The 1,153,433-nt window shown below is 42.8% G+C and overlaps 1 protein-coding gene, 1 non-coding gene and 1 pseudogene across 2 annotated transcripts; 1 reads left to right on the forward strand and 2 right to left on the reverse strand.

Moving 5' to 3' along the window:
• Positions 1–11,840: 11,840 nt before the first annotated feature.
• LOC126335354 (monocarboxylate transporter 12-like) lies at positions 11,841–588,439 on the reverse strand. Its single transcript, XM_049998541.1, has 9 exons — positions 588,346–588,439; positions 177,413–177,715; positions 125,486–125,521; positions 97,968–98,136; positions 78,456–78,620; positions 48,508–48,793; positions 39,724–39,898; positions 28,140–28,346; positions 11,841–12,311 (listed from the first exon to the last, which is right to left on the reverse strand). Exons 2-9 carry the CDS (start codon positions 177,627–177,629, stop codon positions 11,926–11,928), a joined length of 1,641 nt encoding a protein of 546 aa, XP_049854498.1. The 5' UTR covers positions 177,630–177,715; positions 588,346–588,439; the 3' UTR covers positions 11,841–11,925.
• On the forward strand, positions 364,658–364,732 carry Trnat-ugu (transfer RNA threonine (anticodon UGU)). Its single transcript has one exon. It is a non-coding gene; the product is annotated as a tRNA-Thr (tRNA).
• On the reverse strand, positions 481,693–481,810 carry LOC126337445 (5S ribosomal RNA; annotated as a pseudogene).
• Positions 588,440–1,153,433: the final 564,994 nt, after the last annotated feature.

Consider the following 1,153,433-nt stretch of genomic DNA (forward strand, 5'->3'; position numbering starts at 1 on the left):
CACAGAACCTTGACAGCCATAGAAGGTGGTTCAGCTGCCCAAACCGATGTCGTTTAATGCAACCCGCCATCAAAAACCAGGCGCGAGATTTTCAAATTCTCTCGTTCGCTACACGTAAACGTTTTGTAGGAACTTGACATTGTTAAATTTTGGACTGGGATAAGTTTCCGCTAGAGGCCGTAGTCTACGAGACATTCAAGAAAAAAGTACGAAAGTGACATTCAAACGCAGCCCCGTTGCTACACTCAGCAGCCAAATCGGTCAGAATTTCTATGTAGTTCACGGTACTTCTATCACTTACAAAAATTCGTGTCCGCAAGAATTACTTCCCACATGCGACCTTCTTTGGTCTTCATTGACTGGCCTTGTTACGCCGCCAGCTTATTCAAGCAATTAAAAATTGTAAAATTGATATTTGTGTAAATTATATATAAGATTTACGTGAATACTAACAAATACAACGTTGTATTCACCATGCCTTCTGACTACTGAACATCTGTGCTTGTAAAGGTTAAATCAGTATCGAATTATCAACTTCATTAGTTTTAGAGTAAGGTTTACAATAGCTGTTATTCTTTCATTGTCCTCACGGCCATGTTTAAACTATTATTGTTAACGAAGTAATCGACTATGCTGGTGACGTAGCAGCACAGTCAATAGAGGCCAAGACATGATCGAATATCAAGAATAGTTCGTATAATCGGAAAGTTCTGTACGGTGGTAGGAGGGAGTGCCATGAACAAATTGACAATAACTTCTGACTGGTGAAGAGATGAGAGATGAGTGTAGGGGGGGGGGGGGGGGAGCGCGTTAAAGGTCACTTTTGTGGATTTTCCTGAATAACTCTACAACCATGACCTGCGCTGGAAGAGTATCTCAGTACAAAATTTAACTACGTCATATTTTCTACAAAAAGGTCCTGTAAATTTTTGCTGTAAGGGTGATAGTTAGCCCATAGCGAGCGAGGGAAAGTGCAAATCTCTCACATGGTTTTGAATGCCAGATACAGAATTAAACTACATCGGTAGAACAGTTGAGTCACCTTGTGTACAGGTACATGAAAGTTAACTGTAAAGAATGCTTTGCTAACCGAAGGCTTAATTTAATTGATCGACGGAAGAACGAAGCACAAAAGGGAAATAAATAGGAAACACAGGAAAAGTAACGTGATATGGTTGCAGGAGAAATATAAAGAAATCGAAAAAGAAGTGGTCATCGGGAGGACTGATGAGCAGACAGAAAAGTCTTAACAACTTCGTTGAACCTGAAATCAAACGTGTTAAGATTAAGAGCTTCTAAGAGGGTCGATATTTGTTTGCAAAGGTGCCTAAAGTAGAATTGGAAGCCAGTTTGAAAGAAAAGGGGAATTCAATATTACAGAGTTTGGCAGAGCTGTGGAAGGATTGCGGTGAATTAAGGCAGAGGATCTAGATAACAACACATGGGAATTTAGTAGAAACATTCGACATTGTAAAATGGTGCAGTGTGTTCAAAATTCTATAAACTATAGGAGTAAGCTGTAGGAAAAGACAGGTAATATACTATGTGTACAAGAATCAAGAAGGAGCAACAGGATTTGAGTATCAAGAACGAATACTCGTATTAGAAAGGATATAATGTAAGGTTGCACTCATACATTCCTGCTACTCAAGTTGTACTTCAAAGAAGGAAAGGCAGAGAGAAAATGTATGTCTAGGAGTTTTTATTAAAATGTAGGATGAAAGAATATCAACGATAAGATTCGCTGATGTTCCAGTCCTGAATGAATGTGAGGAAAAATCAAAGGACTTGCTGGATGGAATGAACAGTCTGCTCGGCAAAGAATACAAATTGAGAGTAAACCGAAGAAAGGCGGAGGTAATGAGTATCAAAAATAATGTTAGGAAAAAATTTAATGCCAAATTACATCGTCGCGATGTTAACGAATTGAAGGAATTCTGTTACCTTCGCACCAAAGTAACGTATAACGGACGTAGTACGGAGAATGTAAAAGGTAGTACATACCAAGACGGAATTCCTGCCGTGTAGCCTGGTGGACTCAAAGCGTTGAAGCACAGCCATTGTCTGGATTGTAAATAACAAGCGAGACCTTGCTACCAGCGCAGTGTAATCGTCGGAGAGATAAATATCCCAGTTTTTGTACAATATGTCCTTTGTGTATTTAGAGAGGAGACGGATGATTGAAATTTCAAATACAAACACACAAACATATCAAAAAAGAATGTTCCAATAAGTTTATAAATATATTTCGATAACAGAAGCGTATAACTCTCAATCTTTTTTACAACAAGGTCAAATAGACGAACGTTTAGAGTAAACAGGAAGATCTTAAATATAATAAATGTTTTGCTATTTATATTTTATATTACAAAAGTTGCTTACTAATGTATAAAATACGAAACAACAATTATTGTACAATAGTAGTAACAAGAAAAGTCTCTTTTAAACAATAGCAATTAATGTGGTAACTATCATTATTTGACGAGTAAGTGTGGTCACTGTTTGTCGGTGCCACGTTCACTACAAATCACTTTGCAGACTGTTTATCGTAGCGTAACAAACATTCTTAGAATTTCATAATGAAAAATAAATAAGGCTCGCATTTTCATTTTCGGGGATACGTGAAAAATTTCATCACTTTACCGAGTGGCCCATTTCCGAAGGCGTCTGTCAAAATAAGAAACTGTTGAGCATAATGTACTCGCAGTTATATACTGTGTTGTATCAACGCTCTCTAAACGGTCATGTCACAAACCTCATGTAAGTTTATAGTTGCAACAAGCACTGCTATAGGAGCTAAAGTAATTCGCTTCTTCAGTACAGCGCGTCGTGCTATGTATTTTTCTGTCATCGTCGGTACCGAGTCAAAATAACGCACCATAAATTTCCATAACTAGTATAAATAACAGTAAGACTGTATGAGCCTGTATGGAACAGAACAGTGGGTGAAATGTGACTCTGTAGAAGTAGTAAAGAAGTTCTTCACCGCAAATGCTTGTAGATTTAAAAATTTGATTACCATTTTGTGATATTATATTCGATAAGTATGTACAAGGTTACAGCAAAGATGTGCTATAACAGAAGAGATTAATTTTTTTCATCATCAAGTAACAAACGTTTTCTACCTGTTATCCACCAGTATCCTAAACATACAGTATAAAAAAAACCAAGTACCAAACTATTCGTAAATAGTTTCTTTCTTTCATTAGAATAAAGATGTAAAAATCGCAACTTTGAGCGGTCTTTGCGATGACCAGTTAGAATAATGTGTATTTGTTCACAATTCAAGAACCTTTCGAATGGTTCGGTACTTTTTAAGTGGAAGTATTTAGAAAAGTATCTTTACAAAACTTTCCATCACTTCGTACATTATGTGTCTTTCACAGCATAATTTTGACAGCAACAGATATTCAATCAAATGTCACAATTCTTGCAACTGGTAGGAATTGCCTTTATATGGCATCTCTACGCTTTTAAGGTGACAGGCAGTTGCCAAAGAGAACATTTGTCGACTCTGTCTTTTCCAGGCCATGGATGCCTTTGAATTATGGATTTGGAAACATGAGTTTCGCCTGCAAATTTTATATCACATTTCAAAAGGTATCTATTCTGAGAACTCTGTATTTGCTGATTATTATGCAGGGGGACGAATATTCCCAGCCCGATTCCCTGCTTTAGCAAAATTTTCTCCCGCATATATTTCGGATAGAAAATTGACTTAAAAGGAAAGCGATTGACAAAACTGCTACTACATATATGTTGGTTCAATACACTGTAGTTGTGCTGCATATTTAGTAGACAGGGTAGTGTTTTGATTTACAATAGTTGAGTTCGAAATTCCGGTTGTGGGTCTAGGAGTAATATTATTTAATACCAAATCAGAAACACGTGTACAGAAGTTTTACTTATTTCACTTTCAAAGAATGTTTTGACACTGTTTTTCTGTCCTCTTCCATAAAGTACAGTACCACATACGCTTTCCTAACACTGTCAGCATTTCTCTGCTTTTCTTTAGTTTAACCCGTTACCCCAAAGTAAGAAACACTGACCCAAACCTTGTCCTTTTTCGTTTATCCGTTCTTCTTTCGTTCCAAATAATTCTCCTACATCCATGAGAATCATATAGCTAATCGTCTTAGTATGCTGCAGTACTTCATCAACTATATTCGAAAACAATTTCCAGTGAACCTTCTTATCACTGCTCGTAGGAATTAATACCAGTTATCATGTATACTATTTTCATCAGCTATCTTTAGAAAATTAGGTGACCAATGGGTCTAGCAATCTACTTCCTTGGTAATCAACGAACTTTGTTACGTTTATTGTACCCTGTCGATGAATATTGAAGAACTGATAGCGCGTTCCTATGCAGCACTTGTTACTGTGGGTGCAGATACTCAGTCAATAATACAGAGAAGCAAGAACCAGCTAGTCGCTAAAGTTTTGAAGCTGCAGGGCTCTCTGCTTGAGTTTCTGCTCTATTTGGTTTCTGGAAAACATGCTGTCACTGATAGTGTATTTAAACTGCTACAATTGGCCGAAACGCCAGTCGGAAACGATAGTACAGAGAGGTCTATGAAGAAGACATCAACCAAATGCGCGCTGATCGACCGCTCTCCAGGACGACAAAGCGATTGCACGGGCCTCTATGCGAAGAGAACATAAGCGTCGACAGGTCGCAGCCCAGTTCTACAGAAGCTTCACGACTAGCGACCTGAATAGAAGAGTCAAGTGCATCACTTCATTCGTATCATTAATTGTATATAGCGAAGAGGTTTCTCATTTGCAAGTATGTATTTCTCAGAGTTAAGTATTGTCATTGCTAACTTCGTAATAAAATTCATTAATGCCATTTGTTTTAATGTTGTCTACCGATCTGAGAACGCAAGCTTCGTAGACCCACATATTTGACGACAAATCATGATACAACAGTATGTGTGTTTAACGTCACGAGGTTGGTAGGTTTTGTAGTTATTTATGTCATGTGTCAGTTATAGGGTATGTATCTTTCAAAAAATAGTGTGTACTACAGGTTAGAAAAAATTAGAAAACAATTACAAATAGACCGGTTACAGAGGTTTGGAACCTGTTTATTCTAACGCGAAACTTTATCCACTGCACTAAACAGCCAGCACAGTCACAGTGTACTGAATAAATATGCATCTCGTACGTGTGGTTACATTTTTGCCAAACTGTCTTCTTTTAGCATCCTCTTTCTGCCTAAGATATGCACGGGACTTAATTTTGTTACAGATATTTTTGCACTGTTACTATGCAAAGAAAAGGCTGTTCGAATGTCGACATCGTCTACCTGCTGCAACAGTTCACCGAAAAGATGTGGGAATATGGCGAAAACCTACATGTGCCATTCACAGACTTTAAGAAGGCGTAAGACTGCCTCCATAGGGAGAACCTGATGAGCTGACTAACATTGAAATACCCAAGGTTCGAGTTTGTGTCATTGATTCCAAAAGCAAGGTGAAGCTCAGGAACCAAGTCACGGAAGCTTCTACACAGGCTTGAGACAAGGAGATGGTGTGTCACCAGTAACATGCAACTTGGCACTCGAAAAGATAGTGAAGAAAGCTATCCATGAGAACTTCGGGGTGGAGGATGAGGCTGAAGACGATGTGGCTCTCTTGTCCAGATCTAAGTAAGAACTGATGCAGATGAGCGACAGCGAGCAAAATCGGTCTCCATGTGTATCAGTTGAGCACCGATTATATGGTGATGAGCAGGTCTCATAGCCATTCAGTACACTCAGTCGAACTTCTAGTAGTCGAAACCCGATCATACGACAAGGTTCAGAACTTAAAATACTGTGGGGGGGGGGGGGGGGGGAGGAGAGATAATCTTTAAAGAGAACGCATCGTTTGAGGCAAGAATTAAAAAGAGTATATAAGCCACAAACCGATCATCTTTCAGTCTGAGTCAGCTTTTAAATCACGCTGGCACTCAAGGAACTTCAAATTACTGCTGTATCAAACACTAAGCCAACGCCGAGGACTGAATGTTTGTAAAAATTGCAGTATCTGCAAACAGACAAATAATCTTCACGTTTTCGAACAAAAAGTCTTAACGCAGGTATATGATCCTTTACAAGATGAGATCACTGGAGACTGGATGATCCGGCTTGACTGTGAGCTGGATTAAATCTACAATAGGCCAAATATTGTAAGCCTGATGACAAGTTAGCGGCTATTTGGGCAAGATATGTCGTTCGGATGGGTATACACCGATGGCCTTTGAAATCCATGGACTTTACTTTTCGCGTAAGAATGCCAATACGAAGACCAAAGAAAAGATGGAGAAATTTAATCCCTGACTTGCTGCACACCGGTATAGAGGAAGACTGACGACACAAAACTGAATCCAGTGAGAGAAAAGTATTGTAACTGAGTGTGGTAATCTGGGTCTGAACGCGTGAAGTAAGTAGTATGCAAAGAATCTTGTTGCGGAGAGCGGGGGGCTGAATTCAGGTCACGCTGCATATAAAATATATAAGGACTAAAACACCTACTTCAGGAGAAACTGTTAAAGTATGTAAATGCAGCTCCAGTGACAGTGAGAATCTAACATAGCAGAAAGTTGAGTTCAAGGCCAGCATCAAATTAAACTCTAGCCAATTCTTTTGCCAACACAACCTGATGTGAGGTAGTGATATTCCTTCTCGGTAGAAAATTTAACGGGCCTTTTGATTATTGTATCATCCCACTAGTACTGAAAGCATCTCCCTGTAATTTGTCATGTACTCCGGCCTTATGGCCTTATTTTACCTAAATAAATAGACTGCAGCGAATCATAATTTAAAGCAAATCTCTTTGGTTTTGCGCAGACTTAATCGTGAAATGAATGTTACATAAAACACACACATAACTAAACTCCCTAAACCATTTTGTCCACTGCCCATCTCCATAGTTTTGAGTAATGTTGGAAGATTTCAGACCGCTTTTGGTTTTTGTTAGGCCACCGACGACGCTACCAATCTAACAGTACTCTGAGTACTAGCACTGTAGTAACTTCTGGACGCAGTTTCTCAGTTCATTACGCTGCTTTCAGGCTGCTTGTGATGGAACAAGTGGTCTATGGCGGCGTCGCCTTCCAGGAAAAGCAGGCTCGTTATCAACATACAGGGTACATTCTCGGAACAGAGCGCAATGCATTGGCGCCGTGGTAGCACTACGTACAGGATGTTGGCATTGTTCGCCATGTTCCGCTCATTAGCTCTTGGTAATCCACGCGTTGGGCGGAGCTTGCATTCTCTGTTCTATACGCACCACTCTGTTAACGCCAAAGAAAAAGTTTGTAGGCTGTATTAACTTTTCGCCTTTGTATTACGATGAAAAAGTTCCACACATTACCTTTAGTTGAAAGGATTACGAAAAGTACCGAATGGTCGGTGCTATGAGCGTATACTCTTTATATTAGTGTCGTATGTGTTATTTCCGATGGTATTTGTCGAAAGTGTCATTTCTTGGTTTCTTATGTTAAAACTAAGTAATTCATACAGAGATTCATGACGAGTTACCTGAAATAGAAAGTCAGTGCTCATACGTGTCTACCGCAAGAGCAGTTCAGTAGGAAATGATGAATAAGAAGCAAGAAAAAACTAATTATTTATTTATCATGCAAACATAAATAACCATCAGTTGATCACACAATAAATAATTTGTGTCACACACACCGTGACTTTTTAGGGGATTTGAACAGTTAGTGTCGATTCTCATATTAGGACGGGCGTTATCACAAATTGCCCTGATTGCTGGATCGCACTCATCTCAGTATTTTCGTGTAGTCTCCATCACGTGATCAATGTAAGTATATATATAAAAAAACTGAGCTCAAATCGATTTGTCTATGGCATAAAATCCTTCAGTGGTTTTCTTAGTCGGTAATGAAACTAACCACAATATTTTCGTACAATGCGGAAATGAATCACAATGGATTCAAATTTTCGATACCTTCACACACAACCGAGACATCTCAGTTCTTTGGTTTTGTCTATTACAAAGTACTCGTTTTCGAAATCTCAGTTATGTATCTAATTCCTATCTGATTGGTGACGCACTGTAAGTTCGAGGACATGCTCTAAAGTATCAGATGGTACAGACTTCGTGAGAATTTTCCTAGTATCAAGCGGACGATAAAAGTCGACTTGGACAAATGACTCAAAATCTCTGCGCAGCCAGCCGTTTATTTGAGTTAGAATTCGGGTTTTGACAGGTGCTTTTGTAAAGCCCTACTCAATACAATACGTTATGAGGAATGAAGTTCCTATCACATTATTTAACTGGCTTGGATTTCGATGCTAGAGAGAGAGAGAGAGACAATGGCTACGGGCCATGCCGTCATTTGACAGTTTCGCACACAGTGCTATTCTGTTCCACTCTTCAAATTACATTTTCCCTCCGTCCCATACCCTTTTTCCTTCTCTCCTGTACACTTGCTCGATACAGTCCTCCTTCTCGCTTGTTTGAACCATCATCCTCGTCGCATTATTGTTAGTAAACCGAAACTTATCAACAATACACTCTCTGTATTATGATTTTCGTGTATCCAGTCAACCCTCATCAATAAGTACATCCACACACGTGGGTCTGTGTACCTTACTTCCTTTGTTTCTGGAGAGGTTTTTTGAAGCTTTCTTTCTTCGTATGCCAGTCATTCTATCAGTCATGGCAACTATGATATATTGTGCGAAAATGTTGCATGACCGTAGTCGTAGTAAATACATTCGAAACCCCGCAGCAAACAGTGCTGACTGATTGCGACCGCATGTGAGGATCGCTCGTTACCAGCGCCTGAAACTTTCAGTCTGAGCTTGGCTGTGCTACACAATGGATATATGCAGAGTGGAAGAGCGAGTATACATAAAAATTGCCTCTTTTGCGGTCAGAAATGTTACCCACTGTCATCCGGAACTACGAGCTGCTGAGTTGCGTTGCTGCGATTGATGAAACGTCTACACGAGCGTATGAACTGGAATTGAAGATCCAGTTGGCAACATGATGTTATTGAGGTTCACCACGAAAACACAGGTTATGACAGAATCCATCACCCATGAAGGTCATGCTCATTCTGGTGTATGACAGACAAGGCATTCTAGAGTGTCACTCTGTTAGGGACGGCTACACCGTCATTAGTCAATACTGTCGCAAATTTCTACTGTACAATCTGCGACGTACATTCGACGAAATCGTCCTGCACTGCTGGATAATGCTACCGTACTCCATTATAGCCCTATAGTCCACACTAGATACGTCATCAAGAATTGTGGACAGCTGCCCCGATGGGAAACCTTCCTCCACTCACCTCAGTCAGCAGATTTCTATCCATGCCACTTCTACCTCATTCCATAACTGAGGAAACCATTGCATGAGAGGCGCCTTACAAACAGAGCGGATTTTCTCACGGCTTTTCGGCGACAGGTGGCACACATTGATGGCAATGCCAATGGCATTCAACTCCTTCTGCATCGTTGGCGACCCTTTTGAATGTACTGGGGGACTATTTTGAAAGATATTAATTTATTTTGAATCATTTTCGATCAATTTGTACTTGTACCCAATGCATTTACACCGATTTCCAGTGCTAATGTATCATTTCACCTTTGGCCGTGACTTCCAGCACTGGAAACGTACTTTATGTTGGCATTCAGATTCAAGGAGCCGTACTGGTTAAATTCAAGGTGTGGAATCCTCATGTGGTCACATTATGGCAAGATACGAGGCGTATTTTTTAGTACGTACCGTTTTGAAATTTAAAAAAAAGACGTGCTAAGGTATCTCAATAATTTTATTTTTACCTAAAAGCCTGTACCTTAATCTACGCGTTGACGCCATTACAGTATGATTCTTCCTTGTTTACGTTGTGTACTGAGTGTTTAAGATTCCTCCGATAATCGCGAGTCCCGCCGACTGTGAAGTACGGGCTGTTATAAGATTTCTTAGTGCTAAAGGCCTAAAAGTGATTGATATTCATCGTGAGACCTGTGAAGTTTACGGAGAAAACATTGTGAGTGATAGAATGGTAAGAAAGTGGGTGAGAGCATTTAAAGATGGCCCCACAAATGTGCATGATGAACAACGGAGTGAGCGTCCTTCTGTCGTTAATGAAAGTTTTGTGCAGTTGAGAGAAAACAGATGCTTTACCATTTCCTGCTTGCGGGATGACTTTCCTAATGTTTCTCGTAGTGTTTTGTATGGCACTGTGACCGAGCACTTGAATTTCCGAAAATTGTTGGCACGTTGGGTACCGAAAATGTTGGCGGATGTGCACAAAACCAAACTTTAGACAGTGCATTGACTTTCCTTGAACGGTACCACTACGACGGTGATGATTTCTTAAGCCAAGTTGTTACGGGCGACGAAACATGGGTGGCCTACATCACACCAGAATCAAAGCAACAGTCTATGGAAATTAAGCAATAACATCGTTTTGCTGCAAGACAATGCCCGTCCACATGTGGCGAATCAGACCAAAAATCTCATCACATCTTTTCGATGGGAAACTCTAGATCATCCTCCGTACAGGCCCGATCTCTCGCCCAGTGACTACCATCTGTTCCTGCACTTGAAGAAACACCTGGGCGGTCAGCGTCTTCAAGACGATGACGAAGTCAATACAGTGGTGATGCAGTGGTTAACAAGTCAGGCGGTAAACTTCTATGAGGAGGTCATTCAAAAACTGGTACAACGTTATGACAAGCGCCTGAATGTTGACGGAAATTATGTAGAAAATTAGATTCAAGTATAGGCCTTCATGTAAAAATAAAATTACTGAGATATCTTAGCAAGGCCTTTTTTTAATTTCAAAATGGTACTTACTTAAAAAACACGCCTCGTATACCATAGTTGCTAGGACTAAGAGACGATCGTCGTTCATCGTAGCATTTCGTCTTTCGTGGTTTATTTATATACAGTATATTCTACGAGGGCTGTCCAGAAAGTAAGTTACGATCGGTCGCGAGATGGAAACGACTATGAAAATCCGATAAAGCATCGCAAAGATGTATTGGGCAGTGTCTCTAGTATGACTCTAGGTAGAATTATGTCGCTCTTTTCATTCCTGAGCTCTTAGTGATCGCGTAAATATGTTATAGAAAATAGTGACTCTCGCCAAGTACGAGGGCCTGGTGAGAATTTTCCCCTGAAACTATGCAACCAACATTACATAACTGTCGTGCGGTTTCCTCTTCAAGACAATTCTCAGCCTCATTCTGCAGGGGCAATGAAGATGTTTCTGCACCGTTTCAATTGGAAATGTTTGGTTATCCACAATACAGCCCGTAATTGTCTCCCACTGAGTTTCATCTCTGTTCAGATGAACCGTTGGCTATGAAGACAACATTTTGGCACAGACAACGAGCTTTAGGCCAGCGTAGATAATTGGCGGAAAGCACTGGCGGCTGCCTTCTATGATGAGGGTATTGGAAAGTTGGTACAACGCTACGACGAATGTCTGAGTCAGAACGGCGACCACGTAGAGAAGTAGCTGAAAGGTATAACTAACTGTTACAAATGAAACATTTCTGATTTTTACTGACATTTTAATTTCGCGATTTCTGGAAAGCCCTCGTAATATAAAATCAGCAATGAAAGGTTGATGATATACAGTCCAATAATGTGAGCAATGAAAGAGATATCTTTAAATATTTTAAATGGTTATTGTCGCTGTATAATAGTGCCACATTATAGTCAAAGGCTTATGGCTTCCCAGTGAGTGACGAGTGCTAGAGAACGTAGACAGAGAACGTTCTAGTGTAACAGCTGCAACGGTTTTCGTCTCTATACGAAGAAATAAATAAGCAGTCTTTTCCGCGTGAGTGGTGACAAAATGTGGTGGAGATGTGGCACAGAGTGGGGGTGATCGATGGAAGGCGTCGACGAGTGTCGTCGTGACGCGGGGACAGGGGGCGCGGCGCGGTCAGACGCAGGTGGTGATCTGCTCGACGACGGTGAAGGCGGCGGCGGCGGCGGCGGGCGGCGGCGGCCGGCCCAGGCTCTCGGGCTCGCTGCGACACGACCGCACGGGCCGCCACAGGATGTCGTCCGGGGGCGGCAGGTCCAGCGGCGTGCCGAACGACATGCTCTTGGTGAGCAGCGGGTGGGGGCGGACGCCGGGGGCGCCCGGGAGCGGCACGGGGGCGGCGGCGGCCAGCGGGCCGTCCGGCAGCGCACCGCAGCCGCCGGGCACGGAGTCCCAGCCGCGCCGCGACCCGCCGCCCACCACGAACAGCAGCGCCGCGCCGGCCAGCGTGGCCGCCATCGAGAAGTAGTAGCCCGCCTGCGGGTGGTTCTGGTTGATGTAGCCTGCAACACCACAACCAGCGCCTGACTTAAATTCTACGTCTACATCTACGAGGAATACCCAGGAAGTAATGCATCGCAATTTTTTTCTATCAGCTCAAAACAGTGCTACGAATGCGAAACGTTAGTATGTACCAGGTGATCAAAAAGTCAGTATAAATTTGAAAACTGAATAAATCACGGAATAATGTACGTAGAGAGGTACAAATTGACACACATGCTTGGAATGGCATGGGGTTTTATTAGAACCGAATAAATACAAAAGTTCAAAGTATGTCCGACAGATGGCGCTTCATCTGATCAGAATAACAATAATTAGCATAACAAAGTAAGAGAAAACAAAGATGATGTTCATCACAGGAAATGCTCCAGATATCCGTCATCATTCAAAAATGGTTCTGCGCACTATGGGACTTAACTTCTGAGGTCACCAGTCCCCTAGAACTTAGAACTACTTACACCTAACTAACCTAAGGACTTCACACACATCCATGTCCGAGGCAGGATTCGAACCTGCGACCGTAGCCGACGCGCGCGGTTCCAGACTGAAGCGCCTACAACCGCTCGGTCACTCCGGCCGGCCCGCCATCGTTACTCAACAATAGCTGTAGTCGAGGAATAATGTTGTGAACAGCACTGTAAAGCATGTCCGGAGCTATGGTGAGGCATTGGCGTCGGATGTTGTCTTTCAGCACCCCTAGAGATGTCGGTCGATCACGATACACTTGCGACTCCAGGTAACCCCAAAGCCAGTAATCTTACGGACTTAGGTCTGGGAACCTGGGAGGCAAAGCATGACGAAAGTGGCGGCTGAGCACACGATCATCACCAAACGACGCGCGCAGGAGATCTTTCACGCGTCTAGCAAATATGGGGTGCAGCGCCATCCTGCATAAACATCGTACGTTCCAGCAGCTGTTTTCAGCCAGGCTGGGGATAATGCGATACTGTAACATATCGGCGTACCTCTCACCCGTCACGGTAGCAGTTGAAAAACCAGAATCACGCATTTCCTCGATGAAAAAAGGCCTGATAAAGGTAGATGTAGTAAATTCAACACATACCGTGACTTTCTCGTCGTGCAATGGAGTTTTCACGACAGTTCTAGGATTTTCGGTAACCCAAATTCTGCAGTTGTGGGCGTTGACAGACTCCCGGAGCGTGAAATGAGCTTCGCCGGTAAACAACAAGTTACTCAACCAATCGTCATCTTCCACCATCTTTTGAAACGCCCACACCGCAAATGCCCTCCGCTTCACTAAATGGTAACAGTTCATGATGCCGATGGATTTTGAACGGATAGCATCGGAGGGTACGCCTCAGTGCCAACCAAACAGTAGTGTATGGAATGCAAGAGCGACGTGCGACTGCACGAGCGCTGACTTCCTGAACTGTCTCAGCAGCAATACGCCTTGTGCTCGGTCGGCCACTACGGGGTCTATCGTCCAAACATCCTGTGTGTTCAAACTTCGAAATAATTCTCGCCACAGCTGCATTTGTCAACGGACCTTTACTCGTTCGAGTCCCCTTCCTATGGCGATAGGATCGTAAAGCTGAACTAGCACATTCCCCATTCTGATAATACAGCTTCACTAACAGCGCCTTTTCAGGCAACGTCAACATGCTGCGACTGCTGGCGCATCTGATTCTCTCTCTCATTACAGCTCCTTTTATACACTATTGTCATGCACAGTCACTAACGTTTTAGTGTTCAGTGCCATCTGTCGGACATTTTGTGATCTTTGTTTTTTTTTTTTTGGTTCTAATAAAACCACATCTCATTCCAAGCATGTGTGCCAATTTTAATCTCTCTACATACATTATTCCGTGGCTTATTAAGTTTTCAAATTTATACTGACTTTTTGATCACCCGGTATAATTTGAAGCATCCTGAGTGTGCGCGCTAAGTTTCCGTCACTTCGGACAGATAGAGTAGCTGAAGGACAGTTTCAAAATGGCGTCTGTAAGTGATGTACGTTATAAGGAACATCCCATCATCGAATTTCTCACTGCAGAGAAAGAAGCTGAGCATAATATTCACAAACGCTTGTGCAAATCCTATGGAGCACCTGCTGTCGCCAGCCGCTGTGACCGTGCGGTTCTGGCGCTGCAGTTCGGAACCGCGTGGCTGCTACGGTCGCAGGTTGGAATCCTGCCTCGCACATGGGTGTGTGTGATGTCCTTATGTTAGCTCGGTTTAAGTAGTTCTACGTTCTAGGGGATTTATGACCTATGATGTTGAGTCCCATAGCTGTCGACAGAGGTACAGTTAGTCGCTGGGCACGGAGGGTGACGTCATCAGAGGGCATTTCGATGGAGCTCCACGATTTGCTGCGGTGGGGGAGACCATCCAAGGCTTCAACACCTGAAGTGTTGCTCATGTCATTCGCGATAACAGACGCATTACGACTCGGCAGTTGGCACTGCAATCAGCAAAGGAAGTGTTGATGCAAATCCGGGTTGGACAGTGTTACCCAGTGCATCCTACAGCCATGACCTAGCCCTCTCGCACTTCCACTTGTTCAGACCTTTTAAAGGATGCGATTCGTAGAAGACGTTTTTAGGATGGTGAGGAGGTGATTCACACAGGAAAGCCCTGGCTGCGCCACCAGGACAAGGATTGGTACCGACAGGGCACACACACCCTTATGTCGCCCTGGAGGAAGGCCATAGAACAGAGTGGAGATTACGTGGAAAAATAGGGTGTGTAGATGAAACACCGTTGTTTCGTGCGTGTAATTCTCATTTTGTTCAATAAAGAATTATTGAATAAAAATGAAGTGCATTGCTTTCTGGGCAACCCTAGAATACTCTGCAAACCGCCTTGAGATGCATGGGAGAGGGTATATCCCATTGTACTAGCTGTTATGGTTTCTCCTCGTTTCATTCACATATGAAGAGCCGGTAGGAGAAATGAAGGAAATAAAAGAAAGTTTCAAGAGTGGGATTTAAATTCAAGAATATTACTGATAAGATTCGACGCTGATATTGCTGTCCTCGGTGAAAGTGAAGAAGAATTAGAATCTCGGTTGAATGTAAAGAACAGTCTAATGAGTACAAAATATGGCCTGAGACTAAATCGAAAAATTCGAAGTAATGAGAAGTAGCAAAAAAGGGAATATCGATAAACTTACAATCAGAAATGGTGAGCACGAAGCACATACGCACGAAGCAAAATACGTAAGCAGCAAAACACCATGGTGGACGGAGTAGGGGAGGGGGGACATAAAAATCAGATTAGCAGTGGCTAATCTCCTGGCCAGGAGAAGCGTACGAGTATCAAACGTCGGCCTTAATCTTAGGAATAAATTTTTGAGATCATACTTTTGAAACACGTTGCAGTATCATACTGAAACAAGACTGTGGGAAAACCAGAATAGAAAAGAATCGAAACATATGAAATGTGGTGCTACAGATGAATGTTGAAAATTAGTTTTACTGATTACGTAAGGAGTGAGGAGATTCTGTGCAGAATCGGAGAGGAAAGAAATATATGGAAAATACTGAAAGGAGGAGGGATAGGTTGATAACACATCTGAGAAGACATCAGGCAATGGCTTCCGTGATGCTAGAGGGAGGTGTGGAGGGTGAACTGTAGAGGAAGAGAGAGGTTGGAATTCACCCACCAAATATTTTAGGACGACCATTAGAAGTGCTACCGAAAACGTTGGCTCTACAGAGGTATTCGTCAGGTATCGTATCAAACCAGTTGGAAGACTGGTGACTTGAAAAGAATGACGTCCCTACGGTTGCTGAAAGCTAAGTGTACAGAAATGTTTGACATCGGCTGCTTTGCCAAACCGTTATTTCAACACAAACCTTTGCCTGTATTTCGCCAGAGCTACAAACAGCAGGCATGCCTCCGCTTCCGCAGTTTTAGCACTCTTCCCGGACGGTTCAGTCACAGACATTTCGCAGCAAGGAACGGAAATGATTCATACACACTCATATCTCAAATATTTGTGAATTGGATTAGAAATTTTCACGTCAAAATATATTTGCTGTAAACAGTACTCCACAGCTTCAACCTATTTAAAGAATAGTATAACAATACCACTACAAGCCGCAGCAACGTATATTTATTTACGGGCAAACAGTTGTGCTCAAGCGTCCATCTTCGTCACAGATACGGGAATATCAGCTTCAAGAAGGTTTCCTAGGCATCAGGTACATATATAGAAACTACAACTGACAGTAAATATGTACTTCATATCAGGGAATCTTTCACTAAACCGACGTAATGGTATGCTTCACTTGAGAGTAGTTGCTTGACACGGTGGTCCTCAACTAAACACACATCGCAACAGCTTTTGGTGCTGTCGTTACACCGTACTTGGTGAATTATGTAGTAGTACTTGGGATTTTAGAGTGTAACAAGTAGTTTTAACATGCTCATTAAGAGATAATGCCAAGTTATTTTACACAATAAGCCAAATACTAAAGATAGAAACTGTAAACATACCCTGAGATATCGTAGCTCATGGGTCCTTAATACCAAAACTATAGTCATCCAGTATGAGAATGAGAGCACTTACCGAGTTAGAAACAATTTTGCACCTTGTTTTTTGACTTTTTGCTTGGTCTGTGGGTGAATAATCTGAAACTAATAAAAACAAGAAATTCTGAGCTTTGTGTCTTGAACCATAAGGGTAAGTGTTTAACATGCTTGGAGGAGAGTATTTACAGTAGCTTATTTGAAACTTATCAGGCGTTTGAAATTGTTTTATGTATGGAAGATCGAATCTTTAAGGAACTGAGTTTTGGGAGGGGGGGGGGGGGGTGAAGATAGTACATCAATGACCGTACTTTACAGGGAAGAATGCCATAAAATTTTTGTGCAAATCAAACAAAAACACTTTCTAAGAATGTAGTAATGTATGGGCTCAAGCAGCCAGAAGGAAAGAAGCGAGAACAATCGCTTCCATAAAAATGACTGCTACGAATGTTATTTACTTCCCCCAAGCAGAAAGACGTGCTAGTTTGTAGACTTATGTGCATTTTGTGAATTATGGGATATATTAGAGGCGATTGGACAGCGTCGCGGAAAATAAATTCCACGTTGTAGCACAGCTTTATAATTAAATAACAAGAGAAGCCCACAATTAGAATTGGATAATATGTCAAAATCAGCATTTACCTCATTCGCACTATGTTTGCTTCATGTATTTCACGTGACACAGTTCATTGGTGTGGGTTCAGTTACATCAGACTGCAAGAATTCTGGTCGTTCTTTTTCGCTTTTCACTGAATTGTTACAAACTGTTACTGATATCAATAGAAATATGTTTCGCAGCAGTTTTCTTAAGATACATGAACCCTATTATCTCTACTGCGCTTTTAACGTTTTGTACAAGAGAAATATCTTCACCGTTATCTTCAGCAAGGCCAAATGTATGTTCTTTGAAGATGGCATTGAATTATCAGTTGAAGATGAGATGGCAATCAGTAGCAGATTGACGAATTGAAAAAAAAAAGGTGCAAACATCATGGCAGAAGGACCAATATTAAAAAGACAAAATAAGGAAGATAATTGTGAAAATTTTGAGGTAGATGGAAGTAAAAAGACAATTTTCAGTATTTAGAGTAATTAGATACATGAGACGTGACGAAGAAGTGAAAACAATGATAGCAATAGCAAAGAAAATTTTGATAGGTAAAAGAAATTGTTCTGTGGGGTCTTGATTAAAAAAGGACGAGAGGTTTAGCGAATGTCGTTCTCCATAAGGCTGAAATATGAATACTGCGAAAACCCTTAGAAGTCTTCAAACTGTGATAAGATACAAGTCAGCTAGAAACACACAACAAACCATTTTGAAGTTCCAAACGCTTGAACAGCGATAGAAGGACGGACAGTATGAAAATAAAATACCAGAGGAATTGAGATGTGACGGTATAATAAAGTATTCCTTAGATCAGTGAATGGACAGTAGGTAAAAAAAACACGAGACACGAGAGAATACCAGCTAACAGATGGAATCAAGACAGATGCATCACTCTTAAAAAGGAAGAGTATAATAATGGCGGAGGGGAGGAAAGAATGGAAGACACCAAGCTTCCGAAGAAAGACCTTCCCGGATGCCAGAATACTTGATGACGTCTAACAGAACATTGCCTCCGAAAGGAAAGCGACTAGTATTGAGCACCCGACTGGCTCACAGCTTTATTCTGTCAAAAAATGTCATATCACCGTCTTTAGCTGCTGATACAAATAGTTTATTTATACAATCAGTTTCAGTCGTCTGACCATAAGAGCTACGGGACACCGCCTCACCAAAATGTATTCTGTCAGGCACTTCACAACAGCAAATACTGCTGAAGAGTGCATATTTCAACATCGGGGTAACCGAGATGAAACGGTTTAAATTTACGCCAGATATTCAGCCATAGAATTCAAAATGTATAAAGCTGTTTAGCAATACTAATTTATCAGATATTGAAAGGGGGGATGGTCCATTTTGTAATTAAGAAACAGAAAGGCCCATTTTATTATGAATTAGGAAGCAAATCACCGGCTGCTTCAGGGCAGCATCAACGAACTCACATCAGAACACATTCTGAAGTAGGATAAAGAATAACAGGAAACGTATATTTAATTAAAACGATTTCGACTGCTTTAATAAAGACTTCATTCTCAGAAATGATGAGAGCTGTAACACTAGCATGTGCTACACATCTACATTCATTTTCATGTTTCTCAGATATTTGTTCAGCTTAACGAGGGCAGCGACGTTTTCAGTCATTCGTCATTCAGTTCGAAAATGCTGAGAATGTGCTCATTTGAATGTCGGCTAACTCTTGTGTTAGCTACGAAGTAACTTCTGATTTGTGGGTTCAAGGGTCGGTTTGTTTAACTAAACCACATCAGATCATAGTCATACGGCGTTCAGTATACATTACTTACTCCCGCTTGGAATAATTAACATTACCTAGATTACACACACTTTGTACCAAGCAGAAGACATCAACAACGATTTTCTAAGATTGCGCAAGTGGACAACTATTGAGCGAATTTCCTACAATTCACGGCCGGCAGAATATTGCTAAAATAAAGGAAAACACTTTCGTAACACAACAAATAACTGAACTGAGGGGTGGGGAGCCGGAGAAAGCGACAATAAAAACCAGGCGAGATATGGTGACAGAAATACGCGTACATTGAAAAATAAAAGTAATAAACAAAACACACAATTCCCTACACTGTAATGATTAGTGAAAAGGTATTAATAAAGAGACCTATGAAGATTAGAATACGGAAAATTGTTCAGGACCCTTCAGTATAGTAAGAACATCAGAGTAAGGTAGAACGATGTGACTAACATCAATCTGGAATAAGATACAACGATATGAAAAACGTAAATCCAGTCGAAAGATTGAAGACCAAAGAAATAAAATTTTGCGATCGTCTAGGTAGTTGTTATACCAACACCACAAGCTGCAAAATTTTTGAATAAAACCAAAGATAAGTTAAAATGCAGTATCAACGTCAGTACTGAGTAAAGTAGTCATATATCCTCGGATTAAAAAGTATTTGGAATGGAAAAGGTGCCAGTGGTAATAAACCACCAGATTGTTACGAACAGTGGTCCACGTTCAATATCTCTTTAGAGCTCATGATCAACGATGTTATCGTAAATCGTGAAAATCTGTGTAGGTATGTTATGTGATACACAAACACTCCCTTGCTTGTTGTTATTTCTCAGTGGAACAGGAACCTTAAGCAGTTCCAAAACAACAAGATGCTTCTAATGGAGGAGAGTGGCGCAGCGTTTCGGAATGTGAAACAACATTAACACTGATCTCAGAACCAAGACAGATTTAATGGAGCTACTGCACCACTAGTCCTGCCGAATGTAATGGCAGTTAGGCCCTCAAAGACCTCTAGATTCCGTGACAACTATATACACTCTCTCTCGTCTTTTACAGTAATAGTGTCTTCAAAAGAGTATGCGCTTATTCCAAGTTTTGTACCATAGCATCATCTTCTCACGTATGATCATCTCTCCAACAAACACAGGCCGCTGACGGAAACACGATATCTGCGTCGAGTCGTGCGATGGTGTGTGTGTGTGTGTGTGTGTGTGTGTGTGTGTGTGTGTGTGTGGATTTGAGGCGCTCAACTGCAGAGTTACCGGCGTCGTTGCTAAAATAATCTGTGACGAATGCAGTCGACACAATTGCAATAACACTGTCCCACTTTCACTCACGTTTATCTACTTAGCAACTCTCTGTCACGAAGAATGTAGAACTGCCATATTTATCTATGTTAAAATGCGCTATTAAAATTATAACTGCAGTATAAACTCAAAAAAGTGACAAGGGGGCCCCTTGTCATCTTTACTGTTTAACTGCATTTTCACAAAAAAGTAAAATAAAGCAAATTAAGGCTCTGGAAACTGTGGCTAAAAATGTTCAGTACTTTTAGAAAATCTGCAGAAGCAGTTACTCCATTCATTTGGCAACAAACAGTGAAGTGAATTGGTCTCAAAAGTTCCACTGAAAAAGACAATTTGACCTATATAAAAAATTGCAACGAAATACATAGTGGTAAGACCGGAATGTTTATATGCACGTGACAGTCTGATGCTGAACTATAAATTGGACGGAATAGAGGTACTAGAAAGGTGGATTAGTAGTAAAATAATGGGTGGAATACAAACTACATCTGACTTTAAGTTATACGTAACGACGAGATCTACAGAAATATATAGACGGTACCGAAAGGAATGATAAAGCGAAGATTAACTTCTTTAGGCACCTCCAGCGAATGAATAACAAGGGTAACGAAACAAGTTTGCTGTACTGTGTACCTGGAAAATAAATCTATAATAGCGTAGATTAGATGGTTCAGATGGCTCTAAGCACTATGTGACTGAACATCTGAGCTCATCAGTCCCCTAGACTTAGAACTACATAAACTTAACTAACTTATGGACATTACACACAACCATGCCCGAGGCAGGATTCGAACCTGCGACCATAGCAGCCGCGTGGTACAGGACTGAAGCGCCTAGAACCGCTTGACCACCGCGGCCGGGAGCGTGGATTACATAAACGAGAAAAGAATTAAGCAAAAACAACATCGAAGACTAGCAAATAACACAAAAGAACGTTTTTAAGTATAAAATTATCAAGTTAGAAGGCTTTCAAGACAAAGGAAACAAGAAATGTGGAGCAACGTGGGTAGACAAAATGAAAAGACCAAATCAGGAGAAGAACAAGGACTGCTGGAAAAATACGAATGAAGAAATAGGAAGAGATGCTAAAGTTATTACGTGATTCTACTCGGCCGATAACAAAGATAAATAGAAAGCTCAGAAAAGTGTAGATGGCTGATCACTAAAATAACATATTAGAACCTTCTTCCTTATAATATTATCCCAATTTTCTCACGGTGTTTAACCGAACATGACAACACTGTCAAATAGGAAACACTTTCCCGAAGCCCTTTTAATACACAGGGTATTCAGAAACAGGCTGAAAACCTCGTGAGGGTGCTTTAGGGTAGATTCTGCTGAGATATAACGGTTAAGAAAAATTTCAATACATTGCTCTGGTTCCAAGTTCATTAGCATTGACGTTAGCTAACTAATCAAGCCCTTGCGCGTGCAAATTCATGTGGCCAGCCACATAAAATAATGTCAATTGGTCTCGTAGCGTAGATGATAGTGCACGAGAGTGCTCAGCCTTTGGCTCGGTATTGATCCTTACCACCATCCCATTTCCAGTATTTGTATAGTTCTCTTGTTCCATTTTAGGAAACCAAAAGAAGAACGGGTTTGACAACACAGTCTCTGGAAGGCCTTTTGAATTTGCGTGTGCAGCGGCCTAATGGGCTAATTTCAAAGCCGCTTAGCACGGGAATGGTGGGGCAAATCGATTTTTTTTTTTGTTAAGGATTATTTCTCAGCACAACCCGTCCTGAGGCACCCTTACATTCATACTGTTTCTGACCGCCTTCCATAAGGGTCAGACAAAAGAAAACGAGACAGACGGAAAAAAGTAAATAAGTTCATAACTAAAAAGTAAACGCTGGTACTGTTAATACATTTATCCCACTGTGAGAAAAGACGGTCAGTGCCTTCATGGAGCCGGCTGGCGTCGCCGAGAGGTTCTAGGCGCTTCAGTCTGGAACCGCGCGATCTCTACGGTCGCAGGTTGGAATCCTGCCTCGGGCATGGATGTTTGTGATGTCGTTAGGTTAGTTAGGTTTAAGTAGTTCCAGGGGACTGATGACCTCAGGTGTTAAGTCCCGTAGTCCTCAGAGCAATTTGAATCATTTTTTGCTATCATGGAAAAATATTTGCGCTTGCCTACGGAACCAGGATTGAATCCAGGCGAGCAGTTCTTCATGTGGGCCCACCCACACGTTGCCAAACTTGTTGCTACTACGCTGCAAAAGTTCCGCTGAGAAACGCTTTCACATCCTCCACACGGTCCCGATCTGTCCCATTGCGATTCCATAATACAGTGTACTTACTTTTTCCATCTCTCTCGTTTTCATTTGACTGCTCCTAATAATTTCTTCCGAGTGAGGTGGCACAGTGGTTAGCATACTGCCTCGCATTCGGGAGAACGACGGTTCAATTCCGCGTCTGGCCATCCTGATTAAGGTTTTCCGTGATTTCACTACATCGCTCCAGGCAAATGCTTGGATTGTTCCTTTGAAAGGGCACGGCAGACTTCCTTCCCTGTCCTTCCCTAATCCAATGAGACCGATGACCTCGCTGTCTGGTGTCTTCCCTCAAACAACCCAACCAACTTTTCTCACGAACCAGTTTGGGATACTTAGGTCATCGTCAGTGACATGTGAATCCCGCAACTACACGTAAAGTGACGGCCAACTTACGCAGATAAATAACGAAGAAGAAGCAGATAATGATATACGAGGTGAGTCACTAACTATTGCCACCAAGAATAACTTCGATAGTATGGTAGGAGATGAAAAGTTTGTGGGACAAAAGTTGCGTTGGACAACGGGGGCCACAATATGACGTTAATGCTTTGTTGCTAGGTGGCGTCGCTTCAGAGATAAGAAGGTCAACCTCGTTTTTGATGGGATGTTATAGTTTGGTACTTATTTTCTGATAGCGGCCATCGTGAAGAATCCAGTAATGTACAGCAGTAAGGTCTTTGAATGTCAACGAAGGTCACAAAGTTGGCATGAACGTCCATTTACAAAAGTTGTTCCAAGTGACGACCATTGGTATCAATGCAGTGCTGCAATCTTCTTATCAGGGATCGAGTGGTATTCCTTATCACCTCGGCACTTATCTAAGCACATGCTCTGACAATCCTCTCTCACATATCTTCAGGAGTAGTCGGAAGGTCTTTATAAATAATATCTTTTACGAGTCCCCACAAGAAAAAATAAAGAGGTGTCAGGTCTGTCGAACGAGCCGGCCACGGTACATCTCCTCCTCGGCGTCCAATCCAACTATACGGGAATTGTCTCTGCAACTCATTTCTAGCCATCAGTGAAAGATGTGCCGGACACCCATCGTGTTGACACCACATTCTGTTCCTTGTTCCTAAAGGTATTTCTTCCAATAACAGATTTAATGTTTCTTGCAGGTATGTGGTGTACTTATTACCACTAAGATTTCCTTCGATGAAATAGGTGCTTAAGTTCTGTCCTCCAGAATCCCGACCGTATTTTCTGTGACCACGGTTTTTGGTGTGCAACTTGCCGCAGCGAACATGAATTTTCAGTTTCCCAATAATGGATGTTATGCAAATTAACATTTCCATGGTTCGTGAATGTAGCCTCGTCAGTTAATAAGAATCACATTAATAAATGTGTCATCCCTCTGAATCTGTAGTTGAGCCCTTCGGCTGAATGCAGTGCAACGCAGACAATCCGTACCAGTGAATTCTTGGTGGAGACTGATGTGGTAAGGATGATATTAATGGCGATGCAGAATACGAGCAACACTATTCTGGCTAACGCCAGATTCCCTTGCGATTTGACGTAGACTAACACAAGAATCTCGAACCACAGTGGCAATAGTATCAATTTCGTTTTTCCTGTTTAGCAACTTCCCTGTGCTGGTTCTGTTTCCGATGCATTAAAGATCCAGTTGTTCTCTATTTATCATACACATATTTAAATGTACGACTTGTAGGGTGATTACGTTGAGGATATCTTTCAGCGTATAAGTCTCTAGCTACCACTGAATTTCGTTGGTATTCTCCGTAAATGAGAAGCATATCGACTTGTTCGTCGAAGGAATACATCATTCACATTCGCTTGATTCGACGATACTAGTCTTATCGTTCCTTTTACTGTTGTACTGCAAAACCGTGGAATGGTGTTTACATGTCATTGGCACGTTAGATGGATACGCCGTATTCGGCGAATATTTACTATTTGCACGATATACGAGAGAGAATTGTCAGAGCACGTGTTTCGAAAAGTGCCGAAGTGATAAGGAATACCACTCAATCCAGGCAACAGTCTGGAACCGCGCTACCGCTACGGTTGCAGGTTCGAATCCTGCCTCGGGCATGGGTGTGTGTGATGTCCTTACGTTAGTTAGGTTCTAGGGGACTGATGACCTCAGAAGTTAAGTCCCATAGTGCTCAGAGCCATTTGAACAATCCAGGCTAAGAAGATTGCAGCATTGCTATGAGACCAACGGTCATCACTTCGAACACCTTCTGTAAATGGACTTTCATGCGACTTTTTGACCTACGTTGACGATCAAAGATCTTACAATTATACATAATTGGATTCGTCTCGATAGCCGCTATCAGAAAATAAGTACCAAACTATAGAATCCCATTTAAAAACAGAGTAGAACTTCATATCTCTGACGTGGCTCCACCTAGCACCAAAAGACTAACGTCCTATTATGGCCCCCGCCCCGTTGTCACATGCGACATTTGTCCCAGAAACTTTTCAGCTACTATCATACTTTCGGAGTTTTTCTAGGTGGCAATGGTTAGGAGTCACCCTGCATATACTGAGGTTACAAAAGTCATGCAGATGTACACATGGCGATTGTAACGTGTACACAAATTACGAAAAATCATTGTATTGGAGGAGCTTTCATTTGTACTCAGGTGGTTTATGTGACGTTATTATGGCCGCATGACGAAAATTAACAGACTTTCAACGTGGTACAGTAATTAGAGCTAGACACACAGGGCATTCCATTTCAAAATTCGTTAGGAATCCAATATTCCAAGACCCACAATGGCAAGAGTGTGCCGAGAATATTAAACTTCAGGCATGCTTCTCACCACGGATAACGCAGTTGTCGATGGCCTTCACTTGACGACTGAGAGCAATGGTGTTTGCATACAGCTTCCAGTGCTGCCAGACAAGTAAAAAAGCATGAAGTAGACGCATGAATCAATATGGGACGTACGACAAACGTATCCCTTAGGACAGTGCGGCGGAATCTGGCGGTAATGGGCTTTGGCAGCAGATGACCGACTCGAGTGCCTTTGCTAACAGCACATCATCACCTACAGCGCCTCTGCTGTGCTTGTGGTCATGTCGGCTGGAGCCTAGACGACTGGAATACTGTGGCCTGGTCAGCTGAGTCCGGTCTCCAGTTAGGAGGAGTTGATGGTAATGTTGGAGTGTGGCACAGACCCCACGAAGCCATGGACCGAAGTTGTCAACATGGCACTGTGCAACGTGCTGTGATTACATGGAAAGGGCTGAGTTCTCTGATCCAACTGAACCGATCGTTGACTGGAAATGGTACGTTCGGCTATTTCGAGACCACTTGTAGCTATGCGTGGACTTCATGTGTAGAAACAACGATGCGCCATGTCACCAGGCCACAGTTGTTCACGACTGGTTTGAAGAACATTCTGGACAATTCGTGCGAATGTTTTGGCCACCCAGATATCCCGTCGTCAATCCTATCGATCATTTATGAGACATAATCAAGAGGTCACTTCGAAGAAAAAATCCTCTACTGGCAGCTCTTTCGCAATATGAACGGCTATAGTGGCAGCATGGCACAAAATTACTGCAGGGTACTTGTTAAGTCCATGCCACGTGGAGTTGCTGCACTACACCGGGCAAAACGAGGCCCGACACGAATGCTACGAGGTATGATATGACTTTTGTCACCTCAGTGTAGGGTGTTTACAAAGGAATATATTATTGTAATGTTACGCAGATATCGTTACAGTTAACAAACACAGAATTTGTTTTACTTAAGAAACTACAGAAATAAAACTAAACAAGAATATTTGTTGTAATCGAAGATATGTATACGAGGCGTGTTTTTTAAGCAAGGTCCGTTTGAACATAAGTACACAACGAAAGGTTATTTCAAAAAAGTACATTTATTTTCAGAAAGTACATACTTCACTCTATTTTTTGACATAGTTGCTAACTTTGTTCGAACACTTATCATACCTCACAATCAATTTTAAAATACTCTATTCATAAAAACTGGCCGCCTGCTCCGAAAACCAGGAGTCCAGTGCCGTTTTCACGTCGTCTTCATCACTGTAACAGTTGCCACTGAGGTGTTGTTGAGTTGGAGGAACAGATGGTAATCGCTCGGCGCAAGATCAGCACTATAGGGTGGGTAGTCTAAAGCTTCCCAGCCAAAACTGTCCAATAAATCGAAGGTCTGACCTGCAGTGTGAGGTCTTGCATTGTCATGGAGAAGGCCAATTCCCTTTGTCAGCATGCCATGTCTTTCATTTTGAATCGCTCTGCGTAGCTTTCTCAGATTTTGGCAGTATGCATCTGCTTTGACAGTGGTTCCTTATTGCATGAAGTCGACCAACAAAACACCATGCCTATCCCAAAACAATGACGCCATGATTTTGCGCTGGGACAGAGTCTGTTTGCCCTTCACCTTTACAGGCGGGCGTGATATGCGAAACGCATGTTTCGTTCAAAAATGGTTCAACTGGCTCTGAGCACTATATGATTTAACTTCTGAGGTCATCATTCCCCTAGATCATAGAACTACTTAAACCTATCTAACCTAAGGACTTCACACAGATCCATGTCCGAGGCAGGATTCGAACCTGCGACCGTAGCGGTCTCGCGGTTGCAGACTGTAGTGCCTAGAACCACTCGGCCACTCTGGCCGGCCTCATGTTTCGTCTCCGGTTACGATCTTACTCAAGAAGCCGTCACTTTCTTCATGATAACAAGAAGCCGTCACCTTCTTCATGATAACAATTACCTCAGCATACACTAATATCTTTGATTTTAGTGGTCCTCTGTTAGGAGTTTCAGAACCCAACTGGAGCACAGTTTCCTGAAGTTGTGGTGTTACGAAACAATGTTGTAAAGAACTGATCTCGACACGTCAGGAAATTCGTTTGAGAGACCTGTTATTGTGAAGCGCTTGTTCTCACGAATCCTCGCTTCAACTGAAGCCACCAAATCGTCTGTAATCAAAGATGGGCGACCAGATCGGTCCTCAACATAGATATTGTCATGGTTATCTTCGAATTCTCGTACCCACTTACGCACTTCGCTTACATTCGTAACAGCGTCACCGTACACTTCGCAAATCTGTCGCTGAATTTCTGCAGCAGACAGATTACGTTCTGACAAAAACCGTATCACTGAGCGAACCTCACACGCAGCGGGCGACTCGAGAATCTTAAACATTTTGAAAGCACAGAACAGAACCATACAGGTTTGCCACAGAGCTGAAACTGAGCACAGTTGTTCCCGAGGCATGCCGGTACACGACGCACGCTCTCGTTGCAGTATGCGCGCGAATTGCTAGTATCTCCAACAAAACGGACTTTACGTAAAAAACACGAATCGTACTTATTGTACTACAAAGACATCGATATGTTTTACAAAAAAGAAAAAAAGTGAACGGCCGTTTTTACCGGTGACGGGCACGCCGACCAGCAGCGGCACCGCCTCGGCGCCCTGCACGAAGCCCCAGGCGCGCGCAAAGTAGCGGGAGCGCACGCACTCCATGGCGAACACCTTGAACGAGTAGACGAAGCCGCCCAGGCAGACGCCGTACAGCCACACGATCAGCACGTAGCCGTGGTAGCCCTCCACTGAGCCCAGCGCCAGCAGCGACACGCCTGCAAACATTGGAATCGCTCATCTGTTGGTACAAACATAAAAAATACTTTAACTACACTCCTGGAAATTGAAATAAGAACACCGTGAATTCATTGTCCCAGGAAGGGTAAACTTTATTGACACATTCCTGGGGTCACATACATCACATGATCACATTGACAGAACCACAGGCACATAGACACAGGCAACAGAGCATGCACAATGTCGGCACTAGTACAGTGTATATCCACCTTTCGCAGCAATGCAGGCTGCTATTCTCCCATGGAGACGATCGTAGAGATGCTGGATGTAGTCCTGTGGAACGGCTTGCCATGCCATTTCCACCTGGCGCCTCAGTTGGACCAGCGTTCGTGCTAGACGTGCAGACCGCGTCAGAGGACGCTTCATCCAGTCCCAAACATGCTCAATGGGGGACAGATCCGGAGATCTTGCTGGCCAGGGTAGTTGACTTACACCTTCTAGAGCACGTTGGGTGGCACGGGATACATGCGGACGTGCATTGTCCTGTGGGAACAGCAAGTTCCCTTGACGGTCTAGGACTGGTAGAACGATGGGTTCGATGACGGTTTGGATGAACCATGCACTATTCAGTGTCCCCTCGACAATCACCAGAGGTGTACGGCCGGTGTAGGAGATCGCTCCTCACACCATGATGCCGGGTGTTGGCCCTGTGTGCCTCGGTCGTATGCAGTCCTGATTGTGGCGCTCACCTGCACGGCGCCAAACACGCATACGACCATCATTGGCACCAAGGCAGAAGCGACTCTCTGAAGACGACACGTCTCCATTCGTCCCTCTATTTACGCCTGTCGCGACACCACTGGAGGCGGGCTGCACGATGTTGGGGCGTGAGCGGAAGACGGCCTAACGGTGTGCGGGACCGTAGCCCAGCTTCATGGAGACGGTTGGGAATGGTCCTCACCGATACCCCAGGAGCAATAGTGTCCCTAATTTGCTGGGTAGTGGCGGTGAGGTCCCCTACGGCACTGCGTAGCATCCTACGGTCTTGGCGTGCATCCGTGCGTCGCTGCGGTCCGGTCCTAGGTCGACAGGCACGTGCACCTTCCGCCGACCACTGGCGACAACATCGATGTACTGTGGAGACCTCACGCCCCACGTGTTGAGCAATTCGGCGGCACGTCCACCCGGCCTCCCGCATGCCCACTATACGCCCTCGCTCAAAGTCCGTCAACTGCACATACGGTTCACGTCCACGCTGTCGCGGCATGCTACTAGTGTTAAAGACTGCGTTGGAGCTCCGTATGCCACGGCAAACTGGCTGACACTGACGGCGGCGGTGCACAAATGCTGCGCAGCTAGCGCCATTCGACGGCCAACACCGCGGTTCCTGGTGTGTCGGCTGTGCCGTCCGTGTGATCATTGCTTGTACAGCCCTCTCGCAGTGTCCGGAGCAAGTATGGTGGATCTGACACACCAGTGTCAATGTGTTCTTTTTTTCCATTTCCAGGCGTGTATAAAGTCTAGCAATAAAAACCGACTATTTCACTGCAATTTCAGGTTACTCTAATTGGAAACGAAAACTATCATCTGATCCTAGTATCAGCCTGCAGTACGTTTGCTTTACGAAAACATAGTCATACACTTTTGCTCTATAAAAGTCACTTTCTTAACTTAGTTATAGTGCTGTGATGTATATCATAATACCTAGTTCGCAGATTACGTGAACCAATCGCGTCTTATATTCAGCTGATACGTAGTGTTCACCAGGAGGTGTCGTCAAGGGACCCTCTGCTTCCCACAACTCTAGTAGGCTATTCGCGAAAGTGACACCGTTCTCATGTTTCCCGTTTGCAGCCGAAATTTATGGGAAACAGTGATCTGGTGTGGTTCGGTATGAGCTCTTCTTTTATTTGCATCCATACGTGCTGTCACATATTGCACATTATTATTTAGAGTTTTAATACATTAAAATAATTGTATACTACATTTATGTGCAATGTACATCTGTTACCAGCAACGTATATAGTATACCGTGTTAATATTGTGAAATGCAGCATAAAATTTCATTTTTTGTCGCACATGCCTTAAAATCTTCGTGTGAAGTATTTTCCGTTCATGCAACTAACTGAAGGCAGTTTGTTTATTGTCATACGCATTTCGCTTCTTTTATCTGAGAAGCGTCTTCAGTGGCCTGTAATACATGTTTTTCTATACATACAATAAACGTATTATGTTGTAGTTACAATACGTTAATATGTTACCTTTTGTCGTGCTTTTCTCTTGACTTTTAAGTTAGAATCAACGTTTGGAGCACAAATTTCGTGATGTAAATTATCGTTGGATGTGACTTACGGTTTCCAGCGCTGTTAGCGCATATGAGCGGTCCTGGAGACGTGTTCATTAGTCTCCACGCTCCAGTTGGCCGATTTCCTGAATTCTTTCACTAATATTTGATTCAACACATCGCATACATTACTTGCACTTCATATTTTGTGTTGTGTTTTCGGTGTGTAATGTTGTCTACTGTCACTATTTGTTTATCATTCGTCTTTTGTTTGTGTTGTGTGTGTGTGTGTGTGTGTGTGTGTGTGTGTGTGTGTGTGTGTGTATGTGTGTGTGTGTGTGTGTAAGAGAGAGAGAGAGAGACAGAGAGAGAGAGAGAGAGAGAGAGAGAGAGAGAGAGAGAGAGAGAGAGAGATAGAGAGAGAGAGAGACAGAGGACAGAGAGAGAGAGGGAGAGAGAGAGAGAAAGGGGTAGAGAGGAAGATTCATTAATTATCTATTCTCGTTATATTTCAGATCCATGTTGGTTATTATTTTAGTGGCTAACATGATCAGACAGTTGTTTATATGTTTGGTCACTGAATACCGTCTTTGTCATTGCAGTTGCTCTTTGCATGTTAAGGTTTTCTTGTAATATCAGAAGTCTTTTGATGTCATTATTCACTCTAATAACTGTCATGTCATGTTCCATGCCGTATGGTTCGTGTCCATGTTTTATCAGGTATTTCGTGAAGGTAGACTTGCTCTTTTCATATTTCTAACTTCTTATCTGTTCATTGCATCTAGTTTTGAAGTTCCTACCTGTCATCCCCACATATACTGCTTTACATTCTGAGCACTCTAAGTGGTATGTACCTGCTCCTTGGTATTTTCTAGTTTGTCTGTTGTGACACACACACACACACACACACACACACACACACACACACAGATACACACACACACGAGAGCGCGCGAGCGCGCGCGCGCGCGCGCGCACACACGCACTAACCAAACGAAAATATCAAACCACACACACACCAGAAATAAAAGACAAATGTTATGGATACAGTAACACTTGCCAACACTACATACTGAAAGCACAACACAAATTATAAAGTACAAGTAATATACACTCCTGGAAATTGAAATAAGAACACCGTGAATTCATTGTCCCAGGAAGGGGAAACTTTATTGACACATTCCTGGGGTCAGATACATCACATGATCACACTGACGGAACCACAGGCACATAGACACAGGCAACAGAGCATGCACAATGTCGGCACTAGTACAGTGTATATCCACCTTTCGCAGCAATGCAGGCTGTTATTCTCCAATGGAGACGATCGTAGAGATGCTGGACGACTTGCCATGCCATTTCTACCTGGCGCCTCAGTTGGACCAGCGTTCGTGCTGGACGTGCAGACCGCGTGAGACGACGCTTCATCCAGTCCCAAACATGCTCAATGGGGGACAGATCCGGAGATCTTGCTGGCCAGGGTAGTTGACCTACACCTTGTAGAGCACGTTGGGTGCACGGGATACATGCGGACGTGCATTGTCCTGTTGGAACAGCAAGTTCCCTTGCCGGTCTAGGACTGGTAGAACGATGGGTTCAATCTCGGTTTGGATGTACCGTGCACTATTCAGTGTCCCCTCGACGATCACCAGAGGTGTACGGCCAGTGTAGGAGATCGCTACCCACACCATGATGCCGGGTATTGGCCCTGTGTGCCTCTGTCATATGCAGTCCTGATTGTGGCGCTCACCTGCACGGCGCCAAACACGCATACGACCATCATTGGCACCAAGGCAGAAGCGACTCTCATCGCTGAAGACGACACGTCTCCATTCGTCCCTCTATTCACGCCTGTCGCGACACCACTGGAGGCGGGCTGCACGATGTTGGGGCGTGAGCGGAAGACGGCCTAACGGTGTGCGGGACCGTAGCCCAGCTTCATGGAGACGGTTGCGAATGGTCCTCACCGATACCCCAGGAGCAACAGTGTCCCTAATTTGCTGGGAAGTGGCGGTGCGGTCCCCTACGGCACTGCGTAGCATCCTACGGTCTTGGCGTGCATCCGTGCGTCGCTGCGGTCCGGTCCCAGGTCGACGGGCACGTGCACCTTCCGCCGACCACTGGCGACAACATCGATGTACTGTCGAGACCTCACGCCCCACGTGTTGAGCAATTCGGCGTTACGTCCACCCGGCCTCCCGCATGCCCACTATACGCCCTCGCTCAAAGTATGTCAACTGCACATACGGTTCACGTCCACGCTGTCGCGGCATGCTACCAGTGTTAAAGACTGCGATGGAGCTCCGTATGCCACGGCAAACTGGCTGACACTGACGGCGGCGGTGCACAAATGCTGCGCAGCTAGCGCCATTCGACGGCCAACACCGCGGTTCCTGGTGTGTCCGCTGTGCCGTGCGTGTGATCATTGCTTTTACAGCCCTCTCGCAGTGTCCGGAGCAAGTATGGTGGGTCTGACACACCGGTGTCAATGTGTTCTTTTTTCCATTTCCAGGAGTGTATTTGCGACGTGTTGAATCAAATGTGGGTCAAAGGACGCCAGAAATCGGTCAACTGGAACATGGAGACTAGTGAACACACATTTGGCTGGAATAATTTCACGTCACGAAATTTGTACAACAAAAGCTGATTCTGACCTAAAAACCAACATAAAATGCGACAAAATATAGCATAGTAACATATTGTAAATACCACATAATACGTTTATTGTATGTACAAAAAAAACATGTATTACAGCTCACTGACGATCCTTCACAAAACAAGATGCGAAATGCATATGGCAATAAACAAAGTGGCTTCCATTAGTTACATGGACGGAACATACTTCCACGAATTTTGATTGAACTAAGGGGTGACGGAAAAACAGAAAAATTACGATTTCTTAATCTGTTTCTCCTGCCACCAAGTGAAGCACAAAGGCAACATCTACCAGTTTAAATATTTAAACATAGCTGCTCCTCTTGGATAGCATCGAAATCTTTCCCAGGTATGATAGATGCTATTCGTCCTATCCTAGAGGTGCCGTGACGTTATCCCAATTGTACTGCCTGTGGAGCCCGTTGTCTTCTTGTGGCTGATTCTTGTCTCGCCAAGTACAGTTCCAGAAGACCTTTTTAGCTAATCTCTTTTGTATCTCATATAATTCTCTGCCTCTGGCTCTGTTATAGACACTGATGGTTCAAAATAGTTTACAATGGATGACGACAAGTGCACGAGTACCTGCCAGCCCACAAAAACAAACACCACTTACCCTTCTGTTTATGTTCCACAATTAGGTGAGTTACGTATGTATCGTGTCCATTTACAAAATGAGCCACCCCTCTTGATGAGTAAATATCGCTCATTAAAAACATCTCCTGAACATTAGTAAATATTTCATACAGTCGCTTCCCACAAGTACTGCTCACCGTTTTGTTAACAAATTATTCATTATTTACCACTTACTGTCCGCATATTCTCCTACAGCGGTTTTTCTTTTCTATCACGCTCGTTATCTTAGCCAATCCATTAGACAGATTCGAAGAATAATAACTGCAACTGTAGGTACCAAACGGTATTCTCCAGTTAATCAGATCGTCACTCTTCTTCTTACCTGGACGAATGATGTTCTCAATGTGCGGGCCCATATCCTTGCTCCATATATCATTATGTTTGGCAAAATATATGGTGACCTAAGAGAAATTGTCAATATTCAGGGATATGACCGGAACGGTTATCCGGAACAAAAACGTCCTGTAAACATGAACTCTAAACTGTGTAGCTTCATAGATATGACCACTTCATCTTCGATACTGTTAAACAAATCTCTTCTATAGCAAGCTCTTTGCATTCCATATATTTGGAGGCGGTAATATGGTCCAAAATAAGAAAAAAATTGTCGACTTAACATTGACTCCAAAACGTATGCCTCAAGAGTTACGAGCACTTGGGCCGTAGAAGATATGAACGTCACAGTAGCGAAGATGAAAAAGTGCTTATAGCTGTTGAGGTATGCATTTTCACGTTTACTAGACGTTTTGCTTAGAACGATATTTCTTGTTACATCCAGGAACATCGAACATTCCTCCTGGGACATCCTGTATATGCATAACATAATCTTACGAGATGCAACGGCAGTCTATATTTTGCGCTATATTGATAATATTTTGCATAACGACTGTTGCTTTTTTCGTGGCTGTTTTGCAAGAGCAAGAATTTGTCTTTCTTCAAGAGTGATCCGTAGATCTTACTGGTAACTGCTCTACGAGTTTACTGTCTATTTTAGGGTTTCTTGTGAGTCATTAAAGTCCTTTTAACGATGTGTGAACTGTTTTGGCTTAGCTGATTGTATTTTATTTAACTGACATTATTGATATAAAATATACTGTGAAATGAACTTCATATAAACTGGCTGCTCTTCAAGAACAGTTATAGTGTGAATTATAGTTTACTGGAATGAAATATCGAAGCTTCAGAATTTACAACGAAACATAACTAATTAAAGCGCGTATTCTACGGCGAAAAAAGAACGCTTGTAAGATACCAGATCCGGCAATCAAGCTGTATGGTAGGTGATCAAACACTTCCCATCAAAAACTCTGTAAGAGAGTTTTCATTGCCCCTGCTCTGTGAGGACGAGAATTGTCTCGAAGAAGGTAATACACAACAGTTACGTTGTATGGGCTGCTAGGCTGTATGAAATCAGACAAATCTCTCAGCAGGCACTCATACTCGGCGGGAGACAGTATTTTGTAGACACATTTACGTGCACACTGAGCCCTCAGAACTGTTAAGAGGTACCTGACACAACAGAGAGGGGTACAAGAGACACTGGCCAACACAACTGTGAAAATCTTCATCAGATTTTCACTGTCGTTTCAATGTGGCGACCGATCGGACCTTAACAAACGCAGAGCCCACAGTGCGAAGAAAACGAGCATTCATATTCGCTGGATGTTGAAGGCAAAGGAAGTGGAGGGAAGAGATAAACACTTCTGATCAACGTCTTTCGAAATCCTGTACGAGAACAGTCATGTTATTTAACACAAAAAGTAGTAACTAATATGAGTATGTAATACGTCAACCTCACATAAGTGTACTTTCAATATTATTTTAACAGTTCTCTCGTACTGATATTCTGCAACTATATGTACGCCGTAAAATGAAAATTAATACACCTAAGTAACTGAAGAATAATTATGAAATGAAGTTCATGATTTTCTGTTTGCTATTTAATCATGCCAACCACCTTGAAGAACTAACTACCCCTGCAAATTTTCTTCACTTTAACAGTGCCAACTATAAAAACAAAAGAAAATAAAGCACAACCAACGAAGATAATAACTAAACAACGCCAGTTTACCTCTTTGATGACAGACGAATTCATTTCATTAATTTACACTACATTTGTGAACCGATACATAAACATGTTCCAAGCAAAGAAATTCTGACACCACATACAGATTAGAGACCGTGGACATTGACACACTGAACAAAGCATGTTACCAACGTAAGAACAGAATTCCACAAAGCTCCTTACTCACGCCGCGATACAGTACTTAGAGCTCGTGCATTTTCCAGTTGCAATATGGTGGAGCGTTCGACATTTTAAAAGCTGTACCTTCAGAACATCATTACTATGCACCATCATTATACCGCATAAGTGCTGCAACATACAATTATATTGAGAAAGCCGCGAGCTCAATCGTGGTTCTATGTGGTGAGTGAGGGAGGAGCAGGTGTTGGTGCTCAGGTCCTATTTCAGCTAGGAACATGGGATGAAAGGATTTTGAATTACCTCGGACCAAAGGCCATTTGTACAACCATTCGAACATACGTCTTACCGTATCTATGTAACATTTGAACGACGGACAAGAGCTGGTGCCTGGACATTTGTATTAAACCATGAGTTCCTCTTGAAAGAGACGTTAAGCAGGCCGAAATTAATGTTTAGCTAATGACACCATTTGTATGTCCACTGTTCGAATTTTGCCAGCAAATACGTGCAAAAGCACGTTTCTCTTGAACATTTTTGAAGAGTGCCACTTCTATACCTTCAACTTCTACGAATAAGTTCAAACTTTGAACTAACGTAGATAAACGGTTAAGGACAATATATGAACTTATCCACTTATCTTTATCTATTGTGGAGATAGGAGGTAAATGTAGCATATAAAAATAATTCTCACGTGAACACAATGCGCATAACAGTGTGAATTCTCGCGACAAAACTATAAACTTGATTTCAAAAAACTATCTATATTTAAATTTTATGTGCAAAAACAAGATTTTTGCAAGGTTTTTTACGATCGCCACTTACGCAAGACGTATTTGGAAAGTAAGATCTGATTAGGCGCGAAATGAAAACCATTGTGAAAATCCGATGGAACTTTGCATAGATGTGTTGGACAGTGTCTTTAATGTGCCAGTAGATAGTTTCACGTCACTCTTTTCAGTTCAGAGCGCAAAGTGACCAGGTAGTAATGCCTACAAAACTGTCTTCCACCAAGTAAGTATGTGGATCTGGTGAGAGATTTCGCCTGAAGCTATGCAGCCCACATGACATAACTGTCATGTGTTTCTTTCTTCAAGACGATTTTCAGCCGCATTCTACAGGGGCAATGAAGACGCTCCCGCAGCGATTTCAATGGGAAGTGTTTGATCACCCACAACATAGCCCTCAATTGGCTCCCTCTATTTTTCATCTCTACTCACACGAACTGCTGGCTTCAAATACAACATTTTGGCACAGACAACGAAAGTAAGACTGGCGTAGAGAATTGGCGGAAAGCACAGGTGGCTGCTTTCTGTGACGAGGGTACTGGAAGTTTGTACAACGCCACGACAAATGTCTAAGTCGGAGGGGCGACTATTTACAGAGGCAGCCGAAAGGTGAGGGTAACTGTTGCGAATAAAATATTTTTTATTTTCACTGTGGTTTTCATTTCGCAATCCATTCCACCTTACTTTCTGAACAGCCCTCGTATGTTTCAGACATGTGTGAATCGGTTCAAATTTTGTAAGATGGTAGACAAATACATGTAGTTAAGCTCGTCCTGTTGTTTTGTGAAAGCTCTATCTGTTGGCATGATATAAACAAATGCTTTGAAAGGTAATTAAAAAAACCATACTGGGTCAGTCGTCGACAGGGTGAACAAAAATCTACATCAGTTGTCAAGCTAAGGCAGTCTGATGTCAGTATTACGGAAGAGTAATAGTTGCGAACAAGAACGTAAAATGCTCCTTCCATAGCTCAGAAAAAGCGAATATGTCCTGGCCCAAGTTACCGACGTAAAAGAAGGAAACTGCCTTTCCGACGTATCTGGCAGCCTCAAAGATTTTTGAATAAAAATATCTTGATATTTTCGCTCTTTTTTACTTGTTAACCCTAGTTCCCACTGTAATGAACTCTATTCATATGAATGTGTGTTGTCTGTTCTTTCGGACATGTTCGAAAGAACAGGCAACACACATTCATGCGATTTGATAGGCCTAGATGCGAGAGAATCCATCATCTTCAGTGCAGATGCACAAACACATTCGGCCTCCTGTGGGAATCTCGGTAGAACGAAGATGAAGGAAATAAACAGGGATAGCTGACGCTCCATGGGTGTGTGCATCGGCCGTGGGGAGGTCCGAGATAGTCCGTGCAGTTGCGATAACACTGTGTCCCGGATGATGCAGTGCTTACGGCACATGCCTAGTAACCAGAAGATGCCAGGTTCGAACCCCGGTCAGGCACACATTTTCTCTCGTCGCCGCCGACTCTGCGTAATATCCCAAATATGAAGTCCAGTTGGGATGTTCCCTCATGGAAGAAATCCACTACCATATCCATCAATTCAAATTTTTTGTGGTCTTAAGTCCAGAGACTGGTTTGATGCAGCTCTCCACCGTACTCTATCCTGTGCAAGCTTCTTCACCTCCCGGTACCTACTGCAACCTACATCTTTTTGAATCTGTTTAGTGTATTCATCTCTTGGTCTCCCTCTACGATTTTTACACTTCACGCTGTCCTCCAATACTAAATTGGTGAGCCCTTGGTACCTCAGAATATGTCCTACCAAGCGATCCCTTCTTCTAGTCAAGTTGTACCACAAATATATCTTCTCCCCAAGTCCATTTAGTACCTCCTCAGTACTTATGAGATCTACCCATCTAATCTTCAGCATTCTTCTGTAGCACCACATTTAGATAGCTTCTTTCTCTTCTTATCTAAACTATTTATCGTCCATGTTTCACTTCCATGCATGACTACACTCCATACAACTACTTTCAGAAAGGATTTCCAGACACTTATATCTATACTCGATGTTAACAAACTTCTCTTCTACAGAAACGCTTTCCTAGCCATTGCCAGTACATCCTCTGTACTTCGACGATCATGAGTTATTTTGCACTCTAAACAGCAAAACTCATTTACTACTTTAAGTGTCTCATTTCTTAATCTAATACCCTCAGCATCACCCGATTTAATTCGACTTCATCCCATTACCCTTGTTTTGCTTTTGTTTATGTTCATCTTGTATCCTCTTTTCAAGACATTCCGTTCCGTTGCTGTTCCAGGTCCTTTGCCGTCTCTGACTGAATTACAATGTCATCGTCGAACCTCAAATCGCTATTTCTTCTTCAAGGATTTTAATGCCTAATCCGAATTTTTCTTTTGTTTCCTTTACTGCTTGCTCTATATAAAGATTGAATAACATCGGGGAGAGACTACAACCCTGTCTCACTCCCTTTCCAACCACTGCTTCCCTTTCATGCCCGTCGACTCTTATAACTGCCATCTGGTTTCTGTACAAATTGTAAATACCCTTTCGCTCCCTGTATTTTACCCCTGCCATCTTCAGAATTTGAAAGAGAGTATTTCAGAAAACATTGTCAAAAGGTTTCTCCACGTCTACTAATGCTAGAAACGTAGGTTTGCCTTTTCTTAATCTATTTTCTAATGTAGGTCAATTCAAATATGACACAATAAATTTAGTGCAGACAGGGATAGTGCCTGAATAAGGGAGGAGTGCAAAACATCGCTCGTGTGAGAAATGGTTTCGAGTTAGTATAGCGTGTATCTTCGTGAGTTTCTACACTGCGGATGATCTTACAGCGGCAGCTAAGTCAGAGTGTACGTTACGTACCGATGCCGACCATGGCGGCCTGGCAGAGGTACTGCCTGGAGACGAGGCACTGGTCGCTGGCTCGCACCACCATCAGCCCGAAGCCCACGCAGCCCAGGGCCGTGGCGCAGCCCAGGAACGTCTGCAGAAGCACCAGCGCCCGCTCGTCCAGGCCCTCGCGCTGACCTTGCAGGGCCTAAACACCACAGCTTCACGTCAGACAGAGCGGCAGTATCTCTGCATGCAACTAGTTACACACAAATACATGGAAGTGCCAAGGAAACTGGTATAGGCATGCGTATTGAAATACAGAGCTAAGTAAACAGGCAGGATACGGCACTGCGGTCGGCAACGCTATATATAACAACAAGGCGCAGTTGGTAGATCGGTTAGTGCTGCTACAGTGGCATGTTATCGAGGTTTAAGTGAGTTTGAACGTGGTGTTATAGACTACGCACGATCGACGTGACAAAGAATCTCAGAGGTAGCGATGAAGTGGGGATTTTCCCGTACGACCATTTCACGAGTGTACCGTGAATATCAGGAATCCGGTAAAATATCAGTTCTTTGACATCGTTGCTCCCGGAAAAGATCCTGCAAGAACTGGACCAACGACGACAGAAGAGAATCGTTCAACGCCACAGAAGTGCAACCCTTCCGCAAATTGCTACAGAGTTCAGTGCTGAGCCATCACGTGTCGTCGTGCGAACCATTCAACGAAACATCATCGATGGGGACTTTCTGAGCCGAGGGCCCACTCGTCTACCCTTAATGACTGCACGACAAAAGACACTGGACTGCTGATGACTCGAGACATGTTGCCTGGTCGGACGATTCTCCTTTCAAATTGTATCGAGCAGATCGACGTGCACGGGTAAGGAGACAACCTCATGAATCCACAGATCCCGCAAGTCAGCAAGGGATTATTCATGATGGTGAAGGCTCTGTAATGGTGTGGTGCGTGTGCAATTGGAGTGATATGGGATCCCTAATACGTCCATACACGACTGTGAGCGGTGGACACGTATGAAAGCATGTTGTCTGATCACCTCCGTTCATTCATGTCCGTTGTGCATTACGACGGACTTCGGTAATTTCAGCAGAACAATGCGACACCCCACACGTCCAGTATTGCTACAGAGTGGCTCCAGGAACACTCTTCTGAGTTCAAACACTTCCTGTGGCCACCAAGCTTCCCAGACATGAGCATCGTTAGCATATCTGGCATGCCTTGCAACTTGCTATTCCGTCCCCTCGAACTCTTACGGAGATATGGACAGTCCCGCAGGATTCATGGTGTCAATTCCGTTCAACACTACTTCAGACGTTAGTCGAGTCAATGCCACGTCGTGTTGCAGCACTTTTGCGAGCTCACGGGGGCGCTACACGATATTAGGCAGGTGTACCAGTTTCTTAGGCTCTTCTGGCTATAAATGTAGATTAAACTTCAGAGTGTTTCTCGTAGGTTCATCCGATTTCAAAGAACTATATAAAATGAGACAGATGACTTTTCATCCATGTACATAGCCAAAATTCTAGGTTTAATTTTTACGATTGCCGTTGGGATCTAAATTTTCTTCATTGTTCACAAACGTTCCATGTTCCTCAGGAAGAGTGATTAAAAGTACAGCCGCCATGATCAAGACAGACCATGAATCAGCCTGTTATGGTTGTTGCATATGTTGTAGGATTGTAAGATTACAGGAAATTGGCGTTAGTGACAGCGACTACGGAAACAGCAAACACAATGTGAACTAGTGCGTCCTAATTAAGAAGCTCATTTCCGAACGGTACCAAACACGAAACGTTAAAAAATGAGATAATAGGCTGCAGCACTACAAAGAATCATTACCTATATAACAAAAACTGTTGTGAATGCCAAAATGAACCATAGCCTTTATATAGTTCTCCTTAAGACTTGCTGTTCATGGTGAAGAGTACCAAATACAGTATTATTTCGTTTCCAAGGAGAACCATATACCGGTAGCCAATCGTTGGTCTTCTTGGTAATGACGTCACACCCGAAATGGCCGACGTCTGTGCACATGACATTGCATGTCGTAAGGACGTGTCTGGCGTTCTTTTACGCCCATTGCAATTTTTTAATTAAATTATAGAGTCTGATATATCAGATGAATACTGTGAATCACCAACGGAAATTCCATTCAACAGCTACCAAAATTGACACGATTGTTTGCCAAAAGGTGTCAAATTGATATTTACCTATGCAATAAGAATTAAACAAATAAACGTTTAATAGAGATACTAGGCGTAATGTGTGTCAACATATGTCTGAATATAACAACAGAGCAACGTAACATATTCTGATGCTACTATAGCTGTAAAACGTTTCTTGCCACTCCTGTTATAATTTTTTAGATTTGGTACCTTTTGGAAATGAGTTTCTCGATTAGGGTCTCCTCATGAGCTCAGAATAAAAAGTCGATTTTCATATTATCTGATGACTGAGTGAAACAGAACTATCACAAACTAATTAGAGATATCAAAACGAACACCGAGTTGGCTTGGGGCTTAGCATCCTAACTGAATTTTGTTACAAACTGGAAATAGCTTTCAGATATTACTGTGCGAAATACTTCCTTCCAACAGCGCAAGGTATGCACTGGAACTCTGTTTGAATTCCTCGTAACAGTCACTAATAGCACTTTGTTCGGATTCAAGTACCATCACCCTTTGCTAACATGTTGGTTGGATGTACTTACACACTCATATTACTTCTGGATCAAGGATACTATCATATAATTCAAAAAATATCTTACCATTGCCTTGAGTTGCTGCGAAAATTCTTTATTTATACAACCAGTTCCCATCGCCTGACCATCTTCAGGTTCACAAAAATATTTGCAGGATTAATTTAGGAAAAATCGAGATCGTGTACTCATTCATACTTACACTACATAGCACAGTTTGTATACATTGACGATGTAATTTATATTATGATATGATAACAGTGTGTACTTCATGGTTCTATGATCTGACGACAGTTGATTTCTATTCAACCTAATGTGACACTGTAAATAGTTTTATGAAACTGATGATGATCAGACGACCGAAACTTGTATATGTAAAGAATTTTACCAGCAGCTCAAGAAGACAACAAAAGGTTTTTGAAATACGTAAAAACCGTGGGGCGCCACCTCCCGGAAACGTATTAGTACCATGTTAATTTGTGATTTACATCCACACTGTAGAGCCCAGATCTAAATTAAAAGACGGAAAAGCTTAAGGAATTCTAATCATAACATGTAAGCTTTCACGGCCGGCGTCTTCATTGATTAAAACGTCCAGGCTGAATTGCCGTGGTGCATATATAAAACTACTTCTCCTTCCTGACGTTTCGTTGCCGGCTGCGGGTAACATCTTCTGAGGTGAGTCGGCGACTGGCTGCTAGGCGCTAGTGGCCCACTTACATAGAGAGCTTACATGGCGCCAACACTCTTCACGTGCTTTCCACTGTAAAACTATCTTTGGCTAGTGCCCTCTCTCTCGATTACAGGTAATCGATTGTTGCTTCGTTGGTACAAAGCCGACCGCCATATCTTGCCTAGTTTTAATACTTCTTCTTTTCTATTAAAATTATTTCCGTGCTTGTAGATATCTATTGTTTCTCTATACATGCGAGTATAATAAAGTGAGGTCCTATCTATCACGTTGGTCTCACTAAATTTTATTTCGTAAACACGTTTTCAAGACGAGAGAGATGGCACTAACCAGAGATAGTTTCAAAGTCGAAAGCACGTGACGAGTGGTGGCGCCATCTAAGCGCTCCATATAAGCGGGACCAGCAGCGCCTAGCAGCCAGTCGGCGATTCACCTCAGAAGATGTCGCCTGCAGTAAGCAACGAAACGCCAGGAAGGAGAAGACGTTTTATACATGGACCATGGCAATTCATCCCGGAAGTTTCAATTAATGAATAATGCTTAAGGAATTGGCTGATATTTAGTTTCACCCTCCTAATATTAGGGGTTTCCGTCCTGCTGTTACAGGTTCAAGTGTATCGGAGAAAACAGTTCAGCTCACATTGTTTACCATGGGAGACTGGAGTAGATGGCTCTTAACGTATTCCAACGTTGACCCAACGACATCGTCAGTCACGATTGCAGTAAACACAGAATCTCCAAAAGTCGTCCGTGGGTCAATGGAAAAGCATCACATCGTCTGATTAATTGCATTTCTTGTGACACCATGTCGGTGGTCATTTCCGGAAACGTTGTCACCTAAGGGAACGGCTCCCGGAAACATGCACCTCACCACGGACGAGAGCGTTTTGGGGACAGTATTATTATATGGGGACATTCTACAGGACTGTCGTGCAACTTTGATAGTGACGAAAGCATCGTGACAGCTACGGATTACGTGACTCTTTTGCTGACAGCCTGCATCCCTTGCTACTTGATGTCTTTCCAAAGCGCGACTGCATCTTCCAAAATGGTAACTAATGGCGGCGCAAGGCTAGAATCATGCCACACCCCTTTGATGAACATGACAATGCACTTAAGTTCCGTAGCACGCCTTAACTGAAGCTGTAGTCACCAAATCCACTGATCTGAAATCGATGGAGCAGTGCTATGACAATATTGACTGATAGTTCCATGCCCACAAAACAACAGATCATAATTTGGTATAAAAGCGTGGTCTATGCATAAATCTGTTGCGACGATGGATTTGTCGAATCCATGACACGTACTGCCTTCCGATGGTGGACAAACGCGCTGCACCGACCGAGCGGTTCTAGGCGCTCCAGTCCGGAACCGTGCTGCTGCTACAGTCACAGATTCGAATCCTGCCTCGGACATTGATGTGTGTGATGCTCATACGTTAGTTAGGTTTAAGTAGTTTCTAAGTCTAGGGGACAGATGACCTCAGATGTCAAGTCCCATAGTGCTTAGAGCCATTTGAACCATTTGAGCCAAGCGCGCTGCTGTCAAACAGATCGTCATGATGTTTTGTCTCACCGATGATTCTGCATTGCATACCAGCGGTTGGGTAACTATTAACATTAATTCCATCGAGCATAATCGCTGTATAGAGCATTTCACACTGTGGAATGAGGGGCTACGCCCACCAAGAACCATAATTCGGCATATTCTGTAGAAAGACAACAAACACACACACACACATATATGTATAGACAACTAGCACCAACACATAATCAAAGATGACCAACGCCAGAAGGTATCGACGTTGTTGTTGTGGTCTTCAGTCCAGAGACTGTTTTGATGCAGTTCTTCACGCTACTCTAACCTGTGCAAGTTTCTTCATCTCCCAGTACCAACTGCAACCGACATCCTTCTGAATCTGCTTGGCGTATTCATTTCTTGGTCTCCCTCTACGATTTTTACCATCCACGCTGCCCTGATCCCTTGATGCCGCAGAACATGTCCTACCAACCGCTTCCTTCTTTTAGTCAAGTTGTACCACATATATCTCTTCTCCCAAATTCTATTCAGTAACTCCTCATTAGTTATATGATCTGCCCATCTAATCGTCAGCATTCTTCTGTAGCACCACATTTAGAAAGCTTCTTTGCCGTCTTGTCTAAACTGTTTATCGCCCACGTTTCACTACCATGCATGGCTACACTCCATACAAATACTTTGAGAGACACCTTCCTGACACTTAAATCTATACTCGATGTGACAAATTTCTCTTCTTCAGAAACGCTTTCCTTACCATTGCCAGTCTACATTTTATAGCCAGCCGATTTGGTCGAGCGATTCTAGGTGCTTCAGTCTAGAACCGCGCTACCGCTACGGTCGCAGATTCGAATCTTTCCTCGGGCATGGATGTGAGTGATGTCCTTAAGTTAGTTAGGTTTAAGTAGTTCTAAGTTCTAGGAGACTGATGACCTCAGATGTTAAGCCCATAGTGCTCAGATCCATTTGAACCACATTTTATATTCTCTCTACTTCGACCATCATCAGTTGTTTTTCTCCCCAAAAAGTAAAACTCATTTACTACTGTAAGTGTCTCATTTCGTTATCTAATTCCCTCAATATCACAGGATTTAATTCGACTACATTCCATTATCTTTGTTTTGCTTTTGTTGATGTTCATCTTATGCCCTCCTTTCAAGACACTGTCTATTCGGTTCCACTGCTCTTCCAGGTCATTTGCAGTCTCTGTCAGAATTACAACGTCATCGGCGGACCTCTAGGTTTTTATATCTTCTCCACGGATTTTGATTCCTACTCCGAATTTTTCTTTTGTTTCATTTACTGCTTGCTCAATATACAGACTGAATAACATCGGGGATAGGCTACAACCCTGTCTCACTCCCTTCCAAACCACTGCTCCCTTTCATGCCCCTCGACTCTTATAACTGCCATATGGTTTCTGTACAAATTGTAAATACCCTTTCGCTCCCCGTATTTTACCCCTGCTACTTACAGTATTTGAAACAGTAGGTTTACCTTTCCTTAATCTTTCTTCTAATTACCGATAGTGAATATTAATTACCAACGAATGTGCAAGTGACGTGAACTGGAGCGCAAACTCGGGTTAGGTAAGGATGGGGAAGGAAATCGGCCGTGCCCTTTCAAAGAAACCATCCCGGTACTGGCCTGAAACGATTTAGGAAATCACCGAAAACCTGAATCAGGATGGTTGGAGACGGGATTGAACCGTAGTCCTCCCGAATGCGAGTCCAGTGTCCTAACCACTGCGCCACGGGCGACGGGTAACAGGACAATGTTCTACAATGGTAGGTTTGCTCGTCTGCTGTAATCGTGTATGACTCTTATGCTCAGTACACAAGTTGTCCATGGTCTACATGCCCTGACCTTGTATGTTGTATGACATGCTACAACTGCAATAAATACGAATGGCATCCGCCGTACGTAAACCAAGATCATTCCTCACTAGAATTGGGTTTTACCAAATTTACGGTTCCGTAGTTTTGGTACACTGCATAAATGGTGTTGTATATGGTGGGATTATAACCGGATATTATTAATCGTGTGTCCAATATGTATTTTACGTATTTACAGAATATAAATTGCATTTTATAAGTAATAACATTTATATTGTGACGCAGAAGAAGGCGTAATTACATGAATGACGAACACTAACTTCACTTAACGAAGGTTTATTCAGCACTCGCACATACAAGAGCGCGGAGCGAATTACCTCCGGCCAGAACACATACGGTACATATACAGTTATAGAACATTCCAGTACAATCATTCTTGACATTTGTGGATGCTTCTAGAATGTACACGAACCGAACATAGAAATTAAAATTTCACAGTATTGAACTCACGACCCTCCACAGCCTAGTATCATAACAACTACACCACGTTGACTGTGCTACCCAGCTTCCTCTGCGGCAATATATATACAATGGTTATGTAATAATTGTTATTATTTTGTTTTCAATAGGACATTTTTACGATGAACAAGGACGAGAGTTTCCTGTTATTATTGATAAGTACGAAATTTGTTTCTGAATAACAAAAACATACTATGTAAACATTGGAAGAAGTATTGAAGCGATGTTTGATATAATTTAGTTTTGTGTTCTTTTTATTTAAACATTTTATTGAGTAAATAGAGTTTTCTTTCGTTGTATGATAAATGTGTATCGTTTCCTTTGTTTATACTATGACGTCCGTTTCCCATTACAAAGCAACAGTTTCCTAATAAAATCTAAATTAAATACTGAAAATTTCAGTTTTGCAGTTAATTTCGTTTATTTTTAAATAAGAGGCACGATGCTTATTGGGTGTAACAAAAACGTTCCGTAAGTTGCCCAGCGCTTTATATATCCTCACACAGTTTGTAGAAAATTCACCACCTCCTGTTTTAGAGCAATCTAGTAAGAGATTGATCGCATGCATAAAGGTCAAAGTGGTTCAAATTGCTCTGAGCACTATGGGACTTAACATATGAGGTGAATAGTCCCCTAGAACTTAGAACTACTTAAACCTAACTAACCAAAGGACATCATACACATCCATCCCCGAGGCAGGATTCGAACCTGCGACCGTAGCGGTCGCGCGGTTCCAGACTGAAGCACCTAGAATCGCTCGGCCACACCGGCCAGCGCATGCGTAAAGAAAACAATCGCTATGAGGTAACGCCAGATAGGTACGCAACACACTTAAGCTACAGGTAACATTCGTACGACATTAACAAAACTACTAGGAAAACTACCGTAGCCTACGCATACATGATGTAGGCCACGGTAGTTATGCAACTTTGTTCCTTATGCTATCTGCAAAAGTCAAAACGGCCGTATATTTATGTACAATTTTAAAGTGTGGCCTGCTACGGAATTGTTCCCTGTGGATATCAGGGCGTACACAGACTGCAGGCAGAGAACTGCAGGCAGAACAAAAATAAGCTGCTTGGTTTGTTCGATGTGACAGTCGGAACATAGTTACTACACTATGTACAGAGGCGTGTTGACAGACGACTTACCAGCCGAGCGAGGTGGCGCTGTGGTTAGCAGACTAGACTCGCATTCATGTGGACGGCGGCTAAGCACGCGTCCGACCTTCCTGATTTAGGTATTCCGTGATTTTCCTGAACCACTTCAGCCAGATGCCGGAATGATTCCTTTGAAAAGGACACGCCCGATTTCCTTCCCCATCCTTCCCTAATCTGAGCTTGTGCTCCATCTCTAATGACCTGGTTGTCAACGCGACCTTAAACACTAATCTCGTCCTCTTCTGAAAGTGGCGAGATTAAGCTGAGAAAAGGTTGGGAATTTGAATGGGCGCTGGTAACCGCGCAGCTGAGCGCCTCACTATGCAAACATCATCATCATCCTTAGGACTCACCAAATAGAAGAGTGGTGAGTAGACTCCGAAGGCAGCGACGGCGGCGGCCAGCATAAGCAGCTGCACGGCGCGGATGCGCAGAGGCGTCAGGTCGAAGAAGGGCTGCTTGGGCTGGCGGTGCTGCGGCGTCTTCTTCAGCTTGACCTTCTTGCGCTGATTCTTCAGGTGCTGGATTGCGCGCCGTTGCGGGTGGTACATGGACGCAGAGCGGTACAGCATTCCCAGGAAGAAGGCGGCGCACAGCAGCACCGTCACCGCCTGCAGACCCAGGCGCCAGCCCCACTGCCTGCCGGAAGACCATCGCTCACTCAGCTGTCCCGCCAGAGGGCTTCCACTGCTTATTGGCAACCAAAGTTTGTCAAGAGCAAAACTCAATGTTCTAGTTGTAACTCTACAACACAGTGGCTAAACGTATCACATTACTTATTTTGCAATCTTTGACAGGGCGGGACAAATAAAAGTGACCTGGACGAGTGTATACTATTGGACGCGAATGTATGCATATAGCCAGACCTCATGAAGCGCACAGCACGTATACGCAAGACACGAGAGCCACTCCAGTTCAGAGCATAATGCGGTTTGTGTCAGCATGAATGGAGCAGTGAATAGGCGACGACGGTACTCAGTTTGAAGCCGGTGTTCATTATAGAAAGTTTCGTGACAACAAAGTCGTGGAAACGGTGTGGTTAGTTGTTTACTGAGAAGTTTAATCGCGTCAAAGTACCCTGCTGAACATTGCAGATGTGACTGCACCAATTGAAGCAGTCGAGCTTCGATCCGCCTTCAGCAATATACCGACCAGACCCCAAAGGTGAAGACATGAATGGTGGTTACCTCCAACGTCTGTTATATCAGGTTAGTGCTGTGTTTCATTTCCCCTGCTGTGTTTCTTTTTACCTGGGAACTGGGTTCCCTGGGCCACTTTTATTTGCTCCGCCCTGTGTTATGACGTGGTTATAGTGGAAGTGCAGCTGCTCACAGAAATTCAGTGTGGGCTGTGACTCTCATACGGCAGCGAAACATGGTAGATATGCTAATGTGTTAACGAAGAACCGACCCACGCTAGAAAGAAAATTAGTTCCAATTTTGGCCACCACGTGCAGATCTGACAAATATCCCTCGTATTGCTAAATAACCTTATCGGAAACAGGTCACAAACGTTTCCATCTCCCACCTAACATAGTCAGATTTTACCACAATAGCATCCTAACATCGATAGTAGGATACAGATTAGGGGTTTGGTCACACAGGCTCACGAGGGTCATGCCTACCATTGCTGTAAGCAGGGTGCAGCGAAATATGCTTCTGTGTTCAGTAGGAGCATGTAGAACACTTCCTGGGGGGACGTTTCTAGTGCTATTCGTGATCTGTCCACTAGATATCAAAACTCGGGAGCAGGATGCCTGGTATTGGGTGAAGAAGGAGAGGAGGGAAGAATTAATGGAAATAATGGGGATTTATGTTGGGGACAAGCTTGGAATAAAAAGGAGAGGGTTAGAACTATGGCAGGATCAATGGAATAATGTGGAAACGGGGCACAGAACTTAAGAGCTGCTGCCAGACATAGAGGAACGTTCAAAGCTCACATGCTTCAAACCTACGAGAGGACAGCTGCACTTCATTACTGGACATGGGCCCTACCCGACATACCTGCGTCGGTTTTGGAAGCGGGCTGCACCAACGTGCAGCGCACTCCAGACCATGTGGTGTATGAGTGCCCACTTTTCAATGACGCTGCAAATCAGCTCAGACAACAACTTCCAAACAAGACACGCAGCTCCTGCTGAGGCAAGAGGACACATTCAATGTCCTAAATAATCTTTCCTTACGGAATTTCTGAAGAACAACCATACCGACTTAGACTCTGTGCACCTTCCCTTTTCCGCTGAGGCCTGGACGTGGCCAGCCGCTTCACGGCTGGGATCCGCCTTGCCTTGGATTTGGGGGGAAGGGTGTATATTACCTACCGATCAAGAAAAGCACCAATATTTTCTAATGCCGTAGCTAAATCTTGTAGTTTATCTGATTGTAGTCATTCACAGGCTTCACACTACCTGTGTAGGGTCTGTGAATCGATCAAATTCAGGCTAGTAACCGTTTATCAAAATAATGTCACTATAAGTGTGGGAAGTTTACAGGTTCAAAAAAATGTTGCCTCTACACACCGTACTATTACTACGTCACTGCCTAAACTGTTTAAGAGACGGTCGTGACAATGGCTGACTAAAATGTATAAATCATTTAAACGTTGCAAATTATTGGCTATTTGATCTGTAGCACTGTTCCTACTTAGAACGAGAAATGGGGTCACACAATTACCGGAATAAATCAAATCAGTTGAAAGGTATGAAACGTATTTTTCCAGCTGAGTAGTGTGTCTTCCTTTAGTGTCTGTGTCACTGCTCGTATTTTAACTTGTGATTGTTTCGTTCATTCATTACAGAGGTCTATCTCTTACCTGTCCTCATTGCTTTCCAATTAATAAGTATACATAACGATCTACATTATTCTTTCCGAAGAATTTCGTCGTGTAGAAAAGATAATTATGCACAAAAAATTTAGAAACAATATTCTTTTCTTCTCTAGAGCAATTGTTTATAAATGTAATCGTTATCAAGGACAAGTGACTTCAATACTTCTGGTCACAGAAATCCGAAAACCTAGACGTATGAAAAACCAGGAAAATTCAGCATGTCCTCCTACTGAGTACGTATGTGGCTATAAAAGTCTTTGCACAGGTCAAGCAATACACGTAAATTATAGGCCGTTGGTTTGTGGGCGCGGAGGTGGCACCCGATAGCTTCATAATTTTGTTCCGTCAGATTCAGATCAGGCGAGTTTGGTGCCTACAGAAAAAGCGTCCCACGAAACAAGAGTTCGCTGTAACGTTACTCTAACAACTACAGCTCGTTTCTGACCTTGCAACACTGACAGTTATCCTTCTGAAACGTTGGCGTCGCGGAAGATATCAAGCCTGAGAGGATGCAAGTGGTCTACAATAATGTTCACGTAGCTCACTGCTGCCGTGGTGTCTTGTTACTGTCACAGCTGCCATGGAAACACAGATAAACGTGATTACAGCATAATACTGTTCTCTATAACCTGCGTCTGCAGCGTGGTGCATATGTCGAGCAGCCATTCTTCTGGATGAAGATAACGCATGTGGCAGGAATAAAAGGAAAAAAAAGTCAGAGGTCAGTTCCATCAATACCCGAATGTGCTACGAAAAGTGGACAGTCCTACGTCAGCACGTGAAAGACATTTCTACGATTGACTAGAAGCGTAAATTTCTTAATGTTCTTAAATACAGTTTGTGTTTTACTGATCTGGTCCCTAAAGTTAGTTTTAGCTGACTTTTATGGAAGAGAATTAGACAATATTTCGTTTCTGTGATTGGCCAGAAGTGCTTTACTGCATTAATCAGAACATTCTTTCAAATAAGTTAAAATTTTATGGCATCACACAAATTCTAAACAATGCACAAGTCTTATGTAAGTAACAGGAAACAAAATGTGTCAGTCCGAAATAAACAATCAGTTGTCATTTGTTCCCGAGATATCATCCAAGGACCTAATGACTTCCTTGAGCGTACTGCTTTATCAGTTACGCTATGAGAATGTCCTGGATTAAATTCCAAATATCTCCACAACATCTCATCAAGCGAGGACATGTGACGTCGCTGATGGTGATCAGTCTGTCTGGTAGGGATGTTAAACTTGGTGGCTCCCTTGGTTCTATTTACGACGAGTAGTCCAAGTGCCGGCACTTGGTTCCGCAGTCTCCCTCCACGTTATCCACAACAAAGCAAACGCTACACTACGTTGAACAAGCAGTCATCACAGACATCCAAATGACACAGGTACACACTTGACACTCTGTACCAGGCTGGAGGAAGGCAGTGGCATAGGACCTAGAATGACGTTGCAGTATTTCTGTATCTGGTACCTACACTCGTTTCCTGAGTATGGGACTACTCTGACTTGATTACACCCTACGTCTGCTTAGTTGGCATATTATTCAAATTTTACGCAAATGGAATTTCGGAAAGAGCTGTTGGCTGTGGTGTCTGGCGTGAAGTACATGCAACGTACACAAATATTTTATCCTCTGACATCTATTACAATTTTATGTTGACAAGAGCCTCTAGCTGTCGGCATTTTATAGTAGGCATTCATTGTGAAGTACGATACATGTAATCTGGCTGCTATTTAAAGCCATGCCTTGGGAAAATTCTTGTTTTGTCAATTTTGTATATGACCAGAGCCGCACTGCTTCATCTAATCTACTGTACCGTCGTGTGATGTAACAAGACCCACTGTTTCTGAAGAAGATATTTCTTCAAATATCGAAATCTAGGTAAAGGGCTAGTAAATCTTTGCAAGTGGCTGATGATTTGCAACCTCTTCATTCAATGAACTGTGGAAAGTCTCATTATTTGAAACCGAGTGAGGTGCTGCAGTGGTTAGCTCACTGGACTCTCATTCGAAAGGACAGAGGTTAAAAATCTGTTTCCGGATATCCTGTTTTAGGTTTTTCATGATTTCGCTAAGTCACTCTAGGCAAATGCCAGAATGGTTCCATTGAAAGGGCACAGCCAATTTCTTTCCCACTTTTTCAGGCAGCCAGAGCCTGTGCTCCGTCTCTAATGACCTAGATGTCGACGGGACACTGAACCCTAATCTTCCTTCCTTACTCCATTATTTCATGTAGCAAACCTGTACGATATAGGAGAGGGAAGAATAAGTAGGCTGAGCTTCTTGCAGGAAAGGTACACCAGGGCCACTATCACACAAAGGAAGATACCTGTGCTTTCTGGTGTCAGAGAGGTACCATTTAGTATCAGGATTCACGCACACTGTTTTGAAAGACTGCAAAATAACAGAAGAGCGCCATAAAATGCTTAATAACGCACCAAAAAAAATAAGTTTGGCTTATTTCATCAAAATACTGGATGACAGTAATAAGCAGAACTAACTCTGTCGTTTAAAAAATTTGGAGAGCTCTGAAAGGACAGACATCCTGTACCTATCTGAGCAAGACGTAACCACTGGGTTAGATTGTAGTCTAGCATAACAAATGAAAAGCACGAATTTGCTTTTGTTCTACAGTATAACTTTTATTGTGTTAACCGGTTTTCAGCTTACAAGGCCATCTTCAGACATTTACTGAGATAAGTCTTACTCAGTAAATGTCTGAAGATGGACTTGTAAGCCGAAAACCGGTTAACACAATAAAAGTGATACTGTAGAACAAAAATCAACCTGGTGTTTTTCATTTATTATGATGTTGTTCCGACAAGAACCAACGGAAGATTCAGTTAACACTCTAGCATCTTGCTGATGCAAAAATAATACGAGGAAAATTGTTTGTTACATATATTATGACTGAACAAAAGTTCAGACACACTGCGAAACGTAGAGTTTGAAACGATGTGCACGTAGAATTGTGCTCTTGTAAATTAATGCTGAAAAATAGTTCTTTTTAATTATATATATGCCCCCTGAGTTATTTCGAATTGTTTATAATAAATCTAGATTCCTTACTGTGCTATCTCTCAGGCAGGAGTAAACAGTCTGTTCTCACTTTAGTGTAGAATTACTAAAGGCCTCTGATAGGGAAAATGATGTCGAAACCTTTTTTGGATCCTACAACTTGAGCTCCGTAACTGACTTTCCAATGCAAATGGATATAAACGGTGGGGCCCTAAATGATAATGTTTTCTTTGCCGAGGCTCAAAGTAAATAAAAAAAAACATATGCTCTCTCTCTCTGATGATTATGGACAGTCAGTAAGGATAAATAAGATAGAGCCTTTCAGTACGGACACTTCTAACTGGAAATTAGTTGTTTTTTTTTAATCAGACTTCTGACTGGTTTGATGCGGCCGTCATAAATCTATCTCCTGTGCTAACCTTTCCATCTGAGAGTAGAAACTGTACCCCCCGTACTCAATTCTTTGCTGAATGTATTCCAACCTCTGCCTTCCTCTACAGGTTTTACCCTCCACAGCAGTCTCTAGTACCATTTAAGCTACCCCCTTTGCCTTAAGAGATGTCGTATCGTTCTGTCTATCCTACTTGACAGTATATTCCCTACGTTCCTCATCTCACCGATTCTGCGGAGAACTTCCTCATTCTTTATCTTATCCATCCACGTAATTTTCAACATTCTTCTGTAGCAGCACATCTCAAATGCTTCGATTCTCTTCTTTTCTGGTTCTCCCGCAGACTGTGTCTCACTACCACACAACGCGCTGCTCCAAACGCTCATTCTCAGGAATTTCTTCCTCACCTTAAGACCTATTTCTCATAACATCAACTTCTCTTGGTCAGGAATACAATTTTCGTCGGTGCTAGTTTGCTTTTTATGTCCTTCATGCTTCATCTGTCAATGGTTATTTTCCTGTTTAGATAGCACAATTCCTTAACTTCGTCTTCTTCGTGATCACCAATTGTAATGTTGATCTCTTCGCTGTTCTCATTTCTGCTGCTTCTTATTACTTCCGTCTTTCTTCGATTTACTCTCATTACACTCATTAGACTTGTCATTCCATCCAATACAACCTGCAGTTCTTCTTCACTTTCACTGAGGATAGCAATGTCATCGCGGATCTTATCACTGACAGACTTTCCCTCTGAATTTTAATCCCACTCTTGAACCTTTCCTTTCTTTTCCTCATTGCTTCTCCGATATATAAACCGCACAGTGGGGGCGAGAGAGTACATCCCTGTCTCATACGCTTTTTAATCCAAGCATTTCGTTCTTGGTCATCCAGTACAATTGTTCCGTCTTTGCTCCTGTAAATATTGTAGATTACTCGCCTTTCCCTATATCTTACCCCAATTTTCCTCAGAATTTCGACCATCTTATACTGTTTTACAGTGTCGCACGCCAACTCCAGGTCGACAAATCCTAAGAACGTGTCTCGATTTTTCTTCAGTCTTACTTCCATTATCAACCACAACGTCAGAACTGCCTCTCTGGTTTCTTTACCTTACCTAAAACCACACTGATCGTCATATAACAAAGTCCTCAATTTTGTTTTCCATTCTCCTGTATATTGTTGTTGTCAGCAACTTGTATGCTTGAGCCTTTAAACTGATTTTGCAATATTCAGCCAAGGATTTTAGAAATTGCGATGGAATGTTATGTATCCCTTCTACCTCATTTGATCTTAAGTCTTCAAAAGCTCTTTTGAATTATGATTCTAAAACTGGATACCCTATCTCTTCCCTGTCGACTCCTGTTTTTTCTTCTGTCCCTTCGTATGTATTCTTTCCACCTATTTGCTATCTCCTCGGCATTTAGCAGTTAAAACACAATAAGTAATGACTGCAAGGCAAATGCTTTCAAGAATAACTTGCAAAAGATGACATGCGATGAAATTTATGACGAGGTAAGTGCTAACAAAAAACTTAATCTATTCCATGACAAATTCATATCATTATTTCAAAACAGTTTTCGGAATAAACTAATCAGAAAGAACAGAGCCACGTAAAAAAGTCTATGGATCACTAGAAGATTTAAAGCATTTTTTTAAAGAAAAATGGAAATGAATCTGTTGGATAGAACAAGTACAAATCTTGCAAAAGATCCACGGATCAAAAACTACTCAAAATAACTAATAGAAGTAGCATATAATGCAAGAAATCAGAAATTCCGACAACAGATTTAAGGCTACATGGAATACAGTGAAACGAGAGACATGGCAACCAGAGAACTGGACATCATCACTGTTGAACTGAATGGAAGGGCTATAAATGATGAGTCACAGGTAGCAAATATGTTTAATAATCATTTCTTAAACATAGTGGAAAGGGTATGGCCAAAGACTACAACAGAAAAATCACAACAGCATGTTGAAGAAGCAACTCATTAAATTCAGTCATATGAATGCACAGCCAAGTTTTCCACCTGAAATTAAGAAATGTATATATTCCTCTAAAAATGTAAGCCCATTTTGATTTGTGGCTTTAGGCTGGTTCTACATCTACATCTACATCCGTACTCCGCAAGCCACCTGACGGTGTGTGGCGGAGGGTACCCTGAGTACCTCTATCGGTTCTCCCTTCTATTCCAGTCTCGTATTGTACGTGGAAAGAAGGATTGTCGGTATGCTTCTGTGTGGGCTCTAATCTCTCTGATTTTATCCTCATGGTCTCTTCGCGAGATATACGTAGGAGGGAGCAATATACTGCTTGACTCTTCGGTGAAGGTATGTTCTCGAAACTTCAACAAAAGCCCGTACCGAGCTACTGAGCGTCTCTCCTGCAGAGTCTTCCACTGGAGTTTATCTATCATCTCCGTAACGCTTTCGCAATTACTAAATGATCCTGTAACGAAGCGCGCTGCTCTCCGTTGGATCTTCTCTATCTCTTCTATCAACCCTACCTGGTGCGGATCCCACACTGCTGAGCAGTATTCAAGCATTGGGCGAACAAGCGTACTGTAACCTACTTCCTTTGTTGTCGGATTGCATTTCCTTAGGATTCTTCCAATGAATCTCAGTCTGGCATCTGCTTTACCGACGATCAACTTTATATGATCATTCCATTTTAAATCACTCCTAATGCGTACTCCCAGATAATTTATGGAATTAACTGCTTCCAGTTGCTGACCTGCTATTTTGTAGCTAAATGATAAGGGACCTATCTTTCTATGTATTCGCATCACATTACACTTCGCTACATTGAGATTCAATTGCCATTCCGTGCACCATGCGTCAATTCGCTGCAGATCCTCCTGCATTTCAGTACAATTTTCCATTGTTGCAACCTCTCGATACACCACAGCATCATCTGCAAAAAGCCTCAGTGAACTTCCGATGTCATCCACCAGGTCATTTATGTATATTGTGAATAGCAACGGTCCTATGACACTCCCCTGCGGCACACCTGAAATCACTCTTACTTCGGAAGACTTCTCTCCATTGAGAATGACGTGCTGCGTTCTGTTATCTAGGAACTCCTCAATCCAATCACACAATTGATCTGATAGTCCGTATGCTCTTACTTTGTTCATTAAACGACTATGGGGAACTGTGTCAAACGCCTTGCGGAAGTCAAGAAACACGGCATCTACCTGTGAACCCGTGTCTAAGGCCCTCTGAGTCTCGTGGACGAATAGCGCGAGCTGGGTTTCACACGATCGTCTTTTTCGAAACCCATGCTGATTCCTACAGAGTAGTTTTCTAGTCTCCAGAAAAGACATTATACTCGAACATAATACGTGTTCCAAAATTCTACAACTGATCGACGTTAGAGATATAGGTCTATAGTTCTGCACATCTGTTCGACGTCCCTTCTTGAGAACGGGGATGACCTGTGCCCTTTTCCAATCCTTTGGAACGCTTCGCTCTTCTAGAGACCTACGGTACACCGCTGCAAGAAGGGGGGCAAGTTCCTTCGCGTACTCTGTGTAAAATCGAACTGGTATCCCATCAGGACCAGCGGCCTTTCCTCTTTTGAGCGATTTTAATTGTTTCTCTATCCCTCTGTCGTCTACTTCGATATCTACCATTTTGTAAACTGTGCGACAATCTAGAGAAGGAAGCACAGTGCAGTCTTCCTCTGTGAAACAGCTTTGGAAGAAGACATTTAGTAATTCGGCCTTTAGTCTGTCATCCTCTGTTTCAGTACCATTTTGGTCACAGAGTGTCTGGACATTTTGTTTTGATCCACCTACCGCTTTGACATAGGACCAAAATTTCTTAGGATTTTCTGCCAAGTCAGTACATAGAACGTTACTTTCGAATTCATTGAAAGCCTCTCGCATAGCCCTCCTCACACTACATTTCGCTTCGCGTAATTTTTGTTTGTCTGCAAGGCTTTGGCTATGTTTATGTTTGCTGTGAAGTTCCCTTTGCTTCCGCAGCAGTTTTCTAACTCGGTTGTTGTACCACGGTGGCTCTTTTCCATCTCTTACGATCTTGCTTGGCACATACTCATCTAACGCATATTTTACCATGGTTTTGAACTTTGTCCACTGCTCCTCAACACTATCTGCACTTGAGACAAAACTTTTGTGTTGAGCCGTCAGGTACTCTGTAATCTGCTTTTTGTCACTTTTGCTAAACAGAAAAATCTTCCTACCTTTTTTAATATTTCTATTTACGGCTGAAATCATCGACGCAGTAACCGCTTTATGATCGCTGATTCCCTGTTCTGCATTAACTGATTCAAATAGTTCGGGTCTGTTTGTCACCAGAAGGTCTAATATATTATCGCCACGAGTCGGTTTTCTGTTTAACTGCTCAAGGTAGTTTTCAGATAAAGCACTTAAAACTATTTCACTGGATTCTTTGTCCCTGCCACCCGTTATGAACGTTTGAGTCTCCCAGTCTATATCCGGCAAATTAAAATCTCCACCCAGAACTATAACATGGTGGGGAAATCTACTCGAAATATTTTCCAAATTATTCTTCAGGTGCTGAGCCACAACAGCTGCTGAGCCCGGGGGCCTATAGAGACATCCAATTACCATGTCTGAGCCTGCTTTAACCGTGACCTTCACCCAAATCATTTCACAATTCGAATCTCCGTCAATTTCCTTCGATACTATTGCACTTCTTATCGCTATAAACACGCCTCCCCCTTCACTGTCCAGCCTATCTCTGCGGTATACATTCCAATCAGAGTTTAGGATTTCATTACTGTTTACGTCTGGTTTCAGCCAACTTTCTGTTCCTAGTACTATATGGGCGTTGTGACCGTTTATTAATGAGAGCAGTTCTGGGACCTTTCTATAGACGCTTCTGCAGTTTACTATTAGCACATTAATATTGTTATTCCTTGTTGCATTTTGCCTACTCCTGCCTTGCCGCGTCTCAGGAGGCGTCTTGTCGGGCCTAGGGAGGGAATTCTCTAACCTAAAAAAACCCCATGTGCACTCCACACGTACTCCGCTACCCTCGTAGCCGCTTCCGGCGTGTAGTGCACGCCTGACCTATTCAGGGGGACCCTACATTTCTCCACCCGATAGCGGAGGTCGAGAAATTTGCACCCCAGCTCTCCGCAGAATCGTCTGAGCCTCTGGTTTAAGCCTTCCACTCGGCTCCAAACCAGAGGACCGTGTTTCCGATAGAGTACTAGAGATCTGTGTCCATATAATAAGCGTTGCGTTATCTGAAATATATAGTGCGTTAGTAACTCATGGCATTTTTTTTTTCTGGGACACGCCGCTGTAAAACCCCTCTCTAAGGAAGGTTACATGAGAGATGTTAATAACTACGGACCAGCTTCACTAATGACATCATTTTCCAAAATCATTGAGAAGGTAGTGTATTCTAGAATAGTATCTCATCCAAGCAACAACAACATACTCAAAAAATCGAAATTTGAATTTCAGAAGAGTTCTCTACTGAGAATGTCGTTTACATGTTCACTCACCATATTTTACTAACATTAAATGGCACAACAGCGCCAGATGGTACTTTCTGCGACGTATCTAACGCATTTGCCTTTGAGAATCTCCTAGATAAACTAATGTTTTACGGGTTTGTTGGTATAACCAACCAATACATAATGTTATACCTCACCAAAAGAATGCTGAAAGTTGTGCTTAATAATTGAACCAAATTAATGTCGGAAGAAATCATCATATAGGTAAACGATCTTCCGTGTAATATACAACAAGCAGAATTAGTTCTGTTTGCAGATGCCACCATTACTGTAGTCAAACATACACACTGCTACAGGAAAAATGATAAACCATGTTCTTAATAGCAACAATGACTGGCTTTCTAAGAAAGGTCTCACCCTTGAGTTTGAAAAAACACATCATATATAGCACTGCAAAGAAGGGAAAGCGGAAAGGTGGAAGGAGTATATAGAGGGTCTATACATATGTACTTGAGGACAACATTATGGAAATAGAAGAGGATGTAGATGAAGATGAAATGGGAGATATGATACTGCGTGAAGAGTTTGACAGAGTACTGAAATACCTGAGTCGAAACAAGACCCCGGGAGTAGACAACAATCCACTGGAACTACTGACGGCCTTGGGAGAGCCAGTCCTGACAAAACTCTACCATCTGGTGAGCAAGACGTATGAAACAGGCGAAATACCCTCACACTTCAAGAAGAATATAATAATTTCAATCCCAAAGAAAAGAGGTGTTGACAGATGTGAAAATTACCGAACAATCAGTTTAATAAATCACAGTTGCAAAATACTAACACGAATTCTTCACAGACGAATGGAAAAACTAGTAGAAACCGACCTCGGGGAAGATCAGTTTGGATTCCGTAGAAATGTTGGAACACTTGAGGCAATACTGACCCTACGACTTATCTTAGAAGCTAGATTAAGGAAGGGCAAACCAACGTTTCTAGCATTTGTAGACTTAGAGAAAGCTTTCGACAATGTTGACTGGAATACTCTCTTTCAAATTCTAAAGGTAGCAGGGGTAAAGTACAGGGAGCGAAAGGCTATTTACAATTTGTACAGAAACCAGATGGCAGTTATAAGAGTCGAGGGACATAAAAGGGAAGCAGTGGTTGGGAAGGGAGTGAGACAGGGTTGTAGTCTCTCCCCGATGTTATTCAATCTTTATATTGAGCAAGCAGTAAAGGAAACAAAAGAAAAATTCGGAGTAGGTATTAAAATCCATGGCGAAGAAATAAAAACTTTGAGGTTCTTCGATGACATTGTAATTCTGTCAGAGACAGCAAAGGACTTGGAAGAGTAGTTGAATGGAATGGACAGTGTCTTGAAAGGAGGATATAAGATGAACATCAACAAAAGCAAAACGAGGATAATGGAATGTAGTCGAATTACGTCGGGTGAGGTTGAGGGAATTAGATTAGGAAATGAGACACTTAAAGTAGTAAAGGAGTTTTGTTATTTGGGGAGCAAAATAACTGATGATGGTAAGAAGTATAGAGGATATTAAATGTAGACTGGCAATGGCAAGGAAAGCGTTTCTGAAGAAGAGAAATTTGTTAACATCGAGTATAGATTTATGTGTCAGGAAGTCATTTCTGAAAGTATTTGTATGGAATGTAGCCACGTATGGAAGTGAAACATGGACGAAAAATAGTTTGGACAAGATGAGAATAGAAGCTTTTGAAATGTGGTGCTACAGAAGAATGCTGAAGATTAGGTGGGTAGATCATGTAACTAATGAGGAAGTAATGAATACGATTGGGGAGAAGAGAAGTTTGTGGCACAACTTGACAAGAAGAAGGGATCGGTTGTGTAGGGCATGTTCTCTGGCATCAAGGGATTACAAATTTAGCACTGGAGGGCAGCGTGGAGGATAAAAATCGTATAGGGAGACCAAGAGATGAATACACTAAGCAGATTCAGAAGGAGGTAGGTTGCAGTAAATATTGGGAGATGAAGAAGCTTGCACAGGATAGAGTACCATGGAGAGCTGCATCGAACCAGTCTCAGGACTGAAGACCACAACAACAACATATAGTACTGCACATCTAGGCGTACTACATTAATGAAAAGTTAACAGATGGTGACGAAATTGTACAATGAGTGAAACTTCAAACTTCTCAGGTCTGAATACTGACGAAAAAGCACGTTGTGAACTTAGTTCAGTTACATTTTCTCTTAGAATAACGGCAAATCTTGGTGAGAGATAAATCAGTAATCTGACATATTCTGCACATTTTCATTCAATAATATCATATGGAATAATGTCCTGGGGTAACTCCTAATCAAGAAAGAAAGTCTTCATTACTCAAAAACCTGCTGTAAGAATAAATTGTGGCATTAATACACGATCGTCGTATATAAATTTGTTCAAGGAATTTAGCCATCTGACTGTTGAGCCACAGTACGTTTAATCCCTCACGAAGTTTGTCTTAAATCATCTTCCACAGTTCATATGCAACAATGACATAGATAATTATAACAGCACAAGGAAAATGACATTCACTATTTCACATTAAGGTTACCTTTTGCACAAGAATCGATGCACAATGATCCAATTAAAATTTTTGGTAACTTACCCAGTGATATAAAATGTCTGAGAGACAGCAAAGTAAAATTTGAAAATAAACAAAAAAAGTTTCTCCTTGACAATTTTTTTTATTCAGTAGAAGGATTTCTATTATTGTCATGAGTAAAATGTGAAGGATAGAAATTATTAATTCAAATCTGTAAATTTAATGAAACAGAAATAAAAACTTATAGATGTTCACCATGTGGCAATATTTACAAATTAATTTGCAATCTGTATGTAAAATAACTTGTTTCACATCATTATGACGTATCTTGCGAATGATACATGGAACATGAAACTAAATAACTTACCTGGCAAAACCATAAAATATAAGACCTTGGAGAAACGAGATGGGCCATATTAAGCTCTTCATACTGCAACATTAAAATATTTCACTTGGTCCCCATAACAAAACGGCAGTCTAACCTAAAGAAATCTTATTCGCAAAGTGATTGTTACCATACGTTGGCGATGCAAAGATAAAAACCTGGCATGTTACGCTTCTATTAATCCATATAAAACCACACTTTAGGATAATTCATATACCTCAGTTAAGCTTCTAATATGAACTATATACAGTTTTACTAAAATATTAGCATATCTATGATAACAAATGCAAGATTCTGTAAATCAAAATAAGCTTTTTTCTTCTTTTACTGCAGGTAATTGAAGACCTCTTCACAATGGATTTCCAACAGCAATGTCAAATTTACACATTTTTGTTCTTGGGTGAACTATGAGTTAGATTGTATACTAAGTTATTTCTAAGTGTTCTATATTATGATATTTCCTCCACAATGAGCCCGCAAAGATCTACCATAATTTGAACCAAAGGTAATTCTATCAAGATAAAGAGCATGTGGGATACCCTAGCCTAAGGATAATTTATTGTGTTATTATACCTATAACAATGGTATTAATATTGAATATTACAGCACAGTTACTAATGTTTACAAGTTAAAAAATCTTGATTTACTATGTCTTCTTTTGTAAAAACGATCTACGCAGCGCACACTCAAGAAACAACAGAATAGCATAATCCTTTGTGTTTTTCTCGTAAATGTTATGAATAGTCAATAACAAACGATCAAATCATTTTGAGCCCATCAAACTAAATTGGACGATAATATGCCTATTTCCAATTCTGACTTTACTTGTCATTTAAAGATTATTCCTAACTACGTAATTTGCATCATTGGAACGTATTGTCTAAGAGTTTGCTTTGGTCTTATTTATGTTATGGCGTTTTACAGAAATTGGAAGGAAATCAGATTTCTGTAAACAGGTCTGAAAGGTTTTACTTGTGGCCAGTACAACGTTATTACACGAGTACTATCCTCAGGTACTGCATTTCGCTCCAGCAGCTGTTTGCTATCATTCTGTTTCTGTTAGCCGTTGAAACAAGTCATTAAATTAATAACTAAGCTCAAAAACTGAAGCTTCTGATAACGACGTCTTGGACGTTGTTTCTATTTATTTGAGACTATTTCGTCGTGGAACATGAATTGCCAATAATAGAATTTGCAGTAACTGGTGAAGAAGTAGTGCGAAGAGCAAGAACACCTCAAGTTACTGAACTCGTCCTATTCGTGGGGGGATTGACGAAAATTCTTTGCAGCTATCCCCATTTTTGTTTTCTGTAGATTCTCTAAATCATTTCAAGTGCATGTCAAGATTGTTCTTTAAAAACGCATGAGGAAAAATCGTTTGTCACTGTTGTTTAAAAGCCAGGTGGCAGTGTTGAGACGACGCAACATTTCTAAGAGAAGCACACTCATCAACGTCTGGCGGAGTATCAAGGTAGGAAGGAAACCTACACAGCCCTGTATCTCAATGCGACGAGGAGCCACTAACCGTCGGAGAAGCATACAGTGTTAACCATACTGGTGTAAAAGGCGCGTGGCCCCTATGATAAAGAAAGCCTCCCACCAGAGGTACAATATATAATGGATATTTTCCCTTAAAATGGGTACAATGAAGCCTGTGTTAAAGCGGCACACAAGGAGAGAAAATATGCAGCAAAACAGGAAGAGACAAGATACCAAATTTTTCTTTCCTGTATTGGGCCACACTCAGCGAATACAGCAAGGCTGCTTGACAAATGGGACATCAAGCCAGTCTAACGACCACCATCGAAGAGGAAAGATTTTCTTTGTGGATAAAACTTGCACTGCAAATATTGCGGAAATGGCTAACGCTACTGATGTGAGGTTTTCGTAGCATGGATTGGTAGTCAGGGGCTCGTACTGTTAGTCAGTAAACAATTTATTTTTTGAGCAAACATACACTTCTGACCAGTTCATATTGACATTAATAAACTAAGAGCAAGGTAATTTAGAGTGTCAGTGGTGTTTGTTTCATGATTTTAGTGCCAGTCGCTTACAAGATATCGTATTCTGAAAAGATTCCACACTGATTCTTGTTGGTATCACGCAATATGCATAATTGCTAAGTACATTCTTGTTAAGTTTGCTTACAGTGTGCTGTGTGTTCCTTGAGTGCATTGTGACTTGCTAGTCAGCTAGTGTGTAACAGTCCAAGCAGTAGGCCGCGATTGGGGGATAGGATTTACCAATGCAGATAAAGCCGACCTGGTCATGGGGTATGGACACTGCAGGAACAAAGCATTTCGTTCTCGTACGGTGGATGCTGCAAGATATCCCAACAGACGCCAATTATCTCTGCAGTTATTTATCAACCTTTCCAACCAGTTACGTTAAAGTGTCAGAGTAACACCTCGACAAAGTAATAGAAGAAAAAAGTGATGACAGAAGAGGGGGGGGGGGGGGTGGTAATGTTCTTGTTACTATTGCAGTTGATCCGCAAGTTAGCTGCCGTGCAGTGATACAAGGAAGTGGCGTTATACACACAAGCGTCCCACTCCTTCTTTACCGACATAGGTTCTATGGCTATCACGTCTCTCTCCATCAAAAGGTGCATCAAGAGATTACGAAATCGTCTTAATCTCCGTACATGGACATTAAGACAGGGTACTCCAGATGTATCATGTATCTCGTTTAGGGTTGAAGTAACATTTACCAATCACAGACAGGTAAAGTGCCGAAACATACACTATAGGTCTTTTAACAAGCCCAGTTGTATCGGTCAGATGGAATGTCAGCGTCCATAGAGTGTAATCGTGTTGTGTGGGACAGTGAACCATCAGCTCGTAGGACCGTTTTTCGTAGACGGAACACTGAACGCAAATATCGCAGCCTCCTAATGGACCAGCTTTCATGTATGGTACAAGATTTTCCTCTGCAGATTAGGAGGAACTTGTGGTACCAACATGATGGCTGTCCAGCATATCGTGCACGAAGTATTACAGCATGTCTTCACGAATTGTTTCCAAATCGTTGGAGTGTATACAGAGGACCTGCACGTTAGCCCTCCCGTTCCCGGGATTTTATGCCTTCACACATTTTCTTTAGGAAGCTGAAAGACGCTGTCTAGAAGAACATATCAATTACACCCGGTGATACGCAATGACGTGTTATTGCAGACTGCTCCGACATCTCCGCCACCTGGAATGCTAGCACGTTTGCAGCGGTGGCTCCATATCAGACCAGAAGCGTGTGTTGATGCTGCTGGCGGCCATTTTGAACACAATATGTGATAGTCTACTGTTTCAGTACTGGTCAGACTCTGCATCACTAGTGAATTTATTTGTGTTGTTCTTTCATGTGTGCTGCAATAGGTATTGTACACATGTCGCTGCGGGAACTTTTCAAAAGACGATTCCTCGTATACGACTCAGAATAAAATCCTGCAACAGACACCACTGCCATTATAATTTACACTACTTTTAGTCTGTTAATGTCAACAAGAATTGTTCCATATAAAACGGTGTGTATTTGTACAAAAGAGACAGTTTCTATTATTACAATCTATTGATTGGATAACAGTACGAGCCCCTGACTACAAATTCATTCTGTGAAAACTGCTCATAAATACCCCTTTTCACTTCCTCAACTTTTGCGATGCAAGTTTTAGGTGATTCGCCGTACATATACACTATGTGATAAAAAAATATCGGGACACCTGGCTGAAAATGACTCACAAGTTCGTGGCGTCCTCCATCGGTAACGCTTGAATACAATATGGTGTTTGCCCACCCTTGGCCTTGATGACAGCTTCCACTCTCGCAGGCATTGTTCCAGTCAGGTGCCGGTAGGTTTCTTGGAGAATAACAGCTCATTCTTCACGGAGTGCTGCACCGAGGTGAGGTATCGATGTCGATCGGTGAGGCCTGGCACGAAGTCGGCATTCCAAAACATCACAAAGGTATTCTATAGGATATAGGTCAGGACTCTGTGCAGGCCAGTCCATTACAGGGATGTTATCGTCGTGTAATCACTCCGCCGCAGGCTGTGCATTATGAACAGGTACTCGATCATGTTGAAAGATGCAATCGCCATCCCCGAATCGCTCTTCAACAGTGGGAAGCAAGAGGGTGCTTAAAACATCGATTTGGCCGGCTGCTGTGGTCTCGCGGTTCTAGGCGCGCAGTCCGGAACCGTGCGACTGCTACGGTCGCAGGTTCGAGTCCTGCCTCGGGCGTGGATGTGTGTGATGCCCTTAGGTTAGTTAGGTTTAAGTAGTTCTAAGTTCTAGGGGACTGATGACCACAGCAGTTGAGTCCCATAGTGCTCAGAGCCATTTGAACCAAAACATCGATTTAGGACTGTGCTGTGATTTTGTCACGCAAAACAACGAAAGGTGCAAGCCCCCTCCATGAGAAAAAAGACCACACCATAACACCATCGCTTCCGAATTTTACTGTTGGCACTATACACGCTGGTAGATGACGTACACCGAGCATTCGCCATACCCACACCCAGCTATCGGATCGCCACACTGTGTACCGTGATTCGTCACTCCACACAACGCTTTCCATTGTTCAATTGTCCAATGTTTACGCTCCTTACACCAAGCGAGGCGTCGTTTGGCATTTACCGGCGGGATGTGTGGCTTATGAGCAGCCGCTCGACCATGAAATCGAAGTTTTCTTACCTTCCGCCTCACTGTCGTAGTACTAGCCGTGGATTCTAATGCAGTTTGGAGTTCCTGTGAGATGGTCTGGATAGATGTCTGCACATCTGCACATTGCGACCCTCTTCAACTGTTTGCGCTCTCTGTCAGTCAATAGACGAGGTTGGCCTGTACGCTTTTTTGCTGTACGTGTCCCTTCACTTTTCTACTTTACTATCACGTCGGAAACAGTGGACCTATGGATGTTTAGGAGTGTGGAAATCTCACGTACAGACGTATGACTCAAGTGACTCCCAGTCACCTGGCCACGTTCCAAGTCCGTGAGTGCCGCGGAGAGCCCCATTCTGCTCTCTCAAGATGTCTAATGACTACTGAGGTCGCTGATATGGAGTACCTGGCAGTAGGCGGAAGCAAAAAGCACCTAATATGAAAAACGTATGTTTTGGCGGGTGTCCGGATACTTTTGATCTTTCCTCCCCCCCCCCCTCTCTCTCTCTCTCTCTCTCTCTCTCTCTCTCTGCAACACACACACACACACACACACACACACACACTATATAGGATGATTCACGTAGATATGCAAATATTGTAATATGTCATTCTACAAGTTAAAGTAAAGAAAAAAGTTCATATAAACTTCGGTCCTCAAATGTTTAGTTACGGCTAAAAGATTTTTCCTGAAATTTATCCACTTCCTAACATGAAGCCATCGTAAAACTGGACGAGGTTGAAGTAAAGCACGATTTCCATTTATTTTGTTGTTATTGATCTGGTGAATGTAATAAAACATCTCCCAAATGTGTGTCTGCAGCAGTTTCCCAGTACATTGAGAGAAGCAAAGATTATTATACAAGTAAATCGTTTACTTTCCATTAACAACGTTTCCTTTCCATCTACAAAATCTGTTCATACACGCGCGGCTAAATGCACTGAACTCGGTGGAGACATTTCTGAACATTTATTGTGAATATATTGTGAAACTGTATGCACAGTGTACAACTTCCGTAACACTGAGCTTTCTTTTTCCGGGTTTAACATGAATTCACGAGTGCTATGGCACTAATAAAATCAAATTATATCACACATTCATACAGTTTCAGTCAAAGTTATGACCATCATTTTTCCAAACTTAAATTCTCTACTAATTCTGTTGAAAATTTTGTTCAGTTGTCTAGAATTAAAAAAAAATTGGCCAAGAAGTTAATAAATCAAAATGTTTACGAAACTACATCTTTGCTCCTCTGGATGTTCGGAAAAAATACTGCAGATATACGTCTGGGACATGTTTTATTAGATTCACCAGCTGAATAACAACAAAACAAAGGGAAATCATGCTTTACTTTGGCCTCGTACAATTTTGCAATGGCTTCATTAGCGAAGTGGCTAAATTTCAGGCAAAATCTTTTATTAGCTGTTACTAAACATTTGCGGACCTATGTTTATATGAACTTTTTTCTTTACTTTTACTTGTAGAATGACGTACTAAAATATTTGCAAGTCTTCGTCAATATATCAAAGATAATAGCACACCACACGAATGCGGAAGCCAATACACCGACGACAGCTTAAACGAAGCACATGTGACTGAGTTTGAGGACAGTAAATTTGTTTGCCTCCCGAATGTTTACAGGGAGTTGTAGCATAGGAGTCCTTAAAAATAAGGATCAACGATACTCATGTCAATAACAAAGTTATGTACTTAGTTCGGTGTGGAGTCCCTGCTGTACGCTTACAGCACACAAAGCTGTTATCGATATGCGAGACGGATCAAGAATGCCCACGCATAGACTCGAGTGCAGCTCCTATGTATTCCATCTCCCTCCACATCTCCGGCATTCATCCCCTCCCTAACAGGTTGTCGCGCAAAATATAGCGTACACAGCCACGTGGAGGGGCTGTCGCTGCACTAGTATATACACATGCACATCAGCGATATCTCGATTTTTAGCCAGAAGATAACGACAATAGTCCGAAACGTCGCGGTGACAGCACTACCACCCAGCTGGGAACGCCAGGCAATATCACCTCTTGCTTACAAAGTCTACGTCCTCATCCTTGTTAATTATGAGCATAGGTCGAGAAACCTTTGGTTTCATTTGTATGTGTGTCGTAGAAAAAATTTAGCTTGATTGACCTTCCGTAGAGTAAGCTCTGACTTAGCGCCTGTGAAATCGCAGATACTGCAGCGCACTGGTACGTCACATAAGTACACCAACCGGGGCTGCGTGGCTTCCACAGCCCTCTCCACTTCGTATATCACGGCCTAATAACGAGATGCTCATGAATAGGTAATTACGACTGGATGCCAGCAGTCCGTCAGCGGGCTTTATTGCCAGTTCGCCGTCCGCCGGCCTGAGCACACACAATAAGTGTTTGTACACACGGAGCCGGCAACTCCGCTAGCTGCCGTGGCCTGAGTTACGAGCCGGGCGCCGTCTTAACGTAATACTGCCGTCCCGCTGAACGTACGACCAGCGCGAGCGCTCGAGGTGGAGTGCCTAGCCCGTGCTCGCGCGCCTGCTGCAGCGGTGTTTACGCCTGATACACGACGTCAATTACGACGGGCACTGCAACCGGACTAGCCTCTGGGCTTACAGTTGCCGCAGACAAACTTCTGGCTGTGGCCGTCGCTAAGCCGCGGGAATACCCCACACGCGGTGCGCCGACTATCTTCCACAGATTACCGATCTGCAGATTCTGCATTAAAAGCGTTCTGCTGCTCTAAGCTTGGCGGTAAACTGCATGCAAAATATGACGGATTTCGATTACTATTACGTTCTATCAATGTTTTTCTGTCGTTTTTGCCTAAATGCAATCTCTTCTCCTAGTCATTTGACTGGTTACATCCTGCCCTTTTATTTCTTCATCAATCGACGATAAATGACCTCGTGATGTTATCATCTTTTCTCATCTAAGAAGCTAATTAACATTCCACATCACAGCATTTTATTACTGAACTGGTATTCGCTATAAATTATCCGAGGAGCAGGTTAATCCACCAACAGAATGCCTGAATGAGATTTTCACTCTGCAGCTGAGTGTGCGCTGATACGATACTTCCTGGAAGGTGAAAACTGTGTGCCGGACCGAGACTCGAACTCGGGACATTTGCCTTTTACGGGCAAGTGCTCTACCAACTGAGCTACCCAAGCACGACTCACGCCCCGTCCTCACAGCTTTACTTCTGCCAGTACCTCGTCTCCTACCTTCCAAGTGGTAGAACACTTGCCCGTGAAAGGCAAAGGTCCCGAGTTCGAGTCTCGGTCCGGCACACAGTTTTAATCTGCGAGGAAGTTTCAACAGAATCCCTGTTTTACTTTTGAGGCCACACAGTTCATTTATCAACTTGTGTGCTTAGTAACACCTCATTTCCCACTTTCTTTGTCCCAACATTCTTGTTTAGCATCTCATTTCCAGTGCATCCAAATTAATCTACCTTGCCACTCTTTCAATTCCTTACAGTAAAGTCCTCTAGCCATACATTTTAGAATATTTCTTGCACAACATTAGAATTTATTGATTGTAGAATAGTTTTTACGACTTTGGCTCTGTGCTTTGGCTCATAGTTTCAAATGCACACAAGGAATCTCTCGAAATTGCAAATCATTTGTAGCGTTCTTGCGTACGTCTGCTGTGCTTCAATCATTCCTGGTCGATGGTACAACCAAGTCCCACTAATGTTATACGCAATTTTGAGCGTCTGTGCATCTAATTTCATATCTGTCTAGTGCTACCATGTAGCCACGTGCTTTCAGAACTTGAAGAAAAATGCTAAGAACCAAGGGGATGGATAGTTAGATATGGATATGTAGAAAGCTGTGAGCGATGAGATAGGGCGGCGTGTGATTATAGCTGGCACAGTCCTTCCGACCCAAAATCAAATTAGATGACTGTCTACCCCATTGTACCATATCTAGAGTATTTAATTGCGTTATATATATATATATATATATATATATATATATATATATATATATCATGGACATTAGTTTGAAACAATACTACATTCTTTGATTTAATCAATAATGGATATGAGGTCTTCATTGTAAAAGCCAATGTCAAAATTTCGCCTCAGCCACCTAGTTACAGTGCAAAAAACAGTAGAATTAATACGTTTCGAAGATCAAAGCTGAAGAAAAATAATAAAATTATGTTGCTGCTTCCCTTGCAGCCGTGTTCGTTTAAGATGTACTTCTACGTCGCCATCAAATTATAAAATACACACATCAAAAAAAAAGTTTTGAATCACCCCAGTTCTCAGAAGTCCTGAAGATAGACGTTGTCTATGGATATTGTAGTACAGACACAGTCCCTTTGACAGTTCAGAGATGTCACTAACCCGCCCAAGGGTGTAAACAACCATGCATGAGTAGCGCCTATTAGACGGAGGGGGTCCGAGAGCCGATCCGTTCCAGTCATTCCATCAGGAAGGAGGTACACGGCTCGTGTTTGTAGTTCAACCATGCCTAGACGGTCAATTCCGTGGTACGATCGCGTCCGCATTGTTACTTTGTCCCAGGAACTTCTCTCAACAATGGAAGTGTCCAGGCGTCTCGGAGTGAACTAAAACGATGTTGTTCGGACATGGAGGAGATACAGAGAGGGAGAGGAACTGTCGAGACATGCCTCGTTTAGGCCGCCCGAGGGCTACTACTGATGTAGATGACTGCTAGCTAGATATAATGGCTCGGAGGATCCCTGAAAGCATAGCCACCATGCCGAATAATGCTTTTCGTGCAGTCACAGGACGTCAGGTTACGACTCAAACTGTGTACAATAGGCTGCATGATACGCGACTTCACTACAGACATCTATGGCGAGGTCCATCTTTGCAACTAAGACACCATGTAGCGCGATACAGGTGGGCCCACAAACATACCGAATCGACCGCTGAGGATTGGCATCACGTTCTCTTCACCGATTAGTGTCGCATATGCCTTCAACCAGACAATCGTTGGAGACGTGTGTGAAGGCAACCGGTCGGACTGAACGCCTAAGACACACAGTACAGCTAGTGCAGCTAGGTGGAGGTTCCATGCTGTTTTGGGGTGACACTATGTGGCGCGAAGTACGCCGCTGGTGGCAATGGAAGGCGCTGTAATGGCTCTACGATACGTGAATGCCATTCTCCTACCGATAGTGAACCATGTCGCCACCATGTTGGAGAAGCATTCATCTTCATGGACGACAATTCGCACCCCTATCACGCACATCTTGTGAATGAATTCCTTCAGGATAACGACATCGCTCGACTAGAGTGGCCAGCATGTTCTCCAGATATCGAACATGACTGGGATGGATTGAAAAGGACTGTTTATGCACGAGGTGACCCAGCAACAACACCGAGGCACCTACGCCGAATCGCCGTTGAGTAGTGGGACAGTCTGGACCAACAGTGACGTGAGGAACTTGTGGACAGTATGCCACGACGTATAAAGTCATGCATCAATGCAAGAGAACTTGCTACTGGGTATTAGAGGACCGGTGTGTACAGCAATCTGGACCACCACCTGTGAAGGTCTCGCTGTATGGTGGTACAACATGCAATGTGTGGTTTTCATGAGCAACAAAAGGGGGGGAAATGATGTTTATGTTGATCTCTATTTCAGTTTTGTGCACAGGTTCCGGAACTCTCGGAACCGAGGTGATGGAAACCTTTTCTATGTGTGTGTAGATTAAAATGGAATTCCGTATTTCATTCTAGGTACAGGCAGCGTCACAACAACAACTGTGTGGGTGCAGGGGCCGTAATCTTCTTGAAAGCCATACCCCTCAGTCAAACACTGAACTACGCGAATAGCTGGTAGCATTGTTCTGCAGTTTATAGCACATGTTCTTCCCTTCAGGGATTCCCAGTTGAGTTCACATAGCATTCATGCAGAAGTCGCATGATGATCGAGCCTACCGGTTACGAAAGTAGTTACAAGCCTCTCAATTACTACTACGTCGCCTTTTAAGTAGATCTGGTGGAAATCCTAAAATTTCTAGCAGTACGCAGTAGTGGGTCGAAAAAGTGTTTTGAGCGCAGCCGCAATTGTACATGAATTATGCCTCCCCAAGAAATTGTTTTTGAAGTCGACCATTTGCCTTACCTACAACTATGAGGACGTACTTTTTCCATTTCATGTCCCTTTGAAACGTTGCACCTATATAATTAATCGAGGTAACAGTGTCTAGCAGCACACCACTAATATTATGTTCGAAAATTACCGACTGTGTTCTTTTCAGACTATCTAATATACTAGACCCACATTTAGTAATCATACACAACCGCTAGGTCGGTGAAAAATCTGTGCCTAATGACTGGAAAGTTGTCACAAAAATACTCAAGAAAGGAAATAGGAGTTAATCGTTAAATTACACACGCATATCTGACGTAGAATTGTAATAAGATTTTCGAACATGTACTGTGTTCGCATACTACGTGTTACATCTAAGAAAACTATCTATAGACGTACAGTCAGCACAAATTCAGAAAATATCGCTCCTGTACGACATAACTAACTGTTTATTCTAACGAAGTAATGAGTGCTATCATCAGGAATCTGAAATTGACACAGTCTTTATATCTTACCAAAAGGCTTTTGATACTACTTCTCACAAGTGGCTTCTAATCAAACTGCGTGTCTGTGGCTTATCTTCGTAATTGTGCTATTGGACTGTTGTATGCCCTCTGCTGTTCCTACTCTTGGAGAGAATCTAAGCTGCTCTTTTGGATTATTTGCGGATGTTGCTACCATTTACCGTCTAGTGAAATCATCAGAAGATCAAAACCTGTTGGAGATTGGTTTAGAAAAGATATCTGGTGCGAAAAGTGGCAGTTGAGCATAAGTAATGAAAAGTGTGGAGTGATCCACATGCGCACTGAAAGGAATCCATTAAATTTAGGTTACACGATAACTCACACTAACCTAAAGGCTGTCAACTCAGCTAAATGCCTAGGGATTATAACTGTGAACAACTTAAATCAGAACTATGACAGATAATGTTGTGGGTAAGGCGAACCAAAGACTGCGTTTCATTGGTAGTATAGCTAGAGACTGCACCAGGACCACTAAAGAGAATGCCTGCGCTACGCTTGTCTGTCCACTGCTAGAGTACTGTTGTGAGGTATGGGATTCTTAACTGATAAGATTGACGGAGGACATTCAAAAAGTAGAAGAAAGGACAGATAGTTACGTCCTAACGCAATCTAGGGGAGAGTGAGCGTCACGGATGTGATACGCGAATTGGGGTGACAATCATTAAGACAAAGGCGTTCTTCGATGCTGCGTGAGCTTTTCAAGAAATTTCAGTCACCAATTTTCTCCTTAGAATGAGCAAGTACTCTATTGACGCTCATATGTGTAATAATCATTGTAATAAAGTAAGAGAAATTTGAACTCGCACGGAAAGATTTAAATTCTTCCTGCGCACCTTTCGAAAATGGAATGTTAGAGAAATAATCGAAAGTGGTTCGATAAACCTTCTGACAGCCAATTAAGTGTGAATTGCAGAGTAGTCATGTAGGTACAGATGTAGGTGTAGAAATATCGGTGCCTGATTATATGGAAGGAGAAATGTATTTTCTCAAAACAAGGCTTTAAATTTACATTATTGAAAATGTTGAGCTCCAGTATGAAATGTTATTCTATTGTTACACGTCGACTGGAGGTAAATCATAATAGTAAGAATAACAATTATTATCCGATTTACTCATTTCTGTCTTTTACAGCCAGCAAGGCTGCACTCAACGTAGGCTAATCCCCAGTAAAACAAACTATTTAAAAAACAGTTCCTAAAGTTAAATTTCTTGGAACAATATCTAGTCCCCTTTAAACTATATCATGAGTCACACAAGGAGGCTGCTTATCACCATTATTATTAAATTGTGTTCAAGAGAAAATTATATCCGAATAGAAAATAGAGGAGGAAAAGCAAGAAGTTAATAACTACTTGTAGGTGGGTGGATATAAATTCGCAACTTATTGATTGGCGTTTGTAGACAGTCTCATAATAATAGTTGGAACCTCAGAGAATGCAAAGAAAACACTAGAACTTCTGAAGGAAGTACCTGAGAAGGCAAGTCTACTAATATCGTTTCAAACGGTAGAATACATGTCCAATGAAAGTCAGTCACCGTGAACTTTTAAAACCAAATAAGGCAACATTAAGAAAACAGGCAATTTAAATATCGAGATGAAAATACAAACATAAAAGAAGCAATTAAAACCTGAAAAAATATAAACAGAATACCTAAAAGTGATATATCTGAAAGATTAAAATAGTTTCCTAAGGTGTTAAATTAAGGTACTGTAAGATAGTTCTGCACTTGGTCGAAAGTTGAATCAAGACAAAATCAAGTTCATGCTGTTAGCAACAAGAAGAAGCAGGAATAATCTCTTGAGATACATGACATGCTGTCGAAGAAAGTTCACCAGTTCAAATACTTGGGCTCACGATTTACAAATGTCAACAGCAAAGGAAAAGACGTCAAGGAAAGAGCAGCAGTTAGAATGAATTGCATATATTAGCTTAGGGAGACGCTTAGCTCAAAATCGATATCTACGAAAACTGAGATAAGATGAGGACTTGTAAGCACTTATGCTCAGCAGTCATGTACAGCTCAGAAACACGGAGCATGACTAAAAGAGAAAAGGAAACACTATTAACATTTGAAAGAAGAGTAGTGAGGAAGATCTGGGGATCCCTCTTAGATTTAAAGAAGAATGGAGGCCAAGGAAAAATGAGGTAATACACCACACGATGCAACAACCAACAATCTTACAGAAACTGAAGAGATAAAGAATCCGATGGGCTGACCATGTAGTCTGTATGCCAGACAAAACGAAACACAGATGAAGAACGCATGTGAGGTGAAAGCAAACACCAGACACCTCATAGCATGGCCAAGGCAGCGCTGGATGGACAACCGGGCGAAGGACCTGGCAACCTTGGAGACTGAAGACACTTGAAGAAACAGAGCACAAAACAAAACGGACTGGAGGGAGCCTATGGAAGCTGCACGTGGTCTGCTGCGCCTGTGATCGCTGGATATGTGTAAGGGGTAGAACAAAAATGGTATACACAAATCTGATAAACATAGTCTTATAGCTTACCATCAGTATAACAATGACTCAAAGTGAAACAATTATAGTAAGTGTTCAAAATCCAAATAGCCTGCCTGCAAATACTTCTGAGCAGTTGCCGTACATTCAAGGTCATATCTTCCAGATTAGCTACAGGAATTACATAACAACCCGTTTCAATTTCATGACACAGTTCAGCCAGTGTGCTTGGCTCTCTATTGTACACTACGTTCTTGAGGGAAACCCACAAACAAAAATCAAGTGAAGTCAAACCAGGTGAAGGAATCGAGTACTAGATGGGACCCCTTCGTCCAATCCAACGAACTGGCTCATTGTTATCCAGACAGACGACCACGTTCCTATGAAAACGAAGTGGAATTGTATCTTGTTGAAAGATAAAGGTTCATCACCAAACAAAGCACGAATGGAAGATAAAATTAATCAGTCCAGCATCTCCAGGTAACTCCTGCCGGTAATAGTACCTCCAAAAAAGAGAGTTCTGGTCAGTCCTCTTGACGGTAACCCACACCGGACGTTAAGTCCCGGAGCATTGACCGCACGCTCGACATAAGCAAGTCGATTCCCGGGGCCTAGTACACACAGTCATGCCTGTTTACAGTGTCATTTGATTTAAACTGTGCCTCGGCAGAACACACCAATTCGTAAAAAAAATTAGTATTATGTTCATCTTGCGCGAGGAACCATTCGCTGAACTGACTTCTTATGTCTTGGTCATCCTCATTCAATGCGAGTAACTACTGCGGACTGTACGATTTCTGTTTTATTCTTTGCAAAATACGACCTACGTTTGCCCTACACATGCCTGTTTCGTGTGCATATTGTTGTGTTGACTCCTGCGGTGAAGTGTGAATGCGTCTAACATCTGAGCGGAATACTCTTCACCTGTTCTCTGTGTGGGCGGCCTGATCTTCCCTCGTGCACATCCAAAATTGTTCCTGCATTTTTGAACTTATCGAGAAGGCAAGTGATGCTTACGCATTTTGGTAGTACAGTTCCATATCCTTGCCTCCAATGCCTTTGCACTTCATTGATGTTCTCGACCTTACAGTACCACTTGACAATGCTTTGTCGTTAATCGAATGTTAGTCGTGTTTGGTCCATGGCCTCACTTTGTACATAGACATCAGCGCGCCATAACACTATTGCTGTCTGTTGCTCAACCACTGTTCTACGCCTTCAAGCCCACATCCATCGTGAATTCAAAGCATATGGTTTGATAGCCAGTTTTAACGTCTGTATACATTTTTTGATTTACCATTTATGTTTGTATACAGTTGTAAAACCGTAAGAGCTATATGGGTTTAAAAACTACATTTATAAGGATGCAAAAGAGCATTAGATGCAAAAAGTATTAAGTCCAGTCAAGAACGATTATGGCAGGCGGTGTTGAGATCAAATAAGAAAATACACTCTTTCTGCCCTAAAATAACAGATGAAATGAGGAAAAGTCGTGTTACGCTTGTAGACAACTAGAGATGCCTAGAGAGAATGGAGGAAGACATATTAACAAAGCAGTAGACACATTCTTCCAAAACAGGAAAATAAAGAAAATGGGTGGGGAGCCAAGACAAGGATGTAGTTACAAGCAACGCAAACAGGAGACAAATGCAGATTAGAAGCCAAGGAAAACGAAGGTCATCAAGAGGTTAACGCGAATAGAAAAATAATAGGTGCCAAATGGTTACAGGAGGTGAAAAGCTATCGTTGTGAGAAAGTGAAAAACTTTTGAACGAAGAAGAAGGAAAAGTAAAGTAAATAGTTATACTGACGTGGTCGTTAGCGGGCCTCTAACGAACAGAAGAAACCTTTAGTAGAATGTTTGGGGTGTTGGGAGGTGTGGGCCGTTCTGACCCCCGGTGACGTCTGAGTTCTGCCCTCATGAAGCGCCGCTGAACTTGCGAGACTCACCCGATGGCCTCCCAGTAGAAGACCGAGAACAGAGCAATTCCGGCGCCGGCGCCCGCCTGCATCAGCATCTCGACGAACTCGCGGCGCCGCCGGAAGTAGTGTCCCAGCGTCAGGGAGGCCGTCTCCCGCACCAGGCCGCTCGCCGCCCCCAGCAGCAGTCCGTAGCTGAAACACAGCGGCAGACTTCCACAGCACGACTCACACGCCGCGGTCACACTCAAGCCAGTGTGTGTTTTGTTGCTTGTGCAAATCCGACCTGAGGCGCTTACTTGCTTAATGCACTGTATTTCAATCTGAGCTTAGAGTGCTAAATGAGAATGTACTCGTAACATAAGCACTTACCGATAATGCAAACCAAAATAGATATATTTTACATAGCGCAGTTGAAACTGGCATTGCAGTAAGGGACTAAAAACCTGCAACGAAAATTAACAGAGGAAAGGAAGATCACAAAATTACAGGTAGTTCTAAGCTCTAGGGGACTGATGCCCATAGCTTTTAAGTCCCATAGTGCTCAGAGCCATTTGAACCATTTTGAACTAGCATTCCGTATTAATGACACAGCTACATCGAAATTCAGAAACACAAATAAAATCGAAAATGAAATTTAAATAGGCAACAAACACACTGTTTTACAGCTTAATGCGTGAGATGTCTCTGCTCGATGAGAATAACTCACAAGCTGCAAGAATATAACGAGAAAATTCCCAACCAACAATGGGACTGACATTCACTTTCATACACATAGTCACTATCATTATTATTATTATTATTATTATTATTATTATTATTAGTATCATTATTATTCTTGATTGTTATAATTATTTTTATTGTTGTAATTATCATTGTACTATTGTTATAATCTCAATTTTTTGTTTAACATCAATACTGCACAATACGTTAAATGTCCTTAATGTTATTTAGAAACTGTAACTCGTTCAATCTGAGTATGCCTGGTTAGGTGTAAGAGAGGGCCTGAAGGCCCTAATCTTGCCAGGTAAAATAAATGCATAAATAAATAAATAAATAAAAATAAATAAGAGTCAATTTACAAAATACTGTAGTAATTAATGTATGACATGTATGTACATGACTGAAACTAAAAACTACCAACCAGCAACAATTATTCGGAACAGTGAATTGATTAAAACAGGTTTACTCACTCACAGTGGCTGCCAACTGAAAAAAGAACGCATCCCAAAGCACTCCACAGTTGCCGAACGTAGTTTTCAAGCATCTCACTAGAGTAGTCCTTACAAAGCATGAAACCATAGTATTTCATATTACTACCCTTATTCTACATTTGTAGCTACTCCTCTACTGTCTCTGTAAACATTTTTGTTTGTTTCTGAGCAGAAAATCTGTCAATGTTAGTTCACGTTTTTGGATAAGGCTGTTAGTTGCTAAATGCATATTGTTACACATTACGGCTGAAAATCGCGGGCCGCACAATTTTTTGATTATGGCCGCATGCGGACCGCCGGCCGCAGTTTGAGGACCACTGCTTTAGAGCTTTCTATAAGCATTTCACATTTTCGGAATTTATTTTTTGTCTTTGTTAATAGGGGCATCGCAATTTATTAAAGAATATCTTTTCTTCACAGGTCAAAGGGTTAAAATTAAAAGCGCCCGTTTTCTGACCGAAATATGTGACAGGATATTCGGCTGCAATCGATGATCCTGTTACTAACAGAGGGATCTCTAATCTCGTTGATTTCCACAACCAACTGCACCATTAAAAGTAGGATATCGCTTGGATTCATTGTGTTCTCGCCCCTAAAGCTAGCTGCTTGCGTGGCAAAGAGTTTGATTTTGTAAACATCCTGTACTTCAATGACTTGTTTAATTTTTCTGGTTGTAAAAGGGTGCTAATGTTTAATGTTCCAATAGAAGACTGCTTTCGTGCTTTTGACTTGATACTGGGTTCATGATTTCTGGTAAACTCGGATTTTCTCGATCTTTTGGCCCAATTGCATTTTAATTTGTGGTGGATAATTCGCTTTCAGGCTGCCAACGGGAGTAATCCTATTTAAAGTACTTCCGATCATGAATCGTCTGTTTGAAATTATCTTGCATAAATTGTTATAAAACCTTTCCAACCTTAAAACTACCACCGTGATTCCCTGAGTGCAACATCTGCTGTGCCCCGTGCACCTCATTTCAGCGGTACCACCAACATCAGGAAGGGCTCCCTTATCCACCACCTGAGGCGGCGCCTGGTGGAGGATATAGTAATTCCACCCCTATATTATTATTATTATTATTATTATCATCTTGTTGGACATGTGGTCAGTTTATGAAAGTATACTTATATACATATAACAAACGTGTTTCGTTTGTTTCTACTAGTGCACTATTCTCGCTTGTATGATTATAACAAAAGTTTTTCCGGATGTATTACTACTCAAATTCGCTATATACCTATAACAAATGTGTTTTCATACATACTACTATATTATAGTTTATTTGTTACTCTCTTAGTTTTAGACAACTTTATGGAGTACAATTTTCGTAACATTAAGTTGCCGATTGATTCTACATACGACTTTTTTGAATCTTATCCCATTTTTGTCACCCTGGAACTGTACATCTTTGCTCTCCATACACCGGTTCTTGCGGGTTTCGGCGTTTGCGAGCACATTAAAACAAAACACCGGTTCGCTACATAAATTTTACACCCTTGGTCCAGAGTAACCTCGTCACACACAATAAAATATGCACCTACAAAACAAATCAATATCCACATGCATACAGACACTTCACAAAAACCAAAAGACGACTGAAAAACACCCAGTGATAGATGGCAACAGTAAACACAAACAACCAACACATCTTATTAGAAATTACTCCCTTTGAAATGTTTAAGTTGAAATGTGCTTTCAAGTACCGAAAATTAGTCGCCTGATGGTACTACGTACAGGCTCATAGATTCTACGAAACAATCTGAATGTCAGGTTCCTTGTAGTTGTGTTTGATTATCCAACTTCTGTGAGTGCCCTCTTACAGGTGGTCATTCCTCTTCAACTAAATTGACTATTGTTGTATTCATTATCGTAAAGTCTACAGCCCTAGAGAAGTTCAAATGCACCTCATCAATGCTCAGTATTATGGTATACTACTTAATTCTATGACGGCTGTTGTTGAAGATTCTCTCAAACTTCAACCACCTCCTCATTATTATTAAACTGAGGCATGAACTATACCTACTCACCGGCACGTGTTAAAATCTGTACTTGTTTTCAGAATCTCTCCTGTAATATCTTATGTCTCTATGCCTTTTCCAAGTATAACTCCTCCGCTGAAACAGTTTATCAGCTATTACTATAAGAAATTTAATGCAGAACTCAAATAATGTTTCTTCTCCATCATTACTACTATCTTCCCATCTCCTGCAATTCTATCTTGTACTCTTTCCCCTACCACAGCGTTGCAGTCACCCACGTTAATTAGATTATCGTCACTCTTCACATATTGAAATACCCATTCAGTATCCTCATGTACTTTCTGCACGTCTTCATCTTCTGCTTGCGACTTACGCTTATATGTATAAAGCCAAAATATTATTGCTGTTGTAGGATTCTAGTCGATCCTAATGAGGATAATCCTATCACTCTAACTGTTCTTAGCAACTCACTCTCTGCCCTACGTTCCCATTCATTACAGAAACTATTCCTCTGACACCATTTTCTCCTCTGAAGATATTGCCCTATTTTCGTCTGGCAATATATCCATACCTTGTTTTTCATATCATTTCACTAACGTGCTTTATCGCTAATTGAGTCTTTGCAATTACGTTTCCAGACTTTCTAGCTCCGCTACTTTGGGATCACATATCGAAACCTCCCCATTGTCATCGTATCAACAGAACTGCAAGTTTCTGTCTGACTTCGATAGCAGTCGCACAGGATTTGGCAGACCAAGTGGTGCGAGCCCGCTGAGCCATGTCTCCAGCGGCTCTGTACCACGAGTGCTTTCTGCCACTATGATGTGGAAACCACCGTTATTCTTGTTTAGTACAGCAAGCCTAATCCTGGTTGCTGTTGTATGAGCTGGACTCTGTTTCTTGTTGAATTATTTGTACTGCGTCTTCATACGCTTGGGGAAATACCAGTTGGGTAAATCTTCTGTTTACTGTAATTAGTTTTTTCGCTACTCATTTCTGCTCCTGCCAAGCTTTTGCACGACCACAGTTGCCGCACCCCTCTGCAGCCAACCACTCCTTACCACAATGAAGAAGTTGGATACAACAACCACCACAAGCAAATTCAGACACTGCATGCCCTGACTAACAGAATGTTACGCTTTCTTTGGTTATTCAAGCTTCTTCTCAGGGACTGTGTCCCTGGAGACTCGAATGGTGGAGCAATTTTTGGATCTTTGACAATGGGCACTTTTCCTATTACAGGCCATATGGCCTGTGGTTGCACGCTGCGTGTTCTTAATGCAGTGGTTTCATTTGGCTTAAGCATATTCATGCTGTAGACCATGTAACGGTACTTGAATTACGTAACCATTACGGCACCTCACCTCAACCTCTCGATACCAGCAATATTCTACTGTGTTTCTGTAAAATAGTTAATATATTTCTGTGACAACATTCAAATTTGATTTCATTAATATAGAGGTACTTCGATACATCGATATGTATATATTCCAATGATATTATTCTTACAACATTCAGATTTGATTTTATTAATGTAGAGGTACTTCGATACATCGATATCTATATATTGCAATGATATTATTTTTATGTGTATTCTTTCTTTTGTCACTAGGATCTTTGACGCATTTCTAAATCGGATTTTTGGGCCCGTAAGCGGTTATTCCCCCCCCCCCCCCCCAATGAACCATAGACCTTGCCGTTGGTGGGGAGGCTTGCGTGCCTCAGCGATACAGATGGCCGTACCGTAGGTGCAACCACAACGGAGGGGTATCTGTTGAGAGGCCAGACAAACGTGTGGTTCCTGAAGAGGGGCAGCAGCCTTTTCAGTAGTTGCAGGGGCAACAGTCTGGATGATTGACTGATCTGGCCTTGCAACATTAACCAAAACGGCCTTGCTGTGCTGGTACTGCGAACGGCTGAAAGCAAGGGGAAACTACAGCCGTAATTTTTCCCGAGGACATGCAGCTTTACTGTATGATTAAATGATGATGGCATCCTCTTGGGTAAAATATTCCGGAGGTAAAATAGTCCCCCATTCGGATCTCCGGGCGGGGACTACTCAGGAGGATGTCGTTATCAGGAGAAAGAAAACTGGCGTTCTACGGATCGGAGCGTGGAATGTCAGATCCCTTAATCGGGCAGGTAGGTTAGAAAATTTAAAAAGGGAAATGGATAGGTTAAAGTTAGATATAGTGGGAATTAGTGAAGTTCGGTGGAAGGAGGAACAAGACTTCTGGTCAGGTGACTACAGGGTTATAAACACAAAATCAAATAGGGGTAATGCAGGAGTAGGTTTAATAATGAATAGGAAAATAGGAATGCGGGTAAGCTACTACAAACAGCATAGTGAACGCATTATTATGGCCAAGATAGATACGAAGCCCACACCTACTACAGTAGTACAAGTTTATATGCCAACTAGCTCTGCAGATGATGAAGAAATTGAAGAAATGTACGATGAAATAAAAGAAATTATTCAGATAGTGAAGGGAGACGAAAATTTAATAGTAATGGGTGACTGGAATTCGAGTGTAGGAAAAGGGAGAGAAGGAAACATAGTAGGTGAATATGGATTGGGGCTAAGAAATGAAAGAGGAAGCCGCCTAGTAGAATTTTGCACAGAGCACAACTTAATCATAGCTAACACTTGGTTTAAGAATCATGAAAGAAGGTTGTGTACGTGGAAGAACCCTGGAGATACTAAAAGGTATCAGATAGATTATATAATGGTAAGACAGAGATTTAGGAACCAGGTTTTAAGTTGTAAGACATTTCCAGGGGCAGATGTGGACTCTGACCACAATCTATTGGTTATGACCTGTAGATTAAAACTGAAGAAACTGCAAAAATGTGGGAAATTAAGGAGATGGGACCTGGATAAACTGAAAGAACCAGAGGTTGTACGGAGTTTCAGGGAGAGCATAAGGGAACAATTGACAGGAATAGGGGAAAGAAATACAGTAGAAGAAGAATGGGTAGCTCTGAGGGATGTAGTAGTGAAGGCAGCAGAGGATAAAGTAGGTACAAAGACGAGGGCTGCTAGAAATCCTTGGGTAACAGAAGAAATATTGAATTTAATTGATGAAAGGAGAAAATATAAAAATGCAGTAAATGAAGCAGGCAAAAAGGAATACAAACGTCTCAAAAATGAGATCGACAGGAAGTGCAAAATGGCTAAACAGGGATGGCTAGAGGACAAATGTAAGGATGTAGAAGCTTATCTCAATAGGGGTAAGATAGATACTGCCTACAGGAAAATTAAAGAGACCTTTGGAGAGAAGAGAACCACGTGTATGAATATCAAGAGCTCAGATGGCAGCCCAGTTCTAAGCAAAGAAGGAAAGGCTGAAAGGTGGAAGGAGTATATAGAAGGTTTATACAAGGGCGATGTACTTGAGGACAAGATTATGGAAATGGAAGAGGATGTAGATGAAGACGAAATGGGAGATACGATACTGCGTGAAGAGTTTGACAGAGCACTGAAAGACCTGAGTCGAAACAAGGCACCCGGAGTAGACAACATTCCATTGGAACTACTGACGGCCTTGGGAGAGCAAGTCCTGACAAAACTATTCCATCTGGTGAGCAAGATGTACGATACAGGTGAAACACCCTCAGACTTCAAGAAGAATATAATAATTCCAATCCCAAAGAAAGCAGGTGCTGACAGATGTGAAAATTACCGAACTATCAGTTTAATAAGCCACGGCTGCAAAATACTAACGCGAATTCTTTACAGACGAATGGAAAAACTAGTAGATGCAGACCTCGGGGAGGATCAGTTTGGATTCCGTCGAAATGTTGGAACACGTGCGGCAATACTGACCTTACGACTTATCTTAGAAGAAAGATTAAGAAAAGGCAAACCTACGTTTCTAGCATTTGTAGACTTAGAGAAAGCTTTTGACAATGTTGACTGGAATACTCTTTTTCAAATTCTAAAGGTGGCAGGGGTAAAATACAGGGAGCGAAAGGCTATTTATAATTTGTACAGAAACCAGATGGCAGTCATAAAAGTCGAGGGGCATGAAAGGGAAGCAGTGGTTGGGAAAGGAGTGAGACAGGGTTGTAGCCTCTCCCCGATGTTATTCAATCTGTATATTGAGCAAGCAGTAAAGGAAACAAAAGAAAAATTTGGAGTAGGTATTAAAATTCATGGAGACGAAGTAAAAACTTTGAGGTTCGCCGATGACATTGTAATTCTGTCAGAGACGTCAAAGGACTTGGAAGAGCAGTTGAACGGAATGGACAGTGTCTTGAAAGGAGGATATAAGATGAACATTAACAAAAGCAAAACGAGGATAATGGAATGTAGTCAAATTAAATTGGGTGATGCTGAGGGAATTAGATTAGGAAATGAGACACTTAAAGTAGTAAAGGAGTTTTGCTATTTAGGAAGTAAAATAACTGATGATGGTCGAAGTAGAGAAGATATAAAATGTAGACTGGCAATGGCAAGGAAAGCGTTTCTGAAGAAGAGAAATTTGTTAACATCGAATATAGATTTATGTATCAGGAAGTCGTTTCTGAAAGTATTTGTTTGGAGTGTAGCCATGTATGGAAGTGAAACATGGACGATAACTAGTTTGGACAAGAAGAGAATAGAAGCTTTCGAAATGTGGTGCTACAGAAGAATACTGAAGATAAGGTGGATAGATCACGTAACTAATGAGGAGGTATTGAATAGGATTGGGGAGAAGAGAAGTTTGTGGCACAACTTGACTAGAAGAAGGGATCGGTTGGTAGGACATGTTTTGAGGCATCAAGGGATCACAAATTTAGCATTGGAGGGCAGTGTGGAGGGTAAAAATCGTAGAGGGAGACCGAGAGATGAGTACACTAAGCAGATTCAGAAGGATGTAGGTTGCAGGAGGTACTGGGAGATGAAGCAGCTTGCACAGGATAGAGTAGCATGGAGAGCTGCATCAAACCAGTCTCAGGACTGAAGACAACAACAACAAGCGGTTATTAGAGAGTCAAGCTGTGGTCGTCATGTTAGGAAGACGCTAATTGTAGTCAGTTTATGAAATGTGAACTTCAACACTGAGGAAGATATTTTCAAGTATGCTTTATATTGTGAAGTGATGTTTTGGAACGAGTTACGTGATATTGCAACAAAAGTAATGAAAAAGAAATGTAAGTTATATTCGGAGTGCTGATTACTTTATTACATCACCATTGTCCTAACTTGCAAAACTTTAATCTTCAAGAATGTTTTATGAAACACACCTATAAAACATTTGAATATCGTAGAATAACACCTACGCCTCTTTGCATCCGAGCTTGGAATCATCACTACCTAGATTTTAGACGATTGAGCCATGAGTTCACAACGAGATCAGCGTGAGAAACACAAAAAGATGAGTGCCTAGTTTATCCATTATTTCAAGAAATGACTTTATGAACTGTGCTCTGATGACACCTGCCACATAATATAACTTCGTTGTTGTCCGAAAATGCAATATTTAGCAGCGTTAGCAACACTACAATCATAATCAATTTTTGACCTTTGTTGTGGTAGGGTTGTTAGAACCAGCACTGATTCTTCCGTCTTTTAGGATCTGTCTCTCGCCCGAGGGCAAAAGGGAGCCTCAAACCTCTGGCCTTTGGAACGACTACACTGGAGGAACGGAATTGACTTGTTATGCCGGAAAACTTAGGCTGCCGTTGCAAATGACTTTTATTCAAAATTTAGGCAATGTCCGTGTTAGAAACTGGAACCCATGGTGGTTTGAGTACTAGTCAAAGACGCCTATCGTAGACACAGCTATACTGAATTGTTTCGCCGCCTGTCCAGTGACAAGTGGCTCCGGCCAAAGTACTGGCTGCACAGTGGAGCTGTTACGCCTCAGCCGGTGAAGCGATTGCCTCGGTTTCCCACAGGTCGGCGGCAGTTGGCACGCACTGTGGCCCGTACACTTGGAGAGCGGGGTATGCAGCGGAGGTCCTGGCCGCCCGCCGTCCACATACAAATGGGCGCCAAGTGGCGGCAGCAGCGCCGCACCCAGCCGGGCGCAGGCGGCGCGCTCACCTCGGCACCGTCCAGAGATATCACAGTGCGTCGGCGATGAAAGAAACAACAGCCGCGGTCCTCCAGTCAAAGCGTGGGCGGTTCATGTTTCCATTCATGACGTGCCACTTCTGCAGCAGAGGAAGAAAACATTTTGGCGCCAACGTCGGTCTTCCCACCAAACGGAACGTCATCACCCTTTGGGTGTTTAGCGCTGTTGACTGTTGACGGCAGGGGCTACATTCCGATTCTGGGCAGCCATCTGAAACTATTTTTTTCTTTTTTTTAATTGCGGAATGACCTTCAAGTGAGACACGGTAAATAACAGTTACGACGCAGAACGAAAAGGAAGTGAGCAACATGCGTAACCACAACTTACGTAGGTAATATCTCAAATAAAACTAACAAATTATTCAACAAAATCAAACATCACCACTGCATAGATGCAAAAAGTCCACTAAAGAGACAGCTTGCACTACAGTCGTTCGTCCTCTGTTAGAATAATGCTGCGCGGTGTGGGATCCTTACCAGGTGGGATTGACGGAGGACATCGAAAGGGTGCAAAAAAGGGCAGCTCGTTTTGTATTATCACGTAATAGGGGAGAGAGTGTGACAGATATGATACGCGAGTTGGGATGGAAGTCATTAAAGCAAAGACGTTTTTCGTCGCGGTGAGATCTATTTACGAAATTTCAGTCACCAACTTTCTCTTCCGAATGCGAAAATATTTTGTTGAGTCAAACCTACATAGGTAGGAATGATCATCCAAATAAAATAAGAGAAATCAGAGCTCGAACAGAAAGGTTTAGGTGTTCGTTTTTCCCGCGCGCTGTTCGGGAGTGGAATGGTAGACAGATAGTATAATTCTGGTTCGATGAACCCTCTGCGTAGCACTTAAATGTGAATTGCAGAGTAATCATGTAGATGTAGATGTATCAAAACAGTACAGGCTCAAACACAAAATCTGCAAAGCCAACTCTACGATTTCCATATTAACAACATCGGGATTTTACAAAATTTCACGTGACACATGCCACAAGTTCTACACAGGACAAACCTGCAAAAACCTCAACATCAGATACAAAGAGCAAGCCGAAACAGTGTAAACATCCCATCCATATTCTTTCAACACTCGCAAACAGAAAAACACGACGTAAAATCCATAAACGAAGCACTGTAAATCCTCTCTATTACGCAAAAGGGAGCAATCACGAACCTCCTGTAAGAAATCGAAATATGTTGAAATGCACAATCCTCTAAAAATACTGAACGAAAAAACCGACCTAAAGCACACAAAATATATTGAAAAATTTATTGGTATTATAAAGCAGTAAAACGGTTAAAATAAACAAACCATAGACACAAGTAACACATTTCTATAGTATCAACATTACATCATACAAGAAAGATATAATAGCAAGAAAACTTAGCAAATCATAATCCATAAGAAAATTATTTCTTGAACATAAAAAATAAAATGGAACCTAATAATCTCCCAAAACCAGACAAATTTTCTGGTAAAAATTAGAATCAGAACCTAACCTAAGCAAATAATCGAAACATCTCCGAATTTCCACATAGTACCTGCATCTAGTGGTAATTACGTAAACATGTAATATCGCTGATCCACTGTCATCCTAGGTATCAAGAGGGAAAATAACGCACAAGCACAAAAACTGACTACTATATATTTAAAATAAGATATAACAGTACGTTAACAACCGATGTCAAAGTAATGTCTAAATACAGGTTCCAAAAAGACAGAATGTGGCAGAATCGATATTATAAGCATGATAAAAATACAAGCGAATGTATAATACCTTTACGATCCTAATTACAGTTTACAATATCAAGACTCTCACCTATTGATGTATTAGAAAACTCTTGACCATGGGTATGCATCAGAAGAGCTTAGAGTGACTTGCACAATGAAATTCATATAAAGAGCAGTGTAACTGGTATATCATTATCGCATTCATGTCACTACAAGAGATACTTTGCACTGTGAGCCCCAAGGAACAAAGAAGATTGTAAAAAGGGAAGGACTTTTGACTGGAATGTGATATGTCTGCATTTCCTATCCATGGGAGCAAACAACGCCCTCCGCTTCTCTGTCATCATCAAATGATCTTAAATATGTCATATCTTTCAAAGTGATGCACAGCATCATCACCGTAAATTAATTTAATTCACTACAGTTATCCAATTTTGTTAATGACGGTTCAATTTATAGTCGAGCCCTTTCAACCAAATTAATGCTTGTTTCTGTCTCTGATGCACAATAATTTCTTTGTTCACTCGGTAAAGCGTGGTGGTAACGTCTTTCGATTAATTGGAAACGAAAACTGAAAGAACTTACTTTCAGAATTTCCCCTTCAAAAGCATTGTTACATTTTAAAGGAGATATTTTAACTCGTGCCAGTAAAAGGTAACATCACAACACTGTACTCCGTGCGAGATGAGGTCTCTGAGACGGATGCCAAAAGCTTCGCGGGGAGATTGTGTAGAAGTACAAAGCATTTTTTTGCTAAAGCTGATTACATGTGTAGACAAAAATTGACATGCCATTTGTTCTCGGTAACAAATCCACTTTCTGTCAACAGACACAAGTTTCATAAGTTATCACTATTCCTGTTGCCATGAAGCTCCCAAGGAAAACTGCACAGTGTTTAGATATCATATTTCATTGTGAAAGTGTGTAACTAAATTCTGACGGAACTACTTTCATTAGTACTTTAGTTTTCTAGTCACGTAGGACGCTCGTATCTCATTTCCTGTGGAAATGTGGCAAAGCGGCTGATTATTATTGCGGCTTGTCAAGAAAGGCTAGCCAGCAACCAATTTATATATATACGTTCCCCTGAAGACGAACTTAGAAGCCACCGACAAGACAATATTTTGTAGTACAAGTCATATTTCGTAACTTTGTTCACAACTGACTTAGAAATCCATGCGTATTCAAATATCATCGATAAACCTGCAGACTGTCTTTTCGTCATCAGATCATACTTAACGTAACATCAGAGATTACAGTCATTTCTTTCTGACTGTAGAGACATCCTGAAACAACCGTTGTGCACTTCGCGAGAACTCTTTGCATTTCATCTCATAACTTACACATTAGACTATTAACGTCTGTTATTTCGTTTTATGTAGTTAAAAATGGAATAAGTAATCGTATTTCTCTGTCGAAATAGGTTTCGTTTTGTTAAATATTCGGTTCGCCTATCTGAAAGCACTGCATTGCCAAGGTATCCATTTACACTCCTGGAAATTGAAATAAGAACACCGTAAATTCATTGTCCCAGGAAGGAGAAACTTTATTGACACATTCCTGGGGTCAGATACATCACATGATAACACTGACAGAACCACAGGCACATAGACACAGGCAACAGAGCATGCACAATGTTGCCACTAGTACAGTGTATATCCACCTTTCGCAGCAATGCAGGCTGCTGTTCTCCCATGGAGACGATCGTAGAGATGCTGGATGTAGTCCTGTGGAACGACTTGCCATGCCATTTCCACCTGGCGCCTCAGTTGGACCAGCGTTCGTGCTGGACGTGCAGACCGCGTGAGACGACGCTTCATCCAGTCCCAAACATGCTCAATTGGGGCAGATCCGGAGATCTTGCTGGCCAGGGTAGTTGACTTACACCTTCTAGAGCACGTTGGGTGGCACGGGATACATGCGGACGTCCATTGTCCTGTTGGAACAGCAAGTTCCCATGCTGGTCTAGGAATGGTAGAACGATGGGTTCGAAGACGGTTTCGATGTACCGTGCACTGTTCAGTGTCCCCTCGACGATCACCAGAGGTGTACGGCCAGTGTAGGAGATCGCTCCCCACACCATGATGCCGGCTGTTGGCCCTGTGTGCCTCGGTCGTATGCAGTCCTGATTGTGGCGCTCACCTGCACGGCGCTAAACACGCATACGACCATCATTGGCACCAAGGCAGAAGCGACTCTCATCGCTGAAGATGACACGTCTCCATTCGTCCCTCCATTCACGCCTGTCGCGACACCACTGGAGGCGGGCTGCACGATGTTGGGGCGTGAGCGGAAGACGGCGTAACGGTGTGCGGGACCGTAGCCCAGCTTCATGGAGACGGTTGCGAATGGTCCTCGCCGATACCCCAGGAGCAACAGTGTCCCTAATTTGCTGGGAAGTGGCGGTGCGGTCCCCTGCGGCACTGCGTAGGATCCTACGGTCTTGGGGTGCATCCGTGCGTCGCTGCGGTCTGGTCCCAAGTCGACGGGCACGTGCACCTTCCGCCGACCACTGGCGACAACATCGATGTACTGTGGAGACCTCACGCACCACGTGTTGAGCAATTCGGCGGTACGTCCGACCGGCCTCCCGCATGCCCACTACACGCCCTCGCTTGAAGTCCGTCAACTGCACATACGGTTCACGTCCACGCTGTTGCGGCATGCTACCAGTGTTAAAGACTGCGATGGAGCTCCGTATGCCACGGCAAACTGGCTGACACTGACGGCGGCGGTGCACAAATGCTGCGCAGCTAGCGCCATTCGACGGCCAACACCGCGGTTCCTGGTGTGTCCGCTGTGCCGTGCGTGTGATCATTGCTTGTACAGCCCTCTCGCAGTGTCCGGAGCAAGTATGGTGGGTCTGACACACCGGTGTCAATGTGTTCGTTTTTCCATTTCCAGGAGTGTATATCATCTGCTATCTTGTGAAGCAGATAGCAAGGCTGCCTTTACATTTTACAACAATAAAATCAGATGTAGGCAAGTAGAGAGAAATGAATCTTTGTCAATGGCAGTCCTCCTACCACCATGCCTGAATAGGGCTTGACATCAAAATCTGGAAAATGCATTGTTAGAGAAGGTGCATGCAGTAATAAATTGAGGACAAAATTGTGTGATCAAAAGTCTTATCTAAAATTTTTGTGAAATATGGAACATATTGTGACTGTTACTTACTAGAAGGTCACCTTGTTTGGCATGAACTGTACAAACTTGTTTCTCTGTGAACATTTCAATACTCTGCCTCGCTAAACATCAGTGGGATTAGACAGGGCATGATGATACGTACAGCATACGAAAATCTTAAAACTACGCCAGGAACCTCCGAGGAAAAACTGATGACACACGGTGTCAGGTACGCCGAAATAGCAAATGTGTTCTTCAGATTCTTCTTTTATTGCTATAGCTATGAAACGGTTTGAACGGCAGTGATTAATAATTTAAACTTATCTGTGTGCTTTACAAATGGCAGTGAATAATTTATAGTCCCCCCCTCCCCACACACACACATGCAGAGGAACTAACACACACACACACACACACACACACACACACACACACACACCCCACACACACATACATACACACACACTGATTTGGAGTACGAAAATAATCTCTACAAAAGTCAACATGGATTCCGAAAAGACATTTTGCGAAACCCAGCTCGCTCTATTCCTCTATGCGATCCACAGCGATGTAGGCAACGGCGCTCAAGTTGATACCGTGTTCCTCGATTTCAGGAAGGCATTTGACACCGTCCCGCAGAGCCGTTTAGTGAAAAATTTGCTAGCTTTTCGAGTATCGGGCTGTATTCATGACTTCCTTGCAGATGGAACTGATCACGTAGCTCTTAAGGGAACAAAATAGAAAAATACAAAGGTAATTTCCGGAGTACCTCAAAGAAGTGCGATAGGCCCAGATAGGGCAATTATTGTTTACAATGTATATCAAAGACCTAGTAGAAAGCCCTTTAAGGCCATTCGCAGATGGTGCAGTCGTCTGTAACAAAGTAGCAACGGCAGAAGACAGTATGGATTTGCAGAATGACCTGCAAAGGATTGATGAATGGTGTATGCTCTGGCAGTTGACCCTGCGCGTAAACAATGCTATATATTGCGCACACGTAAGAAAAGAAAGCCGTTACACTACTAATGATAAACTGTTGGAGACAGTATCTATCGTAAAACAACTGGAAGTGTCTATTCAGAGGGACCATAAGTGGAGTGATCACACAAAACAAATAATAGGAGAAGCAGATGACAGAGAGATTCATAGGAAGACTCGTAAGGAAATTAACTCATTCTCGGAGGAAGCGGCATGTAAAGCCCTTCGTGAACCGACTCTTGAGTACTGTTCAACAATATGGGATCCCCTTGCCAGATATGACTGATAGAAGAGATAGAGAAGATCCAACGAATAGCGCCGCGTTCTGTCACGGGATCTATTAGTCGGCATTAGAGCGTTGCCGAGATGATCAACAAACTCCTAAGGCAGACGTTACAAGAGAGGCGTAGTGCATCATGGAGACGTTTGCTACCGGCATTTCGAGAGAGCAGTTTTCATGAAGAGACGGACAATATACTACTTTCCCAACATAATGTCGAATAGTGAACACGAAGAGAGATTTCGAGAAATTAGAACTAGTGTATAGGCTTACAGACTATCATTCTTCCCACGCGTCATTCGCAACTGAAACAGAATAGGAGTGATCAGTTAGTGCGGGGTGTGATGCAGATGTAGATGTAGATGCAGTTGAGCCAAATCATTCCGCCCACAGCCCACCGCAAGAGCGAATGCCGCCTCATAGCATTACGAGCACGTCATGCAGGAAGGAAAGCGTATAAGCGAAGCGGAGAGGGATTACGATGCATTCCAGAGACGATAAGGCACCGAATGGAGATATTCACCCACATAAGCGACGTTAAGAAAGGGAAAATTGTCACGGCCCAGCCCCTGGGGACCTCCATCTCGGAAACTGCGCAGCGCTCTGCCGTTGGCGCGCTACTATCGTGACGTTCTATGGAAAAGTGGTTGACCGGTGAAGCCACGAGTAGGCGACAAGGTGTTGGGCGTGCACGCCTCATCAAAGAACGTGGAGGTCGCTCCGTAAACCAGGATGGACAGTGATTTGTGGAAGATCTGATGACAGTGTGTAGCGATACAAGGGACACCAAATTTGTTATAAAAATCAGTAACTTACTCAAGGTACAGTATTTATCAGTACATGTATTTTGTTCATTCCAAGCAAGTGTCGATTCGTGACGTCATCATCCAGACACAAGTTGACTGTTATATGAATCCGTTTTAGCAAACTAATAACTTCTCACAGGCAATAAAATTTTATTGATTATGAAATACAAGTTCTTGAAGTTTATTCAGAATCGGAAATGTTTAGTTACTAATTACACCCCATAATTTATTTGTTTAATGTAAAAGTGTTTTGTATTCATAAAAAAGTGTGAATTTATGTGCGGCGTTTACTCTAAGACGAGTGCCCAAAGGAAGCGTGTGCAGTTCGCTGAGCTACGTAGTGAATTTTATTTTGAGATCTTGACCCGAATGGAGAGTAAATGCAGTTTCATTTAAACTTTACGTGAAACAGACACATCATGATATTACAAAAGCGTCGTTTAGCCCGTTAGGGAAAACTGAAACCTGCGCGCTCGATTTGAAATAAGTTACACGCTAGTGCGTGATCGAGCTGTCCAGTAAATCGTGTACAATAGTTTGGCGTTAATGCAAGAAGTTAGAAATTAGTTTTGAGACAAGTGCTGATTTTGACAAAAAAATTACCCGAAAGTTTACTAAAAATTTCGAGGTCCTGTCTTAATTGAGACACGTATCACCTTGTTGATTTCGTTGCCTAGCAACACTGTAAAGCAGTTTCATTAGAACGATTTGCGGCGTAGTAAGGCCCATTATACACACAAAATGTTGCAGGAATTTACTGACCACATGAGAGTATGAGAGTGTTTTTCTTTCAATAAATGCCAATAAACAGGCAGTTTCAAAAGTTAAATTATTAACTGTTCTGTAACTTCATTGATTGTCGTACACCACTATGGAACTTGATGTATCGTGTCTCTTCACATGAGATCTTAAGAAGCACAGATAAACAATAAGAAGGAAAAGACTAAAGAAGAGGCGTCGGTATAAGTGTACAACGCTGGTGCAGGTACAAGTATTTGGGAGCACACTATGCAGAGCAAACTGTTGTGCATGGGCTCCCATTCAGACAACTCAAGGTTGCATTAATCACGTTTCTTGATTCACCATTTCGATTATCGTATCTGAGTACGCCATGGTACAGGCGAGCTAGTGTTAGAAACATGGGGCAGTACTATACTTTGGGAAACAGTCATCTGGGCGTCAGTGGGACGTGTAGAATAATCGAAGGAACCATGAGGCTGCAGGCTACATGAACATTATTGCGGACCACCTGCATCCATTAACGCTTGATGTCTTCCCTGCTGCTGATGGGATGTCCCAGCAGGATGACTGACAGTGTCACTGGGCCAGAATCGCGCTAGAGCCCTTTCAGAAATACGATTGGGCATTCTCGTCGATGCCTTGGCTATCAAATTAGCCTCATTTGGACCTCATGGAGCGCATCAAGGACGATATCGGCCACCAGCTCCATGCGCATAATTTATAGGAGTTGCCTGACCTATCGAACACAGCTGGTGCCACGTATCTCCCGAGACGTACCAAAGATTGACGAAGCTATGACACGCAGATTCGCTGCTGTATTATGTTCCGAAGACGGACCAACATACTATGACTTATGTGGTTCAAATGGCTCTGAGCAGTATGGGATTTAACTTCTGAGGTCATCAGTCCTCTAGAACTTAGAACTACTTAAACCTAATCAACCTATGGGCATCACACACATCCATGCCCGAGACAGGATTCGAACCTGCGACCGTAGCGGTCGCGGGATTACAGACTGCATCTCCTAGAACCGCTCTGCCAACCCGACCGGCTATTAAGTATGTGCTTATGCGGTTTTGTTACACTGGTGTATTTACATGTTGATTGTCTGCTGCAATGTCAACTGAGGAGGGTAGTGATAACTTACCTGTCACGTCACACACCGACAAGCATTAATTCTCATATTATGTTCGCTGAATAGAATCGTTACGTTACCTTTGCTTGCACGAGCGACAACAGTAACATTTTTCCTACTTGTGTCCACTTCTGCAGTATGCGGCTAGGCTACCATCCTAATGTAATGGTGCCTTCTATGCTAATGTATCCACCAAGACTGCACCACTACAGGATGCTAACAACATGTAACATCTACGTGATAAATTTTTGGCTACAGTGGGACGAGAGAAAATTATGCCTCTAACGGTTATAAACACTATGTATTCGATGTATGAAAAAACAATGAAAACTTATAAATATTAATTATTTATATAATATTCTATGATGTAATTAGACATATCGATGTGTATCATACAAAGACAATGATAATTGTAAATTCCTTTTATGACCCGCGTTTGTCTTCCTTTGTTTTTACCTTTTGTTGGACGGCTTTTGTAAGTTCAGCACGCAAGACGCCTATCAAACTGAGGTCTGTTAAGAAATTGTAATTATTTGTTAATTATTAATTGAAAACAGAGTTCATTATTATTATAAGTAAGAGTGAATAATTATTTGTAACTTTAATTCCTCTCTCAGTAAGCATTATCTGTGTTAATTATTTCTTTCCGCTGCAATGAGCGCAGCCATTGAAGACAGCGATTTGTATCGCGTTTTTGTCTGCGTTTTCCTTACAAACAAACCAAATGTTTGCTTGACGAAGTCTACATAGTGCACAATAAGAATGTAGAGTTTTTGTAAAGTTTAATAAGCAGTTAAAATACTTATTTGGTCTAACGATAGAAAGTCTCCATCAATTGTCTGCCGACATTTTAACAATTGTCTCAGCGGCAAATTCAACTCTGCAGACATAAATGCTGAACGTAATACAAATGTGTAAAAATAAATGGGCACCGGTGGTCCCGAACTTAACTCAATGAAAATGATTCCAATCAGATTGCTTCTTAAAAAACAGTGCTCATAGCATGAACGTTATAACAAACTTTTCTAGCTGATGTATGGAGCCGAAATTAATTACGCACGAGTTGCGAAGAATATTGTTTCAGGTAACACACGTCAGTGTGGTGCGCGGCTGATATTCGGTGGTTTTAATGATCATTTTGCTGAAGATAACTGTTTCCATCATAATCCATAGTTGTACAGAATCTGTAGTATGAACTGTGATTCAGTGACACACACAACATTTAGACAACACTTCAAAACAATGTTAACTTGGAGTTCTTTAGCAACTTGACCAATTCTTTAGCAGTTAGAAAATTTATTTAGTAATTACTCAATGTAATAAAATAAGGTTATCATTTTCATTCACAAATTATTTAAATACCAAACCACTGAATAACCCAGCGAACGCCACAAACAGATATGCAAATTAATTACCTCGTAACATATCCACGTCGCGACTTGTATTTGTGGATCATGCATTCTGAGCAGGATCACTTATAGGTGATGGAGGCAACCCACCTGACCAGGAGCTGGTGCAGTTGCATGGCGAAGGAAGCGAAGAGGCAACCGAGCGCCATGACGAGCCCGGCCAGCACGGCGGAGAGGCGCGTCCACTTGCGCCTGCACAGCGCCACCGCCAGGGGCGCTGCCAGCAGCGACATGGCCGCGCTCAGCGCGCCCAGCCACGCTGCAACACCACCACACACACTGTTCAGTGCAAACTGTCATAGCTGGATGTGTCACGTTTATTATAATACCAGCTTAGCGCCCGCGTCTGCGTAGCAATTACATAAAATATAATTTTGTAAACATATATTAGGGCTATTGAAAATTTCTTGTAGTGACCGTTAAATAGGTTTCTTTGATTTTGTTCACAAATTACAACACCTCCTAGACTTTTCATGCTAATTAAGGCCACAGAAGCGTGTTCTCTTTTGAATGTATTCCTGGCCAAAAAGCTGTTCTGGTAGCTGCAGTTAGTTAATCCTGCATTTTGAATTCTTGTGGTGATATTTCTATACTAACTTTCATCCCCCAAGACATACCTCGTTCTTTCTAACCGAGAAGTCAAATACCAGTTTTCACAGATTTGGCATCAAAGATATTTACATAAAAGCTTTCATCCTGTATTTCTCCCCCTTAGAAGGTGAATTTTCACAAACACTGAAACATGTATTTTATGATTTCTAACCGAGCAGTCAAATAACAATTCTCGTGGATCTAACTTAAAAAATACTTTAGTAGTTCTTTAAAAATTATTTATTTAAGAACACAAAAGGCTTTCGGCCACTATTTCACCCCCACAGGGGTTGAATTTCTCAAATGCTAAAGTAGGTATATTTTTATATCTGACAGAGAAACCAAACACCAATTTTCGTAGTCTAGTTTCAAAATTACCCTTAGTACCAAGATATTTTTAAAGAATACTTCCGTCCCTTACTTCATTCTCTTGGGGAAGGACTTTCGAGAAACCCCCTTAAACGATGCCTGCGGTAGGTCATGAACACCCTCGCCAAGTTTCAAGTTCTATTCATAGCATTTTGGGCTGAGCAATAGCGAGACACTCAGTCAGTACGTTTCCTTTTAAATATAGAGATTCCAGGCTTCTGTGCAGTGGTCGAATGAATTTTGATGAGGAAACCAGCGTTCTACACCAGCTTTAAGAAGGGTTCCAGCTTTTATGTAGATCTAGTTCATACCCCGACTCTTTACATTTATTATTAGGAGTCAGGAACAACTGGGTAAAGTGGTAGGCAGATTTATTCTAAACCGAGTTGGTGGCTTACAAGATACCTAGTACCAGAAAGTACTTCCTTTCGAACTTGTAAAAGACTCAACTCGTCGAAGCAGTGACTTCCCTAGGCGTCAAGTACAATAGGTAATAGTGTTGAGCCTTGCAGCAAAAATGTTTTCCTTTCATCGTTTTTGTAAGAGCTTAAAAGGCGGCCCCCGAGCCAACAGAGCTTACCAACTCCTGTTTCTGACTCCCCAGATCCACTGACCACAAGAGAACATAGATTTCACTGTCGATGAAAGCCTGTTACCTAAGCAATGGCAAGCCCATAGAAACCAGCAAAGCTATCCACAGCCTACGTTTAACGTCTGTTTGTGGAATGCAAAACGGGATAAGACCTGCACAAATTAAGTGGCAGTGTTAAAAGAACGAAAGACGAACACGACAGTAGGGGAGGTTGTTAATGCCAGTCGCACCTCAACACGACCTCAAAACTACAGTAACAAGTCGAGGCATTGATTCTACGATGTGTTGGAAGCATTCAGGACAGATACTGACCACCGGCCGGGGTGGCGGAGCGGTTCTAGGCGCTACAGTCTGGAACCACGCGTCCCTATGATCGCAGGTTCGAATCCTGTCTCGTTCATGGATGTGTGTGGTGTCCTTAGGTTAGTTAGGTTTAAGTACTTCTATGTTCTAGGGGACTGATGACCTCAGAACTTAAGTCCCATAGTTCTCATATCCATTTCAACCATTTGAACAGATACTGATTCACACACCTTCCAGTGCTACCTACAGTTGGTGTTGAGTTCATCTAGCATACACATGTTTCGACAGCATCCCATAAATGCTTCATTATGTTAAGATTTGGTGATGAGGGGTCAATAACTCACTAGTAAGTTCAGTCACCTGGGTACAACTACAGAGCGGTGACATATCACAGGGTGCAGATGAAACACGGCATATCCATCTCTAATGTTCGAAGGCGATGCTGATGGACTACAACAATGTCCACATAATGTACACCTATTGTTGGTCCCTGAGCCAGACAGTGGCACTTACTTGTGGCAATGTGAAAACAACCTTGACCTCAGCTGCTCCATCTCCGGTGTCTACACAACCTTGTTGACATGCTGTCACATGTAGCCTACACCACACCCTAAGCTGGACACAACATCTGACCATGTCATTGTTGTTCCATGGTCTAGTCACGATATTCGCGGGTCCAAACCGGCCATTGAGATCCGTATAGAACTGTCAGCGAAGGGGCACAGTTCGGTCATCGAATGCTGAAGCCTTCGTTGTGCATCCGTCTCTATGTATTGATGATAGAAACGGATTCCTGAAGCCTAACATAAAAATCGGCGACAAAGTCACTCATAGTAGGCCGTCGATCGCTGCCTATAGCTCCGAGAAAGTTACGTGATGTTCGATCTTGATACACCTCCAGTCATCACTTGCGGCTGCCTGGACGTGCGGAAAAATTGCCTCTGTTGTAATGTTTCTGCTATACTGAAGATCGCCCATAGACAGTGTTTACGTTGCAACCCTGATTCTTGTGTATTCTCCGATATGCAACGTCTCATGCATTTTCTACAAATTATCATCGCATGTTCAAAGTTTGTCAACTGGCGAAGAGCAGTAACGTTCACATCACACCGTTCTGCTCAGATAACATGTCTACAGTCGCACCGTGCACCACATCGAGCATCAACATTCTGGCGTCATGCACGACTCGGCCTTAAATGCGACAACCATTCCCATGAATTCTGACCACCCAGATCATAACAGCCTACCCATAATACACCTAGGTATTATTCTTTCTGAAATTCTCCACTGACGGGGCAATTGTCGTCTTGGATTTCGTGGGTGAGTGTCCTGCGCTTCACTTGCGATCAATTCTCTCACGAACCTGCGAACCAAACGGACGACGTATAATCTGATCAGATCATGGATGAGCTTGCACGATTGTAATGCGGTAGCTCCCGGATGAGCGACATCAGCAGCACAGTTTAGTCATAAGCGAGCCGCAGACGTTTACGTTAGCGCTCCTGATGCCGTAAGGCACGCCGGCCGCTGTGACAGAGGGGTTCTAGGCTCTTCAGTCCGGAACAGCGCTGCTGCTACGGTCGCAGGTTCGAATCCTGCCTCAGGCATAGATTTGTGTGATGTCCTTAGGTTAGTTAGATTCAAGTAGGTCTAAGTCTAGGGGACTGATGACCTCCTCAGATGTTAAATCCCATAATGATTAAATCAATTTGAACAATTTGAATCGTAAGGCAATTCTGCGCAATTACATGAATCTACCAGACCTACATTACAGTTTGTAAGTCAGTAAAGGAGTTTACAGCTGCCTAAGATCCTTAAATGTGTAGTTTGGTAACTATTCAGTATCACATTCCAGCGATTGAAGCTGTTCACTGGAAAAAACTAGACAAAGTTAACTGACGTAAAAACACAGACTATTCTTGCAAAGCCTGCGTTCATCCTTTAGTTCCTTTTTTCCGAGGGGTTGAAACTTCCGAAGGACGGTGGACAGCATGAGGTTGTGCCTGCCAGAGGCGACTTCGTTGAACCGGTAAGTCCTTTCAGTTCGATCGTTGCATTGATGGTTAGATTCCTGATGTTGTAGAACAACGTAAACAGTTGAGCGTTGCAGTGGCTTGTTTGATGAACTGAACGAGCAGCGAGTGGAAGGATGAGTGTGGTTTTCAGTTGCTTGTCCTACATCTTGGCTGTTGCCAGCGTACGTTGCTACTGCTCTCATTACATCGTTGAATTGCGAGCTGACGCGAGACTCTGGCTGTGTGGGTGATGCTTGCTCAGGGTCAGACACCCGGTGTGGTCAGTTAAATTTATGGTTGTCGTGCTGAGGAGGTTTCTGCACAGGGCAATTCCTCGTTTAAGCGTTAATTGTGTTGAATGTGTGCGTCGGTTCCTTTCCGCTACAAGCTTGCATATTCTTGTTCTGAAAGATGGGGGTAAAAAATTTCATCGTATTTCGCAGTCGTTTTGGTAACAAGACTACGATGCAGTCGCTGCTATGCTGCGTTAATAGCTTTACTTATAGCCGCCCTAGTTGGCTCTCGGTACGACTCGCTTGTAGTACTCTGCTTGTTGAACGATGAGTATTTTAATCTGTTGCGCCCATGTTCTATGATCGTCGTTAGGTTTGCTGACCCGTGATTGAAATTGGTAAGATATCTCTAAGCAGGATGTTGTGCTGGCTGTTATTGTGGAGAGACTGCCTTGTAGGTGTGTCCAACGTTGGTTTATATTTTCAGTGCTGGCGACGACGCAAGTAGCCGCAAACAAGGTTGTTGACTTGGTTACAAGTGACAAAGCGCCAGCTGCTGTTCTTTAGCGTATGCTACAAGTGGCTAGGTGACATTCAATTACGTGGAGTGAGCTCGGTAATTCTAATCCAAGGTTAACTACTTGTAAGATCTGGGTGGCGAATGGGACTATCTCCTGATCACTTATTAAACATTACATAGCGCGGTTTTATCCATCTTGGGCTATGCAGGTTACTACCTGCATAAATTAAATCATAACTAATGCCAAGGCTAGTGGGTATTTCGTAAGGTGTGCTACCCAGTACAAGTAGTGCTCTTACGCTGTGGCTGAGTGTACTAGCGGGTCATATTGGTAAACATGATAGGCAGAAGGTGGCTGTCATTCGTCTGGTTGATACAGTTGTTCTGTTTACAATGTTTAGTAACGAGGGTGCTACGTAATGATGGTGTCTTGCGTGTGTCATCGTGGTCAACATTGATGAGTAACATGTATATAAGATCAGTAATGTCGTGATTTATTATTAATTATCCTGCTTGTTGAAATTTCAAAGCCTAAGAATGTTTAAGTAATATTTTGCCAAGGAAAATGGCCAAACAGCAGCACGTTTTAAGATATATTTTATTTTGAGAACCAGTTTCGTCATTTCAGTAAGCCATCTTCAGGCCATATATGCACTTCATGTACAGGCATGTAGATGACATATTGAAACACTGAAACTGGTTGTCAAACTATAATAAAATATCGTCTCAAAACGTACGATTTCGGCGATTTTCCTTGGTAAATATCTGACCAGCCGCTGTTCTGCGTCCACAACGGATCAACAGAGATTTAAGTAATGACTACTGTTTGGCGACCTTGTAATTATTTGCCTTCAAGCTGTAGAGTTTCTTTTTCAAATTATCTAATTCGTTAAAGAACTGAAATTTACTTTAAAGTAACAAATTTTTGAAGAGTAATAAAATCGAAATCATAGGTTGGAACTTCGAAATTTTTTAAATAGATTACAGTAGCAAGTTGCTTCTATCGTAGTCAAATGTTGTTGGTTTTGTTAAATCGCTTTAGTCCCCCCGCCCCTTCCCATTATGCCTTCTATGTTGGGTGCCAGAAAATAACCGTCGCTGCCGCAGAAAATGGAGGCCGTCCACTTATACTGATCTTTGTTTCAGAATACATTACTAGTCCTTCTGGAGAGTCGGTTACAACTATTCAGTTGACTAAGCATGCTGCAGTGTAGCAAGGTGCTGAGATACCCCGAATACAACATGGGTCACTGGACGTGACGTCTTCGTTATAACGTGCCTCGTCCCTCGAAGTTCGGTCGACATGATAGCAGAGAATCTCAGTGTGAGGAACAGTGGGGCTCATTAAGGGAGAAGATATCATGGTTGAGGCAAATATAACAAGGAGAAAATAGTATTCAGTAAGTGGAATTGAATTAAGGGGCTTCGCTTGTAGCTGTTAGAGCGCCTGCGATTAAACAAATACGTCAGTGTATACACTGCCGAAAGAAATAATACATCCGTTTAAAGGTTTGCAATCCACTCAAGATTTATAGTTGCAACAGTCCATATGGAGTTCATGAAATGATTACATTTACAGATCAGTAGCACAAGCATTGTGAGGTACCGGATGTCAATCCATGCTCAAATACCCACACTAGGTTGTGTAGCCTCCACAGGTGTCAATGCAGACGTTGACTCTGGCGTCCAGTCGATTGTACAGCTGGCGAAACTGTTCTGGGATGCGTTATGTCTCGCCTTCTCGACCTGTTCACGTAGTTCTGTAAGAATTGTTGCCTGACCAGTTGCACGAGTCACTTCTCGTCCCATCACACCCACGTATACTCGACTGGAGACAAGTCGGGAGATTTTCCTGGCCAGGGAAATCGCTGCACTTCTCTCAGAGCATGTTGAGTGTCACGGGCAGTGTGTGGGCAATCATTATCCTGTTGGAACAACGCATCATCTTCCTCTTGCCAGAACGGCAAAAGAACGAATCTAACAGCATTCTGAACGCACCGAGCGCTGGTTAGGATCCCCTCCAGAAATACTAAGGCTGAAAGATAGTGGCAGCTTATCGCATCCCAGAGCATAAACACTGGGGTGGGGCCAGTGTCTTGGACGAATACATTGTACGAGACAGCGCTCAGCAAGTCTATGTCGTACGTGCAACCGAACATCACCTGCGTGGTGGCAGAATCTTCTTTCATCGCTGAAGGCCACGGCATATCATTCTAGCTTTCAAGTGATTCTGCGATGGTACCAATCAAGCCGTGCTCGTAGATGTTGTTGCGTGAGTGAAAGACGGGCTAGAGGTTTGCGTCGCCCTTTTCCCTCTGCTAATAACCGCATCGCAAAAGTTCGTGTTGAAACGTCTGGGTTGACAAGCCCTCTTATCTGTGCCGTGGTACCTGTAAGATCTGCCACTGCTGCCCTTAAAAAACGACGATCCTGGCGGGCGTCTGTGTTGCGTAGATGTCCAGAACCTCATGTACAAGTGTGGGAATGTTCACGAGGCCACTGATACTAGCATCGTTGCACAACTGACACAATACGCCCAATTTGTGTGGAAATTTCCCGAAAGGACCATCCCGCCACTCGTAAGGCCTCAGTTTGACCCACTTCATACTCGCCCACTTGGCTGTTGGAAGCACGAGTGCGTCACTATGGCATGGTTGCCTGCTTGCTTCATACGTTTGCACCAAACTGCGCCTCCTGGCTGTGAGCATTCCCTATCTAGGAGTAGACACAGATGACCGTCTGGTAGCTTTGCCACTGCTGTATCTGTTGGAGGATCTGGCCGGAGCGGCCGAGTGGTTCTAGGCGCCACAGTCTGGGACCGCCCGACCGCTACGGTTGCAGGTTCGAATTCTGCCTAGGGCTTGGATGTGTGTGATGTCCTTAGGTTAGTTAGGTTTAAGTAGTTCTAAGTTCTGGGAGACTGATGACCTCAGTAGTTAAGTCCCATAGTGCTCAGAGCAATTTGAACCATTTGACTTTGAAACCAATACCAGTACATCTACTATGCCCCGACTGGCATACGCCATCATCTGGTCAAATTTGACAAGTTCTATCCAGGTGTATTAATTTTGCCCGGTAGTGTATTTAAACGATAGTTTTCCATACGCAACGATCTAAAGCGAGGCTGCAGTTTATCATGAATTCTTTTTTGCAAATTATCTGTCTTACTTTCTTAGTTCTTTTTGCCGAACATCTGAGCTTCTTTCAAGCATAGTAACAAGGTTTAATAGCCATTATGATAATGTGGAACGTGGGGAATAGTATTGTGAGCCTGAATGGTACGTTGATGATACCAAGGGGAATAATACAATGAAGAGAAAGAGTACATAATTCTGCGATGTTTGATAAGTGGAAGAGAGCCGCACAGACTCTCGAAAACCCTATCTCTGCGAGATGATTTGGCACTCGTGTTGTCTGAAAAATTCAAAGTCATGGATTCAAAGTGTATCACGGTATTTTGGATGAGGTATCCTGCAGAGTGCCGCAGTGTGCTGCGAGTGACTTATTACAAAAGGGCACTTAAACTTGGACTCAAGTTGAAGTGTGATAAACATACTAGCTATCCCGGTATGTTTATCACCAGCGCTAGTTTTCAGGGCCAGCCAGTGAACGGACCCATGCAATGTGGGAAGGTTTCAAATGTATGTCAATGTTTTCGCTAGCCTTTGTCGTATCAAGCAGTTCTTAGGGCCCAACTCTTCGAAGAGGGGAAAAGTTTAATTGCGCGAGACTAACGGAAAAGTGCTGCCTGCAGCTACTTACAGTAACTTGCAGGCGCGCCACTGCGCTACGGCAACTGGTTATGCGCCACAGCCGCCTGTCGGTCGTTGACCAGTTGGTTATGCTGTACGCTGGTATACTAACTCCATACTTAACAATTATACACAACCGCTCGCTCGACGAAAGATCTGTACCCAAAGACTGAAAGGCTGCACAGGTCACACCAACAGTGAAGAAAGGCAATAAGAGTAATACACTAAATTACAGGCTCGCGTTAACACGTCCAGAGCAGTTAAAGGGTTAACGCCGATAAGCAGGAGGATTTTAGAACATATATGGTGTTCTAACATTATGGATTACCTCGAAGAGGAGTGCCATCACTGATTTAGAAAACATTTTTCTTGAGGAACACAACTAGCTCTTTATTCTCACGAAGTAATTAGTGCTACCGACAGGGGATGGCAAATTCATACCGATTTTCGTGATTTCCAGAAGGCTTTTGACATCGTCCGTCACAAGCGTCTTGTAGTAAAATTGCGTGCTGATGGAAAACCGTCTCTGTTCTGCGACTGGATTGGTGATTTCCTGTCAGAGGGGGGTCACAGTCCGTAGTAACTGATGCGAAGTTAGCGAATGATACGGTAGTGACTTCTGGCGTTCCCCATGATAGTGTTGCAGGCCCTCTGCTTTTTCGTATCTATAGAAACGACTTAGGAGACAATCTGATAAGCCGTTTTGAGCTGTTTATAGATGATGCTGCCGTCTATGGCCTAGTGAAGTCATCAGAAGATCAAAACAAATTGCAGTAGAAAAGATATCTGAATGGTGTGAAAATTGGCAATTGACTCAAAATAATGATAAATGTGGTATCATCCACATGAGTGCTAAAAGGAATCCGATAAACTTCAGTTACATGATAGAGCAATCAAGTCTAAGGGCAATAAATCCAACTAAATCCCTAGGAAACACAATTACGAACTACTTAAATTGGGAAGAGCACATAGAGAATGTTGTCCGAAAGGCGAACCAAAGACTGCTTCTTTCGGCGGAGAACTTAGAATATGCCACTACTTAAGAGACTGCGTGCACTACGCTTTTCAGTTCTCTTTATGAGTAGTGCTGCGTTGTGTGGGATCCTTACTAGAGAAGATTAACGGAGTAGGCTATATCGAGAATGTTCAAAGAATGGCACCACATTTTGTATTATCGAGAAATAGGAGAGCGAGTGTCACGGACTTGATACATGATTTGGGATGGACATCATTAAAACAAAGGTGTTTCTGTTTGCGGCGGGATCTTTTTCAACCACCAAGGCCATCCTCCGAAAGTGAAAATATTTTGCTGAGGCCCACCTGGATATGGAGAAAAGACCATCGTAATAAAACAAGGGAAATCAGAACACGCACGAGAAGACATTATCATTCGTTTATTCCGCGTGCTGTTCGATGTTGGAATAAGAGAGAATTTTTGTGAAGGTGGTTTGATAAATCCTCTGCCAGGCACTTAAGTGTGACTCGCAGAGTAGCCATGTAGATGCAGTTGCAGATCTACCGAAACCAGGAACACTTCGGCAAGTAGCGTCCACGATGTCTGTGGCAGCAACATCACATGGAACTCGCTTTGGTCGATATAGATACTGGCCGTCCATCAAGGTTGGTAAGCTAATTGGCGGGTCATCAAGTTGGCGTCTGCTGTAGCATGGCCTCTACTGTGAAGCAGCTACTATTTAATAGTCGTCCTCACAGGGCCGCTTCCCAGGGGGCCCTCGAAGCCACTAGGCGTTCATCATGTCAGACATGACCTGCGGGATGCAGGTTCAAGACTGTTACCCAGATGGCTCTGGCGCCTCTCACTGTACCCAATTCCATCCAGTCATATTTGCATACGCCCGTACGGATGTGTCGCATTACACTGCAGCTGCGCCAGCATCACCAGCTACCTGAGTACGCAGACGTTCCTAAGTCATCGGGCCATGCTGATCTGGACGTAGCAACAGCTGGATGCATCACCACTAAACTTCGTACACCTGTAACTCTGAGACATTCCTATGTAGTCAAACACAAGTGGAGGCGCCTCAGCAGCTATGCAGTCCAGTTCCGCAGCAATAATTATGTTTCCAACAATGGATTCAAAGAACACGTATAATAATGATTTCTACTATAACAGTCACAGTCCTATTGCTCAACTAACTGCGAAGTCAGTAAAATTTATTGGCCAATTTAATCATAAATATCAAATTTCCCCAGCTATTGAAAGTCACTGGTGAGTTGCCTAGCTACTGGACCATTGAGTGGGAGGCGGACAGAATCATTTTTCATGCACACCGATCAAGGAAAAATAATTACAAGATGGCGTAAATCAGTAAAGTTCTGAGCCGTTACATTCAAATTTCGGTTGTAGACACACCGTTGCGTATCGATACTAACAGCTTTGTGCATTAACTTGGTAGCGTTTTTGTTTTGCATCGTCGTATTCCGGTTGCTATGAGTTATTTGTCAATTGTCATGTTTTACTTGTTGTTCACTATTGCTATTTGAGCTTACATGATGTTATTTTATCATTTTGAGATAGTGAGTGGCATTGTGGATGCTAGAGAATGGAGTGCCAAGTGGAGAAATCGGAACATTGCCGACATATTCTTCCGTCTGAGTTCAATAGAGGGGTGGCAGCAACGGAAGCTACCGAGAAGAAAATAGTTTTCTCCTTTTAAATAGGATCGTTTCGACAGTAGTGACTCACCACGTCGAGGAAGACCTTCGGGATTTGATGAAGATCATTTAAATGCATTAATCCACAATGAACCATGTCAGTGTACTCAGAAACTGTAAAATGTGATGAACTGTGATCGTTTCACCATCGTGCGACATTTGCATGCAATGGGGAAGGTTGGAAGGTTCAAAAGTCGGGCGTATGGGCACCGCATGCTCTAATCCAAAATCACAAAAATCAGCGCGTGGCCATACATGACTATGCATCTCTGCTTGCTCTTCGTCAACTGGCTCATGAATAACATCGACCATTTCTATCCTGTGTCGTTACTGGAGACGAGTAACGCGTCTTGATTCTAACATAAGGAAAAGGAAAGAATGGTTGGGCCCAATCAAAATATAATGTGGCGCATCTGGTGGAACACTGACAGTGTGGTGTACTAAGAATTGCTTCCCGAGGTGTAATGATCACTCCTGACATTTAATGTCAATAACTGAGAAGTCTTGCACACGCAGTCCAAGAAAACCGACTAGGAAGTTTGCGTGAAATGATTCTACTCTACTATAATACCCGTCCACATTCTGGTAGACTGACAAAGAACGCTATATAGGAGTTGGTTTGAGGAATGATTCCGCGCGCACTTTATTTATCTGATCTTGCTCCTCAGAATTTCAGCTTTTCCACTCTCCATCAACTAACCTTCAAGGAAGTTACTTCCGGATGAAAATGGGCTCCAAATGTGGCCAGACGAGTTCTTCACCTCAAAACAGCATCATTTCCACAATAAAGGAAGTGAGAAGTTACCCCAGCGTTGGAAGACTATGGTCACTAGTGAATTAGAATATATTATGACTGAAGCCTCTGTTATGTATGTTCGTTTTGTTTATTAGATTTACGGAAAAACGCTACGAACTCCTGCACCAACCTGACAGTTTCTCCCTCACTCTTTGTCCTGGCACCACGAAAGGTTGAAAGGCGTTAGCCAATCCACCTCTCACATAATTTTGTGATTTTCTTTTTACAATACACAGCAGAGTATTTTCATCTACTTTCATGTGCTTTTATTCGACATGCCAGACAAGATGATGATGCTGAGAACCTGTGTTGTCTGTGTTCATCCTCATCCTAATTATAAGTGATAGCACAACATGTGTCCACAGCAACCTGTCCAAAACAATTATTTACCAAAGAAGATTTCCTAACAACCGCATGTTTTGAGAAATTATTTTAATTACACATCCAATTTCAGCGTCTCTTAAATGCCACCTTCAGGGGCCTATGCATTCCATGTATTGACAATCAGATATATCAATACTTGCATAGTTATAGCCATCAATATCTGTATTCCGTGAATTCGTTTTTGGAGTGTTTACTTCGGAGACTTGACAACAGCTCAAGTCTTCCAAGTAAACACTCCAAAAACGAAGTGGAGTGCATAGGTCCTTGAGATGGCATTAATGAGTCGCCGAAACTGGTTGCTTAAATAAAAGAAATTCTCTGTACATACGGCTGTTCGGCGATTTTTCTTGGTAAATTTTTGACAGGTCGCTGCCTTGTATCCACAGTGGATCAACTTAGATTGTCCCGAACATGGATGGTCAATTGTTTTCAATTAATGTGGGTGTAATTACAGACACATGCAAGTAAGTAAATTCAGGCGTAAGTTTTTGTTATAATTTTGTAGTAACAGCCAGAGATGGCATTTGAATGTATTCTTCGAAGCCAGCTCTGGTGGGGACAGTCTGCTGTGACACTCTATCGGTACACTCGGCTGCACATTTCTAGACGACCTCAGGTTTCCTTACTTGGAGGGCCTGAATGCCCAATCACCTCAATGATATTCCCATAGTCCGTGTAGTGATTCCTGCAGACTGCATCCTTCATTGGCCAAGCAGATGGAACTCGGAAGGTAAGCGATCCGGGCAGTATGGTGGATGAGAAAGAGCAGCACAATCAAGTTTTGTGAGCTCCTCTCAAATGCACAGACTTGTGAGAAGCTTCGTGTTGTCACGGAGAAGTAGATGTTCATTTGCATCACGTCGAATGAGAGTGTCCGCACGTTACCTGAGTGCACGAGTCACAGCTGTGTATGGCCGGCCGGCGCGCGGAGAGATAGAGGAACTTTGCGCGACCCTTTTGCTTTGATGACAGACGCCTCGCCCAACGACTCACGGTGCTTTTGTTCACTGCCATGTCTCCGTCGACGTTCTGCAAGCGCCTACGGACATTGCTTGCGATGCTCTGGTTTTCCGCCGAAAGAAACTCAGTGACAGCTCTCTGTTAGGAACGCACCGCCGTTACGGACGTTACTTTGAAGGATACATGTAGTGCGCCACCTGTCGGAACTTCATGAAACAAAAGGGACTGAAGGGGAGATATTTCACAATGCACGATATGAAATACATTTTTCAACCGAAATTGGTCGCGAAAAATGTTACATATTGAACGCCCTTGGTGTATATGGGTGATTGTGCTTTACCATCAACGTTACTTGTTGGATGGTTCTTAAATGTTAATTGTTCCTTCAATTGATATTATCAGATTTTTATTTCAGTTTATTCACAGTTTTGAAGCTTATTTTCGTTCTTACATGTTCTGTGTGTAATGTGCAGTAATGGTCTTTCTATTATTATTATTACTGTGTATCATCATTCATTTCCATATTTGGTGACAAAATTTCCATTCCAGTGAGCTGTCTACCATCCAGAACCAGCTTTCTGCGCGAAAATGTCAAAGTTGTCAGGTGGAGTGTGTGCCGTTTTGGAGACAGAGACAGGGTCCTGATTTTAAATTAGCTACATTAAAATACGTTGTTACAAATTCTTTTCGTGGCGGTATAACACGTGATTAAATTCCTTGTATTAATTTCTTTGTCTCTCGGCGTTAAGTTGTGTATGTTTTATTGTTTTTGTGCAGTACCGGTTCAACAAAGAAAGGTAAAGTAAAGTTTTTCGTTTGCACAAATATCTTCTTGCTTTAACACTAGATCTCCTCGCTTTCGACCTTTTAATATGAAATAGTGATGCGCTGATGTAGTGTGATCACTTGGTGCTACATCTACATCTACATCTACATTTATACTCAGCAAGCCACCAAACGGTGTGTGGCGGAGGGCACTTTACGTGCCACTGTCATTACCTCCCTTTCCTGTTCCCGTCGCGTATGGTTCGCGGGAAGAACGACTGCCGACAAGCCTTCGTGCGCGCTCGAATCTCTTTAATTTTACACTCATGATCTCCTCTGGTGGTATAAGTAGGGGGAAGCACTATATATGATACCACATCCAGAAACGCACCCTCTCGAAACCTGGACAGCAAGCTACGCCGCGAAGCAGAGCCCCTCTCTTGCAGAGTCTGCAACTTGAGTTTGCTATACATCTTCGTAACGCTATCACGATTACCAAATAACCCTGTGACGAAACGCTCCGCTCTTCTTTGGATCTTCTCTATCTCCTATGTCAACCCGACCTGGTACGGATCCCACACTGATGAGCAATAGTCAAGTATAGGTCGAACGAGTGTTTTGTAAGCCACCTCCTTTGTCGATGGACTACATTTTCTAAGGACTCTCCCAATGAATCTCAGCCTGGTACCGCCTTACTAACAATTAATTTTAAACGATCATTCCACTACAAATCGTTCCGCACGCATACTCCCAGATATTTTACAGAAGTAACAGCTACCAGTGTTTGTTCCGCAATCATATAATCATACATTAAAGGATCCTTCTTTCTATGTATTCGCAATACATTACATTTGTCTACGTTAAGGGTCACCTACCACTCCCTGCACCAACTGCCTATCCGCTGCAGATCTTAATGCACTTCGCTGCAATTTTCTACTGCAGCGACTTCTCTGTATACTACAGCACCATCCGCGAAAACCGCATGGAACTTCCGACACTATCTACTAGGACGTTTATAAATATTGTGAAAAGCAATGGTGTCATAACACTCCTCCGTTGCACGCCTGAGGTTACTTTAACGTCTGTAGACGTCTCTCCATTGAGAAGAACATGCTGTGTTCTGAAACTTCCTGTCAGATTAAAACTGTGTACCCGACCGAGACTCGAACACGGGACCATTGCCTTTCACGGGCAAGTGCTATATCATCTGAGCTACCGAAGCACGACTCACGGCCGGTACTCACAGCTTCACTTCTGCCAGTATCTCGTCTCCTACCTTCCAAACTTTACAGAAGCTCTCCTGTGAACCTTGCAGAACTAGCACTCCTGGAAGAAAGGATATAGCGGAGACATGGCTTAGCCACAGCCTGGGGGATGTTTTCAGAATGAGATTTTCACTCTGCAGCGGAGTGTGCGCTGATATGAAACTGTGTGCCCGACCGAGACTCGAACTTGGGACCTTTGCCTTTCGCGGGCAAGTGCTCTACCACCTGAGCTTCTGTAAAGTTTGGAAGGTAGGAGACGAGATACTGGCAGAGGTAAAGCTGTGAGTAGCGGGCGTGAGTCGTGCTTCATTAGCTCAGATGTTACAGCACTTGCCCGCGAAAAGCAAAGGTCCCGAGTTCGAGTTTAGGTAGGGCACACAGTTTTAATCTGCCAGGATATCAGCGCACACTCAGCTGCAGAGTGAAAATCTCATTATGCTGTGTTCTGTTTGCTAAAAACTCTTTAATCCAGCCACACTGCTGGTCTGATATTCCGTAGGCTCTTAGTTTGTTTATCAGGCGATAGTGCGGAACTGTATCGAACGCCTTCCGGAAGTCAAGGAAAATGGCATCTACCCGGGAGCCTGTATCTAATATTTTCTGAGTCTCATGAACAAGTAAAGCGAGTTGGCTCTTACACTATCCCTGTTTCCAGAATTCATGTTGATTCCTACGGACTTGATTCCGGGTTTCCAGAAATGACATGATACGCGAGCAAAAACCATGTTCTAAAATTCTACAACAGATCTATTTCAGAGATATAGGTCTATCGTTTTGCCCATCTGCTCGACGACCCTTCTTGAAGACTGGGGCTACCTTGCTCTTTTCCAATCATATGGAACCTTACGTTCCTCTAGAGACTTGCGGTACACGGCTGTCAGAAGGTAGGCACAGTTACAGAACCGACTGTGTACGGCATTATTCACCGTACGTCGAAACTGAGTTGGCGCTTCGATGTGCTCTGGTTCCTGGACTTCGGTCCAATGTGAAACTTCCAAGTTTTCAGTTCGTGGGATATTGTCTTATCGTCTGTGTGCATTGCTTGCATACAGTCCACACAGAGGACCGGTGTCCTCGGGGTGTGCCCACACGGGCATTAGCATTCAGCTGACCGACGCGGCCCAGAATAGAGATCGAGCACGTACGCTGGCTGTTAGGCGGGCGCGGATGTAGTATGAATTATTCGGCGTGCCCCAGGCAACACTCGACGTGGAAACACCTCGTTAATAATGCTTTCTGTCCCTGAGCAGGAGCTTCGCTCCTCCTACAGTGCTTTCGCAAATGAAGATTGAAGGTTACCCTAGTGCGGTCATCTATAATAGCGAAACCTAGAAATAGTGCAGGAGACAGCACAAGGCAGAGACAAAATTTACAGTGCTATACAAGCATACAGGTCGAAATTGAAATACGTACGAAATAGATACCTCAATATTTTTCTTAGTGCAGCATTGCTCAGGTAACAAATACTGCTCCAAGTAGCGACATTTGAAGAAATAAACATTTTTAGTTGCGTGGTCTATTGTCATCATCTGTGACGTAAGGTACCAGATTTAATGTGGGAGAAACCGATGTGCGAAACAAGGAGCGCTAAGTGATATGGGTGAATAAACAGTAGTAATTCAGTCGCTCTTTCTGTGGGTATCACCAACTAATATTTAATCGCTGGAATGGGCAGACTGGTTCATCCAGCCGGAGGTGCTGAGACATGTCCAATATTTAGGGCAGTGAGACAAATTGACTATTCGATACCAGATTAAAATATGGTGATGACTGTTACTTCAAGCGATCGGTCTCTGGTGTTATGTTAAGGTTTACTTTGTGTGAAGATTAAAGTTCAGGATAGATAAACTGAATTGTTCTATACGAGTTCCACATGAGAAGACAACTATGAATTAAAAGAACAGGCCTCTCTTGCTCATGCTTGGGTTTACAGTGTGTAAAGAATCAAGATTTAGACCACTTAAGATTAACAGAATTATTCGTCACCATTTCTAAATTTGAATTTTTTATTGCATTTAATTTTTAACTACGCAAAACATGGTGTTTGTGGAAACACTCGACAAATTTGAGCATTTCCAGCTGTTACACACTGCCGGAAAAAATCGTAACACCAAGAAGAACTTATGCGCCATAAACGAATTGTGATACGCGTGCTATTACATCTGAAAGATGTTGTTGTAATTTCTGTGAAAGGTCTGTGCGGCATTTCGCCTGCTCTCACTATTCAACGCATTTACGTGCGGCGGTAATACATTCTTACCACATGAGTCATATTGTATAGCCATTGTATAGTATGACAATTGTCAAGGCTACAGAAGAAGAACAGACACGTCAATGATCGGACAGACGGTGCATAAATTTTGAAAAAAAGAAAAGTTGTGCTCGGGGGAGATTGTAACATGGATCTCCCGCTAAGCAGTCCAACCCCGTGACCACACAGCCACGACGCCATTATTCTTGCAATGCATTCGATGTTGCAGATGTTGAACTTCCACTGTTCATTGTTTCTATTGTGCTTCCTTTTTCACATTTCAGTACACTGTCTTCCAATTTTCGTGCTTGATTTGTGTTCACTTCTATACGGACAATCCACTGGGTCATTTTCCGCCCCCCCGGTAGGTGAATGGTCCACGTGACGAATTGCCAATCGTCTAGGCCCGGGTTCGATTCCCGGCTGGGTCAGGGAATTTTCTCCGCCCAGGGACTGAGTGTTGTGCTGTCATCATCATCATCATCCTATCACGCTTATCGACTGCAGGTCACCGCAGTGGCGTCAAATTGGAAGACCGGCACCCGGCGAACGGCCTGCCCGACTGGGGGCCCTAGCCATACGGTTAAATAAAAATACTGGGTCATTTTACTGCCAAATTTGGGAGGGGTGCGAAAGGGAGTTTCCCTTGAAAGAGGGAAGACCATCGTGTTGGGCGCATGGCTCAGGCGTATCGTACTGCATCTGTAGCAGTCATTTGAGCAGCAGTTGGCATCACAGGAAACCAATGAACTGTTACAAATCCTTTACTTCAAGGACAACTCCCAACCAGACGCCGTATAGCGGACATTCCACTGACCCCAAACTACCGCCATTTCTGACTTCCAAAGAGTCAAGTGGGAGCTCACTGAAGGCCGGGGTTGAGCTCTGTTGTGCTTTCTGATTAATGCTGCTTCTGCTTGGGTGTCAGGACAGGCCTCATGTTGGTTAGGAGAAGGCCAGTGCAGGGACTGCAAACAACCTGTTTGCGTGCTAGACACACTGGACCTACACCGAGTGTTAGGGTCAGGAGTGCGGTTTCGTATGACTCCAGGAGCACTCACGTCATTATCCCACTCACCCCGCCTCGAAATCTGCACGTTAATCTAGTGACTATACCTGTTGTGCTGCCATTTAAGGACAGCTTTCCAGAGATTGTAGCCGGCCGGAGTGGCCGTGCTGTTCTAGGCGTTACAATCTGGAGCCGAGCGACCGCTCCGGTCGCAGATTCGAATCCTGCCTCGGGCATGGCTGTGTGTGATGTCCTTAGGTTAGTTAGGTTTAATTGGTTCTAAGTTCTAGGTGACTGATGACCCCAGAAGTTGAGTCGCATATTGCTCAGAGCCAACCAAACATTGTTTTCGAAGAGGATAACGAACGCCCACGTACAACTGTTGTAACCCAACATGCTCTACAAGTGTCGACATATTGCGTTGGCCTGCTCGATCACCAGATGCGTCTCCAGTCAAGAACATATGGCACATCATCGGACGAAAACTCTAGCGTCATCCGCAATCACCATTAACCGTCCCTGTATCGACCGACCGTGTGCAACAGTCATGGGACTCAATCTCACAAACTGACATACAGCACCTTTACGATACAGTGCATGCAAGTTTGCACGCTTGCATTCAACATTCTGGCGATTACACAGGTTATTAGTGTACCAGCATTTCACACTGCAATGACTCATCTCGCGCTTACATTAACCTGTGATCTTGCAATGTTAATCACGTAAACATGTTACCTACACAAATGTGCTCCCTAAATTTCACTACGCCACAAAAATCATTTTTAGGTGCTGCAATTTTTTCCGCAAGTTTATTTCCCTTACTTGTTCAAAATTGATGAGAATGTTTTTGTAACTTACAACTCGTTAACATAAAATTCCATAAACTTAATCATTCTATCAGTTTCATTTTAAACAGGAAATAGTACGTAGGAACACAATTTCAAACAGAAATAAAATGTGCACTTACAAAATCATGAAATTTTAAGTTGTTCCAGAGCTTCCAGACGGTCCTTAATCGTTGATTATGTAAATAGTCATATTTTCCATTACGTTGTTAACTTCGAGGAAACGTCTTCATTGGTACAAAATCGCAAGATTATGATATGTAAACAAAGTTACACAGATGTAACTTCTTCAAACTTCGATCTCTAATCCACGATTACTTAACGGATCTTTTACAACTAGTGTTTTAGTTAGATTCTTCTACTCGTAAAAGCAAATAGCCTAATTTTGTCTAAATTTTCATTAGCAGAAAAAAAACATTTGTTTAACGTAATAATTAATGTGCGCCTATAGGTTTACAGATTTTTCTGGTGCCCATTTATAGGTTGTAAATAAAAAGCAAAAAAAAAGTGTCTGGAGACAGTTCGATTTTAGTCTTTTTTGGTAGCAGCTCATAGACAGTAAGTTGTCAAACCTACTTCTTTTCCATGTAAAAGGGCTCCTGAACACAGTTCTTGGTATAGGCAGTTGGGCTTTGTACGTGTCGTACTATTTAGTGTCATTTTACCATTACATCCTCTGTTGTGTTTTCTTTCTAAATTAATCTTGTGGAACCATACAAGTAAAACCTCATTATATATGAAGGAAATAAACCCCAAGTAGATACGAATAAACGTGTTATGCCCTTTCACTCATTAAAATAAACCCATTACACTATTTGGTCTACAAGCACGTTTTTGTGAAGGTCACTCGCCAAAGATGAGAGAAGTATTCCGTAAACAATATCTCGTTTCTACCATTATCTTTACTCATGAATATGGGCATGGAGTAGATTAGCACTGAGCATGCTAGAAGTGTTTATTGGAAAATAAGCCATTTTCCACCTTTCACATTTCAGGACAGCATCAACTTCCATTTTTATGTTTTGGTGGGGGTATGGTTCAGTGACGACATTATGTCAGAACTGCTCTGAGCACGTGGGTGCTAACAGACTTATAAGTCTCCAGTCTTATTGGCTTGGCAACGCTCAGTTCTCTCAGTGTCTTCATAAGTGCGCCGAATCCAAGTTTGTGACGGTCGCTTACCGATCAGTGTTGCAGAACTACGTATTTTCACGTCTAGCGTAGTAAGCATTGGTACAACCCCTCCAGTGTTTGCCACAGTGAAGACTGTAATTAAACACAGAGCCCGCCATATTCCTCAGGGGAGATGATAGGAAGCCCAAGCCATCAGCGAGTGATGTAGACATTAGTTGTCCTTCAGAATGAGGAAACATCCTAGAGGCTGTGGCTAAGCCATGTCTTCACAATCTCCTTTCTTTCAGCAGTGCTAGTTCTGCAAGGTTCGCAGGAGAGCTTCTGTAAAGTTTGGAAGGTAGGAGACGAGATACTGGCAGAAGTAAAGCTGTGAGTACCGGGCTTGAGTCGTCTATCGGTAGCTCAGATGGTAGAGCACTTGCCCGCTAAAGGCAAAAGTCCCGAGTTCGAGTCTCGGTTGGGAACACAGTTTTAATCTGCCAGGAAGTTTCATTAGTTGTCCTTGATTGAAGATTCAGTATACCGATACTAGGGCTAGCAATTGTTCCTACACAGCAAGAGATGACCGAGTGTGATTTGCCTGAAAACTCTGTCTTTGGTCCGATGAATGGTGCCTTGACGGTGTTCATTCATTTCTCACCCTAGCATGACCAACTTAAACGTCCTAGTGTCAGAACATGTAACAATCCTGTACATAAAGCTGACCTCAGTAGACCACAGCGCCGCAGGTATGTACACTGGGCTGCCTAAAATCATGGAGTAGCTCCTAATATCGTGTCGGACTCCCTTTCTCCTGGCTCAGTGCAGCAGCTTGAAATTTGCATGGACTCAACAAGTCGCTGGAGATCCTCTGCAGAAATATTAGGCCATGCTGCCTCTGTAGCCGTCCAGTGTTGCTGGTACAGCATTTTGTGCATGATCCGACCTCTCGAGTATGTTCCATAAGCATTCGATGGGATTCATGTCGGGCGATCTGGATTGCCAAACCATTCGCTCGAACTGCCCAGAACTTTCTTCGAATAAATTGCGACCACTTGTGGCCCGGTGACATGGTGAATTGCCGTCCATAAAAATTCCATCATTGTTTGGGAATATGAAATCCAGAAAAGTCTGCGAATGGTCTCCAGCTAGCCGAACATAACGATCTCCAGTCAACTATCGGTACTGTTGAAGCAGAGGACCAAGTCCATTCCTTATAAACACAGCCCACACCATTATTGAGCCACTAGCAGCTTGTATAGTACCTTGATGACAACTTGAGTCCATGGCTTCGTGAGGTCTGCATTATACTCTAACCCTACCGTCAGTTCTCACCAGTTTAAAGTGGGACTCATACCAGGTCACGGGTTTCTAGTTGTGTAGAGTCAAACCGATATGATCAAGAGTACAGCAGAGGCACTGCAGTCGATGCTCTCCTGTTAGCAAGGCACTCGTATCGGTCGTATGCTGCCATAGCCCATTAACGCTGAATTTAGCAGTATTGTCCCAACGGATACATTCGTTGTATGTCCCATATTCATTACTGCTGTTATTTCACGCAGTGTTGCTTGGCTGTTAGCACTGACAATTCCTCACGAACGTCGTTGCTCACGCTCGTTAAGTAAGGCTGTCGGCTACTGCGTTGTCCTATGCGACTAGGGCGAAATTTGACGATTGGTATTCTTGGCACACTCTTGACATTGTAGATGGCGGAATATCGAATTCCCTACCGGTATACGAAATGGAATGTCCATGCGTCTAGCTCGAGCTACATGATTTGATCAAAAGTATCCGGACACCTGGCTGAAAATGACTTACAAATTCCTGGCGCCCTCCATCGGTAATGGTGGAATTCAGTATGATGTTGGCCCACCCTTGGCCTTGATGACAGCTTCCACTCTCGCAGGCATAGCTTCAGTCATGTGCTGGCAGGGTTTTTGCGGAATGGCAAGCCGTTCATCATGCAGTGCTGCACTGACGAGAGGTACCGATGTCGGTCGTGAGGCCTGGCACAAAGTCGGCATTCCAAAACATCCCAAAGGTGTTATATAGGATTCAGGTCAGGACTCTGTCCAGCCAGTCCATTACAGAGATGTTATCAACGTATAACCACTCCGCCACTGGCCGTGAATTATGAACAGGTGCTCGATCGGGTTGAAAGATACAATCGCCATCCCCGAATTGCTCTTCAACGGTGGGATCCAGAAGGTGCTGAAAACGTAAATGTAGGCCTGTGCTGTGATACTGCGACGCAAAACCACAAGGGGTTCAAGCCCCCTCCATGAAAAGCACTACGAAACCATAACACCACCGCCTCAAAATTTTACCGTTGGCACTACTCACGCTGGCAAAAACGTTAACCGGGCATTCGGATCGCCACATTGTGCGTCATGATTCGTCACTCCACACAACGTTTCTCTATTGTTCAATCGTCCAATGTTCACGCTACTTACTCTAAGCGAGGCGTCGTTTGGCATTTACGGGCTTGATGTGTGCCTTATGAGCAGCCGCTCGACCATGAAATCTAAGTTTTCTAAGAAAAAAAAATTGGCTCTGAACACTATGGGACATATCATCTGAGGTCATCAGTCCCCTAGAACTTAGAACTACTTAAACCTAACTAACCTAAGGACATCACACACATCCATGCCCGAGGCAGGATTCGAACCTGCGATCGTAGCAGTCGCGGGGCACGGCCACCGCAGCCGGCTAAGTTTTCTCACCTCCCACCTAACTGTCATAGTACTTTCCGAGGATTCTGATGCAGTTTGAAGTTCCTGTGTGATGGTCTTGATAGATGTCTGCCTATTACACATTACGACCCTCTTCAACTGTCGGCGTTCTCTGTCAGTCAACATACGAGGTCAGCCTGTACGCTTTTGTGCTGAACGTGGCCCTTCACGTTTCCACTTCACTGTCACATAGTAAACAGTGGACCGAGAGATGTTTAGGAGTGTCGAAATCTCGCGTACAGACTTATGACACAAGTGACACCCAATCACCTGACCACATTCCAAGACCGTGAGTTCCGCGGAGCATCCCATTCTGCTCTCTCGTGATGTCTAATGACTACTGCGGTTGCTGATATAGATAACCTCGTAGTACCCAGAATGAGATTTTCACTCTGCAGCGGAGTGTGCGCTGATATGAAACTTTCTGGGAGATTAAAACTGTGTGCCCGACCGAGACTCGAAATCGGGACCTTTGCCTTTCACAGGCAAGTGCTCTACCATCTGAGCTACCGAAGCACGACTCACGCCCGGGACTCACAGCTTTACTTCTGCCAGTATCTCGTTTTTACCTCGTAGTAGGTGGCAGCACAATGCACCTAATATGAGAAACATATGTTTTTGGGGGTGTCCGGATTGTTTTGGTCACATAGTGTATCATTCCGCGTTCAAAGTCTGTTGATTTCAATCGTGCGGTCGTAATCACTTCGGAAACTCCTCCACATGACTCACATGAAAGCAAATGACAGCTCCGTCAATGTACTGACGTTGTGTACATTGTGTATGCGACACTGCCGCCATGTCTATGAAAATATAGCTGTTCCAAGCATGAGCTAGTGATGAGCAAGACTGCTACCTTACGACTAAATAAATTTTCTCGTCAGAAGGCTAGCGTATTATCGAGTGTTTATACCATTGGTGGCGATTTCCTAGTCATTGGAAATTAGTGTACACCGAAATCCGTACCAGTACCTCACTTCCAGGTCCAAGGAGACAGATAAGAGAACAGAGTGTTATGTGATAGAAAATAATAACCATCTTTGAAATATCGCTGCATGTTCGGAGAGGGGAAGAGGGATGCGGTATTGTTTCAGAACTGATGCGTTATTTATTATCTCTTTACAACACCTTTTCTCGCTTGGTTCACAAATCGACTTTAAAAGTGTTTGAGGTCGACATATTGTTGCTTTCGTTGCTCCACCTGGGCCATTCGGGCACGCATGTTTCTTAGCATCAATGGATTACACGGGGACGGACCCAGCAACGGGAAGGACACCCTCCATACCTCCCCCACTACTACCGTGCTTCCAATACAGCAATAGTATTTTTTAGAAGATCAGAACTTTCATCGGTATTTACAACTGCTTAGTGTAACCAGAGCTATTTTCCATAGATTGGGATGGGAAAAACTTAAAACTCATACCTGTATTTTATTTCTGAATAACCGGTATTTTTTGGTATTTATTTGGTCTTTATAATAACAGGTGTTTTTCTACTAACAATCGAGTGAAAAACGGAATATCAATTAGCCTCAGCAGCAGTGCTGAAATTTTTCTTTTTAAATAAAACTTTTCTAGTAAAAGGAGTAATTATTATTTCTAAGATTTGCTTTGGATTGAAACATAGCTTTATTGAAGAAAAATGGGAAAAACTATTAGTGCTATTTTAATAGCAATGCAGACAGGAACTAGCAACACACACATGGAATAAGAATTGGCACTTCATCACTGAGATAATAGTGTCCCCCTGTGCGTTGTCGTTTAAGGGACGCCTGTACGAGCAGTGTGTAAGACTTACCGCCATCTGATCTATACAGTGGTTTCTCTCTGTCGTCGCCGGACAGCCGTTGTATTGCAGAATGGCGCCAACCCTACTCTGGAAATATTTTTACGAAGTGGCGTAGCAATGAAGTACTTTTCTTAGTTTCCTTCAAAGGATTAAAATCGGACTGCCTTTTCTAAGAAATAATATAAGAGGAAGGACATTATGGTGACCGTAATAAATTAAAAATGTAACAATTCTTTCATAGTATACAACAAATATAGAAAGTTGCTGATATGCTGCTGTGTCTTCATAATATGTCTTTGTCTGCTTGTAGCCCTCGCAAAAAGGAAAACTTTACATGAAAAACAGAGTCCTTCAACCTCAGTTTTCTCTCTTTAACACTGAATATTCGTAACACCCAAATAGTATTATGATCGCTAACTATAACATGATTTTTGAGCAGAGCTTCAAAAAATTTGAATCAACAGGAGAAAAGTGGTGATGTTTTGCTAGTATTCAACCACTTATCACTTTTAGAGAGAAGTAGCGGTCGGTGAACGGACTAATTTTTCGATTATTTGCCTGTTTATTTTAATATTTCGATTCTCTGTATCTCGAAACTGTGTGAGTCGAAATTTTTCAAAGTTTATTCTGCGTTTAGTACCTGAAATAATAGGAATAACAAACGGAAAATCTGTTATTTCAGAAACCGGTTATTTTGAGCGGTTTTGACAATCATGTCAAATTGGTGTGGAAAAGAACCGATATAATCGAAAGCGATTTTTCAGCGATAACCACCATCTCTATTATGAAACCTACGTCACCACCGGCCGTCATTCTCTTTGCAAATAAAAATGTCAAATGGCTCTGTGCTCTAAATGCGTCCATTAGTGTTGTATTTTCAGTTATCTGTAACAGAACAATGCGACAAAAGTAATCATTCGTGTCTGAATTTTATTTGCTTGACAGGATAATAGAATGTACAAATCTCACACAAACGATACTGTTGCCGGTAACTACAATGTAGGAAGTAAGGGTCTATTACAATGAACTATCATATTTGGTCTAAAGTGAACAGTTTTTCAATAACTACGAGTATGAGTATTATCGTACATCGTTTCCTCTACCTCTTCACCTTCCACGAAACTAATGAATGGCGCGTTTCTTTTGTACTAAAACTACGTATGGGAGTCAACACTTGATGCACTCTAGCAAACAGCCAAATTACTGTAGTTGGATGCTTGTAAGATGTCATGAGGAGTGAACCTGATTTTTATTTTGTTGAAAACTTTTGTGTGTGACCACAAACATAGGCACTGAAACTGAAATAATGCTGCATGGCACTCTTATTTCTGATCACTTAGCAGCGATTACTAAATGTACATTATGTGATATTTCACAGGTCATTTAAAACTTGAAACGTTCCTATGATCCAAAATTTCGATGTACATGGGGTTCAGAGCATAGAGCCGTTCGATCTAGGGCGATTCCATTTTAAGTTACTTTACATTATTGTTACGGAAACCTGAGATTAATATCTCTCTTTTCAATACAAATTGCAAGCTATACTATTATAAATACAGAACAATGAAACATCAAACGAGAATAGCTGGGAGGCCATGTTGTCCTTACGCCGAGTGCAATTAAAAATAATTGAACAAAAAAAGCTGAGTCAGAGGGAAGCGTCAGTGAAAGAGAAGATCCGTCATAGGAGCGTTATTATTAAACTGGAGGCTTTGCGGAATAGTGGTGTTAAACAACCAGGTCGGCCGTGGATATTTAACCAAGAGGAGAAAGAGTCATTTGTCTCGCGTGCTGTGAAAGTGTTTAACTTTTGCCTAAGGGAACGTATTTTGTGATGTACAAAGAATCTGATGTTATTTCCAAAACTGGACCCCCGGTCACGCTGACAAAGGAGAATTATATTCTGTGAAGTAACTCGATGATGTATGAGGCAAATGAACGATTGTGAGACTTATTTTTTTATATACTGTTATTAAATCTTAATAAATCAAAAAATAAATAAGTTAAATAGTGTTTTGCTTCTTCTACTCAAATAAATGGACACAAAAACCGTAACTATAAGCCATGGTAAGATATGTGAGGTGCACCACAAGTGGGAACATCGGCACCTAACTGTGATCCAGTTTTAAATAAGTAAAATCTGCTCTGATAATACTTTAAGTTGAAAACTGGAATAATAGCCGTGTTCTTGACCACTTGAAAGTAAAAATGAATCATTTGAATGTCATATACAAGATATGTAAACAAAATGAAGAAAATTGTGGAAATTGGATTACAGTTATGGTTAATTATGGTACTTTGAACTTTACATGCTCTCAGCAAGGACTGCCAGACGACAATTGTGGAGAGAAAATGAGAGAAACAACTAAAAGAAGCCTATAGTTTTAATTAACAGGATACAAACCTTCAAAAAGGAGAAAATATTGCCATACTGAGTTAAACACGTGCGAGACGACACAACGAAAACGGAGAATGCATCTTATTCCAGCGGTGAATCAAGAAGTCAGCGCGGAAATGAAAATAAAGCAGTATCAAACGTAGCTACCAAAGATATTGTGACTTAGAAGTAGCATCTTAACACAGAAATAATATTCGTCCTCCAATATCTTTTATGTTTAAGTGAACAGGAAAATTGTTCCCATCGTTACTTACCAACAGCTATCTCCATCGCTTTCCATTGTCTCGTATCTGAAAAAATAAAGTTGTTTTTTAATTCGTACATTCTAGGAAAGACTAGAAGCAAATACTAAAGATGTCTATCACAAAATATCATACATTCTATCTTTTTCGGCAGGTGCGTATGCAGCGTTCGGATCTGGGAGGGGTTATTTTGTTACTCTCTCTCTCTCTCTCTCTCTCTCTCTCTCTCTCTCTCTCTAGAATTTTTGGGGGACGTCATGAACCCCATGAGCAACTCCTCTCATTCTATTTCCAACTGTCAATGGACTGCAATAACAAGAAATAACACAATCTAAAGTACTCGAACCTCTTTTAAACTAGACCGATTTCGTCCTAATTTATAGCATATTGAGGGTGGCTATAAAAGAAAGTGATATAAATGGTATCTCCAGATACAAAGTGTTTAGAGAAAATAGCATTTTGGTGCGGATCGGGCAAGACGTCAGCCATTTATGTAAGCGTATTTTCCTGGCAGCGGTTGTAGAAAAGGAGAGAGTGCGGAATGGTCATGTGAGTTTCGTGCAGCGGAGTCGTTACGCGAAACATTTTTTGTTTTCAGTTCTCACGTTACTTTCATTGCAACTAAACAGAAATTAAAAGGCAAAGAAATATTTGGAATTGCATATAAAGTTGCTACAAAATATTATACTTCAGCGTCCAAGAAGGAAAAGTGAACAGAGCTTCGTATTGCCTTAATTTCATTTCGACTTCTAGCAGCCCTCGGCAGTACCAGGGGAACAGTAGTTCACAGTACAAGTACACTCGAACAACAAAGGAACAACGACACTAACTGATTGTTGTTGTTGAAATAAATCAATTGGGAAAGTTGACAATTGGTGCCCAACCGCGATTCAAATTCTGATATTCCCGTTTCTCGCAATGATTGCCTCGACAGCTTCAGCTATCCCTACACGGTCCTTGAGTAATCCAAATTTCCAACTCATCCACGCCCTACCGTCATAGTGCCCCAGCCCATCATTGTCCTCACTACTCACAGTAATCCCTGATTTTCCACACAATATTGATGTAGTGCCAGTACTCATTACCCTCACCACTAACGTCCTAAAGAGCAGACACCATATATATACACTCCTGGAAATTGAAATCAGAACACCGTGAATTCATTGTCCCAGGAAGGGGAAACTTTATTGACACATTCCTGGGGTCAGATACATCACATGATCACACTGACAGAACCACAGGCACATAGACACAGGCAACAGAGCATGCACAATGTCGGCACTAGTACAGTGTATATCCACCTTTCGCAGCAATGCAGGTTGCTATTCTCCCATGCAGACGATCGTAGAGATGCTGGATGTAGTCCTGTGGAACGGCTTGCCATGCCATTTCCACCTGGCGCCTCAGTTGGACCAGCGTTCGTGCTGGACGTGCAGACCGCGTGAGACGACGCTTCATCCAGTCCCAAACATGCTCAATGGGGGACAGATCCGGAGATCTTGCTGGCCAGGGTAGTTGACTTACACCTTCTAGAGCACGTTGGGTGGCACGGCATACATGCGGACGTGCAATGTCCTGTTGGAACAGCAAGTTCCCTTGCCGGTCTAGGAATGGTAGAACGATGGGTTCGATGACGGTTTCGATGTACCGTGCACTATTCTGTGTCCCCTCGACGATCACCAGAGGTGTACGGCCAGTGTAGGAGATCGCTCCCCACACCATGATGCCGGGTGTTGGCCCTGTGTGCCTCGGTCGTATGCAGTCCTGATTGTGGCGCTCACCTGCACGGCACTAAACACGCATACGACCATCATTGGCACCAAGGCAGAAGCGACTCTCATCGCTGAAGACGACACGTCTCTATTCGTCCCTCCATTCACGCCTGTCGCGACACAACTGGAGGCGGGCTGCACGATGTTGGGGCGCGAGCGGAAGACGGCCTAACAGTGTGCGGGACCGTAGCCCAGCTTCATGCAGACGGTTGCGAATGGTCCTCGCCGATACCCCAGGAGCAACAGTGTCCCTAATTTGCTGGGAAGTGGCGGTGCGGTCGCCTACGGCACTGCCTAGGATCCTACGGTCTTGGCGTGCATCCGTGCGTCGCTGCGGTCCGGTCCCAGGTAGACGGGCACGTGCACCTTCCGCCGACCACTGGCGACAACATCGATGTACTATGGAGACCTCACGCCCCCAGTGTTGAGCAATTCGGCGTTACGTCCACCCGGCCTCCCGCATGCCCACTATACGCCCTCGCTCAAAGTCCGTCAACTGCACATACGGTTCACGTCCACGCTGTCGCGGCATGCTACCAGTGTTAAAGACTGCGATGGAGCTCCGTATGCCACGGCAAACTGGCTGACAACTACGGCGGCGGTGCACGAATGCTGCGCAGCTAGCGCCATTCGACGGCCAATACCGCGGTTCCTGGTGTGTCCGCTGTGCCGTGCGTGTGATCATTGCTTGTACAGCCCTCTCGCAGTGTCCGGAGCAAGTATGGTGGGTCTGACACACCGGTGTCAATGTATTCATCTTTCCATTTCCAGTCTAGGCAACCAATGACTTCCTTCGTGCAGATGCGCACACGGGCCCGAACTCCTGTGGGAACCAGTGATCAATGCAATTACTGAGAGGGTAATTGGCAGGGGCACTACTCCAGTGGTGTGTGGATGAATTGGAAATTTGCGTTGGTCAGGAACACTGTCCAGATGGCCGATGCGCTGAAAACGATCGTTCACGCGAAGCGGAGAAATCCAAGTTCGAGTCCTGTTCTAGCAACAATTTTCATCTTTCCCCACTGATTTACTTCAGTGCTCATTAGCAACTAATATTATCGTGTGTGTGTGTGTGTGTGTGTGTGTGTGTGTGTGTGTGTTTGTGTGTGTGTGTGTGTGTGTGTGAGTGTGTGTGTGTGTTTGGAGCTTACGGGCACTCAACATCCAAAGTATCAGCACCCTTATACATAATGTTCCTATCCAGTTAAGTAATGGTTATATAAGGCTGCAGGATAAGCCGTGGTTTCCGTTCTTCTGGACATGTACGAAAGAAGAGACACCACGCCCATCGGCCGTTGGAGACAACGTTAGCTGTAGCTACGGATCTCAATCGCTTGCTAGCTCTCGACTGAGTAAAGTGAATTTTTCGATAATATTGTATGAACAGCGAGAATATTGTTTTTCTGCAGAAACCTTACTACTGTCATGTTTTTTTTTAAGATGCGCCATTTATTACGTGTGCAAGATGCCGAGAAAGTTGCTGCTTCCCGCGTGTTTACGATGAATCCCCTTACCACAACAAGTGTAATTCACCAACTAAAAAATAATAGAAGTATCTAATTTTATATACGGTAAACCCACTTCTGCCGAAAACAAGTTTTTGCTACCGCTTTGTTCTCTATGCGGCCGTCTTTCTACTGCCTCCTTAAAAAACGAGGAAGGCATCTTGCGTCCGCCCTAAAACGTACCTGCAAAACAGTTTACAGTACAAAAGTCGGTGTACCTACTTTAAGTTGCTTCGTAAAACTGAATGAATCCACTGGGTGATAAGGTATCAGAACTTGATCAGTCCTAAGCAGGCGCAAATAACTGAAGACACAAATCTCGCTTGGTACATGTTATTTATTTTCCTGAACAGTGTTGGTTCCCCAGCTTATTATTTCATGAACATTAGTTCTGAGGCTGTGTGTGACAATTTCGTTAAGCTGCCCCAAACGTACGCTGCCGTGAAACAGAAAATAGCAGCATGCCGGCTATTACCTAAACATACTGGCGCGTTCTTCTAGGCTTGGTTTCTTCGTGAGAGCATGGAGAAAGTTTATGGTGAATTTTTTGGATCAAATACTAAGGTTCCTTTATTATTTCCTCCATAATCATGGGTTTTAATGAAGGAAAATGTGTAAAATCCGTTCCAAAAGGCCGTAAAAGATCATCAAATCCATCTGACCGGAAGAGGTACAAAGTAAAACGCTTGAGGTAAGATTCAGTCGCCAACTCTTATTTTATGGTAGCATGGAAGTAGTAAGAACTACATTATTAGCATATCTGTAAACAGTTATCTATGCTGTGATGTGTCAGGTTCTTTTTACCTCCTGGTTGTTTTGGAGTACTGACACATGGTGCTTTATCTCCAGATTCCTTCACTTTCTTGTTTGGATTCCAGTTTAGGTGTAGGCGGTTGTGCTGTTTGGGCAGCCCGCATCACTGCCTTGTAAACTTTCTGCTGCGTCTCGGAAATGTGTGAGACCTGTTCAAGCTCTGCGGATGGCGAGGCGATGAGTGTGGTTAGGTCTTCACTGGGCACGGCGCACAGTGTTGTGCGGCAGTTGCAAGACGTCGGGGTGGGTGGCGTTGGTAGCGCTTGCACTACGACACCTATCGCTATGACTGTATCTCCTTCAAAACAAGAAAGGGAGGGAGACTGGGTTTAAGTTCCCGTCGACAGCGAGGTCATAACAGACGGAGGACAAGCTCGTATTTTGTCAAGAATGGGGAAGGAAATCGGCCGTGCCCTTTCTAAGGAACCATCACGGCATTTGTCTGGAGCGATGCAGGGAAATCACGGAAAACCTAAATCCGGACGGCTGGACGCAGGTTCGAATCGTCGTCCTCCCGAATGCGAGTCCATTGTGCTGACCACTGCGCCATCTCGCTCGGTGTCTACTTCACGGCGGTGCCCTTTGCACCTGGGAAGTTGATTCTGTGTTCCTATGGCCAGCTCGCCCTTGCACACTCGGCGCGCGCGTCCGGACTTAGCCTGCTGCTGTCTCCAGATGCAGAGGTGTTGGCGGCCAGTGAATGTTCGTAGTTGGCTGGCACTGTTGATCGGCTGCCCGGCGTCTACGGGCAAGGGCGCGGGCATAGGAAGGCACGGTCGTCTTTCTTCTTGAGTTTTGATGAGCTAACGTGGCCGAAAACACATCAGTCATCGTAGCTTGCGACGTACGGGCCACCACAGTCCTTGCTCTGGGGAGTGTGCGTCTTGGCTAGCGGGCACCTTGCACTCTCGTGTTCGCCCGCGCACTTCGCCTTGGCGAACGTACAGTACCGTGCCACACGTCCCACTCATTGGTAGCGGAAGCACTAGAGCGAGTGATTCTTGTTCCTTAGATGTTTATGTGATACAGATGTATGATTAGCTGCACTGATAAATGAGGAGATTCTGTGCACAATCGGAGATGAAAAGAATATGTGGAAAACACTGACAAGGAGAAGGGACAGGATGATAGGACATCTTTTCAGACATCAGGGGACAAATTTCATGTTACCGGAGGTACCTGTAGAGGATAAAAACTGTGGAGGAAGACAGAGACCGGAAGACGAGTACATCCAACAAATAACTGAGGAAGTCTGTTGTGTTGAGGAATTCGTAGTGGGTTGCATCAAACCAGTGTTGACTGATGAATGAAAAAATAGAAAGTTTGACGTCGGCTGCTGAGCCTAAGCGGTGTTCAAAAGCGAAAAAACAATATGCGGCCACCCTCTTCACAAGAAAAGAGCTTGTTGTTCTCGTGATCGTTGTTAGCGATCACGAGGAGTGGGTGGATTTTATACTCGTCGCTGTACGCACACCAGAACCGATGACCTCCAGGGCTTCATTCAGGAGGTCAGGGTCTGCTCACTTTGTGATACCCGTGAATACCGCCTTGATGGCATTATCTGGGACAACAGCGTACGTGTTGAAAGGAAGTGAGAATTCTGCTGCCTCGCTTGTGACCATCCTGGCGTCTTCGGCATATCATAGTTGCATTCACGCGGTTGGTCCCGGCGGAGGTTCGAGTCCTCCCTGGGGCATGGGTGATGACCTTAGCAGTTAAGTTCCATAAGATTTCACACACATATGAACATTTTTGAGTTGCATTCGCACGTTTTTGTCTCCTTCAGCCCTCACAGTGAAGGCAGTTGCCGTCCCCACTTTGAGGCACTGCAGGAATCTTTCGTAGTTCTTAACGCTCACGTTGATGAGTGGACGCCGATGCTCCGACTGCCCAGCAGGGAGTGCCAGACGTCAGCTGGACATGTCTTTTGTGAGTTGGTTTTTAGCCGTTTGCACCGCTTTCCTTTGCTCCGTTGGCAGGACTGGGATGATGGTGGCCACAATTGTAGTCGAATAGAAAAGCTACTCGTGTCTAAAGTCACAATTACGTCAGCTAGTTACTACTATGAAGCGTGCAAGGATCACTGAATTGTTTTGCAGTTATAAACAGTTGTAGACAATCGGTGTTAGAAGGATGCAGTTGAGGATGTCATTACATCACATAGTGATTGGCACTTCAGATTCACCCCTGCAAAAAGGGTTGTGATTGCCAGAAGTGAACATGGATACGCACTAGTAAGAGGTGAAGTAGCCTGAAGAACGGACGCTGGTAAAGGGAGACGGACATGCGGACAAGGCAAAGCCTATTTATCATTGGAACCCAACTGGAACCTCTTAAAGGCAGCAAAAGTGAGGAACGTTGATTTCCTGTTGAAAACGAATATCGAGCAGACTTGGGCAGAAAACGAAAATCTTCTTTTCTGCAAGAATATATGTGATTGCGAAACAGCTGTAAAGAGTGCGAAGGAAAAATCAGACTGTGGAATTGATACAGAGGATAATCGGTCGACAGTCATTTAAACGAAACAGGGCAGGCTTGTAAGCTTCTGACGTTTTAACTACTTTCAGACTCTTGTACAATTTTACTTGCTTTGTACTCACAGTCAACCTTAATGATTAAATTGTTACATTTTTTTCTTTGTACAAATATTAAGTTGTCTTTGTACTCTTATGTAAAGATAATAATGTATACACATCCATCTCTACACAAGCAAAACTCGGTATAGAAATTTATTTGCGATCTCAGATATTCGTGCGCCGTTCCTTTTCCCATCTTTTGTGACGATATCAGTGAATGCAATATACTGAATATTATTTCGGTTTATTTGCAGTACAAGTAACGTAAAAATCGAATTTTCTGTGCTCCTACCGATAGGTCAATCACTGCTTGGGAGATACACTGAAAATAACTGGCTCATGCCTCGGCCTACCCATACCAACAACATAATATTCTTTCTAAATTTTTTGCCATCTGGAGCTCCCGTTTCCGTCACTTTCATTTCTGGTTATCCCCTGCGTAAACCACATATTTGCCCGAAGCCGGTGATGACCTTTAGGCGGCTCCCGTTGTTAGTCTACAGATCAGTATTCTGGAGACCACATCACATCAGAAAACAAACCGCTTATCTCAAAGGGAAGTTAGCGGTCTTCGGCAACCTCATGAGTCAGTATAGTCTCTATAAATTCACGAATTGTGCTTTAAAGAAGAAAATTCTTCTCAGTTCAGCCCCAACTACCATTTATTTATTTTACAAAAAGGAATAATAATTCTTATAAGAAAGGCCAAATTTTTCCGTTTGCAGACCTGTAACAATAACAATCAATTCTGATGACAAAACAATATCGGACCGCTACGGTCGCAAATTCGAATCCTGCCTCGGGCATGGATATGTGTGATCACATACTGATGACCTCAGATGTGAAGTCCTATAGTGGTCAGAGCCATCCAAAACGATTTCGTAAGGCTCTCCCAAACGACCTAGAAACTGAAAGAATGTCGACGACATTCAGTTACTTCCGACAGAAGTGGTTGCATTAAATCGTAGCAGCAAAATGTGGCAGTGAAAGCAGACAATCTCTGATCTGTCTATAACATAAACTATAACTTTGCTGGAGATGATTAATTAATTGTCCCGTTGACCCATGCCAACTGAAATGTGTAATGTATTCACAGAGCTAAATGGAACATTGGCTAAGGCCTGGACTGGTATTACAGGGGAGAGATTTCCAAAACTCAGTTCAGTTGTACACATCGTAACACTTATATCAATTAGGTTTTATATTATGTAACTTTGTATATGTAATTATGAAGTGTTCATTGTTTGTTAGTTAAGGTCACTGATTTGTGACAGTAAATTTAAGGTTTGTAATGTATAAACGGGAAAATGTGATGATTGTTTAAAATAATGAAATTCTATATATATGTCTATAAGATAAACAATGGTGTGTTGGAAGCTGGTTCATGCTTAGGTCCCTTGTATTGTATAATTTTAAAGATGTACTGAAGACCCCCGCAACGGAAGTGAGTCAGCGCGATGTAAAAGGTGGTTTTGGGGGTCCAACTGGGTGGCACCTTGGTGTGAACGGTACTCAGCCAGGGGCTGGTCGTTGCACGGAACACATCGACGGTGCCAAGGGAGGGAATTGGAAGCCGTTTTGCAAGGAAATTTGCCTCGGTGTGGATTTGGCTGTTGGTTGATATTCTCCGTAATAAGGAATGGCTCTAACACGTTAAAAATCCATCGCCAAGAAGAAATTTTATAGAGCATTGAAACAAGAAGGGCCGTGAGTACGGTTAGCCGCCACGTAGCTTGACGCCATAACTTCGCCACTGCTCCACCAACTTCATGCATACAGATATGTATATCAGAGCATGGACCAGTTAATTTGTGTGAGTCATTTTAATAATAATCCAAGTGCTATAAACCTGTGTTTACAACTATATCTTCTATCCTGACAATGAACTTATGCAGGGTCCTCTCCTGTTTATAAAACCGAGTATCATGTTTCAAATGAACAAGTGATTTATTTATGTTTGTTATATGTTCAGGGATAAACAAAAGTTGAAGTTAGTAAGAATTTTGCTAAAGTGCTCTCATTTTATTGCAAAGTACCGTTTTGCAAATATTCATTGCCAGACTGTGTAAATGTTACTGTCTAAAATACCTACTTCACAGATGATGAAAACGGTACATAAGTTAAACTTACTTGACACATAATTTACCCATGATTACTTTCATGAACGATTTTTTAGGTTAATTGAGCTCAATGTTCAAAATGTAAAAATGTAAACAATTCCAAGTGAAGCTAAGAGATAATTTTGTTTCAATTAGTCTTTGCTACTGAAGTAATTTTAGAGCTTGACTAGTCACACCATACTAGTTTGTGGATCCCCATCATATTCTTCAAATATTATATAGATAAATGGACTGTTGTTACTGCTAAGGAAATCTGATTTATTTCTATAAATGGGAGTATAAACAGTGCTATTGTCGTATTATTTATTTTAGTTGTGGTATTTTCATGTCAGTTAAGTCAGAAGCCCCTTCTGGCCAATTTTAGTTCAGCACTTTTGGAAGGAACATTTCAGTACTGATCCAAGTAACAACATTTGAGTGTAGCTTTTATTAGTGTGAGTTTGGTTTCTATGATTACTAATATGTGCATTATTGGTAACTACTGCTACACACAGCTCAGAGTGCCCAATGTCCTTTTATATCCTGTGTTCTGTTCAAAGGGAATGTTAATGAAAGTAACTTCAGTAACTGATATTCAATTTTCTTAAACTTATGTTTCCAAATTAATGTGCGTAATTAGCCTGGCGACCGTTCTTTTTTTTCATTCACATATGCATTTTACTATTTTCATTAAACCCCAAAGTTAGAGCCTGTTTAGTTTAACTGTTAATTGCTATATATTCAAAATTACAGTCCAATACCTGTATCCTAAAAGACATGCTGTCAAAATTTCAAAATCCTCTTAGAAGGTTACATTAGCTTGAGTAACGGCAGGCTAGTGTTATAACATATTCCAAATGTGTATTAGCTGAGCAGAGACAAAAGGAGAATCATCTTAACTCCAATCGTGTTCATTTATGGAAAGTAAACTTGCAAACTTGTGGTAAGGTCTTATGGGACCAAACTACTGAGCTCATCGGTCCCTAAGCTTACACAATACTTCATCTAATTTGAACTAACTTACGCGAAGGACAACACACATCCATGCCCGAGAGAGGTCTCGAACCTCCGATGGAGGAAGCCGCCCGGGCCGTGAAAAGACTCCTGGTTCCCCGAGCGGCTAGAGAATGTAGTTTGTGAAATCACGAGAAGGCGATATGGTGCTTAACGTCCACGCTTCATGACAGAACGTGGAGGCTTGCCGACTCACTGAAGCAGCATAGGTGGCGATCCGTGGAAAACATGACGGCAGAGTAAAATGCTGGTTAAGATGAAAATTGTTCGGAGCACACTGTGTTGAGGGTTGTTGAACATGGGGCTCCGCAGAAGGCGACCTTCAATATCCTCATGCAGGGGATCATGGAATTGGACCGCAGATCAACTGAACGTCTCGTTTGGTTGGACGACTCACGTTTTCGTTACACCATATCATGTCTGGATAAGTCGACATGCAGGTGATGACCGAAACATTCACCGCGCCACGGACGCACGCCGGTGACGGTAATCTCATGCTCTGGAGTATATTTTCCTGCGCTTCTATGGGACCCGAGGTAGTGATACACTATACCAGAGATCGGCAACAGGCGGACTGCCAAATATTCTTAAATACAGTCCGACGTCCAACTAAGTATCCCGGAGCCTCTTTCGCACTAGGCTAGTAATTTAGTCGAGTACTGAGTAATTTAGTAACTAATCGTGTCTGAAAAACAAAAATTTAGTCGAGTAGATTAGGAAATCATTTAGTCGAGTCGATCTATTTCATTCTATTTTTCTCGGCTAGTAGCGCCTCCCACCACGCGTCACTGCTCACTCGTTCATATGTTAAACAAGTCAGAACCTGTCGTTTTAGTCAAAGAGAGCACAGTGAGTGGTCGGTCTTTAATTCGTTTTGTCAGTCGCATGCAGGCCGCAGAGCAATTATTCATTTGTTTTGCAATTTTTCGTGTGAAGAACCTTTTCGTACATACATACCTACATTAATAATGTGTCCTAAAAAGCGAAAAGTGGACACTGAAAATAGGAGATTTCTGACTGGACAATATTGTTTTACGCTGCCTGATCGGCCTCAAGTGGTTCCAGTTTGCTTAATGTGTAATAAAAGTGTCGCTGTTATTAAAAGTGTCAATTTAAAGCGACACTATGAAACAACTCATGAGCAATTCCACAAAAACTTCACTCTTGGCAGTGACGCTCCTAGAGAGATACTACAGGTAATATATATCTATTAGATAATGTACAAATGTGATATGTGTAACTGCTTTGTAAATTTATCACGGTAAAATTTAAATTTAAATTACATGAATATCTCACTTCTTACGAAAAAAGCACGAAATTGCTGGTTCGCTGCATGAGTGAGCAAGAAAAATCGGCAGAAGCCGCGTTACGTGTGTGCTGGACTCTTGGTAAACACCAAAAACAATTTTCATATTTTGAAATAATAAAATAATGTATATTGGAAGTAGCCTCTTCACTTTTTGAAGAAAAAAGGATGTTGTCGCAGCAATTCATAGTATTCCAATGTCGGCAAGAAGTAATACAAGAAGAAAGGAAACTTCAGCTACTGATATTAAAAGCACTCTGCTTCAACTTTTGGAAAAGGCACCATGCTACGCCATTGCACTTCACAAATCATGTGACATTGTTGATGATGAACACATATCTATTTTCGTGTGATTTTTCGACATTGAGAATAAAATATTCAGGGAAGAATTGCTCGCAATATTGCCTTTGAAAGATAACACTCGAGGAGAAGATTTGTTCAAAGCTATTGACGAATTTATGAATAATTCCAACATTAGTTATGATAAAATAGTGTCGCTTTCAACTGACGGCTCCCCAACGATGATTGGCAAAGAAAAAGGTTCAGTAAAGAAAATCAAGGATCAGAATCCAGGTCTAATATCGTATCAGTGTGTAATTCATCAGACTGCCCTTTGTGGAAAACGCAGTGCTACACTGAAAGAAATAATGGACAGCTTGGTGCAGTTGATTAATTGTATGAGATCTCTTTATTCTCCTCACCACCGAAAGTTCAAGAAGTTTCTTTCAGAATGTGATGCAGAGTATTCTGACTTATTGCAATACAACAATGTTCGTTGGCTAAGTAAAGGTCCAGTTGTTGAACGTTTCTGACTAATAAAGGAAAAAGTAACTCCGTTCTTGCAAATCTTGAATACGCAGGGAGCAAAGAAGCACTTAGAATTCAGAACAAACGACCGCAGTATACTAGATGTGGTTTTTCTGAAGGATATTCTGAAATATTTAAATGCGTTCAACATAGAGTTACAAGGGAATGGGAAATTAATATGTGATCTGATTCAAAGCGTGTCTGCTATTCGTCGTAAGCTGGATGTTTTGGAAAAAGATATTGCAAGGCACGAATTTATTCATTTCCCAACAACTCCTGAGTATAAAAAAGAGAACTCTGAAGAAAGCATTGTAGTGTTTGTAAGATTTCTTTCCGATTCAAGGGACGAATTGGCTACAAGATTTCAATTCTTTGCTGAAATTGGAAAGCTGTCTCAATTTCTAAAATTTCCTTTTGAAGTTGATGCATCGGCAGAATGGACAGATGTGGCTACTAAGTCGTTCAACATTTCAAAGCCTTCACTTCAAGTGGAGGTAATCGACTTACAAGAAGATATTTATTTTCAAATGCATAAAACTGTATCCACTGAAGCGTTTTGGGGTAAACATGTTTCAGAAAAATATGAAAATTGTAAGGTTATATGCAACAAAATAAATGAAACATGGAACAGATTCTGTAGTGCTATCAATCTGGCCACTATGTTTGGTTCGACATACAAATGCGAATCGTCATTCTCGAAATTGAATTTTTTGAAGAACATATATCGGTCAAGGTTGACGGACGCCCACCTCCAAGACATACTTCGCATTTGCTGTACCCCTCGTACACAGAACTTTAAAAAACTGGCTTAAGACCATCGATGTAATTTCTCACACTGAATATATTACAATATTAACTGAAAACTACTTGGTTTACACTTTGTTTGGAAACTAACTCAACTTGAAAACAAAATAAAAACAGTATCTTTTAATTATTGCGTTTTTCTGAACCTCCATAAAAAATTTTTACACCGAATCCGGACCCTACTGAAAACTACTTGCCGACCCCTGCACTATACAAAAAAAGAACGGTGCCCCACGAAGGAATTGTCCGAATGTGACGGAAATCGATAGATGAAATGTACATGAACAGGCAAACAAATGATTACAATTTCAGAAAAATTGGATTATTTGTTCAAGTGAAACAGCCTGACAAATTGAGCAAGTCAGTAAGGCATTGGTCCACCTTATGAGCAGTTATTTGGCTTGACATTGATTGACAGAGTTGTTGGTGGCGTCCTGAGAGATATCGCGTCGAATTCTGCACAGCTAGAGCATTGGATCATCAATATCCTGAGATGATTGGAGGGTCCTCCCCATAATGCCCCAAATGTTTTCAGTTGTGGGGAGATCCAGCGACCTTGCTGGCCCAGGTATGGTTTGAAATGGACGAAGACAAGCAACAAAAATTATCTTGCTGAAATGGAAGCCTCTGGCTTACTACGGAGGGCAACAAAACCAGGCGTAGAATACCGTCGACGTACAGTAACTCTGTGCTGTAAGAGTGCCGCGGACGTCAACCAAACGGGTCCTGCTACAAAATAAAATGGCACTGCAGACCATTGATCCTGTTTGCCGAGGCATATGGTGGGCGAAATTCAGGTTGAAACCGTTCTGTGATGCTTCTTCGCTAGTAATCGGGTCTCAGTCCACCCGCGGTAGCTGAGGGGTCAGCGCGTCAGAAAGTCAATCCTAAGGGGCCGGGTTCGATTCCTGGCTGGTTGGAGATTTTCTCCGCTCAGGGACTGGGTGTCGCGATGTCCTAATCATCATCATTTCATTCCCATCGAAGTGCAAGTCGCCGAAGTGGCGTCAAATCGAAAGACTTGCACCCAGAGAACGGTCTACGCGATGGGAGGCCCTAGTCACACGACATTTACATTTATTTATCGGGGTCCAGTTCGGAGTGAGACTCATCACTGAAGACAGTCAATGAGATTCCAGGCCGAATGCGTCCGACACCACTGAAAATAGACTTGTTGGTTTACGGAGGTTGATGGAAATCGGCGCAGGGGGCTTCATGAGCTGTGCGCCCTTTCTGAGGGCCTTTTTTCAATGGCCCTTGTGGTCACTGACGCATCAGTTGCACGTAGTATGGATGATTGTGGTGAATTCTTTATTTATTTATTCATTACAGATTAACTTTATTGCGTCATATATGGTCCATTTCGGCCCATGGATAACTGCGTTGAAGAAATATGTCAATATTTAAGAATTATTTAGAGCGCAGCACGAGAACTGAGACGTGTGTGTTACTGAAACAAGTCGTTGTTCCCAGGTAGTAGTAATATGTAGTTTTTAAGTACGACACTCATTCCACCGACGCACCAGCTTTGAAATGGTCCACAAGCCAGAACTGACCAATCATGCAGTGAACTTCATCTGTACAAATATTATTCTGAGTGACTACGTTGGACGTTTAGAAATCTGGACACTTAAGATGTAGCAGTAAATAGTGTAGTTGCTTTTAATAGTGGAAACCCTGCCGACATGCTGCCCCACGCCCAAGGAATCTAGCAGACATACAGTAGTCGTTTACCGGGTATTATGAGGGACGCTCCAGTAGCGAAATCAAGCATCTACAGGTTATATGCAACAAAATAAATGAAACAAAGAACAGATTCTGTAGTGCTAACAGTAGTATTAGTAGTTGGCCAACGGGTTAAGAGTTTTATTGTTGTTTTGCTGTAGCAGCAACGTTTGCAGTAGTAAGAAAGTTTAAGTGTTATTGCTGTCCAAGAATATTTGATTTGTATTGCCTATTTCAGCCTCTCAGATTATAGGCTGTAATTGTGGAGAATAAATGAAATTTGAAAATAGCTTAGAACGATTTAGCGTTAAGAAATTACGTAAAGATTAGAGCGGCCACTAGCTTCCCTTTGTGTTTGATGTCTACCCCGATGGTGATGGAATCATCCAGGTAACTGTGGATAAGTCAGGTTGTCACAGGTCCAGGACGGTTTTACAGTAGTTTCAGGAGCATTGTATGAATTGGCTCTCTATTTAGTCTGATCTGAAATTGATGGAACACAGACGTTACGCTATCGGATAGTGATTTCGTTCCCACAAACTACCGACCCGTAATTTGCAGGAACTGAGTGACCTGCGCAAGCTCATCTGGCGCTACACACCTGCATATACATACCAGGGACTTACTGAATCCTAGCCAGGCAGAATCGCTGCAGTATTCGGTTTCTAAAGTGGATCAACACGCTTTAGGTAGGTGTACATAATGATGTAGCTTACCAGTGTAGGTTCACTGCGCCGACTATCAAGACAACTCCTTCAAAACACAGAAGCCGATAACCCTTCTACATCTACATTTGTATCCATACGCCACAAGCTACGTTGCAGTGTGTGACAGAGGGTACTTTGTGTACCACTGTCGCTTCCTTCTTTTCCTGTTACACCCGCGAGTAGTTCGCGGAAAGAACGTGGGGCTTCGAACCTCTCTAATTTTATCTTCAGTATTTTAGCGAAATAGACGTACGCTCTCGGAAGTTCAACAGCAAACTACGTCGTGGTGCAGAATTCCTCTAGTGCACCGTCTGCCACTGGAGTTGGTAAATCATCTCAGTGATGCTTTCGTACTTACTAAATGAACCTGTAACAAAATGCGCTGCTCTTCTTTGGATCTTCTCTATCCTCTGTCTGTCCTACTTGCCACTGGTCCCATACTGAAATGAAATATGCAAGTATTGGTCGAACATCTCTTTCGTAAGATACTCCTCTATGAATGGTCTACATTAATCTATCTGGCCTTTGCCTATCATGTGATTAATTTTATTAGGTCGTTCCACTTCTACTTCCAGATATTATATGGATTTAACTGCTTACAGTGGTTGTGCTGGAATCGCATAATCATACAATAATGGTCCTCTCTGTTTTTACACATTACGTTACATTTGTGAAGGTTGAGGCTAAATTTCCACTTCCTGTACCAAGCGTTCAACCTCTGCGGGTCTCACTGCACTTCGCAACAATTTTCTAGCATATCGGCTTTTCTGTAATAGAGCATCATACACGAAAAGCCCCATGGAACTTGTGACGTTGTCTACTGTCATTTAAGTATGTTAACGAAAGTAATTGACGTATAACAATCCCTTGCGGTACGTTCGAAGTCACTTTTATGTTTGAAGACATATTCAGAATGACATGCTGTGTTCTGTTTGCTAGAAGCCCTTGTGTCCAGTCCCACAGTTGATCCGACGTAACATAATCTCGTATTTTGGGGCAGCCAAGCGAAACTGTAGCGAATGCGTTTCGGAAGTCAAGGAGCACGGTATCTACTTCATCGCCTGGATTACTGCTTTCTGCTTTTCACAGACGAACAGAGCGAGCTGGATGTCAGACGACAGTTGTTTTCGGGACCCTTGTTGAATTCCTACAGAGGAGATGTTTCGTCTAGAAAAATTTCGTAGTACTGAAGCATAAAACATGTTGCAGAATTCTGCAGCTGACGTCAGAGATGTGCGAGTATGTCGGACGACCTTTCTTGAAAATGGAAGTGACCTTGGCTCTTTTCTCCAGTCATCAGGAACACTTCGCTCCTCTAACAGCCTGCAGTACACTGCGGTACAGTGCTACATAAGGGGCAATATCTTTCTCTTACTCTTTGTAGAATCGTACTGATATTCCGTCAGGTCCAGTGGCCTACCTTCTGTTGAGCAACACATTTACCCAACTGAGCTAACGTTTTGTCTCTGAAGACCTGGATGTCGACCAAGCATTGGACTCTAAACTTCCTTGTATCCTCCGTTGACAGGTATTAAGCAGCTGAAAAGACATATCTTGCAGGACTCAGAAACAAATTTTAAAAGTTAAACACTAATGACTACAGTTCGTCATGACAGAAGAAAGACAGCTTCAAAGGAAGACTTGGTTTCATCTTATTTTCTGCTGGAAGCTGGTCCTACAGCTTTGATATCTGGCTATAATTGCTGTCTCTTTCTTCGTAGTTTCATGTTTTTGCTATCGAACATAATTTGGTTCTATGTTTTTGTTCTACTAATCAAACAGTAAGGCATTTATTTATTCCCGTAGTGAAAACAAGACCATGACTATGAAATTACGCTCTGGCTTGACACGTTGTTATTTGTCACTCAGCTGACAAGCTTCTGTCCCCGCGATAAAGAAGATGCTGATGAATCTTGCATCTGAAACATCAGACCGCATTTAGTCCTTCGTAGGAGCTATGTGCAAGCGAGGAGAAGCCGCAGATGCTTGTGACTGTCCGCTGGGGCCGATGCTAAAGCCGCAACAGCCATCTTTTGCTCATTTGTCACACTGACAACGGTATTTGCTGGTACGAGTAGAACAACGCTGCTCGCGTTGCGTATGCCTCCTGAGTACGAGCCTCTTCCTGTGTCCCTCGCCAACCACTCGTAGCGTGACCATAGTAACCGCTAAGGCTCAGCGTTGAGGCTACAGAACGTTCTGTAGCTGAGAAATGGCCTACTTGTTTTTCACTTCTGTAGCTGAGTTATGTATGAGAGTAAAGACTACATATCCATCTTCTGTTAAAATACTGAACGATCGTACTGCTAGCAACCCCAGCTACAATATAATTGCCAGGAAATGTCACGGTACGACAAACTAATCCTAACTGATTCACCTACACTGTACGTAACAGTAAAGTAAAAGAATTTAGACAGTTACTTCACTCAGTATCACTTAAAAGTAACGCAGTCTCTTCCACATGTTTTTAGAGTCCACATATTTTTAAGATGATGCTTGTAAGAACAAAGGGACTTCAAAAAGCAAGTTACACATTATCGTGGCAGGCTTAGCAACTTTTACTGATTGCTATACTACACTTCAGAGTGACACAGACACATGGCACTATTCTTTGATATGGTCTCCAAGTGCATACAAACAACGATTGAAACGTCCTACCACTCATTCAGTTCCTGGACGATAGAAATCTGTTCCTCTGCCACGGAGTCCTTCGAGAACAGCTGTGTGAACGTCCTCATCATTGTAAAATCTCTTTCGCGCAGATGTTCTTTTAGCTTGTGGAAATGATGGAAATTACACGGCACAAGATCTGGACTTCTCGATGGGCTCCATCCACATCACTGCGGCGTTGAAGAATCGTGCTGTCCCAGGTACTTGATTTGGATGAATATTTCCAGCTGCCGATCCATTTCACTTCCACACTGCGATGCATCTGTTATCCGAATCAAAGCGTAATTATGTCTGCAATAAATGTAGATCATGTACTCTCTTCTGATAATGCCCCACTGATGGAGAATGGCCTTAGGGTAGGACCACAGGTGCAACTAACTTGTCGAAGTAACCTCGTGCATTTACGTATCATCTGTTTATATGCTTATTCTGTTATATGCCACTGTTTTTAAACTGATTGTGACATTAGTTTTCATTCACAAAAGGAAATGATGCTTTTCCATTTCTGGTTGCTGAATCTAAAATTCTTTTCGGTGTTGTCGCTATATAACTGGACTGTGCATTAAAAAGTGCTGCAGTTCATTTGCTGATATTCAAGCAAAATTTGTCTGTAATAGATACATGGTCATACATCAGTACGTACGTTTCTCCTCGTGGAGAATGCATCCCACTTCGTATATTTAGATGAACTAGTAGAAATACAGCGATAGTTGTTGCACTTGTACTGAGAAATTTTCCTTAATTTCAAAGCAACTGTTGTCAACAGGTTGACAATGAAATGCATATAACGGCAGCTGTGAAAGAACTGAAAAACAGTCGTGCCACACCAAGATTCCATAACGTTCTCTGGTATGCGTGATTACGAGGGTATTATTGGCTTCTGAGGTTTTCTTATTATCCTAACGAAGAATTGTTGGACCTACCTGACCCACCCAAAGATATTACATGAACTGAGCAAATAAATAAATAAATGCTAGACGTAACTTTTGGTACGCTAAATATGTGGTTTGCAAGAGCCGATAAGTGAACATCATTGACGGATAACACCGTACGTTATATTTCTTTAACCTTCACGTATTAGTTTTGATGGAACTTTAAAAGTAGTAAGGGTTCAATTATCGATGGTAAAATGATTTTACCTGATATTACTCCTAGTTCTGTTGAGTCCTATAGAAGTGGTTTTCTTGGTGTTAGTACAAATATTACTCCGAAGAAAACAAGAATACGGCAAGACAGCCACGTTTCCAAACACTGTGGCCTCTCTTGAGGTTAACAGAACAGATAAGAGACGAAACGCGAGGGATCATAAATACTGTGAACACGAACAGTGACACAGAGCGAAAGCAGCTTGGTGTAACTGCGGCACCAAGAGGTTTGCAGCGGCAGAAGTTGTCGAGGTCGTTTCAGATATACTGGACTTCTTCGGAGACTTTGAAGCGCGGTGCGGCGAGGATAGGGCGCCGAAATAAGACGGTCTGAGAGAAAGTATGATTTAGGAGTTCCATCTCTTTTGAGATTACAGTAAAAAAAAAGGCTACTGCCGATAGTAGTAAATCCGAGTGACTGGCAGGTAAGCCCCGAGCCAAGTTTCCAGTGAGAGAGATGTTTATTTTGCTGTGCTGGAAAAAAAGTCTGGCTCCGTCGCAGGGAAGTTAAAGAGTTTATATGTATGGCGGAATAAAGTTTAAATCTTCAAACAGTTGGTCACGATCATCAATGTACAGCAATTAGGCCTGATGAATAACGAAGAATACATAACTTCATTTTCATAGAATATATGTGTAAATAGTCAAATATATTTCAGTGAATGTAAATAATGTTATGAGATAGTGACAGAATTGTCTTTATTTTTGAGTCAGATCGGTGGGTCGCAAACTATACAAAAATACATGCCTTCTCTTTGGTGAAAATGGAAGTAAAAAACTTCAGACGGCTAAGACCGCTCTTTTATATCATTTATTTAGATTACCAGTTTAATCAAACGACTTTGGCCTCGTCGGATTTTATGTAGTACGCTTTAATAAACCTCGGCTATGTGCACAGTACACCGTCTCAAGTCATAAAAAGATCTTTAAAAAAATGAAAACCATGGTATATCGGCATGTCAAATATACTATACTACACCATACTAGCTACTGTACAAACTCCTGCATGTATGCACTGGCCACCGATCTGCTATTAACATAAACCCGTTCGGGCAATAGCAGCGTCACCTGGCGAGGAATGATGCCCGTCAGACACACGCACGATACATGTAGTATCTGTGCTTTCCTTGTATACAACGCGGAAAGCGCGCATTCTGTCTGACGTTGTTATGGCTCCGAGGCTCGGCACGAGCATTCCAGAAACTGCACGACTTGTGCGGTGTTCGGGAACCGCTGTTGTGAGTATTTTCCAGACGTGGCGAAACCATGTCCAGATATCTTGGGGTTGGACGGTCACTCCTCATTACAGATGTCGGACGTCCTAGGCTGAGCGGACTGGTAAAATAGGACAGTTGGCGAACTGTGGCAGAACTAACGTCAGACTTTAATGATGGGCAGAGTACAAGCGTGTGTGAACACACACTGTACCTAACGCTCTTAACGATGGCTCTCCACAGCCGATGACCCCATGCATGTGCCAATGACATCGGCCATTACGACTGAAATGGGCACGTGACCAACATCACTGGATGTTGGAGCTGTGGCAGAGCGTTACACTGTCCGATGAATCCCGATACTTTCTTCATCATGCCGATAGGGGGCGTAAATCCGTCATCTTCCAAGGGAACTATTCCTCGACACCTGTACTGCGGGACTAAGACAATCTGGCGGCGACTGCATTATGCTCTGGAGGACATTCACGTGCGTTTGGTGGAGCTCGTCCAAGGCACCTTGGCGGAGAAGTACTGTATACTGGGTGCGGACGAAGTATACCACTTTATGACGATCATGTTTGCCAACGGCAGTGGCACTTTTCAACAACCGTTTGATGTGCTAGCCCACCAACTCGCCAGACCTGAACACGATGGAACACATCTAGGAAATGACGGAACGTGGAGTCAGAGCTCACTGCCCCTCTCCCTGGAACCTACGGCAAGTAGGTGACTTGTGTGTGCAGATGTGATGCCGGCTATCTCCAGCGACCTACCAGGACCTCATTGCCTCCATGCCATGACATTTCGCCTTTGATATCAGTGCTAAAGGCGGACATAACGGCTGTTAGGTAGATGGTCATAATGTTCTCGCCTGTATCCATGGAAATTTCTGAAACGTTTGTTTTATACTGATAAGCCGATGTATCAGAGTCTTCATTTTTTTGACAGGATTTATTTTGATGTGACGCGATGTAATGCACAAACGGTCGAGAGTTATCGAAATTTTTTCAAATGGCTCTGAGCACTATGGGACTTAACTTCTGAGGTCATCAGTCCCCTAGAACTTAGAACTACTTAAACCTAACCAACCTAAGTAAATCACATTCATCCGTGCCCGAGGCAGGATTCGAACCTGCGACCGTAGCAGTCGCGCAGTTCCGGACTGAACCGTCTAGAACCGCTCGGCTACAACGGCCGGCTGAGATTTATTGAGATGCATTGCATGAAGTCCAAAGGTGACAACTTTGCTTGCTGGAACCCGTAATCTAAACACGTAAATGCTGTTAAATAGAGATCATGGCTCTCGTGTTTTTTTGCTTCTATTTTCATATTAATCTAGATCGTTCCCATAGAAGAACAATGTCAAGAACATAGTTCATTTTGGTCTTGTTGATGAAATCCAGAGCACCTTTCCAAACGAATTTCGCAGGACAGCTCCTTAAACACCCATTAAAGAAACATGTATATGTAGCAGTAGTTTCTACCGAATACGTTCGCGGAACCGCCATCATAGCAGATGTACAAACTTGAAACTTGTTTTGAATTCACTCCAGCAGCTCACTGCTAATTACAACAATAAATGTCTTATGAAATCTCCAAAACTCACTAAAATTGAACTGAGAATTTTCCAAGATGGAATTCGTAATATTATATGTGTTTCATCATGTGGCTTAAGAATTTCTCAGCAGAGTTTGGAAGGTAGGAGACGAGATACTGGTAGAAGTAAAGCTGTGAGGACGGGGCGTGAGTCGTGCTTGGGTAGTTCAGTTGGTAGAGCACTTGCCAGTGATAGGCAAAGGTCCCGAGTTCGTGTCTCGGTCCGGCACACCGATTTAATCTGCCAGGAAGTTTCATATCAGCGCACGCTCCACTGCAGAGTGAAAATCTCATTCTGGAATTTTTCAGCCGTTTAGTGGCCGAGACACTTAAAGTATATGTTTAAGAAAAATACCTGAAAACCTAATTCGCGGAAGAAGGAACGAAATATCTGCAGTAGAGAAATGAAGTATTATACCAAATGCTGTAGTTATGTCGAGGCGATGCAACCAAATTGATGTCAGCGATTCTATGGAAAGGCTGGACCTCATACTGAGGTGACAACAACAGGTGGCGTTAGCATCATGTACAGAAAGTATGTAAGGGTAGATCTTCGCCATTACCTGTCACTGCGGATAATGCAGTGGCCGACAGCCGTCACGTAACTACCGAGAAGAGCAGCGTTTGCTTAGAGTCGTCATTGCTAACAGACAAGCAGCACTGCGTGAAATATCCGCAGAAATCAATGTGGGATGTACGACGAAGCTATGGGTTAGGCCAGTGAGGCGAAATTCGGCGTTGATGGGCTATGGCAGCAGACGACCGACGCGAATGCCTTTGCTAACAACACTACATCGGCTGCAGCGCATCTCAAGGGCTCGTGACCATATCAGTAGGACCCTAGACGACTCGAAAACCATTAATTGGTCAGATGAGTCCCAATTTCACTTTTTAAGCCATCAACCATGGTTTTCGACAAGGCACTGTGCATGGTGGTGGTGGTTCCATAATGTGGTGGGCTGTGTTTACGTGGAATGGACGGGTTCTCGACTGAACCGATCATTGATTGGAAGCAGTTATTTTCAGCAGCCATTCAGCAGCCATTCCCAAACAACGATGGAATGCCTTATGTCACAAAGCTACAATTGTTCGCAATTAGCATGTAGAATTTTCTGGAAAATTATTCAGCCGCCTCCACTGGCAGTTGCCGCTGAGAAGTTAGTGAGTACAGTGGTAGTTCTGAGGTAGGCGTGACCTGTGCTTGTTGAGACGTCGATAGAGTACTAGTTGTTCTTTATGGGCAAGACACCATACGTTATTCGATTGGGGATGTTGTAATGATCAGAGTGTACTTTTTCTTCAATATATATGAAGGTAAAGAATTTATTTTTTATTTTTAATGTCCTATGTAACAATGCCTCTTGGTCACAGGTTCAGTCAACAAACCATCTGGCTCGTGTTTTTATATTAGACTGTAATTCTTATTTCTGTATGCAATTATAGTATTTCTGTTTTTTTAATTACTTTAGTGTAAAAGGGTGTTTAAGATATCTTGTCTTATCATGGAAGAACCGTGCCAGATGTGTACGTTGAATCACACTTCCACACACAGAACAGTTACATTTGTGCTTTGTTGTTTCGTAGCTCTTATAGTTGCTGAGGACTTAATTAATTAACTGTGTTAACGGAAATTTCCTTTCATTCTTTGGTGTTATTCTTTGCAGTCAGATTGCGTACTAGTATTATTCAGGGCCAACCGGTTACGAGACTGCGTAATCGGACAAACAGCGATTAAAATTAAAATTATTTGCATTCTATTTAATTAAGCCCCCATGCACGTGGCGACCGCTGCTTCGCATCGTCCTTTGGAATTCTTTTGATAGTAAAAGTAACAAACAGTAGTATTGTTGTAGTAATTTGTAGTTTAGTAATTGTAGTCTGTATTCCATGTGTAGATTTGGTAATGAACATTTGTAGTTGTCTGTCTTTCTTCTAATAGTATTTTTGCAGAATTTAATTTTTGATGTCTTGTATATGGGTTTGACAATTTTGTGTAATTATGAACATTTCAATTGTTCGTTAATCGTGTTTGTCGGGAAGCATTTCGTGTGAATGGTATTGTTGGAGATAAAGTGTCATTGTGGGTAATTTTCGTATAGTGACGAGTTTTGTATGTTTTGTAAATGATTACGCGATCGATGAAAAAGGCAAAAATGATGGATAGTCAGAATGACGAAATTGTTGACATGGCGAACTCGCCAACACAGGAGAACAGTATAATGAATAATGAAGCAGAAAACAATTTAATAAGTCGGGAAAATAGTCCGGAACCAGTTCAAAATTTTTCACAATCAAAAAATTTTCAGAATACGAGATTAATGACAGAAGATTCTGGAATAGTATTGAACACAGGTAGCTTTACTGCTATGACGAAGGAAGTTACTTTTACGGGAAACGTTAGGGGCGAAATGAATTTTGAACCAGTTAATTTGGAGCAGTTGGTGGGTGCTATATTAAATTTTGTATCACAGATGGGAATCATGGAAACGCGGTTAGACTCACAAATAGGAACAATTAAAACAGATATGGGAACATTGGAAACACGGTTAGACTCACTGGGATCACTGTTAAGATCTGAATTAAAAACAGTGGGATCACAAATAGGAACAATTCAAACTGAGATGGAAACAATGGAAACACGGTTAGACTCACGAATAGGGACATGTTTCAAAAACCTGAAAGAAGAATTAAAGAAAGAAATTAGAGAAGAAGTACAACCGATTCTGAATGCTCACAATAATAGTTTAATTTCAATAGAAATCAGACAAAAGGAACAGGATAGAGAACAGGAAGAAAGAGATCGCGTGATAGTACAAAAATTTTCAGAGTTAAATTTACAACGCGCACACGATAAGGAAGAAATATTTGAAAGAATCGAGGAATCTGTACCAAATGACTGAATAAATAACCTAACACAACAGTATGAACAGTTAACTACTAAATGTGTCAATACCGAAACCCGAGTCGCGACACTTGCGGAAGACAAATAGGTGACTTATCGGAAAGAGTTGAGGAGATGTCACATAAATTGACAAGCCTTAGTTTAAATGGGGACATAGATTCAGGCGATACAGCTCCATTGTCATTTGCAGGAACCGAAGAGCACCAGAACATAAATAAACATGTTGAAAATCAGGGAAAATTTAATGAACGCGTTAAAAGGGAATTTGAGGCGTTACGAAAGCAAGTCAAACAAATTGAAAACGAAATCGTAGGAAAAGATAGCAGAAGAAATTTAGAATCACAGATAGCAGAGGGGTTTGAAGAAAATAATTTATTTCATTTACGAGAAGCAACAAGAGAGCGCCAGGCGCGCGAACTTGACAATAATCCACATTGGGACGGGGACAGACGCGGTAGGTGTTTGTCGCCACGAGGCGAAAACTTTGACTATAAACACTTCTTAACTGTTCGGAAATTTAAGATCTTCCGCAATTCTAAGAATGACATACATCCATGTTCATGGTTAGGTCTATTTATGTACGCACTTCCACCAAATTGGCCACCAAGTCATAAACTGGAATTTTTGTGCGGCTATTTATGTCCTCAGGGGACTCGCTACACTAAGTGAATATGTGCCGTAACGTGCACAGGGCCCTAGATGTAGTGGTGCTATTTCCCTTTTAGATTTCTGCACCGCTGCCTACTCTTTTACTATTCTTTGTTTCTATCAAAACAATTCTTCAACTATCAATCTATCTAGAGACTCGGTAAAGAATTACCGGATATGACTATTTTACCCAAAAGTAATTTCGGAAATTACCGTTTGGACTTACTGTATCTTCAGCAGCATTCATTCGTAGCTTAAACGAAATTTTACCTGTTTATATTCGTGACAATATTACTTCATATGTTGACGATATTCTTATTGCTAAACGTTCTTGGAGTGAGCACAACAAAATTTTGGCTTCATTATTACATATTTTTGCAAGAGTTGGCATTACAGTGAACATGGAAAAATCTGAATTTGGTCGTTCTGAAGTGAAATTTCTTGGTCATATTACTTCTACAGAAGGTATTCTTGCTGATCCAGAGAAACTAGACGCTATTCATAATTATGCTGTTACTACTACAAAACGTGACGTTCGTAGTTTCCTTGGTGTCTGTAATTTTATTAGACGCTTTGTAAGATTGGACAATTTGACGAAACCTCGTTTGTGTGAACTGTCGGGAAAGAATTCTAATTGGTGTTGGGATGATGAAGCTCAATCAGAATTTGAACAACTTCGTGATGCTATAGATACTGCTCCACTTCTTTCACATCCGGATTTATCTAAAGATTTTTGTTTGGCGACGGACTCATCATACAAGGGCCTAGGTGCACACTCATTTCAAGAGATAGAAGAAAACGGCGTTGTACTACAGAAAACTATTGCATTTGGAAGTCGTGTTCTCTTTAAATCAGAAAAGAATTATTTGATTACGGAACTTGAAGCATTGGCTGTTGTTTAGGCTTTCACAGAATTTCGCATCTTTTTGTATGGCAGACATACTAAGGTTTACACCGATCATCGAGCTCTGGAATTTCTCGTGTCAACAAAATTAACACATGGAAGATTGTCACGATGGGTGCTATACCTACAGGAATTTGATTTTAGTATTATTTACATACAGGGTTCTTCAATTATTATTGCTGATGCTTTATCACGTGCACCTATGGGTTTGAAACAAAGTGCTGAGGAGGACTGCAAAGAAAACAATTATTGTTTGATGTATATTCAAGGTGCTGCGTTTGAAAATTTTATTTCGTCTTCGCTCCAGGACATCGCTAAGGAGCAAAACAAGGATCCAATCTGGAAGGACATTAAGGAGAAGTGGAGGAGGAAGGAAAGCGTAGCGATTAGACAGTATTATTTAGTTCGCAATGATATTCTTTTTAAACGAAAATCGGTCGACAACTCTCTTTGGTTAGTTTGCATTCCTGATGAGTGGGTTAATAAATTGATTTGGTATACACATTTCAGTTATGCACACTTTGGTCCCAGAAAATGCTTTTATAAATTACGAGAAAATTGCTGCTTCAGTAATATGGGAAAACGTATTCGATCTGTTCTTGCCAAATGCAAATTATGTCAAAAGGCTAAGCCGCCAACTATTTCTCACAGAGCACCGTTCTTTCCTATCATTCCAGCGAAATTAAAGGATGTGGTTGCACTCGATTTGTTCGGTCCAGTGGTTCGTTCTACTAATGGTTTTGCGTACATTTTGGTAGCAGTGGAATTGGCATCGAAGTATGTATGTTTTACACCTTTACGCAAAGCAACAGGACGTTCAGTATCTAAAGCTTTCATCAAACATTTTCTTAAAGAAGTGGGACATGTTGATAAGGTTATATCAGATAATGGATCACAGTTTCGCTCTAAAATTTGGCTTCGTACTCTACGCCGTCATAAGGTTAAACCAATTTTCATTTCACTTTTTCACCCTCAATCTAACGCTTCAGAGAGATGGATGAAGGAAATCAATAAATTGTGTCGACTTTATTGTCATCAGAATCACAGAACGGGGGGGTCAGTGTCTTCTTACTTTTCAAAACATTCTCAATGAGCTCCCTAATGATTCAACTTCTTTACCACCTACATCGATATAAAAAAAATAAAGCACCGACAAATCGCATTTCTGAAATCGTTCCTTTTCCGCCTTCACGGAAACTGCGGCATTGTGAAGTTGTCAACCTGGCTCTACAAAATAATGCATCTGCGGCTGCTAGAAGAGAGAAATCAGCTAAACGTCCTGGTCGTTTAAAAACCTTGTCACTAGGTCAAAAGGTGTAAATTAAGTCTCACCGTTTGTCTCACAAAGGAAAAGGCTTGTGTCGCCAATTTTTTTCTGCTTTATAACGGTCCATATAGGGTTCGCAAAATTATTCACGATAACACTGTCGAAGTAGAAACTCTTAAATCTCGGCGCTCTAAGGGAATACATCATATATCGAACGTTAAAATTTTTGTGGAATGACATACTTTGGGGAAACTAACAGTTATACGTAAACACGCAGAGAATACAAGGATACCGCGCCGTGTTCTGTCAGCGGCACATACTCAAAGCAACAGTCAAGTCTGCGCGCCGCACAAGGCAGTCGTTGACCGCAAACAATTACTTCCTACGTCAAGCGTACCTACAGCTGATCGAGCGCTCAGTGCGAATGTACTGACAGCCGTAAACAAATACACAGTCTAATTTCTCTGATTACATTCAGTGTAAAGCTATAGTGACTTGATAAATTATGTTACTAACGTTCAGTATTTTTCAGGATACAGTTGTATAAAATATTTAAGAACTTCAGGTAAAATCTGTGTGTGTCTGACGTTAAGAGGATTTGCTGTCGAGAAAATTTCAGGAAGAATGTAATTTCGAAGAAGAAAGTAATAAACTAAAAAGGTAACTATTAACTGAGTTTATTTTTTCAGGTTACATATTTCCACTTAGGTACGTACTTTAGACGTAATTTGCTGCTCGCGATTACGTGATTCATACTTCGTGTTAACTGATATTGACAATGATTGATTAATGAACAGGGTTGTTACTTATGTACATCATGCATCACTTGGCTGCACTGTTTTTTCACTGATGTCATTTTTTTACTGTGTGCCTGCTGTGCTTATTTATTTAAATTATAATTGTCACCTGATTAATTGTGCTGATATGGTTATGTATGTAAGTTATACTTTGTGATTTATCTGCTTGCGCCTTCATGTTTACTTATTAAGATTACATATGAACATTTATTTGCTTATGCTGATAAGATGCTAATGACCTGTTTATTATGTAAGATATACACTTTCTGCTTTGCGTATGGATGGCTTATTTACACATTTCTGTTTTGTTGTCATAACTATTCTTTAATTTTGTATATAGAAATGCTGATACACTGTGTACGAACATGCTGCTAAGGTCACACTATGGTATTAATTATAGATTGTTCGCTTCGCAGAGCCTCGTTGTAGGGATTGTGCTACATCCACTTGTTAACATTCTGTTCTCTACTGGTATATTTACTCGCTATTGCATGTTTTGCTTACGCTCAGTGCTTTATATCTTATGATAAAGAAATGAACTGCTGCGATTCTACGAACGACATTGGTACAAGAAACTTCATTGAAGTCACATGAGCTGGATGTTTTATGGAAGCTGTATAAATTTATGCTAATAGGAAGGAAGCTAACGACGTGACAGACCAACACTAGGTTTAGACCATTGGCAGTTATTACACTGCATTCTTCGTGAGCAATTGCAATAGCAAGTGACACTTGACACAAGAAATACTCCACATGTTTGCTTCTGTTGTGCGATGATTCTTGACGTGGTGTACTCACTGAGAATTATTACGATCATTCACACTCCGTACTCGTACTTACTTACTGAGAGATATTCGAACTAAAGATTGTTAGAGGTCATGTATGCATTTCTTTTATTTAATGTTGGACAAGGTAACCAAAATGTATTTTACAATTCATAATGAGTAGAATATTCGGGTCAGATGGATTACACAGAGGTTGTGTGTGGACATTATGTCTTTGTATTGTATGGGTGATGAATTGAAGTTTGTACTAGGATTTTATCTGTACTTGTTCAAGGAGACTGACTAGAGGAAAGAGTTGTTATGGAACTCAAATGATATTGGCGATAAGGTTTATATGTATCGATGTATTGAAGAGGTATTATTGAAGTATTAAGATTATATGATGCTGATGATTATTGGAGTTTTGGTGGAGAAGAGGTAAAGTAAGTGAGGAGCATTTTTTTTTTTTCGTTGGTTTATACGGAACAAGGAGGATGAAGATGGCAGACTAGAGCACTCAAGTAGAAGGAAGATTGTCTACACGCACACTTTGTTAAATCAATAAGCAGTATATATATATATATATATATATATATATATATATATATATATATATATATATATATATATTCCTGGAAATGGGAAAAAGAACACATTGACACCGGTGTGTCAGACCCACCATACTTGCTCCGGACACTGCGAGAGGGCTGTACAAGCAATGATCACACGCACGGCACAGCGGACACACCTGGAACCGCGGTGTTGGCCGTCGAATGGTGCTAGCTGCGCGGCATTTGTGCACCGCCGCCGTCGGTGTCAGCCAGTTTACCGTGGTATACGGAGCTCCATCGCAGTCTGTAGCATGCCGCGACAGCGTGGACGTGAACCGTATGTGCAGTTGACGGACTTTGAGCGAGGGCATATAGTGGGCATGCGGGAGGCCGGGTCGACGTACCGCCGACTTGCTCAACACGTGGGGCGTGAGGTCTCCACAGTACATCGATGTTGTCGCCAGTGGTCGGCGGAAGGTGCACGTGCCCATCGACCTGGGACCGGACCGCAGCGACGCACGGATGCACGCCAAGACCGTAGGATCCTACACAGTGCTGTAGGGGACCGCACCGCCACTTCCCAGCAAATTAGGGACCCTGTTGCTCCTGAGGTATCGGCGAGGACCATTCGCAACCGTCTCCATGAAGCTGGGCTACGGTCCCGCACACCGTTAGGCCGTCTTCCGCACACGCCCCAGCATCGTGCAGCCCGCCTCCAGTGGTGTCGCGACAGGCGTGAATGGAGGGACGAATGGAGACGTGTCGTCTTCAACGATGAGAGTCGCTTCTGCCTTGGTGCCAATGATGGTCGTATGCGTGTTTGGCGCCGTGCAGGTGAGCGCCACAATCAGGACTGCATACGATCGAGGCACACAGGGCCAACACCCGGCATCATGGTGTGGGGAGCGATCTCCTACACTGGCCGTACACCTCTGGTGATCGTCGAGGGGACACTGAATAGAGCACGGTACATCCAAACCGTCATCGAACCTATCGTTCTACCATTCCTAGACCGGCAAGGGAACTTGCTGTTCCAACAGGACAATGCACCTCCGCATGTACCCGTGCCACCCAACGTGCTCTAGAAGGTGTAAGTCAACTACCCTGGCCAGCAAGATCTCCGGATCTGTCCCCCATTGAGCATGTTTGGGACTGGATGAAGCGTCGTCTCACGCGGTCTGCACGTCCAGCACGAACGCTGGTCCAACTGAGGCGCCAGGTGGAAATGGCATGGCAAGCCGTTCTTCAGGACTACATCCAGCATCTCTACGATCGTCTCCATGGGAGAATAGCAGCCTGCATTGCTGCGAAAGGTGGACATACACTGTACTAGTGCCGACATTGTGCATGCTCTGTTGCCTGTGTCTATGTGCCTGTGGTTCTGTCAGTGTGATCATGTGATGTATCTGACCCCAGGAATGTGTCAATAACGTTTCCCCTTCCTGGGACAATGAATTCACGGTGTTCTTATTCCAATTTCCAGGAGTATATATATATATATATATATATATATATATATATATATATATATATATATATATATATATATATTGAGAAAGGAAGTATTTGCATATCATGGCACACTGACAGTTGTTCAGAAAAAGTTGGCTTGGCAAACATTGGTCTTGACATGATGACTATGTCGTTGACTAACTATTATTGTCTTTTATACACTGTACCACTACTACTTGATACACATATTGAGCATCAAATTTTGACAGAATTGCATTTACACAGTTATCACTATTCAATTACACAGTACTACTTAAATGTGGATGAGAGAGGAGTGAGTGTTTTGTGTGTTTTCCTTTCCTAATCCCAAATAATTGGTACCGACGTATCTCCTAAATATTATTTTACTTGTTTGTTGTGGCTTGCACTGACACCCATAAAAATTATAGGTTTACTGATATTTGTGTATTTGTAGTAGTTAATATGACAATTATCTGATATCATTTGTGTTTGCTATAATTTGTATGTTTAATGTAAGAGCATTGATAATGATTTTTTAAAAGCAGTTGTGTGTGCATTCAAACTGTTGTTCGTGCTTCCAGGTATTAACATTGGTGGGTGCCACTTGGAAATGTTTAATTTGTGCTAATGAACTCTGATGAATTGTCTGATTAGTGATGGTGAATATTATGGACTGTTACCTGCACATGTTCAACATAATTGGTGCCACTGATGGACTGCTTCTACTGAAATGATGTCACTTGGTGTCTGCACCTGTTCAACATTGCTGGGTGCCACTGATGGACTGCTTCTACTGGAATGATGTCACTTGTTGGTGTCTGCACCTGCTCAACATTGCTGGGTGCCACTGATGGACTGCTTCTACTGAAATGATGTCACTTGGTGTCTGCACCTGTTCAACATTACTGGGTGCCACTGATGGACTGCTTCTACTGGAATGATGTCACTTTTTGGTGTCTGCACCTGCTCAACATTGCTGGGTGCCACTGATGGACTGCTTCTACTGAGATAATGTCACTTGAAGTTGTCTCCGCCTGCTCGCCATTGCTGGACGCCACTGATGGAACTGCTTCTACTGAAATAATGTCACTTGGTGGTGTCTGCACCTTTTCAACATTGCTGGGTGCCACTGATGGAACTGCTTCTACTGAGATAATGTTAATTGTTACAGTCTGCACCTGCTCAACATTGCTGGGTGCCACTGATGGAACTGCTTCTACTGAGATGATGTCACTTGTTGTTGTCTGCGCCTGCTCGCCAGTTTTGTGTGCCACTGTTGGAGCTGTTTAAATACTGCTGATGAAATGTTATGGGACTGCTGTTTGCACCTGTTGACAATTGCTGGGTGCTACTGCTGGAACTGTCAACTACTCTGAGGAGTCTTACTTGTTTATTGAACTATTGAAAGGATTTTATGTGAATGTTTGTATAAAGTGATTTTTTGTGTGTATTTACTGTGTATGAAATGTCATGAGACTCTTACCTGCACCTATTCGTCATTGCTGACGCTATTGATTGAATTGTTTAACCACATGATACTTGTGTAAACTATTATGTAAAATCACATGTATGCAAGCATTTGTATTCCTTACTGTATTTTATATATTAGGTTATTGAAGGGTCAGTGCAAAGCCCAAATTTATTTAGTTATGTGGTATTTACTTATTTAATATTATCTTTTATTTTTGTCTGTATTTTTTTGGACGAATTTGGTGGTATTTTCACCACCAACGCTGGCAAAAATACCATCAAATTATAGCCCGTGGAGGAGGAGCATTTGAAAGGTGGCTACACTGAGTCACAGCGCCAGAGATTGCGCCAAAGAGTATTATTCAGCCGCCTCCACTGGCAGTTGCCACTGAGAAGTTAGTAAGAACAGTGGTAGTTCTGAGGTAGGCGTGATCTGTGCTTGTTGAGACGTCGATAGAGTACTAGTTGTTCTTTTTGGGCAAGACACCATATCTTGTCTTATCATGGAAGAACCATGCCAGATGTGTACGTTGAATCACACTTCCACACACACAACAGTTACATTTGTGCTTTGTTGTTTCGTAGCTCTTATAGTTGCTGGGGACTTAATTAATTAACTGTGTTAACGGAAATTACCTTTCATTCTTTGTTGTTATTCTTTGCAGTCAGATTGCGTACTAATATTATTCAGGGCCAACCGTCTACGAGACTGCGTAATCGGACAAACAGCAATTAAAATTAAAACTATTAGCATTTTATTTAATTAAGTCCCCATGCACCACCTGTCCACGCTCTCTCGAGCACTTTTGAACGTGCACATGAAAAAGTCAACGGAGAGTTCTGGCCATCTGCTTGTAGGTATGCCGGAATGGAGAAATGCTAAGTGATTGCCTATGTGCAGGCGCCTAGGACTCTCGTCTTGGGTTTTCTTTGTACAGGTACGTTTTTATAGTGTTCAACAAACGTGAGCGGATGGCAGTGACAGTCTTGCCAGAATGGGAACTCTTCAAGGGACCCTTTGCCGTTTGATTCACGCATGTGTCAACGTCGCAGTCCTCCATGATCACGTCACAAGAGGGCAAAACAGGAGGGCTGAAAAAAATATACGCACCCTTTACTACTTCCGATCACATTCACGCCTCGTCGAATGGTTTTGAACGATACCTTGTGGTTCCACAATGTACACCAGAGCAAAAATTGCTGTCGTACTGCGCTCCAAAGAGATGCGATTTCGATCAACGGAACTGCTGAACCACGATGTCGTTATAGAAGGGTTAAAGCCTCCGTGTTGTGTCAGCAGTGATAAAGTTGGTCAGGAACGTCGTCCTGTTACTCACCGCAGAATGTGAGGTAATCAATGTCTCAAGGGAAGGGGTGGTTTCATCGAAACCGGTTATGCTACATCCTGAGGCCATTTCGTATCCATTCTGAGAGGCGATGAGTCTGAAGCTTTTTCCTCTGCCACACATAGGAAAATCATGTGATTTCGACGCCGGGCGTTGCGATCTACCCTCCATCGTGGAGGCATCAAAAGAAGGGGTGACAAACGCGTAGCATTGGTGAAACGAACTTCTCTTCTTGTAACAGGTCAAAGCTGACCTTATGCAGAACTGCGGTGAAATTTGGTGATAGTTTGACGTCATAAACCTAGGTTACACCTTTCATGAACTTCTGAGCTGTGGTATTTTTTTTCGTATGCGTCGACACCTTGCTGAGTGAAGCGTCAGCGAGCCCAGGAGTGGCGTTGCATGACGCCACGCTTTTTCATCATTACGGAGGAAGGTTGCCAATATTCACGCTTATACGTAGATTTGGGAAATAGGTAAGCGATTTTAAAAAAGTGGTCGCTTAATTCTGTTGAGCAGAGAACATTCACAAACTCATTAGAGCGACAGAGGCGTCAGGGAGAGAACTGTTACGAATTCGAGAAAAGAGAAAGAATACTACTGTTGTGACTTTCATTCAGTTCATTCAGGACGTTGTTATGACATTCGAAACTAGCCCCAATCACTCAGGATAGGGCGGCTGGACTGCTGTTTTCAAAACACTTCTCGAAAATCAAAGCTTTGTAGCTGTGAATGCAATAGATATGTATCATGTTTCATTTCAAAGAGTGATACCTAGTTTACCCAACCTAAAAAACTTATTATGAAATATTAAATTTAGCAGAGTTACAAAATGGTTCCCTGACTTATATTTTTGTTTAAAAAAAAAGTGTAGACTTCGTTCTTACACGTAATTTGTTAGAGTCTGGTATGTTTTGAAACGTCTATTTTCGGCACATTTTTCCATTCTGATTATTATTGGTAATGGAACGCTTTGCAGACATGGGTTGTTTGTGGACTCTTATTAAACTTTTTTCTACCACAGATGTTTTACTAAAGATCATTTAGGTGACCAAATATTTCAAACGGTTCACTACATTGTTGTCTTTTATTTATTCTTTACCTGACTATTCATCCACTAAGGAATCTGGATAAACATCATAACCGTTAACTTCCCCTTCTGGAATAGGGGCTTCGACTTCTTCTTAAAGGACATTGAAAACATCGTTGTCATCGAAATTCCGATGTCGAAACTACGTAGAACGTGAATAATGGTCCAATAAAGATGCCAGTAGTAGATGTGAGACGTGTAGGGATCACCACAGGCGCAAATATACAAAAGATTTTGTGCAATATAGACAGTTCAGTATTCAAAAGCTACGTGGTAGAACAATGTAGTGACTGAAACTTCGTACCAGATTACAACTGTGTGCCGGACCGAGACTCGAACTGGGCTGCGAGGAAAAGGCGTGAGTTGTGTTTCAGTAGCTCAGTTGGTAGAGCACTTGCCCCGAAAGCCAAGATCCCAAGTTCGAGTCTCGCTCCGGCACACAGTTTTAATCGACCAGGAAGTTTCATATCAGCGCACACTCCGCTGTAGAATGGAATTCTAGAATGTAGTGACTATCATTATTGCTATCTATATGGCTCAGACACATGGCAGAAGATGGCCTGTTAGCTACAACTTTTTATGCACTGCACGAGCAAGTGTCGTGCGCAGTTTTGTGTTGAAGAGTGTGCGGAGCGGTATTTCAAACTTTCAACGTGTTGCCGCTGCAAGAGTCCTACTTATGCCACACCCACAATGTGTCAAGGGAAACCGTTCTGGAATATTTCCATTAAAGGTTTCGGACGACTTCTGTTTCACACTTCTGACAAAATCATTATAGGATGGGAGCTAGACACAGATTCTGTTGCATATTGCAGCCACGGAACAATATAGACAGAACAACCAAGACGTATGACCTGCAGTATGCCCCTGTTCTAGTCTTTAGAACCGGATCAGTAGCTGTACGAATATGATTCTTGGCAATGTCACCTCTGATCACAGAGCAGCATATTTTCTACGCACCTGAAAAACACAATCTGTCAAGTCTTCAAGTCTCAAACATTTAACTCAGACCATTATTTTTTGACGATGGTGCCTAGCAATATATATATATATATATATATATATATATATATATATATATATATATATATATATATATAAACAAAAATAATATTTAGTGTTAAGTCAGTGGGTTGACCAACATTTCTCTTAAATGTGTTTACAATTACACACTGCAGCACTTGTTATACTGATAATTCTAGCACGTTAAAATGATTTTGCATTTTGTTGAATTAACATACACTTATTAGAAAGCCAATAGGAATAGCATTTAACAACATGCAAAATATGCGACTTGATTTCAGATTACTTGACGGTCATACACTTTTCCGGAATAATTCACGTTCCCGTTGGTGAGGTCAAGTCATTCACTACCAATCCATACAAAGAAAAATCATTATATAAATCACAGATTTACAGATTCTGAGAGCTAATGAAATTACAAATAAAATGATTGGAATTACATATCGATTATATGTATATTAAGCAAGTACGTAAAGTTAATATATAAATCTCCCACAAACTACGAATTATGAACGAATTTGTAAAACTACCGATGCATTAGCGAGGTGTAGAACTATTAGAGATGTATGTCTGAATAATTATGTGGTTATCATAAATCACTTTAATCAAAAATTTAAATTAGGCCCTTTGGCGCTAGGAAAAAGCTGTTTCCGTTTAATTTTTTCGTAGCCCACACGGTTGCGGAGGTAGATTTTTATCCTCATGTCCACGAGTTCGTGGCTTGTGCAGAGGGCAACCCCAGAGCTAAAATATCCCTGCCTCTGTAAAAGGGCCGGTCACCGCATTTTCCATTCAGGGCTATGTTTTCAGCCACCGAAGCACATTAGCCAGGTTATAAAACTTATAGGTCAACAACTTGTATTCTCTCTCTGTGTAGTTTTCCTCAGGTTGCATTTGGAATCCGAAACATTTTCTTTGTTAGCCATGGAATTATTTTAATTAGTTGGTCGTTTGACATCCTGTCGTCCCTTTTAGACACACTATAGTTTCGAGCAAGTGAACTTCTCTACCAATTTGACATTTTTTCAGTTCAAGTACTTCCTCGATTGCTACAGATGCGGGATTTCTTTGTTTTATTTCTGGTCTGTAATCGTTCCACTTACCTCACTGAATTATACAACAAGTTTCGGAAGCAACACCTCGGGTACAACAAGAAGTTCGACGATGCCATGTTGACAGGAACATTTATCTGAGTACAGGGCACGAAACGACAGTTGGAGAAAGACCAGTCCCATAATTGCAAAAATTGTTCCAATCAAGTGTCGCAAAATACACACACCTAAAAACGTTTTGCGTCACCTCTGTTCCGAGAGTTCAGGAACCTGTACAGAAAACTGGAATAGAGAACAACATAAATATCATTTCCGCCCTTTTTATTGCTCATGAAAACCACACATTTTGTGTTGTACCACCATACAGCGAGTCCGTCAGAGGTCTGTACACACCAGTACCTCTAACACCCAGTAGCACGTCCTCTTGCATTGATGCGTGCCTGTTCGTCGTGGCATATCGTCCACAAGTTCATCAAGGCACTGTTGGTGTAGATTGCCTTACTCCTCAACAGCGATTCGGCGTAGGTACCCCGGAGTGGTTCGTGGGTCACGTCATCCATAAACAACCCTTTTAAATCTACACTAGGAATGTTTGATAGGGTTCATGTCTGGAGAGCATGCTGGCCTCTCTATTTGAGCGATGTCGTTAGCCTGAAGGAAGAGATGTGCACGATGGATCCGTGAAGACGAATGCCTCCTCATATGCTGCCTATATGTATGCACTATCGATCTGAGGCTGGCATTCACGAATCGTACAGACGTTACGGCGTCTTCTATGACCACAAGCTGCGTACGTCACCCCACATAATATCACCCAAAAACACCATGGAACCTCCAACTCGCTGCACTCGCTGGACAGTGTGTCTACCGCGTTTACACTACCGGATTGCCTCCAAATACGTCTCCAACGATTATCTGGTGGAAGGCAGGTGTGACACTCATCGGGAAGAGAATGTGATGCCAATCCTGAGCAATTCATTCGGCATGTTTTTGGTCCCATATTGCCGCGCAGCATGGTGTCGTGGCTGCAAAGGGGGACCTCGCCATGGACGACGGAAATGAAGTTGCGCATCATTCACCCTATTGCGCACAATTTGAGTCGTAACACGGCGTCCTGTGGCTGCACGAAAATCATTGTTCAACACTGTGGCGTTGCTGTCAGGTTTCCTCCGTGCCATAATCCATAAGTAGCGGTCATCCACCGCAATAGTAGCCCTGGGGCGGCCTGAGCGGGGCATGTCATCGACAGTTCCTTTCTTTCTGTATCACCTCCATGTACGAACAACATCGCTTTGGTTCGGACCTCCATGTACGAACAACACCGATTTGGTTCACTCCGAGACGCCTGGACACTTCCCTTGTTGAGGGCCCTTCCTGGCACAAAGTAACAATGTGGACGCTAACGATTGCGTTATTGACCGTCTAGGTGTTGAACTACAGACAACACGAGTCATGTACCTCGTTCTTGGTGGAATGATTGGAAATTATCGGCTGTCAGAAACCCGTCTGTCTAATAGGCGCTGCTGAGGCATGGTTGTTTACATCTTTGGGCGGGTTCAGTGACATCTCAGAACAGTCAGAGTGTCTGCGTCTGTGATACAATATCCACAGTCAACGTCTATCTTCAGGAGTTCTGCAAAATATTTTTTATGTGTGTTCATTTGAGCAATTATTGCTGAACTCATCCAGAATGTACCGGGCTATTTTGTGTTAAAAAGTGGCAATAACTACTTTGTGGAAAATGAATTACTTCGATTTCAGCACGCAAAAATTCAGGCCTGGGACAAGGCTACCGTCAGAGCTCCGGGATTCTGAACAGTTTACGGTGGTTTACTACATTTTAATATCTGTCGATGGGGTTATGAATAAAAGACACGAGGAGAATGTACTTAAGAATGTGGAAAGCATTTCTCTCACCACCACAGGCCTGTAGCCATAGACGTACGTCTGCTCGCCACATATTATCATACGCAATTATGTACAGGGATGAGTAGGATTTGCCTTACTATCGTACGTAGTTGTAGGTGCAACATCACGTTTTACCTTTCTTTGTGACATCGAATATCCCTCTACGTCCCACAGAGACCTTAATTAGATGTAACAGTCATGAATGATTAATGTCTGTGTGGGTGATTGCAATCGTTGGAATGATAAGAATACGAAATTAGACTATGACTGATGAAAATGTCATTCTCACATTGATCGATCACCACAGTAGTGGAACAGCTTCACTTTCATTTAATTACAGCTTGATTATTAACTGAGTGTAACGAATAACTGCCAGCCGCTGTGGCAGAGCGGTTCTAGGCGCTTCAGTCTGGAATCGCGCTGGTGCTACGGTGGAGGATCGAATGCTGCCTCGGGCATGGATGTCTGTGATGTCCTTAGGTTAGTTAGGTTTAAGTTCAAAAAATGGCTCTGAGCACTATGGGACCCAACTGCTGAGGTCATAAGTCCCCTAGAACTTAGAACTACTTAAACGTAACTAACCTAAGAACAACACACACATCCATGCCCGAGGCAGGGTTCGAACCTGCGACCGTAGCAGTCGCGCGGTTCCAGACTGTAGCGCCAGAACCGCTCGGCCACCAGCGGCCGGCAGTTAGGTTTAAGTAGTTCTAAGTCTAGGAGACTGATGACCTGAGTTGTTAAGTCCCATAGTGCTTGGAGCCATTTCATTTTTGTCAGCCATATAACAAAGAGCTCGAACAAACTCACTCTGGAGATGTGGCATAATATACAGGGAGTAACAAAGTTGAGTACCAGCAGCTTTCATTCGTGTGATGGCTTTTGATACCACTGAAAAGTCGGCGTTTATGTTTGCCTGGTTTCAAGACAAGGTAACGGTAAAAATAGCTTTCACGGTTTGCACAGCACTTTATTCATCGCTGTCAAGTTCACAAAACTTTATTATCTTCTGGTACAGTTGTCGCAGGAGCTTCCAGTCGTGTGATGCCTTTTGATACCACTGAACAGTTGGTGTTGACGTATGCCAAGTTTCGAGACAAGATATCTGTAAAAACCACTTTCACAGTTTTCATAGCACTTTACTCATCGCTGTGAATCACATAAAAATCTGTCGTTTTCTTGGTGTTTTTGGTGTAGTAATATGCATCAGAATTATGTCAAGAACCACGTCGAATAAGAACAGTATGAGGGAGGAAGGGAGTGAAGATGCGTGTTCCTTGAATTTCTACAACCCCAGCGGAGCTTTCTCACAAATTTTCTTGCCACAGGACGTTAATTTTTCCATATCAGTATAATCTGATCTCACCTCTTCCTGCAACTACGAGTAACGCATGAACAACGAATGTGACATACACAACATCGTGGTAGAGATACTGAAGTCCATTGGCTGCTTTAGCCACGTATCAAGCACCATCTTTTTTCCACGAATTCCTCTCCTGTGCTACCTCTTTTTGTCCTTTTGTCCTCTACAGTTCCCGCTAGTACTATGGAAGTCATTACCTCATGTCTTAGCAGATGTCCTATCATCTGGACCTTTTCCTTGTCAATGTTTTCGACATATTCCTTTCCTCTCCGAATGTGCCCAGAACCTCCTCATTCATTACCTTATCAGTCCTTCTAATTTTCAACATTCGTCTATAGCACCACATCTCAAATGCTTCGATTCTCTTCTGTTCCGGTTTTCCCACAGTCCATGTTTCACTACCATAGAATGCTGTACTCCAGACGTACGTTCTCAGAAATTTCTTCCTCAAATTAAGGCCTATGTTTGATACTAGTAGAACTCTCTTGGTTGCCATTGCTACTCTGCTTTTGATATCCTTCTTGATCCATCCATCATTGCTTATTTTACTGCCTAGGTAGCTGATTTCATTAACTTCATCTAATTGGTGGCCATCAATCCTATTGTTAAGTTTCTCGCTGTTCTCATTTCTGCTACTTCTCATTACTTTCGTTTTTCTTCGATTTCACCTTGAAATTTTATTCCACTTATTAACCTTTCCTTTATTTCCATCATTGCTGCTTCGATGTACTGATTGAACAGTAGGGGGGAAAGACTACATTGCTGTCTTACACCCTTTTTAAATCCAGCACTTCGTTGTTGGTCGTCCATTCTTATTATTCCCTGTTGGCTCTTGTACATATTGTACATTACCCATCTCTCTCTATAACTTACCCCTATTTTTCTCTGAATTTATAACATTTTGCACCATTTTACATTGTGTAACGCTTTTTCCAGGTCGACAAATCCCAAGAACGTGTCTTGATTTTCTTTAGTCTTGCTCCATTGTCAATCGAAACGTCAGAATTGCCTCTCTGGTGCCTTTACCTTTTCTAAAGCCAAACTGATCGTCATCTAGCATACCCGCAATTTTCTTTTCGATTCTTCTGTATATTAATTTTCTCAGCAACTTGGATGCATGAGCTGCTAAGTTGATTGTACGATAGTTTTCGCACTGATTGTGCGATAGTTATCGCTTTTGTCAGCTCTTGTAGTCTTGGTAATTTTGTGGATGATATTTTTCCGAAAGTCAGATGGTATGTCGCCAGACTCAAACATTCTACACACCAACGTGAATAGTCGTTTTGTTCCCACTTCCCCTAACGATTTTTGAAGTTCTGATGGAATGTTATCTATCCCTTCTCACTTAATTGACCTTAAGTCCTCTAAAGTTCTTTCAGATTCTGATTGTAATACTGGATCCCGTATCTCTTCTAAATCAACTCCTGTATCCTCTTCTATCACATCATACAAATCTTCCCCCTCATAGAGGCTTTCTTGTATTCTTTCCACCCATCCGTTCTCTCCCCTGCATTTAACAGTGGAGTTCCAACTGCACTCTTCATGTTACCACTCTGCTTTTAACGCCACCAGAGGTTGTTATGATTTTCCTGCCTGCTGAGTCTGTTCTTCAGACAACCATTTCTTTCTCGATTCCTTCACATTTTTCCTGAAGCCATTTCGCCTTAGCTTCCATGCACTTCCTATTTACATCATTCCTCAGTGACCTGTATTTCTGTGTTCCTAAGTTCCTGGAACATCTTTGTACTTCCTTCTTTCGTCGATCAAATGAAGTATATCTTCTGTTACCCACGGTTTCTTCGTATTCACCCTCTTTGTACCCATATTTTTCTACCCAACTTCTCTGATGGCCCTTTTTAGAGGTGTCCATTCCTCTTCAACTATACTGCCTACTGAGCTATTCCTTATTGCTTAGAGAACTTCAAGCGTATCTCGCCATTTTTCATCTGACCAGAAATCCTTGTCTTCTTTCCATTTCACTTCATTGACCCCTACTATATCTAGGTTGAGCATTTGCATATCCATTTTCCGATTTTCTAGATTCTCTACCACGTCCAAGCTTTGTAAAAAGCCCACACCTCAATTCGTAGAACGTTATCCTTTCGTTATTTATTTAGTCTTTTTCTCATGGTCACTTCCCCCTTTGCCGTCCCTCCAGGTCACCCTACTGGGGGAATAGACCGGAATATTTTGCCAATGGAGAGATCATCATGACACTTTTCAACTACGGGCCACATGTCCTGTGGATACTCATTACTTGTCCTTAATGCAGTAGATTCCATTGCCTTCGGCATCCTCATGCCATTGCCCACTGCTCATTCTTCCGACTTTAGGGGCAGTTTCCCACCCCTAGGACAAGAGAGTGCTCTGAACCTCTGTTCACTCTTGCGTCCTCTTTGACAAGGCTGTTGATAGAACGAAGGTGACTTCTTATGCCGGACGTCTTTGGCCGACAATGCTAATTATTAATAAAAATTTAACCAGAGGCGGGATTCAAACATGTTTTGATTACTAATCAAAGAGAATACCCCTTTTTTCTTTTTGTTCTCATTGTGTTCGATATTGTTTGTTGCATTTGTTCGGTGCGGATGTCCCATAACACCGGTTTAAGTTCAGTGTTGAGCCGTTGACTCAGTTTTTTTTATTACAGAGGGCAGATAACCCTCTGACCGAACACGCTGAGCTACCGTACTGGCACCTCTAGATCACCTGTTAGTAGCACTGAAGCGTTGTCTCTGTTCATACAATACAGTCCCAGTGGTTTCGTAAAGACGTTACACAAAATGACGGTAATCGAGTTGTTTATTCTTTCGAGAGCATCAAACTTTAGAAGGCCCATTTCTCCAGGCCCATCAGCTTTTAGAACACCAACAACATTAGCTACTTAACGACCATCCAGATTGGTGGTTTCACCTATGAACACCCAGACCGTTTGTTAAGCAACACTAATTCGTATTTTGTCGAGTGCCTCCTCTAGCACACTGATAAATGATTCTTTCTCAGTGTAGATTCATCTGGAATTGGATGTGCTGTGCACTTCTGTGGCATTCCACAGGATAGCACCAGCTCACAATCCTTGTAGATTGATTTTACAGCCGAAGATGGACCTGTCTGCTCAAACAACATCGTTTGTCTGCTGTCATTTTTAGCACTTCTCTTCACACAGCTACTTGTTATGCGGTATCACTGGGTCGTTGCACATTAAAGCACTTTTGCGCTAACTATTACTTCACATAGTTAAAAAATTGTATTTCCCCGTCGATGCTGAAGAGCTGCTCTCGAATATCATGGACAAAATCTAATAACTTCATACTGTTGGAGCGATTTATGAACCAGACTGAGTTTCTATACAGACTGAATAGTGTGATCATGTCTATTAAGTTTATAACGTCGGGAGCCACATTTGTTTACTTAGACAGCGTTTTCTCGGCCCCGCGCAACAGTGTCTACTGTAGTCCTGATGAATAAATCTTTCTATTAAGTGTTGTGTTTATTTGTGACAATATCATCTGAAACATTGTCCCGTGTGCAACATCTCACGTTTTTATTCTTCTGTCCTTAACTATATGACAAATTTACGCATTCGTGGCAAAAGTTTGCCGAAATATGACCTGTTACTAAAAATGTCGTTTAAATATGACTTCATATGCACAATAAAAATACATTTCTCTACACTGCAACACCTGGATTCAAACATAAATTGTTCTAAAATTCACTATAAGGTTACGGGGGAATTTTGGATTTCATTAAAATCCTGGCCCTACTGATTAAGTGGAGTAAATTATGTTAATTTTACGGGACTGAAAGTTAGCCTGTTTAGCTCGAGGACGTGTAATTACATTAAAACTTAAGTTGCGAGCACGGTTGGAGCACTCGTACTCCTTCATCGTATCCAAGTATGTTGAATGGGGCCGGTCGGGGTGGCCGAGCGGTTCTAGGCGCTACAGTCTGGAACCGCACGATCGCTACTGTCGCAGGTTCGAATCCTGCTTTTGGCATGGATGTGTATGGTGTCCTTAGGTTAGTTAGGTTTAAGTAGTTCTAAGTTCTAGGGGACTGATGACCTCAGAAGTTTAGTCCCATAGTGCTCAGAGACATTTTTAATTTTATTTTGAATGGGATTTTCTCGTATGCTATCGACGCCTCAGGAAGATACATTATGGCGGCGTTCTCGTTGGATTACAGTAACGTATTTAGAGTATTTTCGAGTAAAGATGTGCAGTATAAGGTAATTCTTTAACACGTAGATCAGCTAACCATATCGTGTTTAGCTGAATTACCCATGTCAGGGAAACGATAAACGTTTGAGAACTTCATTGTTAGAAACGCAAGTCCTCACCAAAGAATCTTCAAACAGGAGATGGCAAGCCATCGCAATGAGGAGAGTGTAGGTAATCACATATATCATTACGATTAGATATGTTACCTTTTCTTACGAAAACGTTGACATACGACCACACGTTGCACGCAGTGTTCAAGATTTATTTGTGGCCCATCGGATTGCGTTGCTGCCTTGGCATCCCTATTCTTCCGATCCCTTGCCTATCGGAAACGTCTGGTCGATTACGGGGGATCGACTGACGAAGGATACACCACCCGCTGCTACACCAGATCAACTTCGGCAGTATGTGGACGCATTATGGACCACTATACCCCAAAAACAGGTCCATAGCTCTTTGATTCTATACCGAGGCGTGTAGCAGCTGTTACAGCCAGCAATGGCGCCAACACTCCATACTGATTTTATAATCTTCCTCTCTTCACATGGGGCAGTACTTTCAATCGTATGATTTTTGCACTTTATCTCCCAAATCAATTGGGCTGTGATATCTCCGGCCTTTCTTGGTGTTGCATTTTAGGTGGCCAGCGGTGAAGAGGGGAGGTAGTTTAAAACCAGTCAAAAGACGGTCACATGACTTTCAGAAAATTGGAGAAGTATAGCAAATTTACTGCAGAAGGTAATACCGAGAAAGAACAGGAAGTTAGAAAACTTATGAACGTTGCTAGGAGAGAATGCACGTTACTTTGAATGCAGTAGAACATACTGGGGATACGGTACACAGGAAAGGAAAAGAAGCAGGAAAAGGACAAGACGGAGGAACAAGACCGTTTGAATGTACAGATCCAAAATCAGACTTTTCTGTCCTACGGAAATGCACGGCAGCAGTGAATAATATTGGAAGTTATAAAATTTTGTATTACATTTTAAAACCCATTGCCGTCAACTAAGAAATGGCAGAACCAGCTGCCTCGGGCAGATTTGTTACAGGTCCCTGACACTTCTCTACTGGGCCTCTTGCACTATGTAGTCTACACTTTGCTTAGGTTTGCTTAGATTCATACGCCACAAAAATTGATGTGCTTCCCGAACATGTGCTACACATGGGCAGTTTTTGTTATGTTCAGCTCTATCAGCACGTTCCTAGGAAATTTCGATCCCGGATGTTCTTGCGTGGGATTGCAATATCGAAATGGTTGTGCCCACTTGTCCACAATCACTTTCACTGTTCGTAAATATCGAAGTCTGGTTCAGTGATATTTCCCAGAGTATTTTTAGGGCCTTTCTCAGTAAATCGTCTGTGCTCATATGGATGAGGCTGTTCTATGGTCGAAGAGAAGAAAACGTAGTAGGTGAATATGGAATGGGGCTAAGAAATGAAAGAGGAAGCCGCCTGGTAGAATTTTGCACAGAGCATAACTTAATCATAGCTAACACTTTGTTCACGAATCATGAAAGAAGGTTGTATACTTGGAAGAACTCTGGAGATACTAGAAGGTTTCAGTTAGATTCCATAATGGTAAGACAGAGATTTAGGAACCAGGTTTTAAATTGTAAGACATTTCCAGGGGAAGATGTGGACTCTGACCACTATCTATTGGTTATGAACTGTAAATTAAAACTGCAGAAATTGCAAAAAGGTGCGAATTTAAGGAGATGGGACCTGGATAAACTGAAAGAACCAGAGATTGTACAGATTTCCAGGGAGAGCATAAGGGAACAACTGACAAGAATGGAGAAAAGAAATACAGTAGAAGAAGAATGGGTAGCTTTGAGGGATGAAGTAGTGAGGGCAGCAAAGGATCAAGTAGGTAAAAAGACGAGAGCTAGTAATGCAGTAAGTGAATCAGGCAAAAAGGAATACAAACGTGTTAAAAATGAGATCGACAGGAAGGGCAAAATGACTAAGCAGGGATGGGTAGAGGACAAATGTAAGGATGTAGAGGCATATCTCACGAGGGGTAATATAGATACTGCCTACACGAAAATTAAAGAGACCTTTGGAGAACAGAGAACCACTTGCAAGAATATCAAGAGCTCTGTTGGAAACCCTGCTCTAAGAAAAGAAGGGAAAGCAGAAAGGTGGAAGGTGTATATAGAGGGTCTATACAGGTGCGATGTTCTTGAGGACAATATAGTGGAAATGGGAGAGGATGAAGATGAAGATGAAATGGGAGATACGATACTGCGTGAAGAGTTCGACAGAGCACTGAAAGACCTAAGTCGAAACAAGTTCCCGGGAGTAGACAACATTCCATTAGAACTACTTACAGCCTTGGGAGAGCCAGTCCTGACAAAACTGTACCATCTGCTGAGAAAGATGTATGAGACAGGCGAAATTCCCTGAGACTTCAAGAAGAATATAATAATTCCAATCCCAAAGAAAGAAGGTGTTGACAGATGTGAAAATTACCGAACTATCAGTTTAATAAATCACAGCTGTAAAATACTAACTAACTTTACAGATGAATGCTAGAAGCTGACCTCGGGGAAGATCAGTTTGGATTTCGTAGAAATGTTGGAACACGAGAGGCAATACTGACACTAAGACGTATCTTGGAAGATAGATTAAGGAAAGGCAAATCTACGTTTCTAGCATTTGTAGACTCAGAGCAAGATTTTAACAATACTGACTGGAAAACTCTCTTTCAAATTCTGAAGGTAGCAGGGGTAAAACACAGGGAGCGAAAGGCTATTTACAATTTGTACAGAAACCAGATGGCAGAGCCTTTACACGATGTTATTCAATCTGTATATTGATCAGGCAGTAAAGGAAACAAAGAAAAATATCGGAGTAGGTATTAAAATATATGAAGAAGAAATAAAAACTTTGAGGTTCGCCGATGACACTGTAATTCTGTCAGATACAGCAACAGACTTGGAAGAGCAGTTGAACGGAATGGACAGTGTCTTAAATGGAGCGTATAAGATGAACATCAACAAAAGCCAAATGAGAATAATGGAATGTAGTCGAATTAAGTCGGGTGATGCTGAGGGAATTAGATTAGGAAACGAGACACTTAAAGTTGGAAAGGAGTTTTGCTATTTGGGGAACGAAATAACTGGTGATGGTCAAAGTAGAGAGGATATAAAATGTAGACTGGCAATGGCAAGGAAAGCGTTTCTGGATAAGAGAAATCTGTTAGCATCGAGTATTGATTTAAGTGTCAGGATGTCGTTTCTGAAAGTATTTGTATGGAGTGTAGCCATGTATGTAAGTGAAACATGGACGGTAAATAGTTTAGACAAGAAGAGAATAGAAGCTTTCGAAATGTGGTGCTACAGAAGAATGCTGAAGATTTGATGGGTCGATCACATAACTAATGAGGAGGTATTGAACAGAATTGGGGAGGAGTTTGTGGCACAACGTGACTAGAAGAAGGGATCGGTTGATAGGACATGTTCTGAAGCATCATTTAGTATTGGAGGGCAGCGTGGTGGGTAAAAATCGTAGAGGGAGACCAAGACATGAATACACTAAGCAGATTCAGTAGGATGTAGGCTGCAGTAGGTACTGGGAGATGAAGAAGCTTGCACAGGATAGAATAGCATGGAGAGCTGCATCAAAACAGTCTTAGGACTAAAGACCACAACAAGAACAGGATAAATGGGCAGCCTGCATATATTTCTGCAACATTTTTTGGTCTGTAACATAAATACACTCCTGGAAATTGAAATAAGAACACCGTGAATTCATTGTCCCAGGAAGGGGAAACTTTATTGACACATTCCTGGGGTCACATACATCACATGATCACAATGACAGAACCACAGGCACATAGACACAGGCAACAGAGCATGCACAATGTCGACACTAGTACAGTGTATATCCACCTTTCGCAGCAATGCAGGCTGCTATTCTCCCGTGGAGACGATCGTAGAGATGCTGGATGTAGTCCTGTGGAACGGCTTGCCATGCCATTTCCACCTGGCGCCTCAGTTGGACCAGCGTTCGTTCTGGACGTGCAGACCGCGTGAGACGACGCTTCATCCAGTCCCAAACATGCTCAATGGGAGACAGATCCGGAGATCTTGCTGGCCAGGGTAGTTGACTTACACCTTCTAGAGCACGTTGGGTGGCACGGGATACATGCGGACGTGCATTGTCCTGTTGGAACAGCAAGTTCCCTTGCCGGTCTAGGAATGGTAGAACGATGGGTTCGATGAAGGTTTGGATGTACCGTGCACTATTCAGTGTCCTCTCGACGATCACCAGAGGTGTACGGCCAGTGTAGGAGATCGCTCCCCACACCATGATGCCGGGTGTTGGCCCAGTGTGCCTCGGTCGTATAGAGTCCTGATTGTGGCGCTAATCTGCACGGCGCCAAACACGCATACGACCATCATTGGCACCAAGGCAGAAGCGACTCTCATCGCTGAAGACGACACCTCCATTCGTCCCTCCATTCACGCCTGTCGCGACACCACTGGAGGCGGGCTGAACGACGTTGGGGCGTGAGCGGAAGACGGCCTAACGGTGTGCGGGACCGTAGCCCAGCTTCATGGAAATGGTTGCGAATGGTCCTCGCCGATACCCCAGGAGCAACAGTGTCCCTAATTTGCTGGGAAGTGGCCGTGCGGTCCCCTACGGCACTGCGTAGGATCCTACGGTCTTGGCGTGCATCCATGTGTCGCTGCGGTCCGGTCCCAGGTCGACGGGCACGTGCACCTTCCGCCGACCACTGCCGACAACATGGATGTACTGTGGAGACCTCACGCCCCACGTGTTGAGCAATTCGGCGGTACGTCCACCCGGCCTCCCTCATGCCCACTATACGCCATCGCTCTAAGTCCGTCAACTGCACATACGGTTCACGTCCACGCTGTCGCGGCATGCTACCAGTGTTAAAGACTGCGATGGAGCTCCGTATGCCACGGCAAACTGGCTGACACTGACGGCGGCGGTGCACAAATGCTGCGCAGCTAGCGCCATTCGACGGCCAACACCGCGGTTCCTGGTGTGTCTGCTGTGCCGTGCGTGTGATCATTGCTTGTACAGCCCTCTCGCAGTGTCCGGAGCAAGTATGGTGGGTCTGACACACCGGTGTCAATGTGTTCTTTTTTTCCATTTTCAGGAGTGTATTTCCCATTAGTGTCTTTTTATCTGACGATTCTGAGGATGGCTGAAGCCTCCAACGCGTAAAATTGTTAAGTTCTTACACTAAAAAAAGCGATCAAGACAGGGTATTGCGTTGTCTAACCCTTAAGTAATTTTAGCAGAGTATAGACAGACAGCGAACTGTAGGCTTCAACGTGGTCGGCCGTTTACCTGGGTGAGGGTAACAAAGTGATTGGCGGTTAGTGCTTTACAAAACAGCTTGCACAGCAGCAACCAAAAAGGAAACCTGGTTGGTCGTGCGTTCTGTCTCTTTCGTCATTCTGTCGCTCTGTGAAGGACTACTGCCGCCACTAACGTAGCTTTTGTGCTTATTGTCAAATGGTTCAAATGGCTCTGAGCACTACGGGACGTAACAAATGAGGGCATCAGTCCCCTAGAACTTAGAACTACTTAAACCTAACTAAGCTAAGGACATCACACACATTCATGCCCGAGGCAGGATTCGAACCTGCGACCGTAGCGGTAGCGCGGTTCCAGACTGTAGCGCCAAGAACCGCTTGGCCAGCCGCACCGGCGGTTATTGTCAACCCATCCTTTGTTTCCTTGCGCCACATTTTTTATGATGATGGAAAAGACGTCTGCGTATAATAGTGAAAGTAAGTAGCCAAGTGATACGGCTATTACGATCGCGTGAGGCCTACTTCAGGTTAACGGAAAACGTACGAAAGAGTGTTTCACTAAACAGCTAAGTAATCCTCTCTAGATTGCAGCTTGCAAATCTAACGGCTTTTGAGGATTAAAACAATTTCAATTTCCGGAATTCATGTAATAAGTCCATAAGAGGTATAATCCTAAATTAAATGTTTGGCCAAAGAAGTTAAGAATTAAAGTTAGAAACTGTAAATCTGTTTAGAGGCAGCGTAACTCACAGCGCTAAAACTACCCAGACTACGTGCATCCTGCAATGGCGAATTCGAGCACTTACCGACTTCTAAAAAACATTATAAATTATTTCAAGTCATTTAGAAATGTTTCATCGCTGACACTCACTCACAAAATGATGAACAAAAAATATTTATCGCTTACTACGTTTTCACAGTTCTTACAGTAAAACTTCAGCATCCGACACGAAGTTGTAATTTATTACATCTTTATTACTAACTCTACTCGTAAGACAATTTGCACATAGTATCCACATATACGTCTGAACGTACCTGCAAAATGGTACCATTGTACGAGGCACGGCTCAGCAGATACGAGGTTATGAACAGCGAGACCCGTGAAAAGCTCGCTTTTGTAGAAAGGAGCGCAAATTAGTCAGACTATACTCATCCGGTGAATAACGTGAAAGCTCTAAAAATGAAGTAATAAGTGTCTTTCCTCTTCAGCCATAAAGATTTTACGTGCTTAACGTAAAATATTTAACACATTACCTCATTTGTATAGTAATCAGACGTTCGTTTGTTTAATGAGCTGTGGCGGTTGGTTTCCCAGGTGGTATAGAATGACACAGCTGTTGCTGCCACAGCCATACTGGACATTCTCGGGTAACAGTGAAGCGCGAGCTATCAGCTCTTTCCGTGTCCAAGTGTCACTTTATTACTCTGATCTGTTGTAGTCCTTGTACGAGCGGCGTTCAATAAGTAATGTAATACTTTTTCTTCTGAAAGCCATAAGACTGACGACCGTAATTTTCCCCAAAACTCAAAGTATCTAATTAACGCCCGTTAATTGTTAACGTAACGACCACAAATTTACTTTCTTTATTAACTTTACCCCTTTTCAAAATTAATTTCCACCAGTTTCATTTGCATTTTTCCTTTCATTTACCTGTAGATGTAACTCTTTCCTCCCTAGTTACCGGCAGATTAACTTCGGTGACGTTTGCTTTTCCCAAATTTCCATTAGGTACACGTGGTTTAATTTTTACTGTCATTAAGGTCGATAAGTGCGGGGGAGGTTACACGTTGACACTATCAACTGCCTATGAATATCTGCGGTGCTGTGGTTTTTCGTCAAAAGAAACACAGTCTGTGCTTGGAATGCGCGTCCGTTAAAGACGCCATTTTGAAGGTTTCGTAAAGAGCCGCCACTTGCCGGAACTTCATGAAACTATAAATGTTGAAGAGGGTATACTCCACAATGCACCATAACAGAGTACGCATTACTTCATCCGAAATTGTTGTATTACTTACTGGACACCCCCCGTAAGAAGAGTGGATAAGGAGGAGAGACAGGTGGTTGGGGAGGGAGTGGGGAGCCGGCAGAAACGGGCAGTCGCTCGACTCACCGGGCAGGACGCGGCCCTTGTCGGCGAGGTGGTGCACGGCGTACAGGTAGAGCAGGCCGAAGGCGAACTGCGCGGCGGCGGCGAGGAGCCGCGCGAGGAAGCCGGCGGCGCAGACGACCCAGCCCCAGCCGCCCTCGGGGTAGTAGTGCTGCCGGATGGCTGCCGTGTCCACGTCGCGCCGCCGCAGCGCCGGGATGTTGCGGTGCAGGCTGAACATGTCGCGCTCGCAGATCGCCGGGCACGTCTCCTCGTCGTCGTGCAGCGCCGCCGCCACGCCGGACGCCGACCGCGCCCGCTGCGGGTCTGCAACACCGACCCCAAACAAATTCCTTCATTCATCTGTTATAAACATAGCAGCATAAAGGCCATGACGCCAAGCTTACGTCTGACCAGGCAGTCCATATTTCGTGCTACATTTTTTTACGATAAGCAAGTTATAATTGTGTGTGTGTGAAGAAGCGTAGACAACTCTAACAAATAGTGAGAAATAAGCCCTCATTACATTAGCGTTTATGGTAGGACATACTAGGGGAACCTTTATGTGAAGTATTTGGTAGCACGCTTTTATGTATTACACGACACACATTTCACAGGATAGCAAATGTTAAAATACAACTTCCGATTGTGTCAAGTAGACTGTACACGAGACACATAACATATAACACATCCATTTAGTCAACTAAAGCTCATTCAAATAGAATTAATAGGAATCTTTAATTAGTGCAAAAGCTTCTTATTGTTACCATCAATTGTACGAAATTTACAAAAAAAAAAAAAAAACTTCATGTCCGTAACTATCAGATAACAGTGACCTATAAAACGTATTGTTACTTTCAGTTCCGTCATTAAATGAGAAATTAAGTACGAAACATTGATTATTTCAGAAAAACGTGGAAATAAATGTTTCGGATACATTTCTGGCTAACTCTCTCGTTCCTTGTGCCTTCGTCCCGCACTTTCGCAAGTGTTTGGATCTGGCAGGGTTTGTTTAAGGGGTGACCGGATGCCCTTCCGGTTGCCACCCCGGTGGATGAGATGATGATGAAGACAACACAACACTATGAAGAGGACGACGGCAACACTACACCAAGACCCTAAAAATCCCCGACCCAGCTTGGAATTGATCCCGGGCCCCTTTGCGCGGCATTCCGTCGCGCTGACCACTTTTCTCTCTCTACTTTTTTTTAAATAGTGGATCTGTGGGGGCCAGGGGACCAAAGTGGGAAGGGGTCGAAACCCGAGGCCTGGCCACAGTGTCCCCCTCACCATCACCAAGCCTGTGGTGCTTAGGTAAGTGGCAGACACAGGAATCAAGAGAAGTGGAAGGCGTTGTTCTCATTTACTGATTTGCATTGTGCTTTTGTCATATTCACTATTATCATAAAATTATGTGGAACACATCGGCGACAGAGAAAAAATATATAAATGCTAGGTAAAGAAAAAGTAAAGAAAAAGGCAATAAAATCCGCGCAATCTGCGACACGGTCTCCCATCAGCGGAAATCAAAGGCAGAATCGATCATAGGAGGCTTAAACACAGACACTGCCTTGGGAGGGGGGGGGGGGATAGGTGCCTCTCCTGCAGGCACCCCCCAACTTAGTGGAGGTCTAACAAAGACCCCTCGAAGATAGTTAGCAAATAATGTTCGGTAACGTGGCTCGTTTTCGAGAACTGCATGGGCTGTTAGTAAATAGGTCCAGAAGTGGAGGTGCGATTTAGGTCCCTCATGGAAGAGATAAGCGACCGCCCACCGTTTGAACCACGTAATAGAATGACATTTGGCGGCAGGCAAATGTTGGTCCTCCGGGTGTAGAAACATTCGAGGTTCGATTGTGTCTGGTGGCACCCTGAGACAACAGGCAATGATATGCGGCACGAAGCGCCACACATCTTGCGAAGAGGCGCATGTCAGACGGTGGTCACCAGTATCCAGTTGCTGGTAAAGGAGACAAAGAGGGCAATCTGACAAGCCCATGTTGTGCAGTCGCTGTTTCGTGGCAAATTTCCTGTTGACTATTTGATACCACAGTGCCCGGGCGTTCGTAGGGAGAAAGGGCTGGTGGACGGTAGTACACACTATCGACCACTGGATGGAGGGATGTTTGGTCCCCAGCACATTCTGCGGAACACAGCGCAGCTAGTATACAGACATTGACGAGCCCGAGGCCACCATCCCGTCGGGCCAGGGTAAATGTCTAACGGACTTTAAACAGGGAACCAGCTGTGAGATACTAGCCAAAAGCCGGTTGAAGGTTGCGCCCAATTGCAGTCGGCAGAGGAAGAACTTGAGCGTTGTGGACCAATTTTGATGCCACATAAAGATTAAGAAAATCATCGCGTTGAAGTGTGTCCTGGCGGCGCAAGAGGTTCTGGCGGACGTCGTTGCGAATGACGTGTAACAGACGACGGAAATTCGTTGCCACTGTGCTTGAGACCACGGGGTTAAAAGTAATGCCCAGGTACCAGAAAGTCTACACAAGCTCCAGGGGTGCCAATTCACCTTCCTGGAGGCCTCGTCCAGTGTGCATTGCACAAAATTGGGCGTCATTCGTAGCACTCCCAGCGGCAGCTCCATAACGGGTAATCAATTCGAGGACTGCTCAAATCTCAGAGCCGGAGCAAATGAGAAGGAGGAGGTCATCAGCATCTGCCCGAAAGCGAAAAGTGTCTTGGCGTAGAGTGAGGCCCGAGACCTTGGTTGTCAAGCCCCCAGTGAGAGACTGAAGGGCAATGGCATAAAGGAGGGTAGAGAGGAGGCACCCTTGGTTACTGGCTCTGCTAAACGTCCATTGACTTGGACATGTGAACTGGCACTCTTGTAAAGACGCTGGAGGACGTCGAGGAACAGAGGGGGATGCGCATTCGGACCACCACCGAAAATAGGAAACGATAATGCACTTTATCGAAGGCGCTGTCGAAGTCTATAGCGACGACCGCTGCACGTAGTCTGCAGGCCGTCGCCATTGCAATTAAGTCGCGACATTTCCCTGTCGTAGTCTGTTAACCTGTCCCCCAGGCGTCATTTCCTCTGGGGAGAGGATATGAGGGAGTAGTGTTCGGAGCTGCAATGCCAGTAAGCGAGTGAAAATCTTGTAATCCGCACTGAGTAGGGTCAGCGGTCTGTAACTCGTGACCATCGAACCACGGGTTGATTTGTGGGCTGGAATGACGATGCCCTCAGCAAAGGCGGGTAGGATTCCTTGGTCAAACGTCATCATTTCTTGATACATAGTCGCCCACCGCGGTGCCATGAAGTCCCGGAAGGCACGGTAAAACTCAGTCGGTAAGCTGTCAATGCTAGGCGAGCTGTTGACTGAACTCTTGTCGACTGCGTTGTCGACTTCGTTTCGCGTCACCGCCACTGTCAAAGCATCCGCCTCCGTGTGGTGGAGGGTGTGATTGACGTAATGCAAAATGGACTCGTCTGCTGCAGTATCAGCATCTTCTTCACTATAAGCACGACGGTAGTGTTCGGCGAATGCGTGGACGATGTCATTCTGATTGGTCACCTGCGTGCCATGAGGCGTGGTCAGAGTGCTGATGATCTGCCGATGACGCCGTCGTTCGTCGGACACCATATGATGCATGGATGGAATTTCTAAACCCGCGTGATCGTGGCGCCACGTCAGTATCACCACCACTTACAATTTACGGCTTTCCAGCGCAATTATCCTCGCTTTAGTTCTTTGCCGTTCCAACTGGTTGTCTGGGGTTGGCGGCTGAGTGTCCAGATCTCGGAGAATCGCGTAGTAGAAGTCAACAGCGTTGCGATTCCAGTCGGCCATGCCCTTCCCGTACCTCATTACAGATCGCTTGTTTGGCGCAGTCCATCCACCATGTCAATGTCGAGCGTTAGCGCGGAAGGCGTCGTTCGCAGGCTGTCCACATCTCAGTGACTTGTTGGCGACTTGCCAGGTCATGCAGATGAGAAGTATTTAGTTTCCATGGCGCACGGCTGCGCCATACAGATCGCAGCGGAAGGAGGATCGTACAGATGTAAGCACAATGGTCGGAAAAGGCCAGTGGCCAGCGTTCGGGGCCCCGTATCGCAGATCTAAGAGTTTGTGTGGCATAAATGCTGTCTAGTCGGTTTGCGAAATGACTGGTAAGAAATGTATGGCCGGAACGGTCGCCGTGTTGAACTTCCGAGGTATCGTGAAGCAGGAGCTCCGCACCACTATACGTAGTTACTGGAGTGTAGTATAGTATGGTATCTGATCTTTGGGGTGCAGAATGCAGTTAAAATCACCTCCTAGATGGCAGGGGTCATATCGCCTAAAAACAGAGGGGCGATTTCCCAGGAATAAAACTGATCCCTTTCATATCGTTGGTCGGGGCCTGAGAGAGCATAGACATTAATGATGCGTGTCCCCATGTCAGTGAGTACCATGTCTCGTGGTGATGGAAGGAAGGCGATGTCTGTCACAGAAATTCTGTGGCGGACGTAGATGACTACCCCGTGGCCCTTAGGATCACTCGTGGAAGCGTGGGCGGTATAGCTGTTGATACCAGGGAGACTGGCGAAGTGAATTTCCTGCAGAATGGCGAAACCAATATCAGAAGCCCAGAACATCTCCAGCATGAGGCGGATTTTCATCCTGGAACGGATTTTGTTGGTGTTGATGGTTTCTATCCGGTAGACCTGGCTGCTGGAGGCTGGTCCACTCTGCCGTCAGCGCGAGGCCGTGGGCGTCGCAGTGGAACGTAATCCCGCTTGCCCGTAGGGATTCTGGGGAGTATATGGTTAGTGTTTCGGCCCCGACGGCGCAGGGTCCCGCAACGAGTCCTGCTCCTCGACCTCCTCCTCATGCCATGCCGTGGAAGTGTCGTCCATTTTGTCTGCAGAAGATGATGTAATGGTGCGTAGTGTAGTGTTGCCTGTGATATGTCCGTGAATTAGTTCAGCGTCCACACGGGGCGACGAGGAGATGGGAGTAGGCACACCATTGGATGTGTTCGCGCTCATAACGTCTTCGTCAACAGTAGCGGGTTCTGGGGCGTCGTGCTGGTCGCCAGTGGCGTCATCCTCGACTTGCAACGACTCCTCCTGGCCGGGAACTGTGTGCGGCGCCTTCGCTTGCAACGTTTCGGAGAACGTTGTTTCCTTGTGCGCCCCTCCGTGTCTGATGGCGGAAGGGAGTCGCGTCGCTCTGGCAGGAAGGCCGCCGTAGGGACGATGAGAGAGTCGATCTCCATCGTGTTGCCGAGGGTAGGGTCAGCGGTCGGTTGCGTCGGCATCGTCGGAGAGGCGTCGATGGCCGTCCGAGGTGGCGGGCCGTCCAAGACGCTCTCCGTCGGTGTCTGATCGGGCTCGTTGGTGGCGCCCAGGCGACCTTGCAAAGCGGCGTAGGTCACTGATAGCACCGTAGGTTGCGACGTGGGTGGTCTTTCGGAAGCTGGAAGTTGCGTAGTACGCTGTTGTAGGCATTCGGATCTAAGGTGGCCTTCTTTGCCACAACCGGAACAGGTCCGAGGCTGGCCGTCGTACACAATTATTGCACGGCATCCGCCGATCTGTAAGTAGGACGCGACGTGGCTTCGGAGATCAATGTTGACCTGTCGGACCCTGTTTAGAACTCGATATGCTCCGAAACTGTGTCCACTTCTCCGCAGTGTGGCCATGGACTGTGCTGTATGGTCGGCGTGCCGCGACGACTACCTCAGAAGGGAGTTCGAATGGCAGTTCGAAGATGCGTATCGTGCGCATACCTAAGCCCGCGTGGTCGACGGTTACCCTCCCCACATTGCCATCAGCATGACTGAAGTGGTCTCACGGAGGATGCTTTCGCACGCCGCGTCGTTAATGATTTTGACATAGACCGTGCTGCACGGTCGACAAATGTATGCCGATAATATCGGTCGCCGGGATCTTCACCTCCTCTCGCAGAAAACGCTCCACCACGAGTGCTTTGGGTCGGGCATAATCGTTGCAGAAAATAAATCGGAGTGCAGATTTCTGGTAACGGTTCGCCAGGGATCGTATACGGTAAGGCGGCACTTAAGCAACGGCCGTCAGAATGTAAACAAGGCGAAGTCGCCCTCCGCACGCGGTAAACACGGACGCGTCTGCTCTGCTGCCCTACCAAAGGCAGACTGACAACTCAGCTATCGGGGCGGACAGATTTCTGGCTAACTGATGCACTGTAATTTGCATTCACTCTCAAGAGGTTATATTTCTACAAGAACGCAAATCAAATTCATTGTAATTAATTCTGTAATAACCGGTTCTAGAATTTTCTATCATAAACAAACTGTTATTTCCATCATTTGCTCGAAACCCGATTACTAAGTTAAATTTGAACCTCAAAATCTATTTCTTCTCTGTGAAAAGTGCTCCGAAATACATTAATATCAACAGTCCTGCTGTAATTAACGAGATATTAATTATTTTGCAACAATTATTTGTAGTTATATTTCTCAAGCAGAATTTCGATACTAAATTTGAAAAGCAACTTTAGGAATCACATTTGGTACAATCAGTCGTTTCTTATCTTCAAAACTGTAACTGTAATTTCTTGTGAAACAACCGATTTCAAATGTAACTCAATTAATGTGATTCTTTTGAACAACACATTCAGAGAACTTCTGTTTTTCAGAAACTATATAAATAGTGAGCCTAAGAACTCGGGGGTGGCAATAAAGTGGCAGATTGTTATCAGTTAGTACTAGTACATGATCTCCAAAGTCAGAACATAAAATGAAAATGATGTGCTGGTGTAAATTATTTAATACCATAGGCTTTTCACATCGACTGCAATGAAGCAATTAGTATTGTGCACATCTGTTGACATTTAAATTAGTAGAGAAAAATCGTCGAATCCAACATGTACACACTCCAAGCATTTCTGGCTAGAACCTGATAAAAAGTGTGTTAAACTATGCCTGGGTCGCATTACCGCTAGTATTGGTAGCATTGGTAGGGAAGGAAACATTAGTTAGTGAGTGATACAGAAACTGGGAGCCGGCGACCCCTCTCTACTTTTCGGCCTTTTTTTTGTGTAGATCCTCAGAACCGCTTATAGTTCAGTCTTAGTCCACTGCGTATATTATATTCTTGCAAAATACAAAATGTGTTTTATTATTATCAAAAATTAGATCATTTTACTTCTGCGGTTTTATCTAACCAAAACTCTTATTTTCGTTGCAAATATGTAAAGAATTCTATATAATTATTGTTATTTTGTGCTCAGTAGAACGGTCTTCCTCATAATCAGAGGCAAGAGTTTCCTATAATTATTGATAAATACGAAAGTTCCTTATGAAAAACCGAAACATGTTACATATAAGGTCGACGAAGTATTGAAGCAAAGTTGGAGGCGTTTTTTAACTTTACCTCTTTCTAGAACATTGCGTTTTTTGCGGCATATGATAAATTTTTGCTGCACCTCTGTGTTTCAGGTTATAAACCAACAATTTTCGAATAAAACCAGTAAACACCGACAGTTTCAATTCTGCCATAAATACTGTTTATTGTTAAGTAACAGACAGGAGGATAACTATCTAGAGCAAAATGTTGCGTATGTCACGCGGCCCCTTATATAATCTCATTCATTTCCTAAACGGTGCACCGCTTCCGGTGTCTAGGGGTACATAGCAAGAGACTCATCGCATTCGCAAACTCGGCGATCGAAATCAATATGCAACACTTTTACCGTACAGGTAACATGGTTACGATGTTAACTGGTTAAAGATGCTATGATAACTACTATAGTCCATTCCTCATACTTTAATAATAGGCCGAACGGATATTTCTAATGCCCAACAGAACAAACTTGTTAACCCTCTCTGACTTGTAAACTAAATACAATCTAAGACGATAAAAGAATGACGCACGACAAAGGAATTATCCAAATGGCGAGGAAATCGGTAGATGCGATGTAGAAGTACAGACAAACAAATGATTACAATTTGAGATAAGCTGGATGATTCATTCAATAGAAAGAACGTCGTAAACTGGACAAGTTAGTACCGCTTTCCTCCACCTCTGTTCTTACGCAAGCAGTTATTCGGACTGGTATTGATTGACCGAGGTGAAGGATGTACTGTTGTCAGACCGTCAAAAATTCAAATTGCTCAAAGCACTATGGGACTTAACACATGACGCCATCAGTCCCCTAGACTTAGAACTACTTAAACCTAACTAACCTAAGGACATCACACACATCCATGCTCGAGGCATGATTCGAACCCGCAACCGTAGCGATCGCGCGGTTCCGGATTGAAGTAACTAGAACCGCTCGGCCACAGCGGCCGGCCCCAGACCGTCGCTCGTGGTTCTCAGGCCGTATGGTATCCCACTGCCTTCCAGGGTTCTCCAGACACGCCTACGCCGGTGAACGAGGATCAGTTTTCAGCAGGACTCATCACTGAATACAACTCTCCTCTAGTCAATACGAGATTCCAGGCCGAAGCCATGTCTGGAGATGCTCCAGACAGCGGTGGGATACCAACCTGACTATCGCCCGCCATGGAGAACGAAATTATACTTTCTTTTAGTTTTACTTTTGTTCTGATTAGCAAGATCAAGGAGCTGTGTAACTTACTAGCCAGTGAGTCCTATAGCAAATACCTATTATATGGGATCGTGAATGATGTTTGTAAAGTCCCTCTTACTGCCACGTATAGTGTCTTGATACTATTTTACTCTTTTTGTTAATAAATGACAACGTGGACTAAATCCAGTAAATGTCCAAGTACGTTCATATCTCCGCCATTCACGCTCCTACTGTACCAATATGTAAGCAACATAAGGCGATATTGTTTCGTGAATGCAACAGCTTACTTTAAACGAGTGTTAACCTTCTGCTTGTAGCGTCCAACTGTGCAGTGAGGCACTCTCCTTGTACTTAATTAGTAGAAATATCGTGCAGAAATAGTAACTCCTGCCGCATGTAACATGATTCTACATAAACGAGAGGACACAACATAGCATCTCACAGTAGTAGTCAGCAATCCAGCACATTATGACTTTCCTTCGATCAGCACCTGAAACCTAATTGGCATGCTAGAATTTCTCTTCATTAGTATTGTTCCTATGTCGCGGCTCAGTGGCCGAACGTCTTTTAATCAATATGACTTTGACTCACATGGTTATTTATGTAAGACAACAAGAAGACGCCCAGCCAGCTTGGCACAACCATGTAGGTTAAAACAAAGAGTGCTATGGTTTTTGGTAAAACTAAACGGAGAAGTGATTTCAACAATCAGTATTATATCAATGAACAAAAGAGAAAAGCCTTACACACAATATGGATATTTCAGCCTATAACTTCAACACTTAACTTTACAAACCAAAGCAACACCGTCCAAAATAAGTGATTCTAATTTCTTGAAAAAATAATCTTTACACTACAGGAGAGGAGAACGTCTTTGAATTTATAATAGCACGGAGTGAAACCCGCCGGGGTATCCGCGCGGTTTAACGCGGTGCTTCCGGAGATGGGAAAGCGTGCTGATCCCCGGCACGAATCCGTCGGGAGGATTAGTGTCGAGGCCTGGTATGCCATCCAGCCTGTGAATGGTTTTTAGGTGGTTTTCCATCTTCTTCGGCGAATACGGACTGATTCCCCTTATTCCTCCTCGGTTACACTCTGTGGGCGATTGCTGAGTAAACACTGTCCCTACGTACGAGTACACCATAATTACTCCACCACGTAAATATCTGGGGTTACACTCCTCTGGTATGAAACGTTCCCGGGGTGTACACTGAGGGTCGAACCGCACAATAATCCTGGGTTTGGTTTGAGGCGGCGGTGGGGTGGATGGACCGCTGTGGCCTGTTGTGGACCACTGAGGACTACGGAACGACGAAGCTTCACCGTCGTTTCTAGGTCCCAGGTTCAATACACACACACACACACACACACACACACACACACACACACACACACTGAGTGAAAAAATCAGTGTATTACGCATTAACCAGCTTACAAACACGTTGCAATGACAGCTTTCTAGCGCCTATTATTTCACGGAAGCACTTGATCTGACACCTACTCAAGGAGTAAAACGAGCTAACATTCCGAAATTAACTTCGTCGAGCGAGACTAAATTTCTTCATAGTAAATAAATCGAATTTGCCTCACCCGATTTTTCATGCATTGCAACGTATGCTCAACAGCGTGCAAAAACACAGGACACAACGCTTCTTCGACTTTGTCATACCAATTCCGACCAACAAGTGACCAAGAATAATGGAGTATTACTTTAAAACAGAGAAGGACCGCCCCAACATCGCAAACCAGTACTACTTGTCAAGAGCAACCGACTCACAGAAGGCACAAATTTGTCACAGTGATCAAGCAAAGAGGTCCCTAACTGGTAAGAACAAGTTCTCATAGAGTGTACCCAGGAGCCATTCTACGAAGTTATGATGCAATGTCCTAAAACAATGATCAAAATCCTTAGCACTTTTTTTTTTGTATGCGTACGTGGCGTATGCTGCTACAGTCGAACTGGGAATGTCTTTGACGTGAGGCAGACGTTGGAATGGTGGAAACTGGACGCACGTGGACAAGTTGGGGAAGGACGCGTGCCGCAAAATTACTTCTTGTGCTTGTCAACAACACATCTATCCCTTCTAGCACACATTATATATAAGCCAATTCTGTAGCTTTGCATCCCGAATGGACAAGAATGTTAACTTAAAACGATAATATGTGTGATAATTAAATGGACACCCTAGCTGTAAACAGGCGTTGATATACTTCATTGTGGGCATGTTGAAAATGTGTGGCCCGACAGGGACTCGAACCCGGGATCTCTTGCTTACATGGATAATGCTCTATCCATCTTTTTTTTAATACTCTTGATTGAACAAACTAAAAGTACATATATATTCAAAATACAAGAGTTCTCCAAGGTACCATTTAAGCATTTACGAATGACTGTTGGTTAAACAAAAAAATACTAAAAAAACATTAAATACAACAAAATATAACATATTCTGTCTTCTTCCTTTTTTAATTTTTTTTTCGGTAGATGCATGAGAATGTGGATAAGGGTGTTGCATCACGAGACAGGTAGGCATGGCACACCCCAACATTGATGGGGGTCAAGAAAGACGCTGCGGAGATAACGGGCAAAAGTTTGTCGGTAAGATGGGTTTCGCGTGAGGGTGCTATGCGCGGTCACAACTTTGTACCAGAAGTAAAGGACTGTATACGGACCACTCTGAAAGAGGTATTTTAAAGTCTGTCCTCGAAACCAGATTTGGGTATGGTGCTTAGCAAGAGGGTAGTGAAATATCTGGGACAACAACAGGAAATTCGGGGTTACCGTCGTTGGCGGGGCACGGAAGTAAAAGCCCACGATTCGTTCTATGAGGAGCCATACGTTTCATTTCAGGGGGCACGTAAGACGGTGCTCGTCGGTGTCTTCGAGCTGACAGTCAGGGCAGAGTGGGGAGGTGGCCAGTCCTATGCGATAAAGTCGACTATTAGTCGGGAATTTTCCTTAGACTAAAACGTACCAGAGTGCACACACAGACGACGGTAAAAAGGGTGCCTGCACACACCCACAAACCGATCGCCAATTAATGTCAGGATGCTGTAGCACCATAGGGTCGCAAGGGTTGGACAGCATAAACAAACGATGATAATCTTTTGTACGGGTAGGATGGCTGACTGGAAGATCGGCCCGAACGTAGCTGAGTTCTATGAAACAATTGGCGACGTGGTACAATAATAGAGAAATAGGTGCCAGATTGATCGGTGGATCGAGAGAAGCTGGTCGGAGGATATCTAAGAGACTGCGTGTTAAGGACGGAACCGTCCCCTGCCAGTGCCGCAACAGAGTGTGGACAAAGAGTGCAGAAGATCGTGCCCGCACGTTGACGAGTCCGAGGCCACCTTTTGCAGGAGGCAGTGTTAGAGTGTTGTAGCGGACTTTGAAAAGCGCCCCTGCTGACACGAAATATTCAAAAGCTGATTGGATGCGGCGGCCAAGGAGTAACGGGATTGGGAGGATCTGGGCAACGTGTACCAGTTTTGGGGCGACATACATGTTGACATAGGACACACATTGGAGTTCGTTTAAGGTACGGTGCTCTTGACCGCGGGCATGGTGCCGAATCGACTGCAAAAGCCGCCGGTAAGCTAGGGCCACTGTGCGGTGTGTGGAGCTCGTAAATTCGATACCTAAGTAACGCAGGGTGGTACTGACTGGGAATGGGATCGGCACCATAGCCGGGAGGCCGCGCCCAATGTGCATCATAGTCGATTTACGGACATTAAGAATGCTACCAAAAAGACGTCCATACGGGTGGATCCATTGGATGGCGTCATTGAGTTCCGTGGAGGAGCATGTAAGAAAGAGGAGGTCGTCAGCATAAGCCCTGCAGTGAAAGGTGTAGTCACGCAAAGTGAGACCCTGCAGTCTAGAGGTAAGACCAGTGATGAGAGGCTCAAGTGCAATGGCATATACACTCCTGGATATTGAACTAAGAACACCGTGAATTCATTGTCCCAGGAAGGGGAAACTTTATTGACACATTCCTGGGGTCAGATACATCACATGATCACACTGACAGAACCACAGGCACATAGACACAGGCAACAGAACATGCACAATGTCGGCACTAGTACAGTGTGTATCCACCTTTCGCAGCAATGCAGGCTGCTATTCTCCCATGGAGACGATCGTAGAGATGCTGGATGTAGTCCTGTGGAACGGCTTGCCATGCCGTTTCCACCTGGCGCCTCAGTTGGACCAGCGTTCGTGCTGGACGTGCAGACCGCATGAGACGACGCTTCATCCAGTCCCAAACATGCTCAATGGGGGACAGATCCGGAGATCTTGCTGGCCAGGGTAGTTGACTTACACCTTCTAGAGCACGTTGGGTGGCACGAGATACATGCGGACGTGCATTGTCCTGTTGGAACAGCAAGTTCCCTTGCCGGTCTAGGAATGCTGGAACGGTGGGTTCGATGACGGTTTGGATGTACCGTGCAGTATTCAGTGTCCCCTCGACGAACACCACAGGTGTACGGCCAGTGTAGGAGATCGCTCCCCACACCATGATGCCGGGTGTTGGCCCTGTGTGCCTCGATCGTATGCAGTCCTGACTGAGGCGCTCACCTGCACGGCGCCAAACACGCATACGACCATCATTGGCACCAAGGCAGAAGCGACTCTCATCGCTGAAGACGACACGTCTCCATTCGTCCCTCCATTCACGCTTGTCGGGACACCACTGGAGGCGGGCTGCACGATGCTGGGGCGTGAGCGGAAGACGGCCTAACGGTGTGCGGGACCGTAGCCCAGCTTTATGGAGACGGTTGCGAATGGTCCTCGCCGATACCCCAGGAGCAACAGTGTCCCTTATTTGCTGGGAAGTGGCGGTGCGGTCCCCTATGGCACTGCGTAGGATCCTACGGTCTTGGCGTGCATCCGTGCGTCGCTGCGGTCCGGTCCCAGGTCGACGGGCACGTGCACCTTCCGCCGACCACAGGCGACAACATCGATGTACTGTGGAGACCTCAAGCCCCACGTGTTGAGCAATTTGGCAGTACGTCCACCCGGCCTCCCACATGCCCACTATACGCCCTCGCTCAAAGTCCGTCAACTGCACATACCGTTCACGTCCACGCTGTCGCGGCATGCTACCAGTGTTAAAGACTGCGATGGAGCTCCGTATGCCACGGCAAACTGGCTGACACTGACGGCGGCGGTGCACAAATGCTGCGCAGCTAGCGCCATTCGACGGCCAACACCGCGGTTCCTGGTGTGTCCGCTGTGCCGTGCGTGTGATCATTGCTTGTACAGCCCTCTCGCAGTGTCCGGAGCAAGTATGGTGGGTCTGACACACCGGTGTCAATGTGTTCTATTTTCCATTTCCAGGAGTGTAGTAAAGTAGACATAGGGCATCCTTGACGCACAGAGCGGCGTATAGGAATCGGTCCTACAAGCCTCCCATTGAGCTTCACCATCGAGACCGCAAAAAGTAGTAAGCGGCGAATGGCATCGACAAAAAGTAATGCGAACCTCATACGTGTCGCCATCATGAGGAGGAATGAGTGTCGAACGCGATCAAAGGCACTCGTGAAATCGACGGATACCAGTGCTGCACGAAGGCGACAAACCGACGCCAGTGCGATGAGGTCACGCCATTCTCCTAGGGCTGTTTGTAAGGTGGCCCCACAACCACGTGCAGTCTGCTCCGGTGTAAGGACCGTAGGTAAGACGGTGCGTATGCGCGCTGCTAAGAGGAGTGCATAGATTTTATAGTCTGCATCAGTAGTATAAGGGGGCGGTATGCAAATACATGAGACCCTCCCTTCGGCTTAGGCACAGGTAGAAGAATGCCATTGACGAATTCAGGTGGAATTGGGAAGGACGGAGTAAAGAGTTCCTGAATCATTTCCGTCCACCGAGGAAGCATTAACGTGGTGAACTCCCGGTAAAACTGCACTGGGAGACCATCTGGTCCTGGTGATTTGTTCTTGGCCCCTTTGTTGATCGCATCTACCACCTCTTCTGCGGTGATTGCAGACATCATGGACGTTGACTCCGCTAGGTGAGGGTCCGACCAGGGGAAGGACGGAGATCATAAGGAATTGGCGTTGCCATAGGTTCATCATTATAAAATTGGCGATAATGTTAAGCAATGGCAGACACCAGTGCCACCTGTGTTGTGTGGTGAACACCGTCGGAGGTCGTGATGTTGGGGACGAAAAGTCGACGTCGACGACTATGGTCGGATGCGACATGGATTGTTTATGGGGTTTCGTCGTGGAGGAGGTTTTGTCGTCGGGAACGCACCACGACACCATGCAGTCGTGCACGTTGGAGAGAGAGGACACGAGCTTTAGAAAGCTGTCGTTCCCTATGGTCGTCAGGTGATGGGGGAGCGCATCGAGCTCACGGAGGACGGTGTAGTGAACATTTGTGGTCTCTCGATGCCATGCTGCTGCTTCCTTGCCACAATGCATGAAGACCTTTCTGATCGCAGGTTTGGCACATTTGAGCCACCAATGGAACGTGGATGTATACTGCGGGAGGCATCTTTCTCAAGACGCCCATGTAGTGGCAATACATTGTCGGCCGTGTGGTTTATTAAGGAGGGAGGTATTAAGCTTCCAGTAACCTCTGCTGCACCACACTGACTGAGTGGCAGAGAAGGGCGCAAATGACGGCGCAGTGGTCCGAAAATGCAAGGGGCCCTCGTTCAGCTTGGGCGGCTTTATTGCCAACGTGGGCAGAGATATAAAACCGGTCCAGTCTGCTCGCAGAATGTGCTGTATAATGGGTAAAACCGGGGGTGTCGCCATGAATTTTCCCCCAAACGTCCACTAGATGAAAATCTTCGATTAAGGTGAGCAGCGCCGGGCATGGCAAATAACCAGGCATTTGGTACTGCGGATGGAGGACGCAGTTGAAATCGCCTCCCATGATATGGCAATCATAACTTCCAGAAAACAGGGGCGCTACGTCATGTACGAAGAAAGTGGACCGCTGTCGACGGTTCGTGGAGCCAGATATTGATGACGCGCGTGTCGAAGATGGTAAAAGCCATGCCTCTTCCACAGGGAAGGATTGTCGTGTCCTTGAGAGGGATTCCTTCGCGTATGTAGAAAGTCACTCCACGTCCTGATTGATCACATGTGGACGTGTATGAGTCGTAGCCGTAGACCGGTGGTAGTGTGGCAAAGCGTACTTCCTGAAGAAGGGCGACGTCGACGTCAGAGGCCCGAAGCATGTCACATAGGATTTGCACCTTGGGTGCAGTGCCGATCATGTTGATGTTCAGTGTGGCGCACTGGTACGTTTGTTTCAGTGGTGGTGGAAGCGCATCTACCATCACCAAGGGAAGTAAGAGGAGGGAACCGACAGGAAATCCCGTCCCATCAGCTGCAGTGCGTCGTTTTTTATGTTAAAAGGCAGCCTTGTCCGGCGGAGGCAATTCATCCGGAGGAGGGGGCGTATCTTCCTCAATGTCGTCGGCCCATGCTCCTGTGCCGTGCGTGTGTCCAATGTCCTTGGGAATTGCATCGTGGTGACAGAGATCTGGAGTTGTCGGCGGGGAGACAGGCGTCTCAAGCTGCGCACCGATCGTTACATTGTGCGTGGCGACCTCCATGGTGGTCCCGCCCTGCGAAACGTTTTGTTCATCGTGAAAGCTGTACGCCGACCTCTGTGTGGAAATGTCGGCTGGTTGGATGTCGTCTTCGTCGTCGCGGGTGGCGACGCTTAGAGGGCCCGTGGGTGAAAGGCGACGGCGTTTGCTCCTACGTGCGTTGTTTGCGCACGTGTTCCTCAATGTCGGACGACGGCAAGGAGGAGCGTCGACCTGGTTCGAAGGCGTCGGTGGGTACAATTAAATTGTCAAACAGGTGTTGTGAAGATATACTGTTTTCCTCAGCGTCCGGTGCGGGAGGCTGTTCGGCGGCAAGGTCGTCAGGTGGGACGTCCTCACCGTCCGTAGGTGAATGGGACGGTGGGACGTGCCGATCGGAAGGACCGGGCGACGGACTGGACGAAACTGTAGGCGTGGCAAGAGCCGCTGCGTAAGTGACCGATAGGGCGGTCATCGTGGGTGTGACGGACGCTTCCGACCACGGGAGCTGCGCGACACGTCGTTGAATGCATTCAGACCGTAGGTGACCTTCTTTCCCGCGACCGGAACAGGTCCGAGGTTGGCCGTCGTACATTATAATGGCACGGCAGCCTCCGATACGTAGATAGGAAGGTACGTGTTTCTGCAACTCGATTCGGATCCGTCTAACACCGTTTAAAACGGGATCGGTTTGAAATTGTACCCATCGTTCGGCAACATGTTGCAGAACGTTTCCATAGGGACGGAGCTCCTCGATGACGACGTCTGCAGGTAGTTCGAACGGCAGTTCGAAGATCCTTATCGTCCGTGTGCCGAGACCTGCGTGATCGACGGTAACGGGTCCGACGTTGCCGTCGGAATGACAGAAGCGCAGTCTACATTTTGCCTCTTGAAGCACCTTGTCGTACGCCGCATCATTGATCATTTTGACGTAGACGGTACTGCTATCTATGGAAAAGTGGATACCAATTAGATCCGTTGGTGGTATTTTAATTTCATCGTGAATAAATCGTTCTACCTCCAGGACCTTGGGCCCAGCGAAGTTGGAACAAAAGTTGAAACGTAATGTCTTCTTCCGACAGTTGTGCGCCGTGGTGGTCTAGAAGGAAAACGGCACTTACAGCTGCCGAAGTAAACACAAACACACCGTGCGCGCCTCGCCCGCAGCGCTCTGGCGCGTGATCGCCTCGCAGCAGTGCCGGCGGCAGACTGTCTGAGCCACCGAGGGCACAGAGGATAGTGCGCCTGCAGGGACTTATCCCTTGCACGCTCCCTGTGAGACCCACAATCCCAACATGTCCACACCCCTACATTTGCAGTGCGCCTCTTAGATGGGCAAACATCTATTAGGCGCGCTACAAATGTGGTGGTGTGGAGTGAGCTCCGGAGTCCTCGTGCCCCATACTCCGTATGCTGCCGTGAGCTGCAGCGTTGTCCAGACACGCACGCACCAAGGCCATATTGTAGATGCTTACTGCCCTGGTTATAGATATTAAACTGTTTTTTTTTTCGTTTTTGCATACTCAATGATAAGATTCACTAATGACACTGCTATCTTCAATGAAAGTGAAGAAGATTTACAGCTCTTTTGAATGGAATGAACAGTCTAATGCGCACAGAGCATGGATTCAGAGTATATCGAAGAGAGGCGAACGTGATTAGATATAGCAGATATGAGAACAGCGAGAAAAGTACCGTCAGAATTGGTGATCATGAAGTAAATGAAGTAAAATAATTCTGCTAACCATGAAGCAAAACGACCCCCATGATTGACGAAGGAAGGAGGACATAAGAAGCGGATTAGCACTGTCAGAAACGATAATCCTGGCCAGGAGAAGTCTATTAGTATCAAACATAGGCCTTACTTCGAGGAAGAAATGCCTGTTAATGTACGTTTCAAGCATAGCGTTGTATGGTAGCGAAGCATGCACTGTGAGGAAACCGTAACAAAGGAAAATCGAATCATTAGGGATGTGATGCTACAGACAAATAGGTGAACTGATAGCGTAATGAATGAGAGGTTCTCCGTGGAATCAGCGTGGAACTGAATGTATGGGAAACACTCACAAGAAGAAGGGATAATATCATAGGACATCTGTTGTGACATCGCGTAACAACTTCCATTCTACTAGAGGGAGCTGTAGAGGGCAGAAACACTGGGGGAAGACGGAGATTGAAATATATATGGCAAATAATTGAGGATGAAGGTTCCTATTTTTATTGTGAGATGAAAAGGGTGACAGAAATTCTTGACGGGCCGCATGATACTAATCAGAAGAAAGATAACAAAAAGACTGTTTGAATGTGAAAAATCATATTGTCTATGGCCACAGTCATACAATGCTGCTCAAGGTCGAAATCATGATTGTACAATAGAATAGACAGTCCATGAAGTCAAATGACGGATCTTTCATGAATCGATATTACGGATTGTCACAATAATTTTTGTTTGCTTATTGATTCTTAAGTGGTTTTATGATGCATAATCTGTACTTTTGAAGTGTATTTTAAGTAATATGTAACTTTGTAACGTTCGTACGCCTTTCACTTGATATAATTACAATTACACGCTGAATTATCATTAAAAAGAAAATTGAATTCACCTTTTAAGTTACACAAAGAGGACTCATTCATGTAGCGCTGGAAGTGGGAGGAGAAGCTATTTACAGCTTATGCCGCATGTGTTGTTGTGGTCTTCAGTCCCCAGACTAGTTTGATGCAACTCTCCATGTGCAACTCTCCATGTTACTCCATCCTGTGCTAGTATAATTTCCGAGTAACTACTGCAACCTACATCCTCCTGAGTCTGCTTGCTGCATTTATCTCTTCGTCTCCCTCTACTGTTTTTATCTCCCACATTTCTCCCCCTCACCCCCACCCTCCCGCGCCCCCGCCCCCCCCCCCCCCCCCCGCCAAGTATAAAACCCGAAGATCCATTATTGTCTCAGAATATGTCCTGTTAAACGCTCCCTTCATCTAATCAGGTTGTGCCACAAATTTGTTTCCTCCCCAGTACCTCTTCATTAGTTACCAGACCTAACCACCTATTCTTCAACATTCATCGGTAACTTCTATTCTTTTCTTGTCTAAACTGTTTATCGTCCATGTTTCACTTCCATGCATGGGTTCTCTCCACATCAATACTTTCAGAAAAGACTTCCTGAAACTTAAATCTATACTTAATGTTAACAAATTTCTGATCTTCAGAAAGGTTTCTCGTGCCATTGCCAGTCTACATTTTATATCCTCTCTACTTCGGCTATCATCAGTTATTTTGCTGCTCAAATAGTAAAACTCACCTACTACTTCGTGTTTCGTTTCCTAATCTAATATCCTCAGCATCACTTGATTTAATTCAGCTACATTCCATTGTCGTTTTTTTCTTTTGTTGATTTTTATATTACGTTCTCCTTTCAAGGCAATGTCCATCCCGCTGAACTGTTCTTTCAAGCTTTGCTGTCTCTGTGTTACAATGTCATCGGGAAACCTCAAACTTTTTGTTTCTTTTCCCTTGACTTTAACTCCTACTTTAGTTTCCTTTATTGCTTGATCAATGTACATATTAAATAACATCGGGGATAGCCTACGACCATGTCTCACCCTCTTCTCAATCATTGCTTCCCTCTAATGCCCCTCGACTCTTATAAATGCCCTCTGGTTTCTGTACAAGTTGTGAATAGCCTTTCGTTTCCCGTATTTTACCTCTGCTACCGTCAGAATTTCAAAGAGAACGTGCCAGTAAACACTGTCAAAAACTTTTTCTAACTCTATAGATGCTTAAACATAGGATTGCCTGCGGTTAACTTATCTTCTATAAGTCTTGAGGTCAATATTGCCTCGCGTGTTTCTACATTTCCCCAGAACTGAAACTATTGTACCCCAAGGTCGGCTTCTACCAGTTTTTTTTTGCCTTCTGCTAGTTTTGTAACCATGACTTATTAAATGTGATATTGACAACTCTCAGCACATGCTTTCTTTGAAATTGGAATTATTATATTCGTTTTGAAATGTTGTGGGTATTTCGCCTGTTTCATACATCTTTCTCCAGAGATGGAGGAGTTTTGTCATGGCTCGCTCTCCCAAGGCTATCAGCAGACCTAATGGATTGTCGTCTACTCCCGGGGCCTTGTTTTGACTTAGGTCTTTCGGTACTCTGCCAAATTCTTCTCTCAGTATCATACTGCCGTCAAGTACACCTCCTTTGTATAAGCCCCCCACGTACTACTTAGGACTGGTTTTCCATCTCAGCTCTTGATATTCATGCAGGTGGTTCTCTTGACTCCAACGCCCTCTTTAATTTCCCTGCAGGCAGTGTCTCTCTTTCCCCTAGTGATCTTTACAGTTGTCCTCTACCTATTTCTGCTTTGCCATTTTGCACGTCCTGTCAATGTCATTTTTCAGGTGTATTCCCTTTCGCCTACTCCATTTACGGCATTTATATATTTTTCTCCTTTCATGAATTAACTTCTATATTTCATGTCTTACCCAAGGATATCTACTAGGCCTTGTCCTTTTGTCGCCCTCACTATTTCATCTCTCAAAGTTCCACATACTTCTTCTGCTGTATTCTTTTCCTGTGTTTAGTCAAATCGTTCCCAAATGCTCCCTCTGACACTCTCAAGAGCTTCTGGTTCTTTCAGCTTATCGAAGTCCCATCTCCTGAATTTCCTACCTTCTTGGAAAATCTTCAGTTTTAATCTACAGTTGGTAAGCAATAAATTTTGGTCAGAGTCCACATCTACTCCTGGAAATCTCTTACGACTACATTTTAAAATATGGTTCGGAAATGTTTGTCTTACCATTACATAATCAATAAAAACCTTCGACGTCTCCCTGTGTTTTCGATGTATACAACCTTCCCTCATGATTCTTAAAGCAAGTGCTAGTGATGATTAAATCTTGCTGTGTGCAGAATTCTACCAGACGACTTCCTGTCTCTCGCCTTTCCCCCAAGTCCACTTTCAGTTACTGTTTTTCCTTTTCTTACTGCTGTCAAATTCCAGTAACCCATCTCTTTTAAATTTTAGTCACCCTTCAACATCTGAATAATTTGTTTTCTCTCATCAAACATTTATCATCACTTGTACTACTGTGGTGGGCTTCGTGTCTATCTTGACTAAATTAATGCGTTCACAATGCTGTTCGTAGTAGCTTTCCGCATACCTACTTCCTTATCCATTATTGAACCTACACCTGCACTACCACTACTTGGTTTTGTATTTATAATTCTGTATTCATCCGACCTGCCAACGAACTTCAGTAATTCCCACTCTATCTAGATTTAACCTATCCATTTTCCTTTTTAAATTTTCTAACCTACCTGCCCGATCAAAAGACCCTTCGGTCCGTAGAACGCCATTTTTGGTTTTCCTGATAACGACATCCTCCTGGCTAGGCTCCGCCCGGAGATCCGAATGGGGGAATATTTTACCTCCAGAATATTTTACCCAAGAGAATGCCATCGTCATTCAAGCACGTAGTAGAGCTGCACACACTTGTAAAAAATTACGGCTACAGTTTCATCTTGCCTTCAGCTTTTCACAGTACCAGCACAGCAAGACCGTTTTTATTGATGTCAAAAAGCCAAATGAATCAATTATCAAGAATGTAGCCCCCGGAACTGTAGAAAAGGCTACTGACACGCTTCAGAAGCCACACGTTTGTCTGGCCTCTCAACAGATACGCCTCCCTTGTCGTTACACCTACAGTACGGCTATCTGTATCGCTGAAGCACAAAACCTCCCCACCAACGAAAAGGTTGATTGAGGGTGCGGGGGGGGGAGGGGGGGGGGTAAGGTTTGTATTGACATCAAAAAGCCAAATGAATCAATCATCCAGACTGTAGCCCCTGGAATTATAGAAAAGTCTGTCTGGCCTCTCAACAGATATCCCTCCCTTGTTGTTACACCTAAAGTACAGCTATCTGTATCGCTGAGGCACAAAAACCTCCCCACCAGCGCTGTGACTTATGTACGACCATAAACCGGGAGTTTTAGTAAATATAACGTTGCGTCTTACGTACATTAAATGTACGGTATGATGATCCATAAACACGAAAAATGTTTTATTATGATAGTTTAAAGTAAGCTAATCGTGTAAAATAGAAACACTATTAAAATTCTGTACTTGTTATTTGATTTTTACCTGTTCTATTTTGGTTTACGAAGATACTGTCAGGCTGAAACTGAACTCAATTACGATCATTCCAGTTTTTGTTGTAGAATCTCCAGCTCTGTTCATCAGTACATCACAGATCTTCTGTCTGCCGGGCAAGTTGTGAAGTTCCCAGAGAATCAACGGATCTTTCCAAGTCCTTTCCCGGAAGTCAGTCTTTTTAGGTGCAGTTTGGAAGACACCGTGGAAAATTCATAGGCCAAGTCTTTGCCTCAGTATGCGGGAAGCTAAAAGAAACAGTCTCATTGCTGCACTGCTCCAGTATGCTGGCGAAAATTAACAATGTGCCCCGAGCTCCATATTATTTGGCTGCGCTGTGACTTGACGGAGCATTGGCTCAGCGAGACGATGGCAGACAGGGAGGGCCGTTCCTTCTCAGTGCTGAGCCAAAGCCTTCTACTCACAAGACCTACGCACAGCGGCCATATTGGCACGTGACGTCACAAACTGTTGGCCATCTTATCTGTAGTCGGCAGTCCTGTTGGCGTGATTGTTGTCTTGAAAGTGTGTGCCACGTGAAAGTGATATATATTTAATACAGTATTCACCTTCAGTTCTTCGAAGTATGGGATACAAGTGTTGCGTTCCCTTTTGCCAGGGAAATTACAAATCCCAAAAAGGCATGAAAGTGCGCATGTTTCGATTTCCCAAATGTGTGAATTTGGAAAATCGCTGGATTGCAGCTATTCTCAGACAGGAATTTGTGTCTACGCATCATTAAAGGATAAGTAAATGACAAAAAGTTTATAGTGTCTTATTTGTTTCCATTGCACTACATTTGCCAATTGTTTTTAAAGCAGTTATGTATCATGTACCAGTATAATTTGTTTCTTAATTCTGGACCATTGTTGCGAGGTTAATACGAAGCTGGCTGTGAAATGTCTCTCATATTTGCAACTATTGTCACACAGAGTAGTTATATTAATTTGTGTGGCTCGGAACTGTTTAGTATTCCTTATCATTCCCACCAGATTATTGAGGTTCCAGTACTTTTATTTGGAAGAGCTGCAGAATGATTTTGCTCAGTGTTATATATACAGCCAATCGGAAATAATTTCAATTTGAGTAAAGTACCTTAGAAAATTGCTTTAATGAATTAGTGTGCGACAGATTAAGCGGTATAGAAAGCAGAATTTCGATGTAAGTGCATTGTGATTAAATTAACAGCACTCTGTGAGATGAATTTCAGTCAAGGATATAGGACAAACTGTCTTTTCATGTTTAAGGTTCTAAAGTTTTGGAGAAACAGTGAAATAAAATATTTTTTTCTGTTTTTGTTTTGTTTTATTAAACATTATGTCAGGAGGTGCTCCATTTCGCCGAATGGTTTGAGTTTCGTGTGAGGTCAGCAAATTTTGGAGAGGAAAATTTACGAAAATAACCAGGGAAACAAATTCTTAAATTTTGTAGGAGCTCCAGCTGCTTTATTTATAACCGAAAAGTCTGCTTGTTGTTGCATATTGCCGATTTTTTTTATTTTTTTTATTTATTTTTGCTGCAAGAAAACGTAGCTCCTGAGGTAAAAGACAGAATTTAAAATTACAGTTTGCATTCGAGCCTAGAAACTCGTATTCAAGGCAAATCGTCAAAATAATTTTACATCTTCAAATAACATAGGGCAGTTTTGTTCAGTTACTTTACGCAATGATACAGATTTTCGTACTTTTATTAGAAGGTTATGTAGAAGAGGAAAGCACGAGAATCCCTATGCAGTCTCAGCTCTAAGACTCGTAGAGTTCGTATAGCTGCAGAGTGCTTAACAGGAGCGCTCCGATACAGACCCGGCCATCAGTATGTGACGTCACAAGTATGCGCGCAGGCCTGTAGTCTAGGTGGTGTTGGCTGAGCCTGGGGCCGGGCGGCCGCTCGCCGGGACAGTGCTCCACGGGCGGCGTGCATACTCGGGCCGGGCTGGCTGGAGTCAATTTGGCGCGCGGTCTCTTCCCGGCGGGAGTGGAGTGCCTGCAGATGGCGCATAACTAAGGGCGAGGCGCCGCAGATTGGCCGCCGCGGAGAGGGACTCCCGCCTTCCCACGCGAAGGCGCCGGCCTCCCGCGGCGACCGCCTGTCGCGGCCGACCGCCGTGCCAAATGAGCTCCACCTGTATCTCTGGCCGGCTCGCTCATTTCCTGCGCGCCTTTCACCGGCGCCTCCCTAAAATATACTGAGTCACTCGAGCTCTAATGCACTCCGTTCGACGCTGCTACTCTAGAGTGCTTTCGTATCGTATCGCATCACATCGACTGCAGAGTCTTTAACCGAAACCAGACATTTCTTTCACTGGAGACGCATATCATCGGCGGCATCATCATGACTACCACAGGTGCTTGAAAGGTCTCCTCTATACTTGCCCATCAATTACGGTCTCCTGCTGTACGGATTATTCGTGTTGCTTGTGATACGTACATACAGGGTGCGTCAAAAAAATGTATACAAACTTTGAAGCGACATAGAAAATTTATTTCCCGGTCTACAATGTTAAATTTCTCGAAATGGAAAGCTTAAAGTCCAACTGGAAAAAGAAATTTACTTTGCAAATGTGATTAATGTTCAAACTGGTGGCCTTCAGCATCAATACATTTCTGAGTACGAGTCACCACTGATTTCGTCCGGCCTCGGTAGCTGAGTGGTCAGCGTGACGGAATGTCAATCCTAAGGTCCCGGGTTCGATTCCCGGCTGGGTTGGAGATTTTCTCTGTCCAGGAACTGGTTGTTGTGTTGTCCTAATCATCATCATTTCATCATCATTTCATCCTCATCGACGCGCAGGCCACCGATGTGGCGTCAAATCGGAAGACCTGCTCCAGGCGAACGGTCTACCCGACGGGAGGCCTTAGCTACACGACATTTTACTATACCACTGATTCCGTAAATCGTACCAAAGTGTCAAATGAGATATCTGCGCACACCGCCTGAATGTCATTCCAAAGTGTGTCCAGGTTACGTGATTTACGTTTGTACACCTCATCTTTGACTGTGCCCCATAAGAAGAAATCCAGCGGCGTCACGTCTGGAGAGCGTGCAGGAAACTCGATTGGTACCCTGCGTCAAATCCACGGGCCTGGCACATTGTGATCCAGGTACGCCCATACGTCCCTTTGATAGTGCGGCGGGGCGCCAGTTTGTTGGAAATAAAACTTATCATGACCGTGTACTGCACGAATGGCACGGAATATGGAGTCAGCAGGCATTGTTAGGTACGTTTCTCTAGTAACAGTACCTTCAAAGCGGAAAGGCCCAATGAGTCCCCTTGCAGACAAACCACACCATACATGACAAGGGGTTTTATTAGAACCAAAAAATACAAACAGTCAAAAAATGTCTGACAGATGGCGCTTCATCTGATCAGAATAGCGATAATTAGCATAACAAAGTAAGACAAAGCAAAGATGATGTTCTCTACAGGTAATTCTCAATATGTCCACCATTATTCCTGAACAACAGCTGTAGTGGAGGAATATTGTTGTGAACAGCACTGTAAAGCGTGTCCGGAGTTATGGCGAGTCATTGGCGTCGAATGTTGTCTTTCAGCATCGCTAGAGATGTCGGTCGATCACGATACACTTTCGACTTCAGGTAACCCCAAAGCCAATAATCGCACGGACTGAGGTCTGGGGACCTGGGAGGCCAAGTATGACGACAGTGGCGGCTGAGCACACGATCATCACCAAACGATGCATGCAAGAGATCTTTCAAGCGTCTAGAAATATGGGATGTTTTTGTTTGGTTCTAATAGAAACCCATATCATTCCAAGCATATGTGCCAATTTTTCAAATTTATACTGACTTGTTGATCACCCAGAATGTAAATAACATTTTTAATATGTAAGAAAAACGTTAAGAAAAATGTTTTGTAAAATTTATTTAAGTTCTTTGCATATTGATGGTGACAGTGAAGAATCCGCATTAAGCTCTGTTGGCGGGAGAGCCCGCACATTGATGCATAGGTAGCACGGCAAGAAACGCACACCATTGTCGATAGAACACTCTTGAGTCAACCTTTGGGCAGTGAAGTTGTGTGTAGAGACAGAGCGGTTTGCATGTTCGCCATCAGCTATATATTAGTTGAAGAATACTATAAATATATAATTGGTAATTATTCATGAATTATTAAAATCGACGTCAAGAAGACATCAAAGGTATTTAAGCGCTAACTCCTTATTGTAAGTTCGTTGTTACATTTTTAATCTGTTTTATGTAAACGATCCTCAAACTAAAGTTTTGTAAATTCAATCATTATAAAGAGTTAAAAATTTATATTCAATCATTTTCAGAATAGATCAGTTTATCTCAGTCAATATCGTATTAGTTTTCATTGAACCCAGTAACCACAAGATTTAACTTATGTTAAGTTTTCTCAACTTTTTTTAATAATGACATTGAACATTGCACCAGTAACTTGGATCAAAAAAGCAAATGAATAATAAATAGAGTTTTAGCTCAAATATTTGTAATCCTAGCAAATGAATGGCAACCCAAATAATTATCAACAATAGATCAGAGTGAGTATATTCAGACATGCAGTCAGATGACCTTATCCAGAGACGACCCAGTAAAATAAAAGGAAAATATATATGTATGTTTTCAGGTTCACTTCATAGACAACCAGTACTAAAGCCATAGCGTAAGCTTATGTTAAGGGCCACGGCGTAAGCTTATGTGTCGAAAGAATCTTCTTTTGATCAGTCACAAAAATATTGTTACCAATAAAGGTACAAGGCGTACAACATTGTGTGACTATCAGGTCAGACACGTTGTCAAAAGCAGGTCCAGACAGGAAAGCTGCAGGGCACTAAAACTTCAATTATCTTTCTTTCTTTCATTTGACGGAAAGTAAATTCAATTATTTTTTCCTAGACGAGATGGTTTCCGTCTAAACGCATTAAGTTCAATCATCATTTCCTTTATTTATTCGACGGGAAGGTTTCAGAGTGTTCCTGGGCCACTGGACGTGTGAAGTGTCGCATTGTCCTAACGGAACTGCTCAAGTCTGTCGGAATGCACAATGTACATGAGTGAATGCAGGTTATCAGACAGAATATTTACGAACGTGTCACCTGTCAGAGTCGTATCTAAATATATTAGGGATCCCATACCACTCCAACTGCACGCGCCCCACACCATTACAGAGCCTTCACCAGCTTGAACAGTGCCCTACTGACAAAGAGGATTCATGGATTCATGAGGTTGTCTCCACACACGTACACGTCCATCCTCTCGATACAATTTAAAATGAGACTCGTCCGACCGGGCAACATGTTTCCAGGCATCAACAGTACACTGTCGGTGTCGACGGGGCTAGGCGAGGCCTAAGGCTTTGTGTTTTGCAGTCATCGAGAATACACGAGTGAGCCTTCGGCTCAGAAAGCAAATATCGATGATGTTTCCTTGAATGGTTCGCTCGATGACACTTGTTGATGGCCCGGCATTAAAATCTGCAGCAATCTGCCTAAGGGTTGCACTTCTGTCACGTTGAACGATTCTCTTCAGTCGTCGTTGGTCCCGTTCTTGCAGGATCTTGTTCCGGCTGCAACAATGTCGTAGATTTGATGTTTTACCGGATTCCTGATATTCACGGTACACTCGTGAAATGGACATAAGGAAAAATCCCCACTTCAACTCTGTCTCGGAGATACTGTGTCCCATCGCTCATGCGCCGACTATAACAACACCTTCAAACTCAATTAAATCTGGATAATCTGCCATTGTAGCAGCAGTAACCGAGATAACAACTGTGCCAAACACTTGTCTTATATAGGCGTTGCCGACCGCTGCGCTGTATTCTGCCTGGTTGCATATCTTTGTATTTGAATACGCATGCCTATACCAGTTTCTTTGGCTCTTCAGTGTATATGGGTTTTAGGATTAAAAGATGCCTCTGTTTCATTACTAATCAAAATAAATAAATACTGGTAGTTTACATTTTACTGTGACGATCAGTTACCGAGTAACAGGAACTTTTCGTAGCCGAGAGTTTCTTGTTGCACAAATGCAGTTCTTAACACTTAAACGGATCATCCGTGTGACAGGCGGCTAAGTTTTACGTATACTCCGCTAGAGGCGCTGAAAATCGCTCTACGGTTCTAGGCGGTTACGACAGACTCATTTATTATTTACTCGTAGAGCTGCGAAGGTCATGTGCATCACAGGCGGTTGTTCCAGGTAAGACGAAATATTCACCCTCCTCACAAAAGGAAATTGTTGAACTCGCGCTATTGTGCCTCAGAGGCGAACAGTCCAAGTTATTCTTTGACTTTTGTTACAAAACATTTTCATTTACCTGAGTACGCTGCCATTTAATTTATGTTTTAGTGAATTTGCTTAGAGGCTTCTGGAGTCCTTCCATTGTCAACCGAAACGTAAGAATTGCCTCTCTGGTGAATTTACCTTATTTACAGCCAAACTAGTCGTCTAACACATCCTAAATCTTCCTTTCCATTCTTCTGTATATTACTCTGATCAGCAACTTGGATGCATGAACTGTTAAGCTGATTGTGCGGTGATTCTCGCACTTGTCATCTTTTACGGTCTTCGAAAACGTGTGGATGATATTTTTCCGAAAGCCAGACATACATTCTACACCCCAACGTGAATAGTCGTTCCGTCGCCACTTCTCCCGATGATTTCAGAAATTCTGATTGAATGTTATCTATCCGTTCCGCTTTATTTGATCTTAAGTCCTCCAAAACGTTTTGAATTCTGATTCTAGTATTGGAGCCCCTATCTCTTGTAAGTCACCTCCTGTTTCTTCTTCTATCACTTCCGACAACTTTTCCCCCCCATAGAGGCCTTCAATGTACTTTTTCCGTCTATCCGCTCTATATCCACTGCACTTAACAGTGGAATTTACGTTGCACTCTTAATGTTGCCACCCTGGATATTAATTTCATCCAAGGTAATTTTGACTTCCTATATGCTGAGTCAGTTCTTCCGACAACCAATTCTTTTTCCATTTCGTCACATTTTTCGTGCCGTCATAATAAAAATTATTTAGGAGCTGGTCCCTCGACGTCGCGGGTGTACATGAAATTAACCAAGTTTTTACGCTCAAATGGTTGTACTCAACACAAGCGTCAGTGTATTGCACCCCATCTCGTTGGAGATGGGGTGCTCAGTCTGAAGCTGCATAATCATTCTTTATAAGCTGGAATTTTATTCGTTCAAAATATTTTCTCAGCATGGGTGTGCACTTACGACAAGTATCAATTCCATTTATTATGGCTCATTTGCTTTATCATTGTTTCTTGGCGGCTTGCTAGTCTGGAACGTTTTCCTCGGCCACCTATGAAGAAAACCGCGTTGTTTCAACGCTGAGTGTCACAGTTCTGATCTTGATCGCAGATGCGTCAAACGATGTGGTGAACCGTGGGTAAGAGTGGTATGACAACCTGACCATATTCTAACAGTGCTTGGTGGCGTTGGGCAAAAATTTAGTGCCAATATGACATCACTAACCAACCTTACAGTTCACATGAACTCTAGATCCATGGCCTTTTTTTCGTAGATCAACAACTTGCTGTTTAAAGCGTAACACAGCCATTTTGCGTTCATGTTCGACAACTCTTCACTTGCACTTGCAACTCTCTGCCCGTCTGCCGACCCCCGCTTTTTGACGATGTTAGTGCTGTACCCCTAATAATGTCTTCGGATTGTACGTAAGAAGAACTCCCTACTTGACCAGCGTTTCAACTACGATATTTTACAGTATACAGTTCTGAATAGTTTGTCACATATATGCATTATACTTTCTAGGTTAATGACCATTACCAAGACACTAATAAGATATATGCTTTTATGTTCAGAAAAATAAATCAAGACGGCAAAAGACAAAAAGTGATAATTATTAGGTATCGTGTTGAAGTGTTGTAAGTGGTGTTTATTGTTATAATCGGAGTCCTCGCGCACAGAATGCTAAAGCTTTGGTTGAGTTCATGTTCAACTGTATACCTCAGACTATTATGTAGTTTAGCCAGGTGTACGGGGCTCGCACATACTAAATTTAAGTGCTCGCTTTTCCCTCGTGCCGTTCGAGAGTGAAACGGTAGAGAGACAGCTTGAAGATGGTTTATTGAACCCTCTAACAGGCACTTTATTACGAATAGCAGAGTAATCACGTAGATGTAGATGTATACGTAGACAGTAATTGGTACAACTTCACACATGTTGTCATTCATTGCAGCTGCCGCCTTAAACTGTAAGCTGATACACAATATTTGTAGGACATCCGCATCTGAGGGGCATAATTAACTAATCTGACGAGGCCCTCTTCAACTGTACTTTGTGCGTCTGATAAGGATGGTAGCTGATAGCTATATAAGCAATCTTAAGGAAAAATTTTGCTTTGGGAACAATCTAATAACAAGATACTGCACACGATAGACCAGTCTAATCTAAAAGACGTAAATTCAACTAAATACCTAGGTATTTTAATAACGAACAACTTAAATTTCAAGCAACACATAGAAAATGTTGTGGGGAAGGCTAACCAAAGACTGCGTTTTATTGGCAGGACACCTAGAAAATGTAAGAGATCTGGTAAGGAGATCTGCTTACACTACACTTGTCCATCCTCTTTTAGAGTACTGCTGCGAGGTGTGGGATCCTTACCAGATAGGACTGCCGGAATACATCGAAAAAGTTCAGAGAAAGGCAGCACGATTTGTATTGTTGCGAAATATGGGAGAGAGTGTCACAGAAATGATACAGGATTTGGGCAGGACATCATCAAAAGAAAGGCCTTTTTCGTTGCGACGCAATCTTCTCAAGAAATTCCAATCACCAACTTTCTCCTCCGAATGCGAAAATATTTTGTTGACACCGACCTACAAAGGGAGGAACGATCACCAAGATAAAACAAGGGAAATCAGAGCTCGTACGGAAAGACACAGGTGTTCATTCTTTCCGCGTGCTATACGAGATTGGAATAATAGAGAGTTGTGAAGGTGGTTCGTTGAACCCTCTGCCAGGCACTTAAATGTGATTTGCAGACTATCCATGTAGATGTGGAGATGACGCTGTCACAACCATTTTTAATGAATCTGTAGTGAGATAGTTGCTATTACATAATTACATGACCATTGTCATTCAGAATCTCATAAACTTCAATTAAAGGAATTTTCCCCCTCTATACGCTGCCAGTAACTTGTGTGATTTTTAGGAAGTGAAAGTGGCGAGGGGGCTAAGAGTGCTAGACACTGTGGAAGGGGGTGGGGGTGAAAGGGCGTGGAGTTCTCTCTGAATTGTCGCCTGATGACGAACTGTACTCGAATCTGCCGCAAGACTAAAATATTACAAACCCAAATTTTCAACATCTACCGTCTCTTTTGTCTATGTTAACCCCCGCAGAAAATTACAGCTGCTGTGGTTAACAGTTACCCTCTTGAGACTCGTTTATATTGTTCCGTTTCCTCTTAAGTGGCATTATCTTCTTACAATATTTAATTTCGATGCAATGGAAGTCATGTTTCTTCTACAATTTTGTTCATATACCAGGCTATTTCCGGCAACGTCCTTACATTATGACACGTGTATCATAGCATGGTTCCTCTAGTAATTATATCCGCCTCACGCTTGACTCTGTCCATTTGAATCTTATTTCCTTCCATCATTCTTTCTTTGCTTTTATAGGGAGAAGAAGGAAGACAGTTAAAATGCGCATTTTCTCAATGACTTGTAGGCCTTTTCTTGTGGTTAACTTACATTAGTTTTAATCGTCGAATGTAATCCAATTGAAACAGCGAGTGCGGCGAAACGATAACACTACGACAGTGTTGTCATCAGCTGCTAGGCAAATTCAGAGTCGAAACAACGAAAGCGTGATTAGAGAATGCGCCGTGGCGCCAAGCTCTGAATGGCAGGCGGCTGCGGTTGGGACTTTTGTTACTGCCGTTCTCGGCGCGCCACGAGCTCGACTTTTCCACCCAAAACGACCTTTCTAAGCCAAGGACTCACGAAAGGGCACGGCAAATTGGGGGCTCGCGCTGCAGGCGGACATTATAATACGGTAGGTGGGGGAGGGGCGTGCGGAGCTCGTGACCCCGCAGGCGCTCCACTGAAATCGTCTCTTTTTATCGGCCGGCAGGCCATAGCGCACGAAGACGTTGCGGGAGAGTTCAGTGAACCAGCGGCGCCTGAACTTTGTGAATATCGTCGCGATTACAGAAAGAATTGTTGGGCGTTTCCAAATGCACTTTAAGTTGGCGCTGGTGTAGCAAAACTGCTCCTTTCACTGCTCCTATAAGGAAAAAAGCCCATCTACTCTGACTTGGCTCTGTGGTGATTCCCAGTATATACTATCAATGTGCCTTTTCGACGTGTACCTTAATTACTGGATTTGACAATATAGCAAGTCGACAGCAACCTGGTAGTAGCTTTCTTCATTTCCCCAGACGCCAGAACTTCTGTCTGTCCACGCAGAAGTCTGTATGCCTCATGACATTATATCTACATCTGCATCTACATACGTACTCCGCAAGCTCCTCTGTACCACTGCTAGTCATTTTCTTTCCTCTTCCACTTGTAAACAGCGCGAGAAAGAAACGACTGTCTATATACCTCTGCAAGAGCCCTAATTTTAGCGGTCCTTACGCGCAATGTCTGTTGGAGGGAGTAGAATCGTTCCGCAGTCAGCTTCAAGTGCAACTTCTAAATTTTCTAGGTAGTGTTGTAAAGTTGATGCATTAAGTTGTTCTGAAAGCGGTGCTGATATTCAAGATAATAAAAGCGCGTTAAAAGCTCTGAGCTATCTGGGGAAGTTATCCTTGCATTACTGAGCAATTGTTTCACAAGGTATCCAGTCTAGTTTACCAGATTGCCGAACAGACTAACATTAATTGTAATCTTTTAAGAATTTAAATAAAAAGAAATAAATCAGTTTATATTTGGATATTTATTTTAACATTGATCATTGTTCAGTTAAAATTTCAGCATATTAAACTTGATTCATAACTAAAGTGGTGCCTTATTTACGATTGTGAAAATGTGAGTTTGTAGTCTTACGGAACACATCAAATATGAAGCCAAGATTGGGAGACTGCATATATCACTGCATTCATAAAATAACACACCAAGAACGTTGAAACATATGCAAGAGGAAATTAACCACAACCAACTGATTCAATTTTCACCCAAAGAAGTTACGGTCGTAGCGCAATCCTGTCCGTCATGAAATTACCCCACACTGGTATACTAATTTCATACTAGTTGTCTGTGAAATCTTCTCGAAAAGAATAGCTGAGGGCTAGTTTGATTATTACACCACATGCTTCACGCGGTCAACTTGGTTGCCACAAAGAGTGTAACTCCACAATAATTTTGATAATTAAAATAAATTACATCGAAACGCAATTTACAAAAGGAAAACCTCTAACTGGTTACTTTCGTCTTACTATTAAACTGATGGGTAAAACAATTATATAACCACGTGGTACTGGTCTCACAAAGTACACCCCACGTGGGTTGAACATGAAGAAAAGTAGCTATGTTGAAAATTACTGTCAAGACGATACCTTATAATCTAACACACATTCGCATTTAAGATTGATGATCTTAGTTAGAGTTACGGATCATCAACATGTGGTTCCACTTTGCTCACAAAGTAGTGACGAAGCAACTACTGGAAGATATTCTGAACTCCACACTCGAATTACACTGCATTGAAATTTAAGATAATATAAGACATTTTAGATCTAAACCCAAAACAAACGCTATTAAATTTTCAGTTAGGCTGGATTTCACAAATCCATTGTCCTACAGACTTAGCAGAGACGCGCTTAGCCGGAGATCTTACCACTTCAGACACTCACAGATACAATCGGAAGTGAATAGAGAGGCAGCTTCCTATACCAACGTGACAAGGGAGTGACAGGACCATACCAAGAATAGAAACCTCTTTGCTTTTAGAAAGCGTAGCTACCTTTTCCGACGTTGGTCCTACTGTTCTCTAGCAGACACGCTTGTCTGCTACCATCAAGTATGCAATTAAAAATACATTTGCTCATTCATCCTTTCACACAGAAGGGAATGGGGATGACAGTATCGTATTTTATACACCATATAAAAGAAATCGCATGTAGGTTCCATATGAGACTCTGTGATATGAATTACATATAAACTGTGTTTTAAAGTGTAGTAGTGTGACAGGTCGTTCTTGTTTATGTGTAAAAGTAACACGTTCCGCTGCTCGGCCTCTTCCCAGATAGAGTCAGAAACACCACAGTATATTTAGAAGTGGAAAGTATGCCGTAAATGACAACAGATTTAAGAAATTAACATTAAAGGAATCCAACAGAGACCTTTCAGTGTTCCTTGAAAAGAATGTCGCCTTCCCTCCAGAGAATCCCGTTTGAGTTCCCGAAGCATCTCTGTAATATTGGTTTTGGTTCAAAATTACCAGTAACAATTTCAGCAGCCCACCTCTGAATTGCTTAGAAGTCTTCCTTTAAACCGACCTCGTAGGGATCCCAATCACTCGAGCAGTGCTCAAGAATAGGTCGCACTAGGGTCCTATATGTGATATCTTTCGTGGTTGAACTACACTTTCCTAGAATTCTCCAAATAAACAGAAGTCGACCATTCCCCTTCCCTACTACAGTCCTCAAATGCTCAGTCCATTTCGCATTGCTTTGGAGCATTACGTCCAGATATCTGGACGACGTGACTGTGTCGCGCAGGGCACTACTAATGCTGTATCCGAACATCACGGTTTTTCCAGAATAATATTTTCACTCAGCAGCAGAGTGTGCGCTGATATGAAACTTCATGGCAGATTAAAACTGTGTACCGGACTCAGTCTCGAACTCGGGAACTTTGCCATTCGCGGGCAAGTGCTCTACCATCTGATCTACCCAAGCTCGACTCACGCCCCGTTCTCACAGATACCGGATACTGGCAGAAGTGAAGCTGTGTGGTCGGCGTGTGAGTCGTGCTTGGTAGCTCAGATGATGCTGGCACGGTAAATCAGCGTGTTTGGTCCGAGAGTTAGCTGCCCTCTGTAACAAATAACTGAGTTAATTGATCAACGACGAACCGAAAAGGGTGTCTTGCGACGTCCATCACGAGCAGATATAACGAACACGAAACAAATGATATTATAGAAAAAAATATGGTAGAGCACTGGCCCACGAAAGGCAAAAGTCCCGAATTCGAGTCTCATCCGGCACACTGCTTTAAACTGCCAGGAAGTTTCATATGAGCGCACACTCCACTGTAGAGTGAAAATCTCATTCTGGAAACATGCCCCAGGCTGTTGCTAAGCCATGTCTGAGCAATATCCTTTCTTCCAGGAGTGATAGTTTTGCAAGGTTCGCAGGAGAGCTTGTGTGAAGTTTGGAAGGCAGGAGACGAGACACTGGCAGAAGTAAAGCTGTGAGAACAGGGAGTGAGCTGCTTGGGTAGCTCAGATAGTAGAGAACTTTCCCGCAAAAGGTAAAGGTCCTGAGTTCGAATCTCGGTCCGGCATACAGTTTTAATCTGCCAGGAAGTTTTCTTAAGATTTTTTTCCAACTCATCGGCATTAAATTACATTCTTCTACATTCAGACCTAGCTACTATATATCACACCAGCTAGAAATTTAGATTAAGTCATCTTGTATCCTTCTATAGTCACTCAACTTCGACATCTTACCGTACACTGCAGCGTCGCCAGCAAACAACCGCAGATTTCTGCCCATACTTCCCGCAAAACCATTTATGTATACAGTTAATAATAGCGGTTCTATCACAATTCCCTGCGGCACTTCTGACGATACCTTTGTCTCTGAAGAACACTCACCGTCGAGACAACGTACTGGGTTCTGGGACCAAACTGGTCTTAATCTAATTTAAGCTAACGTACGCTAAGGACAACACACACAACCATGCTCGAGAGAGGACTCGAACCTCCGACGGGGGGAGCCGCGCGAACTGTGACAAGGCACCCTAGACCTCGCGGCTACAACCGCTGCAAGCTTTTCGGTCTCCAGGAAATTTATTAGGTTCGAACTGAGAATACGTTCAAGAATACTGCAGGTAACTGATGATAAAAATATTGCACTGTAGTATATTGCACTGTAATTTTGCTGGAGAGTTAATTTACCATTCTTGTATACAGAAGTCACCTGCGCTATTTTCCAGAGGCTTGGGATATTGCGCGCTGCGAAAGAATCGAGATAAATGTAAGCTGAGTACGGGGCCACTTCCGTAGAGTATTCGGATTGGTAAAACTGAATTATAATTCCGTCCGGACCGGGAGACAATTGTTTTCACTTTTTTTAGGGATGCTTATTGCTTTGTCGTCCGTGCGATGATCAAACGACCGTATGTTTCTGCGACTTCCTGCAAGAGTGATTTCTTAAATACAAAATATAAAACTTCGGCTTTCGTTTTGCTTTCTTCTCGTGCCACACCAGATTAGAATCGGTTCCCAATAGCTGAAGGGTCAGCGTGACGGATTGTCAATCCTGTGACCCGGGTTCGATTCCCATCTGGGTCGGGGAACTTCCTCCGCTCAGCGACTGGGTGTTGTGCTGTCCTCATCATCATCTTATCATCCTCATCGACTGCAGGTCGTCAAAGTGGCGTCCAATTGAAAGACCGGCACCCGGCGAACGGCCTGGCCAACGGGGGTCTCTAGCCATACGATTAAATAAAACCAGACTGGTCACCGATATTTATAGGACCAGAATTTACTCTGGTTCTTGGCAAGATCTTTTTCTAAGTATAACTCTAGTAGTTGTTTCGTGCTTCGTGCATAGATATTTTCACAGACGCACGAACCTCAACTAACCTTTGCCTCACGTCATTTGTGCATCCTCTTTTGCACCGAGTGCGCAACAGCCTTTGCGTCCTTAGCATTTTCCATATTTCATTGTCAAACTATGATAGGTTTGTGCCCTCTTTTCACCTTTTCATGTTGTGAAGCCTTAATGTCGACATGGGAGAAATATTTTAGTTCGTTACGTTTGCTAACAGCTTGACAATTTCTGTATGAATCAAACTTTATTTTTGTATCTGAAAAAACATGCTTCCTCTACACGTTCGATTTCATGTGTAAGCATGGAAGGAAATATTAGGATTCACGTCCTGTTGACAACAATGTTGTTAGTGGCAAAGCACTAGCTAGAAATGGTGGCAAGTGTAACTCAACCAGTCCTATTCAGAGCTAACCACATATTTACCTTCAGCGATGTCGGAGCCTACTTATTTGTTACTTTTTTATTGTTCATTTAGACCTATGGTCTCTGTATTTACAGGATGAGTCAACAGGAAAGGTAGATGATTTGAGGGGTGGTAATATTGGCGAATCTGGAAAAAAATTTTCGTATGTACTTATGCTCTAGTCCGAATGGTTTTCGAGACAGGACACTTGTAATGTCACTTTTGTAAGTATGATCTGGCAAACACGAAGACAAGCAACAGAAACACTCGCCATGAGCTGGGGGGCATTATGTTGCTGTAACATAAGCCAACGATGGCTTGACATGAAGAGCAACAAAACGGGGCATAGAATATTATTCATGTACCGCTGTGCTGGCAGGGTGCCGCTAATGACAACCAAAGGCGTCCCGCTGTGAAAAGTGATTGCACCCCAGACCAGCACTCCTGGTTGTCGTTCCGTACGGTGGTATCCCACTGCTATCCAGGGCGTCTCCAGATACGTTTTCGCTTCTCATCGAGGCTCACCTCGAAGCGGGACTCATCACTAAAGACAATTCTACTCCAGTCAGTGAGATCTCTTGCCAGACACGTACCTTTAGACATCCCAAACCGCGGTAGGCTGCTAACCTGTCACCCACCACAAAGCCCAAGAACCAGGAGTGATAGTCAGGGGTGCCATTTCGTTTCATAGCAGGACCCCTTCGCTTGTCATCCGCGGCGTCCCTACAGCACAGCGGTAAGTCCATGACATTTTCCGCCTCGTTTTCTTGCTCATCTCGTTACGCCATATAGGGCTTACTTTTCAGCATGATAACGCAACCCGCATATGACGAGAGTTTCTTCAGCTTGTCTTCCAGCTTGTGGAAGCATACCTTGGCCACCAAGGTCGCCAGATCTCTCCCCAGCTGTGAATGTGAAACGTCCCCTTTGGAAAATTATAAATTACTGTGCTGATGAACCTCTTACGTTATTTAATTTTCAAACAGCTGAGCAAAACTGAACGTACTCGGACATTTCTCTCTTTACTTATTGTGATAAACACCAAACTGACACACAATATCTTTTTTTAGCGCAACGCAATCTGACTTTCAATAATCCCTACAAAAGAATGGCCCTGACTAACAATAACCTATACCTTTCATGAATCACCTACCTCACAAAAATCTTGGTTACTCAAACTACTGCAATACAGCGAGCGCCAATACTGCCAGCTAAATAAAAGATTCTTATTACTGAAGGCATTAACTACTGATAGGCATAGTTAGCAAATGAAAGATTTTGATTGAGAAAAATGTATTTATTTTAATAATGTTCAAAAGTCATGATATCAGTCTTAAAAATTTCCTTTTTCTGGAGGACACATGTCCAGATCGTCCCCTCTCAAAATTCTGCCATCTCTCTTCCCACATCACCACTGCTGGCGGCTCACCTCCCACTGAGCAACGCTACGCGCTGTTCACATCCAACCGCCCAACACTACAATAGCAAATATTCCAACAATTACAACCAGCCACAGATTGCACACAGCACAGTCAGTGATTTTCATACAGAGCGTTACGTGGCGTTACCAACATAGAAACCTAAACCGCTTCTTACAAATGTTTGGAGTGTTATGGACAGGCCTTCAAACTATCTCAGGATATTGCCAACCAAACGCGCCAATTGGATAGAATTTCGCACGATATCCGTCAGGAGAACGTGCGACTACTCCACCAATCAACAGCAAGCATAACAACAGTTTGCATAAAGCACAGTCACGCACCAACGTGTTATTACTCAGTTTGTGATGCTCTTTCTGTTGAGTAAACAATCATATTTTATTGAAATTGTAATCATTTGTTTTCCTGTACATGTTCATCGTATCTACAAATTTCAGTGCCATTTGGATAATTCCGACGTGGTCGTTCGTTTTTTTATATCTTATATTGTACTTAACGGGTGGCTGTTGGCTATTACATTTCTGAAGATTCTTATGGCTGCTCCACAGTTTTACGCTCTGAAACTGTTGGTAAAAATTTTTTGTACAACATGGTTGTGGAGATGACGTAGAGATTACTATGTTTAATCAATTATTCAAAAACAGTCTTAATCGCATTTATTATTATTATACCGCCAACCGGTTTCAACCAGAGGTAGGGTCATCTTCTGGGCGATTACACCATTGGTCGACTGGTGGTTGTGTCACTCGTGTCTACATAACGCCCAGAAGATGACCCCTAAGTTGGATTGAAACCGGTTGGCGGTATAATAATAATAAGTGCAATTAAGACTTTTTTGAATAATTGATTGTAAAAACGCTGTGGCTCATCATTGCACTTAGCAGTTTCGAGCACTAAGCTCAAGTAAATCGGTCTGCTGCTAGCCTTACTGAGTGATCATTTATGGAGGTACATTTAGATGACGTTTCAGGATGCAAAATGATGAATAACTGATAGACGAGGCAGAGCCTACTGTGCTGTGAAATCGGAGCAACGGAACTGGCATTTCGTGAAGTGCTCTCCAGACCACGTATAAATTACGAAAGAGACGACGTCGGTGGCGGAGTCAGTCTCCGATTGGATTGTCCGGTGGCGGGGGCCTGCGGGCCGAATCTTGGCCGGAGGAGCGGTGGCCATATATCTGTCATGTCGGGGGCTGAAGAACGAGCCGCCGGCCATTTGTCAGGGGGAGGGAGAACGATTCTGTTTTGTCGGGGCGGCCGGAATTTCCATCGACAAATCTCCCCAGAGGGGGCGGCCACCCCTCTTCCTGTCGCCGGGGGCGGCGACGGATGTGCCGGCGGCGTCTACGTCTGCGCCTGGGTCTGGAGGCGTCGTCCGTGCTGTGGACGGCTCTAACCTTCCGGCAGCGAGCCGAAGTTGTCCATCGCATCTTCTCACAAGAACACTGTTTCCCTTTAGTGCAACGTATTATCCTGAATAACATGGTGCGGAACATAAGCACAGTTCAGTTAAGCAGAGACGTGCTGCTGTCGTCGAGTTGAATGAATGTAAACTGAAATAGTTGAAAAACGAGTTTGCGAAATGAGCATTGGAGTTGACTTAAAATTATATAGAACAATCATATTGATTTTGTTAAGCTCTTTGACAGTGTTTAAGTATAGGGACAAATCACTATAGTTGCATTGTTTCAGTCGCTTTCATTGCAATATAAACAATACTCTGCGTTTTGAGCGACATTCCATCATCATCAGGTGGATTAGGTACTGTCTATTCGACAGTCAGTGCTTTGGTAGGGAGGCACTGTTTCGTAGTACTGTCTGTAAAATTAAAAAAAAAACGCTTGTGTAAATTACTAGCAAATTTAGCAATGGCAACGAATCCTAATCGACCTGAGCATGATGGCTTCACCATCAAAATGCGTAGCAATGCTTAAACTACAATGAAAGTAACTGAAGCAGTCTGCCAGTAGCTAGATATATCTAATCAATCACAGCCCTTAACAAGCAGTCCATTACAGACTCCCTGACGAAGAAGACCAAAATAGGTAAGTTTTTAGCACTCTAGCTCTAATATTTACAGAGATATAGACAGGTGTGTACTTGAAATGCCTGCCATATAGGCTGCCCAGCATGACAGGTGTGTTGTGTCGGAATGGTATCGACCTGCCTTATCGAACTGTTTTACAGGGTAGCTTACACATCAGGGGAAAGAAACAGTTTTCCAGTTCCTGACATTTAGGCTGCACAGTACAACATGCATGTTGTGTTGTTGTAGTTTTGGGCTGCCTTATTGATCTGATTTGTCTCTTAGCCTATGTTGTTGTGGTCTTCAGTCCTGAGACTGGTTTGATTCAGCTCTCCATGCTACTCTTTCCTGTGCAAGCTTCTTCATCTCCCAGTACCTACTGCAACCTACATCCTTCTCAATCTGCTTAGTGTATTCATGTCTTGGTCTCCCTCTACGATTTTTACCCTCCACTCTGCCCTCCAATTCTAAATTGGTGATCCCTTGATGCCTCAGAACATGACCTACCAACCGATCCCTTCTTCTTGTCAAGTTCTGCCACAGACTTCTCTTCTCCCCAATCCTATTCAGTACTTCCTCATTAGTTATGTGATCTACCCATCTAATCTATATGCCATGGTAAAAAAGGATTTCCAAGCCCCTGGAATAAAAGCTCTGCTGTATGAGCGCCATCCTGCTTTATCGACCACTTTCGCAGGAGCTCCATGTGCAGATGGGCATGTCTGGGGGAAAATTGAAATGGACAGAAGAGGAGTGGATAGGAAGAGAGAGGCGCAGGAGAGGTTGGGTAGATGGAGTAGTTATACGCTGCAACCTTAGTAGCACAGGTTGACCTGTCTTGGCCTGTATTTATGATTCGCTGTAAGTTATAAGATCCTCAAAAAATTAACCATAGAGGCCTTTCTGATATGTGTGTGAAGATTAATGGCGTGGGGCAGACAGGGACATTTTGACGACGTTAGCAGTTAAATATTTTTGATTAATTCATGTTTCCAACTAGTTTGTTTTGTTTTGTGTGTATTAATAAAATTAATTTTTATATTATTGTAACTTATGGTATAATTTTTCTCCACGAACAATCACAGTTTTGTCTGAAAATTTAGGATTGTGGTTTTTCCCAGTGAGAAGACAACAACACATACATTATGAGAAAGTGTAAGATACTACATTAACTAACTTGACATCGCTGTGTGTTTCTTATCCAGTAAGAATTAATTTAAGTATTAATTTGTCGAGAACTGCTACAACTATTGATTAGGTTCCTTTTTATTAACAAAAGGCAGACTCAGATTTTCCTCCTTTAAAGTTACAACAGTCTCCATCATAGCCTGTGTACCTAATACAATAGCCAGAATTCTTGTGCAGTGTCAACGTAGATTCATCGCATGTGGATCAAAGTGATTTACGTACTTTGGAAGTTTTCTTTGTTCTCTGAAAAGTTCTTGTTCCACTTTTCTTTTTATTTTCGTTGTTGTCTTCAGCACAAAGACTGGTTCTGCAATCCTCTTCTCATCTGCACAGCTCCTGGAACCTACCTTCACTTGAACCTGCTTACTGTATTCCAGCTTTGGTCTTACTCTACAATTTCTAACCCTCATAACTTTCTTGCTTTACCAAACGGGCACTTCCTTGAAGCCGCAGGACTTGTTGAATCACTAGATTCCTTCATTCAGTAGGGATATTCTACTAATTTCTTTTTTCTTCTATTTAGTTTAGTATCTCCTCGCTCGTCATTCGATCTACCCACCTCAACTTCAGTATTTCTCTAAAACACTGCGTTTCAAAAGGTTCTATTCTCTTTTTGCCTGAACTGCTTTTCGCCCTTGTTTCACTTCCATATGGGGCAACACTCCAGACAAGTACCTTCAAGAACACTACCTAACCCTTAAATGTGTATTCTGTCTTGACAGACACTTCTTTTCCACTAATGTTTTCCTTTTAGTTGGTATTTGTGTTTCATATTCTCTCTACTTCAGCCATCATCAGCTATTTTTCCGCAAAAACAGCAAAAATCGTCAACTACTTTTCTTTCCTCATTTACTAATCTGACTCCTTCAGCAGCACCTGATTTAATTCGACTATACCGCATTCACCTTATTTTAATTTTGGTGATGCTCACCTTATGATCTCTTTCCACGACATTATCCATTCTGTTCAGCTGCTCTCCCAGGTCCTTTGTTGTATCCGACGGAATTGGGATTACAGTGTCATCAGCACACCTCAAAGTTTTTATTTCTTCTATCCGAACTTTAGCTACCTTTTCTAATTCTCTTGGTTTCCTACGTAGTTTGCACAACCTACATACTGAATAACATGGGGTATAGGCTACAGGTCTGTCTTACTCCTAGTTGTGGCTTCCATTTCATCCCTCTCGACTCATAATTGCAGCCTGGTGTTTGTAATCGTTGTAAAGAACCTTTCGCCCCTTGTACTCGTATTTTGTACGGGCTACCTTCATAAATTTAGAGAATTTATTCCATCCATCGTTCTTAAAAATAAAACTTTCACATCAGTGCACATTCCTCTGCAGAATCAAACCTCAGTTTTTGTAAAAAATGTTCTCTGTATCTACAAGTGCTATGATCGGAGATTTTTCTTTCTTCAGTCTGTCATCTGTAACAGGTCGTAGGGTAAGTGCAGCGTTTATATCACAACATCTTACCGAAAACCAAACAGATATTCCCTGAGTCCGACTTCTACCAGTTTTACCATTCCTCTTAAAATAATTTGTCTTAATATTTGGTGATCATGACTTATTAAACTGAAAGTTTGGTAGTGTTAACGCCTGTTAACAACTGCCTTCTTTGTAACTGTAACTATTACATTCTCCTTTAAGTGTGAGGCAATTTTGCCTGTCTCATGTATCTTGGACACTAGGTGGAATAGTTTTGTCGTAGCTGGCTCTCCCAAGGACCTCAACAAAACTGAGGGAATGTCATCTACTCCAGGGGTCTTCTTTCCACTTAGGTCTGTCGAGTTCTTTTCGCAGTATCATATTTTCCATTTCATCTACAATTACGCCCTCTTCCTTTTCTGTAGGCTAACACCGTCTTAATGTTCATTTTCCTTGTAAGCCCCTTCATATATTCCTCCTGTCTTTCAGTTTTCCATTCTTTCCTTAGCACTGGCTTGTTAACTAAGCTCTTGATGTTTATAAAACTTCTTTTCTTTTCTTCAAATTTCTTTTTAATGTTTCTATAGATTGTATGCAACTTTCCCATAGTTATGAATGCCTCTACTGCATTTTATTTCTCCTCCAACAATTCCTGCTCAGCCCTTTTAAACTTTGTCAGTCTCATTTTTTAGAGATATTTATTTCCTTCGAGCGCTTCATGTGCTGATTTTCATATATTTTACCCGTACATCAACTAAATTCAGTATTTCCTATGTTTGCCAAAGATTTTTACAGTGCCTTGCCTTTTAGCCTACGTAATCCTCTGTTGCTTTCCGTATTTCATCTCTCAAAGCTACCCACTTGTCTTATACTGCACTCCTTTCCCTCTGAAACTCCCAAAATTATGTGGTTTTTTCTTTGTATTTTGCAGTGTCCCATCTCTGTAATTTCCTATATGTTCACAATTCAGTTTTCATCTGCAGTTCATAATCAGAAATTATAATCCATATCCGCACGTGAAAATGTCTTGCAGCTTAAAATATGGGTTCTAAATGTCGTTCATTCCACTGAATAACCAATCCGAAACCTTACAACATCTTCAGCTCCCTTCAACATATACAACCTTCCATGACTTAAATCAAGTGTTACCTATGATTGAATTACGCTCTGTGCAAAATTCTACCGGTCAACTTCCTCCTTCATTCCCTTCACCTAGACCACGTTGCGCTACTATTTTCTCTTCACTTTCTACTGTCGAGTTCCAGTAGCCACTCATCACAGTTAAATTTTCCCCTCCCTCAACTATCTGAATGATTTACTGTGACCCACCACAAAATTTTCAATTTCTTCATCTGCGGAGCTAGTTGGCATATAAACTTGTACTACTGCAGTGCGTGTTGCCTTTGTGAGTTCTTGGCTACAGTAATGCGTCGCTATATTGTTGATAGTTTCTTACCCGCATTTCTATTTTCTTACCCATTACTAGCCCTGTTCCCGCATTACCCTGTACTGATCTTACCAATCTGACGAAAATTCCTGTTCTTCCCGCATCGCACATCATTAATGTAGGACCGTTGACATTTTTAAAAATACGGGGTATCCGATATATCGATATTTAAAAATGTAGTTATCGGCCCTCGATATACCGAAAAAACTTATCTATATATCGTCGGAAAAAAATATTGATTTACTGGCCTATAAAAATATCTGCTACACGTTTCAAATATACTGTTGGTTATAGAGCTGTCTGTGTATTTAAATATTGAGTTATCATTAGACATTGTGTACTTGCCTGCTTATCCCCTTAGAGCAGGAATTGAAAGTAAAATATGCACTCTCCCGTTTTGTGATAAGCGCTTTTCTGACCATGGTAACTACATGTAACTAGCACAAAAAAAGGTGTGCAATGGGTCTGTCGTTCAGTTTCATCACGTATCGGAATTGCCTGGAACAATTCATGTCGACTTCCTTGTTTCTCCATTTCTTAAAACGCCGGCGAAATAGCACTAGTGGTGTCAAAATTTCGGGATTGAGTTAAACGTTGCGCCGGTTACGTCAGCATTTCCCCTCAAACGTCTCCTCCCACCACCTTGTCGCTTAGATTTTTATTCCTCATTTTCAACAATTGTTTTTGAAGAATGCCTATCTGAAGAAAGAGCACAGACTGTCAACGCTAAAAATTGTATTTTAACGCAACTGGTGTGCTATTCCTTCACATCGGAAATCTTGTTATTCCAGTCACACCGGAACCCACCAGTGCAACTGGACTTCCCCTTCGTCCCACCTATAGCTGCTTCACACGGTCAAACAAAAAGACTGGACATGACGAAAGCTCAAAAAGTATTAAGACTTCATCACATAAGTGGAAGTAATTCGGCTACAATTTCAAAAGAACAATTTCAAACATCTAACGAAATTTGCGAATAAAATATAATATAAAAAAAATAAGGGCACACAATACTGCCATTTAGATACCAGGATACTGACATATCGATTATAAAAATTTGGCGATGGACGTCGATATATTTTTAGAAAAATACCGTATGTCGATATTCAATGTTTTATAACAGCGTTATAGTAATTCTCACTTTTATCGTATCTTCCACCTTATGAACTTCCTTATCAGCCAGCATCTGTATACATAGCAGGGCTTATTATTTGCACATTGCAACTATTCCGTTATTTTATATATGATCTTTTTTAGGCAATGAATTAAAATCGACGATACCTCGGCACTATTTTGGCTTAACGTGAGTCGGAGATTTTTAAGACGCTAGTTCTTATATGTACTCATTCTGATGTTTGATAAGGAGATTAACTGGGCGTTTCTGTGGGAAACTGCGTACTAGTAAGAAGAATATTATCTTAGTTAGTATCAGTGCAGAATCATGGTCATTATACAGGAGAGGGTCGTATTGCTGGGTCTCACATTCTCCGAACGGTAGCTGACTGAAATAAGCAGATGACAAAGTCGTTAATGTATCCCATTCAACTTGCCCCAGCTGACTTTTAAAAGTTGTTGTTTCTTATTTAATGGAGCGGTAACAAAGCACAAACCAACACACAGCCAGTTATTCCAGGAGACCATCGACAGCATCTTCTTCTACTGCACCTGGCTCGCCGTACAGTTACATGGGAGACGACATATGTAAACGTGCATGTAACCGGGCAAGCCCTCTTTTCCATCGCTCGCTGTCTCCGATGGTATGAGAAGCATACACGCCGCAAGAGGACACTAGAACCACTTGACCTCACTGCCGCATCGTATTAAGCAGTGGCCCTCAGAGCTTTGCCCCCTCCCCCTCCTCCTCTAGAGATACAGTGAACTTACAGAATTATCGATATTAGTACCTTTCAACTGACCATCGTGAAACCCGTGGACTCTTAGGGCAAGCATGCCCACGAAGAGATCAGGATTAAAAAACGGATAAATTATATAAGAATTTCGTGAGAGTGAATGGGCGCGTTTCTTTCGAACCTAAAGAGACAAAACCACAGACTAGCCTCTGCTGTGATGATCTTACACCTAAACTGCAATAGGAGCAGCGTGGTTGAACTAGAACTGGGTAGACTTCTGAACAAAGTACAGACAGATATAACCTGTCTCCAGGAGCCGTATATGAGTGGTGAGAAACTTCCAAGCCTTCCCAGACATCTCAAAACGATTCCTGGGACCCATGATGTCAAGGCTGCGTTTGTACTAGCGAATATAAATTACGCAGTCACAAAAATAACACACCTTTGTTCTGCATATGTAGCCACAGCTGAAATTACTCGTCGACGAGAATCTTAGATTACCATATCGAATGTCTGCACATTGTTCCTTGGACGAAGAGCCTTTTGCTGATCAAATCAGAGATATAGCACAGTTTTCTAGAGAAAAATGACTACTCATACTTAGTGACATCACTGTACGGTGGACGCTATGGCATGCAGACATAACAGACAATAGAGGACAAATAGTAGTTGACATAATAAATGAATGCAACCCTATTGTTTCAAACAGAGCAGGACAAACACCTACATACTGCAACAATACAAGAGGAACCAGCAATACTCAAGTCTCACTCGCAAATACGAAGACTATAATATGCGTCAACAAATAGGAAGTACTAGCAAATACCACACCCAGTGACCATAACGCCATACTCATCTACACAGACACATTCGAAACCACGAACATACCCTCTTTACATCAACAATAACAACGACTTTTTTTAAACAGGGTTTGTAACACCAATATCGATTGTGAGTGGTTTATACTGTGTAATTATGTGTATGGGACTATGAAGTGTTTGTTCATTACTAATGAAGGTCACGGAATTGCCAGAGAGAAAGCTGAAGTTTGTAATATATGCATTATGAAAACTAAAATAATGTTTAAAAATAACAAAACTTTGTAAAATATGTAGGTTCAGTAAGAGAAATTGTACTTTAAATGCTGTTTCATCCTTAGGGAATTTGTATTGTGTAGTATAAGAGATACAGGGAACCCTCTCCGCTATGGAAGTGGCTTGGCGCGCGTTAAAAGGTGGATTTGGTCGTCGACCTGGGCAGGTACGGGGTGAGCGCGCTACGCAGTTAGTGGCTAAAAGTTGTACGGTTAACATCGAGGGGTCTAGTGAGACATTTGAAAGCCAATTTATAATGAAATTACCTCGGATGTGGATTCAGCTGTCTTAAGGTGCTCTTGTTATTATGGAATGTCCCTAATACGTCGCCAAGAAGACTTTATAAAGAGCATTCAACATCAACAGGGACCAGATAGCCACCACGTGCTTGCCACCACTATTGTGCCACTGCCCCCCCCCCCCCTCCCAACTTCAGGAACTCAGATATGTATCACAGTATGGACCAGTAAGTTGTGAATGTTTTTCAATAATAATCCCAGTGTTAGAAACATGTGTTTGAACATTAAAATTGTGCTGATCATGAAACCAATGCAGGGTCCCATCTAAATGTGCAGAAACGAAGTGTCCTGTTTCAAACTAATTAATAGTTTGCTTCTGTACTAAATGTGCTAATGTTCAGTGTCAATATGTGTGGTGTTATCGAGAAACTGCCTGCTTCACAGGTAATGGATAAGGCACACAAACTGAACTTACATGGAAAGTAATTTTGCTTTGATTATTACTATGAACTATTTTCTGAAGTGAACTGAACTTGATATTTGAATTACTTGCTTTAAAGTTGTTGTTGTTGTTGTTGTTGTTGTTGTTGTGGTCTTCACTCCTGAGACTGTTTTGATGCAGCTCTCCATGCTACTCTATCCTGTGCAAGCTTCTTCATCTCCCAGTACTTACTGCAACCTACCTCCTTCTGAATCTGCTTAGTGTATTCATGTCTTGGTCTCCCTCTTCGATTTTTAGCCTCCACGCTGCCCTCCAATGCTAAATTTGTAATCCCTTGATGTATCAGAACATGCCCTACCAACCGGTCCCTTCTTCTTGTCAAGTTGTGCCACAAACTCATCTTCTCCCCTATTCCATTCAATACCTCCTCATTAGTTACGTGATATACCCTTGTAATCTTCAGCATTCTTCAGTAGCACCACATTTCGAAAGCTTCTATTCTCTTCTTGTCAAACTATTTATCGTCCATGTTTCACTTCCATACATGGCTACACTCCATACAAATACTTTCAGAGACGACTTCCTGACACTTAAATCTATACTCGATTTTAACAAATTTCTGTTCTTCAGAAACGTTTTCTTGCCATTGTCAGTCTAAATTTTATATCCTCTCTACTTCGACCATCATCAGTTATTTTGCTCCCCAAATACAAAACTCCTTTACTACTTTAAGTGCCTCATTTCCTCAGCATCACCCGACTTAATTCGAGTACATTCCATGATCGTCGTTTTGCTTTTGTTGATGTTCATCTTATATCCTCCTTTCAAGACACTGTCCGTTCCATTCAAGTGCACTTCCAAGTATGAAGCTTTAAAGTATGAACATATAAATTATTTCAAGTGGGGTTAGAAAGCAGTATTGGCAAATTGCATTTTGTTTCTGAACTATTCACAAAATTTGCCTCTTAGGACAGTTTCAGTTTATGGGCCCCCACTATATTCCTTTTATTATAAGAGAGATAAACTAAATACTGGTTTTGCTAAAGAAATGTGTGAGTATAAAAAGTGTATGTGTAACGTTATTTAACTTCATTCGTGGTGTCTGTATGTTAGTTAAACCAGGACTCTGGTCATGCCCAGCTTCAGTCTCGTGATAACTACTATGAGTGAAATAACTTTTAAAATTCCTATGATTGCTGATTTGTGTAAATAGTAACTTCTGCAACCCACTACTCAGTTCGTTCCGTCGTCGTGTGTATTCATTGCACTATTCAAATGGAGTATTAACGAAAGTCAGTTTAGCAGCTCACATTAAATTTTCTTGCAATACAATGTTTCAAATTATGATGCCTAATTATGCTGGCGACCGTTTATTATTTCATATTTATGAATGTCAATACTAGTATTGCCTCCAAAGTAAAGTCTTTCAGTTTTCTATTACTTGCCACTTACACGAAATTAATGTTTCGATACCCTCTGTCCATTAGATATACACACGGTCAAATAAATACATTAATCCTCACAGACGGTAACACTAAACTGCGAGCTTAGCGTCATACTTGATGCAATCTTGCACCCCAGGTCTTTTAAGTGGCTTCCCTGTGACAGGACTAAAAACTCAGTTACTAAGGAATTCTTGCATTATAGGCTGACTGGCAAAAATGGAGGGACGTGGTTGAAGAAGTATCCCTCCATACAGTCAATGGTAGCGTACACTGTAAAGAACACGTTCTGATGGACATGCTTTAAAAAGCACAAGACTTAGTTATTCCAAAGACCAACTGTGCACTTAACACTACAATGCAGCACACACTCAAACGTAAGACATCGGGCAAGCTTTAAGAGACCCAATAAAAAGAGGATAGTTAGCTGTATCACTGATGTATTATCAAGGGCACTACAGAAGACTTTGGGCAATAATGACCCCATACAAGATCATAACCAGGCACATGCCCTACATCACAACAATATACATGGGACAACAGGTATTAAACCACTGATATGGAAATAGATGGTCATTTAGACACAAATGATGACCTAAACACAACACTATCATCATATACAGATACATATACGGCACAGTAGCAGATCACACGACCGCGACAGTACTGCAAGTAATATATACATGGATTTAGATGTAAGTTAGTAATAAGCAATAATACAACGAATTTTCTTGCAGTACAAAGTAAGACAAATAATTCTTTAGTTTTTCAAAAACGTAACTGACTAATACATAAGCGTACAAGAAGCAAACCGCAAAACATTTGAACTTTATAATGTCATACATAAAAATACATATGGGTTATAAGAAGACTTTACTAGACCAACGCAAACACACAACATAGATAAGAAGTGGCCTTAAGGTACGTAAATGGAGGAAGTACTTGTAACAAATAGAACTGTCACACTTCACACGCAAATCACGTAGAACTAATCTCACTACATACGTACATATGGTAGTAACTTTAGTAGAGCAGAATATGATAATTCAGTTGAGACAGGTTCAAAGTGTTTACAAGCCCGTTCACTAGGAATAGCCACGTAAAGGGACATCTTTTACTATCTAAATCTTTTCTTTCGTCCAATATTTTCTTCTAAAGAATATTGTAAAATTTGTTTTCCTTACCAAAATGTATTTTATGTATCACATGTTTTTTAAGTAACGATGTGATGATGTAAAAGACAAGAACAATAACAACGCTGAGAAAAACTGCAGAAAAAGCATGGAGTCCGTCTCTGCAGCTTGTTACTAGTTTTTACGTACAACGTTCCAACCATAGTTACCAAGCCTGTAATGTTAATAAATTAATTAATATATAAGTAAATGGATACTGTAATGAGGACAACACATTCACGAAGCATGAAAATATCGCTGTTAAGCTCTACTATTTGTCAATGTTCTATTAGAATACATCGACATGCAAGATTATTCGTTTCTATCAAGAAACAAAATACTTTTAAAAGAGAAAAATACTGCAGATACGCAGCTCTTATCTTTCTATTCACTTCTGCTTATGTTTGAGGAATGCACAAGGATGGCTAGGTATGGAAGAAGGTTTCAGTTTACCTTGGTGGAAACCGAGCATACTGACTGGCAGCGTAGCGGTTCCGGCGAGACCCCCAGGAGGCCTGTTACAAAGGCTCTATTGGAAAGAGGCCAGATTCATGGGTGCTGCTTTTCGCAGAAGGGTCTGTAGTAAGCTCATGACCGTTCACGTCAATTTCGGTTACGAATGCGGCTTTCTCCTTCGAAAGGCGTAGCCGACTAGCCTCTAGAGAATTACAACGTGTGACGAATTCACCTCCCTGCACACAGAACGCAGAAAAGAACTGTCTGAAGCAGCCAGCCTACCGTGAGAAAACTCGTCGCCTTACATCCAAAATCGGGTTATGCAGTCGCGTAAATCTTGTTCGAAACCGTGCTTTGGCGCGAAGGATTCGAAAAGTGAGTGAAACCGGGCTAGGAGTCAATACCCACTTTCTGCATTCCAAAATGCATTCATTAAGTCAAGAATGAAAAATATGTGCGTGGTTCCCTTGTATTCTGCAGAAGAATGCGAAATTATCACTCGTCACCGTGGCAATTCCTGGAGATCCTCCCCTCCGGACTGTATTTTTCAAGCGCAGTAAATTGAGGAGGGGACGACGATTCATACTCGAGACTTGCCGCGAAGAGCACGTCTGGACCTGTTCTGCCGTATGTGGCAGCTTTTCTCGGCCGCCATCGCAGCCATTTTTGCATTCGGTGCTGATTTGTGCATTGAGAAGCATATTCGCATTTCGTAAGTAGCCCTGTCCATTATCCAAGCAGTTCATAATTTCTAGACATCGCAGCACAGCTAGGCTTGCTTGATTACTTGTCTTATTTCGCGAGTCTTGTAGTCGTTTATTTCCCATATTCGAGCGGTGCAGAATATGAAAGTTTTCTGCGCTTCCGAAGAACTCTTCCAGTTAGATTTTACGTATCCTCCAATGCCTTAGGGGTAAAATAAGATAGAAATGAGCTTCTTGTAATCCATTGTTTGCCGTTAATGTTCAGTGAGCTGATTTCTCTCATGGTAGCAACTGCTTAGTAATCATTTTCTTTGTTTCATGTAGAACTTTGTTCACAGTAAACCGATATTGTTCAGTACACTATTGCTTTGCTATTATAAACCCGTTTGTCCTACAATCGAGCCTAACTAGCCGACACCGTAAATAATAAATATCGTAAGTAACTTGCATATCTGATTTGCTGTCTCACAGTGACGGTATTTCCGCTCCAGTACAGGTGCCCACGCTTAAGAGATTTTGATTAATTTGTTTAAATTAATGTTTAACGAGCACTGCACTCGGTCGTGTACCGTTTAAATTTTGAAGCCGTAAGCGAGGTACGCAGATAGCACCGACAACTGCAGAGTCCCAGCAAGATTTCGATGTAAAATCTCGTTGAGACGCTAACATTTTAACACCGTAGAAGGATTAAATTTCACGACGACCCTGCCAGGATATTTACTGCTCGAACTATGTGACATTTCGCAGTTAGAAGGGCTGCGCGACACAACTTAGAGTGCAGAAATTTGCTGCAGCGAACAATTGCGGTCCCAGTCTTGTTCGCTTGAGCATTTCTCACCAGATGCAGCCTTTTCTTTATCAGCTGTACTGCTAGGGGTTCTCTTGTTTAACAGGCCCTGTGGGAAGTTATATTTATTTTGCGTTTGATATTTCTTGGGTGTTTAGGGCATTTATTTATATAAATCAAATTTCTGTTTTCAAGAACTCAACAATTAGCGTTGATTGAAGTGGACGGAGCAGATCAACACATTCTAGGGAAGGTCTAGCAGATGTAGAGAATTTCTTTGCTGAATTTTCCGAGGGAGAAGAGAGAACAGCAGTTGCTTTTACAGCTACCCAGGAAAATACACTGATAGTTGAGCAGAGTGAAGATAGAATTTCTTACGAAACTAAATTGAACGGAACGCAGAGCAGCTCAATTGTAGGAATTATGGGAAAATAACGACCCCGGGTAAAACAAACTTTAGTTCAAGGCGAACAAGGCAGAGAAGCTATAGAAAGAGACAGAAAAGCCGAACAAGATACAAAGGAAATGCAGAAAAGTAACAAAAGATCTGAGAAAAGAGACAAAAAATGGTTCAAATGACTCTGAGCACTGTGGGGCTTAATTTCTGAGGTCATCAGTGCCCTAGAACTTAGAAATACTTAAACCTAACTAACCTAAGGACATCACACACATCCATGCCCGAGGCAGGATTCGAACATGCAACCGTAGCGGTCGCTCGGTTCCAGATTGTACCGCCTAGAACCACTCGGCGCGAAAAGAGACAGAGAAGCAGAACAGTACAGGACAGAAACGATGGAGGAAAGAATGCTGTTCTAATCAAAAATGTAAGATTTAGGAAGAATGGTGGATTGTAAGCTGAAACTGATTGACGATAAGTTAGAAGTTTCGGAAACGACGAGAACCGGTACATCCAGGACGGCATAAATCGAAGCTAATCTGAAGCAGATAGAGGAAACCGATACATCTCTTTCAAAAAGGCTCCAAAATGTTGAAGATGTTAATAAATCTTCTTCGGGAAAAGTATAGAGTTTCGAATAGCGACCATTATCAGATAGCACTGAACCGGCAGAATTTGCAGGGACAGAAGAACTCGCCTTGCTCAAAAAGAAAGCACACAGATTGTGAAAAAGAGATGGAACGATCGCAATTAGCGGAGCCGCTGTTGTTAGTATCCGATAGTAGGATGAGGAACGAAAATGAGAACAATGCAGGGGAAGTTCGCAGTGTAGTGGCGCACCCTCGTCCTTTCGTGAACGACTTGTGGCTATAGAAACGAACGCAACATCGGTGTCCATGTCCGCAACTGACATAATATCTGATGCAAAACTTTCTCCCACTGAGAACATTCCAAGTTAAGATGGATGGCTCAGTTTAGAGGTAGCCTACCGACCTCAGGGCCGGTATGGAGAAAATTAGATTTCATAACTAACCATTTAAGTGGCGAAGCTATTGTGAAGGTGTTACCAATAACTTCTTAAGTAATAGAACACAGTACGTTGGCCTCGATGGTGAGTGTTCATCGGAGGTGAGGGTATCATCTGGAGTGCCCCAGGAGAGTGTGGTAGGTCCGCTGTTGTTTTCTCTCTGCATAAATGATCTTTTGGATAGGGTGGATAGCAATGTGCGGCGGTTTGCTGATGATGCTATGGTGTACGGGAAGGTGTCGTCGTTGAGTGACTGTAGGAGGATACAAGATCACTCGGACAGGATTTGTGATTGCTGTAAAGTATGGCAGATAACTCTAAATATAGTTAAATGTAAATTAATGCAGATGAATAGGAAAAAGAATCCTGTAATGTTTGAATACTCCATTAGTAGTGTAGCGCTGGACATAGTCACGTCGATTAAAAATTTGGGCGTAACATTGCAGAGCGATATTAAGTGGGACAAGCATGTAGTGGCAGTTGTGGGGAAGGCGGATAGTCGTCTTCGGTTCATTGGTAGAATTTTGGGAAGATGTGGTTGATCTGTAAAGGAGACCGCTTATAAAACACTAATACGACCTATTCTCGAGCGTTTGGGATCCCTATCAGGTCTGATTTGGGGAGGACATAGAAGCAATTCAGAGGCGGACTGCTAGATTTGTTACTGGGAGGTTTGATGATCACGCTAGTGCTACGGAAATGCTTCAGGAACTCGGGTGGGAGTCTCTAGAGGAAAGGAGGCGTTCTCTTCGTGAATCGCTACTGAGGAAATTAAAAGAACCAGCATTTGAGGCTGACTGCAGTACAATTTTACTGCCGCCAACTTACATTTCGCGGAAAGACCATAAAGATAAGGTAAGAGGGATTAGGGCTCGTACAGAGGCATATAGTCAGTCATTTTTGCCTCGTTCTGTTTGGGAGTGGAACAGGGAGAGAAGATGCTAGTTGTGGTACGAGGTACCCTCCGCCACGCACCGTATGGTGGATTGTACAGTACGTATGTAGATGTAGATGTAGATGAATCAAAAAGTGTGCTACCATAGAAAATTTCGAATCATAAATTATGAAACAGTACTGATTTGTCGAAGAGCAAAACAGGGTGCGCCTCAGCATAATTAACGCTCCGACACAGGTAGCAGCGCGGTTTCAGTCGCTTGCAGTGCACTTTGACGAAATTTTGACGAGAACTGAACATTTGAATAACCAACAGAGTAACGGTGAACTAATCCAGTTGTTTGTTAATTCCATGCCGACGGGGAATAACTCTCTTTTACGTGGAAAAAATTACTTCGACTCCTACAGATCGATATTAACAGATTTGCAAGAGATTAAAGAGAAAAGAACGAGACGAGTATTACTTTCGACAGGCACCAGCGTGGAAACTCGTGGGGTAATGAACATGCAAATGAAAACATGGAGTGAGAGGTAAAGGCAAAGAAAGCCATAATTCAAAAGAAAATTGGAGCAGTCTGACACCTAGGCAGGTCGACGACAAAGGAACTCAAGGGAACAGAAGGTCGGAACCTTCAACAGAGAATAGGGGTGGTGAAAAAATTGAGTTACGTAATTATCAATAGCACTCGGGTATTTAGCTACAAGTTTTGTGTGAATTCTTTTTAAGTATGTATATTTAGTATCTTGCAGTCTTTAGTGTTTCCTTCATGAGTGTTCTTTTGTGGCATTTTACAGCATTAAATTTAATTAGGTGTGTTTGGAGATGTTGAAATCGATTTGCCTCGAGGGGGACGGAGGGTGAGGAGTGAGCTTGCTGTAGATGTGTCAGAGAGCGCAACTGATTTGCGTCCTGTTGTGCACATAGTTCCCCGTAGTCAGCGCGTACAAAACTTTCCTAATAGAGCGTGCCCCACTAAGCACAACAGCGCAGGCGCAGCGCTCGTCCGTCTCCACAGTACGACATGGCGCTGTCTTAGAGAGGGGCAAATTCTGCTTCCGCTGATCTGCGTATTAATACGTAACGCAGCCAATGAGATAGCTGCTAATGTAGAACCTTTTCTCCTCGCGGCTCACACTCGCGCATTGACACCTGAACGCGTGAGGTATTATAACGAGTGCACACATCTCCGATTAGTCCCATCCATAATGCCAATTCCCACACCTTCTACCCCTGTGCAGGTGTGCCCTAGGGCTCTGTCCTCTCCCTTCTCCTCTACCTCCTGTACACGGCAGATATGCCCCAACCCCCCCGCCCCCCTCCACTACACCTCTTGCTATATGCTGATGACACTGCATTCCTGTCCTTCGCTCCTACTCCCCAACGGTCCCAAAGCCTTCTCCTGAATCACCTTAACCTTTTTGCTGTATGGTGTAACCACTGGCTCCTGGAAATCAATCCTTCCAAGACCCAGGCAATCATCGTAGGTCATACCATTCGCTCCTTCTGGCTCCTGGATTTCTCCCTTACTGTCTTCGCCCATCCTGTCCACCTCACTCCACCCTCACCTACCTTGGCCTCACCATTGAACATCACCTCACCTGGATTCCTTATCTCGGCTCCATTCAATCCAAAGCCCATAACTGCCTCCGACTCCTCAAACTCCTCTCTGGCTGGACATGGGAGTTGCACCCCTCTACCATCCTTCACACCAACAAATCCTTACTCCGTCCCATCCTCTGCTATGCCAGTCTTGCCTGCATATCTGCCTCCCCCCCCCCAAATTCTATAAGTCCCTCCAGATCCTTGAGCGTCATGCACTCCGCCACGCCTTCTGTAAACACCTCCCGTCCCCCATGCGGATCCTCTATGATCTCATTCCTTTCCCCCATCTGCTCCGCATCCTCTACACCTCCCGCCGCCTTGAACCCCCTAACCCCTGGCTGCTCCTCTCCCATCCCCACCCTCTGCCACATCTTCACTGTTGTATCCCCCCTACCCTCTATCTCTACACCCTACATCTCCTTTCCCAAGCTGGCTTCCATCAACTCCCCCTCCTGGATGATGCCCTCTCTCCTCCATTTATCCCTCCTATAAACTCTGATCTTCAACCCCCCTCCTTTCTTCCGTCTTTTCTCTGCGCTCCCTCTTCCTCCCCCCCTTCCACCCTTTGTTTTCTCCCTGCCCAACTTCTCCCTATCTCCCTTCTCACCCCCCAAGTCCTTTTGTGCTTTTGTGTTCCCCTCCTCTGCCTTCCCCACTCCCTGGCATGTCTGCTCGGCGCCCCTCACCCCTCTACTGGATCCTCATCCTCCATTGGCTCCTACCCCCCCTTCACTTTTCCTCTCCTTCCCCCCTTTTTTTCCATCATCTGTCCAGTTTCCCCCACCTGCTCTCGGCTGTGGTATGTCATATTTGTGCCAACTTTTTAGTGCAGTGTTTAAGTGAGTGTCCAGTGTTGTGTGTCTTTCCACAGTGTTGCGAACAGAAATCATGCTGTCGCTGGGTGTGCATTTTATATGTCTTGCGAACAGAAACCAGACTGTCGCCGTGGTTTTTAATTGTCCATCTATTATTTTTCTGCTTCCTGTGTATTTTATTCGCATCATCAACCCTGTGTTTTATGTTTTAAGTTCCAGAATTTTCTGCCATTTTACCTTTCAGTCACCGAATTTGTCGCCAACTGTTATTTTTTATTACCTTCCTCTTTTTGAAACAAATTCTGTAGGCTGTAGAGCGGCGTAATAAGCTGCTGCCAGCCCGCCTCCTTCAAGGGGAATCGAAACTCAATAAAGGGAAAAAACTCCGATTAGTCAATGTGCATCAGCCTGCATTAGTCTGTAGTCAAGTTTCAGTCTGCGCCTAATAAGATTATCATATTCATGTACATAGCCATGAAGAGAAATGTATAGACACTTTGTCAAGTATCAGAGATATGTGAGAATAAGATTAACGTACCTAGACCAAAGGAACTTCAGATTGTCAATTGGAAACAGCATCCAGAATCAAGTTAAGTAATTTCTGTGCTTTTTATTATTTTAATAATTATGTGTGAACATTAATCAAGTTCTGTTTAAAGTTGGTCAACGTCAATCTGCTACTCTAAGCGTGCAAGTGGCATTTATATCGTCTGACCTAACGACAGAAGATAAACACGCCACGATAAGACATAATTGCTGACACTCGCCTACTTCGCTAGAGCGACAAGTCAAATAATCTGATGGTGTTTGTACCGAAGGTCTTAAAGTACGCACACCACACTTCCGCACTCATTTGGAAAAATCTTTGTTTTTCTCAGGAGTGAAATACTCGTTTTCGACCTTTTATAGATGGTGTAGTGCTGCAGTGGACTGTGAGAAACATCGGAAAAGCCTGCCAAGATGTGTCCGTTTGTATGCTCTCTTTCAGCCACATCGCGAATAGTATTCGAGGTAGTCAGAAAGTGGTGTATCGTTCCTTACAGTTTCATCATTTATTTGTAATCGTTTTGCGGGCTGCCTCATTTCTGTATCGTTTGTTAAATGATCCATGCGGGATTTGTTACAATGCTTTTCTTGTGAAGCGTCGAATTTAAATTGTAAATGAGAGACTTTTCGTCTTTGCCACTTGTAAAAGAATTTATAGGGGTGCGAATTTATGCATTTGTGACGGAGAGCTGAGTTGATGTTACTGATGTGAGGGGGAGTCTGTTGCTTTGTGTCCCATGTAATTACGACACACACTGCTAATACTGCAGCAGACTTTTGCTCTGCCGCCAACAGTGAGTTGCGCGTCGGGCAACCTCCTTAAACGACATGATTGTTTGTCAGCCACCGGTTTCACATTTGAGCGCTGAGAATCCTTGACAACACCTTCCTGAATGTGATGTTGTGTAGATCAGCTCTCTCCGTCACGTAGACGATTATATTCGTGAATGGGGTACAATTATGAGTTTGTCAACCCTCATCAACCAATTATAAGATAAATCCATTTCATGAATAACAACAACACGGACTGGTTAAATGACAACTTCTATAGCTTTACTCGTGGGTAACGTTAGTAATTTTTTCTTCTTTTCTGACATAGATTATCGCTAGTCTGTAATTCATTTTAGCGCAGCTGCTTTTCAAACTGTATTTCTGAAGAATTTTTTAATCTCTTTTATCTCTAGTATTTTCATTAAACATTAATAAAAACCCTTGTTGGTTTCAATTATAGCAAAGAGCTAAATTTTTATGTAAGAGGACCCTCTGAATTCTGATCTGTTCTAGCACTGGTACTTTGTTTCCAGTCTATATTACCCCAAAAGTTTCAGTATCTTTTACGAAGAGGTTTTTGTGTACAGTGTTCCTTCATTTTAGAGTGTAAAAGGTTTTAACTGCTAATTCTAAGACATTTATTATAATTGCTTATTATGTGTTTTTGGTCCACGGAAACGTGCTGTCCCTTCTGTATAATAAGTGAACTTCTCTGGATCGTCGTATGGGTCACTTATTCTGTAAGAACTGTTGGAAAATTTGCACCCGCAAAGGAATTGATATCTAATTTAATGTTTAAGCTGCGCATCTTTTAAAGAAACACTGTAATTTAGTTTTGGTGGCCTTTATTGCTTTATTGTTGTTACTGAAATTCCTTCCAGTTAACCAGAAAAAAATGAAAAATTGTGCACGTTTATTTCTGAGTGTATGCACTTGCTACCTGCCACTAACGAATTGAGTGTATTTTCTTGAGGTAATTTTAAGATAGTTCAAAGTGTACATATTGTCAAAAAACCTATTAATATGTTACCTTTTTCCAGATGTCTGACTGTATTTACTGGCCACCTCAACTAGTGATACATCAAAGAGCTTGTCTTGAGTGTCTTGATAATTATAACACATCAATATAAGTACAAGCCAGTTATCTAATATACACTCGCCTGTTGCCCACGGTTTCATTGTGTGTGTGAGATGTTTTTAGCAGTCTCTTTTGACGCTACCTAGAAGCATGAACCTAACCTTCTGGGTGATCATTCGTTAATGGAACCATATTTGCGCCTTGCGAGGCCCGATGCTGTGCTCGAGGCGCGAGTGACTTGAAGTCTGCAGCAAATACAGTACGGTTTACCTCGTAAGTTATATCCAACATTCGTAACGTAAACGCCTAAAAAGGAAAGCAAATTACTCACGTATATTAAGCACGGAGACGCTGGAACTAACTCATTTTGTTCTTCAAGCTGACAGCTGCTTAGGAAATTCTTCATTACACTCTGCTGTTTCCTCCGATAAATGATAGCGATTTCTTGACGAACGTTAATTTTAAGTTGATGTAAAGTGCTTAGAGTTGATTTGCACACGTTGACTTTTAATGCACCACGCAGAGATAAAAATCGCAGGGGGTTGAATGAGGGAAACAAGGAGGCCACACGTTGTTAATCATAACTCATTGTTGAAACACGCCATGAAATGCCGGTAATGAGAAAGCGGCTGTGTATGCTCGCTGCAGAGTCCTGCAGAAAGGTCGCGAAATCAGATCCTCTCTCAGTTAATTGGCCAAAAAAGGCAGTAAAATGTTTTCCTCGTTTTCTCACTATTAATTGCTTCCTGAAAAATATGGGGCCTATTATTCTTGCACCGTTAACAACGCACCATACTTCCATATTCGATCACTCTGTGGTGCCTCGTGAATTACAATACGTTTTTCTGAACTCCAGTAACGACAGTTTTGTGAATTAATACATCCACTTCGGTTCAACCATGATTCATCCAAGGAGAAAGTTAGGTGAAGTTCAACTTCTTCGTCATGCACCTAATTCAAAATCTAATTACAAAACCGCAATCTTTCTTAAGGGTCCCCCGGTTTAAGTTCCTGCGCTTCAGTTAATTTATACGGCAATAACTTCTTAACCGTTTGAACAAAAACATAGAAAATTCCTACTTGCTGTGAGACGTCGAACTGATTATCTAGGAGGCCTTTCCAGATCGCGCCTAATGTTATTCAGCGTTTCCTCTGTAAGAATTGTTCTCGGTTGTCAAGAACATTTCCCGTATGAGGAAATGTATTTTCTCATTCTATGTGTCGTACTCCGATTAGCAACTTGAACATCAGAACACTCCTCTTGACATAATCCCCTTACTGTACGCACTCATTCAATATGCACTATGAATCATACGTGAATGCTCTAGGGCGAATAGGTCACTTGTATTTCGCCATTTCGGTGGAAACGCTTTCATTCAATACACTGTATAGCGTCGCCTCAAGTATCTGCTAGTTTCTATACAAACAAAGGCTTTGCAACGAAGGGGAAATACGGCCCCGGCCAGCACCACTGCTGGCTGGCTACCGGCCGGGCAAAAGAATCCACAGCAGGCGATTGCATTGAGGACTTATCGTCATGTAGGCTAGTGGTTCCTAACCTGGGGTAATTACCCCTTGAGCGGTCAAATGAAATTTTCTGACGGTTGGGAACTAAACTATTCGATTCTGTTTCAGTCAATAAACTAAGTTATTTTCAAAAGTTTATTGCTATTACCGCAATTTTGTACGACTCTAATATGGATTACATAAGTTACCAATAAATGCTTCTCCTCTATTAGTAGCGTTAATGCGATGGAGATTACACGTTCCTCACATAATCCACCTACTACACAATTATGTTGTCCTTTGCCCCACAGGTGGCTGATGATAAAAGCGGGACATATACATAACAAAAACCAAATATCTCAATAAAATATCTTCTCCGAGGTGTAGGTGGTGCCTGCAGTAGTCTAGTAATTGCTTCATTACTCACCTCGAAACAGGAACAGGTAATGGAATTAATTGACAGCATGACGCAGCAGTAACTATATATCACCTACTATAGAGCTGTACACAGTATTATTGTTATTACTATTACTATTAGTGGCTGTGGTGAGATACAAAGCATTATCAGCCTGAAGTATTCCAATTCACCAGTAAAGAGTGCAACAATCAAGTGTTTAACGAACAGTAAGTATAGTGCACATATTTTAACTTAATTGATTTTAAATGGGGTTGCAGTCTGGAGATCTAGCAAGTGCCGCAATAGAGAGGAGTGACGCAGCAGGGGAAGTATTTTTCGTAACAAGTGTCTACCGTCATTGTGGATAGTTTTCTTATTTGAGAAGGAGTTGTAAGTAGCACTTGCGATGCACCATCGTCATCGATTCTATCACACACACGCATATACACACAACACACACTCATCCAGTGTTTTCGTTGCTGTTAATGTGCAACGGGAACTCCACTGTTAAATGCAGAGGAGAGAGCAGATAGGCGGAAAGAATACATTGAAAGCCTCTATGAAGGTGAAGATTTGTCTGATATGATAGAAGAAGAAACAGGAGTGGATTTACAAGAGATAGGGGATCAAGTATTAGAATCGGAATTTAAAAGAGCTTTGGAGGACTTACGGTCAAATAAGGCACAAGGGATAGATAACATTCCATCAGAATTTCTAAAATCATTAAGGGAAATGGCAACAAAACGACTATTCACGTTGGTGTGTAGAATATATGAGTCTGGCGACATACCATCTGACTTTCGGGAAAGCATCATCCACACAATTCCGAAGACGGCAAGAGCTGACAAGTGCGAGAATTATCGCACAATCAGCTTAACAGCTCATGCATCGTAGCTGCTTACAAGAATAATATACAGAAGAATGGAAAAGAAAATTGAGAATGCACTAGGTGACGATCAGTTTGGCTTTAGGAAAAGTAAAGGCACGAGAGAGGCGATTCTGACGTTATGGCTAATAATGGAAGCAAGGCTAAAGAAAAATCAAGACACGTTCATAGGATTTGTCGACCTGGAAAAAGCGTTCGACAATATAAAATGGTGCAAGCTGTTCGAGATAGTGAAAAAAGTTGGGGTAAGCCATAGGGAGGGACGGGTCACATAAAATATGTACAACAACCAAGAGGGAATAATAAGAGTGGACGATCAAGAACGAAGTGCTCGTATTAAGAAGAGTGTAAGACAAGGCTGTAGCCTTTCGCCCCTACTCTTCAATCTGTACATCGAGGAAGCAATGATGGAAATAAAAGAAAGGTTCAGGAGTGCAATTAAAACACAAGGTGAAAGGATATTAATGATACGATTCGCTGATGACATTGCTATCCTGAGTGAAAGTGAAGAAGAATTAAATGATCTGCTGAACGGAATGAAAGTCTAATGAGTACACAGTATGGTTTGAGAGTAAATCGGAGAAAGACGAAGGTAATGAGAAGTAGTAGAAATGAGAACAGCGAGAAACTTAACCTCAGGATTGATGGTCACGAAGTCAATGAAGTTAAGTAATTCTGCTACCTAGGCAGTACAATAACCAATGACGGACGGAGCAAGGAAGACATCAGAAGCAGACTCGCTATGGCAAAAAAGGCATTTCTGGCCAAGAGAAGTCAACTAATATCAAATACCGGCCTTAATTTGAGGAAGAAATTTCTGAGGATGTACGTCTGGAGCACAGCATTGTATGGTAGTGAAACATGGTCTGTGGGAAAGCCGGAACAGAAGAGAATCGAAGCATTTGAGATGTGGTGCTACAGACGAATGTTGAAAATTAGGTGGACTGATAAGGTAAGGAATGAGGAGGTTCTACGCAGAATCGAAGAGGGAAGGAATATGTGGAAAACACTGATAAGGAGAAGGGACAGGATGATAGGACATCTACTAAGACATGAGGGAATGACTTCCATGGTACTAGAGGGAGCTGTAGAGGGCAAAAACTGTAGACGAAGACAGAGATTGTAATACATTCAGCAAACAATCGAGGACGTAGGTTGTAAGTGCTACTCTGAGATGAAGAGGTTAGCACAGGAAAGGAATTCGTGGCGGGCCGCGTCAAACCAGTCAGTAGACTGATTACCCCCCCCCCCCCCCCCAAAAAAAAAATAAGTAAAAAAAATGTTGGTGATGATGTGGGGGATCTGGAGCACCAGATGGTGGTCGTATGGCGGGGTGGAGGGCGAGGGAACTACATAACGTCTAACTGCACTCCGGATAATGGTGTGAGAAATTCTGGGAACCACTGCTGCAGGCTACTAGTTCTGTTACCTCATTCCTCAACTTACCCTGTCTCTACTACCCTGGGCAACAGCCCTGCGGATGTAACAAGAGAATCGCATGACGCCGACCGAGTGTGGATTCACTCAGTAGTATGAAGTGGCATGTGGTTTGCACATTACTCTCACTGCTTAATGTACTGCCCATGTGTCTCGTTCTTACGAAGCTTCTGCTCACACAACCAAGAACAACGTACTGTTAATACTGACTTCGACCCTTGATTCTCCGTGAAATAATGAGATTCGTGATCCTACGGGCTCAAATGCTCCAAAAATCAGCGCTAATGAAAAGCCAGGAAATGGCGTCAACACATTTTAATTGAGAGAACTTATGTACGGCAAGTAATGGAGCTTTTGTTCAATGAAGTTACTTTCAAATTCTTTCCTCCTCCCCAAATCAGGCATGAGCTTTGTGGGCTGTGAAGCCTGTGAATGAACTCCGTAGCTGTTGTTAAGTATTCTAAAGGGAGATCAGAATCAACAACAAATAGTTTATATCATTGTCATTGCGGCTTTAGGACAACCACTCCATTTGCGTACAGTTATTTTAGACGTTTGTTACACAGTGAGTATCTTCAACAACATCTTGTGCCATGTTAGGATGAGCCGGCCGCTGTGACCGAGCAGTTCTAGGCGCTTCAGTCTGGAAACGCGCTGCTGCTACGGTCGGAGGCTCGTATCCTGCCTCGGGCATGGATGCGTGTGATGCCCTTATGTTAGTTAGGTTTAAGTAGTTCTACGTTCTAGGGTGCTGATGACCTCAGATGTTGAGTCCCAAGTGCTCAGAACCATTTGAGCCATTTATTACGATTATTTCTAGTGAAGGCTCTCTTTGTTTTTCCTTTGGTAGCACTCACCTTCGTAACAATGCAAGATACGCCTTATGACTACGAACAGGCAAGAAGTACATGGTTTCTGAATGATACATACGAATCCTTTATTTCCTTGTAGCACTGCTTTACAGTTTCAGGTCTGTGTTTGCAATGTAAACATAAATGTCGTTGAGTATGGAATTACATGAGCGAAAAGAGTACTGGCGGTAAAATAATGCCATTCAATAGGCCTCTTGGTTGGTTTTCGTCTCGCTCAAGATGCATAAATAGATTCTTTACGTATTTAAACATTTCAAATCATTCTCAGTTATTACAAGGCTGATAATTATTCTCATCACGTTACCTCAACCAGTTTTGAAAGAATAAATTAAAACAAAAAGATTTCATCTTATTTATAAGCTGAGGTGTTTCTTCGGATAGTTTTCTATGGTTACTCAAACTTGTAGTTCCTTTAACGTTTTTTATCCTTATAAAAAAGGGATTTAATTTTATACTTTTGTGGATTTGCAGCATGCTGGTTATTAACGGGACAAAAAATTTAGTTAACCAGTTGTTTAGATGATTTCAAGATGGGATCGGTCATCTATTAAATGAAAAAAAGGAATTTTTCAACTTTGGTTGTTTTCTACTTCAAACAATATTTTTGTATTACACTGTTCTACAAAAAAAAACCTTTTTTCTATTTCTGATAAAAATATTGTGATCCTAGTTGTATTTTGAGTGCTGAATTGAAAACTGTTTTTGGTTTTTTTTCTGTCAGGGATAGTTTAGGAGTAATCACAATTTTATTTCTCTTTTCAGTTTCTGATATAGTGCAGCAAACGTGAGGTGAAATTCGACAAATAAATGCACATCTTCATGATGTTATAAGTTCATCACATTAATAGAGGGTGGGATCTAACATATAACACAGTACCCTTTGTGTATACACTTTGAAGCATTTATTTGACATGAGAAATTACAGAAAATTGACAAACAATGAGCCACTTCCTTGTAATGCACATCACTTTTTTCTCTTGAACTGTGAATATTCCTTCTCTCGAATGATATTCCAGCAATAATCTGCTAACATACAAGGTACCCACTTCCCTTCATAGCGCCTTTCGATGGTAGAAATGTCTTTATGGAATGATTCCCCATGTTCAGTCGATACGTCCCTACAATTCTCTGTGGAGTAGTCCAGATGAGAGTCCATCATATGTACCTTCAAAGACATATTGCACCCCAAATCCTGATATGCTTTGATAGTTTTCCGACACCATCATGAGACAGCCTCATGCGGTTTTTTCTTTATCAGTTAAACATGCTTCAAAATTTGCATCTCTCTGCAGCTCCCTCATTTGTGGGCCCACAAATACACCTTCCTTTATTTTTGCAGACGGGGGAATTAGGTAGCTAGATATGCAAACCCACAGCCTGTTGGATCCATGGCCTTCACGAATTGTTTCATCAGGCCAAGTTTGATGTGAAGCGGTGGAAGTAGTATATATTTAGGAGCTACCAGACTTTAACGTTGTACATTCTTTTCGGCAACTTTCCATCTTCGTCTAGGCCATTTCTTTTTCAATTAGTGAGAATTTCGGTCTCGACTATCCCACTCGCAAAGAAAACAGGCATACTTTGTGTAGCCTTGTTGCATTCCCAGTACCATAGCAATTACCTTGAAATCTGCACATATTTTCCATTTGTGTTCATTGTATTTTAATGAATTTAGCATCCTTTGTACGAATTCGTAATTCCCTTTTGTCAAACTAGCGTAAGCTACTGGAACAGAGGGTATTTTATTTCCGTTACGGAGCAAAACACCCTTCAGACTTGTTTTCGATGCATCTATGAAATGTCTCCACTCCTGTGAAATATAAGTTCAGCACTTTCATCAGGCCAGCAACGTCATTGCAAAATGTCAGTGCTTGTCACTTGAAAAATAAGAAATAAAGGCATGTTCTCTGTGCCTGAACACACTGATTTTAGTACTTTAGTGCAGTACATTATACTCTTGTAATCTTGAACCAAGGAGCTGCGCCTTTTGTTTACTTAGTCCTAGATCACGTACTAAATCATTTAAATCTGCCTGTTAACAAATGTGCCGATGACTTACTTGTGCAGTGATGCAAAGAATCATCGTCTGTGATTTCTTAAGTACTACTTATTTCACTGTCACTCGGAATTTGACCTCGAACTCTTAAAGGTTCTGGAAGGTTGACGGAATGCTGCACTGGTATTCTCGCTGAAGGCAGATCTGGGTAAACAATGTGCCTCTTCGACTTTTTGTTTGTAAAACCCTGAATTTTTGTTAGACAGAAATAACAATTAGTAGCATGGTCCTTAGGCTCCCTCCACACCATGGGAACAGCAAACAACGCCACATTCTCTTTACCTTTCCACCACTGAATTAGTTTGCATGTAGCACAACAGAAATCTGGGGCCCATTCTTTATCTTGGTCTCCTACCTCTACTCCAAAGTAATGTTTGCTTGCTTTCTTTACGACTGAAGAAATTTTCTTCCTATTTCTGGCAAAAGTGACTTTCCCATAGATGTAGCAGAAATTGTGCGGCTTATACCGACATCCACGACGACGACGTGGCATTTCTGCAAATTTAAAAATACCACTTTGGTAATACACCTGTATTAAATTAATAGTAGGGAACTAGAGGAACGTTGGTGTCTAAAAACAAGCAGTCGTTTTACCTTCAGCATCAGGCTCAATCAGTTTACACACAGGAATTAAAAAATACAACCGTGCTCGGAAATATGACAGACAATTACTTGTCAGCCAAAACACCCACTCGTTAAGACTGACACAAATTGCGGCTAACACCAGTGTTGTAAACTCGATACACCTGCCCCTAGGAGGCATGAAGCTTTACTGCCGAGGCAGCAACCGGCTGTCGCAGTTCGAGATAATGAGATGTTTCAGGTGGTCTTAATGACATAGGTGTGGAGGGGGATAACCTAATGATGTCTGATTCTTCCCATCTGCTGTTGCACAAGAAATTATCACGTTCTATCACTACTGGATGCGGCCACATACCCGCATTTCACTATAACGTCTCTGTGTTTACCATGAATTATGAATGTACATACACTCCTGGAAATTGAAATAAGAACACCGTGAATTCATTGTCCCAGGAAGGGGAAACTTTATTGACACATTCCTGGGGTCAGATACATCACATGATCACACTGACAGAACCACAGGCACATAGGCACAGGCAACAGAGCATGCACAATGTCGGCACTAGTACAGTGTATATCCACCTTTCGCAGCAATGCAGGCTGCTATTCTCCCATGGAGACGATCGTAGAGATGCTGGATGTAGTCCTGTGGAACGGCTTGCCATGCCATTTCCACCTGGCGCCTCAGTTGGACCAGCGTTCGTGCTGGACGTGCAGACGACGTTTCATCCAGTCCCAAACATGCTCAATGGGGGACAGATCCGGAGATCTTGCTGGCCAGGGTAGTTGACTTACACCTTCTAGAGCACGTTGGGTGGCACGGGATAGATGCGGACGTGCATTGTCCTGTTGGAACAGCAAGTTCCATTGCCGGTCTAGGAATGGTAGAACGCTGGGTTCGATGACGGTTTGGATGTACCGTGCACTATTCAGTGTCCCCTCGACGATCACCAGAGATGTACGGCCAGTGTAGGAGATCGCTCCCCACACCATGATGCCGGGTGTTGGCCCTGTGTGCCTCGGTCGTATGCAGTCCTGATTGTGGCGCTCACCTGCACGGCGACAAACACGCATACGACCATCATTGGCACCAAGGCAGAAGCGACTCTCGGGTTCGGTGTGGGGCGGCGGAAAGCTGAGTGGACTGCTGTAGCCTGTTGTGGGGTTGTGTACCACAGAGGCTACGGCGGGGACGAAGCCTCTCCGTTGTTTCTAGGTCCTCAGTTCAATGCAATACAATACAATACATATATACAATATCTGTAGACAAATGTGCGCAATCACTAGTCCTTACAATCTCACCTCTCGATATCTAGTTGCCTGATTCACTTGATCACTTCATCCGTCGCATGGTGAACGCCCACATCGTCCATTTCTACGCTCGGAGAGGACAGTCAGTAACGATACGGTGACTGTTAGAAGGAATAACAGTCACTATTTGCAGAGCCATCCCAACCCCTCATGTGCAGTAGGTACCCACATCTGGTTTGTCACGTTCTAATCCGGTTTATGCCGGCCGCTGTGGCAGAGCGGTTCTAGGCGCTTCAGTCCAGAACCACGCTGCTCCGTGTCGCAGGTTCGAATCCTGCCTCGGGCATGGATGTCTGTGATGTTAGGTTTAAGTAGGTCTAAGTCTAGGGGACTGATCACCTCAGATGTTAAGTCCCATAGTGCTTAGAGCCATTTGAACCATTTCGAATCCGGTTTATGATCATCCACTGACGTCTGGGGGTATAGATTCCTTGTATGTGAATAGCATGGTTCTCAACTACACGTTTGTTGACTAGCGACGAATATTCCCATCGTATTTTATCATAAATAAAGGAGGACCCAACAAGATTGTCTGTTGTTTCTTGATTTCAAGTGTTGGTGCTCTGCTTGCCTAATTTCTCGATGAGTGGGTAGCTGAGAATTCTTCTGAATATTGGCCCAGACCTTCAGGCCAACTTACGATGTTAGGGCCTGATGTGGGATATCACTGAAGAAGCCTTAGTTTGTTGTCCCACGAATACATTCCGTCATTACTCGGATTGCCGGATTGAGATGTACGTCTATATTCTTAGCGTGAGCACTGTTTATCTAGGTCTAACAGCAGCATTCAGAAACAGAGTGTGACAGAGCTAAAGCTGTGGATCTGTAAACTTGATCATTGGCTCTCCATGATGTGCCAGAAAGCTTTTGAAGAACTTTCGTTTCTAATTTTGACGTTAGCAGCTACGCTGGAAAGATGCTTTCTGTTAAGTTACAGTTCTATCTAATGCCATTCCTAGGTATTTAGCTGGACTACAGTACGGCAAGACTTGGCCTCAGAATCTGTCTCCTGGTGTGTAATTTGCCTATCTGTTGCGTATGTGTAATGCAAATATACTGTTTCCTGAGGGTTTAGGTGAAGGAACTATTTCTCCTAATACATTTCAAGACTTCCGTGTCAGTGGATAAGGCGGTTACGTAAACAGAGAAGTTGGAACTCCCTTGAGACAGAACCGTCTGAAAACACTTCTCACTGAAAGAATACACAAGAATCAGAACACCCAAGTTCTTAAAATTTGAGAACGACTCTTTCCCTGTTTTCAGATTCTCTGGCTGATTAAAACGGTAACCGGACCAAGACTCGAAACACTGAATGGTGACATTTGCGACTGCCACTTTCGCAGACAAAAGCTTTCTGCCCGGACTCATGGACGGCCTTTACCCCCACGGATCTAAAATAACACTCCTACTTTCCATGACTCACAGAATCTCTTCTGCATATAGTTGTGAATATGGTTAAAGTTACCTTAATAAATAAAGTTAAAGATATTACGTGAATGTGCACCTGTGTGCTTTACTGAATTCTCCCTTCCTAAATGTATAATTTCTTTATGAATGAAAGCATGACAAAAACATTTCATTCATAGAAGAGAAATACGTGCATAAGCTAACTTCACATTTACAGTTATGTGCTAAATTCGTCTGCGAGAATGAGAAACAAAAGAGACTGCGAGATACGAGAATGTAAATGAAATATACCCTGTCTGAACCAACAATCCCTATCTCCTCTCCTCGTGTTTAAAAAAGAGAAACACTCTCAACTTTAATTGAGAATAATTAAACTCAATTCTATTAACTATGTGAAACTGAAAACTCATACCTCCTGTATCTGGCTTATCTGCATCGCAATGGAAAAATGCCGTGCAACTGCTCTTGTAGAAAGAGAAGGAAAGGTGCACCTCAGTTTCTGAGCTGCTGCTAACAACAGAGAATCATGGTAGCGCAATTGGTCTCTTCCATACATGCAAGTCGAACATGGTTCTCATAAATTTTATCTCTCATAAGGAAGAATGTTCACCACGTAACGGGATCTGCGTAATAGTGTAGGATAACCTGAGTTAATGTCAAGAAAAAATTTTTTCTCAAGAAACTGTATTAAAGAATTCATCTAGAAACAATCTCTTGACACTACTCGATGTACAAAATTTTAATATTGAAGACTAAGCAAATTACAGTTAGAAAAATCAACACTGGAAAGAATGTTGCTCCAGATGAAAATTTATTGTAACACAAAAGTCCTCATCTAATGATTAAATTCTTTTCAAATGCATTAACATTGACTGCGACAAAACTTTATAAAAATAGCAAGAAATTTCTGGTTTGGATGTCTATGTTGAACCAAGAATCCCTAAATAAATACTGCCGTAATAAAGTAAAATATATTCATTCATTACCTTAATTCCGAAGTTCTCAAAATAGTATCTTTGCATAACGTTAATATTCCTTTTTTAATAATAATTTCTTCCATCAAATCGATAAAATAAATCCCAAGTGCACGATGTTCTGTGTCATTCCTGTACAAGCTCACTGCCACGACGTACTGCTACAAATCCCTATCTCCTCTCCTCCCAATCAACATTTAGCACTCGTACATCTTCACAGAGCAAAGATGACCCAAGAAGTGTCCAGACAGCGCTGCGTCTTTAACGAGCATGAGCGCACATAACTAAACGATACAAATAGACACATCAAAAAAGTTTTGCATCACCTCGTTCCCGAGATTCCGGAGCCTGCACAGAAAATGGAATAGAGATCAACATAAACATTATTTCCGCCCTTTTTATTGCTCATGGAAACCGCACATTGCATGTTGTACCACGATACAGCGAGACCACTAATACCCAGTCGCACGAACTCTTGCATAGATGCATGAGTTTATTCGTCGTGGCACGCTACCCACAAGTTCATCAAGGCACTGTTGGTCCAGATTGTCCTATTCCTTAACCGCGAATCGGCGTAGATCCCTCAGAGTGGTTAGTGGGTCACGTCGTTCATAAACAGCCCTTTTCAATCCATCCAAGGCATGTTCGAAAATGTTCATGTCTGGAGGACATGCTGGCTACTCTATTCGAGTGATGTCGTTAGCCTGAAGGAAAGGAAGCCATTCACAAGACTTACACGATGGGGGCACGTATTGTCGTTCATGAAGACTAATGCCTCGCCAATATGCTGCCGATATGTTTGCACTATGGGTCGGAGGATGGCATTCACGTATTGTACAGACGTTACGGCACCTTCCATGACCACCAGCGACGTACGTCGACCCGACATAATGCCACCCCAAAACAGCAGGGAACATCCACCTTGCTGCAGGCTGTGTCTAAGGTCTTCAGACTGACCGGGTTGCCTCCAAACACGTCTCCGATGACTTTGTGGTTGAAGGCATATGCGACACTCATCGGTGAAGAGAGCGTGTTGACAATCCTGAGCGGTCCATTCGGCATGTTGTTAGGCCCATCTGTACCGAGCTGTGTGGCGTCGTGGTTGCAAAAACGGCCTCGCCAAGGACGTCCGGATTTAAGTTGTACATCATGCAGCCTATTGAGCACAGTCTGAATCATAACACGACGTCCTGTGGCTGCACGAAAAGCATTATTCAACATGGTGGCGTTGTTGTCAGAGTTCCTCCGAGCCATAATCCGTAGGTGTCGGTCATCCACTGCAGTAGTAAGCCCTATTACGGTCTGATCGAAGTGTGTCATCGACAGTCCCTGTCTCTCTCTGTATCTCCTCCCTCTCCGACCAACATCGCTTTGGTTCACTTCCAAGACGGCTGGACACTCCCCTTGTTCAGAGCCCTTCCTGACTCAAAGTAACAATGCGGACGCGATCGAACCGTGGTATTGACCGTCTAGGCATGGGTGAACTACAAACAACACGAGCCGTGTACCTTCTTCCTTGTGCAAAGAATGGAACCGATCGACTGTCGGCCCCTCCGTCTAATAGGCGCTGCTCATGCATTGGTGTTTACATCTTTGTGAAGTCAGAGGGATTATGACTGTGATACAATTACCACAGTCAACGTCTATCTTCAGGAGTTCTGGGAGCCGGTCTGATGCAAACCTTTTCTGATATATGTATTATATGCGTGTCCTAAGACATCCAAAAATACGAAAATTACCTACAAAATCATATTTACACACCTTTAAAAGGTAAACATGTAATTCATTTCAAAACAAATGAGAAAGAACAAATATATTCGGAGGTAGATCCCTGTAATCGAGTATCTTCAAATGTCAGTGGCAATAGCGACACAGTGTTTAACTAATAAAACTATCTTTTAAGCATGTAGAAACTTCACAGTACAGTGGAGAAAGAAACGTCAACTTTATCGGTCACTAGCTAGGAATAGCAGCATTCGCTCAGATGACCTTTTGACCCGTTTGGCAGATAGAAAGTTGCCTCCCACACCGTTCTTCGCAGCGCGCTGATCGCATCCGCTTTTGGTGGTGGAAGCGGATTTGGGGGCCCTTTGATCCGCTATTTATAAATGATGCGGCAGCTTCCAGCAGCAGACAGGTCAGTGGAGGTCAACGGTCGATCCTTAGGCGAGAGTGGAGCGCCGGACAAAAGGACGTTCTTCTCACGGTACGCCACGTGCCGCTGTCTGAGAGTATCCGTGCTGGCAGTGGCGATTTAGGGTATCAGAGTCTTGGCAACTTGCTGACAAGTTTCATGGAGTACACTGTTTCGTGAAGAAATTCGTTTCAAAAGCATGTAAGATGACATAAAAAATTTTCCCTAATTTGTCATATAAATTGTGAATACAAAAACATATTTTAAAGCAGTGTAAACCAGGAGCAGCACTTATCAAAAATATCATAATACTGCGCTAAGTCTAAAAATGATGTATAAACATTCTGCGAGTCTATCACTGTCATTATCCATACAATTTTTTTCATTGAGTGCTGCGCAAATAACCATTTGATGTTCCTTACGTCAGTATTTTTGTCCTACTGAGGCAATGTCAAGAGATCTTCTTCTTCAACACTTCCATACAATACAAAACTACTAAAACCGTTATAAAAATGTGGGTAAATGAGGTAGAAGCATCCCTTTTGTAAGAAGCGGGTGTCGAAGATGAGAACGATGAATTTGAAGACAATATTGAGGTTCTGTCAGATCAAGAAAGTGCTATTTCGGAGACTGAATTATCCGACATCAACGATGTGAATGAAGATGTGGTTCAGCACCATATATTTCACCGATAAAGTGTAGAATCCAGTTATTCTGCAGTTTATTTACGTAATGTGATGGTGAAGTAGGGTGATCCGTCCAAGTACCGAAAATTGCTTCATGTCTTAAATTACCTAGATAACCTGTTAATTATCTAGATAATGTGCAAATTACCTACTAGGCACTCTTTAAAGCGAAAATAAGATATTTGCCGGAACAGCAGCAATGTTTCTCTACTGTTAAATTAACGTAACGTTATTTAATTATTTTTCGATATCCAAAGAATCAAGTCAGTGGACACCAGTTTTTGCACTGCTCACTTCGAGTACTGAAATTCTCACAGTGTCACCTTCATAGACATTTGGATGCTTTGCTTTAGTAATTGCTAACATTTTTCTTGCGTGCTTTTCTAAACCTTTCTCGGCTTCATAACGCTGTATATTCTGATTCATATTCTTTTTACAGATGTTGTACAATACATTCTTACCATAGGTTTCCTGTTTAGGACCTATTTCACTGCAGACTACGTGAACAAATATATCAGATAATTTACACCTGTGAGCACCTGATGCTGCTTTTGAGTAAACAATACAGATCGTGTTTTATACCGTCCTCTTTTCAGGCTCTGCAATAATCTGTGATTACGATTCTGCTGGAGTTGACTGTAATTCAGGGATGACCTCCTTGGAGGTGTTGGGTAACTGAATATTCTCTAAGACTGTATCCTCAATCGACGGTGTAGAAGGCAGTTTAAGATCGACAAACTCTTGTATTTCTATAAGGTATTCTGAGAAATACGGGATAACGGGATGTTCTCTTGACTGTGACCCCATGATCACAGTCTCTTGTGAATCTTATAATTTTTCACGGTCTTCTTCAGTATTTACCGAATGTAATATCCATTGTAATATAATATAAGAAGGTAATCCCATTTTTGTGAGACAACCGGACATGACTTCGTATTGACTTCTTTTAATTTCAAACTGATAGGCACGATTCTTCATGATTTATACTACTCCTACGACCTTACTCCACTTGTTCGTTTTGTTATCAGCCATCCCATTAGTTATCGTATTTCCAATGTCTTGATTCGCTCGTTCTATACTTCCTTTAGTTTCGCTGTGTCTAGGTTTGATAATAATCATTTTGATTTCTGACCACCACAACTGTGTTACACATTCTAAGATTATATTACGAAATTCGCGTCCGTTATCAGAATGCAAAATACCTGGAGCGCCATAAAGGAGAACAATATAATATAGTTATAAGTTACTTCATCCGCCTGTTTTTATTTGTTCAGCTTCAATATAACGGATTTTTTTAGGTGGACTTATTAAACGAGAAGAAACATTAACTTCCCACCTGGATGAGATTGGTAATCAATGAGATCTGCGTGGCATCTGTTACGGAAATGCGATGAAATTGTCAGTTTTACAACAACCCTTTTTCGCACTTGTATGTTTTATTTTACAAAGTCCGTATGAATCCTGAAACCTTTTTATTTGGGTTTAGTTCAAAGTGCATTTAATTGCTTGACTATTTTGTCTCCTCCATTGTGGCCAATTGAGAAATGAGTAGAATACAATATGTTAAACAATTGTGCTCCATGGACAAACTTTTTCACCCTTTCTCACGCATCTCGCACCGGCACAATGAGTTTCTGACAGCGTTGTAGTGTCAACAAATGGCTCTAAGCACTATAGGATTTAGCTTCTGAGGTCGTCAGTCCCCTAGAACTTAGAACTAGTTAAACCTAACTAACCTAAGGACGTCACACACATCGAGGCAGGATTCGAACCTGCGACCGTAGCGGTCGCGCGTTTCCAGACTGTAGCGCCTAGAACCGCTCGGCCACCCCGGCCGGCTGTACTGACAACAAACAAAATGTTTAAGTTGTTCGATCATCTTCGGATGACTCTCTCTTCTCAAAAATTTTTGTTCGCTTTACATCTTTAGTTTTGGTTTCATACTTTCATTTTTTCGTAAAAACACTCTTATAACCCGAATCTCCTATAAAGAGATTTGAGAAGAATCTTTTCTTCACTGTAAGCATCAATTCGGTGATTGCTTGCATAGTAGGAGCTAAAATTACCACTACACAAATTCACACTCTGGCAGCCGAGACAACGTATGGGAAATGAAAACAACTGCCGATGACAAGATGCAGGTGAAATCAAACTAAAATGGACTTTTATGCCAGCAAAAAAAAACAAGGAGCAGACGATTTGGACTAAGAGACGCATTGCTATACAGTGGCAGATTAAAACAGAAGGTGACCTCTGAGGTTTTTGTACGTTATATCAGGCGGGAATAAATGGAAATGATACTATTCATGGCAGGAAGCAAATCGACAATAAATTATAAGATGAGACTTGCTGTACGAACTTGGTTTTCAGATGGTGCAGAAACACATGAGGAAAGTGCTGACCAAAAACTTGCCTGCAGGGCTTCGCTCGAACATTCAGACTCTACTAGACACCTAAGAGGACAATAAGCAAGCAGAGGTCCGTAAAAAGATTAATAGAAGTGCTACGTGTTACTTGTGCTCAAGAGCAAAGGACAGAAAAATAAAAACTGTGTGCCCGAAATGAAAGAAGCATCTATGCGAAGAGCACCGTGTGGATGTATGTCCATTATGCAGAAACAGATAAATTTAAAGTGAGAGCAAAGAGGTTAAAAATAAATTATTGCATTTATTAAATTAATATATGCTAAAGTTTCTTTGTAGTAATCAAATTACGAGAGTCAGTTTCGTGTACTCCTTCCACTTCTAACAAGGGTCAATCCTTAGTCTGCGTATTTGTAAATATTAGGTTGGTGGGTAACCTAGTAGCGTTTTTTTATACGTATAATAAAAACAATTTAATAAACACAACAGATACACGCAACAGACACTTCCGCTGTTAATGATATATTCCCCTTCATTATTTGCAATAGTCTGCCAACGCTTGGGTAACTTTTCGATTGCGCGACTGTGATTATCACATGGTGGGCTAAGTACTTGTCGAGCAGTGTTTGGAGCGCATTTTCTTCCGGAAATGAAGTTCCTTGAAGGCTGTTCGGTAGCGAGCGCAAAATATGAAAATCTGAGATCTGAGGGTGCTCGAACAGATAAATACGGTGTGTGCGGAATGAATTCCCAATTATTTTTTTATTATTTTTTTCTTCCGGCTGGAAGGCGGCGCGCCGGTCTGCTACGCTATGAAGTAGAAACAATGTTGCTAGGTCGTCTCCTCGGAATCAAATGGGGAGAATCTGGAGCGGAGCTCGAAGACCTGTCCCGCTCCGGCTGGAGTGCGCTGTCGTCGGTGTCTATCGTAGTGCCAATCTAGCAGAGCGCACCTGCGTTGTGGCATCGTGGCTACCGATACCACAGAAACAAAATAAGAGTGGTTGGGGACAAGCCAACTGATGACGAGCAAGCAGAGATGCCTATGTGGCCACCGGCTGAATTTTTGTGATTTTGTCTTAGAGCATGTGGTACCCATACACCCTGTTGTTGAACTTTCCCTGTTGGATGCAAATGTCGCACGTTGGTGAAATGACGACAGTTCATCACATTTGCCAGTTCTCGAGTACAATGACGTGTACCATTGGCGATTAATGCGTTTAAACGATCATCATCAAATCCCGATTGTCTTCCTAAACTCGGAGAGTCACTAATGTCGAAACGATCCTCTCTAAAATGACAAAGTCATTTTCTTGCCGTGCTGCGTCCAGTTTTTTTCTTTATTATTATTTTCACACTTGATGCAGGTAGGCCAGCAGCGGCATACTACGCCGCTCTTCGGCCATAGATATGACAAACGATACAAAAGGAGACAATCGAAAAACAGACATGGTGGATATACAAACGTAGACATACAAAATTAAAGTACACGTAGCCGTTCACGGGCGCAGTGACCAAAATAAAAACGTTCAGAAACGTGGACACGCACAGAGATGACACCCGCTAACAAAGGAGCACAAACAATGAAACGCTGGAGCACAAACACGACGACATACACAAACACTAGGCGATGATCTCCGGCGCGCGGAAGTTCACTATTGTACATGTGTACGAGTCTGGGGACCTGCCAAAAGGGAACAGGTGAGGGAGGAGGAAGAGGGGAGGGTGTAGATGCCAGTGGCAGAGGAGATGTGAGGGGGAGGAAAGAAGGTAGGGGGGTGGAAGGGGAATCCCGAAGGAGAGGAAGGACTGAGGAATGGAGGAGGTAGAGAAGGGAGAGAGGGTGCCCTTGGGAAAAGACACAGGGGTTGGAAGGGGAGAATAAAAGTTTATAGGAGGGGTAGATGGAGTGCATGAGGGCGTTGTCAGGGAGCGGAAGTTGGTGGAAGCCACCTTGGGCGAGGTTATGGAGAGAGGAGAGGTGGAGAGCAGATGGGATGTAGGGATACAGGTGCGACAATGGACGGGGGTGGGAGAAGATGGGAGAGACAAGTGGCTGAGGGGTATCAAGATTACACGAGGTGTAGAGGATCCGCATCCGTTCGAGGAAAAGGAGGAGGTGCGGGAACGGAATGAGGTCATACAGGATACGCGTGGGGGAGGGGTGACGGATATGATAGAGGAGGCCGAGCGCATGGCGTTCTAGGATTTGAAGGGATTTGTAAAAGGTAGGAGGGACAGAGGATAGGGCAGATGTGGAATTTATAGGTGTGGAGGATGGTGAAGGTTCAGAACCCATTTGCAGCCAGAAAGGAGCTTGAGGAGACGGAGTCGGGAGCGTGCCTTGGTTTGGATTGTCTGGAGATACGGGCTCCAGAAGAAGCGAAGGACGAGCTCCGTCCAGCGGAATTATCCACATACACGCCGCAAATGTTTCTGGCTGTCTGCGCTGCTGTCAACCCTCTACAGATCTCGAACAGAAGAATATGTTGCAAATGTCCCAATTTCTCCACTTTGAATGCGATTTCTAGCGTCCACAGCTGCACTTACTACCTCTAAATGACAAAATGATATTACGTAAACTCAATTAGCAACAGTGACCCGTCCGGCCGGAGTGGCCGAGCGGTTCTAGGCGCTTCAGTCTGGAACCGCGTGACAGCTACGGCCGCAGGATCGAATCCTGCTTCGAGCATAGATGTGTGTGCTGTCCTTAGGTTAGGTAGGTTTAAGTAGTTCTGAGTTCTAGGGGACTGATGACCACAGATGTTAAGTCCCATAGTGCTCAGAGCCATTTGAACCATTTTTTTGAACAGTGAACTTCAAATACACTCCTGGAAATAGAAAAAGAACACAATGACACCGGTGTGTCAGACCCACCATACTTGCTCCGGACACTGCGAGAGGGCTGTACAAGCAATGATCACACGCACGGCACAGCGGACACACCAGGAACCGCAGTGTTGGCCGTCGAATGGCGCTAGCTGTGCAGCATTTGTGCACCGCCGCCGTCAGTGTCAGCCAGTTTGCCGTGGCATACGGAGCTCCATCGCAGTCTTTAACACTGGTAGCATGCCGCGACAGCGTGGACGTGAACCGTATGAGCAGTTGACGGACTTTGAGCGAGGGCGTATAGTGGGCATGCGGGAGGCCGGGTGGACGTACCGCCGAATTGCTCAACACGTGGGGCGTGAGGTCTCCACAGTATATCGATGTTGTCGCCAGTGGTCGGCGGAAGGTGCATATGCCCGTCGACCTGGCACCGGACCGCAGCGACGCACGGATGCACGCCAAGACCGTAGGATCCTTCGCAGTGCCGTAGGGGACCGCACCGCCACTTCCCAGCAAATTAGGGATACTGTTGCTCCTGGGGTATCGGCGAGGACCATTCGCAACCGTCTCCATGAAGCTGTGCTACGGTCCCGCACACCGTTAGGCCGTCTTCCGCTCACGTCCCAACATCGTGCAGCCCGCCTCCAGTGGTGTCGCGACAGGCGTGAATGGAGGGACGAATGGAGACGTGTCGTCTTCAGCGATGAGAGTCGCTTCTGCCTTCGTGCAAATGAGGGTCGTATGCGTGTTTGGCGCCGTGCAGGTGAGCGCCACAATCAGGACTTCGTACGACCGAGGCACACAGGGGCAACACCCGGCATCATGGTGTGGGGAGCGATCTCCTACACTGGCCGTACACCTCTGGTGATCGTCGAGGGGACACTGAATAGTGCACGGTACATCCAAACCGTCATCGAACCCATACTTCTACCATTCCTAGACCGGCAAGGGAACTTGCTTTTCCAACAGGACAATGCACGTCCGCATGTATCCCGTGCCACCCAACGTGCTTTAGAAGGTGTAAGTCAACTACCCTGGCCAACAAGATCTCCGGATCTGTCCCCCATTGAGCATGTTTGGGACTGGATGAAGCGTCCTCTGACGCGGTCTGCACGTCCAGCATGAACGCTGGTCCAACTGAGGCGGCAGGTGGAAATGGCATGGCAAGCCGTTCCACAGGACTACATCCAGCATCTCTACGATCGTCTCCATGGGAGAATAGCAGCCTGCATTGCTGTGAAAGGTGGATATACACTGTACTAGTGCTGACACTGTGCATGCTCTGTTGCCTGTGACTATGTGCCTGTGGTTCTGTCAGTGTGATCATGTGATGTGTCTGACCCCAGGAATGTGTCAATAAAGTTTCCCCTTCCTGGGACAATGAATTCACGGTGTTCTTATTTCAATTTCCAGGAGTGTAAAAAATGGCAGCCATAAATAAACCGACAGCAGCCGGTGCACCAACATGCAAAACGAAAGCGCTACATTTTATGCAGATTGATGTAGTCCACACTGCAGTGGTACGTTTCTGTTATTTCAGTTCATGTTCACTAACAGTTACTCCACTAGCCGTCAGTTGTGCACGGACGCCGCTATGGAAATGATGTGATCCACCGGCGTTTTTCCGCACCGCACATTCCGCTAGTTCGTGCTCTGCGACGGCCATAAAATTGGACGCATCCGAGTGGTTCCGCGGTCACGCCGCGCCGCGCCTACACTGGAATAATTTTCCACGGGCTTCGGCTGTGGCGCGGGCCGCTGCGGGCCGCCTTCACGCTTAATTGTGCGTGCCGCTATTAGCATGTCGCCGTCTTCATTTGCATGTAATGACGGCGGGCACTGCGGCCGCACGCGCACCTGCCGCTTCCTCCCAAATTATATGCTCTGCCCCGCCGGCCGCGTCAAGCCACCACAGGGACCAGTCAGCAAAGGCGAACGCGCCGGGCGCACACGCGTACACGCGTATGCAATTATGCAGATAAGCTGCTCTTTAATTCGAGCGTGAAATATACTTTAATTGCTCTGTTTGCGCTAGGACGGCCGCGTGTAATTGCTGCCTCGGAAATGTAGACGGGAGACCACTGACAGGCCTGACAATGCTAATTGTGGATCTCTGAAGAGAAGCAGTCTTTCATACTACTAAGTGTAGCAGGTTTATGACGCATATAAAAATACCTACTAGCTCTCTTAACAGGTCCTAAATATTAACACTGTGGCAGCTTTAGATCATAAAACCGAAGATTTTGAAAGAAAAGTACATTTCGAAAGAGAGAAAGGGGAATATTCATATTCATATTTATATTTATTTTCAATGCTCATCGCTCATTCAAGTTATCTGAAATCATCCTCTTCCTGTATCAACATAGCCATATCTGAAATTATGTTTGTGTCTACAGTCGAAGTTTATTTATATTGCATACTGGCTACCGGGTTCTGTACACAGCCAACCTCAGGCCACCCCCTAATCAAAAAATTTCTGTTACATAGCAATTTCTGTTACAGCAATTTACCAAAGTATTACCATTTAAGATACACTACTGGCCATTAAAACTGCTACACCACGAAGGTGACGTGCTACAGACGCGAAATTTAACCGACAGGAGGAAGATGCCGTGATATGCGAATGATTAGCTTTTCAGAGCCTTCACAAAAGGTTGACGCCGGTGGCGACACCTACAACGTGCAGACATGAGGAAAGTTTCGAATCGACTTCTCATACACAAATAGCAGATGACCCGCGTTGCCTGGTGAAATGTTCCTGTGATGCCTCGTGTAAGGAGGAGAAATGCGTACCATCACGTTTCGGACTTTGATAAAAGTTGGATTGTAGCCTGTCGCGATTGCGGTTTATCGTATCGCGACACTGCTGCTCGCGTTGGTGGAGATCCAATGACTGCTAGCATAATATGGAATCGGTCTGTTCAGGAGGGTAATAAGGAACGCCGTGCTGGATCCCAACATCCTCGTATCACTAGCAGTCGAGATGACAGGCATCTTATCCGCATGACTGTAACGGATCGTTCAGCCACGTCTCGATACCTGAGTCAACAGATGGGGACGTTTGCAAGACAACAGCCATCTGCACCAACAGTTCGACGACATTTGAAGCAGCGTGGACTATCAGCTCGGAGACCATGGCTGCGGTTACCCTTCACGGTGCATCACAGACAGGTACGCCTGCGATGGCAGAACGTCATTTTTTCGGATTAATCCAGGTTCTGTTTATAGCATCATGATGATCGCATCCGTGTTTGGCGACATCGCGGTGAACGGACATTAGAAGCGTATATTCGTCATCGCCATACTGGCGTATCACCCGGCGTGATGGTATGGAGTGCCATTGGTTAGACGTCTCTGTCGCCTCTTGTTCGCACTGACGGCACTTTGAACAGGGGGCGTTACAATTCGGATGTGTTACGACCCGTGGCTCTACCCTTCATTCGATTCCTGTGAAACCCTACATTTCAGCAAGATAATGCACGACCTCGTGTCGCAGGCCCTGTACGGGCCTTTCGGGATACAGAAAATGCTCAACTGCCGCCCTGACCAACACATTCTCCAGATATGTCACCAATGGAAAACGTCTGGTCAATAGTGGCCTAGCAACTGGCTCGTCACAAAACGCCTGTCACTACTCTTGATGAACTGTGGTATCGTGTTGAAGCTGCATGGTCAGCTGTACCTGCACACGCCATCCAAGCTCTGTTTGACTCAATGCGCAGGCGTATCAAGGTCGTTATTACGGCCAGAGCTGGTTGTTCTGGGTAATGAGTTCTCTGCATCTACTCATCCAAACTGCGTGAAAATGTAATCACATGTCAGTACTAGTATAATACGTTTGTCCAATGAATATCCGTTTATCATCTGCATTTCTTTTTGGTGTAGCAGTTTTATTCTCCAGTAGTGTAGAAAACGCATGATATATAAGGAACCTGAAATTGCATATGTAGCCCTTTACCCCTGGCACGCCATCGTCCCGCCTGTTTCCGAATTAGATGTGTCAAATAGGAAAAGAAAAGATCAATGTTGATCTTTAAACAAATGTAAATTTCAGCCAGCAGTGATAAGAGTCTCCACTGTGTACAGACTTCACTTTATTTATTATTGTGTCTTTTACCTTTTAAAGTCACAGAACGAAGGATATGTAAAGTAGTAAATTATCTGAAGAAAAGAAATTACGTAGTAAAATGGGCCCTACAGTAATAAAACATTACATGCAAGATAGCAAATATGTGAATTACCCTACTGTGCCAATCCCTTCATCTCAGAGTTGCACTTGCAACCCACATTCTCAATTATTAGCTAGATATATTCCAATTTAATTTTCAGCATTCTTCTTAAACATCTATAAAACATCGATCAGAGCATGAATTTTTAGCAAGTGCCTTCGAAATAATTATGTTTCATAATAAAAATACAAAATTAATTTTTATGGAAAAGAAATCAAACGTCCGCAGTTAATAGTGACGTAGTTTGGTTATGTATAACTTTGCAACGATTTTTGGCCACGTCTTCAGATTCATATTCGTCCAAGCTGTGATCATGTGTACGGCTCTCATCGGCGTTGCAATGCGTCTACTACACGCCTTGTCGCAGCTCATTGACCACCCATGGCCGCAGTAGCCACCGCACGTTGGCAACTTCCAGTTGTGAAAAGGCTGCATCGATGGGCTTTGATGTTAGGCGACAACATAGGACCACAAACAAGCGTGCTGTACTGTGAACACTATCCTATTGGGGCATTGTAATCAAGTAATATATTGGTCGCTATTCCATCGGCAATAGGTCGAAAATGTGTAATACGCATCTCTACCAACTGTAGCATTGCAGGCACAATACAGGTACCAGTGCCAAATCTGAATGTTTTTTCACGCCTGAAGTTCAGAACTTACGTCACGCCAGCAGCTCCGTCTATCGCTGAGGCAATAATTGGAATTTCGAGGCAGTTCGACAGTGCTTCAAGGGTCGCAGACGTAATCTCAACCACAACAAGACCTGCATGGTCTAGTATGGAAGCAAGCCATGTGGCAAGGCTGAGCAAGTCGCCCCATCCAGGCTTCGAACCGGTGTCTGCATGAGTTGGCTACAGCCTTGAAGTCGCCAACGCTCTTCCTAATGCAGGCTGTCTCTGCCGAGGGTCAAACTGAGGTCTCCAGTCACAAACCTGGGGGCACCTGCCAGCACTCATCACTCACCTTAGTTAGATTTTCACACTGAGCGGTGGTTTATCTATCTTGCTGAAGTGTAACACTATTTTTGAAATTTCGTCTGTCTTTTCCTATTAAGTATCAACATATCCATCTCTTCCTGCTACGGCGTGCTGCGGGCATCAATAGCATCAATAGGTCGCGGCACGCTCTTTGCTTCCACAGGCGTTTCTCTGATGAACGTTGGCTACCAGCATATGCGCAGGGCCTGTGCTGAGCTCACTTAGCAGGTGCATATTACAGAGCAAGTATAGCGCACGCAGAATACCGTGGGCGGTAGATGCGCAGATGGCAGAGCAGGTGTGGGGGGAGCAGTAGTGGTGGGGGCTGCAGGGGAAATGCCGAGCACTGGAGGGGAAGTGCTGTTTGAAACTGAAGCCTACACTCAAATTTTAGTGAATATTAAGTGGGGCCACTACACGCCCACACTTGCATGGTGACTTTTCAAACAGACCTGTCACCTATTCTTTGATTATTATCTAAAACGAATTCTGTCGAAAATACAGCGATTTATTTTGGCCTGGTTTGTTAACCATTTGTAACCTTCAGAGAAGTATCACAAGTGGGGGTGATTTACAGTAAAACTTACACCTATCTCTGGTTGCCTTGTTAAAATTTGCTTCTTTTGCCAAAACTCAGCAGAGCTTACACAGTCTCACCTCACTGACATGTTGTGCAGACGCAACTGCGAGAGAATTCTGAAACAGTGGTTCATTAAGTTATTAACTGAGAATATTAGGAAAAGTAAGGCCAGTGTCTTATTAAGAAAGTATGCTCTGTTTACAAAATAAAAGTGTGATGACTTCACTAATATTGTGCCAAAACTAATAACATTTCTCATTTCACCAACTATCGACGGCTCATAAAAATTACATCCCTTCTTCGGAAAAGTCTATAATTAGGGGGAAAAGTGGCAAAAAATGAAGTTTTGCGTAATAACCATGCGACAAAATACTCCCCTCTTTGTATACTATCATTTGCCAAAATCTAATTTCGATATCTAAAAATGGCTCTGGGCACTATGGGACTCAACATCTGAGCTCGTCAGTCCCCTAGAACATAGAACTACTTAAACCTAACTAACCTAAGGTTGCCACACAAACCCCTGCCCGAGACCGGATTCGAGCCTGTGGCGGTAGCGGTCATGCGGTTCCAGACTTAAGCGCCTAGAGCTGCTCTGCCACACCATCCAGCATTTCGATATTTCAAACCGTTTATGACATGTGAGGAATGTTGAGGATATTTCACTCTGGCTATATAGTTGACACAGTGCGATAGAAAAGTGGTGTGCTACATCCATCCCAGGTATCGACCACGTAAACAAAATTAGAGAACACCTAACTTATATACAGGCTGTCCCAAAAATACTTCTGCAAACTTCTATGGGAAATGGGGCACATCATAAGGGCTGACAATTGTGTAGTAGCCCATGGATGCAAACGTAGTGGTAGCAGAGATCGAGAATGAGAAGGAAACACGTAATGCGTACACATGGTGTACGTAAATAATGCACCTCTAGTGTTATAATAGTTTGACCTTAGAAGTCACGCATGCCCGACATCGCCAGATCATTGACCGCTGGTCACACTCGAGCATACCTGCAGCTCTTTTGATTGTAACAGCTGCACAGCCGAGTGTTGTCACAAGATGTATTTCAGACTTCACAGGATCGCGATAGATGCGAGGTTTCATGGCCCCCACAGAAAGAAATCAAGGGTACATAAACCCGGTGAGCGTGGTGTCCAGGGAACCAATCGCCGGCCGTGTTGGCCGAGTGGTTCTAGGCGCTTCAGTCTGGAACCGCGCTGCTCCTACGGTCGCAGGTTCGAATCCTGCCTCAGGCATGGATGTGTATGATGTACTTAGGTTAGTTACGTTTAAGTAGTTCTAAGTTCTAGGGGACTGATGACCTCAGAAGTTAAGTCCCATAGTGCTCAAAGCCATTTGAACCAGGGAACCAATCCATCCGCACCAAATCCACCGAGTCGGGAATGACATGTTCAGATGCCTACGAACAGCCGGGCCAAAATGAGCAGATTCCCCACAAAGTATTCATGTCGTACACTAAGTGTATGCATTATGTCCAGTAAATGTTTCCAGTGCCCTCCCGCCGGAGTTTCCAGTCCTCTCTCGGGCGTGGATGTGTGTGTTGTTCTTAGCATAAGCTAATTTAAGTAGTGTGTAAGTCTAGGGGCCGATGACCTCAGCAATTTGGTCTCTTAGGAATTTACACACGTTTGTTTCCGCGTGGATCTTCGATGTCTTACCCCTGACGTTTGCGGCCATAGGTTGCAGTGCAGTTATCAATATCTATGAGTGGTCCCACCTTCCGCAGAAGTTTGTCGCAACATTCCTGGGATACCCTATGGAATGTCACTGTACCAACCATTGATAAATGTAGAGAAAATTTAGCTTATGTGGAGGGTTCCAAAAAACTTTCTTACGCATACCATTCATGGATGGAAAAGAGGGAAGCGGCATGATTATGATACAATACCTACTTTCTACAACACTCAGCAAAGTGGCTTGGGCACTACAGATGTAGACGTAACAGTATGGGTCTGGATCAAAATACATTCGGTATTTAAGAAGAAAATCAAAACTATGGCACCACAAACTCACCGAGCGCGAAGAATAAAGAAAATATCGATGAAGTGAGGTAATTTGCAGAAAAAAATTAAGAACTGATTTTGGGGAAATTATTCAAACTACTGTAGATAAGATCTCCATTGAACGCTGTAGCTCAACGCCTAGCGTAAACAGCGACGAAAGCTGTGATCCAGGGAGTGCGGAAAGCTCGCATAGGTTAGCAATACCAGTCAACAGCAACGAGAAATGTCGCCAACAATTGATACATTCTAACACCGTCTGTGCTATGCGGAGATTAATTCTGAACGATCCCAATGAACGGATTTGCATGCAGATGCAGCAGATCGCTTTCCCAGATACAACTTCGACAGGCCAAATGAGTCTGCTAACCTCGAATAACATGTGAGAAACGGCAAAGATCTTGGCAGCTACTTCATCCTGAATGTTATTAATACTGAATAATCAGGACAGTATTCAGAGCGAGCAATATTCAGAGGGACAGACAAACTTAGGGTCATTGTGTGATGAATAATTTGACTTCAAAATAAATATTGTAAGAAGAGATACTCCATTGAAACAAAGACTAGAAGTGGCCTGAAGAATGTCTGTGCTGGGCTTTCCTCAATTGTACTAAGGAAACATTAGTCTATGGACATAGAAATTACCCTGGAGTAAAACTGAGATATTAAAAAGTAAAATTGTTTCAGGATGTGAAAAGAGAAGGGCGGTTTGAAATTGGGAAACACTTATAACCGACTTTACTTAAACGTTTCTATTGCCTTTCATTATTCTGACCGGAGCCTATTATTTTCTTAAGAAATTTCAATTGCCTCTTTTAGCGGGTAATAGTTAGGGCAGTTTCCCGTTGATGTGATTATTTGGAGAACGAAAAGCAAATCACATAGATACTTAACTTTGAGCAAAAAGTTTTTATAACCTATCATTAACTTATTGTTGTGATCTTCAGCCTGAAGATTTATTTGAGGCCTCTCTCCACACTAGTTTATTTTGTGCAATCTTTTCCTCTCTCAACTATTACTATTAATTTCAAATCAATTCATATTGCTAATGCGTGGGAGCCGATAATGACCTTCATTCAAATAGCTGTGTGGCTCCACGCAGCTCGACGTTTTATTTCTCGGGTAAGTAGAAGTCAAAAGCCATTTCAAGAGAGTAACTTACACTGTGGCAGCTGGCATCTGGTTTTCATGTAAGATTAGAGCAATAAGAGAATGTACTATCACGGTGATTTTGGTTACACAGATATCTGCGTTCTCTTCTGTTTAAATGTAGTAGCTCTGGCCTCTCAGCATATAACGCAGGAGTTGCAACAACATATTTTCTAAACACCTGATATTATATCTACCATCTACGGACTGCAGTCTGTCACAGCATAAAGCCGCCACTACGAGGGCCGTTTGAAAAGTCCGCGCAAAGTCCGAGAGATGGCATCACCGGCGCGTGCCGAGGTCATGTTTGGTTAGTAGCGTCTTTGGAAATAACTCACAACAAGTTTCAGACTTATTGGTCTATGTCTTTGTGTTTGACATTCGTGTGAATCAAGGAAGTCGAGTGACTGTCAAAAAATGGACGTGAAAGAATATCGTGTGGTGATTAAACATTACTTTATGAAAGGCAAAACGTCTCAGGCGACTAAAGAGAAGCTTGATAAACATTACGGTGACTCTGCGCCTTCGATTAGAACGGTTTATAAGTGGTTTCAAAATTTTCGGAATGGCCATATGGGCACAAGTGATGCTGAATGTTCTGGACGCCCTGTGGAGGTTACGACTCCAGAAATCATTGATAAATCCATGATACGGTGATGGATGACAGAAGAGTTAAGGTACGTGAGATTGCTAGTGCTGTGGTTATCTCGAATGAACGGCTACATAATCTTTTGCATAAACATTTGGAAGTGACGAAGCTATCCGCAATATGGGTTCCGCGATTGCTTACGCTTGACCAAAAACGTAATCGTGTGAAGTGTTGCAAGGATGGTTTGTAGCTGTTCAGGAAGGATCCGCAGGACTTTAAGCGTCATTTCGTCACTTTGGATGAAATATGGATACATTACTATACTCCTGAGACCAAACAACAATCTAAACAATGGGTTACTAATGGAGAATCTGTACCAAAAAAGGCGAAGACCATTCCTTCGGCTGGAAAGGTTATGGCGACTGTCTTTTGGAATTTGCAAGGGATAATCCTCGCCGACTATCTGAAAAAATGGTAAAACTATTACACGTGCATATTATTCATCGATATTGGACCATTAGAAAACCGAGCTGCAAGAAAAACGCCGGCGACTGGACCACAACGAAGTCCTTTCCCATCACGACAATGTACCAGCACACACCTCAGCAGTTGTGGTAAGAAAATTATTGGAAATAGGTTTCCAACTCGTTTCACATCCCCCCTATTCTCCAGATGTGGCTCCCACAGACTACTATTTGTTCCCCAATTTGAAGAAATGGCTGGTGGGACAAAGATTTTATTCAAACGAGGAGGTGATTGCAGCAACCAATAGCTATTTTGCAGACTTGGACAATTCCTATTATTCGGAAGGGATCAATACATTAGAACAGCGTTGGACGGAGTGTATAAGTCTAAAAGAGACTGTATGGAAAAATAAAAGAGATTTACCCCAAACATGTAAGTAGTTTTTATTTTTGCATGGAATTTTCAAACGCCTCTCGTACAATATTGTAAAGAAAATAAAAAAGTCTGTCCAGTGAAAAGTGGTCCTAACTCAACGGACTATTACGTTACTAAACACCAAACTCACCTTCAAATAGGTTTTTTGTCAGATAACCCCTCGATCGATTTTTTTTAATAGCCTACAGACGGTCTTTTGTGATCTAACACGCCCTCTGTGTGGGGCTGATGGAACTGTGTGGCGTCACCCTGTGGCTGGTGCTGCCCTCTGTGGTTACTGTTGTGTACCATGTGTGACGGTGAACAGAGCAGTAATATTAATTGGAATACACTCTTTGAAATTCAGAAGACAGCGAGGATAATAAAGTGAACGAAAAATTATTCACAACTTGCACATTAACCAGACTGTAGTTATAAGAGTTGAAGGACGTGAAAGGGCAGCGGTGGTTGAAAAGGGATAGAGACAAAGTTGTAGCCTAGCCTCAGTGTTATTAGATCATTACGGTGAGCAAGCAGTGAAGGAAACAAGGAGAAGTTTGGAGAGGGAGCTAAGGTTCAGGAAGAAGAAATGATGATTTTGAAGCATGCCAATGACGACGTAATTGTGTCGGAGACATCAAATGACTTGGAATGGACAGTGTCTTCAAATGAGGTTATAAGATGAGCAAAAACAGAAGTATAACAAGGGTAATTGGATTAAGGCGAATTAAATTCAGGTGAAGCTGACGGAATTAGAGTAGCAAATGAACACTAAACGTAGTAGATGAGCTCTGCTGTTTGCGCAGTAAAATAACTCATCTTGACGTAGGTTGCGAATAGGTAGAAAAGTATTTTTTTTTAAAAAACTGTAATTTGTTAGTACTACAGATTTACGTGTTAGGAAGTCTTTTCTGAAGGTATTTGTCTGGAGTGTAGCGTTGTATGGAAGTGAAACGTGCACGATAACACTTTAGACAAGAACAGTAAAAAAGCTTTTGAAGTGTGATGTTGCAGAACAATGCTGCAGATTAGACGGGTAGATCGAATAACTAATGAGGAGGTACTGAATCGATTTGGGGAGAAAATGTGTAGCGCAGTTTCACTACAGGAAGGAATCGGGTGATAAGACACATCCTGAGGCGTCAAGAAACCATATGATTTATGCGACTGCCGTCTTTCTCGGCGTATTCCAATGATGGATTCTTCTCGGGTTATTATCCGAGTAGTGGCGTCGTCTTGTCGCAACATTTCGATGAGTTTCGTACGCATCATCTTCGCCACAAGCCGAGAAGAATTCATCAACCATCTGATTGGTAATGGAGGAAAGTGAGTTATAAAAAGTGTTCAAGGATGCCAAAAGATGAACACAGTAAGCAGATTGAAACTCATACAGATTCCAGCAAAAATTCAGAGAGGAAGAGGCTTACAAAAAGTAGAATAGTGTGGAGCGCTGCATCAAACTAATCTTCCGGACTGAACATACAACAAGTTAAGCACAGGTATAATACCTTGAACGCACGTAGCTAGGAACACACATGATATCTATTTGTTTCTTTTTTGTCATTAGAGTTCGTTCCCGCAGCTCACCAGGTGACAGAATGATCCTAAATCAACGTACGGGAAGCATCATAAGATGGGTAATATCCACATTGCGTCTAGTGACAGCAGGTGGTTAGGTCCAATAGAAAGCAGCGTTTCTTCGTGTATGTATTGGATTTGCGGGAAGCAAAGCCACTGGGGGAGGACGTGTGGCATATACCGGGTGATCAAGAAGTCAGTATAAATTTGAAAACTTAATAAACCACGGAATAATGTAGATAGAGAGGTAAAAATTGACACACATGCTTGGAATGACATAGGATTTTATTAGAACAAAAAAAAAATTCACATAATGTCCGACAGATGGCGCTGGACAGCAAAACGTCAGTGACTGCGCATGACAATCGTGTATAAAAAGAGCTGTAATGAGAGCACAATCAGATGCGCCAGTAGTCGCAGCATGTTGACGTTACCTGAAAAGGCGATTTTAGTGAAGCTGTATTATCAGAATGGGGAATGTGCTAGTTCAGCGTTACCATCTAATCGCCATAGGAAGGGAATTCGAACGGGTAAAGGTCCGTTGACAAATGCAGCTGTGGCGAGAATGATTTCAGTTCGAATCCACGGCTTGTTTAGACGATAGAACCCGTAGTGGCAGACCGAGCACAAGGCGTAATGCTGCTGAGACAGTTCAGTAAGAAGTGGAGACTGTAGCGGGTTCGTCTATGCACGAGGAAGTCAGCCCTTGTTCAGTCGCACGTCACACCGGCATTCCATATACTACTGTTTGGTTGGCACTGAGGCGTACCCTCCGATGCTATCCGTACAAAATCCATCAGCATCATGAACTGTTACCTCGCGATTTAGTGAAGCGGAGAGCAGTCGAATGAAAATCGAACGCACGCCGTGACGGAACCAGAGGATGATTCCATTCTAATCACCAAACGCGTTAAGACATTTATCGCACTACGAGACGAGACAATCAATACCTGTTTCGTAGAGCAAGATCTTCCGCTGACGGATATACAACCACACCCATCCTCGCACTTCCTCATCCGACGGAAACAGACTTCCACGCACTTATATCTTCAGGCCGCCAAAGATGTGAAATTCACAAGGTGAATGAGGGTGCCGCAGTGTTTCCCAGCCAAGTAGCTGAAGCGTGGCCTTCGTCCGATTGGCAGTGTGGGGGCGAGAGTGTCTTGTAACAGAATGCTTTCTTCTGACAACGTTTCTGGCAGTTTTGACTTTATGACGCGCTGCAGTTTCTGCCACCTGTCGTCACAGCGCTGCGCTTTCGCTCTGGTTCCACGCTCGACGAACACGACGTGCTGAGGGCCGCTGCAGTCGAAGAAGAAGGTCGGCTTCAGCGATTTCGTTGGCCTACACTGCTACATTCCCCGTACCGTCCTGATCTTGCATCATGCGATTTTCACATCTTTGGCAACCTGAAGGTACGCGTGCGTAAACATGTGTTTCTGTCGGGCGGGGAGATGAAAGAGCGCGTGCGGCTGGGAATCCGTCAGCGGCCGACCGCTTCCTACCAGACAGGAATTGATCATCTCATTTCCCAGAGGGATAAGTGTCTTAAGTTGTGAGGTGGTTACGTTTGAATGAAACCATTCCGTGGTCCTGTTGTGGCAGGTCTTCAGACTCCATGTGCCTGCCCATCATAGTTTCTAATACTGTTTTGTTACCTATCCCATCGCTTCCAACCTGGGCTATATCAGTCTAACGATGTGCGTCAAAATATTTGCTAATTCGTGTGGTCAGTTGTTCAGCTTGTGCTATTTTTGTTTCTTTCCTTTTAATTTTGTTGCGGGAAGTGTTGACCCCTTTTATAAAAAGTTTTACATTTGCTAATTTTGTATGTCCTTTTTTTTTGTAATATCACGAATCTGTTGAATATAATTTACGTCCTTGTTGTATTAATTACCATTTGTTTTGCTGAGTAGTGGTACATGGCTCACTTATGAAGTACCACACACTGGTTACGTAGAACACGAGTACATTACGCAATATCAGACCAGTAGTTAGTCGATTATAATCTATCGGTGAGAATCTGGATGATGCAGTAAAACTCTCAAAGTCCAGTCTCTTTACGTCCACTTTTCAGAGATGGTTGCGGGACTTGGCTGTTCGCTGCACGACGTGAAATCAAACACCTTTCAGCAATCTAATTTTCCAAACTTACTTTACTTCGGCGATTTACTACGCCATCTATAGGCCTACGGTCGCTCAGGAGCGATGGCGTAGTAAATCGCCAAAACTGGTAGCCAAACAAAATAAGTTTGGAAAATTAGACCGCTGAAAGATGTTTGACATTACTTCTCAAATTCCAGTTTCGTGGCAGTGGTCATCATAAAAGAGTGCCGAGTGTTCAAAAAATGTTCAAAAATGTGTGTGAAATCTTATGGGACTTAACTGCTAAGATCATCAGTCCCTAAGCTTACACACTACTTAACCTAAATTACCCTACGGACAAACACACACACCCATGCCCGAGGGAGGACTCGAACCTCCGCCAGGATCAGCCGCACAGTCCATGACTGCAGTGCTCAGACCGCTCGACTAATCCCGCGTGGCGTGCCGAGTGTGCCACTATTTCGACTTAGCCTTCTAGAATTTTCACCACTTCCTGCCTTTTTACCGCTGGCGTCTGTCGCTTGCCTCTCTCGATTCAGAGTGTCTGTCTCAATGTGTGCTGTGGGCAGCAAGAGGATCCACGAGAACAGATGCGATTCCTTGACAGCCAGTCCACGAGTTGAGAGCGGGTCTGTAGGTATGTGGCCATTCGCACGCACGGAGCTGCTGTAGGCCTACGAAGCCGAGCAGTCTTCTGGCGTTGCGACCTGTGGCTTATGGATTTGCCGATAGCGTGTCGGCGTTCCATGTACATTAGACACACAGAGTGGCCACGAAGTGTGCATAACCGGTCGCGGAAAGCAACAATCAATTCCGAGCAGTTTCTATGAACTGATGGATACGATGACCTTCATTATGTAACAGCTACCTACGTACAATGCGTCGATAGACTATGATAGTAACTGATTCTATTGAACTGGCGGCCTACAGTGGTTTATGTTTGCGGTGAAATTTTGCAGATCTGTTATTAGTGGATAGGCTTATGATCAGCGCAGCTGTTGTACTTGTCGGCTGCACCAGGAATAGCTCTTGATACTAATACACGCCCCGTTTGTTTCCAGCGCTGAGCTGTTTCAGATTAGTTTCTGAGATATTTCTTGTGCCTCGTATGTGCCGATGGACTGAGGTTAGAGTGCCAAGATGTGTGGAACAGCAGTATTCAAATGGCAGACATCCAGGCTCCTGCACAAGGGAGACTTCGATCTAAATTGTCTTAAATTTTGTTTATCTTCATACTGTTTGCAATTGGTTTCAGTTGATTGCATGGTTAACTTTTGATTCGTTTGGACTCAGTGTAGTTCTTGCACTGGATTGTTGACCTATCCTGTATCACACTGAATACGATGCTAAATTAAAATAAAAATTTTCTCATCATTCCTTATTTATCGCTTCTGAAGTAATATTTAATCCAGGAAGCAAGCTACTGTATTCGGATCAATTAGATGAATGTAAATTACTGTTGAGAATAAATCTATTTTAAAGTAGTACGATAGATTAATGTTGTATTGTTAAACCGAAATCAATCAATCTACTCCACCCTTTTCTCCTAAGGCCCCTTCTTCACTTAGCAGATGTAACATTCAGCAACAGCGTCTGATTATTGTGATCTTAGTAGTATCTTTTTATAGAATTGCAGAAATTTTGTTCTGTCTGGGCACAACTAAGCCATGTTACCGTGACTGTTAACCTTAGGTACCGAAAGCTTGAGAGCCATGCCATGGAGTCATGTAATACTTCGTTGCCTGGCGCTCAAAATAAAAGGCTTCCACCTGAATAACCTGGGGATTTCCCGAAAGCCACAGAAGACAGACTGGTGTGGTTTAACTGAAATAATTTCTTCACTCTGGAAGGGGTGTCTCGTTTAAAGACTGTAAATTGTAGAACGCCACCGAGCTTGAGAAGAGAAATTTATTAAAGGTAATTATCCATTCTGATTAGCGCACTGCCCAGTTCTACAGCCGACTTTAATAGGAATGGTTCACTTGTTACAGCTTCAGAGATCTCATCTGCAGAGACGCTAGTTAGCATAGCCTTCAGGTAAGTCAGTAGCTACGACCTAGCCAGGCGCCACATACAGTTTATCCATTGACAATTGATCTATAAGTGTGAAGCAATCAGATTTGTAAGGCAGTATTCGCAGTTCACTGCACTTGTAAATATTATTGTACTGAGTCAAGATGGACGTTCATCGCTGATGCTGAATTAAAGCTAAGTATTTAACTGTATTACTGTCTACTAACTTCTAATGACCTAAGATGTTCCAGATACATCCCGTCAAGTATAGTCCATTGATCCTCACGTCAGCCTACGTGATCAACGCGTTCAATTAATGGCCACACCTCGTGATGAGACTAAGAGTCAAATTGCGTGACTCAGGCGGGTCCAGTCATGAGGCCCATAGTTACGACCTCATACATAACACCTTCCTATCTTTCTGACATCGCACTTGCTGAGGTGAGATGCTGCGTTATCACTGATCATCTTTCGTCGTACTCTAAGCTCGCAGGTTGCTACAGGTGTTGGCCCTTGGCAGCCATTTACGAACAAATTCCTGTGAAAATTATACGACTGTAAGGCTTGTTCCAGATAGTCGTCATATATATAAAATATTTGAATAAATCAAAGGAGAGTAATATATGGTTCAAATGGTTCAAATGGCTCTGAGCACTATGGGACTTAACATCTGAGTGTTGTGTGATGTCCTTAGGTTAGTTAAGTTTAAGTAGATCTAAGTTCTAGGGGACTGATGACCATATATGTTAAGTCCCATAGTGTTCAAAGCCACTTTTTTGAACTTAACATCTGAGGTCATCAGTCCCCCTAGAACTTCGAAGTACTTAAACCTAACTAACCTAAGAACTTCACACACATCCATGCCCGAGACAGGATTCGAACCTGCGACCGTAGCGGTCGCGCGGTTCCAGTCTGAAGCGCCTAGAACCGCTCGGTCAAACCCGCCGGCAGTAATATATGGAATGTGAGTTGCTGCTCTAGCGAAACAGTATGTTGTAGTGACAACAATGCACCCAAAATTAGTTTGATTGACTTGCTTGAGTGCATGTTTACTAGGTGATTCTGACTAAATTGGCAAATTTGAATGTTGGCATTAAATTTTAATGCGTCTCGTACTACTTCCAGGGTGAACGTCAAGAAAACCGACAAACTGCAGGAACGGATTTCTGACTGCAAATGGAGAAAGAAAGATCCTAAGAACAATTTTCCGGAAATGCATAATTGCCACAGCAGATGGCGCTGTCGAATGACAGTTCCTCTGACCACGTGCCGTGTGTTCCTTGTGTGATGCAGGCTGTGTGACTGACCCAGCGAAGTGTAAGTAGCAAAATGGACCGTTATTCATGTTGGGAACCAGCCCAGATGGTGTTTGTGTATGGCCAAGCAGGTGGCAACGGTTAAGGGGCAGCACGAATATACCAAAACAAGTAACCTCATAGATACCAACCACATGGTATAACACTTCAAGCCCTTTTTGGGCGTTTGTATGAGCATGGTTCCTTTCAAACAGACGAACGTGCAGGGTGGCGGCGTAGTGTGCGTACACTTGGAGGACCAGTTTCTAAAGGGTACTGAGGCGAAGCTCCTGGCAAGTTGTCTGCCAGTATAGTGTAAGCCAAAGCACGATTATTTGTATCATGCAAGACACTGCATTCGATGGAGGCCACTCAGAACATTTGTTATGACATGGTTGCGGTGCAGTTCTATGCACTGTTCAGGGACGACCTGACATTGCATACACCGTTCGTTTCCGGATACGTATTCAGAAGTCCTTTTTTTCCTCCATTTTCCAATCAGGAATCCGTCCATGCAGCTTGTCGCTTTAATTAATGTTCACAGTGTGTAACGTTAACAGCACCTCTGCTGTCTAATTACTGCAGACAATAGAAGCCGTGAGCATGTTGGAAGCCAGCGAGTATGCGGAACCGGAGAGAACATCACGTCAGCCGCTGCGCAGTGGTTTTATCTGGAGAGTACGTATATTTGCGCAGGAATCGCAGAACAAGGAACATGTTAAGTTGTCCTGAACGTTGTCACCAAGAACATCAAGATGAAAGCTGTTGACTATCTGCCAATGGCCACGCGACACCAAAAGAGATTAGAACATCACACCAGCCGCCCATTTTTACATGTCACAGTGACTCTGCCATGTGGTGAGATAATGTGGCAAATCCCCCTTCCGTCCCCATAACCACTATTAGTCGAATATGAAGATGGCATCTGTTCTTTCGGACATGTCCGAAAGAACAAATACCATCGGTGACCATGCAGAACTTTAGAATGAAATGACAATTAAATCAATACCCTAAGCTGTCAACAGACGTTGATATACATCAACGGGGACAACTGAAAATGTGTGCCTTGACCAGAACTCGAACCGGGGATGTGCTACTTACAGGGTAGACGCTCTATCATCTGAGCCACTGAGGGCACAGAGGATAGTGCGACTGCAGGTATGTATCCCTTGCTCGCTCCCTGTGGGACCCACATTCCCAACTTAATGTCCACACACTACATTCGTAGTGTCCCTGTCCATTACACTCATTACTCACAGCAGACAATCTTATCGAGTCCGTAAGACTTCAGGCAGTGCGTGTGCATCAGCGTAGAAGAAGAAGGTCAGTGGCTGCTTAGCATTAACTACATGAAGATGCTATCGGTTCTTACGGATATGTCTGAAAGAACAGATAACATTTTCATGTAGTTAATGCTAACCGGCCATTGGCTTTCTTCTTCTTTGAGGACGCACACGCATTGCCTGAAGTCTTACGGGACTCGATAAGATTGTCTGCAGCGAGTAATGAGTATAATGGGCAGGGACACTGCGAATGTAGTGTGTGGACATTAAGTTGGGAATGTGGGTCTCACAGGGAGCGTGCAAGGGATGCATCCCTGCAGTCGCACTATCCTTTGTGCCTTCAGTGGCTCAGATGATAGAGCGTCTGCCCTGTAAGTAGCACATCCACGGTTCGAGTCCTGGTCAAGGCACACATTTTCAGTTGTCCCCGTTGATGTATATCAGCACCTGTTGACAGCTTAGGGTATTGCTTTAATTATCATTTCACTATTAGTCGTGTCCATGCACAATAAAAATTGCCCTGATGTTCTTTTTGTGTTGATGATTTGCGAAAGCCTATAACAAACGTAAATGTTTGCCTGCTTTACCATTTTGGATTGTTAGTATATATTATGTGCTGGTCATGTGCTTAGCATGCTATAATGTTAACTCACCAAGCAGGTGTGGCTAGACGTAAATGCGAGCCTGTAGACCCAAATGTTTCTGGGTGAAATAAATGAATCACTCCTCAAAACACACATTAGGCTGCAGAATCAGAAAATATCTCGGACAACGTGATTTCGGGTATTCAGTAACGATGTAATTTTGAGGTTCTGCCTAATTCATTGCAAGGGATAGCAGACTGAAATGTTCCTCAAGGTTCACACTGTCTTCGTAATCAGGAATGTGCCTAATGTCCCGGCAGGTGCTTCGTTTACTTAGTGATCAATTTATACGTATCTCGTTTGAATTAACTTCGGTAGAAGAATCTTTCTACGTCCACCAACTTTACAGTATACAGACTGTGAAACCTCCAGAAAACTCGGGCAAGTCACAACAAAAGCGAAAACTCAAGCTCTAGAGTCAGACAGTAGGAAAGAGCTTTGTAGTACGTCCAACTGAATACGTTTGTGTCAGTTTCGTAATCAGTTATGGTCATGTCTTGGCAACGCTCGTATGCTGTATTCTCCATTGCCGACCTCTCCAACTGCAACTCTTCGTAAGCGGATATCTAATTTAAGTTCAGTAACTCAGCTCACTGGTTCAGTGTATTCGCACAGTCAATGAAATGTGTGCCTCAGAAACAGCATCTGTTTCGCTTGCTCTGGATAGCGCACGTAAAACATTGTGGAGCTCTCAGCTAAGATTTTTTATACGACCTAATATTCCAATAATGATGTCAGGGTGATTGTATATAAACAAGTATCATAGTCGGAAGAACGTTAAATGATATTTGTCATCGCTACTTCTGCTGATGTACGAAAATGATCAATATACTAACGAAAGTGATAACTGATCAATTCCAAGTGTTGTAAAATGAATAAGATGAGGACTGACATCTTGGATATTCGGGAATCCAGCCGGATGTTCGCGTCGTTCTCGCACGATATTTCAACAGCGTGCCTCGCTGTCTTCTTCAGGTGCTACCTGAGACTGGTCCTTGTGTCGATCGAGTCCAGTATTTATGCCTGGGAGGAGCTGGGCGTTCCCTAGTCGGTCCGCGCCGAGTCGAGTGTTCCATCTGTGGTCCGCGCCCGCCAGACTCGGCTTCAACGGACCCCTCCAGTCGCGGATGTTCCGACTGCCGTCGGCGCCCGTTTTGGCCGCCCTCAACGGCTGTGGTTGTCATTTGGGATGGGTCAGACCCGATCTGAGATGTTGGGTACTCTATCTCATGACTGTTACTACGGTTTCCACTTCTGTTGCGTGCTGGGCGCTCCCTAATCGGTCCGCGCCGCGTCGTGTGTTCCGTCTGAGGTCCGCGCCCGCCAGACGCGGCTACATTGTCCCTCTCTGGTCGCCGGTGTTCCCTCCGCCGTCCGCGCCCGGCCTGGCCGATGAGGACTCATAGCAAAGCAGCTAGAGCTGTGTACATTTCGTCAAAATACATGTGCAGAAACTATCAGGATTGTAATTACACCTTCCCCAGTTGTTAAGCAAAGAATTACACGTTGAAATGACGGCGATTATAATGCTAGGAACAGCCAGAAGAGCCTACAAGATATTTCACATCCTGCACGTACGTGGACCATTCCTCAGGCTGTCGCTGACGCGTTTTCGTGTCTACCACCCAACAATGTAGAAAAAATAAAGATCCGGGTACGTTCCAGTAGGACTCACGCACCGGGGACTCCGCACAAATTTAATTATGTGCGTAGAACGTTCTTTCATCGAGAGAATCACGAATTTCCACGATTTTTTCCTCATATTGATCTCATTATTGGCACGATATCAAAATATGTGACATAAAAAGCTGTATCTTCTGATCGTATTGGCGTAGAACTTTACATTTTTACACAGCGAAGGACTGTAGATCTTAGTACGTGACATAAGTTTCAACTTTGATGGTCTTACATTTCCTGTCTTAACAAACAGACTGACAGTCGGATAACATAAGAAAAAGGTATTTTTTCGTGTGATATAATTAAAACGAAACATTTCCGGATTTTTTCCTTTACTTATAATGTAAAACCTAGCTGCTTTCTAAATTACATGATACTAGGTCAAGGGAAAGTACTGTATGGGTACTGATGTGGGAGTTTGTATCAAAATATGACCCTATCGCCGAGGGGTTGTAGGCGCTACAGTCTGGAACCGCGTGACCGCTACTGTCGCAGGTTCGAATCCTGCCTCGGGCGTGGATGTGTTTGAAGTCCTTAGGTTAGTTAGTTTTAAGTTGTTCTAAGTTCTAGGGGACTGATGACCTCAGAAGTTAAGTCCCACAGTGCTCGGAGCCATTTGAACAATTTTTTTAACCCTATCGTTCAACTGCATTGACTTGGGAGCTTGGAGTCGCCAAAGGATCATAGACCTAAGTATGTGACAAATTTCTACATTATACGTCTTCCCGTTAGTGAGCAAAATTGGACTTAACAGTCGCACAGACGAACGGACAAAAAAACGATCCTATAATGGTTCAATTTTTACCGTCTGAAGAACGGAACACTAAAAAGCGAAAAGCTAATGAGCTTGTCAGCAACAGTTGCGTATTTACTAAGGCGTATACAGCTAGATTACTGATTATGCCCTGCAACTGACCTTCTGTTGCCTCATTTACCGAACCCTTGAAAGTGAACAATGTATTCAGCATAGACTCTTGAAAGGATCTAAATCACCGGGAAATGGCTATGTATATGTATTTCGAAAGCCCGAGAACAATGGCCGCTCACTCAAACAGTGCTATCACGAGACAAATGTGGCGTGGAAACGAATTCGGCGCGGCTCGCAAGTCGGCCCTGACGATATCATCAGCGGCCGACCGCGAGTAGCGGTAGAGATTGTTATTGATTGGTATCCTTCTCCGGTTATCTCCGGCACGTGCAGACGAAATTGCCAAGGCGGGCATTCCTTCCGCCACAGAGCCGTTTAAGGCGCGGTAATGGAGTAATTTGCCTTCTCCGCGCTCCGAGATATGAAAGTCGCCGAGGCGCGTATTGTTGCAGCAGATAAGAGGCAGCCATGGCAAACAAAGACCGAGAACAAAGCCGACAGCCCGCTCCAGCTATAGCGCTTGAAGGCACCTTCCAGGAAACGATGTTCTTTCATTTCTTGTCCTTAGTGCATCCGAAAGACGCTCAAAAATTGGGTGATTCGTTGAAGTTCCACCGTGTTTTTCCTTCTGGCAGTTTCCAGTGTGCAAGTGACCCTGCTGTTGTTTATACGGACTTGCAATCGCACTACCACTCTCTTTGACGTACACTTACTGTGTACAATAACGGAACTGACAGTGACGTACCTTTCTTTCTTTCTTTCACTAGTGCCATGTCCCGCGCTGACGCAGGGTGGGCATTGTTAGCAACGGGTTTGGCAAGGTTATTGTAAACTGGTGGCCAGATACCCTTCCTGCCGCCACCTCGTACACCACGGGACGGAATTAGTGTACCCCTGCGGTCTGCATCTAGTGTAATTAATAGAAAAGTGCGAACGTGTTCGGATGTCTGCGAGTCGTGTAACTGAGGCGGAACGTGGGGACCAGCCCAGTATTCACCTAGCGAGACCACATCCAGGCTGGCCGGCACACCGACCGACGTCGGTAATTCGTCGGGCCGACTCGATCTGGGGCCGGAGCGCTTACCCGAGTCCAGGAAGCAGCGCAATAGCGCTCTCAGCTAACCTGGCGGGTATCTGTAGAATTTAATTACTTCTAGCCGCGCGGAGTGCCCAGGTGGTCAGAGGCGCAATGTCACGGATTGTGCAGACCCTACCGCCGGAGGATCGAGTCCTCCCTCAAGCATGGGTGTGACTGTTGTTCTTAGCATAAGTTACTTTAAGTACTATTTGAGTCTAGGAACCGATGGCTTCAGCAGTTTGCTCCCTTAGGAATTCATACGCATTTGAATAATTCTGAATTATTCCAATTACAGGTGTCTATGTGCTGTGCAAAGGACTTGTTGGATGAAATCTTGATAAGGAATCCATGTCCGTAAATGTGCTGTTTCAGTATACAGTAAGTTTGAATGCTGCATTGTTTTCAAATCCCCCGCTTTACGGATAGCACACAAACTGAAAAGGTGGCACCTTCGTCATTACGTGTTGTAATTAACATTTTCGTCCGATTGAACAACTACTGCAAGAAACTGATACGGTAGCATCTAGGAGACTTGCCTGCAGTGTTCCAAGACGCGTCGTTCTCTCGACTTTGAAGAGGGCGTCCTTCGTCACTCATGACATTATAAACTGCTACGCATGGGGGGACAGCCTTTGTCCCCACCAGTGACATTATCATGCTCACATTTCGCCAGGGGGCTGATGACCTTGATGTCGAGCGCCCCTCACCTCAAATCATCATCGTCATCATCATCATCCTTCGTCATGTACCACAGAATCCGATAACAAGTACTACAGAATTTACCCATGCCGAGGGGCTCTTGTAGAGCACACATGTCACAGCTCATTGTGTCTGCCCTGAAACCTGACATCCTTCCAGTGTTAATTTAATATGCCTTTTACCCCCCTCCCCCCACTCTCTTTCCCAAAGCTTGGTTCAGGTTCCTCCCCGTCTTCTTTTTCTGTCCTACATCTTTTCCATAAGTCTCTCTCACAATGACCGTCCTCTCCTGCAGCTCACGTCCTGTAATTTGGCGCAGCGAAGTGTTCAGCTTCTTTTTTAAAAATCCAACCACTTGTTCAAAAATATGCACGCTTCATTATTTTTAGGAAAATGTATACAATGTAGCATTTGAATTCTTTAAAAGTAATATTTTTACAAACGAGTGAGTTGCATGGCCATCCTCCGCAGCAAGCACAGACATCTGCCTTTTGCAAATAAAAAGCGCTTGCTCTTGCTGCACTGTATTTCATTCTCCCAAACGCGTTTTAAAGGCATCATCAGTGGGATCTATAATGACACAGCTATGATAGACTTTTGTTTTGACATGTATTATTTCTAGATTATAAAACAATTCATTTATCTCTTTTTATGTAAATAAGTTATTACTCACAGTTCCTCGAGTTTGAAGTTGGCATCTACGTTTCCTCTCATCTGTTCACAAGCAGGCCACAGTACCGCTCTGTTTACGAAACATAAGCAAGTTTTTATGTTTCGGACATTTTTCTTCGACGTACGAAACATAAAGGCATGCTTATGTTCCGTAAATAGGGCAATAGAGTGACCTCCATGTGACCAAATGAGAGAAAAAGCAGATGCCAACTAAAACCGCGAAGAACTATAAGTAATCACTTATTTATATAAAAAGCGAGAACTGAAATGTTTTATAATCTACGAATAATGCATACCAAAACAAAAGTGTATCATAACTGAATCGAAAATTTGCAAAACGACGTAAGCCCACATTTACGTGGTTTTGAGTTGTGCCCAGCAATGTTCCAGTACCCATCTCGCATCACTTAATGCCAAAATCAGTTGGATCCGTAACTACTGAACATTACTTGCAGTAACAGAACATTCGTGTACACCGGCAAAACAGCCTTCGTCCAGGACTTAAATTGAAGAATGAGATTTTCACTCTGCAGCGCAGTGTGCGCTGATATGAAACTTCCTAGCAGATTAAAACTGTGTGCGTCTAGAACCGCTCGGCCACAAGGGCCGGCGATAGAATCTGAGTTCGGTTTTACAGAGAGTGGTCTTCGGAACTGCGCCCTTACGCAGATTGCATTTATCGTGAAGATCTCGACCAGCGTAACGTCCAAGCGACTGGAAAGATGGGCAGCTGACTGCCGTTTATATTAGATTGGTGCACAATTCGTAGCGTTTCTGTTTTGCATGGCAGTATTCCGGTTACTATGGGTTTATTTATCGATTGTCATTTCTTATCTGTAGCTCGCTGTTGCTGTATGAGTTTACATATTGTCATTTTGTCATTTGGAGCTAGTGGGTGGAGCTGTTGACGCTAGAAAATCGAATGCCAAGTAGAGAAATCGGAACATTTCCAACATGTTCGTCAGTTTCTCTTCAATAGACGGGTGAAAGTAGCGAAGGCAGCCAGAAACGTTTGCATCGTGTATGGGGATGATGCCATTGCAGAGAACATGGCAATAAAATAGTTTTCTCTTTTTAAGGAGGATGTTGTTGACATTAATGACTCTTTACGTTAGGGAAGACTTTCCGGGTTTAATGAAGATCATTTAAACGCACTAATCCACAGCGATCCACGTCAGTTTACTTAAGAACTGGTAAATGTAATGAACTGTCAACATACCACATCGTGCAACATTTGAATGCAATGGAGAAAGTACAAATATTAAGTATATGCTCTAAGCCAAAATCACAAAATCAGCCGGTGGCCGTATGCTTGCCCGTCGTCAACAGGCTCGTGAACAAAACCGGCGATTCCTAAGCTGTTCGATAACGGTGACGAGAAATTGTGTCTTTATTCTAACTTAAGGGAAAGCAAAGGAATGATTGAGTCCGAAAAAAGTAGCAACTCTCGTACAAAGACCTGCGCCCATCCACAAAAAGATAATATTATGGCCGCGCGGGAATAGCCGAGCGGTCTCAGGCGCTGCAGCGATGGACTGTGCGGCTGGTCCTGGCGGAGGTTCGAGTCCTCCCTCCGGCATGGGTGTGTGTGTTTGTCCTTAGGATAATTTAGGTTCAGTAGTGTGTAAGCTTAGGCAATGATGACCTTAGCAGTTAAGTCCCATAAGCCTTCACACACATTTGAATGTTTTGATAATATTATGCATCTGATGGAACAACGACGGAGTGGTGTACTACGAACTGATTCACCTAGAAGTAACCATCACTGCCGATATTTATTGTTAACAACTGAGACGTCTTGAGGACGCAGTCCAACAGAAATGACCAAAAAGACTCCTAGAAGAGATGGTACGCATTCTGCTCTAAACTGACAGGCGATGGTTTGGGAAGTCATCTCTCACCCACCTTATTCACCCTGTATTACTCCCTGAGATTTTCACTTTTTTCAGTTTCTGTCGAACAAATTTCAAGCAACTTTCTTTCCGAATGAACGAGCCCTCCGAACGCCCAAAAACTGAGTGACTTGTACAATCACGGAATCGAAAACTTACCCCGACGTTAGCAGGCTGTTGTAAATAGCGAAGGGAATATATGAAGGGCTTATTTGAATACTGGTACAAGTCCATTTTTGTTCATTCTGAAATACAGAGTCATAAATTTCTCTGTATTTCTGAATGAACAAAAATGGAAATATTCAAGTATATATACTTGACTATTTCAGGTATCTCAACTGCAGATTTTTCAGCGCTCATTTAACTTTAGGACTCTGTATTTCTGAATGAACAAAAATGGACTTGTACCAGTATTCAAATAAGCCCTTCATATTATTGATGACAACGTTCTCTGTTACGTTTATCTGTTGCTGTTATTGAACCTATGAAAAAACACTACGAAGTTATGAACCAACCCAATACGATGAGTAAGACAACGGATCCGAAAAATTTGCGACCCTATTAGCTACTCTATATCGATTCACCATTTTATATTACTTGGCAAATGTCTGACCTACCAATGTTCGGAATTTTCCCATGCATGCTATATGATTAATACAGGTAGTTACCTGTTGCGCATAATTTCAGTATTGACATCGTGTCATAGTTGCCCTATGGCTTCACAACAAATGCTAATAAAACTTATCACTAGTCTAGGAGAGGTAGCACTAATAAAGACGAACATTTTTTCTTTTTGGCTATAGAAAAAGCTGCAGGAAGACTAACAACCAAATATGCTTGGGAAAAAAGAAAAAAAAAACGGCAATGAAAATGATAAAATACTAGGCTAATAGAAAGTAATTCGTGCAGTGGTTATGAAAATCAGAGGTACAAGAAACAGAAAAAGTTTGACAGTATGGCGGGAATACATAGTACACTACTGGCCATTAAAATTGCTACACCAAGAAGAAATGCAGACGATAAACGGGTATTCATTGGACAAGTATATTACACTAGAAGTGACATGTGATTACATTTCCACGATGTTTGGGTGCATAGGTCCTGCGAAATCAGTACCCAGAACAACCACCTTTGGCCGTAATAACGGCCTTGATACACCTGAGCATTGAGTCAAACAGAGCTTGGATGGCATGTACAGGTACAGCTGCCCACGCAGCTTCAACACGATACCACAGTTCATCAAGAGTAGTGACAGGCGTTTTGTGATGATCCAGTTGCTCGGTCACCATTGACCAGACGTTTCCAATGGTGAGAGATCGGGAGAATGTGCTGGCTTGGGGAGCAATCGAACATTTCCTGCATCCAGAAAGGCCCGTGAAGGACCTGCAACATGCGGTCGTGCATTATCCTGTTGAAATGTAGGGTTTCGCAGGGATCGAATGAAGGGTAGAGCCACGGGTCGTAACACATATGAGTTGTAACGTCCACTGTTCAAAGTGACGTCAAAGCGAACAAGAGGTGACCGAGACGTATAACCAATGGCACCCTATACCATCACACCGGGTGATACGTCAGTATGGCGATGACAAATACACGCTTCCAATGTGCGTTCACCGCAATGTCGCCAAACACGGATGCAACCAAAATGATGTTGTAAACAGAACCTGGATTAAACCGAAAAAATGCGTTTAGCCATTCGTGCACCCAGGTTCGTCGTTGAGTACACCATCGCAGGAGCTCCTGTCTGTGATGCAGCGTCAAGGGTAACCGCGTCTATGGTCTCCGAGCTGATATTCCATGCTGCTGCAAACGTTGTCGAACTGTTGGTGCAGATGGTTATTGTCTTTCAAACGTCCCCATCCGTTGACTCATGGATTGGGACGTGGCTGCACGATCCGTTACAGTCATGCGGAAAAGATGCCTGTCATCTCGAGTGCTAGTGATACGAGGCCGTTGGGATTCAGCACGGCGTTCCGTATTACCCTCCTGAACCCACCGATTCCATATTCTGCTAACAGTCATTGGATCTCGACCAACGCGAGCAGCAATGTCGCGATACGATAAACCGCAATCTCTATTGGTTACAATCCGACCTTTATTAAAGTCGGAAACGTGATGGTAAGCATTTGTCCCCGTCACACGATGCATCAAAACAACGTTTCACTAGGCAACGCCGGTCAACTGCTGTTTGTGTATGAGAAATCGGTTGGAAACTTTTCTCTTATCAGCACGTTGTAGGTGTTGCCACCGGCGTCAACTTTGTGTGAATGCTCTGAAAAGCTAATCATTTGCATATTACAGCATTTTCTTCCTGTCGGTTAAATTTCGCGTCTGTACCACGTCATCTTCGTGGTTTAGCAATTTTAATGGCCAGTAGTGTAAGAAACAGAAACGAGTTATAAATGAAGGAAAAGCTGTAAAGGCGCTACGATATGTTTTACATAAACTCGGGGCAAAAATATTAAAAGAAATTAGAAAGAATGATGTAAACACAAAATTTACAATGGTAATCTTATTGGCCCTTGAGGGGACCGTTCAGGTATTCTCCAAAGAAAAGAAAAAAAAAATGGACCCCATACAACAACTCGTGGAAAACGAGTGGCATGACCGTAATTAGAAGGATGCTGACGAAGGCTGAACAACACTGCAGACCGCACGGCGGCCTAAGGAAGTTTGCCGTCTTTGTGGGTGTGGCTCGGTCGGCAGCTCTTGTGATAGCCGCGAGCGGAGTCAATTTCCAGCGCCGGTGCGGTGCCCTTATTTGCGGAGCGAGACCGCGCTGAGTGACGAGTTAATAGAGCTTCCGCGACAAAGCGTGGACGCCCTGATTACACTCAGGCCGGCGTAAACCTCGATCAAGGTTAATGGAGGTCGCACTCACAATCTTGTCGCTGAATACCCGCCGCCGCTCGCGTTCAGCCCTTTCAGCCACCAAAATAGAGCGCCGGTCCGTGGCGCTCAGTAGCCTATGGTAAATAAAGCAGCCGCACTGCTCATTACTGCATAGTCCAGATACTTCCGAGCCCCGTTATCGTTCAAACTTTTTTTAAACATTCATCCTTCGTGAGCCGTCTGACTTGCTTTTATCAAGATCCTTCCCAGTGGTTTTGATGGGCCTTCTAACTTCTTGGATAATTCGATTGTTCTCTTGAAATTTTCCGTGGCAGAGGGTTTCTTCTACAGCGAGCGGGAGACTATTTGGGTTCCTGCGCATTACCCTGTTTTTTCTCTTCGAGAGCTGTGGTGTGTCTGAGCTGGCCGTTAAACGAGTAGTAGAATAGTCTGGCTTGCCATTACTAGAAGCTCGTCGATGGAAGATCGCGAGCCCATAAAACGGACACAGCTACATCTGCGCACGTACGCGTCCAGTGCAACTGTACACATTCTGCCGATGTGTGCAACGCTGCCATGGCTGCGGGAGGCCACCTCTTCCGTCAAGATGGGGACGTGAAAATCGTTGTGGCAGGCCGCAGCCCGTGAGCCGCACGCAGAGCACAGCCTACCTCACCGAATGCCGATACGACAGAAACATCCACACAGGATGGGGCTGATACGCTGAGATCCTACAGGGATTTTTCCCTAAGGGTATGCCCCTAGAATATCGCGAACACTTGAACTCCTGGCGGCCATCGCGGAAACGCAGAGCCGCATCTGATGAAGAAGACTCCACACCGCAATCTCCAAGTAGTAAGCTGCGGTCAAAGGAGAGGGTCAGAAGGAAGTTGCTGCGCGTGCTCCTAATCGGAAAAAAGGTGAAGAGGGATTTATCGTCCCAAGCTGGAAGCACACTGCATTAACTATTCTCACGCAATGGCGCCACAAACGAAAATGACCATAGCGCCTAACAAGTCGACATACTACTGAAAGGCCAACTGGCCAGAAATCCAACAGTGAGGATCGGGGGCTCACCAGTAATTCGGTGTCGCGAGGCCCGGTATCTGGAAGTGATAATTGATGAAAGATGGAGTTTTGCTAAGAACATCGAAGCGTCAACTCAAAGATCATTAGAAGATTTCACCTTCCACCAGAACTCTTAAAGTTATACCATAACACCATTCTTGCTTCCATCGTGGGTTACGGATCCGGAGTCTGGGCACACAGGTTCAAGAAGGTCGTGCCTGCTATAGCCGTGAGGAGGGTGCAGCGCAATATGCTTCTACGTTCCATTGGAACATACAGAACATCTCAGAGAGGGGCACTACAGATACACATGGGAGTGTGTCCCTGGATATCAAAATTTGGGAACAGGCGGCCTGGTATTGGGTAAATAGGGGAGAACTAGAAAAAACTGAGAGCATTTTTAGTGATGCGGGGGGGGGGGGGGGGCAGTGGGGGCGGGGGGGGGGAGGGGGTGATAAGTTTGTAATTAAAAGAAGAAGAAAAGAGCTATGGCAAGAACTCTGGGACAGAGAGCAGACAGGCAGAAGGACTTACGAACTACTCCCGAACATCAAAGAACGTCTCCAACTCTCGCATTTCCAACCAAGTAAATGACTACTGCACTTCCTCACAGGTCATGACATATTTTTGCCGGTTCGGAAAAAAGGGCTACCCCCTTGTGTGACTGCTGAGCTGAATTGGCCACTCCGGACCACGTGATCTACGAGTGCCCTATCTTCGATGACGAAGCCACTGAGCTAAGTCACCATCTAGCAAACAATGACGCGTTTCACTTAATCAGGAACCCGACCACATTTGAGATCATAAACCGCCTTGCCAGCGAGGTATCGGCAAACGTCCTGCGAGAATATGGAAGGCAAAACATATGAACTATTGATCACGACATGACTTAATGCGACTTATCCCATTCCGCCAGGGCGTTGATTGGCCATTCGCCGTGACAGTAGGAATCCGCCACGTCCTGGAACAGGGGAAGGTGCTCAAATATCTTGAACTTGACAACTGCATACCGATAATGGGCTAGTAGATAGATAATTTTCAGTAGGAAGTAGATCAGGACATCTCCAGACAGAACCTGCAGCGAATTCCTAAAAGCCAGCCCGTTGCCAGGGGCACGCCCCCTGGGATTAGCTCGGTGGGAATGGCTAAAAAAAGTAGGTTTATTCATTAACTGGCACGCCTCTAACGCTGCAGGAAGTAGCTTCTAGAATAGTTAGATTAGGGTAGAGATTAGTTCTTACGTATTGAACAACTAACTTATCATTTCCTCTAGCATGTAAGTAGGTTAAAACTAGAATTAGAAAGTGCTGCTAAATATCACTGAATTGTGTTGTGGATGTTAAGACCCACTAATGTATAAGGTGGTGTGTTGTCATGTATGATATTATTGGACTGAATACAGATTTTTTTTTTAAAAAAATGAAAAGCACACTGCTATGGTCAAAGTGCATTCTCCCCACAATAAAATAATATTAATAATATTCACATTTAGTGTAACCTCCCAACAGAAATGTTCCGAAACCTCCCAACAGTAAAATTTCGTAACCTAGCACTAGTATAATGTGACTAACTTCTCAATAAAACTGTCGCTCACGTATAACCTTTCAATAAAGACTGTGAATTTAAACAGGTGAATTTTGGACGTCAGCAGCGCTGCGTCATGGCCCTGAAAGATCATTCTGGATAAATTGAAAATTCTTACCCCAGTAAGGTCGCCGGATACCGCGTATATATCTGCTTCAATAAGAAATTTTTATGGCACAGCTCTGTCCAATTCCGGCCGATAGATTTGTCATGTATAAAAAGAAACAAGTGATTTTTCTTTACAATAAACGGGATGACCATGGATTGGAGAAATTAGCAAGTTCTTTAAATTGAGGTAAATTATTATCAAAAGTTAATTTTTTATAACAAAGATTATTATTAAGAGATTTTTTAAAAACATTTACATGGGGCTTGGCATAACAATAGTATATATTATATCGCTTAGGTTCCGCCATCGCTCCCCACGACCGGCCCAGCCAACACGATACACCAGACTGCTAGCTACTACTTACTCCTAATGCTACACAGTTCCCACTTCAGTCAACACTGCTCTCTGGTCTGACATTCTCTTATACCTTACATATCGCAGGCAGCGCATGAGCAATCCATCGACATTACATCTGCTCCAGTGCGCTAGCAACAAATTGCTACACGCACTATGCGGACGCGCCCAAACTCCTCAAGGTGGTCACACGCCGCATTCCAATGAAGATGGAGTCCAGCCACCTGAAGGAAGAACTGGAGGCGATGGGCTGTGGTGTCCGATCGACGAGCCTGATGAAATCTCCGACGACGCACACGGACACGCCTCTATTCTGTGTTGTCCTGGCCGACGACGTTGAAAATTTTAAGATTTTCCAGCTGCAGCACGTTGCCCCAGTACGAGTGACAGTCGAGCTGCTCCGAGCTAAGAGAAGGCGGCCTCAGTGCTATTCGTGCGAGGGCCTAGACTACGTGGTCCAGTATTGCTTCATGCAGCCTCGCTGCTTCAAATGCGCAGGCTCTCACCAGAGCAAAGAGTTCTCTCTGAAGAGAGAAGACGCGCCACTATGCCGGAACTGCAGTGAGCCTCATGTGGCAAGCTGTAGGGGCTGCAAGGCTTTCAAGAAGTCCAACCACAATCAGCGAGGAAAGGCAGCACGGTCTAAGAACGTGCGGCCTGGCAACAGTTTCGTGGATGCCGTCAGAGGAGAAGCACTCGTCGCAGACCCACACCGACAGCTGCAGCTTACCGTAGCAACCGAGGAACGGCCAGAGCAAGAAGTAGCTGCTCCGCAGACAGCACACCGCTGTCCGCAAAATCCACACGACAGCCAGCAGCGGCAACCCAGTCGCGGTGCGCTGCTGCGACCACAGACCACGCCACCATGGCTGCCCCTGCCCAGAGAGAAGACACCGGAGAACTCCGATCACTCCTGAGATCACTCAACTATCTCCTACAGCAACGGACAGTCCTGGTGACGGCAGCCCTCCAGGCCAGCGCCGTTCCCTTGAAGAACGGTCGTGGATAATCGTCATATCCATGGTCTCACAGTCTGCGGTTTCAACGCAACCAGTCTCTGTCCCCAGCAGCAATTCCTTCACGACGAGAGAATCGACATCTGCCCCATGTGCGAAACTCCCCTCAAAGCTGGAGGCAACGTGCGAGCCGCAAACTACGAATGCTACCGAAACGACAGGCTGCCGTATACATTAAGAGTTCGCTGGAACAGCACTTGGTGCATCCTCCTGCACTGGACATCATGGAGGCAACAGGAGTCGCTGTCGACACCACGGTCGGTCAGATCATCCTCATTGCGGCATACCGACAACCGAGAGGTACCTTGGAGGCTGCTGATATTGAAGCATTGAAGCAAGCATGGAGGAGGAGGATCTTCATTGCGGGTGACTTTAACGCAAAGCACACACAGTGGAACTATCGCCTCACAAATGTTAGCGGTCGCCGTCTCCTGCGCGCCGCCCACCAGAACTGCACCTCATATTAGGGCCGTTCGACCCCGCATACTGTGCCAGAGGTTAGCCATGCTAACTTGATCTCAGCTCATTAAAGCCGTCGAGCAACATACGGCCACCACAACTCATTGCGCCGTATCATCGGACCATCTGCCAGTTTTGTACGAGATTGACATCGTAGGCACTGTACTACCCGACCGCCGCCGCTGCTACAAGGAGATGGCCTTACAGCGCTTCGAGAACGAAGCTCTCGACATGCTGGATGACCTGCCCGACCGTGACACCGAGGGTGCCAACGCCACTCTTGAATCCATGAACCGCCGACTTCTACAAGCAGCAGAAGCGCGGGACCACTCCCGTAAATTCCCTCCTCACATCCTAGAAGCCATCAGGGAAAAGAACAGGACCTTCCGAAAGTGCCAGCTTACGCTACCAAGCGCCGCTTAAATCAAATGAGGTACGAAATCAAGGCGGCGGTGGAAGACCATAGGAACCGGGATTGGGCTGGCCTGGTCGCCTCCCTAAACCCAGAGGACGGTAGCGCATGTCGAGTAGTGAAAACGTCCCTTCGCCGGCGGCAGCGTATCCCGCCACTACAGGTCGGACAGAACTACGTCTGCAACCCAGACGAGAAGGCCAGCGTATTGACAGACACTTTCGCGGAGAACTTAACAGTTATAGGACGGCGTGGACCTGGATCACATCCGACGTGTGGATGAAGAACTTCCAACGTACCTGTCAGAGAGGCAAGCGAATGCAATCGCACCCATCGAGGAAGAGGAAGTAGTACAACAGCTGCGGTCGCTGTACTTCAGAAAGGCAGGAAGAACTGATGGAATTGGCAGCTTTCTCTTACGAAACCTGCCGGCTGGAGCTCACCGGACCCTGACCACCATCTTGAACAGTATCCTCCGGACTGGAGTCTTCCCTTCCGTATGGAAGCATGCGGAAGTCGTGCCAGAGCTGAAGACAAAAAAAGATGATCGTCTGCCCACCAACAAATACCCCATTAAACTTCCTGGCAGATTAAAACTGTGTGCCCGACCGAGACTCAACTCGGGACCTTTGCCTTTCGCGGGCAAGTGCTCTACCAACTGAGATACCGAAGCACGACTCACGCCGGGTACTCACAGCTTTACTTCTGCCAGTATCCGTCTACTACCTACCAAACTTTACAGAAGCTCTTCTGCGAAGAGAAGGTTCGCAGAAGAGCTTCTGTAAAGTTTGGAAGGTAGGAGACGGATACTGGCAGAAGTAAAGCTGTGAGTACCGGGCGTGAGTCGTGCTTCGGTAGCTCAGTTTGTAGAGCACTTGCCCGCAAAAGGCAAAGGTCCCGAGTTCGAGTCTCGGTCGGGCACACAGTTTTAATCTGCCAGGAAGTTTCATATCAGCGCACACTCCGCTGCAGAGTGAAAATCTCATTCTGAATACCCCATTAGTCTGCTTTCATCCCTATCGAAGGTATTCGACAGACTCTACATAAAGAGGTTGCTGCGTCACGTCGAAGAACAGTTCCTCATCCCCGACTAGCAGTTCGGGATCAGAAGCGGATATTCCACCACCCACCACCTGCTGAGGCAGCTGGTAGAAGCCATGTGCGTAACGGAGGCGCGAACGTACCTTGTGGCGGTGCTACTCGATGTTTCCAGGGCCTTCGACTTCTTGTGACACTACGGCCTCGTGTAAATACTGTTTGTGCACGGGATACCGACGCCACGTGGAGTACTGATCCGCTCCAGCCTCTCTGGACAAACATTCCGCGACCGCCCTGATGGCGGAAGATTGACGCTGCGTCCGATTCGAACGGGAGTGCCACAGGGATCAGTGCTTAGGCCCCTGTTGTACTCCTGCGGGTGATGAGCTTGAAATTGGTCCTATATGCCCATGACACTGCGCTACTCGTGTGAAGTATGAAAGCTGCAGAAGTAAGAAGACTGCTGCAACTCGGCTGCGAAGCGCTCGGAACGTGGTCAAACAAATGGCGGCTGACATACAATGCTGCCAAGAACTAGGCAGTGGTGTTCTCAAGAAATTTGCTGCCACATGACCTGTCGCCGGTTACCATAGTGGGAGGCCCCATTCCATGGGACAAGACCGGTCACTGCCTTGGAGTCACTCTGTACCAAAGACTGACATAGCTCCAGCACATAAGAGTCATCTATGGCAAAGCAATAGAGCGACTTCGCGCACTATGCTCTCAGCTCAACCCGTCGTTCTCATTGCCTCCGCACCACGGCGTCACACAATACCTGAAGCTAATCAGGCCACTGTCAGAATACGCGGCGGTAGTTTGGGAAAACGTGGCCGACACCAAAATCGGGACGCTGCAGAGGGTGCAAAACCGGGCTCTCAAGCTCGCTCTGCGCCTTCCGAGACGATGTAGCACTCAAATGCTACACTAAGATACTGGCATCCCGCTACTGCGAGATAGGTACAAGCAGACAGCACGCCAGTTCTACGCGAAGACGAAAAACACCGAAAACCGGCTCATCAAAGACTCGGGCCAGCAGATCCACCGTAGGACAACCACGCGCTGGCCTAACCTGCTGAGGGAACACAAATCTATCCCACCAGCCTGAGGAAGACCTAGCAGACATCCTCAAAAGAAGAATATCCAAGAAGCGAAGCACAACTACCCAAAACCAAAGAAGAACGCTAGGAATAGCGCACCAGGAGCTTAAACCTACCCACAGTCAGGCACAGGAAAGGTTTATCATTTTGAGTGAGCGAGTGCTAGAACCATCCGTGTCTAGAAAATGTCTGTTACCATCCTGAAGAGCAGATCAGCAGACTGTGTTCTGCTTTGCAATTATGTACAGCAGACTCTTATGGAACCTACAATGAATTGGTGACATCGTGGCAGACTGTTATGGGAGTTTTAACGGGACATCCTCGTCTAGCATTACTTTTCCTGAACAGTAGTAGAATTTTGCACAGGTCAGTATTAGCTGCTTTTCTGAAAACTTTAATATAATTTTATACACAATGTATTTCAATCTAAATTTTATGAAAAGGGATTACTTTATTTTCGATTATACAATCGGTAAGTACTAGCACAGTTAAAATTAGTTATTTAGAAACATCTGAAATTACGAATTATTTGGCAGACTTAAAATTTATGTTATTAATTACACAATCTAGTAGTGTTTACTATGTTCACTTCTGGATCCATTCACGAAATAATAATCGAAATTAATAGAAATTCATTTGTCAAGAGAAATAGTAAACCCTTTGGAATATGGTTATTATCGCGGAGTCCAATAATAGTAACCATGCCTCGGATGTGGTCGAACATATTTTTGTGTTTTGGGCGAACAATGTAATTTCGACTTTGTTAAGGTAAAAATTCGAAAGACTCTATGAGATACTAAAATGTGACAAAATATACTAAAGTAAAAACAAAAATTCTGTAACAATCTTCAAAATTATTTACATCAATTCATCCACGAGGACCTAAAATGCGCGAATTTCAGCTTAAAGAATCAGGCCCTAGACAAGAAAACTGGAGCCAATTTTACAAGAAAATAGAGTTAAACTAAAAAGTTTATTGTACTCTTACTTCTCTCAGATCTTCAGAAGAGACTTTGCTTATTGTGGACAAGAGCAGGAATTAGGAAGGAGGGAGAGATATTATTCTTATTATGGTATTTCGTCGCCTCCTTGGTAATTCCAGCTGGTCTGGAAAGCTAAGCTTTGTGCCGGTGAGTTTATTCACCTCTAGGAAGCGATGAGAATTTTTGTACTACTTACTCTGTTCCCGCGACCTGGTTACATCCAAACGACGAACTATTTCTATTCTCAAGTCAATGTTCGAACAGTGTTGTGACCTCAAGCTAGTGGTGTTCTGTTAATATTCAGATCAATGGTTAATACACCTAACAACTGCGTAAGTGTCATCCCTCATGCTTTCGCTATATTAGTTGCTTGTGGTTACAAATCTATGTTTCAGTTATTCCTACCCAAATATTCTTCTTTGTTAACTCATTGTAAAGGCCACCTTGATAACTGACGTTCTGTAAAAATGCAGGAAGCAGCCCTTTGACAGAGGTACTTGTACGTGTGTTTTATTTTTTAGAGCCGACCTCTTAAGTAATTTGGGTATTACTTTGTCGTGTTCCAAGCTAGTCAGTTTTTGAACTTATGCTCTAAGCTAGTCGATGGCAATTATTAATTGGTGTCAGTTACAGAAAATCGCTCACTTCTGTTATCTTGGAACTACAAGTGTTTCTAATGGGACGCACAAGCACCTATCGGTAGATACCGTTTGAAATAGGCTGTGACTGAGATTTACATTATCAGGTATTTCTGTATTTAATACTTAACATTTAAAGGTTTTACGAGCCGAAGCTGTGTATAATTATCGTTGCTCTTTTTAAAATCTGTTCTCTACAGTGAACCTTGCTGTAACGACTTTTGCAAGTTTTAACAATTTATATGGTAACTGCAACTTCATTCTTCTGGAGTTGAATTACGTGGAAGTTTCCGACAGCTCACCTAAATTTGGTAACTCATTCTTTAACTTGTACAATTGTTACCTAAGCTTTATGAAACTGATGTCAGTTTTTACATCTTCCATCCTAGTTATAGTTATAGTCAATGTGTGAAACTTGTAATTTGATTTCATGTGCGTTGCCAACAAAAACTTCAGCCATTGCACTTGTAGCATGGCGCATTAGAAATTGTAATATGAAGTAAAGATATGTGGCGCTTAATTGTGCAAGAAAACTAAGTTTTGGGCTTTAATATTAAAACCCAGTCTTCGCTTGATTATTTTATTCCAATGTTCCAATGTATGTGAAAACTTGTGGGACATAACTGCAAAGGTCATCAGTCCTTAAGTTTACACAGTACTTAACCTAAACTACCCTAAGGACAAACACACATACCCATGCCCGAGGAAGGACTCGAACCTCCGCCGGGACCAGCCGTACAGTCCATGACTGCAGCGCCTGAGACCGCACGGCTAATCTCGCGCGGCGATTATTTTATTGTAAAATGTGTAAAGTAATTTCGATCCTGCACCTTACCACTTCCTCCCCGCTCATACCATTACACTTTGGTTGAGTTTAAGTTTTTCATTCTGGTGACATTTTGTTGCAATGAGAAATGTAGTTTGACTTAGACAACTAATTCTTCCATTTTTGTACGTGTTTCTTCTTCCCGCAACAGAGCAGGATCTGTATGGTTATTACCAACGGATTTGGCATGGTTCATTTAAGGGGTGACCGGATGCCCTTCCTCCTTACACTCTGAGACTGAATATATGGACCCCACCTCACCGCGTGTAGTGTTTTTAATGTGAAAGTGAGCGAAAGTGCTCTCAGCGGTAGCGAATCGTCTAACTGAAGCGGGACTGGCGTACTAGCCCGGTATTCACACACTTGCATGTGGGAAAACGCCTAGAAACCATGGGTCACGTCACTGATCCGTCGGGCGCATTCCATGCGGGGCAAGCTCATCTCTCCGTCCCGGAAGCGTCGCTTCAACACACACGGTTATCCAGGCGGGTGGCAAATGGGGCCAGGGCAAAGGGCTGGCACCCTGCGACGCCAAAAGACACGTGTTCGTGCAGCAACATGCGGCCGTGTATTATCTTGCTGAAAAATGAGGTCTGATGTGTCTTGCAGAAAGGGACACAGAATGTCATTCAAGTAGGAAAAACTAGTCACAGTGCCACGGACATGCACCAACATTTGTTCAAAATGATTCAAATGGCTCTAAGCACAATAGGACATAACAGCTGAGGTCATCGGTACCCTAGACTTAGAACTGCTTAAATCTAACACCCATGTCCGAGGCAGGATTCGAATCTGTGACCGTACTGGTCGCGCGGTTCCTGACTGAAGCACCTACAACCGCTCGGCCACACCAATATACACCCCTGGAAATGGAAAAAAGAACACATTGACACCGGTGTGTCAGACCCACCATACTTGCTCCGGACACTGCGAGAGGACTGTACAAGCAATGATCACACGCACGGCACAGCGGACACACCAGGAACCGCGGTGTTGGCCGTCGAATGGCGCTAGCTGCGCAGCATTTATGCACCGCCGCCGTCAGTGTCAGCCAGTTTGCCGTGGCATACGGAGCTTCATCGCAGTCTTTAACACTGGTTGCATGCCGCGACAGCGTGGACGTGAACCATATGCGCAGTTGACGGACTTTGAGCGAGGGCGCATAGTGGGCATGCGGGAGGCCGGGTGGACGTACCGCCGAATTGCTCAACACACGGGGCGTGAGGTCTCCACAGTACATCGATGTTGTCGTCAGTGGTCGGCGGAAGGTGCACGTGCCCGTCGACCTGGGACCGGACCGCAGCGACGCACGGATGCACGCCAAGACCGTAGGATCCTTCACAGTGCCGTAGGGGACCGCACCGCCACTTCCCAACAAATTAGGGACACTGTTGCTCCTGGGGTATCGGCGAGGACCATTCGCAACCGTCTGCATGAAGCTGGGCTACGGTCCCGCACACCGTTAGGCCGTCTTCCGCTCACGCCCCAACATCGTGCAGCCCGCCTCCAGTGGTGTCGCGTGAATGGAGGGACGAATGGAGACGTGTCGTCTTCAGCGATGAGAGTCGCTTCTGCCTTGGTGCCAATGATGGTCGTATGCGTGTTTGGCGCCGTGCAGGTGAGCGCCACAATCAGGACTGCATACGACCGAGGCACACAGGGCCAACACCCGGCATCATGGTGTGGAGAGCGATCTCCTACACTGGCCGTACACCTCTGGTGATCGTCGAGGGGACACTGAATAGTGCACGGTACATCCAAACCGTCATCGAACCCATCGTTCTACTATTCCTAGACCGGCAAGGGGACTTGCTGTTCCAACAGGACAATGCACGTCCGTATGTATCCCGTGCCACCCAACGTGCTCTAGAAGGTGTAAGTCATCTACCCTGGCCACCAAGATCTCCGGATCTGTCCCCCATTGAGCATGTTTGGGACTGGATGAAGCGTCGTCTCAAGCGGTCTGCACGTCCAGCACGAACGCTGGTCCAACTGAGGCGCCAGGTGGAAATGGCATGGCAAGCCGTTCCACAAGACTACATCCAGCATCTCTACGATCGTCTCCATGGGAGAATAGAAGCCTGCATTGCTGCGAAAGGTGGATATACACTGTACTAGTGCCGACATTGTGCATGCTCTGTTGCCTGTGTCTATGTTCCTGTGGTTCTGTGAGTGTGATCATGTGATGTATCTGACCCCAGGAATGTGTCAATAAAGTTTCCCCTTCCTGGGACAATGAATTCACGGTGTTCTTATTTCAATTTCCAGGAGTGTAGATTAAATTCCACATGGTATTAGTAGCTAATGGATAAATACACTGATGTGCGAAGCTTAAAATCGAAAGTAACTGTAGGATGATGTGCCACTGCCAAGTAATATCGCTCTCTGAAATTTTGAGCATACGTAGAAAGAATTGCTACACTAGAATACAGAAAGTAACTGAAAGAAATACACAGTAAGACGAGTATACACTACTGGCCATTAAAATTGCTACACCACGAAGATGACGTGCTACAGACGTGACATTTAACCGACAGGAAGAAGATGCTGTGATATGGAAATGATTAGCTTTTCAGAGTATTCACACAAGGTTGGTGCCGGTTGCGACACCTACAACGTGCTAACATGTGGAAAGTTTCCAACCGATTTCTCATACACAAGTAGCAGTTGACCGGCGTTGGCTGGTGAACCGCTGATGTGACGACTCGTGTAAGGAGGAGAAATACGTTTCCGACTGTGATGTAGTTCGGATTGCAGCCTATTGCGATTTCGGTTTACCGCATCGCCACATTGCTGCTCGCGTCGGTTGAGATCCAATGACTGTTAGCAGAATAGGGAATCGGTGGGTTCAGGAGAGTAATACAGAACGCCGTGCTGAATCCCAACGGCCTCGTATCATTAGCAGTCGAGATGACAGGATTCTTATCCGCGTGGTTGTAACGGATCGTGCAGCTACGTCTCGATCCCTGAGTAATCAGATAGAGACGTTTGCAAGACAACAACCATCTGCACCAACAGTTCGACGACGTTTGCAGCAGCATGGACTATCAGCTCGGAGACCATGGCTGCGGTTACCCTTGACACTGCATCACAGACAGGAGCGCCTGCGATGGTGTACTCAACGACGAACCTGGGTGCACGAATGGTAAAGCGTAATTTTTTCGGATGAAATCATGTTCTGTTTACAACATCATGATGGTCGCATACGTGTTTGGTGACATCGCGGTGAACGCACGTTGGAAGCGTGTATTCGTCATCGCCATGCTGGCGTATCACTCGGCCTGATGGTTACACGTCTCGGTCTCCTCTTGTTCGCATTGACGCCACGGAGGTGGAGGTTACATTTGAGATGTGTTACGACCCGTGGCTCTACCTTCATTTGATCCCTGCGAAACCTTACATTTCTGCAGGATAATGCACGACCGCGTGTTGCAAGTCCTGTACGGCTCTTTCTGGATATAGAAAATGTTTGACTGCTACCCTGGCCAGCACATTCTCCAGATCTTTCACCAATTGAAAACGTGGCCGAGCAACTGACTCGTCACAATATGCCAGTCACTACTCTTGATGAACTGTGGTATCGTGTTGAAGTTGCATTTGCAGCTGTACGTGTACACGCCATCCAAGTTCTGTTTGACTCAATATCCAGGCGAATCAATGCCGTTATTACGGCCGGAGTTGGTTGTTCTGCACCCAAATTCCGCGAAAATGTAATCACATGTCAGTTCATGTATAAAATGGTTGTTCAATGAATACCCGTTTATCATCTGCATTTCTTCTTGGTGTAGCAATTTTAATGGCCAGTAGTGTAAATGACACTTTTATTCAAGGAAAACTATTACACTGAAGTCACTGCGGTTGATGGACATTATAAAAGATGTGACATGGTTCTTCATAGGGTGTGTGATTATCACGGACAGCAACGCATTGTCAGCATTGTCCTCCCATACTGGCCACAAGCTGGCACGGAGTTTGTTTCTTCCACCATCACCGTTGCCAACTGCTGGATGGTCGCTGGAGCACGTGGACGTGCGGCAATACCTCTCACCCACTGATCCCTAACGTTCCCTGTGGGATTTAAGTCCGGGGAACGGCCAGGTCAGACCATTCTCGAATATCCTCTCGTCCCAAGAGCTCCTCCACCAGCGATGTTCGTTGGGGTCACGCATTTCCATCTCCAGGAATGAAATCAGGGTCGAAAGCACCTATGAAAAGCGGCACATGGAAAATATGTACTGTGTCACAATGACGTTGACTGGTGAATCTACTGTGTTCAATAATTTGGATGTCAGCAAACCAATGCTACATTGTACCTTACCACTGTAACACCTGAACCACCAACACTATTATGTTCGAAAATGCTGACACGACCGCCACAAAGTGAGAAGTGGGAACGTGTAATGTACCCAAGGGTATTGTCAAACAGGATTCTTTTTGTGGTCCAGGTGTTACTAAGTGGAGAACCATAAGGCTGTATGGGCCTACTGACCACCTCCAATACGTTGGACGTTGGGCTCACCAGACAACATTGCTGTGATACTCCCCTTCTGTGTCTCTTCAGGGGTGTGTCTAACACTAAGTTCATTTTAATCCAGTCCACGTTCACATGAACCAACGACCATGAAACAGTTGCAGCCGCACTGGTGGAAGAATGGAACGCCCTATCGCAAGAACCTTATGGCAGCAGGAGAGCGCGTTGCAGAAAATGGATTGCCGCTCGTAGCTTTTACACAACCTGTTAACATCTACATCTTTATGGTTACTCGGCAATTCACACTTAAGTGCCTGGCAGACGGTTCATAGAACCATTTTCATACTACTACTCTACCATTCCACTCTCGAATGGCACTTGGGAAAAAGGAACACCCAAATATTTCCGTTCGAGCTCTGATTTCTCTTACTTTATTGTAATGATCATTTCTCCCTACGTAGGTGGCTGTCAACAAAATATTTTCACATTCGGAAGAGAAAGTTAGTGACTGACATTTCGTAAGTAGATCTCACCTCAAAGAAAATCGCCTTCGTTTCAGTGGCTGCCACCCCAACTCGCGTGTCTTATCAGTGACAGTCTCACCCCTACTACGCGATAACACGAAACGAGCTGCCCTTCTTTGCACTTTTTCGATGTCCTCCGTCAATCCTAAGTGGTAAGGATCCCATACCGAGCACCATTAATCCAGCAGAGCACGGACAAGTGTAATGTAGGCTGTCTCTTTAGTGGGTTTGTCGTATCTTCTACGTGTTCTGCCAACAAACCGTAGTCTTTGTTTCGCCTTCCCCACGTTATTATCTATGTGGTATTTTCAGTTTAAGTTGCGCGTAATTGTAATTCCTAGGTATTTAGTCGAATTGACAGCTTTTAGATTTGTACGATTTATCGTATACCCAAAATTTATCGGATTTCTTTTAGTACCCATGTGGATGACCTCGCACTTTTCTTTGTTTAGTGCCAATTGACACTTTCCGCAACATATAGAAATTATCTCTAGATCATTTTGTAATTGGAACTGATCGTCTGATGATTTTACTTGTTCGGTAAATTACAGCGTCATCTGCAAATAATTTAAGGGGGCTGCACAGATTATCAGCGAGATTATTTATGAAGATCAGGAACAGCAGAGGGCCTATGACATTACCTTGCGGAACGCCAGATATCACTTCTGTTCTACTCGATGATTTAACGTCTATCACTATGAACTGTCATCTCTCTGAGAGGAAAAATCACGAATCCAACCACACAACTGAGAGGATATTCCATATGCAAACAATTTGATTAATAGTCCCTTGCGAGGAACAGTATCAAAAGCCTTCTGGAAATCTACGAATATTGAATCGATCTGAGATCCCTTGTCGACAGCACTCATTACTTCATGGGAATAAAGAGCTAGCTGTGTTGCGCAAGAGCGATATTTTCTGAATTCGTGTTGGTTATGTATCAATAAGTCATTATCTTCAAGATGATTCATAATGTTCGAGTACAGTATATGCTCCAAAATCCTACTGCAAATTGAGGTCAATGATATGGGTCTATAACTCAATGGGTAACTCCTAATCCCTTTCTTGAATACTGGTGTGACATGTGCTACTTTCAATAATTTAGGAGCAGACCTTTCGTCAAGTGAGCGGTTGTATATGATTGCTGAGAAATTCGCTATTGTGTCTGCATGCTCTGAAAGGAACCTGACTGGTATACCATCTGGACCGGAAGACTTGTCTTTCTTAAGTGATTTGAGTTGTTTCGCAACACGTAAGATATTTATTTTTGTGTCATTCATGTTAACAGATGTTGTGGTTTCGAATTCTGGAATATTTACTTCGTCTTCTTTCGTGAAGGAATTACGGGGAAAACTGTATTTAGTAACTCCGCTTTAGTGACACCATCATCGGTGACATTTCCATCGCTATCGCGCAGTGACGGTATTGACTGTTTTTTGCCACTGGTGTACTTTAAATTCGACCAGAATCTCTTAGGGTTTTCTACCATTTTTGAGACAATGTTTCATTGTGGAAAGTATTAAGAACCATGTCCCGCCGTTTGTAATGTCCTTGTGTATGACTCGAGGTGATTTCAAATGTAATTGTTGTCGTTTCTGTTGGTCTGAATACTTACTTGTTTCGTTTGCTTTCTGAGCTATACTGTAGCAGTTCTTTCTACGTATAGACCTGTGTAACTTGGCAGTGAGACATCAGACAAAAGTTACTGTCCTTCTCAAGCTTTGCACGCCATTTTAGTTTCTTGATACTGGTATTGTGTGTTTTTTCGTCACAGTACACATTTCATTTTTTTTCAGTTAAAACATGGCCAGTAGACGGCGAACAACGAAACACAATAAAACTGGCAACGGGTTCTAGTAATATAGCACCATTTTTATGTCGACCAGTAACACAGACAACGCATGAGGCGTGTATAGGAACCAACTGAACGGCTGTTTCACTCTTCACCGCCTCACCCCTCACAGGCATTCCTCTGAACTGCCTACTGCAGTTTCCAATACATGATGGTGGAATGTGTTTGGTTATTCCTGGAGCACTGTGAAGAGCCGATACAAGTCTTTTTGCTCGAATCACTCTGGAACTGAACCACCTTTCTAGAACTTTCAAAACACGTTGGACGTTGATCAGATAGGGTCTTTGACCCCATTTTCAACTACATTTCCTTCGAACCAAAATGGTGTAGTACTTGTTTGTAGACTACGTCGTTACCATTCCTACACGTACAAATCCTGTATGAGAGGTATGCTAGCAGTCTAAATGCTTCGCCAAAGCACCTTGTTCCTTTTATCACTAATGAAAACTGACAGTATAAATTTGAAAAATCAAAATTTGCCACAAAGCTTCGCACTATTTCCCACCCATTTTACTGCAGGCAGTCGAGAAGTTCACACATGCAGGCTCATCTCGAAACTACATCTCCACACGAAACAGGTTTTTGCTCACCAAGAAAAGGCAAAATAGTGAAGAAGTCTTAATTGGGGGGGGGGGGGGCGAGGATTAAAATCTCCGTACAGTCATCCAGAAAAAAAGTCCCATTCACGAAGAGACTGAACACAATCTCGGAACTGCGAAGAAAGTCGACCGTGCCCTTTCAGAAGGACTAGCCTTTAGCGATTTAGGGAAATTGCGGAAAACCTATATCTTGATGACCAGACGGGGTTTTGAATCGCCAGATTCCTGAAGACGAGTCCATAGTCATAAATCGCTTAAGCAAATGTGAAGACGGTTTCTGACAACAGGAAGCAGTCCATTTCCTTCTACATCCTCCGCCAATTTGAGTTCCTGCTCCGTCATCCTTGTCAATGAAATGTTGACTCCTAACGTTCCTTCCACGACACCAAGCACCAATGACTGTGTTGTTTGTTTCATTCTTCCTTCACATAAGTAGCATTCTAGCAGTAATAGAACGGTGAAAGTCGGCTCTCATTGCTAGTCGGTGGGTCATACTGCAACTTCCCCTGTACTTGGATCACAGCGGAATCCTTTAGCAATAAATTAAAGGTTTTTGTGGTATGTCTTAAAATTCTACGGTCAACACACTACAAAAAAGTCTTCAAAATTAACAAAATAATGATATAACAGAAAAATAACTCACGTTCGTACAGCAGTGGCCAAGAGTGATAGCTGTGTAATCACCAAATCGCTCACCTAAAAAAGACCGAAAATTAGCTATAATTTTCTAACTCTATATAGAACAACAACAATTTACTATAGCTACTGTGTTTCATTACATATTACTTACTGACTTTACTAATGATTATCACAATAAATCTAAGCATAGTAATTAATAGCATTCGGCATTTAATCGCTTTGTACTATGTGGTTATAATTAAAGTGCATCTAATCACAACGATCCAGTGTGGACTGGAATTGTCGTACAGCGAAACTTGGTAGATACTCTAATGCGTTAATGTGGAACCGTTTTATGCTGAAAAAGTATTATTTCCAATTTGGTCACCTCGTGGAAGTCTGGCGCTATGAATGCAAGAGAGACGTGTAGAAATCTTTCCACATGTAATGGATTTGTAACGGGACGTAGGCAGAAATGATCATCAAGTGGGAAAGGCGTAATGATGTTTTTATCATTGGCTGCCACTCAAAAAATTTGTTCAGTATATGCGCCAGAGACGTCGATGAGTCGCTGCATAAAAAAAAACGACTTGATCAACAGTTGCTCACAGTAGTTCCGGTGGAACCTGAGCAACGTGTTCCTGTGCAGTGGCCATCAGGTCACGTAGAGACTGATCGTGTCATTGACAAAAGCGTTCTCTTAGATATTCCCAGAACCAAAAGTGACATGGATTCAGATCAGGTGATCTTGCCGACATGCATCTGGGAGTCGTCTTGCATTAACCAGATCTTTCACTGGGCGAACGACATGAGGAGTTGCCTCATTCTGCATAGCAGTGGTTCCCAAAGAAGGAATCACATGGTGAACAATGAGGTCTCGGAAACGTGCAGACGTCGTGGTACACCTGACAGGCTCTTTACGTGGATTTTCTTCAAAGAAAAACCGACCGAGAATAAAGGTGCTTGTGAATTCACACCACACTGTCACATAAGGCGAGGGCAGCTGCACAACACGTGGTTTACCAGTACTCCAAATCAGGCATTTCTATGCATCCTCTAGTCTAAAATGTACCTCATTACTCCACAGAATATTGCCCGGCCACATTTCTTCATCGTGGATCTGTGCCATAAACAGAAGAGGGAATTCAGACCATTGCTGCAGGTCATGAGGCTGTAGTTGCTGTACCGTCTGGATTTTGAACGGTTACCAGTGTAAACCAGATCGAAAAACATTTCGCTATGTTGATCGAGGGATGGACAATTCCCGTGCACTAGCGATATCTGGGGCACGTGCTGCAAGGTCAGGTGCAGCAACAACAACCTCGTTAATTACTTCCATCCGGATAGGACACCTTCCTCTTCCACGTGGCACAGCAAGCTCACTCCTGTTTTCGAATTTCATTGTTATTATATCCTGACGAAATAACAATCATCCTGTCATAACTTGTGGATTCTTTGATTCTACTTGGAGAGGCTGATTGGTGCTATGGCATATGAAACCGTAGTACACTTTATTAAAAGAATAATTAAGAGATTTACTTGACTTCATACAACCCATTGCAATGCTAATGTTTCCCGTATTTAGAACTGTCTTTGAACAGTAAAACATCACTTGGTGCACACAATCACAAACTCTTCTCTTGAAGTAGAAGTTAAATATTTACAAATGTAAGTTCCATCTAAGACTTGAATATTACTGGTGTTCTAGCTAGATGATGTTGACTTCTTCATCAGATGTCAAAAGCCGGGTGGGAGGGCTGTTCTGTGCTCGACTCTATGTCGACCTCTGTGCGATGGTGCTGCAAGAGCTGGGAGAGAGGGCGTATCTTCAGGAGTATCTCTCCAGGTTGCAGGGAGAAATCGCTAATGTCTGTGGTACCAATGCGCGTTGTTGGTTTTGGTGTGCCACTACGATCTTTGGACGATACCACAATTATCATCTTCTTTAAAGCATTCAGTGACATCGGGCATCTCGTAAGACCTTTCAGTCGACGATATTCCCTCAATGCAGCATTGTAATTGCTGCCGTTCAAATAAAACAGTTTCACTAACCGCGCATGGTCTCTTTTCTCGATATCCACTCTGTTCACTCATGTTATGGCGTGAAAAATGACAGCATGAACGTCATAGTGTCATATAAACAGTGTACAGCACCATCTTTGCACCTCGTGGCCACGATTAGAGTTAATTTGTTTTTCAACGTAAAGCACATTAGCAATGCTATCACGTTCCACTGCCATACGATAAATAAGGCCCACGGTGCACCACTGTGAGTACCTGCACATTAATTATAACTACTCGATACCAATACTACTGAATTACATTACTTGCGTTTGTTATTCTGGGCGACATGTTTATATCAGTTATTTTTATTCGACCATGAAATGAAACTACACTCCAGATTGTTTTCTTTCGTGACGCATAGAGTATGATCACCTGGAAGAAGATAGAAAATTTAAGATTCATAGAGAAAGTGTGGTTTATTCTTATATTTCCCGTAGCGCAAAGACATCTGTGCTGAATACTGAATGTCATATTGCCTTTGTCCACATTATTTGTGAGTCTACATACAAAATGTGAAAATATAATTGTTTATTTCTCGAAAAATGTTCATGATTAGTGAACAACGTGGATGTTACGCACATTTTTATCAAATTTGAAATTATTTCATTTTGAACATAGCTGTTTTTCAGCAACCGTATATAAGTTTTAACGGAGGAATAACACAGCCAACCACTTGCAAATAATGATTGCAAATAATTATTTTGCTACTTTTTTGTTTATTCCTTAAGGCTTTTTCACTGTACATATTATATGTGAACCAATTTCAGTAGTTGCAAATACAGCATCCTCGAATATGGTGGGATGAAAAGATGACGTGTACATTGTAAAATGTTGGGATGATTCTTGGGTGGTTCTGTCTAATATACAGATAACGTTTTTAAATAATAGAGTAGGCTTGTAGATAAAGAAGTGTGTTACTGAAGACATGTCGGTGACGTAATGTGGTAGAAGAGAACTAGTTGAAAACGTGCTTACATTCTACAACTGTGTTTCACAAAGATATAATGTTTCTCAATTTAGTATGAGAACAGGACATAAATTTCTACAAAATCATCATAAACATTTAAAGCTAAAATTCTTCTTTTAGAGATAAGAGATACAATGAATTTAGAGTACCTTGTGATATGTTGAAGTGATAAGTCTGTACACGAGTGTAAGCAAATGTCCCAAACGGAAGAGAGTGTCCTGGAAATTTGGAAATTTGTGTTATTTCCTATGGAAACAAACAGCTGAGGTCGTCGGTCCCTAGACTAACACACCACTTACTCTAACTAACTTATGCTAAGTACAACACACACACCCACGCCCGAGGGAGGACTCGAACCTGCGATGGGTGGAGCCGCGTGAACCGTGGCAAGGAGCCCGATACCACGTGGCTATCCAGCGCAGAGAGAATATCCTGGTTCGAGTCCCGGTGCTATAGACAGTTTAAACATGTCAATAAAAATCAGTAGAGAATTCTCGTTTGGATTAGGTGAACGGCTGGTATTTCGATTATGACAATATGTTTCATTCATGTTCTATGGGCTACATGTTTTGAATAGTATCTCACTCAGTTTCTATGGGCTGTTGTTGTTGTGGCCTTTACTCCTGAGACTGGTTTGATGCAGCTCTCCATGCTAGTCTATCCTGTGCTAGCTGCTTCATCTCCCAGTACCTACTGCAACATACATCCTTCCGAATCTGCTTAGTGTACTCATCTCTTGGTCTCCCTCTACATGTTGTGAAAAGTACCTACAGTAGGATATTGACTCACTTTTACTATAATTACATAATTTATTTTATCATCCTAGTTGATAATTGTTGTGCCATCCTTCGTGTCAAATTAAAATCATACACTTCACGAACTTCCATTTTCCGTAAAGAGCTTTCAATTCTGACACGCATACTGCCATTCATTTTGAACTACGGTAATGTTACTCCACCAGTGTATCAGTGACATTCTTTAAGGTCGAATTATGATGCTCTATGACTATGGGGCGGGTGAAATATCTTAAAGAGCTTACACGAGTAGCAGTAGTCGAACAGTGGATCTAGACGCATTTATTTTTGTCTTGAGCCAGCTTCATGTCTGCGTTGTTTGTAACGACTTCGGTGGTCTCGGCACTATTAAAGCGCTTGTCCGACAGAGGAGAGTTAAATTCTTATTTCATGTTTTTCAGTTAGCAGTTCCTCTCCGATAAATGTTTTTAGCGATACGTCATAGCAGATCTATTAGAGTCCATCGCCTTGATGGTGTTTTTCTGAGCCCATGTGGCTTTCAGTTTCAGGTTTCCTGCTTATGTGTGTATGTACTTGCGTTGTGTCAGCGTTGATCTGGTTCTTTCTCAGTTATGCTTTTGAACTAATATTGGGATCTCCAGGTAAATGTTTTCGAAAGATGCATGTTCTTACAAAGGCGCGTTTGGGTAATGTTTACACTATCAGCTCAAACGTTTCTGCTGGGTGTATTTCAGTGAAGTTACACATGTTCTTTGTGTCTCGTCACACTCATTGGGAACTGACATCAGCCGTTAGAACCATGTTAGTTTTTTTCAGTTCTCACGTAAAGCTAAACAATGAAATGGTTAACATCATCCTGTGTAACGGCGACCGTTCGCTTCACTTTCATTATTTATGTGGTGGACAGATTGTGTATGTCAGACATATCATTACTGCAGTTCATCCTATTTGTAGCTGGATTACACCACAACGTTCTCAAATGGTTCAAATGTCTCTGAGCACTATGAAACTTAACTTCTGAGGTCATCAGTCCCCTAGAACTTAGAACTACTTAAACCTAATTAACCTAAGGACATCACACACATCCATGCCCGAGGAAGGATTCGAACCTGCGACCGTACCAGTCGCGCGGTTCCATACTGAAGCGCCTAGAACCGCTCAGCCACACCGGCTGGCACAATATTCTCGTTTGACTGTAACAGATTACGAGGACATCCTAAGGGCTGCTTCGTTTTTAACTAAAAAAAGTAATTCAATTTGTTTTTCGACCGTTTTCGTTACACTTTCATGGTGAAATGTGTTGAATAGTAAGGAGACTGGGAAGGAACCGTTATCATTCACGTAATATTGTAAGGAGTATGATTCTCCCTTTTGAATAAACAGTTTAATATAATTAGAAATAATATTATAGTTCGAATCCATCTTTCACAACTAAAGGGTATTGTAACCACTTAAATCATTTCGCAAGGAATTTTCCTACTTCTGGCTTATTTGTAAGGATGCTTTCTGTAGTCACGAAGCTATAAGTGCTGCTTTTGCGAGTGCTAGTGTTTCGACCTACACTCTATTTATTGTCTTGTCTCATATACAAGATCAAAGAAAGCTATAAATGTTACGTAGTGCGTAAAATAAAAACTGAAAGTCAGTACCTTTCCACTTACTGAAACTTGAACAGGCGGTTCTCATGAACGAGACAAAATTACCAATTTTGAACAGTGACGATAAATGCTATAACATTTTTAACATTTCTTAAGTTGTCTAGAGAGTATGTTGTTGTCCGATGCTATTGATTCATGAGAGTAACACGATTATAAAGCTTTTAAGTGTCTTGAAAAGGAACCTAACGACTGAAATTACTAGGTAATTTTTTATTGATAGATATAAATTAAATATTTGTAATTATTGCAAATTTGTGTTTAACAAATGTATGATGGATTACCGTATGTATTTTATAAAAGATGTATTACTCTTTTAGTTTTCTGTTAAATGACCGTTTTGAGAGGGCCTGAAATATTGACTGGGTGCAGCGGCAGCCCTTTTTATCAGTTATTTAAAAGAGATACTACGGTACCTCGCCATCAGTTCGTTGCCGCGTTGTATTGATACCGTTTCTGTGTACCTCTACAAATCTCTAAAGATAGCAATTTGCAAATGGCATTTTCTTTCTAAAAAGAATGTTATATTTGGCTTCCCAAACAGAAGTTACCTAACACAGCAAAGTTCAAAAAGAAATACCGACAGTAAGTGGAACGCAAGAGGCAGGTGAAAAAAAAAGCACAAGTGGAATTCCGCCATTGCGAGCACTTCATCATATCAAGCTGGCAGCCACAGAGGCTGAGCGAAGCGTTTGAAGCACTCAGCCGGGATAGGTGGGGAGCCATCCAGCCGTCCGTGCAAGCGCCGGTCACAACAGCAAGGGTCGTACGCGAGCGTGCTCCGCGGTAATGAATTAAGTCCCGCCGGAGAGATTACGGCTTAGAGGAGCGCAACTAATTCAAGCAGCAGCCGCCAGGCGGCACTCGAAGCTGCCGGCACGCCTTTGCTTGCGCCTGCTCAGACGCTGAACCCGGACACCGAGCACCCCGACAACACATTTGCGGCGATTGTTACAGTGTATCTGTAGCGCCTTCATTTACAACGCTGTGCTTCATGAGTGCTTCAGTAGGGTGTAAAAGATTACAATCTTCTCACTACTCTGATCTAACATTTTGACACTCCTCACTGCCTAAATAACTTCCTTTGTCCGTCTACAAGAGCTCAATATTTACTAAAGTCCTTTAGATACGTCAATGGCAAAGACAATCAGTCGTTTTATTTTGCACCTGAATGAGCAATCTCACAACCAGGCATACTTCTTTGTCAGCAACTTCTTTACTGCTACAACTGGTACCATAGCCTTAAAGCATCTTAAACATCTAGATATCAGAAAGAAATTTTTGAACCAGCTCTCACTCTCAGACTACAAACTCCACGACTTTTTTTACATTATCTAATTTTTTCTCCCTTTCTTCCTAACTTTAGCGCTCTCTTGTTTTTCTTACCATCCCAGAAACATAGGTCATCTTGCGCAAAACTGTATTAACGCCCACAATCTTCAATCATAAACCATTCGTAATTTTCAGTCCATGTGGCTCTTTACCTAACCGCAATGAACAACAATTTTGTCTCTCAAGCAAGCTCTTCCCAGTTCCGACCAACTCACTGCGTATAGTAACACATTCGCCATTTTCGTCATCGTCAAACAACAACAATAAAGGTTTTCATCTATATAGTTTTTGTTCTTTATCGTCGCATCGGTAATTTTAGAAACGTCTAATAATCGACTGTTCTGAAATATTTCCAACAGTTACCTAATGTGGTGTTTAAAGGTCTGTGAGATTATGTATGAGTTTCACTAAATGTGCATCACGCACTTTTATCGCAAAAGAAAATTTTCACGAGCCTTACAGTCCTGTGCCTAACAAGTAATTTAAAACTGTCAGAAAATGTATTAAGGCATCACATTTTCTTAGCCCTAGCAACATCAGCGCGTTTTCAACAATGTATGTTACCAACATGGGAAAGGAGGGGGGAGGGAGGGGGGGTAGATGCTTGGTGATCATACTGCAAAAAAGTTTAGAAAACTTTGTTATTGTTGACTTATATTGACAACGCAGTATTTAAAAAGGTACAGATGAGTAAGCAGGGTGAAGAACATTCTCAGCACACTCTTAGAAATATCAACGCACTTTCCTTGACGTATACTACCCAGAACGGAGGGGGAGGAAGGGAGGGGGTAACTCACAGCCTCCAAAATGTTTTTAATAATTGCAAATTTCAATATTTTTCGTAGATTTTTTGTTACAATATACTTCTTAAAGAGATACTGATGTAGAAGTAGGGTCCTGAAATTGAAAATATTGAATATGACATTCGATTTGAAAAGTCGCATCTACCACTAACATTTAAATTTTTGGACTAAGTTTAACGGAAAAATTTAAAACGTCTATGGGATCTGGTAGAGGACTTCATTAAAAACAATAAATAGTTTTTTAAAAATTTTGATATATAAAGTACATGACTAGATTACGATGTTTTCGAAATGTGAAGTTCCCCCCCCCCCTCGCACTCCCTGCAAACAAACACCTGGTACAACGAGGGTTAATTGTTTACTCATGGTAACTAGGTCCATATGAACTGTCAATCCTCAAAGAGAAGCCAAGGTAAACATTATTCTTGTTATTATAAGACAGAACAGTAGAATAGTGAGAATGGCATATTGTTTCCGAGAAGTTTCCTTGATGCTGCTTTCTCAAACGTTAATGTTTGTGCAGAAACCAAAGACCGTTACTCTTAATTCTGATTAGGCAACAGTAGCAGAAAGTGACTAAAACTATCAGAATTTTTTTCTCTATATCGCTTTGTGTTAACTGACGATTACTTCACTTGATGAGATAAAACTGATAACAGGATTATCAACCTAAATAACGTTTTAGCAGCTATCCAGACCACAAACTAAAGTCTCATTCGTAAATGACTATGTAAGATTCTAATGCGTGGCGCTTGTTGCAATGGAGATCATATTTTGTATAGTGCAGGGCGGCCATACACCGACATCGAGTCACAAGGAAAGCGACGCAGTTGTAAATGTACAGTTGCACATAGCGTAACGGAATAGTGAACTCCACGCGTAAGTATTTACTGTATGCATCATACGCTGAGGCGACGAAAGTCATGGGATATGTCCTAATACCATGTCGGACCTCCCTTTGCCCTGCGTACTGCAGCAACACAACGTGACATAGACCCAACAAGTCGTTGGAGGTCCCCTGCAGAAATAATGGGCCATTCTGCCTTTCTGCCCGTCCATCATTGCGAAAGTGTTGCCGGTGAGGGTTTTGTGCGCGAACTGACCTCTCGATTATACGCTGTAAGTGTTTGGTGCCATCCATGTCGGACGATCTGGATGGACAAATCGTTTGCTAGAATTGACCAGAATGTTCTTCAAACGAATCAGGAACAATGTGGCGCATTGTCATTCACAATAATTTCTACCACTACATCTACATGGATACTCTGCAAATAACAATTAAGTGCGTAGCAGAGTGTTCACTAAACCACCTTCACAAGAATTCTTTGTTATTGCAATCACGTAAAGCGCGCGGAAAGAACGAACACATATATCTTTTGGTGCGAGCTCTGATTTCCCTTATTTCAGTATAATGATCATTTCTCCCTATGTAGATCGGCGCAATAAAATATTCTCTTATTCGGTGGAGAAAGATGATGATTCAAATTTCGTGAAAAGAATCCGCCGCAAAAAAAAAAAAGCTTTTGTTTTAATGATGTCCATCTCAAAAGGTGCATGATTTCATTGACACCCTCTTCCCTACTTCGCAATCATACAAAACGTGCTGCCCTTCTTTGAACTTCTTCGATGTAATCCTATCTGGTAAGGATCCCACACCGCACAGCAATTTTTCTAAATGAGAACGGAAAAGCGCTGTGAAGCCAGTCTCTTTAGTAGATCTGTTGCATTTTCTAAGTGTCCTGTCAATAAAACTCAGTCTTTGGTTAGCCTTACCCAGAAAATTTACTACATGTTCCTTCCAATTTAAGTTGTTCGTAATTTTAATGTGAGTATTTAGTTGAATTTACGGTCTTTAGATTTGACTGATTTATCGTGTAACCAAAGTTTAACGGATTCCTTTTAGCACCCATGTGGATCACTCTACACTTTTCGTTATTTAAGGTCAACTGCCAATTTTCGCACCACACACGTTTCTTTTGTAAATCGTTTTGCATTTTGTTTTGATCTTCCGCTGACTTTATCAGGCGATAGACGACAGAGTCATCTACAGACAACCTAAGACGGTTGCTCAGATTGTCTCCTAAGTCATTTATATAGATGAGGAACAAGAAATGGCCTATAACACTACCTTGGGGAACGCCAGAACTCACTTCCGTTTTACTCGATGACTTTCCGTCAATTACTAAGAACTGTGACCTCTCTGATAGGAAATCATAGATCCAGTCATATAACTGAGAAGATATTCCACAAGCATAATATTTCACTATAAGTCACGTGTGGGGTACAGTGTCAAAAGCCTTCTGAAAATCTAAAAAAAAGGAATCAATTTGAAATCCTTTGTCAAAAGCAGTCAACACTTCGTGTGAGTAAAAAGGTAGTTGTGTTTCACAAGGACGATGTTTTCAAAATCCGTATTGACTGTGTGCCAATAGACCGTTTTCTTCGAGATAATACATAATGTTCGAACAAAAATGGTTCAAATGGCTCTCAGCACTATGGGGCTCAACTGCTGTGGTCATCAGTCCCCTAGAACTACTTAAACCCAACTAACCTAAGGACATCACACACATCCATGCAGTCGCACGGTTCCGGACTGCGCGCCTAGAACCGCGAGACCACCGCGGCTGGCCAATGTTCGAACACAATATGTTCCAAAACCCTACTGAATATCGATGTTAATGTTATGGGCCTGTAATTTAGTGGATTACTCCTACTACCTTTCTTGAATATTGGTATGACCTGTGCAACTTTGGGTATGGATCTTTCGTTGAGTGAAAGGTTGTATATTATTATTAATTATGGAGCTATTGTATCAGCACACTCTCAAAAGAACCTAACTGCTATACGGTCTGGATCGGAAGACTTGTTTTTGTTGAGTGATTTAAGTTGCTTCATAGTTGTTTGAGAGCATGAAGTCCATGAATGTCTGCAAATGGTTTCCAAGTAGTTGAACATAACCATTTCGAGTCAGTACAGACCGGATCGGTTGATTTGTACCAGAGCATACAATTCGTTCTATGTGCACACAGCCCAAACCATTATGGAGCCACAACCAGCTTGCACACCGCCTTGTTGACGGCTTGGGCCCGTGGCGTCGTTTGGTCTGCGTCATACCTACCATCAGCTCTTTCCAAGCGAAATCGGAACTGATCCATCAAGGCCACTGTTTTCTGGTCTTCTAGGGTACAATCGATATGGTCACGAGCCCTGGAGAGGCGCTGCAGGCGATGTCGTGCTGCAAGTAAAGGCACTCTCAGCGGTCGTATGCTGCCGTATCCCATTAACGCCAAATTGTGCGGCAGTGTCCTAACAGATACGTTTGTTGTACGTTCCACAATGACATCTGCGATTTTTTCATGCAGTGCTCATTGCCTAGTAGCACTGAAAACTCTATGCAGATGCCGCTCTCTCGGGTTTTAAGTGAAGGCCGTCGGCCACTGTGTTGTCCGTGGTCAAAGGGTGAAAGATAATGCCTGAAATCTGGTATTCCGAGCACACTCTTGGTTCTGTGAACCTCGGAATACTGAATTCCCTAACGATTTCCGAAATAAAATGTCTCATGCGTCTAGCTCCAGCTACCATTCCTAGCTCAACATCTACTACTTCCCGTTGTGCAGAAACCTTTTCACATTTATTTCTAGAGTACAAATAACAGCTCCGCCAATTCACTGCCCTTATATACTTTGTGTACGCGATACTACCGCCATTTATGTGTGTGCGCATATCGCTATCCCATGACAATTTTCCCGTCAGTGTATTGTTCGGGCCTCAGGAATGATATAAAAGATGGAGATATGATGGTCACTGTAAACTCAGTTATCTCGAAAATTTGCGTTTCTATCGGTACTCTGGCTCGTTTGGCTACTCTCTCGGTGAAACATTGATCTGCTGCTGAAAATACTTACCGTGAAAAAAAAGTGACGAATAGTACAAAATGTGGAGAAATGACGAACTGTTTCCCTTCTCCATAACGATCGCCCCCTTCCTAACAACCTCAGTAAGACCAACCACTTCCCTTCCCACCTTTCCGAAGGTCTTCTCCATCCCTGATGATCCCCACTTTGATTATTCTCTTTTTGCCACCCTCCTGGCAGTCACTCCACTTGTTCCTAGTCTCCAGTACTTTGTGCTCCCCTCTGACTCCAATCACAGGACACGACATTAAACTTATCCTCTGGTCCAAACGCAACACTGCCGCTGCTCACGACTGTGCCACCTAACGCCACCTCAGAGGTAGCCCCTTCTCCTTCCTGACTGTCCTTGCCGATCTCTAAAACGTCATCCTCTCTACCGGCTTCTACCCAGACCTATGGAAGACTTCCCACGTCCTCTTATTCCTCAAACCCAACAAACCCGTTTCTGTCGCCTCTTTCTATTGTCCCATCTACCTCATCTCCACCTTCAGTAAGATCTTCGAATCCATGCTCTCGCATCGTATCCAACAGCACCTTATTCAACATCACCTCCACCCCTTTACCGAGTATGGCTTCCGACCCTCCTCCTCCACTGAAGACCAACTTCAAATGGCTCTGAGCACTATGGGACTTAACATCTGAGGTCATCAGTCCCCTTGAACTTAGAACTACTTAACCCTATCTAACCTAAGGACATCACACACATCCATGCCCAAGGCAGGATTCGAACCTGCGACCGTAGCGGTCGCGCGGTTCCACACTGTAGCGCTTAGAACCGCTCGGCCACTCTGGCCGGCTACCAACTCCTTAACCTAGTCCACCTTCTCTCCCTTAAGCTTAACTCCCGTTGCTGAGCCATTTTTGTTTCCCTAGACCTCAAAAATGCCTATGACCGCGTATGGCATCCCAGTCTCCTCTTCAAACTCCAAATCCATTCCCTGCCTATCAATTTTGTCATGTCTGGTAGCTCCCATCCTCTCACGTCGGCCTTCCTATGGTACCCTCCACAACACCAACTCCTATATCTTTTATCCCACTGCTGGCATCCCCCAGGGCTCCGTCCTCTCCCCTCTCCTCTATCTCCTGCACATGGCCGATATGACCAAGCCATCCCCACCTGTCCACTTCCTCCAATATGCTGATGACACCACCTTCCTGGCTCTCTATCCTACTCCTCAATGGTCCCAATGCACCCTCCAAACCCAATGACCAGTTCACCACTTGGTGTAACCAGTTGTTCCTTCGTCTTAACCCCTCAAAAACCCAGGCAATCATCATAGGTCGCACCACCCACTCCTTCCATCTGGACGACTTCTACCTCACCATTTATGGTTGTCCCATCCAGCTCACCCCCACCCTGAGGTACCTTGACCTCACCCCTGACTCATCACACCTCCTGACCCTCCAACAGAAAACCGATTCCCACCTCCACCTCCTGAATCTCCTGACTGACCAGACATGGGCATCACATCCTTCCACCATCCTCCACACCTACAAATCCCTCATCCATCCTATCCTCTGTTATGTCAGCGTTGCCTGAATCTCCGCCCCCCTCCTTCTTTCACAAGGCCTTATAAATCCTCAAATGCCATGCACTTCGCCTTGCCTTCCATATCCGCCTTTCTTCCTCCACACAACTCATGTATGACCTCACCCTCCAAAATCTCTGCATCCTTTACGCTGTCCACAGGGTTGATCCCCCCAGTCCCTGGTTTCCTCCTGTCTCTCCACCCCCAGCCTGTTGCCATGCCTCTATCGCTGTATCCCTCCCTCTCTCTACCTCCACATCCTCCATCTCCTTCATCAGGGCAATTTCCAGCACCTTCCTCTACTAGGTGTTGAACTTTGCTGTGACACCTACCCTTCCATCCAACTATAGCCTGGCCCTGTTCCCTCCCCTCCCAAGGGTCTCCTTTTCCCTCTCCCCTCCTCCTCCCAGAGCAGATTTTCCTCCTTCCCTCCTCTGAGTCACTGTGCCCCCTCCTCAACTGTGTCCCTCCCATGTCCTCCATTCTACAGACCTCCTGGAAGGGCTCCTGCCCGTCTCCCCCACACTTCACCCCTTCCTCCCTTCTTCCCTTCTTCCTCATCTACATGCCCCTGTCAGATCCTGTGTTTGTTCATTGTCATCAGTGTGCTACGTCAGTGTTGTGTTTGGTGCTGTTCTCCTGCGCGTCCAGAGCTGTTATATCAACTGTGTGCTGGACTTGTACATAGTGTTTCTGTCTTTGATCGTTAGGTGCTACGCCGTTCATCGCTACTTTTATGCCCCAGCCACACTTCGCCTTGTGTTCTTTTAATTGTCCCAGTGTAAGTTTTTCTGTGTGCGATACTTTTATAAGGTTTTTATCTCCCTTTTACAGTCGCCCCTCTTTGTCTGTTCTCTTCCATTATGTTACCCATTTTTATGTTTATGTAGGCCATATTTTCTCCTTTGTAATTTTGAACGTCTTCTCTTGTAGAACTAATGTCTTTCGGCTGAAGAGCAGCGCATATGCTGCTGCCACCCCGCCGCAGATGGGGAATTGAACTACAGTAAAGGACAAAAAGCGAACTGTTAGATAAGTCTCACACGACAACAAAAGCTTTCCGTCGACAGCAGTTTATACTACGACACTAAGCACAATCTTCTTTCGTAACATATTGTCCTTCAAGTGTCTTCAAACTTAAATAGTGCCATGTGTACCGATAATCTTAAACAGCTTGAGTTCAAATGGTTCAAATGTCTCTGAGCACTATGGGACTTAACATCTGAGGTCATCAGTCCCCTAAAACTTAGAACTACTTAAACCTGACGAACCTAACGACATCACATTCATCCAAGCCCAAGACAGGATTCTAACCTGCGACCGTAGCGGTCGCGCGGTTCCAGACTGAAGCGCCCAGAACGGCTCGGCCACACGGGCCGGCAAACAGCTTAGGTATTAGGGAATATTCCACGAGCTTCATCTACATCTGTATCTCCAAAGATACTCTGCAAATCACACATATCCGGCAGCTGTGACCGAGTGGTTCTAGGTGCTTCAGTCCGGTAAAGCGCTGCTGCTACGGTCGCAGGTTCGAATCCTGCCTTGGGCATGGATGTGTGTGTGATGTCCTGAGGTTAGTTAGTTTTAAGTAGTTCTGTCTCTAGGGGAATGATGACCTCAGATGTTAAGTCCCATAATGCTTACAGCCATTTTTTGAAATCACACTTAAATAGCTGGTGGAGGGTTCATCGGACCACAATTACAATAATTCTGTATTATGCCGCTCTCGAACAGCGCTTGTTCTCATTATAGTAATGTTTCATCAGCAGTTTCGATACGTTCCCAATCTTTGTACTGTTCTTCATCGGTAAACGACTTTGGGATATCCCTCGCAGTGTTTATTATTACTTTAATTCAACCTTATTTTTTGTCCGCCGCTGTTTCCAGGTGGCGTAAGTTGTGTTTTCTCGAACTCTAAGGTATGTTACTGTGTTCAACGCAAAAGACAACAGTTTTAAAGAAATTTACATCGCTTTCTTGTTTCAACCATGCCTCCAGCTTTGTTAATAACTTCCAAGTGTTGATTTGAATTTCGTTCTGCTGTGTATCCTGACGTATTCTCTTGTGTAATTTCGGGAGGTATGGGGAAACAGGAACTAAAAGCTTTGCTACATGAACGGAGGTAATAACTTACCATAGTCTCCTAACTGTTGAAACAATATTTCTTTTTGTTTCTTATTTAATGATTTCGAGCCGCCTAGTTTAAGCAGCTTCCGGATTATCATTCAGGAACAGGTGCAGAGAGGCCGGGAGTAACTGGAAAGCTGGTCTAGGTGTGACCCACTCAATAACTTCGTCCGTAAAACGTCTCTCGGCGGCCGCTCTTCCAGCTAAAGTGATTGGTGCTGCCGTAACTGTCAGCAGAGAGAGCCTGCCGAACTAAAGGTGCATTTTATTTACTACAGCACTCCTAAAGACAGTTAAGAGATCTAGTGACACCAGGTGGAGAAGACTAAAGAACTGCACAGGACAATCATAAATTTGCGACTACGGACGGAATTTAAATGTGTCTTAAAAAGGTTTTCCAAGAAAGCATGGTAAAACTGAACATTTAAATATTTTTCTATTTCACTATGACTACACCGACCTGAAAAGCAATAAAAGGTTCTGGAGCGGGAAGCAGCCAGTCGATTCTCTAACGGTCAGAAGAGCCCCTATAGAATGAAAGTGAAGAAAGCAAAGGCAGTAGCTTAACGTCCCATCGACGACGAGGTCATTAGGGACGTAGTATAAACTCGAAATGAATAACGATTGGATATGACGACAACGGAGGCCCATCAAAATTGTAAAAATGGATGTACGCCTGTATGTATGAAAGTGTGGTCGTATGTGCCACATCTCCCAAACCACCGGACCAATTTCAACCAAACCTTGTAAGTGTACGTATGTATGTATGTACGTATGATCCAGATCTTCTCCTAAACAGCAGTCCCGATTTCAGCCAAACTTTGTACGCCTACTATTTACTGTCTGAAAAGAATCAGTCTGGGGTAAGACCACCAACCGACTGAAGGGGTGGGGATGTAGGCGAGAAAACAGTGTCGCCCAAGACGCGAGAAAACCCGCACCTCATTCATCCAGCATTTTAGAATGAGAGCACTTAGAGACTTGTAACAAACTTATTAGATAATGTCAAGGGTTTATGAAACTTTTTGTCCCCGACCTACCCGACAAAATTATGAAAGGAGAAAAGTTTATCGCTTTCTACATTTTCGTTGTTCATGCAGTAAACTGCCACATGAAACATGATGTTTTAATTTATCACTACTTTGCTGCTAAATATATTCATGATACATTCTTCAGAAAGTATACACTTATACTACTTTACGTACCAGAAAGATTACACCATTTTACGATACAGAAGATATGACATCAAATACTGAGATGTAGAAAAAAGTGCAGCATCATGCATCACTTTTTAATTTATTACTTCTTTATTGCCAAGTCTTTTTCGTGATAGATTTCGCAGACGGTATACACAGAAGCCGGTGAGTGTGCTTAGAAAAATATATCATTGTGGGAGATATCGCGACGTTTCGACGAGTGTCAATCATCATGTTCTGGCCAGAGGACGATGACTATGACAGTCATCGAAACGTCGCAGTACCCTAATTCCGCCACCTGGATGCATACCAGACAGCTATTCATCAGCAGTATGCGCCGGTGCAGTCTATTCACACGTCTCAGTATTCACTCTATGGAAACTACGAGAGACTTGGATCTGGATTTAAACCCGTTCATCTTGAGCGCTTATCCCTTGCTGTGCCTCTCCCGGTTTTGTGAAGTCACACAGATTGTGCGGGCGGGAACCCATAGGTGGGTACCTTATCCTGTAACGTTGTTTATTCTTTTTCTTCCATTTCTGTCTGTTCAACAGTGGATACTGGTGATCACACGACGTATCTTTATCCTACGAACGTAGAACGCAGTAGTCGATCTGGACTTCGTAATCTGGTCCACTGATTTAAGTTATCTAAACAAGATATTCTTCTTCGTTCTTTTGATGGTCTCCCACAAAGAAGGATATATGTCACGTTTTTATAATTTGACTTTTGATTGGAATAACATCGGAGATCACATGAGACAGACTACTACAGCAACAGATCTCTTTCCTCTGTTTACAAGTTGAACTATTTGTAGCTGCAAAGCTGACCACCCTGAATGAACGTTGCATATCAACGAAAATGGTGGACGTGGCTGACGTAAATTGTATCATTAAATAAAAGCATAGAAAACAATGTAGAGGCATCAAATTCGAAGCAGAACGTCGAGAAAAGTAGGAGATACAGTGGAAAATCTTATATCTCTACAGCTAGTAATGAAGCGCATGAAAAAACATAAAAACCAACACCTATAAGAATGTGGTACACCATTATAACGTAGAAATTATACAACAGAATTATTGGCTTGACATGGCAGCTGGTTTGGGCAAAAAAACCAAACCTGAAAAATGATACTATTGTACACGTATCTTGTTTTGACAGGATATTTTAGAACAGAAGAGCATACGTTTATTGTTTCGGGCCTTAGCTTTCTGCCTTAGGGTCTTACTTCTGCATTAACCTGGAAGAAACGAAGAGTAATGGGTGACATGATTAGCTATGAATGGAAGTATGTAATATCGGGAGAATGTTTAAGTACACCTTTCATTCCAAAGAAAATGAACCGGAATGTATTCGTTACTATTATGTTCTTGAAGAAGTTTTGACGTCAGACCATAACTTGAAGATTACGAGTTACATGGTTGAATATCAATGTAGATGATCGAAATGCAGTGTATCTGTGTCTTATTCATAATGTCATCGAAATTTGGACACATAATTCTCTGCTGAAAACCAAAGAGAAAATCAATCTCAGGTTAACATCCCTATACCTGTGGAATGCCCGTACAACCTCGATAATATTCTGCAAGTATAGTAGAGGTCAGAACAGTGTTCTGTGTAGTGCATTATGTCGGAGCTAAATGAATTCGGCCGTGTGAAAATAGTTGGGGTACGTGTGGTCTGAGTGCATCTTATGTTGTATTCAGAGCTTCGTTATGTAGCAGCCGCAATAGTGGTGATCTTGTTGGATATGCACAATACCGGGAATTTTATACAAACTTACCTCTTGACTGAACATTCAGTTATTTTTCCTCTCTTTAATTTTATTTTTATTGTTATTTCTGGGCCGGCCTCTGTGACCGAGCGGTTCTAGGCGCTTCAGTCCGGAACCGCGGACTGCTACGGTCGCAGGTTCCAATCCTGCCTCGGGCATGGATGTGTGTGATGTCCTTAGGTTAGTAAGGTTTAAGTAGTTCTATGTTCTAGGGGACTGATGACCTCAGATGTTAAGTCCCATAGTGCTCAGATCCATTTGAACCATTTTTGTTGTTTCTTGTCCCATGTAAACCAGTTTTTTCTTTAGTTTGGAAGTTCATTAAATAGATGCATTGGTTATTTCGTTATGTCAAATAACATATTCTGTCAACACTTCTCATTATGTTGGCCGTTTTAACAGAAAATTAATTTATACAACGTTTTCGCACAATGTACTGCTACAGGATATTCAACGTTCTTACACAGAAAGGTACGTAAAAATTATGATAACTTCCTAAATATTGTAAAATCTGCTAAATACACGTCGTTGTTCTATAACATATACGGAATCACTTGATCATATATAATAAAATAAATAGTAAGAAAGTAAAATAATTATTTCTGCATCTTGAAAAATTATGAATTCGCGATAAACTGCTTTCCTTGAGGATGGTCCTCATTTCTTCATTCGATCTCCCCTTCTGTTATCAACTGCAGAAATGTACAGGGTAGTCAGAAACAATCTGAAAAGCTTGTAAGGATGTTGCGGGGTAGGCTACGCTGAGAATAATTGTTAAGAAAAAAATCGATACATTGCGCCGTTTCCTAGTTAATTAGCGGTGAAGTCAACCAGTCCGGCAATGCGCGTCCAAATCCAAGCTGCCCGGCAGGTACAATTTATTAGTGTCAGCTGTTCTGACAGCGTAGAGAGCTTAGGCTTTGGCTCTGGTTCGATCCTTGCTACGTCTAAGGACGCCCATGGCCGGTGGGCAATGGGGTGCCGACGTACTCTCCCTTATCTCTCAGGGAAAGGGAAAAATATAATGCAGTCACGTGTTTTTCTCTGAAAAGATGATTTAAAATCCGATATTATATAGGTTCTTAACAGGGTTGGAAATGGAACTTTTTTATGGCTAGTTACAGGTCGTCACCCGTCTTCCACAACACTCGATGCGTCTAGGCGTAGCACCACCACTTCCACCACCCCCTCCCTGCCCCACCATCCCTATAGGACATATGGTATGTACGGCTTTGCTACCGTTCCATGTTCAGTTTTTGCATCGCTCTCTTTTTAGGTTTTAGTAAACCAAATGAAACACATTTGGTGACACGATCTCTTGTGGGCCGCTTAAATTTACGCGTGCAGCAGCCCGACTAGGTAACCTCAACGCTATTTTACTCTGAAACGACACAACGTATGGAATTTTGACCTTGCGAGTTATTTCTCTGCACAGCCTACGCCGCGACAAAGCAGGCTAGATATGTCTATATCAAAAGGAAATAAACGGCGATATTACAACAAGTGTTCGACGTGTCTACCTTGAGCAGTGCAGCATTCGTGCCACCGGATGACCAATGGCTCGCGCATTCTTCTAAAAACATTGAGCTGTATGTACCTACGTGTGAACGAATGTGTCGTCTGACTGCACTTGGGTGCATAAACCACATCCTTAAAATGTTAAAGTGTCTCTAAACATATATCCAAGTGTCTGAGGTCAGGGTTGGGTAGGTGTTGAATCCCATGTGTTTGATGCTTTGCAACACCGTTGGATGAAGAGTCCGAATCTGAGTTCCTACCCTCGATTTGTTTCTTCGGATACTCTCTACAGTGCCTCGCAGAATTTGAAACAACCTTCAAACACCATTCACTAAACCCTATAAAAACATTTTCTTCTTCACTATCTGACATTGGTTTCAAGGATTCCGAAAATCAGATATTACACTGAAATGAGGTATCGGTTCACCACGCCTGTTTCACTTTCAAAACCTGAGTTGGGCTACAGAGGTACACGTAAAAGACGTTGTGAAAATTTGTGTCAGTATTGCTGTAAGATGACATGAATTCTTTGGAATAGAGACAAGAAACGTAGTTGCCTATTGCGAAAGCACTGCTTTTCCACTTCATGTGCACCTAGCGAGTTCCATTTCCTGTTCTCCACCAACGCTCTGAGATGCTACGTTCTGACACAGCAACGGCTCCCGCAAGGTAACTTCCCGACTTCCAGAGGAATGCTCGAGCAAGCGAGTAAGTGCGGAGCGACCAACGAAGTCACAGCCAGCATTTTGTCGAAGTAAGCGGAAGTTCCGCAATGGATCCTCGGGAACACAAAGTTGCGGGTTCTCCAGAATGGTTGCGAAAGAACACTCTTTTCCGTTTCCCAACCTCATTCAAGACGATGAGAAGAGAGGTGGCATGTTTTTACTGTCTCTGGAAGACAGCGTAACGCTCGGTAACGCTTTCGCCGACAGTAAATCGAAAATTTCTTCTTTCCGACTGTTTTTGTAAGCAAGAAGCATCAATTGCATCTGAAACTGTTCTTGTGTAACGTTTATGTGTTTTCTTGTTTTTTCTTTAATCTGAGAAAGAGCTAACATCATGACAAGTTAACGTTAGAATGCTTGCTGTTTTTACAAATACTTTGACTGCAAAGGCGATTGTGCTGCAATGATCTATCTCAATCGAATAGAGAACGAAGTGAAACTGTGGTTAAGAAGCCATCTAATGGGTGTTAATCACTTATACCTTATTTAGTGTGATTTCCATTAAGCGCTGATTGTCCAATACCTAAACTCTGACCGGACCTCTTTTATTATCAGTGAAGGTTGAGTCACGGTTCAGATCCACCTTACATTCCTCCAAAAACACCATATAAAACCTCATCCTCCTCTGCTGAACTCCTTATCGTTAAAAAATTGGTCTTGGTCTTCTAATAAAATTTAAAGAATTTCATTACTGCCTTAATTTACGACCTTTGTGTTATTTAAGCTATTTTGATGGTAATAAGCTACTTTTGTAAACATTTTCTTTAAAAGACTTAGAATAAAGAGCCCGCTAATCACTCCTTTTGAAGAAGGGGGATGAAATTGCAATAAATAAAATTCAGACTCTCATTACCGCTCGACGTTCTTTCAGATTTTCTTTGAGATTCGATACGATTGAAATTTTTCAGAGTATTATTCTAAAGAAACAAATAATTAAGAAACAATCCTCGTCTGTCTCTTTCTTTCACTCTTTCGTTCACTTGTGTCTCAAGATTTTAGCAGAGGTTGTAGTTGGAAGCTGCCCTATATTTTTGATTCCATATCCGTTAGCTTGACGAACAAGGCATACACTTTCAGTTAGTATATATATATATATATATATATATATATATATATATATATATATATATATATATATATATATATATATAATTTGTTGCGGGTATTACGTAATAATTTATCTAGAATCACACTAAAACTTATTAATAATACAATCACAGATCGTATATCCTCGTTCATTAATACAACCTAGTATCAAGCATTGCGCCTGAGTAAGTTCTCGTATAGCAATAACTACAGTCTCTAAAATTTATGATCCACTAAGTCTTAGTTTTTAAAAGCACTTCAAAATATTACGAATTCTGGCATGGAACATTGTTTATTTATAGTATCTAGCTTCTCCATCACTGTTACTTATTAATGTAATTATGCAAATGTGTACCACATGCTGTTTAAAGTCGAAGAAAAATACTGATGGCAGTAGTGAGAACTACACCGAATAAATTAATAAGAGATGGAACTCATTGCAGATCAGGAAACTGTTGCAGAATCAATTAAAACCATGCAAAATTTTAAAAACGCAAAAACTCCAGGATAAAGCATTAACTTAGGGGCGGACTGCAATTCAAGATGTTTGTAATACTTCTCACAACAAACTTCTGTCTCGAAATCTGGCAGGAAATCCAAACACATTCTAGCCTTATGTAAAGTATACCAGCGTCAAGACACAATTAATAATACCTTTACTACACGATAGCAATGATAATGTTACCAATGATAGTGCCACTGAAGTTGAGTTATTAAACACGCTTTTTCGAAGTTGCTTAATCAAAGAAGGCGAAGTAAGTTTTTCAGAATTGGAACCAAGAACAGTTGCATATGTAAGTAACTTAGACGCATATATACTAGCGCAGCGAAGCAGCTTAAATCACTTGACCAAGCGAAGTCTTTTCGTAGAGACTGTATTCCTGTTACAGAATTACAAATCAAACACTTTTCAGTTGTCTAGTTTCCAAACTGTTATTTTATTAGGCTACGTGTTGTAGCGATTAATTACGCCACCTTCAGGCCCTCTGACGGATTTTTAGGGAGATTCCAGCCTCGGTTACGGTCAAAATAGTGGTCAGCATTAGAAGACGTATCCGCTTGATTCAACGATCACTTCAAACATCATCTGCCGTCATCGAATACTGGCCCCTATTTTGACTGGAAGGGAGATTGGAATCTCCCTACTGTCGATCAGGAGGCCTGAAGATGGCGTAATAAATCGCCGAAACTGGTAGCCCAATAAAATAACAGTTTGCAAATTAGACGGGTGAAAGGTGTTTGATTCTGTACTGAACAACCGAGTCCAGCAACCATCTCTGAAATGATGGACATTCAGGTATTTGAATTAGGTTCCTTTCTGAGTATGCTGATGCCATAGACCCATACACAACAATTATATACAGCCATATCTACGGAATTCGGTACCTAAAGACTGGAAAATAGCACAGGTCACACTAATTCTTCAAAATGAAAATAGAAGCAATGACATCGATTTACAGCGGTATTATGAAACGTATCGATGTTCTATCATTATGAATTACCTAGACGAAAACGATCTATTGACACATAGTCAGCATGGATTCACAAAATTTCATTTTTGTGAAATACTACTAGCTTTTTAATCACACGAAGTAATGATAGCTATCGACAAGAGATCTCAATGTGAATCCATATTTCTGGATTTCCAGAGGGTTTTGCCATCGTTCTTCGAAAGCAGCTTCTAATCAAACTGCATGCCTTTGGAGTATCGTGTCAGTTGTGGAAATGGATTCACGATTTTCTTCCAGAGAGGTCACGGTAGTAACTGACGGAAAGTCATCCAGTAAAACAAATGGGATATCTGGTGTTGACCAAAGAAGTATTACTGGTCGTCTGCATTTGCTAATCTGTAAGAACGATTTAAGAGACAGTCTAAGCAACCATTTCAGAATACTTGCAGAGATGCTGTCTCTGTATAGTAAAGTCATCAGGTGATCAAAATCAATTGGAAAATGATTTAGGCATTTGCAGGGTGCGAAAAGTATCAGTTGCCTCTAATCAGTGAAAAGTATCAGAGCATCTACACGAATACTAAAAGAAATCCACTAAATTTCGCTTCCACGATAAATCACACAAATCTAAATGCTGTAAATTCAGCTAACTACCTAGGGATTACAATTACGAAGAACTTACGTTAGAAAAATCACACAGATAATGTTGTGAGGAAGGCGAAACAACGACTGCGTTTTATTGGCAGAACACTAAGAGAATGTAACAGGTCTACTAAAGAGACTGCCTACTCTGTGCTTGTCCGTCATGCTCTGGAGTACTGACGCGCAGTAAGGAATTCGTACTAGATAGGAATGTTGGAGTACATCGAATAAGTTCAAGGAAGGGCAACACGTTTTGTGTTATCACGAAATAGCGGAGAGAGTGTCCCGGACATGATGCACGGGTTAGAATTGGAATCATTAAAGCTCTTTTTTGTTGTAGCGAGAACCTTACGCAAAATTTGAATCAGGAACTTTACGTACTGCGTCCAAAAGTAATTTGCTGATTTTTATACCACCATCCTACATAGGGAGGAACGATCATCGTAATAAAATAAGAGAAATCAGGGCTCGCACGGAAGGAGTTAAGTGTACGCTTTTCCCTCGAGCAGTTGGAGAGTGAAAATAGTGTGAAGGTGGTTCGATGGACCCTCTGCTAGGCACTGACAAGGGAATTGCAGAGTAGCCATGTAGATGTAAATGTAGATCGTTCTCTCATATTTCTTCCTTTTGTAAGAAAAAATTGTTGTTTCTGTTAAAATTGTCCTTCCATACCGTGCTTGAAGCTCAAATTCTGTTTTCACATGATTCCAGTTAATAGGGTCCGTTGTTGTTGTTGTTGTGGTCTTCAGTCCAGAGACTGGTTTGATGCAGCTCTCCATGCTACTCTATCTTGTGCAAGCTTCTTCATCTCCCAGTACCTACTGCAACCTACATCCTTCTGAATCTGCTTAGTGTAGTCATCTCTTGGTCTCCCTCTGCGATTTTTACCCTCCACGCTGCCCTCTAATACTAAATTGGTGATCCCTTGATGCCTCAGAACATGTCCTACCAACCGATCCATTCTTCTGGTCCAGTTGTGCCACATACTTCTCTTCTCTCCAATCCTATTCAATACCTCCTCATTACTTATGTGATCTACCCATCTAATCTTCAGCATTCTTCTGTAGCACCACATTTCGAAAGCTTCTATTTTCTTCTTGTCCAAACTAGTTATCGGCCATGTTTCACTTCCATACATGGCTACACTCCATACAAATACTTTCAGAAATGACTTCCGGACACTTAAATCTATACTCGATGGTAACAAATTTATCTTCTTGAGAAACGCTTTCCTTGCCATTGCCAGTCTACATTTTATATCCTCTCTACTTCGACTATCATCAGTCATTTTGCTCCCCAAATAGCAAAACTCCTTCACTAATTTAATTGGCTCATTTCCTAATCTAATTCCCTCAGCATCACCCTACCACATTCCATTACCATCGTTTTGCTTTTGTTGATGTTCATCTTATATTCTCCTTTCAAGACACTATCCATTCCGTTCAACTGCTCTTCCAAGTCCTTTGCTGTCTCTGACAGAACCTTAACATTTTTATTTCTTCCCCATGGATTTTAATACCTACTCCGAATTTTTCTTTTGTTTCCTTTACTGCTTGCTCAATATACAGATTGAATAACATCGGGGAGGAGACTACAACCCTGTCTCACTCCCTTCCCAACCACTGCTTCCCTTTCATATCCCTCGACTCGTATAACTGCCATCTGGTTTCTGTACAAATTGTAAATAGCCTTTCGCTTCCTGTATTTTACCCCTGCTACCTTCAGAATTTGAAAGAGAGTATTCCAATCAACATTGTCAAAAGCTTTCTCTAAGTCTACAAATGCTAGAAACGTAGGTTTGTCCTTCCTTAATCTAGCTTCTAAGATAAGTCGTAGGGACAGTATTGCCTCACGTGTTCCAACATTTGTACGGAATCCAAACTGATCTTCCCCGAGGTCGGCTTCTAATAGTTTTTCCATTCGTCTGTAAAGAATTCGTGTTAGTATTTTGCAGCTGTGACTTATTAAACTGATAGTTCGGTAATTTTCACATCTGTCAACACCTGCTTTCTTTGAGATTGGAATTATTATATAGGGCCTATGTGTGTATTTAGCTGGCTGGAAGACCCTTTTTTAAACTAGCTAATTTTAAATTTCCTATTAAATGAGCTTGTATGACCTAAACAAAACGTTACGTAATCTGTGTTCCTTTTGACTGAACACATGGCTGATAATTTGTAGTAACCAAAACAAAAAAAAAAAAGGAAGTAAAAATCGTCTTTTCTCTACCTTTCTGTTATATATTGCAATTATTTTTATATAAAGTGATAATATACGCTCACCCTTGCCCATTTGTTATATCAAAAATGTATGCATAACTACCTTGCAAAGCGTAAGGCATCTACTACAAAACAAGAGTGGTCGAACAAGCTCTAAACTAGACAGTGTAACACATCAAATACGTAATAACTGTAACTCGAAATATATGCCAGTGTGTAAAGTCGATATGAGGTTGAGAAAGTTAAGAGCGATCACTGAATTATTGAACGTCCATTATTGAATGGACGTGTTTTACAAGTATAATGGATACTATTTTGCCGTTTAGTATCTGCAATACCGAAACGTGGTCAGGTTATTGTGGCCTTCAGTCCGAAGACTGGTTTCATAAAGCTAACCACGCTAGTCTATTCTGGGCAGTCCCCTTTATCTCTGCACAATGATTGTAACCTGCATACATCTGAACCTGCTTTCTGAAGTCCATCCTTGATTTCCTTACACGACATTTATCCCCCACAGTTTCCTCGTTTCCAATCAAATCATTTCTCAATGCCTCGGAATGTGTCCTATCAACCAATCCCTTTTTTTAATCTGGTTCGGACAGAAATATCTTTACTCTCCAATTACAGTCAACACTTCCTTATCAGCTATGCGGTCTTCCCAACTAATTATCAGCATTCATAATATTTCAAAAGCGTCTCTTCTCTTCTCTGATTTATTGTTCACGTTTAACTTTCGTACAATCCAGACAAGTACACAGAGAAAATACTTGATAACATTTGAATTTACGTTCTCTCTTAAAGACTTTTTTCAGAAATACTTTTCTTGCTATTGGTAGTCTGTATTTTATCTCCTCCTTTCTTCGCTTATGATGGGTTATTTTCCATTTATAATATCAGAACTCATATGGTACATTATTTCTCTTACTAGGTGACAAACTCAAGGTTGCACGGGTATTCATATTGCCAGTTTTCTGGAAGTAAGGAAAACAAAAAATTTAACTGTGTTTTTAGTGTATTACCGAAAAATTTCATTTCCATGTACTCGTGAAAACACAGTTCAAATTAAGAAACAATCGTAATATGCATAATGTACAAATGTATAATTCCAGTATCCAGTATCCCCCCCTTATAACAGCCGTGTACCGCAAGTCTCTAGAGGAACGGAAGATTCCATATGATTGGAAAAGATCACAGGTAGTCGCAGTCTTCAAGAAGGGTCGTCGAGCAGATGCGCAAAACTATAGACCTATATCTCTGACGTCGATCTTTTGTAGAATTTTAGAACATGTTTTTTGCTCGAGTATCATGTCGTTTTTGGAAACCCAGAATCTACTCTAGGAATCAACGTGGATTCCGGAAACAGCGATCGTGTGAGACCCAACTCGCTTTATTTGTTCATGAGACCCAGAAAATATTAGGTACAGGCTCCCAGGTAGATGCTATTTTCCTTGACTTCCGGAAGGTGTTCGATACAGTTCCGCACTGTCACCTGATAAAGTAAGAACCTACGGAATATCAGACCAGCTGTGTGGCTGGATTGAAGAGTTTTTAGCAAACAGAACACAGCATGTTGTTATCAATGGAGAGACGTCTACAGACGTTAAAGTAACCTCTGGCGTGCCACAGGGGAGTGTTATGAGACCATTGCTTTTCACAATATATATAAATGACCTAGTACATAGTGTCGGAAGTCCCATGCGGCTTTTCGCGGATGATGCTGTAGAATACAGAGAAGTTGCTGCATTAGAAAATTGTAGCGAAATGCAGAAAGATCTGCAGCGGATAGGCACTTGGTGCAGGGAGTGGAAAGTGACCCTTAACATAGACAAATGTAATGTATTGCGAATGCATAGAAAGAAGGATCCTTTATTGTATGATTATATGATAGCGGAACAAACACTGGTAGCAGTTACTTCTGTAAAATATTGGGGAGTATGCGTGCGGAACGATTTGAAGTGGAATGATCATATAAAATTAATTGTTGGTAAGGCGGGTACCAGGTTGAGATTCATTGGGAGAGTCCTTAGAAAATGTAGTCCATCAACAAAGGAGGTTGCTTACAAAACACTCGTTCGACCTATACTTGAGTATTGCTCATCAGTGTGGGATCCGTACCAGATCGGGTTGACGGAAGAGAGAGATAAGATCCAAAGAAGAGCGGCGCGTTTAGTCACAGGATTATTTGGTAACCGTGATAGCGTTAAGGAGATGTTTAGCAAACTCAAGTGGCAGACTCTGTAAGAGAGGCGCTCTGCATCGCGGTGTAGCTTGCTCGCCAGGTTTCGAGAGGGTGCGTTTCTAGATGAGGTATCGAATGTATTGCTTCCCCCTACTTATACCTCCCGAGGAGATCACGAATGCAAAATTAGAGGGATTTGGGCGCGCACGGAGGCTTTCAGACAGTCTTTCTTCCCGCGAACCATACGCGACTGAAACATAAAAGGGAGTTAATGACAGTGGCATGTAAAGTGCCCTCCGCCACTCACCGTTGGTTTGCTTGGGGAGTATAAACGTAGATGTAGATGTAGATCGAAATTAAGAAACATGATCCCGGATGGGTTCTGTAAGCTGGGGGCAGCTGCTTCTTGTTGTTTAGAATGCGACTTTGTTAACGTCTGTATGGCAAAGCCTCTTCACAGGTCTATAGACAGCTACGACGTATGTTACCGCCTACAGCCGTTTGCGTTTCGCAGCTGTCAGCTGGCGAAAGCTGTGCCAGGTGTCAGGGATTTTCGTAAGATGACTAGCCTGAAGAAGTGTCTTAACAGTAAAGAATAAATCAATTGAAACTTCAGGCATTATACCTAATTTTTTCACGCGTCTGAGTTTTTATGGTATCATATCTCTTGAACTATGTGTGGCTGTATAATTTTGTAGGTATATTTAGCGGCGTATGTGGATGCTCTACACGACGTTTATTGCGAACAGAGTTAGTAGCACAGAAGTAATGAATTTTAAACATCATGCATGTTGTGGTAGTTTTCCAGGCATCTCATTGTTTGTGACGTCATACCTCCTGAACTAAGATAAGGATCATTGCCTGACAGTAAGGGATACGCGTAGCAAGGTTGGTAGAAATCGATCCAGTGGTGAACGAGGAGATGAGGAATATACACACACACGTAACACAAATTTTTGTAGTATATATGGATTTCCTAATCTTTCTGCCCTCAGCTACTCTTCATTTAATTCGACTACATGGCGTTACGCTTCTTCTGCTTTATTCATGTTCGTGTTATAACATCTTCCCAAGCCACTATTACTATTGTAGTAAACGTCCCAATTCTCTGCCTTCACTGACAGAGTTACAATCTCATTAGCAGTTATCGAAGTTGCTTCCTCTTCCCGCCCGTGCTTTAACTCGCTTTCCAAAAGTTCTTCTTGGTTTGCTTCACAGCTTGGCACAGATTGTATAACATCGGTAATAGGCTATAATTCTGTTTCACTTCCTTTTCAACTACAATTTCCTTTTCATGGCCTACGACTCATACAACTTTCGTATGGTCTATGTAGAAGTTGTAGACATCGTTCATTCCCTCTATTTTATACCTCCTACCTTCAGAATAGTAAACATAGTCAAATGCTGTAACTTAGGTATGCCTTCGTTTATCCTATCTTCTGAGATATATCGTGTCGTCAGTATTGCCCTACGCATTACTTCATCACTCTGGAAGCCAAAATCGTCTTCCGCCTTGCTGGATTCTAACAGCTTCCCCATTCTATTGTAATTCCTGTCAGTATTTTATAACAACAAGTTATAAACTCAGTATTTCACTAATATTCACACTTTTTAGAACCTTCCTTCCTTATAACTGAAACTGTTACATTCTTGTTGCAGGCTGAAGTGTTTAGCCAGACTCGTACCTCTCGCATACCATTTGGGATAGTTTTGTCGTGACTGGCTCTCCAGAGGACGCCAACAAATCTGAGGAAATGTCGTCTACTCCAGAAGCTTTTTGTAAATCGTGCTTAAAATTTTGTGGCCGTAAATGAAATGACAATACGATGCATCTGTTTCGGAACATACAGATACCAGTTCCTTTTTTTGTAAGTCGTGCAGTTTCCAAGTTTCATCGAGTTGAATGAAATGTACGATGTGTTCTTAAGTGTCAATCCTGAAGTAACAAGAGGACAGACACGGGTTGAGAGGCCTGAGACAGTAATGTTGACGACTGCAGTCTCTTGAGATAAGGAATAGAGAAGGAATCTGCAAACGTCACTCATTTTGGTGCTCGAATAACTTAACCCACTACAAGACCTTTTCTTACGGTTATAGATTCTCACGCTAGAATTTAGACTTTTGATATTCTGTTAGCTTAATGTGTGGACCAAACACTCCGTACTATTTTAGACGTGGTATGGCTGTGCATATTCAGTATCGTCTACCGCAACAACGTAGGTGGTGCGCGATGAACAATATACGGCCTTGAAAGTCTGCAGGCCGGGGTGGCCGAGCGGTTTTAGGCGCTACAGTCTGCAACAGCGCGACCGCCTGGGGCATGGATGTGTGTGATGTCCTTAGGTTAGGGGACCGATGACCTCAGGAGTTAAGTCCCATAGTGATCAGAGCCATTTGATCATTGAAAGTCTGCTTTCGTCCCAACAAATCTTCAACTAAGGCTTACGCTATGTTATATGAGGCTTATGCAGATTCTGTCCGCCCCCGGTAGCTGAGTGGTCAGCGCGACAGAATGTCAATCCCACGGGCCCGTTTTCAAAAAAATGGATCAAATGGCTCTGAGCACTATGGGACTTAACTTCTGAAGTCATCATTCCCCTAGAACTTAGAACTACCTAAACCTAACTAACCTAAGGACATCACAGACATCCATGCCCGAGGCAGGATTCGAACCTGCGACAGTAGCGGTCGCGCGGTTCCAGACTGTAGCGCCTAGAACCGCTCGGCCACCACTGCCGGCGGGGCGTTTTCGATTCACGGCTGGGTCGGAGACTTTCTCCGCTCAGGGACTTGGTGATGTGTTGTCCTAATGACCATCGTTTATTCCCCCTCGACGCCCAAGTCACCGAAGTGGCGTCAAATCGGAAGACTTGCACCCGGCGAACGTCTAGCCGACGGGAGGCCCTACTCACACGACATTTATTTATTTATTCAGATTCTGCTCTTCCCTACTGCACAACTCGAAGATGGTTCAAATCGTTTTATTAGGGGAGAGGATCAGTTTCAAAAGAAGTTAGGCCCAGAGCTCCAGTTACTGCTCTTATGGAAGAACACATCAACATCACTGCTGTCATTGCGAGGAAGGACCGACGAACAAACTTACGAACACGTTCTGAAATACAGAAAATTTCGTTGGGTGTCATCCACGAGTTGGTGACAGGAACTTTATTAAAGACCCATGTTAACGTGCTGAGCTCCAGACTGGTGATCCTAGAATGAAAGGACATTCACATGCAGGCCTGCGAACAGTAGAATTTCTTGTTAGAAGAAGATCCAGAGTTTATTTCAAAATAACCGCTGCCGATGAAACTTGAGTACATTATTTTCGTCCACAGAGCAAACAGCAAAGCTCAGTCAGCAAATCTCCCTCATCACGAACTCCCAGAAAAGCAAAGGTGGTTTCTTATACTGGGAAAGTGACGATCAACTTAGTTTTTGATTTTCAGGTCCCACGTGAATACACACCAGTGACTGGATGTTCTGAAGACTTCGAATAGTGGATATCTTGCAAAAATCAATGTGAAGCGTATCCCTCACCCTCGCTATAGTCCTGAATGAGACCTGCGGGACATTTGTTGTTCCTTAACCTGAAGAAACGTCTTCTTGAGAAGTATTTTACATCATCAAAAGCAGCAAGGAAGGCTGCGGTATCGATTCTAAAGGACCCTCCAAAATAAATGTTTTCCAGCAAACTGGCAGAAACGCAGGAACAAGTTCATAGCATCGATAGGAGACTATTTTGAGAAGGAGCATCAAAATTATGATGAGCAATGGAGCGTTGCGAAAAAAAAAATTGTTTTCAGTGTTTATTGAAAAGCCCTCGTACTTTTAGAGTGTAATTTCCTAATGCAGTTACTTCAGTCTCACCTGATTTGTTTCGATCTACGTTCCATTGCCTCTGTTTTACTTTTGCAGAAGTCCCCTTTCCAAGTCCTTTACTGTGTCTGAAAAAATTACAATGTCATCGCCGAATCTCAAAGTTTTAATTTTTTTCTCTCCAGAGTTACGTGATTCCTTTTCCAAATCGTAGAGAATACTAAATGAAATTCTCTCATCGCTGTCACAGCAGTGCCTCCGTCAGTCGTGCGTTCATCATGGGAGTTTCTTTACGTGCCGCGGGCGTTCTCTAGTCTGTTAACCTCTGACGACGCGCTGCGGGGAATTTGAAAGGGTCATTTGTCAACGGCCGTCCGTCGGACATTGTGTCCGCCCGGGAGCATCTGCCCGGCGCGCGCGTTCCTTTTATAAATGGTTTTATTGATTGCCCGAAAATTAAACATCGTTAACGCGAAGGAGCGGGGACTTCAAAGCGAGACAAGGGCGGCCGTAACGAACTTGACGGCGGCCCGCGGCTGTCTCCAAACAAACGCCGCCGTATTTTGGGAGCGCGCAGCTCCTTGACGTGGCTTTACGTACCGCGCAGGGCGTTCGCTTCCCCAGCAGTGCTGTGCGACGACAAAGACGTCGGCACGGTGAGGAAGCTGCGCTGTTAAAACCGCGTTAGCCGGCGAACTGCCGCCCTCTGCGGAAGCCGCTGCCGCGCCTGATACAGACGTGCCACTCAGTCACACATCATTAGTCTTCATATTGTGCGCCCTGCCTTCTGCGCCTCCTGCTCGGCCTCTCATTTGCCCAGCCGTCTGCTACTCTACTGATTCAATTACTGAATTTGAATTATTTCTTTTGTGGCTCCCGAGACTCAAGTTGATTTTTCTCCGTCTGCTGTGAATAATGACTTGATGGCGGATGGTTTAGTGGACGTATTTCCTCTTCTCTGGTACGTTAAGGAAACAAAAGACCACTTGTCGGTTTTTATTCCGTTACACTTAACGCTATGTGGGAAGTTCCCCACATATCTCCAGCCAGTCGCGCAACAGAATTTATTTATTTATTTACATGTCTAGTTCCGTAGGACCAAATCTCAAAGGTGATGGAACGTGTCAATACATGAAATTACAACATAAAAGTAAAACCAATAAAAAATAAAATGTTTATGAACCCAAAAAGAGTCAACCCATCATTTTACGTAAACTCAATCAACAATATAACATAAGAATCAACCTGATTTTTCAAGAAACTCCTCAGCGGAATAGAAGGAGTGACCCATGAGGAAACTCTTCAGAGTCGATTTGAAAGTGCGTGGATTACTACAAAGGTTTCTGATTTCTTAAGATAGCTTACTGAAAATGGTTGCAGCAGCATACTGTACACCTTTCTGCACAAGAGTAAAGTAAGTGCGATCCAAATGCAGACTGGTTTTTTGCCTAGTATTAACTGAATGAAAGCTGCCAATTGTTGGGAATAAGCTGACATTGTTCACTAGAAACAACAGTACAGAATATATATATATATATATATATATATATTGAGAGGCAAATGTCAAAATACCCAAGCTAGTGAGCAGGTGTGGACAAGTGGTTAGTGAAAAATCGTTCAAATGGTTCTAAGCTCTATGGGGCTTAATATCTGAGGTCATCAGTCCCCTAGGCTTAGAACCAATTAAACCTAACTAACCTAAGGACATGACACATATCCATTCCCGAGGCAGGATTCGAACCTGTGATCGTAGCAGCAGCAAGGTTTCGCCCCGAAACGCCTAGAACCGGTCACAGCGGCCGGCGGGTTGCGAACTTACACCACTTATTTTGCCCGAACTGTGCGTTTCTGAGTCAAAAATATCCTTTTAGAATGGGAAGAGCTACCCCAAAATATAATATCATACGACATAGACGAGTGAAAACAAGCAGACTAATTTTCTTGTCATACAATGAGTTACTTCAGATGCCGTTCGAAGTTCGAATAGTAAAACTGACAGCATGAAATCTTTGAACAAGATCGTCATCTTGGACTTTCCACGGCAATTTACTGTCTATCTGAACACCTAGAAATTTGAACTGTTCAGTTTCACTAATCATATGCCCATTCTATGAAACTAAAGCGTCGGATTTTGTTAAATTGTGTGTTAGAAACTGTAAAAAATGACTTTGACTGTGATTAGGAGGTAGTTTACTTTCTACAAGCTATGAACTTATGTCATCAACTGCACTGTTTGAAACGGATTCAATGTTACACACAAAATCTAACAAGCTAATGTCATCAGCAAACAGTAATATTTTAGAGTTACCCATAACACTAGAGGGTTTATCATTTATATAAATAAGGAACAGGAGTGGCCTCAACGCTGATCCCTGAGGCAAGTTTAATATATTCCCTTATTACATTTAGAAATATAGCATTCACTTTACACGTGTTGTAGCCTTTTTTATGAAATTAAATTTTTTTTAACGTAAAGTAGATTTTTCCCAACGTGAAAAATTATTTCAACGTACAACATTATCATATACCGGGAAGGAAATACTCTATTCAGATTTAAGACGGTTGTAATCGAAATAATCTTCTCAATACTGTATTTAATATTGTTTATGTTGCATTATTACTATAATTCACACCAGTAATCAGTAACTGAAATCAAATTAAGCAAATCTACTATCAAAAACAAGTTAACAACATTTTGAAGTAGACTTTATTGGCAATTAAGGAAAATTTCCATTGTTGTGGCGTAAAGAAACTTAGTTTATTTGAAACTGTCAAGTGCAGATACCGGGCGTTCAATGATAGAAAACAGTATTCCGTTTCAAGGTGGAAAATGGTACACGACTGACGAAATATGGCTCATTCGTCCTCACGTTATGTGACTTGTTTTAAAAGTATACTGAGATTTAATAACCATAAAACGCTGAAGAATTAATAATATCCTCTAAAAAGCCTTAGTATAGTCTATTAGAGAGCACTTGAATACGTCTTCTTTAAAATGTTTCAAATGGCTCTGAGCACTATGGGACAACATCCGTGGTCATCAGTCCCCTATAACTTAGTGCTACTTAAACCTAACCAACCTAAGGACATCACACACATCCATGCCCGAGGCAGGATTCGAACCTTCGACCGTAGCGGTCACGCGGTTCCAGACTGACGCGCCTAGAACCGCACGGCCACACTGGCCGGCCCTTCTTCTTTCTTGTCTCTACAGCTCATGATTAGCCTTGGCCTCTTCTACAATTTCCTTCCATTTCTCTCGGTCCTTTGCCAATACTCTCTGCTTAATTTCATAGGAGATATCATTTAGATGTGTAACTGTCGAGCCCAGATATTTGAAATGTTCAACTCTCAAATTGCCCATTTTATTGTATTTGGCATATTTTCTCTATATGCTTTTCCAGCTGCCATATATTTCGTTTTTTGTTCATTAATAATTAACTACATGTTCCCACTTACCTGTTCAATAGCTGTAAATGTCTCTTCCATTGCTTTTTGGATTCTTGCTGTTATACCTGTGTCACCTGCGTAGGCCAGTAACTGCAATGACTTATAGAAGATCGTTCCTCTGTTCAGAAGGTTTGCGTTTCTCATCACCTTCTCCAGGGCGGCACTAAAGAGAAGGCATGCCAATGCATCCCCTTGTCGCACTCCATGTTTAATACTCAATGTATTGGACATCATTCCTCCTATTCTTACACTACCTTGTGTTTCGCTCATTGTCATTCTCACCAGCCTTACATAGTTTCTAGAGATTCCCAGTTCATCTAGAGCTTGATATAACTTCTCTCTATTTATGCTATCATAAGCTGCTTTGAAATCCATAAAGAGGTGATGAGTGCCAACCCCGTATTCGTTTGTTTTTTCCAGGATTTGTCTTAAGGTGGATATTTGATCTATAGTTGACTTCCCAGGAAGGAATCCGCATTGGTACGTCCCCGTCTCCCTCTGTATGATTGGGAGTATTCTGTCTAATAGTATATTAGAGAGTATTTTATATCCCAAATTAAATACTGTGATCTCTCTGTAATTGCCACACTCCATCTTATCTCCTTTCTTATATATGGGACATATGATACCCTCTTTCCATTGTTGGGGCATTTCTCCTCTTCCCATATTCTGTTGACCATTTTCAGAAGGCTTTGTTCCAGCTCTCTGCCTCCCTGCTTAAACAGTTCTGCTGGAATACCATCTGTCCCTGCCGCCTTGTTGTTTTTCAATTTCTTCATGGCAGTTTTCACTTCCTCTATATTTGGTGGGGTAGTACGTAGTACTCACAACATTTACGAACGCTGCACAAAACACAAGTTCATGTCTCACTACAACAAAGGCAACAGAAAATGGCATAAACCTCTTATGGAGGTCTCGAATGCTCATTCCTTCATGTGATCCAAATCAGTAACTACATTCAAACAGCAACCAGGAGACACAACGCGTTCCTAGGTCACTATTCTCCAGGTTCAGTTCTCTGCCCTACTTTTAAATGCAATGACCTTTCTCGTATTCAGTATTATTTTTATGTCTTGCCGCTTGTGAGAAGGTTGCCAGCAGCCAGTGTGTTACTCTTCCGTCTTCGTTTGATAATGAAAATATATAGATTGCATGAGGTTATTGTACTCACAAAAATTGTGACTACGTCATTACCTGGATCGAAGTGATGATGCTGTTGCAGTGTTGTCGAAGAGTGAGTAGTTAGTGCTAATGATGAGACCGTGACTGACGGAGGCTTAGAAGGAGCGACAGCATTCAAAAATGGCTCTGAGCGCTATGGGACTTAACACCTGCGGTCATCAGTCCCATAGAACTTAGAACTACTTAAACCTAACTAACGTAAGGATGTCACTCACATCCATGCCCCAGGCAGGATTCGAACCTGCGACCGTAGGTGTCGCGCGGTTCCAGACTGAAGCTCCTAGAACTGCCGGGCCACCACGGTCGGCATTCTAACTGCTCTGGAGTGACGTGGGTGTTCTGGAACCAACGGCGTTTCATGTGAAAAAGCTGTGCTTATTGCGTCACCTGTGATTGAGATCGATGAAAGAAATGTGTGGGCCCCCAGACAGTTTAGTGTTCCACACATGAACTTCCGAGGTTGATCAATACAGTGTGATGACTTTAATGGTGCCCACGTGCGGTAGTGCTACCACGTTTTTGTAACTACGTGAGACGTTTTAGTGATATAGACGAGTAGCACAGCTTTGATGAGGCGTGACTTAACATGAAATTTAAGATTTTTTAAGAAAACATCCATGGATTTTCAATACATAATAAATACAAAAGATTCATAGAAACTAGTTAACTTACCCACCAGGGCGGCAAATAAAAATGTATCAGACCAGGTCTTGCTCAATCAAGGCAAAAATGCAAAAGTGGTTATAAAAATAATTAAAATCCAATATACTACAACAAGCCCCAAAAGATAAAAGGAGTAATAAACATGATACTAAAAAATGAGACAATTGCTTTGCGTTGGGCAAAACAACAGAGTGAAAACAATTGAGAAATAATGCAAAAGATTCATAATAAGCTCAAAACATAAGGAACCAGAGATTAAATAAAATCACTCTATACAAGAAATACAAAATACGCATAAAGTTACTCTAGGGAAATATGCTTTTAGTCTGTGCCATATGACAGAATGACAAAATGTTCAATCGTGTGTGAATTCCTATGGCACCGAACTGCTGAGGTCATCGCTCCCTAGACTTACACAGTACTTAAACTAACTTATGCTAAGAACAACACACACACGCATGGGCGAGGGAGGACTCGAACCTCCGGCGGGAGGGGCCGTGCAATCAGTTACGTGGCACCTTAACCGCGCGGCCTCTCCGCGTGGCACAGAATGACAAGAAATTAGGATTATCGCTAAGGCTAATTCACCCCAATACAATTAAATTTCCCTGATTCACAAGCAGGAATAATCACCATAATAATTTGGAAAGCTAAATAGTGCCATTTGAAGTCTCAAGTAACCTTAGCACATATGCTCAAAAGCAGGCGTGAGCAATCACTGGCATGTCGATTAGGACGGGTGTAATAACAATATGCCCAACCTTACACAGAGTATCGACCATTTTCCGCCACACGATACTAGTGCAACTGTTTCCTGTAAATACAACACTAGGCGTATAATTAGAATTAACAACTTGCACTAGGGCCAAGGAAGCGTTGTATGTAAAACACACAGACATACACAGCTCAAGGCACTGCCCCAGTTCCTGCAGTTCAGGACCCGCAAGGCGCAGACTGGTCCAAACCGAAAACAGCATCGAACAAGCCTTCAAATAGCACACTCGTGTTGGCCGCCGACAGCGTGCCAGCAGATACCCAGGCGCCTCTTCAAGTCCGCCCTGTTCTGCTGCTCCAGAAGATTCCGTCTTGCATTCGCAGCAGGCCTGCCTCGTCGGCTCCGAACGCTACTGGAGCTGCGCCGCTGCCAACAGTGATGGGCGAGACAACACCATTGAATTTTGAAACGCCGCGGACGTGCGGTGTTCGCAATGCCAGAAATGTAAATACTAATGAATGAAAACATGTCTTGATAGCTCAGTATCTATTTCGTAAACAACTCACAAGACACAATCACGAGTGAGATCGGAAAACTTTATGCAGCCTGTTTGGTTGGTATTCACGAAAATTAAAAGTTTAGCAGGAAGACGGGATCTACCACAAAACCAATTCACTATCAAGTGACCCTTGGCATCATCAATTTGAGGGGTTTGATGTCATAAAAGGAAGTACTAGAAACTATTCAATAGTAGAATTAAGCTGTGCTTTAAGAATATAAACGTTTTATGTTGTGTATTAAATTGGTTTGAATGTGTATTAATGTCGTAGAAACCATTCTTGCGCAGCGATTATTTCCAGAAACCTATCTGCCATAAAAGAAATGAATCTTTGCGAAATAAAAGAAATGAATCTTTTACAAAATTTAAAACGACTGAGAAATTATTTATAAAATGTCTCTTCCTAAAATAATATTTGTACTGTTAGCATACCTATTCTTAGATTTTTGCGAGTCTGTAGTAATATCGAAGTTACGGAGCGTTTAATATTATATTATTTTAGAAATTATATCCAGCTGATGCATTTGCATTACAGTATTATGAGTATGCCCCTGAAGAGGGGCAGCAGCCTTTTCAGTAGTTGCAGGGGCAAGAGTCTGGATGATTGACTGACCTGACCTTGCAACATTAACCAAAACGGCCTTGCTGTGCTGGTACTGTGAACGGCTGAAAGCAAGGGGAAACTACGGCCGTAATTTTTCCCGAGGGCATGCAGCTTTACTGTATGGATAAATAATGATGGCGTCCTCTTGGGTAAAGTATTCCGGAGGTAAAATAGTCCCCCATTCGGATCTCTGGGCGGGGACTACTCAAGAGGACGTCGTTATCAGGAAAACGAAAACTGGCGTTCTACGGATCGGAGCGTGTAACGCCAGATCCCTTAACGGGGCAGGTAGATTAGAAAATTTAAAAAGGGAAATGGATAGGTTATAGTGGGAATTAGTGAAGTTCGGTGGCAGGAGGAGCAAGACTTTTGGTCAGGTGAATACAGGGTTATAAACACAAAATCAAAAAGGGATAATGCAAGAGTAGGTTTAATAATGAATTAAAAAAAAAATAGGAGTGCGGGTAAGCTACTACAAACAGCATAGTCAACGCATTATTGTGGCTAAGATAGACACGAAGCCTACGCCTAGTACAGTAGTACAAGTTTATATGCCTACTAGCTCTGCAGATGATGTAGAAATTGAAGAAATGTATGATGAGATAAAACAAATTATTCAGGTAGTGGAGGGAGACGAAAATGTAATAGTCATGGGTGACTGGAATTCGTTAGTAGGAAAAGGAGAGAAGTAAACAGTAGGTGAATATGAACTGGGGCTAAGAAATGAAAGAGGAAGCCGTCTGGTAGAGTTTTGCACAGAGCATAACTTAATCATAGCTAACACTTGGTTCAAGAATCATGAAAGAACGTTGTATACATGGAAGGATCCTGGAAATACTAGAAGGTATGAGATAGATTATATAATTGTAAGACAGAGATTTAGGAACCAGGTTTTAAATTGTAAGACATTTCCAGGGACAGATGTGGACTCTGACCACAATTTATTGGTTATGAACTGTAGATTAAAACTGAAGAAACTGCAAAAAGGAGGGAATTTAAGGAGATGGGACCAGGATCAACTGAAAGAACCAGAGGTTGTACAGAGTTTCGGACAGAGCATAAGGGAACAAATGACAGGAGTGGAAGAAAGAAGTACAGTAGAAGAAGAATGGGGAGCTTTGAGGGATGAAGTAGTGAAGGCAGCAGAGGATCATGTACGTAAAACAACGAGGGCTAGTAGAACTCCTTGAGTAACAGAAGAAATATTGAACTTAATTGGTGAAAGGAGGAAATATAAAAATGCAGTAAATGAAGCAGGCAAAAACGAATACAGACGTCTCAAAAATGAGATCGACAGGAAGTGCCAAATGGCTAAGCAGGGATGGCTAGAGGACAAATGTAAGGATGTAGGGGCTTATCTCACTAGGGGTAAGATAGATACTGCCTATAGGAAAATTAAAGAGACCTTTGGAGATAAGAGAGCCACTTGTATGAATATCAAGAGCTCAGATGGAAACCAAGTTCTAAGCAAAGAAAGGAAAGCAGAAAGGTGGAAGGAGTATATAGAGGGTCTATACAAGGGCGATGTACTTCATGACAGTATTATGAAAATGGAAGAGGACGTAGATGAAGATGAAATGGGAGATAGGATACTGCGTGAAGAGTTTGACAGAGCACTGAAAGACCTGAGTCGAAACAAAGCCCCGGGCGTAGACAACATTCCATTACAACTACTGACGGCCTTGGGAGAGCCAGTCCTGATAAAACTCTACCACCTGGTGAGCAAGACGTATGAGACAGGCGAAATACCTTCAGACTTCAAGAAGAATATAATATTTCCAATGAAAAAGAAAGCAGGTGTTGACACATGTGGATATTACCGAACAATCAGTTTAATAAGCCACAGCTGCAAAATTCTAACGCGAATTCTTTACAGACGAATGGAAAAACTAGTAGAAGCCAATCTTTGGGACGATCAGTGGATTCCGTACAAATATTAGAACACGTGAGGCAATACTGACCTTACGACTTATCTTAGAATAAACATTAAGGAAAGGCAAACCTACCTTACTAGCATTTGTAGACTTAGGGAAGGCTTTTGACAATGTTGACTGGAATACTTTCTTTCAAATTCTAAAGGTGGCAGGGGTAAAATACATTGAGCGAAAGGCTATTTAGAATTTCTACAGAAACCAGATGGCAGTTGCAAGAGTCGATAGACATGAAAGGTTGGGGGTTGTTGGGATTGTTTTGGGGGAAGAGACCAAACAGCGAGGTCATCGGTCTCATCGGATTAGGGAAGGATGAGGAAGGAAGTCGGCCGTGCCCTTTCAAAGGTACCATCCCCGCATTTGCCTGGAGCGATTTAGGGAAATCACGGAAAACCTAAATCAGGATGGGCGGACGCGGGATTGAACCGTCGTCCTTCCGAATGCGAGTCCAGTGTGCTACCCCTGCGCCACCTCGCTCGGTGACATGAAAGGGAAGCCGCGGTTGGGAAGGGAGTGAGACAGGGTTGTAGCCTCTCCCCAATGTTATTCAATCTGTATATTGAGCAAGCAGTAAAGAAAACAAAGAAAAATTCGGAGTAGGTATTAAAATCCATGGAGAAGAAATGAAAACTTTGAGGTTCGCCGATGACATTGTCATTCTGTCAGAGGCAGCAAAGGACTTGGTAGAGCAGTTGAATGGAAGTGACAGTGTCCTGAAAGGAGGACATAAGATGAACATCAACAAAAGCAAAACGAGGATAATGGACTGTGGTCGAATTAAGTCGGGTGATGCTGAGGGAATTAGATTAGGAAATGAGACACTTAAAGTAGTAAAGGAGTTTTGCTGTTTGGGGACCGAAATATTTTCAGAAACAACTTTCTGACGCTTAAATCTATACTCGATGTTAACAAATTTCTCTTCTTCAGAAACGTTTTCCTTGCCATTGCCAGTCTACATATTATATCCTCTCTACTTCGACCATCATCCGGTATTTTGCTGCTGGCCGCTGTGGCCGAACGGTTCTAGGCGCTTTAGTCTGGAACCGCGCCACCGCTACAGTCGCAAGTTCGAATCCTGCCTCGGGCATGGCTGTGTGTGATGTCCTTACGTTAGTTAGGTTTAAGTAGTTCTAAGTTCTAGAGGACTGATGACCTCAGAAATTAAATCCCATAGTGCTCAGAGTCATTTGAGCCATTTGTTATTTTGCTCCCCAAATAGCAAAACTCCTTTACTACTTTAAGTGTCTCATTTCCTAATCTAATTCCCTCAGCATCACCCGACTTCATACGACTACATTCCATTATCCTCGTTTTGCGTTTGTTGATGCTCATCTTTTATCCTCCTTTCAAGACACTGTCCATTCCGTTCAACTGCTCTTCCGAGTCCTTTGCTGTCTCTGAGAGAATTACAATCCTAGACGTTAAAAGTACCAAATAAAACGAAGGACACAGCTCTGAGACCCAAAAACAGTCTCAACCGGTATATCTTCATTATTATTTTTTATTCCTCACAGTCAACTAGCATATGGTCCGTCTCGTCCGGGGTCAACTATTTCTAGCGAAGTAAACCACAGTACCGCCGCGAGTGGGGTATCTGCACTGCTTTAACTCGGTACCACTCCGCGGTGAGCCGGCCAGTGCCTGGGAGAAGCGTCTGCTTGCAGAGTGCTTGGTCCCCTGCCAAGTCGCCACCCCCGCCCCTCCCCCACCGCTGCATCCGGCAGACCCCACTCGACCCCTGAGCCTTGTGCCGCAGGTTACCAGGGTCGGGTCAGACGCAGTCACGTAGCCCGCGCTCCTTTACGCTGATTTACATGTAACGACGGCTTTCGCCGCGGACGCACATCTGATTGCGCTCACCCATTGGCTTTCTGGTCACGCGCCACGAAGATTATCGTCTACTGAAATAGCCCCTTCCCTCCCTCGCACCTCTCCTGTTCCCTACGAAGTGCTATTTTCTTAATAACAGCAAGAAAAATATTTTTTCCTTGCGCCAACGTCGATCGTAAGAGGAACAGGCTTATGGAAAACCGTGACCAAATCACGTAGAAAATTTTTAACGTACTGTGCCAGGAGGCTGTACACTGTGTTTTGCATAATTCAGACTTCATAAAGCGACATATACTTTATTGCCGTACCTTTTTGGATTAAGGGATAGTAAGTAATGGCTTGATTAGGGGAAATACCCTGTTATACCTGCCCCTTATCATTCCTCAGCTTCTAAACGGCTAATATGCTTTCTCGACTAAATGTGCAACTAATTATTACGTCAAGTCTCTTCGTTCATAATCCATACAAATTCTGCGCAAACCACTGTTTGGCGCAACAGCGATATTTGTCTTCTCTGTCGCATTTCTAAATATGTATATTTACTTCGCAAGTCACTAGACGACTCACGGCAGAGGGCCCATGGTACCAATATTATATACTTATTGACACGTTCCATTCACATAATGACTCAGGAGAGAAACTACATGCCTTTTTACATGCCCTAACCTCTCCGAATCACATGAGCCCTACAAACAGTATAATAACGTGGCAGTATGCTGGTCACACAGGTTCCTAAATGTAGAAAATGGTTCAAATGGCTCTGAGCACTATGGGACTTAACTACTGAGGTCATCAGTCCCCTAGAACTTAGAACTACTTAAACCTTACTAACCTAAGGACATCACATACATCCATGCCCGAGGCAGGATTCGAACCTTCGACCGTAGCGGTCGTGCGGTTGCGCCTAGAACCGCTCGGCCACCCATGTCGGCTCTAAATGTAGATTCCCCATTATTTATCAAACAGGACTTTTATTGGAAGGATTCCCATTTGAGTTCTCCAGCTTTTCTGTAACATTTCACGATTCTACCAGCATTTCTCTCAATTTGTTCGATGTTTCTTCTGTCGTGCCCATTTGTTGAGGAGTGGAATGCTAGGATTGGTCACACAAGCATTTTGTAGGGGATTCTGTATCTGATGCACTGCTTTTCCCACGACATTTTCAGTACATCAAAGTTTTCCATTTGCCCTCCCTAATAATGGTTTTATATTCTCTTCTAGTCGTTATATTACATTTATCCTCATTTAATTAGCACTCCGTTACACCAAGCGGCAATATTCCAGAGTGAGATCTTCACTCTCCAGCGGAGTGTGCGCTGATATGAAACTTCCTGGCGGATTAAAACTGTGTGCCGGACCGAGACTCGAACTCGGGACCTTTGCCTTTCATGTGCAAGTGCTCTATCATCTGAGTTACCCAAGCATGACTCACGCCCCGTCCTCACAGCTTCACTTCAGCCAGTACCTCGTCTCCTACCTTCCAAACTGACAGCCTCTGTAAAGTTTAGAAGGTGGAGACAAGGTACTGGCAGAAGTAAAGCTGTGAGGACGGGGCGTAAGTCGTGCTTGGGTAGCTCTGATGGTAGAGTTCTTGCCCGCGAAAGGCAAAGGTCCCGAGTTCGAGTCTCGGTCCGACACACAGTTTTAATCTGCCAGGAAGTTGAAGTGACAATATTGTCTAAGTCTTTCTTAATCTCCTTACAGTTGTCCTACGGCGATATTTTGTTGTAGGCAAGAGAACCATCAGTGAATAATATTGTAGTGCTCCTGATTCTATCGGATAAACCGTTCCTAGTTTTCGAGTGTGTCGTTCGGGCACGTTCCAAGACATTCCGTATGACCATATCTAGGTCCAAAGGCGGCGGTGTGGCACAGTGTCGACAACGTTCGGAGACCTAACAAGACCAGTGGGGAAAAGGTAACTAGAAGGGTTTCTGTTTCTCTAATGTCTGATGGAGGCAACAGCACTCTTATACAGCGATTCCAGAAGTGATTCTACAGACGTCTCCAATAGCGCTTCACTAAAACAAATCTGTACCAAATCAAGATACCACAGGCGACAAGAGAAGCTCATTCTGCTGGCAGAACTGACACAAAGTGTAACGACACGGAGCATTGCAGGCAGGCGTCAGCGTTGGAGGCGCTGTAGCGTGCGGTCGGCGGCTCGTCGAGTCTGCTCGTACCTCCATATAGTGCTGCCGCTGCTCAAACAGCCTTTTGCAAATCTAATCTGTGGCGTTTATAGATCCCTTGCTTTTGTTCGGTCCTGAGCAGAATATGCCACACACAATCTTGCCTGTTCTTTACTATTGACTCATTTTATACCGCTTTGTAATCTTATCCCAAAGCCTTTAATCGACGTCCCGTTGTCCAGCGTGGGTCTAGTTCATATTATCACAATCTTCCTCTTTCTCAAGCACAACATTTGCATCTACCCACAGTTAAGACAAACGTCACTTATTACACCTCACGGATACTCTATGAACGTCATTCTGAACTACTTATGCTTACACACACCACGTCGACCTCCTTTTGTAAGGTGCAGTGAAGCAACTCGACGTAGCATGGACTCAACAAGTCTTTGGAAGTTCCCTGCAAGAATATTGAGCCATGATGCCTCCATACACATCCACAATCGCGAAAGTGTTACCGGTGCCGGAAGCTGTGCACGAATTGATCTCTCGATGATGTTACCTAAATGTTCGTTGGGATTTACGCCTGGCGATCTGGACGGCTAATTCATTCGCTCGAAGTGTCCAGAATGTTCTTCAAACCAGTGACACGGCACATTGTCTCCCATAAAATGAATGTCTACACATGGTCTCCAAGTAGCCGAACATAATCATTTCCAGTAAATGATTGGTTCAGGTGGACTCGAGGACTCAGTCCCTTCCATTTAAACGCACTCCACATCATTATGGAGCCACCACCAACCAGCTTGTACAGTGACTTGATGACAGTTTGGGTCCATGGCTTCGGTGGGGTCTACGCCACAGTCGCACCCTACCATCAGCTCTTACAAACTAAAATCGGGACTCATCTGACAAGGTCATGGTTTTTCAGTCGTCTACGGTACAACAACGCGCTGCAGACGAAGTCGTGCTGTTAGCAGACACTCGCGCAGTCGTCTGCTACCATAGCCCATAATTTCGTCCTACGGTCGTAACGGATACGTTCGTCGTACGTCACACATTGATTTCTTCCGTTATTTCATGCGTTGTTGTTTATGTGTTAGCACTGACAACTCGACGCAAACATCGCTGCTCTCGGTCGTTAAGTGAGGGGCGTCGGCCACTGCATTGCCCGTGGTGAGAGGTAACGCCTGAAATTTGGTATTCTCGGCACACTCTAGACATTGTGGATCTCGGAATACTGAATTGGTTAACTATTTCCGAAATGGAATGTCCCATGTCTCTGGTTCCAACAACCATTCCGAGTTCAAAGTCTGTTAATTCCCGTAAGGTTGCAATAATCACTTCGGAAAACTTTTCACATGAATCAGGTGAGTACAGATGACTGCCCTTTTATACCTTGTAAACGCGGTTCTAGCACGAAATGTATATATGCGTATCGCTACCCCGTGACATTTTTCACTTTAGTGTATATCGTAATATAATTTTTAGTGCACACAAAGAAGCTAGGGACTAGCGTTTATGTCGTCGTATGGGCTACACTATTTTCTCTGATTTGGCGAATTTTATTTTGAATTTAAATTTGCTGCTGCATGCCGTTCCTGTCGCAATAGTCGTCAGTGAACCATGGGCCTGTGAATCTCGTAAACTGGGTTCTATATGTTATTACATTTTTAACTGTTTGTGTATCGCATTTTCTCAATCAAGGATTTGGGCCAAGTCGAGCCTAAAGAGCGTGAACAACCCTGAAAAACCATGCTCAGACTAGCCAGTCCACCAGACCAACGGTCGGTGATGAGGAGCGCGGATTAAATCCGAGTCTGGTTCACCTTCCTTTCTTATAAGGTAGCGCTTTGCAAGTTAAGTAGTACAAGCAGGTCAACTAAAATTCAGACCGCTATCTTTTGGTATGAACAGGCATTACTTCCAGCTGGGGATCCATAATTGGTACCTCTGTTATTGAGTGTTATAAATTTGACTACAAAACAGCGATTATCAGTTACGTAAACCAGAATTTGTATTAGTTTTTGTCTTTCAAAATTAATTTAAAGACATATAAATAATGTACATTACACCAACTTACAAAATATTACGATGTTTTTTTGAATTATGAGTCACATCCTTAACGGGATCGAAAATTTACGACTAGATAGCCACGTGCGATAATCTCGTCGTCTCTGCTGTCTGATTTTATCGTGTTCTTCAGCTCTGCTTTTCTGCGCTCATTCCTTTCGCATGAAAGACGAACTGAATACAAATGGAGGCATCACAATAAACAACGACATTCTTACGGTGGAAAAGTAGTCATACATTGCCGAGGGAAGCCCTTAATACGATCTCTACGGTAGACACCTCCGGAAATAAACATACAGGGAAGGCAGAACAAAATTAGAGTGCCCAGTCAAACGTAAAAGAACGCGTCATCGCCTTATGCACAGAAGATAAAGCTAGTGATGTAAGCGAATCACCGCTTCGCGCACCATAGAAGCACTAAAGAAATGGAGAAGGGACCTACTCTTTACGTTGTCAGTTCTCTCTGCTGCATTTGAACACTAAATGGAAATTTCAGGCCGCAGTGAAACGAACTTCTTCAGCTCTCTTCTCTAGATCCTTCTTTCTAGCTTTCCCACCTCTTTCTTTCTTTCTTGCTCTCATTCATTCCTATTCACTTTCTACTCTTTAATCTTTGTCCTTGCAGTTGTTGTTGGCGTCGAAGAAAACCGCTTCGCTTCTACGAGAAAGTTTCGACAGTTAGGCTGAAAGAAGACGTTCTACCTTTTAGTATCACACAGAATAGATTCTCTCGCCAGGGACTCGGTCAACAAACACTCGTACGTTTAATGCCAGTCTGGGTCAAATGCAGAATAACGCCACAGTGGCAACACAAAGTGAGTGCTACCGCCGCCATCTGGCAATGGAAGCTCTTATCGCAACCTGTTTAGATTAATACGCATCTAATAAGAGGATACTCGCTTTTGTGTTCTTAAAGGTGAGTAATATCTCTTTCTCATTTTCTACATCAAGCGTTGTAGCATAACGATTATGACAAGAGAATCATATTAGTGATCTCCTATCTAGATTGAGGTATTCCGTGATATCCTTAAATCATTACCGCTGAATGCTACGATGTTTCCTTCTACAACGTCACGGCCGATTTTCAGTTCCATAATGGTTCATTCCGAGCTAATGCAACATCTCGAGAGGCCTCGATGACAACAAAAATATACATTCAGCCCTTCATATCTGAATTTCTTAAAGTCATATTTTGCTAGCTTTTTGATTTCGTCCACCATCTCTCCCCATTCAGTGCCAAAGATATCAACCTTGTGTAATTACCTCAACTAACATCTCCTACAGTTTATTCAATATATTCTAGTTTTAACCTGGTTTCACAATTGTTCCTCTCTTCTGTACCTTTCAGTTCCAAACAAATTAGTAGGATACTGTAGCAGATGTCCTTTTAAACTAACTTTTTCTCTAAAAATGGTTTTTCACGGACTTCTTTTCTCGTCTATCATTTTTAGAACCTCATCATTACGTAGTTTGTCTGTCCATTTAAGTCCTAACATCGGTCGACAGCATTACATTTCTGAGGTTTTCAGTTACTTCCTCTTCGAATTTTGCTTTATGTATGTTTTACTTGCACACAATGTTCAGCTTCAGAGACACACACCAGTAAGTTCTCTGACAGTTACATTCGGACTTACCGTAGTGGGTAGTAGAGCGAAAAACCGCAACTTGTTATTGGTTTCGAACATGTCTTTAGATAACAAACGTGCACTGACTGCTAATGCGTTCTCTTTAGAATTTAACTGGAGCCCGTAATAAACTTAAATGTATATCGTGGACATCACAGCTCTACTTTCTGTTACCGTTATGTGTTTACATAAATTTGAGTTGAAATGGCTAGTCTATATAATACCATTATTGTTATTATTATTATTATTATTATTAGTAGTAGTAGTAGTAGTAATAGTAGTAGTAGTAGTAGTAGTAGTAGTAGTAGTAGCAACCAGTATGTAGTGAATACATGCTCGCTGCTTTGATGCCCTCGTACATAAATAAACAGCATCAAGTCCAATCATTATGAGCGCCTACGTAAAGTCGTATTGGCCCCTCTTTACAATGCAATACTGCAACGATTCTGCTTTACATGGAATCGTCAAGCACTTGATAATTTTTTAGGTATATGACATTAAATTTAATTGATGAAAGGAGAAAATATAAAAATGCAGTAAATGAAGCAGGCAAAAAGGAATAGAAACGTCTCAAAAATGAGATCGATAGGAAGTGCAAAAAGGCAAAGCAAGGATGGCTAGAGGACAAATGTAAGGATGTAGAGGCTTATCTCACTAGGGGTAAGATAGATACTGCCTACAGGAAAATTAAAGAGACCTTTGGAGATAAGAGAACCACTTGTATGAACATCAAGAGCTCAGATGGAAACCCAGTTCTAAGCAAAGAAGGGAAAGCAGAAAGGTGGAAGGAGTATATAGAGGGTCTATACAAGGGCAATGTACTTGAGGACAATATTATGCAAATGGAAGAGGACGTAGATGAAGATGAAATGGGAGATAGGACACAGCGTGAAGAGTTTGACAGAGCACTGAAAGACCTGAGTCGAAACAAAGCCCCGGGAGTAGACAACATTCCATTACAACTACTGACGGCCTTGGGAGAGCCAGTCCTGACAAAACTCAACCATCTGGCGAACAAGATGTATGAAACAGGCGAAATACCCGCAGACTTCAAGAAGAAGATAATAATTCCAATCCCAAAGAAAGCAGGTGTTGACAGATGTGAAAATTACCGAATAATCAGTTTAATACGCCACAGCTGCAAAATACTAACACGAATTATGATCATATAAAGTTGATCGTCGGTAAAGCAGATGCCAGACTGAGATTCATTGGAAGAATCCTAAGGAAATGCAATCCGACAACAAAGGAAGTAGGGTTACAGTACGCTTGTTCGCCCAATGCTTGAATACTGCTCAGCAGTGTGGGATCCGCACCAGGTAGGGTTGATAGAAGAGATAGAGAAGATCCAACGGAGAGCAGCGCGCTTCGTTACAGGATCATTTAGTAATTGCGAAAGCGTTACGGAGATGATAGATAAACTCCAGTGGAAGACTCTGCAGGAGAGACGCTCAGTAGCTCGGTACGTGCTTTTGTTGAAGTTTCGAGAACATACCTTCACCGAAGAGTCAAGCAGTATATTGCTCCCTCCTACGTATATCTCGCGAAGAGACCATGAGGATAAAATCAGAGAGATTAGAGCCCACACAGAAGCATACCGACAATCCTTCTTTCCACGTACAATACGAGACTGGAATAGAAGGGAGAACCGATAGAGGTACTCAGGGTACCCTCCGCCACACACCGTGAGGTGGCTTGCGGAGTACGGATGTAGATGTAGATGTAGAATTCTTTACAGACGAATGGAAAAACTAGTAGAAGCCGACCTCGGGGAGGATCAGTTCGGATTCCGTAGAAATGTTGGAACACGTGAGGCAATACTGATCTTACGACTTGTCTTAGAAGAAAGATTAAGGAAAGGCAAACCTACGTTTCTAGCATTCGTAGACTTAGAGAAAGCTTTTGACAATGTTGACTGGAATACTCTCTTTCAAATTCTAAAGGTGGCAGGGGTAAAATACAGGGAGCGAAAGCAAATTTACAGTTTGTACAGAAATCAGATGGCAGCTATAGGAGTCGAGGGACATGAAAGGGAAGCAGTTGTTGGGAAGGGAGTAAGACAGGGTTGTAGCCTCTCCCCGATGTTATTCAATCTTTATATTGAGCAAGCAGTAAAGGAAACAAAAACAAAATTTGGGGTAGGTATTAAAATCGATGGAGAAGAAATAAAAACTTTGAGGTTCGCCGATGACATCGTAATTCTGTCAGAGACAGCAAAGGACTTGGAATAGCAGTTGAATGGAATGGATAGTGTCTTGAAAGGAGGATATAAGATGAACTTCAACAAAAGCAAAACGAGGATAATGGAATGTAGTCAAATTAAGTCGGGTGCTGCTGAGGGAATTAGATTAGGAAATGAGACACTTAAAGTAGTAAAGGAGTTTTGCTATTTGGGGAGCAAAATAACTGATGATGGTCGAAGTACAGAGGATATAAAATGTAGACTGGCAATGGGAAGGAAAGCGTTTCTGATGAAGAGAAATTTGTTAACATCGAGTACAGATTTAAGTGTCAGGAAGTCATTTCTGAAAGTATTTGTATGGAGTGTAGCCATGTATGGAAGTGAAACATGAACGATAAATAGTTTGGACAAGAAGAGAATAGAAGCTTTCGAAATGTGGTGCTACAGAAGATTGCTAACGATTAGGTGGGTAGATCACATAACTAATGAGGAAGTAATGAATAAGATTGGGGAGAAGAGAAGTTTGTGGCACAACTTGACCAGAAGAATGGATCGGTTGGTAGAACATGTCCTGAGGCATCAAGGAATCACCAATTTAGTATTGGAGGGCAGCGTGGAGGGTAAAAATCGTAGAGGGAGACCAAGAGATGAATACACTAAGCAGATTCAGAAGGATGTGGGTTGCAGTAGGTACTGGGAGATGAAGAAGCTTGCACAGGATAGAGTAGCATGGAGAGCTGCATCAAACCAGTCTCAGGACTGGTCCGCAACAACAACATGACATTAAACGTGTACTCACAGTTCACGCAGTCCCCGTAAATTACTAGCCGATGGATTTTGGTGGAAGAGCTGGCTCCCGGTAGATGTTTTACATCGTGTTCAGATTGGGCGAATTTAGTGCACAAGATATATACATGATTTCACTGTCACGCATCTCAAAGCACTGTAGCACGAGTCTGGCTTTGTGATAGAGGCAGATATCCCGCTGTAAGATTCTATAGCCGTCGGGGAAGACATCAGGCATGAATGGATGCACGTGGTCTGCAAAACGTTCACGTAATCCACAGCTGTCATGGTGTCGTCAATTACTGTCACTGGTGGCATGAAAGAGCGATAGCGGCAATAACTGTTTTATGGGCATTATACCATGGTTAAAGGCACAATTCTCTCCCTAATGCTCCCTGTTCCCATGCTGGAGACATCATCAAAAAAATGGTTCAAATGGCTCTGAGCACTATGGGACTTAACAACTGTGGTCATCAGTCCCCTAGAACTTAGAACTACTTAAACCTAACTAACCTAAGGACATGACACACACCCATGCCCGAGGCAGGATTCGAACCTGCGACCGTAGCATCACGAGGTTCCGGACTGAGCGCCTAGAACCGCGAGACCACCGCGGCCGGCAGACATCATCAGAGACTATAAGAATTCTGAAAGCAATCTCAAACAACATCAGCAAGTTCCCTATAAACGTAAATACGGACTGTGAAGGCCTGCTGCCCAAGTGATTGTCCCTCACAGCGTATACTGCGCTCACCGGAAGCGCAGTACATGTTTCGAGCAGGCGTTCACCTGAATGACTGTGTTTCTGGACATGGCCGTTGATTGGGTGCAACAAGAAATGTCATTCATCCGAACAAGCCACACGTTTCCACTGATCCACAGCGATTCTCGACGACTCATCGCTCGCTCAACTGACTATGTCGGTAGATCAAAAAAAATGGTTCAAATGGCTCTGAGCACTATGGGACTTAACAGCTGTGGTCATCAGTCCCCTAGAACTTAGAACTACTTAAACCTAACTAACCTAAGGACATCACACACATCCATGCCCGAGGCAGGATTCGAACCTGCGACCGTAGCAGTCGCGCGGTTCCGGACTGCGCGCCTAGAACCGCGAGACCACCGCGGCCGGCTCGGTAGGTCAACATGCCGCAAGTAGAGGTCGTCTGCTGTGGAGCCCCGTAGTCAACACTCTGTTCTGAGCGGCGCTCCGCCAGAAATGTCTGCGCCTGCTCCACCACTGCACTCTATCTTCTGATCTGCCACAGATCATCGCCTATTCCCTTTTACAGAGCGAGTAAGTCCCCGATCTGCGCGTTATGTGACAGCATTTGTGACTTCCTGTCACAGGTCGTAGTAATTGACGGAAAGTCATCGAGTAAAACAGAAGTGATTTCTGGCGTTCCCCAAGGTAGCGTTATAGGTCCTTTGCTGTTACTTAGCTATATAAATGATTTGGGAGAAAATCTGAGCAGCCGTCTTAGGTTGTTAGCAGACGATGTTGTCGTTTATCGAATGATAAAGTCATCAGAAGATCAAAACAAATTTGCAAAATGATTTAGGAAAGAGATCTTCATGGTGTGAAATTTGGCAGTTGACCCTAAATAACGAAAAGTGTGAGGACACTCACTTGAGTTCTAAAAGGAATTCGTTAAACTTGGTTTATACGATAAATCAGTATAATAAAAAAGACGTAAATTCATCTAAATACCTAGGTATTACAATTACGAACACCTTAAATCGGAAGGAATACATAGAAAATGTTGTGGGGAAGGCTAACCAAAGACTGCGTTTTATTGGCAGGACACTTAGTAAATGTAACGGACATACTGAGTAGACTACCTACACTACGCTTGTCCATCCTCTTTTAGAACACTCCTTACCAGATAGGACTGACGGAGTACATCGATAAAGTTCAGAGAAGGGCAGCACGTTTTGTATTATAGCGAAATATTGGAGAGAGTGTCACAGAAATGATACAGGATTTGGGGTGGACATCATTAAAAGAAAGGCGTGTTTCATTGTGACGGAATCTTCTTACGCCGGCCGTGGTGGCCAAGCGGTTAAAGGCGCTACAGTCTGGAACCACGCGACCGCTACGGTCGCAGGTTGGTATCCTGCCTCGGGCATGGATGTGTGTGATGTCCTTAGGTTAGTTAGGTTTAAGTAGTTCTAAGTTCTAGGGGACTGATGACCTTAGAAGTTAAGTCCCACAGTACTCAGAGCCATATGAACCATTTTTGAATCTTCTCACGAAATTCCAATCAACAACTTTCTCCCCCGAATGCGAACGTATTTAGTTGACACCGACCTACATAGGGAAAAACGATCACCACGATAAAATAAGGGAAATCAGAGCTCTTACGGAAATATATATGTGTTCGTTCTTTCCGCATGGGATACGAGATTAGAATAATAGAGAATTGTGAAGGTGGTTCGATGGACCCTCTGCCAGGCACTTAAATGTGATTTGCAGGGTATCCATATGGATGTAGATAAAAATCCTTGATGTCCAACACCTCGCCGCCTATTCGTGGTCCTCACAACAACAGTATGAAAGATGCTCGCTCCCAAGTGCGAGGCTATAACAATCTGACCTTTGTCAAAGTCGATTATGTAAGTGTATGATGTATTTGCTACTAAAGTTGTCAATACAATTGTTCTCTATTCGTCTCTGCTCCGCTTACTTACCAGAACTCTACCGACAAACTTTCAGAGTTGGCAGTACGGACCAAAACAACAACAAAAGTCGAATAAACATGGGCCCTAAAACGCATTTCTTAAGAATTACAGTCACTCGTTCATCTTATCTACTGTATAACACATCTGTTCTACTGAACAACTGCTCAGAGCTCTTAAAGAATGCACAGCAGAGCCCATGCTTACCCGACATTTTTTCTTGTTTTTTTTTTTCGTACTATTTCATCTGTAGATGAAGTTCTGGTTCACCGCACCAGTGCCCCAGCGTCAGTAGATGGCATTCAGCCTCGCACTGGGCACTACTACTAACGTTTTGGCTTGTTGAGTGTACCTCCCCATACATCCTCCATTCGTCATGTCATGTAACTGAAAACAGTCTTCTGGTAATCATTGTCTTACCTTACGACCACTTGTTGCCCACACTGCATTGATGTACGTCGAAAATATATAACAGAATAAAAGTAGTCGACTTCGTTTTATCTCACAGGATGTGGAGTCAGATATGGTGTATGAAGTGCGGTTAATGTGTGGGAGAATCTAATGATCGGCTACATATTCCCGAAACATTTCGTTACGTAAGATGCAGAATGTCTCTTGATTCACAAGTTGCGACATAGTCACAACAAAGTACTCCAGTGATCCAGGAAATATTTATTTAGTTTGTTATAAATCCAGTCACGGACCTTAAACGTTTATCAATTAGGTTATTAGTTTCGGTTATGAAGACCATCTTCAGACCTAAAAGTAATTATTCAGAGGTAGCTTGACATAGAAATACACTCCTGGAAATTGAAATAAGAACACCGTGAATTCATTGTCCCAGGAAGGGGAAACTTTATTGACACATTCCTGGGGTCAGATACATCACATGATCACACTGACAGAACCAAAGGCACATAGACACAGGCAACAGAGCATGCACAATGTCGGCACTAGTACAGTGTATATCCACCTTTCGCCCCAATGCAGGCTGCTATTCTCCCATGGAGACGATCGTAGAGATGCTGGACGTAGTCCTGTGGAACGACTTGCCATGCCATTTCCACCTGGCGCCTCAGTTGGACCAGCGTTCGTGCTGGACGTGAAGACCGCGTGATACGACGCTTCATCCAGTCCCAAACATGATCAATGGCGGACAGATCCGGAGATGTTGCTGGCCAGAGTAGTTGACTTACACCTTCTAGAGCACGTTGGGTGGCACGGGATACATGCGGACGTGCATTGTCCTGTTGGAACAGCAAGTTCCCTTGCCGGTCTAGGAATGGTAGAACGATGGGTTCGATGACGCTTTGGATGTACCGTGCACTATTCAGTGTCCCCTCGACAATCACCAGAGGTGTACGGCCAGTGTAGGAGATCGCTCCCCACACCATGATGCCGGGTGTTGGCCCTATGTGCGTCGGTCGTATGCAGTCCTCATTGTGGTGCTCACCTGCACGGCGCCAAACACGCATACAACCATCACTGACACCAAGGTAGAAGCGACTCTCATCGCTGAAGACGACACGTCTCCATTCGTCCCTCCATTCACGCCTGTCGCGACACCACTGGAGGCGGGCTGCACGATGTTGGGGCGTGAGCGGAAGACGGGCTAACGGTGTGCGGGACCGTAGCCCAGCTTCATGGAGACGGTTGCGAATTGTCCTCGCCGATACCCCAGGAGCAACGGTGTCCCTAATTTGCTGGGAAGTGGCGGTGCGGTCCCCTACGACACTGCGTGGGATCCTACGGTCTTGGCGTGCATCCGTGCGTCGCTGCGGTCCGGTCCCAGGTCGACGGGCACGTGCACCTTCCGCCGACCACTGGCGACAACATCGATGTACTGTGGAGACCTCACGCCCCACGTGTTGAGCAGTTCGGCGGTACGTCCACCCGGCCTCCCGCATGCCCACTATACGCTCTCGCTCAAAGTCCGTCATCTGCTTATACGGTTCACGTCCACGCTGTCGCGGCATGCTACCAGTGTTAAAGACTGCGATGGAGCTCCGTATGCCACGGCAAATTGGCTGACACTGACGGCGGCGGTGCACAAATGCTGCGCAGCTAGCGCCATTCGACGGCCAACACCGCGGTTCCTGGTGTGTCCGCTGTGCCGTGCGTGTGATCATTGCTTGTACAGCCCTCTCGCAGTGTCCGGAGCAAGTATGGTGGGTCTGACACACCGGTGTCAATGTGTTATTTTTTCCATTTCCAGGAGTGTACATTACAGAATAAAATGTGATGATGGAAAACACATTTTTAAAGATAAACTGTTACAAAAATTACACAGTATCATTGTGCAATGCAGTCATCATTAAATCAAAAGTCTGCAGCTCGTTAATGAAGTAAACAAAATGCCCTCCTCGAAACGCCCACACTGCTCCCACGGAACTCACCCGCTAAACAGGAGTCCGTAACCCGTTCACAGTTACATGCAACGTCTTCTGTAGCTCATATGAAAAGATAGTATGTGTGACAATATCGCTGATTATGTCGAATGACAATTTCCTTTTTCCATTTCGTGGCAAATAACTGTGAAATAGTTTGTGCGTTCCAGTACAAGGGCAGTATGTGCGTTGAGAATGGAAACGTTTCTGTTCTGCTTTATTAGCGAGCTTCAGACTTTTTGTTTGTTGATCGTTTGCACTGTATAATAACACTGAAGGTCGCCTCTGGTAGCTGAATGGGCAGCGCGACGGAATATTATACCTAACGTCCCGGCTTCGATTCCAGGCTGGGTCGGAGATTTTCTCCGCTCAGAGCCTGGGTGTTGTGTTGTGCTTCTCAACATCATTTCATACTCATGGACACCCAAGTCGCCGAAGTGGCGTCAACTCGAAATACTTGCACCAGGCGCACGGTCTATCCGACGGGAGGCCCCAACCACACGGCATGTCCATTTTATGATACTGAATACTTCTGAACACACGGGGATGGAGTCGTAATCCGAGCTGGTCCCACACATGTTCTACTGGGGACAGATTGGGGGTCTTGCTGGCTGCGAAAGTACCTCAACACCCCGTAGGCGGGTGCCATGTGTGGACGAGCATTGTCCTGCTAAAAGTGGGCACAATGATACCGTGCCGTGAGATTTAACGCATGAGGATGCACAGTGAGGTCATTTTCAAACAGTGTCAGATGCCTATAACCCTGTCTCACACTCCTTACTGAACACCTGAAGCTGTTCACGCCTTGTGACAACATTAAAAACGGACAGCACCTAAGGTGGTGGCCGTCCCACGTGTCAGAGAGAATCACATCTCGAATCATTTAAATATATTGTGGTGGTAGCCTTTAAATCGGCCGCGGTCCGGTAGTATACGTCGGACCCACGTGTCGCCACTATCAGTGATTGCAGACCGAGCGCCGCCACACGGCAGGTCTAGAGAGACTTTCTAGCACTCGCCCCAGTTGTACAGCCGACTTTGCCAGCGATGGTTGACTGACTTCTACGCTCTCATTTGCCGAGACGATATTAGTATAGCCTTCAGCTACATTATTTGCTACGACCTAGCAAGGCGCCATGATCAGTTTCTATTGATATTGTAAATCAAGTACCATGAAGAGTGACGTTCGGCATTAAAAGTTAAGTATTCCACCAGCTACATCCGTTTTTCTCAATTCTAATTCCCTTGCCATGTTCCAGACCTCACGCCAGCCTGCGTGAGCTAAAACGCGTGCATTTCGGCCTCCTTTAGGAACACGGTTGGCTCTCCTGCCAACCACAACATATATGACGTGTGCGAAGTTAACATCGGCATCCGACTATGTCTTCTGTGTGAGTACTCTTTTTTTTTTTGTCAAGTACTGAATATTCAGTTTATTTTCGCCATATATTGTTTCCAGATGAATCAAAATGGCTCAAATGGCTCTGAGCACAATGGCACATAACATCTGGAGTCATCAGTCCCCTAAAACTTAGAACTATTTAAACCTAACTAACCTAAGGACATCTCACACATCCATGTGTCCGAGGCAGGATTCGAATCTGCGACCGTAGCGGTCGCGCGGTTCCAGACTGAAGCGCCTAGCACCTCTCGGCCACTACGGCCGGCCCCCAAATGAATCAGTGTGTGTGAGTTACGACTAAGTAGATTCTGGGCAGTCCACAGGTCGTGGTCTTGCGGCAGCGTTCTCGTTTCCCGCGCGCGGGGTGCCATGTTCGATTCCCAGCGGGGTCAGAGATTTTCCCGGCCTCGAGATGACTATATGTTGCTGTTCATCATCGTCATTCATGCCCATTACGGTCGGAGGATGGCAGTAGTACACCACCTCCACTACGACCTTGCCTAGTCGAGGCTTCTCGGAGGTCCTCGTCATCGTCAGATAATCGACGACCGAAGCGGTATGCACATGCGAAACTCCAAGAATACCAACACAAGCGCTTATCATTATTTTCATGTCAGTAGAACGACTACCCTGGGGTGTATAGCGAACATTCAGTACATTGGTATTCCGTTTCCAATGGGTTACTATAATGACTGAAAGGAGGATGGCACATAAAGTATTGTTCAGTTAAGAGTGTTTATGACAAAAGGAGTAATGGAGCTGGGAGAAGAAACAGGGGAGAGCTGCAAATCGAGCACATTACTACTCCGGCACTGGGAGTCAGAGGTATGGTGCGCCGCGTGGCGTGGGCGGGAGCGCGGGTTTTGGCTGCGGCGGGAAGCGGCGGCGCTGGCGCGGCACAGCACAGGATGCGGCCATGAGGGGCACTTCCCCTGGCTGGCAGCTATGTGGCCAGCGGGCCAGCGGTCGCTGCGCAGTTAACTGCCGATACCGCGGCGCGGCCCGCCCCCCACAGCGACAAGGCTTCCAGCGCGTTTGTAAACACCCGTTTGTGACTAGAATCAAAGGCAGTGGCTTCCAACGCTGCTGGAAGCGTTCGCCCTGAATGACATCACGTATCAGCCAACAATATTTGACACCTAATTAAATTTTAGATTGAAAAGTAAATCTACATTTTAAAAGAATTCATAATGGTTTCTCTTGCCACACAGAGACAGTAAAATGTACACATTTCATAAATAAAGTCCGTCGGTTGCCTGCATTTCTCCATGTAAATGGAACAGATTCCTATGCAGGTGCTGGGCGTCATATCAGGACAACACTGAAGCGCCAAAAAAATCTGGCATAGGCGTGCGTATTCAAATACAAAGATACGTAAACAGGCAGAATGCGGCTCTGCGATCGGCAACGCCTATATAAAGCAATTGTCTGACACAGTTCTTAGATGGGTTACACTGCTACAATGTCAGGTTATCAAGATTTATGTGAGTTTGAACGTGATGTTATAGTCGGCGCTCGAACGATGGGACACAGCATCTCCGAGATGGTGACGAAGTGGGGATTTTCCCGAACGATCACTTCACGGGTGTACCGTGAATATCAGGAATCCAGTAAAATATCAGATCTCCGACATCGCTGCGGCCGGAAAAGTATACTACAAGAACAGGACCAACGACGACTGAAGAGAATCGTTCAACATGACAAAAGTGCAACCCTTCCGGATATTGCTGCAGATTTCAGTATTGGATCATCAAGTGTCAGCGTGCGAACGGTCCGACGAAACATCATCGTTATGGGCTTTCAGAATCGAAGGCCCACTCGTGTACACTTCATGACTGGACGACACAAAGATTTACCCCTCGGCCGGATCCGTCAGCACTGACATTGGACTTACAATGACTGGAAACATGTTGCCTGGTCGGACGAGTCTCATTTCAAATTGTATCGAGCAGATGGACGTGTACGTGTATGGAAACAACCTCATGAATCCATGGACCCTCCATGTCAGCAGGAGTCTATTCAAGTTGGTGAAGGCTCTGTAATGGTGCGGGGCATCCAGTTGGAGTGATAAGGAACCCCTGATACATCTAAAGATAAGAAATCTCTGATACGTCTAAATATGACTCTGAGAGGTGACACGTGGGTAAGCATCCTGTCTGATCACTTGCATCCATTCATGTCCATTGTGGATTCCTACCGAGTCGGGCAGTTCTAGCAGGACATTGCGACACGCCACACGTCCAGAGTTGCTACAGAATGGCCCCAAGAACACTCTTCTGAGTTTAAACACTTCCGCCGGCACCAGACTCTCAGATATGAACAATATTGAGCATATCTGGGATGTTTTGCAACATGCTGTTCACAAGAGATCTCCACCCACTCATGCTACTACGGACTTCCGACAGCCCAGCAGGATTCATGGTTTCAGTTGACTCCAGCACTACTTCAGACATTAATCGGGTCCATGCCACGTCGTGCTGCGGCACTTCTGCGTACTTTGTGTGTGTGTATGGGGGGGGGGGGGGGGGGGGTCCTACGCGACATTAGGCAGGTGTACCAGTTTCTTTGGCTCTGCGGTGTATTACAGCTACACAAGGTGCTCACACAAATAGTTCAAGGTAAAAATATTCTAGTTTGTTAGGCCGCTATTTTGTCCTCTTAAAATTTATTCTTCCACAAACGACATTGGAGTCATCGGTATATAAAATATATGTATATAGTTCTGGCAATACCGGCCATGACCTTCGTGTGTGAGGATGCCCACATATTCCCCGAACTCTTACGGGACTTGGTAAGAATGTCTTTCACGAGTAATGAGTGTGTTGGGGTGGGACACTACGAATGTAGTGAGTGGACATACAAGGTGAGAATGTGGGTCTCTGGGGAGGAGTCCGAGTGATAGTCGCTGCAGTAGCACTATCCTCTGTGCCCTCGGTGGCTCAGATGGATAGAGCGTCTGCCATGTAAGCAGGAGATCCCGGGTTCGAGTCCCAGTCGGGGCACACATTTTCACCTGTCCCCGTTGATATACATCAACGCCCGTCAGCAGCTCAAGGTATTAATATAATTATAATTTCGTTCTAGACGGCAGCAGGTCACCGAAAGAACCGACACCATATCCTTATAAGTGCAGAGTAGGTCGGTCAGATGAGCTCAGTTTCTTAGTAGTGAACTAGTCACTGGATGTGACCTGGCAAATCTCTAACGAACATTTCAACCTTTCTAAGGCTGCCCAAGTTGCCAGCTGGTGATGTCATTGTAAAGTGGAAACGCAAGACAGCAACCACAGCTAAATCCAGGAAGACCTCATGTACTGATGGACAGAGACAGTCTAGCATTGCAGAAACTGGTTGCAAGAAAATCGCATGAAATCAGCGGAAAGAATCACTCGTGAATTCCAAAGTTCTATCATCAGTCCAGTTAGCACAAAAACTGCTCATAGGAAGCTAGAAAGAACGGGGTACAGTGGTCGAGGGGCTCCTCGTAAACCACACATATCTGTAGTCAATGCTAATCGACGCTTGTGACGGTGTAAAGAGAAACACCACTCCACAGTGGATGACTGCAAATGACTGATTTTTGGTGATCAATGAGCAACGGCCTTGCCGCAGTGGATACACCGGTTCCCGTGAGATCACCGAAGTTACGCGCTGTGGCGCGTGGCCGGCACATGGTTGGGTGACCATCCGAGCCTGCATTAGCTGTTGCCATTTTTCGGGTTGCACTCATCTTCGTGCTGCCAATTGAGGAGGTACTCGACCAAATAGTAGCGGCTCCGGTCAAAGAAAACCGTCATAACGGCCGGGAGAGCGGTGTGCTGACCACACGCCCCTCCTATTTGCATCCTCATCTGAGAGTGACACAGCAGTCGGATGGTCCCGAGGGGTCGATGGGACACTTCTGGTCTGAAGACGGAGTGTAAATGTGGTGATGAATGACGCTATACCCTGTGGCAATCCTATGGAAGGGTTTGGGATGGGAGAATGCCGGCTGTGGTGGCCGAGCGGTTCTAGGCGCTTCAGTCTGGAACCGCGTGACCGCTAAGGTCACAGGTTCGAATCCTGCCTCGGGCATGGATGTGTGTGCTGTCCTTAGGTTAGTTAGGTTTAAGTATTTCTACGTTCTAGGGGACTGATGACCTTAGAAGTTGAGTCCCATAGTGCTCAGAGCCATTTGAACCATTTAATGGGAGAATACTTGGAAGACGTTATCTGCTCTATAATGTCAACAGTGACGTACAGAGGAGGTGGAACCACATTTTGGATGTATTTTTCGTGCCTGGGGTGTGGGCCCCTTATTGCGCTTAAGGAAAGCTAAATTAAAAAGGATATGAACACATTTTACAGCATTATGTACAGCACACGAACAGTTCAGAAACGATTGCTGTTTCTCTCAGTATAACTGTGTACCATGTCATGAGGCAGCATCTATGAGGCAACAGCCTGTGGACAATAACATTCAGAAAAGGAATAACTTGCTCAGAGTGCCGAGCAGGACCCTTTGTGAAGGGTTGGAAAGTCGACTGGACTTCAGTCCCTGAGTCCAACATCGCTACCCTGTCTGGTTTCGGTTCTTGAGGACCACTGGTCTGCCATTCCTCCACAGACGTCCAGACACCTCAGTGCAAGTGTCCTCAGGAGAGTTCAAGCCGTCATAAAGAGGATGAGTGGATATAGCCCATATTAATATCAAAATGGTTCAAATGGCTCTGAGCACTATGGGACTTTACTTCTAAGATCATCAGTCTCCTAGAACATAGAGAACTTAAACCTAACCAACCTAAGGACATCACACACATTCATGCCCGAGGCTTGATTCGAACCTGCGACCGTAGCGGTCGCGCAGTTCCAGTCTGCAGCGCCTAGAACCGCTCGCCCACCGCGGCCGGCATATTAATATCCACCAACAGGTGTTCCGTTGCTTAAGCTCACATAGTTTACACTCTCCCATAGCCACACGTCGCTTCACACATTCCCGCAGTGGAGGTAATGAGTTGCCTCCATCTTGTGTCGAAAAATATCTTTTAGTTTGTTCTGATTAAAAAACTACTTGTTTATACCATTTTTCCGAAGAGTTATGATTATGAAGTCAACAACTCTAGACACAGTTGATAATCTTACCTAGTGAGACAGTAGTTCGCTTTTCTTCATAAATGCATACTTCATTGGGAAGATTTATGGACAAACGCTTGACAGTCGTTGGCCTCCTTCCATAAATTCAGCTTCAATTACAAGCTGTTTTTGTTACACAATGGGAGGCACACAAAAAAATAATAATAATTGAGCACTGCTTACTTCCAGGTGCAGTGGTGATGCGAAGTGACAGCTAAATAGCTATTTGTGATTCCCGGCTTTCTATATACTATGTGTGTCCTAGACTATCGTCACATCTTCCATAGACCAACACAGCTGGAAATTCTGTGTCGTGGCCGAGCGGTTCTACGCACTACAGTCTGGAGCCGCGCGACCTCTACCGTCGCAGGTTCGAATCCTGTCTCGGGCATGGATGTGTGTGATGTCCTTAGGTTAGTTTGGTTTAAATAGTTCTAAGTTCTAGGGGACTGATGACCTCAGAAGTTAAGTCCCATAGTGCTCAGAGCCATATGAACCAAATTCTGTGTATACAAGGTGAATTTGATTTTGGTATCATTATCATATAAGAAGTTGTATAATCTAAGAAGATCTCCTCTGCTGTGTGGACATGGAACAAATGTGTCATCCACGTAATGAAGCCAGTAAGAACGCTTCAGTGGCATATCCATCAAATCTCATCTCTGATATTCATTCAAAATGAGTTTTTATCCCACTCCTGAACTTTTCTTTTATTTCCGTAGTTGCTTCTTTGTCGTGCTGATTATGCAGTACGGCCGAAGAACTGCAAAATATCTTACACTTTTTTTTAATCCGAACACTCCATTCTTGGTTTTCCATTGTTATTTTTTCTTCTTCGTCGTTATAGATATTGTGCATTAGCAGTCTTCCAGTATAGTTTACACCTAATTTCCTAGGAATGTCGAACATGTTGTTTGTCAACAAGTTGCCACGAAAGCCTTAACAGTTTTGTATGTTGCACCATTTTACATTACCTAATACTTTTTCCACATCGAAAAATCGTGTGACGGTCTCTTGAGTATTGTTGCTTCCAGTATCAAGCGAGATATCAGAATTACGTCACTGGTGTCATTATATCTTTCCTAAGCTCAAACTGATCATCACCTAAGACTTCTTCAATTTTTTTCCATTCTTGTGTGTATTTTTCTTTTCAGCTGCTTAAATGCATTAGCTGTTAATTTGATTGTGCAGTCATTCTTCCACGTGTCTCCCCCATACAGTCTTCCGAATTGCGTGTATGATATTCTTCCGCAAGTCAGGCGGTATGTCTCCCTTCTCATAGATTTCAAACATCAGGTTGAATGGTCTCTTGGTTACTGTCTCCCCATTAGTTTTAGAGATTAAGAATGAACGATATACGTGAATGTAAAATAAAACAAAGAAAATATTAGAGGAGTTTCACTACTGACCACAAACGAATCCGATTCTCGCAACATGCTAATATTTACTGTGCTGCTGTTTACTTTGTACTAGCGCTCCCTCACTTCGAAGTGCTTCACCAGATCGTAACCAGAAACTTAAAGTGCGTCTTGGAACATTGATAACTGAGGCACCAAGTTCTTTTATTCATAAAATATAAATAAACATGTTTTAGAGTAACAAACGTGTAAACAACTAACACTGAGAGTATTTTTCATGCTAGAAGATAATAATAGCCAACAAAAGGTCTGTCCTGATCATCTCGAACAATAATTCTCTTAGAGTGTATTTGGTTTGACGTTGCGAACCGCACATCGTAAATAATGTGCCTAATTCAGTCCGTTCCTCCATTTTATTTTCATTACCATTCGTTCAGCTGACACCTAACAAGATCTATCCGGTAACCGTGTTTGGGACCACTCATATTTCATAGGTCTAATTTAACTCGAGGAATGATCGTTTCTAAGTGGTGGCCACGTCTCAGTGTTTGGTGTTCTTAGTGTCCCTCCTTTTGCCGTAGGATCCTCTGTTTTGGTCATCAATCTGTAAATTCGCTTACAGAGAATCGTTGCCTCCAGGTTAATGCCTTAGCTTAGCCTCCTCGTTTAGAATTTCATGGCTGCCGCCCGTATCCCTTCTCCAAATTTGAATATAACGGCCTCCTTTTCCACACACGCCACTTCTAACTCGCGTATCGCAGTTGCCTTAAAGGTTACTAAATTATTGTGGCGAATTTTGTTAAATTTGATTTTCTATGTGTATACTCATGTTTTATGTATTATTATTGAAGTGTTGTGCTGATTTACAACCGGGAGTGACATGTGTCTTGAAATTTAAGTCTCGTGGTATTCCACATCAATATCTAGGAACTATTAATTACTACCACCTGCGACTAATAACTGTCTTAGACAGCCTGAAGATGGGTTTTCTAGCCGATCTCTCTGTAGTATTTATTCACGCGGGCTGAGTTCTGTGTTCCATTCTGCTCTGAGGACGTAATATTTAAAATTAATTAATGGGTGGCATGTGAGATTATTCCGTTCTACAGTGGGCGGGGTACTTCCCTACCGGATAAACTTCTTACCTTAATTTGAGAGGCTTTCTTATTAGAAATTACTCTGAGTGCATTACAGTCTGTTTATATATTAATATTATTGGTATTTTTATCATTATTATTAATCTGTTGGTGGTGTTCACAGATTGTACACTCCGCGAGTAGTTTCTTGCAATGGTTCTGTAATTGGTATGCAAATTCTGCAATTATCACGTCAGTCTCCTGATATAATTGCCCTGGCCATTATCATGCTGCCTGACGCAGTCGCTTTTATCCTCCCCCTGATTTCGACTTTTCTAATTGCTAATTACATGCCTGCGTGGCATGTAGTCACATGTGTCTCCTACGTGTGTTCTAGAAGGCCAGAGCCAGAATTCTGAGCTGTTCGATTTGTTAATTGTCCTGAGTTTCCCTGTGGAAGCGGTCACTGTCGATCAGTTTTCTTTATATTGTTATCTGAACAGGACTGGGTCAGAGCTTGGTTAAATTGCCCTCTGGAGACCTTTGCTATTCTGATTTATGACTTTGATGTTGATATTATTAATTCCCAGGTTTAAATGTTGGTAATTCTTTTTTTTTTGGAGGGGGGGGCGGGCTGCTTCCTTACGAACTTTTTGAATCTGTGGTTTAGATATTATTAAATGTTATTAATCTTGTCATACCAGTTTCATGTTTTAATAAGCAATGAAAAGTTTCCTTTTTAAATGAATTGGCTGAAACAGTTTGTTTAAATTGCTTCCACGTTTCAGTATTGGTAAATGTGTGACTGTTCCATTAAACTTTCATAATTTGAGTGTGGCTCTTGGTACCTGCACTTCAGGAAACGTCTTTGGATGTAAATAAATGTTGTTTTGGAATCTTGTCAATGTTGTGGGTGATATTCATCCTACCCTTTCCCAGACCTTCCATTTTTAAGCAACCAAACACAGAACCTAACTTAATAGAGGGAATACACTCCCTCTTACTAGGAGTGAACAAACAGAAGGTGTCGAGAACCTAGTTACAGAGATGAAGCTGGATAATCCACTCAGAGATTGGAAATCCGGAAACAACTAGATGGAATTGTTTTTGCAGGGACATCCAACCATTTACACAAGCTGGTTTTTCACTGATTCAGGTGACTAATGAATGTGGAATAAGTTTGATGAAGCCGAGGCGGCTCTGTCACAAAATGAAAACTGGTTAAACTGGTAATAATATGAATACTTACAAATAATTCTACAATTTAATTACCCAAGAAAACATCATTTTACATAAGACAATAATGAGTGAATATTTTAACGTACTTTAATTTTCGGTTGTTTAGTTACCACTGCACTGTCTCAGTACCCTCCTCAGAACTAAACGGAAACTGTCAAAACGCATACAAGTGCCACCCCCACGTGATATCGCTGCAACCTAATTATTTTTAGAAAATATGTACCTACATAATAAGCAAGGACTGGAATTCGTCTATGCAACTAATTCTGGAAAATGTTGTTCTATATGTATTGCGGAGTAGTAAAGTAATTGTTGTATGTAATATCGTAAATGTGAATTACATTATGTCATTAGGTCTGCCTGTGTACAAAGAATTCATTATTTCATGGAGATGAAATTAGGGATCTATTCTCTAAATGTTACAGAATACATCGTTAACGAAAAGGTATGAGTCTCTCTTAATTAATGACATTACATGTACATGAACGTTTCACATTCGCTTCCATTAAGACTGCAAGAGTCAAGGGATAGCGGCAGATATGCAGAACCTGCAGACCTTTTCATAATTTGGTTACCCTCCATTCAGAAGGCTGTTGCACTCAGTGACTGTTATATTGACTTGTAAATAATAGATTTCAGGTATCAGTCGTCCGTTTTAAATTTTGATGGCAGATCTAGATTTCAGCTAGAAACTAGCCATTCTCAATGTACTACCACTTTTGATGAATGCATGTAATGCCTGTTGGTAGTACTTCATCCATGAAGAATGGCTAGTTAGCTGAAATCTAAATCTGTGAAGAAAATTAAAAAAAGGACGACTGATAGCAGAAATCCATTATTTACAAGCCTTTTCATAATTCTGTTCAGGAATCCAATCCTTTCATCTGGATTATTCTTTTTACCTCAGTACAACTAATACCGATAGCTATCTTCAACATGTACCCGCACAGTGCCGTCTTAAGAATACTGTTATGAACTTTCTTTCCCTCACTGCACGGTCGCATAGTATTAATAGTAGAAAATAGGACTTTCCAGCAGCCAAGAAGGACAAGATGTAACTGGAGAAATCAAGTAAGAATTAAATATACCACGAAACATGCTCATAGAAGACAAGCGAGCTTAGTTGTTAGAGACTATGGATTGATACATCGTTCATTTTCAAGTTCATACAATAGATGGAAGAGAGGTGTGTAAGGCTCTCTTAATGAAATACGTGTACATTAACTCTAAATTAACTTTATGCATACTTAATACAGAACGAGAGACCAAATGAAACTTAACTCAAGTAGTCTAGGTAATATTACAATACACGATCCACAATTTACGACCCTATTCAGTTTTGCCTGATATCCTGGATAGAAAAAGTCTCACCCGGTTTTGTCAGAGGATGAGACAAGTACACTATATTCAGACTAAGAAAATAGGAATTTTCCTACGTCCGTGATGATGAACTTGAACATATGTCCATGGTAGGAGCGAAATACGCAAGGAAAGGTTGTCAGTGTTGGAGAATGGGGAGCGGCACCTAAATTTGAGAGCAATAGACATTAACGCCAAATGTGGTGTGGCAGTCGTGGTCTCTCTGAAGGGCTGAGAAATATTGCTACAGTAAAGACTCTAGTCAATCAGCGAAGATAAACTTGACTTTCTCTAGCGCGGCAACGACTTCGTTATGTACATGTCCCAGAAAGAGTGAACAACATGGAAACAGTTGCTTTCGAAAACAGTGATATGGACTAACGTATTTTTCACAGGTACCTAACAGAAAACTGTTTATATAAAAATATCGAAGTTAACTATGATTTTGTGTTTGTGTAAAAGAGAGAAAACATTTGATGTGATCTGTAACTCTATATAATTGCATATAAAACAAAAAAAACATGTCATACATAAGTTCATTTCTTCATTAGAAAGCTTCTTCTGTTTGGCAGGAGGTTGACCATTAATCTCACATATTATAGTGTTGATTGTTCTGAAACATTTGAGCTAATCTGTGTAAACTGACACTACACACACCTGAATGTTTTCATTGAAATCGTAAACGAGCAATTTAATACACTAAGAAGATTCAGAAGGATGTAGGCTGCAGTATGTACTGGGAGATGGAGCAGCTTGCACAGGATAGAGTTGTATGGAGAGCTGCATCAAACCAGTCTCAGGACTGAAGACCACAACAACAACAACAGCAACAAGAGCAATTTAATTTTTTGATGAAGTTAAATTATTTAACATAAATATTTGTGCGTGAGTGCATGTGTGTGTGTGTGTGTGTGTGTGTGTGTGTGTGTGTGTGTGTGTGTGCGATCTAGAGGCAAATATTTTGCATAAATATCCTTGGTCTTGGCTTCTGATTACGTAATTTTTTTCTGTACTTCTTGAACCTGACGCCATTTTTATACGTCATTATAATGCTAGAAATGTGACGGTTTTCCCTGAGGAAAAGAGGAGGTGAGAAGGAGATGGCGAGGGGGAAAGGGTAGGAAGCATAGATAATTATTTTGTTTTAAATTCTATAGTATAGGCATACCCTTTTCTTAACAAGGTGCCAATTCAGATCAAGAATCTTGTGGAAATATTAACGAATAGTTGAATATAATGCAAAAATATTGCCCTGTTATTGGCTTTTAGATTTTTCTGAAGATCTCCTGCAAGCCGCATCTTGCATATTTTTAAATTTTCCTCCAGCTTTAATTTTTCATTGCCCACTATCCATCATACTGAATTTTTAAATTTCCCGTCACCTGCCATCTTTAAATTAACAGCAGTTTTATTTTTAGAATTTCCTGCCTTCTGTCATATTGATGATGTCATGCGTTCAGGGTCAGTGACCTCGTATGATGTCACCATGATTCAGGTTCGGGAGAAGTGTTCTTCGTAGTACATTATCTTACAACTGAGACCCACATGATTCCCAACTTTCAGCACAGATTCTCAATGCAAAGCAACAAAATTTGTTACTAAGATATTTAGTTATACATACCAAACTGTGTTTTTGACATAACCCCCCCCCCCTCCCCGCCCCTCAGTATTGTGACTATTAATGTTTAGATACCAACAGCTTTTATTCAACAAACTAATCATGGCTCCTCTCATATATTTTCATACAAACTCAACCAACAATCAGGAAAATATAGTTCCAGACGGTATGAAATTTTACATTTAGGCAACCGAAACTTGTGCATTGCCAGTTTATGCACAGTTACATCTCTAAATGTACTGACGAAATGCAGCTTACATTTTACATCTTACGAATAGCATAATGTATTAGGGAGACTAATGAAGTATTAGATATAGTAGGAATTAGTACGTTCACTGGCAGGAGGAACAAGACTATTGGTCAGGTGAATACAGGGTATAAACACAAAATCAAATAGGGGTAATGCCGGAGTAGGTTCAATAATGAATAAAAAATAGGAGTCCGGGTAAGCTACTACAAACAGCAAAGTGAACGCATCATTGCGGCCAAGATAGACACGAAGCCCACGCCCACTACAGTAGTACAGGTTTATATGCCAACTAGCTCTGCAGATGATGAAGAAATTGATGAAATGTATGATGAGATAAAAGCAATTATTCAGGTAGTGAAGGGGGACGAAAATTTAATAGTCATGGGTGACTGGAATTCGAGAGTAGGAAAAGGGAGAGAAGGATACATAGTAGGTGAATATAGATTGGGGGTTAGAAATGAAAGAGGAAGCCGTCTGGTAGCATTTTGCACAGAGCACAACTTAATCATAGGTAACACTTGGTTCAAGAATCATAAAAGAAGGTTGTATACATGGAAGAATCAAGGAGATACTAAAAGGTATCAGATAGATTATATAATGGTAAGAGAGAGATTTAGGAACCAAGAATTAAATTGTAAGACATTTCCAGGGGCAGATGTGGACTCTGACCACAATCAATTGGTTATGAACTGTGGACTAAAACTGAAGAAACTGCAAAAAGGTGGGAATTTAACGAGATGGTACCTGGATAAACTGACTAAACCAGAGTTTGTACAGAGTTTCAGGGAGAGCATAAGGGAACAATTGACAGCAATGGGGGAAAGAAGTACACTACAAGAAGAATGGGTAGCTCTGGGGGATGAAGTAGTGAAGGCAGTAGAGGATCAAGTAGGTAAAAAGACGAGGGCTAATACAAATCTTTGAGTAACAGAAGAAACATTGAATTTAATTGATGAAAGGAAAAAATACAAAAATGCAGTAAATGAACCAGGCAAAAAGGAATACAAACGTCTCAAGAATTAGATCGACATGAAGTGCAAAATGGCTAGAGGTCAAATGTAAGAATGTAGAGGCATCCATCACTAGGAGTAAGATAGATGCTGCCTACAGGAAAAAAATAGGCCTTTGGAGCAAAACGAACCACTTGCATGAATACCAAGAGCTCAGATTGAAACCCAGTTCTAAGCAAAGAAGGGAAAGCAGAAAGGTGGAAGGAGTATATAGAGGGTCTATACAAGGGAGATGTTCTTGAGGACAATATTACGGAAATGGAAGAAGAGGTAGAAGAATATGAAATGGGAGATACGATACTGTGTGAAGAGTTTCACAGAGCACTGAAAGACCTAAGTCGAAACAAGGCCCCGGGAGTAGACAACATGCCATTAGAACTACTGACAGCCTTGGGAGACCCAGCGCCGACAAAACTCTACCATCTGGTGTTCAAGATGAATGAGACAGGAGAAATACCCTCAAACATCAAGAAGAGTATAATAATTCCAATCCCAAAGAAAGCAGGTGTTGAAAGATGTGAAAATTACCTAACTATCAGTTTAATAAGCCACGGCTGCCAATTACTAACACGAATTCTTGACAGACGAATGTAAAAACTGGTAGAAGCCGACCCCGGGGAACATTACTTTGGATTCCGTAGAAATGTTGAAACACGTGAGGCAATACTGACCTTACGACTTACCTTAGAAGAAAGATTAAGGAAAGGCAAACCTACGTTTGTAGCATTTGTATACTTAGAGAAAGCATTTGACAATGTTGACTGGAATACTCTCTTTCAAATTCTAAAGGTGGCAGGGGTAAAATACAGGGATCGGAGGACTATTAACAATTTGTACAGAGACCAGATGGCAGTTATAAGAGTCGAGGGACATGAAAGAGACGCAGTGGTTGGGAAGGGAGTGAGACAGGGTTGTAGCCTTTCCCCAATGTTATTTAATCTGAATATTGAGCAAGCAGTAAAGGAAACAAAGACAAATTCGGAGTAGGTATTAAAATCCATGGAGAAGAAATAATAACTTTGAGGTTCGCCGATGAGATTGTAATTCAGTCAGAGACAGCAAAGGACTTGGAAGAGAAGTTGAACGGAATGGACAGTGGAGGATATAAGATGAACATGAACAAAATCAAAACGAAGATCATGGAATGTTGTCGAATTATGTCGGGCGATGCTGGGAGAATTAGTTTAGGAAATGAGACACTTAAAGTAGTAAAGGAGTTTTGCTATTTGGGGAGAAAAATAACTGATGATGGTCGAAGTAGAGAAGATATAAAATGTAGTCTGGCAATGGGAAGGAAATCGTTTCTAAAGAAGAGAAATTTGTTAACATCGAGTATAGATTTAAGTGTCAGGAAGTCGTTTCTGAAAGTATTTGTATTGAGTGTAGTCATGTATGGAAGTGAAACATGGACGATAAATAGTTTGGACAGGAAGAGAACAGACGCTTTCGAAATGTAGTGCTACAGAAGAATGCTGAGGATTAGATGGTTAGATCACATAATCAATGAGGAGGTACTGAACAGAATTGGGGAGAAGAGAAATTTGTAGCACAACTTGACAAGAAGAAGGGATCGGTTGTTATGAGGCATCAAGGGGTCACAAATTTAGCATTGGAGGGCAGTGTGGAGGGTAAAAATCGTAGAGGGAGACCAAGAGATGAACACACCAAGCAGATTCAGAAGGATGTAGGTTGCAGTAGGTACTGGGAGATGAAGAAACTTGCACAGGATAGGGTAGCATGGAGAGCTGTATCAAACCAGTCTCAGGACTGAAGACCACAACATCAACAACAATGAAGAATTTGATAGAACAATTCCACTTGGACCTTTTAATAATATTAGCCATTTAGTTAATGAAAGCTCTAGTGTAGATGTCAGTGCTATAACAAAAATTAAATATATTAAATTTGATGCTAGAGAAAAAAATACGGTATAAAGTAAAACATTATATATGATGCATTATCCCAGGTGGGGTTTTTGAGTGTTTCTCCGTACCCGTAAGGCGAATGACAGGTTATTTCATCATTTCCCATCAGGAACAAGAAGAAAAGAGGAAGAAGGAGATTAAGTAGGAAAAAGGAAGAAAGTAATAAAGAATAAGAATAGAAGACATATAATGTATTATTGAAGAATTATTGTTACTGAATTGGATAATCAATATTTTATGTAAAATAGTAAATATCAATTTTTCCCAAATAATATAAATAAATGGAGTCTCAACAATATTAAAGCACCTATGGCTGAATAGAGCTAAGCTCTAGATACAGCTCAACCTCGTAAGAGGGTATGAAAGATAAAGAAAAAAAATACATCTTACGTTTTTCTCTGAAACTCCGAGTGTCTAGTTTTTCCTCGCTGGCGTTAAGCACAAAGGCTGAATTCAGATTGGTAATACATCATTTCGGCTTTGTTTTCATTCTACGCCAAAGGTCACAACGTCGCAATATACAGGCGAAGAATCTTTACTGCGAAGCTTTATATGGTCGATTGTCTTCTTTTCACGATCATGAAAAAGGTCGAAGTATTCATTAGTACGTCATCAGTGAGAACATATATCAAGATTGACGACTTCGTAACTAGAAGTCAAGTACTGCAGACAGATGAAAAGGAAGTGTAATTAATATTAGATATATTCTTAGACGTTATATGAGACTGAGATATTAGTCAGTAAATTCGAAACATTGAGAGGTAAATAAATATTGCTAAGAAAAGAGCATTCACGTCTATTCCGTAACTACGAGGGTTATAGTGGCAACTATTTATTCACAACCGATACAACAGAATTACATGTTTGCACCTGCTAATGTCCTTCAAAGCAGTCCCCAGCGTTGGGTAGAACCCATTTCCAGCGATGTGGACGGCGTAGTATACCGCTAGCAGAGCCTGTTCTGTTGATGGTGCGAATGGAGCGGTCTACTGTCTGTCGAATCTCTGGAACAGTTCTGAAGCGTATGCCACGAAGTGGTTCCTTCATCTTCGGAATCAAATCAAAGTCACAAGTAGTTAAGTTCGGGGAGTATGGTGGATGGTGCAGTACTTTCCAGTCCCAACGACCGAACAGAGCAGCCACAGTTGCGCTGTATGTGCCCACGCATTGTCGTGCAAAATGATGGGTGGATTGCGCAGAAAGTCGCGCTGCTTCTATCGCAAGGCTGGTCGCAGGTGGATGTTCCAAAAACGGACACTAATACTGGGCATTGACGGTCTGCTGTGGAGGAACGTAATGCATAAGGATAACACCATCACAGGCGTACACGAGTATCGCCATAACTTTCACTATCCTGGGTCTCTGACGCATTTTCGACTTTCGCGGCGACCCATAACGTTTTGCGAAAGAAGTGGCGACACTTTCTGCGCAACCCACCCATCATTTTGCACAACAATGCGCTGGCGCATACAGCGCAAGCTGTGGCTAGTCTGTTCGGTCGATGGTACTGGGAAGTACTGTACAATCCACCGTACTCCCCGAACTTGTGACTTTGATTTGATTCCGAAGATGAAGGAACCACTTCGTGGCATACGCTTCAGAACTGTTTCAGAGATTCGAGAGGCAGTAGGCCGCTCCATTCGCACTATCAACAGAACTGGCTCTGCTAACGGTTTACTACGCTTTCCACATCGCTGGCAACAGATTCTACCAAAGCTGGTGACTTTGAAGGACAGTAACAGGTACAAACAAGTAACTCTTTTGTATCGGTTGTGAATAAATAGTTGTCACTATTTAAGTTCCAACCCTCGTATATCACTCCGCAACTTCGATCTATAATTGAGTTGCTTGAATTCGAGTTGTGTGCTCATAACATTCTGATATTTAGGAAGAAGGCTAAAGTATGGGCGGAAACATATATTATTTCTTTTAGATATTTTCATCTCTGCCAGTTGCAGCGTCAGTCCAATATAATCTAAAAATCATGAATGAAAAATTAAAACACAGAACAGTTCTCCGTTTGCCTCCTGCAACCGTTATTCACCCCTCAAACGACCACAACGTTGATTTCAATATAATCATATTATGCGCTATCACATTTATGGTCTAATGTTTCGTTTTATCACATTGGTAACATCACGGTGCCGTGCATCAGATGCCCTTTTGTCTATAGTTTCGCCATTTTATGAGATCACACGGCCTAATCCACTGTCATCAATTATCTCACATTCTGGATTTTTTACTTATAAATCATGTTAATGGTAGAAGTTACGAAAGCAGTATTCACACTCCTTAGCGGCCGTCTGCGATTTGAAATCGCTGTGTTGCAGGAAACGGTGGGAATGGAAAGTGGATGGGCGTTGTGTGGCCGAAAATGCTTAACAAATTTGAAAAACATTCATTAGTAACATAATTCAACAAATGAGAGTAATTGAGCAAAATTCACGCACAAGGAAAATGACCAACACTCAATGCGACAAATACACTTTAACATAATATCTAACATATGTCATACTAGTAAAATGCCTGCCTCTGAATTAAATGTATCCTTCTCAATAACAAATTCGTTTTTTACGCTGTGGCCATTTCATAGGATTACGTAGCATTTTCCATTACAAACGCGTTTCTAAAATGTTTCGTGAAAACATATCGAACGACAGAGAGCAGTGTGATCCTGCGATCGTTTTGTAGGCCGTCCATAAAATTGTTGTTACGACGTTTCCAAATAATTGAACAGTAATCACTTTCTCTAGATCGTTTTAGCACGAGGGAAGCCACTGCTTCGTTGTGTACACTGAGACTGCAACTAATAAACTCCACGTTTGTATCACGTGAGACATATCGTCTCAAAAAATCTTTTGGACGTAATGCGTCCGTGTCTAACCACTGCTGAGAAACGGTTGCACGATTCTGGTTTTTGTCTGTAGAGAAACACAATTTGTCAACTTTTCACATTTTATTTCATATAGTCTAATAATATAGAATTACGTTTACTGTAATCGATACCGTTTACAGCGAAATCGCTTTTAACGACGTATTTATTGGCTATGACAGCGAAATAAGTACCCCAGTGTAAATCGTATACAAGCGCCACACCAAAAAATAAAAAAATTAAAAAAATCGCTTAGTACGACATCGCTTATAGGTACCTCTCACATAAAAGACCTATTCTTATTACATTTTCGGAGAAATATATCGGTTATAACGTCCAATGTTCATTCTTGTTTCTTACATATTTGGGGATTTCTAACAACAATGTAACGCTATTTTCAAGGTCTTGTTTTTTGTAGATTGCTGGTTTCAAATCAGTGTGTGTGTGTGTGTGTGTGTGTGTGTGTGTGTGTGTGTGTGTGTGTGTGCGTGTGTGTGTGTGTGTGTCAAACACGAGAACTTTATACAATTTGAAACGACAGAGAGAAAATACAATCTGTTTTCGAACACACTTCTTTAAAAATCAAGCAGGCGAGATCACGTGAGAAGAAGGACATTGAAGAAATTTTATTTACATGGCTTAAGCGGCAAAGGTCAAGTTATGCACTGGTGAATGGTCCTATTTTTCGACTGAAATTCAATGAATTTGGGCTTCTCTTCGAAAATCCGAGCATCATCAATCGTTCATCATCTTGGATACAACATATCCAGCCTCGACATGACATTATTGCCGGGAAAATTTGTGGAGAAGCTGCCATTGTACTGATGCCGTAACATACGAGTGGCTATGTAAGAAGTGGACTGTTTTGTGTGAAGGTTACATACCAAATGATATATTCAATGCAGACGAAACTGTCCTGTTTAACAACATAACCTCATAAAAGTCACTGAATTTTAAGATGAACAGTGTTCAAATGGAAAAAAAGTTTAAGAAAAGAATTACAGTTATGGTTGCTTCAAATATGACGGAATTTATGTAAAGAAAAGCTTTTGGTGATTGGAAAATTGAGAAAACGTAGATGTTTCAAAAACACTGACTCCCTACTTGTAGTTTATGAAAGGAGTGGAAAATATTGGGTGACATCCGACATTTCTGAAAAGTTGTTGTGTCACTGGGACTCCCTGCACAAAATCAAAGAAACGGAAAAATATTCTCCTAGTCGATAACTGTCGTGCTTATCCGACAATCGACAATCCGCAGTGTAGAAAGCGTGTGTTTTTATCTCCAAACGTCACTTCAGTTCTACAACATACAGACCAGAGAGGTATGAGAGCTCTTAGTTGCCCGCATCTCGTGGTCGTGCGGTAGCGTTCTCGCTTCCCGTTCCCGGGTTCGATTCCCGGCGGGGTCAGGGATTTTCTCTGCCTCGTGATGGCTGGGTGTTGTGTGCTGTCCTTAGGTTGGTTAGGTTTAAGTAGTTCTAAGTTCTAGGGGACTGATGACCTCAAATGTTAAGTCCCATAGTGCTCAGAGCCATTAGAACCATTTTTGAACCAGCTCTTAGCATGCAATGCAGAAAACTTCAAGTGAGGAACACGAAGGAAGTAAAGAAAAATTTTTAACGTTCTCTATGCAATTTTAACGAGCATTGGAAAATATCACTTGAAAGACAGTTTCTAAATTTTAAACAGGCTGGACCCAGAAGAGGTTTTTGTTCTCCACCCCACGGTGAGGACGACACGTTTCCAGCAACACCTGAGGACGACATACATCTGGTGGAATTAGTGCAAGAACTACGTCCATCTGTGACATCCTGTAAAGTAGAGGAGTTCGTTCAGGTAGACAAAAATCTTACCATGTACGCCATGTGAAGAAGAAATTGTAGCTGTCATCCTAGGCCAACAAACGACTGACGAAGATGAGAATGAAAATGGCGAACGGTTCGTTGCCTCATCACTTAACGAAGCTCTCAATAGACTGAAAACTTTATATAAGTTTCTTAGGCAACAAACGAATACATCGTCAACTGCAAATACGTCTCGTACATCTTAAACGCAGAAAGCAAACAAAGATAACTGATTACTTTTAATAGGACATTGCTCCATTTCATTTTAATGTTAAAGAAACCTGGTTAAAAAGCTAAATAAGACTGTCTCCGCTGCTATTGTACAAAACTAGAAAATCAGATTCCAATATGTGTTATTCTTTCAACATACAGAAGTGGAAAAATAGTATATTCCTTATTGATGTTTTGTGGTTATGAGTGTTGGATATTTACATTGTCTTACAACATTTTCAAGAAAAATGTAGGAGAAGGTGTAGGCTACGTATAATTTATGTATAGAATACGAAACGGTTCAAATGGCTCTGAGCACTATGGGACTTAACATTTGAGGTCATCAGTCCCCTAGACTTACAACTACTTAAACCTAACTAACCTAAGGACATCACACAAATCCATGCCCGAGGCAGGATCGAACCTGCGAACGTTGCGGTCGGGCGATTCCAGACTGAAGCGCCTAGAACCGTTCGGCCAGAACGTCCGGCGTATAGAATACCTTTTCATCTTTGTGGTACTGTTAGTTAATTTTTGTAATAATATTTGGAAAAAATTTGTTCAACATTTTATCTCATTTACTATCATAGACCGTGTTCAACATTATTAAATAATTTAAATTGTTGCTATTTCTTTCTATTAAAGTCTTTTAAATTTTTTTGGAATATTATTTACTGTACTTCCGCTACTTTTTAAAGTTTTCACTCAATGGCAGCGTAAAATTAAGAAACAAAAATTTCTACAAGTAAAAGCAAAAATACTTTTTGTGCGACTGTTGCGTATAACAACCTTAAGCCGACGGTCTCTTTGATGTCGTTATAACCGGTTTGGACTGTGTATACTTTCTGTGTTCCTAAACAACTATGGATCAGTGTAAAAATATCATCGACGACATTTGAAATCACTGAGCACAAAATGTGATTGTGAAGAATGAGGTAATTTACAGAAAGGTTCAACACTGACAGGACGACATCTACTTAAAGCCAGACTGTTTACTTGGCAAAGAATCATTTCAGAACACGAATTCACGACTTAAACTTAAGGGCTCAACATGTGCTGTGATAAGGCAAACTGAGTGGCAAAATAGCTCTCCATCGGTATAGTTATCGTTTGTTTTCATTCCTACTGTCCCTGTGTAACGTATGCAAACAGACAACCCATTAGGAGGATTTTCCAACGCCAGTTGGATTATTTTGGTATCCTCATCGCTTATGATGTCATCAGAGAAACGAACAAATCTGATGGCTACCTGCGAAATGGTCACTCCCGAAAGCTTCACTACCCCCAGACGTATCTTTCCCAATTTCATTTGAGAAACTTGTAGCTCCTATGGGTGTCCAATTTAGGACAGATGATACAAGCGGGAAGTGAAAGATTACAGACTGATTTCTGAGGGTGTTAGAAACGAACTAGGCTTCAGCTGAACGTAAGTTACTCTATCATATGGAATATACCTTTCACTTAAAAGATTTTTGGTAACCGTACACTTTTGAGTAAGAACATTTTACTTGTGACAAAATCGATTTGCAGAAGACTTTGTCCGTGGCAAACATGTTTATGCCTTTCGTTATCAAATGTCAGACAACTCTCGGCAACTTTCTAATTCTGCAGTGACTGTTTCTGTAGGACTGGTAATGCGCACGTAATAATCCTAAAAGAGGGTATATTTCAGTGAGAGTATGGGCAAGTGTGTTGTACGCTCTTCTAAGCACCTAAATTATTCAAATGTGTAACATAATGAGCGTTACCGACTCGCTTTGTCCGGAATGCGCTTGGGGAGCCGACGTGGAAGTAGGGGACGTGGCCTGCTTTATATACGGCACTTCAAATTTAGCACCAGCTTCAAGGCCTCATCTAATAACGGTTAAGCAGAGCGTCTAAAACGAGAAAAATGTCGAAACCTCCGTGAGTCACACGTGGGCACGACAGCGCGTGCTAAGATAATCTACATTCTAGTAGACACAATCTGGGTCACCACACAAGAACCGCCGGAAGGCTGACGCGTGCAGTACACGTGGAAACGAGGCAACGCCATCCAGGCCCCACAGATGAAGAACGCAAGGATACAAGCCCGCCAAAGAAAATTCCAGGGCGCCTCCTGCGCAGTGTCACAGCATTCTGCAGAATCTTCGAAATATTTTATTACCCGTTGTTAATTGGGAAAACTGTTTCTCATTATTTCATAATAACAAGAAATGTAGGTGCATTATTTAACCCTGAACTACATTCATGGGTTTATTCAGTATCCCACGTGTCTCTCTTTTGTCCGCAATTCCGTTCCAATTGCAGCATTGACACTCCAATTCTATGTCATCTTAGTAGCAGCTGTACTGTTGCATTGCGCGGGCGCGTGCTAAGCAGCCACCACTATGTCCGTAGTTACGTACGAGCTGGGGTCTAAATCTACCCCACACAGTTACATACGTTAGTTTTATTATTTGTGATCATAAGGCCGAATGGACCGATGTTTGAACAACGATCAGATTTTGGAGTTATTGTTAGGTAGACTTTGGCTCATCTGGGACACTTCATTCGTTTCAAGATGAAGGAGGGTTCAGCGGCAACGAAGCAGAAATAGCTGACCTTGAAACTGACAGCGAAATAGAGAACATTCGCAAAGGAAAACAAGAAGTAGTAAGGCAATCAGTCTACAGGCAATCGGTCTACTTTTATGGACAAAAAAGTAGAGTCTTCACTGTGATGAATGGAAATAAATACCATTATTTATAATCTTTAACTTTTCGTTGTTTTGGTTTACTCGTTCATGCACTTATTGTCGTTTTGTTATTGGAAGTCTTGTTTATTTTATTTTTTGTAAGTTAATTAATTGATCATTATTTGATCTGAAAACCGATTTGTGAACAATTTTGAAGTAGATTTTCTTAATTTTTAAGTTAATTCCACAAACACTATTTAAGAGGCTAATGTTAATGTAAGAATCTTAATTGTTGATAACGTCATGTTTTCTTTTGTAATAAAGTTCGATTTTTCATAAATAAAAGTCTTTCTTTTGTTGAATATTTAACAATAGTTTAGAGAAACATAGCAGAATATAGGTTTCAGATGGTTTTTGCTTTTCGGGTCGAAAACCACAGCATGAAGTTTCTAACTTCAGTCTAAATAGTGATTGTAGTTTGGGGTTAATAATAAGTAGTAATTATAATTTTATGACAACACTGGTCCAACTTAGAACTGCTGATTGAATCAAGATGATAGACTTCAATACTGAACCCACTGGTCTTGTATATGTACTCGAAAATTTCCAAATGGACAAGATCTACAGAAATCATTAGTGATCCTAATCTGACCACCGAGACACATGGGCGTTGTGTAGCAACATAATTTTTCCAGGTATTGATATTTAACTAAAAAACAAGAAAACGTTCTTGTAATATTTAGCATTCATAATCACATTCGAGACGTTAAGGTATTGTTAAGTGTCTGGTAAGAATGCTTTGTACGATCATTGTATATGCTATAGCTAAAAGAATAAACTACAGTCTTTGGAGAAGGGCGTCGAAATTTACTTTGCGATACTGTTGCGCACGACGGATTCCTAAGATGGATCTCCAGCCCTTTGATTTGCACACAACGAAACATACACGGAAAGGACTAGTCTCCTGTTCTGGCCAGACAACCACGTCTGAGTGCTCTGCGTACTCTTGAGTGCCGCTTTACTTTGTTTAGAATTACAGCTTGTCGTGGCAGCACACACACACATCAGCAAAAGTTTTGAATCTGCGCTTTATTTCAAAATTCATGACACAGGATACGAAAACTGGCTCTGAGACACGCGTATATATTCATTTATAATATGTCTGGATTTTAAAAAAGGAATATTTGTGTAAGGACAAAATTGTCTTTTTCCCATGGGGGTTTTTCAAAGCACACCTGACCAACATCAACACGCGTTGAAATATCCACTTGCTCGAATACAGGCTTGAATTTGTCGCAGCATACAATGAATGAAAATCTCATGACAGTCGTGGTCTAAACTGTCCCATCCGTCAATGACTATTCTGCAAAACTAGCGCAGAGTGCGTTTGTCGTCGTCGGCTGCATGTATTCGAGTGGTTAAATGTAAGGGGGACCAATCAGGCCACTCCACCCAGGCGATCCTGCTTGCTGAAACAACGTGTTCACACAAACAACACGATGATCACGCGAATTGTCATCAATCAAGGTGAAATTTTCATCAATATTTAGGCAACACGGTCTAATTATTGGTTGTTGTAGAATGGCGATCTTACACCAAAGAGCAGTGAGGCTGCTCTCAAAAACCAGGAAAGGTGTACGATGGCCCCAAGTGACGCCACCCCTGAACATCATTCCACGACCGCCTTGTTGTTCATGCGGGACACTGTGTCAGAGGCGTTAGGTATTACCGGGTTGTCTTCAGATTCGCCGTGTGCGGCTGTCAGGGCACAATCAAATCCGTAACAATTCCCGACGCCAATCCTGAGACGTTCATTCTGCATAATTTCTTGCAAATCTGGTCCATGGTGTCGTGGTGTATGATGCGGTACTCGCCGTACTCTTCGGCAATGAATATTCACGTATGTAGTCGTTTCCTAGAAGTTTGATGCGATACGTGACGTCCTCTAGCCTCTTCGAACGCCGATTTCAGTGCTGGAGCTCTCAGCCCACCGTTGCTATGACCCAAATGTCGGAGCTAACGATCATTCTCTGCTCCTGTAGAAAGTGAACGGCCTGTGCGGTCCTCAACACTACCTGTCAATTGTAACCATTTCCATGTCCACAGCATATCACGTTGACATCGGTGAAAACATCGAGCAGCTTGCCTGGTTGAAAAGCCTTCTACACGTAACGTGATGATGCGGGCCCGAGCATTGGTCACCATTGTGCTTCGTGGCTTGGTGATGTTCACTCAGCTACCCCACATGGGTCTAAGGCATTCCTACTGGTGTAAATGGAATCCACTCGAATGCGCTGTTCTACGCTCGTGGTAGATGTGTGTATGCTTACATACAATGTGCGGCGTGACCCTCCGAGCGATACAAGAATAGTCAGAGTAGCAATACACCTACTTCGCTCACAGCTGTGTCTCAAGTTACATTCAGCCCATTACAAATCGAGGTATTTGTACAGGGTGTTTCAAAAATGTCCGGTATATTTGAAACGGCAATAAAAACTAAACGAGCAGCGATAGAAATACACCGTTTGTTGCAATATGCTTGGGACAACAGTACATTTTCAGGTGGACAAACTTTCGAAATTACAGTAGTTACAATTTTCAACAACAGATGGCGCTGCAAGTGATGTGAAAGATATAGAAGACAAAGCAGTCTGTGGGTCCGCCATTCTGTACGTCGTCTTTCTGCTGTAAGCGTGTGCTGTTCACAACGTTCAAGTGTGCTGTGGACAACATGGTTTATTCCTTAGAACAGAGGATTTTTCTGGTGTTGGAATTCCACCGCCTAGAACACAGTGTTGTTCCAACAAGACGAAGTTTTCAACGGACGTTTAATGTAACCAAAGGACCGAAAAGCGACACAATAAAGGATGTGTTTGAAAAATTTCAACGGACTGGGAACGTGCCGGATGAACGTGCTGGCTAGGTAGGGCGACCACGTACGGCAACCACAGAGGGCAACGCGCAGCTAGTGCAGCAAGTGACCCAACAGCGGCCTGGGGTTTCCGTTCACCGTGTTGCAGCTGCGGTCCAAATGACGCCAACGTCCACGTATCGTCTCATGCGCCAGAGTTTACACCTCCATCCATGCAAAATTCAAACGCGCGACCCCTCAGCGCCGCTACCATTGCTGCACGAGAGACATTCGCTAACGATATAGTGCACAGGATTGATGACGGCGATATGCACGTGGGCAGCATTTGGTTTACTGACGAAGCTTAATTTTACCTGGACGGCTTCGTCAATAAACAGAACTGGCGCATATGGGGAACCGAAAAGCCCCATGTTGCAGTCCCATCGTCCCTGCATCCTATAAAAGTACTGGTCTGGGCCGCCATTTCTTCCAAACGAATCATTGGCCCATTTTTCAGATCCGAAACGATTACTACATTACACTATCCGGACATTCTTCGTGAATTTGTGGCGGTACAAACTGCCTTAGACGACACTGCGAACACCTCGTGGTTTATGCAAGATGGCGCCCGGCCACATCGCACGGCCGACGTCTTTAATTTCCTGAATGAATATTTCGATGATCGTGTGATTGCTTTGGGCTATCCGAAACATACAGGAGGCGGCGTGGATGGGCCTCCCTATTCGCCAGACATGAACCCCTGTGACTTCTTTCTGTGGGGACACTTGAAAGACCAGGTGTACCGCCAGAATCCAGAAACAATTGAACAGCTGAAGCAGTACATCTCATCTTCATGTGAAGCCATTCCGCCAGACGCGTTGTCAAAGGTTTCGGGTAATTTCATTCTGAGACTACGCCATATTATTGCTACGCATGGTGGATATGTGGAAAATATCGTACTATAGAGTTTCCCAGACCGCAGCGCCATCTGTTGTTGACAATTGTAACTACTGTAATTTCGAAAGTTTGTCTGTCTGAAAATGGACTGTTGTCCCAAGCGTATTGCAACAAACGGTGTATTTCTATCGCTGCTCGTTTAGTTTGTATTGCCGTTTCAAATATACCGGTCATTTTTGAACACCGTGTATGTTAATCAATTAGATAGCGTGTAAATAGACAGAAACTAGTCGAAAGCGACGCCGGAGTTTATAAAAGGCAGTCGCTACCGACAAAACGATTTTACTGTCCAGTAGGGGCTCCATTTGCAAAAGTTCTAGAAGTTATGAGACGTAGAGCATTAAGATAACATAACGATATTATGTACTGGTAGCACAGCAATGAGCATATTCCTGATGCATCTCGGTCTTATCAGTTTGGTTCAAATAGCTCTAAGCACTATGAGACTTAACATCTGAGGTCATCAGTCCCCTAGACTTAGAACAACTTAAACCTAAGGACATCCATGCCCGAGGCAGAATTCGAACCTGCGATCGTAGCAGCAGGGCGGTTGCGGACTGAAGCGACTCGAACCGCTCGGCCACAGTGACCGGCTATCAATTTGGTAATTGGAGGGAAATGTGCGGGTAAAAATTGTCGACGGAGTCAAAAATCTTGCTTAGTGTAAGCAGATTCAAAAGCTGTGGGTTGCAGTAGTTATTCAAAGAGATTCGGTTGCCTGCAGTGGATGTACAAGGTTCGTCGGAAAAGCGTATGGTCCCGTATGTTAAAAATCGCTCTGGTTAAGATGAGTCGTCCGCGCAAACGCATTGGGAGACATGTCAACAAGCGCCCCCTAACGTGCAAATCTGAAGTGAAGCAGTGGTGTACGCCACGATCGAGCTACCGAAGTCAGTGAGATAAGTTGTTTCATTGCAAAAAAGAGCGCATGACAACATGAAGTTTTGCTGCAGATTAGGAAAACAGCCGCGAAGACTCGTGGAATGTTAATGCAAGTCTACGGTGTTGAAACAGTGAAAAATAGAGTATGCGTGAGTGGTTTAAACGCTTTAGAGACGGTGAGGAACGTCTGGGGATCACCCACGTTCAGGTCGTCCGTCAACAAACATAATCCCAGACAACATCGAACGAGTGCCAAGAATTCTTGCGGGTAATCATCGTCTGTCTCTGAGAAGCAGAGGAACTGAAGATAAGCAAAGACACTGTGTTCACAAACATTTGAAAAGGCGCAAGATCAGTGCGCAGTTTGAACCCTGCACACGTTGACAGCAAGGCAGAAGCCAGCTCTGATGGAAATGTTTGGAGATTTCAATGATATGTCCGAGAGGAGTGGTTAGCACACTGCACTCGCATTCGGGAGGACGACGGTTCAAACTCGCGTCGGACCATCTTGATTTCGATTCTTCTTGATTTCCCTAAATCGTTTGAAGCAAATGCCAGGATGGTTCCTCTGAAAGGGGAAGGCCGATTTCCTTCCCCGTCCTTCCCTCAGCCGAAGGGACATCCACATCTACATCTACATGACTACTCTGCAATTCACATTTAAGTGCTTGGCAGAGGGTTCATCGAACCACAATCATACTACCTCTCTTCTATTCCACTCCCGAACAGCGAGCGGGAAAAACGAACACCTAAACCTTTCTGTTCGAGCTCTGATTTCTCTTATTTTATTTTGATGATCATTCCTACCTATGTAGGTTGGGCTCAACAAAATATTTTTGCATTCGGAAGAGAAAGTTGGTGACTGAAATTTCGTAAAAAGGTCTCGCCGCGACGAAAAACGTCTATGCTGTAATGACTTCCATCCCAACTCGTGTATCATATCTGCCACACTCTCTCCCCTATAACGCGATAATACAAAACGAGCTGCCCTTTTTTGCACCCTTTCGATGTCCTCCGTCAATCCCACCTGGTAAGGATCCCACACCGTGCAGCAATATTCTAACAGAGGACGAACGAGTGTAGTGTAAGCTGTCTCTTTAGTGGACTTGTTGCATCTGCTAAGTGTCCTGCCAATGAAACGCAACCTTTGGCTCGCCTTCCCGACAATATTATCTATGTGGTCCTTCCAACTGAAGTTGTTCGTAATTTTAACACCCAGGTACTTAGTTGAATTGACAGCCTTGAGAATTGTACTATTTATCGAGTAATGGAATTCCAACGGATTTCTTTTGGAACTCATGTGGATCATCTCACACTTTTCGTTATTTAGCGTCAACTGCCACCTGACACACCATACAGCAATCTTTTCTAAATCGCTTTGCAGCTGATACTGGATGACCTTACTAGACGGTAAATTACAGCATCATCTGCGAACAACCTAAGAGAACTGCTCAGATTGTCACCCAGGTCATTTATATAGATCAGGAACAGTGGAGGTCCCAGGACGCTTCCCTGGGGAACACCTCATATCACTTCAGTTTTACTCGATGATTTGCCGTCTATTACTACGAACTGCGACCTTCGTGACAGGAAATCACGAATCCAGTCGCACAACTGAGACGATACCCCATAGCTCCGCAGCTTGATTAGAAGTCGCTTGTGAGGAACGGTGTCAAAAGCTTTCCGGAAATCTAGAAATACGGAATCAACTTGAGATCCCCTGTCGATAGCGGCCATTACTTCGTGCGAATAAAGAGCTAGCTGCGTTGCACAAGAGCGATGTTTTCTGAAGCCATGCTGATTACGTGTCAATAGATCGTTCCCTTCGAGGTGATTCATAATGTTTGAATACTGTATATGCTCCAAAACCCTACTGCAAACCGACGTCAATGATATAGGTCTGTAGTTAAATGGATTACTCCTACTACCCTTCTTGAACACTGGTGCGACCTGCGCAATTTTCCAATCTGTAGGTACAGATCTATCGGTGAGCGAGCGGTTGTATATGAGTGCTAAGTAGGGAGCTATAGTATCAGCGTAATCTGGAAGGAACCTAATCGGTATACAATCTGGACCTGAAGACTTGCCCGTATCAAGCGATTTGAGTTGCTTCGCAACCCCTAAGGTATCTACTTCTAAGAAACTCATGCTAGCAGATGTTCGTGTTTCAAATTCTGGAATATTCCATTCGTCTTCCCTGGTGAAGGAATTTCGGAAAACTGCGTTCAATAACTCCGCTTTAGCGGCACAGTCTTCGATAACAGTACCATCGGCACTGCGCAGCGAAGGTATTGACTGCGTCTTGCCGCTTGTGTACTTTACATATGACCAGAATTTCTTCGGATTTTCTACCAAATTTCGAGACAATGTTTCGTTGTGGAACCTATTAAAGGCATCTCGCATCGAAGTACGTGCCAAATTTCGCGCGTATGTAAATTTTAGCCCATCTTCGGGATTTCGCGTTCTTATGAACTTCGCATGCTTTTTCCGTTGCCTCTGCAACAGCGTTCGGACCTTTTTTGTGTACCACGGGGGATCCGTTCCATCTCTTACCAATTTATGAGGTATGAATCTCTCAATTGCTGTTGCTACTATATCTTTGAATTTGAGCCACATCTCGTCTACATTCGCATAGTCAGTTCGGAAGGAATGGAAATTGTCTTTTAGGAAGGCTTCAAGTGGCACTTTATCCGCTTTTTTAAATAAAATTATTTTGCGTTTGTTTCTGATGGGTTTGGAAGAAATAGTATTGAGCCTAGCTACAATGACCTTGTGATCACTAATCCCTGTATCAGTCATGATGCTCTCTATCAGCTCTGGATTGTTTGTGGCCAAGAGGTCAAGTGTGTTTTCGCAACCATTTACAATTCGCGTGGGTTCGTGGACTAACTGCTCGGAATAATTTTCGGAGAATGCATTTAGGACAATCTCGGAAGACGTTTTCTGCCTACCACCGGTTTTGAACAAGTATTTTTGCCAACATACCGAGGGTAGGTTGAAGTCCCCACCAACAATAACCGTATGAGTGGGGTATTTATTTGTTACGAGACTCAAACTTTCTCTGAACTGTTCCGCAACTGTATCATCGGAGTCTGGGGGTCGGTAGAAGGAGCCAATTATTAACTTAATTCGGCTGTTAAGTATAACCTCCACCCACACCAATTCGCACGGAGTATCTACTTCGATTTCACTACAAGATAAACCACTACTGACAGACACAAACACTCCACCACCAATTCTGCCTAATCTATCTTTCCTGAACACCGTCTGAGACTTCGTACAAATTTCTGCAGAACTTATTTCAGGCTTTAGCCAGCTTTCTGTACCTATAACGATATCAGCTTCTGTGCTTTCTATTAGCGCTTGAAGCTCAGGGACTTTTCCAGCGCAACTACAACAATTTACAACTATAATTCCGACTGTTCCTTGATCCAAGCACGTCCTGTAATTGCCAAGCAACAACTTGCTGCTTGGTCCCCTCTCTCAAATCAACCAAACAGGAATCCGCAGGTTTCGGAAACAATCATTACGAGAGATGATACATGGTGCTACCAATACAATCCGGAGACCAAGTAACAGCGAATAGTATGGAGTTCGTCGCCTTTACCGCCTCCCAAAGGCTGGGAAAATCCGAAATCGTACAGCTCGCCTTTTTCGACACCAAGGGCGTGATCCACAATGAATTTTACCCAAGGGCCGAACTGCCAACGCGTAAGTTTACGAAGTAGTTTTGAAATGGTTGCTGCAACGCACCCGACTACTTCGGCCAGAACTCAGATTCAAACGAAGTAGGTAGTGAATTTCCTACCCGACAACGCCCGTCCGCGCTCTGTGATCCGCGTCCTCAACATGCACGGAAGAACACACACCACGTAATAAAATTTAGACGAAGACGACCATTGATCACCTCAATGCGGATGCACCCCCCTCCCCCCAACCCTCAAATTGTTACGGAAATCGGCGAAGTGCCGCGAGTAATGAGTGCAATTTGCAAGAGGCACTACATCAGTAGTGTGTAGATAAGTTGAGATTTTGGTTGTGACGATGGCTTGCTAGGGTAGTCTGCGCAGTTGCGGTGACGACTGTATCCGGATGGCGCAATGCACCTGCCTAATATTCGAATTCCAGTTCGGCACAAATTTTCACCTTTCCCCCTGGCAGCTAATGTCGTTCATTCCTTTGAGACCTGTTTGTCTCCCGCTCGTTATGTTAGCCCTAAAAGGGTTACACTTTTCAGACGTTGAGGATGTCCGATAGCACAGGACCACGATCCTTCTAGCAATTCCACAAGAAGCGTTTGCTGATATTTTCTTGCAGCCTTACAACCAGTGCCACATGTATGTTGCAGCTGATAGTGATTACTTTGAAAGTCAACATAGGCATTTTGTTTGTACCTCTTTTTTCCTTTATCTTCCGAGACCATTTACCGAAATATTGAGACGCACCTTGTACTAGCTTGAAGAGCTCAGTGAAACCAGTCTTGGAACTGAAGAATACAATAACAACAACAAAGTGTGACTTCTGAAATTTTCTCGGCGTATTTGTTCTTCTAATAATTTCCGGGTATGCAGCCGGATCCCGTCGACATTCTGCCACGATATTTCGGCCCAGAGACGTCCGGCCATCATCAGGTTAGTACACAACTACTGAAGAGCCCAGGTGCAGTCGCGGTATATATACCGATTCTCGCGCACGTGTTGACATGCGCGGCATAGCCGAGTTGTACGTGCTGCCCTCGGTGGTGAAAGTAAAAGATCATCTAGTCATTGAGTATCGAATGACGCTGTCTATTCCGCTGTGAATGTATAATTTTAATAACAGATTCCAAGTTTTATCCAGTTGAAAGCCGTTGTCACGATTTATAAGATTATCGGCAAGACGTATTTCCACTGATTCCTTGATTACGGAATCCCAAAATCCGGAAACCGGAGCTAAAATTTTTGTTCCATTGTATTCCATTGAATGTCCCAATGAAATACAGTGCTCTGCTACTGCCGATTTTGACGGTTGCGGCAGACGGGTGTATCTTTCATGTTCTGTACATCGTTCATGGACAGTTCTTGTCGTCTGGCCAATATATGCAGAGCCACATTCACAGGGAATTTTGTAGACGCCTGCTTTCTTCAGTTGTAAATCGTCTTTAACGGATCCAACCAGGGCCCGGTTCTTTGCTGGTGGACGGAAGATAACCTTGATTTTATTCTTCTTCAGTAATCGGCCTATTTTCGACGACACATTCCCGGCGTATGGAAGAAACGCAGTTGATTTAACGTCGTCATCAGCGTCCTCAGTGCGCTGCTTCTTGTTATGACAGTTGTGCATGGCCTTTCTTATTTGGCGTGAAGTGTAGCCATTCTCTTTAAAAACCTTCTCCAAGTGTTCTAATTCTGCGTGGAGGTTTTCATCGTCCGATATTACATGCGCTCGACGTATTAAGGTACTGAGAACACCGGCTGTTTGTGCTGGGTGGTGGCAGCTTGACGCCTGGAGATACAGATCTGTGTGAGTCGGTTTCCTGTACACAGAATGTCCTAATGACCCATCATTTTTACGGCATACTAGCACGTCTAGAAATGGTAAAGTGCCATATTTTTCAATCTCCATCGTGAATTTAATGTTCTCATGTAAAGAGTTTAAATGATGAAGGAATTTCTCCAGTTCCTGTCTGCCATGAGGCCATACAACAAAAGTATCATCTACGTACCGCCAGAAGACCGTAGGCTTTAAGACAGCAGACTCAAGTGCTTTCTCCTCAAAGTCCTCCATAAAGAGATTAGCTACCACAGGGGACAAAGGGCTCCCCATGGCGACGCCGTCTGTTTGTTCAAAGAATTCGTCATTGAATAGAAAGTACGTTGAGGAGAGTATATGTTCAAACAAGGCCGTCATTTCTGCACTGAATAAGTTACCAATAAGATGTAACGATTCCATTAAAGGCACTTTGGTAAATAGTGAGACCACATCAAAGCTGACTAATAAATCCGAGCTGCTAAGCTTAACTTCCTTCAAGCGACTGACAAAATCCTCGGAATTACGTATATGGTGGCAACACTTACCCACATACGACTTTAGTAGTGAGGCCAGATATTTTGCTGTAGAATAGGTGGCAGCACCAATATTACTCACTATTAATCGTAGTGGGGCACCATCCTTGTGTATCTTGGGAAGACCGTAGAGTCTTGGTGGTACTGCATTGTGTGGTCTCAATCTCTTGATAATTTGTTCAGGTAGAGAACAGTCGTTCAAAAGGGTAGCAGTTTTCCTTGATATTCGGCTTGTTAGGTCCTTCCTCAATGGAACTGATGAAATCCGTTTAATGCAGTGAAACAGGAGTAGGGGCGAAGTTTAAACCTTTCGCAAACTTCTAAAAGCTATTAGACGTCTCCCTGCGGATAATGCAGACGTAATTCGACGTGAATCTTGCCGAACGTTGTTGAAATGTACGCCACAACGGAGTAACATCTCGCCAGCTGAAAGAGCTGCTCTCCGCAGCCTCAGAGAAGATACTAGCACAGTCGTACTGCCTGCGGATAAGGGTAACGCCACAGTTCTTCTGACAAGGGAAGCCTACAACGAGAAGATATATTGTCAGCTAAATGATTCCACGTACCGCAGAATTGGAAAGGACCCAACAAGCCGAATATCAAGGAAAACTGCTACCCTTTTGAACGACTGTTCTCTACCTGAACAAATTATCAAGAGATTGAGACCACACAATGCAGTACCACCAAGACTCTACGGTCTTCCCAAGATACACAAGGATGGTGCCCCACTACGATTAATAGTGAGTAATATTGGTGCTGCCACCTATTCTACAGCAAAATATCTGGCCTCACTACTAAAGTCGTATGTGGGTAAGTGTTGCCACCATATACGTAATTCCGAGGATTTTGTCAGTCGCTTGAAGGAAGTTAAGCTTAGCAGCTCGGATTTATTAGTCAGCTTTGATGTGGTCTCACTATTTACCAAAGTGCCTTTAATGGAATCGTTACATCTTATTGGTAACTTATTCAGTGCAGAAATGACGGCCTTGTTTGAACATATACTCTCCTCAACGTACTTTCTATTCAATGACGAATTCTTTGAACAAACAGACGGCGTCGCCATGGGGAGCCCTTTGTCCCCTGTGGTAGCTAATCTCTTTATGGAGGACTTTGAGGAGAAAGCACTTGAGTCTGCTGTCTTAAAGCCTACGGTCTTCTGGCGGTACGTAGATGATACTTTTGTTGTATGGCCTCATGGCAGACAGGAACTGGAGAAATTCCTTCATCATTTAAACTCTTTACATGAGAACATTAAATTCACGATGGAGATTGAAAAATATGGCACTTTACCATTTCTAGACGTGCTAGTATGCCGTAAAAATGATGGGTCATTAGGACATTCTGTGTACAGGAAACCGACTCACACAGATCTGTATCTCCAGGCGTCAAGCTGCCACCACCCAGCACAAACAGCCGGTGTTCTCAGTACCTTAATACGTCGAGCGCATGTAATATCGGACGATGAAAACCTCCACGCAGAATTAGAACACTTGGAGAAGGTTTTTAAAGAGAATGGCTACACTTCACGCCAAATAAGAAAGGCCATGCACAACTGTCATAACAAGAAGCAGCGCACTGAGGACGCTGATGACGACGTTAAATCAACTGCGTTTCTTCCATACGCCGGGAATGTGTCGTCGAAAATAGGCCGATTACTGAAGAAGAATAAAATCAAGGTTATCTTCCGTCCACCAGCAAAGAACCGGGCCCTGGTTGGATCCGTTAAAGACGATTTACAACTGAAGAAAGCAGGCGTCTACAAAATTCCCTGTGAATGTGGCTCTGCATATATTGGCCAGACGACAAGAACTGTCCATGAACGATGTACAGAACATGAAAGATACACCCGTCTGCGGCAACCGTCAAAATCGGCAGTAGCAGAGCACTGTATTTCATTGGGACATTCAATGGAATACAATGGAACAAAAATTTTAGCTCCGGTTTCCGGATTTTGGGATTCCGTAATCAAGGAATCAGTGGAAATACGTCTTGCCGATAATCTTATAAATCGTGACAACGGCTTTCAACTGGATAAAACTTGGAATCCTGTTATTAAAATTATACATTCACAGCGGAATAGACAGCGTCATTCGATACTCAATGACTAGATGATCTTTTACTTTCACCACCGAGGGCAGCACGTACAACTCGGCTATGCCGCGCATGTCAACACGTGCGCGAGAATCGGTATATATACCGCGACTGCACCTGGGCTCTTCAGTAGTTGTGTACTAACCTGATGATGGCCGGACGTCTCTGGGCCGAAATATCGTGGCAGAATGTCGACGGGATCCGGCTGCATACCCGGAAATTATTAGAAGAACAACAAAGTGGTTAATACTCTCCTTAGAAAGGCAAGCTGCAGTTACTACAGTTATGTCAAAAAGATTTGTTATGTTTAGTGAATGATTCTGTGAGGTTTCTGAAGATTATTCCTTTCGTCTCTCACTGTACGGCTTCGTGGATGGTAGGAAATGTGGAAGAGTGTTGTAAAGCTCTGATCTGCCGTTGAACTTCACCTGAAGAGCCCTTCTCAATCATTACAACACGAAAGCGCGACGGTAGGCTTCTGGGAGTACAAAAGGCTCCCGTCGTCGCCCGCGTACAAGGTGTCTTGGAGTCGCACAGACGCATGGATGCAGTTTGTAAGTAAATTTAGAGTCTGCGGCGCGTGATAGGCGGCTGTTGCGAGCGCTCAAAGCGGCGGTGTCGGCTTATCGCCCGCGTCCGGCCGACTATCTGCCGGCAGCTCGTATATTGCGCTGGCATAGGCCGGCCGGCCCGCCGCTCGGAATAGCGCCGTGGAGTGGACGCAACCCGGCGCCGCAGGCGCCACAGAATGCTTTCACTTCGCGACAACATGGCCGCCGCCACACTGAACGGTCCTTTAGTCCACACTCACCTCTCTGTAGCTAGATGTTTCCGAAATCGCCGAATCCGAAACAGCAATGCGGGATGGAGAAAACAACGCGATAAAAAGGTCAGAGCAGTGTAAGGGCAATTCGCATCGAGCAAAATTTTCCAAATAACCTCCGGCTGGAAATGTACACTCGCGGGACCACGGCTATAAATCGGCAAGCAATCAGCGACGAGCGCTCGAAAGTGTGTGTGTGAATTCTTAAGGGACCAAGCTGTTGAGGTTATCGGTCCTTACACTTACACGCTACGTAAACCACCTTAAATTAACTTATGCCAAGAATAAAACACACACACACACACACACAAACACCCATGCCCAAGGGAGGACTCGAACCTCCGGCTGGAGGCACGCGTGAGTTTGCCTGGTAAGTGAACGTGTAATGAGTGTGTCTGTAGTTGTTCGCGGTGTTCTGACCGACGAGCGAAGAGAGCTCACTGCGCCTACCAAAGGGTAGCCACGTGCAGGCGGCATGGTACATGGTTGTTACGGGGGGGGGGGGGGGGAAGGGGGGGAGGGAGGGGAACTTGGGGCCGGGCGGGAGAAGCTCTTCTCACAGTTCTGACGTTACACATGTGCCTCCCATTTCGGCACGGCACGCCACGACAATCACTTGCAATACGAATGGGGAAACTGACCGGTTAAAACCAAAATCCATATTACGATTCTGGACAACCGGCTGTTTTCGGTATTTATTTCATCTCGGTTATAACAGATTTTTTCTCATGTTTCTCATTTTTTACTATTATTCGGGTAAAAAACCGGCATATCAATTTTTCTTAGCAGCAGTGATAAAATTTTTCATTTCTAAATAAAACTTTTGGTAAAGAAGAGTAACGTTTATTCATTAAATTTCCATTGCTTGAAAATACTGGCACGGTAAATGATGACAGCCAAAACAATTGCAGGATAAAGATTTATTAAAATTCTAGACCACGGTTTTGGTATATATAAATATACCTTCATCAGAAGTGAAAATACCCTGTTTTCAGGATTTCAAATTACATGTCCATGTATTTCGAAACAGCCTTTGAAACCTGGGCAGGTTTATATTTCAAGATTTTAAACATGGCTGAAACAGCAGTTGTTGAAATTCTTCACGTTACATATGACAGGCATGTTTAAAATCTTGAAATATGTAACTGCCCATGTTCCAAAGGTTGTTTCGAAATACACGGACATCTCATTTAAAATACTGAAAACACGGTATTTTACTTCTGATGAAGGTATGTTATATATACCGAAATCGTGGTCAAGAATTTTAATAAATCTTTATACTGCAACTGTTTTGGCTGTCATCATTTACCGTGGAGAATTTCAACAGTTGCTGTTACAGCCATGTTTAAAATCTTGAAAATATTGGATTCTTTTAGAATCTGGCAAATGCGATCAGCACTATTTTAATAAGAACGCTTACAGTTAGAAACAAGCATCAGACACATGAAATACACGGTGACAGTTACTGAACTATATGACAAAAAAAACGTAAATTGTTTACAAACTACGGCGTGCACATACTTTATTCAAAATGTAAACGTCAGTATAGATATTTTCATATAGGTTACGGCACCTTCGGTATGCCTGTCATCTTTGTCGATGATGTGGCGCAGACGAATAGCAATATTCTGCATGACCCGCTGAAGTGTCGGAACATCGATACTGTCTATGACCTCCTGAAGGGCTGTCTTCTGGGGCTATTTCTGTACACGTTGTCTTTAATACAGCCCCACAAAAAGGAATCACATGTGTTCAGAATATGGGGGCAAGTCGAGGACCATGCCAGTGGCCTCTGGGTACCCCAGAACCAAAATACGGACCCCAAAGTGTGCCTCCAGGACATCGAACACTCTCCTGCTTCGATGGGGTCGAGCTCCGTCTTGCATGAACCAAATCTTATCGAAATGAGAGTCATTTTGGGTAATGGGGATGAAATCATATTCCAAAACCTTCACCTACCCGTTCTGTAGTCACCATGCCGTCAAGAAACATAGCACCGATTATTCCGTAACTGGACATCGAACACCATACAGTCACCAGTTGAAGGTGAAGAGACTTCTCGATCTGAAATGCGGATTCTCAGTACCCCAAATGCGCTAGTTTTGCTTAGTGACGGACCCATCTAAATGAAACTGGGCCTCGCTAAACCAGTAGGTATACTACTTCCCTTCATGATCCGCAGCCAACCGTACAGTTTGAACGTCTTGACGAAGACTGTTCAGAAGTTATGCCGATTTTATTTCATATAGCTCAATAATTGTCACCCTGTAAGAATCTGTACAGCATTTCAGGGACAATAACGTAGGGGACAATCTTCCAGTGTAGCTTGGCCTATTCGATAGTACGCGGGTACCTGGAGTGTGCAAGACTTGTCAACACCCCCCTCCCCCCTCTCCACGTCCTTAAAGCAGGTTCTCGCTGTCGTTCTCGGACATCAGTTGTATTAAAGAATGTAGTATCCCTATTTTGGAAGTATTTAATGAAGTACGGCAGCAATGAACTACGATTCTCCTTTGCTTTATAAGATGTTGGGGCACAAAAAGCTTGTGACACCATATACGGATCGAGAAACATCCACAGTGTTCCTTGGAAGGGAAGGTAAATTTTGTTGATATACCTGTAACTCTGTTGCCTGGCTATAAATTTAGAACAATATCTAAGCCCTTAATTTTGATGTTGCTTCAGGGTGAAAAATTGAAATGACAGAGTAGTCATGGGACCTTTCACTCTCTCTGTCACAATCTTCACCGTCACAATCTTCCCTGGAGGTAATGAGGCCAATTTCTGTCGCAACGTCAACCTCATATTTCCTGCTGCTTCACTTTAATTAGAATCTTTAAATCTTTGTTCAAAGTCTATGGTTATTACTGCGAGAAACATCAACAAGAATCTAAAATCAGTTGTTTCAGAAATCAGGCTAAACTGGAGACGAAGAGACCAGTGTAACCGAAAACCGGTTCTTTCAGTGATAACAGCCATCCACATTCAGTATGCACAGCGTACTGTAAGGCCATTAACGTTGCTAGCAGGCCTGAAGTCGACAGACTTCTGTCGACTTAGCCGATCTACAACTAGCCAGCCATCGTTCAGAATATTGTGGAAAAACTATAGTGGCAAGGCTGTTTTCATTTCTTCGATGTCGTAATCTTTGTAGCGATGATGTAGGCAGCAATTAAGAGTATTTACCTTAAAAATGAGGTTTTATCTGCTGAAGTTCTCTCGTGCTGTCTACAAATTAGTGACATTACAGTACTTTTAGCGTAACTGATTTAGGAGTCAAGCTTAATCCCGTAAACACCCCTGAAAATTCCATCCAATGTAACTAACCGCGGGTAGGAATTAAAAAAATGCCTAGCTTTGACCGTTCAACTGAAACCATTATCTTTAGGTAATTTATTGAGTAACAGAGCTCTCTAGCATAACGGGTATCATCTGGGGTTTAGTTGGTTTAAATGAACGCATTTACGCCCGCTCACAGCTGATTGGATACTTTATGACAGAACTGTGCATATCGGACTTACGTTTTGGTGGAAAATTTTGCTACCAAGCTGTATCTCTCCACCCTATATAGTATTGTGTCCCAACTTTTGTGAGACCATTACTACTGAGCGCAGTCACATGTAGATAGCACCCGCCATCCTCCACCCGCCACCCCGTCCCCTCACGTCAATCATGCACATTAGCAGCTAACTAAACTTTTCAATGTAAAATAATTATCTTTGATATAGCTAAATAATAAGCAACCAGCTGCATAAAAGAAATTCAGCTTCTTTGCCGGTAAGACCAAGGATCTGAATACGACGTAAATGTAGCGTTGAAACTAATCGTCTGAACAATAGGTACTTTGAAATTACGGCTGTGTTGTTCCATTTCCGTTACGTTTAAATAACTGTCTCAGAGAAGATCGGCAGCCAAACAGGACGAAGGATCTTAGTTGAAAAGACTAAAATTTGGTCTTACGGCAAGCATGGATCAGAAGTAGTTGGGACAGACAAAGGATGAATTGAAAGGGCGAAGAAGTGATCTGGTGACACTATACAAAACAATGGATTAGAAAGAGCAACTGTTCGAGATTTAATTAGAAGATGGAAGAAACATATGGACCGACAAAAAATTTCCATAATATGAACAGTATCTCTCGGTTTTCTGAAAAAAAGCGCTAAAATACCGTCAACAAAACAGAACGTACCTACGCCAATGAACTATGAACAGTAGTCATAAATTTTGTAATGCACCGAATATGGTGTTGCGCCATTATTATTTTTTTTCTGATGCACATACGTGTTCGCAGCTTTGGTACACAGTGGTAGCCATCCAACACAGTACCATAGAACACAGCTGGAGAGGCGAAAACAATATGGCGCGGCCCAATCATAGCGTGGATTTTCTTGTGGTAATTAATTTCACCCATTTTATGGGGAACAACATTTCAACAAACCATACTCTAACAATTTTTAAAACATTATTGGAGAAAGCAGTGAAATGACTAGATAATTTGAAATAGTAATAAATATTGCCCCCCCCCCCCCCCCCCCCATGAACCATGGACCTTGCCGTTGGCGGGGAGGCTTGCGTGCCTCAGCGATACAGATGGCCGTACCGTAGGTGCAACCACAACGGAGGGGTATCTGTTGAGAGGCCAGACAAACGTGTGGTTCCTGAAGAGGGGCAGCAGCCTTTTCAGTAGTTGCAGGGGCAACAGTCTGGATGATTGACTGATCTGGCCTTGCAACATTAACCAAAACGGCGTTGCTGTGCTGGTACTGCGAACGGCTGAAAGCAAGGGGAAACTACAGCCGTAATTTTTCCCGAGGACATGCAGCTTTACTGTATGATTAAATGATGATGGCATCCTCTTGGGTAAAATATTCCGGAGGTAAAATAGTCCCCCATTCGGATCTCCGGGCGGGGACTACTCAGGAGGATGTCGTTATCAGGAGAAAGAAAACTGGCGTTCTACGGATCGGAGCGTGGAATGTCAGATCCCTTAATCGGCCAGGTAGGTTAGAAAAGTTAAAAAGGGAAATGGATAGGTTAAAGTTAGATATAGTGGGAATTAGTGAAGTTCGGTGGCAGGAGGAACAAGACTTCTGGTCAGGTGATTACAGGGTTATAAACACAAAATCAAATAGGGGTAATGCAGGAGTAGGTTTAATAATGAATAGGAAAATAGGAATGCGGGTAAGCTACTACAAACAGCAAAGTGAACGCATTATTGTGGCCAAGATAGATACGAAGCCCACACCTACTACAGTAGTACAAGTTTATATGCCAACTAGCTCTGCAGATGACGAAGAAATTGAAGAAATGTACGATGAAATAAAAGAAATTATTCAGATAGTGAAGGGAGACGAAAATTTAATAGTAATGGGTGACTGGAATTCGAGTGTAGGAAAAGGGAGAGAAGGAAACATAGTAGGTGAATATGGATTGGGGCTAAGAAATGAAAGAGGAAGCCGCCTAGTAGAATTTTGCACAGAGCACAACTTAATCATAGCTAACACTTGGTTTAAGAATCATGAAAGAAGGTTGTATACGTGGAAGAACCCTGGAGATACTAAAAGGTATCAGATAGATTATATAATGGTAAGACAGAGATTTAGGAACCAGGTTTTAAGTTGTAAGACATTTCCAGGGGCAGATGTGGACTCTGACCACAATCTATTGGTTATGACCTGTAGATTAAAACTGAAGAAACTGCAAAAATGTGGGAAATTAAGGAGATGGGACCTGGATAAACTGAAAGAACCAGAGGTTGTACAGAGTTTCAGGGAGAGCATAAGGGAACAATTGACAGGAATAGGGGAAAGAAATACAGTAGAAGAAGAATGGGTAGCTCTGAGGGATGAAGTAGTGAAGGCAGCAGAGGATAAAGTAGGTAAAAAGACGAGGGCTGCTAGAAATCCTTGGGTAACAGAAGAAATATTGAATTTAATTGATGAAAGGAGAAAATATAAAAATGCAGTAAATGAAGCAGGCAAAAAGGAATACAAACGTCTCAAAAATGAGATCGAGAGGAAGTGCAAAATGGCTAAACAGGGATGGCTGGAGGATAAATGTAAGGATGTAGAGGCTTATCTCACTAGGGGTAAGATAGATACTGCCTACAGGAAAATTAAAGAGACCTTTGGAGAGAAGAGAACCACGTGTATGAATATCAAGAGCTCAGATGGCAACCCAGTTCTAAGCAAAGAAGGGAAGGCAGAAAGGTGGAAGCAGTATATAGAAGGTTTATACAAGGGTGATGTACTTGAGGACAATATTATGGAAATGGAAGAGGATGTAGATGAAGACGAAATGGGTGATACGATATTGCGTGAAGAGTTTGACAGAGCACTGAAAGACCTGAGTCGGAACAAGGCCCCCGGAGTAGACAACATTCCATTAGAACTACTGACGGCCTTGGGAGAGCCAGTCATGACAAAACTCTACCAGCTGGTGAGCAAGATGTATGAGACAGGCCAAATACCCTCAGACTTCAAGAAGAATATAATAATTCCAATCCCAAACAAAGCAGGTGCTGACAGATGTGAAAATTACCGAACTATTAGTTTAATAAGTCACAGCTGCAAAATACTAACGCGAATTCTTTACAGACGAATGGAAAAACTGGTAGATGCGGACCTCGGGGAGGATCAGTTTGGATTCCGTCGAAATGTTGGAACACGTGAGGCAATACTGACCTTACGACTTATCTTAGAAGAAAGATTAAGAAAAGGCAAACCTACGTTTCTAGCATTTGTGGACTTAGAGAAAGCTTTTGACAATGTTGACTGGAATACTCTTTTTCAAATTCTAAAGGTGGCAGGGGTAAAATACAGGGACCGAAAGGCTATTTACAATTTGTACAGAAACCAGATGGCTGTCATAAGAGTCGAGGGGCATGAAAGGGAAGCAGTGGTTGGGAAAGGAGTGAGACAGGATTGCAGCCTCTTCCCGATGTTATTCAATCTGTATATTGAGCAAGCAGTAAAGGAAACAAAAGAAAAATTTGGAGTAGGTATTAAAATTCATGGAGACGAAGTAAAAACTTTGAGGTTCGCCGATGACATTGTAATTCTGTCAGAGACGGCAAAGGACTTGGAAGAGCAGTTGAACGGAATGGACAGTGTCTTGAAAGGAGGATATAAGATGAACATTAACAAAGGCAAAACGAGGATAATGGAATGTAGTCAAATTAAATCGGGTGATGCTGAGGGAATTAGATTAGGAAATGAGACACTTAAAGTAGTAAAGGAGTTTTGCTATTTAGGAAGTAAAATAACTGATGATGGTCGAAGTAGAGAGGATATAAAATGTAGACTGACAATGGCAAGGAAAGTGTTTCTGAAGAAGAGAAATTTGTTAACATCGAATATAGATTTAAGTGTCAGGAAGTCATTTCTGAAAATATTTGTTTGGAGTGTAGCCATGTATGGAAGTGAAACTTGGACGATAACTAGTTTGGACAAGAAGAGAATAGAAGCTTTCGAAATGTGGTGCTACAGAAGAATACTGAAGATAAGGTGGATAGATCACGTAACTAATGAGGAGGTATTGAATAGGATTGGGGAGAAGAGAAGTTTGTGGCACAACTTGACTAGAAGAAGGGATCGGTTGGTAGGACATGTTTTGAGGCATCAAGGGATCACAAATTTAGCATTGGAGGGCAGTGTGGAGGGTAAAAATCGTAGAGGGAGACCGAGAGATGAGTACACTAAGCAGATTCAGAAGGATGTAGGTTGCAGTAGGTACTGGGAGATGAAGAAGCTTGCACAGGATAGAGTAGCATGGAGAGCTGCATCAAACCAGTCTCAGGACTGAAGACCACAACAACAACAACAACAATAAATATTGATCGCAAATGAATATTAGAAATTAAAAATTACATGTTCAGTGGTAACCGCATTCGGTGATATGTAGATCACAATCGGACGACGTCTCACGAGATTGTGAGCAGAGACGACCGGAGCACTGATAAGTATCGGAGGCGCTCGTTCGTCGTCTCTGCTGACCACCTCGTGAGACATGGTCTCTACATCTACATCTTTATGGCTGCTCTACAAATCACTGTTACATGCCTGGCAGGGGGTTTATCGAAACACGTTCACAACATTTCTCTTGTGCTCTTCACCTCGTGGGACATGATCTGTACATCTAGGTCTGCATGGCTACTCTGTAAATCACACTTAAGAACCTGGAAGGGTTTCATCGAACCAAGTTCACAATAATTCTCTGTTATTCGGAAAAAGTGGACACCTCTTTCCGTACAAGCTCTGATTTCCTTTATTTTATTACGATGATCTTTTTTCCCTGTGTAGGTCGGAGTCAACAAAATGTTTTCGCATTCGGAGGAGAAAGTTGGTGACTGAAATTTCGTGAAAAGGTTCCGCTGCAACGAAAGATGTCCTTATTTTAATGATGTCCCCCCCCCCCCCCCCCACAAATCCTGTACCAAGTTTGTGACACTCTGTTCCCTATTTCTCGATAATACAAAACGTGATGCTCTTCCTTGAGCTTTCTCAATGTACTCCGTTAATCCTATCTGTTAAGGATCCCACACCGCAGTACTTTAAAAGAGGATGAACAAGCTTCATGTAGGCAGTCTCTTTAATAGATATGTTGCATCTTGTAAGTGATCTGTCATTAGAACGCGGTCCTTGGTTCACCTTCCCCAAAACATTATCTAAGTGTTCCTTCCAATTTAAATTGTTCATAATTGTAATTATTAGGTATTTAGTTGGATTTACAGCCTTGAGATTTGATTGAGTTATCGTGTAACCGAAGTTCAACGGATTCCTCTTAGTACTCATGTGGATGACTTCACACTTTTCATCATTTAGGGTCACATTCCAATGTTTACACCATACAAATACCTTATATAAATCATTTTGTAGTTGGGTCTCATCTTCTGATAACTTTACTGGTCGATAAAAGACAAAATTATCTGCAAACAAGGGATTCCAGCAATTACGACAATGTTTTTATTTCACTTTTGAAATCGGCTAACAAATGACTCGGACACTGATTTGTCCCTGTACCTGTTCTGCGAAACATAGCTTCTTACAAAATTTCATGATTCTAGGTAAACGGGAATCACCCTATAGATTACGATGAGTGAGTTTCCGAATATCAAAGTATATGAAATAAATGGCTGTACGTTTTGACTGAATAGATTTATAAACTCAAAATTTTTACACCAGCAAGGGACCACAGAGCATAGCATATGATATACATTTAAATTGATATGTTTACTCATTCCTGGAGAAATGGTTCGTAACTGTCGGCCAAACATGGGCAACAAAACTATCCTGTAAGGGTTCCCTTTTTACAAACTGAGGCACAGAATCCTAAAAATCAATGTTGCACCTAAGTTACAATGTGAGCTTCCATAGAGTACAACCAGCAGCCAGCAGGAACCGTTAATACTTAATGACCACAAAGTAAATTGAGTTGCTGGCTGTTTCTCAACGAAGACATCGCTCAAGTGGCTCCTTGATTACTTCTGCGTGTTCATGTAACACGTTGACGCATTCCTCTCCTAAAGAGCAAAAAATTTCAGTTGCCTCTAACTTGACAGCACACACCATTTTTCTGCAACGTGCAAAACCCTCATGCTGGCTGTGACGCTTCCCAGCGAATGCTACTCATTCTTGAAGTGTTTTGCCACCGCCGATGAACCACTTTCTTCATTATTGCGCTCTTTAAACCTTATTTTAAGGTTTCTGTCCATATGATCCACATGTTGGCCTCACAACCAGTTAAATGAACAGACAGATGTGTCCTAGTGGTATTTCTGGGCCCACTTTTGCGATGTCGTGAGAGGTAGACATCATTCTAAAGTATTTATTATTCGCTATTATGTTTGGATGCTAACACTGCAACATAAGCTAAATACTGTTATTTCAGAATTTGCCTGGACTTGACATATAAACTTTCAAAGATTTGACTGTGGACAGTAGCATAATTGAGGGCTGGGGGCCCATAAATTAAACGCCAGTGGGAACTTTGGTAGGTGACTGCAGTTGCCTTTAGTCTATACACTGTCCGTTCACATTAACGTGACCACGACCTACGTTCGTCATTGACGTGCATTAACCACTCATGTCAGGTGGCAGAATTAGCAGTGGAGGGTATATAAAGAGAGTCGAGGGGAGGAGGGTAATAGTGAGTCGTTGTCGTAATGAGGAAACGGAGCGACTTACCTGACGTTCAAAAGGGCATGAGCATTGGCTTTCATGCCATGGATGGAGCTATTCCTTAAACGGCCAAGTTTCTAATCTGTTCACCTGTTTCCGTGATTGAAGTACATCGAGCATGGCAAAATGGCACTATCCAGAATCGGCACCAAAGCAACTGTGATGCACCATAGATGACAACGGTGAGAAAGGGCTGCGGTGGATTCTGTGGGACCATGTTCACCCCAACGTCCTCGGCGGGACGGCGTACACCAGCAAGACAATACAACGTGTCACAGAGTTCGTAGGATAGGTGCATGGTTCTAAGAGCACCAGGATGAGTTTACCATTCTCCTCTGCCCACCCAGGCCTAAATCCAATCGAGAATCTGTCGGTGCCATCGATGAAATGAAATGTCGTGTGACGACGGCATCCCGTCGGGTAGACCGTTCGCCTGGTGCTGCAAGTCTTCCGATTTGACGCCACTTCGGCGACTTGGTGCCATCGATACTGAACCGTGAATCTCAGCACAGCTGGCCACGGCATTCGAGACGTCAAGGCTCCACATTGCTGTCAGAAGCATCCATAACCTCACTGTTGTTTCTGCACGTCTCACCCTTCGAAAGGTGGTTATTCACGCTTTTGACAGTTGTTCACATTAATTTGACTGGACAGTGTAAATGAGCTTTGTGTTCTGCGCCCACAGGAGTTGTTCAAAAATGTTTCAAATGGCTCTAAGCACAACGGGAATTTAACATCTGTAGTCATCAGTCCCTTAGAACTTAGAACTACTGAAACCTAACTAACCTAAGGACATCACACACATCCTTGCCCGAGGCAGGATTCGAACCTGCGACCGTAGCAGCAGCGCGGTTCCAGACTGAAGCGCGTAGAACTACTCGGCCACAGCGGCCGGCAGGAGCTGTTCAAGGAACTGTTTTATTTGTCTGTTAGTGCATGTTTGCTGCCGGCTTTTAGGTTTCGATTGTGCCTAACGGCGCAGTAACTTTCAGGTATGCAATGATAATGAGGAGTACAGACACATTTACGTGGTTTTCAATATGAGTAGTTTTGTGCTGTAATGATTTGTGTTTTCTTGATTTATAGGAATTGATAATGGGATAACGTAGTTCCGAAAGACGGTGTGAGAAACAAGTAAGTAATTTCCAACAATGACTGCCTATTGAACGCATGGCCCCTAACGATTTATATAGAACATGTGACTCGCTGTCGACCACACAACTCTGGTGGCACGAGTTACGGATACTGCTTACGGCATTCACTAGAGAAACGACAAAAGACAAATGTTTATTAAGTTACATTTACAAATTAAAGTAGTAACTGTACTTTAGTTGTCACCCTTGTCTTCTTTCTGCCCTATTCCACTTCTCGGAGAAGCCGTAATACTTGCACACGGTGTTCGTGAACTATTGTGTTCCAGAAATTGTCACTTGTGGCGTATAGTCTGTTACCCAAGAAGTAACAAAGATGATGTTCTTCTCGATGGATAACGTGGTACTGTTAAACCACGTGTTCTTTCTTAAAGTTATTTTTTTCTTAAGGTCTTACGGGACCAAACTGCTGAGGTTATCAGTCCCTAAGCCTACAAACTACTTAATGCAACTTAAACTACCTTACGATACGGACAACACACGCACCCATGCCCGAGGGAGGACTCTGAACCTCCGACGTTCGGAGCCGCACGGACCGAGACAAGACGCCTAGACCGCACAGCTACTCCGCGCGGCGCATACGTTCTCTTTTGACACTGAGTGCAATACAAATGCAAAGGAATATCAATAACCGCTCCTTTCTTGCAAAGTTTCACGGAGATTAGATCATGGCATTCTACACTATTCATCTATCCTCATTTGGAAGCAATGTGGACTCGCAACAAAATTTAAAACAACTTTCCACACTACGTAACCGAGGAAACAGATTTCGCCATGTGAGACTATTGGTACTGGAAACTGCAACGCTTTCACTCATTGCTGTTCGCAACCGAAAATGATAAACCATGTTTCAATGGCGACGCACTAGACGTTTGACATAATTCGCTCGATCAGAGTCGTGAGGTCGACATCGAGCCATGCGTTCCATGCAGGATGGATCAAAAAGAACTTTACGAGTTTGGTACAGTATAGGAATTTATTGGGATAATTTACAGAATCGGTAGATGTGCCATTTTGTAGCAAATGACCTCAAATTTGATTCACGTAGTACATCAGTACCCCTTCCGCCATAAAATGGCTGTTTTCCCTGATGCGGAGAGTGCTTGCGGTGTGCTTTGGTTTAATGAAAAGAAATGTGTAACAACTGTTCAGCGTAAATTTCGCACCGCATATTCCAATGAACCTCCAGGCAGGACTAAAATTCACTCTTGACACAAGAGCTGTGTTGAGACTAGTTGATCTCTGCGACATGACGAATCACCACGTCGCCCGCGTGTGGGGCCTTCTCTTCTTCCTGGGAGAATGTCACTGTTATTGCCTACCTGAATATGTTTGAACTTTTTAATTCCACAGATCAATGAAGCTGGCCGAGGCTGGCTGGTTTATTACCAGGAAGGCGGTGCGCCACCTCATTTTCTCACTGAAGTTCAAAGATTCCTCAAAAATCTCTTCCCAGGTCGGTGAATTGGAAATGATGGGCCAGCAGCATCGCCACCTGTCCCTCCGGAAATTGACACCACTGGATTTCTTTCTCCGGAGTTTCATTAAGGACTGCGTGTGTTCCTCCCCTACAAAAGACTTTAGCCGACCTGGAAAATCGAAGCTACACTGCCGTTACGCCGGATTCGCTGCAACGAATGTGGGAAGAAATTGATTACCGATGGGATGTTTACCGCTTCACAGATGGTAGTCACATCGAAACAAAACGACACTTGAAACATCCTGGCTGATTAAAACTGTGTGCCGGACCGAGACTCGAACTCGGAACCTTTGCCTTTCGCGGGAATGTGCTCTACCAACTGAGCTACCCAAGCATGACTCTCGCCCCATCCTCACAGCTTGACTTCGGCCAGTACCTCTTCTCCTACCTTCCAAACTTTTACAGAAGCTCTCCTGCGAACCTTGCAGGACAAGCACTCCTGAACGAAAAGATGTTGCGGAGACATGGCTTAGCCACAGCCTGCGGGACGTTTCCAGAATGAGACTTTCACTCTGCAGCGGGGTGTGCGCTGTGCGAACTTTGCAGGAAGTGAAAATCTCATTCTGGAAACGTCCCCCAGGCTCTGGCTAAGCCATGTCTCGGCAATATACTTTCTTTCAGGAGTGCTAGTTCTGCAATGCTCACAGGAGAGCTTCTGTAAAACTTTAGAAGGTAGGAGAAGAGGTACTGGCAGAAGTAAAGTTGTGAGCGTGAGTCGTGCTTGGGAAGCTCAGTTCGTAGAGCACTTGCCCGCGAAAGGCAAAGGTCCCGAGGTCGAGTCTTGGTCCGGCATGCTGTTTTAATCTGCCAGGAAGTTTCATGTTAGCGCACACTCCACTGCAGAGTGAAAATCGCATTCTGAAAACGACACCTGTCACTCATATAAAATTTGAGGTTGTTTGCTACAAAATGACACATCTACTGATTCCATAAGTTACCTCATTTAGTTTCCACATCATTCAAAAGCTGTAAAATCCTCTTTCACTCACCACATACAGGGTGTTACAAAAAGGTACGGCCAAACGTTCAGGAAACATTCCTCACACACAAAGAAAGAAAATGTGCTATGTCGACATCTGTCCGGAAACGCTTACTTTCCATGTTAGAGCTCATTTTATTATTTATCTTCAAATCACATTAATCATGGAATCAAAACACACAGCAACAGAATGTACCAGCGTGACTTCAAACACATTGTTACAGGAAATGTTCAAAATGTCCTCCGTTAGCGAGGATTATGCATCCACGCTCCGTCGCATGGAATCCTCGATACACTGATGCAGCCCTGGAGAAGGCGTATTGTACCACAGCCGTCCACAATACGAGCAGAAAGAGTCTCTATATTTGTCACCGGGGTTGCGTCGACAAGAGCTTTGAAATGCCCCCATAAATGAAAGTCAAGAGGGTTGACGTCAGGAGAGCGTGGAGGCCATGGAATTGGTCCGCCTCTACCAATCCATCGGTCACCGAATCTGTTGTCGAGAAGCGTACGAACACTTCGACTGAAATGTGCAGGAGCTCCATCGTGCATGAACCACATGTTGTGTCGTACTTGTAAAGGCACAAGTTCTAGCAGCACAGTGGTGAATCGAGGAAGTACAGAACATACTGATGAAACTAAAATGAGCTGTAACATGGAAATTAAGAGTTTCCGGACACATGTCCACATAACATCTTTTCTTTATTTGTGTGTGAGGAATGTTTCCTGAAAGTTTGGCCGTACCTTTTTGTAACACCCTGTATAAAATGATTAGCCAGAACATTATCACTGCCTACCTAACAGCCGGTAGGTCCACCGTTAGCGTGGATAACACATGCAACACGTCGTGGCAGGGAAGCAATGATACCTTGGTAGGTCACTGGAGGGTGTTGGCACCACATCTGCACGCTCAAGTCACATAACTCCCGCGAAATCCGGGGACGGGTGGGAAGAGCTCTGACGCCAAGTTTAATCACATCTCAGATGTGTCCGATTGAGTTCAGATCTGATGTGTTGTGGGCCCAGTACATCAATTGTAACTTGCCACTGTGTTTCTCGAATCACTCCATCACACTCCTAAGCTTGTGATACGGTGCATTATCTTCCTGAAATTGCCACTGCTGCAGAGAAACAGGATCATCATGAAATGGTGTACGTGGTTTCAACCACTGTACAATACGCCTTCGCCGTCATGGTGCTCTGTATGAGCCACACTGGAGCCACGAATGCCCACGAGAATGCTCTCCAGAGAATAATGGAGCTACCACCAGCTTGTGTCCGTCCCGCTTTACAGGGATGACTGATTCGCTCCCTCCCATTGGCACGATGAAGGAGGTATCGGAATTCATCTACATCTACATTTATACTCCGCAAGCAATCCAACTGTATGTGCTGAAGGGGACTTTACGTGCCACTGTCATTACCTCCCTTTCCTGTTCCAGTCATCAGTACATATAACGCTCTGCCACTGAACCAAAGTCCAGTGCCGAAGGTCATGTGTCCAGTTCAGTCGTAGTTGCCGATGTCGTCGTGATAACATGGGCACATGTGTGGTTCGTCGGCTCGGAGGCCGATCCTTAGGAATGTTCGGTGCACTATGTGTTCAGACACGCTTGTAATCTGCCCAGCTTAAAGTCTGATGTTAGTTCTGCCAAAGTTCGCGCCTGTCCTCTTTTACCAGTTTGCTCAGCTTACGACGGCCGACATCTCCAACGACGGATGGTCGCCGAACACCATGACGTCTGGACGTGGTTTCACCTTGATTTCCTCGAGTGTGGAAGACACTCACCACAGCACTCCTCGAAAACCTGACAAGTTGTGCAGTTTCCGGAATGCTTGTAGCGAGCCTCCAGTCCATCACAATTTGCCCTCAGTCAGACCGAGAGATCACGCTTCCCTATTCTGCACGCGGAGGGCACGCTCACTTATACTAACTACTTCCACCGTGCCTTTGTCTGACTAGCAGTCATTTTTCCCTAGGTGACGTTGTTATCGCCTGCACAGGTTTATATCTATTTATTTATTTATTTACACGTCTCGAGTCGTAGGATCAAATTGAGGAGCAAATCTCCAAGGTCATGGAACGTGTCAGTACATGAAATAACAACATAAAAGTAATAACAAAAAAATTAAATGTTTATGAGCCCAAACAAGTGAGGTCATACGTTTAAGTAAACGTAATCAACAACATAAGATAAGAATCTGCTTAATTTTTTAAGGAACTCCTCAACAGAATAGAAGGAGAGACCAATGAGAACAATCTTCGGTTTCGATTTGAAAGCACGTGCCTTACTGCTACGATATTTCAATTCTTGTGGTGGCTTATTGAAAACGGATGCAGCAGTATACTGCACACCTTCCCGCTCAAGGGTTAAGGAAGAGGGATGCAAATGCATATTGAAGTTCTGCCGAGTATTAGCTGAATGAATGCTGCTAATTCTTGGGAATAATCTGATATTGCTAACAAGAAACGGTAGAAAAGAATATACGTATTGAGAGGCCAATGTCAAAATACACAGACTAGTGACGAGAGTCTCGCGAACGTATACCACTTATTGCCTGAACCGCTCGATTCCGAGCCAAAGTTTCCATTTAGAACGTGAAGAATTACTCCACGATATTATAATATGCGACACAAGCGAGTGGAAATAAGCAAATTGGACTAATTTTCGTATGTGGACAGTAGGCCGGTGGTCCTAATGTTCCGAATGATGTCTATCGTTAGGGGCCTGCACGCTCGATAGGCAATCAGTCTTGAAAATTATCAACAAATCACGCATCTTCGGCTGTTGGTGCGTTACATTCTCAGTACCGTTTCATATTTGTTTATAGCTGCATGATACCATCTTTAAGTCCATCATTCTCCAGAAAGAAGGCTTTCGAAATTGGCGGAATGAAACTTTAATAGAGGTGGAGCCGGTCCCTCGATATCTGGAAGCAGTCCGGACGGCCCGGCTGGAATTTGGCGGCTCGTGGGCGGCCTGGGAGCGGCCCCTGGAACGGCTCATTTAGCCCGGGCGTAAATGGCGGTACGCTCTCACGCTCGTCATGACGTCACGGAGCGAACGTGGCTAAGCGATTCCACGCGGAGCCCGGCCTATGATTTCCTCGTAATTACGGACCCGGGGAAAAAGCCGACCCCCAGCCGGCGGAGACGGGCTGCCGCTTCCCGTTTCCCGCTCCCATCGCCGCTCGTTTATTTATCTTTCCCCGCCGGGTGTCGTCGATGCGGGCGGCATTCAGATTCCGCGCACCGAGCCGGCTTCGTTTATGGCGCGGACCGCAGTATTTATCCCGGGAATAAATTCGAGGCCGCCTCCTTGTTTCGCACACTTTACTGCGGTGTCACTCGTCCGGGGATCGCCGCACTCGCGGCCGACTCTTAAAAAGTCTTCCGCGCCGTGCTGCGCGGTTCTCAGCTCCCGTGCGTCCGGTAGGCGTTATAGTCGCCGCGCAGCCACACGCTCGTAAACAGGCTCACTGTAAATTAAACGCAGCCTCCGACCGCCGTGCGACTCGCCGCTTTCCTCTCAATACTATCTCCAGCAACGTACAAAGTTTGCTGCCATGAAAAGACATGGTTTAAGAGTGCATTAAATATGGCGTATCAGCAGAGTTAAATCTGGTTCTGAACCCTACCCCCACACTGGAAACATATTTAATACGTAACAGTGGGAAAATACTTAATGAAACGATGTTCTCTGTAATATATTTCGTACACCCGCACAAGGAGAAAATTACTCGCATTCATAAAATACAATGTCATTGCCAAATTGCTCAGTTCGCTAACATCTGTGTTAGTAATTTAGAGGTCAGGGGTTGAATAGTCGATAGATTACGGGTTTTTTCGTGGTACTCAGAGCTCTAAGCTTCTCCATAGGCCATTAGTACCTAGCAGCATAGTCGTATGAAGCACACAGTAGGATGAACAAGGATCGTGGGTTCAAAGGTAGCAGCATATTAATCCCTTCAGATTTCCAATTTTAACTAGACACAAATATTCATCGCGATCTCAACTCAAACAAAAACAAAATGTTATCTCAAACTTTTGGGCACATGTGGTTATCATTTTCCCCTTTCTGTTTAGTTAGATGTGACCCCAAAACTAACTAAAAAATAGAAATAGAAAGTGATAAAATACAGACGCTAAATTACAGCCATGAATTTGCAGTTTCCAAAAAAACTACCTTCTCAACTACAGACCCACACAACGTCTAAAACAATGGAGAACCTAATGAAAAAATTGTTATAATGGAATCGCTTGAGAACTGGGCTGGGAACCCCAAACCTGTCCAAAGCAAACTAATGTAAACAAAACAAAAACTTATGACTAAAACAGAAGTAATATCCGGCCTTCCCCGCCGACCGCGGTGGTCTCGCGGTTCTAGGCGCGCAGTCCGGAGCCGTGCGACTGCTACGGTCGCAGGTTAGAATCCTGCCTCGGGCATGGATGTGTGTGATGTCCTTAGGTTAGTTAGGTTTAAGTAGTTCTAAGTTCTAGGGGACTGATGACCACAACAGTTGAGTCCCATAGTGCTCAGAGCCATTTGAACCGGCCTTCCCCAAGGAAGTGTTATAGGTCCTCTATTGTTCCTGATCTGTATTAACGACATAGGAGACAGTCTGTGTAGCCGTCTTAGACTGTTTGCAGATGATTCTGTCATTTACCGTCTTGTAAAGTCACCAGATGATCAAAACGACTTGCAAAATGATTCAAATAAGATGTCTGTATGGTGCGAAAAGTGGCAATCGACCCTGAATAAAGAAAAGTGCGAAGTTATTCACATGAGTACTAAAATTTCGATTACGTGATAAGTCACACAAATCTGAGGGCTGTAAATTCAAGTAAATATTTATGTATTACAATTACAAATAACCTAAACTGGAACGATGACATAGATAATATTGTGGGTAGAGCAAACCAAAGACTGCGATTCATTGGCAGAACACTTAGAAGGTGCAACAGGTCTACCAAAGAGACTGCTTGCACTACGGTTTATGAAACGTCCCCTTAGAAAAATTGTACAAGACTGTGCTTAAACTGACACACAATATTTTTGGGGCAGCGCAATCTAACTTTCAAAAATCCCTACGAAAGAATGGCCCTGACTAACATTGACCTATACCTTTCACAAACCACTTACCTCACCAAAAATCTTCGTTACTCGAACTACTGCAATACAGCGAGCGCCACTATTGCCAGCTAAATAAATGATTCAATCTACGGAAGACACTAACTACTGATAGGTATAGTTAGCAAATGAAAGATTTTAATAGATAACAAACAATGTATTTACCTTAGTAGTCATAATTTCTATAGCAGTTCATGAAATCCATTCTTACAAATTTCAAAACCCCGCCATCTCTCTCCCCACATCCACCACTGCTGGCGGCTCACTTCCAACTGCGGAACGCTACGCGCTGTTCACATCCAGCTGCCGCTGCCCACCACTACAATGACAACAATGCAAACCAGCCACAGACTGCACACAGCACAGCCAGTGATTTTCATACAGAGCGCTAAGTGGCGGCGACATTACCAATAAAAAAAACCTAAACAGCCTACTTACACGCTTATCCGCCCTATTCTGGAGTACTGCTGTGCGGTGTCGGATCCGCATTAGGTGGGACTGACGGATGACATCGAGAAAGCACAAAAGAAGGGCAGCTCGTATTGAATTATTATGAAATAGTGGAGATAGTGTCACAGGCATGATACATGAATTGGTGTGGCAATCATTGAAACAAAGGCGTTTCTTGTTGCGGTGGGATCTTCTCATGAAATTTCAATCAAAGGTTTTCTCCTCCAACATTCTGTTGGCACCCACCTACATAGGGAGAAATGATCATCACGATAAAATAAGAGAAATCTGGGATCAAACGGAAAAATTTATGTGCTCGTTTTTCCCGCGTGTCGTTCGAGAGTGGAACGGTAGAGAGACAGCATGAAGGTGGTTCATTGAACCCTGTGCCAGGCACTTTATTGTGAATAGCAGAGTAATCACGTAATGTAGATGTAGATGATTGGTGGACTCCATGTGGTTTCCAAGCCGTGGTAATTTTAAAACAAAAATTGTTTCTTACCAAGAAACAGGCACGGAACACATACCACAAGAATCCTCCAACATATAGGCACATCTACTGGCCTGGCGTCTCTCAGGCTTTTTCAGTATCCTCCAGATAGTGTTCACTAACCTGCACCCCTTCCTGCTTCTGTGTCACATCTTTTAGTGCATACAGCACGTCCGCAAATTGTGTTGACAGCCAATACAGATTGCTGTTAACTGTGGACTGCTTTGTCTTAGCCTCGTACTGGCAGATATGGAAAATGGTTTGCCAGGCAGGCACCAAAATACAAAGAGCCATAGACACTTACACAACAGTTTTGCACCAGCAATTAGGTTCTACCGTTCAGTGCTTGCAGACAGCTCAGCACAATACTCTCAAGGCTACACCCCGACTTAAACTCCGTGCGAACATTTCTCCGAAGGCCCAGCGGTAGTGCTGACCGAAGTGTCATCCTCAGCCTATAGGCATCACTGGATGCTGATATGGAGGGGCGTGTGATCAGCTCACCATTCTACCGACGACTGTCAGTTTACGACACCAGAGTAGCTTCTTCTCAGTCAAGAAGTCCTCAATTTGCCTCACGACGGCTGAGTGCGCCCCGCTTGCCAACATCGCTCGGGAGACCGGAAGGCCTAACATCGAAGCAATAGTGAAGCCTGACAGTCCTTTGCTTCGGTGATGCGACGGGAAACATTGTTACCACTGCTGCACTGCAGTTGACACCTTTGACGTAGCACTTGTTGTTTATGGAGGAGTTTAACCAAACCAAAAGTCTGTAATATAGATTAGTTATAGGAACAATATATAGACTGCCAAGAGAAAGCAAACTTATTTAGATAACAGTGTATTAGGTTTAGAACATCAAGTCATCAAGTACTAAGAATCAAACTGTATCAGAGTTAAGTACAATTTCTAACGTACTCTTGTTAAAAGTTACTTGTGTTGTGACCTGACGAGAATTCCTTCAACCAGCCATTATTGTAAGTTCTCTCATTACTCTGTGAGAAAGTTCATCAAACTAGAACACTCGCAATATTAGTTCACTTTATTACATAAATGAATAAAAGATTTACTTAACCTTGATACACTTATTTAACAGGCCATTCCTTGAGTTACAATGTTCAATATTTACTAAAGCACAAGCTCATCAGAAAGTTTAACAACTCGTTGATCCTACACGATGATGCTGACTACTTCAGATGAAGTGACGAGCTGGGCTGAGCTCTTGTATGGTCAACACTATACTGACCTCAGTGTGAGGGCGCTGCTATACTGAGAGTAACGCGTGACCTTCTGGAGGAGTGCAGCGAGCCCTCGCTAATATGTGTGGTATCGACTTGCGTTGCTGGATTTGCTGTGGCACTGCACCTCCTATACGAGACCACAATTTGTTATTTCTTATTGTGTTGCCAATGTTTGATAGAGCCAGCTCATCGAAAATGTGTTTATTTGCAGATCTGTAAATCAACCACCACTAACGAACCGTAGCAAGGCCACAGTTTTCTGCTACCATGTATGTTTTAAGCTGAATTAATAGCAGCATGCAGCTGCTGCATTTGGATTTCTATAGTGAAAAATTTAGACTCGTCCCCATTGTGAATTAACACGTGTGTTGGAAAATCAATGAGAATTGTTCTTCTCCTACATATACACTCCGCAAGTCACGTTATGGTGAGTGGCAGAGGGTGCTTCATGCACCTCCTTCACAGTCACCCTTTTCTTCACCATTCGTGAATCTACAACAGGTGCCGGCCGGTGTGGCCGTGCGGTTCTAGGCGCTTCAGTCGGGAACCGCGTGACCGCTACAGTCGCAGGTTAGAATCCTGCCTCGGGCATTGATGTGTGTGACGTCCTTCGGTTAGTTAGGTTTAAGTAGTTCTAATTTCTAGGGGACTGATGACCGCAGATGTTAAGTTCAATAGTGCTCAGAGTCATGTGAACTATTTTTTTCTACAACAAGTCTCCACTTGAACTGGAACTTTTCTGATTTATCCGCCATGGGGTTAAGGCGTAGGTGATGGGAGTAGGGAGGGGGTGCGAAGAGGAACACAAGAGTACAAAATGTTGCTCAACCTCCTTGCTGTAAATAAACTGGATTTATATCACTAAACCTGGCAGTGATACACAACGTCACTTCGATACACGTGAAAGGACGCAGAAAAATTATTATTTTACATTCACTGACATCACAAACTTGCAGTTCAATAACATGCAGTCAACAGTCGCGAGAACTATGGCGTTTCGAGAGCTGGCAACTCAACCAGTCCCTCAGCTAGACAATCGTTACTGCAACGTTGCAACTCCTGTTCCACGACTTGGTTTTTTCGAGAACGTTCCGTTCCATGGCTGTGGCTGGATGTACATTCGTGGTCGTTTGAGCAATGGACCTGAGCGAAAATAATGCGTTACTTGAGTCTTCCACCTTCGTGAACTATTGGTATCTTATCTGTAAATCCATTTATAACGCCACTGTGCCTAAAGAATTCAGTTCGCAATGGATTACCCCATGAGTGTTTGAAACATAATTTTGTGTTTGCTACATAAAGTACATCAAATCTAAGTTCCCTTGCTCACCTCTCTTTGTTACATCTAGTAACGTAAAATTAAAAATTAAAGTGTAAAACTAAGTTTAACAGCTGTATAAGAAATACTTTGAAGTATTTATTTGTTTATTGGATTACTTTGATAATTCGATTTACGAAGTATTTTCAAACTTTTAAATTCAATTTTCCCAGAAAGCTATTTCCTAACTTAACATGCTTTACGCAGCAGAAGTATTTTAGCTCTAACCGTGATCTAGTCAACTTGGGTTTCGCTCTCCGAGAAGATTTTGTACTCACCTTGCAATAACTGGATCGCACTTCAGTGATCTTGACCGTATCGCAAACTTTATACTCCGCTAAAAGTCGCCACTCACATTCTAATAAAATGACTACACATCAAAAGTAATTTTGTGTATTTTGTTCTGCTAAAGTTGTTGAGCGCACAAAATAAACTCATAAATAACAACCAGGTGATTTTCTGTAGAGTGCTTTATTATCACTATCGTGTACGTTCTTATACCATCGGCTGGTCACGTGGATCCAATGTGTGATGGAAGAGTGCTTTAAAACATATCTGAAGTTTTTTAATTGGTTGTGTCACTAACCATTGCATCGGGCTGAGTGGTGTAGTGTTAATGTGCCAGCTTCGATACTGTAAGGTGACTTTATCGAATTCCGGTAACACACCAGAATTTTTCAGTTTGCCTTTACGCTAATTTACACCTCTCAGTGATGTGAAGCTATGCCAGGAATGACAGATGATTCAGGTTGCACGTTGCACTGGCGATCCCCTTTCTATGGTGGGATTTCTAGGATACACTAAGGTTGCACAAGTCACCGAAGTCAGGTCCAGTTGAAAGAACTTGAAAACTGGTGGATAAACATCCCTCTTGAGGGTCTCTCACCCTACCGTATCATACGAATTTACTACTATGGTGTCATGATACAATTCTCTCACAAACATATACCGACAGCGCTATCCAAAATGAAGCAAGCAGCTGTACCATCATCTAACAGCGACTCCACAGCACCTAAATACTCGTTTTGAACCAGATGACCAAACATGTCAACCAGCAACATGATGCTACTCAATACGTTATTGTAAACAAGCAAAGACGCTGAAAACATATTTCTGTACAAAGCAATACGTATCCCGGCTGTGGCAGGAACTAATTTGGCCAGGTGACTTGGTACACTGGCACAATAATCTCCCAAAGCTGTGCGCGTTGTTATCTTGCATTGGAAGCACGGAAAGTGATCGGGGAATATCCTTTCGCAGTCAGTCTGGGCGGCTTCCTATTAAAGTTATTAAATTTACTGGCAATGGGGAGGAGAAAGCACTGACAATATTGCTGGAAAAGGAGACAGAACAATGCTTAAATCGACGGGGTGCAAATTGCGCCAGAATACACTCTAGGCGGGTATTCGGGTATCTAGCCCAAATAAGAAGAAGCAAGCAAAGGGCACGCACTAAATATATCACTGACGATATGTGTAACCGTGTTGCTGCAGAGCAATTGCCTTAAAATCATAAACAATAAAATCAATTAACAAGTTTGTAAATTTTTATCTCACAGTACACGCTTAGCAAGGTAACTCTGAAAAAAATTGTTCTCCCATTGGAATTTGGCTTTAAAATGTGCCAGGAGCAACAAGATATGGTATGTGAAAGAGACAATGCGGTCACAAAAGTCGTGCGTTACCTCCTAATAATGTGTCGGACATCCTCTTTCCCAGCGTACAGCAGCAAATCCACGTCGCATAGACTCAATCGTTGGAAGTTCCTGCAGAAGTACTGAGCCATGCTGACTCTACAGCAATCGATAACTGTGAAAGTATTACCGATGCAGCATTTTGTGCACTATGTTACTTAAAAACCGTCCTGATTGCAATTTTTTTTATTCACATGACCGGTTTCGGTTCATTCAGAACCATCTTCAGATCTGATATTTCAGTTACAGGAGTAACCCGTCCAAATCCAGCAGTTTTCACATGCTACGTCACGTCACGTCACGTCACGTAGCATGTGAAAACTGCTGGATTTGGACGGGTTACTCCTGTAACTGAAATATCAGATCTGAAGATGGTTCTGAATGAACCGAAACAGGTCATATGAATAAAAAAGAAAATTTGCAATCAAGACGGTTTTTAAGTAACATTATAATATCACTGATTGCTGTTGTCCCATAAGACATTATGTCTGTTTTTGCAAAATTTTGTGCACTAACTGATCTCTCTATTGTGTCCCATAATTTTTCGATGGGATTCATGTCGGGCGATTTGGGTGGCCAAATCATTTATTCGAATTGTTAAAAATGTTTTTCAAACCAATGGGAAACAATTGTGGCCCGGTAACAGCCCAGTAGCATGGCCCGTTGTCATGGGAACGTGAAGTCCATGAATTGATGCAAGTGGTCTCCAACCAAATATAACCATTTCCAGTCAATGATCGGTTCAGGTGGAGGAGAAGAACCAGTTTATTTTATGTAAACACAGCCCACCCAATTACGGAGCCATCACCAGCTTGCACATTGCCAACTTGGGTCCATGGCTTCGTGGAGTCTAGGCCCACACCAAACCTACCATCAACTCTTCTAATTGTAATCGGGACTCATCTAACCAGTCACGTTTTCCAATCGCTAGAGTCCAGCCGGTAATATCACGAGCCCAGGAAAGGCGCTGCAGGCGACATTCTGCTGTTAGCAAAGGCACTCGCGTCGGTAATCTGCTGCGATCGCCCAAAAGCGCCAGATTTCGCCGCATTCTTCCTACGAATACGTTAGTTGTACGTCCCGCGTTGATTTCTGCGATTATTTCGCTCACTGTTTCTTATCTGTTAGCTTTGAAAACTCTAAACTAACGCCGCTGCTCTAAGCAGTACGGCGAAGAAAGTCGGCCATTGTGTTGTCCATAGTGTGAGGTAATTTTTGAAATTTGGTATTCTCAGCACGCTCTTTATATTGAGGCTTTCGGAATATTGAATTTACTAACGATTTTCGAAACTGAATGTCCAACTACCATTCCACGTTCAGAAATTGTTAGTTCACGTCGAGTGGCCTTAATCAATTCGGAAATCTTTTTACACGAATCATATCACTACAAATGATAGGGTCTCCGTGCACCGCCCTTTTAAACCTTTTGTAGCAATGTACCCGATACTGCTACCATCTGTATACGTACTTACCACTATCCCACGACTTCTCACGTAACTATATTATATGGTTTCAAAAAAATAGTTTTCACGATAGATGAAGTACTCAAGTAGAGGCCAGTGGTTTATTCAGAGCAACCAGAGTTCATTCACTTTACACTGTAAATAAATTTTGTCGCAGACATGCTGCGCGACAACTTTCGACAACAAAAGTCCCAGTCAGTGTTTAATCGGTGTGCAACGTGTATATTTGTATGGTGCGTGAACGCCCTCGTCTTATGACTACTCGAGTGTATCCTGTTAGAGTGAACATAAAATAACTTCGCTCGTAGCAGCCCAACTGGCAGGGTAGCGAATAGGACAAAGGTTGTGTTGGTGGTTCCGGCCGGGGTAGGGGAAGTGAAGATTGAAAGCTGAAGCCTATGCATACAAACTATAGCCACCAAGTCTACATACAATTGTATTAACAGGTTACGTTAGTACAACCAATTCTTCGAGAGATACAAACAATCAAAGTCAGTAGTTTCTCGCTAGGGTAACGGAAACTAAATATTTGCGTAAAAAAAATGATCACTCTAAGAAAAAGGAAGTCATTTCACACAGGCTGCCAGAAGGAATCATCATAAAACAAAAGTGGAATAAAATGTGTAGTGCAGTGGACAAATGTTCAAATGTGTTTAAATTCCTACGGGACCAAACAGCTGAGGTCATCGGTCCTTAAACTTACACAATACTTAAACTAACTTATGATAAGGACAAAACACACACACACACCCATGCCCGAGGGAGGACTCGAACCTCCGGGGGGGGGGGGGGGGACGCACAATCCGTGACATGGCGCCTCAAACCACGCTGCCACCCCGCGCGGCAGACACCATCGGTCACTACGACACGGACATTGTTAAGCAAAGAACATGTGCCTGTAGAAAATATATATCAGTCCTCTGACAATCTGTTTGACAAGCTACTCAAATATAAAATTTTGTTTCCTTCTTTCGTGACTGTCATGAAATAGAAAAGTCTTGGGACGTAGTTAAAGTTAATTTTTCTTTACTCTGACATCAGTATGCCCGAGAATCAGATGGTGCAAATGGCTCTGAGCACTATGGGACTCAACTGCTGTGGTCATCAGTCCCCTAGAACTTAGAACTACTTAAACCTAACTAACCTAAGGACATCACACACATCCATGCCCGAGGCAGGATTCGAACCTGCGACCGTAGCAGTCGCACAGTTCCGGACTGCGCGTCTAGAACCGCGAGACCACCGCGGCCGGCTCCGAGAATCCTCCCAATCACAGTTTTGAAAGAGATATTTGCTTCCTTTAGACTAACTAAATTATCTATAATTGATATTTTAAATCTACATATCCTGAAAGGTAGGAGGGCTATTCGGAAAGTAAGGAATGATAAGCGTCTGCAGTATACTCGTAGATATCGTCACAACGCTCTTCTCAGTTCTGATCGTACAGTGAGTATGTAAAGGTGCCTAGAAAATAATGTGTCCCGCCAACAATAGATGTCTGCCGGGAGATTTCGCATGATTTAATGCTACGCTGTATAATGTGTCACGCATTTCCATCTTTATGACAGTTCTCGGCCGCACTCTGCAGGGGCAATGAAGACGATCCTTCAGCGTTTTCGATCGGAAGCCGGCCGTGGTGGTCGAGCGGTTCTAGACGCTACAGTCTGGAACCGCGCGACCGCTACGGTCGCAGGTTCGAATCCTGCCTGGGGCATGGTTGTGTGTGATGTCCTTAGGTTAGTTAGGTTTAAGTAGTTCTAAGTTATAGGGGACTGATGACCTCAGATGTCAAGTCCCATAGTGCTCAGAGCCATTTGAACCATTTTTTGATGGGAAGTTTTCAGTCATCCATTATTCAGCCCGAAATTGGTTAAAATTGCTCTGAGCACTGTTGGACTAACAGCTGAGGTCATCAGTCTCCTAGAACCTCTTAAACCTAACTAACTTAAGGACATCACACACATCCACGCCCGAGGCAGGACTCGAACCTGCGACCGTAGCAGTCGTGTGGTTTCGGACTGAAGCGCCTAGAACTTGTCTACCACCACGGCCGGCTCGAACTTGGCTCCCTCTGATTTTCATCTCTGTTCAGATCAACCGCTGGCTATAAAGATATCATTTTGGTACAGAGATCGAGCTCCATTCCACAGTAGAAAATTGTCGGAAAGCACAGGAGGCTGCCTTCCGTCATGACCGTATTGAAAAGTTGGCTCAACGCTACAACATTTGTCTAACTCGGAGCGGCGAGAGAAGTGGCTAGTAGTGTAGCTATCTATTACAAATGAAACAATTTTGATTTTCACTGTGGTTTCCATTTGGTGACCGATCGTTCCTTACTGACCGAACAGCACTCGTATGGCTCAAAATCCTGAGGGAGTCATAGAATGTTCCCATTTTTGTTCGATGAGTACATTTATACTGGAAATAATGGCAATAAAAGACAGAAAATCAGTTATTTAGAAACCACCCTTTTCAGTCGTTTCAACAGTCCAGTTAATCTGGAGACGAAAAAAATCGGTATAACCGAAAACTGGTTGTTTCAGCGATAACCACCATTCTTATTATATAGGAAAGAGAAAACAACTAGAACATTGTCCGCACCGACAGCTGAATGGTGCCGGCATGGGAGCTCAGCGTGTTCCGTCAGAGGGTTAGCTGCCCTCTGTAATAATAATAATAATAAAACTGAGTTAATCGATCAACGACAAACTTAAGCTGGTGTCTCACGACGTCCACTCCGAGCAGACGAAACGAACGAAAACGAACAAAATGAGATTTTAAAAAAAATTGTCAGCGGGGCGGACTGCCGTCGTAAGGGGCCCGGTTTCGAGTCCCGGTTGGGTCGGAGATTTTCTCCGCTCAGGGACTGGTTGTTGTGTTGTCTTCATCATCATATCATCCCCATCCGCCGCGCAGGTCGCCCAATGTGGCGTCGAATGTAATAACACCTGCACCAACTGCCCCGCAAGGTGCTTCCCAGCCAATGACGACAAACGCTCATTTCCATTTTCGACGAGAACACTCGACTTGTGCAGGTAGGCAGACAACAGCTTAGCTGAGGGTGGAATCAGCCGGCGCGCATGATGAGACTGCGTTTCTGTACAGGTGTCACGTTATTTTGCGTGAAGTCTGCTATCTCGCTCGTGCGCTACCAGCCTGCCCAGAGTTTTAGTTCAGTTCTAGTAATCTCTCCATTCCGAATTTGTGTTAGTTGATGAGGTTACGACAAGATCTGTAACAGTTCTTTATTGCCCAATCAGTTCTGTCAAATTCTATTTCAATTTACTTGTTACTTAAAACAAGACGACCAGACTCTAAGATTCTGGAAGCCCCTTAGTACACGAGTTAATCAGAAACTCCCTCGATGAAGATCACCGATTAGGCGCCGTAACGAAATACGAGCAAGAAGCGAGGCAGACGCGATGCCCTTCGCGGCCCTTACAGTCTACACCCTAAAACAAAAAAGCGTTTCACCGCCTACGGCCGCTCACTCAGCATAATCCGGCATCGCGGACGCCACTTTTTACGGAGCGCTCGCTTCCCGCCTGGATTTAGTGGCGCGGCTCGGCGCGGCGTGGCCCCATCGGCAGCGCTATGAGTAATTAGCTTAATAGGGCGCAGTTGTGAAACGCGACGCGAGCGTCCGATTCCTCGGCGGCGTTTATCAGCGCGGGGCATCGCCGGGGACCAATATTTCATCGGCCGGCTTACTGCCGTTCTAGGCCGCCGCCCGTTAATACAGGCCATCCGCTTTCTAGCTAATGATAGGTTTTCATTTATTTCCTGTTCCCCGGGGACTTGTTTGTTGCAGCCTTTTTACGGTGCTTTGTCATAATCTGATACACAGCCAGCACGCACTGAGATACATTTTTTTCCTCGAAGAACGAATAAACGAGGCCCAGCTCTCAGAGATTCTACGCAGGTGTCTATCTTCGACCACTTTTTAACGAACGTCTATGTCTGACTTGGTGGCGCGTTATGAAAACCAATCTTCTGAATCGAATGGATGTGAATCATGTACGTACTGAACATGACCGTCCGAGTAATCGCTCCCCTCCCCCCTCCGTTCCCCTCACTCCTCCCTCATGTTCCCTACAATCAGGAGAATTTTTATTCCAGAATGAGATTTTAACTCTGCAGCGGAGTGTGCGCTGATACGAAACTTCCTGGCAGATTAAAACTGTGTGCCGGACCGAGACTCGAACTCGGGACCTTTGCCTCTCCCGGGTAAGTACTCTACCAACTGAGCTACCCAAGCACGACTCACGCCCCGTCCTGACAGCTTTACTTCTGCCAGTACCTTTCCCTCCTACCTTCCAAACTTTACAGAAGCTTTCCTGCTGTGAGGACGGGGCGTGAGTCGTGCCTGGGTAACTCAGATGGTGGAGCACTTGCCCGCGAAAAGCAAAGGTCCCGAGTTCGAGTCTAGGCCCGGCGCACAGTTTTAATCTGCCAGAAAGTTTCGTATCAGCGCACACTCCGCTGCACAGTGAAAATCTCATTCTTTAAACATCCCCTAGGCTGTGGCTAAGCCATGTCTCTGCAATATCCTTTCTTTCAGGAGGGCTAGTTCTGCAAGGTTCGCAGGACGGCTTCTGTAAAGTTTGGAAGGTAAGAGACGAGGTAGTGGCAGAAGTAAAGCTGTGAGGACGGGGTATGAGTCGTGCTTGGGTAGCTCAGATGGTGGAGTACTTGCCCGCGAAAGGCAAAGGTCCCGAGTTCGAGTCTCGGTTCGACACACAGTTTCAATCTGTCAGGAAGTTTCAGAATTCTTATTCTTTACAGATTTTATTAATTACTCATTTATGATGATCAGTCCTTAAAGGAAAGGTCTCTTCATTGCTCCCAGGGTGCAGACACGTCTTCAGGCTGCAACGTCTTTTGCTGGAATAGAATTATCTTCAGTGAGGTGTCCCTCTACGAACGATTTCAAGCGAAAATATCCATGTAGACGCTTCGGACAGCGGTGGGATACCATCCTGAACGAAGCCCGCTATATGGCCCGACAACCACGAGTGATGGTCCGGGGTACCATTTCTTTTCATAGCAGGACCTCATTGGCTGTCATCCGCGGTACTCTTACTGCTCATTAGAACGCCAACCAATTTCTTCGCCCGTTTGGTTGTCTTTCATAGCAAGCCAAACTGGATTTATATTTCAGCAAGATAACCCCTTACCGCAGGCTGCCCGAGTTTCTACTGCTTGCCTTCGTGCTTGCCACACCCTACCTTGGTCATCATAGTCACCAGATCTCTCCCCCAATTGAGAAACTTTGGAGAATTATGGGCACGGCTCTCCAACCGTCTTGGGATTCTAACTATCTAAGTTTTCAACTGGACAGAATTTGCTATGATGTTCCTCAGTAGAACATCAAATAACCATGTCAATTAACGCCAAGCCGAATAACTGTTTACATAAGGGCCAGAGGTGAACCAACGCTTTATTGAGCTGTTCAATCTGCGAACCTTATGCTCTTGAATAAATCATCCAGTATTTCTGAAATTGTAATCACAGTGGCTACATGGTCGCAAAGTGATAAAGAGCAAGACTACGAGTACAAAGGTCTCGGGTTCGATCCCTGGTCAATCTCACGATTTTTGCCGACGCGATAGCTCAGCGTGCTCTGTCAGATGGTTAGCTGCCCTCTGTGATTAAAAAAAACTGAGTTACTGGATCGACAGCGAACTTGGGCGGTTGTCATGGGGCGTCCGCACCGAATAAATGAAACGAACCAAAACGAAAATGAGAAATTTCGGCATGGTAGCTCAGCGTGTTCGGTCGGAGGGTTAGAAGCCCTCTGCAAATAAAAAAAACTGAGTTAACCGATCAACGACGAACTTAAACGGATGTCTTACGACGTCCGCTCCTACCAGATGCAACGAGATGCCGGCACGGTAGCTCAGCGTGTTCGGTCGGAGTGTTAGCTGCCCTCTGTAATAAAAAAACTGAGTCAACGGCTCAACACTGAACTTGAACGGGTGTCCTGGGACAGCCGCACCGAACAAATGCATGTAAGACAGAAGAGCTGGGTGGTAACGTGCTTCCCTCCCCTGCAACCGGGTCCAGGTTCGATTCCCTGCCGGGTTGGAGATTTTCTCCGCTCGTGGACTGGATGTTGTGTTGTCTTCATCATCATTTCATACTCATCACCGGCGCTCAAGTCAACCAGTGTGGTGTCGACTGAAATAAGACTTGCACTTCTGGGCCGAACTTCCCCTGATGGGGCCTCCCGGTCAACGAAGCCATACGCTCATTTCCATTTTTGTGTATCCCATCTTCCTATTTCCGTTCCATTCGGATGAATCTTCCGTAGTACGTCGTTTATTTTTGTCTTAGAGCATATTAACATTTCGCCGGAGAACCGGTTGTAAGTTAGGCCTTCAGTGTTAATAATATTTGTTGATACAATAGTGTATCGTTAGTACTCTTCTACCTGCGCTAATAGCTCACGCATAAAAACTACTGGCTGACAGACCCGGCATTGTCACTGAATTGATGTCGCCAAATTTCTGTTAAAAACGAAAACAAAAAAGAGTTGCCTTTGTTGTGAAGCACCGAAAAAATTTCACTTCCGTGTATTCCTGAAAACACATTTGAAATTATGAAACAGTCGTACAAAGAAATACGTATTATGTACAAATGTATAACTACTGTATCCAAATTGAGAACCGTGATACCGGACAGTTTCTGTCTTTTCGTGTCTTCAAAGCGATTTTGTAAACTTGTCTATGGAAGCGCGTCTTCATAACTCCACAAACGGCTACTGCCCCAGCTTCGCAGTTGGAAGGTCACAAAAGCGCTTCCTGGTGTTAGGATTTTCTATAGTTTGACTCGACTGTACGAGTGTTTTAGTAGTAAAGAAAAAAAAGTATTAAAACTTCACGCATGACGCGGCAACTTTCCACACATTTCAGTGTTTATGACGTCATCTGTGTGCCATGTAACCATATAATATTGTAGGTAAATGCTTCGGCATATGTGGATACTGTCTGCAAAATGTGTTGAAAGTAGATTTAGTAGAAACTAAGTAATAAGTATAGCTTGATGCACAATGCGGCAGTTTTTAGCACGTACCATCTGTACAATATGGTGTACCATGATATACCTTTGTATGTGCATTTAGCGGCATGTGTGGATATTGTGCTCGAAATTTATTGCCAATACTATTAGCAGCACAGAAGTACTACATTCATACGTGATACATGATGCGGCGGTTTTCCGCGAATCTCATAACTCCTGAACTAAGTTAGGCAGGCGTTCATTGCCACTACAGTAGTTGTTCCTTGGCACCAAAGGATATGTGTACCAGATTTCCTTGAAATCGCTACAGTGGTTTAGGAGGAGATACGAAACACACACACACGCACACACACACACACACAACACACACATGCACACATACCCTCACACCCATGCCCCCAACATTAGCTTTAGGCTAAATTTTGAAATGAAAAGATTTTTCTGCGAACTCATTTTTAGAAAGACGAAAGAGAAATCATACTCAGTTTTTTATATCTGTCATATTCAACCACGCACAAATTATTTAATGACATAAATAATAAGGCTTATTTCTAACAACCTTTTTTTTATAGATTGGTGAAATACTTCCCACTGCATCGCCAGCGCTATCTACAAGTTCTTCTAACTGTCTACACTGAGGGTGCACACTTGTTACAAAACCTGCTTCCTCTCCACCACTAGTGACACTTACTTTACCGACACCCTACACCCCCATTCAAAATCAACCCATTGTACAAAGGCTGATCAACAAAGAGAGAGACTGTATTTTTACTGTAGTTTCCATCATAGTTTCCTATGTGTACCATGAATAATTAAAAAAGCGGATTTTTATGTATAATGTCCAGAGGCAACAGTACTCTCGTATCGACATGTTGGCAGTAACGCTCTATTTTGTGGACCCTCATGGCATTTCGCATACCAAACAATGGAGCTGTCGTGAGAGGAGCAGTACGGCGAAATAATATTCTGTATTCGTTGCAAACATATAGCCACTAAAACTTACAAAAGCTGCAGCACGCGTACGGTGAAGATGCACTACCCATTGCAACTGTGTTTAGGTGGTTCAAGGATTTCACAGAAAGCCGACTGTGTTAAGCGAGATGAGCCTGGTGTTTAGGGTTTTTATTGTGACTAAAGTCAACATTACCACAGGCAGTGTGATTGTCCGAGAGTTTCGGCGGATAACACTGCTTAACGTCAGTGAAGAACTGAGAGTTTCATGTGGCAGTGTCTTTAGGATTACGTACGATTATTCCACATGGTCGTCCACTAAATTTCGGGCATGCAAAATTTTATTTGCGCGGATGTATGCCCGAAATTTAATGGACTATCCATTACGTCACGAGAAGTTGAAAATGCACATTTGATCCGTGTTTGTACCCATTGGGTGCCACGTCTGTTGAAACCCGAAAACAAACGGCTGTGAGAATGGAGACAGGCCGTGAGGTACTGCATCTCTTTGCTGATGGAGGGGATGCGTTTGTGGAAACGATTATCACCAGTGATGAGTCATGGTTGCATCATTATGATCCCGAAGGAAAACGATCCGGAGCGGCAGCGCTGAGTGACCGCGTGGTTAGAGGCGCCATTTCACTGACTGCGCGGCCCCTCCCGCCGGAGATTCGAGACCTCCGAATATGGGTGTGTGTGTTCATCTTAGCATAAGTTAGTTTAAGTAGCGAGTAAGTCTAGGGACGGATGACCTCAGCAGTTTTGTGCCTTAAAAATTTACTCAAATTTTAACATTTTTCGATCCGTCGCTGTGTGGAAATCGCCAGGTCCTCCAACACCAAAAAAGGCGAAAGTGTTCCATCAACAGGGAAAGTGATGGTGACCACACTTTTTTGTCTATCCTGGAATGATTTACTAGCATGCAGTTTCCCTCGAACTACTGTTACAGCAGCGTACTACACGTCAGTATTGGTTATACGAGGAAGCAAAATGCGAGGAATGCAGAATGGGTCGCGACTTCATCACGGCAATGCACGATCTCCCGTAGCAAATCAAGTCATGCAGTTTGTGGTTCAGTTCAGCATTACCACATCCGCCTTATATCCTCAATCTTGCACCCAGTGATTTTCACTAATAATCGCTCATAATTATGCACCATGAGGATTGGTAACTAAACTTAGGAGCTGCGCGAAAACTTGGATCCAGTCACGTCCACGTAACACAGAGGGTTAAGTAGTGTTAAGCTTCCAGTGAACAGAATGTATCTCATCAACGTTCCAAATCAAATTACTTAGAACTAACAACAAGATGCCCACTCAGACATTTCGACACACTCTGTACCTCTGACAAGAGATAACGGAATCAAAAATAAATGGAGGTACTTCTGACATTTCAGAAGGTATGCACTGATCTAAATTCTGGGTATTGATTTTTTTCGCCTTGACATCAGTTTTCGTTCCACTGAACTGATGATAACGTTTCCAACAACGAAACGGAAGAATGCTTACATGTCACACGTCTCCATCTCTCAGGTGACGAAAATTGAGTAGAGACAACAAATTAAAATTTCATGAAATTAGGTTCACCTATTCGATGCTTCTAATGAAGTGACATCGACTGCACCGCATATTTCGATACGTTTGTTACACGTCAGTTCAGTTCGATGCATCTTTACCACGTGTAGGTATATCGATGTGTAACGTCCATCCATAGGTCTCACCGTACCTTCTAAGTTGACTACAGTAAGTACCCAGTATTTCACTTAATCTTTTTGAACGTCTGTAATGGGCTTCAAATAATAATTTCTACAAAAGAAACCCTGTTTCATTACTGAGTCTGTCGTTTGAGGACAACAACAATATATATGTACCGTGAGAAGAATCTCGTTCTCGTAACAGACGGTGGGAATTACGATGATTAAAATCGAATGTAAGTAACCTATGTTGTGCCTTTTCGATCGCTTCCAACTTGAAACAGACGAGAGCATATAGTCTAAGACATCAATGAATAAGATGGTTCCAAAAATAGGTACGCTTAACGTTTCAGCGATCGTTAACCCAGCGAATCATCTCTGCTCTTGTAGATGTTGTTGTGGTTGGCAGGAGAGCCAACCCCTTAGTACTAAAGGAGGCCGAAATGCACACGTTTTAGCTCACGCAGGCTGGCGTGAGGTCTGGAACATGACAAGGAAATTAGAATTGAGAAAAAGTGACGTAGCTGGTGGAATACTTTAACTTTAATCCATTAATGGAGAACGTTGCTCTTTATGGTACATGATTCACAATATCAATAGTAATGATAATGGCGCCTTGCTAGGTCGTAGCAAATAACGTAGCTGAAGGTTATGCTAACTATCGTCTCGGCAAATGAGAGCGTAGAAGTTAGTGAACCATCGCTAGCAAAGTCGGCTGTACAACTGGGGCGAGTGCTAGGAAGTCTCTCTAGACCTGCCGTGTGGCGGCGCTCGGTCTACAATCACTGATAGTGGCGACACGCGGGTCCGACGTATACTACCGGACCGCGGCCGATTTACAGGCTACCACCTAGCAAGCGTGGTGTCTGGCGGTGACACCACAGATGTAGAAGCAATAAACAGTGTCGTCTGCTAGTTAACGTTAGCAGTGATCAGAAATCAGTTAATATCCTCCGACTTATTTCTACCAGGTCACGTAATCCTACCAGCCACCTCGACAAGAGACTCCGCAGAGCGTCGAAACACAACTTGCACACCAAATTGCCTACACTGTGTTCCACAGTATGATTTAGCGAATGATGGGAAATCTGATTGCCACAACAATCCCGATATGCCCTTTTGGGTAATAGGTATGTAGCGTGGTGACTGGCAGTAACGGAAGGCGGTATGACGAAGAAAGGCAACCGTTTCATCTGGTGTCCTTTGTTGCGCTGTAGCACTTCAAATTAATGGGAGAATGATCCACAAATGAACAAATTCTGTGACTCCTAACACTTTCTCATACTTTCTAAAAGAGAATATGATATCCTTCACTTTATGCTTTCTAAATTCTATTAACTAAACTCATCATTCTTAAATTCACAACACACAATTATCTAATAAATACGTGTGTCCGGACCCGTTGAAGCAGTCCAAGTATCAGGGGTAGCCTAATGTTGCCAGATCTGTTGATTTTCGGGTGATGTCATGATTTTTTCCACTCTCGAAAATTTTCGGACTGACGGGATATATGAAAATTCAATTTCTAATGTAACACATAAGTTACTAAAATGGCAGGTCAGGAATTTAATGCATTTAATTTGAGTATTCCCGTAAATGCAGATGACGAAGGAAACTTGTGAACTAGATACGACTTCGCTGATGTAATCATTGGGCGGCATCGCCTAGAGCAGAACTGAATCTCTCAGTACCTCCATCATTGCAGTGATTAAGGATGGGGACTAATTGAAAGAAGTCGCTAGCACACGTGAACCACAATCGCAAACTATTTGTTCATTCATTTCGGCTGAAGATGTTCTGAGAGGGAAGAGAGTGACCTTCATGGACCCAGCGAAATACCAGTTTCACGTTATTGCACTGCGAAGCATTGAGGGATAAGCAGAGAGAGGGAGTTATCAACGAAAAGGCGTGCTGCAGTTATAAGGGGTGCATGGCAATTCGTAGCCCGTTTCGAAAGAGGTCAGCGTCGAAAGTGACCCAAGGAGATGTGCGAGAGACATTTCACGACTGCATTCACGTTATGTAACAGACAAGAGGAGGAGACAGACGTCTTGCAAGATCCGGCATAGTCAGGTTTACTCGCTTTTTGACCGCCGCAGCAGCTTAAAGGCGTTAGAACAGATGGTATGTTGACTAACCGGTGTAGCGGGTGACGGAAAAGCAGATGTATGCTACTATCAATTATAAATAAAATAGCCTCTGGCTACAAGGATGGCTTTATAAACTATTTTTTATTGCATTTAAGATTTCTGAACTGCCAGTCCCGCCATTGGGTACACCTGCGTACATAGTAAAATTTTCTAAAATTTGCCTTACGTCACTGTATATACAGCATGACGACATTTCTCGTAAAGTAGGCCCATGTGTCACCGTTCATAAGCTCGGGTTAAATTTCTTGTGCTTCAGACGTTTCATGAAAGTGGTTTTCAGTTATATAAATAGTTCACATTTTCAGAGAGGATTTTGACACTGAAAACATTCCTTAATTTTAAGCGAAAAGATTGTTGGTAACATTGCATTACGATGTATAAAACCTAAGGTAGGAAACACTACTGTATTAATATTTTTCCCATGTCTGTCAATAATTTTATCATGGGGAAAACAAGATAATTATGGTGAATGTATCAGCTTCTGTCTTACCGTATGACGTTCTTGTTTTGAACCCTTCAATACCAATGACTATAGGTAATTTCATTTATAAGTAGAGAAATTCGTATAAAACAATGTCGACTGAAATTCGTTATTTCATCTGTACATATTTACGTTGTATACGCTTAGAATAGGATAATTTTGAAGCTGTAACATGAAAATATGTAAATTTATTTCAGCTGAATTTAGCTGAAACGATATCCTCGACAACGATGCAAATCATTTGAATCTCTTTCCCTCCAATGTAATCTTCATTCTTCTTGTTTTTCACACTTGGCGGTGAGTGTTGTGTGTTACGAAGTCATGTAGTATTAGCGATGGTGTAGAAAGCACACATGTCTAGTTGGAATCTGATGATCAATGGAGGAAATGGATGTCACATTTTATAACCTGATATTTGAAGAGAACAAAATGCGAAGAGTTGACATATTATTTCGTAGTTAATGATTGTCAGATACTCATACATTTGATTAGACGATTAGATTAGATTCAATTTTCGTTCCATAGTCCCAAATATGAGACGATTCTGTGGGTGTGTTTTCAAGGAATAAATATACTGAGAAGCAGGGCTAGGATACATAGTTCCTTGAACACATTTCTACATGACGACCTTGAATTTACACCACAAATAAGTCTTATAACAAGCTTTTGCTCTCTAAAAGCTTTTGCTCTCTAAAAGCGTTTGCTTGGTTCGACGAGTTACCACAGAATATAATCCCATATGGCACAATAGAATGAAAGTAAGCAAAATGTGGAAGTTCTTTTTTATATTTGTGGCTACTACATCTGAAATCACTCGCATTGCAAATACACACTTGTTTTGGCACTTCAGCACTTCTGTGATATGTCATTCCCAGATAAATTTGTTATTGAGTTGTAATACGAGAAATTCAACATTATCAACGTCTTCTATCTGCATGTCTTCGTGTATTATACCCATGCTGGAGGGAAACCTCTTACAGGTTCTGAAATGGATATAGTGGGTCTTTTCAAAGTTTAATGACAGTGAATTAGCTTTAAATCATTTATTAATCGCACTGAAAATTTGGTTAGCAACCATTTCTAAATCTGTACTTGTCTTGCTATTTCTTGCAATGTTTGTTTGATCCGAAAAGGAAACAAATTTAGCATCTGGCAATGTGACAGAAGAGAGGTTATTAATGTACAGAAGCAAAAGCAATGGGCCTAATATGGAATCTTGAGAAACACAACATCTAATTAACTCCCTATCAGATGAAGACCTGGTGCTTATGCCACAGGTATTTCGCAATGACAGTCTTTGGTACCTGTTTGTTAGGTGGGCCACGAACCTTTCTGTAGCACTGCCGGTGGTACTACAATATTCTAATTGGCTTAAGAAAATTCACACAGTCACTGGCTTTTGAAAGGTAGCAGAAAAGCCGAGAAATAGTTTATTTTTTACATACAGGCAACAGCTGCAGACATTATCATACCCTCGAAAAGAGGACAACGAGTTCAGTTTTTAGACAGTCAGCTAAGTAATAAGTTCTGTTTTAGTAAAGTCAACATGCTCTTCAATGACAGCTCCTTCAGGTAATGAAGCAATTCTGTCAACGGACACATTCCTGTGCAGGCGTTATTGAAGTGGTGTGTTACAACATTTACTTTAGTTTACGTTATATGTAGCCCATCGGGCATAAAATAGTATTTTATTATACCTCAGGGCCCTTCAGAATAATATTCGCTCATGTTCAGTATAATCCACAGCTCGTGGTCTCGCGGTAGCGTTTTTGCTTCCCGAGCACGGGGGTGCTGTTTCGATTTCCGGTACGGTCGGGGATTTTCACCTGCCTCGAGATGACTGGGCGTTGTTGTGTCGCCTTCATCATCACCATTCGTCCTCATTACGATCGGGGGAAGGCAATGGTAAACCAGTAGGACCTTGCCTAGTACGGCGGTGCGGTCTCCCACATCGTTCCCCTACGCTCTGTCAGTATAGATGTGGCTATTAACACCATAAATGTTCAATGACTGTAGATACTGGTAGATATTGACATCTGCCAATATAACTGGAGTTAATTCAACTATAAATCGGTTACCAACTAATTGTTACGACCATAGCATTTCAAAGACAGAAAATAGTATTGGCTGAAGTTTCGTCTTGGCTGTGAGTAATCGAAATTTCATTTCTATTCTGACTTGAACATAAGAAATTTGAGCTGACCTCATAACCAACATCATAATTTACGAGAAATATCGTTATGTTTGTTGTATACACATTGATGTAATGTATCCAGAATGAGATTTTCACTCTGCAGCGGAGTGTACGCTGGTATGAAACTTCCTGGGAGATTAAACCTATGTACAGGACCGAGACTCGAAATCCGGACCTTTGTCTTTCGCGGGCAAGTGCTCTACCATCTGAGTTACCGAAGCGCGACTCACAACCCGTCCTAGCAGCTTAAGTTCTGCCAGTACTTCGTCTCCTATCTGGCCAACATCACAGCAGGTACTGTGAACTCAGTTCCTGTCACGTTTTCGTATGAATCAGCTGCACAACGATTGGACGTAACGATATCCAGTTTTATGGTGCCATACGATAAGTTCGCTAGGTTAAAAAAGCGTATGGGGCCTGAAGATAGGAGAATGAATTGCTGAAAATAGTTGCATTTAGAGTGAAATAAAATATCTTAAAGAGTACGGCTGTTGATAAAGTTTATTGAATAGAAAAGTACACACCACCTGATGTCCCCTGGCCGTAATGGACCAACAGAGATTGGTTTGGTCCATTATCATAAACACCATTCAGTGGTTTGTAATGAAGCCAATTGCCTGCCACAGCATGTAGGTTACTTTGATAAATAAGTGTCCATTACTGTAAGAGCCAGAAATGTTTCTTTACCCACTGCTTTTAAGTAAATGAAAATTTATAGTTCCAGAGGCGTTACTAATTCTCTAGCTTCCGTGATGTATGTATCCAGACTGAAGCGACGAATGAAAATTTGTACTAAGGCTAGGATTTGAAACCATGCCTCGTGCCCACTAAGGCACCCGGGCACAGTGGCTTTGCTCTACTTCACGGAATCCGGTGGTGAGCGGGAGTCCTCGTTTCGAATCCCAGTACTGGTACACAACTTTAATGCTTACTTCTGTCTGCATATATACGTCACTGATGTTTGAGACTTGAGAAGGACTATGGAACCAGATAGTTTCATTTAATTAAGTTACCTACTCTACATCTACACCTACATTTATACTCCGTAAGCCCCCCAACGGTGTGTGGCGGAGGGCACTTTACGTGCCACTGTCATTGCCTCCCTTTCCTGTTCCAGTCGCGTATGGTTCGCGGGAAGAACGACTGCCGGAAAGCCTCCGTGCGGTCGAATCTCTATAATTTTACATTCGTGATCTCCTCTTGAGGTATAAATAGGAGGAAGCAATATATTCGATACCTCACCCAGAATCAAACCCTCTCGAAACCTGGACAGCAAGCTACACCGCGTTGCAGAGCGCCTCTCTTGCAGAGTCTGCCACTTGAGTTTCCTAAACATCTCCGTAACGCTATCACGCTTACCAAATAACCCTGTGACGAAAGGCTCCGCTCTTCTTTGGATCTTCTCTATCTCCTCTGTCAACCCGACCTGGTACAGAACCCACACTGATGAGCAATACTCAAGTATAGGTCGAACGAGTGTTTTGTAAGACACCTCCTTTGTTGATGGACTACATTTTCTAAGGACTCCCCCAATGAATCTCAACCTGGCACCCGCCTTACCAACAATTAGTTTATTCCCGGACTTCAGGCGGAATGCTCCGATTCCTTCAGTGTTGATGTTACTATTCAAAAACAGTCGGAGAGCCGGTGCAATGCTCTCCGAGTTTATGGGGAACACCAAGTGGGTTTTGGCGTGAATGGCAATTTCGACTGAGGAGAGAAGTGTGCTGAGGTGCATTTTTGCAAAGCCACTGTACCACAGTGGTGTAGTGGTTAGTACATCTACCTAGTGTGCAGGAGATCCTAATTCGAATCCCGGCCTTGGTACAAGTTTTCAATCGTCGCTTCAGTCTGCGTATATACATCACTGTCCACAGCGTCACCTACCTCACATTGTTATGGGTGGTACGAAAAGTGTACCTCTCGACTCGACTTTCGGTATTGAGCCATTAGCCAGTGTATAGCATATGCGTGCAAACACGCAGATACCGTAGGTATGTAACACGGGACCACTTCCGAGTGGCGCCGGCCGCCGCACCCGGCGACTCTCGCAACCTGGCAATTACTGCTCCCACTCACCGCACCTCGGGCCGCGCTGCCCTCTTTATCTCAAAAAGAAACTACTCGCGGCCTCTCTGAGAGAGCTATTCAAATTAAGGCAATTCGCCGCCGGCTATCACAGTACAGGGACAGAAAAGGGCGAGCTGAAAAACCTACCCGAGCGCGCCTGTCTTATTTGCGGGGAGTGTATAATTTCACATTTAGAACAAAGAGCTGACGGAAAGGCCCCGGACAGCGGTTTCTCCGCTTTTTTTTTGTTGTGCTTCTTGTTTCTGCGACGCCGGTAATTACAAGGTGCGAGCGCTCCGCCAAAGTGCGGTAGCGCCCCGCGGTGGAGCAACCTGGTCCGTAGGCGGGCTCGGAAAACGCGGATTTGATTTAGTAAGAGCGTAAATCATTGTGTAATGCCGCGTAACTCACCGTGTGGCCCCGGGGGCGGCGTGCAGGCCGCAGGTGGGGAGGATTCGGAGCCCGGCGCGCCCTCCCTAATAACGGCCTTCCGTCTCTCTTGTCCGGGAAGTCACAGCCACCCAACGCAGTTACCCAGATTGCGACATTGTGTTCGGAGTGCAGTCCTGCACGACTGTACACAGAGTTCACTGACTTCACGGGCACTGAGGAAGTAGGGCAGTTACTAGGAAGCCAAACACTTTCTACGTCCACGCTATCTGACCAAAACCATCCACCCATCTATACGTGGACGTTAACATGCAGTGTACGTCCAAGTGTGACGTTTAAGATGGTTGAATTCCACTGGGGACACTTTCAATGAGTCGTCAGAATGTCTGATGAGGAATGACAGTCCATTCTTTCCCAGGAGCCAAAACCAGAGAAGATAGCGATGTTGAACGCTAGGGTTTGAAGCCAAGACGAGGTAATTTCATTGAGTTCGTGTCCTGAATAAGGGACGTCTGGGCCATTTCACCACTGTTATTGTCCACAAGCCATTGTCTCTCGGATGCTGATGTACGATAGCGTGCATTGTCATGCTGAAACAGCCATCGTCTCCGAACCGTTCCTCTACTGGACGCAGCACACAATGCTGTAAAATATGTTCATAAGAGCAATAAAGGGACGGCACCCCCATCTCGGAAACCACAACAGCAACACAACCTTCTCCAAACTGTTTGCTCTAGACCTGACAACAGCCAACATTCTCCACGCATTTGCCAGACACAAACCTTTCCACATTATTATTACGCGCTATAGCGTGGGTCGTTACTCCAAATTACTCATTTCGAGTGATGCACTGTCCTGTGTCATCACTCGTTTCATCACATCAATCGTTGCATAGCACTGACAACAGAAAAGCGTGGGATATGAACTGTTCGAGCATTGTGTGTGTTGTGAATTAAAGTGGGGACCTAGAAACGACGGAGACGTTTCGTCCCACTGTAGCCCTCAGTGGTTCTCAACGTCACAACAGGCCATAGCGGTCCATCCGGCCCACCACAGCCCCACATCGAACCCAGGGTATTGTGCGGTTCTGCCCCACAGTGGACCCCTTCCTCCCCTCCCTGGGAACGTCTCCTGAGTTGTTTGTCCTGTGTATGTGTAAACTGGGGGCATGTGAACTGCACATGTTCTCAGTTCCACCTTTAACTGATAGCGAATGTTCCAAGGCCTCAGCGGGACATTAAAAACACATTTTAAGGCACAGGTCCACAATTCTCTTAGAGTTCATGAAGCACACCAACATAAGGGTATGCAACGGCCTTCTGGGATGTGTCAGACGAAATTGGTGCGTGATGGAAAGAAGTATTGTCAAAAGAAACAAGAGTGCCGTTAGTTGATTAGATGCATTATAGTTCGGAGTCAAAGGTAAACTGTAGCCCCTATAACTATTAAAAAGTCTGTTAAAATGTCGAAGAACAACTCATGCCCGTGGTGGTCATATCAGGCTACGGCGTCCACCCTTACTTTTACCTTCAGTTATAAGTTCGTCTCCTTCGATGTTATGTCGAAGCCATTCCTTGAAGGTGGTACACAACCTCACTTGGGCAGCTGTGGTGAAGGAAACTCGTCATGAGTTCCTCCAAACAACTATGTAAAGATTTTGAGAAGCACGACCTTTTTGTCGTGTGGAGACAACCGTGATTTCTATATTGATTAAAACAATTTTTCTGCATGGTCTGATGCAACATGCTGTAGCACATTCTTTGAAAATGAGCGTTTGTTGGGTTGACACCAGTAATATACAATCAATTATCATTCTGCATCAGAGTGAGCGCCGATATCAAACTTCCTGGTTTGGCACTCGACTCCGGGACATTGGCCTTCAGTGGGCAAGTAAACTGAGCTACCCGAGCACGTCTCACGACCCTTCCACATTATTTTGCTTCGTCAGTGCATCATCTCCTAGCGTCCGGGGTCCCGGGTTCGATTCCCAGCGGGGTCGGGGATTTTCACTGCCTCGTGATGGCTGGGTGTTGTGTGTTGTGCTTAGGTTAGTTAGCTTTAAGTAGTTCTAAGTTCTAGGGGACTGATGACCATAGATGTTAAGTCCCATAGTGCTCAGAGCCATTTGAACCATCATCTCCTACCTTTCGGACTTCACAGAAGTTCTACAAAAACTGTGTATCTAGCACTCGTGGAATTTCCCAGTTTCAAGTCCGGTCTACACTGCAGAGTGAAAACTCATTCTGGAAACAATCCCTAAAGCTGTGAATAATCTACACTTCCGGACATTAAAATTGCTACACCACGAAGATGACGTGCTACAGACGCGAAATTTAACCGAAAGGAAGAAGATGCTGTGATAAGCAAATGATTAGCTTTTCAGAGCATTCACACAAGTTTGGCGCCGGTGGCGACACCTACAACGTGCTGACATGAGGAAAGTTTCCAACCGATTTCTAATACACATACAGCAGTTGACCGGCGTTGCCAAGTAAAACGTTGTTGTAATGCCTCGTTTAAGGAGGAGAAATGCGTACCAACACGTTTCCGATTTTGATAAAGGTCGGATTGTAGCCTATTGCGATTTCGGTTTATCACGACATTGCTGCTCGCGTTGGTCGAGATCTAATGACTGTTTGCAGGATATGGAATCGGTTGGTTCAGGGGGGGGGGGGGGGGTTGGTAATACGGAACGCCGTTCTGGATCCCAACGGCCTCGAATCACTAGCAGTCGAGATGACAGGCATCTTATAGGCATGGCTGTAACGGATCGTGTAGCCACGTCTCGATCCCTGAGTCAACAGACGGGGACGTTTGCAAGACAACAACCATCTGCACGAACAGTTCGACGACGTTTGCAGCAGCATGGATTATCAGCTCGGAGACCGTGGCTGCGGTTACCCTTGAAGCTGCATCGCAGACAGGAGCTCCTGCGATGGTGTAAACGACGAACCTGGGTGCACGAATGGAAAAACGTCATTTTTTCGGCTGAATCCAGGTTCCGTTTACAACATCATGAGGGTCGCATCCGTGATTGGCGACATCGCGGTGAATGCACATTGGAAGGATGTATTCGTCATCGCCGTACTGGTGTATTATATGGCGTGATGGTATGGGGTGCCATTGGTTACACGTCTCGGTTACCTCTTATTCGCAGTGGACATTACATTTCAGATTTGTTACGACCAGTGGCTCTACCCTTCATTCAGTCCCTGCGAAACCCTACATTTCAGCAGGATAATGCATGACCGCATGTTGCAGGTCCTGTACGGGCCTTTCTGGATACAGAAAATGTTCGACTGTTGCCCTGGCCAGCACATTCTTCAGATCTCTCACCAACGGAAAACGTCTGGTCAGTGGTGACCGAGCAACTGGTTCGTCACAATACGACAGTCACTACTCTTGATGAACTGTGGTATCGTGCTCAAGCTGCATGGGCAACTGTACCTGTACACGCCATCCAAGCTCTGTTTGACTCAATGCACTGACGTATCAAGGCTGTTATTACCGCCAGGGGTGGTTGTTCAAAAATGATTCAAATGGCTCTGAGCACTATGGGACTTAACATCTCTGGTCATCAGTCCCCTAGACCTTAGAATTACTTAAACCTAACTAACCTATGGACATCACACACATCCATGCCCGAGGCAGGACTCGAACCTGCGACCGTAGCAGCCGCGCGGTTCCGGGCTGAACGCCTAGAACCGCTAGACAACCGCGGCCGGCGGGGTGGTTGTTCTGGGTACTGATTTCTCAGGATCTGTGCACCCAAACTGCGTGAAAATATAATCACAAGTCAGTTCTAGAATAATACACTCCTGGAAATGGAAAAAAGAACACATTGACACCGGTGTGTCAGACCCACCATGCTTGCTCCGGACACTGCGAGAGGGCTGTACAAGCAATGATCACACGCACGGCACAACGGACACACCAGGAACCGCGGTGTTGGCCGACGAATGGCGCTAGCTGCTCAGCATTTGTGCACCGCCGCCGTCAGTGTCAGCCAGTTTGCCGTGGCATACGGAGCTCCATCGCAGTCTTTAACACTGGTAGCATTCCGCGACAGCGTGGACGTGAACCGTATGTGCAGTTGACGGACTTTGAGCGAGGGCGTATAGTGGGCATACGGGAGGCCGGGTGGACGTACCGCCGAATTGCTCATCACGTGGGGCGTGAGGTCTCCACAGTACATCGATGTTGTAGCCAGTGGTCGGCGGAAGGTGCACGTGCCTGTCGACATGGGACCGGACCGCAGCGACGCACGGATGCACGCCAAGACCGTAGGATCCTACGCAGTGCCGTAGGGGACCGCACCGCCACTTCCCAGCAAATTAGGGACACTGTTGCTCCTGGGGTATCGGCGAGAACCATTCGCAAACGTCTCCATGAAGCTGGGCTACGGTCCCGCACACCGTTAGGCCGTCTTCCGCTCACGCCCCAACATCGTGCAGCCCGCCTCCAGTGGTGTCGCGACAGGCGTGAATGGAGGGACGAATGGAGACGTGTCGTCTTCAGCGATGAGAGTCGCTTCTGCCTTGGTGCCAATGATGGTCGTATGCGTGTTTGGCCCCGTGCAGGTGAGCGCCACAATCAGGACTGCATACGACCGAGACACACAGGGCCAACACCCGGCATCATGGTGTGGGGAGCGATCTCCTACACTGGCCGTACACCTCTGGTGATCGTCGAGGGGACACTGAATAGTGCACGGTAGATCCAAACCGTCATCGAACCCATCGTTCTACCATTCCTAGACCGGCAAGGGAACTTGCTGTTCCAACACGACAATGCACGTCCGCATGTATCCCGTGCCACCCAACGTGCTCTAGAAGGTGTAAGTCAACTAACCTGGCCAGCAAGATCTCCGGATCTGTCCCCCATTGAGCATGTTTGGGACTGAATAAAGCGTCGTCTCACGCGGTCTGCACGTCCAGCACGAACGCTGGTCCAACTGAGGCGCCAGGTGGAAATGGCAAGGCAAGCCATTCCACAGGACTACATCCAGCATCTCTACGATCGTCTCCTTTCGAGAATAGCAGCCTCCATTGCTGCGAAAGGTGGATATACACTGTACTAGTGCCGACATTGTGCATGCTCGGTTGCCTGTGTCTATGTGCCTGTGGTTCTGTCAGTGTGATCATGTGATGTATCTGACCCCAGGAATGTGTCAATAAAGTTTCCCCTTCCAGGGACAATGAATTCACGGTGTTCTTATTTCAATTCCCAGGAGTGTATATTTGTCCAATGAATACCCGTTTATCATCTGCAAATGTTATTGGTGCAGCAATTTTAATGGCCTGTAAAGTATGTCGCTCCAATATTCTTTTTTCAAGCGATGCGAGTCTCGCAAGTTTCGTAGAATACTGTAAGGTTTGAAAAGTAGGAGATGAGGTACTGGCGGAAGTAAAGCTGTGAAAAGATTAGTGAGTCGTACTAGAGTAACTCAATTGATAGAGCACTTGCCCGTGTTCGAGTCCCGGTCCAGCACAAATCTTTAATCTGCCAGAAATTTCTATGTAAAAACTGTCTTAACATACCGACATTCACGTGAAATGAGTCAGAGAAACTACAGAAGACTTCATTCAAGATAGTTTTACGAATATTTTCATCCAACACCAAGAATGGTAACTGCCCGTTTTTCTCCACCTCCATGGTGAACTGAATTTGGGAGTGGATAGAGTTCAGATGTTGTATGAACAGTTGGAGCTTCTGTCCCCCGCGAGGCCAAATGACGAATGTGCCGTCGACATATCTGTAGATGACTGTTGGTTTTAGTGGGGCTGATTCTAACGCTTTCTCTTCAAATTCTTCTATGTACATGTTGGTCACCACAGGTGACACAGTGTTACCCATAGGTACGCCGTCTGTCTGTTCGTAGTAATGTCAGCCAAAAAGAAAATATGTTGACGTGAGCACAAAGTTCTTGGATGTTCTGGTACGGAAAAGGCGTGATGGAACACTGGGACACAGCGTCTACCGGAAGATAACCCACACGGATCCGTACCTTCACCCGTCACAAAGGGAAGGAGTACTAAATACATTGGTTCACAGAGCCCGTGTGATCTCCGACGAAGAAAGCTTAAAACCGGAACTAGACCACCTCTAGGATGTGTTCCAGAGGAACGGCTATAGCGACGGCCAAATTCGACGCGCCTTCAAACAGAAGACGGTACCACAGCCGACACCTGATGATGAGTCACCGAAAGCGACAACCTACATACCATACGCGGGCAACGTATCTGGAAAAATAGGCAGGATTCTTGGACGTCATAACATCAAATGCATCTATCGCCCGCCGCCAAAGATCAAGTCCCTTGTAGGGACAGTGAAGGACGATTTAGGACTCCGGAAATCTGGAGTTTATTTCATAATCTGCGAGTGTGGGAAAGCATATGTAGGGCAAACCATTCGCACGATCGAGAAAAGGTGTACTGAACACAAACGGCACACCGATCTCCAACAGTCTACAAAATCTGCAATGGCGGAACATCGACTCGAGGCAAATCATCGTCTGAAATACGAGAACGCAGATGTCCTGCACAACACATCCCGCTTTTGGAACTGTGTATACAAGGAAGCAACTGAAATCTGGGAGCACGAGAACCTTATTAAGAAGGACAACTGATTTCAACTCAGCCAAGTGTAGAACCAAGCAATAAAATTTCTGCAGGAGCAGCGGAAACGGGGCACCACACACAGCGAAGGCGGCATACGTACTGACGCCCATCAGTCATCTCGTCAGCGCAAGCTACCCCCACCACCGCGGCCTGCACATCCCTCGCTCCATACGCGGAGTCAGTGGAGGGGAGAACTGACAGGTATATATACCACACCAACCACCGGCCTAGGACGTCAGTCAACAGGAGTAACCTGAAGATGATGGCACGTTACGCCATCGAAAATTCGTTCTACAACGACCATTCAACCCGGCAGCATGCCCGAGAGACTTTCAAGCATCTCTTTTGCCGGGAAAATCTGTGAACACACAGGGTTGAGGATTGTTAAGGGGTTGACTGCCTGCAGGCGCCTAGTACTCACGTCACAGTTCATCTCTGTTCAGATACATTTTTAAAGCGCTTAGTAAAGGTGGCGGTTGGCACTTAAGGTACGGCCGATATGGATGGTCTTAGAGAGGCTTCTTAGAGAGGCTCTTTGACATTTTATTCACGCATTTATCAATGTCGCACGCCCCCCCCCCACCCTCCCCATGATCATGTCATGAGAGAGGGCGAAATTGAAGGGATGAAACAGCATAAGCACCCTTTGCTGCTACAGATCATATTCATTTTACGTCAGGTGGATTAGAACGATCCATAGTGGTTCCAGCCTGTACATCAGAGCAAAGATTGCGATCGCACTGCACTCCAAAGGGGCGCGATCACATTCTCTGGGATAGCTGACTGATGAAGTCCTTAGTTACAGGTTGAATCGTCAAGGAGCTATCAGCAGTGCCAAATAATGTCAACAACGTCGTCCCGATGTTCGCTGCAATGCGAAATGTCGGTTTTGTCAGCAAAATGTCTGGGAATCAGCTGTCAAAGGAAAGGTGTCGTTACATTGAAACACTATATGCCACCTCCTGAGGCCTTTTCGTGTCGATTTTGAGAGGAGGTGTGTCTGAAGTGGTTTCTTCTGCCACCCATAAGAAAACCACGTGACTTCAGCACTTGGTGCCGCGGTTCTGATCTCCATCACAGAAGTGCCAGAAGAAGCGATGAAATGTAAGATAGGGTGCGACGACCTCTCCATCGTGTGACACGTCTACTATGGCGTTGCGCAGAATTTTGATGAAATTTGGTGCCAGTATGACATCATAAACCCACTTTGCACCTCACATGCACTTGTGACCTATGGCCTCTTTTTTCACACGTGTCGATAGCTTGCACTCTGAGGAGTCGCCGCGCCCGAAGATGACGTCGCAGGGGGCCACGTTTTTGCACCTTTATAGAGAAAGGTTGATGGCACTTTTGACCCACATTTAAAACTTCTGAGTTGTAATGGGAGACAATTATGGCGTTTCGAAAAGTGCCCCTTTCTGGTGGGCAGTGTGTGCTTCGCCCATCAGCACTGAATGTCTCAGTTTTTCACACGCAGATTTTTTTTATTCGGTGCTCTAGCCAGAGCCTTATTGCTCTTACTGGTATAACCCGTTAAGACGAAAGCTTGTAGACTCGCTACCTGTAACTTAAGCTGTCCTCACACGGGACGTGTTTGTCATCGTTAAGCACCCCAGGCGCATTGTTAATGGCGTACGTTTAGAAACAAGCTGGTGCATCACACGAAACGTTTTCCTCATAATGATTCGCAATTGCCTCGCTGTCTAGCGACAGTTGCCTGCTATATCTGGCTTACAAATCGTAGCTGGTTTACCAAAATGGACGGAAGTAAAATTCCTACGTAAGCCGTATTAAAATGCAAATATCCTCTTGTCTATACACTACTGATGTTATTCCTACTGTAGGACAAAGAAATAAAAGCTTCAGCATCTAGAAACATAAGGCAAAAAAAGGAAGTTTCATGTCCAATCGATAAGGACATCAGCTGATAAAAGTTACATTACAAATAGCACTATACGAAATTTGTAGTAGTTTTTTATATAAAATAGAAATTATGTTATAATACCATAATACTTATTTCTGTGAAACCCTAAAGTCATTCTTACTAAATCCCTGTTTCTATTCAGTAGCAGAACTTTTAAAACATGTGACACACAAGACGTGAAACAAGAAGGTGCAATATATCTTTCTGCAGGTATTGCAAATTCAGTTGTCGATAAAGCCAAATAAATCATTCCTTTATTGCATTATTACGGTTTCATTTTCTGTACTGCATGTGTGTGTGTGTGTGTTTGTGTGTGTGTGTGTGTGTGTGTGTTGTGTGTGTGTGTGGGTGGGTGCGTGTGTGTGTGTGTGTGTGTGTGTGTGTGTGTGTGTGTATATATATATACACGCATGATGGTACAGAGAATTATAAAGAACACTTATAAAGGAATTATACGATGAATAAATAAGTACTGAATTGCTATCGTACCATGCAGCGACGTACAAAGCCGTCTTGCATTTCGTTCATCCATGTTCCCTGACATCTTCAGAAAATCAAACAAAGTCACTCCTGAAAGAGAGCACGCTTATATTTATGTGGGACAGAATAATACACAACATAATTTTCTTGAATTAATTAGAAAGTGTGGAACGTTCTAGAAAATTTTTAATTAAAAAAATACGAATGTAACAGGGCACGAACTAGATGCACTCGTACACCTTACATCATAAGTCCGCGGCTCTGTCCACTAGACTACATAGAGCATCAGTAATATTTGACCATGTCTTGTACCTTACCATCTATTAAAGGCTTTAATCTTCGGTAGCTTACTGACATTTAATTGTAGCAGATACTACCACCAACGACGCGTGTTTGATAAATCTTCAGTTTTCCGTTGCCTTGGAATAGCATACTTTCGTAATGTGTAAGTTATAATAAGAAAACTAACAAAGTACGAACGTTCTCTAGCCACCAACATTGCCGGTCGTTGTGGCGGAGCGGTTCTAGGCGCTTCAGTGTGGAACCGCGCGACAGCTACGGTCGAAGGTTCGAATCCAGCCTCAGGCATGGATGGGTGTGATGTCCTTAGGTTAGTAAGGTTTAAGTAGTTCTAAGTTATAGGGGACTGATGACCTCAGATGTTACGTCCCATAGTGCTCAGAGCCAATAGAACCACTTACATGCCATTCCCGTCATTTTACTGCAACAAGTTGTAAGAATAACGACGTGTTTCCAAGAGATCTCCAGTGTGCTGATACTTTGAAACAGCAAATATATACAGTACGTAAGTTGTAATACAAAACCCACCAAATATGGGTTTCAACTGAAAACGAGGAAATCCAGTATAGCGCCTTCCAAGTGCGTGACATAGAACGCGGTCTTGCATTCCATTCACCACACTCCTCTTCACGAAGCGAAACACCTGAATTGTCTTATTCAGCCTTTCACGCTACATAATGTTATGGAACGTGAAATATGGCACTGGGATGTCACAAAACTCTACTATACCTTATCTACAAACGATTTCTCGTCCCGTGTGAGAACGGCTTTACAAATATCGCTTGTGAGTATTCTTCAACTGTCGAAGTGTATCTCTCCTACCGCTTGGTGGGCTCTCAGAGAGCGACACAGAAAGGAATCCGTGCAAGAGGAGCAGAGAGGGCCGGGAAAAAATTCTACTCACTTAAGACAAATGGGAAAATCCTCAGACGTGAGAGACTTTCATAAAGGGTGAACACCTAGTTGCGACTCGAAACTTGTACGCTTTGTCAATTGCATCTCTTCCCCGTATAACGACATATCCCGGTTCCCAGTAGAAAACGACCTCTTCTAATTTGTTTTGTCTTGGACAGTCTGAATCATTTCCTCCATTATAGAAATTTGTTGTACAGGTTGAAGGGCAGGAAGAAATACAGATGAGAAACTTTCTACCACGATGTCCCTGTGCCTTTCTGAACGCCGTATATCTGGGCATTATAATTGGTCCGTTGTTTCGGTAAGCGGTCTCTGAATACCCTCTCAAGAAAAAAACTGCTGAACTACTGTGCATATCACCAACTACGACATGGTAGATCTTTATGACGATGCTATGCTGATTATATTTATATGATTTGACGATGCCATTATGACCTAATCACTTTAGGACATGGTGTAAAAAAGATCTGAGGATGGTCATTACGGACTGAAACCGGTCATCGTCTAAAAAATTCATATTGTGATCAAAGACTCAAATAAAAAACATACCGGGTGTATGCCCTTGCTTAGATCCATCCGTTTATACGATGAAATTTTCATACAGTCATAAAACTAAAGTTTTTAAAAACGTAGTCTGGTAAATATATGACAGGAACTGTAGATCACTCTCTAGCTAAATTTAACGGCCTCGACTCCACTGAAGTCCACATGATTTGTATAGGGAACGAGTCAGTAGCTATGAACAGCACCCTGTATTTGGTTTGGAAGCGCAAAGATTAATTAGATACGGTCATGTGTGATGTGAACTCTTGCAGTTAATTCACCAGTAATTACAAAATTTTCACCATCGTGTAGAAGCAGTGGCTCACTCCACAGGTAATTTCGTTTTCGTGATATCATACATTATACGACATATTTCACCACCGATTGCTGTACAAGTAACCGTTGGTTGTTCACCGACGCCGTACACTGTATTTACATGGGCAAAACTGCCTTGGAGCGTGTGAAACAGTTTTGCATTTTATCGTCGGTGAATTGTAGTGTCTGTTCTGCGCGTTAGTTGGAGCTTAGGTAGCCAGAGGTCCGAAGGAGTCTGACAGGTTTGCGGCGGTTATCGTGCACTAAATCTTGTGTTTTCGGCAGCAGTGAATTATTTATGGGCCCGCTCGCCAGCAGAATGCAAATAACTTACAACTACCCGGAGCGCGCTGCTTTCGCCCCAGGCTGCAGCGCTCAAAGATTGTTCAGCGATTAGGAGAGCGGCCTCCGTGTATGATGCGAGGAGCCTCAGGGAGCCAGCGGCTGAGATGCCTTCTTCAGTCGTTCGTAGAACTTTGTTGCTCAACGTTGTCACATTTTGTTAGGCTCAAATATGGCACACTACAAAGTATCACGGGAAGTGTTTATCAATACTGCTGCTGAGTCACAACGTCGGCATCTGTAAGAATGATTGCGGGATTCTATAGCAAGTGGATCAGCAAGCAACTGGAAGACATGGGAAAAATGAATCCAGACTTTAAACAAAATGAATCCAGTCTTACGTATTTGTATGAATAACAATAGATAAACGTTTTTCCCGTGCAGGTAGCATTCGGTTAGAGTTCTCTTACACATCGTTGCCGGCCGCGGTGGTCTCGCGGTTCTAGGCGCGCAGTCCGGAACCGTGCGACTGCTACGGTCGCAGGTTCGAATCCTGCCTCGGGCATGGATGTGTGTGATGTCCTTAGGTTAGTTAGGTTTAATTAGTTCTAAGTTCTAGGCGACTGATGACCATAGATGTTAAGTCGCATAGTGCTCAGAGCCATTTGAACCATTTGAACACATCGTTACTTCCTGTAACCGAAGTGAATAAAGGGATTAAAATATAATTCTTTCCTTAGTTGTAGAAGTGATGCCGTACTTCTAAAAAGTAATAATTGTAGGTTTCCCTAGAACTTCATTGTTAGACACTGGTCATTGAAATTGGAGCTGCGACCGTCAAATTGGCAGGAAGTATGTCATGCTTAGATACGCAAATTATTAGTACGAGGGGCGTTCGCAAATGATTTAACATGATACGTCCACCAAGTTCGATAGCTCGCTCCTTGTGATTTGAGTGTGTTCTCTGTTGGTTAGAGGGTCTTTGGTTTTCTCTCTGGTGGAAGAGAGGAAATAGGTTGTGCAAAAACGGTGGAGTGGCTGTTGGGACGGGGCCGTTGTGGTAGATGGTGCGTCCAGTGGAACGTAGGGCCTTCCTGGAGAGCAATTGGTCAGAATTGCCGACACACCATTTTTATGGCGGGAACGTACGTTGGCGGTCGATGTTCTCCGTACAGGTCTCTGTCAGGTCGTCTGCTTCCTTCTTGACGCTGCGGTCGCCGTGGTTCATCCATGTCAGCCATCATCGTCGTATAGCGACAACGCTCCTGTTCGAATGTCGAGCCGTTCTCCGAGTAGTCCAAGAGGCTTTCTTGAGCACAATTACAAGCGTCTATGAAATACTGAAACCTGCGTGTACTGTTCACGCACGTGTTGCGATGCACAGTTAGTGTCCAGCTAAGTACCCAGAATGAAATTCGCGGAAACTTTATGTCCTAGTTATCGAGATGTCCCTTGTGGACTATCCTTACCAGCTGCTCTCGAAATCGCTCCGCGACGTCACACATTCATCCACCGACCGCAAAATTTTACAACTGGTAATCTGGACAGCAGACGCTACGTTTCTGACATTCTGCGGTCTCCGGCTGTGCCCTATCTTCGAGACGAGGTGCCCATTTCGCTTTTGTCCAAAAAGTTAATGAATGAACAAGGGTTGGCAGTGCTGTCCTGGTCTACCTCGATACGGAGCTCTGCCTAGCATGTTCTCGCGATCTCTCAAGCATTTCTTATCCGTAATTGTGGACTCTATGGCGGAGTTAAGGCTGATATGACACCAGCTGTGACATTATCCTCCATAGTCTTTCTCCTAGAGGTGTCACTGCTGCTAATTATCCGTAAGACCAAAATGGGAACTTACGGTGTGTCGGAACAGCTTTGTTACTGGATGCAGAACTACCTAACAAAACAACATGACGTAGCAAAACGGAGGGTCTTCAAGTATTTTCCGGGGTACCTCAAGAGAATTTCATAGGGTGTTTACTGTCATGATGTGCTTCGGAATTCTGCACAGGTACTAGGAAACGAGGAGTACGATTTATCTCACATAAATCCATTTTCGTCAAACCGATAAATGCCAGCAGAAATTTGAATTTTACATTGCCTGGAACCTGCTGGAAAATGAAAATAGTTTCCATAAATTATCGTTTTGGTCTCATAAGATTTTTGTCTTTACCCCGTTCCTAATATATTATCAAATCATTGTTCCTGAATCTGAAGATCTGAACAAAGCTTAAGAAGAAAATATGAAAAGAGTTTCCATAAATGATCGTTTTGGTCTCATAAGATTTTTGTGTTTACCCAGATTCTAATATATCATCATATCATTATTCCTGAATCTGAAGATCTCAACAAAGCTTAAGATAAAGTAAAGAAAATTCAAGGTGTGATATATGCCTTTTTTAATGATACAGTACAGGAAAAATCCTGTCCTACACTTTTAATAGAAAATATCATACATTTCGCTTTCCGTCTACCGTAACAGATGTTCAGAATGCTTTCCGTACTGTCGTGCCAGTATTTGTGAACTTCGATTACTGTGATGAGTACCACTGATTTCATATGGGAACAACCGGTAAACTTTGAGGTTTGAGTGTCTCACGTCACCTCGCATTGTTGCGACCTGTTTCACACAGAGTCTTTGATGTGTTCCAGAAGAAATCATGGACGGGATTTGAAACCAGCAACAGGCTGCGTCATTGGCGTTCCTCTACCAGTCACCGAATGGGAAAAATTTAGTGTAAAGTACACCGGCCAGGAAGGAAAATGTAATTCACAATCATTTTTCTGCAACCACATTAACAACCACATTCTTACTGAAACATCTTCCAGCAAACCTGCCACTGTATGTCTGAGAAAACTTGTAGTACCACTCAGCCTTTAATGTGTCATCGAAAAAAAGAAGATGAAACACGTTTATCACGTACGAGTCCACCGCATGTACTAATGCCCCTAGTGTGATTTTTGAATTCCTAACGTAACACGTCAGAGTTTTCTTGTGGGCAATAGAGAGAACTGTAGACATTTATCTCACTATTAGCTTTAAAGGTGAGTCGACAGTATGACAGTGGTGAAAGCTTCATTTTGATAAACGAGGAATAGAAGGCGTTCTTTGAAAATCATCTTCGCTCTCTGCCTGATTGACGTAAACAGACAGTATTTCTACTCATCCCAAAGGCTCGATCTGTTCTTCTTGTAACCTTCATTTCTTTGGCTTACAAATTTTCTAATCACCATTCTGTAAACCATGTACCGGTCGTTCCATGACCATGGAGCTTCGGCTCCCATGTTCCCATGCAAGGGGTTAAATAAATAAATGACCAATTAAAAACACCGTTTATTTCAGCGAATGAGATGCATTTTTATAATACGACTCCTTTTTATCGACGTCCATAGTCTTCAGATATTCGTATTATGTAATCAAATGGTAGCATCCATGTGGGACTATACATCAGAGTAGAGCGTAACCTCAAGCGTATTTCCATATGATTACAACCAGTTACTTACCCCGCCTGATGATGATCAATTTTGATCGGCAGTGGCCATATATTAAACATAAATATGCAACTGATTAATAAGATGAATGATTCATTTTAAGTATCAAAGCAATTTCGGAGTCTCTCACGACAAATATACTGACGGAATAAAAAATCACAAGAAGGTGTCGTGAAAAATAAACTAAAGTAGGTAGGCGTGTTTGTACATCTGAAAGATAACGTCTAAACAGAATTCGCGCCAGTCACATACGAGTGGCCTAGTGTCACCGGCACGAGGACGTAGATCAGGTTTGCTTTAAATAGGCGCTGAAATTGTAGTGAGCCTTAGTTACCTTTGAGACTGGACGTGGTGAGTTGATGCTACTCAAAATGCCTTTAGGCGACAAAGACACCTTGCTGAGTTTGAACGAGTTCATGCAATAGTTCTATTAGGAGCTGAATGTTCCTTATGTGATACTGCACAAGGACTTGGCAGGAATGTAGCGACTGTTTATGACTATTTGCAGCAGTGGTCACGAGAATATACGGGCTCCAGACGACCATGTGGCACTACCTGTAGAGAAGACAATCATGCTGGCAGATCGCTCTGGCGCATCATACTGTACCTGCAGCAGCAATATGAGCATCAGTTGGGGCCACAGCGACAGAAAAAAATGAAGATCGTTTACTTCAAGAACAGCTTCGAGCCAGGTGTCCTGTAGCGTGCATTCCACTGATCTCAAAGCAACGCCATTTGCAGCTCCACTGGTGTCAAGCGAGAGTTCATTGGAGGGCAGTTGGATGTCTGTTGTAAGATGGTTCTGCCTCGGTGTCAGTGACGGCCGTGGGTTGGTTGGAAGGAGGGCAGCTGAGAGCCTGCACCCAACCTGTCTGCATGCTAGACACACAGGACCTACACCTGGTGTTGTCGTCTGGGGCGCGATTTCGTAAGGCAGCGTGAGCACTCTTGTGGTCATCCCAAGCACCCTCACTGAAAATCTGTGAGTTAATCTAATGATTCGATTGGCCATTCAAGAATAGCATCCCACGTGGTATAACGCTGGCCCACAAATTGCTGTTGAAAGCCAACATCCTCTATTGAGTGTCGACATGTTGCCTCGGCCTGCTTAGTTCAAATGGTTCAAATGGCTCTGAGCACTATGGGACTTAACACCTGCGGTCATCAGTCCCCTAGAACGTAGAAATAATTAAACCTAACTAATCTAAGGACATCACACAACACCCAGTCATCACGAGGCAGAGAAAATCCCTGACCCCGCCGGGAATCGAACCCGCGAACCCGGGCGCGGGAAGCGGGAACTCTACCGCACGACCACGAATTCCGTAGCAACACACGGCCGCAAACGTTACGGATAAGTGGTAGCAGAGGTCGAGGAATTGACTTTCTAGAAATTTTGTTCGCGGAGAAACCAGATAGTGCCGGACTCAAAAGGAAATCAGTGACGTAGGATAGCTAGATAGAATATTGTAGAAAAAGACGTCGTCGAGAAGCCAGCTGACTGGAGAGCTTTCACGCCGATTCTTTGGTGGGAGATCGGGCAGAGTCTTAGAAATTACGCCATTGGCCAGAATTTGGCTAAACTTTGTTCATTGGCGCGGTCTATGCTCAGACGCGGTAGAGGACACTTAGGGGCAGGGGTGCAAGGAGAAGATGTGGATCAGTACATTCGTTCGGAGTTAATACTAGAGACTTGGGATTCAGCAACGAGATGCAGCAGAGAGCAGACTTTCTGCTCCACTGGGAAAGATCTGGTGACAGAGCAGGCGAAGGCAACATGTCAACACTCTGTACAGCATTTTTGATTACTACAGTGGTATGTGGCTGAGCGTTATCCACATGGAAAACAAAACCCTGGAATGTTGTTCATGAGTGGCAGCACAACCAGTAAAACACCAAAATAACGCACAAATTTGCAGTCAGGGTGCGTGAGCTAACCACGAGAGTGCCCCTGCTGTCAGATGATATCTTACCCCATACCACATCTAGAGATGCAAAAAATTGTTGAAATGGCTCTGAGGACTGCGCGACTTAACTTCTGAGGTCATCAGTCCCCTAGAACTTAGAACTACTTAAACCTAACTAACCTAAGGACATCACACGCATCCATGCCCTAGGCAGGATTCGAACCTGCGACCTGAGCGGTCACGCGGTTCCAGACTGAAGTGCCTAGAACCGCACGGTCACACCGGTCGGCCTTTGCCTGCTCCATCACCGGATCTTCCCCAATCGAGCATATACGGGACACCATCAGCGTCATCAACAATCAGCATTAACCGTCCACGTACTGACCGACCAAGTACACCAGACATAAAACTCCATTCCACAAGCTGACGCACGCCGCTGTAGCCGAGCAGTTCTAGGCGCTTCAGTCTGGAACCGCGCAACCGCTACGGTCGCAGGTTCGAGTCCTGCCTCGGGTATGGATGTATGTGATGTCCTTACGTTTAAGTAGTTCTAAGTTCTAGGGGAATGATGACCTCAGATGTTAAGTCCCATAGTGCTCAGAGCCATTTGAACCACGAGCTGACATTCGTCACCTGTACAACAAAATTATTGGACGTTTGCATACTTCCTGTGAACAATTTTTGCCGTTACGACTATTATTAATGTACCACCATTTCACATTTGCAATGACATATTTCGCGCTTACATTAAACACTAATCTTGCAATTTTAATCACTTCAATTTGATACCGAGACAAGGATATTCCCGCACTTTCATTACTCTACATTAACTATTTTCCGGTGTTGAGATTTTTGTCCGTCACTGTACACCGACAAGACGGAAAAACAGTTGTCCAAGAGTTATGTGTCGTCTTTTATTTAAATCCACAGAAAAAAAACTTCAAATGGCGACGAAGAACACGAGTTGAGAGCGACACGGGGAACTATTTGAGAAAGGTGAGCTGGAGTGCAGGTGCCTACTGCAGTCCTCAATTAAAGATGCCCGGCAGCGTGCCATTAATATTCATGCATCGAAGGCGTTTTGAGAACGCAGGTCGGCGCCTTCTGAACACGATTCCAATTTCGTTCCGCGAGCGGGCACTAAATCAACGCAGAAGAGGTCCGGCCTTAAGGTGGAGTGCATAACGAAGGCGGCGAGCAGGCACTCGCTCCGCCTCAACTTCATTACGCTCGCGCCGGGAACTGAACCGTAGGCTGCCGACGAAGCTCTTGGCGCAAGTAATGAGCCCCTAGTCGCCGGTACTATGACTAATGCCACTGCAACCACTTAGAATACTTGTTCTATAGCGGTTTACGGTTCAACGAGCGCCACATGCTTGTTACGTACGAGAAAAACCGAAACATATGAAGCAGATAAAAATATGTTTTGTCTCGAGAATAGTGGAACGCAGACTAGAGGGGCAACAGATGCTCGGCTTTAACTGATGTCGTCATGGATCCTCAGCTTCAGCTACAGTTGATACTCGACTCGAACCTAAAAGTTTCTAGAATCAAAGAAAAATATCGTGGACATGAGATAATGACCAATTTAACTCTAAAAGTAAACACAGTGTTAAGTTGTACCTGTGGGTGAGGTTCTTTGTCCATCGGTGTAAACCGCAGATGGGGTTTCTGTAATTCATTTTCGGGGAATTATTATGTACACATCAACAGTATTTTTGGATCACACAGATATGTGACGCAGGTATGTTCCTATTGTGCTTGTTTCTGTACCCATTGGAAGACCACCCCAGGCGATGTTTGTAAACATACACAAATTACCATGATCGCCACTTATAGGAGAAACGCCGCTCACGATTATGTTGCAGCATTTCAGTTGAAAATAATGCACAAATTGGGACGCATTAGCGACGTCTGTGGAACAGTGGAACGAATTCCTCAAAGGACAGCCGTCAATGACAGGCTCCGCATCGTCATGTTAGGCATAGAAGGTTGTATCCATGGAAGTTGCTCGACGTGCGCATCAGAGTCAAAGTGACGTGATCGCTGGACGGTTGCACAGAATGATCTACATCTGCGACTTTTTATTCGAAAGAACCGCAGGCTGAGTGTTCCAGAACTGAATTCGGCGTTCGAAGGGATTACGGAACATCGTATATCGTATCAAACAGTTAAGAGACGGTAGCATACTGCAAATTTCCATTCCCGTCGACCATGGCGAATACCAAGTTGTACACCACAAGGCACTACCTGTTACATATGGTCAAAAAATCATGCCGAATGGAGACCCCGGCCTTGGAGTGGAATGCTGCTTACGAACAAAACTTGGACCTGTCTACACTCTAATAATTCCAGAGAAATTATTTGGAGACAACCTGGGAAGATCGAACGCCTCCAACACTGGCTCCCACACGTGAAGGAAGGTGGTATTGGTGTGAAGTTCTGAACTGGTATCACATGGGGTCATCGTGCATCTCTCGTGGTGTTGAGGGAAATCTCACTGTTAAGGAACAAACTTCTGCAGTCAATAGTGGCCTGTATCGCCTACATTTGAGTAACTGTTTCGTCTCCACGGATGATAACTCACGTGCTTATCGTGTTGTCCTCGTGAATACATTTCTTCAGCGTACTAGGGTCACAAAAATGGTGAGGACTGCCTGTTCCCCCGCACGTGAATCCGATCGAAGATGTGTGGGATTGAGTGCAATGAACTGTTTCTGGACGTCAGATATGACCACATACTGCGTGGGATTAACACAGAATCGCCATCGCAAAGTGAGATGGTTTCGACGAGCGCTCTCTTGATGACCTCATCGATGATATGCCGCGACGGATTCAAGCCTGCATCCAAGCAAGGTGACGCTCCACCAGGTAGTGACGTTTGAAATACCACAAAAGTTACTACTATAACATGTTTTACTTTCCAGAATAATACAGAAAAACTGTGCAGATATAAAACAGATACACCGCAAAAGCAACAATGTAAATCGTGTCACATATTAGTAGCGTCGTGATATAACCGTGTAGCTATCAGAGAAACCAAATGCTAAGTCATCTTTAATCTCACCGAATGTACTTCAAATAAAGAATGTATTTTCAAGTAAACCAAAATGTTGCATTAAAATCTCATTAGCAGTACTGGTAAATGTTCTAAGTATGTAAGCCTTATAGTCGTTACGTAATCGTGCAACTAACAAGCAAGAATGTACACACACAATAACACTGTGACGTCTGTTCACTATAACAATGCACTCGTAAATACTGTCTAAATAAGTTCTCTAAGTTCTAGACTGGATAGTTAACTTCAAAACATTGTTGCATGTTAACAGATTCTAAGTCTGACAAAGTATACTAGTGACGTGATGTGAACAGCTTTATGGCAAAGACAAAGTTAAAAAGCAGATTATCTTTCAATAAACGGTTTTACATGTGAAATGTGGTGTAAACCTTTACTCTTCCTAGTACGCAGAGTTTCAACTTCAACGCAATTATCATGTGGTATACGTCGGATTCTGTAAGGTCCTCCAACTGCGCAACGCTACGCGCTGTTAGCATCCAGCTGCCGCTGCCCAACACAACAATGGCAGACAACAATGCAAACCAGCCACAGACTGCACACGGCACAGCCAGTGATTTTCATACAGAGCGCTACGTGGCGGCGGCTATACCAATAAAAAAACCTAAACATCCTACTTACACGTTGTTCAGGAGTACTGTGAAAAACTATCATGGGAAACAGAGTATTTTGCCATTAAGAAAATGTTTGCGTTTTAGATTTGGTGTTCTGGACACATTGCCAATGCCAATATCGTCTACGTTGTTCTGTTGAACTCCCTGTTGTGCCCTGCTCGGGTGAAGTGGAAGTTATCTTGTCGGTGGGTCCATTGACTGTCGGTCGGTTGGGTTGTCGTCGGATCGTGAGTAGTTGGCCCAATTGCCTGTCTCACCTAAGTGTGCGTTAGTATTTGAATTCCAGGCTGACCCTCGAACGTGTGAGCGCCCTTGGGTGTACTGCCCTATTTTTTAAAATTTGTTCTTGTTGTTTGTACTTGTACGTCTTCTAGCCGATTTAAAAAAAATTAGAGTTGTTTTGCTCTTAACACCTTCAGCCTAGTTTAAAGCACTGTGTCACGTAAGGCCTTTGGCATTTTAAAAATTTTAATGTTGTTGAATTTTAAGTCTTGGGCCTTCAGCGGATTTTGAATTTGAGTTATTTTCTCTTAAGTCCTTCAGCCTAGATTAAAGAATTGTTTCACGTAAGGCCTTTGGTAGAAAACAAAAATTAATGCTATAGAGTTTTAAGTGTTAGGCCTTCAGCCGATTTGAATTTAACTTGTTTACTCTAGCCTAACTAAAGAACTGTTTTAAGATAAGGCTTGCCTTTTTCTGATTATGCTTGCGTTTCAAGTTATTGGCCTTCAGCCATTTTTAAATTAAAGTGACTTCCAGTCGGTAATTAAGTTCCAAGGGATTGAAGCAGTGTGTCTAAAAAAATTTTTTTTGGTCTCTTGTAATGTTTGATCAAATAAAAAAATTGTGTGTTCGAGTGTAACAGACAGCCGCTTATTTTAGCCCCTTTCCACAATTTAAGTTACCTGTCCTGTACCGCGGGTTAACGGGGCGTCTCAGATACATACGCACTCCGCAAAGCTAATTTTTGTTTTCAGAGCTACCAATTCCGTAACGAAAGATTTATGTCAAAATTGCGTTGATGTATGTATATTACACACAGTAAAAAGAAGGAGGAATTTTAAAGCTGAAACGAGAGTTGATTTGTTGTTGCGCTGCGCTATCACAATTTAGGAAGCAGTACGTCTGTGTGTTTGACACGCAGAAACGTGCCTCTTGCTTTCTAGCAGGTACCTCCTAAACTGGTTAATTCACTGAAGTGTGTGAGTAAACGCAAGCAGCTGCTAAAGGACTGGCGATCTGAGGAGAGGAGGTAGCTTTTGTTCGCCTCTAGCAGGGGGACCAAGAGATGGACTCATCTAAGGAACCCGCCTCGGGTAGGTATGAGACCATGCAATGTCTGCTAAGAAGAGGCTTCACGGTACTTCAGAAGGGGTATTTCATGGTAACAAGTATATGGTGGCTCCAGAACGAATGAATTTGTGCGGAGTATTGCTTAAAAAACTAGGAAAAATCCATACTGAAGTGTAGTTGGTGGAAAATTTGAGAAGTGAAATATTTTGTAGATGTTATGAAATGCAGTGGTGAAGCAAAGTGTTTCAATGCAGAGGAGAGTCCGACTGAAGGCGAGTCTTGTTGAAACAGAAGCTAAAACTGGTGTTACAAAAATAGAGAGGAACAGAGACCACGAGACTGATTTCAGAAGGAAGAGAAACGTTTTAGTTGCAACAAGACGTATGAACTGCAAGTGGTGCTCCAGAGAACTGTAATTACGGGCTCGAGTTTTAAAGATACCTTTCGGTCGTGATTTCACGAGACTGAGGTATCGCGAACGTTATGTAGTGGCTTCAGATATTACGTTACACTAGTCATCCTACTCTAAGTCCTTTGCGCTGCAAGAGTGGCACATTGTCAGGAGATTATTACGTGTCTGTTTTCTTGCAGGGACAGTTCTGCTGCGGTGCGGATAACAGGTGGTTCACAGCGTGCAATTGAAATGACCAGCCCGCATCTCGTGGTAGTGCGGTAGCGTTCTCACTTCCCACGCCCGGGTTCCCGGGTTCGATTCCCGGCGGGGTCAGGGATTTTCTCTGCCTCGTGATGGCTGGGTGTTGTGTGATGTCCTTAGGTTAGTTAGGTTTAAGTAGTTCTAAGTTCTAGGGGACTGATGACCATAGATGTTAAGTTCCATAGTGCTCAGAGCCATTTGAACCATTTTGAAATGACCGCGACAACTGAAAACGTACTCAAAAGTTGAGGTACACAGGAAGGAACAAGTCTTCTGGGCAAAACATGTAAACTGCACAGACAATTCGCGGTGAAAACTTGGAGGTGTATGGACCAACTGAAATTTTGCATCCAGCCGTAGTGAAATAGTGCCAATAATTTGGCCAACGCCGCACAGACGTGGGTGATGCTAACCGGGAATTCGAAATCTTGCAAATATGCTATTTTCAGCTATTCAGGGAACTGAAAGCATATCTGGGTGACAAAGGTTTTCCTGCGATGAAAACGATCACACAGTAATCCTTTCACGGCTCTGTGACCAAGGAGAGGATTTCCATCGTCGAGGAATCGAACAATTGGTAGAACTTTGCTGTAAGAAAACCCATCAACAGTTTACCAAAGAGCTATTAAATTATTTGTTGAGTCATACTTGAACAAACTTGCTGAAATATTGTGAATAAAACATCCCTCTTGAGCGATTAATAGACTGTAAAATTTTCACTTCTGCTCCCGAGAATGGGTAGGCTTTTCATGGAACAAATAAACGTATGATATCTTCTAAGAATGCGAATCTCAATATAAAATCTACCGTAGAATGTAGTTATCCGAATGCCCTGAAAACACTTAGAAAATTCCATTGCAGCTGGAGAAGCTGGAATGGTTGCACAGCGTTTATTAGAGAGTCTCTTAACCTTTGTCTCACGAGCTGTAATGGAGCCAGCGACCTAATTAATTTCGCTGGCTAATAACAAGGTGTGGAAGCCATAATCGAGAACACCGCTGAGGTGTATTTTCCACTGACACGAATGGTACACAGCGAAATGTTCCAGTCTTCGTTTTTACACAAGCGTTGAGTGTTCTAGCAAGAAGAAAAGAAGAAGAGGATGTGAATGGAATTTCTTCCTAGTGGACTTTCTTCCTAGTCTGAAGTATTTTCTATATTAGCGTACTTGGTTTTAAGAAATTCGTGACGATCTTCTATTTCAGAGTTTTTGAAGCTGCTCCAGAGAAGGTGGAGAGAGCTAATGGTACAGAATAATATTCACTGTCCATGGAATACAGTATATAATTGCTGTCAGGATTTTTGTTAGCATCCATTGGTCAGTGGAACTTGTTTCGGTAAAATCTGAAATAGTGCTTATTGAACGCAGTCGTTAAACTTTAAAATATTAATGCCTTGGGTACTAGGTAGGTTACATATAGAGTAAGTAAGAAATACTGGTTACAAGCACTACACTTGACGCCTTCCCGTTCTAAGCGAGCATCAGACACTGCCCCATGATGATCCGCTGAAGCGACTGAGTCCGTTATTTTCGAACCGCATAGGCCTTTTGTGTTCTGTTTTCCCTCTTGAACGTTTCACCAGCGTAACTGCTTCTCTGTATAGACACAGTGGTAAGAGAGAAGAGAGGAACTAAACTCCATTTTATGTATTTTCACTGTCACAATAAGCGAAAACTTGCCGGCCGCTGTGACCGAGAGGTTCTAGGCAGTTCGGAACTGCGCTGCTGCTACGGTCGCAGGTCCGAATCTTGCCTCGGACATGAATGTGTGTGATGTCCTTAGGTTAGTTAGGTTTAGGTAGTTCTATGTCTAGGGAACTGATGACCTTAGATGTTAAGTCCCATAGTGCTTAGAGCAAATTAAAATGTCGTAAACTAAAACTTAACGTCGTATGATGCGTGTCAGAAAGTTTGTAGAAAGGGAGGCCTCATATCATTCATTATAGATTTAAAGTGATTAGTATTTGAATTCTATTTGCATCCAATTGATAAAGCATTTAACGCTTCTAACGAAGCAACGATTGACTAGAACAGTAGAAGACGGATGGGCAGCTTTGAGAGATGAAATAGTGAAGGCAGCGGATGATCAAAGAGATAAAAAGACAAAGCCTAATAGAAATCCTTGAGTAACACAGGAGATAATTAATTGATGAAAGGCGAAAATATGAAAATGCAGCAAGTCAAGCAAGCGAAAGGTAATACAACCGTCTGAAAAAGGAGGCTGACAGGAACTGCAAAACGGCTAAGCAGGAAGGATTTAGAAGTATATTTCAGTAGGGGAACAATAGATACCGACTGCAGGAGAATTAAAGGGGTTCTTGAAGAAAAGAGAAGCACCTGTATAAATACCAGGGGCTCAGATAGAAAATCGGCCCTAACAAAGAAGGGAAAACTGAAAGGTGGAAGGAGCATGTAGCGAGTCTATACAAGGGAGATGAATTTGAAGACAATAGTACAGATATTTAAAAGAACTTAGATGAAGATAAGACGGGTGTTGTGATATTGTGAGAAGAAATTGACAGCGCACTGAAAGACCTAAGTCGAAACAAGGCCCCGGGAGTCGACAACGTCCCGTCACAAAAACTGATAGCGTTGAGAGAGACTGCCATAACAAAACTCTTCCACTGTGTGGATGTACGAGACAGCCTAAATAACTCCATACCTTAAGAAGAATGTAATAATCCCAACTCCAAAGAAAGCAGGAGCTGACAGGTATGAATATTACCGAACTATTAGTTTAGTAAGTTCTGGTTGCAAAATACTAACACTAATTCCTTACAGAAGAATGGGAAAGCTGGTAAAAGTCAACTACGAGGAAGGTCATTTTAGAATACGGAAATGAAACGAGCGTAGGGCATCGTTGGCAGGGAGGCCCCATCTGGGGTAGTTCGGCCGCCAAGTACAAGACCTATGTCAGTCGACGTCACACTGGGCGACTTGCGCGCCCGTGATGAGGATGAAATGATGATAAGGACGACACAACACCCAGCCCCCGATCGTAGAAAATTTCCAACCCAGCCGGGAATCGAACCCGGACCAGCTTGCATGATAGGCGAGCACGTTACCACCCAGCTAAGCAGGCAGACTTAGAATACGGAGAAATGTAGGAACACGTGAGGCAATACTGACCCTACGACTATCTTAGCAGATAGGATAAGGAAAGGCAAACTACGTTTATAGCATTTGTAGTCCTGGAGTAAGTATCTGACAATATTTACTTGAATATTCACTTTGTAATTGTAAAGACAGCAGGAGTAAAATACAAGGAGAGACAGGCTATTTATAACTTGTACAGAAACCAGACAGTAGTTAAACAATTCGAGGCGCATGAAAGGGAAGCAATGGTTGAGAACGGACTGAGACAGCAGTATAGACTGTCCACAATTTATTCAGTCTGTACATTGAGCAAGCAGTGAAGGAAACCAAGGAAAACTTGAGGTAGGAATTTAAGTTCAGGGAGAAGAAATAAAAACTCTGCAGTTTGTCGATGACATCGTAATTCTGCCAGAAACCTGGAATAGCAGTTGAACGGAATGGACAGTGCCTTGAAACGGCTATGTAAGATGAATATCACAAAATCAAAACAAGGATAATGAAATGTAGTCGAATTAAATCAGGTGATGCAGAAGCAATTAGATCAGGACACGAGACACTGAAAGGAGTAGAGTTTTGTTATTTGGGTAAGTGAATAACTGATGATGGCCGAAGTGGAGAGGACGTAAAATGTAGACTGGCAATGGTAAGAAAAGCGTTTTTCTGAAAAAGAGATATTTTTGTTAACTATCAATACTGATTTAATCGTAAGGAAGCCTTTTCTGAAAGTACTTGTGTGGAGTATGGCCATGTATGGGAGTGAAACATGGACAACAAACAGTTTAGACAAAATGTGGCGCTACAGAAGAACGCTGACGATTAGATGGATACTCAGGTTACTGACGAAGAAGAAGTGAACAGACCTGGGAAGAAACGAAATCTGTGGCACAACCTGACTAGAAGAAGGGATTGGTTGACAGGAAAAATTATGAGACGTCACGGGAGGATTTCCAATTTAGTATTTCAAGGATGTGTGTGTGCGGGGAAAGGGGGGGGGGGGTTAAAAATGGTTGAGGGAGAACAACAGATTAACACAGTAAGCAGATTCAGAAGGAGGTAGATTGTAGTAGTTATTAAGAAATAAAGGGGGTTCACTGGATAGAACAGCATGGAGAGCCACATCAAACCAGTCTACGGATCAAAGATGACAAGCGCAACAATAAGTAACATCAGTGATTGCCTAGATTAAATGTCTACTTTTGTATTAAGTCCTTCTCTTTACTGGTGGCTGTTTTTCATCTGATATATTCTGTAGTTTAGACGGTTCCATGAGGAGCAAGGGTCTGGAGATAGGCCAAGAACACTAACTTGGTGGAAGGTCAGACACCCCTTAGCGTTTCGGCTTGGCTGTCAGAGGAGAAAGAAATTGGGCTGAGATGAAGCATTCATTAATGGCAAGTACATGCCGCAGCTCAAGAACTGTTCATGCCAGGCATCTGGCCACCGCATTCTGGCAGTTTTTCACGTAATACACCCTTCGCAATATGGGCCCAGGCCCACATTTACGGAAGTCGTACAACGTGGCAAGTCTAACACCCTCTCTCATGCAGAATCTTAATTTTTACAAGAAGTGCCACCCAGGTAAAACACATTTCAAAGGAACTTCAGTATGTTTTACGCATAGAGATCGCTTTCCGAGAATATTGTGAGGGAGGAAATTGGTGACACTTAGTTCTCTCCCCATTTGTGAGAAACGGTGGAGCGACATTGTGGTCAGGAATTCTTTTCTCATTGTAAAATGATGGACAGACATTCTGAAGCCCCTTACATGGGCTGAATGATCTCTTATCTAAAAATCTGTAACAGGGTTCATTAGTTAATATTAAAAAGAATTGCACAGAATGAACATTCAGGATGGCAGTCTCAGAGAAACGCGGATATGGAGACTAGCATATTGGCTGAAGTAGAAAACTTAGCTGAAGAGTAGGACTCCAACTCAGAAATGTTTAAGAACTGCGTGCATGGGAGTGATTTCCCTAATGAAGCCCCTTACAAGGGGGAAGGGTCTGTGTTATTATTGTGATTATCATTACTATTACCCACATTAGTAGCAGCAGGAGCAACAGCAGTACAAGTACTATCAGTATTAACTTTATTAATTCATAATCAGTATTATTTATTCACATCATTACCAAAGACACTCGTTTCATTTTAACACTGTTTATCATATTTAAATTTGTTATTTCTGAGGTAACTATAATGTAAGATGGGTACTATATGTGTGATACCTTGATTCATAGTAAGAGAGGGGGCCTGAGGGCACCATTAGATCAGGTAAATAAATAAATAAATATTTTCCTAGGAGGAAAGATTATTGTCTTGTTGACGAAAATATCATTGGGCTGAATTTTTAGAGCCTTTTACACTGGTATATGGGTATTGGGATAGCATGTAAAGAGGAGAAAGTGCTCTGTGGTTGTTGAGAATACTTCGGCTGACGACACAGAATGATACGCTTGAACTGGAGGCACGGAAGAGAGGACAGTGTGTGCAGATGTAGAGAATGGCTGTTCGAGCTGACGACAGCTGATGTGTTGCAGTCTTCAGGAGATCACGGCGCTCGCAACTTTCCACTACCCAGTAGAGGATCCGGTGAGAAACTACGGCTTGGGCTAGGAAGGTATGGGATTTACCTAGCAGTTGTAGGAGCTTTGTTGGGGTCTACTATTTTCGTGAAGCTTGTTCGTATCTCGAGTGAATGAAGGCTCATTCATGGCTTGATCAGTTAAGTTATTTGAATGTGGTAGTCTTTGATTCTTCTGGTGTATTCAAGTAATCACTGTGTGTCCACCACCGATTTGTCTTCCCGTAACTCACTAATTAAAATTTTATGCCATTCGCCTAAGCTCTCCAGTTATTGACAAGATATTAAAGGGTTAAATTAATACTGTTTCATGTAAATAATTGTCAGCTTTCGTATAATCTGCATTTATTGAGGTCTAATGGATCCTGTAATAATTTCCTACTCATTTACAGTTCATTTACTGTTCATTTTCAAGAACAGAGATGAGTACTTGAAAGTGACAATTGCTAACCAAAATGCTGATCAACAATATATCTGTTTAAGCAATGTGGTTGAAACGACTTCAAAATTTTACTGACTGTTCTTATATAGAATTCATATGACACCCAGGTTATAAGGAAACCATATCAATTGTATGTATTAGTTAAGGATTTTGCATAAGGCACATGTGCATCGAATTATCTGTTTCTCAGGACATTGTGGTATTAAGATGGCTGTAACTAGTTATCTAGGTCATGTTGAATTTGTTTCACGTATTTTCGATACACATGGGAGATTATCTTGGTTGACACGCAACACAAAGCTTAACGGAAGCAATGATACTGGATGATTTTATACGATATGCTTTAGCAATAAGTTGACTGTCGCACTGTGTCTGAGCTCATGAAAGATTGACCAATGGAAGCACTGCTCGTTATGTCAGTTCTATGTTGATGACTATTTCTCTTCAAATTCCAGGTTGGCAGTGGAGGTTGCGACAAGACACTCCATCCTCCCTGAATCTGGCTCGATAACAGTTTGAGCCCTTTCGGGTGTCAGTGGAGAAACTGAAGGCAACGTACTACGGTCCCTGAGTCTGACCCAGATTTGTGTGCATTCTGTTATCTTGATGCAGCTGTGATAAGCGTCTGTGTGACAAAACACCGACGTGTGTGACATTTTCCTGTGATTTTTTCCTCCGTTGCATGACGTTGTCCTTGCAGGTTTTCTCAATTATTTCGAACAGACAATACTAAGCATTGCTGTAACGTATTTTAAATTTGTGCATCTTTCTCGTCTTATTTGAACTGATAAGAATATCCTCTTATCTTCGAAAGATTTTCTTACACACTTGAACAACCAATTGTAATTGTTTTACAACGTTTTGTACCATGTTGCACGAAATGTATATATCTTTCTTACTTCATCTGAATTGGTAGGAATTCCTTCATGTCTTTACAGGTTTGCTTTAAACATTTGTACAGTTAAATGTAATGACTTTGTAATGCTTTGTACATTATTATAAAACCGTATTTATTCATGCCATTGTCTTCGACTGAACTGTTTTACCACAGCAAGCATCTTGTTATACCATGTCTTCGGTATCATGACAAATATGTAAAAACTTTGTACATTTGTTTGCCTGTATGTACTGTTACTTGTACTTCAATTTATGTACCATATCTATAATACATTGTACCTTTTCACTGATATTTTATATACATTGCCACGCACCCCAGGTGTTTGTAACCACACATTTTGTACCATGCTGTTGTGATTGTTTCGTCTGGAGAATTTTTTTAGTGTCTCTTGCTATTGTATCTGTATAAACCACTCTGCAAAATTCTTATTTAGTAGTGGAGGAGGATGAAAGGGGACTGTCCTATTTGCCATAATGATTTTCGGGTAGTTTTTGCCATAAATGTGACTGAAGTTAGCAATTTGATAAATCCTGTCTAATACTATGTTCATTGGTCAGAGAGGCTACTTCATTTTAAAGACAGTAGCGCCGTGTGTTGGACAGCACAGCTATGTGTTTGGTTTTGTGAAGGATGGAAGTTGCCCAGCCGTGTAGTGGAGGCAGCATTACTTAAAAATGATTTTTTGCTAATACGCTTTGAAGAAAGAAAACGAGATTATATTAAAGGAAGAATGTCAAAAGAGAAATTTTTAAGGTAAATTCGTTTTTTTATATTTTTGTAACTCTGCAGCTTCTTATTGTTAGACCATTATGTATGGCTGAAACTTGCTGTATAAATCTTGTAATGCAACATACGGTTTTGTTTTATAGTTGAAACAAGTGTCAAGAAAAGTAATTGTACACGGAAAATTTGTAAGAAATATTTTGCTAGCCTGTCTTGGTGTATGAGCTTGATAAAAAAGTATATTGTTGTCATGGCTTAGTGAAGCATAATTATACTTGGATCTTTGTTCGCATTTTATCACTCGTTAAGTTCAGTTCCTCAGTTTTTATTTTTTACCTTCATTACTATGTTTGTATACTCGCATTGCACATCGCGAGTTGTTTACAGAGAAGCATTTTTGTGAAAACTGGTGTAAGATACTGTCTTGCATTGCGCATCGCCATTACAACAAATGGAACTTGGTTTTGGTTTGTCAGTTCGACATTCGCAATAACGATAGGTTGCAGAGCAGACGAGCGATCCGTGCGCATAGATAAACCAATTAAATTTAATTGCCATCAATGTTCATGTCCACTGTAAGGCACAGTGATTGTCAGAACGTATTTGTGAAAATAATATCACATCATTTCAAAGGCTTAATATCAGTAGAAGGTTTCAATTAAGTGCTATCTTGTGAATTTTCTAGCAGTTTTATGAGAAAGTCAGATGCGTTAATTTTTTTGTTCAATTCTTCTGTAATTACAGTGACAGTTCTGGTACAATGATTGTTCTCAAGGCTAAGAATAAAGATTAGCCACATTCTAGGTCAATATTTTAATCTGAATCACTTTGCTTTGCATTCAGATGTTATATTTGATGTACCGACTGGTCTGGATTCCGCATCGTGTAGCGTGAGTCTTACATAATTTGCGTTAAAAGTTAAATTTAGACATAGTTCGGTTGCCCTGCACCGAGATTCAAACATTTCTCAGATACCAACTAAACACTTACAAACACGAGTTTTAATCAATACGAATACGTTTTACTTGTTGACAAGGAATTTTATAACAAATAGGAATTAATGTGGATCACTGTTTGACTTCATAGTTAGATGATCATACTGCTTTTTATGTTTTGTGAGGTGCAACAACCATGTTGCTAGTTGCAACAACCGTATTGCTACGACCTTACCTGTCCTATCAGTTATCTACTGCGTTAAGAGCCGAATGTGGTGGAACTTGGCCGATGTTTAGAACATGTGAGACAGCATAAATAAAACGAGAGCATACAGTTCTACACTAACAATTTCTGTTCGAAATTAGAATATGGTAGAAATATACGACAGAAAATTCTGTGCCACACTCCTGCCGTAGCCATATCAAAAACCCTCATGTCACCTGCTTAATGCATTCTCGCTTTACTGAATTTCCTTGTTTTCATTTAGTTTAGGAAATCCATCTAAGATTAATCTGGTGCAACAACAGGAAGTTAAAATTATCTAAGTAGAGAATCAAACTTTCTGCCATATTTGTGTAGTCCGTATCGGAAGTTCTCGCAATGTAGTAACTATTAGATACAATTTTTGCTGTCATATTTTTAAATGCGACATGAACATCCGGACGAATAATTCTTACAATCGCGTGCGTAGTCTTATCAAATACTGTTCATCATTTAACTTTTTGTTTTTTCTCCTTGTAAGTTCAATATATCCACTGCAGGGTAGCTGTAGTTAGAGCTATTAAAAAGTCTGACACTAAGCACAAACCGGTCGATAAAATATATTGTGTGTTACAGCAGCTGTAAATCGCCGTAAGTAACGACAAGCCATAAAATTTTAACGTAGTAGCTGTGTGTACTGCTGCGAATATTTGTATGCAAAAGATAATGTTTACTGCGCTTATATGATCCGCCGTCAATAACCTTAGACTGGATATAGTGGATGTATTTAGATCATGTTCTAAATTTATAAAAAGTGAATTGTCATAAGTTTACTCATTTTTTATGTGTTGTTGACACTGTACCACAACTTGTGCAGCATCCGTTATGAGACTTGTACCTTCGATCAGTGGCAAGAAGCACACCTTCAAATATGTGCTTCGTCTAAACGATAACGCTTTTGTCATTCCACTGTTCCTTTCCTTTCCTTTTGACACTACTGCAGACATTTTCAAGTGATTCACTATTATTCTTTAGTAATTACACTGCATCCCGTAATTACCGCAAGATAATAATACATCACCTGAAAATGACTATACATCCGAAACTGTAATAATGTGCAAAAGGAAATGAAACTGGCTGAAAAGCGAGAGCGTTATCATCAAGAGAATTTTGCATAACTGCGACTACACAAAAATATGAAGATTATGCAAATATATAAATCTTATCGAAAAAAACCAAGTGTATGAAAGATGAGCTCCAGTTTTAAAGTGGGGTACATAGGGCTCGTGTTATTTGTGATGCTTCGACTACAGCTATGAAGTAGATTATTCTAGCTTGTTTCACAACAATTAATGCGTACGCTAACAGCAGCTGCTTGCTGAAATGATAGTTCAGTGGTTTGCACATTCTGTGTACCACATAGGAGTCCAGAGATAAGGTAATTCATCCATCGCGCACACAAAAAGTAAGACTCATGGAGTTGTACCATTTCTGTTCGTTGGACCGCAAATATCTTTTCCTTTTATGTGTTACAAAAAATGTTGTTGTGGTGGTCTTCAGTCCAGAAACTTGTTTGACGCAGCTCTCCATGCTACTCTATCCTGTGCAAGCTTCTTCATCTCCCTGTAACTACTGCAACCTACGTCCTTCTAAATCTGTTTAGTGCATTCATCTCTTGGTCTCCCTCTACGATTTTTACCCTCCATGCTGCCCCCCCCCCCCCCCCCCGCAATACTAAATTTGTGATCCCTTGATGCCTCAGAATATGTCCTACAGACAGATTCATTCTTCTAGTCAAGTTGTGCTACAAATTTCTCTTCTCCCCAATTGTGTTCAGACCTCCTCATTAGTTATGTGATCTACCCATCTACTCTTCAGCATTCTTCGGTAGCACCACATTTCGAAAACTTCTATTCTCTTCTTGTCTAAACTATCTATCGTCCGCGTTTCACTTCCATACATGGCTACACTCCATACAAATACTTTCAGAAAAGACTTCCTGACACTTAAATCTATACTCGATGTTAACAAATTACTCTTCTTCAGAAACGCTTTCCTTGCCATTGCCAGTCTGCATTTTATATCCTCCCTGCTTCGACCATCATCAGTTACTTTGCTCCCCAAATAGTAAAACTCATTTACTACTTTAAGCGTCTCATTCCCTAATCTAATTCCCTCAGCATAACCCGATTTAATGTGATTATATTCCATTATCCTCGTTTTGCTTTTCTTGATGTTCGTCTTATATCCTCCTTTCAAGCTACTGTCCACTCCGTTCAGCTACTCTTCCAGGTCCTTTGCTGTCTCTGACAGAATTATGATGTCATCGGCGAACCTCAAAATTTTTATTTCTTCTACACGGATTTTAATTCCTACTCCGAAATTTTCTTTTGTTTCCTTTACTGCTTGCTCAATATACAGATTGAACAACACCAGGGAGAGGCTACAACCCTGTCGCACTCCCTTCCCAACCACTGCTTCCCTTTCATGCCCCTCAACTCTTATAACTGCTAGCTGGTTTCTGTTCAAATTGCAAATAGCCTTTCGCTTCCTGTATTTTACCCCTGCCACCTTCAGAATTTGAGACAGAGTTTCCAGTCAAGATTGTCTAAAGCTTTCTCTAAGTCTAAAAATGCTAAAAACGTAGGTTTGCCATTCCTAAATCTCTTTCCTAATTTAAGTCGTAGGGTCAGTATTGCCTTCCGTGTTCCAACATTTCTACGAAATCCAAACAGATCTTTCCCGAGGTCGGCTTCTACCAGTTTTTCCATTCGTCTGTAAAGAATTGATGTTAGTATTTTGCCGCCGTGACTTATTAAACTGATAGTCGGTAATTTAAGCATCTGTCAACACCTGCTTTCTTTGGGATGGGAATTATTGTATTACAAAAAATATTAAGACAGTTTGTGCGTACCATTAAAACTGCGCGAAGACGCCCTGAGTTAGCTGATCCAATGGAGTTTCACTATCGCTAAGGAAAAACTGGTACTGATAATATACGTAAAAAGTCCGCTTCAGTCGCTAGTGATTTGTGTTTTTCTACACCACCGGTTTCGAAGCCTAAAACTTGATCTTGAGGTGCTAGAAAATACTCGTAATTATGGAAACAGCGCTCGGGCCACTCAGTCATTGGTGCGGGTCGAACAGTCACTTCCGTGTCACGACTTCGATGCAGGCACTTCTGGTCCCACTCTCCCATGCGTTTGTTTTATGGGGTGTGACCCCCACGACTTACTGGCCCGACCGCCAAACATTTGCATCTCCATAATTATGTGCTCGCATCACTTTCACGACTTTGTCTTTCATTTTTGTATACGAAGCCCTTAGTGCTTGCTCGCTAGTCTCCCCTCCTCTTGTTCGAAGTTTGTGGCCCCTGAAGGCAAAGCTTTAGGCTTATAAACAGATCGTGCAATAAATAAGAAAATTAAGCTGATTTTTACGCTGTTGATGTGTTCCTCAGTTTCGGATGTTCGTGTGATCAAATATTTTGTGAAAAAGTATTAGTTTCTCATCACACGGACGAAGCCAGAATTCTGTGAGTGGTTACGCAGCTAGCAGCTATCAGACTTGATAATCTGGTCACGCTTCTCTACAGACGAAATATTTATTGATACATATGAATCTCATCGTCTCACTATAGTTTTCCAATCATAAAAGCGAAAACAAAGTCGCTAAAATGAAAAAAAAATGTTATTGCAGGAAGCGTCATTAACAGTACTAACAATCACTCTACATGTATGTTTGATACACTTATTCATCCTCCTCCTCCTCCTCCTCCTGCTGCTGCTGCTGCTACTACTACTAATACCACTACCACTAATCGTTACCGACATATACTGATCACTGCTCACCGCGATATTGAATATCGCCTTGTGGCAAAGGTGGCAAAGGACCCTATACGATAATTTATCCCGGGGGGGAGGGGGGGGGCGCGCTAGACCTGAAGGTATTGTGAATTTTTGGTATTTTGGAGGACGAATGGCGTCTTCTAAGTAGCCATAAATTTTTTCAGAGACGACCGTATTAGAAACCTGTCAATACTGACTTTTAAATCGTTTTATTCTTTTCTTCTCCTTCTTATGCCTCTCCAGGGTTGGGTCTAACGTCTGGTCCAGTCTCACCATCGCATACTCGGTCTTCCCACATTTCACCGGCCGCTGTGGCCGAGCTTCAGTCCGGAACCGCACTGCTGCCACAGTCACAGGTTCGAATCCTGCCTCGGGCATGGATTGTGTGATGTCATTAGGTTAGTTAGGTATCAGTAGTTCTACGTCTAGGGGACTAATGACCACATATGTTCCCATAGTACTTAGAGCCATCTGAAGCATTTGAACCCACACTTCTCTTTCCCCATGGCTTATAATTTATTGCTAGTGTAGGAAGTCGTTCAGGCCGCATGCGAAGTACATCTTCTCTCCATTTGTATTTGTACTGGATTTCGTTTTGAATTATTAGTTGGGTTCTTAATTCTTCCCTTATTAATTTATTTCTAATTTTGTCTTCCCAAATGCGGCAGCCTTTCACAGATCTTAGAAATTTCATTTCTGATGTTTCTACTTTCCGTAAATATTTATTTCTCAACGTCCAACTTTATACTCTGGTAAGTATTAGGTTTTTTTCAGTATATCCACATATTCATCATATAATACGTCACATTCTAAATGCTTGAAATGGGTCACCTGTTTTATCGGTTTATCGTGGAGGATTATTTTTGTACATACGAAAAAAAGACATGGTAAATACCTAAAAAGGCTATGATTTTATTTTAATTTATAAATATAGTCAGATCGTAGATTGCACTTGCCTCATTTAGTTTCGAGGTCCGAGTGTGTTTCTAACGGCGAAGAACCCAACGGTAGTTAGGGGCAAGAGGGGTCCTGTTGAACTACTTAACTGGCGGAAGTGATACCTTCAAAGCAATCTCAAGACATTGCTGCCTTGCCGTTAAGTGTTGACTCTTCAAAGGCTATAGAAAGAAAATCTCGAACATAAATTACCCAGCCCCACTAAGCGTTGATAACCGAAACATGTAAAAACATACTCGCTCGGAAGTCTCACATGGAGCCTCGGAACAAGGCCAGGAAAAATTGAAATTGATCAGACATGAATAAGGACATGTGAAAAGGATTAACGGATGTACCAAATCGTTTTCTGGAAAGAATTCCAGAATACACTATATTTGTTCCTTTCTCTAAGAGCCAGAGGAGGTGGGGGAGACGCGCCCCTGTTCCCTCCCCCTTGCCTATATGTGTGGGCGTACTCGCCCAGGGGCGATGAAGGGACGCGACGCGGTAGCGAGAATATACACTCCTGGAAATTGAAATAAGAACACCATGAATTCATTGTCCCAGGAAGGGGAAACTTTATTGACACATTCCTGGGATCAGATACATCATATGATCACACTGACAGAACCACAGGCACATAGACACAGGCAACAGAGCATGCACAATGTCGGCACTAGTACAGTGTATATCCACCTTTCGCAGCAATGCAGGCTGATATTCTCCCATGGAGACGATCGTAGAGATGCTGGATGTAGTCCTGTGGAACGGCTTGCCATGCCATTTCCACCTGGCGCCTCAGTTGGACCAGCGTTCGTGCTGGACGTGCAGACCGCGTGAGACGACGCTTCATCCAGTCCCAAACATGCTCAATGGGGGACAGATCCGGAGATCTTGCTGGCCAGGGTAGTTGACTTACACCTTCTAGAGCACGTTGGGTGGCACGGGATACATGCGGACGTGCATTGTCCTGTTGGAACAGCAAGTTCCCTTGCCGGTCTAGGAATGGTAGAACGATGGGTTCGATGACGGTTTAGATGTACCGTACACTATTCAGTGTCCCCTCGACGATCACCAGAGGTGTACGGCCAGTGTAGGAGATCGCTCCCCACACGATGATGCCGGGTGTTGGCCCTGTGCGCCTCAGTCGTATGCACTCCTGATTGTGGCGCTCACCTGCACGGGGCCAAACACGCATACGACCATCATTAGCACCAAGGCAGAAGCGACTCTCATCGCTGAAGACGACACGTCTCCATTCGTCCCTGCATTCACGCCTGTCGCGACACCACTGGAGGCGGGCTGCACGATGTTGGGGCGTGAGCGGAAGACGGCCTAACGGTGTGCGAGACCGTAGCCCAGCTTCATGGAGACGGTTGCGAATGGTCCTCGCTGATACCCCAGGAGCAACAGTGTCCCTAATTTGCTGGGAAGTGGCGGTGCGGTCCCCTACGGCACTGCGTAGGATCCTACGGTCTTGGCGTGCATCCGTGGGTCGCTGCCGTCCGGTCCCAGGTCGACGGGCACGTGAACCTTCCGCCGACCACTGGCGACAACATCGATGTACTGTGAAGACCTCACGCCCCACGTATTGAGCAATTCGGCGGTACGTCCACCCGGCCTCCCGCATGCCCACTATACGCCCTCGCTCAAAGTCCGTCAACTGCACATACGGTTCACGTCCACGCTGTCACGGCATGCTACCAGTGTTAAAGACTGCGATGGAGCTCCGTATGCCACGGCAAACTGGCTGACACCGACGGCGGCGGTGCACAAATGCTGCGCAGCTAGCGCCATTCGACGGCCAACACCGCGGTTCTTGGTGTGTCCGCTGTGCCGTGCGTGTGATCATTGCTTGTACAGCCCTCTCGCAGCGTCCGGAGCAAGTATGGTGGGTCTGACACACCGGTGTCAATGTGTTCTTTTTTCCATTTCCAGGAGTGTATAAGCCGAGCAGTGACGAATGGGGGGTCGTCCTAGAGACGATTCCGGCCACAGGTGGAGAAACCCAACGCCATGGACGTCGCTGGCTTGTCGCTCTAAAACGCAGAATTGGCGGCGATCAGTAGCAGATTCAGAAAACAATACATTGCACGTGCCAGCACAAAAGTCTCAAAGCATATTGTTCAGGAAACATTGGTAAACGTGAGATTCCGTAGCAGGAGAACCTTTCATGTTTCCGTGTTAGCTCAACGACAACGTCAATTACAGTTGCGACAGGGACAAGATTATCGTGATTAGACTGTTGATCAATGGGAACGTGTCGCGTGGTCGACTGAAACGCGTTATTCGTTACACCAATCCTTTGGTCATGACCAGATACACCGCCATCTAGGCGGACGGTTGCTGGGAATATGCACTGTGGCACAGACACAGGCCTGTGTGGGGCGGTATTATGTTATAGCGAACATTCATCCGGGGTTCCGTGGGACATGTGGTAGTACCCTGAGGGGCCTCAACAGTTGTGGACTACGTGAACAGAATATCCGGCTATCTATATTCCTTAATGCTTGATATCTTCCCCTTTTGGATGTACTTTTTTCTTTTTTTAACAGAATAACTTGAAAGTCCCATGTTGAACAGAATGTTCATCTCACTCGCAGTTTTGTTTTCAACAAACTGGTAAATCCTATTTGTATACGTTTTGCAGAGGTATCGTACAATCGATATCAATAGCTTATGCAAGTTCTTTGAGCTGTCTCTTGGCGGAACACAACTGTAGCTAAACGTTTTCACCTTCGGCGAGTCACGCTTGATTCAGTCAATCGGGCGCGAGAGCGGTTGAGTGGGTCACGAGGCCGATGCAGTTTAAATGGAATAGAGTAGTGTTCTGGACGCGGCGGCCACAAGTTATCAGCTGATGGGAGACGGCGTTTGAGTTGGAGGTTTGGTGAGGGGGTTACCGTTATTTGCAGCGATTATTAATAACCAACGCGCAAGACACGTCAGTCGAGAGATATGAGTATTTTCACGTTTAAAGTGCTAGCATTTCATGCGCTAGTTTGGTGATGAACTGTGCGGATGGACTTGTTTCGCGCCGCGTGTGTCACAAAACTCGGAGCTCGATTACTTTCCGTAAGCTAAAAGCTGACGTATCGCAGTCATTCAGTGTCATGCCTCATGCACTCAATTTAGTAGCTCTCTCTTGTTCTTCAGATTATTTAATGGGCTGTTGAAATATGTAGATTGTATAAAGAACTTGCATTTCTAATAATTGCTCGGAAATCTCTTCGCTATCAAGTATATCATAAAGCCCATATGATATAGATATATCCTATGACTATTTTGGAGTTAACACAGAGTGTTAATTCAACAGTATAGTTACTTTTTTATGCACTCATCAGTCGATTAAGTAATTTTCACGCGAAATATTGAAGCACATGCAGCCAACGCCATCTTGGCGATATTTGTAGCCAGTGTTCACTTCATCAGTTCAACGGTTATCAAATTAGAGCAGAATTTGGTAGTAGGGTCTCCAGTTTTTGTAATGATAAGTGCAGATTTTGTTCCTTTTTGCAAATGAGGTTCTGCTTAAAGTGTGATTTACCTACATTTAATATCTGTATAAAATATTGTTTACACCAGGAAATTGAATAAAAGATATTTAAAGTGTTAAAAGTTTTTAAATAATTTTCTCTTTGATTTACATATCTGGCCATCTAACTCTGATACCCGGGTAAGATGGCCAAGTGTCACACATTTTTAAGAACTTTCAGCTACTATGAAATTTTCTACACGAAGTCAACTTACGTATTCATAGTTCTTAAGAAAAATCATGTCATCTACCCCAGATTTATTCAGTCACTGAAATAGGTCCGTCAGCTACACTTTCTCCCACTAATTACTACTAAACATTCGGCTCTCTGCACGTGCAATTTCTAGGTTTTGAAACGCAAATTTCGCCGGTGATGCTGGAATGGAGCTTTAATGTGGCAGTATGTACACTGATGTTCTCGAGCAAAAATTAGAGCAGAATTTGATGGTAGAGTCTCCAGCCTTTCCAGTGGTATGTGCAAATTTTGTTCTTGAATGACTCCAACATTTAGTCACTTTACTGAAGTGTTTTCTATGTCAGATCACTTTAAAATATTGTCATTATAGCAAAGGAACATCATCCCATAGTACCGTGTTTAGTTACAAGCTAACCAAAAAACATTGTTATGATGAGTGGCTTTTAAAAGTGATTACACAGCTTTTGATTGCAATTGTACAAGCTACACATACCAGTTTTCTGTTGCACAAATTTTCGGGAAATGTGTGCTACCATGTTCAATTCCTTTGGTTAATTCGCAGTCAGCTGTTGTTTCAAAGTTGATTATAGGGTCATGACCATTAATTCAACAGAGTATAGCTTCAGTCTGTCAGGACATAGCGTAACTATTCATCAATATTAGACGAAACACAACACATTACACAACTTACAAACGGTCTTTGTCACAAGATCAGAATCGTATTAAAATGGTATGAGGAGCATGATAATGAACATCCGGTGTTGTATTAGGTACCAAACTCGCATTATCTAGTCCGGAGGAAACACACACAAGACGTTATCGGGATTCAGATCAGCGACTACAAAGCACCGGCCCGTGATTTATGGGCACTGCATGACATGTGCATGAACATATGGTGCAAAATAGGGTAAATTTGGGATAGATGACATATTTAAAAAAAATCATAACCCGTTACACAGTAATAACCTGATAGCTGAAACTTTTTCATAAACTGCCTTTTCAATTCATAAAAAAACATAAGTTGACTTCGTTTACAAAATTTCATACTAGCTAAAAATTCTTGAAAATATGTGACACTTCGCCATCTTACCTGAGGGTTAGACGGACAGATATGTAAGGTATAGATGGCCATTGAAAAAAAATTAAATCAAAGCCAGTATTATTTTAAAAAACTTTTAACGCCTTAAACATCATTTGTTCAATCTCCTGGTGTCAAAAATATTTTATAAAGATATTAAATGTAGGTAAATTGTACTTTAAACAGAACCTCATTTGTAAAAAAAAAAAAAAAAAAAAACTCCGTCCGAGCATGCTGTGTCATCCTCAGCCCACAGGCTTCACTGGATGAGGATATTGAGGGGCATGTGGTCAGCACACCACTCTCCCGGCCGTATGTCAGTTTACGAGTCATGTAGCTCCTCAGTTTGCCTCACAAGAGTTGTGTGCACCCCGCTTGCCAACAGCGCTCGGCAAACCGGATGGTCACCCATCCAAGAACTAGCCCAGCCCGACAGCGCTTACCTTCGGTTATCTGATGGGAACCCGTGTTACCACTGTGGCAAGGCCGTTGGCTCATTTGCAAAAAGCATTTTACAATTCTTGAATTTTTTTAACATTTTTGTTAGTTCGTGGAACACACTGGTCTTATATGGAAAATAATGAGAAATCGTCACAAATATGCAGTTAATTGAATCTATAACTAAGCGTAATTAATGAAAAGCAATGTTTGCTTTGCAGGCTTGGATTTTTTGTTAAATTGCGTTACCATATCGATGGCAAGCTTCAACATATGATGTGCAGGATTCATGTAACCAACGCTTACACCTGATGCACTGAATCCGATTACTTCAAGAAGTTCGTCACTTGTAGTGAACATCATCTGAAGTATCTGAAGTAGCTGTTACCTCCCTGATCGGAGCCTTTTTCACTAGTTTTTATACAACAGGCCTTGCTTTTCCGTATTGCATCAAGTTTAATTTTAACTTTTTATATTTTCTTTTGATCTCAGATTCGTAGCTATAACTTTCTAGGCCTACTTATGTTTGTTTGAGGTTCGGGTCTAGCGGGCAAAGTTGAAATAGTGTTCAGAATTGTTTTAGGGGTAACTTGGTTCGTTTCATTAGAAATCACAGGCCAAATAGGCCTATCGTGTGGTCTTGTAGAATGTCCTGGTAGAGCTGACGTTGCTCTTCTTTCGGGGGATTTTTGGCCAAATTTGTCTACTGAAGTATAGTCGGGAAACCTAGTAGTGAATTGCGTCTTGGGTAACTGAGCTCTTTCAGTATATTACGGGCCAGATGACTCGACAATATCTTCTCTGGCATGGGAAAATGGCAAGGGTGACGACGTTCTTTCGTGGAGTATTTGACCACATACGTTCATGTTTTCATTCCTCTAAATCTATCTGGATCACTTCTAAAAGTGTAATATGAAACTGCATCTGGATTAAACTGCAAGAAATACGCCGGGAGAAACTGAAGAATCAGTTATATTCCTGTTGCTGTGAATCCATAGACGGCATTCTTCGTGTTGCAGATTTTCCCTTGGAATCTTCTGGCAGCACGCCAAATTGAAATCTCCCGTTTAAGACAGATCGGTCCCGCGGCTACAGAAAGTGAGTAGTATGGCTGGAGAGGCACCTTAAAACGATACTACTGCTCACGGCAAAGCTTGTTATCTGTAGTGAGATGCTGTGTGAGGTATGGCCATTCAGAGGTGGCATAACAGCTCCAAGGGTTTTTCGGGGCACAAAATGATCCCTTAGCATTTCAAAAAAGATCTCAGCACTCACATGGGAAGGCCGGACATGGCAACTTTAATTTCGGTTTGCATGTTGACCTCCAACTCCCTTCGTCTTTTTCTTTTTTTTTTTAACAACCTTAGTGTCAAAATAAGGGGGAAAAAACTCCCTTCAGCATTGGCGCATGCAAGTGCGGAAACAGTGTCTCATTGTTCTGACGAAGTAATCACACAAACTGTTTTTCATCACTTTTCAGCTACAACAGCACCTGGTCGGCTATTTAATTGAAGACCTATCTCATCCATGTTATATTTACTTCCTGGTTTATTGAGGAAACCATTTTCTTCCATTACTGTTCAGAGTAGGTTGAAATAGTCCTTAGCTTCATCACAATTAATTCCGTGTGCTCTGGCCGAAGTACGCCTCCAGATTTTCACGCACTTAGATCTGGATGCCGAGATAAGAACAACTGTAAGCAATGGTATTTTTCTTTTCCTATTTTGTTAGTAAGTTTATGTTTTGGGGCCAAGCCACACAGGAAAATCGTAAGCTAGACTTAGAGTCTATAGATAAGGAGAAACTGTGAGCCTGCATTTTTTTTATGAGGAGGACAAGTCATAATTCATTAGCTGCATCCTAACAAGAATTAGGACCCATTGGAATTTTGGAATCACAGCCGATCCTTAATTTTTTTCTCAAAAGTTTTCCTGAGAATATTAAACTCCATGGAAGGATTGCTCACAATCGTTGCTTATTTGTTAATAGTGTTTTTAAGTTCTTCTTCTTTCCGTAATTCCATAGAACAGCTGACCTTTCGAATGTAGTTATTTGACATCTGTAAGAAAGTAAGTGTGCCATAAAAATTCAGCCCGTTTATGGCATGAGCATCTATCCCGATGAACGTATGGTCGTTTCTTCTACCAGCTGCGCGAGACGGCCACAGCAAGTCATCAAATATGGTGGACGTAAACGCAAACTGCACCTCCAGTACCGGTATGCAGTTAGACCTAAACAACTCCGAAACAAAAGTTTCCGTCGCTGTTCACAGCCTCAGGTATGTTTAAGTCGAAAGGTTATGACACAGTACATAATTTCATGGTATACTAAAAACTAGAATCAGGGAAAATACTTGCTTTTAGTTGAAAGAAAGTCATGCTACTAACTAGCTAACAATTAACTAGCAGCGCTGTACAGCGGATCGTGGAAGAACTAAAGGCGTTGGCCATCTCTCCCGTATGGCCGTCCATCCCGTGTTTACACTTCCTTTGTAAACGTACCAAGGACATGTGCCACAGACAGTCGCTGTTGTAATACGCTCGAGAAGTAGACCAATACTCTTTTAAGAATGCAAGAAATTCACTGAAAATCTTGGGACAGATACTGAATGGCGTAATTTCTGCAGTGTTGCACAATTCCTATACGAAAACTGAGAGACCACTTGGATGACATAAGCAGACGTAGCCTTAGGTGCCCTCTCTTGCTCTCCTACCTTAAGACACAACTGATAAAGAAACATTTTGTTCCAATATCGTTAAAGGAAGAAACATACAATAAGAATACACTACTGGCCATTAAAATTGCTACACCAAGAAGAAATGCAGATGATAAACGGATATTCATTGGACAAACGTATTATACTAGACCTGACATGTGATTACATTTTCACGCAATTTGGGTGCATATATCCTGAGAAATCAGTACCCAGAACAACCTCCTCTGGCCGTAATAACGGCCTTGATACACCTGGGCATTGAGTCAAACAGAGCTTGGATGCCGTGTACAGATACAGCTGCCCATGTAGCTTCAACACGATACACCAGTTCACAAAGAGTAGTGACTGGCGTATTGCGATGAGCCAGTTGCTCGGCCACCATTGACCAGACGTTTTCAACTGGTGAGAGATCTGGAGAATGTGCTGGCCAGGGCAGCATTCGAACATTTTACGTATCCAGAAAGGCCCGCACAGGTCCTGCAACATGCGGTCGTGCATTACCTGCAGAAATGTAAGGTTTCGCAGGGATCGATTGAAGGGTAGAGCCACGGGTCGTAACACGTCTCAAATCTAACGTCTACTGTCCAAAGTGCCGTCAGTGCGAACAAGAGGTGACCGAGACGTGGAACCAATGGCACTCTATACCATCACTCCGGGTGATACTTTAGTATGACGATGACGAATACACGCTTCCAATGTGCGTTCATCGCGATGTCGCCAAACACGGATGCGACCATCATGGTGCTGTAAACAGAACCTGGATTCATCCGAAATAAACGACGTTTTGCCATTCGTGCACCCAGGTTCGTCGTCGAGTACACCATCTCAGGCGCTCCTGTCTGTGATGCAGCGTCAAGGGTAACCGCAGCCATGGTCTCCGAGCTGATAGTGCATACTGCGGCAAACGTCGTCGAATTGTTCGTGCAGACGGTTGTTGTTTTTCAAACGTCCCCATCTGTTGACTCAGGAATCGAGACGTGGCAGCACGATCCGTTACAACCATGCGGATACGATGCCTGTCATCTCGACTGTTAGTGATACGAGGCTGTTGGGATCCAGCACGGCGTTCCATATTACCCTCCTGAACCTACCGATTTCATATTCTGCTAACAGTCATTGGATCTCGACCAACGCGAGCAGCAATGTCGCGATACGATAAACCGCAATCGCGACAGGCTACAATCCGATCTTTATTAAAGTCGTAAACTTGATGGTACGCATTTCTCCTCCTTACACGAGGCATGACAACAACATTTCACCAGGCAACGCCGGTCAACTGCTGTTTGTGTATGAGAATTCGGATCAAAACTTTCCTCATGTCAGCACGTCGTAGGTGTCGCCACCGGCGTCAACCTTGTGTGAATACTCTGAAAAGCTAATCATTTGCATATCACAACATGTTCTTCCTCTCGGTTAAATTTCACGTCATCTTCGTGGTGTAGCAATTTTAATGGCCAGTAGTGTAAAAGAATTCCTGAGAGAATGAGTTACATGAGGAGACATATTTGAATACAGATCTTGTGCCCAGACGTATCGTCAAGGGCAGCTATGCCAGCGCTTTATTTCCCGGAAGGCTGAACGCCGTCAGCGGCAATGCTAGAAGGTTCAGCCCAGTTTCGGGTGACGCGCTCGGGAAAGGGCGTCCGATGGCGGTGTTTCGTTATTAGCCGGGAAGCTCATGAATAGATAATTGCACGCCGGCACGTGTGGGCTATGGCGGGCGTTTCGTCACCGCCTCTAGGTGGCCGGGCCTTGGGTTATGCTGCGCCGCGGCAAGTGTGTCGATGGGAGCGCGGTCGCTGCAGTGGGCGAGCACCGGCACTCCCACCTGCAGTGCTACCTGAACATCCTGAGCAGCCACCGTATCGCGCAGTAATGTGACACGCCATCTGTTCACACAGCGCTGTGGTTATACCATGATGCACAACTCTCCTATATGTCACTGCCACCAAATACATCTACATCTACGTATCTGCATCTACAGATATACTCCGTTAGCCATTAAGCGGTGTGTAGCGGAGGCCAATGCTAGCACCAAAGTCATATTCCCTCCCCTTCTCCCCCCCCCCCCCCTCTGTTCCACTAGCGGATAGCACAAGGGAAAAACGACTGTCTGAACGCCTCAGTACGAGCTCTAATTTCCCCTATCTTTGAATAGTGATCATTGCGCGAATTGAAAGTTGGTCGTAATAATATGTGCTCTACATCCTCGGCGAAAATCGGATTTCGGAATTTAGTGAGCAGCCCCTTCCGTTTATCGCGCCCTCTATCTGCAAAAGTGTCCCACTTCAAACTTTTTATGTGATTTGTAACGCTCTCGCGACGGCTGAATGTACCAGTCAGAGCCAACTGGTAAGGGTCCCATGCAGACGAACAATACTCTAAGACTGGACGAAGTAACGTATTGTAAGCTATTTAATTTGTCGAAGGACTGCATCGCGTCAGGATTCTACCAATAAACCGCAGTCTAGAATTTGCCTTACCCGTTAATTGCGTAATCTAATCATTCCATTTGAGATTATTTCGAATAGTTATCAGGCGTGATTTCAGATATCCCTTGTTAAGCACAAGCCTAGCGGAAAATGCGTACTTGTTTACATTTTCGCGACATTTCATCAGTGTACCGAGACTGAAGATTTTACCTCGAAGGACATATTTCTTGTTGCTTACTCGTGACACCGTCAGATTTGCGTTCTTACGTCGACACGAGGTGATTGTCGGCTGCTGAAGCCTCCATATAGTCCTGGTAAAGATGGGTTCCTGACGCCCCACGTTCAAATCGGTGGCGAACTGTTTCTTTAATGAGTCACTGATGCAAAATAATGACAGGAATTATTTGCGTAAGAACAGAAAGAAACTGGTCTAAGCTGACTTCGGAGAGATCAGTTCGCGTTCCGAAGAAATGTATGAACACACAAGGCTATACCGACCCTAAGACTTGTCGTAGAAGATACGTTAAAGTAAATAAAACCTACGTTTATAGCATTTGTAGATTTGGCAATATCGACTGGAACATACTAAAAGAGTTGTGAACATAGCAGCTGAATAGAATGGTCGCAGTAGGTGGATGGGAGTGAGACAGAGTTGTAGCCTATCCCTGCTGTTATTCATTCTGTTTACTTAGCCAGCAGTAAAGGAAATCAAGGACAAATTTGTAAAGGGGAAGTTCAGGTAGAATAAAGATGAACTTTCAGGATTGCCGATGTCACTGTGATTCTTTTACAGACAGCAAGGGACTTGGAAGAGTAGGATAGTGGATAATGTCTTGAAGAGAGATTAAGTTCTACTTCAACAGAATTGCCGGTAATGTAATGTAGTTCAGTACACACACAGAGTAGACAAATGTAACTACAATCAAAAATTATGTTGGTAAAACTGTAAAAACAATTTCGAATTTTAATCCTTGCACATTTCCTGAACTCCTTCAGCTTCAGTTCCTCCAGTCAGAGTGGTAGTTCATTAAATAACCTAATGGATGTGAGTTTTAAGCTGGTTAGAGTTTCAGTATAGAAAAGAGTTACAAGAATGTCATTACAGGGTCATGTACTATAGCTATGGCCATGAGAATTCTAGAGTAAAGCTAGACGAGTTTTTCTTAAGTGTGTAAGATATTGAAATAAGTATAAACATAGCGGAATTGGTCAAAAAAGGGTCAGGATATAATCCACAGTCTCTCTCTCTCTCTCTCTTTCTCTTTCTCTCTTTCTTTCTTTCTTTTTTACACACACACACACACACACACACACACACACACACACACACACATGTACATACAGACACACAGCACTGTAACACTTTAATTTTGGGCAACCCAGTCCAGAAAATAAATTAAATTAATTCCAATTCCCTAGTGCGACCAGTGTTTCCTGCAAATTTCTCTTGATCCTCACTTGAACGCCAGAACTGGCCATCTCGCTAAGATTCTCATTTGGGATTCCGTCCTACAACATCCACACTGCCCTCACGAGTTGGAAATTTTAAAAAAAAATCGAAGGAACATTTAGAACCGTGCTCCCGTATGAGACTAGAGTCTGTACAATTATGTAATTTCATTTGGTAGAAGTCTTTTACAGTTTCTTAATGGTTTAAATGGCTCTGAGCACTATGGGACTTAACATATATGGTCATCAGTACCCTAGAACTAACTAACCTAAGGACGTCACACAACACCCAGTCATCACGAGGCAGAGAAAATCCCTGACCCCGCTCGGAATCGAACCCGGGAACTCGGGCGTGGGAAGCGAGAACGCTACTGCACGACCACGAGCTGCAGAGCTACAGTTTCGTAGCTGACAATCAGTTATAATTAATGGTTTCATATAACGATATGTAACCATCAGTTATTTCCGATGCAAACAACCCTGTCCAGAAAACAAATTAAATTAGTTCCAAAGAAAGCCACAAACTACACTAAACGTACACTAGTGATCAAAAGTATCCGGGCATCTGGCTGAAAATAACTTACAAGTTCGTGGCGCACTCCATCGGTAATGCTGGAATTCAATATGGTGTTGGCTCACCCTTAGCCTTGATGGCGGCTTCCACTCTCGCATGCCTCCGTTCAGTCAGGTGCTGGAAGGTTTCTTGGGGAATGGAAGCCCATTCTTCACTGAGCGCTGCACTGAGGAGAGGTATCAACAACGGTCGGTGAGGCCTGGCACGAAGTCGGCGTTCCAAAACATCCCAAACGTGTGCTGTAGGATTCTGGTCATGACTCTGTGGATGCCAGTCCATTACAGGGATGTTATTGGCGTGTAAGCACTCCGCCACAGGCCGTGCATTATGAACCGGTGCTCGATCGTGTTTCAAGATTCAATCGCCATCCCCGAATTGCTCTTCAACTGTGGGAAGCAAGAAGGTGCTTAAAACATTCAGTGTAGGCCTGTGCTGTGACAGTGCCAAGCAAAACAATACGGGGTGCAAGTCCCCTTCATGAAAAAAAGACGACATCATAACACCACCGCCTCCGAATTTTACTTCCGGCACTACACACGATGGCAGACGACAAATGGTACAAATGGCTCTGACCACTATGGGACTAAACATCTATGGTCATCAGTCCCCTAGAACTTAGAACTACTTAATCCTAACTAACCTAAGGACATCACACAACACCCAGGCATCACGAGGCAGGGAAAATTCCTGACCCCGCCAGGAATCGAACCCGGGAACGCGGGCGCGGGAAGTGAGAACGCTACCGTACGACCACGGGCTGCGGCCCGGCAGACGACATTCACCGGGCGTTCACCATACCCACACTCTGCCATCGGATCGCCACAGTGTGAACCGTGATTCGTCACGCCACACAACGTTTTTCCACAGTTCAGTCGTCCAATGCTTACGCTCCTTGCGCCAAACGAGGCGTTCTTTCGCATTTACCGGCGTGATATGTGGCCCATGAGCAGCCGCGCGACCATGAAATCCAAGTTTTCTCACCTCCCGCCTAACTGTCATAGTACTTGCAGTGGATACTAATGCAGTCTGGAATTCCTGTGTTATGGTCAGGATAGATGTCTGCCCGTTACACATTACGAACCTCTTCAACTGTCGGAGGTCTCGCTCAGTCAAGAAATGGCTCTGAGCACTATGGGACAACATCTGTGGTGATCAGTCCCCTAGAACTTAGAACTACGTAAACCTAACTAACCTAAGGACATCACACACATCCGTGCCCGAGGCAGGTATCGAACCTGCGACCGTAGCAGTCCCGCGGTTCCGTACTGAGCGCCTAGAACCGCTAGGCCACCGCGGCCGGCTCTCTGTCAGTCAACAGACGAGGTGGGCCTGTACGTGTCCCTTCACGTTTCCACTTCACTATCACATCGTAAACAGGGGCCCGAGAGATGTTTAGGAGTGTGGAAATCTCGTGTACAGACGTATGATACAACTGACACTCGATCATCCGACCACGTTCGAAGTCCGTGAGTTCCGCGAAGCGCCCCATTCTGTTCTCTGACGATCTCTAGTGACTACTGTGCTCGCTGATATGGAGTACCTGGCAGTATGTGGCAGCAGAATGCACCTAATATGAAAATCGTATGTTTTGGGGGTGTCCGGATACTTTTGATCATATAGTTTATTTATTAGGTGAAACGTTCAATATCAAACACTTGCGTATTTATTTCACGAGCTACGATTGATCGGTTCGCGATGTCATCTATGTGAAAAGAACAAAATACTGCGAACATGCACTTTACGGCGGAAAGTAACAGTTAAACTGTGCAGATGACAAATCATTAATTCGTTGTAATTGACCAATGGATCGCACGCCCGCCAGAGCTTCGTCGCTTTCGCCGCGACCTCGGCTACGGGATGAAGTTTCCTCTGTGATCATATTGCATAAGTGGTACTAATTTGTGTGTCTCAGCTCATTAGCTACTGTAAATTAAATATGTGTGTGGTGATGTCTCCAATTTTTCACGCGTCAGAAGGCACACGTGTAACATTATTCTCTTTAGTAGCTAACCTACGTTGAGTGCGTATTAGACACGTAAGAATTGTACGCACGCTGCGCTTTTTGCTCCCTACAAGAAGCTAAATGGAATTACAAGAGACGAAGAACTTAGATAAATGACGGTCCTTCTTAAATCTGTGTAACGAAATTATTTCTTTTGACTGTATGCTATACTAGCTTTTCTGTCTTCTGTTTCCCATTACTCATTAACATATGGTCCACGATAACGAATAGGCGTGCCATGCTAAGAACTTAGTTTCTCGAAATGCCACGTTCTGGCGAATAAAAGACATGATTTGGACCTTGTTTGGTTTACCGAACAGAAATGCTGTTTCTTAGAAATGTTGTTGCTGTTATGACTCAACGACTTCTTTCCACATAGGAGTGCGATTTTAGACGACTTGGTTTACAGTACGATCTCTTACTCTGGCAACTATGTTTTCAACATGTTCCTAAATGTCATCAGGGATTATCGTATTTCTCTTTCTGTGTCTTATTTCCTTCTCCCCCCATTCCTTGTATTAAACGTTTCCTTTAAAGAACGGAATGTAAGATGGAACCAGTTCCATGGGTGACGCAGATCTTCGCCTGTACACTAAGCATTAACCGATGAGAGGCATTTCAGCTACCTGAAACACTCCTAGGGACGACTGTCGCTCCGGCTGGACCAGCTGAGATATTCTTTCGCCAGATTCAGTTCCAATGATCCAGTTGCTAGTGCTACAAGCTCTCATTGATTTGCAATATCAAGGATGATTATGCAAAAAATTGTTCCAAATGTACCAAATGTATATTTTGTTGCAGTTTATTACATTTTCTGTATTGAAACATGGGCATAAGTACAGGCAGCACCTGGGCAATGACAAAGGCTTTATTATAATGTATCCGAAAAGGTAGCGTAGAAGTCGAGTCAATGGACTCGCATTCGGAAGTATCGAAGCTGTAACCTCTCCCAGCATTCAACATACAGGTTTTCGTGACATCGATAAATCCATTAGGGCTATTGTCGGAAAGGACGTAGTCAATTTCGTTCCCAATGCTTGTACAACCCTTGCTCTGTCATTAGGAACCTCATTATATACGGAATGCCAAATAAAAATTTCCGCCTCGTACTAGAAGATTGACAAAGAATTCTCTCGCACTGCGCACGTTATTGACAGACGGCAATGGATCAACTGCATCTTCCCCCGAATATTAAAGCTAATAATAAACTTAGTATTAAAAAACAGTCTTAATCGCGTTTTTTATTTATGTAGTGCCGACCGGTTTCAGCCTATCGCAGGGGCCATCTTCAGGGCGAACATACCACTGGTCGACTGCTGGTGGCGACACGTCTACCATGGTGTGGCAGGATACAGTCGACCAGTGTTCACCCTGAAGATGGCCCCTGCAATGGGCTGGAACCGATCGGCAATAAATAAATAAAAAACGCGATTAAGACTGTTTTCTTAATACTAAGTTAATTTATAGTAATCGCTGTCACTCCACAACCATGTTGTCCAAACGTATAATAATTAACACGCCAAACGAATGTCTCTTTTGGAGTATTTCTGAACAGTCTGTACAGTAAAGCATCCACATCAGACAGGATTGCTGGAGGATGTCAAAAAAGTACAACGATGAGCATATTGTTTTGTAGTCTCGTGAAATTGGGGAGAGAATGTCACGAATATGGTTACACGAGTTGGGCTGGCAATGATCAAAAGTATAGTTGCAGCAGGGTCTTTTCACGATATTTCAGTCAGGAACTTCCTCCTCCGCATGAGGAAATATTTTTTTTGGCCTCCATCTACATAGGGAGCAATGATCATCGTAATAAAATAATAGAAATCAGAGCTCGCATGGTAAGATTTAAGTTTTAGTTTCTCCCTCACTGTTCAGAAGTGGAACAGTAGAGAAATAATTTGAAGATGGTTCGATGACCCTCTGCGAGGAACTTAATTGTAAATTGCACAGCAGTCATGTAGATGTAGATGTAGACGAAAGTTCATGAGTGACTTAATGAAGGAAATCATTTACAATATAGACGTGTAATTCAACTTTGTCATTGGAGGAACCTAGCATGCTGAAGAGGAGAAAGTACTGTACGTCAAGTACACGTTTAATACTACTACATAATGCTCAGCGAGCTCACGTGACACTGGAAGGATCACGTAGCGAATCATTTGAAGGATTACTTTTTTAAAGTTTCCAGCAGTGTGTAGTCACGGAACAACTTCATTACTCTTTCATAAATGAGCATCGATTAAGGAATGCTATATCAAAAATGAATTTGTTGGGACACACTGTCAGTTATTTTGTCCACTGTGTCATCTGCTAATGAAATGAGTATTCAATAAATCAATCCAGTACCAGATACATTAAGTCATTGGCCGTGATGTGGAGAGCAGGATGTCACGGAAATGTTGCGTTTAATTTCTATGGGAGATTGGACACATTAGAAGGATAGAGAATTCCATAGCAAAAAAAGAAAAAAAATGTTCAAATGGCTCTGAGCACTATGGGACTTACATCTATGGTCATCAGTTTCCTAGAACTTAGAACTACTTAAACCTAACGAACCTAAGGACATCACACTGCACCAAGTCATCACGAGGCAGAGAAAATCCCTGACCCGGCCGGGATTCGAACCCGGGAACCCGGGCGCGGGAACGCTACCGCACGACCACGAATTCCATAGCAACACAGGGCCGCAAACGTTAGGGATAAGTGGTAGCAGAGGTCTAGAAATTGACTTTCTAGAAATTTAATTCGCGGAGAAACCAAATAGTGCCGGACACAAAAGGAAATCAGTGACGTAGGATAGCTAGATAGAATATGATAGAAAAAAGCGTCGTCGAGAAGCCGGCTGACTGGAGAACTTTCACGCCGATTCTTTGGTGGGAGATCGGACAGAGTCTTAGAAATTACGCCATTGACCAGAATTTGGCTAAACTTTGTTCATTGGCGCGGTCTATGCTCAGACGCGGTAGAGGACACTTAGGGGCAGGAGTTCAAGGAGAAGATGTCGGTGAGTACATTCGTTCGGAGTTAAGACTAGAGACTTGGGCTTCAGCAACGAGATGCAGCAGAGAGCAGACATTGTGCTCCGAGAGGCACAACCTTCCTTTGGTCTGCCGAATAGTGGAGGGTGGCCTCATGGCCATAAACAGCGCACGTCTCTAAGGTGATCTGAAGGCACCAACTGGTTAAGGAGGAGTGAAGCTAGGGATTTGTCGTCACTGAGCTGAATTCATCTTTGCTCATCCATGGACAGACTAGACATAAAAGGTTGGACCTTTGTGTCCTTTAAGTTCGTTATGATCTTACAATCACCGCATAACAACCAGAGGTCGTATATTCCCGCAATTAAGTTTTCAGGATATTAAACATTTCTTCGATTCCTTTTCCGGGAACTTTGCCAAGCTGTTTAGTGCTTGTTCTATCTCATTTATTTGTCGTAATGAAATTTTGCCTTTGTTGTGAACCCAGTTAAGATTCTTGTCAAGGCTATGTCTGAAGAATGCACACTGCGGAATGATTGTAATCAAAACTAGAATAATTTGGATTCAGATTTTAATTCAGTAGTTAGTGAATCCCTTTTTCACTGCAGTACATCTTTAATGATTTTTGTCGAGCGCAAACCCCATGACTAATGTACCAGGGCCACCCTTCAGCTATCGTCGAACTCGTTGCCCACAGTTCTTAACTCAGTAACTGAGTTCATTGGGGACTGATCTCTGTCCCATCACACTAACTGATGTAGAAGCACTCTTAGCGCCGTCAGCGCTTGTTGATGTCTCTGCTTTTTCAGCAGCGAGTGTTCGCTTCCACGTACTGCTAAGGTTATGGGCGTTATCCAGGTTTAAGTTATAATTTCTTCTGCTTTCTTAACAACAGTATTCAAGTATGTGTTGGGTCTACAACTTTTTCCGCTGTTTGTTCTCAACTTCGAGGCCTTATTGTGAAAAACTTACAATTCATGTTCGACTCAAAGTATTGGCCATCGCTGGTCACTGCTTTCTCCATCTTTCGGGCAGGATGTGAATCCCACGCAGAACTCGACGTCTTTTGAGGAGATATAAGAATCGATCCAATTTTGCACTTGTTAATACGACCAGAAGCGTTGGTCACCCAGGCCGTGTGCCATTGATCAACAAAGGTTTGTGGTCAGAGGGAGCAACGTCTGGAGAATACGGCGGGTGTGATAGAACTTCCCATTTCATTGTTTCCAAGTATGAGTTAGTAAAATCAATCAAAATTTCAGAATATTTCCTTTATTAAAATGTCCTTTTTAAACACGTTTTACCGAGCGAGGTGGCGCAGTGGGTAGCACACTGGACTCGCATTCGGGAGGACGACGGTTCAATCCCGCGTCCGGCCATCCTGATTTAGGTTTTCCGTGATTCCCCTAAATCACTGCAGGCAAATGCCGGGATGGTTCCTCTGAAAGGACACGGCCGGCTTCCTTCCCCATCCTTCCGTACACTGATGAGACCGATGACCACGCTGTCTGGTCTCCTTCCCCAAACAACCAACCAACCTAATCACGTTTAATCTGCCGCCAACTTACCGAATCTGGTCATTTTAATAAATGAAATATTCTGAGATCTTGACAGCTTTTACTAACTGAGGATCACCATGGTGGCTAAAGTTATGTTTCCTAATATGTTTTGACGGGCTTTGCAACGTGGAGTCCAGAATTGCGAGGCTGAAAAATTACCTTTACGTGTCTGTCGCTCTATTGTGGCCCTTTGTCTTTCTATGCTCGGCTCAAACGCATCTGTTGCCTCGGTAACGATCTCCTGCGGTTGTTTCCGTGGGTTTCAATAGCTTCGAAAATATTCCCTATTCCATTGTTACGCAGGTGTTCGACGTCAAAATCACCGTTCTTGAAGCGTTGAGACCATTCCCAGCACTTTATTTCACTAACAGGCGCTTCACTAAGGGTCTTACCCAGCATTTTATGAGCCTCAGCAATAGATTTCTCCATGTTAAAGCAAAAAATAGGACAAGTTTTTAGTTTTGTAAAACATTATTCTGTGATTGGAACTGCTGGATTCTCAAGTTCTTGATTTTTTAATGTGCTTTTGACGTTGGCAGGCGCAACACAACTTTCATCATCTTTGGCGGTCAGCTGATTCACGTACGTCTTCATTACGCCAATATGCCACAGATTGTGTCCCTGTCTGCACAGGTTGTGCCAGCTCTGTCGTAGGCATGTGAGCAATACAGACATTTCTCTGTGTCTTTCTGACTTCGAAAACTCATCGAAATTGTGAGAATTTATATACCGGGTGTCCTAGGGGGAATGGTCAGTATTTACGGATATGATAGAAACGATCATTTCAAGCAAAAAAAAAAAAAGTTTAGTAAACATGGGCTCTAAAGCTATGAGCACTTGCTGGGTAGAACAGATATGTGTCTCACTGTCGCCAAGATTAACAAGTGTTCATAGTTCATAGGGTATGCCCGTGATTACTGGGGATAATTTTCTTGTTCTGGTGCATACGATCACCGCTCAGAATATGGCAAGCAAAGAGCTTCCAGTAGATGAGATATGTTTCATATTATCGTAGATGGCGTACGTACAGTTCTCAAGGTACCCTTTTTAGAGCCAAAGTTTGCTAGACACTTTTGCTTCGACTGCTAGCTGCTGTCATATCGGGCAATATTGACCGTTCTTTCTGGGAATTACTGTAAAAGTGTACAAAAAGTTGAGTGCAACGATTGTACGTTGAAACAAATCTACATCCTCACTGTGTACTGTCAAAAGTAATGACGATTAATACTGTTAACAATTTATATTGGAGTTTTGAGCTCTGTTCCCGAGCTTGCAGAAAATAATAATGAATTAAGGATGGGTCCGCGTTTTTTGCAAATACACAAATAACTGCTTTGTTTTAGGACCCAACCATGTTTCAACACAATTGTGGCATCTTCAGTACCTTTTTTTCCCTTTACTTCAAATTTTTTGTGTCCTGTGGCTGCCAACCGAAATCAGGCACTTTTCTGAAGTAGATCATGATGTGGTCATTGCAGTATTTGACTAGCCCCGAGCTGTGACAGGTTTCTTTTTGTGTGTCAAATGTGTTTTGAGTCGCTGACCTGAACTTTTTCCCTTTCTTGTTTCTTAGTACTGCGTCTTGATATGTTGCTATAACTTAGACACACGTAAACAAAATACGTTTGACAAACACGAAAAACCTTGTCACAGCTCAGGACTAGCCAGATACTACAATAAACTGCGGGTGATTTCGGTTGCCAGCCACAGGATACTGAAAAATAAAATAAAAAATAAAAAAAATAAATACACTGAGTATGCCGTAACTATGGTGAAATTTGTTTGGATATTAAAACAAAACAATAATTTGTGTACTTGCAAAAAGGTGGAATCATCCTTAACTCAGTGTTAAAAAATTGATTAAGAAGGAACACTGATCTGCAGTTATTCGTTCACACATTTTCAGTGAGTCCACGTGTATAAATCTAGCTGCATCTCCGGCGAGGCTTGAAATTAGTTTCACGCTGCTTGGCGGCCAATTTCCTAATCGTCGCTGAAGTAAAAGCAGACTAACAAAGTTACCGGTTCGGGGGACAGCAGGAAAAACAGGCAGTTCATCCCAGCCATACAGCATACCTGCGAATCGCTTGTTACGAAACTTGAGTTACGCAGAGCCGCTACGTATGTGATTCTCGAATCGCAGAGAATAATCTGCGCGTCAATGGAGCGGAAATTTTTATTACACAGCGCCTGCCAAATTTGGTTACGAATGCGCAGAGACGGTAGCGCTATTTCTCAGGGGGCATGGAGACAGAAAGCCCGCCCAGAGCGGCCGCAAATTTACGAGTAGTCACGACGGCAGAGCGGCGGAAGGTCGCCGGCGCGAGAGGGGGAACCGGCAGAAGCCAAAACGTGGTTCCCTGGCCGGAGCGCAGTGCAGTGGGGGGGGCCTTCCCGCTGGCCGGCAGGATGGAGCGCCCAGGAATCCAAGCCGGAGGCTGCTTTTTTCGAGGTGTGCGAGCAGGATAAAAAAGCTTGGAGGGTGACCTTTGGAAGCCGCGTGCGTGTAATGACGGCAATAAGTCAGGTGCGTGGTCCGCTGCTCTGGAACTGACCGAACACGGACGCACAGTCATTCAGTTTTCTGCTGCACCCTTCTCCACGTAGCTTGCAGGTGCTCGATATGCAGATGATCGTCTTGAATGACACGCTGTGGTCAGTACTAGTACACTACCGGCCATTAAAATTGCTACACCAAGAAGAAATGCAGATGATAAACGGGTATTCATTGGAAAAATACATTACACTAGAACTGACATGTGATTACATTTTCACGCTATTTGGGTGCATAGATCCTCAGAGATCAGTACCCAGAACAACCACCTCTGGCGTAATAATGGCCTTGATACGCCTGGGCATTGAGTCAAACAGAGCTTGGATGGCGTGTACTGGTACAGCTGCCCATGCAGCTTCAACACGATACCACAGTTCATAAAGAGAAGTGACTGGTGTATTGTGACGGTACAGTTGCTCAGCCACCATTGACCAGACGTTTTCAATTGGTGAGAGATCTGGAGATCTGGAGAATGAGCTGGCCAGGGTAGTAGTCGAACATTTTCGGTATCGAGAAAGGCCCGTACAAGACCTGCAGCATGCGGTCGTGCCTTATCCTGCTGAAATGTAACGTCCACTGTTGAAAGTGCCGTCAATGCGAACAAGAGGTGATCGAGACGTGTAACCAATGGTACCCCATACCATCACGCCGGGTGTTACGCTGGTATGGCGATGACGAATACACGTTTCCAATGTGCGTTCACCGTGATGTTACCAAACACGGATGCGACCATCATTATGCTGTAAACAGAACCTGGATTCATCCGACAAAATTACGTTTCGCGATTCGGCCACCCAGGTTCGTCGTTGAGTACACCATCGCAGGCGCTCCTGTGTATGATGGAGCGCCAAGGGTAACCGCAGCCATGGTCTCCGAGCTTATAGTCCATGCTGCTGCAAACGTCGTCGAACTGTTCGTGCAGATGGTTGTTGTCTTACAAACTTCCCCATCTGTTGACTCAGGGATCGAGATGTACCTGCACGATCCGTTACAGCCATGTGGATAAGATGCCTGTCATCTCGACTGCTAGTGATACGAGGCTGTTGGGATCCAGCACGGCGTTTCGTATTACCCTCCTGAACCCACCGATTCCATATTCTGCTAACAGTCATTGAATCTCGACCAACGCCAGCAGCAATGTCGCGATACCGTAAACCGAAATCGCGATAGGCTACAATATGACCTTTATTAAAGTCGGAAACGTGATGGTGCGCATTTCTCCTCCTTACACGAGGCATCACAACAACGTTTCACCAGGCAACGTGTATGAGAAATCGTTTGGAAACTTTCCTCATGTCAGCACGTTGTAGGTTTCACCACTGACGCCAACCTTGTGTGAATGCTCTGAAAAGCTAATCATTTGCATATGACAGCATCTTTTTCCTGTCGGTTAAATTTCGCGTCTGTAACACATCATTTTCGTGGTGTAGCAATTTTAATAGCCAGTAGTGTAGTTGTGGCTGCTGTGCTTGTAAACCGTAATAGTTTTCCCATGTACATCTGTGCAATTGCCAGATGTGTACAAACTGTTGCCTTTAGTTTCTACATCTACACTGCTCGGCCGAAAAGTTACGACAACCTGCTCAGTAGTGTTTCGGCCGCCTCCGAAACCCAATACAACAACGATTCTGCTTGGGGCGGTTCACAGAAGTCCTTTGCGAAAGTATGTAGCACCTTGTGTCCGTGCACATAACACACAGTTTCCGTACATCAAGGAACCGTTGTTAGTGAGCGCGGAACAAGCGTTCGATAGCTTTCCAGATTGGTTCCATCGGGTTAAATCAGGTGAGTTAGGTGGCCAAGATACCATCGTGAGTTAACCTTGATGCTCTGCAAACCACTGTAGAAATGTTCCGCCCTTGTGACACTGGCAATTAATTTTATGGAAGATGCCTTCGCCTTCTGGAAGACAACAAGTATGAAAGAATTTAGATGGTCCGCAATAATGTTCTTTCGCACCTTTGGGATTTCCCGGTGAGACCTTGTCATCTCGTAAAATTGGCTTTTCTGACGAATACTTCCATAACTTAGCTCGCAAGTGCCTGAGGATGGTCATTACGGGAACTAACGGCAATTTGAGTATCAACGGCCAGAAAATAATCCGACATCCGCCCCTAGCGGTCGCGCCTGAAGCGGGCGGCTGCGGTAATGGTACAGTGTAGTCCACGGGAAACCTTAAATTACGGTAATCAGAAGATTGAACACTCATTACAACTTGGAGGTGGAACAAAACGTCAGATGTCAAAATTAAGTGACAACAGCCAAAAAGTAGGCGCGGAGCAGCCGGAACAGCTACGGCTAGAAAACTCTACGGTTGATGTTACTGAGCAACGCATACCTCGGACGCTTCGCCTGGCACGGCACGGACCGGTGACGGACCACCTCACACCACACTGGCATCAATACTGGACTCATTCCACATAGGGACGACCTCATGAAGATTTCGAGCGACGCGATCGAAATATCGTGCAAGTGCGATGCGGATTATCGGCAGAAAACCCGATTTTCCAAGATGACAATGTTCTTGTAGTCCGCAACTGTCAAGGCGCTTTCGATTACTACCAGAGGTCGCGTGGAAGTCCAAATGAACGTTCACGTTTCGAGCGGCCCGTCCCCTTTATAAGGGCGTCCATCAACTTAATATATAACAAGAAACTTGATTCTTCCAACTATGTAACACTATGTAACATCATTCTACCAATCCCCCATCCAATCTCGATGATTCCGTGCCGACTGGAATCGTAACAGGCAATGTCGTTGAGGCACATGGGAATACGTAGAGAGCTCTGCTGTACAGTCTCGTGTTCTAAAATGTGCGTTGCACTGTGTGCTCCACAATTGTGCCTACAGGAGCTGTTTACTTTGTCGTTAAATTTACCACAGATCGCTTCCTATCCTGACTTTACAGAACTAACAGGCCTCCGACGTCCATGTTCTGTGATAAGACATAGACGTGCAACACCCTGTCCCATATTCCTAATTTCGCCGTCCTTCAACCACTTTCCAAAGAATTTTTATACGTTCGTCTTCAAACGGATAATGGGACAGCAGCTGATAAACTGATATGATGCAATGCATAACACCGTCCACTGTGAGCCTGTATTAGCTAATTATTGTATTACGACTGGTTTCGGTGGTCCATTCCACAGTCAAACCAAATGGTGGCCGTGTAACCAACGGTAAGCAACACCAACGAAACCGGTCACAATTAAATAAATAATAAATACAGAAACCCAGCAAACGGTGTTATTAACTAATTAACATACTTCAAGTAGATACAACAGTAACACGTGCGATCCGAGCAGTTTCTCTCCTCTATACGTCAACAGTGACATTTTGATTGCATCCCTAATGTTGACACCCCATTACATTTAATTTAAGCAAAAGTTATTTCGACTTAACTACATACTGAATCTGTCATTCCGATGGCATTTTCTGTTTCGATTTCTTCAAGTATCTTCTTGGTGTGTTACATTTCTGTCTTTTTTTTTTTCCTGAACATTTATGCCTTTCTGTCTTTTGTCAATCAGTTTAAGTACCTCCTCTGTCATTGTTGTCATGGCTGTAAAAGGTACGCTCATCATTCATTTGTAGTTCTGCAGAAACTATGAACCAACAGGCATTCTGCTACCGCTTAATATTCGTCATCAACGCAAAAGTCACACTACTAATAAGAAAATGCCCCACAAAGCTCAAGGTTAAAAACTTATTAACCGTAAACTTATTACATAAGATTAGGACCACTTTGCCTATCGATATACTACGCAGGTTCCATAGAGCACTACGCGACACTCATTTACTACCTTTATCACTGCGTTATCTTTCATCAGAGATAAAGAAGCAGTCTTCAGTGTTCAAAAGCACTAGGAGACATAGGAGGCGCATTAACACTTTTTGCTAAGGATTCTAAATACATTGACGGAAAAACCTGCAAAACAAAAAGACATTAATGTAGAATAGTGAAATTACGGGAATAAATTTGTCTAATTAATATATTTAAGTAGTTACTGGTACATCGCAAGATCACAGGGTACCGTAAGCGCAAGATCTGCCATTGCAAACGTGAAATTCTGGTACATTAATAATTGGCGTGACTGTCAGAATATTGTATGCAAGCATGACAGCATGCAGCATGCATGTATTGTGTTGAACAGGTGCCGGATGTCAGTTTGTGTGATGCAGTTTCATGCCTGCTACACTTGGTCTGTCAATGTAGAGACGGTTAATGCTGGTTGTGAATGACGCTGGAGCCTCGCCCAATGATGTCCCACACGTGCTCGGCTGCAGACAGCAGGGAAGGCAACATGTAGAATAAGCGGGAATACAGTGATATGCGGGGGAGCGTTATCCTGCTGGAAAACACCGCCGGGAATGTTGTTCAGATATTGCAGCGCAACGTATGGAATTACACCCAGAGCATAGATCGACGTGTAGGTTTGGTATGTCTTTCACACACATAGTTTGGCTGCAGGCCCTCAACTGGTCTACTCCTAGCCAAAACGTGGCCATCACTGGCACCCAGGCAGAAGCAGAAAACGCAACAGATCGCCACCCTGCCCTTCGGTGAGCCCTAGCTAGACACTACTGAAGTCGTAAATGCTGGTGGTTTGGGGTCAGTGGAGTGCACGCTAAACGTGTGTGACTTGGAGCTCTCCTTGAAGTAGCTGATTTGTAACAGTTGTCTGTGTCACTGGGGTGCCAAATGATGCTCACATTGCTGTTGAAGATGTAGTACGATGAGCCGTAGCCATACGCCGAGCACGACGGTCTTCCCTCTCGGTAGTACCACGTGGCCGTTCAGAACCAGGGCTCCTTGCGACCTCACATTCCCATGACCACTGCTGCCAGCAATGATGTTCTTGTGGCTACACTCCTCCCACATCATTCTGCAGTATCCGAGGAGGAACATGCAGACATATTACAGGGCCTCCGTCAAACCCAGTGAGTGTTGGTAATGGCTTTCTTTGTCGCCTTGAAGGACGTTCTTCACTAACATCGGTTCACCACGACAAATCTCACGGGGCCCAAGGTTTGATTCCCGGTTGGCTTTGGGATTTTCTCTGCCCGGGGACTGGGTGTTTGTGTGGTCCTTATCATTTCTTCAGCATCATCATCGTTCGTGACACTGGCTAGATTGGATTGTGTAAAAATTGGGACTTTGTACCGGCGCTGATCACTGCGCAGTGAGCGCCCAACAAACCAAACGTCATCATCATCATCCCCACGTCCAGTCTCAAATGTAAGAAACGCTCTCGACAGTTACAGCTTGTATTTAAGGTAAATCTGATTTGCATCCATATAGCGGAGTTCCTCGCACCGTTCTTACGCGACTGGTGCGAAATTTAAATAGAAATCATCTTTCAGCTGTAGAAACACACCTATCAACTTTCGTTTATACCGCAAAACTCTTTCTTGGTGTTGCGATTTTTTTTTCTGTCAGTGTGCAATACTAATGGGTTTTTAAGCGCCACATTTAAGCACGGCAGTAATTCAGATACTAATTTCACCTGCGGTGCGGCGGTGCTGCCAGCCGTTTTGAGAGGGACCGTGTGGGCGTTGGGATCGGCGGCGTCCCCGCCGTGATGACGGCGTGACGTCACTCCAGCTATCCGGCGCCGGCCAACCTGTTCCGTTCCCGATAGCTGCGGGCCCGCCTGTGTAATTACGCCTGCCTCCGCTTCCCCGCACCCCCTCCCCTCGCCGCTCCCTGCTCTGCTAGGCGGGCTCTTCAGAGTAGCCGCCGGCTTTTCACGGCGCGGCCTGTTCTGCCGCTGCGGCGTTCCTCGGTGGAGGATCGTTTTGTTCGGCGGCCGGCAACTCCGCGACCGCCGCAGGCAGAGATCCGCTGCTCAGATCCACCGCCCCCAACTCAAACAGAACAAAGGGGCCAACGGCGCCGAGGCCCGGGCCTTACTGCACGTTACGATCGCGCCTAGGGGCTCCGCGCCGCATTCCGCAGCTGAGTGGACCGCCAAGTTCCTAGTCCGGGATCAACAAATGCTGGTAGGGCCGCCTAAACAGCGGCCGTGACAACACGGGGAGGGGCAGCGGAACAGGCGTACACTGCAGGAGCCACGCATTCAGGGTTGGGGTTGTTTCTTACTCTCCCCTCTCCAAAATTCATAAAGCACTGTCCAGGTTTCAGTGGTAAAACATTTTGTCGGAAAAAAAAATCACATCAAGAACGAGCTGTGCGACATAAACGAACGTTGGTAGGTCTGTTTCTACACTCAAAACTTGGTATCCATCAAATTTCACGTCTGTCACGCAAGACTGGCTTTAGCAGTGCCTCTATGAGGGTCCAAATCAAATTTAAATACACGCTCTAACGGCCATGAGCGTCAGTTATCTTTCAGATTGGGTATAGTGAGTTGATGTTAGTCAAGAATGTCTTTGAGGCTACAAAGATGCCGTTATCAACATCTCACTGAGTTTGACTGACAAGGAGACGGCACGACCGAAATTTTGTGTGGTGAAAGATGACACCTAACACCTCTCGTGGTTAAAATATTAGGACGCACTACTCGGAAAATCCCGGCCAAAATCGCTCCAAACTTTCTTAGGTTCTTACGAGTGTAAAATGTTAGTCCACTGCCGCCCCGGCGTCTGGCCTACATGGTTAGCTGTCTGACCCTTACGCCAGAGGTCTCGGGTTCGATTCCTCCTCCGGCACTTCTTTTTTTTCTTCTGTTGCTTGCAAAATTGCAGCACATTGTTACAGGAGAATCGTGAAATTAATTCCCGGGAAGACTGTATAAAAATTCATTCTATAATTCACCATCAGTTATCGTCACCAATATTCCGAGACATGATTCAGTACGCCTGGTTCGTCTCAAAATTATCAGGAACTCAAAACATTTTCTTAAATGTTAATGGGTCATATTTTTGTACAGATTGTAAAAAATCCGCTTTTATATGTTGTGCAAGATGCCGCAAAAATTATTGTTTTGTTTGTTTTTACGATAATTACCACTGCGGTTCTTGTTTATAATTATTATGTGTATAAAAATTTAATGTTTCCCAATTCAATTTGTTATTCTGATTAAAAACCCAATGATTCTCCTCATATAGTTTACAATGAAAAATGGGAAACCCAACGCCATGAATTGTGTTGTTGGACAGAAAAAATTTTTATTCAATAATGACTAATTTGTTAATGATAATGTAGGTTTGGGAAACTTTCTGAATAATTGGTGGAATAAGAAAGAAAATGAAACAGAAGAAAGAAAAGTGCCAGAGAAGGAATAGAACACACGACCTCTGGCGTAGGAGTCCGAGCCGTAAACATGTAGGCCAGACGGCTGCTTGGCAGTGGACTAACATTTTATACTCATAAGGCAACTAAGAAACGTTGGATCGATTTTTCCCTGAATTTTCCGGGTAGTGCGTCCCAATATTTTAACCACGTGAGATGTTATGGGTCGGTCTTTCACCACACAAAATTTCGGACAAATCCCCGACCCCACGCTCGTGCCGTCTCCTTGTGAGACCTTGTTATAGGGCTGGGTGTTCCTCCTCGGATATTTCAGAAAGACGTAGGAAGTATGTAGTCACGGTACATTGCTGGGAGCGTTCGTCACGGGACTGTGCGGTGGTAAGAAGCCCTGGTTCTGGACGGCCACGTGGTGCTACCGAGAGCGAAGACCATTGTGCTCGGCGTATGGCTCTGGCGCATCGTACTCCATCTGCGGCAGCAGGGTGAGCGTCAGTTGGCACCCCAGTGACACAACCAACTGTTACAAATCGGCTGCTTCTAAGACAGCTCCAATTCAGACGCCTGTAGCGTCCGTTCCACTCACCCCAAACCACCAGCATTTGAGACTTCAGTGGTGTCTAGCGAGGGTTCACTGCAGGCAGGGCAGGTTGGAGATCTGTCGCGTTTTCTGGTGAAAGCTTTCTGTCTGGGAGCCAGTGAAGTCCACGTCTAGGTTAGGAGGAGGCCAGTTGACTGCCTGCAACCAATCGGTCTGCGTGCTAGACACTGCAATTGCACCTCGAGTTGTGGTATGGTGCAATATTTCATGTTACAGCAAGAGCACTCTCGTGGTTAGCTCACGCACCCTGACTGCAAATTTGTGCGTTATTTTGGTGTTTTTACTGGTTGTGCTGCCATTCATGAACAACATTCCAGGGTTTTGTTTCCCATGTTGATAACGCTCAGCCACATACCACTGTTGTAACCAAAAATGCTGTACAGAGTGTTGACATATTGCCTTCGCCTGCTCGGTCACCGGATCTTTCCCAATGGAGTATATATTGGGCATCATTGGACGACAATCGAACTTCATCCATAACCAGCTTTAACCGTCCCTGTATTGATCTACCACGTGGAACAGGCATGGAACTCCGTGCTATAAACTGACATCTGGCACCTGTACAATACAATACGTGGACGTTTTCATGCTCGCATTCAATATTCTGACGGTTACACTGGTTATTATTGTACCAGCATTTCATGTTTGCAGTGGGTTGTCTCGCTCTTACAATAACCTGTGATCCTGCAATGTTAATCACTTTAATATGTTATCTACACAAATGTATTTCGAAAATTTCATTACTCTACATTAATTACATTTTTGTCGTGCTATTTTTCCCCGCCATGTATAACAATTTAATTGACACTGTTTACAAACAGTAGTACATCAAACTTAAGGTAAACCAACCGAGTTTTTCTTACAAACGTTGAACTGGTGCACCTTTAGTTATGCTGCACTTTATCGTGCAAGTATGGAGTAACGAAAGCAATAGCTTCTTCCGTGCCGTATTTCAGCTCTGGCAAATCATTATATAGTGGTCGCTTGACGTGATGTCAGTTATCTTTGAGGCCAGGGGAACTGAGTTCTGTTGCATGGACCATTACGTGGAATCCAACGGGCCGGACATCCACATTCAATCAATCTTGTGGCCAACTAAAATTTTCATTTTCACCTTCTAACTGAGGAAAGAGGCATTCTTACAACGTAATAAGCCACCCTTGTTACGGTAGCTTAAGTGAAACAAAATAATGTGTATAGTTGACGTTGGAAAAAAGGGCAGAAGGTGTTTAATTTTGGGGAATCTCACAGATTTGTACAGCTTCTTGAAGATTGTTCTGATCCCCACAGACCAACATTATGGGTCTTTACGCACACCTTCCAGTTTATGTGAAAAATTGGCTCTACCATGAATACCTCAAGATCTTCCCACAGTAGCACTTCGCTTACAAAGTTATGACGGACACTATAGTCGTCTGGCTTTAAAGCATGTACCAACATGAACAGGCATAGATAAACATATAAATATTTTCTTGGAAGATTTCACACTGACTTCTTTCACAACCGAAATTCAAGAGCAGCTTCCGAACACTCTTCCTAGGACTACGAAGGCGAGATGCTTTGTTTTGGTGTCATGGTCAACATCCTCTTCAGATATTTTTGGACGTCCTGTGGTTTTCCCTTTACACACACATCCGACCGTTTCGAATTGACTATACCACCGGCTAATGTTTTTGCGACATGTGGAATCACAACTAAACTTTAAGGAAGCTGAAATTACAGATTCACTGTTAGCAAACTGCAGAACAAGAAATGCTTTACAGTATGGAACCGCCATTTTGCGTTACTGATGTATGCGATGTTGCAAGCGGGAAATTGGGAAAGCAGTATTCTCGTATCCACTTACCTAGCCCGCCGGATTAGCCGTGCGGTCCAACGCCCTGCTTTCCCAGCGGGAAGGCGTGCCGATCCCCACGAATCCGCCCGGCGGATAAGTGCCGATGTCCGGTGTGCCGGCCACTCTGTGGATGGTTTTTAAGGCGGTTTTCCATCTGCCTCGGCGAATGTTGGCTGGTTCCCCTTATTCCGCCTCAGTTACACTATGTCGGCGATTGCTGCGCAAACACGTTCTCCACGTACGCGTACACCATAATTTACCACGCAAACATTGGGTTTACACCCGACAGGTGTGAGACGTTTCCGGGGGGTCCGCTGGGGGCCAAACCGCACAATAACCGTGGGTGCGGTGTGGGGCGGCGGTGGGGTGAGTGGACTGCTGTAGCCTGTTGTGGGGTTGTGTACCACTGAGGCTACGGCGGGGACGAGCCTCTCAGCCGTTTCTAATTGCTCAGTTCACTACAATGCAATACAATACAAAATCCACTTACCTAAAACTGTTTCAGTTACTTTTTAATTGTGGTGTGGAACAATACTCTACACAGCTTACTGTTGTAACTATTAAAATTTATGACTGTAGCGTTCTCTTATGGTCACCCAGTATTATTTGACGGTTCTCCTATGACGACTGTCAGCACATAGATTTAACTATCGTGTACATGATAAAGTTAGGAGATTTTATCGATCAATATTGCCGAGCGGGTCCGCAGCTCGTGGTCGTGCGGTAGCGTTCTCGCTTCCCCCGCCCGGGTTCCCGGGTCCGATTCCCGGCGGGGTCAGGGATTTTCTCTGCCTCGTGATGACTGGGTGCTGTGTGATGTCCTTAGGTTAGTTAGGTGTACGTAGATCTAAGTTCTAAGGGACTGATGACCATAGCTGTTAAGTCCCATAGTGCTCAGAACCATTTTTTGATCAATATTGCCGAGCGGCCAGGCGAAACTATAAGTGGTAATTTCATTATGTGCTAATGTTTGTGAAAGTACACTGATAAGCCAAAACAGCATGACCACGACCACCGCGACGCTGGATGCTACCTGGTGGCGTTGCGAACACGTGACGTGGTAATAAAAGTACAGGGTTTACGTAAAGTCCGGGAACACTTTCAATTATTTATTGCACAAGAACTAAACATTGCACAGCACAGATATCGTACATTTGCATTTTCAAGAGAAACACTGAGGGTTTTTTTTTTCTTTCAAATCTTCGATATGCGAACCATGAGTGATCCGGCAGACGTCAATACGGTAGGTAATCTAAGTCTTGCCATACCTGTCCCAGCAAGGCATCGTCGACTGTGGCAGCAGTCGCTTCCCGTTTTCTCTACGGCGCTCTGCTACATCACGTGGTAGAGGCGGTATATACACCAGATCTTTAATGTGTCCCCACAGAAAAAGGTCACACGGAGTGATATCTGGTGATCGGGGATGCCATTTCATGAAACAGCTGTCCCCTTCTGTAGCACGGCCGATCCATCGCTGCGGCAGGTACCCACGAACTTCACGATGAAAATTGGGTGGAGCCCCATCCTGCTGATAGATGAACGGAGAGTCCCATAGCATTGGAACTATGGTGAGTTCACGGGATACACGACGCACCGATTTTTTTTTTTTTTTTTTTTTTTTGGATTCATTACTAATGTCTGTCGTACGCGCTCGACGTTCACTTTACTCACACTGGGACGTCAGCTTCTCTTTGCAGGGCACAAGCAACCCGTCGTAGCGAATTTGTTGTGCCAGTGAAAATGGCCTTCCTTATTGGTGGTTTCTTATCGAACTTGGTTCTAAACATCCGATGAACAGGTGTAGCTAACTTGTTTTTCTCGAACTCCAACACACAGAAAGCTCGCTCCGCATCTGAACTCGCCATGTTTGCGACTAGCGCTGACTACCGGCAAATTACCAAACTACACTGTGGCGGTATACACGAGAAAAACTTTCAGGGTTTCTCTTCAAAATGATATATGTATGATTTCTTTACAATGTTTGGTTCTTGTGCAATAAATAACTGAGAGTGTTCCCGGACTTTATGTACACCCTGTATGTAAGAGGAGCAGCCATGGACAGAGGATAACACAGCGAAGATATGGGATCCAAACGGAGGAATCCATTCAGATGAGCGATTCTGACAAAGGGCAGATTATTATTGTGCAAAGCCTGTGAACGAGTATACCGTAAACGGCGAAGCTGCTCGAATGTTCACGTCTTACTGTCATGAGCATCTACGGAAAGAGGCAGAAGGACTGTGAAACTACCAGTAGACCCTAAATGGCTGCATGCTCACGACTCTTCACAGAACACAGGTTCGGAGGCTTGCCTGCTCTGAACATTAGGACAGATGGTGATCTGTGTCATCTTTGCCGAAAGAGCCCAACGCTCATGCACGCACAAGTATTGTTGAACATGGAGCTTCACAGCAGACCACCCCTACATGTGCCGGCCGGAGTGACCATGCGGTTCTAGGCGCTACAGTCTGGAGCTCCGCGACCGCTACGGTCGCAGGTTCGAATCCTGCCTCGGGCATGGATGTGTGTGATGTCCTTAGGTTAGTTAGGTTTAAGTAGTTCTAAGTTCTAGGGGACTGATGACCTCAGAAGTTAAGTCCAATAGTGCTCAGAGCCATTTGAACCATTTGAACCTCTACGTGTTCACATGTTGACCTAATGACAACGTGAATTACGACTGCAGTGGGCACGGGACCATCGGGATTCGACTGTCGATCAATGGAAACCTGTCAGCCCTTCGGATGAATCACATTTTTGCTACATTAGTCGATGGACATCTCCATAAGCGCCGTCATTGAGATAAACGGCGGCTCGAAACGTGCAGCGCGCCGCGGACGTAGGCTAGTGGGAGACATTCTCCTGCTCTTTAATGAGACCTATGGTAGTAATAGAAGACACACATACAGCTGCGAACCGTCTGCATCCCTTCATGCTTGATGTCTTCCCCGACGGCGATGTCATCTTTCAGTAGTGTAATTGCCCGTGTCTTCGAGCCATGGCCTTGCTACAGTGGTTTGAGGAGCATTGTAGTGAACTCACACTGATTTCCCGGCAACCAAATTCGCCTGTTATAAGTCCTATGGAACCCATCTGAGTCACCGTCTGGCACTATCTCCCCGTACGCAAATAAGCGGCCTACTATTTAAGCGAATTACGTGACCTGTACGTAGACATCTAATGCCACATTCCTCCACAACTCTACCAACAAACTGTCGGATCCCTGATACGCAGTATAAGTTATGTATTTATTTCCAAAGACGGACGAACAAGCTATTAAGCATGTGGTCGTAACGTTTTTGCTCATCAGCGTATGTTCCAGGAATCTATTCATTGTAACGAGCCACGCAGTTTCTGGACGTACTTCGCTCTCGGCTGTGTGATCACAACAAGAGGGCGACTACGCATTGGCAGCCAAATAAAGTCGGGACGCGTCTGCAGCAGAACATTAAAATGATATTAACATTGTTATACACCAGTCCTTTCTGAGTGTCCTTGATCGACTGACGTAATATTACATTTTACGCCGGAGAGGGGGCGGCAGTGGCGGGAACGAATAGGGTGAGGTGGGCAAGGGGGAGGGACGAAAGGAAACATTACCACCTTGCATTTGCGCCTATAGCGTCGAGCTCATGCCATGCTTCATGCCACGTCCATAATGCGGTAGCCGTGCAAACTGGCTCACGTACAGTTCACCCACAGCAGACACAGGATGCGGTACATGTCGCGTCCATAAAGAGCGATGACCGCCAATGTTTAGTTCAACAGTCGGAAAATAGGAGGGAAATCATTCTTATGCAGCGTGAGAAATTTTTTTCACGAGTACTGTTTGACTATCTTCACGTTTTCGCTGCGCGATGACTGCTCCATGAAATTTCGGGCGTCCAGCCGTACAAATTCCTGTGCTTTTACTAAAATTTCGAGCGTGTACCTTCGGCCTGGCTCGCTCTGAAGATGACTGAGGTGTATACGGTTGAAATATTACAAGAAGCAGTGAAATGTATGCGTCTGCATGCCCAAAATTTTTTGGACGATCTTTTTTGATTAATTTGAAGTATTACTGACAGCGAACGATTGTGTCCCTACATCTACATCTATACTCTACCAACTACCCAGCCGTGTATGGCACTGGTTACTCTGCGTATTGCTATCAGTTTCCCCTTTTCCTGTCCTAGCCGCGTATGGTTCGCCGAAAAACGATTGCTGGCAAGCCACTGTGTTGGCTCGATTCTGTCTGATTTTATCTTCGTGGTCTTTTCGCGAGATTTACGTAGGAGGAAGTAACATACGGCTTGACTGTTCAAGGAACGTACGCTCTTGGAACTTTAGGCCATACATGATGTAGAACGCCTCCCCTACCAACTTTTTTTGGACATCTTCGTTACACAACTATTTTCGGGTTTCTAAGCCTTTACGGAGTGTTAGTCCAAAACAAGAAGCCACATGCTTGAAAATGACTGTGTTGAAACGTCCCCTTTGAACAATTATACAAGATTGTGCTTAAACTGACACACAATATTTTTTTAGCGCAACGCAATCTGACTTTCAAAAATCCCTACAAAAAAACTGGCCCTGACTAACATTAACCTATACGTTTCACAAATCGCTTACCTCACAAAAATCTTGGTTACTCGAACTACTGCTATACAGCGAGCGCCAATACTGCCAGCTAAATAAAAGATTCAAACTACTGAAGGCACTAACTACTGACAGGCATAGTTAGCAAATGAAAGATTTTGATAGAGAACAAACAATGTATTTACCTTAATAGTGTTCAAAAGTCATAATGTATATATATCAGTTCATGACATCCAGTCTTACAAATTTCAAAACTCCGCCATTTCTCTCCTCACATCCACCACTGCTGGCGGCTCGCCTCCAACTCCGCAACGCTACGCTCTGTTCATATCCAGCTGCCGCTGCCCAACACTACAATGGCAGACAACAATGCAAACCAGTCACTGACTACACACAGCACAGCCAGTGATTTTCATACAGAGCGCTACGTGGCGTTACCAATATAAAAACCTAACCAGCCTACTTACAGTGTTAACATGATGTACCACCGTTCTTCTTGATTTGCTGATTATATTGTTCTTAATGATTTGACTTATAGTCGCTTAACTTAATTACAGAACAAATACTTTGCCAATTAAATCCACGGACTATTTATCAAGCCATCAGGAAAAGTATAATTTGGAAACAAGCGCGAGCGGTAGCACTTCCTGTGAATAAGCTGGCGTTTTAGTGGATGTGGCACATTGTTCTTTGTAAATACCCTACGTCTTGAGTCCGAAGACTGGTTTCATGCTCTCCGTGCCACTCTGTCCTGTACAAGCCTCTTTATCTCCGATTAACTATTGCAGCCTGTGGCCATTTTGACCTGTCTATTGTATTCAACTCTTTTCTACCTGTACTATATCCCCCCTCCCCCCCGCCGCACTTCTCTCCAGTACTATACTGATGGTTCATTGATGTTTCATAATGTGTGCTAGCAGCTGGTCCTTTTTTTAGTCAAGTTATGGCACAAATTTCTTTTCTCCCCCATTCAATTCAGCACTTTCGTATTAGTTATGGGACCGACCCATCCAATCTTTAACATTCTTCTGTAGCAAAAAATGGTTCAGATGGCTCTGAGCACTATGGGACTTAACACCTGAGGTCATCAGTCCCCTAGACTTATAACTACTTAAAGCTAACTAACCTAAGGACAGCACACATCATTCCCCGAGCAGGAATCGGACCTGCGGTTCCGGAATGAAGCGCCTAGAGCCGCTCGGTAACAGCGGCCGGCAATGATAATGACCTACATCGATTTATTATAGAACAGATGCTCGACTAACTTTCACGAAACTACCTATGCGTTAGAACGTGGCACTTGGGGCTAGGGGGAGCGGAGGGGGGGGGGATGTTTCATTTGGGACAATATATTACAACTTATATGCAAATTTAAAAAAATCGCCACCATTTGCCGTGAGTGGAGACATGTAGGTGGGCAGGTGGACTTTTCCCATTCCCCTCCCCCCTTCATGCCCTGGCACATGGCCAGATGTGGTTCATCATATAACCTTCGAGAGAAGAAAGTGATGATGCTGATACGACACATGCAGTTGTCTCAGCTGTATCGTTACACTGCAGATAAGCAAGTGCTGATGCTGATGTTAGTACATTCTCTGCCAGTACCGACAGTGCCACATTACTGGAAATGTCAATAACAGACACTGTACTGGTCAACTTCTTTGACTAACAGGATGTCTGTTACAAGAAGAGTCAACCAAATTGCCTTCTTCTACGTACATATCGCAAAAAGACCGCGACGATAAAATTAGAGAGATTGGAATTCACAAGAAAGCGTACCAGCAAACGTTCTTCCCATGCAGCATTCGCGACTGTGACAGGAGATGGGGGAGGTGACAGGGGTACATGAAATAACCCACGGCACACATTATTAGTTTTGGATTGTAAATGTAGTAGTTGATTGTGCTTGATGCAACTGGTACTAAGAGGTAAAAAGACAGGAACTTATGAAGAACCTACCGAAATATCGACGACGAAACTGTATCTCAGTGCAGTAGTGGATCTCGATGGTCTCTTCAGAATCGACCAAGACAGGCCATATTGACATGTAGATGGACATTGCCTCGAGACTGCTCAGCAGCAGTCCTTTTTGCTTCCAGCTGACGTCCCGCTAAAACTGAAGGATACTTCAAATAACTTACGGGTTTGCTGCCGGGTGACGTCGTTGAACACCGCGGATATTTCGACAGGAGCACACCCTGCCATTCTCAAGGTACAAATGCAAGGAAGAAGAAATGTGCAAGCAAATTTAATACCTCGGTTCACAGAGGAGAAATAAGGAAGACACCACACACAGAACAAGTGTCAACACAAAGATAACCAACATCAAAAATGTCTATAGTTACTATTAATCAACAGGTGAGGTAGCACTAATTCTGTCCCTCTGTGTTTTGATGAGAGACAGAGCAGGATTCCAAGCAGCATTTAAACAAAATCCACTATATCTGTTAATAAGGTTGCTTGATAGTCTGATTTCAACAGCTTTCTTAATAACACTATCCCAATAGCAGGACGTGCAAGCCAGGTGTTGTATTCCATAGGATGACCGGTGTCAAGGCAATGTTCTGCAATAGCGGATTTGCTCGGCTGTTGTAAGCGTGTGTGACGCTTATGTTCAATACACCGGTCTTCCACAGCCCTTATTGTCTGGCCAGTATATGGCATGCCACAACTGCAAGGAATACGATAGACCCCAGCCTTACGCAAACCAAGATCATCTTTTGCGGACGACAACAGTGCCTTAATCTTAGAAGGTGGTCGAAAAACACATTTCACATCATATTTCCGCAAAATACGGCCAATCCGGTTGGAAATGCTTCCTGTGTAAGACAAAAAGGCCGTAGACTTAGGTGCCACTTCATTGCTATCGTCACTCACCCGTTGCACAGAAGGCTGATGGCACAACGCACGTTTGATCTGCCTCTCACTATAACCATTCTGACGAAATGTGATTTCGAGATGTGCTAGCTCAGCTGGCAAACTTTCAGGGTCTGAGATAACGGGGGCCCTGTGAACCGAGGTGCGAAGTACTCCCTGACGCTGAGCTGGCTGATGACAACTATCAGCACGCAGACACAAGTCAGTGTGGGTGGGCTTCCTATAAACAGAATGTCCCAGGATGTCCTATAAATAGAATGACTAACACATCAAGGAAGGGAAGGCATCCATTCTTTTCCATCTCCATAGTGAACTGAATATTCGGGTGGATTGAATTCAGATGTTCCAAAAACCCGGTTTAAATTCTCACTACCATGAGGCCAAACAACAAAAGTATCGTCTACATATCTGAGAAAACCCGCAGGTTTCAAGGTCGCTGACTCCAATGCACGTTCCTCAAAGTCCTCCATAAACAAATTGGCCTCAATAGGTGACAACAGGCTTCCCATTGCAAGTGCATCAGTCTGTTCGTAGTGCTGACCATTGAATAAAAAGTAAGTGGAAGTCAGCACATGTCGAAACAAATTTGTTAACTCGACACCAAACTTAACGTCAATTAGGTGCAACGAATCAGAGAGAGGAACGCGAGTGAAATGAGAAACCACATCAAAACTGACTAAGACATCAGAGTCATTCTGTGTGTGGTGTCTTCCTTGTTTCTCCTCTGTGAACCGAGGTATTAAATTTGCTTTCACATTTCTTCTTCCTTGCATTTGTGCCTTGAGAATGGCACGGTGTGCTCCTGTCGAAATGTCGGCGGTGTTCGACGACGTCACGCGGCAGCAAACCCGTAAGTTATTTGAACATTCAATTAGCCGGCAAAAGTTAAGGTCTGAAAGATAATTGCCTAAAAAGAATACAGCGGTGGAATAATAAAAGGAAGAGAATGTGCAAGGAAGGTAACGTCTTTTGCTCGACTGTAAATAATCACGTAGGTAGCATTGCTGGCAGAGGTAGGGAAGAGATGGAAACTCGTTGCCCCCGCGTCAGTCGTGGCCACGCCTCAGAGAAGGGCTCTCCGCTGCCGCAACCGACGGCCCACGGGTGCTCAGACTGCGACAAGGACTTTCCCCGCAGCCACCAGAAGCTCAGCCGCTTACAAAGGAACGACGCGCTGCCTTCTATATTTAAAGTCAATTGCGCCGTCGTAAATTACACCTCGCTGTCGCCTAATAGCGCCATTAATACTCCGAGGTCAAAATAATTACATCAACATGAAATACGACGCTCCGCCGTCTTAGCACAGTAGTTTATGGCTTCGTGGCTACGAGTCACGTCTGCACCCGATATGCCGGCGTCCGCTCCATCTCTCGTTGCAAATAACCGATTTTTATGCGCGAGCAAAATTAGGCTCGGAAGCTAAATTAAAAAAGGAAAAAAAAAAACAGAAACGTGGCTGCTCGCTGCGGAACCAGCGCCTGCGGTGCTTCTGTATCACTGTGCTGGAGGCAATGAAAGCAGAGGGAAATTAATTCCGACTTTTTAATTGAGTCTGTAATGAGTTCAGGTCTCTTTGGATACCGTGGTTAAATATTGGTCACTGCAGACTATAAATTAAAGACGAATTATTGGTCTTGCTAGAGAGGATCTTTCATAGCAGCCTTATAATTGTAGTGTGGGATGGCATAAAAACTGTGTAATCATAAAGGAGTACCACATAGGTGTTCTGAAAATGAGAAGACAGAGGAGAAAGACACATGCTATAATTTTTAATGTTTTAGAGTTCGTACTGATAATTTTACTGCTTTGCACGCTATACAGTTTCGAGCTTTATGGATCAATCGGTTATTTACTAAGCTTTTTTACAGTACCGCCGTAGTCACTACCTTTTTGTGGACACAGAGAAGATGGGAGCGGAGACAACAGTCGTACTCTTCGGTACATGTAACAATGTTGCGTATATTACATCTTCTATAGGTAGTCTTATATTACCATAAAATTTATGATACACCTAATGCAAATTCATAGCAATTACTTCTTAATCAATAGTAACAGCACATTGTGTAGCAGGCGCTTAAACCTATAACACGGAAAGAATAAATATTTTTATTTATTCTCACAAGTACCTGACTCCATAAACGAACTTCCAATGGTTCCAGGTGCGGGGAGTGCATTTAGAGATTATATTTTACAGTTTCATAAGAAAAGTAACTTTCAAAGAAGTCTCCCTTTCCCTCGTTTCGTACACATTGACTACATAATGCCATCAGCTCCTTTCAAGGATTAGTATTTTAACTACCTGTTCTGCTCTCTGTCATCAATCCACGCAACTCTTATGAAGTCTGCCTACTTCTCTCTTTCCAGTCGGCCGATAGTTCATTACCTTTTTTGACTATCTATGTTCTGTCAGTTTGTCAACATGATCCATTTCATTCTATTTTATTCTATCTTGTCATTTTTAAATCTGACCTTATTGTTTAATTTCTTATTGTTACTGCGTAAAGTCAAGCGCCAGCACACGAGTCCGAAAAGAGAGAGTAGAGGGCTGTGAAGGAGACTTCAGCCAATTGCACTCTGACTGACCCTTTTCCAGGACGACAACGCGACGACAACGCCCCCTATGCGAAGAGGACATAATCACCGCGCCGACTGGTTGGAGCTCACTTCTACAGCAGCATCAAGACCAGCGACTTAGGAATTGTATATATTGAAGATCATCGTTTATTTTGTCTGTCGCCCTTTGCTTGCAACATATCTGTTAAACACAAAGTAAATTGTTGCTATCATGTCATCTTGTAATGAAATTCATTAATACCATTTACTCGAACTGTTGTCCAGCGATCCGAGAAAGCGGGTTTCCTGGGTACCCCATATTGACAAATGGGTAGGATACAACACTTGTTTTATCCATTTTATTACAGCCTCTTACTTATCTCATAAACTGTATGTCTGCTGCTTGTATATGTCATTTTCCTGTTTTTGTTACTGGCCATGTTTCGGAACCACATACAGGATTAGGTAAGGCCAAAACCCTACAGATTTTCGTTTCTGTTTCTTTTCTTGTTTTTCTTCCCAAAAATCTTTCTGCTGTTCCGCTGATAGCTTGATAGTTATTATCCTTCTTTTCAATGTCTTTATTATAGTTAAAACTAATATCACGTCCTTGATAACTAAAGGGCGATACTTGTTCTAAAATTTTCTCTTTTATCGTTATTTCCGATCTAACTGGATTCTTTCTTTTGAAAGCCATTATCTTTCTCACGTTTTCGTATAGAGCTACATTGAAATGTATTGTGTTTTGGCTCAATCTGTGTACTGCTCTTTGTAAATTATGTTGTGTTTCATGTTATGTTTCCTGTATAGCTATCTGGCCATCAGCATATAACAGAGTTCGTAACGGTACGCAAGACCCTATTTTAATCGCTAAGTGTATTTCATCTTTCCACTTCATTACTAAATTGTCAATATATAAATTAAATGAAGTATCTGATAGATTGCACCCTTGTCGAACACCTTGATTTATTAAAATTTCATGTGTCTTTTCGAGTCTGATCTTACAACTATTTGTTTATATACAAATTTACTTCTAATGTTTAGAAAAACATTTGACTTCCAATAATTTTTGTGAAAGAGTTCTTCTGACCTTTTAAAAGGCTTTCTCAAATTGAATAAATGCTAAATGCATTACTAATCAAAATTACCGACGTCTTTCAGTAATTTGTCTTATTACAAATATATTACCATTACAATAACGTCCCACTCTGAGGCCTGTTTGTTCTTCTGAGAATACTGAATAGTTTATAGCCATTGATTAAGAATTTGCTAGTAAATTTGGAATGAAAATGAACTCGTTACGAAATTTTAGCACAGCAAACTTTTGCTTTCGCAGTGTCAGAACAAGTATTTCGAAGTTTCTCACAGTGGAACAAGAAAGGAAATGACTTGTAGTGGTAAAATGTACCCTCCACCGTAGACTGTATCGTGGCTTGGGGAATATATATTTGTTGTAAATGGTAGCTTAAGTCTGGGCGATGCTCACCTTCTCTGCACGTCTTTGCGAACAACTTTTCAATCACTGCCTCCGCAGTGGTCTAGCGGTTCTAGGCGCTCAGTCCGGAACCGCGCGACTGCTACGGTCGCAGGTTCGAATCCTGCCTCGGGCATGGATGTGTGTGATGTCCTTAGGTTAGTTAGGTTTACGTAGTTCTAAGTTCTAGGGGACTGATGATCACAGATGTTAAGTCCCATAGTGCTCAGAGCCAATCACTGCTTCTGCAGCCTCTTATTCGTTCCGTAAGAGTTTACACATCGAGAAAGGGTAAAGTGAATACTTATCCTTGCCGTAACCCAACAAAAAGCAAGGAGGGTACGTCTGGTGGTCGTGGTTTCATCCAAGAACTGGCAAAAAATAAACCCAGCGGTGCACGATCTTGTTGAAACACCACCTAAAGTTGCCATAATTCCTATAATATATATACGGGGCGACGTAAAGTTCCAACATGTATAGATAAACTGCAACGTAACGCTTGTCTCAGTGAAAAAGATCGATCCAGTAACTGTGTTATGCATTAAGCCACACCACGCATTCACTTTCCATCTGTCCCACATGCGAGTTCTCCCACCCCCTGATACGAACATTACGTTTGCTTACCTTCCCAGCGACGTGGGAAGTCACCTGGTCGGAAAAACAAACTTTTAAAGACATCCACTGCCTGCATCACTCGTTCCAGTGAGTTCCTAACAAAATTTGCTCCTCTGGCCCTATTATTTGCCTGCAAAGCTTCCAGGAGTTGCACTTTGTATCCATGAAAATGCAGCCGCTTGTGTGAAACATTCGTCACAGTGCTGTAAGGTATATCTGTTTCTCTGAAAACATTACGCGTGGATATCCACGGCCTACGTTATAATGTTATACACACGGTATCAACAGTGTCGTCATTCATAATGCCTTGACCCCAACACTGATAGTCTCTTTTAATCTTTTCATGTCGTTCTTTAGTTCATGTATAATGGATCTCGACCATAGACACTTTGGAACTGTTGCTGAACCCTAATAGGCAGTCGTACTTCATGAAACCACAAAAACACCTTGCTTTTCTCCTGAGCAGACACCTTTGTCACAGCAACACTCCTACATTACGTAACCCGTATCGAGAAAGAGGAAGAGAGAGAGAGGGAGAGGGAGTTTGTGTTTGTTTGTTTGTGTGTGTGTATGTGTGTGTGTGTGTGTGTGTGTGTGTGTGTGTGTGTGTTGGAGAAAGAGAGAGAGGGGGAGAGAGAGAGAAGAATTCAGATGCTGCCAGAGCACAAGTTGAAGTGTATCCCTAAAAACTACCTGAGTTAACCTACCATTTGCAAAAAACTGCATAGTTTTAGCTAACGTAGCTCTTTGGAAAAAAATATTTGTAATCACAGAATGACCTTTATGCTCACTTTGTACTTATTTCCATTTATACGCGTGAGATAGATGCGTTCGACTAGACGTAGGTATTGCAAGTTGGATTCGCTCCTCCATACGGACCGTCAGTGAAATCTTTTACCAGCAGTCGATTCAAAATCGCGCACTGAGATGAAGCACGCGCGAGTAATTAATAGGTCCCTATCGTGCAGTGGTCTCTCGATCATCCATCATAGTTCCGTCAGCTCGAAGGACTTAATCCTAATTAAATATCCTTATCAATTATTACATCATTAGCGTGAGTTCAGGTTAAGTTTGAGATTAAAGCTGTAAGTCCTTTGGAGACGAGATTCATTAGCAAAGTATACATCATAACAAACCCATGTTTATTTTTTATTTTTTATTCCACTGCTAGGCGGTGTGGAATGGCTCGTAGCTTCTATATAAAGACTAGACTGTCGAGTTCCATTAGTATGACTACCAGTACCAGTTAGTACCCAGAGTATCAGGTGTCGGCAGCATACTCAGCCGTTGGATTACCAGCAACTGACTAATAAGCTGCTACACTGTAGCAGGAGTTCTTTTGTCTGCAGTACTAACCACAGTTGTATCACACGAAAAGTCGTAGACGCTCATGCTGAAGAAAATATTATGTTGATAATACTCGTCCACATATTTTTCAACAATCCTAAGTTTGAGGCAAAGCAAATTATCTTCGTAAAGCATTCCACTCTCTGTGGGGAAGATAGCCTCCTTGTACCAGAGTAGACTCGTAAGTTGATGGATCACGACTGTCATGCAAATTGATTAATGGACATAGAGAAAGAATTATTCTTCCAGGGTATGGTTCAAATGGCTCCGAGCACTATGGGACTTAACATCTGAGGTCATCAGTCCCATAGAACTTAGAAATACTTAAACCTAACCAACCTAAGGACATCATACACATCCATGCCCGAGGCAGGATTCCAACCTGCCACCGTAGCGATAGCGGTGTTCCAGACTGAAGCGCCTAGAACCGCTAGGTCACAGCGGCCGGCTCATCCAGGAGATATTGACGCCTTCAGTACCTAGTATTCTTCCAGAAATAGCTGTTCATGGCTTGCTGTCTTCGATCACCACATCTTACAGACGACTTGTGACTTACTACGTGCTAAACGAGTCCGGTTTCTACAACGTACGAAATACTGAAGACTCGTTCGGAAAACGGGCTAACCCTCAAACGTAAAAACTTAGAGATAAGTGTTGCCATCTGTTGCTGGGTACGGGAACTATCAATATTTGGGACTGAGACCAAGGTTAATTTTGATAGTTCACATACCAAGCAACACCTGGAAACACTTATCTCTAAACTTTTGTATTTGAGTGCTAGCCCGTTTTTCCGGGCATGTCTTAAACTCTGCTCTTCTCGTACACTGGTGCACAAACCAACCATCATCTCCAGAGTCCCATTTAACGAGCGACTTGGAGCAGTGGTAAGTCAATGAACACGCATGAGCGGGGAGGGTAGTTCTAATCGCAGTGCGTCCATGCAGATTTTGGTTTCCCCTGATTCCGCTACAATGGTTAACGCAATTTCCCGAATGAATCTGAGTTATGACAATCGATGGCTCGATTAACTGCATGCACCAAAGCACACTATCTAGGTGCTGTCTCGTGTCGTGGTTGCTTGACTAGGACTACTTTCAAGGAGTATAAAGCACATGTACGGAGCTAGAAGGCTGGCGAGTGTGACAAGGATATGAACAATACCAGTCAGTGATAGCCAAGTGTGCGCCCACAGTTCAGTAAAACAGTAATTACGGAGACCAAGGTAATACTAGGAAGACAGCTGTAAATGGCATTGGTAGTTTCACCAAACTCGAGAAGCACAAGGCCAAATTACCCAGAGCGTCGCAAAAGCCTGTGGTTTGTTTCCGAAGACGGCGCAAAAAATGTTCAAATGCTTGTAAAATCTTATGGGATTTAACTGCTAAGGGGCATCAGTCCCTAAGCTTACCTTAACCTAAATTATCCTAAGGACAAATACACACACCCATGCCCACGGGAGGACTCGAACCCCCGCCGGGAACAGCCGGAAGACGGCGCGATCTACGCCTGCCGTTACTGTGTGGCCACATGTTATCGTGATGCGAGCCATTTGATGTTGACCAGTGCTTCTGTCACATTAATCGCAGTTCTGTCAGGTATTACTATCACGCTACGTAGGGTATTGCAGAGGCTGCCTTGATAAGAAGAGTGACGCAATGTTCTTTCGGACATGCATGGTGCGCTGGCCGTTGTGGCCGAGTGGTTCTAGGCGCTTCCGTCTGGAACCGCGCGACCGCTACGGTCGCAGGTTCGTACCCTGCCTCGGGCATGCATGTGTGTGATGTCCTTAGGCTAGTTAGGCTTACGTAGTTCTAAGTTCTAGGGGACTGATGACCTTAGAAGTTAAGTCCCATAGTGCTCAGAGCCATTTGAACCATTTTGCATGGTACGAAGGAGCATTGCATAATTTTTCTTAACAGCACAGGCATTGCAATGTCGTGTTTATACGCAAAATATTGGTCAGCGGCTCTCAATTAAAGTATCCACGCCTGCACGGGAATTACATAATGTGTTTGCAAGTACATATAAGTTTAGGTCTAGCGCTGAATCGTACACCGACAGCAAAAGTGGTTAAGGCGTCCGCACCCCTAAATCGGGAAATGTAGTTTGAGTCCCGGTCTAACACAAAATTTCGTTGTCATTATTCTCTCAAAACGGTTTAAATGGCTCTGGGCACTATGCGACTTAACTTATATGGTTATCAGTCCCCTTGAACTTAGAACTACCTAAACCTAACTAACATTGGTACACCACACACATCCATGCCCGAGCAGGATTCGAACTTTCGACCGTAGCGGTCGCGCGGTTCCATTCCAGACTGTAGCGCATAGAACCGCTCGGCCACTCTGGCCGGCCGTCATTCTCTTATACAGCTAATGACAATTTTTGGTTTGCGGGGCGCTCAGCTGCGCGGTCATCAGAGCCCGTACAAAGTCAAAATTTTTACGCATTCCAATGTTTTCTCACAGTCCAATCAAGCCACTGTCACGAATGATGATGATGAAATGATGACGACAACAGAAACACCCAGTCTCCGGGCAGAGAAAATCCCCAACCCTGCCGGGAGTTTAACACGAGACCCCGTGATCCATTTATAGCCATTGGTTATTCACATTCGCAACTGCGAACACATTTTGTGTACCACAGTACGTGTCTCAAGAACACGAGTGAATGATTCAAACTCACACATTTTTCAATTAAAGCTGAATCACTGATCTTCGATCGTGTCACGGCAGTTGTTTGAAAGCAGCTGTACTGAGGTGATAATCAATACAGGCAGCCGTGGGTGGCGGGTTGAAAATGTGCTTAAGTAGAACAGTTCAAAAAATGGTTCAAATGGCTCTGAGCACTATGGGACTTAACATCTGTGGTCATCAGTCCCCTAGAACTTAGAACTACTTAAACCTAACTAACCTAAGGACATCACACACATCCATGCCCGAGGCAGGATTCGAACCTGCGACCGTAGCTGTCGCGCAGTTCCGGACTGCGCGCCTAGAACCGCGAGACCACCGCGGCCGGCAGTAGAACAGTGCGCGTCTGAAGTCTTGATGTATTTTTCGGAGACAAGAGCCTTTGTTTGACTTATTCTGTAATCACTATGTGGTCATTTTTAGAGCTGTTGCCCGAATCACTTTGTAATCGTAATCTGGTCATTTTAACGCTGAGTATTTCGTCTTTGGTCATGCAGAAACAAAGATACTCTTGGGTTTATAAGAAACATAAAGTCAGTTAACTTCACCTTCTTTTATGCTACATCATTTAACTTACGGAGTTCATGGTGCTTAAAAGGCAGGGTGATACTGCGTGAATTGTTTCATTAATTAACTGGGTGTTTTAAGCTGTGTTCAGACCAATTATCTTCAGCTAAGTCTGTATGAAAGCTATTTGTTTATAATCTTAAAGCTTTAATGTCTTTGAGCTGAAGCATAAACTGCGAAATACAAATGTAACAAAATCACCCTTTCAAATTTTCTAATTTTCTAAATGCAATTGGGATTATAATTTTAACTCTTCAAGCTGTTAATAGGCAGTTAAAGATTCTCGAAAAATAAAAAAAGTAGTTTGAAAGAAATGTTTTTGGAGGGGAAATCCAATAGCACTCTCCGCTTCCTAACTAACTCAAACTGTATCACCATTCCAGAGTCATTCGGATTTTCCTCCAAATACATCCTTAATCCAAGCTTGTGCTCGGTCTCTAGTAATATCTCTGTCGACGGGACATCTTGTCAGAGTCCCATACGCTGTAAAATTCAGTGAGCTGTTGTAGTAGGTCTGAATTTGGTGCCTCTCTGGTTTATTTGGAGGGGAAGGCCATTGAAGTTGACTCACGCCTAACACCGTAGTCGTGTTTCTCCTCAGACGTCAATAGCTCGTGGAACTTTCCAGAATCTTTATTCAGAACGCTGCCATTTATCCGCTCACGATCGACTTTCACTGCATTCATTCGCCATCCGTGTGAGAACTAAATGAAAGAACCTGAAGAAATTCCCTTAGAATGAATGTAGTATTTCAGTCCTTTCTGTCTTCCTCCTTTTCAGGTGTCCTTACTAGTACTAAATGACAGTACAGGCGCCTTTGATCCGGTTACTAATTTTGTGTAAGAAGTTCTTAGGATTTTTTGACAGACTCTTAGATGTAATTTTACTTAAGAATTCACTGAACGATTTTAGCGGTTCTTATCTTGGCAGCGTTTAACTCTTTCTTCTCATAATTGCTTTGATTCGATGAAACGCTCCGTTTTCATAGTACCTTTCTGACGCGGCTATAGAATCATGGCTGTCATTTTAATTTACCTCTAATTTTGTTTACTTGATTTTTTAACAGATACGAAAGGTGGGTTACTGCAACTGAAAGTCTTTTATCTTTACGCTGGCACTTCTAAACTGCACGTAATCTGCACAATGAGATAATTCTAACTAGTATGAAACACCTGTGAATTCCAAAAACCATCAACGCACATTGTTTACCTTCAATATGGTTGCGGATAGGATAGTTTCAAACCACTTAAAATAATTTAATTAGCTCTTTGAATTTCGAATGACAGTATCATCTCAACACCCGACGGAAGAAAGAAACTACAATCCTAGAATGTTATGACTTAAGCTAGGCAAGCAGAACAGTATTCTTTGTCGACACTGAGGTTATATATCCGGTAGGAGTCAGCAGTTTTCTGTGCGAAACCTTAACTCCCCTTTCTGTTCCTCTGTTCTTGTGTAATAGCTTCACACAAGATAAATCTGCGTCTTGAACACTTGTCCTCTTCCTGCTATTTGTTCTACTTCCTCTGTCTCACGAGTTAATTTCATCAAATGGGTCAAGAAAACGAATACATCTTTCTCTCTAAAGCATACTTGCTGCAAGTGTTAATACCAAGTGGTGATTTCATTCTTTAGTTTTAGATTTTTTTCTTTCACTGAATCTTTTCGTTGTTTACTCGAATGGGATTTTTGCCCTATCGAAAACCTTCACTCGTTGGCTATAAATGAGACATTACAATGTTAAGTGTCTCAAATACATAGCCTCTCGGAAGCGGATGGTTTAAAGTAGTGCGTTATTTTGTTGAAGCTAGGTGCACATGGATAATACCTGTACTCCAGTACACATTCAGTATGAAACTTTGTATACTCGTATATACATATACAAACATCTGGCGAATGTGAACGACCAGCAAATACTTCTTCCTAAATTTCGATTTAGACATGAGGAATCGAAGGCATGTGTGTTTTTAACAGGTTTAACATTGTAGTCTGACATGTGTTAATAAATCTACAGTTAATTTACTTATACAGGGTGAGTCACCTAACATTACCGCTGGATATATTTCGTAATCCACATCAAATACTGACGAATCGATTCCACAGACCGAACGTGAGGAGAGGAGCTAGTGTAATTGGTTAATACAAACCATACAAAAATGCACGGAAGTATGTTTTTCAACACAAACCTAAGTTTTTTTAATGGAACCCCGTTAGTTTTGTTAGCGCATCTGAATATATAAACAAATACGTAATCAGTGCCGTTTGTTGCATTGTAAAATGTTATTTACATCCAGAGATACTGTAACCTACGTATTTGTTTATATGTTCAGATGTTCTAACAAAACTAACGGGGTTCCATTTAAAAAAACGTAGGTTTGTGTTAAAAAACATACTTCCGTGCGTTTTTGTATGGTTTTTATTAAACAATTACACTAGCCCCTCTCCTCACGTTCGGTCTGTGGAATCGGTTTGTCAGTATTTGATGTGGTTTATGAATTATATCCAGCGGTAACGTTAGCTGACTCACCCTGTATATTCCTTTACTTGGTTTTTAAAATTTCAGCGGGTATTCTTCTTGTCGCACACTCGTTTTTGCAGTGCAATTCCACATGACTCTTTCCTACAGCTTTCGCGTTTACTCTTTCCCTTTTCTATCAAATCCCTCAATATGCGTCAGACGTGAATCCTCACGAGTCGCAGGCTCAGCGTATCTGCAAGCCCAGAATATCAGAGAATCGTTTCCAGGGTCCTGATATAACTGGAGATGGAGTGGTTCTGCTGACATCCGACAGCCAAACGTAAGAAACTGGTTTGCCTCTCGGGGAACCACATTCAGCAGTAAGGAAAGTATACAGTTTTCATCATGTTCGCTGACGATTCCATAAAATCTATTTTCTTCTTTTAGTTCCGTCATAAGTAACAACACCGATCGTAAAACGATTTTTTTCTCTAATGCAATTGCGTATTGTAGAGAAACTACTAAATTTCGTGTCCCATCAATCTTTCGTCGTCATTGATCTACGTTCAAAATTTTCGTGCCTCTAGTCACGTCAGCCTTTTAGAAGGTTTTATCTTTACACACACACACACACACACACACACACACAAACACACACACACACACCATCAGTAGCTTTCACAAGTTACAAGTTCTTTTCACTTAAAAGTTTTGGCTTTACATTTAAAATTACCGGTGCTGATTTAGTGTGGTTAACCTCCGAAACATTGTAGTGACAGGAAAAAAATCATATTTCAGCAAATCCAAGACCCTCTGAAGAAATAAATCCTTCTTAACTACTGGTTACGATCGTCTGATTATCATCTATCATGAAATTACTTACGGCAACCTGTACGGGAAGATTCCTACTGTAGGTTCAAATAAAACTATCATAATTATGCGTCACTGCCACTATCAGCAAATTTTTTAACCATGTACCACATTTCAGTATTGATGACCGTAACGCACCATAGTTTTTTTATTTCGTTTGACGCAATAACAAAGTTGTCAGGTAGGAAGCCTTAAAGAATTTTATAGCATCTGATTATGATCAGATAATCGAAGCCAGTAGCTAATAAAAATTTATTTCTTCTGTAGATATTAGAGGCCTCAAAAGACTTTATTCAGTTATAGGTATACAATGTCAAAACACTCACTCGTGTTTCTGCATCAGTAATTTATCTAAGTGACATATCCTCCAAAACTTCCTGATATACGAGTCATTGACAACGCCACTTCCTGTCTGTCTTATTGCACGAGCATGGTCTCTGCTACTTTATCTTAAAAACATTCACACACACACACACACACACACACACACACACACACACACACACACACACACACACACACGCACACACACACACACACACACACATCCACGCTAACGCGAGTGCGCAAGAAATCTGGATGGATACAGCAGCAGAGTAGTAGAGTAATAGCCTATTTTCCTCTAGTAACCTAAACGTGGTGCAAGGTCGAACGTAATTCTTCCATGCAATTTCATCTCAGAGTAACAATTGTACCATACGTTCTCATTTATTTGCTGGATGTATTCCAATCTCTGTCTTCCTCTATAGTTGTTACCCCCTATAGCTGCCTCTAGTAGCATCGAAGTTACTCCTTGGTATTTTAACAGATGTCCTATCATCCTGTCCCTTCTTCTTGTCAGTGTTTTCCATGTGTTTCTTTCGTCCGGATTCTGTGGAGAATCACTTCATTCCTTACCTTATCAGTCTACCTAATTTTCAGCATTCTTCCGTAGCACCACGTCTCACAGGTTTGACTTTCTCCTGCTCCGTTCTTACCACTGTCCATGGTCCGTCATAGGTTTTTTTTTTTTTTTTTGCTGTGAACGTAGCAAATTCCTTTACTTTGTCTACTTTGTGATCCCCAATTCTCGTTTCTGCTGATTCTCACTACTGTCGTCTTTCTTCGATTTACTCTAAATCTAGATTATGTGCTCTTTAGACTCTTCATCGCATTAAACACATCCTGTAATAGTTTTCTCACTTTCACTGAGGGCAGCAATGTCATCAGCGAATCATATCGTTGATATCCTTTCACGCTAAATTTTAATTCCACACTTGAATCTTTTTTTTATTTCCATCATTGCTTCTTCGATGTACAGACTGGACAATAGCTGCGCAAGACTACATCCCTGTCTTTAATTAGAGAACTTCTTCCTTAGTCTTCTAGTATTGTTCTCTTGGTTCTTGTACATACCGTACATCACTCGTCTTCTCCTATAGCTCATCCCTTTTTTTCTCAGTATTTCGAGCATCTTGCCCCATTTTGACCCCCGAACGCTCTTTGCAGATCGACAAATCCAATGAACGTTTCTTTACTGTTATTCAATTTTGCTTCCCATATCAACCCCAACGTCAGAACTGCCTCTCTGGTGCCTTTGCCTTTCCTAAAGCCAAACTAATCGCCATCTAACAGATCCTCAATTTTCTTTTCCTTTCGTCTGTACGCTACCCTTGTCAGCAACTTGGGTGGATGAGCTGTTAAGCAGACTGCACGACAATTCTCGCACTTGTCGGCTCTTGCTACCTTCGGAATTGTGATGTTGTTCCGAAACACTTCGTCTTTAAAGTTATCCATCCGTGTTTCACTGAAGAGATATCTGCTTGGATTTCTTTTGACAGACACTCAGGTCCTGCCCAAGACGCTCACATTTACTAAACCAGCCTGCGATAAGTGTAGCAAAATTATTTGAATTTTTTCTATCTCATCAAGTATTTGAAGCCTGTCCGTATTTCTGAAAGTCTCAAAGCACAGGCGACTAGATCATACCAAAATCTCATCTGCATATACTGAAGGGACATTATCGAAGTATTCTTTCAACATAGGGTTCATCCTTTTCCAAACACAATACGATTTTAAGTTTACGAAGAGTTGAGATGCTGGCAAGTTGAGAAACCCGAATCATCTGAATGATACGAATACTTTTCGTTATGCTCTTTCTAGAGTTAAAACCGGCATTTGACAATAAACTACAGGACGTAACTGCAGGAGAACCTTTCAGTTTCAGGTGCTACGCACAGCGAACAGCTATCCTTGGACACTGCAGACAGCACCTAAAAGTTGACTGGTTGTTTTGCAGTAACTACCATCCGAACGTGTTCTGCAGTACAAAAATGGCGGTTTTAATGGTAGAAAGTGCGTCATTACACTTAATAATAGATGATTTTGGGTGAATATTTCTGGCGGCTTACTGTGCTTTCCGCGGGAAAGTTCTCTGTGGACAGACATCCATGCACGACTCACAATACGTCCTCACAGCTTCACGCCCGTCTGTACCATTACTCCTATCTCCATATCTTGTTTTTTATACCTTGCGGGACTATCACGCTTGGAAGAAAGGATACTGCTCCGAAATGGCTTGTTTAGTCACAGTCTAGGTCAGCGATAGTGAAAGGGTGCTCCATGGAGCTTTGCTATGACTTCGTGAGGGCTCCGACAATATAGAAGCAAAGTAAAGGACAAAGCACAACAAGTCTTGTCATACAATGAGAAGAACAACTCTTATAAATATTGAACGTTGGTTATATAAAAAGCTATTTTTTTTCTTCTCAGTGCGTTACAGCCGAAAATGAGACGACAAGCAATATACACTCCTGGAAATGGAAAAAAAAGAACACATTGACACCGGTGTGTCAGACCCACCATACTTGCTCCGAACACTGCGAGAGGGCTGTACAAACAATGATCACACGCACGGCACAACGGACACACCAGGAACCGCGGTGTTGGCCGTCGAATGGCGCTAGCTGCGCAGCATTTGTGCACCCCCGCCGTCAGTGTCAGCCAGTTTGCCGTGGCATACGGAGCTCCATCGCAGTCTTTAACACTGGTAGCATGCCGCGACAGCGTGGACGTGAACCGTAGGTGCAGTTGACGGACTTTGAGCGAGGGCGTATAGTGGGCATGCGGGAGGCCGGGTGGACGTACCGCCGAATTGCTCAACACGTGGGGCGTGAGGTCTCCACAGTACATCGGTGTTGTCGCCAGTGGTCGGCGGGAGGTGCACGTGCCCGTCGACCTGGGACCGGACCGCAGCGACGCACAGATGCACGCCAAGACCGTAGGATCCTACGCAGTGCCGTAGGCGACCGCACCGACACTTCCCAGCAAATTAGGGATACTGTTGCTCCTGGGGTATCGGCGAGGACCATTCGCAACCGTCTCCATGAAGCTGGGCTACGGTCCCGCGCACCGTTAGGCCGTCTTCCGCTCACTCCCCAACATCGTGCAGCCCGCCTCCAGTGGTGTCGCGACAGGCGTGAATGGAGGGACGAATGGAGACGTGTCGTCTTCAGCGATGAGAGTCGCTTCTGCCTTGGTGCCAATCATGGTCGTATGCGTGTTTGGGGCCGTGCAGGTGAGCGCCACAATCAGGACTGCATACGACCGAGGCACACATGGCCAACACCCGGCATCATGGTGTGGGGAGCGATCTCCTACACTGGCCGTACATCTCTGGTGATCGTCGAGGGGACACTGAATAGTGCACGGTACATCCAAACCGCCATCTAACCCATCGTTCTACCATTCCTAGACCGGCAAGCGAACTTGCTGTTCCAACAGGACAATGCACGTCGGCATGTATCCCGTGCCACCCAACGTGCTCTAGAAGGTGTAAGTCAACTACCCTGGCCAGCAAGAGCTCCGGATCTGTCCCCCATTGAGCACTGGACTGGATGAAGCGTCGTCTCACGCGGTCTGCACGTCCAGCACGAACGCTGGTCCAACTGAGGCGCCAGGTGGAAATGGCATGGCAAGCCGTTCCACAGGACTACATCCAGCATCTCTACGATCGTCTCCATGGGAGAATAGCAGCCTGCATTGCTGCGAAAGGTGGATATACACTGTACTAGAGCCGACATTGTGCATGCTCTGTTGCCTGTGTCCATGTGCCTGTGGTTCTGTCAGTGTGATCATGTGATGTATCTGACCCCAGGAATGTGTCAATAAAGTTTCCCCTTCCTGGGACAATGAATTCACGGTGTTCTTATTTCAATTTCCAGGAGTGTATAAACAAAACTAGTTGATCGCCTTCAACACAAGAAATTCTTACTGCACATGGATGAGTCGACTGATGTTTTTGGACTGGATACTTGACCAGTTTTGGCAGAGGGTTCGTCATGAATACCCACAGCTTAACATCGGGCTCTGACTATTCTTCTCCCTTTTCCAACATCATATATGTCTGAAACAGGACTCTCAACAGATGCAGCTGCAAAGGCAAAATGCCGCAATAGACTTGTTGCTGCACCTGAGATCAGTCTTTAGCTCTCATCTATCGAGCCCGACATTATACAGTTGATCAAAAACAAAAAAATAAAAGTAACTTCATATCTCCTGTTAAATGGAAACGCTATTGTCAGTTTGCAGCTGACTCAGTGCCGTAATATTTTCTGTATTATATTATTTTGTGTTGTTTAGCATAGTGTTGTGAAAGTCATTGTGTTTTTCTGATTCCAGGGATCCATATAATATTTAGTGTTTCAAAAGGATTTCGTCGCCAAGGAAGTTTGAGTAACGCTGGCCTAGGAACTTGCTTCCTAGAATGAATTTTCAGCCTGCAACGGAGTATGAAGTGATTTTCAATTTCCTGCCTGGTATACAAGAGGATTTATAATCAGTTTTTAAGGTAGGGAAGACTTATGGGTGAGTGTAAAGCTGTGATGTGTCGTCGTGAGCATTTCTTGACTAGCGCAGGTATTTGCCCAGAGAAGGCAAAGGTCAGAGGTCAGAGGTCAGAGGTCCAAGTCTCAGTCAGTAGTTTGAATCTGGTGTGAAGTTTCAACTCAGCGCACACTCGCCGCAGAGTGAAAAATCGTTCTGGAAATGATTCTGAGATGGCTTAACATGCTTCCTTAATGTTTTATATTATTTATCTGCCATAGAAACCTTTCAGTGGAATGGTTATCACTTTATACAAGATTTTGGTGTCCTATTAACAGCATTAAGTTGCGTTCATTAAAATTTATTTTGATCTCCTTTCAAAGTGAAGTATATCTCGTTTCAGTCGAACGTGTGTTTACTTCGGCGGTACTTGCTCATAGCTAATGCAGTTGACTCTGTCTGATAGACAAGGTTCACATGGAGATAGACAATTTTTCAGAACTGGAACTTTGCAGTAGTTATTATACACAACAGGAAATGAGGAAGACGAGACAAGAAGACCATATATATATATCAACGTTACCTCCGGAATGTACATGGTGATTATCAAAATTTCCATCAACCGCCTAGTAAATCCCTCGATATTAATCACGGGAATAAAACTGGCTTTTAGAGACAGTTACAGTACAACGCACCATTTGTTACACTTGAGTGAGATTGCAGATCGTAATAATGAATTTCAATTACCACTTCCTCTTGAAAACACACGTTTTGAGAGGCATTTTGCTTTTAACTGAATTTCAACAAAAACTGCAGCAACAGCCTTTGTGCAAGAAGCTGTTAGTAGACGCATTGCCGCCATGGTTGTGTACAATCCGGTGCTGACGATCTAAGTAACTTAAGCTGATGTCTACGACATTCTGTTCACAGTTCTAGGTACACAGAGCTGTTAGACGAGTTACACGGTGATAATCGGAGACAGCGGTAGGTAAAATGACTAAAGACTTAAATATTATCTCTTGGACTATTATTAAGTTCCATAAACATCACGGCAAAAATATTACCATGTTCAGACGCTCGTGGCAGACGCAGATTATATCATTTTGCTCTCGCAGGAGAAAGAGTAACCGCTGCAGCATGCGGGCGAATCGCAGTTGGCAATCTGTAGTTACGTCGGCGAAGTTCACGGCTGAAATAATGCGGAAACGAAGGGGGCGTTTTCGCAATGAATTAGTGGGACGAAATGTGCGAAACGTGCTCAGAACTTGTGCTAGCCGATCATGAACCACCGGAGATTTTTTATGGTTCGGTGTACTGAGAGCGAAATTAATGGTCCTCGACGGGTTAACGCAAGGCGTACAATAGCCAGTGTCCTGAATCGCAATAACTTAGGACCGGTCGTTGCAGGCTCGCTTGAGCTCAGACGATACTTCGCCGAAGCGTATAGCTACATTTTGGTGTAATACGTACCTACATTAGTTCGCTTACGATACTTGGGCTACATATTATAGAAAAAACAATTAGTCATTTATACATTTATCTTTTCAATGAAAGATACAGGAATGTCACAATTCTGGAATGCACATAACTTTTTGAGAGATTTTTTTAGCATTTGTCTAAAGTCTTTCGCCTTTCAGTGATTGATCTTTTCCTGTCATCTCTACATAATTGGTACAACCAACTTCCTTTATGATCTGTTCTCCACACACCAGTTTTCAGTAGCCACTATTACTTTTTCATTTTACTGCTAAATGCAGCAATAAAAAACTCTTACTGGAAGTTGTATCGTGTGTCCCTCTTCAAAGTCACCTTTTTGGTAAAATCTTCGATAAACTTCCTTCTCCACCTGTTGATTGTAGTAAATTTCCGTTTCGTACTTCATTTTTCCATTTAATGTATCATATTGGTCAAGAAAAGCACATTCCAACTGGCCACGGTGTACGTAGCACAAAACATGTAGCAGATAGTACTTAAAACAGTGTTTAAATCCATTAATTCTTTGGGCTTTTCAAAAGTGAGATTTGATTCAGTCCAGAAGTCATCTGATGGCCATGCACATCAGAAATTTGTAAAATTTAGCTACAATGTTTGGCGCTTTTATCAGTATAAAATAAGTGCATTTTAATTTAACTTCATAATGTATGGTATGTTTTAAAACCACAGCACTGAGCTGGTGGCCGTAGAGAAACGATTCGGTGACCAGTGTGGAATCTGCGACAGTACCTACTGCTATTATCTAATTATTTTAAACTTATGAATATAGTTTTATTTGTCTAAAAATGTCTGAGCCTTTTTTTTTTCACCGCAATGTGAACTGAATTTTCTCATGTAGAGAGATGAGGAGGATCGATCTGTTTTCCTTGGTAAAAAAACTTATAGCCAAGATTGCATAAGTACTTCTTTATTTTCGACAACTGGTTTCGACAGACTGCAGTCAGCATCTGGTCTTCAAAAACGTTGTTACAAAACATGTTCATTATGAGTTGGAACGTCATGTCAAGTTGTAATATTTGTGAATAAAATGTGGCACATTATATTTGTATATCGTGCTACATTTTATCCAGTATACGACAACTTGGCAGGACGTTTCAGCCCGCAATGAACACGTCCTGTCAAACATTTTTGGAGACCATAAGATGACAGCAAAGTCTGACGAAACCGATTGTCGAAAATAAAGAAGTGTTTATGCGATCTTGGCAATAAAAATATCTTTTCTCTAACTTCGTAATAATTAGGATGTTTTAAAAGTACAAAGGTCACCCACAGGGAAACAGTAGGCAGCAACTAGATGCAACAGCGCATGTGATGTCAAGATATTTTAAATTTATCATTACAGCTTTATTATTTTAACTAAATATATAATACAGTAGTGTTCAAGAAACTTAGAACAGCTACAGAACTATCAAAATAACATTTGAAGTTGTAAAATCAGCAAATATAGCAGCATCTGAGGCCACCGGGTAATACATGTAATTTCGTAGGTACAATTTTAATTTCTATTAAAGTTAGTGTATTAAAGATGTAAGGAGAAAACTACATCTGATTTGATTACAATTGTTGCAAAATTAAAACTCTAAAAACATTTTGTAAAGTTTATTTGAGAGCAAAAATCTAAAATTTTTGAAGTGCTATATGCTGCAAACTGTCAGCCTTCGTAGCTGAGTGGTCAGTGCGACTCAGTGCTGTGCGGAGACCGCGGGCTCGGTTCCCTGCGCCACCAGGCATTTTTCTACATCTACATCTACATGATTACTCTGCAATTCACATTTAAGTGCTTGGCAGAGGGTTCATCGAACCACAATCATACTACACTCCTGGAAATGGAAAAAAGAACACATTGACACCGGTGTGTCAGACCCACCATACTTGCTCCGGACACTGCGAGAGGGCTGTACAAGCAATGATCACACGCACGGCACAGCGGACACACCAGGAACCGCGGTGTTGGCCGTCGAATGGCGCTAGCTGCGCAGCATTTGTGCACCGCCGCCGTCAGTATCAGCCAGTTTGCTGTGGCATACGGAGCTCCATCGCAGTCTTTAACACTGGTAGCATGCCGCGACAGCGTGGACGTGAACCGTATGTGCAGTTGACGGACTTTGAGCGAGGGCGTATAGTGGGCATGCGGGAGGCCGGGTGGACGTACCGCCGAATTGCTCAACACGTGGGGCGTGAGGTCTCCACAGTACATCGATGTTGTCGCCAGTGGTCGGCGGAAGGTGCACGTGCCCGTCGACCTGGGACCGGACCGCAGCGACGCACGGATACACGCCAAGACCGTAGAATCCTACGCAGTGCCCGTAGGGGACCGCACCGCCATTTCCCAGCAAATTAGGGACACTGTTGCTCCTGAGGTATCGGCGAGGACCATTCGCAACCGTCTGTATGAAGCTGGGCTACGGTCCCGCACACCGTTAGGCCGTCTTCCGCTCACGCCCCAACATCGTGCAGCACGCCTCCAGTGGTGTCGCGACAGGCGTGAATGGAGGGACGAATGGAGACGTGTCGTCTTCAGCGATGAGAGTCGCTTCTGCCTTGGTGCCAATGATGGTCGTATGCGTGTTTGGCGCCGTGCAGGTGAGCGCCACAATCAGGACTGCATTCGACCGAGGCACACAGGGCCAACACCCGGCATCGTGGTGTGGGGAGCGATCTCCTACACTGGCCGTACACCTCTGGTGATCGTCGAGGGACACTGAATAGTGCACGGTACATCCAAACAGTCATCGAACCCATTGTTCTACCATTCCTAGACCGGCAACGGAACTTGCTGTTCCAACAGGACAATGCACGTCCGCATGTATCCCGTGCCACACAACGTGCTCTAGAAGGTGTAAGTCAACTACCCTGGCCAGCAAGATCTCCGGATCTGTCCCCCATTGAGCATGTTTGGGACTGGATGAAGCGTCGTCTTACGCGGTCTGCACGTCCAGCACGAACGCTGGTCCAACTGAGGCGCCAGGTGGAAATGGCATGGCAAGCCGTTCCACAGGACTACATCCAGCATCTCTACGATCGTCTCCATGGGAGAATAGCAGCCTGCATTGCTGCGAAAGGTGGATATACACTGTACTAGTGCCGACATTGTGCATGCTCTGTTGCCTGTGTCTATGTGCCTGTGGTTCTGTCAGTGTGATCATGTGATGTATCTGACCCCAGGAATGTGTCAATAAAGTTTCCCCGTCCTGGGACAATGAATTTTCACGGTGTTCTTATTTCAATTTCCAGGAGTGTATCTCTCTACCATTCCACTCCCGAACAGCGCGCGGGAAAAACGGATACCTAAACCTTTCTGTTCGAGCTCTGAATTCTCTTATTTTATTTTGATGATCATTCCTATCTATGTAGGTTGGGCTCACATATCGATAGTCGTTTCGATACATCTACGGAATAAATATCGAAATATCGACTTACAAAACGTCAGTTGTACATTGTAGATACACTGCCGCTTTTAGAGCTGTGTATTTAAATATAGATTTATTATTGCACAATCTGTACATTAACGAGCTAGCAGTCTGCCTATCCCCCGTAGAGCAAGAATTGGAAGCAAAGCGATGAGCGATGTACGTCCACGCTTGGCGACAGCAACTTGCCTAATACGGATAACTGCAAGTAAGTGGCAAAATAAAAGGTGTACGATGGGTCTGCCCTTCGGTTTCGTCACATATCGGATTTTTCCGGAATACCGATTGTCGAAGTCCCGTTTTTTTTTCTACCAACGACAGCGGGAAGAATGGTCGTCCTTATATTTTTTCTGAGAAAATATCGATATATCGGCTCCGACCTTTTGAGTTGACTCATTCAGGCAGCTATGAGGTGACCGACCAACACCACAGAAACTGCTAAGACATGTTTTGTAAAGCCAAAGTAAACAAATGGTGTTTTTAAGGAGACAGATTTCTTTCTCCAATAATATTTTCTATTTTTTTTAATCCAAATGATTGTATTATGACCTTCTCTACACTGTTTGGTGGCAGTGAAACATGTACGCTAATCTTATGGCTACTTACGTGAGAGCCATATTTTAGTACCCAGATAAGGATGCTTTCTGCAGGCTGGAGATTATGTGTCGACCTTTCTCTAACCCTCCAAAATGGGTTGTAGTGGAGGGCGTTGGGGGTAGCTCAAGCGCGAATTATTTTTCCAGCATCTGCTGGAAATAAACTTTTCAAAGTCATGACAATTGGTAGCATTTTGTACTGGAATGTTATTAGTGCGAGCGAGAAGTGACTAATGAAACTGCATGCGTATTTTACTTGGCGATCACACAATCGTCGGAATATTTTCCGAAACATATTCACTGAACTGTGAATTCTTTTGGAATCAGCTATACTGGGTACAGCTATAGTATCCATCGGAGACATATGAAAGTTTTTGGCGGACCGGATCTCAAACTCTAATTTCCCACTTACACTGAGCGATCACTTTACGACTTAGACTATCCGACCACGCTCTGTGGAACAATCCGAACTTGCACATTTCAGACTGTCTACGTCCTTATGTCGTAGTCTAATCTGTTCATCTGTTGGTGCTCGCAACTTTCCTTTTACTCCTTGACCAGGAAGAATGAAACTCTGAGGCTTCGAGACTGTAATAATATTTTCGATTTCTCACAGTTTCATTCTTTCTGGTGCGAAACTAAAAGTAAAGTTGCTAGGACTAACAGATGAACAGGTTAGATTGTGACATTACGATGTAGACAGCGTGACATATACAAGTTTGAATTGGTCCGCAGATCGTGCCCGGTGGGGCTAAGTGGTAAGGTGACCGCTCACGGTAAGCGGGAAATCCGAGCTTGAGACCCGATCCGGAAAAAATTTTCATATGTATGCGATGGGTAGTATAGCTACACCCAGTACAGCTGACGCGAAAATAATTCGCACTTCAGAAAATATATTTAGAAAACGTGTGCGTGCTGCTACTGAGTCTGATTGGCCTCACTTTCGAAACATTCTTCGTGGAGCTTTCTGCAGCTCGATAACTCGTGCAATGGTCCGGCAGTCAAACAGTGTTTGAGGTAGCAAGTCTTGGGCCCTCTAGGGCAGAGATGATATTCCGAAGTGTTGAACTAAAGTCGGGAGTTAGTGATCCAACAAAGTCATTTCTTCATACGTGGAAAATTTACAACAACCATACGTGCATCCCCGTTCGCCGGCGTGTAATTATGTTTATCTCTTTTCTGGTTTTGTGGGAGTGTTCCTGTTTAACAAGTTTGTAAAAGCTAAGAAGGCTTGGTTATTTAGCTGAGTAGCTTCCTAGAAGATGGTTGGTTTCATTGAAGCAAAGCAACTCCATTTATTGCCGTGGATGTTCGACTGTAGCTTCGCAAGGACATTTGGCCTGTTCACGTTGAACGGTGTTCCTGTTTATCTCTATCAACATTATCAGCGGGAGTTCGTAGGAGCCATTTGGGGAAGGACATGAGCTGTTTGTTAGCGGTGCACATATTCCGGCCCGGAGGTCGAATCTCGGAATGTTTCTCAAAGTAGTTGAAGGGATACCGAACTTTTGTTACTAACTTGTCAGAAGTGAGATGTTTAACACTGCCTCGCGGTTGAAACCGAATCTAGCAACCTGTATTTTTAATAGTGTAGTGCTACTGACATTTAATCCTGGTCCTCCAATTGACGATCTCCAGCAAATGGCGAAGCAGTACATCGCGTAATGTGTCTCGCGCGCTGTACATCAAAAGAGTGCGTGGATGTTGACCGCGGCCAAGCAGGGCCGTCCTCGAATGATGAAGGTGAAATACTAACAAGTCGAAACGGATTTCTGGCAACACTCGAACAGGAGACGAATATGCTTGCTTAACCACTGTTCTAAACCGGTTGTTAAATATTCTCCTGCACTGTTCTCGTGTGACTGAGCATATGTGGCATACAGGGGTTGGACAAAAATACGAAAACACTACGAGAAAACCATTGTTGAACATAAATAAAGATTGTAGCCAGTCCTTAGTTTGCGCTGTTGTAACAGACTACGAATGGTACCTGTGCAATGTCCTCAATACGTTGCAAATGTCAGACGTTGTCAGAACATTGTTCTATGTAGTTGTCAGTTCATTATGTCTGAGCTAAGTGAAATCGAACGTGGGCAATTTGCTGCTGATCGCATGGTGGTTGCATTTATACGGACAACGGGAAAATACAGTCCGATAAGTCACAACGCTGACGAAAGAGTGTGTCGAGAGATCGTTACTGACGGTCATTGAAGACGACATCTGCAGAAGACAGTGCAGAATTGAATGTCGCACTCGTGAACCCTGTCAGCACCAAAACGACATGAAGGCAGCTCCATAAGCCGGGATTTTCAGGACGAGATGCAATTCCAGAATCACTCATCGGTGATACAGTAAGATGAGTACTGTGATGCGGAAGCTATAAATCTTGGACTATGGAGCAATTGACGAAAGTCGTTTTATCGCGTGAATCTTTTTTCATCTCTTTGTTTGCAACTTCTGGCCGAGTTTACGTCCCAAGAGTGAAACGTGTGGGGACTTCAGTGACGATTTGGGCAGAAAGGCCGCTGGACCTGATGCGATACCAGTTCGATATTACACAGATTACGCGAAGGAACTTACCCCCCTTCTTGCAGCGGTGTACCGTAGGTCTCCAGAAGTGAGTAGCGTTCCAAAGGATTGGAAAAGGGCACAGGTCATCCCCGTTTTCGAGAAGGGACGTCTAGCAGATGTGCAGAACTATAGACCTAAATGTCTAACGTCGATCACTTGTATAATTTTGGAGCACGTTCGAATTTTGGAACATGTTCGAGTATAATGACTTTTATAGAGACTAGAAATCTACTGTGTAGGAATCAGCATGGGTTTCAAAAAAGACAATCGTGTGAAACCTAGCTCGCACTATTCGTCCACGAGACTCAGAGGGCCATAGACACGGGTTCCTAGGCAGATGCCGTGTTTCTTGACTTCCGCAAGGCGTTCGATACAGTTCCTCACAGTCGTTTAATGAACAAAGTAGGAGCATGTGGACTATCAGACCAATTGTGTTATTGGATTGAGCAGTTCCTAATTAACAGAACGCATCATGTCAGCCTCAATGGAGAGAAGTCTTCCGATGTAAGAGTGATTTTAGGTGTGCCGCAAGGGAGTGTGGAAGGACCGTTGCTGTTCACAATATACATAAATGACCTTGTGTATAACATCGGAAGTTCACTGAGGCTTTTTGCGGATGATGCTGTGGTATATCGAGAGATTATAACAATGGAAAATTGTACTGAAATGCAGGAGAATGTGCAGCGAATTGACGCATGGTGCAGGGAATGGCAATTGAATCTCAATGTAGACAAGTGTAATGTGCTGCGAATACACAGAAAGAAAGGTCGTTTATCATTTAGCTACAATATAGCAGGTCAGCAACTGGAAACAGCTAATTCCATAAATTATCTGGGAGTACGCATTAGGAGTGATTTAAAATTGAATGGTCATATAAAGTTGATTGTCGGTAAAGCGGATGCCAGACTGAGATTCATTGGAAGAATCCTAAGGAAATACAATCCGAAAACAAAGGAAGTAGGCTGCAGTACACTTGTTCAACCACTGCTTGAATATTGCAGATAGGGTAGATAGAAAGATAGAGAGGATCCAGCGGAGAGCAGCGCGCTTCGTAACTGGATTATTTAGTAATCGCGAAAGCGTTACGGAGATGATAGGTAAAGTCCAGTGGAAGACTCTGCAAGAGAAACGCTTAGTAGCTAGGTACGGGCTTTTGTTGAAGTTTCGAGAACATACCTTCACCGAGGAGTCACGCAGTGTATTCTTCCCTCCTACGTATATCTCGCAAAGAGACCATGAGGATAAAATCAGAGAGACTAGAGCCCACACAGAGGCATACGGACAATCTTTCTTTCCACGAACGAGACTGGAATAGAAGGGAGAACCGATAGAGGTACTCAAAGTACCTTCGCCACACACCGTCAGGTGGCTTGCGGAGTATGAGTGTAGATGTAGATGTAGAATGCCATGGCAGTCCATGATTCCTACGGGCGTCCTGTAAGGCTGCATTACTGCCAGGGATTATGTGACCACTTTGGCTGATCATGTTCATCACATGGTACAATGTTTTTTCCCCAGTGGTGATGCTGTGTTCCAAGACGGCAAGACCTCTGTTAAAAAGGCTTGCATCGTACACGACTGGTTTTGTGAGCACGAGAAATAATAGTATCATCTTCTCTGGACATCATAGTCACCAGATCTGAATGTTATTGGGCCACTGTGGTCTGTGTTGGAGAGAAAGATGCGTGATTGCTATCCACCCCCATAATGATGTGATGTTGCCACTCTTTTACTGGAAAAATAGGATACTATTCCCTCGAAAACCATACACTAACTGTATTGCAAGACGATTGGAAGCTGTTTGGAATGCCAACGGTGGTAATATGCTGTGTATTTGGTGTCTCCAAATTTTTGTCCGTCCACTCTAGAGAAACACGGATAACTGCTCATCACGATTTAGCGTCCGGCAGATGGATTATTTGATCACTTTTCCATCTGAATCACTAGACTATTACGTATGGAAGCAATGACGAAGAGTGAAAGAGAAATCGTGTTACATATTACGAGCGGTTTCTGCAGAACACCTGCGGACAAATCGCACTTGAGACGTTTCCAGATGTCGCTGCAAGTACGCCGGTCACGCCAACGGGAGAAAGCTGTGTTTAGCTGCGACGGAGCGAACACGGCCGAGCTGCGCCGCTGCATGGCCAATTCGGAATTTGCGGTGCGTCGCATGCGCCGGGCATCGCTGTCGGCTGCGTCGGCAGACGGAATACTGAGCCGGCAAGTGGAGGAGCGGCGACCTTGCGTGCTGCGGTGCTCGCTGCCAGTAATAGGGAGCGAGGGGCTCTCCTACCCATCAGGCACCGCGGGTCGACCGAGGCCACCCTGGTCGCTGCCTGACACGGCCGTATATTCGCCGCCTCCCGCCAGCTGTCATCCGAGATTCCACCTGCGCAATCGTCTTCTCGCAGGCCTTCCTCGACAGCCTACCGCTCCTACTTTGGCATGAGGGGACTAGTAGTATCTTACGCTGTGTCGAAAGAAAAAATCGATATTTTACTCATCAGAAGAATAGAAAGGAATAAGTATCGAAACTATCGGTACCTTGAAGTATCTAAACACGTTTATCTAAAATCAGCGTTTTTAAATAAACGTTTTTGGAACTGTGATCAAAAATTTTTAAAATTTTCTTTTTAAAATTCAGTCCTGATCACACCATGTATATTACAAGACACACGTGGCCGGATTCGGTCAAGTTACATGACCAGTTGACATCACAGCAGCTTAGAAGAGTGCTCCACCTACCATCTTCGAAGGATGCTATGGGTCTGCTGATGGTCATGTGATATGACCGAAACCGGTCGCCAATGTTCTTGCAACATACGTGGTGTGATCAAGACTGAATTTTAAAAAGAAAAGCGTTTTTTTTTATTTATTTAAGTCTTTCTTCTTCCTATTGCACATCTATAGGGTGACATAAAAAAAGTTCACAAACTGACATGGAACATCAGGGATACAAAAAGGGGCAGTAATCACATAGAAACCGGGGGGCGCAAACGCCAGGAGAGAACGGAGAAGGCGTTACTATACAATCACGGGCGGGGCGCACGGAGACCGTCGTCATTCACGCCGTGGAAGTGTTGGGAGATAATGACTAGGTACACGCACCGCGAAATTGCTGAGATGCATTTGATTAATGGCGCGGCCATTGGACGAGAAGCAGTGCAATTGTGCGAAACCGGCTCGTTCCAGGTTCTCAAGGCGTATGCTGGTCGCCGCAACAAGCGCATAGGATTTGTGCGATGGTCTCTGCAGGAGTCCGTTGCAGACGAATTTCACAGCGAGTGTTCTCTTCACCGACGAGGCTGAGTTCTCACTCGAGGGTGTGATGAACGTTAACAAGCTGCATATGTGCGAGAATGTGAATCCATATGATACACGTACTCGTGACTCACAAAAGAAATTTATCGTTAACATGTGGGTTGCCATCGTAGGAGGCTGTTTAATTGGACCGCTCATTCTCCCAGATTGACTTAATGGTCGCACGTATCTCGTATTCCTGCGAGGGTTCTACCGATCATGCTACATAATGTTCTCATGCCTATTCGGCGCCGTATTCGCTTTCAGCACTATGGAGCCCACTCGCATTTTAGCAGACAGGTGACGGCACACCTGCAGGCAACCTTTCTGGGCAAAAATAAATAAATAAATGGCTCCAAGCACTGTGGGACTTAATATCTGAGATCAACAGTCTCCTAGACTTAGAACTACTTAAACCTAACTAACCTAAGAACATCAAACACATCCACGCCCGAGGCAGGATTCGAACCAGCGATCGTAGCAGCCGAGTGGTTCCGGACTGAAGCGCCTAGAACCGGTCGACCACAGCGGTCGGCTCCTTTCTCGGCAGTTTCATTGGTCACTGTGGGTTAATCTCATGGCGACCATGATCCTGTGATGTGCCCCAATCGAGTTTTCTCCTGTCAGTGTATCTGAAAGGCCTTGTGTTTTGAAACACCTGTTACCTCACCGGGGACCTAGTGGGCAGGATTGTTGGTCAACAAGACGGCTTAGAGATACACCAGATATCTTTGAGACAGTGCGCCGATCAAAGGAGCGTCGATGTCAGACGTGTCTTGATGCTTCTGGACAAAACTTTGCGCATCTCCTGTAGTGGGCGTCCATTTGTAGAAAGTGACTAAATAACTTCAAAGTTTCAAAGTCATTTAGTAGCCCCAGATGGCCTTTGCCAAACACCCCCCCCCCCCCCCCCCCCGGGACCTGTGTGACAACTGGTCCCTGTTGCGCGTACCGCACGTGCCATGTCAGTTTGTAAACATTTTTTGAATCACCATGTATTTACACTAACATTTTCTCCTCTTCTCCTTTTTCTCTTTTGTTTTTTCCTATTTCTTCTACAGGGTCTGCATATTTATATGGACGGAGGCAATGTTAGCAATAATTTGTGACCTGATGCCCTTCCAGAAGGAATGCCCCCCCCTCCCCCTCCGCCACTGTGCGCCCCTTCTATCGACTTCTACATTAAATCTGTGTTCAGGTGTGTGAAGATTTTCTAAACGTTTGCGTAGGGTGTGTCTGAGGCGGGTAGCGTGTACCAGCCAGCTGTATTTATCTAGTTGGTTGAGGGCAGCCGCGTAAATGCACGTTCCACTTGCCCAGCTCCGGTCGTTACTCTGCGAGGAGGATTCCATTAGTGACATCATTGCCTCCCGAAAGTGACGTTTTAATGCGCTCGACCATTCGAGTTGGTCAACTATGTAAATATCAATCCACACTCTCATTAACTTGTTAAGAAAATAATTTTAACTTTTTATTGCGGTTGGTTGCTTCCTGAAATGTTTCATCATGTTTGAAGTATGCTCCGATGACTTCATATTTTTATAACAGATTTTGCACTCCATTTCATTACTACCCGACATATCAAAATACTGTCAAGCTGTTCTGTTTTTAGGCACCATACCATCTGTTGATTCAGTTATTTTTTCACTTAATCTGCTTTAAACAACAATACTAAGAAAACGGTAGGTCATTTTGTGAAAACAAGTCGATTCCGCGAGAACGAAATGGGAGCCAGACGTTGTCAAGACTGGCGAATTGTCAAAATGTTATCTTTTACTTTGTCGATCGCACACAACAGCACCCATTCAATTGTTGGCCTATTGGGGCACCGAGCGAAGTGCCCTAGTGGTTCGCACACTGGACTAGCATTCGGTAGGACGACGGTTCAAACCCTCGTCCTCCCATCCTGATTTAGATTTACCGTGATTTCCCTACATCGGTTCAGGCAAACGCCAGGATGGTTTCTTTGAAAGGGTGCGGACAACTTCCTTCCCAGTCCGGTAGGACCGAAGACCTCGCTGTTCGGTCCCCTCCCCCAAATAAACCTACCAACTTGTTAGGCTTTGCGCGTTGAGTTGTTGGAAGTGCTGGAACTCTACCAAGTGGCCAGGACTTCGGGTAAATGTTAAAAATGTAATAAAACGATATTATATCTGCTATAGAGTACTGATATGAGTGAAAGTATCTGTTCAAAATGGTCGTGTAAAAATGTGTTGGTATCCAGACGAGTGGATTTGGTTCACCAAAGTGTCGATACATTTTCCGCGTCCCTGCGTGTAATTTACAGAACAACATCGTTCAGACGGATTAGGATTATCGGAAGTCTGCATAATTGAGAAAAAATTAGAATAAACATTGATGTTAAATTTTCTTTCACATAACCAAATAAATTACACACCATTCTCACATAAAATTTGACGAGACATTGGGAAAGAAACACAATAGGTTTTAAACGCTCAACTAATCAAAAAGGTTCTTTTCAGCCACATTAGTATTTTGCTTCTATAAAACATGATGAAGCAGGCGTTTCACAACTGTTTGTTGCGCCGAAGTTGTTTTCGCCTGTCGTTTCAGATAAACCATTATTTAGTCCAGTTGCTTTTGTTGAAGTTGTATGTTTCTTTCGTCATCAGAAATAATCATTTATAAGTCCTCTGTTATTCTTTATCCACATAATCAATTTAGAAGACAATCTGACCAGCCCTCTTAGCTATTTCGCAGTCGATACTGTCCTTCACCGATACCAGAGTCCCCTGTGGCAGCTGGTATCTTAGCGGTGGAAGAATCTAACGCTCTGACATTCTTGTAGCGGACGCAGAAATCTGTGCCATATTATGAGCGCCACATAGGCAGAAACAGTTTCGAACTCGGGATGACGCCACGACTCGAGTGCCTGGATGGTGGTGACCTGTTAGTGAGTATCGCAGCGTACCAGTGACTAAGTACACAACAGTCTCATTACTACACTCTCAACACTCTCTACTGTTTGCTTTTCATATTCTAGTCATCGTTCACCTCCAACTAATTTTCCACAGGGTGGCTTCTTCTCGAACAGCAGAGTTATTCCTGGATGCAGTAGCACATATCCCATTAACCATCCAAGATCTGTGGCTAAGGTATTTAAAGATATTCAACACTTTCTGAGTTTTTGGCTTGAGGTCCTTTAAGCGTGGTAACCACGACAATTTTCAATAAAAAAAATCAGCCCGAGAAACTTCACCGAGTTTTCGAAATGTAGACTGGCGTCCCTCACATGCAAGTCAGGTAAATTAAAAATGCCACGAGTACGATTGAATCGACTGGATGAGTAAGCAGACTGTATAACAAGCGTTGCACTGTAACAAGTAATAAAGGAAATGAAAGAAAATCTTCAAGTAAAGAGTTCAACATGAACCAAATTTTAGTATATTTATTCAGCAAGTTAACTGAAGTAAGAAGTTTCTCCTTAGAGGACAAACAGCCACGTATACTGAGACATTTTGCATTGAAATTAGACTGCAAGTTTAAGGGGCAGTCAAAGGAAAACGAGACAGTTAGAAAAAATTATAGAAAAAATTAAATAAACTTTGTTATTTAAAAAACAATGGTATATGTTAATACATTTATCCCAGTGGGAAACAAGACGGTCTGTGCCTTCCTGGATAACACCTGCGGTTGCCTACGGAACTATAATTGAGCTCAGGCATGTGTCTCTTCGTTCGAAGCAAATCGACGGCCAGGACTGTTTTACTTCAGGGCTCCAAAATTATGGAAACCGCTTGGGCAGAGATCGGTACTATATGGACGATGGTAAGAACTTCCCAACGGAACTTTTGCAGCTTAGTCGTAACTGCATCATTCTCTTACGGGATAATGGCCACCGACATATTACCGAGGTTGTTTCGACTATGGTGCAGTAATTTGGTTAGGAGGCCTTTACACATCTTTCAAAGAGTAGAGGTTTGAGCCCCTGTATGATACCCGGTTTTAATCAACCGTAAAACTTCAGATAAGTGCACGTATCACAGTGGAGTGAAAATTCATTCAAGAAAAATGCCTATATTTTATCAAAACAAGAAAAGCAACTCTTATAGAAAAATTATGGTTTGAAAACAGTAGATAACTTTTTAAATGTACTATAATGTTATTTAAGGTAAGAAAAACGTACGCTTGTAGCATTTATAGACTTAGAGAAAACTTTTGACAGTGTTGACTGGAATACTCTCTTTCAAATTCAGAAGATGGCAATTTGTACAGGAACCATATGACAGTTGAGGGGCACGAAAGGGAAGCAGTGATTGGGAAGGGAGTGAGACAGGGTTGTAGCCTATCCCCAATGTTATTCAATCTGTACTCTGAACAAGAAGTAAAGGACACTAAAGAAAAATTTTGAGTAGCAATTATAATCCAAGAAGAACAAATAAAAACTTGATGTTTGCCGATGACATTGTGATTCTGTCAGAGACAGCAAAGGACTTCGAAGAACAGTTGAACAGAATGGACAGTGTCGTGAAAGGATGATAAAAGATGAACATCAACAAAAGCAAAACGCGGATAATGGACTGTAGTCGAATGAAATCAGGTGACGCCGAGGGAATTAGATTAAGAAATAAGACACATAAAGTAGTAGATGAGTTTTGCTATTTGGGCACCAAAATAACTGAGGGCGGTCGAAGTTGAGAGGATATAAAATGTAGACTAGCGATGGCAAGGAAAGTGTTTCTGAAGAAGAGAAATGTGTTAATATTTAGTTTGGATTTAAGAGTCAGGAAGTCTTTTCTGAAAATATTTGTATGGAGTGTAGCCATGTATGGATGTGAAACATGGACGATGAACAGTTTACACAAGAATAGAACAGAGGCTTTTGAAATGTGGTGCTACCAAAGAGTCCTGAAAATTAGATGGGTAGATCACGTAACTTATGAGGAGATACTGAATAGAATTGGGAGGAGGATGAATTTGCGGCAGAACTTCACTACAGCAGGGATCGATTGGTAGGAAACGTTCTGGGGCATACAGGAATCACCAAGTTAGTACTGGGGGGGGGGGGGGGGGGGGGAAGCGTGGAGGGTAAAATTCGTAGAGGGAGACATAGAGATGAATACACTAAGCACATTCAGAAGGATGTAGAGAGAGCATATTCAAAAGGATGTAGATTGCGGTAGTTACTCGGAGATGAAGAGGCTTGCTCAGGATACAATAGAGAGCTGCATCAAAGGAGTCTTTCGAGTGAAGATTACAACAGCAACTGAATAATATCTGGTGTGGTTGTTGGTACCAAAGTGTAATAACATGGATTTTTTCCTCCAACTTTTGCAGTACTGTTTCCGGAACCATGTGTTGACGTATGAAGCACGGTTATTGTAAAACTTATTTGACCTGAGATTAATTTGTCACACTCAAACTGCATGTAAAACAATAGTTTATTGTTCAAAAGTGTGGTAGTGTATTACTAAGTTTAGAATATTTATTACATGTTTTGGCCATCGCCTGGGAAAGAAAACATTACTAAACCATGTTTATTAACAGTTATTCCACAATTTCAGGCTCTACATTGCGATTTTTCAGAATGATCGCAAACAGAAGGGGCTGACACAACAAAACGTAAAAACACTTGTAACAAGTAGAGTTCATTCTAACAATATCTTGAAGGAACAGGGAGGAGGTTTGAAAGCCTTTAATAACGACGGTCTTCATTCTCAGGAGAGTACCCCAAAGAGAAAGGGACCCGCACATTTTCGTCCGAAATTTAAATATTAATCCTATCTGCAAGTTTAATTTAACGACGGGCCTGTGAAGCTGTAATCCGCTCTGGTGCTCCCTCGCCTTCAAAGTTCTGTTTCTGCTTTAATTAGTGGATATTACTCGCCAGCTCCGCAGCTACTGGACATCAAAGGACAGGAACAGGAGTGTAGAGCAGAGGAGAGGCGAGGACAGCAAGGAGAGGGCCATCAGCCGCCCTCACAGCTAAAAGCGTCGCAGCCCGGCGGAAGAGCAGGCGGCGCCGCCGCCCATCGGCGAGGGAGCAGCTGCTGCCGCGTTGCACTGTTCTGTCAGAAAAGAGTAGTCTGAGGTCACGTAAGCGCCGCTTGCGTCCACCGCAAACTCTAGTGGTTACTTGGGTAACATTATTTGCTATACCGTCTACATTATTAAATTACTTTGTCTTGTATGGGCTGATGCCCACTGTTGCCACAATATACAGGGTGGTCCTTTAATATTACATTTTCATTGTTATTACATATCACATAATCGTGTAGTACGTAAAGAAATGAATGCTGAAGATTAGATGGGTAGATCACATAAATAATGAGGAGGTGTTGAATAGGATTGGGGAGAAGAGAAGTGTGTGGCACAACTTGACTAGAAGAAGGGATCGGTGAAGAAGCTTGCACAGGATAGAGTAGCATGGAGAGCTGCATCAAACCGTCTCTGGAATGAAGACCACAACTGCAACAACATATCAATAATCCTCATTACTTTCATCTTTTCTAGGTGCTCAGTCCGGAGCCGCGCGACTGCTACGGTCGCAGGTTCGAATCCTGCCTCGGGCATGGGTGTGTGTGATGTCCTTAGGTTAGTTAGATTTAAGTAGTTCTAAGTTCTAGGGGACTGATGACCATAGATGTTAAGTTCCATAGTGCTCAGAGCCATTTGAAGCATTTTTTCATCTTTCTTTTGTTTACTCTTAGTCAATCTCCTATAACGTGTAAATGTTTCAGAAACAGATGTAGTATCGCCGAAGTCGTGTATTTTTCCGTTCGGGAGACATTACGCAGACCTACATGTCGGAGACAGCATGTGTCTGGTCCAGGGAGAGGTGGTGTATCACAGACACGCAGCGGAGGCCCTGACCGGCGAGACGACAAATCTCGTTTGCGACCGCCGTGGGGCCGCAGATGTTGGCAAGGAAAGCGTTTCTGGAAAAGAGAAATTTGTTGATATCGAGTATAGATTTAAGTGTAAGGATGGCGTTCCTGAAAGTATTTGTATGGAGTGTAGCCATGTATGGAAGTGAAACATGGACGATAAATAGTTTGGACAAGAAGAGAACAGAAGCTTTCGAAGTGTGGTGCTACAGCGGAATGCTGAAGATTAGATGGACAGATCACATAACTAATGAAGAGGTACTGAATAGAATTGGGGAGAAGAGAAATTTTGTGGCACAACTTGACTAGAAGAAGCGATGGGTTGGTAGGACATGTTCTGAGGCATCAAGGGATCACCAATTTAGTATTGGATGGCAGCGCGGAGGGTAAAAATCGTAGAGGGAGACCAAGAGATGAATACACCAAGCAGATTCAGAACGATGTAGGTTGCAGTAGGTACTGGGAGATGAAGAAGCTTGCAAAGGATAGAGTAGCATGGAGAGCTGCATCAAAACAGTCTCAGGACTGAAGACCACAACAACAACACGTAAAGAAATATGAATGTTTTAGTTGGACCACTTTTTTTGCTTTGTGATAGAAGGCGCTGCAGTAGTCACAAAGGTATAAGTACTTGGTATCAAAATGGACCGTTTACCAGTTGCGGAAAAAATCGATGTCGTGTTAATGTATAGCCGTTGTGTTCAAAATGCCCAACGGGCGTGTGCTATGGGTGCTGCTCGGTATCCTGGACGACATCGTCCAAGTGTCCGGACCGTTCGCCGGATAGTTACGTTATTTAAGAAAACACATGTGAAACGTCAACCACGACCTGCAACAAATGATGATGCCCAAGTAGGTGTTTTAGCTGCTGTCGCGGATAATCCGCACATCAGTAGCAGACAAATTACGCAAGAATAGGGAATCTCAAAAACGTCGGTGTGGAGACTTTGAAGGTCGTGTACAATTCTCTCAATGTGCACAAGAGAAATTACGGGACGATGACAGATTTTTAGCACGCGTCCTATTTAGCGACGAAGCGTCGTTCACCAACAGCGATAACGTAAACCGGCATAATATGCACTATTGGGCAACGGAAAATCCACGATGGCACCGACAAATGGAACATCAGCGATCTTGCCGGGTTAATGTATGGTGAGGCATTGTGGGAGGAAGTATACTTGGCCCCCATTTTATCGATGGCAATCTAAATGGTGCAATGTATGCTGATTTCTTACGCAATTTTCTACCGATGTTACTACAAGATGTTTCACTGCATGACAGAATGGCGATATACTTCCAACATGATGGATGTCCGACACATGACTCGCGTGCTGTTGAAGCAGTATTGAATAGCATATTTCACGACAGGTGGATTGGTCGTTGAAGCACCATACCATGGCCCGCTCATTCACTGGGTCTGACGTCCCCGGATTTCTTTCTGTGGGGATAGATGAAGGATATTTGCTATCGTTATCCACCGACAACGCCTGACAACATGCGTCAGCGCATTGTCAATGCATGTGCGAACGTTACGGAAGGCAAACTACTTGCTGTTTAAAGGAATGTCATTACACGTATTGCCAAATGCTTTGAGGTTGACGGACATCAATTTGAGCATTTATTGCATTAATGTGGTATTTACAGGTAAGCACGCAGTAACAGCATGCGTTCTCAGAAATTATAAGTCACAATGGTACACGTATCACATTGAAACAACTGAAATGACATGTTCAAACCTACCTACGTCCTGTATTTTAATTTAAAAAACCTACATGTTAGTAACTGTTCGTCTAAAATTGTGAGCCATATGTTTGCGACTATTACAGCGCCCATCTGTCACAAAGCGAAAAAAGTTGTCCAACTAAAACATTCATATTTCTTTACGTACTACAGGAATACGTAATATAAAATGGGGGTTCATATTTTAAAAAAACGCAGTTGATATCCGTTTGACCAATGACAGCGCCATCTAGCGGGACAACCATAGCGCCGTCTGGTTTCCCCCTTCAAACTAGACAAGTTTCGTTTTTTGTAGTTTTTTCGTTTGACGCTAATTTCGTGAGATATTTGGCCCGATAACGATCAGTGGACGACCCTGTACACTGACGGGAGAAAAGTCGCAGCACCAAGATGGAACTGTGTGTGACAAACAAAAGATGGTATGCGTGTTTCTACATCTGGAAGATGGTGTCTCTTCAGATTCATCGCCAGTCGCATAAGAATGACGGTAGTAACGCCACCACGAGGTTTGCTTTAAATAGAACCTGCAACGGTCGTGAGCGCCCCAGGGTGTCCTTACGGATAGAGTGTGATAAGGTGAAGGTAGTCAAGACTGCCTTTAAGACGACAGAGGCTGTATCACCAACACCTCCACTGAGTGCTGAACGAGATCGAGTAATCGGGCTACAAGGAGTCGGATGTTCCTTCCGTGGAATGTACACAGAGCGAGGTGGTGTAATGGTTAGCAAACAGGACTCTCATACGGGAGGACGATGGTTCAATCCTGATTTACGTTTACCATGATTTCACTGGATCGCTTCAGGCAGCTTCCGGGATGGCTCCTTTGAGAGGGCAAGGTTGAATTGCTTCCCCATCCTTCTGTAACCAGATGGGATCCACGAACTCATTGTTTGGTCGCCTCTCCCAAATTACTAACCAACCAATCAACCGTGATATATCACAACGTCTTGGCAGAACTGTATTTACTGTACGATTATTGGCAGCGGTGATCACAAGACTGTACAGTCGCAGGAAGACGGGGTTCTAGACGGCCACGGGGTGCTGCCGAGACGGAAGACCATTGTATTCAGCATATGGCTCTGTCGGATCTTACTGCATCTGCAGCAGCAGTTTGAGTAGTAGTTGGCAGCACAGTGAGACAATAAACTGTTAGAAATCGTTTAATTCAAGGGCAGCTCTGAGCCAGACGCCCTGTAGCGTGGATTTCACTGACCCAAAACTACCACTAGTTGTGATTTCAGTGGTGTCAAGCGACAGCTCAATGGAAGGCAGGGAAGGATCTCGTTGCGTTTTTTTAAGGAAGCTGGTAATGTCTTGCTGCCAGTGATGGCCGAGTTTTGGTTGGAGGCCAGTTGAGTACCTGTAACCAACCTGTCTGCGTGCTAGACACACTGGACCCACACCTATGGACTATGATCTGGGATTGGATTTCCTATGACACCAGGAACATTCGTTTGATCATCCCACTCAGCCGGACTGCACAAACTGTACATCAATCCGGTGGTTGGATCTGTTGTGCTGTGCTGTCATGCATGAGCAGCATTCCAGGGGGTCTTCTCCAACAGGACACTGACCGCCCACACACCGCTGTTGCAACCGCTGTTGCTATACAGAGCGTCGACATGTCCCTTAGCCTGCTCGATCACCAGATCTACCTCCAATCTAGAACATATGGGACACCATTGAGCGCGCGAGCTAACATAAAAAAATGGTTCAACGGCTCTGAGCACAGTGGGTCTTAACTTCTGAGGTCATCAGTCCCCTGGAACGTAGAACTACTTAAACCTAACTAACCTGAGGACATCACACACATCCATGCCCGAGGCAGGATTCGAACCTGCGACCGTAGCAGCAGCGCGGTTCCGGACTAGAGCGCCTAGAACCGCTCGGCCACAACGGCCGGCTGTTGAGCGCAACTTGGCGGGCTTCATTGTGGAGAGACATAGAGGGTCACCATCGGTTACAACAACCGATCTCGCCTCGTACGTATTGCGGGCACTTATAACAGCAACCGGTACTTAACGGAGGTTGTGGAGCCTGAAGTACTCCCCCTGATTCAGACATCTCCAGAGGCCACATTTCAAGAGGACAATGCCCGGCCACGTACTGCGAGGAATGTGCAGGCCTTCTTCGAAGAGCGACGGGTACCATTGCTTCCCTGGCTGCACTTTCGCCAGACATGTTGCCCACGGAGCATGTCTGGTATATGATTGGCCGGCACCTGGTGCGTCACGGTCCTCCAGTAACTGGTGTCACGGATTTGTAGGTTCGGATACAAACTACGTGGACTTAGGAGCGTATTCAGAAAGTTACTGATTCAATGCCACGGCCTACAGTAGCTCTAATTGCAGCGCATGGTGGCCACACGACATACTCAATAGTAGGGCTCAGAGGACATGTACAGATTTGAAAAGGTAATCATTTGTTACTTATAATGTACTTAACCTGTGGTAATTAAATTAATTGAATTTATACGTTTCCTTCTAAGTGTCGCAATTTCCACAAACGGTAGTGTACTTACTGACATACGAGAGCGAATGTTCATGTCTGTAATAATACTTCAGTTGTCAGTGATATCTTTGTTCCTGCATCTTAATTATGAATTGTTTTCTAGGTTATTTTCCTCATTTATCACATGTACATCATCTTATCTGTTATCCTCGCACACGCACATGCAAGACTCCAACATCGCAACACTAACACACGCACACACACACACACACACACACACACACACACACACACACACTTGGGCCACACTCTCCATAGCTCTATGTAAGACTTTTTCTGTATTTTTCAATGGCATTATATATTCTCTGTAGACAATAGTCATTTTTGTCTCCTGACAACCTTGCAAGCCGAAACCCAGTTAACTAAATCAGTTACTAGGGGGTAACATGCACAATTTTTTTATTTTAATTTATAAATCATGTACAAGCAAAAGGGACTTGTAAGGATGAGGACAAGAAACCTGACGAACGAGTATAAAATGATAACTTGATTTTTGATAAACGTCCCAAGTTTGATGAGGGGATAAAGGGGGTTCGGCACCCGCGCAGATCAAAGCCTGTTGGCTCAAGACCATGTATTTGAGGATAAACGAGTTTAACCTGAACGTGGGGAGTCCAAAGTGTCCTCTGATCGAGTGCCGGAGACCGTCATACAGGATACCATTCAGAAAATCCACAATAAGTCAAAATGAATGAGCGCGAGGTACTTGATACTAGAGACTTCTCAAATGAATCAGGACATTCATTTTTCACGAAAAGGCCGATGTGAAACGCCATGCGTTTACTAGGTATTCCGCTTCATAACTTTTGACGAAAAAAGGTAAAATATCACGCCGTTCAATTGATATCCATACCCGTAAAACTACCCGAGTTTAGCCATGTGGTCCTACACGGCGAGTGTAAGATGGCTGACTTTCCTGTTGAACTTGCCTAGCAGGAACTACTAACTTCGGTATGTTTTTGTTAATACTGCTGTATTCATGTTGTCATTTTCGAAGCTTTGAGTTTTTCATCGATTTTCAGAGCAACAGTGAAATTTAAAGATTTCACTTCTGGCTATTTTGCTTATTAACTTGCTTAGAGAGTAATATCATCATCAGTTTTCAGAACATGAAGTAGTAATTTTATGCTGATTGGTTAGTACATCAGAAATTTTTGTTATACGGTACGTGGAAATAGCGGATAGCGGTTACGCTGAGTAAAGAGTTGTAATAATGTTTTGTACCTTAATTTTATTTAATATTAGGCTACTTCCAATGTTCTTTTAAATCGTGTAGGTTAATAGATCTGTTTCACTTTTGACTTTTAAGTAGGTAATATTTAGTATTAATGAGATGCAGCGTAGTGTGAAAGCATAGTCATAAAACTAGAGATTTTTTACGCGTTAATGACTGGCCAGTAAAGAGAACGAGGTCTGGAATATTTTAGTGAGAAAGCCGGTTTTTGCTAGAAACGACGCCTCTGAAGTTAGCACAGCTAATCTTCGTTTTTGAAAAGGATATACAAGAGAAAGAACAGAAACCTTTCTCCAATAAAATAACACCACCTGCAGCATCGATTCCCCTACTTCATGATATATGAGGACTTCCCATTACGTGCTACAGCAGTTTTTTTTAGCTACAGTCAAGCAACAATATTTTACATAATAAGAGCTACTAAAGTTCAAACCATATTTTCTTAAGTTACTGTTCTGAATACATTGTACTTAAGCTGTCCTAAGATGTCTACATTATCCCTGATGTACAGACTCCGTGACCCATCTGGGTATAATAGTTGACTTCCTCCAGCAGTATTTCAATAAACTTCACTCTCGCGGCAATAAACCTATGTTCGTCGATCTGAGGACAAATACTGAATTTAAGGATATCAGTATTGATATGGAAACCACCGAAGGAATTTCAAAGCCGTAATGCTGTGCAAAAATAGGTAAAGAGAAGATATTTATTGGCGTATGGATGACCGTTAACTGAGTTAATGCTGCACTGTTCATTGTAAGACAAGGAAATGGTTAAGTAGCAAGCTGCTCAAATATCTCAATCTGGAGAGCATAGTTTGAGAAAGAAAGAACCACATGGATGCATGTGTATACGAAAATAGGTATGTATTCGAAATAAACTCTTGTACGAGTACATGTTTACAGAGTACGTCCATTCAGGTCTCTGTCTCTGCGTGGGCTTCACGTCCATTTGAAAGGCTAAATCCAAGCGACAAGGGGCATGTAAAGGACGTAGAGGGCGTTAACATTGCGCTACGAGAGGGTTCCCGTAGCGGCGGATAGGGAAGGACAGAATGTAGCAGGTAAAATGCCGCAAATAAGGATAGCAGTGTCCGAACAAGCGATTTCGGTCTTTTAGGCCATGGGAGTAACCTGAGTTCGTCACTGCTTAGACGAGTGTGGTCTGAAAGAGTGCCCTCTAGACGTACTAAAGGCTTGAAAATACAATACCGAATTAATTTCTACGTAAAACATTGCAAAGCATTAGACGCAAATGTGTATAGTCACTCTTTAACCCCACAGTAGTTATATACCAATCACATTTCTCGTAAAATTTTAATTTAAGGGAACCGCATACAGTCATGGCTTTAGTATATAATACTACACGTTTTGTTCCGATAAGACTGGTACTGTGTAACTACGAGGAACGGTATGTTGTACTTCTGTATTCTAAACAAGCAGAAAAATATTTTAGCTTTCCACCTTAAACAAAATATTAGATCCCAACTGAAATTCACTTCTGTCGTTTAATATAGCTGAATGGGGATGACATTGCCCGGAACCAGTCATTTTGATACAAAAACAGCGACCGGCAGACAGAAAATAAGCTCATTTGAATATCTAATGTCTAAAAGCCGGGCGTCAGTTCACAGGAATGATTTCGCATACAATGAAAAAACTAGCACCTCAAGTGCTGCAATCCTATCCAGTCATAGCACAACAGACAGTCAGCTTCAGAATGACCCATAGTTCAAAAACACACGTACCTACGGGAAGACTTGTTTATACTGCGTCCTCTAAATGCACATAAAAGTGAAGAAAGTTGTGATGGCCTCTTTAAGACAGCCAATTGTACCAAATATTTATGTCACACATACTCTTCATAAATGTGTAGACGGGCCGTTTAGGGCATGGCCGCTCTTGTGTCGCACATGTTAAAAATACGATAATTTTTCTTGGGCCATCCTAAATTTTAGCTCCAGTCAGTGTAAAAATGGGCTGTGTGAAATTTGAGCTGAGTGGGATAAAGGGTAGAGGTGAAGAGGTGCCCCTAGGTCTTCAAATCTCGAAAATCATTAAGAAAGAATCCATCAGCTTTGAAAAATATCACTTCTACATGTCAAATTCTTTCATTACCTGCTGAAGGTGGGCTATTTACTTTAGTCTCCGATATCATGTCACAAGTCTGACTGGTAGCCTAACGTTAAGGATTAGTGATTCAAAACTATGTAGAAAGAGCGTAACGTGTCGAGCGATTCTTCCTGACGACTCAACCCGAACCACTTCGGTACTGAGTACGATCAGGAAGAAACGCATTTCATTTTTCGGACATCTAATCAGAACACCAGAGAACAGGAGCATCAGCAGAATAATAGAAAAATTGTGGAATCGTAAGTGCAACATTAAGTGGATTACAGAAATCAAGGAAGATACGCATGAGCTACAGATTACATTGGGAGACCTAAGAAACAGAACTGACAAAATCAGGAAACTCACAGACAAACAAACCAGACTGCAAACAACAATCAACAGACAATAGCAAGGGTGATTTCCGATGAAGAAAGGAGGATGAAATCCGAGAAATGAAGTTGGCTAGAGTGGTCCAATGAAGGCCATAAAATGTAAATAATAATCAGAGTGTGTTTGTTATGAATGTACGTCACGTGCCGAGTGGTGTGAACGTTTTATAACCTACACGTTGTTAATGTACTGAACGTTGTAAATGTTACGATCCATGTGAGCCTACAATAATTTAGTCACAAAAATGGAAAGCTGTCATATTATTTTCTTCAAAAACGTTGTACACTGTTTGACTCCAACGTAACTCAGAAACATTAACAGTTAAGTTAAAATAAATAAGTTATTGGTTAATCAGAATGCTGCACTAAGGTGACATGTCTTGCGATAGCGATGTGCACACATACAGATGGCGGCAGTATCGCATACACAAGGTATAAAAGGGCAGTGCATTGGTGGAGCTGTATCACCCTCACCCCCACCCAAAAGTACCTCGGCGTCGCTCTTGACCGTCCCTTCTCCTGGACCCACATCTCTGGACTATCCAACCCAAAGCACACTCCCAACTCTGTCTCTTCAAGCTCCTTTCTGGCTGTACATGGGTTCTGGACCCCTCCATCATCCTCCACACCTATAAATCCGTCATCCGCCCTATACTCTGCTACGCCCATCCCGCCTGGATCTATGCCCCTCCTACCTTTTACAAATCCTTTCAAATCCTAGAACTCCATGTGCTCCGCCTTGCCTATCATATCTGCCTCCCCTCCCCAATGTGGATCCTGTATGACCTCATTCCGTTGCCACACCTCCTCCTTTTCCTCGAATGGATAAGGATCCTCTACATCTCTTGTAAACTTGATCCCCCTCACCTGTTTGTCTCTCCCATCCTCTCCCACCCCCGTCCACTGCCACACCTGTATTCCCACGTCCCGCCTGCTCTCCATCTCTCCACTCTCCATACCCGCGCCCAAGGTGGCTCCCACAAACTCCCCCTCCCTGATGATGCCCTCATACCCTCCATCTACCCCTCCTACCAACTTAGATATTCCCCTTCCACCCCCTGTGTCAATTCCTAAGGGCACCCTCTCCTCCTTATCTCCCTCCTCCCTTCCTCCTTCCCTCTTCTCCCCTGGGCTTCCCCTATCCGCTATCCTCTTTCCTCCCCCTCCCATCTCCTCTGCCACTGGCATCTACACCCTCCTCTCTCCCTCTTCCTGACCTTTTCCCCTTTGGCAGATCCCCGAACCCATACACGTACAGTGAACATTCGCGCGCCGGAGGTCATCGCCATCGGTGTTTTGTCTGTGCCATTATGTAAGTGCTTTAGTGTTTCACCGCCCATGCTCCATCGTTCATATGTATCATTTCAGACATCTGTGTTCGTGTACGAGTGCTGAACGTTTTGTATTCTACTACGCCTGTGAACGGTTCCACGTTTTTTAGCTAGTGTGTCTACTGTTTTTGTCCATCTTTTGTTTCGTTTTTTTATGTCTTCCTATGTTCTGCTTGTACTATCTGTGGCCGAAGAGCGGCCTAGTATTGCCGCTGCTGACCTACCTTGTATGAGGTGTTAAAATAGCAATAAATAAAAAAAGTGGAGCTGTCTTTTCTACTCAAGTGAATCATATAAAAAGGTTTCCGACATGATTATGGCCGCGCTGTGGGAATTAACAGACTTTTAACGCGGAATAATAGTTGGAGACAGATGTATGGGACATTCCATTTCGGAAACAGGGAATCCGATATTCCGAAATCCACAGTGTCAAGAGTGTGCCGATAATCTCGAATTTCAGGAATTACCTCTCACTACTGATAATGCAATGACTAGCGTCTTCACTTAATGACCGAGAGCAGTGGAGTTTGCGTAGAGTCGCGAATACTAACAAACAAGCAACATTGCGTGAAATAACCGCAGAAATCAATGCGGGATCTAATACGAATGTATCTGTTACGACAGTGTGTGAAATTTGGCGTTAATTGGTCATAGCCGCAAACGACCAACGCGTGAGTCTTTGCGATCAGCACGAAATTGCCTGCAGCGCCTCTACTGGACTCGTGACCATGTCGGTAGGACGCTATACGTCCGGAAAGCCATTGCATCACCGGGAACACGTCTGTAATTATGGACGGCTATAGATGCAGCATGGCTCAATATTTATGCAGGGGACATCCAACGAGTTGTTGAGTCCATGGCACGTAGAGAGGCTTCACTACGCCGTGCAAAATCTGGTCAGACACGATATTAGATGTCCCACGACTTGTCACCTCAGTATATTTGAGGGAGAAAATAAATTTTTCGTTTATGTGAAGTGTATGGGCAGAGGAACACCCTGTTCCGATTTCTTATTGAACCTAAATTACACGCAAGTCAAATTAAAATTCTATACCGGCACCTCCATACCAACACTGCCACACCCCGAAACAAAATTTTAAGGTGTTGAAAATAATCAACGCACCGCAGTTCTGCGAACATTGAAAGAGTTTAGTCATTGCCAGTACGAAGATTCTACCTGGAGGCACACACCCACTTGTTTTCTCGGGAACTAATAGAACGGCCGGCGGCTTCCCATCTAATTGGAAAGTCAATGGGTGATTCGGCGCGAAAGCAGAGCTAGCCGGCGCTCGTTTATTTGCGTAGTGGCGCGTGATGGACGCACGGCGCCATTTTATTAAACTTGCATCTTCTGACAATGAATAATGGCGGCATATTTTCCGGAATAAATAGCCTGTCGCGCTGTGCGCGTTCCGAAAGCGCCGCAATTATTTACGAATTTTGATTTCCTCCGAGAACATTGCTTCTGATATTCGCAGTTTTCGCTGTCGTGTCTGGAGCCGCGCCAAACTAAGCGTGAAATGATATGCGCCGCTAGTGAACACCCGAGGGGGAATTTTGCATGTAATATGCAAGAACTGCTTCGCCGAACTCCGCACGGAACGTCGCTGTAATTGCAAGAGGTAACAATAAAGGATGAGTAATATATATTCTTATTCTTTGTGACATACACATGCCGTCATTGTTTATTTCACTAAACGGTGGGCTCAAGAGCGTCTTCCACAGGAATTGGCGCAAGGACAAAAATCTACAATAAGTGATCGAAAGGAATGAGAAAGGAGACAGCGACATAGGGCTGAAGATTAGAACGGGCCTGGAGTTTGTGTGGTGGTGATATTAGTAACAGGGTGAAAAAGAGCCAGAAGTAATTTTAAATTAGTGTAAAGATTGTGAAATAGTCTGATTATACCGGACTAAGTCTTAGTCAAATAGCTCATAGCAACCTCCGCTCAGTGTTGCCTATGAAGAGAAGAAAGACAGCAACATAGTGGGAATACTGCTAGAGGTGCAGAAATTTTTTGTTTTGATCCATTTATTATTTACTTTACCAACTATTCGTTAATCATCCTCAGACTAGATATAAAACCGTAGGAAAATATTTATATAAATCATGTATTCAAACATTGACGTTCATATTTTGACACCGAAATCTAAACATGAGTCGTACCGTGACACGAGTTTCTTTATCCCTTAATCAGAGAATCAGGCCACCTTGCGCTAAGGCCAGTTGTGGCTTGGCTTTGAGCACTATGGAACTTAACTGCTAAGGTCATTAGTCCCCTAGAACTTAGAACTACTTAAACCTAACTAACCTAAGGACATCACACACATCCATGCCCGAGGCAGGATTCGAATCTGCGACCGTAGCGGCAGCGCGGTTCCAGACTGTAGCGCCTAGAACCGCTTGGCCACCACGGCCGGCCGGCCAGTTGTGAACAACATACTTGAGCTCGTCGACTGTCGTGAAACGATAAGTAGCCAGTCACGTCTTCATTTTGGGGAAGGGACGAAAGTCGTTTGGTGTAGACGTCGGAACTACGGGAAGGATACCCCCCACGTCCCTCCCGACCAACCCCCCCCCCCCACCCCCCACCCCCCACCAGTTCAAGTGGCTGCCAACAGTGGACGCTGCAGACGCCGAAAAATCCTATATGGTGGCGGCAGGAAGATTAACGTATGGAAAATTTAAAAATAAAATGCAAGAAAGTTGTGCCGGAAAATTTTTGATGGTAAAAAACGAAAATTCGGCATGACGGAAATAGCCCAGTTGTGCTTGCAATCCGACTGATGTTACAATCGAAAATGGCGCCATGTTCACAAACATCTGAGTGGTTTCAATTTTTCGTTAAGTTGGTACACATTCAAATTATCCAAACGATCTTCATTTTACACCATATGGAAAAGTAGTTGAACGACCTGAATTCTGGGTAGTTTTCTGAAGTAATCGATTATTTATCAAAAGGACGTAAAGATTATGATAATACTGGTGTAACTTCACACTAGTGATGTAACGCAAAAGTTAGGCAGGACTTGTCAATAAACATAGTTCGATCTCTGTATTACACTTCGTCCCTAAATAAAATATTTCCAAATCCTAATTACTGTACTATTTATCAAAAATATATAAGTGTACACCGCCTTCCCCCCAAAACACACACCTTTTACGTCAGCTGTTACAATGTTATAACAAAGTCTTACTTGTTGCTTGAAGCATGGCTATGGACTCGCAAATAGTGTTGCATGATGGTCTGTTGACATATTGTCACAGCCATTACTCCAGATGCTATTTAGGGTAGAACGATGGTCAGTTGACTTCGTGACATCCATTACGCCAGATACTACTGTGGGACAATAATGGGTAGTTGATATTGGTGGGTACCGTTATTCCAGATACTACTGGGGCAATGACGCTAAATTTACTGATGGACAACGATGGTCACTTGACAGTGTGATTACCATTATCCTACAAACTACTGAGGGTTAATGATTGCCAGTGGACATAATGTCCGCCCCTAGCCCCGGTAGCTGAGTGACCAGCGCGACGGAATGTCATACCTAACGGCCTGGGTTCGATTCCAGGCTGGGTTGGAGTTTTTCTACGCTTAGGGGCTGGGTGCTGTGTTGTCCTTGTCATCATCATTTCATCTCCATCGACACGCAAGTAGCCGAAGTTGCGTCAACGCGAAAGACTTGCACCAGGCGAACGGTCTACCCGCCTGAAAGCCCTAGCCACACGGCATTTCGATTTCCAGTGGCAATAGTGGTTACCGTATATATTTGTAGACTTAGAGAAAGCTTTTGACAGCGTTGACTGGAATACTCTCTTTCAAATTCTGAAGGTTGCAAGAGCAAAACATGGGGGGCGAAAGCCTAAATACAACATGTACAAAAACCAGACGGTAGTTATAAGAATCGAGGGCAGATATTGAAAAGGGTCTCAGATAGGGTTATAGCCTATCCCCGAAGTTATTCAGTGTGTACGCTGACCAAGCAGTAAAGGAAACCGAAGAAAAGTTTGGAACAGGAATTAGAGTTCAGGGAAAAGAAACAAAGACTTTGAAGTATGCTGATGATGTTGTAATTCTCTCAGAGACAGCAAAGGACCTGGAAGAGCAGTTCAACAGACCGTACAGTTTCTTGAGAGGAGTATATAAGATGAACATCGACAACCGCAAAACAAGGATAATGGAATGTGGTCGAATTCAATCATGTGACGCTAAGGATGAGATTAGGTAACGAGATACCTAAGTAGTAGATGAGTTCTGATACTCGGGCAGCAAAGTAACTGATGATGGTCGAAGTAGAAATGATATAAAATGTAGACTGGCAACGGCAAGAAAAGCTTTTCTGAAGAAGAGAAATTTGTTAACATCAAATACAGATTTAAATATTAGGAAGTCTTTCCTTATTGTTTTTATCTGGAGTGTAGCCGTGTATGGAAGTGAAACATCGACGATAAACAGTCTAGATAAAAAGAGAATAGAAGCTTTCGAAATGTGGTGCTACAGAAGAATGTTGAACAGTAGATGGATAGGTTACGTAACTAATAAAGAAGTCTCAGAATGTGTCCTTTCAACCGATCCCTTCATTTGGTCGAGTCGACAGTCACCGATTTTAATCGATATTCGAGACGTGTAAATGGCATTGTTAACAATGACGTTGTGTGTGTGTGTGTGTGTGTGTGTGTGTGTGTGTGTGTGTGTGTGTGTGTGTGTGTGTATGTGTGTGTGTATGTGTGTGTGTTTGTGTGTGTGTGTGTGTGTTGGTGAGTGGGTGAGAGGGTCGAGGACGAGGATTTGGGTGGTTGGGTGAGTGTATGAAAGAGAAAATAAATCATACAGATAATTTGTATAGCGAAATATTTAATTCGAGGACTCCATTGTGCATCACCCCGAGTATAGTAATTACACTGAACTAAGCTCATTGATAAGTGTTTTTTATCGTGTAAAGCAGATAACTAGTGTCAATTTACACCAGTATTATCAATATCTTTATATATGTTTGGTAAATGACCGCATACTTTTGAAAAAGCAAGAAACTGTGAACGTTCGGATACTTTTGAACATTGTGTGAATTTACACAAAATTCAGATATTTTACACTTATGAAGGTTACACAAAATTCTCATCGTTCAAACACTTTCGAAGATTGCGCTACATTGGATTTTATTGTCAGTGCATAGCATAACTAGGCTAGCCCCACCGTCTTGTATATATTTTTCTAAGTTCCACCATTTTAAACATAGCTCAATTCGACTAATTCCACCACATTGCCCCTTTTTTTAAATTTACTCGTCATCACCATGCATTTTTGGCGACTCTAGTGCGGACTAGTGGCGGTCGCTTGAACTGTGGGCCAGGTTCCACACAGCCATTCTACTTTTGAAGATTTTCTTAGTTTGATTCGCTGTATGGGTTAGCACACTGTCGTGAAGGAGAATGTGTCCTTCAATAATCATCCCGCGCCATTTGTTTTCGACTTACTTTCGAGGTTTCGTAAGAGTCAATAAAACTGTAATGTCTCAATATTCACACACGTTACTCTCATAAAATCCATTGTCATACTCTCTTTGGATTCCACAGATATCTAATAATGATGTCGCTGTTTCACAGCGTCTACTTGATTTTTTTCAGCTTGTTAAGAGAATGAGTGTGCACCACTGTTTGAACTGTTCCTTAGTTTCAGAATCCATGTAATGCACCCATGTCCCCAACGCCTATCTACAGATCAAGTAGCAAATTTATATAATACTATAATTCTCGTGATACTAAATGTAATTAAATAATATACTATTTTACCTATACAGTACTATATATGTATATATTTTTTAAAAAACTTTATAATTAATTTAACAATATCAACTCAAAAATTCAATATCTCTGTACTAGTGTAAAAGGCATTACAGTTGCGTAAATGGATATATGATCCTTTCCAAACATAGGACATCATTGTCAAATGTTACGATATATCATAGCGTCTTTGTAACTCATATGTTTGTAAGCTCTTTGTATATATCAAAACATGTGGTGCGTGCTAGTAATCTTCTCAGTGACGAATCTAAAGTGTTCAGTGAGAACAATTTACGTGTGTGACAATCACAATGCAATAGGAATGTATTCACATCTGTCGAACGAATGTTATGAAAACAAACACTCCAAACCGACGTTTCACATAAGTCACATGCAACGAAAATCTGTAACGCAACCATCAGTGTGTATCCTGTTTATAATTATGTATTATTTATATTTTAGGACAATTAATCCGTAAAAAACACGCCACATCTCATAAAGAAGCCGTGTAAACCGTCTGAGGATGAATCACAACGATTCGAAACCGGTAACGGTACCCTTTGAATAAAGGAACTAAAAATAAACTTGTGGCTGGTTGCTGTCCTAACACCATCATTATTTGTCTTCAAATAACAGACACGGGCTCCATCATGCATTAAAACAAAGTATTCGTAAGATAATTTGGGGATCGTTGAAAGCGAAATATCCTAATATTTGAATAAAACTTTCCGTTATTGAAATGGTGGTCGGACGGAGTGACAAAGCTGAATTGGTACTTCGATGGCTTGTAGATACGCAGACGACAAGGTGGGTACATTTGTTCTGTGGTATCCCTACGCCAAAACCACTGGCTACTGTTTCCTAATTTTTCTTCCCCTCCGTGGCTGACTGCCATGTGCAGAACCCACGTTCAATTCCCGGTACTGCCAGGGATGTTTGCTTGGTTCTACGAGTGGAAAGGAATCCACTCCCTTCGTGAGGCCAACTGAGGAGTTACTCGACCGAGCAGTGGCGGTAACAGACTCCGAAAACCGACATCGACTAGGGCACTGGTGTGCTGGCCTATCGCCAGTCCACGCGGCATCCAGAGACGCCATTGTCAGAGGATGACACGGCAGTCGGTTGGTGTAGATTAGGCCGCTTGTAGTCAGAACGATGTTGTTTATTACTCTTTATTTTTTGAAGGACATTATCGGTCTGAATTTTAAATTTTTGATTTTAATAACTGCTTGCAGCCGCTCGTCGTTAACTGCGCTCTACGATATTTTGACTAGGCGCCTACGAATCGTCCTCAGATGGGCCATCGAAGAGCTACGAAAATTTTTACCGCTCCTCTATTTATTAGTGCGCTGTGTGTATTTCGCGCGCACGTTAACATCGTGGTGACAGACGGATCACAGTACGCGGTGAGCAGAAAAAGTGGTAACGACATACTAATCGTCTGCGATGAGAGTATCATTCAAAGATCATCGCACGTGCACGATTCATAAAAAAATTAACGAGTCATTACTAGAACATCGCCTTCCAAGTATATTTAAGATCTGGAACTTTTTAGGACTTGTAGAATGTGGTACTGAATTTCATCAGTAACGCCAGTGTGATGCTGACTATGTTGACCGCACATTATTTCGAGAGTAAAAAGTTTCACTCGTCTCAACATTGACATTGATGACGGTTACCAGACTGCTGAAGTGTATCAATTTTCCTTGTGGGGTACATCTCAAGCATTACAGTATGAAGCTTTTGCTGGATTTAATGTTACTCTGTATCCGAAGGCGAAAGTATGGGACGAATATTTTATTGCATCTGTGAGATTGTCAGCAAATTTCATTCGCGACCACATAGCATAGTAAATAAAAGGAGTCTGCTACAACGTAAACAAATTATAGGATGACAGACGAAACTAGAAGGCAATAAGAAGCAGCTTGGCACGGGCAAAGAAAGCATTCATATCTAAAAGAGTTTTACTAATATCTAACATAGTCGATAGAAATAAATAGAGCATTGTACGGAAGTGGATCGTGGAATGTGGGAATTTCGGAAAAGAATAGAGTGAATGCGATTGAGATGTGTTAACGTGCTGAAAATTAAGTGGATTTGTTGGAAATGAGAGTCTCTGCAGAATCAATGAGGAAATAACTGTATGGAAACACTGAACGAAAGAAAAATGTTAATTCATGGTACTACAGGTATCACCGAGGTCGTAAATTGTATGGGAGGCCCAAAATATGTAATGCTACAACAAATTCGTTGATCACGTCTGGTGTGATATTCAGAGGTGAAGAGAGTAGCAATAGAGAGAAAATTATGAAGGGCAGCATCAAACCAACCAGAATATTTAACGCTCAAAAACAAAGAGTTATTTAAGAGCTTTTTTCCGACTTTTTAACTTCTTTTTTAAATAATACAACGTATTATGCAGGTTTTGGCAATGATCCTTCGCAACAGCAAATGCACTGCAAGAAACGTATCACTATAGAACCATATTGTATGTAGATAATGGCAAAATTGATGTATATTTGAAATTCATTTTTCTTCATACCATAAAAGAATACTTCGGCAGCTGAAAACAGTCACAGTGTTAAACCATTGCATTGGTAAATGCAATGTAGCTGAAGGTACATAAGAGTTTTGAGAGTAAAATGACAATGATTCCTGTTTTCCCTCAGAATAATGTGGCAAGCATCTCTAACATATAGATAGTTTCTTCCGTGTTTCTTATGTGTTTCTGAAATTTGTCCAGTGATTCTTTCTAAGAAAGACCATTAACATTCATTCATGTCCAGTGGTTCTTGCTGTTTAAGAAAGAGAATGTAACATTCATCATTTCTTCTCAAAAACCGTAAATTCAGTTTGTATGGATTTGCTGCGCTTTCATTAACAAAAGCTGCAGTGGAGGACTTGTCTTTAGACACAGAGATATTGAGGCATGCATTACGCTTGCAACTGAAAATGGAGGTCGGACATTGTGGAAAGGCTGTCGGTCGAGATTACCAGCCGGCATTTGGCGATGAGTCTAGCGTGCTACGCAACTGCAGCTCTGACCGCAAGCTGACAAGGTGTTTATCTAATGTTTTGTGTTACGGCTGTTTTATGTGTCTGCTTCATTCGACTATACTTAGTAATAAGCGAGAAGGTTTTATATATATTATTTCGAACTCTTCTGTCTCATAGGCAGCATTAGAAGATGGACTGCGATTTATTGTAACGATAAGCGAACGTCGTAACAACGTAGCCAGTGTAGTGTGACGAGAATCGTCATGTACGAAACAGTTTCCAACCGTTGGGTTCCGAGGGTTTTTTATTCGAGATCGGAGGCCTTGAACTGCAGTCTCTCTCCTGCACATAGACTAGTTTATTAAGTCACTTATTTTAGAAACAGATGTAAATACCATATGATATTCTTGTCTGGGATGACTTCTAGGCGTTCATGACTCATTTATTAACCTATCTGGCAGCCTCCCTTTACGAAACCCGACTGTAGTGCTTTATGTGTAACTGGTAATTGGAGGTGTTCGTGACGAGTGCATGTGGACTACCGTACTGTATTTGTGCTGTTGATGATCTTGAAGGAGAAGGTAGAAGGAAAAATCCTGGACTGGCGCATAGCTTATTCATCTTGAATACCACAAAGAAGGGCCACTCAGTTTAACGTCCCCACCGAACGGACGTATCATCATCAGAAAGTGTCACACCTTTCTCCTTGAGGCGCTGCAGATAGTTTCACGAAATTTAACACCAAGTCCGGTGATCAGGAATTTAACAACGATATGTCTCTTTCTCTTGCCCACATATTGCAGATGCTGAAATTTTTTATGATTATGAAGATCGTAATCTACTATCTCAAGTTCTGCCTCGGGTTCTGAGTAAACAACCTCTTTCTTTTGCAGCAAATGAATGGATATCCATCCAGTGTTTTGCCCCATCCTTTCGGTCGAGCGTAAGCAACAATCCTTAAGTTATTCTGGCTGTTTAGCCCACAATTGTGACGGCCAGCTAACTGTTTGATATTGGCGGTTCCCATTTTGCAGGTGGGCATACTTTATCCTACTTCTTCCCTGGATAACTGCACTAGCAGTTAAGTAATTTTTTACTATTTCTATCTTTTAGAAGACCATCTCTCCCAACCTACGAGTTTCTACTGTACACCATTATATAGTTAAGGGTGAGCTTCAATTACAACAATCAGATCACTTCGATTGACTTAAAAGATATCTAAAGTTGTAAATAATATATCATTTTATTTCACATTGACTTTTGACACCTTATAGCTCCGCCTTCTGGTGCGACCAAGTAATTTATCAATTCGTGGATGCGTGGCGGGCGGGAGAGTCTATCATAACAGATCACACGCACGTCTTTACGAGTCATGGCAGCGTCGGCGCTTGCTTCCCCAGTCTACAAGGAACTCAGTTCCAACCTCTCCTGGGCTGTACAGCTGACGTGTTACCGCTATCTAATGTAAGAAAGTAATCTATTACAGTAGGTATAGTTTAGAAACGACAGTATTTCCCGCCTGGACTCTTATTAATTGTACTTATTCACCAGAATCGTGATTTGGCTCCACGACGCCATTCTCCAGAGATAGCTCACTACGGAGAGCATCAGTGAGTATCGTACCTTTCAAGAGGACACTGTCCTCCTCTCAGTCGTGTTTACATACCTCATGTGTATAAAAACACAGACGTCTTCTTCACTTATATAAAAACGTGGAATAGTCATCTATCACTTGAGAATGGCATCTCGATCGTGATGAATAAATGCAGTAATAACAGATCAGGTGGAAAATACCCAGTGTCCAACACAAAACTATTACGCCTCAAGGACCGATTAATCATATCTAATCTAATTAGTTGTCAAGGGGCAACACTGTCTTGAAAGCTGGCTACACTGGATTTTACAGCAAAGTTAAGTGCACCTGTGTGTGTTTGTGAGCCAGTTGTAGTCTGAAGGGAGTATTATAGAGATATTACGGAAATAGGGCAGTTTCCAGTACAACAGCGAACTGGTATTATAGAGTGTTACATAAAGAGTGGCTCCATCGAAGTATGTAAAGAAATGTTTCAGGAGAAGAATCCTAATAGGAAACTCTCCAGGACCGGCGCTATTCATGATCTGTACAAGAAATGGAGGGCTGTAGGATCCGTTCAGAACGTGCCGACCATTAGGTGACCGGCAGTGAGGACACCTAAAATTATAAGCAGAATTCCAGTGGACATCACGGGAAATTCCCGAAATCGGTAAAGAGGTAGGCTGGTGTACCTCGTATCTTGTACATCATGTCATTGTGTACTAGAAAACATGAAATTAAAAGACTATCCTGTGAGTATGGTGCAAGAGCTGAAACTTGAGGATCATGAAAAAGAGATCATTATTGTAACTGGCTGTTACCATCAACAGCTAATGGTTAATTCGATCCCTCGTTTTACTTCATGTCAGATGAGGCCTGGTTTAATTGGTCAGGTTATGTAAACTCCCAAAATTGGAGATACTGGTCGCAGGACAATACACATATTCTGCTTGAAGATCCTCTCCACTCAGAGAAGGTATATGTCTTGTCTGCGTTGTCCGACAGATGGATTATTGGCCCACACACCGTTGTGTACATGGTTGCACGTAGTCAGCGCGTACACAACTTTCCCTCTAGAGCGCGCCCGCTAAGCACAACACTGCAGGTGCAGCGCTCGTCCGTCTCTGCACTACGAGATGGCGCTGCTATAGAGACGGACCAAATTCTGCTTCCGGCGATCCGCGTATTACTATGTAACGCAGCCAAGGAGATTGCTGCTAACGTAGAACCTCTTTCCTCACGGATCACACTCACGCAGTGATACATGAATGCGCGAGGTATTATAACGAGTGTACAGACCTCCGATTGGTCAGTCTGCATTTGTCTGCACCAGTCTGTATCAGTCTGCATTAGTCTGTACCAGTCTATAGTCAAGTTTCAGTCTGCGCCTAATAAGATTACCATATGCCTGTACATAGCCATGAAGATAAATGTATAGACCCTTTTGTCAAGTATTGGAGATATATGTGAGAATAAGAATAACGTACCAACACCAAAGGAACTTCAGATTGTCAATTGTAAATAGCATCCAGAACCAAGTTAAGTAATTTTTATACTTGTTATTATTTTAATAAATGTGTGTGAAAGTGAATCAAGTCCTGTTTAAAGTTGGTCACTGTCAATCTGATACTCTAAGCGTGCAAGTGGCATTTCTATCGTCTGACCTAATGGTAGAAGATAAACACGCCACGATAAGACCACGAGACAAATTGTTGCCACTCGCCTACTTCGTTAGAGCGACAAGTCAAATAATCTGATGGTGTGTGTACTGAAGGTCTTACAGTATGCACACCACACACACCTTATACAGTCCCAAATATGTTGAGATCTTTGACTATTACTATGGACATCTGACAGATGAAGAGAAGTTGTATTCAGTATTATAACAAGATGTAGCAACCACTAACATATCGAACCGAAGTATGGCCCACGTCACCAGTTTTCCTGAAGAAGACAACCTTATCAGTGGAGGTCTCTTGCCCCCAACGTCGCAGGACTTAACATCGTGCGACATATTGGTTCAGATGTCTCTGACCACTATGGGACTTAACATCTGAGGTCATCAGTCCCATAGAACTTAGAAGTAATTAAACCTAACTAACCTAAGGACATCACACACATCGCTCGGTTCCAGACTGAAGCGCCTAGAACTGCATGGCCACTGCGGCCGGCGTGCGACATATTAAAAAGCAATGTGTATACTGACAGTTCGGGCACAGCAGACGATCTTAAACACTAACAGAGAAATTAGCAACATCACTGCGTCAGCGATTCCCAGATGCCCATGGCCACCACTTCAAGCATCTCTTATAAGCATGAAGCTACATGTGGTTTCTTCACGTTAATATTGTCTATCCTTTTTAGTTCATTGTTACTTGAATCTCGGGCTTACGTGGGACACCCCATATTTCAGAACTGTTACTTGAGTAAGCAGAAGGCAGTCAAGTGGACATAGTTGTGTATAGAAGATATTTTATTTATAATTTGATTTCCTACTATTTTACTATCCACGTTTTTCACAGTTCCTTCAACATATTAACCGAGCGAGGTGGCGTAGTGGTTAGCACACTGGACTCGCATTCGGGGCAACGACGGTTCAATCCCGCGTCCAGCCATCTCGATTTAGGTTTTCCGTGATTTTCCTAGATCACTCCAGGCAATTGCTGGGATGGTTCGTTTGAAAAGGCACGGCCGACTTCCTTTCCCATCCTTCCTTAATCAGAGCTTGTGCTCCGTCTTTTATGACCTCGTTGTCGATGGGACGTTAAACACCAATATCCTCCTCCTCCTTAAAAATATTAATTGATGATGACTTGCTAAGAAGTTGAAAGCGGCAATGAAATCATTTGCAGAAGCCGACGCTGAAAAATACGAGTTCATTGCAAGATAATCACTGTTTTGCTCTTGCATAGTATGCCTAGTGTGTCTACTGTAACATCCTGAGCCTAGGTAAGAGGGTAAGAGGAGCAGTTGCCGCAACACGCGGGTGCAGCAGTGCGGTGTGGCACCTGCTGGGCGCCACGGCCCCGCTGCCGTTCAGTTCCTCCTGACAGCAACGCCTGTCAGGGGGTTCAACCGCGGCTATGATAGGCCTTAAGTCGAACTGAGGCCCTCCCAGTCACCAGAAGACACCGCCAGCCAGGGGAGGGACCGGGGTTCGGTGCCCGGAATTCTACGCTGCCGTCACCCGCCACGGCTGCGACAGGCTGCCGGCAGAGCTAGTCGGCCGCATCAGCTCCTGACGTAGCGCGGCCGAGAATGTTTACCGCGCAAGGTCGCGCCGCGCCCGGGCTGTGCTGGGCGTAGCAGCTGCAGCCGTCTTCACGGCAACGTTTCGCTGCCGAGGTCCGTAGGTCGACGCCCACCTGGAGGTATGCACATTCCCCTTTTAATCTGTCCATGCTGCCTGTTAGCGTGGCAGGCAACCTGCCGCACTTTATCAGCAGAACGGGCAGGCTGCTTTACCAGCATCAAAAGCCTGGCTATGCCCAGCCCAGTCGGGATGAAGTAGTCTTGCTTTCCTGCCCGTCTTTCCACTGTGGTACGCTGCGTAGCAGTTCTTCCCGTATGCTTTCATTATTGTGTTATGTATAGGGTTCGAAATTTAATGAAATACCTGAGTGTTCACAAGGCAACAATCAATTATACAGGGTGTTCCACAATTCATGTTACATACTTCTAGAGGTTGTAGACGGCACTTAGTAGATCAAGTTTTATATTATGAACCCATATCAGAAAACGTCATCCAACGACGCTACAGGGCATCAAACCCATAGGTGTAGGCGATCTATACGCAGGGTGATTCTTTGACGTTGTTACAAACTTTCGAGAACGATGGGGACAGATAAATGTATCACAATGTGGTAAGGGTCCCTGATTCGCAAGTGAAAGAGTCGAAAGTTACAAGCGCAAACGTGCTGGAAGTCTGACAGTGGAATTCATGTATCGGTACTGTTGTTGCTAAGAATGTAGGGTATTCAGATTTCAAAGGTGGTAGTATGCACCAAAACGAGAAAAAATATCTTGTAATCACGGCCCTAAAATGCATACCTAAGGCACTACGAGAATTTGTTCATCTTAGCTAGTGTGTAACACATCACCTCTATTCAACAAGTGCTCATAGCTCATAAACTATCCATTTTAGAGCTCATGTTTACCAGACTTTTTTCCTTGTTTTTGTCCATAGTACCACCTCTGAAAGTTGGCTATCTTACAGTCTTAGCAACAGCAGCACCGGTAAATGTATTCCATTGTCACAGGTATCAGAATGGTTTTCACTTATAACTTTCGCCTAGTTTCTTTTTTGTACAGGGGCTCTTGCCTCAAATTGATAAGTCTACCCTTCTCCATCACACTAGAAGGTTTGTAACATCATGACGGAGTCATTCTGTATAACACACACATTTACAGGCGCCAGCGCCTATAACTTCGACGCTCTAAAGCGACGTTGGATGATGTTTCCGGACATGGGTTCCTGTGTAAAACTTGATCGCCTAAGTCCCATCTACACACTTTATAAGTGTGTAAAATGAATTGTGAAACACTTTGTATATTCATTTTGGGACACCGTTAGGCCAGAAATGATCGATTTTACTTCTCCGCCGGCCGGGGTGGCTGAGCGGTTCTAGGCGCTACAGTCTTGAACCACGCGACCGCTACGGTCGCAGGTTCGAATCCTGCCTCGGGCATGGATGTGTGTGATGTACTTAGGTTAGTTAGGTTTAAGTAGTTCTAAGTTCTGGGGGACTGATGACCTCAGAAGTTAAGTCCCACAGTGTTCAGAGCCATGTGAAACATTTACTTCTCCTTTTTATCCTTTTCTGCGTATTTCGGCCTTAATTATTTCTTTATTTCGGTATGACCGGTTTTCTCTGCACCTTCACTCTCCTTCGGCTAGCACTGACTGTTCTCAATTCGAACCGTCATCAGTTCACCTCTGATACATGTTTTTTTGTGGGGGAAATAAGGTTTTGAAAATCTACTTTCCCTAACCTTACTGTTTCCCAGAAAAATATGATCCATGCTATACCAATCTTAATTCCTTTTTCCAGGATTTGTATTGCGGGCTCGCTGAATTTATTCTAACGTCCCCAAGTACATATTAGCAAACACGAAGTACGTCTTTCAAATTACGTTAATCTAAAAAGTACAGGTCTGTAAGAAGAAGCTTTTCTTTCATACTAAGCTTTATTCGGCCTACGTTGCATCCCACCACAAGTTGATTTGTAATGTCCACTGAACAATATTTTTTTCCTATTTCAATCAATGTTTTCCCTAAATTTAAAAAGCCTGTGTACAGCCAAATTGCCCACGTCCTTAGCACACATTTCCATACACTTGTCAGTATTAAGTGTTTACGCTCATTCAAAATATTATGGAACGAGGACACAGCTGCTCAGATTTTCAAATATGTCGTAACATGCTCGGGGTTCCCGAATAAATGTTTAGTAACTTTTTACAGAATTTGCGTTGCGAAAGATCTAACGGTTTATTTGAAGACGCCTCATAAACACACGACAAGTTTTCCCCTGCTGAACTTGTACTATGTTTCGTGACTGGTATATATTCCTCAGTTCTTCATTTCCCCTGCATCTGCTTTGAATTTGGTTTGTTCATTTTGCTACTCCCACCGTTATGATAACTGAGCCTCAGTGAAACTAACTACACAAGCATATACCTGGGATTGTCGCGTTGAATTCTTAGCGGCTCCTGTTATCAGGTTCAGCAGACTGAACGACTCCCGTGAAGCTTGTCAGGCTTGTGGAATAGAGGTCTGCGAGGCTCACGAAAGAGACAGGCCGTGGCGTTTACGTCACAGCACGTGAGATTGCAGGTCTTAAGAGTGCCAGCAGCCGTCTATTGCGGGGAGCAGGTAACTATTTCAAATTTAATAGTTATGGACTGCATGCTTAAATGCATACAAGTTTTCGATAGCGCATGACAAAGTTAAGACCTTTAGTGGGTGGGTCCTGCACGAAGCCGAGAGTTCACGAAGTGTGGCGGACTAGCCGATTGGTGTGACGTCACAAGTTGGTTTATCTCGATGGCCCCAAGAAGTCAGCATATCACTTTTATGCTCGCTCGTATAGCACTGACCTAGTAGATAGTGTCGGAAGTTCCATGCGGCTTTTCGCGGATGATGCTGTAGTATACAGAGAAGTTGCAGCATTAGAAAATTGTAGCGAAATGCAGGAAGATCTGCAGCGGATAGGCACTTGGTCCAGGGAGTGGAAACTGACCCTTAACGTAGAAAAATGTAGTATATTGCGAATACATAGAAAGAAGGATCCTTTATTGTATGATTATATGATAGCGGAACAAACACTGGTAGCAGTTACTTCTGTTAAATATCTGAGAGTATGCGTGCGGAACGATTTGAAATGGAATGATCATATAAAATTAATTGTTGGTAAGGCGGGTACCAGGTTGAGATTCATTGGGAGAGTCCTTAGAAAATGTAGTCCATGAACAAAGGAGGTGTCTTACAAAACACTCGTTCGACCTATACTTGAGTATTGCTCATCAGTGTGGGATCCGTACCAGATCGGGTTGACGGAGGAGATAGAGAAGATCCAAAGAAGAGCGGCGCTTTTTGTCACAGGGTTATTTGGTAAACGTGATAGCGTTAAGGAGATGTTTAGCAAACTCAAGTGGCAGACTCTGCAAGAGAGGCGCTCTGCATCTCGGTGTAGCTTGCTCGCCAGGTTTCGAGAGGGTGCGTTTCTGGATGAGGTATCGAATATATTGCTTTCCCCTACTTATATTTCCCGTGGAGATCACGAATGTAAAATTAGAGAGATTCGAACGCGCACGGAGGCTTTCAGACAGTCGTTCTTCCCGCGAACCATACGCGACTGGAAGAGAAAAGGGAGGTAATGACAGTGGCACGTAAAGTGCCCTCCGCCACACACCGTTGGGTGGCTTGCGGAGTATGAATGTAGATGTAGATGTAGACTTAGTTCCACGTAATTTCATTAGGTGTCAATACAGCCGCTTTGGACTGAGGGGACAACCACACTCCACTTCCTTGACGCTCGAATTGCCCGGCCGTCTACTAAACGTCCCCAAGCGCCACTCAGTCGTCCGTTGTAGGACTGTGGCACATCAACGCGATATAAAGGAGCGCGTGAAAGCGAAACGTGATTAGAAGTAATATTTCCTGAATGGGAAAGGCGGTGGTTTTGTCAGTGTTTGAGAGAATTGTCATTAGCGACTGATAAAGACTTACATCTGAAGGCATACATCTGCATAACAGGACAGAGCGTATTTTCTGAGGCATTAGCAGTTTTAATGGAAGCTACAGTAATCGTAAAGGTGCGTAGAAATGTATGCCAGACACCTTCGAACATTTACATTAACATTAAGTGAAGGATTTTTCGCTTTATATGAGCTAGTAAATGTAGGTTTAGACTTGGGACACGTAGACGCTTCCAATATTTTGCCTCATCCAATGATGGTAGCACGAAACACTGAAAGACAAGACGACTAAGTACGAGCTAGTATGATGTGCAGCATTATGCAGGCCATAGGCGCGAATGCGTGTGGATGTACGGCGAATACATGTACCTACAGATGTAGGAAAATGTGTCACCTATGTAGCACTGCACACTATGCTTATAAATATTAGGCACTGCGAAATATCTCATTGGTGGCAGCTCACTTACCTGAGTAGAAAAAAATATGGGAAATTTATTAAGAGCTAAATCGAGGAAAAAATTATCCAGATTGTTAGGAGTTAATCCCCAATATTTCATTTGCCACTGACCATGTCACTAATGTGGAAAGGGCAATGCAATCCTTTCAGAATTATGCATGCACTACACATGTTTTGAACACAGTCGTGAAACACGTGTTGGTTGAAGTTTAACAAATGGTCTTGGAGTGGTGTATTCCACGACTTATCAGTAAAGATAGTGTTCGTTTAATGAAGAGAACTGGTGGTATGAATTCGATGCAGACAAGCTTCAAGAAACAAACGGACAGTTTAGAATGCTACACCGAGTAGAAAGGCAGAACGAGAAAATCATAGAACTGCTTCGGGAGAGAGGAATCTCTGAAAAACTTACTGTTTACGACAACGACACTGCAAAAGACCTCGTAACATTTTAGAGCCATTCAAAGGTGCTTTAGGAATGTTGAAAGGCAGGAAGTATCCAAATAATTCAGTTTGTTTCTTTATGTGTAGACAAACTGAAAAGTCATTGTAATACAGGGCCCGAAGACATAGAAGTACATACGTTCAAATTACTGTAGACGCGCTGCGTGTTCAGCAAATGAAAATTGCGCTTAATTCCAAAACGACGGTTTCAGTGTCATAGGTATTTTGTAGTATAGTACAGCGGTTGTGTTGTCGGCTGTTAACTACAGATACTAGGGGTGTTGAAACATCTTGCAGATGAGAAAGTCGAAATTCCGACCTTGCACAGAATAGTAACAATTCTGTGACCGTCCTTCCGATTATGGAAGTGATGTCTGTGTCTGATGGAGTGCTGTGGGTCAAATGAGTGATGAAATATCAGTTTCTGATAAGGCGAAACAAAATTATAAACTCGCAGTGATAGCTTACTCTGTTTTTGTTATATCTTTAAATATTTTTGTTATGACTGTTGAGAGAATGTCTACCGCTCTCGGCAGTCAAGAAAATGAAAATCTTTGTGTTTTGAGTGACTGGATTTTAGGCCACGTCACACTCACTCTCCCTAATAACTTGACTTTCATTTAACACGAATGGATAGTCATGAGCCGGCCGGGGTGGCCGAGCGGTTCTAGGCGCTACCGTCTGGAACCGCGCGACCGCTACGATCACAGGTTCGAATCCTGCCTCGGACATGGATGTGTGTGATGTCCTTAGGTTAGTTAGGTTTAAGTAGTTCTAAGTTCTAGGGGACTGATGACCACAGAAGTTAAGTCCCATAGTGCTCAGAGCCATTTGAACCACTTTTGATAGTCATGACGACAAATATCTGTTTGAGAGGTGAAAGCTTAACAGTAGGCTCTTTTCCGACCTAGCAAATTCGGCGAGAAGAATGGTTTGTGTTCCAGCCTCAAGTATGTATAGTGAAAGAAATTTCAGCGTATTTTAGGAGAGAAGAAGCAAACTCGATCCGAAACGAATCGATTCATTGTAACGACGCCAATTGGGAATAATTTGGACACAATTTTGTTCTTGTTAGATTTCTAATTTGTTACGTGTTCATGTTCACATACGTACATTTGAATCAATAAAACAGATGGTGTTACAAAAAACAGAAACGTGATTTTTCATTATGAGACAAACAAAAATTGATAGTTACATAGTCTTCCTGTGAAACTCTAAAATGTTTCCAAACTTTCGTTATTGCATAAAGCACGGCCTTTCCTCTTATGGAACATAACGGTGTCGTTATTACCCACTACCATTCAGGAATAATAAAGTGACATGAGTGTTGTTCCAGTAGCTGGTGGGATTTTGTTAGGAGCGGCACCAACCAACTGACACACAGAGGTGCTACTAAAACGGTCACAAGAGCAGAGCAGCGAGAGCACCAGACCTGGCAGCCTCTGGCATGTTCTGTCCATGACGCCAAGTTCGGCCACAGCCTGCTCGGTTCCAGCATTCGTACTCGGGCAAGCCATGCCCGAGCACGGTGGGCTACAGTGAGTACGAGCGGGCGAAACGCCCTGTTTGCGGACTTCTACAGCGAAAACATAAGTTTGCTTGCTTTAGCCACTGTACATCAGTATACACGTACTTTTGTGTTTTCGTTGGCGCAGGTTGAGCTGCTTTTATGGTTGCAGTGGAGATAGGGGCGGGCGATGGGAGGAAAATTTGTACACCTCTCTACCCACATTACATTGCATGCCAAGGGATTCTACATTGATTGAGCAGCTTTTAACTCACTCCAGCTCACTGTCTTCCACCAGGGCACATCGAACCCTCTACACTGTGTAAACCTAGGAGCATCTCCTTGTGCACTTGTCAGCTCTACGTTACTTCGTGAGAAGACGGGGATCAGAGATGCTGAAGACCATCTGTCCGTTGTTTGCTGACCTTAACACAAAATGGTAAAACTGATGGTTTACACCGTGTTCAGTACATGTATCGCAGCGGTTTGCCACAGCCTGTAACAACAACAAGCAGCTGCTGATGCACGGGGTGTTCCAGGGAGAACAATATCTACATATACGTCATTACTCTGCTATTCACAATAAGGTACCTGGCAGAGGGTTCAATGAAACACCTCCACCCTCGAACGGCACGCGGGAGAAACGAGCACTTAAATTTTTCGGTGCGAGCCCTGATTTCTCTTATTTTATCGTGATGATCATTTCTCCCTATGTAGGTGGGTACCAACAGAATGTTTTCGCAATAGGAGTAGAAAACTGGTGATAGAAATTTCATGAGATCCAGTCGCAAGAAAAAACGCCTCTGTTTTAATGATTGCCACTCCAATTCACGTATCATGTCTGTGACACTATCTCCTCTATTTGACGATAATACAAAACGAGCTGCCCTTCTTTGTACTTTTTCAATGTCATCCGTCATTCCCACCTGATGCGGATCCCACACCGCACAGCAATACTCCAGAATAGGGCGGACAAGCATAGAGTAAACCGTCTCTCTAGTAGACCGGTTGCACTCTCTAAGTGTTCTGCCAATGAATCGCAGTCTTTGGTTTGCTCTTCCCACAATATCATCTACGTGATCGTTCCAATCTAGGTTATTTGTAATTCTAATCCCTAAGTATTTAGTTGAATTTACAGCCTTCAGATGTGTGTGACTTATCGCCTAATCGAAATTAAGCTGATTTCTTTTAGTATTCATATGACTAACTCCACACTTTTCCTTACTCAGGGTCAATTGCCACTTTTCGCATCATATAGATATCTTATCTCAATCATTTTTCAAGTCGTTTTGATCATCTGATGACTTTACAAGAGGGTAAATGACAGCATCATCTGCAAACAATCTAAGAAGGCTACCCAAATTGTCTCCTATGTCGTTAATATAGATCCGGAACAGTATAGGGCCTATAAGACTTTCTTGGGGAACGCCGGATATTACTTCTGTTTTACTCGATGACTTTCCGTCTATTACTGCGAACTGTGACCTTTATGACAGGAAATAACGAATCCAGTCACACAACTCAGGTGATTCCGTTGGCACGCAGTTTGGTTAGAAGACGCTTCTGAGGAACGGTGTCGAAACCCTTCTAGAAATCTAAAAATATGGAATCAATTTGACATCCCCTGTTGATAGCACTTATTACTTCATGAGTATAAAGAGCTATTTGTGTTTCACAAGAACGATATTTTCTGAAAATGTGTGACTATGTATTAATAAATCGTTTTCTTCGAGGAACTTCATAATGTTCGAATACAGCGTATGTTCCAAATCCCTACTGCAAATCGACGTTAGTGATACATGCCTGTATTTCAGCGGATTACTCTTACTTCCCTTTTTGCGTATTGGGGCGACTTGAGCAATTTTCCAGTCTTTGGGTACGGATCGTTCTGTGAGTGAGTGGTTTGTATATAATTGCTATATATGGAGCTATTTTACCAGCATACTCTGACAGGAACCTGACTGGTATACATTCTTGACCGGAGGGCTTGCCTTTACTAAGTGATTTAAGCTGTTCCGTTACTCCCTGGATATAGCGCAGTGTCCACCAGAAAGAATCGGGAGAGATGGTGCGACCCAGAATGTAGGGAACTCTCAATATGGAGGTAATTTTGACTAGAACTGCGTGTGGCAAAAGTAACAGCTGAGACGGCGATGTCAGTGACAAGTGATCAAAATAATACACGCAACTGGAAAGATCCGAGGTATACACTCTTCATTAGAGACAAGTGTGCATTTTATGGAATGCCACTCATTTGGAACAGTTGTTGTAAAGAGTCTGATTTAAAGTATGACTGAACACACTAATGGAGAAACATCTGGTCCTTTGTTCGGGCCGGGCACAAATAAGTAACAAATGGATTTGTTATAAAGAAAGGAAATCATAGAATTCACCGTATGTCACATTTTTCTGAGGAGAACTGCCTTCGATAACCACAGTCATGAATCCCTTTGGACATTCTAAAACAAAAGGATTTGTCCTCTTACAACACAGGGGTGGAAAGAAGGTACTTGTGTATCAGTCTCGTACACCGTGAGTTTGGTTCAGCCACTGTTCAGCCCTAGCACCAACATAAAGAAAATTCCTTCGTTACAGGCAGAAGTGCTCAATGAGATGGGCCGGGCGAAGGCAGTACATATGACATCAGTTCACCGTGGTTGGAAACATGTATACTCACTGGCCATCATAAACAAAAAGACTAACTGTGAAGGAGAGATGCGGTTATGGTCAGAGTAATTAAGCAATCGTAGGTGCATAGCGATTGGGTCATGGATGACATTAAATGTTTCAGTTTATATCTCTTGATTAAGATAAAAACTGCGTTTTACTTAATTGTTTACGTAGATAATGCCCGAAGCAGTTGCAATTGAAAAGGGATGACTCGTAATTGGGATTAAAAGTATTGCGTTTCACTTGGTAGAATTAGGAAATAACAGCGTACCAGTTGCAGAATTAAAGGTTTATTCACCCTTTGCCCTGTTTCCGACAATGTTCAATCCGTCTACTTCAGAAGTAAAGCGGACCTGCTTTCCCAATTTCCAAATTAACTTCCATGTAATTTGGATGCGACTTTCGATTACTAGGTAAGTATAAATTTTGGAATTTTAAACATAGCTCCGATTCAGCAATGGCGTACAAAGCAAATTGATAAAATTGGAAAATACAGCCAGCCATTTGCAGAAATGAACATTTTTAACCCTTTGCCATGGTTCGGTAAACATTGATATTTGTTCTTCAGAAGGGAAATGGAGATGCCCAGGTATCCAAAGCACCATACAAATATATGGACGTTAAGTTGTAAATTGTAAAAAAGAAGTACGTTTTCCTTCTGAAGAAGACATATTTATATTTGTCGAAACCATATTAAAAGGTTAATATCCTTTAATTCTGCAGATAGTGTGCTGTTATTCTCCATTATTATTTTTATTTCTATCAAGTTTGTATGTGCACCGCTGCTAAAACGCAGCCACGTATACAATTTTAATAGTACCATAAAATAACAGTAATTACGGCTCTAGGAGGGTAGCTTGTTAGTACGTCGTACATACCACTGACACGTGAAACTATTACGTAAAAATTTTGGCTCTCTTTCATTTTTCTCTGGGAATAAGTAACGTATGTATGCATAGATATAAAATAACATTCTAAAGCATTTTCTTTTTTCCAATACAGATCATCCGAAACGGAGCAAGATCTGTAAACTCTGATGTGAAACAGAGCAACTGTTACAATATTTGCCGTCAGAGAGCACCTCTGATGCACAGCGCCACGTCTAGAGACATTTAAACGCTAACGGCGGACTGAGAAATAATCGCACCAAGAAAAAGGAAGATACGCTGAGAACTTACAACTCACGTTATTTTGCAGGTCAGAGTGAAATTAACTTTTGTATGTCTTTCATGAATGTTTTATATTAGCCTACTATCTGGATTCTGAAAGCATTAAAAAAATTTAGAACTTTCAGGAAAAGAAACATGAAATAGTTTTCATCTTTAATTACGAAAACAAATTGTATGGCATAATTAGTATTTTAAGGTGCAATAATTTTTTTCATTTAATTTGAATCTCTGTTCAAATACTGGTAGATAATGTTATTGTAGAGGAAACAAACTGAAATCTATACAGTATTTCTAGCCCAGTGTACTAGTACAAAAACAAACATTTGTTACAGCAGCCACTTACAGTAAGTACATGTGGGCTGTTTCGAGACCAAGTATTCACTGCAGTTGTAATTACAAAGTTGATGTATTTGCATAAAGGCATGTAGAGTACCCGTGATTCGGGATACTAATCCAATCTTCAAGGTACTACAAAACGTTTCAAGTCTTTAATTTTTCTGCATGACTAGTACGGTTTTGTCGTGCGCATTTAAGTAGCACCTGATGATAGGATAAGTGTTCTGAAATCCAGGTAGTGCGCACGCCTTCCCAAAAGAATCAGTTTTTGAATACATACTGAAAAACTGGGCTCCTAATTCCAAGTTCTTTGTAATTTTCATTCGATTTTGTAATCACAGAAACAGTATTGAACACCTGTGAAGTTTCATTTCGTTCCCTTCTTGGTGCTTCACTTTTCTGTCAGGCGTGTGGAAAATACTCACAGGGGAAAGGAGCAAGGTGACTGGAAATATTATAAGACACCAGAGAGTATCTTGCATAGTGCTAGAAGGAGCTGTAATGAGTCAACACTGTATGGGAAGCCGTAGGTTGGAATACAATCAACAAGATTGAGGGCGTAGGGTTCTAGAATGCTGCTCCTTATGTCCATTGAAAAATCATTTGTTGGTAATTAATTGTGTTATTTTCAACTAGTCATATAGCTATGTAAATGCGTAGTTATACTGTACGATAAACAGAAATGCTAAAAAACGGTTATAAAGTGAATGGTGGACCAAAAATTGTATTTATCATCTTCCCCATGAATGTATTTGTGGCTCCAAACTACTATTTCTGTAGGATATAATGTAAAGATCCAGGTTTGTCGACTATTATTGAAGACTCTTTTCACACATTCATCCTTTTTTTCCTTCCAGGCATGATAAAACAATGAAATTTGTGTATCAGCTTTCTGTAGCTCGCTAAAGAGAGTCTACTGACACTGCCCTCAATGAACAAGTTCGTAAAACATCCCGAATGCAGTTTCAGTACAAATAACAGTTTCCAACATAATAAAGTTTTACTTGGCGCACATTCTGTCCACAGGACAAAGAATTAAAACTGCGCGTGTAGACAAAGACTGTACCACTCAAGCTCATGACAAAGGCTATCTACCTTTGGTGCGTATGATAAACGATATGTTACAGCATGAAGTTCTACGTTATTCTAGAACCAGTAACTTTTATACATAGTTTTTTCCACACATGAGCGAACAGTTACAAAGAAAACACTCCTCTTGGGATTAGAAAAATTTACGGAAAAACGTAATTGTGTATTATTGTACATAATTTTGAAACAGAGTCTTGTAAAAATTACGGGTATGGCACATCGCCTAAATAAGAAGAAACATTTTGTATTTTACTTCATGTGAGTGGTCCTCTATGAAAAATTGAGCTTCATTCCGATACATTATAACAGTGCTTGATTTAATGGATAATAAAATGTTATGATAAATTTCGTAAGCATAATTCACTGAGGTGACAGCAAAATGTACAGTTTGCGATAGAATCGCGAGCACAAGATATAAAAGTGTATTGCATCTGCCAGAGCTGTCATTTGTACACAGATGATTCATGTGAAAAGAGTTCCGAAGTGATTATGACCGGACGACGGGAATTAATAGACTTTGAACGCGGAATTGTAGGTGGAGCTAGATGCTGGGTACATTCTATTTCTGAAACCGTTATGGAATTCACTTTTCTGAGATCAGCATTATCAAGAATGTGCCGAGAATACCAAATTTCAGGCATTACAGTTCACCACGGACAAGGCAGTGGCCGATGGGCTTCGGATAGCGAACGAGAGCAGTGGCTTGTGCGTAGCTTGTCAGTGCTAACAGACAAGGAACACTGTGTTCAATAACTGCATAAATCAATGTGGGACATGCAACGAACATATCCATTAGGACAGTGCAGCGAAATTTGGCGCTAACGGGCTATGGCAGCATGCAATCGACGCGAGTGCCTTTGCTAACAACACGGCGTCGCCTCTCCTGGTCTCGTGACTATGACGGTTGGAGCCTAGACTACCGGAAAACAGTGGCTGGTCAAATTCAAAAGGCTCCAAGCACTATAGGACTTAGCATCTGAGGTCATCAATCCCCTAACTTAGAACTACTTAAACTTAACTAACCTAAGGACATCACACACATCCATGCCCGAGGCAGGATTCGAACCTGCGACCGTAGCAGCAGCGAGGTTCCGGACTGAAGCGTCTAGAACCGATCGGGCACAAAGCCGGCGTGGCTGGTCAGATAAGTCCCGATTTCAGTTGGTAAGAGCAGATGGTAGGCTTCACATGTGGCTCAGACCCCACAAAGCCATGGACCCAAGTTTTGAACAATGCACTGCGCAAGGTGGTAGCGGTTCTATAAGAAAAATATGCTACTGTCATCGGACAATGTGGGATGGTAACAAATGTTGCTTGCAAGGGAAAAACCTTAACAGAGCATACAATTTTCTTCTTTCACTGGTGCCATGTAACGCATTGACGCAGGGTCGGCGTTGTTAGGAACGGATTTGGCAAGGTTAGTGGAAAGGGGTGGCCGGATGCCCTTTCTGCCGCCACCCGTACCCCCTGGGAAGAAATTAGTTTACCCCAACTGTCAGCAGCTAGTGTAGTCCATGGAAAAGTGCGAAAGTGTTCAGATGTCTGCGAGCCGTGGATCTGAGGCGGGACGTGGGGACCAGCCCGGTATTCACCTAGGAGGATGCGGAAAACGGCCTAAAAACCACATCCACGCTGGCCGACACACCGGCCCTCGTCGTTAATCCACCGCCCGGATTCGATCCGGGGCCAGCGCGCCTAGCCGAGTCCAGGAAACAGCGCGTTAACGCTCGGCTAACCTGGCGGGTGCTTCATAAAGCATACAATGCCACTCACTTAATGACATTACGGGAAACTGTCAAGATGAAGCCTCAAGAAAATTTGGCAAACTTTTTGCTCCACGACGACGCCCTAGCTCATTCCATACAGGATAGTCACAAATGTTGTCGCTGGTCACACTGTAAGTAGGCTACGTAGGTTTTTTTATTGGTAACGCCGCCGCCACGCAGCGCTCTGTATGAAAATCACTGGCTGTGCAGTGTGCAGTCTGTGGCTGGTTTGCAGTGTTGTCTGCCATTGTAGTGTTGGGCAGCGGCAGCTGGATGCTAACAGCGCGTAGCGTTGCGCAGTTGGAGGTGAGCCGCCAGCAGTGGTGGACGTGGGGAGAGAGATGGCGGAGATTTGAAATTTGTAAGAATTTATGTCATTAACTGATATATATATATATATATATATATATATATATATATATATATATATATATATATATATGTATATATAATGACTATTAAGGTAAATACATTGTTTGTTCTGTATTAAAATCTTTCATTTGCTAACTATGCCTATCAGTAGTCAGTGCCTTCGTAGCTTGAATCTTTCATTTAGCTGGCAGTAGTGGCGCTCGCGGTGTTGCAGTAGCTTGAGTAACGAAGATTTTTGTGAGGTAAGTGATTTGTGAAACGTATAGGTTAATGTCAGTCAGGGCCATTCTTTCGTAGGGATTATTGAAATTCAGATTGCGTTGCGCTAAAAAATATTGTGTGTCAGTTTAAGTACAGTGATGTACAATTGTTGTAAGGGGACGTTTCAACACATATTGCTTGCCTCACTCCCCAGTATTCCAATATGGCATACGCTAACTACTTCCTTCTTCATCGGATGAAGAAACTAAGTCGTATCAGGTATTTAGGAATGAGCAAAGGTGATATTCGTGGTTCAATTTAATACTCGAACACCCGAAATGCAGACTTCTTTGTGAATTACAGTTACGAAATTTATCGTAATATTAAATCAAGCACTGTTATAATTTATCGCAATGAAGCTCAATTTTTCTAGAGGACCACTCACATGAAGGAAAATATAAAATGTTTCTTGTTATTTTGGATCGTCGATCGTTTGGAAACATATGTCGCTGTGATGGGAGACTACGTAGAGAAGGGCTCACGCCATTGCCAGATTTCAAGGTTACAGCTTCATCTTTTCTTTCTTTCTTTTTTTCTCCAGGTTATAATGAAAAGAAGGGTCTCTTGTGCAGTAGATTGTGGACTATGCATGTGCAGGGATACTATCAAGGAATAACTCGTTCTCTAAGAAGTTCCAGTAGTCAGTTGGTGACAGCAGCACGTGTCGAGGCACTGACCTTTGCGGAAGCTGCCGGCGGAGTGCGTGTGGCTGGTGATGGTGGCCTGGCTGTGGCTGGAGGCGAGCCGGCTGCGCAGGCTGCCGCTGCAGACGGCGCGCACCCGCGGCTGGTGCGCCATCGCTGGGGGCGGCGGGGGCGGCGGCGGGGGCGGCCAGGGGCAGCCGCGCTCCGCCAGCGAGTCCGGCGAGTCCGGGGGCGAGGGGCCCTCAGCCGCCCCCACCAGCATGGCGGCGCCGACGAGGGGACCCTCACGGCGCGGGACCCGTCATCGCGCCTGCAATACACCAATGCACTGCGGTCAGTCGTCGCCGCATCTGCAATCAGTCACTGTCTCTGTGTCCACATTGTACTCTGTGTTACGTAAGCCGTGGAAATATACTAAGTTGGAGCATAAGTTCATAGTGTTTTGGTTTTGCATGTTGTTATTCCCGTTTCTACATCTACATCTAGATGGATTCTCTGAAAATCACATTTAAGTGCCCTGCAGAAGTTTCATTGAACCACCTTCACAGTTCTCTATTATTCCAATCTCGTATAGCGCGCGCACAGAATGAACACCTATATCTTTCGGTACGAGCTCTGATTTCCCTTTCTTTATCGTGGTAATCATTCCGCCCTATGTAGGTCGGTGCCAACAAAATATTTTCGCATTCGGAGGAGAAAGTTAGTGATTGGAATTTCGTGAGAAGATTCCGCAGCAACGAAAAACGCCTTTCTTTTAATGATTTACAGCCCAAATCCTGTATCATTTCTGTGACACTCTCTCCAATAATACCAAACGTGCTGCCTTTCTTTGAACTTTCTCAATGCACTCCGTCAGTCCTATCTGGTAAGGATCCCACACAGCGCAATAGTATTCTAAAAGAGGACGGACAAGTGTAGTGTAGGCAGTCTCCTTAGTAGGTCTGTTACATTTTCTAAGTGTGCTGACAATAAAACGCAGCCTTTGGTTAGCCTTCCCCATAACATTTTCTATATATTCTTTCCAAAACTAAGTTGTTTGTAACTCTAATGCCTAGGTATTTAGTTGAATTTACGGCTTTTAGATTAGACTTATTTATCGTGTAACCGAAGTTTAACAAGTTCCTTTTAGCTATGGGTTTATTTATCTGCGGTTATTTTCCATTTGCAGCGCCCTGTTGATATTTGAGTTTACATATTATCATTTTGCCATTTGTAGCAGAGGTTGAAAATACCGTTTCAGTTGTAAATTACTTTATTTTCACACGACCGATCATGTGGAAATAAAGTAATTTACAACTGAAGCGGTATTTTCGAACTCTTCTACAATGCTCATTTGCCGATGTTCTGCCAACAGGATTGTTTGTTGTCATTTGCAGTTAATGGCTGGAGAACCAGGTAGATAAATCGGTACATTTCTGATATATTCCTGTGTTTGAGTTCAATAGAGGGGTGGCAACAGCGGAGGCAGCCAGAACATTTACGTCATGTATGGAGATAATAGCGCCGGGCGGAACATGGCTACAAAATGGATTTCTCGTCTTAAGGAGGTTCGTTTTGACAATATTGACCCTCCACGCTGAGAAAGACCTCCGGGGTGTGATGAAAATCGTTTCAACACCTTAACCCATAATGATCCCTGTCAGTGTACTCGAGACCTACCAGATGTGATGAACTATGGTCATCCAACCATCGTACGACATCAGCACGCGACAGGGAAGGTTTGAAAATCGGGCGCATGCTCTAAAGTAAAATCATAAAAAATCACCGCGTGATCATATTTGCAGCTCTGCTTGCTCGTCGTCAGTTGGGTCGCGAACAATTCCTGCGATTCCTCTCCTGGTAACGAGAAATTATGTCTCTATTTTAACATAAGGTAAAGAAAGTAACGGTTCAGTATAAACTAACCTAACCAGCAGCTCCCAGTACAAAGAATTTTGTGGATCCACGACAGCTAATGCTACGCATCTGGTGGAAGAGTGACGGCGTGATGTACTACGAATTGCTTCTCCGAGGTCTACTCATCGCCGCTGAAATTTATTGTCAACTGCTGAGACGCCTTGCAGACGCCATCCCAGAACAACGACTAGAACACTGTGTGAAGTGAAGCTACTTCCCCATAACTTCCGCAGGCATTCTGCTAGACTGACAACAAACACTATAATGGAGCTGAACTGGGAAGTCATTCTACAAACACCTTATTCACCTCATCTTACGCTCTCAAATTTTCTCTTTTTACGCTCTCTATCGCACAGTTTTCAAGTAACTTCCTTTCCGGATGAAACTGTGGTTCGATCATGGCTCTACATCTACATCTACATTCATACTCCGCAAGCCACCTAACGGTGTGTGACGGAGGGCACTTTACGTGCCACTGTCATTACCTCCCTTTTCTGTTCCAGTCGCGTATGGTTCGCGGGAAGAACGACTGTCTGAAAGCCTCCGTGCGCGCTCGAATCTCTCTAATTTTACATTCGTGATCTCCTCGGGAGGTATAAGTAGGAGGAAGCAATATATTGGATACCTCATCCAGAAACGCATCCTCTCGAAACCTGGCGAGTAAGCTACACCGCGATGCAGAGCGCCTCTCTTGGAGAGTCTGCCACTTGAGTTTGTTAAACATCTACGTAACCCTATCACGGTTACTAAATAAACCTGTGACGAAACGCGCCGCTCTTCTTTGGATCTTCTCTATCTCCTCCGTCATCCCGATCTGGTACGTATCCCACACTGATGAGCAATACTCGAGTATAGGTCAAACGAGTGTTTTGTAAGCCACCTCCTTTGTTGATGGACTACATTTTCTAAGGACTCTGCCAATGAATCTCAACCCGGTACCCGCCTTGCCAACAAATAATTTTATATGATCATTCCATTTCAAATCGTTCCGCACGCATACTCCCAGATATTTAACAGAAGTAACTGCCACCAGTGTTTGTTCCGCTATCATATAATCATACAATAAAGGATCCTTATTTCTATGTATTCGCAATACATTACATTTTTCTACGTTAAGGGTCAGTTTCCACTCCCTGGACCAAGTGCCTATCCGCTGCAGATCTTCCTGCATTTCGCTACAATTTCCTAATGCTGCAACTTCTCTGTATACTACAGCATCATCCGCGAAAAGCCGCATGGAACTTCCGACGCTATGTACTAGGTCATTTATATATATTGTGAAAAGCAATGGTCCCATAACACTCCCCTGTGGCACGCCAGAGGTTACTTTAACGTCTGTAGACGTCTCTCCATTGATAACAACATGCTGTGTTCTGTTTGCTAAAAACTCTTCAATCCAGCAACACAGCTGGTCTGATATTCCGTCGGCTCTTACTTTGTTTATCAGGCGACAGTGCGGAACTGTATCGAACGACTTCCGGAAGTCTAGGAAAATAGCATCTTCCTGGGAGCCTGTATCTAATTATTTCTGGGTCTCAAGAACAAATAAAGCGAGTTGGGTCTCACACTATCGCTGTTTCCGGAATCCATGTTCATTCCTACAGAGTAGATTCTGGGTTTCCAAAAACGACATGATACTCGAGCAAAAAACATGTTCTAAAATTCTACAACAGATCGACGTCAGAGATATAGGTCTAAAGTTTTGCGCATTTGCTCGACGACCCTTTTTGAAGACTGGGACTACCTGTGCTCTTTTCCAATCATTTGGAACCTTCCGTTCCTCTTGAGACTTGCGGTACACGGCTGTTAGAAGGGGGGCAAGTTCTTTCGCGTACTCTGTGTAGAATCGAATTGGTATTCCGTTAGGTCCAGTGGACTTTCCTTTGTTGAGTGATTTCAGTTGCTTTTCTATTCCTTGGACACTTATTTCGATGTGTTCATCGCCTCAAAACCAAATTATTTCTACAGACGCGGGATCCAAAAGTTACGCCAGCGTTGGAAGACTGTTGTAAACAGCGAAGCAGAATCACTCCTTATGCAAGGTTCTTGATAGTACAAGGCATCTCTACTGATGAAGAATAGTTCAGATGGAAACGGCAACATAACATTCCCAGAGACGAAAACTGTCGATCATCGCTGTCCTTCGGACTTCGAGAATTATCCGATCTTTGACGTTACCGACGTGGTAGGATCATAGCGACGGACTGCACAGACTGTAGGACAAAGACTGTTGAAAGAGTGGTGAGGTGCACTCAGGAAAACAGTATGGCAAGAGCGGTAGACACAGGTCCTTTCATAAGAACGACACCGTGAGATTATTGTTGGTCTCTTCGACTGGCTCTGATCTAGTTGCTATGTGTCTTTTACAACCAACACCATACGACAGACAACAGAGTCTTGCACAGCGTGGTACTGGAGTCAACTGGACACCGAATGACATTCCGTCATGTTCAGTTTCTTTCCGCTGCACTAGATTGACAACCTGGCGACATATGGTAGGAAGCAACAATTCTGGAGACGCCACATTTCCCACTCCTTCATTCACAGTGTGAGGAGCTGTTCGGTATGGACAACAGGACTGGTAAATATGGAAGGGAGGCTGAATGACTTCACTCTTACCAGTATGTGCCAAGGGTGATAAACCCTTCTGTCATACCTGTAAAGGTCAAGACACCAAATGGCGTATTCCATTAGGACAATGCAAACCCCATACAGTAAATGACACAACAAACGCCTAAGGAATTTATGGATCCAAGAATGTCCAAACCGACCCCGCGATTTGTTACAGATGGAGCATGTATGGGATGAGATGTGACGCATATTTTCATACCAGCCTGCTGCCAGGAAGCTTCAGGAATTGTTACAGCATTTGTTTGAGGGACGACAATAAATTCCCCAGGAACTCATTCGGAGGCTGTTTTATGACACAACGGAAAGAGGTACGTGTTCTTGCCCGTGGGGATTATATCTTCCACTGATGTAAGTGACGGATATCGTTTCTGAATAGAATTGAGGTTTAGTAACTAATTACGTTCATTTGATTAGCAGCTCTAAGAATTCCTGTAAATATCGGATTGGTGTCTCACGAGGCATCATTTTCCATTTTCATCAGTTTACCCGGGTTGTTTTAATTCTGTCATCCATCTGTTTCTGTATTGTATTATTTTTTGTGTTGGGACTACGTAATACGTGAAATTATGAACGCTATTAATTCAATCAGAAGAATCTTTGAACTGAATATTTCAAATCTTCTCTTAGTAATTGTATTTTCATGAAACTTTAACTGTTCATTTATGAAAACTACATGGAGGATTTCAAAACTTACGCTCGATAAATAATTATATACTTTGCAACTCCACAAAGTTTATTAATTTTTGTTAATGAAGATAACTGCTTTTCCGTCCATTAAAATAGGGTACTCAGATTTATCATAGCAATTGCAATAGGACCCTGTCTAGCTAAACGAGTACGGATAAAATACTGTGACTCAACACGAAGTTTACAGAACACAGGCATATTATAGAAAACGAAACCACGTAAGTGGTCTATGCAGTTATACACTACTCAAATGATAATATTAGATGAAGGTGGTGGCAGTGTCGATCTCCTGTGCCATTTGTAAAAGCCAGCAAATGCATCCATGCCGTCTTCCTGTGTAACAAGCTCTGAAAATTCTCTTCTTAACGTCGGATTTTCGTAGTGCAGAGCTAACCAAAGTATGCCATGAATAATAAGGAGAATAACTTTCACATCCGAGGCTATATTATGTAATCTTGCATTTCTTCTCGCCTCTTTCAGTTCACAAGTTGCGCACCCTTTGCCCGCTAGCCCTACACTGACTCACGCCACGCAGAAGCCCTGCAGTTTGACTGACAGATCCAGTTTTCTATTCCCGCCTAGCCAGTTCCGTTTCAGAGGGACTTCCTTCCAGGTTTTTCCTGATTACGAACCTACTGTCCCCATGCATGAACCACTATTACAAGTAAAGTATTAACATATTCATTCATGTACAGTGCATTACTTTTGAAATTCTATCCATCGATTAATTACAATATATAAATTATCTTAAATACTGAATAAAATATTTACATCGATGTTACGTCAAAGAGCTTGATTACACGAAGTCACATTAAGTAGAAACAGGCAAAGAACTTAGATAAGATCATTGCAGGTAGTATCGATACGAGTGTTATACGTTGCGACTTCTCTACCCACAACAGCACATCCGCAAACAGCCTGATGGTTTTTTAGACAGCCAGTCGCAGAGCGACTCTGATTGGAATTTTAATGCAGACTCAGGACGACAGGCTGCTATTACGGAGTGATTCATGATGGCGACGGGACGTCAATGAACGTGTCGCGGCGTGAGGTGTAAGATCCCCGCGGATGAGTTATAAACATCGTTCTAATCACAGCGTTTGAGCAACACTCGCATAAGAAAATTCCTCTGTCCCATTGATTCAGCTATACATTGTATCTCGTGAAAAACGACCCCATCCTCTATTCACCCGTATAATAACAATAAGCATGATTATCACTTGCGGCGCCGACGCCACTTTTGGTATTCACTTATGGCTGAGTCATCTTTCCTTTAAAGGATTGGGGATACGCTGCCTTGGAGAAAACATAGGGGCTTCAAGGTACTTAGCGGCAGCCACGTCATGTACATAAGAAAAACATCAAGCATTTTATCATATTTATTTAACATGTTTTGTCATGTCACAGCGGATGTATTTGCAGTTGGGTGGTCACTTTTGGATGTAGGGTCTATATGGTTGTGCGGTGCGAGACAAAAACCAGGGGACACAAAAGATGTGTTATTATTCCAGAAAACGCAGCAAAGAGCCATGGTATTCTATGTGCACCTATTCTGGTGCACATCATTTCCTCTGCATACCAGAGTTTTGTCGATATATTGGTCTCAAGACAGAAATCACGTAATGGGAATAGGGGATAAAATGTTTAAGAAAATCGACTGTGATTTTGTTAAATGTCTGGAAACATTCTATTTATACACTCATTCTAAGGTCCAGAAAACCGGGGAGCACGAACGGGTGGTGACAGGCGCCTTAAAACAGACGATTTCATAATAATTGGACAAAATCTGTAACCGGAGACCAAATTTCGTCCTCGGAAACAGAAAATTATGTGGATTCTTACTTACTCACTCACAAGAACTCTCTGGTTACTCATCGTACAACGAGTAGCCACAGACGCCGGATGGCAATGGGTAAAACTGAGAACAGGCGATAATGAATTGCAGTAAAGGAAGTGTCAGTTGCAGCACCATGACGGAATGCGTCACTTGTGTTGAATTTGAGAATATGTAACGGCGTCGGTACATAGGTGACGCTAGAGATATGATATTCGAGTCTTTACACAGTTAAACGATAAGCAAGGTTCAGCACAGATTTGCTGACATTCGACAGATGAGTTGAAAGGACGTGTATTTCTAAAACTTAGTTGCGATGTGAGTGCATCAACGATAGAAAGTTATCCACTTGAGAATAGGTTTATCAACATACGTAGTCACATTATGTTGTTATTGCAATCGATTTCAGTCATATACCACATGTCTTGACGAATTGTGGGTTTCCTACAGTACGATCCTACGACACGCCCAAAAGTCACTGGTTCAGAGAAAGAGGAAAATTTGTCTTTGATAGTGGAAATTCTCACTGTGGTCTGTAGTAGAACGAGTTGCCTGAAATGTGTACTGCAGCAGTGATCACATAAGCACATTCGAAAGCATAGTACAAAACCGACGGTGAGGACAACAGAACGTGTGCATTGCTGCATCTTTAGCATGCCCTAAACACCACAGGAGGAGTGGCACTTTACCATAACTGCTATCGTACATCGAGAAACTAAGTAAAAGAACCACTCAGACCTAATTTAAAAGAAAAACAATGGATAGGTAAAACTGAAACATAATTTTTCCAATTGTGTCGTTCAAGTGGTAGAAACCACTGAAGACTTCAAACTGCTATTGACAGGCAGTTTGCAATAGACCGCATGTAATGGATTCAGAAATCGCACACGAAAGTAATAAGATGCCGAAAAAATGGAAGGAATAAATGCCTCAACATTAAAATCAAGGATTTTTCAGTAGATGAAGTATTACTCTACACGTGTAGAAGTGAATGTGGAGAAGATAAGACAGCCAAAATTAGCTGGCCTGTTCTAGGATTCACTAGGGATGAAATCAATAAAAAATTAGTAATTAATTTGTTAAGCTGGATGTTTTGTGGGTAGTAACGTCCAGACATCGATCGTAGATGTAGACACCCCTAATACTAGATCAAGTCCATCAAAATGTGATGGAATGCAAAATGAGTATTTCAGTGTTCTTATTACGGATATTAAAATTTTACTTCCGAGATATATGCTTTTCTTGGCTGTTTACGAGATCCTTTGAAAATAGGTAACGACGTTCCCAGTGAAACTCTTTCACAGTAAAATTCGAGAACAGTGGCAAGTGTGAAGGCTATATTGCATGTACCACCCAGGTATCTCCGCATCACACGATGTGGCAAAGCTGTTGAAATGGCTGTCGGCAAGCACTGTCTCCACAGTAAGCCCAGTTTCCTACTCTTACTGCGAAATTTTTACTGGAAATTTTAATTTGGTTTGTATAATCATCTCATCTTTCTTAAGGTTTGTAATGTTATTGCGAAGCACAAAATTCAGATTCAAAATCCACACGTTCTCCAATATGTCTGTATATGAAAAGAGTTAGCCTGTTATCGTTTACTGAAATGGTTCTTTCTATATGCTATAAACGTCCTGTATGTTGATACATGCTGTCCTGCAATACATATCACACTTCCCTTTGTTTTGCAATAGACTCAGTGACTCAATGACACCCGTAAATGTTCGCCAGTAAGTCAAGGAACTGGACAGAAAGAAAGCAACTTAAGATTCCGGGCTTTCCGTTAGCAGTGTATCGATGTCGCATTAGTAGATATTACTAGTTGGAGTAAGTAATAGGAATCATACTCGTGGATGTTCGTTTCACTGTATCAATCGTGCTAGAGTTGTAAATAAAATTAAATTGACCACGAAGTTTTTTGCGGCGGGTGTGTAGCACAAAACCTACTAAAAACAGTTCCCTTGTGTCTGGCCAACCCGTCCGCATATTCGCGAGTGTTAACGCGACCATTAACTCGACCACTTTCGGGAGAGGGGTGTGTAGTGGCCGCAGATCGAAATCGTCCGGCAGGTTAATGAGGATGGGTCGTTGTGCTGGTCAGCTTGCATATTGTGTTTAGGAGGTTTCCCACAGCCCATTACATGAATACTGGGCTGGTTCCCATGATCCGTCTCAGATACACGCTACACAACATACAGAACACTTTCTCACACTTTACACGCAGCAGGCTGGGGTACACTGCTTCTGCCCTGGGGAGTGAATGGGAGACTGACGACCTTTGCTGTTTCGTTTCCTTAAACACTCAACCATCATCAGCACAAACACAAGGCCAGCCCACGACGTTACATTATCTGGAGCAACGAGTAAACTTGGATGAATCTTATCCAGAAAACAGTTTAGATCAGTTTCCGACCTCCTAAGGAAATAAGATACTGAACCCTGTGAACACATTGTACGCATATGGTGGTAACCACGTGGGATAGTCTATCTGAACCATGTCCTAACGAGACATCCACCACAGATGTCTTGAAAAAAGTGATGATCGAGTACAGTCTTATTATTTTAGCTCCGTCTAAAATCGGATCTGAATAACATTTCTTTCCATGTTTAAATTGTAATGCATTCACAGTGTTTTAGAAAATATCCGTCACAAGTTAAAGCATCTTGTCTACTGTCTGCTTTCTATGACACTGAATGTACTCCTCAGATAGATAGAGATGTTAATATGGTAATCAACATCTCTATTCTTGCTACCGTAAAGATTTATGAGCACTCACTCACACTTGATTTAGATATTCGTCTGTTCAGCTGTCAGGCAGTTTTCCGATCTCAACTTCAGAAATTCATTTAATGTTGTCGTCGTCGTCGTTGTTGATGATGATGATTGTCATCATCATCGCGCTTATAACTTCGCAGTTGAACGCTTCACAAACCAAACCAAACATCATGATCATGATCATGATATATCATCAATCAAAGGACTGAACTAATTTAGCTCTCCATTCTATTTCTACCTCTGTTCGGTTCAGTACCTCTCGATTCAGATGAACTACTCATAATCATTGTAACGTGCTTATGTAGCACCACATTATAAAGCCTTCTATTCTCTTCTTCTCTGAGTTATGGATGCCCCAGGTTTCACTTCTATGTAAGTCTACAGTCAACACAAATGATTTCATTAAAGGCTTTCTCATATTTAAATTTCTGTTGGATGTTGAAATATTTCTATTTTTCGTAAATACTTTTCTCACTGATGTCAGTCAGCATTTCATTTAGTCTATACTTCAGCCATTGCCAGTCATTTTGCTACCTAAATACCAAAATATGTTATCTACTTTCATAGCCTTATATCCTAAAATAAGTCGCTCGGTACTGCATGCACAATTTGGCTACCCTCCATTCCATTTGTTTAATTTTGTTGAGATTCATTTGACAACCTCTTTTCGAGATACTTCCCATTCCGTTCAACTAATCCTTCGAATCTTAATTAGAATTATAATGTCGAAAAGTATCAATCTATTTGACAAGTCTTTTTCGATTAATATGAGAATTGCAGTCAATTAAGAATACATGAGGTGAAAGTACATTACAATGATGGTTTATAAAAAACGAACTGGACTGTAGAGACTGGACGTATTGACTTCTAATTGACGTCATATTTTAATTTCATATAACATGACGCGGGCCTGCTTTTTCTCTGCTATTTTGAGGTTGGATGGGAACAGGGCGTACGCTGGATCTGAGACAGAAAAGACACTGTCTGACGTAACGAAAAAGCCAACCTAAGCAGCCACCAGGGCAGGGCAGGTAACGTGAAGTGCTGACTGTGAAAGTTGTATTGACGGGCGAGCCCAGGGGCACCATTGGTGTCGTTCATTTACGACTCGTCCTCATCCTAGCAGCCAAGCGGTGCCAAGGGGAGGAAGTTCTATCGGTTGCAGACCGGCACTCTAATGGTTTCTGACTAGTGCTTTGAGCAAACTTCAATCCAGAGCTTTCCTAAAGAAACATGGCATGCTTCAAAATAAATACCTAGCCTCAAGGGCAGTTTTTTACGTTCTGAGGACCTGTGATGTGAGGCTAGATATTGGATGTGAAAAGGCATGATAGATAAAAATGTTTGATGTCAAGAAGATGGATCATTGGGAGGAGATTTATGGAAAAGAGGGGTGGATCAAAAAGCCATAAGCGTTTTAACGCGATAGGTCTTCCTTGACGAGATTTTCACGGAAGAAACAATCACACCATTGGTTGGCTGAGTGTTCTTTTACCACAATTAGAGGTCATGTCTTGTTTGGCGGGAAGGAAATAGCTGGCTATATGATGCAGGTAGAAGATTAGATTTTGTTCAAGGATGGAGGCGAGTGCTGATCTAAGAATTTGACTCAGATCTTGGCTTGAAATCGATCGCTGGAACTGTCATCTCCAAATAAGCTGCCAGTCAGAGTTCCAGAGTTCGTATCAGCAGAAGCACAACCCTCGCCTGGTACCTGAGTGTGAGAGTCATCATGGCAACGCTCTGCATGTCTCACGGTGATAATTCACGGTTAGCATCGTTAGCGACAATAGCACCTTAGGACAACCTTTGGTCGTAAATTATTCAGATGACTGCAGTTACCTGTCTCAAGTCTAGCAGTACTTTGAGTAGATGCATGTGTTTCTCATTCCGTCAGGCAAACAGTCAGTGTGTTTGTTCAGATAGAAGCTCGAAGATCATTTTCTAGAACGCTAATTGCATCTAAAGGGCGTGTTCTCAAGACTTTTAGGCAACCCTGAGAACCAGAAGGTTTATTTTGTGTAACGTTAACTGAGGTTATTAGTCACATGCCTTTCATGTTGTATTTTTAACTGAATAAACTAATGTATTCTTTTAAAACTACTTCTTGTTAACACCTTCAAATAATCTCATATTAATGCCGGCAGCGGTGGTCTCGCGGTTCTAGGCGCTCAGTCCGGATCCGTGGGACTGCTACGGTCGCAGGTTCAAATCCAGCCTCGGGCATGGATGTGTGTGATGCCCTTAGGTTAGTTAGGTTTAAGTAGTTCTAAGTTCTAGGGGGCTGATGACCACAGATGTTAACTCCCATAGTGCTCAGAGCCAATCTCATATTAATATTATGTAGTTCTCCATTTCAGGATCTAATGCTAGGGCCATAAATTGTTCACATTAGTTAATCATATTGTACACAGTAATTCAACTTTGGACTTAAAAGTGTTTCCAGCTCTTAATTAATTTTCTTGGTCAGGTTAACCATTTGAAATGCACCGCAGGGGTCTTTGCAACGATATTGTCAAAACGTTAATTTGTATTTATTTTCCGTCAACATTAATTCATTCTCAAAATTTGAGCATATTTTCCTTCAATGGTTTTCAAAATTCATGAATAACATGAGAAATAGGTTACAATCATATATCAACTACTGCCTCCCTTTCATTTCATCCTGTTGAGCTCTTAACTGAAGATTGGTTTCCAAACAATAATTACATAGCCTTTCACTCATGTATTTGATTCCTGTTTTTCAACATATGGAAGAGTATACCCCAGTCAACATTGTAAAAACCTTTTTCCAAAGCTCCATAGTTACAAATGTTGGTCTGCCTTTGTCTTCTAATATAATCTGTTTGATCAGTTTTGTCTTGAATGTTTCAGTATTTCTCTGTAACACCAATTACTCTTCTTGGATGTCAGATGCTTACCACTTTCTCTATTCTCCTGTAAATACGAATATTTCGTGTCATTATTTTGCAACTATGACTTTGTGAACTGATAATTTGATAGGATTCCCATCTGTCTGCACCTGTTTTGAAGTTAGAATGACTATGTTCTTCTTGAATCATGTGTAATCCTGATATCTCCAATAACATGTGGAATAATTGTATAACGGCCGGTTCTCTTACGGATGTCAGCAACTCTGAGAGATGCCATCTACTCAAAATGCTGCGACTTAGTTCTTTCAGTGCACAGTCGAGTTCGCTTGACAGTATCACACTATCGACTATCTGTATTTACTTCCTCTCCCACTGTGTTCAAAATTTTCAGTCATAATAGTTGATTCAGGATGTTGGACCTACGTTTTCTGGACTTTTGCCTGGGTCTTCAAGCTAATTTTGGAATTGGAAATACCGTCTCTAAGATTTCCAACTGGGATTCCCTCTGCCCCATTTCAGTCACTTATTGAATTAAAATTCTACATTAGCCCACCATGGTCTAATGAGCTGCGAATGAAATACGGAAAAATCTTCAGTTTCAGTTATGTTTGTGGCCGTTCTATGCACAACTCCTCATTTTCAGCCTTCCCTTCTTTACTTAGTACTGGCTCATCATCTGAGCTTCTGATGACTCTGCAAACGAATAACTACAGTAATTTACATATTCAAATTTAAGCTGTATCTCTGAATATTAAGAAATTCATACAGTTAAAAAATGAATGCATATGAAAAATACCAAACAAGAGTTATTTCTATTAGGCTATTTGAGGATTACAGGGAGAAAAAAGTATCCAAGGACAGATTTGAATAGAATCCAAATCATTCCCGACCGGTTGTTCGCCTTGCCATTACAGGATAAATTCTGAGGAAATATTTGGTTAGTGCATACGTCCGTAGCGTTCTACCAAAAGATACACATAACAGAGACTTTAGTCATCAATATTATATTCTCATTCACTATTTACAACGGCCTGGCAACTTTCGATTCCGCGACTACAGAAATCACGCGGTTTGGAGGCGAAAAACTCGTCGAGCTATGTTCGGAGAGCATTTTCATGCGAAAAGGAAGTTTCGACAGAGAGCAGAATAGGCGAGAATCTGAGGGCACGTGATAAGGTAAACGAGGTGGGAGCGGATTTGCTTCCCAACCCAGTGTTTTTCTTGAGGCTAGCAGAATGCAAGATGCCATTATAACGGAGTAGCATCACTTCGTGCAATCTTCCTGGTCATTGTTCTCGGATTGCATCTGCAAGACGTCTCAGTTGTTGACAGTAAATATCAGCAGTAATGGTTACACCTTGGGGAAGCATTTTGGAGTACACCATACCGTCGTTCTTCCACCAGATGCATAATGTTATCTTTTGTGGATGCGCTCAGGTTTTGTACGCGGCGTAGCTGATTTGTTTGGGCTCAATCATTCCTTTCTACTTTTCCTTATAATCCTATAAAGACACCATTCCTCGTCACCGGTAAGATACAGGATAGGAATGGTCGCTGTTGCCCACAAGCCAGTTGTTAACGAACAAACAGAAATGCTCTTATGGCCACCACCTGCTTTTTGTGATTTTGGCTTAAGAGCTTGCGGTAGCCATAATCAAGTTTTGGGACCTTCCACGTCGCACGGAAGTGGTGGAATGATCATAGTTCATCAGATTTTTCAGTTATGTAGTACAATGACATGGGTCATCGTGGATTAATGCGTTTAAACGACCTGAATAGTGTAAATTCGCGTAGTCGTCTGTCTTCTGTTTTTGTTTTGAACGGCCAGTGTCGGTTGGTCACAACCAGTGTGCTCCCTGCCGCCGTTGGATAAGCATCTGCAGCAGCAAGTCGCATATCCTTAGCCCACTTATTTGTTACATAGTTTAATTCTTAATTTATTTGCGTGTTTTTGGTATTTGCATTGTTTAATTCATAAATTTCGTGCGTATTATAGTATTTGAGAGTTGTAGCATCGCGTTTTAGTACCTAAATAGTGTAAAATCGCGTAGTCTCCTTCCGCCGCCGAGCATTGTGTCAGCAGTGCGCAAGTAGCAGCATTACTCCATTTACTAGGTAGTCTTGTATTTTAATAACCGTTTAAATTTTGTGTCGAATTGTTTGTGCTCTCTGTAGATTAGATCAGGCATTCTTTGCACAACAAATTTCAGCATGGATAGGGACTGCAACTGCTGTGTTCGGATGCAGGCTGAGTTGCCATCCCTTCGCTCCCAGCTTCAGGTAGTGTTGGCTTCGGTCACACAGCTTGAGGCTGTTGCCAATGGGCATCACTGTGGGGGTCCGGATGGGGGTTTGTCGGGGACGGCCAGCTGGTCCTACGCATCCCCCGATCGGACTACGACTCGAGGTGTGGCAGGGGGCGAAAGATATTGCGGAGGGCTGACCGGAAGGCCTCTCCAGTTTGTCTGACGAACCGGTTTCAGGCTCTGTCTCAGGCTGATACTGATCTTCAGCCGGACATGGCTGCTTGTCCTGTTCCAGAGGTTGCCCCTCAGCCTGCAAGATCCTGGCGGTCGCAGAGGGTGGGCTTACTGGTAGCTGGGAGCTCCAACGTCAGGTGCGTAATTGGGCCCCTTAGGGACATGGGAGCAAGAAAGGGGAAGAAAACCAATATGCACTCCGTGTGCATACCGGGAGGAGTCATTCCAGATGTGGAAAGGGTCCTTCCGGATGCCATGAAGGATACAGGGTGCACCCATCTGCAGGTGGTAGCTCATGTCGGCACCAATGATGTGTGTCGCAATGGATCGGAGGAAATCCTCTCTGGTTTCCGACACCTATTTGATTTGGTGAAGACTGCCAGTCTCGCCAGTGGGATGAAAGCAGAGCTCACCATCTGCAGCATCGTCGACAGGACTGTCTTCGGACCTTTGGTACAGAGCCGAGTGGAGTGTGCGAATCAGAGGCTGAGACGGTTCTGCGACTGTGTGGGTTGCAGATTCCTCGACTTGCGCCATAGGGTGGTGGGGTTTCGCGTTCCGCTGGATAGGTCAGGAGTCCACTATACGCAGCAAGCGGCTACACGGGTAGCAGGGGTTGTGTGACGTGGACTGGGCGGTTATTTAGGTTAGATGGCCTCGGGCAACTACAGAAAGGGCAGCAGCCTCAAAGGGTGCGGGACAAAGTCAGGACATGCGGGGGCCAAGCAGCAATCGATATTGTACTTGTAAACTGTCGAAGCTGCATTGGTAAAGTACCGAAACTTCAAGCGCTGATAGAAAGCACCGAAGCTGAAATCGTTATAGGTACAGAAAGCTGGCTGAAGCCAGAGATAAATTGTGCCGAAATTTTTACAAAGGCACAGACGGTGTTTAGAAAGGATAGATTGCATGCAAACAGTGGTGGCGTGTTTGTCGTTGTTAGTAGTAGTTTATCCTGTGGTGAAGAAGAAGTTGATAGTTACTGTGAATTATTATGGGTGGAGGTCACACTCAACAACCGAGCTGAGTTAATAGTTGGTTCCTTTTACCGACCTCACAACTCAGCAGCATTAGTGGCAGAACAACTAAGAGAAAATTTGGAATACATTTCACATACATTTTCTCAACATGTTACAGTCTTAGGTGGAGATTACAATTTACCAGATATAGACTGGGACACTCAGATGTTTAGGATGGGTGGTAGGGACAGAGCATCGAGTGACATTATACTGAGTGCACTATCCGAAAATTACCTCGAGCAATTAAACAGAGAACCGACTCGTGGAGATAACATCATGGACCTAATGATAACAAACAGACCAGAACTTTTCGACTCTGTAAGTGCAGAACAGGGAATCAGTGAGCATAAGGCCGTTACAGCATCCCTGAATATGGAAGTTAATAGGAATATAAAAAAAGGGTGGAAGGTTTATCTGTTTAGCAATAGAAGGCAGATTTCAGACTACCTAACAGATCAAAACGAAAATTTATATTCCGACACTGACAATGTTGAGTGTTTATGGAACAATTTCAAGGCAATCGTAAAATGCGTTTTAGACAGGTACGTGCCGAGTAAAACTGTGAGGGACGGGAAAAACCCACCGTGGTTCAACAACAAAGTTAGGAAACTACTGCGAAAGCAAAGAGAGCTACACTCCAAGTGTAAACGCAGCCAAGACACCTCAGACAAACAGAAGCTAAACGATGTCAAAGTTAGCGTAAGGAGGTCTATGCGTGAAGCATTCAGTGAATTCGAAAGTAAAATTCTATGTACCGACTTGACAGAAAATCCTGGGAAGTTCTGGTCTTACGTTAAATTAGTAAGTGGCTCGAAACAGCATATCCAGACACTCTGCGATGATGATGGCATTGAAACAGAGGATGACACGCGTAAAGCTGAAATACTAAACACTTTTCTCCAAAGCTGTTTCACAGAGGAAGACCGCACTGCAGTTCCTTCTCTAAATCCTCTCACAAACGGAAAACTGGCTGACATCGAAATAAGTGTCCAAGGAATAGAAAAGCAACTGGAATCACTCAACAAGGGAAAGTCCACTGGACCTGTCGGGATACCAATTCGATTCTACACAGAGGACGTGAAAGAACTTGCCCCCCTTCTAACAGTGTCTAGAGGAAGGGAAGGTTCCAAATGATTGGAAAAGAGCACAGGTAGTCCCAGTCTTCAAGAAGGGTTGTCGAGCAGATGCGCAAAACTATAGACTTATATCTCTGACGTCGATCTGTTGTAGAATTTTAGAACATGTTTTTTGCTCGCGTATAATGTCGTTTTTGGAATCCCAGAATCTACTCTGTAGGAATGAACATGGATTCCGGTAACAGACCCAACTCGCTTTATTTGTTCATGAGACCCAGAAAATATTAGGTACAGGCTCCCAGGTAGATGCTATTTTCATTGACTTCCGGAAGGCGTTCGATACAGTTTCGCACTGTCGCCTGATAAACAAAGTAAGAGCCTACGGAATATCAGACCAGCTGTGTTGCTGGATTGAAGAGTTTTTAGCAAATAGAACATAGCATGTTGTTATCAATGGAGAGACGTCTACAGACGTTAAAGTGACCTCTGGCGTGCCACAAGGGAGTGTTATGGGACTATTGCTTTACACAATATATATAAATAACCTAGTAGACAGTGTCAGAAATTCCATGAGGCTTTTCGCGGATGATGCTGTAGTATACAGAGAAGTTGCAGCATTAGAAAATTGTAGCGAAATGCAGGAAGATCTGCAGCGGATAGGCACTTGGTGCAAGGAGTGGAAACTGAACCTTAACACAGACAAATGTAATGTATTACGAATACATAGAAAGAAGGATCCTTTATTGTATGATTATATGATAGCGGAACAAACACTGGTAGCAGTTACTTCTGTAAAATATCTGGGACTATGCGTGCGGAAAGATTTGAAATGGAATGATCATATAAAATTCATTGTTGAGATTCATTGGGAGAGCCCTTAGAAAATGTAGTCCATCAACAAAGGAGGTGGCTTACAAAACACTCGTTTGACCTATACTTGAGTACTGCTCATCAGTGTGGGATACGTACCAGATCGGGATGACGGAGGAGATAGAGAAGATCCAAAGAAGAGCAGCGCGTTCCGTCACAGGGTTATTAAGTAACCGTGATAGGGTTACGGAGATGTTTAGCAAACTCAAGTGGCAGACTCTGCAAGAGAGGCGCTCTGCATCGCGGTGTAGCTTACTCGCCAAGTTTCGAGAGGATGCGTTTCTGGATGAGGTATCGAATATATTGCTTCCCTCTACTTATACCTCCCGAGCAGATCACGAATGTAAAATTAGAGAGATTCTAGCGCGCACGGATGCTTTCAGACAGTCGTTCATTCCGCGAACCATACGTGACTGGAACAGAAATGGGAGGTAACGACAGTGGCACGTACAGTGCCCTCCGCCACACACCGTTGGGTGGCTTGCGGAGTATAAATGCACATGTAGATGTAGACTTAGCAGAATATGGAATCGGTGGGTTCAGGAGGGTAATACGGAACACCGTGCTGGATCCCAACGGATTCGTGTCAGTAGCAGTGGAGATGACAGGCGTCTTACCGCACGGATGTAGCGGATCGTGCAGCTACGTCTGGATCCCTGAGTCAACAGATGGGGACGTTTGCAAGACAACAACCATCTGCTCGAACAGTTCGACGACGTTTGCAGCAGCATGGAGTATCAGGTCGGAGACCGTGGCTGCCGTTACCCTTGACGTTGCATGACATACAGGAGCGCCTGCCACTGTGTACTCAACGACGAACCTGGGTGCACGAATGGCAAAATTGGTTCCACGTCTGGGCCATCTCTTATTCGCATTGACGGCACTGTGAACAGGGGACGCTACATTTCAGATGTGTTACTATCCGTGGCTCTACCGTTGATTCGATCCCGGCGAAACCTACTACAGTAGTACAAGTTTATATGCCAACTAGCTCTGCAGATGATGAAGAAATTGAAGAAATGTACGATGAAATAAAAGAAATTATTCAGATAGTGAAGGGAGACGAAAATTTAATAGTAATGGGTGACTGGAATTCGAGTGTAGGAAAACGGAGAGAAGGAAACATAGTAGGTGAATATGGATTGGGGCTAAGAAATGAAAGAGGAAGCCGCCTAGTAGAATTTTGCACAGAGCACAACTTGATCATAGCTAACACTTGGTTTAAGAATCATGAAAGAAGGTTGTATACGTGGAAGAACCCTGGAGATACTAAAAGGTATCAGATAGATTATATAATGGTAAGACAGAGATTTAGGAACCAGGTTTTAAGTTGTAAGACATTTCCAGGGGCAGATGTGGACTCTGACCACAATCTATTGGTTATGACCTGTAGATTAAAACTGAAGAAACTGCAAAAATGTGAGAAATTAAGGAGATGGGACCTGGATAAACTGAAAGAACCAGAGGTTGTACAGAGTTTCAGAGAGAGCATAAGGGAACAATTGACAGGAATAGGGGAAAGAAATACAGTAGAAGAAGAATGGGTAGCTCTGAGGGATGTAGTAGTGAAGGCAGCAGAGGATAAAGTAGGTAAAAAGACGAGGGCTGCTAGAAATCCTTGGGTAACAGAAGAAATATTGAATTTAATTGATGAAAGGAGAAAATATAAAAATGCAGTAAATGAAGCAGGCAAAAAGGAATACAAACGTCTCAAAAATGAGATCGACAGGAAGTGCAAAATGGCTAAACAGGGATGGCTAGAGGACAAATGTAAGGATGTAGAAGCTTATCTCACTAGGGGTAAGATAGATACTGCCTACAGGAAAATTAGAGAGACCTTTGGAGAGAAGAGAACCACGTGTATGAATATCAAGAGCTCAGATGGCAGCCCAGTTCTAAGCAAAGAAGGGAAGGCAGAAAGGTGGAAGGAGTATATAGAAGGCTTATACAAGGGCGATGTACTTGAGGACAATATTATGGAAATAGAAGAGGATGTAGATGAAGACGAAATGGGAGATACGATACTGCGTGAAGAGTTTGACAGAGCACTGAAAGACCTGAGTCGAAACAAGGCCCCCGGAGTAGACAACATTCCATTAGAACTACTGATGGCCTTGGGAGAGCCAGTCATGACAAAACTCTACCAGCTGGTGAGCAAGATGTATGAGACAGGCGAAATACCCTCAGACTTCAAGAAGAATATAATAATTCCAATCCCAAAGAAAGCAGGTGTTGGCAGATGTGAAAATTACCGAACTATCAGTTTAATAAGCCACGGCTGCAAAATACTAACGCGAATTCTTTACAGACGAATGGAAAAACTGGTAGATGCAGACCTCGGGGAGGATCAGTTTGGATTCCGTCGAAATGTTGGAACACGTGAGGCAATACTGACCTTACGACTTATCTTAGAAGAAAGATTAAGAAAAGGCAAATCTACGTTTCTAGCATTTGTAGACTTAGAGAAAGCTTTTGACAATGTTGACTGGAATACTCTTTTTCAAATTCTAAAGGTGGCAGGGGTAAAATACAGGGAGCGAAAGGCTATTTATAATTTGTACAGAAACCAGATGGCAGTAATAAGAGTCGAGGGGCATGAAAGGGAAGCAGTGGTTGGGAAAGGAGTGAGACAGGGTTGTAGCCTCTCCCCGATGTTATTCAATCTGTATATTGAGCAAGCAGTAAAGGAAACAAAAGAAAAATTTGGAGTAGGTATTAAAATTCATGGAGACGAAGTAAAAACTTTGAGGTTCGCCGATGACATTGTAATTCTGTCAGAGACGGCAAAGGACTTGGAAGAGCAGTTGAACGGAATGGACAGTGTCTTGAAAGGAGGATATAAGATGAACATTAACAAAAGCAAAACGAGGATAATGGAATGTAGTCAAATTAAATCGGGTGATGCTGAGGGAATTAGATTAGGAAATGAGACACTTAAAGTAGTAAAGGAGTTTTGCTATTTAGGAAGTAAAATAACTGATGATGGTCGAAGTAGAGAGGATATAAAATGTAGACTGGCAATGGCAAGGAAAGCGTTTCTGAAGAAGAGAAATTTGTTAACATCGAATATAGATTTATGTATCAGGAAGTCGTTTCTGAAAGTATTTGTTTGGAGTGTAGCCATGTATGGAAGTGAAACATGGACGATAACTAGTTTGGACAAGAAGAGAATAGAAGCTTTCGAAATGTGGTGCTACAGAAGAATACTGAAGATAAGGTGGATAGATCACTAACTAATGAGGAGGTATTGAATAGGATTGGGGAGAAGAGAAGTTTGTGGCACAACTTGACTAGAAGAAGGGATCGGTTGGTAGGACATGTTTTGAGGCATCAAGGGATCACAAATTTAGCATTGGAGGGCAGCGTGGAGGGTAAAAATCGTAGAGGGAGACCGAGAGATGAGTACACTAAGCAGATTCAGAAGGATGTAGGTTGCAGTAGGTACTGGGAGATGAAGCAGCTTGCACAGGATAGAGTAGCATGGAGAGCTGCATCAAACCAGTCTCAGGACTGAAGACAACAACAACAAATGCACGACCGCATGTTGCAGGTCCTGTACGGGCCTTTCTGGATACAGAAAATGTTCGACTGCTGCCCTGGCCAGCACATTCTCCAGATCTCTCAGCAACTGAAAACGTCTGGTCAATGGTGGCCGATCAACTGGCTCGTCACAATAAGCCAGTCACTACTCTTGATGAACTGTGGTATCGTGTTGAAGCTGCATGGCCAGCTGTACCTGTACACGCCATCCAAACTCTGTTTGACTCAATGCCCAGGCGTATCAAGGCCGTTATTAGGGCCAGAGGTGGTCGTTCTGGGTACTGATTTCTCAGGATCTATGCACCCAAATTGCGTGATAATGTAATCACATGTCAGTTCTAGTATAATATATTTGTTCTCTTCTTGGTGTAGCAATTTTAATGGCCAGTAGTGTGTATGGAACGAACTAGGGACATCACGGAAAACCTAACTCTGGATGGTCGGACGGGTATTTGAATCGTCGTCCACCCTAATGAGATTCTTGGTGATACATTGGTGACTGTACGCATATTTGATTCATTGCCGGATCCTATTTTTCTCACTGAATAATATGCGTACTGTGCGTTCTTCGTAAGAGTCGTCAGGCGCATTTTCGCTGCTGTTTCGGCAGATATATGTTGCTTCATGGCGGTAGCAGTCAGTGCGGGCCACAGCGCTACTCAGTCATTGCTGGGGTACTGGTTGTTGTTCCCGCTTAGACACTGTTAGTGCATACCGATAAAACGTACGCCGCGCTAGAGTAATTTGGGATGGCTCTATCGAATGGACACGAAAAATTCAATAGTAAATGTCATTTTAATCGTAAACAAACCTACCCTTTCCATCAACATTGGGCGTCATATGGAAGACACAATTAGCGGTATTTGTGTGTGGTGGTACCAGCTACACATCACGGATACGAAACTGAAAATATCTGCCGAAAACCCAGACAAAGTGCGACTAACGACTCTTAAGAGTGAGGCTCGGTATGTATATACAAGTGCGATGTTGGCTGCTATTTCCATTTGGCTGAAGAAGATCTGGCAAGGCATTTGTAGTAGAAAATATCTGCATCGTCATCTTTGAAGTTCGTGAAATGTCTAACAGTTTATGTGAACGGTGTTAAGTCCTTGAAGAAACTCGGGGATGCGATAAAAGTTAAGAACGGTACGGAAGCGCCAGAGGATTAGAAGGTACATATAGGCTTGTCAGTAGAGATACAGTAGCATTTCACACAGGATTAAGAGATCAGGGGATATATACGGCTTTGAGGGCGTAACTTACAACACGAAGTGTTATTTGTTTACATCGCATACGCTTGTAGAACAGTTGTCAACATTCTTAACAGCATACTCTGAAAGCTCTGTAAACAACTTATAAATATTTTGCACGTTTTACAGCCCATTACAGCTTACATTGCGTCTCGCACTCAATCTTGACCGAATGTTTCTTCCTGCTACAATTTCCGATGACAGTCAATTCTAAATGTTATATCATTAATCCGGCCGCGCTGTGAGTCACGTATACGACGCTGCATTAAAAAACGGCATTTGTACTCGTTATTTTTTTTTCTGGTGAACTGGGTCTGCGAGGTATTAAGTATTCTCAAGCACAATCAGCGCTCGGGTGTCTCGCATAAGCCTCTCAGATATCGTGCTATATATTCCGCAATTCATTGCACATTTCAGAGCGTACGTTATTCGTAGTGTGGACGTTCTTACCAATACCAGTCGCTTATGAAGCAAGGGGAAAGTGGCGGACTGTTTGTCACGATGAGGGAAGCATATTGTCGGACAGTCTTTCTGGAATACAAGTTCTCTTAATTTACACAACAGAGTTTCGCTTCAACAACGTAGCTTTCCTTCCATTCAGGTTCGCTAAGCTTACCAGTCACAATACGTATGAGCTATTCTGGCACGTTACGATGGCAGAAAAGTGTTTTTGAAACCGTTCCACGTCTGCTGCCAACAATAGTTGAGAAAGGCACGCTAAAGCAGTGCTCTGGAAATGAGCGCACTGACGTCTGTTCAATTTTTTTTCCTTGCAAATGCACCACACTTCTACCACTGTATCTCAACAAACGTGTGCTATGGCGCTATAATACACACATATTTGAACAATAAAGGAAGAGGGGAAGTACAGAAGTTAAGCTCCTACTTTTTAATCTGATATTTTGAAGTTCTTTCCGTATCACTTGGAATTATATTCAAATTCCACACATTTAAAGGCAGCTGCCCTTCATTACTGGTACAGCAAGTAGAAATACCGTCTAAGTTGTTCTACATTTCCTTACGATCAACCACCAACAGTGCTTTCCTGTAGTCAGCAGTATAGTTAGTGAACAATGTCTTGATTGTAATGTGCTTTCATGGCAGCAGCCATGCAATAACCCTTCGTTACGGAAATGTACAATTTTCTTTCTCAGGAAGTTGATTCAGGCACAGTTTTCACTCCTTGGTCCATATTTCGTCCTTTATTTTTTTCCGTAATATTACCTACCGCTTTTCCTACTTAAAATTCAGTTATTTTCTGTATTTACAGTAGAAAATAGTTCACAAAGAATGTATGATTAGGCATTGTGTAATAGCAGAAAAGGAATGCTCCCTCAATTGCTACCACTTGCGAAGCGCTTTGGAAGTCATTGAGATTATTTATTATGAATTCATGACTTGAGGGCTGTTTTCACCTTCTGGTGTGTCATATTTTCCCTTGAAATATGTGAAATTGTTTGTAATAGGCCCATTATATACTCAACTACTCTTGTATGTTACTCACAAGCGCAACTTCCTCCAGCTCATCACACAGGCATCAGGGAGAGGAGTAGGAAATTAGTATTTAACGTCCCGTCGACAATGAGGTCATTAGAGACGGACCACTAACTCGGATTAGGGAAGGTTCGTGAAGGAAAACGGCTCTGCCCTTTCCAAGGAACCACCCCAGTATTTGCCTTAACCGATTTAGGGAAATCACGGAGACCCTAAGTCATGATGGCAGGACGTCCCTGTCAACCATCGTCCTCTCGAATGTGAGTCCAGTATACTAACCACTGAGCTACCCCGCTCGGTATTCAGACCTATCAGTCTATCATGCCCTTCTTGTAAATACATTTCAAACTTCTTATCCTCCACTCACTGAGTGATTATCATTTTGACTGTTCAAAATCCACCCGAGTTTCTTCCGTGGTTGCCACCCAGAATTCACTTTTATATCGGGTGTTACGGGTATAAGTGCAGATGTTGATATTGGTTACTAAGAACAGTGTACTGAGAACACTAAATCAGTATTTACTTCATTTTCAGACTAATAACTATAGTTATTAGATGTAGGATGTTTGTAGGTTGGTTAGCACTTCCAAGTACACGTGACAAGAACATGCTGAGCAACATTGTGTCCTTCTTTACTTCATTTTCAGTCTAATAATGCAGCTATTAGGTGTAGCATGTATTTAGGTTGGTTATTACCTCAAAGTACATGTGGCAAGAGCATGGCATTAACGCTTATTTTACCCGGAGCAACAGGTCAGGTGTCGACGTCTGGACACGTGGACGCAAAACGGTTGCTCTATTCCGAAAGGACCGAAAGGGATAGTCTACTTAGTGGTGTTGTTACGACTGGGCAGAAAACATAAGGTAGCAAATTATGTGATGTGTTTTCGGAAAGATTGTTAGATCTAGAAGAAAACCAGCTAACACATTGAAATGGATGCATATGAAGATACATACGACCGCAATATCTACACTTATACCTGTAACATCATGTACATAGGAAGTAAAACATTAATGGCATCATGTGACGGCTGTTCGAAAATTAAATTCTTTTACTCTACAAATGAAACACTGGAGGAGTTAGAGCAATATAATTAGAATATAAATTAATCATGTATCAGAGGCAAGCAGTCATCACATATCTTAGCGAGGTGATAAATTCCGTTAGTATAAAATTCTGATGGCAGAGCTTTTTGCAACCAAACAGGAACAGAACTTGTAATAAACTATTTGTTTATTGAAGATATCGCGCGAAATACCCCGAAAAATTTGCGGGAAATTATCCAAAGGTTGAGATACACTGAAACACCAATTCTGGAGAAATCTTTCGTCAATTTTTCCGCTTCATGTGCCTTCCGACTGCGGACGGTCGGGCACTTCTGTCAGTATATCGTACATCCTTTCTTCCATTTTCAATCAAATGGCTGCGCTGACGTAGAACACCTTCACTCATCACAGTCGGACTGTGTTCATCACACTGAGTGAAGTGGCGCAGTGGTTAGCACAATGGACTCGCATTCGAGAAGACGATGGTTCCAAACCGTGTCCGGTCATCCTGATTTAGGTTTCCTAAATTTCCCTAAATTGTTTAAGGCAAATGCCGGGATGGTTTCTTTGAAAGGGCACAGCCGATTTCCTTCCATATCCAAATCAGAGCCTGCGCTCTGTCTGTAATGACCTCGTTATCGACGGGACGTTAGACTCCAATCTCCTCCTTCTCTTCATACATCATAAACTTGCAGAATTGTGTTGACATTTCGCGAGATTTTCAGTTACAAAGGTAAATTTGAAGGAGTGTTGTAGGCGAACGAGAATCATTGTGGCTATCGCAGCTCACTATAGCACTATCCCAACCCTCCCCCACCAATTGCAATGCTACATGAAAATAGAGGTTCTTTTAATTAGTGACTGTAATTTCTCCTTTCACCTAGTACGAGGTGTAGTCATAGTTTAATTAACACACAGAAAAAATAAAGTTACATCATTGAGTGTCTCTGTAAGTTTGCAGATGTTTGTCTGCGGTCCTGGTTCAAATGGCTCTGAGGACTACGGGACTTAACTTCTGAGGTCATCAGTCCCCTAGAACTTAGAACTACTAAAATCTAACTAGCCTAAGGACATCACACACATCCATGCCCGAGGCAGGATTCGAACCTGCGACCGCAGCGGTCGCGCGGTTCCAGACTGTAGTGCCTAGAACCGCTCGGCCACCCCGGCCGGCTCTGCGGTCCTGGTACACACTGTTTTTACAATGCCACGTTATCGTTGCACGTCGCTGTGTGAGGCGAAACAAAATGGCCAAATTAACATCCATTTTACTAATGGCCTGATCCATCTAGCTTTCGCTTTCTACCGCGATGTGCCACGCGAGTGTGGCACGTGGAAACCAAACATGCACATAGGAAAAAATTAAAACCTTACGCAACAATTTCTTTCCACCGGAAAAGGTATACTACAATCAGCAGGAAGGAAACGGTGAACAGCTCCCACAACAGAGAGACGTGCGGCGTAGTCGGCGGTAGGATGTTGGTGCCAGGGGGAGGAGTGTGCAGGAAAGCTCGGGGATGGCTGTCTCACGCAGACTGGGAAACTTGGCGCAACTCAGGCGGCATCCGGTGACAACATTTCCGGCGCACCCTGCTCGAGGTGGAAGATTTTATGGGCAAACCAGCATGACTGAAACAAGATAGGAGGTAATGCTGCACGTTCTCTACAGCGACAATTATTATCTAAAGTTCGTTTGAGAAACAATAATTCTACTTATTTACAGATACTGAATTACTAATATTTTCAGTATTAGGTTTCAGCGTACAATGGTAAAACATATTGAAAAGATGAGAAAATATTTACCACAGTCCGTTGGATATCGGGCGTGCTAACGCAGCGTTATTCGTCTGATATTTCGGTACTATGTCTTTCGACCATCTTTCAATTGAGTCGACTGACTGTTGCTATAACACTCGCTGCTTCCTTCTAAAGCCACGGACAAGCGTCGTTCGGCAGGAAGAACTATGTGGAAACTACATCTATGGTTAGCTGGACGTTCCACAATGGGTGTCTCTATTAATTAAACTCTTTACAGAAGGCACAGAGTGACTGGTATCAATGCAGTGCTGTGCCACATCTGTACGCGTAGTCCGCACGCTGTATGAAGGTCACTCTCGCAGGGTTTCGTGTAAACCCCAACTTTGGGGAACAACAACCTCTGTTGTTTTGGTGGAGAGTGAAAAATCACTTTACCTTTATCCTTCGTTAGGATCCGATCTGTTTTTGTCGGCATGCTTCCCACAATCAATGGGAAAGCCAGGAGTAATATATATATATATATATATATATATATATATATATATATATATATATATATATATATATATATATATCACCTTCCCCCCACTTAATTTAATCTCTGGTTTCATCCTTAGCGCCTTACGCGTTCCGTTCTGAAGAGTACTCACTTGCTTCGAAAACTCATTTTATGTGTAGAATCTCACCCCACAGACAGCTGCAATCAACGACACTATTCGTCTGTGAACTAAAATTCTGAGAACGCCCGTCGTCTGAGAAGGGTGGGGGCAGCTGCTTGCCGTATAAGGCGGAATCCGAGAAGCTGTGTGTCCCAAGATACCATCATCGTTGCGAAGGGTTCAGCTTAAGTCTGATGTTTAATACTAGTAGACTTGTTATGACCGTGAATCCCTCCTCTTGTCTATGCTAATCTGCGAGTATGTTCCTTGAGCCATTCGTTGCCTGTTATTTTGAATGTAACGTATCAGCATTCCTTCACTTCCTCTACCTGCGGTCTCCAGTTTTGTATGTTTATCGCTAATTTCATTTGTGTTATTTGTCGTTACTAGCATCTTTCTTCGATTTACCTTCGATCCATGTTATGTTCAATATATGTTGCGTTTCTTTCACTCTTTCACTGAGGGTAATAAATGCCGTCACAGAATCTTATTATTGATATGCAATACTTGATATCCTCAGTGAAATTCAACACTGTCACATGACGTAACAAATAAGTTGAGTTTGTACAAGCATTATCCAATCCTTGATGATATTTCATTTATGTGTGAGATAAAGTTCATACTAATGCAGATCTGCAGCTGTCGTTAAGATGAACATTTTAAATTAGATTGCTCCCAGACCTGTAAAGTACCCACTATATTATAATTACAATTATTACGATTTTGTTAAACGTTGTGATCTATGAATGATTGTCTCAACAGTTCGTTATAACGGATGTTTTTAATGATAGTAGATTTATATATGCATATATTCCCGTCATTTACGCTAATTTATCATATTATTACGAGAAAGTTTAGCCTTACAAACGAGCTCAAAATAAAATTTAGTTTTATATGACATTTAAATGAGCGGCATTACTATGATAAACTGTTATGTAATAGTTGCACTTTTTATGTCTTAATTTTGTTGCTACAAGGTATGTTTCGTACAAACATTTTCATTTAAAAATATAGCTTCAAAGTTACTCGTTCCTAACGTTTTATTATTGTGTGCATTGCTTTACTAATGCCCCAGACTTAATCTGTTTTTAAAGATTTACGAAGGCCTCTTACAGCCAGAGGTTTCTCATTGATAGCTACAATGTTTACAATTTCCAATAACAAAGGTAAGATGCAATTACTACAGTCGAGTCGGTGTACGACGATCCCTGTCAGCTAAGAGCGCTGTTGCCAGATTTCATATGCGAATCCTAAACGGCTGTAAGCTATAATAGTACTCGCAAATACAGTTGCGACGATACAGCGGCACTGCCGTAGAGACGTTTGGTTACCGTGGGCGCGAGGCTGCTGCTCCCAGCACACTGTAATAGTAACGATTCGACTATAGCCAGCAGTGGGGTGTACAAAATTATTTGTCCTGATTGTGATAAATTTTATACAGGGTGGTCCATTGATAGTGACCGCGCCAAATATCTCACGAAATAAGCATCAAACGAAAAAACTACAAAGGACGAAACTCGTCTAGCTTCAAGGGGGAAACCAGATCGCGCTATGGTTGCCCCGATAGATGGCGGTGCCATAGGTCAAACGAATATCAATTGCGGTTTTTTTAAAAATAGGAACCCCCATTTTTATTACATATTCGTGTAGTACGTAAAGAAATATGAATGTTTTAGTTGGACCACTTTTTTCGCTTTGTGATAGATGGCGCTGTAACAGTCGCAAACGTATAAAAACGTGGTATCACGTAACATTCCGCCAGTGCGGACGGTATTTGTTTCATTATAGATTAACCGTGTTAAAATGGACCGTTTACTAATTGCGGAAATGGTCGATGTCGTGTTGATGTATGGCTGTTGTGATCAAAATACCCAACGAGCGTGTGCTATGTACGCTGCTCGGTATCCTGGACGACATTATCCAAGTGTCCGGACCGTTCGCCGGATAGTTACATTATTTAAGGAAACAGGAAGCGTTCAGCCACATGTGAAACGTCAACCACGACCTGCAACAAATGATGATGCCAAAGTAGGTGTTTTAGCTACTGTCGCAGCTAATCCGCACAGCAGTAGCAGACAAATTACGCAAGAATCGGGAATCTCAAAAACGTCGGTGTTGAGAATGCTACATCAACATCGATTGCACCCGTACCATATTTCTATGCACCGGGAATTGCATGGCGACGACTTTGAACGTCGTGCACAGTTCTGCCACTGGGTACAAGAGAAATTACGGGACGAAGACAGATTTTTGCACGCGTTCTATTTAGCGACGAAGCGTCATTCACCAACAGCGGTAATGTAAACTGGCAAATATGAACTATTGGGCAACGGAAAATCCACGATATCACCGACAAGTGGAACATCAGCGACCTTGGCTGGTTAATGTATGGTGTGGCATTATGGGAGGAAGGATAATAGACCCCCATTTTGTCGATGGCAATCAAAATGGTGCAATGTATGCTGATTTCTTACGTAATGTTCTACCGATGTTACTAAAAGATGTTTGACTGCATGACAGAATAGCGACGTACTTCCAACATGATGGATGTCCGGAACATAGCTCGATTGCGGTTGAAGCGGTATTGAACAGCATTTTTCATGACAGGTGGATTGTTCGTCGAAGCACCATTTCATGGCCCGCACGTTCACCAAATCTGACGTGCCTGGACTTCTTCCTGTGGGGAAAGTTGAAGAATATTTTCTTTCGTGATCCACCGCCAACGCCTGACAACATGTGTCCAATGCATGTGCGAATATTACGGAAGGCGAACTACTCGCTGTTGATAGGAATTTTATTACACTTACTGCCAAACGCATTGAGGTTGGCGGTCATCATTTTTAGCATTTATATCATTAACGTTTTGTTTACAGGTAATCATGCTGTAACAGCATCCGTTCTCAGAAATGATAATGTCACAAAGGTACATGTATCACATTGGAACAACCGAAATAAAATGTTCAAACTTACCTACGTTCTGTATTTAAATTAAAAAACCTACCTGTTACCAACTGTTCGTCTAAAATTGTGAGCCATATGTTTGTGACTATTACAGCGCCATCTATCACAAAGCGAAAAAAGTGGTCCAACTAAAACATTCATGTTTCTTTACGTACTACACGAATATGTAATAAAAATTGGGGTTCCTGTTTAAAAACACGCAGTTGATATCAGTTTGACCTATGGCTGCGCCATCTAACGGGCCAACGATAGCGCCATCTGGTTTCCACCTTCAAGCTAGACAAGTTTCGTTCTTTGTAGTTTTTTCGTTTGTCACTTATTTCGTCAGATATTTGGCCCGGTCACGATCAATGGACCACCCTGTATTGTTCAATCAGGTTGAGACACAGCAACTACCCTCGCTGAACATGAACTGTACTGTATGATGCAGAATTATTATCTACATTTGCTGACTATGTACTGAATGAAGGGAACAAATACCACCAACAGTACCAAGTCTTTCACGTAGCTAAGGCCAAAAGCTCAACCTGTCGGATGCCCTGGAAATCAACATATATCTATCCCACATTTCTGATTTAATCTTATACACATAACAAAAAAACATTTCCGTCACCCCAGTTCCCAGAACCCCTGAAGATAAACGTTGACTGCGGATACTGTATCGCAGACAATCCCTTTGACTGCTCAGCTATGACGCTAAACCCGCCTATAGATGTAAACAACTATGCATGAGCAGCGCCTATTAAACAGAGTTCCAGTCATTCCACCAGAAGGAGGTACACGGCTTTTGTTGTCTGTAGTTCAACTACGCCTAGAAGCGGTTCGAGTGCATCCGCATTGTTACCTTGTGCCAGGAAAGCCTCTCAACAAGGGAAGTGTCCAGGCATCTCGGAGTGAACACAAGCGATGTTGTTCGGACACGGCGGAGACACAGGGAGACAGGAATTGTCGATGACATGCCTCGCTCAAGCCGCCCAAGGGCTACTACTATAGTGGATGACCACTACCTTCGGTTCATGGCTCGGAGGAACCCTGACAGTAATACCAACATGTTGAATAATGCGTTTCGTGCAGCCACAGGACGTCGTGTTACGACTCAAACTGTGCACAATAGGCAGCATGATGCGCAAATTTACTCCCGACGTCCATGGCGAGGTCCATCTTTGCAACCACGATACCATGCACCGCGGTACACATGGGCCCAACGACATGCCAAATGGACCGCTCAGGATTGGTATCACGTTCTCTTCACCGATGAGTGTCGCATATGCCTTCAACCAGGCAATCGACGTAGACGTGTTTGGAGGTAACCCGGTCAGACTGAACGCCTTAGACACATTGTGCAGCGAGTGCAGCAAGCTGGAGGTTTCCTGATGTTTTGGGGCGGCATTATGTGGGGTCGACGTACGCCGCTGGTGGTCATGGAAGGCGCCGTAACGTCTGTACGATACGTGAAGGCCATCAAATGGTTCAAATGGCTCTGAACATTATGGGACTTAACATCTGAGGTCATCAGTCCCCCAGAACGTAGAACTACTTAAACCTAACTAACCTAAGGACATCACACACATCTATGCCCGAGGCAGGATTCGAACCTGTGACCGTAGCAGTCGTGTGATTCCAGACTGAAGCGCCTAGAACCGCTTGGCCACATTGGCTGGCGTGAATGCCATCCTCTGACCTATAGTGCCACCATACCGGCAGCATACTGTCGTCTTACTTACGTCTAGTTGGAATACACGCCCACATTGCATGAGTGAGTAAACTGTCGACTATGTATTTGTTTTTGTTTTCCCGTGAAATAATTTTAACAGTTAGTTTGACAGTTTATTCTCATTGATGCTTCATATTTTCAGGGTAATCATTGATAGTCAGGGACTTCAGTTGTGTTTCATTGATATTATAATAGTGTTATTATTTGTATCTGTGGTTTTCTTTTGTTATTATTTACTGTGTGTTTCAATCCGTTCTCGTCTCCCAAAATGTCAGTCAAATTTTCTAGATATTTTTTATGATTAAGATCCATTTGTTAATTGAAAGTACCGTTTGGGTGACTTTTAGTGTACATATATATCTGTAATTCTTCCAAAATGTTCATAGCATGTTCTTTTCGTATTTTATGTATAATTCGTAATGCATTTTTGATATGCTCTGCTTTGTGATTATGTTTTTTAGATAGAGGTAGAAGCTTGATTGATTGTTGTCTCAATTTCTTGTGCACTCTTTAAATCTAATGCTGGACGTTGATCCCCTTTGACCGATATAAAACTTCGTGCAGACGTAACAGGAAATTTTGTATTCTGCTTATTCAATTTTTGACTATAATACCCAGATATATACAACCCTTATAAACGTATATAGATTCACCAACTGCAACATCTTGAAAATGTTGCTATAGCCGAAATAAGCTTACAGTAAGGAAGAGGGACTACTAATTAAGCTATTTGCAGTTTCCTGGAATAATTCATTATAAGATCCCTACGTACTGTTGCTACCATTGTTAAATTCTTATTTTACTTCGTTTCGCCTTCATTCGTAAGATCTATTGAAGTATTCTTGTCTGGTACTAATTTAATTATTTTATTAGGTTTGTTTATTTAATGTAAGCTGCTTTATGGATACTGTTTTCGAGTTTTGGTGTTAATGTTTTTCCTGGTTTTCCCTGTTTATATCTATTTATTGTTCGATTTTTTATCTTTTACATTGTATTACCACTGCGCTGCCGGAGATGAAATTTACTGTGTGTTGGTGCCTCGGTCTAGATGAATAACATATTTTCCTTTGTTGTTTACAAACTTTTTTAACGACGATAGATATTTAAAGCCTGTAATGGCTTTCTAAGCCGAAACCCAGCTAATCGGAAAAAATTAATCCTGAAAAAATTCGCTCTAGACTGATTTTAATTTATGTTTAAAATTTGATAACATTTCCACATTAATATGGTAGGCATGTAACTGTCTTAATACGGAATAAGAATGTATCTCAGACATAAAAGGGCCCTCTAAACCACTTTTTCTTCTCCGATAACTACATTCTGCATACAACTAGGAGAAAGAAGAGCTTAACATCAGCTGATGCTCTCAGTATAATTAGAGACAGAGCAGTAAGTATTTTATCACCCACGTGGGTGTAGGAATAGCGCCTCGCAACGTCTAAATATGGTTACAAATATAACATGGCAGATAACATGTCTCTATAAGCAAAACATGAGCCAACGGAAAAAGGAATTTCTATTACAACGAGAGAACACAAGGGATATCAATCTAATACCTTCGCCTGAATGGAACAGTGCGGCCCGTTACGCTGCTGCTGAATGAACAACTACATAACAGAACGATGAGTCGTCCGACATTCTAGCACTTAACACCTAATATTCACTAATCAAATGTTGCTGATACTGCGTACACATGTCCATACTTAAAAAGAATATTGCAGCTGTTGCATATTTCCGTATTTGCCATAAAAGTGTCACTAATTAACCAGACACCTGTTAACAAATACATTTGTAAACAACTATTTGTTATTCACATTAAGTTCATTCATCTTTATTTTGTGAAAATAAAACTATTTTTTTTTTAATTTTACAAATAGTTTTCTCCTTATAGTGTGAATGTATGGAGTAAGCATTAAAGTATTAGTTGATGATGATCATTTTGGATGTGGGGCACTCAGCATCATGGTCGTCAGCGCCCTAACGAAATTTAGAAATCCGTGAAACACTGGTGTCAGTGTTGGTGACAATGGTGGGCATATGTGCAGCCAAACCAAGGGCTACGCTGATGTCAGTGTATAGCACACGTAGGCAAACTATGCTGAAACAAGAGTGGCATATCACAATCTTCAGAGTGGTGGAGCCTCCTGCCGGAAGAGAAAACCGTGTGGTAAAGGGCTACGTCGTATGCGCTGTCCAGCTTGAAGCACTTTCTGCCATTGTTGAGGAGGTATGAAGTCCACCATGCCTGTATGGTCGATCTGAGTGACAGTAATTAGTTTTACACTACATTCAGTTTCCCACTAACCCATGATATGTCTGTCAGATAATGACTTAGCGGCGTGCAAGAGGACGGCACATCGATTTACAACACCATCCCGCAATCCCGTCATCGCCTTTGTCGTTTCCCTGTATTCTGTTGTCTCCAGGTACCCAACAACAGATAACATCCTGCCCACGGTGTTTGAGGCGCCTAAGGTTTAATGGATGAACTACTGCATACATTTTGTTGGACCGCTTGTAGCCCACTGCACGAGACAGAACAGACAAGAAACCTTGTATTACGCTTATTACGATGCCTGTGAATCCACTCCAGTGCCGCCGTAATTCCCTGTAGCTCCGAGTCACAATTTGTAAATTATTTTCGAAAGTACATTTTGGAAACCTTATCAGGGGAAACAGCTTAATACCCGAGGGCATTCTTAAGTGTGGATCCATCCGCATAAACAACGATAAGAGTGTGGTGGTTCAAATGGCTCTGAGTACTATGGGACTTAACATCTGTGGTCATCAGTCCCCTAGAACTTAGAACTACTTAAACCTAACTAACCTAAGGACATCACACAACACCCAGTCATCACGAGGCAGAGAAAATCCCTGACCCCGCCGGGAATCGAACCCGAGAACCCGGGTGCGGGAAGCGAGAACGCTACCGCACCACCACGAGATGCGGACTAGAGTGTGGTACGTACTTAAAACTGAAGAAAACGGATTTGTGAAAACATAACCTGGAGTACACGTTTTCTTGTACTGCATCAAGCTTAAAATCGCGTTGGGCCTCTGAAGAAGCCAAGGTGGCAATTTGTTGCATCCATGGCTGTTTGTTCGGAAGTCTGACATATCCAGATTTTTGAGACAGTCAGTAACACGTGTCCTGAATGGCTTGGTTGCATGCGGCTGATTCTGAACAGTCACTGAAAACTGGGGTGGGCCGCAGGACTAAATGACCATGACTGGGGCCACGCTGAGATTTTGAGAGCCTGACGAGCCAGAAGGGGGCGCCGCCGAATTCAGAGTGGTTTTCCAGCAGCTTCTGCACGCAGGCTCTGAACTTGGCTGGTCTGAAAGGCTCAAGTCAATGTCCGAATTCCACATTGTGGACACGATCTAGCATTTTCAGTTAGGCTTATCCATGAGCCACGCTGCCGTAATCTAACCATGATCTGACAAATAGCCGGTAAATCTGAAAGAAGCGGCCTCTGTCAGCTTCCCATGCTTTTTTACTGCGGCACTTCAAAATAGGTGCCGGAACTAGGTTAATTCTGAGTCAAAAGGCTCAAAAAGCGCACCATTGGCTTAAAACGTAAACTACTGTCCGCCCATCGCTAGCTCTGGTTGGTTAAAACTTCTGACGAGCCCGTTAAAATTGACGCACGTAGCCTTCTGTGGGAAGAATGTAAAACAAGTTTTACTGGTCCAGGCATCCAGCCTACTGAAGGTGAGCTATAGTTGCCTCGTTGTCGTTGCAAGATCCGAGAAAGAGCAGAAAATTGCGAAGTCAACTACAACCAAAGAGCATTTAATAGGGCTTATGGAGGAGATGACACTGAAAGGGACTGCAAATAATGTGACACGGAGTGCACTGACTTTGAAATACGCCGTTCGTCTGAGCACAGCAGTTAGACAAGGCATCACCAACGCGATATCGAAAGCACGGGTCCTCGAGTAAGGATTGGATAACGAGTGGCAGACGGATACTTAAGCCCCATTCATGAAGTTAGCGAAGGATGTTGTACCTCCAAGTGGTGTGGTATGGCTTTTCGAGGTCAAAACGCACATACCACCCAAATAGTTTCGACTTGGCATAAGAAGGATCCTGTATTGACACCACCAGTAGAACTCAGGTGTCGAGGACATAACGGCTACGTCTAAAGCCGCGCTAGCAATGGCTTGGATGACCTTGAGATTCGAAAAGCGAGACGAGACGACAGTTGACCATATGCTCGAGAGTCTTACCTATACAACTGTCAATGATTGCACTCCATTTAATGTATTGTTAGTACTAGCCTTGTCTGCTTTCCTTAATGGAGTGAGTATTACCTCCTAGCAAGTCGTGCGGTATTGTCCAGCGAATCAGATCTGATTGAAACAAGTTAGGAATTTTCTTTGACTTCAGGACGTAGATGACGAGGCATGACCTAATGAATCTGATCTGGCCCTGGGCTAGTGTCTCTGGCCATGGACGAGGCTGATTCCAATTCCTACGGGGGAGATTGTGGGCCTCTTCATTACACAACAAGCAGCGGAGCCGCCTCAAATCCATAGTCCACGAAACATCTAGACCGCAGGAGTGAATAAAGTGTTCAGCTATAGCCTGGACCATGTCTATAGGAGCATTCACCAACACCCCATTTCTCTAAAAGACCGTAAGGGAAGGCGTATTGATTTCGCCCGAAATCCGCCTTGTGGAGTCTCAAACTCACACAGTGGAAATGGATTGATGACTGGAAGTCACGGATTCCTTCCGGGAGGTCCCTTTCCGTTCTTTTATCATTCGTCTCGCTTATGCTCTCTCAGCTCTGAAGGCACGAAGGTATTTTGTAGTTGGACGGTGTTTGAACATCCGCGAAGCTGCATGCTTGGGTCTGATGGCCGACGGACATTTGTCATTCCACCAACGGACAGACCGTCATCGAAGGTGCTTACTAGACTGGGAAATGGAATCTGCGGCAGCTCGTTGGACCTCACACGTGCTATGGTCCACCACACCTTGGGCAAAATCCTGTTGTTCGAAGACGGCCTGCTGATTGTTTCGTAAACAATGTGTCCTTTGAAACATCGAAGTCCATGGTCTCCTGCCGATCACCGTCCGAGTCAGCAGACGAAGCCCCACCAGAAAGTGGTCACTGGAATGCAAATCTGTGACAACTTCCCAATTAACTAAGTCTGCAATAGCTTGGTGCAAAAACAAAGGTCGATGGCTAAAGAAGTCCCTATATCTGTGGAAAAGTGTGTCATCTGATCGAAGTTCAGTCGGCAGATATTGCCTAACTGGATGAGTCGCTCGACAATTCGAACCCTGGAGCAATTGGTAATCGAGCCTCAAAGCACTTCGTGTACAAAGAAGTCCCCACTAGGAAGAACAAGGGGGCACTGTGCATTTTCAACTTTTCGTGGTGTAATGAATAGCCCATTAAATTTTGGGCATGTAGCCGCGCAAATAAAATTTCTTCCAATGATGTTTCGACCGCGTATCCTCTGGCCATCCTCAGAGTGAGTCGCAAGACTGACGGAAGAAATTTTATTTCCGCTACTGCATGCCCGAAATTTAATGGACTAATGGTGATTTTATCTGGTATGAGAAATTCCGCTGAAGCTACTTGTATGACCTTAGTAAGAGAGACAGGAGAGGTGTGACATCTGTCATAGATGAAAATAGGAGTTCCACCCTTTGCCCTGAATCCAGTCACATCGTCCTTCCTGAAGGGTGGTAGCCCCTTAATGAATCTGTGTCAGTGCCTATAAAATCAGTTTCTTGTACGCAGGTGCAGAACGGTCTCTCTTGGGCAAGGAGCTGTAATTCTTCTACATCGATCTGAATCCATTTAAGTTCCACTGCAACAAAAAAGGCACTAAGGGAGCCACTGATTAGCGATTGTTGCCCTTGCCGTTCTCTCTTGGCAGAAGTGCATTACCAGAGAGGAGAGGGGGTACTTTAGATGGCCCGGCTATCCCATTCCCCCATGTGAATTTCAATGGACTAGAAAGTAAAACTACCATCTGAAAGACAGAGTGCTTGCCGATCCGAAGGTTTAGCTGCCACTTCCTTCGAAATGGAAAAGCTTATTGCGTGAAGTTTCCCTTTACTCACGGGAGGAGTTGCTTGCCTGGGTTTAGTGGGCTTCAAAATATGGGCTGTAAACTGAGCCTCCGCAGTTTCCACGCACAACCCTCCCTTTACCATTGGGTTGGGAACAAATGGTCTTATCCTGAGACTCGTACAGTCTGCAAGAACATGTTCAGGTAATTCTAAGAAGTATGCTGAACTTTAAAACAAAATTTCAGAATGAAAACATGGTTCAAATAGGCTGTATGCATTTTATGTTCCATGCAGCTGCCCAGTTTCCACTGTGAGTCATTTTCATGCATGTGTCTTAAGCTTCCAGCTTCATTTCACATTCTAATATATCGCTGGTACATGTATTAGAATGTGAAATGAAGCTGAAAGCTTAAGATATTTACTTGAAAATGACCCACGATTGAAACTGACCAATTGCACGGACAATAAAAAGAATGCTGCCTACTTGGACCAGGTTCTCACTCTCAAAACACACTGACGCTCTGGACCGAAGCAAAATAAAATTTTAAAATATTAGAATAATTGTTACAGTCTTTTCTCCTCATATATTTCTTCACTTCCATGGCGCTCATACTTTTCCATGAGCCACGCAGCTCTTCAGGCTCCATCTCCATTACATCTGAACAGGTAATCACGCCCTTACAGAAGTTAAAGGCGATTTTCAAACGTCCTCCAGTTCAGGGTTTTCAGCATTTCCTTACGGTCCCTCTCGTGGGTAAAGCAAACCTGACATCATTCGTGCTGTCGTCTATAGTACGCTCGCTACACTACGCTATATGTACAGCAATTTTTAACATCATTTTAGGATGAGTTGTTGAATAATCGGCATTTCTGCCAGTTTTTCCCGTCGTTCTCCGGTGCTACCCAAGAATGACCATTCTGAGATAGCACCTGAAGAAGACAGCGAGCTACGCCGTCGAAATATCGAGCGAGAACTATGGGAACATGCACCACAAATCTTGATTATTGAACATGTCAACAGATCGCCGGGAAAGCCTGAAGAATTACAAAATTTTAGAATGCTACACACACACACACACACACACACACACACACACATACACACACACACACACACACACAGACAGAAATGTTTTCTAAGCAATGTTTTGTAAGCAATATCCTTTGTAAACTGACGGCATTTTTACAGTATACTACCGAATCGGCCAATTGTTTTACCTAAGATTGAGCCCATGTTGTTATTCTCCTTCATATCGCGCTAAATTGTTACACCTATTGAAATGAGGAGAGGTCAATAATAATTAATGTTCCTACTAATAAAACTCACATGTTCTAGCAGGTATTTCAGTAAGACAATAAAAAAGGAGTCAGCCCGACGGTTAATAGTGCTTATTACTAACGATATTTTTAACATCCACATTGGTGTCCGACAATGCTTGTACTGTGTCGTGTTCAAAGCTCATGTTTTGCACTGTTGCCACAGTCGATCTATAATTCACTTTCACACCCATAATTTTTAGATAAGTATACGAATATTCTTCAATTTTTCCGGTATTAATTCTCATCAATAAACTTTCGGCCTGAATGTTGCCATTTCTCTGTTGGCCAACTCTATTTTACTTGTTAATTTCCCATAGCTGGAAGCAGATGTTAATAAAATTTACTAATGATGAGAAATTTTGACTATTATGACGGGATGCGCAGAAAATAGGAAAATAATCCGGGTAAGTGAGAGTGGGACTCGCGCACTGAGGGTTCGGTACAAACTTAATTACGTTTACAGAAAGTTCATCCATCCCAGGAATCGAGCATCTCGATTTTGCCTGTTATCGACATCGAGAAAGGCAACATAAACGTCTACACATTCCTGAGAAAAAGAGTATAACAATACAGACAGCTGATAACAAAGGACCAAAAGTAATTTTTGTGTGATATAATTACAAATTAACAATTTTCGGATTTTTTTCATTTTCTTGTACTGTGGAACTTTGCTTCATGCCAAATTTCAAGATTTTGGATCACCGGGGAGCGGCCTGTATGTTCTGAGTAGTATGCTTACGGGTATCAAAATACGTGACATAAATGGCGAAATCTTTTTATTGCATTGACTTAAAACTTTAAATTTGTTACACGGGCAACGGACCGTAGATCTTAATATTGAACTTAACTGTAACTTTGTTGTATCTACCTGTTCCTGAGAAAAGGGACTTTTAACAGTTGGAGAGACAGACAGACAACAGCAAAGTGAGCTCATAAGAGTAATGTTTCTCTCCAATCGAGTCACGGGACCCTCAAAAGGAAAAAAAAGAAATGCTGAATAAAAATGGAATGGGGAACTTTCAATCAAGTAAAAAGATTTCTCGCAACGAAACTATCACTGTGTCTGAACGTTTTCAGTCTGTGTTTGCTTCGACTTGTGAGAGTGTGACCTGGACTTCTAATGTGAAAATAATTCAAAAAGAGCGTTGACCACCCAGCCATGGATAGGTGCATGTTGGGAATTTTTAAGACAGGCATATCTCTCTCTCTCTCTCTCTCTCTCTCTTCTCAGCGATCACAGGCCCTGTTGACCACGTGCTGCTGCATCAACGATCTGCTTCCACCGCCTTCTATCTCTTGCAGCCTCTCCCCACCCTAATGCTGCGATGTCCTTCTCTATGTCATCTTTCCACCTTGTACAGGGTCGGCCCAATGGTCTTGTTGCCTGGAAAGTTCCTTCAAATGCTTTCTTGGTGATTCTGTTGTTTTCCATTATAGTAATATGTCCAGCCCATTGCAGTCTCCTACATTTTAATTCCTGGATCAGAGTTGGTTGCTTCATTAACTGATAAATTTCATTGTTCAGGCATGAAAACTGATAAATAAAATTGAGAGCAGAATGCAGTAGAATACCTAATTATGAGTTCAAAATGGTTCAAATGGCTCTGAGCACTATGCGACTTAACTTCTGAGGTCATCAGTCGCCTAGAACTTAGAACTAATTAAACCTAACTAACCTAAGGACATCACACACATCCATGCCCGAGGCAGGATTCGAACCTGCGACCGTAGTGAATTATGAGTGTAAATCAACTGAAACATAGGTGTAAAGTACATGTAGCCAAGCGGACCGAAAGTAGATGGAACAAGGATGTTCTCCGCTAGACTGCAGGAGATAAAGAGAAGCCGAAGTGACGAGCTAACGCAGTCTGGGTAGAACGAACTGGAAACACGCAAGAGTAAGGAAAATGCATATCGCCGTAGACCGCACAAAATGGGAAGGTCTGGAGGACACCTTTGTCCAGTAGCTAGTGTCAAACACGGGGTTGGAGGGTCTAGCAAACATTTAATCTAACGAAATAGTGGTGGCAGAGATTACGTTTACAAAGAAAATTAATTGACAGTCGTGGCTAATGTATGATCGCATACTTTTAGTCTCTATCCCCGAAACATTTACCTTCAAGTCAGGAATGACAGGCCCAAAGTAACGTTCAACTTATTAATATTAAAAAAAATATTGCATGTGGAGAGTAAATGCATATATTTCACAGGAATGAAGTTCAAGAATTCGTGCTGGTCTCTCTTGGAACGTCATTAAATACGGAGTGTCCAAGTGCCACGATAAGGAACTGTATGTGGTATCGGTCCTCGGATCCTGAACCTTATTATGTGGTGCTTTTGCCTCCATACCAACCTCATTGGAAAGGGTGACTGGCGTTCCATACTCAAATCGGAAGTGACAGAAGAGACTTCACTGCCACGTATGTCTCTGCAGAAGTGACGTGACGTCCATTCGTCAACAGTTGCGGTCGCCTCAATCAACGGTTTACGCCTATGGAAACATTCTTCCTGCGATTTTGAAGAACTATCGTAGACCCTGTTGACATACAGGTGAGTATTACACCAGGAGACGTGTCTGACGTCCTTCATCATCTTATTTCAGACGTGCGTGGCACAGTCACCTTAATGTGGCTACCACCTATGTTCGACGTCAATGTACGATAACTACTCATACGCGACAGGTTGCAGAGCTGGCAATGGAAGATAAATGAAGCGTGTCGGGAATACGTGGGAAAGAGTTCAGTCGCTGTCACAATCCGGAAACGGAGCAAATAATCCGAAGTCCAAAAAGGCATAATCACTGGTTCCGGGCGATTGCGAAATGGCGCTACCCAAAACTGTTGCCGTGGCAACCGTGATGCACCACGGGCCATAGGTGATACGAGTGAGCGAAAGCTGCGGATATGTGTATGCGCTAACAGACCTGCAACTATTAAGCAACTGATCACCCTGATGAACCAACGGGCCAGCAACAGTCTCTCCTCAACGACGGTACAACGAACATTGCTGCGGATTCGCCTCTGCTGCAGGCACCGGTTCCATGCACCCAAGCTGCCCTCGGTTCATCGGCACCTTAGGCTGGAATTTTCACGCCAGTATCGCAGCTGGAAGTCCACAGAATACCGACAGGTGGCCTCTTAGATAAATAACGTTTTGTGCTGGATCGAGCAGATGGCGGTTGGCGTGTAGGGCGCGCAACGTTTGAAAGCAAACAAGGTGCGAGCGTCATGGTTTGGGGAATGTTTTCGTGGTATTCCTTGAGTGAGGTCGTCATTCTGGAACACACAAAGGATCAGAACAAGTATGCGACTACCCCTGGGGATCGTTTGGCTCCTACATGCAGTCTGTTTTTCCTCAGCACCGTAGATCTACCAACAGGACAATGCAACGTCTCATACACAGTGTGTGTGCGTGGCTCGAAGAGCACCAGGCTGAATTCACCGTACCGTCTGGATGCCAGCCTCCATGAATTTAATACGAGTCGAGAATCTGTGGGACGACATCGATCGGAATGTTCGCGCCCTGTATCCTCAACCGAGAGAGCTGGCGCAGCTGGACGTTGCATTTGAGTCTTCTTGACTCCTCATGCCTGTCGGTACGTTCCAGAGCCTCACTGACTCACTTCCCGCGCGTCTTGCAACGGTCCGCGCTGCAAAAGCGTGGTTATTCAAGCTTTTTACAGGTGGTCACATTAATGTGACAGGACAGTCTATACGTACATTGCACAAGCAACGATTTTTTTAAAATTTCGCTCTTCTATTGTGTCTAATTTACACCACATATAGCCTATAAGCACTTCAAATGGGATGTTATTAACTGCTTATCTCGTCTACCAGACAAATATTGTACTAGAATGATAAGTACGAACTTCTGCAAGTAGGAATAAATATGATAGAATTCTTCTGAACTATTCACTCTTTTAGCGATTCAAAGAACGAGTGAAAGCACTCAATCTATTTCTAAGCGAGTGCTTCAGAAAGAAGGTTGTTCGTTCAAGATAACGTAAATTTTCGGGTATTAAAATTTGGTGTAACGTGAAAGGCACTTTCGGCTACTATGTAAAATTGCATGAAATCGTCCGTCCCTTCGCGTATCGATCTTTTTACTTCTATTTACTTTCTGAACTTTGTTTGTCTGAATCATGATTTCCTTTTTTAAAAAAAAAAATTATGCTCAGAATAACTAACATGTTGAAAGCACCACTCAACTTACTTTTCGACGGTTTCTTTGAAAAGTATTCTGAAGTAACTGAAGTAAAGGGAAGAAATACCTCGATATAGGTAATTTATTTTATCGAAAAGACAACATAAAGTGAATTCCCAACAGGCCTCAGTAGGCCTACCGGCACCGACCGATCGCCATGTCACCTCAGTCGATAGACATCACTGGATGCAGATACGGAGGGGCATGAGGTCGACACAACGCTCTTACGGCCATTATCAATTTTCGTGTCCAGAAACGCTAATTCTCAGTCAAGTAGTTCCTCAATTGGCCCCACGAGGGCTGAGTGCACCCGCTTGCCAAGAGCGCTTGGCAGACTCGGACGGTCACCCACCCAAGTGCTAACCTAGCCCGACAGCGTTTAACATCGGTGATCTGGAGGTAGCCGGTGTTTCGACAATGGAAATGCCATTAGAAAATGTTCTAATTAATATTAATTAATCAAAAGCATTGAAACTTACGAGATACTTCATCCTGAAAAGTCCTGGTTTGTGAGCTATGATTAAACTGAAATCTTTTGATGTGCCACATTTCGTGTGCTTTTGATTGTGATATTTTTGTAGTGACTTTCGTTCCGAGTGTACCTGATTATCACACTGGTGTGCAAAACTTAAGAACGAAAATAATTGTCGCGTGATATGCAACTGCCGAGTAACATATCTCGATGAAACTTAGAGCGTATATACGTAGGTTGGAACTTAAATAGTGGCAACACCGCTGTGGAGACACTATGCAATGGAATCTACTATTTTCGTTGATAGCACCCATTGATAACATACCTACCTTACCTCCGAGCAAATGGACTCGCCCGTAGATGAGACACAGTCACTTGTGAGAGAGCGGTCTAACGTAACGGTGTCACTATGTTTTCGAAACATGAACAACGGAGTTGGATCAAGATTGAATGTGCCAGAGGTCGTACAGCACGACAGTGTCATCCAAGGTCTTCGAGAGGCGTGCGGGAAATCGGCATTGCCGTTCACAACAGTGGTACGTTGGCTAAAACCCTTCAACTACGGTCAGCGAACTGTGGTCGACATGCATCGGGCAGATCGTCCTAGCGTCTCTGAAGAACAAGTGCATGCCGTTGATGAGTTAGTGGATAGTGATCACGCCATAGGATTCGTGAGCTCGCCCACGAAGCCGGATTAGCACTTACGACTGTGCTTCGCATCCTGAAGGAACGCCTGGGCATACGAAAAATTGCATCACGATGTGGTCCGCATGACTTGACGGATATGCAGAAATGGATGCGTTACGACGCTGCTCCGACGCCCTTGGAGCGCTATGAGCGCTAAGAAGAGGCTTTATTACGCCGTATCGTAACACTGGATGACACATGGACCACATCGTACGAGCCAAAGCTGAAACGCCAATCCAACGAATAGCGTCATTATGGGTCGCAGCGAAAGTCGAAAGTGCGTCAGTGCCACAGTATGGTGAAAGTTATAGTGATTCTCGTGTACGATTGTGATGGTGTTATCCTAACGCATTACGTTCCTCCACGGCAGACGGTCAACGCACAGCATTACTGTTCGTTTTTGGAACAGCACCTGCGACCAGCTTTGTGAAACAAGCGGCGACGCTTTCTGCGCCACTCACCCATCATTTTGCACGGCAATGCGCTGGCGCATACAGCTCAAGCTGTCGCTACTATAACATAGTTGATGTGACTGGGAAGTACTTTACTATCCACCATACTCCCCGGTCTTAAGTCCTTGGATCAAATGGTTCAAATGGCTCTGAGCACTATGGGACTCAACTGCTGTGGTCAGTAGTCCCCTAGAACTTAGAACTACTTAAACCTAACTAACCTAAAGACATCACACACATCCATGCCCGAGGCAGGATTCGAACCTGCGACCGTAGCAGTCGCACGGTTCCGGACTGCGCGCCTAGAACCGCGAGACCACCGCGGCCGGCACTTAAGTCCTTGTGACGTTGTTTGATTCCGAAGATGAAGGAACCACTTAGTAGTAATCGCTTCAGAACTGTTCCGGAGATTCAACAGACAGTAGACCGCTCCATTCGCACTATCAACAGAACAAGCTCTGCTAACGGTATACTATGCCTTCCACATCGCTGGCAACGGGTTGTAAACAACACTGGTGACTACTTTGAAGGACAGTAACAGGTGCAAACATGTAACTCTTTTGTATTGGTTGTGAATAAATAGTTGCCACTATTTAAGTTCCAACCCTCGCAGAAATAACTTCTACAGTGCATTACAGGACGTAACTGAAATAAATACGAAATGAGACGAGCAGAAACGGTCCTTTTAGTCGAAGACAATGTTTATACTGAAGTTAAAGCGATTTATTATGGTCCCCTGGGCATGATAAAAGACCGGATGCCGTTGATTTCGGCCCTGCGGCATGGGAGCACTTTGCACAGTGATCAATGTCGTCCTTGGTGATCACACACCCCATTAAGAACCATGTCTGGCCTTTTGTAATGTCCAACGCTTCATTATAGATCACAGCGAGTTCAGCGTAATCATTGTCCGTGAAGAGAAGTTCTTCCTGTTCGTTTTGTGCTACACTGTAGCACTTCTTGCCATGTATGGAGCAATTTTCGTCGAGCTATGTTACTTGGCAGTGATGCATAATGCGCAAGTTCCTTTGGTCGTAAAGTTTTGCACGGTAATGTATATTAATCCGATCAGTCCTACGGTATATTAGCCTTCAGTTTCAGTGGAAATTGTAAAAATGTACGTCTAACCAATACGACACTTAATAATTTTTGTCATAGGGCTTGTTTCAGATCACAAGCCACCGTAACAAAAGACGTCATCTCAGCTGAGGTGGACGGTTCTGGGCAAATCTGGAAAGTGTTCAATTAATAAGGCCAGCTACTACCATAGTGATTCTGATGATTCTATTCGGTCACATAATAAGGTGGCAGCAGTGACTACACCGGGTGCAAATGGAGGACTATGTCTTTGTTCTGTAGTGCTCGATCGTAACCTAACACTGTAAAACTTTTTATTTGTGATCTATAAATTAAAAACCATCTCATACGTACATTGAAGCCGTGGACTTGCAGCCTTAGACAAAGCAACGATCAGAAGACATGTATATCCATAGGCGGTGTAAATTTCACAGTCTACTGGAGCTCATTATATATATATAACATAATCCGGGTGCTCCCGGTGCTAATAGACATGGACTGTTTGTTTCTAATAGACATAAAATACTTCCGACACCTGTTGCTGACTGGATTGGTTACCAGTGAATATTTTCACCACTGTTTCACGAGAGTGCGTATACATCGCTGCTTTGAATGCATGGTGGTCTGGTCGATGCTTGAGAACTGATAAGCGCGCATTCCGCGGTAATAGCGGTACAGTCTGCGACGATTATAGCTGAATCTGTCGCCCGGAAAACAGATTCCTTAATCATCCTCATTCCTTATCCCTCTTAAACAAAATAATTTTTGTCATTACATACGATTGGAATTTTATTAAATACATTACTTTTGAATACATTGTGGGAGTATGCAGTGAACAGTGTTATTACAAATATTTACTATCAAAAACAGTCTTGATCACAAATTATTTATTCCGGTGACCGGTTTCGACCACAACTGTGTTCATCTTCAGATCAATGAGTAAGAACCTCCTTCTGGTGGTAAAGTAGTGATTTAGTGGTAAATCACTACTTTACGACTAGAAGGAGGTTCTTACTCACTGGTCTGAAGATGACCACAGTTGTGGTCGAAACCGCTCACCGGAATAAATAATTTGTGATCAAGACTGTTTTTTATAGCAAATTATTAAATACAAATTTAAGTTCCGTTACCGCTTTATACACTTACTGTCTAGTATTTGACCAGTAACGTTATTATTATACAAAATTATATCCTGGAATACGCAAATTTTGACATTTTTCAGTACGTTTAACTCCATGGACAGCATTTTTTTTTAATTTTAGCTGGTTTAATCCTGTCGTACCCCTCTTCCAAACTGATGTTGCTTCTTAGAAATATTTAAATTAATAGTGCATACATCATTGGCACACTACATTAATTTTTCATGCGTCTTCAAAACCAGTCTCTTTATATTGTAGATTTAATGTTATTCTGCGATTTTCATCATGAAAAATATAAATAGTTTTCAAGACAAAGTCTTTTTAATAATAATGCCGAATGTTTCTGAATTGCTGACCTGCTGAGGAAATTGATGGTTCCAAATTTGCGACTTCCCCTTGGTTCACCCACGAAGAATGTACAAATTTACGTTAAACGTAATTAGTTTTTCATGTACACATCTCTCTCTCAAGCAAAGTAAATGAAAAAAATTGAGAACTTCTTACGAAATTCAGTATCAGTGGTATTACTGAGGCTAGTAAAACGCTGCAGCAACAGAAAAAGCTGCAGATTTATAATATTAATCATACGTAGGTCTCGAACGAGGAGCAAAAGTATGGTAAGTCGCTGAAAAAACTGATTACGAACGTTAACAGTACAATACAAAACAGTCGTATTGCTAATTTTTTCATCCCTCTTAAAACAATAACAGTTGGTGTATGGGACAGTATTCGAGTTTTAAATTCGTGAAGAGTACTAAGAACCAGCTGAAGATGTTTTAATTCAATAATGGATGCAGCTGTAGGATTTTTCTACGATAAATTCTCAGTACCAGTATTTTCGCATACAAAGAAACTCCATATTTAATCCTACCAGGTAGTACCCGCACGAGAGCCGCTATCCCTGAGCTGAACGTAAAAAAAGTCTTAAAGCATTTTGTATTTGGAGCCGTAAACGACCGTTTATTCATAATTACGTCCCATAATTGATCCATATATCGCTCCGAATGGTGCATCATGAAGTTTTAGGGCTGAAGTAATGGCCTGTCTGTCAGACGAAAGCGATATCTGGCGCACTAAAAGAAGAAACTAAATTTATTATCGTCGTTTGGAAGAAGTATAAAAACACTGGAAGCGTCACAAGGAATCTTTACAGGAAACCAAACTGATGTTTCCCAAACAAGAGGTGGATTTTATTACACCACTATCTCGTCGTAAAACAGACAACAAAACCTTTTTGTACTACTCCACAATGAAACGATGTATTTTATGCATCATCTTAATTAAGTTCCGAAATGTATTCGTCTTCGTAAAATATTGTTGCCGTAAGCTGTTAGTATCCATGAAGCTGTAACGTTAACTGTGTGCGAATCGTCCCTGATGAACACCGAAATAGCTGACGAGAGACTCAACCTGTTTCATTTTTTGGCCGCATTCAGTAAACGAAATAAATTAAACGCTGAAGAACGAAGCGGGTCAACAGCGTTTCACAGAGACCATGTACGTGTTTATAACATTATATTACGCTGTAGGAACGACGATACGAAGTTTTTTTCTGAAAATATTTGACAACCTTTTCAGGCTTCAAAATTACGTGTTGCCTCTAACCATTTTTGCACCATTGTTCTTCACAATCTTACAGAAATTGTGACCGTCCGTCTATATTGTCCAAACAGGCAACTTTTTATTCCCTACCGCTAACGCTAGGACGATGTGGATAAAAATAATGTTGCTGAGCAACAGATTTAAGTTACAAGTGGGGGATAAACATTGTTTCCATTTGTGCGAAAACTGTTTTGGTCTCTGTATCTCGTATACGTTATTGAGACACTCCCTATCATCCATATAGGGACATCGTCCGTACGTGTACAGGAAAATCTGCGGGACAACAACGTCCGTAGGCTAACACAGTTTTATGAAGATTTGATCTAATCTATATGTGAGTCGGTTATTGCATTGAGTAAGAACCTACTAGCTTAATGATACTGCAAGCGCAAATCCTCTTTATTTGAATGTTTTTTAATACTGACTGAAATATTTAAAAGTTGGCAAGTAAATTAGCAGCTGCAGTGCATGTAACATTTAGTTTCAAGAACACACTTCGAAGTGCGATTTTCCAATATTTCATCGCTTTCATAATATTTTGATAGAGTATGAGTGAATGTGTGGATTTTTAGTTTATTAAATCCTATGCAGGATTTTCATTGAGATGAAGAATATCGCCCGATTGGAATCAGAGAATGGCATTTATTCCTTGGAAGCGATGGACTTTCTTTGGACTTTAGACTTTTCGTAATGAAGAGATTTCTTAGCCGTAGAACATTCAAGTGGGGAAAATTCACTATTGTTACTAAACCATCGGAAATATTTCTACTCTATGATTCATTTAAAGGTCTTAATTTATAGTTTATGCACTAGTTGGTTACTACAATTGTGTGGTCTCCAGTGGTACGTCACGTACGACATTAGTGCAAAATCTCCTTCTTTATATCCTGTACTGACAATATCATACTGGCGGGGACCTCGAGTTGGTTTGCTGAAATGTAATTAGCGTCTTTGCTTTATGTCCAGCCTCACTATCTTTCATAATTTACTTTTAGACCAACTGAAAACCACACGTCAAGACAACAATTTATTTCTCTTTTCCTTCATCCTTTCCAAAACTTTTATTTTTTAGAATGAGCACTTTACCTCTCATCTGACCATTTGACGCCAGTTGCCTTCCAGAAAGCCTTTGAATTTGTTACTTTTAGTCTATGTCGAGTAAGGCTTCCTCTGCACTCTGCATTTCTTATAGGTCCTTTTTTCTCTTGCCTCCCCACCAATTTTCTTCGTTTGTTTTCCTGTTTTCCAAAACTGTGTGGATTTTCCCTGTTAATGTGGTTCTTTAATTCTTAATAAACGTCCATAAAGCGAACATGCCTTTTCCTGATCTCAGATGTTATTTTAGGGTAGAAAGAGTATATTTCCATACTTGCCCTCAAACAGAAACTGCTATTCTTTTTTGGTTGATCTTAATGTTTTTCTTGCGATCCTTCCATCTTTCTTTTCTAAATCTTCTATTGCCATTCTTCATCCACATAAAACTAGCGCTGCTGACCCATACAGGAATTCTTGTGTTACAGCTGCATTATAATGATTTTAGACAAACATTTTTAATTGTATAGATTTGTCACTTTCTTCAACGTTCTTTTCATTTTTTTGGGTTATGATTGTACTGGACTCTCTTTCACTTTTACGTGTTCATATCCAGCCATTTAAAATTGCCTATTTTCCTACATTTGGTTAATGAAATTCTTAGGAGTCGCTTTCCTGGGTCATGTATTCTGTCTTCCCAAAGATATTTGCAAAACTGGATTTTCAGTAACGAGGAGCACTGATCACGCCATTGATACAGTGTCCTTTCTCTCTGAGTTAAACAGAGCCGACTTAGTTCAGCAGGTGCTAACAAAATCTGCTTCTCATATCAATTTTCTGTAGGCATGGTATGCTGTCGCTGCTGTTATTGTTGTGATCTTCAGTCTGAAGACAATTTTGATACAGCTATCCATGCTGTACAAGCTTCTTAATGATGGATAACAATTGCTACTTACTATTTCTCTATAAACAGACTGCTGGATTATTTTTCTCAAATTATCTTTACACCAATTTTTCTGGTACCTTGAGGTGTGTAAACATGAACATTTTTGTTCCACGAGAACCGCAGCGAAGCTCAGAGAGGACATTCGTTGTTGCATCCGATAATGATAACAGCTGAATGGCAAAGTTTTACCCTGGATGCTCAGTGGTCGCGGTTTCGGTATTTAAAAGCGTCTACGCTTAATTGTAATACTTTAATGTACAGCCATGAATAAAGCTTATTTGAATGTGAGTTGGCTGAAGACAGATATACAAGCACATTTCACAAAACAGGCTTCGTTTAATGTGTGAAGACCCATTGCTGGAATACTGTACGAGTATGTGTGGGCTAATTACCTGTAGTTCTAGTATCGTGTGGTGACGTAAACTACTGAAACTGAAATACGACATGTGAAAATTTGCGGAAAACTTGTTCTTCGTGTTACAGTTTATTACACACTCCATAGACAACATTAATACAATCTTTTACTGCAGGGAGCACGTACCAAACGCATAAATAATATGGCAATTTTTGTGCTATATGTTTTCCTTTTTTATTGGATGGAAGCTGTAAGATCGAAAATTTATTATTGTGAATCAACAGTTTAGTAACAAGTTTAGACTAAAATAATGATGGAATCTTTTCGTCAAAAGTTTCAGTTCTTATAATTCTTCAACGTTTCTGTAAATTGTATTGCAATTTTTGACTGCTTGGACAGCCTAACACTCGACATGATTTCAACAGATCTACGACCTTCTGTCACCAAGTAAAATCGACCACATTATCCACTCAGCATGACGATGACGTTCATTGGGGGTTTTTCTTCCCTGTCACATATAATTTCAGATTATAGATGCTACAAGTCGTTGCATTAATCACATCTCTGAATGTTGATACTATGGGTAGGCTGATTTTTGAATGTGTACCCTCTATAATGCTGCTTTCTTAGCAAGTATTTGTGACAATTAGGTATCCACTTAACTAGTTCATTTCTTCCTTATATCAGTGTTATTATGTGGTGACGGGAATACAAAATGTGTAGACCTGCCACAGTAAACTGTGTTATTTATTTGAAAAGAACGTGAATAAAGTGGACTATTCCTGTTTTTCAGTTTTAGCTACCGTAAACTTAAAGCAACCACAGCTCATCCTACAATGAAATATTACGTTTGTTACCAATACATATGGAGTCTTCTTTTAAAAACAAAAAACAAACAAAAAACAAAAAAACAATGTAAGACGCTTCCTTCTACACCGATGCCTCATATAAATTACGGGTTCTATATATGGGATACTTATTTTCCATAATTTACTTAATCCAAGCCTTGCATAAACATTTCGTGTATTATTTGTTTCCAATTTTATATCCTTGTTGTGATGTGAAAGTAAGGCACATTGTAAAAAACAACCAAATCAAGTATTTATTTAACAGCATTAACAAGCGAATTAGGAGTAGCACTGGTTAAAGATCTAAAATCCTATCCCTGAGGAACGTTATTCAAATCCCGTGCAGCTGTTCTGATTTTCCTTGGTTTCCTTTAATTACGGTATTTTGTAGATTTTTTTCTTTTCTTTGTGTAGCTTTCAGTAATTACATAAAAATATAGCGATAAATTCTATTAACATTAATTTTGGATATTAGTTAAAAACATGATCTCCCATGCTGGTTATAGATTTAGGTTCAAGTGAAATATTACGGAAAAATCAACACTCTATGACTGACGCAACCGGTGTGTACTACAGACTGAAACACGAGTAGTATTGTATACAACTGAAATATTCTACAACATTCTAGAAAAAGCCAGTCTACAGTATAGCATGATTCATTTACGTGGACAGGGCAAAAAAAACCAACAATACATCCCAATATCACCTGCGTAGGCTAATTTGTAATAATACTGGGACGAAGGACGATAATCTGCCAACAAATCAACATTAAATAATAATATTAAATCCACTGTCATCTGTGACAATTTAGAAAACCTAATGAGAATGCTTCATACCGTACGCGAATAGGATTGCAGGCAAATAAATTATGTGCACTCACCAACTCCCTTTCTTGTGTGAACAAAAATGATTGAATTTCGCCATGACCGTTTACCTAAGAGCCGTCAAATTAAGTGAAAAAATTAAATGAGTAAGCACGGCCCATCGCCATGAAGGATACCAGTAAAAACATCGGAATTCAAATGAGCCGCATGGTATCTTTCTGGAAAAGTGTAGGAATATCTACTGCGTGAGAACAGCGCACCGCGCATGTCTCCAGCATTAATCTGCGACTGTCAAGGGACTTCTATATAATTTTGCTTGTCTACCCTCTGTATTTGGTTCTAAACGGTAGTATTACACGTATTTACCTTGTTTTGACATATTTATGTACTGGTAACAGTTATGGTCCATAACAGTAGCAGCTATAGACGAAAATAAAAATACTTCGAAGGAGGAGAATTAACTTTTCGTAGATGAGAGCAACAGAGGTCTAAGTACGGTTATTATACTACAGTAGAACCCCTGTAATCCGACCTTGGATGGTCCGTCACTCCGGTTAGACCGACCCCGCTGAGGATCGCGAGCCTGTGCCGACTTGTTACCGACTCGACGCCTGTTGGGTCATTGCTGCGGTGTCTATCGCTGTGCATATCTTTATACTGTACGTTATTGTGCAGTTTTATCCTTTGTTGTGATTTAAAAAAAAAATTCGTTGTTTGCTTTATTCGGTGTTTTCTACAGTACTTGTTACCGTAGGTTCATTGTGTGTACGGTTGTCTGATTTTCAACATGTCTGGATTCAAACGTATACACGTAACTCTTTCACTAAATGAACAATTAGCTCTGCTACAAAGACTGGACGAAGGAAAATCGCTCCAAAAAATTGCAAAGGATCTGAATGTAGGTGTTACGACAGTTAAGGATTGGAGGAAGAATCGGAAAGACATTGAATCCTATACAGCTACGACTGATGGTGAAAACACTCTGAAGAATAGCGAAACATTAAAAAAGCCTAAACTTGAACTGCTTGATAACGCATTGTGGATATGGTTTTGTCAAGAAAGAAGGGAAGGAACTCCAATATCCGGGCCAATTCTCAAAGAAAAAGCGATATTGTGCACAAAAAACTGGAAGCCGAAAGTAAATTTGCTGCCAGTGAAGGCTGGATTGATCGTTAGAAAACTCGTCATGGTGTCCAATTTGTTTCTATTTCCGGTGAAAAACTATCTGCCGATGCCGCAGCCCCTAAGGAGTTTTCTGTTAAGTTTCAAGACATTGTAGAAGAAAATGAACACTTACCCTGCCAAGTGTATAACATCGATGAGACAGGGCGGAACTTTAAAATGTTGCCAACAAAAACGCTCGCAGCTTCAAATTAATCCGTGGTAGGAACGAAACTTATAAAAGATAGAGTAACAATCATTCCTTGTAGCAACGCAGCTGGTACCCACAAACTCACCTAGTTCCTCGTTGGCAAATCTAAGAAGCCAAGGGCATTCAAAAACATAAAGTTATCTTCCTTGTTGGTTTATTACCGCAATCAAAAATCTGCTTGGATGGACTGCAACCTTTTTAAATACTGGTATTTCGACGAGTTTGCGCCATTGGTCGAAAAAGACTTGATCCAAAAATATCTGCCTGTTCGTGCTCTATTGCTGTAGGATAACAAACCATCACAGTCATCCGAGGAATATTTGGTGAAAGGGGACATAAAAGCTCTCTTTCTGCCTCCTAATGTGGCCTCACTCATCCAACCAATGGATCAGGGCGTTAACGAATGTTTAAAAAGGCGATATCGCAGAAAGTATATCAGCTAAATCTTGGAAAAATCTGAAGGAGTCATAACTTATTTCAGGCAATGAAGTCTCTGAACATCAAAGATGCTATCTACACAACCGATGCAGCATGTGATGAACTGAATCTTGACACACTGCGGACATAGTGGCGTTATCTTTGGCCACAAGTTACGACTGAAAATGAGCATACCGAAGATGATCAAAACAACGACGCACTGGAAATCGTCAAAGATCTACAAACTCTGAAGCCTAACGTCCCTGCCAATGAAGTTGAAGAGTAGATCAACGAATGTGAGAAAGACTGTGACACTTTTGAAGAGCTCAATGACAAGCAGTTTGTTGCCGCTGTTAGCCAGGAAACTGTGAATGAGGAATCGGATGGCGAAGACGAACTCCCCACCCGGATTTCACACAACGATGCAAAAAACGCTTTTGACATCACCCTTCAGTACATCGAGCAAAATTCAACTTCAACTCCAATGGACGTTTTGTGGATAAAAAAAAAGGGGGGGGGGACACTGCAGCTAAATCCAGAATGACTTCTGCTAAACAAAAATGTATCACTGACTTTTTTTCCAAGTAATTTGTTTTCGTTTTTACTGTAAAAACAATGCATACAGTATAATCATTTCTGAGTTTATACGTACAGTAGATTATTTCTTTGCAAAAAATTTTCTTTTTATATATATAGTATGTATTAAGTACAGTACAGTACTGTAATTTGTTTGTCATTTTTCCTTTTAAAACCAATACATATTATACTGTGTGTAGACGTTTATTAGTTAATATATTGTTTAACACAGTGAAAAACATCTTTTTTATATTACTGTAGACTTATAGTTCTTAAATCGTTTAATTTTTTGTACTAAATGTCTCTTTATATTTTTGTAATAAATATTAGATTTTTCGGACAATCCGACCTTTTTTTCGTTCCGACCATGGTCCTGGTCCCGAAGGTAACGGATTAGAGGGGTTCTACTGTTCAAATGGTTCAAATGGCTATGAGCACTATGGGACTTAACATCTATGGTCATCAGTCCCCTAGAACTTAGAACTACTTAAACCTAACTAACCTGAGGACATCACACACGTCCATGCCCGAGGCAAGATTCGAACCTGCGACCGTAGCTGTCGCGCGGCTCCGGACTGAGCGCCTAGAACCGCTAGACCACCGCGGCCGGCGGAGGGGTTCTACTGTAGTAAGAGACATTTTGTCTGTGGAAAAATATCTACATAAAGTGTAATAGAGTCAGGGTTAATTCACGTGAATTTATGGTCATATATTTATAAGAAAAGCGCTGGATATATTCGGTATGTACCGTGAGTTTGTGCTGTCAGCCAACTCGTTTAATGGTTATACATTTAAAACAATATCCGTGTTGAGATAAGATCTGGTCTTGGGGCAGATTTCCAAGTCACAATATTTGCTATAAGAATGTGACACAGGAAGTTGTAAAGACATCTAGCACGTGGAGAATGTATGTTATGAATATTTTACTTTCTCCGACACACTGTCCTGTCTTGCTGCCCTTGTTCCAATCAGTGTTTCCACATACTTCTTTCCTCGTCGATTCTGCGGAGAACCTCCCCATTCCTTATCTTATCAGTCGAACCACCTACAGCATCTCATTTCAAACGTTTTTTCTACTTTCCCGGATTCTTCGCTCTCCATAACTCACTTCAATGCATAGCAATCTGTATTCCAGATGGATATTCTCAAAAGTCTCTTTCTCAAATTAACTCCACTTTTTTTATACCAGTCAACTTCTTTTGAGTATGAATACCCACATTGCCTATGTTAGTCTACTTTTGTCCTTTCTCCATTCGTCATGCTAGTTTGTTTCCCTAAGTGTCAGAATTCGTTCACTTTGTCTACTTCCTGGTCTCAATTTTTATTTTAAGTTGATCACAATTGTCATCTATGCTATTAATCATTAGTTTCATCTACTTCGATTCATTGTCAGTTCATGTTCTGTGCTCACTAGACTACTCATTCCATTCTCTATGTTTTTTTTATTGTTCTTATTTCCTTTCACTACGGTCAGAAGCGTCATCAGCTAATCTTGTCATTGATATCGCTTAACTGTGAATTTTAATTGCATTACTTGACTTACATTTTATTTCTATCATTGCTTCTTCGATGTACCGATGTACATCATGGGACAAAACTGTATCCTTATCTCCCAATTTTTTGCCCTGGGCATTTCATTCTAGGTCTTCCGTTCTTATTGTTCCCTCTTGGTTCTTGTACCTGCTGTTTATTACCTGCCTTTTCTCATACTTTTACCCGTTTTTCTAAGAAGTCCGAATAGCTTGTACCATTTTTAATAATGTGCTAAATTCTCTTTATAGAAACAAGTTTTGATAAGCAGAAGTTTATAGATCTCATTCTCGTACTCTCTCTCTCTCTCTCTCTCTCTCTCTCTCTCTCTCTCTCTCTCTCTCTCTCTCCCTGAAGTACCAATTACTATTATGATAATTGTAAGTATACCTTTGTTGCTTTGATGTACTTCTGTTCATCTCCTTAAGTACTATTGCGTAATATTTATTTTAAAATGTAATGGACACGTGTGCATAAAATGCGCAAAATAAAAACGTCAAATGTTAAATATCACTGTGCGCTTATCTATTATAAAGAAAAATAAATCGATAAAAATAACAGACAAACGCGTCACTGATTTCCTGCATGTCACAGACCCAAACTCATGTTTTTCGGAAAACTTGCACTGCCTTTAACTATGAAGCTATGAAACCTTTCCGCTATGCGCTGCAATACATTACATTACAACAGAGATCCGGAAATACCATGAAGTGGAGTGAAAAATATATACAAATAGCGGTGGTTACATTTTCTTTTCGTACTGTCTCACTATGACGGTTCGCATTGTCCAGAAACCAAAAATTCTTCAGCACTACGAAAGGCATATTAACGTCGTCGCTGGAGAACTGAGTGGAAAATGAGGTGTTTCCTGGACGATTGCCACTTTAGCCAGGCATAAAGTATTATTCGGAACCTTGGTGATCGCAATCTGCCAGTCAGCTTTTTTGATTTTTTTCAACACATGAAGTACCAATTACTAGTATGATCAGTATAAATAGACCTTTGTTGCCCAGCACAGCAGGCAAACGTCGAGTATAGTGAAGTCGAGCGCGACTGAATATTAAACGTGTCTCTATCTCAGGTAATCTGCACCATAGTGCCGCATCGGGATCGTTTTAAAGCCCAAACAATTGCATCTTCTGCTATGGGCCGTTTTTCGGCTGGGCAATGCTCGGACACCTGCCGTGTACTATTTGCAAGCCTTCGTAGTAGAATACAGGTACCATTGCTTCCAAGGCTTAGACGTCTTATTGAACATGTCTGGGATGTGTGGTTGGTGCGGTTGATCCCCCATTTGTTCCTAACCGTCACTCCAACAACTACTGTCATTATTTTGCCCAACTCTCACACAAACAACGTGGAGGGGAGAGAGTTCGTGCAAGAATCTACCCATAGCCTTTTAACACGACGAGAGCTTAATGTTAGCAACGGTGTGAGTAGGCTGTTTAGGTTTTCTTATTGGTAACGCCACGTAGCGCTCTGTATGAAAAATCACTGGTTGTGCTGTGTGCAGTCTGTGGCTGGTTTGCATTGTTGTTGGCCATTATAGTGTTGGGCAGTTGGCTATTAACAGCGCGTAGCATTGCGCAGTTGGACGTGAGCCGCCAGCATTGGTGGCTGTGGGGAGAGAAATGGCGGAGTTTTGAAATTTGTAAGACTGGATGTCGTGAACTGCTATATATACTATGACTTTTAAGCACTATCAAGGTAAATTCATTGTTTGTTCTCTATCAAAATCTTACATTTGCTAACTATGCCTATCAGTAGTTAGTGCCTTCAGTAGTTTGAATCTTTTATTTAGCTGACAGTAGTGGCGCTCGCTGTATTGCAGTAGTTCGAGTAACGAAGATTTTTGGTGAGGTAAGTGATTTGTGAAAGGTATAGGTTAATGTTAGTCAGGGCTATTCTTTTGTAGGGATTTTTGAAAGTCAGATTGCATTGCACCAAAAATATTGTGAGTCAGTTTAAGCACAGTCATGTATAATTGTTTAAAGGGGACGTTTCAACGGTGCTATATTACTCATGCCCGTGTCTTCAGCCTCGTCTCCCATATTATTCCTAAATTAACCTATAACTAGATTCATTCAATTGACTGACTCATTCGAATTATGATGTACGAATTCCTCAAGAAGCGGATTACGTTGCGAACAGTGATAGGTGCGTTCGATAACACGTAATTCCGGATCACTAATGTATTATTTACAGTTGAAAGGGCTCTATCTCCAAAAACCTCAAGCTATAGGTTAATTCAGAATAGTCCTGTGTGCCATAATACATAATGAATTGCATCACACTGTGAGTTCAACTGTACTGTAAACCTACTGCGATGATTCACCTGGACACGGTCTCGAAAGCACTGCAGTTTTATTTCCGTTATCTCGTAACACACGTTTCACTGTGACATTGCTGTCGACCAACTGTTTCTTATTGAAATACTCGTATTACAGACAGTGCGAGCACAACTCGAACAATTATAATTCATAAAACATTATCGATATAGGCAAAGATTGTATTTTACTGCTGGATGTAATTTAACCGGCTATTGTTATAGAATTATCGATACGTTAGGCATCGATATGCTGCCACACGAAATAATAGGTTTGGGAAACATTTCAAAGACATCTGTGACATTTGAAGATACAGGATAGTCACAGCCTCCTTCTTGAATTGCTAGAATGTTTAGGTCTTTCGACATCATCGTGTATTGGCTTTACATAACAATGAACTGTCAAAAGAGAGGATCACACATGGTTATACCATCCTAACTACTTGTGTATTATTGTGCGACAGTTTGCGTTACAAAGATATGTTTAGTCGCAGGTATGTTTCCTTGGTGTTGGAACCAAACCTGCTATTTTGCGACACATGCAACATATCGAAGTATAAAATAATATGAAGAAACCTGTCATTAAGTTAATATGCTATACTATAATTTGACTAGAAAGTCAGGATGACTCCGTACACATGAAGAAAAAGAAAAGAAAACTTCACACATTTCCACCTTCCCTCTTATAAATTTAGAGCTATTGCTCCATGTCTAATAACCGCGACATTTATGTTCATTTGCGAATAAAACCTATGACTACATCTTTTTCTTATTTCCTCGTTGCAGGGTCAATTTTACGACTCATGACAGCAAATGCGAAACGTCTACCCAGTTTCGGCGTCGGAGCGCTCTACAGGCGTTAGTGGTGTACCTGCGGGCTTCAGCACGGACAGTGAGAGAAACTCTCAGCAGGGGCCACGCCCACCAGCCCGCAGAAAGCCTTTCTGCGTAGCACCCCTTCCCCACCCCCTCCTCCCACTCCCATACTCCTCATCACTTAGCGCTCTCCCGTTCCTGCAGGCACAACTTACGCCGTAAATCATCCACCAACACTGCTTCCACTGTACGATCCTCAGCACTAACTCCAAAATTTCTTCGTCTCGCAAACTGAGAGGGCCTTCACGATTTGGTGAAGTGGGTCTCGAAGTACGTGCTTTCACGAATAACTGTTCAGTTTATTATCAGAAGAGCACTGTGTGACACGAGTGGCTAGTTCCGTCCAGCAAGAAACTATATTAAATATGGCAGTTTCGCTATATCATTGCAGTGCCAAGATGTGCGATCCGTATCTTCTTGCCACTAACACCAGAACAGCTATTCTACTCACATATCCTCCTGTGAATGCTTAAGAGCGTGTGATTTAATCAGCCATTTGTCATACATTTGTCTCAAGCAGATCACGAAACACAAGCTCCTACTTCTTTCTGAAGCATAATGGTAGAAGCAGAATTATTCACATATAATGTACAACTAGCGGAGAAATGCTCCTATCAAAGTACAAAAAATGCGAATGCGCTGTTTCAAGTGGAGTACCAGTTGCCTCACTCTATCTTTTTCAGCACCTTTAAAAATATTCCAATTATTTTGGCATGCAAACATTTTCAATTTCTTTTAAACATGCAATCCACCTTTTCCTCCCACAAGCTTCCCTAAACATAACTCTCTTGCATCTAGTAGTCCATCGCCATACTCAAACTCGGCCATTCTCACTCACACATTCAGCGCACCTGATTGTCTTTGTCTCTTAGTGTCACCCTGTCATCGCCTCACACCTCACATCCTACTACTACTGTCTCTCCTCACTATCGCTCTCTCTGTGTCATTCATTTCTTTTCCATTGCTTCTGTCTCTTCTTCACTATCTCTCTCATCCTCGCAGACACTTTCATACAGTCTGTCTCTCATTATGATAGTCTTTCATCTGATTCCGCTTTCTCCTTCTCTTTATTCCTCTCCCACTGGGACTGTCTCCTTTACTCTTTTCCTAACACTGCTCTATCACTGTCATCTATATTCCACTACCACGGTGTTCCTATCTTTCTCTGACACTTCCATTGTCTCCTTCGCTCTTTCTATACCACAACCACTTTCTACAACCGTCTAGTATTTATTACTTTTCCGTCTCTTTACCATTGCCACCATCTACTTCTTTGTCAGCATAAAATTTTTAAAGGTTCTTGGAGAGGGAGTATGAGGAAGCTTGTACCCCACTTTTCAGTCAGTTTTTTCTGAACACAAGCGTATTCACTTGTTTTTTGTCCTCCGACACGAGTATTTTTCTCTTGTTTCCTTCTTTTCTCTGTCAGAACAGGGCATCCCACTCATATGAAAAGAATCCTTCGAATGATACCGAAAACACTTTGTAATATATTTCTCCGTGTTACGTCACTTTATAAACTACTTACCGAGTGAGGTGGCGCAGTGGTTAGACACTTGACTCGCATTCGGGAGGACGACGGTTCAATCCCGCGTCCGACCATACTGATTTAGGTTTTCTGTGATTTCCCTAAATCTCTCGAGGCAAATGCCGGGATGGTTCCTCTGAAAGGGCACGGCCGACTTCCTTCCCCATCCTCCCCTAATCCGATGAGACCGATGACCACGCTGTCTGGTCTCCTTCCCTAACCAACCAACCAGCCTATAAACTACTTTTCCCCCTAACACCGGATTTTAATTGCGCACTTTACATGAACAACCAGGGAAGCTCTGAACTTTTATATCTCGGAAATTTTCAAATTTGCTTGAGATCTGGATCTTAGGAATATATTGCATAAACTTCATGCATTTGGTGTGCTTAGCCGTCTCGGATTCCGCGGCACTGTTTTGGTACGAAAAAAAATGTAAAAGAAAATCATTGTTTGGGTTTTTTCTGAGAAACTGCCCATGATCTAGTGGTACCTCCATAAGCCTCTTAAGGCCCACCGTAGATCACGTCTAATGCAAAAAGACCAACCGACTTGCTCCATTTGCCTAAGCAGCAGGAAGTGTGTAATATTCATACTTTTATCCTGTGCTGTAGGATAGTGACACCAACACAGTTCTTCTGTCGCGTATGCAAATAGTCCCTAGCCTATGGGCTATCCTCAAAATTTGACCCTACTTATCAGCAATAGAGCCCAGTGTATGAGTCCGTAAATCTAGTTATTATGCGCGGCGTTTTGGTATATATCAGGTAGCGCATGCTGTCGCACACATGCCGACAGTCGCAATCACAAATTTGTTGCACATATGAAGATCTCTCTGTTACAATATTTCAGAACTGAACTACAATATGCAACAAAACCTTTTGTAATGAAAACAACAATTTAAACTTGCGTTTGCCGGTAATTAACGCTACAACTTCAGGTAAGTGCGTTGGCGCAGCTGTTTTCAGTTTAAAAACGGTTTTCATTCCCACAAGTTTAGCATTCCATGTTTCAACACAGCTCTTGTGTAGCGAAACATGATTGAGCGATAGGCTTGATTAAAGCGTCACTGAGTCATGTTTCGGGAATTTGTTTACATCCCGTATACTGGCTCAGCTGAAAAGTAAAAGAGCTCTGAAACTTAGTATTTCGTTGATCACTTTGTTCGCCTGAATTCTCGAGAGGATTCTGTCATGCTCCTTCATCCAGAAAGCGTATGCATGAAGAATGGTCGGCTTTTTTATTATTAATTTTTTTCGAAGTTGTTTCCTATTTGAAGTTTCTCTCGTACAGAACGTCTCGAACGTTTTTGTATCTCATTTTCAAACGTTATTCCTGTAGAGAATATTCGCTGGGATTAACTTCACGTAAAGTTTAAAGCTTTGTGTATTTACTGATTACGAACCCACAACTTTGATTTCTATGGGTAAACAATTCACACGCCTGTTCCACACAGAGTCGACGTACTATCTTTCTTCATTAACAAAATTTTTCATGAGCGTTATCTTTCACTTAATCCTCAAAAGTGTTCACCGATAATTTTCAGCTAACAGCTACTATAGTTCAGTCTTTTGACTTATTTTTCGAAGAATGATTGTGTTAGAAGATTGTAGCCTACGTCAAGCGTCAGAGGTGTTGACTTCTTTTCGTTTAAATGTTACATAACCAACAACATAGGTTATAGTCACTCTGTTATTTCCTTGACTGGTAAAATATCGTACAGCGTAAAGGTGTTGTAGCAACTGTTTGAAATGGCAAATATTTTTCTAACTTAGCTAAATGGAAGTTGCTTGTGTGAACTTGGGAGAATGTACCATCCGCCTCTTTCCTTGCGATCTTTTTGTTTTTGTTTTTGACTGTTATTATGACAGCAATGTCATATTGTGATCTCATAAAGTATACCGGAAATTTCTTAGGACATATACATTATTAACGGGTTTAAGTGCAGGTACTTTCTTTTGGTGACTGAGTTAAGAGTACTGAACAATATTTTACCAGAATTTATTTCATTTGCAGAATAATAATTACTGCTATTAGGAATAGTATGCTTTTAGTTTGGTTACTATCTCCAATCACATGTAACGTCCGTCCCTGGTAGCTGAGTGGTCAGCGCGACGGAATGTCATACCTAACGGCCGGGTTTCGATTCCCGGCTGGGTCGGAGATTTTCTCCGCTCAGGGGCTGGGTGCTGTGTTGTCCTTATCATCATCATTTCATCCCCATCGACACGCAAGTCGCCGAAGTGGCGTCAACTTGGAAGACTTGCACCAGGCGAACGGTCTACCCGACGGAAGGCCCTAGCCACACGGCATTTCCATTACATGTAACAAGAACAAGCCATTAACACTTATTTTACCCTGGGTAGCAGGTCAGATGGTGACGTGTGGACGTGACGAAGCAAAATGTTAAGTCTACACTGACAGGCGTAGTCAACTTAGTGGTGCAATTACGATAGTGCAGAAAACATGTTTGGAAAGTTTGTGACCAAACAGCCTCTTGTGAGTACACATTGAGATACGACATATAAAAACATCAGCACTCATACGCGTTACACTCTGTGTAAATAATTTTCACAACGGTTTTGCTAAATTCACACTTTAATATTAACGATTACAGACTCCATGAGATGTTAGCTCAGAGGCACGGAACTGACAAGTCTGCGAATTTGGTCAACTTGGGGAGTAGGGTCGCACATTCCTGTCCGATAGTGGCAGCGGTAAACAGAGTTGGTCATTTTCTAAGAAATGTGAGTACGCTACCAAACTGGCAAACACGATAACAACCATTTTGCGGAAATAAAGGGAGATGGAAAAAAAGAATAGAGATACAAAATCAAAGACGCAGTCGTGAATGGAAGAAGCTATATTCAAAATTCCAATAATCGATTTACAAATAGATATTCGAATAACTTTCCAGTTCCATACATTTTAGTGTGGTAAGAATCACAGGACAGAAAAGGAAAAGCAGTAAACTTTCAGTGGTGTTTTATTGTACTTCCACGTAGCTCCTGAAGCTATCTAATTTTGCACTCAAAATCTTCAGTGATTTGTTTACTCACAACTGTTGTAACTAAAATCTGTTAGTCTAACCGGAATCTGAACTATTTACACTGGAGGCGAATCCAGATTCACTGCAATTTGTTTGCCTTTAAAATAAGAGAAGGTTAGGAGCTATGTCCTGACGAAAACGAGGTCATTGACTTGAACAATGATAGGGACGGGAATCTATCTTGTTTTTAAAAGAAAACATCCTAGGATTCGCTTTTAGGGAACCACGAAAACCTAGATCCGGAATGTCAGTGATTTAAACCCCGTTCCTCTGGAATAGGAGATCGGCGTCTGAAACGCTCCTGGACTTCGATCTGCCCATCTGGCAGTGGGCACCATACTCATAAATTTATTGAATGAAGGTGACTTTTTTGGACTTGGTTTCAAGCTGCAGTCAGATTACGTTATGCAAATATCTAGAGCATTGTTACACATTGCAATTATTCTTCTCTCCAAAATGATCTGTAAATTTCTGGGGATACCGTAATGAAATTATTTGAATGGTACATGGAGTAAATAACTGACTTTTTTACATTATATACAGCGAAAAGTGACATAGGCGGAAGTATACAGCAATAGAAACGGCCGTGTAAAAGTGGGCTTTCAAACAAGCGAATGTTTGGTTGCAAGCAGACACTGATTTTAGTAAGAGACACTGTTCCAAGTACCGCAAATGTATTTTCAATGTCAAGTTTTACATCAGATCCCATATAATTGGGCTCATATTGAACCCTTAACCTGCTTTAATGGAAAATACGATACTATTTCAGCACGTCACATATTTTAGTTTACTGTACACTGGTACCTGTTAAAGCAGGTGTACCATTGTCATCCTTACATTTGGATGCAATAATGCTCTCTGCAGTGAGCTAAAAATTCTTTCGAATTTCTTTGTAAAGCTTGATAAGATTTCACATTTCTGTGCTTCGGTTCTTCAAATTTATCAACGGTAGAATTGTAGAATACATCTTTGTGACTCTCCTGACAAAAGAATCCAGAGAATCTAGGTAAGATAATCTAGGATGGCAAGATACAGGCCCTACTCGGTAAGTCCATTAATAGAAATCGTTTTGTATCTACAGCAAAATTTGCCAGTGCCCCAATGTACAGGTTTCGACAACCGTAGCCACGTGTGATACTCGATCTCAGTCACATAGGGACTTAATCGAAGAGTTTACATTTCACAAACATTTGTCCAACATTTCATACTGATATTAGCAGGAGCTCGAAGGAAAACAAATTCTAAATTATCACGAACAACGTTCATTTTTGTACCCGTGTTTAGTGGAAAGCTTTTTACTCGTGTTATTGTTTACTTCCATTCGTGTCAGCTGTCATCATTATTTATTATGTACCCTCTATAGGACCGTTTCTCACTTCCTAGTAAAATGTATTTGGTGCATCAAGAATTACAGAAAGAAAAAATTCTTAGATGCAGATTGTATTTTTCGAGGTTCAAGATCTGTTTCCAGGGACTAGATTCTAAAATATTTCGTTGTACTATAACGGTTAGTCAAATAAAAGCGATACATATGGGGCAACAAATAAGTAAACAGTAATCGCCATAATTTTTGATACATTTATCCCACTGTGAGACAAGGTCAGTGCGTTCATCGAAAAATGTTTACAGCTGCCTCCGGAATCACGACTGTGCCCAAAATGACTCTGAGCACTATGGGACTTAACATCTGAGGTCATCAGTCCCCTAGAACCTAGAACTAATTAAACCTAACTAACCTAAGGACATCACATACATCCATGTCCCAGGCAGGATTCGAACCTGCGACCGTAGCGGTCACGCGGTTCCAGAATGAAGCGCCTAGAACCGCAAGGCCCCACCGGCCGGCCTGTACTGGACTGTCAGGACTGTAAGGTGGATGTGTAAGAGCGCTCAAGCGAAACTTATGCAGCCTAGTCGAAACAGTGGATTTTTACATGAATGCACTGGCCGTCTTGCCTAAGAGAGGGATAAATTTAGTAAAGGACATGGCGATTACTTTTGAAATATTAAAGAGTTTACTTACTTCTTTTCGATCTGTCTCGCTTTTGTTGAATGCCCCTTGTAGGGCATGAAATTTGTGTGGCTCACTTACATGCTCACCTAATTCTACACAAATGACCGATCCTGCACTTTTATGTTGGTTATTTGGTGATACCGTGAAGTGATACTACATGCGTATTAACGAACACGACAGGTGAATGAAGTGGTAACGTACTGTTTTCTTGCACTTGAGAAACTTCGGATCCAGACCGCTGATGACACCTTGTTAACCTATACGATGGTTTATATTTCAGTTCATTATTCACTGTACACGTCAGCACTACACTAAAAATGCCAAATTGCTGTCTAACTATGATCTCGCAGGTTTTCTCGGTGACTGATTGACGGTATGCTTCCTGGCTGTTCAGCCCAGTTGTTGTTTCCGAGGATACCAGGAAGCACACTACTAATGGTGTTCTAACATTCTGGGTGGTGCCTGTTTGTTCTATATCGTGTCTCCCTACCACTTTCGCGCAACGACGCTCTGAGCGTGTTTTTTAGGGAATTGACTAGTTTGAACCTGGGACCTGTTGCTGGTAAGGAGACGCCAGACCACACATGACGTGTAGAATTCAGAAGAGTTCAGTGAGACTAGCGATGATATAACCAAATACTAAATGATCTCAGAGTCAGCTCCAGTGCACTCCCTGTAAAATAATCTTAATACTCACTAAATTTAGTGGAAGGGGTTCAAGGCTTTCCTATTTTTAGTTAGCTGGTAAAATAACGTCGAAAAAGCAGTTAAGTTTACCATTGGAAATTTTATTCTACTCACAAAACATTGTTTATAAATTGCGCTATTAATAAAAGGAAGTGATTTAATACAGGATGGTAAAAACCAACTGCGTTCAAGAAAAATGTGAACGAATATTCCCTGAGTGGGTTCCAGGTTCTACAATGGATCGAAGGATGGCCTATGCCATATCACATCTACAATCTAGGTTTAAATTAAGTTCCGCAAAAGAGAAAACTATCAAAATGGTCTACAGTGACCCTCAATTATCTTTAATTACTTATCTAACTTGTCGTAAATTACAGTGGCTGATGTGGCTTCTCAATAACTACATAACAGAAAAATCATCACGTTTCAGATTTTTGCTTCAAGTGGCAAATGTGAACACCATGAGCTTTAATTGACGATCGACACTAGTATTACGCAAAACGGGGGTGTAACAGTTGAGACTTCTGCAGTTCTGAGTGAAGCTTTATGCACTGTATTGCGACACCGCGTGCGTTCATTACCTTGTTGGTATTCGTCAGGGGGCGGCGGCCGGCGCAGCAGCCATCCAGCTCGCCGTCTCGGAACTAACTGTTCTCCTAACTTCTCTTTACGACCATTTACCGAAGTTGGTAAAAAAAAAACTATCTGGCTGTGTTTTCGTCTGACCAATCTGGGTCTCAATGTTAACCTCAAGCTCCGCCTACAAAAATTCTGTCTATCCAATGAGAAATGTTATACTTTTCGTGGTGGGGCAATGTTTTTAAGGTTTGCAACGCAACAGAGACGCGAAAAAGGCTCACGCTAAAACCTGCAGCTGGTGTGGCCCTTTTAGCGTTATCGTTAGATCTATTCTGTTCTTCTGGCGGTCTCTATCTTTTAACATGGGCTGGGGGGGGGGGGGGGGGGTGGTCCTAACGTAACAGAGTTGCGAAAAAGTCTCAGGCTAAAACTTGCAGCTGGCGTTGTCATAGTGGTTAGCTGACGACGTGGGTGTCCAGTCCGTCCCTTATTGTAGGGCCTTCTAGCTGAACACCGTTCTGCTCTCGGCTTCTGTTCCCGTTTCTCCCCTCGTAACTGCATCTGTCTCACGGTGGGAAGGTATGACATGCATTTAGGCATTCTTGTGTTAGTCTGTGGTATTCCATTTGCTCACTCGTTACTTGTATTACTTTGGTTAATTTATGTCACGATTTATTCGGAGCTCTGTGACATACTACTGGATTTGCTGATCATGTCAGGGTTTTTATGGAAGGTGTTAGATTTGGCTGACTCCTTACAGTGTAACAAGCTGAATTTGTCGAGAAAGAATAGAAAGTACTGCCTACGGAATGAAATTCTTTGTGGATGATGGCAGTAGTGATATAAGAGGTATTGGCCTACAGAGGCCTACAGCGAACAACGAAAAGGAGGAAAGCGCCGAGATGTATCTGGGGTCTCGGGCCGGCACGCAGTGTTGCGTGCAGAAAATAATGCCAGCCCTCGTTGGCCCGAGGCGTATGATTTTATAAATTATAACGTCGTGGCGCCGGAGAGTCTAATCAACTTCGTGCATGAAACTTTCGATTCTGCCTACAGCCTTTGTCCATAAGCGGCGCTGCAGCGAGTAGCGGAGGACGAAAATAGAGATACCTATAAATCATCACTACAATCAGCCTAGTGAAGAAAGAGCGAAAGTTATCGTCGTAAGGTTCGTGGGACAGGATACGTCTAACTGAAAAGTGTTTTTGCAGATCAAAGCTTTTATTCTTTTCGTGTAACGCCATTGGAAGGAACGCTGCAGACGAAAAGCAAGATTAAGGATCTACCAAGTTTATTTATCTTAGCAGCTGGCCTGTACGTTTTACTACCGCAAACTGAATCTCTCTGGTTTACATCATTCAACGTGAAAATATACGAATATCGCCTCTTTAATAAATCAGTAGAATGTGACCACGATAGGAGAATGATTACTTTTTCTTCCATTGTACTTCATTAAACATGCTATTTGATTTCGTTTAAAAAATAGACAGATTACTAGTAAATTAGAGTAACAATTCAAAATAATTTTGACTTTTTCTACTGTTATTTAAAGTAAGATTGATGAAGGATACCACTACCAGTGAAAAATACTTTAAAAACAAAACTTAAAAATTATATATTTTATTGCGTTTACAGGTCTAGCAAAACGGTATCCATTTGCATGTGGTTAGAATATTTTGTTACATTGTCAGTAACTTCAACAACATGTTGTCTGCTCTTGCTATGTGCTCCAGAGACAATTTACTCCAGTGATCGATTGTTTCTTCATTCTCTGGACATAAGAATTCTTTGTAGGAAATCCGAGCAGCACACCATGCACACGCACACCTTGTATACCGAGTATGGAACACGAGCACATCATAATAATGCTCTCAACAGTCATAGCGTCAGTTATACACTTTATAAGCCAATAAATTAATGATTTTAATAAATAAAGCCTTTAAGGCACCTGTCTGCCAGTATAATCGTTGCGAGAATTATTGTAAGATGTTGGCGTGCTATATTCGATGCATAATGTTTGCCATCAACCATTTATTGCATATTCTTAAAAATTCGTTATGTCAAAGGAGGAACAAAACGTCGACCACTGGAGTGCGTTGTTCACGCTGACGACTTATCACTTAAAACTCTGACAAAGTTACTGCAGCGTTTCAGACATCTGGGAAAGCGTGTACTTGCCCAAAACCGTTAGTATCGAAGAAATAATCAAGATTTTTAAGTACTTCTGTCTGGTTATGGAGTCCCTTAACTACCTTTAATTCAACAACGCGAATTTTAACAAAATTAATTATGCATGCGAATCTAATTATTTAATGTCTCCTTAAGCTGATTGTGCCTAAATGTGTTATTTTTAATAAACCAAATGTTCATTCTACATACTTAAGGCTGGTCATGCCCATTACTTTCTAACTACGCGTATTTATAACATTCCTGTACTCCGTTTCTCAAGCTTGATTTACCAGACACCTTGTTCTCGACACCAATTCTTGTCTGAGATTTGTAACGACTCAATACTTTTTAGTCACATTACACTTCCTCACTATACTATACTGCCTAAGCACTGTGGGAAAACACAGTATCTGCACACAGTATTTGACAAAATATTCCTCTTAGAACAATTCCCAAGTATCCGTCCTCATATATATAATATTCTAAAATCAATAATACTTATAAAATTCATTCTAAAGTAATTCCAATTATGATCAATGATTTACTCGATTTTCTTCTGTGTCGCATTCAGTCGTCTGTTGAGTAACGTGTTCCGAAATATCGGTTTAGATACACTTTTCACGATTCAGAAATAAAATAATGTCTCAACTCTTGAAATAGTGAGATCGTTGCCTTTACTTCTCACTGATTACCTACAAACCATAATCAGTAATGTGAGAGAACAGTGTCAGCTTCTTACAAAAGTCATAGAATCTGTCACGTTTTGTTAATATGAATAATCATCCTCGTAGTTCTCAGTTCGTATTACAATCGTTATAATTATATCGTTAAACAGATACTCCTATGTTTTCTTACTATCGTGTAAATGTATGTGCGTCTACCTACAGAATGTAAATTGTGTGATCCTAAGCGTCATATGCCAAATTACAAGTTGCAGTTAACCCATTAAATAGAAAAAAAATTTAAAGTACAATTTTCTCGTACTTCTACACTTATAATTTTTTCATTTTTAGTAACTGCTGTTTACAAGCAGAATAATTCTGTTTGCTATTACAGTTGTTCAGTAAAACTTACATTTCCTAAAATTTTTCAGGAACACGAAATCCGCAGCAGAGCAATAAAACTTGCCAGTACGCGAGCGTACACACACACACACACACACACACACATACACACATGGACAGTCAGAGAGAGAGAGAGAGAGAGAGGTAGAGAGACAGACGCACACGCAAATACTTCCACAGAGGAGTTTAGGAGAAAGCACGAACAACATGGTTAAAACATTTATCTGTCTCTTCTCACTCGTGCAATGAAACGTACCAAAATATAGCCTTGCGCCATATAATGTAACGCTGTCCGAGAAGCAGGTATTTTTTTTCTGTTAAACTACCACGTTTTACATGGAGGTCGTCCATAGAGCGAACATACGGGCTATAAACCAATATGAAATACAAAACCATATGTAGATTCGGACACGTTTAATTTTATTCTGAGACAGCAGTTTGTTCAGAAAAGTCCTTTTTGTTTCCCTATGTAATTTAAGGAACAAAAACTGAATTGCACATCTCTGTACAGCAACTAAAATAAGGAAATCCAGACATTTTCAAGCAGAAATCTCTCTAGTGTGGTCTCTCACTTACTCACTCTCTGTCTGTCTGTCTCTTTCTCTCTCTCTCTCTGTCTGTCTGTCTCTTTCTCTCTCTCTCTCTCTCTCTCTCTCTGTCTCTCTCTTCGCACTTTCTTTGATGGAACTAGGTACACTGAGAAGCTTAGTGCAGTGTTAATAAAGGAGATATACGATCTACTTTTCAAGCCATATAATAATAGCACTGTCAAAATTCCAGTCATCAGTTTAAGAGATCTAGAACGTAAAGAGTAGTATTCGATTTCGATTTAAACAACGAAAGAGAGTCTCATAAAATCTTGAGAACCTATTAAAAATTTCATGGATGAAATTACGTTTGAATACTGAACAAAAGTAAAAAGTTCTGTTGTAATACTTTTTGTTAAAAGAAATATTCATCGTATATGACGGTCTGCTGTCATCTTCGGCAATATATCTACCACGATATAAAGACTAAGCACAAAGATGAACAGAATATATGTAAAATACGGAATGCAGTCTTCTTTTAGAATGAATACATCATTTCACTGTAGCGAAGAGTGGGATTGACATTTACGAGGCTGCGTTTACTCAGAGTGCTAGATCATTACTTACTGTTACATAGTATACGTCACTCTCAGTGTAAAACTTACATACTTAAAGTGGGTTAAAGTTTAAATGCTGTGTGTTTTCTTCTGAGCAGAAGGTCATAGATAATTTTATTTTTTTAATAGCTCATGTTGTAATGTGCGTGTCACAGATCATACTTCTCTAACGTAGAGAGGGATTAAGAGTCTGCATCCTCCCATTAGTGAAATAAATACTAGATACATTTATTCCCCTCTCTACAACAGAAAATGTGAGTAATATGTTTTACTTTGGCAAAACGATCGTTAGCAGTTTATGAAGCCCAAGTGTATCCTTGACGGAAGAAAATAAATTTCCCGCAGATATGCTGAATACGGTTTGGGAGACCCTTGCGGAATGGTACATCTAGAACAAGCCACATGTGATGCCTCTGTGCTTACTAAGTGTCGTTTAATATTCAATGACTTTCTTCAAAAATTTTATATGGAATTTTGCTCCAAATGCAAGTAACAAAAAATTATACCATCTTACTACTAACTTCCGTATATTGCGTGGACCTAATGATCCGTTTTTCATAAAAGGTACCGGAAAGGAAAAGGTGTCTACCGCAACTCTCATCTTACACAAGACGTTCTCAATCATGTAAGAAAGCAGAATGATTAACTTCCACGGAACAATTAGGCCTCAATAATCTACGTTAGAGAAGTATGACCTGTGACACGCACAGTACAACATGAGCTATTAAAAAAAAAAAAATTATCTATGACCTTCTGCTCAGAAGAAAACACACAGCATTTAAACTTTAACCCATTTTAAGTATGTAAGTTTTGCACTGAGAGTGACGTATACTATGTAACAGTAAGTAATGATCTAGCACTCTGAGTAAACGCAGCCTCGTAAATGTCAATACTACAAATTTTCGTAGCAATTGGAATGTCTGCTCTTAACTCTACTGCCCATGGTCATCTTCAACATACAAAAAGGGAAAGAGAAGTGCTGTAGAACAATTCCCAAGCAACTAGTAAACACTTGCGAAAAATGTCATTTTTTTTATTGCGGTATACATCTGCTACTTGTAATACTCGAAGAACGTGTACACAACTATACCTGAAGACTTATAATAAGGATTTCCCGAGGCTGACACATATATTTTCCCTCACTAACATGTTGTACTTATTAATTAACTTCAGTGTTAGTCATTATACGATTTCTTAACGGACAGTTCATGAAAGGTACTGTTTGCCCAAAAGTCTGGCACTAACGAACAGTGTAGGAATTACTTGTACAGGTTAAATGTAGAGACGTTAAATACGGTTTCGTGACATGCCGAGAAAATAATCGAGCGTCTTTTTCATGTTACATAACATTCATAGTTCTGTCTTCCTTATCTGTATTACGTTGTGCTTATTGCTAGAAAAAAACATTGCGTCTAACAGTCTTTCAAAGCCTGGCGATGCAGACGGAATCTTCTGTTAGTTTAAAAATCCCCGGACAGTAAGGTTTAATTAGAGCATCACCAACACATTCCATTATCTGAATAAGCCGTAAATTAGTAACGGCTAAGCAAGGGGGTAATACGAAGGAAGAGTGCCATAGTGTAATGTTTTTCGTATCGTAATTATACTCAGTCATGAGCCTCCGTCCTTCATGTATAAAGAAACTTCTTTCCTCTACGAATTTTTGTGTCACGAATGTTGTCGGCAAACAAATAATAGCTATAAAATAAATCTTCAAATGTAATAGCCTATATGACGTGACCTACTTTAAGAAAGGCAGCTGTTGAAAGAAAACAGCCTGTAGTCACAAATCTGAGTATTCGATCTAAATTGATAAATTCATTCCCATACACATCAACTGATAAAGCTTAACTGTTTTTGAGCGTACATTAACAGGTTACTGTTTAGTCTCATATGCCGCTGTGAAGTCTGTATTAAGTAATAGAGAACATAGTAAACAAACAAAAACGGCTCTGTTATAAACAAGAAATTCCAAATCACGTCTGTTTAATGTTTTTAAGGCCTTCGGTCAGTACACCATGATTTAGGACACGGTTGACGCAATACCGAATAATATTAACGCTCATGCTGAAGAGAGTAGACCTCAGCTGGTCTGCTGAACAAAAGCGTTAACAACATTAAACAGATGCGATTGAAACTTATTTTTGTATAAGAAACATATAGCAATCGCTGTCGTTGCATAGACATTATGTCAAAAAGCATTAATTAAAAATAGTGTGTAAAAGGAGCTTCACGTATTTCCTGCAAACAAATGAAAAGAATGAATACAGGAATAAATATCTATTTTTAACTGTTACGTCCAAATTCAGTATTATTCGATGTACAGGTCTGTTATATAACGTAATTAACACAAAATTATAGAGTAAAGTGGTATCTATTGTGAAACCAAACATCACGGACAAAATTAAGGAGTTATAATATTATTGACGAATCAAGTTTGCCAAGAACACTCGTAATTGTTTTTATTACTGTTACTGGTTTCGACAGATCCACGTTGTCATCATCGGGCCTTGTAACGTTATTAGATGTACGTAGTATTGCTGCATCGAATTGTGACAAAAAGTGACAGGGAACATCACCCTGTCAGTAACACTTTTTATTACAGTTTGAGGCAAAATCGCTGTGTGACCTTCAGTTCGGTAAAAAGCACGTACAAACAGTAATGTTACAAGACCTGATGATGACAGCGTAGATCAACCGAAATCGGTAATAGTAATAAAAAGTAAAAATTTCCTTTACTTCACGTCTATGGTTACAAATTTTTTGTCACCATCCTACTGGTTTCGATCTATAATGACCGTCTTCAGATCTGTTTTATAAAGACATGTCCTAATTTACTGGAGACATAGTGGAGTCGTCAAATGTTATCACAAAATCAGAAACATGTGACGATGCCACTATGAATCCAGCACATTACGACATGTTTTTATAAAACATATCTGTAGATGGTCCTTATAGACCGAAATCGCTAGTCTGGTGACAAGAAATTTTGTGACCGTGGACATGAAGTAAAGGAAATTTATTCTATATTAGGATCACTGTTTTGTTCGTGGCTATGCCGCAGCTTGTGAATGACAATGACAATGAAGTCCCATACTCCTTGACAGAGCGAAGGGAAGCGATGCGGGAGACCCGCAACGCCGTACTAGGCAAGGTCCTAATGGACGTGGTTTGCCATTGCCTTCCTCCGGCCATAATGGGGATGAATGATGATGATGTCAACACAACACCCAGTCGTATCGATGCAGGTGAAAACCCCTGACCCTGCAGGGAACTGAACCAGGGACCCCTCGCTTGGGAATTGAGAACGCTACCGCGAGACCATGAGTTAGACGCCCTAGACATAACATTCACTGTTATGTCACCCAGAATGTTACAAGTGAGCAGTAACTGGGCAGAGGATGCTATTTTTATCAGAGCTGATCCACTTTTAATTTTAGAGATGGCTGCCACTTTGCAAAACTTTTCATCTAAGTTCTCTACAAAGAACAAGGACTTTGCAGCCAAGAAGGAATCACCATCAATCCTGTGAGTAACATAAAAGAGTACTGTGGTCTTGGCAAACTTGAGTCTTCAAGAGTACTATATCTTCCGGATCGCCCGCAATGGCTGACGCAATGTCAAAGATACATAAAATGAGGGAGGTTGTTCAGGTTTGTTTTCCGAGTGCTGTGATGTAAGCGACCTGTGTCTCAATGAGTCTCTTACTGTAAAACATTTATAAAAAATACCTGAAGAACTTTCGAAATTTTGTCGACGGATGTGGCGTTTACACCGAATAACACTAGGTTCACTTAATACTGCGAAAACATCGATAGCAATTTTGTATGTGCGTCTAGGTGCCCGAATAGGTATCGAGCAGAAGGGATGCTGCAACCTGTTAACTGTTCCTCAGTTGTGATATTACTACGTCAACGTAGCAGTGACTAATTTTCTATCCAGGAACTAGCGCACAGAGCTGAATGAAATGAAAGACACAGTGAGAGACTTGATTCTAACCACGAAGACAATTTAAGTGCTCCACAGGATTTTAAATCTACAAACTGCGTCCCAACGTACGGGAGCGGCCAGCCACCCCCCCCCCCCCCCTCCCCCTTTCCCCGAGGGATTATACGAACTTGTAAATTTCATCCGCAGCAGAGTTTTGTTCATTTACATATAAATGACGGCGCGTTATTAACTTTTGCTCGGACTCGGCATTAATCTGCTGTTTTAATTAGGGTGTCCGCCGCGGAGCGCTCTGCCGGACTGGCCCCACGGCCCCCCACGTGTCACCGGCCGCAAGAAGCGGCGCCATACGCCGTTCCCTCCGCCTCCACCGCCCCGGAACTCCTGCCACCCTCGCAACTCTTACTGCGGCCCCGACTCTTGCCGATCCCGCAGCAGTCGCTGCCAACGGCGTCTCCATTTTGGTGTACCCCGCCTCACTTTCGTGTTCGATGGCGCACAAACGTGGTTGTTTACAAGCAGTTTAAATGGCTACTACAAAGCCATTCGGTCCCACTCCTCACAACATTCTATCTGATATTGCGAACCAATTTTATTACCAAAATATTTTCTAGAGCTAGATCAGAAATGTAAGGACTATGGTGTGAAGATTAGCATCTCCAAAACGAAAATAATGTCAGTGGGAAAGAAATATAAACGGATTGAGTGCCAAATAGGAGGAACAAAGTTAGGACAGGTGGACGGTTTCAAGTACTTAGGATATTCTCACAGGATGGCAACATAGCGCAAGAACTGGAAGAGAAGTGTAGCAAAGCTAATGCAGTGAGCGCTCAGCTACGATCTACTCTCTTCTGCAAGAAGGAAGTCAGTACCAGTATCTGTGCACCGTTCAATCTTTCGACGAGCTTTGTTGTATGGGAGCGAAAGCTGGGTGGATTCAGGTTACCTTATCAACAAGGTTCAGGTGACGGATATGAAACTAGCTAGGATGATTGCAGGTACTAGCAGATGGGAACAATGGCAGGAGGGTGTCCACAATGAGGAAATCAAAGAAAAACTGGGAATGAACTCTACAGATGTAGCAGTCAGGGCGAACAGGCTTAGATGGTGGGGTTATGTTACAGTCATGGGAGAAGCAAGGTTACCCAAGAGACTCATGGGTTCAGCAGTAGAGGGTAGGAGGAGTCGGGGCAGACCAAGGAGAAGGTACCTGGATTCGGTTAAGAGTGATTTTGAAGTAATAGGTTTAACATCAGAAGAGGCGCCAATGTTAGCACTGAATAGGGGATCGTGGAGGAATTTTATAAGAGGGCTATGCTCCAGACTGAACGCTGAAAGGCATAATCAGTCTTGATGTTGATGATGATGATGATGATGATGAATATTTTCTTATGACTGCTCTCCGCAGCTTCGATAAACACCAGAAATGGGAAAGGGCACCATGTGACTATGCAAGCGTTAAAAGCATTCTTCAAAAGACGTCCGTTCACGTCAAAGGCAATTTTCCAGCATAGCGAAGAGTAAACAAAAACTACACTGAACAACAATGACGTCGAAAAAACTGGTCATCCGCGCATTGGACTAGCGCATTGAGAGACCCATAGAAACTTAATTTGGCATATTGACGGTTGTTCAATTCCGCGAATCGATAATCTCGATCATTTTTGCCTGTTATCGACATCAATACTGGTAATATATCGATCGCAGGGATTCCAAGATTTTGTAAAATGTTTTAATTTCAATAATACGAATGTGACAAAGATGTTCCAATGTGTATGAATTCCTAAGGAACCAGACTATTGCGCACATCGGTCCCTACACTTACTTAAACTAACTTATGCTAAGAACAGCACAAACACCCATGCGCGAGGAAGAACCAAACCTCCAGCGGGAGGGGCGGCGCAATCCGTAACTTGGCGCCTCAAACTGCACGGGCACTCCGCGCGGCCCACATAAAGTCATGCAGGAAACAGGCGATCACTATTATAATACTCAGTAGATCTCTGTTCAGGCTGACTGTGTTGCAGTATAGTAAAAGTTAAACATGAGGAAAGGAATGATTTTACTGTTGACATGACGCGTTTCGGAGTTTATGCATCATTAGATTAGTCTGCAAATGTTTGTTTCAAATGCAAAGTTAAACGCCATATCTACGTCAGTAATCGCTCCTGGGTATCTGAACATGGATATATTCGGAAACGCGTCATATAACCGATAAAGTAATTCGTTGTCTGATGTTTGACTTTTACCTTTGCGAACCACTAAGTTTTATTGCAAAACTACTACTTTAATTTCAAGTTCGAAATCGGATAAAAAATAACTATAGAAATATTTTTCCTTATGATATAATGACAAATTAACAGTTTCCGGATATTTTCCTGTACTTTTTCTGTGAAATGTTGTTTCTTGCCAAATTTCATGATTCTAGGTCAACGGGAAGTGCCCTACAGGTTCTGATGAGTATCTTTGCGAGCATCAAAATATCTGACACAAATGGCCGTACCTTTCGATTACATTGACTTAGAAGTTGAAATTTTTACACCGCTAAAACGCCACACACATCTTTACTTGAAATAAATTTCAACTTGGTTCGTCTGTCCACTCCCGAGAAAAAAAATTTTTAACCGGCGGACAGACAAACATAGGAACAACATACAGATCATATTAGGGTTCCGTTTTTAGCGACTAGGGCACGAAAATCCAACAAGAGCAGAAACTGAATTTAGGGAGTAGAATAACCTTACATTGTACAGAATATGTCAATGACAACCTTATCGATGATAACTTGTTCGATTATGTTATCACTGACGAATGATGTTCCATAATAATATGTTTCCAGTCGACATTTTGACACTGTGCTTCTCTATCGCAGTCACTGAAATGTTGATTATTCCTGCTGTCAATCCAAGCTGTGCTGTAAAATGGTCTTTTACTGGAAGCGGACACCTATTAAACAATAATCGTAGTTTTAACACCAGCTAATTGTGATACTTGATGTTATTACTAGAATTTTAGAGCCTTGTTGCCTGAATAAAACTAGATAAGTGACCTTACCTGTCAATCAGAAATTGATGAGAAGGAAAACTAACATCGATTAGAAAAAGAAAACTGACACAGCCTCGCGTGCAATGTTCAAAAGATTTGGAAATTTATGCTGGAAGTTCTGTAACATAGTACGTAAAGGCCTGAACTCGTTGGCACCTCTCCCTATTAATGTTCTGGAAACCTAAGTTCTGGATAAGCTGAAATTTTCTCATTTAAGTAAAGGTTACAAATATTTATTACACACTAACAAAACTTGTGGACACTTACATCCAGGAACAGTAACGACGACTGTTCACTGAGCGCTTAGTAAATATTCTATCCTCATCCGCTTTTTGTCTTTGCTAACGCTTCGTTCTTTTGTCACAAACCTTGTAATTTCACTCATGTAATCTATTTATGAGCAAAGATTTTTGTATGTTAGTGCGTGTTATGGACAGCGTCTTCTCATCAGGCTGTATTTCTGCTAAAAATAAGCATCTACTTACTTGATTGATTGAAAGATCGCTGGTCTAAATAGAAAGGAAGAAATTGTGATGACCTCTTTGAAACATCCTTCATTGCACAGAGCAGTTAACAGCTACCTTTCAACATCATGTTCATAAAATTTCTAAATTTGTACTAAGTTAACTTGTAGTTATCCTAGGAGTTAAGAAATTTAATGCCGTTTTGTCGAAGACTGATAATCTGAGCCAGTGGCTTTTTACAAAATATAGGTTGAGTCTTACAGAGAAGACAGCAGCAACGGGAACTAGCGGTCTGGAGATGAACCGGTAACGACGCTATTTAAATAAATAAATAGCACTGCAAAAAGTGTCTGGTTGCTATTTTCTTTTCTGTAACAGTCAACCTATAAGAAATTTAATATTCTGTGATCATATAATCTTCCTTTCCATGCTGGTGTCGACAAGGTTGTAACGCATAATTTAGTATTTAGTTCATTAATTAAATATTTAGTTAATGTTGGAAATGACAGCTGCATCGTATTGTGATTCCTTATTTTTTTCCCAACTGAGAATCTAGTCACGAGAAGTCAGTTATGTGAAGCGGTGGATACAAGGTGCTGACATTTGCTCTTCCTTCTTTACTTTTTTAAAAGCTTCTCTGAATCCTGTGTGCTACGCAAAAGAAGTATATAAACCGCGTGGAGATTCAATACTAAAACCTCAGACATAGCGTTATTGCTTATAAATCTTCACTACGGAAAATAAGCAGTGTAAGTGTAGAGGTACATTATTAGCCGAAGCAAGCTTTGAAACAAAAATTTAACTACAACGCACTGCGTAAATTTCATTGTCATATTGTTACCGCGTTGCCTAAAATTTTGTCAGAATTCAGTTGTAGACGATAAACAGGCGCAAACTTGGAAGGTAAACAGGTGCAAACATGAAGGATTTCAACAAATTTTACCAAAATATTACTTCGTTGCAATATTGTTGGAACTAATAGCTAGGATGGAGTAAAGGGCATACATTTTAGCAGCAAACTGCAGCCTCCTTCACTTTTGGCAAAAACTGGTAACCGGTAGGACGGGATACTTAAATCTGTAGCTGTACAGGCAGTAACATTTTCTGCTGCACAGTAGTACACCCGTAATCAAGGAAGTATTCCAAATGAATCGCGCTCATAATTGTGCAAAAACATATTCTCTTGACTGTCATCATATCATCGACATTATGAGAAGACATTGATTTTAACTGCGGGAAAATTTATCACATCGTCATCGCTAAATGACGAGTGAGTGTATCGACACATATTTTCAAACAAGTATTACAAATGATCAAGTTACGTACTGCACGTATAAAGTGTTAACGCAGAGTTCAAAATACACAGAAAAACCAGGACACTTGTAAGTAAGTAATTATGCGTAGATGAAACATCTGCTATAGTTGAGTAGTATCTAGTGATGAATTTGTAAGTACCTGCGTAAAATACTTATATTGTAGCCGCACTCACAGTTAACCTGAACCGTCATTGGTGAAAGCTAGAGCGATGTTTAGGAAGTGAGAACTCAGAATATTTGACTAGAATTCGTTTACGTTTGTTTTAATTTCCGAACATAATCCTCTCATGAATATTGCAAAAGTTCTGTACCTACTAGCACGTACACACCCACACACTTAGGCACACGCACAAACTTTGGCTCACGCACACACAGATTATCTGCTTAGGAATTCAACAACAGAGTGCAATACTTTAGACACTGTACTATTATTTACACAGTGGAAAAGAGCTGATGATGTTATTTTCTGTATATATCCGTTCACCATGGTGCAATATCTGAGAAACTTCATGTGCCGCCTGGATGGTTATTTTATTTATTGATTTCTAAGCCACGATTTTGATAGGCGTGCTCTGCTCAACTGATAACTCCTCAACTAAATATTAAGTGCGTCAGTAATCATTTTCTAAGGTTAAGAGTACATCATGGTTGTCTGAACCGTCTTTACTTACACATTCGTATGCATCCTAGTGTCAACCATCTTCGCATAATTCAGGTTGCTTCTTATTCCTAAAATAGAATATGTAAACATGGTTGGCACGAGGACGATATACTTTTGGTAATATCTACAGCTACATCTACAAGGATACTCTGCAAATCACATTTAAGTGCCTGGCAGAGGGTTCATCGCACCACCTTCACTATTCACTATTATTCCATTCTCGTAAAGCGCGCGGAAAGAATGAACACCTATATCTTTCCGTACGAGCTCTGATTTCCCTTATTTTATCTTTGTGATCGTTCCTCCCTATGTAAGTCGGTGTCAACAAAATATTTTCGCATTCCGAGGAGAAAGTTGGTGACTGAGATTTCGTGAGAAGATTCCGTCGCAAAGAAAAACGCCTTTCTTTTAATGATTTCCAGCCCAAATCCTTTATCATTTCTGTGACACACTCTCCCATATTTTGCGATAATACAAAATGTACTGCCTTTCTTTGAACTTTTTCGATGTACTCCGTCAGTCCTACATGGTAAGGATCCCACACCGCGCAACAGTATTCTAAAAGAGGACGGACAAGCGTAGCGTAGGCAGTCTGCTTAGTAGGTCTGTTACAGTTTCTAAGTGTGCTGCCAGTATAACCCAGTCTTTGGTTTGCATTCCCCAAAACATTTCTATGTGTTCCTTCCAATTTAAGTGGTTCGTAATTGTAATACCTAGGTATTTAGTTGAATTTACGGCTTTTAGATTAGACTGATTTATTGTGTAACCGATGTTTAATGAGTTCCTTTTAGCACTCATGTGGATGACCTCACACTTTCCGTTATTTAAGGTCAACTGCCTTTCTTTGAACTTTTTCGATGTACTCCGTCAGTCCTACATGGTAAGGATCCCACATCGCGCAACAGTATTCTAAAAGAGGACGGACAAGCGTAGCGTAGGCAGTCTGCTTAGTAGATCTGTTACAGTTTCTAAGTGTGCTGCCAGCATAACCCAGTCTTTGGTTTGCATTCCCCACAACATTTCTATGTGTTCCTTCCAATTTAAGTGGTTCGTAATTGTAATACCTAGGTATTTAGTTGAATTTACGGCTTTTAGATTAGACTGATTTATTGTGTAACCGATGTTTAATGAGTTCCTTTTAGCACTCATGTGGATGACCTCACACTTTCCGTTATTTAAGGTCAACTGCCACTTTTCGCACCATTCAGATATTTCTTCTAAATCGTTTTGATTTTCTGATGACTTTATTAGTCGATAAAGGACAGCGTCAACTGCAAACAACCGAAGACGGCTGCTCAGATTGTCTCCCAAATCGTTTATACAGATAAGGAACAGCAAACGGCCTATAACACTAGGGGAACGCCTGAAATCACTACTGTTTTACTCGATGACTTTCCATGAATTACTACTAACTGCGACCTCTCTGACAAGAAATCACAGATCCAGTCTCATAACTTAGACGATATTCCATAAGCACGCAATTTTACTACAAGCCGCTTGTATGATACAGTGTCAAAAGCCTTCCGGAAAGAAATAGAAATACACAAAAATAAATAAACAAGTTGATTTGACATTGGCGCACTTCATAGTGAGATCTCACCTCGAGAATAGCAGACATGCCGAAATCGCGATCACGAAGTAAATCAATTCAGTAAAATCTGAGGAGGAACATGTTGTCCGTTTCTGGACGAGAATTGAATATGTGTTCCTGAATCACCGCAGCATTTTATGCTCAGCGCTATGGAGGATCACATAACCAGCGGCTGCTCTCTGTAAGCACAAAAAAAGACTTGCTACCAGGGCGTCTTGTGAAATGCGAATGTCATAATGACAACAACCTATAACTACCTTACGAAGTTTGTTCTCAATAATCGGGCACAGTTCGGAACCAACAGAAACAGGCATATATGTATGACTTACACTCTTCACTGTGGCGGAGGTAGACGTGAGATATTCAGCCATAGAAGCAGCTTTGGCCACCCACCGAACTGTGTAAATAATTTAATAAACAAAATCAAATCTGCAAGTATATTTCACTGTGCATAGCTAATTAGAATCTACACCCCCCTTTATCCTGCTTACAAGTAGTCGAGCATTAGTCTTTCTCTCTAGTTTTTGTCCCTAACACTTTCCCCCATCATCAGATTGATGCCTCAAGGTATGTCCTAGCAAATAACCACTTCTTTTAGCCAATTTGCGCCACAAATTCACGTTCTCCACAATTTGTTACATTAAGTCCCGATTGGTTATACGATGTACTCATCTAATCTTCAGCATTATTCTGTAGCACATTTCAAACGTTTACATTCTCTACTTTTCTAAACTGCCTTTCGTCCACGCTTCATTTCCATACAAAACCACACTCTAGACACATAACTTCAGAAGAGACTTCCTAACATTTCAGTTTATTTATATTTCTCATGTAGATAAAAAATCTGTCTTTTGCATTTGAACGTTTGTTTTGTTTTAAACTAACATATTTCGCCTAGGCCTCATCAATTACATTTTTCTAGCATGAACAGACTTGGAATTTTTGGCCAAAAACAAACAAAAAAATTACTTGAAAGACGGATTTATTCTTATCTGGAGGATGTCCTAAGAAGACAGCGACAAACCTTAGGGGCAGGCTCCTCAAATCCAAACAAGAAAATAAAAGGGTTTAATTAACAAGAAATCTAAAGCGCATAAGCACATACCTTAAGACACATGAGCACTGGTTCATCTTCGATACTATGAAACGTATCTCTTCTACTACAAGTTCTGTGCTTTTCACGTCGTGAGAGGAGATAGTATGGACCAAAACAAGAATAACCTATCCAGCAAACTTAGGTTCTAAAATAAACACATTAAGAGCTATAAACACTTATTTGGTAGACGAGATGTATTTCACCCCATCAAAGTGCTCGCAGCTGTTAAGGTACGTATTTTAGACCCCGTGTTTACTAAACATTTTTTTTTCTTGTTCCCGTCAATACTTCCACCTCCCAAAATATGGAAAGCGAAGACCTTGAGTAGAAGAGATCTGTTTCACAGCATCGAGTATGAGCAACCGCCGGTGTGGCCGAGCTGTTCTAGGCGCTTCAGTCCGGAACTACGCGACCGCTATGGTCGGAGGTTCGAATCCTGCCTCGGGCGTGGACGTGTGTGATGTCCTTAGGTTAGTTAGGTTTAAGTAGTTCTAAGTTCTATGGGATTATGACCTCAGTTGTTAAGTCCCATAGTGCACAGAACCATTTGATGAAGAGCAAGTGCTCATACCCCTTAAGGTATGCACTTTAAAGCTCATGTTTATTAGACATTTTATCTTACTTCCTTATAAGGACGTGTCCAAAAGTTTTCAGTGATTTTGTGGGACACCCTGTATATGAGAAATGTAACTGAGGAAGAATGGCTGCAAATATTAACGAAGTTTAAATGTATATTCGATGTTAACAAATTCCCCTTTTTCAGAAATGTTGCTCTTGCTGCTGACTGTCTGCATTTTATATCCTCTCTACTTCGACTATTACGCTACCCAAATAATGAAACCCATCTGCTGTTTTTGAGGTCTCATCTCTGAGGTATGGCCAGTTTAATTCGACTATAACTACATCTACATGATTATTCTGCAATTCAAATTTAAGTGGTTGGCAGAGCGTTCATCGAACCACAATCATACTATCTCTCTACCATTCCACTACCTAACAGCGCACGGGAAAAACGAACACCTAAACCTTTCTTTTCGACTGTGATTTCACTTATTTTATTTTGATCATCATGCCTACATATGTAGGTTGGGTTCAACAAAATATTTTCTCATTCGGAAGAGAATGTTGGTGACCGAAATTTCGTAAATAGATCTCGCCGCGACGAAAAACGTCTTTGCTTCAATGACTTCCATCACAACTTGCGTATCATATCTGCCACACTCTCTCCCCTATTACGTGATAATACAAAACGAGCTGCCCTTTTTTGCACCCTTTCGATGTCCTCCGTCAATCCCACCTGGTAAGGATCCCACACCGCGCAGCAATATTCGAACAGAGTACGAACGAGTGTAGTGTAAGCTGTCTCTTTAGTAGACTTGTTGTATCTTCTAAATGTCCTGCCAATGAAACGCAACCTTTGGCTCACCTTCCCCACAATATTATCTAAGTGATCTTTGCAACTGAAGTTGTTCGTAATTTTTAAACCCAGGTACTTAGTTAAATTGACAGCCTTGAGAATTGTACTATTTATCGAGTAATCGAATTCCAACTGATTTCCTTTGTAACTCATCTGGGTCACCTCACACTTTTCGTTATTTAGCGTCAACTGTCACCTGCCACACCATACAGCAATCTTTTCTAAATCGCTTTGCAACTGATACTGGTCTTCGGATGACCTTACTAGCCGGTAAATTACAGCATCATCTGCGAACAACCTAAGAGAACTGCTCAGATTGTCACCCAGGTCATTTATATAGATCAGAAACAGCAGAGGTCCCAGGACGCTTCCCTGGGGAACACTTGATATCACTTCAATTTTACTCGATGACTTGTCGTCTATTACTACGAACTGCGACCTTCCTGACGGGAAATCACGAATCCAGTCGCAGAGCTGAGACGATACCCCATAGGCCCGCAGCTTGATTAGAAGTCGCTTGTGAGAAACTACAGAGGGTGTTACAAAAAGGTACAGCAAAACTTTCCGGAAAGGTTCCTCACACACAATGAAAGAAAATGTGTTATGTGGAAATGAGTCCGGAAACGCTTAATTTCCATGTTAGAGCTCATTTTATTACTTCTCTTCAAATCACATTAATCATGGAATGGAAACACACAGCAACAGAACGTACCAGCGTGACTACAAACATATTTTGTTACAGGAAATGTTCAAAATGTCCTCCGTTAGCGAGGATACATGCATCCACCCTCCGTCGCATGGAATCCCTGATGCGCTGATGCAGCCCTGGAGAATGGCGTATTGTATCACAGCCGTCCACAATTCGAGCACGAAGAGTCTCTACATTTGGTACCGGGGTTACGTAGACAAGAGCTTTCAAATGCCCCCATAAATGAAAGTCAAGAGGGTTGAGGTCAAGAGAGCGTGGAGGCCGTAGAATTGGTCCGCCTCTACCAATCCATCGGTCACCGAATCTGTTGTTGAGAAGCGCACGAACACTTCGACTGAAATGCGCAGGAGCTCCATCGTGCATGAACCACATGTTGTGTCGTACTTGTAAAGACACGTGTTCTAGAAGCACAGGTGGAGTATACCGTATGAAATCATAGCGGTGAATCGAGGAAGTACAGTACATACTGACGAAACTAAAATGAGCTGTAGCATGGAAATTAAGCGCTTCCGGACACAAGTCCACCTAACATCTTTTCTTTATTTGTGTGTGAGGAATGTTTCCTGAAAGTTTGGTCGTACCTTTTTGTAACACCCTGTATATGAAAAGGGAAAGTTAAAGACAATCACTGGCAGAGTCTAGCCACATTTGGACTGAAAAAGTACACCGTTATCGTAGAATTGACTGGATTCTCATCACAGAGAGGCGTCGCATTTATGATACGTGGAATGTAACTAAACTGGACGTGACGCTCGAAGGCTAGTGCAATCGCAACCACAACCTAGTTCACACTCGGTATTGCTACGGCGCTGTGATTACCCTGGTGAACTCCCCGCGGCTGTCACCTCAGCAGGAGGCGGGGTCGCGGGGTGGAGGCGGCGGGCAGTGGGGGTGGCGTCGGTGTGGGCGTCGGCGTGGGTGGCGGCGCAGCGGCGCGTCACATGCCGGGCGGCCGGCGTCGCGCACACGCTACGCACGGGCTACGCACTCGCGCTGTCACGCACACGCGCACACACACACACGCGGGGCTCTGCGCTGGCGCTCGCTGGGCTGTGTGCGGCCGGCGAGGCGTCGGCCAGCTGACTGAAGGCCGGCCGGCCGAGGCGAGCGCCCCGCGACGGGCCTGCGCCACAGACGCCGACGCGGCCAGTAGCTGGCTGTGGCTGCGGCAGCGGCCGGGACGCCGCGCGGAGCGGCGAGGCAAGGCGAGGCACAGCGCGACGGCCGTCGCCTAACACAAGCCGCCCTCGCGACAGCCGCCGCTCCCAACACACACACACACACACACACACACACACACACACACACACACACTTTGGAATCTGACATTTTCCTACATATCCTACTGAGCTACACTACTTGCCATTAAAATTGCTACACCTAGAAATGCAGATGATAAACGGGTATTCATTGGACAAACATATTATACTAGAACTGACATGTGGTTACATTTTCACGGAATTTGGGTGCATGGATCCTGAGAAATCAGTACCCAGAACAACCACCTCTGGCCGTAATAACGGCCTTGATACGCCTGGGCATTGAGTCAAACAGAGCTCGGATGGCGTGTACAGGTACAGCTGCCATGCAGCTTCAACATGTTACCACAGTTCAGCAAGAGCAGGTGTCTCCAAACTACGGCCCGCGGGCCGAAACCGGCCCGCGAGGGCCAGCTAACCGGCCCACGTTAGCAGGCCGGACATACAGGGTATTCGGCCAGCCAAATATTTGAGGTGGTACCTATGCAACCAACAATTGAGATTCGAGGTCTATCGCGACCAATACACCGCGGGGTTGGCTCTGCTACTAGCTACAAGACCACATAACTAAACTTATTGTTGCGCCGCTTGAAATAAGAATGCGTTGACATACTGTACCTCTCTTACGGTCTGCAGTAATAGTGTTGCTAACAATGATTTTGGGATTTCGTTAACTTTGCAGGACGCTTTCTTGAAGAATGTGCAGTGACATACTTTTTTGTCGGTGAAATTCGCCAGAATTTCGGTCCGGTACGTCTTCCAATCAAAATTATGAAATTAAATAAAAATCGTAGTTCGTTTGAGTGCTAGCTATTCCCACAACCTTAGATTTTTTGGATTTCATCTTTCTTTCAGCCTTACATTACGATGATCACTGAGTGTTAGGGTGCTTTAATCTCACTAGGTAGATCCTGACCCTTATGACTTCGTGGAGGAGTCAATATGGCCCCCGGACTAAAAAGTTTGGAGACCCTGATCAAGAGTAGTGACTGGCGTATTGTGACGTGCCAGTTGCTCGGCCATCATTGACCAGACGTTTTCAGTTGGTGAGAGATCTGGAGAATGTGCTGGCCAGCGCAGCAGCCGAACATTTTCTGTATCCAGAAAGGCCTGTACAGCACTTGCAACATGCGCTCGTGCATTATCCTGCTGAAATGTAGGCTTTCGCAGGGATCGAATGAAGGATAGAGCCACGGGTCGTAACACATTAGAAATGTAACGTCCACTGTTCAAACTGCAGTCAATGCGAAAAAGAGTGACCGAAACGTGTAACCAATGGCACCCCACACCATCACGCCGGATGATACGCCAGTATGGCGATGACGAATACACGCTCCCAATGGGCGTTCACCGTGATGTCGCCCAACCCGGATGCGACCATCACGATGCTGTAAACACAACCTGGATTCATCCGAAAAAATGACGTTTTGCCATTCGTGTATCCAGGTTCGTCGTTGAGTACACCGTCGCAGGTGCTCCTGTCTGTGATGCAGCGTCATGGGTAACCGCAGCCGTGGTCTCCGAGTTGATAGTCCATGCTGCTGAAAACGTCATCGAACTGTTCGTGGAGATGGTTCTTGTCTTGCAAACGTCCCCATCCGTTGACTCAGGGATCGAGACGTGGCTGCAGGATCCGTTACAGTCATGGGGATAAGATGCCTGTCATCTCGACTGCTAGTAATACGAGGCCGTTGGGATCCAGCACGGCGTTCCGTATTACCGTCCTGAACCCACCGATTCCATATTCTGCTAACAGTCATTGTATTTCGACCAAAGCGAGCAGGAATGTCGCGATACGGTAAATCATAATCGCGATAGGCTACAATCCGACCTTTATCAAAGTCTGAACGTGATGGCAAGCATTCCTCCTCCTTCCACGAGGCATCACAACAACGTTTCACCAGGAAACGCCGGTCAACTGTTGTTTGTGTATGAGAAATCTGTTGGAACCTTTCCTGATGTCACCACGTTGTAGGTGTCGCCACTGGCGCCAACCTTGTGTGAATCCTCTGAGAAGCTAATCATTTGTATATCACATCATCTTCTTCCTGTCGATTAAATTTCGCGTCTGTAGCACGTCATCTTCGTGGTGTAACACTTTTAATGACCAGTAGTGTAGTAAGAGAGATGGATTGGTTGTAGATGGCCAGCTACGACTCTGCACGGTGGAAATGTCGACTGGGTGACTAAAGGTTGTGGCTTGGCACACTTATTCCATATGGTATAATCTCTTTCAATCTCGAATGCCCTCATCGCATTTACTATAACCATATTTGTGTCATGTAATCGACAGTTGAGTGTTTGATGACGACGTGTCGTGTTGCTTACTGGACATTTATTGCCGGTGATAAGAGTCAAAGCTAATAAACTGTAATTGGCACTGATGTGCCACAACAATATGAACACTTTCCACAGTGTGAATGAATGCCGCCTGCTAACGCTGCAGGTTCTGGATGCAGTTTGTGTATAAGCCGAGACGAAATGAAAGTGGACTCATCTAAAAATACCAGGTGTGCCATTCTGGACTGTTCTTGAAGGTGCAAACTTTTGGACTCCCATTTACTTCCGCCCATATAGCCTCCTTCCTTAGCCATTCCTGATATGCCGCAATCAACCACGACTGCTCCCACATATTTCACTCCACTAGAAGTCTGCCTCAAGGCTCTGTCCCATACCCCGACTTTTAAATCCAATACATCGTTAACCATCTCCCCCCCCCACCTCCCCACCCCCCGCTACCTACCTCGTGCCGTATATTGACGACACCGCCTACCTATCTAGTCACCACATCGTCTAACATCACCTGAATCCCCTAGTCAAGTGACTTAATTGGTGGAAAAATCCACATATAAGCCAAGCCACCATTTTAGATTATACCACTCAACATTTCCGTCTTGCAGACTTGTAGCTGTATGTATGGAATCAATCCCTCTCTCTTTCTAGCACAGTAAGGTATTTATTACAATCCCGTGACACATAATAAACATTAAATGCACACCACCAAACACATAGCCTGAACTGAGTAAACACTAACATGGTGCACCTGGGGGTCTACATCTTACCCTCACCTATAAAGCCTCCATCCACCTCATCCCAACTTACACCAACATTTACTGATCTCCATCTACCTTAGAGTCTACAAGTCCCTTAAAATATTGGAAAGACACGCAATCCACCTCATTTTCGCATCAGCCCAACACCACCAATACACATCCTATACCTTCTTCTTCTCCTTCTCTTGATCCAGTACATTAATTGCAAAACTCAGTCCCACCACAACCCACTGATAACCAATCCACACACCCTGCTGCGCCACTACATCCATATTCCATCTTCCAGCCTTATCCATCCTGCCCCACTGAAACTGCCACCAAATCCCATTACCCAGCAATCCCAGAAATACCCCCATTTCCTGCCGCAATCACAATGCTCCACTTACACCATCCATTCACTTTTCTTCCTCCTCTCTGCTCCGCCTCATTGACTTTCAGTAGCTACCTACGATGCTGAGCACCTCAGACTCATGGTCTCCCTATCAGTTCCCTCATGACCATGGTCATTTTGAGCACCACTAGCATCATTATAAAATTTCATCATTAACGTTATCACCAGTGATTGTATTTGAATTATTATTTAAAACTGTCTAAATAGTTTTAAATATGATATAAATTACCAATTCATGTGCTTTTCCTTTTTTTAAAAAAAGAAAACGTTATTTACTGTCATCCCTTTTATGTATTTCAAAACTTCTTTTGAATAGATAAAACTGTTGGCTGAAGAGTGGCTTATGCCCCATGCCAGCCCACCGTTCGTAGAGAATTCAAATAATTAAAAAGGGGGAAAAGGAGAATCACACACACTTCACATTTTTACCCACCGAATTTTCAACCGCTCAGTTCTCCTATACAATGAAATCCGTCCTGACGTTTATCTGTCCTACCAACTATAGCTCTACCCCAACCATTCCAGCAAATCAGGTCTCCCCTCTTTCCCATTACCTTCTCTATTTTTCCCTCCCCATTTTTCCCTACTCCTTTCTCCCCTTCTCCTCCAAACTACTCCTCTATTCCTGCCCTCCCAGCATCCCCTCCTCCTCCATCGACACTATCCATCAATCCTCGACACTTATACTGACAGCCTCTTACCGTACTCAACACTTAACGTTTACCCTCCAAAAACAGACCATCCTTATCCCATCCCAGGGCAAGTCCTTCAACTTGTAATGACAGTACAGTGTTTCATTTTTGAGATCCCCGTTTTTACATCAAGTTTTGTTATTATTTTTAAATGTATTTCTGATGTTTTAGTTTTATCTTTAGTTTCTTTGTTTTTAATTTTTAAAATCTAAGAAAATCAAATTTCTTCCACGTAAAAACTACATTACTTTCATCCTTCAATTTTTTTAAAAATCATTTGTAAGTATCTCAACTCTTAATGTACTGTTCTTCGGCTTTGTGCATGTTACCTATCCTATGGATGTGAAACGCGGACGATAAATAGTTTAGAAAAGAAGAGAACAGAAGCTTTCGAAATCAGAAGAATATTGAAGATTAGATGGGTAGATCACATAACTAAAGAGGAGGTATTGAATCGAAATGGAGAGAAGAGAAATTTGTGGCACAACTTGACTAGAAGAAGGGATCGGTTGGTAGGGCATATTCTGAGGCATCAAGAGGTCACCAATTTAGTATTGGATGGCAGCGTGGAGGGTAAAAATCGTAGAAGGAGACCAAGAGATGGATACACTAAGCAGATTCAGAAGGATGTAGGCTGCAGAAGGTACTGGGAGGTGAAGAAGCTTGCACAGGATTGAGTAGCGTGGAGAGCTGCATCAAACCAGTCTCTGGACTGAAGATCACAACAACAACATTAATAATCCATCACATTTGAAAGGAACAGTGATACAAATACCTACACCGCTGGAGGAAAAATTACCTTTATTACCTCTGTCTACAGAGCAAGTTGATTCCACTACTAACAGCCAACCCGCAGCCCATAGTATGTGAGGGTGTTGGAACAACAATAAAGAACAAGAAGAAACATAATCATTCTGCGACAATGCGAGGTGCAAATGAGAAAATGAGCTGACGTAAGCGAGTTTGACAAACATCAACTCGTCACTGCCAGGTTCCTGAAATAAGCATCTCAGAAACGGAAAAACTCATCCACTGTTCATGTGCTACTATCATGAGCATCTATGGGAAGTCGTTGTAGGAATGTGATACCACGAGTTGATACCAAGGTGTTGGACAGCCATTTGTTGTTGTTGTTGTCTTCAGTCCTGAGACTGGTTTGATGCAGCTGTCCATGCTACTCTATCCTGTGCAAGCTGCTTCATCTCCCAGTACCTACTGCAACCTACATCCTTCTGAATCTGCTTAGTGTACTCATCTCTCGGTCTCCCTCTACGATTTTTACCCTCCACGCTGCCCTCCAATGCTAAATTTGTGATCCCTTGACGCCTCAAAACATGTCCTACCAACCGATCCCTTCTTCTAGTCAAGTTGTGCCACAAACTTCTCTTCTCCCCAATCCTATTCAATACCTCCTCATTAGTTACGTGATCTATCCACCTTATCTTCAGTATTCTTCTGTAGCACCACATTTCGAAAGCTTCTATTCTCTTCTTGTCCAAACTAGTTATCGTCCATGTTTCACTTCCATACATGGCTACACTCCAAACAAATACTTTCAGAAACGACTTCCTGATACATAAATCTATATTCGATGTTAACAAATTTCTCTTCTTCAGAGACGCTTTCCTTGCCATTGCCAGTCTACATTTTATATCCTCTCTACTTCGACCATCATCAGTTATTTTACTTCCTAAATAGCAAAACTCCTTTACTACTTTAAGTGTCTCATTTCCTAATCTAATTCCCTCAGCATCACCCGATTTATTTTGACTACATTCCATTATCCTCGTTTTGCTTTTGTTAATGTTCATCTTATATCCTCCTTTCAAGACACTGTCCACTCCGTTCAACTGCTCTTCCAAGTCGTTTGCCGTCTCTGACAGAAATACAATGTCATCGGCAAACCTCAAAGTTTTTACTTCGTCTCCATGAATTTTAATACCTACTCCAATTTTTTCTTTTGTTTCCTTTACTGCTTGCTCAATATACAGATTGAATAACATCGGGGAGAGGCTACAACCCTGTCTCACTCCTTTCCCAACCACTGCTTCCCTTTCATGCCCCTCGACTCTTATGACTGCCTTCTGGTTTCTGTACAAATTATAAATAGCCTTTCGCTCCCTGTATTTTACCCCTGCCACCTTTAGAATTTGAAAAAGAGTATTCCAGTCAACATTGTCAAAAGCTTTCTCTAAGTCTACAAATGCTAGAAACGTAGGTTTGCCTTTTCTTAATCTTTCTTCTAAGATAAGTCGTAAGGTCAGTATTGCCTCACGTGTTCCAACATTTCGACGGAATCCAAACTGATCCTCCCCGAGGTCTGCATCTACCAGTTTTTCCTTCGTCTGTAAAGAATTCGCGTTAGTATTTTGCAGCCGTGGCTTATTAAACTGATAGTTCGGTAATTTTCACATCTGTCAGTACCTGCTTTCTTTGGGATTGGAATTATTATATTCTTCTTGAAGTCTGAGGGTATTTCGCCTGTCTCATACATCTTGTTCACCAGCTGGTAGAGTTTTGTCAGGACTGGTTGTCCCAAGGCCGTCAGTAGTTCTAATGGAATGTTGTCTACTCCGGGGGCCTTGTTTCGACTCAGGTCTTTCAGTGCTCTGTCAAACTCTTCACGCAGTATCGTATCTCCCATTTCGTCTTCATCTACATCCTCTTCCATTTCCATAATATCGTCCTCAAGTACATCGCCCTTGTATAAACCTTCTATATACTCTTTCCACCTTTCTGCCTTCCCTTCTTTGCTTAGAACTGGGCTGCCATCTGAGCTCTTGATATTCATACACGTGGTTCTCTTCTCTCCAAAGGTCTCTTTAATTTTCCTGTAGGCAGTATCTATCTTACCCCTCATGAGATAAGCCTCTACATCCTTACATTTGTCCTCTAGCCATCCCTGTTTAGCCATTTTGCACTTCCTGTCGATCTCATTTTTGAGACGTTTGTATTCCTTTTTGCCTGCTTCATTTACTGCATTTTTATATTTTCTCCTTTCATCAATTAAATTCAATATTTCTTCTGTTACCCAAGGATTTCTAGCAGCCCTCGTCTTTGTACCTACTTTATCCTCTGCTGCCTTCACTACTACTTCCCTCAGAGCTACCCAGTCTTCTTCTACTGTATTTCTTTCCCCTATTCCTGTCAATTGTTCCCTTATACTCTCCCTGAAACTCTGTACAACCACTGGTTCTTTCTGTTTATCCAGGTCCCATCTCCTTAATTTCCCACATTTTTTGCAGTTTCTTCAGTTTTAATCTACAGGTTATAACCAATAGATTGTGGTCAGAGTCCACATCTGCCCCTGGAAATGTCTTACAACTTAAAACCTGGTTCTTAAATCTCTGTCTTACCATTATATAATCTATCTGATACCTTTTAGTATCTCCAGGGTTCTTCCACGTATACAACCTTCTTTCATGATTCTTAAACCAAGTGTTAGCTATGATTAAGTTGTGCTCTGTGCAAAATTCTACTAGGCGGCTTCCTCTTTCATTTCTTAGCCCCAATCCATATTCACCTACTATGTTTCCTTCTCTCCCTTTTCCTACACTCGAATTCCAGTCACCCATTACTATTAAATTTTCGTCTCCCTTCACTATCTGAATAATTTCTTTGATTTCATCGTATATTTCTTCAATTTCTTCATCATCTGCAGAGCTAGTTGGCATATAAACTTGTACTACTGTAGTAGGTGTGGGCTTCGTATCTATCTTGACCACAATAATGCGTTCACTATGCTGTTTGTAGTAGCTTACCCGCATTCCTATTTTCCTATTCATTATTAAACCTACTCCTGCATTAACCCTATTTGATTTTGTGTTTATAACCCTGTAGTCACCTGACCAGAAGTCTTGTTCCTCCTGCCACCGAACTTCACTAATTCCCACTATATCTAACTTTAACCTATCCATTTCCCTTTTTAAATTTTCTAACCTACCTGCCCGATTAAGGAATCTGACATTCCACGCTCCGATCCGTAGAACGCCAGTTTTCTTTCTCCTGATAACGACATCCTCCTGAGTAGTCCCCGCCCGGAGATCCGAATGGGGGACTATTTCACCTCCGGAATATTTTACCCAAGAGGATGCCATCATCATTTAATCGTACAGTAAAGCTGCATGTCCTCGGGAAAAATTACGGCTGTAGTTTCCCCTTGCTTTCAGCCGTTCGCAGTACCAGCACAGCAAGGCCGTTTTGGTTAATGTTGCAAGGCCAGATCAGTCAATCATCCAGACTGTTGCCCCTGCAACTACTGAAAAGGCTGCTGCCCCTCTTCAGGAACCACACGTCTGTCTGGCCTCTCAACAGATACCCCTCCGTTGTGGTTGCACCTACGGTACGGCCATCTGTATCGCTGAGGCACGCAAGCCTCCCCACCAACGGCAAGGTCCATGGTTCATGGGGTCAGTGGACAGCCATGCCTCACCATATAACGTGGAGGTCAGATGCTTCCCCATTCTGTAATGCAGTATAGGCTGCGATCTGTGGCAGATCTGAGGACAAAGTACAATGTTGCTGCAATGACAGGAGTTTCTGCGCACACCGCTCACCACACAATACTGAACGTGGGACTCCTTTGCAGACTCCTTCGCACACGATCCATACGTATTCCCAAGCTAAGCCAAAGACGTTGTCGGTTCAGAGTGCAGTGTAAACGAGCACCTTGAGATTGAAACGTGCATCTATGGAGACAGGCTGTTTGGTTTGATGAATCACGTTTTTCTGTTACACCGTGTCTATGATTGTGTCTAGATAGACTGTCATCTACGCGAACGGCAGCTCGAAACATGCTCTGCATAACGAACACAGGCTGATGGGGGCAGTATTACGCTATGGTGAACGTTCATCTAGGCTTCAGTAGGACCTGTGGTAGAAACAGAAGGTACTACGGTAGCTGTGGACTACGTAAATGTAACTGCGGACCTCCTGCGTTCCTTGATGCTTGATTTCATCCATGACGGCAATGAAATATTGCAGCAGGATAACTGTTCGTGTCACAAGCCCAGAATTATGCTACAGTCTGCATTTGTTTGTGAACAGCGACAGGGAACTCACAGTAATACATTAATGTCTTTGGCACCAAATTTACCTCATCTGAACACAGCAGGACACACGTGGGATGCGATGCGGCCCACCGGACCACCGACAGACTTGTCGCCAGTTGTTTATGTGAATGGTGTACTGTTATATAGACAAGTGATCCATACACTTTCGTAAACCTACCAAACACTTATTGAATCCATGCCACGCAAAATCACTGCTGTATTCCTTTTCAAAGGTGGGTCAACACGGTATGAAGCTCTTCATTCCGGAAAGTTATGTGGGAAGAAATACTATCCATAAACCATCAAATGAGCTCTAATTTCGCTAATTTTCCTAATTTTCTAGCCAAGTTCATTTCGTGAGACTTAGGTGGGAGGAAGCAATATTTCGTCTGAGTTTTCTGGAAACGTACGTTACAATGTCAGCCACGGAATTTTTACGAGCATTTCTACAACGCTCTCGTGCCAGTTATACGACCCCTTGACAAAAAGCGCCGCTCTTTGCTGCACCTTCCCTACCTCGTCCATCAATCCAACTTGAAAAGGCTCCCAGACTGATTAACAGGACATATGCAATAGAATCGTTTGTCTCTGCATATTGTTGAATAGCAGCATCCTCGAGCTCATTTAGATTGACTTTTAAGTTTATACCACTCAATATCAGTCTGACATTAGATGAAGACAAAAAGAAAATATCTTAAGGAATGAGGAAGTTATGGCCAGACAGAAGAGCAAAACACCCTTCTTATAACAAGAAACTATAATAATCCTTGTATAACCACTGTTTTACTGAATTTGCTTATTGTATTATCATTGAACTGAATTGTATTACCGAACAACAAAAACTTGTATAAGCCTTTGTATAACTGACTAGAGAGATCCAGCAATAACAACAACCAGGAAATGCACACACCATTTTTATTTGTTAGCTATACTGGTTTCCACTTTTTATTCCTCGTCAATATCCTGTAAGAAACATTCTGCACTGCTGATTGTTACCTTAATGTTGAAATCAGTTTCTCCAAGAAACAGAAATTGTGTGAGCTTTGACTGATAAAAACTTCATAGTCACACCGAAGAACTGGGTTAACAAGGTTTTGTATGCCACATCTTTCACGGAAGAAGCACATTTCCTTTTAAATTCTTCCACCCAATCTCAACTTGACATCTGCTTTTCCTATCACTTGTTTCGTTTGTTCATTCCACTTTAAGTAGCTAACGACAGTTAGTCCTAGATATTGGACGGTAGTTACTGTTTCCAGTGGTTTGTCGCCTATAATGTAATCGAACGCTAGCGGATCTCTTCGCCTGTTTATGTGCAAAACGTTAATTTACGTTAAGGGTCAAATGCCAAGCTCTGTACCAGTTTTCAACCCTCTGCAGGTATTCCACACTTCGCTGCAGTCTACTGTCGTCGTAACCAGGGCCATACGGAATGATGGCGAGACTGGGCTACAGGCAAAGGACACAGGGCTACATGGGGCATAAAAACTGACCAAAAGTAAAAGAAACAGGAAAGAAAGACGATTTAAAGTCAGTTGGTGAGCGGGTGCTGAAGCGACGATTTTTTCCTGTTTGTGCCTACGCAGCACTGGAACTAAACACGACGGTGGAGAAAGCATGCATAAAACGTGCTGAGTGTATGTAATTTATGTGTCCCTCGAGTCAGAACTTTCTTTGCCCGTACGGTTCAGTTGGTACCAGCTGCTGTATAAAAGAATGCGAGAATAAACATTTTGTGGCTCCCCATAAGCACACTACCGTGATTAGAACGAGAGGTGAATGTTATGAATAGAATATACTTGTCTGTAGGCACAACGATTAATATCTCAGGTTAGACAGCTAAACTCTGTTCATCAAACTGAACCATCACGCCATTCGTGCTGGTGTCCCTAAGGACGTTTCGTCTGCATGTGCCTATACGAAACGCAGCGAGGTGGACAACGCTATTAGAGAACAAATGCTCCGTAATTAGTAGTTTTGTTTTATCATCGTGTCACAAACAATAAGATATAGACGCTGTTTTAATTTCAACATTTTAAAAATTTTATGTATTTATTTGCTGCAATGATACATCTAATTTTCTGTGTTTTGTTCCATATAGTTCATCATAGAAGACTATCGGGTCTTCAGCTAGGAGGCGGCGTCAACACATCGCAACATTTTGACGAGTTTCATGCTCATTCAACTTCAGGTGAATATGACACTTGTCGAAATGTCGCGGTATCTTAATGCTCCTACCTGACTAAACATCCGAGAGCTTTTCATGAGTAGTGAACACTGAGATAGTTTACGTTCCAAGTAACGTGTTCAATAATGCTGACAAAATAAAAAAAATTGCTCCATCTAAGGAGAAAATCTGCGAAAGACAAAGGCTTGTGGAAGGAAGGGGAGGGGAGGGGGGGGGGGGGGGAGGGATAGGGGTTGGGCGAAGCTTCAGCAGCTCCGCCAGGGCCGGATGACCAGCTGGGTACAGCTCTGGTTGCAGCCTTCCCGAGGACATCAACATCATCCTTGAACAGCATCTCGCAGACTGTCATATTATAGACTAAATTGTTGATAGAAATAATAAACCAATTTCTGTCAGATTTGTCCTCTCCCACTCCCTCCACCTCTCTGAGCTAGTCCAATTTTCCAATCTATAAAATGATGGGAAATTCAAAAATGGCATGAAATGAAATATAGTATAATTCTGATGAGTAAAAAACGGCATGAGATTTAAAAATCTAAGATACGTCTCTAGTGCTAAATATAGAATAGATGACAGACCTGATGGATACTGGCCCAGCCTGCATGGTTGATAGGAGACCTGGAGATATTTGTCCAATCTGAATGACTGTCAGATTTCATATGTTCTTAGTTTACAATCCTAGCCCACTTGAAAAATGGGGAAAATTCCAAAAATTGGTGGACATTCAAAATAGCTCAACTGTGCTATGCCCATATGTAATTTTTAAACAATTCCCCATCGCTCTGCCATCACAGCTTTCTGCCCTAAGTTTGGAAACCATGACCTGACTGGCGTTAAGCTTAAGTCAACTTGTGCTATGCACATATTTAATGTTTAAACATTTCCAGTAACATGGAGTCGACTGCATCTATATTTAAACAAAAATACCCTTCAGATTTCTGCATAAAAACTCCTCTTCAGCGATGTATATATGTAAATGCCACCATTCAGTCCATCTGGTCACAGCGAAGTCCCAGGCCACCATCTGCATCACATTTTAAGTCTTGCCACCAGCTGACTTTACCACGCTGTGCCATGCTGAGTGAGGCCTGGTGCTTCGACTCACAGCCACTCCGCAGGTCACTATGTGTGTGGCAACGCTTCAACTGAGACAGTCCAGTACCCACATACACCTCTTCACTGCCTGTGGTACGTGACGTCAGAGCTGTCGCTCAGGCCACTGCATAGCCATTGTGACACTGAGCTCGGCGATTTGTGACTCAACCAGCAGGCGTTTACACACCAGATCACATTCTCTGGCAGGTCCATACTGGCTTGTTTTCTTTATACTAATAGTAAGGAAGTTTATTTCCCTGCTGGTTGGATAGTGGACAATGGCTCAGGGCACTCTCTTGCGCTTTGGAGAGGAAACTTCCCCCTAAAATACAGAAGAATCAGCAGTGATTAATGGCATAAGGATGCAGACAGCACTACATGTGTATCGACATGACATGTAGCCTGTAACTGAAAGGAGTCGTGATGATCTCCTCTTCTGCAAAAGATTCCGGATTATTCCCCCATTCCTATCTCCAGGAGGGGATGGCTAAGGGGGAAGTAACTAACTAAAGAATAACATTCTGTGAATTGGGGTGCGAAGTGTCAGAAATTTGAACTTGATAGGGAAGCCAGAAACGTGAAAAGAGGTACGCTAAGTCTTAATTTAGATATCGTGGATGCAGTGAAGTGGAATGGAAAGAAGAGATAGATTTCTGGTTAGACGAATATAGGATAATATCGATAGCAGCAGAGAGTTGTGTAACAGGAGTGGTATTCGTTATTAAAAGGGAGAAAAGGTAGAACACAACTTACTGTGGACAGCCTAGTTATAGGGCTATTCTCAGCAGAGCCGACAGCACACCAACGCCGACAATACTTTAGGTACCCGTGCCGACATCTCAGGCGGAAGAAGGAGAGATAATGAAAGTTTATGAATGTACTGAACAGTTAATTCAGTATTTAAAGAAAATCCGATATCCAATGAGGATTGGAATGCGATTGTAAGGGAAGCAGTAGAGGAACGGGTTAAATGGTTCAAATGGCTCTGAGCACTATGGGACTCAACTGCTGTGGTTATCAGTCCCCTAGAACTTAGAACTACTTAAACCTAACTAACCTAAGGACATCACACACATCCATGCCCGAGGCAGGATTCGAACCTGCGACCGTAGCAGTCGCACGTTTCCGGACTGCGCGCCTAGAACCGCGAGACCACCGCGGCCGGCAGGAACGGGTTACCGGAGGATATGGCCTTGATAGTAGAAGTAGGAGAGAAGAAAGACTAATAGAGTTCTGTAACAAATTTCAGATAGTAATATCGAATACTCTGTTCAAGAAACATAAGTAGAGAAGGTATACATAGAAAACGCTGGGTACCCAAATGGTCAGACAGAGATTCTGAAATGAGATATTGGATTTTAAAGTGCAGCTAGTATCAGATATACACTCCTGGAAATGGAAAAAAGAACACATTGACACCGGTGTGTCAGACCCACCATACTTGCTCCGGACACTGCGAGAGGGCTGTACAGGCAATGATCACACGCATGGCACAGCGGACACTCCAGGAACAGCGGGCTTGGCCGTCGAATGGCGCTAGCTGCGCAGCATTTGTGCACCGCCGCCGTCAGTGTCAGCCAGTTTGCCGTGGCATACGGAGCTCCACCGCAGTCTTTAACACTGGTAGCATGCCGCGACAGCGTGGACGTGAGCCGTATGTGCAGTTGACGGACTTTGAGCGAGGGAGTATAGTTGGCATGCGGGAGGCCGGGTGGACGTACTGCCGAATTGCTCAACACGTGGGGCGTGAGGTCTCCACAGTACATCGATGTTGTCGCCAGTGGTCGGCGGAAGGTGCACGTGCCCGTCGACCTGGGACCGCACCGCAGCGACGCACGGATGCACGCCAAGACCGTGGGATCCTACGCAGTGCCGTAGGGTACCGCACCGCCACTTCCCAGCAAATTAGGGACACTGTTGCTCCTGGGGTATCGGTGAGGACCATTCGCAACCGTCTCCATGAAGCTGGGCTACGGTCCCGCACAGCGTTAGGCCGTCTTCCGCTCACGCCCCAACGTCGTGCAGCCCGCCTCCAGTGGTGTCGCGACAGGCGTGAATGGAGGGACGAATGGAGACGTGTCGTCTTCAGCGATGAGAGTCGCTTCTGCCTTGGTGCCAATGATGGTCGTATGCGTGTTTGGCGCCGTGCAGGTGAGCGCCACAATCAGGACTGCATACGACCGAGGCACACAGAGCCAACACCCGGCATCATGGTGTGGGGAGCGATCTCCTACACTGCCCGTACACCTCTGGTGATCGTCGAGGGGACACTGAATAGTGCACGGTACATCCAAACCGTCATCGAACCCATCGTTCTACCATTCCTAGACCGGCAAGGGAACTTGCTGTTCCAACAGGACAATGCACGTCCGCATGTATCCCGTGCCACCCAACGTGCTCTAGAAGGTGTAAGTCAACTACCCTGGCCAGCAAGATCTCCGGATCTGTCCCCCATTGAGCATGTTTGGGAATGAATGAAGCGTCGTCTCACACGGTCTGCACGTCCAGCACGAACGCTGGTCCAACTGAGGCGCCAGGTGGAAATGGCATGGCAAGCCGTTCCACAGGACTACATCCAGCATCTCTACGATCGTCTCCATGGGAGAATAGCAGCCTGCATTGCTGCGAAAGGTGGATATACACTGTACTAGTGCCGACATTGTGCATGCTCTGTTGCCTGTGTCTATGTGCCTGTGGTTCTGTCAGTGTGATCATGTGATGTATCTAACCCCACGAATGTGTCAATAAAGTTTCCCCTTCCTGGGAGAATGAATTCACGGTGTTCTTATTTCAATTTCCAGGAGTGTAGACTCAGATCTCAATTCAGTAATGATGAAGCGTAGATTTAAGTTAAAGAAACTCATACTGAAGACTCACCGTGGAAGGAAGCGGGATACTAAAGTACTGAGGAATAATGAAAGGCATTCGGAGTTCGCTAAAGGTGTGGACACTCCAATAAGGAATACTGCAGTAGCCAGATCATTTGCAGGGAAGTCGACATCTCTGAAAAAACGTAGTCACAGATGTTGCAAAGACAAATTTACGTACTAGAAAGATAACTGTGAAGAAACCTTGGGAGTCAGAAGAAATAATTCAGCTGATCGACAAAAGAAGGAAGTATAAAAGTGTTCAGGGAAAGACCGCGACACAGTAATACAAATCAATTAGAATGAAATAAATAGGAATTGCAGGACGACAATGGGAAATGGATGCAGGAAAACTGAGAAAGAATCGAAAAAGAACTAGTCATTGGAAGGCCTAACTCAGCACGTAGGAAAGTCAAAAACACCTTCGTTGAAAGTAAAAGCAAGTGGAGCAACATGAAGAGGGTAACGAGTACTCTACTACTGAACGCAGAGGACAGAGAGCATGAGCGGAAAGAGTAAATCGAGGCCTCTACGAGATGGAAGAATTTTTTTATGATTTGATAGAAAAAGACGTTGCAGTGATACGGAAGCCTTTAAAAGAAGGCTGGGGACAAATGTCCAGGCGTTCCGGAGTGCACCAAAGCGATGTTGTTCGTGTATGAAGGAGTTACAGAGAGAAACTGTCGATGACATGCCTCGCTCAGGCCGCCCAGGGGCTACTACTGCTGTGGATGACTGCTATCCATCGTTTATGGCTCAGAGGAACCCTGACAGCAACGTCACCATGTTGAACAATGCTTTTTGTGCAGCCACAGGACGTCGTGTTACGACTCAAACTGTGCGTAATAGGCTATATAATGCTCACCTTCATTCCCGACATCCATGGCGAGGCCCATCAGAATGGCCCGCTCAGGATTGGCATCACGTTCTCTTCACCGCTGACTGTCGCATATGCCTTCAACCAGACAATCGTCGGAGACGTGTTTGGAGGCAATCCGGTCCGGTTGAACGCCTTAGACACACTGTCCAGCGACTGCAGCAGGTGGAGGTTCCCTGCGGTTTTGTGGTAGCAGTATGCGGGGCTGACGTACTCCGCTGGTGCCCGTGGGAGGTGCCGTAACGGCTGTACCATACGTGAATGCCATCCTCCGACCGACAGGGCAACCATATCGGCAGCATATTGGCGAGGCACGACTAGAGTGGCCACCATGTTCTCCAGATATGAACCCTTTCGAACATACCTGGGATAGACTGAAAAGGGCTGTTTGTGGACGACGTGGCCACCAGCCACTCTGGGGGATCTACGCCGAATCGCCGTTGACGAGTGGGGCATTCTGGGCCAACAGTGCCTTGATGAACTTGTGGATAGTATGCCACGACGAATACAGGTATGCATCAATGGAAGAGGACGTGCTACTGGATATTAGAGGTACCAGTGCATGAGCTATAGAAAGGTCGAAAATGATGTTTATGTCGATCTCTACTCAAATTTTCTGTACCGGTCCTGGAACTTTCGGAACCGAGTTGCTTTTTTTGATGTGTGTAGACTGAGAGGAAACCGATGAAAGGCGAAAGTAATGAGAAATAGCGAAAGTGAAAATAGCGAGATATTTAAAAGTTAGTGGTCACATGGAAGAAATAGTTAAGGTTTCTGCTACCTTGTGGAAAAAAGGCTATATGCATCCGTGTTGCTCCTACAGGTTTTCCGATGTCATCTGTCCACTTCGTAGCAGGTTATCTTCTAGGTATTGTAGTGTCTGTTGGAATCTTCTGCATCACTCCTTTGCTCCTCGGTGGCCCGTCTACCATTACACTGACGTGAATCCACGTGGAGAGGCAGAGGAAAATTGGAGACTACGACACACCCTGCGACCCACTGCCCTCTCCCCCAGAGAACATTTTACGAAACGAGTTTATATTTTTACGTTTATCATTTTCCAATGGGGGACACTGCAGGAACCTCCACGAAGATTGGGTTCACCACTCGAACAACAAGCAACCGGGCGTCCCCTGGAAACGACCTAGTCGGCCAGTCCTGCAAATATCGGAGCACCAAAACCAAAGATAACAAAACAACTCTCCGAAGAGACTCAAAAAAGGCCTTTATCAAGGCCATCACTAGTGACAATTTCCTGCAATATTGAAGGCTTATCTGGAAATAAAGAAATTTTATTATCTGACATGTGCAAACGAAACAACTGTGATGTTTTAGTGTTACAAGAAACACACAGGGCACCAACTAGCCACAGACCAAAAATACAGGGCATTAAATTAGTTCTTCAGAAACCACACGAAAGGTACGGAAGTGCTATATTTGTGAAACCGAACTTAGACATATGCTCCTGTGCTCTGACCTGCGAAGAAAATATAGAAATTTTAACAATTGAGCGACATTCATGTACTGTAACATCCGTGTACAAACCACCCAGTGCGAGGTTCAGATTTACGGAGCCTGGAAATTTCCATTCAAAAAACATTAAAGTTATAGTAGGAGATTTTAACTGTCACGGTCTCGCATGGGGTTATAAAGAGACAAATGACGATGGTGAAATGCTGGAGATCTGGGCAGACCAGGCTAAACTGAAATTGATACATGACCCAAAGTTGCCTGCATCATTTAACAGCGGAAGATGGAAACGAGGATATAATCCAGATAACATCTTTGTCTCCGAAAAGGTATCCCTGCAAACTGTAAAGCAAATCGAGGACCCAATCCCAAAATCGCAACACAGACCAATAACTTGCTGCGTTACTGCAGTAATCAAATCAGATGTAATGCCCTTCAAGAGACTCTTCAATTTCAAAAAAGCTCATTGGGAACTTTTCACAGAGGACCTTGATAAGGAGATCTTGGAAATTAAACCAGAGATACAATCATATGAAACTTTTATAGACCTTGTCGAGAAAATCTCTCGACGACGCATACCTAGAGGGTGCCGCACCCAGTATATCGCTGGACTCAATGGTAGCAGCAAGGAAGCCCTGAAAAAGTATGAAGAACTGTACAATAAGGACCCCTTCTCAGAGGAAACGATCCAGGCAGGTGAGGAACTGATGTCTGGTATATCCGAAGCGAGAAAGGAAAAGTGGTGTAACCTCCTACAAGAGACGGACATGAAGCACAGCAGTAGGAAGGCATGGAAACTGGTCAAAAGTCTCAGCAACGACCCAAGAGAACCACAACCAAATTACAGTGAAGTTACACCTGATCAGATAGCTCACCAACTACTCATGAACGGAAAAACTAAAAGGAAGATCAGGAATGGCAAAATTAAAAGAAAACTGAACGAGGAGATTAGCTTCCTAGCTCGCCCGTTCTTCATTCAGGAGCTGCAAGATGCCATCAACGATTTGAAATACAATAAGGCCGCTGGCCTCGATGATCTGAGACCTGAGCAACTTAAACATTTTGGACCGGGAGTACAAACATGGATCCTAGAGCTAATGAATCACTGTATTACAACAATGCTAATTTCTAAACTGTGGAGGAAAGCTCGGGTTATTGCGTTACTAAGACCAGGGAAAGACCCAGCTGAAGTTAAACATTTTCGGCCTGTCTCACTGCTTTGTCATTTATTTAAAGTGCTGGAGCGAATGATCCTCAAACGCATAGCCGATTATGTGGACAAAGCCCTCATTAACGAACAAGCTGGATTTCGACCAGGAAAATCATGCTGTGGCCAAATCCTTAATCTCACACAGTACATCGAAGACGGCTATCAGAGAGGAGAAGTAACTGGGGTCGCATTCCTGGATCTCAGTGCTGCATATGACACAGTTAACCATAAGTTGCTTACCCAGAAAGTGTATAATGTCACTAAGGACTACACCCTTTCTATGTTCGTGAAATGCATGCTACAGAACAGACGCTACTATGTAACCTTACAATCTAAAAACAGCCGATGGGGGACACAGAAAATGGACTTGCACAGGGTAGTGTCTTGGCTCCAATATTATTTAACATCTTTACCAATGATCTTCCCATCAGCCACCAGACACGAATGTTCATATATGCTGATGATGCAGCAGTGGCCACACAGGATAAAACCTTTGAACAAGTGGAGGAGAATCTCACAGGAGCCTTAACAGAACTTGCTACGTATTACTACGGCAATAATCTCAAACCAAACCCTAGTAAATCTCAAGTATCCGCCTTCCATCTTAGGAACAAACAAGCCAAACGGAAACTCCGAGTCATGTGGCAAGGGGAAGAGCTGAAACATACAAACAGCCCAAAATACCTGGGAGTAACATTGGACAGAGCACTTACTTTTAAGCAGCACTGTCACAACACTAAAAAAAAGGTCTGTGCCAGGAACAACATACTGCGGAAGCTAACAGGCTCATCGTGGGGAGCTCAACCACATGTTTTGCGCACCACGGGTCTGGTCCTGAGTATCTCAGCAGCGGAATTTGCGGCACCAGTTTCAAGGAACTCTGCTCACACTAAGGAAGTTGACGTCGCCGTAAACGAAACTGTACGTATTGCCACAGGATGCCTCAAACCAACTCCCACAGACATCATTTATCCCATCATAGGCATAGCACCACCCACTATCCGCAGACAAGTAGACGCCGAGATAGAAAGATCAAAACAAATGAATGATCCCCGACACCCGTTGCACATGCACCGAAAACAACGTGTCCGGCTGAAATCCCGCAGGAGTTTCATTGAAATTACTGAAGAGCTCGCCACCAAGCCCGCCGCATGGCGGCTATCTCTTTGGGAAGAAATGGTGCCACACTCCACAATGGAACTACTTGAGGAGGGATCTGCAGGATTTCAACTACCTTTTACAACTTGGAGGTCATTAAACCGGCTGCTTACTGGAGTAACTGGGTGCAAATCAAACCTATTTAATTGGGGTTACAGTGACAGCGAATGTGAATGCGGAGCAATACAGGAATTGGACCACCTACTGATTTGCCCAGATATGTCTATAACATGCACTAAAGATGATATTTTGTAAGTCAATGACAAAGCAAACTACGTTGCTAATTACAGGGAAGGGAAGATATAATTGGTGCATCCGGATACGGAAGAAGAAGAAATTTTCCAAATTCGGAGAATGAATTATCACCAAATCAAGAGCAACGAAAATTACTAGAATTCCAGAAAAATTACAAGCTTTTTTATTACAGGATAGTTTCCAGTTGCGTGCTTGAGCACCAGAGTATGAAAATGGGATTACAGGATGAGAGGACACAAAAAATGTTCCACCTAGAAAGAGGCTGACCACAGCCACTGTCATCAACAAATACGACAAAGATCTTGAATCAACAAGCAGATTCGGCAGACCTCAGAACTTTGAGTATGAGGAGATAGAAAAAGAAACAAATTACTTAGACTGACTTTACCGAATGTAGACGGAAACAACTGAAATATATCTACACCTAATCACTGCAAACCACTGTGAAGTGCATAACAGAGGTTACTTCCCACGGTACAATTTATTAGGGCTTTTTCCTGCATCATTCATGTCTGGAGCACGGTAAGAATTATTAATTGAATGCCTCTGTGCTTGCTGTATTTAGTCTAATCTTGTCTTCAAAATCAAAAAAAAAAATGGCTCTGAGCACTATGGGACTCAACTGCTGTGGTCATTAGTCCCCTAGAACTTAGAACTACTTAAACCTAACTAACCTAAGGACATCACACACATCCATGCCCGAGGCAGGATTTGAACCTGCGACCGTAGCAGTCGCACGGTTCCGGACTGCGCGCCTAGAACCGCGAGACCACCGCGGCCGGCTCTTCAAAATCCGAGATACGTATGGTGTTCTGGTAGAGTATATCAATAATCACCCGCTATCGTTTCAAAAATTCGTATCTTGTAAACCTGTTTCGTTGCAAAACTTCCAGCTGGTTCAAAACGCTTCTCCTTTGTCATTTGTTTTAGACATGACTTTTAGTGTCTCAAAATGGTGACAAATCAGGAGAAGGCCCAGTTTACCCTCTGGTATGCAAAATCCAAAATTTATCAACGGTACTGTGGGATTATCCAATCCAGTAAATGAAGGCACTTCCGACAAAAACAATCATAATTCACCAATGACCATTAAAATTGTTACACCACGAAGATGACGTGCCACAGACGGGAACCAGGATGAAGATGCTGTGATATCCAAATGATTAGCATTCACACAAGGTTGGCGCCGGTGGCGACACCTACAACGTGTTGACATGCGGAAAGTTTCCCACCTATTTCTCATACACAAACAGCAGTTGACTGGCGTTGCCTGGTGGAACGTTGTTGTGATGCCTCGTGTAAGGAAGAGAAATGCGTACCATCACGTTTCCGACTTCGATAAAGGTCGGATTGTAGCCTATCGCTATTGGGGGTTTATCGTATCGCGACACTGCTGATCGCTTTGGTCGAGATCCAATGACTGTTAGCAGAATATGGAATAGGTGGATTCAGGAAGGTAATACGAAACGCCGTGCTGGGTCCCAACGGACTCGTATCACTAGCAGTCGAGATGACAGGTATCTTATTCGTATGGCTGTAACGGATGGTGCAGCCACGTCTCGATCCCTGAGTCAACAGATGGGGACGTTTGAAAGACAAGAACCATCTCCACGAACAATTCGACGACGTTTGCAGCAGCATGGACTATCAGCTCGGAGACCATGGCTGCGGTTGCCCTTGACGCTGCATCACAGACAGGAGCGCCTGCGACTGTGTACTCAACGACGAACTTGGGTGCACGAACGGCAAAACTTATTTTTTTCGGAAGAATCCAGGTTCTGTTTACAGCATCATGATGGTTGCATCCGTGTTTGGCGACATCGCGGTGAACGCACATTGGAAGCGTGTATTCGTCATCGCCATACTGGCGTATCACCCGGCGTGATGGTATGGGGTGCCATTCGTTACACATCTCAGTCACCTCTTGTTCACATTGACGGCACTTTGAACAGTGGACGTTACATTTTTAATGTGTTACGACCCGTGGCTCTATCCTTCATTCGATCCCTGCGAAACCCTACATTTCAGCAGGATAATGCACAGTTGCAGGTGCTCTACGGGCCTTTCTGGATACAGAAAGTGTTCGACAGCTGCCCTGGCCAGCACATTCTCCAGATCTCTCACCAATTGGAAACGTTTGGTCAATGGTGGCGGAGCAACTGGCTCGTCACAATACGGCAGTCACTACTCTTGATGAACTGTGGTATTGTGTTAAAGCTGCATGGGCAGCTGTACGTGTACACACCATCCAACCTCTGCTCGACTCAACGCCAAGGCGTATCAAGGCCGTTATTACGGCCAAAGGTGGTTGTTCTGGGTACTGATTTCTCAGGATCTATGCACCCAAATTGGGTGAAAATGTAATCACATGTCAGTTCAAGTATAATATATTTGTCCAATGAATACCCATTTATCATCTGCATTTCATCTTGGTGGAGCAATTTTAATGGCTAGTGCTGTAAAGTAGTTCAGAAAGCTTAAAGAGACAGGCAATGCGACGCAATGTCCGTGAAGTGGATGTCTCTCTGTGGGTCAAGAACGTATTGACACTCCAATATACACTCCTGGAAATGGAAAAAAGAACACATTGATACCGGTGTCACAGACCCTCCATACTTGCTCCGGACACTGCGAGAGGGCTGTACAAGCAATGATCACACGCACGGCACAGCGGACACACCAGGAACCGCGGTGTTGGCCGTCGAATGGCGCTAGCTGTGCAGCACTTGTGCACCGCCGCCGTCAGTGTCAGCCAGTTTGCCGTGGCATACGGAGCTCCATCGCAGTCTTTAACACTGGTAGCATGCCGCGACAGCGTGGACGTGAACCGTATGTGCAGTTGACGGACTTTGAGCGAGGGCGTATAGTGGGCATGCGGGAGGCCGGGTGGACGTACCGCCGAATTGCTCAACACGTGGGGCGTGAGGTCTCCACAGTACATCGATGTTGTCGCCAGAGGTCGGCGGAAGGTGCACGTGCCCGTCGACCTGGGACCGGACCGCAGTGACGCACGGATTCACGCCAAGACCGTAGGATCCTACGCAGTGCCGTAGGGGACCGCACCGCCACTTCCCAGCAAATTAGGGACACTGTTGCTCCTGGGGTATCGGCGAGGACCATTCGCAACCGTCTCCATGAAGCTGGGCTACGGTCCCGCACACCGTTAGGCCGTCTTCCGCTCACGCCCCAACATCGTGCAGCCCGCCTCCAGTGGTGTCGCGACAGGCGAGAATGGAGGGACGAATGGAGACGTGTCGTCTTCAGCGATAAGAGTCGCTTCTGCCTTGGTGCCAATGATGGTCGTATGCGTGTTTGGCGCCGTGCAGGTGAGCGCCACAATCAGGACTGCATACGACCGAGGCACACAGGGCCAACACCCGGCATCATGGTGTGGGGAGCGATCTCCTACACTGGCCGTACACCTCTGGTGATCGTCGAGGGGACACTGAAGAGTGCACGGTACATCCAAACAGTCATCGAACCCATCGTCCTACCATTCCTAGACCGGCAAGGGAACTTGCTGTTCCAACAGGACAATGCACGTCCGCATGTATCCCGTGCCACCCAACGTGCTCTAGAAGGTGTAAGTCAACTACCCTGGCCAGCAAGATCTCCGGATCTGTCCCCCATTGAGCATGTTTGGGACTGGATGAAGCGTCGTCTCACGCAGGCAGCACGTCCAGCACGAACGCTGGTCCAACTGAGGCGCCAGGTGGAAATGGCATGGCAAGCCGTTCCACAGGACTACATCCAGCATCTCTACGATCGTCTCCATGGGAGAATAGCAGCCTGCATTGCTGCGAAAGGTGGATATACACTGTACTAGTGCCGACATTGTGCATGCTCTGTTGCCTGTGTCTATGTGCCTGTGGTTCTGTCAGTGTGATCATGTGATGTATCTGACCCCAGGAATGTGTCAATAAAGTTTCCCCTTCCTGGGATAATGAATTCACGGTGTTCTTATTTCAATTTCCAGGAGTGTACATGAACTGACATGTGATTACATTTTCACCCAATTTGGGTGCATAGATCCTGAGAAATCAGTACCGAGAACAACCACCTTTGGCCGTAATAACGGCCTTGATACGCCCTGGCGTTGAGTCGAACAGAGCTTGGATGGTGTGTACACGTACAGCTGCCCATGCAGCTTTAACACAATACCACAGTTCATCAAGAGTAGTGACTGCCGTATTGTGACGAGCCAGTTGCCCCCAGAAGTCAATTCCTCATTGATCGCGTGAATTACAGGATGCAAGATCAACTGCCCATAAAGTGTTACAGAAGCGGTTACGCTGTTTTGCGTGTTAAGTGCAAATGATTCAATCACTGCAGGCAAATGACCATCCGTTGTGATATGTATTAAGGTGTTCGGCGTTGGCCTCCGTAGATGTTGACAGTGACTACTTGAAAACGTTCCACGCTTCTGGACGTGTGAATCGCAGACAACATTAGAATCTGGGGCTTCGGAAACTCACACAACACGAATGAGCGCTTCACTGATTCGCCGGAGTTTTATATTTAGTGTGGCTTAATGCACGATAGAGCGATAGGTCCAGTTTTATTAACAGAGAAAGCCTTAATTTTACCTGGTGACATTCGAACAATTATTGCTACTGCAGACTACAATGCTGTAGCCATCCTTAATCTTCCATCATGATGCTGAACAATAGCACTGGAATATAAAGGTGCAAAATGTGTCCCATCTCATGGCCCGAACCCTCTCCCAATGTCATATCATTGAACTTCCTTTTGCAGGTTTACGTCAAGGATCACAAGTGCACAACAAAAATCAATGAAATTTTTATCCTCCGTGCACGAACCAATGAAGCAATCGGAACTGTTTATGCCGTGCTGACTCGTAAATAGACAGACCTTGAATATAGCAACTTGTTATCCCATGGGTTACAGGTAAGTCAAGATACTCATGGACTCATCCTTCTGAGATTCAGTGGTCAAGGATATCCAAGTAGCAGAAAACCTGCTCAACTGAAAGGGGGTATCCACATCGACAAATAATGGAAACTACACGGTCCACATCTGGGACCTCATATAAATTATTGTTCTGACTATTCACTTCCTGGAATTTCACATGTGCCATCCATTTCAAGATTCAAGTATATAATTCGTAACTACTGTGGTTTTGCTAACTTTACACTTTGTTTGTTTGACGTCGTCGATCTTCTGCTGGATTTGATGGAGCCCGCCACGTATTCCTTTCCTCAGCTAACTTCTTCCACTCAGAGCTGCGCTTGCATCCTACCTTCTCAATTACTTGTTGGATCTATTCCGATTTTTGTCTCCTCCAACTTTTTTAACCTCTACTGTTCCCTCTAGTATCATGGAGGTTACTACCTAATGTCTTCATACATTTACTGTCATACTGTCCCTGCTTCTTGTCAGAGATTTCCATCTTGTTTCCTTCAATTATTCTGTGGGTACCCTCATCATTCCTTATCCTATCGGTCCACCTACTTTTCAACGTTATTTTGTGGCATATCATCTCAAACTCATCAATTCTTCTCTGTTACATTTTTACCACTGTCTATGATTCACTTCCATACAATGCTGTGTGAAAACGCGCATTCTCATAAATTTTTTCCTCAAATTAAGGCCTATGTTTGATGCCGGTAGACTTCCCTTTTCCAGTGCTAGTCTGATTTTATGTTCATCTTACTTCGTCTGTGATGGGCAATTTTGGTTCCAGGGTAGCAGAATACTGTTAACTAAGACTACTTCGCGATCACCAATTTCGATACATAGCTTCTCACTGTTCTTATTTCTGCTCCTTCTCATTTTTTTGTCATTTTCAAGTTTATTCTCAAACCATATTCCGTCTCGTTAGACTATTTATTCCATTCAACAGATCCTGTCACTCTTCTTCACTTTCAGTGACTATAGCAATGTCATCCGTGAATCTGTATCAAGGTATGAAGTGTATCTGACACCACATTGGTCCTCAGATCTGGAAAACATTCTCACAACTGCAGCAGCCTCCATGCCTCCACCTGAGCCACTATAATTTTTAGAGCATAGTATTCCATGTTTATCTTGCCACAGTTTCTCAATGTCTTGATTGTTGAACATTTTCCTTGTTGCACACTGGTGCCACAATTTAGACATAACTTCTACATCTAAAACTTTACCTGAGTCAATACCAGTAACTGATGCAACTCAATACAGAGACGTGTTGCCCCTTTTCATCCAGGTCCCATCTACAGACACACACAGGTCAGTAGCATTTGTAGGTGATTCACTGTCATGAATATCTATCCCAGGAGCTATTTCTTTTTGGTTTATTTCCACCAATTTCCCCACTGCTTCTTCATAGAAACTTTAGCAGTATTTCATATAGCATTAGACATTTCTTTACTTATTTTTTCAAAACTTGCACAAGGTGGAGGCATGTTTAGAAAACCACATAATAAATTACCTCCTTCCCTACCCTGGCCAATGCATCTCAGAGCATACGTTAATCTAAAATAGCCTTCATAGGTACCAGTGTCAGTATTTTTGGAGGCAGAAAATACAATTCATAGCCAGGCGAATTACTAATTAATTTAAAATCACAAGCTATTCCTACTCTTCTTTTTTCAACAACAATTATGCATTCCGTAATTTTACAGCTAACACATGTATGTGAAAACTTTATAGCCTGGCAGAGAAGCTCTAAATCTGTAGGTCTGAATCCTGTGGAATCCGTATGAACGTCATTCACGCACTTGTACAGTTCTTCTGTCCCATGTTTACATGCTGAAGCTGAGAGTTTATGTTCTTCATTTAGAGCTGCTTCCTCTTTTGTGTTGGTAAACTGATTTCCATGAAAACTCCGTTTCCTAAGCACAGTTTTTACACCACCCATTATGCATAAATCTTGACTTCCGCGTAAAGGTTTGTGTATTCAACCTTCTACCCACTAACATGTGTTATTATTGTCAAAATGTAAATAAACCACATGCAAGAAAGTTTTCAGACAAAGATATAGATGTCAGCCAAAGATATCGAAAGAAAATAGCCTTCATAATGACAAAAATTCCGTTGAAGCAAGCAGTTTCCCAAACGTCGGAAAAGGTGGGAGTGGCTGCCAGTGCAGAGTACCTCTGTTTGACAGTTTTAAGGTATTTTTAAAGCCGCTATCACGGTAAAATTCATACACTACATGGATTAAACCGTGTAGATCAGGAAAATAATATTTAAAAATCTACTTTTCGGGTCAAAATCCATTACATCCCCCCTTAAGCCCGTCAGGACTGCCTCTCTCATGTCTTTACCTTTCATAAAACCAAACTGGTCGCCATCTAACATATCCTGCACTTTCGTTCCCATTCTTCTGTGTAATTATTATCGTTTGCCTCAGTTTCCATGGATCAGCTGTTGCCGGCCAGAGTGGCCGAACGGTTCTAGGATGCTACGGTCGCAGGTTCGAATCCTGCCTCCGGCATTGGTGTGTGTGATGTCCTTAGGTTAGTTAGGTTTAAGTAGTTCTAAGTTCTAGGGGACTGATGACCTCAGATGTTAAGTCCATGGTGCTCAGAGTCAATTTGATCAGCTGTTAAACTGATTGTGCAATGGTTCCTGCTCTTACTTGTTCTTGCTATCTTCGGAATTGTGTGTTGATGATCTTTTTTCAAAAGTCTGATAGTATGTCACCAGTTTCATAGCTTGTACACACCAACTTGAAGAATCGTTTGGTTGTCAAATTCCCCAATGATTTTAGAAATTAAGATGGAAAGTTATCTATCCCTTCTGCCTTATTTGATCTTAAGTCTTCCAAAATTTTTTACAGTCTCACTCTAAAACTGGATCCCCTTTGTCTTCCATATCGACTCCATTTTCTCGTTCCCCCTCACAGAGGACTTAAACGTACTTTATCCGCCTATCCGCTCTCTGGTTTGTGTTTGAAAGTGGAATTTCCATTGTGCTCTTACTGTGACCGCAATTGCTTTTAATTTCAACGAAGGCTGTTTGGAGTTTTCAGCATTCTGAGTCAGTCCACCCGACCTTTATTTCTTATTCGATTGTTTCACAGCTTTTCTGCTGCCTTTTCACCTTGGTTGCCCTGAATTTCTTCTTTAATTCGTAAGGGATTTATACCGACATATTTGTGTCTTCTCTGAACGTGTTTGTACTTCATTCTTTCGTCGATCAGTTGAAATCTTTCTTCCGTTACCCAGAGTATGTTCGCAGTTAACATTCCTTGTACTTACGTTTTACCGTCTAACATCTGTGACTGTCCTGTTTAGAGACGTCCAAGCCACTTCAACTGAAAGGCCTACTATGGTATTCATTATCGCAGTATCCACATCCTTAATGAACTCAAATGCGTCTCATCAGTCCTCAGTACTTCATTATCCCTCTTCCTTCAACACTGATTCTTCCGGATGATTCTCTTAAATTTGAGTCTATTCTCCATAATTACTAAATTGTAATCTGAATCTACATATACTCCTGACTACGTCTAACAATCCAATGATTTCGAAATCTATGTGTAAGTGTGATGTAGTCTAGATGGAAACTTACGGTGTCTACAGGTCTCTTCCAGGTATACCTCCACCTCTTGTGATCATTGAACAGAGTATTTTCTATTACCATCTGAAATTTGTTGCAAAACTCAGTCCCTTCCTACTGCTAATCCCATATTCTCTAGCAATCCTTTCTTCTAGGCGCTTCAGTTTGGAACCGCGCGACAGTTACGGACGCAAGTGCGAATCCTGCCTCGGCCTTGGATGTGTGTGATGTCCTTAGGTTAGTTAGGTTTACGTAGTTCTAAGTTGTGGGGGGCTGATGACCTCCGATGTTAAGTCCCATAGTACTCAGAGCCATTTGAACCATTTTTTTTCTATTCCTTCCCCGGCAACGGCTGTCCTTAGGTTAGTTAGGTTTAAGTAGTTCTAAGTTCTAGGGGACTGATGACCTCCAATGTTAAGTCCCATAGTGCTCAGAGCCATTTGAACCATTTTCTTCTATTCCTTCCCCGGCAACGCCCTTCCAATCCCCGAAGATAATGGGCTCAAATGGCTCTGAGCACTATGGGACTTAACATCTGAGGCCATCAGTCCCCTACAACGTAAACTACTGAAACCTAACTAACCTAAGGACATGACACACATCCATGCCCGAGGCAAGATTGGAACCTGTGACCGTAACAGTTGCGCGGTTCCGGAATGAAGTGCCTAGAACCGCTCGCCCACAGCAGCCGGCAATCCCCGACGATAAATAGAAATGATTTTCATATCCCTTTATATACTGACTTACCTCAAACACTTTCTCCGCCACTTCATCTTCTGCTTACGACGTCGGCATGTGTACCTGAACGGTTGTTGTCGGTTTTCTTTTGTTGCTGAATCACATGAGAACATGTGGGACTATAAGTACACGCTATTGTGGTCCTGCTTATTTCCCTTAATTAGTGCTATATACAGATTGAAAGCTTCATACAGTGTTATGCTTCTCTGTACCTTGCAGTGATACATCAAGCGAATTTAGCCTAAATGCTTTTGGCTGCAGTTGAATTGTTTTGTCTTTCATAACAGACGATTCTTGGGACAGTAAAGCATTGGCAACAATTTTCCCAGGTGGAACAATGTTCCCCCAAGTTCCGGCTACGTGGAGTTTCCTATCGTGGGGTTTCCTAAAAGGATGCAGCAGGTAGCGAAGCTGTCCCGAGCAACCGGTTCCCTAAAGAGGTGTTTGCGAACTGAGCCTCCCCATCTGCTTGTCTACCCCAGTCGCTCATCCTCAGTGCAGTTGTGACCGTTTCTCAGACAGTGTCGTCGATATCTTTCGCTCCGTGCGTTTTCCTATACGACTTCTGTTCTATGCAGTCTACACGATGGGAGGATAACAACAACGAAAGGGAGGCCATGTCTTATCAAGGATGGTTATCGCTACAGTTTTTATAGGAAAAATGAAGAACATACGAACTGGATGTGCGTCAATTATGAACGGAGAAGGCGCAAAGACCCTTTAAAAATTGCAAATGGTGAAATAGTTGCTCTATACGTTGTCCACCTGACAAGACAGATATGGAGATAATGAAAAGACTACATAATTTCAGAAAAAGAGTTCGTGAAGAAAAGACAGTGCCTGTAGCCCAAATTTTTAAGCAGGAACTTCAAGATTTGAAAGATAAATGATTAGCATTTGTGGCATATATTCCGAATTATGACAGCTCCAAAACTCAATTATGTAAGGCGAGAAGAGAAGCGATTGGGACAACCCAGAACCCTGGCTCTAGTTCGGAAACTCACCTTAGCGAAGACCTTTTAAATTAAAGAAATGTAATAGTTTTTTAAAGATTGATGATGGCTCTGTTCCAGGCAAGAGACTTCTAGTATTTGCTTGTGAAGAAGCAGAGAAAATCCTTTGTGACAACCGAACCGTGCTTATGGATGGGACATTCGACAGCTGTCCGAAACAGTACAAGAAATTGTACACAATACGTGTCGACATCGTAACTACAGAAGAGGCAACTAAGATATTTCCTGTTTTTTCTTTGCTGCCAGACAAAAGTCAAAATTCATATGAAAGACTTGTTTCTGAATTGAAATCTAAGATGCCTGGGTGCTCACCAAAAACTGCAGTGCTAGATTTTGAAATGTTTACAATTATAGCAAAGGATTCAGTGTTCCCTGAAACACAATTTTCCAGTTGTAATTTTCACTGTAACCAGTGTCTGTGGAAGATGGTACAGGAACTGCGATTAACGGACGACTGCAGGGATAGTGAGGAAATCCGACTGTTTTGCCGCATGTGTGCTGCAGTGGCACATCTTCAGCTTAACACTGCCGATGAAGCGTGGATTTTAACAATGGAACAAAAGCCCAGCGTAGAAAATAACAGCATTTGCAGACTATATGGTTGAGCAGTGGATGGAAAATCCTAATATACCTATTGAAATGTGGAATGTTTTTAACCAACGGCGAATGCTGTCGAAGGTTGGCATAGAAAACTGAACTCCTCAATAAATCAGAAACATCCAAATGTGTACTTTCTGATTCAATAGCTGAAGGAGGAGGCAGTGTATGCTATTTTTGAAATTAAAAAAAAAGATTCCATTGGCCTACGTCATCAAAATGAAAAGAAAAGGTACATAGATCTTGACAAAAGATTAAAAGACATTATGAAAACGTATGAAGACTCTGGAGATTTAAAAATGGTGTTTAAAATGTATAGCCTTCTTACAAAAAATTGAGTAAAAAATTGCGATTGATGAAAAAGTTATCAGTTCGCTACTGTAATGTTGATCAACAACAGTAACAACAAAAAATAAACAACAACAATAACAACAAAGCCAAAAATAAATAAAATGAAAAAAAACAACAGTTAAACATTCCTATGTACTATGTGCATAGCCAGTCCTAAGCCTGGATAAAATGTGAAGGGATGTTCTTATTTTCATGTCAGTCGGAAAGTTCGCGGTTACGACATTTATTTGTAGTCGGAAACACGAGCGCCACCCCGCAGCGGGTCTATAGATTCGAAAAGTTGGATGATAAGAAAATCACCGTGATGTCCTGTGTGAAAAATTCCGGGGTTTGCTGTGGGCCTTAAAAATATTGTTGTTTCAAAACGGTATGTGTAAATACAGTACACATTTTACCAGCATCAATAATTTCGCAAAGTTAACTTGCAGATTCTGGAGTTTCGTCATATATGTCATAGGAAACTAATAATTTGTATTTAGCGGATCTCATTCACAAAAGTACGCTTTTAACGGTATTTCTAATGTTCTAATACAAAATCTGCTATTTATTGAATTTATAACTCAAAAAAGTGAAATTTTACTTGGTAAATTTCTTACGTAACATGGTCACTCGTCCTTTGAAGCTTCCAGAATTTTTGGCGAAGAAGGCGGAATGAGAACTCAGACAGCTGGTTGCCCACTTTTATGTCAGAGTCTTTTAAACACGACCATATTTTCCTTTATTGTGCTCCAACAATAGCATTTTTCACCTGATTATTATGTAGTTCATTTTATAAAGATGAAATTCCAACTAGATGAACTTTGGTGGAGTCATCTCTATTAAGCAACGAATTTTATCATCTGTAGACATGAAGAACAACATTCTAGTTATCGAGACTTTATACGCCGCATCTAACCATAGGAAAATATTTTGTAATTTCTTTCAGATGAACACGCCCATTGTCACGTAAATTTTTATCTAACTACTTACAGTAAACCCGGCGTTGCCCGGATATTTATACACCCCAGTTTTATGTCAGTTCATAGCCTCTTCCCTCATCTCTCTTGCCCATTTACTCCTATCTCGTCTCTCTAACCACCTCCTCCTTCCGCCAGTCTCCTCCATCTGCCCCCCCCCCCCCACCCCCTCTCACAACGCCTCCTCCTCCTCTCCATCCTCCTCTCCTTCTCCATCGATCTTCCCATCTCTGTCCACCTCCTCCTTCGCTTTTTCTAATAGTATATAAAATACACAACAACAACCCTCATTTATGTACACTGCTGGAAATTGAAATAAGAACACCGTGAATTCATTGTCCCAGGAAGGGGAAACTTTATTGACACATTCCTGGGTTCAGATACATCACATGATCACACTGACAGAACCACAGGCACATAGACACAGGCAACCGAGCATGCACAATGTCGGCACTAGTACAGTGTATATCCACCTTTCGCAGCAATGCAGGCTGCAATTCTCCCATGGAGACGATCGTAGAGATGCTGGATGTAGTCCTGTGGAACGGCTTGCCATGCCATTTCCACCTGGCGCCTCAGCTGGACCAGCGTTCGTGCTGGACGTGCAGACCGCGTGAGACGACGCTTCATCCAGTACCAAACATGCTCAATGGGGGACAGATCCGGAGATCTTGCTGGCCAGGGTAGTTGACTTACACCTTCTAGAGCACGTTGGGTGGCACGGGATACATGAGGACGTGCATTGTCCTGTTGGATCAGCAAGTTCCCTTGCCGGTCTAGGAATGGTAGAACGATGGGTTCGATGACGGTTTGGATGTACCGTGCACTATTCAGTGTCCCCTCGACGATCACCAGAGGTGTACGGCCAGTGTAGGAGATCGCTCCCCACACCATGATGCCGGGTGTTGGCCCTGTGTGTCTCGGTCGTATGCAGTCCTGATTGTGGCGCTCACCTGCACGGCGCCAAACACGCATACGACCATCGTTGGCACCAAGGCAGAAGCGACTCTCATCGCTGAAGACGACACGTCTCCATTCGTCCCTCCATTCACGCCTGTCGCGACACCACTGGAGGCGGGCTGCATGATGTTGGGGCGTGAGTGGAAGACGGCCTAACGGTGTGCGGGACCGTAGCCCAGCTTCATGGAGACGGTTGCGAATGGTCCTTGCCGATACCCCAGGAGCAACAGTGTCCGTAATTTGCTGGGAAGTGGCGGTGAGGTCCCCTACGGCACTGCGTAGGATCCTACGGTCTTGGCGTGCATCCGTGCATCGCTGCGGTCCGGTCCCAGGTCGACGGGCACGTGCACCTTCCGCCGACCACTGGCGACAACATCGATGTACTGTGAAGACCTCACGGCCCACGTGTTGAGCGATTCGGCGGTACGTCCACCCGGCCTCCCGCATGCCCACTATACGCCCTCGCTCAAAGTCCGTCAGCTGCACATACGGTTCACGTCCACGCAGTCGCGGCATGCTACCAGTGTTAAAGACTGCGATGGAGCTCCGTATGCCACGGCAAACTGGCTGACACTGACGGCGGCGGTGCACAAATGCTGCGCAGCTAGCGCCATTCGACGGCCAACACCGCGGTTCCTGGTGTGTCCGCTGTGCCGTGCGTGTGATCATTGCTTGTACAGCCCTCTCGCAGTGTCCGGAGCAAGTATGGTGGGTCTGACACACCGGTGTCAATGTGTTCTTTTTTCCATTTCCAGGAGTGTATTTATTACAGTGTCCCATTAGTCATTCACCACCTTCCCCTTCCTCTGTTTACCTGTTGCTCCCTCTCTCTTTTAATCTGCTTCTCTCACTTCACTGGATGCACCTGCTCCCTCCTCCCCGCCCATATCACGTTCTCCTCTCTCCGTATATCTTCTCCTCCGCCTCCGTCGTGCCAGATCCTCTTTCACCGTCTCTGAAAAAATATATATATAGCTGCCAACTTTCATGCTGATTGACGAAACGATGTTGAATTCATTTAAAGGTAGGCCAACCCTTCGCCATCCAGCATACGTTGGCTTTTATAAATGCCTTCACCACGAAAACATACTTACATGAGCCAACTCCCAAGCTGATCAGTCAAACGGTATGTAATTCTGTTGTAAGGTACCCTCCGCCATACACCGTATGAAATTTCACGTAGACGGTGAGGTTCCCCTTGTTTTGAAGATCAAGTGTACAAAATTTCATCAAGATCGGGGCAACACAGTGGTTTTTGTTGAAATCCGTAAGTAAAGTATCCTCCACCATCCACTGAACGAAGTTTTATGTAGACAGTGACCTTCCTCTTGGTTTGGGAAATAGTGATTCATTTTTATACACACCGCTCCTTCTAAGCCGACTTCATTGCGAAACATAAATAATAGATTCGAAAAACAGAAATTATGTAACGATTTTTGTCGTGCAAGGGGTAACATAGCTATTAAATAGTAGCAAAGAGATTACGAGAGCAGTCACTTTCAGTGTTACGCAAAATAACGTTATACCTTGTCAATTATCACGACACAAAATGAAGATGATAAGCAATGTGGGACATCCTTCCGTTTGCGTTTGAAACTCACGGAGAACTCCTGTGTGGTGAGGAGGGTGGCAGGGGGCAGAAAGGGGAGCCTCAATTTGTTTTGCCGGCCCAGGCCTCCGACAGGTTTAGCGAGCCACTGCTCGTAGGAAAACCCAAGGTAGCAAACCCCACGGTAGGAATCCCCACGACACCCAAGTTCCACCATTCGTCGCCGAAGATCGACTTCACCGTGAAGTTTCCCCTTGCCCACGGTAAACATTACATTGTAACATCAATTTTACAAACCTCTCCATCTTCACTTGCCCTTTCCTGAAGAATTTAGCCCTTTAAGCCACATCACTGATATTAAAAGCACTGTTTCTCTTTCTTCTCTTACCCTGTCCCCCTGTCATCGGCGGCAACGAATCTGCATTGATTAGAAATAAATATCATCCACAATATTCTCAACGTAATTCATATTATCAGTAGCTTCCAGTGGGTAGTTCACAAAATCTTCGACAAATTTACGATTTACAGGTGCACTGTGCACGGCACAAAAACCTTTAACACGTGTGCTTCCTTGTACATGTCAGTCCAGGAATACTTACGACCCACGCTCCATTGCCTGTTTGCAGCAGCCATCAACTCCAAATGATGTAGATACCACCACATCAGTGTCATCAATATTGCTTCTTACACGCTCATTTATCACTGAAGAGCACACATTTTCCTTTAGTTCCACGGTCTGACTACCTTCTGCAGTAATTAAACTCCCAATTTTAACTTCTTTCTCCTGACTGTCTCCATTCGTAATCGGGCACATAGAGCGTGATACCCCTCCCCCTCTCAAAAAAAAAAAAGACGTTAGTGTGGTCTGCGGCTTAAAAAGAATATGCTCTGGAAGAGGCAGGGCCTCTCACCAGAAGTCTCAGTTATTGATTTCTTACTGTGAAAGTTATAGATGCACTTCCATTTTTAGCGACTTGGCAGATTCAAGGAAACATATTATCTCAATTATCGAGAAAATGAGAGACGTTTGAAAGGAATATTCGGGAAATATGACTATTACATCGCCGTTAATCGTATAACAAAACGGCTAAAACTGAGTGAATATAAGGTCGTTACAAAAATTTCAAGTTTATCCCGTAAAGATGGTTTTTTATTATGTTTAGGGATGATAAAACGGGCTGGTTTAGTTCCTACTCATTTTAGAGGCCAGTTTGTTTCAGATGTGGCTGGCAAAGGGGGGAGAGAGGGGGGGAAGGATGGAGGAGGGGAGTGAGGGCCATGATGCAATTGGGAAGTGGATTTCCAATGCCCTACAATCAAGGCAAACCTCCCGAAAATCTTCATCGAAATTGGGGTATTCGAATTATTTTTATTTCTGGGACAATGAATCACAATCAAAAATATGAAGACTAGTTGAATGTCTGACTGTCTGTTTACGCATGTAAAAGAGGAAAGTAGACTTTCACGGGAGATTAAAACTGTGTGCCGGACCGGGACGCTAACCTAGTACCTTTGCCTGTCGTGAGAAAATGCTCACTTGTATGGCTCAGTCGCTGAAGACGAAGATCCCACGTTCAAGTCCTGTTCCGACACACAATTTTGGTCAGCTAGGAAAGTTTGAAGCAGCGAACGACTCCCGTAAAGTAAAAATTCGTTCAGGAAAGTAGATTACTTGCTCAATACGTGTCGCGACACTGGACATGTATCATGAAAGAGGGCGGTAATAGCTGCATTTACGAATATAGAATGATTTTGCTGAATGGGTACAATCTGCAAGAAATGATCGTTGACACGTGATGACTTAAAAAACGTAATATAGTTAGCACGGAAGCGCTGTAACGAATATGTATGAAAAGGTCGCACGGAGAATCGATTTACTTTTTTCTTTTTTTTTTTTAAAGATTCTAACCAGGTTGGAATTAATGGTGAGCTAATGATACCATTCGTACGTGCACCGTTTGGACTTTGTGTACAGGAACAGTTACTTTCGTTCGGACTGTCTGTGTACAAACAGTCACCCATAAATAATTCCGGACTGGAGAGAGACGTTTTTCAATTTTTGTCCATTGGTGTATCGGACCTTGGTCTAAAATAAGCTCCACTTTTGAAAAAATCTTGCTTAGTTTGGATTTTACGTGCAAAAAACACGTTTCCTTGAAGATTTTTTAGCGCACTACTTCTGTACTTTAAACTTGTACGAATCGGTTCAAACTGCGCACGAAGGTAAATAAATGGATAAAGTCTAAACGATTTTCTTTTATACAGTTATCCTTGTCCGTAGTCGAGATACGATGGCTCAAGGTCGAGGTAAATGTATCACGTAAAATTCGTTCTTAGGTGAATTGAATGCACGGAAACGGTTTGAAGTGAATCAAATATAAAATACGGTCTTACGATATAATTGAAAACCTTTCCAAAACCTAGTTTCATTCGGATTTTACAGGCAAAAATCACGTTTTAGTGACTTGCTTAAGCCGGAATTTCTATGTTTCTCAGTTTTGTAAGAGGTTAGACAATTGCATGTAATTTATGGCCGTCCCGTTGTTTTGTGAAAGCTTTATCCGTAGCCTCGATACAGCGGCCTCAATTTGCACATACAACGCACGTGCTAGGACGGTTTAGAGTAATACATGTGACAATAAAATATATATTGTTACGGTAATTACAAGAAGTGTTTACAAAAATCTGCCGTCATTCGAGTTTTGCGTGCGAAGAATCAGGCGTTTTCTGATGAATCTGTGTTTCGTAGAAATGCGTTGCAGTTTATGCCCTGCATTTGGATATAACTAAAATAACTTCTTATCACAGGTGACTATCGTTTTGATACTTTATACGTTATAGATCTGAGTCACCAACGCCTCAAAATCATAGAAAAATGTTTGGAAGTGCAAATAAATACATGTAACATACTAGAATTGTGATCAGCCATGTAAAAAATGATATACTGTTTTATCGAACATTTAAAGCTTTATCGATACCACGCAGAAAATTAAATTAACCTCAAAACAACTGTAAAAAAAGTACTGTCAGAAAAAGGGTCAACTTATTTCTAGCTAATAGAAAATGTTTTACTCTGATTTCTCCAAAAACTAATATGCCATCTTTTAGAAAATTTATATTTGGACAGAACAAGCTTAAGTTCGTCAGTTTTCGTACAAGATTAGAAAGTTGATAGTATTTTGTCGTGAATACATTGTTTTGCATTGTTTCTACTTTTTCACTCATACTTAATTCGGCTCGGTTGTATAACAATTCGCGCCAAAATTATTCAAGTGAGTTTTTACAGCGACGGTTTCTTAACTATCGATTTTTATTTTTGCGTTAAATAAACAATGAATAATTTTAAGATAAGAGAAAATAATAAGATGTAGCTATGCTTTTCAATAGTTTATTATTTGTTGCTCGAATCGTTCAGCTAGCGATATAGCAAACTTTTAAGTAAGTTTTGCTATGTAATATGGTCTTACCGTATATTTTTCTACTTAATATAAACGCTTAAGACAAATTATAATCATAAATTCTGCACAGAATTTGCTGTTTCATTCGGTATAGTATTTATGTTTGCGGCTATTTTATGCACTGTAACAAATATTTACTATTACTTTTCATACGTCTGATTATACAGGCCCCTTGCATATATGAGTGTAACTACAAAGCAATAGAATTAAAAAAACACAATAAAAATGAAATTTAAAAAAATAAAAGAAAATAACTAATTGACATAAAATAAAATACACGAAAAAAACAGAAAACCTCCGGTGGGCAAGTGTGCTTTGAGGACACAGTGGGCTACTTTGGACAGGTTCAATAACACCAGACAGGTAACCTTAGAGCAGCCAGACTAACAATACACAACTCGAGCGACATGTTTCGAAAGACAAAAAGAGCCTATACCGGTGAGTCATCTCCCAAGTCAACTACGTCTACATCGGCTGCCAAGCTACGGCAGTCTAAAGTCTAAATTATGGTAGTATAAAATTTGAGAACCAGAATGAAATCTAATCTTACCATAGCACAGAAAAGACGAGTATGTCCTGGGCAGAGTTAGGCACGTAAAAGAAGGGAGCCAGTTTTCCGACTCGTCTAGACACTTCAAAGACATTTGAATCAAAACATCTTGACACATTCGTACTTATTTGCGAGTTAACCCTAATTCCCCAGAACAGTGAGCTCCCTTAACTGGAGGCTCATGGCACACTTGCGTCTGGCAATTTAAAATCTCAAGTCGCTGATCCTGTATTCAAAAATCCAAAATATTCGCCAGCAATAGTAAACAATATGTAATATCATATTGCTGAAGAGCACATATGTATCAGCAAAGGAGATTTTTTTTATGGGTGGAAGATAAAATTTCTGGAGGTGGATTTGTTCCTGGGGGCACGCTAACTATTTTTTCACCAAACCTACCCACTGTTACATGTATGGTGAGAGTGTAAGAACAAACAGAGACAAATTTATGATGTTTCTAGAGGGTGGGATGCATCGACAACAGGGATATCCAAGAGTGGTGGGTGCATCTACGAGGGTTGTCCAGAAAGTAATGCACACCGTTCTTTTTTCTTCATCAGTTATTTATTGAACATAACGAAAACTACACACACGAATGAATGGTTTTTTATCCACACACCCTATTATTCCACATAATCTCCATCCCGTTCTATGGCCTTCCTTAAGCGCCAAACGAGAGAATGTATGTCCTGATGTCGGTGCCAGTGCTTCATTGTATGGACTTCCTTTGCTAATTGACTGCAACATGTCAGGTGTGACAGCCTTGGATGGTCTCCCCGATCGCTGCAAATCGTGGAGCTCCATTAAACCACCTTTGATGACGTCACCCTCCGTGGCCAGCGATTAACTCTATTTCTGTCGGCAGCAGATGCTCCATAGACATTTCACAAGCGTTTGTGAATATTTCCCACAGTTTCATTCTCTGCAGTGAGAAATTCAATGGCGGCATACATCACCTACAGACGCCATTTTGAAATTGTCCTGCAGCTACGCTATCTGTCGCAAGTGACGGAAACTTGGCACGCTAACTCAGGAGACTTCAGACAATACATACGTAATATTTCACATTCCTAGCACTCTTATCGGCTGAGAAAGAAAATGTGGTGCATTACTTTCTGGACAATCCTCATATATTAGGTAGTATTTCAGACAGGGGACTCCAATGCGTCCTAAGATTTCATGGCTCGTTGTGTTGTATTCCACGACATGACAAGTGCCATGTTGAATGATACGATGGGATGTATCATTTATAAGACTTGTCATCACGTATCATATTGCTTTACTTGACACGATGCATTGTATTACATGACGTGGTTACAATACTAAAAATTCAGAAAGCGCGAATATTTCAAATGTTTTCATTAAAACGTCTTTGAAACTCCTAGATATGTCGATAAGCTAGTTCACTTCTTTAACATCTCTAACTATGCCCAGGATATATTAGCATTTTTTGTGCTATGATAGGAGCATTTTTCGTTTTAATGGATATATGGCCGGAAATATAATCACTTGAAGATGGAGATAAAACATCTTTGACAGCGTAAGTTTCAATGACTACAAGCTTTATCGTCTTGGTTACTTCGGGATGCCTTACCTCAACTCCTATAAATGCGTTTGCAGAAAGTTTCTTCCATCTTCTGCGTCTTTTCTATTTTGATTTTCTGCTTCATTCAACAGAATCACACTGAATATCTTCCACCGCTTTCTTTTCTGTGCATATTACACTCCCAAAATTACAGAGCTCCTTACTGACAGAGGATTTTATTTATTTCTTTAATTTTCTGGAAACATCCCTCACCTCCCAGCACTCTTAGACTTTATTTTTCGAAAATCTTTTTGAATAAAAATTAAACCGCAATAGAAGCAAACTGCAGTCCAGAACTTTTTGCTATCAGCATTCCGCTAGACAACATCATATTTACGAAATCAAAGCCGTCGACAACTTTCGCTTGACATACACTTACTGGATATTCCAAATTTCTGCGTATCGCAATACGTTGGTTTCAACGTTTCTCTTCAATTCTTCAAAGGCCTTTGGTTTCAGCCAGACTAATAAAAGAATATTCAAATGGCTTTGAGCACTATGGGTCTTAACATCTGAGGTCATCAGTTCCCTAGAACTCATAACTACTTAAACCTTACTAACCTAAGGACACCACACACATCCATGCCCGAGGCAGGATTGGAACCTGTGACCGTAGTGGTAGTGTGGTTCCATACTGTAGCCCCTAGAACCGCTCGGCTACCCAAGCCGGCTCAGACTAATTACTTCTTGGGTGAAACATATCGTGGAAATACAGTTAGCTATCTTGGCGATAGGTTTTGCATTTTTTATTATTATGATGAACTACTGTGGCGACTTGCTAGACGTAAAGTGGTATAGAGTGATGACGAACTGCAGTATTGTATCTTCTCTTTCTCAGGTTTCCATTTGTAATTTTTCATCATTTACGTCGTCTCAGAAAATTACATTTCTGCTCTGAATACTCTCATGACAAGTCTTGGTAGTCTGTACTTCAATCTGCTTCGCTGAAACCATCCAATCACAAGTAAAAAATATTTTTAAAAAAGGGCATCTTTGTTGGAGAATTATTGGTTCTTAGTCTCCAAGTCTCTCACGTTTCTCATCTATCCACTCTGTCCCTCCAGTCACATCCCTACCTGAAGTGCATTGTTCTGGTAATTGCTTTGCGATTTTATTCTTTGCGCGGACCGGAAATTAAAATCTAAGAAATTCATTTGCTTGAGAATTCTCCTTCACTACCCACTTCAATGAAAACGCTCCTGATGTCTGTCTAGCCATTCCGGTCACGATTATATACGGAAAAGTAATAATATAGCAACCAAATTACTTGGAAGGACATCAATAACACACAGAGACACCTGTTTGACAGAATTTTTATTTAAACTTCAAATTATGTTGTCACCCAGGTTTTCTTCATAATGGCCTCGAATATACTCTAATGAAAAAGAAAAAGAAACAACACACCACGATGGAATTATGAAAGCTACTTTCGCTGGTCATCGGAGCCCAATTCGAAGAGGGACTCATCACTTCAGTCAATGAGATTCCAGGTCGAAGGACCGTCTGGAGACGCCCCAGAAAGCTGCGTGTTACCGACGGAACTTCGCCCTCCATACGTCCGAGACAACCTGGAGTGATGGCCTGGGGCTCCATTTGTTTTCATAGCAGGACCCGTTTTGTTGTCATCCGCGGCCCCCTTACAGCACAGCGGTTCGTCTACCATATTCTACGCCCCGTTTTGTTACCCTTCATAGTTAAGACATCCTGGGTACATTTCCAGCAAGATAATGCCGGTCCGCACTCGGAGAGTGTTTCTACTGCTTGTGTTCGTGAATGCAAACCCTACCTTGACTATCAATACCCGAGGTATCCCCCCCTGAGAATATTTGACGCATTATGGGCAGCTCAGGATTATGACGATCTAACGCGCCAATTTGACAGAATTTGGCACAGAAAACACAACGACTCTATCACTTAATGCGGAGTACTTCCCCTTGAATAGATCGTAAAATTTTTCTAAAATTGTAATCATTTGTTTGTCTGTACATGTAAATCACGTCTACAGATTTCCAACCTATTCGGATAATTCCTTTGTGTTGCGTATTAGAGTATATCTCGATGTCTGTATGATTGCCGCATATTTTATGGCTTATGCCAAGGCAGTGTTTCAAGGGACTTGTGTAATGGCCGGATAGCTGATGGCTTACGTTAAGCAGTGTTGTTGTAAGCAGCTAACAGAGGCCGAAGTTACGAAACTGAAAAAAAAAACATTACAGGAACAGCGGAAAAAATAATGTTTTTGAAAGAAATTCGTTTGGACTTTGGACCCTCTAACAACCCTACCACAACAAAGGTCAAAATTTAATAGCGATTGTGGTGTTGCTCACGCTGCTAAATACTGCACGTTCGTGCAACAACAAAGTTATTATGTGGCAGGTGTTATTAGAGCACATTTAATAAAGTCATTTCATGTAATAATAAATAAACTGGACACTCATCTTTTCGAGTTTCCCACGCTGGTCTCGTTGTAAAATCATGGCTCAATCATCGAAAATCTAGGTGGTGATGAATCCAAGCTCGGATGCAAAGATGCCTAGGTTTCATTCTGCTCTATTCAAAAGTTGTATAGATGTGTTTGACAAACCATTCTTCAAGACTAAACCTATTAAAGCTGGCACAATGGTGATTTAAAACAATAATGAGCACTCCGAAATTAAGTTACACTTCCTTTTTATTGCTTTTGTTGCAATATCAAATTGTGCAAATGGCTCTGAGCACTACGGGACTTAACATCTATGGTCATCAGTCCCCTAGAACTTAGAACTACTTAAACCTAACTAATCTAAGGACATCACACAACACCCAGTCATCATGAGGCAGAGAAAGTTGCAATATCACGTAACACACAAAACTCCACTTCACAATACAAAACATACTTGAAAACATCTTCCTCACTGATAAAGTTCACATTTTATAAGCCGACTACATTATGCGTCTTTCCAACATGACGTCCAAGATTTGACTTTCTCAAGGTCTGACTCTCTAACTAATAACCGCTTAAGCGCCCAAAAATCAAGAGTTACAAGTACGTCAAAGATCATAGCGACAAAAGAAAGAATACACATAAGAGTAATATCATTGCAATAGAAACATATCGATGAATCAAAGTACCTCTACATTAATGAAATGTAATCTAAATGTTGTCTCAGAAATATGTTAACTACTTCACAGAAACACAGTAAAATATTGCTGGTATCGAGAGGTTCAGGTGAGGCGCCGTAAGGGTTACGTAATTCAAGTACGATTACAACCCCAATCACCAGACAATATTCAAGGTCTTTTTACACTATTTAAATATGTCCCCTTCTTTAAAAATAGTTATTTTTCTTTCTTCTGTATTTTTGTACAGACGTCGCAACTTTTCTAAAGATGGAAATTTAGATTGAAAAGAAGAAGAAACGGCAATAGTAACTTCTGACTCAAGAAACTGCTTCCTAGGACAAGGGCAATTTTGTGAGACCACCAGCGAATTAAGTACGTACTTTGTCGACTACGTAGCTGCTGCAAGACGAGTACCCGCGCATACAGCAGAATCGCTCGCCTGGAAATAACGCGGTAAGAGCCACCTACACCTGCGGACCATCCGTCTCTAAAAGGCCAAGCGCCCGGCCGGACCCATAAACGCACGATGGCGTGAAATTTCAGCACGTTGGAACAAACGTTTGTCGTCTCTCATTGGCCGTAATGCGATATTAATGCCCATAATTTTCTATCATTTTACGTCATTAGCGCTGTACCGCTTCCAGCGAATTCGGAAACGAGAGCAAAAAAAGCTCCGGAATGGCCGTACGCCGTGGACACCGCCGTAGAGAGGCAGCGCTGCCTGGCATCGCCACCGGCGCCCCGTGGACGAGGTGGAGGCGGAGGCGGCCGCCTTTATGAAGTCATTGCGAGGGCAGCCGGTTTAGGAGGCTGCCCCTGGCCCCTCTACGACCGACCGGCGGCGCCGATTGCCTCGTGACAATTTCAGACCGTCTGCAGTTGATTGTGAGATGAGGGGTTTGGAGGTCTGTTTGGGCGATTGCTCTCAGCGATTACTATAACGTACGACTATTGGAACGCGCCATTACCGACGTCTGCAACTGACATCTACCTACAGGTACAGTATACCCCGCAGAAAAGATAAGCTATACCGTCCTGGTACTATCTGTGAATGCATAAAATGTCATGAGACACTGATTAATCAGTTTCCTACTTCAGCTCCAATCAAGCAAGCCTTGGGACTCAATCGAAACAAAAGCACTCGAGCAAGTATTAGACTGGTGCATAATTCCGTAGCGTTTTGTTTGATCCTTTGGTATTGCGGTTGCTGTGGATTTATTTATCGATTGGCATTTTTTATTCGCTATTTGAGTTAACATTTTGGCATTTACATATTACCCGCCAGGGTAGCCGAGGGCGCTAATGCGCTGCTTCCTGGACTCGGGTATGCGCGCCAGCCCTGGATCGAATTTGCCCGGCGGATTAACTACGGGGGTCAGTATACCGCCCAGTTTTTATGTGGTTTTTAGGTGGTTTTCCACATCCGAAAAGGTGAATACCGAGCTGGTCCCCAAGTTCCGCCTCAGTTACCCGACTCACAGACATTTGTAAACGATCGCACGATTTCATGACTTACACTAGACGCAGACACCTGGGGTGCACTAGTTCCGTCCCGGGGGGTTCTTGGTGAGGTGAGGAAGGGCATCCAGCCACCCTCTGCAATTAACACTGTCAAATCCGTAATAACAAAGCCGACCCCGCGTTAGACAGGGACAAAGGATCCGAGAAAGAAACAAAGAATTGGCATTTACATATTATCGCTTTCTCATTTGGATATAGCGAATGGCGCTCTTGCTCCTACGAAATTGAGTGCCAAGTCGGGAAAATCGGGACCAAGCCTTCGTCTTTTTAAGTTAAATAGGGGGATGACGACAGCGGAGGCAGGCAGAAACGTTTGTGTCGTGTATGGGGATAATGCCAGTGGACACAGACAATAAGAAAATGGTTTCCTCGTTTTAAGGATGATAGTTTTGACATTAGCGACTTTCCACTTCCAAGAAGACTTTCGGGTTTGATGAAGATCGTTTAAGCGCATTAATCCACAATGATCCACGTCAGTGTACTCGAGAACTGGTAAATGTGATGAACTGTAGTCGTCCCGCCATCATGGGACACTTGCAAGCTGAGGTGAAGATTGAAAACTCGGGTGCATGGGTACGGCAAGCTCTAAGCCAAAATCACAAAAATCAGCAAATGGACGTAGGTGCGTCTCCGCTTGCTCCTTTTCAATTGGCTAGTGAACATCAGTGACCATTCCTATTTATTGTGATGAGAAATCGTGTCTTTATGCCAACATAATGAAAAGAAAGGGATGATTTATTTATTTATCGTGTCAAAACTGTGGAAATGTCAAACACACACACACATAGAGCAACACTGGCAAAGAACTGAGTTCACAGAGAAACCCCGAGTCCGCAGATTGGTCTTGCATCTCGTCGTGTTTGATCGTAATCTATTGAGAAGCCTCCATATTGACCACTTCTCCGAATGTCTAAGGGGACGTTCTTCTTTGGGGGCAACCATTCTCCCAAATACCGACATTTCTCCCGCCATCGCGAGATCCTTGCTGTATGTGGATTCTAGATTAGAGCCTCAGTAGTTGTCAAGAAGCTCTTTCTTGACTTCAGCCTAGGATGTGCGGGTTGACGACCATATAGTGGATGGACTTCCTTCGTTGTGGCCTTACTTGTCTCATATCTCGCAGTTACCTCATGTCTGATTTCAGGAGGAGCTATGCCAGCGAGGCAATGGAGTTTGTCCACAGGAGTAGGTCTTAAGCAACCCGTGATAATCCGGAAAGACTCATTTATAGCCACATCTACGTTCCTGGCATGACTGGACATGTTCCATACCGAACATGCATTTCAGCAGTGGAATAACATAGAGCAAGCGCGCCTGAGCGCACAGTGCCTGGGATAGTACCCCATGATGTACCTATAAATTTTCGCACTATGTTATTTTTGTCTGCCACTTTATGTCTGGTGTTTAGGCAATGCTCTCTACATGATAAAGATCGATCGAGAGTTACTCCAAGATAATTGGGAGTAGGATTATGTTCTGAGCGCATTTTTATCCACATACGAAGGTTCATGAAGGTTGTTAGGCAGAGAGTAGGAAAGGGGAAATTTGGAGGCATGAGATCAAATAAATGAGGTAGGTGCCGAATGACTTCCCAACCCAACGCCTATATAGTGTTTTCCGTCAGGATGGTTGAGCAAAAACTAAGCAGCAACTCGCCGTACAAAGACCAGCAGGCACCCACAAAAGATAATGTAATGCACCTGGTGGACGGTGTAGTGTACTACGAATTGCTTTCCCGAGGTGTAATCATCATTGCTGACATTTATTGTCAACCGCTGAGACGTTTGGAAGACACAGGCCAAGGACAACGGCTAGCAAGACAGAGTGAAGTGATGCTACTCCGCGATAACGCCAGCTGCCATTCTCCTATCTTGACGAGAAACACTATACAGGCGTTGGGTTGGGAAGTCATTCCGCATCCACCTCATTTACTTGATCTTATGCCTTCAAATTTTCCCCTTTTCTGCTCTCTAACAACCTTGAAGAAACTTCGTTTCTGGATAAAAATGTGCTCAGAACGTGGCTTAACGAGTTCTTCGCCTCAAAACCACGTCACACAATCCAAAAGTTACCCCAACGTTGGTAGACTGTTGTAATGAGTGAAGGAGAATATATGACTGATGACTAAAGTCTCTGTTATGTGTATCTGTTGTGTTCATTAAACTTATGGAAGAACGCTACGAACTCATGCACCAACCCAATAGAGTGTTTCCCATTTATTTTTCTAGGAATAGATACTGCTCTCAATGATATTTCAATATGATTTACTTAGAATGAAAAGTGATTGAGGTCATGGATGAAGAGCATAATTTTCCGTGCGATCAGATAGTAATGCACATGCTTTCATGTTACCTTCTTTCTGTACAGTTTATGTCGAGCAATCCAAACTGGCCTGATAATTACGATGTCGGTACTACGATTTAGCAGCTCCTCTTGTGATTCTTCTTAGTTCTCTTGAGCTTCACTACTTTGTCTTACTCCCTGTAAATTATTTTTCCAAGTTGTGCAGCAAATTAAGCTTCGTTTTCGTACGCGGGGTTGCTTGTACCATTATGTTGCTCACTTATCATTGTAGTAAGTGACTAATAATTAACATGTAATTGACAGCGATTATTACTCATTAAGACAGACTGAGCAGAAAAGAACTACACATTTTAAGAAATTCGTACAAACGAAAGGATACAATTTATTCGCTTCGAACGATTGCCTGTTATTAGTGTATCTCCATAGGCTCTCTTCTCGCCCCCCCCCCCTCCTTTTTTTACATATGGACTCAATTCTTTTCTTGGAGGCTACCATCACTACAAGTGTTAATGCATAAAATGGGAATCACACCAACCAGAGGAGCTGGTGTGTACTTCATTTAGTAAAATGAGAATCAGTAACTGCTGTTCAACGAGCATTTCGTACATAATTTTACCAGGAGCCGACCAACAGAGTCTTCATTTGTACCTGATACAAAGTTTTTGAAGGGTACATTTACAAAGGAAAAGTCTTGGTCGACCTCCTGTGTCGCAGTATAATGATGATCGCGTTCGGCAGATTGCAATCGGTCCACGCACTCACTCCAGAAGATTATGCTGCATGAGTTTCCCTCTGCGCCGAGATGTTGACAACAATGGGCAATGACGCCGACACGTCAAACGTGTTACTCTCTAGTGATGAAGCTCCGTTTCACACTGATGATAATGTTAATCTTCACACTGTTCGCTTTTGGAACACGAAAGCTGCTATTTCTCCATCGAACATGAACGAGATTCGATGTGCTCTGTGCACTGTCGAGATAGAAGTTTCACTGCCCTCCTGTTCCGCCATTACAGCAAAATGGGCCATCTCGTCTCCCCCAGTTAGCTGTACCGAAAACCTGAACACACATCCGTCTGGACGAAAACTCTGCCGTGCAGGTGCCGATGACCTTTGATGCTTAGCGGATTAAATCCCATGGGGTTTTTAATGAGTTTATGTTAAAGGAAAAGTGTTTGTCCAACCCATACCACAATCCTTGCTGCAGTTACACCAACGAATCGCAGCTGCGGTAGAGTCCATCACCACTGACATCTTAGACAAGCTTTGGGAAGAGTATGAATATCGTCTCGACATTTAGTGTGTAACGCGAGGAGCACACATCGAAACCCTCTAAGCCTGTAAAGTGTACTTACAGGGATACTCTATTAACAGGATAAAATTGAAAACCATTAAGTTGTACCTTTTCGTTTGCATGAATTTTTACTGTGTAAAATTGTTTTACGCTCTCCTTGTTTATAAACACAGCTTGGTTTTTCCAACACCAAGCGAACACGTAGTTTCAGTCTTTCCACATTGTCTACTACTAGCCAAGATACGATCATACAAACTATCTTCGGAAATATGCGTTTGTCTCGATGAATCTTCCGCTAATACAACCTTCTGCTGGAAAACGAATGTTCGACAGACACGAAAGTAACGTCTTCTGTGCACCAGCGAAGCTGTATATAATACTTTATGATGGTTGTGTCCTGAACCTTCGTAACATTTTTAAGTGGCGTCATTCTGCTTTAGACTATTAAAACATTATTTACAGCGATTGAAATTACGACAGGTGGTCGTTTTCAAATATTCCCCTAGAACAAAACGAAACTGACAGAGAATTCACTATCGTTAGACATATGGCACTGAACAATCGTGTCACTACACATATGATTGACGAAATGTTTGCTGCAAATCACAGTATTACTGATGAGATCACATTACAGAAAGAGGAAGAAGCTTAAACTAAGTATTTGTCCCTACTATATAGTTGATCTGTTCCTCAAAGAATAGATGAACAATTTCGTAGCACCGAAGTGAGAATAGGCCAACGGCCTTTCCGCAGTGGTAACACCGGTTCCCGTCAGATCACCGAAGTTAAGCGAAGTCGGGCTGTTCTAGCACTCGGATGGGTGACCATCCGGTCTACGGAGCGCTGTTAGCAAGCAGGGTTCACTCAGCCCTTGTGAGCCAAACTGAGGAGCTACTTGATTGAGAAGTAGCGACTCCGGTTTCGTACACTGACATACGGCGGGGAGAGCGGTGTGCTGAACACATGCCCCTGCATACCCGCATCCAGTGATGCCTATGGGCTGAGGATAACACGGCGGTCGGTCGGTACTGTTGGGCCTTCATGGCCTGTTCGGGCATAGTTTAGTTCAAAGAAAGAATAGGCTTCCGTACTGACCATACGTCATAGTATCAAACTTACACATGATCTGGAGGTTATAAAACCGGCTGTGGAGAATGAAATAACTTATATATAGGAGAAATCTGGTAGAAGTTTTAATATTTGTTTTAGAGAACATAGTAACCAGCGATAGTTGTAAATCATCGTTGTCAACGATTTTCGGGCGATTAAACACAAGTTATATAACATCGAAAAATCTTTAGAAATTCTCCATAGAATTGGAAAAGGAAGACAACTTGATCATTCAGAAGAGATCGAAATTTATAGGGCATTTAGAGACCAGCCAGAGCGCATTTTTAATGAACACACTGACATTAAAAATAAGCCTGGATTGCTTCTGGAACATCTAGTGTTTTTCGATATAATTGCCTTTACCCGTGTTAAGTCTGGCACATGTTCTAGTCCAAGCAACGCTTATTACTACTTAAGATCTGTTTCTTTCCCAAATTTGTCTATTACTTGCGCTTTTTCCCGTCTGTGGACCGCTACTTTCATTTATTCTGAGATTTTAGATCCTCTTCTGTGCTTGTATTTTAAGGATATCGTTTTATAGCGACTTGATAATATCTTCATCATTTTACCTTCTTTAGGATACGTTCTCAGTATGATTTGCGGATTCGGTTATTATTTAACCCATATTTCTGTCATTTTCAGCATTTAAACTCAGGTGTTTACACTATTGTTTCACCAGCCTTCTAGCGTGTATCGTATGTGGAACAACAAACAAAATGACATCAACACTTGTAACTACTCTTAAACAGCATGTCACAGCTTTATGTTATTGAACGTGTAGAACAACCCACGTAAGGAGCATTGAAATTTTCAGTTTCAACGTTTGTCAATTTCATATATACGTGTATTATATTTGACGACTGATAGTTCACATTTACATGTCCGAAAGAACAGACACCACTCGGAATCCTCAGCTGTGATACATTATACACTACTGGCTACACCACGAAGATGACGTAATACAGACGCAAATTTAACCGACAGGAAGAACATGCTGTGATATGCAAATGACTAGCTTTTCGGAGCATTCACACAAGGTTGTCGCCGGTGGCGACACCTACAACGTGCTGACATGAGGAACGTTTCCAACCGATTTCTCATACACAAAAAGTAGTTGACCGGCGTTACCTGGCGAAATGTTGTGATGCCTCGTGTACGAAGGAGAAATGCGTACCATCACGTTTCCGACTTGGTAAAGGTAGGATTGTAGCCTATAGCGATTGCGGTTGAACGTAACGCGACATTGCTGCTCACGTTGGTCAAGATCCAATGACTGTTAGCAGAATATGGAATCGGTGGGTTCAGGAGGGTAATACGGAACGCCGTGCTGGGTCCCAACAGCCTCGTATCACTAGCAGTCGAGATGACAGGTATCTTATTCGCATGGCTATAACGGATGGTGCAGCCAAGTCTCGATCCCTGAGTCAACAGATGAGGACGTTTGCAAGACAACAACCATCAGCACGAACAGTTCGACGACGTTTGCAGCAGCATGGACTGTCAGCTCGGAGACCATGGCTGCGGTTACCCTTGACGCTGCATGGCAGATAGGAGCGCCTGTGATGGTGTACTTAACGACGAACCTGGGTGCACGAATGGCAAAACTTATTTTTTTCGGATGAATCCAGGTTCTGTTTACAGCATCCTAATGGTCGCATCCATGTTTGGCGACATCGCGGTGAACGCACATTGGAAGCGTGTATTCGGCTTGGCCATACTGGCGTGTCACCCGGCGTGATGGATTCGCATTGACGGCACTTTGAATAGAGGACGTTACATTTCAGATGTTTTACGCCCTGTGGCTCTACCATCCTTCGATCCCTGTGAAACCCTACACTTCAGCAGGATAACGCACGACTACATGTTGCAGGTCCTGTACGGGCCTTTCTGGATACAGAACATGTTCGACTGCTGCTCTGGCCAGCACATTCTCCAGATCGCTCACCTATTGAAAACGTCTGGTCAATGGTGGCCGAGCAACTGGCTCGTCACAATACGTCAGTCACTACTCATGATGAACTGTGGTATAGTGTTGAAGCTGCATGGGCAGCTGTACCTGTACACGCCATCCAAGCTCTGTTTGACTCAACGCTCAGTCCTATAAAGGCCGTTACTACGGTCAGAGGTGGTTGTTCTGGGTACTGATTTCTCAGGTTCTATGCACCCAAATTGCGTGAAAATGTAATCTCATGTCAGTTCTAGAATAAGATGTTTGTCCAATGAATATCCGTTTATCAACTGCATTTCTTCTTGGTATAGCAATTTTAATGGCCAGTAGTGTATGTAAATGGTAGGTGCAGGGGGGGAGAAAGGAAGGGGAAGAGATTATTGATGTCAGCTGCATCCGGGCATTATGCGGAATCAGCGGCGAAGAGTGAAAAAATACATGCTAGCCTGGGATTCGAACCCTGAACTTCCTGATTACTAGTCAGGTGCGTATTCCGAGATGCAGTGCTAGCGCAAATGTGCAGACTATCTAGATACGCTTCACAGCCGCCCAAATTCGCACCGAACGCAACTTATCCGCCATCCCTGACTATTTCCTCGACGTTCGCCACTCTGAGATTCCTGCAGGAGATCAGGCGCACTTGGGCATGTTATATGAATGCATGATGTCTGTTCTTACAGATATGTCCAAAAGAGGAGGCACGACGCTGAATCGATAGCTGTTATACGCTATATGTAAACTGAATTTGGAGGGGGAAGAAGGGAAACGTAAGGAATTACTGATGTCAAATGCGTCTGAACATTGCGCGAAAACAGAGGCGATGGCTGAAAATGTGTACCGGACCATGATTAGAACCCGGCATCTCCCACTTACTAAGCAGGTGCGTTAGCCACTGCGCCATCCGGGACACAGTGTGAGAGCAACTGTGCATACTATCTTGGTGTGCTTCCCGACCGATGCACATACCCACTGAGCACCACCTATTCACCGTGCCTATGAATTACCTCCATGCCCGCCGATCTGAGATTCCCGCCAGAGATGAGACGTGCTAGTCCATCCACAATGAAGAAGGATGACCCATTGCCCTTCTAGACACCACGAATTCATATAACTGATTCGACTAGATGAGCAATGGATCCACCTTCTTCAGTGCGGATGCACAAGTATGTCCGACCTGCTGCAGGAAACTCTAGCGAGCACGGAGGAACTGGACAGAGACGGCAGACAGATGGCGCTAGGTGGGAGTATGGGTCAGACCTGCAGCGATCCGAAATAGTCTGCGCAGTTGTGGTAACACTGTGACCCAGATTGTGCAGTGGTTGATGTTCCTCCCAGGTAAGCAGAAGATACTGGGACCAAATGTCGGTTTGGCGTAAATTTTCACCTGTCGCCGCTGATTCCACGTGATTTCCCGATGTAGCTGACATCAGTAATCCCTTCCCACTCCTTTCGTTTCTCCCCGAACAACTTTCAGTTACAAATGATTGCTTTCATAATGTATGAAAATGATCAGTGTCGAAACAGCAGTCGTAATAAATAATGTTTTAACAGCCTACAGCGGAATAATTTCTTTTAAAATTTATAATATACGAGGGGTCTGGTTCAAATGGCTCTGAGCACTATGGGACTTAACACCTGTGGTCATCAGTCCCCTAGAACTTAGAACTACTTAAACCTAACTAACCTAAGGACATCACACACATCCATGCCCGAGGCAGGATTCGAACCTGCGACCGTAGGCGTCTTCAAAAGTAAGTTTCACCTGTCGAAGGTGTCGTCATTACAAAACTAGAGTGGTATATCGTCAGAAGAGAGTGCATGTTCAGGGTTTCCACGAGACACAGTCCTTCTGCGGTACCGATGAGGCGTGCTTCACAGTGTGTGGATGAAATGGCGTGCCAACAGGAAACGTACTCGAAAGTTGAAATACGAGTGTCGGTACTATTCTTGTCAGAAAATCGTCCGAATTTGAGACAGATTCATCATGGACCAAATGCACTGCCGCGTCCATCTGTAGCGAAATGGTTCCAAAAATTTGACCAAGGCCGGGCAGACGTGGGTGACGCTGATCGGGAAGGAAGGCCACCGACATTGACCACAGACGACAATCCCCAGCCAGTCGGGAAACTGTTTACGGGTATTCGCAGAGTTTCCGACTCTGAGGACGTTCTCGAATGACTACGTGACCAAGGAGTAGGTTATTATCGGCAAGGAATTCAACAACTGCTGGAACGCTACGAACGTTGTTTATAGAGGAGATTTGGTGACTTTATTGAAAAATGGTGTCATGTTTCTCTGTCACCTTGAAGTGCAGCGCAGCATTCAATATGAGTTACTTGGCCCCCCGTAGTACTATATCACTTACTTTTCAAACGTCCCTCGTTAGTCAGGCAGCCAATCAGTTTATTTACTGACGCTGTTGTATACATGTAATTTCTAAATCCATAGCCCACAAGAAAGGGTAATTCATATGCGCGGGGTCCTTCATTGGGACTCCTTGGATGAAAGGCGACTTAGTCCCACCAAACACAAATGAGAAAATTTCGAGGAGCTGCTTTTGAGGAGAGGGTGACCATTCTGTCACCAGTATAGTTTTTCTTTGGTAGGTATCATGAAAGCAGGATCAAGGCGCGTATAGATGCATACAGACTTTTTACCCTCGCTCAAAACGGTAATAGAGCAAGAAGTTTCTACTACTGGAATGTATTACCCTCCACTATCACATACTTGTCTTGCCGAATATGCTCTGAAAGAAAAAAAAAGGAAGATGAACCGACGCACTATGAAGCACTTATCCGAATGGGATGGAAATCAGTAGATGTGAAGTACAGACAAACAAATGAAAACAGTTTCAGAAAAAAATTTATATTTTGTTGAAGATAAAGTGTTTCACAAGCTGAGCAAGACAATAACGCGTGGCTTTATCTCTGTCTCTTTTACTAAGGAGTTATTCGGCTTAGCATTGATTGATAGAGTTGGATGACCTCTTGAGGGATATACTACCAAATTCTGTTGAACTGGCGAGTGAGAGCTTCAGACTCCCGAATTGGTTGCAGAGCCTTGCCCATAATGCTCCAGACGTTCTCAACAGGGAAGGGGTCCAGAGTCCTTGCTGGCCAACGTGGTTTTGAAAAGCAGAGGAACTCTCGCTGTGTACGGGATGACATTATCTTGCTGTAATGCAAACCTAGGATGGCTTACCAGGAAGGGCACTGAAACGAGGCCCATTGTTGTCGACGTACCGCTGTGTTGTAACGACGCCGCGGATAGCAACCATACCCCACTCAAGGCTATCGGGTGGTACAGAGGGCGACAGTGAAGATGGTGTCCCACCGCTGTCCTGGGAGTATCCAGAAACGTCTTCGTTAGCCATCGGTACTCAGTTTGAAGCGAGTCTCGTCACTGAAGATAATTCTACTTCAGTCAATGAAATGCTTCACGGAAAAATGGATTCAGTACGTTGAGGATTGTACGAGGGTCACTCCAAAACACAACGGAAACTAATTTGGTAATAATACAGTTTTCATTCTTCATCTGTGAAAGTCTTACAGTGTGTAGATACATCCCTCCGGCTTGTTTTCAAACTTAGTTCAACCTGTTCCCGTGAGTGGCGTCGTCACAGCATGTCTTCAAGATGCCGTTCGTCAGGAGCAACGTGCTGCCATAGAATTACTGTGCTGTGAACACGAGACAGTGGGAAACATCCACAAGAGGTTGAAAAAGGTGTGTGGAGATGCTGCTGTCGATCGCTGTACAGTTAGTCGGTGACCAGTCAGGTTACGTGATGAAAGCAGACATGGCAATATTAAGGATTGTCCTCGCAGCGGCAGGCCTCGTACTGCACGCACTCCAGACAATGTGCAGAGAGTTAACGAGTTGATGACTGCTGACAGACGCATCACAGCTACGTTGGGATAGGGGAAAGAAGTGTTTGGAAAATACTGAAAGTGTTGGCATTAAAAAAGGTTTGTACCAGGTGAGTTCCCAGGATGTTGACAGTGGCTCACAAAAAAACAAGAAAAACGGTATGGAGCGAGTTTTTGGAGCAGTACGAGAATGGTGGAGATGAATTTATTGGAAGAACTGTGACAATTGATAAAACATGCCTCCATCATTTTTCGCCAGAGACGAAGAGGCAATCAATGGAGTGGCATCATCCAAATTGACGGAAGAAAAAAAATTCAAATCCATACCTTCTGCTGGAAAAGTTACGGCTACGGTGTTTTTCGATTCCGAAGGATTTTTTGCTAGTGGACATCATGCCAAGTGGAACCAGCATAAATTCTGACGCATATGTGACGACACTGAAGAAACTTCAAGCTCTACTGAGTCGTCTTCGACCCCATCGGCAAAAGCAGGATTTTTTGCTGTTGCACGACAATGCACGGCCACATGTCAGTCAAAAGACCATGGAAGCGATCAAAAAACTCGGATGGACAACACTGTAACACCCGCCTTGCAGGACTGACCTGGCTCCATGTGGCTGTCATCTCTTTGGGTTACTGAAAGACACTCTTCGTGGAACAAGGTTTGAAGATGACTCCCTTGTGCACGCTGCCAAACAGTGACTCCAACAGGTTGGTCCAGAATTTTACCGTGAGGGTATACAGGCGCTTGTTCCAAGATGTAAGGCAGTTGAGAGGGATGGAAGTTACGAGGAGAAATGAAAATATTGTTCCTAAAGGATGTATCTACACACTGTAAAACTTTCAAACATGTAGAATAAAAGATGGATTTAAAAAAATAGTGTGTATTTCTTTTGGAGTGACCCTCGTTTAAGGATTGTGTTCATTACGTTCAATAGTATTACTTAGAACATATCAATGAAAAAAACCATTTTCACAAATATCATACAGTTGAAACGTCAAAGAGTAAACACCTTTTTCAAAGAATATGTTTCCCTACATTGCGTTATAATTTTTAATACGATTTTGATGAAATAAAACCTATACTTCGGCACAGACTACGCTGAAGTTGTTTGTGGAAACCCAGAGAAAACTTGTGTCGTACTTTTTGGAGATTAGCACCTTCAAACAGACAAATAGTCAGACACGAAGGCTTAAGATAAAACTTTAAATCACAACATCTTTTTTGCGTGATCCGATTTTGACGAAAGAATGACTATACGTTTCTTCAAGCTACGCTCAAGTTACCTGAAATTTCATCTAGTAGTTTTGGAGATTAACATGTTCAAACAGACAAGCACGACGGTTTTGAATGGAATAACATTTTCCTTTACACATATGTCTCAACTTTATCTTCTGTAAGGTTAACAGCTGGAGAAATGAATTAAAATGTGTGCCAAAGCCAGATTAAAGTCAAGGCAATGGCACAAATTTTAATTCATTACTTCAGCATCTATCCTCAATGACGGGTTAGATAAAATTATAAAATTAGGCACCTTTTTGCTGTCTGATCTTGTTCAAATAAAACCTAGTTGTTGCCACAAGCTGTGCTCAACATGTGAAAACACCATGAAAATTGGTTTAGCAGTTTTGGAGATTAGCATCCTCAAACAGACAGACACGACAGTTCTACATTTGTATTATTAGTGTAGATACACTAAGCTTCACAAGGTAATCCAGTATCTAGCAGGAGACAAAAACTGACCAAAAGATTCATGAAAATATCGGGTACTACATGCCAAAGTATAACTCCAGGGGAACTATAATATTGCCAGTTCTGGAAATCAAATAGCTTCATTTCAACGTTTATGTAAGAATAGTAGCTCTGAGTCTGAAGGGTGGTTGGATACAGCTCCATGCGCCGATCTGTTCTGATTCATCCCTGCATATCTACTGCAACCTAAGTCCACTTTAACCTGCTTACCGCCGGCCGCTGTGGCCGACCGGTTCTAGGCGCTTCAGTGCTGAGCCACGTGGCTGTTGCGGTCGCAGGTTCGAATCATGCCTCGGGCATGGATGTGAGCGATGTCCTTAGGTTAGTTAGGTTTAAGTAGTTCTAAGTCTAGGGGACTGATGACCTAAGATGTTTAGTCCCATAGTGCTTCGAGCCATTGGATTTTAACCTGCTTACTGTTGTGGTTGGCATGAGAGCCAACACCGTTTTGCTGAAGGAGACCGAAATGCACGCGTTTTAGCTCACGCAGGCTGGCGTGAGGTCTGGAACATGACAAGGGAATAAGAATTGAGAAAAACGGACGTAGCTGGTGGAATACTTAACTTTAATCCATTAATGACGAACGTCGCTCTTGACGGTACATGATTTACAATATCAATAGAAACTGATCATGGCGTCTTGCTAGGTCGTAGCAAATAACGTAGCTGAAGGTTATGCTAACTATCGTCTCGGTAAATGGGATCGTATTTTGTTAGTGAACCATCGCTAGCAAAGTCGGCTGTACAACTGGGGCTAGTGCTAGGAAGTCTCTCTAGACCTGCCGTGTGGCGGCGCTCGGTCTGCAATCACTGATAGTGGCGACACGCGGGTCCGACGTATACTACCGGACCGATTTAAAGGCTACCACCTAGCAAGTGTGGTGTCTGGCGGTGACACCACACTTACCATACTTAGTCTTTAGCTTCCTCTACAATTTTTACCCTCCACACTTTCCTACAAAGTAAAGTTAACCGTTCTTTAGTCCCTTAGGATATCCCCTTTCGATCTCTCGGTTCTTTTACTCAGGCTGTGACATGGAATTCTTTTCTCCCCCATTCAGATAAGTAGCTATTCATTATTTATTCGATCTATCCATCTCACCTTCAGCATTCTCCTCTAACATTACATTCCTAAAGCTTCTATACTCTTCAGGACTGTACTGTTCATTACCCCCGTTTCATTTTATTCAACTCTACACCCCACATGTAATCTGAAATATTTTCTAATACATACTGTTCATTTTCAGAAGAAATTGCCTTACCATTACCAGTAACCATTTTATAATTACGTTTTCTGCTTGAACATCTCTATTTCTCTACTACTTTTAGTGTTTCATTTTCTAATTTATTCCGCCCAGCATTACATGTTGTAATTTCCAGTTCACGCAGTAACCACTGTTCTACTTTCACTGACGTACACTTATATTCCCTTTGATCTTCCAACTCCTTTTGCACCAAAGCGTGTTTCGTCCAGTGCGTTAGGTTGAACATCTAATCATATCCTTTTGACAGCGCCCAGATAGCATGCTACTGGCTCTCCAATTAAATGTACTTGCAAATGTACGCGCAGTGTGTCGCCCTGCTGACTATGTGGTTGGGGTTCAGTAATACCTTCCTGTTCATATTCTTCAAAAACCACGATCACGCAATGCGCTGTCTATTAACACAGTTAATAACCGGAAAAATAATTGCCTTAGTTAGGGCTTTGTTTCGACCAATCCGATAGCCAGAATAAAAGTAACATTTGCGATGGGAACCAATTTACTGTGAAGCGAGTTGATTTCTTAAAACAATACACAGAACAAAGCTTTTCCCGAATTACAAAACTTGCTTCGCACTTTTGAAGAGAGAGCCAGAGAAAAGTCCTGCCAAGTGTTTTTACACGTTTTTCCTACAAATGTAGGAGTTGTTTACGTTAGTTATCTCGGCCCAGTCGTCCTCGACGATTTAAGTCACAACGAGGAAAAAAGCAAATACGAGGAGCTAGAGCCTCGGAAACATATTTAAGACATGTGGCGAGCTACGCAGTGGCGTCACCATCGCTTATGCCAAAGTTAATGGCGTTTCAACTGCTGCTGGTAGGAAACGAGTCATGGTGCTGTTGTCGGAATAATACAGTTACAAGGAACGTCGGACATCTCTGTAGCTCCCGTCGGGACTAGCTTCACAATATCTTTCCAGTTGCTGGACGGATTTCATCGAACATCCACACTGTCTTCCATGGAGTGCTCCGTGCCTATATCTCCTAAACAAGAACCAGAATGAGCCCTCAATTACACCACAGTTCAGTTTTGTGTAATTATTGCTTGAGTTATATCTTTTACTATTATTATCTGCGGTGCGGTACATAGGTAATTCCTGCAGGTTGCTCACGTCCACAAGAAGAGAGCATGTTGGGCCTACAAAATATTCACACAAATTTGAGTCTCCCCCACTCCCTGAAAAAAGGACTGTTCCATTCTCTCAGGGCAAGAGTGTCTTCACAGGTATTCTACGTCTCAGCTTCACGAACAGCCAGTCGTATTCCTCCGTCTACGTATTTAGAAACTTTGCGGAGGCCATATACCCCTTATCGGTGAAAATACTCTGTAAAGTGGCCCACGTTGGCTCCCAGTGCTTTTATACCAACTCTCTCCTGTAGCACATAATTAGCTCAGGAAATTAATTACACGCAAACAAAACAAAAGTTTCTTATCGTATTGTTATTTCAAACTTGAGAAGTTCGAGATTACATTAGCTGAAGAAACCAATTATTCAATAATCAGTGAATGAGGAGGAGTGGAGCATGGGGTAGGGGGGGGGGGGAATTGTTTGGGGAAGACCAGACAGCGAGGCCATCGGTCTCATCGGATTAGGGAAGGACGGGGAAGGAAGTCGGCCGTGCCCTTTCAAAGGAACCATCCCGACATTTGCCTGGAGCGATTTAGGGAAATCACGGAAAACCTAAATCAGGATGGCCGGACGCCGGATTGAACCGTCGTCCTCCCGATTGCGAGTCCAGTGTGCTAGCCACGAGTGGAGCGTGGACCGTATTTGGGAGCCATGTTACGCTTTCATTTGTCTACCAGAATTACTATGTCAGCGGAAAACATCTCGCAGCCTTAATTCACTCTCCAAATTTCTTCCTTCGTTTCTTCGCTGCTTGCTCAATTTACAGACTGGGAGACAGGCCTACAACAATCTCTCTCCCTTCTCAATTACTGCCTCCTTTGCACATGATTCAACTGCTGTTACTCTGCTTTCCGTACGAGCTGAAGAGTGCCTATTGCAGCCTTTACTTTATACCTGATAAATTCGGAATTTCCGAGAGAGCGTTACAATCAACATCGTCGAAACATTTTTGCAGATCTACAATACTATATAGATGGAGATGTTTTTCTTCAGTCTATATTTCAAAATAACTTGTAGGGTCAGTATTGCCTCGTATGTTCACACATTTCCCCTAAGCCCGATCGGCTTCTACCAGTCATTCATAGGTCGTGGTAGTATTTTACAACCTCGACTTACTAAACTGTTGGTTCCCTTATAGTTACTTTCGACATCGTAGAAGCGTACGTATCTTAATGTTTTGAAAAGTACAGCAATTAAGGTGTTTAGCTTTATCAGTTTCCACAAAGTGAATGCTTGTGGAACTGGAATAGGGAATGTGACACAAAAATAGTAGTTGTGTTTAAAACGAGTAGAATTTTGTAGATGCGTGTATATGTTGATCATAAATACTCGTATCTGTGCCTGCAGAACACACATATTTTGTTCATTATCCGTGCTGTGATTGGCGTGTATATAACGCTGTTAGGAGCAGGCTGCAGCGGACGCACGTTTCGCGTGCGCCCGCAATTAATCGGCAAAACGTCAAGTTCGTTTTTTCGCTTTCGGCTAGCGGAAAGTTAATTACGCTTGTTCTGACATTCGTGAGGTTTTGTTTCCGCCGCACGCTGAAATAATGCGGAGGCTTTTGCCAGATACCCGTCAGTTAATAACAAATCCCCTATTAGGTACCCCGTTTTTACGGTACACGTCCTCGTTGGGGCAGAAGGGAAACATAATTACCAAACTCCGACCTGTCAAATTACGGAAGTGGCGAAAAACTAGCATCGCACATGAAACAAGTAGAAGCTTGTTCAAAACATCAGGAAAGATAGCTGTTTATGCAAACAGTTTCAAATATCGGTTTAGTGTTTTTGGTGAGTGATGTTATGGCAAGCAGTATCAATATTTTTTTCTATTCTTTTTTAAAGTGTGCTGCTTACTTATGTGGGAATAAATTAGTCGCATTATCATTCTATATGACATTCCTTATGCCAAGTTGTAACGTGGCACAGGGTTGGAGTACAGGCTACATTTCGACTCATTCCACCTAAATGATAATTACTGCATAATTAATATGACTAGAAATGTTAATTAAAGAGAAGAAGTAAGGTATAGGAGAAAATCTTTATTGTAGAGTTCCGTGTAAGTAACTGCTTTTACGACCTTCTGTAAGTTCTAGTTATGTAGAAAAGGAGTGCGTATGAACTCAAGCACTGAAAGCCAAAATGGCCGACTTCACGAAACGTCTCGCGGGAGATATGTAGATGACGATGTCTCTAGCCGACACACCATGGAGGCTCAGGCTGTAGTTGGGATGAGGCTCTAGAACACTGGTGCTTGGGGCACTAATACTGCCACTGAATCCTCAATTTATGGCTCAGTTTCACTCCAATGGCCACTCCTTCACAGCAGGAATGGGATGGTCTCTTTAACTAAAAGATGGGTGGAGGGGGAAGGGGGGAAATCCGTTTATATATTTTTCAAGCAGAAGAGAATGGCAACGTGCGTGAATTTTTATTATGTTCCCAGCGTATCGACGGACCAAAATTTATTCAGTATATTGGCTACTGATCACTCACTGGAAGCTGATACAAACAAGAAGACACTGTCACGGGGTACTTAATAGGAGTTTTCTTGTCGCTGTGCTTGACAGAAAAATGGCGTAGCTGGCAGTCAAGCTATTCCGGAGCTTATTCATCCCAGATCTCCAGTAAAACTACTATAATACTTTGTTATTCTATCATGAAGTATAATAGAAGTAACGCCCCCTGGTGTTAGAGATGGCCTTGCAACTTGCCTTACCTCACAAGTACATCTTCAGCGCGGTAGTGGTGTGACCAGCGTCTCCTTGACTTTACTTTAGAAGATAATGCACTGATGGCAGCTGAGTCTTCATTAATTTCATTTCTCTTTAAGGGCTCTGATATATTTTTTTGGTTGAGATTCTACATGTAAGGTCCACCAAAGAAAACACTGACAAAAATGAGGAGCGACTTAATCTGTCATTTAATATTGGACAGTACAGAAACATACGTTAGGCCAGTAACTTAGGCTGGTTTTGCTCTCTCTCTGCTTTGTTACCAGGCACAAGCGAAACTGGAGACGTGCTAGGAAGCCACCGCACTTGTGCGGAAATTGTATTCCCTTTCAAATGATAGTTCTGTTCTGATTAGACGACCGACATAAATCCTTTGCACATGAAAGCGCTCGATTTCCCATTCTGACATTTGTAATGGAGAGATCACGTCGCTTGCTCGTTTTTGCAGGTAGTGCCGCTAAGGTCTAGCCCTCAAGTGAGCGGGGCGATACGCAGTATCTGGGTGGGTTTGGGAGACTCTTCATTTCCTCATTCGCTGGGCACCAGCGGAAAGATAGGGATACGTGTCTCCCGCACTGCTCCTACTTCGAGTCACAAACATGCTACGGCGCAAAGTACATTTTCATGGTATAGCCCTATTTTGCAACCATTACAAAATCTTTTTTTTAATTTCTATATTTTTTGGAGAAATGTCCAATTAGAAGTATTTTACCTACTAACTGACAGTGGAAGACCTGACCAATATTTATAAATACGGATATTTATAAAATGGATTTAACAAAACGAACATTCAACACGAATGATGCAGTATCACTCTGTGGGGAATGGTTCTGACTCAACTCGAATTACACTTTACATAACAGACAAAGAATAGTGATAGTAAGTTCAGTAGACTTATTGAATTATGTATAATCTATTTCACAGAATAGTTAAAAAAAATTTTTTGAAGTAATGAGCAACGTTTGAGTGGCGAAGTAAGTGGTCCCTACAGTCGGGATACCAGTTACTTTGGAATAAGGCTGGGCAAACAACTTGGCAAACAAATGCTAATGAGTCGGGGAGCTATTAATATCAATGGGGGCTACTCTGGGAAGAAGGTAGAGCTGGCAGAGGCTGCAAGTAAGATGGGGCTGGACGTTTTAGCTGTTAGTGACATTCGGGTAAGGGGTGAGAAAGAAGAGGAAGTGGGAGAATACAGGGTCTACCTGTCAGGAGTCGAAGCAGGAATAGCACAAAGGGGTGTAGGGCTTTACATCAGGAAAGAAATGGAACCCAGCGTAGTTGCAATAAGATATGTAAACGAACGACTGATGTGGATAGATTTGACAGTGTCTAGCAAGAAAATTAGGATTGTGTCAGTATATTCACATTGGGAAGGGACAGATCAACATAATATGGATAGTTTTTATGAGGCACTCAGTGATGTAGTTGTTAGAGTAAAGGACAAGGACAGTGTTCTGCTCATGGTGAAACGTCCCCTTAGAACAATTTATCCACGACTGGTCTATATGAAACGTCCCCTTAGAACAATTATACACAAGACTGTGCTTATGCTGACACACAATATTTTTAGCGCAACGCAATCTGACTTCCAAAAATCCCTACGAAAGAATGGACCTGACTAGCATTAACCTATGCGTTTCACAAATCACTTACCTCACAAAAATCTTCGTTACTCAAGCTACTGCAATACAGCAAGCGCCACTATTGCCAGCTAAATAAAAGATTCATACTACTGAAGACATTAACTACTGATAGGCATAGTTACCAAATGAAATATTTTAATAGAGAACAAACAATGTATTTACCTCACTAGTCATAATATATATAGCAGTTCATGACACCAATTCTTACAAATTTCAAAACTCCGCCATCTCATTCCCCACGTCCACCACTGCTGGCGGCTCACCTCCAACTGCGCAACGCTACGCGCTGTTAGCATCCAGCTGCCGCTGCCCGACACTACAATGGCGAGTATTACAACAATGCCAACCAGCCACAGACTGCACACGGCACAGCCAGTGATTTTCATACAGAGCGCTACGTAGCGGCGGCGTTACCAATAAAAAAAAACTAAACAGCCTACTTACAATGGGTGATTTTAACGCCATGATTGGAAATCGAACAGAAGGGTATGAAAAGGTTATGGGTAAATTTGGAGAGGATATGGAGGCCAACAGGAACGGGAGACAACTCTTGGATTTCTGTGCCAGTATGGGCTTAGTAATCACAAGCTTCTGTTTTAAACACAAGAACATTCACCGGTATACTTGGGAAGGCAGGGGAACCAGATCTGTCATTGGCTATATAACAACAGATCAGGAATTCAGGGAGGCTGTTAGGGACACACGAGTATTCAGGGGATTCTTTGATAACACTGATCATTATTTGTGGGGCCGAAAGTGCAGGAGGTCAGGTCCATATGTAGGAGGACAAGAGTGGAGAAACTTCAGGATAAGGAAATCAGGCACAAGTACATAACAGCGATCTCAGAAAGGTACCAGTTAGTTGAATGTGGTCAATTACAGTCATTGGAAAAGGAATGGACAAGGTACAGGGACACAGTACTAGAATTGGCTATAAAATGTCTTGGAACAGTAATGTGTAAAAGTAAGATGAAGCAAACAGCTTGGTGGAATGACTCAGTCAAGGCAGCCTGTAAATGGAATAGGGAGGCGTATCAAAAATGGCTACATACTAGAACTCAGGTAGACAGAGAAAGTTATGATGAAGAAAGAAACAAAGCCAAACAGATAATTGCAGCATCCAAGAAGAAATCTTGGCAAGACTTTGGAATCAGGTTGGAGACAATGGGTCAAGCTGCTGGAAAACCATTCTGGAGTGTAATTAGCAGTCTTCGAAAGGGAGGTAAGAAGGAAATGACAAGTATTTTGGACAAGTCAGGAAAACTGCTGGTGAATCCTGTGGATGCCTTGGACAGATGGAGGGAATATTTTGAAGAGTTGACTAATGTAGGTGAAAATACGATCAGTAATGTTTCAGATTTCGAGGTAGAATGGGATAGGAATGATGATGGAAGTAGGATCACATTTGAGGAAGTGGAGAAAATGGTCAATAGATTACAGTGCAATAAAGCTGCTGGGGTGGAAGAAATTAAGTCGGAACTCATCAAATACAGTGGAATGGCAGGTCTTAAATGGCTACACAGGATAATTGAAATGGCCTGGAAGTTGGGACAGGTTCCATCAGACTGGACAAAAGCAGTAATCACACCAATCTTTAAACATGGAAACAGAAAAGTTTGTAACAATTACAGAGGCATCTCTTTAATCAGAGTTGTGGGTATAATATTCTCAGGTATTGTTGAAAGGAAAGTGCGAGTATTAGTTGAGGACCAATTGGATGTAAATCAGTGTGCGTTTAGGCCTCTTAGAGGTTACGAGGACCAGATCTTTAGCTTACAGCAAATAATGGAGAAGTGTTTGAGTGGAAGAGGGAATTATATCTATGCTTTATAGATCTAGAAAAGGCATATGACCGGGTTCCTAGGAGGAAGTTATTGTCTGTTCTACGAGATTATGGAATAGGAGTCAAACTTTTGCAAGCAATTAAAGGTCTTTACATGGATAGTCAGGCCGCAGTTAGAGTTGACGGTAAATTGAGTTCATGGTTCAGAGTGGTTTCACAAGGCTGCAACCTGTCTCCACTGTTGTTCATATTATTTATGGATCATATGTTTAAAACAATAGACTGGCTGGGTTATATTAAGATATATGAACACAAAAAAGCAGTCTTGCATATGCGGATGACTTAGTTGTGATGGAAGATTCGATTGAAAGTTTGCAAAGTAATATTTCAGAGCTAGATCAGAAATGTAAGGACTGTGGTATGAAGATTAGCATCTCCAAAACGAAAGTAATGTCAGTGGGAAAGAAATATAAATGGATTGAATGCCAAATAGGAGGAACAAAGTTAGAACAGGTGGACCGTTTCAAGTACTTAGGATGCATATTCTCACAGGATGGCAACATAGTGAAAGAACTGTAAGCGAGGTGTAGCAAAGCTAATGCAGGGAGCGCTCAACTACGATCTACTCTCTTCTGCAAGAAGGAAGTCAGTACCAAGACTAAGTTATCTGTGCACCGTTCAATCTTTCGACCAACTTTGTTGTAAGGGAGCGAAAGCAGGGTGGATTCAGGCTACCTTATCAACAAGGTTGAGGTTACGGATATGAAAGTAGCTAGAATGATTGCAGGTACTAGTAGATGGGAACAATGGCAGGAGGGTGCCCACAATTAACGAAATCAAAGAAAAACTGGGAATGAACTCTATAGATGTAGTAGTCAGGGCGTACAGGCTTCGATGGTGGGGTCATGTTACACGCATGGGAGAAGCAAGGTTACCCAAGAGACTCATGGGTTCAGCAGTAGAGGGTAGGAGGAGTCGGGGCAGACCAAGAAGAAGGTACCTGGATTCTGTTAAGAATGATTTTGAAGTAATAGGTTTAACATCAGAAGAGGCACCAATGTTAGCACCGAATAGGGGATCATGGAGGAATTTTATAAGGGGGCTATGCTACAGGCTGAACTCTGAAAGGCATAATCAGTCTTAAATGATGATGATGATTATGAAATAATCTGCAGTTAGGCTACGTAGTGCATCCAATCTTTTTTGCGGTTGTACTATGTTCTGATAAGTCTCTGTATGTTCATCTTTTTAGAGATGGTTGCGGGACTTAGCTGTTCAGTACAGGATGTCAAATCAAACTTCTTTCAGCCGTCTACTTTCGAAACTGTTCTTTTATTTGGCAACCAGTTTCGGAGATTTACTACGCAATTTTCAGGCCCCCTGACGGACGTGTAGGAAGATTCCAAAGTGAAGTGATCGCTGTATCAAGCAGAAATCTGCAGATACCAATGTGTTTCCTATTTTGACCGAAACCGAGTTTGGAATCTTCCTACACATCGATCAGGAGGCCTCAAGATGGAATAATAAATCGCCGAAACTGGTAGCCAAATAAAATAAGTTTGAAAATTAAACGGCTGAAATGAGTTTGATTTGACATCCTGTAATCTGATAACATTTTTCCTTTTTTTTCTCATTTCTTTGTGGGGAACTCAAAAAGTTAAAGTGGGGCAGTTTTTTTATTTATTTCCTGAACCACTTGACAGTTCTCTTTGTTAGACAGTGGAGGTTCCAAAACATTGGTTGCTACAGTGCAGTCCGTTTGCTTCGAATTGCCTCAAAGAGCAGTTATAATAGTGACAGATAGCAATATTAGTCTCCTGAAAAAAAAAAGCGTCATAATTTTCATGCTGAAGTAGAAGGCTTAATGATTCCTCCTCAGACGCCTGCTGAAAATGACAGAAAACACAGCATGTCGTTAACGCGTTGTTTTTTTTTACATCAGCTGTTGTAAAATCGTCCGACTCGTGAAACAGCATTTCCGGGAACAAGATCTCCGGCATAAAGACGTTCCCCCGTGGGTGGAAGTTGTTCACCTGATCCAAAACGTCGTGCTGTAGAGACACCTAGTAGGTTAAACAATAACTTTGGTCTTTCCACCTACAGGAAAGAAATTCTGTTTACATTTATGTAGCTAAGCAGGAGTATCATTACGCTGTAGATTCTAATACACTGAAGAGCCAAAGAAACTGGTACGCCTGCCTTATATCTTGTAGGGCACCTGCGAGCACGCTGACGTGCTGCAGCACAACGTGGCATGGACTCAACTATTGTCTCATGTAGTGCCGAGGGGAATTGAGACCATGGATCGTGCAGGGTTGTCCATAAATCCGTAATAGTACAAGGGGATGGAGATCTCTTCTGAGCAGCACGTTGCAATGCTTCCCAGATATACTCAATAATGGTCATGTTTGGGTGTTTTGTGACCGGCGGAAGTGTTTAACTCAGGAGAGTGTTCCTGGACCCTCTGGACGTGTGGGGTGTCGCATTGTCCTGTTGGAACTGCCCATGTGCGTCGGAATGCACAACAGATATGAATGGATGCAAGTGATCAGACAGGATGCTTACGTACATGTCACCTCTCAGAGTCGTATCTAGACATATCAGGTGTCCCATATCACTCCATCTGCACACGACCTACATCATTACAGAGCCTCCACCAGCTTGAACAGTCATCTGCTGACATGCAGGATCCATGGATTCGTGAGGTTGACTCCATACCCGTACACGTCCATCCGCTCGATACAATTTGAAACGAGACGCGTTCGAACCGGCAATATGTTTCCACTCATCAACAGTCCAACGTCTATGTTGACGGGCCAAAGCGAGGCGTAAAGCTTTGCGTGGCACGAGTGGGCCTTCGGCTCAGAAAGCCTATACCGCTGATGTTTCGTTGACTGGTTCACACGCTGACACTTGTTGACCGCCTAGCATTGATATCTGCAGAATTTGGGGAAGATTTCCATTTCTGTCACGTTTAGGATGTTTCGCCGGCCGCAGCCATGTCGGAGATTTGATGTTTTACCGGATTCCTGATATTAACGATGTATTCGTGAAGTGGCCGCACGGTAAAGTCTCCACTTCACTGCTACCTCGAAAATGCTTTGTACCATCGCTCGTGCGCCGCATATGACAGCACGCTCAAATTCACTTAAATCTTAATAACCTGGAGATTTCAGTGTGCCGCAGGGGAGTGTCATAGGACCACTGCTGTTCACAATATACATAAATGACCTTGTGGATGACATCGGAAGTTCACTGAGGCTTTTTGCGGATGATGCTGTGGTATATCGAGAGGTTGTAACAATGGAAAATTGTACTGAAATGTAGGAGGATCTACAGCGAATTGACGCATGGTGCAGGGAGTGGCAATAGAATCTCAATGTAGACAAGTGTAATGTGCTGCGAATACATAGAAAGATAGATCCTTTACCATTTAGCTACAAAATAGCAGGTCAGCAACTGGAAGCAGTTAATTCCATAAATTATCTGAGAGTACGCATTAGGAGTGATTTAAAATGGAATGATCATATGAAGTTGGTCGTCGGTAAAGCAGATGCCAGACTGAAATTCATTGGAAGAATCCTAAGGAAATGCAATCCGACAACAAAGGAAGTAGGTTACAGTACGCTTGTTCGCCCACTGCTTGAATACTGCTCAGCAGTGTGGGATCCGCACCAGACAGGGTTGATAGAAGAGATAGAGAAGATCCAACGGAGAGCAGCACGCTTCGTTACAGGATCATTTAGTAATTGCGAAATCGTTACGGAGATGACAAACAAACTCCAGTGGAAGACTCTGCAGGAGAGACGCTCAGTAGCTCTGTACGGGCTTTTGTTGAAGTTTCTAGAACATACCTTCACCGAAGAGTCAAGCAGTATATTGGTCCCTCCTACGTATATCTCGAAAAGAGACCATGAGGTTAATATCAGAGAGATTAGACCCCACACAGAAGCATACCGACAATCTTTCTTTCCACGAACAATACGAGACTGGAATAGAAGGGAGAACCGATGGAGGTATTCAGGGTACCCTCCGCCACACACCGTCAGGTGGCTTGAAGAGTATGGATGTAGATGTAGATGTAGATGACATTGTAGCCGCAGTAACCAATCTAACAACTGCGCCAGACACTTGCTATCTTATATAGGCATTGCCGACTGCAGCACCGTACTGCCTGTTTACATATCTCTGTTTCTATGGCGCTTCAGTGTATCTCTTGTTGCGCACCGAGCGAGGTCTCGCCGAGGATAGCACAGTGGACTCGTATTCCGAGAGGCGACAGTTCCGCATCCTTCCACCGACATTTAGGTTTTCCGTAACATTCGTAAATCGCTCCAGGCAAATTCAGCGATGGTTCCTTTGAATGCCCATGTCCGTGCACATTCCATGAAACATTCTGATCATGTGCTCCGTCTCTAATGACCTCGATGTCGACGGGACGTTAAACCCAAATCTTCCCTACTTTCTTCTGTCGCACCGCAGCAGATAGATGTCAGAGATAATCTTCTATTATGTTATGCATCTGTTAGATTACCTCCTTTAGAAGAGTGTTTTTATTTCATTTGGCCTCAATGGGGCCTGAGCAGGACATCGGTGATGCACATAATCTAAGGAATTAGCCAGTCCTTCAACGTAAGACGTCTGAAGCGAGGTAGCAATTACGTCGTACTCTTGCACCTTATTTGTTTTTCAAATGCTTTTCAACACACACGAAGATTATTCCGTTTTTCACCTTATGTAATAACAACAGTTGAGTTACGAAAGTAGCAGCCGTTGGAAGATAAGAGCCGAAAGCTGTCCCTGTGACGAAATCGTTAGCGTCAAACTCGCTCGTAGCCCCGTGGACAGAGTAAAACGTGACTGACAACCGACCAACGACTCTTGCGCCACAAAAACGTTTCTGTACCTTCCTGCTCTGACAAAAACTGGTCCCAGCCCGAGGACAGCGATTCATTCACTTTAATGATGCGAAATTTGGCGGTTTCTGCTTCTTTCGGGCTTTTTAGATTTAACAAACGTGTTACAAAGAGGATCGGTGGAAGAAAGCTGAGCAGAAAAGTCATTACGTAATATTATGTAACGCATAATCATCAAAATGTCAGAATCTGAAACTCTACAGAAGAACAAAGTGAAGACTAGTTAGCTGTCATATTATAGTCGTCTTTTATTTGCAAGAGCAGATAATCAGTACTTTGATGTCCCAGCCATTAACGACGGCTTTCAAGAGCGATTCGCTACTTCCGTTTCAAGTAGCTCGATATTAATTCCATGACGCTGAGGATTACCGGATACGGTCATTTCCGATAGGTACCCCATAGGGCGGATGGTAGAATGTACACTTGGTATTACGTGCCTCTGACTTCGATTATAATCTCTTTTAGTCTGGTAGAGCAGTCTTGCCAACGTAGTGTGATTAGTCACAAGAACAGAGAGATTTACCGACTAATGGACACAGGTGCTTTTGCATGAGAGTTTACGCAACGGTTCGCATCACGTAGCAGTGGTGTTTGGCTTAGCTCTCTTAGCGTCTCTGGCTTCCGCAACTGGCAAGTGCTGTTTAAGGGTAGGGAAAACCGACCAGTTAAAACCGATAACAGTATATTAGTTCTGAGTAACCAATATTTTTCGGTACTTTTTTGGTCTCGGTTATAACAAGTGATTTTTATTTTGCTAATACCCGAATTACATAATCGAAATATCGATCAGTCACAGCAGTAGTGCTAAAATATTTCGTTTATATCCTTTTCTGAATAAGAAGTAACTTTTGTCTGTAAAATTTGCATCGGTTTGAAATATGCAAATGGAAAAGCGATCACTGTTATTTTTAATAACAAAAAATGGCTCTGAGCACTATGGGACTTAACATCTATGATCATCAGTCCCCTAGAACTTAGAACTACTTAAACCTAACTAACCGAAGGACAGCACACAACACCCAGTCATCACGATTTTAATAACAATGCCGATAGAAACGAGTAACAAAGACAAGGAATAACAACTGGTACACCACTGCTGAGATGGTAATGTCCCTCTTGCCGTGTGTCGCGGTTTAAAGTACACGTGTTCGTGCAGTGGGCAAGACTTGCCCCCGCCTGGTATCGATGTCGTGCTGTAGAACGGCACCAACATGAAGTACGACGCGTGTTTTGAAATTTAAAAAAAGACATGCTTCGATATCTCAATAATTTTATTTTTAAATGAATGCCTGTACCTTAATTTAGGCACTGACGCCGTTACAGTCTTATTCTCCCTTGTTTACGTTGTGTACTGAGTGTTTAAGATGCCTCCGATAATCGGGAGTCCCGCTGACTGTGAAGTACGGGCTTTTATAAGATTTATTAGTGCTAAAGGCCTAAAAGTGATCGATATTAATCGTGAGATTTGTGCAGTTTACGGAGAAAACATTATGAGTGACGGAATGGTAAGAAAGATGGTGAGAGCTTTTAAAGATGGCCGCACAAATGTGCATGATGAACAGCGGAGTGGACGTCCTTCGGTGGCTAATGAAAGTTTGGTGCAGCAAGTGGACAATAAGGTGAAAGAAAACAGACGCTTTACGCTTTCCTTCCTGCGGGATGACTTTCCTAATGTTTCTCGAGGTGTATTGTATGGTATTGTGACCGAGCATTTGAATTACAGCAAATTGTGCACACGTTGGGTACTGAAAATGTTGACGGTTGTGGACAAAACCAAACGTTTAGACAGTGCATTGACTTTCCTTGAGTGGTACCACAACGACGGTGATGATTTCTTAAGCTAAATTGTTATGGGCGCTGAAACATGGCTGTCCAATGTCACACCAGAATCAAAGCAACAGTCCATGGGATGGCGGCATACAGAAGTGAAGTTTAAGCAAACAATTTAGCCCGGAAAATCATGTGCACAGTTTTTTGGGACAGAAAAGGAGTATTGCCTGTGGAATTTCTGCCTCGTAATGAGACAATCAATGAGTCATTCAATTCAGACCAAAAGACGTGGCAAGTTGAGCAAGGGCACCATTCTGCTGCCAAGACAATGCCCGTTCGCATGTGGCGAACAAGACCAAAGATCTCATCACATCTTTTCTATAGGAAACTCTAGATAATCCTCCGTACAGCCCCGGTCTTGCGCCCGGTGACTACCATCTGTTCCTGCACTTGAAGAAACACCTGGGCGGTCAGCGTCTTCAAGACGATGGCGAAGTCAAAACAGTGGTGATGCACTGGTTAACAAGTCAGGTGGCAGACTTCTATGAGGAGGGTATTCAAAAACTGGTACAACCTTATGACAAGTGCCTCAATATTGACGGAAATTATGTAGAAAAGTAGATTAAGGTACAGGCTGTCACGTAAAAATAAAATTTTTGAGATATCTTAGCATGTCTTTTTTAAATTTCAAAACGTTACTTACTTTAAAAAAACACGCCTCGTACAGTGCTTCATTTGCTTTAAAGGATTAAAGGTTTTAACTGACATTACTATGAAACAAAGAAAGAGGAAGGAAATTATGGTAACAGTAGTGAATTAAAACTTTAATAACAATACGTTCATAGTACGCGAAGAAATAGAAAGTAGGTGATCTGATGCTTGTGTCTGCATAATAAGTCTTTATCTGCTTGTAACCCTTGGAAATGGACAACATAACGCGAAAAATAGAGTAAGCTAATCTCAGTTTTCACCCCCCTCCCCTTAGCCTAAATAGTAGTAAGCCCCCTTTAAAACATACTTTTTGAGCAGTGTTTCATAAAGTTAGGATCAGTAGGAGAATACTGGTGATCTTTCGTAGTATTCGGCCACTTATCACTTTTTGAGAAATGCAGCGAACAGTGCGTGCATCAAGTTTTCTTTTATTTCCCTGTTTAATTTAATATTTTGAATCTATGTATCCCGAAACACAGAGAGCCAAAAATTTCCATCTTTGTCCAGTTTATACATTTATTATAGGCAATAACAGGAACTAAAACCGAAAATTGGTTATTTCAGAAACCGGTTTTTGTGAGCGATTTTAGCAGTCGGGTCCAACAGGCGTGGAAAGAAAACGATATAACCGAAAACTCGTTGTTTCAGCGATAACCGCTGGTCAGTCGAATCGCCAGATACTTTTGTTCGAGCTCCTAGTAAGTTAGGTTTTGTCTCTCGTAACTACTCTGTGATGTGGATACAGGTATTGGTAAGGTCTTGGTACACTTTAATTTTGTTTTATAGTGAAGTGTCGGTTTAAAACGTGTGCCGCGTGTGTTTTGTTCTATTGGCGCCAGGCCGCATCGATAGCTCACGCGTACTCTCTGGTTCTCGTGACGTCGACGAGAGAGTCATGAGTGCCCGAATGCAGTGTATGTAGAAGCACGCCGCAGGACGCTGAAGGGAATTCTTTACCGTCCGTCAAAGGAAGAGCTTCATCGTTCGAGTGACTTGTCGACACAAAGTGGGGTCGATCGTTGCTGTGTACACAGCGGCCGCCCTCAGATGTGTTTTGGACATTTGGCGCCCGTTGGAGCTCTGTCATTTGTACATCAGGCCGTGGGCGGAAGGAAGATTGTTTACACTGCCCGATATTGCGATTCTTATAGCTGGCGGTGAGACTGGATGAGCGTAGCGAAATCGCTTGCGAGTCACCCAAAGCGTTCTGAGTCCATCTGTGCGTTTGTTCAGTTAATGTTCTCCTCAGTAATTTTGCAAGCGCTTGTGTCTTGGAAGCTTGTATATATATTGGCTCTAACTGTTTTGGCATTTACGCTTCCGCCCCTTGCGTGCGACGGTGTAACGTTGAATATATTTTTTGGTGTAGTCAGTCTAAGAGCAGTGAAATTAGAATAACTGCTTTTCTATGTAATCTACGGATTTAATCAGTTGTGCTTCTGGTGTACTGATAACACCTTGATTCTGTAACAGATTTAGGCCTGTTGTAAAGACATGCTTTAGTGTAAGCAACCGATGGGCCATTGTATGTGAATAATTGCTGCTCTGAGCACACTACTGATTGGGTTGGTTGCTGTCTGTTGTTGTGTACTAATACCCACGATTCCAGTCAATGACTTAAGTTCTGGCATAAATGTGTTAAAGAATTTTATGTTTACATGCGTGTTGCAGGCCAAAGCCAGTTGTTGTACCCAAGATCTGTACGTGTTCTAAAGAAGAGTCTGGCTAAATTAAAAACTGTACTATTTTGTCTATCGCTGTCCACCCAGCTTCACTGCTTCTGTGTTTCAATCATGATCAAGGTATCTGGCTGGGTATGTTACCTTTCCTTCAACATTATTCGCTGGCCAGCGGGCTTTAGTTTACACATTCCTAGTAAGCTTGTGTTTTTGCTTGTAAGCCTCCTACAGCCTCCGATGTAGAATTACCTTTATGCTGATTGTAACCTTGGAACGCCGTTGATTTTGGGATCGCCTCTGTCCCTATAAAAAGCGGAAAGAGAAATTCTGTTTTGTAGAAGTGATCAGAGCAGTTGTTTGGTTAAGTTAATTTCCGATTTCCTTGTAACCACTAGTTAAGCAGATAATCGAGTGGTTCATGTCACATTATTTGTGGTCGACTTGTCTGAAGTTCCTTTTAGTAAAATGATGTGCATGTATTGCGATTAATTTATTTACGGAGATAAGTTAAACGAAATGACCTTATTTGATGCCTCTTGATGTGCTAGACTTAGCAGTGTTTTGTATAAAAGAAACAGCAATATATCAAACAGGATTGAATGTAACAATATAATGAAAACTGTAGTTGCTACTTACTGTATAGCGGGAGTGCTGAGTCGCAGAAAGGCACAACATACAGGCTGCAGGAAAGTTACCTTTCGTCCAACAAATCTTCGTCAGAAATAGACAACACACACACACACACACATACACACATACACACACACACACACACACACACACACACACACACACACACACACATAGGGGCAGAGACGCGTGCGCGCGTATACATACACACAGACTAAAACACACACACACACACGCAAACGCAACTCACACGCACATGAAGACAGCAGAAGCAATGTGGTCCGATGTTTCTGTAGGCGTAAAGCAATACCGCTGCCGGGCGCTCAAAACCTTTGCATTCAATTAGATCATGGGAGAATGTAATTTTAATTCGATTCAGACATTAAAATAAACCCAAGATTGAAAGTGCATAATGTAGAAAATTTAAAAAAATTCTTTGAAAGAAATAGTAGCTACATCTGTGCTTTTAGATTGGTATGAACATTTTCATTTGTTGCAAAAAGCGCGTAGTCTTCATTATACATATATAAACCCTCGACACCTTTTTGTCATCAGTATTTTGTGGCACCATATGCTTTCCTCCAACTTTTGCGATAGCCTGATAATCGCCACATTCCCTTTACACTAAAAATCGTTGCTAATAATCTGTGCTGCTGCTACTTTTTCGTATGTATTACACTTTCTATCATCAAGTTAATCACTCCATGATACCTTACTACATTTTGTACTATCCTTTTCTTCTTCCCATAATGGTTGTCCATTAATATGTTTCCCCGCTTATTATTTCAAGTCTATAGAAGTTTTTCGGAAATTCCCGTTACGAATTTCTAGGTCTTGTAAAGGTGACTGAGTAGATAATGTCTTGAACTGGAACCTACGTCTAGAAAAGTAACGTTTACGTGCTACAACCATTTGAAAACATTTTGGTGACGCTACCACTTTTACAAGCAATTTAATGCAGAACATACTAGACGGTATTGGCAGCAACACCCACTGCCGGTGCAAATACTCGTGTACTCGTTGACGGTTTCTCTTCAAAGTGATGCGGCACTGCCTCTTCCTATTAGGATATGAGGCGTTTCCTTGGAGCACCACAGTCACGCCTGATGACCGTGATGGTACCCCTTGCGTAACTGTGGCGAAAAGGGTGTTCGATGGAGTCGTACGTTGTCGATAACGAGCGCTGTGGAATGATAAAGGCGTTGAACGTTCTTCGATTACCGTTAGCTTCGGCAAACAGAAGGCTGATGTCGCTCATTCTGAAAACGTATACTCAGCCATGTTGCTCTAACACACACACGCGAATGAGGTTCGAACCAGGCCTTAGAGGTAGAACTGACTTCAAATGACTTCAGCCGATCCGACGTAAACACCCCACCGTCACTATCCTGTTGCATACCTACCTAACAAACATATTTTCAAACTGCTGTACAACAGAAATTGCACGTTTCTCGACACGGGTTCCAGTTCAAACTATTTTGTACTCACTCGGCTCTGTAAGTCCTGGAAGTTTGTAACTGGAGTTTCGAAACACCCTGTACACAAAATGATTCGCCGTCAGATGAATTGTGAAGAACTCCTCCGTAAATAACGTATACGATAATTTTATTTGTAAATGTGCAAAATATTGTTATTGGAAGGGCACTGGAATACTATGGAGAACGTAAGGTTCAAAAATGTTTCAAATGGCTCTGAGCCCTATGGGACTTAACATCTGTGGTCATCAGTCCCCTAGAACGAGAAACGAGACAGAACCAGCTTTCGCCAGAAATCACAGAAGATCTCCACCCTGCCCTTCAGTGAGCTCTCCTTTGACACCACTGAGATCGTAAATGGCGGTGCTTCGCAGTCAGTGGAATGCACGTCCAGCTCTCCGTAGACCAATTACACGACCTCTTTCAAACTCAGTAGGGTGATAATAATTGCTTTCTTCCCGTCTTAATGGCAATATTGACTAACACCAGCCCACTACGCCCAATCTCAAAGGTAACTAACGCTCGCGACCGTTACAGCGTGTATTCAAGGCAAACCTGATTTGCAGCCTCATAGTGACCAAATGTCAGGAAGTCGTTTCTGAAAGTATTTGTAGGAGTGTGGCCATGTATGGAAGTGAAATACGGACGATAAATAGTTTGGACAAGAAGTGAGTAGAAGCTTTATAAATGTGGTGCTACAGAAGAATGCTGAAGATTAGATGGGAAGATCACATAACTAATGAGGAGGTATTGAATAGAATTGGGGAGAAGAGCTATAAGAAAGGATCGGTTGATAGGACATGTTCTGAGGCATCAAGGGATCACCAATTTAGTATTGGAGGGCAGCGTGGAGGTTAAAAATCACAGAGAGAGACCAAGAGATGTATACAATATGCAGATTCAGAAGGACGTAGGTTGCAGTAGGTACTGGGAGATGAAGAAGCTTGCACATGGTACAGTAGCATGGAGAGCTGCATCAAACCAGTCTCTGGACTGAAGACCACAACAACAACAGTGACCCTATTAGTGCCACTCTTATGCTATTGGCGCGAAATTTGGATATACATCATGTTTCAGATGTAGACGTACGCTTACCAACTTCTGTGTGTGTTGCACAACTCATTCCTGGTACTGTGAATTTTTCTTCTATCAATTTATGTGCGAGTAAGGATGCAGTCGAAACGGGCGACCTGCTGCTATGAATACTGAGGCCACACAGGATGTAAATGAGTGCTGAGGCCAGACTGCATGTAAATTCGATGCGAAAAACTCGCTCATTGGGAAACATGAAAGCCAGGCGATGCGCTAGCATTAGCGATGTAACATGTGGAATATTAGTTTTGCATCATCTATGAGCAAATGGTTCAAATGGCTCTGAGCACTATGGGACTCAACTGCTGTGGTCATCAGTCCCCTAGAACTTAGAACTAAAACATAACTAACCTAAGGACATCACACACATCCATGCCCGAGGCAGGATTCGAACCTGAGACCATAGCAGCGGGGCGGTTAGAGCGTAAGGAATAGGCCTTCAACAAGTGGAGCATACGGATCACATGTTCTGACAGCTGTTGTTCATAACACACATTTCACATACGGAGACACTGTGAGTGCCCTGGAACAGGTCATCGCAGAGTTGTTCGCATTTTTTGCGCAAACTGATTCCATCTGTACCATGACTCACTTCACCAGAAGCTTAACCAGCGGCATTGCTAATAGCTCATGGGATTCTGTGGCTTGGTTCTGATGCGGTATCACAACAACAGATTCTTTCTTCAGAGCATTCTCTTTACCGATGAAGCATTCTTTACAAATATTGTGGAAAGCTGAATGTAATAAACAGTGCCGCTGAGCTGGCTGAGCAAGGTTGAACATCAGAGGCAGTGCAGCATACTGAACTGTCAAAAGTGATGGAATAGCGACATGAACATGTACAAATGATGGTAGTATCACGTTTTCAAAGTAAGAAAGGGCTGTGCATTGGCAAATCTGTCATTTTTACTCAGGTCATTCATGTGGAAAGGTTTCTGACGTGATTACGGCCGCACGACGGGAATAAACAGACTTTCAGTGCGAAATTGCAGTTGGAGCTAGACGCATGGGACAGTCTGTCTCGATAATCGTTAGGGAATTCAGTAATCTACGATCTACAGTGACAAGAGTTTGCTGAGAATACCACATTCCAAGAATTATGTCTCACCACGGACAACACAGTCGCCGACAGCCTTCACTTAACAACTCAGACAATTAAAATTAATAAAGGAACGTATAAAATATTCTCACAACGTTAAAGGATCATAGGAATAACCCTTCGCTCCCAGTCATGTTGTAAAGTGATGCGGTCTCCTGACCTGCATTTCTTACATATTCCGTCCTCCCAATCGTATTCTGGATATCAAGACGCTTCATTCGAACCCAAACTCGATAAGGTAGAGTCAATTTTGTACGATTCATGTAGGCAATAAACAAATCTAATAAGTAAATTGCAAGTGCGCACTAAGGTTGAAAAAGTCTAGTCTGGCGTACACCACATGACGCCACAGGAATTTTCGTTCTAAAGAGGCAACCAGCCCACTGGGAGGCCCATCCCTTCAGAGGGGTGAGTCAACACACACCTACTTTCGCCGGAGCGACGCCCAGAGAGAGGACACCTTTTGTAAGAGCGAAGGGATAACAACCCCCGTATTCCAGAAGATATTTGTTGATGAATGTTTTTCAAGCAGTTCTTGTTGGTGCATTAGGAGCGTCTGTCTGACTTCTATAGTAGTGTGAGGTCGAAATTGTTTCTTGCAAGAGCCAAAAGGTACTTGTTGGCTCAATCCATTGCACAACTTGACAAAATGAAACCCACACACTCACAAAGTATCAGTTTTAAGTCAAACGTTTCTCCATTGTTCCGCTTTAGCTGCGCCAACATAGAATGCGGAATACCATTGTCCCAAAAATTCCGTATAACAACAGGAACTTCATTTTCATGTTACATTAGATTTTAATGTAATGTCGCAGAAACTACGAATCGGATTTTGAAGAGTGAAACACCATTGTATTGGTATCTTTTACAATTACGATTCGAGCAGCAGAAATGACTGAAAATCCATTTCAAAACTGAGGTTCATATCGGAATTTCTGTAGTTAATACAGCTATAAAAGAGGCTATGGGAATAAATGAAGAATTTTTCACAATTCGCTTGAGTGAAAAAGGAACTATGCCAGCTTAAAAATTCAAGAAATATTTGAGGTGAACTGCTTACCAGACTCATCCTGCGTATTTCAAGTGTTTTACACTTCTTCTCCCATTTTCCAAATGCCAAGGTATCACATATAACGGTAAGTCCATCTGTGTAGTTGCTTTGCTTGTAGGTGATTCGGTGGTACTTTTTAACCCTGTCTCCTAAGAAGCAGAATTTTTCACTTCGGTGTATCTTTAAGAAGCTTCTATTCTCTTTTCCCCTACTTTCCGTCTCTTTCGTCTAGAAGTGACAAGTATTATATTAACTTCATACAGAAGATTTTCCTTCCTTGCCTTTAGTATTAAAGTTTCTTCAAATTTTCGCCCTATCAATTGCATGGTTAGAAAACTGTGTTGATAAGCCGCAACTCTGTCTTAAAATCTTATTGACACTCTTCTCCTTATTAATTTTATTCTTATTTTATACTCATTCTTTGTTTTGCTAATATTGTAGGTTACTCATTGGTCTGTGAAAGGTATTACGATTCTTTTCGTTATTTCAAAAATCTTATCATAGCATAATGAAAATGGTACTATCATTTATTTATCAAGCTTCTCAATTTTTAACGCGCACTACTATACACAACTTTGGAGTAATTCTTCCATATTAATACTTCGTATTATGATATCACTTAAATCCATTACATGGCGTAATTCACTCATATAACGATTAAGCCGATTTCAAAACCTCGTCACAACTTTTTATTTCACTGTACAACTTTTTCTTTGCATTTTATATCACACGCAGTCCAAGTCATGTTCAGAGATACATTTTGACAAACGGACTATATAGTGTCTCATCGAGTAATATAAAGTAACCAGTATATATGTTTTCTCCGTTTCGTTTATTTTTGTGGGTATCAGGAGGATTCGTCACGATCTCTGCGACCAAAACCATTTTACACTTTGCGCTTCAAATTTCACTGCATTAAATATTTTCTTTCGTTTCTTTCATTTTTTGACAAAATCTGCATAATTAGTTATTAGCACAAATCAAGATCTTAAAGTAATTATCTTAACCACTTTTTGTTATATCAGTCACAGTATTAGCAGAAATACTCCATGTATCTTAATGCGTCTTGCTCTAGCTTTCTAATTTGTAAGAGACGGAGGTAAGCTAGATCGACATCTAATTGGTGCGGCTGGTTACCGTCAGTTGATGAGGTTTTGATGCGGTTTTCCGCAACTGCCGAGGCAAAATTTGTGCTGGTTCCAAATCCTCAGAAAATTCTATGTACAGCTAAAATTCGATAACATGATACACGACTCACATACAGATAGTACCCACAACGTGACTCTCCCAAACAATGCAAAACAGACGTCCCCGTACAACGGAATAATCACGTCTGTTCAGATTTTACGGGTAGCTAAATTCGTAACGAGTACAACGACAGAAAAAAAGCATTCTTCGTTTATGCCTGTCCAATAGGACGAGCCTACTAATGAGTGGTCGTCTCTGTCTCTATCTTTTCTTGTCGTCGACCTTCTCATTGGTTTGATGCGGTTCACCACGAATATCCCCCCACCCAACAACCTCTGCATCTCACAGTAGCACCTGCACCCAGTATCTTCAGTTATTTGTTGGACGTATCTCTGTTTGTCCCTACAGTTTCACCCTCTGCACCTCCTCAAGTACTGTGGAAGCTATTCCTTACGTCTTAACATAACTTCTGTTATCCTGCATCTTCTTCTTGTCAGTGTTTTCCAGACGTTACTCTCCTCACCAATTCTGTGGAGAACCTCCTCATTCATTATCTTTTTTTTATCCTTAGATAAATTTCAAGGTCCTTCTATAGCACCATATCTCAAAGCCTCCGATTCTCTGATCTTCCAATTTTTCCAGTCTGTTATTCGTTTCCATAATCTTGCTTCATCCGTTATGCGTAATTTTGCTTCAGAGGTAACAGAATCCCTTCACATCATCTGCTTCGTCTTATTCCCGTTAATCCTCAATATTCCGTGAGTAACTTCTATCGATTGCTTTTCAAACTTTTCTTTGTTTATTACGACATTTCGGCTACTGCCCCCATCAGATATCTACAATTAAGCTGAAAGCAGCATAGAAACAGGCGTTTGCTGTACAACCATAAGCTGACCAAATATAATAAGTTAGAAGGTTAAAAAAATGTTTTAATGGTACACTTCCTAGAAAACTTAGAACTTATATAAGGCTGTTCTGTGTAGTACTAAAATCTCTGCCAAATCACGGCGTCAATTAACAGAGAGGTTTAAAAGTTTTACAAAGGTGTAAGTTTTTCTTGACATGTGGCGCCTGGGTTAGTTTTTTTCCATTTTTATTATATATGCCTCATCATACTTATAAAAAGACACAGAAGTATTGAAAGTCATATCACGAAATGCAATCTGAATGTGTATAATTTTATACTTGTCAAATTATCCATTGCAATGGACCCAGTTATCCCTTGTAAAGCTCTCCAAACTAATAACAAGCATTCATTAACTGCGTCACATGGTTATATCTGTACAACAGCAGCACAGAGTCTAGCATTAATTTTTTTTTTACATAATGATGTACCGATTATAAAAGTAGTACTTGCCGTTAAAATTAAAAATTAAAAGGTATGCCCTGTGAACTAATACGTAGTCAAACAATATATTAAAGTCTGTAAACTTATAAATCAGATTATATGGAATAAAGCAATCTAATTATTACATTAAAATATTTTGGAAGGCAGATCCATCTTGCAGAGATAGCAACGTGGTCGAGCTAGAGAGTGATAAAAGTATGTATGACCTTCTTGTGTCTATTAATTACTGACAACTACAATAAGCGCAAAATGAATATACATAGAAAACCAACCAACAATGATGTGGTCACAAATACGAAATAATGTCATCCATGGAAATATATGCATCTGTCTTCAGGTCTATGATACGCAGTGTCTTTAAATTATCTTTGGATGAGGGCGAAATTGAGCTCCAAATAAGTATTCAAGTAGGCTGTGCTATTGAATACGGGAGTAGTGACATCATCAAAATATACGAGAAAATTAAATACAGGAAGAGTACTCGACCAAAGAGGCAGCAGAATAACATAGGATATGCAGCGTTAATATTTAGTGGTCCGCATTCAGAAAGCGTTGGTCTCAACTTCAGAAACTTAATGTCACTATATGCTTTCAAACCAGAGAGAGCCTGGGAAACTGGTTAGACCACAAAGTGGAAAAAGGGCACAGCAAGTACTGTGACAAAGGAGTGTATAAAATGAGGGGCAGTGACTTTGGCAAGTTTTATGTGGCACAAAATGTAAGAAAATTCGTGACAAGTTTTAAACAACACTCCTACAATATGATGATGCACTTAAAGAGGCATGGCCATTTAGGCTAAATACGTTTTTTATCCACAGAAACAGGACTCCACAAACAACTCTGCATGAACAGAGAGAGTTTGTACCCAACTGGTTGAAACGGAACTTGTTGTCCCGTACCATACTTTCTTGAATAAATCCTGGCACATGAGAACTATTTCGAGTGCATTTTTACTCAGCAGAAGTAATTACTCGGGTAACATACAGAAGAGAATGGACCAAGTGTTTTTATTTATTTATTTGTTCAGTCACTCATTCATTTTATGTGTGCCACATTTCCTAGTTGCCATTTCTTTATGCGACCTGGTTTGTGTGATTGAGATAGTTAATGATGTAGCAGAAAATTCGGGAAAATGTCGTAACTGTGCATGTGTTGAATGGTTCTGTGGTAGGATAGTACCAACCCCCTAAACGTGAGCAAGTTTATCAAAGATGGTGGTCAGCTCAGGTCAAAGAGCTCGCGAAGCCTCGCGGTTCGGCTCTGTTAGGTTGGCGAATGTTCCCTCCACCACCTTTTGAACGAAGTTCGCTTAGGCGAGGTGTCCGGCGTTCTCTTGCTCCTGGGACGCGGCACTGAACAGACGTGGAAGCGCAGCTCTCGATTTGGTAAAGTAACAAAGGTTCAGCAATGAAGTCCAGTTGTTCAAATCAGATGCAAGATAATCACTTAAACCCCATAAGGGTGTTTATTTTCACAGTTTTTTCACATTTCAGTTGAACCTTACGTTTGGACTTTGGTTACGCCAGCGCCATGGGCCTTAAGCTCAAGGCCATTATTATTGCTCTCCGCTTAACAGAAATCCACTCATTAAATGTGTTTTAATCTGCTCTTACATTTTCAGTAATATTTTGGGGATTTTTATTTATTTTCTATGTGTTAGTTCGTGGACTTGTTTTCGAGCCACGTGGTAGGTCAGAGCAACCAGCACATTGACTCTGTGTAGTTTCGAAGTGAAAATGTATTGCAAACGATGGATAACCATACGATGCTGCATGAGTGTAAATAACAAAGGAAGAATCTTGTGTTTCCGCATTTTTCTGGATTTTTATTCCCCACTGAAACTTGGTCACGTGTGAAGTGATATGTTTCGTGTGCTCTCCCAAAACTATTTGATTTGTTAGCACTGTTGTGCATTACGGAATATGGACGGTCTAGGCTCGTACATTTAGCAAAGGATTTGATTTTAATGATCGTTGACTTGACAAATACTTCTGAGATTCTCTTCCAGTCTGACCCAGTTCACTTGTAGCGTCTTCGCTCAATTTGTTTTGCGTGCCCGATAGCAATTTAATACAATAAAGATGGGTTTCGGTGTAATTGTATGTTTGTAGAAAATTACTTTGAAGCCACGTCTGTGATCCAGTCTGCCATTCCATAATTACGTGGCGGAAATGAACGATGTTTACTAGCGAGAGCAATTGTGATCATGTTCATTGCAACAGAAATGAGTCCAGCAGTTTAAACTCCATTGATGCCGAATAAGTATCCTTTAAGCCATATCTTTTGCTAATTATTTGCTCCCTCATAATAGAGAATAGCTCAAAATCAATACCTCTAACGAATCCTGGGTTACGAAATTAAGAAAATTAAAGCTATATATATATATATATATATATATATATATATATATATATATATATATAGTTAATGATGTAGCAGAAAGTTCAGGCAAATGTCGTAACTGTGCATGTGTTGAATGGTTCTGTGGTAGGATAGTACCACCCCCTAAACGTGAGCAAGTTTAGCAAAGATGGTGGTCAGCTCAGGTCAAAGAGCTCGCGAAGTCTCGCGGTTCGGCTCTGTTAGGAAAACCATTTTCAATATAATAATCCTCATTACTTTCATCTTTGTTCTGTTTACTTTCAGTCCATCTCCTATAAGGCACAAATGTTTCAGAACAGATGTAGTATCGCCGAAGTCGTGTATTTTTCCACTCGGGAGACATATATATATATTGCCTAGTAAGCCATGTACAGGTACCTTTTGTAGTCGTTCAAAAAAAAGAAATATTGAGTTATCCGTTGCGTGCTAATTTTTACTGGTTGGTCTAAACATTCCACTAGAAATTATTAATTCCCGGCAATAAATTTAAGGGGCCAATAATTTCGTGGACCCACGAACTTGAGACTTCATTTACTGCAGACGGTAGCTTACAGGAGCTGTAGGACACAAAAGCAACGACAACTGTCCTCCTAACAGGTCCAGTCGTACCACCCACACCTAAATGAGAAGTTCACAAAATGTCTTCACGATTAGTTGTCACGTTGCACGGTTACTTGACATTTTTCGAGAATTAATAGCGTGACGTATGTTGACTGTTTGGTGCTGTCCTGTTGGCGACTGGGCCACATCTTGCTGCACCGTCGGGGCTGTCGCCGGTGCGCGACAAGCGACTTCAGGTAGGAAGGTCTACATCTGCATCTGCATAGGTACGTTGGCTGGAGGACTGTATCATGTAACACAAATAGTAAGTCCCTACCCTGCTCCACTTGCAAATAGAGCGAGGAAAATACGATTGTCTTTAAGCCTTCGTATGAGCTCTAATTCCTCCTATCTTAACTTTGGGGTCCTTACAGTGAATGATGACGGCAGTAGAATCGTTCGGCAGTTAGCTTCAAATTCCGGTTCTCTAAATTTTCTCAATCCCATTTGCGTTCCCGAAGCACCTCCGTAACACTTGCTTGTTGATCAAACCTACCTTTAACAAATCCAGCACCCCGCCTCTGAACTGCCTCGATGTCCTCCCTCAAACCGACCTGGCACCGATACCAAACACTCGAGCAGTAATCAAGAATAAGTCGCACCAGCGTCCTACATGCGATCTCCTTTACATATGAGTTACACATTCCCAAAATTCTCCGAATAAACCAAAGTTGACCATTCGCCTTCCCTGCCAGAGTTCTCACATGTTCGTTCCAGTTCACATCATTTTGCAGCGTTAGGCCCAGATATTTAAACGAGTTGACTGTGTCTAGCAGAGTACTACTAATACTGTATTCGAACATTACAGGTTTGTTCTACCTACCCGTCCGCCTTAACTTACATTTTTTCCAAATTTGGAGCAAGCTGCCATTTATTGCACCAACTTGAAATTTTGTCTAAGTCGTCTTCTATCTTCCTACAGTCACTCCGACTCCTTACCGTGCAACACAGGATCATCAGCAAACAATCGCAAACTGCTGCCCGCCCTGTCCGCCAAATCATTCGTGTGTTTAGAGAACAACAGTTGTCCTACCATACTTCCCTGGAGCACTGCTGACGATACCCTTGTCTCTATGAACACTCGCCGCCGAGAACAGCATACTGGGTTCTATTGTTTAATAAGTCTTCGAGCCAGTCACGTTTGTATGAACTTACTCTATATGCTTGTACCTTCGTTGACAGCCTGTAATGGGTACCGTGTCAAATACTTTCCTAAAAGTAGAATTATGGAATAAGCTTGTTGCCTTTAATCTATAGTTCGTAGTACATCATGTGAGAAAATGGGAAACTGAGCTACGCACGAGCGATGCTTTCTAAAACCGTGCTGATTCATGTACATGAGTTTCACTGTCTCAAGAAAGTTTATTATATTCGAGCTGAGAATATGTTCAAGGATTTTGCAGCAAACTGCACTTAGGGATATTGGCCCGTAATTTTTTGGGTCCGTCCTTTTACCTTTATTGTGTGCGGAAACCATCTGCGCATTTTTCCTGTCGCTGGGACTTCGTGGTGGGCCAGAGATTAACGATAAATGCAAGCTAGGTAAGGAGCCAGTGCCGTAGACTACTCTTTGTAAAGCCGAACTATGATTCCCTCCGGACCCGGGGATTTAATTGCTTTCAAATTTGCCAGCTATTTCCCTACCTGCAAAATGGAACCGCCTTCCCAAATATTTTAAGTCAACAGTTAGTTTTATTCTTTATAATATGTTTTACAAGTTTACAGATTTTTATGAAGTGTTCGACTATGTTTTAGTTCACAAGACAAAGCTTTTTGTTTATCAAAAGCGTGTAATTACAGTAGCAGCAACACTACATCATATTTATACAAAAATGTATTTAATGCTAATTTTCATGCTCCAGTCCCTCGGGTCCAGAGTTCGAGTCTCGGTCCAGCACACAGTTTTAATCTGTCAGGAAGTTTCATATCAGCGCACACTCCGCTGTAGAGTGAAAATTTCATTCTATATTTGTTATTGGTTTGGAAAAATTAGCATGGGTTCACTGGATCTATCTGAGCAACTTCTTTGACAAGTAGGAACCTATACTCATTTACATTATATTTCTAATTTGACTTTGAATGTTTAGCTTATAAGTACTACACTTGTTCGCCCTCTTCTGAACTATTATTGCGCGGTGTGGAATCCGTATCAGATAGGACTGACGCAGAACATCTCGTAAGTTCGAAGAAGGGTAGCTCTTTTCATATTATCGTGAAATAGGGGAGAGAGTGCCTCGCTTATGGTACGCGAACAGGGATGGCAGTCGTTAAAGCAAGGGCGTTTTTCAGTGCGGCAGGACCTCCTTACGAAATATTAATCACCAACTTCCTCCTCAGAGTGTGAAAATATTCTTTAGGCGCCCACCAATTTAGGAAGAAATGATCATAATAATAAAATAAGAGAAATCAGAGTTCACACGGAAAGATTTAAGAGTCCGTTTTTCCTGCGAACTGTGCGGCAGTGGAATGTAGAGAAATAGCTTGACGGTGTTACGATGAACCCTCTGCCAGACGCTTAATTGTGAACTACCAGCACGAGGGCTATTCGGAAAGTAAGGTCCGATGGGGTGCGAAATGGAAACCACAGTGAAAATCCGATGACGCTTTGCACAGATGCGTTGGGCATTGTCTCTAGTATGCCCGTTGATCGCGTTACGTCGCTCTTTTCACTCCTGAGCACACAGTGAGCACGTAAAGATGCTTAGAGGTTAGTGTCTCCCGCCAAGTATAAGGGCCTTGTTTCAGATATCGCCTGATGTCATGCAGCCCACATAACGTAGCTGTCATGCATTTACTTCTGCATGACAGTTCTCAGCCACAGTCTGCAGGGTCAATGAAGACGCTCCTGTAGCGTATTCGATGGGAACTTTTTGATAGAGCCCGTAATTGACTCTCTCTGAGTTTGATCTCTGCTCGCATGAACCGCTGGATACGAAAATTTTCTGGCACATACACCGAACTGTAGACCAGCGTGGAGAACTCGCAGGAAGCACAGGCTGATGCCTTCTATGAGAGAGTATTGGAAAGTTGGTACAACTCTATGACAAATGTCTAAATCTGAGCGGCGACTATGTAGAGAAGTAGCTGCAATGTGTAGTTAATTTTTGCAAATAAAACATTTTTGATTTTGACAATGGTCTCCATTTTGCGACCGGTCAGACTTTACTTTCAGAATTTGCCTGGCAATCATTTTGTAAGTATGCAGAAGCAAAACATATATGTAAAAATAATAAAATCAAATTAAATTTAAAGACAGCGACCCAAACACTAGCTCCTCATGTCAGCTAAAAGTTATACCTTTTTAAAAGTCCGGCCCCGATAGCTGAGTGGCCAGCGCGACACAATGTCACTCCTAAGGGCCCGGGTTCGACTCCCAGCTGGGTGGGAGATTTTCTTCGCTCAGGGAGTGGGTGTTGTGTTGTCCTAATCGTCATTATTTCATCCCCGTCGACGCGCAAGTCACCGAAGTGGCATCAAATCGAAAACCTTGCACCTGGCGAACGGACTACCCGACGGGAGGCGCTAGTCGCACGACATTTTTTACCTTTATAAAATATTTGAACCTAGCTTTCAGTTGACGCCCCGATTAGGCATACGTTTTACTACTGATATAGAACTGTCTTTCATAAGTTCTAAGCTTTCTTGTGAGTGTATTTTTCTTCATATTTTTTGAAATTTTATCTCTCTTTTATGTTTCTTTCATCTTAACTGAAAATATCTGATGATGCAGAGGCCGAGAGGGCGTAAACATATAAAGAAATTTTATCAAGCGATTTAGACCGTTTTATTTACAAAATGTTCGCAATGATCGCTGACTCACAAAGGAAAACCATTTTCAATAGAATAATCCTCATTACTTTCATCTTTGTTCTGTTTACTTTCAGTCCATCTCCTATAAGGCACAAATGTTTCAGAACAGATGTAGTACCGCCGAAGTCGTGTATTTTTCCACTCTGGAGACATTACGCAGACCCACATGTCGGAGACAGCATGTGTCTGGTCCAGGGAGAGGTGGTGTATCACAGACACGCAGCGGAGGCCCTGACCGGCTAGACGACAAATCTCGTTGGCGAGCGCCGTGGGGCCGCAGATGTTGGAGACAGCGGCCTTATCGACGTCCGGACCTCATCACGGCGACCTAATGGATGGCGGTGCTCTGCCCATCACAGGAAGCGGCGGGTGGGGGGTGGGGCCTGCTGGGATTGACCACCGGTCACTAGCCGCTCCCTCCACGGCGCTGGGGAGTCGCCGGCCACAGCGCATCGGGTACTGCAGACGCTTGATAGCATCGCAGCGCTTACTCCTGACATACACAGTGCCACAGCTGTCACTGAAAGCAAAGATATCTCCACTGCAATATGCCAGCAGCATTCGTAGTTAATTCCGGTTCCTGAAAATAAGGCTGTACCTTCTACTGACACACTAAGGTACAGATGGGAATAACGGACAGTTAAAACCGGTACTGGTATTTCAGTTCTGAATAATTTTCTGGTATTTATTGGTATTTATTTGGCTTCTGTTATAGTCGGTGTTTTTTATTTTTACTAACAAATTTGTAAAAAATAGGAAATTTCAATTAATCATAACAGGTATGCGACAAGAAACCTTCTTTAAAAACGAGTAATTTGTATTCGTAGAATTTCCGTGGGAAAAGTGATCAGTGATATCTTAATAACAACGTCGATAGAGAAAACAAGCACATGGTGTAACAAGTGGGACGGTACTGCATAGACAACAATGTACTTGTTACCATGTGGCATGGCCTGATGGATGATGGTACATGTTTGCATGCAGTGTGAGCGACTTGTCCCATTTCGGCTATTGTGTTACAGAATGGTAGAATGCCTAGTCTGGAAGTATTTTCCGAAGTGCAGTACCGGTAAAGTACAATACCCAATTTCCTTTAAACAGGAGGAGCCACAACACATTTGCGACATAACATTTGAGAAAATTTTTAACTTAAATATTCATTTACATTTTGCAATAAAAACTGAAGGTAGCTGATTAGTTACATGCGTCTACGTAGTAAGCATTTATTATTTGTTTGTGACCCATGAATACGGACAAATTAGCACGAAAAATAGTGCTCTTCAACCCCAGTTTTCACTCTTTAGCACTGTTCATTCCTAATGTTCAATCATGTGATACTCGAATACGACATGATTCTTGAGCAGATTTTCAAAAAAAATTGTATAAACAGGAGAATACTGGTGATGTTTAATGGTATTCAGTCACCTATCACTTTCCGAGGAATCCAGCTAACGACAGAGAAAGTTTTCATTTGCTTATTTCATTTAATACATCGATTCTATTTATCTTGTAACTGAGGGATTTATAATTTTTTCAGTCTTTGTTTGATTTCTAAGTTTATTACTGGAAATAACAGGAATAAAAAGCCGAAAATCAGTTATTTCAGAAACCAGTTATTTTGAGTGGCATTAACACTCGGGTTCAACTGGCTTTGAAAAGAAAAAAAGAGCGATATAACCGAAAACCGCTTGTTCAGCTATAACCGCCATTCTACAATAAGATTCACTGCCCCCCCTCCCCCCACCAAAGAAACCAACGATGTCGAAATATTCAGATTGCTTATAATATTGAGGCCACGTTTTTTGGCCTATCAGTAATAAGAAATGTTATGGAACTGATGTGGTATATCTGCAGTCCTGTGCATCTCCGTTGTACACTTTCCTCGGGGTTTCTGCAGCCGAGTTCTCCACTCTCACTGTCTGCAAAATTTGTTGGCGATAAAAGCATGTAGCGCTCGTGACTTACTCAGATATTACACATCTTTTCGTCTTACAGCGTGGAAAGATTATTACTGTGAAATACAACAGTTGATGGTGTTTGTTGTATTTTACACAATTTCTACGTATCTCTTCATAAACGAATTTCTTTCTAAAAATATGTCATCCATATAATTTAAAAACTATATTATTTCATATGAATTCTGAATGTTATTATATAAATAAAATCAACTGAAATTTGACCTGTTTTGAAGATTAACATTGGCAATTGGATACAACTAAAGCGGTTGTTTAATAAATAATATTAAGTAGAGGGTCAGCATCAGATGAGGTGGTTTAAGGGAAGATATATGTTTCAGTAAAGTTCCTTGTTACGTCTGTGCATCCATTGCTGATCTGTTCTTTTAGAATTTATTTGGCTGCACATTTTGTTGTGGTTCATGGTGTGGGTTCCTGTAGTCATGTCCTAGTTCATGAACCACGGGCAACGTATGAGTGGCCAAGTAAGTGGTCCTGACAGTCGGGATACCAGTCACTTTGGAAGAAGGCTGGGCATCTCGGGCATATTCTGAGTCGTGGTCGCCTTTGTGCTCATACGGCAAAGATTACCAAACCCACCGGTTAGTCTCTCAACCGTTAGGGTTAATACCCAATGGGAATCGGGGCAAGTAAGGCTAGCAACCGGCTTCCCTGGTACTTTAAATATGATGCTGGCAACAATCTGAGCAAAATGCCTCTGACAAACCAGGGACTCCTAAGATACGACTTGGCAAACAAATGGTAATAAGATGGGGAGCTATTAATATCAATGGGGGCTACTCTTGGAAAAAGGTAGAGCTGGCAGAGGCTGCAAGTAAGATGGGGCTGGACGTTTTAGCTGTTAGTGATATTCGGGTAAGGGGTGAGAAAGAGGAGGAAGTGGGAGAATACAATGTCTACCTGTCAGGAGTCAAAGCAGGAATAGCACAATGGGGTGTAGGGCTTTACATCAGGACAGAAATGGAAACCAGCGTAGTTTCAATAAGATATGTAAACGAACGACTGAAGTGGATTGATTTGACAGTGTCTAGCACGAAAATTAGGATTGTGTCAGTATATTCGCATTGGGAAGGGACAGATCAAGATAAGATGGATAGTTTTTATGAGGCACTCAGTGATGTAGATGTTAGAGTAAAGGACAAGGACAGTGTTTTGCTCATGGGTGATTTTAATGCCATGATTGGAAATCGAACAGAAGGGTATGAAAAGGTTATGGGTAAATTTGGAGAGGATATGGAGGCCAACAGGAATGGGCAACAACTCTTAGATATCTGTGCCAGTATGGGCTTAGTAATCACAAACGCCTTTTTAAACATAAGAACATTCACCGGTATACCTGGGAAAGCAGGGGAACCAGATCTGTCATTGGCTATATAATAACAGATCAGGAATTCAGGGAGGCTGTTAGGGACACACAAGTATTCAGGGGATTCTTTGATAACACTGATCATTATTTGTGGGGCCGAAAGTGCAGGAGGTCAGGTCCATATGTAGGAGGACAAGAGTGGAGAAACTTCAGGATAAGGAAATCAGGCACAAGTACATAACAGCGATCTCAGAAAGGTACCAGATAGTTGAATGTGGTCAATTACAGTCATTGGAAAAGGAATGGACAAGGTACAGGGACACAGTACTAGAATTGGCTATAAAATGTCTTGGAACAGTAATGTGTAAAAGTAAGATGAAGCAAACAGCTTGGTGGAATGACACAGTCAAGGCAGCCTGTAAATGGAATAGGGAGGCGTATCAAAAATGGCTACATACTAGAACTCAGGTAGACAGAGAAAGTTATGATGAAGAAAGAAACAAAGCCAAACAGATAATTGCAGCATCCAAGAAGAAATCTTGGCAAGACTTTGGAATCAGGTTGGAGACAATGTGTCAAGCTGCTGGAAAACCATTCTGGAGTGTAATTAGCAGTCTTCGAAAGGGAGGTAAGAAGGAAATGACAAGTATTTTGGACAAGTCAGGAAAACTGCTGGTGAATCCTGTGGATGCCTTGGACAGATGGAGGGAATATTTTGAGGATTTGACTAATGTAGGTGAAAATACGATCAGTAATGTTTCAGATTTCGAGGTAGAATGGAACAGGAATGATGATGGAAATAGGATCACATTTGAGGAAGTGGAGAAAATGGTCAATAGATTACAGTGCAATAAAGCTGCTGGGGTGGATGAAATTAAGTCGGAACTCATCAAATACAGTGGAATGGCAGGTCTTAAATGGCTACACAGGATAATTGAAATGGCCTGGAAGTCGGGACAGGTTCCATCAGACTGGACAAAAGCAGTAATCACACCAATCTTTAAACATGGAAACAGAAAAGTTTGTAACAATTACAGAGGCATCTCTTTAATCAGAGTTGTGGGTATAATATTCTCAGGTATTGTTGAAAGGAAAGTGCGAGTATTAGTTGAGGACCAATTGGATGTAAATCAGTGTGCGTTTAGGCCTCTTAGAGGTTACGAGGACCAGATCTTTAGCTTACAGCAAATAATGGAGAAGTGTTTGAGTGGAAGAGGGAATTATATCTATGCTTTATAGATCTAGAAAAGGCATATGACCGGGTTCCTAGGAGGAAGTTATTGTCTGTTCTACGAGATTATGGAATAGGAGTCAAACTTTTGCAAGCAATTAAAGGTCTTTACATGGATAGTCAGGCCGCAGTTAGAGTTGACGGTAAATTGAGTTCATGGTTCAGAGTGGTTTCACAAGGCTGCAACCTGTCTCCACTGTTGTTCATATTATTTATGGATCATATGTTTAAAACAATAGACTGGCTGGGTTATATTAAGATATATGAACACAAAAAAGCAGTCTTGCATATGCGGATGACTTAGTTGTGATGGAAGATTCGATTGAAAGTTTGCAAAGTAATATTTCAGAGCTAGATCAGAAATGTAAGGACTGTGGTATGAAGATTAGCATCTCCAAAACGAAAGTAATGTCAGTGGGAAAGAAATATAAATGGATTGAATGCCAAATAGGAGGAACAAAGAACAGGTGGACGGTTTCAAGTACTTAGGATGCATATTCTCACAGGATGGCAACATAGTGAAAGAACTGGAAGCGAGGTGTAGCAAACCTAATGCAGTCAGCGCTCAGCTTCTGCAAGAAGGAAGTCAGTACCACGACTAAGTTATCTGTGCACCGTTCAATCTTTCGACCAACTTTGTTGTATGGGAGCGAAAGCTGTGTGGAAATAAGTGACAGTTCAACATGTAAAGTAGTGTACTTCGCATATTTTCATACGCTTATGTCATATGGTATTAATTTTTTGGGGCAATTCTTCTGAATCAAAAAGAGTATTTTTGGCTCAAAAACGGGCTTTTCGGGCTATATGTGGTGCAAGTTCGAGAACCTCTTGTCGACCCCTATTCAATAGGCTCGGAATTCTGACATTGCCCTCACAGTACATATTTTCTTTAATGTCGTTTGTTGTTAGCAATATTAGCTTATTCCTAAGAGTTAGCAGCTTTCACTCAGTTAATACTAGGCAGAAAACAAATCTGCATGTGGAATGCACTTCCTTGACTCTTGTGCAGAAAGGAGTGCACTATTCTGCTGCACCCACTTTCAATAAGCTACCACAAGAACTCAAAAATCTTAGCAGTACCCCAAACGCTTTTAAGTCTAAACAGAAGTGTTTCTCATGGATTACTCCTTCTATTCTGTCGAGGAGCTCGTGGAAGAGCTGAAAAATTAAGCAAATTCCCGTGTTACATTGTTGATTTTCTTTATTTAAACTTACGACTTGTCGCCTGAATATGTTTCTTATATTTCATTTTATCTGTTTCTACTATCGTGCTATAATTTCATGTATTGACTCGTTCCATGACCATGAAGACTTCTCCTTAATTTGATCCCACGGAACAATAAATAAATAACCTGTATGTGCAAACGAAAAAATCATGTAATATTTCAAGACACTCACTGCAGATTCCTTGTAGCTAAGTCGAAATGCATCTGGATGCACATACATAGAAAAAAACTCAGTGTGCAGGGTGCAAAAGTCGTTTTTCTTTTGTATTATTGTAATTTGTAACTTAAACATATTAAGCAGCACTTAAATACTTAGAACGCGTAATATTTACAAACGCTGCACAAACCACAACCTCATGACTTTAAAAAACCGTAAATGGTGCAGGAAGTTGAATGCGACGGTTTCTGGAGAGCGTTCCTTTACGTGATTCTAAAATTAGTGACGCCATTAAATCACCAACCAGGAAACAACATGTGTTCCTAAGTAAACCACCCTCCCCTAATTTCTTTGTATGTGTTGTTTTGTGTCCTGTTTCTTGCAGGCGGGTTGTAACAGTGAACTCTTACTGTAATTCTGGATGAATAGATTTTCATTTAGTACACGATAGTGAAACCGAACATTAGCGGGACATGTCTCTTACCTTAGAAAAGATCATACCCAGTTCACACACCCTTTATTACACAGCCTTTTCTTTTATACACAATAGAATACATTATTCTTTAAGGCAGGTCAGATCACAATTTGCTTTAGTTTACAGAATAAAACTCAGAATTCAGACAGAGAAATGTATATTATTTTATTAAATAAGGTGGGTGACATATCTGTAGAAATAACCAAGCACAAGTCTCATATCTGTATAAATATGAGGAAATTACGTACAACTGTGTAAAAATAATCTCCACGTTGTAATAACCTGAACCGCATATCGGCTCATGGAACGATTATGGACAGAGATCTCCACTTTATGCCATCTTTGAACTTCATAACCGAGCAGCGAGGTCTATAAAGTTCTGTTAGAGAGCAGGAGGAGTGTTTAGTTCTTAGCCTTGCCCGATGTCAGTGAGTGTTCCTTGCAGTGGCTTGGACTCGAGTGATGCACTGAGACAGAGTAGTATTTGCATTTTGTTTGGAGGTGATATTTTGTTTTGTCTTCTGTCAACTACAGGTACCGTTTAAGGAGACGCACTGAGGACAAAGCAACTGAAGAGACGCCGGATCAAACAGCTTGTCGTTTGCAGGACGGACCAGTCGCAGACTGATGGCAAACGCCCGTGCAACGCTAGCTGTCAGTTCCTTTTGTTGCATGTCTGCGAGTGGAACACCGAAAAAGACTGAATCTGATGAAGAATGTTTTAAGCAAATTTTTTTTCGGGTGCCTTGTGTGACCTCAACTAACAGCTCTTTACATTGTCAAGTAATATTCGCTCTGCCCCTGTTGTTGGAGGACTGTTTGCCCTTGGTGATATTCTTTGTAATGGGTTGAGCTCCCTTGTCTGAATAAAGAAAAAAGTTGTCTTTGTAATTTATTATACGTCCAGGTTCTGTCATTCTTTATTGTTTTTGGGTTTCCGTTGCCTCCGTATAAGGCACTATTTCTTCCTCTCAAACGCCACTTATGTTGTCCATTTCACCACCGCTGTCGTTCCCTGTAGTAAAACAAGCGGCAATAGAAAATTCGTTTTTGGTCATTATGTCAGAACAAGGATCATTGTCTACGTCGAAGCATTTACGTCACTACCGTCTGTATACGAACAACCATGAATGTTTGTAACACTTCAAGAGATTCCGAGGTGTTAACAACTTCACGAATCTCAGCGGTGGAATCACGATCAGCAGGCCATACCGTTTTCGATGACTTCAGAGTCTATGCTTCACTAACTTGATTCCAAGAAAATGCATCTATAAAAATTATATCTTTGCTGTTTACGTCACAGACCTGCCCACCGGACTCCCCAGATTTAAACATAACAGAAGTCGCAACACCAAAGAATAATTAATGGAAAGCTGTTCATGAATGGCAGCACAACTGGAAGAGTCAGCAGACTGACATACAAATTTTCAGTCAGAGTGGGATGGATAATCACGTAAGTTCTCCTGCTCTCATATGAAATCACCCACCAGACCATACCTTCAGGTGTACGTCCAGTGTGTCTAGCACATAGACACGTTGACTGCATGCTCCCATCTGTCCTCCTTGGAACCATCATAGGGCAATCACTGTTATCGAGGCAGAACCAGCTTTCAATAGAAAACACAACAGACCTCCACCCTGCCCTCCAAACAGCTCTCGGTTGACACCACTGAAGTAGCATGTGGCGGTGGTTTGGAACGCAGGCTACAGCGCATCTGGCTCGGAGCTGTCCTTGAAGTAACCGATTTCGAACACTTCTTTGTGTCACTGTGCTGCCAATCATTACTCAAATTGCTGCAGCCGATGCAGTACGATGCGCCAGAGCCATAAGCGGAACACAATGTTCTTGGCCGTCTGTAACCCGATCTTCTCGTGACCGTACATTTCCGTGAGCATCGCTGCCATCAATCATGCACAATAGCTACACTTCTGCCCAGCTTTTTTGCAAAATCGCAGAAGGGACATCCAGGTTCTAGTAGCCCCATTACACGACCTCGTTCAGGCTCAGTGATGTGTTAATAATGGCGTCTTCTTTGCCTTAAAGGCATCCTTCACTAATATCATCTCACCACGTCCAAACTCAAAGGGACCAAACTCTAACGACCGTTATAGCGTGTATTTAAAACAGGCCTGAGTCGTATCCTTACAGTGGAGCTACTAACGCGATGTGTACGTGAGTGGCGCGAAATTTAAACAGACATCGTATTTCACGTGTAGAAACACGCCTGCCAATTTTCTTTTATGTCGCACAAATCCTTCTTGGCGTCGCAAGCTTTTTCCCAGTCATCTTATACTGAAGAGCCGAAACTCTATGACCATTGCTAACAGCGTGGCTGAATGCCGCCTTGTGGCGTTACGGGAAAGTAACACTGTAAGAAAATTATGTAAACAGAACATACACGAGTGGAAAGTCATTCAAGCGACGATACGGAGCGCAGATGGGGAGGTTCACTGTCTTAGGCCACTTTGACAAAGGGCAGACTGTAATGATCTGGCCTATGGAAACGAGCACCTCGGAAACTGCGCAGCGGGTCGGCTGTTCGCGTGCTGCTGCAGACTGATGTATAATAAGTGATAGATGGAATCTGAAACCTTGAATAGGCGGCAGGGTCCTGGGCATCCTCGCCTCATCACAGAACGTGGACGAGGGAGGGTTGCCCACATGGTCATGCTGGATCTATGTCATTCTGTGGCAGATATGACGACAGACCGCAATGCTGATGCAGGCGAAAGTGCTACAGAGTTCACTTGCGAACACATGTTGTTGAACAATGCGCTCCACAGCAGACGGGACCTGAGTGTTCCTATTTTGGCACAACGTCTTTTTCATTTATGACAGCAGTGGGCACTGGATTAATGACGCTAAGGTTGGTTCAATGAAGGAGTGGCACCTGGCATGATGAATCACTTTCCTAGTTACACGTGGTCGATGATGGTGTCCGGATATGCTAAGATCAAACCGGCCGAGTCCGATGGGGCAATGTTATGCTACTGACGTTCACTTCAGCTTGCATAGGGCCTGTAGTAGTAATCGAAAGTAATATGTCATCTATGATGACAGGCCACCGGCATCGTTTGATGCTTCACGTCGCTCTGACGACGGGATAACTGTCCTTAACACAAGACTAGAATCGTACTACAGTGGTTTGAGGACCTTCATGTTGATGTCTTACTACCAAATTCGCTTGATATGAACGCGATAGAACACATCTGGGTTCGCTATCGTGCGCTAACTCTGTGCTCACAAACTATCGGTCCGTAATTTACAGGTATAGAGTAACCTCAGCGCAGGTATCTCGGGGCACGTACTTCCGGAAACCTGCCGAGGACTTGTCAACGTGAACCAGGTTGCAATTAAAGTCACTAATCTACGTTTCGGGAGGAAGTTTTCAAACGAAATGAAATGTTGGAAATTTTGTCCTTAATTAATATATTCTGAAACTTAGGTGAACAAGTATCACTGCCAAGCCCGTGTTAGACGTAACACAGTCACTCACAATCCCTTTCACTCACGTTAGTAAGTTTATGGTGTTGCATTTCCCGAAAACGTAATAGCAACAAAAATAGGTATTGTTTTTGGTTGAGAATGCTCGCCAAATATTAAGTCTGTCGGTACCTAATGCAGTCACAGTTTTTAGCCACCGACCTGCTCAATACGCCACGCGGAATGTATTTCTTTTCTCGTCACAAAATTCACTTACTTTTTTTTGTAGTAAAGACAGCCCAAAAATATTTTCACGGTTGCTGCACACAGCTATGTTTAAAGTTGTAAAATGCACTTAAAAATTCCGAAATTTCTACACACTCATCGGAATAATTATGCCGTCACTTTACAACACCTTTGATGTATGAAACATTGCTAGATCCAGCAACTTATCATTTCCATCGTAACAACTACTACACACGTCCGAACTGTTTCATGGCTAGGCCCCGACTCCTCCTATAATACTCTAAGTCTTCTCTACCATCAGAGAAGGCCGCGCGAAGAATACTGTTTTACCATTGGTCAGTTTACTCAACAGCCAATAAAAAAAAATTCTCCCGCGTCAGTCGGCGCTTTTTATCAATAACCAATCGAAAAATAGTAAACCTAACGACTGCACTTTTTACCGACGTAATTATCTAATATGCTGAAGTTTTGTTTTTGCGTAAAGTAATTTACTATTGTTATCTATATCTGAAATAACTCCCCCTTTACCATAAATTTGGTTTACAAATCTATTCTACAAAAATCTCTTTGGCCACACCCAAACTTCTTCGAAATGTTCCCACACTACGTAACTCGTTTACAATTATCTTCAAGCGATTCTTGAGTTTCTCCCGGCGTATTTGATAATCAAAATATCCACGAGTGTACTGCCGGTCTACAGTGTCCAAGAGCCACAATATTTCGGCGATCATCCACGGCGCCATCATTCAGGTGAACTTACGGACTGAGCTAGTGTGAACGTGCTGACACGGAGATCCGTACGCTGTGGCTGCTCAGAGGCAACTGGGTTCGGTCGCGGCGACGGCCGATTTAAATACCCTCCGCCCGAGGCGCGCTTCTTCCGCCGTCTGAGCCCCGCGCCACGGTCGTGTGGTGGAACAGATTGCGACGGCGTCTGAGATGTAATGGTGTGGGGCGTGTGCAGTTGGAGTGATATGCGATATCTGATGTGTCTAGATACGACTCTGACAGGTCGCAAATGCATAGGCGTCCTCTCTGGTCACCTGCATACATGCGTGTCCATTAAGCATTCCGGCGGACTTGGGCAGTTCCAGCAGGGCAATGTGACACCCCCCACTTCCAGAATTTCTACAGAGTGTCTCCAGGAACACTCTTCTGAGTTTAAAAACTTCCGCTGGCCACCAAATTCCCCAGACACGAACATTATTGAGCATGAAACTTTCTGGCAGATTAAAACTGAGTGCCCGACCTAGACTCTACCATACAGTTTTAATCTGCCAGGAAGTTTCATATCAGCACACACTCCGCTGCAGAGTGAAAATCTCATTCTGATTATTGAGTATATCTGGGATGCCTTGCAACGTGCTCTTCTGAAAAGATCTCCACCTCCTCTTACTCTTACGGTTTTATGGACAGCCCTGCAGGCTTCATAGAGTCAGTTCCCTCCAGCAGTGCATCACACATTAGTCAAATCCGTGCCGCGTCTTGTTGCAGCATTTCTGCGTGCTCGCGGGGGCCTTATACGATATTAGGCAGGTATACCAATTTCTTTGGCTGTGCAGTGTATCTTTTTGTTAAGATTATCTTTAAAATAACATCGTCTGTCCGGTGATACGCCAGGTACTCTATACACTACTCTGTGCCCATCTGTATGCCCTTAATGTATTCTTTGCTCGCTAACTGTTTCTTATACAAGACATCAACTAAGTCTGGCGCGCCAGCAACATAACCTATGTGATCAAAAGTATCCGGATACTTGTCTGAAAATGGCTTACAAGTTCGTGGCGCCCTCCGTCGGTAATACTGGAATTCAATATGGTGTTGGCCCACCCTTACCCTTGATGACATGTTCCATTCTCGCAGGCATACGTTCAATCAGGTGCTGAAAGATTTCTTGAGGAACGGCAGTCAGCTCATCACATAGTGCTGCACTGAGAAGCGGTATCTATGTCGGTCGGTGAGGAATGGCGTTCCAAAACACCCCAAAGGTGTTCTATAGGATTCATTTCAGGACTCTGTGATGCTCAGTCCATTACAGGGATTCTATTGTCATCTAACTACTCTGTCGTAGGCTGTGCATTATGAACAGGCGCTCGATCGTGTTGAAAGATTCAGTCGCCATCCCCGAACTGCTCTTCAACGGTGGGAGACAAGAAGGTGCTTAAAACATCAATGTAGGGCTGTGCTTTGATAGTGGCACGCAAAACAATAAGGGGTGCAAGCCCCCTCCACAAAAGACACAACAACACCATAACGTCACCACCTCCGAATTTTACTGTTTGCACTACATACGCTGGCAGATGACGTTCACGGGGCATTCCCCATACCCACATCCTGCCATCGGGTCGCCACATTATGTACAGTGATTCGTTACTCCATACAACGTTTTTTTTACGCTCCTTACACATAGCGAGCCGTCTTTTGACACTTAAAGGCGTGATGTGTGGCTGATGAGCAGCCGCTCGACCATGGAATCCACGTTTTCTCACCTTCTGCCTAACTGTCATAGTACTTGCAGTGGATCTTGATGCAGTTTGGAATTACTGTGTGATGGACTGGATAGATGTCTGCCTGTTATACATTAAGACTCTCTTCAACTGTCGGGGATCTCTGTCAGTCAACAGACGAGGTCCGTCTGTTAGCTTTTGTGATCTATGTGTCCCTTCATGTTTCCACTTCACTATCACATCGGAAGACGTGGACCTAGGTATGTGTAGGTCTGTGGAAATCTCGCGTACCGACGTATGACACAAGTGACACCCAACCACCTGACCACGTTCGAAGTCCTTGAGTTCCAGGGAGCGCCCCACTCTGCTCTCTCACGATGTATAATAACTACTGAGGCCGCTGACATGGAGTACCTGGCAGACGGTGGCAGCACCATGTACCTAATATGAAAAACGTATGTTTTTGGGGGTGTCGGGATACTTTTGATCACATAGTATACGTAACGTTTCTATGATATGTACTATCGAGAATCTTAAAGTCTTTGGATGAATATTACCAGCTGCTGTCAGTTACTAGAATACGATCTTAAAATGTATTACTGCAGTGTAAATATTTTCGTAAAATGACGGAATGTGGCTATGTTTTAATTGTAATTAAAAGTAATTTGAAAGTGACACGAAATACAGACGTTGCAAATGTAAGTAAGAAATTTGTACAGTGAAGGTTTATCTTAATGTGAGGTTTGTATAGTGTCTTTTATTCCTCTCGAGATATGCTGAAGCCGTAGTTTTTTTCAATGTTGGTTTTACAGGTGCTTGACAACGACGCTTGGTCGAAATTAGCTAATCGTGGGATTAAATAAACATCACATTACAGCCAACTAAGGACCGTGTTTACGTTTAATGAATTGTTTACGCTTCTTAGCCACTAGAATTTCTTGCTGCTACTGACGTCTTGAGTAACGAACGAGTAAACCATAGAAAGGGACGTGAAACTCCTTACAAACGGGAATGGTTACGCGAAAAGCGAAGTTCTGACAGATGGAATGTGCAGAAAATATTGTGCCGACTCAGTGAAAATGGGCCACAGATGGAGAGTTAGCCGTGTGGGTTAGCCGCTCGGTCTTAGGCGCCTTGTCACGGTCCGTTCGGCTCCCCACGTCGGAGGTTCGAGTCCTCCCTCGGGCATGGGTGCATATGTTGTCCATAGAGTAAGTTACTTTAAGTTAGATTAAGTAGTGCGTAGGCTTCTTTTTTTGGGCCATCAGTCTACTGACTGGTATGATGCGGCCCGCCACGAATTCCTCCCCTGTGCTAACCTCTTCATCTCAGAGTAGCACTTGCAACCTACGTCCTCAATTATTTGCTCGACGTATTCCAATCTCTGTCTTCCTCTACAGTTTTTGCCCTCTACAGCTCCCTCTAGTACCATGGAAGTCATTCCCTCATGTCCTATCATCCTGTTCCTTCTCCTTATCATTGTTTTCCACATATTCCTTTCCACTCCGATTCCGTGTAGAACCTCCTCATTCCTTACCTTATCAGTCCACCTAATTTTCAACACTCGTCTATAGCACCACATCTCAAATGCTTCGATTCTCTTCTGTTCCGGTTTTCCCACAGTCCATGTTTCACTACCATAATATGCTTTACTCCAGACGTACATCCTCAGAAATTTCGTCCTCCGATTTACTCTCAAACCATATTGTGTACTCATTAGACTGTTCATTCCGTTCAGCAGATCATTTAATTCTTCTTCACTTTCACTCAGGATAGCAATGTCATCAGCGAATCGTATCATTGATATCCTTTCACCTTGTATTTTAATTCCACTCCTCAACCTTTCTTTTATTTCCATCATTGCTTCCTCGATGTACAGATTGAAGAGTAGGGGCGAAAGGCTACAGCCTTGTCTTACACCCTTCTTAATACGAGCACTTCGTTCTTGATTGTCCACTCTTATTATTCCCTCTTGGTTGTTGTACATATTGTATATGACCCGTCTCTCCCTATAGCTCACCCCTACTTTTTTCAGAATCTCTAACAGGTTGCACCATTTTATATTGTCGAACGCTTTTTCCAGGTCGACAAATCCTATGAACGTGTCTTGATTTTTCTTCAGCCTTGCTTCCATTATTAGCTGTAACGTCAGAATTGCCTCTATCGTGCCTTTACCTTTCCTAAAGCCAAATAGATCGTCACCTAGCGCATTCTCAATTTTCTTTTCCATTCTTCTGTATATTATTCTTGTAAGCAGCTTCGATACATGAGCTGTTAAGCTGATTGTGCGATAATTCTCGGACTTGTCAGCTCTTGCCGTCTTCGGAATTGTGTGGATGATGCTTTTCCGAAAGTCAGATGGTATGTCGCCAGACTCATATATTCTACACACCAACGTGAATAGTCATTTTGTTGCCACTTCCCCTAATGATTTTAGAAATTCTGATGGAATGTTATCTATCCCTTCTGCCTTATTTCACCGAAGTCCTCCAAAGCTCTTTTAAATTCCGATTCTAATACTGGATCCCCTATCTCTTCTAAATCTACTCCTGTTTCTTCTTCTATCACATCAGAGAAATCTTCATCCTCATAGAGGCTTTTAATGTATTGTTTCCACCTATCTGCTCACTCCTCTGCATTTAACAGTGGAATTCCCGTTCCACTCTTAATGTTACCACCGTTGCTTTTAATGTCTCGAAAGATTGTTTTGACTTTCCTGTATGCTGAGTCTGTCTTTTCGACAATCATATCTTTTTCGATGTCTTCACATTTTTCCTGCAGCCATTTCGTCTTAGCTTCCCAGCACTTCCTATTTATTTCATTCCTCAGCTACTTGTATTTGTGTATTCCTGATTTTCCCGGAACATGTTTGTACTTCCTCCTTTCATCAATCAACTGAAGTATTTCTTCTGTTACCCATGGTTTCTTCGCAGCTACCTTCTTTGTACCTATGTTTTCCTTCCCAACTTCTGCGATGGCCCTTTTTAGAGACGTCCATTCCTCTTCAACTGTGTTTCCTACTGCGCTATTCCTTATTGCTGTATCTATAGCGTTAGAGAACTTCAAACGTATCTTGTCATTCCTTAGAACTTCCTTATCCCACTTCTTTGCGTATTGATTCTTCCTGACTAATGTCTTGAACATCAACCTACTCTTCATCACTACTATATTGTGATCTGAGTCTATATCTGCTCCTGGGTACGCCTTACAATCCAGTATCTGATTTCGGAATCTCTGTCTGACCATGATGTAATCTAATTGAAATCTTCCCGTATCTCCTGGCCTTTTCCAAGTATACCTCCTCCTCTAGTGATTCTTGAATAGGGTATTCGCTATTACTAGCTGAAACTTGTTACATAACTCAATTAGTCTTCCTCCTCTTTTATTCCTTGTACCAAGCCCAAATTCTCCTGCAACCTTTTCTTCTACTCCTTCCTCTACAACTGCATTCCAGTCGCCCATGACTATTAGATTTTCGTCCCCCTTTACATACTGCATTACCCTTTCAATATCCTCATACACTTTCTCTATCTGTTCCTCTTCAGCTTGCGACGTCGGCATGTATACCTGAACTATCGTTGTCGGTGTTGGTCTGCTGTCGATTCTGTTTAGAACAATCCGGTCACTGAACTGTTCACAGTAACACATCCTCTGCCCTACCTTCCTATTCATAACGAATCCTACACCTGTTATACCATTTTCGCTGCTGTTGATATTACCCGATACTCATCTGCCCAGAAATCCTTGTCTTCCTTCCACTTCACTTCACTGACCCCTACTATATCTAGATTGACCCTTTGCATTTCCCTTTCCAGATTTTCTAGTTTCCCTACCTAGTGTAGGCTTAGGGAACGATAACCTCAGATGTTTGGTCCCATAAGACCTTAGAATAAATTTACAAAAGTTTCTACAATTAAATAATGAAGCAGTCGGCATTAAACAACTATACCAAAATTTCCAAATCATAAAGTTCCCATTTCCCACACAAAAAACAGCTTAATTCATACTCATAACTGGCCCTTTGTGCAAGCAGCTTTACTTCTACAGCAGCGAGGGTGAGCCTTTGTGAAGTTTGTAAGAAAAAAGAAAAGTTGCAAAGCACAAGTACTGAATCGGTCCATGAAGAGGTTCTTATGGAAACTCTCCAGCTTCAGGTTTTAGTCAGACTTTAAGTTTTCATGAAACCTGCACCGTCCCTGTGGCGAGTGCTGCGCATAAGGTAAGTAATTTAATCAGTGTTGTAAGAAAATGTTATAAACAAAATATTTATTGTACCTGACCTTTATTACTATTTGGCCCAGATTTTTTATCGAGGAAACTGTACAAACGTGCTAAGGCAAAAATTATTTGTGACTCTCTCTGTTAAAGGTGCACGTCCAACGAGATTCTGCAGCTACTTCCTTTTGATCTTTTATATGTCACACATACACATCAATGTGTGTTGGAGCGTGCGCGCGCTCACGTTTGTGTCGCAGAGAGAGAGAGAGAGAGAGAGAGAGAGAGAGAGAGAGAGAGAAAAGGGAAGGGGAATGCGGGAGGGGGAGCGTTTTTAACTCTTGGTGTTTGTCTGTGCAGATGAATGGGTGTTTCTGTACAGGGAGGGCGATTTCTATGAAACGCTAATTGGACTGAAATTGGCTTTGTTATTGAAGGTGCTCTTGCTACGCCGTATCGTGGATCTACAATGGCACAGGAAATTCTGAATGCAGTTTTGTCTGTATGCGAGATTGTGATCAGACATCGTGTATCACTGATTCGCTTGTTCATTCCCACGGATCTCCGCCGACCCATTATTAAGCCAAGCTAAACACAATTGCAGCGATACAACGCTTCAAGTATACTCGGCGTTAATAAGGAGTGAAAGCAGGAAATTAAATGTCTATAATCAGGATTATTCAGATTGCTATGCCAACAGCGTAAATTACGTGGTGGCTGTACAGCGCCCATGGCACCAAAGAGAGCAAAAAGTCTCATTCTCCAAACTTTAAAACGATTTCAGATTTTATTGCTAGATAACACAGACCTATATTTCGGTATATTTGGTAACATAATTATTTTCAATGCACTTCTTCGTCACAGTTCATAATCAAGCACTCATATACTAATTTCTACACAGAGTGCCAGAGTTTCCTTGTTTCGCAAAAATTTAGGCCTTCTTTCAAACATTATTATCATGAAGCGTTAAAAACTCACAACTGCATTTCAAGTAATTCTTAGTGCTAAATAATTTAATCTCGAGGGAAAGTTATCACATCTCTCTCTCTCTCTCTCTCTCTCTCTCTCTCTCTCTCACACTCTCACACACACACACACACACACACACACACACACACACACATACACACACACACACACAGAGAGAGAGAGAGAGAGAGAGAGAGAGAGAGAGAGAGAGAATATTATAACTTTTATGACGTGCAACAGTATAGCATTCTTGCCATAAGAGACCACTTGATTAAATTTAAGAATCCTGAAAAACACGAAAGGTCTAAGTAAAAGTGTCTTTAAGCAATACGTAAGGCGATATCAGATCTTAAAGCCGTCTCTCTACAGTTCGAGTGTTGACTTCACCTTTTATTTTGCCTATTTGTTAGGATTTCGAAAAAGAAGACAACATTTTATACCAATTATGAAGATACTGTTTTATGCACTCTGCCGATGAAATGTTGAGTATACGTGGTCCATTATTTTTATTCCTACAATACATTATCCAGACCTGTACTATTCATAAAAATTATGATTTCTTACGTCACTTCTTGGTATCATTTAAATAATAGCATTACAGCTTTCCTCGTTTTTCTTCTCTTTAATATGCAATTCATGCTGTAGAAAAGAGCAAATACCATGAAAATCGGCGTTTCAAAAGTTGTACACATAAACACACAATAGCATTATCTAAGGGAGAAGAGCAGTGCGCTTGTCATGATCATCACTCACGCAATGACTCTGCTGACCTCATGCGATTTATGGCGGCAGAGTTATCAAGTCACCACTGCTTCATAGTCCAACGCACATATCGTCCCGTGGTGACACAACTCTTTAAATTTGAACAGCCGCTAACGATCTTGGAACACGTGACATAGACTGTTCTGCCTTCAACCTCAAATTATAGTCTGTCTGCAAACTGCCTTCGTTACTACGTTACAACCAGCACCTAATAGGTGTTTCAGTAAGTTATACCGACCCACTATCAGTGCCGACGTGGTTCAATGACATGCTTTTGTTTTCCATTAAATATATTAAACCTAAAAACGGAATACAGAGTTATTAATTAATGCAAGAAACAGAAGGAACACACACGGATAAAGTCTACATAAGTCACCTAACGATGCACTGCCCTCCTAGATAGGAAACTAATTCCTATTTATCATATGCACCAGTTTCAGCTCTTCCGGGAAAGGCCACATTCCCCTAACTTCAAGCGTTACTCATCTTCAGTTTGCACACAGACTGTATCTGGTTTCTGTAGCCTCGAGCTATTGTGTGATGAGATCCAGTGAACATCACACAGCATACCTGCACTGAAACAGGACAAGTGTTAAGCATCTGATCTTCTATAGGATTTGGCACAGAAGAGGGAAATGAGATCCTTATCCGCACCTCATTCGGAAGTGTCTAATCTGCATCCGCAATTATTTCATCTGCACCCATAAATATTAAAATTTTGCAAAACATTTTAAGGAATTGTTACAATGGTACTGTGACAGTTGGAAAGCCTACAGCATAATCTTTCGTCTACTGTGCAGAAAATCAGGTAGAAGGGCTTCACAGATCTCAAAACACAATCTGTCCGTACCAGTACACTTCGCATTGAAGCCAACACATTGGCACTCCATTCCAAATGGGTAAAAATGATGGCTACAGACTAATAATTACTGTTGATCCCATGTAATGCAAACAGAAAAAACCATAACTCTGTCACTGTCCAACTTTTAACGGCAAGGAAATTCACAGCACAAATATCTGCACATATACCCACGGATTTCTGCGTCCCTACAGATCTCGAACCACTGTGTATAAAGCTCCACCATCGCCTCATCTGGAAGCACTGGACAACTGATATCGCGTTAGAGACAGCTCTTTATCCGACTTTCATCTTCCACCCAAGAGACATTTTCGCTGTCACAGGATCTGCTTCGGTGCATTTGCAGGATCTGTGAATGAAGTGATATCCTAGCAGGAACCTGCTTCTGTTCTTCATCCAAATTTGTTTGCCTGGTTTTCGAACAGATGAGGTGAGCAACATGTCACTGACGCAGCTGTGTTGACACGTGCACAGTTAAAAAGGAGCGTATTACTCATTTTGACAATTGTCGCACTCAGAGTCCATGTGGTCAGTTTTGAACATGAAGTGCCAAAGCGTAACAGGGTCTGGGACTTATTGCAATAACTGTCCGAAGCCAATTGGCAGAGTTTCTCCCCAAGCCTAAAAAAAAAAGTCTCTGAGCACTATGGGGCTTAACTTCTGAGGTCATCAGTCCCCTAGAACGTAGAACTACTTGAACCTAACTAACCTAAGGACATCACACACACCCATGCCCGAGGCAGGATTCGAACCGGCGACTGTATCGCCTAGAACCGCTCGGCCACCATGGACAGCCCAAGTCTCACTCAAACATTTGTGCTTGTAAGTATCTCAAGCAGGGAGTGGGGTAACTTAAATGAACCTACTCTGAAGTGGAATATGCGACAAACTAAAATTTGGAACATACTGTGAAGAATGACGTCTTTTTCATGTAAAGATCCTAGCAGTGTAGCTATACGGATACTGGATACCAAAATAACTCATTTGCATAACAAAGAGTTCTACAGAGGTCAACAAAGGAGTACCTTCACCTTTCCCATCCACTGGTGTTATTATGTCACACCTCCCACTGTAGAAATGTTGCAACAATGTAGGATTCCAAGGTTGGGGCAGATGATACATGTGTCTTGCATAATAATGAGGTGGGAGAGGGTTCTATCAAAGACAAACAGACCTGTTCCTACCACTTTCCCACCCTCTGCTATTGTTATTTTGCTGGTAGGCAGTTCAGAGTTCCTACCCCCACCTCTGAATGTAGAAGTGTTGCAACACTGGAGGGCACTCAGATGTAAGGAGTCTTTGTTGCGAGTTGTATAATGATGAGGTGCCAATTTAGGTGCATAGTAATGTGTTAGGTGTGTTTGTATAATGGCGAGGTGTCGTGTCCTGGACAGTATAGTGTACATGATGATAACACAGATCTGTGTAACTGAGTGCATTGTGAGTATGTGATGTCCAATTGAGTCATATTCTGCCAGATCATCCTCTGAGTGGTGTGCCAGGTGCTTCCTATTGGCATACATAATATATCTACATCTACATCTACATTTATACTCAGCAAGCCACCCAAAGGTGTGTGGCGGAGCGCACTTTACGTGCCTCTGTCATTACCTCTCTTTCATGTTCCAGTCTCGTATGGCTCGCGGGAAGAACGACTGTCTGAAAGCCTCCGTGCGCGCTCGAATCTCTCTAATTTTACATTCGTGATCTCCTCGGGAGGTATAAGTAGGGGGAAGCAATATATTCGATACCTCATCCAGAAACGCACCCTCTCGTAACATGGCGAGCAAGCTACACCGCGATGCAGAGCGCCTCTCTTGCAGAGTTTGCCACTTGAGTTTGTTAAACATCTCCGTAACGCTATCACGGTTACCAAATAACCCTGTGACGAAACGCGCTCTTCTTTGGATCTTCTCTATCTCCTCCGTCAACCCGATCTGGTACGGATCCCACACTGATGAGCAATACTCAAGTATAGATCGAACGAGTGTTTTGTAAGTCACCTCCTTTGCTGATGGACTACATTTTCTAAGGACTCTCCCAATGAATCTCAACCTGGTACCTGCCTTACCAAAAATTAATTTTATATGATTATTCCACTTCAAATCGTTGCGCACGCATACTCCCATATATTTTACAGAAGTAACTGCTACCAGTGTTTGTGCCGCTATCATATAATCATACAATAAAGGATCCTTCTTTCTATGTATTCGCAATACATTACATTTGTCTATGTTAAGGGTCAGTTGCCACTCCCTGCACGAAGTGCCTATCCGCTGCAGATCTTCCTGCATTTCGCTACAATTTTCTAACGCTGCAACTTCTCTGTATACTACAGCATCATCCGCGAAAAGCCGCATGGAACTTCCGACACTATCTACTAGGTCATTTATATATATTGTGAAAAGCAAATGGTCCCATAACACTCCCCTGTGGCACACCAGAGGTTACTTTAACGTCTGTAGACGTCTCTCCGTGAGTCTCCATAATTAGACATGCCAGGCTCCCAGTCCTCTGTCCCTACCCTGGGCATTCAGCCTTGCATTGATACGTGTTATTTGGGCTCCATTGCCCCATTGCATCATACAACTAATAGTAACAATAATAATAGTAACAATAGTAGACAGGGGTCGTGTGCAGATGAAGTGCCGACTAGCTGCTTTCAACAGTGGTCATTAGGTAAGGCTCTGGATGTCTGCATAGTGCAGATAACCGTGAAGATCATCACAAAGGCGAACAGTGGTGGCTGACCGAACATCCTCCAGTGACGAAATCTGTGTGCAGGTTGCACCTGCTGTGTCATCTGGGACTATGAGGAACTCTCCACTTGCAGCAGCAGTCAGAACATGTGTGATTCTGGCCAGTCTATCACTGAAACCACAACACCGCCAATTAAGGCTACCTTGGTATAGTAAAGGAGTTGACTGGAGAGTGAAATCATGCTCTGTTGTCTTCAGTGATTGGAGTATGTTCTGCTCTAAGAGAGTGATGTATGTACACTTTATTGTATAGACCTGCTGAGCTGTCTGTTCCAGAATACATTCGGCCATGACACCTGTTTAGGGCTTTATAATAGCGGTAGGTGTGTGTGTGGGGAGGGTTTGGGGCTGCATCAGTTACAACTGTTTACCACATTTGGTGTTTCTGCAGGGTAGAGCGTTCAGTGTCCGCTATATTTCTCAGGTTGTCACCTCCTTACTGCTCCATTTCTTCAACAGGAAGGTGACGTGTTTCTCCAGCAGGACAGGACACGTCCTCATATGGCTGCTACGGCGCAACTTGCTCCTTGTGGAGTGCAGCAACTGCCTTGACCAGCAAGATCGATTTTTCGTCAATTGGCAATTTATGGGACATAGCTCTCTAGGGCCTGCAAGAACAATTTTTAACAATAGGCGCAAGAAGCTTGGGACAATCTATCGCAGGGTGCTATTCAGCAGTACGATTGTTTGCATGCGAGAGAACTCCCCTCCGTTACCGGTGAGGGAGAGGGGTACACTGTGTAATAATGTGATTTTTTGGGTACCCTTTAATGTGACACCTGTGCTTCGTTTGATCTGAATCAATCATATACCCCTACAATAATATACTACCTGTCACACTTGTTATAAAATTTACATTGTCTTTAAGTTTGTTGCATTTCTTTTTCCCGCAGTGTTTGAAGATTATTTGGAATTCCTTGACTTTGTTGACGGATTACTTCGCTCAAATGTTTCATCATATCTAGGTAATTTCATTTTCTTACCAACGTTTTGTTGCTATAAAAGTATTTATAGAGTCATGTTCACCAAACTAGGTTTTTTCAGTTCGACTTCAGCAATATTATGTGGGAATTTGTGACATAGAACCAACAACTGCAAGTGAAATATGTGTTGAATCTGAGCAGTTTCGAATGGCTTTGTTCACTCATCCCTTCCAGATGGCACACCTTCGCCACAGCCTGAACTAGAAAGATAGATTTCACTGAATATGACTGCCTTTAGGTACAGAACTGCTTCCGGACATACCAATCATTCAGTGGGGTGTAAGGGTCCAGCCAAGTCTTTAGTTGAATGTTTTGTCGTAAGGAAACCTCAAACAGTAACACTTCAACAAAATCCGTTTTACCGATCATTTAATAGTATCACAGCATTATGTTGCGAGTTTGCCGTTAAAAGTAGAGAAAATAAGTTAATTTTGGGCTGTACTCATTTTGAAGGTCAATGTAAAGTAGTCCAACCAAGTACCATTTTGTATCAGTGGTATAGGGAATTTGTGTTTGAACGAATTTTGTGACATTGTGCTGAGTTTCAGAAACATGACTCAGTTAAATCATTAAAAACCATTGTGGAGCTGATCGTTGACGCCTATGTCTTTGATTCACTCTGAGGGGGGGGGGGGGGGGGGGGGAGTTCTTTGTAAAACTGCCTCAAAATGCAGAGAGAGCTATAGTCGTTGTGAAAGTACAAAACCACAGTGGCAATGCATGTTTTATGTGCTCTGTACAGATACGCAAGAAATAGTTTGTGGTTGACGAGAATCGTAATACTACCTTCCCATATAATACTGCAGATATTTTTGACCTCTAAATTATAATACTGACTTCCCGTGAAACCCAGACATTTCAACTTCGATAGGCAGAATCCACAATTTTCAATAAAGGGCCTGTTCTGTATCCTGTGGCGCATCAAGTAGTTTGTGCTTTTGGTTCATCAGAAAACCATGGTAAGCAATGTGTTGGAAGGATCCTGCTGAATGCTTCCCCATCAATCTGTGGTCATTTTCGGAGGTTTCTAATGAGATTTATGAACAATCGTTTCTCGGCATATGAGAGCAGGAAATGAATTTTGGTTTCCAAGTTGTAATGTGTGTCATATCTGTGATAAAGTGTATATGTACCTACTGGGAGTTTTCGATAGTTACCCGTGGGGAAATGGAGTGAATGAATTTAGTGTTCACTGCACTTGATTCTGAAATTATGTATGTCCTGCAGATAGACTTGGCGTTCCCTGATAATATACAAGCTGCATATCGCGATCTGCCAGTCTGTCTAGAACAGCAAGATCCTCAATGAAATGGCACTCTTCCCAAGTTGACGACAGCATTAGCAATAAAATAGAGTAGAATACTCATTATCAAAATCACCGCAAGTTTACAGACTTTTGAACGGTACCTATGAAGTTTCACTGAGTAATTCTGTTCAGTTAGAATATATGGTTTAAAAAATACGTTGATTTGAAATCCGATTAAAGAGCTTCCGGATGTAAAGTGTTTTTAGAAGAATTTGATAAGCCCCTAAACAAGGAGATTTTTAGAGAAACTATTGAAGATATCAGTAACAAATTTGTGCTCGCTTGGTTATGGAGTGAGGAGGACGATATAGGGCTAAAAATATAATCGCCAATCATAATTTAAAGAGTTGCTCTGTATTCAATGAGAAATTTTTTGATGTGGAAACGCCAAAAGGGAGTATAATGTTCGCGAAACAAGTCTTTTTGATGTTTCCTGTAGAGCTTCCATTACAAGTCCGCGACAATGTCTTTTGGGATCCCAAACTACTTTAAATGGATACAGACAGCTTTGTCTACTGGATAAACAGCTGTCATCCACATAGTGCAGTGAAGTCTCACCTTAATCTGTTCCATACAAGTAGCTATGGGAGCACTAATTATGGTGGCATTGTAACTGTAGTCAATAAGCTTATAGATCTAATGAAAGATCTGGCAAATGGATTGCGGATTGCTGAATTTGGTCTGCACTAAAAATGTATGCTTATGGGATTGAATCTGATGCAATCCAGAGACAAGCTACAGTGTAATGTTATAGTGCTACAAAATCGCTTAGTTTGGAGGTTTATCTTGCATGCCTGTAAGGCTGTGACGAAGAAGCAGCCAGTGCAGCAGGCATCCATCCAATCCTAGGATTATGTGGTGCATTTTGTACTCGAAGATTGAGCTTATGAAGCATGACGACAAGTTATCGGTTTGTGCAGATGAGACACAACTTCTTTCCTGGCGGAACTATGCACTGCCTCCTGAGGGTAAATTGTAAATAGCGTATTATCAGCGCAATAAAAACTTATACATCATTTTGTATCCACATACTAAATATTTCTCAGATGTGGTAAATAGCAGAACACAGTGACATACTTGTCAAATGCTATTCTTTGAACAAGAAACTTCTTATGACTTGACGATAATGAAAACATTTGTATGATATCAAATAAATATGTTTTGATTGTTTCCTTTCTAATTGTTTCACAATGAACTAATGAGAAACCTATTTAAGCATACTGAACGAGATTAAGGAATATTAGCAGGGAAATGTATGAAATATAAAAAAAAATCTCTACATAGTGTATACATGAATCAAATGTGGAGAAAATTAACAAAAAATTGACATAACATATATGATATATGCTTAAAATAAATGTAACAAAAAAGAAAAATCAATAATTTTTTAACTTTCTATTATCATTGTGGACTTTCAACTACATATGAATTCTATGATGCACATGTATTACAAAAGGAAAACTTTTCCACATGGTTTCAATACTTTTATGAAAACAGCTGCAGACTCATGTGATCCATTCCCAAAGATCAATATGTGTGGTGTGATACTCTAAATCGAATGACAGTATTTTGTGAACTGTCTCAGTTTTACCGCCATGTCTCGGTTTCTTATTAGACAAAACAGAAAAGTTGTGATTATAGCTTAGTCAGATGGTTAATATTAATGTTGGTTACCTATTTTGTTATATGCTACCAATACCTTTGTATTCTACCAATACTTTCACTTATGATTGAACTACCTTACTGGAAGAATTAAACGGCTACATGTCTTTATAAACTTTACACACCCATCAGAATAGTTCGACAATGATATGGACAGACAAGTTCATTAGGACCTCTTGCAACACTCCTAGCTTTTTTAAAAAAAGTAAACAAAGAATAAAAAGATTGAGAGGAAAAATGATACACCAACAATAGAAATTTTTTATTTTCAAACACACATTTACTTCAAGAAAAATTCTATATTTGCCTCCCACTTTATCGTCCACTATAGCGGATAAGGGCATCCTCACTGTTCAAAAAATTAAGGAGTTCCTTTATCACAATGATGAAGTGTTTCACTACGAGGACTTTTCTGTCATGTAATTGAGCTAAAATCAGTGGACGAAATGGAATTGTTAAAACCTCCACAAATAAAATATGAAAAGGCTGGTTCTCAGTCATTCTCCAGTTTCATGGTCAGTTTTGGAATGATTTAGACATTTAGAGATTCGGAGCCAATGTCCAATTGCAAAGACAAATAAATGAAGTAATACATGACTGTACACTACCAAAATCATCTATGACACTAAACCAAATGTACTTACATCTTGTAGTGTGTGTTCAGGTCACTAGAAGCAAATAATAGGCTATTTACTGTATTTGGACTGATATATATGCGTGTGTGTGTGTGTGTGTGTGTGTGTGTGTGTGTGTGTGTGTGTGTGTGTGTGTTTTTGCTGTTTAAATAATTTATGTTTCTGTAATTAATTCACAATTAAAAATACATCTTCAGTATTTCACATATATTTTATAGTGCATGCTGCATGAAACAACATTTCCTATATTCTCTGATCGAATTTATCTAATAATGGACAATCATACTCTTCAATACTGTATACACAATTTTCCTGAAATAGTTGCTATGTAGTCCTGCTCACTTTCAGTTATGCTGTGACAAAAGCACTACAGTTTCGTTTACTGTACAGCCTTGTCGTAGTGTGTGGTGGTACGCTAAATAACTTGATAAAAATGGTGTTAAATAACTTCGGAAATATACCAAAACTGATATCGTAACGAAATATGTTACCATGTGAACTCTCACAGATATAAATAATAAATCTTTTCAGAAAAATAACAAAGACTCTGTAATCAATTAATATGATCTGCGAATATAATTGCAATCTCTGTTTTGATTGCAGAAAGATCTCTTCCCTTTTGTTTTTTGTGGCACAAGGCACAAAAAGGTGTAAGTTTCATGTAATAATTAGCCTTGGTATAGTCAAATATTACTTAAAAGTGTTGTCAATTTTTATCTGTACCAGCTGCAACATTCATGAAGTGCTAAAATTAATTTCCTTATGCAAATTTTACAGGGGAACATTGGTGCAGAGGCCAGTGCCACTGTTCCAAATGATAACGGCCCAGAGTCGTAATAAATATCTTAATATTCTCTTATTTTGACAAGTAAAAATAAATGCAAATCTAGGAGATTTCTCTTGATTAGCTGTTCTTCCCTAGCAACAACAGAAGTAATCAGTATTTCCAATATTGAATCATATTTGAGTAAACTGAGTTTAGTCAAGTTTTTCGGTTCTCACGTAACGAAGTCGCGAGAATCTACTTTGCCTTGTATTTTCACAAATGTAAAAATAACCATCAAAAATCAATTTTAATAACAAATTCAATGATATATCTGGAATTTTGTGTGCATGTTGGACAACAAGTTTAAGGCTCTGAGACAGAAAAAGTGTGCTTAAGCCATACACAATACATACATGCTTACGGAATTTTCATTACGTATTGGCCTACAAGTTTATAATTCCCGCGTGAGAAAAAGTCGTATACTCAACCCATACACATTACTTACAGTAATTCGTTGTCATATATGTGCAGTGGCGTTTTTAATATAAAAACACCATGTCAGGAAAATTAACTGCAAGAAGCTCCACACTGACGTAAATAATTTTCCAGTTGTGAACAGGAACAATAACATTAACCTCAACTTTTCATAATATATAAAAACCTATACATAAAGTAACTCCATAAGTTCTTGACATTGTATAAAAGTATATGCCTTAGAGTTTCCAGTATTATCTGTGGTAATTGTTTATTAACATACAAAAGTGGTGTTTCTTGCTAGGAATGTTTGCAGAGCTGAGATCAGAATTTTTTGTGATATGATTACGTTGAACAAACTAATCTTGGTTCCAATTTCATTTAATACTGTTGATGTAATTTCTCTGATAATGAAAAAATCAGACATATCGAATCCTTGTAGACCTCAAACGATGTTAATAAACCTGGAGCTCATATTTAAATGGGTTCCGAAAACATTTGAGCGAGTTTTTATATTATGTCTGTGACAGGGGTATAATGGATTTTGTCTCATGTAATTTCGACCGTCAGCAGTTCCACCTGAAGGAATACTTTCACTGGAGTGACCTTCAGTTCTCATATCAACTGTACTGGACTGGATCATTAAACCGTGATGGTATGTAAGGGAAATATCGTTGGCTGCTCTAGCTGCACTAGTCGTTTATTGAGACAGTAATTGGTCGCAATATTACACTGTGTGTGGATTATGTCGACGGGCTGAATGTGTGTAGGCAAATTAGACTCTTAACAATTCTGTGAACCCACTGATATATATCTCAGGTTTTAAAATCCCAAGAGAATTCCAGTCGATGTAGCATTTGTAAAGTCTGTATCTACTTTTCCTGTATTTATCTCTCTTTCAGGCATTCTATTATTCACTCATGTCCCTAAGCTTTTAATGCGCCTTTTTAAGTTGGTTCTTAAATCTTCAGGATCGTATAATACCACAGAAATTTCAACTGTATTTCCTCCATCTGCTTTCTAAAAACAGTTCGGTGACTGGGATGCTCTGCTACGTCTCCAAGCGAGTGAGTGCTATACTGCAACCATCTCCTTTTACATCTATAAGGGGAAATATATACGAGCAAGAACTGATGTTCTTCCTTTCAGGATTAGCGTGTACGAAATAGCGGCTCGTGTTCGACTCATAAGTGATTGGACTCACACTGCGCTTTATAGCCTCGTTGTGGATACAAGGAACATGAGGCACGGATTAATACATAAACGTGTGCTGGTATGACCGAAAATTGCACAAAGCACCGGTACCCATCACGCTTTTTGATATATGAAACCCATTGAGTGCCTTGGCCTCCACTTCCCTTTCAGACACTTTCCGTGGAAGAGTATCATCTATAAAAACTCTGACAAATCTTGGGATATTGAACTTTATAGCGTACTTAATTATATCAAAATATGAGATTGGTCTATTTGGCAGAGTTCCTACGATCTTTTTTATTTCCGATCACAGCACTCTTCATCATGTAGTTTTGTCTTTTTTCTTCTTTTAATCTTTCTTCAGTATTGCATGCTGATATCACAGGCTTTGCAATTGCAGCTGTTCCACCAGCTAATGACCCAAGTGCACTTAAGCCAGCTAGAGCAAGAATTATGAAAGTAATTTTCCCTCTTGATGCAGAATTCCATTTCTTGTTGTTTGATATCGGCAAAACACTTGGAACATTTACGTTTGCATTTTTGTTCTGTTTTCCTGCTCGTTTTGCCGCTGCCAGAGAGTATCTGATTTATTTTAATTTCCCACTGTTCTTGCTCCTTAGTAAGGATTGTAAGAACATAAAACTGTAAACCGAATTTCATTCCTTCCTTCATATGTTCAGATTGTGCATCAGCAGTAACCGGAACCTTACCAAAGTCTTCATCAATACACGTTTTATTTACTGCATCCAAATCCCTAGAAGGCCTTGCTATATCAGTAAGCTATTGATTAATGAAGATAATTCGCCTTATATATCTGTGTGAAACGTCACTAGAATTCATTTAAAACTGCCTATGTTGCCTGGGGCGTTTGAGAGCCTAAACTTGTTCATTTTCATGCTAAAAATCTAGACTTTCAATTAGCTATACAGGTTATTTTATAGATGCTACTGTGTATTAGTGAAATATTTGCTTTTGCATCGCAAAGCGGTGGTAAATATTTATTTTTCGACAACGTATGATAACTTAATCCTTCAGTTTCTGACAAGAGTTTTACTGCAGTTTCTCCTTTTTTGTTCAACAGTGGGTTTGGTAATATATAAACTTAATCGAAACCATCGCCTTCTAGTTGTGTAATCACTGTCCATACGTTTTTTTGTTTTTCCTCGTTCCGATGGGCCAACGATTAATACTCTGACAGAACCAGGAAGTAATTCTCCATTACGTTTCTTATTCGTAGCTTCTTTTGTACAATGCCATACTTTCAGAATGAGTTTAATGCTGCCTATCCTTATCCCATTTCATAATGACAGAAACTATTTATAATCAGACAACAGCTATAATCGTTATAGGATAACAATAAATCCTAAGAAGTTTATAATTAATTTTGCTACGAAGAAGAATAACCAGTTTTAGTTAAAGTTCACTCTTTACAGCAATATGTACAGGTGACTTCATATAGGACCGCAGTTCTGAGGCGATGTGTAGCATATTGCTTCAAGCATAACTATCCTTCTCCAGGCATACACCACTCGTCGAAATGCTTCACAACACTAGTCTGTACAATAGGCGAATTATCTATCTGGCGAACTGTCTCAACAATGTTTCGAACACGATTTTCATAACAGCTGTTTACATACTACTTCCACTCGTTTCTTCCATGTAGTGCATGTTGAATGATGTAACTGGTCAATTTAAGACTACTAAACACGAGTATCTATTCCTGGAAACTGGTACACTGCGGACTTTGTAAACTGCTAGAAGTTTATAGTGCCAGTAACTCTTTCTGTAGGAATTTAACAGGGTGTATTCTTTGTTTGTCCAATATCACATCTGGAGAAACTCTCTCGTGCAGGGACATTGACATAATACACTCCTGGAAAAGGAAAAAAGAACACATTCACACCGGTGTGTCAGACCCACCATACTTGCTCCGGACACTGCGAGAGGGCTGTACAAGCAATGATCACACGCACCGCACAGCGGACACACCAGGAACCGCGGTGTTGGCCGTCGAATGGCACTAGCTGCGCAGCATTTGTGCACCGCCGCCGTCAGTGTCAGCCAGTTTGCCGTGGCATACGGAGCTCCATCGCAGTCTTTAACACTGGTAGCATGCCGCGACAGCGTGGACGTGAACCGTATGTGCAGTTGACGGACTTTGAGCGAGGGCGTATAGTGGGCATGCGGGAGGCCGGGTGGACGTACCGCCGATTGCTCAACACGTGGGGCGTGAGGTCTCCACAGTACATCGATATTGTTGCCAGTGGTCGGCGGAAGGTGCACGTGCCCGTCTACCTGGGACCGGACCGCAGCGACGCACGGATGCACGCCACGACTGTAGGATCCTACGCAGTGCCGTAGGGGACCGCACCGCCACTTCCCAGCAAATTAGGGACACTGTTGCTGCTGGGGTATCGGCGAGGACCAGTCGCAACCGTCTCCATGAAGCTGGGCTACGGTCCCGCACACCGTTAGGCCGTCTTCCGCTCACGCCCCAACATCGTGCAGCCCGCCTGCAGTGGGGTCGCGACAGGAGTGAATGGAGGGACGAATGGAGACGTGTCGTCTTCAGCGATGAGAGTCGCTTCTGCCTTGGTGCCAATGTTGGTCGTATGCGTGTTTGCCGCCGTGCAGGTGAGCGCCACAATCAGGACTGCATACGACCGAGGCACACAGGGCCAACACCCGGCATGTACACCTCTGGTGATCGTCGAGGGGACACTGAATAGTGCACGGTACATCCAAACCGTCATCGAACCCATCGTTCTACCATTCCTAGACCGGCAAGGAAACTTGCTGTTCCAACAGGACAATGCACGTCTGCATGTATCCCGTGCCACCCAACGTGCTCTAGAAGGTGTAAGTCAACTACCCTGGCCAGCAAGATCTCCGGATCTGTCCCCCATTGAGCATGTTTTGGACTGGATGAAGCGTCGTCTCACGCGGTCTGCACGTCCAGCACGAACGCTGGTCCAACTGAGGCGCCATGTGGAAATGGCATGGCAAGCCGTTCAACAGGACTACATCCAGCATCTTTACGATCGTCTCCATGGGAGAATAGCAGTCTGCATTGCTGCGAAAGATGGATATACACTGTACTAGTGCCGACATTGTGCATGCTCTGTTGCCTGTGTCTATGTGCCTGTGGTTCTGTCAGTGTGATCATGTGATGTATCTGACCCCAGTAATGTGTCAATAAAGTTTCCCCTTCCTGGGACAATGAATTCACGGTGTTCTTATTTCAATTTCCAGGAGTGTATGTTAGGGATTCCTGCATAGCTCACGCCATTTGCAGTATGATAAACCATTTGCTTGTTATATTGGGGGCTCTCAGTTACAGTTGGCTCATATTGATGCACTAAAGACATGCCATTCAGAAAACACGTCGTATCACCAGCATTCAACTGGAATGATGCGGTAAATAGCAGTGTGTATTGCATCTTTGATATCCACTGTCTAAATGACCTAAAGGTTCGTTCTTATGTATTACTGCTTAGAGTTATAGGGTAACTGACCAGTGTAGTGGGAGGCGAGGGAGGTGGTTAGGAAGAGGGTTACAGGTCGCCAGACGTGAAGCACCAAGCTTAATCTGCGATTTGGGAGCAACTTGCATCAACGAAATGGCATACACTCAGTACAGGAGCAAGGAAACCAATAGCTCAGGATAGCTCATTATTATGTACACCAAAAGCAAGCACATAGCACCCAACTCGCAGCATGATGCAGCCAGACAGAACTCAACTAGATAAGTCATAGTGATGCGACAGTCAGTAACGAACTCCTGACACATTATTATAAACCCCACATTGGCCAGGATGAGACACCTCATCATTATGCAATGTACGTGCCCACCCTTCAATGGTGGAACAGCTTCCCCTTACATGTCATACTCCATTCAATAATACGCCTGACTCATTATTATACAACCCACTCAGGCAGCCTATCATTGTACAACACCTAATAAAACCTTCTCCCAAACCTTGACACCCTCCAGTGTTGAAAACTTTCTGTAGAGGATAGCGAGGATAAGAATTCTGAACACCTGCAACATAATTTTAACAGTTGATGAGAAAGGGGGAAGGATTCCATTCTTTAAGTTCGTTAGCGCCCTTTGTCATCTCATCATTAATCTTGTTACAGGAAACACGTGAATAGACAACTGGACACACTCCACTGTTGCAATAATTCTTCAGTGTGTAAATAACTGTTTAAAATGTACCACAGGGGTGTTGGATAAGTCTAAGGAAGCAGTTTGATATAAGATTCTTCCGGCTTACCGAGCCAGGAAACAACCTGAAATTGGCCTACAAAAGCTGTGTATGCTACAGACAATTCACGCCACACAACAGCAGTGGGTGGGAAACAGAGAAACTCCTTTGTTCACGTTCGTTACAGCCTTTTGTCACCTCACCACTTTGCAACACATAACAAAGACCCCACAATGCCCTGTTGTGGGCAGGTAAAGACACTTTTTCTCACTGACACTCGACCTCAAATGAACAAGTATTTAAGTGCTGTACATGTGAACCAGCCTTGCAGATCAGTGTTGAAACACCTGCATTACCTTTCTACTCGTCATTCCTATATCTGTATGAGAAAAAAAGATTAACTAACTACTGTCAAAACAATATGGCCTACAAGTATGTTTCTCAATTTTGTCTAGACGTTTTTTGCCCGCAACAAGAGTTCTTGTCACAGAAACACGTGAATAGTCAGACCTTTCAAAATATTAATCCCATATTTAACTCTTCCAAACAGATTATTAGTTTCAAAAATGAAGTGCAAGTTGATGCTGGTGTACTCTTTAGCCCCAAGTCTGGTTTGATGCAGCTATCTGTGCTAGTCTGTCCTCTGCAAACCTCTTCATCTCTACATAATTACTACAGCCTACACCCATTTGAACCTATCACTGTACTCAGTGCTTGGTGAGTCAGTTCCTAGTTGTATTTGGATGTGTGTTATCATCGAATCCGTTGTTGTGGGCTTGTGTCACATATCCTATAAATTTCTTTTCTCCCCAATTGGATTCAGTAGCTCTTCATCACTTATTCGATGTAATCATCTGATCTTCAACATTCTACTGTAGCCCCAAATTTCAGAAGATTCCATTTTCTTCTTGTCTGTACTGTTTACCGTCAACGTTTCACTTTTGTTCAAGGCTACAATGTACTGAAATATCTTCGGAGAGACTTCGTGATACGTAAGTTTAAAATTGAGCTGCCAGAGACTTTAGCCATGGACATCTATTTTGCTTACGAAATAGCAAAACTCGTGTACGTCTTTTAATATTTCATTTCCTAATCTAATTTCCTCAGTATCGCCTGACTTTATTCAACGACATTCCATTACATTACTTTTGTCGATATTCATCTTCTAACTATATTTAGAAACATTAATATTTCTTCACGATGAACTTTAATTCCCTTTCCCCATTTCCCCTTGGATTCCTTTACCGTTTGCTTAGTATACAGACTGAATAACATAGGGGACAGGCTACAAAAAAGTTTCACCTCCATCTAAATCACTGCTTCTCGGGCTTGTCCCTCGACACTTGACACTTGTAACTGCTGTCTGGTTTCTGTGATAGTTGTAGTTAACTTTTCGCTCCGTGTATTTTGCCGCTGCTACATTCCGAATTTCAAAGAGTTTGTTGTGGGCAACTTCCTCAACAATTTTAACCGAATGTGTCAATTCTACTAAAAGTGTATTTTCTTTTATTCAGTCTGTATTCTAAGGCACATCGAAGGATAAGTGTTGTACCACGTTTCATTCCTCTGGAACGGAAACTGAAGTCGGTATCAACAATTTTTTCTGTTATTCTTGAAGTAATTTATGACAGTATTTTTAAAGCTCCCATTTCAAAACGCTGTAAAAAAGAACCGCTGCTGAAAATGACGTAAAATTTACCCAGAGTACTCTTCCAGAAGGAGGAAACGTTACGAAAACAAGAAAAAAATCACGTAAATTTTCCCATAACATGATGCTGTAAGTGTCATATCATAAACACGTTTAGCAGCAATCGCTCTACGATGGCTACTATTAAATCAACCGTAGAGTGCAATGTGCATGATCGCGAAGTTTGGCATTGAACTATTGTGGTCCTTCTAATTAGGTAAAACCATCCTAGCTCGTACCACATTGGGTGGGAAAAAATCCGTTTTTTTAATTATCCTGAAACAAAAAACTTCGTAAAGGCTAACAGTGATGTCGGTTTTTAATTGTCTACAGGCCGAAAATCACAAAAAGTGACAATGAAATGGAATTTTAGTCTTCCTGAGGCCAAAAACAACATAAAAAGCAGAAATGCAGTCAGTTTAGCTATCGTAAGAATGTTGCAGGAGTTTCTGAACATTCTGTCCACCATTTGCTGCCATAAATAGAAATCGAGAGACAGTATGTTCCACAAGACATCGGAGTCACTCAGGGGTAACGTTTAGAATGCGTTGCACAATTGTTGCCTTTAGTTCAGCTACGTTTGTAATAGGGGCACTAAAGACAGAATCTTTCAGTTAACCCCACAGCAAAAAGTCACACCGATTAAGATCATATGATCTGGGCGTCCAGGGTGCAGGGAAGTAACGGCTGATATTCTAACGTTCCCAGAATGCCTCTTGAGCGTCTGCTTCATCGGCTGTATAATGTGCGCAGGAGCGCCATCATGCATAAAAATGATATTGCCGCACATCCACGCTGCTGTTGGGTTGGAATGACGTTGGTGCGTGAAACACTCGCATAACGTTTACCAGTGGCAGTATAGGTACCAGCACCCACAGGACTCATCTCCTAGGGGAAAAAAATACGGCCCTACGATAAACGATGCCGTCAACGCATGCCAGGGAGTCACCTCTTCAGAATGAAGTGGTACCGGTTGATGTGCGAGAGGACTTTTTGCTGCCCGTGATCTGTCAGTTTTATGTACAGGGATGTTCTTGGACATGGAAATGGGATTCGTCAATCCACAGAGTGTTTCTTCCGTATAACTTTATAATTTTGTCCGCCGTGCTCACAGGCCTGCCCAAAGTTTGGGTAACCTCCCGTGCATTGCATCTCCGCTCGATCCCTAATGCAACGCTGTAGCCACATTTTCTAGTGACGAAGGTATCAATTGTTTCCTCCCTCTGCCACAGTGCACTACAAAAGAACCTGCCTTTTCGAATTTCGTAATAGTTTTCTCCAAACCAATAGCAGCCTCGGACCAACGACTTTTTCATAACCTTGACTCTCGAGAAGTTCTGCAGAGCTAGTGGTCACCATTCTTGTAAAAGAGATTTACCCACAACGCGCGATCCTGCATTGAGACAGTCATCCCGATCGTCTCAGATACAAACCGAGGGGCAGTATTGCACCCCACAGCTTTTATTTAGCCTATTCTGCCGCTTACACCACCCAATAGCGGCAAGAATCTTCATTACTTTTTGTTTCCATAGTGCTTCTCCATTCCTCTATAATATTGCGTTCCAATTTGACGTCATTCTGAGTATAGTTTATTGTTTTATAGAATTTTGAAACTGGAACTTTCATTATAAACACCTTATGTACCACGGCTGGTAATTAAGTGTTCTGTTTCACTATTGTTTACAACTAAATGAAAATGTTCTGGGGCAGGCGTACATTGTAACATCAAATGGCATTAAAAGTAGTCTATATGTAAAATCTTAAATAGCGTTTGCAGTGCCATAACATTGTAATATCTGGTAACATTACGACTTAAATCTGCAGCCTGAATATCCTCACATAATTGTGGCTGATGGTGGAACAGACACTTAATTGGCAGACAGTGTCGGAAAGGTAGATCATTTTAGTGACTGGAGTATGATCACAAAGGGTGTCGCACAGGTTTCAATTTTGGCTCCACTCCCATTTCTTATGTATGTGAATGACCTTCCACTCATTTAACAAGCAAAATCGGTACTTTTTGAGGACAATGCTAGTGTTATAATAAATCCCATTAGAGAATAAGCAGCAGAAGAGTTAGTAAATAATATTTTCCAAAGAACTATTAAACGATTCTCTCAAAATTAACCATTTGTAAATTTTGAAAATAGAAAACTACATTCAATTCTCGATAACAAACAGAGCCGTACCAGCAAGTGATGCAGCACATGAGCAGAAGTCGGCAAGTAGAGCCGGCTGCCCCACATTTTTGGGTGTACTTACTGACGAAAACTTGAACTGAAAGCTTATAACTGAGTTTCCCAAACATTCAAGTTCAGTTATATTTGTCTCTTCGTATAGTTGTTAGTCTTGGGAACAAAATTGTCAGCCTCCTTATATGTTTTGCATGTTTACACTCAGTAGTGTCAAACGGAGTAATGTTCTAGGATAGTTCACCACTTACAAAAACAACTATTGATTATACAAAAACTAATAGTAAGAATACCTTGTGGTGTTCACTTACTGACGACATGCATGCACATTTTCAAGGAGATGGGCATTTCAGCTACGCCATCACGATAAATATTTACGTTAATGACATTCATCATTAATAATCTAGAAAATGAGACACTTAAAATAGTAAAGGAGGTATGCTATTTGGGGAGCAAAATAACTGATGATGGTCGAAGTAGAGAGGATATAGAATGTAGACTGGCAATGGCAAGGAAAGCGTTTCTGAAGAAGTGAAATTTGTTAACATCGAGTATAGATTTAAGTGTCAAGAAGTCGTTTCTGAACGTATTTGTATGGAGTGTACCCATATATGGAGGTGATACATGGACGATAAATAGCTTAGACAAGAAGTGAATAGAAGCTTGCTACTACAGAAGAATGCTGAAGATTAGATGGGTAGATCACATAACTAATGAGGAGGTATTGAATAGAATTGGGTAGAAGAGAAGTTTGTGCCACAACTTGACCAGAAGAAGGGATCGGTTGTTAGGACATGTTCTGAGGCATCAAGGGATCACAAATTTAGTACTGGAGGGCAGCTTGGAGGGTAAAAATCGTAGAGGGAGACCAAGAGATGAATACACTAAGCAGATTCAGAAGGATGTAGGCTGCAGTGGGTACTGGGAAATGAAGAAGCTTACAGGGGATATAGCATCATGGAGAGCTGCATCAAACCAGTCTCGGGACTGAAGACCACAACAACAACATCAATAATCCATCACAATTTGAGAAGAACAGTGATACAAATACCTACACCACTGGAGGAAAAAATTACCTTTATTACCCATTGTTAAAGCTGTCAGTGGCTCATAAAGTAGCAGTAAAAATTGTTGGTCATTTGCCCAATAATATAAAATGCCTGGTAGGTAGGGAGGCAAGTTGAAATCTACTTTAAAATAATTTCTCCTGGACAACTCCTTCTATGCCACTGACGAATTTCTACTTAAAAAATGGCAATCAGCAAAAAATGTATTCATTAATGTTAATATTAATCGTCTATACATATCCTAAAAACTGTCTCGTTTCACATCATTTCGATAAAAGAATCGTTCAAATTATCTGTGGAACGTGGAACCAACTAACTAATTAACTTACAAGAATGAGTTTATTTAACAGTTAAGATCTCTTGAGTGCGAAAAGTAGACCTTTAGAGTGTTGTCTCGTACTTTCACCATTTCTAGATCATCTCGGCGGCCAGCAGTAGGACTCCGCTGTAACACTGATGAGGTATGTCCGCATCCCAGAGGTGGCGTTATTAGATGAAGGGCGATAGGGCTCGAGTCCTGGAATTACAGGTCAGGCGGTGGTTTTTAATACGTCGGAGTCGATTGGAGATGCTATCTGGACCGAGCACAACCCGCTCTGGCAACTAAGACGTAAGACGTGGCAGTTTGCGGTCTGGGAGACTCCATTAAGAACACAACGTACAGCACAGGTTATGAATCAAATTAAGAAACTGTCGATACCAAACTGATTTTGCCTAAACTCTGTCTCATTCTAATGCAAATTCATCGTAACACACACAACAGTACAAAAACTGAGAGTCATATTTTTAAGATCATTTCTCAGGATGTTCATAATAAAGGAGATTGCCATGGGCGAACACAAACCTTGTGTGAAATGGTGTCTCGGCCTCCAAGATTACCTGACCTCAATCCTCTGGTTATTTATGACTAGCATCGTCTCAAAGGATACAACACACCCGCTGACCTGGTGAAAAAAAATGGAGAAGCGAGTTGTAGTCCTCTCAAGCTTTACGAGATGATTCGGGGCGTTTGATTGATTTGTAATTCACTGCGGAGACGAATGGGAGAACGTAGTGTGGAACAACAGCTTCCACGTGTACGAGTGTATAGAAAACTGTAACACGCAGCTTGTTATAACAGTATTGTATTTCTTATTGAGGTAGGCCGTAGCTGAATTGCATTTAATTGAAAAATTTGCAGGTAAGATACATTTGTATTAAAGAGGACAATATTTCGTACTGAAGTCAGCGAAGGTCCATAACCAGACATTATATAACAAATGGCTCGTTCGTGGAATCATGTTTAATGGTAAGATTTTTTCTTTTATTATTGTATATGTTCATTGCGTCAGTTAAGCTATTAATTATGATACCCACATATACTTTTATGTAACGAATTAGTGCAACAATCCCAGCGACTACGCTAGCTGCTAATAAACTCATCTAGCCCGCCTACAACTGTTGTAGGGTAGGCACGACGATCGAGGTGGCGCCATAGTTGCGAGGAGTTTGAGGTAAAATAAAGTATAAGGTGCCTGGTTCCTCTTCTTGCTAGTCATTGATGCGGACCGCCATAAATAGCTCTCCTGTGCCAACCTTTTCATTTCAGACTAGCAACTCTGCAACCTATGTCCTCTATTATTTGCTGAATGTTTACCTATCTTTGTCTTTCTTTACAGTTTTGACCATCTGCATCTCCCTGTAGTACAATGAAAGTTGTTCGCTAATGTCTTAACACATGTCCTGTATTCCTGTCTCTTCTTGTCAGTGATCCCATACACTTATTTTCTCGCCGATTCTCCAGACATCCTCCTCATTCCTTGCCTTAACAATCCACGTAATTTTCAGCATTCTTCCGTAGCACCATATCTCAAATGCTTCGATTATCTCTGTTCCGATTTCCTCACAGTCCGTGTTTCACTACCAAACAATGCTGTGCCACCAACGGACATTTTCAGAAATTTCTTCCTCAAATTAAGACCTATGTTTGATAGTAGTAGGAAACTTTCCTTGGACAGGACTGCCGTGCCGTTTCTGCCTATGTTAGTCAGCTTTCTATACCCTTCTCGCTTCGACCATCATGGATTGTTTTGCTGCCCACGTAGCAGAACTGCTTAACTTATTTTACTTTGTAATCCCCAATTCTGATGTTACGTTTCTCGCTATTCTCATTTCTGCTACTTCTCATTACTTTCGTCTTTCCTCGATTTACTAATTTTCATGTTCTGTACTCATTAGAATGTTCATTACATTCAACAAATCCTGTAATTTTGCTCACTTTCACTAAAGATAGCAATGTCATCAGCGAATCGTATCATTAATATCATTTCACCGTGGCTGTGAATTTCACTCTTGAATCTTTCTTTTATTTCCCTCATTGCTTCTTTGGTTTACAGATTGAACAGTGCGGGCGAAAGACTACTGCCCTGCCTTACTCCATTTTTAATACGAGGCCTTCGTTCTTGGTTTTCCACTCTTACTGTTTGTTCTTGATTCTAGTACATACTGTACGAGACTACCCGTCTTTCCCTTTCACTTACCCCTACTTTTCTCAGAATTTCGAACATCTCGCACCATTTTACAGTGTCGAACGCTTTTTCCAGGCCGATAAATCCTATCAGTGTGTCTTCATTTATCTTCATTATTGCTTCCATTATCAACCGCAACTTCAGAACTGCCTCTATGGTGCTTTTACATTTCCTGAAGCCAAACTGATTTTCATCTACGAGATCGTCAGTTTCCTTTTCCAGTCTTATGTATGTTGTTCTTATCAGAAACTTGGATGCATGAGTTTTTAAGCTGAGTATGCGATAATTCTCAAACTTTTCTGCTCTTTATTGTATGATTATATTGTGTACTACACTCAAAGCTAATAAAATTACGAACAAATAACTCTGACTCATAGCTCACAATGGACTAACGTTTTTCTTTAGACATAAAAATTCAGCATGCTTGAAATTCAGCCTGCTTGAAATTCTGGCACAACGTTGTACTCTAACACGTCCGTGTTTTTGTACCTTGAAAGTTGCGTGAGCATCTGTTTCCGCAAATCAAAATCTGAGTTGCTTCTATTCCAATTTTGCATTCAATTTCATTGATTTATTTTGTTTTAGATGTGATTTGTTTCGAAAATCGATTTCATTACCTTCCTTTCTTTTCAGCTGATCGTCTTCTATACTTTCATCGGGCATACTACTAGTTTTACCAGTTGAAGACGAAGAGGGAAGTTGTTGTTTTCGTTCATACGGTTGTGCGCAATCAAACGATGGAAGCCATTTGATTATCTGGGAAGTGATTTGATTATGTGTTTTCGAGAAACGAAATATGAGTTAATTCGGTACCGTTTCTTCAATTAAATTGATTTCTTTTGTTCTGAAAATGATTTAATTATCCGTTTTCAAAAATCAGGCTGCCAGTTGCTTTCATTTGGATTGTTGCTGAGCCATGCCGCGGTCGACCCTGCTCTATCTTTGATCGGGGTTCGATATTAGAGAGAATCTGGTGCGACTGATCTGAAGAGGGTGCAAATGGTGGTGCTAGAGAGAAGGAAGGGCGGTTATGTGGGCCCGTTGGATCCTTGGAAGCTGAGTGCAATACAAAGAGTCGCAGTGTTTGCAAGTGTAGCGTGTTAGGTTGGCTCAGCTCAGCGATTGGATAGCACTTTCAGCAAAGTAGTTGCTGTTTACTTGTCATTTGAAGGCACCGTCCCGGCGATAGCTTGAGGAACAAGTTATTAGTTCTAGCGCGTGCAACGCGCTCAACTTTCGATGGGTCTTCTAGTGTGACTAACGTACAGTACATGAGAATGGTATTCCAGCTATAACGATGAAGGACGCAGAGTATTACATATAGTAAGCATTCACTCTAGTTTAAAAATCCCCTCTAAAACAAACCTATGTGAAATTCGTCTTATTGCTTAACAGACAGATTTACTCGCAGTGACCGCATAGTAACGTAACGGAAATAAACACCTTAAATTTTAAAAATGTAGTGCAGCAAACAGTTTCGTTTTGGGTAATTCATATTTAAATTTGTCTGTTGACTTTCATTGTTAAGTAATTTTTTTGGTAACTTAAATTCCTTGCTTTAAGCTGCATCAAGAAATTTGACCGCTGTGTTTGTTTTTAGCATTTAAATTTGTCAGTTGGTTTGGCAGTTCACTTGCCTAGCACCTTCTCCAGGTAAGGAACATTTTTGGGTAAATTAAGAGTTTTGTCTTTAAATCAGTTAACTACGCAAAGCTCTGTAAGAGGCCAACAAATTTTAATTATGTTATTTGGTACTTATAATGCTTAACAGTTGTTGTGTTGCAGGAAATGCGGAAATTGTGTTCATGAAATACAAACTTATAATCATTGAGGTGAAACGTATAGATGATAAAGTTAATCCACCACGTAAACGCAGTTCTTTTTGAAAAAACGCGTTCGGTGTTCACTCATCGTAAAAGGGACTGGATTACTTACCACTGCATTGCTTACGTTTTATGTGATTTAATTTATTGTTAATTGCGAACATTTGTTTTTTTTTTTAAATTCACTGTAAAGTTCCTCCGAAGAAATTTTAAAATGCATGAAAGCTTTTAAAGTCTTAAACTTGATGTTTTAATCTATTGTTAAGTTACTTAATTTATTTTTGAGATTTGGTTCATTGGGAGGTCTTGAGTAAATATAAACTTAAAATGTCGTGGTTTTCCAAGTAAAAGATCGCTTTGACTGAAGGATGTCAGTGACTGTGATTTGAAATTACTGGCCTTTAGGTGTTTACAAGAGTAAGTTCCTATCTCTCTCTCTACTTCATTTGTGCATCACACTTCTTGTCCCAGCACCTTTCCTATTCCACAAGCTTGGAACCGTCCGTTTGGTTCAAAATAATTGATAATTGCGTGCTTAACTGTGTGAAATAATTTAAATTATAATATTTTCTAAAGTATGGAACCAGCGGCATTCAATTCAATAAATTTCTTCCGGTTCTTTTTCCACTTGATATTCGTCTGCGTTTTTGCCGGCTATACTACGAGTTTTATGAATTGAATCTAAAAGAAATGCAGCAGAATTTTCTCAACAAGGCCAGTTTTCCAACGGAATTTCTTAATATGCTCGGTGTTCCTCAATTATCTTCACACATTCTGAATTCGAAAATTGGAGTGCCAACTATGTTACTCTCAAACATCAATCAGCTGAAGTTACGCAGTGGGAAAGGATTAATAAGTAATGCTGATGAACAATCAAACTGAATAAACAGTTATGGTTGGACCTTATAAAAGTGATGTACTGCTTCCAAAAACACCAATCATTCCGACCGACATGACGTTAGAGTTAAAACTACTTCAGTTTTCAGTACCATTGTGTTCGCTATGACAATCAATAAAGTGCAAGGACGACCTTTAGAAGTGTTAGGTTTGAATTTTGGAAAACGATTGCTTCTCTCATGGGCAGTTATATGTTACATGCTCCAGAGTCAGTAAACCGTCTGATCTTTATATTTGCGCAGAAAGCGGACAAACAAGAAAAGCAATTCAGTCCACTATCTTTAAAATAAAAATTATTTTCTGTGGAAACATCTTTTTTCTTCTTTTCCACATAGCACACCAACGCAAGAGAGTGTAGTGAATTGAATGATATGTTTTTCGGCGACTCTGTGTTCGCTTGAATACTTTTATTTACTTTTCCATTTATTTCATATCAGAATGAACCACAGGGAAATGTGGCCTGGTTTAGCTAGTTTTTCAATAAAACTGGCGTTGACGGTGTAAAAAGTTCTCTGCATAATATTTTACATGGTTTTATTGTGGCCTTCAGTCCGGCAACTGCTTTGATGTAACTCTTCATGCTACTGTATCCTGTAAAACCCTCTTCATCTCCGAAAAAATACTGCAACGTACATCCTTTTGAACCTCCACCCAGTTCCATTCAGTATTTGTTATAAAATAAAATCTCCAGCATTTTCTGTAGCACGACATTTCGACAGCTTCTTGTTGTCTGAACAGTTTGTCGCCACGTCTGATTTCTATAGGCTACACTCCAGACAAATACCTTCAGGAAATACCTTTAGTTTATTTTCGATGTTAACAAGTTTCTGTTCTTCAGATATGCTTTTCTTGACATTGCCAGTCCACATTTTACATCCTCTCTACTTGGGCTAACATCAGTTTTTTGCTGCCCATAGCAAAACTCTCTACTACATTTATTCTCTCGTTTCTTAATATAGTTCCTTTAGGGTCATCTACATACCATTACCTAGTTTTGCCTTTTGTTCATTTTCATATTATGCAGTACTTTCGAGACACTGTCTATCCCGTTCGACTGCTTGTCAAGTCTTTGCTGTCTTTGACAGAATTAAAATGTCATTGGCAATCCTCAAGGTTTTTGTTTCTTCTCCTTGAATTTGAGGCCTTCTCCAAATTTTTCTTTGCTTTCGTGTACTGCTGTTCAGTGTACAGACTGAATAACATCGGAGATAGTCTACTACTCTGTCCCACACTCTTTTCAACCACTGCTTCCCTTTCATGCCCCTTCATTGCTTCTAAGGGTTTATTCCAGTCGACACTGGCAAAAGCGTTATTTTCTAAGATAAATCGTGGGGTCAGTATTGCCTCGCGCATCCCTACATTTCTCCACAAGCCAAACTGATCTTCCCAAAGGTCAGATCCTACCAGTTTTTCCATTCTTCTGAAAATAATACGTGTTAGTAACTTGCATCCTTGAATTATTTAACTGATATTCGGCAATATTCACACCTGTCAGCACCAGATTTCTTTGGAACTGGAATTATTATATTGTTGTTGTTGTTGTGGTCTTCAGTCCTGAGACTGGTTTGTTGCAGCTCTCCATGCTACTCTATCCTGTGCAAGCTTCTTCATTTCCCAGTACTTACTGCAAGTTACATCCTTCTGAATGTGCTTAGTGTATTCATCTCTTGGTATTCATCACTTAGTCTCCCTCCACGATTTTTACCATCCACGCTGCCCTACAATGCTAAATTTGCGATCCCTTGATGCCTCATAACATGCCCTATCCTTTCTTCTTGTCAAGTTGTGCCACAAACTCCTCCTCTCCCCAATTGTAGTCAATACCTCCTCATTAGTTACGTGATCTACACATCCAGTCTTCAGCATTCTTCCGTAGCACCACATTTCAAAAGCTTTTATTCTCTTCTTGTCCAAACTATTTATCGTCCATCTTTCACTTCCATACATGGCTACACTCCCTACAAATACTTTGAGAAACGACTTCCTGACACTTAAAACTATACTCGATGTTAACCAGTTTCTCTTCTTCCGAAACGCTTTCCTTGCCATTGCCAGTCTACATTTTATATCCTCTATACTTTGACCATCATCAGTTATTTTGCTCCCCAAATAGCAAAACCCCTTTACTACTTTAAGTGTCTCATTTCCTAATCTAATTCCCTCAGCATCACCTGAGTTAGTTCCACTACATTCCATTATCCTAATTTTGCTTTTGTTGATGTTCATCTTATATCCTCCTTTCAAAACACTGTCCATTCCGTTCAGCTGCTCTTCCAAGTCCTTTGCTGTATTTCTTTCCCCCATTCCTGTCAATTGTTCCCTTAGGCTTTCCGTAAAACTCTGTACAACCTCTTGTTCTTTCAGTTTAGCCAAGTCCCATCTCCTTAAATTTTGCAGTTTCTTCAGTTTCAGTCTACAGTTCATAACACATACATTGTCGTCAGAGTCCACATCTGCCCCTGGAAAAGTCTTACAAATTAAAACCTGGTTCCTAAATCTCTGTCTTACCATTATATAATCTATCTGAAACCTTCTAGTATTTCCAGGTTCTTTCATGTATACAACCTTCTTTTATGATTCTTGAACCAAGTGTTAGCTATGATTAAGTTATGCTATGTGGAAAATTCTACCAGACGGCTTCCTCTTTCATTTCTTACCCCCAATCCATATTCTCCTACTATGTTTCCTTCTCTCCCTTTTCCTATTCTCGAAATCCAGTCTTTCATGATTACTAAATTTTCGTCTCCCTTCACCACCTGAATAATTTCTTTTATCTCATCATAAGTTTCAACAATTTCTTCATCATCTGGAGAGCTAGTTGGCATACAAACTTGTACTACTGTAGTAGGCGTAGGATTCGTGTCTATCTGGGCCACAATAATGCGTTCACTATGATATTTGTAGTAGCTTACCCACACTCCTATTTTTTTATTCATTATTAAACCTACTCCTGCATTACCCCTATTTCATTTTGTATTTGTAACCCTGTACTCAACAGACCAAAAGTCTTGTTCCTCCTGCCACCGAACTTCACTAATTCCCACTACTTCTAACTTTAACCTATCCATTTCCCTTTTTAAATTTTCTAACCTACCTGCCAGATTAAGGGATCTGACATTCCACGCTCCGATCCGTAGAACGCCAGTTTTCTTTCTCCTGATAACGACATCCTCTTGAGTAGTCCGCGTCCGGAGATCCGAATGGGGGACTATTTTACCTCCGGAATATTTTACCCAAGAGGACGCCATCATCATTTAACCGTACAGTAAAGCTGCATGCCTTCGGGAAAAATTACGGCTTGTGTTTCCCCTTGCTTTCAGCCGTTCGCAGTACCAGCACAGCAACGCCGTTTTGGTTAGTGTTACAAGGCTATATCAGTCAATCATCCAGACTGTTTCCTCTGCAACTACTGAAAAGGCTGCTGCCCCTCTTCAGGAACCACACGTTTGTCTGATCTCTCAACAGATACCTCACAGTTGTGATTGTACCTACGCTACGGCCATCTGTATCGCTGGGGCACGCAAGCCTCCCCACCAACAACAAAGTCCATGGTTCATGGGAGGGGGGGGAGGGGATTTATTATATTCTTATTGAAATCTGAGAATACTTCGGCTGTACGTTCTGTTCCCTTTCTATAACACAGTCTTCCAGTTTGTTTCCCTTGCACCACTCCTCTATAAATTTCTTCCACCTTTCAGTTATACCTTCTTTGTTTAGTACTTCTTTTCCACCTGAGTTTTTGATATTCAAACCGCTGCTTTTCTTTCTGAAAACGTCTCTCTAGTTTTCGTGTTGGCTGTATCTATCTATCCCTGGTGACATGGGTTTCTATATCCTTACATTTGTCCTCTAGCCACTCCTCCTTAGCCGCTTTGCATTTCCTGTTGATCTCATTCTTTGAATTTGTATTCCGTTTCGACTTCTTCATTTCTTGCATTTCTATATTTTATCCTTTCATCCATTAAATTTAATATTTCATTTGATATCGAACGATTTTTTACTAGGCCATGTCATTCTACCTTTTTGAGCCCCAGGTGCCTTTATTATTTCATCTGTCAAAGCTACGCATTCGTCTTCTACTGTACTCATTTCCCCTGTTCTAATCAGTCGTTCACTAACGCTTCCGACGAAACTCAACAATCTCTGGTTCTTTCAACGCATCCAGACCCCATTTCCTCAATGTCCTAGCTCTTTCCAATTTATTCAGTTTTAAACTACAGTTCATGACCAAAAAATTGTGATCAGAGTCCACATCCATCCCTGGAAACTTACAATCTAAAATATATTTCTGAGACGTCTGTCTCCCCATAATATACTCAGTCTCAAAACTCCCAGTCTCTACAGATCTGTTCCATGTATACGTTCTTTCACGATTCTTAAACCAAGTGTTAGCTATGATTAAATTATGCTTCGTGCAAAATTCTAACAGGCAGCTTCCTCTTCCATTCCTTTCCCCCACTCCGTACCATTTTTCCTTCTCGTCCTTTTACTAGTTTCGAATTCCAAACTAGTATTAGATTTTTGTCTCCCTTAACTATCTCAATAATTTCTTTCATCTCATCATAAATCTCTTGAATCTCTTCGCCATCTGCGGTGCTACTTGACATATACGCTGTAGTACGGGTGCTCTTTGTGTTTATTTCGCTTGCAGTAATACATTCACTATGCAGTTCATAGTAGTTTATCCGCATTGTTATTTTCTAAATCATCGTTAAAAATATTTCTGCATAACCTCTATTTCGTTTTGTCTTTATAACCGGGCACTCACCTGACCAGAAGCGCTGTTCCTCCTGCCACCGAACTTCACTAATTACCTTTATATCTAACATCATCCTATCCCTCTCCCTTTTTAAATTTTCTAACTCGCCGCTCCTGTTAAGGGATCTACCGTTCCAACTTCTGATCTGTTGACTGCCAGTTTTGTTTTTCCTGATGACGGCATCTTACTGAGAAGTCTCCACCTGAAGATCAGAATGGAAGACTGTTTCAGCTCCGGAATATTTTATCCAAGGGGACATAATCATCATTTAACAGTACAGTAAAGCGGGACGCCCTCGGAAAAATTACTGCTGTTACTTTCCATCAGTTTCAGTCCTTCGCAGCATCATCTCAGCAAGGTCATGTTAGTTAATGTCACAAATCCAGATCAGTCAATCATCCAAACTGTTTCCCCTGCATCTATTGGAAAGGCAGCTATTGGAACGGTTGCTGCTCCTTCTCAGGAACCATACGTTTGTCTGGCCTCGCAACAGATATCCCTCCTTTATAGTTGCAACTATAGCACAGCTACGTGAATCGTTGAGGCATTCAAGGCATCCCACGGCGGCAAGATATATGATTCATGGTGTGGGACGTGTTTTTATAGAACTCACTTTAGTGGAGGAACAAGAAAATGAGGTATCTATAGAAGTGTTCTGTCCTATCCCATGCACCGTCATCAAAAGGATTCCTGAACTTCGCACTCCTGACCTCCAGCGCCCAGTGAGTGGCGAAATGCTCTGATGTTCTCAAAGCAAGGAGAGGCTTGCCTTGTTGAGGTTACACTTCCCACCATAAATTAACCTTCCTCAGTCCTCCAAATGGCTTATGACAATTTTTAAATATATATTCAGACACCGGTTTTAAATCAATTACAGCAAGATCCACACATTAAAACGTGTACAGCCTGGTTTTCCGATCAGGCTAAAATCGTGGTCCTATGTCGTACTGCGGAGGTACGAGATTTGAAATCCGAGGAGAATGAGCGGGCTCGTGAGATCCGACGAGCCTCGTGGTTCGCAAAGGACAGTCTTTGCCTTTAGGGTCCTGTATGCCAGTTTTGGGGGTCTTAAAAGCTGAACAAACCTGTTGGCATCAATGCCGGGCTGATAGTGCATCGTATCTCGCATAGGCGAAACCTAAATCAAACATAAGACCAATTTCCAAACTAGATGTAGGTCGAGGTGGCAGTGTTAACACACTGGCGGTGTAATCTAGAGGACACGGATTCAAAGACCCATCGGGCCATACAGTATTTGGTTTTCCATGGTTTTCGTGAATCGCTTAAGGCTAATGCCAATATGTTTCCTTCGAAAGGGCACGACTCATTTCCTTTCTCATCCATTTCATATCCCAGTTTGTGCTCATTCTCCAGTGACCTCGTTGTCAACTGGATGTTAACACTACTTCTTTTGCTTTTTTCCCAGACTGTATGTGAAAAATACTAAAAAAGAAAAGAAAACTTATCACTGAAGGAAGAGAATTAAAATACGAATTTCATGAAAACTGTGTAAGTGGCAAGTAAAAGAGGAAAAAACACTTGCCCCTCAAGTGAATAGGACGCCGTCACTAATAGCCCTCTATCTACAACACTAGTTACGTGACTGTGCTGAAGGGTACGCCGATAAAATGTGTGAGACAATATATCTCGGACTAAAATATAATATTTTCTCACACTATTTACTTAATCCTCTCGATTTATTGGTTATTACCAATGTGAGAACTTGGATCGGTCAAAATACACTCCTGGAAATGGAAAAAAGAACACATTGACACCGGTGTGTCAGACCCACCATACTTGCTCCGGACACTACGAGAGGGCTGTACAAGCAATGATCACACCCACGGCACAGCGGACACACCAGGAACCGCGGTGTTGGCCGTCGAATGGCGCTAGCTGCGCAGCATGTGTGCACCGCCGCCGTCAGTGTCAGCCAGTTTGCCGTGGCATACGGAGCTACATCGCAGTCTTTAACACTGGTAGCATGCCGCGACAGCGTGGACGTGAACCGTACGTGCAGTTGACGGACTTTGAGCGAGGGCCTATAGTGGGCATGCGGGAGGCCGGGTGGACGTACCGCCGAATTGCTCAACACATGGGGCGTGAGGTCTCCACAGTACATCGATGTTGTCGCCAGTGGTCGGCGGAAGGTGCACGTGCCCGTCGACCTGGGACCGGACCGCAGCGACGCACGGATGCACGCCAAGACCGTAGGATCCTACGCAGTGCCGTAGGGGACCGCACCGCCACTTCCCAGCAAATAAATTAGGGACACTGTTGTTCCTGGGGTATCGGCGAGGACCATTCGCAACCGTCTGCATGAAGCTGGGCTACGGTCCCGCACACCGTTAGGCCATCTTCCGCTCACGCCCCAACATCGTGCAGCCCGCCTCCAGTGGTGTCGCGACAGGCGTGAATGGAGGGACGAATGGAAACGTGTCGTCTTCAGCGATGAGAGTCGCTTCTGCCTTGGTGCCAATGATGGTCGTATGCGTGTTTGGCGCCGTGCAGGTGAGCGCCACAATCAGGACTGCATACGACCGAGGCACACAGGGCCAACACCCGGCATCATGGTGTGGGGAGCGATCTCCTACACTGGCCGTACACCTCTGGTGATCGTCGAGGGGACACTGAATAGTGCACGGTACATCCAAACCGTCATCGAACCCATCGTTCTACCATTCCTAGACCGGCAAGGGAACTTGCTGTTCCAACAGGACAATGCACGTCTGCATGTATCCCGTGCCACCCAACGTGCTCTAGAAGGTGTAAGTCAACTACCCTGGCCAGCAAGATCTCCGGATCTGTCCCCCATTGAGCATGTTTGGGACTGGATGAAGCGTCGTCTCACGCGGTCTGCACGTCCAGCACGAACGCTGGTCCAACTGAGGCGCCACGTGGAAATGGCATGGCAAGCCGCTCCACAGGACTACATCCAGCATCTCTACGATCGTCTCCATGGGAGAATAGCAGCCTGCATTGCTGCGAAAGGTGGATATACACTGTACTAGTGCCGACATTGTGCATGCTCTGTTGCCTGTGTCTATGTGCCTGTGGTTCTGTCAGTGTGATCATGACCCCAGGAATTTATCAATAAAGTTTCCCCTTCCTGGGACAATGAATTCACGGTGTTCTTATTTCAATTTCCAGGCGTGTATTATAACGTTTGTTTTTCTCTAGAATATCTGTCTCGTGACAAGTAGCGACTATCCAATCTCCATTTTACGAAAGAAAGCATTGTCAGCAGTAGGATGTATTTTTTCCCATGTTTTATTAGCTGTCCTATCAGCCGATTTCGATAATTACGGCATGACAAAGCACACATGGATTAGCATCACATGATGCATAAGATGTGGCGTAATTGAAATTTCTATTCTACACATGAGGCCACAATTTTTGTAGACCACATCCAATATTAGACGTGATTGAAAGCATGCCATAATATACATATGTATTCATGAAGATATGTGTAAGCTGTAGCCATTCACGTCTACACATTGAGTGGCTACAAAACGTTCAAATTTGTCTGAGCACTATGGGACTTATTTCTGAGGTCATCAGTCCCCTAGAACTTAGATCTACTTATACATAACTAACCTAAGGACATCACACACATCCACGCCCGAGGCAGGATTCGAACCTGCGACTGTAGCGGCCGTGCGGTTCTAGTCTGTAGCGCCTAGAACCGGTCGGCCACCCCGGCAGGCGAGTGGCCACAGCTTACACATACAATGAGGTCACGAAAGTCATGGGATAGCGATTTGCACATCTGCATATGGGGATAGTTCCACGTACACAAGGAATAAAAGAGCAATGCATTGGCGTAGCAGTTATTTGTGCTCAAGTGATTCATGTAATAAGATTCCTGTCGTGATTACAGCAGCACGAAGAGAGTTAACAGACTTTGGACGCGGAATGGTGGTTGGAGCTAGACACATGGGACATTCCATTTCGGAAGTCGTCAGGGAATGTAATATTCTGAGATCCACACTGTCAAAAATGTGCCGGGAATACCAAATATCAGACATTACCTCTCACCATGATTAAACCTTCACTTAACGAGTGAGAGCAGCGGCGTTTGCGTAGAGTTGTCAGTGCTAACAGACAAGTAACACTGCGTGAAATAACCACAGAAATCAACGTGGGAAGTACGATGAAGGTATCGATTAGGACAGTGCGACGAAATTTGGCGTTAATGGTCTATACAGCAGGTGGTGGACGCGAATGCCTTTGCTAACAGCGTATCTCCTGCAGCGCCTCTCCATGGCCCACGACCATGTGGGGTTGGACCCTAGACGGCACCAATATCGGGTCTGATGAGTCCCGACTTCAGTTGGTAAGAGCTGACGGTAGGGTTCGAATGTGGCACAGACCCCACGAAACCTAGGACTCAGGTTGTCACTGTGCTAGCTGGTTGTGGCTCCATAATCGTGTGGCCTGTGTTTTAATGTAATTGACTGGGTCCTCTGGTTCAGCTGAACTGATCATTGACTGTAAATGGTTATAGTCGGGTACCTGGAGACCGTTTGCAGCTATCAATGGACTTAGCGATCCCAAACGACGATGGAATCTTTATAGATGACAATGCGGCATGTCACCGGCCAACAGCTGTTCGCAACAGGTTTGAAGAACATTCTGGACAATTCGAGCGAATGGTTTGGCCTCTCAGAGTGCCCGACACTCATCCCATCGAAAATTTGTGGCACATAATCGATAATCGAGAGGTCAGCTCGTGCACAAAATGATATACCGACGACACTTTTGCAAGTGTGGACGCCTGTGAAGGTAGCATGGCACAATATTTCTTCAGGGAACTTCCAGCGACTATATGGACTACATAAAACGTGGCCTCAAGTGTGAAGCAGAAATTTTAGTTACATGCCATATCTGGTTGATGTATCGAGTTTTACTGATCCACAAGTGCTTCATAATTACGCAATTATCGAAATCGGCCGATAGCGCAGCTAATAGGAAATATAAACCATACAGTCTACTTCGAGCCAGACTTTCTTTCATAAAGTTTCTACAGGCTGTAGCCCTGCACAGAAGCAAAATTACTCACCATTTTACTCTGTCCTTTAGTCTTTTGATAATCTGCTGATACGCTCGTCCATTTTCATTGTCACTCAGCATTTCACGTCTTCGTTTTCCTCTCCTCTCTTCCATACACTCTTTCCTTTGCCGCGTGGAGTAGCCGCGAGGTGTGAGGCGCTTTGTCACGGTTCGCGCGGCTCCCCCCGTCAGAGGGGCATCGGTGTGTGAGTTGTCCTTAGTGTAAGTTAGTTTAAGTTAGATTAAGAAGTGTGTAAGCCTAGGGACCGATTACCTCACCAGAACTTACCACAAATCTTTCCTTCGATGACTCTCCGTAGTAAATAAGACATTTGTCTCAATCTTATCCTTCGCATTAGATTAATTCTTCTCCTATCGTTAGAAACAGTTATTCATTTCTCATCATCTCAATTGTAATGGAATGGGATACATAAATAAGGAGACAGCCTGTTTAGTGTCAGGTGCTACGGTTGTTCTGAAAAATGATATGAGAATGGATACGGGGGTGATAAATTGCTAGCAGGGCTTGTTATGAGTCTGAAGAGATACAACAGCCTTTTGTGAACGGGCAAATGGAGTGCGACACGTCAGATCTCACCGACAGCACAGCACAGGCTGAACCAATGGTTCAAATGGCTCAAATGGCTCTCAGAACTATGGGACGTAACATCTGAGGTCATCAGTCCCCTAGAACTTGGAACTACGTAATCCTAACTAACCTAAGGACATCACACACATCCATGCCCGAGGCAGGATTCGAGCCTGCGATCGTAGCTGTCGCGTGGTTCCAGACTGGTGTGCCTAGAACCGCTCGGCCACCCCGGCCGGCCTGAACCGATGACCACCTAAGGAGAAGGAGTCGAGATATACTAACACTCGTACAAGATGTAAGAGTCAGCCAAGAAAAGGAGTCATCAATTTGCAGCACAGAACTTAAATTGTGTATGTTCAATTTATTACAAAAAGTAATTGTTCCTAAATTCGAGACATATAGTCAAAGCGGTCTGTCTTCCACCAAGTCATCTGGAAGGATTAATTACTTTTTTCAAAGCCATAGTAACAATAAAACGACAATGCGTGCTAAATTAGCGTGGAGGGTGTTACCGGCCCCTGACTGGCTGGCAAAAACATTCGTTGAGCGAGCCAGCAGGGAGAAAATACCTCTCGAGAAATTCACTTCGTCCTCAGCGCTCCCGAACGTAGAACACGCAGAATTTTTTCTTGGGCACTCATGAGCTGACGGACAGGTGTGAGTATACTGGTGTACAACAGTGGTGAGATGTTAATTACTTTCCTCCACTGGCTTTGGTTTTCCCTCTTCAGGAACAATTTGCAGCGTAACCACCTGCGTCCAAATAATTAGAGTAAGAACCCAGTACGCTGTCCTCGACAGCGTGTGTTCATTAGAAAATGATGTGAAGGACAGGTCGAGCAGAAATTTACGGCTCTTTACTGATGACTCTGTAGTGCACGCTAAGGTGCCGAAGTTGAGTGACTGTAGGAGTACGCAAGATGACTTAGACAAAATTTATAGTCGGTGTGGTAAATGGCAGCTTGCTCTAAATGAAGAAAAATGTAAGTTAAGGCGAAGGAGTATGAAAAATAATCATCTAACGTTCGAATAAGGCATTAGTAGTTTCAGCACGACACAGTCACGTCGATTAAATATCTAGGCGTAACGCTAGAAAGGGATATGAAATTGAGTGAGCGCGTCAGGTTGATAGGGGTAAATTTTCAACTTTGTTTTATTGGGAGAATTCTGGGAAAGTGCGGTTCACCCATAAAGGAGATGGCCTGTAGAACGCCACTGGGACCAACTCTTGACTACTGTTGAAGTGTTCGGGTCCGTACCAGATATGATTAAAGGCATTTATTACCGGTAGGCTGGATCAATGCGCAGGTAATGCTGAGATACTTCGTGGATTGAAATGAGAATCCCTGGAGGGAAGACACTTCTGCACAGATTTATAGAAATGTTATTTGAGGCAGACTGCAGAACGATTTTACTATCGACAAAGTGCATTTTGCGTAGGGACCCTGAAGACAAGATGTGAGAAATTAAGAATCACAGGGACGGTTTTAGATTTTTCTCCCTCGTCATATTTAAGACGGTAACAGGAAAGGCGGTTCTCTCCGCTAAGCACCGTTGAGTGGCTTGGGGAGTATGTATGTAGATTTACATGCACAAGATATAAATAGTGTGCCCAAAACGTAAATCCAGTTATGTACTGCGGTTGGGGAGTGGCCATTGTAAGAAAAAAATGTGCAGTCGTTTCGTGACTTAGCTTTGTTTATTCCAGTTTGGGAGCCCTGTGACGACCTCGGCATTCGCGGTTTTATTAGTTCCTACTGAAGTTGCTCCACATGCTGCATGCAGACTGTTGAGTGTGTTTACTATGTGACAGGGCTCAGAGGTGAAGGTATACTTTGGGGACAGATGAGCTTGAGCAGTAAAACGCAGATCTCGGTTCGCTGAACTCTTCACGTCACTGAATCTGCACACGCAAGCACAACATAACAACCACAATTCAGACCCCTAGCGCCACACACAACTTTTACAACTACACAGTCATTATTCCTTTTCGTAATTTTTTTTCCACAGTAACATTTCAGAACTTTCGCAGCAGTTTTCCTCATTGTTTTCGCCTGTTCATGGCTCGCTGTCATACAGTATTGCACTTTAGGCAAAACATGTGGGGAATATCTTTCTCACTTCTATCGGCATTCTATTTTGCTATCAAAAAACCTTCCATCTTTTCAAGACCTCTTTCACCCATGCACACTCTGCTTCTTTTTTCCTCTACACAACATCCGTTCCCTGTCACCTAACGTTCTAGATAACTAAAAGGCTTAACTTGCACCAATGTCTGCCCTTCAAATAATATTTAATAGCGCCTTCATGTTTGGTGATAGTCATCACTTAGGTGATACCAACTTTCATCCTAATTTTTTACTCTTTTCACCTGTATTTATTCCTTACTACTTTCTCCTGAGGATGTTTCTTTAATTCAGCCATCATTACTTTATCATCTGTATTCTTAACTGTGTATCTATTCTCCCCGTGGTATTATGCCTCTGCTTCTATTGATGCTTTGTCTGTTAGTTTCACTGTCTAAATACTTGGTCATAAACAACCACCTTGTATGACATAATACCCGTTTCCTTTTCACTAGCAGTTACTACCTGTTTCTGCCGTGTATGCTGTTTCAATAATAATTTACTTGACTTACATTTCTGAGGTACACTGAAGGCCTCTACGAGGGGTATGGGGAGGGGGTGGATGGAGGGACTGTCTAGTGACGTCATAGAAGAAGGAATGGAAGTAAATGTGAAAGACATAAGTGATTCATTAGTTGAATCAGAGATGATAACACGTTTGGAAGATTATGAACAAATAAGGCAGCAGGGATAAGTAGCATTCCTTAAACTTTCTAAAATCGTTGGAGAAATTAGCGACCATCGATCATTTAAGTTGATTTGTGGAATGTATCAGTCTGGGGACGTACCCCCAGACTTTCCAAAAAATACCATCCAGACAATGCCAAAGATAGCAAGGACATGTAATTCCGAGAATTATGGCACGATTAGCCTAAAAGCTCATGTATTCAAGTTGCTGACAAGAATCAGGTACAAAAGAATGGAAAACAAATTGGAACTCTGTCAAATGACGATCACTTTGGGTTTCTGAAAGATAAGAATGGCATAGTGGTAGTTCTGGCATTGCAGTTGGCAGTGGAAAGAAGATTTAAGAAAAATGAAGACACGTTCATGTGATTTGTCGACCTAGAAAAAGAGTATAACAACTTAAACTGACGCAGTATGTTCGAAACTGTAAGAAAAAAAGAAGTAAGCAACGAGCGAAGGCGGGTAATACGCAATATGTATAAAGAAACGATAAGAATTGAAGACCAAGTTATTAAAAAGGGCGTAAGACAAGGATGTAGCCTTTTGCTCGTTCTGTTCAGTTACTGTATCGAAGACGCAAAGGCGGATATAAGAGAATGATTCAATATTGGGATTAAAATCCAGGGTGAAAGGGCATCAATGATAACATTTGCTGATAACGTTTCTATCCTCGGTGAAGATGAAGAAAAATTTCAGGATTTCTTGAATGGAATGAACAATACACTGGGGACAGAATATGGACTGATAGTACACCGAAAAGAGGCGGAATTAATGAGGAGTAGCAGAAATGATTTCCGAGGTGCATACCAATCACATTGGGAACCACGAAGCACAGAAAATTGAGGAATTCTGTTACCTCGGAAGCACAGTAACACATGAAGGACGAAGAATGAGAAAATAAAAACAGAGTAGCAGAGCCAAAGAAGGAAATCTTAGGCAAAAGAAGTGTGCTAGCACCAAACATCAGACATTAATTGAAACAGAAATTTCTGAAGATTCTATTTGGAGCACTGCATTGTACAGACGTGAATCCTGGACTGCGGGAATATCATCACAGAAAAAGATCGATGCGTTTAGGATATGGTGTTGCAGAAACACCTTGATCATGGGTAAACTGATACGAAATGAGGAGGTTCTCCGCATAAAGTGCGGACAGAGAAATATGTGCACCCGGCCAGTGTGGCCGAGCGGTTGTAGGCGCTACAGTCTGGAACTGCGCGACCACTACGGTCGCAGGTTCGAATCCTGCCTCGGGCATGGATGTGTGATATGTCCTTAGGTTAGTTACTTTGAAGTAGTTCTAAGTTCTAGGGGACTGATGACCTTAGAAGTTAAGTCCCATAGTGTTCAGAGCCATTTTTTAAACATGTGCAAAATGTTGACTAGAAGAAATATCAAAATAATAGGACATGTGTTTATAGATTATTCAAGCATTTTCCCGGCACTAGAGGGAGCTGAAGATGGTAGTAACTGTATGGTAAGAGAGAGATTGGAATACATCAACAAATAATTGAGAATATGTGTACAACTGTTACTCTGGGAAAGAAGTAGTTAACCCGGAAGTGGAATTCGTGGCGGGCAAAAAAGAAGTAAATAAATAAATAATACGCTAATAAAGAAATTTGCTCTTTCGTGGATACTTTGGACGAGGCTTGCATATCATTCATTTCCTGGTTTTAGTAATGTTCTTCTTATTCACTTCTGTTGCACTGCTTGCAGTTCTGTTACTCAAGCAACGAAATTTCTCTTAATTATGCGTCTTTTTTGTTTTTGCCTTTTAAAGTTACTCTTTCGGCACTGGAAAATTGTCTGAGTCGTGACTAATCTGTGTTTTAGATGGATCATATGTAGGAAAGACAGTCACTCACTCGTAGCCATTTCGCTGATTAATTAGGTGCAAGCCTCGGCTGTTATTTCTGTCTTCTGGACAAATAGCGACCGCTCTCCCGTAACACCTCCGTGGACGTATATAATTATGAATTTCCACCAGGCCACAAGGAAGTGACACATTGTAATGAGTTTACCTTAATTTTCTTGGCTCATTTGTTTCGTCTTAGAGCGCTCTTAAGCCTGCGTGCGGCAAGAAATTATTGCTTTGTGTGTTCAGAGAGTAGTTGGCTCATCAGTTATTTCGAGCTACAAATGAGAATTTAATGGAAGGTCGCGTGGTTATTTAGTAATTATTATCGGTCGGACGTAATTACAACTCGCTCTGAAAATTTCGCTGCTAATGGAATACCAAGAAACTCACCTGGTTACCCTTCAAACTTACTACTTTAGTAGATGGCGCAAAAGTAGGATTTCAATCGATGTTCATTGACCTGGGAATCATCAGATGGAGAAAACGACATTAATTGATTTTAACACGTTTTCACCTCAAACATTTGTTAGTAAAAATAGGCCATGTGCTGAACAAAGATTCAATCTGAAACCAGTCATTCACCACAGATTATTGAATTTAAAGATGTAATGTTCGTTGATAGTCCGCCAGGTTAGCCATGCGATCTAACGCACGGCTTTCTGGAGTTGTAAGGAGCGCCTGGTCCCCGGCACGAACCCGCAAGACGGACTTGTGTCAAGGTCCGGTGAACCGGCCAGCCTGTGGATGGTTTTTAGGCAGTTTTCCATCTGCCTCGGCAAACGCGGGCTGGTTCCCATTATTCCGCCTGAGGTACACTATGTCGGCGATTGCTGCGCAAACAAGTTCTCCACGTACGTGTACACCACCATTACTCTACCACGCAAACATAGGGGTTACACTCGCCTGGTGTGAGACTTTCCCTGGGGAGGGGGGGGGGGGGGGGGGGGGTCCACAGGGAGCCGAACAGCACAAAAACCCTGAAAGAGTAGAGTGGTTCGGTGTGGGGCGGCGGAGGGGTGAAGTGGACTGCGGTAGTCGTCGTGGGGTTGCGGACCACTGCGGCTGTGGCGGGGACGGATCCTGTTCGTCGTTTCTAGGCCCCCAGTTAACATGCAATACAATACAATGGTCGTTGATTTCAGAAAGGCTTTTGATTCTGTTGACAGACAAACTATAGATAAAAAAATCCGAGAATTTGTTGTAAAGACTAAATTAGCAAATTTAATTCGTGAGACACTTACAGACTCACTATGTAAAACAAAATGTACGGAACAATTATATCATCACTTCAAAATAAATGCTGCAAATGCGAAACGTTAGGTATGTATTATTTGAAATCTTCTGAGTGAGCGTTCCAAGTTTACGTCACTTCCGACAGATATAGTAGGACGGTTTCAAAATGACGTCTGTAGCTGATGTACGATACAAGCAATGTGCCGTCATTGATTTTCTCACTGCAGAGAAAGAAACTGTGGGGAATATTCACAAACGCGTGTGCAAAGTGTCTGCTGTCGACAGAAGTACAGTTAGTCGCTGGCCACGGAGGGTCAGGTCATCAGAAGGCGGTTCGGCGGACCTTCACTATCTGTAGTGATCGGGGATACCATCCAAGACTATCACACCTGACACACCTGAATTAGCCCCCTAGGACTTCCACTTGTTTGGGCCATTAAAGGACCCCATTCGTGGAAGAAATTTTGAGGACGGTAAGAAAGTTATTTACACAGGAGACAGATTGGTACCGACAGGGCACAAACATCATTGTTTCGCACTGGAGGAAGCCCATATAACGGGATGGAGATTACGTGGAAAAGCAGGGTGTTTTCGTGTGTGTAATTCTGATTATGTTCAATAAACAATTGTTGAAGAGAAAAATGTGGTGCATTACTTTCTGGGCAACCCTAGTACAATACAACAAATTTCCATTGACGACAGCAAATAATCACCTGACAGATCAGAGAGAGGTAAGTTTTGCACACTACATGTACACGCGTACCTTAAGCCATGACACACAACAACTGGGACACTATTGTCTCATGTTGCTCGTTTCTATCGCCATTGTTATTAAAATAGTAGCAATCGCTTTTTCCATTTTTTATAATAACGAAATAGTTCAAAACAGTGCAAATTTAACGAATAAAAATTACTTCTTTTCTAAAAGTAGATTTATTCAAAAACTAATAATTTTAGACTTGCTTTTATGGATTACTAATATTTTTTTTCGCGACTATTAGTAAAACATAAAAAAATCACCTGATAAACCGAGCTCTGACAAATACCGAAAACTAAAATACAGATTTCGGCTTTAATTGGTCTGACTTCCCCGTGCCTACTCTGGACGCTGGAACAGAACCACGACGTCCACAATAACGAAGATGACAAGCAACCAGATGCAGCCAGGGATCTGCGTTGATAGGTTTGCGCTCAGTATAGATGAAGGAATTAGCACAGAGAGAGGAATGAAGGATGACGCCAAAGTATTTGGAACCTCAGTGACAGTGAAGAAGTGACTCTTCATGTTGAAAGTACTTCTACAGGAACGCTGTTAAAGAACGGCTGCACGTTACAGCCGTAACTTCGCCTATGTCCAACCTCTTGCAAGTCATTCTGTTTGGAATGTGATGTCGACAGGCGACTCTCGGCACTTGTTTCAAGCAAACAAGCACCCCGGTGAATGGCAGCAGAGCCAAACGCACATTAAGAGGATAAAGACCTCTTTCCGCACCAAGCGTTGCCGAGGAGAAGAAAGAGGAAAAGACAAAGGGAGATAACATGAAAGGCGGCGAGTGGCGACCGGCGGCCTCTTCTCGTTTCCCAGAGGCCGGCCGTTCGTCCGTATAAAACTCGCGGCACGGGACGGGCTATTGTGGCAGCGGCCGTTTCCTGGACACCTCGCCCAACAAAGGAGGCGGGCTCTTCAGCACGACTGGGCAATAACAGCCGCTCTGCCGTGCGGGCTGCCTACCCGCTGCTCTCACGGTGGTCCGGTCCGAAGGGCTCTGACCACCGGTGCCAACATGTTGGACGGACGCAGCGTGAAGGACGATTCGCCCTCGGCGTCACGGGACGGAACCGAGCGTCAGAACTTTCCACAGTGCACATCGAATGGCGGCATTCACACGGGCCGTCAACAGAACGGAACGGAACGGAATGACAAATCCAAGGTTTCTCGGAAGGAAAGTTTTTACATTGGTGTAGTTGGAGGGACGGGGGCTCTAGGGACAGGGGCATTATCTGCCAACATCGGTAATTAACATACTATTTGCGTGGTCGCTCCACTTTAAATCACTCCGTATGCATGTAACATTCGTAACCATGTCTAATTTCCTGTAACTAACTCCTACTGCTTGTTATTTTCTATTAAGACTGTTATATGAAGAATTAACATTGCTGTAGCCCAGTTTATGAGTCCTGTTCCACAGGAGTCTACAAGTAGAAAAACGTCAGTCACTTCTCAACACTTCCTGGTCTCGTTTGGATGGGATTGCGAGCACAAAACACATATACCACACAGAAAATTAATACATCTAAATTATACACACAAGTAGATAATTTGAGATAAGTGCTGATATGATAATAAAAGTCCCTTGAAATGTCTGTAAGCAGAGCTCCAAAATATCAATAAAGCGAGGAGCAGTCTGCCTCTAATAATTTTCTAACAAACCATTCCTTACATTTCAGTTTCGTAAGGCCTGCAATTTAATAAAGTAGTACAGCTAGTATCTCTCATGTAAATCTCTGTCAATACACTTCGTTAAGTGAAAAATTATTTAAAGTATGTGCACTGTACTGGTCATTTATAGCACATATGTAATTTTAATCTGCTGAGTTACTGCGAGAGGATTATAAAACAGACAAATCGAAAGTTGACATGAATCCACGTGACACACCTTAAATTTTGGTACCTGGGAATTCTGTGTTCACAAATGTCCGTTAATATCTGACAGTGTGGTTACATAGATACGTTTTTAGCTGCTACCCATGTGGGATGACTGCTGTAATACAGTTGGTGCCGACACATCGTTGTTTCGTTGATCGCTGGTGTGGAGTAAATACAGCGATGTAAAATTCCGTAAATCATATGGAGCAACTTCAGACAATTTCAATGCGCCGCCGTAAAACGTGAAAAGACGCAAGCGACCGCTGATAGTAGAAAACACCACTCAATATTAACCTTTGGCAAATGACTAACATACTCTTCATTGTACAGCTCGCCCATTTATTCGTACTCCTCGAAGTCAAACAATATTTGACGCTCGGACCGTAGATACAATACCAATTATGATCGCACCTAATGATGGATAGATGTCCGCCTCCGGTAGCTGAGTGGTCAGCGCGACAGACTGTCAATCCAAAGGGCCTGGGTTCGATTCCCGGCTGGGTCGGAGATTTTCTCCGCTCAGGGACTGGGTGTTCTGTTGTCATCATCATCACCATTTCATCCCCATTGACGCGCAAGTCGCCGAAGTGGCGTCAAATTGAAAGACTTGCACCAGGCGAAACGGTCTACCCGACGGGAGGCCCTCGTCACACGACATCTCTCTCATGGATAGATAGATATCCAGCGATCACAGGCCCTGAATACCACGCGCTGCTTCCACAAACTGTATCCATTCTTTGGTGTTTTATGCCCGGTTCCTCCAGGTGCCTTCAGTCCCCACAGCTGCTGGGCCCTTCGCCATGTCGTCGATCCAGCGTTGCCTCGGTCATCCAATGGGGCGTTTGGTGTTTGGTTTCCCCGCTAGTGCCATCTTCGGCTGCCTTCCATCTGGCATACGGCCTACATGGCCCAGCCATAGTATTCTTTTGCTCTTCACCTTTTGTAGGATAGTTGGTTGTCGCATCAGAAGGTAGATTTCCTCGTTTTTCCTCCTCCTCCATTCTCCGTTATCTAAAACCAGACCCCATATCTTCCTCATTACCCTTCTTTCAAATATTAATAGTTTTTGCTTTTCTCGCTTAGTCATGCTCCACGTTTCTGAACCATACATTACTGCTGGGCATATCACTGTGTTGTTGATTTTCATCTTAGTGTTCACTGAGACCGATTTGGAGCCGAGCCTCTCTCTGAGGGAAAGCAGGAATTTAATTCCGTCTGCTATTCTCTCCTTGATGTCCATTTTTATGTTGTTGTCAGTGGAAATCCAAGATCGCAAGCATTTGAACTGGTGTACTCTCTTGAATCTCTTGCTACCTATCTCAATAAATTCTTCCTGCTTTTGTCTTCTTCATCAGTGCATTAACTCTGTTTTGTCTTGATTCGCTTTGAGCCCTCGTGCTTTTATTCAGTTAGTAGTACTATGTCACCTGCGTATGCGAGACAATTGAAGTTACCGTCCATCTATACTATAGCCCACACTCTTTTATTACTTTCTCTAAGATGACATTGAACAGAACACATGGAGAGCATCCCCTTGTCTGAGGCCCGTCTGAATCTCGAATGTTTCTCATGTGGCTCCTAGGAAACGTACTGCTGCCTTTGACCTTTCCATACAAGCTTGCACAATGCTCACTAACTTCTCAGGGATTCTGAAGTCACTCATTGCATTGTATAGGCTATTCCTGTGGATGCTGTCATATGCACCGTTGAAAGTCGACGTACAGGCTGTAAATATTTTTATCATATTCCCAGTGTTTCTCAAACAACTGTCTTAGTGGTGAAAATGTGATCTATTGTCGATCTGTTTGGTCGTAAGCCAGCTTGGTACTTCTGTATGTAGTTATCTATGAATGGTTGAAATTTTCTGAGGGTAATGATGGACAGTACCTTATACGTTACATGCCTCTATAGTTACCACATTCCATTTTGCTTCCTCCTTTTCTATATTGGGTATATTATAGCCAATTTCCATTCTCCTGGGAGTGTCTCCTTTTCCCATATCAGCTGGATCTGTCTGTATATCTCTAAGTGTAAGCTCTCACCTCCTTCCTTGACTAATTCTGATGTTATTCGTTCTCCCTTCGGGCCTTGTTGTTTCTGAGTCCTTTGATTGCGATCTTCACTAACTTCCCATTCTTCTTCATCTTTAGTTTCCTTCTTAGTGTTTGCCGGCCGCGGTGGTCTCGCGGTTCTAGGCGCGCAGTCCGGAACCGTGGGACTGCTACGGTCGCCGGTTCGAATCCTGTCTCGAACATGGATGTGTGTGATGTCCTTACGTTAGTTAGGTTTAAGTAGTTCTAAGTTCTATGGGACTAATGACCACAGCAGTTGAGTCCCATAGTGCTCAGAGCCTTAGTGTTTCTGCAGGTAACATCTCATCTGCTTCTGGGCGATTCAACAGTTCTCAGAAGTATTCTTTCCATCTTTCTACAATTCTTTCCTTGTCGTTTATCAAGTTGCCTTTCTTGTCTCTGATAAAAATAAAAGTTTGGCTCTGAGGTCCACGTTTCCGATTTTTTATGTATTGGGAGAACTGCCTTGAATTTTTGTTTGGCTCTCTGCCTCAACGTATTCTATCAAACTGGTTAGAGATATTCTCTTCTCTGCTCTTGGGATTCGCTTTGTCTCCCTTCTGACATTGATAAAATGTGGCCTTTTCTGCTCATTCTCCCTGTCAACTAGCCACTTCTCCCTCATCTTCCTTGTGTTTTCTGTAGCCATCTGACATGTCTCGTTGAAACATTTGATCTTCTTCATTATCTTCTTTCTTCCCAATATATCGTCCAGTCCACTTCGTACCGTGGACTTTATTTCTTTCCACTTTTCCTCCACGTTCTCCCTTGCTTCCAGGATCTCTAGGACCTCAAAACGTCTTTGATTTCTGTAGCATATTGTTCTTCAATGGCACTTTCTCGTAGTTTCTCAACATTCAAAGCAGGTTCTAGTGTCCCCTTCTTCTTATGCACGTAGGTGAACATCAGTTTAAGCCTGCACACAATGAAGAAGTGGTCTGACGCACAGTCGGCTCCTCTATACGACCTGACGTCCATGACTCTGTGGCAATACCGCTGGTGCACTAAGATGTGATCTATGTGGTTGATTGTTCTTCCATCCGGGGAGCACCATGTTCCCTTGTGTATTCTCTTGTATTCGAAGTAATTCTAAATTACGCTCAGGTTCTTTGAGATAGCTAAGTTGACCATCCTCTGACCATTCTCATTGGTATCATCATGCAAACTGTGGCTTCCTATAGTTGGTATGAAGAATTCTTCTTTCTACTTTTCCTGCTTCTCCACTAAAATTTCCTAGCTCTATCCTGATATTTCTAGTTGGTGTGCACACCTAATCATGTAACACATTTCAGTACACCAACGACACTGTACTCGTTTCAGCAACAGAACACAAATTACACTCATGTATCTGGTTCTGTACAGTCTCGGATGATTTGTGGCGAAGCTGAATTACTCCAGTTAGCACCAACTGTCCCTGACACCTGCTGACGCTTTTGTATTTTCGAAGTATAATGTGTCATCTTCTGCGATGAGTCCTCCCCAACCTCTTCTCTCTTCCAAATCTTCTCTCTCTGCTTCCTCCTCCTCTTATGAATTCGCCTTCCTCTCTAAATTTTTGGTTATTGGAAGCCACAGAATAAATACAAAAGAAATGCAAACGTTGATTTATCTCTCAGTACCTCGGTTCTCGTCTTATATCTTCTAGAAAGCATTTTCATCAAACTGTTCCTTCTTCTCTTGCCGATAAACAGTTTCCTTCTCAGTATAATTAGCGAGCTTTTCCTGTAATATAATTTCGTCTCAGTCCTTCGCTGGACGCTCTATACTGACCTTCAACTGTCTCTCTCTCTCTCTCTCTGTATGCGTTATTAACATCAAGTACTCCTATCAGGCCGAGGTCTACAGTTACAATGAAGTTACTTATACTTGTAAAATACACAGATGAACATTACACAAAATTATCAAAACGCCAAAACCGGAATTTAAAGGAAAGCAATACAAAAATAATGAAAATAAAAGAAATAATGTAGAGGTACGCACAAAGACTTGGTCAAATTGGCCCGCCATGTGCATACCCCCTGACATCTTACGACTGCCTGCAGAAGTGCTGTCATACAACAACGGGTCTTTAGCTTATTTATCCAGAAGACGTTATATTTATGTTGAGGTTTAACTGCCAATTCCTGCACCGAGGGTCATTCCTCTGTAGGTCGTTCAGCTTGTCACCATTTTCAAGAGTTGTGCCTCGTTTGTACAGAACACCATCATCAGTGAAAAGCATCAGGGAATATCCGACGTCATCCACTAGGCCATTTATATATTTTATGTAAATTAATGGTCTTATACCACTCCCTTGAGGAATGCTCGAAGTTATTTTTAGATCTGAAGATTCCTCTCCGTTAAATACTGCGTTCTGTTCTCTATACGACGTCGATTCAAACCCGCGTCCGGACATCAAGATTCAGATTGTCCGTGATTTCCCTAAATCGCTCCAGGCAAGAGCCAGAATGTTTCCTTTGATAGAGCACGGCCGATTTCCTCCTCCATCTTTGACACAGTCCAAGCTTGTACTGTGTCTCTGATGACCTTGACGTCGACGGGACGTTAAACTCCGTCTTCCTTCCTTCAATCGCTCTTCTCTAGAAACTCTTCTATCCAATCACAGAACTTATCTGCTCTTTTTTATTCGTTAGGTGGCAGTATAGAGCTTTTGTGAAAGTAAGAGAACATGGAATATATCTGGCCGCCACTATTTACTACTTTTAGGATCTAGTGGACGAACAGAACGAACAGGGTTTCGCATGATCGTTGTTTTCGGGAACCGCGCAGATTCCTACAGCGGGGATTTTTTGATCTTCAGAAATAACCTTACACGCTGGCGTTAAATGAGTTCCAAAAATTACAATACATTGACTTTAGATATAGGCTTATAGTTTTGTGCGTGTATCAGAATATCCTTCTTGAAATCTGGAATGTCCTGCACTTTTTCCGAAACACTGGCTCCAACAGCCACCTACGGGTACACAGATGCTAAAATTTCTTTATCATGCTCTATGTACAATCGTATTACTATTCCATGTCCAGTCTTTCCTCTGTTGAGTCATTTCTGTTACTCTTTACTTCGATGTCTGTCTTTTGACGTTAGGAAATGAAGTATAGACTGATCTGAATGCTAACAATGCCATAATAGAGAATTGTGAAGGTGGTTCAATGAACCCTCTGCCAGGCACTTAAATGTGATTAGCAGAGTATCCATGTAGATGTAGATGTAGATCTTCCTCCGTGAAACAGTTTTGGAAAATTTCGGCCTTCTTTCTGTTATCCTCCGATTCTATACCATACGGTCACAGAGCGTCTGGAGGAATGGCGTCGATGCATTTACTAGTTTAACGTAAGACCAAACTTCTTAGATTTTTCTGTCAAGCTACACAGAATTTTCCTTCGGAATTCACTGAATGCTGCATGCATTGTAATCCTCCGATAATTTTGAGTTCATTCAGTTTTTTTATGAGGTTCTGGCAACGTTTAAATTTTCAGCAATATTCTGTTTGATTTCGTAGGAGCTTTCTACCACACCTGTCGGATCACATGGATGTTTCCAATCCTTCACTACTTTACCCGACAATTGTCCGTTGATGCTCAACATTCTCAGTGGTGGACATGAAATTTTCATGTTAACTGTCAGGTGTTACTTGCCGCTCATACTAAATAGAAATACCTTCCTTTCTTTGTATTTATATTTACAGCTATATTCATTGAATCTGTAAAAGCGTTATAATCATAAAACACTGTGCTACGCTAACAATGCGATATGTTCGGGCCTGCTGGTGATCAGGGGATCTAATACGTTATTTTCAGGACAGACACCGTTCTTCACTTGAGACAATATTGTCCTGTACTAGAGTTTGGTATTGGCGGCCAAGTATGTTTTAGATATTGCAATTTCATGTGTCTACGGATGGAAATGAGGCCATATTCAGCCACTTTCAGTACTGAAGGGAACAGGAAGTTTATTGTATTTCATATCATTGAAGAGCGGCCTGCCCTTTCTAACCGTCTTCTAATTAACCCAGTAGGGCACTGTGGCTGTCGAAGTTTTTCTCTGTTAAAGTTTCTGTTGGAGAAACGTATTGATCGTGCAGTTATATAATTCAGCAGTTGGCACTTTAATGTCAAGTCTGTCTAGCGCATTTTTCGATGGGATCTGTAGGCTTGGTTTGGCAAACAATGCACAGCTATATCGAATTGTAGCTTTCCGTCTCCAGCTTCATGCCATTTATTTTCTATCTTTTTAGCGCGCTGTCTTTATGGGTCTTCGTTAGGCGGAAAAAATGTAGTTGTGCCCTTTTTTGTATTTGAATAGAGAAAAAAGGCTGTCTCAGACAAATAAAATATCATAGCTGTTACCAAAATGTCACTTCTTCATTTGCTGCCATGTAGGGGTTCCTGAGTGACTAATAACTGCTCGGGCATAAATACTCACCCACTGTACTTATATTGTAGTTATCCATTCGACTAAATAACTTTTTTTAGCAACCATTATGTAATTTAGCTATCTGAAGTTGATAAATCTTTTCCATATTTTTTGTTACATAAATTACATCATTATTTAGTTAGCTATATTTGAAAGTTATGTCCAAGTAATCGAGCGACAGTGTGTCTATTGTAGTTGCTCAAATAAAATAATGAAGTGATAATTCTCAAGTGATATTTGTTCAAGTTTCTATGAAGACATTAACCATGACTGTTTTACACGTTCATCGTAACGAAATAGACAATCTCGATCAACGTCTTATGTTTTTTAATTTCTGTAACGCCTAATTTATTTCAATCATCAACCGCCGCATTCTGGCACAGACCACGTACAGTAAGTATTGGATCAGATCAAAAGGGGCTAAGACTTCATCATCATCAGCTGCATATAAAATCTTGCACGAAAAGAAACCAGATGGGTGAATGTGGGTACAATCATATAGCTTCCATAATTTAAATATCTGAATGAAGCCATTCAGGAAAATGGAATCGAAACAAAGGCAAACGAATTCAGGTCCCAAAAGATGGATGGATACTGCATGCCGACTTACTCAAAATTTCTACAAAAAGAAATATATCACCAAGTATAAAAAGCTAAGACATTGAAATCAGAATGCCTCTATGACTCAAAAAGTCTAAATTTTAACAGAGAAATAGACAATGAAAACACTCAGAAAAAACGAAACTAAAAATTGTAAGAAAACTTCTAGGCCCAAAACTTTTAGATGAAAAATACTTACTCAGAAGTAAACAGGAATTCAAAAATATATTAATATCTTTCGTGACACTAGAAAACGCACGTGAAGATTCTATGAGGACATTAAAAGTGTGAAACCAGACAGATTTACCAAGCGAATGGTCTATGTTTGGACAACAGAACCAAGGCCAAAAAGGACACGTTAAAATGGACTGACGAAATCAAAACTGATTTAATATTGGCAGTAATTACTCCAGAAGACGTCCAAAAGAAAAACCAAAGAGAAAGACTGGAACAATACAGTCTCCAAAGAGAAAGGAAGCCCACAGGAAGAGACTGAAAGAAATATGGACATAGAAGAAGGCAAATGTGTAGTCTTAATGGAATTATTGGCAAATAATAATAATAATAATAATAATAATAATAATAATAACAATAATGTATTGATTCAAATAACCGATACCATAAGTGAACAACGATGTTGGAATACTTCGATAACTTTTATTTTTACAGAGATTCGTTTGGTGCAGCTCTCGATGCTTCTCTATCCTGTGCAGGCCTCTTCATCTCCGAGTACCTACTGCAACCTACATCCTTCTACATCTACTTAGCGTATTCATGTCTTGCTCTTCCTCTGCAATTTCTACCCTCCACCCTTCCCTCAAGTACTAAATTGGTGATCCCTTGATGCCTCAGAACATGTCCTACCAACCAGTCCTTTCTTCTAGTCAAGTTGTGCCAAAAATTCTTCTTCTCCCAATTCTGTTCAGTACCTCATCATTAGCTACGTGATCTACGCATCTAATCTGTAATACCACTTTCAAAATCTTCTATTCTATTCTTGTCTAAAATGCTTATCGTCCATTCCACTTCCATACATGGTTACAGTCCATACAAATTCTTTCAGGAAAGACATCCTGACACTTTAATCTATACTCGATATTAACAAATTTTTCTTCTTCAGAAACGCTTTCCTTGTCATAGGCAGTCTGCATTTTATATTCTCTCTACTTCGACCATCATCAGTTATTTTGCTCTCCAAATATCAAAACTCATTTACTACTCTAAGTGTCTCATTTTCTAATCTAATACCATCAGCATCGTCTCCTTTAATTCTACAAAATTCCATTATCCTCGTTTTGCTTTTGTTGATGTTCATCTTATATCATAAAATTCAAGACACTGTCCATTCCATTCAGTTGTTCTTCCAGGTCCTTTGTTGTCTCTGACAGAATTACAATGTCGTCGGCAAACCTCGAAGTTTTTATTTCTTCTCCATAGATTTTAATTCCTACTCCAAATTTTTCATTTGATCCTTTACTGCTCGCTCAATATACAGATTGAATAACTTCGGGGTAGGCTACAGCCCAGCTTCACTCCCTTCTCAACCACTGCTTCTCTTTCGTGCCCCTGGACTCCTTCAACTGCCATCTGGTTTCTGTACAAATTGTAAATAGCCTTTCGCTCCCAGTATTTTAACCTGCCACTTTCAGAATTTTAAGGAGAGTATTCCAGTCAACATTATCAAAAGCTTTGTCGAAATCTACAAATGTTAGATACGTAGGTTGGCATTTCCTTAACTTATCTTCTAAGACAAGTCGTAGGGTCAGTATTGCCTCGCGTGTTCAAACATTTCTACGGAATTCAAACTGATCATTCTCGAGGTTAGTTTCTACCAGTTTTTCCATTCGTCTGTACTGTTATTTACGCCGCAGTATACGTTTCGTAAGACGTTAATACTACAAGAGCGATTGTTATACTTAATGTCTGCCCCCGGTAGCTGAGTGGTCAGCAGGACAGAATGTCAATACTAAGGCCCCGGATTCGATTCCTGGCTGGGTCGGAGATATTGTCCGCCCAGGGACTTGGTGTTGTGTTGTCCTAATCATCATTTCATCCCCATCGACGCACAAGTCGCCGAAGTGGCGTCTACCCGACGGGAGGCCCTAGTCACTCGACATTTACATGTCGTGTTTGTAAGAAATGTTGCCCTTATTTCATCTCAGGCTCTGACTTTAAATGCTTTATACAGTGGAACTACGTAATATCGCAGTGGCAGTAAATGAGGCACGATATTACCTGTAGTGAGAAAGCGATGAGATGTTGCGCTAAAAGACGATCTCCTGCAATTCCTCGGCCAACTGCTTCCTCGACACAGAACCAACGCCGCCAACAGCGGCGGCTCTTGGAAGCTGCCCAAGTCTACGGCTTGGCTATTATAAATTAGTTTCACGCCTCTATACATCAGCAGCCACAACAGTGAGGGCGCCATTAAGGTTTCAGGCTCCGCAATATGACCGTCGCTCGCCAGAGGGCTCCGAATATTTTTAACGACTAACGGCCTGTGGTGGCTCCACCAGCTTCTCTGTTTCATCAGCCGGCTGCATGGTCCGCAGCGTACGCACAGTGGTCGGCAAACAAACCACCGCCTCAGCCGTGTCCTCTAGATACTGCCTCAGGGCACCGACAGCCAGAATCGCCTTTCACTCTCCTTACAAACGTCGCTTCAGGTCACTGCTTGACACTCTCGTTCGTCCTCCTAGTCGGAACATCCATGAGTCAGCAAGTAGAACACAAACATTTGTTTCTCTTACTAGTTAACAAATCGTGTTGCCATGTGGCACAATTAGAGTCTACAAACTTTACTGCTTGCTTTACACTCCACTATTTGAAACGCGTTACTCTGCTGGAAGACGAAAGAACACAATTTAAAAAAATTGTTTATACGAGGGTTGTCGAGAAAGTAAGTTCAGATCGGTCTCTAAATGGAAACCTCAGTGAAAATAAGGAACACTTTATTTTCAAGAGTTTGCTACACTTTCCAGATACTTCTCTACATAGTCACCGCTCCAACTTAGACATTTGTCGGAGCGTTATACCAAATTTCCAACACCATCCTCATAGAAGGCAGCGCCTGTGCTTTCCGATAATTCTCTACTTTGGTCTACAGCGCGCAGCCTGCACCCAAGTGTTGTCTTCGTATCCAGCGTTTCGTGTGAATAGAGATGATACTCAGGACGAGCCAATCACAAATGGTTCAAATGGCTCTGAGCACTATGAGACTTAACATCTATGTTAAAGTTTCTTTCAGTTATCCAAATGTATGTAGAGTTTCAGCTTATATATGTTAATTTATACACTTCTAAACTCTTGTATCTTTGCTTTATGTCATAGTTCGTATTTTTTGTATTGTGCTGTTTGTCCTGATTGATATATTAATTTTATGTTTTCCGAAGATGTTACAAATTTTGTGTGTGAGCTAGTTGTGGTATGTGATGGTGTGCATTTTTTGTTGTTGGGGGGTGGATTTCTGAAGTTAGAGTGCATTTTATGTTATTCTTATTTGTTGATATATCTGGATTGTTGTTGATTTTGCTGTCACCTTTCTGTATTTTCGTTTTAATGATATAATGTAACATGTATGCTACGCTGCTGCTGCCCATTGTTTTGTGCTAAAGGGTTCGTATAAAAAGTATTGGGAAAAGTTTCTGAAAAATCATTTTTTTTTTAGATATAGCTACAGCCCCTGAAAATTCTTCAAAGAAGTTACCTTGCCACCGGCTGTTCAATGACTCGAAGGTATTCTGATTGGCGTATTGGAAGGTCCTTAAGAATTATCGTGCAAGATTCTTTGACGGCACTTAGGGTCCTATGGTGTTTCCTTTGAGGGAGGATTTCGCTTTTGGAATAGAAAATAGTTAGCTGGTGCGGAGTCGGAACTGTAAGGGCGTCGCGACGCAGTTTATCGTCAGAGTAGTGTGGCTGAGTGCGTTATTGTGATGTAATTCCCAGTTATGGCTGGCCTCACGCGGTTGACCATTCTCTTCAGTCTTCTTAGCACTTCTAGGTTAATAGCATCATTCACTGTCTGCCCCTCGGGTACAACAAACTCATAGTGAACCACAACATCGGCATCGAAGAAAACGATGAACATGGCTTGTACTGTGGATTCCCTCATTAAAGCCTTTTTTTGGACGAGATGGTGCTGCAGTGTGCCATCCGAAAATTTGCCACTTTGTTTCCGCGTCGTATTCTGATATCCAAGTTACCTCTTCCGTGATTATGTTGACGGAAAAGCCACGATCTTTTTCAGTGTGTTGCAGAAGGTCGTTGCAAACACTTGTCTCTGCTTTTGGTCATCCATCGGGACCTTCGGGACGAGCATAAAGTAGATCTTTTGTAGCTTCAAATTTTCAGTCATAATGGTCTGCACTGTCATCTTATTAACGTCAATCGCATCTGCAACCATGCGCACCCTTAACTAATGGTTTGCATTCAGCACTTCACGTTTACGTTGCCCGTTGCTGTTAATTCTTGACCTCGTCACACACGCTCTCTCTCTCGGCCGTCTTTAAAGAGCTAGTGTTACTTCAAATCCACTGTTTGTGACATGCTTTCATCCTTGAACACTTGGCGAATCACGGCCAACGCTTCCTTAGCTGTTGAGCCGTGTGCTGCTAGCGTTGGTGCCGTTGGTAGGTTGGCATTGTGTAATAGGAATATTGGCGTCTCGTTTTCTTCTTTTGTTTATTGGCGCCACTACGTTTGCTAGCGTTGTCTGTTCGCAAGTGGCGGCAGCAGCGTTTATCGATATCTAGCAACGTGGTACTATCTTTGGAAGTACGTCAAGTGCTTTCCGGGTCGGCTGTGTCAGTAGTTCGGTTGGGATGGATCAGAAGGGAGGTCCCGCGGACATGCTGGGACTGCTGGTGGCCTGTAGGCATTGCCGGATCGAGGGGCTGTAGTTGCGAGGGCCACAACCCTGTTGTCCTCCGGACGTTTGAACTGAGTGAACATTAACACAGTAGTGAAACCTCCACTATTTTGAGATCACGCTGTTTGTTCATGAGTTGCTGCTCGCAGAGTCGCTGAGATGAAAAGCAACGAGTGGAGTGCTTGGAGTTAGCGAAATTAATTAGCCATCCTCCACTTCTTATTATTAATCATTGAATTCCTTGTGTTTATTCATGAAGTTCAGTCAGCGGTATTGTTCTGCCTAGTGCCTCCTAACGCCCCAGTTACCTGCCCTGGAGGTTAGCGTATTTTCGCGGCAGTGTACTTTTCCTCGCCTTGCTGCGGCTGTCCAGTAAGGCGTACAGTTCGACAGCCTCCTTGATTGTGGTTCGGATATTTCGTTCTTTTGGAAACCTTGGTCGTAGTGGTTCCTTCTGCTTTTGGATGTTCTAAACACCAGATTCTGAAGACGCAGTGCTGTCCGCCGGTTCCACCTTGCCTGGGTTATTCCATCGTTGTGTTGGTTACCAGATGTTAGGTAGGTTTTGCAAGTGTTGGTCTGCATTTAAACTGTCACTAGTTTGAGATACCATCCGTTAAGTGAATACAGCTCTTGGCTGCCTGCCCCGTCGGTTACGAAGTTGAGCGACCTTTCCCAGGCTAACACTTGGAGGACTGTCTGAGGCCCTCTTCACTCTTGGTTTTATCAGATTGTCATGATTTTAAAAAAAGATTGTTTTTTCTGTTTTGATAAAAAAAATTGTACTATTTCTTGGAGAAGGAATTTGCTGTCCAGGCCTTCAGAAGTTAAATTGTTTTTGAGTTACTACTACTGGGGCCTTCAGCCGTGAGTGCAACTTCCTTAAGAATTTTTTATTAGACATTGTGTATTAATAGTCACATTTGATAAATGTTCCTTATTGTCAGCCTCATTTGCAATTCGTTCCAAATAAAGTGTACGTGATTTTTTCTTTTTTAAACTGAGCGACCAACGGTAACTGAGTAATGCCTCGTCCACACCTATTCCTGCCTTCCGTAAGTACCACGTATCACCCGTTCTCCGTTGTCCAACACAAAATTTTATGGCGTACCGCTATTCAATTGTTCGCTGCATTTTGCGCTAGCACTGAGTCACCTGACTAGGTTCGGCTAAAAGCGCTATCTCACGTGGAGGATCTCTCGCAGGTGACTGACTCTTGTTGCGTGTTCAAGGTCACACACAGCACCATCGAGCATGCATGGTGCGAGAATATTGCGACGTACAGTCATCTCGGGGAAAAATTATTCCCGCCACTTTCGATACATTCTATGTATGTTAATGATCATTATTTGCTTCTTTTTCATAGCTTTACTCCATTATTTGCTTCTTTTTCAGAGCTCTACACGTTTAGAGCTATTCTGCACAGCCTGTAAACTATGATTGTAGTAGTGTATGTTATTCATCTGCCTTTGTAATCTGTTTATATGTGCTTGTGATTCATCTATGAAGCATATATCATCTACATATCTGTATCGTTTTATTGCTATTACTGTCATGTTCGGAAGAAGAAAAACAGAACTAATACATTAATATGTTCTGCAGAAATAATTAACATTTGAACAATGTAGGTCTGCGGGTTCAAGGTCATCATAGCTATCACGACGCAACACCAACTTCCGATAACATGATCCTGCGGCTCTCTTTGTCGATATAAACCGAATGTAATGGATCAATGTGACTTGAACAAACATGTGGAGTGCCTCGCAGGCGTATGCAAATCAGCGGGGCCGGCCGCTGTGGCCGAGCTATTCTAGGCGCTTCAGTCCTGAACCTCGCGACTGCTACGGTCTCAGGTTCGAATCCTGCCTCGGGCATGGATGTGTATGATGCCCTTAGGTTAGTTAGGTTTAAGTAGTTCTAAGTTCTAGGGGATTGATGACCTCAGATGTTAAGACCATAGTGCTCAGAGCCATTTGAACCATTTTAAATCAGCGGGTTTGAAATAGGGCACATTATAGGCATGAGAGAATGTGATGCATCCAGACGGGAAATTGCTGTTCTTGTTGGTAGATGTGTTTCTGCGGTGAAAATGGTGTGTGCAGAATTGTTCGTGGAAGCCTGTAGAAGACGACGAGATGAGTCAGGTCGCCCCACCCAGACCACTCCCCAAGGAGATCGATACCTCATCCGAACGGCATTGTAGGACAGATCTGCATCCTCGACGCCTCTGACGCAACAATAGAACACATCGCACACCATCAGGGATGACAGTCCGTCACCGTTTATTACGGCGTGGGTTACGTGAGCGTCGTCAACGCCTCCGCCTACTTTTGATGAATGTACTGATACTTGCTAGACGGCAGTGGTGTATGCAGTGACGTCACTGGGAACAGGAATGACATCAGATAGTGTTTTCGGACGAAACCAGGTTCTCTTTTATTCTGAAAATGATGACCACATTTCCGTGCGGGTGTGGAAAGGGGGTGGGGGGGAGGGGTCGTCAACGGGGATAGGGTGCTATTGGGTACTACCGTAACTCACAGTTGGTGCGTGTCCAGAACATAGGAATAGGAAATACGAGTAACCCATTGAATTACAGACCCATATCACTGAACTCATTTTGCAGTACAATTTTGGAGCATATACTGCACTCGAACATTATCAATAACCTTGAAGTAAATGACTTATTGATACATAACCAACACGGATTCAGAAAATATCGTTCTTGTGCAACACAGCTAGCTCTTTATTCCCAGGAAGTGCTATCGACAAGTGATCTCAGATCGATTCCATATTCCTAGATTTCGAGAAGGCATTTGATACCGTTCCTCACAAGCAACTATTAAACAAATTGCGTGCATATGGAGTATTGTCTCAGTTGTGTGACTGGTTTCGTGATTTCCTCTCAGAGAGGCCACACTTCGTAGCGATGGACTGTAAATCATCGAGTAAAACAAAAGTGATATCTGGCGTTCCGCAAGGTAGTGTCATAGGCCCTCTGCTGAACCTGATTTATATAAATGATGTAGGTGATAATTGGAGCAGCCGCCTTAACTTGTTTGCAGATGACACTGTAATTTACCGTCTAGTAAAATCATCATACGATCAATTCCAATTACAACTGCGTTGTGGGATCCTCACCAGGTAGGAATGACCGAGGATATCGAAAAAGTGCAAAGTAGGGCAGCTCGTGTCGTGTTATAGCGCTATAGGGGTGAGAGTGTCATTGATATGATACGAGAGTTGGGGTGGCAGTCACTGAAACAAAGGCGGTTTTCTTTGCGGCGAGGTCTATTTACGAAATGATCATCATAATAAGATAATAGAAATCAGAGCGCGAACGGAAAGATTTAGGTGTTCCTTTTTCCCACTCGCCGCTCGAGAGTGTAATGGTAGAGAAGTAGTTCGATGAACCCTCTGCCAAGCACTTCATTGTGAATTGCAGGATAACCTTGTAGATGTGGACCAGTGTAACCTGTATGAATGACATCCTGCAGCCCGTAGCCGTGCCCTTTCTGCACGACACCCCAGAAGCCATTTTTCAACAAGACAGCGCACGAAAAATGTTGTTGCACGAACACAAGTCTTCTTGGTATCACAGGGTGTCAGCCTTTTGCCCTTGCACTCCAGATAGCTACACTTGTTGCCAACATGAAACGTGAAACGACGGATGTAGCACTGTGACCCAATGTAAAATTAAGTTACATTTTTGTGTAATATAGATCACTAAATATTCCTAACATGAACAGGTGAAACATGTCTGCTACATACAAATAAATTCAGTTGAAAAAGACGTAACTTATACAAACTTTATGATAAAATGTGATTAAAGTTAGTAAATGAGGAAAAGTGAGATCGAATGTGAAGATAATCATTGTCTTTTTTATGTTCGTGGAACTGTGCTTCGGAAATTTGTGCCCCTGGCCACACTGTTAACCAGCAGTTTTATTCGAAAGTTTTAAGACGACTGCGAGAGGATGTGTGGAGAAAACGCCTGGAGCTTTGACGATTAGGTGATTGGTTCATTCATCATGATAACAACAATGCACACACGGCCTTACGAATGATCCACAATTTGGCACGATTTTAGATATTCCCAAGCATTGTAATGTATACCTTCTGCCTTATTTGGTCGCAGGTCTTCCAAAGTTGTAATAAACTTTGATTAATACTGTATCTCCTATGTCTTCCATATCCACTCCCACATATTCTTCTATCACGTCGTCAGACAAATCGTCCCCTACACATAGACCTCCAGTGTACCCATTCCACATATCCGCTCTCTGCTAAAGCTACAGCTACATCTAAACATCACAAGTAACCCTACAGTGTGTGACGGAAAGTACTTCTGCTACCGCTGTCATTCCCCTCTTTCATATTTCACCCGCGAATGACGCGAAGCCAGGATGATTTTCAGTAAATCACAGATTTTCTCGTCGGGGTTATCTCAACATATGTGACAGGAAGCAACATGTAGCTCGACTCTTCTTGGAACGTACGCTCTAGGAGTTTTTACACTAAATCTCACTGAGTTGCATAACACCTCTCTTGCAGCGCCTGCCTCTGGAATTTTTTGAGAGTCATCTAACGCTCTTGGGCTTTCTAACTGATCCTGTTGATCCCGTGTTGAAACGTTTCACAGTTCGCTGGATATTGCTATTTATTCTATTAGTACAAACAGATAAGACCGCGAGATCGATGAATTACTATTTCTTAAATTTATTCCATTGAATCTGAGTCTGCCTCGGTGCTCCGTACATTTAGTTTTTTTCTCGTCACACCACTTGGGTCTCTCCTTAGCACACTACTTGCCATTGAAACTGCTACATCACGAAGATGGCGTGCTACAGACGCGAAATTTAACCGACAGGAAGAAATTTCTGTCATATGCAAATCATTAGCTTTTCAGAGCATTCACACAAGGTTGGCACCGGTGGCGACACCTACAACGTGCTGAGATGAGGAAAGTTTCCAACCGATTTCTCATACAAAAACAACAGTTGACCGGCGTTGACTGGTGAAACGCTGTCGTTATACCTCGTGTAAGGAGGAGAAATGCGTACCATCACGTTTCCGACTCTGATAAAGGTCGGATTGTAGCCTATCGCGATTGCGGTTTATCGTATCGCGACGTTGCAGCTCGTGTTGATCGAGATCCAGTGACTGTTAGCCGAATATGGAATCGGTGGGTTCAGGAGGGTAATACGGAACGCCTTGCTGGATCCCAACGGTCTCGTATCACTAGCAGTCGAGATGACAGGCACCTTATCGCATGGCTGTAACGGATCGTGAAGCCACGTCTCGATCCCTGAGTCAACAGATGGGGACGTTGGCAAGACAACAACCATCTGCACGAACAGTTCGACGATGTTTGCAGCAGCGTGGACGACAGCTCGGAGACCATGGCTGCGGTCACCCTTGACGCTGCATCACAGACAGGAGCGCCTGCGATGGTGTACTCAACGACGAACCTGGGCGCACGAATGGCAAAACATCATTTTTTCGGATGAATCCAGGTTCTGTTTACAGCATCATGATGGACGCATCCGTGTTTGGCGACATCGCGGTGAACGCACGTTGGAAGCGTGTATTCGTTGTCGCCCTACTGGCGTATTATCCGGCGTGATGGTATGGGGTGCCATTGGTCACACGTCTCAATCACCTCTTGTTCGCATTGACGGCTTTTTTAATAGTTGACGTTACATTTCAGATGTGTTACGACCCGTGGCTCTTCTCTTCATTCGATCCCTGCAAAAACCTACATTTCAAAAGTATAATGCACGACCGTATGTTGCAGGTCGTGCGCGGTACTTTCTGGATACAGAAAATGTTCCAGGCCTCTCACCAATTGAAAACGTCTGGTCAATGGTGGCCGAGCAACTGGCTCGTCACAATACGCCAGTCACTACTCTTGATGAACTGTGGTATTATGTTGAAGCTGCATGGGCAGACCTGTGCACGCCATCCAAGCTCTTTTTGACTCAATGCCCAGGCGTATCAAGGCCGTTATTACGGCCAGAGGTGGTTGTTCTGGGCGGTACTGATTTCTCAGGATCTATGCACCCAAATTACGTGAAAATGTAATCACAAGTCAGTTCTAGTATAATATATTTGTCCAATGAATTCTCGTTTACCATCTGTATTTATTTTTGGTGTAGCAATTTCTATGACTAGTAGTGTTGTTTGTGGTTGTTACTGCTTTCAGTGTTATAGGCGCTAGTATAATCACCCATTTTTGCGGGATATGTCGATTTATTTACTTTCTGTGTTAACTAACAGACTTGGCACTCGGTCCAGATTACTTTCCAATGTTGATTTTGTATTCCGCAACCATTTCTACCATTTCGTCATTAGTGACTGAAAGCATCAAGCGTTCACGTTGTCACCATTTCGGAAGACTGAATTCAGCATTTCGATCTTCTCTATGTTATCTTCGTTTCGGTACCACTTTTGACACAAAGCGACTTAAAAGATGATTTCGATGTCTTTATTGAATTTACGTAGGACCAAAATACTTAGGTTAGGAAAGTTGTACTTTCCAAGTCATCGAACGCTTCTCGCATTGTTCTTCTCTTGCTTATTTTGGCTTCAGATTTTCGTTGTCGCTCGGACTTGGATTTCGCTTAATCCTGTGATGGAGCTCAGTTGCAGTAACAAGTATCTAGCGTGGCTACCTAATCACGAATGGTGTCTCCCATTACTCACAACATTGCACGTTACACGTCGGTCTATAGCATATTTTACCATTCCTTTGAAGTTTGTTCATTTGTGCACCGGTCCTTCGCCCTCAGAGATGAATATTTGACGCTGAATGTCAGATACTCCGTAAATTATTTTTTATGGATCTTACTAAGCATCTAAATTTTGCTATTTTTCTTAACGCTACTAGTAACAGCTATAGTCGCTGATGGTAAAACAGCTTTATGCCCAGTGATTCTACAATTGCACAAAGTAATTTTCAGACACGATCTTGAGAACAATCTCATACGAATTCCTGTTTTCATCGCATCATTCTCCCTTTTTATTGCTGACTAACGGCTGTCTTCACATAGGGTTACGGTGTTATATCGTAACAAATCATAATAGCAGTTTTTAAATAGATAAATTTTCTTATGGTTACGTTATTAGTTAATAGTAACGCTGAGCAACTAAATCAGAAAGTGCCGCGGCAAAATATTAAGGACATCAAATACATAGTTGAAGTTCTGTTCAACATTAGTACTTACTAACACTTGTGTTACGGTAATGCAATATACACTCCTGGAAATGGAAAAAAGAACACATTGACACCAGTGTGTCAGACCCACCATACTTGCTCCGGACACTGCGACAGGGCTGTACAAGCAATGATCACACGCACGGCACAGCGGACACACCAGGAACCGCGGTGTTGGCCGTCGAATGGCGCTAGCTGCGCAGCATTTGTGCACCGCCGCCATCAGTGTCAGCCCGTTTGCCGTGGCATACGGAGCTACATCGCAGTCTTTAACACGGGTAGCATGCCGCGACAGCGTGGACGTGAACCGTATGTGCAGTTGACGGACTTTGAGCGAGGGCGTATAGTGGGCATGCGGTAGGCCGGGTGGACGTACCGCCGAATTTCTCAACACGTGGGGCGTGAGGTCTCCACAGTACATCGATGTTGTCGCCAGTGGTCGGCGGAAGGTGCACGTGCCCGTCGACCTGGGACCGGACCGCAGCGCCGCACGGATGCACGCCAAGACCTTAGGACCCTACGCAGCGCCGTAGGGGACCGCACCGCCACTTCCCAGCAAATTAGGGACACTGTTGCTCCTGGGGTATCGGCGAGGACCATTCGCAACCGTCTCCATGAAGCTGGCCTACGGTCCCGCACACCGTTAGGCCGTCTTCCGCTCACGCCCCAACATCGTGCAGCCCGCCTCCAGTGGTGTCGCGACAGGCGTGAATGGAGGGACGAATGGAGACGTGTCGTCTTCAGCGATGAGAGTCGCTTCTGCCTTGGTGCCAATGATGGTCGTATGCGTGTTTGGCGCCGTGCAGGTGAGCGCCACAATCAGGACTGCATACGACCGAGGCACACAGGGCCAACACCCGGCATCATGGTGTGGGGAGCGATCTCCTACACTGGCCGTACACCTCTGGTGATCGTCGAGGGGACACTGAATAGTGCACGGTACATCCAAACCGTCATCGAACCCATCGTTCTACCATTCCTAGACCGGCAAGGGAACTTGCTGTTCCAACAGGACAATGCACGTCCGCATGTATCCCGTGCCACCCAACGTGCTCTAGAAGGTGTAAGTCAACTACCCTGGCCAGCAAGATCTCCGGATCTGTCCCCCATTCAGCATGTTTGGGACTGGATGAAGCGTCGTCTCACGCGGTCTGCACGTCCAGCACGAACGCTGGTCCAACTGAGGCGCCAGGTGGAAATGGCATGGCAAGCCGTTCCACAGGACTACATCCAGCATCTCTACGATCGTCTCCATGGGAGAATAGCAGCCTGCATTGCTGCGAAAGGTGGATATACACTGTACTAGTGCCGACATTGTGCATGCTCTGTTGCCTGTGTCTATGTGGATGTGGTTGTGTCAGTGTGATCATGTGATGTATCTGACCCCAGGAATGTGTCAATAAAGTTTCCCCTTCCTGGGACAATGAATTCACGGTGTTCTTATTTCAATTTGCAGGAGTGTATAATTTTCATTCATTAGAAAGTATACCTGTGCCGGGTGAGACATTATGTTCAGACTGTACCAGATACTCTCGATTACACTGGCATAACATGTCAGAGGAATCAGTGCTTAAGCGCAAGTTGTGTAGAAGTATTTCTTGTATGGGGTTGGTGACAGTAGTATTTTAAATGGAGTTTTGTGTTTTCCAAGGGCAGATAGAGAACTATACACGATGAACCCAAAAGTTTCGGACGTTATTCAGGGATATTTCCAGAATATTTAGATATGAAGGATCCGTTGTCTCCAAAGGTTTGTAACAGAATATTTGTACTAGCTTTGATTTCTTAACTCTGTTTATCTTTTAATCAATGTTGCACTGAATATATCTGCACTATAATGCAAACGTCGACGATTTTTCCTTGTATATTGTTTATAAGCAAACTGATCCCATTCATTCACGGTACCTACTATTGACCAAATTAATGGCCATTTAAAGGCCAATTTACTCATCTCGTCAAACTTGCAGTCCGGAAATTCTCTGTTTTGTCTCGGGTTTGATTTTCCGGCACTTTCATTAGTACGTCAACAGTGATACATAGCATCATTAACGAATTTGATGAAGAAGAGTTGTAAAATTGGAAATGCAAAACTATAGTGATGCTGTTTCCGTCCTTAAGGAAACAGCTACGTACTGCGACGTTGTGCAGCCCTGCCATCGAGTCCTCTCAACCCACACACGAGGTGCATACGGGCTCCCTCTTCATTAGTACATCTATCCATACCGCTGTTAATGTACGATTAAAAGTGCCTCTAAAAGAAACAAGAGACATAACTGAGCAGTACTGAATGCAAGCTTTAGGGCGAAGAGTGTAGTGGCCGTTTCTGTTGTCAACAACAAGTACCGCGAGTGAATGGCAAGGACTTGCTTTGAAAGAGGCACAGAGCAGATATTTTCAGTAGAATTCGAATTAGTAGGTAAATGTGGGTAGGAATTCTAAATGAAAATACAGTATTTACGGGAACCTAATGCGCTGTCGAACATAATGTCCACGACAGTGTTAAAATCTAAAACCATAAAACAAAAAGAGATTGTTGGTGCATTAGCTGTTCGCTAAATTTGTTTTACACAACAATGAATGTATACGTGAACTATCAAAGCAACAACTTTAAGTGACCCATTCTTATGTGACACTCTCATTATCAAGAAAAGAACACGTATCTTGATTAACTACATGACGTCCAAACAAACATATCATATATTACAGACGTTACTCATCATTATTCACTAATGTCATCTATACTGGTGTCCTCTGAGGAGTATGCCGCAGAAACAAATCTAATTTCTCTTTCCGCTTCATTCTCTATGTCGTTCCATAGCAGATTATCTTCAGTGCCGTCCAGAGTATTCGAAGTACAGTATTTGTTGAATGATTTTTAGATCATTGGTGCTTTGATGCTTTTGCAGGCAGCCGAAACCCAGTTTGCAATAATGTGGGGTGCAGCACGCTTAATTTTTCCTGTTGGAGTCTGTTCAAGGTACGGTTCGCAAAACCGTTTTTCGTGCTGTTCCTGAACGTAACCTTTGAAAGCTTTGTTTATACCAACGTCCTGGGTCTGTAAAACAGAAGTAATTTCTCTAGGAACAATAACAAGGTCACTGGCTAGGCTGTGGATCTTCTTTTCTACGTCGGCCGTGAGACGACCACGAAGTGCATCAAGACAAAGCATTGATACCAGCTTGGAAATCCCACCAGGATGGGGTTCACATAAGTTTCGGAGCAAGTGCAGCATTAAAGTTTCAGTGATCCATCCGAACAATAACGTCATCGGGGAACAGCTTTTCATTGTTAGGGCTCCTGGTACTTGTTTTCCGCTTGATTATTAAGAAAGAGGGAAGTTTGCGCCCGGGTGCTGCTATTGACATAATTACATTGATGCGCTGTTTTTCACACTCTGATGTTATGGTGGTAACTTCTTTGTCCCTTTCAAATCAATCGTGTAATTACGAGGCATATCAAACCAAACTGAAGCCTCATCGGCGTTTTTGTCTATTTGTCTCATCGAAAATTCTTCTCTTTCTGAAGTGTGACGACATACTACCGAAATTCTTGAAGTTTTTTCTCAGAATTTTGAGTAAGTTGGGTTGGGTTGGGTTGTTTGGGGGAAGAGACCAAACAGCGAGGTCATCGATCTCATCGGATTAGGGAAGGATGGGGAAGGAAGTCGGCCGTGCCCTTTCAAAGGAACCATCCCGGCATTTGCCTGCAGCGATTTAGGGAAATCGTCCTCCCGAATGCGAGTCCAGTGTGTCTGAGGAAGTCTTTGGCATACTGTTGTACGGCGTCGTAGGTATAAGGCCGTCCGTTTCATAAAGCGATCAACTTGTCTACGGCTAGCCTAAACTCTTGCTTCAGCATATTAAGAACTACAGCCACCTCTTTTGCTTTTCTTCTTATGGTAGTGTTATTAGTCACAGATTGCCCATTCTTGCAGCTTTGGCGGACGAATTCCAAACCTTTTTCTTCATCTTCAGGATGTATTCCTTTGCGAGTGCCACTGAATTTCTTTCTAGTAGCGAGAGTTCTAAACAACGCTATTTTTTCTTCCATAAGCGAAAGTTACTCTTCGCTACATTCAACTGCGATCCTGTCTTCCTGTTAATATATTTTTCAGTATAAAGAATTACTTTACGCCTTAACGTGGCACCATCTATTTTCTTCTCTGATTGCTTTCCATTTCATGGCTGCCTAATGCAAACACAATACGCAATAGTAGTCCAAGAATAATGTGACAAAGTTGAAGAACACTTTACGCAATGTGACATAACGAAGAATACCTGAATTTCAGTGATGTTGCTAGTGAACGACGGATTAAAGTTTGTACTCGAATCTTATGCGTACCCAAATTTTGAATGCTGCATATCGTAAAAAAAGTGAACATTCGATTTGCGTAAATACACTACTCTCTAACTACCCACCGAGATCTGCGGCTAACTTCTACTGCAGGTGTCAAATTTCTTACATGGTCTGGGCTTGCACAAAAATATTCTGAACGGCCTCCGAAATGTCGGTGGACTTTGGGCTCTCTCTGTCGAACAGGTATTCAAGCTGTCTACATAAAATTTAAAACTGCAGCATGTAGCTAAAACTGCTTTAAAATTGCTCAGTGGCCTTGCCACATTTTCAGCCACAAAAGGGAATTTAAGAATCCAAATACTGACGCGAACCCCCCTGCTTCCCACTGGTCTGTAACATGAGAAATGGCTGGCATCAATTGATTTACGAAAAGTAATTTCGAAGATCATAATAATAATTTATCATGTTTACCAGCAAGCGACGGATTTATTGCCGACAATAGCTCCCTTGGCCTCCCTGCACATCCTTTCGCCTCCTGTGAGACCCCCTCCGCATTTTCCGCCGGTCCTCTTCTCTTACCGCGGACTTATTTTTACATCTGACCCATTTCCTCGTCTCCCGTGTTCCGCGGCGCCCGGGACGCGCGCCACAGTGTATCGCGTGTTTTTATTTGGAGGTGCCGGGCGCCCCAGCCGCCTCCGGCCGCCGTTATGCTCTTATATTCCGGAGCAGCCAGCCGCTGCTAATGACCTTCCCAGGACGCATTTCTTTCCCTTTCCAGGATGATGGCCCGAGTGGTCGGCATTAATCTGTCGCTGTCGCGCACGCGATATGCATAATGCCGCGCTGCGCGTAAACAACATTCTTTGTCACCGGGGTTTATGCGCGCTGCAATGTGCAAACGCCGCCGTGAAAAAGGTGAGTTCTTCCACATTCCTCTGGCTCACTGCAGAAAGGGTAGAGGGCGAGAGCAATACCTGTGTCTCAGAAATGCTCAACAAGATAGGTGCACAACTGCCCAGTTGCGTTTATACTATACTGTAAGCGTTTTACAACTCCATTATTTCATACTCTCAATAAAAATATTTTTACTCAGAAAAATAAAAAAGAAAATCAAATTATAGCTGAACATTCTTCTTATTCGTATGACATTAAACACATACACAGGAGGTCTGAGACATCTCCCACACCCACTCACAAATCACAGAAGTATTTAATTTTAAATATTTATTTTAAAACTGAAATCTCCTAAAAAGGGTACTACACCACTGGCCATTAAAATTTCTACACCACGAAGATGACCCGATACGGACGCGAAATTTAACCGACGGAAAGAAGATGCTGTGATATGGAAATGACTAGCTTTTTAGAGCATTCACACAAGGTTGGCGCCGGTGGCGACACATACAACGTACTGACATGAGGAACGTTTCCAACCGATTTCTCATACCAAACAGCAGTTGACCGGAGTTGCCTGGTGAAACGTTGGTGTGATGACTCGTGTAAGGAGCAGAAATGCGTACCATCACGTTTCCGACTTTGATAAAGGTCGGATTGTAGCTATCGTGATTGCGGTTTATCGTATCGCGACATTGCTGCTCGTGTTGGTCGAGATCCAGTAACTGTTAGCCGAATATGGAATTGGTGGGTTCAGGAGGGTAATGCGGAACGCCATACTGGACGCAACGGCCACCTATCACTAGCAGTCGAGATGACAGGCAACTTATCCGCATGGCTGTAACGGATCGTGAAGCCACGTCTCCATCTCTGAGTCAACAGATGGGGAACATGGAATCGGTGGGTTCAGGAGGGTAATGCGGAACGCCATACTGGATGCAACGGCCTCGTATCACTAGCAGTCGAGATGACAGGCAACTTATCCGCATGGCTGTAACGGATCGTGAAGCCACGTCTCCATCTCTGAGTCAACAGATGGGGACGTTGGCAAGACAACAACCATCTGCACGAACATGGACTATCAGCTCGGAGACCACGGCTGCGGTTACCCTTGACGCTGCATCACAGACAGGAGCGCCTGCGATGGTGTACTCAACGACGAACCTGGGTGCACGATTGGCAAAACGTCATTTATTCGGATGAATCCAGGTTCTTTTTAGAGCATCTTGATGGTCGCATCCGTGTTTGGCGACATCGCGGTGAGCACACACTGGAAGCGTGTATTCGTCATCGCCATACTGGCGTATCACCCGGCGTGATGGTATGGGGTGCCATTGGTCACACGTCTCAATCACCTCTTGTTCGCATTGACAGCTTTTTGAACAGTGGACGTTACATTTCAGATGTGGCTCTACCATTCATTCGATCCCTGCAAAACCCTACATTTCAGCAGGATAATGCACAACCGCATGTTGCAGGTCTTATACTGGCCTTTCTGGATACAGACAATGTTCGACTGCTGCCCCCTGCCCAGCACATCCTCCAGATCTCTCACCAGTTGAAAACGTTTGGTCAATTGTGGCCGAGCAATTGTCACTACTCTTGATGAACTGTGGTATCGTGTTGAAACTGCATAGGCAGCTGTACCTGTACACGCTATCCAAGCTCTGTTTGACTCAATGCCCAGGCGTATCAAGGCCGTTATTACGGCCAGAGGTGGTTGTTCACGGTACTAATTTCTGAGGATCTATGCACCCAAATTGCGTGAAAATGTAATCACATGTCAATTCGAGTATAATATATTTGTCCAATGAATACCCGTTTATCATCTGCATTTCTTCTTGGTGTAGCAATTTTAGTGGCCAACAGTGTATTAAGGACATGAATGTCTTCTCTGTTACGACTGTGAATCACCTCCGGCTGTACAACGGAATTAAGAAAATGAAATTTTTCGCCAGTATGGAACTCCAATCCGGAATTCCCACTTTATGCGACAGTTACTCTTAACCGTTTTTTTATTGTTACTATTACGAAGCTCTAACCTATTTTTTACCAACAGTGTAACAGTCAATCCTGTAGAACAGACGCTAAACTGTCTCACTATCTACCAAACAACAATCTGTCAATTTTGGTTATTTCATCTATAGAGTGCTTAGGTCATTACGGATGCAATATACGGTCTGTTAGTGAGTTGCATTAACTGCATGGATTATTCCAATGCCACCTTAATTGAAATATCGCATTCCCTACCATTAACCTGCAACTGGAAGCAGTTGATTCCATAAATTATCTGGAAGTAGGGATTAGGAGTGATTCAAAATGGAATGACCACATAAAATTAATCGTCGGTAAAGCAGGTGCCAGACTGAGATTCATTGGAAGAATCCTAAGGAAATGCAGTCCGAAAATAAAGGAAGTAGGTTACAGTACACTTGTTCGGGTGGAATCCGTACCAGATAAGGTTTATAGAGAACATCCAACGGAGAGCAGGGCGCTTCGTTACAGAATCATTTAGTAATCGCAAAAGCGTTATGGAGATGACAGATAAACTCCAGTGGAAGACCCTGCAAGAGAGACACTCAGTAGCTCGGTACGGGCTTTTGTTGAAGTTTCGAGAAAATACCTTCAGCGGGAAGTGAAGCAGTATATTGTTGCTCCCTCCTACGTATATCTCGCGAAGAGACCATGAGGATAAAATCAGAGAGATCAGAGCCCAAACATAGGCATACCGACAATCTTTCTTTCCACGAACAATACGAGACTGGAATAGAATGGAGAACCGATAGAGGTACTCAAGGTACCCTCAGCCACACACCATCAGGTGGCTTGCGGAGTATGGATGTAAATGTAGATTTAGATGTAGACATTCCATCAGAATTCAACCCCAAGCCTTCGATGGTCGTGAGAGTAGAGCTCACCTTTCAACGCTGCTCACCGGAAAGGTTCCAACAGTGGTGCTGGCTGGAAGAAAATGCTCCCCGAGTAGTCAGAAAACGTGGACTGGTGTTTGACGTGTCGCCTCAGTATGCCGTGTCGTGTTAGCAGACACGTTCAAAAATCGATCACGTTCTTGGGTCTAATCTCTGAAAAGTTAGAGCACGGCCATATTTTTTTTTTATTTAGGTAGCCGCATGCGTCTTTCATGGAGGACAATATGTTGCGTCCAGATAGAGGAGCATACCGGGAGCAATCATGTGCTTGGGCACCTGGAGATAGAGGCCAGCCGGCCGCTGTAGCCGAGCGGTTCTAGGATCTTCAGTCCGGAACCACGCTACTTCTGCGGTTGGAGGTTCGAATCCTGCCTCCGGCATAGATGTGTGCGACCTCCTTAGGTTAGTTAGGTTTAAGTAGTTATAAGTTTTGATAGAGGCCAATATCCGCCGGAGAAGGAAGCATACGTCGGCCGCTGCGCCATCCACATTACAACTCAGTCAGAGGGTGGCGTCTTAACAGAGCGATGGCATAGAGTTTGCGTCGTGTCGGGTGTTTACCGGTAACCACGATGTAGCCGGTGGCGCTCTTTCCCGAGATGAAGTATCGTTGAACTGCGCGCCATATCGCCAGCCACCTAACACGAGAGTGATGTCGTTCGACAGCGTTCCCAAGGTGAGTCCACATTAACAGATGATAAATGTCTCGCATAGTGGAACACTACTGCGAAGGTTCATAAACATAACTGTATTCAAGAAGGAAAAATTTTATATGTGATAGCACTGCACAAATATGGACCAGAGCAATCGATGGTTGACCTTAACTAGGTGTGAGTGCGCCGACCACAAGTCCGGTGAGGCTGCGATTCAATAACTTCAAGACTCAAGACTGTTTACACGCCATAGCGCGCACCTGGACACTGACCAGGTCTAGACCCCCCCCCCCCCCCCCTTCGCTTAGGGAGTGTGACAATGTGATATTTGACGTTGAATATGTGAATCTGACGCACCATCACTTGTGAAATGTGTGTTATGCTGCATGTCACGTAAATGGCAATAAGCTAACATGTCCAATGCTCGCAAAGGCTCACTTAGAGCAACCATCCCAATGTCCTGACCGGCCGCTGTGGTCGAGCGGTTCTAGGCGCTTCAGTCCGGAACCGCGCTACTGCTACGGTCTCAGGTTCGAATCCTGCCTCGGGCATGTATGTGTGTGTTGTCCTTAGGTTAGTTAGGTTTAAGTAGTTCGAAGTCTAGGAGACTGATGACCTCAGATGTTAAGTCCTATAGTGCTTAGAGCCATTTGAACCATTTGAACCAATGTCCTGAAAATGACGCGGTGCGATGGATTCTCGAATGAAAAATATTCCTAGAAGCGTAAAGTATCCATCATCCTGAACGGGGTCACACTCTCATCCGGGAGCGGGAGTCCCCTTCCACGATCGTCGTTCAGGATCGACGACATTCTTATGGCTGCCCCTCCGTTCCTTTACAACTTGATCCACCGTATTGCCTCTTGAACCCCCCCCCCCCCCCCCAGGTTCGTGCATACAGTAAAGACGAGGTCGTCTACACAGGAGTGGCGACTGAATGTGTGCCTCACTGGATGATGTCTGACAAAAGAAGTTGCAGGGCACAGAGACGTGGTTCTACTGCGATGGTGCACAGGATCGTTGAAAGGGGACAATCGTGTCGGACCGACCATGCGATAGAATTTGGAGTTGTCATCTGTCCAATTACCATCGCTCTCGACGAAGCGTCACAAAGTGGGCGCATAATTACGAGGATAAAGGCATACACAAACCCTACAGTCTGAGAAGTGCGAAGGCCACCTTTTCGCATTCAGTGCGTCCGAAGCCACCAGTGGAGTCACGTAGACACGATTAAGTCGTCTGGCTGAGTGTCTCGTGACGTACTTGTATCCTAGGCGATCGCCATGCACCGCTTCCCAGGTGTCTACGAGACTGAATAAACATACAAAACAACAGAGTTTGGGACAGGTGGTAAAATTTGGATATTGATCCTTCCTCGCAAGAACACTGTTGAAGTGTCCGCCGACAAAGATGTGCTCACATCGTCGCAGAAAAAACTGGCGTGCTTTTGTCAGAACAAAAATGCGAGCGCTCTCGTCGTTGGTCTGTAATGCATGGCGCATAGACATTCACAAGTCTGGTCCTGTGTACTGACTGTATGCGAGTGATGTCTTCTATTGCAGTACCATCATGCATGATAATCGCTGCTCCATTGTTCCCGTTGGCGGGTGGAGTGATGAATACTGTATACCCATAAAAATCGGAACAAGTCTCCGTCCATAGCTCTTGAAGCAGGGCAGTGTCAGCGTCCGCTGCTCGTAACGTGTCACAAAACAACTGAAGTTCAACATATAATCCAATAATATTTCAGTTGATGTAGGCAATCCTCTACGCCTGCACTGGCAGCAAGTTGCCGTGAGATCTCATGTCGGCAAGAGCGAATGTCGTCGGGCCTTCCTCATTGTTTTTCCGCTTCTTCTCACACAGGAGCAAAAAACCATGCACGCGAATTTGTGCCAGGACTACAAAACAGAGATTAAAGGCGATCCAAACTTCTTGAACAATTACAGGTCATGAGAGTTGGTGTTACGGGTATGACTGAGAAACCAAGCAACTGTGAAGCCAGTGAAGGACTCCCAATTCTCACAGACCAAACAAGTAAGGTGTGAGGTCGAATATGAAGATGATGATCATTGTCTTTTTTTAACATATTCAAATGTGTGTGAAATCTCATGGGACTTAACTGCTAAGGTCATCAGTCCCTAAGCTTACACACTACTTAACCTAAACTATCCTAAGGACAAACCTTCACACCCATGCCCGATGGAGGACTCGAACCTCCGCCGGGACCACCTGTCTTTTTTGTTATGTTCGTGGATTTGTGCTTCGGAAATTTGTGCCAATAGCAACACTGTTAACCAGCAGTTTTATTTGGAAATTTTAAGACGTCTGCGTGAGGATGTGTGGAGGATACTCCTGGAACTTTGACGATTAGGTGACTGGTTCATTCATCATGACAACGCTATCGCACACACGGCCTTACGAATGACCCACTATTTGGCATCTCAGGGATGGTCTGTCGTTCCCCACCCGCCGTTTTTGCTACATCCATCCCAATGCTACGTTTTACTATTCCCGCGAATGAAAAAAACGCTGAAATGGAAACGTTATGTTAATGTGGAGGCGATGATAACAGTTTCGCAAAGGGCACTGGGCAATATGAAAGCTGAAGAGTTTATAATACCCAACAGAACAAATAGACCTCCCACTGGAAAAGCCACACTATTAATATACGGAACTGTGCATATAGTATACGCGTCATAAACGTGCCTACTTTCCATAACTGGCGTATCCCGGTTTACGGGATTTGACCGTGTTGTATGACTAATAGACATGGAAATCAAACTATTTGTTTCTTTTCCTAAGAACGTTCTAGCTGATAGAAAGAAACGCAGTAAAAATGGAGTCCTACTGCATCTAGGACATTTCTGTACCAAGTTCATTAAGCGGCGTGTCTAATAGATTTACGGTCGCCAGCTTAACTAGACAAAGAAACTGCAAAGTTTCAGAAAATCAGAAGTAAGTTTGTCCTACTTTCCTGCTGTTCCCTAAAATAACTTCACAAATAAAGATAACTTTTCAGAATATGATTCTACAAAAGGCACAGGAATATTTTAGCTACTACACCCACAGACATATATAGCTTTGATCTAGAAAGGCAAGAATTTTTAATCATCAGTATGCATTAAAAATATGGCTGAGCCGTGCTCTCTCCTAACTATGCGTTTTCGTGAACTTTCTATCTACACTCCTGGAAATGGAAAAAAGAACACATTGACACCGGTGTGTCAGACCCACCATAATTGCTCTGGGCCCGGCGAGAGGGCTGTACAAGCAATGATCACACGCACGGCACAGCGGACACACCAGGAACCGCGGTGTTGGCCGTCGAATGGCGCTAGCTGCGCAGCATTTGTGCACCGCCGCCGTCAGTGTCAGCCAGTTTGCCGTGGTATACGGAGCTCCATCGCAGTCTTTAACACTGGTAGCATGGTGCGACAGCGTGGACGTGAACCGTATGTACTGTTGACGGACTTTGAGCGAGGGCGTATAGTGGGCATGCGGGAGGCCGGGTGGACGTACCGCCGAATTGCTCAACACATGGGGCGTGAGGTCTCCACAGTACATCGATGTTGTCGCCAGTGGTCGGCGGAAGGTGCACGTGCCCGTCGACCTGGGACCGGACCGCAGCGACGCACGGATGCACGCCAAGACCGTAGGATCCTACGCAGTGCCGTAGGGGACCGCACCGCCACTTCCCAGCAAATTAGGGACACTGTTGCTCCTGGGGTATCGGCGAGGACCATTCGCAACCGTCTCCATGAAGCTGGGCTACGGTCCCGCACACCGTTAGGCCGTCTTCCGCTCACGCCCCAACATCGTGCAGCCCACCTCCAGTGGTGTCGCGACAGGCGTGAATGGAGGGACGAATGGAGACGTGTCGTCTTCAGCGATGAGAGTCGCTTCTGCCTTGGTGTCAATGATGGTCGTATGCGTGTTTGGCGCGTGCAGGTGAGCGCCACAATCAGGACTGCATACGACCGAGGCATACAGGGCCAACACCCGGCATCATGGTGTGGGGAGCGATCTCCTACACTGGCCTTACACCTCTGGTGATCGTCGAGGGGGCACTGAATAGTGCACGGTACATCCAAACCGTCATCGAACCCATCGTTCTACCATTCCTAGACCGGCAATGGAACTTGCTGTTCCAACAGGACAATGCACTTCCGCATGTATCCCGTGCCACCCAACGTGCTCTAGAAGGTGTAAGTAACTACCCTGGCCAGCAAGATCTCCGGATCTGTCCCCCATTGAGCATGTTTGGGACTGGATGAAGCGTCGTCTCACGCGGTTTGCACGTCCAGCACGAACGCTGGTCCAACTGAGGCGCCAGGTGGAAATGGCATGGCAAGCCGTTCCACAGGACTACATCCAGCACCTCTACGATCGTCTCCATGGGAGAATAGCAGCCTGCATTGCTGCGAAAGGTGGATATACACTGTACTAGTGCCGACATTGTGCATGCTCTGTTGCCTGTGTCTATGTGCTTGTGGTTCTGTCAGTGTGATCATGTGATGTATCTGACCCCAGGAATGTGTCAATAAAGTTTCTCCTTCCTGGGACAATGAATTCACGGTGTTCTTATTTCTATTTCCGGCAGTGTATCTGTGTGTGGTTTCCCGCCCTTTTTGCGGTTACGTTGTTGTTCTTCTTCCTTCTACGTGTGACAGCAGTGATTTTTATCGATATTTGCACCGTGTACCATCTTTGATTTGATACACATAGTTTCCGGCTAGGGGGTCTGGAGGCAGTCGGTCGGTTGTTGCGGACGAGGGAAGTTATCTTCCACGAGGTGCAGTCGGCTGCGGCCCTTGCAGCCGGTCGGAGCTGTCCGATCGCTACGAGCTTCGTGGTTCACCGACCCAGGATGTCAAAGTTGAGTAGTGGTTTCAACTACCCAAGCCACGTCCATTTTTGTTGTGGTGGTTCGTTTCGGTGGCTTGCTGTTGGGGAGGTTTACCTGTGAGCAACACCGACTGTTTCTATTGCTGAAATTTAGCCGCGATGCACTGCTATTATCTAATTTGATTGACTACAATTGGAGTGCACCAGTAGAATTTTCTGCCTTGTGGCCGTTAGTGTTTTGGTTACCTGCCCTGGCCACTAACGTAACTTCAGGCAGCATCCTTTCCTCACCTGTTGTCACTGTCCAACATGGTGTGTAATTTTGACAGCTGCTACATACTCCATTGTAGATTATCACGTTTGTAACCTTTTCTATTTTAGTTCTCATGTACTGATTGATGGGAAGCAAGTCGTTGTGTCGGTCGGTCCGTGGCTGTCCCCTGGTTGTGTTCTGACGGATCAAGTGTAATTGGGCTCACCACCTGTCTCGCCTGAGTGAACGACGACAGACCGACCTCCCTGGAAGCTTCTGACTGCCACCGGTGTTTGATTATCTGTTTTCAGCTGCTTAAAATATAAGATTAATGGTTATTTTTTTCTTTTTTCATAAATATTTTGGCAAAATTAATTCTTAAATTTTTCTTTCAAGCTCAAACATTGTGGCCTAATGCCTTTAAAAGTCTATGGTAATATATTCTAAAATTTTGAAACTTAATTGTGGCCTTTAGGCATTTGTATTGCACCTTGCATATATTTGTTCTATCTATTTTACTGTGATGTGTTTTTAATTATTTGATTGCTATCTTAACTCGATTTTTATCTTATTGATTTGTTATGATTTCTTGTTTGGAGGCCTTTAGCCGTGATACAGTTGCATTCTATAAGGTTCGCCTATGTGCCGCTTTGGTTGTGAAAGTGATATTAAATTACAATAAATTACTATTAGAATGTAAAACTAACCCCAACCTATTTGACCCTTTCCATAATCCTAATTACCGTTTTGCCCAGCGGGTTTAGTGGTCGTATCAATGGCCAGGGGGCCTTTTATGTTTCCATTTTGTATAACCAACAAATTAATTACCTAAATATTCTAAAAGTATAATACACACATCTAAATTTATTAAGAGACTTTGTTTGTACCTTTCATTTAACAAATGATCTGTCAAAAGCCGAAGGTAGGGTGTGGACACCCTATATTGTCATTCAGTATTTTTACGCAACCCTCTTTTCAGTGTTACTGAGCCAAATAAGTAGTTTTACTTTTATAACTCTTTGTACCTTACTGAATTTCATTTATAAATTAAAGAATGTTATCTCTACTGTACTCAAAACTTAAACTTGCAAAACCTCAGTATTTATGCATGACAAGTTCGTCTTTTTAGGAAAACTTCTTTATTCACTTTCTCTTTACTTACACGTGTTATCACAAAGAGAGTAAGAATATTAAAATCGTTAAATTGGTCTGGAAACATCTAATTCAGTACTTAAGCAAAATTTTATTTCAGTACTTACACTAAGTAAACCATACAGTAATTTTAAATGCATTTCAAAAGTTAGTTCATAACAATTATTTCCCAAAATTTAGTGAAAGATGGTTATGGATAATGAATGAAGCACTTCAAACGGTTTTATAACATGTTTACTCGGAATAATCAAACTGCAGGTGAATAATAATGTATAAAATAATAGTGTGAACCAAATTTTATGTTTAACACAATGGTTCAAAAGAAAATTAATTTTGAATTAAAGGCTCACGCTTAAAAAATTCTAATTATACGGTTCGTAACGATTTATCTGTAGTCGTTGTGTGTGGCAGATAATAATGGCGGCCACACTAGCCATGGTACATTGCACAAGTTTTTTGAAGTATGGACTAATTAATCCTTTTTGGTGTCGTTTTAACGTCCATAACATAGTCCAACAACTTGTACCAAAGCCACAATAATTCAGCAGTCGTGATTCAAGGCTATTGTGCTACAATTTCCAGGCAAGGCATCGCCTGCTCTGTCCTAGTGTTGGCTCTCTCACTGTTGCCTACAGACCGCGTCCTTTCATCCCTGCTTGCTTTAGAGGTAGCGCGCCAGAAACCCAAGCCAAGTTTTACGCTTCCCACAGTAACTTCTCTACAGTAACAAAGCACTCCATATTTTATATAACACATATCCTACGTATTGTCCCTAAGCGAGTCCGATTTAATACAAACAATAACTTGCATAGATACATAAAATTACACAAACGAACATTTTCATTTCACTAATCCATGACACAATATTATTTAATAAATTATACATTTCACATATTTCTTTACGTAAGTTATAAACAGACATTACTAAAGCACTCTAACATCACATATATCGCACTTACATACAGTCTTTGCATATCGCAGTCATAATATTACAAACTTTCAAGGCAAAATATTTTTATAAATTAGATTACTAATTGAATAATGGTATTACAAGTTACAGGAATGTTTCAAACAGTGCGAAAAAAGACTTCGCAAGTGCATCACATCTAATGGAGAATACTGTGAAGGTGACTGAAGGAATTTTGTAAAAAGATTCATGAATAAATTGTTTATAAGAAATATGTTTTTGGGAGGGGGGGTGTCCGCCTCATATTCTAATCATATCTCCACAGGGGATATACAATTTGGCTTGTAGGTCATGTAGGAACTCTTTGATGGCTAGTCCTTTCGGTTACGCATATTCGTTTGAGAAGATGAACTTCATTGTGGTTTTACGAGAGGGGTTGGCAATTCTCTCATTGATCATAACATTCGTATTCACGCTATGAATGTATACTACAGAGGTGCAAACGCCATGACGAGGATGCAAACAGCCCCATCCACACTGCTTTGCTGCCAAACGCTGACTGCCATGAGTCATGGCCAGAGTAAAGTTTCATATGCCATCATCAATGTGTCATGCCTGTACTCCTACAACCCATTAATGTTGGTGGTATTGAAGTTTTAACTAAAATGTCGAAAAAATAAACATCTTTGATTTATGGTTTGATTGCTTGCACTTACATGTATGCAGCACTGGTGAAAACTGAAATCACCACACCACACCACTAGAGCAGCCAAAACAAAATGTCGGGGCCTAGTCATAAGTTACCATGTGGGGCTTGGTTTTCTGTATCCTAAGGGGATCAATACAGAACAACCCTTACTTGGCAAATGGAAATACACGGCAACAATGCACCATCATGTGAAACAGTGTTTAGGCAGTGCAGAGGCTTCCAGCATGAGTAAACAATGTAGGCGACTTGCTTACAACAAATAATTGCATAGCCGTCCGGTATAATGAGTTAACGAAAAAATATTTATTCGCAAAACTCACAATGAGAAGAAACTAAAAAATACAAAAGAGAAGTTATAAAAACTAGGAGACGCTATAGTCTTGCAGCAAAGATAAAAAACAACACATGACCAAAAAACTCTCGCGCACTTTTGACATCACTTTGCACCAGACATGAAAGATATCACTGCCACACAGCCCCCCCCTCTCCCCCCTCCTTAAAGTGTGGAGCCCCAGGGATATCTTGATACTTGAATTTTATTCGAAGTCCAGCTCTGGTGTGCGTCGGGTGTCTCGGGGGCGGTGATGTTGTTTTGGTGGTGATTCACCTGTCTCGGACGATGTACTGAGCGGTGCTTCGGTATGCTCTGCGTCCATCATGTGTTGATGCACAGGCGTGGTGTCAGAGGTCGGAGAGGGTAAAACCCATGCTGGCTTAACACGTTCAATCGATACCTTTGTCGGAACCCCTTTGTACATTATGTCCACTGTATGCTTATTTCTTCTCAGCACCTGAAATGGGCCCGTATATGGTGGTTGTAAAGGCGATTCGACTGAGTCTGTTCGCAACATTACGTGAAAGCAATTGTATAAGTCTTTGTGTACAAACACCTTACGGTTGCCATGGCGAGAAGGTGGCGGGCGACGTATATTTGTGCAGTGACGTTTTAACTGCTACACGCAGTGTGTGATGCCCTCTGATCCAGGTAGTAAGGTTGGTACTAAATAATGTGCAGGAATCCGTAGCGGCTCGCCGTAAACCATCTCGGCAACTGATGCACCAATATCGGGTTTGTGAGCTGTCCGCAGGTCCAACAACACTAATGGTAATGCTTCCGTCCATCTCTGTTGATGACACATCAGTGCTGCTTTGAGTGTTCTGTGCCATCGTTCGACCATACCATTACTGGCAGGGTGATAGGTAGTCGTGTTGTGGCGTTGGAAACCGCACATTTTGGATAGCTCGAGGAACAACGTAGATTCGAACTGACGTCACTGGTCAGTTGTGACATGAAGGGGGCATCAAAAACGGTCAACCCACGTACACAAAAACGTCTTCGCAGTAGTTTCGGCTGAAATATCGACTATTGGAGTTGCTTCTGCCCATCTTGTGCACCTGTCTATGGCCGTAACCAAATATCTGTAAACCTCTGACTGTAGGAGAGGTCCAACCAGGTCCACGTGAACGTGTGCGAATCTAGCAGAGGTACCTTGAAAATCTCCAATATCAGCACGCACATGTTGTCCTACTTTACTTTGTTAACAAGGAATGCAGGAACGTACCCAAAGGCGCGCGTCTCTTTTCATAGAAGGCCACGCATAACTGTCTGTCAGCAGCTTGATTGTAGCGTTGGCTTCTGGGGTGCGGTAGTATGTGGACACTGTCGAATGCCATCTTGCGTAATATTTCTGAAACGAATGGTCTTGGTCTGCCTTGAGAAAAGTTGCACCACAGCTTCCGCTTGGAGTTAGGCACCAGAATTTGCTCAAACGTCAGACCTGTAGACGGGTCGTTTAACAGCTGTCGTAGCTCTGCATCCTTGGTCTGTTCCACTGCAAGTTTATCATAGTCTATAATTTCTGAAGTCCCGCAAGTACGTAAAAAAATAGTCAGCCACTAAATTTTCTGCGCCTCTTAAACGGCGTATATCTATCGTGAACTGACTTATGAACTCAATATAACGGAACTGTCTTGGTGAGCACTTGTCACTGGTTATGGGTTTGTGGTCTGTAAATACAGTCACTGATCTAGCCTCTATTTGTGGGCATAAGTATCGAATTGCTTCGTAGATCGCGGACAATTCTGTCATACGCGCTCCACTTCTGTTGTGCAGTCTGTAACTTTTTAGAGAAAAACCGTAGTGGTTGCCATTGCCCTTCTACACGCTGGTGCAGCGCCGCCCCTATCGCTGAATGGCTCGCATATACAACAATAGCTAGCTGTGCGTAGAGAACTGTGTGAGCGAGCAACACTGGTTTGCCGAGGCTTGCCTGAAGATCATTAAATGCTCTGTCCACTCCTTGTGTCCACTTAATTACTCGTCGACCTTTGGCGTCGCGTCCCTTGAGTGCATCAGTGAGTGGTGCTTGCACCGTAGCTGTTGCTGGCAGGTGACGTCAATAAAAATTTATTACTCTCATGTGTCGTCGTAGCTCTTGATAGTTTGTCGGTTTCGGAAGGGCCTGTATCGCCGCGATCTTCTCTGGCAGATGCAATATACCTTCTGATTACACAGTATCGCCGAGGAAAGTGACTTGGTTCTTGTGCATGACGCATTTATTTTCGTTTAAAACGGCTCCGTAGTCAGATAGACGCTTGTGAAGTCGACACAGATGCTGTTCATGTGTTTGCATATCTCGAGAGAAAACCAAGATGTCATCAAGATAAGCAAAGCAAAATGTTAATCCCTTTATCACTTCGTCGATAAAACGCTGCGAAGTCTGTGTTGCGTTCTTAAGGACAAAAGGAATAAATAAAAACTCGAATAATCCAAATGGTGTAATCACTGCTGTCTTCTGAACATCTCTTGGGGCCACCGGTATTTGGTTGTATGTTTTCTTGCAATCGAGGACGCAAAAAATTTTCGCGCCGGCCGAAGCACATGTGAAGTCCTGTATATTAGGTACTGGATATCTATCTGCAGTGGTTCTTGAGTTTAATGTTCGGTAAGCCCCACACGGTCTCCATGATCCATCTTTCTTACGTTCTAAGTGTAGGGGTGAAGACCACGGACTGTATGAACGGCGAATTATTCCCGACTGTAACATTTCCTCGAATATCGCCTTTGTTTCTGTCAACCACTCTGGTGCGATTCTACGTGCTCTTCGTGAAACTGGTTGTCCTGGCGTGGTTTGAATATAGTGAACCGTGCTATGTTTAACTTCTTTTGTCTGTCTGTCAGAACATCTCCGATTCTTCTCTTCGTCATGTAGCTCTTCGGCTACAGAGTTGCCAATCACCTGTAGCTTCTCACAAGTTGTATGCCCTTTAGTGCTTGATATTGCACTGTTGTCTGTCAGATTTAACAAACGTTTTCCAGGTAAGTCGACCGCCAACTCGAAATGTTCCAGAAAATCTGCGCCCAAAATAGGTTCTGATATACCAGCTATCACAAAAGACCAGGTAAACTGTTTGTAAAAACCCACATCAATTTTGCACACTTTACATCCGTGCGTGTTAATCGCCGAGTTCTTCACTACCCTCAAACGTGGCTGTATGTCTTTTTCGTTGTGTGGCGCATGGCTGACAGGAAGCGAACTAATGTCTGACTCAGTATCCACATACAATCTTTTCGAAGCAAGAGGCACATGTATTGACGATTGCTGTCGCTGACATGAAAACACTGCACTGTTTCTGTACATACCTTGGTTGTCTGAGTAGTCGCACGGTGATGTGCATCTTGTAGCATATCTCCCAAAACGTTTATGGTACCAACATACCTTACTCTCGTCCTGTTGTTGACTTCGTGTTTCACGCGCAGCCTGGTCTCTCTTGAGCTTAAAGATAACTTTGGTCACTGTAGCGTGCTTAGCTGCGGTCGCAGATACTCTATTGCAGTTTTTAAAGAATCATGAAAGAAGGTTGTATACGTGGAAGACCCCTGGAGATACTAAAAGGTATCAGATAGATTATATAATGGTAAGACAGAGATTTAGGAACCAGGTTTTAAGTTGTAAGACATTTCCAGGGGCAGATGTGGACTCTGACCACAATCTATTGGTTATGACCTGTAGATTAAAACTGAAGAAACTGCAAAAATGTGGGAAATTAAGGAGATGGGACCTGGATAAACTGAAAGAACCAGAGGTTGTACAGAGTTTCAGAGAGAGCATAAGGGAACAATTGACAGGAATAGGGGAAAGAAATACAGTAGAAGAAGAATGGGTAGCTCTGAGGGATGTAGTAGTGAAGGCAGCAGAGGATAAAGTAGGTACAAAGACGAGGGTTGCTAGAAATCCTTGGGTAACAGAAGAAATATTGAATTTAATTGATGAAAGGAGAAAATATAAAAATGCAGTAAATGAAGCAGGCAAAAAGGAATACAAACGTCTCAAAAATGAGATCGACAGGAAGTGCAAAATGGCTAAACAGGGATGGCTAGAGGACAAATGTAAGGATGTAGAAGCTTATCTCACTAGGGGTAAGATAGATACTGCCTACAGGAAAATTAAAGAGACCTTTGGAGAGAAGAGAACCACGTGTATGAATATCAAGAGCTCAGATGGCAGCCCAGTTCTAAGCAAAGAAGGGAAGGCAGAAAGGTGGAAGGATTATATAGAAGGTTTATACAAGGGCGATGTACTTGAGGACAATATTATGGAAATAGAAGAGGATGTAGATGAAGACGAAATGGGAGATACGATACTGCGTGAAGAGTTTGACAGAGCAGTGAAAGACCTGAGTCGAAACAAGGCCCCCGGAGTAGACAACATTCCATTAGAACTACTGACGGCCTTGGGAGAGCCAGTCATGACAAAACTCTACCGGCTGGTGAGCAAGATGTATGAGACAGGCGAAATACCCTCAGACTTCAAGAAGAATATAATAATTCCAATCCCAAAGAAAGCAGGTGCTGACAGATGTGAAAATTACCGAACTATCAGTTTAATAAGCCACGGCTGCAAAATACTAACGCGAATTCTTTACAGACGAATGGAAAAACTGGTAGATGCAGACCTCGGGGAGGATCAGTTTGGATTCCGTCGAAATGTTGGAACACGTGAGGCAATACTGACCTTACGACTTATCTTAGAAGAAAGATTAAGAAAAGGCAAACCTACGTTTCTAGCATTTGTAGACTTAGAGAAAGCTTTTGACAATGTTGACTGGAATACTCTTTTTCAAATTCTAAAGGTGGCAGGGGTAAAATACAGGGAGCGAAAGGCTATTTATAATTTGTACAAATACCAGATGGCTGTAATAAGAGTCGAGGGGCATGAAAGGGAAGCAGTGGTTGGGAAAGGAGTGAGACAGGGTTGTAGCCTCTCCCCGATGTTATTCAATCTGTATATTGAGCAAGCAGTAAAGGAAACAAAAGAAAAATTTGGAGTAGGTATTAAAATTCATGGAGACGAAGTAAAAACTTTGAGGTTCGCCGATGACAATGTAATTCTGTCAGAGACGGCAAAGGACTTGGAAGAGCAGTTGAACGGAATGGACAGTGTCTTGAAAGGAGGATATAAGATGAACATTAACAAAAGCAAAACGAGGATAATGGAATGTAGTCAAATTAAATCGGGTGATGCTGAGGGAATTAGATTAGGAAATGAGACACTTAAAAGTAGTAAAGGAGTTTTGCTATTTAGGAAGTAAAATAACTGATGATGGTCGAAGTAGAGAGGATATAAAATGTAGACTGGCAATGGCAAGGAAAGCGTTTCTGAAGAAGAGAAATTTGTTAACATCGAATATAGATTTGTGTATCAGGAAGTCGTTTCTGAAAGTATTTGTTTGGAGTGTAGCCATGTATGGAAGTGAAACATGGACGATAACTAGTTTGGACAAGAAGAGAATAGAAGCTTTCGAAATGTGGTGCTACAGAAGAATACTGAAGATAAGGTGGATAGATCACGTAACTAATGAGGAGGTATTGAATAGGATTGGGGAGAAGAGAAGTTTGTGGCACAACTTGACTAGAAGAAGGGATCGGTTGGTAGGACATGTTTTGAGGCATCAAGGGATCACAAATTTAGCATTGGAGGGCAGCGTGGAGGGTAAAAATCGTATTGGGAGACCGAGAGATGAGTACACTAAGCAGATTCAGAAGGATGTAGGTTGCAGTAGGTACTGGGAGATGAAGCAGCTTGCACAGGATAGAGTAGCATGGAGAGCTGCATCAAACCAGTCTCAGGACTGAAGACAACAACAACAACAACAACAACAATTTCATTTGAACTTTTTCTTTCTCGTCGCGTTGCGACCGCGGCACAGTTTACTGTTATACCGTCAGTTTGGTCTTGCTGGTAATGGCAGTTACCGCACGTGCCATCTGTCGACGTCATTGCGACTGTTGCAGTAGGCTCGTGCGTCTCGTAGATTATGTCTGCAGCTAGCAGCAGTTTGTCAGCTGATCTTTCGTCGTATATAGCTAGTGAAGTTCTTACTTGCGTTGGTAGCTGCTGTTACCATACGTGGTACAACTGTCTATCAAAGACTGTCAAACTATCTACCAGGCTGCGTAAATGACGCCAGTATTATGACGGGGTCCTGTCTCCCCGTTTCTCTTGGTACAGTACTTGATGGCTCTGATGTCGACTAACTTCACACACCGAGAAATTAATTCTTCTTTCAGTCAACAGTATGCTCCTTCTGTAGGCGGGTTCACTATAATGTCAGATATCAAAGCCGAGACCTGATGGTTCAAATTACTTATCACCAAGGTGAACTTCTCGTGATCTCTGACTATTCTTTGTTATAGAAATATATTTTCCATTACCGCGAACCATGTGTGTGGCTGACAAGGCATGAATGGGGGCGCCCGTATTTGCAACCGTTGAGTTGGTGAAGCGTTGAAACCAGCGGGTAGTTCCATTGCTGTTACTTGCTGTCGTTGTGCTGCAGTACTCCCAGTTTCCGATGATGTTGCCTTGCTGGTGTGTGCCATGGTCGTTGAACCAAAGTCATTCCTTTGGTACGGTATAGGCTTGAAGTTCATGTCTTTCGAAATACGCATCTGTAAAATTTCTATCTCATTCTGAAGCCTATGAATTTCTTCCGTTATCGAACCGTATCGCTTGCCGTCGTCGTTCATTGCTTTTGCAGTTAATGTTCGACGTAGCTAACGAAATATTTAAAGTTCCTTAATCGGAGGTCACCAATTATGTAGGCGACTTGCCTACAACAAATTATTGCATAGCCGTCCGGTATAATGAGTTAACGAAAAATTATTTATTCGCAAGAACTCACAATGAGAAGAAACTTAAAAAAAAAGAGAAGTAAAAAAAAACTAGGAGACTCTATAGTCTTACGGCAAGATAAAAAGCAACACATGACCAAAAAAAGTCTCGCGCACTTTTGATATAACTTTGCACCAGACATGAAAAATATCGCGGCTATAACAAGTTTGAATGATGAAGAACGAAGCCAACCAAAGATCCATAAACCGAATCTTCCTGTGAGGCTGGTACTGGATTTCTAGGAAATCCCTCACTTACAGGCTCGCAGGATATATGTTAAAATCAGTCTGAAAATTTCAATGTACAAGCAGACAGAACCATTAAATATACTACTCAGATAATACAACAAATAAAAGATATAATAATCCCAGAGACAGCAACACTCCTACCATTTAATATAGAAAGCATGCTTTCCAACACACCAGTACCAGAAACAATACACATTATAGATAAGCACCTGAAAACTTATGGTCAAGTCCTTATAAACAGGTTAACTAGTAAAACTTACAACAGAACAAAATTACTTCTGTTCAATAATGAATTTCATTTCCAAGAAGATCGATTACGAATGGGGACCCTTCATTGAAGAGCCTTTGCAAATATTTTTATAAACCACAAAGAATAGATTATTTTCACAAAAATGGTGGCGAAAGAACACAACATATTATACTGGTTCAGGTATATGGATGACATCCTTTGCTTATAGACGAATCACAAACAAAAATTAGGAAACTACATACTGACGTCAACAACGCACGTAAAAATATAAATTTCACAACTGAAAGAGAACAGAGCAACCAAATTAACTTTCTGGATATAACAATCAAACAACAAACTAACAAGCATATTTTCGAAATTCACCATAAATCGGAAGCAATAGACATTTTTATTCCCCAATCCTCGAACTAAACACATTCGCAAAGAAAGCAGCGCTTTGATACATGCTCCATAAACTCAACACAGTGCCACTCACCAAAGAAAACTACCAAAAAGAAGATGACCAAATAATGCATATAGCCCAAAACAATGGTAGCAAAACACAAAGATAATAAAATTAAAAATGAAATAAAAGCCGAAAGCACAAAACTACAGACAACAACACAACAGAACCAAACACAAACAGTTAGTACCAAAACAACCACACAGAATAATCAGAAGAATATAAAAGATAACACTAGATGGTACACAATGACAAACACAAATTCACACATAAAATCACAAACATTTCAAACGACAGGGAAAAAACACAGCATACACAACAGACAATTCTAACCAAAAATACACCCCAAAACTGACAAACAAATAGAGGTATATTAGAAAGCAGGTATGTATTAACTACAGTGTAAAACTTGTAATGGCAGATCCATAAAACAAACAGGCAGAAAATTTGATGAGAGAGACAAAGAACACACGAGAACCTAGAAGTATAGGACAAACCACTTCACATTTTGCAAAACACCTGTGCAGAAACAAACAACTAAAGAAAAAGACATGAAAATAATTAAAAAACACGTCCTAAAGTAGCAAGAAAATCACCATACACAGAAAACCAAAGCAGAAAAGAAAACCCTTTTGAATAACCAATTGCACATGCCAAAAAAATCATTTTTACACTAACAGTTAAAATAATACGAGGGTCGGTCAAAAAGTAATACCTCCCATTTTTTTTTCTACTTAAAAAAATTAAGTTAAGTGAAAAATTTGAATTTGGCGCCATTCCTCAAACCTTCTTCTGCAATCCACTGCAGTAGTAACTTTCTGTGTCAACAGGTGGCAGCACAGCAGAAGTTTGTAAGATGGCCGACATCGATGTTCGTTTGAGACAGCGTTGTGTGATTGAATTCTTGAATGCAGAAGGTGAAACGCCCATACGCATTCATGAAAGACTGAAGAAGGTGTATGGTGTTGTGACAGTGGATGTCAGCACTGTTAGACGATGGGTTCGTCGTTGTAAGGAAGCTGAAGGGCAAACACCGTTGACTGACGAAAAGCGGAGCGGCAGGCCTGTGAGTGCAGTGACTCAACACAACATTCAGCAAGTTGAAGACATCATTCGTGGTGACCGTCGGGTGACTGCAGATGAAGTGTGTCGCATTATTTCTCTTAGTAAAGGCAGTGTGATCACGATTATTAAACAATTGGGGTACTCAAAAGTTTGTGCACGGTGGGTTCCAAGAATGTTAACCGATCAGAATAAAGAGGCAAGGAAAACAATAGCCTCCCAACACTTGCAGCGCTTCCGTTTGGAGGGAGATGAGTTTCTGAAAAAAATTGTGACCGGGGACGAAACATGGGAGCATTTTTTTGAACCCGAATCAAAGAGGCAGTCAATGGAGTGGCGTCACACAAGCTCGCCGAGGAAGAAAAAATTCAAAACTGTGCGATCGGCAGGGAAAGTTATGGCAACAGTTTTCTGGGATACAGAGGGTGTGATTCTGGTTGATTTTTTGGAGCAGGGATGCATAATAAATTCCGTTCAATACGTCACAACCCTCAAAAAACTTAAAGCACGTCTTCAGCGAGTTCGCCCAACAAAATCAATGGCAGATGTTCTTCTTTTGCATGACAATGCAAGACCACACACCAGTCGTCACACCTCTGACGAGATTGTCAAAATTGGATGGGAAGTTTGGCCTCATCCCCCATACAGCCCTGACCTGGCACCATCAGACTTCCATCTGTTCGGGCCACTAAAAGAAGCTCATCGTGGGATTCATTTTGAAGATGAGGAGGCCGTCAAAACATCTGTGCGTCAATGGCTTAGGAAGCAGAGCTGTGATTTTTACCGTGCTGGGATACATGCCCTTGTTCAAAGATGGACCAAAACTGTAGAGATGGGCGGAGATTACATTGAAAAATGACAAAATGATCCTCAATGTTGTGGTTTTCAACCTATGTAATTGCATTTAAATTTCCTGACAATTAAACGTAGAAAAAAAAATAGGAGGCACTACTTTTTGACTGACCCTCGTAGAATAAGAGTAACACTTCAACAGAGGATTATTACGATAGTAATAGCAGTTACACCACCCAAACATTTTCCACTCTCTCATCCATGAACTACTCCACAAACCATTTAAACCAAAACTATTACATTCTTATTCAACATTCTAAAACTCGCGCTGAATAGGCACCAATACCTCCTCCCCGCCCCCCCCCCCCCACCCATACCCACACACTAAAAAATTAAAATAACCGTACATCTATACACTATTTAGCTCTCTGTCACTCTCACACACAAACACACACACGCGCGCACGCACACGCACAGGCAGATATATATATATATATATATATATATATATATATATATATATATATATATATATATATATAATACCAAAAATGAATAGATGTTAGTTTTCACCATACACTTCTTTAGGTTGGCTACATGTAGGTAAACAAACCAAACAGGTTGAGACACATAGTGAACTCATAGTATTTAAGCTTTTAAAAGCATAGTTTTCGAACAAATACCTATAACTAGGAGCAGAAGAGTAACAGTGCACCACGACAATAAGGATGAGTAAGATGAACAGTGCGACGAAAAAGTTCGGAATATAAAAATGTGTTTGTTTTGTAAACTAAATGGTATTGGGACCTCCAGCATGTGACCACATGAAGGGAATCGCACATGCCAATCAAAAACGCGAAGACCTACAAGTGATCACATATACACATAATAAACGCGACATCATTTGTTTTATAAACTAAAAAGAACACATATCAATACAAAACTGTGTCGTTCTAGATTTCACTGAAGATGCCTTTAAAAAAAAAGCGAAATGCGTCTGAGAGCAATAAAATACAGTGCTGCAAGGTGAAGTGGTTTTTATTTGCATAACAAATATTTCTGTGTTTGCTGTGAAGAATGGCCACGTAAACAAACTTGCTACACGGATGTAGCTAGCTATGTTAATGTAATAATCGTAACGCTATGACTACTCGTAAACTGTTTACGGGAAAACCTCTTACAAATTGACTCCATAACACCGCAGGTTTGCAAGTCACGTATAGGAATCAGAAGTAAACACTAGCCATTAATTTATAATAAGACATTTAACTTTAACGATGACGTGCAATGTACAGCCGATACCGACTAGACGTGCACTGAATTGAAACTGCCCTTTTGGCCGGCGGATTATGTTTCGTGCTGACATGCTGCAGAATTCAAAAATAGTTTCAGCGATCAGACACGCTTTTATTCGTTAATTGAATCTTCTTCGAGCACCTCTTGTAAACGTTTTCATTGTCATTCATTATAACGACCTATGTTTATTGTTAAGCTCGTATTTTTCTATTATGCCATATCTTAATATATTAAGAATAAAGCTGATTGACCTGAGTTTAGTGGGTTCACCTTCAATGTTATTGACATCTAGTTACGAATAGGGAGCAACTGATACTTAGCTCAAGTTCTGTTACAAATTCGTATGTAGTAAGACGTAATTTCGGAAAAGAAATTGTTAAAACATTCACCAACTGCAGTTTACTCTTACAGGTACTGATGTACTTTTAGTAGTCGTTAGCACAAATTTGTGATCCCTTGATGCCTCAGAACATGTCCTACCAACCAAACCCTTCTTCTAGCTCTTCTCACCAATTCTATTGAATACCTCCTCATTAGTTATGTGATCTACCCATCTAATCTTCAGCATTCTTCTGTAGCACCACATTTCCAAAGCTTCTACTCACTTCTTGTCCAAACTATTTATCGTCCGTATTTCACTTCCATACGTGGCCACACTCCTACAAATACTTTCAAAAACGACTTCCTGACATTTGGTCACTATGAGGCTGCAAATCAGGTTTGCCTTGAATACACGCTGTAACGGTTGCGAGCGTTAGTTACCTTTGAGATTGGGCGTAGTGGGTTGGTGTTAGTCAATATTGCCATTAAGACGGGAAGAAAGCAATTATTATCACCCTACTGAGTTTGAAAGAGGTCGTGTAATTGGTCTACGGAGAGCTGGACGTGCATTCCACTGACTGCAAAGCACCGCCATTTACGATCTCAGTGGTGTCAAAGGAGAGCTCACTGAAGGGCAGGGTGGAGATCTTCTGTGATTTCTGTTCTGGCGAAAGCTGGTTCTGTCTCGTTGCCAGTGACGGTTGTGCGTTGGTTACATGGAGGCCAGTTTTGAGCCTGCAACCAACACGTGAAAATTCTAGACATACTGGGCCTACACTTGTAGTTATGGTCTGGAGTCCGATTTCGTATGACAGCAGGTACAATCGATGTTATCCCGCGCACCCTGACCACAAATTTGTACGGCAGTACAGTACCTATTGTGCTGCCATTCATCAACAGATTCCAGGGGTGTTTCCAAAAATATCGCTCGCTACTCTACGGTATCCAGAGCGTACACCTGTTGACTTGGCCGGTTCGATCACCAGACCTGTATGCAGTCGAGCACATATGGGACATCGTAAGTCATCCGCAACCAGCATTAACAGCCCCTGTATTGACCGACCACGTGCAACATTCATGGAATTCCATCTCACAAACCGACATCCGGCACCTGTACAACACAATGCATGCAAGTCTGCGCGCTTGCATTCAAATTTCTGGTGGTTCACATATTATTAATGAAACAGAATTTCACATTTGCATTGGCTTCTCTCGTTCATCACCAACCTGTGATCTTGCAGTGTTGCCGGCCGGAGTGGTCGAGTGATTCTAGGCGCTACAGTCTGGAACCGTGTGACCGCTACGGTCGCAGGATCGAATCCTCCATCGGGCATGAATGTGATGTCCTTAGGTTAGTTAGGTTTAAGCAGTTCTAAGTTGTAGGGGACTGATGACCTCAGACGTTAAGTCCCATAGTGCTCAGAGCCATTTGAACCATTTGAACCATCCTGCAGTGTTAATCATTTGAATATGTTACCTAGTCAAGTGTATTTCGGAAATTCCATTACTCTTCAATGTGTGTGGGTGGGTGTGGAAGGGAGGGGGGGGGGGCGGTCGGTTCTTTTGGACATGTCTGAAACAACAGACAACATTTTTTATCCAGCAGCCATTTTGAATTAACACACAAATAGTTATTACAGATCTTGGCTGCATGCTGGCACTGACCGAAATCAAGGGGAAAGTTGCAAATTTGTGCCAGACCGGGATTCTAAGCCGGATATCCTCCTTACTAGGCAGATGCTCTCACAATTGTGCCATCCGGACACAGTCGTCCCGCGGCCAATTATCTCTTAAGTGCAAATTCACAGTAGGCTCAAAGTCTTGTGAGATTCGGCGAAATGCCACGAGTATTCAGGATAATGGGCAAGGGGCACTACATTTGTAGCGTGCGGACAGGTTGAGAATTTTGGTCAGACGGGAGGCCTTTTAGGGTAGTCCCTGAAGCTGCCATATCACTGCTTCTGGATGGCACTGGCTTTAGAAGCCGAACAGTGCAGAGGCGAGCTGTGTTTTTACCCTCGACCCACACAACTTGCCTTGTTTGCAACCGAGCGACGTGGCGCAGTGGTTAGCACACTGGACTCGCATTCGAGAGGACGACTGTTAAATCCCTCGCCCGCCCATCCTGATTTAGGTTTTCCGTGATTTCCCTAAACCGCTGCAGGCAAATGCCGGGATGGTTCCTTTGAAAGGGACTTCCTTCCCCGTCCTTCTCTAATCAGATAAGACCGATGACCTCTCCGTCTGGTCTCTTCACCCAAACAAGCCAACCAACCCCCCCCCCCCCCCCCTTGTTTACTCTACAGAGCTAGACTCCACTTGCCTGTAAGCAAGAAGATGACCAACCGATTCAGAAAAGGAACACTTCGATTCACCTTTAATAGTGAATATTCACTACCAAACCTGCCGAAAGAACAACGTTTCCTCGGTGATGAGGGAAAGGTACCACCATCGGACATACTGGGAATACACCTTTAGATTCTTAGTGATGCCTTATATGTCAAGGCATTTAACAATGCGATGTGTGACAGGTTCTTGAACTCTGCTCAGCATGGCCTACGGTTCTGTCGTGCTGACGGCAACGTCGGTGCGGTCATGGTGGCGCATGCGGACTTGGGCGTACGTACAACACACGTGTTATAGTTGCCTTTCTGGCTTCCGGTGGGAAAGTCATAGCGGCCTTCCGGCCCTACGGCGTGGTGAACTGTCACGCCACAGACGTAGTTCAGGTGTTTCAATCACAACTGATCTTCGTTTTCACGTCCTGTCCTACTTAAACAGGGTGGTCCACTGATAGTGAACGGGCTAAATATCCTACGTAACGATACCATGAAGTGCGGAACAGATGGGCCCAACAACATGCCGAATGGACCACTCAGGATTGGTGTCACGTTCTCTTCACCTATGGGTGTCGCGTATGTCTTTAACCAGACAATAGTTGGAGACGTGTTTGAAGGCAACCCGGTCATGCTGAACGCCTTAGACACACTGTCCAGTGAGTGCAGCAAGGTGGAGGTTCCTGCTCTTTTGGGGTGGCATTATGTGGGGCCGACGTACGCCGCTGGTGGTCATGGAAGGCGCCGTAATGGCTGCACGATACGTGAATGGCATCTTCCGATCGACAGTGCAACCGTGTCATCAGCACATTGGCGAGGCATTCGTCTTCATGGACGACAATTCGTGCCCCCATCGTGCACATACTTTGAATGACTTCCTTCAGGATAGCGACATCGCTCGTCTAGAGTGGCCAGCATGTTCTCCAGACATGAAACCTATTGAACATGCCTGGGATACATTGAAAAGGGCAGCTTATGGACGACGTAATACACCAACTACTCTGAGGGATCTACGCAGTATCACCATTGATGAGTGGGACAATCTGGGCCAACGGTGCTTTGATGAACTTGTGGATAGTACGCCACGACGAATACAGGTATGCATCAGTGCAAGAGAAAGTGCTACTGGGTATTAAAGGTACTGATGTGTACAGAAATCTGGACCACCATCTCTGAAGGTCTCGCTGTATGGTGGTATAACATGTAATGTGAGATTTTCATGAGCAATAAAAAGGGCGGAAATGGTGTTTATGTTGATCCAGTTTTCGGTACTGGTTCCGGAAATCTCGGAACGGAGGTTATGGGAAACTTTTTTTGATGTGTGTAGAAAGCTTTCTAAAAATTTAGATCACTCCCCCTCCCCCACAAAGCTAGATACCAATGTCCAGTGTCGTGCAGCAGCCTTGTCTCTGAACACCGTGAACAAACAGTGATTGGGCACAGGGAACTAATTCACGCGACAACTAATGGACGTTTACAAACCGGCTTCCACCTACCCGCCGGTGTCAGTCGGGCATGTTGCACCTATGTTTGTGCATATGATGATGATGATGATGATGATGATGAGGGCCCATATTACGAGGAGCATAGTGAACGATGCAGGACACCAGCACGGCTGACTAGGCAAGGTCCTAGCGGAGGTGGTTTGCCATTGCCTTCCTCCGACCGTAATGGGGATGAATGATGAAGAAGAAGACGACATAACAACATCCAGTCATCTCGAGGCAGGGAAAATCCCTGACGCCGCCGGGAATCAAACCAGGGACCCCGTGCGCGGGAAACGAGAACGTTACCGCAAGACCATTAGCTGCTCATTCTGTGCATCTACCTGTCTTTCTTATATTTTTTTTATTTTTTATATTTTTTGTGGACCTTAGCTATGTCTGCGCTAGTCTCTAAGCTGGTCGTAGGTTGTGTTCCAAAAATGAACAGCATAGAGACAGAAGTGATTATACTTTTTGCTGAACCTAACCATCATGTTGCAGGACAATCCTGAAGCACGTACAATGCAAGCTACTACTGATTTGTTTGACTGATGGGGCTGCTAAGTGTGAAACATCCCCTTAGAAAAGTTATTGAATTTCTGTGCTGGTTAACCCCTTACGTTATTTGAACGTACTCAGACATTTCGCTCTTTACTTATTCTGATTAACACTAAACTGACACTCAATATTTTTAGTGCAACCCAGTCTGACTTTCAGTAATCCCTACAAAAGAATGGCCCTGACTAACATGAAACTATACCTTTCACAAATCACTTACCTCACAAAAACCTTCGTTACTCAAACTGCTGCAATACAGCGAGCGCCACTACTGCCAGCTAAATAAAAGATTCAAACTACTGAAGGCACTAACTACTGATAGGCATAGTTAGCAAATGAAAGATTTTGATAGAGAACAAACAATGTATTTACCTTAAAAGTGTTCAAACGTCATAATATATAGCAGATCATGACATCCAGTCTTACAAACTTACTGTCTCTGATGGACACACGTCCACATCATCCTCTCTCAAAACACCGCCATCTCTCTCCCCACATCCACCACTGATTAAAGACGAATTGAATAAAGACGCTTTCAGTGAATGGAATATTCTTGCCTCTGAACATCGAGAGAATTAAATTGCACCGATCAGTACGTATAAGACGTATACTAGGATTTCGCACTACTGCTCTTACGAAACCGTTTATTGATATTAAACATTCTTCTAGAAAGACCATTATGTTTTACTAGTCTAATACTGGTTGTACAAATCTGTCTTTCTGAAGCATGCTATATTACTGACCTATTGTCCTGGAGTTGGATCACAATCTTCCCACCGATCACTCAGCTGGCGAATCTGATGCTTTTGTCGATGATTGATATTATAGTGGTTCCTACTTCTGCAAACATATTCAACAACAATTAAAAAAAAATCTTATGTGATGTAATACTAAATGTTTATTACTATGTCTACTTGAAAATGTTTGGTTGGAATAAAGTTTTGCTACGAGATCTATGATTACTGTTATTTCGTCCTGCCTACGAATGTGATATCTTCGTAATCTTTGATCACTGAATTGTTTAGTTTGAGTTCCCCGCCTTGTAGTGCCAGTGTACGTTTCTTGCTGATCCTCTTCAGTTACATGTTCTTCGTACAGATATCATTCTTGTTAAGTTCTAAATGAACGATACTTTTAGTTCTGAAATATAATTTTTGTGGCAGATTAATTTTTAGACCTAAGTAATTTTGCTGTTGTTACCTGAAAAATAATCTAATAATATAATTTAATAAGACTCTTGTATCTAAAAATATTATTGTATGCCTATAATTATGTTCTCATTGGAGGAATGTCAATGATTATTCTCCCATTTAATTATTAAGCTAGGTACACCATGAGTATATGTACTTGTCACATAATTGTTCATTCATTGTGTAGAGCTGTATGTTAGTCTGCTGAACAATTGATCTAACATAAACATGACTGTTAAGTACGAAAGTGATTAGCTTTTAATGTACAGTACTTTGTTGTGCTTTTCTGAAATACTTTGTGACTTTAAGACAGCAGAGAGCTCAAAACTGTTATGCAGCATTTTTGTCAACATTGTTACAAATATCTAGAAACCGACAGAGTAATTTTGGTAATAAGGAAAATGTTATATAAGCTATTTAATGGCTCCATTAATAGTGATTCCCATGGTCATTTGGGGCAACGCAACATCGATGCTTATATTTACTTATTTCTCAGGAGGCTATACGCACTTTTTTTCATTACTTACTTGTACGTGATCCAAAGTTAATATTGTAAATGCTATTTCTCTCATGCTAGCCCATCAACTAACGTCTGTCTTTTGCAATGAGAGACTACTTCTAACTGAATATTCATCGTTTCTGCTCAGAGAATTCACAGCAGCAGGACGCACATTTCGACTGTTCGCATATTCGCATACATAAGCCTAAGTAAAGCTAAAAATGTTTATTAATGTAATGCCTCAGAAGCGAGTCACTCTCTTAATCATGAAGTTCTTCCAGGAAGATAAAAAAACTTGAAGTAGTAAGTTCCGACTAGTTATTTGTATTTAACCTTTGCTATTGTACTTGTTACTGATTTGCCATATGTCTCACCTCATGTTTAGCTCAGAAAAGAAAAGATTGGACGTGTTGTTCTCATATCTTAATAGCCAAACATAGCCAGCACGGTAGCTCAGCGTGTTCAGTCAGAGGGTTAGCAGCCCTAACAAAGAACTTAAACGGATGTCTTACGACGTCCGCCCGAGCAGATGCAACGAACAAAAGCGAACAAAATGAGACTAAAAAACCAGCTGAGAGAGAGCTTAAGTAAACCATATACCTGAAACTTTGCCCTCGCAGAATAACTTGCATTTTTTTTTTTTTTTTTTTTTTGCAAGAAATGTACCTGCAGAACACACACGGTTCTATACAATCCAATGCATTTATTATTATCCACTGAATTTCATTATTAGTCATCATTGTTAAACATTAAATTATTTGTTATCTTTTTTTTCACTGGGCGCCAAAACTGTCTGTAAAACTGTATTAAGTGTAATGTTCAAGTGTCCATGTGTAGCTATTATGTCAAGTGTCCATGTGTAGCTATTATGTCAAGGTACTGGGCAGAACGGTTGCTGTAAATGTGCGTTGTAATATTATTTGGATTTCCGTCGTATGAAAGCTGTGAGTACCCTTGGAAAGGCATACACCTATCTGTATATTAAATGATCAACTTATGAGATGAGACCTAGTCTTTGAAAGACATTTGTTTTATATAATTTTCTTATCTGTGAAGATGGGCATCTAGCTCGGACGCTAATACATCGATTGCGCAGTCAAAGAAACACTTTAACAGAAGCTGAACTGAACGTTCAGGTTCGATATAAATAAAAGACGACAGTAAAAACTTTTGTAGATCTTCAGATTTTATGGTACTTTTTCTTATAATGTGAAAGTGTAAAGAAGGTCGCCTTTAAGCCAAAAAAGTGAGCAGTCTTCCCAGCGTGTAGACAACAGTTATTGATTAATAAAATTCGAGTAATTTATGTTCGAAACCGTAAATCGGAAAGTTATTGTTATGAAGGTATTGAACGGTGCAAGAATTATCTCGAAGGAAGGAGAAAAGTAGTTTGTGACAAAAACGTGAACCAAGGAGCTAGAACAGGACGGGCTGAAATCTGATCGCGCCATACAGTTAGAAAAGTATTATGTAAGTTACGCTGTTTATAAATAAGCGCCAACTGCTTGTGAGAATTGTTTGAATACATTTACTGTTTACCAGATTTCTAGTTCTATTCTTTTTCTTTATATATTTTTTTACCTCCATGTCATATTACTATTGTAAATATCAAACAGCCTTTACTACAGCAGATAATACGGCGGCATCCTGGTCGTAGACAGAAGGCCGCTCCTTGTCTTCTACACAACTCATAGCTGCCCATTTATTAATGATTTCATTTGCAAATGTAATTTTTTTATTGTTCATTGTTAAAGGTCCCTTAGGTGATTATAAATTTCATACTGAATACGTAAAGAAATCCGCGTTGTTTTCCAAATAATACAAGTCTTTGCGTAATCAAAAACTAGCCTCCTTCTGACAACGATCAGGAGCCGACCAGAAGACGGACGTCTTCGACCGCTTTCGTGTTTCCTGTGGCAAAGCTGTGCCAAACTGGGAACACGACATTCTAGTACGAAATTAAAATTGAAAGAATTGAAATACAGGGTGTTACAAAAAGTTACGGCCAAACTTTCAGGAAACATTCCTCACACACAAAGAAAGAAAATATGTTATGTGGACGTGTGTCCGGAAACGCTTACTTTCCATGTTAGAGCTCATTTTATTACTTCTCCTTAAATCACATTATTGATGGAATGGAAACACACAGCAACAGAACGTACCAGCGTGACTTCAAACACTTTGTTACAGGAAATGTTGAAAATGTATCCACCCTCCGTCGCATGGAATCCCTGATGCGCTGACGGAGCCCTGGAGAATGGCGTATTGTACCACAGGCGTCCACAATACGAACACGAAGAGTCTCTACATTTGGTACCGGGGTTGCGTAGACAAGAGCTTTCAAATGCCCCATTAAATGAAAGTCAAGAGGGTTGAGGTCAGGATAGCGTGGAGGCCATGGAATTCGTCCGCCTCTACCAATCCATCGGTCACCGAATCTGTTGTTGAGAAGCGTACGAACACTTCGACTGAAATGTGCAGGAGCTCCATCGTGCATGAACCACACGTTCCAGCAGCACAGGTATAGTATCCCGTATGTAATAATGATAAAGTGCTCCATTGAGCGTAGGTGGAAGAACATGGGGCCCAATCAAGACATGACCAAGAATGCCTGCCCAAACGTTCACAGAAAATCTACATCTACATTTATACCCCGCAAGCCATCCAACGGTGTGTGGCGGAGGGCACTTTACGTGCCACTGTCATTTCCTCTATTTCCTGTTCCAGTCTCGTATGGTTCGCGGGAAGAACGACTGTCTGAAAGCCTCTGTGCGCTCTAATCTCTCAAATTTTACATTCGTGATCTCCTCGGGAGGTATAAGTAGGGGGAAGCAATATATTCGATACCTCATCCAGAAACGCACCCTCTCGAAACCTGGCGAGCAAGCTACACCGCGATGGAGAGCGCCTCTCTTGCAGAGTCTGCCACTTGAGTTTGCTGAACATCTCTGTAACGCTATCACGGTTACCAAATAACCCTGTGACGAAACGCGCCGCTCTTCTTTGGATCTTCTCTATCTCCTCCGTCAACCCGTTCTGGTACGGATCCCACACTGATGAGCAATACTCGAGTATAGGTCGAACGAGTGTTTTGTACGCCACCTCCTTTGTTGATGGACTACATTTTCTAAGGACTCTCCCAATGAATCTCAACCTGGTACCCGCCTTACCAGCAATTAATTTTATATGATCATTAAACTTCAAATCGTTCCGCACGCATACTCCCAGATGTTTTACAGAAGTAACTGCTACCAGTGTTTGCTCCGCTATCATATAATCATACAATAAAGGATCCTTGTTTCTATGTATTCGCAAAACATTACATTTGTCTATGTTAAGGGTCAGTTGCCACTCCCTGCACCAAGTGCCTATCCGCTGCAGATCTTCCTGCATTTCGCTACAATTTTCTAATGCTGCAACTTCTCTGTATACTACAGCATCATCCGCGAAAAGCCGCATGGAACTTCCGACACTATCTACTAGGTCATTTATACATATCGTGAAAAGCAATGGTCCCATAACACTCCCCTGTGACACACCAGAGGCTACTTTAACGTCTGTAGACGTCTCTCCATTGATAACAACATGCTGCGTTCTGTGTTGATGACGTGATTGCACAATTGCGTGCGGATTCTCGTCAGCCCACACATGTTGATTGTGAAAATTTACAATTTGATCACGTTGGAATGAAGCCTCATCCGTAAAGAGAACACTTGCACTGAAATGAGGATTGACATATTGTTGGATGAACCATTCGCAGAAGTGTACCCGTGGAGGCCAATCAGCTGCTGATAGTGCCTGCACGCGCTGTACATGGCTCGGAAACAACTGGTTCTTCCGTAGCACTCTCCATACAGTGACGTGGTCAACGTTACCTTGTACAGCAGCAACTTCTCTGACGCTAACATTAGGGTTACCGTCAACTGCACGAAGAATTGCCTCGTCCATTGCAGGTGTCCTCGTCGTTCTAGGTCTTCCCCAGTCGCAAGTCATAGGCTGGAATGTACATACTGACTAAACTAAAATGAGCTCTAACATGGAAATTAAGCGTTTCCGCACACATGTCCACGTAACCTCATTTCTTTATTTGTGTGTGAGGAATGTTCCTGAAAGTTTGGCCGTACCTTTTTGTAACACCCTGTATATTTAACTTTTCTTTTATCATACTAGAGCGTCCTACACGTACACTAGCTGATGTAGGCATTTTTAAGCTGTGGGGGATATCGGACGTATCTACTGGCTTCACTGATGGTATAACGAAACACCGAGTGCCAGATAATCTCTCGCGCCAGTTACAGACCTTCTTCACATGAGCGAGTCAGGAGTGATAAGCGAGGTGGAGTGAATGATCCACGACGTGCATTGGACGCATCCCGTTGCACGGGAGTAATTGCCCCTCGCACGAAAGCGGGTGGCACGCACGCAGCCTAAGCCGAGCTTCAGCCGAAAGCGAAAGCGGCCGGAACAAGCAGCGAGGCAGGGTGCAGGTGCGGCCTGTGGTCAGATCAATAGCGTTCAGGCCTACACATCGCATCGCATCGCACCGCATGGCCCGCGCACCCAGCTGCTTTAAGCTGCGCGCCTCATTCACATGCAAATGAAGCGTGTTTTGACTCATCCAGCTCGTCAAAAGTAATCCGCCACTGCTCTTAAAGCTGCCATCTAGCCGCACCCATGTTCGACTTTACGTGAACGTGAAGCTCTCTTATCGTATGAAAGTGTCTAACAATCATTAAACACTTAAAAAAAAACAACGTAGTTTACAGGCAGCTGTATCGTCACTTTACCAAACAACCAGTTTCGGTCAGAAATGGACTATCCTGAGGTATACAGTGATATCATAATGAGATGCATGTCAGGTCATAACTCTTAAGAAACATCACGCCTCAGAGGTTCCGAAAACGTTTTCCGTCATGCCCCCCCCCCCCCACCTTTCTGAAACGTAAATTATTTTGCCGCCCCCCCCCCCCCCCCCCTGCTTTTCTTTCCTTCATCAGTACTTCTCATACTTGGCAGAAAAACGGCCCGCGATATCTATTTACTTCTAATTTTTGCAACTGTCAGTTGCAATAACAATAATACTACTACACTACTGGCCAATAAAATTGCTACACCACCAAGATGACGTGCTACAGATGCGACATCTAACCGACAGGAAGAAGATGCTGTGGCATGCAAATGATTAGCTTTTCAGAGCATTCACACAAGGCTGGAGCCGGTGGTGACACCTACAACGTGTTGATATGAGGAAAGTTTCCAACCGATTTCTCATACACAAACAGCAGCTGACCGGTGTTGCCTGGTGAAACGTTGTTGTGATGCCTCGTATAAGGAGGAGAAATTCGCACCATCACGTTTCCGACTTTGATAAAGGTCGGATTGTAGCCTATTGCGGTTCTGGTTAATCGTATCGCGACACTGCTGCTTGTGTTGGTTGAGATTCAATGACTGATAGCAAAATATGGAATCGGTGGGTTCAGGCGGGTAAACGGAACGCCGTGCTGGATCACAACGGCATCGTATCACTAGCAGTCGAGATGACAGGTATCTTATTCGCATGACTATAACGGATGGTGCAGCCACGTCTCGATCCCTGAGTCAACAGATGGGGACGTTTGCAAGACAACAACCATCTGCACGAACAGTTCGATGACGTTTGCAGCAGCATGGACTATCAGCTCGGAGACCATGGCTGCGGTTACCCTTGACGTTGCATCAGAGACAGGAGCGCCTGCGATGGTGCACTCAACGACGAACCTGGGTGCACGAAAGGCAAAACGACATTTTTTCGGATGAATCCAGGTTCTGTTTACAGCATCATGATGGTCGTATCCGTGTTTGTCGACATCGCGGTGAACGCACTGACGTGTCACCCGTTGTGTGTATGGGTTGACATTTGTTACACGTTCGGTCACCTCTTGTTCGCATTGAGGACACTTTGAACAGTGGAGGTCACACTTCAGATGTGTTACGACCCGTGGCTCTACCCTCCATTCGATCCCTGCGAAACCCTACATTTCAGCACGATAATGCACGACCGCATGTTGTAGGTCCTGTACGGGCCTTTCTGGACACAGAAAATGTTCGACTGCTGCCCTGGCCAGCACATTCTCCACATCTCTCACCAACTGAAAACGTGTGGTCAATGGTGGCCGAGCAACTGTCTCGTCACAATACGCCAGTCATAACTCTTGATGAACTGTGGTATCGTTTTTACGACCAGAGATGCTTGTTCTGGGTACTGATTTCTCACAATCTATGCACCCAAATTGCGTGAAAATGTAATCACATGTCAGGTCTACTATAATATATTTGTCCAATGAATACCCGTTTATCATCAGCATTTCTTCTTGGTGTATCAATTTTAATGGCCAGTAGTGTATTTAATTCTAACTTTTGCAACTGTCACTTGCAGTAACAATAAAAGCATTATTATTTACAATAATACTTAAAGTGTGTTCTTCAGCAATACTAGAGTTAAACATTTTTTTATTATTATACATTTAAATTATTCAAAGGCTCTGTAATTTAGTGATTACATCTACTTTATAAATAATGAGTTTGTGTTAGCAATTATTCGAACTGAACCAATATGTGTGTTTCACTACCTATGTTGTATTTCCAAATTAGTTTGTTTCTCTTCTTTATTGTTTCTAATTCATTTAGAATGTTTTAATATTTGAAATATCAAGACATACAAATGACGACAGAACAATAGTCAGCATCTGAAAGCCAGTTTAAAAATTGGGATATTCAACTGACCATCCAAAAAAGAAATAAATAAGACTAAAATTGCAACTGTGAAGACAGCAGGTCAAGTTTTGTATCTCTACAAGATCAACTCGGCGGGTCCCTTTCTAGTTGCAGTCGAGAGAAATATTCGTCTTGACTAATGACGCTGCAGAACATGTTAACTCGTAAAAGTCGATGTGAAGGATAATATCACGTCCACTGCCCTTCTTGCACTCAGAAATTTTCAAGAGACCTCAATTTAAATCCATTTAGAAATTCTCTGTCACTTGAGTTCTATTAGCTCGTCATGTTCTGCTCTTAACAAATGTCTGATTAGTGGTCTCAAATCATGATATCGAAAAGGTTGTGGATCCAGTCAAATGAAACTTTATCCTCGAATTGTTGACAAAGATTTTCGAGATGTACTACGCCCGTTCTACTAATTTTGCCCACATACCACTTATTTCCCTTCATAAAATCGTTTAAAGAAAATAAAATCTAGCAGCTACCGCTCTCCATTTGTGTTTTTCAAAGTCCCAGTCTTCTCTTAAACGCAAGCATTTTTTACCTCAGAAAAATTATATTACCATTTGGGCCTTGAAATGATATGTTTACATCTCTCAGTTTCTCAAAAACGTAGGCCAGGCAGAACAATATAGGTAGCAGTTTCTCATTCAGAAAAAGAACAGCGAGAAAAAGATGAAGTTCATCCTTCAGAACCATAGCGCGACGAAGAACCTTACCACGAGACAGCCAACGTCCTTCCTCTGTGTGCAGTACAAGCGAATCCCATCTTCTCGCAAGGAACGGAAAGCAGCCTACTGCTTAAAGGTCGTGCTTTCAAGAAAATTTACAACACTGATGGCATCGTTCACCACTTTTATAGAATTCCAAATAAACCAATGGCTCCCTGTCTATCGCACAGGGCGCATATTTTTCAGGAGTAACAGCACACACTCCCTTGACCCTATTTTTGGATCTAGTAACTGCTACGCTCTCGGTGCATCGGTGGCACATGTACCAACATCATTGGCCCATGTCCGATAATTCGCAACAGAAAAGGAATTCACAAGAAGGAAAATATCCTCGCCTGTATTCCTCCCTTCTAGAGCTTTACAAAACAGAAAATTCTCGTACATTTCATTGTCATAACAGTAGCGTACAAAAAGAGGAAGCTGGGAAAGATTTCCGACATCAGTATCCTCATCAAGCTGCAGTGCGAATTCTGGGCTATCATGAAGATGTGATAGCAATTAATTTTTCATGTCTGAGGTTGTTGCATCAATATGGCGACCATGGTATCATCTGCGAGCGGTATCGACTTCAAATTCTCTCCAAATCTCTCTCCACGTATTCTTGACGGATAGGGGAAGACGTAATCATGCGTGGTGATTTGGATTTTACTGTTAAGTAGGATACATCTTGAATACTCGTAGGGATTTCTTAGGAACTGATATCTGTTTTTAGACGAATCTGATGCTATCTTTTAGTTGTTGCTCATGACATTAAAAAAAATCGATGGGTTTACCAACATAGTCTGTATGTTTTGTCTGCAGTCATCTTTGTAGTTTTATACTCTTCAAGCTGTCGTAGGCTGAAATCAAAAACACGTTGTCACCTTACGTGTTATTCAAAAAATTCTGGTAAAGCTTAAATGAGATAATCAACTTGAACTTTATGCTTTTTGATTATGGGTTTAAAACTAACTTCGCTGATAATAACAGAGGACGACGCGAAAGAAGAATGTACTTTGATTAAATTCGAATCTTTTTCCTTATTGGAACTGCATACTTCCGAGAAAGAGGAGACACGTGGCGAATCACTACCATGGGATCTACTGGAAATCAATCATTTATCTTTGGGAATTTTGGAACTTTTATTAGTTTTTTTAAAACCGGTTATAAACATCCACTGAACACAACTTTAATTCAGTTTCAAGCAAACTTACTAATTTTGAACTGACTTCGTAAGCCTGGGTGCTATCGCGTAGATAGCCACAATAGCTGTGATAACACTCTACTATTGTAGTCAGCGTTGCAAGGAAGTGGCGGTCACATTGTCACTATTAATTGCTTCGTAACCAGCTAACCCTGAAGGTGCACTGATAGTTTCTCATGACTACTGGTCAGTGCTTGTGGAATATGACAGCAAATTAATGATTGGGGAGCTTTCTAACTTGGTTAATCGAAATGAGAATCTTTCGGTAGCAATATTTGTTCAGAGGAAGTCTTTCTCTTAGTTGGTATGAAAAGCAAATATTTTGACGAAAGCCTGCACCCGCTCTAGAACTTTCCGCGACCCCCAGTGGGGGCACCTCCGCCCACTCTGACCGCGCCTGCCTTAAACCAATATGATAGATCCAAGTAAAATGGTGGAATACACGCAATGCACAGTATGTAATTTGGCGAAGCACATGGCAAGAGTAGGAAGAACGTCAGTTTACGGCACGATGTTTCTTTATAGATATGATCTGCTGGGCAACGGATTAATCGTGCCACATTATACCTGCGGATGATCCGGTTCTGACCGAAACTAGTTCCTTAATAAAGTAAAAATAAAATTGTATGCAAACCATAATTTTGTAAAAATTTCTATGAACTGTAAAACACCGCCCCCCAAAGAAATATGAAATACTTTCTTTATTGCCGGCCGCGGTGGCCGTGCGGTTCTAGGCGCTGCAGTCCGGAACCGCGGGACTGCTACGGTCGCAGGTTCGAACCCTTCCTCGGGCATGGATGTGTGTGATGCCCTTAGGTTAGTTAGGTTTAAGTAGTTCTAAGTTCTAGGGGACTGATGACCTCAGATGTTAAGTCCCTTAGTGCTGAGAGCCTTTTGAATCTTTCTTTATTAGTAGTTACTTGCTATTAAAAAACTAAGACGAATTATCTGCTGAAGTATGGAATGGCAGCTACAGGCCTACCTGTGGGAAGACTAGTCTGGGTTGCAGCGATTTACCTATTATTAACTAGCGAAGTCGGCAACGCTTCGCAGTCCCTAAATATGTATGAGAATTGCATATACATCCTAAATTCCTTGCCCCCTCTCTCTGCCCATCTTCTCATTCCCCTTCTCTCTCCCTACATTTTCTCTCAACCTCGAGCCCCCCCCCCCCCCCCAAATCTCTCTGGGCATAGCATCTACCCTGCTCTCTATTTCCATCTCTTCCTCCCTCCTCTCCATCTCCATTTCCGTCTGAACGTTCAGTAACTCCACACATCTCCTCCTCGTCCCGTCTCTTTGTGTATAACCTCCTTGCCCTTTCTCTCTCTCTCTCTCTCTCTCTCTCTCTCTCTCTCTCTCTCTCTCTATCTCCTCCTCTCCCCTCTCTAAGTCCATTTCTATCTGAATGTTCAATAGAGATCGTATAAAAATTTAAACTAAATCGATCAAGAACTTTTCGAGATTTGAATTAACTACACTTCCCCTTTATACATTACATAGATACGTACATGTTACAAAAATATACAGCCTATTTCTATCCGAACGGTCATTAAAACTTCATGTAAGAATTTGTAGAAAATCCCGCAAGAACTTTTAGAAATTTTCGGTAACAATAGATCCATTGTATATATTACATATATATTTATATATTACGTATATAACGGTCAAACAATTGTTTTTGTTATTAAAACATGTAACAGCAGATTTGCCAAACTGAACGCAATTTCTTTTTCGTAAGTAAAGAGGTTGAGCCAATTTCGGGTGATCATCTTTCAGAACTGATTTTAATCTCCGACTTTGCGGAGGATTTTACAAAAAATTTCTTCCATGGAAATCTTGTCCTGACAATTACGAACAAAATAAAGACAAAAATCAACCAGATCTATCGGGCCGTACTTAGTTTTGATGATATTTCGAACATGCGGCATCTGATGTTAATTTAAGACTTTGCATTATCCAAAAATTTTCTTTCAAACAAACCTTGTCATGACAATAACAGAAACTACAGCAAAATAACTAACAAATGGGTCAATCCGTTTTCAGGTAAAGATCTAACATACATACGGCAACTGTTTTTAATTTATATATATTTACCAACGACGTGTTTCGTCTGATTCAGGCATCTTCATATTGGCTGAATATTAGATGGGATTTGAAACATGGGAACCAAGCACACAGAATCCCCAGAAAAAAATTGCCATCGTCAAATGGTTAGAAACATTTCCAGTGTCCTTGTTGAGACATGCGACGTTGTCCAAACAATGTAAACGGGATCAGGCATCATCTGTCATCATGCACACATGTCGGAGATATAGATGCTCATACACGGGCTATGCACATAGTATCGCAGAAGGCACCGCAGAATGTTTCCCGGTATTTGACAAGAGCAATTATTTGATGGGACGTATTCTCGGTATCCCATGTACCTAACACCATCTAATATTCAGCCAATCTGAAGATGCCTGAATCAGGCGAAATATGTAATTATTAAATAAATAATAAATACATCCCTGCAACCAAGACTATTTCTTTCTTCAAAATATATATTACTGCCCTGTATTGGAAAAAGTTTTGATTTAAGATTGTTATCAGATGTGTAAAATTAAGAATTAGAGTCTATTGTGCAAATGAAATGACGTAGTTTCTGAGACTTATTGGTCTCATGCAGAAACGATTTTGTGAATAACTTATAGACCGAAGCGGTGAATGTAACTTTATACATTTCCACTCGCCGCATCCATTGTGTTGATGGTACATCTTCTGAGACAACGGGACCTTCCGCTAGGTCATCAGTTTCATATACTCTTTCTTATTAGTTACGATAACTCTTTGCCCCCAGAATTTTTTTTGAGAGCAACACTTTCTGAAGATATAATGCTTTGTGAATAGACGTACCAAGGTCTTTTTTTTTTTTTTTTTTTTTTTGCATTGTGTAGGTAACTAAAGAGTGTTGCAACTGAAATATTGTTCACATTTGTGTCAATTTGAAACGTAAATTATTTTCGTGAATCGGTGTGTTGAGCACGATATGGTCATTAGTCAACACTGAAATGAGTCATTTGCCTAATAAAGTACGCGTAACAAGGTCTAGACAAGTGTAATTTCAACAGCATAAAAATGCTCTTTCAGGGTGTGCAAGAATTTCCCGTCGTCTTCGAGTTAGTCACTGAACTGCTATTTGAATGTGGGAAAGTCAGCCCTGTTCATCGCCCACGTAAGAAGGTATCTCCCGAATTTGAGAAGGCTACCGAGCGCTTGGATTATTTGTGTGTATCTCTCAAATATTTCTATTCAGATTTTATTCTGTACTACTTTCTACTGTACTCTGTTCTGTAGTTTTGTTCTAAGCACACAGTTATTGTATGATTGCATGTTACGGAGGATTTGTCTAACGTGTTTCAGTATTATCCGTGACTCGATGTGATTTTGGCTCAGTTTTCAGTTCTATATTCCTATATTTATATTACTTCTGTGGTAAACGGAATTTCGGAACGTAGATTTGGTACCATGAATTTTAACTGGAGTGTAAAATTTCGTTTTTTCTTACACATATTTGTTCCGGTGTGTGTGTCCCACGTGGTCAGGAAGGAGCTCGTCCATAACAAAAGCACTTATTATAATGTATATTTCACTACTACTTTCCTTTGAGCCTATTATTCCGGCGAAGGACGCTGTACCTGCAAGATTTCAGGTTAAGTCGTAAATTATGCTAGTGTTCCACTTGGGTGCTACAGCGTTCCAGACGTTGTCCGGTATGAAATAATTAAAGTGGAAATAGATGGGCGTTGCATGACGTCAGGAACGATATCAGGTATTTCTTTTCGTTATAGATTGATGGTGTAATTCAGTTGTACTTCATGTTTTTTCCCTTAGTCATTTATTCAGTAGTTCAGAGTATGCTCTGTTACCATCAGCAGTGTAATGTCTAATATAAGGAGTGGGGCTTTAATGTTTAATTGATTTTTTGTGGGTCGGATTACGTATTTCTTTACGCTTAGCTATTTGGTGTATAGCATTAAGAAAAAAATGTGTGTGAAATCTTATGAGACTTAACTGCTAAGGTGTCCGCCCCGGTAGCTGAGTGGTCAGCGATACAGACTGTCAATCCAAAGGGCCCGGGTTCGATTCCCGGCTGGGTCGGAGATTTTCTCCAATCAGGGACTGGGTGTTGTGTTGTCCTAATTATCATCATTTCATCCCCATCGACGTGCAAGTCGCCGAAGTGGCGTCAAATCGAAAGACTTGCACCAGGCGAACGGTCTACCCGACGGGAGGCCCTCGTCACACGACATTTCATTTCATTTCACTGCTAAGGTCATCAGTCTCTAAGCTTACACACTACTTAACCTAAATTATCCTAAGGACAAACACACACTCATGCCCGAGGGAGGACTCGAACCACCGCCGGGACCAGCCGCACAATCCATGATTGCAGCGCCTAAGACCGCTCGGCTAATCCCGCGCGGCTAGTATTAAGAATTCAATTTCTTTACGTTCTAAGTTCAAGTTCAGATGCAGAATTAAATACCAATGTCATACAGATGAAACATGGATTATTAGGAACATGCGATATCGGTCAGATACGATACCGGTCAAACACTGTTACAAACACGTTCACAGAGACATTGTGATTTTATCAGAGACGGCAAAAGACTTGGCAGATCACTTGAGCGGAATGGATAGTGTTCTGAAAAAAGGTTATAAGATGAAAGCCAACAATCTCGAGTGTAATGCGAAATATTAGAATTAAATCAGATGATGCAGGCTGTAATGGTACTTGAATTACGCAACCAATACGGTACGTCACCTGAACCTCTCTATACCATCAATATTCTACTGTGTTTCTGTAAAGTAGTTGACATATTTCTGAGACAACATTCAGATTTGATTTCATTAATTTAGAGGTATTTGGATACATTGATATGTTCATATTGCAATGATATTACTCTTATGTGGATTCTTTCTTTTGTCACAATGATCTTTGACGTACTTGTAACTCAAATTTTTGGGCGCGTAAGCGATTATTAGTTAGATGTTAGAGAGTCGGACCTTGAGAAAGTCGAGTCTTGGACGTCATGTTGGAAAGTGTATATTGTAGTCAGCTTATAAAATGTTAACTTTAATAGTAAGGAAGATGTTTTCAAGTATGTTTTGTATTGCGAAGTGATGTATTGTCTGTTGTGTGATATTGGAATAAAAGCAATTAAAAGGAAGTGTAACTTAAATTCGGAGTGCTGATTATTTTTTTACATCACTGTTGTGCTAACTTTGAAACGTTTAGTCTTCAAGAGTGGTTTGTGAAGAGCATCTACAAAACTTTTGAATATAGTAGAATAAAACCTAAGCCTCTTTGCATCCGAGCTTGAAATCACCACCACCTTGATTACCGAAGATTGAGCCATAATTTTACAACGAGACCAGCGTGGAAAACACGAAAAGATGAGTGCCTAGTTTATTCATTATTACATGAAATGACTTTATTAACTGTGCTCTAATGATACCTGCCACATAATAACTTTGTTCTTGCCCGAAAATGCAGTATTTAGCAGCGTGAGCAACACCACTATCATTAAATTTTGACCTTTGTTGCGATAGGGTTGTTAGAAGGCGGAATAATATTAGGCAATAACACACCTATGTTTATTTGGGTTGCAAAAATCCGATAATGGCTGAAGTACAGTGGTTATAAAATGTGGACTGTCAATAGCAAGAAAATTGTTTGTGAGTAAATAAAAATGTTTACATAGAATACCAATATTAATGACAGAAATTATTTTCTGAAAGTATTTGAATTATAACCTTAAATGAAGGCAAAATGAGGACGACGCACAGCACAGACGAGAGGAGGATAGAAGCTTTTTCAGTGTGATGCTGCAAAAGAATGCTGAAGATATAGTGGCCACTGCGAGTAGATAATGTAGAGATACTGCATCGAATCCAGATTAAAAGTGTTCCCGTGTAACGTCAAGCGGCGTCACACCGGTCAAGAACGGTAGAGCAGAGTGGGCTGTGAGACGACGTCAGCCAATAGCAGGCTGACCGACCCGTCTACAGGACGACACCGTGACAGCAGCGGCCTCTAGGCGAAGACACGTAAGCGCCGCTCAGTCTGACCGCAGCGGAGTAGACGAGCCATTCTACGAACGCTATAGCAGTGACTTATGAACACTATTGTTTCACTTGTATTAGGACTTGTGTATACTGAAGAGATTGATTATATTTCGTGTCGCCCTTTGCTTACGACACCTAACTGTACATTTCTCAAAGTTAAGTATTGTCATTTATCTTACTGTAATAAAAATCCATTGATAAGATGCTTGAATTGTTGTATAGGGATCCGAGAAACCAAGTTTCCTAGGCACTCTGTACTGGACGAGTGGGCAGGCACAACAAAAAGACCTTTATGGAGCAATTTGATTGAAAGGAAGAAGAGGTAGGACACGTCTAGAAACATAAAGACATCATTGATTTGGTTATGAAGGAAAGCATGGGAGTAAAAATTGTAGACGGACACCGAGGCTTGATTCAAGTATTTTTGCAGATATGTAGGAACTTTCACATGTTAGTCAGACATGATGCGCTACATCAAACATAACATCGGACCTTATACAGTAACAAAAACAAAACAAAAAAAATACTGATTTTAAAGAAAAATCAACTCAACAAGTTTATTGCACATGGAAGTGTCACTTCAGTGTAGGCTACATATTCACGAGATAGTTCGCTGGCTGTAAAATATGCTAACGCTTCCATACGGAATAGGAATTTGGCAGAAACGAGTTCCATTGTTGCTCAACGACGATAAAAGCAATCATGCCCTTCCCTGAAAACAGTAAAATAATCGTTGGATCTTCAAATACTGAACGAGGTGGCCCCGTGATAAGACAATGTATTCGGGAGGGTGAAAGTTCAAATCCTGTGTTACCATCTAGATTTAAGTTTTTCGTTTAAGGCGGATTCCAGGATGCTTTCTTTGAAAGAGCACCATCGATTTTCTCCCCTATCAGTCCAAAATATGAGCCTGTAGTTCGTCTTTAATGATTTCCTCGTCGACGGGACGTTAATAATTTTTTCACATCAATCTCTACGATTTCATGTGACACCATGAACATTTCATTTCAGAGTATTAAGGTCTGGTGAATGGCCATTATTAAAATCATTAATGTCTGTTCTGCTACTCACCTTACCCTTTTCCATATTTCTGGTTGGTTGAAAGTGAGAAACTAAACATTTGACATTTTATGAGTCAGATGTTGACAATAGGTAATCAGGAGAGACGATTGTACTTAGAGGAAAGTGTACTTCGAGATACATGACCTTTTTTTGTTAGTATTTCAGTTTAGTGGCTCATTTTAGAATCACGTGAAGGAATGGTTCAAATGGCTCTGACCACTTTGGGACTTAACATCTTAGGTCATCAGTCCCCTAGAACTTAGAACTATTTAAGCCTAACTAACCTAAGGACATCACACACATCCATGCCCGAGGCAAGATTCGAACCTGGGACCGTAGCGGTCGCGCGGTTCCAGACTGAAGTGCCTGGAACATCTCGGCCACAAGGGCCGGCGTGAAGGAATGCGCATTACAGAGTGCTCTAACATTTTCCGACATTGTATACAGTTTTTCTTGTTGTTGGACATGAAGTTGTGTTTTGTCTAACATTTGTCAATATTATGAGTTCTACATATTTAATTTTCGATAAACAAATTATACCGTTTGGGAATGTATTGTTTATTCTTCAGTAACAGAAGGTTATGGTAAGAAAATATTTTATATTTTTAAAACCACTGAGACATCGTGTAGACGATAAAGCCCTTCTTCGTCGGTCGTGCACTATCTTGCACCTTGAAGCTGAAGAAAGTGTTTTATCGTAGAACATGCGATGTTTGAAAAATTAACAGAGTTTCGTTAATATCTTAACAAATTTTACCCCTCTTGTTAAGGGGAATTTGTTTTAGTTTCCAATAGCTTCAGTTTCAAAATGTATTTAACTTGTAACTGTTTAATTAGTGCTTCTACTTAATTTGATTTCACTTACAGATAACGTAACAGTTAGACGACTAACTAATAACAACATTTTCTCGATATCAACGCTTTTAAATTTCAACAGAACATTTGTTCCTCGGTAGATGTCCATGTTGTACACACAAGTTTTCGCATTTGGAAAAACTATAATTTTCTGAAATACTGTTTAGCCGGCCGCGGTGACCGAGCGGTTCTAGGCGCTTCAGTCCGGAACTGCATGACTGCTACTGTCGCAGGTTCGAATCCTGCCTCGGGCATGGATATGTGTGCTGTCCTTAGGTTAGTTAAGTTTAAGTAGTTCTAAGTTTTAGGGGACTGATGACCTCAGATGTTAAATCCCATAGTGCTCAGAGCCATTTGGACCATTTGGAATACCGTTTGCAGTTTCAGAAAAAGACTGCAATGCGTAAAAAGTAAATACCATCATTAATAAATGCTTTAAGAAAATGTAGTGTCGTCCAAAGTGCGCGGTGCCAAAGCACGGTTGGCACCTCTGAACGAAACACGGTAGTCACTGCTTGCCGCAGCGACGTATAAGAAACACTACTAGCTTCTCCTCGCCACCACAACGGGTCGTCTACGTACGGCTGAGCAGAGGAAATCTCGCTCCAAATCGCTGTCAGTGATCAAGGCGACAGTATCGTCTTAGATAGGCCGCCAGTGTACATTCATGTGAACATTATGCCTGTAAGACTTCAAGATAAGACTCTTACAAATTTGTCTGTATCAAGTGGGATAGTTGTCAATACTCGGAACATTGTTAGGGAGTTCAGTTGTACAAAGTTAAGTAAATCTTTATGTCTTTATTGTAAAAAAAGTTAACTAATAATTTATATGTTAAGGTTCCGAGCAATGTCCTCAAGGAGCAGACCGAAGAACCCACCGTTCTGCCGTGAGTGTATTTTCGTATGGCACAACAGAAAGGAAGTCTGAAAAGTTTTCCAATGTTCATTCCTTTCCCCAGCGTTTAACCGTAGCGCCGGTTGCAGCAAAATTGTGAAATTTGGCATATCATGGTAGACAAGTGGCTGTTACTTGGCATGTGCATGTTCCACTTGAATAATTACTTCAGTCAAAAACATTTCGTAGTGAATCTTTACTGCAAAAAATGTTTCGAAGCTTTACGTCTACTAAATAGTTATTATTACACACAATCCCAAAATCTTCTGCAGACTGAGTCCATGCAGTACACATCTCACAGCTTCTGATCGTTAGCTACAGTTCCATTTGGTAACGCGTTAAAATACGAGTGAATTCAAGCAATCAAATTATCACACTGCTGCCAGCTTCAAATATTACACATCAGCACGTAAAGACCCGTAATGAGGCTTTTTGCGACAGACTATGGGCAGCATTAGGACGCACGAGCAGATTGCCACACCGTAACCGGCCTACGAGCAACTGCACCGAGCTAACATGCAGACGATTCTCTGTGACAGCAGCGACGCGGCCGACTGAACTAACGCTGCCCTCGGCATTATAATTAGCCAACTTGTCGGGCATCTCAATGGCGGCACTAATTCTCGGTGCTTTGAAATTACAGGGCAACACAGCGCTGCCTGGAAAGAGCGCGCAGGGCATTTAAATCTTCTAATGAAGGGCGATGACGCGATCAGCCGTTACTATCATTTTCACGGGGCCGTCCTCTGTCAGCCAACTGTCGGTGCTTCGAAATTACAAAGCTATAGCACGTTCAATATGTCTTCCAGCAACAAACGCGCCAGGCATTGAAATCCTGTAGTCAAAAGTGATGACGTGATTTTCGCGGGCGTGTTCTTCACAGCAGTTGCCTACTAAGCAATTATACAGGGTACTGTCGATAGACGACCTGACGTGTATCGATGAAGAACGCACTGTCACAATAAAGTGCTTATCGAAGTGCAGGATGTGAACATGGGGCCTCTGGGACAGGATTATTAATTTCATTAATTTTTCGGTATGTTCTTAGTAGCGTTTAAACTGAAATATTGGTACCAGTTTCAAGATATCACATAGAGATAACGCTGTTCTGCCGTACTGCGTTTACACAAAAAATCAATACTGCTCGGAATGCTACACGTGGTGCGTTAATGGACAACAGTTTTTTTTCCATGAACTGAGTTCTCGTTGTTCCAGATTTCAGTTTTGTTGAAAAACTCAGTGGCAGTAGGTGAGCAGTTTACAACGGGCGTGTTCTTAAGTTCCTCCTGAAAATTTGTGTGTCTCCTGACACTAAGGAAGCGATAAAGCGGTGAATTTGTGTACGCGCGAAGCATGATTATTTAGTAGTGTTCGGCTTCAAACTTCGTACACGATGTTTTGAGTAGTATTTGCTTCCGGCACCAAGTAAGAACATTCCTGTATGTGACGCCCAATGAGTACATCGATTCTGATTAAACTAGCTACAGCATAAAAACGCAGTTCAAGGTCAAAAACTGTTACAGACTGCTGATCCATGAATAGTCCATAGAAATGCAAGGAGACTCGTTTAATTTGTGTAACTATCAGTTTTCTCGACCTAATGTTGACGCGTCACACGAATTAATAACCATCTCATGATGTTTCGTTTATGTTAATCTGGACTTGTCAGTTTATAAAGGCAAGGACTTTTTAAAGACTTATTTAGTGTTGAATTTCTTTCTGTTGACGGCAGTCTTGGTCGGATACATGCAGTAGTCGTTATACACACCATATGGCCGAATGCCTTTAGATTTCGCTTTGGACGTACTCTCTGTTGTTAATCTTAACATTTTAGTACATCATTATGTCTAGTCTGGTCATTCTATTATGGCATAGTTTACTTGTTTCCTTTGCCACAGTTTTCTTACACCCGAAGTTTTTTCTCCATATAGTGTTGTTGTCCAGGAGTGTACTTTCGGAAACGTCTCCCTCAACTATTTTATGCTAAAAGAGCGCTTTTGTGTTGGTCCACGACCGCGTAGGTCCTACGTCTCGGGTGCTTCAACCATTCTCTTTGATCTCGCTTCTGCACAGCGTCTTCTAACTTGTCTCTTCCAGTACTAGTGTTCTCAAGTAGCTTTTCTTTCTTCTGATAGCCATCATTAGTTCCGGTATTGTTTTTTATCCTAGGCTCAAATATACGTTCTGCATGATGCCTATTCCATTGAACCGTTATAAATTTCTGCCACAAAGGCCTCAATGCCTGAAAATCGTATAGTGTTATCATCAGTACCGCTTACCCTTTCGTCCTTGTTTCTGTACTTAAGTCTTATGATTCCTTTACCTTGTAAACTTAAGAACAGTACCTACAAGCATCTATCTTGTCTTACAACTTTCTCGGCAGTGTTAACATCTGCACAGACGGACCTGCTCTACGCCAGCGATCCCTACTATCATCAAGGAACGTATATCTGATGATGATCTCTTAGAAGATCGAAACGGGTCATTTAAAAATAAAAATAAAAAGTTAATTGAGATCACGTCTGTGTTTATTGAACAAATTATAATGGTAATAGATCGCTTTTTTTTCTTTCATTAGTTCTTGCAGATGTTGTAGTTCACTTTCTCATTTATGAAATTTATCTATTCTCCACCTTTCACTTTTGATCATCTCTTCTATCTTTCGCTGTAGTTAACAATGTTGTCTTCTAAGTGAATTAAGCCTGCCGTTTTCTGTCCACGCTTACAGCGGTAAGTGCTTAACAGGTTGAAAGAGTCGATAATCTTCATTGTAAACAACCTCAGAATAGTGGAAACTGCATTTTGTCGTTCTGTTAAAGTTAGTGGTTTGCGTGGGGCGGCTACGGCCATCCCACACGCGCCTCCAGAGGCCGGGGAGACCGCACGGGCCCTGAGAGGCAATTAGGTTCCGGAACATCCCTCGGGGAGTGACACATGCTAACACGGCCAACACACACTCCAGGGACATAAACATGTACAGTCACCTGACACGCCCGTGTCAGAAAAAAAAAATGGCGTGACAACGATTATATTGTAGCTCCTCTGCTGCTTGGTTTACGTGATGAAAGAGCAACGAAGACAAAACACATTCATAACAGCAACAGAGTGCGAAGAAAAACAGGAACCATTTAATGCCTGTGGATAACAATAGCATTTTGGTTGACAGGAAGGCACTTCAATCCGTTGAAAACTAACTGTGAGGCTTATACACCTCCCCCACTCCAGCCCCCACTAACCTGTCATCCTATCTAAATGATTCACCATATGAAATTACTCATTTACAGTCAATACATCTGAGTGTGAACGCAACTACTATAGAAAATAAAAACAGTGAGGCCAATGCTAGTCGCTGATATTTCCACTAACTTAATTTAGAATTCCAAATAACGATGTCGTAAGACAAAATAGTAAGCAACAGAAACGAAAATGAATACGAAAGATTTACCAGTTACGGGAGGGGTACGGTAAACATGTAAAAGCCGCATACGGTATGTCAGTAAACAGCTAAAGAAGCAGAAACTGAGATGAAAATTGAGGTAAGAAAATAATTATTTAGGGAAAGAAACCTTTCGTTTGGTTAGCATCAACCTCAAATAAATAGAAATAGTTTTTAACAATGCAGCATTGAAGCAATGCCTGCAGTAATTATTTCGTTTCTGGACGTTATAACGCACTGTAATACGTGTTCATGTGTGCAGTGGTGAGGTAGGTTCCCTTTCCTTTCCTCTGCTTGGTGTGTTAAGTGTGCAGCAATGGAAAGCGTCGTAAAATGTCTAACACTAATTTGTTAACCAATTTAATTGCACACAATCACAGAATAATTCAAAATTGTAACCATGTTGATCTACACTGGCCATTGTCAGAACCACGAAACGGAGCAGCAAATGGTGATGACAACAAGATGTAGTATCAGTCTGACGAAGCATTACGTGTCTTTGGAATACCATTTGCTACTTTCATTTTAAGGTTCTCATGATGGCCAGCGTAGTTCAATACCAATATTTCGAAGACGTTTATGTTTATGTCAGATGAAAGAAAAAAGTTAATAATTTAGTCACTCACATTCTCCGGCGACAAAATGTCATTCTTTCCGAGTCAGAAACTGCTAAAACTTGGCATAATAGGCAGAAGATACAAGACTGAACTTACAATGTAACGTGCGGCTAACTCTGACGAACGTTATAGATTTATGCTTGAAGTCAGTACGAATAGTCAAAAATAAGAAATAAATAAACACGGACGGGATTAACTTGGTTCCGTCACCTTCTACAATAGCACCAATAGAACGTCCGCGCTTACCGTCCCCATGATATGATCGCCATAGACGTTAATGTACTGAATTCTGGAGTCAGGATTTAGGGTTCTTTGTGAGCATCCTACCTTCAGGGCGACTTCATCTCTGGCGCTCATCTTAACCACGTGGTTGTTATGACCAAGGCCACTGCAGGTTACAGCCCTCACTGTGCATTCAGAATGGTTAGAACCAGTGTTGGACCGTTACAGAAAGAAAACTGTAGGTAATTATTTACCATCAGACGAAAGATATAAACACTGCTCCTCACCTGACACTCTGGCGATACAACCTCCTTGGTTAACACAACAAATTACGTCGCGAAGGAAAAAGAGAGAGAGAGAGACCAGACGAACCACTACTACTCTTTTAAAGCTATTCTCGACCAATCATAAGTAACCTAGTACGAGTCGATGAGTTTCTTCCTGCTTAATTTTGCACTACGCATATCAAAACTTTGTCATATTGTTTCCAATTACAGGAACGTAGAGTACCTTATATAATAATCTCCTAGGACTCTCCTTGGTTACCAAAATTACGAATAATACTGAGAAAATAATAGCGTTAGATGATATCGAGAGTATCAGCGATGCAAGCAGGTTTCCGCCAGATAGCCGCGTTGTAGTTTTACTTGCCCCAATAAGTGCGTATTTTCGGGTATGCTCCTCTTCCAGGGTGGATTAACGCTTGCTCGTTCAAATCGGGGGTGCCGTAACTCACATGGAAACCTGCATTTCTGACCATCTTGAGAGCTAGCAACAGCAACACCACTTTTCTACTCCCATCTCTGCCTCAGTAGATAAACATAAAGTCAGTAGTTATGAAAATCAATAGAACTTCATTGGTTTTGTTAATAAAGTAAGCCTTTAGAATCGGTAAATGTGTATCAAATATTACAAGGTTTGAGATTTTTCCAATGAAAATGATGTACACTTCGATATTCACAAACAGCAGGATGCTGACTCATCTGCTTTCAGGCTACATTACAATGACTTTTTCCATTATCACGAATCGAACCATACTCCTTTGGATCACCGCCGAAGAAATATCATTCAAAAATGGTTCAAATGGCTCTGAGCACCATGGGACTTAACATCTGATTTCATCAGTCACCTAGAACTTAAAGCTACTTAAACCTAACCAACCTAAGGACATCACACACATCCATGTCCGAGGCAGGATTCGAACCTGCTACCGTAGCAGGACTGAAGCGCCTAGAACCGCTCGGCCACCGCGGCTGGCAAATATAATTCATTAACGATCTCAAATATAGGACTTAGAAAGATATTTTCAAAAATATGTTGTACTAAATCCGGAAGGTGATAACGAACAAAAAAAATGTAGCAAGTAGAGGAATACGAATATTAAGTTACTGAAAACATTGATTATTGACGATACGAAATAATAAGTGTACGGGCTGAAGGCCACCATCAAAACTCTTGACAAAATTTTAAACACATTTTCGGTATGAAACTTCCTGGCAGATTAAAACTGTGTGCCCGACCGAGACTCGAACTCGGGATCTTTGCCATTCGCGGGCAAGTGCTCCACCATCTTTTTTTTTCTTTTGGGTCTCCTTCCTCCCCTTCAACCTATCCTTGCGCTCGCCAATTTCAGCAGCCTTCCCGAGTTCGAGTCTCGGTCGGGCACACAGTTTTAATCTCCCAGGAAGTTTCACATCAGCGCACACTCCGCTGCAGAGTGAAAATCTCATTCTGGAAACATCCCCCAGGCTGTGGCTAAGCCATGTCTCCGCAATATCCTTTCTTTCAGGAGTGCTAGTTCTGCATGGTTCTCAGGAGAGCTTCTGTAAAGTTTGGAAGGTAGGAGACGAGGTACTGGCAGAAGTAAAGCTGTGGGTACCGGGTGTGAGTCGTGCTTCGGTAGCTCAGTTGGTAGAGCACTTGCCCGCGAAAGGCAAAGGTCCCGAGTTCGAGTCTCGGTCGGGCACACAGTTTTAATCTGCCAGGAAGTTTCATATCAGCGCACACTCCGCTGCAGAGTGAAAATCTCGTTCTGGAAACATTTTCGGTAATCACGCTGCAAATGTACCGCCGCTCTGTTCTTTGCATTATTTTACAAAAAAATTGAAAGTATGTTCCCTAGAAGTAGCGGCTTTACAGATCTGAATAGCAAAGATGTGTTTGGTCATTTCGCGATTTTTACTATTGGCTGGCTCGGTCTTTGTGACTCATGCTCATATCCAAAGAAGTTACTTCTCCTTGAAGTAATCTAGGTACTGAGGGACTAAATTCTGTTTGTTTCTATTGTCTTACATTATCTCTGTATCTAAATCAACAAACCTTTAAATTTATTCAGTCTTCGAGATTAGGAGTTATTGTTATAGCTTTGGTCTTTATCACAAATAAGCAGCATTATTCGCAACCACTTAAACCAGTTAATTGTTGCATCCCCTGGTGCGACTTAACGAAATGAATGTGTTCTCTCTTCCTTTCATATTACTCACCAGATCATTTATACTGTAGCAAAAATGGTCCCTTTAATTGGTACATATTACCACTCAGTATAATACGTAGTGTTACATTGTTTCCAGACTCCTGAAATACGGATCAGAAATACATTAAATTTGTAATACTAAAAGCTGTCGATTATAAAAGCACGGCCAACAGTAAATCAGCAATTAAAGATGCCTCATAAAGTTGGATAAAGTGCCTACACGGCCTGACGACAAACGAAAATTTGTCTGGAGCTAATTTTGGAGTTGATTGCTGTTCTCTTTACATTCAAAACTACTATTCACTAATTATTAATTTTGGATGCAGATAAGTTACTTGGTCTTTCCTTTTTTTTTGTTACAGTGTTTTTTCCGGGTATTATTCATTTCTCCAGTAATGTGACATTGATATCCCTTACAGTATTTAGTTTCATGGATCTTCGATATTCTGTATGTAGCATTTATAAGACTTTTGTCCACTTCGGGTTTATGCAAGTTAGAAGACATCTTGTAAAAATTGTCTTAGTCGGTAGACATGGGAATATAATAATCATTTCTAAATGTTGAGTGTTACATTTGTTAACCATGCTAAAGCACATACACCCAACGTACTCTCCGCCGCATACACACACACACACACACACACACACACACACACACACACACACACACACCGAAAGGTGGCTTGTTGGCTTGTGGAGTGCAGATGAAGATATGAGGAAAGGTCTGATACTCGAAACAGCTCCTAAAGACAAGTAAAACCTTCTGCGGCTCCTAACAACTTACAGAGAGTGTGCACCATTCACGCATCACTCGATACATTCACTCATAAACTGCTACAGTACAGTTTACCGATTCTATACATTTATTTCTAGGTTTCCTTCAATAACAACCTAATCTGACGTAACTTTAGGAGCGAGGAAAACTGTATATCGCAGTTTCACATTATACTATCATCTTTGAGCATTTGTGTTTATGTGCATGGCTGGCCCTCACATTTAAGACCTATTACAGCACTATTTTAAGTGCTTTGTAAACGCATCTTGACGTATATCGACAGTCTACAACTAAAGAAATTCCGTTATCTCTTCTTGATAAGTTAGTATCTAATAAGTCTCTGTCCTCTTGACTAATGGCTGGATAGTTCAACCTGTAAGAGCAGTACCTGCAAATCTAGACTCTTGTCTCGATCCAGCACGAAGTTTTAATGTTTTATAAAATCTCACAGGAGAACATTCTGCATTTCAGAGTGTAATATGTATTCCGGTAATAACCTCTAGGTTGTGGCTAAAAAATTCTCCGCGATATCTTTTCTTCCACGGTCTAGAAAGGAACATGGAAGAGCTGACCATTTGGGAAAGTGGAGATAATCTGCCAGAAATGAGGCTGTTGAAGACGTTTCTTAGTTTATGTTACTAAATGACATAGAATGAGCATTTTAAACATATGCACCACCCATAATTAACGCCTATGAATTTTAATACTGTGGCCTCTAGCAGTTTCTCGCTGACTTCAAATACAAAAGCCCAACAAGCAAGTTGCTGTGCTGGTCTTAGCCTCACATGACATGAAGGTACACAGGCCAGTCATCGGCACAAATAATTGACCAAGTCCGGTAGCAAACTCAGCAGAACACAGTTTATTATTATAAGTCTCTTCAATGACGTACTGCAGACACGTTTTGGGAACCTAATGACGTGGCTTTAATGTAGAAAATTTGTGGACGCTTCCATTCAAAAACGAAACTTTGATAAAAAGTAGAATAAAATTTTCCATTAGTTATCTTTCCATAATTCTTCCTGGCAACAGAAATAGCAGTGTGCGTATATCAGCGTACGCTCACGAGAAATAAACAACACGGGAGCCAGGGTAGCTCTGTCAGATGACTGAGAATATATCTTTTTAATGATGTGCAGTTCCGTCTTGGCCGAGCTACAACATTCACAAATTGGCTGTTTCCGTCAGGCGTTGAGTTCTCATAAACAACGTGAGCTTAAAACGGGGCTGTCTAAGTTCGCATTCATATTTTCTCGTATGATAATTGCTTCGTAACCTCGTTTATAAGTTGCCAAGATGTCATCTTCCGTGTGTCATAATCTTTTGGAAACAGAATACTTATTGTGCAACAACATTTATTTTGTGTAATAACCAGCTTACTGTCCTCATATACTCCATAGCGCACAAAGCGGTTTTGTGTGTGTGTGTGTGTGTGTGTGTGTGTGTGTGTGTTCAAATATTCCTGTGAGGAAAACGGAGACCTTCTTGTCAATCACGGCATGCACTTCAGCAAAACAGTTTGGTGGAAAATGAACTTGCAGAGGGGCCGATGGTCTCGACGGAATAACGACGATGTCGAAAGATCTTTCAGAAAACCTAACAAAATTCTAGTTGTATGTGAAGACAGTTTGTCTCACCGAAGTTACCTGGATGTGGACGAGACAGGAAATGAAATTGAGGATAGCAAAGAAAAAGCAGAAATTCTTCACTCTGTTTTCAAATGTCCCATTAGCAACGAAAAGCCAGGAGTACAGTCCTGATTTAATTCTTATACCACTGAGAATACAAACGAAATAGACATTGTCAGTGTCGTTGAGAAACAGCTGGAATCGTTAAAACTACACAAATTTCACGGGCCCGATGGAAGCCTTATTGCCGGCCTGGGTGGCCGAGCGGTTCTAGGCGCTACAGTCTGGAACCGCACGACCACTACAGTCGCAGATTCAAATCCTGCCTCGGCATGGATGTGTGTGTGGTTCCTTAGGGTAGTTAGGTGTAAGTAGCTCTAAGTTCTAGGGGACTGATGACCTCAGACGTTAAGTCCCATAGTGCTCAGAGCCTTTGAACCATTTTTGAAGCCTTGTTTTAGATTCTATCCTGAATTTTCCACTGCGTTAGCCCCTCTTATCTATCATAGAGCCCTCAGAAGAAGTCGTGTCCAGTAGTTGGGTAAAACCTCAGGATACATCAGTCTGCAAGAAGGATAGTGACTCACATCCCGTCCTATGTCCTTGACATCGATTTGTTGTAGAATTTTATAACGTATTCCGAGCTCAAATATAATGAGGTATCGCGAACAGAACAATGTTCTCCATGCAAACCATCATGGATCCGGAAACACCGATCATGTGAAACTCAACTCGCACTTTCCTCACATGAGGCACTGAAAGCTTTGTATCAAGGCAATCGGGTAAAAGAATTCTCGATTTCTGAAAAGCATTTGTCTCATTACCATATCCACGCTTATTATCAAAAGTATCATCGTATGGGGTATCAGGCGAAATTTGTGACTGAACTGAGGATTTATTGGTAGAGAGTACGCAACAAGTTACCTTGATGCAGAGTCATCGACAGATGTGGCAGTAACTTCACGTGGGTCCCAGGGAAGTATCTTGAGACTCTTACTAATCATGTCGTATATTAACGACCTCGCGAACAATATTAATAGTACCCTCAGCCTTTTCGCAGTTATCTATAATGGAATACTGTCTAACACAAATTGCATAAATATGCAGTCAGATCTTGAAAAGATTTCAAAGTAGTTCAAAGACGGACAATTGGCTTTACATGCTCAGAAATGTACGATTGTGCACTTCATAAAACGAGAAAACATAGTGTCATATGAGCATAATATCAATGAGTCAACGTTGGAATCAATTAACTCACACAAATATCTTTGTGTAAGGAAATGAAATTGAATGATCACATAGGATCAGGCGTGGATAAAACAGATGGCAACATTGGTTTATTGACAGAATACTGGGGAAATGCTGTCAGTGTACAAAGGAGATCGCTTGAAAATCACTCATGTGACAAATTCTAGGAGATTCCTAGTGTGTGCAACCCGTACCAGATGTACCAACAGGGGATGCTGAACGCATACAGATAAGGGCAGCACGAATGCTCACAGGTTTGTTTGACCATCGGGAGAGTATGACAGAGATGGTGGCAGACTGCTGCAGGTAGAGGTTAACTACACCGAGAATGTCTGCTTACGAAGTTTCAACAATTGGCTCTCAACAGCGACACTAGGAATATACTGCAACCCCTTACGTATTGCTCCCATAGGGATGGAAAGTATTAGATGAGATTAATCACAAAGTCATTTAAACAATCACTCTTCCCACGCTCCGTACGTAAATGGAAGGGAAAGACTCCCTAATAACGAGTACAATGGGACACACCCTCTGCCATGCACTTTAGAGTGGTTCGTAGAGTAGAGATTCAGATGTGGATCTAAATAAATGATAGAGCGAATTTTGACAGAGAGGAGTGAAGATCAAATGGTGACCTCCTAGAAATCAAAAATGCTGATATATAAAGGAAAGAGCAGGGTGGAAAAGAAAATGACGCTTCAAAGAATTGACTAGGCCACACTGGACAATCTTGTTATAAGTCTAAATGTACCCATGTGTTTCTACATAGATTTCGAAGTGCTCCAACAAACTCTGGTATAGGAAGAGAGCGAATCATCCAGCATCGGCTACCCGATACTCAATGTTAGGATGAATGACTAAAGGGGTTTTGGACATCGATGGTCAGACCCCTGTGACTGATCAAAGTATATTTGAGATGAGTAGTAAGGACAAGGCATGGCCAGTCTCCGCAATGCAGAGATCGAGATTACATGGGACACTGAACGGAAAGAGTACTGAAGTGAAGAAGTTCCCTTATTTCCTTCATTACTCTAGATATACAGGGTGGTCGATTCATAGTGACCGGGCTAAATATCTCACGAAATAAGCATCAAACGAAAAAACTACAAAGAACGAAAGTCGTCTAGCTTAAAGGGGAAACCAGATGCCGCTATTGTTGACTCGCTAGATGGCGCTGCCATTGATCAAACGAATATCAACTACGATTTTTTAAGTAGGAACCCCGATTTTTATTACATATTCATTTAGTACGTAAAGAAATATGAATGTTTTAGTTGGACCACTTTTTTCGCTTTGTGATGATGGCGATGTAATAGTCACAAACGTGTAAGTACGTAACATTGCGCCAGTGCGGACGTTATTTGCTTCGTGATACATTACCCGTGTTAAAATGGACCGTTTACCAATTGCGGAAAAGGTCGATATCGTGTTGATGTATGGCTATTGTGATCAAAATGCCCAACGGGGGTGTGCTATGTATGCTGCTCGGTATCCTGGACGACCTCATCCAAGTGTTCGGATCGTTCGCCGCATAGTTACGTTATTTATGGAGACAGGAAGTGTTCAGCCACATGTAAAGCGTCAACCACGACCTGCAACAAATGATGATGCCCAACTAGGTGTTTTAGCAGCTTTCGCGGCTAATCCGCACATCAGTAGCAGTCAAAAAGCGCGAGAATCTGGAATCTCAAAAACGTCGCTGTTGAGAATGCTACATTAACATCGATTGCACCCTTACCATATTTCTATGCACCAGGAATTGCATGGCGACGACTTTGAACGTCGTGTACAGTTCTGACAGTGGGCACAAGAGAAATTACTGGACGATGACAGATTTTTTGCATGCTTTCTACACTCCTGGAAATTGAAATAAGAACACCGTGAATTCATTGTCCCAGGAAGGGGAAACTTTATTGACACATTCCTGAGGTCAGATACATCACATGATCACACTGACAGAACCACAGGCACATAGACACAGGCAACAGAGCATGCACAATGTCAGCACTAGTACAGTGTATATCCACCTTTCGCAGCAATGCAGGCTGCTATTCTCCCATGGAGACGATCGTAGAGATGCTGGATGTAGTCCTGTGGAACGGCTTGCCATGCCATTTCCAGTTGGACCAGCGTTCGTGCTGGACGTGCAGACCGCGTGAGACGACGCTTCATCCAGTCCCAAACATGCTCAATGGGGGACAGATCCGGAGATCTTGCGGGCCAGGGTAGTTGACTTACACCTTCCAGAGCACGCTGGGTGGCACGGGATACATGCGGACGTGCATTGTCCTGTTGGAACAGCAAGTTCCCTTGCCGGTCTAGGAATGGTAGAACGATGGGTTCGATGACGGTTTGGATGTACCGTGCACTATTCAGTGTCCCCTCGACCATCACCAGAGGTGTACGTCCAGTGTAGGAGATCGCTCCCCACACCATGATGCCGGGTGTTGGCCCTGTGTGCCTCGGTCGTATGCAGTCCTGATTGTAGCGCTCACGTGCACGGCGCCAAACACGCATACGGCCATCATTGGCACCAAGGCAGAAGCGACTCTCATCGCTGAAGACGACACGTCTCCATTCGTCCCTCCATTCACGCCTGTCGCGACACAACTGAAGGCCCGCACGATGTTGGGGCGTGAGCGGAAGACGGCCTAACGGTGTGCGTGACCGTAGCCCGGCTTCATGGAGACTGTTGCGAATGGTCCTCGCCGATACCCCAGGAGCAACAGTGTCCCTGATTTGCTGGGAAGTGGCGGTGCGGTCCCCTACGGCACTGCGTAGGATCCTACGGTCTTGGCGTGCATCCGTGCGTCGCTGCGGTCCGGTTCCAGGTCGACGGGTACGTGCACCTTCCGCCGACCACTGGCGACAACATCGATGTACTGTGCAGACCTCACGCCCCACGTGTTGAGCAATTTGGCGGTACGTCCAACCGACCTCCCGCATGCCCACTATACGCCCTCACCCAAAGTCCGTCAACTGCACATACGGTTCACGTTCACGCTGTCGCGGCATGCTACCAGTGTTAAAGACTGTGATGGAGCTCCGTATGCCACGGCAAACTGGCTGACTCTGACGGCGGCGGTGCACAAATGCTGCGCAGCTAGCGCCATTCGACGGCCAACACCGCGGTTCCTGGTGTGTCCGCTGTGCCGTGCCTGTGATCATTGCTTGTACAGCCCTCTCGCAGTGTCCGGAGCAAGTATGGTAGGTCTGACACACCGGTGTCAATGTGTTCTTTTTTCCATTTCCAGGAGTGTATTTAGAGACGAAGCGTCATTCACCAACAGCGGTAACGTAAACCGGCATAATATGCACTACTGGGCAACGGAAAAGCCACGATGGCTGCGACAACTGGAACATTAGCGACCTTGGCAGGTTAATGTATGGTGCGGCATTATCTATATCTACATCTACATTCATACTCCGCAAGCCACCTGACGGTGTGTGGTGGAGCGTACCTTGAGTATCTCTATCGGTTTTCCCTTCTATTCCAGTCTCGTATTGTTCATGGAAAGGAGGATTGTCGGTATGCTTCTGTGTGGGCTCTAATCTCTCTCATTTTATCCTCATGGTCTCTTCGCGAAATATACGTAGGCGGGATCAATATACAGCTTGACTGTTCGGTGGAGATATGTTCTCCAAACTTTAACAAAAGCACATACCGACCTACTGAGCGTCTCTCCTGCAGAGTCTTCCACTGGAGTTTATCTATCATCTCCGTAACGCTTTCGCGATTACTAAATGGTCCTGTAACGAAGCGCGCTCCTCTCCGTTGGATCTTCTCTATCTCTTCTATCAATCCTATCCGGTACGGATCCCACACTGCTGAGCAGTATTCAAGCAGTGGGCGAACAAGCGCACTGTAACCTACTTACTTTGTTTTCGGATTGCATTTGCTTAGGATTCTTCCAATGAATCTCAGTCTGGCATCTGCTTTACCGACAATCAACTTTATATGATCATTCAATTTTAAATCACTCCTAATGCATACTCCCAGATAATTTATGGAATTAACTGCTTCCAGTTGCTGACCTGCTATTTTGTAGCTAAATGAAAAGGGATCTATCTTTCTATGTATTCGCTGCACATTTCCCTTTTCTACATTGAGATTCAATTGCCATTCCCTGCACCATGCGTCAATTCGCTGTAGATCCTCTAGCATTTCAGTACAATTTTCTATTGTTACAACTTCTCTCATCTGCAAAAAGCCTCAGTGAACTTCCGATGTCATCCACAAGGTCATTTATGTATATTGTGAATAGCAACGGTCCTATGACACTCCCCTGTGGCACACCTGAAATCACTCTTACTTCGGAAGATTTCTCTCCATTGAGAATAACAAGCTGCGTTCTGTTATCTAGGAACTATTCAATCCAATCACACAATTGGTTTGAAAGTCCGTATGCTCTTACCTTTGTTCTTTAAACGACTGTGGGGAACTGTATCGAACGCCTTGCGGAAGTCAAGAAACACGGCATCTACCGGTGAACCCGTGTTTATGGCCCTCTGAGTCTCGTGGACGAATAGCGCGAGCTGGGTTTCACACGATCGTGTTATCGAAACCCATGCTGATTCCTACAGAGTAGATTTCTAGTCTCCAGAAAAGTCATTATACTTGAACATGATACGTGTTCCAAAATTCTACAACTGATCGACATTAGAGATATAGGTCTTAGTTCTGCACATCGTTCGACGTCCCTTCTTGAAAACGGGGATGACCTGTGCCCTTTTCCAATCTTTTGGAACGCTACGCTCTTCTAGAGACCTACGGTACACCGCTGCAAGAAGGGGGCCATTTTCTACGCGTACTCTGTGTAAAATCGAACTGGAATCCCATCAGGTCCCGCGGCCTTTCCTCTTTTGAGCGATTTTAATTGTTTCTCTATCCCTCTGTCGTTTATTTCGATATCTACCATTTTGTCATCTGTACGACAATCTAGAGAAGGAACTACAGGGCAGTCTTCCTCTGTGAAACAGCTTTGGAAAAAGACATTTAGTATTTCGGCCTTTAGTTTGTCATCCTCTGTTTCAGTACCATTTTGGTCACAGAGTGTCTGGACATTTTGTTTTGATCTACCTACCGCTTTGACATAAGACCAAAATTTCTTAGGATTTTCTGCCAAGTCAGTACATAGAACTTTACTTTCGAATTCGTTGAACGCCTCTCGGATAGCCCTCCTAACACTACATTTCGCTTCGTGTAATTTTTGTTTGTCTGCAAGGCTTTGGCTATGTTTATGTTTGCTGTGAAGTTCCCTTTGCTTCCGCAGCAGTTTTCTAACTCGGTTGTTGTACCACGGTGGCTCTTTTCCATCTCTTACGATCTTGCTTGGCGCATACTCATCTAACTCATATTGTACGATGGTTTTGAACTTTATCCACTGTTCCTCAACACTATCTGTACTTGAGACAAAACTTTTGTGTTGAGCCATCACGTACTCTGTAATCTGCTTTTTGTCACTTTTGCTAAACAGAAAAATCTTCCTACCTTTTTTAATATTTCTATTTACGTCTGAAATCATCGATGCAGTAACCGTTTTATGATCGCTGATTCCCTGTTGTGCGTAAACTGTTTCAAATAATTCGAATCTGTTTGTCACCAGAAGGTCTAATACGTTATCGCCACGAGTCGGTCGTCTGTTTAACTGCTCAAGGTAGTTTTCAGATAAAGCACTTAAAAAAATTTCACTGAATTCTTTGTCCCTGCCAACCGTTATGAACCTTTGAGTCTCCCAGTCTACATCCAGCAAATTAAAATCTCCACCCAGAGCTATAACATGGTGAAGAAATCTACTCGAAATATTTTCCAAATTATCCTTCAGGTGCTCAGCCACAACAGCTGCTGAGCCAGGAGGCCTATAGAGACATCCAATTACCATGTCTGAGCCTGCTTTAACCGTGACCTTCACCCAAATCATTTCACATTTCGGATCTCCGTCAATTTCCTTCGATACTATTACACTTCCTATCGCTATAAACACGCCTCCCCCTTCACTGTCCAGCCTGTCCTTGCGGTATACATTCCAATCTGAGTTTAGGATTTCATTACTGTTTACGTCTGGTTTGACCGTTTATTAATGAGAGCAGTTCTGGGACCTTTCTATAGGCGCTCCTGCAGTTTACTATTAGCACATTAATATTGTTTTTCCCTGTTGCATTTTGCCTACTCCTACCTTGCCGCGTCTCAGGAGGCGTCTTGTCGGGCCTAGGGAGGGAATTCTCTAACCTAAAAAAACCCCATGCGCACTCCACACGTACTCCGCTACCCTTGTAGCCACTTCCGGCGTGTAGTGCACGCCTGACCTATTCAGGGGGACCCTACATTTCGCCACCCGATAGCGGAGGTCGAGAAATTTGCACCCCAGATCTCCGCAGAATCGTCTGAGCCTCTGGTTTAAGCCTTCCACTCGGCTCCAAACCAGAGGACTGCTATCGGTTCTGGGAACGATACTACAAATAGTTAGCTCTGATTCCAGCCCACGAGCGAGGCTTTCCGCCTTCACCAATTCCGCCAACTGCCTGTACGAACTGAGGATGACCTCTGAACCAAGACGGCATGAGTCATTGGTGCCAACATGAGCAACAATTTGCAGGCGGGTGCACCCAGTGCTCTCTATCGCCGGCAGGGCCTCCTCCACATCTCGGATGAGACCCCCCCGGCAAGCAGACAGAGTGAACGCTGGCCTTCTTCCCCGACCTTTCCGCTATTTCCCTAAGGGGCTCCATCCTAACGTTGGAGCTCCCAATAACTAATAAGCCCCTCCCCCCGTGTGCCTGCTCGGACCTTGCTGAAGGAGCAGCCACATGTCCACTCACAGGCAGAGCAGGCGATGCCACACGGCCAGCCTCCTCATTTACCGTCCGCCTCGTGCGCCGCGAACGCCACTGAACGCGCCACTCCCCCTGGGGAGAGGGTGTCCCAACCGCGCCCGGTATCCGCAAAGATGTCTCGACAGCAGGGACAGTGGGTGAAGCATGTAAGACCTGGGGTGTACCATGCGACACACCAGACTCCCCACTGCCGCTACATTCCGAGGCAGCAGCCTGAAGACGGCTGACCGTAGCCATCAACACGCTCAGCTGTTCGCGAACAGTGGCCAGCTCCTCCTGCGTCCGTACACAGCAGTCACACATCCTATCCATCCTAAGGAATCAATTTACTGTAGAGAGTTAATCAACTTTTAACTAGACTGCTAATTCCCTAAAGGCGGCTGATCGTTAACTAAACTGTGATTGCTAACCACTTCGTGTAGAAAACAATGAAAATAGCACTATCTGTCTCCACATGAGTTCCAAAAGAAATCCGTTGGAATTCGATTACTCGATAAATAGTACAATTCTCAAGGCTGTCAATTCAACTAAGTACCTGGGTGTTAAAATTACGAACAACTTCAGTTGGAAGGACCACATAGATAACATTGTCGGGAAGGCGAGCCAAAGGTTGCGTTTCATTGGCAGGACACTTAGAAGATGCAACAAGTCCACTAAAGAGACAGCTTACACTACACTCGTTCGTTCTCTGTTAGAATATTGCTGCGCGGTGTGGGATCCTTACCAGGTGGGATTGACGGAGGACATCGAAAGGGTGCAAAAAAGGGCAGCTCATTTTGTATTATCGCGTTATAGGGGAGAGAGTGTGGCAGATATGATACACGAGTTGGGATGGAAGTCATTACAGCATAGACGTTTTTCGTCGCGGCGAGACCTTTTTACAAAATTTCAGTCACCAACTTTCTCTTCCGAAAGCGAAAATATTTTGTTGAGCCCAACCTACATAGGTAGGAATGATCATCAAAATAAAATAAGAGAAATCAGAGCTCGAACAGAAAGGTTTAGGTGTTCGTTTTTCCCACTCGCTGTTCGGGAGTGGAATAGTAGAGAAATAGTATGATTGTGGTTCGATAAACCCCTGCCAAGCACTTAAATGTGAATTGCAGAGTAGTCATGTAGATGTAGATGTAGATGTACTGTATTGAAAACAAACTCGAGCACTACTGGCACTATGGCTGACTAAAGGGACTCTCTCTGACTGTATTCAAAACTAACACGAAATCGATGGAACACTATTACTAGCACTCGACAATTAAAGCTTCCTAAAAGCACAAATACACGGAAGAAGAAGTGACAAGTACGAAAAATACAGTTAATACTTAAATTAAGGTAGCTCGCTGCACAGCAGACGTGAAGCAGACGGCAGGAAGGATAATTGGCCCCCATTTTATTGATGGCAATCTGAATGGTGCAAAGTTTGCTGATTTCCTACGTAATGTTCTACCGATGTTTCTACAAGATGTTTCACTGCATGACAGAATGGCGATGTACTTCCAACATGATGGATGTCCGGCACATAGCTCACGTGCGGTTGAAGCGGTATTGAATATCATATTTCACGACATGTGGATTGGTCGTCGAAGCACCATACCATGGACCGCATGTTCACCGGATCTGATGATGTCCCCGGATTTCTTTCTGCGGGGAGAGTTGAAGGATATTTGCTATCATCATCGACAGACAACGCCTGACAACATGCGTCAGCGCATTGTCAGTGCATGTGCGAACATTACGGAAGGCGAAGCTACCCGAGAGGAATGTCGTTACACGTATTGCCAAATGCAGTGAGGTTGACGGACATCATTTTGTGCATTTAGTGCATAAATGTAGTATTTACAGGTAATCACGCTGTAACAGCATGCTTCTCAGAAATGATAAGTTCACAAACGTGCATGTATCACATTGGAACAACCGAAATAAAATGTTATAACGTTCCTACGTTCTGTACTTTAATTTAAAAAACCTACCTGTTACCAACTGTTCGTCTAAAATTGGTGAACCTTATGTTTGTGACTATTACAGCGCCATCTATCACAAAGCGATAAAAGTGGTCCAACTAAAACATTCATTTTTTACGTACTACACGAATATATAATTAAAAAATGTGGGTTCCTATTTTAAAAAACGCAGTTGAGATCCGATTGACCTATGGCAGCGCCATCTAGCGGGCCAACCATAGCGCCATCTGGTTTCCCCCTTCAAGCGAGACAAGTTTCGTTCTTTGTTGTTTTTTCGTTTGACTCTTAGTTCGTGAGATTTTTGGCTAGGTAACGAGCAGTGGACCACCCTGTAGTAGTAATGTCGAGGGGTACATGGTAGCTAATGTAACTACTGGAACGTAATAAGCATAATAATAGGCAATGTTTGGGTTTATTGCCCCTTTAGAGTGAAAACAGAGTCAAACAGAATTGTTGCCCCTAGACCGCTCAGTTTAAACCAAATCCCAGATGGAATACAAACGGATGCAGTAGCACACTTCACCTGCAAGCTGCCGTATCTCAAGAGCGTTCGACGACCTGTGCAGCGGTGAGACCCGCCGGCAGCCACCCGTGGCGTGCGCCTGCGAATCCGCTTACGTCAATTAGGCCGCCTCGCCTCGCTTCTGCGCCAGACCCCCAGGACAGACGTTCCGCCTATCGGCGCCAAGGAGGCGGAGGCCCGCCCCCCCCCCCCCCCTTCCCACCACTTCCCGCGGTGCTGTTGCTGCTCACGGCTGGCCTCCCAGGCGTGAATAACGATAAGGCCACTCCCACGTCACGGTGCTGTTCACATTCTAAAAATACTCTATCTTCAATTCAGCACGAACGCACAGAAATTTTTGTGCTTACTTGTAACACCTCGCCTGGTAGAAAAGGTCTGTCGGATAGACTTTGAAGTACGAATCTGTGTAATTTTAACCTCAATGTGCTTGCAGAAAAACAGGTTTTGATTGCGTAGAGAATTTGTCCTCTGTCACAAACGAATGTGTTTTATTTTAACGCACATTGAAACTTTGGCAAATTTTGTCCATAATGTCTTTAGCCACAGGTAATTTTCTGTAAGCTAATATTATTCTCCTCCCACCTTCCAGTCCTCTTTCAATCGACAAGGAAAACACTGTGTAAAGTTTCTGTTCAAATGGACAACTGTTAGGCAATTCCAGTATACTGAGCATAGTACATGCAACTGTTAATTCCGTTCAGAAGTATGCTCTTCCCTATCTACAATGTTTTCTTTCAACTGTAATAGAACTATATGGCGACAGATCGAAGCCAACTCATACTTGTCAAAAGTGTTTGAACCAAAGTTTCCAAAGATAGTTTCGAAAATTAACTTCCAAAAGTACCTCAAAAACAAGGATATTTTAAGAGTATTAATTATCTGTTAATAATGCACACAATTTCATAAGTGAAACGAACTTTTCATTACAACTTCTGTGTTATAAAAAGATGATGTGAGGGAATAGACATTAAACATTACTCGTATTTTTACGCAGAGAGAGGATTTAATAGCTGTTCAGGACTCTATACTCTCTAGCAACAATCTGTAAAACTTTTCATCTTCAGTGACAATGTTGTTATAATGCTAAATGAGTTGAATGCCACTCTCTGCTATTTCGTTCACAACAGCTATCTCCTGATCCGTTTGGTGCCACATGTGTGCTGAAAGGAACTCGTTAAACTTCGGTTACACGATAAATCATTCTAATCTACAGTCAGTAAATTCAACTAAATACCTAGGTGTTACAATAAATAACAATTTAAATTGGAAGGAACACATAGAAAATGTCCTGGGGAAGGCTAACCAAAGACTACGTTTTATTGGCAGAACACTTAGAAAATGTAACAGACCTACTAAGAAGACTGCCTACGCTACGTTTGTCGGTCTTCTTTTAGAATACTGCCCCGCGGTGGGGATTCTTACCAGATAGGACTGACGGAGTACATCGAAAAAGATCAAAGAAAGGCAGCACGTTTTGTATTATTGCGAAATATGGGAGAGAGAGTCACAGAAATGATACATTATTTTGGCTCGACATCATTAAAAGAAATGCGTTTTTCGATGCGACGGAATCTTCTCACGAAATTCCAGTAACCAACTTTCTCCACCGAATGCGAAAATATTTTGTTGACACCGACCTATATAGGTATGAATAATCACCAAGATAAAGTAAGGGAAGCCAGAGCTCGTACCGAAAGATACAGGTGTTCATTCTTTCCGCACGCTATACGATGTTGGAATAATAGAGAATTGTGAATGTGGTTCGATAAACCCTCTTCCAGGCACTTAAATGTGATTTGCAGAGTATCCATGTAGATGTAGAGGTAGATGTATAATGAGGGTCTTTGTGTTGACTGAATACAGCCTGTTAATTCGTTTTGTACCAAGGGTTATAAAAGACCACAAACCAATATTTGCCAAGGATAAAAAATCACTTTGATTCAGAATGTACCGCTTCGGTGAGCTTTTCTCATTCTTCTTCTTTTATCCATCTTCATCTTCCTCTGCTTGCAGTATAGCTTCCTCCAAGTTTGCTTTAAACACTGATGAAACATCGCCATCAAAAAAGTTTAGAGTCACAGTTTCAGAAACCATTTCTTTTTTTACCGTAGCTTTACTGATTGACCTATCAGTGTAATGATAATCTATCAACTGACGCTTGGAATGATTCTCATTCTTCAGAATGCCTCCCTGAGAGATCATTGTCAACACCGAACATATTCAGTAACCATCTCGCTGTACTTTCTGCACGGAAATGAGTTGTTCAAGAAATCCGAGAATGATAGAGCTTCATTACGTAAGCCATGGTGAAAACCTTCGTCCATGTTCCTCTAAATCTTTCCAAATCGTCGTGCAAGGACCATAAATGGTACTCATTAGCTTGTCGACACAGCTCATAAAAGAATATAGCGGTGACAAGGAAAGTTCCATGAATCACGAGTGAACGAGTTTTCCACGTTTGTACAGGAACAATTTAGTTGACTCGTGTTTCTTACTGTCCTTTCACACCATATGCGTGAATTTTATCAGTTACCCCGAATTCTCCACTGCCTGGCAAACAGTCCGTGCTTGCTCTTTTCTTGGATATTTTGGGAGTTTAGCGATTCCCAGCTACTACTCCGTCCTAGCCCAGAGGACACAAATTCCAGACAGTCGATTAAGGACAAAGGGAAAGTGGCTGAATTTCGAAGAACATTTCAAATTAAAACGCACAAGAGAAGGGGAAAACCACCAGAATTCTACGAAAGGTACAAATAATTGTGGATAGCATGTTGTTGTAAAACCGCAAGAATGCAAATATTTCGTTCAAAATGACCAAATTACACGGGAAGAAAATATTCATAGCCTGCATCTCGTGGTCGTGCGGTAGCGTTCTCGCTTCCCACGCCCATGTTCCCGGGTTCGATTCCCGGCGGGGTCAGGGATTTTCTCTGCCTCTTGATGGCTGGGTGTTGTGTGATGTCCTTAGGTTGGTTAGGTTTAAGTAGTTCTATGTTCTAGGGGACTGATGACCATACATGTTAAGTCATATAGTGCTCACAGCCATTTGAACCATTTTGAAAATATTCATAGATAAGGATTTAGAAACTATTATTCTAAACTCCAAAGCCCTCCCAGATCATAACAATCAAGAAAAAGGAGACGAAATTTGAAAAGTAAGGAAAATAAAAACTTTTGTGCCACTAGAATACGAAATGAGACACCAAACAAATTAAGAAAACCGAGAGTTTCGCGATTTTCTATAGCGCTAGTAGTACTGGGGTTAGCATAAATATCGAGAACGTGTCAGCACAAGCGAAATGGAACGTAGTAAAGAGCAGAAGATGCATTAGTGAAGAATTGGTAATGTCAGACAGTAGAAGTGGGAAGCCTTAGATAACTGAAAACAAAGCCTAGTTAACAGATGAAAGAAGAAAACAGCGCTCTGGATAGGCAACAAAACTGTGCCTGCAGTATAGTTAGGAATTAAATAATTGGTAGAAGGAAGATCAAGCCAAATGTGAAAAGAATAACACGAAGATATTTAGGTGAATAGTACGCGACAACACAGCTTCTGATAACTCTAAAGAGTACGTGTTAATGTCAGAAATTCAGCCACTAAATTTCTCTCAAGACCAGAGTAAGTAACAGATGAATGGAAGGTATTCATCGATAGACTGCTGTAAGGGAAAGAAGTACGGGAAACGAAATGCGAGTAGTGGAAGAGCCAAGACACTGATGAAATTTGTGAAACTATTGTGGGAAACGTTGTAAATAAATTACGTGGACATATAAGATAGGCGGAAAATTTCCGACTCCCCATTCTGTAAGAAAAGAGGGGTTGGTGGAACTAATTAATTTAAAACTGGAGGGATCAATGGACGACCACAATTGTGGGAAACACCGATTTTGACTATACAAGTATGTCATTCCAGCCATGAGTGTGATAAGTGTTCAGGGAAGCATTATGAAAAGTTAGGTAAAAATGTGTGAAGTCTACAGAACTACTGAAGACTCTGAGAAACAGCAGCAAAAAGTTGGTAATCTGCTCTCTAGCTATTATTTACAAAGCTGCCGCCTGCAAAAGCCAAAAATTAGAAGACAATTAACTGGCAGGAAGCCACAAGGTGCAGTCAAATGCTTCGCTACGAATAAGAACTTTTCATAGAATTAAAATTTTACAAAGAAATCAGATGTAACAGTCGCTGAAAGTGTTGAATAAATATCTCGTTATTGCTGTCTAAAGGTGTGGGCTTTATGGTCCAAGTAGGCTGAGAGATTCATCCACGAGCTCTTACGGTTCCTGAAAACTTCCCTTAGGATAGATTTAGCACTGAAATACCTTGACTTTCTAAACGCCGTGGATGTAAATAACAAATGAGGTACTAAAAAGTAAGATAACAAAAGCATGCTTTCATTTGGAACAGATACTAATACATCGTAATCAGCTTACCTGTAATCAATGATTTATTTATCCTTACAGCTACAAAATGTCCATAAAGTAGCAGCGGAAATCTCACATTTAACTCTAAAAATCTTTTTACTGGCTTTGGATATACAGAAACTCGTCTCACCAGAACCCTTTGGATGCGAGGTCGCAGGTTAAATCTCTAGACCCCTCCCTCAATCATTACAGATATCGGACGTCGTAGGCTGGTCAAACTGGCAAAACACGACAGGCGGCGAACTATGGCAGAACTAACATTATACTTCAAAGGTGGGCAGAGTCCAAGTCAGTCTGGACACACAGTGCACCGAACACTCCGCACCCAACGATCCATCGAGCCATGCATGTCCCAATGTTAACACCGCTACGAAGACAATTGCGACTGAAATGGGCACGAGACTAGCGTACTGGACGTTGGCGCAGTGGCACAGCGTTGCATGGTCTGATGAATCCCGACACCTTCCTCATCATGCAGATTTGGAGGGGTGGAGGGTGGGGACACCTTCTTGATACTTCTTCTGCTGGACGGAAACAACACCTAGCACGTCACTGGACCCGTTGATGCCCACGTGAATGTTCCTTAGAGCATAATGGAGACGGCTAAGGAGTACGGTACACTGGTTGCAGACCACCTACACACTTCAATGTTTCCCGATGACAGTGATATTTTTCGACAAGATACTGCGCAATGCCACAAGGTCGGGAGTGTGGTGAGGTTTCGAGGAACACAGTGGCGAGCTCCAATTGATGTGCTGGTCCCTCAACTCTCCAGATCTGAAACCGATGGGACACATCTGGGATTTGATTGAACGGGGCGTCAGAGCTCATCGCACTCCATCCGATATTTACGGGAATTATGTGACTTAGTGTGTGCAGATGTGATTCCCTCCAGCAACCTACCAAGCCCCTTTGCTTACATGCCACAATGCGTCGCCGCTGTTATCTGTGCCAAAGGTGGACATACCTGTTATAATGTAGGTGGTATTATGTTCTGGTTGACGAGTGTACAAACTGTGCAGGACGCTCAGTTAGGTACCCAGTCTTAAGGTATGCGTGTAAAATCATACTGGTGTAAAGGGGTGATGAAAACTGACGGACTGTGGTAGCATTTTACCGAATACGAAGCAGTCTGTAGTAGAGCTTATGCTGGAGCTGGCTATCCTTCAAGGCGTAGCTACACATAGTGTGATAATACACTTGTTGTTGTTGTTGTTGTTGCTGTGGTCTTCAGTCCTGAGACTGGTTTGATGCAGCTCTCCATGCTAACCTATCCTGTGCAAGCTCCTTCATCTCCCACTACCTACTGCAACGTACATCCTTCTGAATCTGCGTAGTGTATTCATCTCTTGGTCTCCCTCTACTATTTTTACCTTCCACGCTACCCTCCAATGATAAATTTGTGATCCCTTGATGCCTCAGAAAGTGTCCTACCAACCGATCCCTTCTTCTAGTCAAGTTGTGCCACAAACTTCTCTTCTCCCCAGTCCTATTCAATACCTCCTGCATATAAAAATCAACTCCTTAGAGAAAACTATCCTGAAGAAATTTAGGCTCTGGATGTTTGCGTTACCTTGCGTATAAAGCATACGCTACTGGCCATTAAAATTGCTACACCAAGAAGAAACACTGATAAACGGGTATTCATTGGACAAATATATTATGCTAGAACTGACATGTAATTACATTTTCACGCAATTTGGGTGTATAGATCCTGAGAAATCAGTTTCCAGAACAACCACCTCTGGCCGTAATAACGGCCTTGATACGCCTGGGCATTGAGTCATACACAGCATGGATGGCGTGTACACCTACAGCTGCCCATGCAGCTCCAACACGATACCACAGTTCTTCAATAGTAGTGACTGGCGTATTGTGAAAAGCCAGTTGCTCGGCCACCATTGATCAGACGTTTTCAGTTGGTGAGAGATCATGCGAATGTACACGCCAGGGCAGCACTCGAACATCTTCTATATCCAAAAAGGCCCGTACAGGACCTGCAACATGCGGGTGTGCATTATCCTGCGGAAATGTAGGGTTTCGCAGGGAGCGAATGAAGAGTAGAGCCACGGGTCGTAACAATCTGAAATGTAACGTCCACTGCTCAAAGTGCCGTCAGTGCGAACAAGAGGTGACCGAGACGTGTAACTAAAGGCACCGCCATACCATGACGCTGGGTGATACGCCAGTATAGCGATGACGAATACACGCTTCCAATGTGCGTTCAGGGCGATGACGCCAAACACGGATGCGACCATCATTATGCTGTAAACAGAACCTGGATTCATCCGAAAAAAATGACGTGTTACCTTTCGTGCACCCAGGTTCGTCGTTGAGTACACCATCGCAGGCGCTTCTGTCTGTGATGCAGCGTCGAGGGTAAACGCAGCCATGGTCTCCGAGCTGATAGTCCACGCTGCTGCAAACGTCGTCGAAGTGTTCGTGCAGATGGTTGTCTTGCAAACGTCCCCATCTGTTGACTCAGGGACCGAGACGTGGCTGCACGATCCGTTACAGCTATGGGGATAAGATGCCTGTCATCCCTGCTGCTAGTGATACGAAGCCGTTGTGATCTAGCACGGCGTTCCTTATTACCCTCCTGAACCCACCGTTTCCATATTCTGCTAACAGTCATTGGTTCTCGACCAACGCGAGCAGCAATGTCGCGATACGTTAAACCGCAATAGCGATAGGCTACAATCCGATCTTTATCAAAGTCGGAAACCTGATGGTACGTATTTCTGCTCCTTACACGAGGCATCACACCAACGTTTCACCAGGCAACTCCGGTGAAGTGCTGTTTGGTATGAGAAATCGGTTGGAAATGTTCCTCATGTCAGTACGTTGTAGGTGTCGCCACCGCCGCCAACCTTGTGTGAATGCTCTAAAAAGCTAGTCATTTGCATATCACAGCATCTTCTTCCCGTCGGTTAAATTTCGCGTTGTATCAGGTCGTCTTCGGGGTGTAGCAATTTTAATGGCCAGTAGCGTATGTTTTATACGCACGGTAACGCAAACATTCAGAGGCTGTATTTCGTCAGTGGTTCTAGGTGATATGAACTGCAATGTCACATACTTTTCAGGAGGATAGTTTTCTCTAAGGAGTTGATTTTTATATTCAGACCAGGAGTCAAGCAAAAGCAAGCTATATGGTTTAAAATGGCTCAAATGGCTCTTAGCACTATGGGGCGTAACAGCTAAGGTCATGAGTCCTATGAACTTAGAACTACTTAAACGTAACTATCATAAGGACATCACACACATCCATGCCTGAGGCAGGATTCGACCCCGCTCGCCCACAGTTATTTGGATTAGCATTTAACCAAAGTCAGTGCTCATACTAAAGTTGCAGTTCTCTTACGCCAACTTTTCCACACTTGCTTGGTGTGACGTAAATATTCCCTACTGCCTTTGCAATATCACTCACATGAGAAATAATCGTAGGGGGGCAGAGCACCTCCAACGTTTCTCAGCAAAATACCTGGTAAATAATGTTTCAACCAATTTACCATACAGATTAACAGCTGGCATAATTATTCTGTATGAATGCGTTAAGGCATTGATATACTCGATCTTGATACAATTCTTGCTTGTCTCATTCGCTAATTTCTGGGCCGGTTCCGCAGTTTGCTATGTATGGACATCATTATATTACATCTTTCAGCTCTGTAGTTAAAAACTAAACTAGGCCTGAACAGGCAATGAAGGCCCAGCGATACTGCCTGGCTGCCGTGTCATCCTCAGCCCACAGGCCTTATTGTATATGAATGTGGAGAGGCATGTGTTCAGCTCACCGCTCTCCCGGTCATATGTAGATTACGACACCGGAGCCGCTACTTCTCGATCAAGTAGCTCCTCCGTTTGTCTCACACAAGGGACAAGTACAGCCTTCTTGCCAACAGCGCTCGGCTGACCGGATGGTCACCCAACCAAGTTCTAGCTTAGCCCAACAGCGCTTAACTTCGCTGATCTGACGGGAACCGGTGATACCACTGCGGCAAGACCGTTGGCCCAATTATGTAGCACTGTTTGAAATTATGCAGCTATTCACTGCTTCCCTTTAAATCAGCGTATTCTATATCGCGGGAAGTCTGATGTGCATAAAGCAGTACGTCACTGCGATCCACATCCTGTAAATTGTATCCAGCATCCTTTAAACGCACAAACACCAGTTTTTGTAACAAGTGCACCTTGTCCTCCTTCGAACATCCGTTGTTTTTCGTATGCACTGCACGGTCATATTGCGACCTGGCACTCTAGGATTTCCTTGTCAGTGAAGCATAGTATTGGAACTGTTGTCCGTTTTGACCACAGCAGTTGAAATTTAGGGTTGTCTACAGAAAGGTGCTAAATTAAAGAGATGGGACCTGGATAGACTGAAAGAACCAGAGGTTGTAGAGTGTTTCAGGGAGAGCATAAGGGAATAATTGACAGGAATGGAAGAAAGAAATACAGTAGAAGAAGAATAGATAGCTTTGAGAGATGAAGTAGTGAAGGCAGCAGACGATCAAGTAGGTAAAAAGACGAGGGCTAGTAGAAATCCTTGGGTAACAGAAGAAATATTGAATTTGATTGATGAAAGGAGAAAATATAAAAACGCAGTAAACGAAGCAGGCAAAAAGGAATACAAACGTCTCAAAAATGAGATCGACAGGATGTGCAAAATGGCTAAGCAGGGATGGCTAGAGGACAAATGTAAGGATGTAGAGGCTTATCTCACTAAGGGGAAGATAGATACTGCCTACAGGAAAATGAAAGAGACCTTTGGAGATAAGAGAACCACTTGTATGAACATCAAGAGCTCAGATGGAAACCCAGTTCTAAGCAAAGAAGGGAAAGCAGAAAGGTGGAAGGAGTATATAGAGGGTCTATGCAAGGGCGATGTACTTGAGGACAATATTATGGAAATGGAAGAGGATGTAGATGAAGACGAAATGGGAGATAAGATACTGCGTGAAGAGTGTGACCGGGCACTGAAAGACCTGAGTCGAAACAAGACCCCGGGAGTAGACAACATTGCATTAGAAATACTGACGGCCTTGGGAGAGCCAGTCGTAACAAAACTCTACCATTTGGTGAGTAAGATGTATGAGACAGATGAAATACCCTCAGACTTCAAGAAGAATATAATAATTCCAAACCCAAAGAAAGCAGGTGTTGACAGATGTGAAAATTACCGAACTATCAGTTTAATAAGTCACAGCTGCAAAATACTAACGCGAATTTTTTACAGACGAATGGAAAAACTTGTAGAAGAGGACCTCGGGGAAGATCAGTTAGGATTCCGTAGAAATGTTGGAACACGTGAGGCAATACTAACCTTACGACTTATCTTAAAAGAAAGATTAAGAAAAGCCAAACCTACGTTTCTAGCATTTGTAGACTTAGAGAAAGCTTTTGACAATGTTAACTGGAATACTCTCTTTCAAATTCTAAAGGTGCCAGGGGTAAAATACATGGAGCGTAAGGCTATTTACAATTTGTACAGAAACCAGATGACAGTTATAAGACTCGAGGGGCATGAAAGGGAAGCTGTGGTTGGGAAGGAAGTGAGACACTGTTGTAGCCTCTCCCCGATGTTATTCAATCTGTATGTTGAACAAGCAGTAAAGGAAACAAAAGAAACTTTCGGAGTGGGTATTAAAATCCATGGAGAAGAAATAAAAACTTTGAGGTTCGCCGATGACATTGTAATTCTGTCAAAGACAGCAAAGGACTTGGAAGAGCAGTTGAACGGAATGGACTGTGTCTTGAAAGGAGGATATAAGATGAACATCAACAAAATCAAAACAAGGATAATGGAATGCAGTCAAATTAAATCGGGTGATGCTGAGGGAATTAGATTAGGAAATGAGACACTGAAAGTAGTAACGGAGTTTTGCTATTTGGGGAGCAAAATAACTGATGATGGTCGAAGTAGAGAGGATATAAAATGTAGACTCGCAATGGCAAGGAAATCATTTCTGAAGAAGAGAAATTTGTTAACATCGAGTATAGATTTAAGTGTCGGGAGGTCGTTTCTGAAAGTATTTGTATGGAGTGTAGCTTGGTACGGAAGTGAAACATGGACATTAACTAGTTTGGACAAGAAGAGAATAGAAGCTTTCGAAATGTGGTGCTACAGAAGAATGCTGAAGATTAAATGGGTAGATCACATAACTAATGAGGAGGTATTGAATAGAATTGGGGAGAAGAGGAGTTTGTGGCACAACTTGACAAGAAGAAGGGACCGGTTGGTAGGACATGTTCTGAGGCATCAAGGGATCACAAATTTAGCATTGGAGGGCAGCGTGGAGGGTAAAAATCGTAGAGGGAGACCAAGAGATGAATACATTAAGCAGATTCAGAAGGATGTAGGTTGCAGTAAGTACTGGGAGATGAAGAAGCTTTTACAGGATAGAGTAGCATGGAGAGCTGCATCAAACCAGTCTCTGGACTGAAGACCACAACAACAACAACATAGTATGTTGGCTCATGTCACACGATAATAGATTCCAAGATGAAATACAACTGCCTTATTTGAGGTATCAGCTTTCGGAAGGCTTTCTAGTTGTCTGATTATTGTCGTATATATAAAATACCCAAGGAAAGCCGAAAACTACTGTAAACTATTGTAACCATCAGTTACAGAATATCTAACGTAACAGAAATATTCCTTCTTATTCAGAGTCAGATACCTCATTCCTCTAGTAGTTACCTCGAAGTTACCACTTCTAATAATGGGACACAAAATTGAAGGAAAGATGGGGCTTGAAATACGAGCAAAGGTAAGTAAAAGGAACAAGTCGTTTCACATCAAGAAGTGACAGCAAAACTTCATACCGAAAGTGCAAACATTCGATCAGAAACTGAAAACTATTACCAGTTGATATTTTGCCACTCGTCGAAATATAAGACCTGTCCCTTTCAGGTTTATGTAACTATTAAATGCTCTATTCTACATACAAACCCATAACCTTGATGAGACAGACCGTACAGAAGTTGTCATTGCTGCAGTATTCATGGGTATTAATAATGATCCAAATAGCATTACTTAGATGAGAGAAGAAAGAACAAATTGGAGAAGCTACAGCGTCGTTATACTCGCGTACTCGTATCAAGATCCACAGATGTGTCATAACTCATGGTGAAAGAGTTACGCGTAGAAGTAACGAAATGCGCATCATTTTTATGGCCTCGCAGCGGTTAGGAAGGGAATAACTCTGTCGAGGGAATGGGTTGCGGTAGGCCGCAGCCGTGATTAGATGTCTGCTGCGATACCTAGGAAGGCGCTAACTGCCACCTGCGGGGCTGCACGTCTGCGTTCTCCGCTGCCCTAATCACACAGCTTGTCGGCTGCACCAGTCACGTAGCAGGGGAGGCGCTGCAAGCTTTCTGACGAATGAGTTCACGTAACAGCTGTCTCATTTCCTCAAACTGATTTCGATCTTCCACCATTCACAGCGAGACCACAAGGCAATTACAATTTTCATATCCGTACATATTACAAACTAGCGAACCCAGAAATGCTTCGCAGTTGCTAAATATGTATGGGAGCTCAGCATACAGCCTATATCATTGCCCCCTCTCTCTGCCCATCTTATCATCCCCCTCTCTCTCTCTCCGTTCATCTCATCCCCCCACCCCCATCCCCCACCCCCATCTCTCTGTCCGTAATCTCCTCTTCCTTCGTCCGTTCATCTCCTCCTCTACATACCTAGGACATGTTCAGTAGAGCATCGTGTAAAAATTTGAAATAAATCTGTTAAGATCTTTTCGAGAATTTTGGTAACAACATTTCCCCTTTATTATTATTCTTATTATTATTAGGAAGACGCTAAGTAAAGCTGGTTCACTTTCCGTTCTTCTTGGTCTTCTGGTTCTTTTTATTTGCCCACCAGTTTTTCATTGTTTGCGAAAATTTAGTTCTTCTTTCTTCGCTCCATTTTGTTCCGGTTCTCGGTGCTTTTGTCTCTGGTTTAACCTCCCACTTTTCAACTTTTATTCTAAAATTGTTCCTTGCAGCTATTTCTTCTTTAGTAATTTTTGCTAATTCCAAATCTTTTTTAACTTTTTGGATCCATTCTCCTCCATTAACAAGAGAATCTACGTATTTTACAATTCTTTTTGTTAATCTGTGTTCAGGAAGTCTCATTATGAGGCCATAGAATTTAAGGCGTCTTTTCCTCATGTCTGTCTCTGTGTTAGAATATTCTCCAATTTTTGATGTTTTCTGTAATCTATATCCATTCTCGGTCCATCTTGGTCCCAAAATTTTTCTAATTATTTTTCTTTCTTTAGATTTTCTAGATCAGTTTTCCTGTTTAGTGCCAAGGTTTCGCTGGCATATAACATTGATGGCTTAATGACTGTATTGTAATGCCTAATTTTTGCATTTAAAGATAAACATTTTTATTATAGATGTTTTGCACTAATCCTAAACATTTACGAGCTTTTTGTATTCTTTCTTGTTGTGCAAATTTTTCCGAGATAATTTCTCCAAGATATTTGAAGTATGGTACTCTGTTGATTTCTCCGTATTTTGTTTGTAATTTGGAAATTTCTAAATTTGTTGTTGTAAACACTGTCTTTTCAAATGATATGTGTAGGCCGACTTTTTCTGCACATTCTTTTAGAATTTCTACCTGTTTTATAGCCATCTCACTAGAATCTGCCATTATTGCGAGATCGTCTGCAAAGGCTAAGTAGGGGATTCTTAGGTTATGTTTCTTGGTTCCTAATGAAATTGGTTTCCAGCACTTTTCTTCTTCAAGTTTCTTCTCCCATTCTTCCATGACTCTATCCAGAACTACATTGAACAACAAAGGCGACAACCCATCACCCTGTCTAACCCCAGTTTTTATTTCAAATGGTCTTGAAAGTTTTCCCATAAATTTCACTTTGGATTTTGTATTTGTTAACGTCTGTTGAATGATTTTCTGTATTTTCCGATCCAATCCTTTTTCCTCAAGAATCCTAAATAGTGTGGGTCTGTGGATTGAGTCATATACCTTCTTGAAGTCGACAAAGACATACACTGTAGGCTTGCCTCGCATCTTCCTTATCCTTGTGATTAATTTTAGGTTTAAAATTTGCTCTGGGCGTGATCTGTTTGGCCTGAACCCAGCTTGGAAATCTGAGATTTTGGGTTCTAGCATTTCTTGTGCTCTTTCAAGAATACAAGCCGATAAAATCTTATATGTGACAGGAAGTAGAGAAATTCCTCTGTAATTATTTACATCATGTTTATCCCGTTTTTTTGTGTAATGGATGTATTAAGGCACACTTCGAATCTTCTGGGATTTCTTCCCCTTTATATATATATATAGCCCATGTCTGTCCAATAACATTCATAAGTGTCTTTTACAAATTTGTTGTAAATTCGTCAAGAACATTCGAGATTTTCCGTAACAACGGTTTCCATTTATATATTACATATTAACTTTTATATTATACTTATAACTGTCAAACTGATCATTTTTTGTCATGAAAAGATGCCAGAAGAATTGTCAAACCGAACATAAAAACTTTTTTTTATTTTCTTTTTCATACCAAAAGCACCATTACCACCCTCAATTACGAACACACACACTCACACAAAAGCAAGGAAAAAATCAGGCAAACCCGTCGAACTGTTCTCAAGTGATGATCTTTCAGAGTTTATTTGAAGGGCTTATTTCAATAGAGGTACAAGTCCATTATCTCCACCTTTCTGCCTATAATGCTTCTGACATTAATGATCCAAACAAACAGAAAGAAAGGTTCATCTCTAGCAAGAAGCCCTATGCTTGAATATTTCTGGTATCTCAACTGCAGATTTTTCTGCTCTCATTTAACTTTAGGACTCTGTATCTCAAAGTGAACAAAAATGCACTTGTACCACTATTGAAATACGCCCTTCATTTAATTTTCGACTTTTCTGGTGTATTTTTCACTAATTTTCTTTCATGCAAAGCTTGACCTGACAATTACGGGTACAAGAAAGACACAACAAACTAAATCTGTCAAGCTGTACTTAACTGATGATATAAATGCAGAAATTAATGTTAATTTACGATTTTTCCGTTGGATTGTCCAATTTTTTTCCATACGAACCTTGTCCTGGCAATAATGATCACATAAAAACAATCAACCAACCCTTTTTCAGGTGATTATCTTTCATAAACGAGGCAATTGAGTTCTGTTTACTTACAAGGGAACCTCCCCATCGCACCACCCTCAGATTTAATTATAAGTTGGCACAGTGGATAAGCCTTGAAAAACTGAACACAGATCAATCGAGAAAACAGGAAGAAGTTGTGTGGAACTATGAAAAAAATAAGCAAAATATACAAACTGAGTAGTCCATATGCAAGATATCCAACATGAAGGGTAGCGACAGCTCAGGTGCGCCGTAGTCCCCTGGTTAGCGTGAGCAGCTGCGCAACGAGACATCACATCACATCTACCAACTTCCCTCCAATTCGGACAGGCGTGAAGCTACCTTCCTAACACTGCTTGACTTTAACAAGGCTTTTGATGCAGTTGACTTTGACATATTACTAAATAAAATGAAAAGCTGAATTTCTCAAACAGCGCAATACACTGATTCGACAGCTACCTCAAAAACAGAAGTCAACAAGTCATTTCTGGGTCGGAAGTGTCATCATGGAAAAACGTGCGCTCTGGAGTTCCCCAAGGCTCCGTCCTTGGTCCATTACTCTTCTCACTGTACATTAATGATATTTCTTCAGTGATTCACTCCTGCAACTACCATCTATATGGCAACGACATCCAACTGTACATAAGAGCAAACCCCAAGTAGCGAGTATGAACGCAGATCTTTGCTCTGTTTTTCGATGGGCACAGAACCTAGGTCTGAAACTAAACCCCAAGAAATTCCAGGTCATTCTTATATCTCATCCAAAGTTAATCAGCCGGTACTTTCGCGAAAACGTCCCTCAAATACTCAGTGGTACCCAACTACCGTACCAAAATACAGTACAAGACCTTGGAATAATCTTGGACGAACACTAAACTGGGAAGAACACACAGTCACTGCTTGGCGGAAATCGCTCTCCTCCCTACATGCAATCCAAAAATTTAGAAAAATATTTCCAACCCATGTTAAACAAAAATTAGTCCAAACACTAGTCTTGCTTAATCTTTACTACTGCGATGTAGTTCAACACGGCGCAAATAGTGAAAATTCGAGATGCCTCGAGCTAGTGATGAATGCTTGCGTTAGATACGTGTGCAATATAAGGTTGTATGATTATATCAGTCCTTCATACTCCCAGCTAGATTGGATACGCCTACATAAGGTACGCGATCTCCACACTACTGCTTACTTCATCCATTTCTTAGTCACTTGTGGCCCCAATACTTATCTTCTCACATTAAACACCTACCGTCATTCCACAACCGCAATACCAGATCGGATACGTCTATCATCTTGGCTGTACCTTTACATAATACAAAATCTTTCTCCGTGTCATTCTCCATCTCAGCCATACGACTGGGAACGTGCTCCCCTGTGATCTGCGTCTTATCCAGAACCACTCAACATTCAAGAGGGAACTCAAAACAACATATTAGGGACGGTATAGCCACCACTGTTGTGCCCCTCTCATCTCTTTCTTTCTCCTCTCCATCATAGCTTTGAATTTTAACATTCTATTTCTCTTCCTCTAACCTAGCTATATATCTTCTATATCTCTTTCACTCCATTCTATCGTCTTATGTCTCTGCCCGATGTGAATACCTCACAAGCTGCAAGAACATAACGAGAAAATTCCCAACTAGCAATAAGACTGACATTCATAAAAGAAAATTATGTTTAATTTCATATACATAGTCATTATTATTATTATTATTATTATTATTATTATTATTATCATTCTTGATTGTTATAATTATTTTTTATTGTTATAATTAGCCTTGTAATAGTGTTATAATCTCTAATTTCTTCTTTAACATTAACACTTTATAACATGTGGTTTGTCCATAATGATCTGTACAAACCGAAATTCGTTCAGTTCAATCTGAGTATGCCTGGTTAGGTGAAAGAGGGAGCCTGAAGATCCTAATGTTACCAGTTAAAATAAATGCATAAATAAATCCTTTATGGAGCGTGATTTTTTTCCCCTTAGCGTGCACTTGTACGAATCCACTTCCTTAAGATGTTCACAGTTAATCTTCTAATTAGATGTGCGAGCTTCTTACTCTTTGTTATAGTTATTACATTAGTCCACATTAAAAATGAAAATTCTGGCCAAGTCTTTCTGTAATTCGTTAGGAGTCCCCATATACTTTCTTATACACAGCTACGTCGTCAACGGACAATCTTATGCTAGTTTAATGATATTTCCTCCAGTTTGCTGTACAGACGTTTGTTTTTTATTTGAATATAGCTTAAGGCTGAAATCATGATAGTAACGTAAAATAAAGAAATTTATACAGCCAAATGGTGGAGATACCTATAGTGCTGATGATCCTACCTGGTACGTTGTTTTATTTAAGAATAACGGGAGTGAAATGAAAGTTTTTCCTGCAGCATTATGTATCCCGTAGTTTTACTAACTCAAACATATTTTAATTTCAATTCCATTATTCATTATCCTTCAACAGACTTAGACCACGTTTTTAATGGCCTTCTCTTTGCCTTAAACATTGGACTTCCTTCTCGTTTTTGTCTTCTCTCTAATATATTGCGTAAGAAGAAAGCTTGCTTTTTATTTCTATATATACATCCAGCGGCAAATAAGTATTCTAATAATGATATACACAGGTCTTTCAAAAAGTTTTGCACAGTCGTCTCTAATTTTTTTATGTTTTGCAGTAGGAGAATGACATTATCTGTGAACATATTTGGAACATTTAGCTATAAGTTGATATTTATTTACAGGTGAGCCATAATGGACCGTGAAGCAGATGTCAGGTTACTACAACGGTCGGTGATGCAGTTATTCTTCAAGACCGGCAATGACTCTGCCACATCTATTCACAAGAAGTTGCTCCCTCTTTATAGGGAGGACACAGTGCATCACAGCAGTATCCAGCGGTCGTTGCTGAGGTTTCAAGAAGGTGATTTCTCTCTACTGGACAATCCACGATGCGGTACACCATCGACGGCAGTGAGTGATGTGAGTAAGGGGACCATTCATCAAATCATCCAAAATGACAGACGTGTGACTACACGACAGCTTGCTGAAATGACTTCTTTGTCATTGGATGGTGTGGTATCACTAGTACAGTCACCAGGTTACAGAAAAATTTGTGCACGTTGGGTACCTAGATTATTGACAAGCGAAATGAAAACGATGAGGAAGAATGTGTGAGAGGGTCTCATGAAGACCTTTACTGAAGAGTGGAAACAGTGTTTTGACGGCGTCATTGTCCAAGATGAAACATGGATGTTTTATTCCGAACCTGAGAGCAAAACCCAGTCCATAGAGTGGCGTAATCCGGGTTCCCCTCGGAAGAAGAAACCAAGATTTTCACGAACAGTAGGCTTCCTTCTTCCGCGATCAGTGTAGTGTAATTTTCATTGACTTTTTGGAACCTGGCTCCACAATTAACCGGGACCGTTAGTGTGTGTCATTGGACAAGCTACTACGTATGTGCATCAAGACCCACAGATCACAGCTTCAGGAACAGGTCATCATACTACACCATGACAGTGCCAAATCCCATACAGCCCTTTTGACGTTGGAGAAAATCAGGAAAATGGGTTGGAAAATGGTTCCTCATCCTCCCTACAGCTCAAACTTGGCTCCGTCTGATTTTTACCTCTTTGGTCGTCTGCAGGACTACCTGCGAAATAAAACATTTTGTAGTGAGAAAGAGCTTACTTCCCGTGTCAAGCGATGGTGTAAAAGTCAATCCCCAGAATTTTACCAAAGTGCATTTACATCATGGAAAGAGCGTTGGGCCAGATGCGTCTCAGCTGATGGAGGCTACATTGACTAGGCTCAATGTATAGCTAAATATTCCAAGTATGTGCACAAAAACATTCATTCTCCTCATGCAAAAAATAAAAGAAGTACAGACGACTGCGCAAACCTTTTTGAACGCCCTTTGTAATTGCGTTTTTGTGAATTTAAAACACTATAATGCCGTACACAGTAACTTTTTTAACCTGTCAGAGCAGTGAGTTAGTTCTTTTGTAGCAGCCTAGCCTATGTATTACAGTATTTGAGATATCACCAAGGAACGGTCAGAAGTTATGTTATATCCTCTGTACACTCCTGAGTCTCTTACTTTTCCTTCTAATTTTTCATTAACAATAATTTAGTCAGTAAGAGACGGAAATCGTCGCGGTAACCATGAATGTCTGTTGATCTCTTTTTTTTGCTGGTGAACATATTGTTTATCTGTAGGTTGTTAAGAGAAAATCTCTAGGCAATCTTCCATAGTTATCTACGACGTTTTTCCTATCTTTCCCACAATCGTTGGGATAAGTGTATTCCTTGCCGTTGTGTTTATACCTCCTGTCAATATTATTTGATGCTTATTGTTAAACTTGTCCAGAATCGACTGCAGTTTGTCATAGAAATCTATAGACTCTTCTTTTTTCCGTTCATCAGGTACGTAAACTGCAATGGTAGTCAAGTTCTATCTCTCCTCTCTGACAGTTAAAACTATAATTCTTTTATTTATGTAACTGTACCCTATAATTCTCTTTTCCCATCTATTATGTATGAAAATGGTAATCCTTTTGCTTGCTCTCTCCCGTTTTAGTGTTGTGCTGTATGACATCAAATAGTCTGCTACATATTTGGTACTCTGTGTTGTGGAAGCGCTATCTACCTTGGCCTTTTGTTAAATTTCTGACAATTCTTCCTTTTTGTTTGCTAAACCTCTGGCATTCTGTGTTGCTACCCTAATTGTATTAATAATCCATTTATTCTTAGTCTTTTTCTTCGCCGAGTTCCTCTCCGGTAAATCTGCCATTGACCCGAGGCTGTTTAGGGCATTGGTAGTAAATGGGAAAATTCACCTAGCCGCCTTACGAATGCTACGCAGATATAGTCGGGTAGAGGTGCACGCTTTGAGGATTTCCAACCGTTCTGATCTTCTTTTAAGGGTTTACTGTCCTAGGGAGGCTGCTTCCCGTCGTCTGAGAGTCCTCCCTACCCTTTACCTTCAACTGGAGATGAAATGAAAAGGGGATATAGGAAAGATAGGCTTAGGACAGTATAGAGAGACCAATAGGCAGTTGTAGGACACACTGCGTCTAGCTGCTCCCCTTCGGCTTGCTGGCTTCTGTGATCCTTTTGGCAGCTATGCTACCGCCGGAATAGCCGTCCGGATCAGGAACACGCACACCGCCTCGCCCGCTACGTTAAGGCAATGTCCACTAAGTGACAGTAACAATAGTTACAGCGTACAGCTGAAAACGAGACTGAGGCTCCATAACAGACAAGCACAAAAAATTTTAAAAGTAAATCTAGTGCAGCCAAGGTCGACTTTTAGTCTCCGTGTACTTCCTGAGATCCGTACGAGCTGAACACATCACGTGTGTAGCACATTTACAGCCTGCCTTCAGCGTAGTTGTCCTGAACATGCGTAAGTAATCATTTTCCGCATACCCCATCAGTAAAAACTTACACAGTCCGAGCCTTCACAATTTGAATTTGAAAACAACCACACTACTGTAACATGTATTGTAAATTAGCACATAACAAAATCTTGAAAGATGCCTGCCTATTCGGTTCTTTCATTTCTTCTCATTATATCCTGTTCTAGTGAACAGCGACATTGATCTTTACCATAATTTACGCTAGTCTGCTAAAATAAGTTTCGATTAGTCACTATAAGCACTGTTGCAGACTCCTTGCCTGATCACTGTGGCAGTTTTAAGTCTGTTGGAGTGTAGTTTTTGCTTCCTAACGATGAGATTTGTTCGCTGATTTCAGACCTTGAGGTTGTGCTCATTTGAAAGAGAATTCACTACCCTGGTTTCTGATTTCGAATGGCTAGTTGAGCCTTGACTAGATTATCATGCAGATTCCGCAATGACTAAGGAATTTGGTGAGATTGTTTCAATATTTATTTACCGTGGTGAAAAGTATTGAAAGTGACGAGTTTATATTGGTATTGCTTAGCTGCGATCAGTCCACGCGTAAGCATGTGGCGAAGTGTTTGCGCGTAATAAAATCGATGCTAATGGTTTCTCATAGTTAGCTAAGTGGAAGTTGGTTGTAGCAACGCAAAGTATCTGTTTTCTTCATCGCGTTGTAAATTCAAGGTTCTTACACTCTCATGAAGCATAAAATAGATTTTTTTTTGTAAGTTTTTTTTATTTGTGAGCTGAGGCAATACAGTTATTCACTGCAATAATTCTTTTGGGATTATTTCAAACATACCTGGTCATGCTTTGTTACTTAATGCTGTAGATTGTACCGCGTCACATGGCAACCATCTTGTTACTGGTGTGAGCTCGCTTCGCGACTCATGTACGTTCTAATTGATAAATAAACTGCCTGTAATAAATAGGTCTCATTTGCATGCCATTAGGTTCCAGATGCTGAAAAATGTGGTCGACGAGTGTTGTTTTGCTGATTGTTGTTTGTCGGACATTGTGCAACATGATTTTACGTCTGTTGCTGAGTGTTATGTAGTACTGAGAATCAGGATTTAGTTCCTTTCTCAGATAATTTTAATCATTTTTGTACATCAGACGTGATCACAAATACGAAGAAACATCTGACGGCACAATTGGACCCTACGTGCAGAAGGCTAAGACATGTTCAGTTTTGTTCAATGTCTTTACTAGTCAGTACTCACAATGTAATATGGAAGTACGAGATGTGAAGGTCCATTTCTTTCTGTTGCCCAGAACTAATAAAGAAATATATGTGTGCTTGTAATTAATTCTGTTCAACTTTGCCACGTTTCCAGATTTTCCCTGGGGAATTAGAATTATACATAGACGTTTCCATATTTTTTTCTAGGGAATTACAATTATATATTTTACATATCTTATCTGGGCTTGATGTCGCTACTAATAGGAGTTGTCCGTGCTTTTCTAAGCATACACGCGTCTTCCACCCTGCTAACGATAAAATATCACCGGTTGCATCTTTGTGACTTTTCGAACTCCTTTAATACTTTCAATCATTGCATTCTATTAAAGAAATTAAATTACTATGAAAAATGTAGTTGAGCACATACCTGGTTTAGTCCTTGCTAACAAACAGAATAATAATACAGAGTGGGACGCCATACTACTGCTCTAGTTTACTATTAATGATCGGCCGTTTTACTTGACTCAGAAGGAAGAATTAGTTCTGTTCGCGGGTGATATGAGCATTGTTGTGAAGGTGAACAAACGAGCATCAACAAAGAAAAAAGTCAATGACGTATATGTGAAATTTACCTCCTGGTTTTGAACAAATGGGCTGCTTTTTTCCTTTGACAAACCACAGCTCATCCAGTTTTGTACTGTAAAAACATCCCACCTCCTACTGAACATGTACATCGAAAGAGAATAACATACAAGGTAGGAAGTTCTATACTCTTAGTTACGCTTATTGATAAAAACTTGAACTGGAGAAGTCTTGCGTGGGTTACAGAATAAAAAAACGAAGGTTGTTGCCTAAAAGTAACATACTACTGTTCCTGACTTTGTAACCAAAAAAGTGACAGAACAGCAGTCACACTAATTAATAAACAGCATTCACTTGACACATCTTTTTTATTCTTCTTGTGGAGAAAAATTCATTTGTGGTGGTCAAGTCAGAAGGGATACTTCGTAATGTATCTGTTATTTTTGTTATTATTTGCGAATAAGCCCATTTAGGACTACGTAAAGTACTCAGAGGTAAACAGTTCTTTTCCTTTGCCTGCATATTTCATTCCTTCTCTTCCTGTAGGCTTCCTTTCTCCCTCGAGACCATGTGCTTCAGTTTTCTTTGGTTTCTCCCTCTTAGTGAACTAGCCATTTGTGATGAATATATCACGATTTTGGACATATTACAGATTAATTCTTGCCAATTTCCAGTCAGTTTTGATCTCGTCAACCCATTTAATCGTGTCCGTTTCGGCTTTGCTCACATTGTCAAAGAAATCCACTATTTGTTTTGTAAATGTGTATTGCTTCATTCTTTTAATGTCCCCATAGAATCATAATCTGCGTTATCTAATGTCACTAGGAATTGTTTGTCTCTTGCTTGATTTTCTGATTGCTACTCAGTCGGAACTGTTAGTCTACAAAATTTTGGGTCTTTACTACATCTACATCTACATCCATACTCCGCAAGCCACCTGACGGTGTGTGGCGGAGGGTACCCTGAGTACCTCTATCGGTTCTCCCTTCTATTCCAGTCTCGTATTGTTCGTGGAAAGAAGGATTGTCGGTATGCTTCTGTGTGGGCTCTAATCTCTCTGATTTTATCCTCATGGTCTCTTCGCGAGATATACGTAGGAGGGAGCAATACACTACTTCACTCTTCGGTGAAGGTATATTCTCGAAACTTTAACAAAAGCCCGAACCGAGCTACTGATCGTCTCTCCTGCAGAGTCTTCCACTGGAGTTTATCTATCATCTCCGTAACGCTTTCGCGATTACTAACTGATCCTGTAACGAAGCGCGCTTCTCTCCGTTGGATCTTCTCTATCTCTTCTATCAGCCCTATCTGGTACGGATCCCACACCGTTGAGCAGTACTCAAGCAGTGGGCAAACAAGCGTACTGTAACCTACTTCCTTTGTTTTCGGATTGCATTTCCTTAGGATTCTTGCAATGAATCTCAGTCTGGCATCTGCTTTACCGTGAATCAACTTTTTATGATGATCCCATTTTAAATCACTCCTAATGCCTACTCCCAGATAACTTATGGAATTGACTGCTTCCAGTTGCTGACCTGCTATTTTGTAGCTAAATGATAAGGGATTTTTCTTTCTATGTATTCGCAGCTCATTACACTTGTCAACATTGAGATTCAATTGCCATTCGCAGCACCATGCGTCAATTCGCTGCAGATCCTCCTGCATTTCAGTACAATTTTTCATTGTTGCAATCTCTTGATACACCACAGCATCATCTGCAAAAAGCCTCAATGAACTTCCGATCCACCAGGTTATTTATGTATATTGTGAGTACCAACGGTCCTATGACACTCCCCTGCAGCACACCTGAAATCACGCTTACTTCGGAAGACTTCACTCCATTGAGAATGACATGCTGCGTTCTGTTATCTACGAACTCCTCAATCCAATCACACAATTGGTCTTATAGTCCGTATGCTCTTACTCTGTACATGAAACGACTGTGGGGAAGTGTGTCAAACGCCTTGCGGAATTCAAGAAACACGGCATCTACCTGTGAACCCGTGTCTACTCTTTCTTGCCGTGTTTTATTTCTTTCTTTCAGTTTTTCTAATGTCTGTTTTTGTGTTCAAATAATTGTTTCTGAGACATGGAGGCATTCTGGTGTAATTACTTTGTAGTAATGTGTGCTTGGAGACAAATTTCTTGCTGTAAGTATTTTGTGTACGTCGGTATCCAATCTACATCTTTTGACATCTCATCTTATTGGCTTTCGATTCCATTCCATTGTTCTCAACGGTTTCACTGATATGTTTAAGTTGTGGAGCTTGTTTAATTTTGTTATATATCACGTCCATGATACTTGCCTTACGCCATTCGATCCCCAGAATCCCCTCTTGTTGATGGTGGATGCATCGGATTTCGGGATCCGTGCTGTGCATGCGCACAAAGATGGATCGCACGATCGCCCTATTGCCTTTGCGTCAAAATTGCTCTCGTCTGCTCAAATTAATTATTCACAGATCCAGAAAGAAGCATTGTCTCTCGTATTTGGTGTTACAAAGTTTCATGATTTCTTTTATGGTCGTCACTTTACCATAATCACAGGCCACTAACCTTTGACATCGCTTTTTCATCCGACCACGCCTGTACCTCCACGTACAGGGCAGAAATTCATTCGCTGGTCTATTTTCCTCTCACAGTACCACTACGATATCTTGTATCGGTCCACTGCTAAGCACGGAAACGCCGATGCGTTGTCCCGCTTGCTGCTGCTGAGGATAGGGCGTTCGATTCCTCCGAACTTGCTTGCATGTTCATTGATGTAGAAACCGATGACGTGGTCGAATCGTTTCCGACTGATTTTCCTCGTGTAGCTACAGCCACAGCTGTCGACCCTGTCCTTGCTCCCGTTCTGCGTTTTGTTGCTACGCAATGGCCCTTGCCAAGTCACTGATCGGGGACCCGTTGGTTCACCGATTTTTTGCTCACAAGGAGAGACTTTTTGTTCGACGTGGTGTTTTGCTGTTGCGTTCTGATAATGATCAGTCCAGGGTCGTGGTACCACGTTCGTTACAGTCCTCTGTTTTACAGCTTCTCCACCAAGGACATTGGGGTATAGTGAGAACGAAACAACTTGCTCGTCAGAACTGTATTTGGTTCGGAATCGATGCCGCGATGCGAATATGTGCTCTTCTTGCATGGTGTGTGCCGAACAACAATCAGCACCACCGCGGAAATTGTTTGCATGACCAAAAGCCACTTTCCCTTGGCAAAGCTTACACATCGATTTTGCTGGTCCATTCTGGAATGCTCGACGGTTGGTTATGGTAGATTCATTCAGTAATTTTCCTTGTGTTGTCCGGATGTCTTCCACGACGTCATCTGCCACCATCCAAGCGTTATCTGCTATCTTTTACATTGAAGGTCTTCCAGAGACTATTGTTTCCGACAATGGCCTACAATTCATGTCCGCAGAATTTCAGTCATTCTGCAAGGCCAACAGTATTCAACTCTGACTTCCGCGCCGTTTTCGCCACAGTCAAACGGTGGCGCTGAACGATTGGTCAGGACTTTGAAGTCACACATGTTGAAGTTGAAAGAGTCGCATTCCCGGGAGGACTCGTTATTGCTCTTTTTGTCCTCGTATCGCTCTCAGCCCCGAGATGGTCGCTCTCCGGCTGAGTTGCCCCACGGTCGCCCTCATCGAACCTTGATGTCTTTGCTACATCCGCCGCATCAGGTTCCTGTGCAGCGGCAGACACCTGCTTTTGCTCCAGGCGACGTTGTCTACTATCGCCTGTACCGAGGTTCACGGCGTTGGCTCGAAGGGCGCAACCTTCGGTGCCTCGGCAGCGGTATGTATCTGGTTTTGGTGTCCTCTGCTCAGGTGCGTCGGCATCTCAATCAGCTGCGCCTCTGTCGTCGCACGGTATCTGCCGCTCGCTTTCTGCTTGCAGCCATGGTTCCGTCCGGTCAGAGCCCCGGGGACCCATCTACTGGCTCGCCTCAGCCTCAGGTGTTACCGACGCTGCCTTCCATTTTGCCCCATGGCGACGCGCAGTCGCCACCGCCGCCGCCGCCTGTTCTGCCGCCCGCGACGCCCTCAGTGGACCCGTCGCTGCAGCCGCTGGTCGCCTTCCTGGGTCACGCGCCGCCGATCGCTTCCCGTGACCAGTTGTCCTCCGACATGGAACTCTTGCCCGCTCCGGACCATATGTCGTCTTCGCCCGTCGGGTGCCCCGGCCCAATGGAGGTCGACCCTTCGGCCCCTCCTGTCTCTCTACGGGCGCATACACCGCATGTTGGCGTGCACCCTGGAGCAGGTTTTCAGCTGTTTCCTAGCTCCCTGCGGTCGGAATGGCACGGTGCGGGTGGCACAGCCTCGCCTGTTGTTAGGCTCTCCCCTTCGTCGCATACGTCTACATGTGGTCCTCCCCACGGCGGGCGGAAGCCTTATGCCACAACCACACGCCGATTTCCGGGGGAGGAATGTGGTGTCACTGCCGGACACCACACTTGCTAGGTGGTAGCCTTTAAATCGGCCGCGGTCCGTTAGTATACGTCGGACCCGCGTGTCGCCACTATCAGTGATGGCAGACCGAGCGCCGCCACACGGCAGGTCTAGAGAGACTTCCTAGCACTCGCCCCAGTTGTACAACCGACTTCGCTAGCGATGGTTAACTGACCAAATACGCTCTCATTTGCGGAGACGATAGTTTAGCATAGACTTCCGCTACGTCATTTGCTACGACCTAGCAAGGCGCCATTGTCAGTTACTATTGATATTGTGAATCATGTAATGTCAAGAGCGACGTTCACCATTAATGGATTAAAGTTAAGTATTCCACCAGCTACGTCCGTTTTTCTAAATTCTAATTTCCTTTTCCTGTTCCAGACCTCCCGCCAGCCTGCGTGAGCTAAAACGCGTGCCTTTCGGCCTCCTCTGGTAACACGGTGTTGGCTCTCCTGCCAACCACAACACACTGAGCAGTGACTTCCTGCGATGCTCTTGACAGGATAGTTTCTCTGTCGAAGTTCCGCGCTTTGCGACGTGCTGGTTGGCTAGAGCCCTCTATTTGTGACGGCCGCGGCTCGCAAGGTGAGACTCGGTCGTGGCAGTCACAGGGGGAAGACGAGCACGGAGCATCGCGAGTAGTAAGTCAGCGCTTTGTGTACTGTGAGGACGACGCTCTTGACATTCCGCCGCCTGGGTCCGGCGGCGAGCGGAATTGGAGTGCAGAAGCAGTCATCGGTCAACATAGGCTCTGTTTATAAGTCGTGTTTATCTCTAGTCGAGAGCGCAGGAGTTTACCCTGCCGTGTGTGTTAACAGCGAGCTCCTGGACTAACTTTAAATGGTGAGCAATTTTCTAGTGGAAATTTTGGATGTGATTGCTCCATGTAGCCACTTTGATTTTCACCAGTGTTTCCTTAAACCACTTGGGCGTGGGTCCGGGATACTTGGTATTGCTAGTCCACGTAACTGCTCTGAGCCCCGGTTCCGTTTCATTTATCTAGAATTACAAGTGTGTCCGATAATCGGCGATTCCTTTTTTTTATTGTCATTGTTAATTTGCTAAGTGGTCAATATTATGAAGCAAAGTTTATTCTCTGTATTAATCTTCAGCCGCTAATTTAAATTGGAATTGCCAACTTCTTTCTTGTTGACAACTGTGATAGTAGCAATTTTGCGCCGTCAGACCGTGATTTGATATTTAAGACTGTGTGCGGATTGTCTGGTCACTATGACTTTGAGCTAGTAGTGGTTTATAAATTTATCGAGTGAAACTTCACATATTTTGAGATTTTTAAATGAACTATTGCTTTAATAGTAACTACAGTTGTCACACAAGTACTGCCGCGCGGAATTAGGCGAGCGGTCTGGGGCGCTGCAGTCACGGACTGTGCAGCTAGTCCCGGCGGAGGTTCGAGTCCTCCCTCGGACATGGGTGTGTGTGTTTGTCCTTAGGATTATATAGGTTACGTAGTGTGTAAGCTTAGGGACTGATGACCTTAGTAGTTAAGTCCCATCAGATTTCACACACATTTGAACATTTCTTTAACACACTATTACGTTTAACGTCTCTTCCTGCATATGGCGCTACCCAGTGCTTCGCTGTTGCTTTTAGTATTTTAGTGAACTGTGCATTAATTTTGGGTTTGTGTGTTCTAGAAGCCGTTATTGGTGTACGGAGGCCCTCCTGCCTGTTGTTGTCACTTGAGCTCTTAAGCACGGAATTCAGATACGCGGCAGATGTGAGCGCCAAACGTCGAGAATATGCTGATTGCTGTGTAGATCTTTCAGGTTATCATAACATCATATGTTTCCCATAATAATTCAGGTATTTATGAGATCTTGGTATCTGAATATTTTTGAAACCTAATAGCTTCTACAAATAGTTCTTTATCATATTCACAAGGCCTCATAATTGACTTAATTTCACAAGTAGTGAGCTCAGATCTGCAGTTATGTTTAAGTTACATTTCTATTAAGTAATTGTTTATTAATTTAAAGTTGGGTTAAAAATTTTTTGATTTACTTTCGTTTCTTTTATGCAATTGAATAATTATGGATTGCGCAATCGCTACGGTCGGAGTTTCGAAACCTGCCTCGGGCATGGTTGTGTGATGTCCTTAGGTTAGTTAGGTTTAAGTAGTTCTTCTAGGGGACTGATGAACTCAGATGTTAAGACCCAGCCATTTGAATAATCATGTAGATCACCGCAATTTGCAAAAGCTAATTAATCATTGTGTTGTTACCAGTGCTCTGTTTTAATTAACGTGGTGAAAATATATTTTTGTATCTTCACATGGCGTCAGCATTTCACTCCGGCAGCCCATTTGCTCTGCTTACCAATCCTATACCTTATCAAGCATAGATGACAGTAGTACACGATATATTCAAGCTGAAGTAAGCAGCTTATAAAAATGACTTTGAGTATTATGTATGGGGCGAAATTGGCATCTCAAGACGATGAAGCTCACTCCAAAACACACATGAATTCTGTGAAAGAAACGGTCTCTGAAACACCAATATGTGATTTTAGAGATCCAGCAATTTATATAGACACTAAAGTAACCCTTTTTATTTCACCTTCCGTACAAATACTGTAAGGATATGCTACTATAGATTAATTGATATGCAGAGGTCAGTGAGATACAGCTTCATGCGTAAAACGAACAAAACTGTTCCATAAAGAACCCGCTACGACGCCCCTGTCTTCAGACCACGCATCATTATATAGTGGTTTGGGCGAAATATATGCGGACAATTTGAAACGTCCCCTTTGAACAATTGTACACGACTGTGCTTAAACTGACACACAATATTTTTAGCGCAACGCAATCTGACTTCCAAAAATCCCTACGAAAGAATGGCCCTGACTAACATTAACCTACACCTTTCACAAATCACTTACCTGACCAAAAATCTTCGTTACTCAAGCTACTGCAATACAGCGAGCGCCACTACTGCCAGCTAAATAAAAGATTCAAACTACTGAAGGCAGTAACTACTGAAAGGCATAGTTAGCAAATGAAAGATTTTAATACAGAACAAACAATGTATTCACCTTAAAAGTCATAATATATATATCAGTTCGTGACACCAATTCTTACAAATTTCAAAACTCCGCCATCTCTCTCCCCACGTCCACCACCGCTGGTGGCTCACCTCCACCTGCGCAACGTTACGCGCTGTTAGCATCCAGCTGCCCCTCCCCTACACTACAATGGCAGACAACAATGCAAACCAGCCACAGACTGCACACAGCACAGCCAGTGATTTTCTTACAGAGCGCTACGTGGCGTTGGCGTTACCAATAAAAAAACCTAAACATCCTACTTACAAATTCATAAGTGAAATGTAGTTGCGTACTAATTGAAGATCATTGGGAAGAACGCTGGAATGTGAATCTACGCTGATCAGTCTCGACATTATGACCACCGACCTGCTGTCGATATAAACCCGTCCAGGCTAAAGCAGCGTCACCTGGTGAGGAATTACTGCTAGTCAGACACATGCATGGGGCATTAGTACCAGCGAACGTGCTGTCCCTGTGTAGAATGGGAGAAAGCGGGCAATCTATCTGAGTTTGACGAAGGGCAGATTGTGATGGACCGGAGGTTTAGACAAGAGCATTTCGGAAACTGCACGACGTGTCGGGTGTTCGAGGAGTACTGTGGTGAGAACCTTCAACACGTGTCGAAACTAAGATGAAATGACGTCTAAACGTCGTGGAACTGGGGACCCATCCCCCATTACAGATTCGGACGTCGTAGGCTGCGCAGACTGATAAAACAGGACGCGCGGCAAACTGTGACGGAGCTAACACCAGATTTTATTGCTGGTCAGAGTACAAGTGTGTCTGAACATACAGTGCATCGGACACTCCTAACTATGGGCCTCCATAGCCGACGACCATGCATGTGCCGATGTTAGCACCACCACATCGACAACTAGGACTGAAATGCACACGTGATCACTGGCACTAGACGCTGGTGCCGTGGCAGAGTGTTGCACCGTATGATTAATCCCGATACCTTCCTCTTCATGCCGATGGCAGTGCGCGTATCTGCAGTCTTTCAGGGGAAGAGTTCCTCGACAGCTATACTGCGGGCAGAGACAATCGGACGCCGGCTCCCTTATGTTCTGTGGAATGTTCACATGGGCATCCATGGGTCCAGTGGAGCTCGTGGTGGCAGGCGTCACGAGGGCCAAAGAGTGTCGTACACATACACCCCTTCATGACGATCATATTTCACTACGGCAGTGGCATTTTTCAAAAAGATAATTCACCGTGTCAGGGGGCCAGGAGTATGATGGAGTTGTCCGAGGAACACAGTGGCGAGTTCCAATTGGTGTGCTAACCCCAATCCCGGTCGAACACATCTGGGATGTGATTGAACCGAGGCGAAACTAACATCAAACTATAATGTTGAGCAGAGTACAAGTGTGTGTCAAGTCGCAGTGCACCGAATGTGCTTCCAAGTCCCTCCAGCGACCTACCAAGGTATCTTTGCTTCCATGCAAAAATGCGTCGCCGCTTTTATCCGTACCAAGGCTGATATACAGGCTATTGGGTAGGTGGGCAGTGTATAATATTAGATTAGATTAGTTTTTCGTCTCACAGATCCATGCTGAGGAGATCCTCGTGGTTGTGGAACATGTCAACTTTTTTTTAGCTGAAATAACAATACTAATAGTATGAATATACACAATACATCATTTGTTTCTATTAAAAAATTCGTCAATGGAGTAGAAGGAGTTGGCCACTAGTAAGTCTTTCAGGCTCCTTTTAAATTGATCTTTATTTGTAACTAAATTTTTTTATGTTTTCTTGCAAGACTATTCAAGGTCACGCAGACGGTAATAACGCTCCGAAAAGACAGGGCTCTATATTGTATACTGGATGTGAATAAGATATAGATCCCGAAAGGGAAAAATGTAATCACTTTGTGAAAGTATAAAACTAGTTACTGATATGATAACATGCTGGGTTAGAAATATAAAGTTAGTAGGTCAGTCACGCGACTTCTGAGGTAGTGACGAGTATTGAGGTAACTAAATTAAAAATAAATCAGTAGCCTGTCTAACAGGACAACGCTTTTTTGAGCTAATAGTTTATCATAGTGATTACTCTACGTAGGTATGGAAGGTATGGGCATACTGCATAATCTAAAATAAATCGTCTAGTGATTGAATTTATGTCATAACGCAGACCGAATTTAAAACGAAAAAATGAAATTAAGTACTTAATGAACATGAATTCTATCTTCCATGTTACTGGTGTAAGTTCACCACGTTGCTTTAACGCTTAATTACATCTAATCTTACATAATATAGCTCTCGGGATTATGGAACGCCCTTCATTTGACCACTAGGCAAAACAACAAAAGGTTTCAACGAATCTGAACAATGCACGTGTGACGACTAGATACGACGATCCAAGTCTTTGAAAACTAGACAAAAATTGTAGGTGAGTATATGAATGTATAAGAATACGTCATACTACAAAGGCGACAATTTATGTTTCTCAACTTATCGCAAAATTTACATTTCAGAAACTGCTTAATTTACTGAGCTGTATTTCAATTAGTGTTGAGTAAAAATTTCAGCCAATCAGAAACTAATTTTATGTATCTGAGAAACACCTCCTTTAAGATATTCTCTGTCTTTTGATAACCAATTTAGCAAATAATGGAGTCTGACAACATAATAGGACCAATCCAAAACCCTGATTAAGATAATATTGCTCTAGGTAACTGATGAAGTCAAGATCATAATGATGCATTGATTGAGGTAATATTAACACTCTGAAGGTAAGACTCTGATCTTTCCTTTTAGAGCATTAATTGATTCCGCAACACTTTTCTTCAGATTCTGCGACTTCGTAGTAACAATTGTGTTGCGAGTTGGTGACATTATTCAGCTGCATCCCGACTTCGTACAACTGTTTTGTTTGTGCTATACGTGTTTTTTATACACTGTGCACTTTTAAATGATTTTAAAATAAATAAATTTATTGCTTAACAGTCACACTTTTTATGTACTGTTTCTGCCCATCACAGATGCGGAACATCTGTAACTTCAAGCAACGTAACTAGTTTCACACTTCTAAGTGCTAAGTTACTGATTATCTTCATTAAAAATTATTGTGTAAGCCTTCTAATTTTCTTTAAATATGGCATTGTACGTGGCACAGCACACATGAATAGTTACGTAAATGTTCACCAGCTGATTGCCCTTCAGGTAAATGAGACTTCTCACTCATACCCACTGACAAAGCGTTTCTCACAATCCGATTGAGAGTTAGCTATTGTTTCTTCTTATGGTATGGCGTCACTGTGTTCCACATGTTTCAATTTTCAGTTGTCTGTATAGCTTTACTTTTAAACTATTTTCATTAGTATCCGCCTTGTAGATACGAAAATGATCAGTTACAACCGAACCCTATACTTTCGTGATAAATTCATATGTGACTGTGATGGATAATAACCCATTCTAAAATCGGTGACAATCTTCCATTCCCACAGTTCGATCGATTCTACCAGTCTGTCTAAATACAAACACCAAGCTGTTTCCAATTGCGCACAGACCTCTTACACCAATCAGTTAGGAAAAAAATTGTCTACATCCTGCGTTGATCTCATACAGCAAAACATTGCAGGGCGCTGTATGGCAAACGATACAGCGAACCAAGTTTTAACTGTTCACCAGCTGGTTTCAGTACCCAAGTGGATCGGCTCTCACTTAAAGAAAGTATTGTTGGCGCCGAACACAGAGGGTATGGTTACCACTTTTTTTCAGAAAGTCATGGAATTGCGCTGCAGTTGGTAGAGGAATGTCGATCCAACTGAAGTACGTCGCATTTATGGATGTCTTCTGGCGGGTTTTATGGCTGTCTTGCGGAGGAAAAACGTCACAGTAAAATTTGATACAATTATGCCACATTAAATATCACGTCCAAAAGAGTATCCAAGATTGACCAATTTCTTTATAATTCAGCATTTCATCAGTTACTTCACTGAATTTATTTTCGGTGTATAACAAGTGTTACAGCGTGACCTTTATGAAGACAGTTCATTAATAAAAACCTGGAAGCTAACCAAAAGTCGTTAATTGGGATTACTGTTTCGTTTCCTTATCATTTTCATTGATGTTTTCTTGTTGCAATAGTACATGTATTTGGTTGTGACACTGTATGTAACTAGTTGCAGCACAGGATGAATTATCACGTCCATAATGACAAAAACAAGCAGAAAAAATATCATTTCTTTTAATCAGAGAGACCGCTTAAGATGCAATAAACTGCTAACAGTCACATTCATATTTAAAATACACTTATAATTGTAAAAGGAATGTGACTGGTACCAAGTTATCACAAATAATTATTTCACAGAATTGCGTTCGCTACACTTAACAACCATGGCCATAGTTGAAAGTGACCGTAATCTTAAACAAATACCCCACAGATAACTATGGTATGTTTAAAAGTTCACTAAAAAATTCTTCATGAAAGTTATTGCTATTTCGTTATAGAATTTTATTTAGAAACCAACAGTACGCACAATATACAAGGCTCTAATATTACCAAATGTAAGTGATTATCGCCACAGAAATGCTTAAATTGGTGACATTAAGACGTATAAACGTAATAATAAAAGATCTTAAATAGTGTACGAACTATGTCGTTGTAAATCATTGTGTAGACGTGTATGTGGTCTATGTAACCTATCAAAAAGTTATCGGGTTATTTGGAGAAACTTTTGTGATATGAAGGAAATCAGGCAATGAGAAAATCATTCATAAATATGATACAAAAGTCTTGGAAGAAACAGGAAGAAATTTGGCTACTATGAAAATGATATTTAATTGTTGTTAAGGAAGTGAAGGATGGGAAACGACTAAATGGCTATTAGAAATAAAAAATTAATGCGTCTTACTTAAGCTTAGAAGAACAGAAAGGTTAACGGCTCGTGGGTTTAGATTTGAAAATAAACGCAAACTTCTCGGTATTTTTGTAAGTAACGTGGCAGTAAAAATAGACTACATGAGAAATACTCGGTGTTTTTGTTAGTAAAATAGTCAGAATAGACTAAGAGAGAAGTTTTCAGACTAAAAACGATGTATGCCGGGGATGTAATCTTTCCTTTAGTAGTCAATCTGTTCATCGACAAAGCAATGACGGAAATAACATAAACCTTCAGGAGCTGGAATAATTCAGTGTGGAGCGGTATCAACGATGAAATTCGCTGATGACATTGCAATCCACTAAGAAAATGAGGATGAATTCCAACGCGTATGGAATGAAGTGAAATGAGCAGTCTGATGAGTGCAGAACGTGGATCGAAAATAAGTAAAAAACATAAATATTGAAGATTAACACAAATGACATTAGCGCTAAACTCATCATCAAAATCGGGGACCTTGTAGTAGCCGACATCAAGGAACTGCAAGCAAAGTAATGCAGGCAACGTAATCATTAGAGATCTAGACAGTATACTAATGCTAAGAGGGCATTCCGGACTTTAAGAATTCAACCACTACTGGGGTAGAAATTCGTAAGAATGTACGTCTGGCAAACACCAAGGTACGTAAGTCAACAGCGGACTGTGAGAAACCCAGAAAAGAAGATGAGATGTGGCATTACAAATTGATGATGATAATGAAGTAGACTGATGACATAATGAACGAGAAGCTCCCCAGAAGAATCGACGAGGAAAGAAATACCTGGATATAATTATTACAGGGGGAAGGATGATAGAACAGGTGTTGCGACATCGCGGAATAACTTACGCGATACTAGATGGAGCCACAGAAGTAAAAAAATGTGTACGAAAATGGACATTGGAATACATCCAAAAAATAATCGAAGACGATTGGTGTGTGTGCTTCTCTGAGATGATGATGTTGGTACGGAACAGGAAGTCATGACGGACAACGCCAAACCAGCCAGAAGACTGATAGAAAAATAAATCTGTAGACTTTGCTAATGGTAAAACTGAGGGATCCGCAATACAGTTGGTGGTCCATAGACTATACCCACCAAACATGATGCCATCCGAATTTCGCCTGTTCTTATAGCTAAATAATTTGTCCCTGGAGGATCTATTCAGTTTGATTAGGAAATTACAGAGGTGTAGTTATTTTGTAGACCATCCACGATTGCTTTTAAGAGTATATTTATAATTGAGGTAATAAGTACAAAAAATAAAATAATGTAAACAATGCTCAAAGGAAGCAGCCACTCTGGATAAAAGTGGCAACAACACCTATTGACACTTCCACACCATTTACTTAGCTTGGTCCAACCGTATTATATGAAGGACAAACACAAGATAAAGGTTAAATAACAGAAAAGTCTGGAGTTGCAGAGATCACATGAGAATTAAGAAATCTGCTCTAAGGAAGACCGAAATTTTAATTTCCAAATATCTGAACTATAAAGAGCAGCTTTCTCAAAGAATCAAATGAGAAGACAGAGCAACGAATCATGGACAAATATGATCTTAACCAATAAACAAACGGAATAACAAACCAAGTACTAAAATAAATGGAAAGAGGTATTGGGATTATGAACCGGCCACAGATGGAGTCAACGATCAAGTAGAACACCACAGGGTGGAAATGAAGGGATGAGTTTTGTCAATCTGTCAGAAAACTGATTGTCCTTAAGGTGAAGTCTAACGTCCTTCCGTGGCAGAGAAACACCAATAACTATGAAGGCATAGCAATGAAGGCCAAAAGAATCATTTGAAACATCTGGGAAAAAGAAAACCGAAGATGTACTGATGACTGTGTATTGTGCTCCACTTCACTACGGATGAAACATATGAGATGCTTTACGCTGTGATCAGTAATAATAAATGTGACATTTGTATTAACTGTTTGCAAGAATTACGGACGCAAATTACACCCTTTCAAAGCGAATTGGTTATTATAAAGAAACACATGAAAATTGATAGAAAATCGCCCAATAAATTGATATTAAAGAGATCTAATAACAGGCGGTGGGAGGGACGTTCCCTGCGAAGCGCCCCTGCCGGTGATTTCGGCAGTGGTCACCTCATTTCGCGGCCGTTCCAATGTGCGCACAAACAACTCACAGCACGATACTACTAAAAGACGTTTCCTACAGGGACTGATTTATCCGTAAAAGCGTCATAAAATTAGTTTTTTGTTTCACAGGAGCCCGTTCGGGTTCACTTTAATTAGAGGTTACTGTTGCGTGACGAAGAACATAATTTTAAATTACCTTTACAGGACCAAAACTTAATGAGTTCTACCGCTGTCTCAAATGCGTTTTCCGATGCAGTAGATTATATTTTTTTCCCCCAAGTACGCCGACATTCTTTTCAAACAGACTGGCATCACAACAACCAGAATATCTCGATCTGAGATGATCGTGCATTGCACAATCACCATTGGCTGAGGCAAATGTATTCTTACAAGTTCGTATTGTTAGTCTGTTTCCCAGAAGTGGCAGCTGGTTTCCCCTAAAGTTCACCTCATCTGCCCAGTGATGCTTATCATCTTATTTCTACCACAGTCCTATTTACCGCTGTTTTTGTTGATCTGAATCTGTTAGTTTTAGTTCCTTAAGGGGTTGAGGTTAATGAGGTTTCAGATTGAGACTGATGACAACCGAGTGCCATACTATTCCTCAAAAAATACTCATCATTAATTCCACGCAAAACGTAAACGTGTAGAATTAGTACTTGTGTTCGTATTCATCATAACTTTAGGAGTTGTTTCGGAACTCTCATGATTTGCTCTGTCTTGGAACATGTGTTTTGAAAGTGTACACTCACAACTTTATATCAAAAACAGTCTCTGTTTTTAATACTCTGCATTGAACTAATAGAACGCAAAGTTGCACATGGACAGTCCACTAATGAATCTCCAGTAACAGTTTTGAAACAAACATGTAACGTGGTACGAAATCACGCTTCCGATAAGACGATGTCATTCATTCATGTAATGTATTTAGTATCACTGTAGCTTGGCCGTTTTCATTCGCATGAAAGTAAATTGCGCCGGACATATGAAAGGCGACTGAAATCGATATGCGTGGAATCTTTACTTAGAGAGACTGATAGGTTGTTCCTGGTGACAGCCCTGTTGTAAAGTCACGTGGCTGGACGTTACGTCAGGTATCCGGTGTGCGGGAACGTTTCTAGATGTTTTTCGAAACTTCGTGGCGTATGTAGACCTTTATTATCGATTAATTCTTCAAGTTAATAAACGTTTCTGTTATGCTACAACCAGACAAAAAGTGTGCGAAACGAATTTCGTAGTCTGTCTGAACGTAAGTAGTTAATGTTACGTTAGCAATTCGCAGTTTCGGTGTTGGAGTGCGCTTATGGTCTCGGAGGGAGGGGGAGGTCCAAGTTTCGGATGGTAGGATTTTGGTACGTTGGACATGGGGACTTGGTAGTTAGCTGTTACAACAAAGGAATGTGTTGAGCAAAACGTACTGGAGCACTAATAGCCATGGTGCTGGTAATATACCTACGTGCAGGGGTGAAACTCATTCCTGGGGAGCTCAGAGGGTTTATAACTGAGCGTGCGATCTACGCCGAGTATTGCGAGCTTATTCTGAATAGCAACAGAAATTAGACCCACTTATATGCCTCAGTAAAGTGCCGACTAGACGATGCGATTTTGTGTGACACAATAATTTAACCGTCACACATATGCAGAACGACAACAGTTCGCGTTCTACACATTGACGCTACAATCAGTGTCAGAAACCTATCAGCGGAGCGATTTCGTTTCCTATTGCAAAAATACTTTCAATATATGCAACTGATACAAAACTTACACAAAGATTATGTCCCCGTTCCGTCAGAATAGTAGGAAGACCCTCGTGGTACGCTCAATTCGAATTCAGTTAATTTAAAGGAATTTTATTTAGTTCTTTTACTTTTTGGTTGAGCTCTGGGTAACATTGCGTGCCCTTTCCCACTCATTGGGACGACCATGCTTCTAATTTTTTTACAAGCGCAGTCAGCGGTTATTTTATTGCACCGGGAAAGTGGATGCCGGAGATAAATGTCTTCCGTGTACATGCACAGCTCAAGTCTCGAACAGGTCTGTAATTACAAAACAATTATAGCGATTTCGTGAGGACTGTGCACTTCACCAGTAAAGACACAGGGAAAAAAAGAAACAAACACCTTATTTGCTAATATCTTCTTCAGAGACTAACCATAATCCGAGATGTTATCTTTGATCGTATTTCTTTAATAGCAATGTATAAAGCAATGTATAAAGGAGAGTGGAGTTGAGGGGCTGCCCTTGGAAGCCATACAAAAGATAACTATTCTCTACCGGTGTTACAGTGATCGCTTTGTTTTGACCAAAATGGTGAGTCTGTTAGTACTGCTTAAATGCAGCCTTTACTAAGTGCATAGAAAACAAGGCACGAAAGTAATCTAATCTATTGGATTCTGCAGAAGTATATCTTCAGTACCAGTTACGTTTGTACTTAGTACTACTTAGTAATGCTAGCATCTTTCCAGTAACAGCCGAAAGGTCAGCAATCCACGGATTTTATGTGGGTCTTACCATTAAGTTTCACTGTTTTCTTAGGGAAACTGTTTTCACACATATCCATAAAGGTATCATCAAATAGCTTATATTTTAAATTAGCATCAGGTTCCCTGTACATCTCATCCCAGTGAAACTGTTTCAAGCTTCCCCTAAAATTTGCAGTTGTTAAATCGTTACTCGAACGCTCTAAGGATTGCTTAGCATTACTCTATGGAGCTATGCGATATATTGTAACTAGCTTTGCATCATGATCAGAAAGACCGTTCTTCACAGAAACAGGTTTTACTTGATTAAATTTGTTTTGGTTTGTAATACTTTCCTATACTACCCGAGTAGGAAAATCAGTAACTGGTGTCAAACTGGAAGAAACAAGAAATACTTCAAGGTCATTCTTTCTATCAGACTCTTTCAGAAAACATTTTTAAATCCCCACAACCAATAATTTGCTTCCGTCTGTTTGACAGATAGCACAATAAAGAATCCAAGTTTTTCAGAAATAGCTGAAAATTTCCGAATAGGGGCCTATACACAGCTACAATAATAAAAATACCTTGTAAACAGAAAAGGGAAATGTATCTTAAGGCAAGAGGAAGTAACAGTTCAGAAACAGATAAACAGTAAAAAAACTACTGCACTGTATTAAGAAAAGTTATTAAAAATGAGCGTTGTGTCTGACATTAGCATCTCTGATAGTAAAATTAAACAGTTTGGAATATTGTTAAAGGGGAAAGGGCAACCGAGAGCACAGGAAGACGATATTTGTATCAACTGCATGGAAAGTTAGGTAACAAAAATTCAGAAGTAGGAAATATCCTTAATAATCATTTTTAAGTGTTGTAGAGAAACTAGGATCCAGCTGTTAACTAGGAAAGGCTGTACACGGGAAAGGCAATACCTATCAGTTGATAAACTGACATTTAACCCGACTATCCTACTGAAATTAGGAATAGAATAAATTCAGTCAAAAGTAAAAGCTAATATTAATGGCGTATCCAACAGGGTACTAAAAACTTGTTCCAAACTGATAGGTAGGATTCTCAGCAACATATGTAGTAGCTCTCTGAAACAGGATCTTTTTCTGGGTAGATTGAAATATGCTATTGTTAAACCATCTGTAAAAATTAAGAACTAACAAAATATCAGTTTGGGTTTCAGAAAGGCTTTTCAACATAAACTGCAATGCCTGCTTCCACTGATAAATATTAAATGCTCTGAATATCCGAATATTATTTACTGGGATTTTTTGTGATTCTCAAAGGCATTTGACTGTGTGAATCACATAGTATTTTAGTGTGAGTGGGACAGTCCAAAATTATTTAATTAATATTTCACTGGAAGAATGCAGATGATTAAAATTAACAGTAAGGTAACCTGCAAAAATCATCAGAGTCCTCTAACGGGGGAGGTATCAAGAAAGGTGTCCCACAGAGTTCAGCCTTGGTCCCTTATAGTTCTTAATATATATATTAATGAATTGTCATTCTACATTCACAAAGATACAAAGCTAGTTCTTTTTGCTGAGGATACAAGTGAAATAATCACACCAACAAACCGAAATAGCCGAGGGAATTGTAAATAATGTCTTTCAGAAAATTATTAGGTGGTCTTTTGTAAATGTAGTCTCATTAAGTTTTGAGAAAACAGAGTAGATGCAGTTCTGTACAGGGGATGGCATAACGCCACTGCGAAAGATAAGACTTTAAATAGGAGTTTGTTACTGAGGCAGAATATTCAAAAGTTTTGGAAGAAACGCATTGATGATCTGCTTAAATGTCTCAGTTCAGCTACTTATGCTGTCAAGGTTATTGCAACTTTTGGCGATAAACATGTCAGGAAATCAGCCTACCATGCCTACCTTCATTCACTTCTTTAATACTGCTTCATATTTTGGGGTAATTCATCATTAAGAGAAAAAATATTCAGTGCACAGAAGTGTGTCATCAGAGTAATAGCTGGAGCCCACCAAAGATCACTTTGCAGGCATTTATTTAAGGAACTAGGGATATTCACAATACCTTCACAATACACATATTCACTTATGAAATTTTTTATGAATAACTCATCCCAATTTTGGAATAACAGCAAATGTGCATAGGGACAACACTAGGAGAAAGGATGATCTTCATTATTCTGAGTTAAATATAACTTAGGCAGATAAGTGGGTGAATTACGTTGCCACAAAAGTCTTTGATTATTTACAAATTAACGTTTAAAGTCCTAAGTCTGACAGCCAGCCAGCATCGGGAAACAAAAAATAATTTCTGAAGGACAACTTCTTGTTCTGAATAGGCGGGGTGGGTGACAACTAAGTACAGCCCAGGATGCGAGAAATCATATGTTTTATTCACCCAATATTTTAGAATGAGAGCACTTAGTGTAAGGAACTCATACATTCCACATCATTACAAAACATCTTATTCGTGATCTATTGAAAAATTACCAGTGTAATGTAGTCACAGAGGTATACAGGATGGTCCATTGATAGTGACCGGGCCAAATAACCCATGAAAGAAGCATCAAACGAAAAAAACTACAAAGAACGAAACTCGTCTAGCTTGAAGGGGGAAACCAGATGGCGCTGTGGTAGGCCCGTTAGATGGCACTGCCATAGATCAAACGGATATCAACTGCGATTTTTAAAATAGGAACCCACATTTTTATTACATATTCGTGTAGTACGTAAAGAAATGTGAATGTTTTAGTTCGAGCACTTTCTTCGCTTTGTGATAAATGGCGCTGTAATAGTCACAAACGTATAAGTACGTGGTATCACGTAACATTCCACCAGTGCGGACGGTATTTGCTTCGTGATACATTATCAGTGTTAAAATGGACCGTTTACCAATTGCAGAAAAGCTCGATATCGTGCTGAAGTATGGCTATTGTGATCAAAGTACCCACCGGGCGTCTGCTATGTATGCTGCTCGATGTCCTGGACGACATCATCCAAGTGTCCGGACCGTTCGCCGGATTTAAGGAAACAGGAAGTATTCAACCACATGCGAAACGTCAACCACGACCTACAACAAATGATGATGCCCAAGTAGGTGTTTCAGCTGCTGTCGCGGCTAATCCGCACATCAGTAGCAGACAAATTGCACGAGAATCGGGAATCTCAATAACGTCAGTGTTGAGCATGCTACATCAACCAGGAATTGCATGGCGATGACACTGAACGTCGTGTACAATTCTGCCACTGGGCACAAGAGAAATTAAGGGACGATGACAGATTTTTTGACCCGTTCTATTAAGCGACGAGGCGTCATTCACCAACAGCGGCAACGTATACCGGCATAATATTCACTATTGGGCAACGGAAAATCCACGAAGGCAAGTGGAACATCAGCGACATGGGCAGGTTAATGTATGCTGCGGCATTATGGGAGGAAGGATAATTGGTCCCCATTTTATCAATGGCAATCTAAATGGTGCAGTGTATGCTGATTTCCTACGTCATGTTCTACCGATGTTACTACAAGATGATTCACTGCATGGCAGGATGGCGATGTACTTCCAACAAGATGGATGTCCAGCACATAGCTGGCGTGCGGTTGATGCGGTATTGAATAGCATATTTCATGACAGGTGGATTGGTCGTCGAAGCACCGTACCATGGCCTGCACGTTCACCGGATCTGACGTCCCCGAATATCTTTGGGGAAAGTTGAAGGATGTTTGCTATCGTGATCCACCGACAACGTCCGACAACATGCGAACTACTCGCTGTTGAGAGGCATGTCGTTACACGTATTGCCAAATGAATTGAGATTGAAGGACATCATTTTGAGCATTTATTGCATTAATGTGGTATTTACAGGTAATCACGCTGTAACAGCATGCGTTCTCAGAAATGATAAGTTCACAAACGTACATGTATCACATTGGAACAACCGAAACAAAATGTTCAAACGTACCTGTTACCAACTGTTCGTCTAAAATTGTGAGCCATATGTTTGTGACTATTACAGCGCCATCTGTCACAAAGCGAAAAAAGTGGTGCAACCAAAACATCTATATTTCTTTACGTACTACACGAAAATGTAATAAATAATGGGGGTTCCTATTTAAAAAATCACAGTTGATATCCGTTTGACCTATGGCAGCGCCATCTATCGGGCTAACCATAGCGCCTTCTGGTTTCCCCCTTCAAGCTAGACAAGTTGCGTTCTTTGTAATTATTTCGTTTGACCCTTATTTCGTGAGATATTTGGGCCGGTCACGATCAGTGGACCACCCTGTATAACATGCTTCTCATACCATCGTCATCACTTCCTCCCTTATAAGTATTAAGGTGGATGTGAGTTCACGACCAGCAGCCGGGTCTTGTAGTCAAGTATCAGAATGCAAAAAAATATTTATGATGACACTACGTGTCAATCGGATTTTTGTAATGTTTTATATTTACAGTACGTGACACATGGAAGTCAAGTATCAATTGACCATTGCATGACCATGCAACTCTCAGTGTTTTCGAATCGTTTTTGACACCCTGAACTAAGATCAAGAAATATACAGGTAGTGTCCAACTGTGGTAATTTTTTAAACATAGATGCATGTACCAAGAGCATTTCTGTGAAGTGTAGAATATATAAACATGGACAAATTATCGGAAGCACGCTCGTCTGGTGATTGCTGTATTGTTGGTTCGAGTCTCATTGCGATCATAATTTTTAAACTTTTTTTGTTCGAATGTGTACGTAAGAGCCAGTTACTTATGAAAAGTGGAGTTGGGCGGAGTTGAAAAAGAAATACAGCCCAGGACACGCGAGTACCAAGATTTTATACATCCAAAATTTGAGAATTACAGTAATTAGTGATTTGCAACAAATTTTGCATGTAATTCCAAACATTTACAAAACTTGTTGTCACTGACAACCTCCATAAAATGGTGTAAGCAAAAACGTTTATCACCTACTATATTTTCGTTGTTCATGCAGTAAAACTGTCGCATCAGGCATTAAATTTTAATTTATTACTCATTTTCAAGGAGTATTTACATATACCACTGAATGTACGTGCAAAATCATATGACTTTCCTACACATACTTCTGGAGACATGACGACAGAAACACTGCCACATCATCCATGATGTTCACATTTATTACTTCTTTGCCACAAATTCTATTCCCAACAAATTTCTCGGAAAGTATCCACATACGCCACTGAATGTACCTGCAAAATTATGGAATTGTACGATACATAATTCAGGAGACATTGAGCTGATTGAAAAGGACATTGCATGGCGAAATTTCCTAGAGACACAGGTGAACCACGTGTACAAATACGTGTGAAATATGTTAACATATGTTAAATACATACGACATTTGCGTAAATGGACAAAGCCATGGATGGGTACAAAGCCCCTTCAAAGCTCCTTGATCGACTTCAAAAATGGTTCAAATGGCTCTGAGCACTATGGGACTTAACATCCGAGGTCATCAGTCCCCTAGAACTACTTAAACCTAACTAACCTAAGGACATCACACACATCCATACCCGAGGAGGATCCGATCCTGCGACCGTAGCGGTCACGCGGTTCCACACTGAAGCACCTAGAACCGCTTGTCCACACCAGCCGCCGGTCGATTTCAAACTTTGTGTATGTTTACTGTCTTTAAGAAATACGGTGGCGGTACGAACCACCAACCTCCTATTGGGGTAGGGGTGGTAAACTGGAGGGAGAAGGGGATATGAAGAGAGGGAGAAATAGACAGAAAGGGAAAGGAGGAGAGAGAGAGAGGGGATAGGAGGAGATGGACAATGACAAGGAAGAGAAGGCGTTGGACAGAGAAAGGTAAGAGGAGGAGACGGACAGAGAGAGTAGGAAGAAATGGAGAGAGTCAGGAGGAGAAGAGGGACAAAGAAAGGGGAGGAGGATGTGAACAGAGAGAGGAAATAGCAGGAGAAAGACAGAGGGGAGAGGAGCAGGTGGACAGAGAAAGGAAAGATCAGATGGATAGGGAGAGGGATAGTACAAGACAGAGAGGGGGAGGAAGAGATAGACAGAAATGAGGGAAGAAGGAGACGGGCTTGAAGAGGGTGAGAAGGACATAGAAGGGTTAGGAGAAAATGGATTAGATGGAATTAGAGGGGCAAGGAGGAAATAGACAGATTAACGGAGGAGGGGGGGGGTGGAGAACAGATGGATACAGAGAGAGAAGAAGAGGAAATAGGGAGGAGTTGGATGGAGATAGAAGGAGTGGGAGATGGACAGAGAGAGAGGGAGCAGGAGTAGTTCAGTGAAGGAGGAGACAGAGTGGAAGGCAGGAAATGGGCAGAGGGAAAAGAGGAAATGAGCAGAGAGACGAGGAACAAATGCACAGAGAAAGGAAGGGGATGGGCAGAGACAGGGAGAGGAAAAGAAGGGAGAGAGAGGGACAGAGAAAGTGGAGATAGAGTGCAGAAAATGGAGAGGGGAAGGGAAAAGGTTGAAATGAAAAGATAGAGGGAACAGCAGAACAGAGAAAGAAAAGGAGATGGACAGAGGTAGAGAGTAGGAAGAACAGCCACACAGTGAGGGTGAGGAGGAGGTGGACAGAAAGGAGCAGATCGACAAGGAGAGGTAGAGGAGGAGATGAAGTTAGATGAGGTGAAGAGGAGATAGATAGGGTGGAGGAGACTGACTTAAAGGAGGGAGTAGGACACTGACGGAGGGGGAAGGAGCAGATGGAAAAAGCGGTAGAGGACGATCAGATGGAGGACGAGAAGAGGGAGGAGGAGATGTACTAATAGAAAATTGGAATAAATACATAACCAGGCAATGCCGCATACTCAGCTATTTTAAACATAAAACTCGTCAGTTGCATGCCAATTAACATGCGTCTAATTGTCATCTTTTTGAAAAATTTATTCATCTTTTTTGTAATTGCATATCGTACATAAAAATTCAGTTTTATTGTAAATATAAATTCATAATTTCTGATCCTTTATAAAAGATTTTTAATGTTATTTAAATTAAAAAGGCATTACATTCTTTCATCTTTATGTAGCTTTTCGTTTTTACGTAGCTTATGCTTTTTCTACGATGAATAAACTAACTGGAGAAAAAAGAATGCAGCAGAACAATTGGTGAAATAGAATTGGTATGTTGGCAGGTGAAAAAAGCAATATTTGGGAAACGACAAGCACACTGAGTTATGCTCGTAAAACTTAGAACTCTGGTTAAGAATCCACCCAAGCGAGGAGTCGAACCTGGGCCACCCAAAGGGTAGGTGAGCATTCTTCGACAGAGTGGCCCTGCCCCTGAGAAACAATGATCTTATGCTTTCAAAGCACTCGGAAAACTTCAGAGACGATTTTCTCGAGAAGGTTTTTGAGTTTTAAGTAACTACAATGTTGGATTGACATTTGAGATCTGAACTTCATGTACCATAATATTAAATAATACAAAAATGAGATTATCGTGTGGTTTCCTTGTAAGGTCAGCGTCACTACATACGCTGCTGATATGGAAGCAATATGACTAGCTCTGCCACTTGATATTCCACAGCACCATTTCTGCCGTAGCTGTCTTTTCCACAGATTCACTGCTCAGTGCCCTTACTATTTCTAGATATTGCCGTTTCGCTTATCAGAGTACCAACACTATTTGACTGACTGTTCGACTGCACTGGTTGTCTCCAAGTAGCTTTTTTTTTCAGAAAACGCCTAAATTACATTCAGTGACTCAGAGTGACCAAGCCATGTGTGATGGCATCCTCAGGTCTCCTATCATCGAGATGCCAAAATTTTTTACACTGTGAGCGGCAGAGTGTGGACGATGTGTCATTGCAGACTTTGACAGGCACTGCCAGGCGCTGGCAAAGCCACTATCACGAAGCAACTGCATCTTGATTATTCCAGTGCTACAACCGAGCAGCCCTAAGTGTAACTAATGCTCTCCAGAGCACCAGCTTAATAGTTTTTGCAAAATGCTGTCGTGCCCTTACTCTTCCTCTCCCTTTGACTAATTAGATCCACGACTGTACATCCTTCTGCATTTAATACTTGCATCTTGGTGTTGCAGGAGCCACTTAAATTATCTGCAAACAAATTCCCCGAGGAAAACACTACGATCGGAATTTACAGATTTACTGCCATGTGCTTCTAGGCAAAGCATAGTGTCTCATGATGGCCAAGTTCGTACTGTCATCCTGCTTTCTATCTGCGTCTTTGATGTAACCTTTCCACCCAGCTACAACCACTTTCATTGCATCTCAAGTGTTGACAGGGTTTAGAGCAGGCTGTTCCAACCGAGCTCCAGGGCTCCGGAGGGCTCACTGCGGCAGCTCGGAGCCCGCGTGGAGGGGGAAAGCGAGCTCACTGCCCCCTGGCCGCATGCAGCCGCAAATGACGCAATAATCCGTGTTCAATGACAGCTATGACTAGCCGCGGGAGCCCTGTACCTCTATTGGAGGATACCTTTCTATTCATTGAGAGGGATGGTCGTCCACAGTGTCTTGTATGTCAGAAAGTATTTAATTCTGCCAAGAGGTACAATATATAATGACATTATACACGTCTTCACGCAGAGCACTACGATCAGGTAGAAGGCGTTGCACGCAGAGAACAGGTAGCCAGGCTTAATAACGACATACCAGGAGACGTAAGTTGAAAAACGGCTTCGTAATACGGAGTGTATCAAAACATGCACCATAGTTCGTGTTCTGTAATGCGTTTATAATTTTCAGGTGAATGAGAGCGGAGAAAACACTACGGAATCTGCAGTTCGAGCAAGCTACAGGGGTCGCTCACATCATTGCGACGAGTGGCAAGCCGTTTTCGGTGGGACCACACGTAAAATCGTGAATGGTGGCAGTTGCAGAATGTATGCTTCCAAGGGAGGTGCAGGCAATTGAAGGGGTTTGCCTGTCGAAGCAAACAATGTCTCGTCGACTCCAGGACATGGCAGCGGATTTAGAGACACAGCTCAGGAAAAAGTCGGAGAGCTTTGTTGCAAGCACCGACATATCGGACTATGCTCAGCTTGCAGTCTTTGTGCCTGGTGTCGGCATGGAGCTGCAAGTAACTGAAGAACTCTTGGATGTGGTACCACTAGATTACACCGCAACAGGACGTGATATTTTTGAAGCTGTTTGTGAATCAGTGGACAATAGGAATTTGCCGTGGGATAGGATGCATTCTGTAGCGACAGACGGTGTACCACCAATGATCGGACGTCACGAAGGTTTTGCTTCTCGTTTGAAAAATAAACTCAGGGACGAATTCGGGAAAGACATTTTGACTCTTCATTATTTTATTCACCAAGAAGCACTGTATGCTGAAACATTATAGCTACGTGGCGTAATGAAAAATGTCGTGAAGTGGGTGAATTAAGTGCGGCATCACGGTATGAATCATCGCCAATTCAAAGGATTCCTGAAAGATATCGAAGCGGAGTATGGGGATATATCTTACCACAGTACAGTTCGTTGGCTGAATCGGGGAAATGTTCTTGATGTTTTCTTTGTCATTCGTGTGGCAATATCCCTTTTTCTCGAAAAGGTAGGGGAAGAAATGCGTTGTCTGAAAGATATAAAATGGTTATCAGACTTGGCGTTCGTAGCTGACATAACTAAGCATGTGAATAATTTAAATCTGTCATTGCAGGGCAAAGGGCAGCTAACCGTTGACATGCATGACCAGATCAAAGCGTTCATGGAAAAGTTACGTTTATGTGAGAGGCAGATGAGTAATGGACATTTAACGTTCTCCAATCGTCTTGCTTCTTTAAAACTACCTGAAGGTACTACTTTCAGCGATTACCAAGCAAAGTGAAAGCAGCTCATCACGTCGTTTGAAACACGATTCCGACACCTCACTGGCTTGGAAACAGAACTTAAGGTGTTCAGCAAACCTTTTTCAGTTTCCCCAGATGACTTGTGATCGTCACTTCAATTGGAGATTATTAATTTGCTAAATCCAGCTTTGTTGCAAGAGAGGTACTATAACACGTTGGATTTGTCACGATGGTATCGTTCATGACAGCAAAAAACATTTCCCAAGCTTCACAACAATGGCGCTTAGATCATGTGCATGTTTGGATCTACGTATTGTTGAGAGCAGCGTTTCTCAGCAATGAAAAGAGTAAAAAGTAACGAACGACCGTTTCTTCAAGATGCGACAACGAAGGCCATCCTTCGAATTAACGCTGCGAACACTTTGACGCTTCATATTTTCGATCTTGTACTGAAAAGAAAATGTCAAGCTACAGAGGCCCAATAAATTTAGTACGCAATTTCTTGTAAAACAGTTGTTTCTTATTTATTTCCTAAACTTCGTATTTCCTGGTGTAGCATGTCACTATGTCTTAGCAGCTAAGAATATGAGGTTGTCGATCTTGTAAGACGTAGCTGGCACATCAAAACGCTTGCCTTGCCCCCTGGATCAGCCAGCTGTGCCACGTGCCGGCGTGCCGGCCCACTTGAATGGTCACAGCGAGCGACACAGCTCCCTGGAGCAGGGAGCGCTCCGTGGCTCACAACGGAGCCGATGAGCTGGAACAACCTGGCTTAGAGTTATTAAAAGCAAATTTCCGCTACGATAACGAATAAAGTACATTACCACACATGGCGCTAGGGTGGGACCCGTGACGTCACATACAGCAGCACGGCTGTATAAGGTCCGCAGCAGTATATACAAGAGACACCTCACTGCACTATAGGTGAGGTTGGCGTTATACGAAATAACTTTGGCAACAGAGAGTATTAATGCACGGATAATGCAAAAACGACTACGGATGATGATAAATCAACTCAGCAAGCGGATGACAAAATGGAGGCTAGCTTTTACTCAAACAAGACACACAGCAATCCACCATGAATTTGTAATTCGCAGCACACCTTCTTTCCTGTTCGCCCAGCCAGTCACATTATTGCTACTCTCGCGGTAGCACTTAGATGGGCACGGTCGGCGGCGTTTGTGGTGCTTCTGGCGTCTTCCCGAGCCTGTATGGAGGGCGAGACGGATAGAGTCTTGGGCTCACCACAACTCAGGTTGGAGTCTTGGACTGACCAACGAGCAAGCCGGACAGAGCAGTCAGGTCTTGGACCGCTAGTGGCGAAGCCGGCGGGATTCATTCCGGTGGTGGCAAAGAATGGCCAGCCGGAGTTGCCTCGCGAGGTGTAGTGCGTACCGTAAGCAGCAGTGTACGCCGTAAGCAGAGCCGTCTGTGCAGTCCCGTAGAGTAATTAGAGGAAGAGACTTGATGGAGAGCGAAGACCAGCAGGCTTTTCCAAAGCTGGTTGGCCAAGGAGGTGTCATCGGGACCTCACAAACTCCCAGCACGGGAGAGGCTACCATGTGCACATAAGCAGCCGGGTGGGGCACTTGGTGTCTTTTCCCAGGCGAGAGAACGGCGATTCCAGAAAAGGCGTAGAGAGGTACTTGCAGGTAACAAGAGGAGGAGCTTCAGTCACTGACAGCAGTATTTTGGATGGTAGAGTGAAGCTGCGCAGTGTACAATGATGTATGCAGGCTGTGCATTCAGTGTATCAGCTGATCAGTAATATTATACGCCGAAGATCCGTGGGTTCAGTACGGTGTATGGCGGTTGTTGTGTGGTGGTACATTGTGACACAGATGTTTTCTGAAACCGACGGACCCATACTGAATTTTTTATTTGTACACTGCGAGTGTAATTGGTTTTGCATTTGCCATTGTACAGAAGGTGACCTTTTTATTTTTATGTTAGCAGTTATTTCTTAAAATTAGCTTTTTTCTTTTTTTTAAAAAAAAAAAAAAGACCCTGTAAGAGTACGAAACTTGTGTTGAGACATTCACGTATGTGTTCCTGTTCAAATGGCTCTGAGCACTATGGGACTTAACATCTAAGGTCATCAGTCCCCTAGAACGTAGAACTACTTAAACCTAACTAACCTAAGGACAGCACACACATCCATTCCCGAGGCAGGATTCGAACCTCCGACCGTAGCAGTCGCGCGGTTCCGGACTGAAGCGCCTAGAACCGATCGGCCACCGCGGCCGGCTATGTCTTCCTGGAGATGTAGTGATCAGCTGGTGATGGGAGTGGTAGTACATGAAAATTTAGTTAAATGCTAATGTAAGTAGTGTCAGTTGAATCAAAGATTTATCATCTATTTGTTGTTCTACGGTTGATTCCAGAAGCTGTGATTTTTCTGGCAGTAGCCAAGGGTCATATACTGAAAGCTATAATTGTTAACTTCCACTGACCCGATTCTATATGACGGAGTGAAGTCTATTTGGTTTTTTTTTTCCATTTCTCCCATAGGTGAGTGGTCAGCGAGGCAGAACACGATGCGAGGGGCCCGGTTTGGATTTCCGGCTGAGTCGGAGATTTTCTCCTCCCTGGCATTGGATGGGGGGTTGTCTTAATTACCATATCATCCTCAGCGACTTGCAAGTCGCTGAAGTAGCGTCAATTAAAACTTGCACCAGGTGACCGGTCCACCATTGGGAGGCCCTAACCACACATTCCATTTTATTTTCCCGCTGAGTACTGCCTTCAAGAACTGTATTGAACTGTAAATAAAATTCTGTTTGTTATCATTTCTCTATTGTCACAACTAATAGTTTATGTTTAATAAATTATTTCTAAAATTGCGTCTACGCCCTCACATCCCCACAGCCCGAACACCAGTTCATCCTAATCCTACGCTACACCTTTATCATCAAGAAGATGATGACATAGGCAGCGCTTCTGGCTATCAATGTCAAAGACATAGGCATAAACTGGGCGCCATCTTCTCTATACATTGCCCACAGGCTGGCCTGAGAGTTTTCCTTTCTGTCATCAGATATCTGACTGGCTTGAAGCGACCCCCCACGAATTCCTCTCCTGAGTTACCTTTTTTACCTGTGAGCAGCAGTTGCAAACCACGTCTTCAACTATTTACTGGATGTATTCCTCTACAGTTCCCTCTAGTAACATGGTGATTGTTCCCTGATGTCTCAACAGATGTCATACCGTCATGTCCCTTCTTTTTGTCAGTGTTTTCCATATATTCCTTCCCTCACCGATGCTGCGGGGAACCTCCTCGTACTTCACATGTCAGCAGTCTTTTGCAACAGCACATCTCAAATGCGTCGACTCTCTTCTGTTTAGGTTTTCCCACACTCCATGTTTCACTACCACACAATGCTGTCCTCCAGAACTACAATCTCAGAATTTTTTTCCTGAAGTTGAGACCTATGTTTGATACTAATAGATTTATCTTGGCCAGGAATGCCCTCTTTCTCAATGCTGTTCTGTTTTTCATGTCCTTTGTGATCACCAATTCTGATGTTAAATTTCTAGCTGTTGTCATTTCTGCTACGTATCATAATTTTTGTCTGTCTTCGATTTACTTTAAACAATATTCTGTGCTCATTAGACTGTTCATTCCATTCAACAAATCCTGTAATTTTCCTTCGCTGTTACTGAGAATAGCAATGTCATAACTCTCTTACACTCTTTTAATTTCGAGCACTTCTTTCTTGGTCTTCCACTCTTATTATTACCCATCTTTCCGTATAGCTTATCCCTACTTTTCTCAGAATTTCGAACATCTTGCAGCATTTTGCAATGCCGAACGCTTTTGTCTGGTCCATAAATCCTATGCAAGTATCTATACTTCTCTTCAGTCTTGCTTCTGTTAATAACCGCAACGTCAGAACTTCCCCTTTGATGCCTTACCTTTCCTATAACCACACTGATCGTCAACTAACGGATCCTTAATTTTCTTGTCCATTTTTCTGTATATTATTTACCCGCAATTCGGATGCATTAACTGTTATTCCAATTGTGAGATAATAGTGGCACTTATCCCTTTTGCCAGCTTCAGAGTTTTGTGCACTTTTTTCTTTCTTACCGAAAGTCTAATGGTATATTGTCATACTCATAATTTCTACACATCAACGTAAATAATCGTTTTGTTGCCACTTCCACCAATGATTTTAGAAATTACCATAGCATATTATCTATCCCTTCTACCTCATTCGATCTTAAGTTGTTGAAAGCTCATTTAAATTGTGGATGTAGTACTGGATCCCCTATCTCTCTTCTGCTATCATATCATCAGATAAGTCCTTCCGGTCAGAGAGGCCTTCAGTGACACCTTTCTAGCTACCCACTCTCTTCTCTGCATTTAACAGAGAAATTCCTATTGCAGTCTTAATGTTACCGCCCTTTTTAACTTCACAGAAGTTTGTTTAGACTTTTCTATATGCTGAGTCCTTTCGACAATAATCTCTTTTTCAATTTCTTCTTATTTTTCATGCAGTCATTTCCCCTTAGTTTCCCTGCACTTCCCATTTATTTCAGTCCAAAGTGACTTGTATTTGTGCATTCCTGAAATTTTCTACTTGCTTCTTTCGTTGATCAACTGAAGTATTTCTTCGCAGCTAGTTTCCTTTCACCTACATCTTTCTTTCCAACTAATGCTCTTTTTAAATTTTTCATTGCTCTTCATCTAAACTATCCACAGCCTCAGAAAACTTTAAACGTATCTCTTGACTCCTTACTACTTCCCTATCCAACTTCTTTCCGTAATGATTCTTGTGACTAATGAACAGAGTGTTCGCTAATACTAATCATACTTATTGCACAAATCAGATAGTGTTTCTCATTCCTGCTACCAAGCCCTTACTCTCCCGCAACCCTTCCTTCCCCTGGAACCTCCTTCAGGTCCTATCTCACCTACAATCATTTCATCTCTCTTTACATATTGAACTACCCGCTCAGTATCCTCATACACTTCCTTTATCTCTTCATTGTTTGCTTGCAACTTCAGCATGTATACCTGAAATACTGTTAATGGTGACGGTTTGCTGACGATTCTGACGAGAACAGCACTGTCACTGAACTGTTGATAGTAACTCACTCCACCCGCAGGTGTGGCCGAGCGGTTCCAGGCGCTTCAGTCTGGAACCCCGCGACCGTTATGGTCACAGGTTCGAATCCTGCCTCGGGCATGGATGTGTGTGATGTCCTTAGGTTAGTTAGGTTTAAGTAGTGCTAAGTTCTATTGGACTGATGACCTCAGATGTTAAGTCCCATAGCGCACAGAGCCATTTGAACCATTTTTTGGAGTAACTCACTCCATGCCATACCTTCTCATTCATAACGAATCCTATTCCCATCATGTTATTTTCTGCTGCTGTTGATATTATGCTGTACCCCTGTGACCAGATATCCTTGTCCTCTTTCCACTTCACTTCACTGATTCCTACTAAATCTAGATCGGGTCTTAGCATTTCCTTTTTTAGATTTTCTAGCTTCCCTGCCACATTGAAACTTTTGAAATTCAAAGCCCCGATTTGTTGAAAATTACCCTTTCGTTCTTAATTCAATTTCTCATAATCTCCACCCCCTTGGCAATCCCTTCACAGAGATCTGAAACAGTGCCTAGTCGGGAATCACCATGACACTTTTTCAGTTCCAAAGCACACCTCTTGTCGATGCACATTATTCTTTATTAATACGGTGGTTTTCATTGCCTTATGCATCCTCATGCCGTTGATCATTGCTGACTCTTCCGCTGTAGGGACAGTTTCCCACCCTCAGGGCAAGAGAGTGCCCTGAGTATTTGTCCACTCCTCTCCCATTCTTAAGGCCATTGGCTGAGTGAGAGTGAACTTTTATGCCGGACGTTTTCGGCCGCCACTGCTGATGATTTTTATTCACAATTAAAACAGTGGCGTGGTTCAGAACCTGAAGCAAAGAGGTTTTGATTACTAGTTACAGACGCTAACCACATGCCACGGGCGTAAAGACGTCTTACGTGGCACCAACACATAGATTCATTACGCTGCAGAGTACTTGGACGTATCAGGGACCCATATCCAGTGCTCAATATATGCTCTAAGCTGCCCACACACCCCTGTATTGTTATCTACAACAGACTAATAAAACCTCGAGTTTGCAGCAGTTGCACATGGCAATGATGCCAGCTCCTACATCTGATGGCTGTAAAGAATCCAGAACAGAGCTCTGCGACTGGCGCTAACCCCTCCATTGCGATAAATGCACCTACTGGCTGAAACACCGAAAATGAAGCAAAAATATCGAGAAACTGCCAGAAGCTGCCAAGCGACTGCTTCATTTACGTCAGTATAGATCAGAAACCTCAGTAACAAAGATGAGTATGATCTCAGTCTGAGATGGCCACACCGTTAGAAAGCAAGCAGTGCTTCTTCCAAGTTGTAAGACAAACAACCAACAGATCGGTCAGTCGCCTGTGACAAGAGATTAGCGGTGATTTCCCAACTGTTGTGCACTCATTTTAGAACCGTTCAGGGAAGATAGTGCAGCGAAATTTTGTTCGCAGTGCATAGAGAGTACTCAGAAAGCATGTTCTTTTTTCGAAGCTTCTCCAAAATTAACCTTTTGCTTTAGTAGATATTGATGATCTTTCTACACTCCTGGAAATTGAAATAAGAACACCGCGAATTCATTGTCCCAGGAAGGGGAAACTTTATTGACACATTCCTGGGGTCAGATACATCACATGATCACACTGACAGAACCAGAGGCACATAGACTCAGGCAACAGAGCATGCACAATGTCGGCACTAGTACAGTGTATATCCACCTTTTGCAGCAATGCAGGCTGCTATTCTCCCATGGAGACGATCGTAGAGATGCTGAATGTAGTCCTGTGGAACGGCTTGCCATGCCATTTCCACCTGGCGCCTCAGTTGGACCAGCGTTCGTGCTGGACGTGCAGACCGCGTGAGACGACGCTTCATCCAGTCCCAAACATGCTCAATGGGGGACAGATCCGGACATCTTGCTGGCCAGGGTAGTTGACTTACACCTTCTAGAGCACGTTAGGTGGCACGGGATAATGCGGACGTGCATTGTCCTGTTGGAACAGCAAGTTCCCTTGCCGGTCTAGGAATGGTAGAACGATGGGTTCGATGACGGTTTGGATGTACCGTGCACTATTCAATGTCCCCTCGACGATCACCAGAGGTGTACGGTCAGTGTAGGAGATCGCTCCCCACACCATGATGGCGGGTGTTGGCCCTGTGTGCCTCGGTCGTATGCAGTCCTGAGTGTGGCGCTCACCAGCACGGCGCCAAACACGCATACGACCATCATTGGCACCAAGGCAGAAGCGACTCTCATCGCTGAAGACGACACGTCTCCATTCGTCCCTCCATTCACGCCTGTCGCGACACCGCTGGAGGCGGGCTGCACAATGTTGGGGCGTGAGCGGAAGACGGCCTAACGGTGTGCGGTACCGTAGCCCAGCTTCATGGAGACGGTTGCGAATGGTCCTCGCCGATACCCCAGGAGCAACAGTGTCCCTAATTTGCTGGGAAGTGGCGGTGCGGTCCCCTACGGCACTGCGTAGGATCCTACGGTCTTGGCGTGCATCCGTGCGTCGCTGCAGTCCGGTCCCAGGTCGACGGGCACGTGCACCTTCCGCCGACCACTGGCGACAACATCGATGTACTGTGCAGACCTCACGCCCCACGTGTTGAGCAATTCGGCGGTATGTCCACCCGGCCTCCCGCATGCCCACTATACGCCCTCGCTCAAAGTACGTCAACTGCACATACGGTTCACGTCCACGCTTTCGCGGCATGCTACCAGTGTTAAAGACTGTGATGGAGCTCCGTATGTCACGGCAAACTGGCTGACACTGACGGCGGCGGTGCACAAATTCTGCGCAGCTAGCGCCATTCGACGGCCAACACCGCGGTTCCTGGTGTGTCCGCTGTGCCGTGCGTGTGATCATTGCTTGTACAGCCCTCTCGCAGTGTCCGGAGCAAGTATGGTGGGTCTGACACACCGGTGTCAATGTGTTCTTTTTTCCATTTCCAGGAGTGTATGTTTCTATTGTTCTTAGGGAATGGCGTTAGAGAGCTACAGTTCAACAGTAATATGTATTTCACATACAGCGAGGTTCCCCTGTGCCCATTTAGAAATTTGTAACGTGAGGAAGATATTCTGGAGTTAACCGTTTCATGGTAAAAATTTCTATCCCCTATATTTCAAAAATAAAATATCAAAAACTGTCTTCCTTTGTGATAAACGATGCGCTTTCATTACCAAGCAAATTTTAAGCGGACCGACTTTGAAAATCTGTGAAGTGGAACGATGTGTCCCAAGAATTAAAGTACACTATGTGGTCAAAATCATCCGGACATCACCAAAAACATACGTTTTTCATATTAGGTGCATTGTGCCGCCACCTACTGCCAGGTATTCCATATTAGCGACCTCAGTAGTCATTAGATATCGTGAGAGAGCAGAATGGGACGCTACGCGGAACTCATGGACTTCGAACGTGGTCAGGTGATTGGGTGTCACTTGTGTCATAAACCTGTACGAGATTTCCACACTCCTAAACATCCATAGGCCCATTGTTTCCGATGTGATAGTGAAGTAGAAACGTGAAGGGACTCGTCCAGCACAAAAGCGTACAGGTCGACAACGTCTGTTGACTGAGAGAGAGCGCCGACAGTTGAAGAGGGTCGCAATGTGTAATAGGCAGACATGTATCCAGACCATCACACAGGAACTCCAAACAGCATCAGGATCCACTGCAAGTACTATGGCTGTGAGGCGGGAGGTGAGAAAACTTGGATTTTCTTGTCGAGCGGCTGCTCATAAGCCACACATCAAGCCCGTAAATGGCAAACGACGCCTTGCTTTGTGTAAGGAGCATAAACATTGGACGGTTGAACAGCGGAAAAAGGTTATGTGCAGTGACAATCACGATACACAATGCGGCGATCCGATGGCATGGCGAATGCCCGGTGAACGTTAGCCTCCAACGTATGTAGTGTTTATCGTGAAGGGGGCTTGCATTCCTTGTTGTTTTGCGTGGCACTATCAGAGCACAGGCCTACGTGATGGTTTAAGCACCTTCTTGCTCCCACTGTTGAAGAGCAATTTGGGGATGGCGATTGCATCTTTCAAACCGATCGAGCACCTGTTCATAACGCACGCCTGTGGCGGAGCGGTTACACGACAATAACATCCCTATAATGGACTGTCCTGCACAGAATCCTGACCTGAACCCTGTAGAACACCTTTGGGATGTCTTTGAACGCCGTGTTCGTGCCAGGCCTCACCAACCGACATCGATATCACGCCTCAGCGCAGCACTCCGTGAAGAAAGGGCTGCCATTCCCCAAGAAACCTTGCAGCACCTAGTTGTACGTATGCCTGCGAGAGTTTAAGCTGTGATCAAGGCGACGGGTGGCCCAAAACCATACTGAGTTCCAGCATTACCGATAGAGGACGCCACGAACTGGTAAGTCATTTTCAGCCAGGTGTCCGAATACTTTTGATCACATAGTGTAGATCCATGTTTTCTTGTGCATCTAGGATTTTCATGGTTAAATTCTTAATTTGATAATGATTCTATTGGGATGGAATTTACCGAAAAAAGTGTATCAGATCAGTATCGAAACACATTCATTCTCGTGACAATGAAAAACAAGAAATATCGCAGATGAACTGCATACAAGTTTGTCAGACTAACAAGTTTTAGCTTTAATTTGAAGTTCCCGAAACTTTTCCTTTTTCCATTTATGGTGCACATTGGTTAAGAACTATTGAAGATAAAGTGCTGAAACTTCGTATACTATCCTAGAACATACTTAACTAAAAAGTAGACTCTGTATGTACATGTTTATACAGATCGTTGCAGTAGTGTAAATTTCCAAGTTGTTATTTATTGAGCAATAAGTATCGGCGATATATTACGACATCTTCAAGCACCCTGACCGACGTGTAGGTAGATTCCCACCTCTGGTCAGGTCACCATAGCGGCCAGCATTTATGACCAGTATCCGCAGATACTTGAGGAAGCGATTATTTCAATCATTACCTGTCAGCAGATGACGACTTCAAGTATGAAACTGTGAGCTAATAGCTGAAATTTTGGTAATCATTATTAAAAAAGTTTTCAATTATGACTGATGACAGTAACATATTTTTAAAAGTCTGCTTTAAAGATAATAGTTTCGGTAAGTTTCAGAAAAAAATACAGGCTTCTACATTGTTTTTATATCGAGAATCTCTACCTACGGTGTACGTAAATAATTAACATGCTTTATTTCACTTGCGTCCGTAGCTGGTGATCTCGCGGTAGCGTTCTCGCTTCCCGAGTACGGGGTCACTGGTTCGATTCCCGGCGGGGTCAGGACCTATCACCTACCCCGAGATGGCTGGGTATTGTTGCGTCGTCTTCATCGTCATCATTCATCCCCATTTGGGTCGGACGAAGCCATCGGCAAACCACCTCCATTGGGATCTTGAGTAGTATGGCGGTGCGGTTTGTCAAGAAGCATGGTGTAACGTTGATGCATTAAGTTGTTCTGAAAGCGGTGCTGATATTCAAGATAATAAAAGCGGGTTAAAAGCTGTCCGCTATCTTGGCAAATTTCAGCATATTAAACTTGATTGATAACTAAACTGGTGCCTTATTTAGGATTGTGAAAATGTGAGTTTGTAATCTTACGGAACACGTCAAATATGGAGCCCAGATTGGGAGACTGCATAGAACACTGCATTCATAAAATAACACACGAAGAACGTTGAAACATATGCAAGAGGAAATTAACCACAACCAACCGATTCAATTTTCACCCAAAGAAGTTACGTTCGTAGCGCAATCCTGTCCGTCATGAAATTACCACACACTGGTATACTAAATTCATACTAACTCTCTGTGAAATCTTCCCGAACAGAATAGCTGAGGGCTACTTTGATGATTACACCACTTGCTTCACATGGTCCACTTGGTTTACAGAAAGAGTGTAACTCCACAATAATTTTGATACTTAAAATAAATTACATCGAAACGCAATTTAGAAAAGAAAAACCTCGAACTGGTTACTATCGTCTTACTATTAACCTGATGGGTCAAACAATTGTATAAGCACGTGGTACTGGTCTCACAAAGTACACCCCACGTGGGTTGAATATAAAGAAAAGTTGCTACATTAAAAAATATTGTGAAGACGAGATGTTATAATCTCATGCACATTCGCATTTAAGGTTGATGATCTTAGTTAGTTACAGATCATCAACACGAGGTTCCACTTTGCTCACAAAGTAGTGACAAAGCAACTACTGGAAGATATTCTGAACTTCACACTCGAATTACACTGCGTTGCAGTTTAAGATAACGTAAGATACTTTAGATCTAAACCTGACACAAAGGTGATTAAATTTTCAGTTAGGCTGAACTTAAGAAATCAATTGTCCTACGGACTTAGCAGAGACGCGCTTAGCCAGAGATCTTACCACTTCAGACACTCGCCATGGACAGACTGGCGTGAGCCCCTACCGAGGGTGCCTCACAGATGCAATCGGAAGTGACCAGAGAGGCAGCTTGCTATAGCAACATGACAAGGGACAGACAGGACCATACCAAGAATAGAAACCTATTTGCTTTTAGAAAGCGTAGCTACCTGTTCCGACGTTGGTCCTACTTTTCTCTAGCAGACAGGCTTGTCTACTACCATCAAGCACGCAACTAGAAATACATTTGCTCATTCATCCTTTCACACAGAAGGGAAAGGGGTGACAGTATCTTTTCATATACAGTATATAAAAAAGCGCATGTTGGCTCCATATGAGACTGTGTGACATGAATTACATATAAACTGTGTTTTAAAGTGTAGTAGTGTGACAGATCGTTCTTCTTTATGCGTAAAAGTAACACATTTCACTGCTCAGTCTCCTCCCAGATAGTGTCTGAAACTCCAGAGTAAATTCAGAAGTGGAATGTATTTCGTAAATGACAACAGATTTAAGAAATTAACATGAAAGGAATCCAACAGAGACCTTTCAATGGGACATAGTTTCCATTTCACTTGCAATACAAGACAAAATTTAGTAAAAAGTGTGAAACCGAAAGCTGTAAATCATACACCAAAATGATCCGAAATGAACTGTTAAAAGATAGCAAGCCTAACATGGGCTTACAACCGTTATTCTTTGAACACCACCACCCAGTTTTTCAAAAATTCTCGAAATGTTCCTGGACAATTCCTCTTCATTGTCCCAGATGTTTTCTCTATATTTTTTTTTTAAATTCCCTGTTTTTTAATAAAAAATCAAATGTATACTATAGTCCAGGAGCATGCAAAAGAGTGCTGAGAAAGTGCATTTAACCACTCGCCGCAGCTGAAGGCTAGAGAAAAGTTAATCGGTGTATTTCGCCGTCTCACGACGCACTCGTGCGAAAGCGGCTTCGTTAAAACCGAGTGGTACCGTCGAGTACCACGATCGGACAAGTGGGCTGCTTTGCACCGGGGGCAAGTGGTTTGTCGGCGGCGAACGAGCGCCTGTCACGGGGAGCGGGGCGAGAGCCCTCGGCGGCGTCTATCGGCCGCCAGGTGAGCACAATGGCGCCTCGCCGGATCACCGTAATCCCGCCAATGCGCCGCCGCCACCACATTGTGCTCCCCAAATACGCGGCGCTCCCACGATCCGGCCGGCCGCTCGCTTCATTCCCCACCTCTCCGCAGCCGCGACCTTCTCTTTTTCGAAGCCGTTTTTAGCGGATTGTCGCTGCCCGGTGTGATTGGAATCCGGCGAGCTGAATGGGGAAACGCGATGGGACGGGGTTGACTCAGCAACGTTCGTGACGGAAGTGGCCAGCGTTGGCGGGCGCCGTATCCCCCCCCCCCCCCCCCCCACAGCTAATGCCGCCGCCGTTCCCTGAAACGACACCATTAGCGCTCCGCCTCTCGCGATTATCCCTCGCGCCAAAATCAACACCCTCTGGCCAGCTAAGCTGAGCAAATAATCACTTATGTTCTCATTACGCTCTCGGCGAAACGTGGAATCGAGCTTAAACTCTCCCCTACCAAGATTACATCTAACGACGGCACCACTAACGCGGGGTGGGAGCGGGAGGGGGGGGGGGGGAAGAGGGGGAATCAAAAGTACCGGGTGATCAAAAAGTCAGTATAAATTTGAAAACTTAATAAACCACGGAATAATGTAGATATGGAGGTAACAATTGACGCTTGGAACTACATGGGGTTTTATTATAACCACCCCATATTGCTAGACACGTGGAAGATCTCTGGCGCGGGTCGTTTGGTGATGACCGTGTGCTCAGCCGCCACTTTCGTCATGCTTGGCCTCCCAGGTCCTCAGACCTCAGTCCGCGCGATTATTGGTTTGGGGTTACCTGAAGTCGCAAGTGTATCGTGATCGACCGACATATCTAGGGATGCTGAAAGACAAAAACCGAACCCAGTGCCTCACCATAATTCCGGACATGCTTTACAGTGCTGTTCACAACATTATTCCTCGACTAGAGCTATTGTTGAGGAATGATGGTGGACATGTTGAGCATTTCCTGTAAAGAATATCATCTTTGCTTTTTCTTATTTTGTTATGCTACTTATTGTCATTCTGATCAGATGAAGTACCATCTGTCGGACATTTTTTGTTTATATTTTTTGGTTCTAACAAAACCCCATGTCATTCCAAGCATGTGTGTCAATTTTTACCTCTCTATCTACATTATTCCGTGGTTAATTCAGTTTTCAAATTTATACTGACTCTTTGATCACCCGGTATGTCCTGTAAAACGATGCCATTCTCACAGAAATGTTTCTGAAACACACATCTACGTTTCTAGAATGGACGGAAAAAAATTGCATCACAAAGAAGGAGTAGTGTGACAGAAACGGAAGTTGGTAGGTGTGTTTCTACACCCGAAAGATGTCCATTAAAATTTAGCGTCAGTCGCACAAGACTGGCGCATGCTTTAAATACACGATGTAACTGTTATGAGCGTTAGTCACCTTTGAGATCTGAATTGGTGAGTTGATATTGGTAAAGAATGCCTTTAAGGCAACAAAGACGCCATTATGAACATCTGACTGCATTTGGAAGAGGTCGTGTAACAGGGCTACAAAATGCCGTATGTTCCTTTTGCAGTGTCGTAGAAACATTTGGCGGACAAGTAGCCTCCGTACATAATTGCTATCAGCGGTGGTCACAACAATGTACAAAGGCAAGAAGACCAGGTGGCACTACCGAGGAGGTAGACCAAAGTGTTGGCTTATGCTCTGCCGCATCGTGCTGCACCAACAGTTCGTGCCATATTGTTATTTTTTCTTTGCATTTACAATTTTGACTTGTTATCTAGATTAACATAGTACCCTCTCTAATAGACCAACATTATAGCTAATATTTAACAATTATAATTGTCAGACAGTGGATTCTTTAAAACTTTAACACTGGACAGTACCCGTCTCTAACCTCAGGGAGGTGTGCGGAGTTCACCATCTAGCAAACTACTGCTGCAATACATTACAATTAAGATTCTATGACTTACGAAAACTTATAGAAATAATTACAGGTACTCACACAATTATTTACCACTGGAGCACCGTCATTATTCACCACCAAAAAATTCTAGAGGGCTGAGAGGCAAACTGTCTACAAGCTTATGTCCTATTGTTTCTCTGTCTGTCCTTAACTAGTACTAATTGCTATAAGCTTACATAACTCTTAACTCACCTCTCCCACCATCTCGAGACGGTGTAGATAATAATCTTGTTCCCCAACCCTTGTTGATGTATTTGATCGCAATCATTTCCACACTGAAGACCCAAAGAAACTGGTACACCCGCCTAACATCGAGTAGGGTCCCAGCGAGCACGCAGAAGTGCCGCCAAACGATGTGTAATGCACTCGACTAATGTCTGACATAGTGCTGGAGGGAGCTGACATCATGAATCCTGCAGGGCTATCCATAAATCCATAAGAGTACGAAGGGGTGGTGATCTTTTCTGAACAGCACGTTGTAATGCATCCCAGATATGCCCTGTATCATTCATGTCTCGGGAGTTTGGTGGAAAGCGGAAGTATTAAGCTCAGAAGAGAGTTCCTGAGCCACTCTGTAGCAATTCTGGACGTGTGAAGCGCCACATTGTCCTGCTGGAATTTCCCAAGTCCGTCGAATGCACAATGGACACGAATGGATGTAGGTAATCAGACAGGATCCTTACGTACGGGTCACCTGTCGCAGTCGTATCTAGACTTACCAATGGTCGTATATCACTCCACCTGCACATGCTCCACACCATTACAGAGCCTCCACCAGCTTGAACAGTCCCCTGCTGACAGGCAGGGTCCATGGATTCATGAGGTTGTCTCCATACCCGTACACGTGCATCAGCTCGATACAATTTAAAAACCGACTCTTCTGTCCAGGCAACGTATTTCCAGTCATCAACAGTCCAATGTTGGTGTTGACGGGCCCAGGAGAGGCCTAAAGCACTATCTCATTAAAGATACACGAGTGAACCTTCGGCTCCGGAAGCTCATATCGATGATGTTTCGTTGAATGATTCGCACACTGACACATGTTGATGGCCTAGCATTGAAATCTGGAGCTATTTGCGTAAAGGTTGCACTTTTGTCACGTTGAACGATTTTCTTCAGTCGTTGTTGGTTCCGTACTTGCGGGATCTTTTTCCGGCCGCTTGCGATGTCGGAGTTTTGATGTTTTACCGGATTCCTGACATTCACGGCACACTAGTATAATGGTCGTACGGAAAAATCCCAACTTTATCGCCACCTCGGAAATTCTGTGTCCAATCGCTCGTTCAAACTCACTTAAATGTTGATAACCTGCCATGGTAGCAGCAGTAACCGATCTAACAACTTTGCCAGACACTTGTTGTGTTACATAGGCGTTGCAGACCGCAGCGCCGTAATCTGTCTTTTTATATATTTATGTAATTGTACACGCATGCCTCTACTAGTTTCTTTGGCGCTTCAGTACATACTATTAATCACGAGATTTGTTGCCGCCGGCCGGGGTGTCCGAGTGGTTCTAGGCGTTTCAGTCTGTAACCGAGTGACCGCTACGGTCGCAGATTCGAATCCTGCCTCGGACATGGATGTGTGTGATGTCCTTAGGTTAGCTAGATTTAAATAGTTTTAAGTTCAAGGGACTGATGACCTCGGATGTTAAGTCCCATAGTGCTCAAAGACATTTTAACCATTTTTTATATAGATTTGTTGCCAATGTATGTTACACAGCACAGAAGGCTTCTCTCACCTGTAGTCACCACGCTGCAGCTGTTCTCTCCGACAATGACGCTATGCTTGTGTCGATATAATATCGACTAACTTTGTTAAATGACTCAGTCGGTCAACATCAAGCAATAACTGATGTACGTTCTGGCTGTTTATGGCTTCCCTCCCATCTGAGGCGGCTTGTGAGTGTGTTACACCAGCGAAAACAACATGCTCAGGTGTACCAACCTCTTCACAGCATTCCCAGGCTACTGTTGGCCTTTTTTCCATTCCGTTATAATTTCGCCAGATATGGCCCTTTCCACGTACAGAGGCCAACCCACAGTGATACAACGAACTGTTACAAACCAGTTAATTCAAGCACAGCTAGGAGCCAGACGCTCTACAGCGTGTGTTGAACTGACGCCGGACCACCGCCATTTGTGAGTGTAGCGGTGTCAACCGAGAGCTCACTGAAGGGAGGGTAGAGGCCTGTAGTGTTTCCTGGTGAAAGATAGTTCTGCCTCGATGCCAGTGATGACCGTGTGTGGTTAGAAGGAGGCCAGTTGAGGTCCTGGAACCAACCTATTTGCGTACTAGACTCACTGGACCTACATTTGGACTTAGTGTCTGTGTGCAATTGTGTGTGACCCTCGTGGTTATCCACTTATCCGACACACACTGACAGCAAATTTGCACGTCAGTCTGGTGATTCGACCTGTTGTGCTGCTATTCACGAACAGTATTACACGGGAGTTTTCAACAGGATAACACGCCACCACATACCGCTGTTGTAATCCAACATGCTTTACAAAGTGCCGACATGTTGCCTTAGCCTGCTCCATAATCAGGTCTTTCTCCAATTGATCACTTCATAGCACGACAACTCGAGCGTCATCCACAAACAGCTTTAACAATCCCTGTATTGACCGAACAAGTGCAAGAGACATGGAACTCCAGCCCACAAACTGATTGACATCTGGTACCTGTACAACGCAATGCATGCACGTTTTGCATGCTTGCATTCAACATTCTGGAGGTTACACAGGTTATTTACGTATCAGCATTTCACATTTTATGTGGTTTACCTCGCGCTTACATTATCCTGTGATCCTACAATGTTAAACACTTACATGTATTCCCTAGACTAATGTATTCCCGAAATTTCATTACTCTGCACTGTTTTTTGGTGTTGCCTTTTTTCCATCAATGTATTTCATTATGTTACCCAAAGCAAAAGTCAACCCAGGCGTTATATATTCATACCGGTTCTTGCTTTTCGCGAGCAGCACCAGAATAGCTCTATCAGTGAGAACATTTCCTGTGGAAGACATATGATCCAGGTTCGAGTCCCGATGTGGCGGCTACAATAATACGTTTTGTAAAAACTCACATCCCGCTGCTGAGTGAAACGTACGAGGTGCATTCAAGTTCTAAGGCCTCCGATTTTTTTTCCTCCGGACTGGAAAGAGATAGAAACATGTGCATTGTTTTAAAATGAGGCTGCGTGCATTGTCAATACGGCCCAGAGATGGCAGCACTGTACGGCAGATGGAATTTCACCACCAGCGGCGAGAATGAGAACTGTTTTAAAAAACTTAAAATGGCGACGTTTTCCTTACATGAACAGCGTGCAATCATTCATTTTCTGAATTTGCGTGCTGTGAAACCAATTGAAATTCATCGACAGTTGAAGGAGACATGTGGTGATGGAGTTATGGATGTGTCGAAAGTGCTTTAGTGGATGCGACAGTTTAATGAACAAACCGAAACAGCCTTGGGCTCGCACAAGCCGGTCTGACGGCATGATCGAGAAAATGGAGAGAATTGTTTGGGGAATCGCCGAATAACTGTTGAACAGATCGCCTCCAGAGTTGGCATTTCTGTGGGTTCTGTGCTCACAGTCCTGCATGACGACCTGAAAATGCGAAAAGTGTCATCCAGGTGGGTGCCACGAATGCTGACGGACGACCACATGGCTGCCCGTATGGCATGTTGCCAAGCAATGTTGACGCGCAACGACAGCATGAATGGGACTTTCTTTTCGTCGGTTGTGACAATGGATGAGACGTGGATTTTTTAATCCGGAAACAAAGCGCCAGTCAGCTCAATGGAAGCACACAGATTCACGGCCACCAAAAAAATTTCGTGTAACCGCCAGTGCTGAAAAAATGGTGTCCATGTTGTGGGACAGCGAGGGCGTAATCCTTACCCATTGCGTTCCAAAGGGCACTACGGTAACAGGTGCATACTGCGAAAATGTTTTGAAGAACAAATTCCTTCCTGCACTGCAACAAAAACATCCGGGAAGGGCTGCGCGTGTGCTGTTTCACCAAGACAACGCGCCCGCACATCGAGCTAACGTTACGCAACAGTTTCTTAGTGATAACAACTTTGAAGTGATTCCTCATGCTCCCTACTCACCTGACCTGGCTCCTAGTGACTTTTGGCTTTTTCCAACAATGAAAGACACTCTCCGTGGCCGCACATTCACCAGCTGTGCTGCTATTGCCTCAGCGAATTTCCAGTGGGCAAAACAGACTCCTAAAGAAGCCTTCGCCGCTGCCATGGAATCATGGCGTCAGCGTTGTGAAAAATGTGTACGTCTGCAGGGCGATTACGTCGAGAAGTAACACCAGTTTGATCGATTTCGGGTGAGTAGTTAAATAGGAAAAAAAATCGGAGGCCTTAGAACTTGAATGCACCTCGTACATGGGAAAGCTTATGTGAAATTTGGAGAGTAGGGGAGAGGTACTGGAGGATGTGAAGCTGTGAGGGTAGGTTATGAGTCGTGCTGTGACCAGCTTAGTCGCTAAAACAATTGCCTGGGAAGGCCAAGATTGTTTTCATGCATCTCAGTGTTTATGACGTCATATCCTCTGAACTGCATGTGGATACTGCCTGCGAAATTTGTTGCGAAGACTGTTAGTAGCCCAGATGCTATACATTTAAAAGTCATGCATGATGCGGCAGTTTTTCATATATTTGATTATGATGTCATCTGCTAATCTACAATAGCTGTGTGGTACTTACTCCCACAGTGATTATTGCCTGACAATAAGGGATATGAGTATGGGCTTTGTTGAAATCGGTCCAGCCATTTAGGAGGATGTTGTACACACACATATGCAGACACACACACACATACGCACATGTGTGTGTGTGTGTGTGTGTGTGTGTGTGTGTGTGTGTGGGTGCGTGTGTGTGTGATTTTATAATATGTGTAGATTTTTGCTAATTTCCAATAGTGCGATACAAGTACTTACCTCTGTTTCATTACCTGAAAACTCACATCCATCTTTTCTATAGCCCAGAATAAACTAAGAGCACCTAAAAAGTCAAGCCTTAATGCGCGATCTATTTGTCTGTATGTCAAACAGAACAATTGGCCCCATATGAGGGTCGACAGTAAACTACGCAAAAGTTTAGGGGGGGGGGGGGAGGATATGCAGGGATTGTATCCGTCACGGATGGCAAATAAATGATGATGATATTGTATGTCTCAGAGTTTTCAGATTAAAATGTTACAGCTATAGCGTGCTGTGCACTGAATATTTTCAATTGGGATACCGTTGGTCGTGTTAAACGTTCGACAAGTTCCCTAAAATATTAATGGATGTAAATCAGGTTACTTTTCGTAACAAACGACAAAGGGTGCCACATCGATACCAGTGTCACGAGCCTGCAGAAAGTAATTAATCGTCGGTGATTTATAAAGAATTTACATAGATACGTTTAATACCCTGCATTTAGTGTTACAGTATGCAATACCCCGCGCATCTAACGAATGTAGAAACGAATATTCACCATTAGCCGTCATCTAAGAAACCTGCCACAGTGGTTTGAGAAGCGCATTAATATCTTGGTCACCAAATTCTCGTGTTCTGAACTGACCCACCTCCCCACGGAACCCTTGTTGACGTTTGGCAGTCTCCATACTCTTCGAGAATGATCATCAGGCGCGAGACGAATTCTGTGCTCTTCGGTGAAGAACAGGTTCCATTCCAGGTGTTACACACTTTCTTTGCTAATTGAGGTGCTGGAGTGTTTGTTTTATTCTTCGTAATAGATGTCTAGAAATCAAATTGTTGGTGTGGAGACGGTTGCGTATTATTAAGCGGCGGCCAAGCACTACGAGACAGAACTTCGATGGCTGCTGTCTCTTGATAGCAGCTGAACTCTGAGCTGACATCAGTGTGTTGTACGCCGATTGGGCGGGGAATTTCTCATGCCGACGACCGTTCATACGTGTCGGTGCAGTCATGGTCTCAAATGAACCTTCCAAAGTAAACTGTGTGCAACAAGCCGCGTTGCCCTTCTCACGATTGGAGATACAAATGTGCTGAATTGTACTGGCGACGGGAGGCCTTGATGTCCGGATCAGGATTTACTTCAAACTGCACACTTTTAGTATCCATCAGGACAACGTTATGTGCAAGAAGTAAGGCGTACTACTCAGGCGATTTCGAAAAATTTGCAAGAAAAGTTTTATACAACTGCTATGTATCGTTGCGTTGCGACTCCGTGCAAGAATGACGGTGGTCATGTGATTAGCGTTCAAGTTCCGTAGTCATTAGATAGTGGGATAAAGTTCCCCTCGTGATTTTTTTTAAATTTATAGTTTTTGCAACACAAGTCATATTATTTCATACATGCTACATTTGGATCGTAATCTGATGAAAAATACGTGTATTTGCACGAATGTTTATTGATTTTCTAACGTTATTTGGTTGTTCGCCAAGTTTTACTTTCACAACAAATATTACATTTATATCTTCCGATAAGCAAACGACCAAACGCATAAAGTTTTCCTGAGAATGTATGCCTGTGTTAAATTCCGTAAATCGGTTAAGGTAGCGAGAACTGCTTTGCACGTGGACGCTTCGACCGGCAGACACTGGTTCGAAAGACGAGGGATAGGATTGGAAAGCTTAAATCAAACATAGATAAATAAAGTGATAATTTAAAACGTCTGTCCTTTGCCTATGATACAGCCATCATAACAAATTACAGAAAAGAAGTCAAAGAAACCCTAGAGACACTACATGAAGTTGCAGCCAGAACATGACTACAAATTTCGTATGAAAAAAAAAACAGTACATGGGCACGAAATCCACAGACAGAAACCCACTGGTAACGAAGTATGGAGAAATAGCACAAGTGGAAAGTTTCAAATACCTGGGAGAGATTATACAGAAAACAGGACTAAATTCGACAGACAATGAAGAAAGAGTTGCAAAGTTACAAAAAGCTTACAGACTTACATGGAACCATTACTACAAAAGAAGTATTTCCGTTAATGCCAAATTAAGATACTACAAAACAGTAGTCTTACCAGAAGCCTTGTATGCCTCAGAAACGACAGTAATCAATGGAAGAACGAAAATCAAGGAATTGGAAAAGCAAGAGAGGAAAATTCTGAGAAAGATGTATGGACCAGTTCAGAGACTGGGGATATGGATAAAAAGACCGACAAAAGAACTGTACAAACAGGCAGAGACAATTACAGACAACATCAGAAAAAGAAGGGCTAAATTCTATGGGCGCATTTATAGGATGAACGAAAATAGGCTGATCAAGAAGATTTTTAATATAGTCATGAGTAATACGATAAAAAGTAACTGGGCAAGACACAATGGAAGACCTTAACAAACTAAAAATCTCCACAGCAGAAATAACGAACAGAGAAAAATACAGAGAAAAAATCAGGAAACAGAAATTCGAGGAAACATCAAAAGAGGAGAAACCAGGAAAGATGTGGACAGAAGAGAGGAAGAAGAAACACAGTGAATATATGAGACGTTTTTGGGAAGAGAAAGCCGGCCGGAGAGTCCGAGGAGTTCTAGGCGCTACAGTCCGGTCCCGCGCGACCGCTATGGTCGCAGGTTCGAATCCGGCCTCGGGCATGGATGTGTGTGGTTCTAGGGGACTGATGACCACAGAAGGTAAGTCCCATAGTGCTCAGATCCATTTGGGAAGAGAAAAGAAAGAAACAAAAAAATGTGCCATGAAAATTGATTGTGTTTTAATGCTCTCCTAAATGGGGAAATTAACGATAATAATAAGAAAGGCATAAATAACTTTATTTTCTAATAAAATTAGCTACAATATGCCAGAATATGAGAGTAACATACGATTGATCGTCGGATGTGCCTCCGACCTTATAGGTAGGATGATGATATTTTTCACACAAACATAGAAAACATCAATTACAGTGGCATCTACTACATCATATAAATGCAATTTTGCCACATACGCGAGGAATCTTCAGAGTATCTAAGGAAAAAATAAAGCTCGTTGACGTTTTGCCAAAATTCTCTTTCTTCGTACAATTTGGATCCGGACCATGTACAACGCAACATTTTCGTACATATAGATGCCGAAAATTGGTGATGTAGGAGTGAATGTATTTTAATAGCGTTTACACGAGAAGCAATTTCTCGTTCGTTGCCAGTCAAGTTTGACGAAGCTTGATAAGGTTTTCAATTTTACAATAAAAATAAAAGTTGCATAATATTTATTGTATGACAAAAATTAGTAAACCGTGTAACAACATTGGAAATTCAATAGAATTTCGTGTAAATACACAGTCTTTCCATCATATTATCTTTCAAAAGTAATATGTACGAAGTAATACGACTAGGGTCGAAAAATATATAAATTAAAAAAGTGACTCACCGATTAAGGATCTTGAACACTAACTCTATGACCGCCGCTAGCCCCTGCTGCAAAGCACTGCTACCTCATTGGCGCGTATAGCGTCTCTTGCGATTTTGTCCTAATGAACTACTAAATGTGTACAAAGTCTTAAGTAATTCCTGATCCGAACGTCGTGGGCTCTCCTTGTGAGAAACGTCTACTTATGGTGCTGTACCTAGCTATTCCCTGTTGTCAAACCACACAAGTCATGTGCATGGTGAAAAACGCTTTTTTTAGCTTTTTATTGTAAAACCGTTCTTGGATATATTAATCAACAGCAGATTTTGAAACGTCCCCTTCTCTTGCCCTTGGTATTTACAGTGTGCTAACGCTTTTGTGTGTGTGTTGTAAGTAGGCTGTTTAGGTTTTCTTATTGATAACGCCACGTAGCGCTCTGTATGAAAATCACTGGCTGTGCTGTGCACAGTCTGTGGCTGGTTGGCATTGTTGTAATACTCGCCATTGTAGTATTGGGCAGATGGATGTGAACAGCGCGTAGCGTTGCGCAGTTGGAGGTGAGCCGCCAGCAGTGGTGGATGTGAGGAGAGAGATGGTGGAGTTTTTAAATTTGTAAGAGTGGATGTCATGAACTGCTATATACATTATGACTTTTGAACACTATTGAGGTAAATACATTGTTTGTTCTCTATCAAAATCTTTCATTTGCTAACTATGCCTATCAGTAGTTAGTGCCTTCCGTGGTTTGAATCTTCTATTTAGCTGGCAGTAGTGGCGCTCGCTGTGTTGCAGTAGTTAGAGTAACGAAGATTTTTGTGAGGTAAGTGATTTGTGAAAGGTATAGGTTAATGTTAGTCAGGGCCATTCTTTTGTAGGGATTATTTAAAGTCAGACTGCGTTGCGCTAAAAAAATATTGTGTGTCAGTTTAAGCACAGTCATGTATAATTTTTTTAAGGGGACGTTTCAGTGTGTGTGTGTGTATGTGTGTGTGTGTGTGTGTGTGTTCATACGTGCTTGCGTGCTAGAGAGGACCTATTTCTGCTTGATAGAGAGGGAGAATCCATGTAAGACTGCGAGTCTCATACATAATAACAGCGAAACAATAGGGCAGCACAATAGCGGAGCCAGCAGACTAGTTCTCGCTGCCGCTTTCGCTGCGCCGCTAGCAAATCCCGCGCCTGAATACACTAGAACCCTCTCACAGCTCGGCACAAGTAAACAAGCCATCGTGTACACAGAAGCTTTCGCTGTTCCGGGCCCTTTCACGCGCGCCTGTGAGGAAGCAAGGAACATTACCCCGAACAGCTTCGTCAGAGCCCGCGCGAGGCCCTGTGTGTCACTCCCCAAGTTCCCGCCGCCACAACCCCGTCGGCGCCTCAGAAGCCCGACAGCCGGCTCTGTTCACACCCAGGCAGCAATCACGGCCGTGCGCTGACTTCTGGCGTTTCACAATAGAAACTTCTCTGGTCATTTATGAGTCCTGTTTCGAAAAATAAAGTTTCGCGAGTCTGTTACATCTCTCACTAATTATGAAGAAACCGGAATACACTGGTAGTAATCACGTAATCTTCAAATTTTCACTTAGTTTCTAGGGACCTATGGAGATTGTGCCAACCTGGCATATCTAATTACTGCTCAACATGAAACATCTTATTTTTAATAAATCTTTTAGTAGACACTAACGGGAAAAGTAGCAATACCAAGAAGAAATAGTGCGGTGGAAACGTAAGTTGGTACGCTTGTTTCTACATCTGAAGAGTGATACCTATTCAGATCTATCGCCAGTTGTACAAGAGTGGCGCTAGTAACACCACCATGAGAATACAAATCAGGCTTGCTTTCAATACACGCTGTAAGGGTCGTGAGAGTCAGTTACCTTTCAGATTGGGCGCGGTGGGTTGATGTCAGTCAAGAAAGTGATAAAGACGCCATTATGAACAACTCACTGAGTTTGAACGCGTGAAAGGCTACGAGAAGCTGAATATTCCTTTTGTGATGCTCCAGAAAGACTTGGTACGACTGGAGCCACAGAACTTGATTGCTAACAGCGGCTGTCAATGGAATGTACGGTTGCAAGAAGACCGTGCTCCGGACGGCCATGTGGCACCATCGAAATGGAAGAGCGTAGCGCATCGTACTGCATATGCAGAAGCAATTTTAGCAGCAGTTGGCACCACAGTGAAAGAACAAACCATTCCAAATACACTCCTGGAAATGGAAGAAAGAACACATTGACACCGGTGTGTCAGACCCACCATACTTGCTCCGGACACTGCCAGAGGGCTGTACAAGCAATGATCACACGCACGGCACAGCGGACACACCAGGAACCGCGGTGTTGGCCGTCGAATGGCGCTAGCTGCACAGCATTTGTGCACCGCCGCCGTCAGTGTCAGCCAGTTTGCCGTGGCATACGGAGCTCCATCGCAGTCTTTAACACTGGTAACATGCCGCGACAGCGTGGACCTGAACCGTATGTGCAGTTGACGGACTTTGAGCGAGGGCGTATAGTGGGCATGCGGGAGGCCGGGTGGACATACCGCCGAATTGCTCAACACGTGGGGCGTGAGGTCTGCACAGTACATCGATGTTGTCGCCAGTGGTCGGCGGAAGGTTCACGTGCCCGTCGAACTGGGACCGGACCGCAGCGACGCACGGATGCACGCCAAGACCGTAGGATCCTACGCAGTGCCGTAGGGGACCGCACCGCCACTTCCCAGCAAATTAGGGACACTGTTGCTCCTGGGGTATCGGCGAGGACCATTTGCAACCGTTTCCATGAAGCTGGGCTACGGTCCCGCACACCGTTAGGCCATCTTCCGCTCACGCCCCAACATCGTGCAGCCCGCCTCCAGTGGTGTCGCGACAGGCATGAATGGAGGGACGAATGGAGACGTGTCGTCTTCAGCGATGAGAGTCGCTTCTGCCTTGGTGCCAATGATGATCGTATACGTGTTTGGCGCCGTGCATCGAGCGCCACGATCAGGACTGCATACGACCGAGGCACACAGGGCCAACACCCGGCATCATGGTGTGGGGAGCGATCTCCTACACTGGCCGTACACCTCTGGTGATCGTCGAGGGGACACTGAATAGTGCACGGTACATCCAAACCGTCATCGAACCCATCGTTCTACCATTCCTAGACCGGCAAGGGAACTTGCTGTTCCAACAGGACAATGCACGTCCGCATGTATCCCGTGCCACCCAACGTGCTCTAGAAGGTGTAAGTCAACTACCCTGGCCAGCAAGATCTCCGGATCTGTCCCCCATTCAGCATGTTTGGGACTGGATGAAGCGTCGTCTCACGCGGTCTGCACGTCCAGCATAAACGCTGGTCCAGCTGAGGCGCCAGGTGGAAATGGCATGGCAAGCCGTTCCACAGGACTACATCCAGCATCTCTACGATCGTCTCCATGGGAGAATAGCAGCCTGCATTGCTGCGAAAGGTGGATATACACTGTACTAGTGCCGACATTGTGCATGCTCTGTTGCCTGTGTCTATGTGCCTGTGGTTCTGTCAGTGTGATCATGTGATGTATCTGACCCCAGGAATGTGTCGATAAAGTTTCCCCTTCCTGGGACAATGAATTCACGGTGTTCTTATTTCAATTTCAATGAGTGTAGTTTACTTCAAGGGCATTTTCCACCCAGGCGCTCTCCGCTGATCCCAAACCACCGCCATTTGCGACTTAAGTGGTGTCAAGCGGCACCTCATTGGAGGTCAAGGTGGAGTGTTTTCTGATGAAATCTGATTCTGCCTCGGCGCCAGTGATAACTTTGTGTTGATGTTAATGAGACCTTTTGAGGGCCTGCAACCAACCTGTCTGTATGCTAGACTCACTGGACCTACACCTGGATTTGCGGCCTCAGTTGCGATTTCGTATGACAGTAGTAGCATTCTCTTGCTTATCCCTGGCACACTGACTGCGTCAATCTGGTAGTTCGACCTGTTGTGCTGTCATTGATAAACGGCGCTACAGTGGGTGCTTTCCAGCAGGATAACGCCCCCCCCCCCCCCCCCCCCCACATACCGCTGTTTTAACCCAACACGCTCTACACAGTGTCGACATGTTGTCTTGGCCTGCTCGACCGTCACATCTGTCTCCAATCGAGTATACATGGGACGTCATTGCATGACACCTTCTGTGTCATCCACAACAAGCATTAACCGTCCGTTTATTGACCGACCAAGCGCAACAGGCATATAACTCCATCTCACAAACTGACACCCGGCACATGAACAACACAATGAATGCACGTTTGCATGCTTTCATTCAACGTTCTGGTGATTAAACCGGTTTTTACTGTAGCTGCACTTCACATTTGCAATGGCTTAACTCAGGCTTGCATACCTGTGATCTTACAATGTTAATCACTTACGTATATTACCTAGACAAATGTATTCCCGAAATCTGATTACTCTCCATTAACTATTTGTTGATGTTGCTGTTCTTTCCGTCACTATTTTTAGTTCAAAGTACACTAATTAGAATATTGTGGCTAGTACAATTTTAAAATAGTATCCTGGTGAAAAAACCATTTTAGTGGGCAAACTGAAGAATTTCAGGCGTTTGTTTAGTGAGCAGGTTTCAGTGTAGCACATGTTAGAGTAGACTGAGGAAGCAAAGTACCAACATTAAGCGAGCAGTCTTGCACCCATTTGTCCAGGTGCGAAGTGAGGGCTACAGCTATGGGGAACCGTATTGGTTAGTTTCTCTTGGAGGACATTCTCTCTAAGGAGGAGAACATTCTTTATCCTCAAATAGTGAAATCAACTGATCTAAAATACAGGCCATTCAAATTGCTACACCACGAAGATGACGCGCTACAGACGCGAAATTTAACCGACAAGAAGAAGATGCTGTGACATGCAAATTATTAGCTTTCTAGAGCATTCACACAAGGCTGGAGCCGGTAGCGACACCTACAATGTGCTGACACGAGGAAAGTTTCCAAACCATTTCTCACACACAAAGAGTAGATCGGCGTTGACTGATGAAACTTCGTTGTGATGCCTCGTTTAAGAAGGAAAAATGCGTACCATCACGTTTCCGACTTTGATAAAGGTCGGATTGTAGCCTATCGCGATTGCGGTTTATCGTATCGCGCCATTGGTGCTCGCGTTGGTCGGGATGCAATGACTGTTAGCAGAATATGGAATCGGTGGGTTCAGGAGGGTAATACGCGACGCCGTGCGGATCCCAACGGCCTCGTATCACTAGCAGTCGATATGACAGGCATCTTATCCCCATGGCTGTAACGGATCGTACAGGCATGTCTCGATCCCTGAGTCAACAGATGGGGACGTTTGCAAGACAACAACCATCTGCACGAACAGTTCGACGACGTTTGCAGCAGCATGGACTATCAGCTCGGAGACCATGGCTGCGGTTACCCTTAACGCTGCATCACAGACAGGAGCGCCTGCGGTGGTGTACTCAACGACAAACCTAGGTGCACGAATGGCAAAACGTCATTTTTTCAGATGAATCCAGCTTCTGTTTACAGCATCATGATGGTCGCATCCGTGTTTGGCGACATCGCGGTGAATGCACATTAGAAGCTTGTATCCGTCATCGCCATACTGGCATATCACTCGGCGTGATGGTATGGGGTGCCATTGGTTACACGTCTCGGTCACCTCTTGTTCGCATTGACGGCACGTTACATTTCAGATGTGTTACGACCCGTGGCTCTACCCTTCATTCGATCCCTGCGAAACCCTACATTTCAGTAGGATAATGCATGACCGCATGTTGCAGGTCCTGTTTGGGCCTTTCTGGATACAGAAAATGTTCGACTGCTGCCCTGGCCAGCACATTCACCAGATCTTTCACCAACTGAAAACGTCTGGTCAATGGTGATCGAGCATCTGGCTCGTCACAATACGCCAGTCACTACTCTTGATGAACTGTGGTATCGTGTTGAAGGTGCATGGGCTGCTGTACCTGTACACGCCATCCAAGCTCTCTTTGACTCAATGCCTAGGCGTATCAAGGCCGTTATTACGGCCATAGATGGTTTCTCTGGGTACGGATTTCTCAGGATCTATGCACCCAAACTGTGTGAAAATATGATCACATGTCTGTTCTAGTATAATATAAATGTCCAATGAATATCCGTTTATCATCTGCATTTCTTATTGGTGTAGCATTTTTAATTTACAGTAGTGTACGTTTCCTGTTCATGGTATGATAGCATTGGAAAAAGATGTTTTATTGGTCTGCCTATGACCGCTCCCCCTAATTGCTGAATTTGGACCAAGCGTTGTATGTTCAAGCATACAGAAATCAAGGTGAACGTGACAAAAGACCCTCTGCTTGAAAAAGAAGTGTAGCAGTCGGAAGAGGAGTAGGAAACAAAATGAAATGAATTAATGATGTTCCAGTCACGACAAACGCCGGTCAAATGTACAAAGAAATTTACAGGATGAGCCTACTAATCAGTATGACGTTGCGGCCGCTCTCGCCGAGATGAGTGCATTGTTTAATTTTGGAAGCGTGTCATAACGCTGTTGTTTCCCATACTTCGACAAGGTGGCTCTCTACAGTTGTAACCTGCCTTGATATCTAGCATATTGTAACTTCGATGCCGTTGACGTCGGAGCTAGTCCCACACATGTTCTATCGTGGGCCGATCTGGGGGTCCTGCTGACCACAGGAGAATCTCACATCGTGGGACAGCTCACAGAGACACTTGCGATGCATTGATGGGCGCTGTCCTGTTAAAAAATGGTACATTGATACTGTCACATGAGACATGACACGCAAGGACACAGGATGTCAGTGATGAACTGTTGTGCCGCCGTAGTTCCAACAGTCACTATTAGCCACAACCTTTAGTCAGAGATGAAAGCTCCTCACACCAAGACACAGCTGCGTGTCTCCAAAACATTAGAAGGATGTGAGCTCTCTCCAGGTAGCCGCTACATTCACCGATCGGTGTTATCCAGGATAGAGCAGAACCGCAATAGATAGCTGAATGCAGTGTGACGCTGTTCGTCAGCATTCCATGCTTCCCGGCTCAGCACTACCTCAAACGCAGCCGTTCGTGTCGTGGTGCTAACGGCAGGGCGCCTTACGCATAGGACAGTAATTTCCTAATCTGTCTGCACCTAGTCTACAACCAGTGGTGCAGAATGACACAGCATGTTGCAAGGAGACCATTACCTCTGCAAATGGGAAGAGGTTACGATGTTCTTGGTGTACAATACAGCAGTCCTCCGCCGGCCGGAGTGGCTGAGAGGTTCTAGGTGCATCAGTTTGGAACCGCGCGACCGGTACGGTCACAGGTTCGAATCCTGCCTCGGGCATGGATGTGTGTGATGTTCTTAGGTTAGTTAGGTTTAAGTAGCTCTAAGTTCTAGGGGACTGATGACCTCAGATGTTAAGCCCCATAGTGCTCAGAGCCATTTGAGCAGTCCTCCCATGTCGTGGTCATATGTGGTCGATCGGAAACTTGAGGACGAGTACGCCTGCCCTCACGTTGCCATTCGTTATAACAACGAGCCGGCCCGATAGACCATAAAGCCAAATAGAGATCCACTATGATCCACCTTTCAAACTCTATCATCTGCTGATAACTCTGTCTCACAAGAGTTTGCTGCGCATCAGCACACTTTCCAGTGATCACTCAACATTTGGTGCTGTTCACGCCGCCTGTACATCCCACCAGGCCCCCTCTAAACACGAGGAAAGCTAATGACCTCTGGTGGCCGATGTACCTGCCATAGAGAATTGCAATTTTAATCACTTACATACTTTTCGATGGTGAACACTTGTACGAAGCTTGATTGACATCCTACCATGTTTTCTGGCTGCTCCGCTTTCTGCCTTCTCAGGCCACAACCTAGAGACGCAGCAAGCACAAGAAACTTCTGAAAGATGACGCAGCTGCTGTCTACATAACCTGTGGAAGAGAAACTGTTTTTGCGCTCCTGTTCCGTACCTAGCGCACCTCCTGTAATTCCTTGATATGAGAGAATTGGCCTGAGATACACATCTCTAGACAAGTCAACATATATTTCGTTTCCTTTTTCTATTTTCTTATGAAATTAGCTTAATCCGTTTGGTGACAGCTGAATTAAGAGGAGTTCTCTTATTCCCAAAGACAGTGGCTTGCTCTCTCATTTCGGTATTCTTTATATCGTATTTGATACTTCAAATCTCACCGTGGTGGTCTCAACTAGAGTACAGTATGCAAAAGGCCTAAATATTTTCATACGAGTTTTAGGGAAGACTGAGGAAATGAATGAGTACTGCAATACTTCTCTTGTCTTTGAATCATCTCCTTAAGCTACTTTTAAGTATTAGGACACACGACCGCCATTACAGTAGTTCACCGGAACCTGTTCGATCTAAAAGCGTAAGATGAAAGTAGCGTAGTACAGTTAATACTGCTTTTTTTTTCTAGCAACTAACTGACGTAGTACCAGTCTTGAAGGTACGCAAGGTCAGCTTTTTTTTGTCATCAGTCTACTGACTGGAAGTCATTCCCTCATGTCTTAGCAGATGTCCTATCATCCTGTCCCTTCTCCTTACCAGTGTTTTCCACATATTCCTTTCCTCTCCGATTCTGCCTCGAACCTCCTCATTCCTTACCTTATCAGTCCACCGAATTTTCAACATTCGTCTATAGCACCACATCTCAAATGCTTCGATTCTCTTCTGTTCCGGTTTTCCCACAGTCCATGTTCCACTACCATACAATGCTGTACTCCAGACGTACATCCTCAGAAATTTCTTCCTCAAATTAAGGCCGGTATTTGATATTAGTAGACTTCTCTTGGCCAGAAATGCCTTTTTTGCCATAGCGAGTCTGCTTTTGATGACCTCCTTGCTCCGTCCGTCATTGGTTATTTTACTACCTAGGTAGCAGAATTCCTTAACTTCATTGACTTCGTGACCATCAATCCTGATGTTAAGTTTCTTGCTGTTCTCATTTTTACTACTTCTCATTACCTTCGTCTTTCTCCGATTTACTCTCAAACCATACTGTGCACTCATTAGACTATTCATTCCGTTCAGCAGATCAATTAATTCTTCTTCACTTTCGCTCAGGATAGCAATGTCATCAGCGAATCGTATCATTGATATACTTTCACCTTGTATTTTAATTCCACTCCTGAACCTTTCTTTTATCCTCGATGTACAGATTGAATAGAGGCGAAAGGCTACAGCCTTGTCTTACACCCTTCTTAATACGAGCACTTCGTTCTTGATCGTCCACTCTTATTATTTCCTCTTGGTTGTTGTACATATTGTATATGACCCGTCTCTCCCTATAGCTTATCCCTACTTTTTTCAGTATGTCGAACAGCTTGCACCATTTTATATTGTCGAACGCTTTTTCGAGGTCGACAAATCCTATGAACGTGTCTTGATTTTTCTTTAGCCTTGCTTCCATTATTAGCCGTAACGTCAGAATTGCCTCCCTCGTGCCTTTACTTTTCCTAAAGCCCAACTGATCGTCGCCTAGCGCGTTCTCAATTTTCTTTTCCATTCTTCTGTATATTATTCTTGTAAGCAGCTTCGATGCATGAGCTGTTAAGCTGATTGTGCGATAATTCTCGCACTTGTCAGCTCTTGCCGTCTTCTTAATTGTGTGGATGATGCTTTTCCGAAAGTCAGATGGTATGTCGCCAGACTCATATATTCTACACACCAACGTGAATAGTCATTTTGTTGCCACTTCCCCTAATGATTTTAGAAATTCTGATGGAATGTTATCTATCCCTTCTGCCTTATTTCACCGAAGTCCTCCAAAGCTCTTTTAAATTCCGATTCTAATACTGGAGCCCCTATCTCTTCTAAATCTACTCCTGTTTCTTCTTCTATCACATCAGAGAAACCTTCATCCTCATAGAGGCTTTTAATGTATTGTTTCCACCTATCTGCTCACTCCTCTGCATTTAACAGTGGAATTCCCGTTCCACTCTTAATGTTACCACCGTTGCTTTTAATGTCTCGAAAGATTGTTTTGACTTTCCTGTATGCTGAGTCTGTCTTTTCGACAATCATATCTTTTTCGATGTCTTCACATTTTTCCTGCAGCCATTTCGTCTTAGCTTCCCTGCACTTCCTATTTATTTCATTCCTCAGCCACTTGTATTTCTGTATTCCTGATTTTCCCGGAACATGTTTGTACTTCCTCCTTTCATCAATCAATTGAAGTATTTCTTCGGTTACCCATGGTTTCTTTGCAGCTACCTTCTTTGTACCTATGTTTTCCTTCCCAACTTCTGTGATGGCCCTTTTTAGAGACGTCCATTCCTCTTCAACTGTGCTGCCTACTGCGCTACTCCTTATTGCTGTATCTATAGCGTTAAAGAACTTCAACCGTATCTCGTCATTCCTTAGAACTTCCGTATCCCACTTCTTTGCGTATTGGTTCTTCCTGACTAATGTCTTGAACTTCAGGCTACTCTTAATCACTACTATACTGTGATCTGAGTCTATATCTGCTCCTGGGTACGCCTTACAATCCAGTATCTGATTTTGGAATCTCTGTCTGACCATGATGTAATCTAATTGAAATCTTCCCGTATCTCCCGGCCTTTTCCAAGTATACCTCCTCCACTTGTGATTCTTGAACAGTGTATTCGCTATTACTAGCTGAAACTTGTTACTTAACTCAATTAGTCTTTCTCCTCTTTCATTCCTTGTCCCAACCCCATATTCTCCTGTAACCTTTTCTTCTACTCCTTCCCCTACAACTACATTCCAGTCGCCCGTCACTATTAGATTTTGGTCCCCCTTTACATACTGCATTACCCTTTCAATATCCTCATACACTTTCTCTATCTGTTCATCTTCAGCTTGCGACGTCGGCATGTATACCTGAACTATTGTTGTCGGTGTTGGTTTCCTGTCGATTTTGATTAGAACAACCCGCTCACTGAACTGTTCACAGTAACACACCCTCTGCCCTACCTTCGTATTCATAACGAATCCTACACCTGTTATACCATTTTCTGCTGCTGTTGATATTACCCGATACTCATCTGACCAGAAATCCTTGTCTTCCTTCCACATCACTTCACTGACCCCTACTGTATCTAGATTGAACCTTTGCATTTCCCTTTTCAGATTTTCCAGTTTCCCTACCACGTTCAAGCCTCTGACATTCCACGTCCCGACTCGTAGAACGTTATCCTTTCGTTGGTTATTCAATCTATTTCTCATGGTAAGCTCCCCCTTGGCAGTCCCCTCCCGGAGATCCGAATGGAGGACTATTCCGGAATCTTTTGCCAATGGAGAGATCATCATGACACTTCTTCAACTACAGGCCACATGTCCTGTGGATACACGTTACGTGTCATTAATGCAGTGGTTTCCATTGGTCTGCTAGATTTCGGTAATCGGGCGAGAACGGTGCACTCACAGGCATTACTCGCGAGTTTTAATGAGGCATTTGCTTTCCGCTGAACAAAAGCTGAAACAGTGCATTCTCTATTTTTGTTACTCTTGGAATGCCTGCAAGACATAGGAAAGTTGATCACGACTAGAACTAGGCCAGTAATCTCCAGACTATACGGCAAATGTCGGGAGGGTGGTGCCTCTTTACTGAATACCGGTCCCATCCTGGTCCTCTTCCTCCTCCAGCACTACCCCGCAAGACTTCATCTACGACGAGATGTTAAACTCTAATTTTCGTTACTTATAATCAGTAGCCCAACTGAACTTCTACAGAAAGTACCCTGAGGTGATAACTCTTAGGGGATACCTCCTAACATTGTCTCGGGTCTCCATTCTCTTCGTGTAAAATCACTGGAACTCCTCTGGAGAAATAATGTCCCGTGCTGCCTCTATAGCTGTGCATAACTGCGAATGCATTGCCTATGCAGGATTGTGCGCAGGAGATGACCTCTCGATTAAGTCCCACAAATATTCAATGGGCGGCCAAATCATTCGCTCTAATTGTCCAGAATGATGTTGAAGCCAATCGCGGACTGTTGTGCGCCAGTGGCATGGTGCATTGTCATCCATAAGAATTCCATCGTTGTTTGGAAACATGGTGCTGCAGCTGGTCTCCATATAGCCAACATAATTATTTAGAATCAATAATCGGTTCATTTGTACCAGAGGACACACTCCATTCCATGTGAACATAGCCTACACCAGTATGGAGTGACCAATAGCTTGCACACTGCCTTGATGACAACTTGGGTCCATGGGTTTGTGGGGTCTGCACCACATCCCTGTCATCAACTCTTACCACCTGAAATCGGGGATCATCTGACTGGGTCACGGTTTTTCAGTCGTCAACTGTCCAACCAATACTGTCACGAGTCTAGAAGAGGCACTGCAGGCGATGTCGTACTGTTACCAAAGGCGCCCGTGTAGGATATCTGCTGCCGCAGCCCACTGACGCCACAATTCGCCGCGCCGTCCTAAAGGATACGTTCGTCGTATGTCCCACATTTATTTCTAAGGTTATTTCGAGCAATGTTGCTGGTCTGTCAGTTCTGACAACTATGCAAACCCCATTGCTCTCGGTCGTTAACTGAAGGCCGTCGGCCACTGCGTTGTCCATGGTGAGAGGTAATGCCTGAAATTTGGTATTATCGGCACGCAGGGGATCTCGGAAAATTGAATTCCCTAACGATTTCTGAAATGGAATGCCCCACGCGTCTAGCTCCAGCTACCACTTCGCGTTCAAAATCTGTTAATGCACGTCGTCGGACCAATCATGTCTGAAATCACCTAAATAATGTCCGCCCCGATAGCTGAGTGGTCAGCGTGACAGATTGCATTTCTACGGCCCCGAGTTCGATTTCCAACGTGTTCGGAGATTTTCTCCGCTCAGGAACTGGGTGTTGTTTTGTGTACGCGATACCACCGCCATCTGTGTATGTGCACGTCGCTATCCCACCTCGGTGTACGCTGAGTTGGATTACAACCCCGAACGACAGCTGTGTCTGTGCATTTACTGGACTCATATACAGACAACGGTTCAAATCCTCCTCCGTCCCCGAACGTTTTTAGGAAAATGCCGTAATGTTTCTTTCAGATCGACATGGCCAGTTTCCACCGCCATCATTTTCAAATCTAATCGTGTGTTCCGTCTCTCATAACCTCCTCATCAAGTGAACATGAAACACCAATCTTGCTACCTTCCTATGTCTTTCGTGGAACAGCTTTCCTCTCCCGCCGTAGTGTGCAGTAAAACTAGTTCTTCCAGTAAGGCAGGAGATTACCCAGGTAAGTACTCATTGTTTCAGAGATGTATATGGTGACTGTAGTATCCGACACAATGGGTACAGCTCCGGGACATAAGCTATCCTCACCTTAGCTTCGGAGCCGGTCCTACCTCCAGCGGCGCTCACGACAGCCATATTATTAGAGAAGCAATCAGCACACAGCCATCCAGCACAAATCTGCCAGACCCGCAGATGCACATGTACTAGGATTTCACATTTTTATCTGTAACATATTGTCACAGAATTAAGTTAAAAACCTTCCAGTCCCCCAGTTCTGGGCAATGTTTTTGAGAAATTTTTTTTGATTTCTTCAGGCCCGTACACTTCGATGGTATCAGTTGTGTATGGCTGAGTACTACAAGTCCGCTAGAATATGGGGTTGGGAGGCATCTGTCGAACTGCATAATTCGACAACACATCGACACAGAGGTGTTTTCTGCCACTGGTGCACATGAGCCATGCGATTCAGTGCCGTTCGTGAAATGATCAAATCTAGGAGAGTGTCTATGTCAACTCTGTATTTACCCAAGAATATAAAATGTAGAGATTTTTCGTTACAAGGGTTATTTTGTGTATACATATAGCCCAGACATCCTATATATCACACCCCAATGTCATCGCGAATTTTTGGCACCAAAAACTAAGTTCATCACATAACCTCAGCATATCATACGACTGAATTTCCGTGTTTCAACATGATGAAAAGTTTAAATATTCTTCTTATGTATATGCTATTGATAATTCGTAGCAATAATCGTTCTAAACTTTTCACGTTCCTTTAACTGCCTCGTGTGGCGGGGACAGTTCCATCTGGCGCTATAGTCTCACTGATCTCAAGCCATGTGACGTTCAGCCTTCTGTGAAAGACCGGGAGACCTCTGATGATATCCTCCCGCACTGTCACTTGTAAGTAGGCTGTTTATGTTTTTTTATTGGTAACGCCGCCGCCACGTAGCGCTCTGTATGAAAATCACTGGCTGTGCCATGTGCAGCCTATGGCTGGTTTGCATTGTTGTCTGCCATTGTAGTGTTGGGTAGCGGCAGCTGGATGCTAACAACGCGTAGCGTTGCTCAGTTGGAGGTGAGCCTCCAGCAGTGGTGGACATGGGGAGAGAGATGGTGGAGTTTTGAAATTTGTAAGAATTGGTGTCACGAACTGATATATATATTATGACTATTAAGGTAAATACATTGTTTGTTCTGTATTAAAATCTTTCATTTGTAACTATGCCTATCAGTAGTTAGTGCCTTCAGTAGTTTGAATCTTTTATTTAGCTGGCAGTAGTGGCGCTCGCTGTATAGCAGTAGCTTGAGTAACGAAGATTTTTGTGAGGTAAGTGATTTGTGAAACGTATAGGTTAATGTTAGTCATGGCCATTCTTTCGTAGGGATTTTTGGATGTCAGATTGCGTTGCGCTAAAAATATTGTGTCAGTTTAAGTACAGTCGTGTATAATTTTTCTAAGGGGACGTTTCATATGTCGACCCTTAGCCAAGGATACCTCACTGGAATGTTCTGATTTTTTCTTGTAGTTTGTGTAGTTAGTATAGCCTTTGTTTATTGCTAGCGCGTAATCATACAGAGAATTTCCGTTGTAATTGCAGTCTTTCATTGTTGTACAGTAAAACAGTTGTGGCACGCATATACCAAGTATTTCGCAGCTTCGCTTGCAATTAACTAGATATTATTTTCAGTGCTATGTTAATGTGTTCTCTTATTTTTGCTCTTCAAATTGTGCTTTTCTGTGTTATCGTGTGAAATATTGTGACAATAATGGCGTGTGAAAAACGTAATACTAGGCTACAAAGTAAACTGAGAAATGACAGTGAAGACGAAAGCAATGTGTTAGCGCCACCATGTAATGAATTCACAAATGTTCAAAGTAGTAATTTGGTAATAGTGATAGGGAAATGGAGCGGGCTGCAAATAATGGTGTAGGAAGTGAAACAGTTAGTGAACAGGGAAGCATTATCGATCGATCGGTCGGCAACAGCTCGCGTCAGGAATCCGATATGACAGGACACAATCTTGCAAATACTGTACATTCAGGTTTTGCGTCCTCACCATTTTCTCAAATAAGTCGAGACACGTTTTCTGCTTGTCAAACTGTGAATGTTGCCGGTGCAAATGCACTGCCGAAAAGCATAGAGAATCAGATTCCAGACACTAATACACAAAACCAGAGACAAACACAGCAACAGTTAGACACAATGGAACAAAATCTTCAAAGGTTAGACACAATGGAACAAAATCAGAGACAAACACACCAAAAGTTAGACGCAATGGAGCAAAAGCTTCAAAAGTTAGACTCAGTGGAACATACACTTGAACAAACACGTGAAGATTTAACTACTGAATTACATAAAATCGAATCGAAATGTCAAAAAGTCTGTAATGACGTAAAAACACAAATTTGTGAGCATTTCCAATCAATTTTTTCGCGGCATGAAAACGCATTACAGAATCACGAAGCAGCCATAAAAGAACTGCAAACAATTGTTCATGAAAATCATGAGACCTTGCAAGCTAAAATGGACTCAGTTGCATCTACCGATTCGGTTACGCAACTTGCAAAAACTCAAGAAAACTTAAAGGACACAGTAGATACTCTGAAATTTGGCTCAGAAAGACACATAGAGGACATTAGTTCATTATCAGAGAAAGTAGTTGAACTTTCGGATCAGCTAAATAATTTATCTACGAAGGTAGATGATAATCTGAATGACACAAAACCGGTAGTCTTTAATGACACAGAAGAGTTCAAACAAATTAGGAAATTCAAACAAAATCTGAATCAAATTAATACGCAACACCAAAGAGAAATCCGGGAAGTACAAGATCAGCTGACAGAGGTAATACAAGAATTACGTATTTCAGAGGACACTCGCACTCCAATACGGGAAGAGGGACATAAAAATACGGAACTGCCACAAAAGAACAACACAGGGCACTTTGGAGATTATGAAAGAAACTGGCAAAGTACACCGAATTTTGAGATGGAACCGCCGAAACGACGTAACAATGACCAATATGCGACCCGCCGACACGATGATTTTGACTATAAGCTGTTCATTACTACACGTAAATTCAAAACATTTAAGAATTCTGGCAACGACATTCATCCAGCGTGGCTCCATCAATTCTCTCATTGTTTTCCTCCCAACTGGTCACTAGAGCACAGATTAGAATTTATGTGTGGCTACTTAGAGAATGAACCAGCTGTAAGAATGCGATCGGTCATTCACGATTGCCACAGTGAAGGAGAATTTTACCATGCTTTCCTCTCAGCATATTGGTCTCAAGCTACACAAGACCGAGTAAAACATACCATAATTATGACGAAACACTTTGAACAATCTGAATTTTCAAGTCTTGTGAAATATTTTGAAGACATGTTACATAAGAATCAATATCTTTCAAACCCATACAGCCCCACAGAACTCATCCACATTTGCTTAATGAAATTGCCTGAACATTTACGACATATTATTTTGGCAGGACGTTGCAAAGACGACATTGAAGCTTTTCAGGGACTCTTACAAGAATTAGAAATTGACACTGACAATCGCGGAACGCGAAAACAGAAGCACAATAATTACAGGTCATATCCGTCGCAATTCCGCGATGAAAGAAATAACAACTGGACACGACAAGGCTATTCTCACAACACAAATCGTGACCAAAACAGACACCACCCGTATGACAACCACTGGCAGAGTAATAGATACAGAGAAAGATCGTATTTCCGTAGTAATGAACATGACAGAGACAATCATAGAAACAGACAATATGGGAACCAAAACAATTATTATCACGGGAGACAGAATAATTTCAGAGGCAACGGTCCACCGTGCAGTGATAATTCAGGGAGAAATTCTCCACCACGTGACCGACAAGAAATTAATTACAGAAATTACCGACATGACGACAGACGATATGATCGTAACGACAGACCTGAATTGCATCAGAACTGGCGAGCTTCAAACAGGGCAGGGCCTTCTCGACAAGGTGAATTTTTAAAAGTTAGGTCTCCTAATCCCAATAACGACGCCCGCCAACAAAGAGACAGACAATGACCCGCACCGCAGGCAGCCACGTGCGCCGGCTGGCTCAGAGAAAAATAACATAGACGCTAACCTTGAGAAAAATTCCAGTATTCTTTACCGACGTATACCACATGATAATTGCATTCAAGTTCAAACTCTGAGTACTATAAAGGGTAAAAGGTTTACACCACATTTCAAATGTAAAACCGTTTATTGAAATATAATCTGCTTTTTAACTTTGTCTTTGCCATAAAACATTTCACTTCACATTTCTAGTATGCTTTGTCACACTAAGAAACTGTTAACATGCAACAATGTTTTGAAGTTAACTATCCAGTCTAGAACCTAGGGAATACTTTTAAACAGAAATTACGAATGCATTGTTATAGTGGACAGACGACACATTGTTGTTATTTGTACATTCTTGCTTGTTAGTTGCACGATTACGTAACGACTATAAGGCTTACATACTTAGAACATATACTGTTAATGAGGTTTTAATGCAACATTTTGGTTTACTTGAAAATACATTCTGGATTTAAAGTACTTTCTGAGAGGTACCAGATGACACAGTGGTTAGTTTATGTGACAGCTACACTATTTTATCACGACGCTACTAATCAGTGACAATTTACAATGTAGCTTTTGCGTTGTTTCTGTTTCATATCTGCACAGTTTTTCTGAATTTTTCTGGAAAGTAAAACATGTTTCAGTAGTAACGTTAGTGGTATAGCTACAATGAGACAGCCTTTTCTGTAGCACAACAATACGTACAGCACAGTACTTACTTCATCACGGCAATAAGCGTAATAACTAAGATATCTATACGCAAAGCATTTCAATTTCGTTTATCATGAGGTAAGTACATTGACTTCTGCAGAACTTAGCTTTTGGAGGACGACAACTACGACACTTCCACAGAGATTGTCTTACAGCAAGACGCACATTTAGCGCTACAGGACACGCATTAAACTATTTATTTTTCAATGAATTACAAAGAAAGTTTTCCGTGATACATTTCATTCCATTGCTGTAATCTGTAACACCTGAGGATATAATTACATTAATCCTCAGGGGGGTACACGCTTACTTTGTGTACCATGTGTATGGCAAGCACAAGGTGCCTTAGCTAATATGGTATTTGCTTATACAACTTTACATATCGGTACCATATTTCTCTAACACATAAATTACACAGCTATCTGATCATTTAACTGAGAGAAACAAACATTTATTTTACTACATCAGTGACAGATGTTTACGTAATTACAAGGTTGGATAACTTCAGACTTATGAAATTGTATTTTGTCTGTACTTTGTGAAATGTTCATATTTTTTCAGAACCATTGTGATACTATGAGAGGTTTGAATGATGTATTTGGTATGGGATCATGATTTTTAAAGTACGTTTGAGGCAGATGACACTTTTGATATGAGCAGAGAATTTTTTTAAGTTTCGAAATTATTGCAGAAAGCTATGACGTTTGAGATTTGACTGAGATGTTATATTATTACGACGACGATGTGAATTATGCTGCTGAGGTATGTTTAAGCTGATGCTATATGAGTTATTTGATTATGCTATGTATCTGTTATGATGGAATATTGAAGAAGTGTCGACGAATAAGGTAAGTAATAATGAGTAGTGGTTAAGGACTCTGGTTTGTGAAGAAGGTTGTTGGAAACCAAGAATCGTAGTTTAAGACTTATGAAATGTATGTAAATGCGTGAATGTATTACAATGCCCACGAAAATTTTTTGGACACTCTTATATCAATAGGATTTTGTTTCTACAGATGTGTAACGCAAATTCTTGACCTGTGAAATTTTTTATATGAGACTGCCACTGTAGCGGAAACTGGTGTCGTAAATATTTCGGTAAGAAAGTTAAGTGACCACCTGCATGTAATGCGTCGTGGGCACCCAGCTGGGTGACAGCCACCTGGAAACAAGCCATTAGTGTGTGCCTTTCAGAGGCACAGGTGGAGAAAAAAAATAAAGAGGCCATTATCCTCGCTATTGACATTCCTTTGTAGAAAGCATCGCAAAAACGACACGCTCATTACTTGGAAAGATACTTTCTTCCATCTGCACACCTGATAGTGACAAGCATCTTTCTAAGAGAGTTAAGAGAATTTGTACTAACTTATGAAATGTCACATGACTATTGAATGATATTTTTATGCTTTGCCTTTCATAGTTGCTTGTTTCATTTGATATCTGTTTTCCAGCTGTGTTACAGCATTGGGTTTATAAAATAAAATTAAATGCGTTTGCTAATGTGAAAACTTTCTGTCAACAGAATGTTAAATAATAATTTTATGATCCACATTCTTCAAAAAAAAAAGGAGCACTTGGAAAGGAAAGAAACATAAGAAGGGACTAATAACAGCAACTGCATACGTAATTTACTTTTCAAGTACTTGGTAATTTTTATGGTAGAATAAGTTGTGGTGCACCCGTTTAATTATATAGACATTAAAATGTGAATATACATTTCCCTTATCTGCATTGTTGTCTTTAGTGTATTATTTTTTCTGCTTGAGCTTTGTCATGTTTAGATATAAGTTATTGTATTTGCTGCTACTGCTTGCCAGGCATAGTGCTACTAAATTTCACTTTGTATTAATCTGTTAAGCTAGTTTTACTACTAATTTATTTTTCTTGTTGCTGCACATTGGCTCATATTAGTTGTAATGTTGCATTGCTTGGTAATTTAGATTTACTGTAGTTTGCTTTGCCAATTGCCATTTTTTTGTCATTGCTGTTTGTGTTAATGGTTGTGTGCTGCTGCATTGCGTCGTCCCTTAGTTTAGCATCTGAGCTCAGTAGATTTAAGTTACCTTAAGAGGGGGTAGACTATATAAGAAACTAACTATGATGAATTGGAAGAAATGCATTGAGAAGCTATAAGAAAATGGTTTGGCCAAAAAAGTAGTGTACAGGGGAGAAAAACTATTTTTGAAAGAGGATGAGAACAGAATACAGAAAGCATGCTTGGATAGGACTTTTTTTGGCTGGAGCAAATGTTGAAATAAGAGGGACGATCTATGGTATGAAGTTTTGGGTTGGACTGCAGTACCAAATGTTACCCTGAAAACAAATACTGTCCTTTCCTTTTGCGTTATCCCACCATGTGTTTGTGTACCCTTGTGTATTTATTTTCTTCCTGTCTCTGTGTACTGTTTCATAGATTTTTTTCTCTTCTAATACTAAGCTACATTAACTATGATGAGGAATAATGTTATCCTCAAATACAATTTGCATTAATAACATGTTATTTACTTTGTAAAGATGTTTACACATTATTTATTCTGTTTTGTTCTAATGCTCATGTGTGAAGTTGATGTTTCAAAAGTAATTCTGATCTTTTATGTATTTACTTATGTCATAATTCCTGTAACACTGATGTATATGTTTCTTTCTATTCTTTTGTAAAGCCCATTTTACTACAAATGTTATATGTATTGTTATGTTCTTTAATGATGTATTTTGTACCTTTGTTATTGTATTCTTATGTAAATTTATAATTGTATAGACACCAGTTCTTCAAATTAATTATCATTTCACTGCACACATATCTGTTGGTCACAATATATTCACAGTATGTGAGAAGTTGGGACTGTTAGTGCTTGCACATGTGTTGATAATTCAGCAAGGGACTGGTCAACAGCATTGCTGGTTCTAAGGACGATTCCAAAAACTTTGAGAGTACACAAGTGGTGGTTTATGGACTTGCTATATTGTCCGCAAGACTCTTCAGTGGTGATTGTGCACCTGCACAATTGCAACAGATGGCTGCGGGTCGCCTCTACATGGACTACAGTGGGTCTGCATCTTTGATGGCCCACCAATACCATTATTTCTACAAGGACTGCAGTGGGTCTGCACCTCTGGTGGCACACCAATACCATAATCTCTACTAGGACTACAGTGGGTCTGCTCTATGATGACCTACCTACCAATATTCTTCAAAACTTCGACCGACTCTGCTGTGGCTTTGCTCTGTTGTTGCCCTTTACCTGTCTGCATGTCAAGAGTCAGCACTGTCTTTCCGTTACAAGGACAACACTACTTCTTCAAGACTGCATGGAAATCCACTACTTCCGTGTGCATTTTCTTTTACTTCTCAGACTTTGAGAAAAACACTGCAATTTTTCTTTGATGAATGATCAGGACTGTCTTTATGGACTGTGAGAAAATTTTAGCTTTTGACCAAGATTGTATCAATAAATGTGTGCATTTGACATCTTTGTTATTGTAATTATGAAAAATTTTATCAAATCATTATTGGCCAGTGCCCAAAACAATTTGTAAAATTTTTTGTGGGGAGCATGGGGGCTATGTAAGTAGGCTGTTTATGTTTTTTTATTGGTAACGCCGCCGCCACGTAGCGCTCTGTATGAAAATCACTGGCTGTGCCATGTGTAGCCTGTGGCTGGTTTGCATTGTTGTCTGCAATTGCAGTGTTGGGCAGCAGCAGCTGGATGCTAACAACGCGTAGCGTTGCTCAGTTGGAGGTGAGCCGCCAGCAGTGGTGGACGTGGGGAGAGAGATGGCGGAGTTTTGAAATTTGTAAGAATTGGTGTCACGAACTGATATATATATTATGACTATTAAGGTAAATATATTGTTTGTTCTGTATTAAAATCTTTCATTTGTAACTATGCCTATCAGTAGTTAGTGCCTACAGAGTTTGAATCTTTTATTTAGCTGGCAGTAGTGGCGCTCGCTGTATTGCAGTAGCTTGAGTAACGAAGATTTTTGTGAGGTAAGTGATTTGTGAAACGTATAGGTTAATGTTAGTCATGGCCATTCTTTGGTAGGGATTTTTGGAAGTCAGATTGCGTTGCGCTAAAAATATTGTGTGTCAGTTTAAGTACAGTCGTGTATAATTTTTCTAAGGGGGCGTTTCACACTCATCTCCACGTAGTTGATAATATGTTATGTTACTAGTACCTCTTACTTCAGCTTTGCAGAGCCGTGCACATTGCAGGAACACCATAGGTCTAAGAATGCTGCCCATCCATTTCTGACTATATAAAGGCTAAGTGTAATTTTAATCGTTGACCAGACCGTAAGATACCTAGGAACGGCCAAAAGTTGAATGATCACGTGAAACTTGCTCTACGAAGGGAAGATACCAGGTTGTGGGAATTACCCTAATGAAATGCAGTTGGCTCATGCAACAACGGATTGTTAGGGGTCTAATATCACGTTTGTGATATCATTACAGAAGAAGCAGCCTTTCGGATTAAGGAAGCATAATTAAAGAAATTGACAGTGGTGTGTTCACGGGAACTGCCTGAACATTTGCCGTAAGTGATCTAGGGAAATGTCGGAAAACATAAAAATGCGGATTTGAATCCCGATCTCCTAAATGTCAGAGCAGTGTTTCACCACCGCACCACCTCGCTCGGTACTGCAGAAAGCCCTCGTTTGAGAGGTTCTATCTTACCAGGTAGAATTAATGAAACAGTGGCACATTTTGTTTAGTGAGTAGTGACAGAGATGTTCATCGAACTAGAGTGAAAGAGCCCATAAGACAAGCACTGTGGGTATTGGAGTAGTTTTGTGGTAAAATTCCGAGACTGTACGTTGCAGGAACATCGACGATAGGTAGAAGGGATGCTGTCAAAGTGTTGGGATATAAAGCGTACTGTACCTGTGGAAATCTACGTTTAAAGAACGGCGTCACGAAGCAACCAAGTTCCTGTAATTTATATTTGCTTATGGCACTCTGTGTCGGTCAAACGATCTTATGCAAGCCACTGATACCATTACGACACTTTAAAGGAAGTACTTTATCGCCTACCTTCCAAACTTCACATAAGCTCACCTGCGTACATTGCAAAACTAGCACTCCTGGAAGAAAGGATATTGTGGCGACAAGGCTTAGCCACAGCCTGCAGGATGTTTCCAGAAGGAGATTTTCACTGTGCAACGATGTGTGCGCTGATATGAAACTTTCTGGCAGATTAAAATTGTGTGCCGGGACGAGACTCCAACTCGGGACCTTTGGATTTCACGGGCAAGTGCTCTACCTACGTAGTTACCCAAGCACGACTCCCGACCCGTGCCGACAGCGTACTTCCGCCAGTGCCTCGACTCTTGCCTTTGAAACTTCCCGGAAGCTCTCCTGTGAACCGTGCAAGATGGCACTTCTGGAAGAACGGCCATTTCTCCGCAATATCCTTTCTGCCAGAATTGCTAGTTTTTCGTAGGAGAGCTTCTCTGACGTATGGAAGGTAGGAGCCGAGGTACTGGCGGAAGTAAAGCTGTGAGGACGGGTCGTGAGTCGTGCGTGGGAAGCTCAGTTGGGAGAGCACTTTCTCGCGAGAGGCAAATGTCCCGAGTTTGAGTTTCGGTCCGACACACGGTTTTAATCTGCCAGGAAGTTTCATGACAGGGCACACTCTACTGCAGAGTGAGAACTTCTTTCTCGAAACCTGGAAGAAAGCTGGCAAAGAGTTCTCGGGCTTCCAGCCGGGTGGCGGTGTCTTCAAACTGCACACTGAGGGATGATGCTGACATCATGGTCTCCCGATCAGACAAGGGAAATGCGACGGTGCTGATTCGCACCGTCGACTACCAACAGACCCAGCCTACAGGAAACTCAACAAGGACCAAACATCGACAATGAACCAGGAAAACCGTGGCGCTACTGAAGGACTCAGATCTGCCAGAGGCAGTGCAGAAACGGCTGTATTCCAGAGCACCCACGACACCGCGCCTGTATGGATTGCCCAAGATTCACAAAGATGGGATGCCTCTACGGCCGATTCTGGACACTATCAACTCGCACAGTTATGGACTGGCCAAGTACCTGGCGACACTATTGAAACCAATGGTGAGACATTGCAGTCATCACGTGAAAAACTCCGCAGATTTCGTTAGAATACTGAAGGACATCCGAATACAGAGTGATGGCCTACTCGTGAGCTTCGACGTCACCTCCTTGTTCACGAAAGTGCCGCTACAAGATTCCTTGGCGTTCCTTAGTCAGCACTTCGAGCCTGAAACAGTAAATTTCTTTGAACATGCACTTACGACCACCTACTCCAAGTGCTATGGAGAGCATTATGAACAAGTGGATGGAGTGGCCATGGGATCTCCCCTTGCTGCAGGGATCGCGAATCTTTACATGAAACACATTGAGGAGGTGGCACTACAAACTGCTCACCGTAAACCCAGGCACCTCTTCCGCTATGTGGACGACACTTTCGTGATTTGGCAGCATGGCAGGCAGGCACTGGAGGAGTTTATGGACCACCTAAACGGCATACATGACAATGTCACCTTCACGATCGAAGTAGAAGAGAATGGCGGTATTCCATTCCTGGACATACTGATCAGGAAGAAAGCGGATGGCACGCTGGGCCATTCACTACATAGAAAAAAGACGCACACAGACCTGTACCTCCATGGAACCAGCTGCCACCATCCGGCGCAACGCCAGTCAGTACTGACCTCCTTGGTACATAGGGCGCACGTTATTTGTGACAAAGAAAGCCTTTCAGACGAATTACACCACCTAAGAGAGGTATTTCGGAAAAACGGGTACAGTGAAACACAGATTGGCAGTGCCTTTAAGAGGAGACAGGCTGACAAATTTCTTGAAGGGGAAGTTAACAAGAGACTCGCCTTTCTTCCATATTTGGGGCCCATATCAGCCAAAATCGGGATGCTATTGAGAAAACCCAATATAAATACCGTCTTCCGACCACCGCCGAAGACGAAAGAGCTACTGGGCTCAGCTAAAGACCTACTCAAACTAAACGCAACTGGTATATATAGCATTGCCTGCGAATGTGATGTGCAGTACATTGGTCAAACGGAGCGCTGAATCTCTAAAAGGTGCGTGGAACACATCAGGCATGTTCGACTTGGACAGATAGAGAAATCTGCTATAGCTGAACATTGCATCAAAGAAAACCACACCTCTGATTTCGAAAACACCAGGGTGCTGTGCCGAGCCGGGAGCTATTGGGATAACGTCATTAAAGAATCAATAGCAATACGGGTCCAAGAGAATCTTGTGAACAGGGACGAAGGCTATCAACTGAGCGCGGCCTGGAATCCAGCATTAGCCGCTATACGCCAGGAACGCACCAAGAACCGTGCAGCTCACGAGACGCGATCAGAATGCTCTGACAGAGACACGAACGGCGCACCCGCTTCCCCCTCCACCCCGCCCGACGGCTCGTCTGGACCCAGCCTCCCACGGCCAGGTGGTGGGGGGCACACCGCAGGTATACAGAGACCGGCACTTCGCCAGAAGATGATGAGTATGTCATTCGTCGAAACGTCGCGTTTGAAGACGCCGCCACCCGGCTGGAAGCCCGAGAACTCTTCGCCAGCTGTATACGCCGGGAAAGCATACATTCACATTGAAGAAAGCTTCCTTAGTGCCAAGTAAATAAATTATTGTTGCTTACACACTTATCAGTTACATATGCATCCACTGACAGATTCTGCAAATGATGATAATAATAAGTTTGACGTCATGGAACCTTCCTTTAACCTGATGCAAAGGTATGCGCGAGATGAAGATGTTCGCTTGGCCCACACTGGCTCCCCATAAATGAATAAACATTGCCGCAGCTTTTGGTATTATTTTTATACCTTTGTAAAAATAAGTTGGAGCTTTGAAGCACCGTTTGCAGAAAAGATTTTGGAGAAGCCTATGATGGAATGACGAGCCGACCCGTAATTACTAGTATCATTCACCATAAGCGGTATTTCTGGGTGGGACACTGAAAGAAATAAGCCGTGGCGCTGCAGACTCTTTAAGAAACCAATTGTTTAGCAAAATTCGCTGCCACGTAGGTTCTCGCTATGAGGAATTAGTACATCTGTTTGTTCAAAAAACAATACAGTTTCAAAAACTCGACAAAAGTTTCAACGAGGAAGAGGAATGTCTTCAACGGAGCCTGCTGCTTGGGACAAGATAAATGATCAGAGAAGGTCCCTCAGAAGATGGCACGTCAAGAACATATAATAACTTCTGGCTTTAAGCTCGACTCCGATCCACCACCAGCAACGGACGGTAGATCTTTCATAAGGCCAATCACTCAAGCGGGCGAAACGTCAGAAAAACTTCTAAACGACCCTTACCGGAACATCTCAAGACAAGCTCCAACAGACCACCTGTCAGGCAGTCGCCATAAAAGCTTCAAGAATTTGTTTCTGCATTAATTCTCATTATCAGATTCAAATATTATCTCTTGTTTTCATGCTCGATGTTTGGCCTGGATGAAGCAGTACTGTATAAACACAGTGTAATCGATTGAAAGGACTGGTGGTAGATAACTGCTAATTTCTAAAAGTAAAAGTCCATTAAATACGATCACATTTCCTGATCGTGCACATACGCTCTATTTTAGACTGTATGAGTAATGTAACATGTCATTTCTCAGTACGCCAGTCATAAATAAGACAGAGTAACGCATTTTAGAGTGGCATAAGTACATTTTTGCACCTGATGCAAAGGGTGTTTCTCTCGTCTAAAGTTAATTCTGTTCAGAATTTTACTAGATATCCTGATTATCTTGTTAAGATCTAACAATCATTCTAAACCCTGAGTTCTTACGTTATAACGGTTTTTGGCCTTTTAAGGTATACTGAATTAAAAATTATATCGTACATAACTTTCCTCGTACAGGACAAACTGTCACATTGAATCGGGTTTCGTTCTGGGTTTCATTTCGCGTTTCTGTCACACCTATAGACGAAGAACTTCGCGATTAGACAAACTTTTGCTGCCCCTAGCGACCACTAGAATTAAAAGCTCCCTAACTTTATTTTCGTGCTTTTCCTTAGCCCCCTCATTGCTTGCGCAAAGACATTAAATCCGGGGTAAAGAACCTGCAGTTCGGAAGTTCTGCAGAACTCTCTCACTCCATTATGCTAACCAATCCTTCAACCAGGAATAGTTCAGTTCAGTTCGTTGAAGGGCCATAAGAACACACTAAACATATTCTGCTGTTGTACAATCACTCGCAGGATGTCATGTAAAATTATGCAAAACGTAATACTTGCTTTCCGCTTGTTGTTAAAGGTAATAGCCGAGAATTATTTTACCTTTCCCGATTATGACTGCATACTTAATTTGCAGTTTTATTATGAACGACACAAGTCACTTATCGATTAGGTCGGCGTAGAGGCACAGTGTCTCATATTACAAATTCTGTCGACGCTGCAAACAACTTCACCACCCTCTGAGCTCCCCGCACAACGGAAAACAATACTACGCTCGACTATACGATTCAACGTTCGTGAGGAAGAAAGAATTGGGTTTAAATTCCCCTGGACAGTGTAATCATTAGAGAGTTAGTTAAATATCGGACTAGGGTGGGATAATGAGGGAAATCAGCCGTGTTTTGTTCAGTGGAACCATACCGGCGTTTGTCATACTTGATTTAGAAAAATCACGGAATACCGAAATCTGAATAACCGGTTGGGCAAGTAATTCGTTGTCGTCATGCATAGACTCCATTGTGTGCTACCAATGAGCAATCTCGCTCCGTGATAAAACGTTTATCTCACAGCGAGCAGCTCCCACACCTTTAGTGCATGACTAGCGTAACTTACCGATGTACCGAGGTGACATATTCACTCAGCTGTACCGCCAGAGATTTTCTTTCGAAAAAAAGTATGGCACGTGTTACATGAAAGGTCGAGGGGAGCGATTTTCGGCTTTAAAACCATACATTAAAGGTCCACAAAGCCGTTTGCTTGTAACAGCATAGCTCTACTGCTCTACTGATTTAGTTTTTCTTTTTGTTCTATTTAATGTTACATCGTTGAGTTTCTGTAAATGTTGTTCAATTGAATCGATAACATAAAATTGTATACTCCTTTCTTTGTAAAAACTTTGATGTCATGGTTTGATTCTATGCAATGTAGTATATCTGTCGTTTAAATTCTTTGTCTCGTGTGGAGGGAACAAAACGTAATGTATATATTTGCAGTTTTGTTTAAATAATTTTTGTAGGAATACCAATATGTGCAAATGTTCTGTTTTAATTAATATGTTTTGCTGTTCTTATGTAATTGCTGATCTTCGCCTATGGTTCTTAGTTGTTTTGTACGTAAAATGTGTTGTGGTTCCCCTCGGGAACGGAAGCATGCAGCACGCGCAAATTGTGGTTAGCCTAGGTAGAAAATGTAGGATTAAGATTCAGTCGCGGACGACCTACTAAACTATTAATTTCTCATGTAAAAGTTTTGTATTGTGCTGGTTCCGTGAGAGGCTTTTCCTGACGCTTTCCAATGCCTCGGAAGGATGGATAAAGAGCTGGAACTATTCTGGAATTGGTATCTATCATCGCCACCAAGAAATGACAGAGTCCAGCAATTCTACCTGCAAATCCACCTACCAACATTCAATCGCCACCACATTGCGTAATCACTGTAATGGAACACTATAGTAATGTACAGTTAAGGATGTTTTAGTGTGCGCGAATATAAGGTAACTTATACTCGAACTCTTATACCTACTTTGATTTTTTATCCCTAGTGACACAACCACTCAGGGTCCCTCCCATGCTAAAGTGATTACCGAATGTCCTTCATTGAAAGCATATTAAAATGAATATGGCAATAGAGTGTGCTATATTTAATATTGTTTGTTGAAAGGATCTTACAAATATTTCAATTTTGTGTTTCAATGCAGTAAAAATTCAGAACTACAACTATTGAGAGTTATATGTTCACGCTTGCTAAAGGCGTGCTTCACTGATGTAATGAAAGGGTGTTTACTTTGCTCTCCAACAGTGGTCAAGATTAAGGGTCCCCCTCCATCGAAAGTAGTTCAAATGCACAAATTTACGTAATTATAGAAAGTTTCAATTACTCTTGCTATTCAAGTCTAATTCTGTACAATATTGGGTTCCTCTTATTAAAAGTGCGTATTAATGTTGTAACAGAATCCACAGTTTGTCTACTGTGCTCATGCTACATAACGATTAATAGAAATACAACTATCTATGAAAACAATAACTTCTTTATTCAAAAAACAGTGAGAAATAATCTGTTAGTGAATTCAAATGGTTCGAATGGCTCTGAGCACTATGCGACTTAACTTCTGAGGTCATCAGTCGCATACAACTTAGAACTAATTAAACCTAACTAACCTAAGGAGATCACACATATCCATGCCCGAGACAGGATTCGAACCTGCGAACGTAGCGTTTTCTCGGCTCCATACTGTAGCGCCTAGAACCGCACGGCCACTCCGGCCGACTGTTAGTGAATTCCTTTTAATTTTCATTCTAAGTAGAAAGGTGTTTAGTAGTGAAAGATTTAATCTATGCACAGTAACTAAATTTGCCGTGGACCATATCCATATTTCATGTCACATAGGAATTTGTTTGAAAAGTAATACTAAGCCTATGTCCAATTTACGATTCTACAGTGAATATTAATAGAAATTTTATTGAGACGATTTAATTTGACAAAGTGCTCTAGAAAACAGTGCGTTATGCTTTCTGTTGTGTTTATGCAAATAGTTTGTTCTGATCTGTTAGCTCCAACCTTAACGTGAACATACTGTATTCAGGTGCCAGAGTTCATTGCACTCTCGAGTGACAAAAGTATCGGCTGTGTAGGCCCATTTGAAGTTACTTACTTTCAGTTCTTGAATAAGAATGTTACTCATTCTCTTGCCTAATTAGGGTGGCGACCGTTTTCCTAATTTTTTGAACAGTGTAAGTAGGTAAAACAGTCCAGAACGAGATTTTCACTCTGCAGCGGAGTGTGCGCTGATATGAAACTTCCTGGCAGATTAAAACTGTGTGCCCGACCGAGACTCGAACTCGGGACCTTTGCCTTTCGCGGGCAAGTGCTCTACCAACTGAGCTACCGAAGCACGACTCACGTCCGGTACTCACAGCTTTACTTCTGCCAGTATCCGTCTCCTACCTTCCAAACTTTACAGAAGCTCTTCTGCGAAACTTGCAGAATTGGCACTCCTGAAAGAAAGGATATTGCGGAGACATGGCTTAGCCACAGCCTGGGGGATGTTTCCAGAATGAGATTTTCACTCTGCAGCGGAGTGTGCGCTGATATGAAACTTCCTGGCAGATTAAAACTGTGTGCCCAACCGAGACTCGAACTCGGGACCTTTGCCTTTCGCGGGCAAGTGCTCTACCAACTGAGCTACCGAAGCACGACTCACGTCCGGTACTCACAGCTTTACTTCTGCCAGTATCCGTCTCCTACCTTCCAAACTTTACAGAAGCTCTTCTGCGAAACTTGCAGAACTAGCACTCCTGAAAGAAAGGATATTGCGGAGACATGGCTTAGCCACAGCCTGGGGGATGTTTCCAGAATGAGATTTTCACTCTGCAGCGGAGTGTGCGCTGATATGAAACTTCCTGGCAGATTAAAACTGTGTGCCCGACCGAGACTCGAACTCGGGACCTTTGCCTTTCGCGGGCAAGTGCTCTACCAACTGAGCTACCGAAGCACGACTCACGTCCGGTACTCACAGCTTTACTTCTGCCAGTCTCCGTCTCCTACCTTCCAAACTTTACAGAAGCTCTTCTGCGAAACTTGCAGAACTAGCACTCCTGAAAGAAAGGATATTGCGGAGACATGGCTTAGCCACAGCCTGGGGGATGTTTCCAGAATGAGATTTTCACTCTGCAGCGGAGTGTGCGCTGATATGAAACTTCGTGGCAGATTAAAACTGTGTGCCCAACCGAGACTCGAACTCGGGACCTTTGCCTTTCGCGGGCAAGTGCTCTACCAACTGAGCTACCGAAGCACGACTCACGTCCGGTACTCACAGCTTTACTTCTGCCAGTATCCGTCTCCTACCTTCCAAACTTTACAGAAGCTCTTCTGCGAAACTTGCAGAACTAGCACTCCTGAAAGAAAGGATATTGCGGAGACATGGCTTAGCCACAGCCTGGGGGATGTTTCCAGAATGAGATTTTCACTCTGCAGCGGAGTGTGCGCTGATATGAAACTTCCTGGCAGATTAAAACTGTGTGCCCGACCGAGACTCGAACTCGGGACCTTTGCCTTTCGCGGGCAAGTGCTCTACCAACTGAGCTACTGAAGCACGACTCACGTCCGGTACCCACAGCTTTACTTCTGCCAGTATCCGTCTCCTACCTTCCAAACTTTACAGAAGCTCTTCTGCGAAACTTGCAGAACTAGCACTCCTGAAAGAAAGGATATTGCGGAGACATGGCTTAGCCACAGCCTGGGGGATGTTTCCAGAATGAGATTTTCACTCTGCAGCGGAGTGTGCGCTGATATGAAACTTCGTGGCAGATTAAAACTGTGTGCCCGACCGAGACTCGAACTCGGGACCTTTGCCTTTCGCGGGCAAGTGCTCTACCAACTGAGCTACCGAAGCACGACTCACGTCCGGTACTCACAGCTTTACTTCTGCCAGTATCCGTCTCCTACCTTCCAAACTTTACAGAAGCTCATCTGCGAAACTTGCAGAACTAGCACTCCTGAAAGAAAGGATATTGCGGAGACATGGCTTAGCCACAGCCTGGGGGATGTTTCCAGAATGAGATTTTCACTCTGCAGCGGAGTGGGCGCTGATATGAAACTTCCTGGCAGATTAAAACTGTGTGCCCGACCGAGACTCGAACTCGGGACCTTTGCCTTTCGCGGGCAAGTGCTCTACCAACTGAGCTACCGAAGCACGACTCACGTCCGGTACTCACAGCTTCACTTCTGCCAGTATCCGTCTCCTACCTGCCAAACTTTACAGAAGCTCTTCTGCGAAACTTGCAGAACTAGCACTCCTGAAAGAAAGGATATTGCGGAGACATGGCTTAGCCACAGCCTGGGGGATGTTTCCAGAATGAGATTTTCACTCTGCAGCGGAGTGGGCGCTGATATGAAACTTCCTGGCAGATTAAAACTGTGTGCCCGACCGAGACTCGAACTCGGGACCTTTGCCTTTCGCGGGCAAGTGCTCTACCAACTGAGCTACTGAAGCACGACTCACGTCCGGTACCCACAGCTTTACTTCTGCCAGTATCCGTCTCCTACCTTCCAAACTTTACAGAAGCTCTTCTGCGAAACTTGCAGAACTAGCACTCCTGAAAGAAAGGATATTGCGGAGACATGGCTTAGCCACAGCCTGGGGGATGTTTCCAGAATGAGATTTTCACTCTGCAGCGGAGTGTGCGCTGATATGAAACTTCCTGGCAGATTAAAACTGTGTGCCTGACCGAGACTCGAACTCGGGACTTTTGCTTTTCGCGGGCAAGTGCTCTACCAACTGAGCTACCGAAGCACGACTCACGTCCGGTACTCACAGCTTTTCTTCTGCCAGTATCCGTCTCCTACCTTCTAAACTTTACAGAAGCTCTTCTGCGAAACTTGCAGAACTAGCACTCCTGAAAGAAAGGATATTGCGGAGACATGGCTTAGCCACAGCCTGGGGGATGTTTCCAGAATGAGATTTTCACTCTGCAGCGGAGTGTGCGCTGATATGAAACTTCCTGGCAGATTAAAACTGTGTGCCCGACCGAGACTCGAACTCGGGACCTTTGCCTTTCGCGGGCAAGTGCTCTACAAACTGAGCTACCGAAGCACGACTCTTGTCCGGTACTCACAGCTTTACTTCTGCCAGTATCCGTCTCCTACCTTCCAAACTTTACAGAAGCTCTTCTGCGAAACTTGCAGAACTAGCACTCCTGAAAGAAAGGATATTGCGGAGACATGGCTTAGCCACAGCCTGGGGGATGTTTCCAGAATGAGATTTTCACTCTGCAGCGGAGTGGGCGCTGATATGAAACTTCCTGGCAGATTAAAACTGTGTGCCCGACCGAGACTCGAACTCGGGACCTTTGCCTTTCGCGGGCAAGTGCTCTACCAACTGAGCTACTGAAGCACGACTCACGTCCGGTACCCACAGCTTTACTTCTGCCAGTATCCGTCTCCTACCTTCCAAACTTTACAGAAGCTCTTCTGCGAAACTTGCAGAACTAGCACTCCTGAAAGAAAGGATATTGCGGAGACATGGCTTAGCCACAGCCTGGGGGATGTTTCCAGAATGAGATTTTCACTCTGCAGCGGAGTGTGCGCTGATATGAAACTTCGTGGCAGATTAAAACTGTGTGCCCGACCGAGACTCGAACTCGGGACCTTTGCCTTTCGCGGGCAAGTGCTCTACCAACTGAGCTACCGAAGCACGACTCACGTCCGGTACTCACAGCTTTACTTCTGCCAGTATCCGTCTCCTACCTTCCAAACTTTACAGAAGCTCATCTGCGAAACTTGCAGAACTAGCACTCCTGAAAGAAAGGATATTGCGGAGACATGGCTTAGCCACAGCCTGGGATATGTTTCCAGAATGAGATTTTCACTCTGCAGCGGAGTGGGCGCTGATATGAAACTTCCTGGCAGATTAAAACTGTGTGCCCGACCGAGACTCGAACTCGGGACCTTTGCCTTTCGCGGGCAAGTGCTCTACCAACTGAGCTACCGAAGCACGACTCACGTCCGGTACTCACAGCTTCACTTCTGCCAGTATCCGTCTCCTACCTGCCAAACTTTACAGAAGCTCTTCTGCGAAACTTGCAGAACTAGCACTCCTGAAAGAAAGGATATTGCGGAGACATGGCTTAGCCACAGCCTGGGGGATGTTTCCAGAATGAGATTTTCACTCTGCAGCGGAGTGGGCGCTGATATGAAACTTCCTGGCAGATTAAAACTGTGTGCCCGACCGAGACTCGAACTCGGGACCTTTGCCTTTCGCGGGCAAGTGCTCTACCAACTGAGCTACTGAAGCACGACTCACGTCCGGTACCCACAGCTTTACTTCTGCCAGTATCCGTCTCCTACCTTCCAAACTTTACAGAAGCTCTTCTGCGAAACTTGCAGAACTAGCACTCCTGAAAGAAAGGATATTGCGGAGACATGGCTTAGCCACAGCCTGGGGGATGTTTCCAGAATGAGATTTTCACTCTGCAGCGGAGTGTGCGCTGATATGAAACTTCCTGGCAGATTAAAACTGTGTGCCTGACCGAGACTCGAACTCGGGACTTTTGCTTTTCGCGGGCAAGTGCTCTACCAACTGAGCTACCGAAGCACGACTCACGTCCGGTACTCACAGCTTTTCTTCTGCCAGTATCCGTCTCCTACCTTCTAAACTTTACAGAAGCTCTTCTGCGAAACTTGCAGAACTAGCACTCCTGAAAGAAAGGATATTGCGGAGACATGGCTTAGCCACAGCCTGGGGGATGTTTCCAGAATGAGATTTTCACTCTGCAGCGGAGTGTGCGCTGATATGAAACTTCCTGGCAGATTAAAACTGTGTGCCCGACCGAGACTCGAACTCGGGACCTTTGCCTTTCGCGGGCAAGTGCTCTACCAACTGAGCTACTGAAGCACGACTCACGTCCGGTACCCACAGCTTTACTTCTGCCAGTATCCGTCTCCTACCTTCCAAACTTTACAGAAGCTCTTCTGCGAAACTTGCAGAACTAGCACTCCTGAAAGAAAGGATATTGCGGAGACATGGCTTAGCCACAGCCTGGGGGATGTTTCCAGAATGAGATTTTCACTCTGCAGCGGAGTGTGCGCTGATATGAAACTTCCTGGCAGATTAAAACTGTGTGCCTGACCGAGACTCGAACTCGGGACTTTTGCCTTTCGCGGGCAAGTGCTCTACCAACTGAGCTACCGAAGCACGACTCACGTCCGGTACTCACAGCTTTTCTTCTGCCAGTATCCGTCTCCTACCTTCCAAACTTTACAGAATCTCTTCTGCGAAACTTGCAGAACTAGCACTCCTGAAAGAAAGGATATTGCGGAGACATGGCTTAGCCACAGCCTGGGGGATGTTTCCAGAATGAGATTTTCACTCTGCTTCGGTAGCTCAGTTGGTAGAGCACTTGCCCGCGAAAGGCAAAGGTCCCGAGTTCGAGTCTCGGTCGGGCACACAGTTTTAATCTGCCAGGAAGTTTCATATCAGCGCACACTCCGCTGCAGAGTGAAAATCTCATTCTGGAAACATCCCCCAGGCTGTGGCTAAGCCATGTCTCCGCAATATCCTTTCTTTCAGGAGTGCTAGTTCTGCAAGTTTCGCAGAAGAGCTTCTGTAAAGTTTGGAAGGTAGGAGACGGATACTGGCAGAAGTAAAGCTGTGAGTACCGGACGTGAGTCGTGCTTCGGTAGCTCAGTTGGCCAGTCGGCCTTTGGCTGTGGAGCGGTGCGGTACGTCCCGGCCGCTCCGTGTCGCGTTTCCGGGTGTGTTGTTGTTTACCGCGCCGGCGCGCTAGTGTTACGTATTGCCGTCACGTTCCTGACACACGATGGCTCTTTCGTATCGGAAAGCCACGATCAAGCTGCAGTTCGACACTACGTACTCTAGACCCAAGGCCCACGAAGTAGAGCGTTTTTTACGCGATGTGGTACATGTTGATCCTAACAAGCTGATCGGTATCCACTTATCTATTGTCTCCAGCGTCGTATATCTTAAGTTCACTGACGACGAAGCATGTGACAAACTTCTCAGACGCTCGACGGCAGGTTATCTGTTCTGCCACTCAGACGGAAACGTGGGTGTGGTGACGCTTGAACGTGCTGGATTGGGAATCCAAAATGTGCGCGTGTTTGAGCTCCCTTTTGAAGTTCCAGCGGATTTGGTCACCCTTGCTCTTCGACCCTATGGAACAGTTCTCGGCCACACGGCCGAAAAATGGAAGACCTTCGACACCTACCCTGTCCTTAACGGGGTGCGACAAGTCCGTATTGACCTGCATCGCCATATTCCTTCATATCTCACGATCGCTGGTTGCAGGGCAATAATTATTTACGACGGTCAGCCGAGAACCTGCTCCGGTTGTGGCCAGACGGGACACATGCGTACCGAATGCCTGCAACGCCGTCTCGTGCAGACACCCTCGACCGACCAGATTCGTCCGTCGACACCGACCTCTCTGCCGATTACGTATGTTGCGGCGGCGAGACGGGAGACGCCAGCTGTATATGACGACCCCACTGTATTGGTGCGAGCTTTGGAGGACCCTGCAGTAGCTTCCACGGAGCCCCAAGCGCCTTTCAGTGCTGATGCTACTGATGTCCTTTCGTCGGACCCCGGCGCACCGTCACAACGGCCCGCCGACGGTGCGATGGAAGTTGAAGCACAGGATGCAGCGTCCTCCCCTTGCCTACGTCGGAAACAGAGGCGCGGCAGCGTAAGCAGAAATCACCCAAGCGTCATAAGAAGCGGCGCAAGACAACCGACGACGTAGAACAGCCCGAGGCGACACCGCTGGATGACGAGGTGCCTCAACCGCTCCACCGCGCCGACACAGGCGACCCTACCGTCTCACACGGTTCGACGTCTTCTCCCACTACCGCTGGGTCTGGACCACATGGGGATGCGGGAGATCACCGCAGCTCCGACACCGGGGATGCACACTTGCCTCCGTCTGCCTCTCGAGATCCAGTGGTGTCAACGTCCCTGGGCGACTGGGCGCAGGAGATGGAGTTGCAGGATGCGTTTCAGAACCAAGACGATGCACCGATGCCGATGGCAGCGTCTACGCGGCCGGCGACAGACGCCTAGGACGGCATGAGCACCTCTCGTCGCTGCCTAGCACTTCGCAAGACCGGCGCTCCACGTCACGACTACTGCCCCCCTGTCATACCATGGTCACCTCCCGAGACTTGATGGACAAGGCATACCGCCTCGCCACGATCAACGTCAATGGCATTACATCTGATGTCAAGACCCGTATGCTGAAGGATACGTTACGCGCTGCGGATCTGGACGTTGTTTTCCTTCAAGAAGTCCGATCAGGACTCTGTCTCGATGCCTACGGATATGACGCCTACACTATGCCTGCAGATGTGGGCGGCGGAGGTACGGCGATTCTACTGCGGGAAGGGATAATGGCCACTGATGTCTCCTATTTACCGTCGGCCCGGGGGGTCGCACTCACAATTGGTACAGTACGTCTGGTGAACTTATATGCTCCTTCAGGCACCGGCAAAAGGAGAGAACGGCGCACCTTTTTTGCCGAAGATATAGCCCCGCTCTTCCAGGGCAATACCGACCACTTGGTAGTAGGCGGCGATTTTAATTGTGTGCTCCGCCCATCCGACCAGGAGCCACACTATACCACCTGCCCGGCACTCCAGGCACTTGTACAGGACTTGGCCTTGTTGGACACCTGGATCATCCAACACGGCGACCGTCGAGCACACACCTACTTTACTAGTCACTCCGCGAGCCGTTTGGATCGAGTCTACGTCACCCGTGGCCTACGATCGGCCGTTGTCGACGCTGAGATGTGGCCGGCAGCGTTCACGGATCACCTCGCATATGTGTGTACTCTCACCCTTCCCCGCCAGCGCGTCCGCCGAAGTAGGGGTCCGTGGCGCCTCAATGTGGCCCTTCTTGATGAGATAAATTGCAGACGCGCAGTCGAGTCCACATGGAGCAATTGCCACCGGCGTTTACCCGCCTACCGTTCTGTACTTCAATGGTGGTTACGGTGTGCAAAACCCGCACTGTGCCGAACATTAGTCAGCTATGGACGCGACCGAGCGCGCTGGTATACTGCGACTACTGATTTTTACTATACTGCGCTCCGCGAACTGGCTGTACAACCGCCGTCGCCAGAGCGACAATCAGCAGTACAACGCGTCAAGGCACAATTGCTTCGTATCAACGCCGTACGTCTTGTGGGTGAGCGGGTGCGAGCGAGGACGACTGATGATGTTCGTGGGGAACGACCTTCCCTCCACCATATCATTCAAGAACGCCGAAGACGCAAGAGGCAGCTCATTACCGAGGTTGAGACGGAGGACGGCCGACGCGTTGACGCACAAATGGATATCGTCCGAGCGTTCACACAGTCATATAAACTTCTTTACGAGAGGGAGTCCCACATGAATGTAGGAGTCAGGGAAGTCCTATCTGACCTACCAGTCTCTCGGAACCTACAAGATGATGCTACGCTCTTGTCGGCGGTGACTTTGGAAGAACTGCGAGAGGCTCTGTTGCGTGGCTCTCCCAACAAAACGCCTGGCCCTGACGGCCTCCCTCTTGAATTTTACAAGCGGTTCTTTGATCTCATGGGCCCAATGTGGGTCAGGATGTACAGTGAACTCCTGGACGCCGATTTTCAGGTACCATCTGACTTTACTGAGGGTCTCTTGATCCCTGTGCCCAAACCCGGCGGAGGCCGTCGCCCTCTTGATTTTCGCCCGTTGACAATGCTAAACACTGACTATAAGCTGTTGACACGCATGCTCCGTGAGAGGCTCAAACCTACGGTAATGGCGGCCATTCACTCTGATCAAACCTGCCTCGGGGGCGACACTAATGTGTTTACGACTTTAAGCACCTATAGAGACGTGGTGGCGCTCACGCAAACTTGCCGCCTCCAAGGCGCTCTTGTTGCGCTGGACTTCGACCATGCTTTCGACCGCGTTAACCATCGTTTCCTGCGTGCTGTTATGGAACACATCGGTGTCCCGCGTCTGACGACGTCTGTTGTGCTTCGATTGATCCATGGGGCTGTCACGAGGATTATGATCAACGACTGTCGGTCCGCCCCCGTCCGTGTCAACAGGTCCGTCCGGCAGGGTTGTCCTCTTTCTGCCATGCTCTTCGCCGTTGCCCTCGAACCAGCTCTTCACGGACTACGGCGACGCTTAGAAGGACTTACCCTCCGTTCCGTAACCTTTCGATGTGGTGCATACGCCGACGATGTGATGTTCTTAGCACGGTCTGGTGACGAAATACACACGGCGTTTTCCTGGCTCCACCAGTATGGGGCGGTGGCAGGCAGTGTGCTCAACCTTCGGAAATCACGCTACATGGAGGTAGGACGAGGAATGCCTGCAGGTCTGGCCGTACCTCTGACAAAGGTCCCGATGCTCAAGTGTTTAGGGATATCCCTCCATCGACAAATACAACGCACGGCGGCCTTTACGTATCGTATGGTCTTACGACGACTCCGTTTAGAGGCTCGTCTCAATAAATTCAGATCATTGAACATTTTGCAACGCGCCCAATACGTTAATGTGTACATGGCTTCTCACCTTAACCATTACGCCCATGTACTGCCGATAACGGACACGATGGCTTCCAGGATACAGGCAGTGTTTGGACACGTGGTGAACGATGGTGCTGTTTTCAAGATCCGTTTTGTTACGCTTACTTTACCCTTCGACAAAGGCGGTGTTGGACTCACTCACGTCAAGCACAGAGCGCTGGCACTGTATCTCCGTTCCATGAGGCGACTCTGGCTTTCACCAACAGCCAGTCTCCCAGGCCTACTGATTGAAGAAGTGGCCCCACGTACGCTGTACCCACCGGTACCAGTTGGACATTTATCGCCCTCGCTGTCACACATTAGAACGTTTTTCGTAGAGCATAGCTATGTGTTGCGGGTTATATCGGAGACACGGAATCCGACAGCGAAGACTTATTATAGTGCTCTCCAGCACTGGACTCCGGATAACGACATTGTACGGCGCCACCCTACGGTCGACTGGCCACGAGTATGGCGAGCTATCCACGCGCCGTTCCTGTCTACTTTCGTGCGGTCGACGTGGTATGTGGTCGTTAACGAGAAACTTCCAACTCGACAACGGCTGCATGCCATTCACTTAATTGACGACCCTGTGTGCCCCCGTTGCACGACGTTAGACACGGACGAACATAGACTGAACTGTGGCCCCGCGCTTGAGTGCTGGAAACTGATCCGCCAGATCCTGGCTTTCCTGCTCCGCCGCCCCTACGTTTCGATTTTACCCCAAGAACTCTTTCATCCCGACGCTGTCTATTTCCCTATGACCCGGATGAATGCGGTTAATTGGGTACGAGGAATGGCGATACACTACATATACCGCGATGGAGACAAAGACGTCCTAGATTTATGGTACTATATGATCGACGAGTTTCTGGTCTTAACGAACAGACAGGATTACCGGAACCTTTTTGCGAACTATTTGGGTTCGTCATTCATGGACCCACCACCCAGCTGGGGTGTGCCGGATGTGAGAAGACATTAACTTGTAGATGTGATCTTTCCACGATTCCCCTATGGTAACAGAAACAGTCTCTGACTGTGTGCAGCGGCCCCGGGCGCTCCAACGATTGGTGGCTGGTGATGTCCAATGCAATGACGACCGCCCGTTCCTGGCCGCCCGCCTAGCAATGTGACCGCGGCGAGCAAGATGGCCCTTTTTAGTTCACTTTATTGGCAACTTTTTGCGCATGGCTGCCTTGTTTTTTTTTATGCATTCTCAAAAAAAAATGTAGTTAGTAGTTTGTGAAATAAGCATTGTAGGCTGTGATTATATTTTTGTTGAGCTTAATAATTAGTGTGTGTCGAAACACCATTTTCTTTAAGTATTCATTGACATATTTCTGTACATGTTATTTGCATAAGTGCCTTAGTACAACTTCAGTTTTGTGGCTTTTTCATCGCATTTCCATGAAAGTAATCAAAAAGATGGGAGGTTATTTTATGCACAGACAGATTTTTTTCTTTTCTTTTTTCGTAATATTTTTATTTTCCATTTGAAGTGTAAAATTTGAGCTTAATTGTTATGTTCTGCACCACAAAGGTGAAGCTTTGTAAGACTTTTCCCAATAAGTTGTTTTCTTGTGTACTATTTTGTAATTGAATCTCATTTGTATTAAAAAATAAATTTTGTACTATAAAAAAAAAATCCCGGCACTGCCAGGGATTTTTTTCCTTCATGGGAGGACTAGTCCGGGATGCAGTCAGCCTCGTGACGTCAAATGTGGAGTTGCTGGACTGATTAGTAGCGGTTCCAACGTCAAGAACCCGACGATGACTAGGCGAGCGCTGACCACACGCCCCTCCATATCGCATCCGATGAGGCTATTGGCAGAGGATGACAAAAAAAAAAAAGGTATGATTCCTGCTTTGGGTGCAGGAGGTCCCGGGTTCAAATCCCGGCTGAGCCCATCTCTTTTATTAAAATATTAAGCACTATTACGCTGTGGTAGGATGGATTTCACATTAAAGTCCAACGTTTCGTCCCCATCTTCGGAGGACATTTCCAAGGGGGATCGTAGCTTCTTTGAGTGTCCTAATCACACCCTGGCCTCGATACTGACTGCAGCAAAGTGCCGTTTACGCGCAGCAAAGTGCCGTTTACGCGTGGCATGACATTACATTCTTTGAATATCCGGGCGAAACTGGCCGTTGTAGGGTGCCCTCTCGTCCGCTCTTGGTATCACCCCCTGCCGAAAGATACGTATGTATTATCTTCAGCCCAGGATCCAGATGTCATTCAGTTTCCGACACTCAAAGAAACTACGAACCCCCTTTAAAATCTCCTCCTCAGATTCAGCCAAAACATTAGGTTAAAAAAAAAAAAAAAAAAATGGTAGAGCACTTGCCCGCGAAAGGCAAAGGTCCCGAGTTCGAGTCTCGGTCGGGCACACAGTTTTAATCTGCCAGGAAGTTTCATATCAGCGCACACTCCGCTGCAGAGTGAAAATCTCATTCTGGAAACATCCCCCAGGCTGTGGCTAAGCCATGTCTCCGCAATATCCTTTCTTTCAGGAGTGCTAGTTCTGCAAGTTTCGCAGAAGAGCTTCTGTAAAGTTTGGAAGGTAGGAGACGGATACTGGCAGAAGTAAAGCTGTGAGTACCGGACGTGAGTCGTGCTTCGGTAGCTCAGTTGGTAGAGCACTTGCCCGCGAAAGGCAAAGGTCCCGAGTTCGAGTCTCGGTCGGGCACACAGTTTTAATCTGCCAGGAAGTTTCAGGTAAAACAGTGTTTGTTACTGTTTAAATATTTTCCTAATTTTGACTTTCACTTCTGATAACCCACCTCCGCTAGGTACAATTCGGTCAACATAACGAAATTCCTTTCAGAGAGTAACACTGCTATTGCTTTATACCATAATTGCTTTAATAAAAATAATTTCACTGTACGAACTGCCTCCAACTTTGAGGTTATGGTATAGCAGTTGCGGACGGAAGTGTTATACGTGGCTTTCCCGTGACCGGACTATTTGTTCTGTTCGGGTATAGTACGTAATAAACCAAACTTGGTATATGATTGCACAAGCTACTTAAATGCAGTTGCAGTGTCATATGCTGACAAGCTCCTTCTGTGGTGCCGTCCACTGACATATAAAGTAGTTACGGTAGCACAAAATCGTAGAAGGATACGTTATAGTGACTAGGAACTAAGAACATGCTCGACCAGGAATTATTCGGGCAAAGACTGAACTAACAAACCAGCTTTTTCGGTTGAAAATTGTTTCTATGAAGTGTTTGCATACCGCGTAAAAAATTGTAACCAATAGAGCGATTTAACAAACGTCGAAGATGTTGGAACACAGCTTTCAACGATTTGTAGAAGTTCCTAGTACGTTCAATGGTTGTACCCTGTACATCCATTGACGTATTGTGAAAAGCTCATTATGTCCGCGACCTCTTGCATATTACTGTAATATGATGCTGGAATATTCCTCCAATAAAAGGGTGCTATTGCCTATCTGAGTTTTATTGCGGTATTATTTTCAAATTAGCTCCCCATAATTACATAGTTCATTCTGTCATTTCACTGCATACACAGGTATAAGCGATAGTATTGTTTCACGTTCAACGTTTAACATTTCTTGAAGTCCATGTTTCAGTCGCTGCCATGCTTAACGTTATTAACACACAAATGAACAACGAAGATATTCTAGAACAGCGTCGTCACCCAGCGTCTTCTAAATACACTGTACATCCTTTTAGAAGTTTCCAATTAGTTCAAGACTTTTTTTTTGCAACAGTGCATACGGAGTACTTGAGGTAGGAGGTATCAACCCATTCTGAAACACCCATACTAGAGGTGGTGGTGTAGCCTCCTCGGGTGGAGGCGCAGGCGCTGACTCTCGCATCCAGTCGATAGTACAGATGACGGATACTGTTATGAGATGCGTTATGTCGCGCCTGCTCGACCTATTCACGTTGTTCTGTAAAAGCTGTTGGTTGATGAGTCGCATGAGTCACTTCTCGTCCCATTATATCATGCACACGTGCTTGATTGAAATCGAGTCCTGAGATCTTGCTGACCAGGGATATTGCTTTCAGATCACTTCGTGTTTCACAGGCAGTGTGTGGGTGAGCACTATCCTGTTGCAGCAACACATCACCTTCCTGTTGCAAGATCGACAAAAGAACAGCTCTAACAACATTCTGCACGTCCCTCCAGAAACATCAAAGGTGAACGAGAGTTTCAGCTTATCGCACCCCACACACCAGGTCTATGTCATACGTGCAAACGGCCATCATTTCCGTGCAGGCAGAATCTGCTTTCATCGCTGAAGACCACGGTGCGCCATTCAATCTTCCAAGTGGTACTCAGACGGCACCAACGAGCCGTGCCCGACGGTGCTGTTGCGTGAGTGGAAGATGAGCTAGAGGTGTGCGTACCCGTATCCCACTGGTAACAATCGTTTCGTAACAGTTCATGTTTACAGGTCTGCGCTAACAAGCCCTCTTATGTATGCTGTGGTAACTAACTGATCTGGCGCTGCTGCCCTTAAAATATGACGATCCTGGCGGGCTTCCGTGCTGTATGGATGTCAAGTACCTCGTCTACGGGTGTGAGAATGTACACGTGACCCCTGCAACTGACGCAGTACGTCCGACTTGTGCTACAATTCTCAGAAATTACCACCCCGCCCGTCGGAAGGCCACAATTTGACACCTATCAAACTCAGTCAGTTGGCTGTAGGAAGCACGAAAGCATCTCCGTGTCATGGTTACCTGACTGCTTAACGCATCCGCACAGCCTTCTGGATGTGAACATTCCTCATTAAAGGATAGAAATACATGTCGCTCTGGTAGCTATGCCACAACACAATTTGTTGGCGGACGACGGTGAAATTATTATCAGTACATTAACTAATCCCCAGGTGGCATTTTGTCTCATCGCATCATAATCGGCATCGTCTTTCCAAGTGTACTAATTTTTTACGGCAGTGTATATAAATTGTTGGAAGAAATATGGAACGCTCCTAAGGACTGTGTTCAATGGCACAGAGTTATAATGTGTATGCCGAGGGGGTAATTCATTTGTCCCGTACATTTGCTCAGGACGTGAGTCTGCGAATTCTCTGTTTTGACTCTGCAGACGGTAAGTGCGCTGAGTTTAGAGGTGAATGGTGCTTGCAGAATGAATTGTAGGGTACAATCGTGTCCCACCGACGAGTAGGTACCAGTGTTGGACAGCATCAGCCACTTCAACGGGACCACACTGTAGGCCACCAGAAAGTTGGATGAACATATCTATGGACTGTTGTACGTGTTGCGCACACCTGCTGTCAACAGTATTCTGTGCATCACTCGCACACCTGTAAACAAGGTTCTGGCAGTGCGCGTGCTATACACGCACGTCAAGATCGACGCATTTTGTGAGGAGTGGTGGCCGACCGAACACTGTCCACGGACGAAATCTGGGCAAATGTTGCACTGGCTGTGTCACCAGGACCACTGGGAACCCTCTGCCTACAGCAGGATTAACATCACGTGAGCCTCTGGCCGGCCTTCCACGAACACCTCGACACCGCCAAGCACGGCTGCTCTGGTATCGTCAAAGAGTTGAACGGGTTGACTGGAGAGTGGAAATGGACCTGTTGTCTTCACTCGTGAGAGCAGGTGCTGTCTGCATGCGAGTGATGAATGGATACGTATGTGGCGTAGACCTGGTAAGCTGCCTATTCCAGAGAGCATTCGGCCACGACACATAGATCCCGCCCAGGCTTCGTGGCGTCGCGTGGCATCAGTTATAACTCACGGTCACACTGGGTGTTTCTTCGAGGTAAACTAACCAGTGTCAGCTACGTTACGCTGGTTGTTATCCCTATGCTACTTCCATTTCTTCGGCAAGAAGATGATGTGATTTTTCAGACGGAGAGTGCGCTTCCACATATGGGTGCCCCAGTGCAACGTGCTCTTCGTGGTGTACAACAACTGACCCGGACAGCAAGCTCACCAGATCTCTCGCCAATCGAACACGTATAAGACATGATAAAACGGGAGGTTACTTTTTCTCCCGAGTCTGCAAGAGCTACTACCGAATTGCAACGAAAGGTACAAGATACTTGGGACAATCTATGGCAGAATATCATTCGGCTCCTTTATGATCGTTTGCATGCAAGAATATACACCTGCGTTGCCGCCGTGAGGTGTGCACTGTGTATTGATGTGGCTGTCTGAGCACCCTTTAGTGTGACGTATGCATTTCATTTACTCTGAATTTTTTATCATATACACCTGAAATTATGCACTGTCACCTCACTTGCCAATACAATAGCTTCTCCTTGAGGATGTTGCACTTTTTCACGTAGGGTATTTTTTCTCCAAATTATATCTTTCTGCAACTACGCTGTAATCTACATACTGATAATTGCTATAATGAATGTTTGGTACTACCGACACACCCAGATAACAGCGCTCGTTAACACGCTTCTTCCGGGATTCTGGGAGGCGCGTCTAGCCTGGATCGAAACCAACCATCTATTAACGACGAGGGTGGTGTAATGAATAGCCTGGGTGTGGCTTTTAGGCGGTTTCCCACGTCCGATTAAGCGAATACCGGGCTGGTACCAAGTCTCTCTTCAGTTACGTGACACGAAAACATTTAAAAAACGTGCCCACACTTTCACGTGGATAACTCTAGACGCAAACATTTGTGGCACACTAATTCCGTCCTAGTGCAAAGACGTAGTGAGAGAAGGGGCACTCGGTTACTATCTACCACTATTATTGCCAACTCCAATAATTAAATTGTTGATTCCGAGTAACTTTACAGCCTTTCATAGACATACACAACGCGACATATGCAACCCCACAGCTTCTGCACCAAGTATTTCAATGGCCAGGTGAAATCCTGTAACAACGTTCTCAGTATGCAAGCAAGTCAAAGAAAACATTTACCTTTGTAAGCCAGCTGGTTAAGGAGTATAAAAGAAGTAGATGCGATATTCATGCACTAAGTAAACTCACTTTTCAAAGAACCCCGAAATTAGGTTAGGAAATCCTTAACAGTACTTTTAAAATAGGCGCTTATTGTTGTGGTTGGCAGGAGAGCCAACACAAGATTACTAAAGGAGGGCGAAATGCACACGTTTTAGCTCACGCAGGCTGGCGTGAGGTCTGGAACAGGACAAGGAAATTAGAATTTAGAAAAACGGACGTAGCTGGTGGAATACTTAACTTTAATCCAGTAATGACGAACGTCGCTCTGGACGGTACATGATGCACAATATCAATAATAACTGATAATGGCGCCTTGCTAGGTCGTAGCAAATGACGTAGCTGAAGGCTATGCTAACTATCGTCTCGGCAAATGAGAGCGTAGAAGTCAGTGAACCATCGCTAGCAAAGTAGGCCGTACAACTGGGGCGAGTGCTAGGAAGTCTCTCTAGACCTGCGCTAGGTCTGCAATCACTGATAGTGGCGACACGCGGGTTCGACGTATACTACCGGAGCGCGGCCGATTTAAAGGCTACCACCTAGCAAGTGTGGTGTCTGGCGGTGACACCACACTTATTTCCTTCTTCACCAGTGCAGATAAGAAAATCAAGAGCGGTAGATATTGGTCTCTGTGCTTGTTATCATTTGTACGACAGTTTATTTCCATATCTTAAATGGTTATCACTGTAAGGAGCTTTCTCCCTCTATTTACATTCTCGCTTCAAGGTACCTATAATTGTAGTATAATTACTGTATATGTTGAAACTTCCTGACAGATTAAAACTGTGTGCCTGACCGAGACTCGAACTCGCGACCTTTGCCTTTGGCGGCAAGTGCTCTACCATCTGAGCTACCGAAGCACGACTCACGCCCGGTCCTCACAGCTTTACTTCTGCCAGTATCTCGTCTCCTACCTTCCAAGCCGGCCGCGGTGGTCTCGCGGTTCTAGGCGCGCAGTCCGGAACCGTGCGACTGCTACGGTCGCAGGTTCGAATCCTGCCTCGCGCATGGATGTGTGTGATGTCCTTAGGTTAGTTAGGTTTAAGTAGTTCTAAGTTCTAGGGGACTAATGACCACAGCAGTTGAGTCCCATAGTGCTCAGAGCCATTTGAACCATTTTTGAACCTTCCAAACTTTACAGAAGGACTCCTGGGAGGAAGTTCGCAGGATAGTCGTTCCTCTGCGGCCGTGGCGAGCGGAAGCGCGCTGGTGTTTACGTCTCTGCTGATGACGGCTGAGCGCTGTTTACGGTGAGTTGACGCTATTGTAGCGTACACAGTTCAGGGTTATTGTGTGAAAAATGTCACGAATTGACTATGAATGAACTAGCACGAAAAGATACTTTGAAGTAAGTTTAGATCCGAAATATGCTCGACCTAAAGTTTACGAACTCGAAGCATGGATTGAGAATGTTTTGAAACGATCTTTTGACGACATAATATGTGTACATCTGTTTCAAGACTACCCAGACAGCGCGCTGCACATGGCCCTGCGGATGTATACACCTACTAATATGGCAATACCGATAAACCTGGGGGAAACCCACTATAAAGCCTACCATATCAGGCTGTTTCTGCTCGAAGTTAGTTACCTCCGAGCGAAACTGAGCGCACCAATACAGGACCTTACAACCGCCCAACTATGCCGGATAATGACTACTGGTGGAAGAGTAAACCGCATCGAAACGAAATATCCCCTACGGGATTGGGCTCAAATCTGGAAGAACATCCACAACAAAGTGCTCGGAACAAATATCAGATCAACGTGGTATAAAGTAGTTAATGAAAGCATACCTACAAAAAAAAAAAAAAAAAAAAAAAAAACAACACAGAATACGATTGTCGGCAACTGACAGATGTGGAGAGTGTGCCCTCATAGAAAACTTGCTACACAGATGTGTCTGCGGAGAAAATAAATTCGTCTGGGAATGGTGCAGAATGAAACTTGCCTCTATCTGCAGGACAGCTAGACAGACAGTCTCCATCACATCGGTGTTGCAACCTGATGGCATTTACTACCCCATCACGAAGAAAAATATATGGACATGACTGACAGGACGTACTCTGCATCACCTAATTCTAGCCGAAGATGCGCCATCTTACCAGGGCTACAGAGTATATCTAGCCACACAAGCGCAACTGCTGATTAAGTATGACAAATATAGACAAAAGTTCGCGAACTATATACTAGCTTTGAGAATAACGACACTATGAACGACAACGACGATGAAAAAAAAACAAACGAACAAGGATCTGCAAAGTACATGTATGCACTGCGTAGGACTGTTAATAACGTTGATGGCAGTGTTTTAATTTTCTTTTCTCACGTCACAACCAGTGTGTGGCGTCCGGCAATTGGGCACTCAGTGCTAAGAGAAGACAACTGCCGACATGGGAGATCACATACAAACGGGGAAAAAGAAACGAGACCAAGCTATATGCTTGGGGTGTACCATAATAGGCAACCCTCGAGAAGACGAGCGTTGAGTGCCGTCAACAAGCCGAGATGTCTCACGCAAAGAATAGTGGAAACAAACAATTAAAAAAACTTTTTTGTATATTAAAAAAGTTAAGAAAAAACAAAAAAAACAACAAAACAAGACGAAAATAAAAGTTTTGCAGCAAAGAGTCATCAACAAGGAATGAAACGTTTCCTTTGCTGCAGAAGCAACGCACCTTGAACTTTCCACTGCAGTGACAACACATTTTCCTTTCTTGATGAAGAAGAAGCATCCTTTGTGTTAAACGTTCTTTTAATGGCATAGCAGCCAGCCCGAGAAGGCAGAAATTGGCGAGCGCAAGGATAGGTTGAAGGGGAGGAATGAGACCCAAAGAAAAAAAAAGAAAAAAAAGACAGTAGAGCACTTGCCCGCGAATGGCAAAGGTCCCGAGTTCGAGTCTCGGTCAGGCACACAGTTTTAATCTGCCAGGAAGTTCATAGCAGCGCACACTCCGCTGCAGAGTGAAAATCTCATACCGTATATGTTGTATTTTCAGTATTCCATCCTTTCCTTTCCATTTCATAATACGTTATTTCCACCACTCTTATAATTTCTTCTGTAACAAACCACCCGGGAAAGTTCTGAGGTCCAAACCACTCCGCATTCATCAACAATCGAGAGATATCCTCTATGCCAGTGTACCTTCCATCTAAATAGGGTATAAAAATATTTGTTTCTGTCTTAACAGTACAACAAATCTGTCGTATATCCCCGTGCCATCTTCTTTCTTCCCTTCTTCGCCATTAAAATTAAACTTTCCTATGTTAATCAAATTACCTTTTACGTGCTGTGAAATGCCCCTCGTCAAAATCCGCTAACGCTGAGTTTAGGGTTACATTTACATGTTTTCCATATAGAGTACATGTACAAATAAATTTAAAATTCTGTGTTAATAGCTGATTTGGTAACGCAGGTTTCTTTGTAGTGGAAAGTAGAAGAAGACATAGATTGCAATACATCCATAAAATATACCGAAGTGACAAAATTCATGGGATACCTCCAAATATCGTATCGCACCTCCTTTTCCCGGAGTAGTGCAGCAACGCGATGTGACATGGACTGGACAAGTCGATGAATGTCCCCTGCAGAATGATACATAATTGCGGAAGAGTTGCCTGTGGAGGATGCTGTTCACGACGTCGCTTCTAGATTATGTCCCACAGATGTTCAATGGGATTTATGTCGGGCGATCTGTATGGCCAAATCTTTCACTCGAACTGTCCAGAAAATTCTTCAAACAAATCGTGAACAGTTTCGGCCCAGTGACATGGCACATCGTTGTTTGGAATCTTGAAGTCCATGAATGGCTGCATATGGTCTCCGGGTAGCCGAACATAACCGTTTTCAGTGAATGATCAGTTCAGTTGGACTAGAGGACCAAGTCCATTCTATCTAAACACAGCCCACGCCATTATGGTGCCACTACCAACTTGTACAGCGCTTTGTTGACAACTTGGATCCATGACTTCGTAGGGTATGCGCTCATTCGAACACTACTATCTGCTTTTACCAACTGAGATCAGGATTCATCTGACCAGGTCACGAATTTCCAGTCGCCTAGTGTGCAACCGATATGGTTACGAGCCCAGGTGAGGCGCTGTAGGTGATGTCATGCTTTTAGCAAAGGCACTGACGTCGGTCATCAGCTGCCACAGCCCACTGATGCCACATTTTCCCACACTGTCTAAAGTATACGTTCGACGTATGTTCCACATTGATTTCTGTGGTTATTTCATGCAGTGTTGCTAGTCTTTTGGCACTGACAACTCTATGCAATCGTCGCTGCTGCCAGTCGTTAAGTGAAGGTTCAAATGGTTCAAATGGCTCTGAGCACTTTGGGACTCAACATCTATGGTCATCAGTCCCCTAGAACTTAGAACTACTTAAACCTAACTAACCTAAGGACATCACACAACACCCAGTCATCACGAGGCAATGAAAATCCCTGACCCCCCGTGAATCGAACCCGGGAACCCGGGCGCGGGAAGCTAGAACGCTACCGCAAGACCACGAGCTGCGGACCGTTAAGTGAAGGCTGTCGGCCACTGCGTTGCCCATGGTGAAAGGTAAGGCGTGAAATCTGGTATTCTCGGCGCAGTCTTGAAACTGAGGATCTCGGAGTATTGAATTCTCTAAGGATATCTGAAACAAAATGTCCCATGCGTATAGCTCCAACTACCACATCGCGTTCAAAGTCTTGTAATTCCCATCGTGTAGAAACCTTTTCACTTGAATTGGATATTTGTAGGGTCTTACGGGACCACACTGCTCAGGTCATCGGTCCCTAAGCTTAACCACTACTTAATCTAACTTAAACTAACGTACACTAAGGACGACACATACCCATGCCCGAGGGAGGACTCGAACCTCCGACGGGGGGAGCCCTGCGGATTTTCACTTGAATCATCTGAGTTCAGATGACAACTCCGCCAAGGCACTGACCTTTCATACCTTGAGCACGCGATACTACCGCCTTCTGTTTACACGCATTTCGCGACTTTTGTCACCTCAGTGTGCCTTCAGCAAAATATAAAGCGAATTCACTACAGTAAAGGAATTTCTCTGCACCATGAGTTTGATATTTTTGGGATTAAACTACAAAAATATGTTAATTTGATACAACGTTTCTCTCTCTGTATAAATCTTATTGATAAACAAGTTTCCTTTAGCAATACGGTAGTATTCCCCTTTGTGTCTATCTCCTCCCTCGGACATCATTGTTGTTTATTTTGTGAGAAGGAAATACTTGACAAACAAGTGCAATTTATAATCAATGATCCACCGTTAAGGGCAAATGACACCGAGTTGCAAGTGGAGAGCCAAAGCCGTAGCATCGTGAACTTCCTACGAGTTTTAGTGCTCACGGAGATCTCGACCAACTCTGGAGTGGCAAGTTCCTACAGCTTTCGCCTCCCCCATCTTTCAACCCTCACCCTCCCCAACCCCACCCCTTTCTTCTCAAGGACTTAATAGCTTTTGTCGAGAAATGTCAGCCGCTTTTATTGCAGCCCTCTGATATTGCCTTCACTGCAAAGAAGAGAAAGAAATATTTCGTTGTCTCGTATTTTACTTTTATGTCAAGTCAAAAATAGTTGTCGTTGGCTGTTGTTCCGTACATCATTATTCTGAAATTGATATGCCTAATGCACAATCAGAAAGTTTCTAAGAGAAATGAGCCAGCAACAAGGACGCTAGTTACAATTCTATGACACATCATACTGCAGACAACAATCTCCGTGAAGGCAAACATTTAAACAATCAAATGACAGGCTGCAGTATGTCGTTGACCACATTTGAAATATATACGCAATATACATTTGGAAGAGTGGAATCAGTCAAGCGAAGGTATGTTCTTTTTCAGCATGGTGATATCTACTTATACCTGTACATAAAGTCCGGGAACACTTTCAATTATTTATTGCACAAGAACCAAACATTTTACAGATGTTCTCCATCGCTTTCTCGCTCACCACAAAAATAGTTGCCAGTCTCGCAGAGAAAGACGGCGTACTAAACAACAATACAACCGTCATATTTTTACCCGCCGCCCCACACACCGATCCCAAGATTTTTATAAAATTTTCTAGTTTCACTTTTGAAGTCGAGAGCAAATGACAAAAAGTATCTTTTTTGTGATGCAGTTATAAATTAACAAATTTTGGATTTTTTCCTTTGATTGTAGTATGAAGCCTTGCTACTTTACCAAATTTCATGATTCTAGGTCCACGGGAAGTGCCCTGTACGTTTTGGTGACTGAGTTTGCGAGTATCAAAATATGTGACATAAAATGCCGTAACTTGCGATTGCATTGAGTACAAGCTAAAGTTTATTATAAAAACAAATGTCAGCTGAAAACGTCTTGATAAAAAGCTGTCTTAACATATGGACGGTCAATCAAACAGTCAGTCTGATTACAAAAATGTCGTGTGATATAATTATAGTTCAACAATTTTCAGATTTTTTCCCCCTTTGGTTGTAGTGTGAAACCTTGCTTCCCGGCAAATTTCATGATTGTAGGTCAAAGAGAAGTACCATGCAAGTTTTGATGGGTGAGTTTGCGAGTAGGCCCATTAAAATATTTGACATAAAGGGCCGTATATTTTGATTGCACTGACTTAATGTCACATTTTTACATCGCCAAGGGACCGTAGACCTAAATATGTAACACAAATTTCTACTTGATACGTCTACGCGTTTTGAACAGTTGGACAGACATCGACAACTGGAGACAGACCACCCATCATAGCTCCAATTCTGTCAGTATCTCTCTCCTACTAACCAAACTTCACAGAAACTAACCTGCATATCTCACGGGAAGGAAGGACATAATAGAGAAATAGTATATCCAAAGATGTTTCCAGAATGAATACTGCACCATGCAGCGGCTTGTGCGCTGTTATGAAACTTCAGAGCAGGTTAAAACTGTGTTCCGAGAGGGGATCGAAAGCGGAAATTTATGTGTTGCAGGTAACGCTGGGACGTAGGAAAGCTCTCCTAAAGAACTGACGCTGTTGGGATGTGTCGTCAGTCGATAGAAATTCCTGTTTTCGACTAAATAAAATAAAACAGCAGAGGACATATTCAAATCCTGGGAGTTTCGCGGCTCAAACTTGGTGTCAAGAATTAATTCTGTGGTACGTCTTCGCTTTATGATAATTTAAGCAAATTATTTTTCTGGTTCCTTCCCTCTTGATGTTATTAGTATTACCCTCATTTTCATTAAGTCTAACCTGCTCAAACTAACTATGTTTCAGTTTAAAAAATGCCTTGAATGGCACTTTTATTTCTGTGAAAAGCAGCCTTAACTTACTGTACAAATAAAAAATGCCATTTATCAACGACAGGGAGGCTGCAAGACCCCGTGAGTACAAAAAAACCATAGATATGTGTGATTCGGAAACCATCATTTAACTCATGTACCTGCAAGTAATTGCATGCACAAACTAGGATTTCTACTACCGCTGTATTTTTTCTTCCACTAAAACGAGCCTGTGAAGGACTCCAGCTTACAGTAATTTTACCCAAGAATGTCACTTTGCTACGAGAAAGATTTAATAGCTTTTGTCAGATATGTCGGGCGGTTTTATTGCTGTATTTTGACATTTCCTTCGCAGAAGTTAAAAGAAAGAAATATGACGTCGTTCACGTTATGTTTTGTGTCAAGAAAATATCGTGAATTACTGCTCTCTCGTACATCTCCTGTAATACCACACAGACCGATAAGGGAAATTGACGGATAGAAAAGAACTCAACAGTTCCAGTAAATTTTCCCAGTAAGTTATAACTTTCTAAGATGTTGTCAGTATCCGATATTTCCAGTGATAACCAGAGGGATTTTATTTTTCTTATGTTTGCTTGTGGTTATTCTACGCTCTTTAGAATTGAGTTTGGTCATCTCCGTTTGCTGGACGATGTGGGGCATGTACAAACGGTGTCCAAGTTTACGTAAGCCATATGTTGGGAAAAGAATGGAAGGAAGATTAGTCTTCAACGTCCCGTCAATATCGACGTCCTTAGAGTCAGAGCACAAGCTCGGACTGATTCAAGGTTGGGAAAGGAGATCGACTGTGCCCTTTCAGAGAAACCATCCCGGCACTTGCCTAGGGACATTCAGGGAAATTACAGAAAACCATAATCGAGATGGCCATATTCGAATTTCAACCATCTTCCTTCCGAATGTGAGTCCAGTTTGTTAAGCTTACGCCAACTCGCTCACTCGGCCATATCCAGGGGAGAGTCGATTTCGGGCAGTCACACTGCAAGGCTAAAGTGATTCTTATTTTGGCCATGTTTACAGACTTGGTGAACACACTGCGTCACGATTCAAACCCGCATACTAAAGCGTCTAGTTAGGTGATTGCGTTCGTGCATAAACATACAGTTGTGTGTCGCTTCAAGTTGTTAGCTAAGAATCCGAGCTCGGTAAAAAGCCGCTTAGCATGTATTCTTTATCAATTTTTCAAACCAACATAAGTGCAGCGCCGATTTCGGTTGTGTTTGTTGGGCCGCATTAGTCCTCAATACATCGTACTAAATGACAAGTTTAGAAAAATTATAAAAGGGATTGTCTTATGTTAGTTATCATAACAATGAACCTTCTAAATTAATATATGCAACTTAATACCTGATTTAACTAGAAAAGGTCTTCTTAGTAGTCTGGTTTCCGTCGTAGAGTTGTAATATTTCTTGATTACAAACCACCAATGACAAATTAGTTTTGGTCGTCTTTTAAGCCGCCCGAAAGCATGAATCAAGGTGTTATTTGTACAGTGATAGTCATTTTTACGTTTTTGATGGCATTATACTTTCAACAACACTTCGACGACTGTATGAGTCGTATTATGTGGAGCTGTTAGTGAATATAATTTCTGCAATGGACCGCTTCGATCTTGATTTGGCTGAACAATAATTAACAACAGAAAGATCCCAGATTAATATGCTGCTCCATAATGACAGAGATGCATACACCGTTCGTCCAAAATGTTCCAAGACTGATTTTATTTCTCGGCTAGTAACTACGGTGGCAGTTTGATTTATCAGTTGTCAGTTGTGAGCAGGCAGAGTTAAGTGGAGGAGTTGTGACCGTTTACGGATTGACGGGTATACTGGGCCTACAAGACAAGCAGTTGTGACATCATTAAGTTATAACGCATCTTAATTCAGGTAATAGCAACTATCAGTCTTTGTATTGATATAAAATCTTATTGCTAATAATGAACTATAATTTTCTGCAGAAGAAAATTCAAAGTTTGTTAATTAATTTCTATTTCACGTACACTAATGCATAATAATACTTGACTATTTTTAACTTTACATATTTGATTACTTGTTGATGTCATTCATTTATCGAAGACTTTTATTTTCTGTACATGAGAATGTATGAATTAAATGACAGGTTGTGTTCCGCAGTCACGCACTAGCTCAGTTGGTGGTCAAAATATTGTACATGAAGTGGAACGAACAACTCGTCTGGACACACGGATGTGCACCTTTAACAAAGTATATAAAAGGTAGTTAAGTGGAAACGTATGAAAGAAATTTGAGTCTGTAAGTGTTTACACAAGAACCAATGAACACTTGCATAATATGGGAAACCAGTTTATGGTTAAATAAACTATGTGTAACATCCTTCTGTTCCTATTTTTAGACAGTACTCTGAGTTGAATCGTAATGAGCTTTTCTGAACGGAATGACCCATTCCAGCAACGTCGGGCTCGCCAGGACTCACATACTGGTAGAACAGGACAGGCGACTAACTGTCGCGGAATTAACACCAAACTTTCAAGCTCAACAGAGTCTGAAAACACAGTGCGCCGAACACTCCTAAAGAAGGGCCTCCGCAGCCGATGACCCATGTATGTACCAATGTTAACGCCACCACATCGGAAACTACGACTGACATGGGGACCTAATCATCGGCACTGGACGTTGGCGCAGTGGCAGAGCGTTTCATGGTCCGATGAATCATTCCGATTGGACGCGAATCCGTCGTCTTCCAGGGGAACAGTCCCTTGACACGTGTACTGCGAGACGGAGAAAAGATGACTGTGGCTCCATTACGTTATGGGAAACATTCACGTGGGCATTCACGGGTCCAGTGGAGCTCTTGCAAGGACCTTGACGGCCAATCAGTATCGTACACCGCTTCATGACGATCATGTTTCTCGACGGCAGTGGCATTTTCAGCAAGATAATGCGCCATGGCACAAGGCCAGACGTGTGATGGAGTGGTTCGAGGAACACAGCGGCGAGCTCGAGTCGATGTGCACCCCCCCCCCCAACTTGATAGATATGGATCTGATCGAACAAATCTGGGATGTGGCTGAACGTGACGCGTCAGAGATCATCGCCCACCTCCCAGAAATTTACGGGAGGTATGTGACTTTGTGTAGATATGTGGTGCCAACTCCCTCCACTGACGTAGCAAGGCCTCACTGCTACCACGCCACGACGCGTCGTCGCTGTTATGAGATCCAAAGGTGGACGTACCGGCCGTTAGGTAGGTGATCATAATGTTCTGGCTGATCAGTGTATAAAAAATGGTTCAAATGACTCTGAGCACTATGGGACTTAACTTCTAAGGTAATCTGTCCCCTAGAACTTAGAACGAATGAAACCTAACTAAGCTAAGGACATCACACACATGCATGCCCGAGGCAGGATTCGAAACTGCGACCGTAGCGGTCGCGCGGTTCCTGACTGTAAAGCCTAGAACCGCTCGGCCAGCCCGGCCGGCGATCAGTGTATAATAGTACAAGTAACTTCGGACTTTTTGCAGACCATGCACCTATCTTTAATGATATATTGTATCATAAAATTATAAGGTTCTCGATATGTCTGCTTTCGGCACGACATCGTGTCTGATAAAAACTACACAAATATTCAGAGAACGTAGTATCGTATGACTAAAATATCATATAACTCATACAAATACTGTGGTGTGGCTGTTTGTAACAATACGAAGTGCGTCATAAATAAAGCCTCTGGTTCATATCGGTTCTGCTGGTGTGATCTTGGAGAAATAGAACCTACCTACAAAGAAGATTACTCACAAAACAATCGTGCAACCCATCCTAGGATACTGTTCAAGTGAATGGGAGCCATACGAACAGGAAACCAGAGATACTGTGACAAATTTGTTTTGACTGACTTGACAGGGACCCTTGAGATGCTGAAAAACATGAAGTGGAGAAGCTCGAAGATAGATGCAAAGTATCAAGCCAAAGGTTACTTATAAATTTTCAAGAAACAGTGTCAAATGAGAAATTTAGGAAAATGGTGCACACACCCTACCTCTCGCTTCCAGAAGTGCTATGCCGTCAAAATTAGACTCTTTCACAGCTCGTGGTCATGCAGTCATTCTTCTCGTGCTCCATACGCGAATAGCTCGGAAGAAAGCTTAACACTTGACGTAACGGAACGTATCCTGCGCCATGCACTTCACGGAGGTTAAAAGAGTATATATGAAGATGCACACGTACCAGTTGTACAAAGACAAGACCAGTTGTGCAAAGACAAGGATGTAAAGAGCACTGGCAGCAGAGAGCGAAACAGTGTACGAAAATTGCGATGCAGATTCAGGTGCCGGAGAGGACGTGGAGAGACTAGTGAGATTTGCGTGTAAAATGGCGGCCTTTATATCACTTGGAGCGGTGCAGGCAAATGACACGTGGCGCCATCCACGGCCTGCCTGGCAGGAACTGTTATGGCCTCTGGAGAGCCCTCGGCCCTCAGCCCTCGCCGTGACACGCAAAGGGCCATTTGGCAGGCACGGCGCTCCCCCAGCTGCCCAGCTGCCGCCTGGCAGCCTAAGCCCTGGCGCGCTCTCGCCAGCCCACAGTGCCGAAGGGCAAGGAGCTGCCCGGGGAGCACTGACCCAGCCTCTGGCTACTCAGGGTTAAGAAGTGGGCCTAGAAAGTTCAGCTGATGCACCGTTATCTGCGTAGAAAAAAATCTTAGAAGTGTGTGTCCGTAGTCAATGAGCGTTCCGTGGCGTCGAACGCAACAAGTAGAAACAGGATTATCGTCACTTCACGAAGAATCGATTGTAATCCGCTACTGCCCATTACTAATGAAATACCACGAAGGCGACTTGCAACTGATGTCAATGCAATTGCAACAAATACACTACTGGCCATTAAAATTGCTACACCACCAAGATGACATGCTACAGACGCGTAATTTAACCGACAGGAAGAAGATGCCGTGATATGCAAATAATTAGCTTTTCAGAGCATTCACACAAGGTTGGCACCGGTGGCGACACCTACAACGTGCTGAGATGAGGAAAGTTTCCAACCGATTTCTCATACACAAACAGCAGTTGACCGACGTTGCCTGCTGAAACGTTGTTGTGATACATCGTGTAAGGAGGAGAAATGCGTACCATCACGTTTCCGACTTTGATAAAGGTCGGATTGTAGCCTATCGCGATTGCGGTTTATCGTATCCCGCCATCGCTGCTCCCGTTGCTCGAGATCGAATGGCTGTTAGCAGAATAGGGAATCGGTGGGTTCAGGAGGGTAATACGGAACGCCGTGCTGGATCCCAACGGCATCGTATCACTAGCAGTCGAGATGACAGCCATCTTCTCTGCATGGCTGTAACTGATCTTGCTGCTATGTCTCGATCCCCGAGTTAATAGATTGGGACGTTTGCAATACAACAACCATCTGGACGAACAGTTCGATGACGTTTGCAGCAGCATGGACTATCAGCTCGGAGACCATGGCTGCGGTTACCCTTGACGCTGCATCACAGACAGGAGCGCCTGCGATGGTGTACTCAACGACGAACCTGGGTGCACGAATGCCATACAGCATTTTTTCGGATGTATCCAGGTTCTGTGTACAGCATTTTGATGGTCGCATCCGTGTTTGACGACATCGCGATGAACACACATTGGAAGCGTGTATTCGTCATCGCCATACTGGCGTATCACCTGGCGTGGTGGTATGGGGTGCCATAGGTTACACATCTCGGTCACCTCTTGTTCGCATTGACGGCACTTTGAACAGTGGATGTTACATTTCAGATGTGGTACGACCGGTGGCTCTACCCTTCATTCGATCCCAGTGAAACCCTACATTTCAGCAGAGTAATGCACTATCGCATGTTGCAGGTGCTTTACCTTCCATTCTGGATATAGAAAATGTTCGACTGCTGCCCTGGCCAGCACATTCTCCAGATCTCCCACCGACTGAAAATGTCTGATCAATGGTGGTCGAGCTACTGGCTCGTCACAATACGCCAGTCACTACTCTTGATGAACTATGGTATCGTGTTGAAGCTGCATGGGCAGCTGTACTTATGCACGCCATCCAAGCTCTATAAATGCCTAGACGTATCAAGGCCGCTAATACGGCCAGAGGTGGTTGTTCTGGGTACTGATTTCTCAGGATCTATGAACCCAAATTGCGTGATAATGTAATCACATGTCAGTTCTAGCATAATACATTTGTCCAATGAATGCCCGTTTATCAGCTGCATTCCTTCTTGGTGTAGCAATTTTATGGCCAGTAGTGTATCAACGCATATGCGAATGACTAGCATTTCAGAGCAACTGCCCAAATTAACGTCATCTACACTCTATATACAGGGTGTACATTAAGTCCAGGAACACTTCCAATTACACTCCTGGAAATGGAAAAAAGAACACATTGACACCGGTGTGTCAGACCCACCATACTTACTCTGGACACTGCGAGAGGGCTGTACAAGCAATGATCACACGCACGGCACAGCGGACACACCAGGAACCGCGGTGTTGGCCGTCGAATGGCGCTAGCTGCGCAGCATTTGTGCACCGCCGCCGTCTGTGTCAGCCAGTTTGCCGTGGCATACGGAGCTCCATCGCAGTCTTTAACACTGGTAGCATGCCACGACAGCGTGGACGTGAACCGTATGTGCAGTTAATGGACTTTGAGCGAGGGCGTATAGTGGGCATGCGGGAGGCCGGGTGGACGTACCGCCGAATTGCTCAACTCGTGGGGCGTGAGGTCTCCACAGTACATCGATGTTGTCGCCAGTGATCGGCGGAAGGTGCACGTGCCCGTCGACCTGGGACCGGACCGCAGCGACGCACGGATGCACGCCAAGACCGTAGGATCCTACACAGTGCCGTAGGGGACCGCACCGCCACTTCCCAGCAAATTAGGGACACTGTTGCTCCTGGGGTATCGGCGAGGACCATTCTCCATGAAGCTGGGCTACGGTCCCACACACCGTTAGGCCGTCTTCCGCTCACGCCCCAACATCGTGCAGCCCGCCTCCAGTGGTGTCGCGACAGGCGTGAATGGAGGGACGAATGGAGACGTGTCGTCTTCAGCGATGAGAGTCGCTTCTGCCTTGGTTCCAATGATGGTCGTATGCGTGTTTGGCGACGTGCAGGTGAGCGCCACAATCAGGACTGCATACGACCGAGGCACACAGGGCCAACACCCGGCATCATGGTGTGGGGACCGATCTCCTACACTGGCCGTACACCTCTGGTGATCGTCGAGGGGACACTGAATAGTGCATGGTACATCCAAACCGTAATTGAATCCATCGTTCAACCACTCCTAGATCGGCAAGGGAACTTGCTGTTCCAACAGGGCGATGCACGTCCGCATGTATCCCGTGCTACCCAATGTGCTCTAGAAGGTGTAAGTCAACTACCATGGCCAGCAAGATATCCGGATCTGTCCCCCATTGAGCATGTTTGGGACTGGATGAAGCGTCGTCTCACGCGGTCTGCGCGTCCAGCACGAACGCTGGTCCAATTGAGGCGCCAGGTGGAAATGGCATGGCAAGCCGTTCCACAGGACTACGTCCAGCATCTCTACGATCGTCTCCATGGGAGAATAGCAGCCTGCATTGCTGCGAAAGTTGGATATACACTGTACTAGTGCCGACATTGTGATTGCTCTGTTGCCTGTGTCTATGTGCCTGTGGTTCTGTCAGTGTGATCATGTGATGTATCTGACCCCAGGAATGTGTCAATAAAGTTTCCCCTTCCTGGGACAATGAATTCACGGTGTTCTTATTTCAATTTCCAGGAGTGTATTTATTGCATTAAACATTGTACAGATGCGACACATATTGCATTTTGAAGAGAAACTCTGACAGCTTTTTTTTTTTTTCAAACATTCGATATGCGAACCATGAGTGACCCAAAGACGTCAATACGGTTATTGAATACTTGCCATACTCTTTCCAGCATGGCATCGTCGACTGTGGCAGTCGCTTCCCGTGAGATCTGGTGATCAGTGAGGCCGTTTCATGAAACATCTGCCCCCTTCTGTAGCACGGTCGCCATGTTTGCGACTAGCGTTAGCTATCGGCAGTTTACCAAACTACGCTGTGGTGGTATACATGAAAAGAAACTTTCAGGGTTTCTCTTCAAAATGACATATGTATGATATCTGTACAATGTTTGGTTCTCGTGCAATAAATAACTGAAAGTGATCCCTGATTTTATGTAAACTCTGTATAAAGGGAAAGTAGGCAACAGGATCCTCATTCAGGAATTTCAAATTAATGATTTTTTTAAGAACCTTTCGTTCTATCTCGGGTCAGAATCTGATAACAGCACAGGATTGAGACTGTGGTTTATGATTCCATGATATTGTTACTCACGTTAGTCGTGAACCTATGACTTCCGTACAAATAGGGAATCGACTGGTTCAGGACTGTCATACTCAGCAGCACGCCGGAGCTCATTGGGCTTAACTGACTATTTCCGTTTGTTCTCTCGTGCAGTGTCGTACAGCTATGTCACCTAAACCAGAAAATATGTTTGTTTGTCGTAAGGCAGGTAGCCAAACGGTTATTTTTTCTTAGCTATTTCTCTTAAACCTGCTGCATGGAAAGTTCAAATCAGGTTGTACATGTTACATAATGGAAACAATATCACATAATAGTAGAGATTTTTGCTTTATAACTATTTATTAATGTTACTATCTTGGTCTGCTCTGTCTTGGGTGTTACTATCGAGTTGCCCAGCTGTAGGGCTTTGTCCGAAATCAACCACTCCTGGTTTTCGACTACCAAACATTCAATCTAAACTATTCATTTACGCAACTGCAGTAGAATTTTAACTGAAAAACTACGAGAAGCGTTCAGTAAGTAATTCAATACTTTGTTTTCTAAAAGCAGGTTGGTTATATTCAGGATCCCAATAACCATATTATTACCCAATTTTCACCATTATCTCCGTTGAGTGCGAAGGCTTTAAACCACTTTATTGGGAGGACCTATCTACCCGCATGACACAACTGTAGTGGTTGGAGCCAACGTCGTACTTCATCAATAACCTCTCCAACTTCCAAGTATTGCTTTGGTGCTCTGCATCCTTCATTGGCCCATACAAACACGCAAGGTGCGAGATCTGGGCTGTAGAATGGATGAGGGAGAACAGTGCAATGGAGTGTTGTGAGCTCAGGCTCGTGTGATTGTGATCCGTCAATCACCTCGAATGAGAGTGTCCATCACTGCAGGAGTCACAGCTTTGTGAGGCCTTCCGGCACGCGGGAGAAGTACATGTTTGTGCGACTTTGTTGTAATGATCACATACGCCTTGCCCAACGACACACCGTGCTGTTTCATTGCCAGGCTTATGTAGACATCCTGCACGCGCCTGTGAAAATCTGAAATGCTATGGTTTTGCGCCAAAATGAACACAAATGACAGCTCTCTGCTTTTAGCCCACGACCGCTACAGGCTAGATCACCGCCACATAACGAAACTTCGTGGAATTATAGGGGATGAATTATTCCGCGATGTCCCAAAACAAATTTCGCATTTTTCTTCAACCGAAACTGGCCGAGAAAAAAAGTTACCGATTGATTATTGAATACCCCTCGTAAAAAAGAAAGAAACGTAACGCCCTAACTAACAACGATAATACACACATGCACTTATGGTGTATGAGAGTATCGGAACTGCCTCGAGACTTGCCTGTACCATGAAGGCAAATTTATGTAGCTATCTACATTGATACTACTGTACCAGCTTTCTTTGTGTGAGTTGGAAGTACTCAAGTCAACAAAATTCCAGACGAGACTGTTTTGATATGTCAATCATAGCACTTGATATTATTTCTGTTACTACAACCTCAGGCACACAGTTAACTATTTAAAATAAGTCGTTGATCTAAAATCGATTTTGAGTGACTAGGCAGTATTCAAGTCCACACAATATGTGGTCGGTACTGTCCTAAAAGTCTATTAATTTCAAATGATTCAAACAGCTCTGAGCATTATGCGACTTAATTTCTGAGGTTATCAGTCGCCTAGAACTTAGAACTAATTAAACCTAACTAACCTAAGGACATCACACACATCCATGCCCGAGGCAGGATTTGAACCTGCGACCGTAGAGGTCGCTCGGTTCCAGACTGTAGCGCCTAGAACCGCACGGCCACTCCGGCAAGCGTCTATTAAGTAATAATGACTGAGCAAATTACATATATCTATACGGTTAAAAAGTACACTATTTATTTTGAAACTAAGACAACAGGTAAATCTGTAACAGTTAGTTGTAGGTTTAAACTGCACAAACTTCTTCGGACACTTGAGACAGTCTTTCTTCAATACTAGGTCCATCATCATCAAAACTGGAGTCCACATCTTGAAGGATACCCGGCGTGCCTTCGAAACGAAATCCATAGGAAACGTCTCCTGTTAATTGCTACAGGCACCATGGCCTGTTGTTGCTGAGACAGATGTGTGAGATCTGTCGCCTGTTCCTCTTCTCGTTCTTATTCTCACGTCATTGCTGCTGCTTCGTTTCGCTACATTTCTATGCATTGCTCTCCTGTAGACGTTTCCTCATGTGCTGCTCTACGTACTCTTTTATTTCTTAGATTTCATGTGCCATGATTCTGACGAGTGGCCCAGCGTCGTCTTCTGGAACGAGGCCATGTCGGCATACAACATTACAGTGGATGTGTCCGTGGATGGAGGCTCGACCTCAACGTGGGATAATGGTTTAGGGTGCAGTGAGTACACAACACGTTCACCTGTGGATGGCATAACCGGTAATTTTTTGACACTGGACGTTACATTTCTCAAGTCTTAGGATCGATGGTTATGCCTAATCTTCAGGGTTGCCGTGACGCTGTCTTTCAGTAGTAGTCAGCGAGATTGCACTTTGCCTGTGCTGCCTGATCTCACTCGATGCAGAGGCTATGTACTTAATGGGAACAACAACTCGGCTGTACACCCAGAAGATCGTCATCAATCAGTCACGCTGAGAAAATAAAAAGGTTTTATAATCCTGTTGTTCAGTGCATTTAACCATGTTCCTAAAACCTTGCTCCACACTGCTTCTTTATTCTTTCATAGACTGAGATCACGCGAACTCAAAATGTACCATATACACCACAGAACAAGAAGTCAACTAATAACGAATGTAGTAATGGATTTAATTCGAGCACCACATTAGGAACGTAATTCATATTCCAACAATTATTAATTACGATAATGTGAACTTGAGTATGGCATTTTCTATTAAAAACAAAGTAACAGGATTATTTACCTCCACGATTACAGAGAGTATATATGGCAACCATCTTACTTCCATAAAACATATATGTTTTAACTATAGATAGAGTAAATGCAGTTATTATTCACAAAATTTATCCTGACAAAATTAATGTCTTTCCACGAAATACTACAATAAAAAAGGAAACAATAATATGCTCATTATTTCTATGGAAATTTCGGGGCTACTTTTCCTTGTTATCAATTTGAGACAAATATTAAATCAGGAGGTGAAATTTTTGAGTAATTTCTAGACATTAGTCTCTGAAGTGGTGTGATGGCATCTCTCAGGCTATGCCTGTAACAGCCGTGGTAGCAATTGGTCTCTCATGATTTGCTAATGTTCATCACTTAAGTGCACGATAAAAGTCTTGCAGTACCTTCCACCGAATGTTCGTGTCTTACATCTTACTAAGCTGTGAACTATCTTTCATAAAGTCTAGCAGAAATACTACCTTACAGGGTTATGTCCTTCAACGTTCTGTAAAATTTTGTTTGGGTTGCCCGTCCATTTGATTGGATAGCTTAGATCTTTCTCCTCAGCAGCTTATTTTATTTAGGAACCACATTCGTTGACTTGCGTCAAGCCTTCCTTTCCCACGTTGATAGACACGGTCGCTAAGAATATTCTTCCCTAAATGCATTCATGCATAACTTCAGATAGGCTACTATTTAGTCAGGTATCTCCAATCTTTGTGGTTTACTAAAACAGTTCGTCAGGTCCCTATGACTAGCTCCTTTATCGTGCAAATATCTCCTTGACTTAACGCGATGTTCTTGGTCGGTCTTCTGAACACTACAGTAGCACTTAGTATTCTTCAAGTGGTGACTTCCTCAGTATTCCTGTCTGCGGTATCAGATTGGTAAGCCTCCACATTCCTCCTCCTGGCTGACACACGACTTCATTTATTGTTGGTGAATTTGTAAATACGAGTCCTCCCACCCCTCTTGGCCGACACGTCACACTATTTAACTGTCGTAACTCAACTAGTAAGTACATTTTTGTGCCACTGTTCTCGATTAATGTACTCTAAAAATTTCTGCCTTTGGTCCACGTTTCTCCGATATTCAACATTCGAAATATTAGACAATCTCTTCTGCATATTCTAATCAGTCTATTTTTTCTTATTTTTTCGTCTGCACAGTTGCTATTAGTGGTGAATCGACTAAAATAGGTGCTTAAGCAGATGTCTCATTAATCTGTCATTCCTATTACTTATCATTTTCACTTCTTATCGTCACTTTTACATCAATGCTTAGCAAACCGACGAACGCTGGGTGGCAATTTCATCTGCTTTTTCTATTACTTCTTCTTTAAAACGAGTTAAGCAACAATGGTTATTAGCTGTGACTCTCACTGATACTTCCCTTAACAAGAAAATTTCTTACATTTAAGACTTGAACTTGGTTTCTGTGCTTTACTTTCCACGCGAATTCGGAAAAATGTCACTTTCAGTTAAATACAGTTCCTTAATTTTTAGCGGTTACATTGAACTTATTGATCTGTATTAATAGTTAAATGACAACCGATGACAGCCTGCAAGAAATGTTAAATCATATCACATTACACTTCACTGACTCTGAATACGCATTTACAACGGTTTAACAAGTAACACAGAAGAATTTATAGCCTACGCAAAGGCTAAGCAGTGTAGTGAATATACAGATATACACTCCTGGAAATGGAAAAAAGAACACATTGACACCGGTGTGTCAGACCCACCATACTTGCTCCGGACACTGCGAGAGGGCTGTACAAGCAATGATCACACGTACGGCACAGCGGACACACCAGGAACCGCGGTGTTGGCCGTCGAATGGCGCTAGCTGCGCAGCATTTGTGCACCGCCGCCGTCAGTGTCAGCCAGTTTGCCGTGGCATATGGAGCTCCATCGCAGTCTTTAACACTGGTAGCATGCCGCGACAGCGTGGACGTGAACCGTATGTGCAGTTGACGGACTTTGAGCGAGGGCGTATAGTGGGCATGCGGGAGGCCGGGTGGACGTACCGCCGAATTGCTCAACACGTGGGGCGTGAGGTCTCCACAGTACATCGATGTTGTCGCCAGTGGTCGGCGGAAGGTGCAAGTGCCCGTCGACCTGGGACCGGACCGCAGCGACGCACGGATGCACGCCAAGACCGTAGGATCCTACGCAGTGCCGTAGGGGACCGCACCGCCACTTCCCAGCAAACTAGGGACACTGTTTCTCCTGGGGTATCGGCGAGGACCATTCGCAACCATCTCCATGAAGCTGGGCTACGGTCTCGCACACCGTTAGGCCGTCTTCCGCTCACGCCCCAACATCGTGCAGCCTGCCTCCAGTGGTGTCGCGACAGGCGTGAATGGAGGGACGACTGGAGACGTGTCGTCTTCAGCGATGAGAGTCGCTTCTGCCTTGGTGCCAATGATGGTCGTATGCGTGTTTGGCGCCGTGCAGGTGAGCGCCACAATCAGGACTGCATACGACCGAGGCACACAGGGCCAACACCCGGCATCATAGTGTGGGGAGCGATCTCCTACACTGGCCGTACACCTCTGGTGATCGTCGAGGGGAGACTGAATAGTGCATGGTACATCCAAACCGTCATCGAACCCATCGTTCTACCATTCCTAGACCGGTAATGGAACTTGCTGTTCCAACAGGATAATGCACATCCGCATGTATCCCGTGCCACCCAACGTGCTCTAGAAGGTGTAATTCAACTACCCTGGCCAGCAAGATCTCCGGATCTGTCCCCCATTGAGCATGTTTGGGACTGGATGAAGCGTCGTCTCACGCGGTCTGCGCGTCCAGCACGAACGCTGGTCCAACTGAGGCGCCAGGTGGAAGTGGCATGGCAAGCCGTTCCACAGGACTACATCCAGCATCTCTACGGTCGTCTCCATGGGAGAATAGCAGCCTGCATTGCTGCGAAAGGTGGATATACACTGTACTAGTGCCGACATCGTGCATGCTCTGTTGCCTGTGTCTATGTGCCTGTGGTTCTGTCAGTGTGATCATGTGATGTATCTGACCCCAGGAATGTGTCAATAAAGTTTCCTCTTCCTGGGACAATGAATTCACGGTGTTCTTATTTCAATTTCCAGGAGTGTATTTCGAATGTGTTATATTTGGAATATGATCTATGGAAGTGGACCACAGAAATTCAGTATTACTTTACTCTGTGTCATAATGTTATTTCACTGAGAACTTTCCGCGCTTTATCAAATTTCCAGTATGACGATAACTTCTGTGATGCGGAGATATCAACATATATATGTAGAAAATAGCCTTGTGTTTGAAATTTCCATTGCCTTCAAGGGAATTATGAAAAAATAATTAAATATCGTTGGAGATGCAGAATTGGATGATAATACGTACATTGCACTTTAACAACATTGCTTGTGCAGAAGTCAGGACATTCGTTGCCATTAGAGACTCGAACATTTCCTGGCACCACGTTAATCCCTATACGTATTCCGCAGAAACGCTTTTGTCCATTAATTATTCATGTCCTAGTCCATAGAGCTGCATTTACTGCTGCTCGATCGTAAAATGTACCCAAGGAACGAAGTCAGAGGCTTGTTTAAAAGCGGATACCTCTAGAGAATGAGGCAGGCTAGGGATGAAGTAGTATCTATAATGAATAAAATGGTCTTTATCATTATCTGCAGCTTGTAGATGAGATTTTCCAATTACAATACACCTTGGGTAATGTACGGAAGAATCTGTTATATTGAAATGTTGCACTCTACATTATATTGCTTTCTGAACGTAATCCTAGTGGGGGTCAGCCAGCATCATCCATGACACACACTATCTGACTAGGCCGTCGTGTCATACGTTCGTCCTTTCTGGGTTGGCAATCACCTCTGCGATGTTTGACGCAAAAGCAGCCACAACTGCCGTGGTACGGACATCCATCTGTTTGAAGGTAACGTTATCGTTCTGGCGCAGTTGCGACTTTGATGTCTCAGTCGGACGATAAGATTAGATTAGATTAGATTAGTTTTTCGTTCCATAGATCCGTGTTGAGGAGATCCTCGTGGATGTGGAACATGTGACCTTTTTTTTTAAAGCTGAAATAACAATACCAATAGTATAAATATATACAACACATCATTCTATTAAAAAATTCGTCAGTGGAGTAGAAGGAGTTGGCCACTAGTAAGTGTTTCAGGCTCTTTTTAAACTGATCTTTATTTGTAACTAAATTTTTTATGTTTGCTGGAAAATTATTGAAGATGAGTGTTCCTGAGTAGTGGACCTCTTTTTGAACTAAAGTAAGTGCTTTTAAGTCCTCGTGCAGATCATTTTTGTTCCTGGCATTGTATGTATGAACTGAGCTGTTTGTTGGAAAAAGAGATATATTATTTAGGACAAATTTCATTAAGGAGTAAATATACTGAGAGGCAGTAGTTAGTATACCCAGTTCTTTGAAGAGGTTTCTACAAAACGTCCATGAGTTTACTCCACAAATAATACGTATTACACGCTTTTGGACTCGGAAAACTTTTGTTTGACTTGAAGAGTTACCCCAAAATATTATACCATATGACATTATGGAATGAAAGTAGGCAAAGTATGCAACTTTTTCACTTTTATGTCGCCTATGTCTGCTAACGCTCGAATTGCAAATACAGATTTGTTAAGGCGTTTCTGCATCAGCCTAAACTTACCACCATGCAAATAGAAGTGTTAATGACAAATCCACATACCAGCACAACGAAAACATCTACATGAATGCAGAAATAATTTCTGCGTTCACAAAAAGCATGTGTCAAACCGGCATTACAGTTGTAATACCGAAAATACAGGATGCATGGCACCTGCTACCGATATATATCCTTTTTTTTCAATTGTATGTAAATATTTGTAATTTAAAAGCTTTCTTTTAATAAGTACATTGCTTCACCGTATGTGTACATTTAGGTAGAAATCTTTTGACGTTTCATTGTATTTATCTGTGTTTTACTGTGAAACCTATAAGCTCTGGAAAAAAAGCCAAAGGAATTGTTATTTGCATCGACTAGCAACGATAATAGCAGTGCTTGTGCGTTGTAAAATCTTTGGGTAGGGAGTTGCTGCTCAGAGCGCGCGGAGAGGGAGAGAGGCGGGTTCCAGAGCTTGTAGTGTGCATAAAGTGTGGTGTTAACGCTCTCGCAGTAGATAGTACCATTTTCTGCAGCATCATGTACGCGCGCCGGCCAGATGTCTAGAGCAGGTGTACGGACAGTGGACGGGCGGAAGAGGCTGTATTAATTACGATTGCCCGTTTCTATAATTAGCCGTGGCTCCACGATATGCTACCGTCTTCAACAACAGCAGCAGTTCCAGCAACACAGTTTCGTCGTCGGCTCCGAGTTTCGGAGTTGCGTCGTATGCTCAGCACTGAAGTAAGACTGTTCATTGGTAGAAAGTATTAACAGCTAACCCAGCAGCACAAATGAATGTGATTTGATTGATAATACTTATTTAAATAATAATCAGTTAAACCCACGGCGATTGTGTCCTCATTGCCCCCAGACATTGTTACCAAGCAGAATCCTTTTTCCTTTCTTTCCTAATATGCTAGTATGAGTGTCATAAAAACAAATTGAATAGTTACAGCTAGTTTATTAATGAATAATTTCTCTTTCAAGAATATTTTTGCATCAGTCTACTTTAAATTAATTGTTGTACAACAGAGGCTTCAGTATATGACTAAAGTAAAGCAATTTCATTTTTCAAATTTGAGAATCAGTCACTGGAAAAAATCCAAATCTTAAGAAATGTACAAGTTAAGAGTGCGGAAGTTTTATTTATTTTACAAATAGCTTGGAGAACATGGCTGTTTGGTTGGGTACGAATTCTACTATTTAATTCTGTTCAAGTCAGTAAAAAAAAAGGCTCAGTTGTTCAGGCAATAATATGAAATCCAATTTGCAAAATAAGTAACGGCATGGTAAAAATTGCTTGTTTTTTTTCTAAATTTCTTTGATGACGTTGTGCTGAGGTCACTGAAAGTCATTGTTCACGTAAGGAAGTTCAGTACTAACATACAGTTTAATTGCATATTTTAAAATCATTACTCGACTGCCTTTCAAAATTTAATGCCAAACATAACGTAAGAGTGACTTCTCAGTTTTCTTTATCATTACATACTCACTTAAAATTAGTGTCAAAAAAACCTGGCAACCTTTAGTTGCCACGTCAGTGTTTAATAATACTTGTTTTTCTTACCCATCATCTTGTACAGGATTTTGGATGTAAATTGCCCTAGTGGGCTGGCGACCGTTAATCAATTCATTTTCGTTGAGTAGTGTTACTTTTGGATTCATGATCAGTGGTACCCCTTTCTGTTTAGTGTTGTTCGTGAGTGAAAGCACAAAATAACTTTTATTATCCAAATTATATCCCTGTTCGGCTTAATTAATTTTATTTTTAGTAGACTTCCCATCAGAAGTGTAGGTTGTAGGCTTTCCTCCTACTTAGCGGTATCACATCTTCAGGGAAAGATAGCCTTATACAATCGGACAAAATCCATTAGGCATACACGCGATCGCGGTCATATTTTATATCGCTAGCAGGATAGGCCGATTAGTAAGAGGGAGGTTACACAGTGTAACATATTATTTTAAAATTAAACTGTCAGTATGTTCACTTCACAAGTAATTTAACTAAAATACGACGTTAGTTGTCATTTTAGATTTGTATCTTCTAGTAGAGGACTATTTTAGTGAGCACAGTAGAGATTCTCACGAATTTATTTTGTCATCAGTTTTCATTATCCATTATGACAGTGTAGCCAAAATAAGGATTTTAAAATCTTGGAGACTTCTTTTTTAAATTCTCAACAGAGAGAGACAACTAGAAAGAACCATACTACATAGTTTCTCTACCCGGATACTGTTCAGAAACACAAAACCCCCCTCCGCCCCGTGTCTTCAAGTAATGCCAACCTTGTCTCTTAATTACGGTATGATTAGCATGGAAATTGACACATTGCTTGTTCTGTAAAAAGATTGCCCCAATAGATGACTTTTAAACTTCCATGGAATATTCAGAATTACAAAGCATAAAATAATGTGAAAGTGGGACAGGGTCAGAGAATCTTTACAAACACTCTCGCCGACAGACATTAGAGAACTAACCTGGCCATGAGCGGAAGGGGCCCCTGTGCCACTATCCTCCGCCTCAGGTCTTCTATGTTCACTTAGGGCGAGCACAGCAGACAGCTGCCGCGGACTACAAAGCTCGAGGGTTACAGACTGCTCTGCACTCGTTTTTAATAACATGCTGTCCATAATTGCTTGACTGACAGCAGCAAGTAATTCAGTGTTTCTTGTGTGTGTGACTGCATTCTAGTAAAAATTGTATTTGCAGAGTTTTCTGCTCTCTCATAAAATTAACTAAATGTGCGACTGTGTGAACCTTGATTTCGGTAACCATTTTAGCGGTACACGACAGCCCGCAACTCACTGTGATGATCTTTTGTATGGTACCATACTTGGAAAGCAAAAGCGCTTTGTATTACTTTTTAGAGAAGGCCTGTTAATGATACCAAATAAATAAATATATCTTAATGGCATCAAATAAAGGAATATTCTCACAGTAAATGAATTGCTGTAACATTTCCCCGTCTGTGAACTATCATAACTACCCTCTTTGGTTTAAAGAACTAGGAGACACATTCTTCCACCGCTGTCTGGTAAGTACAGAAGAGTAAGGCGAGAGCATTGTCGATATACAGTACAGTTAATACAACATTACCTTCGGCAGCTGACTGACATCGTAAAGTGTACGCAGCCAACGGACGAAATCCGAGACATGATTAATGGCGGACATTTCTAGGAAACGAGGCAGGCAAGGGATGAAGCAGTGTGCCAGCACGTACCAGAGAAAATCTTATGAAGTAACGAAAATAACATTGTTTGTGTTCAGTTTTTATTTTACATGCAACATTCAAACAATAATAACACAATATCGTACGTCTTCTTATGATATACTTTGTCCTCTAATTGTTTGTGTCAAAGTGCAATGTACATTTAGCACTCCTGTTTAAATACCTTGTATTCTCGACATACTCAAACAGGATGCCACCTTTATTTTAGTGTGTGACTGCCTTGCATAACCTCTTCATTCCTGAGAGAAAAAATTATTCGCAGAAAATTTTTATTTTCATATTTCCAGAAAACTAATAAACAAGCAAGACACAAACTCAAAAGAAATACTTTTATGGAGATTCACTGAGGCATAAATGGAAGTCCATCTGTCGTGAAAACGTAATAGTCTTTGCATTGTATTTTCTTTCACCTTTTATTCAGTAAGGTGTACATTTTATTTGAAAAATTTAACTTTATTTGCTAATCCACACGAAACAAGGATAATTAATGCTAATAATTTTGAATTATATGATTTCCATTAAAGGTTTTTGTTGATTGTCTAAAACAACTCCATAAATGCAGGAAAATAATTATCATACAACAATTTCTGGTAAGTAATAATTTGCTACAGCCAGTAAATAAATCTTTACGGTACGTTTTATGATGAGCTTCATTATTATTTTTCACAATATATAAAATACATTAAATATCTGCTGCACAGGTCTGTTATCTTGGAATTTCAGGCACGTTTTCTGCATTTTGAGGTGCTCCTTGCCGCAATGGATTTTGGTATTTGGACACCATTGCAAAGCTTAGCTTCTGTAACTGGTTGCACCACAGCTGTTTGTGTCTTTTTATCCATATTTTCTACATCGTCTACATCTTCGCCGTCAGAGTAATTCACTGTACAAGGATGTCCTCTGCTCCTAGCTACTGGCACTGCATCTTAGCGGTCTTATTGTTTACCACTGAGTTTCATCGAGATCAGCGGGGTAATCCTCAATCAAAAACGAGAAATCGTCACCTGCCAAATTAGATAATTACGCTGTATTGTCATTAAGAAGATCTTCTAATCGTTCATGCCTTCCCATAGAGGGTAGAAATAATATCTAGGCTTAATAATTATTTACACTCCTTTTCGATTTGCAAAACTAAACATCTTCTGCATACGAATGCCAAATTGAAATTACTAGATACGCATTATGGCTTGACGCCCATGTACGAGGACATTCAGAAAATGGGCTGTTTAATAGTTACAAATAAAATTTATAAAAATCTGAACTAATCCTCAACATCTAGAATAGCTACTAAAACGTTAGGTAAAAAACACATAATATTTAGGCATAATAATCATTTACGCCTGCTTTTCGATTTGCAAAATTAAACAGCTCCTGCATACGGTCAGCTGTAAACTAAAAAAGGAATCGTTCCTTGCGAGGTGTTGCTCCCTGGTTTTAAGACTCTTAAAACCAAGAATTATAAGGTTCACACTCACGGACCATCGGTCTATAAGTGCAAAAATACGCTGAATTACTTATAAAAAGAAATGAAAGAAGGTCCGTATGTGTGGACCAATGGAACAAAAAGGTTAAAGTCAAATATGCTCACAGTCCGCACCACTGCAGGAAACTACAAGTTCTAACAAGCAAGTGAGTTATTACTGTAACTTATTCCTGGTTCCTGAAGTTTTTACTTGTATTTTCTGGGGGACAGCAGTACAGGACTGAAGCAGTATGCATATTTGGGGGTAAATGAAAGTTAGCTAACACTCCTTAATATTATCTTCAAAATACAAAAAGGGAGATGAACTAGCTAATCGAAATATTCTGTTCACAGCAAGACTAAAGCCACGAGATGCTGTTGGCGGGCACGTGACATGGTAAAGAGATTAATAAGCGGTTTAGGGGAATCATTATAGCAGCAGTACCGGCCGCTAATGGGAAAATCCATGGACGTTAGTGACTTTGACAAAGAGCAGATCGTTACGGCGTGGCACATAGGAACCTCCATGGTTCGTCCATTCTGTAAACCAGAATAGACGTGAACTTCGGCAGATCTGACGGAGTATAATGCTGCCGCAGGCTCATTTTGGAGCACACGGTTCAGAAAACATAGAGCTGTGCATCAGACCACGTATTCCAATGTCGATCCAACGGCATCGGACTCTGTCAATTAGGAGTGCAGTCACCACGTGATCATCGATATTGAACCATGGATCAGTAAGAAAACCTCGCCTGTTCGGATAAATCACGGTTATTGTTACACCACATTTGATAACCCGTCTCTAAACGAACGTCTACTCGAAACCTACACCACGCTACGGACACTTGTCGGTTGGCTATAGGGAACATTCCCGTTTGCTTTAATGGAAGCCATCGTGTCAGCTGTGGAGTACATGAACATTATTGCCGATTGCCTGCACCCTTCATGCTTGGTGTCTTTCTAGACGGCGATGGCATCTTCCAGCAGGATATATGCCCGTGACAAAAGGTCATAACCTGGTACAGTCGCTGGAGGAGTGTGAAGTGTTGGCCACCAAATTCTCCCGATCTTAGCTCTACAGAAAACGTCTGACACTGAAACGTCCCCTTTGAAAAATTATACAAGACTGTGCTTAAACTGACACACAACAATTTTTAGCGCAACACAGTCTCACTTTAAATAATCCCTACTAAAGAATGTCCCTGACTAACATTTACCTATACCTTTCACAAATCACTTACCTCACCAAAAATCTTCGTTACTCGAACTACTGCAATACAGCGAGCACCACTACTGCCAGCTAAATAAAAGATTCAAACTTCGGAAGGCACTAACTACTGATAGGTATAGTTAGCGAATGAAAGATTTTAATAGAGAACAAACAATGTATTTACCTTAATAGTCATAATATATATAGCAGTTCATGACATCCAGTCTTACAAAACTCCACCATATCTCTCCCCACGTCCAACACTGCTGGCGGCTCACCTCCAACTGCGCAACGCTACACGCTGTTAGCATCCAGCTGCCGCTGCCCAACACAACAATGGCAGACAACAATGCAAACCAGCCACAGACTGCACACAGCACAGCCAGTGATTTTTATACAGAGCGCTACGTGGCGGCGGCGTTACCAATAAAAAAACCTAAACAGCCTACTTACAACACACTGTCGGACGCCAAAACTGGTCCGTAGTTAACATAGTTACGTGACCTGTGCCTACAAGTCTGGTGCCACATGCCTCGTGAAATCTACCAAGGTTGATAGATACACTTTCGAGGTGGTGGTTATGACTCTTGGCTCTTCTGAGTACAATGTGCTTCAGCTTTGGTTTCTTATTCTTATGCAGAACATTTAACTCTTACACTCTGAGGATACACCTGCTCAGATTATGTTTAAACTTCAACAAATAGTAATAGCCTGGTGTTATACTGTCTCATTTGTTAGCACTGTCTTGTCTAATACAGTTACCTTAAGGAAACTGTTCTCAAGTTTCCCTAACTCGTTTACGCAAATCGTAAAGAACAGGTCTTATATAAAAATCTAAGTTACTTTCTCCTTCTTTTCTTAACGTGTTAACCGTGTACTTGGCTCACCCACGTTTTTCGTAAGTCGGCAAACAGTCATATTTCCCTATGCTCCTGTTTTAAGTTTTCTCTAGTATTTCTTGTTCTGTTTCCATTTTAGCCCCTTTCTTGGTCTCAGTTCACACGACACGCACAGCAGTAAGGTGGGTTGCCTAACGTTCAGGAACTCTGTTCGTTTTCTAACACACACACACGATTGGTTGACTGTAAGAATTTCCACTCACTACCTAGAGAACCTGTATTATCGCTTTCCCGAATGCTGCTTTCTAATATGTCGGTGTAAATTTGCTACAAGGCCAGGGTTACCAAATTCTCGGAAATCGCAAACTACTGTCTCGTACCTGAAGCGGTGTACTCTCTGTAACGGCTTGTCTTGTGAACGTTGTTTTATACAAAGCAATTTTCAGTATTTCAAGAAATCATCTACTGAATCCTCTACCTTCCTCAAAAATGATTAATGTTCCACACACATTGCTGTGCCAGAACATGGTGACTTGCGTAATAGGGTGCTCCGAAGACATAAGAGTCCATTAATGGAGTCAGGCCCGCCGGAGTGGCCGAGTGGTTCTAGGCGCTACAGTCTGGAAACGCGCGACCTCGACGGTCGCAGGTTCGAATCCTGCTTCGGGCATGGATGTGTGTGATGTCCTTAGGTTAGTTAGGTTTAAGTAGTTCTAAGTTCTAGGGGACTGATGACCTTAGACGTTAAGTCCCATAGTGCTCATAGCTATTTGAACCATTTTTTGAATGGAGTCAGAGTTTAAAAGGTATTTAGAACATGAGTTACAAATAGTTTTCTGTTGACAGCAACGACAACTGAAGTAAACCACGTTTTCCCACAGCCCATGATTTACTGCCATTTAATTCTGTGATCCAAACGTAGATTCTCATAAATTTCTTCTTCTAACTAAGGTTTATATTTGGTACTAATAGGCTTGTCTTGCCAGGAAATGTGCTTTTGATCTGTGCTAGTCTGCTTTTTATATCCTCTCTCCATCTGTCCAAGGTAAGGTAAAAATTTCTTTAGTTCACTCACTTCATGATCATCAATTTTTATGTCAGCTTTCTCATCACTGTCATTTCGATTACTTCCATCCTTTTCCGATTTATTCTGAACCCATATTCTGTACTCATTAGACTGTTGATTCCATTCAACAGATCCAATAATTCTTCACTGAGGATAGCAACGTTATCAGCGAATCTTATCTTTGATAACCTTTCACCCTGAATTTTAATCCCGTTTTTGAACTTCACGACGTAGAAAAGGCGTTCGAAAATGTGAAATGGTGTAAGATAACCCAAATTCTGAGAAAAATAAGTGTAAGATATAGGCAAAATGGGAAATATACAGTGTGTATATGAACGAAGAAGAAACATTAAGATTGGAAGATCAAGAGTGCTCATATTAAAAAGGATGTAAGGTGTATCATCAATCTACATCTCGAAAAAGAGGTGACGGGCGTAAAGGAAAATATCACGAGTGGGACAAGAATTCAAGGTAGGCGAATGTCAGGGATAAGATTCGCTGATGATATTGATTGTGAAAAAGAATTACAGGATCTGTTAAATAGAATGGTCTAATGAGTGCAGCAAACCGAAGAAAGACGAAAGTAATTAGGAGTAACTGAAATGAAACGAACCTTAAATTTAATCTAAATCGATTATCACAAAGTACGCAAAGTTTAGAAATTCATTTATCTAGGGAGCAATATATCACTTGGCAGACGAAGGACATAATAAGCAGACTAAAACAGGAGTGAGAGCATTCCTGGCCAAAATAAGACTACTTGTAGACATAGGTTTTCATTTGATAAATGTGAGTGTGGTGATCAGTACTATATGATAACGAATCACGAATTGACGGAAAACCGGAAAAGAAGTGAATCGAAGAATTTGGGGGGGGGGGAGGTTTGCTGTAGAAGGATGTTGAAAATTAGGTGTACTGATAAGGAGCTTCTCCGCAGAATAGGCAAAGAAATAACGCACGGAAAATATTGACAAGAAGAATGGTAAGGATGATAAGGCACGTGTTAAGACATCAGAGAATAACTTCTACGGCAATAGCCGAGAGCTGTAGATGGTAAACTGCAGGGTAACACAGTGATTTGAACATTCAACAATAACTGAGGACGTGCGGTCCTCTGAGATGACATTAGAGCAAGAGAGGAATTCGTCAAGGGCCACATCAAACCATTCAGGAGACTGATGACTCGAAAAAAATTGGAATCATGGATGTCCAGGTAAATGTCCACCATAGCATAATACTGTCTCCGCCGGCCTACGTCCGTCGCACGGTACATGTTTCGAGAAAGCGTTTGCGTGGACGTTGAGATGCGGACATAATCGTTGATCTGATGTAACGAGTAACGTGATTCATAGTACTTATCCTACTGAATGGCATGTTTCCATTGGTTCACTGTCCATTAGCGATGATACCATGCACACTGCAATTGTGGTAGACGATGTTGGGTCAACATGTAAACGTCTAGTGGTCACCTCCTATGTAGCCCCTTGTTCAAGAAATGCTCCGCATGATGTGAACTGAAACACGTATGCCTGCATCAGTATGGTACTCTGTGGTGATTTCTTCCACACATCGCCGCCGGTGCTGCGTACCAGAATGGGCAGCCTCCGGAGTCCACGTTTTATAATTAGGTGTAAATATCAACAGCTTCTGGCCTCATCGTGGTTTCCCCGTCCTTTAACCACTTTTCGCACATGCCTATAACAGTAACGCTAACAGACGATCAATTTTGGGAATTCTCATTCCCAGGCGCAGTGCCAAAAAATATCTGGCGTTTCTCAATGTCGCTGCCGTCAGAGGATTTCCCGATTTGCAGTTCGTATCAGCGGTGGAATTATTCATCTGTGCTCCCCTTACATAGAGTGTAACTGGGTAAGTGCAGTTATGGTGACTTAAGAACACACATTAGTGTATTGTTGTTTTTTCTATGTGTCGAACAGTCTTCCCACAAACACGTCACCAACTTCACGTCCGTACTGCACTACTAAGTGAACTATGACTGTCTGCATAGACTAACCATTTTGTTTCCACGGGTCCATGGATTGCCCGTGTCACATTTACTTGGAAATTCTAACCAACTTAGAAACTTACAACTTGTAATTGCTCTAACTACTAGTCTCCAAAAAGTAATGTAATGTTGTTCAGAACACTGTTCTGTCACCAATAGAAATATATGCCCTTATACCTGTATACATCCTGTATACTTTCTTTACTAAGCCGGGTTCCTGCAATGCCACCAGGTAGCGTTCATCTCGTGGTGGGCAGTCGTCATTATGTTTTTGACTGATTAGTATATGTGAATTTAAGCTCTATATGTAACACCTCCGGGAAAACGATTATTTCCAGTGTTCATTTCACATAAATTCCTGGTTTCCAAGACATCGATATAGATTTAGTGAAGTTGCACGTGTTGTTCCCAAACAATGTTTTAAAGGAATGGTCAAGCTGGACACCGTAGCATCAAGTAGTGAAACTGGAATTCTCCGCCTGTAAAACGTACTCACAGACCCAATTTCAGGTGATGATAAAACAATCAATAGGGTGAAAAAAACACCACCTACTCCAGACAAAAACTTAGGCCTGGGAAACTGCATTTTTTGTCTATTATACAAAGTTTAGAGAATCAGAATAATATGAGATACCAAAGATATCCGTTATAGACTGAGAACCACTTACCACAAACACGGTGCTGAAACAGAGATGTTTCAACATTTACTACTCCTTGTAAATGCAGTCAGAAAATGCAGTTGGAGGGTGACCTGTGGGGTATGAGGAATACTGTCTGTAAAGTAGCTGTCAGTTTCGAAAGCTACATAGTATCATCATACACTAGCAATGACAGTTGTACATGATTCACCAATGTCCTTCCTGTCACCGTCCGTTTCTGCCTGGGACAGGATTTATGTACCCAAATATCTGTGTTTAGTTTTATACCTGTGAAAGCGTGAAAAAGTTTTCTAAATGTTTACAAATCGTTTCATTGACGAGGAGCGTGGGGACCGCCCTAGTACTTACTTAGTCGGATGTGGGAAACCACCTAAAAACCACATCAAAGCTCGGCCTTCATAGTTAATCCCTTCGAATCGGGCCGGCGTGCCTCCTCGAATAATGGAAGTGGCGTGCTTTCACGATCTGCTATCCGAGCCGATCATCTCACTTTTTTCTCTGAAAATGAAATATGTAGTTTTTCGATATCCCGTCCTCATTTGCAAGTTCCTTACAGGATGGCTTAAAATACTTCGAAGAAGTGGAAGTTAACATTACCAATCTTATTTCATCTCTATTGAATGAAATCTGTGTATCACCTCAGCTGAGAAGCAATACAAGCGAAATAGCTAACAAATTTGATGCGTTCTGAAAGTAAATCAGTAGTGAGGTGTGAGGTGGAAATACTTTCCTGGAATTTGCATTACTTTTGCATTTACGTGCGGTAGAATGAATAGTTGTAAGAGCTTTCTAAGAAAAGTAGATACATTTTTATGTGCCAGTTTTCATCTTCTCGCAAATTGCAATAAAGTTATAGACAACTTATAAATGTCCAAGTAATGGGGAAAAATATTATTACCCTTTGTATTTGGATATATGTAGCGTCTTTCTCACTTAAATGCGTTAAGGAAAGACCAGGAAATATGGTAGGTGGTGCTGAGTCGGTTTATAGCGATAATCCACAGACATACAGTCGTGAAAGAAAAATCTCGTAGCTGTCACACACAATTTGAAGAACTACCAGAACGTCGTAAAATTATGTGGCTGGACATTCCATTTAGATGTATATGAAATAAAGTGACACTTCTGCTGTTAGATTAAAAACATTAGTGATACTTCGTTGCTGTAGTTCGTCTTTTTCTCTATGAGGATAAGGAACGCATTTGCAGACGTAATTTATCTGTCTGCTGCATCCTGAGAGTTATGGACTATTAATTCTAAACCCATAAATTGACTTCGTAATTTCTGAGGATTTGTATTTGTTTGCAGAAAATTATGTGCGATTCGTCCACATGTCTTCACCAAAAAAACTGTTGGCTTAAGATAACTACTGCGTCATTGATAAGTGATATTTTGTTGACCACCATAAGTAACTACGAACATATAGTGATAAACTGTGAAGCGAGTAATCATAATACGAAACGCACTTATTCGGACTGCATATGTTTACGCTGATGCCTTGATGACGGTATCATCAATGGGTTCTTAATTCTTCTCTTTTTCTTGTCTCACGTTTCACTAAACACTTACAGACTGTGTTTCTTTAATATAGCATAACAGTATTTTACTGATATTGTGCAGTGCCTAGTTAACGTGAACAACGAGGACGAAAGACGTAGGTACAACGTTAGTTATTATTCTCTGTTTTGGTCTATGTTTTTTTCTAATTGATGAAGACGCTAATTAATAATAAAGCAAGAGGAGTATATTGCCTGCTATGCTGTATTATGAAATACACCATGTAATAATTTAATAATACGTGCGAAAAGAGGAAGAATCAATTAATAAAATCACTCATGGGAAAAGTCTTTCCGGCAATGGTTTGCAGAAAACACAGTGTTCTGCATTAATACAAACTTATTGCACTCCTATTTCTATTAGTTACCACGAAAGTGTGATCTATGACTGCATAATAATATCGGTGATCAGAATGGAGGCCGGTAAATAACATCTATAAATATTATGAGTGGAATTCTATGCACAGCTACTGCTCAATGACACAATAAGTGCCTTTAGGTCTGAAATATATAGGAAAATAAATATACTACTAGGGCACGTGACTCGTTTGGAAATAAAATTTCATTTTTGAGTGGACAAAAGAGTTCACACGCACGGAAACAGCAAGTGCGCAACTCAATAGTTTTATCATCAACGTTTCAGATAGTATCCCACAGCTTTATTGTGAAATGATATATTATTGGCCAACGTAATTATCTCTAAAAATGTGGTTATCTTCTGTGGACAGTTATCATCAGGTAACCATCACGTAAGACATATTTTATCTGACAACATAGGTCTGCATTGGTGTGATCTCATGATGCTATCATTACTGAAAAAGAATAGGTATGTTTTATACTTCTCATCAACGTTTCTTAGGTTTTTTATTGGTCTTGTCTCCAGTGTGTATTGCTAAAGTGTTACTAGCTGTGTCTGATAATATAGCCTAGTGTGTACTTCATTTCTGTTGTTTGGCAATTAGTTCGTATCCTCAACACATACGAAAAATATAGATACTAAGGCAACTATTTTTCTCTAATTTGATGATTTGAAGCCTATGTTGTTTTCTAAACAGTGAAGATGCAAATTATTCAGCGTAAGAGGGGAGTGAATTAAATGAGGTAATGAACTGCCAACGATATCGTGTAATAATTTTTTGGTACGTGAGATGAGAGGGAGAAACGAATTAAAGACACGCAATGAAAACGTCTTTCTGATACTAGTTTTGGTGTATTTTGGATTATCACAAACGTATTACACTGTACTTTTTCTTTTAGCTATCACAAGGCTGTGTCATCACGAATTTCCGAATCGATACTAGCAAATTCTTCGGGAATAGAGTCCTGTTTTGGATACACTATTGCTACTGAAAGAAACACTATATGTGCGTCTAGGTTTGAAACGTACAAGAAAAGAAATATCATACGTCACGTCACATGTTAGTCTGGAAAAAAATACTAGTTCACGGAGAAAAGCGGCAGATTCGTGGGAACAGTGTGTGTGTGCGGAGTGGCACACATATCAGCATCGTTATTGTTAACACCCTCAGTGTGATTGAAAAATTATGTACAATTGATCAATATAATTACCTCGAACAACATAGTTATTTCTTGTGGCTCATTTTCATATAGGAAACAGTTCATATGATAACTTAGCTTTAAGTTGGTATCATGTCATCATGGCATTGTTACTGAAAATGAATGTTTTGTACTTTACATCAACAGGTATTCTACGTTTGTTTTTCTTGTCTACCGTATTTATTGCTGAACTGTTACTTGTTGTGTCTGATAATATAGCTTAGTGTGTACTTTACGGCTACTAGTTCAAGTTTTCAACACATACCAAAAACCGTAGATATAAAGGCAACTGTTATTCTTTGGTTTGGTCACTTGAGGTCTATGTTTCTTTCTACCTGTGGGAGAAAGTATTGCATCGTCAATTTTGCCACATAATAATTTTGTAGTGAGTGAAAAGAGAGAAAAAAACGAATTAAAAACAAATGATGGAAAAGTCTTTCTGACACTAGTTTGCCGTGTTTTAGATTATCACAAACGTACTGCACTGTGCTGTTTCTAGTAGCTACAGCAAGGCTGCGACGTAGCGCTGAAGAATAATCTCGGGTTTCCAAATGGATACTAATAAATAACGTACACCGCTGGGGAATACTTGAGGTATGGTGTAAAATACTGGATATACTGTTACTGCTGAAAGATACACAGTACGTGCATCTCGGTCTGAAACGTACAAGAAAACAAATTTGATGCTACGTCACGTGGCTAGTCTGGAAACAAATTTTTATTACTGCACGGAGATAAGCGACCGGACGCGTGGGGACAGCGTGAGCGCCGGGTAGCAGTCTGCATCAGCAACACTGCGGGCCGTGACGTAAGCGGGAGGACGGGCGTAGCGACAGGTGCGCGCGGCGCCGTACGCCGTAGCTTGTGCTGTACTCACCACAGCTGAGAGCGGACGGCGGAGGCGGAGGCAGGACGAACGGCGCGCTTCGCGGTGCTCACCGGGAGGCAGGCGGCCACGCGGCTCGCAAGCCGCGGGGGCGGCGGGGACGGTGGGGGCGGCGGGGCGGCTCGGCGCATGCCCGCGGCCGCGGCCTCGGCCCGGCGACCTGCGCGGGGCGCATCAATCAATGGCCGCCCCTCCCCTCCACCGGTCCCGGACCCGGCCACGGCTGCCGAATTAATCAACAGGGTGCCCTCGGCGCGCACGGGCCACCATTGTCCGGATTAAGCGAGGAGGACGCCGGAACAGTCTCCGGCCGTCCGCGCCGCCACTTTTTTTAGAGCGGGCTCGCGCTGGTGTGTCCAGTACGGACCCTTGTTGCGTGATCTTTCCTGATTACTCTCACCGACCCAGGAACATTCCTAGCATCCAAATGAGTCAATGGGGAGTGTTTAACCCTCCTACTAACGGGATGTTTTTGTCTCACTGAGTGCCAGTAGGGTCATGTAGATCCCAGGTAATTTGCACCGGATCTATTGGAAGTATCTGAATTCCTCCCGGCGTACACAGTGTTCAAATAACTTGCGGAAATGTAGCCCGCTAACGTCGTCGGTATTTCGACGGGAGCACACCCTGCCATTTTCGAGGCAGATTTATCTTAAAGATGGGGACAGGATCTGCTCCTGTCGAAATACCGGCGCTGTTGACGATGTCACCCGGTTGCAATCCCTTAATTTATTTGAATACGGGCCGGCCGGTGTGGCCGTGTGGTTCTAGGCACTTCAGTCTGGAACCGCGTGACCGCTACGGTCGCAGGCTCGAATCCTGCCTCGGGTGTGAATGTGTGTGATGTCCTTAGGTGAGTTAGGTTTAAGTAGTTCTAAGTTCTAAGGGACTGATGACCTCAGTAGTTAAGTCCCATAGTGCTCAGAGCCATTTGAACCATTTTTGAATACGGGAAGTATGTTAACTAACATAGAAACATATATTACGGTTTTTCGATGTAACAGTAATGATTCTATTTTTATGAATATTACTTCGAACAAACCAAAAAATCTTCATTTTTTAATAAACTAGTATGGAATAGTTTATTTCTCATTAACAGACTTTGCCCTAAAAAATCTTGGAACGTAATTTCTTCTATATACTGCGCTGATGATATAGGTCACGTATTTACCTTCTAAAAAAAATCGTGTTATTTTTTAACAGTTGCCAAATGACAGATCATTCCACTGATGCATTATGTTTCCAAGTAAATTATATCTTAGGTAGTGAGAGATACTTTTCCCCAGAGATAATTTGCTTTACGTAGATGTGCGATCTTAATGTTGTCCATCGTTTTTGTTTATCGTATTGTTTCATACCTTTTCTTTTTCTATGATGTTAATATAGTTTCCCATATAATTTGTATGTTTGAGTTCCATTTGTTCGTTTAGGATGTCGTTAGGATACCTATTTGCGAGTGTATAAATTTCTATTTCTTCCAAACTCTTAAGCTCCCACACGTATATAATGCAAATTATCTCTGGCAAAAAATATCTCTGACTACATAAGACATAATTTGCTTGGAAACTTAATGCATCAGTGGAACGATCTGTCATTTGATACCTGTCAAGAAATAGCTCGAAATTTCTATAGAAGGTAAATACGTGACCTATATAAACAACTCAATGAATAAAAAAAATTATTTTCCAAGATATTTTATGGACCTCACTCCACTTAGACATCAGTATATCATTATACAAAAATATCGTACTACTGTTTCACTCACGTAGAATAAACTGCTTTATAAACGTAATGCCAACAGGAACACTTGAAAATGGCACAAAAGTCGAAACACTCTTGTCGTGTACCTAACATTAATAAATTTTCACCTATTGTAAATACAAAAATGAACAAAACGTCGTTGGCTAGAAAGGACTCAGAGAGAGAAAGTAATATATTTTTAAAAAATAGCTTTGAAAACAAGGGAGAGGTGATTGTGGTTTCATGCTGACCCCAGCAGTATTAGGAAGGGTACAACAGCAGATGCAAGAAATCCTAAAATGGGCAAGAAACAATTAGTAGGAAATCATATGTTCATTATTTCAGGTGTTTCGTAAAACGCTCTTCAACATATTCGTTTTCTATAAACGTTACATTCAAGAAGCAAGCAAACAATTTATGTTGGAGTGATACTGATCCCAGTGATACTCAGTTCAAACACTAGGAATAAAATTTCTTACAAATATAAAAATGAAGGGAACATCATTTGATACAATTGACTCTGAGAGATTACTTTATATCCTAATGTTGTGCGTATTAGACTTCCTCAGTGCATCATCATCAGCCAGTTCAGTCATTAGATGATGTGATCCTTCGAGTCGTGGATTCGTGTAGTCTTTTAGCAGTCCTCTCGAAGTGGAACGGTCTTGGGCAGTTCTCTGCCAGGTGCTACCAGCGATCTTCTTGATATATGTGTCCCATCTGTCCGGTGGTCTTCCTCTAGGTCTCAGATGCTCTCTCGGACTCCACTCCAGTACTAGCTTCATCAATCTGCCGTCTTTTCTTCTAGCGGCGTGGCCAGCCCACTGCCATTTCAAGAAGCCTACTGTCTCTAAGATGTCCTCAACCTTCGTCACAGACCGTATGTCATCCGCCATTTTGCTGTCCTTTCTTGTATAGCTCAGCATTGATCATTCCATGGCTCTCTGTGCTGCTGTGCTGTCCTGAGTTACCGTTTCGTAAATGAGTTCAGTGTACATGTCTCGCAACCATACATCAGTACAGAAAGAATGCATTGATCAAATACTGATTTCTTTACATTTACTGGCATTTTTGATGAGAATACTGTTGAATTCCTCCCAAATACTTGCCAGCCAAGCTTGATGCACCGACAGATTTCTGGCCTTACAGCTCCCTTCATATTTGTAATCTGGCCAAGGTAGATATATTCACTGACCTCTTCTAATGGACTGTCCTTGACTTTCACATCTCCAGCTGGAACCCATTTGTTGGACGTTACTTTTGTTTTGTAAAGGTTCATGTTCAAGCCAACCAACTGACATTCCGATGCAACATCTGTAACTAAGTTTTGGAGCTCTGAAAGTCGTTGGCCAGTAAGGCAATATCATCAGTAAAACTCAAGTCGGTTAGCCTTCTTTCATTAATCTTAATTCCCTTACCTTCCCAGCTCAGCTCTGACATAGCCATTTCCAGTACAGCCGAGAACAGTTTTGGGGAGATGAGGTAGCCTTGGCTTGACACCTCTCATGATACGGAATTCTTGAGTTAATTCGCCGATATTATCACAAGCTGAAGAAGTTTCGTAAATATTGCTGAGCACTTCAATGTATGCTGCTCCAACTCCTTGCTCAGTCAAAGCTTGGAGAATAGCTATATGGCTAACGGAGTCAAACGCATTTTCAAAATCAACAATGGCAATGCAGAGAGGCAGTTGGTATTCATTTGCTCTGCTTATCACTTCACTAACGGTCAGAATGTGGTCAATAAGTGCTAAAATTGCAATTCTTCGTGCTTTCCCGGCGATCTGTTGACATCTTGGATATTCAGGAATCCAGCCAGATTTTCGCGTCGTTCTCGCACGATATTTCAACAGCGTGCCTCGCTGTCTTCTTCAGGTGCTACCTGAGACAGATGCTACCTGAGACGCTGTTGAAATATCGTGCGAGAACGACGCGAACATCCGGCTGGATTCCCGAATATCCAAGATGTCAGTGCTAAAATTGCTTCGGAACCCTGCTTGTTCTATAGGTTGGGCTGAGTATAGGGTGGAACTAATTCGATTTAACAGGATCTTTGTGAAAATTTCGCACAAAATTGTGTGACATTAAAAAGAGTTAATTCTCAATACACTGTACAGGAACAGTAAGAATTTACATATTTTTTTATTTTATGTTTATTTGTGTCTTTGCAGTCACGTATCTACTATAGCAATACTTTTAACAAGGTTTTGTACAGAATTAAACAATTTTATAATAGTTATGTGTATCTATGATTCACATTGGAAGTTAGTACTGAGCGGTCATTGACACCGTTTACATGGGGCTCCCAAAATCTGCAAACCGATATCCCAATACCGCTTTTGTCTGGTCATGTAAGCACTTCAGAATCGATTTTGGAAATCCGCTTCTAGTTGCCAGTTTTCCGATTCCGCAATCGATTTTCGCTCCCATGTAAACGCAACTGGTTTTGAAACGTGCTTGGTTTGTCAGTTTACGTGTAGTCTTTAGAATATTCGATTAATATAGACATATTGCGCAGTGAAGGACAGGCAGAAATATTAGACTGAACATGAAGCTGTCTATCTGTAATATGTAAGTGAAGAGGAATAACGATTGTGTTGACTGGATCAGAACCTGGATCACCTGTTTTCCACACTCCATATTTAACAGGGCAAATAAATCCACTTCAGACGTTAACATGTTAACGAGACAGCGAAAAACGGTTTGTTAAATTCGGTTTTTGTCTTTTGGAAGATGTGTCACATGAAAAAGGATTCACTGAGGCAAGACACTATATTTTTACATCGTTGTAATCTTTGGTTTGGTTATGTTATTGGAAAGTCTTTTCCCCAATGTGCTTATGACTTCATATTGACCGTTGTGATACTAGGAGGGTTAAAGAAATCACCATCTCTCTACATAGATAAATTCCATCTTAAGTGGAAACCGAGAAAAATGGTAGAGACGTATGTGGTCAAACCAGCAGCCCAAAACTGGTATGTTCTAAGTACCAGTTCATTTTAAACAACACCTTCCGAACATTCTGCAGAGTCAACCGGAAATTAGAGGTGGAAGGGACGTTAAACTCTATTCTCCCTTTCTCCCTTCTTCGGAAATTAAAACCACAGTTAAACCGATGTTTCTACCGTCTTCCTCTTTACGACAGCAAAACTTTACGTCAAGGAGACCGAAGCAAAGACTCAAATGTAGGTTTCAGTAGTGGTTTTAGATTCAGATAATGAGACTTAATGGCCAAAAGAATTTTATTCAAATCGCCAGTTTACAGGAAAGCCTTCGCAGTCTCGATTAATTTTATATTTAAAAAATGGTGAAGTATGACATGGACAGGATACGGTGGTCCAGTGTTTGAAACTGTAGAATTTGTATATCTCTTTGAAAGGAAGAATATTTTATATTTTATTTGGCTACTAGTTTCGAGCCATTATCATCTTCTAATCGTACTGTAAAAATAGGGACCTATTCTTGGATGATCATAATTGATCTAAACTGGTACGTAATAGTCAAAGTATAATATGTTCTTGTGATCAAAGAGTGATACAAATTATGAAAAAGAAGAACACTTCCTTGTCAGTCAAGCCACAATAATTTTAATTCACTCATGAACTGCTCTCCGGCTTCTTCTACATCGCCGTCGGATGACAACTGTCACATATCGAAAACTGATTGTTGGGTAAAAAAAAAAGTTGTAGAATTAAAGGAAGAGTTTCTTTTTTGTTCTTATTATAATGTACTGCCAAGGTTGGATGGAGAATAACTGTAGGATCTCTCGGCGTATTCCAATGATAAAATGTTCTCGGGTGATCATCCGAGTGGAGGTGTCATCTTGTCGCAACGTTTCTGTGAGTTTCACACCCACCATCTTCAGGCGAAGGCATGACAACGCCTTACTCGGCCGATCACAAGAGAACATTTTATCATTACAGCTTATCATTTTATTCAATTTTTAAATTTTAAGAAGGAAATTTATTTACATATGTGACAATGATGAATTATGTCTATTGTGTTCTTCTGCTTCATTACCATGTACAAAGAAGGGATGAGTCACGAGTTCGTACTGTCAGATCAGTAAGTACTTAGGAAAAACTCTCTTTAGGAGAATAGCTGTGATCAAATTCCGTGAAATAAAATTTCATCCCAGCTCTATTCTTTATTACGTTTATAGTGCAATCAATTTCGGGATTAAACGACTTTATCTTGCGGCTTCTATGTAATACTATAAGTAAGTGCAATGTGTCAATTTCTAGTTTTAAAGATAAGAAGACTCACAGGTAAATAAAAAATCTAGCTGATACAAATTCCTTATCACAATATCCTTTATACCATCATACGAGATTATGTAATTTGCATGAAAATGCTATGGGACGAAGCGGCCATTTGGATGCACTTTTACACTTTCAGATGTCTTCACCACACTTTTTGTTGTTTCTGAAATCACCTTACGCGTTTTGACATACCGTCATTTTCAAAGGCTATAAAGTTCAATACAAAGCTGGTATCAAAAATATGAAAATATGTTACATTTCAGCATACGCTGAAGACATAATGCAGTGGGTAGAATATGGTTCTGTAGCTTCCCAATGTCGGTCGTAGGAAATTTTTCAGGAAATACATTGTATCTCGTCAACATTCGGAACCAAAATACAAGTACAAACTGCTGCCAAGGAGCAAGTTAGAAACAAAATGACCTTAACCGCTAAACGGTGCTAGATACGTAGTACACGATGCATTTTTTTGTTCACATCCATATTTTCCGTTCTTCCGCAGTATAAAATAATTTCATCACTAAATTAGTCATGGAAATCACTTTTAAATGTTTTACAAAATGATACTTCTTACAAAACAACGCTTAGCTCTTTGTTACAATAAGGCGAATTTCTATTAAGAAGCCTAATGAAACTTCCTGGCAGATGGAAACTGTGTGCCCGACCGGGACTCGAACTCGGGACTTTTTCCTTTCGCGGGCAAGTGCTCTACCATCTTAGCTACCCAAGCACGAATCACGCCCCGTCCTCACAGCTTTACTTCTGCCAGTACCTCGTCTCCCACCTTCCAGACTTTAGCCTAATGATCGACAACAAGTCTGTCACACAGAAACTGAGACTGAGGAACCAGCACCGCCCACGAATTGCCATTTCCGCCAATAGGGGCAAATGCATCAGCACCATACAAGAAACTGAAACAAGTTGAAAGGACTCAATCTTGAAACACTGTACACCAATGTGATCAATAGTATATGCCAACCATCTAGATTGACTTACTTAATTAGAAGTCCTTAAGCACCAAAGATTAGTTTCACCAAAACAAAATCCAGAATTACGATCATATAATTAGCAGTGCAATATTAATGCTAATGGCACATTGGCAGTTGTGCAAAACTGGCTATAAGTACATAATAAGAGACATGCTGTAATTGTACATATGATACATGAGTAAAAATATAAGCTGTAATGATGGAAAACTTATTTGTGAACAAGAAAATGCATCGTGCACCACATATCTAGCGCTGCCTAGCGGTTTATTCCACTTGGTTTCTCATTTGATCCTTGGTTAAGAAATTTCACGAGATAGAATGCATCTACATAACAATTTTCTTTGATTTACAAAACACTGGTAAGCTGAGAAACCATATTCTACTCACTTTACGATGTCTCAACGGGATGGTCAAATGTAACGCATTTTCATATCTTTTGATACCTTTCATTTATTATACATTTACAGACTTTGAAAACGACGGAATGTCGAAATGCGTAAGGCAATTTTGAAAGTAATGAAAAGTGTCTGCTACGGTCGCAGATTCGAATCCTGCCTCTGGCATGGATGTGTGTGATGTCCTTATGTTAGTTAGGTTTAAGTAGTTCTAAGTTCTAGGGGACTGATGACCACAGCAGTTGAGTCCCATAGTACTCAGAGCCATTTGAAAAGTGTGGTCAAGACAACGGAAAGTTATAAAGAGCATACAAGATGTATGTGTGCGTGCGTGTGTGTGTGTGTGTGTGTGTGTGTGTGTGTGTGCGTGTGTGTGTGTATGTGTGTGTGTGTGTGTGTGTGTGTGTGTCTGTGACAGACTTCTCCCCAATTTTAAAGCCTATATCTGTTTACATTGCAGTAATGATTGTATCAAGCGAATGATTATGCACTATTGAATATGTTGTTTTTTATGTTTTGTGTCATGTACAAATGTAAGGATGTAGATGCTTATCTCACTAGGGGTAAGATAGATACTGCCTACAGGAATATTAAAGAGACCTTTTGAGAAAGGAGAAACACTTGCATGAATATCAAGAGCTTTGATGGAAACCCAGTTCTAAGCAAAGAAGGGAGAGTAGAAAGGTGGAAGGAGTATATAGAGGGTCTATACAAGGGCGATGTACTTGAAGACAATATTATGGAAATGGAAGAGGATGTAGATGAAGATGAAATGGGAGATATGATACTGCATGAAGAGTTTGACAGAGCACTGAAAGTCCTGAGTGGTAACAAGGCCCCTGGAGTAGACAACATTCCATTAGAACTACTGACAGACTTGGGAGAGCCAGTCTTGACAAAACTCTACCATCTGGTGAGCAAGATGTATGAGACAGGCGAAATACCTTCAGACTTCAAGAAAAATATAATAATTCCAAACCCCAAGGAAAGCAGGTGTTAACAGATGTGGAAATTACCGAAGTAGCAGTTTAAAAAATCACAGCTGCAAAATACTAACGCGAATTCTGTACATACGAATGGAAAAACTGATAGAAGCCTACCTCGGGGAAGATCAGTTTGGATTCCGTAGAAATGTTGGAACACTTGAGGCAATACTGACCCTACGACTTATCTTAAAAGAAACATTAAGGAAAGGCAAACCTACGTTTCTAGCATTTGTAGACTTAGGGAAAGCTTTTGACAATGTTGACTGGAATACTCTCTTTCAAATTCTGAAGGTGGCAGGGGTAAAGTACAGGGAGCGAAAGGCTATTTACAATTTGTACAGAAAGCGGATGGCAGTTATAAGAGTCGAGAGGTATGAAAGGACAGCAGTGGTTGGGAAGGGAGTGAGACAGGATTGTAGCCTATCCCCGATATTATTCAATTTGTATATTGAGCAAGCAGTAAAGGAAACAAAAGAAAAGTTCGGAGTACGTATTAAAATGCATGGTGAAGAATTAAAAACTTTGAGGTTCGCCGATGACATTGTAATTCAGTCAGAGACAGCAAAGGACTTGGAAGAGCAACTGAACGGAATTGACAGTGTCTTGAAAGGAGGGTATAAGATGAACATCAACAAAAGCAAAACGAGGATAATGGAATGTAGTCGAATTAAGTCGGGCGATGCTCAGGCATTTTGATTAGGAAATGCGACACTTAAAGTAGTAAAGGAGTTTTGCTATTTGGGGAGCAAAATAACTGATGATGGTCGAAATAGAGAGGATATAAAATGTAAACTGGCAAGGGCAAGGAAAGCGTTTCTGAAGAAGAGAAATTTGTTAACATCGAGTATAGATTTAAATGTGAAGAAGTCGTTTCTGAAAGTATTTGTATGGAGTGTGGCCATGTATGGAAGTGAAACGTGGACGATAAATAGTTTAGACAAGAAGAGAATAGAAGCTTTCGAAATGTGGTGCTACAGAAGAATGCTGAAGATTATATGGGTAGATCACATAACTAATGAGGAGATATTGAATAGAATTGGGGAGAAGAGGAGCTTGTGGCACAACTTGACTAAAGAAGGGATCGGTTGGTAGGACATGTTCTGAGACATCGAGGGATCACCAATTTAGTATTGGTGGGCAGCGTGGAGGGTAAAAATCGAAGAGGGAGGCCAAGAGATTAATACACTAAGCAGATTCAGAAGGATGTAAGTTGCAGTAGGTACTGGGAGATGAAGAACCTTACACAGGATAGAGTAGCATGGAGAGATGCATCAAATCAGTCTCAGGACTGAAGACCACAACAACAACAACCTCTTGTCTCAGAGGAGCATCTGAATAAGAGTTTTAATCAGCCACCGCTCTACGCTGGTGGTGACAGAGTAAACAATTTTAACAGTCACAGTTACGGAAATACTCGTTTTTCCTGATCTTCGCAATCACTTTAAAAATTCAACAAATTATCTTCAGCAAGATATATAATATTATGAGAAATTTCTACTGGATGTGTTTCTGAAGCGAGTTTTTCTTCGAGTATTTGCTTATTTACATTTTTTATAGAATATTTTAAGTGAAATATGCAGATTTTACTATATTTGTATCAAAGCTGTACACGTGTGCGTTTTGTAATTCAAAGACGAGCCCCAAAGAAATTAATATCAATGTACAACCAGAGCAACAGACACACGCGAGCTCTCGTGTGTGTGTGTGTGTGTGTGTGTGTGTGTGTGTGTGTGTGTGTGTGTGTGTTCCTGCATGTATTCAGTGGCTGTTCAGGGGTTCGATTTGCGAGATAGGGAGAAAAATAAAGCACACTAATAATTAAACATCGCTGTGGAATATGGCTTGAAGTGAACGCATAGGTTTGAGGGACAGTGCAGCACAAGAGAGAAGTGATGCCGTCCGTTGGAATAGCTAGTGGCACGGTTCGCGAAAGCCCCGAGAATTTACAGTAGACGGCACTGACAATTAATTGTCGGTGGGGAAAGTGATTTAAAGCGAGAGTAGACGGTTGGAGGAAGTGTTGTAGTGTTTTAGATTAACTGCTACAACGCAGGTCTGCGGTGTCCCATACTTACTCTGAGAAAGAATGTTACGACCAGAGGTGTCCTTCATATAAGTTGTATTGTAGTAGGAAAGACATAAAACGAATGTCAAAGAGAAGTCGTAGTACGTACAAGTCCTTGAGGATAATAATCAGCAACCAATGGTCAGTTTGCTTAAACCTAGACCGAATGTGCGCCCACATGCAGTACATGAATGAAACCAGTGTCTGTGTGGCCTTAATTCCCATTTAATCCAAACACTGCACCATAAGTTCTTCAACATATATTTGTTATCCAGAAAGCCCTATATTACAGCGATAAATCACTCATTTAGCTTCATCTATAATTTTAACAGAGAATTTGGGGATGTTTACTGAGGAGATATTGCGATGTTGGACACAACAGAAACGCCACAACCAGACATTGCAGCATCACTTACACATACATAAACGGCTTGTGATATTTCATTGAGAAACTAAAACTTGGACCAAGCGACATTCTCGTCAGCTATGATGTAATTTTTTTGTCACTAAAGTACCACTCAGTGACTGTCCAGCGCCAGTTGGTTCCACTTCCCCGCACGACATGACCCAGCTCTTTCGTCCACGACTTACAAAGCTACTTTATGTTGAATGACGATTTCTACGAACAGATGTAAGACGTCGGAACGGGTATTCCTCTTGTTCCAGTGCTTATCAATTTTTTCATGCAGTAGTTTGAAAGACAGGTGCTGGTCGCACCTTGTAAACCTAAGGTGTGGCGTAGATACGTGTACTACACCTTCGTCGTATGGAGCCACAGTGAGGAACAGCTAGGTGATGTCCTACGATATCTGAACAGTCTTCATGTTAACATAAAACTTAACTCAAGCCGTAGCTCTTTCTAGATGTGCTGGCTACGAGGTATGATGAATCCTGAAACACGGTGCATATCGAAAACCGACATACAAGGACTGATTCCTGTTTCAACAGCCAGATCATCATCGCCCATGCCACGAAAAAGAAATGATTAATACGCTTGTAAAGAGCGCAGGACGAATATTTGAGAGTCAGCACCTCGAAAGCGAGTTGAAACATCTGTAATGCTTTCTGAGGAGCAATGGGTAATCCGCCAGGTCCATAAGAAATCTCACGAAACCTGACACTGGGTGAAGTGACACGCCGAAGAAGAAATATTCGAGGTAAAGACTGTTTAAGAAATGCGACCCACTTGCAACGCGTACCGTGTACATGGGGAAAAGTATATGTCGGACTGACTGGGAGATCTATCAACGCCTGGATCACCTAACGTGAACTGTATTGCAGGTCAGGACAGGTGGAGAAATCGGCGATAGCGGACCATGAGCTGTGTGGGACCGCCCGAATAATAAAATTCGTAGCCATAAAGGTTCTCGTTGTGGAGAAGAGCTACCTCGTCCGCTTATACAGGGATGCCACAAAACCCACATACATGATAACGAGTTCAAAATGAAAGAAGAAAGCCACAAGGCTAATGGGTGCTGGATTCCCGTGCTACAGCGAACGGCTACTGCAGGTAGCGAGGGGAGAACCACAGCGATGACGACCAGGGAAAAGCCCTCAGACGTTGGTGCGCCAGGTACATTTAACCTCCGGCAGCGGGCTCGACTCCAGCCCCACATCAGCAATGGACAGTGAACCTTTGACAATGCCGGCACTCGTGGTAGCGAAAAGTCAGAAAAATCGTTGAACGTCGGTGAAAGAACCCGGTGCGGAAGTCAGCAGGCAATACATCAATTAGTGACCACGAAAGTCTCGACAGTTTTGTATCAACTAACGTTTTCGCACGTCATGAGATAGGTGCATCTTACTTGTGTACATCTTCGATCACAGGAAATATATATAGTTGAAACAAACCATAAATTAATTGATGGATTGTCACAAATGTCTAAATATGATTCCATTAATGGAAGAAGGGCCGTAATATACCAGAAGCGTCTATTTAAGTATCTGTTGTAAAATTTGAAACAATCTATATGAGATTGTTTCGTTCGGTTTAAGCACTGTTCTCAAAATAAAAACTCTACATAAATGTACTGTTGGTGAACGTGAACAAGAGACTGGTGTACTTCAAGCAACAGTAAGCGACATATACCTCTATAGTATAGTTTTATCATATCTATGAACAGTGCTAAGGCCATGCTACTTAAAAAACTTGTTATGTATGAAACAGTAACTCAACATGAATAAATAAATAAATATGACAGGCATATTCATTAAGCTTACTACTTTGTACAATACCTTAATTATGCGTGAGTAAATAAGGAAATTCACTTACATTAATAGCAAACTGTACAGCAAATTACAAAAAAACATACTGAAGTCCGTTTTGAAATTCAGCGTGTTATGGCTATTCCAGTTCTCCTATACCTAAATAATGTTTGGGTTCTACAGAACAGAAGGATGGAGGGTTAGTAACAGTGGATGCGATTTTTGAGAAGTGTAGCAGGCTACAAAAAAGAGAAAATTAGTAATTAAATGCAAATAAATTACATAACGGAGCGCTCATAAGACGATACAACATGACACTGTGTGACTAGACGACGCTTTTGACTGTAATTTCAGCATTTATTATACGACATTTTTGAAAATGGCTACGTTGCCGAAGCTGTACATTATTGGAGAATCCAGAATAAAAGAAAGTTTTAACATAATGAATGTTAACCATCAGGACATTGTCAATTGCAAAGTATCAGAATCAGTAAATCTCTTCGATACAAAAGACTACATTTGTTTTCGTTCTTCATCATCACTGCAAGACTGATACAAGTTGGGTTTCGCATTTTTAAGGCCATCATATTTTCGGTCTTCTTTTACTTGAGGTTTTGCAGTTATTTACAATGACTGGAAATATTTCGGCTTCAATACGTTTAAGATGTTGCTCCCATCGTTCCCTGTATCCTTCCCCGTTCGTTTAAGTAGAATATTCAAAATTCGTCTCGTATATTCTTCAACTTTATAAAATCCCTCCTTCAGCAATACTTGGCAGATCTTAAAAATTTGATTTCAGCTGTTAGTATGCCGCTATTTTCTTCCTCTTTTCCAATGTAAGATTCACAGCAATAAAGCAAGTCAAGCACAGCCTTTGTAAAACTTTAATTGTGTGTTTTTCCTCATTTTGTTCTTTAAAGTTTTACTTATGGTACCACATATGTGCTGAATTTTATGGATTTTAATCTGTGCATCATTATAATGGTTTAAACTGCTATGACACCCCAAATGTCTAAAACTATCTCCCCCATAAAATTAACTACCTTGTAAAATGACTTTCAAAAATGGTTCAAATGGCTCTGAGCACTATGGGACTTGACATCTGAGGTCGTCAGTCCCCTAGAACTTAGAACTACTTAAACCTAACTAACCTAAGGACATCACACACATCCATGCCCGAGGCAGGTTTCAAACCTGCGGCAGTAGCAGTGGCGTGGTTCCGGGCTGAAGCCTCTAGAACCGCTCGGCTACCGCAGCCGCTTGACTTTCAATCGAAGAGATTAATTTTACCTTCATTTTTTAACTTGTGGGTAGATCTTATTACGATTGCTTACCGTGTGCAATGTGTGTATGGCTGTATAGCTAACCAATAGCGCCAATAAGCTTCAAATAGTTAGCAACCCATGAGCCGTCAACTAACACCATACCACAGAAGCAACGTCATACTATAGACAAAGGACTAATATTCGTTTAATAAATCTTACTCCTGTTAATAAATCTGAGAGAAAAACGTTAATACCTGAAGTAGTCGCACCACCATATTTCTTCCACCATTCTTTAATGTATTTGAACGACAAGCACGTCAGTATTAGTCGTGCAGATATATCGAATTAGAGGGATCTGTAGAGGGTAAAAAATGTAGAAGAAGACAGGGATTGGAATACATCCAGCAAACAATGGAGGACGTAGGTTGCACATGCTATTCTTCATGCTGATTCATCCTTCTGTTTGGGGCAGATTCCAACCCAAGTGCAGGAGAGTGCCTTGAATATCTGTCCTCCACCTACTTTTACACGGCCGTTGGCAGAGTGAGGATGACTTCTTATGCTGGAAGTCTTTGGCCGCCATTGTTGATGATTTTTATCCAAAATTTAACCAGTGGCTATGTTGGAACCTGAGAGCGCAGACTTTTTGATTAACGATCAGATACGCAACCGTCCCCCCCCCCCCTTTTTTCCGTTTCTAACTAACTTTGTCATATTCCTAAACATACCTAAACCTAAAAACAGAAGGAGGAGAATCTAATGTCACTGCCACTTTTACCCTAAAATTAAAAAGAAGTCTCAAGAAAAGCTAAAGCTCCATCACATCAGACGTTGGCTCCTAACGCCTACCAAAAACTGTACAGGAGGATACAAGGAAGGATTTTTTAAATCTATCACCATCACACCAGCACACCTCGCAAAGATTGACAATCACCTTCAACATCAGCGAGAGAAAACCCGCGTTGTGGCGACGCATCGGCAAATCATTGAGGTAAGACCTCTGGCGAGCGTGTATGCAAAACCGTTGAGGCGATGTCAGCTGCTCCTAGCATGGATGATCCAGCTGCGAGGAGGCTGCGGAAAGTGCTCCGGGGAGAGTTCTAGAAATATTGTTGGGACTTGTGGTTCTTGAAAAGTGCACAATGTCGGTCGAAAAGATATTGCTAGAAACCGAGGGCTGATTTGCCACCTCCACCAAACAGGTACTGTACAGCGTGCCAACTAATTCAAGTCACTAAGTGAGTATTTTCCCGCGGGAAATAGGTCGTGTTCGGGATAAGAAGTATTGTGCGGTGATGCTGTCAAGAGTCGTGTGATCAACGCCGACATATGGCGGACCAAACGCCATACATCGCTTGCCTCGCCACGTAGAAGTCGCTTGCCATTGTCGTCTTGCACACCGCACGTGGTACATAATGGCGAAGGCGTCAGATGTATCTGGTGGAGACGTGAGTGGCATCTCTGCTTCCCGTTAATAATCATGTACCAGGTGGATTGGAAATCTGACACAATTGTAGGGGCGTCCCACTGGTCGAGGAGATGTTTGCTTCAATCATATTCGGCGCAAGCCGAGATTGCAGCGGGGCATACACTACCCTGGCCGTCGATGGACATGGAGTGACAAGCGCAATCCGGGTAGAACTGTATTCAAGAAAGAAATAGCTCAAGTAGAAAAATGGCGCTGGGACGTCTGACAGAGGCACGGGGGCAACGAACGACCTCAGGGTAAGTGCTTTATCAGAAGGCTGGTGAGGCAAGTCGGAGTACGTCGTCACATCTTGCCATGCGTGCTTACAAAGAGGGCTGTTGCTTGATTTTGGACAGGGCAGATTGAGACCTTGTTCGTCCTTCGTCGGATCCGGCGTAATAAGCGCCTACTGTTAGGGGCCACAGAACGCCGCAAGTCGGCAGTAAAATCAGTGCCCAGACATCACAACGCAGATCGCCAGGGGAGCGGTGCATTGATCAGACACCCCACGTCTATGGGCAGCACGTGAGATTTCCAAACGTTAATGACGTTGCCTGAAGCAGCAACCATAGGACCTCACCTACCCTTGTGCTGAAAGCGGAACCGTTGCACAGCAGAAAGACCAGGTCAGCCGCGTAGGCCGTGCAACAAAATTTTGGCCGCGAAGCATAATTCCGATCAGACGTTGGCGGGCGTCTCAAAGTAACGATTCCATACTGACATCGTACAGAACCGCAGGAAGAGGACACCGATCGTAGTAATAGAAAGGGCGGCGTGATACCACCATTGTACTGGGTCCTAGATGTCGCACCCTTGAGCAGATGCATTATCATCTCCTTGGAGCTCTCCACATTTCGCATCACTGCTGCCAGATAAGAGTGATCACCTCTATCGAAGGCCTGGCTAAAATGGGAAGCCAACATCCCCGTCATGTGCCGTGCCAGCGCAAGCGCGACCATATGACCGTATCGACAGAAGGCAGTCCGGATGTTGTGATTGCCTCTTAAAGACGCCGGGTCGAGAGAGACCAGAAAGTGAGCTGCCCTTCGGAGGTGTGCTGCCAAAAGGTGTTTAGGTGTGACAGGGGGCCATAGTCACTGCTGCAGGTTCGCCGGGTCGAGAGAGGTCAGAAAGTGGGCTGCCCTTCGGAGGTGTGCTGCCAAAAGGTGTTTAGGTGTGACAGGGGGCCACAGTCACTGCTTCAGGTTCCACCGTTTGGTTTATGGATAGGAACGAGCAACTCTTCGAGGAAGACTCCAGGAAGCCATAATGCAGGGGTCATCAGTTCACGGTGTATGTCAGTCCAGGCAAGCGTAAGAAATAGGCGGTATGTCCTGCAGAACTCTAACGGGAGGCCGTCGGGTCCTGGCCAGTATAATTAGAAGTGATCTCCTCCTCCTTCATGTCCTCAAGCAATTGCAATTGCGAGTCCTGCAGTGGCGTGCCACACGTAAGACGAGAGATCTCCTCAATCGCGTCCGGGAAATAATGGTGGTCCGTGAACAGTTGACAGGATAGCACGTCCGTCTTGGGTGAACCAGCCGCAACATCTGTCAAGTTATCAGTCATTGTGCCTGACACCTCCAACGGGACACTCCCTTCCGCGGTAGCAGGTGGCAGCACCGTGACATGTTCTATCTCATCTGCGAACAAGTTCGTCCAGATCTGGGGTCCTTCGATGGATCGTCCGCTTTGCACACAGGTTGATTCGGCACCGTAGGAGGGACTCCACTTGGGTCGCTCACGTGTGGGATCGCAGCCACAGCATCCTGCGAATTGAAGCGGTCGTGGAATGAGGTGGTGGAACATTACTATGCGACATGTGAGTGTCAGAGGACTTTTGGTCGTCATCATGTAGCCCCAGTCGTTGAAGGTAATCATCCGAAATGCCACTTCTGGCTCTTCCCTGGGTATTTTTGTTTACCTGATGGCTGTTCAGAGTCGGAATGGTAGCGGTTGCCCGTCGCCTCCTTGCCAGATGGAAGAAAGGTAGGAGTCGGTACAACGTCAGGCGCCATTCCCACACCGAGCGAGGTGACGCAGTGGTTAGACACTGGACTCGCATTCGGAAGGACGACGGTTCAATCCCGCGTCCGGCCATCCTGATTTAGGTTTTCCGTTATTTTCCTAAATCACTCTAGGCAAATGCCGGGATGGTTCCTCTGAAAGGGCACGGCCGACTTCCTTCCCCATCCTTCCCTAGTCCGACGAGACCGTTGACCACGCTGTCTGGTCTCCTTCCCCAAACCAACCAACCAACCAACCAGCCATTCCCATCTCCGCCTTGCGGTCATCGGTGACTGGCAGGTGAGCAACAGCGCCTCTGGTTGCTATGATGTGGCATGTGCCGGACCAGTTTCTGTGACGGCAGTCGTCATCTGTGGAGGATCGCGTGATTTGGGTGGAAGACCAGCAGGTGATGGGATGAGCCCGACATAAGTGACGGGAACGACTGTGGACGGCGCAGTGGGTGCGATGTCATTGAACAGTGTCTGTACAATCCGGCATCGGAGACGGTTTTCGTGGACATATTCTTCCTAGCCGCAAGTAGCACACGTATGGCGAAGCCCATCATGCATAATGATGGCCCTACTTCCTCCTATAACCAGGTATGACAGCAATTTAGTTTTTGTTTGACGGACACCGTCGAGAACAGGTTAGGTGTCAAAGGTTTTCCGTTTTTCAGCCTGGTGATTGAGTAAATTACCATATTGGTTCAAATGGTTCAAATGGCTCTGAGCACTAGGGGACTTAACATCTATGATCATCAGTCCCCTAGAACTTAGAACTATTTAAACCTAACTAACCTAAGGACAACACACAACACTCAGCCATCACGAGGCAGAGAAAATCCCTGACCCCGCCGGGAATCGAACCCGGGAACCCGGGCGCGGGAAACGAGAACGCTACCGCACGACCACGAGATACGGGCTACCATATTGTTTGAAAGCCAAAACGACGACGTCCATCCGGACCTCGAACTCTAGCTCGCATTCCCTGATCGTACACAGGTCGAAACCGACGCGGTCAGTCACAACGACACATACGTGTCCGTCTGGATGTTGAAACGCGATATCTCTGGGCGTGGCGGCTTACAGTTCGGCACACAGTTCTTCGGTGCGCATCTTGACATATACAGCATTTCTAGTGATGAAAAAGTGAATGGTAGCTACACCCTGTGGACCCAGGTGAAGATCATCCTGCGTAAAATTTGTAAGGTGGCAGCATAAATGAAGGTCTGATATTATATGAGAGCTTTATACATCGCAATAGAAAGTTGAATATGACACCTAACTTAATTCGGCGGTAATGATCAAATTTGCCTAGCAGTATGTAATGCAAAAATGGATGACATTCAATTTACGGTATCGACGGTAATTAACACACCATTCCTAGCAAGAGCCATTTTAGTTTAAAATTCAGAGGGACGACCCAAAGGCAAGGCCGTCCTACAGGGCGTACTATGGAAACCACTTCAATGGGTGTCCCAGGCCGAAAGTCAATGACCGGTCAGGTGACTCAGACGGGGAGAGCGAGTATAACAGCCCATCTTAGGGAGGACAGGAAAGAAAGCTTTTAGGAAATTGCATTTCAGAATTCTAAATGGATACGAAACAAGACCAGTGACGCAATTTCGACCACGTGTCCTTCGAGTGATACACAGGTGAGGGAATCAATGTACGCATTTAGGCATGTGGAATAGGCACAAAACGTCCGCTTGGAAGAAACGTGCTAGGAAGGAGGAAAGAGCCAAAGTTTCGGCGCAATTTAATGGTAGGAACCTTGCAACTGGTAGAGAGAGTTTCCACAAAATAAGAGGAACACTCCAATTGGTCAAAAAAGCCATGACGTGAAGAACAAAAGAACCCAGGTGGGGAGACAGTTTGGCTATGAATAAGACAAGACGGAAATGTTTGGGGACTTTCTCTGAACTGCAGTCAAGTGCAGAACAGAGCACATAACGCTCTGTATGATGCAGAGGAGTAATTTGTGTGAACACTCCATTCACAGCGGCTGACATCCAGCTAGAAATTAGCTGTAGCATTGTTTAGTCCCAACTGTGGAGAAATGAACTAGCCAATTAGTTAATTGTTCTTGCGAGAACTGAGAGGGCACTATAATAAGAACGTTGCTCCAATCACGCACGTGTATAACGCCACATTCTAGGACTAGGGATGAGTACATGTTATCTCGCATAACGAGAAACATAGGGAAAGTTTCTGCTGGAAAATTCAGCAAAGGTGTAATTAGTTTTATAGGAATTTCAGCGGAAGAGGGCAGCCTAGCAGACGACAGCTCATCACAGCTTAAGATAAATACCGAGTGCAGAGGCATAAACTTCTTGGTTCACCAGCTTGCGTCCACTATAAACTCGAGCGACCTTGGGTAATATTTTGGTCAATTTGTCACATAACTAACCATCCACCATAGACTTGATTGTTATCCTAATAATAGTGACCGAACTTTCAACCGGAGTCGGATGATTTACCTAGTACTCACCAACATCATAACGTAAGTGTAGGAACAATTTTGTAAAGAAACTTCTAGTTAAACTTTAATATTGTCATGTTTAGGATAGTTTAACCTTCTGAGAGTTAATATTTAGTATTGTTGTGTATAGGATTATTTCACTTTTTGATGCTGACGCGATGAGTTAGCCTGACAACTTTCTTTTTGTCACAATGAAAAATTTGTAAGAATGTGTATTTGCGACATTAATCATGTCATTTCAATTTACACAGTTGTCCTCAATCCTAGAATAAGTAAACCAAAAATATTTCATCTTAAAAGTTCTCAGTTTCAACAAAAATGGTTCAAACGGCTCTGAGAACTATGGGACTTAACATCTATGGTCATCAGTCTCCTAGAACTTAGAACTACTTAAATCTAACCTAATGACATCACACAACACCCAGCCATCACGAGGCAGAGAAAATCCCTGACCCCGCCGGGAATCGAACCCGGGACTCAATTTCAACAGATCGTTGTCATGCATATTGGGCTTGGAACGCGATCTTGATAGCTGCCCCGCGGTAAGAGAGTGCTCAGAGTCGATCGTAAGAGGGACGCAATACACAAAACCGCGGCGAGAAGTAAACACGGAAATGGCACGCGCGCTCTCCACGGCACGAGCGACGCAAGCAGACGTCCGCTCCTCACAGCTACGCGAGCCAAACTGCCCCCCTACACCACAGGGGCTCCTGATGTCAGCGACTGATAAATTCGCAGTTCTTACATTTATTGCTGGCTATGAAACATGTGAAGAGCTGGTATTGCCTTGATTAATATCAGAGCCCAACTACTGCCAGATATGCGTTCCATTGAATCTCAACATGTTTACCCTTCTAATACAGCCTATACTCCTGTCCACGACTAACATGTCGCGACCAGATGTAGTTTCATACAGTTTCCCAATCTTCGTTTAGTCAGCTGATTGCTATAGTCGACTACCTCCGTAATCACCAGTGGCTGATTTCTCAAATTATTTTCATTTTGCTGTTGCTGACGACTGTCCTGTCAATAACTGTCATTATTCCATGACAGGTAATCCGGGTCGTACTTACTCTCCAGTCGTTTTGTTTATGTTTACTATTGCTACGGTTATTCCCACAGCCATTGCATTTGTGCCGATTCTGCGAATTCACGTGCATCTTGTTGCTCACAGCAATATGATCACAGACACATGATGTTCTTGACTGTTGCTTGCGCTGGCAGCAGACCCTTGATTCATAACGTGTTCAGTTTTTGACTTATCATCTTCATGTATTAAACCCATCAAGTCAGGAACAGACTTGAATCCTTTGAGGTTAAACTCGGCTACATGAGTCAGCTTCTCGTCAACCTCGTTCAGTAATTTGGGTTTTAAATTTCTTAAGATATCATAATGTAAAATGGGTTCAGCCAAATACCGGGTTTTATTACATATTTGGCGAAATACGTCCGTAAACTGCCTTGCTCGGAGGTCTTTCTAGTGTGCCACTTGGTCAATGGCAAGTTCGGTTGCGTGTTGTGCCATTGACAAAGCCTGTCTTTTGGCTGTCATTACAAGATTGGGCTAGTACACCATGGAATGCACTGATAAACACTACAGGGTGAATACGTATCTTGTGCGGCAAGAAAATATGAGATTTCTGGGGTTTGATTAATTTTTCTTCCATTCATATTACTGCATAATTCATCGGCGGCCACAGCGCACATTGTGTTCGAAATGACAAATTAGCGTGGGTTCCTATTCTTCACACTGCATACGATATGACAAAGGAGCACGCTGATTGTCCTGTGCAACTTCCCTGACACTGCCCATTTCTTACTTATGCAATAAGTTCACTAGCGGCACTAAAACGTAGCGAAATGCAAGGTTGGGTTGGGTTGATTTGGTGGAAGAGACCAAACAGCGGGGCCATCTGTCTCATCGGATTAAGGAAGGAGGGGAAGGAAGGCTGCCGGGCCCTTTCAAAGGAACCATGCCGGCATTTTCCTGAAGCGAGTTAGGGAAATCACGGAAAACCTAAATCAGGATGGCCGGACACGGCATTGAACCGTTGTCCTCCCGAATGCGAGTACAATGTGCTAACCACTGCGCCACCACGGTCGGTATTGAAAAAGCCATTGGCTCTTTACTTTTTAATATCTTGTAACTATTATTTAATGCCTTTTCTCAATCGTCATCTGCATTTGAAATATGGGTAACCAAAACATGAATTTTCTCGCTGCTTCTTTAGTAGTGTATATATCTTTTGTAGTGTCGATGTTGTTAGTTAGGATGCAAATCTATCTTTCCGTAATGCGAACATCTCACTAATCTACTTAAGACTTCAGTTAGTAACTCTATCGGATAAAATTTCTCTAATATTAGTTTAGAAAGGAAATTGCCTATTACTACATCTGAATTTTGAACAATGCCGATGTGAACATATAGAACACAGAAACAAGTGAGATTTTTTTTCATTCAGCTTCACTGACGAATTTCTTGTTCGTGGGCCTTCTTCTTGCTATTAATTAGTTAATCCTCTTCCATTCATAACCAATGACATGGAAGAGAAAAATACGGGTCAAACAATAATACAAATAGTATTTAATCACTAGTTCTATTACTATTTAAATAAAGTACGTCCTGCAAGTTGGGCACCAGTTAAACTATCTCATAAAATTTCCTTGTAAAATCACTTTCAATCAAAGGTATGAATTTTAAATTATTATTATTTTTCAGTTTGAGGGAAGATATTATTCTTGACGGCTGACGTAATGTCATACCCTGTGCGTTGCGTGTATGGTTTCTCAGCTGAAAATTAGAGCCAGTGAATTTTAAATTGTTGGGGCAGAAAACAAAATTAAATATTTCCCGAACCTCAGGCTCTAGTTACCCTTTACCATGAGCCGTCAACTAATACTATGCCATAGAAGCAATCTCACACAATAAAAATAATTGATGTTCACATTAATAAATTTGAAAAAAAAGAGTTAAAAACGTGAAGCAGGCGCCCTACTCTATTTTTCCACCGATCTTTAATGCATATGACCGCCTAGTACATCGACGTTAATCGTGCAGATGCATCGAATTTACCTGGACAAAATGGCGATATATGATTTTAATTATGAGCACGTCTTTCTGTGTCTAAAGACGAAGCCAAAGGAAATATTTAACATCTACCTTTTTTTGGTAAGATATTGTGGAACAGTCGAAATGTAGCAACGCTAATAATACGCGCACAGTACTCTCTACTACAACCACTCACATAAAGCTACTCTGACTTACGCAAAATGTAATATTCTTGTGGAACATACTAGAAACTTATTCCATTGCCTGGTCTTCAGTACAGTCAATCAAGCGATAAAGATCATCAAAACGACAAAAAAAAGAAATGAAAACATAAACATCGAAAGTAAGAAGTAAAATTCAGGACAGGCTACGCAGATTAATATGTGATGAAAGAAGGAAAATCTTTCCTGTGGATAACTGGCAATAAGTTACACCGTCCAAAAAAATTTTAATATTAAAATGCGAAAATCTACAGTAAAATACCTAAGATTAACACATAAGAAATAGAAAATTATTAAAATGTATGCAAATGAAAATATCCGCACACCGATGGTTGTACGAATATGTCGAGGAGAAAAGTAAGATAGCAAAGCATCTACGCAATATCGCAGTTAGCATTGCGTGACTGCCACAGAATTAAACACCGCGCATACTGCAATATTAAGCCAGCTTACTTTGTTAACTACACACAAGTCTCCTTTCCGTACATTTTCATTATCGCCACAATTTTCAGGCTACAAAGCTACATTCTGTGCGCGGGGACGTTTGTAACTGTGTGGTGATCCTTTGTATTACCTTTCCGTACACATCAGTACTGTCATCAGTTACGCTCGTTGTTTGTTTTCTGTATGATCGTTTTCACTCTCTCTACAGAGCGCAGCTTTTGATAACATATGAAAAGATAGAATTGTATGCCGTATCGGGGTTTCAATCTAAACTCTATCTCTCGCATTCAGAGCAATTCTGAATGGTAGAGCACTAACCGCGAAAGCCAGCCATCCGGTGTAATACAGTCCTTTTTTTTTCTTTTGTATATCACCAGTACAGAATATACTCCTCAAAGAGTAAAATATTTATTTATCAGTTGCATCTGTTGGTCTCCTTGCTTGCCTTCTGCGCCATAGTTCCTTTCCTATTCTACAAGCGACGTAAATAACGCACTACTGAAGTTATTTATAAGGATACAGGGTTTTCTTTGCTGCATGTGACACTTTGTTGTTTTTTTGGGAATGAAGACCGGAGTTTTCGAGGTTCTACAGTATTTTGTGAACCGATTTTCGTTTTACAAGTCCATCATCACACTATAACTAACTGTTGTTATTAAACACTTTGAGGACGATTGTAGTATGTGATGTGGAGTCCATAGCTCACGGAGTAAAAACAAATTTGCGCTTGTCACATCGTCTTCCTCATATTATTCATTCATTTTATTTTTATTTTTAGTGTTTTCTAAATGGATTTTGTTTTATAATGTTTACAATCTTCTCTTATCTACAAATGATTCTTTATATTTATAACGTGTAGGTGTTTTAATGTTTAGTAAAAGCATTCAACTAAAAGGATAGTTTGCAGACCAGAGAGCTTCAAAGGCGTGCTCCTATTGTAGGTGGTATGCACTTATCTTCCTTCAAAGTGACTTACCCAACCAGATGTAAGGGCACTTGCAGTATAACGTAAAACCTTAGACCCTAAATCAAGACTCAACTTGGCATTTTTCACATTAATAAACAATTTCCAGCTGGGAAATGAGCGATAAATGCCCAAAAAAGTAGGAATGACTGTGTGAGTTGGATCTTGGGTCTTTGCACCTGTAGTATGGCACTGTCAAGGATGGATTTTTTTGTGAATTTTCAGCTCTACTTGTATCTGAACTACCTTTCTCGAAATGATTTGAAAACTTGTTAATGTCTTTTACAACGATACCAAGCAATCGTTCCCATTCACCACCTAAGCCAAAATCAGATTTAGAAAATTAGTAAATATTGTAGATAAAAATCTTAAACATGGCTGCAAAACAGCAACTGTGTAAATCTGAAGAGCTTGAAAAATCAGTCAACCAGTTGCAAATAAAAGTTTATTAGCCCTTGACCATAGTTTACATTTCTGGATATAAGAGCCGCTCGGTTTCATCTAATTTATTGTGCCATCGTGTGGTGCAATAAGGCCACTATTTCTGAGGAAGATATTTTTGCAAATATCGAAGCCATACTCAAGGGCTAATAAACCTTTATTTGGAATTGGGTGGCTGATTTTTCAACCTCTTCAAGTATTATAAAAAATATTAACGATATTTGTATTCATTATTATTCTCGAAAATTCAATAGTATGATGCCACATTACTGAGAGTCTTACTAGAAGAAATAAACAACCATCCACTTTTTATACAACTTAATGTACGCAAAGACCCCTTTCGAGTTTTCATACATCTTCAGTGGGCATAACACATTTGTAACTTCATGAATACCACATTTTTGTAGAATATATTTTGGGCGCTGCAGCTTCTGCTAATTCTGTGTCCATATGGATACTGCTGCGATGCATCCGTTGCTGCGGGGAGCTGGTATTAGGAGTAACATAAGATGTGAAGTGGAACTGGTTGGGGATTGTAAAAGCGTAATGATAATTAGCAATGATTGCATTTATTAACAACAGTAGTACTGAACAGTCATTAAACTATTGAGTAGAATTCTCTTAAAATAATTGTTTTAAAGGAGCACAGAAAAACATGCATAATCTTACTGGCCCAAAGCAGTAATAATAATGTCGAAAACAGTAACAGACTAGTCTTCAGTAAGAGAAATAGCGTTAGCAACAGTTCACCGATACAAGAGCTAAATTACTCTGCACTAATGATAGAAGTTTCACACTTGATAAGTCAATAAACTATTGAGTAGAATCCTCTTAAAATAATTATTTTAAAGGAGCACAGAAAAACATACAAAATCTCACTGGTTCTAAATCAGTGCCGGCCGGTGTGGCTGAGCGGTTCTAGGCGTTTCAGTATGGAACCGCGCGACCACTACGGTCGCAGATTCGAATCCCGCTTCGGGCATGTATGTGTGTGATGTCCTTAGGTTATTTAGATTTAAGTAGTTCTAAGTTCGAGGGGACTGATGACCTCAGATGTTAAGTCCCATAGTGCTCAGAGCCGTTTGAACCATTTTTCTAAATCAGTAATAGTAATGTCTGAAACAATAACAGAAAAATGTTCAGTAAGAGAAATAGCGTTAGCAACAGTTCACCGATACTAAAGCTAAATTAGTTTGCACTAATGACAGACATTTCACACTTGATAAGAAGTTCTGATTAACACTTGAAACCCTCAGTCAGACAGTAATCAACAATTTAACACTAAAACCCTAATTTAAGAGGCATAAAACGACATTACAATTAAAACTTAAATTACGCACCTAAAAATATAAAATAAAATCATAATTAATAATTAAATCACGCAATACAATACAACATTATCAACCTGGTAAGCAGCACTGCTGGGTTAAGCCAAAACATTAAACTAATTAACAACATTGAAACCCTTCCCTGCATAGAAACATGTCATCTGGCAATGTAAAGAACATCAGAACGTAAGAAAGAGTATGGTAATCCATTCACATAGCTAAATGTCAATCCTGAAAGATACCATGATACGAAAACTCAAAACTTGAGAATTTAAGGACGATGTTTTCTATCAGTACAAACAAGAATATTCCCCAACGCCTTCTCACAGACAGCAGCAATGAGAATGAACGAAGTAGGAAAGGTGACTGTGATAACGATATTTGCGCTGCAGTCGCCTGTAGTACGGGGGCATAACTAGAAAGTGATGCCTACGAATTTGAAAACTCTTAAAGGGTTGTAAATAAAAGAAATGTTGTTAACATTTTACATCTCTATTTCTAATGTCCACATACGTGCGGCCCTGCTACAAGAGGGCTCCGAATTATAACATGTAACATGACGGTGTATAACATTAACAATGTAGGTGAGGGAGAAACAGTACTCTGTAATCGAGTTTCGAATTCGAAGAGTTTACACACACATGGACCACCCTCTTCTTCAGCAAGATAATGTCAGAACACGCACGAGCGCTGGGACATTTGCGACTATCCGACGCCTTGGATTAACTGTCACCATTCATCCTCCATACAATCTCGACTAGGCTCCAGCCGATCTTCTGTCTTCAAAACTTAGAGAACGCCTTCAAGGAGCTCAATCTGATAGTGACGAATCGGTGCAACCAGAGGTGAGGTTGTCTATAGAGTCAGACTCAACAAACACCTGTCTTGTTGAGAGAAAAGTGTTCGTTGCCATAGTGACTATGTACGGAAATAAATATGTAAATCTGAAGAATAAAGATGTAGAATGTTAACAACGATTGTTTTTATTTGAAAGGTTTCACACTAAAAATTCGGGTGCATTACTTTCCAGCATGCCCTCATTGATAATAAGCAGCCACCCCCACTGTCTGGAAATATTACACTATTGGTCATTATAATTGCTGCACCACGAAGATGACGTGCTACAGACGCGAAATTTAACCGACAGGAAGAAGATGCTGTGAAATGTAAACGATTAGCTTTTCAGAGCATTCACAGAAGGTTGGTGCCGGTGGCGACAGCTACAACGTGCTGACATGAGGAAAGTTTCCAACCAATTTCTCATACACAGACAGCAGTTGACCGGCGCTGCCTGCTGAAACGGTGTTATGATGCCTCGTGTAAGGAGGAGAAATGCGTACCATCACGTTTCCAACTTTCTTAATGGTCAGAATGTAGCCTATCGCGACTGCGGTTTATCGTATCGCGACATTGCAGCTCGCATTGGTCGAGATCCAATGACGGTTAGTAGAATATTGAATCGGTGGGTTTAGGAGGGTAATACGGAACGCCGTGCTGGATCCCAACGGCCTCGTATCACTAGCAGTCAAGATGACAGGCATCTTACCCGCATGGATGTAACGGATCGTGCAGCCACGTCTCGATCCCTGAGTTAACAAATGGGAGCGTTTGCAAGACACCAATCTTATGAACGAACAGTTCGACGACGTTTGCAGCGGCATGGACTACCAGCTCGGACACCATGGCTGCGGTTACCCTTGACGCTGCATCACAGACAGGAGCGCCTGCGATGGTTTTCAAATGGTTCAAATGGCTCTGAGTACTATGGTCATCAGTCCCCTAGAACTTAGAACTACTTAAACCTAACTAACCCAAGGACCTCACACAACACCCAGCCATCACGAGGCAGAGAAAATCCCTGGCCCCGCCGGGAATCGAACCCGGGAACCCGGGCATGGGAAGCGAGAACGCTGCCGCTCGTGCAATGGTGTACCAACGACGACCAACATTCTCCAGTTCTCTCACCAACTGAAAACGTCTGGTCAATGGTGGCCGAGCAACTGGCTCGTCACAATAAGCCAGTCACTACTCTTGATGAACTGTGGTATCGTGTTGAAGCTGCATGGGCAGCTGTACCTGTACACGCCATCCAAGCTCTGTTTGACTCAATGCCCAGGCGCATCAAGGCCGTTATTGCGGCCAGAGGTGGTTGTTATAGGTACTGATTTCTCAGGATCTATGCACCCAAATTGCATGAAAATGTAATAACATGTCAGTTCTAGTATATTATATTTGTCCAAGAATACCTGTTTATCATCTGCATTTCTTCTTGGTATAGCAATTTTAATGGTCAGTAGTGTACAAGCGCACACTAAAGCAGTCCAACCTGGTAAGTCGCGAAATACATAGCAAATACCAAGGATTACTAACTGTACACTGGACTGCTTGAAAGTTTCCTTAAGGTCTCTTGCTTACAAGACATACAGCACCCATCACAACCACGTCGGTGCATTCCAGGCACAGTCTTCCCGGGAATCAGCAAAACGCCCTCCGGCACACACTTGCTGTGTCTGGCGCTGCTATAACAGTGTCGACAGCCGCGCGGGTTGGCCGCGCTGTATTGGGCGTCTTGTCACGGTCCGCGTGGTTCCCATGGTCTGAGGTTCGAGTCCTCCCTCGGGCATGGGTGTGTGTGTTGTACTTAGTGTAAGTTAGCGTTGTCCTTAGCGTAAGTTAGTTTAAGTAGTGCGTAAGGTTAGGAACCGATGACCTCCGCAGTTTGGTCCCATAAGACCATATTAAACAAAAAAAAAGTGTCAACAGCCGTCAGCTGACACTCAGCTTTGCAGCCGTGAGTCGCCAGACTAGACTGCACCGCTGCTTCCCAACAGACTGCCTTCCAGTCATGGCAGCCGTTCTCCTGTTATACGGGGCCACTACCACCAGTTACAGTGACCAGCCACTACTCGTCTCCCAGGCGTACCTTCCAAGACTCCGCAGGTCCGCCGCTCCCCAACTGTTGCCAGACAGCAAGACAGCACTTGCTGACCCTTTCTCCTTCCATACCGAGCTGCTCAATTGTGTAGCCAAGCGCCCCCGGCGGTTCGTCTTGCCAAGCGCTGCTCCAAGACTCCACAGCTACGCTGCCAGCCGACAACTGACGAACCGACCGCTCCCGAACAGAAAATACAGGATGGCGCAGCCATAGTCTATGTGATGTGCTGACAGATCGCTGCTAACCACTGCCATGGCTCTGTTTTCAATGATCTGCTGTCGCGTACAAGACTCCTTAACTCTGTCGCTTTCGCCCGTTCATCAATTCCAGTAGCGCTGTACTCGGCCTATGCTCCGCGCTCTCTCTGCCACGGCGACAACAAGTATTCAGCCTTGGCGCAAACAACCGAACGGGACGAGACAAACTCTGCCGCGGGCTCGCGGCACAGGCTATTACATAAATCTGAAAATACGAGCTACGAGTTACAGAATCAACAGTAGCTGCAGCGATCAAACTGCTGTCGCCAAAAACGTCGTTCTACTGAACATATTAATACGTAATACAAAGTATTATGTTGTATGAAGATCAAAAGCTCAGATCGAAACCCAGTTCAAAGCAAAGAAGGGAAAGCAGAAAGGTGGAGGGAGTATATACAGGGTCTATACAAGGGCGATGTACTTGAGTGCAATATTTTGGAAATGGAAGAGGATGTAGATGAAGATGAAATGGGAGATACGATACTGCGTGAAGAGTTTGACAGAGTACTGAAAGACCTGAGTCGAAACAAGGCCCCGGGAGTAGACAACATTCTATTAGAACTACTGACAGACTTTGGAGAGCCAGTCCTGACAAAACTCTGCCATCTGGTGAGCAAGATGTATGACACAGGCGAAATACCCTCAGACTTCAAGAAAAATATAATAATTCCAATCCCAAAGAAAGCAGGTGTTGACAGATGTGGAAATTACCGAACTATGAGTTTAATAAGTCACAGCTGCAAAATACTAACACGAATTCTTCACAGACGAATGGAAAAACTGGTGGAAGCTGACCTCGGGGAAGATCAGTTTGGATTCCGTAGAAATATTGGAACAGTGACCTTACGACTTATCTTAGAAAATAAATTAAGGAAAGGCTAACCTACGTTTCTAGCATTCGTAGACTTAGAGAAAGCTTTTGATAATGTTGACTGCAATACTCTCTTTCAAATTCTGAAGGTGGCAGGGGAAAGTGCAGGGAGCGAAAGGCTATTTAAAATTTGTACAGAAAGCAGATGGCAGTTATAAGAGTCGAGGGACATGAAAGGGAAGCAGTGGTTGCGAAGGGAGTGAGACAGGGTTGTAGCCTCTCCCCGATGTTATTCAATCTGTATATTGAGCAAGCAGTAAAGGAAACAAAAGAAAACTTCGGAGTAGGTATTAAAATCCATGGAGAAGAAATAAAAACTTTGAGGTTCGCCGATGACATTGTAATTCTATCAGAGACAGCAAAGGACCTGGAAGAGCAGTTGAACGGAATGGAAAGTGTCATGAAAGGAGGGTATAAGATGAACATCAACAAAAGCAAAACGAGGGTAATGGGATGTAGTCGAATTAAGTCGGGTGATGCTGAGGGAATTAGATTAGGAAATGAGACACTTAAAGTAGTAAAGGAGTTTTGCTATTTGGGGAGCAAAATAACTGATGATGCTCTAAGTAGAGAGGATATAAAATGTAGACTGACAATGGCAAGGAAAGCGTTTCTGAAGAAGAGAAATTTGTTAACATCCTGTATAGATTTAAGGGTCAGGAAGTCGTTTCTGAAAGTATTTGTATGGAGTGTAGCCATGTATGGAGAATAGAAGCTTTCGAAATGTGGTGCTACAGAAGAATGCTGCAGATTAGATAGGTAGTTCACATAACTAATAAGGAGGTATTGAATATAATTGGAGAGAAGAGAAGTTTGTGGCACAACTTGATAAGAATAAGGGATCGGTTGGTAGGACATGTTTTGAGGCATCAAGTGATCACCAATTTAGTACTAGAGGGCAGCGTGGGAGGTAAAAATCGTAGAGGGAGATCAAGAGATGAATACACTAAGCAGATTCAGAAGGATGTAGGTTGCAGTAGATACTGGGAGATGAAGAAGCTTGCACAGGATAGAGTAGCATGGAGAACTGCTTCAAACCAGTCTCAGGGCCGAATACCACAACAACAACAACAACAACACGTTGTCGTACTATCGATCTCGACGCCACGGCTCAGTTATTGGAGGAACGAATACATTGTCTAGTTCGTATTCGTTGCTGCTAGATGTCGATTATCGTCTGTTTGCTTCGTTTCTGTCACAGGTTACAAAATGCCTACTTCACTGCAGAAATAATATTATGTCTTCGAATTTGGGAAGTGTAATTTCGTGGTTACACTGCACATACGTTTCAGGATGAGGTACTAAACTGATCCTCGGAATGGATCAGACATTCGCAGATGGTATCGACAATTTGTAGACATAGGGTGTGTATGTACAGGAAAGAGTTCTGATTGCCCTCGTAGTAACGACGAAAATGTGGCAAAACCTTAGACCGCTTTCCGACATAGTCCTACAAAATGTACTCGTCGTGCCAATCGGGAGTTACAATTGCCTACAACAACAATTTGGCTTTTTTCGAGACGTCGCTTGGTTATAAGGCCGTGCAAGTTACCGCTGCTACAGATTCTACGTCATGATGACAAAAGCAAACGTATGGCATTTTCTGACGAGCTTCAGAGTGCTGTTGACAATGATTACACATTCGCACAAATAGTCTTGTTCGGTGATGAAGCGACTTTCCACCTAAGTGGCAAAGTGAACAAACACAATGTTCGAATTTGAAGCCTACAGAAATTACATGCACACACTGATCACTTACGAGATTCATCCAAAGACAGTGTGTCTTGTGCGACATCTGACTCATCTGTTTACGACCCATTTTCTTTTAATGGAAGCACGTATAACGGTCAACAGTATTTTGTTATGTTACAAAACTGGTTGTTTCAGGGCTGAACGAAGACAGCTTCATTTTTCAACAAGACGAGTTATCCCGCTCTCTGCAGTCGCCAAGTGCGTAAACATCTGAATGAAGCTCTGCCGACAGGTGGATTGGTCGTCAAACAGCCGGCGACTTGGAACTTGTCAGATGGCCTCCACACTCACTTGTTTTTACCCCGTATGACCTCTTCCTGTGCAGTGTCATTAAGCTCAACGTTTGTCCACCAGTACTACCATAGAATCTAAAAGAGTTGAAGCATCAGATTAATACTGTTATAACATCAGTGACAATGGACATGCGTGAACAAGTATGGGAGGAATCCGATTATCGATGTGATATTGTTCGTGTCGCTGGTAGAGGGCATATTCAACATCTGTAATCAAACTTGCGTCATTGGTAAGCATTGGTCCAAGTTTCATGGCTGTATATCTTAGCAATCGAAATACGTATATTCTTTTTGAAACAACCTTTATACTTCGCTGACTGAAAGTGGGTGAAAATCAGAAATGAGCCATGGCACAAACAAAACCGAATAAAACGTGCCCAAGTAAATTCTTCATTTATGTGGCCATATTGTCCGAAGCTGCTTTACAACTCCTGAGGGTATTTTCGTTCTATCGTCGCAACTATGCGAAAATGCGTTTCCCTTTATTGAAGTAAAGCATCGTCAGTGGTCTGGAATTAAAGATATTTCCATTTTGATATGTTTTTAAGATCCAAAAACATTTCGTTAATAATAACTTGCTCTTTACTTACGGCGATTTCTGTCTGGTTTCTGGCCTAGCACATATTTCCTGTTTTTCAGACCACTAATGATGCTTTACCTAATAAATGCGAAATGCGTATAAAAAAACTCGCAGTTTCTTGCAATTGCAACGACAGAACGAAAATAAGCACTCAGTCTTCAAGCCACGAGTGGCCTACCGGGACCATCCGACCGCCGTGTCATCCTCAGAAGAGTATGCGGACAGGAGGGGCGTGTGGTCAGCACACCGCTCTCCCGATCGTTATGATGGTATTCTTGACCGAAGCCGCTACTATTTGGTCGAGTAGCTCCTCAATTGCCATCACGAGGCAGAGTGCACCCCGAAAAATGACAACAGGGCATGGCGGCTGGCTGATCACCCATCCAAATGCCGGCCACGCCCAACAGCGCTTAACTTCGGTGATCTCAAGGGAACTAGCGTATCCACTGCGGCAAGGCACAGAACGAAAATATTCTCAGAAAATGAGGCCCGTCTGTACATTTCTTAAAATTATTTTATTTTATCCACAGCCTCGCAGCTCTGTCACCATTATCATGGACAAATTAAATATTACAGAGATCCCAGTAAACCTCCTTTTTAAATCTGGTAATAGAGACAGATAATTCAAATAAATTTGAGCACTAACTAGCTGACAAATCCGGCACCTCCCCGGGTATTCATTTGGCTAGTTTTGTATTAGAAACGAAAGCCAAAAAAGGATTGTGTCTGTAGTGTAATACAGGAAAGAAATTCATTTACATGTATTCGTGATAACATCTTTCAAATTATGAAACAGTTTCTGCACGCTGGGCGCAGGTGTTTCTCGTGTCTACAAAGCGATTTTGTAAACGGCTCCTGCCAACACCCCTTCACAGCTCCGCAGATGGCTATTACTTTCGCCTACAGCCGTTTTCGCTTCGAAGTTCAAAGCTCTCAAAAGCGCTGGCAGATGTCAGGTATTTCCTTACCTTGACTCGACTGTAGTAGTGTCTTAGCAATAAAGAATACATGTATTAAAACTTCATGCTGATGCGGCATTTTTTCACGAATATCAGTGCTCATGGTGTCATATCTCTTGCTCTGTGTATCGTACAATCATACATTTGTGTAGTCCAGCGACATATCTGGATACTGTCTGCAAAATGTATTACGAATAGAGTCAGAGTTACAGAAGTAATAAATTTAAACGTCATGCACAACGCGACAGTTTTTGGTAGATTTCATTGTTTATAACATCGCATCTCCTGTATTATGATAAGTAGGTGCTTCTCATCACCACAGCGATTTCCGCTGACAATAAGAGATATGGTAGAAATCAGTCCGTTGGTTTAGGAGGAGAAGTGTGACATACACACATACCTACATCCATGTTTATGTATGGATGATTTGCGCCAAACAGAATATTATTAAGAGATCAGCTGGCCGCTGTGGTCGAGCGGTTCTGGGCGCTTCAGTCCGGTACCGCTCTGGTGCTACGGTCACAGGTTCTAATCCTGCCGCGGGCATGGATGTGTGTGATGTCCTTAGGCGAGTTAGGTTTAGGTAGTTCTAAGTCTAGAGGACTGATGACATCAGATGTTAAGTCTCATAGTGCTTAGAGCCATTTGAACAATTTTTATTAAGAGATCATTAAGTGGGTAAATGGGAACTATGCATTGCAATGAAGCAGAGCCTTGCAGGAGCGTATGACTTTTTTGTTCTGCTACCGAAATTTCACTCTGAGTATTGTACTAGGGGTCATTGCTAGCATGATGTCCTACCTTGTTGTACAAGTCAAGTCTGCTCTGTTTGTCGTCGCTGCTGTCACTACGGTGGCCACCACATGTAAGTAGATCTACAAATCTACAGGGGGGTCCATTGATAGTGACCGGGCCAAATATCTCATGAAATAAGCATCAAACGAAAAAAACTACAAAATACGAAACTCGTCTAACTTGAAGGGGGAAACTACATGGCACTATGGTCGGCCTGCTATATGGCGCTGCCATAGGTCAAACTGATATCAGCTGCGTTCTTTTAGAATAGAAACACCCAGTTTTTTATTACGTATTCGTGTAGTACGTAAAGAATCATGAATGTTTTAGTTGGACCACTTTTTTCGCTTTGTGATAGATGGCGCCGTAATACTCACAAACGTATACGTACGTTGTACCACACAACATTCCGCCAGTACGGACGGTATTTGCTTAGTGATACATTACCTGTGTTAAAATGGACTGTTTACCAATAGCGGAAAGGTCGTTATCATGTTGATGTATGGCTATTGTTTTCAAAATGCCCAATGCGTGTGTTATGTATGATGCTCGGTATCCTGGACGACATCATCGAAGTGTCCGGACCGTTCGCCGGATAGTTACGTTATTTAAGGAAACAGGAAGTGTTCAGCCACGTGTGGAACGTCAACCACGACCTGCAACAAATGATGATGTCCAAGTAGGTGTTTTAGCTGCTGTCGCGGCTAATCCACACATCAGTAGCAGACAAATTGCGCGAGTATCGGGAATCTCAAAAACTTCGGTGCTGAGAATGCTACATCAACATCGATTGCACCAGTACCATATTTCTGTGCACCAGGAACTGCATGGCGACGACTTTGAACGTCGTGTACAGTTCTGCCCCTGGGAACAAGAGAAATTACGGGACGATGACAGATTTTTTGCACGCGTTCTATTTAGCGACGAAGCGTCATTCACCAACGGCGGTAACGTAAACCGTCATAATATGCACTATTGGACAACGGAAAATACACGATGGCTGCGACAAGTGGAACATCAGCGACCTTTGCGGGTTAATGTATGGTGCGGCATTATTGGAGGAAGGACAATTGGCCCCCATTTTGTCGATGGCAATCTAAATGGTGCAATGTACGCTGATTTCCTACGTAATGTTCTACCGATGTTACTACAAGATCTTTCACTTCATGACAGAATGGCGATATACTTCCAACGGGATGGATGTTCGGCGCATAGCTGGCGGGCGGTTGAAGTGGTATTAAACAGCATATTTCATGACAGGTAGATTGGTCGTCGTCGTAGCACCATACCATGGCCCGCACGTGCACCGGATCTGACGTCCCCCGGATTTCTTTCTGTGGGGAAAGTTGAAGGCTATTTGCTAACGTGATCCACCGACAACGCCTGACAACATGCTTCAGCGCATTATCAGTGCATGTGATAACATTACGGAAGGCGAACTACTCGCTGTTGAGAGGCACGTAGTGCCAAATGCATTGAGGATAACGGAAATCATTTTGAGGTTTTATTGCATTAATGTGGTATTTACAGGTAATCACGCTGTAGCAGCATGCATTCTCAGAAATAAGTTCACAAAGGTACATGTATCACATTGGAACAATCGAAATAATACGTTCAAACGTACCTACGTTCAGTATTTTAATTTAAAAAACCTACCTGTTACCAAATGTTCGTCTAAAATTGTTAGACTTATGTTTGTGACTATTACAGCACCATCTATCACGAAGCGAAAAAGGAGCTCCAACTAAAACATTCATATTTCTTTACGTACTTTACGAATATGTAATAAAAAATTGGAGTTCCTATTTTAAAAAACGCAGATGATATCCGTTTGACCTATGGCAGCGCCATCTAGCGTGCCAACCATAGCGACATCTGGTTTCCCCCTTCGAGCTAGACGAGTTTCGTTCTTTGTAGTTTTTTCGTTTGATGCTTATTTCGTGAGATATTTGGCCCGGTCACTATCAATGGACCACCCTATATACAAGTAGGCTCTGTTCTGTCGGATATGGGGGAGGGCGGGGGTTAATGGACAAGGGATGCTGCGTTGCAGGGTGCGATAAGCTGGAAATTTGTGTTGGTCAGTGACTGTGTCCCTATGGGCGAAGCGGCTAAGGCAACCGCTCATGAGAAGCGGTAAATACGGGTTGAATTTCCAGTCCGGCAGAAATTTTCAGCTTTAGCATTGCCTCTCCACAGTGCCCACTGCCGCTGGAAGTCGCAAGTTTCCCATCCACCCTTTCCCTTTCTTCTCCATTCCTCTATTTAATATCCAGTATAACACGCTGGCTGTCATACTCTGCTCCCGAGCCGCTACGGGCCTCATTCGACACGCTCTGCCGTTGAAGGTCACAGGAATTCTCTGCTCGGCTCTGCCCCACAGTTACAAGGCAGCAGCTGATGCTGATAACGAGATCATCACGGCAGGCCGCACTCCGTTACCCTGCGTGCTACGTATACAACTGCATACACATTTCGTGAATATGTTACAAAGTTTCAGGGATGATGGAGAAGGGTAGATGTATCAATTTGAGGTAAGGGACCCCTATCCGGAAACAACGGAGCCTAAAGTTATAAGCGAATTTTGTTCCGACACTTCCGACAGTAGAATACATATACCGGTCGTGTTGTTGGTGACATGGGCTTTAAAATGCGTACCTTAAGACCTAAGATGGCTCTGAGCACTATGGGACTCAACTTCTGAGGTCATTAGTCCCATAGAACTTAGAACTAGTTAAACTTAACTAACCTAAGGACATCACATACATCCATGCCCGAGGCAGGATTCGAATCGGCGACCGTAGCGGTCCCGCGGTTCCAGACTGCAGCGCCAGAACCGCACGGCTACTTCGGCCGGCCTAAGACCTAAGAGCTCTTGTTCAACTTCGCTACTGTGAAACACATCTCTTCCACTGAACAAGTGCCCATTACACATTTCAGAGTCCATATTTAGCGACAAAAAATGTGGAAATTTAAGTGCTTGCAGCAGAAGGGATGTGTTCCACAGCATCGAAGATGAACAAGTGTTCATAGTTTTATTATATGCATTTTACAGATCGTAGTTGATATGCATTTTTCTTGCTTTGGTCTGTACTACATCCTCAGACAGTTGCCTACCCTACAATCTTAGCAACACCAGTACCGCTAATGTATTCAGTTGGCAGAGGTATGAGAACGATACTTGGTTATAATTTTTGACTCGGTCGTTTCAGGGCAAGAGCCCCTTCCCTCAAATTGATACATTCATCACTCTCCATCACCCCTGAAAGTTTTAAATATCATCACGGAATCATCCTGTATGTACTCCGTAACCCGTTGTACGTAAACACTGAAAATCAAATTTTTGTTGCCTCTGTAAGATGTTAGATAGTCAACCCGCAACTGGCACCGGATGCTCAGGTTTTAGCGATCTATTACTACAGATGATTTATTTAAAAAATTTACGACTTAATTTCCAGCCACGGGATGGTACAGAGTGTTCAAGAAAAAACTGCCTTCAACAGTATGAAGATATTAACTTCAAAAAGCACCAGCCTTGAAATCAAGGAAAGATTTCTCAGAGCCTATTTTTGGAGTGTGCCATGCTATGTATGTGAAACATGGACTCTGAGTTCTGAGGAGAGTAGAAACTAAGTTCTTTCGAGATGTGATACCACTGAAGCACGGAAAAAACAAAGTGAACTGATGTGCCTAGAAAGATATTCATACAAAATGGATAAAAAGTCTGTGGAAGTCAATCAAAAGAAGCGTGCAACTTTTGGCCATCTAATAGGACACGATACACTCTTCAACAGAATGATGCAGGAGCATGTTAATGGAAACAGACCTAAAGGAAGACAATGCTAAGGTACACCGACCAAATTATGAGAGATGTAGAATACAGTACCCACGGAAAATTGAACATGAATCAACCAAACTGCTGACAATCAACCCTCAGATTGAACACTATATACGAAGGCAATTGTGAGATATTGTTCACGTGTCTGTTGAAATCTGCGACCTGAAACACCGATTTTAGTTTTCCCACATTAAATCACTACAAGCTGCCTTTCATTTTGTACTTTTCTTTAAATAATTAGGCAAGCGAATGCCTGGATAACTCTCTTGACAAGGCTATAACCGATTTCTGCCACTGTCCTTGTTCGGTGGAGTCGTAAACTGAGATGACTTTAAATTCCAACCTCCTCTCCTCCATTTCCCAAAACGTGTAAATTAATTGATTCCTACGACGAAATAGGCATATCCTGCCCTGGTCAACACTCATTTATAATCTGTAGTGCTACAACGATGAAAATTAATATTACGACGATGTCAAATCTTATTTTCATGATTTAAAGAAATATTCATGATATTAAAAATGTAATTATAATTTTAATATTTTCATTTTTGTGCTCAGTGTATGAAAGACTTTCTAGTGCACGGAATAAATTAGCATTGTTTGTACTACCAAACTATATATGATTGTTAAGGGTTAAGCATGTAATAATTCCATGTAAGACTTCCATTGAGTCTGAATTTTGTTCTCTAACGGGTCGGTAGAGAAGGAAAAGTTCCTTAATCGATGTGAAGGTATAAAGGCTGTACCAAGGAGAGAGAGAGAAGGTAAATAAAAGTTATTCAAAACAAATATCTCCCAAGTGTAACGTCTTGTCATTTCCTATAAGAAAAATTGCAAGGTCTAATCTGAGCCTGTCCTGAATAACAGCGAAGATCATTTGTGTTATCATATATTTTCTTCATTTGATCACGGTTGTGATTCGCATGTTTCTTTTTGTTACGCGACGTCCTATGAATATTTTCATTATACGCGCAAAAGTGCACACAGTTTTAATCGAACCTGCGTCTTTCGGAAACGATAACTTTTAATCAGTACAATTACGCGAATACCGTCTAAATCGTAACCGTGACCGCAAAAGTGTTTCCTGGACAAAATAATTCTTACAAAATGTGTATTCTCCAAAGCGAGCAGCATTGCACTATCGCTGACTCGCAACAATGGAAAGGGTAAAATAACGTTTAAATAAAATTGCCACCTTTTAATAATTATTATTATCCCATTAAATAAATAAATAGTAATTCAGTGGCTATCCAATCAATAAACAGAGGGGGCAATTCAAAGCTATAATTTTCACTGAAGTAGAAGACTTTAAAAAGACATTAAAATCTATTTTAATTTCTAACTACCTGGAGGTAAAGTTCATCTACACTTATGACAAAATCTTCTGAGTCGATTGGTCGCGTCATATTCTTCTTCAAGTTTCTAAACAGCCCGGCGTTTCGATCTCTCTGCAGGGATGTTTTTCGGGATTCCACTGGTTCATCTGCAAGGATGGGAACTCATTTTATAGTCAACAACAACGGTCATGAAAGCTTGCTGACTTATATCATGTTCCCCTTTCTTCCAATTTATACACACATTTAAAACTCACATTGTTCTTCAAGAACTTGATAGGTGCCTAAACTACGAATTTTATTGCTTACATCAAAGTATTTTTCCACATCAACTTTCGCAGAACATTTAGCTGCTGTTGCTGTTGTCTTCAGCCCGACGGATAGTTTGATGCAAATTTCCTCGCTAGTCTTCCTGTACAAGCCTATTAACCTCAACTACAAATACATCCATTTGAAACTGCTTTATGTAGAGAAACCTTGTTCTATCCTAACAACTCCTCCTCCCTCCCAAATGTAAACAACACACACACACACACACACACACACACAGAGAGAGAGAGAGAGAGAGAGAGAGAGAGAGAGAGAGAGAGTGGGAGAGAGAAATACTTGAAAGCGCCTCACTGAAGAAACATTGGTATAGTTACATTAAACATACTTCGTAAAAACGAAAGAAGGAAGCACTAATTTAAAAAAAAAATGATAAAATATATGAAAGGCCATTGTAAGAAAGGAAGAGAGGCAGAATTCGCCAAAATACCCTTGACATTTTCTTAGCTAAAACGAAACTGAATTTGTGGATCATGGATACGACGTGTCTAGCCCATATTCCTTACAACATTTGACTGCAAACTGACTCACTATACACGTCGATGTGTTGAGCGAACTAGACCGCCAGATGGCAGTACTGTACAGCTTAACGAAAATTACATGTCTTGAAATACAGAAGCACCAATACAATTGACTGATACTGTTTAGTTTTAAGTGACAAATAATATTATATCCGTTACAGATAGATCATAAACTGTAAATGCGAACATTTTTAGGTTCGGCTTTACCGTGACTGTTACTGACATTAAATGAAACAACAAGTTCACTGTTACCAGTCACCTTTTTATTTATTTCCACGACGCTTTTCGAAGGTTTAAACCTCCATTGTCGGGTGGATTTACATTAGTAAGTATTACATTTGTGTGTGTGTTGTGTTACGATTTTTGGAGGAACTTGTGGCAGATCCTAGTGGAGAAACAAGACACTATTTCAGAATATGGTTTAGGATTACTTTTGGCAAAAAATTAAACTGATATCTAATGGTAAACATTAAATAAGTAAACTAGAGTACCTTCAGTGGTCACAGGTTCCTTTTGCTGTCGTAACACATCACATGTATACTCACTCACTCACACACACGTCAGCAATACCTACCCACCTGCATGAAACAAAACACCATGTTAACAACATAAGTATTAGCATCCTACACATCCAACCAAAAGGCAGAAAACTAGACATCCTTGAAACACTCCAAATATACAAACATCAAATGAAACAACCAGAGTCCATCTTAAATGACAAAAATGGCAATATTTACAATAGTACCATCTCCGTTTTCAGTAATGGCCTACACTCTTAGAAATGCACACACACACACACACACACCTAATATTTATCATAAATATTGACAGCTGCCAAGAGTACAAGAGATTGACGTAATTCACGGATAATTCATCACACCAACAGCTTGCACCCCTTGTCAGCTTGAAACTGTATGTACATCAACTACTGGCACAAATTTATATATATCTGCATATTTTATAGCATTAACCAATGTATTACCCCAACCCTTAGGCAGCTGATATACATGCCACATGCAATCTTAAGACTCCTTGCCATGTAAATGTTTGCTCTCATATAATCACTCTTTCCTCTCTCTCTCTCTCTCTCTCTCTCTCTCTCTCCCTCCCTACCTCCCTCTCTCTCCCTCTCTTTCACTCACACACACACACACACACACACACTTTTTCTCTCTCTCTACCTCTGCTTCTGCCTCCAGCCTCACATCTGTTTATTAATCCCAATCAAAGAGTGTAATGTATGTATGATTTTGCTGTTGTAGCTAATATGATCATTGTTTATTAATGTCTGTAACATTTCACCTAATTGTTATCAACAAGTATGAAGTTTAAGCCATTTTAACATTTCACCTGATTGTATAAACGAGTACGAATGTTTAGTTGTTTTAACTTGTCAGAATTGGATTTATATGCCACCTGAAGTACACACACATATATTTGACACCTCAAAACAAACACCGCCAAATGCTTAAAACAATTATTCTGAAATAATGTTGTTATGATGTATATTCTTTGCACTTTGCGATTATGTCTTCTCTTCTGCTATACGAACCCTGCACCCAGTTGATTCCAGACGCCATATTTGTTTACAAATGTGGCAGTATACATGTGATGTGTTACGACAGCAAAAGGAACATGTGACCACTGAAGGTACTCTAGTTTACTTATTTAATGTTTACCATTAGATATCAGTTTAATTTTTGCCAAAGGTAATCCTAAACCAATTCTGAAATAGTGTCTTGTTTCTCCACTGGGCAGTGCCACAAGTTCCTCCAAAAATCGTAACACAACACACACACAAATGTAATACTTACTAATGTAAATCCACCCGAAGATGGAGGTTTAAACCTTCGAAACGCATCGTGAAAATAAATAAAACGGTGACTGGTAACAGTGAACTTGTTGTTTAATTTAATTTAAGATCATAATCTGTGTGATGTAACAGATGCAATACAACATTGTTAGTCACTTAAAACTACATTAGGTAACCTCGGTGATGTAATAAATATAACATAACATTATTCGTCGTTTAATACTATAGAGCCGACCAGGGTGGCCGAGCGGTTCTAGGCGCTATAGTCTGGAACAACGGGACCGCTACGGCCGCAGGTTCGAATCCTGCCTCGGGAATGGGTGTGTGTGATGTCCTTAAGTTAGTTAGGTTTAAGTAGTTCTATATTCTAGGGGACTGATGGCCTCAGAAGTTAAGTCCCATAGTGCTCACAGCCATTTGAACCATTTGAAAATTATAGTGTATACAGCAGTTGCTTCAGCACCTCGGTATTTAAAAACATAAAATTTTCGTTAGCGCTGTTTCATACTGCCAATGGTGGCTTCTTAATCTAATAGACTCGATGCTTTGTGACCAGTTTCACAAATTCAGTAGCTAAAAATGTGTTATCGATATGTTGGTGAGGTCTACCTCTATTCGCATTCCACGATGTGAACTTCAATTATCAAATGTTTTTCACTAAGTGTCTCTTCCATTTTTACGAAGTACGTTTTATGTAACTGAACCAATGTTTCTTCATTGAGGTCGTTTCAACTATTTCTCTCGTACAGCCATCGAGAATGGAGTCAGGCCGAAAAGCGTAAGGCAATATAAAATCAATAAGTACATTGGTCAAGACTAATATCCGTTTTTGAGTCTATCAGACTGTTCCAATTTTTAGTGTATTTGTGTAATTAATTTGTTTTCTCTGGAATTCAAACCACAGTCTCATGATTAGCTGTCTGATCTGTGCATCTAATCATATCTTGAGTACCACGGTTCAAAGTCTGCTTTTCTCTTCTTGTCTGTACTATTTATGATCCACGTTTCACTTCTGTACAGTGTTACACACCATACAAATACCTTGATAAAACTGTTCTTAACACCTAAATATTTATGAGACGTTCAAAAATTTAACTTTTTCAGACACGGTTTTCTTGCTATAGGTGGTGTGCTTCGGTATTTCCAGAATGCTCAAATAACAAAACTCATGTACTTATTTTACTGCCCATTTACTACTCTAATTCCCTCAGCATCACCTGATTAATTTGACTATATTAAATTACCCCCGTTTTACATTTGGCGATGCTCGTCTTACATCCTCTTTTCAGCCAAATTATCCATTCCTTCCACCGATATTCCAAGCCCTTTACCGTCTCTAAGAGAATTACAATGTACCCGGCAACCCTTACGTTCGTGTTTCTTCTCCCTATCGGGTCCCTTCTTCTTGTCAGTGGTCCTCATTATACTTTTCTTCTCCGATTCTGTACAGAACTTCCTCATTCCTTACCTTACCAGTCCACCTAATTCTCAACAACTGTAGCACCACATCTCAATTGCTTTGAGTCTCTTCTGTTCCGGTTTTCTCACAGTCCATGTTTCACTACCATACAATGCTCTGCTCCAAATTTAGATTCTCAGAAACACCTTCCTCAAATTAAGGCGTATGGTTAATACTAGCAGACTTCTCTTTGCCAGGAATCCACTTCTTGCCAGTGCTAGTCTGCTTTTTATATCGTCCTTGCTTCGTCGTCTTCTTGAGTACTGTTTCCATTTCAGGTCCTTCGTGTCCTTCGACTCGTATAGCTGCAGACTAGTTCCTGTGCGAGCTATAGACAACCTTTGGCTTCCTATATTTTACTGCCGTTGCAGTCAGGATTCCAAACAGTTACATCAAGTATTTCAACAAGGAATTTTGAGATACTGGTCCGCATTTATAGACACAATGTTCCTCACATCCTTTTTCTGTAGATATTTGCGAAGTTTATTATTGAATCACGTGTTGAAACGTGGAATAGAAGTTTAAGTGTAAAGTTAAATGTATAATTTAATATTGCAGTTTATGCCGAAGGTATATTCTCGCGTAACTGTCTGCCGGTTTTCGAGGAAAACGTTACATCGAGCAACTACCAAAATAAAACGAAAATGTGTAGCAGGGTACAAAAGCGAGCCCGTGTAAAGGAGACACAATATTGTGTTTTCGTGGCGCAGGTCAGCGATACGGGCTGCGTTACGACGGGAAATTCCCCCGGCAGCCCAGGAGAGCGGCCCACAAATCTCGCCGTTATGTTGTTTACCTAGCAGCGGCACGTAATCTGATGCCAAGTATTCCGGGCCGCTGCGCGCCGCGTCTCGGTTTACCAGTTCGACGCTCGCCGCTCTTCAGAGGCAATGTCTCGGAAGTAAAACACACTCCGATCCCCCAGCAGCAAAATACATATTTAGCAGAAACGCAAACTGATAGTAAAATGATTTGCTCCGCTGGAGTCGGAGACTGAGCACCACTTCCATCCTGATTCAGTAAAGGCTTCTCTGTAACTCGATCTCGATAGATTTTCTATGCAAGAACACGAAGGAGATTTCGAAGAAAAAAATACAGCAATCGAGAATCCAATATAGAATACTAAAATCAGTAAACTGTTGGTAAATGAGATATGAACATATCAGTCATTTAACAGTCAATGACAGAGAGTAAATACACCGTCAATGTACTTCATGATTATCATAAGGTAACATGGTTTTACAAAAAAGAAAATACAACTACTCGTAGCCTAGTTTCTAATTAGGAATACATTAAAACTAATTTTCTGTGATTACTTTTATAGTACAAATTATATTCATGTCTGTCGTGATAAAACTATAGACGCCTTTTGCTAACTTTCTTGCGAATATTAATCCCAAGAAGTTGTGCAAATATAAAATAGATGAAGTTTGGAAATATATTTACACTACTGGCCATTAAAACTGCTACACCACCAAGATGACGTGCTACAGACGCGAAATTTAACCGACAGGAAGAAGATACTGTCATATGTAAATGATTAGCTTTTCAGAGCATTCACACTAGGTTGGCGCCGGTGGCGATACCAACATCGTGCTGAAATGAGGAAAGTTTTCAACCGATTTCTCATACAAAAACAGTAGTTGACCGGCGTTGCCTGGTGAACCGTTATTGCGATTCCTCTTGTAAGGAGGAGAAATGCATACCATCACTTTTCCGACTTTGATAAAGGTCGGTTTGTAGCCTATCGCGATTGCGGTTTATCGTATCGCGACATTGCTGCTCGCGTTGGTCGAGATCCAATGACTGTTAGCGTATTATGGAATCAGTGTGTTCAGGAGGGATATACGTAACGCCCTGCTGGATCCCAACGGCCACGTATCACTAGCAGTCGAGATGACAGGCATCTTATCCGTATGGCTGTAACGGATCGTGCAGCCACGTCTCGATCCCTGAGTCAACAGATGGGGACGTTTGCAAGACAATAACCATCTGCACGAACTGCTCGACGAAGTTTGCAGCAGCATGGACTATCAGCTCGGAGACCATGGCTGCGCTTACACTTGACGCTGCATCACAGACAGAAGTGTCTGCGATGGTGTACTCAACGACGAACCTGGGTACACGAATGGTAAACGTCATATTTTCGGATGAATCCAGGTTCTATGTACAGCATCATGATGGTCGCACCCGTGTTTGGCGACATACTCTTGTTTGCATTGACGGCACTTCGAACAATGGACGTTACATTTCAGATGTGTTACGATCCGTGGCTATACCCTTCATTCGGTCCCTGCGAAACCCTACATTTCAGCAGGATAATGCACGACCGCATGTTGCAGGTCCTGTACAGGCATTTCTGGATACAGAAAACATTCGATTGCTGCCCTGGCCAGTACATTCTCCAGATCTCTCCCCGATTGAAGACGTCTGGTCAATAGTGGCCGAACAAATGGCTCGTGACAATACGCCAGTCACTACTCTTGATGAACTGTGGTGTCGTGATGAAGCTGCATGGACGGCTTTACCTGTAAACCCCACCAAGCTTTGTTTCACTCAATGTCCAGGCGTATGAAGGGCATTATTATGGCCAGAGGTGGTTATTCTGGGTACTGATTTCTCAGGATCTATGCACCAAAATTGTGTGACTGGACTCAATATTTCGGCCGTCCACTTGGCCAAATTTTCAGCTGATATGCCATCGCACTAACTTGCTGGAACTGAAGTCAAACACTTTTTTGTCTTTATTGTAATTTCATTCTCCTGCCCTATTTGGGCAGGAGAAGGCTGGCAGTGGCATAGTCCACCACTCTTCAGCCAAATGGCTTTACAAAAATAGAGAAGGGGGACTCTAACATAAAATTGTGGGATAAAAAGCGGGAATACACAGTAACATGGCGATATGCACTTTCTGACAATTAAAAAATCGACATAAAGTTAAAAGAACACAGCTGGCAATTCACTGGAGGCAAACACAAGTTAAAAATCGGCCACATGATAAAACAAACACAGAGCAAGACACTTAAAAAAACACTTGAAATGACAGAGCACTCATGAAGAATAAACACCACTGGTAGGGACCTGCTGAGGGATTGGAGGGTGGAGAGGAGGGAAAAAGTGGTGAGGAAGGTGCAGTGGGGGGCGGGGAGATAAGGGGGGTGGGAGGAAGAGGAAAATGAAGGTGGGGCAGGAGGCACACCAAGAGGCAGGAGAGGGCTGGGGTGTGAGATGAATAGGGAAGACAAGGCAGGAGGGAGCACAGAGATACAGAAGGAAGGGCACAGGAGAGGGAGATGGTGGGGAAAGAGGAAAAATCGCTCAGGGGAAGGGAGCCCTGAGGAGTAGTGGGGAGAAAGGTGGGGTCAGAGTTGGTAGGAGGGGTAGATGTTAGGTAGAAGTTCATCAGCTGGGAGGGGGAGGTGCTGGAAGTTGCATTGGGAAAGGAGGTGGAGGGTGTCGAGATGGAGAAAGGGCAGGACACAGTGGTAAAGGAACAGCAACAGGCTAGGGGTGGAGAGGAAGGGGGTCACCAGGGGGGGGGGGACAAGTCGGCGGACGATATACAGGGTGTGGATGTGTTGAAGGTAAAGTAGAAGGTGGGGGAAGGGGTTGAAGTCACAGAGGATGAGTATGGGGGACAAAAAATAGATAAAGAAGGCGAGGCAGAGGGCATGGCATTCTAGGATTTGGATGGCTTTATAGACTGTGGGTGTGGTGAAAATCCAAGCAAAACTGGTGTAACAAAGGATGGTGCAGATCAAGGATTTGTAGGTGTGATGGAGAGTGGAAGGAAGGAGCAGGTGGTGCAGCCTATGATGCTCGCATGAGTCTTGGAGGGCTTGATACGAACGAACCACTGTTTGCACCAAATGATGAACTGGCCAAGGTGTCTTTGGAGGGTATGTTGGGACCGTTGGAGAGTAGGATAAAGGGACAGGAAGGCGGTATCATCAGCAAATCGGAGGAGATGATCAGGTGGGGAGGTTTGGGCATGTCAGCGGTATACATGAGATAGAGGAGAGGGAAAAGGATGGAGCCTTGGGACAGGCCAGTAGAGGGATAGAAAGTACGAGAGTTGGAATTGTGGATAGTGACAGAGGAGGAGTGATGGGAGAGGAAAGAAGCAACGCGATGGACGAAATTGATAGGGAGAGCGTAGGTCTTGAGAAGTCAAATACACCATGGCGTCTCCTTTATACATAGACTGTGGGCCCCCACCCATGCCCAAACATAACTGCCCTCTACTGCAAGGCACATCAGCGCACCACTGGTGAAAGCTCACGGAATTGATAAATCGACATCACACATTATTGACAGCTTTTGGTGACTGAAACAAAGATCGTTGTTTCTTAATGTCAAGCAGAACAGGGTTCCAACTCTTACTTAAGGGGTACCCCTTATCTCTGTTTATAATATTCTCAGAGAACCGGATTTCAATGATTTCTTTGACTACACAGTCCCAATACCGCGATGCTGGAGCAACTGCTGGTGCCTCATCATACAGCATTTTACGTCCTTCAGTAAGACAAACTTCCGCCATTGCAGATTCTCTGGCATCGCATTTTGCGATGATGCTCCCTGCAACGATTCTGGACCGTACGAATCGTTTGTCCAATATAGGCTTTCCCCCAATAGCAGGGAATCCTGTAGACCCCGGGCTTTCTCAAATCCGGACTCTGGAACTGTGGTCCAATGATGCCCCGTATGGGCTCAATTAAAGACCATCGAATAGGTCAAGGCAACGTGTCGACACTCTACAGAGCATGTTGGGCTACAATAGCGGTGTGTGGACGAGCGTTATCCTGCAGGAAAATAATCCCTGGAAAATACAGCGTCATTCACAAACAGCATTAACAATCCAAGTATTGAGCGACCAAGTGCAACTGCCATGGAACTCCACTCCTCAAATGGTACAAATGGCTCTGGGCACTATGGGGCTTAACATCTGAGGTCATCAGTCTCCTAGAACTTAGAACTACTTAACCCTAACTAATCTAAGGACATCACACACATCCATGCCCGAGGCAGGATTCGAACCTGCGACCATAGCGGTCGCGCGGTTCCAGACTGAAGCGCTTAGAACCGCTCGCCCACAACGGCTGGCTGCTTTTCATTGGATTTTCTCTATCTCTCCTATCAGTCCTTCCTGTCAAGTGTTTTGGGTTGTTGAATAATATTCAAGAATAGGTCGAACAAGCGACTCATAAGACTCTTCTTTAGTGGATGACTTATATTTCCATAAGGTTCTTCTTAGGAATCTTAGTCTGGAATGCGATTTTCATACTATTTGTTTTATTGATCATTCCACTTTAATTCGCTCTGGATAGATATTCCAAGATATTTTGCAGTGGATACGGTTTCCATCAATTTATCATCAATAGTATAATGGCAGAATAGTGGATTTCTTTTTCTATGCGTGTGGTGAACTCCCAGTCCCTGTACCATTCATCAATCCTCCGTAGGTCTTTCGGTGAAGAGTTACTGGCTTCCGGCATTGCTACATTGTTACAGACAAACGCATCATCTGCGAACAGCCTTACAGAGCTTCCAACGCATTCTGCTACATCATTTATATACGTTGTAAACAGTAACGGTCCTATCACGCTTCCTGGGGCAATCCTAAAATTACTTCTATATATGCAGAGTTTGTTCCTTAAGAGGGACGTGTTGAGTTCTATCTGCAAGAGAGGCTTGAATCCAGTCGCAAACCTGGTGTGACACTCGGTAAGCTCTTTTTTCCACTAAACGGCCGTGCGGTAAGGTAAGAAATGCCTTAGTGATCTCAACAAACACGACATAAATCTGAGTGCCCATGTCTGCAACGCTGTGGCTCGCACGGGTAACAGAGCGAGCTGAGCTTCGCAAGACCTCTGTTTGGGGAATCCATGTCGATTTTTACAGAGCAGATTTTCGTTCTCCAAAACCAACATAACAGACGATAATAAAGAACTTTCCATAATTCCACAACAGAGTGACGTCAACGATACAGGCCTGTAATTATGTACCGAGTGATCAAAAAGTCAGTATAAATTTGAAAACAGAATAAATCATGGAATAATGTAGATAGAGAGGTACAAATTGACACATATGTTTGGAATGACATGGGGTTCTATTAGAACCAAAAAAAATACAAGCGTTCAAAAAATGTCGGACAGATGGCGCTTCATCTGATCAGAACAGCAATAATTTGCATAGCAATGTAAGACAAAGCAAAGATGATGTTCTTTACAGGAGACGCTCAATATGTCCACCATCATTCGTTAACAATAGCTGTAGTCAAGGAATAATGTTGAGAACAGCACTGTAAAGCATCTCCGGAGTTACGGTGAGGCATTGGTGTCGGATGTTGTCTTTCAGCATCCCTAGAGATGTCGGTCGATCACGATAAACTTGCGACTTCAGGTAACCCCAAAGACAATAATCGCACGAACTGAGGTCTGGGGACCTGGGAGGCCAAGCATGACGGAAGTGGCGGCTGAGCACACGATCATCACCAAACGACGCGCGCAAGAGATCTTTCACGGTTCTGGCAATATGGGGTGGAGCGCCATCCTGCATAAACATCGTACGTTCCAGCAGGTGTTTATCAGCCAGGCTGGGGATGATGCGATTCTGTAACATATCGGCGTACCTCTCACCCGTTACGGTAGCAGTTTTGCTGTCGAGCGCCATCTGTCGGACATTTTGTGAACCTTGTTTTCTTTGTTCTAATAAAACCCCATGTCATTCCAAGCATGTGTGTCAATTTTTACCTCTCTATTTATTAAGTTTTCAAATTTATACTGACTTTTTGATCACTGTATATCTGTCCTACGACCTTTCTTGGAAACGAGTTTTTTTCAGTTTCTGGGTACCATTTGTTGCTCCAGCAACCTACGATAACTTGCTGATAGAGTAGGAGCTACTTCTTTCTCACAATATCTGTAGAATCTTACTGGTATCTCATCTAATTCTGATGGCTTTCTACTCCTAAGCGATTGTAGTTGTTTTTCTTATTTGACGATCAGTTACTTCAATATATTTCGAAGTTTGTACGACGCGCAAGCCTTTGAAACAGTTGCTTTTACGAAAATGTCCACCACCCAGAAAGGAGAACAGTATATGCGATGACAGAGACCAGAACTGACACTTAGATTTAACTGGTGTAGTGCAGCCTCCGAAAGCACTACAAAAGCACACTTCCTTTATGTCCGACCATCAGACAGTAGTAAAACAAGTTGAAGAAATTGGGAAGTGTGGTAAAGCAACTGAGTTTTGGTCGTCTCTGCACGAGTGATATAGATGTGGAAAGGGTGCAAGAAGCGTTTATCCGGTGCCCAACCAAACCAATCCATGAAGAATCTCGACAATCGCAGCTACCACCAGCCCCGGAGCCCGGGATGCTACACAAGAGGGTGTCTTAATACTTACGCTGCAAGCGCTTCAGCCTAGTGACTGGCAAAAGTGCAAAGATCCTGAGTCTACGGAGAATCAGACAGACTGAAAAATTTTTATGTTCATGGACAAAACTGATTTCACGTGATCCGAGAAGGTTAACCTACATAACAAGAGGACCTGTGGCTCCCCTTCGGCATGGAAATTTTGCGCGCCAGTACAAAGGGAAACGTGCGGTGGGGCCTGCTTCATGATAAGGGGTGGGAGCTTTTTGCTTTGCAGAGGCGTCAATAACCTCGACTGTTTATCCAGACATGTTGGAATATTTTGCATTTCCAAAGGTCGAAGAACTGCAACCTCACATTTTGATGGAGCCGGGTGGTGATCGTCCTCACTGGGCCTCTGGACTACACTTTTCCTTTTCGCTGCATAGGGAGAAGAGGATCCATTTCCTTGCCCCAAGATCATTAGATATAATGAAGCTGGTGCTCGTTCGTCGTGGTCTTGTCTCGATCGTTGATATTTCAATATGTGGTTCTCTTGGGCTATGGCGGCGTCGTGCGTGAAGATCTCGACGTTAATCGTACGTAGCGTTGGCGGAATATGATAGCTCTTATTTTATTTTATTTGAAAAACACAGCGACGGAGCTTCAATTCAGTTACTATAAGCTGGTCGCGGTGTGCGATATTAATTAACTGATTCTTACACTCGCTACAAAACAGGCTGCCTCTAAGTAATTATCTGGCCTGTGCTATTGATTGTAATTTCTAATTATAGGTTTGCAAAGGTTATTGTCTTTCCTTTCTTAGTAGGCCAATAAATATTCAATAACAAGTTATCAAAATGTTACAGCTACATAAAAGTTTACGTCCGACCAGAGAGTCTAACAGTCTGCAGTTCTGATTTTTTACACTAACACTTGTATGTCGATATCGATACTGTCAATTTTTGCAGATATTTACTCTAAAATGCAGTTAATTTCACTCTTTACTTTTCACTTGATAATACTATTTAACGTCAAATATCACAAATCTTCAGTTCTAATCATTAAAATAAGTATCTTTATCTCTCTTTAAATAAATTCAAGTCTCCGAAACTACATCTTTGAATGATGAAAATTACGGTGACCTGCCGCAGACAGTACTTTTGTAAAATGATCGGTATTTTTCTTAAAATAACGTGGCATATTTTCAGTACTTTACTCTGCTCAACACACAATGTTAGCAATCCCAACAACAGTAATAATAGCAATCACAGGACAGAAGTAGGAATAGTAATAAGTTAACAATGACGGTTACCCGTATTTATATGCTTAACAAAATACGGTATTATAGTTTTGTTCTCTTATTACTTTATGATCTTAGTCATTTTATTAATTTTAATTAAAAATTTTACGTAAACATTTTAAATAATACTAGTTGAAAATTATTATGAAAGAAAGAATTACTAAAATATTTCCCTAACACTGAGGAATTGTGAGAGTGGTTACAATACCCTCATTAGAATTTTTTCTTCGTGACTTTCTGAAGGATGTTGACTGCAGACTCCAGTGCATGACATACAGGAATTATGATCTCACATCTAGCAATAGCTGCACACGTATATGAGGAAATGCTAGGCCGGACATGGGAGAAACTGGAATATCGCTTAGATATCCTGCGTGTGCACACAGTGAACTCTACAAAATTCCTAATTTAATCTTACGTGTGTGACCATTACGCCACAACTTCATACCTATTCCCCATTTCTGAAATAAGCCTCACTTTCTTTGGGAGACGTAGTGCTACGTTGTTCTGCGTGAGCTGGAATTATCTCTACGCTGCAAAACAGCTGTGGCGGTGTGGTTGCCGAACTGCAGGCGCTAATGAGACCACAATACATCTCAGTGTATAGCGTAATAGTTAAAAGCGCTTCACATAACACTTTTCGCGAATGTAGACCAACCTAGTTATTAAGAGGATCATTTAAAACTCGGATAAAATACCAGTGGTTTCATAAGCTGATAGATGTAAGTTTTGTACATTGGTAATAAGGTGTTAGTCCCCGTTATTAAAGTATTGTTAAAGACATTATGCATTATTCACTTTCAGCATTTTACTTTCAATTGAGAATAAATACCTCCAACTCCTAGTGCGCATAGTTTTGATAACTAACTCCCTCTCCCTCGTCATTCGAATACTAAGCGTTTAACTGCTTCTTTCCTGTAACGCGTAGTCGGACTTTCTCAAGTATAAGCAAAAGAGCAAAATTTTGTAGCTTTGATGATTCAATTTTTACTTAAAAGCGATCTCTGGGATTGTAGTTAGCTCAGATTGCATGAACTCTAACGGTTCTTAATTTTCTCAATGCTTTTCACGCTAGTATCATAATCTAATATGCTAAAGATTGTACAGCATTTCCCGTTTATAATGTCAAATTGTTTTGTGGCATCTGAAACGAATAGGTAATGCCACAAATGCTTACGAAAAACTGTATAACAAATAATTTTCGGTTGCTGTTCGGAATAGATTTCACTGCACATGAAAACTGAGTTAAGGCCATGTACACCATGTAAAAAGAAAGAAAACTAAAATTTTATTGAGAAATGAGGAATTGTTACATCTGTCGTGTCCTCAGCATGTTTGGCGGGATACTTTTCGCAGTCCAGTCAAGTAGACTGTTGACCTTTCAAGGTCAATATTTGAAAGATTGCTCTTTGTTAGGTGTTCTTCGCTTGAAATCAGAACAGACAAGAACTTCGCAGAAGTTCTGAACAGTTATCACAGACAGATTGCACAGCAAAGGCGTTATGTGTCACGTTTCAGAGTCAACAAATGTGTTATTTCTATTCAGGTACTGACTATGACTGTAGAATTATAATTGCGACTGAGACGAATACAATCAATCATACTTTGCGCATTATGTAAGGATGGAATAAGATTAATTAACAGTAGGTAGCAGATATTTCGCACTTAATGCACAATGTTTTCAATACAGATGGAGTTGTAAATACTGAGGAGGGGTGGGGAGAGGGGGTGGCATTCGCAAATGTCTTCCAAATGTGCAGATAAAAGTGAGTGCTGTGACAAGATATGTTACATTTAGAGAAAAGAATTCTTCATATGCGTGACAAGTAACACATAATCAGTAGCTAGAGAAACTTGTTTTGCAGTCTGCCTTGAGGACGAAAGAAAGGAAGATAACATCGCCATCATTAATTCCCTAATGTTACAGTTGACAATGATTCAGCCGTTTACCTAACACACACATCTATACATATGGATTGAGGAAGCTATATTAGATTCAGGGTCTTACTGTAACTGAAAGTAACAATCAGTTCTCGGACTTGTTAATGAACGATACACATTTAGAGAAAGAGAATAACCACTGGCGTTATCGTCCCCCATTGCGAAGCAGAAGATTAAAATTTTCGTAAAAGATAAACCTTCCTCTGCAACGGTGCAAAAGTGCGGCGCCCGGCGACGACACCCTCGCGTCGAATAGCGAAAAGAAGACCTGAGCTCATGTGAGGCTTCAGGACTGTCCCGCAACTCGTGGTCTTGCGGTAGCGTTCTCGCTTCGCTCGCACGGTGTCCCGAGTTCGATTCCCGGCGGAGTCAGTGATTTTCTCTGCCTCGAGATGACTGGGTGTTGTGTGTCTTTCATCATCATTGACTCGCAAGTCGCCGAACTGGCGTCAGCTAAAAAGGACTTGCAATTTCGGCGGCCGAACACCCCCCCCATGGGGTCTCCCGGCCAAAAATGCCGTACTATCATTCCATTCATGTCAGACTAACAACAAATTTCACCACAATTCCGGTTATTTTATGAGTTACCGGGGAAAATTTTTCAGACAGACCGCCGCTCAGAATCGACATGAATTATCCTTAGGGGATGCCATAAATGGGCGTCACTGAAATCACCCATTTCTTTGGATTTTGAGTCTCATCATTTCGAGATCTTAAACTACAGTTTGCGCTGTGGTGAGTAACACGACAACGTCCAGGACAACCTACGTCACTGCTGACACCGCCCAGACGATTCAGCCCACCTCTAAGGATGACGAAGGTTGACTATGGATCCAATCTGCATTCTGATCGCACTTCCTTTACTCTTGTGCAGAAAGGTGTGCAGTATACTGCTGCATCCATTTTCAATAAGCTACCAAAACAATTAAAGAATCTTAGCAGGCATCCACGTGCTTTCAAATCGAAACTGAAGAGTTTCCTCGTGGGTTACTCCTGTTCTGTTGAGGAGTTCCTTGAAAAATTAAGCAAAATCGTATGTTATATCGTTCATTGCGTTTACTTAAACTTACGGCTTGACTTTTTTTGGCTTTATAATCATTTTATTTTATCTGTTATTACTCTATGTTGTAGTTCCATGTCCTGACATTTTCCACGACCTTGAAGATTCGCTCTCCAGTTTGGTCCTACGGATCCAGAAGTGTAAAATAAAATTTTAAAAAAATCTAGGGACTGTTCAAAAACCATTCGACGAAATTTGATCAGGTTCAGAAGGAGCTAATAGTGCTTATGGTTTTTCAGCCTTCCTGTTTGGGGCTCTCCTGTGGACTGATCACGCAGGTGTGCGACATTGACACATGCGTCTATAAAACGGCATAGGGTCTATTTAAGGCCCACTGTTTAGCAACACGCTCAGTGCCACCTGCCTGCCTTTGTTAAGTATTTTATAAATAGTCATGTTCAGAGACTGTGGTGAGAGCCCTAAGCGCCTGCAGTCAGGCTTCACTCACCCTCTTGTGCCTGATGGTACGGGTCGAGAATCAAAGTGGTGTCAAGGAGCTGTCTGTCTGCAAGCACCTAGGACCCCGTCACAGCTACATTTTTTATTTTTTTAATGTTCTCCACAATGGGTGATACTAATGAGGTTGCTTAACCGGGGATTGGGGGGGGGGGGGGGCTGTTAGACGTACTATTTGCTGTTTTATTCACGCTTGTGACCAAGCCTCCGTGACCAAGCCACAGCATGGAGCGAAACAAAATGACTGTAAAAGCGTCATCAGCCATTGTTGCTTGGGATTGCTTTCAGACTTCGTCGAATGATTTTGAACTCCCTAGAGGTTCCGCCCTCTACACCACAGTAAAAAATGCGGTCGCGCCAAACGTTCAGTGGTGTTGCTGGCCCACAATGTCCATAGAGATGGATTTTATTGTCCGTGGGATGACATTAGTGTAAAGGGTTGTCAACAACGTCATCCTGTTGCTTATCATAGCGCGTTGTCCTCGACCACACACACACACACAAAATTGATTCCAACGATGAGCTTCGCGGTTCTAACTTGCATCACAGTGGTGTCAAACTCAAAGGGACAAAATGTGGGCAAGAGGGAGTGTGGCACTTCCACGGTGGCGTTGATCAGGATTTTGGTGAAATTTGGTGCCAGTGTGACATAATTAACCCACCTCACTCCCCACACAAACTTCTGAGCCCTGTCGTTCATTTCGCAGTTTGAAGCGCCGTCGAGGTCGTGAGTGACGTCATAGGGCGCCACACTTTTGGATCATAGCAGTGGACTGTTTTTAGGACCTTTCAGACAAGATTTCAAAATTCTACTTAGAGATGAGACACGATTACGTCGTTTCGAAAATGTGATGCTGTAATTTATTGTGTTGCGTAATGTACGTACGAAGGAGATGCGAGCTTCATATTCTGTCGACGTCAACGTCAATGGAGATGGTGCAGAAGTTCGGTTTGGGAAGGATGCGGAAGGAAATCGATGTGTCCTTTCAATGAAATGTCCCGGCATTCACTTTTAGTGATTTGGAAAAAGTTACGGAAAACCTAAGTCTGGATGTCTGGACAGAAATTGTAAATGGGGTTTTCCCGGATACGAATCCACTGTCTTGAACTGAGCTGTCTCCCTCGGTATTATAAAAATACAAGAGGAGTACGATTTACGGCCTCTTGGGACGATGGGCTATAGTTGTGACGGAGCTAGAATGGCCACTTCCACAGATCAACGTGTGAACGATTTCCAACAGAAGAGGCATATTACGACCAACAGATGTAATATGTCGTTACCATTGGCGCAATGCGCAGCTTTCCTTGTGAGTGGCCCTAGTAGGCAATAGTATCGTATGAAATAATTTCGGGCCGGCCGCGGTGGCCGAGCAGTTCTAGGCGCTTCAGTCCGAAACCGCGCGACTGCTACTGTCGCAGGTTCGAATCCTGGCTCGGGCATGGATGTGTGTGATGTTCTTATGTTAGTTAGGTTTAAGTAGTTCTAAATTCTGGGGGCTGATGACCTCAGATGTTAAGTCCCATAGTGCTCAGAGCCATTTTGAACCAAATAATTTGAATATCCGCTCACCAGTGATATTTATTACATGATCTCCCGTCCTACAAGCACTATGTATCATAAGTTACAGAGCATTTGTTGACTGACTTTGTAACAAAACACTAGACAATTCGTTCTACAACGGCAGAAGAGACGCCAGTGAAAATTCTGTAACATAAAAGTCACTGTGTGAATAGAGCACGTTTTCAGTAATGGGTAGGCCTCTTTATTTCTTAAAGCACATCCTCTGTCTTTAAACAGGCTTTCTATGCAAAATTCGTATAATTCTGAATTAGGTAATTCAACGTCTTTCATTTTGAAGCAAAATTTCCTTAATTCAGAGGTTTTAAAGCGCGGACTTCCAGGCGGGGGAGTAGATGTTATCATCGCACAGATGCCTCGAAAGCTGCACAAGTTATCTGAGACATTCTCCCTAATCCGAGATCTTGTTTACTGTTATGCTCCGCCTTACGAGCCCAGAGAATTAACCGAAAGGCGCCCGCTTAACTTCTCTCCTCGACTTAATTGCGTGCTTTCTTGTTAATGGGTCACAACAATATGTCTCAGGCATTACATAATCCCGCTTCTCTACTAAACACAGCCATTTTTAAATGGCCTGATATCTCCGGTTGATTATCTGTATTCTGAGTGCTGTGTTCCTGCAAAGGTAGCACAAACTTCAGTAGATCACGCAGTTATCTTAATTAGGTATTTCATACTTCATGTTATTGACCAGAGGAAAGAAAAAATCCAGAGATAAAAAAAACCGAGGAATAAAGATATTAGAGACATTTACATCAAATTCCATAAACGGAAAATCTGATTGCATTCGGTACAAGATTGATGAACAAAATTCGCAATACCATTAAATATAGGACAGGCAGCTGTACTTTCTGACATACTTCATATATTGTTTTCATATTACTGTAAACAGAAAAATCTGTGTGGCTTCATACTAAATTTCTTTCTGAGCCGATGACAACAGTGATAATCAATAATATGGCGTTCTCTTCTAGTATTGCTGCTGTTAAGATCATGGTTCATCTCAAACTCTGGTGCACTATTTACAAGGTTTTTCATACATTATACATGTATATATATTGAAAGAGTGGTTAAAATACCTAACTCCTTGAAGCGGCATCATCAAAATGACACTATTGATTGTTTTGATACCTTTTGTTTGGGCGCCATAGCCTCGATAAATTAATAAAGCATTTCCACGTAGGCTGTTTGTTTAACTCACATTATTTTCTTAATAAAGCTATGCATATACTCTTTTTTGGGTCATAATGACCCGACTGCTATTTAAGGGCGTAATACTAATAAACTGTTAAAAGTTACTGTGATTTTAAATTCAGGTTTTACTTGCAACCGAATAAATAACCTTTCAGTGTTACAAGTAAGCAATCAGATCAATCATGTAAAAAAACCATTTTTGTCATACACTTAGTCTAAACAGTCTGATTACAAACAAACTGTAGCGTTACTGGGTTTTTAATTAGCTTCAAGATGATCAGAACGGAAAATTTTCAAGTAATTTTCATTGAAAACTACAATAATAACAATTAGCAAATTCTCAGTTTTCTTTACTACAAACGAATCCGGTTTTATTCTCATAAAATAATTTGATTAATATTGGAAGCTCATAATAGAATTAATTATGTACTAAAAGTAAATGTTTATTGTGCACTTATTTTGTTACTGAATAAAGTAGAAATTGCTGGGAACAGGGAAAACTACAATAGTTGCAATAGCTAAATCCTTTGCTGCCTCAACTAAACAGTAAGAAGAACAAATTATTACAGTACGCGGTTTGGGTAGTGGTACGTAATATGAACCTGACAAACATGTTTGTTACAATTTGAGCACTTAATAGCAGTTTTCTCGTCACAACGTGATGGCCATAACTTGCATCTGGTATGTTTGGAGTGCATACTTCTGGCACTGGAGCTTGGCGTTGAATAATTTCCTTTTGTATTCTTCTACAAAAGGCTTCTGCTTTCGAGGCAACGTTTTTATAGCTTCAATGTAAGGAATGGCCTCTGCCCAGTTCATCAATAAATATTATTTTTATGTAAAGAATATCTGCTGATTCCTCTCCTTCGTATAAAAGTATTGCAGGCAGAGGTATGAAGAACATTTTTGTGTACCCTGTAACACATGCTCTCTTTTATCAGAGTGCTCAGTTAGGATAAATGAGACAGCGCCTTACAATATAGATAACTCCTCAACAAAAATCAGTTAGAATAATTCATTACTCCAGAAAAAAATTAATAATTTGTAAAAGACGACCTGGGCGAAATTGATACAGAACCAAATGCTGACATAACATTTAATTTATTGCATGATAAATTCATATCATTATTTGAAAATAGTTTTCCTCATAAGAGGATCAGAAAAGACATGAGACAGTCATGTAAGAAACCTGGACCAATACAGTGATGGTTCAAATGGCTCTGAGCACTTTGGGACTTAACACCTGCGGTCATCAGTCCCCTAGAACTTAGAACTACTTAAACCTAAGGACATCACACACATCCATGCCCGAGGTAGGATTCGAACCTGCGACCGTAGCAGTCGCGCGGTTCCGGACTGAGTGCCTAGCCTAAAACCGCTTGGCTACCGCGGCCGGCGACCAATAGAGTGATTAAAGTACCTTGTGGAAGGAAAATACAATCTTATCTGTTGGCAAGAACAAGTAAAGATCCTGCAGTAGTTGCACACTACAAAAACTACTCAAAATTACTAAGAAAACTTATTAAAAATCCAGGAACATACACATTATGTAAGATATCAGTAATTCTGACAACAGACTTATGGTTTTATGGAACTTAGTGAAATGAGAGACAGGACTACAGTCAAAGAACAGGATCACTTCGCTATTGACTTAGATGGAAGAGTCACAGATAGCAAATGCCTTTAGTAATCACTTCTCAAATATAGTAGAAAACACAGAGCCAAACAATTTAATTGAAAAAGCACAGCAGTAGACTGGAAAACCAGCTCTGATAAAAATTCAATCATATGAACGTACCACCAGTTTTTCCCTTTGAAATAAAGAAAATTATATATTCCCTCAAAAATAAACGTTCATTTGAAAGTGGTGGTTTTTTCTAAAAGAGTACTAAAGATTTGTTCCCATTTAATAAGTCATACCTTATACGATACACTTAATGCATCACTTAATTAAGGCGATCTCTGGAGAGATACGCGATAGCTAATCCCCTTTCTATAAGAAAGGGATAGCAGAGTTTTCAATAACTACCAACCTGTTTCACTACAGACACCACTTTCCAAAATTTTTGAGAAGATGATATATTCTAGAGACTATCCCAACTGAGGAACAATATCATCCTCTGTAAATCACAGTTTAAATTTCAGATGTGTTGTTCTACTGAGAACGGCATTTGCACGATCACTCATGAAATTTTACGATCATTAAATAACAAAATAACATCGGCTAGTATTTTCTGCGACATTTGACAGTGAGAACCACAATATCCTCCTAGATAAACTGAGTTTTATGGAACTGGTAGTGTATTCAAGCAGTGGGTAATGTCCTATCCAACCAAAAGAATGCAGGAAGTTGACCTTACTAACTATGCCAACGTTATCGTGGGATCTCCCTCTGATTCGGAAGAAATAACATGCCGAGTTCGCAAGGCTGAATCTTATGTCCGCCACTGTTCTCATATGTGTAAACCATTTTCTATCTTATATACGAAAGTGGAATAAGTTCCTTTTGCAGACGACGCTAGTACTATAATCAATCCAAGCACACATACACTAACTAAAGAAACGGTAAACAGCGTTCTCATTGACTGGTTTTCAGTACTAATTCTAAAAGACACAACATTTCTGTTTGGCTCATCTGTACCTACTACACCATTGGTAATTGTACACATAGTCAGAAAATAGTAAAAAATGGAAACTTCAAAACGTTTGGTGTCCGTATTGATGAGAATCTGAACACCTAAAAAAACTTAGTTCGGCCACATTTTCATTTCGAGTCATTGAAAATCTTGGGAATAAACAAATCAGTATGCTGACATATTTTGCACATTTTCGCTCAGCAATCTCATATGAAATAATGTCTGGAGTAACTCATCTTTAAGAAAGAAGACCTTGATTGCTCAAAAATGTGCTGTAAGAATAATATGTGGTACTGATCCACATTCATCTTGTAGACATATGACGTACATTAATCCACACTAAAGCGAAGTGGTGCACACTGCTGCCACTAAAATTTTTGATCACCTAGCTGGTGGTATAAAAGTCTGACAGACAGCAAGGTAAAATTTGAAAACAAACTGGAAAATTTTCTCTTTGGCAACTTCTATTTCATAAAATAATATCTGATATTGTAATGTATAAAAGGTTGTAGGTAGGATTTACTGAACTGCATCTGTATATTTAATAATAATACTAATATAAAGTACATAAAAATAAAAACATAAATGTTCGACATTTTGTCATATTTACAAATTAATTTGAGATATGAACACAATATGATTCGTTTTCCATCATTACAATTTATCGTACAAATGATTCATGGAATATGAAACTAATTATTATAATTTTTTAACTTTTAAAATTTTATTACTGGCCAGTGGTTGGTTTCCTTCTAGCACGTGCAGTTAGCAATTATTCGACCTAGTGTGTCTAATGCTCCATTTATTGCATTGTATTCCAGTAACATTTTTATTTATTGTCTTCTCTGTAGCTTTATTTCCTTATATTTGTGCATTGTACTCATCAAGATACAAGTTGTACTTAGTAAAATGGAATTTTGAGCTTTGAATGTCTTCTTTGTTTGATATGCTTTTAGGAAGTTCAGGCTTCTTTTCTGTTTGGATCCCCAGAATTATAATATGTTAAGAAACTGTCACAGATAACGTTTTGTGCTTTCAGTTCATGTGTCAGTTCCACGACAACGTGCATATTTGCTTTTTCCCACTTTTTGCCTTGGTAGATTTTTTGCATATATTTGTGTTTTCAAAACATAAGAATCAACACTATCTCACAATGTCCATATTTTTGTCACATATGAGGAGGGCTTTTTTTTCAATATATGTACTTTGAATAGATAACGTCCGTAGAAAGCCAAGGATTGCTCATCTACGACCATATTTGTCCCGGGATTACATATTGTCATAAGTATTTCAACCCAATTTTCCCACAGAACGCTTATATTGTAGATGCCAACTTGTAATTTGCTCTTTGTGCTTTTCAGTCAGATTTGTCATCGAAGTACAGCACACGTGAGATGCAACAGGACAGTTTCGGTGACATTATGTCACGAAGGTTGCCTCTACCTGCTTTTGAATCCTGTAGATTCTTTGCTGATTCATCTGGGATTTGTACAAATCAGCCAGTAATGAAAAAACTGATATAAGCTTAAAATGTAATTTTGAACTTATTCTTCCCAGTTGTCACCATAACCTTTTTGATCATAAACATTATTCATTTCCACCACAGTACTCCGAAGCTCGTCATTGACAAGCGGTTGAAAAGAGGCGTTTGTATAACTAACTGAGAAAATAGCATATCTTGTTGGACCAGAAGTCAGTTTTTCAACGATGCATTGTTCGCTCTTCCTGTACGTGGAAAAGGTTCCTCATTCCACATGATATTTTTGTCTTTTCACTGAATCATTTTCACCGCTTCCACATTTCTATGTCATGTATCAATGTCTGAGTCTCTGTTGATTCACATGTCGAATGAATGCTGCCGTCCCTGGTATAATTTTCCTCTTCATACATGTTTCCACTGTCAGATGTGTTGTCTAATCATTCCAACGGTTCGTCAGAAAGAAATACTTTCGTCATAATAGCCACATAGAAAGTATTATTACGTGAAATACATGAGCTGCATCCTCACTAAACAATTGATGAAACTTTACTTGTAGCGATAACACTGATAACTTGAAGATAATAAAGGACCTGAATTGTGTAGTTTCACACATTTCAAGCAAAGACATGCACTGTTAGAAGAAAAGTCATCATGCACGTACCTCAGGCGCGTAGAAATAAAATTTTACTGCTGATAGTTGTACATATTCCTTTCTCTGACATATTTACATGAACTAAACGGCAGGGCTACGTTAGAACTTTCTTAAACTGTAAATAACGTCTTCGTGCCTGTGCTCATATGAACAGACCACGTGCCATGTGTAACTGTTACTGGCATATAATTTGTGTTGTTTGCTTACAAGAGTCGTGTGTCTCCATATGTCTCTGCATTCAAAAATGAGCACATGCTTGAAACCGACGAGAAGCGTTTAGTAAAATTCTCCATTAAACGAACATTCTAGTGGAACTGATGTTCTCTTAAGATGATTGCAGGTAACACCACAAATCATTGTCACTGCTGAATTTTTGTGCAGTCGACAGTTTCTGTGCACCTGACAGGTTACCACAGGAAGCTGTACAATATTATTGACAGGAATTCTCCAAAATCTGTTCAGATATCGACTAGTTTTTTCGAAAAATGGGCATTGAAAGAAGAACAAAAATATTGCATTTATGGTCCGTAGCTGCAGTATATTTAAAGAGAGCGTGTTTACCGCAAAGGCTGTTTTCTTTAGCCTTAGTTACATCTTTCGGTGGCATAACATAATATGGAACAGTCTCACACTGTCTACAGTATGGGAATAGATTCCTGGTACAGAACCAAGTAGTAACAGCGCTGTTTCTTATTTCGACTCGATGATAACCATTGCCGTCATTACGCCGTTCCTTATGAGAAACTGACTGACATTGTCGTCCGCACAACGGGAACGAGAAAAACTAATGATTTCTCTACCCGTTGTGACCTCTGCGCTGGAGATGAGGTGAGCATGTCGGTAGCCAATGACAAACAGTCACTCCCCTCTGAAGGCTGACGTCATCACGCCTGTTACCTCTCGAATTACTGCGAACTGGGTAGCGGCAGCCACATTCATCCTTGGTGTCCTATGAAAACCGATGCTCATTTATTCCATCTCACAAAGACTAGCATATAAAGTTAGGTTAATAAAATCTAAAAACTCGCTTAATTCATACTTTAAATACATTTTTAGCTCGTCACTATTACGATCTACTGAGACAAGGTAAATTGCTGTAGTAAATAATCACATTAACAACATGTCAGAAGAGTCTTACGTTAACTCAAGGATGAACAAAGAGATGAATCTTGTATAAATACTTTGTTTCTGAAGTTAGGTAAACTTATAAAAAATTACGAATATTTTACTATATCTAACTTCTGTCAAATGGGAGACTTAAATTGTTGCATAGCATATCAACCATCACCAGTAAAAGTGCATCGACAGACACACAAGCCTTCAGGCAACTAAGATCAAAGCTCACTCCCAGTTTCCCGCCCCTCAAATCGTGTCCGTGTCCAAGTCATCACGGCTGTGCTTACACTCTCAGTTACACCATTCATGACATATCTGTGTCAGTGTCACTATTTTGTTCTTTCAAGATGTCTCAAATCAGTTTTCTCCTTGTATTCTGAATCTTTCTAATGATTTTGCTAGTGAATCGTCTTCTTAATCTTACTACACCGAACAGATTTTTTTATAAGCTGTATTCCTGCTCTTCTAATGAACGGTCCTTGTTCCCATGGAAAGGCAATTAAATGTGGTCCAAATCTTATAAGACACACTTTGGAGTGCGAAGTTGAGACGGGATTTGGGATGGAACTTTAAATGGGATTATTGTTGTTGTGGTCTTCAGTCCTGAGCCTGGTTTGACGCAGCTCTCCATGCGTACCTGTCTTGTGCGAGGTTCTTCATCTCCCAGTAATTACTGCATCCTACATCCTTCTGAGTCTGCTTAGTGTATTCATCTCTTGGTCTCCCTCTACGATTTTTACCCTCCACGTTGCCCTCCAATGCTAAATTTGTGATCCCTTGATAACTAAGAACATGTCCTACCAACCACTCACTTCTTCTTGTCACGTTGTACCACAAATTCCTCTTCTCCCTAAATCTATTCAGTACCGCCTCATTAGTTATGTGATCTACCCATCTAATCTTCAGCGTTCTTCTGTAGCACCACATTTCGAAAGCTTCTATTGTCTTCTTCTCCAAACTATATATCGTCATGTTTCATTTCCATTCATGGCTACACTCCATACAAATACTTTCAGAAACAACTTCCTGACACTTAAATCTATACTCGATGTCAACAGATTTCTCTTTTTCAGAAACACCTTCCTTGACATTGCCAGTCTACATTTCATATCTTCTCTACTTCGACCATCATCAGTTATTCTGCTCCCCAAAAAGCAAAACTCCTTTACTACTTTAAGTGTCTCATTTCCCAATCTAATTCCCTTAGCATCACCCAACTTAATTCAACTACATTCCATTATCCATGTTTTGCTTTTTTTGATGTTCATCTTATATCCTCTCTTCAAGACAATGTCCATTACGTTCAGCTGCTCTTCCAGGTCCTTTGCTGTCTCTGACAGAAATACAACGTCATCGGTGAACCTCAAAGTTTTTATTTCTTCTCCGTTCGTTTTAATACCTACTCCGAATTTTCATTTGTTTCCTTTACTGCTTGCTCAATATACAAATTGAATAACATCGGGGAGAGACTACAACACTGTCTCACTCCCTTCCTAACCACTGCTTCACTTTCATGGCCCTCGACTCTCTAACTGCCATCTGCTTTCTGTACAAATTGTAAATAGTCTTTCGCTCCCTGTATTTTATTCCTACCACATTCAGAATTGTCAGAAGCTTTCTCTAAGTCTACAAATGCTGGAAACGTAGGTTTGCATTTCCTTAATTTTTCTTCTAAGATAAGTTGTAAGGTCAGTATTGCCTCACATGTTCCAATATTTCTACGAAATCCAAACTGATCTTCCCAGAGGTCGGCTTCTACCATTTTTTTCCATTCATCTGTAGAGAATTCGTGTTAGTATTTTGCAGCTGTGACTTATTAAACTGATAGCTCTGTATTTTTCACATCTGTCAACACCTGCTTTCTTTGGGAGGAATTATTATATTCTTCTTGAAGTCTGAGGGTTTTTCGCATGTCTCATACATCTTGCTCACCAGTTGGTAGAGTTTTCTTAGGCCTGGCTCTCCCAAGGCCGTCAGTAGTTCTAATGGAATGTTGTCTACTCCCGGGGCATTGTTTCGGCTCAGGTTTTTCAGTGCTCTGCCAAACTCTTCACGCATTATCGTATCTCCCATTTCAGCTTCATCTACATCCTCTTCCATTTCCATAATATTGTCCTCAAGTACATCGCCCTTGTATAGACACTCTGTATACTCCTTCCATGTTTCTGATTTCCCCTCTTTGCTTAGAACTGCGTTTCCATCTGAGCTCTTGATATTGAAAGAAGTGGTTCTCTTCTCTCCAATGGTCTCTTTAATTTTCCTGTAGGCAGTATCTATCTTACCCCTAGTGAGATAAGCCTCTACATCCTTACATTTGCCCTCTATCCATCCCTGCTTAGCCATTTTGCACTTCCTGTCAATCTCGTTTGAGACGTTTGTATTCCTTTTTGCCAGCTTCATTTACTGCATTTTTATGTATTCTCCTTTCATAAATTAAAGTCAGTATTTCTTCTGTTACTCAAGGATTTCTACCAGCCCTCGTCTTTTTACCTACTTGATCTCCTGCTGCCTTCACTACTTCATCCCTCAGAGCTACCAATTCTTCTTCTACTGTATTTCTTTCCCCCATTGCTGTCAATTGTTCCCTTATGCTCTCCCTGAAACTCTCTACAACCTCTGGTTCTTTCAGTTTATCCATGTCCCATCTCCTTAAATATCCACCTTTTTGAAGTTTCTTCAGTTTTAGTCTGCAGTTCATAACCAATAGATTGTGGTCAGAGTCCACATCTGCCCTAGGAAATGTCTTACAATTTAAAACCTGGATCCTAAATGTCTGTCTTACCATTATTTAATCTACATGATACCTTCTAGTATCTCCAGGATTCTTCCATGTATACAACCTTCTTTTATGATTCTTGAACCAAGTGTTAGCTACGATTAAGTTATGCTCTGTGCAAAATTCTACCAGACAGCTTCCTCTTTCATTTCTTAGCCCCAATCCATATTCACCTACTATGTTTCCTTCTCTCCCTTTCCCTACTCTCGAATTCCAGTCACCCATGAATATTAATTTTTCATCTCCCTTCACTACCTGAATAATTTCTTTTATCTCATCATACATTTCATGAATTTCTTCATCATTTGCAGAGCTAGTTGGCATATAAACTTGTATTACCGTGGTAGGCGTGGGCTTCGTGTCTATCTTGGCCACAATAATGCGTTCACTATGCTGTTTGTGGTAGCTTACCCGCACTCCTATTTTTTATTCATTATTAAACCTTCTTGTGCATTACCCCTGTATGATTTTGTATTTATAACCCTGGATTCACGTGACGAAAAGTCTTGTTCCTCCTGCCACCAAATGTCACTAATTCCCACTATGTCTAACTTTAACCTATCCATTTCCCTTTTTAAATTTTCTAACCTATCTGCCCGATTAAGGGTTCTGACATTCCACGCTCCGTTCCGTAGAACACCAGTTTTTTTTCTCCTGATAACTACGTCCTCCTGAGTAGTCCCCGCCCGGAGATCAGAATGGTGGACTATTTTACCTCCGTAATATTTTACCCAAGAGGTTTCTATCATCATTTAACCATACAGTAAAGCTACATGCCCTCTGGAAAAATAACGGCTGTAGTTTCGCCTTGCTTTCAGCCATTAGCAGTACCAGCACAGCAAGGCCGTTTTGGTTAATGTTACAAGGCCAGATCACTCAATCATCCAGACTGTTGCCCCTGCAACCACTGTAAAGGCTGCTGCCCCTCTTCAGGAACCACACGTTTGTATGGCCTCTCAATAGATACCACTGCGTTGTGGTTGCACCTACGGTACGGCCATCTGTATCACTGAGGCACGCAAGCCTCCCCACCCACGGTTAGGTCCATGGTTAATGCTGAGGTAAATGAGATTAATAATAATAAATTAATAATTAATAACTAATAATGATAAAATACTTTATATGCCTGTATTTTTTATTACTTTTCTAACACTAACACTAGAACGTTTGAGTATTTGACAGCTATTCTTTTAACACTCCAGGACTTAATCTTTTTCATTTAATCTAAATTATTAAAGTTTAATGTGGCACTTGGGTACAATGGCGAGGCTATATAATATTTGAGAGTGTTTTACTCTGTAATGGCAGATCGAATACTCTCTACAAAAATGGGTGCACATCTTCTACCTCTGAAAAATGGGAAAACACAAGAAGATACGAAGAGATGTACACACATTTGATCATTATCTGTGACTCATATCGACGCTACCCATTCAATTACGTACATTTTATCCAGTGTCAAAAATATAGATTTTTAGCTGTGATTGAAGGGAGAACCATGTGAGTTGTAACACAAAAACCAGTAACATTGAATTTCATTAGCATTCTCTCTCTTTATTCAGCTTCACTAGAGCATTGTATATAAATTTAATGACAACTAACCAACTTAATCTGAAAGTACCAGACTCTATGGAAACGAACAACAACACAAAAATTTATTCAAATGTTAAAAATAACTTAGAATAAGTAGTAAAATTTAATCACCTGTCTTGAAATTTGTGTTCAAATTTGATTTCCAATCCGTTAGAGTTGGGCGTTGATTACCTTCCCAGCTTCGAACAAATAACTTCATTTAGAGTACTGTATATAAAGTTCAACAGTTTACGAAGGAAACTTAAAACCTATTTAAAATTACCTATCTCAATGTAATAAAATAAATTCTCTTGGTGCTTAAATCGAGCTAAGCTAGTTATGGAGAGGAGTCGCAGCACGCATAGCTAAGGATGCAAATAGATGAAATAATTTTAAATACAGTAATACTTCCCCTGATGCGTTCTGGCATCTGAATTTAAAAACATTCGTTCCGTATTTGGCGTATTTGAGCCTCATTAATGAAGACACACATACACTGTTAATATAATACACTGACGAACGTTTACAAACACGACTCTCTATCACGCTAGACAAGCGTCTTAAATCGTTTATTAATATGTCTGTCACAGTGCTGTATAATGAATCCTCATCAGTCATCTCTAATACTCTTTTTTTTGCGCTGCATCCAACAACGGTCTGTATTTACTCATATGCCTCTTGTAGTTAGAGCATTAGGTAATAACTGACAACTCTTGCACCAATGACTTATAACGCCGAAAACTGCTGCTTAATTTTCTTTTCAAGGCGCGATTGGTTTTGTTTAATCCACCACAATTTTCTTGGCAGTAGGAATTACTCCTGTATGTGTTTTGGTTCATTCTCCTACTCTTGTTACTGTGGGGGTTTATTTATCAGTTCGTTTTAGTCCATTGGTAGAGACTTATAATTGTGGTTTTATTGTTGATTGGTTGTATAACTATATTTATGGCTGGCTTAGAGTGTCAAAAATCTCAGTGTCAGTAGCATTACATTTATAACTAATTTTTAGTTATGCATAGGTAACATAAACACATTTTCCTCTCTGCCATTCATTTTGCATTCAGTTTGTGGAGTTCAGCCTCCGTTCAACCCACAAAGTTTTCAAAAATATCACCTTATGCGGCACTTGCTGTCACATATGCCGACTAAGTCTCTCCCCCTACTCCTCGACTATTTCAGAGAAACTGTTTATCAGATTAGCTCAAACACAACATGACATAATTATTACCTTAGTTTCACACGTTTGGTGAGTTTCTGTGGTCTATATCTAATGTTACATCTAAACACATACTCTCTGCATCCATACCCTGCAAACCACCAAGAAATGCATTTCAGTGAGTACTTTCCTTTTTACCACATATTACAATTTCTTCCGGTAACATTAGTGTGTGTTGCACGGAAAGAACATTTAAGAGCCTCTGTGCTGTCTTGGGGCCCCTAGGGGAAATATTCATAAGGGGGATTTTAATACAAGAGTAGATCCCTTACTTAATACCTGGTACTTGCAACTTCGTAAGTATCCATTTGGGCGACATTTCTTTGCAAGAAACACTATTGAGAAAATTTGGAGAATCAACATTTGAATCTGACTACCGAACGATTCTACCGCCTCCAAGATACAATGAGCGTAAGGACAATGAATATAAGCCACGAGAAATTAGGGCTCGTATGGACACGTGTAGATAGTTGTTTTACCCTCGCCATATTTGCTAGTGGAACAGGAGAGGAAATGACAAGTAGACGCATAGGTTACTCTCCGCCACTGGCCGTGCGGTGGCTTGCGGAGTATGTATGTAGATTTACGTGCAGATGTACATTTATCATAAGGATCCTGGCAATTAACGTTTTTCAACATTTCCGTGATACCGTCTCTTGTGTCAAACAAACCTATCCCCATTCTTGTTCCCCTTGTTTGTAGATTATAATTATTCTCCGATAAACCAGCGCTTGGCAGCCTTAGTTGCTTGATCGACCTACAATAATCTGCTGGTAGAAGGATAGCATTTCCATTCATGTAATGTGTACGGAAGCATCCAGGTATCTTTGCAGATGGCTTCCCTCTTAGGTCAACCTGATTTTATTTTTGCGGACACTTACTTCTAAATTTGTCGATGTTCATGCTGTGATTTTAGGGAGGAACCGCACCATGATCTCCTGCATTTAAACAATTCCATATTTCGACCTTTCCAGTATTCTTCTATTTTATTGACAGTAAGGTCAAGTAGGGACTGAATATATTATTTTGATTGGGTTAATTGCTTCAAATACGCCCATAAATAGGTATGATTTTTGTTCTTATCAGTTGGTGAAACTTTGACTTCAAAATGCATTGAATGCTTCATATTCTGCTGTCCTTATACTCATTTTGATTTGTTGCAGATTTTCGTTCCTGAGCATTAGCATATCTTTGGGGACTCTAGACTACTTTGCACTAAATACAGTATTGCACCTTCTAATGTGATGTTCTTGAACTTGTCGGATCAGGATCTAAACGATTATTTTCCCACAACATAAAATTTAACGCACAACGCCTTTTATGCACAAGGTTGTAGGTAGCGACTGATGGCTGGTGATGACCTCACTAGCAATAGCTGACTCCAGTAAGTGTCATCATAGTCGTCAGCATCGTTTTTCTTTTTAGAGCTAGTGTACAACCAAAAAATCCTAACATATATATATTACCTATGTATGTCTTTTTCTCGTTCAATTTTGCATTTTCTGCAACCAGCTGGAAAGAGAACAGTGACTGTTTCATCAACAAGCAAAAAAATACATTCAACACTTGCGGCAACTCTCTGCAAAAAAAATGTAAGTTTTCTTCTGTTTATGCAGCCTATCATTCAGTCCTTGTCATATGTACAAATGCAACTCAGAAATGTTTTTCAATGAACATTACCATTACAGAACCTGTAAGCAGTTTTCAGTCGAGCAGTATATGACCTGCAAGCAGATGTTGCCTAGTACCCTCCTTCTGATCGAGCACCAGAGAATCTCCAAGCAGCAACAGAAAATCTGCAGCAGTTTAAGACTTAAGTTTCTCGGTAGGTTGAACTTCGTCGACTAACTTAGTACAAGGTGCATTCAAGTTCTAAGGCCTCCGACTTTTTTATTTATTTTATTTTATTTTATTTTTATTTATTTATTTATTTATTTTTTGTTAACTACTCACCCGAAATCGATGAAACTGGCGTTACTTCTCGACGTAATCGCCCTGCAGACGTACACATTTTTCAAAACGCTGACGCCATGATTCCATGGCAGCGGCGAAGGCTTCTGCAGGAGTCTGTTTTGACCACTGGAAAATCGCTGAGGCAATAGCAGCACGGCTGGTGAATGTGCGGCCACTGAGAGTGTCTTTCATTGTTGGAAAAAGCCAAACGTCACTAGGAGCCAGGTCAAGTGAGTAGGGAGCATGAGGAATCACTTCAAAGTTGTTATCACGAAAAAACTGTTGCGTGACGTTAGCTCGATGTGCGGGTGCGTTGTCTTGGTGAAACAGCACATGCGCAGCCCTTCCCGGACGTTTTTGTTGCAGTGCAGGAAGGAATTTGTTCTTCAAATGGGTAAGGATTACGTCCTCGCTGTCCCAGAACATGGACACCATCATTTTTTCAGTACTGGCGGTTACCCGAAATTTTTTTGGTGGCGTTGAATCTGTGTGCTTCCATTGAGCTGATTGACGCTTTGTTTCTGAATTGAAAAATGGCATCCACGTCTCATCCATTGTCACAACAGACGAAAAGAAAGTCCCATTCATGCTGTCGTTGCGCGTCAACATTGCTTGGCAACATGCCATACGGGCAGCCATGTGGTCGTCCGTCAGCATTCGTGGCACCCACCTGGATGACACTTTTCGCATTATCAGGTCGTCATGCAGGATTGTGTGCACAGAACCCACATAAATGCCAACTCTGGAGGCGATCTGTTCAACAGTCATTCGGCGATCCCCCAAAACAATTCTCTCCACTTTCTCGATCATGTCGTCAGACCGGCTTCTGCGAGCCTGAGGTTGTTTCGGTTTGGTGTCACACGATGTTCTGCCTTCATTAAACTGTCGAACCCACAAACGCACTTTCGACACATCCATAAATCCATCACCACATGTCTCCTTCAACTTTCTAAGAATTTCAGTTGGTTTCACACCAAGCAAATCCAGAAAACGAATGACTGCACGCTGTTCAAGTAAGGAAAACGTCGCCATTTTAAGTATTTAAAACAGTTCTCATTCTCGCCGCTGACGGTAAAACTCCATCTGCCGTACGGTGCTGCCATCTCTGGGACGTATTGACAATGAACGCGGCCTCATTTAAAAACAATGCGCATGTTTCTATCTCTTTCCAGTCAGGAGAAAAAAAATCGGAGGTCTTATAACTTGAATGCACCTCGTAACGTAGTATTTGCTAAAACTAGTCACCAGCCACGTAACACATTAAATCAGATGATCTCAGATGGATTGCTGTCAAATCTACATTTAGAAGTTAAATATGTACTGGTGTGCTAGATAACAGATTTAAGTAAAAGCAAATTTACAGGGGATATGCGAAATCATGTGAACAGTGGTAATAATTGGATGATTGTGTTTGACGGTCTTCAACCCAGGTAAGGCACGTCTTGAGCTGGACTGTGTGTGTTCAGGACGGACAAGGCAACAGTGCACGTTGCTTATGAGTAGTGCACACTTCGCATTTGCATTCAGAGGCCGAGGTCGACATGCAATGAAAGACCTAACAAGAGTTCCAAAGAGGGAAAAATGTGAAGATCCGATTAGTCGAAGCATAAGTAACCAACTTATTGAATGTTTCAAGAGCAACTGTTTCAGCAGTCATGACAGCCTACACTGAACATGGAAAGACATCATGATATAAATGTAACAGTGGTTGCAAATCAAAGTTAAATGACCGAGATCGTCGTACGCTAACAGGACTTGTGTCAAAAGAACGCAAAACTACGGTCGCTAAAGTGACTGCAGAACTCAATAGCCACGTTCGAGACCCCATATCTATCGACACTGCCCACCGAGAACTCCATAAGACGAATATTCATGGACGAGTTGCGCTACCGAAAGCATTAGTGACGATAACCAACGCAAAGAAGCGTAACACTTGGTGTCAGGAGCATAGATCCTGGACGGTTCATCAGTGGAAACAAATCATATGGACCGGTGAGTGTCATTTTCGTTATTTCCTACATCGGGACGGGTTTAAATCTGGAGAACACCAATAGAAGCCTACATTCCTGATTGCTTGATTCCAACGGTTAAGCAAGGTTGTGGAAATATGATTGTGTCGGCAGCCATATCATGATATTCTGTTGCTTCGACCATTTCTCTCAAACGCCGTGTTACAGCCCACGATTATGTGAACATTCTAGATGATCAGATGCACCCTGTAACGGGACATCCTCCTCTACCATCAATTTTTCTCGACGGTAGTTGTCGATATCAGTATTATTTTTCGAATACTGGACAGGTCATTATTATCTCAATTCATTTTATGAAAACTTTCACATAGCTTTATATACAGTATGTTATATTTCAAGCTAAAATTTATGAAAATTAATTCCTTCATAAAATGTTTAGTCTCAATGTTATAACCGATAAGTACTAGTTCTGAATATACATTTAAAACTATTTTTGTAGAAACATTCAAAATTACGAACTATGGGCACACTTAAAATTTTTATTACTAATTACGCAAACTGTGCGGCTTACTATGTTTATTTCTGGACTCATTTATGAAACAATAATCGAAAGTAATAAAGTAACAGAAAGTAATAGAAATTTATTTGTGAAGGAAAACTGTAAACCCTTTGAAATATTGTTATTTCTGCTGAGTGAAACAGTAGTAAGCATGCCTCTGATGCGATACAACGAATTTTTGTATTTTGTGCGAATAACATAATTTCGGCTTTGTTAATGTGAAAAAGCAAAAGTCTGTATTATATACTAAAATGTGACAGTAAATATTAACGTAACAACAAAAATTTTGCAGCAACGATCTTCAAATTTATTTAGACCAATTCACCCATGAGGACCTAAAATATGAGAATTTCAGCTTCATGTAGGAGACCCCTAGACAAGAAGAACTGGAACCAACTATAGTGGAAGGGTAAGTAAACTAGAAAGTTTATCGTAATCTTCACTCCTATCAAATCTTCATAAAAGACTAATCTGCACAACAGCTGCAAGTAGGAAGGAGTGGCTAGATTACAACCCCATGATTCAAGTGCTGTTCCCCAACAATGATGCCGTATTTCAGGACGATAATGTACCCAATCACACAGCCAGAATGGGACAATAGCGGTATGAGAAGCATGCAGCTGAACTGCAGTGACTTTCCTGGTCGGCACAGTCCCTGGACTAGAAAATTATCGAACCCTTGTGGACTGCATAGGAGCAGATTTGCTCCAGAGAAGGTTCTTATCCAAGAGTGGCATAAAATTCCACTAGGGACTATACCATCATTTTGTGCCTGTATTCCAAGATGAATAGCAGATGTATTAGGGGAAAATGGGAGTCCAACCTCTTGTTAATAAAGCGTTCCCAACTAAGTAAAGGTGTTCACATTATTTTGCCTATTCCTGTATATCTAAATACAATAAATGCAAGCTTAATGTCATCTGAAATTAATGTTGGCCGGTACTTAATCAATATCATTGATAAGCTATTAAGGAAATCCAGACTTCTCAAGACATACATGCTGGCTTGGTACTGAAGGAAATAGTTCAGTCACAAGTTAATGTAAATGGACATAGGGGATTTTATGCAGGAGTATACACAAAACTGCCCAAAGTGACAGCAAAAAGAAAAGAAAAACTGCAGAACTAAACGGCCAAAGCACAGTACCTACTTCAGGTGGCCAGTTGTAGTCGGATCGTCTCTTGTGAACAACCATGCAGAATATGTGTCTAGATATATTCCACATGCAAACAAATTATACTTCGTCATCTTACCGTTCCATAGACAGGTGAAATATGTTTGTATTTTCGAAAAACAACATGAACGCGTTTCTTACACATTTGTAGCATCCACTATTGAGATTATAAATCTATGAGCACGGGAGACAAGAAAGAATCCCGTATTGTACCACTACTTATCACAATGCAGCACCATGAGAAATATGTGAATATACTAATGTTGCAGGTAAGTAATAGATGTGTCATTTCTGTGGCATAGAAAACTTATCGAGGCTAGCACAAAGTAGCATTACTGCTTGACGGCATTCAGTTGTAGGATGTGAGTGTTGCCTGTGCTATTTTCATTCTTAGGAAGAGTTAGATGCATATTTAGATGACAGCACATGGTTCAAGCCAGTCGCCTTGTCTAGTGACAAGAACGAATTTGTAAAATTTACGTAGCTCAGCAACAGTCTCAATGTGCCATTTGTGATTAATGCTAATAAGAATGTGTGTTGGAACCAGTTGTTATTGGCAACTTAACATTAACTTTGGTTTTTATTCCAATGACTAATTTTGCATCAACCTCTCAGTATTGCCTACTTCATTCACTGTGCCTACGACCAGGAATATTCTGAGTTTAAATTGTACATAGATAGCGGCTGTATGGAAAGGCTGACAAACAGCCATATGAAATGGCTGCGAGTGTGACTGATATATTATTGAAGAATAAAAAGGTGGAAATGAGTCCTGAATAAGAATTAGCACTTTGCTCAGCAGAGATCCACCCCATTTGCAGGAAACGTTTTGAGGAAGGCGATACTTCGTGCAGAGACAAACATTATTTCACTATTTCACTGATGCAATTGAGGTGCAGCCCGTGGCAGCTGGCTAGGCAGTTTCATTAATCGCCAAACCAAACTTATAAGAAAATTTAGTCACCATTGACTTAATGTAATCTTGGTTAACCCCCGTCTGGATTTTTGAAAACGCTTCTTATCGACATTCATTTTGGACACATATTGAACGAGTTTCCGGCAAACCATGTAAACGCTGCTACATAGTCAATTACAACTTAATCTATGACATTACAGTTTCAGATATCCATGAGGATATCAGAAATGATGTGCATACAAGGTTAGATAGTTTGGGTTTTCCACTAAGTAATAGATACAATACTTTGCTGATGGATAAAAGGGAGTATGGAGTAATGAAAGAAGAACTTAATGGAGAATCTATTACAGCATTTGTCAGTCAGCATGCTCCTGAGACAGAGTCTGGCAGCATAATACAGCATAATACACAGAGCAAAAGAATAAAACAGTAGTTTGTTAATACGTTAACCACTGATGTGTGGTATATATATATATATATATATATATATATATATATATATATATATATATATATATATATATACGGCTGTGGAGTACATAATTCAATCCAAGAAACATGTTTTAGTACTATTAAACAACACAAGCTGTATCTATCGACACAAGATGATTGAAATCATATATTTCAGGATATTATAGATACATTTCTTTGGGGACTTTATCAAATGGAAAATGGTGAGTGGTATTGTAGTAAAAACCTGAGAGATTTGTAAATACGTATAAGAAATTTCCGTAGCATAAGTACTATAAAATATGTCTGTCTGAAGAATACAGATTGTATTTTGCAACTTGAGGCCATGACCATCTTTGTGAGATGAATTCACATAGTAATTTCGGATTGAACTTATGTCTCGTTATCTTGATTTTGGCTGATGTATATTTTTTGATGGAAGTCCAGTTGTTTGTGATGCATCGCAATTGTTCATATAGTAAAAACATTATGCAATTTAGCCTCTGAACATCTCTTGTTTTAGCTACTGTGTGTGTAATATGCTGTATTGAACTCTAAAAACATTGTTTGTAACAATCATTGTATGAAAATGTATTGACACTGAATGTAAAAACATTTCACTAAAAATATACAATATAAAAACGTAGTAAAAATTATCTAATAAATTTTATATCAATAGAACTTTCTGTTTTTCTGCACCATTTGCTTCGCAAAACATCGTTTGCGCTTCATGCAACATAACACTGACGAATTGACATCTGATGTCTGTCTCTTGCCAGCTGTCTGAGCTGTGTTATCAGACATGTAAGATATGGGGGGGACCTCTCCCACACTGGCCTCTCTCTCTCGCTCTAACAGAAAGGTGCTGACGTACATGTAGATGTCTCCACGTGTGTTAGTGAGTGTGTCATTAACGACTAAAATCGAGTATTTATACCTTTTCTACATGACGCAAAAAATTCAGAGGGATACTTCTTTCGAATGTATTCGTAATGCGAAATTCAAGTATGTGTTTGTGTGTACACATGTTCCCGTGTTTTACTTACGAAAAGTCTTGAGGATTATACTTTTCTTGGGCATTGCGCAAAAAGTTGAATCACTGCTGGTTCCCACAGAGCAGAAGAGCTGTACGTGTTAGCTACTGGAGATGTCAGCTACTGTTAGAGGTGTCAGCAGCTCGCGGAC

Source organism: Schistocerca gregaria, chromosome 2 (genome assembly GCF_023897955.1).
Source record: "Schistocerca gregaria isolate iqSchGreg1 chromosome 2, iqSchGreg1.2, whole genome shotgun sequence".
Taxonomy (NCBI): domain Eukaryota; kingdom Metazoa; phylum Arthropoda; class Insecta; order Orthoptera; family Acrididae; genus Schistocerca; species Schistocerca gregaria.

Excerpts from the sequence above, each read along its gene's own strand:
- LOC126335354 (XM_049998541.1), bottom strand. The coding sequence starts at position 177,629 with ATGTTCAGCCTGCACCGCAACATCCCGGCGCTGCGGCGGCGCGACGTG. Across the intron at positions 125,522-177,412 it reads CAAGGGCCGCGTCCTGCCCG|ATACGAGACAATGGAAAGCG; the intron begins GTGAGTCGAGCG and ends TTATTTTTTCAG. Across the intron at positions 28,347-39,723 it reads GGCCGCCATGGTCGGCATCG|GCGTGTCGCTGCTGGCGCTG; the intron begins GTACGTAACGTA and ends CAATGTTTGCAG.